We start from the raw sequence: 1153433 nt of genomic DNA, 5'->3' as shown, positions 1-1153433 counted from the left end.
AGTATCATCTTTATGCTGATGACACACAACTATACACTTCATCCCCTGACCTTACCCCCGCTGTACTACAGAACGCCACTGACTGTCTGTCTGCAGTCTCCAACATCATGTCCACTCTCTATCTGAAACTCAACCTCTCCAAAACTGAACTTCTTCTGCTCCCGCCATCTACTAATCTCTCTAAATCTGACATTTCCCTCTCCGTGGGTGGCACCATAATAACACCCCGGCAGCAGGCGCGCTGTCTGGGTGTTATGTTTGACTCCAATCTCTCCTTCACCTCCCATATACAATATCTTGCCCGCTCGTGCCGCTTACACCTAAAGAACATCTCTAGAATCCGCCCTTTTCTCACCATGGAAACAACAAAAACCCTCACTGTCGCCCTGATCCACTCCCGCCTGGACTACTGTAACACTCTATTAATTGGCCTCCCCCTCATGCGACTTTCCCCTCTCCAGTCCATCTGGCTAATCGTTACTCGGACGCGTCCGCTCTTCGCCAGTCGTTACACTGGCTGCCCATTCATTACAGGATACAATTCAAAGTACTTGTTCTCACCCACAAAGCTCTCCACAGTGCGGCACCCCCTTACATCTCCTCCCTCATTTCTGTCTATCAGCCTAACTGACCTCTGCACTCTGCAAACGACGTCCGACTAACCTCTGCACTAATCCGTACCTCCCACTCCCGACTCCAAGACTTCTCCCGTGTTGCGCCAATCCTCTGGAATGCTCTGCCCCAAGATATTAGGACCATCCACAATTTGCATAGTTTTAGGCGCTCCCTCAAAACACATTTGTTCAGAGCGGCCTACCACGTTCACTAATCAAACTCATTTTATATTTGTGTGTGTGTAGCCCATTCACTATCCCCATCTATCCCCCACCCCCTGAAGATGGCTGGACCATCATTGTAAATACACCATTGTAAATACACACCTGTGCTTTGTATCTCCCCCACCTCATTGTAGATTGTAAGCTCTCATGAGCAGGGTCCTCTTATTCCGCTTTAATTATTGTATTGTTAACGTTGTTACTTATGACTGTTGTGTTTGAAACTGTTAAACTGTAAAGAGCTGCAGAAGAGGTTGGCGCTATATAAATAAAGATTATTATTATTATTATAGCTTTCTTTAGTGATGCTCCACAGTCTCCCATATGCAGTATATCTCCTTCAGCTCCCCAAACGGTATGATGGTTTAGGCCCCATATCCTCTGTACACAGTGATAATAATCCACTATACACTTTATGGTGACCTATAGCCCCTTAAATATGGTATAGCTCCATATAAACAGCATTATGCCCCATATCCTATGTATACAGTATGATGTCCCACAATATCACAGTATTATGCCCCATATACACAGTATTAGAATTATAGAATCATAGAATGTTACAGTTGGAAAGGACCTCCGAGTCATCGTGTCCAACTCCCTGCTCAATTCGGGATTCTCAGACAGATGTCTGTCCAGCCTGTGTTTGAAGATTTCCATTGAAGGAGAACTCACCACTTCTCATGGCAGCCTGTTCTACTCATTGATCATCCTCACTGTTAAAACTTTTTTTCTAATATCCAATCTGTATCTTCTCCTCTTCAGTTTCATTCCATTGCTTCTCTTGTTTCCATGTGCAAATGAAAATATTAATGATCCCTCTACACTGTGACATCCCTTCAGATATTTGTAGACAGCTATTAAGTATCCTCTAAGCCTTCTTTTTTGCAAGCTAAACATTCCCAGATCTTTTAACCGTTCCTCTTAGGACATACTTTGCGGTCTGCTCACTATCCTGGTAGCTCTTCTCTGAAGTTGATCACGTTTTTTCATGTATTTTTTAAAATATGGTACCCAGAACTGGACACAGTATTCCAGATAAGGTCTGACCAATGAGAAGTAGAGGGAGATATAATTACTTCATGTGATCTAGACTCTATGCTTCTCTTAATATATCCCAGAACAGTCTTTGCATTTTTTACTGCTGCATCACGCTGTTGCATGTGCAGTCTTAGATCTATTAGTATACCCAAGTCTTTTTCACACGTCTTAGTGCTTGGTTCTATTCCTCCCATTCTGTAGATGTCATTTTCGTTGTTATTGCCTAGTTGTAGAATCTTGCAGTTATCCTGTTAAATACTGTTCTATTACCATCCCAGTACAAATATTATGCATCATATACACAGTATATTGTCCCATAGTCACATTATTATACCCCATATGCACAATATTATGCCTCATACACTGTGTTATGTCCGATATACATAGTGTGATGTACAATAGCCCCATTCTATACAGTATGATGTCCCTAAGTCCCCTATACATAGTATTATGATCCCATAGCTCTCTATATGCAAAATTATTGCCATTACAACTGATCTTTATGTAATATAGTAGCGTAAAGCCCCCTCCCTATATACAATGGTATATGGTTCTTCTGGGTATTGTTGGTATTGGTTGTTTTTTATATTGGCTACTTCACCACAATTGCCTTAGATTATTCCTTCTGTGCCCTTCCTTATTCCCAGGTGGGCCACTTTGTGATTATCTAGAGACCCGGTTGACTTTACTTCAGTAACCCTTGGCTTTCTCATAGGATCCTTGTCAGCAGGCCTGACACCAACTGTTCACCTGTGGGGAAGCCCACTTATTATCTGTCTGACTGGTCCTGTATACCACATATGAGCTGCCTTGATATTGACCAGCGAGACAACATTGAATATGTTTTATATACTGTATGTATTCAATGTCATTATTTTGTGTTATCACCTCATTACTATTAGTTGCTGGTTGTCTTGCATATATATATCGTACTCTATATGTGGGTTACTACTTGTACCAGTATTATGTCACATGGCTGCTCAAATGTTAGCCTATTCAGAGATGAGGGTGTTGTTAATGTTTTTTAAATGTTTTTAGCCATGTCTGTGCTTTGGTGACGATAAAGTAGTCTGTTTGTATTCTGCAATTCTGGTGTGCACAATATTTATGCATTGGTCTTTCCTTATTGTCCATATCTCCCTTGTTCCATGCACCCTGACTTATACTGCATTTTATATTTTATGGTATTCAGTGGTGCACCCTGCCTTGTTCCTTGAAAGTAAGAAAAGGTTGAAAAGGGTGAATTCTAGAAATGCTTTTGAGATGTAGATAAAAAAATGAGCCAGTGATCAGATGTGGGGGGTGAATGAAAGCTCTGAATCAAGTATGACCCCCAAGACAGAGGGCATGTTGCTGGGGAGTAATGGTAGAACAGCACATGGAAATAGCAATGTTGGACATGGGTTGGTTAGTGGAGGGAGGAAACACAATTTCAGTTTTTGACAGGTTCAGTTTCAGATAGAGGGAGGACATGATGTTGGAACCAACATAGTAACATAGTAACATAGTTATTAAGGTTGAAGGAAGACTTTAAGTCCATCTAGTTCAACCCATAGCCTAACCTATCATGCCCTAACATGTTGATCCAGAGGAAGGCAAAAAAAACCCATGTGGCAAAGAGTAAGCTCCACATTGGGGAAAAAAATTCCTTCACGACTCCACATACGGCAATCAGACTAGTTCCCTGGATCAACACCCTAACAAGGAATCTAGTATATATAACCTGTAACATTATACTTTTCAAGAAAGGCATCCAGTCCCCTCTTAAATTTAAGTAACCAATCACTCATTACAACATCATGCGGCAGAGAGTTCCATAGTCTCACTGCTCTTACAGTAAAGAATCCTCGTCTGTTGTTATGCTTAAACCTTCTTTCCTCCAGTCGTAGAGGATGCCCCCTTGTCCCTGTCTCAGGTCTATGATTAAAACGATCATCAGAAAGGTCTTTGTACTGTCCACTCATATATTTATACATTAAAATAAGATCACCCTTTAGCCTTCGTTTTTCCAAACTAAGTAGCCCCAAGTATAATAATCTATCTTGGTATTGCAGACCCCCCCAGTCCTCTAATAACCTTGGTCACTCTTCTCTGCACCCGCTCTAGTTCAGCTATGTCTTTCTTATACACCGGAGACCAGAACTGTACACAGTATTCTAAGTGTGGTCGCACTAGTGACTTGTATAGAGGTAAAATTATGTTCTCCTCATGAGCATCTATGCCTCTTTTAATGCATCCCATTATTTTATTTGCCTTTGTAGCAGCTGCCTAACACTAGCCACTAAATGTGAGTTTGTCATCCACCCATACACCCAGGTCTTTTTCATTGACAGTTTTGCCCAGAGTTTTAGAATTAAGCACATAGTTATACATCTTGTTACTTCTACCCAAGTGCATGACCTTACATTTATCCCCATTAAAGCTCATTTGCCATTTATCAGCCCAAGCTTCTAGTTTACATAAATCATCCTGTAATATAAAATTGTCCTCCCCTGTATTGATTACCCTGCAGAGTTTAGTGTCATCTGCAAATATTGAAATTCTACCCTGTATGCCCCCTACAAGATCATTAATAAATATGTTAAAAGAAGAGGGCCCAATACTGACCCCTGTGGTACCCCACTGCTAACCGCGACCCAGTCCGAGTGTGCTCCATTAATAGCCACCTTTTGTTTCCTATCCCTGAGCCAGCTCTTAACCCACTTACACATATTTTCCCCTATCCCCATTCTCATTTAATGTATCAACCTTTTGTGTGGCACCGTATCAAAAGCTTTTGAAAAGTCCATATACACTATGTCCACTGCATTCCCTTGGTCCAGTCCGGAACTTACCTCTTCATAGAAATTGATCAAATTATTCTGACATGAACAGTCCCTAGTAAACCCGTGCTGATACTGGGTCATGAGGTTATTCCTCTTCAGATACTCCAGTATAGCATCCCTTAGAATACCCTCCAGGATTTTACCCACAGTAAAGGTTAAGCCTACTGGCCTATAATTTCCGAGTTCAGTTTTTGTTCCCTTTTTGAATATTGGCACCACATTTGCTATACGCCAGTCCTGTGGTACAGACCCTGTTATTATGGAATCTTTAAAGATTAAAAATAATGGTCTATCAATGACTGTACTTAATTCCTGCAGTACTTGGGGGTGGATCCCATCCGGGCCCGGAGATTTGTCAATTTTAGTGATTTTTAGACGCTGCAATACTTCCTGCTGGGTTAAGCAGGTGACACTTAATGGGGAATTATTGTTATCACCGATCATATTGTCTGTCATGGAATTTTCTTGTGTAAATACTGATGAAATAAAGTCATTTAGCATATTGGCTTTTTCCTCATCCACCATTTCACCCAGACTATTTTTAAGGGGGCCAACACTAACGTTTTTTAGTTTCTTACTATTTACGTAGTTAAAGAATATTCTGGGATTATTTTTACTCTCTCTGGCAATGAGTCTCTCTGTCTCAATCTTTGCTGCCTTGATTTGCTTTTTACAGAATTTATTTTTTTGTATTTATTTAATGCCTCCTCACTACCTACTTCCTTTAATTCTCTAAATGCTTTCTTTTGGTCACTTATAGCGCCCCTTACAGCTCTATTTAGCCATAGTGGTTTCCTCGTATTTCTAGTATGTTTGTTCCCATGCGGTATATACTGTGCACAGGTCCTACCCAGGGTGCTAATAAACGTCTCCCATTTTCTTTGTGTATTTTTATGTCTCAAGATATCATCCCAGTTAATTGCACCAAGATCATCTCTCATCCGCTGGAAATTTGCCCTCCTGAACTTTAGTGTCCTTGTAACCCCTCTACTACACTTCTTATTAAAGGAGACATGAAAACTTATTATTTTGTGATCACTATTCCCCAAGTGACCCCCAACCCTTATATTTGCTATGCGGTCTGGCCTGTTGGTTAATGTTAGGTCTAGCAGTGCCCCCCTTCTTGTTGGGTCCTGAACCAGTTGTGAAAGGTAATTGTCTCTCATAGTTGTCAAAAACCGATTACCTTTGCTGGAACTGTAGGTTTCTGTTCCCCAATCTATTTCAGGGTAGTTGAAGTCCCCCATAATAATGACTTCTCCTTGAGTCGCTGCTTCATCTACTTGCTTTATGAGGATATTCTCCATTGCTTCCATTATTTTTGGAGACTTATAACAAATCCCTATCAGTAATTTATTATTTTTTCCCCCTCCCCTTATCTCCACCCACAGGGACTCTACATTTTCATTAGATTCACATATATGATTACGCAGAATGGGTTTTAAGGATGATTTTATGTATAGACACACCCCTCCCCCTCACCTATCCATTCAGTCATTTCTGAAAGACTATAACCCTGCAAGTTAACAGCCCAGTCATGGCTCTCATCCAGCCATGTTTCAGATATCCCCAACATGTCATAATTATGCTCCAACAACTTTAATTTGAATTCGTTCATTTTGTTGGTGAGGCTTCTGGCATTAGTATACATACATTTTATGTATCTCTCTGTACCTCTATTCTTTCTTAAATTATTAATTGTTCTAACCCCACCCCCCATGCCACCGCCACCCCCAACTTCCTTATTTGTGCAACGATAAGATAACTGGTGTTATGTATTAATGCAGGCATGATGTCAGGAATAGAGGTGCATAATTGGGTGTCATCAGCACAGAGATGGTACTGGAAACCAAATCTACTGATTGTTTGTCCAACAGAGGCAGTATACAAGGAGAAGAGGAGGGGGCCTAGGACTGATCCTTGAGGAACCCCAACAGTAAGCAAGCCGAAGATGAGAGAAGAAGCCAGCAAAACATACAGTGAAGGAGCTGTCAGAAAGATAGGAGGAGAACCAGGAGAGAACGGTGTCCTTGAGGCCGATGGAGCGGAGCATAGTGAGGAGGAAATGGTGATCCACAGTGTCGAATGCTGGAGATCCACAATAATTAGCATGGAGTAGTGACCATTAAATTTGCACATGACAGCATGGAAAACACTGCCTCTGAACGGAGGTAAAATCATTACCTGACATGCGGGGATCTTGGTGAGATCACCGTTAGCACAGTGGGAAAAAAATCTCACATGATGACATGGCAAACACTGGATGTTCAGGCCCCCCTTCAATTGAATATGGTATGGCTTTACGCCATTTGCACCAGCTCTCTTACCCGGTGGGCAGTTGTCATGCTGTGGTTTATGATCGATGGAACTTTTAGGATAGTACATGGCCCATATTTCTTTCCTCTTTTCCTTCAACAGAGTCTGCATGTCTGTGAATAGAAAAGCCATAATAGAGAGTTCACCAAATAACTATATCTGTTAACTTTTCAGCACTTTTGCCACCAAAACCTTGGTTATTTTTTTTTTTCATTTCAAAATCTCATGTCCATTCTTTTTTCTACGTGGCTGATGCATTTTCATGACAGTAGCTTCATCTTCATACAGATTCAACACCTAAAAATGTGTTCCAAATGTGTTAAAAGTCAAAAAACAAACAATGTGATGGCTGATTTCAAATGCCTTGTCAATAATTGGCGAGGAATCGATGTAAGTATCATTACAGCAGCACTTGATGTTAATTTTAAATCCTACAACTCGATGTGGCGCCTAAGAGAATTTTACATTCTTTTTGCAAGTTTTGCATATTTCGAGTAATGCCATTGTTGAAAATACTGTGAAAAAAATCAGAATGCAGCAACCATATTCCTTCGAAACTGGCAATTCAATTTTTTTTTAAGCTTTGAGTTTTTTGTCAATGTGCTCACAGGCTGTGAATCCTGTTTGTTCACTTGTGTGTTGGCTGCTTTCTAATATACATTTTTTAGAATGATACAGATGTGCTTTATAATCACTCGACTCTTTTCTATCCACAAATCCACAAATATTTTAGGCTATGTGCACAGGTTCAGGATTTCTTGCAGAAAATTCCTGAGAAAAAACTGAAATTTTCTGCAAGAAATCTGCATGCGTTTTTGCCATGTTTTTGCTGCGTTTTTGGTGCATTTTTTTCCGGATATTTCCCAATGCATTTTATAGTGGGAAATCCGCAAAAAAACCTGCAAAATTAATGAACATGCTGCGTTTTTTATCGCGGAAAAAAACGCATCATGTGCACAAAAATTGCGGAATTCATTCTAAATGATGAGATGCATATTGTATGCTTTTTTTGCGGTTTTATAGCGCTTTTATTGCGAAAAACGCAAAAAACTGCAAAAAAATCAGCAACGTGTGCACACAGCCTAAATGTTATAAAATTCACAAACAATTTTGTTAGTGTTCACTCACCCCAACATTCAGATCAACACTGATCATCTGTTTTCAGCATTGAAGCTGCTGTGGTAAAGAGAAAGCTGAGCTCTGATTGGTTGCTATGGACAACTACTGTAGAACAGTATGACTGTGAAGCAGTTTTCATAACTGAGATTTGAGATCCTTCAGGACACACATTTTCTACTTGATATATGTGTAGATTCACCTACTAGATCTCTGATTAGTGTGAGGAGATTACTAAGGGTCACAGCACTAAGGACTGTTTTTTAAGTGGGCAAGTTAATACAAAAGCTAAGAAATAATAGGCTGACGGAATGCTCCATTGTGTGCCGCGTGGTTTTGTTGAGGAGAGCCATAAGATCAAATACTTAATTAACCTCAACACATAAGGTAATTGAGGAAAGCAACCTATACCATGTATTGTTTAACCTTACATAAGTTTTCCTCAGACAAAGTAAGACACTTAAGATGGCTGCCATCTCCTATACCAGAGCCATGCGGTCTGATTAACAATGAAGACACTGAAGATGGCTGCCATTTCCTGTTTTAGCAGACCATGCGGTCTGGTATCCAAGACGACGCCCACACTGATGACCTCATGGATCCACCCACAGCGACGCCCACTCTGATGACCTCACGGACCAACCCACCTTGATGACTTCATGGATCCGCCCATGGACTTGCTCATGCCCAACCCACTAACCAATGGAATACATCCGATCACTCCCATTTTAGAGCTAACCGAGCCCCCTTACAGGAGATATATAACATTGTGTTTTCACTAATAAAAGCCCTTCTTGGAGCTGAGCCACACTTTGATCAAGGAGAGTTACAGCTGACTGTGTCTGGTGTATTTCTTTAGTGCACATGATCAATATCCATTAGGCCAGGAGTAGGCAACTAGAGAATTGAACATTTATATTAATTGTTCAACCCTAATATTTGGCCGCCCAACCTGGGGCCAGCAGAGGAGAGCCCTGAACCCTGGAAACCGGCGACTGGAACAGCTGGATGCACTGAGTACCCCGAACAATGGAGACTGATCACCTCCTTAACAGAGCACGGTAAGTCTGCTGATTTTTTTATAATCTGTAGTCTTTACCTGTGTCCTTCGGGGTATCCTGTGCAGATTGCCTGACCGTGTCCGGTTTTCTTGGTATCTGTAAGACGGCAGAAGGGTCTCTCCGCTGCTGGTCATTTAATTGCAAGAACCGTCACGTTTTAGTTGCCTACTGCCTGTTACATGTTGTGAAGAGGGGAGATGACTTAAAAGTTAAAAAGATGCAAGTTTTTTTTTTTTTTCTCTACAGAGGGCTAGAGGCAAGTGATAAAACAGGAAAAGCAGGTTTCTAGGAAAGAGTGAATAAGCAAGTGTTTACAGAAGGAGAAGCATTGTGTTTGGAACAGGATGAGCAAGAAAAGCATGTGGAGAACGGGATAAGCAGGTTTTTTTTTTTATAGAGAAGGAAAGCAAGCAAGTGTAGAAAAATAATTTTTGTCTGTGGTATACGGTTGTCGCCTGTGATAAGATTTTCAGTTCTGTACATGAGGACTAGGACCTGGAGTAATTGACTCGGCCTAGGGGGGCCCGGTAAATCTTGGAGCGAATTGGCTCAGTTCGGGCATAATAAATTGTGTAGCGGCTCATTGAAACTTGGTGCGAGTTGGCTCAGTTTGGGCCAATTAAATTTATAGTTTTTCTTTTTTTGCCCCGTGACATCGAGTGAGTTGACTCTGCACGGGGACCGGTAAGTTAGGGAGCAATTTGACAAAGTAGGGAATAATTGGTTTGTAAAGTACGGAGCACGGAAGTCAGACAGGGACCACGTGACAAGAAGCAATAGGAACTGGGTACTGCAGACTCAGTTCCCTTTAGAATCTCAGGTTTGAGTCATCTCCCCCGTCTTATTGTTTGTTTGGTGTTTGTTATCTTGATAGATAGATATATATATACTGTATATCTATAGAAAGATGGAGAAATTAATGCAGTTCTGCCGTATAGGCACTAAGCCAAATTCAGATGGCAGGATAGACTCATGCACATTAGTAGCGACTCGTGAAGGGAAGAGTCATATTAAGCAATGTAAAAAGCTTATGAAGTTGTGTGGAATGCCAGAAGGGGGATGGTTACAGCCCCTGGACTGGAAGCTTGTCTTAGAAAAAAAAAAAAAAAAAGAAAGAAAGAAAAGGTATCCTAGAAGATAATGGATTGTTGTCTATTGCTAGGGCAGGAGAAAGAGTCTCTGAAAGTCTGTATAAAAAAAAAAAAAAAAAAAAAAGGAAAAATTGGAAATTGGGTAGAAGAGAAAAGGAATAGAAAGAATAGAGTTTTGAGTTGTGTATTACAAAACCATTTTGTTAATGGCGAATGTGTTAAATGTAAAAGCAGCCAAAATGGTGGCCCAGAGCCATGTGGTAAATGTAATGGTGGCCATTTTGTTAATGGCGAATGTGTTAAATGTGATAGCAGCCAAAATGGTGGCCCAGAGCCATGTGGTAAATATAATTCTGACGGCAGCCATTTTGTTGGTGGTAAATACAATTCTGACGGCAGCCATCTTGTTGGTGGTAAATACAATTCTGACGGCAGCCATTTTGTTGGTGGTAAATATAATTCTGAAGGCAGCCATCTTGTTGGTGGTAAATACAATTCTCACGGCAGCCATCTTGTTGGTGGTAAATACAATTCTGACGGCAGCCATCTTGTTGGTGGTAAATACAATTCTGACGGCAGCCATCTTGTTGGTGGTAAATACAATTCTGACGGCAGCCATTTTGTTGGTGGTAAATACAATTCTCACGGCAGCCATCTTGTTGGTGGTAAATACAATTCTGACGGCAGCCATCTTGTTGGTGGTAAATACAATTCTGACGGCAGCCATTTTGTTGGTGGTAAATATAATTCTGACGGCAGCCATCTTGTTGGTGGTAAATATAATTCTGACGGCAGCCATCTTGTTGGTGGTAAATACAATTCTGACGGCAGCCATTTTGTTGGTGGTAAATATAATTCTGACGGCGGCCATGTTGTGGATGGCGAATGTGCTGGTTCTGGTGGTGAACATCTCAGACTAAGGCTACACACCACTTCGCTAAATCCTTGTTACCCAGTAATGACAACTAACGGCCAATACTATATTCCTTCGGGAAGTGAACAGGCTTTACCCATGTTTCCTGTCTCAGTTGTTTCCAATGGGGCACCGACCCTTTCCCCTATCACTGCTGTTGTGAATCCAGCAGTCCTCCCACCTGGATCGTCCCCAGCACCTACCCTTTCTACTGTCACTTCCACTGCCAATTTAGCCGCACACCCACATGAGATGCTCCAAGCAGCGGCCTCTCCTCCCAATGCTTCCACAACAGCACTCTCACGCAGCCTACATAACCCTATGCCCAGTACCTCACAGGCTGTCTCGCAGCCAAGCGCACACCTGTATGGGACGGTGGCGACTGTATCAAGGGGGGGCTCAATGTGGGAGGAGGATACCAATAGCACAGGAAGCACAAAGGGGAGGGAATGTTGGCAACCTATTTTTGAAAAAGAACTTCCTGACGGACCCTTGTTAGTGGTGGGAAAGGGTGATATAACAACAATGGAGACAGACGCTATTGTTAAATGCTGCCAATTCTCGGTTAGAGCACAATGGAGGTGTAGCTAGAGCTATAGTGGAAGCAGGAGGGGCGACTATTCAAGCTGACAGTCATATCATTGTTGAGTCACGTGGTCAGATAGCTGTTGGGGACATAGCGGTGACTAAAGCTGGTAATCTTCCATGTAGAATGATCATACATGCTGTGACCCCTACTTATGACCCTATTCATCCAGACGTTAGTGCTCAACAACTTCGTGCAGCAATAACTCGCATTTTAGAGTATGCAAATATTAGTGAGCACATTGAGACCTTGACAATTCCCGCCATTGGTGTTGGCATTTTCGGTTTCCCTGTTCATGCATGTACAAGGGAAATTGTTGAAATTATAATAAACAAGTGTAGCCCCCCAAGCATTTGCTGCCTCTCTGAAATCAGGTTAATTAGTAATGAGGACAGGACTGTTAAAGCTTTTAAGACTGCCTGCATCACCTGGACCCCACACCATGATACTGGAGCTGCCCAAATAGGGCCCCTCATTCCAGGACTGTTACCTCCTCCGGCTCCTCATACACAAGGGACTACATCTGCACTCCCGGTGCCATCTCTACTCCCGCCTCAGGTGCCACCGCCAACAGTGCCAATGCTCATGTCTGAGGAGCCCACCCTCTACGTCAAGTTTACACCCCAGCAGGCTGCTACTCTGTTGAACCAAGTTCTAGATCCAGAAAAACAGCCGATGCCTTTCTACAGGAGCATGGTGAGACATGGGACTCTGGTGTTGAGTTCTGCCAAGAACCTAAGACAAGGGCCTCGGATGAGTTGGCTGACCTATCAATTATTATTGTTGCCAAAGGTTTCCAGATGCCTCAAAGCTGATGCAGCCATTGTACGATGACCTCAAGACGTCAGCGTTTCCACTATGAACAAAATCCGTGGAACCTTTCTACGGTCTTAAACAGGCCATACAGTCTGCACCAGCTCTTGGAATCCCAAATCCTGATATCATTTGAGGACATCCAGTTCTCTTAATGGCTCCACACGACATAATTGCTATTGTTGGAACCTAAACATCTGTTGGTGCAGCATCATATGAGACTCCAATGTTTGCTCTTGGTTCCGGACAATGTCACTCTTGTCCGCTGCAGCATCTTCAAACCCGTCCACGCTGCTTCCTCTTTCCAGGGGGGATGTGGATGATACTGATGCTCTCGGAGAAGACACCTCTACACACTCAGAGGATCATGACTGTCTCGAACAAAAGCATGAAGAAGTAGCCTCCCAGAAAAACGTGTCTGAAGACCCACTCCCACATGCTGACGTGACGTTCTTCACTGATGGTTCCAGATTTGCAGATAAAACAGGAAGGTTCCATACGGGATATGCCGTGGTTACACATGACCAGGTCATCTCAGCTGGATCGCTACCACCGCACATGTCTGCACAAGAAGCGGAACTTAAAGCTTTGACGTTGGCTTGTCAGGAAGCGACGGAGAAGGTGGTCAACATCTATACGGATTCAAGATACGCTTTTGGAGTGACTCATGACTTCGGCAGTATCTGGGCAGCCAGAGGATACCTAACGTCCAGTGGAACTCCTGTAAAACATGCTGCTATCATACAAGAACTTGTGGCCGCTCTAGATCTACCTTTGGAGGTTGCAGTAATCAAGATCAAAGCTCACGGGAAATTGGATTCTCCAGAAGCAAGGGGGAATTTCTTTGCTGACAAAACAGCAAAAACCTATGCTGTGCATCCATTCGGGAAAGAGAAAGCAGCGGTGTACGTGTCACAAGACACTGAAGAAGGGACTAAAGGCTCTCTTATGAGGATCATCCATCTACATCAAGACAAGACATCAGATGATGAAAAGAAGTCATGGCAAGAAGGAGGAGCTAAAAAAAGGATGAAGATGGAGTCTGGAGGGTGAACACAAAGGTCTACCCCGTAATCTGTACCCTTCAGTGACAGAATGGGCACACGGTATCACCCACAGAGGCAAGAATCAGATGAACGACCTAATTTGGAAGACTTATATGGCACCTGGAATCTCTACTGTTACCCAAAAATATTGCAAGTCCTGCCTTGTGTGTGCAACATGCAATCCAGCACCGCCTCAGAAAGTTACTCAGAAACATTTGGCTAAACCACTTTATCCCTTTCAGAGGATTCAGATTGATCACATTCAAATGCCAAAAGTAGGGAAGTACGAGTATGTACTGGTAGTGACTGACATGTTCTCAGGATGGCCCGAAGCCTATCCAGTAACAAACATGACTGCCAGAGTGACTGTTAAGAGACTGATGACTGAAGTAGTCTGCAGATATGGGGTCCCAGAGGTAATTGAGAGTGACCAAGTACCCGCATTCATTGCAGCACTGTCTAAGGAACTATGGACATTGGTGGGAGCGGATTTGGGTTTACATACTCCATATCACCCTCAGAGCAGTGGGAAAGTAGAAACACTGAATGGCACCTTCAAAAATAAAATACTGAAAGCCAGTCAGGAGGTCAGACTTCCTTGGACAGACATTTTGCCCATTGCCTTATACTCAGTCAGAAACACTCCAAGGGGTCCCACCAAACTCACACCATACGAGATTCTTTTTGGGGGGCCTCCAAGATTGGGTCAATATTTTCCACAACAGCTAGCCTTGGGAAGTGATACTCTTGTAAATTATGTAATTGTTGTTACTAAAGAACTGTCAATAACACATGTACAAGTTTTATCATCCATTCCAGGTCCAGATTCCAGTGACGGTACCCGTACTTTCTAACCTGGTGACTACATGCTGGTAAAGAAGTCCATCAGAAAAGACATTCCTGGAGTCGAGATTTAAGGGTCCCTACTAAGTGCTCCTGACTACTCCTACTTCAGTCAGGATTGCTGAGCGCCTCCTGGATCCATCTCTCACATTATAAATTTGTTAGACAGTTAGGGACAGAGTAGGATCTGACCTGCTTGTCAAAGTCCAGCTACAAAGGGAGGTTTTCCACAAGGGAAAACTTGTCTCAAACTGGTGAAAACTCCAATTCCCCCTCCCGGGCAAGACGGTCAGATCTAGGATGTGTACATCAGGGTTAGTCACATGTGTATTTTATGTATCCATGGAGATGGGAGATTGGAGAGTAATAGATCCAGCAGGTTGGGAAGTCCCGAGGACATTGGTAACACGCTTCGATATACCTCCTCAGTATACCCATAATCGGTCACACATTCTCTGGTGTCTATAGCATCCATATTGTCATGAAGCCTCTGATGTCATAATAACACTTAACATCGATGGGTTAGGGAACCACGGTGGGATCAAGATAAAAGAAAAGGTTAATAAAGTATTTAGGGGGGACTGTTGAGGAGAGCCATAAGATCAAATACTTAATTAACCTCAACACATAAGGTAATTGAGGAAAGCAACCTATAACATGTATTGTTTAACCTTACATAAGTTTTCCTCAGACAAAGTAAGACACTTAAGATGGCTGCCATCTCCTATACCAGAGCCATGCGGTCTGATTAACAATGAAGACACTGAAGATGGCTGCCATTTCCTGTTTTAGCAGACCATGCGGTCTGGTATCCAAGACGACGCCCACACTGATGACCTCATGGATCCACCCACAGCGACGCCCACTCTGATGACCTCACGGACCAACCCACCTTGATGACCTCATGGATCCGCCCATGGACTTGCTCATGCCCAACCCACTAACCAATGGAATACATCCGATCACTCCCATTTTAGAGCTAACCGAGCCCCCTTACAGGAGATATATAACATTGTGTTTTCACTAATAAAAGCCCTTCTTGGAGCTGAGCCACACTTTGATCAAGGAGAGTTACAGCTGACTGTGTCTGGTGTATTTCTTTAGTGCACATGATCAATATCCATTAGGCCAGGAGTAGGCAACTAGAGAATTGAACATTTATATTAATTGTTCAACCCTAATAGTTTGAGCACCGAGTGTGTGCTGAAGATCGCTCCCCATAAGGTGCTAAAACTTTTTTTTAAATTGCGAATCAAGCTAAATCAATTGGCAGATATACACACTAAATACATGAAAAATATATATGTGACGCCCGGGAGACCGAGGTACCCAGCACCAGATCAATGAGGTCCGTCTCTTGAGGGGGATGTCACTAGTGGCTTGACCAGGTGCTGTGGCCTCAGGCGATGCACAGTATAAGGGATATCATGAAGGAACAGACACTTACTTGATCAGCAGCAGGTCCTCTCAGCTATGATGACCCCGATCCTGGATTGATGGCTATTGTCCAAATGAAAGACTGAGGCGCTGAAACATTTAACCAATTTACTTCAACAAAAAGGGATTTGTGACCAACACTGTCACCGGAGTCTGTATAAGAACTCTGAAATTACTTTGACCCTGTCAGGATTTCCACCTCTTATTATGCGCAGCTTCTGTATGGCCCTGCTGCTGTATGTGAACTGGCTGCCGGCCCAATCTGTCTCTTCTATGCTCTGGTTCGACGGACAACCCGAGTCCTTTTTTTGTCGGCTTACCCCCTCTGGGAGTACCGCTGAACTCTGTGTCTGTTGCTGCGTCTTACCCTGGTGAAGCTGATATCACCTCACGTCCTTCCAGTTGCTGTATTATATATAATTAATATAGCCACGGATCCGGTATCCGTCTCTGCGCCTATTATGGGTAGTGATTATTACTACCCGGTTCTCACAATGTCCTTTTTCTCTACTCCTCTTTTCCTACTATGGGTATTACGGGCCTATAATCCGTCATAGGGCTGTTAGGAGTTCAGTTATACGACCTCTCACTTTCAGCTCCTCAGCCCAACTGCCAGTCCTTTTCTCTCAAACCAGAATAGATCAAGGGGAGTCTCTGGAGCTCCCCCTTCTGGCCGGAGATGGTAGTGCAGTCTTGCTATTCTAGTATTTGTATTTGGTGTCAATAACTATTTTTGTGGCAAATACCCCTAGGGGCGCCACATCCCCCCTTAGTTAAGAACAGTACTCCGGGACTGTGGGATGATAACATTTTGAAATAACAATTGATATGTAGAGAGTCTTAAAAATGAAAAGTTACAAAAACCACTCAAAGAAACAAAAAAAATGGAATTCTGTAAAAAGTCACTTCAAATAGCGTCCATTAATACAGTTCTATCCTTGAAGGTACTAGGAAGCAAAGTTCACAAAGCAGTCTTTCCGGAGTTTTGATTTAGCGTTTCCGGGCTGATAAAAAGTTCAAGAATATGCAAGAAGTTCATACAGGTAAGTCTCTGTAGGTACTGGGCTTAAACGTTACAGAACGATAACAATGACTATAGTCTTATAGTTGGTAATCCGCATACCTGGCCGGTAATTGACCCTGGGTACTACGCTGGGATCTACGTAATAGCAGTGTCTCTTTATGTGGTGTACTACTGTCTACTGCGGATATAGTATCTGCCCTCTCTGCTAAAGATAATTCCACCACTATGGGGTTGGCAAGTCCACCGTGAATGGGATCACTCTGATCAGGAATCTGTTCTTCCTGACCTGGAACCTCTTGTAGTACGGGGTCAGCCTCTTCCTGTCTTGGGACTTCTAATATTGGATTCGGTGTTGGATAAAAGGCCACCATGGGAACCACTACTGCACCATGGTATGTTAGTAGGGTTTTGGGAAAGTCTCCTATACAGGTGTGATACATTTCCTCCCCTTTTTCCTTTACTGGTTGAATAACTTCTGATTCTGGCTGGACAACTTCTGGCTCTTTCAACGTTTCCGGACATAATTTAAGATTGTCTCTTGACACTAGTACAGATGTTAAACCTCCATTTTTGCTAATGAGACACATTTTAGGATTATCCATTCTTGTTGGTAAAACTGTGTAGGGTATGGCTTCCCACTGATTATCCAGTTTATTGGTCCGACGATTCCTCTTGAGTACTTGGTCACCCGGTCTTAATGGAGTTGCTAGAGCATTCTGGTTGAAAGTTCACTCTTGTCTTTCTCTGCTTTGCTGGAGGCTTCTTTCCACACTCTCTTGTACTTGGCGATACCGCTTTTGCCGTACGACATCACAATTGGAGTCTTGAACTTCTGCGTCTGGTTTCAGAATTCCCATTTCTAGATCGATTGGCAATTGGCCGGGTCTTGCACGCATAAGATAAGCTGGGGTGCAGTTGGTAGAGCTTACCGGGACATGATTATACAGATCCACCAAGTCAGGCAATTTCTCTGGCCATTGATTCCTTTCCGTTTCAGGTAAAGTCTTTAGTAGGTCTATCACAATATGGTTCATCTTCTCACATAAGCCGTTTGTTTGCGGATGATAGGCCGTCGTCCGGATCTTTTTGCAGCCATACATATTACAGAATTCTCTGAAGATCTCTGATTCAAAGGCTGTACCCTGGTCAGTGAGAACCTGTTCCGGATATCCATGGGGTCTACAAAAGTACGTTTGGAACGCTTTGGCTGCTGTTTTTGCAGTCAGATCTTTTACAGGTACTACTACCAAGAAGCGTGAATAATGATCCACGATGGTCAAGGTATAGACGTAACCGGACCGGCTCGGTGTCAACTTCACGTGGTCCATGGCTACCAGTTCAAGTGGTTGTTTGGTGATTATGGGCTGCAGTGGTGCTCTTTGGCTCTTTTGATCGTTCCTTCTGAGGTTGCACGGGCCACAGTTTCTACACCACTGTTCGATTGATTTTCTCATCCCGACCCAATAAAATCTCTCTCTCAGAAGTACTTCTAGCTTTTTCCAACCAAAGTGACCAGCACCATTGTGGTAAGCCTCGAGGACCATCCTCACATCTTGTTTAGGCACGATAATCTGCCAAACCAATTCATGTGTTTTCGGATTGGTGTATCTTCTACAGAGTTTCCCTTGATACAGGAACATTTTGCCTCTCTCTTTCCAGAGTTGATGCGTCTCTTCTGGGGCATCCTCATCGGGATATGCACTTTGCTCAGTCAATAGTTCCTTCACTAGCTTCACAGCCGGATTGCTATCTTGGGTGTCAGCCCATCTATGGTGTGCTAACGGATTAAAATTCACTTCTTGTTGTTTCTGATAGGTATTTGACTGACGATGTTTTACCTTGGGCTGATGAAAGGCTGGTAGTTCAATTTCTTCAAGCTCCCCCGTTTCTTCTTCTATATCTCCCAAGTGTGGCATCCGGGATAGGGCATCGGCATTTCCATTTTTGCGACCTGCTCGATACTTGATCACAAAGTTGTAATTAGATAACCGGGCTATCCATCGCTGTTCTAACGCATCTAATTTAGCCGTGTCTAAGTGGGTCAATGGATTGTTGTCAGTATAGACGATAAATTCTGCACCGGTCAAATAGTGTTTGAAACGTTCAGTCACAGCCCAAACTACTGCCAGTAACTCCAATTTGAAAGAGCTATAATTTTCAGAATTTCTTTCAGTAGGCCGGAGTTTTCTACTTGCAAAGGCGATGACTTTCTCCCGACCTTCTTGCTTTTGTGACAGCACCGCTCCCAATCCCACATTACTGGCATCGGTGTAGAGGATGAAAGGTTGATGGTAATCTGGGTACGCCAGAACTTCTTCTCCGGTTAGTGCCTTCTTTAGTTGTTCAAAGGAGTCTTCTCTTTCGTTGTTCCACTGAAAAGGAGGGTTTTGGTTTGAAGGTTTCTTCGTCTGCCCTATCAAAGCATCTTGCAAGGGCGCTGCCAATTTGGTAAATCCTTTTATAAATCTACGATAGTAACCCACTAATCCCAAGAATTGCCTCACTTCTTTTACGTTGGTAGGTCTTGGCCAATCCCTTATGGCAGTTATTTTCTCGGGATCCGGTGCTACTCCCTCCGAACTCACGATATGCCCTAAGTATTGTACCTTTGGCTTGAGAAGGTGACATTTGGATGGTTTGATTTTCATACAATACTTGGATAAGGCTTCGAACACCTCTGCCAGGTCTGTTAAGTGCTGTTCGTAAGTCTTTGAGTAGACGATCACATCATCTAGGTACAGGAGGACGGTCTCGAAGTTCTTGTGTCCGAGGCAACATTCCATCAGTCGCTGGAAAGTACCGGATGCGTTACAGAGTCCGAACGGCATGCGATTAAATTCGCTTAAACCCATTGGTGTAGTGAATGCCGTTTTTTCTTTATCTCTCTCAGCCACAGGGACTTGCTAATACCCGCTTGTTAAGTCTAAGGTGGAAAAATAATGAGCAGATTTCAAAGCAGTCAAGGACTCTTCTATCCTAGGCAAGGGATAGGCGTCTTTATGGGTGATGTTATTAATCCGCCGGTTGTCTACGCACATTCTCATGGTTCCGTCCTTTTTTTTGACAATCACCAGAGGGGCCGCCCAAGGGCTACAACTATCTCTTATTACCCCGGCCTGTTTCATCTCTCTCAGCATGTCCTTCGCGCATTGATAGTGAGCGGGCGGTATGGGTCTATATCTTTCTTTTATCGGGGGATGGTCACCGGTGGGGATTGTATGTTCCACCCCTTCTATCCATCCAAAGTCTAATGGGTGTTTACTGAAGACCTGTTCATATTCCGTCACTAATCTATACATCCCTTGTCTTTGATGGGTAGGTGTTGAATCTACACCCACATCTCGCTGTTGGCACCAATCCTCCGATTCTCCATCTGAGCCGTTATTTTCCACCTGACAGGTCGATTCTAAGGGCTCAACGGTTGTGATGGCATTGTTGTCAACAGTATATAACTTTGCCACTGTAGCATACCTTGGCAAAGTGACCTCTTCCTCTCCACAGTTCAAAAGTCGTACCGGCACCCGTCCCCGGTGTACCTCGACCACCCCTCGTGCCATGAGTATAGTGGGCCTGCTGTCGGTGTACGCTGGTTCTATTAAGGCTTTATAGTCTCGTCCTTTAGTACCAATGGCCGCTCTACACCATACCAGCATTTCTGTTTTTGGTGGGATTACAATAGACGTTGGATCACTCACCCTCACACTGCCGATTTCTCCACCTGCAACTTCTATCTGTTGCCTTAACATTAATACTTTTATTTCCCTCCGGAGAACTCTCTGTTGGCAGGATTGGGCAGTTTCAGCAATTTGTTGTAAGACAGAAATAACTTCGGAAAAGCAGTTCTCTAACACATTCATTCCTATCAATACAGTTGGTTCACAGTTCTGTCGGTCGACATCAACGACAATTATACCCTGTTTCTTCAATTCTGCTTTACCAATCTTTATGGTCATCTCCCTGAATCCTAGTTTTGGTACCAACTTACCATTACTGGCCCATATATCTAGTTCAACATCAGAGGGTCCTTTATCAATATCTACCTCAGCCCAGTACCTCTTATAAAGATATATGGTATAGATGAAATCTGGGAACCTGTATCCAGCAAAGCGTTGAGGGGAATTCCGTCCAGCATGATAGGGATGATGGGTCGTCCTCCGATGTACCTGTCGTGCCAGGGTGTTGGGCCTTGAAAATTAATTCCTGCGAAGTGGCCCGCATTCCCAGGGGATTCCCGTTTAAATCACAATTTCGTGCAAAGTGGCCTGGCTGCTGGCAACGGCGGCAAATGGGCTGTCCATCTGGTTGGTAGCGGTCACGGGGTCGTCCTCTCCATGTTGGGTATCTCCGGGACCTCATCCATGGAACATCCTCTCTACGGTTTGCCAACTCCATCTTGGGTTCACTCATCTCCTGCATGGTTTTAGCCATTGAAGCAACAACATCAGTTAAAGAGTCAAGCTTTTGCTGAAGAGCCTCATTAGTAATGGGCCCCAGGGACTAAGCACTGGCACCGGACGTAGCTGATGTCACTGGCATTCCCCGTTGCTGAAGTGCATCTGCCATGGGTTGTGTGAGATCCTGATCCCGAGGTGCCTCTGCCAGCTGGAGACGTATAGCGCTCTCTTTTAATTGGGCAAATGTCAATTCAGGGTTCTTAAAAACAAGCATGCTCACATGCCCCCGGTTAGAAGGGGTGTAGAGTCCCTCAATAAATTGATCTCTTAGCAGTTTATCGGCTCCTGTGTTAAAAATGGGTTCAGCCAGTGTAAGTGATTTAAGGGCTTCCTGCAGGTTTAAGGCAAAATCTATCACGCCCTCATTAGCTTTTTGTTTGCAATTAAAGAATCGTACTTTAGCTTTGCTGCTGGTAGTGGTTTCAAATGTAGCTTTTAATCCAGCAAATATGCGTTCAACAGTACCTTTTAGATCAGTTGCCCATGCCGTGACTTCTCGCTTAGCATGGCCACTTAACTGCATCATCAGGAGACTAACACGCTGAGCTTCACCCACGGGGAACATATCAAAATGAGCCAGCATCTTTTTCCTGAAACCGTCAAGGGTATTAGGTTCACCTTCATACATTGGAAGCCACGGGCCACCCGGGGTATATGGCATCAACACTGGCATGATGGGCGCCACTCCTTGCCCTGCTGCGCTGCCAGGCTCTCTATCGACACTCTGTCTTTCAGCTGCATTAGCGTCGCCGGGTGCTGCGGCGTCTCCGTGCTGCGACATACTGTACCCCCTTAGTTAATCCAGACCCCTCCGGTCCCAGCTTCCGTCTAGATAATGTAGATTCGTTCCTCTGTGCAGCAGGATGACAATGACACGCCCCCTGCTGCCTCTAACTGCCGCACGCTCTGTGATGATGGATTTTGAAGTTTTTCAGTTAGACTGGGGCTTGGGTAATGATGTAGCTCGAATAACAGTTTTCTGCTTAACGGTTATGAGATGATTACATCAGGGGATGGCGGCCATTTTTACCCCATTATAACCAATGGAGAAAAGTCACTTTCAATAGTTTTCAATGGGGAACGGGATTTTCTTTAACAAAGTCAATTTCCAAGATTTTTCATCCAAATTTTCACAGTTTCAGACTCCAATTACGGCACACAATACCCGGTGTACGGGCTGGCCCAATCCTGTTCGTGACGCCAGTTGTGACGCCCGGGAGACCGAGGTACCCAGCACCAGATCAATGAGGTCCGTCTCTTGAGGGGGATGTCACTAGTGGCTTGACCAGGTGCTGTTGCCTCAGGCGATGCACAGTATAAGGGATATCATGAAGGAACAGACACTTACTTGATCAGCAGCAGGTCCTCTCAGCTGTGATGACCCCGATCCTGGATTGATGGCTATTGTCCAAATGAAAGACTGAGGCGCTGAAACATTTAACCAATTTACTTCAACAAAAAGGGATTTGTGACCAACACTGTCACCGGAGTCTGTATAAGAACTCTGAAATTACTTTGACCCTGTCAGGATTTCCACCTCTTATTATGCGCAGCTTCTGTATGGCCCTGCTGCTGTATGTGAACTGGCTGCCGGCCCAATCTGTCTCTTCTATGCTCTGGTTCGACGGACAACCCGAGTCCTTTTTTTGTCGGCTTACCCCCTCTGGGAGTACCGCTGAACTCTGTGTCTGTTGCTGCATCTTACCCTGGTGAAGCTGATATCACCTCACATCCTTCCGGTTGCTGTATTATATATAATTAATATAGCCACGGATCCGGTATCCATCTCTGCGCCTATTATGGGTAGTGATTATTACTACCCGGTTCTCACAATGTCCTTTTTCTCTACTCCTCTTTTCCTACTATGGGTATTACGGGCCTATAATCCGTCATAGGGCTGTTAGGAGTTCAGTTATACGACCTCTCACTTTCAGCTCCTCAGCCCAACTGCCAGTCCTTTTCTCTCAAACCAGAATAGATCAAGGGGAGTCTCTGGAGCTCCCCCTTCTGGCCGGAGATGGTAGTGCAGTCTTGCTATTCTAGTATTTGTATTTGGTGTCAATAACTATTTTTGTGGCAAATACCCCTAGGGGCGCCACATATATATAAAAAAAATTCCTGTCCACTAGAAAAGAAGACCCCTGTAACCCTTTAGTAACCAAGCCAAATTTGACCTTAAAAGGAACCTGTCACATTGAGGATGCCATCAAATCTGTTTGCAGGGTATTATACAGCTGACAATATTGATATGTAGGTGTGTGGAGAAAGAATCAAATAAAATTATATTTTATTTGTTGATTTCCTTGCTTATTCGAAGAGGTAGTCTTAATGAGTTTTTAACAGCTATTACAGTATGAACACATAGAGTGGAAGGGTATGAATCATTTGTTAGGACCACCCTCTTTACTGTTAAGCCCAGAATAATAATAATAATAATAATAATAATAATAATAAGAGATTTTGCTGAATAAAGTTATATTAAATTTTTCCCTGAAACCTATATATATATATCAGTCTGTTCATCCCCTTTGCTCTGTAACCTATGCATAGCATTTTAAAACTGATAGGTTCCCTTTAATTATTTATCAATCTTTCATAAAATATTTATGGAATGTTTCAGTGTTTGGATAACATATTTTATTTTCACATAAACATACAAGCTACCCCTATCCATGAAATAGGAATAGTTAGCATATTACGAACTCCTCTACTTTGCATCCCAGGTTTAATTTACTGTATTAGGGCTGTCCCACACGTCCAGATAATTCCGGTACCGGAAAAAATCAGTACCGGAGTTATCCGTGTCCGTGTGCCTGTGAACTCACGTAGGCCATACGTGCGGCACACGTGTGCCGCCCGTATGGCGAGTGGGTACCACACGGAGCGTGTGGTACCCACGCGTGTGGTACCCTGCATCGTGCTGAAGCCGCGATTCATATGTTCCCTGCAGCAGCGTTTGCTGCAGAGAAAATATGAATAATAGTGTTTAAAATAAAGATCTATCTGTCCGCCGCCCTCCCACCCCCTGTGCGCCCCCCGCTGTTCAGAAAATACTCACCCGCTCCCACATTGGCTGTCGCGGCTTCCTGGTCTGGCCCCATCTTCTCCTGTATGCGGTCGCGTGGGGCCGATCACTTAGTCATGAATAGGTGGCTTCACCTCCCATAGGGGCGGAGCCGACTATTCATGATTGTAAATGAGTGGCCCCACGTGACCGCATACAGTAGAAGGCGCGGGGCAGAGAGGAAGGAGTGACAGCCAACGTGGGAGCGGGTGAGTATTTTCTGAACAGCGGGGGGGTACACAGGGGGCGGGGGGGTGCACAGGGGGTGGGAGGGCGGGGGACACATAGATCTTTATTTTAAACACTATTATTCATATTTTCTCTGCAGTAAACGCTGCTGCAGGGAACATATGAATCGCGGCTTCAGCACCAGAGGGGGGGGCAGCGCTTACTGTAGCGCTGTCCCCTGCACGGCACACGGAATGCAAACGGAGACCGTCCGTTTGTGGTCCGTGTTTTACACGGACCCATTGACTTTCATGGGTCCGTGTAATACGTGCGCTCCCACGAACACTGCCATGTCTCCGTGTTTGGCACACGGAGACACGGTTCGCAAAAAATCAATGACATCTGCATAGATGCATTGATTATTATGGGTCTACGTGTGTCAGTGGCTCCGGTACGTGAGGAAACTGTCACCTCACGTACCGGAGCCACTGACGTGTGAAACCGGCCTTAGTTTGTGTTATTTTTCGTAACAACAATGTGCTGTGGATAATGTCATGTAATAACTAAGTAGCCAGTTAAGTCTACACAAGAATCCACTCCAATTGCTTTGAAGTCAGGTTTACTTGTTTACCCATACGGTGAGGCGTACAGGCAGCATCATCTGGAGCTACTTACATTGTGAGCTTTTCAAGCAAGGGAAATAAGAGTGTCTTAGGCTGCTTTCACACATCAATTTTTTGCCGTCAGGCTCAATCTGGCGAATTCTGAAAAAAATGGATCCGGCAAAAGTTGCCGCCGGATCCGTTTTTTTTTCATAGACGTGTATTAGCGACGGATTGTCTCACGTTTCATCCATTTTTTGCCGGTCCGTCGAAAATTGGTTTTCTGGCAGCTGGAAAAAACGGACATAGTAACATTTTTTGTGTCCATCAAAAACACGGACAACGACGGATCCTTCGCCTCCCGTCATATGCTACAATGGAAGTCTATGGCGCCGGATCCGTCAAATGACGGAATTAGGCAACGGATTCCGTTATTTTTAACTGAGCATGCTCCTATTTTTTTTGGATCCAATTAGCTGGATCAGCTAATCGGATCCGTTGAAAAAACGGATCCATCGCATCAGTTTTTCACAATCTGTGACGGATCCGTTTTTATCAACATTCGAAGGATTGTGCCTGACGGCAAAAAACTGATGTGTGAAAGCAGCCTTAGCTTTTTACTTTAAGGCTATGTACACACAATGTTTTTTGAAGCATTCAGAACCTTTGTATACTGTGAGTGTGTACTGTTGAAATGTAACAGCGAGCTTGTCGTGGTAGGTTTTTCTTGGCTTATTTTGAAGGTACATACAGTATATTATATTATAGTATATTATACAGTATATTACAACTATTTCCAACCAATAACCCGTACGTTAAACACATCCGTGCATATATCCACTATGTAGATGATGGGTTTTTTTTTGTATGGGCAGGTACAAGTCTGCAATTTTTGCCTTTTGTTTGTTATTTAAATGAAGTAAATGTTGAAAATATGAGATTCTCTGCTAATTGTGGGGGGAATTCATTAGATTTTTTAGAAGTCAAAATTAACATACAGGAAGGAAAAATAGTCACAGAGACTTACAAAAAAACTACCACCATAAACTTGCTGTTACATTTCAACAGTGCTCACTCGCAGCAAAGAGAGCGCTCCCTTTTAGTCAATTCCTGAGATTAAGAAAGATCAATAACAATGAAAACATTTTCTAGACAAGCAAGTTAACTTAATCTCTACTCAGAATATTATTTCTATCCATTATCTCTACTAAATGAAGTGCTAGACAGAACCTGCAAAAAACCGCAAAGATCTATTCAAACACAGAGACCAAAAAAAACACCATGGGGAGATTTATTTTCACAGTAAAGGATAAGGTGATCCATACAGCTATAACACATAACTGGCATCTTATAGAAAGTGATAAAGACCTAAATGAAAAAGTCATAAATAAGCCCCTATTATCCTATAGGAGACATAGTAATTTGAGAGACTTAATAATCAGAAATAGAAAGGAACATAATACAGATAACTGGCTAGAAAAAATATTCCCAAGGGTAACTTTAGATGTGGTAGCTGTTCGTTCTGCCATTTGCATATCACAGATAAAGTGTTCTGCTCAGGATCAATGACATGACATGTTCATGATTTTGTCTCCTGCAGAACAAAGCATGTGATATATGCAATCTTCTGCCAATGTGAATTTTATTACATAGGGAAAACCATAAGACCCCTGTTTGTCCGATTTAGAGAGCATATTTGTACTATAAGCACTGGTAAAATTGTCCCCCGACTTATTAAACAGATGCATGAATATCCTAAAGCTTATCCTAATCTTTTATGTTTTGCAAGAATAGAAAAGGTAAAGTTCCCTTCACAAAGTGGAAATCGTAATCTATTATTGCTAAAAAAAAAGAAGAAAGGTGGATTCTTAATTCTGCCGCCCAGGGTCCTATGTTACTCAGTGATAGATTGGACATGTCCATGTTTCTTTAATTGTTTCTTACTGTAAATCAGGTTTATTAAGTTGAATTGCATATGAATATACAATGTAAATCAAGGAATTAATAAACAGATGTAAATCAGAGTATTAATAAACAATCATAAACACAGTCAAGTGTGTAAGGGTACTATGATATTCCATATAAATCTGTATAATACCATTTACTTTTGTCTCTCGATCAATATGAGGGTACAATTAACTTCTCAAAAGAGAGTCTGAAACCATCAACAGAGTACCATAGCCCAACCTTATGAGTGTTCCACCTTTAGGCCATGTGCACACGTTCAGGATTGTTAGCGTTTTTTTCGCGTTTTTTCGCTATAAAAACGTGATAAAAACGCGAAAAAAAACGCTTACATAAGCCTCCTATTATTTACAGGGTATTCCGCATTTTTTGTGCAAATGTTGCGATTTTTTCCGCGAAAAAAATCGCATAGCGGAAAAAAAAGCAACATGTTCATTAAAAATGCGGAATTGCAGGGATTCCGCACACCTAGGGGTCCATTGATCTGCTTACTTCCCGCACGGGGCTGTGCACACCATGCGGGAAGTAAGCAGATTATATGCGGTTGGTACCCAGGGTGGAGGAGAGGAGACTCTCCTCCACGCACTGGGCACCATATAAGTGGTCAAAAAATAAGAAATAAAATAATAAACAGTCCTATACTCACCCTCGATGTATTCCCGCCTCCTCGCACGCTGCCGTTCGGTTCCTGTAGCTGGTGTGCGGTGAAGGACCTCGCCGAATGACGTCACTGTCCTGTGATTGGTCGTGAGCGGTCATGTGACCGCTCACGTGACCGTGACGTCACGGGAGGTCCTGTGCGCACAGACCAGCTAGAAGAGGAGCCGGACGGCCGCTGAGGAGATGTCTGGGTGAGTATAAGCATTTTTTTTATTTTTTTTATTATTTTTAAACATTCTATCTTTTACTATAGATGCTGCATAAGCTGCATCTATAGTAAAAAGTTGGTCACACTTGTCAAACGCTATGTTTGACAAGTGTGACCAACATGTCAGTCAGTTTTCCAAGCGATGCTACAGATCGCTTGTAAAACTTTAGCATTCTGCAAGCTAATTACGCTTGCAGAATGCTAAAAAAACGCGAAAAAAACGGAAAAAAAACGCAAAAAAAAAATGCGGATTTCTTGCAGAAAATTTCCGGTTTTCTTCAGGAATTTTCTGCAAGAAATCCGCAACGTGTGCACATACCCTTAAATTAAGATAAGGGTAAATTAGTATTTGCAGTAAAGGTTTACAGTATTATAGATCCAGACTCCCATTGTCCAACTCTTACGTATGATTTAGAGTGGTATTTGAATGCAAATTGGGAGTAAGGATGTCCAAGCTATCTAAGTTACTCAACGACCATAAAAGAGTCTAGATATAGCTTAGATTATAGAGAAGAAAAAAAAATAAAATAAAAAATAAAAAAAGTAAGAAGAGAGATAAAGGGGAAAAAAATAAAAAGGGGAAGGGGGAAGGGAAAGGATCTGGTTTCTCGTCCGATTCATCTTGAATCTGGTTTACTTAAACTTATGGGCTAATTGTTACACGACAAAGAGTAACGACACATAGGGGTTTAATTTGTTCGTTAGACCATTTAACGTAGCCAAATATTTAGCTCCACGGTCTTTCTGAATACAATCCAAGGAGACCAGAAGTTAAGTACTTTGTCTGAGGTTATGGTTTCCTGACCAATCAATTGCTCCTTTCTAAAGATATGATTAAGTTCCGAAACAAAATCAGAGCGTGAGGGAGATTTTGATTGTTTCCAGTAACGGGGGATTAAGTTACGTGCAGCTATCAAGAAATGTCTAAGTAAGCTTTTCTTAAATTTGGCGATGGAGAAGCCACATATGGATAATAAGGCCAATTCCATTGTAGGCTGAATTTTGTAAAAATATAATCTAATATATAATTGCCTAGAATACTACTTCCTGCAATTTGTGCCAACTTCCGTGGCTTTGTCCGGAGCTATTGTCCGGAGCTATTGTCCGGAGCTATTGTCCGGAGCTAATGTCTGGAGCTAATGTCCGGAGCTAATGTCCAGAGATAAGTGACGTCACCAGTGTCCTACACCCACGCAGAGCACAGTGGCCCCAGGCAGAGCACAGGGGCCCCAGGCAGAACATGGGGCCCCAGGCAGAACATGGAGCCCCAGGCAGAACATGGGGCCCCAGGCAGAGCACAGGGGCCCCAAACAGAGCACAGGGGCCCCAGGCAGCATATGGGGCCCCAGGCAGAGCACAGTGGCCCCAGGCAGAGCACACACCAAATCGGAGGCCGAGGGGCCCCGCCAACCAAATCGGAGGCCGAGGAGCCCCGCCCACCAAATCGAAGGCCGAGTGGCCCCGCCCACCAAAGCGGAGGCCGAGGGGCCCGGCCCCGCCCACCAAAGCTGAGGCCGAGGGGCCCCGACCACCACATCGGAGGCCGAGGGGCCCCGCCCACCAAATCGGAGGCCGAGGGGCCCCGCCCACCAAATCGGAGGCCGAGGGTCCCGCCCACCAAATCGGAGGCCGAGGGTCCCCGCCCACCAAATCGGAGGCCGAGGGTCCCCGCTCACCAAATCGGAGGCCGAGGGGCCCGGCCCCGCCCACCAAAGCGGAGGCCGAGGGGCCCGACCCCGCCCACCAAAGCGGAGGCCGAGGGGCCCCGCCCACCAAATCGGAGGCCGAGGGTCCCCGCCCACCAAATCGGAGGCCGAGGGGCCCCGTCCACCAAATCGGAGGCCGAGGGTCCCCGCCCACCAAATCGGAGGCCGAGGGTCCCCGCCCACCAAATCGGAGGCCGAGGGGCCCCGCCCACCAAATCGGAGGCCGAGGGGCCCCGCCCACCAAATCGGAGGCCGAGAGTCCCCACCCACCAAATCGGAGGCCGAGGGTCCCCGCCCACCAAATCGGAGGCCGAGGGTCCCCGCCCACCAAATCGGAGGCCGAGGGGCCCTGCCCACCAAATCGGAGGCCGAGGGGCCCCGCCAACCAAATCGGAGGCCGAGGGGCCCCGCCCACCAAATCGGAGGCCGAGGGGCCCCGCCCACCAAATCGGAGGCCGAGGGTCCCCGCCCACCAAATCGGAGGCCGAGGGGCCCCGCCAACCAAATCGGAGGCTGAGGGGCCCCGCCCACCAAATCGGAGGCCGAGGGTCCCCGCCCACCAAATCGGAGGCCGAGAGTCCCCGCCCACCAAATCGGAGGATAAGGGGCCCCGCCAACCAAATCGGAGGCCGAGGGGCCCCGCCAACCAAATCGAAGGCCGAGGGTCCCCGCCCACCAAATCGGAGGTCGAGGGTCCCCGCCCACCAAATCGGAGGCCGGTCCCCGCCAACCAAATCGGAGGCCGAGGGTCCCCACCCACCAAATCGGAGGACGAGGGGCCCCACCAACCAAATCGGAGGCCGAGGAGCCCCGCCCACCAAAAGTAAGTGCGGCCCCAAAAGTAAGTGCGCCCCCGGGTGCAAAAGTAAGTGCGCCCCCGGGTGCAAAAGTAAGTGCGCCCCCGGGTGCAAAAGTAAGTGCGCCCCCGGGTGCAAAAGTAAGTGCGCCCCCGGGTGCAAAAGTAAGTGCGCCCCCGGGTGCAAAAGTAAGTGCGCCCCCGGGTGCAAAAGTAAGTGCGCCCCCGGGTGCAAAAGTAAGTGCGCCCCCGGGTGCAAAAGTAAGTGCACCCCCGGGTGCAAAAGTAAGTGCGCCTCCGGGTGCAAAAGTAAGTGCGTCCCCGGGTGCAAAAGTAAGCGCGCCCCCGGCCCCGGGTGCAAAAGTAAGCGCGCCCCCCAGTCCCGTGTGTGAAAAGTGCTGCTGTAAAGCTGGTAGCGCTGTTCAAGCACCATGTATTTCCTTCAGGAAATGCCCATCTAATATATAATTGCCTAGAATACTACTTCCTGCAATTTGTGCCAACTTCCGTGGCTTTGTCCGGAGCTAATGTCCGGAGCTAATGTCCGGAGCTAATGTCCGGAGCTATTGTCCGGAGCTAATGTCCGGAGCTAATGTCCGGAGATAAGTGACGTCACCAGTGTCCTACACCCAGGCAGAGCACAGTGGCCCCAGGCAGAGCACAGGGGCCCCAGGCAGAACATGGGGCCCCAGGCAGAGCACAGGGGCCCCAGGCAGAGCACAGGGGCCCCAGGCAGCATATGGGGATCATATGGGGCCCCAGGCAGAGCACAGTGGCCCCAGGCAGAGCACAGGGGCCCCAGGCAGAATATGGGGCCCCAGGCAGAGCACAGTGGTCCCAGGCAGAGCACAGGGGCCCCAGGCAGAGCACAGTGGTCCCAGGTAGAGCACAGGGGCCCCAGGCAGCCTATGGGGCCCCAGGCAGAGCACAGGGGCCCCAGGCAGAACATGGGGCCCCAGGCAGAGCACAGGGGCCCCAGGCAGCATATGGGGCCCCAGGCAGAGCACAGGGGCCCCAGGCAGAGCACAGGGGCCCCAGGCAGCATATGGGGCTCCAGGCAGAGCACAGTGGCCCCAGGCAGAGCACAGGGGCCCCAGGCAGCATATGGGGCCCCAGGCAAAGCACAGTGGTCCCAGGCAGAGCACAGGGGCCCCAGGCAGCCTATGGGGCCCCAGGCAGAGCACAGTGGCCCCAGGCAGAACATGGGGCCCCAGGCAGAGCACAGGGGCCCCAGGCAGAGCACAGGGGCCCCAGGCAGCATATGGGTCCCCAGGCAGAGCACAGTGGCCCCAGGCAGAGCACAGGGGCCCCAGGCAGAGCACAGGGGCCCCAGGCAGAACATGGGGCCCCAGGCAGAGCACAGGGGCCCCAGGCAGCATATGGGGCCCCAGGCAGAGCACAGGGGCCCCAGGCAGCATATGGGGCCCCAGGCAGAGCACAGCGATATTTTGGACCACTGTGCGGTGTTTCAGACCCCCTGTGTGATGTCTGGGGCCCTGTTCTTAAGTATATTAAAGATTAAAGTAACGTATATTAAAGTATATTATAGATCAAATTTGACACGTTTATGAGCACCATTGAGTGATATACTCAAGAATGACATAATTTTTCAACATTTTATGGTTTCAAACTGTAAACACTCAGAGTTTTTTTTACTTCAACCAGAAAACCTTAACGGTTCATAAAAAACTTGACTGTTCAGGATATGATAAAAGTCATAGTATTCTGAATCTTTAACTTATAAAGATACCTTTACATGGGGTGATTATTGGTTCCAGAGAGGCTTTCGGCCGATAATCGTACACATGGCTGGTGACAGGACAATACAATATAAACGTTCAAAGGTAAACACTGATAACATTAAAATCTAATATATAATTGCCTAGAATACTACTTCCGGCAATTTGTGCCAACTTCCGTGGCTTTGTCCGGAGATAATGTCCGGAGATAAGTGACGTCACCAGCGTCCTACACCCGCTCAGGGTGGACAAAGATATATGCCTTCGTGGTGCGCTGCACTTTTCTGATTGGTTGCCGCCTGCCGCGAGCGACCAATCAGAAATGTGCCGTACTGTCAAGAATTGTCAAGAGCTGGTGAGTGCAGCCATTTTTTGTTCTTTCTTACTATTATTTATTAATTGTATTATTCTTACATTTGAATAAATAAAGTATATATGGATTCTAGACTCCCGATTCTTTAGAATCGGGCTGCCATCTAGTTTATTATAAAGATCAAAAACAGCCGCCCAGAAATTGTGAATGGGTGGGCAGGACCACCAGATATGTGACTATGAACCCTTTTCCTTCCAACACCTCCAACAGTTATCCGGTGCAGTGGGAAACATAATATGGATACTGGATGGGCATCTATACCACTGAGTCAACAGTTTGGAACTTCCTTCCTGATAATCTGAGCATAATGAAGATCTGAAGGTGTGAAGGAGACTCTTGGAGCGATCTTCTGGTGTCAGTGTTTTGCTCAATTCATTCTCCTATTTCAAAAAGAAAAGGGGAGGGCCAAGTGAAGTCATTTGATGTTCTTAAAACATTTTATATAGCAATGATACTGTATGTGTCAGAGGACTCTCCCCCAAGCACACGGACTCGAAGGGAGTAAGAGGCCTAAAGATGTCAGTCTGCTTAGATATCTTAACAATGTAGCTTTTAATCTGTTAATCTGTTTAATCTGTGGAAAAACCTGACGGAGGTTCAGTTCCGATGAAGATGGACTGTAGGGATTTTATTGAAGATTGACCTATGTAGTCGTAGACTATTGGGTGGCTGTCTTTGTGTTTATGTAAGAAGGTAACTTTATCCAGACCTACAGGAAAGTCTGGATTATCGGAAATCGGAGTTAAAGGGCCTGGTATGGATGAGAGATTGAGCTTTTGGTTACTGTTTTTGACAAATAGGGTCAGGTTTCTTGTAAGAAAGGGAAAGTCATCTCTTTGTACTTTTGCACTTCCCCCCTGCCAAATGTTTGCTATAGGGCTAATCGAGGAAAGTTTTGTCTCTAAATCAACCCATTTTTCCTGTGTTTGTGGTGGAATAGGTCTAAAATGCAAGTTCCAAGAGATGCATAGTTATGGAATGAAAAGTTTTGGAGGCTCAGTCCCCCAGTTTGCTTAGATATGCTCAAAAGATGAAGACACAAAAGAGCACAATGAGGTAAAAAATACTCTGTTGTAAAAAAAATCACAGTAATAAGCAAGTGCTAATCAAAAGATGAAAAGAAAACAGGGTATTTAGTTGATACGTTTTTTTGCAAAAAGGAGTATACTAAGCTGCTCCACCAAATCATCAAGGTATACCCTTATAGAGCAGTCCTAACTAATGTATGCAATCCCTATCTGATGTATTTAAAACCTGATCATCTGTATAGTACCTGTATAAGCAGGGTTCAGAGAAGGACTTTCCATGTGGACATGCAGGATGGAACAGCTTAAATGCAAATGACCCACAGAGGAGTGGTGGACTCCCCAGTCTTGTAGAAACAAGAGAACAATAATAGAACCAGAAACACCTGGGCTACTTGCACATTGAACAAGTCTGTAGGAACCTGTTCACACCACCAGAAAACTTGAAGACACAAAAGAGCACAATGAGGTCACAAATACTCTGTTGTAAAAAAATCACAGTAATAAGCAAGTGCTAATCAAAAGATGTAAAGAAAACAGGGTATTTAGTTGATACGTTTTTTTGCAAAAAAATGTATACTAAGCTACTCCACCAAATCGTCAAGGTATACCCTTATAGAGCAGTCCTAACTAATGTATAGAATCCCTATCTGATGTATTTAAAACCTGATCATCTGTATAGTACCTGTATAAGCAGGGTTCAGAGAAGGACTTTCCATGTGGACATGCAGGATGGAACAGCTTAAATGCAAATGACCCACAGAGGAGTGGTGGACTCCCCAGTCTTGTAGAAACAAGAGAACAATAATAGAACCAGAAACACATGGGCTACTTGCACATTGAACAAGTCTGTAGGAACCTGTTCACACCACCAGAAAACTTGAAGACACAAGTCCTACAGACTTGTTCAATGTGCAAGTAGCCCATGTGTTTCTGGTTCTGCTCAAAAGATGGTATGACAAGCGTGGACATCTGCCAGACCATATAAATCTTGTTATTGCAGTCTTGAGTCTAGAGAAAAAGGAAGGAGGAAGGTACAAAGGAATAGTCTGGAAAAAGTAAAGGAGATGTGGTAATAGGTCCATTTTAATTGTATTGATCCTTCCAAGCCAGGATAAATGTAGTTTGTTCCTTTTCTCTGAGTGACTTTTCACCTTTTGTGGCTGCTGGGGAAAGCATATGTGCAGACCATTAACTGGAGCAGCTCTGCATGGTCAGACACAGCCATTACACAGTACATAGCAGGGGCACATTTATAAAATTATCTCAACACGGGAAACAATTTTAAAACATCCAATTGTGGAACATATTGTTTAAGATCTATTAATTAAAATGTACTTTGTGGGACAACCATTTTAAAATGTTTGACTGTTACAGTTTTTTTAGACTCTTTTTTTCCTTCTAAACTGTACAGACTACCTGCTTGCCTGTAACAGTTTGCACTTCTCTAACATACAGAGCTACATACATGTATTTATTTCCATGCAGTTCAATCTCCTGTTTTCTTCCATTAAGCCAACATCTTAGTGCAGCAGTTTGTAGGGGCAGAGACCCTGATTGCAATTATATATCACTTAGTTTGCTGGGTGCAGCAGTTGTGACTAGAGATGAGCGAACACGTGTCTGTTCATGTTCAATGAGCATACATTGAAAAGATTGGTAGGATCAGAACTTGACCTGGAACTTGACCCCGGACCCAAACACAACAGAAGTAAATGGAGACCTGAACTTAAGTGCTTTAAAATGGTAGCCAACACTGTTTTTTTTATTTTTTGTTTTTTTTGAGGGGTAATCTAAAACAGGGAGTGTAATGATCTGCTGGCAACTGTCTGTGTGTATACTGGCTGTGTAATAGTCTGCACTTTTTGGGGTTGAAAACAATGAGGAGAGCATCAAATAGGGGATCATCGCAACAAGGATTCAGCTAGGATATATACAATTTTTATTAGTACACTACAGTACACATGAAAACAGGTAATAAAGTGAACACACACTTAAAAACAATTAAAAAAGGCAACATTCTTGTCCCTTGTAACTTCAGCTCGAAATAGGGCTAACACCTGCGCCCAAGACCATAGGTCAATACCTAATAAGGCAATACCTATGTGGACATCACCACAAAAATACACACGGTACAATGAAACAAGCTTGTTATATATATGACAGAAGACTGAGTGAAGGGCAACTTTACCAAAGTATCACATAATACAATGAATACAATAACCAATGCAGCCGTAGAAGACTGCCCCTAAATAAAAACAAGTCCCTGTCCGGCATAGCACAAGAGCAATAATGCTAACTTGCATCACCACAAGGGGTTAAATGCAAGTAAAATACCACGGAGCCCTGAACCCAGCCCTGCAAATACAATACCATGGGCTAGAAGTGTGTAACTGGTCAAAAAATGTCGCAGGTTTTAAGTGTGTGTTCACTTTATTACCTGTTTTCATGTGTACTGTAGTGTACTAATAAAAATTGTATATATCCTAGCTGAATCCTTGTTGCGGTGATCCCCATTTGTATGACCTTTACTTTTTCTCTTGTGTCCTTTGGAAATGTCCTATAAATGTCTGTTCTATTCCTGATTTCTGATTTAAGGATCTCGGCTTTTAGTTGAGATAAATCTGTGCTGTACTTTATATGCATGCTAAGTAATGAGGCAGGGGCTGTGGGGTTGGAGTTGTGTAGTTAGAGACAGTGAAATTGAGGAGTCATAGGTTTGGCTTACTGACTCCACAGCCCTGCCTGCTACGCACATAAATGAAGCACCTTCCTCTGGGGCACAGAGGTGTCATTACGTTCTGCGTAATTTCATAGGCACAAGTACCGCTGGATGAAAAAGTGAGGCCAGAACAAGTAGAGATGGTTTTAGATTGGTTGACTGAGAGTCCCTACAGTTCCTCTGCTTAGTCTTCCACCCAGCCCCCTGCTGAAAGTGCAGATTTTGCACCTGCGGCCCATGGGAATCTGTTTTTCACCTCATTCCCTTGAATATAAGGCAAGCAGTCATGCAGCAGTTATTTCTGCTTTTTGATGACTCTGCTGGCAGTGGTTCCATGGGCCACCTACTTGGACCTGACAAGCGATTGGAAGAAATTAAATGAACTGGTGCCCAAACACTTGTTATGTTGGAGTATGAGTGCATGGAAAGGGCATGCAAACGGTTGGTGGACCATTGCAGCAAATGATGATGATAATGAAACCCAGGTGACAACTGCTTTTTGCTGTTTGTAGTCGGGTAGGGGTGAGGACTGGGTGGAACATCATATGGAGGATTATGATTAATTTTAGTAATTTTAATTTTTTTTTATTTTTAGAAAAAAATTTAGAGAAACATTTCCATGGTGTTATACATGAGAGGTTACATACAAAACAGAATTAGAAATTATAATGAACAAGCTAATAGTGACAGACAGGTACAAAGGAGAGAGAACACTAACCTTGCAACTTTACATTCTACAAGACAATGGGAAAGGGGACAGTAGATTCCGGGGGCTGCAGCAGCTTTGGTGTTGATGACACATCCAATATAGGAAAATAGAAGCATTTAGCCATAGAGTATATAAAAAGGATTTCTTTTATTTAAATATATCCATCAAACAACATATACATTTTTTATTATCAATAAACAAGTTAAAATTGGGGGTAAAGCTGCACAGAGAAAAAACACCGCCAAATACCACACAGGCAATAGGTGAATAACATGAAAATCAAGAGGTTATTTTCCTTAAGGATAAGTATGAATGCTATTTACCAAGTAAACAAAAAGAAAAGAGACATGCAATACTGCAGGGATCATCAAATAGTAGTAAATTTTATTAAGTCATAATCCTCAAACCACACCACTCACAATTAAAAACATTTAAAAATACATAAAACAACAAAAGTCTACCCAAGAAAATAGTGGGGAGACAAATCTATACACGCAGGTGCGGGCCCTCCTATAAAAATACCTCCATGTTTATAATACAACAAATTATTCTCCCTAAAACAGGTACAATAAAAATAGATTGGTATCCAATATATATGTATAAGAAATTCAATGGCAAAGATAGTACGAACAGACAATCACGTTTAAGCCACTCAAACTGCCAGTAAAGTACCACAGCTAAATAAATAGTCAGAAAAAATTATTATAATAAACTGGCTGTGAAGGCAAAATTGAGGATATATAAGCAAATGCTGCTTCTGGCAAAAATTATATTTCTAATGAACATGCTCATACCATAAAGATGGCCAGGGAGACTCAAATAAGGAGGAGAGGGACCGAATCCTGCGTGGTCAACCCGACGCGTGTCGTCACCACTGTGACTTCATCAGGGGTACCCCGGACGCGCGTTTCGCCTGTGGCTTCATCTTTCCCCGCAGACGAAGCCACAGGTGAAACGCGCGTCCGGGTTGGGTCACCGCCATTACTCACAGGTAACTGATTTCTTACATTTGTGACTCTATAGCTCCATAAGTCAGACCTTCTTAGGGTACTGGGACCCCTAACGTAATATTTATCATTTTGGTAACGTTGCGGTCAAGCAGACAATGCAAAAAGGTTCTGACTTTTAGTGCAATAGTGCAATTTATAGGACACACCATGGAATAGCTATAATACTTGGTAAATAGCATTCATACTTATCCTTAAGGAAAATAACCTCTTGATTTTCATGTTATTCACCTATTGCCTGTGTGGTATTTGGCGGTGTTTTTTCTCTGTGCAGCTTTACCCCCAATTTTAACTTGTTTATTGATAATAAAAAATGTATATGTTGTTTGATGGATATATTTAAATAAAAGAAATCCTTTTTATATACTCTATGGCTAAATGCTTCTATTTTCCTATATTGGATGTGTGCTGTTTTTGAAGCATGCCATATTACTAGGCGATATTTCTTGCTTTCTTTGAAGTATTTGGTGTTGATGAGTTGGCAGTGAGGTCATTGCAGGCAGTAAGCGGTTCTGAATACATGAGTTTTCAAGATCCGCTTGAAATTTCAGAATTTAGGGGATAATCAAATGTGTTGGGCCACAGACTTCTACAGGATGGAGGATACTCGGCAGAACTCTTGCAGGCAATTGGGTGAGGAATGTACTATTTTAGAGGAGAGAAGGAGGTCTTGGGAGGACCAGAGATGACCTGGTTGGAGATTTTGCGAGAGTAGTTCAGAGATACTTGGAAGACAGATTATGGACAGTTTTAGAGATCAGTGTTAAGGCCCCGTCTCACATAGCGAGATCGCTAGCGAGATCGCTGCTGAGTCACAAGTTTTGTGACGCAACAGCGACCTCCATAGCGATCTCGCTATGTGTGACACGTACCAGCGATCAGGCCCCTGCTGCGAGATCGCTGATCGTGTCGGAATGGCCTGGACCTTTTTTTGGTCGTTGAGGCCCCGCTGACATTGCTGAATCGGTGTGTGTGACACCGATCCAGCGATGTCTTCACTGGTAACCAGGGTAAACATCGGGTTACTAAGCGCAGGGCCGCGCTTAGTAACCCGATGTTTACCCTGGTTACCAGCGTAAATGTAAAAAAAAACAAACAGTACATACTCGCCTTCTGATGTCCGTCAGGTCCCTTGCCGTCTGCTTCCTGCTCTCACTGACTCCCGGCCGTACAGTGAGAAGTGAGAGCACAGCAGTGACGTCACCGCTGCACTCTGCTCTCACTGTACGGCGGCTCAGTCAGAGCAGGAAGCAGACGGCAAGGGACCTGACGGACACCGAAAGGCGAGTATGTAGTGTTTGGTTTTTTTGGTAACCAGGGTAAACATCGGGTTACTAAGCGCGGCCCTGCGCTTAGTAACCCGATGTTTACCCTGGTTACCCGGGTGCTGCAGGGGTACTTCGGCATCGTTGAAGACAGTTTCAACGATGCCGAAGTCGTTCCCCTGATCGTTGGTCGCTGGGGAGAGCGGTCTGTGTGACAGCTCCCCAGCGACCACACAGCGACTTACCAACGATCACGGCCAGGTCATATCGCTGGTCGTGATCGTTGGTAAATCGCTTAGTGAGACGGGGCCTTTAGTAGCTTGAAGTGTATAATGAAGACAATGAAGACAATTAAGGGATTAGCAGAAGGGAGAAGTGCAGGAGTAGAGAGGACAGATGTGGGTTAGTAGGGCAGCAGAGATAGACAGACTGGAGAGGTGTGATGATGCGATGACGGATGATGAGGTTCTAGACCCAACATGAAGTCAAGGCCAACCGAGTGATGTAGGCAGTTTGGAGGAAGAGGTGGTTGTCATGCTGCCCTAGCTGCACAGCAAAAGGGATAAGGGTGAAAAGGTGCCAATGCTGGCCCCTAGCCATTAAGTTGGCTGCTATTGTGCACAGTAGCCAGCCCCTAGCTATTATGTCAGCTGCTACAAAGTGCTAAGTCCAGCCCCTAGCCATTAATTTGGCTGCTACTGCACACCCCGTCCGGCCACTAGCTATTACATTAGCTGCAATAAAGCGCTGAGGCTGGCCCCTAGCCATTAAGTTGGCATCTACTGCATACCACAGCCTGCCCCTAGCTATTATATCAGCTTCTGCAAAGGGCTGAGGCCAGCCCCTAGCCATTAAGGTGGATGTTACTGCACACAATGGCAGGCCTCTAGCCATTAAGTCAACTGTCTCTGTCCATGTTGTCTCCCCCTCCTACTTAGTTTTGTCCTCCTCCTACTTCATTTTCTCCACCGTCTTCTTATCTAGTCAAAAAGTGCAGGCCATCTATGTGCGCTTTTGGCGTTCTCACCCTGCTGAAGCTCACCTGTCTGCTGTGCTGTAGCTTCACTTCTGCCTTCCCGCATCATATGTCACATACGCACAAGTTGTAACTCCCCCTTGCACATGCTGGAGTGACTGTGCATGCAGTAGCAGGCGTTTCTGGAGTTTGTGATACATCACGCATGGGTGAGTCCCTCTGCGGAACAACACCACTTCACAAGCAACGAGTGGTTTTTCATGTGGGATGTGTCTGCCATGTTGTGCTACTTTGAGTACTCCACTATCATGGCCAGCACGGATGAAACCATCATCCTTAGCGTTACTATCCCACTTCTATGCCTCTTAGAAAAACAAAGCTTCAGGCAATGATGGATGAGATGGTGGCACTGGTGGAAGAGGAGCAGAAACTAGGACCAGTCACAACATTATCAGGCCAGGTGTCCACACGTCTTTGAGGATGGGCTCCTGTACCAACAGTGGCAAAGTGCACAAATGTTCAGCCAGGGGATAATTTTGGAGGATGAAGAGGAAGAGAAGGAGATTGAGAAATAATCATGTTCAGAACAGGGTGGCATTCAAAGCCATACATGGGCATCACTTCAGCGTGGCTGGGGGATACAGACAATAGAGAAGAAACAGACCATACACCTCCCACCGAGGACAACTTGCACACCTGAGGCAATACATGCTGCTGTGCCTGCGCAATTTCTAGCTATCACTCTGCATGTTAAATAATCTGATTTACTATAAAGCCCATGAAGTATAAGTGCAGCATCACATGGGCAGTTAGATTCACTACCTTCTCTGTCTGCTGTGAGGACCCTGCCATTTTCCTTTTAATCTATTTTTATCTAAACAAACTGATAGATTATCATGATCATTATGATCTTCATGTGGTCACATGACCTTACTTAAGAAAAGTATACCATGAATTATATAGGTTATTACTTGCAGAATAATGGAATGTATGTTGACATTCTACTTAGACACTGGCTCTTAAGGTACCTTCACACTAAACGATATCGCTAGCGATCCGTGACCTTGCAGCGTCCTGGATAGCGATATCGTTTAGTTTGACACGCAGCAGCGATCAGGATCCCGCTGTGATATCGTTGGTCGGAGCTAGAAGGCCAGAACTTTATTTGGTCGTCAGACCGGCGTGTATCGTCATGTTTGACACCAAAAGCAACGATACCAGCGATGTTTTACACTGGTAACCAGGGTAAACATCGGGTTACTAAGCGCAGGGCCGCGCTTAGTAACCCGATGTTTACCCTGGTTACCAGTGTAAAATGTAAAAAAAACAAACAGTACATACTCACCTTCGCGTCCCCCGGCGTCCGCTTCCTACACTGACTGAGCGCCGTAAAGTGAAAGTGAAAGTACAGCACAGCGGTGACGTCACCGCTCTGCTGTTAGGGCCGGCGCTCAGTCAGTGCAGGAAGCGGACGCCGGGGGACGCGAATGTAAGTATGTACTGTTTGTTTTTTTTACATTTTACGCTGGTAACCAGGGTAAACATCGGGTTAATAAGCGCGGCCCTGCGCTTAGTAACCCGATGTTTACCCTGGTTACCCGGGGACCTCGGCATCGTTGGTCGCTGGAGAGCGGTCTGTGTGACAGCTCTCCAGCGATCAAACAGCGACGCGGCAGCGATCGGCATCGTTGTCGCTATCGCTGCAGCGTCGCTTAATGTGAAGGTACCTTTACTCAGGTCCGGCTCCAGGGTTTTGAGGGCCCCGGGCAAAAGAGTCTCAGTGCCCACCCCCCACTTTAACACATTCCACAATTCGTGATGCACAGATACAGCAGAGGAATATAGGTATAGTACAATGCCAGATTTCGCTTCTTACATGAGTGATGGCTATTGTAAATTCTACAATACCATACAGCAGAGGGGCTTTGTATAAGTTAACCCCTTATATGCCAATTTTTGTGACCTACTCCCTCTTCCTCAGTTACCAGTAGGCATTTTATTGTTAGCTGACCTTGCTGAAAAGAATGCATACATTGAATATGACACATGTTTAAAACTTTTTAAAGTAAACATTAGAAAGTATTAACATAGAACATTTGTAAAAGTCCAAAATGGGTTGCAAGCATCACAACACATCACTATTCGTTGTCCCATTGCTTTGAATTCACTGTCGATTTGTAGTGCTGATAACTGACCCCAATAAGTGACATGTGCAAAAATGCAGCTTAAGAGCTATAAAAACAAGAAAACAAAAAAAATAAACCAGTAGTGCAATTCGGCGGCAAACCAAAGATTTGATTTGAAAATCGCTAAAAAGCTTTTCTCCTGTTTTTTTCAGCAGCAAAACAAAGTATAACTTGCTTAAAATCTACACATTCTGCTTCTTGTGACTCGGTTGAAAGATTTGCCAATGCATTTAACCTTTCTTGAGACATCTGGGACACGAGGAAATTTTAAATACCGTATTTTCCGGCGTATAAGACGACTTTTTAACCCCTAAAAATTGTCCCAAAAGTCGGGGGTCGTCTTATACGCCAGGTACGGCATGTGCAGGGAGTGATCCTGGATGTTCCCAGGGTCTGAAGGAGAGGAGACTCTCCTTCAGGCCCTGGGATCCATATTCATGTAAAAAATAAAGAATAAAAATAAAAAATATGTATATACTCACCCCTCCGAGAAGCCTGGCTGTCACCGCTGCAAGCGTCTGCCTCCGTTCCTAAGAATTGCAGAGCGTGAAGGACCTTCGATGACGTCACGGTCAGGTGACCGGTCACATAAGCGGTCACGGACCAATCACAGGACTGCGACGTCATCGAGGGTCCTTCATGCTCTGCAATTCTTAGGAACGGAGGCAGACGCTTGCAGCAGTGACAGCCAGGCTTCTCGGAGGGGTGAGTATATACATATTTTTTATTTTTATTCTTTATTTTTAACATTAATATGGATCCCAGGGCCTGAAGGAGAGTCTCCTCTCCTTCAGTCATTGGGAACCACACGCCGTATAAGATGACTGGGCGTATAAGATGACCCCCGTCTTATACAGCGGGCATATCCCAAATTCCATATTTTATATGGAAAAGTTGGGGGTCGTCTTATACGCCCAGTCGTCTTATACACCAGAAAATATGGTAAGCATCAGTTTACTGAAGCTTTTACAGCTGACGCAACTGAAACGGGCACTGTTAGCAGGAGCTTCAATGCCAATGCCAGATTTGGGAATGCCAGGTTCAGTGAGTTAGAAAACAGATATTCCAGTGTTTCCTGTGGAGTTAGATGAACAGGCAGCATCCTAGCCAGTGTCTTCAATTCCTCCAGCAGAATCTCTCCATCAACTTCTGGATCAGCAAAGTTTAACCATTGCTGTTGTAATGTTGGCAAGTCAGTGGCTGCTTTTTTTTATGTCATTGAGAAATCCAAACTTGGCCATTAATTTTTTTAAGAAAACAAATCTCGTTTCGATTTCATCAAGCACAGTTTTAAGTAAAGGCTTGAATAATGTTTCTTCAAATTCTTCTCTTGGATTTAAATATAACGTTCCCCTTGCTTGCTTGAATACTGGCTCTTGGCAGTCTTTATCATTGCATTGCTGTGTTTTTTTCCTAATTCTGTTTGCTGGGTACTCAGTGGGTATATTAAACTTTTTACATATACAGTGCCTTGCCAAAGTATTCGGCCCCCAGGAACTTTTCAACCTTTTCCCACATATCATGCTTCAAACATAAAGATACCAAATGTAAATTTTTGATGAAGAATCAACAACAAGTGGAACACAATGGTGAAGTTGAACAAAATTTATTGGTTATTTTAAATTTTTGTGGAAATTCAAAAACTGAAAAGTGGGGCGTGCATTATTATTCGGCCCTTTTACTTTCAGTGCAGCAAACTCACTCCAGAATTTCATTGTGGATCTCTGAATGATCCAATGTTGTCCTAAATGCCTAATGATGATAAATGTAATCCACCTATGTATAATCAAGTCTCCAAATAAATGCACCTGCTCTGTGAGAGTCTAAGGGTTCTGTTTGAAGCACAGAGAGCATCATGAAGACCAAGGAACACAACAAGCAGGTCCGTGATACTGTAGTGGAGAAGTTTAAAGCCAGATTTGGATACAAAATTATTTCCAAAGCTTTAAACATCCCATGGAGCACTGTGCAAGCGATCATATTGAAATGGAAGGAGTGTCATACAACTGCAAATGTACCAAGACCCAGCCATCCCTCTAAACTTTCATCTCAATCAAGGAGAAGAATGATCAGAGATGCAGCCAAGAGGTCCATGATCACTCTGTATGAACTGCAGAGATCTACAGCTGAGGTGGGACAGTCTGTCCATAGGACAACAATCAGTTGTACACTGCACAAATCTGGCCTTTATGGAAGAATGACAAGAAAGCCATTTCTCAAAAATATCCATAAAAAGCGTTGTTTAAAGTTTGCAACAATCCACCTGGGAGACACACCAAACATGTGGAAGAAGGTGTTCTGGTCAGATGAAACCAAATCAAACTTTTTGGCAACAACACCAAACGATATGTTTGGCGTAAAGGCAACACAGCTCATCACCCTGAACACACCATCTCCACTGTCAAACATGGTGGTGGCAGCATCATAGTTTGGGCCTGCTTTTCTTCAGCATGACAGGGAAGATGGATAAAATTAATCAGAAGATGGATAGAGCCAAATACAGGACCATTCTTGAAGAAAACCTGTTGGAGTCTGCAAAAGACCTGAGACTGGGATGGAGATTTGTCTTCCAAGACAATGATCCCAAACCTAAAGCAAAATCTACAATGGAATGGTTCACAAATAAATGTATCCAGGTGTTAGAATAGCCAAGTCAAAGTCCAGACCTCAATCCAATCGAGAATCTATGGAAAGAGCTGAAAACTGCTGTTCACAAATGATCTCCATCAAACCTCACTGAGCTTGAGCTGTTTGCCAAGGAAGAATGGGCAAGAATTTCAGTCTCTCGAACAAAACTGATAGTGACATACCACAAGCGACTTGCAGCTGTAATCGCAGCAAAAGGTGGTGTATTAAGTTAAAGGGGCAGAATAATAGTGCACACCTCACTTTTCAGTTTTTGAATTTCCACAAAAATTTAAAATAACCAATAAATTTAGTTCAACTTCACAATTGTGTTCCACTTGTTGTTGATTCTTCACCAAAAATGTACATTTGGTATCTTTATGTTTGAAGCATGATATATGGGAAAAGGTTGAAAAGTTCCAGGGAGCTGAATACTATCGCAAGGCACTGTATCAGCAGCTTTACTTTCTGCTTGTTTGAACCCCAATTTAAAATATTCTGTGAAGGCAGTACTGATGGCCTCAACCAGTGGAATTGTGTTGGAGAGGTTCATAGTTTCCGTCTGTAGAGCCAGGCTGATTTGGTTTACCTGCAGCTAGATGTCATACAAAACACATAATGATACTACAAAAGGGTACGTACAAAGTGAATCCAATAGAATCTTTGCTTCGCTGTATGTGTCACTGGAATATTTAGTGCCATGTACAAAGACTTCTAAAGCTTCAATAAGCTGAGGAAACTGAAACAAAATGGCTTTCACTGATTCAAGCCGAGCACACCATCGTGTCTGAGATAGAGCCTTTAGTTTTAATTGTGATTAATGCTCAGAGGCCACTTGCCACCTCTTAGTTGCTCCTGAAAAGAATGCATAAATGCAAATCAGAAAGTCATAAAACTGTTTTGATAGGTTGGAAATCTCTGCAGCATGTACGACTACAAGATTCCAGTTATGTGGAGAATATGGCACAAAGAATGCATGAGGGTTTTTCCCAAAACAATGGTCTGCACTCCTTTATATTGTCCCCTCATATTACCTTCATTATTATAACACTGACCACGAATATTTGAGACACACAACTGATGCTGTTCTGTCAATCTTTCTAACACAACTGTTGCTAGGCCTCCTCCAGTTGTGTCTGTGACATGCAGAAATTCCAAGAAGCTTTCTTTGACCTCCACTGTTTTGCTCATTTCATCAGTGACCACATATCGCATCACTAGTTACAACAGCTTTTGCTTAGAGATGTCAGGTGTGCAGTCTACGATTATGCTGAAAAATTTAGCTACCTCTTTTTCCATTATTATTTGAATTACTGCATCTCTAATCAAATGTAAAAAGTTGCTTTGCATATCTTTGCCCAAATAATGCACATTTGTGCCTTTTTTTAGCACACTGCAAGTGTTCCTTAAGAACCAAATCAAATTCAGAGATCAGTTCCAGTAACTGGAGAAAAATCCCATTGTGTTCTGTGAATACAGTATCTGATAATCCTCTGAATGGGAGATTGTTTTTTTGCAAACCATTGAATCACCTTTAGTATCTGAAACAAAACTTCACGCCAATGTTGATCTTCCAAATGGATTTGCAAATTTTTGTCAATGGCTTTTCCAGACGTTAAGCTAGCTTCCAGCTCTTTCCATTTTGCATAATTGGAGAAGTGATAGCTGGATATTTCGTGGGAGTGTAAAGATCTCTTACCACTGACATGTTTCCAGTCCCAGAAACCACCAGGACTCGAAAACACAGATTTTGCTTCATTGTCAAACAAACGGCTACTGAAACTATATATGCAATCTCCAACCATGGAGTAATCAAGCCAGTCTCCTAAAACCTTTATTCCAGTACCCGTCAACCTGTAGTAATGGGTACAAACAAAGCATCTCTTTGAACCATCGGAAAAGTCTGTGAGCTGGAAATTTTCCAATCTCACTTGTTTGGGATCCCTTTTTATTGCCTAGCATCTCAGCACATCAGAAATTATATCAGGCCATTCAGCAGGATCATCGGTTAGTTCTGGCCGAGGTTCAGAAAGACTGAGAAGGAGTTGCTGATGTGAAGAATCTTCAATTTCTTCAGTAACTTCATCAGTGCTGGAAAATGCTTCCACAGAGACACTCGAACTTGGTTGAATTCCAGATATAGTGCAACTGGTTGACTCTCCACTGTGCTTTTGTGTAGACTTCCTAAAAAAGTGATCAATGGTAGTGAGCTTCTTTACCTTCTCTTCCAATAACAGCTTCTATTTTCTTTTCTGACTTCCAGACTTGTGCTTCTTGGATAGAGGTGCCAGTTCATCTGAAAGTTCTTTGGCTTGATCACTAGTTTCCATTTTGGCCTAAAAAAGCTGTGAAATCAAGAACATTTTCTGTTGGTGTCAACTTTATGATTTTTATAGCAACTATAGGCCAAGAGCATTAACCTGGCCTCTCATGTGGCTGATAACTGCAGCATGTTAAGGTCTCAGATGATTGTTGCTATTTATGCAACTATAAAAGGAAATAGGGATTGACTGCAATTTTCCCATGCAAACAGGAAGATAAGCAGTTGGGGTTGAGATCAATAATTGCAGTAAGGCCGGAGTCCCACTTGTGAGAGCCTTGCATTGCATCACCCGAAACGTCCGTATTTTTATGCAGCTGCACACTCCTGTCCAAAGAACGGGCGACTGTGCAGGGTGAAGTGATGCGAGGCTCTCGCAAGTGGAACTCCGAGTCCGACCTAAAATATAGTAATGATTGGTCGCTTAGTCACTTACTAGTCCACGTGTGTGGTCTGGAAAATAAGTCCTGATAATGGCGTTTCTGCACTGTGTCACTCTTGGAGTAGGTGACATGTAGATCCTGTGCTTTAGCAGATGGCTAACTCTGGAGATCTAAGGTCACCAGGTCTCAGGGTATCAGTACCTGTAACATTAGAGGCAAATCAACATAATGGAACACTTTTGTTTTTTCATTGGCTGTAAGCCATAATCATCTACATTAACAGAAATAAACACTTGAAATAGATCACTCTGTTTATAATGACTATATAATATTGAGTTTCATTTTTCGTACTGAGGAACTGAAATAAATTAACTTTGATATTCTAATTTTGTGAGCAGCACCTGTATGCATACAACTTTTCTAAACTAAATTAGTGAAGTTTCAGAAATTCATAAATTGTGGGTACCCCTTCAATATTTGAACACCCCATGCTGAATATGGATGAGATGTGCAAGCAGTGCATGGCAGCAGCATCACTATTGAGCATGCACACTAGTTTTTCATTATGGCAACATACAAGTGTATGTTACCTTCCTGTGCAGTGAGAAGCGCACAAAGTCATCACTGTGCGGAGTGTGCGCTGTATCCAAGACAGCATGAGTGGCCCTGTGGATGAGGGCAAGAAGAATGTGGCTGAGAGCAGGCAGGCAGGATGTAATTGAGGGCAGGCACAATGTGGTTGAGGGCAGGCAGCATGTGGATAAGGGCAAGCAGGATGTGGCTGAGGGCAGGCAGGATGTGGCTGAGGGCAGGCAGTATGTGGATGAGGGCAGGAAGGCAGGATGTGGCTGAGGGCAGACAGGATGTGGCTGAGGGCAGGCAGGATGTGACTGAGGGCAGACAAGATGAGGTTGAGGGCATGCACCATGTGGCTGAGGGCAGGCAGGCAGGATATGGATGAGGGCAGGCAGGATGTGGATGAGGGCAAGCAAGATGTGGCTGAGGGCAGGCAGGGTGTGGATGAGGGAAGGCAGGAAGGATGTGGCTGAGGGCAGGCAAGATGAGGTTGAGGGCAGGCACAATGTGGCTGAGGGCAGGCAGGATAAGGTTGAGGGCAGGCAGGATGTGACTGAGGGCAGGCAGGATATGGATGAAGGTAAGCAGGAAGGATGTGGCTGAGGGCAGGCAGGCAGGATGTGGATGAGGGCAGGCAGGAAGGATGTGGCTGAAGGCAGGCTGGATGTGGCTGACGGCAGGCAGGCAGGATGTGGCTGAGGGCAGGCAGGATGTGGCTGAGGGCAGGCAGGGTGTGGCTGAGGGCAGGTAGGCAGGATGTAGCTGTGGGCAGGCAGGATGTGGCTGAAGGCAGGCAGGATGAGGTTGAGAGCAGACAGGCTGTGGCTGAGGGAAGGCAGGCAGGATGTAGCTGAGAGCAGACAAGTTGTGGCTGAGGGCAGGCAGAATATGGCTGAAGGCAGGCAGGGAGGATGTGGCTGAGGGCAGGCAGGCAGGATGTGGCTGAGGGCAGGCAGGATGTAGCTGAGGGCTGGCAGAATGTGGCTGAGGGCAGGCAGGCAGGATGTGGCTGAGGGCGGGCAGGCAGGCAGGATGTAGCTGAGGGCAAGCAGGATGAGGTTGAGGGCAGGCAGGCTGAGGGCAGGCAGGCAGGATGTGGATGAGGGCAGGCAGGCAGGATGTGGCTGAGGGCAGGCAGGCAGGATGTAGCTGAGTGCAGGCAGGATGTGGCTGAGGGCAGGCAGGAAGGATGTGGCTGAAGGCAGGCAGGATGTGGCTGAGGGCAGGCAGGATGTAGCTGAGGGCAGGCAGAATGTGGCTGAGGGCAGGCAGGCAGGATGTGGCTGTAGGCAGGCAGGCAGGATGCAGCTGAAGGCAGGCAAGAAGAGGTTGAGGGCAGGTAGGCTGAGGGCAGGCAGGCAGGATGTGGATGAAGGCAGGCAGGCAGGATGTAGCTGAGGGCAGGCAGGAAGAGGTTGAGGGCAGGTAGGCTGTGGGCAGGCAGGCAGGATGTGGATGAAGGCATGCAGGTGGATTGTGGATGAGGGCAGCCAGGCAGGATGTGGCTGAGTGCATGCAGGCAGGCAGGATGAGGTTGAGGGCAGGCAGGCTGAGGGCAGGCGGGCAGGATGTGGATGAGGGCAGGCAGGCAGATTGTGGATGAGGGCAGGCAGGCAGAATGTGGCTGAGGGCAGGCAGGCAGGATGTAGCTGAGTGCAGGCAGGATGTGGCTGAAGTCAGGCAGAAAGGATTTGGCTGAAGGCAGGCAGGCAGGATGTGGCTGAGTGCATGCAGGCAGGCAGGATGAGGTTGAGGGCAGGCAGGCTGAGGGCAGGCAGGATGTGGATGAGGGCAGGCAGGCAGATTGTGGATGAGGGCAGGCAGGCAGAATGTGGCTGAGGGCAGGCAGGCAGGATGTAGCTGAGTGCAGGCAGGATGTGGCTGAAGGCAGGCAGGAAGGATTTGGCTGAAGGCAGCCAGGCAGGATGTGGATGAGGGCAGGCAGGATGTAACTGATGGCAGGCAGGCAGGATGTACCTGAAGGCAGGCAGTATGAGGTTGACGGCAGGCAGGCTGAGGGCAGGCAGGCAGGATGTGGATGAGGGCAGGCAGGCAGATTGTGGATGAGGGCAGGCAGGCAGAATGTGGCTGAGGGCAGGCAGGCAGGATGTAGCTGAGTGCAGGCAGGATGTGGCTGAAGGCAGGCAGGAAGGATTTGGCTGAAGGCAGCCAGGCAGGATGTGGATGAGGGCAGGCAGGATGTAACTGATGGCAGGCAGGCAGGATGTAGCTGAAGGCAGGCAGTATGAGGTTGACGGCAGGCAGGCTGAGGGCAGGCAGTCAGGATGTGGATGAAGGCAGGCAGGCACATTGTGGATGAGGACAGGCAGGAAGGATGTTGATGAGGGCATTTAGGCAGGAAGGATGTGGTTGAGGGCAGGCAGGATGTAGCTGAGGGCAGGCAGAATGTGGCTGAGGGCAGGCATGCAGAATGTGGCTGAGGGCAGGCATGCAGGATGTAGATGAGGGCAGGCAGAATGTGGCTGAGGGCAGGCAGGATATGGCTGAGTGTAATAATTATAGGGGATAACTCATGAGACTCTTTGCATGGAACAAGACAACTACAGGACACAGTTTTATAAGTGGTAAAGTCTATATTATCACATGGTGATTCAAACAGGTGCAGAGAGAAACTCAAAGTCCACAACACTTGGAGTAAATATTAAATGCAGCTTAGCAGTCTATAGGAAACTTCAGAGGAAAATGCAATCATGCAGAAAGTCTATGAAGCACAATTATTCTTGAGGATACTTGACATGAATAAGTCCTTGTTTTAGTCCAACACACATAGATATGCTTATAAGGCAGTTCAAATAATATCTTAGCTCAACCAGGGAGGCCTGGGTAATAGTCTCAGGTTTTTGCAGAGCAGCAACAGCTTACATGTCCAGCAAATGCAGATGGAAGTAAACACGAGCAGCAGATGAAGGAGGATTACTGGAAACTGGTATATGCAATACTTTATTAAATGTTACACTAAAAAATGTATAACCCTTATCCAATAAATCAGTTTAATAGGGCAATAGACCCCAATATGTAAAAACACGCCTTATACCAAAAATATATATCCTAATACAAGTGATACAACAAAGGTGGTACTCAATATATACCTAAAGGGTGTCAGGATATATGTGCACTACTCCTAACACTAAGGCAGAAAATAAATATGCCACCCTATGGTAACTCCCTACCTAGATGCGGGGGTTGGCACCCTAAGAAAATACGAGAATAGTGCCCCCGCTCGTACGGTGGCTGTCCCTAGTCTCCTAAAGATACCCTAAAAAGGGAAAGAGTGGGAAACAGATCAGTATACCTAAAGGGTGTCAGTATTCATACTGGATATATTGTATATGTCTTATATTTTTCTTTCCTTAAATCAGTGATAATCAACTTGTACCTCTATCCCTATCTTACAGCACACCGTAGTATTTGTACCTAATATACTGCATTATTGGTATTACACATTTGGACAAGTTAATACAGCCCACTGGCCTTCTGTTTCCCACTCTTTCCCTTTTTAGGGTATCTTTAGGAGACTAGGGACAGCCACCGTACGAGCGGGGGCACTATTCTCGTATTTTCTTAGGGTGCCAACCCCCGCATCTAGGTAGGGAGTTACCATAGGGTGGCATATTTATTTTCTGCCTTAGTGTTAGGAGTAGTGCACATATATCCTGACACCCTTTAGGTATATATTGAGTACCACCTTTGTTGTATCACTTGTATTAGGATATATATTTTTGGTATAAGGCGTGTTTTTACATATTGGGGTCTATTGCCCTATTAAACTGATTTATTGGATAAGGGTTATACATTTTTTAGTGTAACATTTAATAAAGTATTCCATTTTATGGGGGTTTTTCTTCTCTTTGTAAGCCACTTTTTGCCTTCCCTCATTAATTACCTTTTTGGTAGTAAGTCAAACTGGTATATGCAGCAGGAACTCAGAGCAGAGTAGCAGGATCACCACACAGGTTCACAGGAGCAGGTATATAGCCAGGGAGTCATCAGAGTCAGGAGCTGGATGCAAGGCAGAATACTCTAGCACAATCTGAATGCTGGGGTGGAGTTTTATAGCAGGAAGACACAGTGCACATGAGACCAAAAACGCCATCTTGGAAAAGAGCAGTAATGCACAAAAGGTAATAAAAAATGTTCAGAGTCCTGACATTACTCCCTCCTTAGAAGTGGCCTCAGGACGATCCTGGACCTGGTTTCTCAGGGAATCTCTGATGAAAACGAGAAATCTTCTGTTGGGCATTGATGTTTTCCACAGGTTCCCAAGAATCTTCCTCATGGGGATATCCCTGCCATCTTATCAGATATTGGAGCCGATTCCTGCGAATCCTGGAATCAACAATTTCCTCCACCACAAATTGTTCTTGCCCATCAATCACCACAGGCTGCGGAGGTGGCACAACATGTCCCTATAAGGTATTAGGAGATACAGGCTTTAGTAAAGATACATGAAAAACTGGATGTACCTTCATAGTCCTAGGCAGCTTCAGCCGGCAGGCCACAGAGCTCACAATACCGTTGATCTTGAAAGGGCCAATGAATTTCTGTCCAAGTTTTTGTGAAGGAACATTTAACTTCAGATTCTTAGTTGCTAACCACACGGAATCTCCTACCTTGAACATGGGTGCAGGTTTACGGAATCTATCAGCCGATCTCTTATAACGTTCTTGAGCTGTGGTCAGGGATTCCTTCAGAACCTCCAGATTTTGCCTCATCACAGTCAGCCTTTCCACCACTGCCGGAACCGGAGAATTAATTGGAGACCTAGGTAAGATACACGGATGATAACCCAGATTGGCAAAGAAAGGTGTAAATTTAGTGGAGGCGCTCTGAGAATTGATATATGAAAATTCGGCTAACGGCAGCAACTCCAACCAATCATCCTGGAGATGGCTGACATAGCATCTTAGATAATGTTCCAGCGTCTGACCATTTGTCTGGGGATGATAAGCGGAAGAGAGACAGACATTAATATTGAGTGCAGAGCAAAACCCCTTCCAGAATCTTGAAGTGAACTGTACTCCACGGTCATAGATGATCTCATCCGGAACCCCATGCAACCGAAAGACATTCTGTATAACCAAGTTCACTGTATCTTTAGCTGAGGGGAGGCTGGTGCATGGAACAAAATGAGCAGATTGTCACGGGGAGACTAGGTGAGCGAGAGCTAAAAACCCGAGCCCCTGCAGTTTCCCTCAGACTAGGGAAATCTTGACTGACCCTCTACCTGGAGTTTACACTGAAGGTGTGCATGTCCAGGCCTCGAACCTCACCCTGACTCCTGTTTTAACCCAAGGCTGATACCTTCGCCCTCCACCCAGTGAAGAGGTAATATTCCAATACCCACAGTTAGCACAGACAAGGATAAAGGAAAATATACACCACGCCGCAGTCACTCAGGAATACACTATAAATGTGCAGGGCAAAATAAATACAAATATAGGAAGGAGTAAATAAGACAGAGGAAAATACACCACCAGCAACGAATCTCCAACAACCAGCTCTCCACTCCAGACCGAGATAACAACACACAAGACAGAAGCTATAATCGGCGACGCCCAATGAACAGGAGAACTATTTAAAGGCCATGGGAATGGCCCAGCTTCCAATCTGAGGATTAGGTAAATTAACCCCGGAATAGCTAGACAAAATCTAGCAGACGCCAATGAGCAAATAGTGGTCAAAAGCGGAATTACCGCTGTCTGTCGGACGACCTGGTCTGAACAGCATCCGACATGACAGTACCCCGCTTTCTACGAAGGACCCCAGGGCCCTCACGGCTTATAGGACCCGGCTTGTCTGGATGGCGACGATGAAAAAACCTGACCAGCCGATCCGCATGAATGTCCGAGGCTGGTACCCAGGACCTCTCCTCAGGCCCATAACCACGCCAGTGTACCAAGTACTGTAAAGTGCGACGCACTACACGAGAGTCAACCACCTTGAAGACTTCAAACTCCAAATTACCATCCACCAAGACTGGAGGTGGCATAGGCGCCGCGTCCACAGAACACACCACCTTCTTTAGAAGAGACCTGTGGAACACGTTGTGTATCTTATACACCATAGAGAGCTCCAATCGGTACGCTACTGGGTTAATGATGGCGGTGACCCTAAATGGACCAATAAAGCGTGGACCCAATTTAAGGGACGGTATTTTGAGTCTTATGTTTTTTGTGGATAACCACACCCAGTCATCCACACTCAGGTCCGGACCTGGCACACGCCTACTGTCAGCCACACGCTTGTACCTAGCACCCACACTCAACAGGTGCTGCTTAACTCTCCTCCAGACTGATGACAATTGTGTCCCCAACTGGTCCACCTCCGGAACGCCTGAAGAGCCCCTCTGACTCAAGGTACAAAATTGAGGATGTAGCCCGTATACACAAAAAAACGGAGACTCCCCAGTCGACTCCTATTGATGGCAAACTCAGCCAAAGGAAGAAAGGTAGACCACTCCTCCTGGTTATCAGAGACAAAGCAGCGTAAGTACTGTTCCAAATTTTGGTTTGTACGCTCAGTCTGACCATTTGACTGAGGATGAAACGCCGAAGAATGAGATAACTTGATCCCCAGCAGTGAGCAAAATGCTCTCCAAAATTTTGCCACAAACTGAGACCCTCTATCAGACACGATGTCAGATGGAACCCCATGAAGTCTGACCACCTCCTGCACAAATACCTGAGCCAGAGTCTTAGCGTTAGGCAACGAAGGCAAAGACACAAAGTGCGACATTTTAGAAAACCGATCAACAATCACCAATATGACCGTGTTCCCAGCTGATGAGGGCAAATCAGTGATGAAATCCATGGAGATTTCCGTCCAAGGCTTACTAGGTACCTAAAGAGGAAGTAGTGTGCCAACAGGATGGGAGCGAGGTGTCTTAGCCCTAGCACACGTGGTACAAGCTGACACGTATGAGACCACGTCCTGTCGGATCTTGGGCCACCAAAACTGACGTGACACCAACTCCAAGGTACCTCTAACCCCTGGGTGGCCAGCCAGGACAGCATCATGATGCTCCGCCAAAACCTTTAGGCGGAGATGAAGCGGTACAAAAGATTTGTTGACGGGAAGCTCAGATGATACCTCCTCCTGAGCCTCGGCAATCTCAGCCTCAACCTCGGTAGTGAGAGCCGAAACCACAACACCCTTTTGGAGGATGGGTACTGGATCCTCCCAAGGTTCTTCCCCCAGAAAACACCTTGACAGAGCATCCGCCTTAGTGTTTTTAGACCCCGGTCTGTAAGTGACCACAAAATTGAACCGCGTGAAAAACAATGCCCAGCGAGCCTGCCTGGGGGACAGACGCTTGCCTGACTCCAAATACAGCAGATTCTTATGATCGGTAATAACAGTAACCTGATGTACCGACCCCTCCAAGAAGTGTCGCCATTCCTCAAAGGCCAACTTAATTGCCAACAACTCCCTGTTGCCGATATCATAGTTACGTTGGGCGGACGACAGTTTCTTGGAGAAATCGGAGCACGGACGTAAACCACTCAAAGATGAGCCTTGAGATAGTACCGCCCCCACACCAACCTCAGATGCATCGACTTCCACAACAAAGGGTTTAGATACGTCTGGCTGCACAAGAATGGGGGCTGAAACAAAACTGTTCTTAAGAAATTCAAATGCGCGCACAGCAGCCTCAGGCCAAACTGAGAAATTGGTACCCTTTTTAGTCATGTCAGTTAGCGGTTTAGCAATGATGGAAAAATCCTTGATAAATTTCCTATAGTAGTTAGAAAACCCAAGGAACTGCTGAAGTGCTTTCAGGTTATCAGGACGTTCCCAATGGAGCACCGCCTGCACCTTAGCGGCGTCCATTTTAAACCCAGAAGCAGACACAATATAACCCAAGAAAGGCAACTCTTGAACAGAAAATACACATTTCTCAAGTTTAGCATACAGCTTATTCTCTCTGAGAAGCTGTAACACCTGCCTGACATGATCTAAATGAGCATCACGGTCGCAAGAATATATGAGAATGTCATCTAGGTACACAATAATGAATTTCCCCAAAACATGCGAGAACACATCATTGATGAAATGTTGGAACACTGCAGGTGCGTTAGTCAACCCAAAACGGCATCACCAAATTTTCAAAATGACCCTCAGGGGTATTAAAAGCCGTCTTCCACTCATCACCTTGACGGACTCTTATGAGGTTGTACGCCCCCCTGAGATCAAGCTTGGTAAACCACTTAGCACCTGCCACCTGGTTGAACAAATCTGGTATCAGAGGCATAGGGTATGGATCACGTACCGTAATCTGGTTCAACTCCCTGAAATCCAAACACAGGCGTAATCCGCCATCTTTTTTCTTCACGAAGAAGAACCCTGCTGCCACCGGCGAGGATGACGGCCTGATGTGCCCTTTGCTCAAGCTTTCAGCAATGTAATCTTTTAACACTTGTCTCTCCGGACTGGAGATGTTAAACATCCTTGCTTTAGGCAATTTGGCCCCTGGTTTAAACCTGATAGAACAGTCATAAGGACGATGTGGCGGCAACTCTGAACAACCCTTCTCAGAGAACACATCCACAAAATCCAGAAGTGACTCTGGAACGCTTGAAGTCACCGCAGCCACACATGTGGCCAGGCAATTCTCCTGGCAGAACTCGCTCCACCGAATTATGTCCTGAGTTTTCCAGTCAATTACCGGGTTGTGCATAGACAACCAAGGAAAACCCAAAACCACCTGAGCAGGAAGATTCCTGAGCACCTTACATGTAACCCGCTCAGAATGTAGAACTCCTATGTGGAGTTTCACCTCAGCCACAAATTCAGTAATCTCCCCCTGAGAGAGAGGAGCAGCATTGATGGTGACCACGCGAATAGGATGAGACAGTTTTTCAATCCTAAAACCTGCTGTGCGCGCAAACTCCTCATCAATGAGATTTGTGGCTGAACCACTATCCACAAAAACAGTAATTGGCAGCTCACTGCCAGCAATAATAACCTTAGCAGGGAGCATGCATTGCGAAACCACCATGCAGGATATACATAAGCTCAGATTGGTCTCCTACACACTATCTGAGCTTAGAAGTTTTCCGCCGTTGCGTTTTTCTTAGACAGCAGAGGACAGATGTTAATAAAATGACCAGTTTTACCACAGTAAAAACAGGCTACCTGCTTCCTGAGCTCAGGGGCTTGACGCTTGACATGTGACATCCCTGTGATTTGCATAGGTTCCGTGTGCTCACCTGCAGCAAGCTCACGTGAACCTAAACCTTCTCCCACAGGCGGCGTCTCATGCTCCCCCTGACGCAAACGACGATCAATGTGGACAACCAGACTCATAGCGGAATCTAGAGAAGCAGGAGTCTTGTACATCAGAAGGGCTTTTTTAACCCTTCCAGAAATCCCATGTATAAACTGACTCCGCAATGCTGGATCATTCCATTGTGTATCAACCGCCCAGCGACGAAATTCAGAACAGTAATCCTCTGCAACTCGCTCCCCTTGGCGAATAGTGCATATCTTAGATTCTGCTAGAGCCATTCTGTCAAGTTCATCGTAGATTTTCCCAAGAGAAGAAAAAAAAACCTCCACAGAGTCAAATGCATTAGAATCAGATGGCAAAGAAAACGCCCATGCTTGGGGATCCCCGCTTAACAATGACAACACCAGGCCCACACGATGAGCCTCATTACCCGAGGAGATCGGGCGCATGCGGAAATATAGTTTGCAAGCTTCATGAAAAGCAGCAACTCTTCCTGTTGCTCCAGCCTGCACATTAGATACTGCTAGTCCCTGTTGCTGCACTGCCCGCCTCAACTCAGTGACCTATAGGGACAGCGCCTCCAACTGGCAGGTTATGTGTCATGATCTCTGCAGGCAGAGATCATAGCAAGCCTATAGAGGGACAAGCTCTCGGAAGATGGAACTATACTGACCATGAACTAAGCCTGCCGCGCAACTAGAAATAGCCAGGTAGCATTTCCTATTTATCGCTAGATGCCCAGCTCTGGCCTAAGACCTAAATAGCTAGCAGAGGGAAATATAAGACCTGGCTCACCTCTAGAGAAATATTCCAAAGAAGACAGTAGCCCCCCACATATAATGACGGTGAGTTCAGATGAAACAACAAACGCAGCAGGAAAATAGTCTTAGCAAATTTGAGGTCCGCTTACTAGATAGCAGAAGACAGATAGTATACTTTCATGGTCAGCAGAAAAACACTAACAAAACACCATCCAGAGATTACCTTAAACTCTGGCATTAACTCATAACGCCAGAGTAGCAATCCCTGATCAACGAGAGCTTTCCAGACACAGTAACAAAACTTCAGCTGTGAACTGGAACAAATAGGCAAAACAAAACATGGACAAAAGTCCAACTTATCTAGTAGTTGTCTAGAAGCAGGAACAAGCACTGAGAGGCATCAGATAACATTGTTGACCGGCAAGAAACCACCAGAGAAATGAGCTTAAATAGCGACACCCACTACTGATGGAATCAGGTGAAACAGGAAAGAGGATGACAAGTCCAATTCCACAAGCGGCCACCGGGGGAGCCCAGAATCCAAATTCACAACAGTACCCCCCCCTCAAGGAGGGGGCACCGAACCCTCACCAGATCCACCAGGGCGACCAGGATGAGCCCTATGGAAGGCACGAACAAGATCAGAAGCATGAACATCAGATGCATTGACCCAAGAATTATCCTCCTGGCCGTAACCCTTCCAGTTGACCAGATACTGGAGTTTCCGTCTGGAAACACGAGAGTCCAAAATTTTCTCCACAACGTACTCCAACTCACCCTCAACCAACACCGGAGCAGGAGGCTCAACTGAAGGTACAACAGGTACCTCATACCTGCGCAATAACGACCGATGAAAAACGTTATGAATGGAAAAGGACGCAGGGAGGTCCAAACGGAAAGAAACAGGATTAAGAATCTCCAATATTCTATAAGGGCCGATGAACCGAGGTTTAAACTTAGGAGAAGAGACCCTCATAGGGACAAAACGAGAAGACAACCACACTAAATCTCCAACACAAAGCCGAGAACCAACACGACGATGACGGTTGGCAAAACGCTGAGTCTTCTCCTGGGACAACTTCAAATTGTCCATAACCTGCCCCCAGATGTGATGCAATCTCTCCACCACCGCATCCACTCCAGGACAATCCGAGGACTCCACCTGACCGGAGGAAAATCGAGGGTGAAACCCCGAATTACAGAAAAACGGGGACACCAAGGTGGAAGAACTGGCCCGATTATTGAGGGCGAACTCTGCCAATGGCAAAAAAGCAACCCAATCATCCTGGTCAGCAGAGACAAAACACCTCAGATATGTCTCAAGGGTCTGATTAGTCCGCTCGGTCTGGCCATTAGTCTGAGGGTGAAAAGCAGATGAAAAAGACAAATCTATGCCCATCCTAGCACAGAATGCCCGCCAAAATCTAGACACAAATTGGGTACCTCTGTCAGAAACAATATTCTCAGGAATACCGTGCAATCGGACAACATTCTGAAAAAACAGAGGAACCAACTCAGAAGAAGAAGGCAACTTGGGCAGAGGAACCAAATGGACCATTTTAGAGAAACGGTCACAGACCACCCAGATGACAGACATCTTCTGGGAAACAGGCAGATCTGAAATAAAATCCATCGAGATGTGTGTCCAAGGCCTCTTAGGAATAGGCAAGGGCAACAGCAGTCCGCTAGCCCGAGAACTACAAGACTTGGCCCGAGCACAAACGTCACATGACTGCACAAAGACTCGCACATCTCGTGACAGAGAAGGCCACCAGAAGGATCTTGCCACCAAATCCCTGGTACCAAAAATTCCGGGATGACCTGCCAATGCAGAAGAATGTACCTCAGAGATGACTCTGCTGGTCCAATCATCCGGAACAAACAGTCTATCAGGCGGACAACGATCCGGTCTATCCGCCTGAAACTCTTGCAAGGACCGCCGCAGATCAGGAGAAACGGCCGACAAAATTACTCCCTCCCTAAGGATACCTGTGGGTTCAGAATTACCAGGAGAGTCCGGGTCAAAACTCCTAGAAAGGGCATCTGCCTTAACATTCTTAGAACCCGGTAGGTATGACACCACAAAATTAAAGCGAGAAAAAAATAAAGACCAGCGCGCCTGTCTAGGATTCAGGCGTCTGGCAGTCTCAAGATAAATCAAATTTTTGTGGTCAGTCAATACCACCACCTGATGCCTAGCCCCCTCGAGCCAATGGCGCCACTCCTCAAACGCCCACTTCATGGCCAAAAGCTCCCGATTCCCAACATCATAATTCCGCTCTGCGGGCGAAAATTTGCGAGAAAAGAAGGCACAAGGCCTAATGACGGAGCAGTCGGAACCTTTCTGCGACAACACTGCCCCAGCTCCGATCTCCGAAGCGTCAACCTCAACCTGAAAAGGCAGATTCACATCAGGCTGACGCAACACAGGGGCAGAGGCAAAACGGCGCTTAAGCTCCTGAAAGGCCTCTACAGCATGAGGGGACCAATTAGCAACATCAGCGCCTTGTCTGGTCAAATCAGTCAGTGGTTTAACGACATCCGAAAAACCAGCAATAAATCGGCGGTAAAAGTTGGCAAAGCCCAAAAATCTCTGAAGACCCTTAAGAGAGGAGGGCTGAGTCCAGTCACAAATAGCTTGCACCTTGACGGGATCCATCTCAATGGAAGAGGGAGAAAAAATATACCCCAAAAAGGAAATTTTCTGGACCCCAAAAACGCACTTAGACCCCTTCACACATAAAGAATTAGACCGCAGAACCTGAAAAACTCTCCTGACCTGCTGGACATGAGAGTCCCAGTCATCAGAAAAAATCAGAATATCATCCAGATATATTATCATAAATTTATCCAGAAAATCGCGGAAACTATCATGCATAAAAGACTGGAAAACCGAAGGGGCATTAGAAAGACCAAAAGGCATGACCAAATACTCAAAGTGGCCCTCGGGCGTATTAAATGCGGTCTTCCACTCATCCCCCTGCCTGATCCGCACCAAATTATACGCCCCACGAAGATCAATTTTAGAGAACCACTTAGCACCCTCTATACGAGCAAACAAATCAGTAAGCAATGGCAATGGGTATTGATACTTAACAGTGATCTTATTCAGAAGCCGATAATCAATACATGGTCTCAAAGAGCCGTCTTTTTTTGAGACAAAGAAAAACCCAGCTCCCAAGGGAGAAGAAGATGGACGAATATGTCCCTTTTCCAAAGACTCCTTTATATATTCCCGCATAGCAGCATGTTCCGGCACAGACAAATTAAACAAACGACCCTTTGGATATTTACAACCCGGTATCAAATCTATGGCACAATCGCACTCACGGTGCGGAGGTAACGACCCAAGCTTGGGTTCGTCAAAGACGTCTTGATAATCAGAGAGGAACTCAGGGACTTCAGAGGGAATGGACGACGAAATAGAAACCAAAGGTACGTCCCCATGAATACCCTTACATCCCCAGCTCAACACAGACATTGCTCTCCAGTCCAAGACTGGGTTGTGAGACTGCAACCATGGCAATCCCAGTACCAAATCGTCATGTAAATTATACAGCACCAGGAAACGAATAATCTCCTGGTGATCCGGATTGATACGCATGGTTACTTGTGTCCAGTATTGTGGTTTATTATTAGCCAATGGGGTGGAGTCAATCCCCTTCAGAGGAATAAGAGTCTCCAAAGGCTCTAAATCAAAACCACAACGATTGGCAAAGGACCAATCCATAAGACTCAGAGCGGCGCCAGAGTCAACATAGGCGTCCGTGGCAATGGATGACAAAGAGCAAATCAGGGTTACAGACAAAATAAACTTAGACTGAATGGTGCCAATGGAAACAGACTTATCAAGCTTCTTTGTACGCCTAGAGCATGCCGATATAACATGAGTAGAATCCCCACAATAGAAACACAATCCATTCTTCCGTCTAAAATTCTGTCGCTCGCTCCTGGACAGAATTCTATCACACTGCATACTTTCTGGCGTCTTTTCCATAGACACCGCCAGATGGTGCACCGGTTTGCGCTCCCGCAGACGCCTATCAATCTGAATAGCCATTGTCATGGACTCATTCAGACCTGCAGGCAAAGGGAACCCCACCATAACATCCTTAACGGCATCAGAGAGACCTTCTCTGAAAGTTGCCGCCAAGGCGCACTCATTCCACTGAGTAAGCACAGACCATTTACGGAATTTTTGGCAGAAAACTTCAGCTTCGTCTTGCCCCTGAGATAGTGCCATCAAAGTTTTTTCTGCCTGAAGTTCCAAATGAGGTTCCTCATAAAGCAAGCCCAAGGCCAGAAAAAACGCATCCACATCGCGTAACGCAGGATCCCCTGCTGGCAATGAGAAGGCCCAATCTTGAGGGTCACCCCTGAGCAAGGAAATCACAATCCTAACCTGCTGAGCAGGGTCTCCAGCTGAACGAGACTTCAGGGACAAATAAAGCTTACAATTATTTCGGAAATTCTGGAAGCTAGCTCTATTCCCTGTGAAGAACTCCGGCAAAGGAATTCTCGGCTCAGATACCGGAGCATGTACCACAAAATCTTGTAAATTTTGTACTTTCGTGATGAGATTATTCAAACCCGCAGTTACACTCTGGAGATCCATTATTGTCAGGTGCACCCAGAGCATACAGAGATTAGGAGGAGAGAGAGAAAAAAGACTGCAGCAAGGCAGACTGGAGGAAAAAAAAAAAAAAAAATTCCAGCAGACTTCTTATAACTCTCCTTTCTCAACCTGGGTCTTTAACACTTTACAGGCCGGTCAAACTGTCATGATCTCTGCAGGCAGAGATCATAGCAAGCCTATAGAGGGACAAGCTCTCGGAAGATGGAACTATACTGACCATGAACTAAGCCTGCCGCGCAACTAGAAATAGCCAGGTAGCATTTCCTATTTATCGCTAGATGCCCAGCTCTGGCCTAAGACCTAAATAGCTAGCAGAGGGAAATATAAGACCTGGCTCACCTCTAGAGAAATATTCCAAAGAAGACAGTAGCCCCCCACATATAATGACGGTGAGTTCAGATGAAACAACAAACGCAGCAGGAAAATAGTCTTAGCAAATTTGAGGTCCGCTTACTAGATAGCAGAAGACAGATAGTATACTTTCATGGTCAGCAGAAAAACACTAACAAAACACCATCCAGAGATTACCTTAAACTCTGGCATTAACTCATAACGCCAGAGTAGCAATCCCTGATCAACGAGAGCTTTCCAGACACAGTAACAAAACTTCAGCTGTGAACTGGAACAAATAGGCAAAACAAAACATGGACAAAAGTCCAACTTATCTAGTAGTTGTCTAGAAGCAGGAACAAGCACTGAGAGGCATCAGATAACATTGTTGACCGGCAAGAAACCACCAGAGAAATGAGCTTAAATAGCGACACCCACTACTGATGGAATCAGGTGAAACAGGAAAGAGGATGACAAGTCCAATTCCACAAGCGGCCACCGGGGGAGCCCAGAATCCAAATTCACAACAGTTATGGAAGTCAAGGAATCCATGACAAAACACCAAAAAAAGAACCCCTTTTTTTTGTTGTTGTTGTTGGGCCGATTATAATGTCACGGGGAGACTAGGTGAGGGAGAGCTAAAAACCCGGGCACCTGCAGTTTCCCTCAGACTAGGGAAATCCTGACTGACCCTCTACCTGGAGTTTACACTGATGGTGTGCATGTCCAATGTTATGATCCGGTGGTAGGATCACCAAACTGACCTGATAGGTAAACGAGAATATTAGGACGAGCTCTGGGGATGTGGAAACTATACTGACCGCAACACTGAACCTATCCAATACACACTAAAGGCAGCCGTGGAGCGTTACCTAAAAACCTAGACGCCTCGTCACAGCCTGAGGAACTAACTACCCCTAGAGAGAAAGCCAAGCCTCACTTGCCTCAGAGAAATGAACCCAAAGTTTAGACATCCCCCACAAATAATAACGGTGAGTTAAGGGGAAAATACAAACGTAGTAATGAAAAACAGGTTTAAGCAAATGAGGCCCGCTAAAGCTAAATAGACTGAAGATAGCAAGGGATCTGTGCGGTCAGTACAAAAACTATCAAAAACTATACACGCAGAAAATACAAGAACCCCCACACCGACTCACGATGTGAGGGGCGCACTCTGCACCCCAGAACTTCCAGCAAGCAAAAAATCACATATAAGCAAGCTGGACTGAACTCATCATATAATGAAACATATTTTCAAGAGAAAAATGAGCAAACATGAACTAGCAAGACTTAGCTTCTCCGGATGGAGACAGGTCACAAGGAAGTCCAGAGAGATCAGAACCAGTACTGAATACAACGACAGCAGGCAACAAACAAAGGTGCAGGTGGAGTTAAATAGGAACCAGCAAAGCAGGAAATGAGGCAGCTGAGCCCATCTCCAGACCTGCAGTATCGCTAAAGGCCACCAGAGGGAGCCCAGATGGAATTCTCAATTAGATTATCTACCTGGAGTTTACACTGAAGGTGTGCATGTCCAGGCCTCGAACCTCACCCTGATTCCTGTTTTAACCCTAGGCTGATACCTCCGCCCTCCACCCAGTGAAGAGGTAATATTCCAATACCCACAGTTAGCACAGACAAGGATAAAGGAAAATATACACCACGCCGCAGTCACTCAGGAATACACTATAAATGTGCAGGGCAAAATAAATACAAATATAGGAAGGAGTAAATAAGACAGAGGAAAATACACCACCAGCAACGAATCTCCAACAACCAGCTCTCCACTCCAGGCCGAGATAACAACACACAAGACAGAAGCTATAATTGGCGACGCCCAATGAACAGGAGAACTATTTAAAGGCCATGGGAATGGCCCAGCTTCCAATCCGAGGATTAGGTAAATTAACCCCGGAACAGCTAGACAAAATCTAGCAGATGCCAGTGAGCAAATAGTGGTCAAAAGCGGAATTACCGCTGTCTGTCGGATGACCTGGTCTGAACAGCGTCCGACATGACACAGATTTAGTCAGGTGATCAACTACCACCATGATTGTATTCATGCCCCCCGATGTAGGCAGCTCCACAGTAAAGTCCATTGATATAGACCCCCAAGGGCAGGACGGAACAGGTAATGGTTGTAGAAGACCCGTAGTTGCCACATGAGGAGTCTTGTAATGAGCACATACCTCGCAAGAGAGAACATAGTCCTTGGTATCCTTCAGGCAAGTTGGCCACCAGAAGAATCCGCTCAGGAACTCTTGTGTCTTCTGTACCCCCTGTGACCAGCCAACCTGCAGTCATGTACCAACTTGAGGATCTGCTGACGGACGACCTCAGGGACGTAGATATGTCAATCTCTGAACCACATGCCACCCTTAAAGACAAGATTAATATCCACAGGTGGGTTGGCCAGAAATACATCACTGTCATAGGCCTCCCTGCACTCCTTCTACAAGTCCTGATCGTGGATAACTCCGATGAAATTAGCATCAGATAGAATGGTCTTGGACGGGGCTCCAGGTACGGAATCCGCAGCATGGATTTGGGATAAAGCATCAGCCTTCCCATTACAAGAACCTGGACGGTACGAGATAACAAAGTTAAAATGATGTAAAAATAAGTTCCAACGAGCCTGACGAGGAGAAAGACATCTAGCAGATCTAAGGAGCTCTAAATTGCGATGGTCAGTTAGCACTATGATCTGTTGTGCAGCTCCTTGCAGATGATGCCTCCATTCTTTGAAAGCCGCAATAATAGCCAGCAATTCCTTGTCTCCCACATCATAATTCTTCTCTGCTGAGGTTAGTCTACGGGAAAAGAAAGCATAAGGATGTAGCAGACCCTTCTCTCCAGTTCTTTGGGAGAGAATAGTCAAGGAAGTAATGGGACGTACAATATCAGAAAAATTTCGAATGAAGCGTCTGTAGAAATTTGCAAAACCAATAAAACGTTGGACCTCGTTAACGTTCTTGGGTACAGGCCAGTCAAGGATAGCCTGAATCTTACCAGATTCTATGTTCAGCCCCCGGGGAGAGATGATATAACCTAAGAACTGTATCTCAGAACGATGGAACTCGCATTTATCTGGCTTAATATACAGATGGTTCTCTTTCGGACGTCTTAAAACAGTTTTGACATGTTCTTCATGTTCCTGTAAAGAGTCAGAAAAGATTAGTATATCGTCCAAATAGATCACCACAAACTGGTCCAACAAATCTCTGAAAATTTCATTAGCAAGGTGTTGAAACGTTGCTGGGGCGTTACAAAGCCCGAAGGGCATCACAAGATATTCAAAGTGTCCATACCTGCATCTGAATGCTGTCTTGCACTCATCCCGTGGATGAATATGCACCAAATTATAAGCCCCACGAAGATCCAGTTTAGAGAACACCTTAGCATGGCGGACTCTTTCCAGTAATTCGGGAATCAGAGGCAAAGGGTAACGGTTTCGTATGGTTACCTTATTGAGTTCCCGATAGTCAACACAGGGTCTCAGGGTCCCATCCTTCTTTTTTACAAAAAATATAGGTGCCCCTGCTGGAGAGGAAGAAGGCCGTATGAAGCCTTTGGCCAGATTTTCATCAATATACTCCTTTAAGGCTTGAAGCTCAGGTGCCGCAAAAGGGTATATGTTACCAAAAGGAATAGCTGCCACAGGAAGCAGCTCAATGGGACAGTCATAATGCCTGTGTGGAGGAAGCTGATCTGCATTCTTCTTGTCACAGATGTCAGAGAACTCTATATGCTGGAGGTAAAGAAAATACCCATACATGTGGTTCCGTAGCCATGGACTCAGGGACAGCTTCTGTTAACGTTGAGTTGCTCCTTGTTGGAAAGATAATCTCCTTGGTCTCCCAGTTCATAATTGGGTTCTGAGAACGCAACCAAAGAATGCTTAAAATCACAGGAAAATGAGGAGAAGAAATTAGCAAGAAAGAAATTTGCCCCTGATGATTAGGCTCCAACAAAATTTCAAGGGGTATGGTCTCCTGATCCACAGGCCCAGAGATTAAAGGTGACCCATCCACTGTTTCCATGGTAATTGGAGAAGCTCTTTGCTGAATTTCAATACCATGTTCCTTGGCAAATGCAATATTCATGAAATTGCCACATGCACCAGAGTCAATCATAGCTGCACTGGAAATCCACTGTCCTGAATACAGGATCTTAATAGGGAGAGAACAGTGAGAGTTCTTTTCCTTAAGCTGCTTGGGGGGTGAAGTCATAGAAAGTGAATGGAATACAGCGTTTAAAGGCAGGCTACATTCAGAGATGTCAGATTCATCATCACAGTTGTCATGCTCCCCTACTGCTACTAGCACCTTGTTAGGCCGTCTAGGACACTTAGGACAATTGATCAAGAAGTGGTCAGACTGGCCACAGTAGAAACATAGACTTTCACGAAGGCGATGCTCCCAGCGCTCATTGATCTCGTGCCTCTGAACGGATTCAATTTGCATGGGCACCGCCTCCTCCTCCCAAGATGTTTTACCTGCAGGCTCTTTGGAAGGAAGGGAAAAGTTAGAAATACGGTTATATGCAGCAAACTTCTCCTGCCTACACTCAGTAAGGCGAATGTCTATGCGCACACAATGCTGTATAAAAGGTCTCTAGCTCTTGTGGTGACTCAGAGCGAGCTAGTTCATCTTTTACAACACTAGGCAGACCCCTTTTAAAAATAGGCAATTGTGCATAACTGTCCCAATTGGTATCTACCGCTAATCTCCTGAATTCAGTAGCATACACAATAAAAGAATGTTTAGCCTGGCGTAAAGACAATAAAGCAGATTTAGCGGTTGCACGGCGATTAGTGTCATCAAACATTAATGTCATAGTGGCCAAGAAATCATCCAAGTTATTTAACCGTGGGTCACGAGACTCAATCATTGGATTCGCCCTGGCACACGCGCGCGCGGTCAGCAGCATTGTTACACACAATACTTTGGATCTATCATTAGGAAAATGGTCAGCATGCACATCAAAATATAGCATACATTGATTCACAAAGCCACCAAATTGGTCGCGATCACCATTAAATCTGAATTGGGGCAACTTAGGTGGACTAGCTGGTGGCGATTGCCCAGAGGGTAAAGTTGCTTGTGCAGCTAATTGCGTGCTTATGTCCTGAAAAGCCCGTCCATACTGGGACTCTATGCCAGCAAGTTTGTTTTCCTGGGCTGTCATACGGGTGCTTAAGTCCTGCAAAGTCTGTCCAAACACTTGTTGATTGTGTTCTAAGCATCCAAACTTCTTTTGCAGACCTTCCACATCTTTCTGCAGTGATCTAATTATGGGAAACACCTGCTCTAATGTGCATTCTGCAGTCATTGCTCCAGCAGTCTCCTATTTTGTGTCTAGAGTATCCTGTAATAATTATAGGGGATAACTCAGGAGACTCTTTGCATGGAACGAGACAACTACAGGACACAGTTTTATAAGTGGTAAAGTCTATATTATCACATGGTGATTCAAACAGGTCAGAGAGAAACTCAAGTCCACAACACTTGGAGTAAATATTAAACGCAGCTTAGCAGTCTATAGGAAACTTCAGAGGAAAATGCAATCACGCAGAAAGTCTATGAAGCACAATTACTCTTGAGGATACATGACACGAATAAGTCCTTGTTTTAGTCCAAACACAGATAGATATGCTTATAAGGCAGTTCAAATAATATCTTAACCAACCAGGGAGGCCTGGGTAATAGTCTCAGGTTTTTGCAGAGCAGCAACAGCTTACATGTCCTGCAAATGCAGAAGGAAGTAAACACAAGCAGCAGATGAAGGAGGATTACTGGAAACTGGTATATGCAGCAGGAACTCAGAGCAGAGTAGCAGGATTACCACAAAGGTTCCCAGGAGCAGGTATGTAGCCAGGGAGTCATCAGAGTCAGGAGCTGGATGCAAGGCAGAATACTCTAGCACAGACTGAAGGCTGGGGTGGAGTTTTATAGCAGGAAGACACAGTGCACATGAGACCAAAGACGCCATCTTGGAAAAGGGCAGTAATGCACGAAAGGTAATAAAAAATGTTCAGAGTCCTGACACTGAGGGCAGGTAGGATGTAGCTGAGGGCAGGCAGGATGAGGTTGAGGGCAGGCAGGCTGAGGGCAGGCAGTCAGGATGTGGATGAGGGCAGGCAGGCAGATTGTGGATGGGGGCAGGCAGGCAGGATGTGGCTGAGGGTAGGCAGGCAGGATGTAGCTGAGGGCAGGCAGGATGTAGCTGAGGGCAGGCAGGATGTGGCTGAGGGCAGGCAGGCAGGATGTGGCTGAAGGCAGGCAGGCAGGATGTAGCTGAGGGCAGGCCGGATGAGGTTGAGGGCAGACAGGCTTAGGGCAGGCAGTCAGGATGTGGATGAAGGCAGGCAGGCAGATTGTGGATGAGGGCAGGTAGGAAGGATGTGGCTGAGGGCATGCAGGCAGGCAGGATATGGCTGAGGGAAGGCAGAATGTGGCTGAGGGCAGGCAGGCAAGATGAAGTTGATTGCAGGCACGATGTCGCTGAGGGCAGGCAGGATGTTGCTGATTGCAGGGTGGCAGGATGTGGCTGAGGGCAGGCAGGATGTGGCTGAGGGCAGGCAAGATGAGGTTGAGGGCATGCACGATGTGGCTGAGGGCAGGTAGGCAGGATGTGGATGAGGGCAGGCAGGATGTGGCTGAGGGCAGGAAGGATGTGGATGTGGGCAGGCAGGAAGGATTTGGCTGAGGGTAGGCAGGATGTGGCTGATGGCAGGCAGGCAAGATGAGGTTGAGGGCAGGTACGATGTGGCTGAGGGCAAGCAAGCAGGATAAGGTTGAGGGCAGGCAGGATGTGACTGAGGGCAGGCAGGATGTGGATGAGGGCAGGCAGGAAGGATGTGGCTGAGGGAAGGCAGGATGTGGCTGAGGGCAGGCAGGCAGGATGTGGATGAGGGCAGGCAGGAAGGTTGTGGCTGAGGGCAGGCAGGATGTGTCTGAGGGCAGGCAGGCAAGATGAGGTTGAGGGTAGGCAGGATGTGGCTGAAGGCAGGCAGGATGTGGCTGAGGGCAGGCAGGCTGTGGCTGAGGGCAGGCAGGCAGGATGTAGCTGAGGGCAGGCAGGATGTGACTGAGGGCAGGAAGGATGTGGATGAGGGCAGGCAGGCAGGATGTGGATGAGGGCAGGCAGGCAGGATGTGGCTGAGGGCAGGCAGGGAGAATGTGGCTGAGGGCAGTTAGGCAAGATGTAGCTGAGGGCAGGCAGGATGTGGCTGAGGGCAGGCAGGCAGGATGTGGCTGAGGGCAGGCAGGCAGGATGTAGCTGAGGGCAGGCAGGATGTGGCTGAGAGCATGCAGGCAGGATGTGGCTGAGGGCAGGCAGGATGTAGCTGAGGGCAGGCAAGATGAGGTTAAGGGCAGGCAGGCTGAGGGCAGGCAGACAGGATGTGGATGAGGGCAGGCAGGCAGGATGTGGCTGAGAGCAGGCAGGCAGGATGTCACTGAAGGCAGGCAGGCAGGATGTGGATGAGGGCAGGTAGGAAGGATGTGGCTGAGGGCAGGCAGGATGTGTCTGAGGGCAGGCAGGCAAGATGAGGTTGAGGGCAGGCACAAAGTGGCAGAGAGCAGGCAGGATGTAGCTGAGGGCAGGCAGGCAGGATGTACCTGAGGGCAGACAGGATATGGATGAGGGCAGGCAGAATGAGGTTGAGAGCAGGCAGGCAGGCTGAGGGCAGGCAGGCTGTAGCTGAGGGCAGGCAGGCAGAATGTAGCTGAGGGCAGGCAGGATGTGGATGAGGGCAGGCAGGCAGGATGTGGATGAGAGCAGGCAGGCAGGATGTGGCTGAGGGCAGGCAGGATGTGGCTGAGGGCAAGTAGGCAAGATGTAGCTGAGGGCAGGCAGGATGTGGCTGAGGGCAGGCAGGCAGGATGTGGCTGAGGGCAGGCAAGCAGGATGTAGCTGAGGGCAGGCATGATGTGGCTGAGAGCAGGCAGGCAGGATGTGGCTGAGGGCAGGCAGGATGTAGCTTGAGCAGGCAAGATGAGGTTGAGGGCAGGCAGTCTGAGGGCAGGCAGGCAGGATGTGGATGAGGGCAGGCAGGCAGATTGTGGATGAGGGCAGGCAGGCAGGATGTGGCTGAGGGCAGGCAGGCAGGATGTGGCTGAAGGCAGGCAGGATGTGGCTGAAGCAGGCAGGCAGGATGTGACTGAGGGCATGTAGGCAGGATGTGGCTGAAGGCAGGCAGGATGTAGCTGAGGGCAGGCAGGATGAGGTTGAGGGCAGGCAGGCTGAGGGCAGGCAGTCAGGATGTGGATGAAGCAAATAATGCAGCACACTGTAGCGCTGAAACATGCAAACATGAAACACGAAAATTAAACTGCATTACTGCACTAGAAATATGAAAAATGAGAGCGTTTAGCGCATAAAAATGGCCATTTTTACGTGTACCTGGTAGCCACTTTACGGCATCTCTCTTATACCAGGTCCTACGCTTTCCTTTCCTCGCTGAGAATAAACATCTCCATCTGAATGGGTACCTATGAAAACCTCTTCTTAAACTAGCATTCTCACTCTCTGTGGAGGGGTAATGGACCTGCTGTAATTAAAACACCTGTGACTAGGAGGCGGAATGCTCGGACAGAAGGCTAAATAATACATGCAAACATGAAAGTGTAGGACCTGGTATAAGAGAGGTGCCGTAAAGTGGCTACCAGGTACACATAAAATTGGCCATTTTTATGTGCTAAACGCTCTCAATTTTCATATTTCTAGTGCAGTAATGCAGTTTAATTTTCGTGTTTCATGTTTGCATGTTTCAGCACTACAGTGTGCTGCCTTATTTGCTTGACTATATAAAAGTTGGTGACTCTAGATTCAGCACTAGTGTTGAGCATTCCGATACCGCAAGTATCAGGTATCGGCCAATACTTAGCGGTATCGGAATTCCGATACCGAGATCCGATACTTGCCGCGTATCGGATACTGGAATCGGAAGTTCCCAGGATTCAAACTGCACAAATTTGCATGAATTCAGCCAATGAGAATGATTCCAAGTGTGGGCACATCCTGTTCAGCATGGAGGGCATGAAACTACTGGCAAGGCTGTGATTGGCTGCTGAAATGATGTCATGCTGCAGTTTAAAAGTCGCTGGCGCCATTTTGCGCTCACTCTGCTGTGAATTCAGTTAGTGACAGGACGCTGTTTGCTGACTGAGGGCCAGTTTAGAGATAGTGATTTGCTTCATTGTTCTTTTCCAAGGCTAATTTAGCAACCGCTGTGTTCACCTACTAATCACCTTGCTTTTGCCTTGCAGCGCTGTTTTCACAGCGATCTGCAAGGTCTGTGTGTGTATGTGTGTGAGTGCAGCCCACTCTCTAGTCTGTGTGCAGCCATAGGCCATAGCTGGTTGTATTCAGTTCAGGGAGGGTGGTTCATTGCCTCATACTGTTCTATTTTATTTTTTTTTTCAAGTAGTGTAGTCTGCTGCTCATTTTTTCTAATAATTCCTATTAGTGACTTTCCACCCGTATCCAGCTAACTTGTGGAAAAACACTACATAAGATAAAGTAGAGGAGGTTTTTTTGGGCCTTGCAGCGCCGTTTACGGCTGTCTGCACGGTCTCCGTGTGACTGCAGCTCACCCTGTAGTCTGTGAGCAGCCATAGCCTGGTTGTATCCAGCTCAGGGTTCTTCACTGCGTCATACCGTCAAATCAATTTTCCTTTTGTTTTAAGTAGTGCAGGCTGCTGCACATTTTATCAAAAAATTCCTATTAGTGTCTTTCCACCCGTATCCAGCTAACTTGTGGAAAAACACTACATAGGATAACGTAGAGGAGGGTTTTTGGGCCTTGCAGCGCCGTTTACGGCTGTCTGCACGGTCTCCGTGTGACTGCAGCTCGCCCTGTAGTCTGTGAGCAGCCATAGCCTGGTTGTATCCAGCTCAGGGTTCTTCACTGCGTCATACCGTCAAATCAATTTTCCTTTTGTTTTAAGTAGTGTAGTCTGCTGCTCATTTTTTCTAATAATTCCTATTAGTGACATTCCACCCGTATCCAGCTAACTTGTGGAAAAACACTACATAGGATAAAGTAGAGGAGGTTTTTTGGGCCTTGCAGCGCCGTTTACGGCTGTCTGCACGGTCTCCGTGTGACTGCAGCTCGCCCTGTAGTCTGTGAGCAGCCATAGCCTGGTTGTATCCAGCTCAGGGTTCTTCACTGCGTCATACCGTCAAATCAATTTTCCTTTTGTTTTAAGTAGTGCAGGCTGCTGCACATTTTTTCAAAAAATTCCTATTAGTGTCTTTCCACCCGTATCCAGCTAACTTGTGGAAAAACACTACATAGGATAACGTAGAGGAGGGTTTTTGGACCTTGCAGCACCGTTTACGACTGTCTGCACGGTCTCCGTGTGACTGCAGCTCTCTCTGTTGTCAGTTCAGCCCCCAAAAAATAAATAAATAATAAAGTTCACCAAACATACCACTTTACATTTGTGTAGGCCACATTAGCTCATATTAAAGTCTAGTCCACACTTTAGAAAATTAGTGTTTCTTATACCTGTTAGGAGCTGTTCAGGTATAAGCACACAAAGCCGTTACCCGTTACTTTTCTGCTTATATTTATCAGTCAACCAAGATGAAGAAGGCAGGGAGTAAGGCACGTGGGCGTGGGCGCGGAGCAGGGAGAGGACGTGGGGATTCTGTGCCTGCTGCGGGCACCGGTGACTCCTCAGCACCCAGTTTCACCAGGGAACAGTCCTTCATGCGCAGCTTTGTCGCAGAGCGCCGTACACCGCTGCTGCGTGAAGAACAAATTGAAGCCGTTGTTGGATGGATGGCAGCTAACGCATCGACTTCAATTAGTGCCACATCCTCTCAGACACAGAGCACTGGAGAGCAGCCATCTGTCTCTTCACCACCTGCCAAATTGCCCAGGCAGACAGAGAGCCCAGGACAGGAGCCGTCTCTACTTCTGTTCTCTGAATCTCTTGGCTTGGAAACAGGGGGCCAGCCAAGCAGCATTGGAAAAATGGAAGAAGAGGCAGGGTGCAGTGATGCCCAACCGCTTTTTCTCTCTTCCTCTGAAGAGGCGGGTGGGCCAGTGCCTCCGGTCACCACATCGCAGGACGCATCTGCTGATGACACTCAGGTGCCACTTTCTGGTGCATGCTCTGCTGCTGAGGCTACCCAGGAGGAGCAGTTGGTGGCAGAGGGTAGTGTAGATGATGAGGTCCTTGACCCATCTTGGTGTGAGGGACAGGAAGGTGGTGGGAGCAGCTCTGAGGAAGAGATTCCCCGAACGGGCCAAAGAGGCAGAGGGAGGGGGAAGACTGCGGATCCTGCAGCCTCCGCTTTGGCACCCGTTCGGAGCATGTCTCTTCCAAAAGCCAAAAAGGGCGCTCCCAAGACTTGCAGTGCCTGGTCCTTTTTTGACACAGTAGCAGATGACATTTGCTATGTCAAATGCAAGGTGTGTCATCACAAAGTTAAAAGAGGTCGAAATGTCAGCAACCTCAATACCTCCAACATGTGGAAACATGTGCGCACCAGGCACGCGGCGGAGTTAGAAAAACACACTGAAGAGCTAGGCCAACCAACAGCGGCAGCTACCACCTCTTCAGCTCGTGTTGCCTCTTCCTCCAGCTCACACGCAGCTGGTTCGGCTTCCTCCCAGGATTGCCGTGGAAGAACCTCTGGCCCTGTTGTCCAGAGACCCACTGTAATTCCACCCGCAGCACCACGTTCCCAGTCATCCACACACTCCCAGCCCAGTCTACAGCCATCGGTAGTACAGGCATGGGAGAAAAGGCGGCCTTTCTCGTCAAACCACCCACGAGCACAGGCTCTGACTGCAGGCATTGCCAAACTTCTGTCACTGGAAATGCTGTCATTCAGGCTGGTGGAGACTGACAGCTTCCGTGACTTGATGTCATTGGCAGTCCCACAGTACAATGTGCCCAGCTGCTTTTACTTCAGCAGGCAAGCTGTCCCTGCCCTGCACAAGCATGTGGAGGGACACATAAAACACGGGCTACTGAACGCCGTCAGTAGCAAGGTCCACCTCACCACCGATGCGTGGACCAGTCAACATGGACAGGGGCGATACCTTTCCCTCACTGCCCATTGGGTTAATGTTGTTGAGCCGGGTACAGATCGTGCGAGTGGCGCAGGACGTGTCCTGCCCACTCCAAGGATTGCAGGAATCCATTCTGTACGCATTGACTCCTCCTCTTACACCAGTTCCTCAGAATCATCGCTGCAGGAGCCGTCACAGTCCACCTCCACATGGACCCGTGATGAACGTTTACCTGTTATGACCGACATGAGCACAGCCGTGGCCAAACGTCAACAGGCCGTCTTGAAATTAATTTCTTTGGGGAATCGAAGCCACACAGCGCAGGAGCTCTGGAATGCCATCAAGCAGGAGAGTGATGTGTGGTTTGTGGCAGTGAATCTCCATCCAGGCATGGTAGTGTGTGATAATGGCCGAAATCTGGTGGCAGCTCTGGGCCTCGGCAACCTCACTCACATCCCATGTCTGGCACATGTGCTCAATTTGGTTGTGCAGAGTTTTTTGAGGGACTATCCGGATCTTGATGCACTGCTGCACAAGGTCCGCCTAGAGTGTGCTCACTTGCGGCGTTCCAGCACGGCAAAATCGCGCATTGCGGCTCTGCAGTGCCGACACCGCCTGCCGGAACATCGCATCATATGTGACCTACCTACCAGGTGGAATTCCACGTTACATATGTTGGAGCGGTTGTGTGAGCAGCATCAAGCTGTAATGGAGTACCAGCTGCATCAGGCGCAAAGAAGTCGCACTCCGCGCCGTTCAGACTTCACAACCACAGAGTGGGCCACTATGAAGGACGTCTGCCAGGTTTTGCGTCCCTTCGATTATTCCACGCGGATGGCGAGTGCAGATGATGCACTAGTCAGCATGACTGTCCCCCTTATCTGCCTGCTTGAAAAATCACTGCAAGCGCTAAGGGATGATGTTGTGGAAGAGATGGAGGATGAGGATTCACCATTTCCATCATCTTCTGGACAGTCAGCGCCACGTGGTTCCTCACAAACGCGTAGGCAGGGGACACTTTGTGAGGAGGATGAGGAGGAGTCAATGGAGGAGGAAGACATCCGTCCAGAGGAGGGAGTTACACAATTGTCCAGTACTCAGTGTGTACAGCGAGGGTGGGGTGATGATAAGCGGGCAGAGATCACGCCTCCAGCAGGGGACAGCGTTTCTTGGCCAGTTGGCAGTCTGCAGCACATGGTATATAACATGCTGCAGTGCCTGAGAAACGACCGCCGCATCGCCCACATTCTCAACATGTCTGATTATTGGGTGTTCACCCTCCTCGATCCTCGCTACCGGGACAACGTAGAAAGCCTCATCACACCGTTGACCCGGGAGCGAAAAATGTGGGAGTACCAAGACACACTGGTGAATTCCATCATCTTCTCCAGTCCAACTGAGAGAAGTGCTGCTAGTGCATTACAAAGCAGCTCAGTGCGTCCAGGCAGTGGAGGAGGCTCTGCACAAAGAGGGAGCAGAAGCAGTGCCTCTGCCCAAGGCAAGACCAGTATGGCCCAACTGTGGAACAGTTTTGTGTGCTCGCCACAAAAGTCTACACCATCACAGACGTCTCCAGTCAGCAGGAGGCAACGGTTCCGTCAGATGGTGACAGACTACATGTCTTGCCCTCTTGCTGTACTCCCAGACGGCTCTTCCCCTTTCAAGTTTTGGGTCTCAAAGCTGGATACATGGCCAGAGCTAAGCCAGTATGCATTGGAGGTGCTGGCTTGCCCTGCGGCTAGTGTATTATCGGAACGCGTCTTTAGTGCTGCAGGTGGTGTACTAACTGACCGTCGCATGCGACTATCCTCCGATAACGTTGACCGGCTTACTTTCCTGAAAATGAACAAGGCCTGGATCTCGCAGGAATTTGCCACTCCTCTTCCTGATTAAATAATTAGGTGACTGTCTACAGTATCCAGGTCTCCTGTTGTGTTCATCTTTCTACCACCTGAACTTAAAATCCTGGGCTCCAACACCGCCAGTTGAGGCTCAGAAGTGCCGTCTGCACAGTCAAAACATACGACCCAGTGTTATTGGGTTTCAGTAACGTCAGCTGATCCCCAGCTGTGTAGCCGGCAATGTGTCCTGCGATCGCCACGCTGACACAACAACTTAAATGTAAGGGAACCTGTCCCCCCCCCAAGGCGTTTGTTACTGAAAGAGCCACCTTGTGCAGCAGTAATGCTGCACAAGGAAAAGGTAGCTATTTTTGTTTAGCTCCTTGCACACGCAGAACTTAACACTTACAAAATGTGTCCACTGATACCGTAAAACCGTCCCGGAGGTGGGACTTTCCTTCGTAATGTGACGCAGCACAGCCGTCATTCTTACCCCCCCGGCGACGTGCGCCGGCTCCTCAGCGTTGTTTGATTCTGTCTCGAAGCCTGCGCTGTTATGTTATCCCTTGGCCAGGCACACTTAGCGCTGCCCCTCTTCTGACATAATTTGGTGTCAGGCTGACTGCGCCTGTGCGGCCGCGCTGGACGAGATCCCGCCTCGCAGTGTCTTCTGATTTAATCACACTGCGGGCCTGGGATCCATGCCAAAAAGTCTAATTCACAACAGATCCGTGGCCATGCGCAGTGCATATCCTCGCCTCTCACTCATCTCCCTTCGCCTTCTTCAGACTGTGCACCGTCAGCTGATCCCTAATAGCATGCCACGGCCGTGACACCGCACAGTCTGAAGAAGCCGGAGGGAGGGGAGTGAGAGGCGAGGATATGCACTGCGCATGGCCACGGATCTGTTGTGAATTAGACTTTTTGGCTCCCTCTTGTGGTCACTAGTGGTATGACTCTGGGATTGTCTTTTTTCTGTTTGGCACTCACCTTGGTCGTTAGTCCAGGGGTGTCGCTATATTAACTTCCTGGATCCTTAGTCCAGTGCCTGGCATCGTTGTAATCAGATCCTTCTGTTGCTCCTGTCTGCTGGTCCTGGCTCTTGCAAAATTAAGCTAAGTCTTGCTTCTTTGTTTTTTGAGTTACTTGCTTTGCTACTATTTTTGTCCAGCTTGTACTAAATGTGATTTCTGACCTTGCTGGAAGCTCTAGGGGGCTGGTGTTCTCCCCCCGGCCGTTAGACGGTTCGGGGGTTCTTGAATATCCAGCGTGGATATTTTAATAGGGTTTTTGCTGACCATATAAGTCATCTTGCTGTATTCTGCTATTAGCTAGTGGGCCTCTCTTTGCTAAATACCTAGCTCATTCTTATGTTTGTCTTTTCCTCTTACCTCACCGTTATTATTTGTTGGGGGCTTGTATCCAACTTTTGGGGTCTTTTCTCTGGAGGCAAGAAAGGTCTTTCTTTTCCCTTCTAGGGTTAGTTAGTTCTCCGGCTGGCGCGAGACGTCTAGAACCAACGTAGGCACGTTCCCCGGCTACTTCTATTTGTGGTGCTAGGATTAGATATATGGTCAGCCCAGTTACCACTGCCCTATGAGCTGGTTTTTTGTGTTTGCAGACTTGGTATTGATTCCTGAGACCCTCTGCCATTGGGGTCATAACAGTATGCCAGGCAAAACATTGAATGTTTAATGCATTGCAGAAGTGGGATATAAGAAAGGAAATTCTGAATTATTTTTTTTTTCCTCTCTTCCTCCCCTTTACCTCTGAGTGGCTTGAGCTTGCTGCAGACATGAATGTCCAGACCTTGATTACAAGTGTGGACCAGCTTGCTGCTCGTGTGCAAAGCATACAAGATTTTGTTACCAGTAGTCCTATGTCTGAATTTAAAATACCTATTCCTGAATTGTTTTCTGGAGACCGATTTAAGTTTAGGAATTTCAGGGATAATTGTAAATTGTTTCTATCTCTGAGACCCCGTTCATCTGGAGACTCAGTTCAGCAGGTTAAAATTGTTATCTCTTTTTTACGGGGCGACCCTCAGGATTGGGCCTTCTCGCTAGCGCCAGGAGATCCGGCATTGGCAAATATTGATGCGTTTTTTCTGGCGCTCGGATTGCTTTACGAGGAACCCAATCTTGAGGTTCAGGCAGAAAAAGCCTTGCTGGCTATTTCTCAGGGCCAGGATGAAGCTGAAGTGTATTGCCAAAAATTTCGGAAATGGTCCGTGCTTAGTCAGTGGAATGAGTGTGCTCTGGCCGCAAACTTCAGAAATGGCCTTTCTGAAGCCATTAAGAATGTGATGGTGGGTTTCTCCATTCCTACAAGTCTGAATGATTCCATGGCGCTGGCTATTCAAATTGACCGGCGTTTGCGGGAGCGCAAAACCGCTAATCCTCTGGTGGTGTTGTCTAAACAAACACCTGATTTGATGCAATGTGATAGAATTCAGACCAGAAACGAGCAGAAAAATCATAGACGTCAGAATGGGTTGTGTTTTTACTGTGGTGATTCTACACATGTTATATCAGCATGCTCTAAACGCCTAACAAGGGTTGTTAGTCCTGTCGCCATTGGTAATTTGCAACCTAAATTTATTTTGTCTGTGACTTTAATTTGCTCATTGTCCTCTTACCCTGTTATGGCGTTTGTGGATTCAGGTGCTGCCCTGAGTCTTATGGATCTGTCATTTGCCAAGCGCTGTGGTTTTGTTCTTGAGCCGTTGGTTAATCCTATCCCTCTGAGGGGTATTGATGCTACGCCATTGGCGGAAAATAAACCGCAGTTTTGGACACAGGTAACCATGTGCATGACTCCTGAACATCGGGAGGTGATTCGTTTTCTTGTTCTGCATAAAATGCATGATTTGGTCGTTTTGGGTTTGCCATGGTTAAAGACTCATAATTCAGTCTTGGATTGGAAGGCAATGTCTGTGTCAAGTTGGGGCTGTCAGGTTATTCATGGTGATTCCCCGCTGGTGTCTATTGCTTCCTCTACTCCTTCGGAAGTTCCTGAGTATTTGTCTGATTATCAGGATGTGTTCAGCGAGTCCAGGTCCAGTGTTCTGCCTCCTCATAGGGACTGTGACTGTGCCATAGATTTGATTCCAGGTAGCAAATTTCCTAAGGGAAGACTATTTAATCTGTCTGTACCTGAGCATACCGCAATGCGTTCGTATATCAAGGAATCTCTGGAGAAGAGGCATATCCGTCCTTCCTCTTCCCCTCTTGGTGCGGGATTCTTTTTTGTGGCCAAGAAGGACGGATCTTTGAGACCTTGTATTGACTATCGGCTTTTGAATAAAATCACTGTTAAATTTCAGTATCCTTTGCCTCTGTTGTCAGACTTGTTTGCCCGAATTAAAGGTGCCAAGTGGTTCACCAAGATAGATCTTCGTGGTGCGTACAACCTTGTGCGCATTAAGCGAGGAGATGAATGGAAAACCGCGTTTAATACGCCCGAAGGTCATTTTGAGTACTTGGTGATGCCTTTTGGGCTCTCTAATTCTCCTTCAGTGTTTCAGTCCTTTATGCATGATATTTTCCAGAATTATCTGGATAAATTTATGATCGTTTATCTGGATGATATTCTGGTTTTTTCTGATGACTGGGACTCGCATGTGGAGCAGGTCAGGATGGTGTTTCAGGTTTTGCGTGAGAATGCTTTATTTGTTAAGGGCTCAAAGTGTCTCTTTGGAGTACAGAAGGTTCCCTTTTTGGGGTTTATTTTTTCCCCTTCTGCGGTGGAGATGGACCCAGTCAAGGTCCGTGCTATTTATGATTGGACTCAACCCACGTCAGTTAAGAGTCTTCAGAAGTTCTTGGGTTTTGCTAACTTCTACCGTAGTTTTATTGCTAATTTTTCTAGCATTGCTAAACCTTTGACGGATATGACCAAGAAAGGTTCTGATGTTGCTAACTGGGCTCCTGCAGCCGTGGAGGCTTTCCAGGAGTTGAAGCGCCGGTTTACTTCGGCGCCTCTTTTGTGCCAGCCTGATGTCTCACTTCCCTTTCAGGTTGAAGTGGATGCTTCTGAGATTGGGGCAGGGGCCGTTTTGTCGCAGAGAGGCCCTGGTTGCTCTGTGATGAGACCTTGTGCCTTTTTCTCGAGGAAGTTTTCGCCTGCTGAGCGGAATTATGATGTTGGCAATCGGGAGTTGTTGGCCATGAAGTGGGCATTTGAGGAGTGGCGTCATTGGCTCGAGGGTGCTAAGCATCGTGTGGTGGTCTTGACTGATCACAAAAATTTGATGTATCTCGAGTCTGCTAAACGCCTGAATCCTAGACAGGCCCGCTGGTCATTGTTTTTCTCCCGTTTTGACTTTGTGGTCTCGTATTTACCAGGTTCGAAGAATGTGAAGGCTGATGCTCTTTCAAGGAGCTTTGTGCCTGACTCTCCGGGAGTCGCAGAACCAGTTGGTATTCTTAAAGAGGGAGTTATCTTGTCAGCCATTTCTCCAGATTTGCGACGTGTGTTGCAGAGATTTCAGGCTGGTAGACCTGACTCTTGTCCACCTGACAGACTGTTTGTTCCTCATAAGTGGACCAGCAGAGTCATTTCCGAGGTTTATTCCTCGGTGTTGGCAGGGCATCCGGGAATTTTTGGCACCAGAGATCTGGTGGCTAGGTCCTTTTGGTGGCCTTCCTTGTCACGGGATGTGCGGTTGTTTGTGCAGTCCTGTGGGACTTGTGCTCGAGCTAAGCCTTGCTGTTCGCGTGCCAGCGGGTTGCTCTTGCCCTTGCCTGTCCCGAAGAGGCCTTGGACACACATTTCCATGGATTTCATTTCAGATCTCGCGGTGTCTCAGGGCATGTCTGTCATCTGGGTGGTATGTGATCGCTTTTCTAAGATGGTCCATTTGGTACCTTTGCCTAAGCTGCCTTCCTCTTCCGATCTGGTTCCTGTGTTCTTTCAGAATGTGGTTCGTTTACACGGCATTCCTGAGAATATTGTGTCTGACAGAGGATCCCAGTTTGTTTCCAGGTTCTGGCGATCCTTTTGTGCTAGGATGGGCATTGAGTTGTCGTTTTCGTCTGCCTTTCATCCTCAGACTAATGGACAAACGGAGCGAACTAATCAGACTCTGGAGGCTTATTTGAGGTGTTTTGTTTCTGCGGATCAGGATGATTGGGTGACCTTCTTGCCGTTGGCTGAGTTTGCCCTTAATAATCGGGCTAGTTCCGCTACATTGGTTTCGCCATTTTTCTGCAACTCTGGTTTCCATCCTCGTTTTTCCTCGGGACATGTGGAGCCTTCTGACTGTCCTGGGGTAGATTCTGTGGTGGATAGGTTGCAGCAGATCTGGAATCATGTGGTGGACAACTTAAAGTTGTCACAAGAGAAGGCTCAGCGTTTTGCCAACCGCCGCCGCGGTGTGGGTCCCCGACTTCGTGTTGGGGATTTGGTATGGTTGTCTTCTCGATTTGTTCCTATGAAGGTCTCCTCTCCTAAATTTAAGCCTCGCTTCATCGGTCCTTACAAGATATTGGAAATCCTTAATCCTGTGTCCTTTCGCTTGGATCTTCCTGTGTCGTTTGCCATTCACAACGTGTTCCATAGGTCTTTGTTGCGGCGGTACGTTGTACCTGTGGTTCCTTCTGTTGAGCCTCCTGCTCCGGTGTTGGTTGAGGGCGAGTTGGAGTACGTGGTGGAGAAGATCTTGGATTCTTGTCTCTCCAGGCGGAGGCTTCAGTATCTGGTCAAGTGGAAGGGCTATGGTCAGGAGGATAATTCCTGGGTGGTTGCCTCTGATGTGCATGCGGCCGATTTAGTTCGTGCCTTTCACGCTGCTCATCCTGATCGCCCTGGTGGTCTTGGTGAGGGTTCGGTGACCCCTCCTTAAGGGGGGGGTACTGTTGTGAATTAGACTTTTTGGCTCCCTCTTGTGGTCACTAGTGGTATGACTCTGGGATTGTCTTTTTTCTGTTTGGCACTCACCTGGGTCGTTAGTCCAGGGGTGTCGCTATATTAACTTCCTGGATCCTTAGTCCAGTGCCTGGCATCGTTGTAATCAGATCCTTCTGTTGCTCCTGTCTGCTGGTCCTGGCTCTTGCAAAATTAAGCTAAGTCTTGCTTCTTTGTTTTTTGAGTTACTTGCTTTGCTACTATTTTTGTCCAGCTTGTACTAAATGTGATTTCTGACCTTGCTGGAAGCTCTAGGGGGCTGGTGTTCTCCCCCCGGCCGTTAGACGGTTCGGGGGTTCTTGAATATCCAGCGTGGATATTTTAATAGGGTTTTTGCTGACCATATAAGTCATCTTGCTGTATTCTGCTATTAGCTAGTGGGCCTCTCTTTGCTAAATACCTAGCTCATTCTTATGTTTGTCTTTTCCTCTTACCTCACCGTTATTATTTGTTGGGGGCTTGTATCCAACTTTTGGGGTCTTTTCTCTGGAGGCAAGAAAGGTCTTTCTTTTCCCTTCTAGGGTTAGTTAGTTCTCCGGCTGGCGCGAGACGTCTAGAACCAACGTAGGCACGTTCCCCGGCTACTTCTATTTGTGGTGCTAGGATTAGATATATGGTCAGCCCAGTTACCACTGCCCTATGAGCTGGTTTTTTGTGTTTGCAGACTTGGTATTGATTCCTGAGACCCTCTGCCATTGGGGTCATAACACGGATCCCAGGCCCGCGGTGGGATTACATTAGATGACACTGCGAGGCGGGCTCTCGGCCAGCGCGTCCGCACAGGCGCAGCCAGACTGACACCAAATGATGTCAGAAGATGGGCAGCGCTAAGTGTGCCTGGCCAAGGGATAACATAACAGCGCAGGCTCCGGGACGGAATCAAACAACGCTGAGGAGCCGACGCACGGCGCCAAGGGGGTAGGAATGACGGCTGTGCTGTGTCACATTACGAAGGAAAGTCCCACCTCCGGGAAGGTCTCACGGTATCAGGGGACACATTTTTTAAGTGTTTAGTTCTGTGTTTGCAAGGAGCATAATGCAAAGAGCAACCTTTTCCTTTTGCATCCTTTTTGCTGCACAAGCTGGCTGTTTCAGCTACAAACGCCTTGGGGGGGGGTTAAAGGTTCCCTTTCGACTTTCTCCAATCAGGCTTCGGCCTACACTGTGTTCCTCTGCTCCTCCTGCTGTCCCTGGGCTCCAACAACGCTAGTTGCTGTCTAGAAGTGCTGTCCACACAGTCAACAGTCGCTCCTCTGTTATTGGGGTTCAGTAACGTCAGCTGTTCCCCAGCTGTGTGTGTGGCAATCCCTCCTCTCTCCTCCACCTCCTCCTCCTTCTGTCCCTGGGCTCCAACACCGCTAGTTGTTGTCTGGAAGTGCTGTCCGCACAGTCAACAGTCACTCCTCTGTTATTGGGGTTCAGTAACGTCAGCTGTTCCCCAGCTGTGTGTGTGGCAATCCCTCCTCTCTCCTCCACCCCCTCCTCCTTCTGTCCCTGGGCTCCAACACCGCTAGTTGTTGCCTGGTAGTGCTGTCCGCACAGTCAACAGTCGCTCCTCTGTTATTGGGGTTCAGTAACGTCAGCTGTTCCCCAGCTGTGTGTGTGGCAATCCCTCCTCTCTCCTCCACCTCCTCCTCCTGCTGTCCCTGGGCTCCAACACCGCTAGTTGTTGTCCGGAAGTGCTGTCCGCACAGAGCCAAACACCTTGCCAATGTGTTAGTGGGGTTCAGTAATGCCTGCTGCTCCCCTGCTGTGTATACGGCAACGTGTCATGCGACCGCCACGCAGGCACAACAACTTAAATTTAAGGGAACCTGTCCCCCCCTCAGGCATTTCTTACTGAAAGAGCCACCTTGTGCAGCAGTAATGATGCAAAAGGAAAAAGTGCCTCTTTTCGTGGTGCTCCTTGCACATGCTGAACCTAACACTTATGAAATGTGTCCCCTCCCACCGATAAACCGTCCGGTAGGTGGAACTTTCCTTCGTAATGTGACGCAGCACAGCCGTAATTCTTACCCCCTTGGCGCCATGCGCCGCCTCCTCAGCGTTGTTTGAATCTGTCACGGAGCCTGCGCTGTTATGTTAGCCCTTGGACATGCACACTTAGCGCTGCCCGTCTTCTGACATTATTTGGTGTCAGGCTGGCTGCGCCTGTGCGGCCGCGCTGGCCGAGATCCAGCCTCGTAGTGTCTTCTGATTTAATCCCACTGCGGGCCTGTGATCCATGGACATGCGCAGTGCATATCTTAACATCCACCTCTCACTCATCTCCCTATGCCTTCTTCAGACTGTGCAATGTCAGCTGATCCCCAACAGCATGCCACGGCCGTGACGCTGCACAGTCTGAAGAAGCCGTAGGGAGGGGAGTGAGAGGCGAGGATAGGCACTGCTCCTGCCCATGGATCACAGGTCCGCAGAGTGATTACATTAGATGACACAGCGAGGCGGGATCTTGGCCAGCGCGGCTGCACAGGCGCAGCCAGCCTGACACCAAATGATGTCAGAAGACGGGCAGCGCAAAATGTGTGCATGGCCAAGGGCTAACATACCAGCGCAGGCTCCGGGACAGATTCAAACAACGCTGAGGAGGCGGCGCACGGCGCCAAGGGGGTAAGAATGACGGCTGTGCTACGTCGCATAACGAAGGAAAGTTCCACCTACCGGACGGTTGAACGGTGGGAGGGGACACATTTCATAAGTGTCAAGTACAGCGTTTGCAAGGACCATAATTAAAAGAGCTAAGGTTACCTTTTCCAGCATTAGTGCTGTACAAGATGGCTCTTTCAGCTACAAACGCCTTGGGGGGGGTTAAAGGTTCCCTTTCAACTTGCTCCACTGCAGGCTTTGGCCTACACTCTGCTGCTCCTGCTGACCCTGGGCTCTAACACCGCCAGTTGGTGCCCGGGAGTGCTAGCTGCACAGAGAAAAACACCCGCCACTCTGTCAGTGGGGTTCAGCACCGCCAGCTGTTCCCCTGCTGTGTAGCCGGCAATGTGTCCTGCAAAAGCCACGCAGACACAAAGCTGCCACCAGTGCAGGCTTCGGCCTACACTCTGCTCCCTCTCCTCCTGCTGACCCTGGGCTCTAACACTGCCAGTTGGTGCCCGGTAGTGCTAGCTGCACAGAGAAAAACACCCGCCACTCTGTCAGTGGGGTTCAGCACCGCCAGCTGTTCCTCTGCTGTGTAGCCAGCAACGTTTCCTGCAAAAGCCACGCAGACACAAAGCTGCCACCAGTGCAGGCTTCGGCCTACACTCTGCTCCCTCTCCTCCTGCTGACCCTGGGCTCTAACACTGCCAGTTGGTGCCCGGTAGTGCTAGCTGCACAGAGAAAAACACCAGCCAATGTGTCAGTGGGGTTCAGCAACGCCAGCTGTTCTCCTGCTGTGTAGCCGGCATCGTGTCCTGCAAAAGCCACGCAGACGCAAGAACTGAAATTGAAGGGAACCTGTCCCCCCCCCCAGGTGTTTGTATGTATAACAGCCACCTTGTACAGCAGTAATGCTGCATTTGTACAAGGTGGCTCACTAAGTTATTCTCCTTGCACACGCCGAACGTAACACGTCTAAAATGTGTCCCCTGAGACCATAAAACCGTCCCTGAGGTGCGACTTTCCTTTGTAATGACACGCTGCAACCCCCTTGGTAGCGCTGCCCGTCTTCTCACATCATTGTTTGGCTGGCTGCGCCTCTGCGGCCGCCCTGCCCCACACAACGCCCCTCGGTGTCTTATTTATTTTGACTGCGAGGGTGTGATTGACGGGCATGAGCAGTGCATATCTTCGCCAGGCTGTCACTCAGCTCCTTCCGACCTTCTTCAGACTGTGCGGCTTCATGGCCGTGGCATGCGATAAGGGATCAGCTGACGCCACACAGTCTGTAGCAGGTGTAAGGACCCGAGCGAGAGGCGAACATATGTACTGCGCCAGGCCATGAATCCCAGCCCCGCAGTGTGAAACACTGTAAAGACACTGCGTGTCTCGGATTCATGGTCATCGCAAACCGCACCGGCCGACAATAAATGATGTCAGAAGATGGGCAGCGCTAACAGCGCAAGGCCAAGGGATAACACGACAGTGCAGACTCCTGTACAGCAAATAACAACGCTCAGGAGGCCGCGCCCAGCACCAAGGTGGGATTCTTGACATCTGTGCTGCGTCTCATTAAGAAGGAACTCCCGCCTCCAAGACAGTTTTGACTGTATAAGGGGCAAAATGTTGTACGTGTTTCATTCAGCTTGTGCAAGGAACAAAATTAAAAGAGCAACCTTTGACTTGTGCAGCACTACTGCTGCATAAGGTGTGGCTCTTCTAGTTTGTAACTCCTGAGGGGGGTTAAAGGTTACCTTTAAAATTGGTTCAATTAGGCTTCGGCATACACTCTGCTCCCCCTGCAGATCCTGGGCTCTAACACCACCAGTTGGTGCCCCGAAGTGCTGGCTGCACAGAGAAAAACACCCGCCAATGTGTCAGTGGGGTTCAGCACCGCCAGCTGTTCCCCTGCTGTGTCGCCGGCAACGTGTCCTGCAACAGCCACGCAGACACAAAGCTGCCGCCAGTGCAGGCTTCGGCCTGCACTCTGCTCCCTCTCCTCCTGCTGACCCTGGGCTCTAACACTGCCTGTTGGTGCCCGGTACTGCTAGCTGCACAGAGCCAAACACCTCGCCAATGTGTCAGTGGGGTTCAGCACCGCCAGCTGTTCCCCTGCTGTGTAGCCGGCAACGTGTCCTGCAACAGCCACGCAGACACAAAGCTGCCGCCAGTGCAGGCTTCGGCCTACACTCTGCTCCCTCTCCTCCTGCTGACCCTGGGCTCTAACACCGCCAGTTGCCGCCCTGTACTGCTAGCTGCACAGAGAAAAACACCAGCCAATGTGTCAGTGGGGTTCAGCACCGCCAGCTGTTCCCCTGCTGTGTAGCCTGCATCGTGTCCTGCAAAAGCCATGCAGACACAAGAACTGAAATTGAAGGGGACCTGTCGCCCCTCCCCCAGGTGTTTGTATGTTTTACAGCCACCTTGTACAGCAGTAATGCTGCATGTGTGCAAGGTGGCTCATAAACTTATTCTCCTTGCACACATGGAACGGAACACGTCTACAATGTGTCCCCTGAGACCATTAAAACGTCCCTGAGGTGTTACTTTCCTTTGTAATGACACGCAACGACCCCCTTGGTAGCACAGCCCTTCTTCTGACATCATTGTTTGGCTGGCTGCGCCTCTGCGGCCGCCCTGCCCCACACAACGCCCCTCGGTGTCTTATTTATTTTGACTGCGAGGGTGTGATTGACGGGCATGAGCAGTGCATATCTTCGCCAGGCTGTCACTCAGCTCCTTCCGCCTTCTTCAGACTGTACGGCTTCATGGCCGTGGCATGCGATAAGGGATCAGCTGACGCCGCACAGTCTGTAGCAGGTGTAAGGACCCGAGCGAGAGGCGAACATATGTACTGCGCCAGGCCATGAATCCCAGCCCCGCAGTGTGAAACACTGTAAAGACACTGCGGGGCTGGGATTCATGGGCATCGCGAACCGCACCAGCCGACATGAAATGATGTCAGAAGACGGGCAGCGCATGGCCAAGGGATAACGCAACAACGCAGACTCCTGTACATCAAAATGCGATGCTCAGGAGGCCGTGCCAAGCACCAAGGTGGTATTTTTGCAAGCTGTGCTGCGTCTCATTACGAAGGGAACTCCCGCCTCCAAGACAGATTGACTGTATAAGGGCCAAAATGTTGTACGTGTTTCATTCAGCTTGTGCAAGGAACAAAATGAAAAGAGCAACCTTTGACTTGTGCAGCACTACTGCTGCATAAGGCGTGGCTCTTCTTGTTTGTAACACCTGAGGGGGGGGTTAAAGGTTACCTTTAAAATTGGTTCAAATAGGCTTCGGCCTACACTCTGCTCCCCCTGCAGAGCCTGGGCTCTAACACCGCCAGTTGGTGCCCCGAAGTGCTGGCTGCACAGAGAAAAACACCCGCCAATGTGTCAGTGGGGTTCAGCACCGCCAGCTGTTCCCCTGCTGTGTAGCCGGCAACGTGTCCTGCAACAGCCACGCAGACACAAAGCTGCCGCCAGTGCAGGCTTCGGCCTGCACTCTGCTCCCTCTCCTCCTGCTGACCCTGGGCTCTAACACTGCCTGTTGGTGCCCGGTACTGCTAGCTGCACAGAGCCAAACACCTCGCCAATGTGTCAGTGGGGTTCAGCACCGCCAGCTGTTCCCCTGCTGTGTAGCCGGCAACATGTCCTGCAACAGCCAGGCAGACACAAAGCTGCCGCCAGTGCAGGCTTCGGCCTACACTCTGCTCCCTCTCCTCCTGCTGACCCTGGGCTCTAACACCGCCAGTTGGCACCCTGTACTGCTAGCTGCACAGAGGAAAACACCAGCCAATGTGTCAGTGGGGTTCAGCACCGCCAGCTGTTCCCCTGCTGTGTAGCCGGCATCGTGTCCTGCAAAAGCCACGCAGACACAAGAACTGAAATTGAAGGGGACCTGTCGCCCCTCCCCCAGGTGTTTGTATGTTTTACAGCCACCTTGTACAGCAGTAATGCTGCATGTCTGCAAGGTGGCTCATAAACTTATTCTCCTTGCACACGTGGAATGGAACACATCTACAATGTGTCCCCTGAGACCATTAAAACGTCCCTGAGGTGTGACTTTCCTTTGTAATGACACGCAACGACCCCCTTGGTAGCACAGCCCTTCTTCTGACATCATTGTTTGGCTGGCTGCGCCTCTGCGGCCGCCCTGCCCCACACAACGCCCCTCGGTGTCTTATTTATTTTGACTGCGAGGGTGTGATTGACGGGCATGAGCAGTGCATATCTTCGCCAGGCTGTCACTCAGCTCCTTCCACCTTCTTCAGACGGTGCGGCTTCATGGCCGTGGCATGCGATAAGGGATCAGCTGACGCCGCACAGTCTGTAGCACGTGTAAGGACCCAATCGAGAGGCGAACTGTTGTGGATTCTGTTTTTGGGCTCCCTCTGGTGGTTACAACTGGTACTAGGTGACTTTGGTGGGTTGCGGTCTCTGGTTTCCACCTGTCCATCAGAGGCTGGGTGTTTCCTATTTAACCTGGCTTTCCTGTCATTCCCTTGCCGGCTATCAATGTATCAGTGTGTCTCTGTTACCTTTGCTACCTGCTCCTAGGCCTTCAAGACAAGCTAAGTCTGGATTTCCCTGTTTCATGTTTGCTTTCATGTTTTTAGTCCAGCTTGCAGATATGTAATTCTCTGCTGCTGGTTGCTCTAGTGGGCTGAAATTACCACTCATGTACCATGAGTTGGCACATGAGTTCAAGTAATTTCAGGATGGTATTTTGAAGGGTTTTAAGCTGACCGCGCAGTTCACCTTTTGTATCCTCTGCTATCTAGCTTAAGCGGGCCTCATTTTGCTGAATCTGTTTTCATAACTACGTTTGTGCCTTCCTCTCATTTCACCGTCATTATATGTGGGGGGCTGCTATTTCTGTGGGAATATTTCTCTGGAGGCAAGATAGGTCTGTGATTCTTCTGATAGGGGTAGCTAGATCTCCGGCTGGCGCGAGACGTCTAGAGTCCCCCCAGGAACGTTCCCCGGCTGCTGTTAGTTGAGTGTTGAGGTTCAGGATCGCGGTCAGCTCAGGTTCCATCACCCTAGAGCTCGTCCTGTTTTTGCCCGTGTTATGTGTTTAATTCCCTGCCATTGGGAACATGACAGTATAGCCGGCCCACAAAGTGTTAATTGTTTGGGCTGAAGCAGGAGAAAAAGAAGTGTTGAAGGGAATTTTTTTTTTTTTTCCCTCAGAGTTTTGCTGCCTAGCCCTTAATTGCTGACTAGCTGCTTCTTACCTCCTCTTAACCCTTGAATGGCTCTGACCTTAGCTGTTTAACATGGATGTCCAGAGTTTGGCTTCCAGCCTGAATAATCTTGCTGCAAAAGTTCAAAACATACAGGATTTTGTTGTTCACACTCCTATGTCTGAACCTAGAATTCCTATTCCAGAGTTTTTTTCTGGAGATAGATCTACCTTCCTGAATTTCAGGAACAATTGCAAATTGTTTCTTTCTTTGAAATCTCGCTCCTCTGGAGACCCTGTTCAGCAGGTCAAGATTGTAATATCTTTCCTGCGGGGCGACCCTCAGAATTGGGCATTTGCATTGGCACCAGGGGATCCTGCATTGCTCAGTGTGGATGCGTTTTTTCTGGCACTGGGATTGCTCTATGAGGAACCTAACCTGGAGATTCAGGCTGAAAAGGCTTTATTAGCCCTCTCTCAGGGGCATGATGAAGCGGAAGTATATTGTCAAAAATTTCGGAAATGGTCGGTGCTTACTCAGTGGAATGAGTGCGCCCTGGCTGCAAACTTCAGAGATGGTCTTTCTGAGGCCATTAAGGATATTATGGTGGGGTTCCCTGCGCCTACAGGTCTGAATGAGTCTATGGCTATGGCCATTCAGATTGATCGGCGTTTACGGGAGCGCAAACCTGTGCACCAGTTGGCGGTGTCTTCTGAACAGGCACCTGAGACTATGCAATGTGATAGAATTCAGTCCAGAAGTGAACGGCAAAATTATAGGCGGAAAAATGGATTGTGTTTTTATTGTGGTGTGTGTTATATCAACATGCTCTAAACGCACAAAAAAGGTTGATAAATCTTTTGCCATTAGTACTCTGCAGTCTAAGTTCATTTTGTCTGTAACTCTGATTTGTTCACTGTCATCCATTTCCGTCAATGCCTATGTGGATTCGGGCGCTGCCCTGAGTCTTATGGATTGGTCATTTGCCAAACGCTGCGGTTTTAGTCTGGAGCCTCTGGAAGTTCCTATTCCTTTGAAGGGAATTGACTCTACACCATTGGCTATGAATAAACTGCAGTACTGGACACAAGTGACCATGCGCATGACTCCCGTTCATCAGGAGGTGATTCGCTTCCTTGTACTGTATAATTTACATGATGTACTAGTGCTTGGTCTGCCATGGTTACAAACTCATAATCCAGTCCTGGATTGGAAAGCAATGTCTGTGTTAAGCTGGGGATGTCGGGGTTCATGATGATGCACCTCTGATTTCAATCGCTTCATCTACTCCTTCTGAGGTCCCTGCGTTTTTGTCTGATTATCGGGATGTTTTTGAGGAGCCTAAGCTCAATTCGCTCCCTCCTCATAGGGATTGTGACTGTGCTATAGAATTAATTCCTGGCAGTAAGTTCCCTAAGGGTCGTTAATTTAATCTGTCAGTGCCAGAGCATACTGCTATGCGGAATTATATTAAGGAGTCCTTGGAAAAGGGACATATTCGTCCATCTTCGTCCCCTCTGGGAGCAGGTTTTTTTTTCGTGGCAAAAAAAGATGGTTCCCTGAGGCCTTGTATAGATTATCGCCTTCTGAATAAGATTACAGTCAAATATCAGTATCCATTGCCATTATTGACTGATTTGTTTGCTCGCATTAAGGGGGCTAGGTGGTTCACTAAGATAGATCTCCGCGGTGCGTATAATCTTGTGCGGATAAAGCAGGGTGATGAGTGGAAAACCGCATTTAATACGCCTGAGGGCCATTTTGAGTATTTGGTAATGCCTTTTGGACTTTCTAATGCTCCTTCAGTCTTTCAGTCCTTTATGCACAATATTTTCCGTGAATATCTGGATAAGTTTATGATTGTGTATTTGGATGATATTTTGGTGTTTTCTGATGACTGGGAGTCTCATGTTCTACAGGTCAGGAAGGTGTTTCAAGTCCTGCGGGCCAATTCTCTGTTTGTGAAGGGCTCAAAATGTCTCTTCGAAGTCCAGAAGATTTCTTTTTTGGGGTACATTTTTTCTCCTTCTACTATTGAGATGGATCCCGTCAAGGTTCAGGCGTTTTGTGACTGGACACAACCTACATCTGTTAAGAGTCTTCAGAAGTTCTTGGGTTTTGCTAATTTTTATCGTCGGTTCATTACTAATTTTTCCAGTGTTGTTAAACCTTTGACTGATTTGACTAAAAAGGGTGCTGATGTTGCTAATTGGTCTCCTACGGCTGTGGAGGCCTTTCAGGAACTTAAGCGCTGGTTTTCTTCTGCTCCTGTGTTATGTCAACCAGAAGTTTCACTTCCTTTTCAGGTTGAGGTTGATGCTTCCGAGATTGGAGCAGGGGCGGTTTTGTCACAGAGAAGTTCCGATGGCTCGGTGATGAAGCCATGTGCGTTCTTTTCTAGAAAATTCTCGCCCGCCGAGCGCAATTATGATGTGGGTAATCGGGAGCTTTTGGCCATGAAGTGGGCATTTGAGGAGTGGCGTCATTGGCTTGAGGGTGCTAGACATCGTGTGGTGGTCTTGACTGATCACAAAAATCTGATTTACCTTGAGTCTGCCAGGCGTCTGAATCCTAGACAGGCTCGTTGGTCGTTGTTTTTTTCTCGTTTCAATTTTGTGGTTTCAAACCTGCCAGGTTCAAAGAATGTGAAGGCAGATGCTCTTTCCAGGAGTTTTGTGCCTGACTCTCCTGGAGACTCTGGGCCTACTGGTATCCTTAGGGATGGGGTAATATTGTCCGCCGTCTCCCCAGACTTGCGACGTGCATTGCAGGAGTTTCAGGCGGATAAACCTGATTGTTGTCCACCAGAAAGACTGTTTGTTCCGGATGATTGGACCAGTAGAGTCATCTCCGAGGTCCATTCTTCTGTGTTGGCTGGTCATCCTGGAATATTTGGTACTAGAGACTTGGTGGCCAGGTCTTTTTGGTGGCCTTCCTTGTCAAGGGATGTGCACACCTTTGTGCAGACTTGTGAAGTGTGTGCTCGGGCTAAGCCTTGCTGTTCTCGGGCCAGTGGGTTGTTGTTATCCTTGCCTATCCCGAAGAGGCCTTGGACGCACATTTCCATGGATTTTATTTCAGATCTCCCTGTCTCACAGAAAATGTCCGTTATCTGGGTTGTGTGTGACCGCTTTTCTAAGATGGTTCATTCGGTACCCTTGCCTAAGTTGCCTTCCTCCTCTGAGTTGGTCCCTTTATTTTTTCAGAACGTGGTTCGTTTGCATGGGATTCCGGAGAATATCGTTTCTGACAGGGGATCCCAGTTTGTGTCTAGATTTTGGCGGACATTTTGTGCTAAGATGGGCATTGATTTGTCTTTCTCGTCTGCATTCCATCCTCAGACGAATGGCCAGACGGAGCGAACTAATCAGACCTTGGAAACTTATTTAAGGTGTTTTGTTTCTGCTGATCAAGATGACTGGGTTGCCTTTTTGCCACTGGCCGAATTTGCCCTTAATAATCGGGCTAGTTCTGCTACTTTGGTTTCTCCTTTCTTTTGTAATTCGGGGTTTCATCCTCGTTTTTCCTCTGGTCAGGTGGAGCCTTCGGATTGTCCTGGAGTGGACGTGGTGGTGGACAGGCTACATCAGATTTGGAATCAGGTGGTGGACAATTTGAAGTTGTCTCAGGAGAAGACTCAGCAGTTTGCTAATCGCCGTCGCCGCGTGGGTCCCCGACTTCTTGTTGGGGACTTGGTGTGGTTGTCTTCTCGTTTTGTCCCTATGAAGGTCTCTTCTCCTAAGTTCAAGCCTCGGTTCATCGGTCCTTATAAGATCTTGGAGATTCTTAACCCTGTATCTTTTCGTTTGGATCTCCCAGCATCGTTTGCTATTCATAATGTGTTCCATCGGTCGTTATTGCGGAGGTATGAGGTGCCCGTTGTTCCTTCGGTTGAGCATCCTGCTCCGGTGCTGGTGGAGGGAGAATTGGAGTATGTTGTTGAGAAGATCTTGGATTCTCGTGTTTCCAGACGTAAACTCCAGTATTTGGTTAAGTGGAAGGGTTATGGTCAGGAGGATAATTCCTGGGTGGTCGCCTCTGATGTTCATGCGACTGATTTGGACCGCGCCTTCCATAGAGCTCATCCTGATCGCCCTGGGGGTTCTCGTGAGGGTTCGGTGACCCCTCCTCAAGGGGGGGTACTGTTGTGGATTCTGTTTTTGGGCTCCCTCTGGTGGTTACAACTGGTACTGGGTGACTTTGGTGGGTTGCGGTCTCTGGTTTCCACCTGTCCATCAGAGGCTGGGTGTTTCCTATTTAACCTGGCTTTCCTGTCATTCCCTTGCCGGCTATCAATGTATCAGTGTGTCTCTGTTACCTTTGCTACCTGCTCCTAGGCCTTCAAGACAAGCTAAGTCTGGATTTCCCTGTTTCATGTTTGCTTTCATGTTTTTAGTCCAGCTTGCAGATATGTAGTTCCCTGCTGCTGGTTGCTCTAGTGGGCTGAAATTACCACTCATGTACCATGAGTTGGCACATGAGTTCAAGTAATTTCAGGATGGTATTTTGAAGGGTTTTAAGCTGACCGCGCAGTTCACCTTTTGTATCCTCTGCTATCTAGCTTAAGCGGGCCTCATTTTGATGAATCTGTTTTCATAACTACTTTTGTGCCTTCCTCTCATTTCACCATCATTATATGTGGGGGGCTGCTATTTCTGTGGGAATATTTCTCTGGAGGCAAGATAGGTCTGTGATTCTTCTGATAGGGGTAGCTAGATCTCCGGCTGGCGCGAGACGTCTAGAGTCCCCCCAGGAACGTTCCCCGGCTGCTGTTAGTTGAGTGTTGAGGTTCAGGATCGCGGTCAGCTCAGGTTCCATCACCCTAGAGCTCGTCCTGTTTTTGCCCGTGTTATGTGTTTAATTCCCTGCCATTGGGAACATGACAGCGAACATATGTACTGCGCCAGGCCATGAATCCCAGCTCCGCAGTGTTAAACACTGTAAAGACACTAAGGGGCTGGGATTCATGGGCATCGCGAACCGCACCAGCCGACATGAAATGATGTCAGAAGACGGGCAGCGCATGGCCAAGGGATAACGCAACAACGCAGACTCCTGTACATCAAAATGCGATGCTCAGGAGGCCGCGCCAAGCACCAAGGTGGTATTTTTGCCAGCTGTGCTGCGTCTCATTACGAAGAGAACTCCCGCCTCCAAGACAGATTGACTGTATAAGGGCCAAAATGTTGTACGTGTTTCATTCAGCTTGTGCAAGGAACAAAATGAAAAGAGCAACCTTTGACTTGTGCAGCACTACTGCTGCATAAGGCGTGGCTTTTCTAGTTTGTAACACCTGAGGGGGGGTTAAAGGTTACCTTTAAAATTGGTTCAATTAGGCTTCGGCCTACACTCTGCTCCCCCTGCAGAGCCTGGGCTCTAACACCGCCAGTTGGTGCCCCGAAGTGCTGGCTGCACAGAGAAAAACACCCGCCACTCTGTCAGTGGGGTTCAGCACCGCCAGCTGTTCCCCTGCTGTGTAGCCGGCAATGTGTCCTGCAAAAGCCACGCAGACACAAAGCTGCCACCAGTGCAGGCTTCGGCCTACACACTGCTCCCTCTCCTCCTGCTTACCCTGGGCTCTAACACCGCCAGTTAGTGCCTGTTAGTGCTAGCTGCACAGAGAAAAACACCAGCCAATGTGTCAGTGGGGTTCAGCAACGCCAGCTGTTCCCCTGCTGTGTAGCCGGCATCGTGTCCTGCAAAAGCCACGCAGACACAAGAACTGAAATTGAAGGGAACCTGTCCTTCCCCCCCAGGTGTTTGTATGTATAACAGCCACCTTGTACAGCAGTAATGCTGCATTTGTACAAGGTGGCTCACTAAGTTATTCTCCTTGCACACGCCGAACGTAACACGTCTAAAATGTGTCCCCTGAGACCATTAAACCGTCCGTGAGGTGTGACTTTCCTTTGTAATGACACGCTGGAACCCCCTTGGTAGCGCTGCCCGTCTTCTCACATCATTGTTTGGCTGGCTGCGCCGCTGCGGCCGCCCTGCCCCACACAACGCCCCTCGGTGTCTTATTTATTTTGACTGCGAGGGTGTGATTGACGGGCATGAGCAGTGCATATCTTCGCCAGGCTGTCACTCAGCTCCTTCCCCCTTCTTCAGACTGTGCGGCTTCATGGCCGTGGCATGCGATAAGGGATCAGCTGACGCCGCACAGTCTGTAGCAGGTGTAAGGACCCGAGCGAGAGGCGAACATATGTACTGCGCCAGGCCATGAATCCCAGCCCCGCAGTGTGAAACACTGTAAAGACACTGCGGGGCTCGGATTCATGGTCATCGCAAACCGCACCGGCTGACATTAAATGATGTTAGAAGACGGGCAGCGCTAACAGCGCAAGGCCAAGGGATAACACGACAGCGCAGACTCCTGTACAGCAAATAACAACGCTCAGGAGGCCGCGCCCAGCACCAAGGTGGGATTCTTGACATCTGTGCTGCGTTTCATTAAGAAGGAAACTCCCGCCTCCAAGACAGTTTTGACTGTATAAGGGGCAAAATGTTGTACGTGTTTCATTCAGCTTGTGCAAGGAACAAAATTAAAAGAGCAACCTTTGACTTGTGCAGCACTACTGCTGCATAAGGTGTGGCTCTTCTAGTTTGTAACCCCTGAGGGGGTTAAAGGTTACCTTTAAAATTGGTTCAATTAGGCTTCGGCCTACACTCTTCTCCCCCTGCAGAGCCTGGGCTCTAACACCACCAGTTGGTGCCCCGAAGTGCTGGCTGCACAGAGAAAAACACCCGCCAATGTGTCAGTGGGGTTCAGCACCGCCAGCTGTTCCCCTGCTGTGTAGCCGGCAACGTGTCCTGCAACAGCCACGCAGACACAAAGCTGCCGCCAGTGCAGGCTTCGGCCTACACTCTGCTCCCTCTCCTCCTGCTGACCCTGGTCTCTAACACCGCCAGTTGGCGCCCTGTACTGCTAGCTGCACAGAGAAAAACACCAGCCAATGTGTCAGTGGGGTTCAGCACCGCCAGCTGTTCCCCTGCTGTGTAGCCGGCATCGTGTCCTGCAAAAGCCACGCAGACACAAGAACTGAAATTGAAGGGGACCTGTCGCCCCTCCCCCAGGTGTTTGTATGTTTTACAGCCACCTTGTACAGCAGTAATGCTGCATGTGTGCAAGGTGGCTCATAAACTTATTCTCCTTGCACACATGGAATGGAACACATCTACAATGTGTCCCCTGAGACCATTAAAACGTCCCTGAGGTGTGACTTTCCTTTGTAATGACACGCAACGACCCCCTTGGTAGCACAGCCCTTCTTCTGACATCATTGTTTGGCTGGCTGCGCCTCTGCGGCCGCCCTGCCCCACACAACGCCCCTCGGTGTCTTATTTATTTTGACTGCGAGGGTGTCATTGACGGGCATGAGCAGTGCATATCTTCACCAGGCTGTCACTCAGCTCCTTCCGCCTTCTTCAGACTGTGTGGCTTCATGGCCGTGGCATGCGATAAGGGATCAGCTGACGCCGCACAGTCTGTAGCAGGTGTAAGGACCCGAGCGAGAGGCGAACATATGTACTGCGCCAGGCCATGAATCCCAGCCCCGCAGTGTGAAACACTGTAAAGACACTGCGGGGCTGGGATTCATGGGCATCGCGAACCGCACCAGCCGACATGAAATGATGTCAGAAGACGGGCAGCGCATGGCCAAGGGATAACGCAACAACGCAGACTCCTGTACATCAAAATGCGATGCTCAGGAGGACGCGCCAAGCACCAAGTTGGTATTTTTGCCAGCTGTGCTGCGTCTCATTACAAAGGGAACTCCCGCCTCCAAGACAGATTGACTGTATAAGGGCCAAAATGTTGTACGTGTTTCATTCAGCTTGTGCAAGGAACAAAATTAAAAGAGCAACCTTTGACTTGTGCAGCACTACTGCTGCATAAGGCGTGGCTCTTCTAGTTTGTAACACCTGAGGGGGGTTAAAGGTTACCTTTAAAATTGGTTCAATTAGGCTTCGGCCTACACTCTGCTCCCTCTCCTCCTGATGACCCTGGGCTCTAACACCGCCAGTTGGGGCCCGGTACTGCTAGCTGCACAGAGAAAAACACCCGCCAATGTGTCAGTGGGGTTCAGCACTGCCAGCTGTTCCCCTGCTGTGTAGCCGGCAACGTGTCCTGCAACAGCCACGCAGACACAAAGCTGCCGCCAGTGCAGGCTTCGGCCTACACTCTGCTCCCTCTCCTCCTGCTGACCCTGGGCTCTAACACCGCCAGTTGGCGCCCTGTACTGCTAGCTGCACAGAGAAAAACACCAGCCAATGTGTCAGTGGGGTTCAGCACCGCCAGCTGTTCCCCTGCTGTGTAGCCGGCATCGTGTCCTGCAAAAGCCACGCAGACACAAGAACTGAAATTGAAGGGGACCTGTCGCCCCTCCCCCAGGTGTTTGTATGTTTTACAGCCACCTTGTACAGCAGTAATGCTGCATGTGTGCAAGGTGGCTCATAAACTTATTCTCCTTGCACACGTGGAACGGAACACGTCTACAATGTGTCCCCTGAGACCATTAAAACGTCCCTGAGGTGTTACTTTCCTTTGTAATGACACGCAACGACCCCCTTGGTAGCACAGCCCTTCTTCTGACATCATTGTTTGGCTGGCTGCGCCTCTGTGGCCGCCCTGCCCCACACAACGCCCCTCGGTGTCTTATTTATTTTGACTGCGAGGGTGTGATTGACGGGCATGAGCAGTGCATATCTTTGCCAGGCTGTCACTCAGCTCCTTCCGCCTTCTTCAGACTGTGCGGCTTCATAGCCATGGCATGCGATAAGGGATCAGCTGACGCCGCACAGTCTGTAGCAGGTGTAAGGACCCGAGCGAGAGGCGAACAAATGTACTGCGCCAGGCCATGAATCCCAGCCCCGCAGTGTGAAACACTGTAAAGACACTGCGGGGCTGGGATTCATGGGCATCGCGAACCGCACCAGCCGACATGAAATGATGTCAGAAGACGGGCAGCGCATGGCCAAGGGATAACGCAACAACGCAGACTCCTGTACATCAAAATGCGATGCTCAGGAGGCCGCGCCAAGCACCAAGGTGGTATTTTTGCCAGCTGTGCTGCGTCTCATTACGAAGGGAACTCCCGCCTCCAAGACAGATTGACTGTATAAGGGCCAAAATGTTGTACGTGTTTCATTCAGCTTGTGCAAGGAACAAAATGAAAAGAGCAACCTTTGACTTGTGCAGCACTACTGCTGTATAAGGCGTGGCTCTTCTAGTTTGTAACACCTGAGGGGGGGTTAAAGTTTACCTTTAAAATTGGTTCAATTAGGCTTCGGCCTACACTCTGCTCCCCCTGCAGAGCCTGGGCTCTAACACCGCCAGTTGGTGCCCCGAAGTGCTGGCTGCACAGAGAAAAACACCCGCCAATGTGTCAGTGGGGTTCAGCACCGCCAGCTGTTCCCCTGCTGTGTAGCCCGCAACGTGTCCTGCAACAGCCACGCAGACACAAAGCTGCCGCCAGTGCAGGCTTCGGCCTGCACTCTGCTCCCTCTCCTCCTGCTGACCCTGGGCTCTAACACCGCCTGTTGTGCCCGGTACTGCTAGCTGCACAGAGCCAAACACCTCACCAATGTGTCAGTGGGGTTCAGCACCGCCAGCTGTTCCCCTGCTGTGTAGCCGGCAACGTGTCCTGCAACAGCCACGCAGACACAACAGACCTACAAATGCCTCCAGTGCAGGCTTCGGCCTACACTCTTCTCCCCCTGCTGACCCTTTGCTCCAACACCGCTAGTTGGGGCTCTAGGAAGACAAGCTTGAATAGGTCCCCATCCTGGTTCCAGCACCGTCAGCTGGTTCCGGGCAGAGCCTTTGGCTTAGGTGCCTCCTTCTGGGTATCCGAGTTCCACCAACGTCAGGTGGTCCTTGGTAGTGCTTTCAGGCACGGGTACCTCCTGCTTAGTACTCGGGTTCCAGTAACGTCAGCTGGTCCTCGGTAGTTCCATTGGCTCTTGGACCTTCGGCTACCCATCCGGGTTCCAGTACCGTCAGCTGGTTCTCGGCAGTGTCTTTTGCTCTTGTACCTTCTGCTCCCCATCCTGGTTCCAGTACCGTCAGCTGGTTCCGGGCAGAGCCTTTGGCTTAGGTGCCTCCTTCTGGGTATCCGAGTTCCACCAACGTCAGGTGGTCCTTGGTAGTGCTTTCAGGCACAGGTACCTCCTGCGTAGTAACCGGGTTCCAGTAACGTCAGCTGGTCCTCGGTAGTTCCATTGGCTCTTGGACCTTCGGCTACCCATCCGGGTTCCAGTACCGTCAGCTGGTTCTCGGCAGTGTCTTTTGCTCTTGTACCTTCTGCTCCCCATCCTGGTTCCAGTACCGTCAGCTAGTTCTGGGCAGAGCCTTTGGCTTAGGTGCCTCCCTCTGGGTATCCGAGTTCCACCAACGTCAGGTGGTCCTTGGTAGTGCTTTCAGGCACGGGTACCTCCTGCTTAGTAACCGGGTTCCAGTAACGTCAGCTAGTCCTCGATAGTTCCATTGGCTCTTGGACCTTCGGGTAGCCATCCGAGTTCCAGTTCCATCAGCTGTTTCTCGGCATTTTCTCAGCCTTCTTGTACCTTCTGCTACATTTCCAAGTTCAAGACCCTAAAGATGACGACCCGGAAGACCACCCCTAAGATGACGACGACACCAGAGACGACAACCACTGAGATGACGACGACCCTGGAGACGATGACCCTGAAGACCACCCCGATGACGACGACCCCGGAGACGATGACCCTGGAGACAACGACGACCTGGAAGACCGAGAAGCAGAAGAACAAGAGGCTGCAGAACAAAAAGCAGAAGAACATTAAGCATAAGACTAAATATCAGAGCAAAAGATATTATATAAATTATAAGCAGAAGAAGACTAAGCAGTGTATGGGGGTGAGTCCGTTCCTCCTCGTGGTGCCCCTGGATAAAGCCTGATGCTGCAGGCCAAACTGAACGCGGACAAATGTAACTTTTTTGTGACAGGCAGAACGGATGGTGTAATCTTCAAACTTTTATAGATAACAACTACGGGAATGCCTGTCACAAATAAGAATATGATGAAGAAGTTGAATATGAAGAAGATAATAGTTAAATAAAAAGAATATGAACAATGTAACAAAAAAAATAATAGGTAGAAGATGAAGAAGAAGATGAATAAGGTGAAGAAGTTGATGTCAAAGAAGCTGATGATGAGGATAATGAAGAAGAAAGTGTGGGAGAAGTAAAAAAGAAGGTGAAGGGCGTGGAAGTAGTGAAACATCAATATCTGACAAAATAAATAAAAAATTAACATAGTCAAAATCTTTCTAACGCCGAACGTCATAAAAAAACTAAACAAAATCCTGCTATTCTATTTGATTGGGCTAAACCTCTGTGCCTTTAATGTCTCCGCCACCTCCCCCAATACATCCTACATTATTCTTAGTTGTTTTCCTTCATGTAGAATGAACCTACAAGGAAAGAAAGGGTTTATTTTAATTCCGATATTTTCGTCCCATTGACTTGCATTGGAATCGGGTATCGGTATCGGATTAGATCCGATACTTTGACGGTATCTGCCGATACTTTCCGATACCGATACTTTCCGATATCGGAAGGTATCGCTCAACACTATTCAGCACCTGTTCACACTAACTCTATGTTTGGATGTGACGGTCAGTTTTTTCAAATGTATTATTTAGCCTTCTGACCGAGCACTCCGCCTCCTAGTCACAGATGTTCTAATTACAGCAGGTCCATTACCCCTCCACAGAGAGTGAGAATGCTAGTCTAAGAAGAGGTTTTCATAGGTACCCATTCAGATGGAGACGTTTATTCTCAGCGAGGAAAAGAAAGCGTAGGACCTGGTATAAGAGAGATGCAGTAAAATGGCTACCAGGTACACATAAAATTGGCCATTTTTATGCGCTAAACGCTCTCATTTTTCATATTTCTAGTGCAGTAATGCAGATTAATTTTCGTGTTTCATGTTTGCATGTTTCAGCGCTACAGTGTGCTGCCTTATTTGCTTGACTATATAAGAGTTGGTGACTCTAGGTTCAGCACCTGTTCACACTTAGTCTATGTTTGGATGTGACGGTCAGTTTTTTCAAAGGATGTGGATGAAGGCAGGCAGGTGGATTGTGGATGGCATGCAGGTAGGCAGGATGTGGCTGAGGGCAGGAAGAATGTGGCTGAGATCAGGCAGGCAACATGAAGTTGAGGGCAGACATGATGTGGCTGAGTGCAAGCAGGCAAGATGAGGTTGAGGGCAGGCATGATGTGGCTGAGGGCAGGCAGAATGTGGCAGAGGGCAGGGAGGCAGGATGTGGCTGAGGGCAGGCAGGATGAAGTTGAGTGCAGGCAGGCAGGCCGAGAGCAGGCAGGCTGTGGCTGAGGGCAGGCAGGATGAGGTTGAGGGTAGGCAGGTAGGATGTGGATGAGGGTACACGTGCGTGGTCTGGAAAATAAGTCCTGATAGTGGCGTTTCTGCACTGTGTCACTCTTGGAGTAGGTGACATGCAGATCCTGAGCTTTAGCAGATGGCTAACTCTGGTGATCTAAGGTCCACAGGTCTCAGGGTATCAGTACCTGTAATATTAGAGGCAAATCAACATTATGGAACACTTTTGGTTTTTCATTGGCTGTAGGCCATAATCATATACATTAACAGAAATAAACACTTGAAATCACTGTTTACAATGACTATATAATATTGAGTTTCATTTTTCGTATTGAAGAACTGAAATAAATTAACTTTGATGATATTCTAATTTTGTGAGCAGCACCTGTATGCATACAGCTTTTTTTAACTAAATTAGTGAAGTTTCAGAAATTCATAAACTGTAGGTACCCCTTCTATATTTGAACACCCCATGCTGAATATGGATGAGATGTGCAAGCAGTGCATGGCAGCGGCATCTCTATTGAGCATGCACACTAGTTTTTCATTACGGCAACATACAAGTGTCGTTACCTTCCTGTGCAGTGAGAAGGGCACAAAGTCATCACTGTGCGGAGTGTGCGCTGTATCCAAGACAGCGTGAATGGGCCTGTGGATGAGGGCAAGCAGGATGTGGCTGAGGGCAGGCAGTCAGGATGTGGTGGAGGGCAGGCAGCATGTGGATGAGGGCAAGCAGGATGTGGCTGAGGGCAGGCAGGATGTGGCTGAGGGCAGGCAGGATGTAGCTAAGGGCAGGCAGGATGTTGCTGAGGGCAGGCAGGCAGGATGTAACTGAGGGCAGGCAGGATGTGGCTGAGGGGAGGCAGGCCTCTCAGACCTTTCACAGCGCCTGCGCACTGCAGTACTTTGCTCTGCCCTCAAAAGGGCAGACAAAGTACGCCTGTGCCGGAGCCGCAGCATGAAGACAAGAAGAGGACGTCGTCGTAAGATGATGGGAGGCCCCGGACCGGACCGCGATGCCCATCGGACCAGGACCGGGAATGCCCCTGGGTGAGTATAATCTAACCTCTTTTTCTCATCTTTCAGGATACATCGGGGCTTATCTACAGCATTACAGAATGCTGTAGATAAGCCCCTGATGCTGGTGGGCTTAGCTCATTTTCTATTTTGGGGGTGATAGTTTCCCTTTAATACACAGATTGCACAGCTCACCTTTCTAGAAAATGGTTGCATTTGGGAAATCATGTAACCAAACCTTTCCAAAAGTCTCCACCAGTTTAGGCCTCATTCAGATGTCAGTTTTTCTCATTAGAGTGCTATCCATGCTTTTAATGCCCATAATAGTCTATGGGGTAGTTCACATGTCTGATCTTTTCCTCGGACCCAGTGTTGGTGAAAAAATGCAGAGACATGTATTATACTGATCCAAGTGTCAGATCAAGATCAACAATGCAAATCTATGACTCTGTGAAAACCTCAGACAGAATTCACATGCCAACCGTAGGCTATCCGTTTTTCACAAACTGATAGGCTAAAGTTTTTTTCATTAGATAAAAAATGATCAATCTCTGACCAAACTCTAATGAAACTCTGATGACAATGAACAAATTTTGATGATCCGCTGGTGAAAATCACAAATAACAATAGGTCCTTATTTCTTGTTTGGCCACATTCACATGTCAATATTCAGTCAGTTTTTTACCTCATTATTTGTAAGCTAAAACAAGGAGTGGAACAATGAGAGGATAAGTATAACAGAGTTGCGTGCACCAGTTTTGCATTCATCACCCACTCCTGGTTTTGGCTTATAGATACTGAGGTAAAATACTGACCAAATACTTACCAAATACTGAACGTGGACTATGTGTGAAAACTGACCTCTGAATGAGGCCTAACAAACAACCTCACCAAATGCAATGTTCTTCAATTGGAAGATCCTGATGGTCAGGTCTGGTGACTGGTCACATGCGCCCCACCAGTAACCATTATGAAAACTGGAACAATGTGCAGTGTAAGAGGAAAGCTACACTAACAATTACAGAAGAAGAACTTGTAATACTTACAGTGGCAGGTAAAAGTTTGGGCACCCCTGCTCAAAATTACTGTTATTGTAAACAGTTAAGCAGGCTGAAGATGAAAAGATCTCGAAAAGGATTAAAGATAAAGATGACACATCTCCTTTGTATATCATACAAAGAAAAATATTTTAGTTACATTTTAAAAATTACAAAAAGGAAAATGGGACGATGCAAAAGTTTGGATACCCTGCATAGTACCTAGTAGCACCCCCTTTTGCAGGTATCATAACTTATAAATGTTTTTTGTAGCCAGACAAGAGTCTTCCAATTCTTGTTGTTTAAGGGATTTTCATTAATTCTTAATTGGAAAATTTTCCTTTTAAGTAAATTTTTAAAATGTAAAAATGGCAATATATATCTATTTATATAATTGCCTTGTAATGTTATAATTTCCTGTTCTCTACAGATGTCACCGTATCCCAGAATTCCAAGCAGAGGAAGTTCAACGACCGCCATATTGGGACACCCAAGTGATGGGTGTCTCAATATGGAAACCGCCGCTGGTACCAACCTATTGCGCGGTACCACCAGCGGAACACCGTCACACCACACACACACACTCTATACGCCGTACTCATCGCACACACACCCACTCATGCACACACACACAAACTGTATATGCCATACGCATCACACACACAGTTACACACACACACTCACACATTTTCACAGACACACTCACACACACATTCACACTCACGCACTCACAGATACACTCACACACTGACACATTCACACTTCCACTCACACACTCACAGATACACTCTCACACTCACACATTCACACTCACATTCACACTCACACACTCACACTCATTTCCTGTTCTGAATAGATGTCACCGTATCCCAGAATTCCAAGCGGAGGAAGTTCACCAACTGCCATATTGGGACACACAAGTGATGGGTGTCTCAATATGGAAACTGCTGCTGGTACCAACCTATTGCATGGTACCACCAGCAGAACACCATCAAACCACACAAACTCTACACGCCGTACGCACCACACACACTGTATATGCCGTACACACCACACACACACTCTAGACGCCGTACGCACCACACACACACACACTCACACGCTCACACATTCTCATACACTCACACTCACACACACACACACACACTCACACATACACACACTCACACTTACACTCTCACACACACACTCACACACACATTCACACTCACATTCACACTCACACTCACACTCATTTCCTGCTCTGTACAGATGTCGCCATATCCCAGAATTCCAAGTGGAGGAAGTTCACCTACTGCCATATTGGGACACCCAAGTGATGGGTGTCTCAATATGGAAACTGCTGCTGGCACCAACCTATTGTGCGGTTCCACCAGCGGAACACTGTCACCCCACATACACACACACACACTCTATACGCTGTACGCACCACACACACACACACACACACTCACTGAGACACTCACACACTCACTCTCACACTCTCACACACTCAAACTCACACTTGCACACACACTCACACTTACACTCACACTCATGCACACACTCACACTCACGCATACACTCACACTCTCAAACTCACACACACTCACACTCACTCACACTCATGCAGCCTCTTGCATGGTACCACCAGCGGAACACTGTCGCGAACACGCCACCACCGGGATCAGGGGAATTATTCACTGACTGTCGCCATCTTTGTACAGGAGGAGTGCATGCGCAGTTTTAATGTGACCACCGCTATCTGTTGGCACAAAGATGGCAGCAGTCTGATTTACTGTGCCTGCACGAATTACGCACAGGTGCAGTGAATCATTCGGCTGATCCCGGCGGCAGATGTGTGACATGTCTACAGGCAAATTTTAAAAATTGACTGTGTCTGACCGTGTACGGAGTATTACACAACTCCTGGGCAGGGGAGGAAGCAAAAGGCAATACTGACATTACAGCAGGGGATCACAGTGGATTCATTTTGTGAGGTCAAATATTTCACTGTTTTTAAAAAAATATTGTACCTCACAAAATGTATCCTCTGCGATCTCCTGCTGTAATGTCAGTATTGTCTTTTGCTTCCTCCCCTGTACAGGAGCTGTGGTATGTTCTGTACAAGGTCAAACACAGGGGTGAGTGTATCTGACCATGTATGGAGCATACCACATCTCCTGGGCAGGGTATGAAACAAAAGACAATGCTGACATTACAGCAGGGGATGACAGTGGATTCGCTTTGTGAGGTAAAATATTCACTGACTGTTTTTAAAAAATATTTTACCTCACAAAAATATATCCTACATATTGCTACATCCTACATACTGCTGTAATGTCAGTATTGTTTATTGCTTCCTCCCATGCCCAGAAGCTGTGGTATGTTCGGTACACGGTCAGACACAGACAATTTTTAAAATTAACTTTTGTTAGTGGGAAAACCCCCTGCAAAAAAAGCAAATATCAACGCCAGCATGGCTCCTCATAAAAAGTATGCCAATGACAATGAAAGGAAAGCAGGAAAGGCACAATGTCGAAGACAACAAAGGGCAAATTAGACTCTTGAAGAGCCACAGCATCGCTGGGACAAAAACAATGCATATAAGCGTAGGCCTCAAGCACATGAGTCCCCTGATGCAAAAGTCATTAGATTATCACAGGATGCCATTAGGCAACAATAGCGCCGCATGCCTGCCCCCATCATGACATTACCGCCCTCCCGATGCAATAGCATTGGGCCGCCATCAAGTATATATAGTATATATTGCCTAAAATACAAAGGAAATGTGTCATCTTTAACTTTAGGCCTTTTACAGTAAGTATTGCATACTCACCCTCCTGGCTCATCCCTGCTTCTCTGTTGGAGATCGCAGTGTGCGTTCAGCGCTTACGCATACTGCGATCTCCTGGGAGCGTCACTCTGTGGGGTCCAGACTGCGCCGGCGCTTGCGCAGTCTATAAAGGCTTCGGACAGAGTGACGCTCCCAGCGTTATATTATAGATAAGCAGCAGCAGCAGACATTAGTGGAGCTTTTGGAGGTATGCAGTGAGATCTATGTACTCACATACAGTGCCTGCAGGCCTTGCACTGATGTGGATATGTGCACATAGACTCCCCTGCCTACCTAGCACTGCAATCTCAGGACCCCCGAATTAGCCCTAAAAAGGACTGTTGGTTTCTCAGGAGTTGTGGACTGAATAGTTACAGACCTACACTAACTATTAAAAGGATGATTCAAACCCTATCTCAGCAGCAGCTCTCTCTACACTCACTAAGTCCAGAGCAGAATGCGGCAAGCATGGCGGCGCAAGGTCTCTTAAAGACCTGATGATGCTGTGCGGCCAGCCAATCATTGTAATACCACAACAAAAATGGCTGTGGCATTACAGTGCATGGCAGACAATCCCTGCACTGTCATTGGCACTCTAATGAGCGCCAGAAATGCAGGGCGGAGACCCAAGCTCCCACCGAATAATCCCGGAAATACTCGGTGATAACCGAGTACACTGAGTACAGTGATACTTGGGCGAGTACCAAGTAGTGGCGAGCACATTCGCTCATCACTAATCAGAATGTTTCTTATTCTTTCAAATGTGCGCTCCAGGTTTTTATTTATTGATTTTTTTTATAAAAATGGTTTTAATTAACATTTGATATGTCCTAAAGAAAATATCTCAAAGTTCATTGCTGTTTTTAAATGTCAGATACACAGTTTATGACTATATGTCTATGGATATATGAACACTATGGTAACTGAAAAAATATAGTAAAAAAGCGGACATGTGGGCAATTTTCCATTAGTGCAATTTTGGAAGTGGAAAGTTTTCTTGGACAAATATGACATTTTTCATGTGTCTTTTTTTCCATGAAACCCGGGTGTAACATGAACTTTTTTTCCGTTGACTAATCACTCTTTATTGTTAGAGTTCATGCTGTTTTCTTACAACACTATAGGGAACCTTATTTCTATAGCTATTATTTGCTTCTTTTTATAGTTTTCTTTACAATACCCAAGAAAGAAATCCCCTCCAATTTCAGCAACAGCATTTCCTTTCTTATGGTCTATAGCAATTATATTGTCTTCGTTTCTGTATATGTAAGACTGTATTCTGTAAGAGTTGGAACTTGTGCAGCCTGAACAAGAAAAAGGGCTTAGGTACGAAACACGTTACCAGTTCTTGCAATAAATCTTTTGAACCATCTCTTAGATATCAACGACTTCCAGTTCTCATATAGCAGTCATTTTCTTCTCTATTTTTTTCATATGGGTTGATGACCCCTCTTTTCCTTTGTTGATACCACAAAAACTGAATGCACATGAAGAGTAGCAGTCATTGACAGATATACCATAATTTGGTGTCTGAGTTTGCATGCCAATATTTTCAACTCGGGTCCAGCAGTCTAGTACTGCGTACACCAGTTCCTTGATATAGAGTAAAGTTTATTTAGGTTTTCTAGGACAATGTATACTGTTTTATGAAGTCTTTTGAAGGACATAACACACAGCTTTTTAATTTGTTTAAGGGTGCAGCGCCCCAGAGTCCTGGTCGTTGCAGTATCATGGCTCGGCCACTAAGGGGGGCCATGGTGCGTTCGATGGCACTGAAGGAGTTCTCTGAGCAGGTATCACAGTCACCAATACATTTCACAGCTGGGCCTCCGGGGGGAGCTAAGGGTGCTATTCATTAGGCCACTCCCCACCATAGTGGGTAAACTGGGGGTCAGGCAGGAAGTTAGAGGAGAACGCTGACGGGATTGAACGGAGCAACACCCTGTGGCAGGGGGTGTTGTGAAGGGAGAGACTGTAGGGTCTCTGCCAGGGGTGGGATCCTGGCAGAGGCTTGGCATTGAAAGAACGTAACGGGTCCGCACAGGCTCCTGGAAGCGGCGGGACTCAAGAAAGGACTAGAAGCGAGATAGATTGTGCTGAGTGAGAAACGAAATCAAGCGAAAGGAGATACCAGTGAGGGTTGTGCTGAAAGAGGCAGCACCTTACTGAGGCGCACTACCGGTGGCCGGAACGCCGAGGAGGTAAAGAGTTTCAAGCCATACCTCAGACCTACGGCAGGGCAGTTAGCTTGAGGCGGACTGTCTCACGCATCACCCAGGAAGGCAAAGGGGGGTACCAACAGGAGAGGGGCGCAGATAGAGTCCCGGAAGATCTCCGAGCCTCCCCGTCATACGGGTGCGTTCCTACCATAGTATCTGGAGGGACGAGGAAGATCATTGCGAATTAAGTTGTTGTGAGGGAACACGAGAAACAGACACAACAGTTGTGGGGTACTTTCCGTAAGCACAGCAGGGAAGGACTGCAACACATAGCGCTAGAAGGAAGGCACCGATTTCCACCTGCAAGGAGAGCTCTGGAAGTGCCATTGGACCGGCCGGACTTGCGCAGCCTGGTGAGCCGTATTCCGGACTGAGGACCCAGAGAGCTTCAGTAAAGAGGTAAAGAGACTGCAACCTGGTGTCCTCGTTATTTACCGCGACCTGCACCCCACAACTGCACCGCTACAACATCGCTTATTGCACCGGACGTCCCCCACTGACAGACAGGGCCACGGACCGGGTCTAGCCACCGTGACAACCCCAGGACTGAGACCTAGAGGCCCGGCTCCGGGTACCCCTCGGCCCTGCGGCGGTGTGGGGGCGCTCCAACTTGGCATCACGAACAGGATCTACTTAAGCCTGAAGAATCAGGTCATGTGTGCCTAGAGACTGTGATTTACTGTGCTTGGACTGTACTTTATTGCAAGACTGTGTGCTGTGCCATTTGCCGCCAAAATCCGCCGCCATTGCAGCGCTGAGGAGAGCGCAGGAAGAGAAGAGGGGCGTGGAGTGGGCGTAGCCGAGCTGGAGAGCGCGAACAGTAATGGCCGCCCCGTCTAAATATTTCTGTGCAGTGAGGACGTGTCCGTCAGCAGCAGAGATCCGCCTCCTAATCCTTAATGGGGGGCGGAGGCAGAGAAAACAAAACTGCTCACGCAGGAGAGAGCGGGAAAAAGACCAGGAAGCGACCCACGTGGAGGACGCTATGGCTAGCAGCTCCGAACCCGACAGCGGGGTTGAAGTGGAAGTCTCCCCTGACTACCCGGCTGAGCCCAGCAGCTTGTCCTCCATGGATAACACCAAATTCCTGAGAGCCGAGATGGAGGATTTATATAACCAGCTCCTCCAACTGCATGTGAGAGTCCAGGCCCCGCATCAGGTAGGACCGGCAGTGGATTCCCGGACATCGGAAGAACCAACTGGACCTGTCGCAGAAGGTGGAATCGTACCAGTGGGTGAGTCCGCCGATCCTACCCCACTAGCAGAGGGTGTGTTAGTGGGTCCCGTAGCAGCACCACCTCTCCCGGGGACCCATAGACTTCAGCGCCTGTTACCATGGGAGGAAGCCACGGGCATGGAACACCGTATGCGAGCCCCAATCACCCCTACTCCCTTGCCGTGTGAGGTCAGCGCGGAGCGCACGGTGTGCCGCTGGGTGAACCCTGGATCCAATCTCATGGGGTTCCCCGGGGTGGAGACCCAGAAGGGAGAAATGGTACAGGCCCTAAGCTGGGAAGAATATCAGACCCAGCTAGAACAGCGGTGGCAAGAGGAAGAGAGAATACATCAGGCCAAACGGGAGGCCTACCATCAAAAAGATTTGGCGGTTAAGGATCGGGCCCGCAAGGACCCCACCACCCATCAGGCCCCGCGCAGGCAGGGCATTGTCACCATCTTCAAGCTCCGAGGAGGCTGGGGCTTTATCAAGGCATACAACAGACCCGAACACATGGGGTGTACCTGGCAGTAGGAGTGGATCTGAACCCTGAACTGCAGGGATCCACCTGCCGGGTGGTGCCTCGTGGAAAGTTTTGAAAGTACTATCATTGGATGGAAAATGTAAATAGTTAACTGTTCATTCCTTTAACTGTTCCTGTTTGCTACTAAACCCGTCTAGGGTTAAAGGTGACCCCTTGTTGATCCGGGGCCACTATTGTTGTTCTCAAAGTTTTGCACAAGTTTAAAAGAACTGTAGAAATCATGGACTGTGCATGATTCGAACTTCCCTTGTAAATAGTTTGCACCTTCTTAAAGGTGCTCCCTACTGGTTTTAGTTAAAGACACTTTGCGAAGAAACCTTTCCTACTAGTCCTAGTTAAAGACACTTTGTGAAGATCCCGGGCTGGAACTTTGCATAAGACTGGTAGGCTGAGAAGACAAACTACCTCAGAAAGACTTGGTCCCCTCTTAAAGGGGATGTGACGAAGTAAATTTGAAAGAGATACTGTTACCGAACAGTAATGTGATAATGATGCCTTGAAAAAGAAAATGTAACTGTTTTACATGCCGAGTTATATGTGTTGAAGTTGTTGAAATGTGAAATCTGAATAATGTTTTGTAGAAAGGAAAGATGCAGAGAGCCCGTAGGGGTAGATGTAGAAGCCTGCATAGTTGAAAGTAAAAGAAGTAATAATGAAAGTGAGGATAGAAGGTAAACCCCGCGTCCCCATTGAAAAGTTACTTTGTTACTAAGGACAGAGAGTGAACCCGTAGGGGTTAGAGAGTGAGTCCTTAAAGGGGCCGAGTAGAGCTGGCTCAGAGTTCTTCAACCGAAAGGAATGTTATGTCTATACTGTGTATAGTAGCGAAAGGCAGTAGGCCCTGGCTGAACAGGGCGGTCCTGTAGAAGAAAGGAGAGGCAGTAGGCCTGGTGCCGTAGGGACAGGCGGTCCTGCAGGTTCACAAGAAGGAGAATGTAAAGTTGAAATGCCTTATAATGTGATTATAGGAAGGCCTTTGATAGACTAAGAGTGTGAGTTTCTTAAAGGCAATGTTAAGTTATTGTTCCAAAAATTGCATTAAGTAGAATACCCGGTTGGGTAACAGAAGTTATTAATGCTCTGTAATTTATAATGTTGATTATGTTTGTAACGTTAAAAGTGTCCTCACCTCCCATAAAGGGAAGCTTACTTAAGTATACTTACTGTTATTTGCACTCAACAAAATTGTATGTCTTTTTGCTAACCTGTATTGTTGTTTTTCTTCCCAGTCCCGGAGTACTGTGTTTAACCAGGGGGGAGTGCAGCGCCCCAGAGTCCTGGTCGTTGCAGTATCATGGCTCGGCCACTAAGGGGGGCCATGGTGCGTTCGATGGCACTGAAGGAGTTCTCTGAGCAGGTATCACAGTCACCAATACATTTCACAGCTGGGCCTCCGGGGGGAGCTAAGGGTGCTATTCATTAGGCCACTCCCCACCATAGTGGGTAAACTGGGGGTCAGGCAGGAAGTTAGAGGAGAACGCTGACGGGATTGAACGGAGCAACACCCTGTGGCAGGGGGTGTTGTGAAGGGAGAGACTGTAGGGTCTCTGCCAGGGGTGGGATCCTGGCAGAGGCTTGGCATTGAAAGAACGTAACGGGTCCGCGCAGGCTCCTGGAAGCGGCGGGACTCAAGAAAGGACTAGAAGCGAGATAGATTGTGCTGAGTGAGAAACGAAATCAAGCGAAAGGAGATACCAGTGAGGGTTGTGCTGAAAGAGGCAGCACCTTACTGAGGCGCACTACCGGTGGCCGGAACGCCGAGGAGGTAAAGAGTTTCAAGCCATACCTCAGACCTACGGCAGGGCAGTTAGCTTGAGGCGGACTGTCTCACGCATCACCCAGGAAGGCAAAGGGGGGTACCAACAGGAGAGGGGCGCAGATAGAGTCCCGGAAGATCTCCGAGCCTCCCCGTCATACGGGTGCGTTCCTACCATAGTATCTGGAGGGACGAGGAAGATCATTGCGAATTAAGTTGTTGTGAGGGAACACGAGAAACAGACACAACAGTTGTGGGGTACTTTCCGTAAGCACAGCAGGGAAGGACTGCAACACATAGCGCTAGAAGGAAGGCACCGATTTCCACCTGCAAGGAGAGCTCTGGAAGTGCCATTGGACCGGCCGGACTTGCGCAGCCTGGTGAGCCGTATTCCGGACTGAGGACCCAGAGAGCTTCAGTAAAGAGGTAAAGAGACTGCAACCTGGTGTCCTCGTTATTTACCGCGACCTGCACCCCACAACTGCACCGCTACAACATCGCTTATTGCACCGGACGTCCCCCACTGACAGACAGGGCCACGGACCGGGTCTAGCCACCGTGACAACCCCAGGACTGAGACCTAGAGGCCCGGCTCCGGGTACCCCTCGGCCCTGCGGCGGTGTGGGGGCGCTCCAAGGGCATTATGATGAACGCCAATAAGTGCATCTGACATAAAATGACAGATGCTGAAAATTATTGCACTTGTCAAACTCTTGACAAGGCTTAATGTGATATCTTTGAAAATGATAAGAAGATTCAATTAACATATTTTAAAAGCTATATAATTTATCAAAATAAAACCGTCAAAATCATCTGACAACATACATTTTTTGGATATACTTGTACGTTAAAAAAATACTATATCCCAACCAAAACAAAAAAGATAATACATGACCAAAACCCTAAAGAGAGCATGGAAGAGGGCACCCAGATAAACAAACCCATTTTGACATCAGGCAATGCCAGGGGGTACTAAAAATATACAATAATCGAGCCCTGTATATTGATACTATCTAGCCACTGAGGTTGGCACTAAAAGGTTAACCCCTTAACGAGATGTATTTTTGGTTTTGCATTTTCACTTTTTGCTCCCATTCTTCCAAGAGCCATAACTTTTAAAATGTTTGGTAAAAATGACATGTGAGGGCTTGTTTTTCACAGGACAAGTTGTACTTTTGAATGACACCATTGGTTTTAACATATAGTTTACTGGAAAACAGGGAAAACAATCCAAGTGCTGTGGAATCGCAAAAAAAGTGAAATGCACAGTGTTGTTTTTTTTTTTTTTACCATGCTCACTAAATGCTTAAACTGACCTGGCATTACGATTATCCAGGTCATTAAGAATTCATAGACACCAAACATGACTAGGCTTTTTTTATTTAAGTGGTGAAAAAAAAATTCCAAAGAGTATTAAAAAAATGTGCCATTTTCAAAGACCCGTAGCATCTCCATTTTTTGTGATCTCGGGTTGGTTGAGGGCTTATTTTTTACGTCCCCAGCTGATTTTTGCATTGATACCATTTTGGTGCAGATACGATCTTTTGATCTCCCATTATTGTATTTTAATGCAATGTTATGGGACCAAGAAAAGTAATTCTGGCATTTTGACTTTTTTCTCTTTACACAATTTAGAGATCAGGTTAATTTTTTTTTATATGGGTAAATCTGGCAATTCTGAAATATGTGTATGTTTTGATTTTTTTATTGGTTTATTTTGAAAGGTGGCGAAAGGAATGTGATTTTATTAGAACTTTTATATTTTTTTAATTTTTGTATATTTTTAAAAACCTTTTTTTAAACTTTTTGCATGTTTCAATAGTTTCCATGGGAGACTAAAAGCTGCACTTGTCCAATCAGCTCTGCTACATACAGGCGATGATCAGACCGCCTGCATGTAGCAGAAATACTCACTTGCTGTGAGCGCCGACCACTTTGCGGTGCTCATAGCAATCTGTCAATGATAACCATTAAGGTCTGCTGGATTTCCGATGCACTTGCTAGAAGCGCGAGTTAAATGCCTCTGTCAGAGATTGACAGTGGAATTTAACTAATTAACAGCCATGTATGGATCGCGATTCCACCCACGGCTGTTGTGGGCACATGTCAGCTGTATAAATCAGCTGACATGTGCCAGGAAAGGTGCGGGCTCAGTGCCGGATCCTGCACCAAACAGGTGTAGTTCGACATCAGCGTACTATTACACCTGATGAGTTAATTAATAGTTTGCCCTCGCTCGTCGATGGCCCACCCTAAACTGACCTATCTGTCTTGTTTGTTTAGGTTGGAGCAAAGTAATATTTAACTTATATCCAATAAATTAATGTTTTAAGGGATTTTTGATGCTAGAAAATTAAGATGATCATCACGATATTGATATCTAAGTTACATTATCAAAATACAACTAACATATAGCATATTCAGAATGGATGTAAAAGATCTACATATCATTTATTCCATTTATTCCCCTCCTGACATGTTTGCCACATGCTGGGTGCATGCAGGGCAGTATTTTCCAGTAGGCACCTGAGGGCGGATGCTTAGGGCAGCAGGTTGCGGGGGGGGGGAGGGTGTGCCACCATGATGGAAGATTTAATTTTTTTTCTTTTTTAAATTCTCCCTTCTTACGTCTGCTGGTTTGGTGAGGAAAACTGCCATCTTTATTGGGGGTGGGAGTACATGGGCAGAAAAACACCGATCAGCTCCCTGCCCCAACGAAAGAAGATAAATGATAGAGGGGAAGGACCTGTGATGATGATGTCAAGCCCATATGACTCTTATGCGCAAACTCATGCAACAGCATGCAAGTGAAATGTTTTCCCAGGCAGGAAATAGCAGAAAGGCACTGGTGATAAGTAATTCAGGAACAAGGGTACATGGGGTGCAGGCTGTGTGTGAGAGTACATATGGGTGGTGCAAGCTACATATGGGGGTGCATATGGATGGTGCAGGCTACATGTGGCTATGTATGGGGTACACATGGGGTGTGCATGCTCCATATGGGAGCACAGTTTAATAATAATTAAAGAAAATATATGTGGGGTGCAGGCTATTTGTGGGGGTGCATATGGGAATGCAGGCTGAATGTGGGGGGTACATATAGGTGTGAAAGCTGTAGGTGGGGGTCACATGGGGATGCAGGAAGTATGTGGGGGTGCAAGCTGATATGAGGGTTATAGTGAGGTGCAGGCGGTATGTGCAGGGGAAAGGAAATGAAGACTGTATTTAGACAGTACATGGGGGTGCAAGCTGTATGTGGGAGGTACATATGGGTGCAGGCTGCATGTGTGTGGTACATGGGTTGAATACTGTGTGTGATAGATCGCCATAAAGGAGTGGAAGGTAAGCACTCCTTATCATAGCTGAAGATACAAGGATTTTTTACTGTAGATAGTGGTGGAGAGTGGTATTTATTGAGGGCATAAAATGGAGGAAAAACAGTCTGGGGAGGGGTACTAAAGATGGGGACAGTTAGGAGGCTATAGTTCATAACGTAGGTACAGTGTGTAGGAAGGATAGTTTACAGGTCATAGTTGCTAAGGGAGGATGATTTGAGAGATATTGTTCATAAGGAAGGACAGTGTGGTGCTCATAGTTCATGAGGAAAAGATGGGCTGTGATGCAGTGATGCATGTTACAGCCAGGGGGCGCTGTATGTGCTCCTCAGGATAGGCATGGAGGCATATCTGTAGTGGTGATAATGAAACAGTGTCTGGCATGATTGTAAATGGCCGGTATGTGTTGCAGATGGAGTCTGCTCTGTAAGCCTGTAGTATTGTTGTTCTAGGACTTGTAGTCCCACAAGTATTTGAATAGTTAAAAGGGAGGCTTTCAGGGTTAGTTGGAGAGCTGGGCAAGACTGGCTAACCACACACACACCTCCCACCTATGGGGGTGGTTACAGGTACATAATGTGACAAGGGTTTGGGTCACATATTCAGAGAGTGTTTGGATCCGTTTGGTCCATGTGCAAGGTCCTGGAAGCCTAGGTGTTGGGAGTGATATCTCCCTGAATATCACGTGTTGGAGCTTTGGCACTGAGTGGCCTGTCTGTTGGATGGTTCCAGCTGGGGATGGACATCCTGAAGAGCGCATGGAGAGGCCATGTGTACCTGCAGAGCCTGGGATGGCTTCTGTGTTGGCGAAGCCAGGTCTGACAAGGAGCCAGCTTGAGGAGCAGAGCTCCTGGAAGTTAACCCCAGACAAGGGGGGTTGTAATATATGGCAGAGAGGTTTATCTGCCATTGGAAAAGACTGTCAGTGCTTGTTTTGTTCTGTGGATGTATATAATGAACTGTTCAGCATGCTGTTTATGAGTCTGAATAAACCAGAACAGACTGTTTATGTGAGAAACCATGCCTGAGTGATTTAGTCCCGTTGCCAAGCGAGTGTCCCCCAACCCACTCAGGAAGCGCTATCTCATAGTCGGCATTATAGTATACAAGGGGGATGGTGTGGAGGCAATATTTTAAAGAAGAGAAAGCCATGTATCATAAGAAAAACAGTAGATGTCACTTTTTTGAGCAGAGAACCCAATGAGGAGCAATTATTTTTTTAGGACACACAGCATGGGCAGCTATTTTATTTCAGGCGGCATTATAATGACACTTTTTATTTTTAAGGTCACCGGTTCAGGATGTACTTTAGAACACTGGACAAAAGGGATGTCTGCTGAGATGAGCTACAGCATCAGAACCAAATTACAGGGAAAAGGATGCGAGGAACTTCAATCAGAGGCGATGTCACCTATAAACATACCTAAATCTAATGGTGCATTTACACTGGGTAATCGTGATGCTTAAATGACCACTGAATGATTGTCATGACTCTTTTGTTGGGTGTCCCAGGACCAGGGTCTTCTTTCCTGTCCCCAATTCTAGGGGCACAATAGTTTGTGCTGTTCCCTGGGTTACTTCTGATGGTGAACACGCTGGGGCCACGTACCTTGCCTTAGCCCTTGAATCAGCCCTCACCCAGGGAAGAGGGGAGTTGTAGTGTACCGTAATACACCAACCAGACTAACAAGGTTGTACGAACAGGGATAAAGGAAAATACCAATTATACAGATATACACAAATTACAATCAGAGATAAACACTGGAAAGTGAAAGATGGGGTTAAACCTAAGTAGGAGAAGTAGGGAAATTATCACACACTCAAACCCTAGCAACAGTCACAGATTAATCCTCCAAATGCCTTCTCCAGTGATAACTACCAACAATCTCCAGCCAAGCAGTAAAAGGTATCTCTGACAATGAGTGTCAGGACTGTATCCCTTCCAGTGTACCAGATACTGAAGCAACCGGCAATTTAGCGACGATCAACTATAATGGCTATTTTAATTTCCAACTTTTCATCTACAATGATTAGACACAGCAGTAGCACTAATGTTACAGAGGATGCAACGTAGTTTTTCAATAGAGATAATTGAAACCCATTATGGACAAGGTGGAAGGCTAGAGGATTGACAATGGTCACAATCTTATAAAGACAGATAAATCTGGGACCCAGAACCTTCAACTTCATGTTCCTTGAGGAAAACCACATGAAGTCACTAATACACATGTCCGGATCACCCAAACATCTTCAATCAGCCACCCTCTTATATTTGGACCCCATTTTCCCCAAATTATCATTAATCCATTGCCACACCGACTTAATTAATGATGAAAAACATTTTTCTTCAGGTATTCCAGAAGAGCCATTCCTATTAAATCAGCTGAACTAAGGATGAAACCCGTATGCCCAAAAAACTGGGACTTACCAGTAGACTCATGACAATGGTTATTCACCACAAATTCAGCTAGAGTAAGTAAGTAGAGTTCAGCGACTTTTACTTTTTAGGATCGAGTCGGGTTTTGCGAAACCCGACTTTCTCAAAAGTCGGGTGAAATCGGCCAATTATTGCAAAAAGTCGGTGGCCGACTGAAACACGAAACCCAATGCAAGTCAATGGGAAATCAAAGTCGGCAGAGAGTGGAGGACAGGAAAACACCTACAGTGCCCATTTTAATGCCAAAAACATCAATTCTTATTACTGAAGCTTGTCAATCTTAATTTACTTTATAATAATAGTTAGGCATTGAAAACTGGGGGTCATTTGGCAAAATTTGTGGGGGAGTAGGGCTGGCTCAAGTTTTTCGTTGGCCCAGGAAATGCGGAATACGTCATGGCGGTGGAGCAGGGAGAGGTAAGCATTTAAACTTTGCAAATGCTGTGATCCTGAGCAAGAAGGGGGTGCCCACTCATTCGCATTGGCACTGGCACAGGGCCCCTCAAAGTATGGCGGTGTGTATGACGGTAGGGGCGCCTCCTACCGGCAGAGACACTTTTGTGTACTATGAGGGGCCCTGTGCCAGTGAGGTTGCCAACGAGTATGCACCCCCACCTGATGAAGGAACCTGCACTTTCACCTGCACCTTCCTCTTTGTCCCCGTGTAAGGTGGTATAGTATGCGGGAAGGGGAACCTGACTTTCAGCAGGGTCAGATTCTGGCTGTGTAGTGCAAGGGGAATGTAGTGGTCTGGGTCAATGTACCAGCAGAGTCATCTAGCAGTGGCTGGGCAATGGGCAGGATGACGAGGAAACACATATATATGCCCAAATAATAAAGTAGGCTAAATGCAGTTCAAAACTGGTAACAGGACTAAACAGGCGGCATAGCTTTGTTCAGCAGAGGACAACTGTAATGAGAGGCTGACAATTAGTAGGCCCAATAAAGTAAGTAGGCTAAATGCAGTTCAAAATCGGTAATAGGACTAAACTGGCGGCATAGCTTTGTTCAGCGAAGGACAACTGTAATGAGAGGCTGGCAGTTAGTAGGCCCAATAAAGTAAGAAGGCTAAATGCAGTTCAAAATAGGTAACAGGAGTAAACTGGCTGCATAGCTTTGTTCAGCAGAGGACAACTGTAAGGAGTGGTGCAGACAGACTTAGTAGGCCTAAAATAAAAAAGTAGGCTAAATGCAGTTCAAAATTGGTAACAGGAGTACACAGGCGGCATAGCTTTGTTCAGCGGAGGACAACTGTAATGAGAGGCTGACAATTAGTAGGCCCAAAAAAGTAAGTAGGCTCAATGCAGTTCAAAATTGGTTACAGGAGTACACAGGCGGCATAGCTTTGTTTAGTTAAGGACAGCTGTATTGAGTGGCGCAGACAGATACATGTAGTAGGCCTAAAATAAAAAAGTAGGCTAAATGCAGTGCAAAACTGGTAACAGGAGTAAACAGGTGGCATAGATTTGTTCAATGGAGGACAGCTGTAATGAGTGGCGCAGACACAGTTTGTAGGCCCACATTAAAAAAGTAGGCTCCAAGCAGTTCAAAAATGGTAACAGCAGTAAAGAGGCAGCATAGCTTTGTTCAATGGAGGACAGCTGTAAAGAGTGGCGCAGACAGAATTAGTAGGCCTAAAATAATAAAGTAGGCTAAATGCAGTTCAAAATTGGTAACTGGAGTAAACAGGCGGCATAGCTTGGTGCAGTGGAAGACAGCTGTAATGAGGGGCAGACACAGTTAGTAGGCCCAACCAAACAAGTAGGCCAAATGGAGTTTAATATTTGAAACAGGAGTAAACTGGTGGCTCAGCTTTGTTCAGTGGAGGAGAAAAGCAAGGAGCGGCAGACACCGTTAGTAGGTCAAACCAAACAAGTAGGCCAAATGCAGTTTAATATTTGAAACAGGAGTAAAGTGGCGGCTCAGCTTTGTTCAGTGGAGGAGAACAACAAGCAGCGGCAGTGTCATGTCAGACACTGTTCACACTAGGGCATCCGACAGACAGCGGTAATTCCTCATTTGTCCACTATATGCTCAATGGCGCCGGCTAGATTGATCCAGATTGTCTGGGGTTAATCTGGCTGGTACTCGGGTTGGAGGCTTGTTGTGGATTCTGTTTTTGGGCTCCCTCTGGTGGTTACAACTGGTACTGGGTGACTTTGGTGGGTTGTGGTCTCTGGTTTCCACCTGTCCATCAGAGGCTGGGTGTTTCCTATTTAACCTGGATTTCCTGTCATTCCCTTGCCGGCTATCAATGTATCAGTGTGTCTCTGTTACCTTTGCTACCTGCTCCTAGGCCTTCAAGACAAGCTAAGTCTGGATTTCCCTGTTTCATGTTTGCTTTCATGTTTTTAGTCCAGCTTGCAGATATGTAATTCTCTGCTGCTGGTTGCTCTAGTGGGCTGAAATTACCACTCATGTACCATGAGTTGGCACATGAGTTCAAGTAATTTCAGGATGGTATTTTGAAGGGTTTTAAGCTGACCGTGCAGTTCACCTTTTGTATCCTCTGCTATCTAGCTTAAGCGGGCCTCATTTTGCTGAATCTGTTTTCATAACTATGTTTGTGCCTTCCTCTCATTTCACCGTCGTTATATGTGGGGGGCTGCTATTTCTGTGGGAATATTTCTCTGGAGGCAAGATAGGTCTTTGATTCTTCTGATAGGGGTAGCTAGATCTCCGGCTGGCGCGAGACGTCTAGAGTCCCCCCAGGAACGTTCCCCGGCTGCTGTTAGTTGAGTGTTGAGGTTCAGGATCGCGGTCAGCTCAGGTTCCATCACCCTAGAGCTCGTCCTGTTTTTGCCCGTGTTATGTGTTTAATTCCCTGCCATTGGGAACATGACAGAGGCTGTTGTGAATTCTGCTCTTGGGTTCCCTCCGGTGGTTGTTGATAGTAATGCAGTTGTCCCTGGGTTGCAATCCTGGGCAGGTGTCCCTGCTGATTGCAGCTCTGACTGGGATTAGCCCTTGCCAGTTGTCCATTGTTCTTGGAGGTTTTGCATCTCTGTCTGGTTCCTCCTGCCCTGCTGCCAATTCAGCTAAGATAAGTGTCTGGTTTTGTTTCTGCAGCACACATGCTGTGTGCTTAACAATTCAGTACTATTCAATGTTTTTTATTGTCCTGCTTAGACTGTGTTTGGATATTTCAGTCAAGTTGGATTCTCAGGAGATGCAGATATACATTCCATGTCTTTAGTTAGATGGTGGAATTTTTGCATTATCTGCTGTGGATATTCTTATGGTTTTAATACTGACCGCTTAGTATTCTGTCCTATCCTTTCCTATTTAGCTAGTGTGGCCTCTTTTGCTAAATGCTGATTTCTGCCTGCGTGTGTCTTTCCTGTAATACTCACAGTCAATATTTGTGGGGGGCTGCCTATCCTTTGGGGTTCTGCTCTGAGGCAAGATAGAATTCCCATTTCCATCTATAGGGGTATTTAGTCCTCCGGCTGTGTCGAGGTGTCTAGGATGTGTTAGGTACACCCCACGGCTACTTCTAGTTGCGGTGACAGTTTAGGGTTTGCGGTCAGTACAGGTTCCACCTACTCCTGAGAAAGTCTCATGCGGCTCCAAGGTCACCGGATCATAACAGTACAACTGGCCAACAATGAGTTAAATGCATCTCAGAAGAAGGGAAGAAAGAGCCATTTTTTTTCTGTAGCCTGCTTTGTCTTTTCTTTCCTCTTTTTCTCTGGGTGGCTGAGGAGCCTTGTGCTGGCATGGATGTTCAGGGATTAGCTTCTCGTGTAGACCAGCTTGCTGCTAGGGTACAGGGTATTTCTGATTATATTGTTCAGACTCCAGTTTTAGAGCCTAAGATTCCTACTCCTGATTTGTTTTTTGGGGACAGGTCCAAATTTTTGAGTTTTAGAAACAACTGTAAACTGTTTTTTGCTCTGAGACCTCGATCCTCTGGTGATTCCATTCAGCAGGTTAAAATTGTCATCTCCCTGCTGCGTGGCGATCCTCAGGATTGGGCATTTTCCCTGGAATCTGGGAATCCGGCCTTCCTTAATGTAGACGCCTTTTTTCAGGCCTTAGGATTATTATATGATGAACCAAATTCTGTGGATCAAGCGGAGAAGACCTTGTTGGTCCTGTCTCAGGGTCAAGAAGCGGCAGAATTGTATTGTCAGAAATTTAGAAAATGGTCTGTGTTGACTAAATGGAATGATGATGCTTTGGCGGCAATTTTCAGAAAGGGTCTTTCTGAATCCATTAAAGATGTTATGGTGGGGTTTCCCACGCCTTTCGGTCTGAGTGATTCTATGTCTCTGGCCATTCAAATTGATCGGCGTTTGCGGGAGCGCAGAACTGTGCACGCTGTGGCGTTGTCCTCAGAGCAGATGCCTGAGTCAATGCAGTGTGATAGGATTCTGTCTAGATTGGAACAACAGGGATTCAGATGTCAGAATAGGTTGTGTTTTTATTGTGGCGATGCTTCTCATATAATTTCAGTCTGCCCTAAGCGTACAAAGAGGATTGCTAGTTCATTTTCCATCAGTACTGTACAAACTAAATTTTTATTATCTGTGTCCTTGATCTGCTCATTGTCATCATTTTCTGTCATGGCGTTTGTGGATTCAGGCACCGCCTTGAACCTAATGGCCTTTGAGTTTGCCAGGCGTTGTGGTTTTCCCTTGCTTCTTTGCAGAACCCTATTCCTTTAAGGGGGATTGATGCTACACCTTTGGCTAAAAATAAGCCCCAGTTCTGGACACAGGTGACCATGTGCATGGCGCCAGCCCATCAGGAAGATTGTCGATTTCTGGTGTTGCATAATTTACATGATGCTATCGTGCTGGGTTTTCCGTGGTTGCAGGCACATAATCCTGTGTTGGATTGGAAGTCTATGTCTGTGACTAGTTGGGGATGTCAGGGGGTTCATAATGACGTTCCTTTGATGTCAATCTCCTCTTCTTCCACTTCTGAAATTCCAGAGTTTTTGTCTGATTTTCAGGATGTATTCGATGAGCCCAAGTCCAGTTCCCTTCCACCGCATAGGGACTGTGATTGTGCGATTGACTTGATTCCAGGCTGAAAGTTTCCTAAGGGCCGACTTTTCAACCTGTCTGTGCCTGAACATACCGCCATGCGGAGTTATGTTAAGGAGTCTTTGGAGAAAGGACCTATTCAGCCATCTTCTTCACCGTTGGGAGCGGGATTTTTTTTTGTTGCTAAGAAGGATGGCTCCTTGAGACCCTGTATTGATTATCGCCTCTTGAATAAGATCACGGTCAAGTTTCAATACCCTTTACCTCTGCTTTCCGATTTGTTTGCTAGGATTAAGGGGGCTAGTTGGTTTGCTAAGATTGACCTTCTGGGGGCATATAATCTTGTTCGTATTAAGCAGGGTGATGAATGGAAAATTGCGTTTAATACGCCCGAAGGCCATTTTGAATACCTTGTGATGCCATTCGGGCTCTCTAATGCTCCATCTGTTTTTCAGTCCTTCATGCACGATATCTTCCGGACTTATCTTGATAAATTCATGATTGTATATTTGGATGACATTTTAATTTTTTCCGATGATTGGGAGTCTCATGTGAAACAGGTCAGGACGGTATTTCAGATCCTTCGTGATAATGCTTTGTTTGTGAAGGGGTCTAAGTGTCTCTTTGGAGTGCAGAAGGTTTCTTTTTTGGGCTTCATTTTTTCTCCCTCATCTATAGAGATGGATCCGGTTAAGGTTCAGGCCATTCATGATTGGATTCAACCCACATCTGTGAAGAGCCTTCAGAAATTTTTAGGCTTTGCTAATTGTTATCACTAGGGTTGAGCGACTTTCATTTTTTTAAGATCGAGTCGGGTTTTGTGAAACCCGACTTTGTCCAGAGTCGAGTCGAGTGCAGTCGGCCGATTATCGCTAAAAGTCGGGGATCGACCGAAACGCGAAACCCAATGCAAGTCAATGGGGAAGCATAGTCGGCAGTGAGTGGAGGCCAGGAAAACACCTACAGTGCCCATTTTAATGCCAAAAACATCCATTCTTGTTTCTGAAGCATGTCAATCTTAATTTACTTTATAATAATAGTTGGGCATAGGAAATTGGGGGTCATTTGGCAAAAGTTGTGGGGGGAGTAGGGCTGGCTCAAGTTTTTCGTGGGCCCAGGAAATGCGGACTACGTCACGGCGGTGTTGCAGGGAGAGGTAAGTATTTCAACGTTGCAAGTGCTGTGATCCTGAGCAAGCAGGGGGGGGCCCACTCGTTCGCATTGACACTGGCACAGGGCCCCTCAAAGTACGGTGGTGTGTTTGCATGGCGGGGGCGCCTCCCACCAGCAGCGACACTTTTGCGTACTCTGAGGGGCCCTGTGCCAGTGACGTCGCCAACGAGTATGCCCCCCCACCTGATGAAGGAACCTGCACTTTCATCTGCACCTTACTCTTTGTCCCTGTGTAAGGTGGTATAACATGCGGGAAGGGGAACCTTACTTTCAGTAGGGTCAGATTCTGGCTGTGTAGAGTACAAGGGGAATGTAGTGGTCTAGGTCAATGTACCAGCAGACTCATCTAGCAGTGGCTGGGCAATGGGCAGGATGAGGAGGAAACAGATATAGGGCCAAAGAATAAAGTAGGCTAAATGCAGTTCAAAATTGGTAACAGGACTAAACAGGCGGCATTGCTTTGTTCAGTGGAGTAGCAAACCCAAGAGCAGAAGACACTGTTTCAAGGGCCTAACCACACTAGTAGGCCAAATGCAGTTTAATATCTGATAGTATAGGCCGAAAGCCAGAATGTGGAAGCTCAGCTTTGTTCAGTTGAGGACAACACCAGGCAGGGGCAGACACCTTTAGTAGGCCGGAACAGCCAATTTTTTTAAAAAACAGCAGTTAATAAGAGGCAGAAGGTAGAAGCTCAGCTTTATTCAGTTGAGGACAACACCAGGCAGGGGCAGACACCTTTAGTAGGCCGGAACAGCCAATTTCATTTTTAAAAATCGTAATGTGGAACAGAAGGTTGAAGCACAGCTTTATTCAGTTGAGGACAACACCAGGCAGGGGCAGACACCTTTAGTAGGCCGGAACAGCCAATTTCATTTTTAACAATCGTAATTTGGAACAGAAGGTTGAAGCACAGCTTTATTCAGTTGAGGACAACACCAGGCAGGGGCAGACACCTTTAGTAGGCCGGAACAGCCAATTTCATTTTTAACAATCGTAATTTGGAACAGAAGGTTGAAGCACAGCTTTATTCAGTTGAGGACAACACCAGGCAGGGGCAGACACCTTTAGTAGTCCGGAACAGCCAATTTCATTTTTAAAAATCGTAATTTGGAACAGAAGGTTGAAGCACAGCTTTATTCAGTTGAGGACAACACCAGGCAGGGGCAGACACCTTTAGTAGGCCGGAACAGCCAATTTCAATTTTAACAATCGTAATTTGGAACAGAAGGTTGAAGCACAGCTTTATTCAGTTGAGGACAACACCAGGCAGGGGCAGACACCTTTAGTAGGCCGGAACAGCCAATTTTAAAAAACAACAGCAGTTAATAAGAGGCAGAAGGTAGAAGCTCAGCTTTATTCAGTTGAGGACAACACCAGGCAGGGGCAGACACCTTTAGTAGGCCGGAACAGCCAATTTCATTTTTAAAAATCGTAATTTGGAACAGAAGGTTGAAGCACAGCTTAATTCAGTTGAGGACAACACCAGGCAGGGGCAGACACCTTTAGTAGGCCGGAACAGCCAATTTCATTTTTAACAATCGTAATTTGGAACAGAAGGTTGAAGCACAGCTTTATTCAGTTGAGGACAACACCAGGCAGGGGCAGACACCTTTAGTAGGCCGGAACAGCCAATTTCATTTTTAAAAATCGTAATTTGGAACAGAAGGTTGAAGCACAGCTTTATTCAGTTGAGGACAACACCAGGCAGGGGCAGACACCTTTAGTAGGCCGGAACAGCCAATTTCATTTTTAACAATCGTAATTTGGAACAGAAGGTTGAAGCACAGCTTTATTCAGTTGAGGACAACACCAGGCAGGGGCAGACACCTTTAGTAGGCCGGAACAGCCAATTTCATTTTTAACAATCGTAATTTGGAACAGAAGGTTGAAGCACAGCTTTATTCAGTTGAGGACAACACCAGGCAGGGGCAGACACCTTTAGTAGTCCGGAACAGCCAATTTCATTTTTAAAAATCGTAATTTGGAACAGAAGGTTGAAGCACAGCTTTATTCAGTTGAGGACAACACCAGGCAGGGGCAGACACCTTTAGTAGGCCGGAACAGCCAATTTCATCTTTAACAATCGTAATTTGGAACAGAAGGTTGAAGCACAGCTTTATTCAGTTGAGGGCAACACCAGGCAGGGGCAGACACCTTTAGTAGGCCGGAACAGACAATTTTTAAAAAAAACAGCAGTTAATAAGAGGCAGAAGGTAGAAGCTCAGCTTTATTCAGTTGAGGACAACACCAGGCAGGGGCAGACACCTTTAGTAGGCCGGAACAGCCAATTTTTTAAAAAAACAGCAGTTAATAAGAGGCAGAAGGTAGAAGCTCAGCTTTATTCAGTTGAGGACAACACCAGGCAGGGGCAGACACCTTTAGTAGGCCGGAACAGCCAATTTCATTTTTAACAATCGTAATTTGGAACAGAAGGTTGAAGCACAGCTTTATTCAGTTGAGGACAACACCAGGCAGGGGCAGACACCTTTAGTAGGCCGGAACAGCCAATTTCATTTTTAACAATCGTAATTTGGAACAGAAGGTTGAAGCACAGCTTTATTCAGTTGAGGACAACACCAGGCAGGGGCAGACACCTTTAGTAGTCCGGAACAGCCAATTTCATTTTTAAAAATCGTAATTTGGAACAGAAGGTTGAAGCACAGCTTTATTCAGTTGAGGACAACACCAGGCAGGGGCAGACACCTTTAGTAGGCCAGAACAGCCAATTTCATTTTTAACAATCGTAATTTGGAACAGAAGGTTGAAGCACAGCTTTATTCAGTTGAGGGCAACACCAGGCAGGGGCAGACACCTTTAGTAGGCCGGAACAGCCAATTTCATTTTTAAAAATCGTAATTTGGAACAGAAGGTTGAAGCACAGCTTTATTCAGTTGAGGACAACACCAGGCAGGGGCAGACACCTTTAGTAGGCCGGAACAGCCAATTTCATTTTTAACAATCGTAATTTGGAACAGAAGGTTGAAGCACAGCTTTATTCAGTTGAGGACAACACCAGGCAGGGGCAGACACCTTTAGTAGGCCGGAACAGCCAATTTCATTTTTAACAATCGTAATTTGGAACAGAAGGTTGAAGCACAGCTTTTTTCAGTTGAGGACAACACCAGGCAGGGGCAGACACCTTTAGTAGTCCGGAACAGCCAATTTCATTTTTAAAAATCGTAATTTGGAACAGAAGGTTGAAGCACAGCTTTATTCAGTTGAGGACAACACCAGGCAGGGGCAGACACTTTAGTAGGCCGGAACAGCCAATTTTTTAAAAAAACAGCAGTTAGCAAGAGGCAGAAGGTAGAAGCTCAGCTTTATTCAGTTGAGGACAACACCAGGCAGGGGCAGACACCTTTAGTAGGCCGGAACAGCCAATTTCATTTTTAAAAATCGTAATTTGGAACAGAAGGTTGAAGCACAGCTTTATTCAGTTGAGGACAACACCAGGCAGGGGCAGACACCTTTAGTAGGCCGGAACAGCCAATTTCATTTTTAACAATCGTAATTTGGAACAGAAGGTTGAAGCACAGCTTTATTCAGTTGAGGACAACACCAGGCAGGGGCAGACACCTGTAGTAGGCCGGAACAGCCAATTTCATTTTTAACAATCGTAATTTGGAACAGAAGGTTGAAGCACAGCTTTATTCAGTTGAGGACAACACCAGGCAGGGGCAGACACCTTTAGTAGTCCGGAACAGCCAATTTCATTTTTAAAAATCGTAATTTGGAACAGAAGGTTGAAGCACAGCTTTATTCAGTTGAGGACAACACCAGGCAGGGGCAGACACCTTTAGTAGTCCGGAACAGCCAATTTCATTTTTAAAAATCGTAATTTGGAACAGAAGGTTGAAGCACAGCTTTATTCAGTTGAGGACAACACCAGGCAGGGGCAGACACTTTAGTAGGCCGGAACAGCCAATTTTTAAAAAAAATAGCAGTTAATAAGAGGCCAAAGGTAGAAGCTCAGCTTTATTCAGTTGAGGACAACACCAGGCAGGGGCAGACACCTTTAGTAGGCCGGAAAAGCCAATTTTTTTTAAAAAAACAGCAGTTAATAAGAGGCAGAAGGTAGAAGCTCAGCTTTATTCAGTTGAGGACAACACCAGGCAGGGGCAGACACCTTTAGTAGGCCGGAACAGCCAATTTCATTTTTAAAAATCGTAATTTGGAACAGAAGGTTGAAGCACAGCTTTATTCAGTTGAGGACAACCCCAGGCAGAGGCAGACACCTTTAGTAGGCCAGAACAGCCAATTTCATTTTTAACAATCGTAATTTGGAACAGAAGGTTGAAGCACAGCTTTATTCAGTTGAGGACAACACCAGGCAGGGGCAGACACCTTTAGTAGTCCGGAACAGCCAATTTCATTTTTAAAAATCGTAATTTGGAACAGAAGGTTGAAGCACAGCTTTATTCAGTTGAGGACAACACCAGGCAGGGGCAGACACCTTTAGTAGGCCAGAACAGCCAATTTCATTTTTAACAATCGTAATTTGGAACAGAAGGTTGAAGCACAGCTTTATTCAGTTGAGGGCAACACCAGGCAGGGGCAGACACCTTTAGTAGGCCGGAACAGCCAATTTTGTAAAAAAACAGCAGTTAATAAGAGGCTGAAGGTAGAAGCTCAGCTTTATTCAGTTGAGGACAACACCAGGCAGGGGCAGACACCTTTAGTAGGCCGGAACAGCCAATTTTTAAAAAAAACAGCAGTTAATAAGAGGCAGAAGGTAGAAGCTCAGCTTTATTCAGTTGAGGACAACACCAGGCAGGGGCAGACACCTTTAGTAGGCCGGAAAAGCCAATTTTTTTAAAAAAACAGCAGTTAATAAGAGGCAGAAGGTAGAAGCTCAGCTTTATTCAGTTGAGGACAACACCAGGCAGGGGCAGACACCTTTAGTAGGCCGGAACAGCCAATTTCATTTTTAAAAATCGTAATTTGGAACAGAAGGTTGAAGCACAGCTTTATTCAGTTGAGGACAACCCCAGGCAGAGGCAGACACCTTTAGTAGGCCAGAACAGCCAATTTCATTTTTAACAATCGTAATTTGGAACAGAAGGTTGAAGCACAGCTTTATTCAGTTGAGGACAACACCAGGCAGGGGCAGACACCTTTAGTAGGCCGGAACAGCCAATTTCATTTTTAACAATCGTAATTTGGAACAGAAGGTTGAAGCACAGCTTTATTCAGTTGAGGACAACACCAGGCAGGGGCAGACACCTTTAGTAGTCCGGAACAGCCAATTTCATTTTTAAAAATCGTAATTTGGAACAGAAGGTTGAAGCACAGCTTTATTCAGTTGAGGACAACACCAGGCAGGGGCAGACACCTTTAGTAGGCCAGAACAGCCAATTTCATTTTTAACAATCGTAATTTGGAACAGAAGGTTGAAGCACAGCTTTATTCAGTTGAGGGCAACACCAGGCAGGGGCAGACACCTTTAGTAGGCCGGAACAGCCAATTTTGTAAAAAAACAGCAGTTAATAAGAGGCAGAAGGTAGAAGCTCAGCTTTATTCAGTTGAGGACAACACCAGGCAGGGGCAGACACCTTTAGTAGGCCGGAACAGCCAATTTTTTAAAAAAACAGCAGTTAATAAGAGGCAGAAGGTAGAAGCTCAGCTTTATTCAGTTGAGGACAACACCAGGCAGGGGCAGACACCTTTAGTAGGCCGGAACAGCCAATTTCATTTTTAAAAATCATAATTTGGAACAGAAGGTTGAAGCACAGCTTTATTCAGTTGAGGACAACACCAGGCAGGGGCAGACACCTTTAGTAGGCCGGAACAGCCAATTTAATTTTCAACAATCGTAATTTGGAACAGAAGGTTGAAGCACAGCTTTATTCAGTTGAGGACAACACCAGGCAGGGGCAGACACCTTTAGTAGGCGGGAACAGCCAATTTCATTTTTAACAATCGTAATTTGGAACAGAAGGTTGAAGCACAGCTTTATTCAGTTGAGGACAACACCAGGCAGGGGCAGACACCTTTAGTAGTCCGGAACAGCCAATTTCATTTTTAAAAATCGTAATTTGGAACAGAAGGTTGAAGCACAGCTTTATTCAGTTGAGGACAACACCAGGCAGGGGCAGACACCTTTAGTAGGCCGGAACAGCCAATTTTTTTAAAAAACAGCAGTTAATAAGAGGCCGAAGGTAGAAGCTCAGCTTTATTCAGTTGAGGACAACACCAGGCAGGGGCACACACCTTTAATAGGCCGGAACAGCCAATTTTTTAAAAAAATAGCAGTTAATAAGAGGCAGAAGGTAGAAGCTCAGCTTTATTCAGTTGCAGCTTCTTGGCAATAATATAAAGAAGACGCGACAGGACAACACTCGGTGGATGCCATATCTGTGTTTTCAATGGAAAAAAACCTTTCAGTTAACTACTTGCAGGAGAAAGTTTTTGTAGCTGGTGGCCAATTTTTTTTAAAAAAAGCAGTTAATAAGAGGCCGAAGGTAGAAGCTCAGCTTTATTCAGTTGCAGCTTCTTGGCAATAATATAAAGAAGACGCGACAGGACAACACTCGGTGGATGCCATATCTGTGTTTTCAATGGAAAAAAACCTTTCAGTTAACTACTTGCAGGAGAAAGTTTTTGTAGCTGGTGGCCAATTTTTGTACTGTACCATTTTTTTGTTGTATGTGTTTTTGTTTTTAATGTTAAAATGTCTGCATTTGATATCTCTCCAGTATTTTCTTTTTTATAAGCAAAATACTGCAGTTTTACATCGGTTACATGGATACACAGGCAGCTTGGTGGTCAGTGGAGGAGTATTTAAAGTAGGGACCACAGACAGGCTATCAAAGGCCTAAAATAACAAACAATAGGCTCATGGCAGTTTTACATCGGTTGCATGGATACACAGGCAGCTTGGTGGTCAGTGGAGGAGTATTTAAAGTAGGGACCGCAGACAGGCTATCAAAGGCCTAAAATAACAAACAATAGGCTCATGGCAGTTTTACATCGGTTACATGGATACACAGGCAGCTTGGTGGTCAGTGGAGGAGTATTTAAAGTAGGGACCGCAGACAGGCTATCAAAGGCCTAAAGAAACAAACAATAGGCTCATGGCAGTTTTACATCGGTTACATGGATACACAGGCAGCTTGGTGGTCAGTGGAGGAGTATTTAAAGTAGGGACCGCAGACAGGCTATCAAAGGCCTAAAATAACAAACAATAGGCTCATGGCAGTTTTACATCGGTTACATGGATACACGGGCAGCTTGGTGGTCAGTGGAGGAGTATTTAAAGTAGGGACCGCAGACAGGCTATCAAAGGCCTAAAATAACAAACAATAGGCTCATGGCAGTTTTACATCGGTTACATGGATACACAGGCAGCTTGGTGGTCAGTGGAGGAGTATTTAAAGTAGGGACCGCAGACAGGCTATCAAAGGCCTAAAATAACAAACAATAGGCTCATGGCAGTTTTACATCGGTTACATGGATACACGGGCAGCTTGGTGGTCAGTGGAGGAGTATTTAAAGTAGGGACCGCAGACAGGCTATCAAAGGCCTAAAATAACAAACAGTAGGCTCATGGCAGTTTTACATCGGTTACATGGATACACAGGCAGCTTGGTGGTCAGTGGAGGAGTATTTAAAGTAGGGACCGCAGACAGGCTATCAAAGGCCTAAAATAACAAACAATAGGCTCATGGCAGTTTTACATCGGTTACATGGATACACGGGCAGCTTGGTGGTCAGTGGAGGAGTATTTAAAGTAGGGACCGCAGACAGGCTATCAAAGGCCTAAAATAACAAACAATAGGCTCATGGCAGTTTTACATCTGTTACATGGATACACAGGCAGCTTGGTGGTCAGTGGAGGAGTATTTAAAGTAGGGACCGCAGACAGGCTATCAAAGGCCTAAAATAACAAACAATAGGCTCATGGCAGTTTTACATCGGTTACATGGATACACGGGCAGCTTGGTGGTCAGTGGAGGAGTATTTAAAGTAGGGACCGCAGACAGGCTATCAAAGGCCTAAAATAACAAACAATAGGCTCATGGCAGTTTTACATCGGTTACATGGATACACAGGCAGCATTGTGGTCAGTGGAGGAGTAGTGCAAGGAGTGTCTGTCCCAGTACTCCCAAAATATAAATAGATGTTAATGTCTCGCAAAACAACCAAAAAAAAAAAAAGGTGGCATACTTAGGTACAGGGGTGGGCTCATCTGCTGAGTTTCTGACATAGTAATTTGGCAGTAACTATTTAATGGTGCCAATATAGGACACAGACACAGACTACTTTAAGTTGCATCATAGATGTCTACAAATTTGTATTGTCAGTGCCAGACATTGAATGATGTCAGCGAATAGACTAAAGATTGGTGGAGCTGTGCGACATAATTTTGCACGTGGTAGAGCACAGTTTGAGCTGGGGGAGGGGGGAACTCTCTTGAGGCTGGCGGGACCGCCCCAGGGCCCCTCATGTTACAACGGTGTGTCTGACGTTGGGTGCGCACCACCACCGCCAGAGACACTACATTGTACTATGAGGGACCCAGTAGCAATGCCGTCAACCAAAAGCGAGCACACCCACCTCTTCAGACAAACAGCAGTCTCACGGGTGCTTGCGCCAAGTCGCGATACCACGGCCCCGTGTGGGGAGTTTGGCCATTTAGGGAGGTGTAAACATGTCGTATGCTGTACAATCAGCTGCAGCAAATTAGACATTAGAAAAGTAATTCACAGGCAAGAGCTTTTCATAGGAAAGCTAGGTGTCGGCCGGGCAAGGTGGGGCAAAAGATTTCGAAATCCAGTTGTGGTTCATTTTAATGAATGTTAGATCGTCAACATTTTGGGTAGCCAGACGAGTCCTTTTTTCGGTTAATATTGAACCTGCAGCACTGAATACTCTTTCTGATAGGACACTTGCTGCCGGGCAAGCAAGCTCCTGCAATGCATATTCTGCCAATTCTGGCCAGGTGTCTAATTTTGATGCCCAGTAATCAAATGGGAATGACGGTTGAGGGAGAACATCGATAAGGGATGAAAAATAGTTAGTAACCATACTGGACAAATGTTGTCTCCTGTCACTTTCAATTGATGCAGCAGTACCTGTCCTGTCTGCGGTCATAGCAAAATCACTCCACAACCTGGTCAGAAAACCCCTCTGTCCAACGCCACTTCTGATGTGTGCACCCCTAACACTCCTAGTCTGCTGCCCCCTGGAGCTCGTGTGAGAACGATCACGTGCGCTGTGTGCTGGGAATGCCTGAAGCAAACGGTCAACAAGAGTTGATTGTTTGGTTGCTAATATTAGTTCCAAGTTCTCATGTGGCATAATATTTTGCAATTTGCCTTTATAGCGTGGATCAAGGAGGGAGGCCAACCAGTAATCGTCATCGTTCATCATTTTCGTAATGCGTGTGTCCCTTTTTAGGATACGTAAGGCATAATCCGCCATGTGGGCCAAAGTTCCAGTTGTCAAATCTCCGGTTGTGATTGGTTGAGGGGCAGTTTCAGGCAAATCTACGTCACTTGTGTCCCTCAAAAAACCAGAACCCGGCCTTGCCACGCAACCAATTTCCAGTGCCCCCGGGAAAGCTTCCGCATTAAAAATATACTCATCCCCATCATCCTCCTCGTCCTCCACCTCCTCTTCGCCTGCTACCTCGTCCTGTACACTGCCCTGACCAGACAATGGCTGACTGTCATCAAGGCTTTCCTCTTCCTCTGGTGCAGACGCCTGCTCCTTTATGTGCGTCAAACTTTGCATCAGCAGACGCATTAGGGGGATGCTCATGCTTATTACGGCGTTGTCTGCACTAACCAGCCGTGTGCATTCCTCAAAACACTGAAGGACTTGACACACGTCTTGTATCTTGGACCACTGCACACCTGACAACTCCATGTCTGCCATCCTACTGCCTGCCCGTGTTTGTGTATCCTCCCACAAAAACATAACAGCCCGCCTCTGTTGGCACAGTCTCTGAAGCATGTGCAGTGTTGAGTTCCACCTTATTGCAACATCTATGATTAGGCGATGCTGGGGAAGGTTCAAAGACCGCTGATAGGTCTGCATACGGCTGGCGTGTACAGGCGAACGTCGGATATGTGAGCAAAGTCCACGCACTTTGAGGAGCAGGTCGGAGAACCCAGGATAAGTTTTCAATAAGCACTGCACCACCAGGTTTAAGGTGTGAGCCAGGCAAGGAATGTGTTTCAGTTGGGAAAGGGAGATGGCAGCCATGAAATTCCTTCCGTTATCACTCACTACCTTGCCTGCCTCAAGATCTACTGTGCCCAGCCACGACTGCGTTTCTTGTTGCAAGAACTCGGACAGAACTTCCGCGGTGTGTCCGTTGTCGCCCAAACACTTCATAGCCAATACAGCCTGCTGACGCTTGCCAGTAGCTGGCCCATAATGGGACAACTGGTGTGCAACAGTGTCATCTGCCGATGGAGTGGTTGGCTGACTGCGGTCTGTGGAAGAGCTGTAGCTTCTGCAGGAGGACGAGGAGGAGGAGGAGGAGGGGGTGCGAACGCCTACAGCCAACTGTTTCCTAGACCGTGGGCTAGGCACAACTGTCCCGAAATTGATGTCCCCTGTGGACCCTGCATCCACCACATTCACCCAGTGTGCCGTGATGGACACATAACGTCCCTGGCCATGCCTATTGGTCCATGCATCTGTAGTCAGGTGCACCTTTGTACTCACAGATTGCCTGAGTGCATGGACGATGCGCTGTTTAACGTGCTGGTGCAGGGCTGGGATGGCTTTTCTTGAAAAAAAGTGTCGACTGGGTAGCTCGTATCGTGGTTCAGCGTACTCCATCAGGGCTTTGAAAGCTTCGCTTTCAACTAACCGGTAGGGCTTCATCTCTAACGAGATTAGTCTAGCTATGTGGGCGTTAAAACCCTGTGTACGCGGATGCGAGGATAAGTACTTCCTTTTTCTAACCAGAGTCTCATGTAGTGTGAGCTGAACTGGAGAGATGGAGATCGTGGAACTTGCGGGTGTGCCGGTGGACCTGGCAGACTGAGAGACGGTTGGAGACGGTATTGTTTCCACCGGTGCCCTAGATGCAATATTTCCTCCTACAAAACTGGAGATTCCCTGACCCTGACTGCTTTTGGCTGTCAAAGAAACCTGCACAGATACTGCCGGTGGTGCGGAAAATGGTGGCCTTACAGTGCCGGAAGGGATGTTGCGTTGCTGACTAGCTTCATTGGCCGAGGGTGCTACAACCTTAAGGGACGTTTGGTAGTTAGTCCAGGCTTGAAAATGCATGGTGGTTAAGTGTCTATGCATGCAACTAGTATTGAGACTTTTCAGATTCTGACCTCTGCTTAAGCTAGTTGAACATTTTTGACAGATGACTTTGCGCTGATCAATTGGATGTCGTTTAAAAAAATGCCAGACTGCACTCTTCCTAGCATCGGATCCCTTTTCAGGGATTGCAGACTGAGCTTTAACCGGATGGCCACGCTGTCCTCCAACAGATTTTGGCTTTGACACGCGTTTTGGGCCAGATACGGGCCCGGCAGATGGAACCTGTTGCGATGTTGATGCCTGCTGCGGCCCCTCCTCCACCTCCGCTTCTGAACTACTGCCGCCTGCACCCTGTTCCCCCAATGGCTGCCAATCGGGGTCAACAACTGGGTCATCTATTACCTCCTCTTCGAGCTCGTGTGCAACTTCGTCTGTGTCACTGTGTCGGTCGGTGGTATAGCGTTCGTGGCGGGGCAACATAGTCTCATCAGGGTATGATTGCGGATCAGTACCCTGAGAGGGCAATGTTGTGGTCTCAGTCAAAGGAGCAGCATAGTACTCTGGCTGTGGCTGTGCATCAGTGCACTCCATGTCAGAATCTACTTGTAATGGGCATGGCCTGTTAAGTGTTTCACTTTCTAAGCCAGGGACGGTATGTGTAAAGAGCTCCATGGAGTAACCCGTTGTGTCGCCTGCTGCATCCTTCTCTCTTGTTGTTGTTTTTGCTGAGGAGGACAAGGAAGCGACTTGTCCCTGACCGTGAACATCCACAAGCGACGCGCTGCTTTTACATTTACCAGTTTCAGAAGAGGAGGCAAAAGATCTAGAGGCTGAGTCTGCAATGTAAGCCAAAACTTGCTGTTGCTGCTCCGGCTTTAAAAGCGGTTTTCCTACTCCCAGAAAAGAAAGCTTTCGAGGCCTTGTGTAGCCAGACGACGAAACAGCCTCCACAGCTCCAGACTTAGGTGGAATATTTTTATCCCCACGACCACCTGATGCTCCACTACCACTACCATCATTACCAGCTGACAATGAACACCCACGGCCACGACCTCTTGCACCAGACTTCCTCATTGTTTGAAAAACTTAACCAAATTAACTTTATTTGTTGCTGTCAAACAACTTACACGTTGAGCTATAACTTCAGTATGATTTCAATATCCCTTAACAGGTTGGTGAGACCACAAGGAAAATCAGGCACAATGTTACACACTCTGTTTTCTGTGGCACCAAATCACAGAGATGACACACACGCAGGACTGTCACTCAAGCACAAATGTCAATATTAATCTCCCACCTATTTTTTTTTTTTTCCTCAGGGAGACTTTAGAAACCAAATAAGATAAAATGTTTTTTTCAGGGAGACTTTAGAAACCAAATAATAAAATAAAAAAAAAAAAGGCTTTCTATGGCCCACTGAATGAGAGATGGCACACACAGGAGTGGCACACAAGCCCTGACTGAGGCCAATATTTTTCTCCCACTGATTGATGTAGTGTTTTTTTTAAAGGTAGATTTTAGAACCCAAATCAAGCAAAAAATAAATAGGCTTTCTATGGCCCAGTGAGTGAGAGATGGCACACACAGGAGTGGCACACAAGCCCTGACTGAGGCCAATATTTTTCTCCCACTGATTGATGTAGTGTTTTTTTGTTAAGGTAGATTTTCGAACACAAATCAAGGAAAAAAATAAATAGGCTTTCTATGGCCCACTGAGTGAGAGATGGCACACACAGGAGTGGCACACAAGCCCTGACTGAGGCCAATATTTTTCTCCCACTGATTGATGTAGTGTTTTTTTTTAAGGTAGATTTTCAAACCCAAATCAAGGAAAAAAATAAATAGGCTTTCTATGGCCCACAATTTGAGAGAGAGAGGTGGCACACCCAGGAGTCAAGACTGGCACACAAGCTGAAAGGGCAATATTAATCTCCCACTGTTTTTTTTTTTCAGGGAGACTTTAGAAACCAAATAATAATAATAAAAAAAAAGGCTTTCTATGGCCCACTGAGTGAGAGATGGCACACACAGGAGTCAGGAGTGGCACACAAGCCCTGACTGAGGCCAATATTTTTCTACCACTGATTGATGTAGTGATTTTTTTAAAGGTAGATTTTAGAACCCAAATCAAGCAAAAAATAAATAGGCTTTCTATGGCCCACTGAGTGAGAGATGGCACACACAGGAGTGGCACACAAGCCCTGACTGAGGCCAATATGTTTCTCCCACTGATTGATGTAGTGTTTTTTTTTAAGGTAGATTTTAGAACCCAAATCAAGCAAAAAAATAAATAGGCTTTCTATGGCCCACTGAGTGAGAGATGGCACACACAGGAGTGACACACAAGCCCTGACTGAGGCCAATATTTTTCTCCCACTGATTGATGGAGTGTTTTTTTTTAAGGTAGATTTTCGAACCCAAATCAAGGAAAAAAATAAATAGGCTTTCTATGGCCCACAATTTGAGAGAGAGAGGTGGCACACCCAGGAGTCAAGACTGGCACACAAGCTGAAAGGGCAATATTAATCTCCCACTGTTTTTTTTTAAATTTTTTTTTTTTCAGGGAGACTTTAGAAACCAAATAATAAAAAAAAAAAAAAAAAAAAGGCTTTCTATGGCCCACTGAATGAGAGATGGCACACACAGGAGTGGCACACAAGCCCTGACTGAGGCCAATATTTTTCTACCACTGATTGATGTAGCGTTTTTTTTTCAGGTAGATTTTCGAACCCAAATCAAGGAAAAAAATAAATAGGCTTTCTATGGCCCACTGAGTGAGAGATGGCACACACAGGAGTGGCACGCAAGCCCTGACTGAGGCCAATATTTTTCTCCCACTGATTGATGTAGTGTTTTTTTGTTAAGGTAGATTTTTGAACCCAAATCAAGGAAAAAAATAAATAGGCTTTCTATGGCCCACTGAGTGAGAGATGGCACACACAGGAGTGGCACACAAGCCCTGACTGAGGCCAATATGTTTCTCCCACTGATTGATGTAGTGTTTTTTTTAAGGTAGATTTTAGAACCCAAATCAAGCAAAAAAATAAATAGGCTTTCTATGGCCCACTGAGTGAGAGATGGCACACACAGGAGTGACACACAAGCCCTGACTGAGGCCAATATTTTTCTCCCACTGATTGATGGAGTGGTTTTTTTTTAAGGTAGATTTTCGAACCCAAATCAAGGAAAAAAATAAATAGGCTTTCTATGGCCCACAATTTGAGAGAGAGAGGTGGCACACCCAGGAGTCAAGACTGGCACACAAGCTGAAAGGGCAATATTAATCTCCCACTGTTTTTTTTTTTTTTTTCAGGGAGACTTTAGAAACCAAATAATAAAATAAAAAAAAGGCTTTCTATGGCCCACTGAATGAGAGATGGCACACACAGGAGTGGCACACAAGCCCTGACTGCGGCCAATATTTTTCTACCACTGATTGATGTAGTGTTTTTTTTTCAGGTAGATTTTCGAACCCAAATCAAGGAAAAAAATAAATAGGCTTTCTATGGCCCACTGAGTGAGAGATGGCACACACAGGGATGGCACTCTAGCAGAAATGCCAATCTTAATCTCCCACCAAAAAAAAAAAAAAAAAACAGGGACTGTCCTACAATTACTATCTCCCTGCAGTAATCACAGCCAGGTATGGCAGTTAGTTTCCACAGTGGCGTACACACAGCAATACAGCTATCATGGAGCCTTCTAGGGCAGCCCAATGAGCTACAGCGCTGAGAGAAAAAAAAAAAAATTTGCTTCCACTGTCCCTGCACACCGAAGGTGGTGTTGGACAGTGGAAATCGCCACAGCACAAGCGGTTTGGTGGTTTATGGACCCTGCCTAACGCTCTCCCTGCTTGTGACGAAGCGGCAGCAACCTCTCCCTAAGCTCAGATCAGCAGCAGTGAGATGGCGGTCGGCGGGAACGCCCCTTTATAGCCCCTGTGACGCCGCAGACAGCAAGCCAATCACTGCAATGCCCTTCTCTAAGATGGTGGGGACCAGGACCTATGTCATCACGCTGACCACACTCTGCGTTCACCTTCATTGGCTGAGAAATGGCGCTTTTCGCGTCATTGAAACGCCACTTTGGCACGAAAGTCACGTACCGCATGGCCGGCAAGCACAGGGGTCGGATCGGGTTTCATGAGACGCCGACTTAGCCAAAAGTCGGCGACTTTTGAAAATGAACGACCCGTTTCGCTCAACCCTAGTTATCACCGTTTCATTGCTAACTTCTCCAGTTTGGTTAAACCCTTGACTAGTGTTGAGTGATACCATCCGATTCTTGAAAGTATCGGTATCGGATAGTATCGGCCGATACCCGAAAAGTATCGGATATCGCCGATACCGATACCAGATACCAATACAAGTCAATGAGACACCAAGTATCGTAAGGTATCCTGTATGGTTCCCAGGGTCTGAAGGAGAGGAAACTCTCCTTCAGGCCCTGGGATCCATATTAATGTGTAAAATAAAGAATAAAAATAAAAAATATTGATATACTCACCTCTCCGACGCAGCCTGGACCTTACCGATGTAACCGGCATCTTCCGTTCCTAAGAATGAGCGCTTGAAAGACCTTAGATGACATCGCGGCTTGTGATTGGTCGTGTGAGTGGTCACGTGACCGCCATGCGACAAATCACAAGCTGCGACATCATCTAAGGTCTTTCAAGCGCTTGAAAGACCTTAGATGACGTCGCGGCTTGTGATTGGTTGCATGGCGGTCACGTGACCGCTCACGCGACCAATCACAAGCCGAGACATCATCTAAGGTCTTTCAAGCGCTCATTCTTAGGAACAGAAGATGCCGGTTACATCGGTAAGGTCCAGGCTGCGTCGGAGAGGTGAGTATATCAATATTTTTTATTTTTATTCTTTATTTTACATATTAATATCGATCCCGATACCGATTCCCGATATCACAAAAGTATCGGATCTCGGTATCGGAATTCCGATACAGCAAATATCGTCCGATACCCGATACTTGCGGTATCGGAATGCTCAACACTACCCTTGACCGATTTGACTAAGAAAGGCGCTGATGTGACGAATTGGTCCTCTGCGGCTGTCTCTGCCTTTCAGGAGCTTAAACGCCGATTTACTTCTGCCCCGGTGTTGCATCAACCGGATGTTTCACTTCCGTTTCAGGTTGAGGTTGACGTTTCTGAGATTGGGGCAGGGGCCGTTTTCTCTCAGAGGGATCCTGTTGGTTCCTTGATGAAACCGTGTGCCTTCTTTTCCCTTAAGTTTTCGCCCGCTGAACGCAATTATGATGTCGGCAATCGGGAGTTGTTGGCTATGAAGTGGGCGTTTGAGGAGTGGCGACATTTGCTCCATATTCATATTTCTATGGATTTTATTTCTGATCTTCCGGTTTCCCAGAAGATGTCTGTCATCTGGGTTGTTTGTGACCGGTTCTCTAACATGGTCCATTTGGTGCCTTTGCCTAAATTGCCTTCCTCTTCTGATTTGGTTTCGTTGTTTTTTCAGCATGTGGTTCGTTTGCATGGTATTCCGGAGAATATTGTGTCCGACAGAGGTTCCCAGTTTGTTTCTCGGTTTTGGCGGGCCTTTTGTGCTAAGCTGGGCATTGATTTGTCTTTTTCTTCCGCATTCCATCCTCAGACAAATGGCCAGACCGAGCGAACTAATCAGACTTTAGCAACTTATCTGAGATGCTTTGTGTCTGCTGATCAGGATTATTGGGTGGCTTTCTTGCCATTGGCCGAGTTTGCCCTTAATAATCGGGCTAGTTCGGCTACCTTGGTTTCGCCCTTCTTTTGTAATTTTGGTTTTCATCCTCGTTTTTCTTCGGGGCAGGTTGAGCCTTCTGACTGTCCTGGTGTGGATTCTGTGGTTGACAGGTTGCAGCAGATTTGGACTCATGTGGTGGACAATTTGGTATTTTCTCAGGAGGAGGCTCAACGTTTTGCTAACCATCGTCGGTGTGTTGGTTCCCAGCTTCGGGTTGGGGATCTGGTCTGGTTGTCTTCCCGTCATGTTCCTATGAAGGTTTCTTCCCCTAAGTTTAAGCCTCACTTTATTGGTCCTTATAGGATCTCTGACATTATTAATCTGGTGTCTTTTCGATTGGCCCTTCCGGCTTCTTTTGCTATCCCTAATGTCTTCCATAGATCTTTATTGCGGAAATATGTGGTGCCCGTTGTTCCCTCTGTTGATCCTCCGGCCCCTGTGTTGGTTGATGGGGAGTTGGAGTATGTGGTTGAGAAGATTTTGGATTCTCGCTTTTCGAGGCGGAGGCTTCAGTACCTTGTCAAATGGAAGGGTTATAGCCAGGAGGATAATTCTTGGGTTTTTGCCTCTGATGTCCATGCTGCTGATTTGGTCCGTGCCTTTCACCTGGCTCGTCCTGATCGGCCTGGGCACTCTGGTGAGGGTTTGGTGACCACTCTTCAAGGGGGGGTACTGTTGTGAATTCTGCTCTTGGGTTCCCTACGGTGGTTGTTGATAGTAATGCAGTTGTCCCTGGGTTGCAATCCTGGGCAGGTGTCCCTGCTGATTGCAGCTCTGACTGGGATATTTAGGTGTGCAGGATTCATTAGCCCTTGCCAGTTGAGCATTGTTCTTGGAGGTTTTGCATCTCTGTCTGGTTCCTCCTGCCCTGCTGCCAATTCAGCTAAGATAAGTGTCTGGTTTTGTTTCTGCAGCACACATGCTGTGTGCTTAACAATTCAGTACTATTCAATGTTTTTTATTGTCCTGCTTAGACTGTGTTTGGATATTTCAGTCAAGTTGGATTCTCAGGAGATGCAGATATACATTCCATGTCTTTAGTTAGATGGTGGAATTTTTGTATTATCTGCTGTGGATATTTTTAGGGTTTTAATACTGACCGCTTAGTATTCTGTCCTATCCTTTCCTATTTAGCTAGCGTGGCCTCTTTTGCTAAATCCTGATTTCTGCCTGCATGTGTCTTTCCTCTAATACTCACAGTCAATATTTGTGGGGGCTGCCTATCCTTTGGGGTTCTGCTCTGAGGCAAGATAGAATTCCCATTTCCATCTATAGGGGTATTTAGTCCTCCGGCTGTGTCGAGGTGTCTAGGATGTGTTAGGTACACCCCACGGCTACTTCTAGTTGCGGTGACAGTTTAGGGTTTGCGGTCAGTACAGGTTCCACCTACTCCTGAGAAAGTCTCATGCTGCTCCAAGGTCACCAGATCATAACAGGAGGCTAAGGCTACTTTCACACTAGCATTTTTTTCAATACGTCGCAATGCGTCGTTTTGGCAAAAAAACGCATCCTGCAAAAGTGCTTGCAGGATGCGTTTTTTTCCCATTGACTAACATTAGCGATGCATTTGCGACACATTGACACACATCGCAACTGTCGTGAGATGGTTGCGCCGTGTTGTGGCGGTCCGCCGGGAGCAAAAAACGTTACATGTAATGTTTTTTGCTGCCGACGGTCCGCTTTTTCCGACCGCACATGCGCGTCCGGAACTCCACCCCCACCTCCCCGCACTTCCCCGCACCTCACAATGGGGCAGCGGATGCGCTGGAAAAATGCATCCGCTGCCCCCGTTGTGCGGCGCAGAGAACGTTAGCGTCGGTAACCTCGGCCCGACGCACTGCGTCGGGCCGAGCCCGACGCTAGTGTGACAGTAGCCTTAGTCATGCCCATTGCCTTTAAATAGTTTTGCTGGGCTTTGGGCATTTATAGCTTGTGTCTTGTGCCTGGTGATCTCGTTCTGAAGTGGTGGTCTAGGAGAGGAAATATCGTATCTGGTGGTGTATTATCCTTCATTATATTTCTCCTTCCTATATTTGTATTGTTTTGCCCTGTGCTCATTATAGTGTTTTCCTGTGTGTCTGCGGCGTGGTGCATTTTTTAGTTTTCCCTGTATGTGCTTTCTGTAGGGGTTGGTGAGAGGTCTTATCACTGGGTGGCGGGTGGAGGTTTTTAGCTTAGTACTGAAACAGGACTCAGGGTCAGCCCTGGTGGCTCAGACATGAACACCTTCAGTGTAAACTCTGGGAGAGGGACAGACAGGGTTTCCCTAGTTTGAGGGATGTTGCAGGGGCCCGGGTAATCAGCTATAGTCTACCCAGTACCCCTGTGACAGGCAGACACTGTTAGTAGGCTGTTATGATCCTTAGTGGCTGAGGATCACAGATTGGACAAGCTAAGTTACTGAACATAGAACAAGCTCTAGGGAGGTGGTAACTGGACTGACCGCAAAACCTGATCCTAACCAAACACACTAAAGGTAGCCGGTGAACGTGCCTAAATTCCTGGACGTCTCGACGCAGCCTGAGAAACTTGCTACCCCTATAGAGAAAGTAAGACCTCACTTGCCTCAGAGAAATGACCCCAAAGATATAGAAAGCCCCCAACAAATAATAACGGTGAGGTAAGGGGAAAATACAAACGCAGAAATGAAAACAGATTCAGCAAATGAGGCCCACTAATACTAGATAGCAGAAGACAGACAGGGAACTGTGCGGTCAGTAAAAAACCCTATACAAAATATCCACGCTGAGAATACAAGAACCCCCACACCAACTAACGGTGTGAGGGGAGAAACTCAGCCCCCTAGAGCTACCAGCAAGCAAGGAAATCACATATTAGCAAGCTGGACAAGGACAATCTTTGTAGTTAGGGCGCCCCACAGTGGATAAATGACGGCCCTTCAATATTTCTTATGTATATATATATATGTTGATATTTGTACATTTACTGGCCAAGTGGGGATTTATATTATTTTAGATCCATCAACCCATCATCTGACTGATAGTAATATACTCTTTAAGTACCGGGTATTGCTGAATACTTTGTTTGTGAGGGAGCCTCCTATGCCTCCTCCTGGTGGTGCGCATGCGTGATCTGCGGCCCGGGGTGCGGGATTGGCGTCCCAGTGACCTTGGCAACGCCGGGACTTTGTCCTGTGCGTCCGGTCACGTGGGGTGTGATCGCGCACTTCCGGGTCCTCCTGACTGCGCATGCGCCGGCGTAGCCAGAGGTGAAGACATGGGATTGAATATTATATATAAAGGGAACATCTCGGACCACTTAACAGGACCCCCTGACGAAGGAAAGAGTCCGAAACGTGCGTAGGGGTACGCATATACAGGACACGGCCACCAATAGGTATTTACCTGCAAATCTCTGACAAATCCTCTCTTTATATTTCTTTACACTGCGTGTGATATTGAATCGGCTGATTTTAATGCCGTAGCACTTTGCATCTCTGCAAGTTATTTGCACATAAAATCCTTTTGCACATTTGCACTTTGAGCTCTACATTGCTGAAATACTAAGGCATAAAGTAGGGTCTCTTATCATTAATTCTTATTGCGTTTGCTGCTGTTTTTACTTTTACCACGTTTGCACTTTTGGTCATTGGAGTGTTTTTCATATATATATTTTGAGGTCTTGGGATTTCTTATGTAAATGTGGCCGATATATTATATGCTATATGGTATCATCCTGCTGTCCTGTATTTTATATATAATTTTTAATTGATTTTAACTTCTCTTAATATTATATAAAATGTATTGAGTTATTTTTGATGTATATTAAATAAAGTATCAACTTTTATACACTTTCTTGTCTTGGTGCTCTCTGGTGATCCATATTAAGGTGACTGGGGTGTTAGTCTCCACTAGGTGGCGGCAGTCACTCACTTACATAGTATACCAGGAATGGGTGGATTTTGAGTATTGGTAAGGATATATATTGTATTCCCCATATTGGTGGTATAACTGTGTGTCTAATATTAAGGACAAATAAATAACCAAGAAACATATTGAACTCTGATGAGCAAAAAATAACCAAACAGAAACTTAGCTTCCCTCTGAGACTGATAGCGAAGGAATTCAGGAGAGATCAAAATAGCACTGAATACATCGACAGCAGGCAACAACTAATAGTCCAGGTGAGCTAAATAGGAAACCAGCTAACAGATAACGAGACAGCTGATCCAGCCTCAGACCTGCAGAATGACACAAAGAGCCACCAGAGGGAGCCCAAAGCCAGCACTCACACAGTACCACTTGTGACCACAAGAGGGAGCCTAAAAACAGAGTTCACAACAGTAGGCCCAACCAAACAAGTAGGCCAAATGCAGTTTAATATTTGAAACAGGAGTAAACTGGCGGCTCAGCTTTGTTCAGTGGAGGAGAAAAGCAAGGAGCAGCAGACACCGTTAGTAGGCCCAACCAAACAAGTTTGGCCAAATGCAGTTTAATATTTGAAACAGGAGTAAACTGGCGGCTCAGCTTTGTTCAGTGGAGGAGAAAAGCAAGGAGCGGCAGACACCGTTAGTAGGCCCAACCAAACAAGTTGGCCAAATGCAGTTTAATATTCGAAACAGGAGTAAAGTGGCGGCTCAGCTTTGTTCAGTGGAGGAGAAAAGCAAGGAGCGGCAGACACAGTTAGTAGGCCCAACCAAACAAGTTGGCCAAATGCAGTTTAATATTCGAAACAGGAGTAAAGTGGCAGCTCAGCTTTGTTCAGTGGAGAACAACAAGCAGCGGCGACACCGTTAGTAGGCCCAACCAAACAAGTAGGCCAAATGCAGTTTAATATTTGAAACAGGAGTAAACTGGTGGCTCAGGTTTGTTCAGTGGAGGACAACTGTAAGGAGTGGCGCAGACAGACTTAGTAGGCCTAAAAAAAGTAGTCTACATGCAGTTCAAAATTGGTTACAGGAGTACACAGGCGGCATTGCTTTGTTCAGTGGAGGACAACTGTAAGGAGTGGCGCAGACAGACTTAGTAGGCCTAAAATAAAAAAGTAGGCTACATGCAGTTCAAAATTGGTTACAGGAGTACACAGGCGGCATAGCTTTGTTCAGTGAAGGACAACTGTAAGGAGTGGCTGACACAGTTAGTAGGCCAAAATAATAAAGTGAGGTAAATGTCTGCCCAAAAAATGTTCATAAATAAACAGGTGGCAAAGCTAGGTACAGGGGTGGGCTCCTCTGCTGAGTAGCAGACAGTGGTAGTTGGCGCAAAAAGTATTAACTGGTCTAAATGGAGGCCAGGGCCAATGTATATTTTTGCTATCATCTATCATTTAAAAAAAAAATTGTATTGACAGTGCCATTGAAGGATTTAACAGCACATACTACACAGTGGTGGAGCAGGAAGAGGTAAGTTTTGCTAGTAGTAGAGCACTGTTCGACCTGGGGGGGAACACTCTCTCGTGGGCGGCGGTACTGGCACAGGGCCCCTCATATTACGACGGTGTGTCTGACATTGGTTGTGCACCACCACCGTCACAGACACTTCATTGTATTATGAGGGACCCTGTGCCAGTGCCATCGTCCAAGAGTGGGCACACCCACTTGTCTAGGCAAACGGCACTTGCACGGGTGCTTCCGCTAGGTGGTGACCACGGCCCTGTGGGGGGAGTCAATCCATTTAGGGAGGTAAAAAAATGGCCTTCGATGACTTCGCGGCTTGTGATTGATCACGTGACCGCTCATGTGACCGCTCACATGACCAATCACAAGCCGTGACGTCATCGCAGGTCCTAAACTACTCATTCTTAGGAACGGAGGCTGCCGGTTACATCGGTAAGGTCCAGGGGCCGCTGGAGAGGTGAGTATATCCATATTTTTTATTTTAATTCTTTATTTTTTACATGAATATGGATCCCAGGGCCTGAAGGAGAGTCTCCTCTCCTCCAGACCCTGGGAACCATACACTGGGAACTTCCGATTCTGATTTCCGATATCACAAAAATATCGGAACTCGGTATCGGAATTCAGATACAGCAAATATCGGCCAATACCCGATACTTGCGGTATCGGAATGCTCAATACTACTGAAGACTCTTTCTGATAGCACACTTGCAGCAGGGCAAGCGAGCTCCTGTAATGCATATTCTGCCAATTTAGGCCAGGTGTCTATTTTAGATGCCCAGTAATCAAAGGGGAATGATCTGTGAGGGAGAACATTGATAAGGGAGGAAAAATAGTTCGTAACCATACTGGACAAATGCAGTCTCCTGTCACTTTGAATCGATGCAGCAGTACCTTTCATGTCTGCGGTCATTGTGAAATCACTCCACAACCTGGTCATAAAACCCCTCTGTCCTACGCCACTTCTGATTTGTGCGCCTCTAACACCTCTGCCATGTTGCCCCCTACAGCTCGTGTGAGAACCATCACCGCCGCTGTGTGCTGGGAATGCCTGAACCAAACGGTCTACAAGACTTGCTTGTTTGGTAGCCAATATTTGCTCAAAGTTCTCATGTGGCATGATATTTTGTAATTTTCCTTTATATCGTGGATCCAGGAGGCAGGCCTACCAGTAATCGTCATCGGTCATCATTTTCATAATGCTGGGGTCCCTTTTTAGGATACGCAAGGCATACTCAGCCATGTGAGCCAATGTTCCAGGTGTCAATTCACTGCTTGTGCTGGGTTGAGGAGCACATTCTTGCAAATCAACATCACTTGTCTCCCGCAAAAACACTGTACCTGACCTTGCAACGCCACCAGTTTCTATTGCCCCCTGAGAAGCATCCTCCTCCCATAAATATTCACCCCCATCATTCTCCTCCTCCTGCTCCTCTTCATCTGCCACCTCGTCCAGGATAGTTCACTGAGCAGGCAATGGCTGACTGTCATCAAGGCTTCCCTCCTCCTCAGCTACAAACGCCTGCTCCTTAATGTGCATCAAACTTTGCATCAGCAGATGCATTAGTGGGATGCTCATGCTTATGATGGCGTCATCTGCACTTACCAGCCGTGTGCATTCCTCAAAACACTGAAGGACTTGACACAGGTCTTGTAGCTTCGACCACTGCACACCTGACAACTCCATGTCTGCCATCCAACTGCCTGCCCGTGTATTTGTATCCTCCCACAAATACATTACAGCACGCCTCTGTTCGCACAGCCTCTAAAGCATGTGCAGTGTGGAGTTCCACCTTGTTGCAACGTTAATTATTAGGCGGTGCTGGGGAAGCCTCAGCGATCGCTGATGGTTCAGCATACGGCTGGAGTGTATGGGTGACCAGCGGATGTGCGAGGAAAGTCTTTGCACCTTCAGGAGCAGGGCTGTTAACCCCGGATAATTTTTCAGGAAGCACTGCACCACCAGGTTCAAGGTGTGAGCCAGGCAAGGTATGTGTTTCAGTTCTTAAAGGGCTATGGCAGCCATAAAATTCCTTCCATTATCACTGACTACCTTGCCAGCCTCAAGATGTACACTGCCCAGCCATGACTGAGTTTCTTGCTGCAAGTACTCAGCCAGAACTTCCGCGGTGTGTCTGTTGTCACCCAAACACTTAATTTCCAACACAGCCTGCTGATGCTTACCACTAGCTATTCCATAATGGGACACCTTGTGTGCAACACTGGCAGCTGCGGATGGAGTGGTCGTGCGACTGCGCTCTGTGGATGAGCTTTCACTTCCAGAGGAGGAGGAGGAGGGGTGGCGAACGTCTACAGCCAATTGTTTCCTAGACCGTGGGCTAGGCAGAAGTGTCCCACTATGGCTGTCCCAAGGGGACCCTGCAACCACCACATTAACCCAGTGCGCCGTGATGGACACGTAATGTCCCTGGCCATGCCTACTGGTCCATGCATCTGATGTGAGGTGCACCTTTCCACTGACTGATTGCCTTAGTGCATGGACAATGCAGTCTTTGACCTACTGGTAGAGGGCTGGGATGGCTTTTCTCACAAAGAAGTGCCGACTAGGTAGGTCATAGCGTGGTACTGTGTAGGCCATCAGGTCTTTGAAAGCTTCGCTTTCAACCAACCGGTAGGGCATCATCTCTAATGAGATTAGTCTAGCAATGTGGGCATTCAAACCCTGTGTACGTGGATGAGAGGATGAGTACTTTCTTTTCCTAATGATAGTCTCTTGTAGGGTGAGCTGGACTGGAGAGCTGCATATGGTGGAACTAGCGGTGATGGTGGTGGTGGACATGGCGGATTGAGAGAGGGTTGGTGGTGGTATTCTTGATGTTGGCCTACATAAAGTGTTTCCTACCAATAACCTTGTGATTCTCTGACTGTTTTGGCCTTGCGACAATACCTCCACATTTGCTGCAGGTGGTGTCCTAACCGGTGAGCTCACAGTGAGGGAAGCAATGTAGCATTGCCGACTACCTTCATTCTGAGCAGGTGCACCAACAGTACGTGACGTTTGGTAGTTAGTCCAGGCTTGCAAGTGCATGCTGGTTAAATGTCTACGCATGCACATTGTATTTAAATTTTGAAAATTCTTCCCTCTGCTGAAGGTCTTTGAGCATTTCTTACAGATAACTTTTGACTGATCATTCGGATCTTGGTTAAAAAAATTGCCACACTGCACTCTTCATACTATCGAATACCTTTTCAGTAGTGTTGAGCATTCCGATACTGCAAATATCGGGTATCGGCCGATATTCGCTGTATCGGAATTCCGATACCGAGTTCCAATATTTTTGTGATATCGGAAATCGGAATCGGAAGTTCCTATAAGTTCCCAGGTGTGTGCGGTGCGTATGGTTCCCAAGGTTTGGAGGAGAGGAGACTTTCCTTCAGGCCCTGGGATCCATATTCATGTAAAAAATAAAGAATAAAAATAGAAAATATGGATATACTCACCCCTCCGACGGACCCTGGACCTCAGCGGTGCAACCGGCAGCCTCCGTTCCTAAGAATGCAGTGAGTGTAGGACCTGCGATGAAGTCGCGGCTTGTGATTGGTCGCATGACCGCTCATGTGACCGCTCACATGACCGCGACGTCATCGAAGGTCCTTCACTCTGCATTCTTAGGAACGGAGGCAGACGCTTGCAGCGGTGAGGTCCAGGGCTCGTCCGAGGGTGAGTATATCCATATTTTTTATTTTTATTCTTTATTTTTTACATGAATATGGATCCCAGGGCCTGAAGGAGAGTTTCCTCTCCTTCAGACCCTGGGAACCATCCAGGATCACTTCTGATATTTGTGTCCTATTGACTTGTATTGGTATCGGGTATCGGTATCGGCGATATCCGATATTTTTTGGATATCGGCCGATCCAATCCGATACCGATACTTTCAAATATCAGAAGGTATCGCTCAACACTACTTTTCAGGCATTGCACGCTGTGCTACTTTCACCGGATGGCCACGCTGTCCTAAAACTGTTTTTGTTTTTGACACACGTTTTTGGCCTGATACGGGCCTGCCAGATGACAGCTGTTGCGATGTAGATAGCTGCTGCGGATCATCCTCTTCCGCTTCTGAGCTACTGCTAGCAGCACCCTCTTCCCCCAATGGCTGCCAATCTGGGTCAACAACTGGGTCATCTATCCCCTCCTCTTCAATGTCATGTGCACCTTCCTCTGTGTCACCGTGTAAGGTGCTATAGCCTTCGGGACGGGGCACCATAGTCTCATCAGGGTCAGATTCTGGCTCAGTATACTATGAGGGCAATGTAGTGATCTGAGTCAATGGAACAGCACAATAATCTAGCTGTGGCTGTGCATCAGTGCACTCCATGTCAGATTCATCTTGTAATGGGCAGTTAACAATTTCCCTTTCTAACCCAGGCATGGTATGTGTAAAGAGCTCAATGGAGTAACCTGTGGTGTCACCTGACGCATCCTTCACTTTTGGTTTGGGTGAAGGACACAAGGAAACGTCTTGTTCCTGACCGGGAGCATCCACTGATGACTCGCTGCTTTTATATTTTGAACTTTCTGAAGAGGAGGCGAAAGAGATATAGTCAGCAAGGAAAGCCAAAACTTTTTCCTGCTGCTCCGGCTTTAAAAGCAGTTTTCCTACTCCAAGATAAGGGAGCCTTCGAGGCCTTGTGTAGCCAGACGATGACGCTGGTTCAACACCTCCAGCCTTAGGTGCTATTTTGCTTTTCCAACTACCACCAGATGCTCCACCACCACCATCAGTACCAGCTGGCAAAGACCGCCCACGGCCTCTTCCACCAGACTTCTTCATTTTTGGGAAAATGTTAACAAAAGAACAATCGTTATATGGTACTGTAAAACATTGTAGAAGGTGTATATAAACTTGTTGAGAATTTAAATTTCCCTTTTTATTTTGGGGAGACTGAACCAAAACTCAGGCCCAGTGTATAACAACACAATGTAAGTGTCAGAACGTGGCTGGCTGATATACGACAAACTAACAGAACTGACGTATATCCACTTTGTGACAATTTGAAACACCCTTTTTTTTGGGGGGGACTGCACCTCAACTCAGGCCCAGTGTACAACACAACACAATGTAAGTGGCAGAGCGTGGCTGGCTGATATACGACAAACTAACAGAACTGACGTATATCCACTTTGTGACAATTTGAATCTCCTTTTTTGGGGGGAGACTGCACCACAACTCAGGCCCAGTGTATAACACAACACAATGTAATGACAGAATGTGGCAGGCTGATATACGACAAACCAACAGAACTGACGTATATCCACTTTGTGACAATTTGAAACACCCTTTTTTTGGGGGGGAGACTGCACCGCAACTCAGGCCTAGTGTATAACACAACACAATGTAAGTGGCAGAACGTGGCTGGCTGATATATACGACAAACTACCAGAACTGATGTATATCCACTTTGTGACAATTTGAATCTCCCTTTTTTTGGGGGGGAGACTGCACCACAACTCAGGCCCAGTGTATAACACAACATAATGTACGTGGCAGAACATGGCTGGCTGATATACCACAAACTAAGAGAACTGACGTATATCCACTTTGTGACAGTTTGAATCTCCCTTTTTTGGGGGGGAGACTGCACCACAACTCAGGCTCAGTGTATAGCACAACACAATGTAAGTGGCAGAACGTGGCTGGCTGATATACGACAAACTAACAGAACTGACGTATATCCACTTTGTGACAATTGGAAACACCCTTTTTTTGGGGGGGAGACTGCACCGCAACTCAGGCCTAGTGTATAACACAACACAATGTAAGTGGCAGAACGTGGCTGGCTGATGTACGACAAACTAACAGAACTGACGTATATCCACTTTGTGACAATTTGAATCTCCCTTTTTTGGGGGGGAGACTGCACCACAACTCAGGCCCAGTGTATAACACAACACAATGTAAGTGGCAGAACGTGGCTGGCTGATATACCACAAACTAAGAGAACTGATGTATATCCACTTTGTGACAGTTTGAATCTCCCTTTTTTGGGGGGGGAGACAGCACCACAACTCAGGCTCAGTGTATAGCACAACATAATGTAAGTGGCAGAACGTGGCTGGCTGATATACGACAAACTAACAGAACTGACGTATATCCACTTTGTGACAATTTGAATTTCCCTTTCTGGGGGAGGAGACTGCACCACAACTCAGGCCCAGTGTATAACACAACACAATGTAAGTGGCAGAATGTGGCTGGCTGATATACGACAAAACAACAGAACTGACGTATATCCACTTTGTGACAATTTGAAACACCCTTTTTTGGAGGGGAGACTGCACCACAACTCAGGCCCAGTGTATAACACAACACAATGTAAGTGTCAGAACGTGGCTGGCTGATATACGACAAACTAACAGAACTGACGTATATCCACTTTGTGACAATTTGAATCTCCCTTTTTTTGGGGGGAGACTGCACCACAACTCAGGCCCAGTGTATAACACAACAAAATGTAAGTTTCAGAACGTGGCTGGCTGATATACAACGAACTGATGTATATCCACTTTGTGACAATTTGAATCTCCCTTTTTTTGGGGGGAGACTGCACCACAACTCAGGCCCAGTGTATAACACAACACAATGTAAGTGGCAGAACGTGGCTGGCTGATATACGACAAACTAACAGAACTGATGTATATCCACTTTGTGACAATTTGAATCTCCCTTTTTTGGGGGGAGACAGCACCACAACTCAGGCCCAGTGTGTAACACAACACAATGTAAGTGGCAGAAAGTGGCTGGAAGATATCTGAAAAAATCCAAGGACTGTAGTACAATTTCCATCTCCCTACAATGATCAAAGTATGGCAGCAACAAAAAGGACTGCTGCACACAAAAGTGTGGACAAATAAACAAGATAACTGCAGAAAGGATCAAGAGGATTTTGGCTTTTAAAAAAGCAGTTGGTTTGCACAGCAGCGTGCAAACAGCAATGCAGCTATCAGGGAGCCTTATAAGGCAGCCTAATATGCTACAGAGCTGATGCACAAAAAAATAGCCTCCACTGTCCCTGCAAAAAAAGTTGGTGTTGGACAGTGGAAATCGCTACAGCACAAGTAATTTGGGGTTAATCTTCCCTTCCTAACTCCGCCGCAGAAAGCAAGCCAATCACTGTCATGCCCTTCTCTAAGATGGTGGGGACCGAGACCTATGTCATCACGCTGCCCACACTCTGCGTCCTCCTTCATTGGCTGAGAAATGGCGCTGAACGCGTCATACGAAACGCGACTTTGGCGCGAAGATCGACGACCTCATGGCCGAACCCACACTAGGATCGGGTCGGGTTTCATGAAACCCGACTTTGCCGAAAGTCAGCGATTTTTGAATTTGTCCGATCCATTTCGCTCAACCCTACTCAACACTAATAACCAGTGGTGGTGCTGCTTGTGGCATCAAAAACTGTAGCCATTGTTTAGGTTTTAAATACTTTGACGTTACCCTTTCCATTACCATTGCCAATTTTTCTTCTACGATACATTTTTACCAAACTATAATTAACTTTTGTTATTCTTTATAACACCAAGTATTCCTCCTTGCCAAAAAGGACAAAAATGAGATATCATAGGTAGATAGTATACATTAAAAAATCCAATAAATCCACCAGGCTGCTGAACTTGTGTAACATGTACAGGAATCAATTTGAACAAATTTGACAAATAAAACATCTGTGCCAAAACTGAAAATTCTGAGGTAGATGGTAGTTACATTTCTGGATTTTGTTAATTTTATTTTATAGTTTACTGGCACCGTAACAAAAAGTGTTGCACAAGAAATGCAAACATCAGCATTACTTGTGACAAACACTTTTTTCTGGTTGAAACTGAGTTAAAAGTTTTTATTAAACAATGTATTATCTTTCTGCTTTCAGGTACTTAAAAACCCAAATGCAGTAAGGCAAGTGGTCAGGCCTGCTTTATTATATCACCTAGCAAGCTTCAAGTTTGAGGACAAAAACCTTTGGAGGCATATATAAATACTAGCTGTTTCCAGCCAGCTAACGCTCGACATGCTCATTGCTATCTAATTAACGCTGCTAGTGATTAAACTTAAGTAAATAATGACAACATTCAATAGCACTTACGCAGGTGGTAAATTAACTTAAAAATGAAGTTAATAACAATAATAATAATTAAAAATCAGAATAATACTAAAACATTTTATTCACAGTGTAAAATCAAAAGCAAACTGGATTCGTGTGATAATGTGTGGGGACAGAGCCTCATGTGGTAATGTGTGGGGACGCAGCCTCATGTGGTAATATGTGAGGACAGAGCCTCGTGTGGTAATGTGGAGGGATGGAGCCTTGTGTGGTAATGTGTGGGGACAGAGCCTCATGTGGTAATGTGTGGGGATGGACCCTCGTGTGGTAATGTGTGAGGATGGAGGCTCATGTGGTAATGCGTGAGGACGGAGCCTTGTGTGGTAATGTGTGGGGACAGAGCCTCGTGTGGTAATGTGTGAGGACGGAGCCTCATGTGGTAATGTGAGGACGGAGCCTCGTGTGGTAATGTGTGGGGACAGAGCCTCATGTGGTAATGTGGAGGGATGGAGCCTCGTGTGGTAATGTGTGGGGAAAGAGCCTCGTGTGGTAATGTGTGAGGAAGGAGCCTCATGTGGTAATGTGTGAGGATGGAGCCTCATGTGGTAATGTGTGAGGATAGAGCCTCGTGTGGTAATGTGTGGGGATAGAGCCTCGTGTGGTAATGTGTGAGGATGGAGCCTCATGTGGTAATGTGTGAGGATGGAGCCTCATGTGGTACTGTGTGAGGACGGAGCCTCGTGTGGTAATGTGTTGGGACAGAGCCTTGTGTGGTAATGTGTGGGGACATAGCCTCGTGTGGTAATGTGGAGGGATGGAGCCTCGTGTGGTAATGTGTGGGGAAAGAGCCTCGTGTGGTAATGTGTGAGGAAGGAGCCTCATGTGGTAATGTGTGAGGATGGAGCCTCATGTGGTAATGTGTGAGGATAGAGCCTCGTGTGGTAATGTGTGGGGATAGAGCCTCGTGTGGTAATGTGTGAGGATGGAGCCTCATGTGGTAATGTGTGAGGATGGAGCCTCATGTGGTACTGTGTGAGGACGGAGCCTCGTGTGGTAATGTGTGGGGACAGAGCCTTGTGTGGTAATGTGTGGGGACAGAGCCTCATGTGGTAATGTGGAGGGACGGAGCCTCATGTGGTAATGTGTGAGGGCGGAGCCTCATGTGGTAATGTGTGGGGACAGATCCTCGTGTGGTAATTGTCACGGGAGACCTAAATAAGAAAGAGCTAATAACCCAGGCCCCTGCAATTTCCCTCAGACTAGGGAAACCCTGACTGACCCTCTCCCAGAGTTTACACTGATGGTGTGCATGTCAGGGCCTCCACCCTAGCCCTATCTTCTGTTTCAACCCTAGGCTGAAACCACCACCCCCCACCAGTGAAGAGACCACACTCCAATACCCACAGTTAGCACAGACAAGGATAACGGAAAAATAAGCACCACGCCGCAGTCCCTCAGGAATACACTATAAATGCAAAGGGCAAAACAAATACAAATATGGGAAGGAGAAAATAAGACGAAGGGAAATACACCACCAGCAACGATACTCCAACTACTTAGCTCACCACTCCAGACTGAGATAACCACGCACAAGACAGAAGCTATAATCGGCGACGCCCAATGTTCAGGAGAACTATTTAAAGGCAGTGGGCATGGCCCAGCTTCCAATCCGAGCACCAGGTAAATTAACCCTGGACCAGCTAGATAAAATCTAGCCGATGCCAATGAGCACATAGTGGACAAAAGCAGAATTACCGCTGTCTGTCGGACGACCTGGTCTGAACAGCGTCCGACATGACAGTACCCCGCGTTCTACGAGGGACCCCAGGGCCCTCACGGCTTATAGGACCCGGCTTGTCCGGATGGCGGTGGTGAAACAACCTGACCAGCCAATCCGCATGAACATCCGAGGCTGGTACCCAGGACCTCTCCTCAGGCCCATAACCACGCCAGTGTACCAAGTACTGTAAAGTGCGGCGCACTACACGAGAGTCAACCACCTTGGAGACTTCAAATTCCAAATTACAATCCACCAAGACTGGAGAAGGCATTGGTGTCACGTCCACAAGACCCACAACCTTCTTTAACAACGATCTGTGGAACACGTTGTGTATTTAATACACCGTAGGAAGCTCCAACCGGTACGCTACTGGGTTAATGACAGCGGCGACCCTAAATGGACCAATAAACCGTGGACCCAATTTAAGGGATGGTATTTTGAGTCTAATGTTTTTTGTAGATAACCACACCCAGTCACCACACTCAGGTCCGGACCTGGCACATGTCTACTGTCAGCCAAATGATTGTACCTAGCACCCACACTCAACAGGCGCTGTTTAACTCTCCTCCAGACTGATGATAATTGTGCTCCTAACTGGTCTTCCTCCGGGACGCCGGAAGAGCCCCCCTAACTAGTGTTGAGCATTCCGATACCGCAAGTATCGGGTATCGGCCGATACTTAGCGGTATCGGAATTCCGATACCGAGATCCGATACTTGCCGCGTATCGGATACCGGAATTGGAAGTTCCCAGGATTCAAACTGCACAAATTTGTACGAAATCAGCCAATGAGAATAATTCCAAGTGTGGGCACATCCTGTTCAGCATGGAGGGCATGAAACTACTGGCAAGGCTGTGATTGGCTGCTGAAATGATGTCATGCTGCAGTTTAAAAGTCGCTGGCGCCATTTTGCGCTCACTCTGCTGTGAATTCAGTTAGTGACAGGACGCTGTTTGCTGACTGAGGGCCAGTTTAGAGATAGCGATTTGCTTCTTTGTGCTTTTCAAAGGCTAATTTAGCAACCGCTGTGTTCACCTACTAATCACCTTGCTTTTGCCTTGTAGCGCTGTTTTCACAGCGATCTGCAAGGTCTGTGTGTGTGTGTGTGTGAGTGCAGCCCACTCTCTAGTCTGAGTGCAGCCATAGGCCATCCATAGCTGGTTGTATTCAGTTCAGGGAGGGTGGTTCATTGCCTCATACTGTTCTTTTTTTTTTTTTTTTCAAGTAGTGTAGTCTGCTGCTCATTTTTTCAAAAAAATCCTATTAGTGTCTTTCCACCCGTCTCCAGCTAACTTGTGGAAAAACACTACATAGGATAACGTAGAGGAGGGTTTTTGGGCCTTGCAGCGCCGTTTACGGCTGTCTGCACGGTCTCCTTGTGACTGCAGCTCGCCCTGTAGTCTGTGAGCAGCCATAGCCTGGTTGTCTCCAGCTCAGGGTTCTTCACTGCGTCATACCGCAAAATCAATTTTCATTTTGTTTTAAGTAGTGCAGGCTGCTGCACATTTTTTCAAAAAATTCCTATTAGTGTCTTTCCACCCGTCTCCAGCTAACTTGTGGAAAAACACTACATAGGATAACGTAGAGGAGGGTTTTTGGGCCTTGCAGCGCCGTTTACGGCTGTCTGCACGGTCTCCGTGTGACTGCAGCTCGCCTGTAGTCTGTGAGCAGCCATAGCCTGGTTGTCTCCAGCTCAGGGTTCTTCACTGCGTCATACCGTAAAAACAATTTTCCTTTTGTTTTAAGTAGTGCAGGCTGCTGCACATTTTTTCAAAAATTTCCTATTAGTGTCTTTCCACCCGTCTCCAGCTAACTTGTGGAAAAACACTACATAGGATAACGTAGAGGAGGTTTTTTGGGCCTTGTAGCGCCGTTTACGGCTGTCTGCACGGTCTCCGTGTGACTGCAGCTCGCCCTGTAGTCTGTGAGCAGCCATAGCCTGGTTGTCTCCAGCTCAGGGTTCTTCACTGCGTCATACCGTAAAATCAATTTTCCTTTTGTTTTAAGTAGTGCAGGCTGCTGCACATTTTTTCAAAAAATTCCTATTAGTGTCTTTCCACCTGTCTCCAGCTAACTTGTGGAAAAACACTACATAGGATAACGTAGAGGAGGGTTTTTGGGCCTTGCAGCGCCGTTTACGGCTGTCTGCACGGTCTCCGTGTGACTGCAGCTCTCTCTGTTGTCAGTTCAGCCCCCAAAAAATAAATAAATAATAAAGTTCACCAAACACACCAGTGACACCACTTTACATTTGTGTAGGCCACATTAGCTCATATTAAAGTCTAGTCCACACTTTAGAAAATTAGTGTTTCTTATACCTGTTAGGAGTTGTTCAGGAATAAGCACACAAAGCCGTTAGTACTTTTCTGCTTATCTTTATCAGTCAACCAAGATGAAGAAGGCAGTGAGTAAGGCACGTGGGCGTGGGCGCGGAGCAGGGAGAGGACGTGGGGATTCTGTGCCTGCTGAGGGCACCGGTGACTCATCAGCACCCACTTTCACCAGGGAACAGTCCTTCATGCGCAGCTTTGTCGCAGAGCGCCGTACACCGCTGCTGCGTGAAGAACAAATTGAAGCCGTTGTCGGATGGATGGCAGCTAATGCATCAACTTCAATTAGTGCCACATCCTCTCAGACACAGAGCACTGGAGAGCAGCCATCTGTCTCTTCACCACCTGCCAAATTGCCCAGGCAGACAGAGATCCCAGGACAGGAGCAGTCTCTACTTCTGTTCTCTGAATCTCTTGGCTTGGAAACAGAGGGCCAGCCAAGCAGCATTGGAGAAATGGAAGAAGAGGCAGGGTGCAGTGATGCCCAACCGCTTTTTCTCTCTTCCGCTGAAGAGGCGGGTGGGCCAGTGCCTCCGGTCACCACATCGCAGGACGCATCCGCTGATGACACTCAGGTGCCACTTTCTGGTGCGTGCTCTGCTGCTGAGACTACCCAGGAGGAGCAGTTGGGGGCAGAGGGTAGTGTAAATAATGAGGTCCTTGACCCATCTTGGCGTGAGGGACAGGAAGGTGGTGGGAGCAGCTCTGAGGAAGAGATTCCCCGTACGGCCCAAAGAGGGAGAGGGAGGGGGAAGACTGCGGATCCTGCAGCCTCCGCTTTGGCACCCGTTAGGAGCATGTCTCTTCCAAAAGCCAAAAAGGGCGCTCCCAAGACTTGCAGTGCCTGGTCCTTTTTTGACACAGTTGCAGATGACATTTGCTATGTCAAATGCAAGGTGTGTCATCACAAAGTCAAAAGAGGTCGAAATGTCAGCAACCTCAATACCTCCAACATGTGGAAACATGTGCGCACCAGGCACGCGGCGGAGTTAGAAAAACACACTGAAGAGCTAGGCCAACCAACAGCGGCAGCTACTACCTCTTCAGCTCGTGTTGCCTCTTCCTCCAGCTCACACGCAGCTGGTTCGGCTTCCTCCCAGGATCGCCGTGGAAGAACCTCTGGCCCTGTTGTCCAGAGACCCGCTGTAATTCCACCCGCAGCACCACTTTCCCAGTCATCCACACACTCCCAGCCCAGTGTACAGCCATCGGTAGTACAGGCATGGGAGAAAAGGCGGCCTTTCTCGTCAAACCACCCACGAGCACAGGCTCTGACTGCAGGCATTGCCAAACTGCTGTCACTGGAAATGCTGTCATTCAGGCTGGTGGAGACTGACAGCTTCCGTGACTTGATGTCATTGGCAGTCCCACAGTACAATGTGCCCAGCCGCTTTTACTTCAGCAGGCAAGCCGTCCCTGCCCTGCACAAGCATGTGGAGGGACACATAAAACACGCGCTACTGAACGCCGTCAGTAGCAAGGTCCACCTCACCACCGATGCGTGGACCAGTCAACATGGACAGGGGCGATACCTTTCCCTCACTGCCCATTGGGTTAATGTCGTTGAGCCGGGTACAGATCGTGCGAGTGGCGCAGGATGTGTCCTGCCCACTCCAAGGATTGCAGGAATCCATTCTGTATGCATTGACTCCTCCTCTTACACCAGTTCCTCAGAATCATCGCTGCAGGAGCCGTCACAGTCCACCTCCACATGGACCCGTGATGAACGTTTACCTGTTACGACTGACATGAGCACAGCCGTGGCCAAACGTCAACAGGCCGTCTTGAAATTAATTTCTTTGGGGAATCGAAGCCACACAGCGCAGGAGCTCTGGAATGCCATCAAGCAGGAGAGCGATCTGTGGTTTGTGCCAGCCAGGCATGGTAGTGTGTGATAATGGCCGAAATCTGGTGGCAGCTCTGGGCCTCGGCAACCTCACTCACATCCCATGTCTGGCACATGTGCTCAATTTGGTCGTGCAGAGTTTTTTGAGGGACTATCCGGATCTTGATGCACTGCTGCACAAGGTCCGCCTAGAGTGTGCTCACTTGCGGCGTTCCAGCACGGCAAAAGCGTGCATTGCGGCTCTGCAGCGCCGACACCACCTGCCGGAACATCGCATCATATGTCACCTACCTACCAGGTGGAATTCCACGATACATATGTTGGAGCGGTTGTGTGAGCAGCAGCAAGCTGTAATGGAGTACCAGCTGCATCAGTCGCAAAGAAGTCGCACTCCGCGCCGTTCAGACTTCACAACCACAGAGTGGGCCACTATGAATGACGTCTGCCAGGTTTTGCGTCCCTTCGATTATTCCACGCGGATGGCGAGTGCAGATGATGCACTAGTCAGCATGACTGTCCCCCTTATCTGCCTGCTTGAAAAATCACTGCAAGCGCTAAGAGATGATGTTGTCGAAGAGGTGGAGGATGAGGATTCACCATTTCCATCATCTTCTGGACAGTCAGCGCCACGTGGTTCCTCACAAACGCGTAGGCAGGGGACAGTTTGTGAGGAGGATGAGGAGGAGTCAATGGAGGAGGAAGACATCCGTCCAAAGGAGGGAGTTACACAATTGTCCAGTACTCAGTGTGTACAGCGAGGGTGGGGTGATGACGAGCTGGCAGAGATCACGCCTCCAGCAGGGGACAGCGTTTCTTGGGCAGTTGGCAGTCTGCAGCACATGGTGGATTACATGCTGCAGTGCCTGAGAAACGACCGCCGCATCGCCCACATTCTCAACATGTCTGATTATTGGGTGTTCACCCTCCTCGATCCTCGCTACCTGGACAACGTAGAAAGCCTCATCACACAGATGGTGACAGACTACATGTCTTGCCCTCTTGCTGTACTCCCAGACGGCTCTTCACCTTTCAAGTTTTGGGTCTCAAAGCTGGATACATGGCCAGAGCTAAGCCAGTATGCATTGGAGGTGCTGGCTTGCCCTGCGGCTAGTGTATTATCGGAACGCGTCTTTAGTGCTGCAGGTGGTGTACTAACTGACCGTCGCATGTGACTATCCTCCGATAACGTTGACCGGCTTACTTTCCTGAAAATGAACAAGGCCTGGATCTCGCAGGAATTTGCCACTCCTCTTCCTGATTAAATAATTAGGTGACTGTCTACGTTATCCAGGTCTCCTGTTGTGTTCATCTTTCTACCACCTGAACTTAAATTCCTGGGCTCCAACACCGCCAGTTGAGGCTCAGAAGTGCCGTCTGCACAGTCAAAACATACGACCCAGTGCTATTGGGTTTCAGTAACGTCAGCTGATCCCCAGTAATGCTGCACAAGGAAAAGGTAGCTATTTTTGTTTAGCTCCTTGCACACGCAGAACTTAACACTTATAAAATGTGTCCACTGATACCGTAAAACCGTCCCGGAGGTGGGACTTTCCTTCGTAATATGACGCAGCACAGCTGTCATTCCTACCCCCTTGGCACCGTGCCCCGGCTCCTCAGCGTTGTTTGATTCCGTCACGGAGCCTGCGCTGTTATGTTATCCCTTGGCCAGACACACTTAGCGCTGCCCATCTTCTGACATCATTTGGTGTCAGGCTGGCTGCGCCTGTGCGGCCGCGCTGGCCGAGAGCCCGCCTCGCATTGTCTTCTGATTTAATCCCACTGGGGGCCTGAGATCCATGGACATGCGCAGTGCATATCTGAACCTCCGCCTCTCACTCAGCTCCCTACGCCTTCTTCAGACTGTGCGCCGTCAGCTGATCCCTAATAGCATGCCATGGCCGTGACGCCACACAGTCTGAAGAAGCCGTAGGGAGGGGAGTGAGAGGCGAGGATATGCACTGCGCATGGCCACGGATTCCAGGCTTGCGGTGGGATTACATTAGACGACACTGCGAGGCGGGCTCTCGGCCAGCGCGGCCGCACAGGCGCAGCCAGCCTGACACCAAATGATGTCAGAAGATGGGCAGCGCTAAGTGTGCCTGGCCAAGGGATAACATAACAGCGCAGGCTACGGGACGGAATCAAACAACGCTGAGGAGCCGGGGCACGGCGCCAAGGGGGTAGGAATGACAGCTGTGCTGCGTCATATTACGAAGGAAAGTCCCACCTCCGGGACGGTCTCACGGTTTCAGGGGACACATTTTATAAGTGTTTAGTTCTGTGTTTGCAAGGAGCATAATGAAAAGAGCCACCTTTTCCTTTTGCATCTTTTGTGCTGCACAAGCTGGCTCTTTCAGCTACAAACGCCTGGGGGGGGGGTTAAAGGTTCCCTTTCGACTTTCTCCAATCAGGCTTCGGCCTACATTGTGTTCCTCTGCTTCTCCTGCTGTCCCTGGGCTCCAACACCGCTAGTTGTTGCCTGGTAGTGCTGTACGCACAGTCAACAGTCGCTCCTCTGTTATTGGGGTTCAGTAACGTCAGCTGTTCCCCAGCTGTGTGTGTGGCAATCCCTCCTATCTCCTCCACCTCCTCCTCCTCCTGTCCCTGGGCTCCAACACCGCTATTTGCTGTCCAGAAGTGCTGTCCGCACAGAGCCAAACACCTCGCCAATGTGTTAGTGGGGTTCAGTAATGCCTGCTGCTCCCCTGCTGTGTGTGTGGCAATCCCTCCTATCTCCTCCACCTCCTCATCCTCTGTCCCTGGGCTCCAACACCGCTAGTTGTTGCCTGGTAGTGCTGTACGCACAGTCAACAGTCGCTCCTCTGTTATTGGGGTTCAGTAACGTCAGCTGTTCCCCAGCTGTGTGTGTGGCAATCCCTCCTATCTCCTCCACCTCCTCCTCCTCCTGTCCCTGGGCTCCAACACCGCTATTTGCTGTCCAGAAGTGCTGTCCACACAGAGCCAAACACCTCGCCAATGTGTTAGTGGGGTTCAGTAATGCCTGCTGCTCCCCTGCTGTGTGTGTGGCAATCCCTCCTATCTCCTCCACCTCCTCATCCTCTGTCCCTGGGCTCCAACACCGCTAGTTGTTGCCTGGTAGTGCTGTACGCACAGTCAACAGTCGCTCCTCTGTTATTGGGGTTCAGTAACGTCAGCTGTTCCCCAGCTGTGTGTGTGGCAATCCCTCCTATCTCCTCCACCTCCTCCTCCTCCTGTCCCTGGGCTCCAACACCGCTATTTGCTGTCCAGAAGTGCTGTCCGCACAGAGCCAAACACCTCGCCAATGTGTTAGTGGGGTTCAGTAATGCCTGCTGCTCCCCTGCTGTGTGTGTGGCAATCCCTCCTATCTCCTCCACCTCCTCCTCCTCCTGTCCCTGTGCTCCAACACCGCTAGTTGTTGCCTGGTAGTGCTGTACGCACAGTCAACAGTCGCGCCTCTGTTATTGGGGTTCAGTAACGTCAGCTGTTCCCCAGCTGTGTGTGTGGCAATCCCTCCTATCTCCTCCACCTCCTCCTCCTCCTGTCCCTGGGCACCAACACCGCTAGTTGTTGTCCAGAAGTGCTGTCCGCACAGAGCCAAACACCTCGCCAATGTGTTAGTGGGGTTCAGCACCGCCAGCTGTTCCCCTGCTGTGTATACGGCAACGTGTCATGCGACCGCCACGCAGGCACAACAACTTAAATTTAAGGGAACCTGTCCCCCCCCCAAGGCGTTTGTTACTGAAAGAGCCACCTTGTGCAGCAGTAATGATGCAAATGGAAAAAGTGCCTCTTTTCGTGGTGCTCCTTGCACATGCTGAACCTAACACTTATGAAATGTGTCCCCTCACACCGTTAAACCGTCCGGTAGGTGGAACTTTCCTTTGTCATGAGACGCAGCACAGCCGTCATTCTTACCCCCTTGGCGCCGTGCGCCGCCTCCTCAGCGTTGTTTGAATCTGTCCCGGAGCTTGCGCTGTTAGGTTAGCCCTTGGCCATGCACACATTTTGCGCTGCCCGTCTTCTGACATCATTTGGTGTCAGGCTGGCTGCGCCTGTGCGGCTGCGCTGGCCAAGATCCCGCCTCGCAGTGTCTTCTGATTTAATCCCACTGGGGGTCTGAGATCCATGGACATGCGCAGTGCATATCTGAACCTCCACCTCTCACTCATCTCCCTACGGCTTCTTCAGACTGTGCGGTGTCAGCTGATCCCTAATAGCATGCCACGGCCGTGACGCCGCACAGTCTGAAGAAGCCGTAGGGAGGGGAATGAGAGGCAAGGATATGCACTGCGCATGGCCACGGATCCCAGGCCCGCGGTGGGATTACATTAGACGACACTGCGAGGCGGGATCTCGGCCAGCGCGGCCGCACAGGCGCAGCCAGCCTGACACCAAATGATGTCAGAAGACGGGCAGCGCAAAATGTGTGCATGGCCAAGGGCTAACCTAACAGCGCAGGCTCCGGGACAGATTCAAACAACGCTGAGGAGGCGGCGCACGGCGCCAAGGGGGTAAGAATGACGGCTGTGCTGCGTCACATGACAAAGGAAAGTTCCACCTACCGGACGGTTTAACGGTGTGAGGGGACACATTTCATAAGTGTTAGGTTCAGCATGTGCAAGGACCATAATTAAAAGAGCAAAGTTTACCTTTTCCAGCATTACTGCTGTACATGATGGCTCTTTCAGCTACAAACGCCTGGGGGGGGTTAAAGGTTCCCTTTCAACTTGCTCCAGTGCAGGCTTCGGCCTACACTCTGCTCCTCCTGCTGACCCTGGGCTCTAACACCGCCAGTTGGCGCCCGGAAGTGCTAGCTGCACAGAGAAAAAAACAGCCATTGTGTCAGTGGGGTTCAGCACCGCCAGCTGTTCCCCTGCTGTGTAGCCGGCAACGTGTCCTGCAACAGCCACGCAGACACAACAGACCCAAAGGTGCCGCCAGTGCAGGCTTCGGCCTACACTCTGCTCCCTCTGCTCCTCCTGCTGACCCTGGGCTCTAACACCGCCAGTTGGGGCCCAGATGTGCTAGCTGCACAGAGAAAAACACCAGCCAATGTGTCAGTGGGGTTCAGCATCGCCAGCTGTTCCCCTGCTGTGTAGCCGGCATCGTGTTCTGCAACAGCCATGCAGACACAAGAACTGAAATTGAAGGGAACTTGTCCCCCCTCCTCCAGGTGTTTGTATGTTTCACAGCCACCTTGTACAGCAGTAATGCTGCATGTGTGCAAGGTGGCTCAGAAACTTATTCTCCTTGCACACGTGGAACTGAACACGTCTAAAATGTGTCCTCTGTGACCATTAAACCGTCCCTGAGGTGTGACTTTCCTTTGTAATGACACGCTGCAACCCCCTTGGTAGCGCTGCCCGTCTTGTGGCATCATTGTTTGGCTGGCTGCGCCTCTGCGGCCGCCCTGCCCGACACAACGCCCCTCGGTGTCTTATTTATTTTGACTGCGAGGGTGTGATTGACGGGCATGAGCAGTGCATATCTTCGCCAGGCTGTCACTCAGCTCCTTCCGCCTTCTTCAGACTGTGCGGCTTCAAGGCCGTGGCATATGATAAGGGATCAGCTGACGCCACACAGTCTGTAGCAGGTGTAAGGACACGAGCGAGTGGCGAACATATGTACTGCGCCAGGCCATGAATCCCAGCCCCGCAGTGTGAAACACTGTAAAGACACTGCGGGGCTGGGATTCATGGGCATCGCGAACCGCACCAGCCGACATGAAATGATGTCAGAAGACGGGCAGCGCATGGCCAAGGGATAACGCAACAACGCAGACTCCTGTACAGCAAAATGCGATGCTCAGGAGGCCGCGCCAAGCACCAAGTTGGTATTTTTGCCAGCTGTGCTGCGTCTCATTACAAAGGGAACTCCCGCCTCCAAGACAGATTGACTGTATAAGGGCCAAAATGTTGTACGTGTTTCATTCAGCTTGTGCAAGGAACAAAATTAAAAGAGCAACCTTTGACTTGTGCAGCACTACTGCTGCATAAGGCGTGGCTCTTCTAGTTTGTAACACCTGAGGGGGGTTAAAGGTTACCTTTAAAATTGGTTCAATTAGGCTTCGGCCTACACTCTGCTCCCTCTCCTCCTGATGACCCTGGGCTCTAACACCGCCAGTTGGGGCCCGGTACTGCTAGCTGCACAGAGAAAAACACCCGCCAATGTGTCAGTGGGGTTCAGCACTGCCAGCTGTTCCCCTGCTGTGTAGCCGGCAACGTGTCCTGCAACAGCCACGCAGACACAAAGCTGCCGCCAGTGCAGGCTTCGGCCTACACTCTGCTCCCTCTCCTCCTGCTGACCCTGGGCTCTAACACCGCCAGTTGGGGCCCGGTACTGCTAGCTGCACAGAGAAAAACACCAACCAATGTGTCAGTGGGGTTCAGCACCGCCAGCTGTTCCCCTGCTGTGTAGCTGGCAACGTGTCCTGCAACAGCCACGCAGACACAAGAACTGAAATTGAAGGGAACCTGTCCCCCCTCCCCCAGGTGTTTGTATGTTTTACAGCCACCTTCTACAGCAGTAATGCTGCATGTGTGCAAGGTGGCTCATAAACTTATTCTCCTTGCACACGTGGAACAGAACACGTCTACAATGTGTCCCCTGAGACCATTAAAACGTCCCTGAGGTGTGACTTTACTTTGTAATGACACGCAACAACCCCCTTGGTAGCACAGCCCTTCTTCTGACATCAATGTTTGGCTGGCTGTGCCTCTGCGGCCGCCCTGCCCGACACAACGCCCCTCGGTGTCTTATTTATTTTGACTGCGAGGGTGTGATTGACGGGCATGAGCAGTGCATATCTTCGCCAGGCTGTCACTCAGCTCCTTCCGCCTTCTTCAGACTGTGCGGCTTCAAGGCCGTGGCATGCGATAAGGGATCAGCTGACGCTGCACAGTGTGTAGCAGGTGTAAGGACACAAGCGAGAGGCGAACATATGTACTGCGCCAGGCCATGAATCCCAGCCCCACAGTGTGAAACACTGTAAAGACACTGCGGGGCTGGGATTCATGGGCATCGCGAACCGCACCAGCCGACATGAAATGATGTCAGAAGACGGGCAGCGCATGGCCAAGGGATAACGCAACAACGCAGACTCCTGTACAGCAAAATGCGATGCTCAGGAGGACGCGCCAAGCACCAAGTTGGTATTTTTGCCAGCTGTGCTGCGTCTCATTACAAAGGGAACTCCCGCCTCCAAGACAGATTGACTGTATAAGGGCCAAAATGTTGTACGTGTTTCATTCAGCTTGTGCAAGGAACAAAATTAAAAGAGCAACCTTTGACTTGTGCAGCACTACTGCTGCATAAGGCGTGGCTCTTCTAGTTTGTAACACCTGAGGGGGGTTACAGGTTACCTTTAAAATTGGTTCAATTAGGCTTCGGCCTACACTCTGCTCCCTCTCCTCCTGCTGACCCTGGGCTCTAACACCGCCAGTTGGGGCCCGGTACTGCTAGCTGCACAGAGAAAAACACCCGCCAATGTGTCAGTGGGGTTCAGCACCGCCAGCTGTTCCCCTGCTGTGTAGCCGGCAACGTGTCCTGCAACAGCCATGCAGACACAAAGCTGCCGCCAGTGCAGGCTTCGGCCTACACTCTGCTCCCTCTCCTCCTGCTGACCCTGGGCTCTAACACCGCCAGTTGGGGCCCGGTACTGCTAGCTGCACAGAGAAAAACACCAGCCAATGTGTCAGTGGGGTTCAGCACCGCCAGCTGTTCCCCTGCTGTGTAGCCGGCAACGTGTCCTGCAACAGCCACGCAGACACAACAGACCTACAAATGCCTCCAGTGCAGGCTTCGGCCTACACTCTGCTCCCCCTGCTGACCCTTTGCTCCAACACCGCTAGTTGGTGCTCTAGGAAGACAAGCTTGAATAGGTCCCCATCCTGGTTCCAGCACCGTTAGCTGGATCCGGGCAGAGCCTTTGGCTTAGGTGCCTCCCTCTGGGTATCCGAGTTCCACCAACGTCAGGTGGTCCTTGGTAGTGCTTTCAGGCACGGGTACCTCCTGCTTAGTAACCGGGTTCCAGTAACGTCAGCTGGTCCTCGGTAGTTCCATTGGCTCTTGGACCTTTGGCTACCCATCCGGGTTCCAGTACCGTCAGCTGGTTCTCGGCAGTGTCTTTTGCTCTTGTACCTTCTGCTCCCCATCCTGGTTCCAGTACCGTCAGCTGGTTCCGGGCAGAGCCTTTGGCTTAGGTGCCTCCCTCTGGGTATCCGAGTTCCACCAACGTCAGGTGGTCCTTGGTAGTGCTTTCAGGCACGGGTACCTCCTGCTTAGTAACCGGGTTCCAGTAACGTCAGCTGGTCCTCGGTAGTTCCATTGGCTCTTGGACCTTCGGGTAGCCATCCGAGTTCCAGTTCCATCAGCTGTTTCTCGGCATTTTCTCAGCCTTCTTGTACCTTCTGCTACATTTCCAAGTTCAAGACCCTAAAGACGATGACCCGGAAGACCACCCCTAAGATGACGACGACACCAGAGACGACAACCACTGAGATGACGACGACCCTGGAGACGATGACCCTGAAGACCACCCCGATGACGACTGTTGTGAACTGTGTTTCTGGGCTCCCTCTGGTGGTCACTAACGGTATTGTGTTAGGTATGTCTTGTTGCAGGCCTGAGCTCCAGCTGTGTCGTTAAGCAGCGGGTGTTTCCTATTTGAGTCTCCTCTGGACTCAGTCTCTTGCCTGGCATCGTTGTATCCAGACCTATTTGGTCTCCTCCGGATTCCTTTCAGTCTGCCTTATGCAAGAAAAGCTAAGTCTGTTTTGTAAAATTTGGATCGTTTGCATTATTCAGTGTTTTTGTCCAGCTTGCTTTACATTTGATTTTTGACTCGCTGGAAGCTCTAGGGGGCTGATATTCTCCCTCCACACCGTCAGTTGGTGTGGGGGTTCTTGAATGTTCAGCGTGGATGTTTTGTAGGGTTTTCTGCTAACCGCATAGTCCACTATCTATTTTCTGCTATCTAGACTATTGGGCCTCACTTTGCTGAATCTAGTTCATCTCTACGTTTGTGTTTTCCTCTTGCCTCACCATTATTATTTGTTGGGGGCTTTCTATATCTTTGGGGTTCAATTTCTCTGGAGGCAAGCGAGGTCTTATTTTTTCCCTCTAGGGGTAGTCAGTTCTCCGGCTGGCTCGAGACGTCTAGAACCAACGTAGGCACGTTCACCGGCTACTTTTAGTTGTTTGTGTCAGGATCAGGGATGCGGTTAGTCCAGTTTCCACCTCCCTAGAGCAGTATTTATATTTTTGCTATCTTGCCGGAATATCAGAGATCCTCTGCCATTGGGATCATAACAGAATGCCAGTCCAAAAGAAAATGTTTTGTTTCTGCTGATCAGGATGACTGGGTTACCTTTTTGCCACTGGCCGAGTTTGCCCTTAATAATCGGGCTAGTTCTGCCACCTTGGTTTCACCCTTTTTCTGCAACTCTGGTTTTCATCCTCGTTTCTCCTCGGGTCAGGTTGAATCTTCTGACTGTCCTGGGGTTGATTCTGTGGTGGATAGGTTGCAGCGGATTTGGAACCATGTGGTGGACAATTTGAAATTGTCACAAGACAAGGCCCAGCTGTTTGCCAACCGCCGCCGCGGTGTGGGTCCCCGACTTCGTGTTGGGGATTTGGTTTGGTTGTCTTCTCGGCATGTTCCTTTGAAAGTCTCCTCTCCTAAGTTCAAGCCTCGCTTTATCGGTCCTTATAAGATTTTGGAAATCCTTAACCCGGTGTCTTTTCGCTTGGACCTTCCAGCATCTTTTGCTATTCATAATGTGTTCCATAGGTCCTTGTTGCGGCGGTACGTGGTGCCTATGGTTCCTGCTGTTGAGCCTCCTGCCCCGGTTTTGGTTGAGGGCGAGTTGGAGTACGTGGTGGAGAAGATTCTGGATTCTCGTATCTCTAGACGGAAACTCCAGTATTTAGTTAAGTGGAAAGGCTATGGTCAGGAGGATAATTCCTGGGTTGTCGCCTCTGAGGTTCATGCGGCTGATTTGGTTCGTGCCTTTCACGCTGCTCGTCCTGATCGCCCTGGGGGTCTTGGTGAGGGTTCGGTGACCCCTCCTCAAGGGGGGGGTACTGTTGTGAACTGTGTTTCTGGGCTCCCTCTGGTGGTCACTAACGGTATTGTGTTAGGTATGTCTTGTTGCAGGCCTGAGCTCCAGCTGTGTCGTTAAGCAGCGGGTGTTTCCTATTTGAGTCTCCTCTGGACTCAGTCTCTTGCCTGGCATCTTTGTATCCAGACCTATTTGGTCTCCTCCGGATTCCTTTCAGTCTGCCTCATGCAAGAAAAGCTAAGTCTGTTTTGTAAAATTTGGATCGTTTGCATTATTCAGTGTTTTTGTCCAGCTTGCTTTACATTTGATTTTTGACTCGCTGGAAGCTCTAGGGGGCTGATATTCTCCCTCCACACCGTCAGTCGGTGTGGGGGTTCTTGAATGTTCAGCGTGGATGTTTTGTAGGGTTTTCTGCTAACCGCATAGTCCACTATCTATTTTCTGCTATCTAGACTATTGGGCCTCACTTTGCTGAATCTAGTTCATCTCTACGTTTGTGTTTTCCTCTTGCCTCACCGTTATTATTTGTTGGGGGCTTTCTATATCTTTGGGGTTCAATTTCTCTGGAGGCAAGCGAGGTCTTATTTTTTCCCTCTAGGGGTAGTCAGTTCTCCGGCTGGCTCGAGACGTCTAGAACCAACGTAGGCACGTTCACCGGCTACTTTTAGTTGTTTGTGTCAGGATCAGGTATGCGGTTAGTCCAGTTTCCACCTCCCTAGAGCAGTATTTATATTTTTGCTATCTTGCCGGAATATCAGAGATCCTCTGCCATTGGGATCATAACAGACGACGGCCCCGGAGACGACGACCCTGGAGACGACGACGACCTGGAAGACCGAGAAGCAGAAGAACAAGAGGCTGCAGAACAAAGAGCAGAAGAACATTAAGCATAAGACTAAATATCAGAGCAAAAGATATTATCTAAATTATAAGCAGAAGAAGACTAAGCAGTGTATGGGGGTGAGTCCGTTCCTCCTCGTGGTGCCCCTGGATAAAGCCTGATGCTGCAGGCCAAACTGAACGCGGACAAATGTAACTGTTTTGTGACAGGCATAACGGAAGGTGTAATCTTCAAACTTTTATAGATAACAACTACGGGAATGCCTGTCACAAATAAGAATATGATGAAGAAGTTGAATATGAAGAAGATAATAGTAAAAGAAAAAGAATATGAACAATGTAACAAAAAAAATAATAGGTAGAAGATGAAGAAGATGAATAAGGTGAAGAAGTTGATGTCAAAGAAGCTGATGATGAGGATAATGAAGAAGAAAGTGTGGGAGAAGTAAAAAAGAAGGTGAAGGGCGTGGAAGTAGTGAAACATCAATATCTGACAAAATAAAAAAAAAATTAACATAGTCAAAATCTTTCTAACGCCGAACGTCATAAAAAACAAAACAAAATCCTGCTATTCTATTAGATTGGGCTAAACCTCTGTGCCTTTAATGTCTCCGCCACCTCCCCCAATACATCCTACATTATTCTTAGTTGTTTTACTTCATGTAGAATGAACCTACAAGTTAAGAAAGGGTTTATTTTAATTCCGATATTTTTGTCCCATTGACTTGCATTGGGATCGGGTATCGATATCGGATTAGATCCGATACTTTGACGGTATCGGCTGATACTTTCCGATACCGATACTTTCCGATATCGGAAGGTATCGCTCAACACTACCCCTGACTCAAAGTACAAAATTGAGGATGAAGCCCGTAAACACAAAAAAACGGAGACTCCCCAGACGACTCCTGGCGGTGATTATTGATGGCAAACTCAGCCAAAGGAAGGGACTTCGACCACTCCTCCTGGTTATCCGAAACAAAGCAGTGTAAGTACTGTTCCAAATTTTGGTTCATACGCTCGGTCTGACCATTTGACTGAGGATAAAACGCCAAAGAATGAGACAACTTGATCCCCAGCCTTGAACAAAATGCTTTCCAAAATTTTGCCACAAACTGAGACCCCCTATCAGAAACTATGTCAGACGGAACCCCATGAAGTCTGACCACCTCCTGCACAAATACCTGAGCCAGAGTCTTAGCGTTAGGCAACGAAGGCAAAGACACAAAGTGTGACATTTTTGAGAACCGATCAACAATCACCAAGATGACCGTATTCCCAGCTGAGGAGGGTAAGTCAGTGATAAAATCCATGGAGATTTCCGTCCATGGCTTACTAGGTACCTCGAGAGGAAGTAGAGTGCCAACAGGACGGGAGCGGGGCGTCTTAGTTCTAGCGCACGTGGTGCAAGCTGACACGTATGAGACCACGTCCAGTCGGATCTTGGGCCACCAAAACCGACGTGACACCAACTCCATGGTACCCCTAACTCCTAGATGGCCAGCCAAGACAGCATCATGATGCTCCGCCAAAACCTTTAAGCGGAGATGAAGCGGTACAAACGTTTTGTTGATAGGAAGCTCAGATGGTACCGTCTCCTGGGCCTCGGCAATCTCAGCCTTAACCTCGGTAATCTCCCCCTGTGGGAGAGAAGCAGAATTGATGGTGGCCACGCGGATAGGATGAGGCAGTTTTTCGATCCTAAAACCAGCAGTGCGCGCAAACTCCTCATCAATGAGATTTGTGGCAGAACCACTATCCACAAAAACAGTGATTGGCAGCTCTCTGCCAGCGACAACAACTTTGGCAGGGAGCATGCACTGAGAAACCATCATGGAGGATATACATAAGCTCAGATTGGACTCCTCCACACCCTCTGAGCTTAGAAGTTTTCCGCCGTTGCATTTTTCTTTGACAGCAGAGGACAGATATTAATAAAATGACCAGTTTTACCGCAGTAAAAACAGGCTCCCTGCTTCCTGAGTACAGGGGCTCGATGCTTAACATGTGATACCCCTGCGATTTGCATAGGTTCCATGGGCTCACCTGCAGCAAACTCACGTGAACCTAAACCTTCTCCCACAGGCTGCGTCTGATGATCCCCCTGATGCAAACGGCGATCAATGCGGACAACAAGACTCATAGCGGAATCTAGTGAAGCAGGAGTCTCGTACATCAGGAGGGCTTTTTTAACCCTATCAGAAACTCCATGAATAAAGTGACTCCGCAGCGCGGGATCATTCCACTGTGTGTCGACCGCCCAGTGGCAAAATTCAGAACAGTAATCCTCTGCAACACGCTCCCCCTGGCAAATAGTGCGTATCTTAGATTCTGCTAGAGCCATTCTGTCCGGATCGTCGTAAATGTGTCCTAGAGCAGAAAAAAACCTCTCCACTGAGTTAAATGTAGCAGAATCAGACGGCAAAGAAAACTCCCATGCTTGGGGATCCCCGCTTAATAATGACAACACCAGGCCCACACGCTGAGCTTCATTACCGGAGGAGATCGGGCGCATATGGAAATACAGTTTGCAAGCTTCACGAAAAGAAACAAATTTACTGCGTTCCCCAGCAAACTTTTCAGGCAAAGGAAACTTAGGCTCAGCAATTTTACCTGTAACTCCGGCTTGCACATTAGATACTGCTAGTCCCTGTTGCTGTACATGCCCCCCTCAACTCAGTGACCTGTAGGGACAGCGCCTCCAACTGGCGGGTTATGGAAATCATGGGATCTATGGAAATAATGTTGGCCGATTATAATGTCACGGGAGACCTAGTTAGGAAAGAGCTAATAACCCGGGCCCCTGCAATTTCCCTCAGACTAGGGAAACCCTTACTGACCCTCTCCCAGAGTTTACACTGATGGTGTGCATGTCTGGGCCTCCACCCTAGCCCTATCTCCTGTTTCAACCCTAGGCTGAAACCACCACCCCCCACCAGTGAAGAGACCACACTCCAATACCCACAGGTAGCACAGACAAGGATAACGGAAAAATAAGCACCACGCCGCAGTCACTCAGGAATACACTATAAATGCAAAGGGCAAGAGAAATACAAATATGGGAAGGAGAAAATAAGACAAAGGGAAATACACCACCAGCAACGATACTCCAACTACTTAGCTCACCACTCCAGACCGAGATAACCACGCACAAGACTGAAGCTTTATTCGGCGACGCCCAATGTTCAGGAGAACTATTTAAAGGCAGTGGGCATGGCCCAGCTTCCAATCCGAGCACCAGGTAAATTAACCCCGGACCAGCTAGATAAAATCTAGCCGACGCCAATGAGCGCATAGTGGACAAAAGCGGAATTACCGCTGTCTGTCGGACGACCTGGTCTGAACGGCGTCCGACATGACAGTAATTTGTGGGGACAGAGCCTCGTGTGGTAATGTGGAGGGATGGAGCCTCATGTGGTAATGTGTGAGGATGGAGCCTCATGTGGTAATGTGTGAGGACGGAGCCTCATGTGGTAATGTGTGAGGATGGAGCCTCGTGTGGTAATGTGTGGGGACAGAGCCTCGTGTGGTTATGTGGAGGGACGGAGCCTCGTGTGGTAATGTGTGGGGACAGAGCCTCGTGTGGTAATGTGGGGGGGTGGGATTATGTGTGGTAATGTGGTGGGGGGGTGGGATTGTGTGTGGTAATGTGATGGGGGGTGGGATTGTGTGTGGTAATGTGGTGGGGGGGCGGTATTGTGTGTGGTGATGTGGTGGGGCAGAGCTAATGTGCAGGGGGTGGGATTAGCAAATAATGATGCCTCTTATATACAGTGGGGCAAAAAAGTATTTAGTCAGTCAGCAATAGTGCAAGTTCCACCACTTAAAAAGATGAGAGGCGTCTGTAATTTACATCATAGGTAGACCTCAACTATGGGAGACAAACTGAGAAAAAAAAATCCAGAAAATCACATTGTCTGTTTTCTTATCATTTTATTTGCATATTATGGTGGAAAATAAGTATTTGGTCAGAAACAAAATTTCAAGATTTCTGGCTCTCACAGACCTGTAACTTCTTCTTTAAGAGTCTCCTCTTTCCTCCACTCATTACCTGTAGTAATGGCACCTGTTTAAACTTGTTATCAGTATAAAAAGACACCTGTGCACACCCTCAAACAGTCTGACTCCAAACTCCACTATGGTGAAGACCAAAGAGCTGTCAAAGGACACCAGAAACAAAATTGTAGCCCTGCACCAGGCTGGGAAGACTGAATCTGCAATAGCCAACCAGCTTGGAGTGAAGAAATCAACAGTGGGAGCAATAATTAGAAAATGGAAGACATACAAGACCACTGATAATCTCCCTCGATCTGGGGCTCCACGCAAAATCCCTCCCCGTGTGGTCAGAATGATCACAAGAACGGTGAGCAAAAATCCCAGAACCACGCGGGGGGACCTAGTGAATGAACTGCAGAGAGCTGGGACCAATGTAACAAGGCCTACCATAAGTAACACACTACGCCACCATGGACTCAGATCCTGCAGTGCCAGACGTGTCCCACTGCTTAAGCCAGTACATGTCCGGGCCCGTCTGAAGTTTGCTAGAGAGCATTTGGATGATCCAGAGGAGTTTTGGGAGAATGTCCTATGGTCTGATGAAACCAAACTGGAACTGTTTGGTAGAAACACAACTTGTCGTGTTTGGAGGAAAAAGAAGACTGAGTTGCATCCATCAAACACCATACCTACTGTAAAGCATGGTGGTGGAAACATCATGCTTTGGGGCTGTTTCTCTGCAAAGGGGCCAGGACGACTGATCCGGGTACATGAAAGAATGAATGGGGCCATGTATCGTGAGATTTTGAGTGCAAACCTCCTTCCATCAGCAAGGGCATTGAAGATGAAACGTGGCTGGGTCTTTCAACATGACAATGATCCAAAGCACACCGCCAGGGCAACAAAGGAGTGGCTTCGTAAGAAGCTTTTCAAGGTCCTGGAGTGGCCTAGCCAGTCTCCAGATCTCAACCCTATAGAAAACCTTTGGAGGGAGTTGAAAGTCCGTGTTGCCAAGCGAAAAGCCAAAAACATCACTGCTCTAGAGGAGATCTGCATGGAGGAATGGGCCAACATAACAAAATCAGTGTGTGGCAACCTTGTGAAGACTTACAGAAAACGTTTGACCTCTGTCATTGCCAACAAAGGATGTTTAACAAAGTATTGAGATGAAATTTTGTTTCTGACCAAATACTTATTTTCCACCATAATATGCAAATAAAATGATAAAAAAACAGACAATGTGATTTTCTGGATTTTTTTTCTCAGTTTGTCTCCCATAGTTGAGGTCTACCTATGATGTAAATTACAGACGCCTCTCATCTTTTTAAGCGGTGGAACTTGCACTGTTGCTGACTGACTAAATACTTTTTTGCCCCACTGTATATAGATTTAACAAATTGAGGATATCCCCAAGTAAATCCTCAAGAAGGCTTTCAAATTTAACTTTCAATTTTAAACTAAAATTGTGAACAATTTAGGGTATAAAATTCAGTCCCCAATCTGTCTAAATGATCTTAAATTTTATATTAATGTGCTATTGCTCTCTGTATTTATATAGTGTGTAGTACCCCGGGATGCTATCACTTAACTGGCAGAATAGAACAGTGTATTTAACGCGCTAGTCCCCACATGTTTCACTGTGCTAGCAGCATCATCCGGGGATGGGCCACTGTCTATTATATTACCTATCTTTCCTTCTCTCCCCCTATCAATTGAACCTCTGAAAAATTTGCAAACTGCTATACTCATCTTTTTCAGTGTTACCCTTGTACAACAAACAGGAGTATGGAGTAACTGTCTAATGTTTTAGTGCTTTCTCTCAATATCTCTATTGCTGACCTGTGAGCTTTGGTATCATCTCACTGTTCCTGAATCACCCTTAAATGGCTGCTACAGTCTCAACCTAGACTTTTATACAAGTAGTAATGTGATAGTTGGAAGGCATTCTGGGATATCTTGCCCATCTAAGCCTGACAGCGGGTGACAGCATGTGAGATTTGTCTGGCTAATGCAATGTTGTTCAATATGCTCTAACAAGAAAAAGTGAGCGGGCGCCACTAAAGGTAATATATAGGGGTGCTACCATAGCGTCTTACAAATGCATGCTGGAGAAGAAAAAGGAGACGCTAATAGAGGTGCACACACCTGATATATATGTGAAAAAAACAGCTTTATTGAAACAACAACAGGTGCACATACAAATATGAAACACATTTAAAAACATTAAAAACACATACAAATCATGGCTCAGTGGGGTCATAATGGCTAGGTATAAACAACAGTCGATGAATAATGCTGTAGGTGTTAATGGCTTGCTAATATCATAGCTATTAAAACTAGGAGTAGTATGCAAGCTATATCAAGAAAAGTTGCTGTATCATAGGCATAATAATAAATAATGTAAGACTAAAACGTAGCCCATATATTTGATATAAAATTAAATGTGTGCAAATTCACTGGTACAGTAAAGTTCCGCTTGATAAGCATACATGTGATCCAATTAAAAGCAATGTCTTAATACAATCATGAGGACCAAATACATAACAGATAGCCAATATATAGCCATATGAAACAACCCATATCACATGTGGGCTTGCATATAAGCAACAATGCATACTTGCCACAAAATCAATGTATTGGTAGAGCATTGAACAGCAAGGTGGATTGTTGCTCAGGGGAAAAAAAAAAAATCTTTAAATCTTCAGCTTAGCGAGTGTGAGCGAGCTGAGTGTGACCTGAGCGTAAGTGTGAATGGCGGTAAGTGTGACTTGTGATTCAGTGAAGAGGTATTTGGAAAGCCTTTAACAAATACCTGTGTGAATTGGTGTGAGTTGCTGAATTGGGAGTAGCTATATTCACAAGGGGTTAACTTAGGGTGGGGGCTCATAATTAAGGGGTTATAAGGGGCAGCTGTTTGGGACTCACGTCTTTTTTGGTAGAGCATTGAACAGCAAGGTGGATTGTTGCTGAGGGGGAAAAAAAAATCTTTAAATCTTCAGCTTAGCAAGTGTGAGCAAGCTGAGTGTGACCTGAGCGTAAGTGTGAACGGCGGTAAGTGTGACTTGTGATTCAGTGACTTTGGATTCAGGGAGTTTCCAAGGGAGGAATTGCTGAATTGCTGTCTGTATTTTATTAATACTTTGTATTTATTTTTATTTAATGTTTCTGTCTGGTGCCATCCCCATCAGGAAATGTGCTCCACTATTGTTAATGCCATCCAGTGCACATCTTGCCACATGTATGCTGTCCTTGATCAGCCGGTCGAGGGTGCATACTGCTGTGCGAGATGTGAGCACATTGAGCATTTGGAAGCCCAGATTCTGGATCTAAATGTGCAGCTGGCAACACTGAGATCCATAGACAATATGGAGAGGAGTCTTCTGCTCACTGAGCAGACGCTCAATGGGATAGATGAGGGGGGATGGTAGGATGGAGCTGCAGGACAGTGAAGTAGCTAGCTGGGTGACATTCAGAAAGCAGGGTAGAGGGAAGAGTGCCAGGGAGGCTAGTCCTGATCTGGCACACCCCAATAAGTTTGCTAAGTTGGCAGATGAGGGGGGTGCCAGTAGAGGGGTAGCACTGCTGCAGCAAGGCATGTCCTCTGAAAGCCGGAGGAGTGACTGCTACAGTAAGGAGGGAAATAGGAGAGCAGTACAGGCCAGACAGGTGCTGGTAGTGGGGGACTCAATTATTAGGGGAACAGATATGGCAATCTGTCACAAAGACAGGGATCGTAGGACAGTGTGCTGCCTACCTGGCGCTCGAGTCCGACACATCGCTGATCGGGAGGACAGATTACTGGGAGGGGCTGGTGAGTACTTAGTGGTCATGGTGCACATTGGCACAAATGGCAAAGTTAGAGGTAGGTGGAAGGGCCTTAAAGATTATTTCAGGGAATTAGGCTGCAAGCTGAAAGCAAGGACCTCAAACGTGGTATTTTCCGAAATACTGCCTGTACCATGTGCCACGCCAGAGAGGCAACGGGAGATTAGGGAGGTTAATAAGAGCCTCAAGAATTGGTGTAGGAAGGAGGGGTTTGGGTTCCTGCAGAACTGGGCCGACTTCTCAGTGGGCTACAGGCTCTACGCTAGGGACGGGCTGCACCTCAATGGGGAAGGTGCAGCTGTGCTGGGGGAGAAAATGGCTAGAAGGTTGGAGGAGTGTTTAAACTAGGGATTGGGGGAGGGTATTCAATTTATAGGAGGGGAAGATAGGGCAGATAGAGACCTGGGCACAAATAAGGAATTTGGGGGTGGCGGTGGCGTGGGGGGTGGGGTTAGAACAGTTAATAATTTAAGAAAGAATAGAGGTACAGAGAGGAACATCAAGTGCATGTATACTAATGCCAGAAGCCTCACCAACAAAATGGACGAATTAGAATTAATGTTGTTGGAGCATAATTATGACATGGTGGGGATATCTGAAACATGGCTGGATGAGAGCCATGACTGGGGTGTTAACTTGCAGGGCTATAGCCTTTTCAGAAATGACCGTACAGATAAGCGAGGGGGAGGGGTGTGTCTGTATGTAAAATCGTCCTTATAACCCATCCGGCGTGATAATATAGGTGAATTTAATGAAAATGTAGAGACCCTGTGGGTGGAGATAAGGGGAGGGTGGAAAAATAATAAATTACTGATAGGGGTTTGTTATAAATCTCCAAAAATAATGGAAGCAATAGAGAATATCCTCGTAAAGCAAATAGATGAAGCTGCGACTCAAGGAGAAGTCATTATTATGGAGGACTTCAACTACCCTGAAATAGATTGGGGAACAGAAACCTGCAGTTCCAGCAAAGGTAATCGGTTTTTGACAACTATGAGAGACAATTACCTTTCACAACTGGTTCAGGACCCAACAAGAAGAGGGGCACTGATAAACCTAATATTAACCAACAGACAAGACCGCTTATCAAATATAAGGGTTGCGGGTCACTTGGGGAATAGTGATCACAAAATAATAAGTTTTCATGTATCCTTTAATAAGATGTGTAGTAGAGGGGTGACAAGGACACTAAACTTCAGGAGGGCAAATTTCCAACGGATGAGAGAGGATCTTGGTGCAATTAACTGGGACAATATCCTGAGACATAAAAATACACAAAGAAAATGGGAGACGTTTATTAGCATCCTGGATAGGACCTGTGCACAGTATATACCATATGGGAATAAACATACTAGAAATAGGAGGAAACCAATATGGCTAAATAGAGCTCTAAGGGGCACAATAAGTGACAAAAAGAAAGCATTTAGAGAATTAAAGGAAGTAGGTAGTGATGAGGCATTAAATAAATACAGAAAATTAAATACATTCTGTAAAAAGCAAATCAAGGCAGCAAAAATTGAGACAGAGAGACTCATTGCCAGAGAGAGTAAAAATAATCCCAAAATATTCTTTAACTACATAAATAGTAAGAAACTAAAAAATGATCGTTCTATACGACACCAGAAACTACCACAGACCCATGTAGGTATAACAACTCATAAGCTTATCATTTATCAGGAGGACAATGAGTAAGTAACATACCAAAACCATTAATTCAAATTTAATAGCTCTTTTTATTTACTGCCATAAAAATTAAACATAAATACATAGGTCATTAATACAATATCATGTGAATCACTCTAAAGTGTTAAATGTGACACAGGGTGGAGTATATCGGACTGAAAGTACTGAACGAGCCGTGAGGGATCATCATACTGCTTATATATTAGGTGCCTATATGATCACCAAAATAGGTATATTACTGCCTATAAGCACATTCCCTCCCACTCGTATTGCCGCACTCACACCATATGCTGTGGACAACTGAAAAAAGTAAATTGCCAATTGCAGTTTGTAAAACACAGTATCCACACCACATGCTGCAGACAGCTTAATCCCTCATTCGTATACAAAAAGAACAGCTTAATTTACCCATATTAAGGTAAGGCGTCCTCCTACAGCCTGTGTGGGGATTCTGACACAGGCTGGAGGAGGACGCCTCACCTTACTTAGTGCGGCAATACGAGTGGGAGGGAATGTGCTTATAGGCAGTAATATACCTATTTTGGTGATCATATAGGCACCTAGTATATAAGCAGTATGATGATCCCTCACGGCTCGTTCAGTACTTTCAGTCCGATATACTCCACCCTGTGTCACATTTAACACTTTAGAGTGATTCACATGATATTGTATTAATGACCTATGTATTTATGTTTAATTTTTATGGCAGTAAATAAAAAGAGCTATTAAATTTGAATTAATGGTTTTGGTATGTTACTTACTCATTGTCCTCCTGATAAATAAAAAATGATAGGGCCCCCTTAAAAATAGTCTGGGGGAAATGGTGGATGAGGATGAGGAAAAAGCCAATATGCTAAATGACTTTTTTTCATCAGTATTTACACAAGAAAATCCCATGGCAGACAATATGATCAGTGATAACAAAAATTCCCCATTAAGTGTCACCTGCTTAACCCAGCAGGAAGTACGGTGGCGTCTAAAAATCACTAAAATTGACAATTCTCCGGGCCCGGATGGGATACACCCCCGAGTACTGCAGGAATTAAGTACAGTCATTGATAGACCATTATTTTAATCTTTAAAGACTCCATAATAACAGGGTCTGTACCACAGGACTGGCGTATAGCAAATGTGGTGCCAATATTCAAAAAGGGGACAAAAACTGAACTCGGTAATTATAGGCCAGTAAGCTTAACCTCTACTGTGGGTTAAATCCTGAAGGGCATTCTAAGGGATGCTATACTGGAGTATCTGAAGAGGAATAACCTCATGACCCAGTATCAGCACGGGTTTACTAGGGACCGTTCATGTCAGACTAATTTGATCAGCTTCTATGAAGAGGTAAGTTCCGGACTGGACCAAGGGAACCCAGTAGATGTAGTGTATATGGACTTTTCAAAAGCTTTTGATATGGTGCCACACAAAAGGTTGATACATAAAATGAGAATAATGGGAATAGGGGAAAATATGTGTAAGTGGGTTGAGAGGTGGCTCAGGGATAGGAAACAAAGGGTGGTTATTAATGGAGCACACTCGGACTGTGTCACGGTTAGCAGTGGGGGTACCACAGAGGTCAGTGTTAGGCCCTCTTTTTAACATATTTATTAATGACCTTGTAGGGGGCATTCAGAGTAGAATTTCAATATTTGCAGATGACACTAAACTCTGCAGGGTAATCAATACAGGGAAGGACAGTTTTATATTACAGGATGATTTATGTAAACTAGAAGCTTGGGCTGATAAATGGCAAATGAGCTTTAATGGGGATAAATATAAGGTCATGCACTTGGGTAGAAGTAATAAGATGTATAACTATGTGCTTAATTCTAAAACTCTGGGCAAAACTGACAATGAAAAAGACCTGGGTGTATGGGTGGATGACAAACTCATATTCAGTGGCCAGTTTCAGGCAGCTGCTACAAAGGCAAATAAAATAATGGGATGCATTAAAAGAGGCATAGATGCTCATGAGGAGAACATAATTTTACCTCTATAAAAGTCACTAGTTCGACCACACTTAGAATACTGTGCACAGTTCTGGTCTCCGGTGTATAAGAAAGACATAGCTGAACTAGAGCGGGTGCAAAGAAGAGCGACCAAGGTTATTAGAGGACTGGGGGGTCTGCAATACCAAGATGGGTTATTACACTTGGGGCTGTTTAGTTTGGAAAAACCAAGACTAAGGGGTGATCTTATTTTAATGTATAAATATATGAGGGGACAGTACAAAGACCTTTCTGATGATCTTTTTAATCATAGACCTGAGACAGGGACAAGGGGGCATCCTCTACGTCTGGAGGAAAGAAGGTTTAAGCATAATAACAGACGCGGATTCTTTACTGTAAGAGCAGTGAGACTATGGAACTCTCTGCCGTATGATTTTTTAATGAGTGATTCATTTTCTTAAATTTAAGAGGGGACTGGATGCCTTTTTTGAAAAGTATAATGTTACAGGGTATATACACTAGATTCCTTGATAGGGCGTTGATCCAGGTAACTAGTCTGATTGCCGTATGTGGAGTCGGGAAGGAATTTTTTTCCCCAATGTGGAGCTTACTCTTTGCCACATGGGTTTTTTTTGCCTTCCTCTGGATCAACATGTTAGGGCATGTTAGGTTAGGCTATGGGTTGAACTAGATGGACTTAAAGTCTTCCTTCAACCTTAATAACTATGTAACTATGTAACTATGTATATGTAATACAAGAGCAGCCATTGTTGGCAATACACATAAAGCAAAATACAAGTTGTTCAAATCCATCAGGTTCAGCACATGAGCTCCCGTGAGCCTTCTCTGGCTGATGCAATCTTATGCAATGTGTAAAATGTTTTGGCTGTTGGTGTGAATCAAATCATACATTATTAAATGGAAGAGGAATGTTTAGCACATCCATCCAGTAACAAAAATCCTTTATTAGAAATCCATTAAAATGAGTAGATCCTTTCATAAATATTAAAAACTGGCGTTACTATGAGTAAGAGCATTTATGGAACCAGAAACATTTAATTTTCTAAACATTTTTGTATGGATCCACGTGTTTTAATATATTTCTAAAAAAATATATTTTTTACTGGATGGAAATTCTGCACCCACTGATTATCCAACAAGCAAGCGTGATGAGCTTTATCCTTTGTTACTTCAAATCGCACGTTGTTCGAATTCAGTGGTGTAAGCAAATTTTCCAAACTTTTACACAAATTCACTTTTCATCAAATCAACTTGCTCTTCACCAAATTTCTTTCAGGACAAAATTACCAAATGAAGGAAGGGCAACAAAATGTTTTAATCCCTTAAAGGTGAGTGCCGTGCAAGTATGTCGTTCATAGGCTATGAATTAAACTCACAAAATGGGTTCGCCTTATTCTCAGAAGATTATTGCTGCATTTCCAGACATCATTTGTCTCTTCGCAGCAACAGGTGGAGTCAAACACTTTGAGAAGCTATTTGCAATTTGCAAAAGAAAACATTTCCTATACTTCTGAATAGTGTTGAGCATTCCGATACCGCAAGTATCGGGTATCGGCCGATATTTGCGGTATCGGAATTCCGATACCGAGTTCCGATATTTTCCGTATATCGGATACCGGAATCGGAAGTTCCCAGAATTCAAACTGCCCGAATTCAGCCAATGAGGACTGATTAGAAGTGTGGGCACATCCTGTTCTGCATGGTGGGCATGGAAGTATTGGCATGGCTGTGATTGGCTGCTGAAATGATGTCATGATGCACTATAAAAGTCGCTGCCGCCATTTAGGGCTCACTGCTGTGAATTCAGTTAGGGACAGGACGCTGTGTTCTGACTGAGGGCCAGTTTAGAGATCGCGATTTGCTTCATTGTGCTTTACCCAGGCTAATTTAGCAACCGCTGTGTGAGAACCTTGCTTTTGCCTTGCAGCGCTGTTCACAGCTGTCTGCAAGGTATCTGTGTGAGTGCACATCGCTCTGTAGTCTGTGTGCAACCATAGCTGGTTGTATTCAGCTCAGGGTGCGTCACTGCCTCATACCGTTCTATCCATTGTCCTTTTTTGCTATTAGTGCAGCCTGCTGCACTTTTTTTCAAATATTTCCTATTAGTGGCTTTCCACCCATATCCAGCTACATTGTGGAAAAACACTACATAGGATAACATAGAGGAGGTTTTTTTGGCCTTGCAGCGCCGTTTACGGCTGTCTGCACGGTCTCTGTGTGAGTGCACATCGCTCTGAAGTCTGTGTGCAGCCAAAGCCGGTTGTATTCACCTCAGGGTGCATCACTGCCTCATACCGTTCAATCCATTGTCCTTTTTTGCAATTAGTGCAGCCTGCTGCACATTTTTTCAAATATTTCCTATTAGTGGCTTTCCACCCGTATCCAGCTAAATTGTGGAAAAACACTACATAGGATTACATAGAGGAGCTTTTTTTGGCCTTGCAGTGCCGTTTACGGCTGTCTGCACGGTCTCCGTGTGAGTGCACATCGCTCTATAGTCTGTCCGCAGCCACAGCCAGTTGCAGTAAGCTCAGGGTGCGTCACTGCCACATACCGTTAAATCCATTGTCCTTTTTTGCAATTAGTGCAGCCTGCTGCACATTTTTTCAAATATTTCCTATTAGTGGCTTTCCACCCATATCCAACTAAATTGTGGAAAAACACTACATAGGATTACATAGAGGAGCTTTTTCTGGCCTTGCAGTGCCGTTTACGGCTGTCTGCACGATCTCCGTGTGAGTGCACATCGCTCTGTAGTCATTTCTGCAAAAAAAAATAAAATAAAATAATAAAGTTCACCAAACACACCACTTTACGGTTGTGTAGGCCACATTAGCTCATATTAAAGTTTAGTCCACACTTTAGAAAATTAGTGTTTCTTATACCTGTTAGGAGCTGTTTAGGAATAAGCACACTAAGCCCTTAGTACTTTTCTGCTTATCTTTATCAGTCAACCAAGATGAAGAGGGCAGGGAGTAAGGCACGTGGGCGTAGGCGCGGAGCAGGGATAGGATGTGGGGATTCTGTGCCTGCTGCGGGCACCGGTGACTCATCATCACCCAGTTTCAGCAGGGAACAGTCCTTCATGCACAGATTTGTAGGAGATGGCCGTACACCGCTGCTGCATGAAGAACAAACTGAAGCCGTTGTCGGATGGATGGCAGCTAACGCATCAACTTCAATTAGTGCCACATCCTCTCAGGCACAGAGCACTGGAGAGCACCCATCTGTCTCTTCACCACTTGCCAAATTGCCCAGGCAGTCAGAGAGCCCAGGACAGGAGCCATCTCTACTTCTGTTCTCTGAATCTCTTGGCTTGGAAACAGGGGGCCAGCCAAGCAGCATTGGAGAAATGGAAGAGGCAGCGTGCAGTGATGCCCAACAGCTTTGTCTCTCTGACTCTGAAGAGGCGGGTGGGCCAGTGCCTCCGGTCACCACACCGCAGTATGCATCTGATGATGAGACCCAGGTGCCACTTTCTGGTGCGTACTGTGCCGCCGAGACTACCCAGGAGGAGCAGATGGTGGCAGAGGGTAGTGTAGATGATGAGGTCCTTGACCCATCGTGGCGTGAGGTACAGGAAGGTGGTGGGAGCAGCTCTAAGGAAGAGATTCTCCGAACGCGCCAAAGAGGGAGGGGGAAGACTGCGGTTCCTGTAGCCTCCACTTCGGCACCCGTTAGGAGCATGCCTCTTCCAAAAGCCAAAACGGGCGCTCCCAAGACTTGCAGTGTCTGGTCCTTTTTTGACACAGTTGCAGATGACATTTGCTTTGTCAAATGCAAGGTGTGTCATCAGAAAGTCAAAAGAGGGGAAAATGTCAGCAACCTCAATACCACAAATATGTGGAAACATGTGCGGACCAAGCACGCGGTGGAGTTACAAAAACACACTGAAGACCTAGGTCAACCAAAAGCGGCACCTACCACCTCTTCAGCTAGTGTTGTTGCCTCTTCCTCCAGCTTATACACAGCTGGTTCGGCTTCCTCACAGGATCACCATGGCAGAACCTCTGGCACTGTTGTCCAGAGACCCACAGTAATTCCACCCGCAGCACCACGTTCCCAGTCATCCTCACACTCCCAGCCCAGTCTACAGCCATCGGTAGCACAGGCAAGGGAGAAAAGGCAGCCATTCTCGGCAAACCATCCCCGAGCACAGGCTCTGAATGCTGGCATTGCAAAACTACTGTCCCTTGAAATGCTGTCATTCAGACTGGGAGACTGACAGCTTCCATAACTTGATGGCATTGGCAGTCCCACAATACAATGTGCCCAGCCGCTTTTATTTCAGCAGGCAAGCTGTCCCTGCCCTGCACAAGCATGTGGAGGGACACATAAAACACACGCTACTGAACGCTGGTCCACCTCACCACCGATGCCTTTCCCTCACTGCTCATTGGATTAATGTTGCTGAGCCGGGTACAGATCATGCTAGTGGCACAGGACGTGTTCTGCCAACTCCAAGGATGGCAGGAATCCAGTCTGTCCGCATTGACTCCTCCTCAGACACAAGTTCCTCAGAATCATCGCTGCAGGAGCCATCACAGTCCACCTCCACATGGACCCGTGAATGTTTACCTGTTACGACCGACATGAGCACAGCTGTGGCCAAACGTCAACAGGCCGTCTTGAAATTAATTTCTTTGGGGAATCGAAGCCACACAGCGCAGGAGCTCTGGAATGCCATCAAGCAGGAGAGCGACGTGTGGTTTGTGCCAGCGAATCTCCAGCCAGGCATGGTAGTGTGTGACAATGGCCAAAATCTGGTGGCAGCTCTGGCCCTAGGCAACCTCACTCACATCCCATGTTTGAGGGACTATTTGGAACTTGATGCACTGCTGCACGAGGTCCGCCTAGAGTGTGCTCCCTTGCGGCGTTCCAGCATAGCAAGATCGCGCATTGCAGCTCTGCAGCGCCGATTCCGCCTTCCGGAACATCGCATCATATGTGACCTACCCACCAGGTGGAATTCCACGTTACATATGTTGGAGCGGTTGTGTGAGCAGCAGCCAGCAGTTATGGAGTACCAGCTGCATCAGGCGCAAAGATGTCGCACTCCGCGCCGTTCAGACTTCACAACCACTGAGTGGGCCACTATGAAGGACGTCTGCCAGGTTTTGCGTTCCTTCGATGATTCCACGTGGATGGCGAGTGCAGATGATGCACTACTCAGCATGACTGTCCCCCTTATCTGCCTGCTTCAACAAACACTGCAAGCGCTAAGGGATGATGTTGTGGAAGAGGTGGAAGATGAGGAGTCACCAATTCCATCAGCTTCTGGACAGTCAGCGCTACGTGGTTCCTCACAAAGGCCTAGGCAGGGGACACTTTGTGAGGAGGATGAGGAGGAGTCAATGGAGGAGGAAGACATCGGTCCAGAGGAGGGAGTTACACAATTCTCCAGCAGTTAGTGTGTAGAGTGAGGGTGGGGTGATGCAGAGCAGGCAGAGAACATGCCTCAAGCAGGGGACAGCATTTCTTGGCAAGTTGGCAGTCTGCAGCACATGGCTGATTACATGCTGCAGTGCCTGAGAAACGACCGCCGCATCGCCCACATTCTGAACACGGCTGATTATTGGGTGTACACCCTCCTAGATCCTCGCTATTGGGACAACTTACAAAGCCTCATAACTAGGGTTGAGCGAAACGGGTCGACCATTTTCAGAAGTCGCCGACTTTTGGCAAAGTCGGGTTTCATGAAACCCGACCCGACCCCTGTGTGGGGTCGACCATGAGGTCGGCGATCTTCTGAATCTGGTATCGGGATTCCGATACCGAGTTCTGATATGTTTGCGATATCGGAAATCGGTATCAGAATCCACATTTAAGTGTAAAATAAAGAATTAAAATAAAAAATATTGATATGCTCACCTCTCCGACGCAGCCTGGACATTGCCGCTGGTAACCGGCATCTTCCGTTCCTAAAAATGGCGCTTGAAAGACCTTTCGAATGCTTCACGGCTTGTGATTGGTCGCGGCGGCCCACGTGACCGCTGAGCGACCAATCACAAGCCGGTGACGTAATTCTCAGGTCCTGTTCTGGTTCTCAGGTACATGAGAATTACGTCACGGCTTGTGATTGGTCGCTGAGCGGTCACGTGGGCCGCCGCGACCAATCACAAAGCCGTGACGTCATCGGAAGGTCCTTCACGCGTTCATTCTTAAGAAGGAAGGCTGCTGGAAAGAAGCCGAGGGTGAGTATATTCCTATTAGGTATATACTCACCCTCGTACGCGCCCTGCTTCTTTCCGGCAGCCTTCCTTCTTAAGAATGAACGCGTGAAGGACCTTCCGATGATGTCACGGCTTTGTGATTGGTCGCGGCGGCCCACGTGACCGCTCAGCGACCAATCACAAGCCGTGAAGTAATTCTCATGTACCTGAGAACCAGAACAGGACCTGAGAATTACGTCACCAGCTTGTGATTGGTCTCTCAGCGGTCACGTGGGCCGCCGCGACCAATCACAAGCCGTGAAGCATTCGAAAGGTCTTTCAAGCGCCATTTTTAGGAATGGAAGATGCCGGTTACTACCAGGGTGCGTCAGAGGGTGAGTATATCAATTTTTTTTATTTTAATTCTTTATTTTACACGTAAATATGGATCCCAGGGCCTGAAGGAGAGTTTCCTCTCCTTCAGACCCTGGGAACCATAGTATCTCATTGCACTGCATTGGGTTTCGCGTTTCGGCCGACCCCGACCCCAACTTTTTTATAGGATCAGCCGATTTCACTCGACCCGACTTTTGAGAAAGTCGAGTTTCGTGAAACCCGACCCGATCCTATAAAAATAAAAGTCACTCAACCCTACTCATAACAACATTGAACCGGGAGCGTAAAATGAGGGAGTACCAAGACACACTGGTGAATTCCATCATCTTCTCCAGTCCAAGTGAGAGCAGTGCTGCTAGTGCTTTACAAAGCAGCTCAGTGTGTCGAGGCAGTGGAGGAAGCTCTGCACAAAGAGGGAGCAGAATCAGTGCCTCAGCACAAGGCAAGACCAGTATGGCCCAACTGTGGCACAGTTTTGTGTCCCCGCCACACATGCCTACACCATCACAGACGGCTCCAGTCAGCAGGAGGCAACGTTTCCGTCAGATGGTGACAGACTACATGTCTTGCCATCTTACTGTACTCCCAGACGGCTCTTCCCCCTTCAAATTTTGGGTCTCTAAGCTGGATACATGGCCAGAGCTAAGCCAGTATGCATTGGAGGTGCTGGCTTGCCCTGTCGCTAGTGTATTATCGGAACACGTCTTTAGTGCCGCAGGTGGTGTACTAACAGACCATCGCATGCGACTATCCTCCGATAACGTCGAACCGCTTAGTTTTCTGAAAATGAACAAGGCCTGGATCTCGCAGGAATTTGCCACTCCTCTTCCAGATTAAATAATTGGTTGGCTACAGTATCCAGGTCTCCTGTTGCGTTCATGTTTCTACCACCTGAACTGTAATCCTTGGGCTCCAACACCGCCAGTTGATGCTCAGAAGTGCAGGCTGCACAGTCAAAACACAAGACCCAGTGTTATTGGGTTTCAGTAACGTCAGCTGATCCCCAGCTGTGTAGCCGGCAATGTGTCCTGTGACCACCATGCTGACACAACTACTAAAATTTAAGGGAACCTGTCCCCCCCAGGCGTTTGTTACTGAAAGAGCCACCTTGTGCAGCAGTAATGCTGCACAAGGAAAAGGTAGCTCTTTTAGTTTAGCTCCTTGCACACGCAGAACTTAACACTTATAAAATGTGTCCCCTCACACCGTGAGACCGTCCCGGAGGTGGGACTTTCCTTCGTAATGGGACGCAGCACAGCCATCATTCCAACCCCCTTGGTGCCGTGCTCCGCCTCCTCAGCGTTGTTTGAATCTGTCTCGTAGCCAGCGCTGTTGTGTTATCCCTTGGCCATGTGCACTTACCGCTGCCCGTCTTCTGATATCATTTGTTGTCAGGCTGCCTGCGCCTCTGCAGACGCGCTGCCCAAGATTCCGCCTTGCAGTCTCTTCTGATTTAATCACACTGCGGGCCTGGGATCCATGGGCATGGACAGTGCATATCTTCACCTCAGGCTCTCACTCATCTCCCTCTGCCTTCTTCAGACTGTGCCGTCAGCTGATCCCTAATAGCATGCCACGGCCGTGACGCCGCACAGTCTGAAGAAACCGGAAGGAGGGGAGTGAGAAGCGAAGATATGCACTGCGCATGCCCATGGATACCAGGCCCACAGTGTGATTAAATCAGAAGAGACTGTGAGGTGGAATCTCGGGCAGCATGTCCACACAGGCTCAGCCAGCCTGACAACAAATGATGTCAGAAGACGAGCAGTGCTAAGTGCGAATGGTCAAGGGATAACATAACAGCGCAAGCTATGGGACAGATTCAAACAACGCTGAGGAGGCGGCGCACAGCACTGAGGGGGTAGGAATGACGGCTGTGCTGCGTCCCATTACGAAGGAAAGTCCCACCTCCGGGACGGTTTCACGGTATCAGGGGACACATTTTATAAGTGTTTAGTTCTGCGTTTGCAAGGAGCCACCTTTTCCTTCTGCATCCTTAGTGCTGCACAAGATGGCTCTTTCAGCTACAAATGCCTTGGGGGGTTAAAGGTTCCCTTTCAACTTCCTCCAATCAGGCTTCGGCCTACACTCTGTTCCTCTGCTCCTCCTTGATTCCCTGGGCTCCAACACCGCCAGTTGCTGCCCGGAAGTGCTGTCTGCACAGTCAACAGTTGCTCCTCTGTTATTGGGGTTCAGTAATGCCAGCTGCTCCCCTGCTGTGTTGCGGCAATACCTCCAGCCTGCTCCTCCTGCTGTCCCTGGGCTTCAACACCGCCAGTTGCTGCCCAGAAGTGCTGTCTGCTCAGTCAACAGTTGCTCCTCTGTTATTGGGGGTCAGTAACACCAGCTGCTCCCCTGCTGTGTTGCGGCAATACCTCCAGCCTGCTCCTCCTGCTGTCCCTGGGCTTCAACACCGCCAGTTGCTGCCCAGAAGTGCTGTCTGCACAGTCAACAGTTGCTCCTCTGTTATTGGGGTTCAGTAATGCCAGCTGCTCCCCTGCTGTGTTGCGGCAATACCTCCAGCCTGCTCCTCTTGCTGTCCCTGGGCTTCAACACCGCTAGTTGCTGCCCGTAAGTGGTCTGCACAGTCAACAGTTGCTCCTCTGTTATTGGGGTTCAGTAACGCCAGCTGCTCCCCTGCTGTGTTGCAGCAATACCTCCAGCCTGCTCCTCCTGCTGTCCCTGGGCTTTAACACCGCCAGTTGCTGCCCAAAAATGCTGTCTGCACAGTCAACAGTGTAACCGTCCCGGAGGTGGGACTTTCCTTCGTAATGGGATGCAGCACAGCCATCATTCCTACCCCCTTGGCGCCATGGGCCGCCTCCTCAGCATTGTTTGAATCTGTCCCGTAGCCTGCGCTGTTATGTTATCCCTTGGCCATGTGCATTTAGCGCCGCCCGTCTTCTGACATCATTTTTTGTCAGGCTGCCTGCGTCAGTGCAAACTCGCTGCCTGAGATCCCGCCTCGCAGTCTCTTCTGATTTAATCACACTGCGGGCCTGGGATCCATGGGCATGCGCAGTGCATATCTTCACCTCAGGCTCTCACTCATCTCCCTCTGCCTTCTTCAGACTGTGCGCCATCAGCTGATCCCTAATAGCATGCCATGGCCGTGATGCCACACAGTCTGAAGAAGCCGGAAGGAGGGGAGTGAGAGGCAAAGATATGCAGTGCGCATGCCCATGGATCCCAGACCCGCAGTGTGATTACATTAGATGACACTGCGAGGTGGGATCTCGGGCAGCGCGGCCGCACAGGCGCAGCCAGCCTAACACCAAATGATGTCAGAAGACGGGCGGCGCTAACTGCGCATGGCCAAGGGATAACATAACAGTGCAGTCTCCAGGACATAATCAAACAACGCTGAGGAGGTGGCGCACGTCGCCAAGGGGGTAGGAATGACGGCTGTGCTACGTCCCATTATGAAGGAAAGTCCCACCTCCGGGACGGTCTCACGGTGTGAGAGGACACATTTCATAAGTGTCTAGTTCTGCATCTGCAAGGAACATAATAAAAAGAGCCACCTTTTCCTTTTGCAGCAATAGTGCTGTACAAGATGGCTCTTTCAGCTACAAACGCCTGGGGGGGGTTAAAGGATCCCTTTCAACTTGCTCCAATTAGGCCTTGGCCTACACTCCGCTCCTCCTTGATTCCCTGGGCTCTAACACTGCCAGTTGGTGCTCGGAAGTGCTGGCTGGACAGAGAAAAACACCCGCTGCTGTGTCAGTGGGGTTCAGTAATGCCAGCTGTTCCCCTGCTGTGTAGCCGGCAACTTGTCCTGCAAATGCCACGCAGACACAACAGACAATAAGCTGCCTCCAGTGCAGGCTTCGGCCTACACTCTGCTCCCCCTGCTGACCCTTGGCTCCAACACCGCTAGTTGGGGCTCTAGGAAGACAATCTTGAATAGGTCCCCCTGGTTCCAGTACCGTCAGCTGGTTGCGGGCAGAGCCTTTGGCTTAGGTGCCTCCCTCTGAGTATCCGAGTTTCACCAACGTCAGGTGGACCTTGGTAGTGCTTTCTGGCATGGGTACCTCCTGCTTAGTAACCGGGTTCCAGTAACGTCAGCTGGTCCTCGGTAGTTCCATTGGCTCTTGTACCTTTGGCTACCCATCGAGGTTCCAGTACCATCAGCTGGTTCTTGGCAGTGTCTTTTGCTCTTGTACCTTCTGCTCCCCATCCTGGTTTCAGTACCATCGGCTGGTTCCAGGCAGAGCCTTTGGCTTAGGTGCCTCCTTCTGGGTATCCAAATTCCACAAACATCAGGTGGTCCTTGGTAGTTCCATTGTCTCTTGTACCTTCGGCTACCCATCTGGGTTCCAGTACCGTCAGCTGGTTCTCGGCAGTGTCTTTTGCTCTTGTACCTTCTGCTCCCCATCCTGGTTCCAGTACCATCACCTGGTTCCGGGCAGAGCCTTTGGCTTAGGTGCCTCCTTCTGGGTATCCGAGTTCCACCAACATCAGGTGGTCCTTGGTAGTGCTTTCTGGCACGGGTACCTCCTGCTTAGTGACCGGGTTCCAATAACGTCAGCTGGTCCTCAGTAGTTCAATTGGCTCTTGTACCTTCGGCTACCCATCCGGGTTCCAGTACCATCAGCTGGTTCTGGGCAGAGCCTTTGGCTTAGGTGCCTCCTTCTGGGTATCCGAGTTCCACCAATGTCAGGTGGTCCTTGGTAGTGCTTTCTGGCACGGATACCTCCTTAGTAACAAGGTTCCAGTAACGTCAGCTGGTCCTTGGTAGTTCCATTGGCTTTTGTACCTTTGGCTACCCATCTGGGTTCCAGTACCGTCAGCTGGTTCTCAGCAGTGTCTTTTGCTCTTGTACCTTCTGCTCCCCATCCTGGTTCCAGTACCGTCAGCTAGTTCCAGGCAGAGTTTTTGGCTTAGGTTCCTCCTTCTGGGTATCCGAGTTCCACCAATGTCAGGTGGTCCTTGGTAGTGCTTTCTGGCACGGGTACCTCCTGCTTAGTAACCGGGTTCCAGTAACGTCAGCTGGTCCTCGGTAGTTCCATTGGCTCTTGGACCTTCGGGTAGCCATCCGAGTTCCTGTTCCATCAGCTGGTTATCGGCATTTTCTCAGCCTTCTTGTACCTTCTGCTACATTTCCAAGTTCAAGACCCTAAAGACGACGACCCGGAAGACCGAGAAGCAGAAGAACAAGAGGCTGCAGAACAAAGAGCAGAAGAACATTAAGCACAAGACTAAACATCAGAGCAAAAGATATTATCTAAACTATAAGCAGAAGACTAAGCAGTGTATGGGGGTGAGTCCGTTCCTCCTCGTGGTGCCCCTGGAAAAAGCCTGCTGCTGCAGGCCTAACTGAACGCAGACAAATCCTGTTGTAACTCTTTTGTGACAGGCAGAACGGAAGGTGTAATCTTCAAACTGTTATAGATAACAACTACAGGAATGCCTGTCACAAATAAGAATATGATGAAGAAGTAGAATATGAAGAAGAATAATAGTTTAATAAAAAGAATATGAAGAATGTAATAAAAAAAATAATAGGTAGAAGATGAAGAAGAAGATGAATAAGGTGAAGAAGAAGTTGATGTCAAAGATCCTGCTGCTGAGGATGATGAAGAAGAAAGTGTCGGAGAAGTAAAAAAGAAGGTGAAGGGCATGGAAGTAGTGAAACATCAATATCTGACAAAACAAAAAAAATCTTAACATAGTCAATATCTTTGTAACTCCGAACGTCTTAAAAAAAAATTAAGATTCCTGCTATTCTATTTGATTGGGCTAAACCTCTATGCCTTTAATGTCTCCGCCACCTCCCCCAATACATCCTACATTATTCTTAGTTGTTTTCCTTCATGTAGAATGAACCTACAAGGAAAGAAAGGGTTTATTTTAATTCCGATATTTTGGTCCCATTGACTTGCATTGGCATCGAGTATCGGTATCGGCGATAGCCGAGATTTTTTTAATATCGGCTGATCCAATCCGATACCGATACTTTCCGATATCGGAAGGTATCGCTCAACACTAATTCTGAAGCATCAGAAAGTGGTCGTTTTCCATCTTCAGAATCACTGGGTAAGTCTCTCTACTCTATACAATGTAAAGTCTTATGGTTAGTAAGGTTCTCTCTCTCATCTCTCTACGTGTGTATTCTCTGAGCAATTACAAGCTTTCTAGTACTGAGACTCAAATTAGAAGATTTTAACTTGCTCAAATTATTTATATATGCATTTAGCATCTTCTAAGACAAGTCTAGTAATTATTTCGCTAGTCTGTTCCTCCATTTATATATAAGATGCCCAAGCAAGGTATTCATAGGCGATCTTCAGTCCCCACTCCTTTTGGCATCCTACAGACAACTTGTGTCCCAATCTCAGTGTGCTGCTGTGTGTGAGGTGCATCTGACTTACTTCATGGCCGCAGGCCTCTTCTGACTCCAGGAATCCCTCTTCTGGACCTGAGCAGCAATCAATCCAGGAGACAAGAGGTTCATAAAGACAATCAATCTTTTACTTGGTGAATAGCAGTATTTATAGGCAGGTGTAGAGGATAAGGCTCAAAGGGTTGTCATCTTTCTCACAGGTACCAGACACAACTTCAGTCCTGGTTCTCGGTATAGGTAGAACATCCCTTTTACTATATCTTCTAGTTCTAGTCCAGTTACTCCTGTATCATCGCAGAAGGAGTGTGCCTGTGGGCCCCAATGTCTATCTTCAGGTTTCCAGGCCGGCAAAGGGGACTCGTGTGGAGAGGTTTTCTCGCAATTCTTTGCCCCGAGGATCTGGGCACATGCTGTCCATAACAGCCCTGTCCTGAGCCTGTCACTAGTCAATGCTCAGCATTCACTGACTCTCTCACTTCCTGTTCCTGACTCTCAGTTCCCCCTCCCAAACTGGGTTGGCCATTACAGTTAACCCTGTATAAGCTATTTGCAGCCCCTGTGAGTGTTACACTTTTATAACATACACAAACATCAAATGATTTTAACCCTTTAGAGTGTCAAGTTGCAGACCATCAGCCCCACCACTTCTACAAATATTCAAATGAGGCTGAAGAGTAATTGTATATCTGAGGCCTCTGCACTCCAGCTCTAATCCACGCCCAATGTCATCTGCTCCTCCAGCTTCTCATATTTTCACTCAGCAGATTTCACTTTTGGTTTTCAATTGCAAATATTTATGCAAAATATTGGCCAAAATACTGCCTCAAGAAGATTTTATTTTGAAAAGATTACATTGGAAGTAGTGTTGAGCGATACCGTCCGATACTTGAAAGTATCGGTATCGGAAAGTATCGGCCGATACCGGCAAAGTATCGGATCTGATCCGATACCGATACCCGATACCAATACAAGTGAATAGGACTCAAGTATTGGAAGGTATCCCTGATGGTTCCCAGGGTCTGAAGGAGAGGAAACTCTCCTTCAGGCCCTGGGATCCATATTAATGTGTAAAATAAAGAATTAAAATAAAAAATATTGATATACTCACCTCTCCGATGCAGCCTGGACCTTACCACTGTGAACCGGCAGCCTTCTTTGCTTAAAATGAGCGCGTTTATGGCCTTCCATGACGTCACGGCTTCTGATTGGTCGCGTGCCGCTCATGTGACCGCCACGCGACCAATCACAAGCCGTGACGTCATTCTCAGGTCCTAAATTCCTAGAATTAGGAATTTAGGACCTGAGAATTACGTCACGGCTTGTGATTGGTTGCGTGGCGGTCACATGAGCGGCACGCGACCAATCAGAAACCGTGACGTCATGGAAGGCCATAAACGTGCTCATTTTAAGCAAAGAAGGCTGCCGGTTACCAGCGGTGATGTCCAGGGGCTTCCGGACAGGTGAGTATGTCAATATTTTTTATTTTAATTCTTTATTTTACACATTAATGTTGTTTTGATACCGATTCCCGATACCACAAAAGTATCGGATCTCGGTATCGGAATTCCGATACCGCAAGTATCGGCCGATACCCGATACTTGCGGTATCGGTATGCTCAACACTAATTGGAAGTAAAAAAAAAAGGTCCAAGAAGACTTTGTAAGACTGATTTTCTTTTTGTTATTTAAATAAAAATGCACAAGAAAATTCTTGAAAAAGGTATAAATTCAACTTGAACTTGATCCTCTGTGGATCAATTAGTTCATCTTTACAGCTTACATAGTTCTTTTCAACTTCTTTCCTGAGTCTGAATATTACCTCATTTAGAAGACACAGGTGCACTGAACAAGTGAATAGATTATTCAGAACATTCTATTGAACTGATGATTAAGGCACGACATGAGGACTCTTATTCAGAAGCAGCCCTCAGATTTTTAGCTTGTTAAAACATACTAAAAATCTTGGAAAAAAAGGAAAGGGATGATTTAGTGCTTATCAATTACAAAATACAAAGAATAAGTGCTCATGGATTACACACTTTGAAAAGAAAACAAAATATCCTTGCTGTATGTCTAGAATGGGAAAGGGGAAAACTTGCTGATTACTGTTGGTCAAACCATTGGTACCTCAAGGCATCCAAAGAATGGGAATCTTGAGAATAGGTCTCTGTGGTTTCTTCTTGAATCAAGTAGAGGTGCTTGACCTTCGATTCTTTCATTGTCCCATAGAAAATTGCTTACTACTGTGTTGTGAATTTGCTTTTTGCTCCCTCTAGTGGTTACTAGTTTTTTGACTCTGGTTTTTCTGTCATTCCTTTTATCCGCACCTGGGTCGTTAGTTAGGGGTGTTGCTATATAAGCTCCCTAGACCTTCAGTTCAATGCCTGGCAACGTAGTTATCAGAGCTAGTCTGCTGTGCTCTTGTCTACTGATCCTGGTTCCAGTTATATCAGCTAAGTCTGCCTTTTGCTTTTTGCTATTTGTTTTGGTTTTGTATTTTTGTCCAGCTTGTTCCAAATCTATATCCTGACCTTTGCTGGTAGCTCTAGGGGGCTGGTGTTCTCCCCCCGGACCGTTAGACGGTTCGGGGGTTCTTGAATTTCCAGTGTGGATTTTGATAGGGTTTTTGTTGACCATATAAGTTACCTTTCTTTATTCTGCTATCAGTAAGCGGGCCTCTCTGTGCTAAACCTGGTTCATTTCTGTGTTTGTCATTTCCTCTTACCTCACCGTTATTATTTGTGGGGGGCTTCTATCCAGCTTTGGGGTCCCCTTCTCTGGAGGCAAGAAAGGTCTTTTGTTTTCCTCTACTAGGGGTAGCTAGATTCTCCGGCTGGAGCGTGTCATCTAGAATCAACGTGGGAATGATCCCCGGCTACTTCTAGTGTTGGCGTTAGGAGTAGATATATGGTCAACCCAGTTACCACTGCCCTATGAGCTGGATTTTTGTATTCTGCAGACTTCCACGTACCTCTGAGACCCTCGCCATTGGGGTCATAACAGTTTGCCAGGCCAGTATTAAATGTTTAATGCGTTGCAGAAGAGGGATTATAAGAAAGAAGATTCTGAGTTTTTTTTTTTTTTCTTTCTTCTTCCCCTTTACCTCAGAGTGGCTATGCTTGCTGCAGACATGAATGTCCAGACCTTGATTACAAGTGTGGACCAGCTGGCTACTCGTGTGCAGGGCATACAAGACTATGTTATCAGAAATCCTAGGTCAGAACCTAAAATACCGATTCCTGAACTGTTTTCCGGAGACAGGTTTAAGTTTAGGAATTTTGTGAATAATTGTAAATTGTTTTTGTCCCTGAGACCCTGTTCATCTGGAGACTCTGCTCAGCAAGTAAAAATAGTTATTTCGTTCTTACGGGGCGACCCTCAGGATTGGGCTTTTTAGCTGGCGCCAGGAGATCCGGCATTGGCTGATATTGATGCGTTTTTTCTGGCGCTCGGTTTACTTTATGAGGAACCCAATCTTGAGATTCAGGCAGAAAAGGCCTTGCTGGCTATGTCTCAGGGGCAGGACGAGGCTGAAGTGTATTGCCAAAAATTTCGGAAATGGTCCGTGCTGACACATTGGAACGAGTGTGCACTGGCCGCTAATTTTAGAAATGGCCTATCTGAAGCCATTAAGAATGTTATGGTGGGTTTTCCCATTCCCACAGGTCTCAATGATACTATGGCACTGGCTATTCAAATTGACCGGCGGTTGCGGGAGCGCAAAACCGCAAATTCCCTCATGGTGTTGTCTGAACAGACACCTAATTCGGTGCAATGTGATAGAAAAACCGCAAATTCCCTCATGGTGTTGTCTGAACAGACACCTGATTTAATGCAATGTGATAGAATCCTGACTAGAAATGAGCGGAAAATTCATAGACGCCGGAATGGCTTGTGCTACTACTGTGGTGATTCTACACATGTTATCTCAGCATGCTCTAAACGTATAGCTAAGGTTGTTAGTCCTGTCACCGTTGGTAATTTGCAACCTAAATTTATTCTGTCTGTAACTTTGATTTGCTCACTGTCGTCTTATCCTGTCATGGCGTTTGTAGATTCAGGTGCTGCCCTGAGTCTTATGGATCTGTCATTTGCTAAGCACTGTGGTTTTACTCTTGAACCATTAGAAAATCCTATTCCTCTTAGGGGTATTGATGCTACGCCATTGGCAGCAAATAAACCGCAGTATTGGACACAGGTTATCATGTGCATGACTCCTGAACACCGCGAGGTGATACGTTTCCTGGTTTTACATAAAATGCATGATTTGGTTGTTTTAGGGCTGCCATGGTTGCAGACCCATAATCCAGTCCTGGACTGGAAGGCTATGTCAGTCTCAAGTTGGGGCTGTCGTGGTATTCATGGGGATTCCCTGCCTGTGTCTATTGCTTCTTCTACGCCTTCGGAAGTTCCGGAGTATTTGTCTGATTATCAGGATGTCTTCAGTGAGTCTGAGTCCAGTGCACTGCCTCCTCATAGGGACTGTGACTGTGCTATAGATTTGATCCCAGGCAGTAAGTTTCCTAAGGGAAGACTGTTTAATCTGTCGGTACCTGAACATACCGCTATGCGTTCATATATCAAGGAGTCTCTGGAGAAAGGACATATTCGTCCGTCTTCTTCCCCCCTTGGTGCGGGATTCTTTTTTGTGGCAAAAAAGGACGGATCTTTGAGACCTTGTATTGATTATCGGCTTTTAAATAAGATCACTGTCAAATTTCAGTATCCTTTACCGCTGTTGTCTGACTTGTTTGCCCGGATTAAAGGTGCCAAGTGGTTCACCAAGATAGACCTTCGTGGTGCGTACAACCTTGTGCGCATTAAGCAAGGTGATGAATGGAAAACCGCATTCAATACGCCCGAAGGTCATTTTGAGTACTTGGTGATGCCTTTTGGGCTCTCCAATGCGCCTTCAGTTTTTCAGTCCTTTATGCATGACATTTTCCGGAAGTATCTGGATAAATTTTTGATTGTTTATCTGGATGATATTTTGGTTTTTTCTGATGATTGGGATTCGCATGTGGAGCAGGTCAGGTTGGTCTTTAAAATTTTGCGTGAAAATTCTTTGTTTGTCAAGGGCTCAAAGTGTCTCTTTGGTGTACAGAAGGTTCCCTTTTTGGGGTTCATTTTTTCCCCTTCTGCTGTGGAGATGGACCCAGTCAAGGTCCGAGCTATTCTTGATTGGACTCAGCCCTCGTCGGTTAAGAGTCTTCAGAAGTTCTTGGGTTTCGCTAACTTCTACCGTCGTTTTATCGCTAATTTTTCTAGCATTGTGAAACCGTTGACGGATATGACCAAGAAGGGCTCCGATGTAGCTAACTGGGCTCCTGCTGCCGTGGAGGCTTTCCAGGAGTTGAAGCGCCGGTTTACTTCGGCGCCTGTTTTGTGCCAGCCCGATGTCTCACTTCCCTTTCAGGTTGAGGTGGATGCTTCAGAGATTGGAGCAGGGGCCGTTTTGTCGCAGAGAGGCCCTGGTTGCTCTGTTATGAAACCTTGTGCCTTTTTCTCCAGGAAGTTTTCGCCTGCCGAGCGAAATTATGATGTGGGCAATCGGGAGTTGTTGGCCATGAAATGGGCATTTGAGGAGTGGCGTCATTGGCTCGAGGGTGCTAAGCATCGTGTGGTGGTCTTGACTGATCACAAAAATCTGATGTATCTCGAGTCTGCTAAACGCCTTAATCCGAGACAGGCCCGCTGGTCATTGTTTTTCTCCCGCTTTGATTTTGTTGTCTCGTATTTACCAGGTTCAAAGAATGTGAAGGCCGATGCTCTTTCTAGGAGCTTTGTGCCTGATGCTCCTGGAGTCGCTGATCCTGTTGGTATTCTTAAAGATGGAGTTATCTTGTCAGCTATTTCTCCGGATCTGCGACGTGTGTTGCAGAGATTTCAGGCTGATAGGCCTGAGTCTTGTCCACCTGACAGACTGTTTGTCCCGGATAAATGGACCAGCAGAGTCATTTCCGAGGTTCATTCCTCGGTGTTGGCAGGTCACCCGGGAATTTTTGGCACCAGAGATCTGGTGGCCAGGTCCTTTTGGTGGCCTTCCTTGTCAAGGGATGTGCGGTCATTTGTGCAGTCCTGTGGGACTTGTGCTCGAGCTAAGCCTTGCTGTTCTCGTGCCAGCGGTTTGCTCTTGCCCTTGCCTGTCCCGAAGAGACCTTGGACACATATCTCCATGGATTTCATTTCTGATCTTCCGCTATCTCAGGGCATGTCCGTTATCTGGGTGATATGTGATCGCTTCTCCAAGATGGTCCATTTGGTTCCTTTGCCTAAGCTGCCTTCCTCTTCCGATCTGGTTCCTGTGTTTTTCCAGAACGTGGTTCGTTTGCACGGCATCCCTGAGAATATTGTGTCAGACAGAGGATCCCAGTTCGTTTCTAGGTTCTGGCGATCCTTTTGTAGTAGGATGGGCATTGATTTGTCGTTTTCGTCTGCTTTCCATCCTCAGACTAATGGACAGACGGAGCGAACCAATCAGACTTTGGAGGCTTATTTGAGGTGTTTTGTCTCTGCTGATCAGGACGATTGGGTGACATTCTTGCCGTTGGCTGAGTTTGCCCTTAATAATCGGGCTAGTTCCGCCACCTTGGTTTCGCCTTTTTTCTGCAACTCTGGTTTCCATCCTCGCTTTTCTTCGGGTCATGTGGAGCCTTCTGACTGTCCTGGGGTGGATTCTGTGGTAGATAGGTTGCAGCGGATCTGGAATCATGTGGTGGACAACTTGAAGTTGTCACAGGAGAGGGCTCAGCGATTTGCCAACCGCCGCCGCGGTGTGGGTCCCCGACTACGCGTTGGGGATTTGGTATGGCTTTCTTCCCGCTTTGTTCCTATGAAGGTCTCCTCTCCCAAATTTAAACCTCGTTTTATTGGGCCTTACAAGATATTGGAAATCCTTAATCCTGTATCTTTTCGTCTGGATCTTCCTGTGTCGTTTGCTATTCACAATGTATTTCATAGGTCCTTGTTGCGGCGGTACATTGTGCCTGTAGTTCCTTCTGCTGAGCCTCCTGCTCCGGTGTTGGTTGAGGGCGAGTTGGAGTACGTGGTGGAGAAGATCTTGGATTCTCGCCTCTCCAGGCGGAGGCTTCAGTACCTGGTCAAGTGGAAGGGCTATGGTCAGGAGGATAATTCCTGGGTGGTCGCCTCTGATGTTCATGCGGCCGATTTAGTTCGTGCCTTTCATGCCGCTCATCCTGATCGCCCTGGTGGTCGTGGTGAGGGTTCGGTGACCCCTCACTAAGGGGGGGGTACTGTTGTGAATTTGCTTTTTGCTCCCTCTAGTGGTTACTAGTTTTTTGACTCTGGTTTTTCTGTCATTCCTTTTATCCGCACCTGGGTCGTTAGTTAGGGGTGTTGCTATATAAGCTCCCTAGACCTTCAGTTCAATGCCTGGCAACGTAGTTATCAGAGCTAGTCTGCTGTGCTCTTGTCTACTGATCCTGGTTCCAGTTATATCAGCTAAGTCTGCCTTTTGCTTTTTGCTATTTGTTTTGGTTTTGTATTTTTGTCCAGCTTGTTCCAAATCTATATCCTGACCTTTGCTGGTAGCTCTAGGGGGCTGGTGTTCTCCCCCCGGACCGTTAGACGGTTCGGGGGTTCTTGAATTTCCAGTGTGGATTTTGATAGGGTTTTTGTTGACCATATAAGTTACCTTTCTTTATTCTGCTATCAGTAAGCGGGCCTCTCTGTGCTAAACCTGGTTCATTTCTGTGTTTGTCATTTCCTCTTACCTCACCGTTATTATTTGTGGGGGGCTTCTATCCAGCTTTGGGGTCCCCTTCTCTGGAGGCAAGAAAGGTCTTTTGTTTTCCTCTACTAGGGGTAGCTAGATTCTCCGGCTGGAGCGTGTCATCTAGAATCAACGTAGGAATGATCCCCGGCTACTTCTAGTGTTGGCGTTAGGAGTAGATATATGGTCAACCCAGTTACCACTGCCCTATGAGCTGGATTTTTGTATTCTGCAGACTTCCACGTACCTCTGAGACCCTCGCCATTGGGGTCATAACACTACTGCACTTCAGCAATCCTATTGACAATGAATAAAGTTGAGGCTGAGTAGGCACAGCTACACTACATTCAAGATGGATTACAAAGCCATAGCAATCAGACACCAAGAAATTATCAAGTATTCCCTTATCACATGGATAGGGGATCACTTGGTTTGTGAAATAACCCTTTTTATTCAAAACTGAGTGCATGATGAATAAAGTGGTTAAGTAGGGAGTCATACGGTCAAATCAGCCTGATTTTGTCCCTCGAATATAAACATCAGCTTGCAGCTAATATACACTTATTTTCACAGAATTTTGTAGGAAGTCTATTTCTTGAAGCAGAAGAATACTAGAAAGGAAACAATGTGAACTTTCTTTAATGTTGAATATTCTTTTCTTAAGTCTTACACTTTATTTTACAGCATTTACATTAACCATTTTTGTATGTTATCTTCCTTAGATGCCAGATCATAAACGTGATGTCTATATATGATCATATGCACCATTAAAACACTATACTCAAGTCAATTCATGTAAGTCTTTATGAGTCGAGACTCAAGAAAAGAAATATGCTTTAAACTAAAGTGAATTTTAGCCTTCCATTAGTATTATAATAGCTATTGCTGAATGTATTTAGGTGTCAGATCGTAATAGATGTCATACAGAGAATGTGATTCAAATTGCAGCCAGCAGTGGTTTTCTCTTAAAAGCAAACTCAGAGGTGAAAAAAGCTTCTTTAAAGCGCCATTCCGAGACATTGCATACTTTCAAGTATTATTTTTCAACACTAGAATCACACAATATGGTTTTGTAACTACTTATTGACATGTCACAAATTACATGGCAGTGGATGAGAAACTGACATGACTTACACTGTAAAGAGCATGTACCTGCCTAATGTCTGCTTTTAAGTCCTTTTTCATAGAAAGTATATTTGAACTAATGAATTCTAAAATGTAGTAAATGATAATAGAAAACCTTTTCCAGTCCTCTAAATAAATGAAGACAAACTCACAGAAGATGAAGACTAGGGCAAAAACATCTATTTTATGGCTTAGTCACATCTCCTATAATGGCAATCCTCAAAGTAGTCTATGGGCCATAGTGCACTACTTTCCGCTGCTGACTTTATTTTTAAGAAGCGCTCCTTTTTTTCTCTAATAGACTTACATATGAATCCAATATAAAAATGGTTTGGGATGTCGTGACTCTATAGTAAAATATTTGCTTCTGTTTCAGAAATATCTTAATAATACAGTTCAGTGGTAAGACATAGGGCAGCACAAAAAATGAATGCCTTTGTCTCCCCTAAATTCCATAAAAAACATTCTGTGGCGGGGTTTTGAGTGGGCATTGAAAAGGATGGTATTTTCGTAACCCTACAATTTAAAAACAAACAGAAACAAAATGAAATCACAAGCTGACATTAAATTTACAACATGTATCATATAATTCAAAAGACACATAAAAGCAGATGTTATGAGTTTTATTAAAGTTAGTGTAACAATAAAAACAGGTTTAGTATACAAAGCATACATTTAGCTTGAGAAATTTCTATATATGTGACACCGTTTGAATATTTATAAACAACGTTAAAAGAGACATCCTTGTTTCTTTAATATAAAGAATTACTGAATTCGACTATCCACTTTATTTGAGATTATTGAAGCATACAATATCTTTAGGTTAAAGACGCATTGTCATTGTTACATTCTTAATACAAGCTCTCCGAATATCATTGGACATGACAACTGATCGGAATCAAGTGAGAATGACAAATCTTCTCACTAGAGATAATTAGAAATGTTTGAAATGATCTTTATTAATTTTTGTAATGATCTGCAGGTTCTTGCAGTTTTGTTGTTTTGGCTCGCTGACCCTATTAATCAATGTCAATCGTACTTTCTTAAAATGCTGTTGAAACAGTAACATGGCAGTGATCATTGACTCATTTATATTAAACACAACTATGAATAACATATAAAGATGATGCCTAAAGATTATATATTCTAATATATTCCATATAGTTGTGAGAATGAATGTCTTTTTATAAAATACATCAATCAGCCATAACATTAAAATAACCCTCATAATATTCCCTATGTGCCACCAAAACAGCATTGTCTCATCTGGGCATGGATTCCACTAGAATTTGGAAGGTGTTCTGCAATATCTGTCACCAAGACCATAACAGAAAATCTTTTGAAGATGACATGTCTGCTTTAGTAAATATTTGCCTTCTCTATTAGTGATGAGTCAACGTGCTCGGATAACGTCTTATCTGAACATGCTCAGGTATTATCCGAGTATATTGGGCATGCTCGTACATTATGTTTGTGTCCCCGCGGCTGTGAGACATTTGTAGGGACTGTTTAACAAACAGGCAATCCAAGCATGTGTTGAGACTGTCTAACATCCGCAAATCATGCAGCCACATGGACTCGAATAAAGGTACAAGCACGCCCAAGATACTCGGATAACACCAGATCGTGCTCGGATAAGATGTTATCCGAGTATGTTCACTCATCACTATTCTCTATGAATAGTTTAAGACCTGGAAGTGTTAGTGCATGTGTCTCTACACACTCTGATTTTGTCCAATTGGTGATGACCCTTTGAATGGAAAGCATTAGACGGCTGTATAACTTGGATGAAGATCACAACACAATGCTAAGACAGGCGAGCGGCTCTTCCAACCCGAGTGTAACATCTATGCAGCTGTCACTGGAGAGCCATCAGCCGGTCCAAGCATTGCATTGCATTTCTCATCCAAGTTATACAGCCATCTGACTCTTCCCTAACAAGGAAATTGTCAACACCCAGCTGTCAATTTATTCCAAAACGTTTACTAGGAACAGCTCTATAAGCCCTTGGCTAGTGGTGCTTACTTATTTGGATGTATTTTGCCAGCACTTTCAACACATATTAGATTACATTGAGATTTGAATTATTTGAAAGCCATTCATTACCCAGAACTCTTTGTTATGCTCACAAAATCGTTACTTTCTTTCACTAATTCACTATGATAGGTACTAACCGCTGCATATCAGTTATCAGCTCCTATTACCTAGTTGTAAAATCTATACCAACATGACTTTTTATTATTTCTGGAGCGGTTATCAAAAAATAATGGACAGACAATATATTTTACGGACACATTGCAAAACTATAATAAATCATTATGATTATATGTGATACATCTCTACAGCCTATAATTCTGGTCAGAAGACACTATCTGTATACGCTGTAAAGTGTAAAATTATGATTATTACTGTCAAAATAATCTGTAAAAATCACAAACACCTTCAATTTTTTTTTTTACGGACAGGGCAAAAAAGTGCCCTATTTTTACTGACTGTCCTGAAATTTCTGGATGGTCGGCAACCCTGATCTATACTCTTGCAATGTTTTGCTTCCAATACGCCCACTTCACTAAATATATTCTGTCCCTTGATTGATGCCATTGTAATGGGATAATTACTGATATGCCCTTCATCCTTCAGTGCTTTAAATGTTATGACAGCTTGATATATATTGTATATTCATTTATATAAGCACAATTCACTATATGAGAATTAAAAACAAACCGTAATCAGAAGCAAATTTGTTATTTGATTAACAAAAGAAATATTATGAATGCCCCTATTGTTCATTTACAATCCCAGTATAAATTTTAAGCATCAGTCCAATGTATAACATTTTAATTAATTATATAAATTTGCATAAAACAAAGTTTAATATCCAGTTGTTATTTAATTTGAATGGTTGTCTTGTAATCCAAATCCCTCCATCACGCAGTTGTCTCTTTTATTGTTTGCGGATAGAAAATGTTAGAATGCTGTATATTTGATTGTTATTAGTAATCATCAAACTAATTAAAATTAAAATCACAGTTTAAGGTTATAGCTGATAATTATAGGTTACAAGTTTATGCACACAAACCTCATGCTCGAAGTGTAGTTTAGAAACAATCAGCCCTCAAGATTTGCTCTCAATACTCAGTTGGTTACTGGTGTAGGATAGCAATTATGGAAACATTCCTTAGTTGTTTTGATGAACTTTATGATAACTTGGCAAATGCCTCTATTGCATAATAATTATACTTGTATGTAGACAAATGAGCTACTTACCATATTTTCCGGCATATAAGATGACTTTTTAACCCCTGAAAATCATCTCAAAAGTCGGAGGTCGTCTTATACGCCGGGTAAGGTGTGTGTAAGGAGCGGTCCTGTATGGTTTCCAGGGTCTGAAGGAGAGGAGACTCTCCTTCAGGCCCTGGGATCCATATTCATGTAAAAAAAAGAATAAAAATAAAAAATATGGAATATACTTACCCTCCAATGGCCCCCGGCTCTTAGCGGTGCAAGCGGCGGCCTCCGTTCCTAAGGATGCATTGAGCAAAGGACCTTCGATGATGTCACGGTCACGCGACCGGTCACGTGACCGCGACGTCATCGAAGGTCCTTCACTCAATGCATCCTTAGGAATGGAGGGTTGCCGCTTGCACCGCTGAGAGCCGGGGGCCGTCGGAGGGTAAGTATATCCCTTATTTTTTATTTTTCTTTCTTTTTACATGAATATGGATCCCAGGGCCTGAAGGAGAGTCTCCTCTCCTCTCCCCTGTGAACCATCCGCACCGCACACGCCGTATAAGATGACTGGGCGTATAAGATGACCCCCGTCTTATACGACGAGTATATCCCTAATTCCATATTTTATATGGAAAAGTTGGGACTCGTCTTATATGCCCAGTCGTCTTAGACACCAGAAAATACGGTAGTTTATCATGTGTCATCATGAATACATAGGATACCTTGCACTGTTGTGAAATATTACCTGTGTGTGATATAATGCCGCTAAAAGCAATTACATAACATTTTTATGTAACTGATATAAGCAAAAGTATAAAAAAAAGCTAAGAAACAAGGTCTACAAGCAATCTCATCAATGTTTCTGTAAAAATTACATATCCAACAAAATTTGAAGAAACTGTAAATCTTTAAATTCAAGAAAAATAATAATATTGTAAATCTCATTAAAACAATAAATACTCACACATTACAATCTGCATATAACTGCTTAGTTATGTATTAATATTTGTACCTTATTCTAATATCTAACCTAACACATGGCCCCTAAGTTTTGCAGCCATACACACTAGTATACTAAGGCTGCAGCAAGATTTGGAGAGGAATTTACATGAGTATCTATGTAAAACATGGAGCAGCTAGCAAATGCTTTACTACATTTCATTTAGAAGAATTGTATGCTAAAGAAAAAGCAATCAAGTCTTTTTGCATTGAGGACTTTATATGGGTAATTGGGATTGGGTAAAGTTAAAGCAAAAGGTAGCAAAATAAGGCACCACAACACAAGTTTTGCATCGGTATAAAGATTTTATTTTGTTAGCATACTAGATAAATCTGCAGTGATATATTTATTTAGCACGGAGCACTATTCCTCTGCTTCACCACAAAAATACTTGAAAAATGTCAGCTGCTTTTTTTCGCTAGGGGGCAAAACTGTATGCAGCTAAATATGTAAATAGGTACAGAAAACTATTATCACTCTGCAGATAAACCCCCTACCTCTAGTGGGTACAACATACAGTATGTGTTAGCCTGACCCAAAGGAAAGATTCTGCACCAAAGAGCTAAACCACATTGGCAGTAAAAGATTACTTACTATATAAAATTCCTAGAAGGAATATAGAGAGCACATACAGTAGGGTCTAATCAGAGATAAAGGGAATATTCGTGATTGATAATATAAATTCACTCACCTATTATGGTTGTGTGAGGCACAACCACTGCACTTAGCATTGGCGGCAGCTGCAAGCCCCAATGTGATGATCCTTTGCTAGGTGAAGAGAATGGGGCATCAGACTGCTCTGCTCGCCTGTCAGGATAATGTACCAGAGAGGTCCACGTAGATGTAGTAGAGAATAGACTTTATTTTTACGCGTTTCACGGTGATCACACCACTTCCTCAGGACTTCTACATTATCCTGACAGGCGAGCAGCGCAGTCTGATGCCCCATTCTCTTCACCTAGCAAGGATATATAAAGTTCCTGAAATTCTGCTTATTCTGCTTCCTGAAATCTAGATACTCATGTCATACTCATGTCAATTTTGTTAACCTAAGCCACGTGTCAAGGCTCTTTACAGGGTAGAACAATAACACAGACTTTAAGGGTATCCACCATCTGTAGGCGCTAGTGTTCTTTCTTCTAAAAATAGAGCTATTTACTAAGTATTTAAAAGAACCCTGTCATTTACCCCCCTAAACCACCTCCGTATCTGTTGCTCCCTTTTTGTGCGCTATATGGCTATGTTGACACGTTGCCCATTTTTTAGCTGTGTTTTACAGTACCAGCAAAGTCTATGAGATTTCAGAAATTTCATGCACACACATTGGTTTATTTTCCTGACTGATTTGGAAAACTGCTGCATTCTGCTTCTTTCAGCTTTTTCACAGCATATTTTGCAGCATTTTTTGGACCGTAGGAAACAATGGGTAAGTGCAAAAACACAGCAGCTGTCAATTGTTGCTTCATTTTTTGTGAAAAAAAACTAAAGAAGTTAAATCATGCTTTTATTTTGGGCCACTAATCTTTATCAACATGCACAAGAGACAACAAAAACGCGGCAAAAAAGCAGCAAAAAACACAGCCAAAACTTATCAAAACCTGCTTTTTGTAAGCAGCCTCTTTACTGCCAAGAGGTTTGCCTGTTGAAAAAAAAGGAGCAAAACTGAACATGTGAACATAGCCTAACAAGCCCCTTTTTTGCTGCTTAGCATTTGATGATTAAATGTAAAATTAACTTTAGGTCCAAACTCACGCTATATAAATCAGTGAGTAATTAGTTGGGGGCATTGATTTCCCCAGAATAATACAGCATGTCCCTAGGGTCATGAGTGACATAACAAATAAGAGTGCTGTCATTACTGGCTTTTTGGAAAACTCATGTCTGGCTGAGGTCTGCAACACTGCTGCTTCACTGGACCACCATGCACTGATGAACCTGAAGAGTGTACAGTCGACTCCATTGGGCATTCCCAGAGAGGCAGAACATTGCGCACATGAGTGTGATTTTCAATGAACCAATGGTGACATTGGTCTCATAAATCATGCCACTTATGTCCACAGGGTTATGCTTGCATGGTGTAAATGAGGACTAGTCCAAGGAAATCAACGCCCTTCCCTACTAGTTACCCTATGAATTACATAGCTTGCGAGCAGGGTTTAAAAATAATTTGAAAAGTACTCGGCTATGCATCAAGGAGGGGCTGGATAGAATGCAGGAAAAGGATGCAATACAGAAATGGTGGAAGTTTAGGGGTGCTAGGATAGCTGACAGGTTCCGTATAAAGAAAGTGATGCACATTCTCAAGGGCTACTGATTCGCCTTTTGTTGATCTAACTTCTGCTGGAAAAAAGTATACAAACAAGCTCCAAATGCTGTGATGGAAAGCCATTAAAATGCTTATTGACATTTAAACATTTGTTAATAGAGGAGTGGTTCATTTGAAATTCAAATTTCTCGGTTTAAATTTTCCTCAAAAATTTGACTTGCACCAAATAAACTCATGAAAATATCAATCCTGAAAAGTTTGTAATTGTTCAGGAAATACCCATGGGGCAGAGGAAAGAGTGAAATAATCATGCCTACCATAGGAGCTTAAATTTTATAGGCCAAAGAAATAGAGAAGATCCCGCTGATCATAAAAGCTTACACTCTATAGGAGAGAGAGGACCCTGCTGACCATAAGAGCTTACACTCTACAAGAGAGAGAGGACTTCGCTGACCATGAGAGCTTACACTCTACAGGAGAGAGAGATCTCTGCTGACCATAAGAGCTTACACTCTATAGGAGAGAGAGGACCCTGCTAACCATAAGAGCTTACACTCTATAGGAGTGAGAGGACCCTGCTAACCATAAGAGCTTACACTCTACAAGAGAGAGAGAGATCTCTGCTTACCATAAGACCTTACACTATACAAAAGAGAGGACCCTGCTAACCATAAGAGCTTACACTCTATAGGAGAGAGAGGACCCTGCTGATCATAAGAGCTTACACTCTACAAGAGAGAGGACTTCGCTGACCATGAGAGCTTACGCTCTACAGGAGAGAGAGGACCCTGCTAACCATAAGAGCTTACACTCTATAGGAGTGAGAGGACCCTGCTAACCATAAGAGCTTACACTCTACAAGAGAGAGAGAGATCTCTGCTTACCATAAGACCTTACACTATACAAAAGAGAGGACCCTGCTAACCATAAGAGCTTACACTCTATAGGAGAGAGAGGACCCTGCTGATCATAAGAGCTTACACTCTACAAGAGAGAGGACTTCGCTGACCATGAGAGCTTACACTCTACAGGAGAGACAGCATTCTGCTGACGATAAGAGCATGCACTCTATAGGAGAGAGCGAACTTCACTGACTCTAAGAGTTGGTTTATAAAAAAAAATATCTGTATCTCTGAAGATCCTCTTGAGCACTGTCAAATCCATTATCGTCAAATGGAAAAGAACATAGTACCACAACAAAACTGCCAAGAGAGGTCAACCTTCCAAATCTCTCAGCCTGAGCAAAGAGGGCATTAATCAGGAAAGCAGTGCAGAGACCAAAGATAACCCTAAAGGAGCTGCAGATTTTCCAAGCAGAGACTGGAGTATCTGTCCATATGACCACAATAAGTCCTAGACTCCACAGAAATGGCCTTTATAAATGCGTGAGCAAAAAAAGCCTTTACTTACATACAAAAATTGTGAGGCTCATTTTGAGTTTGACACAAAGACATGTGGGAGACTCCCCAAATGTATGGAGGAAGGTGCTGTTGTCAGATGAGACCAAAATTGAACTTTCTGGCCATCAAGGTAATCACTATGACTGGCGTCAAACCAACACAGCTCATCATCCCAAGAACAACATTCCTACAGTGGAACATGATGATGGCAGAATCATGCTATGGGGATATTTTTGGCATCAAGGACAGGGAAAATTATCCAAGTCAAGGGGAAGATGGAGAGTGCGAAATACAGACATATTCAAGAGGAAAACATGTTTCAGTCTGTCAGTGATTTGAGACTAGGATGGAGGTTCACCATTCAACAAGACAACGACCCAAAGTGTACCGCTAAAGTAACACCTGAATTGTTTAAGGGGAAACATGTAATTGTTGTAGAGTGGCTAAATTAAAGCCCAAACTTTAATCCAATTGAAAATCTGTGGTCAGACTTGAAGATTGCTGTTCACCACAGTAAATCATATAACTTGCAGGAGCTGGAACAGTTTTACCTTGAGAAATGGGCAAAATTCCCAGTGACAAAATGTGGAAAGCTCATAAAAACTTATTCAAAGCAACTTGCAGTTTTAATAGCGGCAAAAGGAGGCTCTACAAAGTACTGGCATTGGGGGAATGAAGAATTAGCACACTTCCATTTTTAGTTATTTTGTCCTTTTTGGTGTTTGCAACACAAAAAAAGAAAACCAAATGTTCACATTTGTAGGCATGCCATTTACATGAAACCCTAAAAAACATCCGGTGAAATTCTAAGTTGTGAGGGAGCAAAATGCGAAAAGGGGGTGCATACTTTCTCAAACCATTGTGTATAAATATATACACATATATAAATAAAATATATAAATATACTGTAAGTATGTATAATTGTGTATATTGTGTATATACACATAATGTGTGTATACATATATATGAGACTGCAAAAACAGGAAGAGAAAATCCTGGAATTATGAAAGTAACAGGGTCAATAAACAAAATTATGATATGTAAGTGGTGAGGAAATGCTGACAATGCTTTCAAGACATCTTGATTTATTCAGTATCAAGTGTGAGTGCCACATGCAGAGATACACTCACCTATGTGCTTTGGCATGCAATCAAATAAGTTATTAATTTTTGTGTGAAGAATGTTCTGTCATGCTGAATGAACTTGGGCATGCAAATCATCAAGATTCGCTGCTGGCAGCTCCCTTTGCAAATGACGACCAATGACATCTCAGATGTGTTTGATTGGAGATAAGTCTGAAAACCCTGCAGGCCATGGTAAAATGTTTAGACCAGTCAGGCTTCTCACAGCAGCATGAGCAACCTCAACATATTATTGTGAGGAAAAACAGCTCCTTTGGCACTTTGGAGAAATTGCTGTAATAATGGTTCCGTAACCAAATCAATGTTACTGTGAGCTGTTAGGGCACTTGGAATGAAGACTAAAAAGGTCCAGATACCAAACATGATGCCACTTCATACCATAATTACAGGAGAAGCACAACTGTGATATTCCTTTCTGAAGTCCTCTTCATTGCATTACAAATGTAGTCTTATTAGATTTAAAGCATAGCATGCAAGTATCCATTCTGAACTGTAAGTGAAATTGGATGTCCCATATCATGCATAAGGTGTAAAACAATGCCTACACAAACAACCAGAAGAGGCTCCAGTTCAAAACCCTAACTATGACATACAAAGACATCCACAACCTGTCTCCTCCATACATCTGTGACATGGTCTCCCGATACTTAATCACACACAAACTTCGATCTTCTCAAGACCTCCTTCTCTATTCCCCTCTTATCTTTTCTTCCCACAACTGCATACAAGACTTCTCCCGTGCTTCCTCCATACTCTGGAACTCTCTACCCCAACACATCATACTCTCACCTGCCACATAAACCTTCAAAAAGAGCCTGAAGACCCACCTCTTCCGACAAGCCTACAACCTGCAGTGATCCTTAGTCTGCTGAACCACCGCACGACCAACTCTACCCTCTCCTAGTGCATCCTCACCTATCCCCTGTAGACTGTGAGCCCTCGCGGGCAGGGTCCTCTCTCCTTCTGTACTTGTGTGTGCCTTGTTTTGCTCATGTCTATTGTACTTGTCTATATTTGCCCCTTTCACGTGTAAAGTGCCATGGAATAAATGGTGCTATAAAAATGTATAATAATAATAATAAGATGATTGCATGACACTGGGCTAAAAGCCACATGTTCCACTTCTGGAGTTCCTCTAACTGCAATGTAGGTTGGAATGCAGTCAAAGGAAGCCTCTTTAGCAATGAATCCCATTTTTGTCTTGGATACAATGATAGATGTAGATTGGTCTGGAGACCACATGGGCGATACCATGATAATGGCTTCAATGGAAATATGAATATGTTCTAGGAGACATTTTTCAGCAGAACACCAGGACAATTGTTATTACTGAGAGCAACCTACATGGCCTAAACATAGTAACATTGGCTACAGCACTTACAAACTTGACTTCTATAAAACCCATCTGTCGATAGTGATGATTTGCGTACCCAAGTGCTTTCAGCATGGCAGAACATTCCTCAAACATTAGTAACCTCGTAACCTCATTGATAGCACGCCAAGGTATGTAAGTGCATGTATTTCTACACTTATACTCAATCCTGAATAAATAGAGATGTTTTGAAAATGTTTCAATTGTTTCATAATTAGTATATTAACATGTCTATAGATCCTGTGATTTCCATAATTCTACAACTTTTGCTTTTTGGTGTTGCAATTTGAATATTGAGGAGCAAATATACTGTGATGAAAACAAGTGTTTGACACACTGCCGATTTTGCAAGTTTTCCCACCTGCAAAGAATGGAGAGGTGTGTAATTTTTACCTTGTGTAAACTTCAACTGTGAGTGACAGAATCTAAAAATAAAAACAGAAAGTTATCTTGTATGATATTTAAATAATTTAATTGCGTTTTACTGCATTTGATCACCTACCAACCAAGCAAGAATTCTGGCTCTCACAGACCTGTTAGTTCTTCTTTAAGAAGCCCTCCTACTCTGCACTCATTACCATTATTAATTGCATGTGTTTGAATTCATTACCTGCATAAAAGACACCTGTCCACACATGCAATCAATCACACTCCAAACTCTCCCCCAAGGCCAAGATCAAAGAGCTGTCTAAGAACACCAGGGACAAAACTGTAGACCTGCACAAGGCGAGGATGGGCTACAAGACCTTAGGCAAGTAAATTGGAGAGAATGCAACAACTGTTGGCACAACAATTAGAAAATGGAAGAAGCACAAGATTACTGTCAACTTCCTTGGTCTGGTGCTGCATGCAATATCTTGAGTCATGGGGTAAGAAGGATTCTTAGAAAGGTCAGGAATCAGGCCAGAACTACAGGGGAGGACCTGGTCAATGACCTGTAAGAGAGCAGGGTCTAGAGTCTCAAACATTACCATTAGTAACACAATACGCCATCATGGATTGAAATCCTACAGGGCACACAAGGTCCCTCTGCTCACATTAGTACATGCTCAGGCCCATTTTGAGTTCAACAATGAGATGAGACCATAATTGAACTTTTTGGTATCAACTTCGCTCGCCGTATTTGGAGGAAGAAGGATGAGTACAATCCCAAGAACATCTTCCTAACCATGAAGAGTTGTGTGGGAAATATCATAATTTGGCGGTGCTTTTCTGCAAAGGGCACAGGATGACTGAACAGTATTGAAGGGAGTATGGATGGGGTCATGTATCACCAGATTTTGGCCAAACACCTCCTTCCCTCAGTAAGAGCATTGAATGCCAGGGCAACTAAGGAGTACCTCCGTAAGAAGCATTTCAAGGTCCTGGAGTGGCCTAGCCAGTCTGCAGACCTGAATCCAATACATAATCTTTGGAGGGAGCTGAAACTCAATGTTGCCCAATGACAGACCCAAAACCTGAAAGATCTGGAGAAGATCTGTATGGAGGAGTGGACCAAAATCCTTGCTGCAAAGTGCAAATTTGGTCAAGAACTACAGGAAATGTGTGACCTCTGTAATTTCAAACAATGGTTTCTGTACCAAATATTAAGTTCTGTTTTTGTATTGCATAAATTACTTATCTTGTGCAATAAAATGCAAATTGATTAGGCAAGAATCATACAATGTGATTTTCTGGATTTTTTTTTAAAGATTTTGTCTCTGACAGTTGAAGTGTACCCCCCCCCCCCCCCCACACACACACACACACACACACATCAATGGAGCTTTTCCCGGTCATGTTTACATGATGTACATTAGTTAGTCAAAATCTATTGTTTAGCTCTCCCATCACCAAAATCTGTAGAAAAATTTGGCACGTACCTTAAAAACATTGTCAAATGGAGTTAACATTTAGGAGTATAACATGTCTGAGAGAAAAAATAGACTATACAAATTTATGGAAATACTGGTCTTTAGGAGAAACATTTATTTAATTGTGGCAAGACAGACCCATGTTTGTCCTAATAAAACTAGATATATACTCTTTTTGAATAACTATTAAGAATACTAAATATGGCTTAAGACCTAAAAGTTCACAGAAATTCCTTACTATATTTCTCCCTTAAGTTTACTCAGTTTTAATCAGTGTCACATTAAAAAGGAGTTTATGGCATCTTAATGGGGTTTTCCAACAATGGTCACCAAGGGGAAGACCTGGGATATAATAATAAAAGTACTCAATTGTTAATTCCGCCTGCCTTTCCAGATCCACAACTGGTCTAAATCTTATATTATTTTATCCTATTTCCCATACTTAGCAAAATGTGCCCGATCTCAGATAATCCCTTTAAGATTGTTGTCTGGAAATTAGATACAACATTTACATAAAATATTATTACATGATTTCAGTTTAAGCAACATAAATAGGACAGGTTTTTGGTGTTATAGTTTTTTCTTTCTTTGAAAAAATAAAAAAATGAGGTAAGACATTCAGATGAACATGAGCCAGTAACTATTCATGCCAAACAAGCAAACGAAAAAGACGTTAAGTATTCCACAAAACAATGTCCTGGATATACTGTATTTCTTTCATTGGTATTGTCAGGTGCAAAGATATGGCTCAGATGTGTATTGGCAATACTTGGGATGATTTAGACGAAGCTGCCCCCTTAACGACAGGTTCCCTGTTCAAATATGTTGCCCAGTACACTAGATTGAAAGTTCCAAACATGACGGGAAAAACTATTCGAGACATTTTGTCAATCTTACTGACACTATTGTAAGTCTTTTTGTTTTCTGGGCACTTATCCTCAACTTTCATATGCAAAGAAGTTGGATTTGAGATGACAGATGAAGTAAGGTCTTTTGAAATATTAGGTGTATAGGTTATTCTTCCTCCTCCATAGGTGTTGATAGGTTTTCTTCCAAGAGATTCTTGCTCTTTTTTCTGTTTGACATAGAAAAATATAGAGAACGAATAAAGAATTAATACAACTTGAAGTTCAAAACATAATGGCTTTTGTAATTGCTTTTTTGAATGAATACCTAAGAGAATTTTAAAGATTTATGATCGCTTTATGCTTAGAATGTCAACCTTCATTGTAAATAAGTCTGCAAATGAACTTTTTTCCTCCAGGCAGCCTCTGGCTGTTAGTCATAGGGGTGCGGTCGGCATGGCTTCAGTCACCGCTCAGTACACAGTGAGAAGTGGCTGTAGCCACGGCCCCGGCACTGACTGACACTCAGCTTTGTACTGATGCACTAGTGATCCAGCTGTCAGTCAGTGACAGGGGCTTGGCTACATGATGTCACTCACTATGTATTGAGTTGTGACTGAAGGCACGCATGCTGATTGAAAGCCCAAGGATGCCTAGAGGATTACAGTTCATTTCCTTCTGGCACGTGGGCTTCCATTTTGGCAGCCGCCCGGCTTCAGTACGCTATTTACCTGCAGATTAACCACGCAGTTTAATAGCATTTTTTGACATGACACGATCCCTTTAAACATGTTTAATAGTGATGAGCAAATACATTTGGCACCATTCGTTACTCGCATGGATAGTACGGAATTCAGGCTATTTGTTACTTGGTGAGTAATTTGCTATTCGCCTCAGTATATTTGAGTGACCTGCCCAGCATGTTTGACACTTTATTTGCAGCCAATGAACATACTGGTCTTGCTTGTCAATCATAGTTATGCTGGTGCCATCTTCGGTGGGGCATTACTGTGATTGGCTGAACTTACAGCATCAGAGGGGATATTTAATGCCTGCTGGTGCTATCTAGCGCACATTGCAGCCGGAAACAGCATGGTGAGAACATGGTGCTGCATAGGGAGAGTGAAAGCAGCAGTTTGTAATCCCAAAAAGATCTTTTAAGAGCTATCGAAGGTGAAGATTAGTTGTTTGTTAGGTGGAGGTAGCGTAGTTGTTCCTCTGTATGGCTGTTTTTCTGAACTGTAATTTGCAGCAATTGCCAAACCAAGCTAAGAAGTGGCAAGAACACTGCCAACCTCAGAACCACAAGCATGCAAAAGCACATGGCAAACAAACACCCCAGTAGGTGGGTGGAATGCCAGATACAAAATCTGTGTCTGAGGGTATGTGCACACGTTCAGATTTTTTTGCGTTTTTTTCGCGTTTTTTCGCGATAAAAACGCTATAAAAACTCATTAAAAACGCATACATTATGCATCCTATCATTTAGAATGCATTCTGCATGTTTTGTGCACATGGTGCGTTTTTTTCCGCGAAAAAAACGCATCGCGGTAAAAAAAGCAGCATGTTCATTAATTTTGCGTTTTTTTCGCGTTTTTCCTGCTATTCTATGCATTGGGGGAAAACGCACAAAAAACGCATAAAAACGCGGTAAAATCGCGGTAAAAACGCATGCGGATTTCTGGCAGAAATGTCCGGTTTTTGTCAGGAAAATTTCTGCCAGAAATCCTGACGTGTGCACATAGCCTGAGGGTGAAACCACTGTCTCTTCCCCTGTGTTATGGCCTTCTCAATCTGCTGTCCAGGAAGCAGGTGCTGATGTCTCCTGCCCACAATCTGCAGATGCACAGACAAAACATGCCATGTGCAGTTCGTTGTCTCAGTGCAGCGTACAGCAGTCCCTGCCCCAGACATTATTATTATTATTATTTATTATTATAGCGCCATTTATTCCATGGCGCTTTACATGTGAGGAGGGGTATACATAATAAAAACAAGTACAATAATCTTGACCGATACAAGTCACAACTGGAACAGGAGGAGAGAGGACCCTGCCCGCGAGGGCTCACAATCTACAAGGGATGGGTGAGGATACAGTAGGTGAGGATAGAGCTGGTCGTGCAGCAGTTTGGTCGATTGGTGGTTACTGCAGGTTGTAGGCTTGTCGGAAGAGGTGGGTCTTCAGGTTCTTTTTGAAGGTTTTGATGGTAGGCGAGAGTCTGATATGTTGTGGTAGAGAGTTCCAGAGTAGGGGGGATGCACGAGAGAAATCTTGTATGCGATTGTGTGAAGAGGAGATAAGAGGGGAGTAGAGAAGGAGGTCTTGTTAGGATCGGAGGTTGCGTGCAGGAAAGTACCGGGAGACGAGGTCACAGATGTATGGAGGAGACAGGGTGTGGATGGCTTTGTATGTCATGGTTAGGCTTTTGTACTGGAGTCTCTGGGTAATGGGGAGCCAGTGAAGGTATTGACAGAGGGGAGAGGCCGGGGAATAGCGGGGGGACAGGTGGATTAGTCGGGCAGCAGAGTTTAGAATAGATTGGAGGGGTGCGAGAGTGTTAGAGGGGAGGCCACAGAGCAGGAGGTTACAGTAGTCGAGGCGGGAGATGATGAGGGCATGGACTAGGGTTTTTGCAGATTCTTGGTTTAGGAATGTACGGATCCGTGAAATATTTTTGAGTTGGAGGCGGCAGGAAGTGGAAAGGGTTTGGATATGTGGTTTGAAGGAGAGATCAGTGTCAAGGATTACCCCAAGACAGCGGGCTTGTGGGACTGGGGAGAGTGGGCAGCCGTTTACTGTAATGGATAGGTTCGTTGGGGAGGTCGCGTGAGATGGGGAAAGATGATGAATTCTGTTTTGTCCATGTTAAGTTTTAGAAATCTAGCGGAGAAGAATGATGAAATAGCGGATAGACATTGAGGGATTCTGGCTAGAAGGGTGGTGATATCTGGTCCAGAGATGTAGATCTGTGTGTCATCAGCATAGAGGTGATACTGAAAGCCGTGAGATTCTATGAGCTGTCCCAGGCCAAAGGTGTAAATGGAGAAGAGCAGGGGCCCTAGAACTGAACCTTGCGGGACTCCGACAGATAGGGGGCGAGGTGAGGAGGTGGTGTGTGAGTGGGAGACGCTGAATGTCCGGTCTGTTAGGTATGATGAGATCCAGGATAGGGCCAAGTCTGTGATGCCAAGGGATTAGAGGGTCTGGAGCAACAGGGAATGGTCCACTGTGTCAAAGGCAGAGGACAGGTCCAGGAGGAGGAGGATAGAGTAGTGCCGCTTGCTCTTGGCGGTTAATAGGTCATTGGTGACCTTAGTTAGGGCAGTTTCAGTGGAGTGGTGTGACCGGAAGCCAGATTGAAAGCGGTCGAAGAGGGAGCAGGAAGTGTCATGGTTCCCAATGGCAAGGGAACGTCAGAGAACTTAAACAACAGACTAGCTCTTGGGTGATGGAATCTCGAGCTGACCGTGAGCTAAACCTACCACACAACTAACAGTGGCCGGGTGGCGTACCTACGTTTTATCCCTAGACGCCTAGCGCCAGCCGGAGGACTAACTAACCCTAATAGAGGAAAAGACAGACCTGGCTTACCTCTAGGGAAATTCCCCCAAAAAGGAGACAGAAGCCCCCCACATATATTGACGGTGAGTTCAGAGGAAAAGACATACGCAGTATGAAGGTAGGTTCAGCAAAGCGAGGTCCGCTTACTAGATAGCAAGAAGATACAATAGGGAACTTCACGGTCAGCTGAAAACCCTATTAAAATACCATCCCGAAATTACTTTAAGACTCATGTGTCAACTCATGACACCGGAGTGGCAATTTCGGCCCACAAGAACTTCCAGCTACAGAAAAATAACATAACTGTGAACTGGAACAAAAATGCAAAACAAACTTAGGACTAAGAGTCCAACTTAGCTGATAGTAGTCTAGAAGCAGGAACATGCAACAGAAAGGCTCTGGTTACATTGATGGCCGGCACTAGAATAACTGAGCAGCAAGGCTAAATAGGATACACCCATATCCTGATGGAAACAGGTGAACAGAGAAAGTGAAGCACACAAGTCCAGTGCCACCAGTGACCACCGGGGGAGCCCAAAAACCAAATTCACAACAAGGAAGATAGATGGGAGGACAGTTCAAGATGGACGTGTTGTTCCAGTAGTTTTGAGGCATAGGGGAGAAGTGATATGGGGCGATAGCTAGATACAGAGGATGGGTCAAGAGAGGGCTTTTTGAGGATAGGTGTGATTGAGGCATGTTTAAAGCTTGAGGGGAAAACACCAGTTGTTAGTGATAGGTTGAAGAGATGGGTTAGGGTTGGGATGAAGATTGTGGTGAGGTTTGGGATGAAGTGGGATGGGATCGGATCAAGTGCGCAGGTGGTGAGATGCGATCTTGAGAGTAGAGTGGAGAGTCTGTCTTCTGTAATGGTGGAGAAGTTGGTTTTAGGGGTGGAGGGCAGGGAAGTCGGGAGGAAGGGTTCTGGGGGTTGTCGACTGAAACTGTCTCTGATGTTCTCAATCTTCTGCTTGAAAAATGAGGCAAAGTCTTCAGCAGAGATGAGTGGGGAGGGAGGAGGCGCTGGGGGGCGGAGGAGAGAATTGAAGGTGTTGAATAACTGTTTGGGGTTGTGGGACAGGGAGGAAATAAGAGATGAGAAGTAGGTTTGTTTTGCTGTGGCGAGTGTGGTCTTGAAGGTAGTGAGGGACTGTTTGAATGCGATGAAGTGCTCATTGGAGTGGGATCTTTTCCATCTCCGCTCTGCAGCCCTGGAAGCTCGCCTCAGTTCTTTGGTCAGGTGGGTGTGCCAAGGCTGTCTGTTGATTTTGTGAGCTTTGGTATGTGTGAGAGGGGCAACCGATTCCAAGGCTACAGCTATTGTGGTGTTGTATAGAGTGGCGGCGTCATCCGCATTGTGTAGGGAGCTTATGTCTGTGAGAGGGAGGAGGGATTCAGAAAGTGAGTGTAGATCAAGGTGTTTAAGATTTCTGCGAGGGTGTGCAAGTTTGTGGGGTGGGGATTGTAGACAGGGAGTGGAGAGGGAAGAGAATGTGAGCAGGCTGTGGTCAGAAAGAGGAAGAGGTGAGTTAGAGAGGTTAGATAGGGAGCAGAGGCGGGTGAAGATGAGATCCAGTGTGTGACCATCTTTGTGAGTGGCTGTAGAAGACCATTGAGCAAGGCCAAAGGAGGAAGTGAGAGATAGAAGTTTAGTGGCAGCAGAGAGGGAAGTGTCAATGGGGATGTTGAAGTTGCCCATGATGATAGTGGGGATGTCAGCGGCGAGGAAATGGAGTAGCCAGGTGGTGAAGTGGTCAAAGAAGGTGGTGGCTGGCCCTGGGGGACGGTAGATGACAGCCAGTTGGAGGTTGGAGGGGGAGTAAATGCGCACGGAGTGCACCTCAAAGGAAGGGAGGGTAACAGAGGGTGGCAGTGGGATTGGGGCGAAGGAGCAGTTATCTGACAGGAGAAAACCAACTCCTCCGCCGTGCTTGCTGTTGGGGCGAGGGGTGTGGGAGAGGTGGAATCCACCATAGGAGAGCGCGGCTGGAGAGGCTGAGTCAGAGGGGGTGAGCCAGGTTTCAGTGATGCCGAGGAAGGAGAGTTTGTTATTGATAAAGAGGTCATGGATAAATGACAGTTTATTGCAGACAGAGCGTGCGTTCCATAGTGCTCCAGGTAGGGAAATTGGGGGAGTGGGGGCTGGATGAATGGGTATGAGGTTACTGTTGTTGCGAAGACGTGTAGAGGATCGTGGCAGGGGATTAGAAATGAGTGTGGGTATGTGATGAGGAGGGCCAGGATTTGGGGATATGTCACCAGCAATGAGGAGCAGCAGACAGAGCGTTAGAAGGTGTGAGCTGGATAGGTCATGATGTGGCCGTGTGTGCCTGGAGAGAAAGGATTGTATGTGGAGGAACAGTTCTGTGGAGGAGGTGAGGTGGCTGGGGAGGATGGAGGAAGAAATAAATATTTCCTTACCGGGTGGAGGGATTGCAGGAGATAGGAAGAAAGAGAGTAGTATGGGGGTGAATGTTAAAACAAACCGGAACATTATAGTAGTTTTCTATTTCTTTACCTTCCAGTCAATTCCTGTCCAATTCTAGTCTAATTCATAGCAGTTAAAAATCTGCAGTTTAAAAGATGCAGTTTCTAAGATGGTCAGACACGTCTGGTCAGACTCATGGCTTTCAATTTATGTGCACCTAAGGGCTCACAGCTGAGAGAGGATGTGGGCGTGTGTGTCCAGAGCACATGTTCACAGTTAAGCCAGGTCATAAAGAGGGGGTGGGGTAGCTTGGCCACTCAGGTATGCAAGGAAGACACGAGAATAGTGAAGTACGTAGGAATAGAAAAAAATGGGTAAGCAAAGCATGCAAGGTGGGAATTATATGCACTTCATATGGAAAGACATAGCAGAGAAAGCTGAGTAGGATAGCAGCATACCAGGTGAGAATTATATGCACTTCATATGGAAAGACATAGCAGAGAAAGCTGAGTAGGATAGCAGCATACCAGGTGAGAATTATATGCACTTCATATGGAAAGACATAGCAGAGAAAGCTGAGTAGGATAGCAGCATACCAGGTGAGAATTATATGCACTTCATATGGAAAGACATAGCAGAGAAAGCTGAGTAGGATAGCAGCATACCAGGTGAGAATTATATGCACTTCATATGGAAAGACATACCAGAGAAAGCTGAGTAGGATAGCAGCATACCTGTGGGTAGACATTTTACAGGAAGCAGAAATATCCACCCATCCACATGCCCAAATGCTAAACACCCACACTGGCAGATTGCTGGCCCTGGAAATGTTGCATTTTCAGCTTGTGGGAACTGGGTCTTTCTGATATCTATTAGCGGTGGCAGCCCCATGGCACTCGATTCCAAGCTGCCACTATTTTTCCTGTTGTGCCGTCCCCGCATTACATAAGCACATGTTATACAAAATCAGCTGTGCTCTGACCAATGCAGTCACAGTGAGTGAAAGTCCACCTAACCACAGACACGTGGATAAGTTCTTGTGGACAGGGATGCTACATTTCCCAGACGGCACTCTGGGTGAACCTGGTGGAGTCTGTGACAGAGTCAGAGGGTGGGACATCACACATCTTACCCATACCAAAAATAGCGGGCCCAACTTCCATCAGGGTTTCAGTCTCCTCGTATTCCAGTTCCTGTCTCTCCTTCTCCTCTACTCATCCTCAGTGGAACTAGCCTCTCCACTACTGTTCAGCTGGCAAGTCTGCAGAACTGCCTTGGCGAAGCAGAATCATGCTCTACTAAAGCTCATTTGTTTAGGTGATAAAGCTCACAACACAGCCGAGCTGTTGAAAGGGATAAAAAACCAGACTGATCAGTGGCTCTTCCCACTGAACCTCCAATCAGGTCTGCTTGTGTGCAATAATGGGTGTAACTTCTTGGCGGCTTTAAAGCTAGGCAAGCTGGTACATGCATGGCCCGCGTGCTCAACTTTGTTGTACATCGGTTTTTAAAAACATACCCTGACTTACTGGACCTACTGGCCAAGGTATGCTGTGTCAGCGCACATTTCCGAAAGTCATCTCAGGCTTTAGCCGCTCTAGCTTTGCTGCAACAGCACTTTAATTTGCCTCATCACAGACTGATTTGTGACCAGCACACTTGTTGGAATTCGACTTTTCATATGTTGGCAAGGCTTAGTGAGCAGCAGAGGGCAGTGTCTGAATTCCAGCTTCTCAATGCCTGTCAGAGTAACACTCAGCCCCCACACATAACAACTACCGAGTGGGTTTGGATTGCTGACTTATGTGAGATTCTTAAAAACTTTGAGTACTGCACCAAGACGTTGAGAGCTGATGACACTATTATCAGTGTAACCATCCCGCTGCTCTGTCTATTAAAATGTTCACTGCAGAATTTCAAATAGGAAGCTTTGAATGCCGAGCAGGTGGCTATGGAGCAAGATTTTGCAGTGGCTGATACCACAAAGCCCAGCCTCACACAATATTCTCAGGCTACATTGAGTGATGATGAGAAACAGGAGGAGGAGGAGGAACAGGAGTTTTTGGTCTGCACTACGGAGGGGACTACCAGTCTCAGCTTCATACCTGTCCAGCATGGATGGCCTGAAGAGGAGGAGGAGGCGATGCATCATGAGGAGGAGAGGATGGTTAGTGCTCTTCCTGGTGGGGACACTGAATGTTTGACTCTTTATAGTCTGCCACACATGGCACAGTTCACGTTGAGATGCCTTTTCAAAGAACCTCGCGTGAAACACATTTTGTCCACCTTGAAATACTTGCCATTTTCAGAGCATGTATGCCAGAGGGCCATTGTGAAAGGCTTGCCTCAGATAATGCAGGCTGGCAGAGGTACCGGCTCTTTTCACCCACAAGGATTATAGGACAGGCCCACACACACCAGGTGCAACTCGGGTGGGGGGAATGTCCACAAACTGGGCCATTTTCATGAAACTGTCACATCAGCAAGGGCAATCTGTAGGTGTAAATATGATGAGATGGCAGAAGTTGACCAAGATGGTGAAGAACCAGAAAATGGCAGCGTCTGATTGCTTCTACCATGGTGCTGAGAAGAAGCATTTTTCCTTCATTATAATGGTGTTTATGCCTTCTGGCAGAATAGGGGTCCACTGGCCATGTTGGAAATATCTGAGCCCACAGCTGAGCTCAGTTAGCCACTCCATTCCCCTTTATAATCTGAGCTCTGTTGCTAATCCTTGCCAGAGCAAGCATTTGCTGCATGGCTTCAGGAGGAAGAGGTGTTCATATGAGAATTAAAGTTGGAGGAGTTATCTGTGACTGCTTTTTGGTTTGCAATTGTAGTAATTCCCTCTCCTTCTCTATTTTGGTTTATTCCCCTACCTCCACCCCCTGATACATTCCTCTGTTATACAGTGGGGAAAGAATGTATTTAGTCAGCCACCAATTGTGCAAGTTCTCCCAATTAGAAAGATGAGAGAGGCCTGTTGACATCATAGGTAGACAACAACTATGAGAGTCAAAATGAGAAAACAAATCCAGAAAAACAAGTTGTCTGATTTGGCAAGATTTATTTTGCAAATTATAGTGGAAAGTAAGTATTTGGTCATTAACAAAAGGTCATCTCACTATTTTGTTATATATTTGTTGGCAATGACAGAGGACAAAAGTTTTCTGTAAGTCTTCACAAGGATGGCACACACTGTTAGTGGTATGTTGGCCCATTCCTCCATGCAGATCTCCTCTAGAGCAGTGATGCTTTGGGCCTGTCACTGGGAAACATGGACTTTCCACTCCCTCCAAAGGATTTCTATGGGGTTGAGATCTGGAGACTGGCTAGGCCACTGCAGGACCTTCATATGCTTCTTATGAAGCCACTCCTTCATTGCCCTTGTGGTGTGCTTGGGATCATTATCATGCTGAAAGACTCATCCACGTTTCACCTTCAATGCCCTTGCATTGGAAGGAGGTTTGCACTTAAAATCTCATGACACATGGCCCCATTCCTTCTTTCATGTACACAGATCAGTAGTCCTGGTCCCTTTTCACAGAAACAGCCCCAAAGCATGATGTTGCCACCCCCATGCCTCAAAGTAGGTATGGTATTCTTTGGATTCAAATCAGCATTCTGTCTCCAAACACGAGTTTTGTTTCTACCAAACAGTTCTACTTTGGTTTCATCAGACCATATGACATTCTCCCAATACTCTTCTGGATAATCCAAATATTTTCTAGCAAACTTCAGACGGGCCCGTACATGTATTGGCTTAAGCAGGGGGACAAGTCTGGCACTGCAGGATCTGAGTCCCTGGTGGCGTAGTGTGTTACTGATGGTAGCTTTTCTTACTGTAGTCCCAGCTCTATGCAGGTCATTCATTTTTGCACACCATTCTTGTGATCATTTTGACCCCAGGGGGTGAGATCTTGCATAGAAACCCAGATCGAGGGAGATTATCAGTAGTCTTATATGTCTTCCATTTTCTTATTATTGCTCCCACAGTTGATTTAATCACACCAAGCTGCTTGCCTATTGCAGATTCAGTCTTTCCAGCTTGGTGCAGGGCCACGATTTTATTTCTGGTGTCCTTTGACAGCTCTTTGGTCTTCACCATAGTGGAGTTTGGAGTGTGCCTGTTTAACCCCTTCCTGACCTGTGACACAGCGTATGCGTCATGAAAGTCGGTGCCAATCCAACCTGTGACGCATATGCTGTGTCACAGAATGATCGCGTCCCTGCAGGTTGGGTGAAAGGGTTAACTCCAATTTCACCCGCCTACAGGGACAGGGGGAGTGGTACTTCAGCCCGGGGGGTGACTTCACCCCCCCGTGGCTACGATCACTTTGATTGGCTGTTGAAAGTGAAACAGCCAATCAGAGCAATTTGTAATATTTCCCCTATGAAAAGTGGTGAAATATTACAATCCAGCCATAACCGATGCTGCAATGTCATCGACCATGGCTGGAAACCCTGATCTGCCCCCCCAGCGCCACTGATTACCTCCCCAGTCCTCCAATATGTCCCGTATGCCCCTCCATCCTCCTGTCTGCTCCCCCCATGCTCTGATCCACTACCCCGTGCTCCGATCCACCCCCCGTGCTCCGATCCCACCCCCTCATACTTACCGAGCCTCCCAGTGTCCCACCATCTTCTCCATGGGCGCCGCCATCTTCCAAAATGGCGGGCGCATGCGCAGTGCGCCCACCGAATCTGCCTGTCAGCAGATTTGTTCCAGGTACATTTTGATCACTGTGATAAAACCTATCACAGTGATCAAAATAAAAAAAATAGTAAATTAACCCCCTTTATCACCCCTATAGGTAGGGACAATAATAAAGTAAAGAAAATGTTTTTTTATTTTTTTTTCCACTAGGGTTAGGGTTAGGGTTAGGGCTAGGGTTAGGGCAAAGGATAGAATTAGGGTTAGAACTAGGGTTAGGGTTAGAATTAGGCTGTGCACACGGTGCAGATTTGGCTGCGGATTTGGCTGCGGATTGGCCGCTGCAGATTCATAGCAGTTTTCCATCAGGTTTACAGTACCATGTAAACCTATGGAAACCAAATCCGCTGTGCCCATGGTGTGGAAAATACCACATGGAAACGCTGTGATGATTTTTCATTTTCACGGCTCTGCATTGTAAACTTCTGTGAAGCATTTTGGGGTTCAAAGTGCTCACCACATATCTAGAAAAGTTCCTTGGGGGGTCTAGTTTCCAAAATGGGGTCACTTGTGGGGGTTTCTACTGTTTAGGCACATCAGGGGCTCTGCAAACGTAACATGATGCCCGCAGACCATTCCATCAAAGTCTGCATTCCAAAACATCACTACTTCCCTTCCGAGCCCCAACGTGTGCCCAAACAGTGGTTCCCCCCACATATGGGGTATCAGCGTACTCAGGACAAACTGGACAACAACTTTTGGGGTCCAATTTCTCCTATTACTCTTGTGAAAATAAAAAATTGTGGGCTAAAAAATACTTTTTTAGGAAAGAAAAATTATTTTTTTTATTTTCACAGCTCTGCGTTATAAACTTCTGTGAAGCACTTGGGGGTTTAAAGTGGTCACTGCACATCGAGATAAGTTCCTTGGGAGGTATAGTTTCCAAAATGGGGTCACTTGTGGGGGAGCTCCAGTGTTTAGGCACACAGGGGCTCTCCAAATGCGACATGGTGTCCGCTAACAATTGGAGCAAATTTTTCATTAAAAAAGTCAAATGGCGCTCCTTCCCTTCCGAGCCCTGCCGTGTGCCCAAACAGTGGTTTACCCCCACATATAAGGTATCAGTGTACTCAGGAGAAATTGCCCAAAAAAATTTAGGATCCATTTTATCCTGTTGCCCATGTGGAAATGAACAAATTGAGGCTAAAAAAAATTTTGGGGTGAAAAAAAAGTACTTTTTCATTTTTACGGATCAATTTGTGAAGCACCTGTGGGTTCAAAGTGCTCACTATGCATCTAGGTAAGTTCCTTGGGGGGTCTAGTTTCCAAAATGGGGTCACATGTGGGGGAGCTCCAATGTTTAGGCACACAGGGGCTCTCCAAACACGACTTGGTGTCCGCTAAAGATTGAAGCCAATTTTTCATTGAAAAAGTCAAATGGCACTCCTTCCCTTCCGAGCCCTGTCGTGTGCCCAAACAGTGGTTCCCCCAACATATGGGGTATCGGCGTACTCAGGACAAATTGTACAATAACTTTTGGTGTCCAGTTTCTCTTTTTACCCTTGGGAAAATAAAAGAATTGTTGCTAAAAATCATTTTTGTGACTAAAAAGTTAAATGTTCATTTTTCCTTCCATGTTGCTTCTGCTGCTGTGAAGCACCTGAAGGGTTAATAAACTTCTTGAATGTGGTTTTGAGTACCTTGAGGGGTGCAGTTTTTAGAATGGTGTCACTTTTGGGTATTTTCAGCCATATAGACTCCTCAAACTGACTTCAAATGTGAGGTGGTCCCTAAAAAAATAGTTTTGTAAATTTCATTGTAAAAATGAGAAATCGCTGGTCAAATTTTAACCCTTATAACTTCCTAGCAAAAAAAAAATAGTTTCCAAAATTGTGCTGACGTAAAGAAGACATGTGGGTAATGTTATTTATTAACTATTTTGTGTCACATAACTCTCTCGTTTAACAGAATAAAAATTCAAAAGTTGAAAATTGCGAAATTTTCAAAATTTTAGCCAAATTTCCATTTTTTTCACAAATAAACACAAAAATTATTGACCTAAATATAGCAGTAACATGAAGCCCAATATGTCTTGAAAAAACAATCTCAGAACCGCTAGGATACGTTGAAGCGTTCCTGAGTTATTACCTCATAAAGCGACACTGGTCAGAATTGCAAAAAACGGCCAGGTCATTAAGGTCAATATAGGCTGGGTCATGAAGGGGTTAAGGTTGTGGACAGGTGTCTTTTATACTGATAACAAGTTCAAACAGGTGTCATTACTACAGGTAATGGGTGGAGGATAGAGGAGCCTCTTAAAAAAAAGTTACAGATCTGTGAGAGCCAGAAATCTTCCATGTTTTGAGGTGAGCAAATACTTATTTTCCACCGTAATTTGATTTGATTTTCTGGATTTGTTTTCTCATCTTGACTCTCATAGTTGTGGTGTGCCTATGATGTCAATTACAGACCTCTCATCTTTTTAAGTGGGAGAACTTGCACAATTGATGGCTGACTAAATACTTTCTTCCCCACTGTATGTAAGTATTTTGTATGTTTGGAGTTTTCTTTTAACTCTTGTTTGTGTTGCCTTGTTTGTTGGGTTGTGTACTACGGTGCACAATACTGCCCCTCTTCCCTGGGTAGGGGAAGAGAACAGGCAGAGGGCTGACTCAGGAGCTAAGGCAAGGTTGGAGGCCCCAACATCTTCACCTTCAGAAATATCCCAAGGGAATAGAGTGAGCTAGGGCACTCCCTAGTGTTAGGGACAGCTGCGTCATGACATTCATGGAAGGAGCCCATGGTCCCAGGTCACCCAACAGCTGTATTATGAAATTAGCTCTGACTGTAACCACTTTTCCTGATCCATTAGGGAACCAATCACTGCTGTGACAGGGCAACTGTGGCAGCTCAGTCTGTAGGTGGTATATTTACACATGGTGGTTTTGCAGCACCCTAACACATTTGGTATGGGACTCTCTTCTCTCAGGCAGACCATAATGGAGCCCAAGATCGCTTTGCCTGACATGTTCTCTAGGGGCATGACACGTTTGTTGTGTTTTGGGAGGCCTGTAAACTGTACTTCAGGTAGTGTCCGGTGTCCTCAAGTACAGAGGAACAATGTGTGGGGATAGTTATCTCATTCCTCCAAGGGGAGCCCTAAGTATGGGCATTTTCTGTCTCTCTCTTAGCTGAGTCCACACTGTGCCAACTTCAGCAAGGAGATGAGTATTGCTTTCAGTTATGGAGGTGGGCCACAGACACTAAGTGGAATGACCCCGCACTCGGTAGTCAGTTCTGTGAAGGGCTTACAGTAAGGGTGTAGGATGCTTTACCTCTGTATGAGACTCCCATCTCCCTTGCGGAAGCCATGTCTCTGGCGATCCGGGTTGATTACTGTCTTTGTCAGAGACATAGGGAGTCACCTCTGTGTGAGGGAGGTCCGGGGTCAAGTGAGGTTGGTACTGGGCCAACGGAGGAATCCATGCAGGTGAGTGCAGCAGTTCACTCTGGTAATCTGCCTGTTGTCCAGTGTAAAGGGTGTGTTCCTATTGTGGTAAAAAGGGCCATTGCTGGGCACATGTCGTTCCTGACCAATAAGTAAACAACTGCCATGAAAACTAGGTAGCCCGGGTTGCAGGGAGGTTAGCAACCCAGGTGTCCTCATCACCTCCATGGGTAAGACACAGTTTTTCCTACCAGCTGTAATCAAACTGGGTGGGTTTAAGGTGGATGTGTCTGCATTTCTGGACAATGGGATGGGGTTCAATTTGATCAATGCTGTCTAGACCCATACCCATAATCACCAACGACTCCACCCCTTGGGACAGGGGCATGTTACTCAAGTCATCTGAGACTTATGGCATCAGGTAGGGGTCATGCACTCTGAGGTGATAGACTGTTATGTGCTAGAGGGTCTGCCCTCATCTGTGGTACTGGTACTTCCTTGGCCCACTCTGCATTGTCCTGTGATAGATTGGCAGACTCGGGAGGTAGTAAAATGGAGTGTGTATTGTCAAGGACACTGCTTGGGTAACCGCATTGCTAGGGTGGATACCCAGTCTGTGTCAAGTTACTTATCGAATTTTTGAGACGTATTCTTTGAGCAGGGGTGCCAACAACTTCCTCCGCATCATCCTTATGATTGCGCCATAAATATCATCCCTGCTGCCAAGCTGCCTAAAAGCAAACTCTATAATATCTCTGGTCCAGAGAGACAGGCCATGAAGTACTACATTGCGGAAGGCCTGGCTAAAGGTCATATCAGACCATCCTCATCCCCCGTTGCCGCAGGGTTTTTTTGTAAAGAAAAAAGATAGGGGTTACGCCCATGCTTGGATTTCTTCAAACTTATCTGCTCCCTCTTATTCCTGATTTCTTTAATCAGAGCGTAGGGGCAAAGTGGTTCTCAAAGATGGACCTCAGTGGGGCATATAACCTCATTCGCATTAAAGAGGGGGTGGAAGTGGAAGACAGCCTTCAATATACCTGAAGGACATTATGAGAACCTGGGGATGCCTTTTAGGTTGACAAGTGCACCCGCCATCTTTCAACACTTAATAAATGACATTTTTAGTCACCTGGCAGGCAGGTTCTTGGTTATCTATCTTGATAATATTAATTTATTCACCTGAAAATGAGTCACATCAGGTACATGTCAGGCATGTCTTACATATACTCAGAGACAATAAGTTATATGTCAAACCCGAGAAGTGTATGTTCTCGGTTGAGAAGTTCCCTTTCATAGTATATGTGTTATCATCCACTGGCTTTCGAATGGTCTGGCAAAAGTCCAGGCGGTATTGGATTGGGATCGTCCAGAGGATTTGAAGGCATTGCAAAGGTTTTTAGGTTTCACCAACTACTACCATAAACTCATAAAAAACTTTTCGATTGCAGCCAGGGGCGCCGCTATCATGAGGCAAGTTGAGCCCTTTGCCTCAGGCGGCAGTCGTCCCTGAAAGATGGGGCGGCAGAGCGGCGGTCAGAACATGTGGTGCCAACTCTCCATAATCCCTGACATTTGCTGGTAGAGTGTGACTAGTGTGGTGTGCGCGCCCCTGCTCACAACCCACAACCTAATGTCATCCCCGAACAGAGTTTGTCCGGACTGGAAGGTGACTGTAACGGTGCTGGCCAGCGCTTGCAGAGAAGTAGAGTAAGTAAACATGATCTCCCACCCGCGTACTGCCTGCTGCACGACCCTGTCACTCACCGGGGGTCTGCAGGGCTCTGTTGTGTGTCTGTGTGTGTGCAGAGTCTGCCTTTGAAGTCTTGTTATCTAAGCACTATATGGCCACTTCCCTCCACCCACCCCCACTTCACCAAACTGCCTCCCTCATGGACTCATCTTAGGTGATATTCTTTCCATTCCGCAGCAGTCCTTACGTGGAGATACAGACCCCGCAGGTCCCACCACACGAGACATATACACAGCGCAGAGCTGAGATACATTACGGATAGAGCGCAGAACTGAGATGCATGATGGATACACAGCACAGAGCTGAGATACAGGATGTATACACTGTACACAGCGCAGAGCTGAGATACACGATGTATACACTCTACAAAGCGCTGAGATACACTATGTATATACCGAACACAGGGCAGTGCTGAGATACACGACGGATACAGCGCAGAGCTGATATACATGATGTATACACCATACACAGTGCAGAGCTGAGATACACAATGTATACTGTTGTGAAATTGGATTCTGGGCTCCCCCGGTGGCCACTTGTGGAATTGTACTTGTGTGCATCATCCCCTCTGTTCACCTGCTCCTATCAGGATGTGGGAGTCGCTATATAACCTTGCTCCTCTGTCAGTTTCATGCCGGTCAACAATGTAATCAGAAGCCTTCTGTGCATGTTCCTGCTACTAGACAACTCCTAGCTAAGTTGGACTTTTGTCCTTGTGTGTTTTTGCATTTTGTTCCTGTTCACAGCTGCTGTTTCGTTACTGTGTCTGGAAAGCTCTTGTGAGCGGAAATTGCCACTCTGGTGTTATGAGTTAATGCTAGAGTCTTAAAGTAATTTCTGGATGGTGTTTTGATAGGGTTTTCTGCTGACCATGAAAGTGCCCTTTCTGTCTTCATGCTATCTAGTAAGCGGACCTCGATTTTGCTAAACCTATTTTCATACTACGTTTGTCATTTCATCTAAAATCACCGCCAATATATGTGGGGGCCTCTGTCTGCCTTTTGGGAAAATTTCTCTAGAGGTGAGCCAGGACTGTCTTTTCCTCTGCTAGGATTAGGTAGTTCTCCGGCTGGCGCTGGGCATCTAGGGATAAAAAACGTAGGCATGCTACCCGGCCACTTCTAGTTGTGCGGCAGGTTTAGTTCATGGTCAGTATAGTTTCCATCTTCCAAGAGCTAGTTCTCATATATGCTGGGCTATGTTCTCTCGCCATTGAGAATCATGACAGTTTGACCGGCCCAAAAAAGGGTTAAATTACTGGCTGAGAAAGGAGAGAAAAAAGAAGTCTGCTACAATTTTTTTTTTTTTTTTTCCCTCTAGTTCTGAGTGTGCTCTTAATTGAATCACTTGCTAGTCTGCCTATACTGCAGCCTTCCTCTCTTTCTCTCCTTCTAATCCTTGAATGGCTCTGTGTTCACCTGTTTCAAATGGATCTTCAGAGTGTAGCTACAGGTTTGAATAATCTCGCCACAAAGGTACAAAATTTGCAAGATTTTGTTGTTCATGCACCTATGTCTGAGCCTAGAATTCCTTTGCCTGAATTCTTCTCGGGGAATAGATCTCACTTTCAAAATTTTAAAAATAATTGCAAATTGTTTTTGTCCCTGAAGTCTCGCTCTGCCGGAGACCCTGCACAGCAGGTCAGGATTGTAATTTCCTTGCTCCGGGGCGAACCTCAGGACTGGGCTTTTGCATTGGCACCAGGGGATCCTGCGTTGCTCAATGTGGATGCGTTTTTTCTGGCCTTGGGGTTGCTTTATGAGGAACCTCATTTAGAGCTTCAGGCGGAAAAGGCCTTGATGTCCTTGTCTCAGGGGCAAGATGAAGCTGAAATATACTGCCAAAAATTCCGCAAATGGTCTGTGCTTACTCAGTGGAATGAGTGCGCCCTGGCGGCGATTTTCAGAGAAGGTCTCTCTGATGCCATTAAGGATGTTATGGTGGGGTTCCCTGTGCCTGCGAGTCTGAATGAGTCCATGACGATGGCTATTCAGATCGATAGGCGTCTGCGGGAGCGCAAACCTGTGCACCATTTGGCGGTGTCTACTGAGAAAACGCCAGAAAATATGCAATGTGATAGAATTCTGTCCAGAAGCGAGCGGCAGAATTTTAGACGAAAAAATGGGTTGTGCTTCTATTGTGGTGATTCAACTCATGTTATATCAGCATGCTTTAAGCGTACTAAGAAGCCTGACAAGTCTGTTTCAATTAGCACTTTACAGTCTAAGTTTATTCTATCTGTGACCCTGATTTGTTCTTTGTCATCTATTACCGCGGACGCCTATGTCGACTCTGGCGCCGCTTTGAGTCTTATGGATTGGTCCTTTGCCAAACGCTGGGGGTATGATTTGGAGCCATTGGAGGCTCCGATACCTCTGAAAGGGATTGACTCCACCCCATTGGCTAGTAATAAACCACAATACTGGACACAAGTGACTATGCGTGTTAATCCGGATCACCAGGAGGTTATTCGCTTTCTGGTGCTGTATAATCTACATGATGTTTTGGTGCTGGGATTGCCATGGCTGCAATCTCATAACCCAGTCCTCGACTGGAGAGCTATGTCTGTGTTAAGCTGGGGATGTAAAGGAACTCATGGGGACGTACCTTTGGTTTCCATTTCATCATCTATTCCCTCTGAGATTCCTGAATTCTTGTCTGACTTTCGTGACGTTTTTGAAGAACCCAAGGTTGGTTCACTACCTCCGCACCGGGAGTGCGATTGTGCCATAGACTTGATCCCGGGTAGTAAATACCCTAAGGGTCGTTTATTTAATCTGTCTGTGCCTGAACACGCGGCTATGCGAGAATATATAAAGGAGTCCTTGGAAAAGGGACATATTCGTCCTTCGTCATCTCCCTTAGGAGCCGGTTTTTTCTTTGTGTCTAAGAAAGACGGCTCTTTGAGGCCGTGTATTGATTATCGACTTTTGAATAAAATCACGGTTAAATATCAATATCCGTTACCACTGCTTACTGATTTGTTTGCTCGTATAAAGGGGGCCAAGTGGTTCTCTAAGATTGATCTCCGTGGGGCGTATAATTTGGTGCGAATCAAGCAGGGGGATGAGTGGAAAACCGCATTTAATACGCCCGAGGGCCATTTTGAGTATTTGGTGATGCCTTTTGGTCTTTCAAATGCCCCTTCAGTCTTCCAGTCCTTTATGCATGACATTTTCCGCGATTATTTGGATAAATTTATGATTGTGTATCTGGATGATATTCTGATTTTTTCGGATGACTGGGACTCTCATGTCCAGCAGGTCAGGAGGGTTTTTCAGGTTTTGCGGTCTAATTCCTTGTGTGTGAAGGGTTCTAAGTGTGTTTTTGGGGTTCAAAAGATTTCCTTCTTGGGATACATTTTTTCCCCCTCTTCCATCGAGATGGATCCTGTCAAGGTTCAGGCTATTGGTGATTGGACGCAACCCTCTTCTCTTAAGAGTCTTCAGAAATTTTTGGGCTTTGCTAACTTTTATCGTCGATTTATTGCTGGTTTTTCTGATGTTGTAAAACCATTGACTGATTTGACTAGGAGGGGTGCTGATGTTGCTGATTGGTCCCCTGATGCTGTGGAGGCCTTTCGGGAGCTCAAGCGCCGCTTTTCTTCCGCCCCAGTGTTGCGTCAGCCTGATGTTGCTCTTCCTTTTCAGGTTGAGGTCGACGCTTCTGAAATCGGAGCTGGGGCGGTGTTGTCGCAGAGAAGTTCCGACTGCTCCGTGATGAGACCTTGTGCCTTTTTTTCCCGTAAATTTTCGCCCGCCGAGCGGAATTATGATATTGGGAATCGGGAGCTTTTGGCCATGAAGTGGGCTTTTGAGGAGTGGCGTCACTGGCTTGAGGGGGCCAGACATCAGGTGGTGGTATTGACTGACCACAAAAATTTAATTTACCTTGAGTCTGCCAGGCGCCTGAATCCTAGACAGGCGCGCTGGTCGTTGTTTTTCTCTCGGTTTAATTTTGTGGTGTCTTACCTACCGGGTTCTAAGAATGTTAAGGCGGATGCCCTTTCTAGGAGTTTTGAGCCTGACTCCCCTGGTAATTCTGAGCCCACAGGTATCCTTAAAGATGGAGTGATATTGTCTGCCGTTTCTCCAGACCTGCGTCGGGCCTTGCAGGAGTTTCAGGCGGATAGACCTGATCGTTGCCCACCTGGTAGACTGTTTGTTCCTGATGATTGGACCAGTAGAGTCATCTCTGAGGTTCATTCTTCTGCGTTGGCAGGTCATCCTGGAATCTTTGGTACCAGGGATTTGGTGGCAAGGTCCTTCTGGTGGCCTTCCCTGTCACGAGATGTGCGAGGCTTTGTGCAGTCTTGTGACGTTTGTGCTCGGGCCAAGCCTTGTTGTTCTCGGGCTAGTGGATTGTTGTTACCCTTGCCTATCCCGAAGAGGCCTTGGACGCACATCTCGATGGATTTTATTTCGGATCTGCCTGTTTCTCAGAAGATGTCTGTCATCTGGGTGGTGTGTGACCGTTTCTCTAAGATGGTCCATCTGGTTCCCTTGCCTAAGTTGCCTTCTTCTTCCGAGTTGGTTCCTCTGTTTTTTCAAAATGTTGTTCGTTTGCATGGTATTCCGGAGAATATCGTTTCTGACAGAGGGACCCAATTCGTGTCTAGATTTTGGCGGGCATTCTGTGCTAGGATGGGCATAGATTTGTCTTTTTCGTCTGCTTTCCATCCTCAGACTAATGGCCAGACCGAGCGGACTAATCAGACCTTGGAGACATATTTGAGGTGTTTTGTGTCTGCGGATCAGGATGATTGGGTTTCTTTTTTGCCTTTGGCGGAGTTCGCCCTCAATAATCGGGCCAGCTCTGCCACCTTGGTGTCCCCGTTTTTCTGTAATTCGGGGTTTCATCCTCGATTTTCCTCCGGTCAAGTGGAATCTTCGGATTGTCCTGGAGTGGATGCTGTGGTGGAGAGGTTGCATCAGATTTGGGGGCAGGTGGTGGACAATTTGAAGTTGTCCCAGGAGAAGACTCAGCTTTTTGCCAACCGCCGTCGTCGTGTTGGTCCTCGGCTTTGTGTTGGGGACTTGGTGTGGTTGTCTTCTCGTTTTGTCCCTATGAGGGTTTCTTCTCCTAAGTTTAAGCCTCGGTTCATCGGCCCGTACAAGATATTGGAGATTCTTAACCCTGTGTCCTTCCGTTTGGACCTCCCTGCATCCTTTTCGATTCATAATGTTTTTCATCGGTCATTGTTGCGCAGGTATGAGGTACCGGCTGTGCCTTCCGTTGAGCCTCCTGCTCCGGTGTTGGTTGAGGGTGAGTTGGAGTACGTTGTGGAAAAGATCTTAGACTCTCGTGTTTCCAGACGGAAACTCCAGTATCTGGTCAAATGGAAGGGATACGGTCAGGAGGATAATTCTTGGGTCACTGCCTCTGATGTTCATGCCTCCGATCTTGTCCGTGCCTTTCATAGGGCTCGTCCTGATCGCCCTGGTGGTTCTGGTGAGGGTTCGGTGCCCCCTCCTTGAGGGGGGGGTACTGTTGTGAAATTGGATTCTGGGCTCCCCCGGTGGCCACTTGTGGAATTGTACTTGTGTGCATCATCCCCTCTGTTCACCTGCTCCTATCAGGATGTGGGAGTCGCTATATAACCTTGCTCCTCTGTCAGTTTCATGCCGGTCAACAATGTAATCAGAAGCCTTCTGTGCATGTTCCTGCTACTAGACAACTCCTAGCTAAGTTGGACTTTTGTCCTTGTGTGTTTTTGCATTTTGTTCCTGTTCACAGCTGCTGTTTCGTTACTGTGTCTGGAAAGCTCTTGTGAGCGGAAATTGCCACTCTGGTGTTATGAGTTAATGCTGGAGTCTTAAAGTAATTTCTGGATGGTGTTTTGATAGGGTTTTCTGCTGACCATGAAAGTGCCCTTTCTGTCTTCATGCTATCTAGTAAGCGGACCTCGATTTTGCTAAACCTATTTTCATACTACGTTTGTCATTTCATCTAAAATCACCGCCAATATATGTGGGGGCCTCTGTCTGCCTTTTGGGAAAATTTCTCTAGAGGTGAGCCAGGACTGTCTTTTCCTCTGCTAGGATTAGGTAGTTCTCCGGCTGGCGCTGGGCATCTAGGGATAAAAAACGTAGGCATGCTACCCGGCCACTTCTAGTTGTGCGGCAGGTTTAGTTCATGGTCAGTATAGTTTCCATCTTCCAAGAGCTAGTTCTCATATATGCTGGGCTATGTTCTCTCGCCATTGAGAATCATGACAGTATACTGTACACAGCACAGTGCTGAGATACACGACGTATACACTACACAGTGCAGAGCTGAGATACAAGTTGCATACACCGTACACAGTGCAGAGCTGAGATACAGGACGTATACACTGTACGCAGAGCTGAGATACACAATGTATACACTCTACACAGCGCTGCGCTGAGATACACTATGTATATAGTGAACACAGCGCAGTGCTGAGATACACGACGGATACAGCGCAGAGCTGAGATTCCCGATGTATATACCATACACAGCGCAGAGCTGAGATTCACAATGTATACTGTACACAGCACAGTGCTGAGATACACGATGTATACACCGTACACAGTGTAGAGCTGAGATACACGATGTATACACTGTACACAGCACAGTGCTGAGATACACGATGTATACACCGTACACAGTGTAGAGCTGAGATACACGATGTATACACTGTACACAGCACAGTGCTGAGATACACGATGTATACACCGTACACAGTGTAGAGCTGAGATACACGATGTATACACTGTACACAGCACAGTGCTGAGATATACGATGTTTACACCGTACACAGCACAGCACTGACATACAAGATGTATTAGCGCAGCGCTCAGATACATGACAAATACAACATGCTCTCTTCAATCTGAGCTCTGTCCCTGCAGGTTAGTGTCCGCTATAACTTTTTGTATTTCTCTCGATCTGATGCCCATTGGAGGGTCCTTGGCCGGTAACTTGGCCTCCGGGGGGGCGCAGTCATCATAATCTTTCATTACATCTCAGGAGATTTGCCATCAAGCAAAGGTGTGGAGTCCGAGGCAGAAAGAAATACATAAAATCTTCTCCACGGAAAAAAACAAAAATAAGACACAATTCATCAGCTCCGCACTCAATAATTCCTCACAGATGTGATCAGCGCTGTCTGTAATCTAAAATGTGCACGGCACAAGAAGAGAGATAGCAGCATAAAGAAGAAGTGAAGGACACAGACAGAAGGAAGGAGAGAGCAAAGCGAAAGATAAGAAAAAGGAAAATAGAGACAGGAAATAAGATCAAGGAAGAAAACAAGGAAAGATAGAAGGAATAACAAAGGCAAGAAAAGAAATGGAAAAAACAAAGGAGAGAAAACATGGAAGGAGGAAAGTAAAGAAAGACAATTAAATGATAATATAGATAATAAGAAAAGAATCAGAAAAAAGGAAGGAACAAAAAGAAAGAAAGATGGAGATAAACATAAACCACATAAGATAAACAGGAAAGATGGAAGGAGAAAGAAGGTAAAATGAAAAGACAAAACAGAGCAAGGGGAAAAACCATGAGAAAAGGGAGCAATGTGAGACTGAGAAAAGAAAGAGAAAGAACATAAAAAGAAAAAGGGGGGAACATAGGAAAACAAGGAAGGAAAGAAATAAGGGGCAAAAAAAAAATCAAAACAAGAAGAGGAAGCAAGGAGGAAAAAGAAGAAACAAAGAAGGAAAGAAATGAAAGAAGGAATAAGATGTAAAAGAAACAAATACGATTAAGAAGCTGAAGATAAAGAAAAGACAAAGCAGATAAAATAGAGTCAGCAAAGAAAAATCAGGAGAATGATGGAGATGAGGAGAAACCGGGAATAAAGAAGGGGAAGTAGGATACAGGAACAAGCGGGAGACTGCTACAAAGAAACAAGAAACAGAGTGAGAAGAAGATGGGAGAAGTCAGACTGAGACACCTGAAGCTTTGACATCTTCCACCCCCCATCACTGTCTGACTTGTGATAGTGGTCACAGGATCCCAGGGAGCCCAATGCTGCTGTCTCTTCCGACAGTGACCAGAGGTCCCTGCATCTTCTCCTGATAGTGAAGGGTTAAGGGAGGGCACGCAGTGACATCACCTGCCAATACCGAGCAGCGCTGAATTATTTATCTCCCATTACAGTGAGCGCTGGGAACTTCTGATTGTTCTTCTTTAATTTTAGCAGAAGTGAAACTATTCTCCTAATCTCCATCTGAGAGTGTCGGAGAGCAAATTGCCCGCCCGCCAGGGAGAGAGCAGATGTCAACAGATAGCTGCAATCCAGAGCACAGACACGTCACTGCGAATTACAGCCTGTACGCTCACATCCAGGACCGAGGACAGTGGGGTCTTTGCGCTCTAGAGCTTACTGATATTCTTCACCAATCTCCACCCGACAGCTCAACCAACGGCTTGTGCCGACATAGGAGGCAGCATCCTACCATCAGGAGACCAGAGCAATGTGGGGCTGGCTGACCGTGCATTTCAGTACCCAAGCCAGGCCCCTTCTTTGTGCATGCCCAGACCGTGATGGTGATAGGAGTCAGATCCCCACTCACTTCAATGGCAGCCAGCCCCCTTCTCTGTAATAGGCGGTGGTGAAGAAAGGGCCACTGTCTGCAGTTGGCCAGCCCCCTTTTCTGTAATAGGCGATGGTGTAGAAAGGGCCACTGTCCGCAGTCAGCAAGCCCTCTTCACACACCGCATCTAGGTCACACCAGCAGAGAAAACGTCTTCTGTGAAAGGCACAAGGTATGTGGCGGAGCTGCTGGGACCAGTCATCAAGAAAGAACGGCGCAGTTTGGACGTTGGTGCAATATTACGCCACTTTGCACAGAGAGCAGCAGTCCGGGTGGAGGCAGAACTTGGGCATTTCAGGAGGCTTTCTTCTCCATTCACATCTAAAGCTGCTTGGAACATGGGCATACCCACTGTGGGGCAAGGGGGGGGGCAGCTGCCCCCCCTAGAAGCAGGGGCGTGCCGCGCACCTATCATGATGAGGTCTGGCCACCTGTTTTTCCTGCCGCCGGCCCTCTTCGGGCACGGCGGATTTACAGGTGCATGCATCAGTGAGTCAGTGGCCCATGTGCCCTGCACAGAGGGGTTAAGATTGCATGATGTTGAACATCAGGATGTTTTTTATGGGTGGAGAGAGAGCGCTCTGCTATCCCTGTCTCCCGCCCCTGGCTGCAGCGTTCCACTGAACATATCAGGATCAGGTCTCAGGCATCCAGAGGAGCTCCTAGTACTCGCGCGCTCCTGAGGCAATCACTACAGGAGCTGAGCTGGGGCTGGGCTGATGTATATACAGGGGCTGGCTGTGGCTGGACTGATGTATATAGAGGGGTTGGGGGCTGGCTGTGCTGATGTATATACAGGTCACGTGCTGGGGATGGCTGTGGCTGGGCTGATGTATGTATATACAGGGGCTGGAGGCTGGCTGGGCTGATGTATATACAGGGGCTGTCTGTGGCTGGGCTGATGTATATACAGGGGCTGGCTGGTCTGATGTATATACAGGTGCTGGGGGCTTGGGCTGATGTATATACAGGGGCTGAGGGCTGGCTGTGCCTGGGCTGATGTATATACAGGTATAGGGCTCATTATACTGTATGGCATATTATATTGGGCACATTATACTGCATGGAGCAATATATGGGAATCATTATTCTGTATGGAGCAATATATGGGGCATGTTATTCTGTATAGAGCACTATGTGGTGCCCATAATACTGTATGGAGCAATATATGTGACTTATTATTCTGTATGGAGCAATATATGGGGCTCTTTATTCTGCATGGAGTAATATATGAGGCTCATTATATTGCATGGAGCACTATATGGTACCCGTTATTCTGTATGGAGCGCTATGTGGTGCCCACAATACTGCATGGAGGACTATGTGGTGCCCATAATACTGTATGGAGCAATATATGGGGCTCATTATACTGTATGGAGCAATATATGGGGCTAATTATTCTGTATGGAGCACTATGTGGTGCCCAGAATACTGTATGGAGGACTATAGTGTCTAATTTATGACCTATTGTAGAATGTACAATAATTATCACTCATGTAATGTATAGGGGGACTGTATATGAGATGGGAGCCCTACAGGGGAGCTGTATATGTGTTTGGCGGGACGCCATTTTGAAGTTCGCCTCAGACAGCAGTGTGGCTAGGTTCACCCATGATTGTAGCCAAACCTCTTACGCATATGACCCGGAAGGGGATGGACTCCTCCAAGTGGTCTAGTCCTACCAGGGAGGCATTTGATACATTTAAGAGGTGTTTTTCATCAGCACCAATCCTTACTCAACCTGACATCTCAGCCTTTTAATTGTTGAGGTCGATGCGTCTGAGGTGGGAGTAGGGGCTGTGTTATCGCAGGGTACATGGTACATCTCATACGAATCATAAGAATCTGGTATATTTGTAATCAGAAAAACGTCTAACCCTGGGGAACATAAACATTAAGGCCAATGCCTTATTTTTTTTCCTGGGGGAGGACATAAGTGAGAATCAGTACCTATTCTTTAAAAAGGGGTTGTTATGGCATCTATATGCTCCGATCTGGAAAGAGAGGTTGTTGACGCTCAGGAGGATGCCACTGCTGCCTGTCCACTTAGTAAACTATTTGTTCCCGTTAATCTTTATCTTAAGAGTCCTTAGTGAACATCACAATTCGGTGTTGGCCGAACATCCTGGTAATAAAGCCACCGCTGATCTTCTTACTCTGTTTTTGGTGGCTCATCAGGATGTCTGGGAGTATGTAGCTGCATGCAGTGTGTGTGCAAGTTCTAAGACCTCTCATACTCGTTTATCAGGAAGATGGGATCCAAATATAAGAGTGTGGCTTATTTGAGATGTTGTCCTCTACGCATATTAAGTTGAAGGTTCCGTCTTGGAAACTGGATCCCCGGTTTATCTGTCGTTATAAGATTGTAACCATCGTAAATCACATTACATTTTGCCTTGCTTTATTGCCTACCTTTAGGGTCCATAATGTCTTTCATCAATCCCTCCTCAAAAAAATTCATTGTATCTTCAGTACCATCACCAATTCCACTTACCCCTGTCATTGTCAATGGAAATTTGGTGTTTCAGATAGCGTGAATCTTGGATTCTCTTTTTGTTCATCAATCACTTCAGTATCTGGTTAATTGAAGGGGGTACAGTCCTGAGGAGAGGATGTGGGTAACATCATCTGATTTTATTGTAGCCAGACTGGTCCGGTCTTTTCACGTGGCACACCCCCATAAGCAAGGTCCTTAGGTTCCATAGGTCCTACATAGCTCACAGAAGAGGGGGTACTGTCACAGGGCTACTGCAACAGCATGGAGCCAGAAGACCGCAGGGTCTGATTGCTCCTACTCCGGCGCTAAGATGAAGCACTTCTCCTTCATTTTAATGGTGGTTATTCCTTTGGCAAAACAGGGATTAACAGGGATTAAGTGACCAAATTGGAAATCTCTGAGCTCACAGCTGAACTCTATTAGCCACTCCTTTCCACTTTATAATCTCAGTTCTGTTGCTAATCCTTGTCAGAGCTAGCATTCGCTGCATGGCTTCGGGAGGAAGAGGTGTTCATATGAGGAGTGTGGGAGGAGTTATCTGTGACGGTTTGGTTTCTAAGTATGGTAATTCCCTATCCTTCTCTATTTTGGTTTATTCCCCTACCTCCATGCCCCGATTCATTCCTCTGTTATATGTGAGTAAGTATTTTGTATGCCTGGAGTTTTCTGTTAACTCTTGTTTGTGTTGCCTTGTTTGTCGGGTTGGTGTACTACGGTGCACAATAGTGACCCTCCTCCCTGGGTGGTGGAAGAGAACAGAGGGCTGACTGAGGAGATAAGGCAAGGGTGAAGGCCCCCGCATCTTCACCTTTAGAAGTATCCTGGGAAATACTGCAATCTATGGTGCCCCCTACTGTTAGGAACAGGGAAAGAGCCCCTGATCCTGGGTCACCCGACAGCTGTATCTTGACATCACCAGCATCCTTCCTGATTCTTCAGTGTCCTTTAACTATTGGTTGACCAAGCTGCAGGCTTGGCCCAACCTCTTTTTTGTATGCCTTGAAGGTGTGGCCATGCCCTGCCGCAAGTGTGTTGTCTGAGAGGGTTTTTAGTTTGACCAGTGCAATCATAACGGATAGGTGCACACGACTGTCAATGGAAAATGCAGACAGGCTGACTCTTCTAAAATTGAACAAGGGCTGGATTTCCTACGATTTTGTAAGCCCTACGGATGACAGAAATGTAACATAAATGTTGTTTTTTTTTAAAGTTGTCTCTACGTCCATGCCTTACCATCCAAACCCATTTTGTTAATTAAATTACGTCCTCCTCCAGTTTCTGCAACAAGTACTTAGTGGTCGTCTATGTATACCCCACATGGGTAGTGTTTTTTAATTTTTGGAAACCTTTGTACATGGTAAAGCTTGTACTCTCTATCTCTATCTATTGTAATAACTGCAAAATGTATTGTGAGATCACCATAATGGTCTATTTCAGCATGTATGATACAGACCCCTTAGATAATTTTTGGAAAACTTTGCACCTTGTGCAGTGGTGAAACTTGTACTCTCTATCTCTAACAATTATAATAATGACAACATTTATTGTGAGGTCAACATCACGATCTCTTTCAGCGTGTATGATAGAGACGCCTTGGGTAGAGAGCTATTTGGTTTTGATCTTTCCACTGACGTAGCTGTACAGACAGTTCTATTATCTGCCCCATGCTCTCATATCTCAATTAAACTTCTCTATTCAGTCCCATTAGGAGACTGTCATATTTAATTACCTTTTTCATCATAATGCACTTTCTATATATGCCCATTTAGAACATACCTTTAAGCTAGAACACGCATTGAATTTGATTCATCACAATGCTGAGAGTCATAAAGTCTAGCTTTAATCAAGCACTTCCCTACAATGGCTGTATACCTTATTCAGTGCAGGATTAGAACAGGATGCTCTGCAAGTGACAGGTAATGGGGAGGTTTATTATGAGCAGGTCAGATATTACGGAGGATGTTGTTCTGTCATGCACTGTAAAGAAAGTAAGGCCTCATTCAGACATCCAATTCTTTCTTGTACAAGAAAATTGGACCAATATTCTGATCAGACTCTGATCAGAGTTTGATCAGAGTGTGGTCTGAGTCTAGTCCGATTTTCTTGCATGTGAGGAAATTAAAAAAAATCTCTCAGGCTAGTTTCACATTTGCGTTAGAATCTGCAGCGTTTAATCCGCATCCGCAAGTGCTGGAAAAAACGCATATAAACGCGTACAAATGCAGCGTTTTTTAGATGCATGCGGGAACGCATGCGGTTTAAAAAACGCTGCGTTTGCATGCTTTTCCATGCGTTTTTTTCTGCATTTGCGTTTTTGGTACGCATGATGACAAATTTTACAGGAGAAAAATCTAGATAACCAGACACCGCCAAAGGGACTACAGAGGGCGTGTATTATGGGATATCTTTATATAGACCCTTGAACAGCTGAAATCTTCAGATTTTGCTCCTGTATCCTGTGTCATGATGGATCTTCACATGGAGAGCTTTTATTTCAACCTGGATTTAAGCATCAAGCTGTTTCTTGCCTGTGCATTTGCTTGGGAGCAAGACAGAAATCACGAAAGATGGAGAAGGAGGCAGCGTAGGCATTTTTGGAGACTCCCCATTAGCCATGGAGCCTATCACACGCCTCTTTGAGAAAGCAATGCGAAACGCGCGTCAGGGGGTCTCCAAAGTCCCAGGCACCTGTCACCTCACTATGGGTAAGAAACCTTATATCTGATTATATTATTTGGCTCCTTCACTTGTTTTTTGTATGGTGGATATTTATCCAGATGGGAGCCAGCACGTGATCACATTATCATGTGCTAAATAGGAATGCTCATTTATAGCTATTTACCATGGTGTTACACATAACTTATGTGCCTGTGATGTGGATGTTCTTGTACTAGGGTCTCCTTTTTTCATACGTGTTTTTGTATATTACCAATTTTTACATATTTCTACAATAAAAATATTGATTTTATAATTAAATTCGTATAGAACTCCTTTTTTCTCTTTTTTCATATATGGTGAGCTTAATGCCAACCCGGACAAATTCCCGGAATATACAAGGATGTCGCAAGACTCATTCCGGCATTTGCTTGCTCATGTCCAAGGAGCCATACGGAGACAGGACACCCAGCTCCGTAGAGCGATTCCACCAGAGGAACGTCTGCTGGTTACATTAAAGTACGTAAGAAATGTAAACCAATACCAGTGCTAATTTTGGGTGTACTAAACATGTTTTTTTTTGTTTGGTAATTTCCTTTCTTTAGCATAACCACACCTGAAATACAACTGATTGTAATTTTTCTTTAATCCTTTTCTTCCACATTTCTGGCAACCGGAGAGAGTTTATCATCCCTCCATTTCCAATACCGGCTTGGAATATCCACCCTGTCGGGAATAGTTGCGGACACCTGCCGGGCTTTGTGGAATGTACTCCGGGATGAGTTTATACCCCTACCCACCTTGGACATGTGAATTGGAATTGCGGAAAAATTCCGGAGTGTGTGTGATTTCCCCAACTGTTTAGGAGCGGTGGATGGAAAGCACATCCGCATTATCAAACCAGCCACACCAGGATCGGAGTACTTCAACTATAAAAAATATTTTTCTGCTGTGCTCATGGCAATAGCCGATGCGGACTGTCGCTTCATCGCCGTGGACATTGGAGCTTTTGGCCGTGGCAACGATTCCCAGACTTTCAAGAACTCGGATATGGGCCGCCGTGTGTATGCCAAAAATTTAAATTTTCCATGGCCACAACCTCTCCCCAACACTCAAGGTCCACCAATGCCATTTGTTATGGTTGGGGATGAGGCCTTTCAGATGTGCAAAAACCTAATGAAGCCATATTCCAGTCGTGACTTGAACCACACTAAAAGGATCTTTAACTACAGACTGACCAGGGCACGAAGAACTGTAGAGTATACCTTTGGGATTCTAGTATCAAAATGGCGCATTCTTGCATCAGCCATTATTCTAAAAATGGAGACAGTTGATGAGGTGGTCAAAGCATGTGTGGTTCTAGCACAATTACATTGTGGCTAAGGAGCGGCCCAACATTGAACTGGATGAACCAGTTGCACACCCACTGCCCGATTACCAGCATCACACGCTGCGGTCAACAGTTGAAGTTGGCCACATGCGGAACCAATTTGCTGCCTTTTTTTATTCAGATATTGGACGTGTGTCATGGCAGGACAATGTTGTGTAAATATCCTGTTTAGGGTTGAGCGAAACGGGTCGATCATTTTCAAAAGTCGCCGACTTTTGGCTAAGTCGGCGTCTCATGAAACCCGATCCGACCCCTGTGCTTGTCGGCCATGCGGTACGCGACTTTCGCGCCAAAGTCGCGTTTCAATGACGCGAAAAGCGCCATTTCTCAGCCAATGAAGGTGAACGCAGAGTGTGGGCAGCGTGATGACATAGATCCTGGTCCCCACCATCTTAGAGAAGGGCATTGCAGTGATTGGCTTGCTGTCTGCGGCGTCACAGGGGCTATAAAGGGGCGTTCCCGCCGACCGCCATCTTACTGCTGCTGATCTGAGCTTAGGGACAGGTTGCTGCCGCTTCGTCAGAAGCAGGGAGAGCGTTAGGCAGGGTCCACTAACCACCAAACCGCTTGTGCTGCAGCGATTTCCACTGTCCAACACCACCTTCGGTGTGCAGGGACTGTGGAAGCTATTTTTTTTTTTTTTTCCCCTCAGCGCTGTAGCTCATTGGGCTGCCCTAGAAGGCTCCGTGATAGCTGTATTGCTGTGTGTACGCCACTGTGGAAACCAACTGCTTTTTTCAAAGCACATATCCTCTTGTTCCTTCCTTTCTGCACAGCTATCTTTTTTGTTTGTCCACACTTTTTATTTAATTTGTGCATCAGTCCACTCCTATTGCTGCCTGCCATACCTGGCTTAGATTACTGCAGGGAGATAGTAATTGTAGGACAGTCCCTGTTTTTTTTTTTTGTTTTTTTGGTGGGAGATTAAGATTTGCATTTCTGCTACAGTGCCATCCCTGTGTGTGCCATCTCTCACTGAGTGGGCCATAGAAAGCCTATTTATTTTTTCCGTGATTTGTGTTCTAAATTCTACCTCAACACAAAAACACTACATCAATCAGTGGGAGAAAAATATTGGCCTCAGTCAGGGCTTGTGTGCCACTGCTGTGTGTGCTATCTCTCATTCAGTGGGCTATAGAAAGCCTATTTTTTTTTTTTTTTTTTTTTTTTTTTTAATATTATTTGGTTTCTAAAGTCTCCCTGAAAAAAAAAAAAAATACCTAAAAAAACAGTGGGAGAGTAATATTGCCCTTTCAGCTTGTGTGCCAGTCTTGACTCCTGGGTGTGCCACCTCTCTCCCTCTCATTCAGTGGGCCATAGAAAGCCTATTTATTTTTTTTTTTAAATATTATTGGGTTTCTAAAGTCTCCCTTAAAAAACAAAAAATACATAAAAAAACAGTGGGAGAGTAATATTGCCCTTTCAGCTTGTGTGCCAGGCTTGACTCCTGGGTGTGCCACCTCTCTCTCTCATTCAGTGGGCCATAGAAAGGCTATTTTTTTTTTTGGTTTTTTTAATATTATTTGGTTTCTAAAGTCTCCCTGAAAAAAAAAAAAACATAAAAAAACAGTGGGAGAGTAATATTGCCCTTTCAGCTTGTGTGCCAGTCTTGACTCCTGGGTGTGCCACCTCTCTCCCTCTCATTCAGTGGGCCATAGAAAGCCTATTTATTTATTTTTTTTAAATATTATTGGGTTTCTAAAGTCTCCCTTAAAAAACAAAAAATACATAAAAAAACAGTGGGAGAGTAATATTGCCCTTTCAGCTTGTGTGCCAGGCTTGACTCCTGGGTGTGCCACCTCTCTCCCTCTCATTCAGTGGGCCATAGAAAGCCTATTTATTTTTTTTTTTAAATATTATTGGGTTTCTAAAGTCTCCCTTAAAAAACAAAAAATACATAAAAAAACAGTGGGAGAGTAATATTGCCCTTTCAGCTTGTGTGCCAGGCTTGACTCCTGGGTGTGCCACCTCTCTCCCTCTCATTCAGTGGGCCATAGAAAGCCTATTTATTTTTTTTTTTAAATATTATTGGGTTTCTAAAGTCTCCCTTAAAAAACAAAAAATACATAAAAAAACAGTGGGAGAGTAATATTGCCCTTTCAGCTTGTGTGCCAGTCTTGACTCCTGGGTGTGCCACCTCTCTCCCTCTCATTCAGTGGGCCATAGAAAGCCTATTTTTTTTTTTTTTTAAATATTATTGGGTTTCTAAAGTCTCCCTTAAAAAACAAAAAATACATAAAAAAACAGTGGGAGAGTAATATTGCCCTTTCAGCTTGTGTGCCAGTCTTGACTCCTGGGTGTGCCACCTCTCTCCCTCTCATTCAGTGGGCCATAGAAAGCCTATTTATTTTTTTTTTTAAATATTATTGGGTTTCTAAAGTCTCCCTTAAAAAACAAAAAATACATAAAAAAACAGTGGGAGAGTAATATTGCCCTTTCAGCTTGTGTGCCAGGCTTGACTCCTGGGTGTGCCACCTCTCTCCCTCTCATTCAGTGGGCCATAGAAAGCCTATTTATTTTTTTTTTAAATATTATTGGGTTTCTAAAGTCTCCCTTAAAAAACAAAAAATACATAAAAAAACAGTGGGAGAGTAATATTGCCCTTTCAGCTTGTGTGCCAGTCTTGACTCCTGGGTGTGCCACCTCTCTCCCTCTCATTCAGTGGGCCATAGAAAGCCTATTTATTTTTTTTTTTAAATATTATTGGGTTTCTAAAGTCTCCCTTAAAAAACAAAAAATACATAAAAAAAACAGTGGGAGAGTAATATTGCCCTTTCAGCTTGTGTGCCAGGCTTGACTCCTGGGTGTGCCACCTCTCTCCCTCTCATTCAGTGGGCCATAGAAAGCCTATTTATTTTTTTTTTTAAATATTATTGGGTTTCTAAAGTCTCCCTTAAAAAACAAAAAATACATAAAAAAACAGTGGGAGAGTAATATTGCCCTTTCAGCTTGTGTGCCAGTCTTGATTCCTGGGTGTGCCACCTCTCTCCCTCTCATTCAGTGGGCCATAGAAAGCCTATTTTTTTTTTTTTTAAATATTATTGGGTTTCTAAAGTCTCCCTTAAAAAACAAAAAATACATAAAAAAACAGTGGGAGAGTAATATTGCCCTTTCAGCTTGTGTGCCAGTCTTGACTCCTGGGTGTGCCACCTCTCTCTCTCATTCAGTGGGCCATAGAAAGGCTATATTTTTTTTGTTTTTTTTAATATTATTTGGTTTCTAAAGTCTCCCTGAAAAAAAAAAAAACATAAAAAAACAGTGGGAGAGTAATATTGCCCTTTCAGCTTGTGTGCCAGTCTTGACTCCTGGGTGTGCCACCTCTCTCCCTCTCATTCAGTGGGCCATAGAAAGCCTATTTATTTATTTTTTTAAATATTATTGGGTTTCTAAAGTCTCCCTTAAAAAACAAAAAATACATAAAAAAACAGTGGGAGAGTAATATTGCCCTTTCAGCTTGTGTGCCAGGCTTGACTCCTGGGTGTGCCACCTCTCTCCCTCTCATTCAGTGGGCCATAGAAAGCCTATTTATTTTTTTTTTAAAATATTATTGGGTTTCTAAAGTCTCCCTTAAAAAACAAAAAATACATAAAAAAAACAGTGGGAGAGTAATATTGCCCTTTCAGCTTGTGTGCCAGTCTTGACTCCTGGGTGTGCCACCTCTCTCTCTCATTCAGTGGGCTATAGAAAGCCTATTTTTTTTTATTTTTTTTTTAATATTATTTGGTTTCTAAAGTCTCCCTGAAATAAAAAAAAAACTTAAAATAACAGTGGGAGAGTAATATTGCCCTTTCAGCTTGTGCGCCAGTCTTGACTCCTGGGTGTGCCACCTCTCTCTCTCTAATTGTGGGCCATAGAAAGCCTTTTTTTTTTTTTTTTTTTAATATTATTTGGTTTCTAAAGTCTCCCTGAGAAAAAAAAATAAATAAATTAGGTGGGAGATTAATATTGACATTAGTGCTTGAGTGACAGTCCTGCGTGTGTGTCATCTCTGTGATTTTGTGCCACAGAAAACAGAGTGTGTAACATTGTGCCTGATTTTCCTTGTGGTCTCACCAACCTGTTAAGGGATATTGAAATCATACTGAAGTTATAGCTCACCGTGTAAGTTGTTTGACAGCAACAAATAAAGTTACTTTGGTTAAGATTTTAAAACAATGAGGAAGTCTGGTGCAAGAGGTCGTCGTGGGCGTTCATTGTCAGCTGGTAATGATGGTAGTGGTAGTGGAGCATCAGGTGGTCGTGGGGATAAAAATATTCCACCTAAGTCTGGAGCTGTGGAGCCAGTTTCGTCGTCAGGCTACACAAGGCCTCGAACGCTCTCTTTTCTGGGAGTAGGAAAACCGCTTTTAAAGGCGGAGCAGCAACAGCAAGTTTTGGCTTACATTGCAGACTCAGCCTCTAGCTCTTTTGCCTCCTCTTCCAAAACTGGTAAATGTAAAAGCAGCGCGTCGCTTGTGGATGTTCACGGTCAGGGACAAGTCGCTTCCTTGTCCTCCTCAGCAAAAACTACAACAAGAGAGAAGGATGCAGCAGGCGACACAACGGGTCACTCCATGGAGCTCTTTACACATACCGTCCCTGGCTTAGAAAGTGAAACATTTAACAGGCCATGCCCATTACAAGTATATTCTGACATGGAGTGCACTGATGCACAGCCACAGCCAGAGTACTATGCTGCTCCTTTGACTCAGACCACCACATTGCCCTCTCAGGGTACAGATCCACAATCAGACCCTGATGAGACTATGTTGCCCCGCCACGAACGCTATACCACCGACCGACACAGTGACACAGACGAAGTTGCACACGAGCTCGAAGAGGAGGTAATAGATGACCCAGTTATTGACCCCGATTGGCAGCCATTGGGGGAACAGGGTGCAGGCGGCAGTAGTTCAGAAGCGGAGGTGGAGGAGGGGCCGCAGCAGGCATCAACATCGCAACAGGTTCCATCTGCCGGGCCCGTATCTGGCCCAAAACGCGTGTCAAAGCCAAAACCTGTTGGAGCACAGCGTTGCCATCCGGTTAAAGCTCAGTCTGCAATCCCTGAAAAGGGATCCGAGTCTAGGAAGAGTGCAGTCTGGCATTTTTTTAAACAACATCCAACTGATCAGCGCAAAGTCATCTGTCAAAAATGTTCAACTAGCTTAAGCAGAGGTCAGAATCTGAAAAGTCTAAATACTAGTTGCATGCATAGACACTTAACCACCATGCATTTTCAAGCCTGGACTAACTACCAAACGTCCCTCAAGGTTGTAGCACCCTCGGCCAATGAAGCTAGTCAGCAACGCAACATCCCTTCCGTCACTGTAAGGCCACAATTTTCCGCACCACCGGCAGTATCTGTGCAGGTTTCTTTGCCAGCCAAAAGCAGTCAGGGTCAGGGAATCACCAGTTTTGTAGGAGGAAATATTGCATCTAGGGCACCGGCGGAAACAATACCGTCTCCAACCGTCTCTCAGTCTGCCATGTACACCGGCACACCCGAAAGTTCCACGATCTCCAGCTCTCCAGTCCAGCTCACCCTACATGAGACTCTGGTTAGAAAAAGGAAGTACTTATCCTCGCATCCGCGTACACAGTGTTTTAACGCCCACATAGCTAGACTAATCTCGTTAGAGATGATGCCCTACCGGTTAGTTGAAAGCGAAGCTTTCAAAGCCCTGATGGAGTACGCTGAACCACGATACGAGCTACCCAGTCGACACTTTTTTTCCAGAAAAGCCATCCCAGCCCTGCACCAGCATGTTAAACAGCGCATCGTCCATGCACTCAGGCAATCTGTGAGTACAAAGGTGCACCTGACTACAGATGCATGGACCAGTAGGCATGGCCAGGGACGTTATGTGTCCATCACGGCACACTGGGTGAATGTGGTGGATGCAGGGTCCACAGGCGACATCAATTTAGGGACAGTTGTGCCTAGCCCACGGTCTAGGAAACAGTTGGCTGTAGGCGTTCGCACCCCCTCCTCCTCCTCCTCCTCGTCCTCCTGCAGAAGCTACAGCTCTTCCACAGAACGCAGTCTGCCAACCACTCCATCGGCAGATGACACTGTTGCACACCAGTTGTCCCATTATGGGCCAGCTACTGCCAAGCGTCAGCAGGCTGTATTGGCTATGAAGTGCTTGGGCGACAACAGACACACCGCGGAAGTTCTGTCCGAGTTCTTGCAACAAGAAACGCAGTCGTGGCTGGGCACAGTAGATCTTGAGGCAGGCAAGGTAGTGAGTGATAACGGAAGGAATTTCATGGCTGCCATCTCCCTTTCCCAACTGAAACACATTCCTTGCCTGGCTCACACCTTAAACCTGGTGGTGCAGTGCTTATTGAAAACTTATCCTGGGTTCTCCGACCTGCTCCTCAAAGTGCGTGCACTTTGCTCACATATCCGACGTTCGCCTGTACACGCCAGCCGTATGCAGACCTATCAGCGGTCTTTGAACCTTCCCCAGCATCGCCTAATCATAGACGTTGCAACAAGGTGGAACTCAACACTGCACATGCTTCAGAGACTGTGCGAACAGAGGCGTGCTGTTATTTATTTGTGGGAGGATACACGGGCAGGCAGTAGGATGGCAGACTGTCATGATCTCCATGGCCAGAGAACTAGCATAAGCCTCAATAGGAACAAGCTCTTGGAAGATGTCACTGTACTGACCATGAACTAAACCTACCGCATCATCTAGAAGTAGCCAGGTAGCATGTCCTACTTTTTATCCCTATATGCCCAGCGCCGGCCGGAGAACTAAATAATGCTAGCAGAGGGAAATATAAGACCTGACTCACCTCTAGAGAAATGCCCAAAAAGGAGACAGAAGCCCCCCACATATATTGGCGGTGATATGAGATGAAACAACAAACGCAGCAGGAAAATAGTTTTAGCAAATTTGAGGTCCGCTTTCTAGATAGCAGAAGACAGAAAGCATACTTTCATGGTCAGTAGAAAACCCTAACAAAACACATCCAGAAATTACTTTAGGACTCTGGCATTAACTCATAATACCAGAGTGGCAATTCCTGATCAACAAGAGCTTTCCAGACACAGTAACGAAACTGCAGCTGTGAACTGGAACCAAAATACAAAAACAAAACATGGACGAATGTCCAACTTATCTAGTAGATGTCTGGGAGCAGGAACAAGCACAGAGAGGCTTCTGATAACATTGTTGACCGGCAAGCATCTAACAGAGAAGCCAGGTTATATAGCGACACCCAGATCTAATCAGAACAGGTGAACAGGGAAGATGATGTCACAAGTTCAATTCCACCAGTAGCCACCGGGGGAGCCCAGAATCCAAATTCACAACAGTACCCCCCCCTCAAGGAGGGGGCACCGAACCCTCACCAGAACCACCAGGGCGATCAGGATGGGCCCTATGAAAGGCACGAACCAGATCAGAGGCATGAACATCAGATGCAGTGACCCAAGAATTATCCTCCTGGCCGTATCCCTTCCACTTGACCAGATACTGGAGTCTCCGTCTGGAAACACGGGAGTCTAGGATTTTTTCCACAACGTACTCCAACTCACCCTCAACCAACACCGGAGCAGGAGGCTCAACGGAAGGCACAACCGGTGCCTCATACCTGCGCAATAACGACCGATGAAAAACGTTATGAATAGAAAAGGATGCAGGGAGGTCCAAACGGAAGGAAACAGGGTTAAGAATCTCCAATATTTTATACGGACCGATGAACCGAGGCTTAAACTTAGGAGATGAGACCCTCATAGGGACAAAACGAGAAGACAACCACACCAAATCTCCAACACAAAGCCGAGGACCAACACGACGGTGACGGTTGGCAAAAAGCTGAGTCTTCTCCTGGGACAACTTTAAATTGTCCATCACCTGCCCCCAGATATGATGCAATCTCTCCACCACCGCATCCACTCCAGGACAATCCGAGGATTCCATCTGACCGGAGGAAAATCGAGGGTGGAACCCCGAATTACAGAAAAACGGGGACACCAAAGTGGCAGAGCTGGCCCGATTATTGAGGGCGAACTCCGCCAATGGCAAAAAAGCAACCCAATCATCCTGGTCAGCAGACACAAAACACCTCAGATATGTCTCCAGGGTCTGATTAGTCCGCTCGGTCTGGCCATTAGTCTGAGGGTGAAAAGCAGACGAAAAAGACAAATCTATGCCCATCCTAGCACAGAATGCCCGCCAAAATCTAGACACAAATTGGGTTCCTCTGTCAGAAACGATATTCTCAGGAATACCATGCAAACGAACAACATTTTGAAAAAACAGGGGCACCAACTCGGAAGAAGAAGGCAATTTGGGCAGGGGAACCAAATGGACCATCTTAGAAAAACGGTCACACACCACCCAGATGACAGACATCTTCTGAGAAACAGGCAGATCTGAAATAAAATCCATCGAGATGTGTGTCCAAGGCCTCTTAGGAATAGGCAAGGGCAACAATAATCCACTAGCCCGAGAACAACAAGGCTTGGCCCGAGCACAAACGTCACAAGACTGCACAAAGCCTCGCACATCTCGTGACAGGGAAGGCCACCAGAAGGATCTTGCCACCAAATCCCTGGTACCAAAAATTCCAGGATGACCTGCCAATGCAGAAGAATGTACCTCAGAGATGACTCTACTGGTCCAATCATCAGGAACAAACAACCTATCAGGCGGACAACGATCCGGTCTATCCGCCTGAAACTCCTGCAAGGCCCGCCGCAGGTCTGGAGAAACGGCTGACAAGATAACTCCCTCCTTAAGAATACCTGTGGGGTCAGAGTTGCCGGGTGAATCAGGCTCAAAACTCCTAGAAAGGGCATCCGCCTTAACATTCTTAGAACCCGGTAGGTACGATACCACAAAATTAAACCGAGAGAAAAATAATGACCAGCGCGCCTGTCTAGGATTCAGGCGCCTGGCGGTCTCAAGATAGATCAAATTCTTGTGGTCAGTCAATACCACCACCTGATGTCTGGCCCCCTCGAGCCAATGGCGCCACTCCTCAAACGCCCACTTCATGGCCAAAAGCTCCCGATTCCCAACATCATAATTCCGCTCAGCGGGCGAAAATTTACGGGAAAAGAAGGCACAGGGCCTCATCACGGCGCAGTCAGAACTTTTCTGCGACAACACTGCCCCAGCCCCGATCTCAGAAGCGTCGACCTCAACCTGAAAAGGAAGAGTCACATCAGGCTGACGCAACACAGGGGCAGAAGAAAAACGGCGCTTAAGCTCCTGAAAAGCCTCCACAGCATCAGGGGACCAACTAGCAACATCAGCACCCTGTCTAGTCAAATCGGTCAATGGCTTAACGACATCCGAAAAACCAGAAATAAATCGACGATAAAAGTTGGCAAAGCCCAAAAATTTCTGAAGACTCTTAAGAGAAGAGGGCTGCGTCCAATCACAAATAGCTTGAACCTTGACAGGATCCATCTCAATGGAAGAGGGAGAAAAAATATATCCCAAAAAGGAAATTCTCTGAACCCCAAAAACGCACTTAGAACCCTTGACACACAGAGAATTAGACCGCAAAACCTGAAAAACCCTCTTAACTTGCCGGACATGAGAGTCCCAATCATCCGAAAAAATCAGAATATCATCCAGATACACCATCATAAATTTATCCAAAAAATCGCGGAAAATATCATGCATAAAGGACTGGAAGACTGAAGGGGCATTAGAAAGACCAAAAGGCATCACCAAATACTCAAAGTGGCCCTCGGGCGTATTAAATGCGGTTTTCCACTCATCCCCCTGCCTGATCCGCACCAAATTATACGCCCCACGGAGATCAATCTTAGAGAACCACTTGGCCCCCTTTATGCGAGCAAACAAATCAGTCAGCAACGGCAATGGGTATTGATATTTAACCGTGATTTTATTCAAAAGCCGATAATCAATACATGGTCTCAAAGAGCCGTCTTTTTTTGACACAAAGAAAAAACCGGCTCCTAAGGGAGATGACGATGGACGAATATGTCCCTTTTCCAAGGACTCCTTTATATATTCTCGCATAGCAGTATGTTCAGGCACAGACAGATTAAATAAACGACCCTTTGGGTATTTACTACCCGGAATTAAATCTATAGCACAATCGCACTCACGGTGCGGAGGTAGCGAACCCAGCTTGGGTTCTTCAAAGACGTCACGATAATCAGACAGGAACTCAGGGATTTCAGAGGGAATAGATGATGAAATGGACACCAAAGGTACGTCCCCATGAGTCCCCTTACATCCCCAGCTCAACACAGACATAGCTCTCCAGTCAAGGACTGGGTTGTGAGACTGCAGCCATGGCAATCCCAGCACCAAATCATCATGTAGATTATACAGCACCAGAAAACGAATAGTCTCCTGGTGATCCGGATTAATACACATAGTCACTTGTGTCCAGTATTGTGGTTTATTATTAGCCAATGGGGTGGAGTCAATCCCCTTCAGAGGAATAAGAGTCTCCAAAGGCTCTAAATCATACCCACAACGATTGGCAAAGGACCAATCCATAAGACTCAAAGTGGCGCCAGAGTCGATATAGGCGTCCGTAGTAATAGATGACAAAGAGCAAATCAGGGTCACAGACAAAATAAATTTAGACTGTAAAGTGCCAATGGGAACGGATTTATCAAGCTTTTTAGTACGCTTAGAGCATGCTGATATAACATGAGTAGAATCCCCACAATAGAAACACAACCCATTTTTCCGTCTAAAATTCTGCCGCTCGCTTCTGGACAGAATTCTATCACACTGCATGTTTTCTGGCGTCTTCTCAGTGGACACCGCCAGATGGTGCACTGGTTTGCGCTCCCGCAGACGCCTATCGATCTGAATGGCCATTGTCATGGACTCATTCAGACTTGCAGGCACAGGGAACCCCACCATAACATCCTTAATGGCATCAGAAAGACCCTCTCTGAAAGTAGCCGCCAAGGCACACTCATTCCACTGAGTAAGCACAGACCATTTACGGAATCTTTGGCAGTAAATTTCAGCTTCATCTTGCCCCTGCGATAGGGACATCAAAGTTTTTTCTGCCTGAAGTTCCAAATGAGGTTCCTCATAAAGCAAGCCCAAGGCCAGAAAAAACGCATCCACATTGCGCAACGCAGGATCCCCTGGTGCCAATGCAAAAGCCCAATCTTGAGGGTCGCCGCGGAGCAAGGAAATCACAATCCCAACCTGCTGTGCAGGGTCTCCAGCAGAACGAGATTTCAGGGACAAAAATAACTTACAATTATTTCTAAAGTTCTGAAAGCTAGATCTATTCCCTGAGAAGAATTCCGGCAAAGGAATTCTCGGCTCTGATACCGGAGCATGAACAACAAAATCTTGCAAACTTTGTACTTTCGTGGCGAGATTATTCAAACCTGCAGTTACACTCTGTAGATCCATTATAGACAGGTGAACATAGAGCCATTCAAAGATTAGAAGGAGAGAGAAAAAAAAGAAAGACTGCAGCATAGACAGACTGGCAAGTGATCCAATTAAGAGCACACTAACTACTAGAGAAAAAAAAAAAAAAAAAAAAAAAATTTTCAGCAGACTTCTTATTTCTCTCCTTTCTCAGCCAAGGATTTTAACCCTTTAGTGGGCCGGTCAAACTGTCATGATCTCCATGGCCAGAGAACTAGCATAAGCCTCAATAGGAACAAGCTCTTGGAAGATGTCACTGTACTGACCATGAACTAAACCTACCGCATCATCTAGAAGTAGCCAGGTAGCATGTCCTACTTTTTATCCCTATATGCCCAGCGCCGGCCGGAGAACTAAATAATGCTAGCAGAGGGAAATATAAGACCTGACTCACCTCTAGAGAAATGCCCAAAAAGGAGACAGAAGCCCCCCACATATATTGGCGGTGATATGAGATGAAACAACAAACGCAGCAGGAAAATAGTTTTAGCAAATTTGAGGTCCGCTTTCTAGATAGCAGAAGACAGAAAGCATACTTTCATGGTCAGTAGAAAACCCTAACAAAACACATCCAGAAATTACTTTAGGACTCTGGCATTAACTCATAATACCAGAGTGGCAATTCCTGATCAACAAGAGCTTTCCAGACACAGTAATGAAACTGCAGCTGTGAACTGGAACCAAAATACAAAAACAAAACATGGACGAATGTCCAACTTATCTAGTAGATGTCTGGGAGCAGGAACAAGCACAGAGAGGCTTCTGATAACATTGTTGACCGGCAAGCATCTAACAGAGAAGCCAGGTTATATAGCGACACCCAGATCTAATCAGAACAGGTGAACAGGGAAGATGATGTCACAAGTTCAATTCCACCAGTAGCCACCGGGGGAGCCCAGAATCCAAATTCACAACAGCAGACATGGAGTTGTCAGGTGTGCAGTGGTCTAAGATACAAGACATGTGTCAAGTCCTTCAGTGTTTTGAGGAATGCACACGGCTGGTTAGTGCAGACAACGCCGTAATAAGCATGAGCATCCCCCTAATGCGTCTGCTGATGCAAAGTTTGACGCACATAAAGGAGCAGGCGTCTGCACCAGAGGAAGAGGAAAGCCTTGATGACAGTCAGCCATTGTCTGGTCAGGGCAGTGTACAGGACGAGGTAGCGGGCGAAGAGGAGGTGGAGGACGAGGAGGATGATGGGGATGAGTATATTTTTAATGCCGAACCTTTCCCGGGGGCACAGGAAATTGGTTGCGTGTCACGGCCGGGTTCTGGTTTTTTGAGGGACACAAGTGACGTAGATTTGCCTGCAACTGCCCCTCAACCAATCACAACCGGAGATTTGACAACTGGAACTTTGGCCCACATGGCGGATTATGCCTTACGTATCCTAAAAAGGGACACACGCATTACGAAAATGATGAACGATGACGATTACTGGTTGGCCTGCCTCCTTGATCCACGCTATAAAGGCAAATTGCAAAATATTATGCCACATGAGAACTTGGAACTAATATTAGCAACCAAACAATCAACTCTTGTTGACCGTTTGCTTCAGGCATTCCCAGCACACAGCGCACGTGATCGTTCTCACACGAGCTCCAGGGGGCAGCAGACTAGGAGTGTTAGGGGTGCACACATCAGAAGTGGCGTTGGACAGAGGGGTTTTCTGACCAGGTTGTGGAGTGATTTTGCTATGACCGCAGACAGGACAGGTACTGCTGCATCAATTGAAAGTGACAGGAGACAACATTTGTCCAGTATGGTTACTAACTATTTTTCATCCCTTATCGATGTTCTCCCTCAACCGTCATTCCCATTTGATTACTGGGCCTCCAAATTAGACACCTGGCCAGAATTGGCAGAATATGCATTGCAGGAGCTTGCTTGCCCGGCAGCAAGTGTCCTATCAGAAAGAGTATTCAGTGCTGCAGGTTCAATATTAACCGAAAAAAGGACTCGTCTGGCTACCCAAAATGTTGACGATCTAACATTCATTAAAATGAACCACAACTGGATTTCGAAATCTTTTGCCCCACCTTGCCCGGCCGACACCTAGCTTTCCTATGAAAGGCTCTTGCCTGTGAATTACTTTTCTAATGTCTAATTTGCTGCAGCTGATTGTACAGCATACGACATGTTTACACCTCCCTAAATGGCCAAACTCCCCACACGGGGCCGTGGTATCGCGACTTGGCGCAAGCACCCGTGAGACTGCTGTTTGTCTGAAGAGGTGGGTGTGCTCGCTTTTGGTTGACGGCATTGCTACTGGGTCCCTCATAGTACAATGTAGTGTCTCTGGCGGTGGTGGTGCGCACCCAACGTCAGACACACCGTTGTAACATGAGGGGCCCTGGGGCGGTCCCGCCGGCCTCTAGAGAGTTCCCCCCGTACCCCAGCTCAAAATGTGCTCTACCACATGCAAAATTATGTCGCACAGCTCCACCAATCTTTAGTCTATTCGCTGACATCATTCAATGTCTGGCACTGACAATACAAATTTGTAGACATCTATGATGCAACTTAAAGTAGTCTGTGTCTGTGTCCTATATTGGCACCATTAAATAGTTACTGCCAAATTACTATGTCAGAAACTCAGCAGATGAGCCCACCCCTGTACCTAAGTATGCCACCTTTTTTTTTGTTTTGGTTGTTTTGCGAGACATTAACATCTATTTATATTTTGGGAGTACTGGGACAGACACTCCTTGCACTACTCCTCCACTCACCACCAAGCTGCCCGTGTATCCATGTAACCGCTGTAAAACTGCCATGAGCCTATTGTTTGTTATTTTAGGCCTTTGAAGCCTGTCTGCGGTCCCTCCTTCCACTAGTCCTCCACTGACCAGACCACTGCTGCCCGTGTACCCCTGGAACCAATTATAAAGTGCCTACAGCCAGCCCATTTTTTTATGTTAGGCCTTTGAAGCCTGTCTGCGGTCCCTCCTTCCACTAGTCCTCCACTGGCCAGACCACTGCTGCCCGTGTACCCCTGGAACCAATTATAAAGTGCCTACAGCCAGCCCATTTTTTTATGTTAGGCCTTTGAAGCCTGTCTGCGGTCCCTCCTTCCACTAGTCCTCCACTGGCCAGACCACTGCTGCCCGTGTACCCCTGGAACCAATTATAAAGTGCCTACAGCCAGCCCATTTTTTTATGTTAGGCCTTTGAAGCCTGTCTGCGGTCCCTCCTTCCACTAGTCCTCCACTGGCCAGACCACTGCTGCCCGTGTACCCCTGGAACCAATTATAAAGTGCCTACAGCCAGCCCATTTTCTTATGTTAGGCCTTTGAAGCCTGTCTGCGGTCCCTACTTTAAATACCCCTCCACTGACCACCAAGCTGCCTGCCCGTGTATCCATGTAACCGCTGTAAAACTGCCATGAGCCTATTGTTTGTTATGTTAGGCCTTTGATAGCCTGTCTGCGGTCCCTACTTTAAATACTCCTCCACTCACCACCAAGCTGCCTGCCCGTCTATCCATGTAACCGCTGTAAAACTGCAATGAGCCTATTGTTTGTTATTTTAGGCCTTTGATAGCCTGTCTGCGGCCCCTACTTGCAATACTCCTCCACTGACCACAATGCTGCCTGGAGTGCCTGCCTGTGTATCCACGTAACCGATGTAAAACTGCCATGACTGCCTACTGTTTGTTATTTTAGGCCTTTGATAGCCTGTCTGCAGCCCCTACTTGCAATACTCCTCCACTGACCACACCAATGCTGCCCGTGTACCCCTGGAACCTATTTAAAAGTTCATAGAGCCTAGTTATATATTTTATTTACTATTAATAAGGCCATGATGGACTACGCTGTACCACGCTACAAGCTAACCAGTCGACACTTCTTTTGCGAGAAAAGCCATCCCAACCCTCCACCAGCATGTAGAAGACCGCATTGTCCATGCACTCTGGCAATCTGTGAGTACAAAGGTGCACCTGACAACAGACGCATGGACCTGTAGGCATGGCCACGGAAGATTACGTGTCCATTACGGCGCAATGGGTTAATGTGGTGGATGCATGGTCCACAGGGGACAGCCTACTAAGTCTGTCTGCAGTCCCTAATTCAAATTGTCCTCCACTGTCTAAATCGGAGCTTCCACCTTCTGGCTTTCGGCCTATAGTATCAGAAATTAAACTGCATTTGGCCTTCAACTTTGGTTAGGGCCTACTAACGGCTTCTGCCCCTCCCTGGTGTTGTCCTCAACTAAATAAAGCTGAGCTTCAACCTTCTGCTCCAAATTACCATTTTAAAAAATGCAATAGGCTTTTCCGGCCTACTAAAGGTGTCTGTCTGTGTGCCCCTGCCTGGTGTTGTCCTCAACTAAATAAAGCTGAGCTTCAACCTTCCGGCTCTCATTAAGTGGTTTAAAAAAAAAAAAATGGTGGTTAGGGCCTACTAACGGCTTCTGCCCCTCCCTGGTGTTGTCCTCAACTAAATAAAGCTGAGCTTCAACCTTCTGCTCCAAATTACCATTTTAAAAAATGCAATAGGCTTTTCCGGCCTACTAAAGGTGTCTGTCTGTGTGCCCCTGCCTGGTGTTGTCCTCAACTAAATAAAGCTGAGCTTCAACCTTCTGCTCCAAATTACCATTTAAAAAAATGCAATAGGCTTTTCCGGCCTACTAAAGGTGTCTGTCTGTGTGCCCCTGCCTGGTGTTGTCCTCAACTAAATAAAGCTGAGCTTCAACCTTCCGGCTCTCATTAAGTGGTTTTAAAAAAAAAAAATGGTGGTTAGGGCCTACTAACGGCTTCTGCCCCTGCCTGGTGTTGTCCTCAACTAAATAAAGCTGAGCTTCAACCTTCCGGCTCTCATTAAGTGGTTTTAAAAAAAAAAAAATGGTGGTTAGGGCCTACTAACGGCTTCTGCCCCTCCCTGGTGTTGTCCTCAACTAAATAAAGCTGAGCTTCAACCTTCTGCTCCAAATTACCATTTTAAAAAATGCAATAGGCTTTTCCGGCCTACTAAAGGTGTCTGTCTGTGTGCCCCTGCCTGGTGTTGTCCTCAACTAAATAAAGCTGAGCTTCAACCTTCCGGCTCTCATTAAGTGGTTTAAAAAAAAAAAAATGGTGGTTAGGGCCTACTAACGGCTTCTGCCCCTCCCTGGTGTTGTCCTCAACTAAATAAAGCTGAGCTTCAACCTTCTGCTCCAAATTACCATTTTAAAAAATGCAATAGGCTTTTCCGGCCTACTAAAGGTGTCTGTCTGTGTGCCCCTGCCTGGTGTTGTCCTCAACTAAATAAAGCTGAGCTTCAACCTTCCGGCTCTCATTAAGTGGTTTTAAAAAAAAAAAATGGTGGTTAGGGCCTACTAACGGCTTCTGCCCCTCCCTGGTGTTGTCCTCAACTAAATAAAGCTGAGCTTCAACCTTCTGCTCCAAATTACCATTTTAAAAAATGCAATAGGCTTTTCCGGCCTACTAAAGGTGTCTGTCTGTGTGCCCCTGCCTGGTGTTGTCCTCAACTAAATAAAGCTGAGCTTCAACCTTCCGGCTCTCATTAAGTGGTTTTAAAAAAAAAAAATGGTGGTTAGGGCCTACTAACGGCTTCTGCCCCTCCCTGGTGTTGTCCTCAACTAAATAAAGCTGAGCTTCAACCTTCTGCTCCAAATTACCATTTTAAAAAATGCAATAGGCTTTTCCGGCCTACTAAAGGTGTCTATCTGTGTGCCCCTGCCTGGTGTTGTCCTCAACTAAATAAAGCTGAGCTTCAACCTTCTGCTCCAAATTACCATTTTAAAAAATGCAATAGGCTTTTCCGGCCTACTAAAGGTGTCTGTCTGTGTGCCCCTGCCTGGTGTTGTCCTCAACTAAATAAAGCTGAGCTTCAACCTTCCGGCTCTCATTAAGTGGTTTTTAAAAAAAAAAATGGTGGTTAGGGCCTACTAACGGCTTCTGCCCCTCCCTGGTGTTGCCCTCAACTAAATAAAGCTGAGCTTCAACCTTCTGCTCCAAATTACCATTTTAAAAAATGCAATAGGCTTTTCCGGCCTAATAAAGGTGTCTGTCTGTGTGCCCCTGCCTGGTGTTGTCCTCAACTAAATAAAGCTGAGCTTCAACCTTCCGGCTCTCATTAAGTGGTTTTAAAAAAAAAAAATGGTGGATAGGGCCTACTAACGGCTTCTGCCCCTCCCTGGTGTTGCCCTCAACTAAATAAAGCTGAGCTTCAACCTTCTGCTCCAAATTACCATTTTTAAAAATGCAATAGGCTTTTCCGGCCTACTAAAGGTGTCTGTCTGTGTGCCCCTGCCTGGTGTTGTCCTCAACTAAATAAAGCTGAGCTTCAACCTTCTGCTCCAAATTACCATTTTAAAAAATGCAATAGGCTTTTCCGGCCTACTAAAGGTGTCTGCCCCTCCCTGGTGTTGTCCTCAACTGAACAAAGCTGAGCTTCCACATTCTGGCTTTCGCCCTATACTATCAGATATTAAACTGCATTTGGCCTACTAGTGTGGTTAGGCCCTTGAAACAGTGTCTGCTGCTCTTGGGTTTGCTACTCCACTGAACAAAGCAATGCCGCCTGTTTAGTCCTGTTACCAATTTTGAACTGCATGTAGCCTACTTTATTCTTTGGCCCTATATCTGTTTCCTCCTCATCCTGCCCATTGCCCAGCCACTGCTAAATGAGTCTGCTGGTACATTGACCTAGACCACTACATTCCCCTTGTACTCTACACAGCCAGAATCTGACCCTGCTGAAAGTAAGGTTCCCCTTCCCGCATGTTATACCACCTTACACAGGGACAAAGAGGAAGGTGCAGATGAAAGTGCAGGTTCCTTCATCAGGTGGGGGGGCATACTCGTTGGCGACGTCACTGGCACAGGGCCCCTCAGAGTACGCAAAAGTGTTGCTGCTGGTGGGAGGCGCCCCCGCCATGCAAACACACCGCCGTACTTTGAGGGGCCCTGTGCCAGTGGCAATGCGAACGAGTGGGCCCCCCCCTGCTTGCTCAGGATCACAGCACTTGCAACGTTTAAATACTTACCTTTCCCTGCAACACCGCCGTGACGTAGTCCGCATTTCCTGGGCCCACGAAAAACTTGAGCCAGCCCTACTCCCCCCACAACTTTCCCCCAATTCCCTATGCCCAACTATTATTATACAGTTAATTAAGATTGGCAAGCTTCAGAAACAAGAATGGATGTTTTTGGCATTAAAATGGGCACTGTAGGTGTTTTCCTGGCCTCCACTCACTGCCGACTATGCTTCCCCATTGACTTGCATTGGGTTTCGTGTTTCGGTCGATCCCCGACTTTTAGCGATAATCGGCCGACTGCACTCGACTCGACTCTGGACAAAATCGGGTTTCCCAAAACCCTACTCGATCTTAAAAAAATGAAAGTCGCTCAACCCTAATCCTGTTGTTACTTTATCTTTACCAGTTATTTTCTTACATGTTACTAATGTTTCTCGTTAATAAACTTTTTTTTGTTGTCTTGACCGTGTCTCATATGTATTTCCTCTATAAACCGAGGTTGTCCTCACACTAGCAGTATTTCGTCTATTTATTATCAGTATTTGTAATCCAAAACCAGGAGTGGGTGATGAAGGCTAAAGTGCTAGATATGCTAATATTATACTTTTCCTCTAATAGTTCCACTCCTTGTTTTGGCTTACAAATACCAATATAAAGTAGTGACCACATGCTGCTAGTGTGACGGCAGCCATGTGGCTTTAGTGATAAGGTTGTTGACGTCATTGAGTCCTGATTCTGTTCTGCTATGCAGTATCCATTGGACACAGACTGAAGAGACAATGGCTGTCATACAAAAGAGATCTATACTCATCAAGTCAGGTGTCAGAAATAATGAATTCATGATGCACATATAACAGCCTCATGAATTCACTATTTCTGACACATGTGCAGGTGAGCATAGATATGCCGTTTATGACCGCCATCGTCCCTTGAGTTTGTGTGAAATACATTATGTACACAGAAGAGAAAAAGGAGGCTATACAATGCACTTCTCTACTCACCAGGTCAGGCATCCCAACTAATGAGTTTTTGGACACCTGACCTGTAGAGTATAGTTTTGCATGGTATTGCCACAATTTTCTCTTCAGTCTGCAACACTAGTCACAGACTAAGCAGAATGAAGAGATTAAGGAGAAAATACAAGTATACATTTTTCGGTCCACCTCATAGCTCTATACTAAAGACACACAAAGTCTTGTACTTGCTAACTACTGGAGCTATGATGTGGCCAAAAAATAAAGTGTGTGGCGAAGTCTGTTATTTGGCGCATGGTGTGTGTTGCCGGCGGCAAAAGACACAATAAACCAAACATAATTGGGGCAAAAAAAATTGTATTTATTTTTTAACAACCAAAATATTTATTTAACTGCGCCTGCTTGAGGTAGCCTGATGTAAACGGGGGGTGTGAAGCACTGAGGCCTGGCTAACCATGGACAATGCAGAGGTGGCAGGAGAAGGGGTAATGAAACTAGTGGGGTCTGGTAGTTCGGGGATAGGGCTTGACACATGAGAGGCTTGAGACGCACTGGAAGGGTGAGACAAACCTGACATTACAGACACACTGGGAGGTGAAGGGGGAGGAATACTAAGAGTCCGCTGTTTTTTTGTTTGTTTTTTTCTGTAATTGCTGGGTTCTGGTAAGCCTCGGTGGGCTCACATGTCGTGGCATGGTCGTGGTGGGTGACCTGTCAGGGTCCGGCTGCACTGTGTCAGAGTCCATAGTGCTCGTAGAGCGTGCAGCCATACCAGAGCCCATAGTGCTCGTAGAATGTGCAGCCATGCCAGAGTCCATAGTGCTCGTAGAGCGTGCAGCCATGCCAGAGTCCATAGTGCTCATAGAGCGTGCAGCCATGCCAGAGTCCATAGTGCTCGTAGAGTGTGCAGCCATGCCAAAGTCCATAGTGCTCGTAGAACGTGCAGCCATGCCAGAGTCCATAGCACTTGTAGAGCAGAAGGCCATGCTAGGGTCTTGCTGCATCGTGGTGGTGGCGGTATGGAAGGCCATGCCAGGGTCCTGCTGCATCATGGTGGTGGCGATATGGAAGGCCATGCCTGGGTCCTGCTGCATCGTGGTGGTGGCGATATGGAAGGCCATGCCTGGGTCCTGCTGCATCGTCGTGTCAGTGGAGAAGGTCCAAGCAGGAGCAGCGGTTGTCATGGTGGTGGCGGTTGGCTGTCCAACAGCACTCGGCATCGTGGTGGTGCTGTACTGGTGTCCGGCAGTGCTAGGAATAGAGGTGGCCGTGCAGTGGTATGCAGCAGAGGTCAGCATTGAGGTTAATCATGACAGTGAAGGCACAGGTGGATATGCCGCCACTGTCTGCTGAAAATACCGACTCTGCTGCATAGCCTGCATGTAAGCAGCATTGCAGGCCTGCATGACACTCAGCTGGAGATCAGGAGTAAGGTGTTCCGACATGCCCTGCTCAATTTGGTTAAAAAAATGATGTGATGGCCTATGGAGGTCGGCTTTTACTCGGTCAAGGCTTTTGGTGACCTCCTGGATACGTGTATTCATGTGGCTAAGTGAAATATCCATTCGGTCACCCAAAGCCTTGAGTCCTTCGTGAAAAACCGAGCTCAAGTGCAAAAACTCGGACATGAGGGACCTGTCTGATGCCCTCTGCCGCTGCCGGGAGAAGCCCCCAAAAAAGGGGCAGTGGCAGAGGACTGGGAAAGGGGAACACCTGATGGACCAGCTTCCTGGTCTCCAGTTAGTGTGGCAGGCCCACTTGCTGCAGCGCTGCTGGATGGCTGGGAGGGGTCCGTGGCTGTCTGATGAAGGACCACTCCAGAACCTGGGCCAACAGTAGTGCTCCATGTGCTGTGAAAAAAGGAGAAAGAAAATTAATACCAAAAATTAACCAGATGCAAAATCCTGTGGAATAGAAATATACAGATTATGGCAATAAAATACAACCTAATGTACAGGAGTAATACTTAAGTTCTCTGGGCAAGGACCGGTCTTAAAAATGCCAGAACGCGATAGTATTTGTATTTTCTGATCCTTGCTCCTGAACCACTGGGAAGACGGCTCTCTTCACGCAGGTCCTTGTTGAAGCGGTCCTTCATCAAACGCCAACGTGTTTTGACTCTGGCCACTTTTGAAAAAACAGAACATAATGCTTAGACAATGGACTTTTGGCCGTGCTCCCACAACTGTGTGTGATGAGAGAAACTCCTGAGAGTTTATCTCATCACACACAGTTGCGTGAGCACGGCCAAGGTCTCTGCTGCTTCACACTGCATTGCAATACTTACCAAAAGCATTTTGGACCCGATTCGGGGCATTGTCCAAGCCATCCCACATCTCTTTGGCCACCTCATTCCATAGGCGCCGGATCGTAACGTTGTCCGAGTGCTGTGGAACCCAGGTGTCCCACAACGGGACTCGCTCCTGGACCAGGGAGATGAGGAGGTCATTTTCTATGAGGTCTTCATCCCGTTCTGGAACCTAAAAATTAAATAAAGACATTAAAGTTGGGTCCATTAACATAAGGAAAAGAAAGAAAACAAAGGCTGAGAAATGGCATGAATAGGAAAGTCAAGATACAAAAGGATTCCAGAAGAAAAATGTATAGAAATAGGAATGTAAAGAAAGAAAGATTCAAGAATACTAAAGTGAGGATACAGTAAACAGTCAGCCTTGTATACGTACACGCTGCCGCCTTGCCACCCGACCGTGACTCCACTGCTCCTGCCCAGTCTCTGCCGCAGTAGAAGTTCTCTAAAATAATGAAAAACAAAAATTGTCATATGTGTAGATGTGACAGTGAATACTTACCAATCTGAGGAGGCGAGTACTCATCTCACTGACATGTTCTACTTCAGAAGGCCCAGGACGTTGCTCCTCATCAGAAGAAGACATTCTGATGCATGCAGAAAGAAAGAAATGGCAGAAATTAGGACATGTAGAGACAGAAAATAGAAACTAAAGGCATTGGATAGGATATACTCACATTGTTCAGTGTCTTGTTTTCCTCCAAGGATGTAGCCTGCGTCTCGGCTGCTTCAGTGTCGGCTGAGTAGTGACCTGCAAATGTCCACTCCCTCCTTTTATCACTTTGTATGTGGAGGGTGGCTTATCAGTGTCTAGACATGTTTTTCTCTTGAAAACGTTCTCACGAACGCAAGCAAACGCATGTGCTTGTGAACGCATGCGTTCATATAGACAGCAATGCGTTTTTTTGGCGCATTCCTTATGCAACCGGCCGCATACGTTTCCAGGGGGCAAATGGACGCCTCTAAAAATTACTACATGTTGCATTTCCGTGACAAGCCGTAGATGACAAAAGAACGCATGCGTCGTCAAATGCGGCAAAACGCGAATGATCGCAGACGCATGCGTCCCTAATGTTTAATATAGGAATACACAATGCATGCGGATATTTGCGGAAGAAACGCTGCGGACACAACCGCAAATGTGAAACCGGCCTAACTTATTCATTCTGAGAGTCTGTAAAAATAGGACTGAACTTGGATGTCATCCGAGTGCAGTTCGATGTTTTTCATAGACCCATTGCCTTGCATTGCCGATTTTGATCCCATCGTCAGATGAAAATTGGACATGTCTCCGATATTTTTTGCAGACCACTAGGTCAAAGGAAAAATACAGACATCAGATTTTCAAGTACGGATGCCATCTGTTTTTTTCACCTTATACCTATGACAGCTTATGGGGCTGTTTACATGTCAGATTTTTTTCTCGGATTGGGTGGTCCATGCAGAATCATGAAGACTTATCCAATATTGATCGTAGTGTCAGATGCAAGTCTATGTGCCAGAAACAATCAGAAGCATTCAGATGCAATTCATGTACTACCCATTTTTCACTAAGGCCATGTTCACACTTTGCGGGTTTTACCACGGATCCGCGGCGATTTTGATGCTGCGGGTCTGCAGCAGTTTCCATAGCATTTACATTTACATGTAAACCCTATGGAAACCGCAAACCGCTGCGGGAAAAACTGCGGGAAAAACCACGCAGAAACGCAGCGGTTTACAACCCGCAGCATGTCACTTTGTGCAGAATCGCAGCGATTCTGCACACATAGAAATGCATTGATCCGCTTACTTCCCGCATGGGGCTGTGCCCACGATGCGGGAAGTAAGCAGATAATGTGCGGGTGGAACCCGGGGTGGAGGAGAGGAGACTCTCCTCCAGGCCCTGGGAACCATATTTGTGGTAAAAAAAAAGAATTAAAATAAAAAATAATGCTATACTCACCTCTCAGCGCTGCATGCGGCCGTCCGATCTCAGGTTTGCTGTGCGAGCAGGACCTGCAATGACGTCGCGGTCACATGACCGTGATGACGCCGCGGTCACATGACAGTGACGTCACGAAGGTCCTTCTCGCACAGCATCTTTGGAAACGGACCGCCGCGTGCAGTGCCGAGGAGATCGGGTCATCAGAGGGGGTGAGTATAACCATTTTTTTTTTATTTTTAACATTACTATTGATGCTGCATATGCAGCATCAATAGTAAAACCAAAGCCCGCAGCGGAAACCGCAAGACAATACGTGATAAATCTGCAGGGATAACCGCAGCGGTTTTGCCCTGCAGATTTATCAAATCCGCTGCGGGAGAACCCGCAGGGACCCGAACCTACATGTGCACATAGCCTTACTGATAAACTGAAGGTGGAGACACTTTTTTTTACTTATGAGTGAAAAAACTGATGAAACTGACCAAACTCTAAGTAATATCTGATGACACTCTGATGAAAATCCGCTGAAACTCTAATAAAATCACTCACGTAACATGGTCCATTTTTCTTGTATGCAAAAAAAAATGATGTCTGAATGACACCTAACTCTGCAGTGGGTTTCACTATGAACCTTAAAGGGGTTTTATGGAATACCCCTGTACTCCAGGTGAATTTAGTTTTAAAAATACAGACTGTTCTTTACTCACAATCCCGGTCAGTGGCGTATCTACAGGGGGCAACCGGGTCATGAGAAGCTGCAGCGCGCCGGCTCCCATGTGCGGACATACCACATGTGCAGCCCGTGAGGCTGCATCGGGGCCCGGAGGTGGAAGGGGGCCCTTGCAGGGTGGCTGCATCAAGCAGTGAGAAATCCCTGCAGCTCCACTGCCTACAAAATAAAATGGCAGCGGAGCTGAAGCGATCTGTCTTCCAGCTTCCCGCTCGCGCTTCCTCTCACACAGGCAGCACCGCTGGATGATGTCATCACTCAGCGGCCGGCTGTGTCAGAGGAAGGGAGATGGAGATGCTGTGGCAGAGCATGTGGAGAGGTGAGAGGGTGTGTGTGTGTGGGTGTGAGAGTGTGTAGAGGTGAGTGGTGCTGTGTGTGTGTTGTGTGTGTTGTGTGTGTGCGTGCATGCGTAGCGCTGCGGGGGAATGTGCAGAGAGGTAAATGGTGCTGTGTGTGTCTGTGTGTGTTTGCAGGGGGAGGAGAGGGCAATGATGGGGCTGATGGGGAGAGGGCATTGATGGGGATAGTGGGGGAGGAGGAAATGATGGATGAGGTGGAAAGGGCAATGATGGGGTGGGTGGAAGAAATGATGGAGGTGGTGGAATGGGCAATGATGGGGTGGGGGAGAAGGTAATGATGGAGGTGGTGGAATGGGCAATGATGGTGGTGATGGAGGAGGAAATGATGGAGGTGGTGGAAAGGGCAATAATGGGTGGTGGAGGGGGAAGAAATGATGGAGGTGGTAGAATGGACAAGGATGGTGATGGTGGAAAGGACAATGATGATGGTGGAGGGGGGAAATGATGGAGGTGGTGCAATGAGCAAGGATGGTGGTGGTGGAAAGGACAATGATGATGGTGGTGGAAAGGGCAATGATGGGGATGGTGGGGGAGGAGAAAATGATGGATGTTGTGGAAAGGGCAATGATGAGGATGGTGGGGAAGGAGGAAATGATGGAGGTAGTTTAAACGACAATGATGGGAGTGGTGGGGAAGGAGGCAATGATGGGGGTGGTGGAGGAGAAGGCTATGATGGAGGTGGTGGAAAGGGCAATAATGGGGGTGATTGAGAGAGAAATGATGGGGTGGTAGGGGAGAAAGCAATGATGGAGGTGGTGGAAAGAGCAATGATGGGGTGGTGTTGTGAATTCCGCTCTTGGGCTCCCTCCGGTGGTTGTAAGTGGCACTTTTGTGAGTTCTGCTCTTGGGCTCCCTCCGGTGGTTTTGAGTGGAACTGCTGCTCCTTGGATTTAGCAGTCAGCAGCTGCTTCCACTGATCATCTTTCTGGCTCGGCTATTTATCCTGGCTCTATCCTTCAGCCTGGGCCAGTTGTACTGTTATGAACTGGTGGTTTAGGAGCAACATGGGACGAGCTCTGGAGGAGATGGTACCTGTACTAACCGCAGTTCCTGAGCTTATCACAACACTAGAAGTAGCCGTGGGATGTCCCTGTCACTCCCTAGACACCTCGTCACAGCCGGAGGACTAACTACCCCTAAAGATGGAAACAGGAAAGCTATCATGCCTCAGAGAAAATCCCCAAAGGAAAGGCAGCCCCCCACAAATATTGACTGTGAGTGGAGAGGGAAATGACATACGCAGAATGAAATCAGAATGTAGCAAAGGAGGCCAGTCTAGCTAGATAGATAGAACAGGACAGAATACTGTGCGGTCAGTATAAAAAACTAGAAAAATCCACCACAGAGTTTACAAAAATCTCCACACCTGACTAAAGGTGTGGAGGGTAAGTCTGCTTCCCAGAGCCTCCAGCTAAACTGAATAAATCCATATTGACAAGCTGGACAAGAAAAAACATAGAAAGAGCTGAACGATTAAGTCCACAATATGTGGACAGCAAAAGAACAAGCAAGGACTTATCTTTGCTGAACTGGTCAGAATATCAGGGAAATCCAAGCAGAGATGTGAATCCAACCAGGAACCATTGACAACTGGCCCAGGCTGAAGGATAGAGCCAGGATAAATAGCCGAGCCAGAATAAACGATCAGTGGAAGCAGCTGCTGACTGCTAAATCCAAGGAGCAGCAGTTCCACTCAAAACTACCGGTGGGAGCCCAAGAGCAGAACTCACAAAAGTGCCACTTACAACCACCGGAGGGAGCCCAAGAGCGGAATTCACAACAGGGTGGTGGGGGTAAAATCTATGATGGAGTTGGTGGAAAGAATAATGATGGGGGTGGTGGGGGGAATGCAATGGTGGTGGTGGAAAGGACAATGATGATGGTGGAAAGGACAATAATGGGGGTGGTGGGGAGGAGGAAATGATGGAGGTGGTGGAATAGGCAATGATGTGAGTGGTGGGAAGGAAGAAATGATGGAGGTTGTGGAATGGGCAATTATATGGGGTGGGGGAGAAAGCAATGATAGTGGTGGTGGAGAAGGCAATGATGGAGGTGGTGAAGAGAGCAATGATGAAGTGGGGTAGAGGACAATAATGGGATGTGGGAGGAGGAGGACAATGAGGGGAGTTGGGGATTGGGATGGGAGGAAGGGGGACTTATAACGGATTTAGGAACAGGGGGAGGATGACATTATTATAGTTTATTATGTCTAACACAGTCCCTTAGTATAGAGTCTACGTACTTATTATGTATAACACAGTCCCTTAGTATATAGTATACTCACTTATATATAGCACAGTCCCTTAGTATACAGTGTGCTCACTAATTCTGTATAACAGTATGGGGCATGGGTACAGACAGTATGGGGAGCGAACAGGGGAACGTATGAGGACACAGTATGAGTAGCTATTTGAAAAACGTATGTGGACAGAGTACAGGGAGTGAGAGTGATGGGATGTGTGCAGACACAGTACGGGGAGTCAGGTAAGCAGGCAGTATAGAAAGTGAGGGGGTAAATATATGAGGAGACAGTATGATGAACAGGAGCATGTGAGAGAAGACATTATGAGGAGGGAGGGGAATAGTGTGAGGAGACAGTATGGGAGGAGGAAAGTGAGTGGGCGCAGAGTAGAAACTGAGTAGTGGGGGCATAGCATGGAGAGACAGTGTAAGGGCACAGCCAGGAGGGGACAGAATACCAAGGAGGTTGAGTGTGATGAGAGAGTACAGTATAAATACTGGACCCTATAAGGGGGACACAGTATGAGAGGACAGTGTGAAGAGGGGGCCGGTATGGAAAGGAGAGGTCAGTGTGAAGAGCATGTACCATAAGTGGAACAGTGTGGGGGGTCATATTTTGTGCAGACAATATACTGAGGGGCAATTTTTTATTCAGGAGCATTTTAATGACACTTCTATCTTTAAGGGCATCATGTGGATATTTTCTGCAAAAGAGCGGAGAAGATGGAAGTCTGTAGAGATGAGCTGTGGATGAGAAAACTCATCATGGGGTCTGGACAAGATGAAGAAAAGAAGAACGACTCCAGAGACGACGTCATCTATAATGTAACTAGATGTAAATGTTATGGGTGATACCAACTATTTCTTATATTTTTATTTATGTTAGGGCATTAAAGGGGATGTCCAGGATTGTAATGAGTCTGCAGTCATTCTTTGTGACGGCAGACTTCTGAATTTTCAGTGAGCCCTGCACGCTGTCAAAATTCTCTTGTGCTGGCGATTAGCATACATGCGGTCATGTGCTGACAAGATGTTAGGAGTCGAGTTCCCGCCACTGCACGGGGGGAATCTTGAGCCATGTCTTCTGCGGTCTCCCATTCTACATCAGCCGCAGTGGAGCCTCCTCAATGGAGACGTAGGGCCCAGCGTCTCACTCAGTCTGATACTGTGCAAAGGGTTACTACTGCCTTTCCAGGCTCTGCTTTTGTAGCCTGCACTGGTCAGCAGCGAGCAGGCTTTTCTGGGACCAAGTCCTGCTTTGCCCACACTGAGCATGCCCAAGGTAAGGCCTCTCATTGGAGGTCAGGGGTCACATGCTCAGGTACTGCAGCAGCTATCATTGGTCCTCTAGGAAGGTCCTAAAATTGCTCCGGTACTGTAGCAACTTCCATTGTTCCCTAGGAAGGTCCTGAAGCTGCTGCAGCTATAAAAGGTTTGCATGGCTGCACGGCCATGTGCTAGTATCACCTCATGTCATGAGCTTGTTATTTGTGTTTGGCCTGTATGTGTGTATTCAGGGACCCGGCTGAAATAAGCCCCTAGAATTCTGGCACCTCCGGTGAGGAGTTAGCATGTATGTATTCAGGGACCCGGATGAAATAAGCCCCTAGAATACCGGCACTTCCCGTGAGGAGTGTTTGTGTGCTTTTCTGGGTGCGTGACCACTGACTGCCATCAGCTCAGCAGTTAGCTGTGTTCCCCTGTGACGCTAACAGGGCACAGCATCTTATTCTAGCAACTCTGTGGAGTTAACAGAGTTCGCTTATACCACCATATAGCACCGCCATTTGCCAGCAGCTGGTTCCTCTCCTGCACGGTGGACCCTGGGTTGCGAACGCACCTATTTATACATATATATATATACTCGGTGCATTCCGCCAACCCTAACACTAGACATGTGTGGCCTTACTCAATAAAAATGAACTGAGCGAGGCCAGGCACGTCTAGTCGGAATGTAGTCAGAAGCATACAAATCACATGCTTGTGCTGACATGACCATCCACCGGCAATGGAGAATTCTAAAAGTGTGCAGTGCATTAGTTGTGAGATATCAGAAGCCTGCGATGTCAGGATTCAGTTCTGCAGGTTCCAGTAGTGGTCACATGGACACTTCACTCATATGCGACTTTCATACTTATGGTCCTGTGACGATGAGCTTCTCTACCTGCTTCTCTCAGTTTTTCACTGATCATTGAGAGCATTATGGAGAGCGGCTCATCGGTACATGACTAAGTGTGCAAATCGCATATGTCCTTGTAGGGGGGGGGGGCGCCAAAATAAATTCTAGCCCCGGGTGCCAGAAACCTTAGATACCCTTCTGATCCCTTTTTCTTGTTCTGAGTCACGGCTCCTGATGTTTGCTATTGTCATTGCTGCAAACATCACATGAGCTCAGCGGCTATGCCTGAGTAGATGGCATGAGTCGTTGAGCTAATTGGCATCAGTGCTGACAATATTATAACGCTGCAGACAATAACAGACACAAGGAGCATTGGCGAGACTCAGAGCTGGACGAAGAGGGCGAGTAAAGCTCAGTTTGTTTGTTTTTTCTAAAAAAAAAAATGTTTGCTTGGGGATAGGAGTTTTCTGAATGCTGAAAACCACCTTAAATGTGAAATAACTACATATCTCATATTTTTACATTCCAGTCGCATTCTTATTTTTGTCTTTTATGATAAAAGTTCCATTAGGAAATGTGAAATAAAATGAATAAAAACTTTGTAAACATGAAGCAAATGTACAGATTTCAGCAACAAAGTGTATTTTAAATATAAATATTATACCTTTAAGTAAAGCAATTTAAGAGTCAAATATAGAAAAAAATGGAAGCTACAGGTTGCTTTTTTAATAAAAATAATTCAAACAATTGTAGCCTAGCTGGGTACAGCAATGGGTATTAAAATCCTGATGGCAATCATAGAGTGCAGACAACAATTAAACATTTTTTAAAACCTCTGGTTGAATCGCTCCCCTCCTATGCCAGGGACACGTCGGACGTCCTCCGTCGGATCAATGGGATTCAATTAGAACCTGATATGTATCTTGTTACGGCAGACATACAATCTTTGTATACCTGTATCGGCCACAATGATGGCTTGGAGGCGGTCCGCTTCTTCCTGGATGCCAGCAACTGGGATGGTGCTATTTGTGACTTGATTATGGAATTGTTGTCATTCGTACTGACAAAAAATTTTTTTGTGTTCAAGGACAATTTTTATTTGCAGCAGCGCGGCACTGCCATGGGCGCGGCCTGTGCGCCCTCCTTCGCCAACCTCTTCCTAGGATTTTGGGAGAGGGGTGTCTTTGGTGGGGGTGGGCCGCAGGCCGCGGACCATGTGCAGTGCTGGCTGCGTTACATTGATGACCTGTTCATTATATGGCAGGGGTCCGAGGACACTCTTAATCAGTTCATGCAACAGTTGAATGACAACACACTCAACATTAAATTGACATATCAGGTGAGTAAGACCGAGGTGGACTTTCTTGACATCAAAATTCAGGTGGATAGTGAACTTTATTTACAGACCGATGTCTTTAGAAAGTCCACGTCGGTCAACTCCCTGCTACATGCCAGTTCGGGTCACCCTTATAGTACCATCGCAGCCATCCCAGTTGGTCAGCATCTTAGGATGAAGCGGATCTGCTCCTCAGCCACTAAATTTGAGGCACAGGCAGCTGACCTTAGGGCCAGGTTCCAAAATAGGGGATACAGCAATCGAAATATAAGAAAGGGATACCGTAGGGCAAAATTCGTGACGCGTGATGAGTTGCTGTGCCCTAGAGGTAATTTTAAAAAAGTATCTGATAAACAAGGTACAGTGCGTTTCATCTCCACCTTTAACGGCGAATGGGCCACGATGAGGAGTTGTCTCCAAAAACATTGGGGCATCCTCAGAAGTGACCCATTATTTTCTAAATGCCTTAAAGAATATCCCTCAATGACGGCTCGAAGGAGCAGAAATTTGAGGGATCTTCTGATGTCCAGCCACTATGTTCCCAAGGCCATGGGGTATAATTTTGGATCTGGTGGACCACCAAAAGGTTGCTTTCCGTGTGGCAGTTGCGTCTCATGTTCCAACATCAGTCGCATTGCCACCTTTGAATCTGTCGATAGTGTAAGGACTTTTCAAATCAACTATCATATAACCTGCAACACTACGCAGGTTATATACTATGCTGTGTGCAGTTGTCCCAAAATATATGTTGGGCTCACCTCTCGCCGACTGGGCACGCGAATACGCGAACACGTGCGTGACATAATGGCGGCTAGAGGTGAGAAGGAACCTTTGAAATTAAAGACCATACCACGGCACTATAGACAGTTTCACGATTGCAACCCCAAATCCTTCATGGCACGTGGGATTGATCATGTTTCCTGTGGCATCAGAGGTGGCGATGTCAAGCGCATTTTAGCACAACGTGAGTGCCGCTGGATTAACACTCTCGGAACCATGATACCTAGGGGCCTGAATGAGGCACATGGATTTTCTTCCTTTCTCTAAGCTCAGTGTCCGGGGTTATTATTTCATCTTTTTGTCTCTGTTACATACCCGTCAGTTTTTAATTCGGTATTTCTGATCTTGTTATTTTAGTGTGCTTATACCCTCGGTCATTTTTTCACATGACTATTCATGCTGGGAGGATACATGAGGAGAAAATATACAGATGAGAACATCACTCACCACTTGGAAGTGGAGAAGAATGATAAATGAAAATGGACTGTGTTGTCTATATATAACAAATAATAATATTAATATAATTTCCTCTCCATTACTTGTATATCTATTTAAAAGTGTTGTACTTATGTGATTTGATATGCATAATATCCTCATGTTTAGATATATATCCTCTATACTTGGTTTTTGAGTAGACTCATAGTGGTTATGACCGTAGTGTATTTTTATGGTTTTGGTTTTTCTTTTTCTTTATGTGTGAGTAATAATAATATAATTACATAGTGGAGTAAGCACGATTTTATTTATCACGGTCTAGTGCACTTATAGCACTTTATTAGTTTAATATACATGATTTGTTCCTAGGGATGTTCCGTGTCTCGATACTGCGGATGCGGGTCGAGCTAGGCAACATACTGGATTATTGTGCATTTTCTTATACAAATTGTTGCTCACGCATGCGCACTATTGCTTTAATGCCTAAACATTTTTTAGGCTTTTTAAATGTTATGATGACTGCACTGAACCAATTACCTCACAAGCACTTTGTCACTTTATACGCTGGAATGCATCTTTTGCTGTTCCGGGTTCCTTTTTCGGCGGCGATCCTGTGTTGTGTGATGTGGGCGTGGCGCCGACCCGCTCACATGACCAGGTTCTGCTACTGAATCTGAGGCTTGGAATACAGCGATGATGTATTTTCTGCGTTCCACGTTAACGCACCTGTTGGTCACATGACCGGATTTGGTCATGATATATTAGACTGGGATTCCGTATTAGCCACGCCCCCTGAGGAAGCGGTTATACACAGACGCGAAACGTGCGTTGGGGTACACACCCGGGATCCAGACGGGCTCACTTCAGCACAGATGGGTAATTAGTTTTTACTCTCTTACGTTCTATATGTTGTAAGGCATTTATATATGTATGGTAGTACGGTCAGCACTATTACTAGCTGGTAATATTTACTCTAGCTACCATGCATCAGATATGACTCTCCACACATATATGGAGCTCATTGTTACTTGTTGCTGCAACATATAGCTTATACTATTACTGCAATTGTGCCCTGATCTGTGAACCTGGTATATTGGTTGCACCAATGGATACAGTCACAATTCACCTTTTTATATGAAATCTTCTCCATATGTGATATGTATGTGCTTTTATGCAAGTTGAATTTTCAATAAACTTGTTTTAATGTTACTTTTTGGGCCATTTTTTGACTCTTTGTCCTCCAAAATTAGTAATGAAACATTATGTATCGATCTTACTCTTTTCTAGTGTTTCCCCCTCCCTTTTATATTTACAGAACACAGAATGTGAGAAATAAAATAGATCTCAAAAGTTTTAACTTTATTTTAGCATTTTATGCACCTGCTTTTATAATACTGCTTAAAAATGAGTGCATGAAACACTAGGGAACCATCCACCTGGTGCAGAATTATTAATGATATGTTCTATACAGCAGTTCAGCTGTATTCGTCCAATATTTTCTCTGCTTTCTGAAGCTGTTCTGTTTTAAAAAAGTAACTCTCTAATTTGTTATCAACATCTTTTTTATGAATAAAATATAAGAATTTGACCTTTTTAGAAATGTTCTAGTATCACATTATCTAGTTCATATTTTCCCCAAAGTTATTCTTAAATATCTGAAGATAAAGAGATATTCAGATTTTTAAAATGTAAGTAAAAGAAGCACCTTTATTTTTGCTGCCTCAAGAGCTTTCTTTCCATCCCAGGCCCAGCTTCTTTTGGTAAAGTAGTTGACAGTCGCAAATTCAATGAGTGCTGAAAACACAAAGGCATAGCACACAGCTATAAACCAGTCCATAGCAGTGGCATAGGCAACCTTTGGTAGTGAGTTCCGAGCACTTATACTTAGTGTTGTCATGGTTAGCACTGTTGTAACACCTGTGGATAAAAAGTAGAAAATTTCATTTTTGAACTGTCTAAATTCCAATTTATGTAATATCAATGTAAATTAACACTGAAAACCAGAAGTAAATACTAAGTGTAGTAAGTAATATAAACAATATGCAGCATATAAGAAACAAAAACATACAAATAATAATAAATATTTAAAACATTTTATACAGGTTTGAAGAGAACCCAACTTGAGTCTATCCTTCACAGAAGCTTTCCTTATAGCAACACTCCAACACAGATAAGTAACTGATGTAATATACAGTAAGTAAAATAAGGGATTTATTTAAATACAGCATTGTTCTCCAACTAGTAGTTTGAAAGCTGAATGTCGATCTTGCTTTTAAAAAAGGCATAGTATAGCTTGATTGATCAACATTCTCTATTTGCAATTGGCTCGCTGGCTATCAGTGGCCTGTCAATTAAGCTACAATTTGCTCATGATAAAATTAAATAGAAGAAGTGCTGGGCAGTAATATGACCCAGCTGGAGGAACATATGTAGCCGATGTGCCACCTAACAGAAAAGGAGACATTAGGAGAAATGTTAAGAGTAGCGTGGTGGTACATTTAGGTAATGTCATTATTTCCTTTGCTTCTGCTGTCTATGAGCCTCACCAAAGCAGAATCAAAGGAGTATGAAACATGTAACATATACTGTACTAACATTTGTCATTTTCTTAACAAAATGTAGATTATTTAATTAAAAACAGTTATATACAGTGATGTACAGTTGTAACTATAAGTGTGGTACTTGGTTTTATTATAGAAAGTCCAATGTTTGGTTCTTCCACATTTATTTAGTATTTCTCACATAAATTACACCATTCTACAGTGAAATTGGTTCAGATATGAAAACAGTTGAACGCAACTAATTTTCTGGTGCTGAAAACTAATATGATGCTTAACCCCTTTACACCCGGAAGGTGGTTTGCACATGAACAGGCCAATTTTTACAATTCTGAACACTGCCATTTTATGAGGTAATAACTCTGGAATGCTTCAACAGATACCACTGATTCTGAGAATGTTTTTTCCTGACATATTGTACTTCATGATAGTGATAACATTTATTTGGTATGACTTGCGTTTACTTGTGAAAAAAATGGAAATTTGGTGAAAATTTGGAACATTTCACAATTTCCCAACTTTGAATTTTTATGCCCTTAAATCACAGAGATATGTCAGACAAAACAGTTAATAAGTAACATTTCCCCCATGTCTACTTTACATCAGCACAATTTTGGAACCAACATTTATTTTTTGGGAGTTTAAAAATTGACCAGAAATGTTTCATTTTTCCGACAAATTTACAAAACCATTTTTTTTAGGACCACATCACATTTGATGTCACTTTGAGAGGTCTATATGGGGTTCTAAAAATTGTACCCCTTAAGGTGCTCAAAACCACATTCAAGAAGTTTATTAACCCTTCAGGTGCTTCACAGGAATTTTTGGAATGTGAAAAAAAAAGAACATTTAACTTTTTTTCACAAAATATTTACTTCAGATCCAATTTTTTTACTTTGACAAGGGTAACAGGAAAAAAATGGAACATAAAATTTGTTGTGTAATCTCTCCTGAGCATGCTTGTGCCACATATGAGGGAGAAAATAACAGTTGGGGCGCATGGCAGAGCTCAAAAGGGAACGAGCGCCATTTGACTATTTGAGTACAAAATTTGCTGGAACAATTGGCAGACGCCATGTCACATTTAGAGAGCCTCTGATGTTCCTAAACAGTGGAAATCCCCCACATGTGACCCAATTTTGGAAATTAGACCCCTCATGAAATGTATTTAGCTATGCAGTAAGCGCCTTGACCTCCCAGGTGCTTCGCAGAAGTTTATATTGTTGAGCTGTGAAAATAAAAAAAATCACATTTTTCTCACAAAAATGTTACTTTGGCCCCAAATATTGCAATTTCATAAGGGTAACAAGAGAAATTGTACTATACAATTTGTAGTGCAATTTCTCTTGAGTATGCCCAAATGAGGGAGAAAACTACTTTTGAGGCAAAAGTGCAAAGCTCAGAAGGGAAGAGGTGTTATATTGGAGTTCAGATTTTGCTGAAATTGTTTGAGGCTGCCATGTCACATTGGCAGAGCTCCTGAGGAGCCAAAACAACAGAAACTCCCTATATGTGAACTTACAAATTTCACTCCCTAATGAATTCATCTGGGGGTGCAGTGATCATATTGACATCACGTGTGCCTTACAGAATTTCATAACATTGCACAGTGAAGAAAGAGTAAATTACATTTTTACCACTAAAATGTTGTGTTAGCCCCAAGTTTTTAAACTTTCTAAGGGCTAATAGGAATTTTTTCTACAACAAAAAAATGAGGTCTATTTTTTCCTGAGTGTGCCAGCACCCTACATGACCCTACATGTAATCGGAAATATATTCCAGGCACAGTGCAAAGCTTAGAAGGCAAGGCAAGGAGGGCTAGATTTTCCTGTGTAATGACCATCTTGGAGAGTGCATGAGGTGCCAACACTGGAAAACTCCCCACAAGTGACCCCATTTTACAAACTATACCTCTCAGTGAATTCATCTAGGGGTGCAGTGATCATATTGACTGCACGAGTGTGTCACAGAATTTTATACTTTTATATTATGGGCCAGTGAAGAAAAAATAACTTAATTTTTACCACCAAAATTTTGTTTTAGCCACAGATTTTACATTTTCACACAAGAAGTGAGTAAAAATGGCCCCAAAATTTGTCACACAATTTCTACTGAACGTGGTAATACACCAATTGTGGCTATTCAGTACTACTTAGTCATATGGAGAGTCTCGGGAGGAAAGGAATGCTGTTTGCCTCCTGGAGCGCAGATGATTCTAGAACAGTTTGCAGACTCCATATTCAGAGCCCCTAGTTGATAGAAGAGCAGAATCCCCTTTAAGTGACCCTATTTTAGGATACTATACCCCTTGGGGAATTTATCTACAGGTGTAGTGATGATTATGAGTTACTCTGTACTCCATCTTCAGCAGTGTCCCTCTTTTCAGAAGTGCACAAAACTGTGGTCGACGGCACTTTTATGCAATCCTAAAAAGACAGACACAGCCAGATCATAGGTCAGACGGCATCCAAAGTGCCTCCATCTGCCTTATTATAGGGAATCTTCAGTCAGAGGTTCTGTCTAAATCACGTACTTCAGAGATTTACACGGAAACACCGATGCAAGCGCTCAGCACAGAGCACAGGATAAATGTGCGGTGAGGCTTAGGCTGCCGTCACACTAGCAGTATTTGGTCAGTATTTTACATCAGTATTTGTAAGCCAAAACAAGGAGTGTGTGATAAATGCAGAAGTGGTGCATATGTTTCTATTATACTTTTCCTCTATTTGTTCCACTCCTGGTTTTGGCTTACAAATACTGAGGTAAAATACTGACCACATACTGCTAGTGTGACGGCAGCCTTACTGTGATCTTTGGGAGGCAGAATGAAAAAATCAAAATCAGGTGAAGAATTGTTTTTATTTTGTTACGCCATTTCTTGTGCGATATAAGTGATTAGGCGGCTTTATTCTTCGAGTAGGTACGATTACAGCAATACCAGATATATATCGGGTTTTACGTTTGGCTGCTGTCACACACTAAAAGAAGCTTTTTATTGCAAAAAATAGTTTTTGCATCACATTTTGAGAGCTATAATGTTTACATTTTGGCCTACAGAGTCATATGATGGCTTGTTTTGTGTGGGACGAGTTGACTTTTTATTTGTACCATTTTCAGGCACATGACATTTTTGTCAAAAAACAGCAATTCAGGAATTTCATTTAGGGGGTGTTTATGCCATTCCTTGTGTGGTAAAATTGATCAGGCAGTTTTATTCTTCAGGTCAGTACAATTACAGCAATACCTCACTTTTTTATGTTTTGGTGCTTGTACACAATAAAAACTATTTTATAGAAAAAATAATTATTTTTGCATCGCTTTATTCTGAGAGGTATAACTTTTTTATTTTTCCACTGATGGAGCTGTGTTGCAGATTTTTTTTGGCGGAACAAGATGACGTTTTCACCAATACCATGTTGATTTATATCCATCTTTTTAATAACATTTTATTCTACTTTTTGTTTGGCGGTATAATGATAAAGCATTGTTTTTTGACATGTTTTTTATTTGTTTTTATTGCAATCACTAAAGGGGTTAACTAGTGGAACAGTTTTATAGGTCAGATCATTGCGGATGTGGCAATAACAAATATGTGTACTTTTATTGTTTATATTTTTCTTTCATACAAATATTTATTTATAGATACAATGTCTGATTTTTAAAAAAATATTTTTACAATTATTTAAAAACAATTTTTTTTAACTTTTTTTTACTTTGTCCCACTATGGGATTATCACTTTTTTTCAGGTTGATAGCTTGTAAAACATGGGGATGCTAGTATGGGATGCTATGAAAGCATTTGTTAGTAATATTAGTAATTAATAATAAAAATAGAAATTAGTAAATGGAAAACTTAAACAAGAGAATACACCCAAAAGTCACAAGAGCAGTTTGGCCTAGCAGAATCAGAATTTATATCAAACCCCTCAGCTAGCACTGCGGAAAATATGAAAGAATCTCAGAAACTATTGAAAAATCACGTACTGGGACTAGCTGCAAAAAAAGTGTTGTTTTGCCAAACAAACATGTTTTATGGAGGGTGAAACTGCGCGTCACTTTCTAGCAACTATTGTTAAAGTTCAAAATGGGTTCTTATACATTGCTAGACTAGTCTCTGACACTGGGGTCATGATTACAGAGGATGGAGATATTCTCCACACTGCATAATTACTTTTCTAGTTTTTATTCTTCTAGAAGAGTCACTAATTCAGAAGAAATAGAGAACTTTTTAGCAACCATATCATTACCACAATTATCAAATCTAGACAAACCAATTGAACTTGAGGAATTGGTGAAGGAAATTTAAGGCTCCCAAAATGAGAAGGCCCCAGGCTCAGATGGGTTACCAGGGGAATTCTTCAAAACATATCAAGAAATAATGCTTCCAAATTTACTGGCAGTTTTTCAAGAAGGTATTAGAATTGGTAACCTCACTGAATCTATAAAAGAGGCGGTGGTGGTTTTGATATTGAAACATGGAAAGGATCCATCCTTGCCTTATTCTTATAAACCCATCTTGCTCCTCCAAACTGACATCAAACTGCTGGCTAAGATTCTTCCAAATATTATTATTTATTATTATCCAAGCTGATTACAAGTGTAATACACAATGATCAAACTGGATTTATACCAACAAGTCCACTTCAAATAATATAAGGCAGTTATATATGGGGATGCAGCTTAGTTCAAAATCTACGGGAACAAGCGCAATCCTTTCCTTAGTATGCCACCAAGGCATTTGACAGCGTCGAATGGAACTTTTTGTGGACTGTGTTAAAAGGCATGAGATTCGGGGATACATTTATTTCAATGATCCAGTTATTATATAGTTAGCGGTCATATATCGGGATCGTTTGATCTGGGAAGGGAAACACTGAAGTGTTGTCCCCTGTCATCCCTTCTTTTTGCAATAGCCATAGAGCCACTTGCCTGTTTGATACAAAATAATCCAGCAATCTCTGGCTTTCGGTGTGGGTTAATAGAGATTAAAATCTCTCTATATACGGATAATATGCTTCTTTTAGGGGTACCTAGGCATTTCTATAGGACCAGTAATGGACATAATTAAAGCATATAGGAAATGGTCAGGCCTTCTAATTAACTGGAGCAAATCGGTACTTATGCCTGTGGATCCTCTTCCAGAGGAATACTCATTGGAGCAAACACAAATTCAAATATTCAATGCTGTTAAATATTTGGGGGTAATAGTCTCTTTTTGGGCATGGACTACCTTGGCAGGTATAGGTCAATACTGTATAAACTTTAAGGGTTAAATTGTTTATTAAGTTCTTTGTGTTTGTACTATAATGTATAATGTATGCAATTGTTTATAAAATCAAATAAATAAAAAAAAATCTGATTTAAAAAAAAAAATATTGGCAGACACCATCAAAGTGGCATCAATTTCACCACAGTAGAAATCGTATAATAGGGACCGAAAGGTCTTCCGCTACACCCAACTAGGAGTGTTCACATTTAAACAAATGAGGACCTTACACCACAGAAGTGGCATGAATTTCACGAGTAGAAATAGTATAATAGTGAATGACAGGTCTCCCACTACATTCAACCCAGCAGATGGACACCCAACCAGGAGTTTTCACATTTAAAAAAAATAAGGCCCTGACACCACAGAAGTTGGATCAATTTCAAAAGAGTAGAAATAGTATAATTGGGACCGACACGTCTTCCACTACAGCCAACTCTGCAGATGTAGACCAACCATGACTGTTCACATTTCCACAAATTTGTGTTGACATCTGCAGCAGCAGCAACAGCAAGTACAGAAGCCACACTATAGATATCACAGAGTGCAGTTACGCGACATTAATGCAGCATATTAAAAAATGCAATATTGCCTAGTCTGTACAGTCTGCGATTGGGGTGCAAAAGTCCTTGGCAATCCATGACTTGTTCATCTTGATGAAAGTTAGGCAGTCTACACTTTCAGGGGACAGCCGGCTGCGCTTATCCGTCAGTATACCACCAGCAGTGCTGAAGACACGCTCTGAGAGAATGCTGACCCGCGGGCATGATAAAACCTCCAAGGCGTTTGAGGCAAGCTCAGGCCACTCATTCATTTTTTAAGACCAAAATATGAAAGGGTCCAAACCATCCCTGATAGTATTGATATTTTGTTCTAGATACTCCTGCACCATCCTCTCCATTCGTTCACCACGTGTAAGACTTGGACTCTGTTGTGCTGGTGCACAAGTTAATTTAAAAAAGTGTCAAAGGACTCAAAGAAATTGCTTCTTCCACTTACACTACTTCTGCTTCTAGTGTTTTGGCATTGACGAATTGATGTGCCAGAGGTTGGAAGTCTAGAGCTGCAATGCGAACTGTGTGCTTCGCAGCTGTCTTGGGTAAAATAGCTTTCTTATGGTTGTGTAAAAGTGTGTTTCGATACTCCAGCATTCATGGGACCCTTTCCAGGGTGGGAAGTATCTGGCAAAATTCGTTTTTTTAACATGGATCCAAGAGAGTGGCTGTTAGATGCAGGGATTTTCCCACTGCACCGGGTAGATCCCAAGCCTTGTATTACTAACATGAAGTACAATATGTCACAAAAAAAATTCTCAGAATTACTGGGATCCATTGAAGCATTTCTGAGTTTTTACCACATAAATTGACACTGGTAAGATTTAAAAAATTTGGCCTAGTCATTAAGGTCAAAATTAGCTCCATCACTAAGGGGTTAATGTGAGCAAAACATGCTGTTTTTGTTCCTTAATGGAATGCAGAGATCTTGACAACTGGGATTAAATTGAGTAATGAAGTATGGTATATTCATAAGTTTATGAACTCCTCATTAAATAAGTAAAGGGAGCACTAAAAATTTGGTTAAATAGGACCTATCATCAGGTTCCCCATCATGACCACATTTTACTAGCATCCAAATAAGTATCGAAATGATCCATTCCATGAAACCCTACCATCCAAAATACATCTAAAAATAAACCTTGTGGTTTTCCTTGCATTATGATGGGAAATATATGGACCAGTCTTGGTGTCATTGAGCTGTGAGCTCACTATCCTCGCCCCTCAGTCTTTGATTGTTGGATTGTTATCTATGAATTACAAAATATTTCATGCACTACCATCGGTCCATCAAAGACAGAGGGGCCAAAATTAGTAAGTTTATACCCAGTCATCAGACGACTTTAAGTTGATTTTAACACATGGGGAACAATGTATAAAAATAATTTTTTTGGGTGTATGCAGGGGCACATGGAAGCATTGATAGGATCCTAAACTGTGGCAAATAATGCGTTGGCAGCAGTTGAATGACAGGAAAGGAGATGGCTGACCAAGTATAGTTTTTATCAGGTTACCTAACTGCATTCAAAATGTTGTTTGCAGTCCCATCATATGTCTAAAATTGTTTTTATTGTTGCAGAGCTCCACCATAGAAGGTTAGAAACATGTTGAATACAGATGAATGAAGAACGCTGAAAAACAATTGGCAAACTTCTTTATGGAGGCTCCCCGCCCGAGCAAGTTGTAATTTTGTCCCACTGCCACCTCCCATTGCCCACTTTTCCTTCATATGACTAAGGGATGCACTAAATGTATCCTCTTTTTTCCTAGAGAGATTCACTAGTGTGGCCCAACTACTGGCAAATATGAGCAATGCTTTGGTCATTAACTTTGTTTCACCTTCATTTCTCGAATTTGTTGGTCTAACCTGCTAGCAGAGAGTGCCAACTCCTGCAATTTATGTCAACTATTGGAGGCATCAAAACAGGTGAGGGTCAGGCGAGTATATATTTTTGTTTCTTTTACGTATGTTTATTATGCGCTTGGGTCTGGAGATATTCCGCTAGAGTAGATTCAATGAAAATCTAATTTCCTGTCCAAATTTGAGCAAACTGTCTAATTCAAATTATAGTAGATTTGCTCTTCCCCAAGGTGAATAGATCTTAGCTAATCCATAAAGAGTGTACTGACATAGGTAAAACAATTTTTTGCACGATTCCAAGAGATGATGGCTTACAAAATAAATACAAATTGCCAGTGGTCAATATTACATTTGAGTTCTCTTTTCTATTTGCTTTGGAATGATAAGATTTCCAGTTGTTGATATTTTCTTTCTTGGATATTACTTAGCTATCTAAGTTTAATAAAAAACCTTTCATATAGTGTTAGTTAATAAAGAAAAGTTTGTTGATATCTGTACAGAATGAGTAAGATGCCTGAATTGGAGCATATTTGGATTGTTATGCCTTTCCTTAGACTAATTTTTACAAATTTCTGAAAATGTGAATAAGTGAAAGTGTGTTTAAACAAGGCCATTGTAAACCATTGACAAAAAACAAATGTTTTTGAAATGTATGATTGTTTAAAGTATATCCTTAGTGTTCTTTAGCTTGTTCTTTAATTGATATCAAAGGTTTCTATGACTATGAACTTAAACTGGAGAGGACTTTATCACTAACCAGTTCCTCATTTACTTATACTTTTGCAAAAACTTTTCTATGAATGTATGAACTAGATAGTATGTATGCAACTGCATGACTACAGGGTGGGCATTTTATACGGATACACCCAAATACAATGGGAATGGTTGGTGATATCAACTTCCTGTTTGTGGAACATTAGTATATGGGAGGGGGAAACTTTTCAAGATGGGTGGTGTTTTCTGCACTGAAAGTAAAGGGGCCGAATAATATTGCACACACCACTTTTCAGTTTTTGAATTTCCACAAAATTTTCAAATAACCAATACATTTTATTCAACTTCACAACTGTGTTCCACTTGTTGTTGATTCTTCACCAAAAATTAACATTTGGTATCTTTATGTTTGAAGCATGGTATGTGGGAAAAGGTTGAAAAGTTCCAGGGGAGCCAATACTTGGGAGTGGAGATGCGTCCATATTCATCACCTTAATGAGCAGTACCACGTGACCGCTGAGCACAGGAAGAGCTGCAGGCAGGCGCCAGCGGCCGGAAAGAGATGCAGTGCCAGCACCGAGGGCGTGCAGGTAGGTATGATGTGTGCATCAGCTCCTGGCACCCTCTGCTGCGCCAATCCCCTACCCTGCTGGCTTTCTGTACTGTGACTTGTGTATAAGCCGAGGGGGAGTTTTTGGCTTACTCATGAATTTGATCCCTTGCTGATTTGTGTCCACTGACAAAGACATGCACAGTCTATAATTTTAAGGGTAGGTTAATTTTAACATTAAGTTATAGAATATCAAAAATAAAATAAAGAAAATCACATTGTATAAATTATACAAATTTGTTTGCATTTTGCAGTGAGAAACAAATATTTGATCCCCTACCAACCATTAAGAGTTCTAGCTCCTACAGACTAGTTAGATTCTCCTAATCAACTCGTTACATGCATTAACCCCTTTACCCCCAAGGGTGGTTTGCACGTTAATGACCGGGCCAATTTTTACAATTCTGACCACTGTTCCTTTATGAGGTTATAACTCTGGAACGCTTCAACAGATCCCGGTGATTTTGACATTGTTTTCTCATGACATATTGTACTTCATGATAGTGATAAAAATTATTTGATATTACCTGCGCTTATTTGTGAAAAAAATGGAAATTTGGCAAAAATTTGGAAAATTTCGCAATTTTCCAACTTTGAATTTTTATGCAATAAAATCACAGAGATATGTCACAAAAAATACTTAATAAGTAACACTTCCCACATGTCTACTTTACATCAGCAAAATTTTGAAAACAAATTTTTTTTTGTTAGGGAGTTATAAGGGTTAAAATTTGACCAGCAATTTCTCATTTTTACAACGCCATTTTTTTTTAGGGACCACATCTCATTTGAAGTCATTTTGAGGGGTCTATATGATAGAAAATAACCAAGTGTGACAACATTCTAAAAACTGCACCCCTCAAGGTGCTCAAAACCACATTCAAGAAGTGTAATATAACCCTTCAGGTGTTTCACAGGAATTTTTGGAATGTTTAAATAAAAATGAACATTTAACTTTTTTTCACAAAAAGTTTATTCAGCTCCAATTTGTTTTATTTTACCAAGAATAACAGGAGAAAATGGACCCCAAAAGTTGTTGTACAATTTGTCCTGAGTACGCTGATACCCCATATGTGGGGGTAAACCACTGTTTGGGTGCATGGTAGAGATTGGAAGGGAAAGAGAGCCGTTTGACTTTTCAATGCAAAATTGACAGTAATTGAGATGGGACGCCATGTTGCGTTTGGAGAGCCGCTGATATGCCTAAACATTGAAACCCCCCACAAGTGACACCATTTTGGAAAGTAGACCCCCTAAAGAACTTATCTAGATGTGTGGTGAGCACTTTGACCCATTAAGTGATTCACAGAAGTTTATAATGCAGAGCCGTAAAAATAAAAAATCATATTTTTTCACAAAAATGATCTTTTTGCCCCAAATTTTTTATTTTCCCAAGGGTAAGAAAAGAAATTGGACTCCAAAAGTTGTTGTACAATTTGTCCTGAGTACGCCGATACCCCATATGTGGGGGTAAACCACTGTTTGGGCGCATGGGAGAGCTCGGAAGGGAAGGAGCGCCGTTTTACTTTTTCAACACAGAATTGACTGGAATTGAGATCGGACGCCATGTCGCGTTTGGAGAGCCCCTGATGTGCCTAAACAGTGATAAAACCCCAATTAAAACTGAAACCCTAATCCAAACACATCCCTAACCATAATCCCAAAGGTAACCCTAAGCACACCCCTAACCCTGACACACCCCTAACTCTAATCCCAACCCTAATCCCAACCGTAAATGTAATCCAAACCCTAACCCTAACTTTAGCCCCAACCCTAAACCTAACTTTAGCCCCAACCCTAAATGTAGCCTTAACCTTAGCCCCAACCCTAACCCTAGCCCTAACCCTAACCCTAGCCCTAACCCTAACCCAGCCCTAACCCTAGCCCTAACCCTAGCCCTAACCTTAACCCTAGCCCTAACCCTAGCCCTAACCCTAGCCCTAACTCTAGCCCTAACCCTAGCCCTAACCCTAATGGGAAAATGGAAATAAATAAATTTTTTTAATTTTTTAATTTTTCGCTAACTAAGGGGGTGATGAAGGGGGGTTTGATTTACTTTTATAGTGGGTTTTTTAGCTGATGTTTATGATTGGCAGCCGTCACACACTGAAAGACGCTTTTTATTGCAAAAAATATTTTTTGCGTTACCACATTTTGAGAGCTATAATTTTTCCATATTTTGGTCCACAGAGTCATGTGAGGTCTTGTTTTTTGCGGGACGAGTTGACGTTTTCATTTGCAACATTTTCGGGCATGTGACTTTTTTGATCGCTTTTTATTCCGATTTTTGTGAGGCAGAATCACCAAATACCAGCTATTCATGAATTTCTTTTGGGGGAGGCGTTTATACCATTCCGCGTTTGGTAAAATGGATAAAGCAGTTTTATTCTTCGGGGCAGTATGATTACAGTGATACCTCAAGTATATCATTTTTTTATGTTTTGGTGCTTTTATACGATAAAAACTATTTTATAGAAAAAATAATTAATCGCTTTATTCTGAGGACTATAACTTTTTTCTTTTTTCTTTGATGATGCTGTATGGTGGCTCATTTTTTGCGGGACAAGATGACATTTTCAGCGGTACTATGGTTATTTATATCCGTCTTTTTGATCGCGTGTTATTCCACTTTTTATTTGGCAGTATGATAATAAAGCGTTTTTTTCCTCGTTTTTTTTACGGTGTTCACTGAAGGGGTAAACTAGTGGGATAGTTTTATAGGTCGGGTCGCTACGGACGTGGTGATACTAAATTTGTGTACTTTTATTGTTTTTATTATTTAGATAATGAAATGTATTTATAGGAAGAATATATATATATTTTTTTACACATGTGAAATTTTTTTTTTTACACTATAACATTGCCCCAGGGGGGGCATGATGTTATAGTGTAAGATCGCCGATCTAACACTTTGCTGTGCACTGTGTCAGATCGGCAATCTGACGTGCACAGCTCCTGGAGGCTTCCCGGCGCCTGCTCTGAGCAGGCGAAGTGAAGCCACCTCCCTGCAGGACTCGGATGCCGCGGCCATCTTGGATCCGGGCCTGCTGCAGGGAGGAGGTAAGAGACCCTCGGAGCAACGCGATCACATCGCATTGCTCCGGGGGTCTCAGGGAAGCCCGCAGGGAGCCCCCTCCCTGCGCGATGCTTTCCTATACCGCCGGAACACTTCGATCATGTTTGATCGCAGTGTGCCGGGGGTTAATGTGACGGGGGCGGTCCGTGACCACTCCTGGCACATAGTGCCGGATGTCAGCTGCGATAGTCAGCTGACACCCGGCCGCAATAGGCCGCACTCCCCCCGTGAACGTGGCCGATTGCGCTGGACGTACTATCCCGTCGGTGGTCATATGAGCCCACCCCACCTCGACTGGATAGTACGTCCAATGTCAGAAAGGGGTTAAAGACAGCTGTCTTTCATAGTCACCTTTATAAAAGACTCCTGTCCACAGACTCAATTAATCAGTCAGACTCTAACCTCTACACCATGGGAAAGACCAAATAGCTTTATAAGGATGTCAGACACAAGAGCATTGACCTGCACAAAGCTGGAATGGGCTACAAAACCATAAATAAGATGCTGGGTGAGAAGGAGACACTTGTGGTGCAATAGTAAGAAAATGGAAAAAATACAAAATAACTGTCAATCCACATCGATCTGGGGCACCACGCAAAATCCCACCTCGTGGGTTATCTCGTGGGGTATGTAAGTAAGAAAAAAAAAATCCAGCTCCGGAGTAAAAGTCATCACAGCTGTGTACAAAGCACCATGCGTGCTTGAAACGCGTTCAGCTAACTTATGGCTTCTTTTCTGAAATAGTTGTGCAGTTACTTGCAAGCAGCTTTTTCCGAATAAATATATGGAAATAAAATTGATGACTTTTACTCCGGAGCTGGATTTTTTTTTTCTTACTTACTCAGCAGAGGACGTTGAGCGGTGGCATTTTCCTTGCTCGGATGTTCCTGTGGACTCTCATGGATTTGCTGATGGGGGTGAGCTGAAACATAACTTTTTTACTGTTCATCTCATGGGGTATACCTGATCATGAGGAAAGTGAGAGATAAGCCTAAAACTACACAGGGGGTACTTGTTAATGATCTCAAGGCAACTGGGACCACAGTCACTAAGAAAACCATTGGCAAAACATTACACCATAAAGGTTTAAAATCTGGCATTGCCCGCAAGGTCCACCTGCTCAATTATCTTAATAATAATCTTTATTTTTATATAGCACTTTACAGAAAGAGCTTTACACAAACTAAATGCTCAAGAAAGCACATGTACAGGCCCTTCTGAAGTTTGCCAATGAACATCTGGATGATTCTGTGAGTGATTGGGAGAAGGTTGTGTGGTCAGATGAGACAACAATTGAGGTATTTGGCATTAACTTGACTCACCGTGTTTGGAGGAAGAGAAATGCTGCCTATGACCCAAAGAACACCATCACCACTGTCAAGCATTGAGGTAGAAACATATTTTGGGAGTGTTCCACTGCTAAGGGCACAGGACTACTTCACTAAATCAATGGGAGAATGGATGGATCCATGTACCGTAAAATCCTGAGTGACAACCTCCTTCCCTCCACCAGGACAATAAAAATGGGTCATGGCTGGGTCTTCCAGCAAGACAATGACCCAAAACAAATAGCCAAGGCAACAAAGGCAACAAAGGAGTGGCTCAAAAAAAAGCACATTAAGGTCATGGAGTGACATAGCTAGTCTCCGGACCTGACTCCCATAGAAAACTTATGTAGGCAGTTGATGCTCCGAGTTGCCAAGCGATAGCCTCAAAATCTTAATGATTTAGATGATCTGCAAAGAGAAGTGGACCAAAATTCCTCCTTACATGTGTGCAAACCTCATCATCAACTACAAAAAAATCTGACTCTTGTGCTTGCCAACAAGGGTTTTGCCACTAAGTACTGTCTTGTTTGTCAGAGGGATCAAATACTTATTTCTCACTTCAAAATGCAAATAAATTTATACCCTACTACCCTTATATTATAGACTGTTCATGTCTTTGTCAGTGGGAAAACTTTTAAAATGAGTAAGGGATCAAATACTTATTTCCCACACAGTATGTGCACACTTATGCTAAGTGATGACTCACCTCCCCAGACAATCATGCAGGGCTGGATTGACCATTGGGCACTTCTGGCAAATGCCAGAGGGGCTGGTGCCAGGAGTGGGCTGCTATCAGCGGCGCCAGGGCGGACTCCTTCTACCAGCGCCAACTCCACTTCCTCCCCCCGATCACCCGCCCCGCATTCAACCATACCGGCGTCATAGACGCCGGTACAGTTGAATGCAATGATGAAGGAGAAAGAGTCTGCTGTCGCTCCCTCTCCCATTATTCCCCGCTCTGCCTCGCACTGACACTGCAGGTGCGCGATGACGTCATATCATTGCGCACCTGCTGTGTGGCCGGGCAGACTGCAGCTGCTGAGACTGGAGCCAGGAGCAGCGTGGGGCACGAGGAGAGGTGAGGAGAGTGTTTTTGGTTCTTTAATATATCAGTGAGTGATAACTGGATTTTGGGGCAATTGGGGGGGGCTGTATTACATTCTATGGGGGGCTGGCTGCATTACATTCTATGGGGGGCTTTATTACATTCTATGGGGGCTGGCTGCATTACATTCTATGTGGGCTGGCTGCATTATATTCTATGGGGGCTGGCTGCATTACATTTTATCAGGGTTGGCTGCATTACATTCTATGGGGCTGGCTGCATTACATTCTATGGGGGCTGGCTGCATTACATTCTATGGGGGCTGGCTGCATTATATTTTATGGGGCTGGCTGCATTACATTCTATGGGGGCTGGCTGCATTACATTCTATGGGGGCTGGCTGCATTACATTTTATGGGGCTGGCTGCATTACATTCTATGGGGGCTGGCTGCATTACATTCTATGGGGGCTGGCTGCATTACATTTTATGGGATCTGGCTGCATTACATTCTATGGGGCTGGCTGCATTACATTCTATGGGGCTGACTGCATTACATTCTATGGGGGATGGCTGCATTACATTGCTGTAATACATTCTATGGGGGGCTTTATTACATTCTATGGGGGGCTGGCTGCATTACATTCTATGGGGGGCTTTATTACATTCTATGGGGGCTGGCTGCATTACATTCTATGTGGGCTGGCTGCATTATATTCTATGGGGGCTGGCTGCATTACATTTTATCAGGGTTGGCTGCATTACATTCTATGGGGCTGGCTGCATTACATTCTATGGGGGCTGGCTGCATTACATTCTATGGGGGCTGGCTGCATTATATTTTATGGGGCTGGCTGCATTACATTCTATGGGGGCTGGCTGCATTACATTCTATGGGGGCTGGCTGCATTACATTTTATGGGGCTGGCTGCATTACATTCTATGGGGGCTGGCTGCATTACATTCTATGGGGGCTGGCTGCATTACATTTTATGGGATCTGGCTGCATTACATTCTATGGGGCTGGCTGGCTGCATTACATTCTATGGGGCTGACTGCATTACATTCTATGGGGGATGGCTGCATTACATTGCTGTAATACATTCTATGGGGGGCTTTATTACATTCTATGGGGGCTGACTGCATTACATTCTATGGGGGCTGGCTGCGTTACATTCTATGGGGCTGGCTGCATTACATTCTATGGGGCTGGCTGCATTACATTCTATGGGGCTGGCTGCATTACATTCTATGGGGGGCTGTATTAAATTCTATGGGGGCTGTGCTGTATTACATTCTATGGGGAAGGGCTGTATTACATTCTATGGGGGCTGTGCTGTAGTACATTCTATGGGGGGCAGTATTACATTCTATGGGGGCTGTGCTGTATTACATTCTATGGGGGCTGGCTGTATTACATTCTATGGGGGATGTTCTGTATTACATTCTATGGGGACTGTGCTGTATTACATTCTATGGGGGCTGGATGCATTACGTTCTATGGGGGCTGGATGCATTACATTCTATGGGGGCTGGCTGCATTACATTCTGCATTACATTCTATGGGGGCCATGCTGTATTACATTCTATTGGGGGGCTTAGTACATTCTATGGGGGCTGGCTACATTACATTCTATTAGGGGCTTTATTACATTCTATGGGGGCTGGCTGCATTACATTCTAGGGGGGCTGTGCTGTATTACATTCTATGGGGCTGAGCTGCATTACATTCTGTGGGGCTGAGCTGCATTACATTCTGTGGGGGCTGTGCTGTATTACATTTTATGGTCGCGCTGTATTACATTCTATGGGTGGGCTGTATTACATTCTATGGGGTGCTGTATTATACTCTATGGGGGCTGTATTATATTCTATGGGGGGCTGTATTACATTCTATGGGGGGCTGTATTACATTCTCTGGGGGCTACATTATGTTCTATGGGGGGCTGTATTATATTCTATGGGGGTTATTGCATCATACTCTATGAGGGGACTACATTATATTCTATGGGGAGCAGCATTATACTATATGAGGAGGGCTGCATTGTATTCTATGGAGGGGCTACATTATATTCTATGGGGGGCAGCATTATGTTCTATGAGGGAGCTACCATATATATGCAGGGGCTGCATTATACTATATGAGGGGGCTGCATTATATTCTCTTGGGGTTACATTATACTCAGGGGGCTACAATATATTCTGTGGGGTGGCTGCATTATACTCTGGAGTGGCATCATTATACTATATGTGGGCTGCATTATACAGTATCAAGGACTATGGGGAATACATTATACTATATGAGGAACTATGGGGTGCATTATACTATGAGAAGTGATTTATACTACATGGATGACAATGGCGATGCATTATACTATATGGAGCACTATAATGAGTGTATACTACTATTTGGAGGACTGTGGAAGTACATTATACTATATGGAGGACTGAAGAGTGTATTATACTATATGGAGGACTGAGCAGTGTATTTTAATATATGGAGGACTATGAGGAGTGTATTATACTATATGGAGGACTGAGGAGTGTATTATACTATATGGAGGACTGAGGAGTGTATTATACTATATGGAGGACTGAGGAGTGTATTATACCATATGGAGGACTGAGGAGTGTATTATACTATATGGAGGACTGAGGTGCACATTATAATATATGGAGGACTATGGGGTGTATTTTACTAAACAAGCAAAATACTGCCTACTCATCAAGTGATTGAATTGTTTATGTGGGAACAGAAATCCTTGTTCTCAGCAGCACATCGCCGGTGTAAACTGTAGATGTGCTGCTGATAACATGATACGATACGATACGATACACTTTATTGATCCCGTGGGAAATTATGGTATCACAGCAGCACAACTTACATCATAAGAATCATAAAATGAATTACTTAATTGACATGACAGTTTGTTGACAGAAGGACATTATACATTAGAATAGGACATACACAGCGGGTGAACTGAAAAGTAGAAGAAATAAAGTGAACAATCACCTTCATGATTTAACCCTAATGTTATTGTTGTACATTCCCATGGCAGTTGGCACAAACGATTTCCTATATTTTTCCTTCTTACACCTCAGAAGTATTAGCCGGTTACTGAAGGTGCTCTTCTGTCTCATGAATAGCTCATATAATGGATGTGCATTATTGTTCATAATTGCCCTACACTTTCTCAGAGTTCTTCTCTCCACTACCTCCTCAAGAGAGTCCAGATTGCAGCCGACAGCAGAGCTTGCCTTTTTGATAAGCTTATTCAGCTTATTAGCATCAGAGGCCCGTACACTGTTACCCCAGCATATGATTGCAAAAAAGATGGCACTTTCCACCACAGACTGGTAGAACATTTCTAAAATTTTGCTGCACACATTAAAAGACCTCAGTTTCCTTAGGAAATACAATCTGCTCATCCCCTTCTTGTAGACAAACTCTGAGTGGCATCTCCAGTCCAGTTTGCTATCCAAATGGACCCCCAAAATATTTGTAACTCTCCACCTGCTCTACCTCCTGCCCAGCAATAGTGATCGGTAAGCATTCCATCTTTATCCTGCTATAGTTGGCCACCAACTCCTTGGTTTTCTCAACATTTAGTTGTAGATAGTTACGATTGCACCAATCCACAAAATTCGACACCACCCTTCTATATTCCTCATCCCCCCGATCTCCCCTAATATATCCCACAACCACGGAGTCATCCGAAAATTTTTGAAGGTGGCAAAGATCAGATTTATACTGAAAGTCTGATGTATACAGTGTGAATAGAAAGGGTGCAAGCACCGTTCCCTGGGGGGCACCTACACTGCTCAGTAATCTGCTTGACACAACTGCTCCCATCTGTACAAACTGTGGCCGATCTGATAGGTAGTCAGTTATCCAATTTCTCATCCCCACCTCCACCTTCATATCAGTCATCTTTTTGTGTAGTAAAGGTGGCTGCAGGGAATTAAATGCACTCGAGAAATCAAAGAACGTCGCTCGCACCATGGTTCCGTCAATCTCCAGAAATGAATGTACACTATGTAACAGAGAAAGAATAGCATCATCCACCCCCAATCTATGTCGGTATGCAAACTGAAGGGGATCAATAAAAGCGTTAACCCTCGGTCTTAAGTGAGCAAGCACTAATCTTTCCAAGGCCTTCATAGCATGAGATGTTAAGGCTACAGGACGATAGTCATTTAGGGTTGCAGGAGAAGAAGTCTTGGGTACCGGCACCAGACAGGAAGTTTTCCATAACACAGGTACCCTCTGTGTTTGTAGACTTCCATTAAATAGGAGTGTAAAGACAGTACACAGCTGGTCTGCACAAACTTTAAGGACACGTGAGCTGAGTCCATCTGGTCCTGCTGCTTTACCAATGTTAAGTGACTTAAACTGCCTCCTCACATCATTTTCGGATACTCTAAAATTAGTCTGCTCCTCCTCCAATATCGATGTTGCAGAATTTGCACCCAATTCCCCTCCACTTCCAGTTGGCAGTTCACATGTACTGCTAAATCTATTGAAATACTTGTTCATCTCATTAGCCTTGTCCAGTTTTCCTCCCCCGTGATCAGACCTTACCTTAAGCCCAGTCAGTAATTTCTTTCCTGACCAGACCTCCCTGGATGATACTGTATGGGGACAGATTGATCTAATTGTGATTGCTCTGTCCCCATCATTCTTTCTCAGTTGGTGTAAAGAGGCTAGGAAACAAGTGAACAACTTCAGTATTGTCGATCACACTCGTTTAGCGGCCTGAGATCAGTGCATGTAAATACAGCAGAAATGCTTTGCAGGGAGATGAGGCAAGGATGATGACAGTTGTAGTTAGCACCCGGCACCTGGTAATAGCGCTAACTCTACTGCTTTTCCCTGCCGCCAAAGCATTTAATTCTGGTATGTGTAATGATTTTTAGGGTTGATATCAGCTGCGTAATGTCAGCTGCTATCAATCCCTGGTGTAAGTAATGGAGAGGTGTCTATCAGACACCCCCACTACTAGCCCAGACCTGGCGAGACCCAGCGACTCTGAAGAGCGGTGACGGTAGTAACAGTACCGCTCTCCACAGTCGCCGAGCTCAGCGCAAGACCCGGAATATCTGAAGAGCGATGACGTTACTGATGTTACCGCTTTTCAGAGTCACTGGGTCTCATGCTGCGCAGCGGAACCAAAAGTGGCAGTAGGCAAACTTTATGGAGCATCAGAATTAGGTTCCATAGCCTTTGGTCGTCTCATCCCTTCATCATCTATGAGATCCAGTTATGTAGGTAAACTAGCGGCATTTATTGGTACCGCAATTAAAAGCAATAAATAGGACTGAGCTGTAATGCTGGATACAGCTGTAATTATATGTTATATAGTCGTGTTACACTCCCCTCACTTCTTGTAACCTACAAGTGTACAAAGATATTATACAGTCACCATGTGACAAGTGGGCCTGTGTAACCTCAAATGCCAGGGCTGAATTTTAGTCCCAGTCCGGCCCGGCAATCATGTGTCACATTTTAGACAAAAATGTCATACTACAGATTGATATGTGCATGTCCATGAAAAAAATAAAGATACAAAAAAAAATCAGCTTCCTAACACTGCGCATGCGTCCGGACATGTTGAAGTCTTGCGGCACCCTTTGTTGTACTCACTCACAGTGAACATGTTTGTGCATATGCAAAACAAAACCGAAGTCAGATGCACCATCTTGATGAAGTATGATACTGTAAGCTGCATTGCGCAGACACGGCATCCAGTGTCCCAATCTCCATTGTAGAGAAGGTAAAGTCACCAAGTTTTCCCTGTGGTATATCTATCGCAATAAACCTATGGAACCAGATCTGAGGGTTATAGAGAAGTTCCCTATCTGCTAGGGCTGATTCTCCAAAACCCCTTGGAATAGGGGATTAAAATGCCCAATTGAAGGCATCATCATCTACTCATAATCCAACCAGAGCTAACAGCTACCAAAATAAGTAATAGGATACAACCTCAGGACCTTGCCATCATCATATACATCGGCTAGTAAGAGACACTTAGTATAAAAAGAGAAATTTAGTATAGGAGAGGTGGCGATTAGTGTTGAGCGATACCGTCCGATACTTGAAAGTATCGGTATCGGATAGTATCGGCCGATACCCGAAAAGTGTCGGATATCGCCGATACCGATACCCGATACCAATACAAGTCAATGGGACACCAAGTATCGGAAGGTATCCTGATGGTTCCCAGGGTCTGAAGGAGAGGAAACTCTCCTTCAGGCCCTGGGATCCATATTAATGTGTAAAATAAAGAATTAAAATAAAAAATATTGATATACTCACCTCTCCGGAGGCCCCTGTGTTGTGAATTTGGATTCTGGGCTCCCCCGGTGGCTACTGGTGGAATTGAACTGGTGTTTTCATCTTCTCTGTTCACCTGTTCCCATCAAGATGTGGGAGTCGCTATATAACCTTGCTGCTCTGTTAGTTGCTTGCCGGTCAACAATGTTATCAGAAGCCTCTCTGTGCTTGTTCCTGCTCCTAGACAACTACTAGATAAGTTGGACTCTTGTCCATGTTTGTTTTTGCATTTTTGTTCCAGTTCACAGCTGTAGTTTCGTTACTGTGTCTGGAAAGCTCTTGTGAACAGGAATTGCCACTCTGGTGTTATGAGTTAATGCCAGAGTTTTAAAGTAATTCCTGGATGGTGTTTTGATAGGGTTTTCAGCTGACCATGAAAGTGTCCTTTCTGTCTTCTGCTATGTAGTAAGTGGACCTCAAATTTGCTAAACCTATTTTCATACTACGTTTGTTATTTCATCTTAATTCACCGCCAATACATGTGGGGGGCCTCTGTCTCCTTTCGGGGTATTTCTCTAGAGGTGAGCTAGGACTAATATTTTCCTCTGCTAGCATTATTTAGTCCTCCGGCTGGTGCTGGGCATCTAGAATCAACGTAGGCATGCTACCCGGCCACTGCTAGTTGTGCGTTAGGTTTAGTTCATGGTCAGCTCAGTTCCCATCTTCCAAGAGCTAGTTCCTATATATGCTGATGCTATGTTCTCTTGCCATTGAGAACATGACAGTTTGACCGGCCCACAAAGTGTTAATTGTTTGGGCTGAAGCAGGAGAAAAAGAAGTGTTTAAGGGAATTTTTTTTTTTTTTTTTTTCCCCTCAGAGTTTTGCTGCCTAGCCCTTAATTGCTGTCTAGCTGCTTCTTACCTCCTCTTAACCCTTGAATGGCTCTGTGTCCACCTGTTTGTAATGGATCTTCAGAGTGTAACTGCAGGTTTGAATAATCTCGCCACGAAGGTACAAAATTTGCAAGACTTTGTTTGTCATGCACCTGTATCTGAGCCGAGAATTCCTTGGCCGGAATTTTTCTCGGGGAATAGATCTGGGTTTCAGAATTTTCGAAATAATTGCAAATTATTTTTGTCCCTGAAATTTCGCTCTGCCGGAGACCCTGCACAGCAGGTCAGGATTGTGATTTCCTTGCTCCGGGGCGACCCTCAAGACTGGGCTTTTTCATTGACACCAGGGGATCCTGCGTTGCTCAATGTGGATGCGTTTTTTCTGGCCTTGGGGTTGCTTTATGACGAACCTCATTTGGAGCTTCAGGCAGAAAAAACTTTGATGTCCCTATCTCAGGGGCAAGATGAAGCGGAAATTTACTGTCAAAGATTCCGTAAATGGTCTGTGCTTACTCAGTGGAATGAGTGCGCCCTGGCGGCGACTTTCAGAGAGGGTCTCTCTGATGCCATTAAGGATGTTATGGTGGGGTTCCCTGTGCCTGCGGGTCTGAATGAGTCCATGACAATGGCTATTCAGATCGATAGGCGTTTGCGGGAGCGCAAACCAGTGCACCATCTGGCGGTGTCCACTGAGAAGTCGCCAGAGAGTATGCAGTGTGATAGAATTCTGTCCCGAAGCGAGCGGCAGAATTTTAGACGGAAAAATGGGTTGTGTTTCTATTGTGGTGATTCTACTCATGTTATATCAGCATGCTCTAAGCGCACTAAAAAGCTTGATAAATCTGTTTCCATTTGCACCTTACCGTCTAAGTTTATTCTATCTGTGACCTTGATTTGCTCTTTGTCAACTATTACCACGGACGCCTATGTCGACTCTGGCGCCGCTTTGAGTCTTATGGATTGGTCCTTTGCCAAACGCTGTGGGTATGATTTAGAGCCTTTGGAGACTCTTATTCCTCTGAAGGGGATTGACTCCACCCCATTGGCTAATAATAAACCACAATACTGGACACAAGTAACTATGCGTATTAATCCGGATCACCAGGAGATTATTCGCTTTCTGGTGCTGTATAATCTACATGATGATTTGGTGCTAGGATTGCCTTGGCTGCAATCTCACAACCCAGTCCTCGACTGGAGAGCTATGTCTGTGTTGAGCTGGGGATGTAAGGGGGCTCATGGGGATGTACCTGTGGTTTCCATTTCATCATCTATTCCCTCTGAAATTCCTGAGTTCCTGTCTGACTATCGTGACGTCTTTGAAGAATCCAAGCTTGGTTCATTACCTCCGCACCGAGAGTGCGATTGTGCCATAGATTTAATCCCGGGTAGTAAATACCCAAAGGGTCGTTTATTTAATCTGTCTGTGCCTGAACATGCTGCTATGCGAGAATATATAAAGGAGTCCTTGGAAAAGGGACATATTCGTCCATCGTCATCTCCCTTAGGAGCCGGTTTTTTCTTTGTGTCAAAAAAAGACGGCTCTTTGAGACCATGTATCGATTATCGGCTTTTGAATAAAATCACTGTAAAATATCAATACCCATTGCCGTTGCTGACTGATTTGTTTGCTCGCATAAAGGGGGCCAAGTGGTTCTCTAAGATTGACCTTCGTGGGGCGTATAATTTGGTGCGAATCAGGCAGGGGGATGAGTGGAAAACCGCATTTAATACGCCCGAGGGCCACTTTGAGTATTTAGTGATGCCTTTTGGTCTTTCAAATGCTCCGTCAGTTTTCCAGTCCTTTATGCATGATATTTTTCGCGATTATTTGGATAAATTTATGATTGTGTATCTGGATGATATTCTGATTTTTTCGGATGACTGGGACTCTCATGTCCAGCAAGTCAGGAGGGTTTTCCAGGTTTTGCGGTCTAATTCTTTGTGTGTGAAGGGTTCTAAGTGTGTTTTTGGGGTACAGAGGATTTCCTTTTTGGGATATATTTTTTCTCCCTCTTCCATTGAAATGGATCCTGTCAAGGTTCAAGCTATTTGTGATTGGACGCAGCCCTCTTCTCTTAAGAGTCTTCAGAAATTTTTGGGCTTTGCTAACTTTTATCGTCGATTTATTGCTGGTTTTTCGGATAATGCTAAGCCATTGACCGATTTGACTAAGAAGGGTGCTGATGTTGCTGATTGGTCCCCTGACGCTGTGGAGGCCTTTCGGGAGCTTAAGCGCCGTTTTTCCTCTGCCCCTGTGTTGCGTCAGCCTGATGTTGCTCTACCTTTTCAGGTTGAGGTCGACGCTTCTGAGATCGGAGCTGGGGCAGTGTTGTCGCAGAAAAGTTCTGACTGCTCCGTGATGAGGCCTTGTGCCTTCTTTTCCCGTAAATTTTCGCCCGCTGAGCGGAATTATGATGTTGGGAATCGGGAGCTTTTGGCCATGAAGTGGGCTTTTGAGGAGTGGCGCCATTGGCTTGAGGGGGCCAGACATCAGGTGGTGGTATTGACTGACCACAAAAACTTGACTTATCTTGAGACCGCCAGGCGCCTGAATCCTAGACAGGCGCGCTGGTCATTATTTTTCTCTCGGTTTAATTTTGTGGTGTCATACCTACCGGGTTCTAAGAATGTTAAGGCGGATGCCCTTTCTAGGAGTTTTGAGCCTGACTCGCCTGGTAACTCTGAGCCCACAGGTATCCTTAAGGATGGAGTGGTATTGTCAGCCGTTTCTCCAGACCTGCGGCGGGCCTTGCAGGAGTTTCAGGCGGATAGACCGGATCGTTGCCCACCTGATAAACTGTTTGTTCCTGATGATTGGACCAGTAGAGTCATCTCTGAGGTTCATTCTTCTGCGTTGGCAGGTCATCCTGGCATTTTTGGTACCAGGGATTTGGTGGCAAGGTCCTTCTGGTGGCCTTCCCTGTCACGAGATGTGCGAGGCTTTGTGCAGTCTTGTGACGTTTGTGCTCGGGCCAAGCCTTGTTGCTCTCGGGCTAGTGGATTATTGTTGCCCTTGCCCATTCCTAAGAGGCCTTGGACGCACATCTCGATGGATTTTATTTCAGATCTGCCTGTTTCTCAGAAGATGTCTGTCATCTGGGTGGTGTGTGACCGTTTCTCTAAGATGGTCCATTTGGTTCCTCTGCCCAAGTTGCCTTCTTCTTCCGAGTTGGTTCCTCTGTTTTTTCAAAATGTTGTTCGTTTGCATGGTATTCCTGAGAATATCATTTCTGACAGAGGGACCCAATTCGTGTCTAGATTTTGGCGGGCATTCTGTGCTAGGATGGGCATAGATTTATCTTTTTCGTCCGCTTTCCATCCTCAGACGAATGGCCAGACCGAGCGGACTAATCAGACCCTGGAGACATATCTGAGGTGTTTTGTGTCTGCTGACCAGGATGATTGGGTTGCTTTTTTGCCATTGGCAGAGTTCGCTCTCAATAATCGGGCCAGCTCTGCCACTTTGGTGTCCCCGTTTTTCTGTAATTCGGGGTTTCATCCTCGATTTTCCTCTGGTCAGGTGGAATCTTCGGATTGTCCTGGAGTGGATGCTGTGGTGGAGAGATTGCATCAGATCTGGGGGCAGGTGGTGGACAATTTGAGGTTGTCCCAGGAGAAGACTCAGCTTTTTGCCAACCGCCACCGTCGTGTTGGTCCTCGGCTTTGTGTTGGGGATTTGGTGTGGTTGTCTTCTCGTTTTGTCCCTATGAGGGTCTCTTCTCCTAAGTTTAAGCCTCGGTTCATCGGCCCGTATAAGATATTGGAGATTCTTAACCCTGTTTCCTTCCGTTTGGACCTCCCTGCATCCTTCTCTATTCATAACGTTTTTCATCGGTCATTATTGCGCAGGTATGAGGTACCGGTTGTGCCTTCCGTTGAGCCTCCTGCTCCGGTGTTGGTTGAGGGTGAGTTGGAGTACGTTGTGGAGAAAATCTTAGACTCTCGTGTTTCCAGACGGAGACTCCAGTATCTGGTCAAGTGGAAGGGATACGGCCAGGAGGATAATTCTTGGGTGAATGCATCTGATGTTCATGCCTCTGATCTGGTTCGTGCCTTTCATAGGGCCCATCCTGATCGCCCTGGTGGTTCTGGTGAGGGTTCGGTGCCCCCTCCTTGAGGGGGGGGTACTGTTGTGAATTTGGATTCTGGGCTCCCCCGGTGGCTACTGGTGGAATTGAACTGGTGTTTTCATCTTCTCTGTTCACCTGTTCCCATCAAGATGTGGGAGTCGCTATATAACCTTGCTGCTCTGTTAGTTGCTTGCCGGTCAACAATGTTATCAGAAGCCTCTCTGTGCTTGTTCCTGCTCCTAGACAACTACTAGATAAGTTGGACTCTTGTCCATGTTTGTTTTTGCATTTTTGTTCCAGTTCACAGCTGTAGTTTCGTTACTGTGTCTGGAAAGCTCTTGTGAACAGGAATTGCCAATCTGGTGTTATGAGTTAATGCCAGAGTTTTAAAGTAATTCCTGGATGGTGTTTTGATAGGGTTTTCAGCTGACCATGAAAGTGTCCTTTCTGTCTTCTGCTATGTAGTAAGTGGACCTCAAATTTGCTAAACCTATTTTCATACTACGTTTGTTATTTCATCTTAATTCACCGCCAATACATGTGGGGGGCCTCTGTCTCCTTTCGGGGTATTTCTCTAGAGGTGAGCTAGGACTAATATTTTCCTCTGCTAGCATTATTTAGTCCTCCGGCTGGTGCTGGGCATCTAGAATCAACGTAGGCATGCTACCCGGCCACTGCTAGTTGTGCGTTAGGTTTAGTTCATGGTCAGCTCAGTTCCCATCTTCCAAGAGCTAGTTCCTATATATGCTGATGCTATGTTCTCTTGCCATTGAGAACATGACACCCCTGCACCTCACCGCTGTTAACCGGCAGCCTTCTTTGCTTAAAATGAGCGCGTTTAGGGCCTTCCATGACGTCACGGCTTCTGATTGGTCGTGTGCCGCTCATGTGACCGCCAGGCGACCAATCACAAGCCGTGACGTCATTCTCAGGTCCTAAATTCCTAGAATTAGGAATTTAGGACCTGAGAATGACGTCACGGCTTGTGATTGGTCGCGTGGCGGTCACATGAGCGGCACGTGACCAATCAGAAGCCGTGACATCATGGAAGGCGCTGAACGCACTCATTTTAAGCAAAGCAGGCTGCCGGTTACTACCAGGGCGCGTCAGAGGGTGAGTATATCCCTATTTTTCATTTTAATTCTTTATTTTGTACATGGATATAGATCCCAGGGCCTGAAGGAGAGTTTCCTCTCCTTCAGACCCTGGGAACCATACACTGGGAACTTCCGATTCCGATTCCCGATACCACAAAAGTATCGGATCTCGGTATCGGAATTCCGATACCGTAAGTATCGGCCGATACCCGATACTTGCGGTATCGGAATGCTCAACACTAGTGGCGATAAAAACTGGTCAAGAGTAAAGAATTAGAATGGAAGAATGGATTGATAGGCTAAACACTCTAAGGCCTAATGGTTTAAATGTATAAATATATATATATATATATATATATATATATATATATATATATATATATATATACAGTACAGACCAAAAGTTTGGACACACCTTCTCATTTAAAGATTTTTCTGTATTTACATGACTATGAAAGTTGTACATTCACACTGAAGGCATCAAAACCATTAATTAACACATGTGGAATTGTATAGTTAACAAAAAAGTGTGAAACAACTGAAATTATGTATTATATTCTAGGTTCTTCAAAGTAGCCACCTTTTGCTTTGATGACTACTTTGCACACTCTTTGCATTCTCTTGATGAGCTTCAAGAGGTAGTCACTGGGAATGGTCTTCCAACAATCTTGAAGGAGTTCCCAGAGATGCTTAGCACTTGTTTGCCCTTTTGCCTTCACTCTGCGGTACAGCTCACCCCAAACCATCTCGACTGGGTTCAGGTCTGGTGACTGTGGAGGCCAGGTCATCTGGCGTAGCACCCCATCACTCTCCTTCTTGGTCAAATAGCCCTTACACAGCCTGGAGATGTGTTTGGGGTCATTGTCCTGTTGAAAAATAAATGATGGTCCAACTAAACGCAAACTGGATGGAATAGCATGCTGCTGCAAGATGCTGTGGTAGCCATGCTGGTTCAGTATGCCTTCAATTTTGACAAAATCCCCAACAGTGTCACCAGCAAAGCACCCCCACACCATCACACCTCCTCCTCCATGCTTCACGGTGGGAACCAGGCATGCAGAGTCCATCCGTTCACCTTTTCTGCGTCACACAAAGACACGATGGTTGGAACCAAAGATCTCAAATTTGGACTCATCAGACCAAAGCACAGATGTCCACTGGTCTAATGTCCATTCCTTTTGTTCTTTAGCCCAAACAAGTCTCTTCTGCTTGTTGCCTGTCCTCAGCAGTGGTTTCCAAGCAGCTATTTTACCATGATGGCCTGCTACACAAAGTCTCCTCTTAACAGTTGTTGTAGAGATGTGTCTGCTTCTAGAACTCTGTGTGGCATTGACCTGGTCTCTAATCTGAGCTGCTGTTAACCTGCGATTTCTGAGGCTGGTGACTTGGGTAAACTTATCCTCAGAAGCAGAGGTGACTCTTGTTCTTCCTTTCCTGGGGCGGTCTTCATGTGAGCAAGTTTCTTTGTAGCGCTTGATGGTTTTTGCCACTGCGCTTAGGGACACTTTCAGAGTTTTCCCAATTTTTCGGACTGACTGACCTTCATTTCTTAAAGTAATGATGGCCACTCGTTTTTCTTTACTTAGCTGCTTTTTCCTTGCCATATTACAAATTCTAACAGTCTATTCAGTAGGACTATCAGCTGTGTATCCACCAGACTTCTGCACAACACAACTGATGGTCCCAACACTATTTATAAGGCAAGAAATCCCACTTACTAAACCTGACAGGGCACACCTGTGAAGTGAAAACCATTCCCGGTGACTACCTCTTGAAACTCATCATGAGAAACCCAAGAGTGTGCAAAGCAGTCATCAAAGCAAAAGGTGGCTACTTTGAAGAACCAAGAATATAAGATATAATTTCAGTTGTTTCACACTTTTTTGTTAAGTATATAATTTCACATGTGCATGTGTTAATTCATAGTTTTGATGCCTTCAGTGTGAATGTACAATTTTCATAGTCATGAAAATACAGAAAAATCTTTAAATGAGAAGGTGTGTCTGAACTTTTGGTCTGTACTATATATATATATATATATATATATATATATATATATATATATATATATATATATACTGTATATATGTATATATATGCAGTATATACTTACATTTTAAATATTTATTTAAGTATATACACTGCTCAAAAAAATAAAGGGAAAACTTAAACAACAGAATATAAATCCAAGTAAATCAATCTTTTGTAAAATCAAACTGGAATAGACAACAGATGAAAATTATTGGCAAGACACACTCAATAAAGGATTGGTTCTGCAGATGGGGACCACAGACCACATCTCAGCACCAATGCTTTCAGGCTGATGTTTTGGTCACTTTTGAATGTTGGTTGTGCTTTCACACTCGTGGTAGCATGACACGGACTCTACAATCCACACAAGTGGCTCAGGTAGTGCAGCTCATCCAGGATGGCACATCAATGCGAGCTGTGGCAAGAAGGCTTGCTGTGTCTGCATAGTGTCCAGAGGCTGGAGGCACTACCAGGAGAGAGGCCAGTACACCATGAGACAAGGAGAAGGGCGGTAGGAGGGCAAAAACCCAGCAGCAGGACCGCTACCTCAGCCTTTGTACAAGGAGGAACAGGAGGAGCACTGCCAGAGCCCTGCAAAATAACCTCCAGCAGGCCACAAATGTGTATGTGTCTGCACAGTTAGAAACTGACTCCAAGAGGATGGTCTGAGTGCCCAACATCCAAAGATGGGGGTCGTGCTCACAGCCCAACACCATGTAGGACGCTGGGCATTTGCCACAGATCACCAAGATTGGCAAATTCACCACTGGCGCCCTGTGCTCTTCACAGATGAAAGCAGGTTCACACTGAGCACATGTGACAGACATGACAGAGTCTGATGATGCCTTGGAGAGTGATCTGCTGCCTGCAACATCCTTCAGCATGACCAATTTGGCAGTGTGTCAGTAATGGTGTGGGGTGGCATTTCTTTGGAGGGCCGCACAGCCCTCCATGTGCTCGCCAGAGGTAGCCTGACTGCCGTTAGGAACCGAGATGAGATCCTCAGACCGCTTATGAGACCATATGCTGGTGCAGTTGACCCTGGGTTTCTCCTAATGCAGGACAATGCCAGACCTCATGTGGCTGGAGTGTGTCAACAGTTCCTGAAAGATGAAGGCATAGAAGCTATGGACTGGCCCGCCCATTCCCCAGACCTGAATCCGATTGAACACATCTGGGTCATCATGTCTCACACCATCCACCAATGTCATGTTGCACCACAGACTGTCCAGGAGTTGGCGGATGCTTTATTCCAGGTCTGGGAGGAGATCTCTCAGGAGATGAACCACCGCCTCATCAGGAGCATGCCCAGGAGTTGTAAGGAGATCATACAGGCACGTGGAGGCCACACACACTACTGAGCATCAATTCCTTGTCTTTAGGCATTTCCACTGAAGTTGGATCAGCCTGTAACTTCATTTTCCACTTTGATTTTGAGCATCATTCCAACTCCAGACCTCCGTGGGATATTAGTTGAGATTTATGTTGTTCACTTTTAGGTTTTATTGTTCTCAACACATTGTAATGAATAAAGATTTACAACTGGAATATTTCATTTAGTGATATCTAGGATGGGGGATTTTAGTGTTCCCTTTATTTTTTTTTTGAGCAGTGTATTTTCATATATATGGTTAAATCTTTCATTTTATTAATTTTTTCACTGAAAAATAAAATCTTTTTTTTGTAGCAGTTGCCCACTCATTTCATGTTCATCTTCTTTAACAGTATCAGAAATTCATATTTTTCAAGAGAAGTTCAGAAAACCCAGAGAACAAAGAGTGTGTTCCTGCAATGCTTCATCATTCATTCTAAATGAATAGTAAATAGAGTGTGACATAATTATATCAACGTTTAAATATTTCATTTTAATATCTATCTGCTAATAATCTACTTTTCTTGTACAAGAAGTGAAACTACAGTACTTTCTTTAGTTGTAAAAATAAAATCTTTTTTTTCTTGCAGCAGTAAATATTCAATACTATATGTGCACTGCTATCTGCAAATTATCCCTCTTTAACTACCTGACAGTTAAAGAATTACGGTAATCCCTCTGATGCTGGAAGTCTTTCTGGCCATCTATCACATACTATAAGAAACAGCTTGAAAGGGCACTGAAGAGAATGCACACAATGCCACTGCTTTTTTCTGTTCCTGGATCCAAAGTTCATGTGGGAGATGTCCTGTGCAATTGTAACAAGAATGCTGACCTTACTTCAGGCTGCAGGCTAATAATCTGCCTTTTACAGCACTTGTAATGAATGTATTCCTGTGAACATTGGTGTTTCCCTAGTTCAATGGGCCCCCGGTACAAGATTTGGACTGCGCTTCTCTCTATCCTGATATATCCTGCATATACACTGGGTACGGAAAGTATTCAGACCCCTTTAAATTCTTCACTCTTTGTTTCATTGCCGCCATTTGGTAAATTCAAAAAAGTTTATTATTTTCACATTAATGTAGAAACTAAGCAATCGTGGGAGAAGAGCCTTGGTGAGAGAGGTAGAGAAGAGCCCCAAGATCACTGTGGCTGAGCTCCAGAGATGCAGTAGGGAGATGGGAGAAAGTTCCACATAGCTAACTATCACTGCAGCTCTCCATCAGTCGGGCCTTTATGGCAGAGTAGCCCAACAGAAGCCTCTCCTCAGTGCAAGACATATGAAAGCCCGCATAGAGTTTGATAAAAAACTCATGAAGGACTCCCAGACTATGAGAAATAAGATTCTCTGGTCTAATGAGGTGAAGAAAGACATTTTTGGTGATAATTCTAAGCGGTATGTGTGGAGAAAAAAAGGCACTGCTTATCACCTGCCCAATACAATCCCAACAGTGAAACATGGTGGTGGCAGCATCATGCTATGGGTGTGTTTTTCAGCTGCAGGGACAGGATGACTGGTTGCCATTGAAGGAAACATGAATGTGGCCAAGCACAGAGATATCCTGGATGAAAACCTCTTCCAGAGTGCTCTGGACCTCAGACTTGACCAAAGGTTCACCTTTCAACAAGACAATGACCCTAAGCAGACAGCAAAAATAACAAAGAAGTGGCTTCAGAACAACTCTGTGACCATTCTTTACTAGCCCAGCCAGAGCCCTGACCTAAACCTAATTGAGTATCTCTGGAGAGACCTTAAAATGGCTGTCCACTAACGGTAGCCATCCAACCTGATGGAACTGGAGAGGATCTGCAAGGAAGAATGGCAGATAATCTCCAAATCCAGGTGTGAAAAACTTGTTGCATCATTCCCAAGAAGATTCAAGGCTGTATTAGCTCAAAAGGGTGCTTCTACTCAATATTGAGCAAACGGTCTGAATACTTATGACTAGTGTTGAGCGATACCTTCCGATACTTGAAAGTATCAGTATCGGATAGTATCGGCCGATACCCGAAAAATATCGGATATCGCCGATACTGATACCCGATACCAATACAAGTCAATGGGACACAAGTATCGGAAGCTATCCTGGATGGTTCCCAGGGTCTGAAGGAGAGGAAACTCTCCTTCAGGCCCTGGGATCCATATTCATGTAAAAAATAAAGAATTAAAATAAAAAATATGGATATACTCACCCGTCCGGCGGCCCCTGGACCTTACCGATTGTAACCGGCAGCCTCCGTTCCTAAGAATGAGGAGTTTAGGACCCTCGATGACGTTGCGGCTTGTGATTGGTCGCGTGAGCGGTCACATGAGCGGCATGCGACCAATCACAAGCCGCGACGTCATCAAGGGTCCTAAACTCCTCATTCTTAGGAACGGAGGCTGCCGGTTACAATCGGTAAGGTCCAGGGGCCGCCGGACGGGTGACTATATCCATATTTTTTATTTTAATTCTTTATTTTTTACATGAATATGGATCCCAGGGCCTGAAGGAGAGTCTCCTCTCCTCCAGACCCTGGGAATCATACACTGGGAACTTCGATTCCGATTTCCGATACCACAAAAATATCGGAACTCGGTATCAGAATTCCGATACCGCAAGTATCGGCCGATACCCAATACTTGCGGTATCGGAATGCTCAACATTACTTATGACCATGTGATATTTTAGTTTTCATTTTTAATACATTTTCAAAAATTACTACATTTCTGTATTTTTCAGTCAAGATGGGGTGCAGAGTGTATATTAATAAGAAAAAAAATGAACTTTTTTGATTTGACCAAGTGACTGCAGTGAAACAAAGTGAAAAATTTTATGGGGTGTGAATACTTTCCATACCCACTGTATGCCATCCATCCTGGTATATATGTCCCTTATTCTACCTGGGTGCCATCCTGGTAAAAATATATCCCCCATCCTATGATATATGTTCATTATCCTAGGCCCTATCCTGGTATATATACAGTTTTGCTCAAAAGTTTACATACTTCGGCAGAATTTTTGCTTTCTTGATCTTTTTTCAGAGAATATGAATGATAACACCAAAACATTTTCTCCACTCATGGTCAGTGGTTGAGTGAAGCCATTTATTGTCAAATTACTGTGTTTTCTCTTTTTAAATCATAATGACAACCCAAAACATTCAAATGACCCTGATCAAAAGTTTAGATACCCCATTTCTTAGTACCATGCATTGCCCCCTCTAACATCAATGATAGCTTGAAGTCTTTTGTGGAAGTTGTGGATGAGGTTCTTTTTTTCTGAGATGGTAAAGATGCCCACTCTTCTTGGCAAAAAGCCTCCAGTTCCTGTAAATTCCTGGGCTGTCTAGCATGAACTGCGCACTTGAGATCTTCCCAGAGTGACTCAATGATATTGAGGACAGGAGACTGAGATGGCCACTCCCGAAACTTCACTTTGTTCTGCTGTAGCCAATGACAGGTCGACTTGGCCTTGTGTTTTGGATCATTGTCATGTTGGAACGTCCAAGTATGTCCCAAGAGCAGCTTCCGGGATGATGATTGCAAATTTGCCTCCGGTATTTGCTGGTAACATGCTGCGTTCATCTTTCCTTCACGTTTGACCAAGTTTCCTGTGTTTTTGTAGCTCACACATCCCCAAAACATCAGCGATCCACCTCTGTGCTTTACAGTAGGAATGGCGTTACTTTCACCTTAGGCCTTGTTAACCTCTCTCCAAATGTAATGTTTATGGTTGTGGCCAAAAAGGTCAATTTTGGTCTCATCACTCAAAATTGCCATGTTCCAGAAGTTTTGAGGCTTGTCTCTGTGCAGTTTTGTGTATTGTAGGTGAGATACTTTGTGGCATTTGCGCAGTAATAACTTTCTTCTGGTGACTTGACCATTTTTTTTTATTGTCTCCAGATTGTGCATCTTGAAACAGCCGCATTGCTAGTTTTCAGAGAGTTCAGTATTTCAGCTGATGCTATTTGTGGGTTTTTCTTTGGTTCCTGAACAATTTTCCTGGCAGCTGTGGACAAATTTTTGTTGGTCTACCTGACAATGGTTTTGTATTTACAGAGACCCTGATTTTCTATTTGTTAATCACAGTTTGAATGCTGCTTACTGCCATTATCAATTCCATGGATATCTTTTTGTATCCCTTTCCTGTTTTATACAGTTCAACTACATTTTCCCATAGATCCGTTGACAATTTTTTTGCTTTCCCCATGACTCACAATCCAGAAACATCAGTAGCTGGATGAAAGAAGCAAGAGTCTGTCTGGATCCCAGAAACCCACTCAGATTTATGCACACACACTGATTACAAGCAAACAGGCCACAGGTGAGGAAGTTACCTTTAGTAGTCAGTCAAACCCATTTGTGTCAACTTCTGTGCATGTTATCGGGCCAAAATCACCAGGGTATGTAAACTTTTTATCAGGGTCATTTGGATGTTTTGGGTTGTCATTATGATTGAAAAAGAGAATACGCAGTAGTTTGACAATAAATGGCTTCATCCAACCACTAACAACGAGTGTAGAAAAGGTTTTGGTGTTATCATTCATAGTCTCTGAAAAAGGCCAAGAAAGCAAAAATTCTGCAGGGGTATGTAAACTTTTGAGCACAACTGTATATCCCCATCCATCCTTGTAATATATCTTTTATTCTGGTATATATCCCTTATCATGGAGCCCATCGTAATATGGCCTTTATCCTGATATATATCATGTATCCTGGGCCCTATTCTGGTAATATGTCCCTTATCCTGGTATATGTGCCCAATCCTGCCGCTGTTCTTTAATGCATAGATAAAAATCTACTCAACTCTCATCTGCTCCCACACCACGCGGTGTCCACTTCTGAAGCCAGTCGCTGAATTCAGCGTGCAAGCAATAGGAACGCATGATGTAACTGTCATACACCCTGTCACGTGCACGCCGATGTCAGCTGCTGGCATCTGATTGGCCATCAGCTCGTATTGCCGCACAGGGACCCAGCGGGTCTGTGCATAGCAATACATATCAACTGGATGTTTGGAAAAGCCATGGACCGGGGTAGGCTCCCCAGGATACAGGGAAACCATGGACAAGGAAAGAAGTAATCACTAAACTTATCTAATGAAGTTTTACTGTTAAACACAGACTAAGTGAGCTTCTACCAACCAACTAAATGCAATAGGCTAATTCACCCACACCAGGTCAGAACTGACAGGGACCACAGTACTGTGTCACTCAGTAGGCACGGAAATGTTGACTACGTTACTATAATTTACCTAGTTGTGCACCCGTCTAGCACGGCTATCCAGCATTTAGCTGGAAAACTGGAACAATCAAATGAATGCCAGGGGTGGCCTATTGGTGATGCAGCACAGTAGCTTACAAACCTAACAAAATGACTCTAAACCAACTAGGTAGAACCTAGAAGTTATTGAATTATACACCATTGTGTTCAATATAAAGACTTTGTGAATGCAATGGACTGCTCATCCAAACACTTCTCTATAATCTGGTAGATTCCCCTTACTGTTATAATTTCTGTAAGTCACAAGTGGTTCAGCAAACTGAGTCTGATGGGCACTGATGCATTTAAGTGCCTGTATCTGCCTGTCTGACTTTGGCACCAAAATAACTGTGTTTGCGTTCATGCTCCAACTGTAATTTTCTTGGTGGGAATGAGCACAGGACTTACCGACCTGTGTCTAGTCATTGTGTCATTGCAGAGATGAGCCTGCCTGGACGACTGCTGTTTGACCAAAAGATGCTGAGCTTCTAACCAGTGCATTGTATCACAGCCTACTTGCAGGAGGGCCCACCAGCAAGTCACAGATGTTGAATCCTAGGGATCTTGGCTTTGCTGCTTCCTGTGGACATTGTCACTTCAAACTTCTCACCTGACAGTGAAACTGGAACAGGATGGTATCCTCTGTTACCTGGTGCGGTCTTTTTCTGCCTGGAAAACCCAACTCTGCTGATGGTGCTCGACAGAGAAGTCACCTGTCCTCCTACTTCCAGATCTCACCTCCCTCTCCCAAGATGGCCAGTGAACCAACCCCTTCCTGCCAGGCACTTCCTCCCAATTGCTGGCTCCATTCGATTCTGTCCAAATTGCAGTACAAACCAGCAGAACAGAGCCAATTTAACATACCATATGTCTCTGCCAACAGAATAGCTGTTTCTATGTCTCCTCTCAGAACTATGTAACTGTGAATACAAATCCTGCACAAACTACTTTAAGCCAGACTTATCTAGTAGTGATGAGCGTGTGTGCTCGTTACTTGAGATTTCCCGAGCATGCTCGGATGTTCTCCAAGTATTTGGGTGTGCTCGGCGATTTAGTTTGTGTCACCGCAGCTGCATGATTTGCAGCTGCTAGACAGCCTGTACATGCAGAGATTGCCTGTTTGTTAGGGAATCCCCACATGCATTCAGGCGGTCTAGCAGCCGCAAGTCATGCAGCTGCGTCGACACAAACTAAATCTCTGAGCACATCCAAATATTTGGAGAACACCCGTGCATGCTCGGGAAATCTCGAGTAATGAGTATACTCGGCCATCACTGTTATCTAGCCTTTACAAGGGAAATAGTGGCCTCCTGTGGCTGGTGATTAGCACTGCAGGCAATAATTTATTCAACGTCCATGAACATTCCTAATAAAATAGAACACCTGCTGCAAATTATATGCAAAAGGTTAATAGTAGGTGATGGTCAGAGGCATATTCCCTTTCACCTCACATGTGTCCGAGTACACACAGCCAGTTGAAGTATCTGCTGGTGTCGGCAGGCCACTAACTCGCCGGGCCCGATTGCGGTTGCGACCTCTGCTACCATGGTCATTATGCCCTTGCCTGTTAATCTCTGAATCTGCAAAGAATATTCTTAAATGTGTAATTATGTTTCAGCTTAGCTTACTAATAGAATTTAGTACACCCAGAGCATTTCGCAAGCATAAAGAAACACTGTAGTATTTCCACCTATCAAACATTTATGGTAGATACTTCTGATATTCTGTAAATTTCGCAGAAGGCAATACATCCTTTAATTTTCATTGCGGCCGATGGGAATGGTTCAGCATGTTAATGTGGCTCTTGGACCAAAAATGGTTTTGCATCCCTGCTGTATGCCACCAGTTTTATACTTTTGTCCAATTCCAACGGAAAGGAATTGTGGTATACTCCATCAGATATTGTACTATGAAACATTCTTTCCTAGAGACATTGTAGCCCCCAAATGTTGGTAATGACTGAATAGGTATATCTAAAGCCATCCACAACCTGTCTCCTCCATACATCTGTGACATGGTCTCCCGGTACTTTCCTGCACGCAACCTCCGATCCTCACAAGATCTCCTTCTCTACTCCCCTCTTATTTCCTCTTCCCACAATCGTATACAAGATTTCTCTCACGCATCACCCCTACTCTGGAACCCTCTACCACAACACATCAGACTCTCACCTACCATCGAAACCTTCAAAAAGAACCTGAAGACTCACCTCTTCCGGCAAGCCCACAACCTGCAGTAATCACTGATCGACCAAACCACTGCACGACCAGCTCTATCCTCTCCTACTGTATTCTCACCCATCCCTTGTAGATTGTGAGCCTTTGCGGGCAGGGTCCTTTCTCCTCCTGTACCAGTTGTGACTTGTATTGTTTAAGATTATTGTACCTGTTTTTATTATGTACACCCCTCCTCACATGTAAAGTGCATCGCCCCAGAGTACTGGTCGTTGCAGTACTGATGCTCCGCCGCTAAGGGGGGCTATGGTGCATCTGATGGCACTGAAGGAGTTCACCTGACCAGGTATCACAGACACAATACACTTCACAGTCTGGCCTCCAGGGGGAGCTAAGGGCACTATGAATTAGGCCACTCCTCACAATCTGGTAAAACTGGGGGTTAGGTAGGAAGTTAGTTAGAAGCTGACTGGGTTGGAACCAGGCAACATCCTGTGGCAGAGGGTGTTGCAGGGGAAGATTCAGGGGGGTCCCTGTCAGGGGTGGGATCCTGACAGAGGCCTAGCGAACAGAAAGAACGTTACGGGACCGCGCCTGCACTTCGTTGCGGCGGTACCCCAAGAAAGGACAAGAAGCGAGGTTTATTGTGCTGAGTGAGAAACGAGATCAACGCAACAAGGAGAAACACCAGTAGGAGTCATGCTGTAAGTCGAGGCAACATCCTACTGAGGCGCGCAGCCGGTGGCCGGAACGCCGAGGAAGTATAGAGCTCCAGGCCTTACTTCAAACCTACGGCAGGACAGTCAGTTATAGGCTGGCTGTCTCACTCAAATCACCTAAGAAGACATAGGGGGCAACATTTGGAGAGGGGCGACTCTAGGGTCCCGGAAGACCTCCGAGCCTACCCGTCATACGGGTGCGTCCTAGCCATATCATCTGGGGGACGAAGCAGAACATCATAATCGAGTTGTGAGGGAACTTCAGAAACAGACACAACAGTTGTGGGGACTATCCCGTAAGCACAGCAGGGGAGGACCACAACACACAAGCGCTAGAAGGTAGACACAGATTTCCACCTGCAAAGGGAACCCTGGAGGTGCCATCGGACCGGCCGGACTTGCGCAGCCCGGTTAACCGTATTCCGGACTGAGGATCCTGAAGCCTTCAGTAAAGAGGTAAAGAGACTGCAACCTGGTGTCCTCATTATTTACTGCGACCTGCACCGCACCACCACATCATCACCATCCACACCTTTCATTGGACGCCCCTCAGCAGGGTCATGGACCGGGTCTAGCCACCGTGACAACCCCAGAACAGAGACTCAGAGGCCCTGCGGCAGTGGGGGCGCTCCAACTTGGCGTCGCGAACAGGGTCTACTTGGGCCTGGGGAGTCGGGTCATGTGTGCCTTGGAACTGTGATTTATTGTGCTTAGACTGTGACTTATTGCGAAGACTGTGGATTGCCATCTGCCGCCAAAACCAGCCGCCATTACAGCGCTGAGGGGGGCGCGGGAGAAGAAGAGGGGCGTGGAGTGGGCGTGGACCAGCTGAAGAGCGCAAAAGACAATGGCCGCCCAGTCTAAATATTTCTGTACCTTGAGGATGTGTCCGTCAGCAGCCGAGATCCGCCTCCTGATTCTCAATGGTGGGCAGAGGCAGAGAAAACGAAACCGCCCACGAAGGAGAGAGCGGGAAAAAGACCAGGAAGTGACCCACGTGGAGGACGTCATGACCAGTCGCTCAGACCAGGAATGCGGGGTCGGAGCCGAGGACTCCCCCAGCCACCCGGACGAGCACAGTGGTCAGCTCTCCGCGATTGGGACCGGCCTCCTGCAGATTGAAATGGAAGGCCTGATCGAACAACTCCTCCAGCTGCGGATGGAGGCGCCGGTGGAGGACCTTCCAACGCCTGACCCTGCGTCGCTGCCGGAACTCCAGCCGACGTTCCCATCTAGCGGAGCCGACCAAGGAGGAGGGGCCTGCACAGACTGGTGAGTCCGCCGACCCTGTCCCGCTGGCTGAGGGTCTGTTGATAGGCCCCGTCACGGCACCCCCTCTCCCTGGGACCCATAGACTCCAGCGTCTGTTACCATGGGAGGAGACAACGTGTATGGAACACTTCCTGAAAGCCCTGATTCCACCAACCACCTTGCTGTGTGAGGTCCATGCGGAGCGCACAGTGTGCCGCTGGGTGAACCCAGGATCCAACCTCATGGGGTTCCCCGGGGTGAAGACACAGGAAGGGGAGATGGTGCAGGCCCTGAACTGGAAGAATACCAGGCCCAGCTGGAACAGCAGTGGGAGGAGAAGGAAAAGGCGTACCATGCCAGGCTAGAGGCCCACCACCAAAAAGACTTGGCGGTCAAGGACCGGGCCCGCAAGGACCCCGCCGCCCACCAGGCCCCGCGCAGGCAGGGCGCCGTCGTTGCCTTCAAGCTCCGCAGAGGCTGGGGCTTTATAAAAGAGCCGGGCCTGTACGCCGAAGTCTTCGTCAACCGGCGGGATGTGGAGTCTCATCTTAGAGAAGGCCATCCAGACCGGGATCTCTACCCGGGGGACGAAGTCACTTACACCCGGCATTTTGGGGAAAAGGAGTGGTTCGCCCTGAATGTCCATAAGAAGCGAAACCCCATGACACCCCCGACTAAGGTGCCGGTGAAGCTGGCCCCCGTAGCGAAGGCGCCCCCTTGTGGTCAGCCCACGATCATCACCAAGACCACCGTGGTCACTCCAACGTGCACCATTGTCAAAACCACGACCTGCAGCATCGTCACCTCGACCACCATTGTGGCCAAGGAGGCGCCTCTTCAGGCGGTCGGTGCCCCTGCTGCCCCAGAGCTGAAGACAGTGGGTACGCAGACCCCCAGATGGGACAACAAACCCCCTTACGCAGTACCAGGCGGCGGGCAATATCCAAAGGGGTTGCCTCCGCCGGTGCTGCCTCCTGAGTGGTTCAAGTAAATGTCCTAATATTTTGAACATGTAAATAGTTAACTGTTTGTCTTTTTGCTGTTTTGCTGCTACAACCCGTATGGGGTTAGTCGGTGAGTCCTCCTAGGAGCCATACAGAGATGGCTCAGTGATCTTGAACTGAGAGAAGGTTGATAAGTTCTATACTGTGTATAGTAGCAGAAAGGCAGTAGGCCCGGGCAGAAAGGGGCATTCCTGCAATAGAACGAGAGGCAGTAGGCCTGGGGCAGAAAGACAGGCGGTCCTGCAGATGTAAAGATGGAAAATGAAGAAAAGTTGATTAGCCTTATAGTGTTTTATAAGAAGGTCTTTAGTGGATTCAGTGTGTACGTCCTTAAAGACAACGTTAAATTATTGTTCAAAAATTTGCACTTAGTAGAATACCCGGTTGGGTAAGAAAAAGTTATTTATAGTATGTTATTTAAAGTATTTAACCATGTTTGTAACATTCAAGTGTCCTCACCTCCCATAAAGGGAAGCTCTATTCAAATTTACTTATTGTTATTGCATTTCAAAATTGTATGTCTTTTTGCTGACATGTATTGTTGTTTTCTTCCCAGTCCAGGAGTACTGGATTTAACCGGGGGGGAGTGCAGCGCCCCAGAGTCCTGGTCATTGCAGTACTGATGCTCCGCCGCTAAGGGGGCTATGGTGCGTCTGATGGCACTGAAGGAGTTCACCTGAGCAGGTATCACAGACACCAATACACTTCACAGTCTGGTCTCCAGGGGGAGCTAAGGGCACTATGTATTAGGCCACTCCTCACAACTTGGTAAAACTGGGGGTTAGGTAGGAAGTTAGTTAGAAGCTGACTGGGTTGGAACCAGGCAACATCCTGTGGCAGAGGGTGTTGCAGGGGAAGATTCAGGGGGGTCCTTGTCAGGGGTGGGATCCTGACAGCGGCCTAGCGAACAGAAAGAACGTTACGGGACCGCGCCTGCACTTCGTTGTGGTGGTACCCCAAGAAAGGACAAGAAGCAAGGTTTATTGTGCTGAGTGAGAAACGAGATCAACACAACAAGGAGAAACACCAGTAGGAGTCGTGCTGTAAGTCGAGGCAACATCCTACTGAGGCGCGCAGCCGGTGGCCGGAACGCCGAGGAAGTATAGAGCTCCAGGCCTTACTTCAAACCTACGGTAGGACAGTCAGTTATAGGCTGGCTGTCTCACTCAAATCACCTAAGAAGACATAGGGGGCAACATTTGGAGAGAGGCGACTCTAGGGTCCCGGAAGACCTCCGAGCCTACCCGTCATACGGGTGCGTCCTAGCCATATCATCTGGGGGACGAAGCAGAACATCATAATTGAGTTGTGAGGGAACTTCAGAAACAGACAAAACAGTTGTGGGGACTATCCCGTAAGCACAGCAGGGGAGGACCACAACACACAAGCGCTAGAAGGTAGGCACAGATTTCCACCTGCAAAGGGAACCCTGGAGGCGCCATCGGACCGGCCGGACTTGCGCAGCCCGGTTAACCATATTCCGGACTGAGGATCCTGAAGCCTTCAGTAAAGAGGTAAAGAGACTGCAACCTGGTGTCCTCGTTATTTACTGCGAGCTGCACCGCACCACCACAACATCATCACCATCCACACCTTTCATTGGACGCCCAGCAGGGTCACGGACCGGGTCTAGCCACCGTGACAACCCCAGAACAGAGACTCAGAGGCCCGGTACCAGGTACCCCTCGGCCCTGCGGCAGTGGGGGCGCTCCATAAAGCGCCATGGAATAAATGGTGCTATAATAATAAATAATAAATAATAATAATAATAATTTGTCATTCCCTGACAACATGCAGTTATAGGCAGTTTTGTTAGTTTTCTTTTAAAGCTAGTTTTTTTTAATCACATCATGCTCAAAAAGTCACCATTTTTCCAATTTTCATACAGCATGCCCTATCTTCATTGTGGAACAATAAAGACATGTTTTTTTTTCTTTTCTAAAAGAAAACATCCATCCTCTAACACCATAATCCTTGTAGTATTAGCGAATGCTCCCAGATGGTGAGCTGTTTTGAACTGATAGGTCTGCTTTAAGTACAAAGGAAAATTTAATGAGAAGTACAATTAAATACACTAAAATATATCAAATATATAATTCAGCAACAAGTGCCAGTTACTATATAATATTATGTCTTCCTAAGGATGACTTTACACTTACCAAATACTGTTCGAGCAGGAACCGATTCTCTGTTTAACCAAAATGACACCTGGGATAATATGACGGTCATTATACACGGCAGATAGGTCTGGATAACAAAATAGCCAATTTTTCTTTTTAAATGGAAGTGTGCAGTCATCACTGTGTATTCACCTAGGAAGGAATGAGAGATACATAGTAAGATGTCCAGTCCAAATTACTACAAATACTATAAATACATTGCAAACAATTCTGGGTACAAGGAACACAACAACAAATGAGAAGTCAGAACGTAGAAAAGTGATTACTGAGAGCATGATGAGGTCTAGAAAATCCATTGATGACTGATGCTTTCCCTGTGCAAAATCGGATTTTTGTATTTTACTAATCCCTGGTTACAATCTGTGTCCTGCTCTTTGTCATGCATCCTGCAATCAGAATCCTCCCAGCCCAGATGGACTGTATATGGGCTGCACTACCCACTGCGCTGGGCACACAGCACTCACTAGTTCTGGGTACAGGATTCAGCACCAGTGCAACCAGGGCACACTGCAGCCCTAACTTTTTTGGCACTTACTTCGTTTGGATACTCAAGACATGTCTTATTGCATCGTTGACCTTTTCTCTCTGCTGTTCCTTCTACAAGTCAGGGGAGAATTACCATTTATTTCCGAAAACAACGCGGCCATGATGGTGAACTGGTGAGCTGACATTTTGTTTCATCATTTTATAGAGAAATCATAGTGTCATTACTATTGTATGTTTGAAAAATTTCCAAAAGTAGACTCTTTTATTGAATCCATATTATATATGGGTCTAATCTGCTGGATTCATAGTATACACATGACCTTTTTTTGCAGGCTGATACAAACTGTTATAATTGTGGATATTGTAATGTTCTTGCTGCACTTATTTATAGACCAACTGCGCTATGGTCACTGGAAGTATAGAAAGAATAAGTATAATACTCCCTGAGTATCGGATATGGCGGGCAACAGCATCTTTTATTTTTAACACTATCATATCCAGAGTGTAAAGCTTAGAGGGGACAATGATACCATTACGTGTTGATCATGTATTATATATGAAACAAGCATTTATGTGACCTGAGGGCACGTGCTGTCAGGATTCCTACTCCTCCTTCTCCCCCAGCATACAATCAGATCAGCCGAGGGAAGCACGGAGCTACCAGAGCAGCAAGCTTTTAAGAGGCGATCAGCACGTGTCCCATCCGGATTAAACCTTTCTTTTCATCTAATGCTTACACATCTGGCGGTTGTGTCTGCATACACTGAGGTACCCCGGCTGCGTGGGCTCCTCAGCTGACACTTATCTCATCCTTATTGGGATGACGTATGCTGGAGATCTTGTGGCTTTAATTGAGAGAACTTCGAAAACCTCTGGATTTGATTGATTTTAAGATTTTTTTATTTTTAAGGTTGCTTAAAGCAAACCATATGAAGCGCACATCACACAGGGTAATTTCACAGTGTTCAACTGCTGCAGTTTCTATTTACTTCAGTCTTTGCACTTTTGGCATTATTTATTGATTTTACTCGCTAATATAACACCATTAATTCCACAGCACCTTACATAAATTATCATCACTGTCCCCATTGGGGCTTATAATCTAGATTCCCTATCAATATGTCTTTGGCGTGTGGGGGGAACCGCATGCAAACCCGAGAACATACAAACTCCTAGCAGATTTTGACCTTGGTGGGATGTGAACCCAGGATCCGTGTGCTGCCAGGCTGCAGTGCTAACCACTGAGCTGCATTATGACCAAAGACCTTACAATTTATGCCCAATTGCTGATCTTTTACTATTGGACTGATGGGAGGACGATGAATGGCTTTTTATATAACATCTGTATACATTATTTACTGTATACATTATATGGACGGTAAAACGCAGAATGTGTGTCTTACTATTGCATATCAGCTGGCATATGCTATCACTTTTTAAGTAATTTCTACATCCTTGGTTAAAGCATAAACTTTATTAAAATTGCAAAAAAATCTACATATAACAAAATAATATCAATCTGGTCACAACTCTTTTGCAGTATTTTTACCGTTGCCAAGAGTACCCCTCAACATCTGAGCCAGAATTCACATGTAGATTATCTCATTAACCAGATTCATAATAGTATACAGTCTGTTTGTTAGAAACAAATACAGTTCTTTTGATTAGATAAAATAGAGAAATGGTTATTCCTTCATAAATCACCAGCATTTGGATGTACTATAAGCAAGGACTTATGCAAAACGTTCCAATGCACAAAGATTTAAACAGATTATCATTCAGAGCGAGGATAAATCCGACACAACAAGGATCAACTGCCAAAGTGCATATAATAGTTCAATTACTGATTAAAATTGCTTATACAGACATACAGTGTATATACTGTATATGTATCTATAATTCAATTTACACATATATACAGAGGCAAAGATATTGATTGCAATTATTGCAGTTGACTTGTGGGCAATTACGGCATTTATTTTCTGTTGCAATTTTTTATGGCACAAATAGTGCCCCATTCCGTGATAATGCGCCCCTTGTACCCCCTCATCGTAATAAAGTCCCTTTGGTCACCCTTATAGTGTTACACAGTAAGGATGCCTCCTTAGTGCCTCTTTGCTTTCATAGTAATTTCCCCTTAGTGCTCCCCACACATTAGTGATGACCTCTTAGCACCCACGATAGAGTAGCTTATTCCTTACACACTATATATACTAAGATACCCGATAGTACTTCTCCACAATATTGTTTACCCTAAAAATATAACTAATGATAAGTCAGGAACTCAAACAACTGAACAGAGGCATCAGCCAAAGGAAATATATTGGTCCTTTGTGACTAAAGGCATCTGACAAATGAGATAGGGACTACAGTATACAGTGAGGGTCTTGGTTAGAAGCAACAAGTGGGAGCTCAGAAAACATTATAAATGCAGAGGATCAGAAAAGAAAGATTTAGCATAAAGCGTTTTGTAGTTATAGTATACATGCAAACTTCCATCAATCACAGCTCAACCTGTCCTCATTGTACTGTCTATGCACTGGTGGACCCAGACAAAGAGGGCCCCATGTGCAAGAACAATATATGGGCTCCTTATTATGCACAATTCCACCTGCTTTGGAGGTAAAAATTAGCCAATTAGCCCATTAACTCTTGGATCCCTGCACAGCCACACAGATTACACTAGTGATATCTTCACCCATGTGTCTAGGCCCTGAGGATAAAAGTACTGTTAAAAGTGATATCAGATGGCCGACAAATAGTGGTGCGCGCACCCCAACTTGATTGGGTTCAGTGGGTTCAGCCGATTAAGTAAAAAAAATTCAGTTCAGATATCGGACCGGTACCTGACCCGAACCTGAACATGGACCTGAAACCCAGTCAGATTGATGGTGGGCCCGACCATCCATTGACAGCACAGCAAAAAGGATTGTGGAGTCGGTAAGCCAAACTCCTGACTCCGATTGACCCTGACTCCTCAATATCCCTGACTTCTGACTCCAACCCCGGCTCCTTACTCCACAGCACTGCATCATTACTGAGCATGTACAGCACAGATTCATCTCAACTAAAATCCTAGATCCTTAGATCAGGAACAGAACAGACATTTTAGAACTTTCCCAAATTATTATGAAAACATTTAAAGCACATCCTGCATTGTACTACTGTACCCAATTTATTATATATTTTAGGAGTCGGACCATTTTATAACGACTCCAACTCCTACTTCACCAAAATGAACACCGACTCGGACTATACGACTCTGACTACACAGCCTTGGCGGCAAACACTGCCTCAGACTGGCGGTAAGATCATTATTGTCAGTCAGAGAGCTGCGGTTCATATGACAGCCAGCAGCTGTGACAGGTGGTAAAAAGTTTACCTCCGGTCTCAGAGGCGTTGGCTAATGAGAGAGAACTACTCCCATCAGCCTATGTCTGCTGACGCTAATAACAGCAAAACCAGGTGCCACTGATGGCAATATTCATCAGCTAGTGTCTGCACTATAAATAAATTAATTTAAAAAAATGACGTTGGGTCTGTTCTATTTTTGATAACCAGCATGGCAAACTGACAACTTATGTTAACATTGCTAGCACCTTACTTACACTACTGACACCTTATACAACACCTTTCCTCTGACAATTCAGAGTCCAGCCCAGTGGAAGAATATGGCTTCTATACCAAATGAGTGACATGTAACAGTGAGTGTAACAATTTTCATTCAAGGTTGATATCCCTGTGTATAGTATCTCATTTATGATGGTTGAAGAAGGTAAGTTGCGTAATGAAGAATCCTTCCCCTGGGTGGACCCAGGAAGAACAAAATTATGTTCCAACTCATCCCCAAAGCTGAAATGTATATCATCAGTAGAGTTGAGCGAATATCTTCGGATTCGGTCACCAAACCTAAATTTGCCATATTCGTGGTTTTGATTTGATGATCGATTCCAAACATATTTGTGCATTTTTACTACTATTGTCCACAGACCTTCAGCTGTGTTCGGCGAATTTTGCAAATACAATATTCACCACCGATCATAATCGGAACCGAATTTTGAAAAATTTGCTCAACTCTAATCATCAGAAGACTATTCCTCTTAGAGTGACACAAGTTAGGGACCCAAGCCAATTGGATTTGTATTTCCAATTTGACTCATGTTCCTTGGAGCCGAAAAAAAATTACTTTTTTTAAAGAACACTATTAAGTATAGGACTTTCCTGCTTTTTTCTCCTATTTGCTTTTATACATGTTTTTGCGCATTTTATGTATGTCTATTTTTTCCTTATGTTTTATATTTGTCAAGCACTGTATCTTTTTTTTAATAAAGAATAAAACTTTCCTAGTTCTGCAATGTTGCGTTAAAGAGCCTAAGCATCTCTGTACAGACTAAGTGCTAGTTTAAGGGTACAGACTGTGCTGCCCTAATCCTGAAGACAACAATCGCGTAATGTGAATAGTGTCATGTGCCTCTATGTGCAATATGATAAGATGTAGTACAAGTATTAATTAATACAATACAATGAATACAATACAATACATTGGGGCTAGGACAGAGCCTTGTGATACTTGAAACATTTTTCCAATTGGATGTGCAACCATTTACACCACTCTTTGAGAATGATCAGAGATCCAGTTATGAATCCATCTAACCGTAACCTTGTCAATCCCATATTCGGTAATTTTTTCAATAAGGATAATATCATATACTATATCAAATTCTTTGCTGAAGTCGAGATACAGTAACAACCAAAAGTTTTGCTTTTTATTTTAACCCCTTAATGACCGCCGATACGCCTTTTAACGGCGGTAGTTAAGGGTACTTAAACCACAGCACCGTTAATTAATGGCGCTGTATAAAAAGTGTATAGCACCCCCAGAGTCAGATTTTCTCCAGGGTCTCGGTTGCTGGAGGTAGCCCAGACCCCAGAGAACATGATTCGGGTCGGTTTTTACTGACCCACGGGTTGCGATCACCAGTATTAACCGTATACCAGCGACCACAAAAAAAAGTCAGATGTGCCATTTAATTTCTCTGTCCTCCGATGTGATCGCACATCAAAGGAGAGGTGCTCCACATGCTTCCCCCCATGGGCGCCACCATCTTCACCTGGGAAGAAAATGGCAGGATCATGTGCAGTGCACCCGCCGACATCTGCCGGCCAACACCCAGCAGATCTTGGGGTCTCAGCTGCCGGGGGTAGATGAGACCTTAAAGAACATGATTCGGGTCAGTTTTTACAGACCCCGGGTTGTGATCACCGGTAATAACCATATAGCGGCGACCACAAAAAAAAAAAGTCTGATCTGCTATTTAATTTCTCTGTCCTCCGATGTGATCGCACATCAAAGGACAGAAAAATAGGGTCCCCGATCCCCCAGGATCCTGGTACTCCTCGGCTCCTGCTTTGCCTCATGGGTGCTGCCATCTTTTTCTGGGAAGAAAATAATGGGTGCATGCGCAACGCGCCTGCCGAGATCTGCAGGCTGGCACCCGGCAATAGAAAGATTTTTCCTATTGGTTCATTTTTGTCACTGTGATAGACCCTATCACAGTGATAAAAAAAGTAAGTAAACCTGTTGTGAATTTGGATTCTGGGCTCCCCCGGTGGCCGCTTGTGGAATTGGACTTGTCATCCTCTTTCCTGTTTCACCTGGTTCCATCAGTAGTGGGTGTCGCTATTTAAGCTCATTTCTCTGGTGGTTTCTTGCCGGTCAACAATGTTATCTGATGCCTCTCAGTGCTTGTTCCTGCTTCTAGACTACTACTAGATAAGTTGGACTTTTGTCCATGTTTTGTTTTGCCTATTTGTTCCAGTTCACAGCTGAAGTTTTGTTACTGTGTCTGGAAAGCTCTCGTTGATCAGGGATTGCTACTCTGGCGTTATGAGTTAATGCCAGAGTTTAAGGTAATCTCTGGATGGTGTTTTGTTAGTGTTTTTCTGCTGACCATGAAAGTATACTATCTGTCTTCTGCTATCTAGTAAGCGGACCTCAAATTTGCTAAGACTATTTTCCTGCTGCGTTTGTTGTTTCATCTGAACTCACCGTCATTATATGTGGGGGGCTACTGTCTTCTTTGGAATATTTCTCTAGAGGTGAGCCAGGTCTTATATTTCCCTCTGCTAGCTATTTAGGTCTTAGGCCAGAGCTGGGCATCTAGCGATAAATAGGAAATGCTACCTGGCTATTTCTAGTTGCGCGGCAGGCTTAGTTCATGGTCAGTATAGTTCCATCTTCCGAGAGCTTGTCCCTCTATAGGCTTGCTATGATCTCTGCCTGCAGAGATCATGACAGTTTGACCGGCCCTTAAAGTGTTAAAGACCCAGGTTGAGAAAGGAGAGTTATAAGAAGTCTGCTGGAATTTTTTTTTTTTTTTTTTTTCCTCCAGTCTGCCTTGCTGCAGTCTTTTTTCTCTCTCTCCTCCTAATCTCTGTATGGCTCTGTGTGCACCTGACAATAATGGATCTCCAGAGTGTAACTGCGGGTTTGAATAATCTCATCACGAAAGTACAAAATTTACAAGATTTTGTGGTACATGCTCCGGTATCTGAGCCGAGAATTCCTTTGCCGGAGTTCTTCACAGGGAATAGAGCTAGCTTCCAGAATTTCCGAAATAATTGTAAGCTTTATTTGTCCCTGAAGTCTCGTTCAGCTGGAGACCCTGCTCAGCAGGTTAGGATTGTGATTTCCTTGCTCAGGGGTGACCCTCAAGATTGGGCCTTCTCATTGCTAGCAGGGGATCCTGCGTTACGCGATGTGGATGCGTTTTTTCTGGCCTTGGGCTTGCTTTATGAGGAACCTCATTTGGAACTTCAGGCAGAAAAAACTTTGATGGCACTATCTCAGGGGCAAGACGAAGCTGAAGTTTTCTGCCAAAAATTCCGTAAATGGTCTGTGCTTACTCAGTGGAATGAGTGCGCCTTGGCGGCAACTTTCAGAGAAGGTCTCTCTGATGCCGTTAAGGATGTTATGGTGGGGTTCCCTGTGCCTGCAGGTCTGAATGAGTCCATGACAATGGCTATTCAGATTGATAGGCGCCTGCGGGAGCGCAAACCGGTGCACCATCTGGCGGTGTCTATGGAAAAGACGCCAGAAAGTATGCAGTGTGATAGAATTCTGTCCAGGAGCGAGCGACAGAATTTTAGACGGAAGAATGGATTGTGTTTCTATTGTGGGGATTCTACTCATGTTATATCAGCATGCTCTAGGCGTACAAAGAAGCTTGATAAGTCTGTTTCCATTGGCACCATTCAGTCTAAGTTTATTTTGTCTGTAACCCTGATTTGCTCTTTGTCATCCATTGCCACGGACGCCTATGTTGACTCTGGCGCCGCTCTGAGTCTTATGGATTGGTCCTTTGCCAATCGTTGTGGTTTTGATTTAGAGCCTTTGGAGACTCTTATTCCTCTGAAGGGGATTGACTCCACCCCATTGGCTAATAATAAACCACAATACTGGACACAAGTAACCATGCGTATCAATCCGGATCACCAGGAGATTGTTCGTTTCCTGGTGCTGAATAATTTACATGACGATTTGGTACTGGGATTGCCATGGTTGCAGTCTCACAACCCAGTCTTGGACTGGAGAGCAATGTCTGTGTTGAGCTGGGGATGTAAGGGTATTCATGGGGACTTACCTTTGGTTTCTATTTCGTCGTCCATTCCCTCTGAAGTCCCTGAGTTCCTCTCTGATTATCAAGATGTCTTTGACGAACCCAAGCTTGGGTCGTTACCTCCGCACCGTGAGTGCGATTGTGCCATAGATTTGATACCGGGTTGTAAATATCCCAAGGGTCGTTTGTTTAATCTGTCTGTGCCGGAACATGCTGCTATGCGGGAATATATAAAGGAGTCTTTGGAAAAGGGACATATTCGTCCATCTTCTTCTCCCTTGGGAGCTGGGTTTTTCTTTGTCTCAAAAAAAGACGGCTCTTTGAGACCATGTATTGATTATCGGCTTCTGAATAAGATCACTGTTAAGTATCAATACCCATTGCCATTGCTTACTGATTTGTTTGCTCGTATAGAGGGTGCTAAGTGGTTCTCTAAAATTGATCTTCGTGGGGCGTATAATTTGGTGCGGATCAGGCAGGGGGATGAGTGGAAGACCGCATTTAATACGCCCGAGGGCCACTTTGAGTATTTGGTCATGCCTTTCGGTCTTTCTAATGCCCCTTCAGTTTTCCAGTCTTTTATGCATGATATTTTCCGCGATTTTCTGGATAAATTTATGATAATATATCTGGATGATATTCTGATTTTTTCTGATGACTGGGACTCTCATGTCCAGCAGGTTAGGAGAGTTTTTCAGGTTCTGCGGTCTAATTCTTTATGTGTGAAGGGGTCTAAGTGCGTTTTTGGGGTCCAGAAAATTTCCTTTTTGGGGTATATTTTTTCTCCCTCTTCCATTGAGATGGATCCCGTCAAGGTGCAAGCTATTTGTGACTGGACTCAGCCCTCCTCTCTTAAGGGTCTTCAGAGATTTTTGGGCTTTGCCAACTTTTACCGCCGATTTATTGCTGGTTTTTCGGATGTCGTTAAACCACTGACTGATTTGACCAGACAAGGCGCTGATGTTGCTAATTGGTCCCCTCATGCTGTAGAGGCCTTTCAGGAGCTTAAGCGCCGTTTTGCCTCTGCCCCTGTGTTGCGTCAGCCTGATGTGAATCTGCCTTTTCAGGTTGAGGTTGACGCTTCGGAGATCGGAGCTGGGGCAGTGTTGTCGCAGAAAGGTTCCGACTGCTCCGTCATTAGGCCTTGTGCCTTCTTTTCTCGCAAATTTTCGCCCGCAGAGCGGAATTATGATGTTGGGAATCGGGAGCTTTTGGCCATGAAGTGGGCGTTTGAGGAGTGGCGCCATTGGCTCGAGGGGGCTAGGCATCAGGTGGTGGTATTGACTGACCACAAAAATTTGATTTATCTTGAGACTGCCAGACGCCTGAATCCTAGACAGGCGCGCTGGTCTTTATTTTTTTCTCGCTTTAATTTTGTGGTGTCATACCTACCGGGTTCTAAGAATGTTAAGGCAGATGCCCTTTCTAGGAGTTTTGACCCGGACTCTCCTGGTAATTCTGAACCCACAGGTATCCTTAGGGAGGGAGTAATTTTGTCGGCCGTTTCTCCTGATCTGCGGCGGTCCTTGCAAGAGTTTCAGGCGGATAGACCGGATCGTTGTCCGCCTGATAGACTGTTTGTTCCGGATGATTGGACCAGCAGAGTCATCTCTGAGGTACATTCTTCTGCATTGGCAGGTCATCCCGGAATTTTTGGTACCAGGGATTTGGTGGCAAGATCCTTCTGGTGGCCTTCCCTGTCACGAGATGTGCGAGTCTTTGTGCAGTCATGTGACGTTTGTGCTCGGGCCAAGTCTTGTAGTTCTCGGGCTAGCGGACTGCTGTTGCCCTTGCCTATTCCTAAGAGGCCTTGGACACACATCTCGATGGATTTTATTTCAGATCTGCCTGTTTCCCAGAAGATGTCTGTCATCTGGGTGGTCTGTGACCGTTTCTCTAAAATGGTCCATTTGGTTCCTCTGCCCAAGTTGCCTTCTTCTTCTGAGTTGGTTCCTCTGTTTTTTCAGAATGTTGTCCGATTGCACGGTATCCCTGAGAATATTGTTTCTGACAGAGGTACCCAATTTGTGTCTAGATTTTGGCGGGCATTCTGTGCTAGGATGGGCATAGATTTGTCTTTTTCATCTGCTTTTCACCCTCAGACTAATGGCCAGACCGAGCGGACTAATCAGACCCTGGAGACATATCTGAGGTGTTTTGTCTCTGCTGACCAGGATGATTGGGTTGCTTTTTTGCCATTGGCAGAGTTCGCCCTCAATAATCGGGCCAGCTCTTCCACCTTGGTGTCCCCGTTTTTCTGTAATTCGGGGTTTCACCCTCGATTTTCCTCCGGTCAGGTGGAATCCTCGGATTGTCCTGGAGTGGATGCGGTGGTGGAGAGATTGCATCACATCTGGGGGCAGGTTATGGACAATTTGAAGTTGTCCCAGGAGAAGACTCAGCGTTTTGCCAACCGTCATCGTCGTGTTGGTTCTCGGCTTTGTGTTGGAGATTTGGTGTGGTTGTCTTCTCGTTTTGTCCCTATGAGGGTCTCTTCTCCTAAGTTTAAACCTCGGTTCATCGGCCCTTATAGAATATTGGAGATTCTTAATCCTGTTTCTTTCCGTTTGGACCTCCCTGCGTCCTTTTCCATTCATAACGTTTTTCATCGGTCGTTATTGCGCAGGTATGAGGTACCTGTGGTACCTTCAGTTGAGCCTCCTGCTCCGGTGTTGGTTGAGGGTGAGTTGGAGTACGTTGTGGAGAAAATTTTGGACTCTCGTGTTTCCAGACGGAGACTCCAGTATCTGGTCAACTGGAAGGGTTACGGCCAGGAGGATAATTCTTGGGTCAATGCATCTGATGTTCATGCTTCTGATCTTGTTCGTGCCTTCCATAGGGCTCATCCTGGTCGCCCTGGTGGGTCTGGTGAGGGTTCGGTGCCCCCTCCTTGAGGGGGGGGTACTGTTGTGAATTTGGATTCTGGGCTCCCCCGGTGGCCGCTTGTGGAATTGGACTTGTCATCCTCTTTCCTGTTTCACCTGGTTCCATCAGTAGTGGGTGTCGCTATTTAAGCTCATTTCTCTGGTGGTTTCTTGCCGGTCAACAATGTTATCTGATGCCTCTCAGTGCTTGTTCCTGCTTCTAGACTACTACTAGATAAGTTGGACTTTTGTCCATGTTTTGTTTTGCCTATTTGTTCCAGTTCACAGCTGAAGTTTTGTTACTGTGTCTGGAAAGCTCTCGTTGATCAGGGATTGCTACTCTGGCGTTATGAGTTAATGCCAGAGTTTAAGGTAATCTCTGGATGGTGTTTTGTTAGTGTTTTTCTGCTGACCATGAAAGTATACTATCTGTCTTCTGCTATCTAGTAAGCGGACCTCAAATTTGCTAAGACTATTTTCCTGCTGCGTTTGTTGTTTCATCTGAACTCACCGTCATTATATGTGGGGGGCTACTGTCTTCTTTGGAATATTTCTCTAGAGGTGAGCCAGGTCTTATATTTCCCTCTGCTAGCTATTTAGGTCTTAGGCCAGAGCTGGGCATCTAGCGATAAATAGGAAATGCTACCTGGCTATTTCTAGTTGCGCGGCAGGCTTAGTTCATGGTCAGTATAGTTCCATCTTCCGAGAGCTTGTCCCTCTATAGGCTTGCTATGATCTCTGCCTGCAGAGATCATGACATAAACCCCTCTTTATCACCCCCTTAGTTAAGAAAAAATAATAAAATAAAGAAAATGTATTGATTTCCATTTTCCAATTAGGGTTACAGTTGGGCTAAAGTGAGTTGGGTTAAAGTTAGGGTTAGGGTTGGGGCTAAAGCTAGGGTTAGAGTTGGGATTAAGGTTAGAGTTGAGATTAGGGTTAGGGTTGGGATTAGGGTTAGGTTTGCGATTAGGGTTAGGTTTGGATTAGGGTTAGGGTTGAGATTAGGGTTAGGGTTGGGATTAGGGTTAGGTTTGGGATTCGGGTTAGGTTTGGGATTAGGGTTAAGTTTGGGATTAAGGTTATGTTAGGGTTGGGATTAGGGTTAGGGGTGTATTGGGATTAGGGTTGGGATTAGGGATAGGCTTGTGGTTAGAGTTATGGTTATGGTTGGGATTAGGGTTAAGGGTGTGTTGGGATTAGGGCTGGAATTAGAATTGGGAGGTTTCCACTGTTTAGGTACATCAGGGGGTCTCCAAACGCGACATGGCGCCACCATTGATTCCAGCCAATTTTGTGTTCCAAAAGTCAAATGATGCTCCCTCCCTTCTGCAATTAAAGAGTCACAGTCTGGCTTCACTTTAACTTCAACTTCTTTACTCAACATAGCATCATCCAGGGCACAATCAATCTCAACAATTGGTAATGCTTTCCCTTGCCTCTTCTCTCTGCCGCTAAGCCTGTCCCTAGGACGGATCGTATCCTCCGGTCCCTCAGTGCCCTCAATGTCCAGAATTTTTGCTTCTCGTGGGGGTATTCTCTGCCATTTTGCCCCTGTCCTTAGAATAGTGGCCCACGCAAAAATCTGCCACATGTTGGATAACTTGCTCCCGTTCTGCTTAGCCTTCTTCCTCAACTGCAGTCCCACTGATACCGCATCGCTAGCACTGCTGCTGCTGTACTCTCTTCTGTGCTCTGGCTCACTGGATGCTAACTGCTGGGCCCACTCTTCTTACAATTTGTTGCCCTGGGCTTGCCAGCCCTGTGAGCTACACGGGTACTCAGCCCCAACTAACCAAAACCGGGAAGACCTCACTATCTTATCCCACCGTGCCCCTCCTACAATTAACTATTCACTATCTTAACTACTTTGAAGCTATAAGGCTAATCATGCAATGCCCCAATCTAGTGGCCATCCCGGGACACTGCACTTTCCCTATACCACTATAATAAATATACAAAATACAGTTTAGCAAATGAGCAGAAATAATGCTTATAAATATACATTGTACTCCAAAGGTAATACACTGCAAGTGTAGCAATGCCTGTATACCCCAACTGTAATACACTTAAAAGTGTATCAGTACCATCGCGTATATACGTATTTTCAAATGTATACAGTCCATATGAATGATGCAAACATTTAAATACACTGAAAGGAGTTGGAGACAAAGTGCAATATTCACATTTCTTACACCCCCTTACACCCTCTCCCATGATTATGGTGTCGGGTGGCATAGTGTATGATAACAAAAACCTATTGTCTTCTTTCATGGTATACTAACAGCTCAGTATATTGATTTGACGATTTAAACAGTCTCATATCTATTTCTCCAAAGTGTCCCCAAAGCTGTTTTTCAGCAATGCCAGTCTGCAAGTAGCTTGTGCAATTGTGTCATTGATCGGCAATTACAAAGGGAGCAACCAGCAGAGGATCTTGATGATTTACTGCCCAAGTAGATTCATGATGGCGGGACATTCCTCAGGCAACCATTAATACCACAATTGATAGCACGCATCGGCATGTAAGTGCATGAAAATATTGTTTCCATATTGTCATTTGCATATCAGAAACATATCTATCAATCCTATGATTTCCATAATACTATAACATTTCTTTCTTGGTAATACAATTAGAATATTGAGGAGTTTATGTTTTAGATATGATTTACCTGTATTTACTATACTGTATATTCCCAGACAGCTCAAGATAAACTATTATTCTGTCCTAGAATGTAACATCTGCTAGCAGGAAAATCCCAATGCTACTGTATATAGACACAACTTTCACATCAGAGCATACAATATCTTAACAAAGGATGAGTCCACATTTACAAGTGACAAGAGTTGAACAAAAAGATTCACAGGACCCTAGTACAGTAGCCACGTCAATAGTTCATGGCTGCTAGGCCTTGTGAACCTCTTTCCAGCCTGCATCCCTAGTACCTTTTTTGATTATACAGACCAGTGTGACATCATAGATTATGTTGCACTTAGCCCACTAATCAGAAGTGGATCTGAGGATGTCCATAAGTAGGATGAAGTTTATAGAGTTTCTGGACCAGTGTACTGCAAATCTTTTTACTGAACTCTGCAAGTGACATAATTTTGCAGATTTTTTGGGGGCAGATTGAGCAAAATTTAAACAAAGTACAGATCAATGTTTGGGACATTCACAAAAACCCATTGATATAAAATAAGAAAAGCTCCTTGCAGATTTATGGGCGGAAGGAAAATTTTCAATTAAGGTGTTAGGAGTAGAGCTGTATTGATGTCTTGGCAATTTGCTATCAGACGACACTCAATCATGGATTCCTGTCACCAACATAATCTTTAGTTAATTTTGTGAAAAGTAAACCTCAAATCCTAAAATGCCATATGGCATCTCAATCACATTGAATGCACAGTGCATCTTGTCCTCATTAATCCCCTTAATGACTTATACATTATAGTTGATTTTTGGGGAGCAGTTACTGATAGAAGAAGATATGGCAATGTTATTCTAATGCACACGGATGACAAATATACAAGGAACCTATAAGGGGGAGCTCAGTTACCCTGACAATGTATCATGCTATATTATGAAAGGTTTCCGTGATGTTGCTCCAAATATTGTGAGTCATATTTTAGATGCTTCCTATTCTGTAAGACCACATAGCACTGAGTCATGTGGTTATCACAGATCGGTGCGATTCATGCAACACTGTACATGGATCAAAATCTAGAGAAGAGAAATAGAATTCCAAAATGTTTAGATTTATTTTGCTCCGTGTATAGCTATACAATTTGTTTCATGAAGTCATAAAATAAAGTTGTTACTTCCTAAAACCTCACTGCACAAGAACTATATAGTATTTACTGTCTTTTCTAATGCATACTGGTAAAGAAAAAGGATTTCCTACGTAATTTCCTTTTATATACCATACTTACCATGGGATAGATAATAGTCCAGCCAGAAATAGTCTTTCATTATCTCATTTATCTTTATTTGATGCTTCCCTTCACTCTGTGTGGCCTGCTGACTATTACAAATGTGTCTGTCCTCAATAACACAGAGGACTGAAACTGTATTTTCGATACAGATCAACAAAGAAGGACCATTAACAAGCTTGAGATAGAGAGATGGAGTCTGTGTACAAGATTAAGACCGGCAATAGAAGCAAAACTTCATGCTGGGATTCTGTGTTCAGTATTTATCAGTTTAATAGCGGCAGTATCAGAACTATTAACACTGAGACATGAGATTTCACAAGGGATGGCGTGCATTGACAGTAGCTCTGGGGTGCCTGCTTATTCCTTAATTGTTACATCCAATCGTTTTTTGGGAATAACTTTGAGTGTCCACTAATATTTATATACTGTACAATAGGGAAAAAAGTATTTAGTCAGCCACAAATTGTGCAAGTTCTCCCAATTAAAAAAAAAAATGAGAGAGGCTTGTAAATGACATCATAGGTAGACCACAACTATGAGTCTAAAATTGAGAAAACAAATCCAGAAAACCACATTGTCTGATTTGGCAAGATTTATTTTTCAAATTATGGTGGAAAATAAGTACTAGGTCATCAACAAAAGTTAATCTCAGTATTTTGTTATATATCCCTTGTTGGCAATGACAGAGGTCTGTAAGTCTTCACAAGGTTGGCACACACTCTTGGTGGTAAATTGGCCCATTCCTCCATGCAGATCTCCTCTAGAGCAGTGATGTTTGGGGTCTGTTGCTGGGCAACATGGACTTTCAACTCCCTCCAAAGGTTTTCTATCGGGTTGAGATCTGGAGACTGGCTAGGCCACTTCAGGACCTTCAAATTGTTCTTACGAAGCCACTCCTTCATTGTCCTGGCAGTGTGATTGGGATCATTATCATGCTGAAAGACCCATCCACATTTCATTTTCAATGCCCTTTCTGATGGAAGGAGGTTTACACTCAAAATCTAACGATACATGGATCCATTCATTCTTTCATGTACACGGATCAGTCGTCCTGGTCCCTTTGCAGAGAAACAGCCCAAAAGCATGCTGTTGCCACCCCCCTGATTGTGCTTGTCAGTAGGTATGGTGTTCTTTGGATGCAACTCAGTATTCTGTCTCCTCCAAATACAAAGAGTTTTGTTTCTACCAAACAGTTCTACTTTGGTTTGATCAGGCCATATGACATTCTCCTAATACTCTTCTGGATAATCCAAATGCTCTCTAGCAATTTTCAGACGGACACGACATGTACTGGCTTAAGCAGGAGGACACGTCTGGCACTGCAGGATCTCAGTCCCTAGCGACATAGTGTGTTACTGATGGTAGCCTTTGTTACGTGGTCCCAGCTTTATGCAGGTCATTCACTAGGTCCCTCCATGTGGTTCTGGGATTTTTGCTCACCGTTCTTGTGATCATTTTGACCCCACGGGGTGGAGCCCCAGATCGAGGGAGATTATCAGTTGTCTTGTATGCCTTCTATTTTCTTATTATTGCTCCCACAGTTGATTTCATCACACCAAGCCGCTTGCCTATTGCAGATTCAGTCTTCCCAGCCTGGTGCAGGGCTACAATTTTGTTTCTGGTGTCCTTCGACAGTGGTGTTTGGAGTGTGACTGTTTGAGGTTGTGGTGTGTTTTATACTGATAACAAGTTCAAACAGGTGCCATTACTACAGGTAATGAGTGGCGGACAGAGGAGTCTCTTAAAGAAGAAGTTACAGGTCTATGAGAGACAGAAATCTTTCATGTTTTCAGGTGACCAAATTACTTATTTTCCACCATAATATGCAAAATAAATTTTGCCAAGTCAGACAAGGTGATTTTCTGGATTTGTTTTCTCAATTTTGACTCTCATAGTTTCACAGGCCTCTCTCATCTTTTATAAGTAGGAGAACTTGCACAATTGGTTGCTGACTAAATACTTTTTTCCACACTGTATATGCTATATGCTATACAACATTGCAACACCAAGAAGGAAATTGTGGAATTATGAAAATCATGAGATTGATGGACAGATTAATGTTTAGCAATTGATTAAATTAATAGTTTTTTTTCAAAATATCTACATTCATTTAGTGTTGAGCATCAACTCCATGTACCAAGATTGCATACTCTTACATGCCCCAGCATGCTGTTAATAGTTGTCTGAGGAATTTTCTGCCACACTGAATTTTTTTTGGCATGTAAATCTTCATGATCTGCTGCTAGCAGTTTCCTTTGCAATTGTCGACAAATTACATCCCAGTTGTGCTCAATGGGGCACAAGTCTTGTGCAGGCCATGGTAGTATTGTAAGCCATGCAAACGGCTCAGAGTAGGATGACAGCCTGGCATTGTTGTCTAGAGAATTGGTTCCTGAGGCACTATGGACAAATGGCGGTACCACTGGTTTCATGACCAAATTAATGTAACTCCGAGCTCGCAGTGTACCTGGAATGAATATTATAGAGGTCTGACTGTAATACATTATGCGACTCTACACCATGATACCAAAAGTAGGACCTGCATTATGTTCCAGCATGGTCTCTTCATCAAGTTGTCTAATTGGTCTTATCAGATCCCCAGAATGGTGCGCAGTGATCCATTCTGTACTGCAAGTGAAATTAGATGTCACATACAAAGCATAAGGTGTCCAACAGTATCTAGACAAACCATAAGATAGCATTTGCATGACATTGGGAGTATGAGCCAAGCATTCAGGGATAGGTGGTCCATTAACCTCACGCCACCACTTTCATTGTGCAGAGCAACATGGTAATGAGTGCTGGAACGGAGGTTTATCCTCCTCAGACATGAGTCTTGATTTTGTCTTGAATGCAATGATAGTCAGAGATTGGTCTGGAGACCACATTGACAATGTTGTAATTGGAATGCAAAAGGATACCAGGAGCTGTTTTTAACATGACAACTCCAGGCTGCATGCTGCTCATTCTACTGTAACAATCTATGTGGCCTTCATGTGCTACCATGGATGAACTTTAGTATATCCCAACTGGGACATTATTTGCGTACCCAAGTGCATTCATAATAACCTCACTGAACACATGTCAAGGCATGTAACTACCTATATTTTTGCACAGGGTGCTCATTCTTTGTATTGAATTAATCAAAAAGCCATGTTCTAATGTGATCATTCATCTCATATTATAACAGAGGCCTTATTCCCTCATTGACATTTTAAAATGGTGATCGCAAATAACCCTATAGTGCCCCCAGAGTCCACAAATCTCTAGGGTTTCAGCTACCAGGGTTAGCTGAGACACTGGAGAAAACAATCAGGGCCATTTTTTCTGATTCTTGGTCACGTGATCGCTGTTATTCAATGAATAGGGTTGAGTTTATGGTTAGGCTTATGGTTAGGGTTGGGCTTAGGGTTAGCGTTGGGCTCACAGTTGGGGTTAGTATTTTTTCAAAAGTTAAAAAAAGAAATGCTGACAATATGATGACTAGTGTTGAATGCAAGCACTCGCTACTCGAGTTTGCATATGGGTGCTCAGGTATGCACCGAGTGTCTAGCAGCTGCAAAACATGTGGAGCAGGACTCGAGCATGTCACTGGAGCATCGGCAACACTAGGTGCATGCCCGAGCGACCAATGCAAACTTAAGCACTGAGCACTTGTGCTCAACACTAATGATGACATATTTAATATAAAGATCTAATGGTATTAAATTCTGTGTAGTACCCTTGGGTTAAAAATCTTACTATACTCCTGGATAAATCCTTGAGGGGTCTATTTACCAAAATGAGGTCACTTGTGGGGGGTTTCCACTGTTTAGGCACATCAGAGATTCTCAAAAAGTGGCATGGCTTCCTCTCTTGAGTATAGACATTTTTATATTCAAAAAGTCAAACGTTGCTGCTTCCTTCAGAGCCCTGTTGTGCCCCCAAATAGTAGTTTTCCCCCACATATGGGGTATTAGCGTACTCCAGAGAAATTGCACAACAAATTTTGGGGTTCATTTTCTCCTATTCCCTTGTGAAAGTAGAAAAATTAGGGTTACAGTAAAATTTTTGTAAAATATCAATTTTTTCTTCCATATTTCATTAATTACTGTGAAGCACCTTAAGGGTTAATAAACTTCTTGAATGTGGTTTTCAGGACTTTGAGGGGTGTCATTTTCAGAATGGTGTCAATTTTGGGTATTTTCTGTCATATAGGTCCCCCAAAGTCATTTCAAATGTGATGTGGTCCCTAAAAATATTGTTTCGTAAATTTTGTTTGAAAAATTAGAAATTGCTGATCATCTTTGAACCCTTCTAATTTCCTACGAAAAAATATGTTTAAAAAATTATGTAGATGTAAAGTAGACATGTGTTAAATGTTATTTATTTACTATTTTGTGTGGTATAACTATCTGATTTAGGGGCATAAAAATTTAAACTTTGAAAATTGCAAAATTTTCTAATTTTTTATCAAATTTTTAATATTTTCATAAATATACACAACTCATATCGACCAAAATATACCACTAACATGAAGTGCTTTATGTCACAAAAAACATAATCAGAATCACTGGGATCCTTTGAAGCATTCCAGAGTTATTACCAGAAGGGACAATGGTCAAATTTCAAAAATTTTGGCTGATCATTAAGGTCAAAATTAGCTTGGTCACTAAGAATGTAAAAGATCCTATTGAGCTTTAATAAGCTTCCTCATGTCTCTTTTTTGCACACGGTAAGCCACAGTATTTGGTCTGTCAATTACAAAAGAAATCAGATAGAACCAGACATAACCAACAGTGAGGACAGAACACATCTTTATATACTGTATATTACGCAACATGCAAAATTATAACACTTGCTTAATGTATATAATGTGTACTTTGCATGGCAAATATGCAGCAGTACCATAAACAAAAGGCTTCTTTAAGATTAAAAAAACCTGACTGCTTTCTTCCAGAAACAGCACCACTCATGTCCATGGCTTTATTTGGTATTTCAACTCCGCTCCACTGGAGCGAATAAAGCTGAGCAGTTATACAACCTGTGGAAAAGGATGCCACTGTTTTTAAACAATATTGTTCTAACCTTATGCAATTCTTTTAAATGTACTGGAATCCTCATCCATTTGATGCCAATGCTATGCTATAACCGTGCTCCCATTCACTAAACCATACACTATTCTTTTAGTGACATGAATGCAATAAAGTCTTATCATTAAAAGGAAAATAACAAGTATGTGCCGTCATAGACCACTGAGACTTAAGTGAATGAGTGTGACTGTGATCATGGCGATGAAGTGGTCATTTGTCAATGCCACCTAATTCTGGTACTAAATGCCTCCTGACATGCTAAGAATTGCGCAGTAATAGTGCAAGATAACAAAATCATTTTTCATTTTCTCTGCTGTATATTAATCATTGTCAGCAGATTTGTAGACGTTTCCAAATTACATACTGTTTCTTCTTATTTTTTAAGCAGAATTATAAGAATTTATAAGAGAAACACTCCTGCGCACTAATGCAAAATTTACAGTAGCTCCACTAGAGATGATTGGATCTGACAACATTTGAATTCACCAAATTGCAAGGATTTTTCTAGGAAATTCGACTTCAAGCAAAGTTATTTTCTGCCAAATAAATGTATCTAATTATGCTTTTAGGTCTCTCCAGACCCCAGAGCATAAAATGCAGAAGATAGACAAAATAAAGAAAAAATTCTTATACTTAGCTCATGTCCACTTTTCACTGACCTACCTCCCATCCTTTGAGCGTCTTAAAACTTAGCTGGGACTTCCGGCTCTGTCAAGGCTTTGACCTTGCGCATGCATGCCTGGAAACATCTCTGGCCTCATCAGAGCCTAACTTTGAGATTCAGCACTGGAGATACAGTGACCAGACAGGGGATTTAGCAGAAAGATGGGGCCAGAGAGGAGATTGGTAAGGTGAGTGTAAGTATTTTTTTTTTACTTTTGATAGCCCTTTACAGATTAACAAAATGGCAGCTAGCTAGCTGCCATGTTGTTAAATCTGTGCAGAAGCGAATTACTCAAAAATGTACATTTTGGCAAATACAGATTGTTGTATTTTAGTTTAATTCATTTCCACTTAAATATATTTGCTCTCCTTTAAGCTCAAGATTGGTGTAATTTATAATACTTGCATCATTTATATTGGACTGAATGGCAACCATGTACTTTGCATATAGCATAAAACATACAGAATTGTGCTTACCTGTGCTTGTGCTGATATTTTCAGTGCCAACAGTCTGACCAATCAAATGGTATTGATTTAGACGAGAGCCATCTTCTGCCACTACCACAGATTTGTGTGTCACATTGGTCCATTCATACCTCAATTCAGAGTTAGGATATGCGTCTTTAAGAAAAGAATAGTTATGAAAAATATATATTATGCTTATAATTTTTATTTTTCATTTAAAGCAGATTTGTCACTAGATTTCATAATACAAACTGTATACATAATTAAAAAGATCTTAAAGACTTGATGTGGCTAGTGTAATTACTTTGAAAATTTATGTAAGAATGGCCATATAATGCTAACATTAAACTTAGCTGCAAAAAGATACAAAGTGCAATAGGATGTCAACTGGGTACTAGGGTTAAGAGTTTTTTAAAAACCGCTCACCTGTAGGGGTTGTGTGTGACACAATCATTATCATAGCATAGTTGTCTCTGTAGGCATCCACACATTTGCATACAATAGAGACAGCCAATGGCAGTGGACCTCAAGTGCACTGCTGATTCAAGAACCGATCATAAAACAAATTACTTGAGGGTGGTTTATTTGTCAACGCGTTTTAAATTCAAATCCGACTCCTTCCTTTGGAAAACCACATGTGAAATTGGATGTCGATTTTACTATTAAATGCGTTGACAAATAAACCTGTAGTATCAGCGTCCATGCCTGATTCTCATTCTCCTCTTCTCCGACAGGGATGCTGAATCACCACCCCTCACACTTCCTCCTGATGCTCCAACCTCCCAGGTTCTGGGAACGTCTGGCAGATTCTGGGCACTATACTAGTGTTAAGAGCACAAACTCCCAGTCTCTTAAAGAGACATCATCATAAAATATCCTCAGCCAAAGAGAGAACAGTCGCAGTGCTGACTTTCTCTTGATGTTCAATATATTAGAAGGCAGGGACAGTGATGCCAGCGCCGATTGGGCACCAGACTCAAGTTTCATAACAACCACATGAGAACCTAGGGTAGACTCCGCTGGAACGACGCAGGCATGGGAGATGATTGTACACTTTTTAATTTTATCGGCGCCAAACATTCAGATCAAGAAAGAGTTGTCCTAGCAACCACTTTAATTAACTGTCTATAGAAAAATATTGATAAAATCTTATTTTTAAAACTTTCCTTTTTAGCCATGACATCAACATTCAAGGCTTAGAGGAACTGTAGATTTTGCATCACACTTGAACTGTGACCTTATAACAAGAAAAATGTCCAAATGTCACTTAGTTTTGTTAGCACATCTTAACATATACATAATAAAGTTTCAATGTCATTTTAGAATAAATGCTATTTTTTTTAAATGGCTCCTAGTATTGATCAACCTAATTTTGACACCTTTTCATGTGCAGTTAGCGAACATGAGAAAGAGATCTTACATACTTGCTATGTAACAGCCACTAAATGTTGCAGTAAGCAATTAACATAATTGCCAAATCCAATCATTGAGATTAACTCTGTAATTAGTAGAATCTTAACCAGCAAACACGGAAAGAAATGGACAGACATTTACCAAATATCTAAATGTTAAAAAGCACATTCTTATCTAAAAAAAAATAAATAAAAGTAATTTTAAACTGAAATCTATATGCTGCAACATTACACATAATTTAATGATAATTATTAGTTTATCTTGCATTTAGGAACAGTTTACAGTTGATCTTGAATTTAGGAACAGAGTACACTCACAATAGTTCTACTGCCTAATGAAACTATACTGTACATTTCTCAAAAATTGCAACCGAAAAGACTTAATATAGGCCAGCCTTCAGCAACAATGATGACCCGTTATCATACTAGAAGTCCTCATGCTTGAAGTATTTCAAATGCTCTTTTTAAATGCTCTTAAACTACCTCTTAAATTACTTGAATGGGATTAGATAGAAAATGTTGAAATGCGTATAAGCACAATTCTTTAGAAAATACTCAGAGCAGATTTGGAAAGTGACCCGCTAATCAGATTTTACACAAAGAATCAGGGTCTAGTATTTGACTATTTTCTGTAACTAAGGGCAGTGCAGTGTGCATGGCAGCATGGCGCAATTTATATAGGACATAAAAATGACTTCCTTTATATATGGATTCAATTCAACTACTGCATTGAAATTCATGACCACCCTTTAACCCCTTCACCCCCAAGGGTGGTTTGCACGTTAATGACCGGGCCAATTTTTACAATTCTGACCACTGTCCCTTTATGAGGTTATAACTCTGGAACGCTTCAACGGATCTTGGCGATTCTGACATTGTTTTCTCGTGACATATTGTACTTCATGATAGTGGTAAAATTTCTTTGATATTACCTGCGTTTATTTGCAGAAAAAATGGAAATTTGGCGAAAATTTTGAAAATTTTGCAATTTTCCAACTTTGAATTTTTATGCCCTTAAATCACAGAGATATGTCATGCAAAATACTTAATAAGTAACATTTCCCACATGCCTACTTTACATCAGCACAATTTTGGAACCAAAATTTTTTTTTGTTAGGGAGTTATAAGGGTTAAAAGTTGACCAGCAATTTCTCATTTTTACAACACCATTTTTTTTTAGGGACCACATCTCATTTGAAGTCATTTTGAGGGGTCTATATGATAGAAAATACCCAAGTGTGACACCATTCTAAAAACTGCACCCCTCAAGGTGCTCAAAACCATATTCAAGAAGTTTATTAACCCTTCTGGTGCTTCACAGGAATTTTTGGAATGTTTAAATAAAAATGAACATTTAACTTTTTTTCACAAAAAATTTACTTCAGCTCCAATTTGTTTTATTTTACCAAGGGTAACAGGAGAAAATGGACCCCAAAATTTGTTGTACAATTTGTCCTGAGTACGCCGATACCCCATATGTGGGGGTAAACCACTGTTTGGGCGCATGACAGAGCTCGGAAGCGAAGGAGCGCCATTTGACTTTTCAATGCAAAATTGACTGGAATTGAGATGGGACGCCATGTTGCGTTTGGGGAGCCCCTGATGTGCCTAAACATTGAAACCCCCCACAAGTGACACCATTTTGGAAAGTAGACCCCCTAAGGAACTTATCTAGAGGTGTGGTGAGCACTTTGACCCACCAAGTACTTCACAGAAGTTTATAATGCAGAACCGTAAAAATAAAAAATCATATTTTTTCACAAAAATTATTTTTCGCCCCCAATTTTTTATTTTCCCAAGGGTAAGAGAAGAAATTGGACCCCAACAGTTGTTGCACAATTTGTCCTGAGTACGCTGATACCCCATATGTGGCGATAAACCACTGTTTGGGCGCATGGGAGAGCTCGGAAGGGAAGTAGCACCGTTTGACTTTTCAATGCAAAATTGACAGGAATTGAGATGGGACGCCATGTTGCGTTTGGAGAGCCACTGATGTGCCTAAACATTGAAACCCCCCACAAGTGACACCATTTTGGAAAGTAGACCCCCTAAGGAACTTATCTAGATGTGTTTTGAGCGCTTTGACCCACCAAGGGCTTCACAGAAGTTAATAATGCAGAGCCGTAAAAATAAAACAAAAATTTTTTCCCACAAAAATTATTTTTTTAGCCCCCAGTTTTGTATTTTCCCGAGGGTAGCAGGAGAAGTTGGACCCCAAAATCTGTTGTCCAAGTTGTCCTGAATGCGATGATATACCATATGTGGGGAGAACCACTGTTTGGGCGCATGGGAGGGCTCGGAAAGGAAGGAGCGCCATTTGGAATGCAGACTTAGATGGAATGGTCTGCAGGCGTCACATTGCGTTTGCAGAGCCCCTAATGTACCTAAACAGTAGAAACCCCCCACAAGTGACACCATGTTGGAAAGTAGACCCCCTAAGGAACTTATCTAGATGTGTGATGAGCGCTTTGACCCACCAAGGGCTTCACAGAAGTTTATAATGCAGAGCCGTAAAAATAAAACAAAAATTTTATCCCACAAAAATTATTTTTCAGCCCCCAGTTTTGTATTTTCCCGAGGGTAACAGGAGAAATTGGACCCCAAAAGTTGTTGTCCAATTTGTCCTGAGTGCGCTGATACCCCATATGTGGGGGGAAACCACCGTTTGGACGCATGGAAGGGCTCGGAAGTGAAGGAGCGCCATTTGGAATGCAGACTTAGATGGAATGGTCTGCAGGCGTCACATTGCGTTTGCAGAGCCCCTAATGTACCTAAACAGTAGAAACCCCCCACAAGTGACACCATGTTGGAAAGTAGACCCCCTAAGGAACTTATCTAGATGTGTGGTGAGCGCTTTGACCCACCAAGGGCTTCACAGAAGTTTATAATGCAGAGCCGTAAAAATAAAACAAAAATTTTTTCCCACAAAAATTATTTTTCAGCCCCCAGTTTTGTATTTTCCCGAGGGTAACAGGAGAAATTGGACCCTAAAAGTTGTTGTCCAATTTGTCCTGAGTGCGCTGATACCCCATATGTGGGGGGAACCACCGTTTGGATGCATGGGAGGGCTCGGAAGGGAAGGAGCGCCATTTGGAATGCAGACTTAGATGGAATGGTCTGCAGGCGTCACATTGCGTTTGCAGAGCCCCTAATGTACCTAAACAGTAGAAGCCCCGCACAAGTGACCCCATTTTGGAAACTAGACCCCCCAAGGAACTTATCTAGATGTGTTGTAAGAACTTTGAACCCCCAAGTGTTTCACTACAGTTTATAACGCAGAGCCGTGAAAATAAAAAATCCTTTTTTTTCCCACAAAAATTATTTTTTAGCCCCCAGTTTTGTATTTTCCTAGGGGTAACAGGAGAAATTGGACCCCAAAGGTTGTTGTTCTATTTGTCCTGAGTACGCTGATACCCCATATGTTGGGGTAAACCCCTGTTTGGGCACACGGGAGAGCTCGGAAGGGAAGGAGCACTGTTTTACTTTTTCAACGCAGAATTGGCTGGAATTGAGATCGGACGCCATGTCGCGTTTGGAGAGACCCTGATGTGCCGAAACAGTGGAAACCCCCCAATTATAACTGAAACCCTAATCCAAGCACACCCCTAACCCTAATCCCAACAGTAACCCTAACCACACCTCTAACCCTGACACACCCCTAACCCTAATCCCAACCCTATTCCCAACCGTAAATGTAATCTAAACCCTAACTGTAACTTTAGCCCCAACCCTAACCCTAACTTTAGCCCCAACCCTAACTGTAGCCTTAACCCTAGCCCCAACCCTAGCCCTAACCCTAGCCCTAATGGGAAAATGGAAATAAATACTTTTTTTTTATTTTTCCCTAACTAAGGGGGTGATGAAGGGGGGTTTGATTTACTTTTATAGCGGGTTTTTTAGCGGATTTTTATGATTGGCAGCCGTCACACACTGAAAGACGCTTTTTATTGCAAAAAATATTTTTTGCGTTACCACATTTTGAGAGCTATAAATTTTCCATATTTTGCTCCACAGAGTCATGTGAGGTCTTGTTTTTTGCGGGACGAGTTGACGTTTTTATTGGTAACATTTTTGGGCACGTCACATTTTTTGATCGCTTTTTATTCCGATTTTTGTGAGGCAGAATGACCAAAAACCAGCTATTCATGAATTTCTTTTGGGGGAGGCGTTTATACCGTTCCGCGTTTGGTAAAATTGATAAAGCAGTTTTATTCTTCGGGTCAGTACGATTACAGCGATATCTCATTTATATTATTTTTTTTATGTTTTGGCGCTTTTATACGATAAAAACTATTTTATGGAAAAAATAATTATTTTTGCATCGCTTTATTCTCAGGACTATAACTTTTTTATTTTTCTGCTGATGATGCTGTATGGTGGCTCGTTATTTGCGGGACAAGATGACGCTTTCAGCGGTACCATGGTTATTTATATCTGTCTTTTTGATCGCGTGTTATTCCACTTTTTGTTCGGCGGTATGATAATAAAGCGTTGTTTTTTGCCTCGTTTTTTTTTTTTTTTTCTTACGGTGTTTACTGAAGGGGTTAACGAGTGGGCCAGTTTTATAGGTCGGGTCGTTACGGACGCGGCGATACTAAATATGTGTACTTTTATTGTTTTGTTTTTTTTATATTTAGGTAAAGAAATGTATTTATGGGAATAATATTTTTTTTTTTTTCATTATTTTGGAATATTTTTTTTTTTTTTTTTTTACACATTTGGAAATTTTTTTTTTTACTTTTTTACTTTGCCCCAGGGGGGGACAATACAGATCGGTGATCTGCCAGTTTGCATAGCACTCTGACAGATCACCGATCTGAGAGAAGTGCAGGCTGCTTCACAGTGCCTGCTCTGAGCAGGCTTCTGTGAAGCCACCTCCCTCCCTGCAGGACCCGGATCCGCGGCCATCTTGGATCCGGGTCTGGAGCAGGCAGGGAGGGAGGTAAGACCCTCGCAGCAACGCGATCACATCGCATTGCTGCGGGGGGCTCAGGGAAGCCCGCAGGGAGCCCTCTCCCTGCGCGATGCTTCCCTGCATCGCCGGCACATCGCGATCATGTTTGATCGCGGTGTGCCGGGGGTTAATGTGCCGGGGGCGGTCCGTGACCGCTCCTGGCACATAGTGCCGGATGTCAGCTGCGATATGCAGCTGACACCCGGCCGCGATCGGCCGCGCTCCCCCCGTGAGCGCGGCCGATCGGCTATGACGTACTATCCCGTCAAGGGTCAGATAGGCCCAGGTCACCTCGACGGGATAGTACGTCAAAGGTCACAGAGGGGTTAAAGGTCACAATCAGACTGCAAGCACCTTTTGTGGTACACAATGGTCCAAAAGGCTCTCCAGCACCAAAGGAAAATACGGTAGTTAAAACGTAGCCATTAATTGTATAGGATATCAAAAATTGAGAGAATGTGCACCTGTTGAAAAAGAAAAAAGCATAATGTTTATAACTACCAGTTAGCGCGTGGTAGTCATAAGCATTAGGCCACGTTCACACACTCAGTATTTTATATCAGTACTTGTAAGCCAAAACCAGGAGTGGGTGATAAAAGCAGAAGTGTCGCACAGGTTTCCATTACACTTTCCTCTGATTGTTACTCTCCTGGTTTTGACTTACAATTACAAATAGTGATGTAAAATTCTGACCAAAAACTGATCATGTGAATGAGAGGCTTTATGGGTTATCATTTTTAATATGTGCACATTCTCCTAATTTTGTTTATCCTATATAATTAAAGGCTAAGTGTGGAGACAAGGGTCAGTGGGTGCTCTTGTCCGCTGGCCTGGCTATCTTTAGAAAGTCTGCATGGACCAGGGCTCATCCCACTGAATGCCCGCACTTCTACTTTGTGGGCAGAATACTACTCAGACAACACAGGATGAGGGTAAAACAGTGGGCTGATATTTTACTTGATCACCAATAATCAACAACATAGTACAGTCCTAGCAAGTTTATAAGATGGTGCGAATGACAGAGCCTCACACTTTCGCTAGCTTGCTGGGAATTTGAACATCTGCAAATTTGGGGCATCTAGGGCCAACTATCAGAAACCAGTGGCACCCTGCTTTTGGCTGGTACCCACAGAGAGGAGGTATCAGCAAGCTTAGGAAGCTGACAGAGTCCATTGAGGATGTTCCAAGGTGACCTGATTGTCATAACCTGGATTCTCCAAACGTTTCCCTGGTTTTAGTGATGGACAGTGGCTCAAAACTGTATTCCTCTGGTTGGAGCCATGGTGCTTGGCTGCTGTCCTCTAGAGTCGCTCTGTAGAAGGAGAAAGGTCCTTTTTATTCCCAGAAATGTCATTCAGGGCATTATCCACAGGTTTGAGGTGAAGGGGAGGAAATAATCCCTTATTGTTTGAGTGTTCAATTAACCTGTATATTTTGCATTTCAATGTTTGCAAACGACAAGCTGCAAGGACTGGTAGTGACAATGGGTAGTCAGCATGCATTCACCAAATTAACAAACATAGATTGTTCAATTCACCTGCGCCTTTATAGCAGAACAATAAGCTACAGGGACTAATACAATAAGTAGCAAGCATTCAATGAATCAACAAACATCAATTTAACCTACAACAAGAATCAACATTCAGGCTCATATGAAAAATAGCTCATGTCCCTGGGCCTACTGACATTATCTGTGGCATAATTAAGAATAAATGCGGTGTCATCACACTAAATTTTAAGTACATTCCTTTGGAGAACATCCCCATTTGGACCATTGAGAGTAATTTGAGCAGGAAGATAAACCAGGGCATACTCTGTGCACCACATTAAGGGTACTGTCACACAGTGCAATTTTGATCGCTACGACGGTACGATTCGTGACGTTCTAGCGATATCGTTACGATATCGCAGTGTCTGACACGCAGCAGCGATCAGGGACCCTGCTGAGAATCGTACGTCGTAGCAGATCGTTTGGAACTTTCTTTCGTCGCTTGATCACCCGCTGACATCGCTGGATCGTTGGGTGTGACACCGATCCAGCGATGTGTTCGCTTGTAACCAGGGTAAACATCGGGTAACTAAGCGCAGGGCGGCGCTTAGTAACCCGATGTTTACCCTGGTTACCAGCGTAAACGTAAAAAAAACAAACAGTACATACTTACATTCCGGTGTCTGTCCTCCGGCGTCTCAGCTTCTCTGCACTGTGAGCGCCTGCCGGCCGGAAAGCGAGCACAGCGGTGACACGGTGACTGGTGCTTACACAGTGGAGAGAAGCAGAACGCCGGGGGACAGACACCGGAATGTGAGTATGTACTGTTTGTTTTTTTTACATTTACGCTGGTAACCAGGGTAAACATCGGGTTACTAAGCACGGCCCTGCGCTTAGTAACCAGATGTTTACCCTGGTTACCCGGGGACTTCGGCATCTGGAGCGATAATCATACGACGCTGCGACGTCACGGATCGTGCCGTCGTAGCGATCAAAATTGCACTGTGTGACAGTACCCTAAGACCTCACACTGTTTACCCTGAAAGTCTCCTGGTATACTTATCTCTATAAATGGTGAGCTGAATTGACACTTTTTCTAACTTTTGTGGTAGTCTGTATCCTGTAAATTGAGCTATCCCATGCAGATAAATACTAACCCATGGCCGAGTCCCAAAGCTTTTAGGAATATAACACCTCCAGTACTTCAATATTTCACTTCACTACAGCTGTCAATAGTGCTGACCTCTTTTCTCACTTTGAAATTATTCTGAAATCCTGACATGTGCTCTTATATCTTGGCTGCATTTGATTTTCTTTATCATTTAAAATATCTGTCTTGGTTAGTTCCAATAGCCTATGGGAATGTTTGAGCAAACATAATCAAGGTTGAAATAAGACAGTATTACTCTTGAGGCGAGGAAAGGGCATGATGCGGTTGCTGGATTAATTATGTCATTTTTTAAGTAGGCTGAAATTATTTAAGAAAAGCAACATTAAAACAAATTGTGTAATAAATATAGATGTTTAACTTTGCATGTCTGTTTTTGCACAACTTTTTTATTAGTCCAATTTCACAACTGTAGATACCACACCCATTCTTAAACCTGCTGCTAGATTTTGCTTTTTGTATGTTGCCTATCTAGCATTTTTTATTACTTTTTTTGGCAAAGGATAAATCATTAGAGTTGTAAAGATTGTTAAAAATTATATGAACTACACAGCAAAAGAAAAAGTGGTAATTGCAAAGGACTGCATAGTGAAAAAATAAAGAAAATGCATACCACTAAGAATGTGAAACCTGCTAGCAGCAGAAGAAACACCACCATCACCACCAATGGTATCGGCTGTCCTGGCAGTATTACTACCACGAGGAGTGAAATTCCAGCATCCGCAAAAGGTAAAGATATTAAAACATGACTGTTGGTATTAAAAGGCATGTTTTAATATCTTTACCTTTTGCGGTTGCTGGAATTTCTTTCCTCATGCTGTTCCTGCCCGTAAAGTCGGTCTTCATTTATAGAGGTAATATTTTTTCCTGCACTTGGTTAACTGATCTCCCTTCCCCCTCATCCCTCTTACACAGTATTACTACCAAACATAAGCCACAATTCACCTCCTTTTCCTCCAGCGAGAATACTTGTGAGGAGGAAGCAGAAAGCATTATTGAATAAATTGCACGCCACTCATTTCAGTCACATCAGGATGATGTTACTTCTAACAGCGACACTGTCAGTTTGATTGTGTGTTCTGTAAAGAATCGTCTGTCAGATCACAAATGACAGTGGAGACTAGAGAAGGTTAATATTTGGACCATTTTTTAATTTGAAAAAAACATGAAATTCTTTTCAGTAACGGCTGTTAGTTACTACTAAGTTACCATTCATTTCTATAGTGAAGGCATTAATAAGGCTATGTTTGTCTCAAGAAGCTTGAAAGGAGTTAGATGCAGCTCTAGGAGACTTTATAGAGACCTCAGTGGTGAAATATACAGGTACAGTGGTGAATCCACCTAACCATAGTCTTCTCAATCCCATACTTGGTCATTTTTTCAATAAGGATAGTATGAGATACTACATCAAATGCTTTGCTGAAGTTGAGATACAGTAGCAACCAAAAGTTTTTTAAAAAGTGTTCTGACTTCTGTCTTGTTGTGGTGATGCCATTTTTCTGGTGATGAATTGAAAGAGCATGAAGTCGTCATCATGCAAGACCTTAATTTTAACCAAAATGCTTTAGAATATAGGTTTTGTCATTTAATTAAAGAAAACTGGTGGCCAAAAGTTTAGCATATACTATTTATTGATCAGAAAATAGAGTAATTCACTGTTTACCATACCATAAATTAGTATTTTGTAGCATTACCTTTTGCTTTGTTTACTGAACCACACCAAAACAGCATTGAAGCCACTAGGGTATTCAAGACAAATGAGGAATCTTGCTCCATTCCATTTGCAAATCTGCAAAAAATTCATCTCTATTGCTATAGGTCTGGGCCCAAACTCATCACTCTAAATCATCCCAAAGGTGCTCTTTAGGGTTTAAATCAAGTGACTGGCTTGGTCATTGCAACAGGCAAACATTTTTGACTAAATTGGATGTGTGCTAACATCACAATGATCATAAGATCATTGTCTTGCTGGTATTTCCAGCCCCTGCCTACTTTGGTTTTACCATTAGGCAGCATTACATTTTCAAGCATTCATATTTCCATCAATTCTATGCAGAGGGCCAGTAGCAGATGCAGAAAAGCAGCCTCAAATCATGACATTGCCACCACATTCAACTGTAGGAGTTTGGCACCTTTCATCATTACGTTTTTTAATTGGGCAGCATATATATTGCTTGCTTTACTACCAGATTGAACTTGGATTAATCTGACCACAACACAATAGACTAATCTGTCTCTTTCCATTGGCTATGTTCTGTGGCAAACTCAAGTCTGACCTTCCGGTTCTTTGCAGAGATGAAAGATTTCTTGACTGAAACTCATGCATTCAACCCTACTGCTCTTAGCTGTCGCACCATAGTTTGGCAACTCACTTTGACCCCATATTCTTTGTTCATTTCATTCAAAATCTCTACAGCACTTTTATGGACATTAGATATTGACTTTTTCTTAATAATGTGAGCAATTTTGGAGGACATTTTCCATGGTTGTTCACTTCTAGGCTTGTCAGCTGTTCTATAACCTTCTATTTCTTTCTTTATTATATGTGACACTTGACTCTGAGAGCAGTTGAATTTCATAGCTACGTCTTTTTGGCTTTTTTCTGACTTCACTCTCAGAATATTAAGCTTCTAGACATCCGGTGATACATTTGGTACATTTGGCTTTGTCTTTGCCATGCTTTAACCAAAAAATAACACAAACAAAAAAACTATTTAGGGACAAAATTTGACTACCCATGGCAAAATAAACAAAACATTTGTCTGAGCAAATGTTGAAAACAAACACATAAAGGGATAAAGCAATGTCAAACACAATTTTCATACTTATAGCTGACAACCATTTGTTTTTGTTTTACTGAAATCACCATGAAAGTGGCATCACAACAACCAGACAGAAGTAATCACACTTTAAAAAAAAATGCTAATCTTTTGGTCGCTACTGCAGATTATCCATCATGTAACAGAACCAGGGAGGTGTCTGATGGTTCCAAATTTATTCTGCAGCAGGATAGTGACCTCTTAACACACAATGTAATTAAGAGCTATCTTCTGCTCAGAGAAGAAAAATGAGACCTGGTAGTGATGACATGGTCCCCACAAAGCCTTGATTTCAATATCATTGACCCTGTCTGGGATTATATGAAAAGACAAAAGGATTTGCACAAGTCTACATCGACAGAAGACCAGTGGTTAGTTTTCCTTTCCAAAGATGTTTCAAACAATCTCACTGCTGAGTTCCTTTGAAAACAATGTTCAGGCATAGCAAGAAAGAATTGATACTTTGATGCTGTTTTGAAGGAAAAAGTAGGCCACACCAAACATTGAGTTGATTTAGATTTTTCTTTTGATCACTTATTTTGCATTTTGTTAATGTATAAAAATAAACAATTAGCTCTTCCATTTTTGAAAATTCTCACTTTGCAGCATTCATTCCACACTGGCCTAAAACTTTTGCACAGTGCTGTATATTATTTACATGATAATTTCTTATTATTACTAAGCCACTCAGATACACAATACCACATGCAAATGTTTCTCCTACATAGTTCTAATTGTATTTATGTCATCCTTGCAGCTTGCAAGCCTACCAATTGTTAGTTCTAGTCATGCAGCTTTGTGTGCCTGTGTGTAGCACAGGAGTAGCATTCTATTTACATTCTTTAGTCTGGCCCATAAATTGAATCATACTACACATGCTGAATTTTTTTTACATGAGCCCTAATTTTATGTGAATTTGCAAACAGGCTAACAATGGGTCCACATGTGCTATCCATTTTCCACGTGAACTAAGAAAAGCATCTTTCATCTGAACGAATGCTAATGCCATCACTTACACTTGATTTCAGCAAAAATCTCTTTTCTATCTTAACCAAGGTTCATTTCACAGTCTTTAGAAGGTCTTGCATAAACAATATCTGCCATTAGAGGGTCACACAAATTCAGAGTAGACTCCTCTTCACAGCCATGCAGTTACTTCCGTATTCAGTGTTTCAATGCCTTTCTCTACCCTTTATCACATCTCCTCCTTATGTGTGTCAGGGAGCAATGGCAAGCACATCAGTATCTGCCGAGATATACATCATACACTTAGTGGCTTGAGTAGGCTCTCAGCAGACCTCTTAATAACTAAGCACCAGTTAGCGAGCTCAGCAATGACAGAGTCACAGGTAGAAACATGAGGTCAGAAAGAAACAAGGTACAATGGCAGACATAAGGCACATCAGCAGATGAGTACCTGCATAAAAACCTGTTAAAGTCAACTATACCTGTAGGGGGAAAGGGGTTCCCATCTTTACTTGCACATAGGTTTACATATAGACCAAGATATGTGCAAGCTGAATCTTGTCTACTTCTATAAAAGGGGTTCACTCATTAAGAAAAGTGTTCCCCAAAAGATTGCATAAGCAACAAACTCAGATAGTACTTACTCTTCCCCAGTCCTACACTGACTTTCCATCTTTTCTGAGTTGTGTACTTTGGACATGATGTCACCGCTGGAGCCAAATTACAAAGATGGCATCAACAAGGGAGAGACAGTGTTGGACAAGGATAATGTGAGTACTAGTGAGTTTGTTGCTTTACAAGTGTATAATCCTTTGATGAATACATTTATTAAAGTGGAACATTTATTTAATATTTAGCTAGATGGACTCATTAAAGTTGCTCCTCCATGTGCAGCTGAACCATAATTTTACTGAATATAGTAAGTCTCATATTGTTTTATATTTGTACATTTTACATGCACAAATGCATAGCATATTGAACTTCGATGGCACATCTACACTTTTAATGGGTTATATAAGTGATTCCCATTTTCTCATGTTTCCTCTTCTTCAGCTAGATGTCATTAAAATGGTATTTCAGAATTACCATATTTTCCGTTTATTCAGCACTCTCCCCCATAAAATGTCCACATTCATTGCAACAATATCACATAACACTTCTTTTTATTTCAATACATATGGCATCATTGTCCAAGCTTCATTGCTTTGTGAAAATACGAAACCCTACATTATGAAGAATGTAGAAGATTATAATTTTTTAATGACTACTACGAACTACAGACTCCCAAGTTGCAAAGATAAAACAAATACATTAAAAATAATTTAAGAAAAAATGTACATAAAGTATTGTGCTTCTGAGTGGCTGAGCAAGAAATTTACTTGTAACTATGTAGTCTACCATATACAGTGGCATGTAAAAGTTTGTGCACTTTCAAAAGGGGGTGCTACTAGGTATTAACCAAACTTTTGCATTGGCCCATTTTCCTTTTTTGTAATTTTTAAAATGTAAAAAATGACTACTGTATTTTTCGGACTATAAGTCGCACCGGACCATAAGACGCACCACAAATTTTCAGAAAGAACATAGGGAAAAAAGTTAATGTGCCAAATGGGGGTCCATCTTACAGTCTGAATTCAGCTTACCTTGGGGGGGGGGATCGGCAGCACTGGTGGAGCCAACTATTTCAAGTGTTTATTTCTGTTTATGTTGATGATTGTGGCTTACAGCGAATGAAAACCCAAAAGTCATTGGCTGTAAGACATAATCATCAACATTAACAGAAATAAACACTTGAAATAAATCACTCTCTTTGTAATGACTCTATATATGAGTTTCACTTTTTATATTGAAGAATTGAAATAAATTAACTTTTTGACAATATTCTAATTTTGTGAGAACCTGTATATACATACACAGCTGTTACATGCACACTACATGTACATAAAGACATATACAGTTCTGCTAGATGCACACTACATTCACATATAGACATACACAGCTCTGCTACATGCACACTATATGCAAATTTAGACATACACACATTCACACATACTATACATTACTACATCCTGCAGTTCCTTATCGGGACCTACAGTACATGGAGGCTGCACAAGTGGAGCATGTGCAGGACCTTCTACTTGATTTATTCAAGCAATTTTCAAGTCATGTGATTAGTCACATAACCTGAAAGGTTCTGGAAATACTGGTGCAGAAGGTTCTGCAGCTGCGCAGCTTGTGCAGTCTCCATTCAGTCCTTGCAGCTTTCTCTCCTGTTCTTTACTAGATCAGTGTCAGATAGGAGGAGAAACAGTAGCTCTTTCTGTTCAGCATCCTCTTTCACAGGAAGCTGCTTCTGGATTATAAGACATAAGTTTTAACAAGAACTTTTCCTGTTAAAAACACGTGCCTTATAGTCTGAAAAATATGCTGTATATCTATATATATATATATATATACTAGCTGTTTCCAGCCAGCTAACGCTCGGCATGCTCATTGCTATCTAATTAATGCTGCTAGTGATTAAACTAAAGTAAATAATGACAACATTCAATAGCGCTTACACAGGTGGTAAATTAACTTAAAATGAAGTTAATAACAATAATAATAATTAAAAATCAGAATAATACTAATACATTATATTCAAAATCAAAAGCAAACTGGATTCGAGTGGTAATGCGTGGGGACGGAGCCTTGTGTGGTAATGTGTGGGGATGGAGCCTCGTGTGGTAATGTGTGGGGATGGAGCCTCGTATGGTAATGTGTGGGGACAGAGCCTCGTGTGGTAATGTGTGGGGACAGAGCCTCATGTGGTAATGTGTGAGGACAGAGCCTCATGTGGTAATGTGGAGGGATGGAGCCTCGTATGGTAATGTGTGGGGACAGAGCCTCATGTGGTAATGTGTGGGGACGGAGCCTCATGTGGTAATGTCTGAGGACGGAGCCTCATGTGGTAATGTGTGGGGACGGAGCCTCGTATGGTAATGTGTGGGGACAGAGCCTCATGTGGTAATGTGTGGGGACGGAGCCTCGTGTGGTAATGTGTGAGGACAGAGCCTCGTGTGGTAATGTGGAGGGATGGAGCCTCATATGGTAATGTGTGGGGACAGAGCCTCATGTGGTAATGTGTGGGGACTGAGCCTCATATGGTAACGTGTGGGGACAGAGCCTCGTGTGGTAATGTGCGGGGACAAAGCCTCGTGTAGTAATGTGTGGGGACAGAGCCTCGTGTGGTAATGTGGTGGGGGGCGGGATTATGTGTGGTAATGTGGTGGGGGCAGAATTATGTGAGGTAATGTGGTGGGGGCGGGATTATCTGTGGTAATGTGGTGGGGGGCAAGATTGTGTGTGGTAATGTGGTGGGGGGGCAGGATTATGTGTGGTAATGTGGTGGGGGCGGGATTGTGTGGTAATGTGGTGGGGGCAGGATTATGTGTGGTAATGTGGTGGGGGCAGGATTTTGTGTGGTAATGTGGTGGGGGGCGGGATTGTGTGTGGTAATGTGGTGGGGGGCGGGATTGTGTGTGGTAATGTGGGGGGTGGGATTATGTGTGGTAATGTGGTGGGGGGCGGAATTATGTGTGGTAATGTGGTGGGGGTGGGATTATCTGTGGTAATGTGGTGGGGGGGCGGGATTGTGTGTGGTAATGTGATGGGGGGGCGGGATTTTGTGTGGTAATGTGGTGGGGGGGCGGGATTGTGTGTGGTAATGTGGGGGCAGGATTGTGTGTGGTAATGTGGTGGGGGGGCAGGATTGTGTGTGGTAATGTGGTGGGGGGGCAGGATTGTGTGTGGTAATGTGGTTGGGGGCGGGATTGTGTGTGGTAATGTGGTGGGGGGGCGGGATTATGTGTGGTGATGTGGTGGGGGCCTGGATTATCTGTGGTGATGTGGTGGGGGGGTGGGATTATGTGTGGTGATGTGGTGGGGGGGCGGGATTATCTGTGGTAATGTGGTGGGGGGTGGGATTATGTGTGGTAATGTGGTGGGGGGCGGGATTGCGTGTGGTAATGTGGTGGGGCGGGATTATGTGTGGTAATGTGGTAGGGGGCTGGATTGTGTGTGGTAATGTGGTGGGGGCAGGATTGTGTGGTAATGTGGTGGGTGGAATTATGTGTGGTAATGTGGCGGGGGGGCGGGATTGTGTGTGTTAATGTGGTGGGGGCGGAATTGTGTGTGGTGATGTGTGGGGGCGGAGCTACTGTGCAGGGGGCGGGATTAGCGAGTAATCACGATGCCTCTTATATATATAGATATATATGTATATATATCATTTTGCATGTACTTCTTACCATTTGAGATAGACCAGTCATAAACAGGCAGCAACATGCTGGGGAAATAAGAACACGCCAAACAATAGCTGTGACACATGTAATGATGTAATGACAGAAAGTGTGGTTTCTTCATTGGTCTCACTGCAGAGCTGTGAGTGATTATAAAGTTCCAAGAGTACTGTGGAGCTGAGTTAGCTTTCATCTCATGGTTACCAACCTGTGGGGTAAGGCAGTACAACAGAACTGAGCCTTATCTCATTGCATATGCCGAACTTTCACAGTGCTGTCAGCTCAACTGTATCCCTCTCCTCTCCCACCAACTGTCTAATGAAAGCAGAAAGGTATATGTTATCAAACTCAGGTTTGCTCAGCCAATCATACATAGGCCTTATACTGAAAATGTATTCTAGTCTATTATGGTGGTGTGTTCATTTTTCCCAAATATGTTGCTGCATGCTTATGACTGGTGAACCGCATGTAATCTCTGGTAACACCCCCTTAGACTTAATATAAATTATAACCTAAGCCTTTACAAGCTAATATCTCCGCAACAGAGAGGAGAAATTAAAAAAACTCAACTCTGCAATCAATATTCAATGATGTGGCCAGTTCAATATGGTAGAACTTGTGAAATGTCTTCTTAAACTTAGAGTAAATATAATGAATATTAATTCAAATTAGCATAATCTCAATACAGCAGATATTTTAGAATGATTCTGGACAGTGAGAGTATGTAAAAGCTTACAGCTCAACAACAGAGACAGAAAAGAAAGTACAACAACATTGGACAAAGACTATAATAATAAAATGTTTTATAACTGCAGCACTGAAGAAGATGATAGTAGTAGCCTGGGTATAATGCAGATGTACAATTGATAGGGGTAGAGAAAAGGACAGTGCTAGAAGCTGCAATGCCAGACTCATTGTGATTGATCAATGATATGGTATAACTAGCATCTGTCCTGCTGCATTTGAATTATAACTAACATTGTATTTTTTCATCTTGAATGCACTAGAAAGCAAAAGCAGGAGAGCACAATATTTTTTACATTAAGTAAATTTGAAATCGGCGTAACACTGTGTGCTTGTTTGTCAACAGGGACTGAGTTTTTGCATTTCTTGTGCAATTTTGTATGAAGGTAAAATACTTGTTTTTTTAAAATATATCTGATTTACTAATCAAATTTTACACCAATACAGTCAAGATAAATACAGCACCCTCATGCAGTTGCTGGTTATTTGTCGTGTACCTGCCAAGGAATTGAATTTAGTTAGAAAAATCATTTAAAAACTGTAAATATTTAACTCTGCATGTCTACTTTCCACAACTGTTTATATTAGTCCAGTTTAACAACTGTACATGCTACACCGATACTGCAGCCTGCTGACACATTTTGCTTTCTGTATATGTACATACCTACCTAGCTTTTCTTATAACATCCTTTTTGGCAATGATTGAAAAATTAGAATTAGGATTCACAAGATTGTCAAAAATTGATTATTGTGTTGCACAAAATGTATAGTAAAAGAAAAAGTGGCAGCAGAAAAATAACCATACACAAGAAAAGATGGCAAAAGTCAGGAGCAGTTTTCATTCTACAACAGTCAGTATGCCAAAAGTCTAGAAAGTTAATTACTGCAAATACAGGATTTGATAAACTCCTAGATTGAAGCATGAAATTGTTCTTTTAAAGCAGAAGCCAAGTTATAGCATTTGGAATATTGTATATTATATTTAATTTTTCAACTTTATTTCTAAAAACAGTATTAGTTTACTTTAAAGAAAAAAAAATAGAAATCACAAAATTTTAAATGATAGGTAAAGATTATTCTTCACTAGTGCAAGATGCATACAGTTGTTCCTAAATTATTTACTATTATTTCACAGACATTGCTACACAATTATCTAGACATTGTCAAATAGACCTCTTTCCTCATGGGGACTGCAAAACATACTGTATTTGTACAAAGAGCACTTACATTGTCTGTAATAAATGGACAGTAAGAATGTAACATTTACATGGTTACTGTTAGGCACACTGATTATCTCGCTGCACGGGATAGATCCCAAGTCTTGTCTGGTGCAGTGGTGTCTCATTCAGGCTCAGCCGCTGGGATGACTGCTCAGCACAGACCGGTCCCAGCACCTTGCCCAGGCTCATGATGTACCTGTAGTTACTGCTATCTCTCCAGCTAAGCCTATGCGTTGTGCTCTGGAGCCGAAGTCCAGATTTCACCCTACTGAGTATGTCCATGATGTGGCACCTCCTCATTGGTGCTTGGACGTCAGCTGCCCTGGTGATGTGGCAGCTTCAGATTGGTCCACAGGCAAGGTCCTGTCTGTCTGGACTTGAGCTTAAGTTATAAAAGGCTCTCAATGGTGCACGCCTGTGCACTAGTGTTATTTGTGTTGATGTGTGTGAGTGGATACGCTACCACTCTGACTGCACTGTGTGTGTTGTGATCTTGCTCAGCTTGAGCCAGTTAGGGTTTTTGCTTGCCAATTGGCTTCCAGCATCTGTATCCTGTCGTGTGTGCGGTTAGCACAGCAGAGATACAGAGCAAGTCCAACCACAGAGCCTTTTTGCTTCCCTGTGAGTTCTGCACGGTTTTGTTTGGTAAACTAGCGTCACCGTAGTATTTTCCTTTGACTCTGCATATTTTTCGGCCACATGTGCCATTGGCACGGATCGATTATGGAGCAAGTTCAACCCTTAGTTTCTTCGCTCTGTGAAGCTAATAGAACTCGGGGCTGTACATTCTGTTCACACTGCGTGGAGTTCACGCACTTGTGTCAGGTGTATGCTTGCCATGTGTTCCACCATTACTATATAGCAGCAGTTTTACATCTCTGCACAGTGGACCCTGGGTTACGATTGCACTTTATTATTATATTTTATTTAGTGTGATCCGCTAACCCTAATAGTTACTATTTCAAACAATTGTTGCACTCTTCGCAAGGAGAAATTATACTTCTTGGACCCCGGTCAGACGCCACTCACACAGCCAGATCTGTGACTGTTAGGATTGCTACTTCCAATACGTGGCACTAGAGTTCTAGTCCTCTTCCTCTCTGAAGAGACAATTTGAACAATTGCAGAAATACAAGTCATTCTTAAATATGAGATTGTAACACTTAGACCAGTTTAGCAAACTTCAGAAGTGATGCATGAGCACTGCAATATGTGAACATATGCTGCTCAAGGTAAAAACTAAAGAAGACTTGTTTAAATTGCTGATAATAAGTTTAGCAAACTGACACATAAGTCTGCAAGGTGTTCTTCCTGAAAAATAGTCCTCATAAATAAATACAAAATAGATTGTACTCCTTAGAATATCTACAGATTCTGTTTCGGACAGGTGCATTTTTAAGAAATTAGAGGTGGGGGTCTATCCTCTAGTTTCACGGAACAAGAATTTGTGAATTTTCAATTTCGCTGTAAGTTATTTGCAAAATAACTAGACATAAACCTAAAATACAAGCATGCTAGAAGATTATTTGCAAAGTTTCCATGAATTTTTGATATTTGTATTCCAAACAAGTTTTTTCCCCTGGCATAAATATTTTAATAGAGAAGCCTCCATTGTTTTAAACACAGGACCGAAGTGTGGGCTGATGTATGCAGCTGAACGCTCCGGTCCCGAGTGCCGGCGGCAGAGCCAGGATTTGATACAAGAGACTCGTGCGAGTTTCTCGCATTGAACTCGCAAGTGTGACCCCGGCCTAAATCAACATAAGGAACCCCGAAAATCCAAACAGAATTCTGGCCATGTTCACACGTTCAGTATTTGGTCAGTACTTTACATCAGTATTTGTAAGCCAAAACCAGGAGTGGGTGATAAATACAGAAGTGGTGCATATGTTTCTATTATACTTTTCCTCTAATTGTTCCTCTCCTGGTTTTAGCTTACTCATACTGATGTAAAATACTGACCAAATACTGAATGTGTGAATATGGCCAAATACTATTAAATATAAATATAGCACTAATTTCTAGTTTTTTAGTAGAGCTTTTTTATTATGGCAATGGTTGTCTGTGCAATAAATGAACTCTTCATTTTCAATTTCCTTATTTTGTTTAATTGCTGCTAATTTATGCCACTTTGCTGCAAATGTCTGTATAACTGTAAGAACGGCTGATTTCATTAGTGATAATACTTTTAGCTTTCTTTCCAAGTTTTCCTGAAATCACATATGGCAGGATGAGATTATCACATATGTACAGTATTATGTAATGCACTATTCAGCCAAATTATTATTTAGTCACACCCCTGGTTTATCAGATTGGGAATGCTCTAAAGTGTACAGATTGCTAACAATCATGTAGTAACATGAAAGCTGGATTATTGAAGCAATGAAAAAGATCACGTTACAGAGTGGTGCAAGCTTAAAATCTAGTCTGCTCAGGGCTATTTCACCCTTGCAGACTGTGTATCAACACCCAGCGTAACTTCACCCCCGCAGAGTAGATTTTACATTAAAACCACTGGTGTGAAACAGTTTGTCTGGGTAGATATACTTTAGGCTATATGCAGCATGTCACTCAATTTGCTGTTATAGTTCCTGACAATGTGCTTAAAATAGCATTCTGCGGTGAGATGTCCTACAGCTTCTTTATGTATTAAGAGTGGATTTAACAGTGGAATTGCATTCAATTTAGTTCTGTCAAAAAATTAAGACCATCAAGACCCAATCCTTGTTTAAGAATATATATATTTTTATGCAAATCTTAAGTATTATTTTTGCAGTGTTCGTTCTGTGACTTAAGATATGGTAAGAAAAGAGTTAAAACAACATTCTAATAAGATTAATAAGCCCAATTATATTTGTACCTATTCTCAGATACAATGGACTGCATACTGACCCAATATTAAAGGGCTTTCACCCCCCTCCAGCCGTTATAAACTAAAAGAGCCACCTTGTGCAGCAGTAATGCTGCATTCTAACAAGGTGGCTCTTTTAGTTTTTGGTTCAAGTATTCCCAAAATAAAGCATTTTGAAACTTAGCCAAAATACCTGTCGTTAGCCAGGGAGGCGGGTCCTCACTCCCCAGCTTGAACCGCTACTCTGCCGTCACTCCAATCTTGTGGGGCTTTCGGCGCCGCCCCCTCAGCGCTGTTTACACTTCAAAACCGGCACCTGCGCTGTGTACTACTGTGCTGCGCAGGCGCAGTAAGCTCTGGCCGTCTGACGTCCCAGCCAGGCTTGCAGACTGCGCCTGTGCAGGCAGTGTGGCCACCCACCTTTGGAATCCCAGCCCTGCACTGTGCATAATGCATAACACACAGTGTGGGGCTGGGATTCCAAAGGTGGGTGGCCGCACAGCCCGCACAGGCGCAGTCTGCAAGCCTGGCTGGGACATCAGATGGCCAGAGCTTACTGCGCCTGCGCAGCACAGTAGTACACAGCGCAGGTGCCGGTTTTGAAGTGTAAACAGCACTGAGGGGGCGGCGCCGAAAGCCCCACAAGATTGGAGTGACGGCAGAGTAGCGGTTCAAGCTGGGGAGTGAGGACCCGCCTCCCTGGCTAACGACAGGTATTTTGGCTAAGTTTCAAAATGCTTTATTTTGGGAATACTTGAACCAAAAACTAAAAGAGCCACCTTGTTAGAATGCAGCATTACTGCTGCACAAGGTGGCTCTTTTAGTTAACGGCTGGAGGGGGGTGACAGTGGCCCTTTAACCTGTTTGCCAGTGCAGACAGCTACTATGTGGATGGATGGTGAAAAAAAATTGCAGCATGTCCTAGTCTTATTTGCTTTATGGACCAAGTGCAAGCTTGTTAATAGCAGGCTGCTCCTACACACATCAACAACGTGGAGATTTTGAACCTGGACCTTCTTCATGCACCCTGCCGCACATGTATATCATGGCCAGGTGCGTATGAATGGACTCAGGAGCTGTGCTTGTTCCATACAGGGCAGATGATGGCTATAATACATAGCTGACATCTGCCAATAACAGCAGCGACTGGCGCTAGACACGATTGCTGCTCTTCAATTATTTAAATGTTTTCATTTTCTGATAGGGCGGTGCGTGTGTTCAAGCTATAGGCTAAAATTCAAAGGGACCATCATTTATACTATTTACTGTAAAACCACGATATTGAAGCACATAAGCGATCAGAGCATCACAAGATAAAGTCTCGTAAGGATGCTAAAAGAATTAAAGAAAAAATGCAATATAAAAAAATATATAAAAGTTTTAATCACCCTCCTTTTCCTAGTTTTAAAATAAAGAAATAAAAAAATAATAATAAGAAACATTTGGGATCGCTGTGCTCATAAAAGCCTATCAAAATATAAAAATATTTAAAACATAATGTTGAATGCTGAAAAATCAAAACACTATATTCGCAGTTTTTCTGAGACTGTACTTCCCAGAAAATATTAAATTGACAGTGACCAATACATCATATGTAACTCAAAATGGTATCAATAAAAACTACAGCTCAGCATGCAAAATAATAAGCCCTCACAGAGCTCCATCGATAGGTGTTAAAAGTTCAACATCTTAGAGTACAGTGACACAAATAACTTTTTTCACTGCTAAAATAGAAAAAAATGTACAAGTTTGGTATCACCATAATTCTACTCACCTGAAGCATCAGGTTGCCAGGTCATATTAACTACAGAAAGACCTAAAAACAAAATCCTCCAAAAAATCATGGCAGAATTGCAGGGGGGGGGGGTCAGTTTCCCCCCACTTCACCTATTCCTCTGAGATTTTCCCCATTTTTCTGTACATGATAATGTAAATTAATTGTATTATTCAAAAGTACAACTCGTTTGACAAAAACATATTCTCAAATGGTTTCTAAGGAAAATTATTCATAGATTTTTCCATTGTATTGTCTACAATGATGAATCTGTATATCAGATGCAACAGCGAATGAAGTAATTGACATCTCTAGTCACATTCAAGGCTACATTTGGAATTCAGCTTGCTGACTCTTTTTAGAGAGAAATGCTTTGAATCAATTCAAAAATGTGTATCTAGTTAGAGCTAAGCAAGAAAGAGCTATTGCTGTGTTTTTCTGAGCAAACAAAATAATTCTAAAAATATCTCTGAACATAAATGGAGATGTACTGATGTCATGCAAATATAAAAAAGCTTGTTGTAGAGAAAAACTAAAATCCATGAAGATATCTCCGGAGAGGGGACATGCAACCCCGTTCCATAATGATATTTCTATAGCGCCAACTTATTCTGCAGCACTTTACATTTTAGAGGGGACTTGTACAGCAGGGGTGTCAAACTGCATTCCTCGAGGGCCTCAAACCATGCGTGTTTTCAAGATTTCCTTCTCATTGCACAAGGTGCTGGAATCATTCTGTGCAGGTGATTAAATGATCACCTGTGCAATACAAGGAAATCCTGAAAACATGACCTGTTGGCGGCCCTCGAGGAATGCAGTTTGACACCCCTGTTGTACAGACAATAAAAGACATTACAGAATAACAATAATCACATAAAGAACAGAAACCAAGAGGAATGAAGGCCCTGCTTGCAAGTTTTCAATCTATGAGGAAATAGGGGAAATGGGAAAGGTGGATGGTAACAATAGCTTTCATTGTGTTCATGTAATGCTGCATGAACCAGTAACCAACCAGTACTGTATTTGTAAAAATACAGACACAGAGGGAAATACAGGGATAGTTAGATTAATGTGTTGAGGTGGTAGGCCAGTCTGAAGAAATGTGTTTTTAGGGCATGATTAAAACTGTGGATGTTTGGGATAAATCAAATTGTCCTTGGGTAGTGCAGTCCACAAAATTGGTGCAGCACGCGAGAAGTCTTGGAGATGGGAGTGGGAGGTTTGAATCATTTAGGATGTTAATCTTAGGTTATTAGAAGAACTGAGGGCATGGGAAGGGTGGTAGACTAAGACAATGGAGGAGATAGATGTAGGGTGGTGCTGAACCATGGAGCGCTTTGTGGGTGATAGTGAGAAGTTTATATTGAACTCTGGAGTGGATGGGTCCATTTTTCATGATCCAGGTTAGTGCTCTCCCATAGACAGAAGTTGCACAAATTTTCTTACCCTCTAGGATCACATGCTCAACTTAGAAATTGGCTTGTTGTCACTGGTGTGACACATGTCACTCTGATTACATCATTCCAGGCCGGCAAATCAAATGATGCATCTAGGAAATTCACGCAGCACCTGTCCATGACCAGATTGTATTGAACTGGACTTTAAACTGGGTTTACACAATCTCTAGTAGTTAGCTCATCTACATCATACTATGGGCCACAAGTAGCATGCATTGATGCTAGTGGCTGCAAGGTTGGTTGAATGACTCAATCGTCTCAATTCAATATCAAAAGTTTTATCAGATATCTGCTTGTTGACTATAATAAGAGATCAGGGCATTATGGGTATCCAGATGATAATTGCCTAATTAGGGTTAGACTGTTAGAGCCAAGGTCTGGCCATAAAATTAATATTTATTTGGGCAACCAATTTGGAGAATGGGACATTATCCTTAATAATACAGAGGAGTCATAAGTTGGGTTCAATGCATTCTTTCTAAGTTGTTATTAGCCCGACACAACATTTTAATTGCCACTTGGACTACCAGTCCATACTAGAAAATATATTTTGTTCATTCTTAAATGGGTAGTCTCATCTCCAAGATCCTATCCCAATATGTAGTAAGTGTAATAATAAGAATATAGCAAATACCTCCAATTAGAAACGTAGTATACTTTTTTCGATTTGCTGTCTCTTACCTTATGTGCAGGCATTGCAGGACCTTAGATATCAATGGTTACGTCCACTGATAAAGTGACAATTAGTTAGCTACTTGCTAGCAGATGTAACCATGGATACCTAAGGTCCTTCAATGTCTGCTCAAGAGGAAAGAAACAGTGAATAAAAAATCTATACTACATTTCTAATTGGAGGTTTTTGCTAATATTAATATTATTTCACCTACTACATAATGGGACAGGATGTTGAAGATGGGAATACCCCTTATATCTGTTATAGACTTCTTCACCATACTGAGTACTAATAATATGTGGGTAGCATATGCTCTAATGGGAGTAAAGCTGAGAAAGTCTCTTGTTGAGAAGGATTTGGGTGTATTTGTAGATCAGTCTAAATAACGGCATGCAATATCAATCAGAGGCTTCAAAAGCTAACAGAATATTGTCATTCATAAAAAGAGGCATGAACTCATGACACATAAATATAATACTACAACTTTATAAGGAGTTAGTTTTGTCTCATCTGGAATATACAGTTAAATGCTATCATTCTATGATCTACAGGACGTCTCCCATGTTAGCACAGTTTTAAAGTGAATGGAAACTATTGGATGCATGTGGATTCTCTTATTAGTATATGTACAGTATATTTGGAATTTATAGCATGAAAAAATATGACTGCGGGATCAGACTACACTGGGTCTGTTGTGTTGTCTATTAGCATTTGGACACATAAGATACATAGACGTTGTATAAAACATTTTGATGAAAATCTAATGCAAATGCCAATTTAATAGTCTAATATGTTTGATGAATTATCATCACTGTAAAAAAAAGTCATGATGTACATAGCCTTTCTGAGATTCTTTTTAGCAGTCTTTGCACAGATTGAGTTGGTTCATACATCCCGTTTTGTACATAAGGGACCACTAACTTTAGTGATTTTTTTATAGCCTTCCCCCTCCAATAAGCAATCAGTAATGGGATTATAAAATGCAATATATATATATATATATATATATATATATATATATATATATATATATATACTTTCATTGTACATTCACTATGAGTTGTCACAATAGAAAATAAACAAGGTTTCGGAAATAGGCAAGAATTTGAGATAAAAAATAAAAGTATAACTTACAGCTTCCAAATTTTAGTGGGCATGCATGAGCATCCATCGGAAAGTCTTCTAGCTGCATAGGGCATTCTGCTGAAATTGTCAATCTGTCCAAATCATTTGGGATAAAAGAAAAACAAAATAAAATTACGCAAAATCTTGCCAGTGGGCATTTAATCATTACACATTTGCTTACGCTTGACAGCTGAGGAACTGGTATATGAATCCTGAGAACTAGCTAAAATGTGCAACAGTATATTATCATCCCTCAAAATATTTTCATTTTTTAATATAGACAGAAAAAAGCAGATGTGGCAGATTTTACCTGTTAAGTCCCACTGCTGTCAAATTGCATTAACAAGAGATATTCCAATCTGTCTATCTCTTCATGTAAAGTACAGCCTTTCTTCACATGGCACAATTCCTCAAAGGACAGCTCTCTTATCATTGAGCCAAATGTCTCACTGCTAGCATATTTATATGCTGAGCAACCAAACACATTTCTTCTGAATTTCCTTTAAAACAGAGGCGACCTGCAATTTCCAACAGGTGCACCAAAGGCAAAATAGTAAAGCGGTGGTATATTTCTAATGTATACTTTAATTTTCATGGTTCTAATGGAAAATTGTAAGACTTTCAAGGTTGCTATAGAAACTTTTCTTTCCCATGCGCTTGAAAGCGATTTATATTTTATTTGATTCTTTGTGAACTTCAAATATATTTTAGCCATTTATAACGTACCTAGAAGACCATCTTTGTTGAAGGTAAAAGGCTTTAAAACAGTTAATTTATTATTGAATATAGCAAATAAAATAACAACTTTTGAGAAGAAATGTAAAATTGCAACAATGGGAAAATAAACAGATTGGTAAATATTCGGAAACCCATGAAATATACAATTAAATGTATGCCAGCTCCAATTTGCCTTCATATACAGTAGAAATATTGGGACAAAAATGCTTTGAAAGTAGTTTTATTCTGCAAGCATTATCACAATTTTGGGTTGTTTTATCATTGTGATGCAATTGTGTCTTCCAACTGTTGATGTGAGAAGCATACTAAATATTGGCAGAAGTTACTATGCTGTCAGGTAGCTCATTTTTACCATGATGTCTTTACCTGCAGATCAATCACAAGCTCTTAACACACAAAAGACGTATAAATCTGACAGCTACAAAAAGTGAATAAATATCAAAATCTCCATACACTTCTTACTACAATGTAACTCTCCATGTCATGTCCTGGTTTAATGCTCAGAAGTCAGAGATAAAGTTCAGCTACATACTGGCCTTTTAAGTTAAATGTTACTAGATTCCTATCAAAAGATTTGGCTTTGAAGAAAAAGCCGTCATTGCAAAGGTGAACACTAAAGTTAAAGGTTGTACAAACCAAAAATAGACATTTCCAAGGAGCACACACTGTATATATGCATTTTTCTTAAAGGTTTTTTTCAGATTTATTTCACATTCTATTTTGCTGTGTAGGGTCTACTGGAGGATAAGCATCAATGGCATCCGTTGTATCTTTAACCCCTTCATGAACGGGCTATTTTCGGGGGGGGGGGGTTTCCTTATTTTCGTTGTTTTCCTTCACTTCTTCCAATAGCCATGAATTTTATATTATTCCATCCATGTAGATATATGGAGGCTTGTTTTTTTTTTGTGGAAAAAGTTGCAATTGTGAACGACATCATTGATTTTATCATGTGATGCATCGGAAAGTGGGGAAAAATTCCACGTAGGTTAAAATTGCAAAAAGGGTGCAATTCCACAATTGTTTTTTTTATTTTTTTATTTAACATGCTGACTATACGGTAAAATTGATTGGGCAATATGATTCTGCAGGTCAGTGAGAGTATGCAGATACCAAATATATATATATATTTTTTTATTGCTTTATTTTTCATTCGGGCAAAAGGTTTGTGATTTGAATTCTTGTTTTTTTTAAATTTTATTCCTATTTTAAAACTTTTTTTCATTTTATACTGTATTTCTTAGTCCGCTGCGATTATCTAATTGCTTTTACTTTACATAGCTAGTGATGAGCAGATGTACTCAGATAACGTCTTATCCGAGCACGCTTGGGTGTTATCCAATCATCTGGGAATGCTCATATTTTATGCTCGAGTCTCTGTGGCTGCATGATTTGTGGCTGTTAGACAGCCTCAACACATGTGGGGATGGCGTAGTAAAACAGGCAACCCCCACATATGTTGAGGTTGTCTAACAGACACAGAAACTCGAACATAATATACGAGCACTCCTAAATGCTCGGACAACAGCAAGCATGCTTGGATAAGACATTATCTGAGCACATATGCTCATCACTAATAGCAGTGCATCAGCACTGTTATGTATAGCAAAAAATCACAGTTTTCTGTCAGCACTAGCCAAATGTTGGCTTTCACAAGAGAGTCATCATGACAAGCATTTGGATCTCCAGAAGACCCTCAGCAGTCATAGCAAACCATCAGGCCTCGCAATCATGTCACGGGCATATGGAATAGGCACACCCACTGCTTGCGTGTATTAAATGCTGCTGTGATAGTTTGACAATGGCATGTTAACAGTTACGGGTGGAGCTCTGCTACACACGAAACTGTTAGAGGCAGATGATGATTAATTCAGGGATCATCTTCCAGGAAAGATGTGGGCTTGGGGTGTGATCCTGCATCAAAGTGAGGGACCCAACATATGATATAACTACAGTGGCTTGCAAAAGTATTCAACTCACCCTCCATTGGCTTTTCATCTATTTTGCTACATTACAGCCTGTATTTAAATATTTTTGCAATCCGATTTATGTGTGATACATAAGCTCTAATAGTCTAAGTTGGTGAAGTAAAGTGAGAAAAAAATAGGCATACATTTATGGGATCAAATAACTTAAAATTGGCATGTGTATGTGTATTCACCACTTTCACAGTGAAGCCCCTAAAAATTTCTAGTGCAAACAGTTACCTTCATGAGTGATGTTTTAGTGAAAGGAAGTCCACCTGTGTGCAGTCTAAGTGTCACTTGGTCTGTCAGGATATGCACACATTTTCTGAAAGGCCACAGAGGCTGCAACGCCATTAAGCAAAAAGCATTACTAACCAAACACCACCATGAAGACCAAGGAGATCTCTAAACAAGTCAGAGACAAAGTTATTGAGGCGTACAAGTCAGGATTGGGTTATAAAAAAAAATTCCAGTCTCTGATGATCCCCACCATCAAATCCATTATCATTAAATGGAAAGAACATTGTTATGACCCCAATGGCGAGGGTCTCAGAGAAATAGGTAAGTCTGCGAAGTACAAAAATCCAGCTCATAGGGCAGTGGTAACTGGGTTGACCAAATATCTACTCCTAACGCCAACACTAGAAGTAGCCGGGGAACATGCCTACGTTGGTCGCTAGATGTCTCGCGCCAGCCGGAGAACTAACTACCCCTAGAAGAGGAAAACAAAGACCTCTCTTGCCTCCAGAGAAAGGACCCCAAAAGTAGGATACAAGCCCCCCACAAATAATAACGGTGAGGTAAGAGGAAATGACAAACATAGAAATGAACTAGGTTTAGCAAAGAGAGGCCCGCTTACTAATAGCAGAATGTAGTAAGATAACTTATATGGTCAACAAAAACCCTATCAAACATCCACGCTGGAAATTCAAGAACCCCCGAACCGTCTAACGGCCTGGGGGGAGAACACCAGCTCCCTAGAGCTTCCAGCAAGGACAGGATACAGATTAAGTACAAGCTGGACAAAAATGCAAACAAAAACAAATAACAAAAAGCAAGAAAGCAGACTTAGCTTAATCTAGCAGGAACCAGGATCAGTAGACAAGAGCACAACAGATTAGCTCTGATTACAACGTTGCCAGGCATTGAACTGAAGGTCCAGGGAGCTTATATAGCAACACCCCTGAACTAACGGCCCAGGTGAGCATACAAGGGATGACTGACATATCCAGAGTCAAATCATTAGTAACCACTAGAGGGAGCCAAAAAGCAAATTCACAACAGTACCCCCTCCTTAGTGAGAGGTCACCGAACCCTCACCAAGACCACCAGGGCGATCAGGATGAGTGGCGTGAAAGGCCCGAACTAAATCGGCCGCATGCACATCAGAGGCGACCACCCAGGAATTATCCTCCTGACCATAGCCCTTCCACTTGACCAGGTACTGAAGCCTCCGCCTGGAGAGACGAGAATCTAAGATCTTCTCCACCACGTACTCCAACTCGCCCTCAACCAACACCGGAGCAGGAGGCTCAGCAGAAGGAACCACAGGCACAACGTACCGCCGCAACAAGGACCTATGAAATACGTTGTGAATGGCAAACGACACCGGAAGATCCAGGCGAAAGGACACAGGATTAAGGATTTCCAATATCTTGTACGGACCAATGAAGCGAGGCTTAAATTTGGGAGAGGAGACCTTCATAGGAACAAATCGAGAAGACAGCCATACCAAATCCCCAACACGAAGTCGGGGACCCACACCGCGGCGGCGGTTGGCAAAACGCTGAGCCTTCTCCTGTGACAACTTCAAGTTGTCCACCACATGATTCCAGATCTGCTGCAACCTATCTACCACAGAATCCACCCCAGGACAGTCAGAAGGCTCCACATGTCCCGAGGAAAAACGAGGGTGGAAACCAGAGTTGCAGAAAAATGGCGAAACCAAGGTGGCGGAACTAGCCCGATTATTAAGGGCAAATTCAGCCAACGGCAAGAAGGTCACCCAATCATCCTGATCAGAAGAGACAAAACACCTCAAATAAGCCTCCAGAGTCTGATTAGTTCGCTCCGTTTGTCCATTAGTCTGTGGATGAAAGGCGGACGAAAACAACAAATCAATGCCCATCCTACCACAAAAGGATCGCCAGAACCTGGAAACAAACTGGGATCCTCTGTCCGACACAATATTCTCAGGAATGCCGTGTAAACGGACCACGTTCTGGAAGAACACAGGAACCAGATCGGAAGAGGAAGGCAGCTTAGGCAAAGGAACCAAATGGACCATCTTGGAGAAAGGATCACATATCACCCAGATGACAGACATGCCCTGAGACACCGGAAGATCAGAAATGAAATCCATAGAGATGTGTGTCCAAGGTCTCTTCGGGACAGGCAAGGGCAAGAGCAACCCGCTGGCACGAGAACAGCAAGGCTTAGCTCGAGCACAAGTCCCACAGGACTGCACAAAAGACCGCACATCCCTAGACAAGGACGGCCACCAAAAGGACCTGGCCACCAGATCCCTGGTGCCAAAAATTCCCGGGTGCCCTGCCAACACCGAGGAATGAACCTCGGAAATGACTCTACTGGTCCACCTAGCAGGCACAAACAATCTGTCAGGTGGACAAGAGTCAGGCCTACCAGCCTGAAATCTCTGCAACACACGTCGCAGATCCGGAGAAATAGCTGACAAGATAACTCCTTCCTTAAGAATACCCACAGGTTCAGCGACTCCAGGAGCATCAGGCACAAAGCTCCTAGACAGAGCATCGGCCTTCACATTCTTCGAACCTGGTAAATACGAGACCACAAAGTCAAAACGGGAGAAAAACAATGACCAGCGGGCCTGTCTAGGATTCAGGCGTTTAGCAGACTCGAGATACATCAGATTTTTGTGATCAGTCAAAACCACCACACGATGCTTAGCACCCTCGAGCCAATGACGCCACTCCTCAAATGCCCACTTCATGGCCAACAACTCCCGATTGCCCACATCATAATTTCGCTCTGCAGGCGAAAACTTCCTAGAGAAAAAGGCACAAGGTCTCATAGTAGAGCAACCAGGACCTCTCTGAGACAAAACGGCCCCTGCCCCAATCTCCGAAGCATCCACCTCAACCTGAAAGGGCAGTGAGACATCAGGCTGGCACAAAGCAGGCGCTGAAGTAAACCGGCGTTTCAACTCCTGGAAAGCCTCCACGGCAGCAGGAGCCCAGTTAGCTACATCAGAGCCTTTCTTGGTCATATCCGTCAAAGGTTTAACAACGCTAGAAAAATTAGCGATAAAACGACGGTAAAAGTTAGCAAAACCCAAGAACTTCTGAAGACTCTTAACTGACGAGGGCTGAGTCCAATCATGAATAGCTCGGACCTTGACTGGGTCCATCTCCACAGCAGAAGGGGAAAAAATGAACCCTAAAAAGGGAACCTTCTGTACACCAAAGAGACACTTTGAGCCTTTAACAAACAAAGAATTTTCACGCAAAATCTTGAAAACCATCCTGACCTGTTCTACATGCGAGTCCCAATCATCAGAAAAAACCAGAATATCGTCCAGATAAACGATCAAAAATTTATCCAGATACTTCCGGAAAATGTCATGCATAAAGGACTGAAAAACTGAAGGCGCATTAGAGAGCCCAAAAGGCATCACCAAGTACTCAAAATGACCTTCGGGCGTATTGAATGCGGTTTTCCATTCATCTCCTTGCTTAATGCGCACAAGGTTGTACGCACCACGAAGATCTATCTTGGTGAACCACTTGGCACCTTTAATCCGGGCAAACAAGTCTGACAACAGCGGCAAAGGATACTGAAATTTGACAGTGATCTTATTTAAGAGCCGATAGTCAATACAAGGCCTCAAAGATCCGTCCTTTTTGGCCACAAAAAAGAATCCCGCACCAAGAGGGGAAGAAGAAGGACGGATATGCCCCTTCTCCAGAGACTCTCTAATATATGAACGCATAGCGGTATGTTCAGGTACTGACAGGTTAAATAATCTTCCCTTAGGAAACTTACTGCCTGGAACCAACTCTATTGCGCAGTCACACTCCCTATGAGGAGGCAGTGCACTGGACCTGGACTCGCTGAAAACATCCTGATAGTCAGACAAATACTCCGGAACTTCCGAAGGCGTAGAAGAAGCAATAGACACGGGAAGGGAATCCCCATGATTTCCACGGCATCCCCAACTTGACACTGACATGGCCTTCCAATCCAAGACTGGATTATGGGTCTGCAACCATGGCAACCCCAAAACAACCAAATCATGCATTTTATGCAAAACAAGAAAACGTATAACCTCCCGATGTTCAGGAGTCATACACATGGTAACCTGTGTCCAAAACTGCGGTTTATTTTCTGCCAACGGCGTAGCATCAATACCCCTAAGAGGGATTGGATTTTCTAATGGCTCAAGAACCAAACCACAGCGCTTGGCAAATGACAGATCCATAAGACTCAGGGCAGCACCTGAATCTACAAACGCCATGGCAGGATAAGATGACAGTGAACAAATCAAAGTTACAGATAGAATAAATTTAGGTTGCAAATTACCAACGGTGACAGGACTAACAACCTTAGTTAGACGTTTAGAGCATGCTGAGATAACATGTGTAGAATCACCACAGTAGTAACACAAGCCATTCTGGCGTCTATGAATTTTCCGCTCATTTCTAGTCAGGATTCTATCACATTGCATTAAATCAGGTGTTTGTTCAGACAGCACCATAGGTGAATTTGCGGTTTTTCTATCACATTGCCTTAAATCAGGTGCCTGTTCAGACAACACCATAAGGGAATTTGCGGTTTTGCGCTCCCGCAACCGCCGGTCAATTTGAATAGCCAGGGCCATGGAATCATTTAGACCTGTGGGAATAGGGAAACCCACCATCACATTCTTAATGGCTTCAGAAAGGCCATTTCTAAAATTTGCGGCCAGTGCACACTCGTTCCACTGAGTCAGCACGGACCATTTCCGAAATTTTTGGCAATACACTTCAGCCTCGTCCTGGCCCTGAGACATAGCCAGCAAGGCTTTTTCTGCCTGAATCTCAAGATTGGGTTCCTCATAAAGTAAACCGAGCGCCAGAAAAAACGCATCAATATCCGCCAATGCCGGATCTCCTGGCGCCAGCGAGAAGGCCCAATCCTGAGGGTCGCCCCGTAAAAAAGACATAACAATTTTCACTTGCTGAGCGGAGTCTCCAGATGAACAGGGTCTCAGGGACAAAAATAATTTACAATTATTCCTGAAATTTCTAAACTTAAATCGGTCTCCGAAAAACAATTCAGGAATCGGTATCTTAGGTTCTGACATAGGATTTCTGGTAACATAATCTTGTATGCCCTGCACACGAGCAGCAAGCTGGTCCACACTTGTAATCAAGGTCTGGACATTCATGTCTGCAGCAAGCTTGAGCCACTCAGAGGTAAAGGGGAAAAGAAAGAAAAAAAAAAATGAGAGAGAGAAAAAAAAAAAAACTCAGAATTTTCTTTCTTATAATCCCGCTTCTGCAATGCATTTAACATTTAATACTGGCCTGGCAAACTGTTATGACCCCAATGGCGAGGGTCTCAGAGAAATAGGTAAGTCTGCGAAGTACAAAAATCCAGCTCATAGGGCAGTGGTAACTGGGTTGACCAAATATCTACTCCTAACGCCAACACTAGAAGTAGCCGGGGAACATGCCTACGTTGGTCGCTAGATGTCTCGCGCCAGCCGGAGAACTAACTACCCCTAGAAGAGGAAAACAAAGACCTCTCTTGCCTCCAGAGAAAGGACCCCAAAAGTAGGATACAAGCCCCCCACAAATAATAACGGTGAGGTAAGAGGAAATGACAAACATAGAAATGAACTAGGTTTAGCAAAGAGAGGCCCGCTTACTAATAGCAGAATGTAGTAAGATAACTTATATGGTCAACAAAAACCCTATCAAACATCCACGCTGGAAATTCAAGAACCCCCGAACCGTCTAACGGCCTGGGGGGAGAACACCAGCTCCCTAGAGCTTCCAGCAAGGACAGGATACAGATTAAGTACAAGCTGGACAAAAATGCAAACAAAAACAAATAACAAAAAGCAAGAAAGCAGACTTAGCTTAATCTAGCAGGAACCAGGATCAGTAGACAAGAGCACAACAGATTAGCTCTGATTACAACGTTGCCAGGCATTGAACTGAAGGTCCAGGGAGCTTATATAGCAACACCCCTGAACTAACGGCCCAGGTGAGCATACAAGGGATGACTGACATATCCAGAGTCAAATCACTAGTAACCACTAGAGGGAGCCAAAAAGCAAATTCACAACAGAACATGGCACCACAAGAAATCTGCCAAGAGAGGATTGCCCAACAAATCTCTCAGCCCAGCAAAGAATGCATTAATCAGAAATGCAGCACAGAGACCAAAGGTAACCCTGAAGGAGCTGCAGAGTTCCTAAGCAGAGACTGAAGTATCTGTCCATTTGACCACAATAAGCCCTAAACTCCATAGAGGTAGCCTTTATGGAAGAGTGGCCATAAAAATAGTAGTTACTCACCGATAACGGTGTTTCTCTGAGCCCATGACGGCACCACGGAGAGAGGGGATCCGCCCACCAAGGACAGGAAACCTACAGATAAAAAGGCGGTACCTCTCTCCCGCATCAGTTGTTTACAGAGCATGAAGGGAATATCAGGTTAATAATTACAATGTTTCAACATTACTAAACCTTTAATAAAGATACCGCATGCTTATTGCTTATATACATAACTAAACATTATAAAAGTGTGCACACCCACGCGTAAGGGAGGGAATGTACGGGTGCCGTCATGGGCTCAGAGAAACACCGTTATCGGTGAGTAACTAATATTTTCTCTGTCCCCCATGACAGCACCACAGAGTGAATTGCAGAGACTGTACATTAGGGAGGGACTACCGCTTCCAGAACCCTTCTACCAAAGGTAAGGTCTGAAGAAGAAGTTAAGTCCAACCGATAGTGCTTAAAGAAGGTTGAGGGTGAAGACCAAGTAGCCGCTCTACATATCTGGTCTATTGAAGCGCCGGCTCTCTCTGCCCAGGAAGTCGCCATCGCTCTAGTTGAATGAGCTTTAACTTCCCCTGGAACTGGCATCCCGCTTGATGTATATGCGAGGTTGATGGCATCTCTGATCCATCTTGCCAATGTACCCTTGGAGGCCTTTTTGCCTTTCCAAGGGCCCTGAAAACACACAAAAAGAGATCTATCCTCTCTACACTCCCTAGTAGCTTCCAGGTAATGGATGAGACACCTTCTAACATCCAATGTGTGTAATGATTTTTCCCAATAATGTACTAAAAAACCATACCCCTATCTAATAGGTCAGTATTAAGGGGGCACTAACCCCGACATACATAGATAAATAAACACCCTATACTGGAACAGTATCAAACATGGATAATGCAGATGTCCTATGAAAGTGATATAGCGTTAGTGGTAAACAGTATATAACTGCAAGGGTGTGTGGATGTACGTGCACTACCCCTACCAATAGAGCAAATATTAATTTGCGGCACTAAGGTCCTATCTCTGTGTATATCTTTATACTGCCATGATGGTATCCTGACTCTCCTGATGAACCCATGGATATGGGGGAAACGCGTCTGATATGCTGTGTTAGTGGTATCACATATTTTTCAAGTTATTGACAGCCACCTGGCCTTCTGTTTCACACTCTATCGCTTATAGGGAGCTAATAGGAGACCAGGGATAGCCATCGCACGAGCGGGGGCGCCATTCTCGTATTTTCTTAGGGTGCCAACCCCCGCACCTAGGTAGGAAGAGACCTTAGTGCCGCAAATTAATATTTGCTCTATTGGTAGGGGTAGTGCACGTACATCCACACACCCTTGCAGTTATATACTGTATACCACTAACGCTATATCACTTTCATAGGACATCTGCATTATCCATGTTTGATACTGTTCCAGTATAGGGTGTTTATTTATCTATGTATGTCGGGGTTAGTGCCCCCTTAATACTGACCTATTAGATAGGGGTATGGTTTTTTAGTACATTATTGAATAAAATATTCTATTTTACGGGGGTTATTGTTCGTCTGTAAGCCATCTTTTTCTTCCCTCAACTATATATTATTTGTTGTATTGTAAGTCCTTTAATGATTTTTCCCCCTCGTTTTTAGGGTTTGGGCAGAAGGAGGGAAGGGAGATCTCTTGGGATCTATGGAATCGGGAAGCCACTTTTGGTAAATATGCCGGATCTGTTTTTAATACCACCCTGTCATCTAACATTTGCGTGAAGGGTGGTCCGGCTGACAAGGCTTCTATGTCACTAATTCTTCGGGCTGAAGTAAGGGCTACCAAAAGGGAGGTTTTGAAGGATAGAATCCTTAAGGGAAGCTCTTCTAAGGGCTCGAAGGGGGTTCTGGTTAGGGCTGTGAGGACCAGATTTAAGTCCCACTGTGGGGCCCTATGTAAGGGTAGAGGTCTAGATCTTTTTGCCGCCTTAACGAATCTGGAAACCCAATGATTTCTTGCTAGATTGTAGTTAAACAGTGCCCCTAGTGCGGCAATATGAACCTTCAGTGTACTTGTGGCTAGGCCTTTTTCCAGCCCATTCTGTAAAAATTCTAATACAGCTTTAAGCGGGATTCCCTCAGAGACTGTAGCGCCTGAGGAAGAGAGGAATTTCTTCCAGATTTTACCATATTGTTTGGTGGTTGTTAATTTCTACTTTTCAGGAGGGTTGATACTAAACCTTGAGAAAAGCCTTTCTCTATTAGTAACCCCCTTTCAAATTCCAAGCCGTCATGTGTAAACTCGCTACCTGCGTGTGTGATACTGGTCCCTGGAATAGGAGATTGGGCAGATCTGGGAGTATCCAAGGATCTGTTATAGACATTTTTCTGACCCAGGAAAACCAAATTCTTTTCGGCCAGAAGGGGGCAATTAATATTACCCGGGCACTGCCCTCCCTTATCTTCCTCAGAACCGCTGGTATCAATGAGATAGGGGGAAACGCATAAGCCAGTTTGTGCTTCCAAGGGATTAGGAAGGCGTCCAACGCCACCGGATTCCCTGCTGGATTTATGGAACAGAAGGTGGTCACCTTCTGATTTAGATTGTTTGCGAAGAGATCTATTACAGGAGTTTCCCACATCTCCGTGATCTGATTGAATATGGACTGGTTCAACTCCCATTCCCCTTGTTTTAGGCAGAACCGGCTTAGGTAGTCTGCCTTGAAATTGTCCACCCCTTTTATGTGAAGGGCCGTCAAGGATGCTAAATTGTTCTCGGCCATCTGTAAGATTGAATGTGTCACTTCCATCAGTGATTGAGAGTGGGTGCCTCCCTGATGGTTTATGTAGGCCACTACCACCCTGTTGTCCGAAAATAATCTTACATGATGAGAGCGAAGGGGGGTTAGGAATTCTGTAAGTGCGAATTTCACTGCTAGTAGTTCCTTCATATTTGAGGATACTGTTTTTAAGTCATCTGACCATGTTCCCTGAGCCACTAGATCGTGTAGGTGAGCCCCCCAACCCGTGGGACTTGCGTCTGTGGTTATCACTTTTGACACTGGGATTACCCATGGAACACCTTGGCCCAGATTGCTTTCCCTTGTCCACCAAACTAGTGAGAGGATTGTGTTTGACGAGAAGGTGAACTGACTTTCTAAATTTCCTTTCAGAGAAATTTCCTCTGCTAATATCTGCCACTGGAGTTCCCTCGTGTGTGACTGGGCCCATTGGACCGCGGAAATGCAGGCTGTCATAGACCCCAGAAGAGACATTGCTTCTTGAAGCGATATAGAGGGGAGTTACCTTGCCCGGGACACTAATCCCACTATCTTTTGTATTTTCTCTTAAGGTAGGCGACTCTCTTGGGAGATGGAATCTAGCGTGATGCCCAGATATTCCTGAATCTGACTCGGTATTAACCTGGACTCTAGATTTAGGAGCCAACCTAAGTTTTTTAAAGAGTCCATTACCATCTCCAGTTGGTTTTTGCAATGCTGGGGAGTTGCCTATCACCAGGAGATCGTCTAGGTATGGGACGATTAGGGTGTTTTGTTTTCTCAGTTCTGCCATGACTTCCACTATCAATTTGGTGAATATCCGTGGGGCTATCACGAGACCGAAAGGGAGAGCTGCAAACTGAAAATGCTTTACAATCCCTTCTATTTCGATTGCTACCCTGAGGAATTTTTGGAAGTCTCTGTGAATGGGGACGTGGTAGTATGCGTCCTTTAGATCGAGTACTACCATGAAACAACCCGGAAACAACATTTTGACTGCTGTTTTTATTGTTTCCATTTTGAAAGGTTCCACAATCAGGTGCTTGTTTAAGTTTTTTAAATTGATAATTGTCCTGAAGGACCCGTCTGGCTTCTTCCTGAGAAACACCGGAGAGTAGAACCCTCTCCCTCTTTCTCAGAGAGGGACCTCCAGAAGAACCCCTTTGTTTAGCAATGTTTTGACCTCCTGTTCCAGAGCTATTCACTCCTGCGGAGAGACTCTCTGAGATGTTACCAGGAAGGACGGCTGAGGAAAAGTGAGGAATTTGAACTTTAGTCCCGATCTTATCAAGTCTAGAATCCAGGCGCTGCTGGTTATCTTTTCCCAGGCTGAGAAAAAGAGTGACAATCTTTCTCCCACCTGGGGCGAAAGTTCATTGTGAGGGTTTTTTGGTATCGGTGGGGCTCTTGTTGAATATAAACCCCTTATTTTTGTTCTTTTTATCTTCCCACCTATCCTGAGTTCTAGCGGGTTTTCTACGGTTGAATCTCTTGCTCTGAAAGGGGCATTTGTAAGATGGATATGCCAGGATGGGGAAGGACTTCTTTTTGTCCCCTGCCTTTTCCAGAATATCATCCAGAGTTGTGCCAAATAGAAATTCTCCTTCACAGGGGATATTACAAAGTTTAGACTTTGTTTGGAGGTCTCCAGGCCAACATTTGAGCCAGAGGCTCGTCTAGCTGCATTGGAGAAAACAGCTGATCTGGCCATCAGCCTGATAGAATCTGCCGATGCATCGGCCAGAAAGGAGGCAGCCCCTTTCATTACTGGCAAGGTACTTAAAATGCTGTCTCTGGATGATTTTGCTTTGAGTTGAGATTCCAGCTGATCTAACCACACCATTAGTGAGCGGGAAGTACAAGCTGCGGCCACTGCTGGTTTTAGGCCCCCTCCTGCTGCTTCCCAGGAACTTTTCAGAAAAGCATCCGCTTTCTTGTCCATGGGGTCCTTTAGGACTCCCATATCCTCAAAAGGTAGGGCAAACTTTTTTGATGCCTTAGCAATGGCTACGTCTAATTTGGGAGCTTTTTCCCAGAAGGAGCATGTGGGTCCTCAAAAGGATATTTCCTTTTGGGAGTAAGCAAGGCCTTTCGTACGGGTTTTTTCCACTCTTTATTAATTAGAGCCTGTATTTTATCATTGAGTGGAAATACTCTTCTTTTTTTCTGCTCCAGTCCCCCAAACATAATGTCTTGGGCTGTTTTTTTAGGGTGAGAATCAGTTAGTCCCATGGTGCTTCTGACAGCTTTAACCAGGGAGTCTGTTTCTTCTAATGGGAAGCAACTACGGCCTCCCAGAGAAGAGGACGATGATGAAGATGATGAAGAATTTGAGGAACTTGAACTAATCTCCCCACTATCTGTGTCACTGGAGTCAGATATAGGGGATTTGTGCCTGATCTTTTTACGTTTTTTACCCTCTTGGAGAGATTTAAAGGTATCTTCTACCTGAGTTTTAATTAGAGATTTGAGCTCTGTGGCAAACCCTGGAAGCCCCTCGCAGAGTGTTTCCTCTGTACAGGATTTACACAATCTCTTTTCCCACGTGGCAGGTAAATCTACTTTACAAAGTGCGCAGATTCTGTGTTTGGACTTCCCTGAACTCTTCCTTCCCTAAAACAAGCAAGAGAAAAGGGTAGGCTGTATTAGCCGGAGCTTTCACGGAGATCACTCACCACCTGGTGTACCCTCAGTACCGGCTGTGGATGGTCCATATTAACTATGGGATGCTCCTTTGATCCTGATGCAGCACTAGAATTCTTGCTGTGCTGGGATCCTGACCGTGCTCCAGCTCCACGCCGCTGGTCATGAGGGGCTCCTTTCCCCTGCTGTCGGCGTTTCTGCTGCTGCTGCGATGGCCGCGGTAGCTGTGCTGGTGATCCCTGCAATTCCCGGTCACTCATGGCTGCTGGGGAGTGCTGACCGGACTCCATTAGAGCACCGGACAGTGAGGCGTCCTCCTCTAAGTGCCCCAGTGAAGCATGCTGCGCGCTACGGCTCCGCCCCCGTCGGGACCATCATGCCTCGCGCACCTACGCTGTGCGCACGCGCACTACCCAGCATGCAACGCCGCCCCAGCAGGCCCTGTGCCGCCCAGCATGCATTGCGCTATTACAGCATGCAGTGCGGCACCCGTGCGTACGCGTTACCTGTAAGGAAGCCCGGCCGCTTCCTGATGCCGCTGTTAAGGCACGTATTATCGTGCCGCTTCCCACCCCTGGAGGGACCCCTAACGGTGGTTTTGCGGGTTTATGCCGAATCTGGCCCACGTGCAGTGGCCTCCTAGGAGCAACAACGCTGCTGCTGCTGCTCCCCGCACACCCTAGAGACCTACTGATCCCAGCGGTGGCGCTTCGGGTGGCCCAGCCTAGCCGAGGCAGGGAACCCCCGCTGCCTGAACCGGTCTGACTGGCCCCGGAATCCAACGATGATCAAGGTAAGATCTGCTGCAGGTTCCCCATCAAGGACAGGAAACCAAACTGATGCGTGAGAGAGGTACCGCCTTTTTATCTGTAGGTTTCCTGTCCTTGGTGGGCGGATCCCCTCTCTCCATGGTGCCGTCATGGGGGACAGAGAAAAAGACCTCTAATTGTAAGGCTCATATTGAATTTGCCAAAAGACATATGGGAGATTCCCCAAATGTATAGAGGAAGGTGCTGTAGTCAAATGAGCACACAATTGAACTTTTTATCCACCACGGCACCAAACCAACACAGCTCATCACCTCAAGAACACCAACCTCACAGTGAAACATGGAGGTGGCAGCATCATGCTGTAGGGATGTGGTTAGTCAGAAAAGACAGGGAAAATGGTCCAATTCGAGGAGAAGATGGATTGTGCGAAAAACAGGGATTTTCAAGAGCAAAACCTGTTTCAGTCGCTCCGTGATTTTAGACTGTGACAGAGGGTCACCTTCCAACAAGACGATGCAATACTCGAGTGATTTAAGGGGAAATGTGAAAATGTTTTGGAATGGTGTAGTCAAATCCCATCTAAATTGAAGGAGCTGGAGCAGTTTTGCCTTGAGAAATAGGCAAAAATACCAGTGGCAAGATGTGGAAAGCTCACAGAGACTTATCCAAAGTGACTTACAGCTGTATTTTCTGCAGAAGGAGGCTCTACAAAGTACTAAATTTAGGGGGGTGAATAGTTATGCACAATGAAGTTTTCAGTTATTTTGTCCTATTTGTTGTTTGCTTCACAATAAAAAGAAAACCAAATGTTCACAATTGTAGGCATGTTCTTCACATGAACTAATGCAAACCCTCAGAAAAAACTCAGTGAAATTCTAGGTTGGAGGTAGCAAAACACAAAAAATGCCAAGGGGGTGAATAATTTCCCAAGCCACAGTAAATGGATTAAAAGTGTCTGTCAGGTTCCATCATGACAACTGTTATTTTATTGGTGAAGTAATCCTACATTTCCCAATTTCAATGTGAAATTAGCCATGGCTAAACAGGTTTGAAAATGGGAACATTAATATAACTACCCTACACAGCTTACTAGGGTTTTTACAGACTCATCCCTCTTTTGTTTATAAAATATAGACTGTATAATAGAGTCTTTTAGTAGAGATATCAGTTATGTAAGAGAACTTGGAAACAACTTCTATCAAATGATTTAAAGTTCTGTTCCTTCAATGAATTTTTGGTGAGTTTTTGAAGCTATTTATTTTCGGTACACAAAAAAATGCTGTACCTTACAGTTTCAGCAAAGAGAATGGAATTTATAGAAATTTCATACCCGCTTCATACTCTGCTTATTTTATGCTGTGTAAATTGACCTATACTGAGATTTTTAAATCTGCAATATGTCAATTTCACATGCAGCTCCATAGAGTTCAATGTTCAGATTATTCACATAAAATTAGATTAGATGGAGAAAATCTGCAGGTGAAAAGCGCATATGTGTTTACAGAGCATTTCCACTATTGAAACTCAGTAAAAATTCATGTAATCTGCACATGGTAATATCAATAAAATTTTGTCAAAGCCCAATACCAGGAAGTATAAAAAACAAAAATGACATAAATGCAGTAAAAAGGGTGTAAAAAATGTACTGGAAAAAAATGCAAAAAATACTAATTTACCTAGTAGATGCAAAAATGCTACAGAAAATCATCAAACACTCATTCTCAGAAAATAGCCTTTGAAAGTTGATCTACTTTAATCAGTGGAGGAGCCACTGAGTATCTTGGCAAATACAATGTTTCCCAGCATGCAGTGAATTCAGCCAATGATTCTCCAGACAATGGATGCTTCAAAATCCCAGTATTGACTGAGAATCACAGAGTTGACTTCAATATATACACTCACCGGCCACTTTATTAGGTACACCATGCTAGTAACGGGTTGGACCCCCTTTTGCCTTCAGAACTGCCTCAATTCTTTGTGGCATAGATTCAACAAGGTGCTGGAAGCATTCCTCAGAGATTTTGGTCCATATTGACATGATGGCATCACACAGTTGCCGCAGATTTGTCGGCTGCACATCCCAAAGATGCTCCATACAAGGCAGGATGGATCCATGCTTTCATGTTGTTTACGCCAAATTCTGACCCTACCATCCGAATGTCGCAGCAGAAATCGAGACTCATCAGACCAAGCAACGTTTTTCCAATCTTCTACTGTCCAATTTCGATGAGCTTGTACAAATTGTAGCCTCCGTTTCCTGTTCTTAGCTGAAAGGAGTGGTACCTGGTGTGGTCTTCTGCTGCTGTAGCCCATCTGCCTCAAAGTTCGACGCACTGTGCGTTCAGAGATGCTCTTAGGCCTACCTTGGTTTTAACGGGTGGCGATTTGAGTCACTGTTGCCTTTCTATCAGCTCGAACCAGTCTGCCCATTCTCCTCTGACCTCTGGCATCAACAAGGCATTTCCGCCCACAGAACTGCCGCTCACTGGATTTTTTTTCTTTTTCGGACCATTCTCTGTAAACCCTAGAGATGGTTGTGCGTGAAAATCCCAGTAGATCAGCAGTTTCTGAAATACTCAGACCAGCCCTTCTGGCACCAACAACCATACCACGTTCAAAGGCACTCAAATCACCTTTCTTCCCCATACTGATGCTCGGTTTGAACTGCAGGAGATTGTCTTGACCATGTCTACATGCCTAAATGCACTGAGTTGCCGCCATGTGATTGGCTGATTAGAAATTAAGTGTTAACAAGAAGTTGGACAGGTGTACCTAATAAAGTGGCCGGTGAGTGTATATTGACTGTAGTGTATGGTCCAAACATCAATATAATAAATAGAACCATACAAATAATGTTGGCTGAAACCATCACCAACCAGTGTCTATACAAGTACAGATAAAGAGTGCAATATATGTGTATGTGTATATATATATATATATATATATATATATATATATATATATATATATATATATATATATGTCACCTAGACCTCAGAACAGGGATCAATATTTAACAGGAGTACATTGCTAAGTTGCATTGATTTTAAAGTCAGATGAGTAAACAATATGTAATAAAAGTTGACAACCAGTTTAATGTGTATACTCAATAACTCAGTGATTGTGTTGTTGTTGTGTTTATTGGAAGTGAAGTCAGGTATTATATTGCATACATAATGCATGTAAATAATGTCCCAGGATATTTATCTACTTCAAGCATATTTACATTCCTGCTTGTGTAACTTGCCCATGATAGACTAATATTAATTATCTTACTTATAAACAAATGAGACTGGTTATAAATAAATTATTACTCTGTGATTGCAGGAGTCAAATTCAATGCAGAATGTTTTGTTCTTTAATCTTCTCTGTTGTCTTTCCTTTAAAGCATTAGGCTAGAATATTTCACTCTTCCATTTCCTCAATACAATATCCATCCTTACGCTGGTGAAGAATACCAAGTATTGTTTGCATGTTAATGTTACTGTTCATAGAGGCATGCATCAGGCAGCACGAGACCAAAGAGAATTAAAAATACTAAATTGAAGTCGAGGCGTGTTATCCTCTAGGCAGTCTATGGCTTCCCAGGGGATATCCATTTACCATTCTTAAAGTAATGTACTTTCCCTTCAGTGGCATGAAGCTAAATGGGTCTCCTGGTTGCATGCTTGCTACTGATTTGATTCTATGATGTTAGAGTCAAACACTTTGCCTGATAGGAAAAGTGATTGCTTGAGAGTTAGTTGATATACATTACTTTATAAACAGCATGAAATGTTCTTATGCTAATTTTTGGTGTTCTCTAAAAAGGTTATATTAAGAGATTTCAGCACTTTCCAATTTATGCCATGATAATGAAAGAAGAAGCAATCTATAAAATAATAAACCCATAATGTAGCATGCTATGGAATCAGATGCATTGGGTAAAAGCTAAAGCAAAATATTATTCACTGACACTCATCCATGGCAGGTTTATGAAAAATATGTCAGGTTTTGCCCTGTAATTTGGAAATCTAATATATAAAGCTAAATGTGTGTATGTATGTATGTGTGTATGTCCGGGATTGGCATCTGCACCATGGCAGCTACAGCCACAACATTTTGCACAGTCAGATATCTGGACCCTGAGAGCATCATAGGCTATGTTGTGAGGCGAAATTTTAACCCAGCGCGTTCCAATTCACCAAACAATTTTGCCCCTATCTACATAATGGGGAAAAAGTGAAAGGAAAAGTGTTGGAGGCAAATTGACAGCTGCCAGATGTGAACAAGGGGGACTTAAAGACTGAGAGCAATGGCGCCAAAGAGTATATACCATACAGTTACTAAGGAGGGGCCCCGACAAGGGATACTCACCACACACGGGGATATGAACACACACACAAAATGTGCCACACACTTCCACGTGCTTGAAAACACATATCGCCCTCAGCACACATTTCACCACACATACACCAACCTCGCCACATAAAAGTCGAAACACAAAAGTCGCCGCTCAAAAATCGCCACGCGTAAAACTCGCCACATGCAAAACTAGGCTCACGCAAAACTCGCCACACGTGCAAAACTCACCTCATGGAAAACTCACCACACGCAAAACTTGCACACGCAGAAAAATTGCCACATGCACAAAAGTTGCAACACATGCAAAAGTTGCCTCACACAAAACTTGCACATACTCAAAACGCACCACACATAAAACTCGCCACGCGCAAAACTCGCCATACGCAAAACTTGCTGCACACAACTTGATACACTAACCTGTCACATGCAACTCGACACACAAAAAGTTGCTACACGCATGTCGCCACACAAAACTCATCTCACAAAAGTCGCTACATGCATGTCGCCACACGCCACTCAACACACACAACTTGACACATGAAACTCGGCCTAAAACACACAAGTCTGGTATTATCCTTCAAAAATAAAAATCTGATTAATAAGCAGACAAATTACAAGAGCAGCAAATGTACCATATAGGAAATATGGCAGCTGTCAGTCACATGACCTGTCTATTATGTGTATGTGTGATACAAGAGGAGATGACACACTGGTACATACCATATAAAGGGGAGATGACACAGGTACATACTATATACAGGGGAGATGACACACAAGTATATACTATATACAGGAGGAGATGACATACAGGTATATACTATATACAAGAGGAGATGACACACACATATATACTATATACAGGGGAGATGACACAGTGGTATATACTATATACAGGAGGAGATGACACTGGTACATACCATATAAAGTGGAGATGACACAGGTACATACTATATACAGGGGAGATGACACAGGTATATACTATATACAGGGGAGATGACACACAGGTATATACTATATACAGGGGAGATGACACACAGGTATATACTATATACAGGGGAGATGACACACAGGTATATACTATATACATGAAGAGATGACACACAGTTATATACTATATACAGGAGATGACATACAGGTACATACTATATACAGGAGGAGATGACATACAAGTATATACTATATACAGGGGACATGAAAAACAGATATATACTATATACAGGAGGATATGACACACAGGTATACTATATACAGGAGGAGATGACACACAGGTATATACTATATACAGGGGAGATGATACACGTATATACTATATACAGGAGGAGATGACACACATATATATACTATATACAGGAGCAGATGACACACAGGTATATACTATATACAGGAACAGATGACACACAGGTATATACTATATACAGGAGGAGATGACATACAGGTATAAACTATATACAGGAGCAGATGACACACAGGTATATACTATATACAGGATGAGATGACATACAGTTATATACTATATACAGGGGAGATGACATACAGGTATATACTATGTACAAGAGATGACATACAGGTACATATTATATACAGGAGATGACACAGGTATATACTATATACAGGAGGTGATGACACACAGTTACATACTATATACAGGAGCAGATGACATACAGGTATATACTATTTACAGGAGCAGATGACATACAGGTACATACTATATACAGGAGCAGATGACATACAGGTACATACTATATACAGGGGAGATGACATACAGGTACATACTATATACAGGACAAGATGACATACAGTTATATACTATATACAGAGTAGATTACATACAGGTATATACTGTGTACAGGAGATGACATACAGTTACATACTATACACAGCAGAAGATGACACATAGGTATATACTATTTAAAGGAGGAGATGACACAGGTACATACTATATACAGGGGAGATGACACACAGGTATATAATATATACAGGGGAGATGACATACAGGTATATACTATAAACAGGAGGAGATAACATACAGTTATATACTAAATACAGGGGAGATGACATACAGGTATATACTATGTAATGGAGATGACATACAGGTACATACTATATACAGGAGGAGATGACACATAGGTATATACTATATACAGGAGATGACATACAGGTACATACTATATACAGGAGCAGATGACATACAGGTGCATACTATATACAGGACAAGATGACATACAGTTATATACTATATACAGGGTAGATGACATACAGTTATATACTGTGTACAGGAGGAGATGACATTCAGGTACATACTATATACAGCAGAAGATGACACATAGGTATATACTATATACAGGGGAGATGACACACAGGTACATAATATTTACAGGGGAGATGACACACAGGTACATACTATATACAGGAAGAGATGACACACAGGTATATTCTATATACAGGGGAGATGACATACAGGTATATACTATATAGAGGGGAGATGACATACAGATATATACTATATACAGGAGAAGATGACATATAGGTATATATATACAGGGGAGATGACATACAGGTACATACTATATACAGAAGATGACACATAGGTATATACTATACAGGAGGTGATGACAAAGAGGTACATACTATATATAGGAGGCGGGTATGATTCTGGTCACGATTGACATCGAGTCTCTCTACACGTCTATTAGACATGAGGACGGACTAAGGGCGGCCCGCTTCTTCCTTGAGACTGCCAACTGGGATGGCCATTTTGTGGATTTCATTTTGGATTTGTTGGGGTTTATTTTGACTCACAATTATTTTGTGTTTAAGGATAAATTTTATTTGCAGACACAAGGTACTGCAATGGGCGCGGCATGTGCCCCGTCTTATGCAAATTTATTTTTGGGCTTTTGGGAAAGGCACATTTTTCAAGGTGACGGGGCACATGCCGCGGGCCCAGTGGTGGGCTGGTTTCGCTACATCGATGATGTTCTCATGGTTTGGAATGGTGGCGAGACCAGCCTAACACAATTTATGCGGGAACTTAACAACAACACTTTTAATTTGAAGTTCACATACACTTGGCATAGACACAGGATTGAATTTTTGGACATCGAAATATGTGTAGCAGAGGATGGCTCTGTCGAGACCGATTTATTTAGGAAAGAGACAGCTGCTAATTCATTGTTGCATGCCTCTTCAGCACACAACTACTCGGTAATTAAAGCCATCCCAGTTGGGCAGTTTTTAAGGAACAGGCGGGTATGCTCTACGGAGGCCCGCTTCGAGAGACAGTCCACCATCCTTAAGGAGCGATTTGAGGCCCGGGGGTACAGCCGCTGGTGCATTAGGGCGGGATATAGGCGAGCCAGATCTGTGGGAAGGGGAGATTTACTCTCCCAGTCCAAGAGGGATGAATCGACCCCCAACGTGGGGGTTAGGTTTATCTCTACATCTAATTGCCAGTGGTGTCGCATTCGTGAGAGTCTGGAGAGGCATTGGCCTGTCTTGATGACTGATCAGGTCCTAGCATCTCAACTTACAAAATCCCCCGTGATGACACAACGGAGGGGGAGGAACTTGAAGGACGGCTTGGTAAGGAGCCACTATGTGGCAAAAATGAGGAACCCCTTCAATGTGGGGAGTCCAAGACGGGGTTGTTTCCCCTGCGGCTCGTGTGTCGCGTGTCCTAACATCCTTAGATGTGGGGCCTTCAAAACATCTGATGGGAGCAGGGAATTTAAGATTCGAGAATATATTTCATGTAACACCACCTTCGTGGTGTATTATGCTACATGTCCCTGCTCCCTGATATACGTTGGCCTCACGTCTAGGGAACTAAAAGTTAGGACGCGTGAACACGTACGTGACATTTTGGCTGCTAAGGAAACCCAGGACATATCTAGCCTCAAGACTTTGCCTAGACACTTCCGGATGTATCACGGATGCGACCCTAGTGGACTTAGAGTGAGGGGCATCGATAGGGTACATGGTGGTGTTAGGGGTGGCAATCTAACTAAGATCTTGGCACAACGTGAGTGCAGGTGGATTGTCACCCTTGACACCATCACCCCCAAGGGACTCAACGAAAAATTGAGTTTTGCCCCCTTCCTGTGATCTAGTGTCGCCAGTAATATCGATTACTATTTTCCGCCATTCTGTCCGTTCTGTGTGGTGGCATTGGCCTGATTCCCCTCTCTGTGATATATTATTCTCCACTGTTATTTATTTTATTCCAGTTTGTCTAATCTGTGTTTCTTGTTTTTTAGTTTTTAATTGCGATCTATTATAAGGAATACAAGCCCGGATGATATTTGAAGTCTGACGTTCTATTTTGGACTTGTTAAGAAATAGGAAGACGCCTTTTATGCACCTTATGATGTTTTGCACATGATACACATTATCACCTTATCTAGCTATTGTTGTCGTTTTAGCTTATTATTATTATTGTTATTTCATATTTTAATCTGTATTTGCTATATAGATATGTGCACACATGTGTATATATTTGTATACACATGTGATTGTTTAAATTTAGTGGGGTATGTAGTTGGTCGATATTGTTAATATATAACACTGATTGTCACCATTGCGCTATAATACTATGTAGTATCACACGTAATTATACACTCACTTACCTCACTGTATTAGATGGGGTGATATGGAGTGCTGTTGGCCCTCCAAATATGGCTACGTCCATGGTCTTCCAAAAAATGGCCGCTGCTGCAGAGCATGCGTGCCTGCTGTTTCCCTTGTGTGCCTCCTTCGGCGGCTATCTCTATGTGCAGAGCGCGCATACCATATGACGTCATTAGGCGGTATTCCGCCTCTATGTGCGCTCTGTAATGACGGCCTTTGACGGGGAGACACGGGAGCCGCTGGTACGCATGCGCCACGTTCTCCGGCCATACTTCCGGTACTAATCAGATTTAAACAGATGGAACATACACTTGGTTAACCCCTGTTGAAAAAGCTACAACGCGAAACGCGCGTCCGGGGCCGCCGGGTGAAGTGTGGGCCGTTCCCCTGACCGTTATTATGGGTAAGCGTCTCTTACTATTTGTCATATAGCAGAATTATGGGCCCACTTATATGGGGATATTGAGGCATGTATATACCCATTAGGACCAATTAACCCTCTGCGTTGGACATACATATATACTTGATGCTTATCCTGGGGATGAATTGAATTGGGATGCCCACAATTAACCCGGTCATACTTATATGTTTCTCCCTATGATACCTCTGTATTAGTATATACTGCCTATATGTTGTGTATCCGCTTTTTGGGCTCCCCTGGTGGTTGCTGGTGGTACTGGTGACTTGTTTGCACTTTGCTGCTTCTGTTCACCTGCTTCCATCAGTGTTTGGGAGTTTCCTATTTAGCCTTGCTCTCCAGTCATTTCCTTGCCGGTCATCATTGTAACCAGAGCCTTCGGTTGCATGTTCCTGCTACTAGTCTGCTGATCAGCTAAGTGGACTTTGTCCTTTTATTTTGTACCTTTTGTCCAGTTTGCAGTTTTTGTAATTCTCTGTAGCTGGAAGCTCTTGCGGGCTGAAATTGCCACTCCTGTGTCATGAGTTGACACAGGAGTCTTAAAGTAATTTCAGGATGGTTTTTGAAAGGGTTTTCAGTTGACCGTGAAGTCCTCTTTTGTATCCTTCTGCTATCTAGTAAGTGGACCTCTCTTTGCTAAATCTACTTTCATACTGTGTATGTCTTTTCCTCTTAATTCACCGTTATTACATGTGGGGGGCTGCTATCATCTTTTGGGGGATTTCCCTAGAGGTAAGCCAGGTCTGTTTCTTCCTCTACCAGGCGTAGTTAGTCCTCCGGCTGGCGCGTGGCATCTAGGAAGCCGTAGGTATGCTCCCTGGCTACTGTTAGTTGTGTGGTAGATTTAGCTCACGGTCAACTCGAGTTTCCATCACCCGAGAGCTCGTTCGTTATTTATATGTTTCTTACGTTCCCTTGCCATTGGGAACCATGACAGTATGACCGGCCCGTGTTAAACTTATTGGCAGAAGAAAGGAGAGAAAAAAGAAGTCTGTCATTTTTTTTTTTTTTTCGTTTCCCCTATGCTTGCACCATAGTTGGATCAGTTGTATTTCAGCTCTAATTACTGCCTTTGCCTTTCTCTCCTTATAATCCTTGAATGGCTCTGAGCTCACCTGTTTAAAGATGGATCCTCAGAGTTTGGCTGCAGGTTTAAATAATCTTGCTACGAAGGTTCAAAATTTACAAGATTTTGTTATGCATACTCCTATTTCTGAACCTAAAATCCCTACACCAGAGGTGTTTTCCGGAGATAGATCTTGGTTTCTGAATTTCAAATATAATTGTAAATTATTCCTTTCTCTCAGATCTCACTCCTCAGGAGATCCTGTCCAGCAGGTTAAGATTGTAATTTCTTTGCTGCGAGGTGACCCTCAAAATTGGGCATTTTCATTGGCACCAGGGGATCCTGTGTTGCTCAATGTGGATGTGTTTTTCCTGGCTTTAGGGTTGCTTTATGAGGAACCTAATTTGGAGATTCAAGCTGAAAAAGCTTTGATAGCCCTATCTCAAGGGCAAGATGAAGCTGAGATATACTGCCAAAAATTTCGTAAATGGTCTGTGCTTACTCAGTGGAATGAGTGCGCCTTAGCGGTAAATTTCAGAGAGGGCCTTTCTGATGCCGTTAAAGATGTTATGGTCGGGTTCCCTGCGCCTACAGGTCTGAATGAGTCCATGACAATGGCAATTCAGATTGATCGGCGTTTGCGGGAGTGCAAACCCGTGCACCATTTGGCGGTATCTTCTGAAGAGACGCCAGAGAAAATGCAATGTGACAGAATTATGTCCAGAAGCGAGCGGCAGAATTATAGGCGTAAAAATGGGTTATGCTTCTATTGTGGTGATTCTGCTCATGTTATATCGGCATGCTCTAAACGTACTAGGAAGGTTGACAAGTCTATTTCAATTGGCACTTTACAGTCCAAATTTATTTTGTCTGTAACCTTGATTTGTTCATTATCAGTTATTACAGTGGATGCCTATGTGGACTCTGGCGCCGCTCTGAGTCTTATGGACTGGTCCTTTGCCAGGCGCTGTGGGTTTGATTTAGAGCCTCTGGAAGTCCCTATACCTCTGAAGGGTATTGATTCTACACCTTTGGCTTGTAATAAACCACAGTTCTGGACGCAAGTGACTATGCGTATGACTCCAGACCATCAGGAGGTGATTCGCTTCCTTGTGTTGTACAATTTACATGATGTTTTGGTGCTTGGATTACCATGGTTACAGTCTCATAACCCAGTCCTTGACTGGAAAGCTAGGTCTGTAGTAAGCTGGGGATGTCGCGGGGCTCATGGGGACACTCCTTTGGTGTCCATTTCGTCATCTATTCCATCTGAGATTCCGGCATTTTTGTCTGATTATCGTGATATTTTTGAAGAGCCTAAAATTGGTTCACTCCCTCCTCACAGGGATTGTGATTGCGCCATAGATCTGATTCCTGGCAGTAAATTTCCAAAGGGTCGTTTGTTTAACCTATCTGTACCTGAACATGCTGCTATGCGCGAGTATATTAAGGAGTCCCTGGAAAAGGGACATATTCGTCCTCCTTCATCACTTTTAGGAGCCGTTTTTTTCTTTGTCTCTAAAAAGGATGGCTCTCTGAGGCCTTGTATTGATTATCGACTCCAGAATAAAATTACAGTCAAATATCAGTATCCGTTGCCTTTGCTGACTGATTTGTTTGCTCGCATAAGGGGGGCTAAGTGGTTCTCTAAGATTGATCTTCGTGGGGTGTATAGTTTGGTGCGAATTAAGCAGGGGGATGAGTGGAAAACCGCATTTAATACGCTTGAGGGCCATTTTGAGTATTTGGTAATGCCTTTCGGCCTTTCTAATGCACCTTCTGTCTTTCAGTCCTTAATGCATGATATTTTCCGTGAATATTTGGATAAATTTATGATTGTGTACTTGGATGATATTTTGATTTTTTCTGATGACTGGGTGTCTCATGTTCAGCAGGCCAGGAGGGTTTTTCAGGTTTTGCGGGAGAATTCTTTGTGTGTAAAGGGTTCAAAGTGTGTTTTTGGGGTTCAAAAAATTTCCTTTTTGGGGTACATTTTTTCCCCTTCTTCTATTGAGATGGATCCTGTCAAGGTTCGGGCTATTTACGACTGGACGCAGCCTACTTCTCTGAAGAGTCTTCAGAAATTCTTGGGCTTTGCTAATTTTTATCGTCGATTTATAGCTGGTTTTTCTGGCGTTGCTAAACCTCTGACGGATTTGACTAAAAAGGGTGCTGATGTTGCCAATTGGTCCCCTGCTGCTGTGGAGGCCTTTTGGGAGCTTAAGTGCCGCTTTTTGTCTGCCCCTGTGTTGCGCCAGCCTGATGTTTCTCTTCCCTTTCAGGTTGAGGTCGATGCTTCCGAGATCGGAGCGGGGGCGGTTTTGTCGCAGAAAAGTTCCGACTGCTCAGTGATGAGACCTTGTGCGTTCTTTTCGTGAAAATTTTCGGCCGCCGAGCGAAACTATGATGTTGGTAATCGGGAGCTTTTGGCCATGAAGTGGGCATTTGAGGAGTGGCGTCATTGGCTTGAGGGTGCCAGACATCAGGTGGTAGTTTTGACTGATCACAAGAATTTAATTTATTTGGAGTCTGCCAGGCGCCTGAATCCTAGACAGGCACGTTGGTCGTTGTTCTTTTCCCGGTTTAATTTTGTGGTCTCGTACTTACCGGGTTCTAGGAATGTGAAGGCAGATGCTCTTTCTAGGAGTTTTGAGCCTGACTCTCCTGGGAATTCTGAACCTGCTGGTGTCCTTAAGGATGGGGTGGTTTTGTCTGCTGTCTCTCCAGATCTGCGACGTGCTTTGCAAGAATTTCAGGCGGATAGACCTGATCGTTGTCCGTCTGGTAGACTGTTTGTTCCTGACGATTGGACCACTAGAGTCATCTCGGAAGTTCATTCTTCTACTCTGGCAGGTCATCCGGGAATTTTTGGCACCAGAGATTTGGTGGCTAGATCCTTCTGGTGGCCTTCCCTGTCTCGAGATGTGCGTGTTTTTGTGCAGTCTTGCGATGTGTGTGCTCGGGCCAAGCCTTGTTGTTCTAGGGCTAGTGGGTTGTTGTTGCCCTTGCCTATTCCTAAGAGGCCTTGGACGCACATCTCTATGGACTTTATCTCGGATCTCCCTGTTTCTCAGAAGATGTCTGTCATCTGGGTGGTGTGTGACCGTTTTTCTAAAATGGTTCATTTGGTGCCATTGCCTAAGTTGCCTTCCTCATCTGAGTTGGTCCCTCTGTTTTTTCAAAATGTGGTTCACTTGCATGGTATTCCGGAAAACATCGTTTCTGACAGGGGTACCCAGTTCGTGTCTAGATTTTGGCGGGCAGTCTGTGCCAGGTTGGGCATTGATTTGTCCTTTTCGTCTGCATTCCATCCTCAGACCAATGGCCAGACGGAGTGAACTAATCAAACTTTGGAGACTTATTTGAGGTGTTTTGTGTCTGCGGATCAGGATGATTGGGTTGCCTTTCTGCCGTTGGCGGAGTTTGCTCTTAATAATCGGGCTAGTTCTGCCACTTTGGTTTCTCCTTTCTTTTGCAATTCAGGGTTTCATCCGCGTTTTTCATCTGGTCAGGTTGAATCTTCGGATTGTCCTGGAGTGGATGCGGTGGTGGATCGGTTGCATCGGATTTGGGGACAAGTGGTGGATAATTTGGAATTGTCCCAGGAGAGGACTCAGCAGTTTGCTAACCGTCGTCGTCGTGTTGGTCCCCACCTTCGCGTTGGGGACTTGGTGTGTTTGTCTTCCCGTTTTGTCCCTATGAGGGTTTCTTCTCCCAAATTTAAGCCTCGGTGCATCGGTCCTTATAGGATTTTGGAGATTCTTAACCCTGTTTCCTTTCGTTTGGACCTCCCGGCATCTTTCGCTATCCATAATGTGTTCCATCGGTCCTTGTTGCTGAGATATGAGGTACCGGTGGTTCCTTCTCCTGCTCTTGTGCTGGTGGAGGGTGAATTGGAGTACGTCGTAGAGAAGATCTTGGACTCCCGTATTTCCAGACGGAGACTTCAATATCTGGTTAAATGGAAAGGCTATGGTCAGGAAGATAATTCTTGGGTAACTGCCTCTGATGTTCATGCCTCGGATTTGGTTCGGGCCTTTCATAGGGCTCATCCAGATCGCCCTGGCGGTTCTTGTGAGGGTTCGGTGCCCCCTCCTTAAGGGGAGGGTACTGTTGTGTATCCGCTTTTTGGGCTCCCCTGGTGGTTGCTGGTGGTACTGGTGACTTGTTTGCACTTTGCTGCTTCTGTTCACCTGCTTCCATCAGTGTTTGGGAGTTTCCTATTTAGCCTTGCTCTCCAGTCATTTCCTTGCCGGTCATCATTGTAACCAGAGCCTTCGGTTGCATGTTCCTGCTACTAGTCTGCTGATCAGCTAAGTGGACTTTGTCCTTTTGTTTTGTACCTTTTGTCCAGTTTGCAGTTTTTGTAATTCTCTGTAGCTGGAAGCTCTTGCGGGCTGAAATTGCCACTCCTGTGTCATGAGTTGACACAGGAGTCTTAAAGTAATTTCAGGATGGTTTTTGAAAGGGTTTTCAGTTGACCGTGAAGTCCTCTTTTGTATCCTTCTGCTATCTAGTAAGTGGACCTCTCTTTGCTAAATCTACTTTCATACTGTGTATGTCTTTTCCTCTTAATTCACCGTTATTACATGTGGGGGGCTGCTATCATCTTTTGGGGGATTTCCCTAGAGGTAAGCCAGGTCTGTTTCTTCCTCTACCAGGTGTAGTTAGTCCTCCGGCTGGCGCGTGGCATCTAGGAAGCCGTAGGTATGCTCCCTGGCTACTGTTAGTTGTGTGGTAGATTTAGCTCACGGTCAACTCGAGTTTCCATCACCCGAGAGCTCGTTCGTTATTTATATGTTTCTTACGTTCCCTTGCCATTGGGAACCATGACACCTATAGCAGAGATATACATTTAATGTGTTTTTTTAGCTGTGTTGCTGTTTTTGTATTATTTCAATAAATAAATTTTGTACTTTTTATTAATTATGAGAACTAGAATTTTTTTGCTCTTTCTTCTGGTGTTTCTATATATAGGAGCAGTTGACATACAGGTACATACTGTATAGAGGAGCAGATGACATACAGGTGCATACTATATACAGGAGCATATGACATACAGGTACATACTATAAACAGGACAAGATGACATACAGTTATATACTATATACAGGGTAGATGACATACAGGTATATACTAAATAGAGGGGAGATGACATACAGATACATCCCATATACAGGAGGAGATGACACATAGTTATATATTATATACAGGAGGAGATTACACACAGGTACATACTATATACAGGGGAGATGACACACAGGTATATACTATATACACGGAGATGACATACAGGTATATACTAAATACAGGAAGATGACATATAGGTATATACTATATACAGGAGGAGATGACATACAGGTACATACTTTATACACAAAGAGATTACACACAGGTATATACTATATACAGGGGAGATGACATACAGGTATAAACTATATACAGGAGCAGATGACACACAGGTATATACTATATACAGGAGGAGATGACACATAGGTATATACTATATACAGGAGGTGATGACATACAGATACATACTATATACAGGAGCAGATGACATACAGGTAAATACTATATACAGGAGCAGATGACATCCAGGTATATACTATATACAGGGGAGATGACATACAGGTACATACTATATACAGGACAAGATGACATACAGTTATATACTATATACAGGGTAGATGACATACAGGTATATACTGTATACAGGAGGAGATGGCATACAGTTATATACTGTGTACAGGAGGAGATGACATACAGGTACATACTATATACAGCAGAAGATGACACATAGGCATATACTATATACAGGAGATGACACACAGGTACATACTATATACAGGAGAGATGACACACAGGTACATACTATATACAGGAGGAGATGACAAATAGGTATATACTATATTCAGGAGATGATATTCAGGTACATACTATATACAGGAGGTGATGACATAGAGGTACATACTATATACAGGAGCAGATGACATACAGGTACATACTATATACAGGATTAGATGAGATACAGGTGAATACTATATACAGGAGCAGATGACATACAGGTATATACTATATAGAGGGGAGATGACATACAGGTACATAATATATGCAGGACAAGATGACATACAGTTTTATACTATATACAGGGTAGATGACATACAGGTATATACTGTGCACAGGAGGAGATGACATACAGGTATATAATGTGTACAGGAGGAGATGACATACAGGTAAATACTGTATACAGCAGAAGATGACACATAGGTATATACTATATGCAGGAGGAGATGACACACAGGTACATACTATATACTGGAGGAGATGACACATAGGTATACACTATATACAGGAGATGACATACAGGTATATACTATATACAGGAGCAGATGGCATACAGGTACATACTATTTACAGGAGCAGATGACATACAGGTACATGCTATATACAGGAGCAGATGACATACAGGTACATACTATGTACAGGAGATGACATACAGTTATATACTATATACAGGGGAGATGACATACATATATATACTATGTACAGGAGGAGATGACATACAGGTACATACTATATACAGGGGAGATGACACACATGTATATACTATATACAGGGGAGATGACATACAGGTATATACTATATACATGAAGAGATGACACACAGGTATATACTATATACAGGGGAGATGACATAAAGGTATCTATATATATAATTGTCTAAGGGTTTTTCCGTCTGTCTGTCTGTCCCGTTTATTCATTCGCTGAGCCTCGACCAATCAGCGACGGGCACAGTATCGACGTAGAAATCCCGCGTCTCTGATTGGTCGAGGCCGCCAGGCCTCAACCAATCAGCGACGGGCACAGTATCGATGTAGATGTCATAATGGTTGCCATGGCGACGGTGATGTCATAAAGGTTGCCTCGACCAATCAGCGACGGGCAGTCTGCCGCGAATTCTGGAATCATCATTGTCCATATACTATGGGGACATGCATATTCTAGAATACCCGATGCGTTAGAATCGGGCCACAGTCTAGTATACTATATACAGGGGAGATGACATACAGGTACATACTATTTACAGGAGCAGATAACACAAAGGTATATACTATATACAGGAGGAGATGGCATACAGTTATATACTATATACAGGGGAGATGACATACAGGTACATACTATATACAGGAGGAGATGACACATAGGTATATACTATATACAGGAGATGACATACAGGTACATACTATATACAGAAGCAGATGACATACAGGTACATAATATATACAGGAGCAGATGACATACAGGTTCATGCTATATACAGGAGCAGATAACATACAGGTACATACTGTATACAGGACAAGATGACATACAGTTATATACTTTATACAGTGTAGATGACATACAGGTTTATACTATGTACAGGAGGAGATGACATACAGGTACATACTATATACAGGGGTGATGGCACACAGGTATATACATACATATACAGGCATTTTTTCCAGTCCAATGGGCAGCGTTTCATCTTCATTTCTCCACCCCATCCGTCCCTGTTGTCCGCAATATGTTCAAGAATTAGAGTACTTGTCCTCCATAGTTCGCACGTGCGCAATGCAATCTTGGCTCGCGCGCACGCAGTTTGCTTTGCCAAACTGCGGGCAAAGCCGAAAAGCATTACTGGGGTGGAGAAATGAAGACGAAACGCCGCCCATTGGAGCGGAAAAAAGGCATTTACATATCCTGCCAATTTGAGGTGACAGGTTCCCTTTTAAGGAATTTCCTCCTTCGAAATATTTTTACTAATTCATCTTGGACATTTAAAAGTAATTAAATCATCCAGTACCTACCATTTCAAGGTCCAATGATGCATCTTTCGATTGCTCCAGTGTTTACCAGCTGGAACGGTAATGTGACATCAACAGCTCTACAGCCAATTACTGAGCTTAGCAGATGACATGAGCCATTAAACCCAGTGATTGGCTGCAGAGCTGTTAATATGATGTCACTGCTGCGGCCTGTTCACAACAGTGGCGATACAGAGGTGGACATGAACAGATGATTTAACATTTTTATTAAAAAAGTTAAAAGGGGGAAACCTCTTGAAAAGTGTGGTCCAAAGTCTAAGTAAATTTCATTCTAAATCAATATCTATTTGGTGCCATAATCTAAAATATTTTGCAATATGCTTGCATTAAATATTCCCTACTAGGGTTGAGCGACTTTTATTTTTATAGGATCGGGTCGGGTTTCACGAAACCCGACTTTCTCAAAAGTTGGGTCGAGTGAAATCGGCCGATCCTATAAAAAAGTCGGGGTCGGCCGAAACACGAAACCCAATGCAGTGCAATAGGATACTATGGTTCCCGGGGTCTGAAGGAGAGGAAACTCTCCTTCAGGCCCTGGGATACATATTAATGTGTAAAATAAAGAATAAAAATAAAAAATATTGATATACTCACCTCTCCGGAGGCCCCTGGACATCGCCACTGGTAACCGGCAGCCTTCTTTGCTTAAAATGAGCGCGTTTAGGGCCTTCCATGACGTCACGGCTTCTGATTAATCGTGGCCGCCCATGTGACCACCACGCGACCAATCACAAGCCGTGACGTAATTCTCAGGTCCTAAATTACTAATTCTAGGAATTTAGGACTTGAGAATTACGTCACGGCTTGTGATTGGTCGCGTGAGCGGTCACATGGGCGGCCGCGACCAATCACAAGCCATGACGTCATCTAAGGCCGTTCACACGCTCATTCTTAGAAAGGAAGGCTGCCGGAAAGAAGCCGAGAGTGAGTATATTCCTATTAGGTATATACTCACCCTCGTACGCGCCCTGCTTCTTTCCGGCAGCCTTCCTTCTTAAGAATGAGCGCGTGAAGGGCCTTAGATGACGTCACGGCTTGTGATTGGTCGCGGCCGCCCATGTGACTGCCACGCGACCAATCACAAGTCATGACGTAATTCTCAGGTCCTAAATTCCTAGAATTAGGAATTTAGGACCTGAGAATTACGTCACGGCTTGTGATTGGTCGCGTGGCGGTCACATGGGCGGCCGCGATTAATCAGAAGCCGTGACGTCATGGAAGGCCCTAAACGCGCTCATTTTATGCAAAGAAGGCTGCCGGTTACCAGCGGCGATGTCCAGGGGCCTCCGGAGAGGTGAGTATATCAATATTTTTTATTTTAATTCTTTATTTTACACTTAAATGTGGATTCCGATACCGATTTCCGATATCGCAAACATATCGGAACTCGGTATCGGAATTCCGATACCAGATTCAGAAGATCGCCGACCTCACGGCCGACCCCACACAGGGATCGGGTCGAGTTTCATGAAACCCGACTTTGCCAAAAGTCGGCGACTTCTGAAAATGGCCGACCCGTTTCGCTCAACCCTATTCCCTACCATTCCCTGGCTACACACACCTAACTGCTTCTCTGCTTTTTTCCCTACTTCCTTTCAGATGACGCTTTGAGTATCCCCTTACATGCTGGGATAATTAATCAAAGCACCATCAGAAGGCAGAGGCTGTGATCTCTACCACAATCACTTCCTCATCCCTTAACCCCGTCATGACCGGCGGTATTTTCATTTTTGCGTTTTCTTTTTTCGCTCACCTTCTTCCCAAAACCATAACTTTTAAACTTTTTGGTCAATATGGACATGTTGCTTTTGTAGGACAAGTTGTACTTTTGAACTACACCATTGGTTTTAACATATTGTGTACTGGAAAACAGGAAAAAGATTTCAAGTGCGGTGAAATTGCGAAATAAAAATGTAATTCCACAATTTTTTTTTTTTTACTACGTTCACTAAATGCTGAAATTGACCTGTCATTATGATTCTCCAGGTCATTACATCATAAACACCAAACAAGTCTAGGTTCTTTTTTATTTACGTGGTAAAAAAAATCCAAAGTTTGGTAAAAAAAAAATTTCCGAGACCCATAGTATCTCCATTTTCGTGATCTTGGACTGTGTGAGGGCTTGTTTTACAAATGGATAATGATCATAAACACATCTCAAAATTCACAATAGACTACATCAAAAAGCGCAAGCTGAAGGTTTTACAATGGCTCTCACAGTCCTCTGATGTGTAAATCATTGAAAACCTGTGGCTGGACCGCAAAATAGTGCATGCAAGACAAACCAGGGATCTCACAAAACTGGAAGAATTTTCCAAGGAAGAATGGATGAAAAACCCTCAAAAAAGAATATACAAAAAGCAATTACAAACTATGATGCTTGAAAAAGAGGGTGTTACTTGCTATTAACCATGCAGGGTGCCCAAACTGTTGCATGGGTCCATTTTCCTTTTTGTTATTTTTAAAATGTAATAAATTATATATATATATATATATATATATATAGAGAGAGAGAGAGAGAGAGAGAGAGAGAGAGAGAGAGAGAGAGTTGTGGTCAAAAGTTTACATACCCCAGCAGAATTTTTTCTTTCTTGGCCTTTTTTCAGAGAATATGAATGATAACATCAAAACTTTTTCTCCACTCATGGTTAGTGGTCGAGTGAAGTCATTTATTATAAGCTACTGTGTTTTCTCTTTTTAAATCTTAATGACAACCCAAAACATCCAAATGACCCTGATCGAAAGTTTACATACCTCGTTTCTTAATACCATGTATGGCCCCTCTAATGTCAATGACAGTTTGAAGTCTTTTGTGGTAGTTGTGGATGATGTTCTTTATTTTCTCAGATGGTAAAACCTCCAGTTCCTCTAAATTCCTGGGCTCCCCAGAGTGGCTCAATGATATTGAGGTCAGGAGACTGAGATGGCCACTCCAGAACCTTCACTTTGTTCTACTGTAGCCAATGACAGATAGACTTGGCCTTGTGTTTTGGATGGCTGTCATGTTGGAACGTCAAAGTACGTCTCATGTGCAGCTTCTGGGCTGATGATTGCAAATTTGCCTCCAGTATTTGCTGATAATGTGCTGCATTCATCTTTCCTTCGAATTTTGTATAAATCAAGTTTATTGAAGCAAATGAACAATACAGAAATGGAACAACGCTGAAACACAGTTGGTTAAAACATTAGGATACAACCCAAAATTCAAACATGAATATGAAATCCCAGCGCTTTCCGAGTGCTATTGGCCAATGCCAATGTTATCACATTCGATATAATAATAATAACTTTTATTATTGTAACACGTAAACAATAATGAAGAAATCTAATCATTACTCACTATATTGAGTCATTTATTTTAGAAGAGAACGACACTAAGTAGAAAAGGCAGTTAGAAAAGGAGAAAGTTAAAGGAAAGAAGAAAGGAGGGGGAAAGAGGGGAATGCGGGTAAAAATAGAAGGGTGCGATAAGTACGGGGAGTGCAGTCCCTCCCCCAGGTGGGTCCCAGTCCCCATGAAGCAATGGAGAAGCCAATATAATGCTGACATTGATTTCAAGCCATGGTGGCAAGTTGGGGTTAAGGGGCAGCATCCACATTGTGGACGCGTCCGGGATGGCTTTCTTTCAATTTTGACCAAGTTTCCTGTGCCTTTATAGCTCACAAATCCCTAAGACATCAACGATCCACCTCCGTGCTTTACAGTAGGAATGATGTTCCTTTCATCATAGGCCTTGTTGACCTCTCTCGAAATGTAACGTTTATCGTTGTGTCTAAAATGTTCCATTTTGATCTCATCACTCCAAATTACCTTGTTCCAGAAGTTTTGAGGCTTGTCTCTGTGCTGTTTTGCATATTGTAGCTGAGATACTTTGTGGCACTTGTGCACAGTAATGGCTTTCTTCTGGCGACTCAACCATGCAGCCCATTTTTCTTCAAGTGCCTCCTTATTGTGCCGCTAGTATTCAGAGAGTCCAGTATTTCAGCTGATGTTATTTGTAGGTTTTTCTATGCATCTCAAACAATTTTCCTGGCAGTTGTGGACAAAACTTTTGTTGGTCTACCTGACCATGGTTTTGTTTTCACAGAGCCCCTGATTTTCCATTTGTTAATCACAGTTTGAATGCTGTTGATTGGCATTATCAACTCCTTGGATATCTTTTTGTATCCCTTTACCCGTTTTATACAGTTCAACTACCTTGTCCCGTAGATACGTTGACAATTATTTTGCTTTCCCCATGACTCACAATCCAGAAACATCAGTGGCTGGATGAAAGATGCTAGACTCAATCTGGATCGCAGAAACTAACTCAGCTTTTATACACACACTGATTACAAGCAAACAGGTCACAGATGATGTTACTTTTAAGAGCCATTCAAACCCTTTTGTGTCAACTTCTGTGCATGTTATCAGGCCAAAATCACCAGGGTATGTAAACTTTTGATCAGGGTCATTTGGATGTTTTGGGTTGTCATTATGATTTAACCCCTTTACCCCCAAGGTGGGTTTGCACATTAATAACCAGGCCAATTTTTAAAATTCTGACCACTGTCCCTTTATGAGGTTATAACTCTGGAAGGCTTCAACGGATCCCAGTGATTTTGACAATCTTTTCTCGTGATATATTGTGCTTCATGGTAGTTGTAAAATTTATTTGATATTACTTGCGTTTATTTGTGAAAAAAATTGAAATTTGGCGAAAATTTAGAAAATTTTGCAATTTTCCAAATTTGAATTTTCATGCCCTTAAATCACAGAGACATGTTACACAAAATACTTAAAAAGTAACATTTCCCACATGTATACTTTACAACAGCACAATTTTGGAACCAAAATTTTTTTTGTTAGGTAGTTATGAGGGTTAAAAGTTGACCAGCGATTTCTCATTTTTACAACTTCCTTTAGGGACCACATCACATTTGAAGTCACTTTGAGGGGTCTATATGATAGAAAATACCAAAAAGGTGACACCATTAACCCTTCAGGTGCTTCACAGGAATTTTTGGATGTTAAAAAAAAGAACATTTAACTTATTTTTCACAAAAAGATTATTTCAGATCCAATTTGTTTTATTTTACCAAGGGTAACAGGAGAAATTGGAAAACAAAAGTTGTTTATCAAGTTGTCCTGAGTACGCTGATACCCCATATGTGGGGGTAAACCACTGCTTGGGCACATGGCAGGGCTCGGAAGGGAAGTAGCGCCATTTGACTTTTCAATGCAAAATTGGCTGGAATTGAGATAGGACGCCATGTCATGTTTTGGAGAGCCCCTGATGTGTCTAAACAGTGGAAACCCCCCACAAGTGACCCCATTTTGGAAATTAGACCACCCACGGAACTTATCTAGATGTGTGGTGAGAACTTTGAAACCCCAAGTGCTTTACAGAAATTTATAATGATCTTTTCGCTCCCATTTTTTTATTTTCCCAAGGGTAACAGGAGAAGTTGGACCCCAAATGTTGTTGTGCAATTTGTCCTGAGTAGGCTGATACCCTATATTTTTGGGTAAACCCCTGTTTGGGTGCATGGGAGAGCTTGGAAGGGAAGTAGCACCGTTTGACTTTTTCAATGCAGAATTGGCTGGAATTGAAATCAGACACCATGTCGCATTTGGAGGGCCCCTGATGTGCATAAACAGTGGAAAAACCTCCACAAGTAACCCCATTTTGGAAACTAGACCACCTAAGGTACTTATCTAGATGTGTGTTGTGCGCTTTACACCCCCAATTGTTTCACTATAGATTTTAATGTAGAGTAGTGAAAATTAAAAAAAATCATTTTTTTCCCACAAAAATGATATTTTAGCCCCCCAATTTTTGTTTTTCCAAGAGTAACAGGAGAAATTGGACTGCAAATGTTGTTCTACAATTTGTCCTGAGTACGCTGATACCCCATATGTGGGTTTGGGCGCACGGCAGAGCTCAGAAAGGAAGGAGCACCATTTTACTTTTTTAACACAGAATTGGATGGAATTGAGATCGGACGTCATGTTGCATTTGCAGTGTCCCTGATGTGCCAAAGAGTGGAAACCCCCCAATTCTTACTCCAACCCTAACCCCAACACAGCCCAAACTCTAATCCCAACTCTATCCACACCCCTAGCCTGAACACACTCCTAACCCTAATCCAAACCCTAACCATAACCCTAACCACACCCCTAACCTTGACACACCCCTAACCCAACCGTAAATGAAATCCAAACACTAACCCCAACTCCAGCCCCAACCCTAACACTAACTTTAGCCCCGATCCCAACCCTAACTTTAGGTCCAACCCTAACCCTAATTTTATCCCCAATCCTAACTTTAGTCCCAACTCTAACCCTAACTTTAGCCCCAACCCTAACCCTAAACCTAATGGGAAAATGTAAATACATTTTGTTTATTTTATTATTTTTCCCTAACTAAGGCGGTGATAAAAGGGGATTTGATTTACTATTTATAGCGGGTTTTTATGTTTGGCAGCTGTCACACACTAAAATACGCTTTTTATTGCAAAAAATAGTTTTTGCATCACCACATTCTGAGAGCTATAATTTTTCTATATTTTGGTCCAGAGTTATGTGAGGTCTTGTTTTTTGCAGGACGGGTTGACGTTTTTATTGGTATCATTTTCGGGCACATGACTTTTTTATCGCTTTTTATTCCGATTTTTGTTAGGCAGAATGAACAAAAACCAGCAATTCATGATTTTATTTATTTTTGTTGGGGGGGGGGGTGGCGTTTTATACCATTCCGCATTTGGTAAAATTGATAAAGCAGTTTCATTCTTAGGGTTAGTATGGTTACAGTGATACCTCATTTATATCTTTTTTTATGTTTTGGTGCTTTTATACAATCAAGATTATTTTATATAAAAAATAATTATTTTTGCATCGCGATATTCTGAAGGCTATAACTTTTATTTTTTGCTGATGACACTGTGTGGCTGCTTGTTTTTGGCAAGACAAGATGATGTATTCAGCGGTGCCATGTTTAATTATATCTGTCTTTTTGATTGCGTGTTATTCCACATTTTGTTTAGCAGTATGATGATAAAGCATTGTTTTTTGCTTCATTTTTTTACAGTGTTCACGGAAGAGGATAACTAGTGGGACAGTTTTATAGGTCAGGTTCTTACGGACGCAGCAATACTAAATATGTGTACTTTTATTGCTTTTTTATTTACATAAAGAAATGTATTCATTGGGTCAATATTTATTTATTTTTCTTCATTTAGGATTTTTTTTTAAATATTTTTACACAGTGTAATATTTTTTAAACTTTTTTACATTGTCCCAGGGTGAGACATCACTATATAGTGTCAGATCACTGATATGACACTTTGCTAAGCACTGTGTCAGATCAGCAATCTGACAGGCAGTGCAGGAGGCTTGCCAGCGCTTGCTCTGAGCAGGCACTGACAAGCCACCTCCCTGCAGGACCCGGAAGGACCCCACGACCATCTTGGATCCAGAAGAAAGGAGACCCTTGGAACAACGCGATCACATCACTTTGTTCTGAGGGTCTCAGGGAAGTACGCAGGGAGCTCCCTCCCTGCACGATGCTTCTCTATGCCACCAGAACACTGCAAACTTGTTTGATCGCAGTGTTCTGGGGTTAAAGTGCCGGGAGTGGTCCTGACCGCTCCTAGCACATAGTGCCAGATGTCAGCTGTGATAATCAGCTGACACCCAGCGGGCCCCCCCCCCGTGAGCGCAGCTGATTTCATATGACGTACTATCCTGTCGATGGTCATACGGGTCCAGGTCACCTCGACGTGATAGTACATCTGATGTCAGAAAGGGGTTAAAAAGAGAAAACAGTATTTTGACAATAAATGCCATCACCAAACCACTAACCATAAGTGGAGAAAATGTTTTGGTATTATCATTCCCATTCTCTGAAAAAAGGCCAAGAAAGCAAAAGTTCTGCCTGGGTATGTAATCTTTTGACCACAACTATATATATATATATATATATATATATATATATATATATATATATATATATATATATAATATATAAAGCTGAATGTGTGTATGTATGTGTGTGTGTATGTATGTCCGGGATTGGCATCTGAACCGTCGCAGCTACAGCCACAAAATTTTGCAGTCACACGTCTGGACCCCGAGAGCGTCAAAGCTATGTTGTGAGGTGAAATTTTAACCCCGCGCTTTCCAATTCACCAGACAATTTTGCCCCTATCTACATAATGGGGAAAAAGTGAAAGGAAAAGTGTTGGAGGCAAATTAACAGCTGCCAGATGTGAACAAGGGGGACTTAAAGAATGAGAGCGATGGCGCCAAAGAGTATATACTGTACAGTTGCTAAGGTAGGGCCCCGACATGGGATAATCACCACACCACCACGGGGATATGAACACACACACAAAATGCGCCACAAACTACCACGTGCTCGAACACATATACCACCCTCAGCGCACATTTCACCACACATACACCATCCTCGCCACATAAAAGTTGAATCACAAAAGTCGCCGCTCAAAACTCGCCATGCGCAAAACTCTCCACATGCAAAACTCGCCACATGTGCAAAACTCACCTCATGGAAAACTCGCCACACGCAAAACTTGCACACGCGGAAAAATTGCCACATGCACAAAAGTTGCAACACATGCAAAAGTTGCCTCACACAAAACTTGCACATACTCAAAAGGCACCACACATAAACCTTGCCACGCGCAAAACTCGCCAGGCGCAAAACTTGCTGCACACAACTTGCTACACTAACCTGTCACATGCAACTCGACACACAAAAAATTGCTACACGCATGTCGCCACACAAAACTCATCTCACAAAAGTCGCTAAATGCATGTCGCCACAAGCAGCTCAACACACACAACTTGACACACGAAACTCGCCCTAAAACACACACAAGTCTGGTATTATCCTTCAAAAATAAAAATCTGATTAATAAGCTGACAAACTACAAGAGCAACAAATGTACCATATAGGAATCCGGCAGATGTCAGTCACATGACCAGTCTATTATGTGTATGTGTGAGCTAATATATACTGCCAGGGGGTGGGCTTACTGTTGGCTGGGGATTTATCAGGCTGTCAATTTAGCTTACAAATACTGAGGTAAAAATACTGACCAAATAACGTGTGAACGAGGTCTAATACAGGAGGAGATGACATACAGATATATACTATATACAGGAGGAGATGTGTTGTGAACTCTGTTTTCAGGCTCCCTCTTGTGGTCACAGGTGGTATTGTGTGACTTTTGTTTTGGGCTCCCCCTGGTGGCTTTGTTTGTTATCCTGCGGGTCTGTGGCTGATCAGCTGCCTCGTTATTCACTTGGGAGTTTCCTATTTAGCTCTGTTTCACTTCCACTTGTTGCCGGCTGTCAATGTACTCAGTGCTATTCTGATTACTCCTGATTATCTTCGGTTTCAGTCTCTTCAGGAGAAGCTAAGTTCTGTTTAATTATTTTTTGCTCATCAGTCTGCAATATGATTTCTGTGTATGATGAGTTTAGTCCAGCTTGCTAATATGTGATTTCTTCTGCTGGTTTGCTCTGGGGTACAGAGTTGCTTCCCCCGCACCGTTAGTTGGTGCGGGGGCTCGAGCGATCTCTGCGTGGATATTTTGAATAGGGTTTTTAATTGACCGCACAGTTCCCATTCTATTTTCTGCTTTCTAGTGTTAGCGGGCCTCATTTGCTAAATCTAATTTCATCTCTGCGTTTGTGCTTTCCCCTTAACTCACCGTTAATATTTGTGGGGGGCTATTCTATATCTTTGGGGTCATTTCACTGAGGCAAGTGAGGACTTTCGTTCCCTCTAGGAATAGTCAGTTTCTCAGGCCGTGAAGAGACGTCTAGGATTTTCAGGTAACGTTCCACGGCTGCCTATAGTTGTTTGCGGATAGGATCAGGTTGCGGTCAGTTCAGTTACCACTTCCCCAGAGTTTGTAGTCGGTTTAGTTACTTAGCTAGTCCTACTTGCGATCCTTGCCACTAGGATCATAACAGTACAGCCGGCCCGGTAAAGTGTTAATTGCATGGCAGAAGCAGGAGAAAAGAAGCCTTTAGAATTTTTTTTTTTTTTTTTGCCGTGTGTCTAGCTGCTGTGTGTCTAGCTTCTCTCCTCCTCTTAATCTTGGTGTGGCTCTGAACTCAGCTGCTGATATGGATATTCAGAGTTTGGCCTCCAGTGTAGATCATCTTGCTGCAAGGGTACAAAGTATTCAGGATTTTGTTGTTCACAGTCCTATGTCAGAGCCTAGAATACCTATTCCGGAGTTGTTTTCTGGAGATAGATCTAGGTTCCTGAATTTTAAAAACAATTGTAAATTGTTTCTTTCTTTGAAACCTCGTTCCTCTGGTGATTCCGTTCAGCAAGTTAAAATTATAATTTCTTTCTTGCGTGGTGACCCTCAAGATTGGGCCTTCGCATTGGCGCCAGGAAATCCGGCATTGCTCAGTGTTGATGCGTTTTTTCTGGCCCTTGGATTGCTCTATGAGGAACCTAATCTTGAGAACCAGGCTGAAAAAGCGTTGTTGGCCCTCTCTCAGGGGCAAGATGAAGCAGAGGTGTACTGCCAGAAATTTCAGAAATGGTCGGTGCTTACTCAGTGGAATGAGTGTGCCCTGGCTGCAAATTTCAGAAAAGGTCTTTCTGAGGCCATTAAGAATGTCATGGTGGGGTTCCCTACGCCTGCAGGTCTGAATGAGTCAATGACTCTGGCCATTCAGATTGATCGGCGTTTGCGGAAGCGCAAACCTGCGCACTATTTGGCGGTGTCTTCTGAACAGACACCTGAGTCTATGCAATGTGATAGAATTCGGACCAGAAGTGAACGGCAAAATTATAGACGGCAAAATGGGTTGTGCTTTTACTGTGGTGACTCAGCTCATGTTATCTCAGCATGCTCTAAGCGCAAAAAAAAGGTTGATAAATCTGTCACCATTGGAACTTTACAGCCTAAGTTCATTTTATCTGTTACCCTGATTTGTTCCTTGTCATCTTACCCGGTTATGGCTTTTGTAGATTCAGGTGCTGCCCTGAGTCTGATGGGCTTGTCATTTGCCAGGCGCTGTGGTTTTGTTTTGGAGCCTTTAAAATTCCCTATTCCACTAAGGGGAATTGATGCTACGCCATTGGCTACGAATAAACCTCAGTACTGGACACAAGTGACCATGTGCATGACTCCTGTTCATCAGGAGGTGATTCGCTTTCTTGTGCTGCATAATTTGCATGATGTTGTCGTGTTGGGTCTGCCATGGTTGCAGACTCATAATCCAGTCCTGGATTGGAAAGCAATGTCTGTGTCAAGTTGGGGTTGTCAGGGAATTCATGGCGACGCTCCTGTGGTGTCAATTGCTTCATCCACTCCTTCTGAAGTCCCTGCGTTTTTGTCAGACTACCAGGATGTATTTGATGAGCCCAAACTCAGTTCTCTACCTCCTCATAGGGATTGTGATTGTGCTATAAATTTGATTCCTGGTAGTAAGTTTCCTAAGGGACGACTTTTCAATTTGTCAGTGCCGGAGCATGCTGCCATGCTGAGTTATATAAAGAAGTCTTTGGAGAAAGGACTTAATCGCCCCTCCTCCTCCCCTCTTGGTGCGGGGTTCTTTTTTGTGGCTAAGAAGGATGGTTCTCTGAGACCTTGTATTGATTATCGCCTTCTAAATAAAATCACGGTCAAATTTCAGTATTAGTGTTGAGCATTCCGATACCGCAAGTATACTTGCGGGTATCGGAATTCCGATACCGAGATCCGATACTTTTGTGGTATCGGGTATCGGTATCGAAACAACATTAATGTGTAAAAGAAAGAATTAAAATAAAAAATATTGCTATACTCACCTCTCCGACGCAGCCTGGACCTTACCGAGGGAACCGGCAGCGTTCTTTGTTTAAAATGCGCGCGTTTACTGCCTTCCGTGATGTCACGGCTTGTGATTGGTCGCGTGCCGCCCATGTGGCCGCGACGCGACCAATCACAGCAAGCCGTGACGTAATTTTCAGGTCCTGAATGCCTAATTCTAGGCATTCAGGATTTGAAAATTACGTTACGGCTTGTGATTGGTCGCGTCGCGGTCACATGGGCAACGCGACCAATCACAAGCCGTGATGTCACGGGAGGCAGGAAACGCGCGCATTTTAAAATTACGTCACGGCTTGTGATTGGTTGCGTGCCGCCCATGTGACCGCGACACGACCAATCACAGCAAGCCGTGACGTAATTTTAAAATGCGCGCGTTTCCTGCCTCCCGTGACATCACGGCTTGTGATTGGTCGCGTCGCCCATGTGACCGCGACACGACCAATCACAAGCCATAACGTAATTTTCAAATCCTGAATGCCTAGAATTAGGCATTCAGGACCTGAAAATTACGCCACGGCTTGCTGTGATTGGTCGCGTCACGGCCACATGGGCGGCACGCAACCAATCACAAGCCGTGACGTCACGGAAGGCAGTAAACGCGCGCATTTTAAGCAAAGAACGCTGCCGGTTCCCTCGGTAAAGTCCAGGCTGCGTCGGAGAGGTGAGTATAGCAATATTTTTTATTTTAATTCTTTCTTTTACACATTAATATGGATCCCAGGGCCTGAAGGAGAGTTTCCTCTCCTTAAGACCCTGGGAACCATCAGGGATACCGTCCTATACTTGAGTCCCATTGACTTGTATTGGTATCGAGTATCGGTATCGGATTAGATCCGATACTTTGCCGGTATCGGCCGATACTTTCTGATACCGATACTTTCAAGTATCGGACGGTATCGCTCAACACTATTCAGTATCCTTTGCCATTGTTATCTGATCTGTTTGCTCACATTAAGGGGTCTAGTTGGTTCACCAAGATAGATATTCGTGGTGCGTATAACCTTGTGCGTTTTAAGCAGGGTGATGAATGGAAAACTGCATTTAATACGCCCGAAGGCCATTTTGAGTACTTGGTGATGCCTTTTGGACTTTCTAACGCTCCTTCTGTCTTTCAGTCTTATATGCACGACATCTTCCGCAAATATCTGGATAAATTTATGATTGTGTATCTGGATGATATTCTGTTTATTTCTGATGATTGGGAGTCCCATGTTAAGCAGGTCAGGATGGTGTTTCAGGTCCTGCGTGCCAATGCTTTATTTGTGAAGGGCTCAAAATGTCTTTTTGGAGTCCAGAAGGTTTCTTTTTTGGGTTTCATTTTTTCTCCTTCTACTATTGAGATGGACCCAGTCAAGGTTCAGGCTATTCATGACTGGACGCAGCCTACATCTGTTAAGAGTCTTCAGAAGTTCTTGGGTTTTGCTAATTTTTACCGTCGCTTCATCGCTAATTTTTCTAGTGTTGTTAAACCTTTGACGGATTTGACCAAGAAAGGTTCTGATGTTACTAACTGGTCTCCTGCAGCTGTGGTGGCCTTTCGGGAGCTGAAGCGCCGGTTTTCTTCGGCTCCGGTCTTATGTCAGCCAGATGTCTCTCTTCCTTTCCAGGTCGAGGTTGATGCTTCAGAGATTGGAGCGGGGGCTGTTTTGTCGCAGAGAAGCGCCGATGGCTCTGTGTTGAAGCCATGTGCTTTCTTTTCAAGAAAGTTTTCGCCTGCCGAGCGGAATTATGATGTCGGTAATCGGGAGTTGTTGGCTATGAAGTGGGCATTTGAGGAGTGGTGACATTGGCTCGAGGGAGCTAAGCATCCTGTGGTGGTCTTGACTGATCACAAGAATCTGATTTATCTCGAGTCGGCCAAGCGGCTGAATCCTAGACAGGCTCGTTGGTCGTTGTTTTTCTCTCGTTTTGATTTCGTGGTCTCGTACCTGCCTGGTTCGAAGAATGTAAAGGCTGATGCTCTTTCTAGCAGTTTTGTGCCTGACTCTCCTGGAGATTCAGAGCCGGCTGGTATTCTCAGAGAAGGGGTGATTTTGTCTGCCATCTCCCCAGATTTGCGACGAGTGCTGCAGGAGTTTCAGGCGGATAGACCTGACCGTTGTCCACCGGAGAGACTGTTTGTCCCGGATAGATGGACCAGCAGAGTTATTTCCGAGGTTCATTCTTCGGTGTTGGCGGCCATCCTGGAATATTTGGTACCAGAGATTTGGTGGCCAGGTCCTTTTGGTGGCCTTCCTTGTCGCGGGATGTGCGTTCCTTTGTGCAGTCTTGTGGAATTTGTGCTCGGGCTAAGCCTTGCTGTTCTCTTGCCAGTGGTTTGCTGTTACCTTTGCCTGTCCCGAAGAGGCCTTGGATGCACATTTCCATGGATTTTATTTTGGATCTCCCTGTCTCTCAGAGAATGTCTGTCATCTGGGTGGTGTGTGATCGTTTTTCTAAGATGGTCCATTTGGTGCCCTTGCCTAAGTTGCCTTCCTCCTCCGAGTTGGTTCCGCTGTTTTTTCAAAATGTGGTTCGTTTGCATGGGATCCCTGAAAATATTGTTTCCGACAGAGGATCCCAGTTTGTGTCTAGATTTTGGCGGACCTTTTGTGCTAAGATGGGCATTGATTTGTCTTTTTCGTCGGCCTTCCATCCTCAGACGAATGGCCAAACCGAACGAACTAATCAGACCTTGGAAATCTATTTGAGATGTTTTGTTTCTGCTGATCAGGACGACTGGGTGACTTTTTTGCCATTGGCCGAGTTTGCCCTTAACCCTAGAACGTGTACCTGGGGCCTCGCAGGCCTGCTAGGTTACTTGTTTTCTATTATCTGTAAAACTACATTAGTTAGAATTTTGAAACTCAAGGTAATCCTCAGGTATATAGTTGTTAGTAATATCCAGTTGTTCATATATTTTTATGTTATAGGCATCTCGCATAGCAACGCTTTTTTTGTGACTACCCCAGATTCACGTACCTGGGGCCTCTGAGGCCTGCTTTGGTTTACATGTACTCCTCAGTCTTTTTGTCTGCACTGTTGTTGGGGAAGAACTTATGACTCAGTCTTTATGACTATTGGTCGATGGCTGTTGCTGGGAAGAGTGTGGATTCTGCCTGACATGGTAATGTGATCCTGGAAGGGAGTTTCCCCTCACAAAGTAACGTGATTATGATGTCAGTACAGGTCCTTTAGTCCTAAATCCTAGTTGCTGGAGAGACTTTGGAGGAAGAAGTCAGCTTTCTTTGGTCTGTAACAAAGAACCTTTCTGAGCTCCAAAACCAGAGGCTTCTACTGCACTTACAAGAAAGTGATCTGTTGAAGGTAAGAGTAGGGGGGCTGTACTTTACCCTAAGCACACAAACACTAACAAAGTCTTAGCACACACAGTGTATAGTGCACAAGCCTGATTGTAATCTTTATTTTTTACTTTTCATTTTAGTTTACTCACATCTAAGATTACAATGGCACAGTCTACATCAAGGGGATTGACTGTCCAAGAAATTGAGGCGATTATTTTCAATAGTGATGAAGACAGTGACATTTCTTTGTCGGATGAAGAGTATATTCCACCAGCTAATGTATCCATCATAAAAAATTGTACTGAGTGAATATATTGGGCGTGCCCGTTTAGTTACATTTTTGTTGTTTTATGTACATAATTTTTTTGGGGAATTATACACATCTTAGGCTATGTTCCAAGTAGCGCTGGGGTTCACCAGAATGGGATCCATAATGGATCTGACCTCCTGGTAACTCCAGCTAAGGCTGATGGAATGCCGGGATTCCACCAGCCTTAGCTGAGGTCACCAGGAGGTCAGATCCATTACGGATCCCCTCCTGGTGGACCCCAGCGCTAGTGGGAATGCATCCTTACTTTGCAAATTTAAAATAAACTTTGAAAAGTATTTTTATTTGAGTTATTCCATGTTATTTGCACACAGGCCTAAAAGGCCCCAGGTATGTGAATATGGGGTAGTCACAAAAAAAGCGTTGCTATACGAAATGCCTATAACATAAAAATATACGAACATCTGGAAATTACTAACAACTATATAGCTGAGGAATACCTAGAGTTTCAAAATTGTAACTAAAGTAGTTTTACAGAAAATAATAAAAAAGTAACCTGACAGGCCTGCGAGGCCCCAGGTATGCGTTCTACCAGCCTTAGCCGGGGTCACCAGGAGGTCAGATCCATTACGAAATCCCGTCCAGGCGGACCCCAGAGCTAGTGGGAATGCATGCTTACTTTCAAATAACTTTGAAAAAAAAAATTTTTTAGTTATTCCATGTTATTTGAAAACAGGCCTCAAAGGCCCCAGGTACGTAATAGTGTAGATTTCTATGGTCACGCATTCTAGGGTTAATAATCGGGCTAGTTCTGCTACTTTGGTTTCTCCTTTTTTTTGTAATTCGGGGTTTCATCCTCGTTTTTCCTCGGGTCAGGTGGAGCCTTCTGACTGTCCTGGAGTGGATGTTGTGGTGGATAGGTTGCATCAGATTTGGAATCATGTTGTGGACAATTTGAAGCTGTCACAAGAGAAGGCTCAGCGCTTTGCCAACCGCCATCGCTGTGTGGGTCCCCGACTTCGCGTTGGGGACTTGGTGTGGTTGTCTTCTCGCTTTGTTCCTATGAAGGTCTCCTCTCCTAAGTTCAAGCCTCGGTTTATCGGTCCTTATAAGATTTTGGAAGTCCTTAACCCTGTGTCATTTCGTTTGGACCTCCCAGCATCGTTTGCTATTCATAATGTGTTTCATCGGTCGTTGTTGCGGAGGTATGTGGTGCCTGTAGGTCCTCCGGTTGAGCCTCCTGCCCCTGTGCTGGTTGAGGGAGAATTGGAATACGTGGTGGAAAAGATCTTGGATTCTCATATTTCTAGACGGAGGCTTCAGTATTTGGTTAAATGGAAGGGCTATGGTCAGGAGGATAATTCCTGGGTTGTCGCCTCTGATGTTCATGCGGCCGATTTGGTTCGTGCCTTCCATGTGGCTCACCCTGATCACCCCGGGGGTTTAGATGAGGGTTCGGTGACCCCTCCTCAAGGGGGGGGTACTGTTGTGAACTCTGTTTTCAGGCTCCCTCTTGTGGTCACAGGTGGTATTGTGTGACTTTTGTTTTGGGCTCCCCCTGGTGGCTTTGTTTGTTATCCTGCGGGTCTGTGGCTGATCAGCTGCCTCGTTATTCACTTGGGAGTTTCCTATTTAGCTCTGTTTCACTTCCACTTGTTGCCGGCTGTCAATGTACTCAGTGCTATTCTGATTACTCCTGATTATCTTCGGTTTCAGTCTCTTCAGGAGAAGCTAAGTTCTGTTTAATTATTTTTTGCTCATCAGTCTGCAATATGATTTCTGTGTATGATGAGTTTAGTCCAGCTTGCTAATATGTGATTTCTTCTGCTGGTTTGCTCTGGGGTACAGAGTTGCTTCCCCCGCACCGTTAGTTGGTGCGGGGGCTCGAGCGATCTCTGCGTGGATATTTTGAATAGGGTTTTTAATTGACCGCACAGTTCCCTTTCTATTTTCTGCTTTCTAGTGTTAGCGGGCCTCATTTGCTAAATCTAATTTCATCTCTGCGTTTGTGCTTTCCCCTTAACTCACCATTAATATTTGTGGGGGGCTATTCTATATCTTTGGAGTCATTTCACTGAGGCAAGTGAGGACTTTCGTTCCCTCTAGGAATAGTCAGTTACTCAGGCCATGAAGAGACGTCTAGGATTTTCAGGTAACGTTCCACGGCTGCCTATAGTTGTTTGCGGATAGGATCAGGTTGCGGTCAATTCAGTTACCACTTCCCCAGAGTTTGTAGTCGGTTTAGTTACTTAGCTAGTCCTACTTGCGATCCTTGCCACTAGGATCATAACAGAGATGACACACAGGTATATACTATTTACAGGGGAGATGACACACAGGTATATACTATATGCAGGAGGAGATGACACACAGATATATACTATATACAGGAGAGATGACACACAGGTATATACTATATAGAGGAGGAGATGACATACAGTTACATACTACATACAGCAGGAGATGACATACAGGTATATACTATATACAGAAGGAGATGACACACAGGTATATACTATATACAGGAGCAGATTACCTACAGGTATATAGTATATACAGGAGGAGATGACATACAGGTATATGCTATGTATAGGAGGAGATGACATACAGGTATATACTATATACAGGAGGAGATGACACACAGATATATACTATATATAGGTGAGATGACACACAGGTATATACTATATACAGGAGGAGATTACATACAGGTATATACTATATATAGGAGGAGATGACATACAGGTATATACTATATACAGGGGAGATGACACACAGCAGGTATATACTATATACAGGGGAGATGACAAACAGGTATATACTATATACAGGAGATGACATACAGGTGTATACTACATATAAGGGAGATGACAAACATGTACACTCACCGGCCACTTTATTAGGTACACCATGCTAGTAACGGGTTGGACCCCCTTTTGCCTTCAGAACTGCCTCAATTCTTCGTGGCATAGATTCAACAAGGTGCTGGAAGCATTCCTCAGAGATTTTGGTCCATATTGACATGATGGCATCACACAGTTGCCGCAGATTTGTCGGCTGCACATCCCAAAGATGCTCCATACAAGGCAGGATGGATCCATGCTTTCATGTTGTTTATGCCAAATTCTGACCCTACCATCCGAATGTCGCAGCAGAAATCGAGACTCATCAGACCAAGCAACGTTTTTCCAATCTTCTACTGTCCAATTTCGATGAGCTTGTACAAATTGTAGCCTCAGTTTCCTGTTCTTAGCTGAAAGGAGTGGTACCCGGTGTGGTCTTCTGCTGCTGTAGCCCATCTGCCTCAAAGTTCGACGCACTGGGCGTTCAGAGATGCTCTTAGGCCTACCTTGGTTGTAACGGGTGGCGATTTGAGTCACTGTTGCCTTTCTATCAGCTCGAACCAGTCTGCCCATTCTCCTCTGACCTCTGGCATCAACAAGGCATTTCCGCCCACAGAACTGCCGCTCACTGGATTTTTTTTCTTTTTCGGACCATTCTCTGTAAACCCTAGAGATGGTTGTGCGTGAAAATCCCAGTAGATCAGCAGTTTCTGAAATACTCAGACCAGCCCTTCTGGCACCAACAACCATGCCACGTTCAAAGGCACTCAAATCACCTTTCTTCTCCATACTGATGCTCGGTTTGAACTGCAGGAGATTGTCTTGACCATGTCTACATGCCTAAATGCACTGAGTTGCCGCCATGTGATTGGCTGATTAGAAATTAAGTGTTAACAAGAAGTTGGACAGGTGTACCTAATAAAGTGGCCAGTGAGTGTATATACTGAGGTGAAAATGAGAGGTGTGAGGTGAAAATGAAAAGGTGTGAGTTTAAAATGAGAGGAGTGAGGGAAAATAGTGGAGTGATTGGAAAATGACAGATGTGAGGTCAAAATGACAAGTGTTAGGGGGGAATGAGAGGAGTGAGGGGGAAAATAAGAGGAGTGAGGGGGAAAATGAGAGGTGTGAGGGAGAAAATGAGAGATGTGAGGGGGAAAATGAAAGATGTGATGGGGAAAATGAGAGGCGTGATGGGAAAATAAGAAAAGTGAGGTGCTATAACTAACCACAGATATTTACTATGCCCAGGCAATGCCGGGCTCTTCAGATAGCTTAGATTTACAATCTCCATGCTTTTCTCGTGGTCAACTTTATGTGGCCTGTTCAAGAGTTGGAACAGCCAAAAATCTGTTTGTCTTTGCACCTGAAGGAAAAACTAAGAATGTCGTTTATCAAAAGGCTCTCGAATAAGTAGTAGAAGATTACTTCACATTACTTGGCCAATTTAGTTAAATCTGTGTGGAATATCTCTGGTGTTGAAATATATGTTGTAAAATGCTTCTATTAGCTTAGTTTTTGCCTTTTAATAATAACATTTCTATCTATTTGTTTTGTGGGTTTTTTGTGCAGAATACATTTTTGTTAACACATTCTATTTTGCTAACAGCAGTTATTACCCCGGGCGAAGCCGGGTAGTACAGCTAGTATATATATATATACAGTACAGACCAAAAGTTTGGACGCACCTTCTCATTTAACCCCTTCCCGACCCATGACGCCACGTAGGCGTCATGAATACCCGTGCCAATCCGACCCATGACGCCTATGTGGCGTCATGGAATGATCGCGTCCCTGCAGATCGGGTGAAGGGGTTAACTCCTATTTTACCTGATCTGCAGGGAGAGGGGGAGTGGTACTTCAACCCAGGGGGGGTGGCTTCACCCCCCCGTGGCTACGATCGCTCTGATTGGCTGTTGAAAGTGAAACTGCCAATCAGAGCGATTTGTAATATTTCACCTAAAAAACTGGTGAAATATTACAATCCAGCCATGGCCGATGCTGCAATATCATCGGCCATGGCTGGAAAACCTGAAGTCACCCCCCCCACACCCACCGATCGCCCCCCCAGTCCTCCGTTAGTCCTCCGGTCCCCTCCGTCCGCCTGCCGGCTCCCCCGTCCTGCTGTCCGCTCCCCCCTGTTGTCCGATCACCCCCCCTGTGCTCCAATCACCCCCCCTGTGCTCCAATCCACCCCCCCACCACCCCTTCATACTTACCGATCCTCCCGGTGTCCATACGCCTCCTCGCTGGGCGCCGCCATCTTCCAAAATGGCGGGCGCATGCTCAGTACGCCCGCCGAATCTGCCAGCCAGCAGATTCCTTACAAGTACATTTTGATCGCTGTGGTAGGTTCTATCACAGCGATCAAAATAAAAAAATAAATAAATAAACCCCCCCTTTATCACCCCCATAGATAGGGACAATAATAAAATAAAGAAAATATTTTTTTTTTCTTTTTCCACTAGGGTTAGGGTTAGAACTAGGGTTAGGGTTAGAACTAGGGTTAGGGTTACGGGTAGGGTTAGGGGTAGGGTTAGGGTTACAGGTAGGGTTAGGGGTAGGGTTAGGGTTATGGCATGTGCGGATTTGGCTGCGGATCCGCAGCGGATTGGCCGCAGATCCGCAGCGGATTGGCCGCGTATCCGCAGCGGATTGGCCACTGGAAATCTGCTGTAAATCCGCAGGTAAAACGCAGTGCCTTTTACTTGCAGATTTTTCAAAAGTCGTGCGGAAAAATCTCACACGAATCCGCTACGTGGGCACACACCCTTAGGGTTAGGGTTGGAATTAGGGCTAGGGTTGGAAATAGGGTTAAGATTAGGCTTGTGGCTAGGGTTACGGATGGGTTAGGGGTGTGTTGGGGTTACAGTTGTGGTTAGGGTTGGGATTAGGGTTAGGGTTGGGATTAGGGTTAGGATTAGGGTTAGGGTTGGAATTAGGGTTACGGGTGTGTTGGGGTTAGGGTTGTGGTTAGGGGTGTGTTGGGGTTAGGGTTGGGATTAGGGTTATGGCTACAGTTGGGATTAGGATTAGGGGTGTGTTGGGGTTAGTGTTGAAGTTAGAAATGAGGGGTTTCCACTGTTTAGGCACATCAGGGGTCTCCAAACGCAACATGGCGCCACCATTGATTCCAGCCAATCTTGCATTCAAAAAGTCAAATGGTGCTCCCTCCCTTCCAAGCCCCGACGTGTGCCCAAACAGTGGTTTACCCCCACATTTGGGGTACCAGCGTACTCAGGACAAACTGGGCAACAACTGTTGGGGTCCAATTTCTCCTGTTACCCTTGCAAAAATAAAAAATTACTTGCTAAGACATAATTTTTGAGGAAAGAACAATTATTTTTTATTTTCACGGCTCTGCGTTGTAAACTTCTGTGAAGCACTTGGGGGTTGAACGTGCTCATCACACATCTAGATAAGTTCCTTGGGGGGTCTAGTTTCCAAAATGGGGTCACATGTGGGGTGTTTCTACTGTTTAGGCACATCAGGGGCTCTGCAAATGCAACGTGACGCCCACAGACCATTCCATCAAAGTCTGCATTTCAAATGTCACTACTTCCCTTCCGAGCCCTGACGTGCGCCCAAACAGTGGTTTACCCCCACATATGGGGTATCACTGTACTCACAGCAAACTGGGCAACAAACATTGGGGCCCAATTTCTCCTGTTACCCTTGTGAAAATAAAAAATTGCTTGCTAAAACATCTTTTTTGAGGAAAGAAAAATGATTTTTTATTTTCATGGCTCTGCGTTGTAAACTTCTGTGAAGCACTTGGGGGTTGAACGTGCTCATCACACATCTAGATAAGTTCCTTGGGGGGTCTAGTTTCCAAAATGGGGTCACTTGTGGGGTGTTTCTACTGTTTAGGCACATCAGGGGCTCTGCAAATGCAACGTGACGCCCGCAGACCATTCCATCAAAGTCTCCATTCCAAAACGTCACTACTTCCCTTCCGAGCCCCGGCATGTGCCCAAACAGTGGTTTACCCCCACATATGGGGTATCAGCGTACTCAGGAGAAACTGGACAACAACATTTGGGGTCCAATTTCTACTGTTACCCTTGCAAAAATAAAAAATTCTGGGCTAAAAAAATATTTTTGAGGAAAGGAAACACATTTATTATTTTCACGGCTCTGCGTTATAAACTTCTGTGAAGCACTTGGGGGTTCAAAGTGCTCACCACACATCTAGATAAGTTCCCTTGGGGGTCTAGTTTCCAAAATGGAGTCAATTGTGGGGAGTTCCTACTGTTTAGGCACATCAGGGGCTCTGCAAACGCAACCTGACGCCCGCAGAGCATTCCATCAAAGCCTGCATTTCAAAACGTCACTACTTCCCTTCCGAACCCCGACGTGTGCCAAAACAGTGGTTTACCCCCACATATGGGGTATCAGCGTACTCAGGAGAAACTGGACAACAACTTTTGGGGTCCAATTTCTCCTGTTACCCTTGGGAAAATAAAAAATTGTGGGCTAAAAAATCATTTTTGAGAAAAGAAAAATTATTTTTTATTTTCATGGCTCTGCGTTATAAACTTCTGCGAAGCACTTGGGGGTTCAAAGTGCTCATTACACATCTAGATTAGTTCCTTGGGAGGTCTAGTTTCCAAAATGGGGTCACTTGTGCGGGAGCTCCAATGTTTAGGCACACAGGGGCTCTCCAAACGTGACATGGTGTCCGCTAATGATTGGCCTTCCCTTCTGAGCCCTGCCGTGCGCCCAAACAGTGGTTTACCCCCACATATGAGGTATCAACGTACTCAGCAGAAATTGCCCAACAAATTTTAGGATCCATTTTATCCTGTTGCCCATGTGAAAATGAAAAAATTGAGGCTAAAAGAAATTTTGTGTGAAAAAAAAGTACTTTTTCATTTTTACGGATCAATTTGTGAAGCACCTGAGAGTTTAAAGTGCTCACTATGCTTCTAGATAAGTTCCTTGGGGGGTCTAGTTTCCAAAATGGGGTCACTTGTAGGGGAGCTCCAATGTTTAGGCACACAGGGGCTCTCCAAACGCGACATGGTGTCCGCTAACGATTGGAGCTAATTTTCCATTCAAAAAGTCAAATGGCACGCCTCCCCTTCCGAGCCTTGCCGTGCACCCAAACAGTGGTTTACCCACACATATGAGGTATCAACGTACTCAGCAGAAATTGCCCAACAAATTTTAGGATCCATTTTATCCTGTTGCCCATGTGAAAATGAAAAAATTGAGGCTAAAAGAAATTTTGTGTGAAAAAAAAGTACTTTTTCATTTTTACGGATCAATTTGTGAAGCACCTGAGAGTTTAAAGTGCTCACTATGCTTCTAGATAAGTTCCTTGGGGGGTCTAGTTTCCAAAATGGGGTCACTTGTAGGGGAGCTCCAATGTTTAGGCACACAGGGGCTCTCCAAACGCGACATGGTGTCCGCTAACGATTGGAGCTAATTTTCCATTCAAAAAGTCAAATGGCACGCCTCCCCTTCCGAGCCTTGCCGTGCACCCAAACAGTGGTTTACCCCCACATATGAGGTATCAACGTACTCAGCAGAAATTGCCCAACAAATTTTAGGATCCATTTTATCCTGTTGCTCATGTGAAAATGAAAAAATTGAGGCTAAAATAAATTTTGTGTGAAAAAAAGTACTTTTTCATTTTTACGGATCAATTTGTGAAGCACCTGAGAGTTTAAAGTGCTCACTATGCTTCTAGATAAGTTCCTTGGGGGGTCTAGTTTCCAAAATGGGGTCACTTGTAGGGGAGCTCCAATGTTTAGGCACACAGGGGCTCTCCAAACGCGACATGGTGTCCGCTAACGATTGGAGCTAATTTTCCATTCAAAAAGTCAAATGGCACGCCTCCCCTTCCGAGCCTTGCCGTGCACCCAAACAGTGGTTTACCCACACATATGAGGTATCAACGTACTCAGCAGAAATTGCCCAACAAATTTTAGGATCCATTTTATCCTGTTGCCCATGTGAAAATGAAAAAATTGAGGCTAAAATAATTTTTTTGTGAAAAAAAAGTACTGTTTCATTTTTACAGATCAATTTGTGAAGCACCTGGGGGTTTAAAGTGCTCACTATGCTTCTAGATAAGTTCCTTGGGGGGTCTAGTTTCCAAAATGGGGTCACTTGTGGGGTAGCTCCAATGTTTAGGCACACGGGGGCTCTCCAAACGCGACATGGTGTCCGCCAAAGATTGGAGCCAATTTTTCATTCAAAAAGTCAAATGGCGCTCCTTTCCTTCCAAGCCCTGCCGTGTGCCCAAACAGTGGTTTACCCCCACATATGAGGTATCAGCGTACTCAGGACAAATTGGACAACATCGTTCGTAGTCCAGTTTCTCCTTTTACCCTTGGGAAAATAAAAAAATTGTTGCTAAAAGATCATTTTTGTGACTAAAAAGTTAAATGTTCATTTTTTCCTTCCATGTTGCTTCTGCTGCTGTGAAACACCTGAAGGGTTAATAAACTTCTTGAATGTGGTTTTGAGCACCTTGAGGGGTGCAGTTTTTAGAATGGTGTCATTTTTGGGTATTTTCAGCCATATAGAACCCTCAAACTGACTTCAAATGTGAGGTGGTCCCTAAAAAAAATGGTTTTGTAAATTTTGTTGTAAAAATGAGAAATCACTGGTCAAATTTTAACCCTTATAACTTCCTAGCAAAAAAAAAAATTGTTTCCAAAATTGTGCTGATGTAAAGAAGACATGTGGGAAATGTTATTTATTAACTATTTTGTGTCACATAACTCTCTGGTTTAACAGAATAAAAATTCAAAATGTGAAAATTGCGAAATTTTCAAAATTTTCGCCAAATTTCCGTTTTTTTCACAAATAAACTCAGAAATTATCGACCTAAATTTACCACTATCATGAAGCGCAATATGTCACGAAAAAACAATCTCAGAATCGCTAGGATCCGTTGAAGCGTTCCTGAGTTATTACCTCATAAAGGGACACTGGTCAGAATTGCAAAAAACGGCAAGGTCATTAAGGCCAAAATAGGCTGGGTCATGAAGGGGTTAAAGATTTTTCTGTATTTTCATGACTATGAAAATTGTACATTCACACTGAAGGCATCAAAACTATGAATTAACACATGTGGAATTATATACTTAACAAAAAAGTGTGAAACAACTGAAATTATGTCTTATATTCTAGGTTCTTCAAAGTAGCCACCTTTTGCTTTGATGACTGCTTTGTACACTCTTGGCATTCTCTTGATGTGCTTCAAGAGGTAGTCACCGGGAATGGTTTTCACTTCACAGGTGTGCCCTGTCAGGTTTAATAAGTGGGATTTCTTGCCTTATAAATGGGGTTGGGACCATCAGTTGTGTTGTGCAGAAGTCTGGTGGATACACAGCTGATAGTCCTACTGAATAGACGAATAGACTGTTAGAATTTGTATTATGGCAAGAAAAAAGCAGCTAAGTAAAGAAAAACGAGTGGCCATCGTTACTTTAAGAAATGAAGGTCAGTCAGTCCGAATATAAGACACAGCTTCAGTTGTTTCACACTTTTTTGTTAAGTATATAAAAACTTCTATGGTAGTAATTTACCAGGTTGAACTTTGTGATAAAGGAAAACTATAGTAATTGGCAAATCATTAAGTATAGGTAGGATGGTAAATATTTGATTAAATAATTCATAGAGCACATGCAATCAAAAACATGTCTCACTAAGATATCTGTTGCTTTCAACATTTATTGTCACTTTGTTTAGTGAAAGATAAGTCAATGAGTTAATTAATTCCAATCGGGGAACTATCGATACTGAAATATACAGCAAGCAGTAGAGTGAAGGACAAATGCAAGTCGGATGTAGTCTTAGAACTGGTGGCTTGCAAGCTAAGGATTGTGAATTCCGAAAACACAGAAAAAGATTTAGGCAAGTAAGTTGAAAAACAGAAAACATGAGATTGGAGGCAGCTGGAAGACATTCACATCTGTTTTTAAGACAACATAACAAATAGAATGGAAGAAAGGAAACAGTTGGGGACTATAAGAAGGGAAATGCAAACATAATAAAGATCCCAATTCTTAAAGTCGTTGGCTTCTTAAAACCAGATTAAGTAAATATATAGCAAATTAATTAACTTTACATTCAAGACAAGGTTTTAGGTACAAGTAATAGTTTTCACTATAAAAAGATCTGATTTCTTGAAAAAAAAGACTATATTTTTCAGTAGCATAGTAAAGTATGAAATGAACAGAAATGGAAGTTTAGTAGTAGAGATGTGCCATATGGCCCTCCTAGACTATGCTCACATTGCCACAAATTGAGTAAGACTAAGTAATGGAGACCAAAAGGTGAGTATAGTGCCGTATACATCAGTTTCAATATACAACTTCCAGTCTTTGCTGCTCCTTCGTTCACTTGTGACCGACACATACAGTTCTGCTCAAAAGTTTATATACCACAGCAGAAATTTTGCTTTCAAGATGCACAATAAGGAGGCACTTGAAGAAAAATGGGCTACATGGTCGAGTCACCAGAAGAAAGCCATTACTGCACAAATGCCACAAAGTATCTCACCTACAATACGCAAAACAGCACAGAGACAAGTCTCTATTAAGAAGTGGAGTATTTAAACTTTTGATCAGGGACATATGGATGTTTGGGGTTGTCATTATGATTTAAAAAGAGAAAACGCAGTAGTTTGACAATAAATGGCTTCACCCAACCACTAACCATGAGTGGATAAAACGTTTTGGTGTTCTCATTCATATTCTCTGAAAAAAGGCTAAGAAAGCAAAAATTCTGTCGTGGTATGTAAACTTTAGAGCACAACTGTAGCTACTTTTGTCATTACTGCCTGCAAGTCACATGACCGAAGTCAATAGAACGAGACAATTTTTTTAGATCTAAAGATCATGTATGGAAGCTTCTTTATGGCCCTTTGAGTGAAAATGTTGGAGGAGGTGAGTGGAAGAAAGATGCATCATCTTGATTTTCAGCATGTCATAGCTTTGTCCTGCTGGGAGATAACCTAGAAGTGTCTAGTAGAGGTTTATTTTATTAAGCTCATAGAGATAAACAGGTGCGCCTTACTGAGCTGGGTGCGATAGCCGAAAGACTTACATCTATACTTATCTTTTATAGTCTTTAGTGTATTTCTAACTAAATTGTATTCCATATAATGAGCAATATATTAGCAAAAAAGCTTTGACTCCTAAAGACATGTAAGAAAATAAATCAGGAGAGAATTGTGGACTAACTTAGATTAAGACAAATAATGAAACAATAGGTAGACATTTACTAAATATGTTTTTGTGTACTGTGGCACTATAAATGGGAATGTTTTAGGTCTATTGCTTCATAAAGTACAAAATGTAGTACATGCATAAAATCTATTCAATTGGTAAAGAATAAGATCATATTTGTCCAGACCTGTGGTTAGCAACCTGGGTATAATAAGAGCTTCAGATGTGACCATTGTCTTTATTAAAAGGCCATACTTGATGTCTATAATAAATTTCATATTTATTTTTGATTAAGAAATGTAAATAAACAGACCATGTGATGAACACCTTACCAATTTTACATGGTAGGTTTAGAGGAAATGGATGTTATGAAGATGTAGCTATATATCACCGTAGTATTCATTATTGTTGTGTCATCTTCCCCAGTTGTGTTCACATCGTTTTATGTGAAATCTGTCCTGGAAAAGCTCCCCTGTCATTTGTTGAATGCTGCTCGGTATTGTTGTATGGTATTTTTTTATTTTCTTTTTACATTTTGGCCTATGATTGACATATGCATTGGCAAAATATATATTAGTGCTATAAGTCAGATGTGTACTTTGGGAAAAACTCCTGTTCTCTTGATCAGTATGTTACCTTCTGCCTTGACTTAATGTCAACAAAGTGTTATAACTTCAATATTAAAAGTTTGTCTTTTAAGGCAATAAGAAAAAAGATTCTGGATTTAGTAATACCCTGAAATAGTGATTAAAGCATGATCAGATGATAAGCACATTTTCTGATCACTCTCCTAGGCACATCCAACTATTAGATGAATCCCACGCTCTTCAGATCTCACTCCATTTCTGCTAGTCCTCTCACTACTTTTTTTTCTCATGTGCACTTGGGGTGCAATGTAGATTTTACAAATCGCCTCCTTCCCACAATGACAACTTGCAGGAATAACTATGCCTGTGATAAGCTTTGCTGCTTGGAAAAGAAAAAAATGACTTTAGCTTCAGCTTTTTCTATCTCTCGGTTATATTACTTTCAGAATTGGGTAGGACTGGTAAATATACTTTCTGTAAAGATTGATTGTTCTGCTGATGTTTGCCATTGTATGTGCTAATCCTAGCCGATACATCTGGAGAAACTGGCGGCTACGCCCTGTAAGCTGTGCTCCTGGTCACCCAGTGAGACAAATGACGACTGTGTGATATGCACCACTAGTCCATAAGTGTATGAATAACTGAAGCATTGCATTTAAAGACAAGGACTATTGCTAGGCTATGTATTTAGATTATGACTCTCGGGACACCAGCAGAACATTACAATAAGATTAAGGCTACCGTCACACATCCATGTGATTTTTCTTTCTCAGCTGTCATCCTAGTTGCATCCTGGTTGCCTAACTTTTTTTCCATTCATTTTTCCAGTGAAGCAGGTAGACTGTCTGAACAACTTTTTTTATCCATTGACACTCAACAATGGATCAGTAAAAAATGGATGAAAGTAGAATGTAACCCGGATCGCACAATGAAGACAGACTTTGTGCTTCAATGTTATACAGATTCTCATAGACTTTAAAGGTCTGATCTGCAAATTGGATGAGAATAAGGCCAGGGCCACACTTGCGAGGGTGATGCGAGAATCTCGCACAAGGCTCTAGCATCAATACCTGGCACTGCCGCCGGCACTCGGGACCACAGCATGTGGCTGCATAGAAATATATACAGCTGCACGCTCCGGTCCGAGAGCCAGCGACAGTGCCGGGTATTGATGCGAGAGACTCGTGCAAGTTTCTCACATCACTCTCGCAAGTGTGGCCCAGTCCTAAGACATGCTTGGAGTCTCAAGGACTGGAGACATGGATCAGGTTTTAAAACTGATGTATCTGTGGATCAATGAAACTTATGGGTCCATGTGCTGTCCAAGAAAACAGGATGTGTCATATGCAAGTGTGAATGCAGCCCTAAGTCCCTTTGATTTCCAGCACATTGTACTATCAATAGTAGATTATAGTTATCAGTGCATCACCTGTGAAATCTGTGGCCACAGTGCTTATCCAGCAATGCTGCACCTCCAGTATGTGGATGAGTGCAAGCTGCAGCAGTCAGCCCCCCATTGATCAATAAGTGATGGAAAACATCACTTATTGATTATCACTTTAGTGAAAAAATTATTGTATCACTACAGGAACTGCCACAACACTGGGCATATGGTCCTGACATGTATGTCTCTTCCTATGTTTACTTAGCCCTTGTATTTAATAGATAAAGTATAGATAAAGCTTATACAAACTGATTAAAGTCAGAATGGAAGCACATTAGTTCGAGATTAACAAATGTCAGAAATGTCGGCGCCTGAGTCTGAATGTTATTTAGGTAAAACATTTGCAGCTAAATAATCAACATTTTGCTTTCCTTTTTTTATTTATTTGTTCATTTATTTATCGTGTTTAGCTAGAAAAATAGACATTATAAATGCTAGACATCGAGCGCTGCAAGCAAAACCTGTAATATTTATGTGGATATTTATTAAATCAGTCAACATCTATTCTGCAGAAGGTAGATTAGATTAGAAACAGATTACTCACATTAAAAATAAAGGCAAAGTCAGAGCATAGTTGTCACTGGAAATGCTTTACTGCCATCTAGTGTCAAAAGGAAAAACTATATATTGTTAGAAAAATATTTAGAATTGAGAGTCCTCAGTGGTTGATACCTTTTAATGGCTAACTGAAAAGGTATCAACTACTTAGGACTCTCAATTCTAAATATTTTTCTATCTACTGGCTAACACGGTACAAAGATATATATCTTTCCTGTATACTGTATATTGTTAAAAACTATTTTAATACAATCTTTTCAGGGACATAGCGATAGGATGTTCAGCGGTAACAGTTATACCTGGGCTCTAGCAAAGGCTCTGCCACAAGATCTCATAAGAAACACAATCATTAAAAAAGGCACTTGGTGCATGTGTAGCTCTGTCTATTATCTATCTATCTATCTATCTATCTCTATATTATATATCTATCTATCTATTATATATAGATCTACCTATTATGTATGTATGTATGTATCTCTTATGGCTATCTTTCAATCTAACAATAGCAAAAAAGTGAGAGCAGCACAGAAAAGAAAAACAAAAATCAGGGTGCAGGGCCCCTTAGGCATGTACCAAACCTTGTCATAGAAGTCCAAAAATCAGAGGCAGCACACCATTCTGGATAAAGTTATGAAGGTATTTAAATTTAATAGCCCATAATGGCAACTTTTCGGCCCGTGGAGAGCCTTTCTCAAGCCAGCTTTCTCAGCTTGAGAAAGGCTCTCCACGGGCCGAAACGTTGCCATTATGGGCTATTAAATTTAAATACCTTCATAACTTTATCCAGAATGGTGTGCTGCCTCTGATTTTTGGACTTCTATCTTTCAATCTATCTATCTCATCTATCAAATGGCATAACTAGAATCCAATATTTTCAGCAGCAAAATTTGGACCCAGGCCCCCACCTACCTGTTGGCCAGATGTATGGGCCCTTGTAGCATTCTAGATTTTATAAAGGCATACGTGTTTGTCCCACATGAGTTCATTTCTCCATCCTAGTCCATTCCTGTAGTAGTGTCCCCTGCCTGTAATAATATCCTCTATCCAAGCTCCTTTCTGTAATAATTTCACCCCCCCATGGGATCCTACCTATGTCCCTTTTTAGTATAATTTCCCCCATTCTTGTCCCTTCTTGTAATAATGTCCTCCATCCTTGGCCCATTCCTGTAATATTGTCCCTCATTCTGGCCCCTTCCTGTAATAATGTCCCCTGTTCTGCTGCCCTTCTCCAGCACATTTAAAAAGTAAAAATAAAAAATTCTTCTTAATTTTCCCTGCTCCCACGACATGCAGCATCCTCTTCCAAAGCTGGCACAAAGACTGGTAGCTGACTTCAGCGTGCCCACCATGGGAGGAGGATTAAGTCACTGCCATGTGCCACTGGCTGTCAGTGTTTATTATGGTGAGAGGCGCTGGCACACATACACTCTTTGACCACGATCGTTGTGCTCTTTCATCTATCCATCTTTCTCTTGTCTGTCTATTTCAATAATAATCTATTCCATGTATTTCTTTCATTTCATCTTTTTTTTCTTATTTTCCTTCCTTACATTATTTTGATGTAAAAAGTATACTTGGTTATGATTTAGAAATCTATACAGAGTTTCAATCAAAATTTTTCAACTCCCACTGCAAATTAAGTTTTGTTGGAAAAATTTGCAAATGTTCTGCTGTTTGCAATAAACCAATTAAACAAGAAAAATTGAAAAAGCTCAAAATAATTAATATATAGCAAGTCATTTCTCCAAACTCAATTGCATCTACAATGTAACTTTTCATAGCTGCTTCAGTCTCAGAGCTATTCAGCCTGTTCATATCAAGTGTCTAAAAGGCTTAATTTGATCACACCATGTTGATGACATTTCCCTACTGATTAGTTGTTATTTGCAATGATGGTGATCATATGTTAATTTGAACAGAATGCTTATTCTCTTGAATCAGAACTGCTCTGAAGCAATCAGGCAACAGAAACTACACACTAAAAGGAGCTATGCATTGGAGCTTCATTCAAAAGTGGAAGCAAAGTGATCCTATCTTCAACGTGTTGCTATTCCTTGGACTATTTTTGGTAATACTAACCACAGCAAAATACAATCACAACACAAGACCTGCTGTTTTGTAGATATTCTGACCTGCACATGTTTAGCCATGACAATTTGGTCCTTGTCACTCCGATTATTACACTTAGGCCATTTTCACATATTCAGTATTTGGTCAGTATTTTATATCTGCTTATTTGTCGTCTGCTGCTTATCATCCTGTAACAATTCATTTAATGGTACAATCTCTGCTTGCTGTCATCTGCTGCTTATCATCCTGCAACATTTCCTTTAACCCCTTTACCCCCAAGGGTTGTTTGCACGTTAATGACCGCGCCAATTTTTACAATTCTGACCACTGTCCCTTTATGAAGTTATAACTCTGGAACGCTTCAACGGATCCCGGTAATTCTGACAGGGTTTTCTCGTGACATATTGTATTTCATTATAGTGGTAACATTTCTTTGATATTACCTGTGTTTATTTGTGAAAAAAATGGAAATTTGGTGAAAATTTTGAAAATTTAGCAATTTTCCAACTTTTAATTTTTATACAATTAAATCACAGAGATATGTCACACAAAATACTTAATAAGTAACATTTCCCACATATCTACTTTAAATCAGCACAATTTTGGAACCAACATTGTTTTTGTTAGGGAGTTATAAGGGTTAAAAGTTGACCAGCAATTTCTCATTTTTACAACACCATTTTTTTTTAGGGACCACATCTCATTTGAAGTCATTTTGAGGGGTCTATATGATGGAAAATACCCAAGTGTGACACCATTCTAAAAACTGCACCCCTCAAGGTGCTGAAAACCACATTAAAGAAGTTTATTAACCCTTCAGATGTTTCACAAGAATTTTTGGAATGTTTAAATAAAAATGAACATTTAACTTTTTTACACAAAAAATTTAATTCAGCTCAAATTTGTTCTATTTTACAAAGGGTAACAGGAGAAAATGGACCCTCAAAGTTGTTGAACAATTTGTCCTGAGTGCGCTGATACCCCATATGTGGGGGTAAACCACTGTTTGGGCGCATGGCAGAGCTTGGAAGCGAAGGAGCGCCATTTGACTTTTCAATGCAAAATTGACTGAAATTCAGATGGGACGCCATGTTGCGTTTGGAGAGCCCCTGATGTGACTAAACATTGAAACCCCCCACAAGTGACACCATTTTGGAAAGTAGACCCCCTAAGGAACTTATCTAGATGTGTGGTGAGCACTTTGACCCACCAAGTGCTTCACAGAAGTTTATAATGCAGTGCCGTAAAAGTAACAAATCGTATTTTTTCACAAAAATGATATTTTCGCCCCCATTTTTTTATTTTCCCAAAGGTAAGAGAAGAAATTGGACTCATAAAGCTGTTGTCCAATTTGTCCTGAGTACGATGATACCTCATATGTGGGGGTAAACCACTGTTTGGGCCCATGGCAGAGCTCAGAAGGGAAGGAGCGCCATTTGACTTTTCAATGCAAAATTGACTGGAATTGAGATGGGACGCCATGTTGCATTTGGAGAGCCACTGATGTGCCTAAACATTGAAACCCCCCACAAGTGACACCATTTTGGAAAGTAGAACCCCTAAGGAACTCATCTAGATGTGTTGTGAGAGCTTTGAACCCCCAAGTATTTCACTACAGTTTATAACCCAGAGCCATGAAAATAAAAATTCTTTTTTTTTCCCATAAAAATTATTTTTTAGCCCCCAGTTTTGTATTTTTCCAAGGGTAAAAGGAGAAATTGGACCCCAAAAGTTGTTGTCCAATTTGTCCTGAGTACGCTGATACCCCATATGTGGGGGGAACCACAATTTGGGCGCATAGGAGAGCTCGGAAGGGAAGGAGCGCCATTTGGAATGCAGACTTAGATGGAATGGTCTGCAGGCGTCACGTTGCATTTGCAGAGCCCCTAATGTACCTAAACCGTAGAAACCCCCTACAAGTGACCCCATATTGGAAACTAGACCCCCCAAGGAACTTACCTAGATGTGTTGTGAGAACTTTGAACCCCCAAGTGTTTCACTACAGTTTATAACGCAGAGCCGTGAAAATAAAAAATCATTTTTTTACACAAAAATGATTTTTTAGCCCCAAGTTTTGTATTTTCCCAAGAGTAACAGGAGAAATTGGACCCCAAAAGTTGTTGTCCAATGTGTCCTGAGTACGCTGATACCCCATATGTTGGGGTAAACCCCTGTTTGTGCGCACGGGAGAGCGCGGAAGGGAAGGAGCACTGTTTTACTTTTTCAACGCAGAATTGGCTGGAATTGAGATCGGACGCAATGTCGCATTTGGAGAGCCCCTGATGTGCCTAAACACTGGAAACCCCCCCAATTCTAACTGAAACCTTAATCCAAACACACCCCTAACCCTAATCTCAACTGTAACCCTAACCACACCCCTAACCCTGACACACCCCTAACCCTAATCCCAACTTTATTCCCAACTGTAAATGTAATCTAAACCCTAACCCTAACTTTAGCCCCAACCCTAACTGTAGCCCTAACCCTAGCCCCAACCCTAACCCTAACCCTAGCCCTAACCCTAGCCCTAACCCTAACCCTAGCCCTAACCCTAGCCCTAACCCTGGCCCTAACCCTAACCCTAGCCCTAACCCTAGCCCTAACCCTAACCCTAGCCCTAACCCTAATGGGAAAATGGAAATAAATACATTTTTTTTAATTTTTAATTTTTCGTAACTAAAGGGGTGATGAAGGGGAGGTTTGATTTACTATTTATAGTGGGTTTTCTAGCGGATTTTTATGATTGGCAGCCGTCACACACTAAAAGACGCTTTTTATTGCAAAAAATGTTTTTTGCGTTACCACATTTTGAGTGCTATAATTTTTCCATATTTTGGTCCACAGAGTCATGTGAGGTCTTGTTTTTTGTGGGACGAGTTGACGTTTTTATTGGTAACATTTTCGGACACGTTTTTGATCGCTTTTTATTCCGATTTTTGTGAGGCAGAATGACCAAAAGCCAGCTATTCATGAATTTCTTTTGGGGGGGCGCTTATACCGTTCCGCCTTTTTTAAAATGGATAAAGCAGATTTATTCTTCGGGTCAGTACGATTACAGCGATACCTCATTTATATAATTTTTTTATGTTTTGGCGCTTTTATACGATAAAAACTATTTTATAGAAAAAATAATTATTTTTGCATCGCTTTATTCTGAGGACTATAAGTTTTTTATTTTTTTGCTGATGATGCTGTATGGTGGCTCTTTTTTTGCGGGACAAGATGAATTTTTTGAGCGGTACCATGGTTATTTATTTCCGTCTTTTTGATTGCATGTTATTCCACTTTTTGTTCGGCGGTATGATAATAAAGCGTTTTTTGCCTCGTTTTTTTTTTTTACGGTATTCACTGAAGGGGTTAACTAGTAGGACAGTTTTATAGGTTGTGTCATTACGGACGCGTCGATACTAAATATGTGTACTTTTATTGTTTTTTTATTTTTATTTAGCTGAAGGAATGTATTTATTGGAACAATATTTTTTTATTATTATTATTTATTTAGGAATTTTTTTTTACACATGTAATTTTTTTTTTTACATTTTTACTTTGCCCCGGGGGGGCATCACAGTAAAGTGACAGATCGGCGATCTGACACTTTGCTGTGCACTGTGTCAGATTGGCAATCACACAGCACAGCAGGGAGGCTTCCCGGCGCCTGCTCTGAGCAGGCGCTGTGAAGTCACCTCCCTGCAGGACCCGGATGCAGCCCCACGGCCATTTTGGATCCGGGGACTGCAGGGAGGAGACGCTCGGTACAAGGTGAGCACATCGCCTTGTACCGATCGTCTCAGGGAAGCCCGCAGGGAGCCCCCTCCCTGCGCGATGCTTCCCTATACCGCCGGCACACTGCGATCATGTTTGATCGCAGTGTGCCGGGGGTTAATGTGCTGGGGGCGGTCCGTGACCGCTCCTGGCACATAGTGCTGGATGTCAGCTGCGATAGTCAGCTGACACCCGGCCACGATCGGCCGCGCTCCCCCATGAGCGTGGCCGATCGCGCTGGATGTACTATTCCGTCCTTGGGAAGTAGGCCCCACCCCACATGGACGGAATAGTACATCTGATCACAGAAAGGGGTTAATGGAACAATCTCTGCTTGCTGTCATCTGTTGCTTATCATCCTGTAACAATTCCTTTAATGGTATATAACAGTGCCTGCTGAATGTTTGCTAAATTCATTTGTTGCACTGTGTTCAATACTTACTGCTGTACATCCATGCTGGGGTCACAGGAGATATTTTCTGGTGCAAGGTGTTACAGCATATGGTTGTATCCAGGCCCAGTGCCTTGATCATGTAACCTCCCCTGGTGTGTTGGCCAATTGCTAATTTATCGCAAATTAGTCACCACAATCCCTCTCACCTGATCCTCTACTTAGTCCTATAAATTTAGTAGCATTTTAGGGGGGCCATAGTCACGACAGGAGTCAGGACTCCACACTATGTATATGTCTCTTTTCGGTATTTCTGCTGAATAAGCACTTCTTATTACTTGGATATAGCTTTAGTATTAACCCATCTTACTCCTTCACCATGTTTACATATGCCCTTACAGCTTTTGCTCCATTAATCCTCTTTCTCCTTCGCTATCCACAAACCCCAGCACCTTCTAATCAAATAATCATCTCTTCTTCCCTCTTACCTACCCACCTGTCCTTCTCTGCTGACCTGCTCCTCAACCTCAAATCTGTCCTAATAAAACATAAAACAAGCCGGCCATTCTCCTTCTCCCACCTGCTATCCCTTTCTCTGCCTCTCCTCACTGCTGGTGACATATCTCCCAACCCTGGACCCCCATAGCTCATACCTCCCATTACTACCCCCTCCTACCACTTCCTATTTAATATGAACTACCACAATCTTTCCAACATAAAACCCATGCCCCTGATGCCCACCCCCCTGCTCCCTCTGTCTGGAGCACTCTGGAATGCCCACTCAATCTGCAATAAGCTTCATGTGATTCAAGACCTTTTTCTCTCACAAGATTGACTTCATTGGCCTCACAGAAACATGGCTAACACCCTCTGATACCGCCTCCCCTACTGCGCTGTGTTACGGCGGCCTCCGCTTCACCCACACCCCTCACCCCTGCAACAAACATGTTGGAGGAGTGGGTCTTCTCCTTTCTTCAAACTGCAACTTTAACCCAATCCAACCTCTACCCTCTCTTATCCTCCCCTCTTTTGAAGTCCACTCTGTCAGCATCTACTCTCCCTCCAACCTCCAAGTGGCCATCATATACCGACCTCCGAGCCCGGCCACTGCCTTTATTGACCAATTCTCCACCTGGCTTCTTCACTTTCTCTCTACTGACATTCCCACCATCATCATGGGTGACTTTACCATCCCCACTGATACCTTTCAGTCAACAGCCTCCAAACTTTTGTCCCTTACTTCATCTTTTGGACTTACTCAGCGGTCCTCCGCAGCCACCCACACAGATGGATATACACTAGACCTGGTTTTCACCCATCTCTGCTCTCTATCTAACTTCACCACCTCCCCTCTCCCTCTATCCAACCACTATCTGCTCACTTTCTCATCCCTGTCCTCCTCACCGGTCACCCATGTCCAGCAACATGCGCACCCCCGCAAAAACTTTGCACACCTAGACACCCATATGCTCTCTTACTCTATCCTACCACTGGCATCTATATCCTCACTCCACAACACAGACAGTGCCACTGCTTTCTACAATGCCACACTTGCATCAGCTATTGACATGGCTGCCCCTCTTGTTCACGGCAGAGTGCGACATATCAATAGACAAGCCTGGCACAAAAACACCACTAAAAAGCTCCGGTAAGTGTCCAGGGTTGCAGAGTGTAAGAAAACACATTCGCAAGACAACTTCACTGCATTCAAACAGGCAACACTCACTTTTAAATCTACTCTCACCTCTGCTAAACAGGCCTACTTCACAACCCTCGTATCTTCCCTATCCTACAACCCCAGTTATTCAAAACCTTCAACTCCCTCCTTCGCCCGCAACTGCCCCCTCCAACCTCCCTCATCTCTGCTGAAGACTTTGCCACACACTTTAAAAATAAGATCGACCAAACAAGGCAAGTCTTCATTGTTCAACCACCGCAACCCCTTTGTATACCAGACCAATGCTTAAACCCCATAACCTCCCTATCCAACTTCACTGGAGGGGGGCTTAACTGTCTCCTCTCCAAAATCTCCAAATCGCACCTCATCTCCTGTGCGCTCGACCCCATCCCCAACCTCACCATCACTCTTATCCCATTCCTAACCCACCTCTTCAACCTATCACTAACTTCTGGCACCTTCCCTTCTGCTTTCAAACATGCCACAATCACGCCTTTCCTTAAAAAGCCAACCCTTGATCCAACTGCCAAGTCCAGCTATCACCCAATATCACTGCTTCCATTTGCTTCCAAACTCCAATAGCAGCTCGTCCACGCTGAACTTTCCTCCCACCTCTCATCTAACTTGCTCTTTGACAATCTACAATCTGGTTTCGCCCCTCATCACTCAACTGAGACAGCCCTGACCAAAATTACTAAAGACCTACTTACAGCCAAAGCTAATGGACAATACTCTGTACCCCTTCTAGACCTATCCTCTGCTTTCGACACAGTTGACCACTGCCTCCTACTATAGATCCTCTCCTCCTTTGGTATCAAAGACCTCACCCTATCCTGCATCTCCTCATACCTTTCTAACCGCACATTCAGCATCTTCCACTCCCACACTACCTCCTCATCCCACCCTCTATTGGAGTCCCCCTAGGCTCTGTTCTAGGACCCCTGCTATTATCAATCTATACACTTGGCCTGGGACACCTCATAAAGTCCCATGGATTCCAGTACCACCTTTATGCTGATGACACTCAGATCTACCTTTTTGGCCCAGACGTCACCTCTCTGCTGTCCAGAATTCCTGACTGTCTATCAGCCATATCCTCCTTCTCCTCTCGCTTCCTCAAACTCAATGCGGACAAATTTGAACTCATCATCTTTCCTCCATCTCATAGATCTTCCTTATCTGACCTATCTATCGCAATTAACAACATCACGCTTTCCCCCGTACTGGAAGTCCGCTGTCTCGGAGTAACCCTTGACACTGCCCTGTCCTTCAAACTGCACATCCAAGCTCTTTCCACCTCCTGTCGCCTCCAGCTCAAAAATATCTCCAGAATCCGTCCTTTCCTCAACCGACAGTCTACTAAAATTCTTGTGCATGCCCTCATCATCTCCCTCCTTGTCTACATCCTTTTCTGTGGCCTACCTGCTAACACCCTTGTACCTCTCAAGCCCAGCCTTATCTCTGCTGCATGACTAATTCATCTTTCTCCTCGCAACTCCTCTGCTTCCCACTCTGCAAATCTCTTCACTGGCTCCCATTCCCTCAGCGTATCCAGTTCAAATTACTAATACTAACCTACAAAGTCATCCATAACCTGTCTCCCCCATATATCTCTGAACTTATCTCCCAATATCTTCCCTCACGTAATCTCAGGTCCTCCCAAGACCTCCTTCTCCTCACACTTATTCGCTTCTCACCCAACCGCCTCCAGACTACTCCCGAATATCCCCCATCCTCTGGAATTCTTTGCCCCAACATGTCCGACTATCAACCACATTCGGATCGTTCAGACAGCACCTGAAAACCCACCTCTTCAGGAAAGCTTACAGCCTGCACTGACCCCGCTGCCTCCTCACCACTACCGAAGCTACCGCCTCACAAACACCAGAGTTCCTGCAACCCTCAATCTATTGTCTCCTTTCCCACCATCCTGTAAAATGTAAGCCTGCAAGGGCAAGGTCCTCGCCCCTATGTATCAGTCCGTAAATGTTAGTTTGCTTACCGTAAGTGATATCTTTAATTTGTATGTAACCCCTTCTCATGTACAGCACCATGGAATCAATGGTGCTATATAAATAAATAATAATAATAAGTATTAGTGATGAGCGAGTGTGCTCCTTACTCGGGTTTTCCGAGCATGCTCAGGTGTTCTCCGAATACAGCCTTATTTGTTAGGGAATACCCACATGTATCCAGGCTGTCTAGCAGCCGCAAATCAAGCAGCTGCAGCAACTCAATCATAATCTCCGATCATGCCTAAAATACTCGGAGAACACCCGAGCATGCTCGGAAATCTCGAGTAATGAGCACACTCGATCATCACTAATCAGTATCTGTAAGCCAAAACCAGGAGTGGGTGAGAAATACAGAAGTGGTGACATGTTTCTATTATACATTGTTCCACTCCTGATTTTGGCTTACAAATACTGATGTAAAATACTGATCAAATACCGAACGTGTGAACATGCCCTTGCTCAAATTTTCTGCTTTCCAGGGATGCCACTAGGAATTTCGGGGCCCCATGCTGGGCAAGTTTTCGGGCCCCCTTGAGACTCCGCCCAAGCTCCACCCCAGCTCTGCCTCCACCCTTCGAACCTTCTACAGTCTTACCACGCACTCTTGGAAAAACTCAACTTCTTCACCACGTCCACATCAATCAGATATTAACAGTTCCCATCAAACAACAGATCACACATATAGTCAGCAGCTTTTGTTCTAGCCAGCATAATTTTTAAGCGGCCACCACGTCACGGTAGACTCTTTTGGCTGGACCCTACTCTACTCTACCCTATTCAATATAAATATATTTTTATGTATTTTTCTTTAAGGGAATGAGTCACATACATTTTTTTAAAATGACCATTAATACAACATACAAGGGACAAATGCCATCACACCATGACCAGACCACATATTGCCACCACATAGTGACTGAATGCTACAATACTTATCATTAACCCCTTCAAGACGCAGTCCTTTTTCATTTTTGCGTTTTCGTTTTTCGCTCCCCTCCTTCCCAAAGCCATAACGTTTTTATTTTTCAGTCAATATGGCCATGTGAGGCTTATTTTTTGCGGGACGAGTTGTACTTTTGAACGACACCATTGGTTTTACCATGTCTTGTACTGGAAAACGGGAAAAAATTCTAAGTGTGGTGAAATTGCAAAAAAAGTGCAATCCCACACTTGTTTTTTGTTTGGCTTTTTTGCTAGGTTCACTAAATGCTAACACTGACCATTGTGATTCTCCACATCATTACGAGTTCATAGACACCAAACATGTCTAGGTTATTTTTATCTAAGTGGTGAAAAAAAATTCCAAACTTTGCTATAAAAAAAAAAAGCCATTTTCCGATACCCGTAGCATTTCCATTTTTCGGGATCTTGGTTCGGGTGAGGGCTTATTTTTTAAATACTGAGCTGACGTTTTTAATGATACCACTTTTGTGCAGATACGTTCTTTTGATCGCCCATTATTGCATTTTAATGCAATATCGCGGCAACCAAATAAACATAATTCTGGCGTTTTGAATTTTTTTCTCGCTACACCATTTAGCGATCAGGTTAATCCTTTTTTTAATTGATAGATCGGGAGATTCTGAATGCGGTGATACCAAATATGTGTATGTTTGATTTTTTTTATTGTTTTATTTCGAATGGGGCCAAAGGGGGAGAAACGACATGCGCAGTACTAGTACGGCGCATGTCATGATGGGGTTAACAATACACAAAACTAAGTGTAATTATACACAGGAACTCTGTATTTACTGTTAGTGTGCAGGTAATACAGTGATCACCAGTGATATTATACACAGAAGCTTTTTACACAGTATACAGTGTCAGTGTACAGGTAATACTGTGATCACTGGTGATGTTAAACACAGAAGCTCTGTATATAGTGTACAGGTAATACAGTGATCACCAGTAACATTATACACAGGAGCTCTTCACTCTTCATATAGTGTATAGTGTACAGGTAATACAGTGATCACCAGTGACATTATACACAGGAGCTCTGTAGTATAGAGAACAGGTAATACAGTAATCAGCAGTGACATTATACACAGGAGCTCTGTATAGAGTATACAGTGTATAGTGTCAGTGTACGGGTAACACACTGACTCACCAGTGATGTCTCTAGCTGAAGTTCATCATCTTTGCTTTTCTTTTTCATACAGCGCAGACCACCATCACTTCTTCCAGCCAGGCCTCATCTCTGCATAAAATAACACAGTTACCTAGAGCACGGCTTCCAGAGCACATTCCCCTCTTTTTTCCTTTCTATTACACTACACATATGAATATAGATATGCACCCACCATTAATACATAATTGGTTATTATGCAACCCAACATTCCAAATATAAATTATAGCACGCCACTGAACCCCTTCTAGCTATACATAGTCACTTCCCCACCTAATAAATATATAAATTAATTAGCACCTCTACTCTTTCCCCAATTCATTACCAGTCACTGCATACTCAATGCTCCTCACTATGTACCTCCCGCTTCCCTGACTAATTATATTTAAATGCCCCTTCTGCCCCATTTCATTGTCATGTCTTCTCTCTCACACCCTCAAAATTCATTATTATTTGCTCTCGCCCGTTCATCATTTGCTCTCCCCACCCCCCACCTTCAATTCAATTGCTGTCCCTCTTCCCTCACTCTCAATTCATCATTTGCAGTCTCCCATCCCCCTCCCCCACTTCATAATAATAATAATCTTTATTTTTATATAGCGCTAACATATTCCGCAGCGCTTTTACAGTTTGCACACATTATCACATTCATCATGTGCAGTCCCCCTCCCCCCACTTCATCATGTGCAGTCTCCTTCCCCCCACTTAATCATGTGCAGTCCCCTTTACCCCCATGTCATCCATGCAGTTCCTTTTAACCCTCACTTTATGTGCAGTCCCCTTTAACCTCCCTTTCCACATCATCATGTGCAGTCCCCCTTTACCCCCCTCTCCACATCATGTGGAGTCCACATTTAACCCCCCACATCATGTGCAGTCCCCCTTTAACCCCCACCCCACATCATGTGCAGTCCCCCTTTAACCCCCCACCCCACATCATGTGCAGTCCCCCTTTTAACCTTCCTCTCCACATCATCATGTGCAGACCCCCTTTAACCGCCCTCACCACATCATGTGCAGTCTCCCTTTAAATCCCCATCATGTGCAGTTCCCCCTTTAACTTCCCTCCCCACATCATATGCAGTCCCCCTTTAACCCCCCACATCATGTGCAGCCCTCTTTAACTCCCCTCTCCACATCATCATGTGCAGTCCCCATTTAACCCCCCTCTCCACATCATGAGCAGTCCCCTTTTACCCCCTCCCCACATCATGTGCAGTCCCCCTTTAACCACCCTCCCCACATCATCATGTGCAGTCCCCCTTTAACCCGCTCCCCACATCATGTGCAGTCCCCCTGTAACCCCCCTCTCCACATCATGTGCAGTCCCCTTTTAACCCTCCTCCCCACATCATGTGCAGTCCCCCTTTAACCACCCACATCATGTGCAGTCCCCCTTTACCTCCCCTCCACACATCATTATGTGCAGTCCCCCTTTAAACCCCCTCTCCACATCATGTGCAGTCCCCCTTTTAACCCCCCTACCCACATCATCATATGCAGTCACCCTTGCTCCTTCCTCCATCATGTGCAATTCCTCCTCCTCCCCCACCCATTTATTTCATTTTGTACAGAAAACAAAACAGTTTGGCATACTTATTTCACAGACGCTCCCCAGCAGCACAGCTCTGCCTCCAGCGTCCAGTACATGTCGGGCGGCACGTACGCGATGACGTCATCGCATACATACCGTCACCTGACAGTAAGTATGGAGGGAGCAGGAGCTGTGCAGCCGTCAAGGTAAGATAGCCATGCACAGCTCCAGGAAAGCTCCTGGGCCCCAGCGCCAACGTTTGCGCCGCAGCATGCACCACTTTGCTGCATGATGGGGCCCGATGAACAGTAGAACATAAGCGGGGCACCGGACCTGCGGGTCCATCTGTGCACGGCTGTTCACTGGGCTCCATACAGCAATAAGGGCAGTAATGCCCTGATGGTGGCCTTCTGCTTCCTATACATCAACTTCAAAACCTGTTTACTTGCTGACAGTTACAGTGGCATATGAAAGTTTGGGCATCCCTGGTCAAAACTGTGTTTATTGTGAACAGTTAAACAAGTAAAAGATGAAAGTAAAAGGCCTAACGTTAAAGATAACACATTTCCTTTATAGTTAAAAAAAAGTCATATTTTACATTTTAAAAATGGAAAATGGGTCTTTTAGGCATCAGGATTCTTCCTCTGCACAGGATAGATCCCAAGCCTTATCTTCCCCTGTGGTCTTCCATTCAGTCTCGACCGCAGTAGAAGCTGCTCAACAAAGACTTTGATCCCAGCGTCTTGCTCAGACTTGGGCTGTGCATGTTGTTAGCGATGCCTCTCCAGGTTCAGCAATGGTAATTAACAATAGACAGCGATGAGCAGCCTTTCCTGAGGCTAAGTCCAGGATTCACTCTACTGAGCATGCTCGTGAGGTGGTAACCTCTCATTGGTGGTCGGTCATCAGCTGCTCAGGAACTGTGCCGACTTCGGATTGGTCAGCGACCAAAGTCCTTTCTGACTAGACGTGAGCGTGGGCTATAAAAGGATCTTTGGGGTGCCCAGCGATGCGCTAAGATCACGTTTGATGTTGTGTGTGTGTTGGTGGGAGTTACTACCCCGTATGCATGTGTGCTGCAATTGGCACGGTTAGTATGGTTATCTTCAGGCAATGTAGGGTGGGAACTCCCACTTGAGCTTAGCACCTGCACCGGGTGGCTGATGTTGCAAGTGCCGCTTGCACAGGTCAAGTGTCCGGGCAAGCTCAATCACCAGCATAGTGGGGGGTGAGTTATAGGGACCCCAACTAGAGTCTATTCTGTTATATGCCTGTGACCGTTAACAGGATACAGTTTATAGAGCGAGGCAGCAGCTCTGTGGAGTAACAGAGCTGGCTTATATGTTTGCTGTGCACACAGTGTGACTGCTAACACTGTGTGCGGCTGTCGCCATTCAGCTACTTTCTGTTCGCCATTGTTTACACTAGCTGCAGTTTCCCATCCTCTGCACGGTGGACCCCGGGTTGCAAACATTCTTTATTTAATATTTTATTTAGTACGTTCCGCAACCCTAACAGGGTCAATGCAAAAGCTTGGGCACACTTGGAGATTTGTGTGCTCTGTTAACTTGGACCAAGGTTTCAGACCTTAATCACCTTTATAAAAACCCAGCCTCTGCTAATCTTGTGCCATAAACCAGCAGCCATGAGTTCTTCTGAGAAGCTGCCTAGCACTCTGAAAATGAAAATGGTGGAGGCCCAGAAAGGAAAAGGCTATAAGAATTTAGCGAACCGTTTTCAAGTTGCCCTTTCCTCAATTTGAATTGTAATTAAGAAATGGCAGTTAACAGAAACAGTGGAGGTTAAGATATGGTCTGGAAGACCAAACAAAATTTCAGTGAGACCTGATCGTAGGCTTGCTAGAGAGGCAAATCAAAACCCCTGCTTGACTACAAAAGACCTTTAGGAAGATTTAGCAGACTCTGCAGTTGGGGTACAGTGTTCTACTGTTCAAAGACACCTGCACAAATACTCTATGGCCTTCATGGAAGAGTCATCAGAAGAAAACCTCTCCGACATCATCACCATAAAATTGATCATCAAACACATATGAAGGAACTTCTAAACAAGCCTGATGCATTTTTGAAACAAGTCCTGTGGACAATGAGGTTAAACTAGAACTCTTTGCCACAAGCATCAAAAGTGTGGGTGGAGGAAAAAAAGGCACAGAATTTCAGGAAAATAACATCTTGCCAACAATTAAGCATTGGGTGGATCAATCATGCTTTGGGGTTCTTGAATCTGCAAACTCAACATCATCTGTTAAAAAAAGCTGACGTTGAAAAGAAGATGGTTTCTACAAATGGATAATGATCCTAAACACACATCAAACTCTACAATAGTCTACCTCAAAAGGTGAAAGCTGAAGGTTTTACAATGGCCCTCACAGTTCCCTGATATGTTCAATAAGAATATGTGGCTAGACCTCAAAATAGCAGTGCATGCAAGATAACCCAGGAATCTCACAGAACTGGAAAACTTTTCCAAGGAAGAATGGATGAAAATCCCTCAAACAAGAATTGAAAGACATTTGTCTGGCAACAAAAGCACTTACAAGCTGTGATACTTTCAAAAGAGGGTGCTACTAGATATTAACAATGCAGGGTGCCCAAACTTTTACATTGGCCCATTTTCCATTTTAGAATTTTTAAAATGTAAAAGATTATTTATTTTTTTGCAATGGAAATCTTTAACTTTATTCCTTATAGATGTCATTTCATCTTCAGCTTGCTTAACTGTTCACAATAACTAATTTTGACCAGGGGTGCTCAAACTTTTACATGCCACTGTGTATACACACTACGACAATTAGATATTGAATATTAGGACTTTGTGCCAAAATTTATAAAACTATATATAAGCAATTTTCAAACAATAACCAATCAATCAACATATCTTTAACTCCGTAATAAAAAAAAACTAGAACATTCTTTAAACAGGTTTCACGAACGATGCAATTCTAAAATCTGGACTTATCCTGACCTCTAGTGGTCAGAAATGATAACTATCATTTAAATCTCTATACTACTTTTAATAGCCTCGAAAATATCTTCCATAAGGTTTATAAAGTAATTACACTTATATGCAATTTTAAGATTTTTAAGAATGAATATACGGTAATTAGGAAAAATTTTTTAGAAGTGCAATGATCTGTACACCATATTTTATGTACATACCAGTCTCCCAACTCTGTGCAGGGGATGTGGAGTCTCCACAGTGTGTATGCTCTTTCCTAGTATATAACAGTCACAGTGAGAGAACGGGAGTAGTCTGGTCTGAACAGCACTCTTATAGTAACTGCAGCACTTCTCCTCTATACATGTATGGAAGTGAGCACTCTAGAGCAGCACCATGGCCATAGACTGACTGCCTATCTGCCTTTATTTACAAGCTCTCAGGGACGCCCGCTCCTGAACTGCATTCTCAGTGTAATGAACTGCATTCTCAGTGTAGTTGCACCATGACAGTCACAGTGAGAGTGCGGTGTGGGAGTGAAATTCCCCAAGGACTTGTGTGGAAAGTAGACATGGAGTCTGTGGTCCTAGTGACAAGCGCACTATAACATTTTCTGTTCTATACAACAATGAGCACACTGTTCAGACCCAGCTACTGCATTTTTTTATTCATACTGCATCTATTTTTTATAACAAAAATGATCAAAACTATGATGATGCACGATTGGGGTATCAAAACGTTCTGAGACGTGAGATCTTAACATGTGGGTCATATACACGTACTTGAATGAGCCAATACTCTCTATCTTTCCATATATCTATAAATGTAGCGCTGAAGCAATACCTTAGAATTAAATGGATGAGTTTATTTTGATTTATTTAACAATTTACCACAGCATGCATCTGACTGCGTATTATAGTGGGGGAGAGGGGTATCTTGCCTTTAAGAGTCTACACTCTGAAGATAGGGGGAACCATCCTGCTAATTATAATGAATAATGAAAGATGCATTCATGCAGCCATTGTGCATGCACAGATATACGTATAATGCATTGTGCTGTGAAAGAAGCAAATTAAAAAGGACAGCAAATGAGTAAAGAATTGTGAGGAAAATGTGATACTGTAGAAGGTTGATTTTGATTATTATTCAAGCTAAAACATTTCACAAACATATATGCAATGCAAAAGAAGTTATAGAGATGGAAAGACCGTGATTTAAGGCCGGCCTCACACTAGCGAGTTTTACGGACGTTTGAGCGCATAAACTACGTCCGTAAAATACGCATTACACATGGCCCAATGATTCTCTATGGCCCAGCTCCTATCTGCCGTATATTACGCATCCGTAATATACGGTCTTGTACGGCCGTAGAAAATCGCAGCATGCTGCGTTTGTCACCGTATTGCGCAAAAAAATCGCCAATGAAAGTCTATGGGGGCGAGAAAAATATGGATTCCACATGGACCAGCAGTGTGACTTGTGAGAAATACGCAGCGGTGTTAGTGAAAAGCCGGTAATTCAATTGCCGGCTTTTCATTTCTCCTTCACAAACCCGACATGATATGAGACATGGTTTACATACAGTAAACCATCTCATATCCCTTTTTTTTTTGCATATTACACACTACTAATGTTAGTAGTGTGTATGTGCAAAATTTGGGCGCTGTAGCTGCTAAAATAAAGGGTTAAATTGTGGAAAAAATTGGCGTGGGCTCCCGCGCAATTTTCTCTGCCAGAGTGGTAAAGCCAGTGACTGAGGGCAGATATTAATAGCCAGGAGAGGGTCCATGGTTATTGGCCCCCCTGGCTACAAACATCTGCCCCCAGCCACCCCAGAAAAGGCACATCTGGAAGATGCGCCTATTCTGGCACTTGGCCACTCTCTTCCCACTCCCGTGTAGCGGTGGGATATGGGGTAATGAAGGGTTAATGTCACCTTGCTATTGTAAGGTGACATTAAGCCAGATTAATAATGGAGAGGCGTCAATTATGACACCTATCCATTATTAATCCAATTGTATGAAAGGGTTAATAAAACACACACACATTATTAAAAAGTATTTTAATGAAATAAACACACAGGTTGTTTTAATATTTTATTTCTCTCTCAATCCACCTGAAGACCCTCGCTCTGAAAAAAAGTAAACCAACAATATACATACCTTCAGATGATCTGTCACGTCCCACGAAGTAAATCCATCTGAAGGGGTTAAATCATTTTACAGCCAGGAGCTGTGCTAAAGCACTCGCTCGTGCCTGTAAACCCCAGGTGCTGAATGGAAAGCAGGATGATCTGTACTTACCATGAGTTGCGGTGAGGCGCCCTCTGCTGAATTCTGACCAGAAGTGAACGGCAAAATTATAGACGGCAAAATGGGTTGTGCTTTTACTGTGGTGACTCAGCTCATGTTATCTCAGCATGCTCTAAGCGCAAAAAAAAGGTTGATAAATCTGTCACCATTGGTACTTTACAGCCTAAGTTCATTTTGTCTGTTACCCTGATTTGTTCCCTGTCATCTTACCCGGTTAATGCTTTTGTAGATTCAGGTGCCGCCCTGAGTCTGATGGATTGGTCATTTGCCAGGTGCTGTGGTTTTGATTTGGAGCCTTTAAAATTCCCTATTCCACTAAGGGGAATTGATTCTACACCATTGGCTACGAATAGACCTCAGTACTGGACACAAGTGACCATGTGCATGACTCCTGTTCATCAGGAGGTGATTCGCTTTCTTGTACTGCATAATTTGCATGATGTCGTCGTGTTGGGTCTACCATGGTTGCAGACTCATAATCCAGTCCTGGATTGGAAAGCTATGTCGGTGTCAAGTTGGGGTTGTCAGGGAATTCATGGTGACGCTCCTGTGGTGTCAATTGCTTCGTCCACTCCTTCTGTCCCAACGTTTTTGTCAGACTACCAGGATGTATTTGAGGAGCCCAAACTCAATTCTCTACCTCCTCATAGGGACTGTGATTGTGCTATAAATTTGATTCCTGGTAGTAAGTTTCCTAAGGGACGACTTTTCAATTTATCTGTGCCGGAGCATGCTGCCATGCGGAGTTATATAAAGGAGTCTTTAGAGAAGGGACATATTCGCCCGTCCTCATCCCCTCATCCCCTCTTGGTGCAGGATTCTTTTTTGTAGCTAAAAAGGATGGTTCCCTGAGACCCTGTATTGATTATCGCCTTTTGAATAAAATCACGGTCAAATTTCAGTATCCTTTGCCATTGTTAACTGATTTGTTTGCTCGCATTAGGGGGTCTAGTTGGTTCACCAAGATAGATCTTCGTGGTGCGTATAACCTTGTGCGTATAAAACAGGGTGATGAATGGAAAACTGCATTTAATACGCCTGAAGGCCATTTTGAGTACTTGGTGATGCCTTTTGGACTTTCTAATGCTCCTTCAGTCTTTCAGTCCTTTATGCATGACATCTTCCGTGAATATCTGGATAAGTTTATGATTGTGTATCTGGATGATATTCTGGTTTTTTCGGATGATTGGGAGTCTCATGTTAAGCAGGTCAGGATGGTCTTTCAGGTCCTGCGTGACAATGCTTTATTTGTGAAGGGCTCAAAATGTCTTTTTGGAGTCCAGAAGATTTCTTTTTTGGGTTTCATTTTTTCTCCTTCTACTATTGAGATGGACCCAGTCAAGGTTCAGGCTATTCATGACTGGACGCAGCCTACATCTGTTAAGAGTCTTCAGAAGTTCTTGGGTTTTGCTAATTTTTACCGTCGCTTCATAGCTAATTTTTCTGGCGTTGTTAAGCCTTTGACGGATTTGACCAAGAAGGGTTCTGATGTGACTAATTGGTCTTCTGCGGCTGTGGAGGCCTTTCGGGAGCTGAAGTGTCGGTTTTCTTCAGCTCCGGTCTTATGTCAGCCAGATGTCTCACTTCCCTTCCAGGTGGAGGTTGATGCTTCCGAGATTGGAGCGGGGGCTGTTTTGTCGCAGAGAAGCCCCGATGGCTCTGTGATGAAGCCATGTGCTTTCTTTTCAAGAAAGTTTTCGCCTGCCGAGCGGAATTATGATGTCGGTAATCGGGAGCTGTTGGCTATGAAGTGGGCATTTGAGGAGTGGCGACATTGGCTCGAGGGAGCTAAACATCGTGTGGTGGTCTTGACTGACCACAAGAATTTGATTTATCTCGAGTCGGCCAAGCGGCTGAATCCCAGACAGGCTCGTTGGTCGTTGTTTCTCTCTCGTTTTGATTTCATGGTCTCGTACCTGCCGGGTTCGAAGAATGTGAAGGCTGATGCTCTTTCTAGGAGTTTTGTGCCTGACTCTCCTGGAGATTCAGAGCCGGCTGGTATCCTTAGAGAAGGGGTGATTTTGTCTGCCATCTCCCCAGATTTGCGACGTGTGCTGCAAGAGTTTCAGGCGGATAGACCTGACCGCTGTCCACCAGAGAGACTGTTTGTCCCGGATAGATGGACCAACAGAGTCATCTCCGAGGTTCATTCTTCGGTGTTGATGAGCCATCCTGGAATAATTGGTACCAGAGACTTGGTGGCCAGGTCTTTTTGGTGGCCTTCCTTGTCGCGGGATGTGCGTTCCTTTGTGCAGTCTTGTGGAATTTGTGCTCGGGCGAAGCCTTGCTGTTCTCGTGCCAGTGGTTTGCTGTTACCTTTGCCTGTCCCGAAGAGGCCTTGGATGCACATTTCCATGGATTTTATTTCAGATCTCCCTGTCTCTCAGAGAATGTCTGTCATCTGGGTCGTGTGTGATCGTTTTTCTAAGATGGTCCATTTGGTGCCCTTGCCTAAGTTGCCTTCCTCCTCCGAGTTGGTTCCACTGTTTTTTCAAAATGTGGTTCGTTTGCACGGGATTCCTGAGAACATTGTTTCTGACAGAGGATCCCAGTTTGTGTCTACATTTTTGCGGACCTTTTGTGCTAAGTTGGGCATTGAATTGTCTTTTTCGTCGGCCTTCCATCCTCAGACGAATGGCCAAACCGAGCGAACTAATCAGACCTTGGAGACTTATTTAAGATGTTTTGTTTCTGCTGACCAGGACGACTGGGTTACTTTTTTGCCGTTGGCCGAGTTTGCCCTTAATAATCGGGCTAGTTCTGCTACTTTGGTTTCTCCTTTTTTTTGTAATTCGGGGTTTCATCCTCGTTTTTCCTCGGGTCAGGTGGAGCCTTCTGACTGTCCTGGAGTGGATGTTGTGGTGGATAGGTTGCATCAGATTTAGAATCATGTGGTGGACAATTTGAAGTTGTCACAAGAGAAGGCTCAGCTCTTTGCCAACCGCCGTCGCTGTGTGGGTCCCCGACTTCGCGTTGGGGACTTGGTGTGGTTGTCTTCTCGCTTCGTTCCTATGAAGGTCTCCTCTCCTAAGTTCAAGCCTCGGTTTATCGGTCCTTATAAGATTCTGGAAGTCCTTGGCCCTGTGTCATTCCGTCTGGACCTCCCGGCATCATTTGCTATTCATAATGTGTTCCATCGCTCGTTGTTGCGGAGGTATGTGGTACCTGTGGTTCCTCCGGTTGAGCCTCCTGCCCCGGTGCTGGTTGAGGGAGAATTGGATTACGTGGTGGAGAAGATCTTGGATTCTCGTGTTTTTAGATGGAGGCTCCAGTATTTGGTCAAATGGAAGGGCTATGGTCAGGAGGATAATTCTTGGGTTGTCGCCTCTGATGTTCATGCGGCCGATTTGGTTCGTGCCTTCCATGTGGCTCATCCTGATCGACCTGGGGGTTTTCATGAGGGTTCGGTGTCATGATCTCAATGGCAAGAGAACATAGCATAAGCATATATAGGAACTAGCTCTTGGAAGATGGGAACTGAGCTGACCATGAACTAAACCTAACGCACAACTAGCAGTGGCCGGGTAGCATGCCTACGTTGATTCTAGATGCCCAGCCCAGCCGGAGGACTAAATAAAGCTAGCAGAGGAAAATATTAGTCCTAGCTCACCTCTAGAGAAATACCCCGAAAGGAGACAGAGGCCCCCCACATGTATTGGCGGTGAGTTGAGATGAAATCACAAACGTAGTATGAAAATAGGTTTAGCAAATTTGAGGTCCACTTACTACATAGCAGAAGACAGAAAGGACACTTTCATGGTCAGCTGAAAACCCTATCAAAAAACACCATCCAGAAATTACTTTAAAACTCTGGCATTAACTCATAACACCAGAGTGGCAATTCCCGTTCACAAGAGCTTTCCAGACACAGTAACGAAACTACAGCTGTGAACTGGAACAAAATGCAAAAACAAACATGGACAAGAGTCCAACTTATCTAGTAGTTGTCTAGGAGCAGGAACAAGCACAGAGAGGCTTCTGATAACATTGTTGACCGGCAAGCAACTAACAGAGCAGCAAGGTTATATAGCGACTCCCACATCTTGATGGGAACAGGTGAACAGAGAAGATGAAGACACCAGTTCAATTCCACCAGTAGCCACCGGGGGAGCCCAAAATCCAAATTCACAACAGTACCCCCCCCTCAAGGAGGGGGCACCGAACCCTCACCAGAACCACCAGGGCGATCAGGATGGGCCCTATGAAAGGCACGAACCAGATCGGAGGCATGAACATCAGATGCATTCACCCAAGAATTATCCTCCTGGCCGTATCCCTTCCACTTGACCAGATACTGGAGTCTCCGTCTGGAAACACGAGAGTCCAAGATTTTCTCCACAACGTACTCCAACTCACCCTCAACCAACACCGGAGCAGGAGGCTCAACGGAAGGCACAACCGGTACCTCATACCTGCGCAATAATGACCGATGAAAAACGTTATGAATAGAAAAGGATGCAGGGAGGTCCAAACGGAAGGAAACAGGGTTAAGAATCTCCAATATCTTATACGGGCCGATAAACCGAGGCTTAAACTTAGGAGAAGAGACCCTCATAGGGACAAAACGAGAAGACAACCACACCAAATCCCCAACAGAAAGCCGAGGACCAACACGACGGTGGCGGTTGGCAAAAAGCTGAGTCTTCTCCTGGGACAACCTCAAATTGTCCACCACCTGCCCCCAGATCTGATGCAATCTCTCCACCACAGCATCCACTCCAGGACAATCCGAAGATTCCACCTGACCAGAGGAAAATCGAGGATGAAACCCCGAATTACAGAAAAACGGGGACACCAAAGTGGCAGAGCTGGCCCGATTATTGAGAGCGAACTCCGCCAATGGCAAAAAAGCAACCCAATCATCCTGGTCAGCAGACACAAAACACCTCAGATATGTCTCCAGGGTCTGATTAATCCGCTCGGTCTGGCCATTCGTCTGAGGATGGAAAGCGGACGAAAAAGATAAATCTATGCCCATCCTAGCACAGAATGCCCGCCAAAATCTAGACACGAATTGGGTCCCTCTGTCAGAAACGATATTCTCAGGAATACCATGCAAACGAACAACATTTTGAAAAAACAGAGGAACCAACTCGGAAGAAGAAGGTAACTTGGGCAGAGGAACCAAATGGACCATCTTAGAAAAACGGTCACACACCACCCAGATGACAGACATCTTCTGAGAAACAGGCAGATCTGAAATAAAATCCATCGAGATGTGCGTCCAAGGCCTCTTAGGAATAGGCAAGGGCAACAATAATCCACTAGCCCAAGAACAACAAGGCTTGGCCCGAGCACAAACGTCACAAGACTGCACAAAGCCTCGCACATCTCGTGACAGGGAAGGCCACCAGAAGGACCTTGCCACCAAATCCCTGGTACCAAAAATGCCAGGATGACCTGCCAACGCAGAAGAATGAACCTCAGAGATGACTCTACTGGTCCAATCATCAGGAACAAACAGTTTATCAGGTGGGCAACGATCAGGTCTCTCCGCCTGAAACTCCTGCAAGGCCCGCCGCAGGTCTGGAGAAACGGCTGACAATACCACTCCATCCTTAAGGATACCTGTGGGCTCAGAGTTACCAGGCGAGTCAGGCTCAAAACTCCTAGAAAGGGCATCCGCCTTAACATTCTTAGAACCCGGTAGGTATGACACCACAAAATTAAACCGAGAGAAAAATAATGACCAGCGCGCCTGTCTAGGATTCAGGCGCCTGGCGGTCTCAAGATAAATCAAATTTTTGTGGTCAGTCAATACCACCACCTGATGTCTGGCCCCCTCAAGCCAATGGCGCCACTCCTCAAAAGCCCACTTCATGGCCAAAAGCTCCCGATTCCCAACATCATAATTCCGCTCAGCGGGCGAAAATTTACGGGAAAAGAAGGCACAAGGCCTCATCACGGAGCAGTCAGAACTTTTCTGCGACAACACTGCCCCAGCTCCGATCTCAGAAGCGTCGACCTCAACCTGAAAAGGTAGAGCAACATCAGGCTGACGCAACACAGGGGCAGAGGAAAAACGGCGCTTAAGCTCCCGAAAGGCCTCCACAGCATCAGGGGACCAATCAGCAACATCAGCACCCTTCTTAGTCAAATCGGTCAATGGCTTAGCAATATCCGAAAAACCAGCAATAAATCGACGATAAAAGTTAGCAAAGCCCAAAAATTTCTGAAGACTCTTAAGAGAAGAAGGCTGCGTCCAATCACCAATAGCTTGAACCTTGACAGGATCCATTTCAATGGAAGAGGGGGAAAAAATATATCCCAAAAAGGAAATCCTCTGTACCCCAAAAACACACTTAGAACCCTTCACACACAAAGAATTAGACCGCAAAACCTGAAAAACCCTCCTGACTTGCTGGACATGAGAGTCCCAGTCATCCGAAAAAATCAGAATATCATCCAGATACACAATCATAAATTTATCCAAATAATCGCGAAAAATATCATGCATAAAGGACTGGAAAACTGACGGAGCATTAGAAAGACCAAAAGGCATCACTAAATACTCAAAGTGGCCCTCGGGCGTATTAAATGCGGTTTTCCACTCATCCCCCTGCCTGATTCGCACCAAATTATACGCCCCACGAAGGTCAATCTTAGAGAACCACTTGGCCCCCTTTATGCGAGCAAACAAATCAGTCAGCAACGGCAATGGGTATTGATATTTAACAGTGATTTTATTCAAAAGCCGATAATCAATACATGGTCTCAAAGAGCCGTCTTTTTTTGACACAAAGAAAAAACCGGCTCCTAAGGGAGATGACGATGGACGAATATGTCCCTTTTCCAAGGACTCCTTTATATATTCTCGCATAGCAGCATGTTCAGGCACAGACAGATTAAATAAACGACCCTTTGGGTATTTACTACCCGGGATTAAATCTATGGCACAATCGCACTCTCGGTGCGGAGGTAACGAACCAAGCTTGGATTCTTCAAAGACGTCACGATAGTCAGACAGGAACTCAGGAATTTCAGAGGGAATGGATGATGAAATGGAAACCACAGGTACATCCCCATGAGCCCCCTTACATCCCCAGCTCAACACAGACATAGCTCTCCAGTCGAGGACTGGGTTGTGAGATTGCAGCCAAGGCAATCCTAGCACCAAATCATCATGTAGATTATACAGCACCAGAAAGCGAATAATCTCCTGGTGATCCGGATTAATACGCATAGTTACTTGTGTCCAGTATTGTGGTTTATTATTAGCCAATGGGGTGGAGTCAATCCCCTTCAGAGGAATAGGAGTCTCCAAAGGCTCTAAATCATACCCACAGCGTTTGGCAAAGGACCAATCCATAAGACTCAAAGCGGCGCCAGAGTCGACATAGGCGTCCGTGGTAATAGATGACAAAGAGCAAATCAGGGTCACAGATAGAATAAATTTAGACGGTAAGGTGCAAATGGAAACAGATTTACCAAGCTTTTTAGTGCGCTTAGAGCATGCTGATATAACATGAGTAGAATCACCACAATAGAAACACAACCCATTTTTCCGTCTAAAATTCTGCCGCTCGCTTCGGGACAGAATTCTATCACACTGCATACTCTCTGGCGACTTCTCAGTGGACACCGCCAGATGGTGCACTGGTTTGCGCTCCCGCAAACGCCTATCGATCTGAATAGCCATTGTCATGGACTCATTCAGACCCGCAGGCACAGGGAACCCCACCATAACATCCTTAATGGCATCAGAGAGACCCTCTCTGAAAGTCGCCGCCAGGGCGCACTCATTCCACTGAGTAAGCACAGACCATTTACGGAATCTTTGGCAGTAAATTTCCGCTTCATCTTGCCCCTGAGATAGGGACATCAAAGTTTTTTCTGCCTGAAGCTCCAAATGAGGTTCGTCATAAAGCAACCCCAAGGCCAGAAAAAACGCATCCACATTGAGCAACGCAGGATCCCCTGGTGTCAATGAAAAAGCCCAGTCTTGAGGGTCGCCCCGGAGCAAGGAAATCACAATCCTGACCTGCTGTGCAGGGTCTCCGGCAGAGCGAGATTTCAGAGACAAAAATAATTTGCAATTATTTCGAAAATTCTGAAACCCGGATCTATTCCCCGAGAAAAATTCCGGCAAAGGAATTCTCGGCTCAGATACAGGTGCATGACAAACAAAATCTTGCAAATTTTGTACCTTCGTGGCGAGATTATTCAAACCTGCAGTTACACTCTGAAGATCCATTACAAACAGGTGGACACAGAGCCGTTCAAGGGTTAAGAGGAGGTAAGAAGCAGCTAGACAGCAATTAAGGGCTAGGCAGCAAAACTCTGAGGGGAAAAAAAAAAAAAAATTTCCCTTCAACACTTCTTTTTCTCCTGCTTCAGCCCAAACAATTAACACTTTGTCGGCCGGTCAAACTGTCATGATCTCAATGGCAAGAGAACATAGCATAAGCATATATAGGAACTAGCTCTTGGAAGATGGGAACTGAGCTGACCATGAACTAAACCTAACGCACAACTAGCAGTGGCCGGGTAGCATGCCTACGTTGATTCTAGATGCCCAGCCCAGCCGGAGGACTAAATAAAGCTAGCAGAGGAAAATATTAGTCCTAGCTCACCTCTAGAGAAATACCCCGAAAGGAGACAGAGGCCCCCCACATGTATTGGCGGTGAGTTGAGATGAAATCACAAACGTAGTATGAAAATAGGTTTAGCAAATTTGAGGTCCACTTACTACATAGCAGAAGACAGAAAGGACACTTTCATGGTCAGCTGAAAACCCTATCAAAAAACACCATCCAGAAATTACTTTAAAACTCTGGCATTAACTCATAACACCAGAGTGGCAATTCCCGTTCACAAGAGCTTTCCAGACACAGTAACGAAACTACAGCTGTGAACTGGAACAAAATGCAAAAACAAACATGGACAAGAGTCCAACTTATCTAGTAGTTGTCTAGGAGCAGGAACAAGCACAGAGAGGCTTCTGATAACATTGTTGACCGGCAAGCAACTAACAGAGCAGCAAGGTTATATAGCGACTCCCACATCTTGATGGGAACAGGTGAACAGAGAAGATGAAGACACCAGTTCAATTCCACCAGTAGCCACCGGGGGAGCCCAAAATCCAAATTCACAACAGTTCGGTGACCCCTCCTTAAGGGGGGGTACTGTTGTGAACTCTGTTTTCGGGCTCCCTCTTGTGGTCACTGGTGGTATGGTGTGACTTTTGCTTTGGGCTCTCCCTGGTGGCTTTGTTTGTTATCCTGCTGGTCTCTGGCTATCAGCTGGTTCGTTATCCTCTGGGAGGTTCCTATATAGCTCTGTTTTACTTCCACTTGTTGCCGGCTGTCGATGTAATCAGTGCTACTCAGATTCCTTCTGACTACCTTGCTCCTAGTCCATCCAGGACAAGCTAAGTTTTGTTTGCTCATTTTTTGATCAGCAGTGTTTATCATGTTTTCTTGTCCAGCTTGCTAAAATGTGATTCCCTCGCTTGCTGGATGCTCTAGTGGACTGAGTTTCTCCCCACACACCATTAGTTGGTGTGTGGGTTCTTGAAATTTTAGGATGGATATTATGTAAGGGTTTTTTATTGATCGCATAGACCCCTGCTCTATTTTCTGCTTTCTAGTACTAGTGGGCCTCTTTTGCTGAATCTGATTTCATCCCTACGTATGTGCCTTCTTCTTACTTCACCGTTAATATTTGTTGGGGGCTTCTATATCTTTGAGGATTATTTCTCTGGAGGCAAATGAGGTCTTTCTTTCTCTTTAGGGGTAGCTAGTTCCTCAGGCTGGCTCGAGATGTCTAGGAATTTTTTAGGCACGTTCACCGGCTACCTCTAGTTGTTTTGGATAGGTTCAGATTTGCGATCAGTCCAGTTACCATCTCCCTAGAGCTTGTCCTTAGTTTATTCACTTGCTGGTCTATTCGTGATCCTCAGCCACTAAGGATCATAACACTTTACCACTCTGGCGGAGAAAATTGCGCGGGAGCCCACGCCAATTTTTTCCGCCATTTAACCCTTTATTTTAGCAGCTACAGCGCCCAAATTTTGCACATACACACTACTAACATTACTAGTGTGGAATATGCAAAAAAAAGGGGATATGAGATGGTTTACTGTATGTAAACCATGTCTCATATCCTGTCGGGTTTGGGAAGGAGAAATGAAAAGCCGGCAATTGAATTACCGGCTTTTCACATATATCGCGTTGAATTAAATATAAATACTGAATATATATATATATATGTGTCTCAATGACATATATATATATATATATACATATATATACTGTATATATGTTTTAACGAACATTTGAGCACATAAATCCATTAGATGTCGGTTTTGCAAGCCTGCGAGAAAATATTGCAGTACGGATGCCATACGGATTACATACGGAGGATGCCATGCGCTATATACACTGACACACCCTACGGATCGCTATTTTTGGGACTTTTCTGCGTATTATGGCCGTAAAAAATGGACCGTATTTACATATGCTGTGTGTTAGGCCGGCCTAAGGTTGATATCCATATGTAGATAGGAGAACTCAGGTAGCTAGAAGTGAGAGGGAAAATGAAGAAAAATGCATCATCGTGAAGACCTACATAGAGAATACTAACTCCTTTCTGTTGTGAATTCCGTTCTCGGGCTCTCTCCTGTGGTCATGAGTGGTACTGTGTGAGTTTGTTCTTGGGCTCCCTCTGGTGGCCTTTAGCGATATGGCTGGTCTTGGCTGGGCTCAGCTGTTTCATCTCCTGCTAGGCTAGGCCTATTTAACTCACCTGGACCTTTACTGGTTGCCTGCTGTCGGTGTGTTCAGTCCTGATCCTGTGCTCCCCTGAATATTCCTTGTGACCAGTCTCCTGCTATGAGAAGCTAAGTTTGCTTGTTTAGTTTCTCATTATTTCCTTGAAAACGTTTCTCATTATATTATGAGTTCAGCCCAGCTTGCTTTTATGTGATTTTTTGCTTGCTGGTTAGTTCTGGGGTGCAGAGTTGTGTGGGGGTTCTTGTATTCTCTGCGTGGTTTACTTTTGATAGCTTTTGTACTGACCGCACAGACACCTATCTATTATCTGCCTATCTAGTATTAGCGGGCCTCATTTGCTAAACCTGTTTCATCTCTACGTTTGTGTTTTCCCCTTAACTCACCGTTATTATTTGTGGGGGGCTATCTAAAACTTTGGGGATATTTCTCTGAGGCAAGTGAGGTCTTTGCTTTCTCTCTAGGGGTAGTCAGTTTCTCAGGCTGTGACGAGGCGTCTAGGTTTTCAGGTAACGCTCCACAGCTGCCTTTAGTGTGTTTGGATAGGATCAGGATTGCGGTCAGTATAGCTTCCACATCCCCAGAACTTGTCCTATATATTCAGGGTATATGTGTCAGGTCAGTTTGAGATCCTACCACCAGGATCGTAACAGTACAGCAGGCCAGAAAGTGTTAATGCAGCAGAAGAGGGAGAAGAGAAATCTTAAGGTCATTTTTTTTTCCCTCTGCACTGTGTTTGGCCTCTCTCCTCCCCTTAATCTCTGGGTGGTTCTGTATGCAGCTACTAATATGGACATTCAGAGTCTGTCTTCTAGTGTGGATCATCTCACTGCAAGGGTACAGGGCATTCAGGATTATGTAGTCCGCAGTCCTATTTCAGAGCCTAAAATACCTATTCCTGAGCTGTTCTCCGGAGATAGATCTAGGTTTTTGAACTTTAAGAATAATTGTAAGTTATTCCTTTCTCTGAGACCTCGCTCATCTGGCGACTCTGTTCAGCAAGTTAAAATTGTTATTTCTTTGGTGCGGGGTTCTTTTTTGTGGCCAAGAAGGATGGTTCTCTGAGACCCTGTATAGATTATCGCCTTCTAAGTAACATCACGGTCAAATTTCAGTATCCCTTGCCACTGTTGTCCGATCTGTTTGCCCGGATTAGGGGGGCCAGTTGGTTCACCAAGATAGATCTTCGTGGAGCGTATAATCTTGTGTGCATAAAGCAGGGCGATGAATGGAAAACAGCATTTAATACGCCCGGAGGCCATTTTGAGTACTTGGTGATGCCTATTGGGCTTTCTAATGCCCCCTCTGTGTTTCAGTCCTTCATGCATGACATCTTCCGAGAGTACCTGGATAGATTTATGATTGTGTACCTGGATGATATTTTGGTCTTTTCTGATGATTGGGAGTCTCATGTGAAGCAGGTCAGGATGGTATTTCAGGTCCTGCGTGCCAATGCCTTGTTTGTGAAGGGCTCTAAATGTCTCTTCGGAGTCCAGAAGGTTTCCTTTTTGGGCTTTATTTTTTCTCCTTCTACTATCGAGATGGATCCAGTCAAGGTCCAGGCTATTCATGACTGGACTCAACCTACATCTGTGAAGAGTCTTCAGAAGTTCTTGGGTTTTGCTAATTTTTACCGTCGCTTCATCACTAATTTTTCTAGTGTGGTGAAGCCTTTGACGGATTTGACCAAGAAGGGTTCTGATGTGACGAATTGGTCTCCTGCGGCCGTGGAGGCCTTTCAGGAGTTGAAATGTCGGTTTTCTTCGGCTCCTGTCTTGCGCCAGCCCGATGTCTCTCTTCCCTTTCAGGTCGAGGTTGATGCTTCTGAGATTGGAGCAGGGGCTGTTTTGTCGCAGAGAAGCTCTGATGGCTCTGTGACGAGACCATGTGCTTTCTTTTCAAGAAAGTTTTCGCCTGCCGAGCGGAATTATGATGTTGGTAATCGAGAGTTGTTGGCAATGAAGTGGGCATTTGAGGAGTGGCGACATTGGCTTGAGGGAGCCAAGCATCGTGTGGTGGTCTTGACGGATCACAAGAATTTGACTTATCTCGAGTCTGCCAAATGGTTGAATCCGAGACAGGCTCGACGGTCGCTGTTTTTCTCTTGTTTCAATTTTGTGGTTTCATATCTTCCGGGTTCGAAAAACGTGAGGGCTGATGCCCTTTCTAGGAGTTTTGTACCTTACTCCCTGGAAGTTTCTGAACCGACTGGTGTTCTCAAAGAGGGGGTGATTTTGTCTGCCATCTCTCCTGATCTGCGACGGGTGTTGCAGGAGTTTCAGGCCAATAGACCTGACCGTTGTCCACCGGAGAGACTGTTTGTCCCAGACAGATGGACCAGTAGAGTAATTTCCGAGGTTCATTCTTCAGTGTTGGCGGGTCATCCTGGGATTTTTGGTACCAGGGATTTGGTGGCGAGATCCTTTTGGTGGCCTTCCTTGTCGCGGGATGTGCGTTCCTTTGTGCAGTCCTGTGGGATTTGTGCTCGGGCCAAGCCTTCGTGTTCTCGTGCCAGTGGATTGCTTTTGCCTTTGCCTGTCCCAAAGAGGCCTTGGATGCATATTTCCATGGATTTTATTTCGGATCTTCCTGTCTCTCAGAAGATGTCTGTCATCTGGGTGGTTTGTGATCGTTTTTCCAAAATGGTCCATTTGGTACCCTTGCCTAAGTTGCCTTCCTCCTCCGATTTGGTGCCACTGTTTTTTCAGAATGTGGTTCGTTTACATGGTATTCCAGAGAACATTGTGTCCGACAGAGGATGCCAGTTTGTGTCCAGATTTTGGCGATCCTTTTGTGCTAAGATGGGCATTGAATTGTCTTTTTCGTCAGCCTTCCATCCTCAGACGAATGGTCAAACCGAACGAACTAATCAGACCTTGGAAACTTATTTGAGATGTTTTGTTTCTGCTGACCAGGATGATTGGGTGACCTTTTTGCCATTGGCTGAGTTCGCCCTCAATAATCGGGCTAGTTCTGCTACTTTGGTTTCACCTTTCTTTTGCAATTCTGGTTTTCATCCTCGTTTCTCCTCGGGTCAGGTTGAGTCTTCTGACTGTCCTGGGGTGGATTCTGTGGTGGATAGGTTGCAGCAGATTTGGAACCATGTGGTGGACAATTTGACTTTGTCCCAAGAGAAGGCTCAGCGCTTTGCTAACCGCTGTCGCTGTGTGGGTCCCCGACTTCGTGTGGGGGATTTGGTATGGTTGTCTTCTCGTTATGTCCCGATGAAGGTTTCCTCTCCTAAGTTCAAGCCTCGTTTCATCGGTCCTTATAAGATTTTGGAAATCCTCAACCCTGTGTCTTTTCGTTTGGACCTCCCAACATCGTTTGCCATTCATAATGTGTTCCATAGGTCATTGTTGCGGAGATATGTGGTGCCTGTGGTCCCTTCTGTTGATCCTCCTGCTCCGGTCTTGGTCGAGGGGGAGTTGGAATATGTGGTGGAGAAGATCTTGGATTCTCGTATTTCGAGACGGAGGCTTCAGTACTTGGTGAAATGGAAGTGTTATGGTCAGGAGGATAATTCCTGGGTTGTCGCCTCCGATGTCCATGTGGCCGATTTGGTTTGTGCCTTTCATTTGGCTCGTCCTGATCAGCCTGGGAGCTCTGGTGAGGGTTCGGTGACCCCTCCTCAAGGGGCGGGGTACTGTTGTGAATTCCGTTCTCGGGCTCCCTCCTGTGGTCATGAGTGGTACTGTGTGAGTTTGTTCTTGGGCTCCCTCTGGTGGCCTTTAGCGATATGGCTGGTCTTGGCTGGGCTCAGCTGTTTCATCTCCTGCTAGGCTGGGCCTATTTAACTCACCTGGACCTTTACTGGTCGCCTGCTGTCGGTGTGTTCAGTCCTGATCATGTGCTCTCCTGAATATTCCTTGTGACCAGTCTCCTGCTATGAGAAGCTAAGTTTGCTTGTTTAGTTTCTCATTATTTCCTTGAAAACGTTTCTCATTATATTATGAGTTCAGCCCAGCTTGCTTTTATGTGATTTTTTGCTTGCTGGTTAGTTCTGGGGTGCAGAGTGCGCCCCTCACATCATGAGTCGGTGTGGGGGTTCTTGTATTCTCTGCGTGGTTTACTTTTGATAGCTTTTGTACTGACCGCACAGACACCTATCTATTATCTGCCTATCTAGTATTAGCGGGCCTCATTTGCTAAACCTGTTTCATCTCTACGTTTGTGTTTTCCCCTTAACTCACCATTATTATTTGTGGGGGGCTATCTAAAACTTTGGGGATATTTCTCTGAGGCAAGTGAGGTCTTTGCTTTCTCTCTAGGGGTAGTCAGTTTCTCAGGCTGTGACGAGGCGTCTAGGTTTTCAGGTAACGCTCCACAGCTGCCTTTAGTGTGTTTGGATAGGATCAGGATTGCGGTCAGTATAGCTTCCACATCCCCAGAACTTGTCCTATATATTCAGGGTATATGTGTCAGGTCAGTTTGAGATCCTACCACCAGGATCATAACACTTTCTGAGGGACGAGAGCAGGTACAGTATATGGACTATGCTCAAGGGGTAAGCCAATATCTGGAAGATAATGGCTGTGACAAAAAGTCAACATCTGCCTCTATCAGCTGTGGACCATTAAATGCCACTGTTAATCTCTGACTGTGGCATTAACAGCACACCGACTTTAGGGTGTGTCATTCTAGGAGCTGCCCCCCCGACATGATAATGGGGCACCTATAGATTGCTATAATAGCCGATGATCTGTGGAAGACCTCTCTACCTGTCTTCATGGAGTTCCATTTAAACTCAGCTTGTGGGTTTCAAAGGAGAATGTGATATTTGCTATTTACAGTAATACCGTGGTATTGCTATTGATAGAACAAGTGATCAGATGATCGCATGTTCAAGTCATCTAACACAACGAATAAATACAGTAAAAAGTTTTAAAAAAGTTTTAAAAATATGAAAAAACATAAAAGTTAAAATCATCCATTTTCCCTCATTAGAAATAAAGACATAACAAATTAAAAAAACTCACATGTGGTATCGCCGCATCCATAAAGTTTTAATTGAAATATTTAATTATAAAATTAATGAACCCGATTGCTAAACAGAAAAAATGTAAAATGCAAAATTTGCAAAAAAAATGCTGTAAGAAGCAATCAAAATGTTATATCTATACCAAAATGGTATCAATGAAAACATGTTGCCCTCACACAGCTCCATCAACTAAAAGATTAAAATGTTAAGGGTCTCAAACAATGGTGACGTAATCAAAAATTTGTTTTTACAAATTTTAGATTTTTTTTTCTTTTGCTATATTTCCAGGTCGTTTTTACCACCATAAAAGAATTCCCAAGAAACAAAGTCAGAATTGCATTTTTGTTGCAATTTCACAACACTGAAAATTTGTTCCCCATTCTCCAGTACACTATTTAGTAAAATGAATTGAGTCATTCAAAGTAATAGAACAAACCCTCACACGTCCATGTGTGCAGAAAAAAACAATTATTGCTCTTGGTAGAAGGGGAGAGAAAAACAAAAATGCAAAAACAGAAATTGGCTATGCTTGGTTAAAAATGGAAAATTGTATTCTGTAGGTGTCAAAAAGTTTAAAGACTGAACAGTAAAACCATGTAACAGAGATAATAATTTGACTTCTGCATTTATGATAGAGACAATTTAAAGGAATACCTGGTTAAGGAATTTAGATTTACTTACTGTTTTATGCCAAGTACAAGCCCTGGGGCACAGTATATAACACAGCAATTTTCTCTTTTGTGTTTTTTGGATCATTGTGACATATATTGACCCCTCAGGCTGTGAATATTATAGTTATTCTTTTGATGAAGTTGACGTGATTTGACAGTAGACTGAATTAGATGTCAAAAATGAATCCAGTATAACCTCAAGACAATTGTCTTGGATTTTGAATGGACAGTGACACTGTAAATATCATTTTGTTTCTAAAGTGATCCTTGCTATTGAATAAAGCATCTTAAGCCTAATTCAAAATACAGTAAAACTTTTGTTACACATGACCATGCATGGTTGTAAGCTCAGGGGCGATAGCTGCAGATCAGCCTGGTCTGTTAGACCTTTCAACAACTCCTCGGTGGTGTGCGGTTTGTCACCTAACCAGATTAGCTTCAGCACAGCTTGTTGCCGCTTGGCCGAGGCATTACTGCAGTGCTTCCAGCTTGCAACTGATGTTGACTTTTCTAAGATGGAGGATGAGGAGGAGGTGCAGGAACTGCTGTAGAAAGTAGGGGCAACCCTGCTTGAACCAGGGCCCACGATCCATGGTGATGGTAGCACATGTTCCGTCCCAGGGTCGACTGGATTCTAGCTTCCACAATGTTAACCCAGTGGGCTGAATGGGAAATGTAGTGTCTCTGGCCACAAACACTTGTCCAGATGTACGTGGTTAAGTGGGCCTTTCAGTCACAGTACTGGTTAAGGCACAGCTGATGTTATGGGACACATACTTGTGTAAGGTGAGAACAGTACACTGGCAGAAATAGTGGTGACTGGGGACTAAGTAACAAGGGACTGCCACCGCCATGAGGATGCAGAAATGTTACTTCTCCACAAGCCTAAAAGTCTGGAAATGTGGTCATTTAGCATTGTAGCATGGTGGTCAGGCCGGCAGTTGTTCTGCCCATACTAATGCTGGCATGGCAGAGGTTTCAAATGGCCTTTTTTTATAACTGGACTGTCTTTAATAAGGCGCCAGACTCTGTAACACTTAACAGTTGGCTTGGAAACTTCACTTTGGTGTTGATGCTCTGAGAATCAGTTCCCTGCCTTTAGTCTCTGACCACCCACTGCCTCTTCCTGCCTCGTGTGGTGCTGTGGATCCTTCCCAATCTGCACTGCTGTCTTCGCTCTGCATGTCACCTTCCAAGGTTGAGTCAGTGACTCCATCGTCCACCACCTCGTCTTCCACTTCTGCACCCTGGTCCTTCTCCTGACTTGCTGACATAAAAACACCAGTTGCTAGCAATTGTGTCTCATCATCATATAGCTATTTTTACAATAATTGCATTTTCCCACCATCGCCTTCTTGTGAGCCTGGCTGCTCAAATATTTGATCATTGCTACATGCAATCTCCTGATGTTGGAATGGGCAGCGTGAGAGGCCAGAATCTATAAATGGAAATGTGAACAGCTCTTCGGAGTGTCAAAGTGTGGGATCACTTGTCTCCGGGCTCTCAATATCGTGGGAGAAAGAAGTATTAGGGTGAGGATTATGTGGTCCAGAATCATGGCAACTAGACTGGACCGTGTGGTAGACAGGGTGATGCTGGCAAAGTGACTGGAGGCTTTATCTGCTATCCATCCAGCAACCTATTCACTCTGGTCTAGTTTCAAGAGTGGTGTTCCACGCTCCCCTACAAAGTGGGACAGGATGCTAGATCGACATGATGTGTGTGTTTGTTGTGCTCCTGCAGCAGTAACAGTTTCACCTTGCCCACGTCCTTGGCCTGTGCTCTCACCATCAGCATCACGTCCACTTCTCCATCCCTTACTACGCAACTTGCCCATTTAAAATTACATATTATATATTCATGTTGAGAAAGTGTTTCAGACAGTTTTACAATGCGAACAAAATTTTCCCACTACAGATGGATATCTAAGACTGAAGTATTAATATTGCAATGCTATTTGTCGTCAAAGGTTTTTCTTATGTGTTTTGAGATGCAACTCTAGCATCATAAATGCTGTATCAATGTCACTGCTGAAAAAAATTGCAGTACTACAATGCCAGAAACATTTGCCCACTTCAGATGCGTATAAGATGGCAATATCAATATAGCAATGTAATTTTTTTAGCAAACAATTTCTTTTTGGGGGGTTTTTGAGGCCCAACTGTAGCACATTAAATGCTGTATAAAACTTCACAGCTCAAAAAATAACCTATATTACAGTCCCAGACAAATTTGCACACCTCAGATGAACATATGAGACAGCAGTATAAATATTGCAATTAATTTTTTTAACAATTTATTTTTGGGGTGGTTTTGAGGCCCAACAGTAGCATGCTAAATGCTGTATAAAATTTCACAGCTCAAAAAAAAGGCTGTATTACAATGCTAGCCAAATTTGCACACCTCAGACGGACATATGAGACTGCAGTATTAACTTAGCAATGCCATTTTTTTTACAGTTTCTTTTTTGGGGGGATTTGAGACCCAAATGTAGTACGCTAAATGGCACATAAAATTTCACAGCTCAAAAGAAGGCAGTTTTACAATTCCATATAAACTTGCACACCTCAGACCGATGTATGAGACTACAGTATAAAATATAGCAATGCAATTTTTTTAACACATTTTTTTGAGGGATTTCAGGCTGAACTGTAGCACAATAAAATTAAATTTCACTGCTCAAAAAAATTGCAGTATTACAATGCCAGCAAATTTTGCCCAATTAAAATTGACATAAGAGCCTGCAGTATTAATATAGGAATGTTATTTATTTAACAAACAATTTATATTTGGGGGGGTTGAGGCACAACCGTAGCACACTAAATGCCATATAAAATTTCCCTGCTCAAAAAAATTTCAGTCTTACAAATTTGCCCAATAGAGATGGACATATGAGACTGCAGTTTCAATACAGCAATGCTATTGAGATCCAACCAAGTCTGGCTGTATGCTTTTGATGCACAACTGCCACAGTAAAAACAGTGATTTCCCTGCTCAGATCAATTTGCAGGATTAAAAGCAAAAATAATATTATTAGCCCTGAAAAGAGCTTTTGGTATCAGTTGCAGGCTACAGCATAAAGGACTTACAATTCATCCTATCCTGCATTATATGATCCCTTCAACACAATCTCTCCCTAAGTGCTGCAAACAGCAATATTAATATGTATTAGAATTAGCTCTAGGAAGGACTGTTGTTGTATTTCACAGAAATATAAATGTTTCTGAATCCCTAGCTAATATGCAGCTACAATTCTGTCCCTCTCTCATCAGCTCCTCTCCCTATGCTGCCTGTGTCCGGGTACAGTGTGACGAGCATAGCGTCACTGGTCTTGATAAGACCTGATGATGCTATGCGGCCAGCCAATCACAGTAATGCCACAACCAAGATGGCTATCGCGTTACCGTGACTGTCAGGCAATCCTCACATGTTCATTGCCTGTCTACAAAGAGTCAAACATGCGGGGTAAGGACTTGAACTTCCGCTTGAACATTCAAAAACTACTCGCTGAGTAATGAGCATCCTGAGCACACTGATGCTCGAGCGAGTCCTAAGTAGAGGACGAGCATGCTCGCTCATCACTAATAGATATGATAAAGGTCGTGAAGGGGTTGAAGCAGAAGAAGGGAATGCAGCAGTCATTATCTGGTAAATCAGACATTGTATCTCGCAGCTTAGCTATAGAGATCAAGCGAGATAAAGACACACATGTTCATTGCCCATCTATAACGAGCCAAACATGCGGGGTAAGGACTAGAACTTCCGCTTGAACATTCAAAAACTACTCGCTGAGTAACGAGCATCCTGAGCACACTAATGCTCAAGCGAGTCCTAAGTAGGGATGAGCATGCTCGCTCATCACTAATAGATATGATAAAGGTCGTGAAGGGGTTGAAGCAGAAGAAGGGAATGCGGCAGCCATTATCTGGTAAATCAGACATTGTATCTCGCAGCTTAGCTATAGAGATCAAGCGAGATAAAGAAAGACATAAAAAAAGGAATAAATTATTTAGATTGTGCGTGTGTTATCTCAGGTGGCACTACATTAAAACCAGTGAAACTGATTGGTTGTTGCAGGGTGCCTTATCCCAAGAGTAATTTTATTATCTCTTCACAGGTGTTCATTGGGATTTAGATCCAGACTAATTGCTGGCTACTTCAGAACTCTCCAGCACATATGTTTGAGGTCATTGTCCTTTTGGACAACCCAAGACCTAGTACACAAGCCTAGCTTTTTGACACTGGCACTACATTGTGACCCAAAATTCTTTGGTCATTTTCAGATTTTATGATGATTTGCACACAGTCAAGGCATCCAATGCCATAGGAACAAAAAACAACCCCAAACATCTTTGAACCTCCACCATATTTGAATGTAGGTATTGTTTTATTTTCTTTAACTCATTCCATTTTCGGTAAAAAGTAGTATATGTGTTTTTCCAAAAAGCTCTATATTGGTCTCATCTGTCTTTCTTATAAGAATTTTGGCTTACTCATGCACATTTTGGCAAACTCCACTCTACCTTTTCTGTCTCTGTGTCAGCAGTGGGATCCTGCTAGGTCTCCTGCCATTGCATTTAATTTCATTCAAATGCTGAGAGATAGCTCTCACTGACACTGATGCACCCTGAGCCTGTAGGACAGCTTGAAATTCTAAGAAACTTGATAGGGGTTGCTAATACACCATCTGGACTATCTTGCGTTACAACCTCTCATCAATTTTTCTCTGCCATTCACGTCCAGGGAGATTCACTACAGTACCATGGGTTATAAACTTCTTTATTATGTTGCACATAGTGAACAAAGGAAAAAGATCTCTGGAAATGGACTTGTAGCTCTGAAATTGTTAATATTGTTCAACAATTTAGGTTCTCAAGTCTTCAGACAGTTCTCTCCTCTTTCTCCTCTCCATGCTTAGTGTGGCACACACAGAAACACATTGCAAAGATTGACTCAACGTCTCCCCTTTTATCTGTAATTTCATATTGCCCACACCTGCTGCATGTCACATGTGAGTTTAAATGAGCATCAGATGCTTGAAACAAAGTGGTTTATCCACAATTTTGGAAAAATGACAATAATTCTGTTCTCCCATAGTTGGTGTTTAGTATGAAATGATGTCCAATTTGCCTTTTTTCTTTTTTTTTTAATAGTCACAATATACACAAACAAAATAAACATGTGTATAACAAAACATGTGCAATTGCAATACTTTTCTAGGAGAAATGCTTCATTTTGTGGAATAATTTCAAAGGTGCCAACACTTTCAGCCATGACTGTATATGTCTTTTGTTGTTGAACTTTTTTTTTGCAAATTGCATGTTATATTAAAGCAAATACAATTGTTTACCTAATTCTGATCTGATGCATGGCCTGCCATTTCCAGTGTCTAAGGCTTTATTACTGCAAGTATCCTGAATAAAGTTCATTGTTATGGAGCAGTCTCACACATTTTTCAGTACATTTAATTTCCCTTATGTCACTCATTTAGCAGTTGATCATCCTTGGAAGCTATTGTGGATATAGCTTGTTAATTTTACTGCCTGGTAATTGCCATTTCTGCTTTGTAAATGTCTTTACTATTGACTTAGATTAACAATAATGTTCTAATTGTAAAGTGTCCACTGGACATTTCTCTGTTCTCTAAGCCATCTATTAAGAGGAGATCAGAAGATTGATAAATAACCAGAAGAAGGCTGTTAAGTTACAGCTCTTTCCTCTGTATTTGACATTGCATTTCACAAAGTGAGATATTCCGAAAACATAAATTATAAATAAAAATAAAACAAAGTAAAAAGATTCTACAGAATTTACACTATAATAATCAAATTTGTTAAATATTGTTTAGAAATAGTGAATGTATATTTTATCATGGTGGAAGATAGAGGTATCACTGTGGTAGATAGTAGTTATGTGTATGTTTTGTTTACTTTTAAAAATGTTAAAACAATAATAATAAAAAGAAATATTAAAGCTCTAATAAGATAAATATGTTACTTAACTCCTATGGTTTTAAAACACTGAGCTGATTTGCATAAAACTCTGCAAGTAGTGGGTAGCTGATGTCTGAGACAGGCAAATTCTTCATAGAAAACGTTGAGATGATTTATTACAATCTCTGTATTTCTGTTTGTTGCATATATACAGTGCTGATAGTAAGACACTCTAACCAAACACTGAGAGTTTGAGCTGAGTCTGATTACCATAATCAGCCCAATACTCTCAAATGAAAGAATGCACGGCAGTCTGAGCGGACCCTGAAACTGATTCCTAACACATACATTATTTATGCAAAGTTCCCTGCTCTCGCATTGTGACTGGTCAGTCTCATGTAGGAGAAGAAGTACTCACACCCAGAGAAAAATCTCTGGTAAAACCCAGTTGAACTATAACATAATTTTGTCATGCGGGTACTGGGTAGACTACAGCTGATTACCCGGGCCCCTGCGATATCCCTCAGACTAGGGAAAACCCTGTCTGTCCCTCTCCCAGAATTTACACTGATGGTGTGCTTGTCTGGGCTGCTAGGGCTGACCCTGACTCCTGTTTCAGTCATATGCCACCCAGTGATTAGACCACACACCAACCCCTACAGAAAGCACAGACAGGGAAAACTAAATACGCACCACGCCGCAGACACACAGGAAAACACTATAATGTGCACAGGGCAAAACAAATACAAATATAGGAAGGAGAAATATGACAAAGGATAATACACCACCAGATACGATATTATTTCTCCTAGACCACCACTCCAGACCGAGATCACCAGGCACAAGGCACAAGCTATAATCGGCGACGCCCAAAGTCCAGAATGACTATTTAACCCCTTCACCCCCAAGGGTGGTTTGCACGTTAATGACCGGGCCAATTTTTACAATTCTGACCACTGTCCCTTTATGAGGCTATAACTCTGGAACGCTTTGACGGATCTTGGCGATTCTGACATTGTTTTCTCGTGACATATTGTACTTCATGTTAGTGGTAAAATTTATTCGATATAACTTGCGTTTATTTGTGAAAAAAATGGAAATTTGGCGAAAATTTTGAAAATTTTGCAATTTTCCAACTTTGAATTTTTATGCCCTTAAATCACAGACATATGTCACGCAAAATACTTAATAAGTAACATTTCCCACATGTCTACTTTACATCAGTACAATTTTGGAACCAAAATTTTTTTTTGTGACGGAGTTATAAGGGTTAAAAGTTGACCAGCAATTTCTCATTTTTACAACACCATTTTTTTTTAGGGACCACATCTCATTTGAAGTCATTTTGAGGGGTCTATATGATAGAAAATACTCAAGTGTGACACCATTCTAAAAACTGCACCCCTCAAGGTGCTCAAAACCACATTCAAGAAGTTTATTAACCCTTCAGGTGTTTCACAGGAATTTTTGGAATGTTTAAATAAAAATGAACATTTAACTTTTTTTCACACAAACTTTATTTCAGCTCCAATTTGTTTTATTTTACCAAGGGTAACAGGAGAAAATGGACCCCCAAAGTTGTTGTACAATTTGTCCTGAGTACGCTGATACCCCATATGTGGGGGTAAACCACTGTTTGGGCGTATGGCAGAGCTCGGAAGGAAAGGAGCGCCATTTGACTTTTCAATGCAAAATTGACTGGAATTGAGATGGGACGCCATGTTGCGTTTGGAGAGCCCCTGATGTGCCTAAACACTGAAACCCCCTAAAAGTGACACCATTTTGGAAAGTAGACCCCCTAAGGAACTTATCTTGATGTGTGGTGAGCACTTTGACCCACCAAGTGCTTCACAGAAGTTTATAATGCAGAGCCGTAAAAATAAAAAATCATATTTTTTCACAAAAATGATCTTTTCGCCCCCAATTTTTTATTTTCCCAAGGGTAAGAGAAGAAATTGGACCCCAAAAAATGTTGTGCAATTTGTCCTGAGTACGCTGATACCCCATATGTGGGTGTAAACCATTGTTTGGGCGCATGGCAGAGCTTGGAAGGGAAGGAGCGCCATTTGACTTTTCAATGCAAAATTGACTGGAATTGAGATGGGACGCCATGTTGCGTTTGGAGAGCCCCTGATGTGCCTAAACATTGAAACTCCCTACAAGTGACACCATTTTGGAAAGTAGACCCCCTAAGGAACTTATCTAGATGTGTGGTGAGCACTTTGACCCACCAAGTGCTTCACAGAAGTTTATAATGCAGAGCCGTAAAAATAAAAAATCATATTTTTTCACAAAAATGATCTTTTCGCCCCCAATTTTTTATTTTCCCAAGGGTAAGAGAAGAAATTGGACCCCAAAAAATGTTGTGCAATTTGTCCTGAGTACGCTGATACCCCATATGTGGGTGTAAACCATTGTTTGGGCGCATGGCAGAGCTTGGAAGGGAAGGAGCGCCATTTGACTTTTCAATGCAAAATTGACTGGAATTGAGATGGGACGCCATGTTGCGTTTGGAGAGCCCCTGATGTGCCTAAACATTGAAACTCCCTACAAGTGACACCATTTTGGAAAGTAGACCCCCTAAGGAACTTATCTAGATGTGTGGTGAGCACTTTGACCCACCAAGTGCTTCACAGAAGTTTATAATGCAGAGCCGTAAAAATAAAAAATCATATTTTTTCACAAAAATGATCTTTTCGCCCCCAATTTTTTATTTTCCCAAGGGTAAGAGAAGAAATTGGACCCCAAAAAATGTTGTGCAATTTGTCCTGAGTACGCTGATACCCCATATGTGGGTGTAAACCATTGTTTGGGCGCATGGCAGAGCTTGGAAGGGAAGGAGCGCCATTTGACTTTTCAATGCAAAATTGACTGGAATTGAGATGGGACGCCATGTTGCGTTTGGAGAGCCCCTGATGTGCCTAAACATTGAAACTCCCTACAAGTGACACCATTTTGGAAAGTAGACCCCCTAAGGAACTTATCTAGATGTGTTTTGAGAACTTTGAACCCCCAAGTGTTTCACTAAAGTTTATAGCGCAAATCCGTGAAAATAAAAATTCTTTTTTTTTTCACAAAAATGATTTTTTAGCCCCCAGTTTTGTATTTTCACAAGGGTAACAGGATAAATTGGACCCCAAAAGTTGTTGTCCAATTTGTCCTGAGTACGCTGATACCCCATATGTGGGGGGGAACCACTGTTTGGGTGCATGACAGAGCTCGGAAGGGAAGGAGCACTGTTTTACTTTTTCAACGCAGAATTGGCTGGAATTGAGATTGGACGCCATGTCGCGCTTGGAGAGCCCCTGATGTGCCTGGACAGTGGAAACTCCCCAATTCTACCTGAAACCCTAACCCAAACACACCCCTAACCCTAATCCCAACGGTAACCCTAACCACACCCCTAGCCCTGACACACCCATAATTCTAATCCCAACCCTAATCCAAACGTAAATGTAATCCAAACCCTAACTTTAGCCCCAACCCTAACTTTAGCCCCAACCCTAACTTTACCTCCAACCCTAGCCCTAACCCTAACCCTACCCCTAACCCTAACCCTAAACGTGACTGAAATACGTGGCACTGAAATACGTGGCACTGAAATACGTGGCACTGAAATACGTGGCACTGAAATACGTGGCACTTAAATACGTGGCACTTAAATACGTGGCACTTAAATACGTGGCACTTAAATACGTGATACGTGGCACTTAAATACGTGGCACTGAAACACGTGGCACTGAAATACGTGATATGTGGCACTGAAATACGTGGCACTGAAATACATGGCACTGAAATACGTGGCACTGAAATACGTGGCACTGAAATATGTGATACGTGGCACTTAAATACGTGGCACTGAAATACGTGATACGTGGCACTGAAATACGTGGCACTGAAATACGTGGCACTGAAATACGTGGCACTGAAATACGTGGCACTGAAATACGTGGCACTGAAATACGTGGCACTGAAACACGTGCAACTGAAATACGTGGTACTAAAATATGTGGCACTGAAATACATGATACGTGGCACTGAAATACGTGATACGTGGCACTGAAATACGTGGCACTGAAACACGTGGCACTGAAATACGTGATACGTTGCCCTGAAATACATGGCACTGAAATACGTGGCACTGAAATACGTGGCACTGAAATACGTGGCACTATGACTGTCAGAAAATGTTCATTAAACGGTTAGGGGTGAGGTTAGGGGTAGAGTTAGGGTTAGGGTTTGGATCCCTTTATCACCTTGATGGTGGTGGGTGGCTTTTCAGTGTGTTTTCTGTTTTTTTTCGATTAAAAATGCATGCGTTTTTAACGCAAACAAACGCATGTGCTTAAAAACACCAAGAAAATACTGCAGGTTGTATTTCTGAAAATTAACGCATGCAGAAAAAAACCGCATGCGTTTGAAAACGCGACCAAACGTGTACAAAAAAAACGCATGCGTTTTCAATGTTAAATATAGGGAAAAAACGCATGTGTTTTTTTGTGCAAAAAACGCTGCAGACAAAAACGCAAGTGTGAAACCAGCGACGCTTTTTATAGCAAAAAAGTTTTTGCGTCTCCACATTTTGAGAGCTATAATTTTTCCACATTTTGCTCCACAGAGTCATGTGAGGTCTTGTTTTTTGCGGGACGAGTTGACGTTTTTATTGGTAACATTTTCGGACACGTGACCGTTTTTGATCGCTTTTTATTCCGATTTTTGTGAGGCAGAATGACCAAAAACCAGCAATTCCTGAATTTCTTTTGGGAGAGGCGTTTATACCGTTCCGCGTTTGGTAAAATTGATAAAGCAGTTTTATTCTTCGGGTCAGTACGATTACAGCGATATCTCATTTATATCATTTTTTTATGTTTTGGCGCTTTTATACGATAAAAACTATTTTATAGAAAAAATAATTATTTTGGTATCGCTTTTTTCTCAGGACTATAACTTTTTTATTTTTTTGCTGATGATGCTGTATGGCGGCTTGTTTTTTGCGGGACAAGATGACGTTTTCAGCGGTACCATGGATATTTATATCAGTCTTTTTGATCGCGTGTTATTCCACTTTTTGTTCGGCGGTATGGTAATAACGCGTTGTTTTTTGCCTCGTTTTTTTTTTTTTTTTTCTTACGGTGTTTACTGAAGGGGTTAACTAGTGGGGCAGTTTTATAGGTGGGGTCGTTACGGACGCGGCGATACTAAATATGTGTACTTTTATTGTTTTTTTTTTAATTTAGATAAAGAAATGTATTTATGGGAATAATATATTTTTTTTTTTTTCATTATTTTGGAATATTTTTTTTTATTTTTTTTTACACATTTGGAAAAATTTTTTTTAACTTTTTTACTTTGCCCCAGGGGGGGACAATACAGATCGGTGATCTGCCAGTTTGCATAGCACTCTGACAGATCACCGATCTGGGAGAAGTGCAGGCTGCTTCACAGTGCCTGCTCTGAGCAGGCGTCTGTGAAGCCACCTCCCTCCCTGCAGGACCCGGATCCGCGGCCATCTTGGATCCGGGTCTGGAGCAGGCAGGGAGGGAGGTAAGACCCTCGCAGCAACGCGATCACATCGCGTTGCTGCGGGGGGCTCAGGGAAGCCCGCAGGGAGCCCCCTCCCTGCGCGATGCTTCCCTGCACCGCCGGCACATCGCGATCATGCAGCCGACACCCGGCCGCGATCGGCCGCGCTCCCCCCGTGAGCGCGGCCGATCGGCTATGACGTACTATCCCGTCGGCGGTCATACGGGCCCACCCCACCTCGACGGGATAGTACGTCGGATGTCAGGAAGGGGTTAAAGGCCACGGGCGTGACCCAGCCTCCAACCCGATTACCAGCTAGATTAACCCCGGACAACCTGGATAAAGTCTAGCCGGCGCCACTCAGCGTATAGTGGACGAATGTGGAATTACCGCTGTCTGTCGGACGCCCTAGTGTGAATAGCGTCCAAAATAACAAATTACCTAAACTTTACAAGATAATATCTCTGCAATGGAGAGGAGAAAGTAAAAAATAATAAATACATTTTACTCAGCTCTGCATGATGTGGCCAGTTTAACATGCTCAAACTCATGAAAGGTCTTCTTTATTGCATACATGTCCAGTTCTTCATTGAGGTGGTGTGTGATTTCTAAATTAATATGGGTCTCAGAGGCAGGACAAACATCAGATATTTATGATATATCTTTTGTGTATGCCGGAAATGACCCAGATACAGCAACTCCCTTAGAAGAACAAATATATTTGATCTATTCTCTTTATTTAGGGTTACCAAACTTACCAGTTATCCATAAATAATCTGTGTCCATCACATACATTTTTCTGTGTCCACCATGGGCGCTAACTTTTTGAAACTCTGCTTTTAAAAATCTTGTATTTATTCCTGGTCTCGTCAGTTAGTTATATTACATTCAGTTCTTACTAATCCCAATGCTGACCATATTTTTACCTGTTCCTGAGGTTATTATTGCTTAAAGTTTTTTTACTAGTTGGCTATGCTTTTGTGCATTGGGTAATTAGCAATTTTCTTAATTCACAGGCCATTAAAGGGTATCTGTCAGTGGGATCAACCATACTAAGCCATATATATGGGCATGCAGGTCAAAGAAAAGTAAATAAAATGATACCTTAATGTCTGTGATTCAAATTTCTATTCCAGAGAAATCCAGATTTCTCTTATTTGTAAATTAACTGTTGAGATGTATGGGCCGGGAACAGATCTGCATGAGAATCTGCCTCCATAGATTATTTTGTATAAAAGGAGGTGTTAACAGAGTGATGTACTGTATATTGGCCATCTCCTGATCTCACTGCAGAGCTGTATGTTATTTTATCTGACACATCTTTAGGTTTCTCTCAGTGTTTCAGCTTCATTCTCACATGTGGCCAGTGTTGCAATAAATGCAATACAGCAGAGCTATGAGAACAGCAGTAAATGTGTTTGTTATGAGTCAAAGCTCAGTTCTACTGTTTTGTATTAGTTACATGTCTCACACTGGTAATGGCCCATTCTAAAATAAGCTCTGGAGGCAGATTCTCATACATGTCAGTGTTCAGCCCATAGCCCTTAGCAGCTCATTTACACATAAGACAAATGTTGATTTTTCAGGAATAAGACTTCATATATCAGATATCAAGGTATCATTTGATTCAGTTTCCTATGACCTACAGGCTCTTATAGATGGCTTAAGTGGGTTGATCCTACTGACTGATTCCCTTTAACTACACAGATAGTTCATCTTACCTCATTGTATAAAGCAGTGTGCCATCATCTTCGAGACGTAGTAGTTTGTTGGGTGTTGTTATGTTGTGAGCAATTGACTTTTTACCATTGTGGAAAAACGTGTCAGGTGTCCAAATTTTACTGGCCAGTAAGTTGTTTAGAGGAAGACGCTGCATAGGTCCTTGAAAGCTAAGTCTTTCATCCTTCCAGCTCTGGCGAAAAAATACATCAATGGTATACTCCTAAAATATAAAGTCAAAGGTGGTCACTTTTAAAAAAAATAAAATTAATGTTAGCTCATTTACATTTAACTAAATGATGTATCTTATATAAGACTGAAGGTTGGAGGAGCATATCCACTCCAATTCAGCTCTGATACCAGGGTTGACATATTTGTTGATGTGATGACTGGACTGCATTCTGGCCATTTATTCAGTTGCAGATTCAGTTAGGTCACATAACTGGCTGGTAGGCATCATTAGGGAGTCTGCAGACCCCTCTAAGTTTATTATTTCTCTGTTGCTTTATGATAGAAACATATTCTATTACAGTGAACAGAGATGGTCATAATGCAAAGTCTCCAATGCTTTTCTAATTTCACCAGCAGCCAAATGGCCTACAGTATAACACGTATGAAGAAACCAGATTACCCTGACGAAACCCATACAACCATGGAGAGTACATAGAAACATGTTATATACACTTGACCTCTAGGGTTAGTAAGTCCTTCTTTAGACATTATGTTAATATACAAATATCGTCTTCAGATAACCTTCAACTAATGTTCCCCCTTTGGCCACATTGTGTGAACAGTGTTTTTACTTATAGGGATCATATAGTGAAAGCAAGTTATCACCTATCCACAAACTGAATGATAGTTTATCTATCGTTAGGGTCTGGTCTGATTACTTGGACCTGCACCAATCAGTAGAATGGGAAATATTTATCACCCAGTATAGTGCAACTTCAGTACAATGCTGGAGATAAAAATTCCTTGTCGATCAGTGTAGGTCCCAGCACTCATACCGTCACTGATCAATGTTATAGAATATATGGATGTGGATAGAAAATAACTTGCTTTCACTCGACAACTCCTTTCATCTTGTTAATCCACAGGTAGTGGTAACATGAAAGGAAAAGTAATTTTAGTAGCTAAATAGAACCTCTATGAATCTTATTATATTTTCCAAGCGTTTAAGAAATTAAGAGCCTGGGAAAAACAATTAGGCCACTGGCCAGGTTACATATGCCACAATTTATCGTTTGCCTTTTATTAACTTACTTTTCTGTCTTGTGGTATTTATTGCCATTTTTGTGCCAAATTATCTAAAATTGTGCACGTTGTTCATGAATTTTGTGCAAAAGTAAAAAACGGTCTTTTTTCTGTATCTAGCTGTCTTTGCTACTTTTTAGAGCAAAAAAAAAATCACTACTTGCAAAATATTTGAAAAATAGAGCCAAGATAAGCGTCATACTTAGAAACACTTGATGGGTGGACCATAAGACATTGGCATCATAATGTGTTTTTAAAAAGTCACAATAGATGAATCAAGTGAAAACACCTGAAAATCAAAAATTCCACCCACGATAGTGAACATAAGTGAAAATAAGTGAAAACATGTTATTAATTAGACTTTAAAAAATGGCAAAAACTACAAGAAGAATTAGGTGCAAATGAAAATCATTTGAGAATTACCAAAAAATATTGTAAAAATAACAGTGAAAAAATGCAATAATGAATTAGAGCCATAGTGCCTTAAAATTCATTAATAACTTGGTACTATAGAATTAAGCTAAGTTAGTATTACAGTTATCATAGTATGAATTACTTCTATGTTTTCAGTAACTTACCATTTCTGTATCTGATACTGGTCCAAAGCTTGTAACATAAATGTCGGTTTTGACTTGAGTAATTCTTTCTGAAAACAAACAGACAAATACACTTATTAATTACCAGCTATTGAACCCATTCTACCCCCCCCCCCTTTGGGTGACAAGCATTTTTATTGGTACATTACTACAGTGTCTTCAATAAAATGACACCAGAGATAGCGGTATGCTCACACGCTGACTCTGGTGCCTTTTTATTGAAGTATTTTACTAAAACATCAACATTGCAGTGTGCACGCACCAGCTATAGGGTTAATAGCGATGGCCGGTGTGTGTGCACTGCTATGCTGATGTTGTAGTAGAATACTTCAATAAAATGATGCCAAAGTCAGCACGTGCGCATACCACTGCAATAAATTCTGTGTAAAACACTTTTTTTTAGTCTCTGGTAGTTATTTACGTTGGGTTGTGGGTATTGTCTTATACATGTCTTCCTCCTCTGGCTGCTTTTCTCTCTTTTTTTTTCACCATGCCCGGACTTTCCAGATTGGGTATTATAGTACAATAAAATGCTGCCAGATTCAGCACATGTGCTAGGTGTCGAGTTCCCGCTGCTGCACTGGGGGAATCTGAAACCATGTCCTCTGCAGTCTGCCATTCTTCCTCAGCCACAGAGGATTCTGCTCAGCAGAGACATCGATCCCAGCGTCTTGCTCAATATGATGCTGGTAGTCTGGTTACTGCTGCCGTCCCAGGTCCAGCTATTGTAACCAGCATTAGGCAGCAGCGAGCAGACATTCCTGGGTCCCAGCGTCTTGCTCAAGCTGATACTGGTAGTCTGGTTACTGCTGCCGTCCCAGGTCCAGCTATTGTAACCAGCATTAGGCAGCGGCGAGCAGAAACTCCTGGGTCCCAGCGTCTTGCTCAATATGATGCTGGTAGTCTGGTTACTGCTGCCGTCCCAGGTCCAGCTATTGTAACCAGCATTAGGCAGCGGCGAGCAGACACTCCTGGGACTAAGTCTTACTTTTTGGGTACTGAGCATGCCCGTGGGACGACCTCTCATTGGAGGTCGGAGGTCACATGCCCAGATTCTAAAGCGGCTCCGATTGGAGCACTAGCAAGGTCCCAGAAGGCTGCAACAACAAATGGTTTGCATAGCCGCTCAACCATGCGCCAATATAACCTGTAATCATGCTATGTGGATGCGTGTATGTACTGGTGAAAGCTCCTAAATGATCCCCATCCCTTGTGTTGTTGTCTGATTGTGGGTGATTGGAGCTTACATAGTGCCAGTCAGTGCAATCCAGCACTGTGCTCGAATTTACCAGCGTCAAATTGTGGCGTTCGCCAGAGCGACGCCATGCACAATTAGTGCGCTTACCTACCTTAGTTAGGGCGGTTAGTGGCACTCACCAGCGCGATACAGCGCGCACGCAGTGCTCTAAATTTACTAGACAGTTCTTCAGGCATTGCAGTTGTGGCACCGTGCGCTTGTGGGTCTAGTAAGACTCTGGCCCCACGTCCTAGGGGCTGAGTCCTGTGACCATACACTAGCGTCCATTTAGCCGAGCTTTGTGAGTTCAAACAGGCTATGGCATTTACATCCCGCGGTATTGCGGCTCTGTGAAGCAACAGAGTCCACCTTTGTACACACCGGGTGACATTAACCCACATGTGTTCGTCTATTATACCACTATCTCTGAACGGTTGACCCCGGGCTGCGAACGCACCTTATCACTCCCATTATATTATTGGGTGCATTCCGCCAGCCCTAACAACGTGTGCACGCCGCGCCTATGGTCAGCGCGTGCACACTGCTATTTTGATGTTATTGCACATTACTTCAATAAAATGGCGCTGGAGTCAGCACATGTGCATACCACGATTTCAGGCATAATTTTAGTGAAGTGATGTACTACAGCCATAACATAGCAGTGCGCATGTGTCGGCCATATGCATAATGGAAATTACTGGCGTGTGTTCACTGCTATGTTAATATGTTACATGCTGATGACAGCTCTGCCGAAACCCGCATTAGGGTGAGCACGTGTCAGTCCAGGGATCTCTTTGCCCCTTTGGCTGCTATCCTTTTGAGGTAAACATCTCCTGGATTCCATTCTTGACGTACGATTAGAATATTCTTATGTGTGACTGTGTATAATTCATGATCGGTACTATTGATTTTGTTTCACTGAGGCAAGATGGGATGTTGCAAAAAGTATTTATATTCATAGGTGCACTATGGGGCCTATAGTGCCTTTTGAGTGGTTCCTGCATTAGGATGTGCGCCCCTTTTTTAAGTATGCATTAGTCAGTCCCCCTACTCCCTGTATCTGTTCCTTTTTTGAAAATGTTGTATACTTCATTATTACATAGGACGTTTGATCATTTTTTTGCTTTGTTTTTTTGTCATGATCCTTCAGCGATCTATCCCCAATAATTGGTTCTATTTTTTGCACGATAAATGTGGTAATTGTTGCCAATAGGTTATATCAGAGACATGGGTAGTTGTCCTATGAATTGTTTGTGGTATGTTGACGTTGTAGTAAAATTCTTCAATAAAATGGCGCTGGGGTCAGCATTTGCCCATACCGTACTATCCAGTGCCATTTTCGTGAAGACACTGTATCTGCACATTCACATATAAACAGTCTATAATAAAATGGCACCGGTGATTGTGATATGCACACGTGCTGACTCTGGCCCCATTTTATTAAAGTAAGGGTGAAACATGCGCGTCAGGACTGATGGTAGGAGCTCTTTATAATTTTCAATAGTGTTTGACAACAAAGGTAAACTATGTCTCTATATTTCAGCTTCTTAGCTGCTTTGCAAGTCATTCTCCTAGCAGCAACAGTTTCAGGGACCACAGTTACCTCATTTGATAAATCACCCGATCTAATATGTTCATATGCATTACTGCACTCTGCACTTTATTGCTCTATTCAGTCCACTAAAATACTTGATTTGTGAATACAATCATTCAGATACGTTTCATTGTATTTGTATATTGGACTTATTGTGAATATAGTTAGTGTTGCAGTAAAAGACTCAGCGTGCAGCTGGTGACAGCTCTCAGCCATACCAATTGGCGGTGGAATATCCAATTAGACACCTATCATAAGATCGCGGCATAGCTGGTCACAAAAAGATATACATATACTTTGAGTATAGCTAAAATGATGATTATTTTGCATTTAATTGAACAGTTGCACATTGCCCTTTAATTATTATGCAAACAGACCACCTTAACCCCTTAGTGACAGAGCCAATTTGGTACTTAATGACAGAGCCAATTTTTACAATTCTGACCAGTGTCACTTTAAGAGGTTATAACTCTGGAACGCTTTATCGGATCCCGCTGATTCTGAGACTGTTTTTTCGTGACATATTGTACTTCAAGATAGTGGTAACACTCCTTCGATATTAATTGCGATTATTTATGAAAAAAATGGAAATATGGCGAAAATTTTTAAAATTTTGCAATTTTCAAACTTTGTATTTTTATGCCCTTAAATCAGAGAGATATGTCACAAAAAATAGTTCATAAATAACATTTCCCACATGTCTACTTTACATCAGCACAATTTTGGAAACAATTTTTTTTTTTTTGGGGAGTTATAAGGGTTAAAAGTTGACCAGCAATTTCTCATTTTTACAACACCATGTTTTTTTTAGGGACCACATCACCTTTGAAGTCATTTTGAGGGGTCTATATGATAGAAAATAACCAAGTGTGACACCATTCTAAAAACTACACCCCTCAAGCTGCTCAAAACCACATTCAAGAAGTTTATTAACCCTTTACGTACTTCACAGGAACTGAAACAATGTGGAAGAAAAAAATGAACATTTAACTTTTTTTTGCAAACATTTTACTTCAGAACCATTTTTTTTAATTTTCACAAGTGTAAAAACAGAAATTTAACCACAAATTTTGTTGTGCAATTTTTCCTGAGTACGACGATACCCCATTGTCATGATTCTCAATGGCGAGAGAACATAGCCCAGCATATATGAGAACTAGCTCTTGGAAGATGGAAACTATACTGACCATGAACTAAACCTGCCGCACAACTAGAAGTGGCCGGGTAGCATGCCTACGTTTTTTAACCCTAGATGCCCAGCGCCAGCCGGAGAACTACCTAATCCTAGCAGAGGAAAAGACAGTCCTGGCTCACCTCTAGAGAAATTTTCCCAAAAGGCAGACAGAGGCCCCCACATATATTGGCGGTGATTTTAGATGAAATGACAAACGTAGTATGAAAATAGGTTTAGCAAAATCGAGGTCCGCTTTCTAGATAGCAGGAAGACAGAAAGGACACTTTCATGGTCAGCAGAAAACCCTAACAAAACACCATCCAGAAATTCCTTTAAGACTCTAGCATTAACTCATAACACCAGAGTGGCAATTTCCGATCACAAGAGCTTTCCAGACACAGTAACGAAACAGCAGCTGTGAACAGGAACAAAATGCAAAAACACACAAGGACAAAAGTCCAACTTAGCTGGGAGTTGTCTAGTAGCAGGAACAAGCACAGAAGGCTTCTGATTACATTGTTGACCGGCAAGAAACTGACAGAGGAGCAAGGTTATATAGCGACTCCCACATCCTGATAGGAGCAGGTGAACAGAGGGGATGATGCACACAAGTTCAATTCCACAAGTGGCCACCGGGGGAGCCCAGAATCCAATTTCACAACAGTACCCCCCCCTCAAGGAGGGGGCACCGAACCCTCACCAGAACCACCAGGGCGATCAGGATGAGCCCTATGAAAGGCACGGACAAGATCGGAGGCATGAACATCAGAGGCAGTGACCCAAGAATTATCCTCCTGACCGTATCCCTTCCATTTGACCAGATACTGGAGTCTCCGTCTGGAAACACGAGAGTCTAAGATCTTTTCCACAACGTACTCCAACTCACCCTCAACCAACACCGGAGCAGGAGGCTCAACGGAAGGCACAACCGGTACCTCATACCTGCGCAACAATGACCGATGAAAAACATTATGAATCGAAAAGGATGCAGGGAGGTCCAAACGGAAGGACACAGGGTTAAGAATCTCCAATATCTTGTACGGGCCGATGAACCGAGGCTTAAACTTAGGAGAAGAAACCCTCATAGGGACAAAACGAGAAGACAACCACACCAAGTCCCCAACACAAAGCCGAGGACCAACACGACGACGGCGGTTGGCAAAAAGCTGAGTCTTCTCCTGGGACAACTTCAAATTGTCCACCACCTGCCCCCAAATCCGATGCAACCTCTCCACCACAGCATCCACTCCAGGACAATCCGAAGATTCCACTTGACCGGAGGAAAATCGAGGATGAAACCCCAAATTACAGAAAAACGGGGACACCAAGGTGGCAGAGCTGGCCCGATTATTGAGGGCGAACTCCGCCAAAGGCAAAAAAGCAACCCAATCATCCTGATCCGCAGACACAAAACACCTCAAATATGTCTCCAAGGTCTGATTAGTCCGCTCGGTCTGGCCATTAGTCTGAGGATGGAAAGCAGACGAAAAAGACAAATCTATGCCCATCCTAGCACAGAATGCCCGCCAAAATCTAGACACGAATTGGGTCCCTCTGTCAGAAACGATATTCTCAGGAATACCATGCAAACGAACAACATTTTGAAAAAACAGAGGAACCAACTCGGAAGAAGAAGGCAACTTAGGCAAGGGAACCAGATGGACCATCTTAGAGAAACGGTCACACACCACCCAGATGACAGACATCTTCTGAGAAACAGGCAGATCCGAAATAAAATCCATCGAGATGTGCGTCCAAGGCCTCTTCGGGATAGGCAAGGGCAACAACAATCCACTAGCCCGAGAACAACAAGGCTTGGCCCGAGCACAAACGTCACAAGACTGCACAAAGCCTCGCACATCTCGTGACAGGGAAGGCCACCAGAAGGACCTTGCCACCAAATCCCTGGTACCAAAGATTCCAGGATGACCTGCCAACGCAGAAGAATGAACCTCAGAGATGACTCTACTGGTCCAATCATCAGGAACAAACAGTCTACCAGGTGGGCAACGATCAGGTCTATCCGCCTGAAACTCCTGCAAGGCCCGCCGCAGGTCTGGAGAAACGGCAGACAATATCACTCCATCTTTAAGGATACCTGTGGGCTCAGAATTACCAGGGGAGTCAGGCTCAAAACTCCTAGAAAGGGCATCCGCCTTAACATTCTTAGAACCCGGTAGGTACGACACCACAAAATTAAACCGAGAGAAAAACAACGACCAGCGCGCCTGTCTAGGATTCAGGCGCCTGGCAGACTCAAGGTAAATTAAATTTTTGTGGTCAGTCAATACCACCACCTGATGTCTGGCCCCCTCAAGCCAGTGACGCCACTCCTCAAAAGCCCACTTCATGGCCAAAAGCTCCCGATTCCCAATATCATAATTCCGCTCGGCGGGCGAAAATTTACGGGAAAAAAAAGCACAAGGTCTCATCACGGAGCAGTCGGAACTTCTCTGCGACAACACCGCCCCAGCTCCGATTTCAGAAGCGTCGACCTCAACCTGAAAAGGAAGAGCAACATCAGGCTGACGCAACACTGGGGCGGAAGAAAAGCGGCGCTTGAGCTCCCGAAAGGCCTCCACAGCATCAGGGGACCAATCAGCAACATCAGCACCCTTCTTAGTCAAATCAGTCAATGGTTTTACAACATCAGAAAAACCAGCAATAAATCGACGATAAAAGTTAGCAAAGCCCAAAAATTTCTGAAGACTCTTAAGAGAAGAGGGTTGCGTCCAATCACCAATAGCCTGAACCTTGACAGGATCCATCTCGATGGAAGAGGGGGAAAAATGTATCCCAAGAAAGAAATCTTTTGAACCCCAAAAACACACTTAGAACCCTTCACACACAAGGAATTAGACCGCAAAACCTGAAAAACCCTCCTGACCTGCTGGACATGAGAGTCCCAGTCATCCGAAAAAATCAGAATATCATCCAGATACACAATCATAAATTTATCCAAATAATCGCGGAAAATGTCATGCATAAAGGACTGGAAGACTGAAGGGGCATTTGAAAGACCAAAAGGCATCACCAAATACTCAAAATGGCCCTCGGGCGTATTAAATGCGGTTTTCCACTCATCCCCCTGCTTGATTCGCACCAAATTATACGCACCACGGAGATCAATCTTAGAGAACCACTTGGCCCCCTTTATACGAGCAAACAAATCAGTAAGCAGTGGTAACGGATATTGATATTTAACCGTGATTTTATTCAAAAGTCGATAATCAATACACGGCCTCAAAGAGCCGTCTTTCTTAGACACAAAGAAAAAACCGGCTCCTAAGGGAGATGACGAAGGACGAATATGTCCCTTTTCCAAGGACTCCTTTATATATTCTCGCATAGCAGCGTGTTCAGGCACAGACAGATTAAATAAACGACCCTTAGGGTATTTACTACCCGGAATCAAGTCTATGGCACAATCGCACTCCCGGTGCGGAGGTAGTGAACCAACCTTGGGTTCTTCAAAAACGTCACGAAAGTCAGACAAGAATTCAGGAATCTCAGAGGGAATAGATGATGAAATGGAAACCAAAGGTACGTCCCCATGAGTTCCTTTACATCCCCAGCTTAACACAGACATAGCTCTCCAGTCGAGGACTGGGTTATGAGATTGCAGCCATGGCAATCCCAGCACCAAAACATCATGTAGATTATACAGCACCAGAAAGCGAATAACCTCCTGGTGATCCGGATTAACACGCATAGTCATTTGTGTCCAGTATTGTGGTTTATTACTAGCCAATGGGGTGGAGTCAATCCCTTTCAGAGGTATCGGAGCCTCCAGTGGCTCCAAATCATACCCACAGCGTTTGGCAAAGGACCAATCCATAAGACTCAAAGCAGCGCCAGAGTCGACATAGGCGTCCGCGGTAATAGATGACAAAGAACAAATCAGGGTCACAGATAGAATAAACTTAGACTGTAAAGTGCTAATTGAAACAGACTTGTCAGGCTTCTTAGTACGCTTAAAGCATGCTGATATAACATGAGTTGAATCACCACAATAGAAGCACAACCCATTTTTTCGTCTAAAATTCTGCCGCTCGCTTCTGGACAGAATTCTATCACATTGCATATTTTCTGGCGTTTTCTCAGTAGACACCGCCAAATGGTGCACAGGTTTGCGCTCCCGCAGACGCCTATCGATCTGAATAGCCATCGTCATGGACTCATTCAGACTCGCAGGCACAGGGAACCCCACCATAACATCCTTAATGGCATCAGAGAGACCTTCTCTGAAAATCGCCGCCAGGGCGCACTCATTCCACTGAGTAAGCACAGACCATTTGCGGAATTTTTGGCAGTATATTTCAGCTTCATCTTGCCCCTGAGACAAGGACATCAAGGCCTTTTCCGCCTGAAGCTCTAAATGAGGTTCCTCATAAAGCAACCCCAAGGCCAGAAAAAACGCATCCACATTGAGCAACGCAGGATCCCCTGGTGCCAATGCAAAAGCCCAGTCTTGAGGGTCGCCCCGGAGCAAGGAAATTACAATCCTGACCTGCTGTGCAGGGTCTCCGGCAGAGCGAGACTTCAGGGACAAAAAAAATTTGCAATTATTTTTAAAATTTTGAAAGTGAGATCTATTCCCCGAGAAGAATTCAGGCAAAGGAATTCTAGGCTCAGACATAGGTGCATGAACAACAAAATCTTGCAAATTTTGTACCTTTGTGGCGAGATTATTCAAACCTGTAGCTACACTCTGAAGATCCATTTGAAACAGGTGAACACAGAGCCATTCAAGGATTAGAAGGAGAGAAAGAGAGGAAGGCTGCAGTATAGGCAGACTAGCAAGTGATTCAATTAAGAGCACACTCAGAACTAGAGGAAAAAAAAAAAAAAAATTGTAGCAGACTTCTTTTTTCTCTCCTTTCTCAGCCAGTAATTTAACCCTTTTTTTTGGGCCGGTCAAACTGTCATGATTCTCAATGGCGAGAGAACATAGCCCAGCATATATGAGAACTAGCTCTTGGAAGATGGAAACTATACTGACCATGAACTAAACCTGCCGCACAACTAGAAGTGGCCGGGTAGCATGCCTACGTTTTTTAACCCTAGATGCCCAGCGCCAGCCGGAGAACTACCTAATCCTAGCAGAGGAAAAGACAGTCCTGGCTCACCTCTAGAGAAATTTTCCCAAAAGGCAGACAGAGGCCCCCACATATATTGGCGGTGATTTTAGATGAAATGACAAACGTAGTATGAAAATAGGTTTAGCAAAATCGAGGTCCGCTTTCTAGATAGCAGGAAGACAGAAAGGACACTTTCATGGTCAGCAGAAAACCCTAACAAAACACCATCCAGAAATTCCTTTAAGACTCTAGCATTAACTCATAACACCAGAGTGGCAATTTCCGATCACAAGAGCTTTCCAGACACAGTAACGAAACAGCAGCTGTGAACAGGAACAAAATGCAAAAACACACAAGGACAAAAGTCCAACTTAGCTGGGAGTTGTCTAGTAGCAGGAACAAGCACAGAAGGCTTCTGATTACATTGTTGACCGGCAAGAAACTGACAGAGGAGCAAGGTTATATAGCGACTCCCACATCCTGATAGGAGCAGGTGAACAGAGGGGATGATGCACACAAGTTCAATTCCACAAGTGGCCACCGGGGGAGCCCAGAATCCAATTTCACAACACCCCATATGTGGAGGTAAACCACTGTTTGGGCGCACCGCAGAGCTTGGAAGTGAAGGAGCACCGTTTGACTGTTTCAATGCAGAATTGGCTGGAATTGAGATCGGACGCCATGTCGCGTTTGGAGAGCCCCTAATGTGCCTAAACAGTGGAAACCCCCCACAAGTGACACCATTTTGGAAACTAGACCCCTTAAGGAACTTATCTAGATGTGTGGTGAGCACTTTGAACCCCCAAGTGCTTCACAGAAGTTTATAACGTAGAGCCGTGAAAATAAAAAATCGCATTTGTTTTCACAAAAATGATTTTTTCGCCCACAAATTCTTATTTTCACAAGGGCAACAGGAGAAATTAGACCACAAAAGTTGTTGTGCAATTTCTCCTGAATACGTCGATACCCCATATGTGGAGGTAAACCACTGTTTGGGCGCACCGCAGAGCTTGGAAGTGAAGGAGCACCGTTTGACTTTTTCAATGCAGAATTGGCTGGAATTGAGATCGGATGCCATGTCGCGTTTGGAGAGCCACTGATGTGCCTAAACAGTGGAAACCCCCCACAAGTGATACCATTTTGGAAACTAGACCCCTTAAGGAACTTATCTAGATGTGTGGTGAGCACTTTGAACCCCCAAGTGCTTCACAGAAGTTTATAACGTAGAGCCGTGAAAATAAAAAAATCAAATTTTTTCTACAAAAATGATCTTTTTGCCCCCAAATTTTTATTTTCACAAAGGTAACAGGAGAAATTAGACCACAAAAGTTGTTGTGCAATTTCTCCTGAGTACGTCGATACCCCATATGTGGGGCTAAACCACTGTTTGGGCGCACCGCAGAGCTTGGAAGAGAAGGAGTGTCGTCTTACTTTTTCAATGTAGAATTGGCTGGAATTGAGATCGGACGCCATGTCACGTTTGGAGAGCCGCTGATGTGCCTAAACAGTGGAGACCCACCACAAATGACACCATTTTGGAAACTAGACCCCTTAAGGAACTTATCTAGATGTGTGGTGAGCACTTTAAACCCCCAGGTGCTTCACAGAAGTTTATAACGTAGAGCCGTGAAAATAAAAAAATCGAATTTTTTCTACAAAAATGATCTTTTTGCCTCCAAATTTTTATTTTACCAAGGGTAACAGGAGAAAATGGACCCCAGAAGTTGTTGTACAATTTGTCTTGAGTACGCCGACACCCCATATGTGGGGGTAAACCACTGTTTGGGCACATGGCTGAGCTCGGAAGCAAAGGAGCGCCATTTGACTTTTCAATGCAAAATTGACTGGAATTAAGATCGGACGCCATGTCGCGTTTGGAGAGCCCCTGATGTGCCTAAACAGTAGAAACCCCCCAAAAGTGACCCCATTTTGGAAACTAGACCCCCCATGGAATTTATCTAGATGTGTAGTGAGAACTTTGAATGCCCAAGTGCATCACAGAAGTTTATAATGCAGAGTCGTGAAAATAAAAAATATATTTTTTTTAACAATAAAGATTTTTTAGCCCCCAAGTTTTTATTTTCACAAGAGAAATTGGACCCCAAAAGTTGTTGTCCAATTTGTCCTGAGTATGCTGGTACCCCTTATGTGGGGGTAAACCACTGTTTGGGCGCACGGCAGAGCTCGGAAGGGAAGGAGCGCCATTTTGAAATGCAGGCTTTGATAGAATGGTCTGCGGGCGTTATGTTGCGTTTGCAGAGCCACTGATGTACCTAAAAAGTAGAAACCCCCCACAAGTGACCACATTTTGAAAACTAGACCCTCCAAGGAACTTATCTAGATATGTGGTGAGAACTTTGAATGCCCAAGTGCTTCACAGAAGTTTATAATGCAGAGTAGTGAAAATAAAAAATATTTTTTTTCCCACAAAAAAGATTTTTTTAGCCCCCAAATTTTTATTTTCACAAGGGTAACAAGAGAAATTGGACCCCAAAAGTTGTTGTCCAATTTTTCCTGAGTATGCTGGTACCCCATATGTGGGGGTAAACCACTGTTTTGGCACACGGCAGAGCTCGGAAGAGAAGGAGCGCCATTTTGGAATTCAGACTTTGATAGAATTGTCTGTGGGTGTTATGTTGTGTTTGCAGAGCCCCTGATGTACCTAAACAGTAGAAACCCCCAAAAAGTGACCAAATTTTGGAAACTAGACCCCCTAAGGAACTTATCTAGATATGTGGTGAGAACTTTGAATGCTCAAGTGCTTCACAGAAGTTTATAATGCAGAGTAGCGAAAATAAAAAAAATATTTTTTTTTCCCACAAAAAAGATTTTTAGCCCCCAAGTTTTTATTTTCACAAGGGTAACAGGAGAAATTGGACCACAAAAGTTGTTGTCCAATTTATCCCGAGTACGCTGATGCCCCATATGTGGGGGTAAACCACTGTTTGGGCGCACGGCAGAGCTCAGAAGGAAGGGAGCACCATTTGACTTTTTTAGCGCAAATTTAGCAAAATTGGCAGTCGTGTTTGGAGACCCCCTGATGTACCTAAACAGTGGAAACCCCCAAATTATAACTCCAACCCTAACTCCAACACACCCCTAACCCTAATCTCAACCCGATCCATAATCCTAATCACAACCCTAATGATAATCACAACCCTAACCCCAAAACAGCCCTAATCTCAACCCTAACCATAACCCTAATCAAAACCCTAAATCCAACACACCCCTAACCCTAATCCCAACTCCAACCCTAACTTTAGCCCCAACCCTAACCCTAACTTTAGCCCCAACCCTAACCATAACTTTAGCCCCGTCGTCACAAAAAGAGGTCAATGTAACCTTTTTTTTGTACGTCACGTCCACCATTTCCGCGCATGCGTGGCCGTAACTCTGCCCCCTCCTCCCCAGGACATAGACTGGGCAGCGGATGCGTTGAAAAACTGCATCCGCTGCCCACGTTGTGCACAATTTTCACAACGTGCGTCGGTACGTCGGGCCGACGCATTGCGACCGCCCCGTACCGACGCAAGTGTGAAAGAAGCCTAAGGCTACTTTCACACTAGCATCGTACTCGGCCCATCGCAGTGTGTCGGGCCGACGTACCGACGCTAGCATTGTAAGCGCCGCACAACGGGTGCAGCGGATGCTGTTTTTTCAACGCATCCGCTGCCCCATTGTTAGGTGTGGGGAGGCGGGGGCGGAGTTCCGGCCGCGCATGCGCGGTCAGAAATGGCGGACACGTCGCACAAAAAAGTTACATGTAGCTTTTTTTGTGCCGACGGTCCACCAAAGCACGACGCATCCGTCGCACGACGGATGCGACGTGTGGCAATCCGTCGCAATGCGTCGCTAATGCAAGCCAATGGAGAAAAAACGCATCCTGCAAGCACTTTTGCAGGATGCGTTTTTTCTCCAATGACGCATTGCAACGGAAGCCAAAAAACGCTAGTGTGAAAGTAGCCTAACCCTAGCCCTAACCCTAACCCTAAATTTAGCCCTAACCCTAACCTTAGCTCTAACCCTAAGCCTAACCCTAACTCTAACCCTAACCCTAACCCTAACTCTAACCCTAGCCCTAACCCTAGCCCTAACCCTAACCCTACATTTAGCCCCAACCCTAACCCTAGCTCTAACCCTAACCTTAACCCTAACCCTAACTCTAACCCTAACCCTAACCCTAACCCTAATTTTAGCCCCAACTCGTCTCTCGTGCTGGCCGGCAGATGGCAGCAGATGGCGGGCGCACTGCGCATGCGCCCGTCATAAGGAAAAAGCCGGCCGGCAGGAGACAGAAGAGGACCCAGGGACACCGGGTGAGTATCATAGGGTCCCCGAATCCCCCTATTTCTCTGTCCTCTGCTCACATCAGAGGACAGAGAATTACAGATCGCTTTTTTTTTTTTTTGCGGTCGCCGGTAAACTCTTAATTACCGGCTATCGCAATACAGGGGTCGGTGCAAACCGACCCCGATCATGTTCTTTGGGGTCTCGGCTACCCCCGGCAGCCGAGACCCCAAAGATCTTCCGGGTGCCGGGCGGCGGGCGCACTGCGCGTGCGCCCGCCATTTTTTCCCGGAAAAAAAGATGGCGGCGCCCATCGGGAGCCACGAGGAGCACCGGGGGAGGTAGGTAAGTATCGGGGGGCTATTGTGGGCCATCGGGGACCACATTTCTCTGTCCTCCGATGTGCGATCACATCGGAGGACAGAGAAATTAAACGGCAAATCGCGTTTTTTTTTTTTGTTGCGACCGCCGGTAAACGGTTAATTACCGGCGATCGCAACTCGGGGGTCGGTAAAACCCCCCCGAATCATGTTCTCTGGGGTCTCGGCTACCCTCGGCAACCGAGACCCCAGAGAAAATCCGACTCTGGGGGGCGCTATTCACTTTTTCCACAGCGCCGTTAATTAACGGCGCTGTGGTTTAAGTACCCTTAGCGGCCGCCGTTAAAAGACGTATCGGCGGTCGTTAAGGGGTTAAAATTAGTGTTTCTAAGCACTGGCCACATCAGCCAAATGTAATCCTTCAGCAACACAAAATTACATTATTTGGAATTTCTTTTGTTTACCTACTCACTTATATTATATTTTGAGCTCTAGTCCTCTTTTCTATCTTACACCTCATACTGATTTTAAATAGTTTTTTTAAGATTATTTACCAGTAAAAATAGGTTTTAAATTTAGATATGTATTGGTTTTATTTTTGTTACCATAGTGAAATCATGCACTTAGTTGCTATTATCTAGGTACTAACCATGGAAAGTGCCCTTTTTGTAATTTTTAAAATGTAAAAGATGAAAATATATTTTTATTCCTTAAATCCAAAGGTAATCATTTAATCTTCAACTTGTTTAAGGCTGGTTTCACACTTGTGTAGGGCAGAACTGCGGAGGGCTGCGCAGTTCCTCCATTAAGCTCCACCCACTGCCGCACCTCTTCCATTCAGTGTACTCGGTACTCGAATTTTCTGAGCACACTTGGGTGGTCTCCGAGTATTTTGGGCGTGCTCGGAGATTATGTTTGAGTTGCCGCAGCTGCATGATTTGCGGCTGCTAGACAGACTGAATATATGTGGGGATTCCCTAACAAACATGCAACCCCCATATGTACTCAGGCTGTCTAGCAGCCGCAAATCATACAACAGCGGCGACTCAAACGTAATCTCCGAGCACGCCCAAAATACTTGGAGACCACCCGAGCATACGCAGAACACCAGAGTAACGAGCAAACTCACTCATCACAAGTCTATACATTAAAGGTGTATTTTACAACAGCCAATTTTGTGACATTAAATACTATTGAATATTTACTGATTGGCTGCTGTTTAATAACAGGCTGACTGATCTTCAGATGTGATTGAGCATGATCTAAATTAAACCATTCAGTGTGCACAAACTGCCATTGTCCTCAGCAGCGTAAGTTTACAAAGGACGATGCGCTGCCAAGAATGAGAATCTTTTTTGCAGCACAAAACATCATTTCATCAAATGAACGATTATTTGCCTGTTTGTCAAGTGATAAAGTGATAAAGTCTTAAAACTTTTATTATTATTACTTATTGCACAATGCACTTTTCTGATGTCATTATTACAATCATGAAATGTTTGCATGTCTTTGTGGTCTCATCCTGATGAAGGGGTCAGGCAGACCTTGAAACGAGTTGAATAAATCACCAGAGTTTGTCATTACATTGGAATATGTATTATTGTGGCAGCACGGACTTAATCCGCAAACTATCCTGTACAATGTCTCTGAGAAGGTCGCGTGGGCGGCCCGTGGCTCTACAGCAGCCGATACGCACATGCTTTTGCTTTATACCTTCAGGTGAGCAGCTCCCTGTTTAAAAAAACGCACTTAATCTGAGGATAAGACCCTATATGCGCTTTTTGTCTCCCTAATTTCCTAATCATGAAATGTGACATTCCTGGATTTTTTTTACTGTGTCACTTTGGGTACCATGTTATTATTTTATTTAGGTATTGTTACACAGCGCACTTTCATCATTTGGATTTATATTATTAGTAATTATTTTTGGTTTATGATGCTATCAAATAATGGCCTTTGATTTGTTATGTCTAAGAGATTTTTGCCCAGTGCAGTGCAAATCCATCCCCCTCCTCATTTTATCTTTTCCAACACCTCCCCCCAATATTATTATTATTATTATTATTATTATTATTTATTTATATAGCACCATTAATTCCATGGTGCTGTACATGAGAAGGGGTTACATCAAAATACAAATATCACTTACAGTAAACAAAACTAACAATGACAGACTGGTACAGAGGGAAGAGGACCCTGCCCTTGCGGGCTTACATTCTACAGGATATTTTTTACTTTATAATTTGTATGTTCTATGTTTTTAAAATGAATAATATAGAGATATAATTTTACAGTGTTATTCTCCGCCTAATATTTGGGATACAGTTTGTAGGTTTATATTCTGTTATATCTATAGGCTTTCATTATTTTGTAACTGTTGGCATTTCATTCTTATGTAGGTTTGCCACTTTACATTGTATCTGCCCATTCAAATTAAGGAGCCCCTTCAAGCGGTGGTGGATTGAATGCAAGTCCTGTCCCAGTATGTCCAGAATCTTGCACAGCAGTTGCAATATAGTGGAACTGCACAGGCCCAGGCCCCCGCAACACCTTCCTTGAACTATTTTGAACTTAAACAACCTGCCTGACCGATTTTTAGCTGACCAAAAAGTTTTCTTTTCCTTTAAGGAAAGCTTCCATCAGTACTCAAGGCTCTGCCCACATACGTCTGGTTCTAAGACTCAACTTGTGGAACTCAAAATGTTCCTGTGGTAGGGAGACCCCTAGGCTTGTGCCTTCTCCTGTCCCCCTGACGCTCCAGAACTCTCCATTGAAGACTTTTTTGAGGCCTCAGGGCTTTTGTATGACTAATCTGATGGAGTAGCTTTCGCTGAAAATAAATTAACTGTGCTCTGTCAGTGGCGACGTCTTGCCGAGAGTTATTGCATGGAGTATTGGCATCGGGTCACAGACTTGATAACATAGCCTAAGAATAAACTAATATAATGCAGAGAAAATTGCAATATTTTGAATTTTTAGAGAGAGATTCTGATAGATTTATTAGAGCCAGTTGCATAGCAATGGCACAAATATTGGTTCCTGCGGAGACCACAAAACCAGCGTTTGTGCATTTAAATGAGAGCAACATTGAAAATTCTTACCAATTAACAAAAATAACTAATGTAACATTTAAATGTGCAATAAATACCCTGGTAGAGTTCCTGCTACTTCTACTGGTTTTTCTATGAATAACCAGAAAAATGTGCACACCAATATTTTTCTCATTCAATAACTTTACTATAAGGAGGCCTTTCATATTGGGACTTAAATGAATATGCATGAGTTACACAGTGGTGTAAGTAGGAGGTCTATATTCTCAGTAGGCAGCTTCAGCTTTGCTATTACTTAATTGATACAAAATAATCAAGCTCTAAGGGACTCTTGAAGGCTAGTGGAAAATGACAGAAAAGGATGCAAGATCATATAAAAGGAGGAAATGAGCCTAGAAAATGTACGACTGTAAAAAAAAGGGCTGAAAGTAATATTTATCACTAAGTTGCCTCAATAATGCATTTGTCTCCTTATTAAAGTCTGCTTTGACTGTAGTTTGCATGCTTATTTCTGCCATAAAATACACAGAAAAGAGATAAAGTGTACTGTTGAAATGTAAGCATAGGAATATATTATGATTTGTGAGTAATCTTTAGAGTATTAAGAATACATCTAAAAACACTCCTATGACGCTTAAAGGGCTTTCTGGGAATAGAAAAAAATAACTAAAGAAAATGTCATTATACATAAATTCCTAAACACATTTAATTAATAAATTACAATTGTTTTGTCTAGCGCGGCAATAATTTCATTAGCAAATTACAATTGTTTTGTCTAGTGCAGTAATCAATATAGAATTAAAATCACCGTTACCTTGTTACACAGTGTCCTGTCCTGCACAGATATCTGCGAGCATGAGCAGTAGGAAGCTCTTTTGTGACCAGGAGATAATTATATTGTTGTTAAGAAGTTTGGGCAGCTTCTTTGTAATTCAGTACCTCTGGTATCTCCAGTAGAATTAGTGGAGCACATCTTCCAACATATGAAGGAGGGCAGAGCTTCCTACTGAGCGCATCTTCCAACATATGAAGGAGGGTGGAGCTTCCTACTGAGCGCATCTTCCAATATATGAAGGAGGGCAGAGCTTCCTACTGAGCGCAACTTCCAACATATGAAGGAGGGCAGAGCTTCCTACTGAGCACATCTTCCAACATATGAAGGAGGGCAGAGCTTCCTACTGAGCGCATCTTCCAACATATGAAGGAGGGTGGAGATTCCTACTGAGCGCATCTTCCAACATATGAAGGAGGGCAGAGCTTTCTACTGAGCGCATCTTCCAACATATGAAGGAGGGCAGAGCTTCCTACTGAGCGCATCTTCCAACATATGAAGGAGGGCAGAGCTTCCTACTGAGCGCATCTTCCGACATATGAAGGAGGGCAGAGCTTCCTACTGAGCGCAACTTCCAACATATGAAGGAGGGCAGAGCTTCCTACTGAGCACATCTTCCAACATATGAAGGAGGGCAGAGCTTCCTACTGAGCGCATCTTCCAACATATGAAGGAGGGCAGAGCTTCCTACTGAGCGCATCTTCCAACATATGAAGGAGGGCAGAGCTTCCTACTGAGCACAACTTCCAACATATGAAGGAGGGCAGAGCTTCCTACTGAGCACATCTTCCAACATATGAAGGAGGGCAGAGCTTCCTACTGAGCGCATCTTCCAACATATGAAGGAGGGTGGAGATTCCTACTGAGCGCATCTTCCAACATATGAAGGAGGGCAGAGCTTTCTACTGAGCACATCTTCCAACATATGAAGAAGGGCAGAGCTTCCTACTGAGCGCATCTTCCAACATATGGAGGGCAGAGCTTCCTACTGAGCGCTTCTTCCAACATATGAAAGAAGGCAGAGCTTCCTACTGAGCACATCTTCCAACATATGAAGGAGGGTGGAGGTTCCTACTGAGCACATCTTCCAACATATGAAGGAGGGCAGAGCTTCCTACTGAGCGCATCTTCCAATATATGAAAGATGGGGAGCTTCCTACTGAGCACATCTTCCAACATATGAAGGAGGGCACAGCTTCCTACTAAGCGCATCTTCCAACATATGAAGGAGGGTAGAGCTTCCTACTGAGCGCATCTTCCAACATATGAAGGAGGGTGGAACTTCCTACTGAGCACATCTTCCAATATATGAAGGAGGGCAGAGCTTCCTACTGAGCGCATCGTCCAACATATGAAGGAGGACGGAGTTTCCTACTGCACATTCTCACAGGCATCTTTTCCAACTTAGGAAAGTTTTCTCTCAGTGAAACAAGGCAGAGGCTGTTTTAATTTTATGATTACTCTCCAGACAAAGCGATTGTGATTTGCCAAGGAAATGCATTTAGAAACTTATATGTAGTTACATTTCCTTTAATTATTTGTTTTTCTATTCCCGGAGACCCCTTTAAGGGCAGACAGTAGGTAATAAACATTCTTAAAACATAAAAAACTAAATACCTTAAAAAATATATATATGCTTTGGTCTATATTGTAAACTGACTAATCTTCACCAATAGTACATAGAGTTAGTAATAAGGGTATTGATTCACTAACCCTGGATAGTACACTAATGAAAAATAAGCTAGCTCACCACTTAACGATACCCCAAAAAATCAATATTTAATTAAAATATGTGTTTATTAGAAAAAAAAGCATACATTTGACAAATACAATTAAAATATTAAAATGCAAAGAGTTCAATACTCCAATTTTATCTTTGGGGCTAAAGTGTCCAGATTAAAAATTCATCTGGATTCTGCTATGGACATTTTTTTATACAGTCCCCGATTGGAACTTCTCAATTCTGCAAACCTCTGTTCCTTTCAACTTTACCCATAAAAGCAGGTTTATTATTCCTAAAATGCTCACACTCTCACATGGACAAAGATCTCGTAGCTTTTGGTTCATTCCATGTACAGTGAATTACTGGAGAAGTAGATAGCATATATTGTGCCCTTTGTTATATTATAGAGTGAGAGTGTCCTTAATTTTAATGAGTTTTTACTATCTGTATCTTTAACGGAATTCATAGTTTTGAAAGATCTAATGCAGAGTTCTACAAATATAAAATGTTTTACAGGAAAAAAACAAAACTTATTCCGCCAAAATGATTATGTGTTTTATCACTTGTTCTTGAACCATGGGTGATATCACATTTCCATTTGTTTTAGCTTTTTCAAACACAAATCCAGTAATCTGATCCCCATGTGATAATTATAAACAATTATTTTTAAAATTTTGTGTGATAATAGGGATTCTTATTGTCATTTGGCTCTTATATTTTGTCATTGCCACTTTTCTTTTTTACAGACATTTTGAAGCATTGAATCTTATTGTAGAATTTTCACCTTCTATTTAGTATATTACAATATTTCCAAACTGTATCCGTTTATGAATTGCTATTTTAATCCTTTTACTTCCCTTCCATACTCCTACACTTCAGTTTAATTTTAACAGATTTCAATAAACTGGCACCTGACAGTATTTAAAGCGATGCTGTCAGCAGGTTTTTTTCTATTTAATTTGAGAGTAGCATAATATAGGACAAGTTAGCCTGATTCCAGGGATGTGTCTCTAAGGCTACTTTCACACTAGCATTAACTGCAATAAGTCGCAATGCGTCGTTTTGCCGAAAAAACGCATCCTGCAAAAGTGCTTGCAGGATGCGTTTTTTCTGCATTGACTAACATTAGCGACGCATTTGCGACGCATTGACACACGTCGCAACCGTCGTGCGACGGTTGCGCCGTGTTGTGGTGGACTGTCGGGAGCAAAAAACGTTACATGTAACATTTTTTGCTCCCGACGGTCCGCTTTTTCCGACTGCGCATGCGCGGCCGGAACTCCGCCCCCACCTCCCCGCACTTCCCCGCACCTCACAATGGGGCAGCGGATGCGCTGGAAAAATGCATACGCTGCCCCCGTTGTGCGGCGGAGACAACGCTAGCGTTGGTGACCTCGGCCCGACGCACTGCGACGGACCGAGCCCGACGCTAGTGTGAAAGTAGCCTTAGCTTACTAGGGGCAGCAGTTGTGACATGATCAGAGTTTTAGATGCAGCATGAAGCAGTGCTAAAAAACTAACCCGCCCACACAATACTCTATATGTACATAATCCATTAACAGTAAGCTTCTTATCAGAGGAGAGGGTGTGTGTTAGGATTCTTTCTCTGCACAGGATAGATCCCAAGTTCTCTCTTCCTCTGCAGTCTCCCATTCAGTCCCAACCACAATGGATGCTGCTCAGCAGAGACATCAGTCTTATCGTCTTGCTCAGACTCAGTCTGTGCACATGGTTACTGCTGCCTCTCCAGGTTCAGAAATGGTAACTAATAAAAGACAGCAGCGAGTGATCTCTCCTGAGCCTAAGTCCAGGATTCGCTCTACTGACCATGCTCGTGAGGGGACTTCTCATTGGTGGTCGGCCGTCACATGCTCAGGTCCTGGTCCGGCTTTGGAATGGCTCATGAGCAAGGTCCTGTCTGGCAAAATCTATAAAAAGATCTTTGGCATACCCGTCGGTGCGCTAAGATCATTGATGTTCTATGAGAGTGTGGAACCTAAAGGTAGTGTGGACTTCTTTGCTTGTGCACAGGGCAAGCCTAGAGCCTTTAGAATTCCAGCACCTCCAGAGAGGAGATTGTTTATGTGGGTTCAGGGCTGGAGTTTAGCCTTTAGAATTCCGGCTTCTCCGGAGAGGAGTTCTGTGTGTGTACATGCTGTGTTTGAGTCCACTACCGGTTCCCTTGCCTCAGTGAGGTAGCGAACACCTGTGAAGTTAACAGGGTTAACGTTTAGCATCTAAACAAATCTGTGGCTGTGTGCTTACAACACAGCTCTGCTGCAGAGCATCTTTCCTTCGCTGTGAGCGATAGGCACAGCACGTGTTTCAGCACTGAATGACATTTAATTCAGTGCTGGCAAACTATACATTCGCTGCTTTGTTTTGCCATTGTCCTTACTAGCTGCAGTTTACCATCCCTCCATGGTGGACACCGGGTGGCGAACGCACTTTATTATTATATTTTATTTAGTGCGTTCCGCCAACCCTAACAGCGTGGTTGGATGAGGGCTCACGCGCTGCCACAGTCCAGCATCTTCTAGTGATAAAATATTCATTGTAAGAAAACAGTAGCACACAGCCAAAAGAGTGACACACTGTTGAATTCCATATGTCAGCTGCTATCTCAGCTGTCCTGAGCTGTCCTCAGGTTACTCAGCAAAAATCTGCTGACAAATTCCCTTTAAGAGCCTTGTTTACTGGTGAACATACCATTGGTGCAACATGTGTAGCTACACAGGAGCCCAAAAGGTAATGGGGGCCAGTTCAACCTCCAATGCAGGTAGAATTGTACAATATAATGAGCTGCTTGACAGTAAAGGGCCCATATACTATTTTGCACAGGGGCAGTTTTCTGTCTGTTCACCAGTGGCCATATTGATAGATAGCAATAGAATATAGAAGGTATTTTAATTAACCCTGAAAAGATATTTTGTTGTATGTGGCAGTAACAAACTCTGGAACACAAGAAACACTGGATGCTTTGATAAATTTCTGAGTACAGATAATCATAAAAAACATTAATAGGTCAATGATTCCATGGAAAAAAGCAGCAGCAAGGCTTAGAATTTATAAGGCAATAATCCCTGACTAGATGGCTTTCATGTGCTATCCCTACTGCCACACTTCACCATAGACGAAGTGCAGATAAGAGTAGTATAATTATAACAGAATAGAATCTATTTGATTTAACCCTGAAAAAAATTAGTTTAATTAGCAGCATCAAGGACTGTTAATTCATTAACCTCGCTGGGTAATAAAGTGGAGCATTTTGCATTTACTCAACCTGATATGGAGGAGATCAGGATCTTCTGTACTTAAAGTTTCCTGTCCCAGCTATGAAATCCTGTATATAGTGTGAGAACTCCTTATGTGACAACCACTTGATAGCCCACAACAAGGCACTGGATCATATACTGATAGAACCCACCGGCTCACTTGGTTTCAAACATTTCCCCTAAACTAGAAGGTGGATCCTAAGAAAAGCATTTTTCCCATTACAAAGGAGTGGGTCTCCTAGACTGGTAAAGCATATGCATTAAGGCCTTAGGATGCCAAAAATTAGAAGGAGGCATTCCAATACCTCTTTGAAGAGATGTAGCGGAGGGCTTCAGAAATCTTTTTTTCCCATCTTAAGGAGTGGGTAATGCCCATTATGTGCATGGGCTGAAAAACATTTACCCCTGGGGGGTTATACATTAACATATAAGAATGTTCAAGGTAGGCCCCTAAAAATTGTTAATGCGGGAATCATAATTACCCTTAAAAAATGTATAGTGAGGGTAGTATGATCACCCTGTTGATACAGTGTTTGAGGACACAAAAAATATGAAATACTGAAGCGTATACCCATGTTTGGGTGGGAAGGGGTGCATAGAAATACACCAGAAAAAAACACTGGATTCGAGTTTATGTTCCGCTGCTGTCATCCACTGCTGTACAGAAGTCTGGCTCAATCCAGCCCTTGCTCATTTTGATAATAGTCAACTTGTCTGTATTTTCGGTTGAGAGGTCTACTGTGGCACCTAAAAGAAATGTTAATGTGGCCGAATTCCTTGCTACAAAGCAGCTACAATTCTGTCACTCTTTCATCAGCACTTCTCCTGCGCTACTCGTTTCTGAAGTGCAATGTGACGAGCATAGCGTCACCGGTGACCTGATGATGCTCTATATCCGGCCAGTCACAGTAATGCCACAACCAAGATGGCTACTGCATTAGTTTGACTGGCAGGCAATCCCAATGTTTATTGGCTGTCAAAAAGTGTCAACATGTCAAACATGTGGGGTGGGGACTCGAGCTTTCACTGGAGCACAAAAAAATACTCATTGAGTACTGAGCATCTCGCTCGAGTGAGAAACGAGTAGTGACGAGCAAGCTCACTCATCACTAGCTGTTACTATTATCCAGAATAAAAAGTTGCCTGACTACCCTACCATTTGTGTTCCTGTCTGCACACACAGTGGGGGAAATAAGTATTTGATCCTTTGCTGATTTTGTTAGTTTGCCCACTGACAAAGACATGAACAGTCTACAATCTTAATGACAGGTTAATTTTAACATTGAGAGATAAAGTATCAAAAATAAAATCCAGAAAATTACATTGTATAAATAATATAAATTTGTTTGCATTTTGCAGTGAGAAATAAGTATTTTATTCTATCATCAGCATTAATAGAAATAAACACTTGAAATATGGGGTGAGCCTTTTATATGGATGCATCTAATTAAAATGGGAATGGTTGGTGATATTAACTTCCTGTTTGTGGCATATTAGTATATGGATGGGGGAAAACTTTTCAAGATGGGTGGTGACCATGGCTGCCATTTTGAAGTCAGCCATTTTGGATCCAACTTTGTTTTTTTCAATGGGAAGAGGCTCATGTGACACATCAAACTTATTGAGAATTTCACAAGAAAAACAATGGTGCTTGGTTTTAGCATAACTTTATTCTTTCATAAGTTATTTACAAGTTTATGACACTTATAAAATGTGTTCAAAGTGCTGCTCATTGTGTTGGATTGTCAATGCAACCCTCTTCTCCCACTCTTGACACACTGATAGCAACAATGAAGAAATGCTAGCACAGGCTTCCAGTATCTGTTGTTTCAGATGCTGCACATCTCGTATAGTAAAGCAATTGTCTATGCTGTGAAGATACGAGATGTGCAGCATCTGTACAGCTCATATACTGTATAAGCTACTGATCAAAAGTAAAGTAATAATTGTTTACCGCATGTTGACTTCTTGTTATGCTCATGCTCAAACAAACACATGGATAACGGAGGAAGGAAATAACTACCAAAGTGAGAAGCCTCACCTGTATCCCACTGGTCCCTGTACAGGCTAGAAACAGCCCTTGCTGCACAACTATTTACACGTCCTTTCTCGTACATTGGGAGGAACCAGATGGGAGCCATCAACTCAAATTCATCAAACAAATCCAACAAAATCATACATGTGCAGCGCCCCAGAGTCCTGGTCATTGCAGTAATGTCATTCTTCCACCAGGGGGAGTGATATTACATCTGAAGGTAACAAAGGAGATCTTCCTACCAGGTATCACAAACCATACACTACACTTCACTCTCCAGACCACCAGGGGGAGCCTTGCTCCTATCTACTAGAGCACTCCTCACAAAAGGGTAAAACTGGTGGGCTGGATAGAAAGTTAGAGAGACGCTGGCTGGGCTTTGCCCAGGCAACACCTGTCAGGCAGACAGGGGGAAAGGAGGAACATCGGAGCTGCAGACAGAGGGTCCCTGTCAGGGGTGGGATCCTGACAGAGGCCTAGCGAGACAGAAAGCTACAGAGCTGCGCCTGCCCCACGTGCGGCAGCATCCTAAGAAAGGACACAAAGAGAATTGTATTGTAGAGGGTGAGAAATGAAGTCACAGCACAAGGAGAAATCACCGGGAGGAGTTCTGCCCTGAAATAGGCTGCCTCCTTCTGAGGCGCGTAGCCGGTGGCCAGAACACCGAGGGAGTAATTGACTCTATGCATTACTTCAGAGACCGGCAGGACAGTCAATTCCAAGTTGGCTGCCCGACCTTAATACCTAAGAAGACACAGTGGCAAATTGTGGGGGTTGGGGCGTCTCTAGGGTCCCTATAAACAAGAATCAGGCCATCAGTCATATGGGTTTGTCCTATCCATACCATCTGGGGGACAGAGAGGAAGAAATAACATCTAGAACATCTACAAGAGTTGTGAGGACCTTACCGAGTTGCTCAGCAGGGAGGGACTACAACACACAGGTGCTAGTAGGAAGGCTACTGATTTCCCCCTGGATAAGGGGACTCTGGATTTGCCTTCGGACCGGCCGGACTCTGCCTACCCTGTGGTCTGTACCCTGGACTGTGGATGCTGAAGTCTTCAGTAAAATGTAAAGAGACTGCAACCTTGTGTCCTCGGTATTCTCTGTGCCTTACATCGTCCACCATCACCATCTACACTTCTGGGAAGCCCTGGGGATACACTTCACCTGTGGGAAGGTATACCATCTAGCTGCCATAACATCACCCCAGCGGACCCCTCATCGCAGCGTCGGTCACCCTGACTGAATACCACAGGTGGTGTCACAAACTTCCCCTTTAAAGACCTTTCCCAAAACCATAAAAACTCTATTCCTTTATTGGACGCCCCTCAAAGGGCCACGGACCGGGTCGGGCCACCGTAACATCCCTACCGAACCAAAGGACCCGGTGCTGAGTACCCCATTGCCCTTAACGTGGGGGCGATCCGATCCACATGTGTATGTCTCCATACACATTGGTGCACTTAACTAAATACACTGGTCTAAGTGAAAATACGGTAATCTGCGCCTGTTCTTAATGGGTTTTCCACTTTTAGAAAATTGACCACCAAATGAACTGACTCTAGTAAACAAACAAATGCAGATAGTACTCATCCTCCCCAGGTTCAGCGTCAGTGCCCACCACTGGTCCCATCTCAGTCTTTTGACTGCAGTTTTGGCTTGAGCCGTTGAGCTCAGAGATTGGCTGCAGCAGTGATAAGGTCGAAACAAAGGAATGGGACCAGTGATATGGAGCCAAAGCTAGACTTGGTGATGGTCTGTATTTGGTTTTCATTTACTAAAATAAGATCATTTAGGAGGCACATTTCTAAAAATGGAAAATTTCTTAAAGGGAACCAGTCATCTTGCTGACGTTCAAACCGTGGACAGCATGAATCAGATCCAAGCTGCAATATTGCAACCAGATATGCAGTACAGACCAAAAGTTTGGACACACCTTATCATTTAAAGATTTTTCTGTATTTTTATGACTATGAAAATTGTACATTCACACTGAAGGCATCAAAACTATGAATTAACACATGTGGAATTATATACTTAACAAAAAAGTGTGAAACAACTGAAATTATGTCTTATATTATAGGTTCTTCACAATAGCCACCTTTTGCTTTGATGACTTGTTTGCACACTCTTGGCATTCTCTTGATGAGCTTCAAGAGGTAGTCACCGGGAATGGTCTTCCAACAATCTTGAAGGAGTTCCCAGAGATGCTTAGCACTTGTTGGCCCTTTTGCCTTCACTCTGCGGTCCAGCTCACCCCAAACCATCTCGATTGGGTTCAGATCTGGTGACTGTGGAGGCCAGGTCATCTGGGGTAGCACGCCATCACTCTCCTTAGACAGCCTGGAAGTGTGTTTGGGGTCATTGTCCTGTTGAAAAAAAAATGATGGTCCAACTAAACACAAACCGGATGGAATAGCATGCCGCTGCAAGATGCTGTGGTAGCCATGCTGGTTTAGTAAATCCCCAACAGTGTCACCAGCAAAGCACCCCCACACCATCACACCTCCTCCTCCATGCTTCACGGTGGGAGCCAGGCATATAGAGTCCATCCGTTCACCTTTTCTGCATCGCAAAAATACACGGTGGTTGGAACCAAAGATCTCAAATTTAGACTCATCAAATGAAAGCACAGATTTCCACTGGTCTAATGTCCATTCTTTGTGTTCGTTAGCCCAAACAAATCTCTTCTGCTTGCTGCCTGTCCTTAGCAGTGGTTTCCTAGCAGCTATTTTACCATGAAGGCCTACTGCACAAAGTCTCCTCTTAACAGTTGTTGTAGAGATGTGTCTGCTACTAGAACTCTGTGTGGCATTGACCTAGTCTCTAATCTGAGCTGCTGTTAACCTGTGATTTCTAAGGCTGGTGACTCAGATAAACTTATCCTCAGAAGCAGAGGTGATTCTTGGTCTTCCTTTCCTGGGGCAGTCCTCTTGTGAGCCAGGTTCTTTGTAGGGCTTGTGTTGTGAACTCTGTTTTCGGGCTCCCTCTTGTGGTCACTGGTGGTAAGGTGTGACTTTTGCTTTGGGCTCCCCCTGGTGGCTTTGTTTGTTATCCTGCTGGTCTCTGGCTATCAGCTGGTTCGTTATCCTCTGGGAAGTTCCTATATAGCTCTGTTTTACTTCCACTTGTTGCCGGCTGTCGATGTAATCAGTGCTACTCAGATTCCTTCTGACTACCTTGCTCCCAGTCCATCCAGGACAAGCTAAGTTTTGTTTGCTCATTTTTTGATCAGCAGTGTTTATCATGTTTTCTTGTCCAGCTTGCTAAAATGTGATTCCCTCGCTTGCTGGATGCTCTAGTGGACTGAGTTTCTCCCCACACACCATTAGTTGGTGTGTGGGTTCTTGAAATCTCAGGATGGATATTTTGTAAGGGTTTTTTATTGATCGCATAGACCCCTGCTCTATTTTCTGCTTTCTAGTACTAGTGGGCCTCTTTTGCTGAATCTGATTTCATCCCTACGTATGTGCCTTCTTCTTACTTCACCGTTAATATTTGTTGGGGGCTTCTATATCTTTGGGGATTATTTCTCTGGAGGCAAGCGAGGTCTTTCTTTCTCTTTAGTGGTAGCTAGTTCCTCAGGCTGGCTCGAGACGTCTAGGAATTTTTTAGGCACGTTCACCGGCTACCTCTAGTTGTTTTGGATAGGTTCAGATTTGCGATCAGTCCAGTTACCATCTCCCTAGAGCTTGTCCTTAGTTTATTCACTTGCTGGTCTATTCGTGATCCTCAGCCACTAAGGATCATAACAGTACAGCCGGCCACAAAGTGTTAATTGCATGGCAGAAGCAGGAGAAAAGAAGCCTTGTGAATTTTTTTTTTTTTTTTTTTGCCGTGTGTCTAGCTGCTGTGGCTAGCTTCTCTCCTCCTCTTAATCTTGGTGTGGCTCTGAGTTCAGCTGCTGACATGGATGTCCAGAGCTTGGCTTCCAGTCTGGATCATCTTGCTGCTAGGGTTCAAAGTATTCAGGATTTTGTTGTTCACAGTCCTATGTCAGAGCCTAGAATACCTATTCCGGAGTTGTTTTCTGGAGATAGATCTAGGTTCCTGAATTTTAGGAACAATTGTAAGTTGTTTCTTTTTTTGAAACCTCGTTCCTCTGGTAATGCCGTTCAGCAAGTTAAGATTATCATTTCCTTTTTGCGTGGTGACCCCCAAGATTGGGCCTTCGCATTGGCGCCAGGGGATCCTGCATTGCTTAGTGTAGATGCGGTTTTTCTAGCCCTTGGATTGCTCTATGAGGAACCTAATCTTGAGAACCAGGCTGAAAAAACGTTATTGGCCCTCTTGCAGGGGCAAGATGAAGCAGAGGTGTACTGCCAGAAATTTTGGAAATGGTCGGTGCTTACTCAGTGGAATGAGTGTGCCCTGGCTGCAAATTTCAGAGAAGGTCTTTCTGAAGCCATTAAGAATGTCATGATGGGGTTCCCTACGCCTGCAGGTCTGAATGAGTCAATGACTCTGGCCATTCAGATTGATCGGCGTTTGCGGGAGCGCAAACCTGTGCACCATTTGGCGGTGTCTTCTGAACAGACACCTGAATCTATGCAATGTGACAGAATTCTGACCAGAAGTGAACGGCAAAATTATAGACGGCAAAATGGGTTGTGCTTTTACTGTGGTGACTCAGCTCATGTTATCTCAGCATGCTCTAAGCACAAAAAAAAAGGTTGATAAATCTGTCACCATTGGTACTTTACAGCCTAAGTTCATTTTGTCTGTTACCCTGATTTGTTCCCTGTCATCTTACCCGGTTAATGCTTTTGTAGATTCAGGTGCCGCCCTGAGTCTGATGGATTGGTCATTTGCCAGGCGCTGTGGTTTTGATTTGGAGCCTTTAAAATTCCCTATTCCACTAAGGGGAATTGATTCTACACCATTGGCTACGAATAGACCTCAGTACTGGACACAAGTGACCATGTGCATGACTCCTGTTCATCAGGAGGTGATTCGCTTTCTTGTACTGCATAATTTGCATGATGTTGTCGTGTTGGGTCTACCATGGTTGCAGACTCATAATCCAGTCCTGGATTGGAAAGCTATGTCGGTGTCAAGTTGGGGTTGTCAGGGAATTCATGGTGACGCTCCTGTGGTGTCAATTGCTTCGTCCACTCCTTCTGAAGTCCCTACGTTTTTGTCAGACTACCAGGATGTATTTGAGGAGCCCAAACTCAATTCTCTACCTCCTCATAAGGACTGTGATTGTGCTATAAATTTGATTCCTGGTAGTAAGTTTCCTAAGGGACGACTTTTCAATTTATCTGTGCCGGAGCATGCTGCCATGTGGAGTTATATAAAGGAGTCTTTAGAGAAGGCACATATTCGCCCGTCCTCATCCCCTCTTGGTGCAGGATTCTTTTTTGTGGCTAAAAAGGATGGTTCCCTGAGACCCTGTATTGATTATCGCTTTTTGAATAAAATCACGGTCAAATTTCAGTATCCTTGGCCATTGTTAACTGATTTGTTTGCTCGCATTAGGGGGTCTAGTTGGTTCACCAAGATAGATCTTCGTGGTGCGTATAACCTTGTGCGTATAAAACAGGGTAATGAATGGAAAACTGCATTTAATACGCCTGAAGGCCATTTTGAGTACTTGGTGATGCCTTTTGGACTTTCTAATGCTCCTTCAGTCTTTCAGTCCTTTATGCATGACATCTTCCGTGAATATCTGGATAAGTTTATGATTGTGTATCTGGATGATATTCTGTTTTTTTCGGATGATTGGGAGTCTCATGTTAAGCAGGTCAGGATGGTCTTTCAGGTCCTGCGTGACAATGCTTTATTTGTGAAGGGCTCAAAATGTCTTTTTGGAGTCCAGAAGATTTCTTTTTTGGGTTTCATTTTTTCTCCTTCTACTATTGAGATGGACCCAGTCAAGGTTCAGGCTATTCATGACTGGACGCAGCCTACATCTGTTAAGAGTCTTCAGAAGTTCTTGGGTTTTGCTAATTTTTACCGTCGCTTCATAGCTAATTTTTCTGGCGTTGTTAAGCCTTTGACGGATTTGACCAAGAAGGGTTCTGATGTGACTAATTGGTCTTCTGCGGCTGTGGAGGCCTTTCGGGAGCTGAAGCGTTGGTTTTCTTCGGCTCCGGTCTTATGTCAGCCAGATGTCTCACTTCCCTTCCAGGTGGAGGTTGATGCTTCCGAGATTGGAGCAGGGGCTGTTTTGTCCCAGAGAAGCCCCGATGGCTCTGTGATGAAGCCATGTGCTTTCTTTTCAAGAAAGTTTTCGCCTGCCGAGCGGAATTATGATGTCGGTAATCGGGAGCTGTTGGCTATGAAGTGGGCATTTGAGGAGTGGCGACATTGGCTCGAGGGAGCTAAACATCGTGTGGTGGTCTTGACTGACCACAAGAATTTGATTTATCTCGAGTCGGCCAAGCGGCTGAATCCCAGACAGGCTCGTTGGTCGTTGTTTTTCTCTCGTTTTAATTTCATGGTCTCGTACCTGCCGGGTTCGAAGAATGTGAAGGCTGATGCTCTTTCTAGGAGTTTTGTGCCTGACTCTCCTGGAGATTCAGAGCCGGCTGGTATCCTTAGAGAAGGGGTGATTTTGTCTGCCATCTCCCCAGATTTGCGACGTGTGCTGCAAGAGTTTCAGGCAGATAGACCTGACCGCTGTCCACCGGAGAGACTGTTTGTCCCGGATAGATGGACCAACAGAGTCATCTCCGAGGTTCATTCTTCGGTGTTGGTGGGCCATCTTGGAATATTTGGTACCAGAGACTTGGTGGCCAGGTCTTTTTAATGGCCTTCCTTGTCGCGGGATGTGCGTTCCTTTGTGCAGTCTTGTGGAATTTGTGCTCGGGCGAAGCCTTGCTGTTCTCGTGCCAGTGGTTTGCTGTTACCTTTGCCTGTCCCGAAGAGGTCTTGGACGCACATTTCCATGGATTTTATTTCAGATCTCCCTGTCTCTCAGAGAATGTCTGTCATCTGGGTGGTGTGTGATCGTTTTTTTAAGATGGTCCATTTGGTGCCCTTGCCTAAGTTGCCTTCCTCCTCCGAGTTGGTTCCACTGTTTTTTCAAAATGTGGTTCGTTTGCACGGGATTCCTGAGAACATTGTTTCTGACAGAGGATCCCAGTTTGTGTCTAGATTTTGGCGGACCTTTTGTGCTAAGTTGGGCATTGAATTGTCTTTTTCGTCGGCCTTCCATCCTCAGACGAATGGCCAAACCGAGCGAACTAATCAGACCTTGGAGACTTATTTAAGATGCTTTGTTTCTGCTGACCAGGACGACTGGGTTACTTTTTTGCCATTGGCCGAGTTTGCCCTTAATAATCGGGCTAGTTCTGCTACTTTGGTTTCTCCTTTTTTTTGCAATTCGGGGTTTCATCCTCGTTTTTCCTCAGGTCAGGTGGAGCCTTCTGACTGTCCTGGAGTGGATGTTGTGGTGGATAGGTTGCATCAGATTTGGAATCATGTGGTGGACAATTTGAAGTTGTCACAAGAGAAGGCTCAGCTCTTTGCCAACCGCCATCGCTGTGTGGGTCCCCGACTTCGCGTTGGGGACTTGGTGTGGTTGTCTTCCCGCTTCGTTCCTATGAAGGTCTCCTCTCCTAAGTTCAAGCCTCGGTTTATCAGTCCTCATAAGATTCTGGAAGTCCTTGGCCCTGTGTCATTCCGTCTGGACCTCCCGGCATCATTTGCTATTCATAATGTGTTCCATCGCTCGTTGTTGCGGAGGTATGTGGTACCTGTGGTTCCTCCGGTTGAGCCTCCTGCCCCGGTGCTGGTTGAGGGAGTATTGGAATACGTGGTGGAGAAGATCTTGGATTCTCGTGTTTCTAGATGGAGGCTCCAGTATTTGGTCAAGTGGAAGGGCTATGGTCAGGAGGATAATTCTTGGGTTGTCGCCTCTGATGTTCATGCGGCCGATTTGGTTCGTGCCTTCCATGTGGCTCATCCTGATCGCCCTGGGGGTTTTCATGAGGGTTCGGTGACCCCTCCTTAAGGGGGGGGTACTGTTGTGAACTCTGTTTTCGGGCTCCCTCTTGTGGTCACTGGCGGTATGGTGTGACTTTTGCTTTGGGCTCCCCCTGGTGGCTTTTTTTGTTATCCTGCTGGTCTCTGGCTATCAGCTGGTTCGTTATCCTCTGGGAGGTTCCTATATAGCTCTGTTTTACTTCCACTTGTTGCCGGCTGTCGATGTAATCAGTGCTACTCAGATTCCTTCTGACTACCTTGCTCCCAGTCCATCCAGGACAAGCTAAGTTTTGTTTGCTCATTTTTTGATCAGCAGTGTTTATCATGTTTTCTTGTCCAGCTTGCTAAAATGTGATTCCCTCGCTTGCTGGATGCTCTAGTGGACTGAGTTTATCCCCACACACCAGTAGTTGGTGTGTGGGTTCTTGAAATCTCAGGATGGATATTTTGTAAGGGTTTTTTATTGATCGCATAGACCCCTGCTCTATTTTCTGCTTTCTAGTACTAGTGGGCCTCTTTTGCTGAATCTGATTTCATCCCTATGTATGTGCCTTCTTCTTACTTCACCGTTAATATTTGTTGGGGGCTTCTATATCTTTGGGGATTATTTCTCTGGAGGCAAGTGAGGTCTTTCTTTCTCTTTAGGGGTAGCTAGTTCCTCAGGCTGGCTCGAGACGTCTAGGAATTTTTTAGGCACGTTCACCGGCTACCTCTAGTTGTTTTGGATAGGTTCAGATTTGCGATCAGTCCAGTTACCATCTCCCTAGAGCTTGTCCTTAGTTTATTCACTTGCTGGTCTATTCGTGATCCTCAGCCACTAAGGATCATAACAGGCTTGATGTTTTTTGCCACTGCACTTGGGGACACTTTCAAAGTTTGCCCAATTTTTCAGACTGACTGACCTTCATTTCTTAAAGTAATGATGGCCACTCATTTTTCTTTACTTAGCTGCTTTTTTCTTGCCATAAAACAAATTCTAACAGTCTATTCAGTAGGACTATCAGCTGTGTATCCACCAGACTTCTGCACAACACAACTGATGGTCCCAACCCCATTTATAAGGCAAGAAATCCCACTTATTAAACCTGACAGGGCACACCTGTGAATTGAAAACCATTCCCTGTGAATACCTCTTGAAGCTCATCAAGAGAATACCAAGAGTGTGCAAAGCAGTCATCAAAGCAAAAGGTGGCTACTTTGAAGAACCTAGAAGATAACACATAATTTCAGTTGTTTCACACTTTTTTGTTAAGTATATAATTCCACATGTGTTAATTCATAGTTTTGATACCTTCAGTGTGAATGTACAATTTTCATAGTCATGAAAATGCAGAAAAATCTTTAAATGAGAAGGTGTGTCCAAACGTTTGGTCTGTACTGTATACGCTCCAGCATATATAAGCTCCAGCATATTAGACAAAATATAATTTAAATATTTTTATATTAATATTTAATATTACATTTAAATATAATTTAAATATTTAAATCATATAAGCTCCAGCATATCAGAGAAAATATAATTTAAATATCCAGCCAAGGACCATAACTGGAAATGAGATAAGTCCAGTTTTTCCCTGCACTTCTGCAGGTAGAATTGTAGAATCATAGTATGTTAGAGTTGGAAGGGACCTCAAGGGTCATGTCCAACCCTCTGCTCAATGCAGGATTCACTAAATCATCTCAGTCAGATGTCTGTCCAGCCTGTTTCATGACTTCCACTGAAGAAGAACTCCCCACCTCTCAGGGTACACTATTCCACTCATTGAACAAACTGTTCCACTTATTTGATCACTGTCAAAGTTTTTTTAATATCTAATCTGTATCGTCTCCCTTTAGTTTTATTCTGTGAACATGAGAATAATGCCGATACCTCTATATTGTGACATTTCTTCAGATATTTGTGACAGCTATTAAGTCTCTGCTTAGCCTTCTTTTTTGCAAGCTAAATATTCACAGTTTCTTTAACAGTTCCTCGTAAAACATACTTTACAGTCCACTTACCATACTGGTAGCTCTTCTCTGAACTTGCTCCAGTTTTTCAAAGTCTTTTTTTAAAATGTGGTGCCCAGAACTGGACACAGTATTCCAGATGAGGCCTAACAAAGGATGAGTAGAGGGGGGTAAATACTTCATGTAATTTAGACTCCTAGGACTAATACATCCTAGGACTAATACATCCTAGGACTCTTTGCCTTTTTTTGCTGCTGCATCACACTGTTGACTCATGTGCAGTCTGTGATCTATTAGCATGCTGTTGCTTAGTTCTATTCCTCCCATTCTGTAGACGTAATTTTCCTTTTTCTTGCCCAGATGTAGAATCGTGCATTTATCTTTGTTAAATACTATTTTATTTGTTGCTGCCCATTGTTCAAGTTTATCTAGATCTTCTGAATCCTTCTGAATCCTTTCTCTGCCTTCTCTAATGTTTGCTATCCCTCCTAGCTTTGCATCGTCTACAAATTTGATTAGTTTACCTTCAGTTCCCTTATTATATTCCTGGCGCAGGACAAAGCCTTGTGGTAACCCACTTGAAATACTTTTCCAATTGGATGTGCAACCATTTATTCCCACTCTTCGAGTACAATCACTGAGTTAGTTATGGATCCACCTAAACGCAGCTTTGCCAATCCTATACTTGGCTATTTTTTCAATAAGGATAGTATGAGATACTTTATCAAATGCTTTGCTGAAGTTGAGATATACTATATTTACTGCACTTCCTTGATCCACCCAGTTAGTGATTCCATCATAGAAGGAAATTAGATTAGTCTGACATGACTTGTTTTCTACAAACCCATGCTGGTCCAGGTTAATTACTGTATTCTTATACAAGTACTTACATACATGATGTTTAATAATTTGTTCAGATATATGTCCTGGTATAGAAGTAAGGCTCACTGTCCTGTAATTTCCTGGCTCTTTCCTTTTTTGAAGACAGGGACATCTGCCTTTCTCCAATCTTGAGACTTTTCCTGTGTTCCCTCACCATTTCTCTGTTTATGGACAGTGTTGATTATTTTATTCCTTCGTTGGCACCGTGAAGATCAGTTGATGTTTCAATTGCTTTCCCAGAGAACACAAATGCAAAATAGGAATTAAAAAGTTCAGTCTTCTCAACATCATTTTTGAACAATAGGAATAAAAATACATCCGTACTTATCTATATCATTTTTGAGCACTTCACTCTTTTCAGTGTGTAAAATCTTATAGAATCTTTGACTTTTCTTTGGCTTTTGACATACCCCCCAAATCCTTTTTTATTGCTTTTGGTCTTCCTTGTAAGTATTACTTCATTACTGGCTTTAGCTCTTCTAACGCTTGCTCTGCATTCCCTGCAAACAGCATTATATTGTTCAATAAATATTTCCCCCGCCTTCCATTTGATATACATTTCCTTTTTAACAAGTGATGAAGTTCTGTGTATATCCAACCTGGTCTCTTTAAATGCTTCAAATTCTTCCTTCTTTTCGGGATTGTTACCGATTGAGTGGTGAAAAATTCATTTTGGAAAATCTCCCATCCTTCTTGGACATTTGTGTCCTTTAGAACATCCAGCTATTGGACCTTTCCTACCCTCTTTCTGAGTCTATGAAAATCTGCCTTTCTGAAGTTCAACCTTAAAGTCTGAGTCCTCGCTGGTCTTCCCCCTCTTGTAATCAAAAATTTGATTATAGCATGATCGCTACCTCCTAAATTCACAGCCACCTTTACTTTCTCAACCATTTCCTCCCTGTTAGTAAGAATTAGGTCCAAGATTGCAGATCCTCTTGTTCTCTCTTCTACCTTTTGAAAGATAAAGTTGTCAGCAAGAGAAGATAAGAATTTTATGGATCCATTACTTTTAAATGAGAGAGATTCCCAACAAATATCTGGATAGGTAAGTGACAAGTTTCTCACACTACAGAGAGTAGCACTGAGAAGAGTCAGAATTGGGCGCTGCTGAACATATCTAGTCTCCGGTTACGGTCCTTAGCCAGATCTTTAAAGTATATTTTCCCTGAAACATCAAAGAGTTGTAGAGAAATAATTACCTGGCTGTGATGTAGGACAGGTGTTTTAGCCCCATTTGTGTTATTAGTGCTTGACCCTGGTTTTGGCTCTTAGAACCTTTCAGCCTTCACTCTATTGATAATATGATTTTACAATTAGTTACCTTAAAGTTTTTGATTGGATATATTCTTATTTAATGTAATGGTAAAACGTCTTGCTGCCATAAATTTATTGAGCAGTCTGATATGTTGGTACAGGTTTGTGGTGTTTTTCCTGGTGTAAAGGTCTTCTGTTAAAATTTACTATATGCCACCCCGCAGAGACTTGTTACAGGATGCAGCCCCATATTTTTTTGTGAATTCAAGGATTTAGTTGACATGTTCTTAATATTATGCTCAGCATGTGATTTATTTATTTCCAGAGCTATCAGCACATGAGGTAAGTGCAGCAATATGATGCTCAGAGACCAAGTAAATATTGGGCCCAGATCCGGAATTGGTGAAGCTTCTACCATCATCTTGGTATTTTTCACTCACAGATGTTGCCCATTTTAACAGTTCACCTGCAGAACCTCTAAAAATGGTGTGAAGCGTATTAAGTTTCTATTGGTATCCACAAACTGTGAACAGATTTCTGATGCTGTGGTATCAGCAATAGCCATACAAAAGCTACAAGAAAGTGTGACAGATTTTGCAGTTTGGGAGCACAGCAGTGTCTTTATGTTATTATACTGTTTTTTACTAATCGTTAACACAGCTTACTATTTTTGAGCTTCTTGAATGGGAGAAACCTGGGACAAGACCTTCACTAAAATAGTTTATTGATATAGAGCATTATTGCTGCATGTCATGTAAATTTGGTTAATAGATTCTGGCTACAAATATTTATGATACATTGTAGGTTGCCACTTTTAGAGGTTGCAATAGCCAGATATCCAGGTTTGCCAATAGCAAGGTTGGTTTGCTACCTGTTGTTGGTTGAAGCTACAGGCTATTTTGAAAAAATAGGCTTATTTTGTTTTTCTTTTTAGTTTCCACAATTAAGCATGCATGCAGTGGTGGGTTCTTGGTGACAAGAAGGGGTTTATTTACATTACTTACCAGACTGGATGGTTGATCAACCAGTAGTTATCTCCTCTCGTTAATCAATTTAGAGGCTAGTGGTGAAGGCTAACATTGCATGTATCTCTGCAAATTGGACATATCTCGTCTAAGGGGTGGACCCTGGGAGTGATGGCTGATGTTTTCATATGAGCCGTTGTACATGATAGCAGCTGGTTGGAATTTTTAGAGGCTAGTGGTAGAGGCTAACACTGCACATATTTATGCACAAGGGTATATGCATGTAGACATTTAGCTAATTTTGCAATGTTGGCAGTTTAACGATGGAGCTATTTTTGCCAAGGATCTGATCTACACAGTATTTTGTATCTATAAAAATTGATTTAAAAACAATTCGTTACTAGTTTTTCTAATTGTGATACCCAATTGGTGCCGCTATTAGCTGTATTGGTTTTGCAGCTAGTGGTTTCGAATATTTCAGTTGATTTAGGTTTTGTAAATACATTTTTATTACACTGTTTTCTTTTTTACACTAAACAGGTCATGCAACTACAGCGGGTTTGGTTTTCCGGCTGGTGGTCTATGGTATTTGTGGACTGGCAAAAAGAAAGTTGTCTGTCTTCAACTTGTGTACAGTTTTGTTAAACTGAATTCTATATTAATGCACTGTTTTCCTACTGATGAAAACCCAGATGGCACTACTGTAACTAGGCTTGTCCTGTGATTACTGGATTGTGTTACATAAATCCATGTGACACATTCATTCCTGCACTGTGTGTCAAAGGTAATCATCAGCTTATATTCCCAGAGAGACAGAAGTGTCTGGGAATATAAGCTGATGATTACCTTTGACACACTCAGTGCAGGAATGAATGTGTTGCATGGATTTATGTCTTTTTACATTAACTAAGGAATTTGCTCCTCAGACCATGTAGGGTCTTCATAACATAAACAGACCCCAATCAGAGGACAATAAAACATTCACACTCCTTATCTATGAACTGTTCCAATATTTATGGACATAACTGTTTATAATGGTAGTTCTGCTTCACATCACCTGTCTTATCTATGGCAATTTTTCTGGGCTGTATTGTGCATAAATATGTGATTCTTCAGAATTTGTATTAGTCTATGCCTGATGAAGAGACCTGACTAGTCTTGAAAACTTGCAATTTTCTTTTAAGTTAGCCATTAAAAGGTATCAACAACTGAAGACTCTCAATTCTAAATATTTTTCTACCCTGTTTAGATTAATTTATGTATCACTGCATCCTTTATCTGTAACCTTCCTTTGTACATGTTATATAATTTAAATAAAAAAGGTTGTTTGCCATTTTTGGCATTAACCTTCTAAGCTCAAGAGAGGGCAATCCTTCAGTCATGGCTTCTTAGAGATTTCCTCCTTACTGGGTTTGTCCTCTCCTGAGTGCTAAAAGATATCTCTTTGTGAGTTAGTGATTTAGTGTCTTTTTATACATTTTATCCTGGTTTTACTAATAAATAACAAATAAAAAAATAAATTAAAGTCAGAGTGAAAAACAATTTAAATCAAATATCAAATTGGAGTATTATTGTCACATATGTGATGTTGTTGTTGGGGAGTGAGGTGGAAGTGGGCGGCAAGCTATGGTGGACTAATTTTAATTTAACAGATGATATTAGACAATGGTGATGAATATTCTGAGCATTGGTGACCAGACTGAAGGATGTGATAGTAGTAACTAGTAGACTACTCAGAATCACAGATGGCTAAACAGTTCACCGGGAGAATTTCACTTCAATAGATTGGAACTGTGGTGAACTTGCCTCACCTCTGCACAGTGAAACTTTTTCTCACTGTGCTAGCAGTGACCTCACAGGAGGGAGGTCACTGCAGCTCATTGGCTCAGCTGGGAACTTCACAGCAGCTCATTCATCAGTGGTTCTCAGCCTGGATGGTCGCATCTTGTCACCGTCCAGGTTGAAAACTATTTATCTCCAGACATGGATTACGGCATGGGACAGAACGAATGATAGATGAGGAATACTTTTTTTTTATTTTTGTTTTATTACAGGAGTTGAGGGATTCAATGGAATGGGCGTTAGTGAGTATAACTGTGTTTGTTATTTTTAAATAAAAAACGGAAACAGTGGTTTGTTTTTAATTTAAAATAAAAGACTTTATACTTGCTGTGTGTTTATTTACCATACAACTATAGAATTAGTAATGGATAAGTGTCTTATGGACTCCTCTCCATTACTAAGCCGAGAGCTTGATGTCACCGGGCAATACAAAGGTGAAAGGCTGCTATTTTTAGGCTGGGGGCCAATATACATGGCCCCTTACCAGTCTGACAATACCAACCCCCAGCTGTCTGCTTTAGCAAGGCTGGTTGTTTAAAATGGGGAGGACCCCATGTCATATTTTTAAATTATTTACTTAAATAATTAAAAAAACAGCTTGAGGACTCCTCTTTTCTTGGTAATCAACCTTGATAAAGCTTATAGCTGAGGGTTGCAGCCCCCAGCAAAAAACAATTACTGGCATCTGGCCAATCGCACTAGTTACAACTACAAATCAAATCAAGTCAATCAAACGTGGTGCACTCAATATGCAATAATGGTGCTCTGAAGGAAAATAAAGTGTTAGGGCTGGTGGAATGAACCAAATAATATAATGAGTGATGAGAGGTGCGTTCACAGCCCGGGGTCCACCGTGCAGAGATGGAACCTGCTGCTAAGTAATGGCGGACACAATGTGGCGGTATAACGTGTTCACACATGGGTTAGCTTCACCCGGTATGAAAAGGGAGACGAACCCTGTTGCTTCACAGGGTTGCACTAGAGTGAGGTCACAGAACTATGCCCCAACGACAAAGGGAAGAGTCCCTCTAGACCACTAGTGCTCGGCGCCGCAACTGAGGTGCCAGGGGAAAACTAACGAACATTTACCGCACGAGAGTGCGTACAGCGCCGCAGTGGCAGACGCCACTAACCACCCTGTCTAGGGCCAGGAAAGCGCACTGATTGCGCAAGGCACCGCACTGACAGTCGCTGCTGGATAGACGCTGTAAGGATCATGCTCTTGTGCTTGGATAGCACTGTCTGGCGCTATATTACTCCATCATTCACGAACAGTCAACAACTCAAGAAATTGGAATGATTCGGAGCTTTCATCCATCGACAGGCATACATCCACACACATTAGTAAGCTTATACTAGCGCATGGCCATGCGGCCATGCAAACCTTTTATAGCGGAAGCTCTCCGGGACCTTCCTAGTGGTCCAATAGAAGTTGCTACAGGACCTGAGCATGTGACCCCCGACTTAGTCCCAGGGACGCCTGCTTGCTGCTGATCAGTACTGGTTACAATGGCTGAGCCTGAAAGGACAGCAGTAACCAGCAGCACAGTATCAGCTTGAGCAAGACGCTGGGACCGATGTCTCTGCTGAGCAGGCTCCACTATGGCTGGAGGAGAATGAGAGACTGCAGCAGAGATGGTTTGAGATTCCCCCTGTGCAGCGGCGGGAACTCGACACCTAACAAAGTATATTGTAGAACGAAGACCTTCGGCACTCAATGAGACAGATAACAGTTCTATTTCAATCAAAGTAATTCTCAATTTAATTCACAGCCGACATGATGGGACATTACAGATATAAATCAATCCAACGTTTCGAAAATATTGCCTTTATCAAGTATATCTGTCAAAGGAATCCGTCGGCATAAGTTCGGTACTTCGGTGCAGTGCGGTGTACTGAAGTACCGAATTTATGCCAATGGACTCCTTTCACAGATATCCTTGATAAAGGCAATGTTGCCGAAACATTGGATTGATTTACTGTATATCTGTAATGTCTCATCATGTCGACAGTGATTTAAATTGAGAATTACTTTGATTGAAATAGAACTGGTAACTGTCTTATTGAGTGCCAAAGGTCTTTGTTGTATTAGTTACAACTACAGTTACAATCCCAGGTCTATATTTTGTAAAAAAAAATCACTATTTTTCAGATAATATACTAAATACCATTATTATGATTATTTATTTTTAAAGTTCACACAATTCCAGAGCTCGGCTGTATGTGAGAAAACAGGGTTTAAAAAACATTAAATTCATTTATAGAGCAACTAAACTTTTATATGGTTTTTCCTAATTGGATGCCCCTACAATTACAAGCAAATTGTTGGAAGTCCGTGTCCAGAGACTCCCACCAATTAGTCAAAGCAATCAGTGAGGATCTCGGGACCTGGACCCCCAATGATTTGCCTATAATTATGAGGGCAGTCAAATAAAAAAGATATATATATACATACAGTATTATAAAGGTTTAGTTACCATTTTACATTGCATAACATAAAGCATAAAATAATTACAACTAAATGGAGCTAAGTCAGTGAAAAACTGGTACAATGAGAAAGAGGATACTGAGCATGAGGGATTACCATGTACAAGTAAAATATAAACTAGGTAAATAATAAACTATTGTTAAATACACATTATATTTTACACATACATATATCCCTAGGTCTCCTTTAGTTTAGGACTGAACAATCAGCACATTTAGTGAGAGGTCCATAACCTTAAAACTCACAAAGTAAACAAAATAAATAAAAAATAAAACATGATCTATGCTGATGCTACAATATATATGGTTGACCCAACATTGCTCAGAAAGACTAACACACAGAGCATAAAATCAGCCAGAGTACTTGCATGAAAGAGCCATTAAAGTCATAACTGTTTATATCACAATGTTATATTAATGATTTATTTATGATTTCTTGGTCCAATAAAGATACAGTACATAAAAGACACTGTATACATGCACAAAATGAAAAACCCCAAAACAAAACTCAGAAGCTGTAGAACAGCTTGTTCAACATGGTAAGATTGAAAAAAAGGATACAAGACCATGAATTTCAGCCCATTAACCTGCATTGTTGATCCAGATGCAAAAATAAAATATGTTTACTGCTATCTAATATAAGAGGGAAGTATTTCACTAAATCCACAACATATATACAACAATTTAGTATATGTACAATTACTATATGTGCATATACATAACTTGTATGTATATCCTCTGTATATATATATATATATATATATATATATATATATATAGTGTATATATATTTATATATACAAAGCATATATATATATATAGAGAGAGAGAGTGATGAGCAAAAGGGTCACGATGGTTTAAACATTTGACTTTGAAGCAACTATTTAGCATACAAATAGTTATGCAGATTGTTTTCATGTCACAGCATTGATAATGTTTTGCTCCTAAAAATCTAAATTTTAATTATTATTATTATTTTGATAGTATTTTGTAAAACCACCTTTGGCATTCAACACTGCCTGAATCCTTCTGGACATGCTTTTGATCATATTCAATCATGTGTTGACCGAAATCTGATCCCAGGTCTTGTCTACATGTTCCCAAAGTTGGTACATACTGGTTGACTCTTTTAGGTATATACATATAACTTTTCCTTCAACTCTACCCACAAGTGTTCAATTGTGTTGAGTTTTGGGGACTGTGGGGCCAATCCAGCACCTCTACTTCATTGCCATTGAGCCATTTTTTCTCAACATATGCTTTGCCTCATTGTCCTGCTGGAACACTATGTTGTCCTTTTCATACCCATAGTACTCGAAGTAACTCATCTTATAGGATACTCACATATAGCTCAGCACTGAGACGCCCATCGATCCTGGTCAAGCATCCACCTTTGGCTGTCAATTAACCCCATATCATCAGGCTTCCTTCACTAAACTTGACAATTTCATCAATTTCTCGATCTGTTATTTTTTTTTCTTCAAGACTAGTGTTGAGCATTCCGATACCGCAAGTATCGGGTATCGGCCGATACTTGCGGTATCGGAATTCCGATACCGAGTTCTGATACTTTTGTGGTATCGGGAATCGGTATCAGATCCATATTACTGTGTAAAATAAAGAATTAAAATAAAAAATATTGATATACTCACCTCTCCGGAGGCCCCTGGACATCACCGCTGGTAACCAGCAGCCTTCTTTGCTTAAAATGAGCGCGTTTAGGGCCTTCCATGACGTCACGGCTTCTGATTGGTCGCGTGCCACTCATGTGACCGCCACGCGACCAATCACAAGCCGCGACGTCATTCTCAGGCCCTAAACTCCTCATTCTAGGAATTTAGGACCTGAGAATGACGTCGCGGCTTGTGATTGGTCGCGTGGCGGTCACATGAGCGGCACGCGACCAATCAGAAGCCGTGATGTCATGGAAGGCCCTAAACGCGCTCATTTTAAGCAAAGAAGGCTGCCGGTTACCAGCGGTGATGTCCAGGGGCCTCCGGAGAGGTGAGTATATCAATATTTTTTATTTTAATTCTTTATTTTACACATTAATATGGATCCCAGGGCCTGACGGAGAGTTTTCTCTCCTTCAGACCCTGGGAACCATCAGGATACCTTCCGATACTTGGTGTCCCATTGACTTGTATTGGTATCGGGTATTGGTATCGGCGATATCCGATACTTTTCGGGTATCGGCCGATACTATCCGATACCGATACTTTCAAGTATCGGACGGTATCGCTCAACACTATTCAAGACCCATTTTGCACCCATCAGAGCCTAGTCTATTGACTTTCGTATCATCGCTCCAAATCACCCGTTTCAATCTTGTGCTGTCCACTTTTTGTACTTTTTTGCAAACTTGATCCAATGCTTCTTATGATGATATTATAGTCGATCCTTCTTCACCTTTTTTCAGTCCACCATTCCAGACTTGTGTAACATGTGGCGCACGGTGCTTACATGGACATCTGTGATCTCACTATTACGAAGCAATATCAGTCACCTCCACTGACGTGTTTGTTGAGCTAGAACTGATAGACCTTGTGATGAGCCGACTTGTAGACTCCGATATTTTGCCTGGATTCCTTTTTTTGGCATTTCAATGGGTGGATGGGCTTCATTTTGAGACGAATCTGCATAACTAATCATATGCTAAATAATTGCAAGTCAAATTTATGTATAAGATAGCCAAGTTCTATAGGTGCTGGTTAGACCTCCTGACTGGCCCTGCATATAACCAGGATAGCTGTTCTCCTTGATCAGTCAGCTCAGGAAAGCTGACCAGACTAGGTGTCTTGGCGTGAAAGAGAGACAGGATAGAATCCCTCTCAGAGAGGAGTCTGCACAAGCCGTGTGCAGGGAACTGCAAGTACAAGTGGTTGCTAAGAACAATAGCTGCTTAGCTGTGTATGAGCAACTAGGGACTATTCTGTTTAGTTAGTGCCTGAACCACTGAGGACTTTCAAACCACTGAAGACTTTCAAATTTTAATCTTGGACAAAGCTAGGGATTTATGTTTATGAATTTATTTTGATGCTGTGGAAAGCAATAAAAACTGCATGTGTTTGGACCAAAACAGGATTGCCTGTGTGAATGCTACCTAAGGCCTAATGTCTACCAGAGAAAGTGAATCCCTATTAAATATAAAAAGAAAAAAATATGTAAATACAGTAAATAAATATATATATATATATATATATATATATATATATATATATATATATATGTATATATATATATATGTATATATATTATAAATTTTTCACTCCTTGTTTCATTGCAGCCATTTGGTAAATTCAAAAAAGTTATTTTTTTTTTTCAAATTAATGTACACTGTCCACCCCATCTTGACTGCAAAAACAGAAGTGTAGAAATTTTTACAAATTTAATAAAAAAGATATAGAGTCTTTTAACTTGAATATGTTTTGATAAACAGCTAAAATTACAAAACTTGTGCCACTGTCCAAATATTTCTGGTCCTAACTGTATATAGCACACACAGTGGGGAAAAAGGATTTAGTCAGCCACCAATTGTTCAAGTTCTCCCACTTAAAAAGATGAGAGACACCTGTAATTGACATCATAGGTAGACCACAACTATGAGAGTCAAAATGAGAAAACAAATCCAGCAAAACCCCTCGTCTGATTTGGCAAGATTTATTTAGCAAATTATAGAGGAAAATAAGTATTTGGTCATTTACAAAAGTTCATCTCAATATTTTGTTGTATATCCTTTGTTGACAATGACAGCGGTCAAACGTTTTCCGTAAGTCTTCACAAGGTTGGCACACACTGTTGATGGTATGTTAGCACATTCCTCCATGCAGATCTCCTCTAGAGCAGTGATGTTTTGGGCCTGTCACTGGCCAACACAGACTTTCAACTCCCTGCAAAGTTTTTCTATGAGGTTGAGATCTGGAGACTGGCTAGGACACTCCAGGACCTTCATATGCTTCTTACGAAGCCACTCCTTCACTGCCCTGGAGGTGTGCTTGGGATCATTTTCATGCTGAAAGACCCATCCACATTTCATCTTTAATGCCCTTGCTGATGGAAGGAGGTTTGCACTCAAAATCTCACGATACATGGCCCCATTCATTCTTTCATGTACACAGATCAGTTGTCCTGGTCCCTTTGCAGAGAAACAACCCCCAAGCATGATGTTGCCACCCCCATGCTTCACAGTAGGTATGGTGTTCTTTGGATGCAACTCAGCATTCTGTCTCCTCCAAACACAACGAGTTTTGTTTCTACCAAACAGTTCTACTTTGGCTTCATCAGACCATATGACATTCTCCCAATACTCTTCTGGATAATCCAAATGCTCTCTAGCAAACTTCAGACGTGCCCAGATTTGTACTGGCTTAAGCAGGGAGACACTTCTGGCACTGCAAGATCTGAGTCCCTGGCAGCGTAGTGTATTACTTATGGTAGCCTTTGTTATGGTGGTCTCAGCACTATGCAGGTCATTCACTAGGTCCACCGTGTGGTTCTGCTCACCATTCTTGTGATGATTTTGACCCCACAGGGTAAGATCTTGCGTGGAGCCCCAGATAGATGGAGATTATTAGTGGTCTTGTATGTCTGCCATTTTCTTATTGCTCCCACAGTTGATTTCATCACACCAAACTGCTTGCCTATTGCAGATTCCCTCTTCCCAGCCTGGTGCAGGGCTGTAATTTTGTTTCTGGTGTCCTACACAAGCTCTTTTGTCTTCATCATAGTGGAGTTTGAAGTGTGAAAGTTTGAGGTTGTGAACAGGTGTATTTTATACTGATAACAAGTTCAAACGTGCCATTACTACAGGCAATGACTGGAGGACAGAGGAGCCTCTTAAAGAAGAATTTACAGACATGTGAGACCCAGAAATATTGCATGTTTTTAGGTGACCAAATACTTAATTTCCTCCATAATTTGCTAAATAAATCTTGCCACATCAGACAAGGTCATTTTCTGGATTTGTTTCACATTTTGACTCTCATAGTTGTGGTCTTTTTAAGTTGGAGAACTTGCACAATTGGTGGGAGACTAAACACCTTTTTTCCCCCACTGTATATAAGTATTATAAGTAGTGTTGAGCATTCCGATACCGCAAGTATCGGGTATCGGCCGATACTTAGCGGTATCGGAATTCCGATACCGAGATCCGATACTTGCCACGTATCGGATACCGGAATCGGAAGTTCCCAGGATTCAAACTGCACAAATTTGTATGAAATCAGCCAATGAGAATGATTCCAAGTGTGGGCACATCCTGTTCAGCATGGAGGGCCTGAAACTACTGGCAAGGCTGTGATTGGCTGCTGAAATGAGGTCATGATGCAGTTTAAAAGTCGCTGCGCCATTTTGCGCTCACTCTGCTGTGAATTAAGTTAGTGACAGGACGCTGTTTGCTGACTGAGGGCCAGTTTAGAGATAGCGATTTGCTTCTTTGTGCTTTTCAAAGGCTAATTTAGCAACCGCTGTGTTCACCTACTAATCACTTTGCTTTTGCCTTGTAGCGCTGTTTTCACAGTGATCTGCAAGGTCTGTGTGTGTGTGTGTGTGTGAGTGCAGCCCACTCTCTAGTCTGAGTGCAGCCATAGGCCATCCATAGCTGGTTGTATTCAGTTCAGGGAGGGTGGTTCATTGCCTCATACTGTTCTTTTTTTTTTTTTTTTTTTTTTTTTCAAGTAGTGTAGTCTGCTGCTCATTTTTTCAAAAAATTCCTATTAGTGTCTTTCCACCCGTCTCCAGCTAACTTGTGGAAAAAAACTACATAGGATAACGTAGAGGAGGGTTTTTGGGCCTTGCAGCGCCATTTACGGCTGTCTGCACGGTCTCCGTGTGACTGCAGCTCGCCCTGTAGTCTGTGAGCAGCCATAGCCTGGTTGTCTCCAGCTCAGGGTTCTTCACTGTGTCATACCGTAAAATCAATTTTCCTTTTGTTTTAAGTAGTGCAGGCTGCTGCACATTTTTTCAAAAAATTCCTATTAGTGTCTTTCCACCCGTCTCCAGCTAACTTGTGGAAAACACTACATAGGATAACGTAGAGGAGGGTTTTTGGGCCTTGCAGCACCGTTTACGGCTGTCTGCACGGTCTCCGTGTGACTGCAGCTTGCCCTGTAGTCTGTGAGCAGCCATAGCCTGGTTGTCTCCAGCTCAGGGTTCTTCACTGCGTCATACCGTAAAATCAATTTTCCTTTTGTTTTAAGTAGTGCAGGCTGCTGCACATTTTTTCAAAAAATTCCTATTAGTGTCTTTCCACCCGTCTCCAGCTAACCTGTGGAAAAACACTACATAGGATAACGTAGAGGAGGGTTTTTGGGCCTTGCAGCGCCGTTTACGGCTGTCTGCACGGTCTCCGTGTGACTGCAGCTTGCCCTGTAGTCTGTGAGCAGCCATAGCCTGGTTGTCTCCAGCTCAGGGTTCTTCACTGCGTCATACCGTAAAATCAATTTTCCTTTTGTTTTAAGTAGTGCAGGCTGCTGCACATTTTTTCAAAAAATTCCTATTAGTGTCTTTCCACCCGTCTCCAGCTAACTTGTGGAAAAACACTACATAGGATAACATAGAGGAGGGTTTATGGGCCTTGCAGCGCCGTTTACGGCTGTCTGCACGGTCTCCGTGTGACTGCAGCTCTCTCTGTTGTCAGTTCAGCCCCCAAAAAATAAATAAATAATAAAGTTCACCAAACACACCAGTGACACCACTTTACATTTGTGTAGGCCACATTAGCTCATATTAAAGTCTAGTCCACACCTTAGAAAATTAGTGTTTCTTATACCTGTTACGAGTTGTTCAGGAATAACCACACAAAGCCGTTAGTACTTTTCTGCTTATCTTTATCAGTCAACCAAAATGAAGAAGGCAGTGAGTAAGGCACGTGGGCGTGGGCGCGGAGCAGGGAGAGGATGTGGGGATTCTGTGCCTGCTGCGGGCACTGGTGACTCATCAGCACCCACTTTCACCAGGGAACAGTCCTTCATGCGCAGCTTTGTCGCAGAGCGCCGTACACCGCTGCTGCGTGAAGAACAAATTGAAGCCGTTGTCGGATGGATGGCAGCTAATGCATCAACTTCAATTAGTGCCACATCCTCTCAGACACAGAGCACTGGAGAGCAGCCATCTGTCTCTTCACCACCTGCCAAATTGCCCAGGCAGACAGAGATCCCAGGACAGGAGTCGTCTCTACTTCTGTTCTCTGAATCTCTTGGCTTGGAAACAGGGGGCCAGCCAAGCAGCATTGGAGAAATGGAAGAAGAGGCAGGGTGCAGTGATGCCCAACCGCTTTTTCTCTCTTCCTCTGAAGAGGCGGGTGGGCCAGTGCCTCCGGTCACCACATCGCAGGACACATCCGCTGATGACACTCAGGTGCCACTTTCTGGTGCGTGCTCTGCTGCTGAGACTACCCAGGAGGAGCAGTTGGGGGCAGAGGGTAGTGTAGATGATGAGGTCCTTGACTCATCTTGGCGTGAGGGACAGGAAGGTGGTGGGAGCAGCTCTGAGGAAGAGATTCCCCGTACGGCCCAAAGAGGGAGAGGAAGGGGGAAGACTGCAGATCCTGCAGCCTCCGCTTTGGCACCAGTTAGGAGCATGTCTCTTCCAAAAGCCAAAAAGGGTGCTCCCAAGACTTGCAGTGCCTGGTCCTTTTTTGACACAGTTGCAGATGACATTTGCTATGTCAAATGCAAGGTGTGTCATCACAAAGTCAAAAGAGGTCAAAATGTCAGCAACCTCAATACCTCCAACATGTGGAAACATGTGCGCACCAGGCACGCGGCGGAGTTAGAAAGACACACTGAAGAGCTAGGCCAACCAACAGCGGCAGCTACCACCGCTTCAGCTCGTGTTGCCTCTTCCTCCAGCTCACACGCAGCTGGTTCGGCTTCCTCCCAGGATCGCCGTGGAAGAACCTCTGGCCCTGTTGTCCAGAGACCCGCTGTAATTCCACCCGCAGCCCCACTTTCCCAGTCATCCACATACTCCCAGCCCAGTCTACAGCCATCGGTAGTACAGGCATGGGAGAAAAGGCGGCCTTTCTCATCAAACCACCCACGAGCACAGGCTCTGACTGCAGGCATTGCCAAACTTCTGTCACTGGAAATGCTGTCATTCAGGCTGGTGGAGACTGACAGCTTCCGTGACTTGATGTCATTGGCAGTCCCACAGTACAATGTGTCCAGCCGCTTTTACTTCAGCAAGCAAGCCGTCCCTGCCCTGCACAAGCATGTGGAGGGACACATAAAACACGCGCTACTGAACCCCGTCAGTAGCAAGGTCCACCTCACCACCGATGCGTGGACCAGTCAACATGGACAGGGATGATACCTTTCCCTCACTGCCCATTGGGTTAATGTCGTTGAGCCGGGTACAGATCGTGCGAGTGGCGCAGGACGTGTCCTGCCCACTCCAAGGATTGCAGGAATCCATTCTGTACGCATTGACTCCTCCTCTTACACCAGTTCCTCAGAATCATCGCTGCAGGAGCCGTCACAGTCCACCTCCACATGGACCCGTGATGAACGTTTACCTGTTACGACCGACATGAGCACAGCCGTGGCCAAACGTCAACAGGCCGTCTTGAAATTAATTTCTTTGGGGAATCGAAGCCACACAGCGCAGGAGCTCTGGAATGCCATCAAGCAGGAGAGCGATGTGTGGTTTGTGGCAGCGAATCTCCAGCCAGGCATGGTAGTGTGTGATAATGGCCGAAATCTGGTGACAGCTCTGGGCCTCGGCAACTTCACTCACATCCCATGTCTGGCACATGTGCTCAATTTGGTCATGCAGAGTTTTTTGAGGGACTATCCGGATCTTGATGCACTGCTGCACAAGGTCCGCCTAGAGTGTGCTCACTTGCGACGTTCCAGCACGGCAAAAGCACGCATTGCGGCTCTGCAGCGCCGACACCGCCTGCCGGAACATCGCATCATATGTGACCTACCTACCAGGTGGAATTCCACGTTACATATGTTGGAGCGGTTGTGTGAGCAGCAGCAAGCTGTAATGGAGTACCAGCTGCTTCAGGCGCAAAGAAGTCGCACTCAGCGCCATTCAGACTTCACAACCACAGAGTGGGCCACTATGAATGACATCTGCCAGGTTTTGCGTCCCTTCGATTATTCCACGCGGATGGCGAGTGCAGATGATGCACTAGTCAGCATGACTGTCCCCCTTATCTGCCTGCTTGAAAAATCACTGCAAGCGCTAAGGGATGATGTTGTGGAAGAGATGGAGGATGAGGATTCACCATTTCCATCAACTTCTGGACAGTCAGCGCCACGTGGTTCCTCACAAACGCGTAGGCAGGGGACAGTTTGTGAGGAGGATGAGGAGGAGTCAATGGAGGAGGAAGACATCCATCCAGAGGAGGGAGTTACACAATTGTCCAGTAGTCAGTGTGTACAGCGAGGGTGGGGTGATGACGAGTGGGCAGAGATCACGCCTCCAGCAGGGGACAGCGTTTCTTGGGCAGTTGGCAGTCTGCAGCACATGGTGGATTACATGCTGCAGTGCCTGAGAAACGACCGTCGCATCGCCCACATTCTCAACATGTCTGATTATTGGGTGTTCACCCTCCTCGATCCTCGCTACCGGGACAACGTAGAAAGCCTCATCACACCGTTGAACCGGGAGCGAAAAATGCGGGAGTACCAAGACACACTGGTGAATTCCATCATCTTCTCCATTCCAACTGAGAGAAGTGCTGCTAGTGCATTACAAAGCAACTCAGTGCGTCCAGGCAGTGGAGGAGGCTCTGCACAAAGAGGGAGCAGAAGCAGTGCCTCTGCCCAAGGCAAGACCAGTATGGCCCAACTGTGGCACAGTTTTCTGTGCCCGCCACAAAAGTCTACACCATCACAGACGGCTCCAGTCAGCAGGAGGCAACAGTTCCTTCAGATGGTGACAGACTACATGTCTTGCCCTCTTGTTGTACTCCCAGACGGCTCTTCACCTTTCAAGTTTTGGGTCTCAAAGCTGGATACATGGCCAGAGCTAAGCCAGTATGCATTGGAGGTGCTGGCTTGCCCTGCGGCTAGTGTATTATCGGAACGCGTCTTTAGTGCTGCAGGTGGTGTACTAACTGACCGTCGCATGCGACTATCCTCCGATAACGTTGACCGGCTTACTTTCCTGAAAATGAACAAGGCCTGGATCTCGCAGGAATTTTCCACTCCTCTTCCTGATTAAATAATTAGGTGACTGTCTACGTTATCCAGGTCTCCTGTTGTGTTCATCTTTCTACCACCTGAACTTAAATTCCTGGGCTCCAACACCGCCAGTTGAGGCTCTGAAGTGCCGTCTGCACAGTCAAAACATACGACCCAGTGTTATTGGGTTTCAGTAACGTCAGCTGATCCCCAGCTGTGTAGCCGGCAATGTGTCCTGCGACCGCCACGCTGACACAACAACTGAAATGTAAGGGAACCTGTCCCCCCCCCAAGGCGTTTGTTACTGAAAGAGCCACCTTGTGCAGCAGTAATGCTGCACAAGGAAAAGGTAGCTATTTTTGTTTAGCTCCTTGCACACGCAGAACTTAACACTTATAAAATGTGTCCACTGATACCGTAAAACCGTCCCGGAGGTGGGACTTTCCTTCGTAATATGACGCAGCACAGCTGTCATTCCTACCCCCTTGGCACCGTGCCCCGGCTCCTCAGCGTTGTTTGATTCTGTCCCGGAGCCTGCGCTGTTATGTTATCCCTTGGCCAGGCACACTTAGCGCTGCCCATCTTCTGACATCATTTGGTGTCAGGCTGGCTGCGCCTGTGCGGCCGCGCTGGCCGAGAGCGCGCCTCGCATTGTCTTCTGATTTAATCCCACTGGGGCCCTGAGATCCATGGACATGCGCAGTGCATATCTGAACCTCCGCCTCTCACTCATCTCCCTACGCCTTCTTCAGACTATGCGCTGTCAGCTGATCCCTAATAGCATGCCATGGCCGTGACGCCGCACAGTCTGAAGAAGCCGTAGGGAGGGGAGTGAGAGGCGAGGATATGCACTGCGCATGGCCACGGATCCCAGGCCCGCGGTGGGATTACATTAGACGACCCTGCTAGGCGGGCTCTCGGCCAGCGCGGCCGCACAGGCGCAGCCAGCCTGACACCAAATGATGTCAGAAGATGGGCAGCGCTAAGTGTGCCTGGCCAAGGGATAACATAACAGCGCAGGCTCCGGGACGGAATCAAACAACGCTGAGGAGCTGGGGCACGGCGCCGGGGTGGTAAGAATGACGGCTGTGCTGCGTCATATTACGAAGGAAAGTCCGACCTCCGGGACGGTCTCACGGTTTCAGGGGACACATTTTATAAGTGTTTAGTTCTGTGTTTGCAAGGAGCATAATGAAAAGAGCCACCTTTTCCTTTTGCATCTTTTGTGCTGCACAAGCTGGCTCTTTCAGCTACAAACGCCTTGGGGGGGGGTTAAAGGTTCCCTTTCGACTTTCTCCAATCAGGCTTCGGCCTACATTGTGTTCCTCTGCTTCTCCTGCTGTCCCTGGGCTCCAACACCGCTAGTTGTTGCCTGGTAGTGCTGTACGCACAGTCAACAGTCACTCCTCTGTTATTGGGGTTCAGTAACATCAGCTGTTCCCCAGCTGTGTGTGTGGCAATCCCTCCAATCTCCTCCACCTCCTCCTCCTCCTGACCCTGGGCTCCAACACCGCTAGTTGTTGCCTGGTAGTGCTGTACGCACAGTCAACAGTCGCTCCTCTGTTATTGGGGTTCAGTAACGTCAGCTGTTCCCCAGCTGTGTGTGTGGCAATCCCTCCTATCTCCTCCACCTCCTCCTCCTCCTGTCCCTGGGCTCCAACACCGCTAGTTGCCGTCCAGAAGTGCTGCCCGCACAGTCCCAACAGTCCCTCCTCTGTTATTGGGGTTCAGTAACGTCAGCTGTTCCCCAGCTGTGTGTGGCAATCCCTCCTATCTCCTCCACCTCCTCCTCCTCCTGTCCCTGGGCTCCAACACCGCTAGTTGCCGTCCAGAAGTGCTGCCCGCACAGTCCCAACAGTCCCTCCTCTGTTATTGGGGTTCAGTAACGTCAGCTGTTCCCCAGCTGTGTGTGTGGCAATCCCTCCCATCTCCTCCACCTCCTCCTCCTCCTGTCCCTGGGCTCCAACACCGCTAGTTGTTGCCTGGTAGTGCTGTACGCACAGTCAACAGTCGCTCCTCTGTTATTGGGGTTCAGTAAGGTCAGCTGTTCCCCAGCTGTGTGTGTGGCAATCCCTCCTATCTCCTCCACCTCCTCCTCCTCCTGTCCCTGGGCTCCAACACCGCTAGTTGCCATCCAGAAGTGCTGCCCGCACAGTCCCAACAGTCCCTCCTCTGTTATTGGGGTTCAGTAACGTCAGCTGTTCCCCAGCTGTGTGTGTGGCAATCCCTCCCATCTCCTCCACCTCCTCCTCCTCCTGACCCTGGGCTCCAACACCGCTAGTTGCCGTCCAGAAGTGCTGCCCGCACAGTCCCAACAGTCCCTCCTCTGTTATTGGGGTTCAGTAACGTCAGCTGTTCCCCAGCTGTGTGTGTGGCAATCCCTCCTATCTCCTCCACCTCCTCCTCCTCCTGTCCCTGGGCTCCAACACCGCTAGTTGCCGTCCAGAAGTGCTGCCCGCACAGTCCCAACAGTCCCTCCTCTGTTACTGGGGTTCAGTAACGTCAGCTGTTCCCCAGCTGTGTGTGTGGCAATCCCTCCTATCTCCTCCACCTCCCCCTCCTCCTGTCCCTGGGCTCCAACACCGCTAGTTGCCATCCAGAAGTGCTGCCCGCACAGTCCCAACAGTCCCTCCTCTGTTATTGGGGTTCAGTAACGTCAGCTGTTCCCCAGCTGTGTGTGTGGCAATCCCTCCCATCTCCTCCACCTCCTCCTCCTCCTGTCCCTGGGCTCCAACACCGCTAGTTGCCGTCCAGAAGTGCTGCCCGCACAGTCCCAACAGTCCCTCCTCTGTTATTGGGGTTCAGTAACGTCAGCTGTTCCCCAGCTGTGTGTGTGGCAATCCCTCCTATCTCCTCCACCTCCTCCTCCTCCTGTCCCTGGGCTCCAACACCGCTAGTTGCCGTCCAGAAGTGCTGTCCGCACAGAGCCAAACACCTCGCCAATGTGTCAGTGGGGTTCAGTAATGCCTGCTGCTCCCCTGCTGTGTATACGGCAACGTGTCCTGTGACCGCCACGCAGGCACAACAAGTTAAATTTAAGGGATCCTTTCCCCCCCCAGGCGTTTGTTACTGAAGGAGACACCTTGTGCAGCAGTAATGATGCAAAGGGAAAAAGTGCCTCTTTTCGTGGTGCTCCTTGCACATGCTGAACCTAACACTTTTGAAATGTGTCCCCTCACACGGTTAAACCGTCCGGTCGGTGGAACTTTCCTTTGTCATGTGACGCAGCACAGCCGTCATTCTTACCCCCTTGGCGCCGTGCGCCTCCTCCTCAGCATTGTTTGAATCTGTCCCGGAGTCTGCGCTGTTATGTTATCCCTTGGCCAGGCACACTTAGCGCTGCCCGTCTTCTGACATCATTTGGTGTCAGGATGGCTGCGCCTGTGCGGCCGCGCTGGACGAGATCCCGCCTCGTAGTGTCTTCTGATTTAATCCCACTGCGGACCTGTGATCCATGGACATTAGCAGTGCATATCTGAACCTCCGCCTCTCACTCATCTCCCTACGCCTTCTTCAGACTGTGCGCTGTCAGCTGATCCCTAATAGCATGCCACGGCCGTGACGCCGCAGAGTCTGAAGAAGCCGTAGAGAGGGGAGTGAGAGGCGAGGATATGCACTGCTCATGCCCATGGATCACAGGTCCGCAGAGTGATTACATTAGATGACACAGCGAGGCGGGATCTCCTCCAGCGCGGCCGCACAGGCGCAGCCATCCTGACACCAAATGATGTCAGAAGACGGGCAGCGCTAAGTGTGCCTGGCCAAGGGATAACATAACAGCGCAGACTCCGGGACAGATTCAAACAACGCTGAGGAGGAGGCGCACGGCGCCAAGGGGGTAAGAATGACGGCTGTGCTGCGTCACATGACAAAGGAAAGTTCCACCGACCGGACGGTTTAACCGTGTGAGGGGACACATTTCAAAAGTGTTAGGTTCAGCATGTGCAAGGACCATAATTAAAAGAGCTAAGTTTACCTTTTCCAGCATTAGTGCTGTACAAGATGGCTCTTTCAGCTACAAACGCCTGGGGGGGGTTAAAGGTTCCCTTTCAACTTGCTCCAGTGCAGGCTGCGGCCTACACTCTGCTCCACCTGCAGAGCCCGGGCTCCAACACCGCTAGTTGCTGTCCGGAAGTGCTGGCTGCACAGAGAAAAACACCTTGCCAATGTGTCAGTGGGGTTCAGCACCGCTAGCTGTTCCCCTGCTGTGTAGCCGACAACGTGTCCTGCAACAGCCACGCAGACACAAAGCTGCCGCCAGTGCAGGCTTCGGCCTACACTCTGCTCCCTCTCCTCCTCCTGCTGACCCTGGGCTCTAACACCGCCAGTTGGTGCCCGGTACTGCTAGCTGCACAGAGAAAAACACCAGCCAATGTGTCAGTGGGGTTCAGCACCGCCAGCTGTTCCCCTGCTGTGTAGCCGGCATCGTGTCCTGCAAAAGCCACGCAGACACAAGAACTGAAATTGAAGGGATCCTGTCGCCCCACCCCCAGGTGTTTGTATGTTTTACAGCCACCTTGTACAGCAGTAATGCTGCATGTGTGCAAGGTGGCTCATAAACTTATTCTCCTTGCACCCGTGGAACAGAACACGTCTACAATGTGTCCCCTGAGACCATTAAAACGTCCCTGATGTGTGACTTTCCTTTGTAATGACACGCAACGACCCCCTTGGTAGCACAGCCCTTCTTCTGACATCATTGTTTGGCTGGCTGCGCCTCTGCGGCTGCCCTGCCCGACACAACGCCCCTCGGTGTCTTATTTATTTTGACTGCGAGGGTGTGATTGACGGGCATGAGCAGTTCATATCTTCGCCAGGCTGTCACTCAGCTCCTTCTGCCTTCTTCAGACTGTGCGGCTTCATGGCCGCGGCAGGCGATAAGGGATCAGCTGACGCCGCACAGTCTGTAGCAGGTGTAAGGACACGAGCGAGAGGCGAACCTATGTACTGCGCCAGGCCATGAATCCCAGCCCCGCAGTGTGAAACACTGTAAAGACACTGCGGGGCTGGGATTCATGGGCATCGCGAACCGCACCAGCCGACATGAAATGATGTCAGAAGACGGGCAGCGCATGGCCAAGGGATAACGCAACAACGCAGACTCCTGTACAGCAAAATGCGATGCTCAGGAGGCCGCACCAAGCACCAAGGTGGTATTTTTGCCAGCTGTGCTGCGTCTCATTACGAAGGGAACTCCCGCCTCCAAGACAGATTGACTGTATAAGGGCCAAAATGTTGTACGTGTTTCATTCAGCTTGTGCAAGGAACAAAATTAAAAGAGCAACCTTTGACTTGTGCAGCACTACTGCTGTATAAGGCGTGGCTCTTCTAGTTTGTAACACCTGAGGGGGGTTAAAGGTTACCTTTAAAATTGGTTCAATTAGGCTTCGGCCTACACTCTGCTCCCTCTCCTCCTGCTGACCCTGGGCTCTAACACCGCCAGTTGGGGCCCGGTACTGCTAGCTGCACAGAGAAAAACACCAGCCAATGTGTCAGTGGGGTTCAGCACCACCAACTGTTCCCCTGCTGTGTAGCCGGCAACGTGTCCTGCAAATGCCATGCAGACACAACAGACCTACAAATGCCTCCAGTGCAGGCTTCGGCCTACACTCTGCTCCCCCTGCTGACCCTTTGCTCCAACACCGCTAGTTGGGGCTCTAGGAAGACAAGCTTGAATAGGTCCCCATCCTGGTTCCAGCACCGTCAGCTGTTTCCGGGCAGAGCCTTTGGCTTAGGTGCCTCCCTCTGGGTATCCGAGTTCCACCAACGTCAGGTGGTCCTTGGTAGTGCTTTCAGGCACGGGTACCTCCTGCTTAGTAACCGGGTTCCAGTAACGTCAGCTGGTCCTCGGTAGTTCCATTGGCTCTTGGACCTTCGGCTACCCATCCGGGTTCCAGTACCGTCAGCTGGTTCTCGGCAGTGTCTTTTGCTCTTGTACCTTCTGCACCCCATCCTGGTTCCAGTACCATCAGCTGGTTCTGGGCAGAGCCTTTGGCTTAGGTGCCTCCCTCTGGGTATCTGAGTTCCACCAACGTCAGGTGGTCCTTGGTAGTGCTTTCAGCACGGGTACCTCCTGCTTAGTAACCGGGTTCCAGTAATGTCAGCTGGTCCTCGGTAGTTCCATTGGCTCTTGGACCTTCGGCTACCCATCCTGGTTCCAGTACCGTCAGCTGGTTCTCGGCAGTGTCTTTTGCTCTTGTACCTTCTGCTCCCCATCCTGGTTCCAGTACCGTCAGCTGGTTCCGGGCAGAGCCTTTGGCTTAGGTGCCTCCCTCTGGGTATCTGAGTTCCACCAACGTCAGGTGGTCCTTGGTAGTGCTTTCAGCACGGGTACCTCCTGCTTAGTAACCGGGTTCCAGTAACGTCAGCTGGTCCTCGGTAGTTCCATTGGCTCTTGGACCTTCGGGTAGCCATCCGAGTTCCAGTTCCATCAGCTGTTTCTCAGCATTTTCTCAGCCTACTTGTACCTTCTGCTACATTTCCAAGTTCAAGACCCTAAAGACGACGACCCGGAAGACCACCCCTAAGATGACGACGACACCAGAGACGACAACCACTGAGATGACGACGACCCTGGAGACGATGACCCTGAAGACCACCCCGATGACGACGACCCCGGAGACGACGACCCTGGAGACGATGACGACCTGGAAGACCGAGAAGCAGAAGAACAAGAGGCTGCAGAACAAAGAGCAGAAGAACATTAAGCATGACTAAATATCAGAGCAAAAGATATTATCTAAATTATAAGCAGAAGAAGACTAAGCAGTGTATGGGGATGAGTCCGTTCCTGCTCGTGGTGCCCCTGGATAAAGCCTGATGCTGCAGGCCAAACTGAACGCGGACAAATGTAACTGTTTTGTGACAGGCAGAACGGAAGGTGTAATCTTCAAACTTTTATAGATAACAACTACGGGAATGCCTGTCACAAATAAGAATATGATGAAGAAGTTGAATATGAAGAAGATAATAGTAAAATAAAAAGAATATGAACAATGTAACAAAAAAAATAATAGGTAGAAGATGAAGAAGAAGATGAATAAGGTGAAGAAGTTGATGTCAAAGAAGCTGATGATGAGGATAATGAAGAAGAAAGTGTGGGAGAAGTAAAAAAGAAGGTGAAGGGCGTGGAAGTAGTGAAACATCAATATCTGACAAAATAAAAAAATAAAAAATAACATCAAGTCAAAATCTTTCTAACGCCGAACGTCATAAAAAAAAAAAAAAATCCTGCTATTCTATTTGATTGGGCTAAACCTCTGTGCCTTTAATGTCTCCGCCACCTCCCCCAATACATCCTACATTATTCTTAGTTGTTTTCCTTCATGTAGAATTAACCTACAAGGAAAGAAAGGGTTTATTTTAATTCCGATATTTTCGTCCCATTGACTTGCATTGGGATCGGGTATCGGTATCGGATTAGATCCGATACTTTGACGGTAACGGCCGATACTTTCCGATACCGATACTTTCCGATATCGGAAGGTATCGCTCAACACTAATTATAAGTTGTGTAGCCAGAAATGTGTCGCAGCTCTATAAGTTGCATTTATTCTTTCATTTGTTAATTACTTATAAATAAATTTTTTCTCTTTACATGAATATTGCCTCCCAATGAGCTGTTACTCCAGTGTGGTGTGTTTTTTTTTACCGCAGAACATCATAGAAGCTATTTCCACAGTGTGTCACAAATTTTCTTTTTAAGGCATTTACAATAACTGTATTATTTTTAGCATTGTTTGTAATAATACTAAATTATTATGCTTCTATACAAGCTTGAAAGAGAAGTGTACTACACCTCACCTAAATATGTTTGTATACAATGTGGTTAATATGAATAAAAGCAGGACACAAAACGCTTATAGACTTATATAATAAAGTTTGCAAATTGTCACCAATCTTTTTTTTCACTTCAGTGGTTTAGTTACTTTAGTCACACATAAGACAAATTTAGTATTAAAGTGTTATTCCCATCATCTAATTATCACCTATTCAAAGGATAGATAACTTGCGGATTGATGGAGGTCTAACCCTGCTGGGATGCCCACTAATTCTAGAAATGGGGCCTTGAAATGCCATTTTGTAATGTTGCATATTCAGCACTGCGTCATTCATTCTGTATTTGGGACTGCCTGAAATACTGAAATAGGTGTATGGTGTGTATAATGTGTATAGTGGTTGTTGGCGAAAGCTGAGCAATGTAGTCGGCTATTTCCAACAGTCCAACAGAAAGTGAATGGGGAGGTGGAGCACATAAATGACCATTGCTCTGTGCTAACATTTTTTTAGAGCCCATTTGCAGCAAACATAGAGAGGGTGAAATAAGTATTGAACAGATCACCTTACCAATTTTCTAAGTAAATATATTTCTAAAGGTGCTATCAAGATTAAATTCTCACCAGATGGTGACAACCCATCAAATTCACACAGGCACAAAAATCAAACCATAGATGTCCATAAGTTAAGTTTTTTTGCAATAATGAGAAAGTGCACTAGGAAAAAGTTTTGAACACGCTTGCTGAAATTTATTTAATACTTTGTACAAAAGCCTTTATTGGTGATAGCTTCAAGATGCCTCCTGTATGGAGAAACTAGTTGCATACATTACATGTCATTTTGGTCCATTCTTCCACACAAACACTCTTCAAATCCTGAAGGTTCTGTGGGCTCCTTCAATGAACTCTGAGCTTTAGTTTCTTCCATAAATTTTCTATTGTATTTAGGTCGGGTGATTAACTGAACCATTATAGCAGCTTTTTCTTTCTCGGAAACAAATTGAGAGTTTTCTTGGCTGGCTGTTTGGGATCATTGCCTTGTTGAAATATCCACCCTTGTTTCATCTTCATCATCTGGGTAGATGACAGCAGATTTTTATCAACAATGTCTCGGTACATTTGTTCATTCATACTTTCTTCAATTAAATTAAGTTTGCCAATGCCGTATACTGAAAAACAGCCCCACACCTTGATGTTCCCAATCCAAAACTTACTGTTGGAATGGTGTTTTTGGGGTGATATAAAGTGCCTTTTGGCCTCCAAACATATTCAATTTTGGTATCTGTCCATACTATATTCTCCCAGTATTTTACAGGCTGTTCTAAATGTTGTTAAGCAAACTTGAACCATGATTGAACATACTTTTTGTTTAACAATGGAGTCTTCTGAGGTGAGCGAGCATACAGGCAAAAGAAATTGAATGCATGACTTATTGTTTTTTTTTAAACAATTGTACTTGCTGATTTCAGATCTTTCTGTAGCTGTCCACAGGTAGTACTTGTTTCTTGGACAACTCTTTGATAATTCTTTTCACTGCTCTGTCTGAAATATTGTGGAGAACACCAGGTCTTGATCAGTTTATGGTTAAATGAATTTCTATCCACTTCTATATTATGGCCCCAACAGTGCTCACTGGTACATTCAATAGTTTAGAAATTCTTCTGTTACCAATGCCATCAGTATTTTTTGCAACATTAAGGTTGCAAAGGCTTGAGAAAGCACACTGGTTTTAACCATCATGAGCTGTTTCTGGTGTGGCAACTTGGTAATGAGACATCTTTTCATAGGCCATCAGCTGAACAAGCTGATATAATTTTTCACTTAGTGGCAGGATTTACTAATTATTGATAGATTTCAGCTAGTGTCATAACTTTTCATGGCTTTTTTGTACCTCTGTATGTTCAATACTTTTTTCCCTGTGCCATTTCTCATTAACACATATGATTTAATTTATGGGCATCTATTGTTTAATTTCTTTGCCTGTGTGGATTGCATGGGTTGTTACCTACATCTGGTGAGAATTTCATGTCAATAGCACCTTTAGACATATATTTAATTATAACATTGGTGACGTGTTCAATATTTATTTAATCCGCTGTAAGTGGCACCAGCGGTCGTACCCTTTTGAATTCACAACTTATCACCTATTCCTTGGATGAGTAATAACTTCTGATCGGAATAACTCTTTAAAGAAAAACTGCAAGCATACATTTCCCACAATCACAGAAACGCTATTTTACAATGAACTATGTTTTACTATGACATTCTAACATGCAGCAGCATTTTAAAGAGAACATTGTTACAAAAGCTTGAAGCACAGCTTCTCTGTGGCATCTCCCTTATTGACTTGTCATGCAGGAGAGAGACTTGTCAATCAAGTCAAGCAAAGTTTGGAAGAAGCTGAAGGGAGGCTCCCAAGCAAAGTTTGGAAGAAGTTGTAGGGAGGCTCCTTCTTTCCATGTCCATCTTTTCTTAAAAGTGTTGTTCACTACTCAGAAAGCCCCTTCTAAATTACATTACTCTTCCACAGGTATGGACTGGGACTGAATTTCAGTCCTGGCATTTGAAATCACACAGGCCCATGTTGTCCCCGTCCCCATGAACCAGATGGGATATATTACTAATATTGCCCTGGATGGAGGAAAGGGAGATTTTCTACAAGACCAATATTTCTAATGATACCTGTGGCCTGCTGGGGTAAGTGACGGAGTCAGCGACTTTCGGCTCTGTCACAACTCTTAACAGTATGGGTATCTTGAGAACACCGATTCTGTTAACAACGTAGCAGACAAGGCAGCCCATGACCAGACAGGCCCTTCTGGCATTTGCCAGAATTGCCAGATGGCCAGTCCAGCCCTGCTCTTCCACGTAGAATAAATACACCTTTATTTCAACGATGCTGCCAATATTGGTGCCGGATCTCCAGGGGCTTGCGTGACACTGTCATGTGAGTCCTGCAGCCAATTAGAGGCTGCTTCACTGGAAAAGTCACTGGAAAGGTTCTAGAATCCGAGGTGGGTATAAGGTGTTTTTATGTTATGTGGAGGAAAAAGGTAATTGAGAAGAAGTTGTAAAAATTGTTGCCAACCACTATAAACCATAGTTTTCTCTAAAACAATGCAAACCTATAGAGAAATGGAGCATGACGCCCCTAAATAATAACTAATCAAATACACAGGCTAACAAACAATAATAATCTTTATTATATAAAAAAGAGACAAATGCACAAAAATATCCAATGAAAATGGCAGGTAAATGGTGATGACACAGAAAAAACGGAAGCAGCAGTATCATGTAAACATATCAGCACCCTGTAGTGTGCAAGAGGTGCTGTGCATAGAAATGCACCTCACATACTACACCGGCCCGTCGGGCACATAGTGCTTACCCATATGGGTCAAGTATACCGCTGGATCCGTTAGCCCCTACGCACGATTCACTTTTTTTAGCTTCCTCGGGAGGCTTATACAAGCCTCCCGAGGAAGCTAAAAAAAGCGAATTGTGCGTCGGGGCTAACGGATCCAGCGGCATACTTGACCCATATGGGTAAGCACTATGTGTAATGTTATCATGTGGCACTATTGCTATGCACTTTTTGCTATGCACTTTTGCACTTTATGATGTGAGTTATTTTTCTCACCGTTCCTAAGCTTTGAGACTGTATCTACATATGGGCAGTGCCGTAGTTCTCAATAGGGCAGGAGTCGGGATATATACATGTGCCCGACGGGCCGGTGTAGTATGTGAGGTGCATTTCTATGCACAGCACCTCTTGCACACTACAGGGTGCTGACATGTTTACATGATACTGCTGCTTCCGTTTTTTCTGTGTCATCACCATTTACCTGCCATTTTCATTAGATATTTTTGTGCATTTGTCTCTTTTTTATATAATAAAGATTACTATTGTTTGTTAGCCTGTGTATTTGATTAGTTATTATTTAGGGGCGTCATACTCCATTTCTCTATAGGTTTGCATGACTATGGGAGTTGTCCTATTGGCCAGTTCTGAATTTGGCATCCGCACCCTGAGGAGGTGCTAGTGGGTGTTACAAATAATGTCGGTCTTTGTTCAATTAATTTTTTCTCTAAAACAATGCAGCATTTGACAATTAAACACAGTTTATATTCTTGAGCTTGGACTGCATGAATCTGCTGCCAGGTTGCCTATAATTAAACAGTTACAGCTATTTTTTTTAGCAACTGTGACAGATACACATGCTTATTTATTCTCAATGTAGGCAATGTGACAAAAAGATTGATACTGTACTAATAATAGTATCTGGACATTCATAGAGCAAATGCTATAAATAGAAATGTCAGCCCTAATAAAATGTATAATACATGCAATCAGAAATCCTAGGGTGATAATTATGAGGGCAGGAGAATCCTTCTCACTGAGAATACAGAAGAGCCTGTTCAGGAGTCCCTTATTTCTTAGACCAGGCATATTGGAGTGGTGTGAACAGATGCGACAGTGGTTAATTCAGCCTCTCATCTTTAACCCCTTCCCGACCTTTGACGCCACGTAGGCGTCATGAAAACCCGTGCCAATCCGACCCATGACGTCTATGTGGCGTCATGGAATGATCGCGTCCCTGCAGATCGGGTGAAAGGGTTAACTCCAATTTCACCCGATCTGCAGGGACAGGGGGAGTGGTGCTTCAGCCCAGTGGGGGTGGCATCACCCCCCCGTGGCTACGATCGCTCTGATTGGCTGTTAAAAGTGAAACTGCCAATCAGAGCAATTTGTAATATTTCACCTAAAAAACTGGTGAAATTAGGGTTAGGGGTAGGGTTAGGGCATGTGCACACAGTGCAGATTTGGCTGCGGATCCGCAGCGGATTGGCCGCGGATCCGCAGCGGATTGGCCGTGGATCCGCAGCGGATTGGCTGCTGCGAATTCGTAGCAGTTTTCTATCAGGTTTACAGTACCATGTACACCTATGGAAAACCAAATCCGCTGTGCCCATGGTGCGGAAAATTCCGTGCAGAAACGCTGCGTTGTATTTTCCGCAGCATGTCAATTCTTTGTGCGGATTCCACAGCGTTTTACACCTGTTCCTCAATAGGAATCCGCAGGTGAAATCCGCACAAAAAACACTGGAAATCTGCTGTAAATCCGCAGGTAAAACGCAGTGCCTTTTACCTGCAGATTTTTCAAAAATCGTGTGGAAAAATCTCACACGAATCTGCAACGTGGGCACATAGCCTTAGAGATAGGGTTGCAATTAGGGCTCGGGTTGGAAATAGGGTTAAGATTAGGCTTGTGGTTAGGGTTACGGATAGGGTTAGGGGTGTGTTGGGGTTACAGTTGTGGTTAGGGTTGGGATTAGGGTTAGGGTTGGGATTAGGGTTAGGATTAGGGTTAGGGTTGGTATTAGGGTTTCGGGTGTGTTGGGGTTAGGTGTTATGATCCTTAGTGGTTGAGGATCACAAATTACTCCGGCTAAGTAACAAACATAGGACAAGCTCTAGGGAGGTGGCAAACTGGACTGACCGCAAATCTGAACCTATCCAAACACACTAGAAGTAGCCGGTGAACGTGCCTAAAAATCCTAGACGTCTCGAGCCAGCCTGAGGAACTAACTACCCCTAGAGAGAAAGAAAGACCTCTCTTGCCTCCAGAGAAATAATCCCCAAAGATATAGAAGCCCCCAACAAATAATAACGGTGAGGTAAGAGGAAGGCACATACACAGGGGTGAAAGCAGATTCAGCAAATGAGGCCCACTAATACTAGATAGCAGAAAATAGAAAAGGGAATCTATGCGGTCAGTAAAAAACCCTTACAAAATATCCACTCTGAGATTTCAAGAACCCCCACACCAACTAACGGTGTGGGGGGAGAAACTCAGTCCCCTAGAGCAACCAGCAAGCGAGGAAATCACATTTTAGCGAGCTGGACTAAAAACATAATGAACGCTGATAATCAAAAAATGATCAAACAAAAACTTAGCTTGTCTTGGAGAGACTGGGAGCAAGGTAGACACAAGGAATCTGAAGAGCACTGAATACATTGATAGCAGGCAAGGAACTGAGTATCCAGGTGAGCTAAATAGGAAACCAACCAAGGATAACGAACCAGCTGATGCTGCAACCTGCAGAAAGACAACACTACACAGTACCGCTTGTGACCACTAGAGGGAGCCCAAAAATAGAGTTCACAACAGTTAGGGTTGTGGTTAGGGGTGTGTTGGGGTTAGGGTTGTGATTAGGGTTATGGCTACAGTTGGGATTAGGATTAGGGGTGTGTTGGGGTTAGTGTTGAAGTTAGAATTGAGGGGTTTCCACTGTTTAGGCACATCAGGGGTCTCCAAACGCGACATGGCGCCACCATTGATTCCAGCCAATCTTGCGTTCAAAAAGTCAAATGGTGCTCCCTCCCTTCCAAGCCCTGACGTGCGCCCAAACAGTGGTTTACCCCCACATTTGGGGTACCAGCATACTCAGGACAAACTGGGCAACAACTGTTGGGGTCCAATTTCTCCTGTTACCCTTGCAAAAATAAATAATTACTTGCTAAAAAATAATTTTTGAAGAAAGAACAATTATTTTTTATTTTCACGGCTCTGCGTTATAAACTTCTGTGAAGCACTTGGGGGTTGAAACTGCTCACCACACATCTAGATAAGTTCCTTCGGGGGTCTAGTTTCCAAAATGCGGTCACTTGTGGGGTGTTTCTACTGTTTAGGCACATCAGGGGCTCTGCAAATGCAACGTGATGCCCGCAGACCATTCCATCAAAGTCTGCATTTCAAATGTCACTACTTCCCTTCCGAGCCCTGACGTGCGCCCAAACAATGGTTTACCCCCACATATGGGGTACCAGCACACTCACAACAAACTGGGCAACAACTATTGGGGCCCAGTTTCTCCTGTTACCCTTGTGAAAATAAAAAATTGCTTGCTAAAACATCTTTTTTGAGGAAAGAAAAATTATTTTTTATTTTCACGGCTCTGCGTTGTAAACTTCTGTGAAGCACTTGGGGGTTGAACGTGCTCATCACACATCTAGATAAGTTCCTTGGGGGGTCTAGTTTCCAAAATGGGGTCACTTGTGGGGTGTTTCTACTGTTTAGGCACATCAGGGGCTCTGCAAATGCAATGTGACGCCCGCAGACCATTCCATCAAAGTCTGCATTTCAAATGTCACTACTTCCCTTCCGAGCCCTGACGTGTGCCCAAACAGTGGTTTACCCCCACATATGGGGTATCAGCATACTCAGGAGAAACTGGACAACTTTTGGGGTCCAATTTCTCCTGTTACCCTTGGGAAAATAAAAAATTGTGGGCTAAAAAATCATTTTTGAGAAAAGAAAAATTATTTTTTATTTTCATGGCTCTGCGTTATAAACTTCTGTGAAGCACTTGGGGGTACTAAGTGCTCACCACACATCTAGATTAGTTCCTTGGGAGGTCTAGTTTCCAAAATGGAGTCACTTGTGGGGAGTTCCTACTGTTTAGGCACATCAGGGGCTCTGCAAACGCAACCTGACGCCCGCAGAGCATTCCATCAAAGTCTGCATTTCAAAATGTCACTACTTCCCTTCCGAACCCCGACGTGTGCCAAAACAGTGGTTTACCCCCATATGGGGTATCGGCGTACTCAGGAGAAACTGGACAACAACTTTTGTGGTCCAATTTCTCCTGTTACCCTTGGGAAAATAAAAAATTGTGGGCTAAAAAATCATTTTTGAGAAAAGAAAAATTATTTTTTATTTTCATGGCTCTGCGTTATAAACTTCTGTGAAGCACCTGGGGGTTATAAGTGCTCACTATTCATCTAGATAAGTTCCTTGGGGGGTCTAGTTTCCAAAATGGGGTCACTTTTAGGGGAGCTCCAATGTTTAGGCACACAGGGGCTCTCCAAACACGACATGGTGTCCGCTAACGATTGGAGCTAATTTTCCATTCAAAAAGTCAAATGGCACGCCTCCCCTTCCGAGCCTTGCCGTGCACCCAAACAGTGGTTTACCCCCACATGTGAGGTATCGGTGTACTCAGGAGAAATTGTCCAACAAATTTTAGGATCCATTTTATCCTGTTGCCCATGAGAAAATGAAAAAATTGAGGCTAAAATAATTTTTTGGTGAAAAAAAAGTACTGTTTCATTTTTACGGATCAATTTGTGAAGCACCTGGGGGTTTAAAGTGCTCACTATGCTTCTAGATAAGTTCCTTGGGGGGTCTAGTTTCCAAAATGGGGTCACTTGTGGGGGAGCTCCAATGTTTAGGCACACGGGGGCTCTCCAAACGCGACATGGTGTCCGCTAAAGATTGGGGCCAATTTTTCATTGAAAAAGTCAAATGGCGCTCCTTCCCTTCCGAGCCCTGCCGTGCGCCCAAACAGTGGTTTACCCCCACATATGAGGTATCAGCATACTCAGGACAAATTGGAAAACAACGTTCGTGGTCCAGTTTCTCCTTTTACCCTTGGGAAAATAAAAAATTTTTTGCTAAAAGATCATTTTTGTGACTAAAAAGTTAAATGTTCATTTTTTACTTCCATGTTGCTTCTGCTGCTGTGAAACACCTGAAGGGTTAATAAACTTCTTGAATCTGGTTTTGAGCACCTTGAGGGGTGCAGTTTTTAGAATGGTGTAACTTTTGGGTATTTTCAGCCATATAGAACCCTGAAACTGACTTCAAATGTGAGGTGGTCCCTAAAAAAATGGTTTTGTAAATTTTGTTGTAAAAATGAGAAATCACTGGTCAAATTTTAACCCTTATAACTTCCTTGCAAAAAAAAAAATTGTTTCCAAAATTGTGCTGATGTAAAGTAGACATGTGGGAAATGTTATTTATTAACTATTTTGTGTCACATAACTCTCTGGTTTAACAGAATAAAAATTCAAAATGTGAAAATTGCGAAATTTTCAAAATTTTTGCCAAATTTCCGTTTTTTTCACAAATAAACTCAGAAATTATCGACCTAAATATACCACTAACATGAAGCCCAATATGTCACGAAAAAAACAGTCTCAGAATCGCTAGGATCCGTTGAAGCATTCCTGAGTTATTACCTCATAAAGGGACACTGGTCAGAATTTCAAAAAACGGCAAGGTCATTAAGGCCAAAATAGGCTGGGTCATGAAGGGGTTAAAAAACCAATGTATACTAAACATTTCTGTTGAAATGTGGGTGTACAATAAATTTAAATACAAATTTAAACAGGATATTGTTGCTATCTATCAAAATTTTGGCTAGAACAATCTGATCATATTTTAGATATTGAACTGAGAATTTAAATTAAAAAAATAACAAAATCTGACAATATTTTGCAACTCACTATGAACCATTCTACATTTGATTGGACTACATTTTATTTGAGAAGAAACATTAATTTAATGTATAAAACTGTATGCTAATCTTGATTCCTATGAAAAAACATCATGTCTGTCTCATTTCCTGAATGTTTAGTATGCCTTTTTGTGCATTATACAATAGAACTGTCCAGAGCTATTACAGTGAATGATGATAATATATCACAGATGACAACTACTCATTCCATTTCTGATTACTTTGGATGCTTGCACTTGGTAATGTTATAATGAGAAAGCCATTTTTTTGGAGGAAATCTAATTACTATGTACAAATATACTGTAAGTATATTTTATATACAGTGGGGAAAAAAGTATTTTGTCTGCCACCAATTGTGCAAGTTCTCCCACTTAAAAAGATGAGAGAGGCCAGTAATTGACATCATAGGTAGACCACAACTATGAGAGTCAAAATGAGTAAACAAATCGAGAAAATCACCATGTCTGATGTGGCAAGATTTATTTTGCAAATTATGGAGGAAAATAAGCATTTGGTCACCTAAAAACATGCAAGATTTCTGGCTCTCACAGACCTATAACTTCTTTTTTAAGAGGCTCCTCTGTCCTCCACTCATTACCTGTAGTAATGACACCTGTTTGAACTTGTTATCAGAATAAAAGACACCTGTCCACATCCTCAAACAGTCATACTCCAAGCTCTACTATGGTGAAGACCAAAGAGCTGTCGAAGGACACCAAAAACAAAATTGCAACCCTGCATTAAGCTGGGAAGACTGAGTCTGCAATAGGCAAGCAGCTTGGTGTGATGAAATCAACTGTGGGAGCAATAATAAGAAAGTGGCAGACATACAAGACCATTATTAATCTCCCTCAATCTGGGACTCCACGCAAGATCTCACCACGTAGGGTCAAAATTATCATAAAAATGGTGAAAAATCCAAGAACCACACGAGGGGGAGTAGTGAATGACCTGCATAGAGCTGGGACTACTGTAACAAAGGCTACCATCAGTAACACACTATGCTGCCAGGGACTCAGATCCTGCAGTGCCAGACGTGTCCCCTTGCTTAAGCCAGTACATGTCCGAGCCCATATGAAGTTTTCTAAAGAGCATTTGGATTATCCAGAAGAGTATTGGGAGAATATCATATGGTCTGATGAAGCCAAAGTAGAACTGTTTGGTAGAAACAAAACACGTTGTATTTGGAGTAGACAGAATGCTGAGTTGCATCCAAAGAACACCATACCTACTGTGAAGTATGGGGTGGCAACATCATGCTTTGGGGCTGTTTCTCTGCAAAGGGTCCAGGACGACTGATCCGTGTACAATGTACATGAAAGAATGAATGAGGCCATGTATCGTGAGATTTTGAGTGCAAACCTCCTTCCATCACCAAGGCCATTGAAGATGAAAAGTGGATGGGTCTTTCAGCATGATAATGATCCCAAGCACACCACCAGGGTAATGAAGGAGTGGCTTCGTAAGAAGAATATGAAGGTCCTGGAGTGGCCTAGCAAGTCTCAACCCTGTAGAAAACCTTTGGAAGGAGTTGAAAGTCCGTGTTGGTCAGCGACATGCCAAAAACATCACTGATCTAGAGGAGATCTGCATGGAGGAATGGGCCAATATACCACCAACAGTGTGTGCCAACCTTGTGAAGACTTACAGAAAATGTTTGACCTCTGTCATTGCCAACAAAGGATGTATAACAAAATATTGAGATTAACTTTTTTAATGTCCAAATACTTATTTTCCTCTATAGTTTGCAAAATAAATCTTGCCAAATCAGACAAAGGTGATTTTCTGGATTTATTTTCTCCTTTTGACTCTCATAGCTGTGGTCTGCCTATGATGTCAAATACAGGTCTCTCTCAACTTTTTAAGTGGGAGAACTTGCACAATTGGCGGCTGACTAAATACTTTTTTTCCCCACTGTATAATTGTCTATTGAGTTATTGTAATTTTTAAAACAAAGGATATTGTGTACTTCCTTCATACATATACATGTATATTGCAAGCCCCTGGGTGTGATTCAGGATCAGGCTCATGCTCGGCAGATGTTGACTGTGTTAATTAAGTTTATAAATAAGAACACCCAGAATAGATTAATAAAAACCAGCACTGTTACAAACAGGCATAAAACATACTCCAAAGTATGATTATAAACAAAGAAAAAGGAGTACCAAACTACCCATATAAAATATACCAAATGTTTATTAGTTATCATAAAAATAGTAAATACCATATACACAAATACTGTATGTTAAAAATGATTATACGGACAAATGAATTATACAGTGAAGGACACAAACAAGGAAAGTCCGACACAATTGCATATACTGTATGTAAAAAGGACTGGGAATTCAGTGACCATAATGTATATATTGCAACACTGTCACAGCACAATGGGTACATTTAGGGTTAATTAAAAACACATTATCACCATAGCTATGGCCCTATATAAATCCCCAGATCTTAAACAATATGCATCTAATACAGAAAATAATTTCTCACCCAAATATGTCCATGCAATTGGTCAGACTACGCAGCTCCAATGCACATTTCGAGTGGGCTTCCTCAGGGGGAAGACTATGCAGCCCCCTGAGGAAGCCCACGTGAAACGCGTGTTGGGGCTGCGTAGTCTGACCAATTGCACGGACATATTTGGGTGAGACATTATTTTTATTATGTGATAATGTGTTCTTAATTAACCATAAATATACCTATTGTGCTGTGACAGTGTTGCAATATATACATTATGGTCACTGAGTTCCCGGTCCTGTTTACAAATATGCAATTGTATCGGACTTTCTTTGTTTGTATCCTTCACTATATAATTCATTTGTAAGTATAATCCTTTTTAACATATTTGTGTATATGGTATTTACTATTTGTATGATAACTAGTGTTGAGCGATACCGTCCGATACTTGAAAGTATCGGTATCGGAAAGTATCGGCCGATACCGGCAAAGTATCGGATCCAATCCGATACCGATACCCGATACCAATACAAGTCAATGGGACTCAGGTATCGGACGGTATTCCTGATGGTTCCCAGGGTCTGAAGGAGAGGAAACTCTCCTTCAGGCCCTGGGAACCATATTAATGTGTAAAAGAAAGAATTAAAATAAAAAATATTGCTATACTCACCTGTCCGACGCAGCCGGGACCTCAGCGAGGGAACCGGCAGCGTTGTTTGTTTAAAATTCGCGCTTTTACTTGGTTACGTGAGGTCCCGGCTTGTGATTGGTCAGGGCGGCCATGTTGCCGGGACGCGGACCAATCACAGCAAGCCGTGACGAAATTACGTCACGGCTTGCTGTGATTGGTCCGCGTCCCGGCAACATGGCCGCCATTAACCAATCACAAGCCGTGACGTCACGGGAGGCTGGACATGCGCGTATTTTGAAAAGCGCGCGTGTCCAGCCTCCAGTGACGTCCCGGCTTATGATTGGTCACGGCGCCATGTTGCCGGGACGCGGACCAATCACAGCAAGCCGTGACGAAATTACGTCACGGCTTGCTGTGATTGGTCCGCGTCCCGGCAACATGGCCGCCATTAACCAATCACAAGCCGTGACGTCACGGGAGGCTGGACACGCGCGCTTTTCAAAATACGCGCATGTCCAGCCTCCCGTGACGTCCCGGCTTGTGATTGGTTAATGGCGGCCATGTTGCCGGGACGTCACTGGAGGCTGGACACGCGCGCTTTTCAAAATACGCGCATGTCCAGCCTCCCGTGACGTCCCGGCTTGTGATTGGTTAATGGCGGCCATGTTGCCGGGACGTCACTGGAGGCTGGACACGCGCGCTTTTCAAAATACGCGCATGTCCAGCCTCCCGTGACGTCCCGGCTTGTGATTGGTTAATGGCGGCCATGTTGCCGGGACGTCACTGGAGGCTGGACACGCGCGCTTTTCAAAATACGCGCATGTCCAGCCTCCCGTGACGTCCCGGCTTGTGATTGGTTAATGGCGGCCATGTTGCCGGGACGTCACTGGAGGCTGGACACGCGCGCTTTTCAAAATACGCGCATGTCCAGCCTCCCGTGACGTCACGGCTTGTGATTGGTTAATGGCGGCCATGTTGCCGGGACGCGGACCAATCACAGCAAGCCATGACGTAATTTCGTCACGGCTTGCTGTGATTGGTCCGCGTCCCGGCAACATGGCCGCCCTGACCAATCACAAGCCAGGACTTCACGTAACCAAGTAAAAGCGCGAAATTTAAACAAACAACGCTGCCGGTTCCCTCGCTGAGGTCCCGGCTGCGTCGGACAGGTGAGTATAGCGATATTTTTTATTTTAATTCTCTTTTTTACACATTATTACATTAATGTTGTTGCGATACCCGATACCCGATATCACAAAAATATCGGATCTCGGTATCGGAAATTCCGATACAGCAAGTATCGGCCGATACCCGATACTTGCAGTATCGGAATGCTCAACACTAATGATAACTAATAAACATTTGATATATTTTATATGGGTAGTTTGGTACTCCTTTTTCTTTGTGTTAATTAAGTTTGACGGTCCTTGGGGAGCACCACTCAGTGAGCCTATTGGCTCCCTCTCAATGCAATCAAGGGCTGTCAATGGGTTGCAATGGTATCCAGGTGCCTATTGAAAGTCCCCGTGTCTGCCATATTGAAACTCCTATGAAGCCCAGAAATAGCCTGGACCTCATAAGTGACCATGATTTTTCCTTTACTCAGTTGTATTGCAGTATATAGAAGATGTGGTAAGAGGGATGCAGGTTCAAGTGCCATCATGGGAGAATACTGCAGCCCACTCCTTATCTTACCCCCGCTGCTTCTACTGCACACTGTTCAGTTATCTTTGCTTCTTTTTTCACATTTTTGCACAAGTGTCTTGACTCTAGAATAGGACTTCCGGCCATGACCATATCATAGATCTCCATGTCTTAGATGTCACAGTGCATTGTGTAGTGAGGATACTATGCCTCGGATGTCATGGTGCCTTATGTTGTGACTAGTGATGAGCGAATATACTCATTACTCGAGATTTCCCGAGCAAGCTCGGGTGTCCTCCGAGTATTTTTTAATGCTCGGAAATTTAGTTTTTATCACCGCAGCTAAATGATTTACATCTGTTAGCCAGCATAAGCACATGTGGGGATTCCCTAGCAACCAGGCAACCCCCACATGTACTGAGGCTGGCTAACAGATGTAAATCATTCAGCTGCGGCAATAAAAACTAAATCTCTGAGCACTAAAAAACACTCAAAGGTCACCCGAGCGTGCTCCAGAAATCTCGAGTAACGAGTATATTCGCTCATCACTAGTTGTGACGATATGATACACCTTGACCACTATGTAGTGATGAGCGAATATACTCGTTACTCGGGATTTCCCAAGCAGGCTCGGGTGACCTCCAAGTATTTCTAAGTGCTCAGAAATTTAGTTTTTATTGCCGCAATTGAATGATCTACATCTGTTAGCCAGCATAAGTACATGTGGGGGTTGCCTGGTTGCTAGGGAAATCTCGAGTAATGAGTATATTCACTCAACACCGCTACGGCCTGGTCATGTCTAGAAGCAGTAAGAGTGTCAAGATGTCAAAAATGTCAGCTTACCCTGCAAAAACAAGCTGTCATGCAGCTCAACTGACAAAACAATAAAAGTTATGGGTGTCAGTAAATGGTGACACAAACTTTTTTTTTTACATATTTTTTAATTGTTTTCACTAATAAAATATTTTAAAAAATATACATGTTTGATATCACAATAATTATGGCATTTTACCATGCAACAAACACCATAAAAACAAATACCACAAAGCAGTGGATGGAATTGTATTTTTTTTTTACCATTTCACTACACTTGGAATATTTTTTCCCATTTTTTAGTAAGTTTTATGCTGACAAATTTTGTCACTACAACTTATCCAACAAAAAAATTAAGCCCTTATACAGCTATTAAGTAAACAACTCAAGGCAAGGGATACAAAAGTACTAAGATCAATTATATATATATGTATATAGCATATGTACCCCAAAATTGGACATAGTAACGGACAACTCGGGGGAAATAGACAGAAACAGAGAACAAACAAACCGAACTAATGCCCAAATAATCAATTAAATTAATTTATTTAAAGAAATAGTACATCAAATGGTAGGGGGAAAAAGAACCATAAAAGAGGGCACAACACCAAGGAGACAGGGCAATATTGTAAACACAGTCCTGGAATATTAAAATAATGGCATAGTATAAATAAATAAATAAATATATATATGTCATTAAATATAGGACTGATTTATATTTTTATTTTTATTTTTACCAGCATAAAGTGCAAAAAATGTGCAGCAAAGGTGCAAATGTAAAGTGCACAGGTGCAAACAAGTGAATGCTGGAGCAAATACTACATACAGGTAGTATGTATACAGGTACCTGCTAAACGGTATTTAGGCACTGAAACAATATAACTCATAATACTTCCTATAGCTAAGTATAATATGTTAAATATATTAAAGGAAGGTGCCTGGAGCAGGGATTACCTGGGATGCTACCGTCTGCTGGATGATGCCACCCCCTGATGAAGGCTGACGCCGAAACGCGCGTCGGGGACTGGCACATCCAGGAGACGGTAGCATCCCAGGTAATCCCTGCTCCAGGCACCTTCCTTTAATATATTTAACATATTATACTTAGCTATAGGAAGTATTATGAGTTATATTGTTTCAGTGCCTAAATACCGTTTTGCAGGTACCTGTATGTAGTATTTGCTCCAGCATTCACTTGTTTGCACCTGTGCACTTTACATTTGCACCTTTGCTGCACATTTTTTGCACTTTATGCTGGTAAAAATAAAAATAAAAATATAAATCAGTCCTATATTTAATGACATATATATATTTATTTATTTATTTATTTATTTATTTATACTATGCCATTATTTTAATATTCCAGGACTGTGTTTACAATATTGCCCTGTCTCCTTGGTGTTGTGCCCTCTTTTTTGGTTTCTTTTTCCCCCTACCATTTGATGTACTATTTCTTTAAATAAATCAATTTAATTGATTATTTGGGCATTAGTTCGGTTTGTTTGTTCTCTGTTTCTGCCTTATACAGCTATGTACAAGGAAAATATTGTCATGGCACTTGAAAGAAGAAGAGGGAGAAATAAAATTGCAAAAATGAAAATTGTCAGTGACGGAAAGAGTTTAAAGCAAGGGTGGACATACCATTAGTGCAACCTATGTATGCGCACATGGGGCCCAAGAGGTAAGGGATCCCTCCTCCACTTCCAATGCAGCAAGCAGTTTCTGTAACAGACATTATTGCACTGCAAAGTGCCAATATACCGTTTTTCTATCTGTGGTTTAAAGCATATGACGGCTATGACTTAATGTTTATATAGTATTCTAATTAGTGTTGAGCATTCCGATACCGCAAGTATCGGGTATCGGCCGACACTTGCGGTATCGGAATTCCGATACCGAGATCCGATACTTTTGTGGTATCGGGAATCGGTATCGGAACCATATTAATGTGTAAAATAAAGAATTAAAATGAAAAATATTGATATACTCACCTCTCCGACGCAGCCTGGACCTTACCGCTGTGAACCGGCAGCATTCTTTGCTTAAAATGAGCGCGTTTAGGGCCTTCCATGACGTCACGGCTTCTGATTGGTCGCGTGCTGCTCATGTGACCACCACGCGACCAATCACAAGCCGCGACGTCATCCCTCAGGTCCTAAATTCCCTTCTAGGAATTTAGGACCTGAGGGATGACGTCACGGCTTCTGATTGGTCGCGTGGCGGTCACATGAGCGGCACGCGACCAATCAGAAGCCGTGACGTCATGGAAGGTACTGAACGTGCTCATTTTAAGCAAAGAAGGCTGCCAGTTCACAGCGGTAAGGTCCAGGCTGCGTCGGAGAGGTGAGTATATCAATATTTTTCATTTTAATTCTTTATTTTACACATTCATATGGATCCCAGGGCCTGAAGGAGAGTTTCCTCTCTTTCAGACCCTGGGAACCATCAGGGATACCTTCCAATACTTGAGTCCCATTGACTTGTATTGGTATCGGGTATCGGTATCGGCGAGATCCGATACTTTGCCGGTATCGGCCGATACTTTCCGATACTGATACTTTCAAGTATCGGACGGTATCGCTCAACACTAATTCTAATGTTTAACAGTTTTCCTAAGCTATTCATAACTATGCTACAGAAATAGTAGTTCTTTACCTCCAAGCCCAGGTCGTAGTCTGTTGTCATAACCATCAAGCAAACCATCGAGTATCCGTGTAAATATGGTGATGTTATCATTTGTGTCTTCTTTGATTGAAGCAGTAGTCATCTGTGAAATACTGGTTTAACATAGATAAAAATGTGTCATTTTGTGGATAACTAATACACTAGAACTTTGCATTTTTATCATAAATAGCATAATCCTTAATAGTTAATATTTAAATCCTAAAATCTATTACAATTTGTACAGATGTGCAGACACATCTCTTAAGCTGTATATGTCAGCTTAGAACTGTTTCCATGTGCTTGATCTGTAGACCAATGGTTTGATCTTTGGATCACAACTTTTCTAAATATTTGATTTACCACTTTTCTAATCTACTTATCCCATACTTCAAATATTTAATCCATCAAGGAAAAAATACCTCAAACATACGTGTTCCCTAATTATGATTGTGAAATATAATAGTAGCCCTATAAACTTAATGGTGATCTAGAGCTTCTCATGTTAGATTAGAAAACAGTGTAATATAATTAATGTATAATTAGTATAATTAATGTACATTTAATATGAAAAAAATTGATATAAATTTGCATAATCCCTTATTTTGATTTACTCTGAAAAAAGAGGTCAGTAGTTAAGCCAGATAAATGGATAATTACATTTATTTAAAACCCCCTTAGTGCAAAATTATGTACATATACATCAGCGTTGGAGTCACCACCACGTTTTGAGAGAGCTCGGGAACTGGGCATCCTCGACCTGCAGAGGATGATAGCTAAGTTACGTTAAGTGGAGCCGGTACCTGTCTCCCTGATAACAGCATTTAAGTGGAGCTGTTGCTACGGTGCTCGTGCACACAAGCCTACATCAACATCCCATGATGCAATCAGGGGGCAGCTACGTGTTACAATGACAGCCAGAGGCTGGATGAAGATACAGCCATCTTGGTGCTCCGTGCTGCCATTTTGGTTTTAATGTCAAGCTTAGTCTCAGACTGTGCTTCATAGGAGGATGACGCATTTTACTAGATATTGGAATACTGTTTCATTACTAAAGCCAATGATACAGAATAGACTAATGTCGGCTGAAGCGGCTGATGGTTTTGGCCAATGGTCTAACATATATGGAGGAACTGGCTGACTGATGGCTGCAGGAGATGTTGATTGGCATGCCGATTACATTGTTCTCTATAATACAGAGGTAGATACTAAGAGTCAGTGATGAGCGGTCATATAGGAGCACTTAGGAAGCAGCCCAGGGGTGGACAGGATGTTGAGTCTCCACCGCAGCTCCAGCCAGGAACCTGAAATGGAGGATGGGAGCAATGAGACAATGAAAAACTGGTCTTAAGAGCGCAGCAAAGAAATACAGATGAGAGATGGGATTAAACCACAACGCGTTTCGACGGCGTATCCGTCTTCATCAGGTGATCAGTCTTCACCTGATGAAGCACTCCTAAGACCAGTTTTTCATTGTCTCACAGAGGTAGATACTGACAGATATGTAAGAAAAGTACAGACAGGAAAGGGAAAGCTAAGGATAAACAATAGCTGTAACAAGAGAAAAGCTGAGCATACCATCTTTGTCTATGATCATAACATTCTGGAACAGTAATGTATTGGGTACCAAATCCTATTGGTCATGAGCGGCAAAATGCACAAAACAATCAAGGATATCTCACCAACTTGTTCATTCCGTATCTAGAAGACTTGGTACTGTCCTTAAAAATCATGGCGGTCATACAAAATACCAGATGTAAACACAAAACATAAAGAGTAACTGTGGACCACCGAATAGAATAAAAGCCATAATTTAGTGAAAAAAAATTACATAACAATTGTAAAAAAGGTCTTTTAGGAGGAATAAGAATGAGGTGCCCATCCATATAAAGTGTCATCCATGGGAGCATATATCAATAGATCATCATAAATCAAGCAACATACGATAAACAAGTGCATGACAATGAGTAACAGCGTTTGTTAGGTCAATACATATCACCTCAATATCAACAGTTGTGCAAAATAGCAAAAAAATCAAAAGGCAGAAAATATGGAGTGTGGAGAAACGGGGTCAGTGGGTGCTCTCATCCGCTGGCCCGGCTGTCTTTAGCAAGACTGAATGGACCACGGCTCATACCACTGAACGCCCGCTCTATCTCCCCGTGGGCAATACAGTACACAGACAACACAGGGTTAAGGTAAAACAGTGTGGCAATACTTTATTGAACCACAACACACAACAGCAAACAGAACAATCCCACCATGACTGGAATTGTTTGGTTACATGGGCGCATATAAAATATCACTGCGTCTCCACGTATTTCCAGTATGACATGATGTCAGAGCTCCCAGGGTCACATGGGCACATATAAAAGATCACTGCGTCTCCATGTATTTCCAGTATGACACAATGTCAGAGCTCCCAGGGTCGCTACTCCATCTGTGGATGAACGCACAGAGAAGAGGTAACGACAAGCATAGGGAGATGACCAAGAACTGTCCATAGAGTCCATACAAGGTCCAAAGCCAGTTGACATGATGTCAGAGCTCCCAGGGTCGCTACTCCATCTGTGGATGAACGCACAGAGAAGGAGTAATGACAAGCATAGGGAGATGACCAAGAACTGTCCATAGAGTCCATACAAAGTCCAAAACCAGTTGACATGATGTCAGAGCTCCCAGGGTCGCTACTCCATCTGTGGATGAACGCACAGAGAAGGAGTAACGACAAGCATAGGGAGATGACCAAGAAGTGTCCATAGAGTCCATACAAAGTCCAAAGCCAGTTGACACGAGAGTCACCACCTGGCTTATCTGACCATCTCCATGGAACCAGGCGACCAGCGGGTCCCAACCCTGGCTTTCTCCAAACATATCCATGGTTCAGAGATGGTCACTGGATCAGATCTGTGTCCTTCCAACCATAGCCGAAAACCCCTAGGTTGTATCCTATAGAATCCTAGATCAGTGTCCCTCGTGATGGTGCCATGATGAATTGGCTGCAGTCCTTTCTCTTGTCTGTTGGGTGGTTTGCAGATTGTCTGGCTGGTAGCTCTGTCTTAGGGTACCGTCACACAGTGCAATTTTGATCGCTACGACGGCACGATCCGTGACGTCGCAGCGATCGTATGATTATCGCTCCAGCGTCGTAGACTGCGGTCACACGTTGCAATCATGGCGCTGGAGCGATGCCGAAGTCCCCGGGTAACCAGGGTAAACATTGGGTTACTAAGCGCAGGGCCGCGCTTAGTAACCCGATGTTTACCGTGGTTACCAGCGTAAAAGTAAAAAAAAACAAACCGTACATGCTCACCATCTGATGTCCGTCCGGTCCCTTGCCGTCCGCTTCCTGCTCTGACAGATCCGGCCGTACAGTGAGAGCAGAGTGCAGCGGTGACGTCACCGCTGTGATCTGCTCTCACTTTCCGGCCGGCAGACAGTCAGAGCGGGAAGCAGACGGCAAGGGACCGGACGGACATCAGATGGTGAGCATGTACGGTTTGTTTTTTTTTACTTTTACGCTGGTAACCACGGTAAACATCGGGTTACTAAGCGCGGCCCTGCGCTTAGTTACCCGATGTTTACCCTGGTTACCAGCGAACGCATCGCTGGATCGCTGTCACACACAACGATCCAGCGATGTCAGCGGGTGATCAAGCGACGAAAGAAAGTTCCAAACGATGTGCTACGACGTACGATTCTCAGCAGGATCCCTGATCGCTGCTGCGTGTCAGACACTGCGATATCGTAACGATATCGCTAGAACGTCACGAATCGTACCGTCGTAGCGATCAAAATTGCACTGTGTGACGGTACCCTTACTTCAGTCTCTCAGGATGTGATCTCTGAGTCTTTTTATAACCAAGGCATGTAAGCTATTTTTAGAATTACCCAGGGTCTTTCAGTCCAACACCAAGATAAGGTAAACAATGGTGATAGGATTAAGTAGCACTATTAGCATATAAGCACACATCAATAAACAAAGCTTAAGGGTACTGTCACACAGTGCCATTTTCATCGCTACGACGGCATGATCCGTGATGTCGCAGCGTCGTATGATTATCGCTCCAGCGTCGTAGACTGCTGTCACACTTTGCAATCACGGCGCTGGAGCGATGCCGAAGTCCCCGGGTAACCAGGGTAAACATCGGGTTACTAAGCGCAAGGCCGCGCTTAGTAACCCGATGTTTACCCTGGTTACCAGCGTAAACGTAAAAAAAACAAACAGTACATACTTACATTCCGGTGTCTGCCCCCCGGCGTTCTGCTTCTCTCCACTGTGTAAGCACCATAGCCGGAAAGCAGAGCGGTGACGTCACCGCGTCACCGCTGTGCTCGCTTTCCGGCCGGCAGGCGCTCACAGTGCAGAGAAGCTGAGACGCCGGAGGACGGACACCGGAATGTGAGTATGTACTGTTTGTTTTTTTTACGTTTACGCTGGTAACCAGGGTAAACATCGGGTTACTAAGCGCGGCCCTGCGCTTAGTTACCCGATGTTTACCCTGGTTAAAAGCGAACACATCGCTGAATCGGTGTCACACACAACGATCCAGCGATGTCAGCGGGTGATCAAGCGACGAAAGAAAGTTCCAAACGATCTGCTACGACGTACGATTCTCAGCAGGGTCCCTGATCGCTGCTGCGTGTCAGACACTGCGATATCGTAACGATATCGCTAGAACGTCACAAATTGTACCGTCGTAGCGATGAAAATGGCACTGTGTGACGGTACCCTAACACACTCAATGTACAGTCACTATTACAGACTTACACAGTATGTTAGATAGTATATCAGTGGGCAAGTCTGTCTTCTTGACCCACCAGACATAAACACTTAAATTCACAAGCCAATATACAGATAAAAAGCCAGTTCTTTTGGATTTGCAAAAACATGGTTGTCTGGGAAATTAAGATACAATCTGGTTTCTTCACATGGAGGTATGAGAGACAACAACTGTGAAAAACGTGTGCCAAAGAAAGATGGATACAAGTTTTACAGCATAATGCTAAGCTTACCCATGGTATGTGGAGATGGGGAGACCCTACAAAGCCCCAAATCGTATATTGCTTTCAATTTCTCAAGGTAAGGTGCTGAAAGAATAATCTCCTGCCACGACATATACACAGCTCTGGCAAAAATTAAAAGACCACTGCAAAATGTTTAGTTTGTCTGATTTTTCTCTTTGCAGGTATATTTTTGAGTAAAATGTAAATTGTTCTTATATTCTATAAACTTCTGACAGCATGTCTCCGAATTTCCAAGCAATACATTTTGTTTGTTTTTTCTGACAAAGAAAAATGGTCAAGAGAAAAAAAAAAAGTGCTTTCAGACCTCAAATAATGCAATGAAAACAAGTTCATAATCATTTAGAAACAACAATACTAATGTTTTAACTCAGCAAGAGTTCAGAAATCAATATTTTGTGGAATAACCATGATTTTAATCACACATCATTTTTAATGCGTCTTGACATGCTTTCCACCAGTCTTTCACACTGCTTCTGGTACAAAATTTGTAGCAGTTCTTTGTTTGATGGCTTGTGACTATCCATCATCCTCTTGATTACATTCCAGAGGTTTTCAATTGGGTTCACATCTATAGACTGGGCTGCCCATGACAGGGTTTTGATGTGGTGGTCTCTTAATTTTTGCCAGAATTGTATATATGTCCTCATCGATGAAGCCAATTAAGCAGCACATGGTCAGAGCATTTCGCGCCATGTCGGTAAGACCGCCCATTGCCATCATTGCATCATGCACATGTCTGGTACAAAGTAACCCTGTGACATCAGTGACATGTGCGAGATGCATCATAGATGGCCAGTGTGGAATACCACTGAGCTTGGACTTGGATACACTGAGCATGCGCACATCGGCGGCTATTTTACTCAGGGGAGGGAATGAAAAAGAAGTTATGTGTCATAAATTTAGACAAAGCTGAGTTTCTCTTTCAAGCGAATGGGTGACATCTTATTTAGTGTCACTATCCATTTACATTCTCATTGTACAAGGCTTTGTCTCTCATTTCCGCCCCTGATACCACAATGAACTTTATCAATGCCCCTAACTTTGAGGTCACATGGGTTGCAACCATGAAAGGCCTTGAAATATTTAGGAAGTGTTTTTAGTATAGACAAGTCAGATATACCCTTGACTGCAATGATGTCTCTGATGTGTTCCCAAGTGTGGATTTTTAGCTTCTGTGGTTCAGTCCAATATATTTTTGGCACGGACAAGTGGCGTAGTAAACCACATTTGTGGTATTGCATGAAATATACTCCCTAATTTCAAAGGACTCGGACCAGTCAGATGATGTAAAGGAGATTGACCTTAGAATATTGGGACACACCACACAGTTTCCGCATGGGAAATAACCAACTGTGCGACCAAGATTTATGAAAGATCCACTTGGTTTCACAAGCATGACTCTTTAGCAGAAAATCTTTAAAATTTCTATTGCATCTAGATATGACTCTAGCGGCCTGAGGTAGGCAACCGGCCAAGATGTTTTCAGTTTGTAGCACTGGCCAATGCTTCAAAAGAATTTTGTGTATCTTGCCCCACTGGTAATTAGATGTAGATACAAAACATGTTTCATGGCCCTCTCTCATGTTCTTCCTAGATTTAATCTATAAATCATCCCAGACTCTTCAATAGCCATTCTTAACCCCTTCACCCCCGGAGCTTTTTCCGTTTTTCCGTTTTCGTTTTTCGCTCCCCTCCTTCCCAGAGCCATAACTTTTTTATTTTTCTGTCAATTTGGCCATGTGAGGGCTTATTTTTTGCGGGACGAGTTGTACTTTTGAACAACATCATTGGTTTTACCATGTCGTCTACTAGAAAACGGGAAAAAAATTCCAAGTGCAGTGAAATTGCAAAAAAAGTGCAATCCCACACTTGTTTTTTGCTTGCCTATTTTGCTAGGTTCACTAAATGCTAAAACTGACCTGCCATTATGATTCTCCAGGTCAGTACGAGTTCATAGACACCTAACATGACTAGGTACTTTTTTACCTAAGTGGTGAAAAAAAATTCCAAACTTTGCAAAAAAATAAATAAATAAAATTGCGCCATTTTCCGATACCCGTAGCGTCTCCATTTTTCGTGATCTGGGGTCGGGTGAGGGCTTATTTTTTGCGTGCCGAGCTGGCATTTTTAATGATAGCATTTTGGTGCAGATACGTTCTTTTGATCGCCCGTTATTGCATTTTAATGCAATGTCGTGGCGACCAAAAAAACGTAAATCTGGCGTTTCGATTTTTTTTTTCATTACGCCGTTTAGCGATCAGGTTAATGCTTTTTTTTTATTGATAGATTGGGCGATTCTGAACGCGGCGATACCAAATATGTGTAGGTTGGGTTTTTTTTTTATTGATTTATTTTGATTGGGGCGAAAGGGGGGTGATTTAAACTTTTATATTTTTTTTATTTTTTTCACATTTTTTTTAACTTTTTTTTTTAACTTTTACCATGCTTCTATAGCCTCCATGGGAGGCTAGAAGCAGGCACAGCCCGATCGGCTCTGCTACATAACAGCGATCATCAGATCGCTGTTATGTAGCTAAAATGCAGGTGTGCTGTGAGCGCCGACCACAGGGGGGCGCTCACAGCCACCGGCGATCAGTAACCATAGAGGTCTCCAGGACCTCTATGGTTACAATGTACAAGCATCGCCGACCTCCGATCATGTGACGGGGGTCGGCGATGCGCTCATATCCGGCCGCACGGCCGGATGCGGTAGTTAAATGCCGCTGTCTGAGTTTGACAGCGGCATTTAACTAGTTAATAGCGGCGGGTGATCGCGATTTCACCCGCCGCTATTGCGCGCACATGTCAGCTGTAAAAAACAGCTGACATGTCGCGACTTTGATGTGCGCTCACCGCCGGAGCGCACATCAAAGCGGGGGTCCCGACATGTGACGTACTATTCCGTCACATGTCGGGAAGGGGTTAATGCTCCTATTACTGCATCCCCTGCACTTGAATCTCTCTCTGAGATTATCACATTGAAACTCAAATAAATCGTTTGTAGAACAGATGCATCGAGTTCTAAGGTATTCGGCACTGGGCATCTATGATGTGTCGCGCACATGTCACCGATGTCACAGGGTCACACTGTACCAGACATGCGCGCTGCACAATGATGGCAGTGGGTGGTCTTACCAACATGTCGCAGTCTGATCTGACCATGCGCTGCTTAATTAGCTCCACCAGTGGAAACATATACAGTTAAGTCCATATATATTTGGACAGAGACAACATTTTTCTAATTTTGGTTATAGACATTACCACAATATATTTTAAACAAAACAATTCAGATGCAGTTGAAGTTCAGACTTTCAGCTTTCATTTGAGGATATCCACATTAAAATTGGATGAAGGGTTTAGGAGTTTCAGCTCCTTAACATGTGCCACCCTGTTTTTAAAGGGACCAAAAGTAATTGGACAGATTCATTAATTTTAAATAAAATGTTCATTTTTAGTACTTGGTTGAAAACCCTTTGTTGGCAATGACTGCCTGAAGTCTTGAACTCAATGACTTCACCAGACGCTGTGTTTCCTCCTTTTCGATGCTCTGCCAAGCCTTCACTACGGTGGTTTTCAGTTGCTGTTTGTTTGTGGGCCTTTCTGTCTGAAGTGTAGTCTTTAACAAGTGAAATGCATGCTCATTTGGGTTGAGATCAAGTGACTAACTTGGCCATTCAAGAATATTCCACTTCTTTGCTTAAATAAACTCCTGGGTTGCTTTGGCCTTATGTTTTGAGTCATTATCCATCTGTAGTATGAAACGACGACCAGTTTGGCTGCATTTGGCTGAATCTGAGCACACAGTATGGTTCTGAATACCTCAGAATTTATTCAGCTGCTTCTGTCTTGTGTCACATCATCAATAAATACTAGTGACCCAGTGCCACTGGCAGCCATACATGCCCAAGCCATCACACTGCCTCTGCCGTATTTTACAGATGATGTGGTATACTTTGGATCATGAGCTGTACCACGCCTTCGCCATACTTTTCTCTTTCCATCATTCTGGTAGAGGTTGATCTTGGTTTCATCTGTCCTAAGAATGTTCTTCCAGAACTGTGCTGGCTTTTCTAGATGTTTTTTAGCAAAGTCCAGTCTAGCCTTTTTATTCTTGATGCTTATGAGTGGCTTGCACCATGCAGTGAACCCTCTGTATTTACTTCCATGCAGTCTTCTCTTTATGGTAGATTTGGATATTGATACGCCTACCTCCTGAAGAGTGTTGTTCACTTGGTTGGCTGTTGTGGAGGGGTTTCTCTTCATCATGGAGATTATTCTGCGATCATCCACCACTGTTGTCTTCCGTGGGCGCCCAGGTCTTTTTGCATTGATGAGTTCACCAGTGCTTTCTTTCATTCTCAGGATGTACCAAACTGTAGATTTTGCCACTCCTAATATTGTAGCAATTTCTCGGATGTTTTTTTTTTTTTTTTTCGCAGATTAAGGATGGCTTGTTTCACCTGCATGGAGAGCTCCTTTGACCGCATGTTTATTTCACAGCAAAACCTTCCAAATGCAAGCACCACACCTCAAATCAACTCCAGGCCTTTTATCTGCTTAATTGGGAAAGACATAACAAAGGGATTGCCCACACCTGTCCATGAAATAGCCTTGGAGTCAATTGTCCAATTACTTTTGGTCCCTTTAAAAACAGGGTAGCACATGTTAAGGAGCTGAAACTCCTAAACCCTTCATCCAATTTTAATGTGGATACCCTCTAATGAAAGCTGAAAGTCTGAACTTCAACTGCATCTGAATTGTTTTGTTTAAAATTAATTGCGGTAATGTCTATAACCAAAATTAGAAAAATGTCTCTGTCCAAATATATATGGACTTAACTGTATATATTTATATATATATACTGTATATATATATATATATATATATATATATATATATATATATATATATATATATATATATATATATATACTGTATATATATATATATATATTCTGGCAGATTATTCATGAAGATGTGCTGGATAATTATGGATTAATTTTGCATGCGGGCTTGAGCCCCATTCCTTGCACCTTCGTGGATAACTGCACCTGCTGTGGACAGTTCAACAGTGAGTTGATGAACTTTTCCTTATATTTCATGGGTAAGGTTAGTATTACTCTGTAAAACTTTTATGTATATTTCATTGTCACATGTTTTTCATGGTTGTTGTCTCTGATACTTCCATGTTTTCATCCTTTAGATTTTTTTGATATTGAGGTGATATACAGTATATAACTAACAAACTCTGTTACTCATTATCATGCACTTGTTTATCATATGTTGCTTGATTTATGACAATCTATTGATGTATGCTTCCATGAACTGTTGAATTGTAAAGCCCTGCAGAATATGTTGGCGCTACACAAGATTATTATTATTATTATTATGGCAATAAATAGCAATGGCAAGCATAGTATACCGGAAAGGGTAAAAAGATGATGTGTAAAAATTAATTTCCAAATATAGAATATATCACATCATGAATTACCCACAGTATAAATATGGACATAATATGGACCAATTGCAAACAACTGAGCATGGGGAGGCAAGCCAAAAACGGGAAAGCAATCATATAGTCCAAAATAGTAAAACATAAAATCTTTATTAGTCACATAATCATAGTAACATAGTTTTTAAGGTTGAAGGAAGACTTTAAGTCCATCTAGTTCAACCCATAGCCTAACCTAACATGCCCTAACATGTTGATCCAGAGGAAGGCAAAAAAAACCTATGTGGCAAAGAGTAAGCTCCACATTGGAGAAAAAAAATCCTTCCCGACTCCACATAAGGCAATCAGACTAGTTCCCTGGATCAACACCCTAACAAGGAATCTAGTCTATATACCCTGTAACATTATACTTTTCAAGAAAGGCATCCAGTCCCCTCTTCAATTTTAGTAATGAATCACTCATTACAACATCATACGGCAGAGAGTTCCATAGTCTCGCTGCTCTTACAGTAAAGAATCTGCGTCTGTTATTATGCCTAAACCTTCTTTCCTCCAGACGTAGAGGATGCCCCCGTGTCCCTGTCTCAGGTCTATGATTAAAAAGATCATCAGAAAGGTCTTTGTACTGTCCCCTCATATATTTATACATTAAAATAAGATCACCCCTTAGTCTTCGTTTTTCCAAACTAAATAGCCCCAAGTGTAATAACCTATCTTGGTATTGCAGACCCCCCAGTCCTCTAATAACCTTGGTCGCTCTTCTCTGCACCGGCTCCAGTTCAGCTATGTCTTTCTTATACACCGGAGACCAGAAAGAACAAAACAGGGCTAAACAGTAGTGACCAAAACAGCATCCATGTGATACAAGGGGCAGTTATGACCACATAAGTAAAAAGGTATCAATACAATAATAGCATGATTGATATAATGAGATCCGCAGCAAAAATATCAAGATCAGAGTCCTATGTGCCATAAATTGTTATCGTATGTCCAAGACAGGATTCAAAAATATACAAAGTATATAGACAATAGAAAGAGGCACATTGCTGACCAAGCTAAATACCTTGCAGAGTACAGCAACAAGATCTCCCATGGTCAGCCCGCCCACCCCGACGCGCATTTCGGAGGTAACTCCTTCCTCAGGTGTAATCTCCTGAGGAAGGAGTTACCACCGAAATGCGCATCCTGGTGGGTAGGCTGACCATGGGATATCATACGATAACAATTTATGGCACATAGGACTCTGATCTTGATCTTTTTGCTACAGATCTCATTATATCAATCATGCTACTATTGTATTGATACCTTTTTACTTGTGTGGTAAATGGCCCTTTGTATCACATGGATGCTGGATTGCTCACTACTTTTTAGCCCTGTTTGTCCCTTTTGTCTGGTTATGTGACTAATAAAGATTATATGTTTTACTATTTTAGACTATATGATTGCTTCCGATTTTTTGGCTTGCCTCCCCATGATTATTGTTATTATGGATGATGTTTTATAAGGATGCCCCGCTTTCTTGTTCCTCTTTTTCTAAATTATGTCATTTTTAAAAATTTGTCAATAGAATTATGGCTTTTATTCTATTTGATGATTCATGGCTACTCCACATTCCGTTTTGTGTTTGCATGTTTCTGGAGTAACCCCTTAACCTTCTTTGTATTTTTCGTGGGGGGAACTGCACTACCCCTAGGCTATGTGCCCACGTTGCAGAATGTTTGCAGACTTTTCCTAAGCAAAACCGGCCTCCTTTTGCAGGAAATCCGCTCGCGCTTTTTTCGCATTTTTTTCCGAGGCGTCCCAATACAATTATATAGCGGCAAAATTGCCGAAATTCCGCAAAATTAATGAACATGCTGCATTTTTTTCCGCGATTCGTTTTTTTTTTTGCGGAAAAAACGCAGCATGGGCACAACAATGCAGAATTGCATTAAAAATAATGGGATGCATTTTGTAAGCATTTTTTATGTGTTTTCACCACGAAAAAAACGTGGAAAAAAGGCAAAAAAACGCAACGTGTGCACATAGCCTAATTGTTTCCAACCACATTTATTAATGATGTGTTATTTGAGTATTTGGTTAATAAAATACTAGATTGCTTTTGATGTGGGGTTTATTCATTTTTCCATAAATTAATTTGAGTAAACCTTAAGCTTTTGTAATGAAAGTTATATTACTATCCTTATTTTCAAGTTATGGATTGAAAAATGTTTTATGAAACTCAGTCTTATAAAAATTTTGGAAATTGTTTTTGTGTTCGGTGGGATATCGCAACACAGAGAGGCCAGAGAATCGTGGCATCTGGTTTCACAAACTCCTCTACTGCGTGGAAATTCTTCACCATCTTATTAAACAGTGCAGGTTTTTTCCCTGCTGGCGGTGCAATGGTTTTTCTGTTCAGTTGAAACTCCTGGAACTTTCCTACCTGGATTGTCTCAGCTGTTCAGTGTTGGACTCTCCCCTCTGCTATATATGCTCACCTCTGACACTTAGGAATTGTCAGTGTTAGTTGGTACTGCCTGGTTTGGAGTTGGAGGTGTAGTTCAGCGTTTGAGTTGGCATTTGGAGATTTGCTCAGGAGACTGTTGCTTGAAGTTTTGTTTGTGTGCACATCCTCATAATCTCCTATTTCATTTTTCCTTCCTTTAACTCCCATGTATTCCACTCTGTTTGGTGAGTGTATTTTGGATGATTATTATAATCATTTATCCCTGTCCGTCTTCCCTTGTTTGTCTGGTTAGTGTTGCAAAAGTATTTATACCCTGTGAACTTTTCAACATTTTCTCACATTACACCCACAAACTTTAATATATTTTATTGGGATTTTAAGATATACCAACACAAAGTAGCAGGTATTTGTGAAGGGATGAAACATGATTTTCTATTTTAATATTTTAAAAATATAAATCTGAAAATTGTAATTTGCATTTGTATTCAGTCCCCGGTAGTTTCATACCACTAAATATAATTTTGAGTGACTAATTCCCTCCAGAAGTACTTTAACCCCTTCCCGACATCTGACGTTATAGTACGTCAGATGTCGGGTCCCCTGCTTTGATGTGCGCTCCGGCGGTGAGCGCACATCAAAGTCGCGACATGTCAGCTGTTTTTTACAGCTGACATGTGCGCGCAATAGCGGCGGGTGAAATCGCGATCACCCGCCGCTATTAACTAGTTAAATGCCGCTGTCAAACGCAGACAGCGGCATTTAACTACCGCATCCGGCCGTGCGGCCGGATATGAGCGCATCGCCGACCCCCGTCACATGATCTGGGGTCGGCGATGCTTGTACATTGTAACCATAGAGGTCCTGGAGACCTCTATGGTTACTGATCGCCGGTGGCTGTGAGCGCCACCCTGTGGTCGGCGCTCACAGCACACCGGCATTTCTGCTGTGTAGCAGCGATCTTATGATCGCTGCTGCATAGCAGAGCCGATCGCGTTGTGCCTGCTTCTAGCCTCCCATGGAGGCTATAGAAGCATGGCAAAAGTAAAAAAAAAAAGTAAAAAAAAATGTGAAAAAAATAAAAAAAATATAAAAGTTTAAATCACCCCCCTTTCGCCCCAATCAAAATAAATCAATAAAAAAAACCCCAACCTACACATATTTGGTATCGCCGCGTTCAGAATCGCCCGATCTATCAATAAAAAAAAGCATTAACCTGATCGCTAAACGGCGTAATGAGAAAAAAAATCGAAACGCCAGATTTACGTTTTTTTGGTCGCCACGACATTGCATTAAAATGCAATAACGGGCGATCAAAAGAACGTATCTGCACCAAAATGCTATCATTAAAAATGCCAGCTCGGCACGCAAAAAAATAAGCCCTCACCTGACCCCAGATCACGAAAAATGGAGACGCTACGAGTATCGGAAAATGGCGCAATTTTGTTTTGTTTTGTTTTTTGCAAAGTTTGGAATTTTTTTTCACCACTTAGGTGAAAAATAACCTAGTCATGTTAGGTGTCTATGAACTCGTACTGACCTGGAGAATCATAATGGCAGGTCAGTTTTAGCATTTAGTGAACCTAGCAAAATAGGCAAGCAAAAAACAAGTGTGGGATTGCACTTTTTTTGCAATTTCACTGCACTTGGAATTTTTTTCCCGTTTTCTAGTACACGACATGGTAAAACCAATGATGTAGTTCAAAAGTACAACTCGTCCCGCAAAAAATAAGCCCTCACATGGCCATATTGACGAAAAAATTAAAAAGTTATGGCTCTGGGAAGGAGGGGAGCGAAAAACGAAAACGGAAAAACGGAAAAAGCTCCGGGGGTGAAGGTGAAGGGGTTAATTGGTAAATTAACTCCACCTGTATGTAATTTATTATCCACCTGTATGTAATTTATTATCAGTCTAACTACAACTGTTTTGTGAAGGCTCCATGGGTTTGTTTGAGAACATTAGAGATCAGCAGCATTATGAAAACCAAGGAAAATACCAGATCGGTTAGGTATAAAATTCTGGAGACAAGTAAAGCATGTATAGTTTATAAAAAAAAAATAGCCCAAGCTCTGATCATCTCAAGGGGCACTGTTCAATTCATCATTCAAACAGGAAAGGTGTATGACACAACTGCAAACCTATCAAGACCTGACTGTCTTCCTAAACTGACATTTCAAACTGACAATAACGTTAATTAGAGAAGCAGCCAAGAGGTCTATGGTCACTTTGGAGGAGTTGCAGAGATCCACAGCTCAGGAGGGAAAATCTGTTGACAGGACCACTATTAATCATATATTTCATTAACCTGACATTTATGGAATGGTAGTAAGAAGAAAGACATTTTTGAAAGCAAGCCACAAGAAATCCAGTTTGGCGTTTGCAAAGAACTATGTAGGGGACACAGCTAGCATGTGGAAGAAGGTGCTCTGTTCAGATGAACCCGAAGCAAAACTTTTTGGGCTGAATACAAAACACTATATGTGGAAAACTCATACTACATGTCACCCTGAAAACACCATCCCAATTGCCAAACATGATGGTGGCAGCATCATGCTTTGGGGATGCTTGTCTTTAGGCTGGGAAGCTGGGCAGAGTAGATGGGAAAGTGGATGGAACTAAAAGCAATGTAATTCTGGAGGATTGGAGGCTGCAAAAGACGTGAGACTGAGGTGTAGTTCATCTTCCAGCAGGACAACGACCATAAACATACTGCTAGAGCTATAATTAAATGGTTTAAATCAATGCATATTCATGTGTTTGAGTCGCCCAGTCAAAGTCCATACCTAAATCCCATTTTTAATTTGTGGCAAGACTTGCTGTTCACAGATGCTCAACATCCAATCTAACTGAGTTGGAGCTAGTTTGCAAAGAAGAATGAGCATAAATTTCAGCCTCTAGATGTGCAAAGCTGATAGAGACATACCCCAAAGACATGCAGCTGTAATTTCAGCAAATGGTAGTCCTACAAAGTATTGATTCAGGGGGCTGCACACAAATGCAAGTCACAATTTTCAGATTTATATGTTTAAAATATTTAGAAAACCATGTATCATTTAGTTTGCACTTCATAAATACTTGCTAATTAGTGCGGGTATATTACATAAGATCGAAATAAAGTTTGTGGTTATAATGTGAAAAATTGAGAAAAAGTTCACTTTGTATGACTACTTTCTCAAGGCATTGTATACAGTATGTATAAACAGATCCACCATAGAAACTGCTTTAGTATACTAGTGCTATGAGTACCTAGAGGTCAAAAAAATCCATACAAGCCTGAAAAATCATGCAATACTAATATATTCGAGTAAATTTACCAACTACATATTGTTATCTAAGTGCATAGATTAAGTATTCCCATTTTTAAATGTCTAATTTTATAAATAAAAAAATAAATCCTAAAGCATTGACTTGCTGAATCTGTGAGCTGGTAAAATCTAATGGATTCATATGCTGATGATAGTTCAGCATTTGTAACTGGAGTATGAACCAGATAAATAGCACCAAAATACTGTAGCAAATCATCAAACTATGTTACAAGAGAACACAGCTGTTCCAGGCAATAACTTCTTGACAGAAATGTAATGTTAGCGTGTGTAATTGAGTTTGATATATCACCCCCTCTGGGGATCTATTGCTACGTTTCATATTTTTTAACAAGAGCAAATACATAAGACATCATCCATATTTAACAGATGCATGAATATTGTTTTGCATATGTCCTTGCGGTTTATTTCTGAGGATATTATAACACATTCCGGTCTATTATGTCAATAATAATATGAAAATAAATCATCCTGGTTAAGTCACATGATACGACACTTTGTGAAATAATATGTCATCAATATTTTATATCGCAGCCGGGTGTCAGCTGACTATCGCAGCTAACATCCGGCACTATGTGCCAGGAGCGTTCACGGACCGCTCCTCGCACATTAACCCCTGGAACACTGCGATCAAACATGAGGCATAGGGAAGCATCGTGCAGGGAGGGGGCTCCCTGTGGGCTTCCTTGAAACCCTCGGTACAAGGCGATGTGCTCACTTTGTACCAAGCGTCTACTCCCTGCAGGCCCCGGATCCAAAATGGCCACAGTGCTACTTCCGGGTCCTGCAGGGAGGTAGCTTACAAGCGCCTGCTCAGAGCAAGCACCTGTAAGCCTGCAGCAGTGCACGTCAGATCGCTGATTTGACACAGTGCTTTGCAAAATGTCAGATCAGCGATCTGTCACTATATAGTGATGCCCTCCCCTGGGACAATGTGATAATGTAAAAAAAAAAATATTTAGATGTGTAAAAAAAAAAAATAATAATAATTCCTAAATAAAGAAAAAAATATATATATTGTTCCCATAAATACATTTCTTTAGCTAAATAAAAAAAACAATAAAAGTACACATATTTAGTATCGCCGCGTCTGTAACGACCCGTCCTATAAAACTGTCCCACTAGTTAACCCCTTCAGTGAACACTGTAAAAAAAAAAAAAAATGAGGCAAAAAACAACGCTTTATTATCATACCGCCGAACAAAAAGTGAAATAACACGCGATCAAAAAGACGGATATAAAAAAAATGGTACTATTGAAAACGTCATCTTGTTCCGCAAAAAACGAGCTGCCGTACAGTATCATCAGCAAAAAAATAAAATTTATAGTCCTCAGAATAAAGCGATGCAAAAATAATTATTTTTTCTATAAAATAGTTTTTATTGTATAAAAGCGCTAAAACATAAAAAAAGATAAAAATGAGGTATCGTTATAATCGTACTGACCCGAAGAATAAAACTGCTTTATCAATTTTACCAAACATGGAACGGTATAAACGCCCCCCACAAAAAAATTCATGAATAGTTGTTTTTTGGTCATTCTGCCTCACAAAAATCGAATAAAAAGCGATCAAAAAATGTCACATGCTCGAAAATGGTACCAATAAAAACATCAACTCATCCCGCAAAAAAAAAGACCTCACATGACTCTGTGGACCAAAATATGGAATAATTATAGCTTAGGATTGGGGCTAGGGTTAGGGTTGGGGCTAGGGTTAGGGTTGGGGCTAGGGTTAGGGCTACAGTTAGGGTTGAGGCTAAAGTTAGGGTTAGGGCTGGGGCTAAAGTTAGGGTTAGGCTTGGGGCTAATGTTAGGGTTCGGGTTGGGGCTAAAGTTAGGGTTGGGGCTAAAGTTAGGGTTGGGGCCAAATTTAAGGTTAGGGTTGAGGCTAAAGTTAGGGTTGGGGCTAAAGTTAGGGTTAGGGCTACAGTTACGGTTGGGGCTAAAGTTAGGGTTAAGGCTTGGATTACATTTACGGTTGGGATTAGGGTTAGGGGTGTGTCAGGGTTAGGGGTGTGGTTAGGGTTATGGTTGGGATTAGGGTTAGGGGTGTGTTGGAGTTAGGGGTGTGGTTAGGGTTGGGATTAGGGTTAGGGGTGTGTTGGGGTTAGGGGTGTGGTTGAGGTTAGGGGTGTGGTTGGGATTAGGGTTAGGGGTGTGTTTGGGTTAGGGTTTCAGTTACAATTGGGGGTTTCCACTGTTTAGGTACATCAGGGCTCTCCAAACGCGACATGGCGTCTGATCTCAATTCCAGCCAATTCTGTGCTGAAGAAGTAAAACAGTACTCCTTTCCTTTCGAGCTCTCCAGTGCGCCCAAACAGGGGTTTACGCCAACATATGGGGTATCAGCGTACTCAGGACAAATGGAACAAAAACTTTTGGGGTCCAATTTCTCTTGTTACCCTTGGTAAAATAAAAATTTGGGGGGCTAAAAAAACATTTTTGTGGGAAAAAAAAGATTTTCTATTTTCACGGCTCTGCGTTATAAACTGTAGGGAACACTTGGGGGTTCAAAGTTCTCACAACACATCTAGATAAGTTTCTTGGGGTCTAGTTTCCAATATGGGGTCACTTGTTGGGGGTTTCTACTGTTTAGGTACATCAGGGGCTCTGAAAATGCAATGTGACGCCTGCAGAGCAATCCATCTAAGTCTGCATTCCAAATGGTGCTCTTTCCTATATGAGCTCTGCCATGTGCCCAAACGGTGGTTCCCCCCACATATAGGGTATCAGCGTACTCAGGACAAATTGGTCAACAACTTTTGGGGTCCAATTTCTCCTGTTACCCTTGGGAAAATACAAAACTGGTGGCTAAAAAAGAATTTTTGTGGAAAAAAAAAGAATTTTTATTTTCACGGCTCTGCGTTATAAACTGTAGTGAAACACTTGGGGGTTCAAAGCTCTCACAACACATCTAGATAAGTTCCTTAGGGGGTCTACTTTCCAAAATGGTGTCACTTGTGGGGGTTTCAATGTTTAGGCACATCAGGGGCTCTTCAAACGCAACATGGTGTCCAATCTCAATTCCAGTCAATTTTGCATTGAAAAGTCAAACGGCGCTCCTTCCCTTCCGAGCTCTGCCATGTGCCCAAACAGTGGTTTACCCCCATATATGGGGTATCAGCGTACTGAGGACAAATTGCACAACAACTTTTGGGGTACAATTTCTTCTGGTACCCTTGGGAAAATAAAAAATTGTGGGTGAAAATTTCATTTTTGTGAAAAAATATTATTTTTTATTTTAACGGCTCTACATTATAAACTTCTGTGCAGCACTTGGTGGGTCAAATTGCTCACCACACATCTAGATAAGTTCCTTAGGGGGTCTAATTTTCAAAATGGTGTCAATTGTGGGGGGTTTCAATGTTTAGGCACATCAGTGGCTCTCCAAACGCAACATGGCGTCCCATCTCAATTCCAGTCAATTTTGCAATGGCGCTACTTCCCTTCCGAGCTCTGCCATGCGCCCAAACAGTGGTTTACCCCACACATAGGGTAATAGCATACTCAGGACAAATTGCACAACAATTTTTTGGGTCCAATATCTTCTCTTACCCTTTGGAAAATAAAAAATTGGGGATGAAAAAATCATTTTTGTTAAAAAATATGATTTTTTATTTTTACGGCTCTGCATTATAATCGTCTGTGAAGCACTTGGTGGGTCAAAGTGCTCACCACACATCTAGATAAGTTCCTTAGGGGGTCTACTTTCCAAAATGGTGTCACTTGTGGGGGGTTTCAATGTTTAGGCACATCAGGCGCTCTCCAAACGCAACATGGCATCCCATCTCAATTCCAGTGACATTAGCACTGAAAAGTCAAATAGCGCTCCTTCCCTTTCGAGCTCTGCCATGCGCCCAAACAGTGGTTTACCCCCACATATGGGGTATCGGCGTACTCAGGACAAATTGTGCAACAACTTTGGCATCCATTTTCTCCTGGTACCCTTGGGAAAATAAAACAAATTGGAGCTGAATTAAATTTTTTGTGAGAAAAAGTTAAATGTTCATTTTTTTAAAACATTCAAAAAATTCCTATGAAACACCCAAAGGGTTAATTAACCTCTTGAATGTGGTTTTGAGCACCTTGAGGGGTGCAGTTTTTAGAATGGTGTCACACTTGGTTATTTTCTATCATATAGACCCTCAAAATGACTTCAAATGTGATGTGGTCCCTAAAAAAAGGTGTTGTAAAAATTAGAAATTGCTGGTCAACTTTTAATCCTTATAACTGCCTAACAAAAAAAAATTGTTGGTTCCAAAATTGTGCTGATGTAAAGTAGACATGTGGGAAATGTTACTTATTAAGTATTTTGTGTGACATATCTCTGTGATTTAAGGGCATAAAAATTCAAAGTTGGAAAATTGCAAAATTTTCAAGATTTTCGCCAAATTTCCATTTTTTTCACAAATAAATGCAGGTAATATTAAAGAAGTTTTTCCACTATCATGAAGCCCAATATGTCACAAGAAAACAATGTCAGAATCACCGGGATCCGTTGAAGCGTTTAAAAAGTGATAACTTCATAAAGGGACAGTGGTCAGAATTGTAAAAATTGGCCAGGTCATTAACGTGCCAACCACCCTTGGGGCTTAAGGGTTTAACAGACAGACAATAAATATTTGCTGATCAATTGGTCATTTCACCCCTTAAAAACTGACAATACACTTGGAAATGGCAGCTGTTAAGTGGCCATTGTCACAATGTGACATGACCTAAAGGGGGGTTGGGCAGCCGATGGCGCAACACACACAAAACGAGATGGAAATGGGGAGAGGAAGGCCCTACTGATAGGGAAATGGAGGATGGTCACCACCTGTGCTCAAACCTGAGCCTATCCCTGCACTCCCCCAATGCCCTAAGTGGGTCCTTCCCCCCACTGTCAGGAACCTCATCCCTCGCTGTCACCTAGCACTGCCCTGGCTAGTGCATTGGCCGGCAAGGGGTGTCAGCCTCACCGCTGCAGATAGTACCACACATGGGAGAGTGACAAACACGAAAGGGGCAAGGAATAAACACAACACTTAGCTTCCAGACACTGCTGCCAAGCACCACAGATGACACAGAAACAGGACTCCAAACACCAAAGTAGCTGACACCAGAGAGCTGTAACTGCATGGCTGGTCTCCATAGAGAAATTCTATCACCAACAGTCAGCTGATGCATCAGGTGACCATTTAAAAGATGGTGGGAGTGGTCACCACCCACATTAGCTGACCCAGCAACTCTGCAGTTACAGCAGATTGCCAGCGGGGGGAAAAACTGACATTAACTCTCACTGCTCCTGAAAGGAAAAAAGCTACATTTAAAACAGAGTGGAACCAGAGCTGCCACAAATCCAAAAATGGATCATGACAACCTTATTCCTTTATCACAGCTTTAAAACAGTGATTGGGAATAAGAGAATAACACCACCCTGCAGTGAAAGCTATACGTGACAGTTGAAAGTTAAAAGGAGGTTAAAAGCCCCACTATGGCAGAATTGACACTCCGCGATCATAATAATCGGTGCTAATCATTGCCATGGTAACCTGAGGTCACCTGATGACCCCAGTGTTTGGTGGCCTGTGAGATCCAGCCATAAGCTGGGTCTCACAGGCATAGTCAGTGACTCACTGACAGGCCTTGAGTACTGCAGTGCATGAGACCACAGCTCAAAGGGAAAAATATACATGTCCCACAGTAGGAGTTGGTGAAAAAAGTGAAAAAGTAAAATAAAATGTTTAAAAAAAACAAAAAAGTGCACAAAAATCACAAAATCCTGTTTCGCTACTAAAAGCGCTTAGTTTATGGTAAAACAAAGATAAACAAAAAAGTACATATAACTGGTATTGCTGTGTCGCAAACGACCTGTTCTATAAAATTGACATTTTATTTAATGCATTCGACAAATACTGTAAAAAATAAACAAAAAACACACCAAAAATGTCACTTTTTCATATAAAAATAAAATGTGATAAAAAAGATGTAAAAAAAAAAATTAGTATAAATAAAAGTACCAAATTAGGCAGTAAAATCAAGACCCATTTTGACTCATCTGGCCTAAAAATAACAAAGTTACAGCTCTCAGAATATGATGATTCAAAAACAAATTCAGTTTTGTAAAATATTGTTTTTAGAGTGTTAAAGTAGCAAAACATGAAAAAAATATATAAATCAGGAATCGCTGTAAGGGCTCCTTTCCACTTGCGAGATAAACGTCCATGTCTCGCATGTGAAAACCAAGCTCTGGCGCCGGCACTCCAGAGCAGAGAGTGTGGCTGCATAGCAACACGTGGAGCTGCACGCTCCGCTCCCAAGTGCCGGCGCCAGAGCTTGGTTTTAACATGCGAGACTCGCACGTATTTCTCGCAAGTGAAAAGGAGCCCTAATAGTGAGGACCTGACAAACAAATCAGTCTTATCACTTTTACTGCACGGTGAATGGCGGAAAAAAAAATGATAAAAACAATTACTGGATTGATGGTTTTTGTGAATTCTGTGTCTGAAAAATCTGAATAAAAAGCAATCAAAATACATTTTGTGCCCCAAAATGATACTTAAAAACTGTAATCTAACCTAAAAAGTTACAGCTAACAATTTTTTTTTACATAGAAATGCATTTGTACTGTGTGATAGCAGCACAACATAAAAAAATGTAAAGCTAGTGTAATAATAATAAAGCCATCTAATCACTTACCCAACACAACGAACCACACAAAAATAAAAATAAAAAAACATTCTTGTTCTGCTGTCTATATGTTCATTGCACCTGCCAAAAAAAATCAGGAATAAGGCATGGCTCACATTTATCCTGTGCTCTCTGATGAGTACTTATGTCAGGGTTTCTGTGTAAATCCCCCAAACCGCGATTCAGACAAGACCCGATGGAACTATTCAGTTATGAGGCAGATGGAGTCACTTTGGACTCCATCAGTTCTCTGTTCCTGCAATGTCCAATCATTTTAGGCATCTTTTTAATACACAAGTGTTGGCGATCACAGATTTGTGCAAGCCTAAAAAGATGGATACCAATGGAGCAGATGTCTCATTAGAGTAAGTGGATCTGCCATTGGTTTTGCCTGAATCATATTTTTGTAGGAGTTACACGGAAACCCAGATATAAGTGCTCAGAGTAGAATACAAGAATATGATTCTAACCTTATACTGAAAGCAATCACAAAATGTTATGCACCCCAACATCTTGCCAATAAACCCTAACTTATCCTGCAAAAAAACAGCCCCCACTCAGGTCCATCATCTGTCACTGTAAATATAGGGGGCACCCATGTTACTGGTAGAGCAAAGACTCTGGAGAGGTGACATGTCTTCAACTCCCCCTCAAATAAAATCCAGTTACATCTGCACTCCCATATCTAAATGCCAATCTCCTTCTGAACCCCACTGTGCCTAAACCACAGTAAGCAGCCACATGTTGGCATTATTGTAGCGGGAAGAGCCTAATTAACAATTTATGGGGTGCATGTCACCAGATTCACAAGCTGGACACAATGTTTAGAGGTGCTAAAATATATGGGGGCTCAACACTGTATGGGAGCACAATGTATAGGCACCAAACTGGCAATTCTCCAGAATAAAGCACGGCGTTGGAAGTTACAAAACAGTCACTGCAGCCATTGAATAATTAACTGAGAGCTACAATCTCTACAATTGGATCACTTTTTGGGTTTTTCTGCTGTTCTGGCACCTTAAGGGCTCCTCAAATGTTGCCTGCAAACTATTCTAGCAAAATCTGTGCTCCCAAAGTCAAAAAGCGCTCCTGCGTTCTGAGCCCTGACATGTGGCCAAACAGTAGTCTCTGACAACATATGGGGCATCACCTTGTTCTGGAGAAATTGCATAATAAATTGTGTGGTCCAATTTCACCTATTAAACCTTGTGTAATTGACAAATTTGCAGCAAATTCAAAAGTTACATTTTTACCACTAAAAGGTTAGATTTCCAAGTCCTAATATTACGAAATTCTGTGATACACATGTTAAAAACTACACCTTGAGATAAAATTCTTAAAGGGAACCTGTCAGTAGGATTGTGCACAGTAACCTACAGTGTCAAGTCAGCTCCGTTTTACTGATTAAAATGATACCTTGGTTGATGAAATCCGTCTTAGGGTACGTGTCCACTTTCAGGATGGCCGGCGGTTTGGACGGAGCGGCAAACCAGCTCCGCCCTAAGCCCCGCCCCCTTCTGTGACGCGATGATGTTGGATGTGTTAATTGCACACATCTGACATCATCGCACCCCACACATAGGGCCCTGTGATTTACCTTGCGGCGGCGCAGCATCGCCGCAAGGTAAACGGACATGCTGCAATCTTAAAAGATGCGCAGCATGTCCGGAATCGCAGGGCCGCCGGGTGCGTGTTACCACGCATAGTGGAGATGGGATTTCATAAAATCCCATCCACTATGCTGTAACATCTGGACGCTGCGTGTTTCACGCTGCGGCTCTGCGCAGCGTCAAACACACAGCGCTTCCTGAACGTGGAAACATACCCTAATCGTGGTTTTTTAATCGTTATTTTCAGTTTTGTGTTAATGATATGCCCGTGCTGCGGGGCAGGCATAGAGGGGGGTCTTCATGTGCTGCTCTAATAAGGTATACATAATGCAGACTGCTGACAGGTCACTGATCCCTCAGTGAGCTGCCCCCTAGTTTGCATAATGAATACCTAACATACTGAAGAAAAAAAAACGCTTCTGCAGGCAAGAGATCGCCGAGAGCTAACCGGCGCCATTTTCAAATTGATTTTTTTTTGTACTTGCTCAATAACATTAAGAGCAGTTATTACTAGGACACTAAACATGTGATTATCTTGCAGCACAGGTGCCACGGCCGGCACTTGCCTGCATTTTTATTTCTTCAGTATGTACAGGTATTCATTATGCAAACTAGGGCACAGGTCAGTGAGGGATCAGTGACCTGTCAGTAGGCTGCATTATGACTACCTAATCAGAGCACCACATTAAGACCCCCCCACTTTCTTTGGGGGGGAGGTTTCTACTGTTTTGGTATGTCAGGATCTCTGCAAATGCGACATGGCATTCACAAGTTTATGCTCCAAAATCAAATAGCTCTCTTTTCTTTCTGAGCCCTGCCATGTGTCAAAACAGCAAAATGCAGCAGACCCCCTTACTAAAGGAGGCTACACAGGTGCAAAATACTGATGAAACAACCTATCTCAGCCTACCAAATTCCTCTACACACAGATGAAGCTTGCATTAGGATGCAAGTCACACACATGTATAGCACAGTATATTACACACCTTACTGTTAATTGTGCTGCCCAACACTGTACTGTGCGATATATATATCATTAATTTCTTTCACATTTGGACAAGATTAACTCCTTAATGGCCGGTGGTATTTTTGTTTTTGCGTTTTCGTTTTTTGCTCCCCTTCTTCCCAGAGCCATAACTTTTTATTTTTCAATATGGCCATGTGAGGGCCTGTTTTTTGCTGGACAAGTTGTACTTTCGAACAACACCATTGGTTTTATTTTTCCCGTTTTCCAGTGCATATCATGCACTGGAAAACGGGAAAAATAATTCCAAGTGCGGTGAAATTGGAAAAAAAGTGCAATTCCATTGTTTTTTCTTTTTTTTACCATGTGCACTAAATGCTAAAACTGACCTCCAGGTCATTGTGAGTTCATAGATACCAAACATGTCTAGGTTCTTTTTTATTTAAGTGGTGAAAAAAAATCCAAACTCTGGTAAAAAAACAAAATGGCGTCATATTCCAAGACTTGTAGTATCTACATTTTTTGTGATTTGGGGATAGGTAAGGGCTTATTTTTTTGCAAAAGAGCTGATGTGTTTATACCACTAGATGGTGGCCCGATTCTAACGCATCGGGTATTCTACAATATGTATGCAGTTTATTTATGAAGTTTTCAGAATGCAATTTACACAAAGGATTCGGCCGGACGGCCATGACAAATTAGCAAAGCGTGGTTCAAATTCCACGCCAATTCACAGGCGGACTGAGACTGTCGCTGATTGTTCGTGGCCGGGCATGACCAATCAGTGAAGCCAGGGCCAGCTCCAGGTTTTTGAGGGCCCGGGTGAAAAAGTCTCAGTGGGCCCCCCTCTTTAACACATGCCACGATTCATGATGCACAGATACAGCAGAGAAATAGAGCACAGCCAAGTAGCGTATAACACAGCCCACATAGTATATAACACAGCCCACGTAGTATATAGCACAGCCACATAGTATATAACACAGCCCACGTAGTATATAACACAGCCATGTAGTATATAGCACAGCCCACGTAGTAAATAGCACAGACACGTAGTATATTGCCCAGCCACGTAGTATATTGCCCAGCCACGTAGTGTATTGCCCAGCCACATAGTATATAGCAGACACATAGTATATAGCACCGCCACGTAGTATATTGCCCAGCCACGCAGTATATTGCCCAGCCACGTAGTATATTGCCCAGCTACGTAATATATTGCACAGCCATGTAGTATATTGCACAGCCACATAATATATTGCACAGCCACGTAGTATATAGCACAGAGACATAGTATATAACACTGCCCATGCAGTATATAACCCAGGCCACGTAGTGTAGAGCACAGCAATGTAGTATATTGCTAAGCCATGTAATATATACCACAGCCCACATGGTATATAGCACAGCCCACATAGTATATAGCACAGAGACGTAGTATATAACACAGCCCACGCAGTATCTAACACAGCCCACGTAGTATATAGCAATGTGGGCACCATATCCCTGTTAAAAAAATAATTAAATTAAAAAAGTTATATACTCACCATCCATCGGCCCCTGGATCCAACCCAAGCATTTACCGATGCTTCTCGCGACGCTACGGTCCCAAGAGTGCATTGCGGTCTCGCAAGATGATGATGTAGCGGTCTCGCAAGACCGCTACGTCATCATCTCGCGAGACCACAATGCATGGATCGTCACGAGGAGCGGGAAAGGCCTGGACTGGATCCGGGGGCCGACAGAAGGTGAGTATATAATGATTTTTAATGTTTTACTATTTTTAACATTAGATCTTTTTACTATTGATGCTGCATAGGCAGCATCAATAGTAAAAAGTTGGTCACACAGGGTTAATATCAGCGTTAAAGGAGTGCGTTACACCGCGGCATAATGCGGTCCGTTAATGCTGCCATTAATCCTGTGAGAGCACTGACTGGAGGGGAGTATGGAGAGGGCACAGATGACAGGGGAGTAGGGAGCGGCCATTTCGCGGCCGCACTGTGCCCGTCGCTGATTGGTCGTGGCCGTTTGACCGCGACCCATCAGCGACTTGGGATTTTCGTGACAGACAGATGGAAGTGACCCTTAGACAATTATATAGTAGATTTTGGTGTAGATACGATCTTTTTCCTTTTTTGCAATGCAGTGGTGGCCAAAAAAATGTAATTCTGGCAATTTGAATTTTTTCTTATTTCGCCATTTACCAATTGGGCTAATTCTTTTTTCATATTTATAGATCGGTCAATTCTGAACACGGAGATGTGTATGTTTGATTTTTTTTTTATTGTTTTGAATGGGGCGAATGTTGGGTGATTTGAACTTTTATATTTGTTTTATTTTTTCATTTAAAAACTTTTCTTTTACTCATATATTATATAGAGTCATTACAAACAGAGTAATCCATTACAAGTCTTTATTTCTGTTAATGTTGATGATTATGGCTTACAGCAAATGAAAACCCAAAAGTCATTATCTCAGTAAATTAGAATACTTTATAACACCAGCTTGAAAAATTATTTTAAAATCTGAAATATTGGCCTACTGAAGTGTATGTTCAGTAAATGCACTCAATACTTGGTCAGGGCTCTTTTTGCATCAATTACTGCATGGAGGCGATCAGACTATGGCACAGATGAGGTGTTCAGGTTGCTTTGATAGCAGCCTTCAGCTCGGACAATTGGAATCTATTTTCCATTTTCCAATACACTATATGGTTTAATTAATGTTGTCACTAAAAAGTACAACTTATCCCACAAAAAACAAGCCCTCATACGACTTTGTGGACAGAAAAAAAAGCTATGGCTCTTGCAAGAAATGGAGGAAAAATAAAAATAAAAATTGCCCAGGGGTTAAGAGGTTAAAATCCTTATAGTAGGCATATAATAGCAGCACGACCACACCCCATAGGCTTTACTCTTCGGATGTTCATGATGGGTTCACTAACAAACTAAAAAAATAATCATATCTATAAAATGTAATTAGGGTTAGCATAATTCCTTAATTCCTAAATGTGTAGAGACAGTTATCAGGCAGGACTTGCACACAGTAAGTTCAACATTTCCACTAGTGACCCCATAACAACACAAGAACAGAAATGTTGTCATAGGGATTTGGGAACACTAGAATCATGCTTAACAGGGGAGGACATACTGTATGTGCAGCCATTGTGGCTGCACTGGGGTCCTGAAGTTGAGGGGGCCCGAGCATGGCAGCTAACACTAAGGGCAATCTGGCCTGTTTATCTGGCCCTGAGGCTCCGGGCAGCCCCCAGCCAGATTACCCTCATGTGCAGTGGGCAGGGAGCGATCCCTTCAGCTCTGTTGCCAACAGGAGAAAGTGGCAGGAGAGCGGAGCTTCAAGGATCCGTAATGCTCCCTGCCCACATTTCCTGTCTGACACAGCAGCGTGGCTGGATGACATCAGCATTCAGGCAGAAATCTTCTGGCGATGACGATGCTGTGGTTGTCGGGAAACGTGCGGAGAGGTGAGCGGTGTGTGTATGTCTGTGTCTGTGTGTATATGTGTGTAGGTGGTGGAGATGTTTGTGTGTAAAGTGCAGAGAGGTGAGTGGTGTGTGTGTACGTGGTGAAGAGGGCAATGATGGGGGTGATGAAGAGGGCAATAATGGGGGTGGTGGGGGAGAAGGCAATGATGGTGGTGGTGGAAAAGACAATAATGGTGGTGGTGGAAAGGGCAATGATGGGGGTGGTGGGGGAGGAGGCAAGGAGGCATGGAGGTGGTGTAATGGGCAATGATGGGGTTGGAGGGGGAGAAAGCAATGATAGAGGTGGTGGAAAGGGCAATGATGGGGTGGTGGGGGAGAAGGTAATGATGGGGTTATGGAATGGGCAATAATGGGGGTGGTGAGGGAGAAAGCAATGATAGAAGTGGTGGAAAGAGCAATGATGGGGTGGTGGGGGAGTAGGCAATGATGGGGTAGTGGAAAGGGCAATGATGGTGGTGGTGGGGGAGAAGGCAATGATGGAGGTGGTGGAGGAGAAGGCAATGTTGGAGGTTGTGTAGAGGACAATGATGGAGGTGGTGGAAAGGGTAATGATGGAGATGGAGAGGGCAATGATGGAGGTGATGGTGGAGGGCAATGATTGAGGTGGTGGAGAGGGCAATGATGCAGATGGTGGAGAGGGCAATGATTGGGGTGGTGAAGGCAATGATGGAGGTGGTGGGGGAGGAGGCAAGGAGGCATGGAGGTGGTGGAATGGGCAATGATGGGGTTGGAGGGGGAGAAAGCAATGATAGAGGTGGTGGAAAGGGCAATGATGGGGTGGTGGGGGAGAAGGCAATGATGGAGGTTATGGAATGGGCAATAATGGGGGTGGTGGAGAGGGAAACAATGGGGTGGTGGAAAAGGTAATGATTTAGGTGATGGAGAGGGCAATGATGGAGGTGGTGGAGAGGGCAATGATGGAGGTGGTGGAGAGGGCAATGATGGAGGTGGTGGAGAGGGCAATGATGGAGGTGAGGGAGAGGGAAAAAATGGGGTGGTGGAGAAGGTAATGATTTAGGAGAAGGCAATAATGAAGGTGGTGGAGAGGGCAATGATGGAGGTGGTGGGGAGGGAAACAATGGGGTGGTGAAGAAGGTAGTGATTTAGGAGAAGGCAATAATGAAGGTGGTGGAGAGGGCAATGATGGAGGTGGTGGGGAGGGAAACAATGGGGTGGTGGAGAAGGTAATGATTTAGGTGATGGAGAGGGCAATGATGGAGGTGGTGGAGAGGGCAATGATGGAGGTGGTGGAGAGGGCAATGATTGGGGTGGTGGAGAAGGCAATGATGAAGGTGGTGGAGAGGGCAATGATGGAGGTGGTGAAGAGGGCAATAATGGGGTGGTGGAGAAGGTAATGATGGAGGTGATGGAGAGGGCGATGATGGAGGTGGGGAGAGAACAATGATGGGATGCGGGGGGCAAGACAATGAGGGAGGTGGGGGATTGGGACGGGAGGAAGTGGGACTTATAATCGACTTATGAACAGAAGGATTACGAGGAGGACATTAGATATGGATGTAAAATGAATTGGGAGGTGGAGAAGGGTGCTAAGTCCCTGATAGCATCCTCCCCATCTCACAGTTCATTGTGATGCTATTGGGGACTTAAAATTTATTGGGGAGTGGGAGACTAGGCGGTAAGGTGAATAGGACCATTTGTAATTGAAAGGTCGGAGAAGATGCTGTCAGGGACTTGTAATTAATTGGGAGGAGGCAGAGGATGCTCAGTACCTGATGGTGAATACTGCCACCCCCAAATTCATTATGCTGCTATCAAGGACTTATAATGAATGATGGGGACACAGGACAGGGACTAAGGCTATTTGCACACGTTCAGGATTTGCAGGAGAAAATTCTGCTGCATGTCCTAATGTGTTTGTAGGAAGAAAGTTGCGTGAAATACATTTATATTTTTCCACATTTTTGCCATCTATTGCTGCATATTTTTTCCATTAGTACGGGTGAAATACGCAGCAAGAATTGACATTATGCAGATTTTAATCTGCTACAAATTTGCAAGGAAAAATAAGCGGCGTGTGGATGAGACTGCAGGGATCTCATTCACAGCGCTTGTACTATAAAACCTTGCATACATTCCGTGTGCACATAGCCTTACAGTTAATTGGGGAGAGTCACTGACTGAATAATTTATATTATTAGGAGTCAAAGATTATAGTTAATGAGAGAAACCATACTGCTTATCGCATTATATTTTTAATGGTGTGTGGCTAATAGTATATTAAAGTGAATCAGTCACCCCATTTTTCGCTTATAAGCTGCGGCCACACGATCAGGGGATTATCTACAGTGCACAGGTGCCGGGCCTCTCTGACCTTTATCGGCACCTGCGCACTGCAGTACTTTGCTCTGCCCTCAACAGGGCAGATAAAGTACGCCTGCGCAGGAGCCGCTACAGGAAGCAAAGAAGAGGATGTCATCGTATGAAGATGGGAGGTGCTGGACTCAGACCGTGACGCCCATCGGACTGGACCGCACTGGGACAGCCCCTGGGAGAGTATAATCTAACTTATTTTTCTTATCTTTCAGATTACATCGGGGGCTTATCTACAGCATTATAGAATGCTGTAGATAAGCCCCTGATGACGGTGGCCACAGCTTATGGGCGAAAAATGGGGTGACAGATTCCCTTTAATAGTGGGGTACATATCTGTATTTGGGAAGGAGACACATATGTATACAATATATGTGACTTTATTTTCAGAGCTGTGAAGATCATTGTGACAAGGCGAGTCGTGGCTGGGAGAGGTTTGACCAGATGGAGAAGCAGGAGAAAGCAGCTCTAATGAGACAAGATGTCAGCCGTAAATGCCTGGATGTAGATGTTATTCTGAATCTGCACTGTGTGACGTGGAGTGATATTTTGTTTGTAAAATCCCTTACTCAACATTCTCATGTTTGTGTGAAATGTCTGTGTGCTTCCAGGTTTTTTTATTGGATGGCACATGGACTGAGTTTTACAGGTCCATTCACACATACATGAAAATCATGGATCTGAGTAAGAGATCTGTGAGGGTCAGAGAATGTTCTGTTCTGATCCGATTTTGAGGATCGCAATAGGACAAGCTCAATGCTTCTGTAAAAGCGGGCAGAACACCGACACAGCACATGGATACAAAAAGGTAGCCTTACTATGCATAGCACAGTCCCTTAGCATATAGTGTACTCACTTATTATATACAGCACAGTCCCTTAGTATATAGTGTAGTCACTTATTATGTATAACACTGTCTTTAGTTACATAGTTTCCTCTTTTATTATGTATAGCACGTCCCTTATTACGTACCATCCTCTCTAGTTATATATGGTGCCGTCCCTTATTCTATAGCTTTCTTTGCTGTTATGTACAGTGCTAGCTCTTACATAGTGCATTCTTGGTATTTTGTTATTCACAGTGCCCACTTTTATTACATAGTCCCCTCTCTTGTTAGATATAAAATTACTGCTGATGATGGAGCAGGTGACCAGATGACCAGTCCATTAGCTCATCCATTAGAAAAGAAGCTTTCCCATGCTTCATCAAATGTCATTGCATTATATATCTAACAAGATAGGACAGTATATAATAAAGACAGGGCTCTATATAATCCGATATGCAAGGGACGGTGCTGTACATAACAAGAGAGGGCACTGTGTAATAATGGACGGTAATATACATAATAAAAGAGACTATGTAATATATATACATGTATGTGTGTGTGTGATTGTGTGTGTATATATATATATTTATATATATATATATATATATATATATACTGTATATATATATATATATATATATATATATATATATATATATATATATATATATATATATATATATATATGTGTAGCCTTGTCGCCATAAAAGGAGGGGGGCCCAGACACATTTCTTGCACAGGGCCCCCAAACTGTCAGTGTCCATCCCTGGTGCTTAATAATTCAAATGTAACTAATAGACTTTAGTACGAAGCGTGTACGAGCTCTTTGTTAAAAATTACATTTAAGTAGGTGATCCTATGAAAACATTCTTCTCTAACTCTCCAGCTTCTTAAACCTATTTTATTAAACATTTTTAGTTAATACTCAATTAATATAAGGAGTCCTATGTTCAAAAGAGCATCCCTCTCTGGAGGACCCGTCCTGTAGGACACAGACAGCCTAATGATACGAGTGGACGTGTGTCTGAGTGTGTGTGTCTCAATCTGTCTGTGTGTCTCAATCTGTCTGTGTGTCTCTGTGGCGTGGTTGAGCCTTGAGGGTATTGGTTTCTTGGTGGTGACGATATGTGCTCTGTATACATGTGTGTATGTGCTCTGTATATACATAGATATGTGGGTGTATGTGTTATGTGTATATTTGCGCGTGTGCTCTGTGTGTGTATACATGTGTTTGTGTGAATGTGCTTGATGTGTACATGCTTGTGTGCATACATACTGTATATATTTGAGTGTGTGTGCTAGGTGCATATGTGTGTGTGTAACATACAATGTGTGTGTGCTAGGTGTATATATGTGTGTGAAAGTGTAACATATAATGTGTGTGCATGTGTGTGTATGTCACATAAAGTGTGTATCTAGCATTCACATGCATAAATCTCTGCAACGCAGACAAGTGTAAACATGTCAGCAATTGCCTAACGAATGAGCAAAATGTTGCTTGGTCATCAGGTGATTTGATTTTTTATCATGCAAAAAAAATTACTGTTCTTGACAGCACATCATCGAATACAACTGTAAACTGTACAAGTGCTGCTGATAACATGATACTGTATGGGGACAGATTGATCTACTAGTGATCGTTCTGTGACCATCATTCTTTGTCAGCGGGCGTAACGAGGCCAAGAAAATAAACGCCGAAAGATTTCAATATTGTGGATCGCGGTCATTTAACGGTCTGAACTCAGCATATGTACATGCAACCAAAATGTTTGAGTGTGACATGGGGTAATATGTGAGTCCTATTTTAAACTTTTTGTTCAGGGTCCCACTTTGTCTAAACCCGGCCTTGTACATGTGATACCTTGTTTTTCCTTTATATAAGAAGCTAAGATATGCATAGAAAGTTTAGCATTCTAAGCTGTTACATTACATGCTGAGCAGATGGATAATCTATGCTAGATGAGCCATCATATCGCTTATGATAAGTTGTAATGTTAGGACAGTGGAAGAAAAAATTAAGGCAATTAAGATTTTAGATTTGTAGAATTTTCTGAATCTAAGCTTTCATGCTTAGCAATAGTGGGATTTTTTTTTAATTTTGCGAAGTGGTAAAACAAAGGAACTGAAGACAGTGAGAGATAAAATGACTGTGCAGTCAGACTTAAAAGGTAATAGGCATAAGTGAATAAAGGAACAGTGATGATTACATTAGGATAAGACATGACCTTCATGTTTGGGTGGTTTTTCACTTTTGGAAAGGTATAAACAAAAGATTAGGACGAATCAGAAAAATGGGTCAGAGTAATGTTCACTGAACAGGTTGGAATACTACCCAGAACAAAATATATGAGGGATAAAGAAAAAATGAAACACGCACAGATGTTCAGTAGATTTAAAAAAATGATGACCGTAATGCATGGAACTGTTCCATTTGCAATCATCCATTGGAACACTAAGACAAAAAGTTGGTAATAAGAAGAAGAATTTTATTTTGAAAAGTGAAAATTCAAGTTTGGTTCATGATAAATCACCTAAATATGCATTGGCCCTGATTCATCTTTGCATTTGTACCTGTTTGTCTAGTTTTGTGCCTTATTTTGTTTGTACCCAATTCAATACTCGTTTTGCTTCTTTTTAAAGTTTATTTTATATCTGCTTACCCGTTTTGTTCTTTTTGCTTTCCACTTTATGCATATATCAATTCCAGATGTTTTCATCTGATTCATAATTTTTTTTAAAAAGTTGGGAAATATGGCGCCACTTTATTCCACCCCCTCCCCTATTTTTCAACTTTGGTGTGACTTTTGACTCTAAAATTCACAAAAACAGTTCAAGATAGGAAGGAAGACCACTTTTGACTTTGTGCCAAAGTTAAGAATCGCGAGCATCATTTTGATTAATTTAGCACCCAACATGAAAAAAGAAATGCACTGAAACTCCCCACAAATAATGAATTACTGATATTGTTTGGGTTTGTTTAGCCATACACAATGTATCTTTGCATGACACATATGTTTGTGCTATTAGTTACAAGTTAGTTTTTTCCATCTATAGCTACTGCTGGCCATAAATTTCCCCTCAATCAGTTGTGGCATAGAAAATATGTAATATTAAATGCTGGCTATTAAAAGGGTTGTTCAATACTTGGAAAACCTCTTCTCAATTGTTATAGTTTGCCCATGTAAAAGAGTTAACAGCTATATTCACCTTTGGTGCCGAGGCCATTTCAGCGATGTTGGTGCCTGGTCTCTGGAGGAAGTAGGAGAGCAGCAGCAGCTTTCACTTTTTTCACGAATTTCGTCCGAAGGAAGTAAGATTGAAGTGACCGCTGATTGGCTGACATAATGTCACATGGGACCAGGAAGAGCAGCTGCAATAGCACCAGCACCAGAGATGAGTATAGTTGTTATTATATTACTGTACATTGAGAAAATATAATGATTGAGTGTCACGGTTCCACCCCTCAGTGTGTCTGGGATGCAATTACTGACAGCTCGGCCTTCCAGACTGGTATAGGGGTGTGCTGAAGCTGTCGGTACTTGATTGACAGCTTGGCCATCCAATCTAGTACAGGGGCATGCTGAGCTGTCAATGTGTTGACTGACAGCTCAACTATACAATCTGAGACTGTGAAGCTTCAGCTGTCTCCATGTGTTCATTATTCCAGTTAATTGCCATGCTTCTTAACTGAGCTGTCTCCCAGAACTCTGCCAGACGTACTTTCAGTCTGTGAAGTTTGTGGTTTCCTGTGCCTAGAGTTCTGTATGCCCTTGGACTTAATTCTGACCATCCACCTGTTTAACCCCTTCAGCTCCAGTCCTTTATCCTCCCGGTACTCTGACCACGTTACCTGACTACGCTTTTGTCTCTTCCTTCTGTTTATGACGTACCCTCCTGGCTTATGACCTTGGACTCCTTCATCTCTCTGACTCACGGCTTGGCCATGAAAAGTGACCCATAGCGTCACATTGAGAAGGGTTTTACCAAGTAGTGGACAACCCCTTTAAATTGAATAACTGACCATATTAATTACCAGATGGGTTAGAACATCCTTGTGTAAGGTACTTTGCATTCACTCACAAATTGAAGGGGTCCTGACCTAGTAGACCCATCTGAGATACATATGTCGTAATAGAGCTTATAAAACTGGGCTGTCGTTATGAGAAAATTCCTTTATTTATATATATTTGACTGCAGGGCCAATTATATCAAACCACGTTTTCAGTTTTAAAATATATTGTACTTTTATTGATATGTGATTAAACAGAATTCTCCAAATCAATGCAACTATGTTAGAATGCTTGAAACAAAAACATTTTAAACTTGCTTCATTAATTCTAACTAAATTTCTACAGTGCCTTCATTAAAATACCGCTGATGATTGCAAAATTTATACTCTATTTCGCTTTGATACACATTTTACAGCAAAGCAAAACAACATGTAGCTTTGAAGTGCTAAAGTTCGAACAGTTGGGAAACCAGCTGCAAATGACCTTGAACAAATCATTTCATCTTTACTTTCTTTCAAGTCAATGAATTCTATAGGCTATGTAGGCAAATATTTCATGATGATTTTAAATGATCTGCTATGCTGTTCAGCCCTCGCCTGCATATTAACACAACGTTGCTATATTTTAGCACAGTATGTTCCAGTCAAGTAACAATACTAGCTCGACAAACAACTGACATGTTTTTAATGTATTTCTTAATTTATATAATTATCTTATAATTATTTGTTCAGGAGCCCATTTACATGGGGGTAATATTGATATGTACTGGACAGATCATTACTATAGTACTGGTGGCCTGCTATGGGCTACTACAGTGTGTCCATGATTTTCATTAAAATAAAATAATATAGAGTCATTAAGAAATAAATTGTGACAGGATCTAATTCATGGTATATTAGTCCGGTAGTCTCACCTAAAGGCATAGTGTAATGAAAAATTTGTCAACTCTTAATAGACTCAATTCAAGTCAATTTGCTCAGCAGGTCCCAGGGAATTCTCAGATTTTCTAATTTTCACTCTTATCAGGACTTTGTGGCAGAGGCTTCTATGTTGTGTCCACAGACTAACTACGGGCCAGTGGAGCAAGGTGACAGTAGATTGATCAGCAAACAGGGTCAACATCAAAGACAGCGACAATGGCAGAATCAACTAGCAGGAATATAGTCATGAAATAAGTAGGAGGCAAGTCCAGGATAGTCACATTTTACACCAAAGAGATGTATGGCATTGCAGGGTCTAGTCCAATAAGGAATCTGAGGGGTAAAACAGGAGAGTGGTGAATTCAGTAGCCAGGGTAATATTGCAGAATATCAATCAGGGATCAGTGCAATAATATAGAAGCAATAACAGGCAAGGAGAGGATATCACTAAGGTGTTTAGATAGGGCACCACGCGCTCCTATTGGCCACCAAACCATTGGTTTGAAACTAACCAGTTAGAGGCTAGAGAGAACAATTTTAAATTCATGTATGAATAAATATATATATATATATATATATATATATATATATATATATATATATATATTGTGATGCAGTGATGCAGTGACCCCTATTACAGGTAGGGGGCGCTGCATGGTCTCTTCAGAATATGCACGGAGGCGTATTGAGGCCATAAGAATGCATGGCAGTCACGGGTGTAACTGTGGTGATGAGACAAAGTCCAGCAGGATTGTAAATGGCAGATATGTGTCGCAGAGGAAGTCTGCGCTGTAAGCCAGTAATGCTGTTCTGGGACCTGTAGTCCTACAAGTATTTGCTTCATTTTAGAGGGAAAAGTATAGAGATGGCTAGCACACGACCGAGGGAAGTAAGGTGCTAGTGAACGGGAAGTGATCCCATCAATACGTACAAGTCTATAATCACTGCACACTTTGCGACAAGATTTATGCTTCAAGATAACATGTGTTTTATTATAAGAGAAGAGGCGACAAGTACAGACGTTTCAGCCACTCTGTGGCCTTGATCACTGTGTCGCTAGAAAAGATGAAAACAAATATACATAAGATATACAATATAAGTACAATATTTACAAAAAAGAAGCCATATGATATATGGCATATTAGGCATCGTAAGGGATGGAAGTCATGTCAGAAAGGCTAGTAACTAAGGGATATAGCCTCTGAAGGGATCTTTGAACAAGTATAGGACACCCGTAGGAGACATAGGAGAGAGACAGATGTTGTTACAAGAAGACCAATTGAAGTGTTGAGGTCTATCAAGATCTGGGTGAAAAGACAGGAGCTACAGAACATTGAAGAGTAATATGGGGACATACCGTAGTAGAGGTGTGTCACTGAGTTATGCTCGAACGTCCTGGATAGGCCTGGGACAAAATCTGTTACGTATAACCTGGTAGGGGTGATGGATACTAGTTACAGTAAGCTAACCGTAATGCAACGTTTTTTAGCATTATGTGGGAAATAACCAGGACCCGTGGGATACCATGTAATGTCATGAGGATGAGGTGTACTCGAGTACTGTGATCAAAGTACTATAGTAACCATGGTTAAAGTGCAGCTAGTACCGAGGCCACAGTGGGGGTGTTGGCTATAATAAGGGGTATACAACTGTATACATATATATATACAGTGGTGGTGCATTATGCACCACCACTGTATATATATATATATATACGTATACAGTTGTATACCCCTTATTATAGTGGAGACTTATATTAGAGTGGAGACTTCCTGAAGAGCATGTGGAGAGACCGTGGACCTGAATGGTCAGTGTTGGAAACTCCTGTGAGTGGAGACTTCCTGGAAGCACCTGGGGAGACCATGTACTTGCAGAGCCTGGGACACCTTCTGTGTTGGCGAAGTCAGGACTGACAAGGAGTCAGCTTGAGGAGCAGAGCTCCTGGAACGTGACCCGGGACAAGGGGGGCTGTAATATAGGGCAGAGAGGTTTATCTGCTGCATGAACAGACTGGTGGTTGTAATATGTTCATGGATGTAATGAAATTGACTTTATGTTATGTGATTTATGATGCCTAAATAAACCAAATAGACTGATTTCTGTGACAAAAATCGTGCGTCAATGCTTGAATCCCGTGCCAAGCGAGTATCCCCCAACACACTCAGGTAGTGCTATCTCACTATATATACAACCCCTGGCAAAATTATGGAATCACCAGCCTTGGAGGATGTTCATTCAGTTGTTTAATTTTGTAGAAAAAAACAGATCACAGACATGGCACAAACATAAAGTCATTTCAAATGGCAACTTTCTGGCTTTAAGAAACACTAAAAGAAATCAAGAACAAAAAATGTGATATTCATTAATGGTTTCTTTTTTAACCAAGCTTAGGGAAAAAATTATCAGTGTCAAACAGTACTCTTCATCAATCTGGCTCCAACATTCTCTGATTGCTGTTGCCAGATCAGCTTTGCAGGTTGGAGCCTTGTCATGCACCATTTTCTTCAACATACACCAAAGATTTTCAATTGGATAGATATCTGGACTATTTGCAGGCCATGACATTGACCTTATGTGTCTTTTTTCAAGGAGTCGCGTTCCCGCAACTGCACAGGGGGAATCTCTAACCACCTCTGCTGCAGTCTCCCATTCTTCTCCAGCTGCAGTGGAGCCTGCTCAGCAGAGATGTCAGTCCCAGCATCTGGCTCAGGCAGATACTGTGCACTTGGTTACTGCTGATATTTCAGGCTCAGCCATTGTAACCAGCACTGATCAGTGATGAGCAGACACTCCTGGGACTAAGTCCTGCTTTTCCTCTACTGAGCATGCCCAAGGGGCGACCTCTCATTGGAGGTCAGGGGTCACATGCTCAGGTCCTGTAGCAGCTCCTATTGGATCATTAGGAAAGGTCCCAGAGAGCTTCCTCTATAAAAGGTTCACATGGCCGCACAGCCATGCACTAGTATAAATCAGTAATTGTGTGTGTGGATATATGCCTGTTCTGGTGAAAGCTCCGGATCATTCCCATCCCTAGAGTTGATGAATGTTTGCGAATGTTGGAGCTGTCTAGCACCAGATAGTGCCATCCAGCACAAGGCACAATCTATACTGCATCTAACCAGCAGTGACCACCAGTGTGGTGCTGTACGCACTCTGTGCGGCTATCTCCAGTTTCTCCTGACATTCCGATAGTGTAGGGTGGGAACTCCTGCTTGATCCCAGCATCTGACTCAGGGCGTCCTCAGGCATGGGCACAATAGCCACCGAGGGTCAGAGTGGGATCAATCACCAGCATAGTGGGGGCAAATTGCAGGGATCCCACTAGTATCCATTTGCTGTACCCTGTGGCTGCTAACAGGGCACAACGTTACTTTTATTCCCTGTGACTCTGTGAAGTAACAGAGTTTGCTCCTATACAGGCCGGGTGATGGAACTCGTGTCTACTCTGGCATAGTACCGCCATATAGTTCCTCCATTAACTAGCAACAGGTTCCACTCCTGCACGGTGGACCCCGGGCTGCGAACGCACCTTTACTATCATTATATTTACTTGGTGCGTTCCACCAGCCCTAACAGGCAGGATGCATATCATCTTGAAAAATGATTTCATCATCCCCAAACATCCGTTCAATTGATGGGATAAGAAAAGTGTCCAAAATATCAACATAAACTTTTGCATTTATTGAAGATGTAATGACAGCCATCTCCCCAGTGCCTTTACCTGACATGCAGCCCCATATCATCAATGACTGTGGAAAATTGCATGTTCTCTTCAGGCATCTTTATAAATCTCATTGGAACGGCACCAAACAAAAGTTCCAGCATCATCACCTTGCCCAATGCAGATTCCCGATTCATCACTGAATATGACTTTCATCCAGTCATCCACAGTCTACGATTGCTTTTCCTTAGCCCATTGTAACCTTGTTTTTTTTTGTTTAGGTGTTAATGATGGCTTTTGCTTAGCTTTTCTGTATGTAAGTCCCATTTCCTTTAGGCAGTTTCTAACAGTTCGGTCACAGACGTTGACTCCAGTTTCCACCCATTCGTTCCTCATTTGTTTTGTTGTGCATTTCCTGTTTTGGAGACATATTGCATTGTTTCTAGCCTTGACGCTTTGATGTCTTCCTTGATCTACCAGTAGGTTTGCCTTTAACAACCTTCCCATGTTGTTTGCATTTCAACCAGATTTTAGACACAGCTGACTGTGAACAACCAACATCTTTTGCAATATTGCGTGATGATTTACCCTCTTTTAAGAGTTTGATAATCCTTTCCTTTGTTTCAATTGACATCACTCGTGTTGGAGCCATGATTCATGTCAGTCCACTTGGTGTAACAGCTCTCCAAGGTGTGATCACTCCTTTTAGATGTAGACTAACGAGCAGATCTAATTTCATGCAAGTGTTATTTTTGGGTATGAAAATTTACAGGATGATTCCATAATTTTTTCCTTAGAATTCAGTGATTCCATAATTTTTCCCCTATGCTTGGTTAAAAAAGGTAACCATTACTGACTACCACATTTTTTGTTCTTGATTTCTTTTAGTGTTTCTTAAAGCCAGAAAGTTGCCATTTGAAATGACTTTAGTTTTGTTCCTGGTCTGTGATCTGCTTTTTTTCTACAAAATTAAACAACTGAATGAACATCCTCCAAGGCCGGTGATTCCATAATTTTTGCCAGGGGTTGTGTATATATCTTCTATATAATTGTCTAAGGGTCACTTCCGTCTGTCTGTCCTTCTGTCTGTCTGTCTGTCACAGATATTCATTGGTCGCGGCCTCTGTCTGTCATGGAATCCAAGTCGCTGATTGGTCTCGCCAGCTGCCTGTCATGGCTGCCGCGACCAATCAGCGACGGCCACAGTCCGATTAGTCCCTCCCTACTCCCCTGCAGTCAGTGCCCGGCGCCTGCTCCATACTCCCCGCAGTCACCGCTCACACAGGTTTAATGCCAGCGGTAACGGACAGCCGCAATTAACCCTTTGTGACCAAGTTTTTACTATTGATGCTGCCTATGCAGTGTCAATAGTAAAAACATCTAATGTTAAAAATAATAAAAAAAATAAAAAATCATTATATACTCACCTTCCGACGCCTTTCCCGCTCCTCGCGACGCTCCGGTGACCGCTCCATGCAAGCGGCAGGTTCCGATGGCAAGGATGGTATGCGAGAAGGACCTGCCATGACGTCACGGTCATGTGACCGCGATGTCATCACAGGTCCTGCGCGAGAAGGACCTGCCATGACGTCACGGTCATGTGACCGTGACGTCATCACACCCTGGGACCGGAAGCTGCCGCCTGCACCGCACACAGGCGACAGAACTACAAGGGGCCCTCGGAAGGTGAGTATATGTTTATTTTTTATTTTTTAACCTGTGACATATACGTGACTGGGCAATATATTATGTGGCTGGGCAATATACTACGTAGCTGGGCAATATACTACTTGACTGGCCAATATACTACGTGGCTGGGCAATATACTACGTCGCTGTGCAATATACTACATGGCTCTGTGCTGTATATTACGTGGCTGGGCAATATACTATGTCTCTGGGCAATATACTACGTGGCTGGGCAATATACTACGTGGCTGGGCAATATACTACGTAACTGGGCAATATAGTACGTGGCTGGGCAATATACATGGGCTGTGCAATATACTACGTGGACATGCATATTCTAGAATACCCGATGCGTTAGAATCGGGCCACCATCTAGTGTATATATATATATATATATATATATATATATATATATATATATATGGACAGTAGACACATATTTCTTCTAGAGGAGCATACAGTGCCTTTCAATGGCACCATATGTCACCACAGAGTGTACCTTTGGCTTCATCATAGAACCTTATGAGATTCATGCTAGATAAAATTCATGCCACTGCTTTGGGTAGTGAAAAAAAATGCAGTTACTACTTTGAAACTAATGTTAGGCATGTTAGTGGTTGTAGACAGGATGTATTGGTTTATGGATTTATGTTTAGTTTAATTATGGCTGGTAGTGGTAAACCTTAACAGACCTTGCAGCTCAGCAAATTAACATTGGTGCAACACTAGGTCTATACTTTAAGCACATGGAGACACAATTAAGAACATACAGATCTTTCAACATCAACTTGTTTATGGTTTTAACAATGAAAGAAGATGATGAATGTAAGGTAATGAAGACATAGAAGAAAGATGTTGGCAGTCAAGCCAATGTTAAATAAAGGTAGAGTTTAAATTTTAATTTACTGGAGTTTGTCAGATAAAGGATTGCTAAATGGATTTGTCACTTCTCATTATATCACAATTAATTGTCATACTACTGCATGTAACTCTTTACTCAGAAATTTGAACAACTAAGCTCACCTTTACAGCAATTTATCTTCATAAATTATCATTTCACATGAAAAATAAATTATTGTAGACATTCTTTTTAAAACTGATGCCTATCCTTAGGATAGAACACTAGATTGGTGGGAGTCTGAATCCAATTAGCCCTCCATCAGGACCACCGCCCTTCTACTAGTGGAATTTCTCTTTTATTGCTTACACTGGTACTTTTGGTTGCATCTGTCTTTAGTATTGTAGTTTTGTCTCATAAAAGTAAATAGGACAAAGCTGCAACACCAAACACAAATTCTCCTGTATATGAGAGAGCGAGAAGAGAAAAGAAAAAAGAAATGAAGAGAAGATCCATTCTGATATGAATAGGTATTGCATTGTCTGAAGTTATCAACGTGAGTGTATATTATATTACATTTTCCTTATAGTGATAGGGAATGGAAAAACTGTGTTGTATTAGAGAAGGGTTTTCTAAAAAAAAAAGCACATTTCATTTATTTATTCATTTTTACAGATGTATGTTTACCATGCTTCATGAAAATATTAAAAAAACAGAAACAGGGGTTGTGCTACAGCTATAGCTATAAATACAGTACATACTTTATATGCATAATCTCTTTTACCCTTTCTCGTGTTTTAATAAATCACCATTGATGAAGTAAGCACCAAACACTTCCATCCAATCATTCTTGAAGCATGCCAATATTGTATAAAGAAAAAAGCAATGAGATAAATAATAAATATTCAGGTTATACAATAAAAACATTATACTAAACTACCAAAAAAAAAGAGAAAAAAATAGTTGTAGCCATATCTTCTATATTTGTTATGTACAACTTTTTTGAGTGCTCCAATTTAGTATAACCTTTGGCTGTATAATGTATTATTTATCACATGTGTTCTGTGTTTTTACATTAGCATAATTGAAGATTGACAAGAATGGTTAGAAATATTCAATGATTATTGAGAATCTATAACCTAGATATTTTAGAAGGGTTTGATTGTTAGATCTTAATTGTAACCTGACAGCTGATACATAGTTTAACCCCATCACCAGCTTGCAATTTTACGTTTTTGCGTTCTCATTTTTTGCTCCCCTTCCTCCCAAGAGCCATAACTTTTTTATTTTTTGTCACTACTGCTGTGTGAGGGCTTGTTTTTTGCGAGCCGAGTTGAACTTTTGAATAACCTCAATGATATTACCATGTGGTGGACTGGAGAACAGGAAAAAAATTCCAAGTGCGGTGAAATTGCCAAAAAAGTGCAATTCCGCAATTTTTTTTTTATTTTCCATATTTACTAAATCCTAAAACAAACCTGCCATTATGATTCTCCAGGTCATTAAGAGCTCACAGATACCAAATATGTATAAGTTCTTTTTTATTTAAGTGGTGAAAATAAATTCCAACATTTGTTAGACATTTTTCTTCCATTTTTCTGGATGTGGGGCTGCCTCAGGGTTATTTGCGTGCTGAGCTGACGTTTTTATTGATATCATTTTTAAGTAGATACAATGTTTTGATCACCCGTTATTGCATTTTATTGCAATGTTGCAGTGACAAAAAAATGTAATTCTGAAGTTTTGATCTTTTTTCTCGCTATGCCGTTTACCTATCGGATTATTTTACTCTATATTTTGATGGGACACTTCTGATTGCAACAATACTACTGTAACTATATGTATTTTTTTATTATTGTTTTATTTTGAATTGGGCAAAAGGGAAATGATTTGAACTTTCATAATTAAAAAAAAAATAAATATTTTTTAAAGCTTTTTTTCTACTTTTTACTTTCTTCAGTAGTCCTCTTAGGAGACTTGAAGCTGCGATCTTCCGATTGCTTGTGCTATACATAGCAGGGCTGCAGCACTATCAGCATTGTGACTGTACTGATAATATAAATTACCGTATTTTTCAGACTGTAATACGTACCGGACCATAAGGCGCAGCTAGGTTTTAGAGGAAGAAATTACGAAAAAAAAGCCTGAAGCAAAAAATGTGGTCAATTCTGTACTTAATATCCCCTATCCTGATATATATGGTCCCCTCATCCCCATCTTGATACAAATGGCCCCTTCATCCCTACCCTGGTATGCATGGCCCCCTCATCCCCATCCTGATATGCATGGCCCCCTCATCCCCATCCTGATATGCACGGCCCCCTCATCCCTATCCTAGTGTGCATGGCCCCATCCCTATCCTGGTATGCAGGGACCCCATTATGTCCTAGTATATATGGCCCCATCCCCACCCTGGTATGCATGGCCCTCTCATTCCTATCCTGGTATGTATGGCCCCCTCATCCCTATTCTGGTATGCAGGGCCCCCATCTCATCCTAGTATGCATGGCCCCATCCCAATCCTGTTATGCAGGGTCCCCATCTGGTCCTGTTATGCATGACCCCATCCCTATCCTGGTATGCAGTGCCCCCATCTCATCCTAGTATGCATGGCCCCATACCTATTCTGGTATGATTGCCCCCACCCCCATCCTGGTATGCATGGCCCTATCAGAAAACATTGAAAAAACAAACCATTACACTTACCTTCCCAGCGCTCCCTCGCAGCATCTTATTCTGATGTCAGCAGCTGATTTATGCTTGTAACCAGCGCATGGCAGCGATGTCATGCACTGCTTGTAAGACGAAGGGCAGCTGCCGGAATACTCCACGCCCAGAGAGGTGAATATTCATTTCTCTTATGTAGTGGCACACGTGACCGACGGCAGCTGCAGGAAGGCTCCAGCTGACACTGTAGGCGCTACTGAAGAGCAATGAATACTCACTGATCTCTGTGCACACAGTCCCGGCGTGCAGAGCAGTGAGTATTCCGCAGCTGCTCTATGGCTTGCAAACGGGGGAGGCAATGAAGCCAAAAGAGATGACCACAAATAGTCCATATACAAATATATACAAAAAAATACTTTATTTAGGTAAATATAAAGGACAGTACAGAATACAAATCTAAAAAGTGATGCAAACGGAAGAGATCCATTGCAAAAATGTACAAAAAACAAGCAAGTGTGAACAAACACCGGGAACCCTCGCATCAAATATACAAATGCTCTACACCATGGGACAAAACCAGCAATGGTCTAAATATAGGGTAAAATGTCACCATAGGTATAAGTCTGAATTTGCAGACTACAAAAAACCCTCATAGTATTAGGCCAGGTATAGTTTGGTTAGCAGCAGCATGTTAGGATAGGTAGAATATATAGGAAAATTCCCAATCAAATCCACTCCAGTAAGGTAGAAACATTACATACCAAAGCTGCAAGATGTGAGGGTTCACCGGAGCCGCGCACACACCCCAACGATCGTTTCGGACACTCTCCTTCCTCAGGGGGCATGAGGAAGGAGAGTGTCTGAAACGATCGTTGGGGTGTGTGCGCGGCTCCGGTGAACCTCACATCTTGCAGCTGTGGTATGTAATGTTTCTACCTTACTGGAGTGGATTTGATTGGGAATATTCCTATATATTCTACCTATCCTAACATGCTGCTGCTAACCAAATTATACCTGGCCTAATACTATGAGTGTTTTTTGTAGTCTGCAAATTCAGACTTATACCTATGGTGACATTTTACCCTATATTTAGACCATTGCTGGTTTTGTCCCATGGTGTAGAGCATTTGTATATTTGATGCGAGGGTTCCCGGTGTTTGTTCACACTTGCTTGTTTTTTGTACTTTTTTGCAATGGATGTCTTCCGTTTGCATCACTTTTTAGATTTGTATTCTGTACTGTCCTTTATATTTACCTAAATAAAGTATTTTTTTGTATATGTTTGTATATGGACTATTTGTGGTCGTCCCTTTTGGCTTCATTGCCGCCCCCGTTTGTACATGTATGGTTAGCGACCGGTCCAATTTTCTTATGTCTATTTGGAGTCAGCTGGCTAGGATTTTGCCTTTAATTGTTCTCTTATATTAAGTCAACCTATAAAATTGGCCATGCTGATTATGTTTGTGAGTTGTATTCTCTACTTCTATGGCTTGCAAGCAGAGCATGATGTCCCTGCTATGCACTTCTTACAAGCATAAAGCAGCTGCTGGCATCGGAAAGATTCTGCAAGGGAGCACCGGGAAGGTAAGTGTAATTGATTTTTTATGTTTTCTGATGGGGTCATGCATACCAGGATCAGGGTTGGGGGCAAATCATACCAAGATGCAATTAAAGAGAAATGAATATTTATTGCCCTCCATGCCCTGCCTCTGTGATCGCTACTCCGCTGATGCCGCTCCCCCTCCCCACCACTGCCAGACCTAATACATCCAGACTATAAGATGCACCCCCCATTTTCCTCCACATTTTTGGAGGAAAAAAGTGCATCTTATAGCCCGAAAACTACGGTACTCTGAGGTCACAAGTATGTAGCTTATTACTTATACATGAGTCAGTATGTCTTGGCATTTATATCAAATTTAACTACTGTAGACGTCAGTCACAATATATTCTTTTATGATTGGATGCATAACAGGCGTTATCAAAGAACATTCTACTAACATATTTCATGACTATATTCTCTTCCTTTCCTACGAAATGTTAGGCCAGGTTCACATTAGCGTTCGGGGGCTTTGCGGAGGGCTGCATATGTCCTCTACTAAGCCCCGCCTACATCCACATACTTCTGCATGCGTCCTGCATACCTATCTTTAACATTGGGTATGCATGACATGTCGATGTATGAGGATGTATGTGGATGCGATGTTTAGACGTGCCCGCCATCCGCACAAAATGCAACTTGTGTTCCCGTGCGTTTGGTGGGCGCATCAAAACGATGCTTTTGCATACATCTGCATACATCCGCATGTCCTGCCTACCCAATGTTAAAGATAGGTATGCAGGACGCATGCAGAAGTATGCGGGAGTAGGCAGGGCTTAGCGGAGGAGGTGCGCAGCCCTAAGCAAAGCCCCCAAACGCTAATGTGAACTTAGTCTAACCTTGTAAACCTGCACACAATTTCAAATATATATTAAAGAGGGATAATAAAATCATTAGCATGCCTTACCAACATGAATCATATGTTGGGCTTGAATACCTTCTACATGTTAAATATTGTAAATCTTTTGAGAAAGTTTCCATAAAGTATCAAGAGCATGAAGGTGACCAAAGTCAAGGTTTTATATCAACGATTGAAATTAGTATTCTTCCTCACCACATTCAGTAGTCCCATCGGAGCTTACATTCAAACCCCCCACAAAACGGGTTGCAGGCATATGCACCTCTAGGGCTATGGAACATAATGGTGCAGGCGGAATCACCTTGGGCTGTACTGGAGGCGGACACTCAAACACAGGCTACTACGTCTAGAGGTTCACCTCCATTATTCATATATGCCCAAGAATTATGCACACGTTAACTCAGTCTGCACCATTATAGTCAACATCCCTGACGGTGCATACATCCAAATCCAGTTTTAAGGTAGGTTCGAACGTAAGCTTCGACAGGACTATTGACCATGGCGAAAAATTAAGCGTGAAACAGGTCTAAGGAATTCAAAGCGTAACTATGGTTTTAATTTTTACTGCATAAAACAATAGTACACATGAAAACTTTGCAATTTCTCTTTTTTGGAGAAGTTTGTTTATTTCACTTCCTGGATTGATCTCTCATTCACAAATCATTGGTGAAATCTGTATTCCGTGATGATCAATTTCCCCATTGTTGAGATAGGAAAAAAAACGTGCTTTTGAAATTCTATGGAGAAAGGAGTAGGGGGGAAACAAGGCCATTATGCTGCAAGTTCTCCTGAAATGACCGTTATAAGCACCAACTGCCATCTCTTAGTTCAGTAATCGGAAAATCTGTAATGAGCCATGACCGAAGACAAATTTTCCCTGTGAAATGAGGATTTTGAGAATGAATGACCTGTCTAAAATTAGAAAAAGGCAAATTCCTCTATTAAGATATATTACAGAGTTTCCTATCTTCACGTGTACTACTGATTTAAAAAAGAATGAAACAACACTTAATCTTTAAGCATTTACAACTGAATAATAATGTATCAAATTATGTATAGAATTGATTAGACATGACTGAATTGATTCAAGAAGAAATTAGTGAATTTGAACTCTTTCTTTCTCCTGTATAGTGTAAGATGTTATGGTCAGTGTGGTCCTCTTTCTCTTTCTCTCTTCTGTAGATTGTAAGCTCTTATGATCATTGGGGTCCTCTCTTTGTCTTTCCTGTATAGTGTAAGCTGTCATGGTCAGTTTGGTTGTCTCTCCCTTTCTCTCTCCTGTAGAGTGTAAGCTCTCATGATCATCAGGGTCGTCACTCCTCTTTCTCGGGTAGAGTGTATGCTCTTATGGTCAGTGTGGTCCTCTTTCTCTTTCTCTTGCCTGTAGAGTGCAAGCTCTTATGATCAGCGAGATCCTCTCTTTCTTCCTCCTGAATAGTGTAAGGTGTTATGGTCAGTGTGGTCATCTCTCTCTCCTGTAGAGTTTAAGCTGTCATGATCAGTGTGGTCATCTCTCCCTGTCTCTCTCCTGTAGAGTATAAGCTGTTATGGTCAGCGGGGTCCACTCTATCTTTCTCTATCCGGTATAGTGTAAGCTGTTATAGTTAGTGCCGTCATCTCTCTCTCCTGTAGAGTGCAAGCTCATTTTGTCAGCGTGGTCCTCTCTCTTTCTTTCTCCTGTATAGTGTAAGCTGTTATAGTCAGTGTGGACATCTGTCTCTCTCTCTCTCCTATAGAGTGCAAGCTCTTTTCGTCAGCCGGGTCTTCTCTCTTTCTTTCTCCTGTAGAGTGTAAGCTGTTATAGTCAGTGCAGACATCTGTCTCTCTCTCTCTCCTGTAGAGTGCAAGCTCTTTTTGTCAGCGTGGTCCTCTCTCTTTCTTTCTCCTGTATAGTGTAAGTTGTTATGGTCAGTGTGGTCATCTCTCTCTCCTGTAGAGTGTAACCTCTTTTTGTCAGCGTGGTCCTCTCCCTTTCTTTCTCCTGTATAGTGTAAGTTGTTATGGTCAGTGTGGTCATCTCTCTCTCCTGTAGAGTGCAAGCTCTTTTTGTCAGCGTGGTCCTCTCTCTTTCTTTCTCCTGTATAGTGTAAGTTGTTATGGTCAGTGTGGTCATCTCTCTCTCCTGTAGAGTGCAAGCTCTTTTTGTCAGTGTGGTCATCTCTCTTTCTTTCTCCTGTATAGTGTAAGCTGTTATAGTCAGTGCCGTCATCTCTCTCTCCTGTAGAGTGCAAGCTCTTTTTGTCAGTGTGGTCCTCTCTCTTTCTTTCTCCTGTATAGTGTAAGTTGTTATGGTCAGTGTGGTCATCTCTCTCTCCTGTAGAGTGTAACCTCTTTTTGTCAGCGTGGTCCTCTCCCTTTCTTTCTCCTGTATAGTGTAAGCTGTTATAGTCAGTGCCGTCATCTCTCTCTCCTGTAGAGTGCAAGCTCTTTTTGTCAGTGTGGTCCTCTCCCTTTCTTTTTCCTGTATAGTGTAAGCTGTTATAGGCAGTGCGGACATCTGTCTCTCTCTCTCTGCTATAGAGTGCAAGCTCTTTTCGTCAGCCGGGTCTTCTCTCTTTCTTTCTCCTGTATAGTGTAAGTTGTTATGGTCAGTAGGGTTGTCTCTCCCTCTCTCCTGTGGTGTGTAAGCTCTTATGGTCAACTAGTTCTCTCTCCTCTCCTTCACATATATTTTCCTGACAATTACAAGCTTTCCAGTATTGAAATTCTTGTGAATTTATTCACCGCAAATCAATTTTTTGTGGATATTTCAGTCAAGTCGGCGAATTCGAATTTCAAATGATTCGCTCATCTCTAGAATTGATTATACATGACAAAAATTATGAACACATATTCACATTATGTTGATATATTGCAAAGATGGGGATGTCTGTGATACTGCCTGAATAATAATAATATGTCATGACATGGCATTTCAATAAATGGCATTTCAACAAACAAATTATGTATAACATCTTGGCTAATCATGTGAACAGTGTAACTGAAATGAGCCCTCTTGAATCACATGGTTGGGTGGTTCATTGAAATGACATTTAACTTCTACAGTAATAAATGGCAAACACATTACTTGGTCTGCTGTGGTTCTGTATTACAAGGTGATGTAAAATCACTAAGTCTAAAATTACGATTTCATTGTAATTATCACATATAAATCTAAGCTTTATATTGAGGCTATGTCAGTAGTTCAGTAGATCATTGATGTAATCATCTAATGGCCTACAATGGGTTGTACTTAAACATATTCATATTGCTTCCTTTTAATTAACATTTACAGTGAATCTCTAATTATAAATGGTAGAACACACTCTCAACGTTCTGACCATGCATTATTATTTTATATTATTTTTTAGAAATAATGGATCAGTTTGCTGTTTATTGCATTAAATGGCAGGAGCCGAGGACAAAACTAGTTAGAAATTCTACTTACCTGGGCATAATGTGCAAATTGAAAATGAGACAGGACACAAATATTTTTTTGATGAAAGTAAAAGATGACTTGACTGCACAGTCCATCTCCAGTATTAAACTGAGATAAAGATGAGTGGATTGCCGTGTATGTAGATGCGAATGATGTTCTCTACGGCCACTCTAAAGCTGAAAGACAAAATATTTTAGAAAATAAATGATGCATTTTTTTTACATTCAGACTTTATGCAGTTTATTAAGCAATGCATCTGAATTCCATATTTATATGTTTTGATATTATATCACATGATCAAATGTTTTCTTATATGAGGAATGGTTTGGAAAAGTTATAGCGAGTAATGGCACTATATAAACGAGTAAAATTTTTAGTTTTATGGAAAGCTGAAACACAATTAATACCGTCACTAAATTAAATAACATTGTTCTTTATTCCAATATGACCTGTCCCGCCAGTATTTGGTGTCCACTGAGGTAGCATTGAACTTTGATCCATTACTCTGACAAATATGCATATTGTCTCTTCAGGGAGAAAGAGGACTAGAACTTCAGTGCCACCTATTGGAAGTAACAATCCTAAAAGTCAATATCGACCCCTTAAAGAGTCTTACCATATAAGGCTGGTTTCACACTTGCGTTTTGATCTGCAGCATTTAAAAAAAAAACGCATGTGGTGAAAAAACGCATGTAAACGCGTGCAAACGCTGCGTTTTTTAGACGCATGCAGAAAAAAAACACGGCGTTTTGCCGCGTTTACATGCGTTTTTTCCTGCATTTGCATTTTTTAAACGCATGCTGAGAAGTGTGTGACAGCTGCCAATCATCAAAATCAACTAGAAACCCCACTATAAACAGAAATAGCTAGGGTTAGGGTTAGGGTTAGGATCCCTAGTAACTCTAGGGTTCCTAACCCTAACCCTAACCCTAGGGATCCTAACCCTAACCCTAACCCTAAGGGTTAGGATCCTAACCCTAACCCTAAGGGTTAGGGTTAGGATCCCTAGGGTTAGGGTTAGGATCCCTAGTAACCCTAGGGATCCTAACCCTAACCCTAACCCTAGGGATCCTAACCCTAACCCTAAGGGTTAGGATCCTAACCCTAACCCTAAGGGTTAGGATCCCTAGGGTTAGGGTTAGGATCCCTAGTAACCCTAGAGATCCTAACACTAACCCTAACCCTAGGGATCCTAACCCTAACCCTAACCCTAACCCTAGGGATCCTAACCCTAACCCTAAGGGTTAGGATCCTAACCCTAACGGTTAGGGTTAGGATCCCTAGTGTTAGGGTTAGGGTTAGGGTTAGGATCCCTAGGGTTACTAGGGATCCTAACCTTAGGGTTAGGGTTAGGGTTAGGATCCCTAGTAACCCTAGGGTTAGGGTTAGGGTTTTCTTGTTTTTTCTTGTGTTTAGGGTTAGGGTTAGGGTTAAGGTTTTCTTGTTTTTTCTTGTGTTTTCTTGTGTTTTTCTATAAAAACGCATGCGTTTTTAATGCAAACAAACGCATGTGCTTAAAAACGCATGCGTTTACATAGACAGCAATACATTTTTTTGCCGCGAATAAACGCATGCGTTTTTTTGCGGCAAAAAACCGCCGCTAGAAATTACTACAGGTTGCATTTCTGCAACTAAACGCACTCGTCAAAAAACACATGCGTTGCCGAAAAGGCGTCAAAACGCATGCTAAAAAATGCATGCGTTTTTAATGTTAAGTATAGAAAAAAAATGCATGCGTTTTTTTAGCGCTAAAACGCTGCAGATCAAAACGCAAGTGTGAAACCAGCCTAACTTGGGATAAAAGCTAAATCTGAGTCTGTATTTGCAGACATGTGTTTTTGACTGTTACCCCTTGTCATTGCAAAGCACAAGATCTGATTTGGCTGTATTAAAGGCCTCTGGCTGGGTCTTAAGGGTTAACATCTCTCCTGGTAGAGAGTGACATGCCCCGCATGTCAGTGTAAGGAGACTTATAGACCATACAATGAAATTAAATATGCAAATTGCTTCATTAATTTGCATATTTAATTTCTGACAGGTACAAACACTCTACAAGATCTATTCACTAAGATAGTGCTGAGCCCTGGGCCATTGCTATAAGCTATAAAATAAGCTGCTATACAAATGTCAAGGATTTGGAGATATTCACTAGTATAATCGTGAACACTGACCATTTTTCTGACAGGTGCGCTTACCTGCAGTACTGAGCAATGACCATCACTCTGACATGTTTGCACACTTACTTGCAGGCTATACACTAATAACAAGTAATCACTAATATAGTCCTAAACACTGACCACTACCCTGACAGATGCACTTACCTTCAGATGGTACAGTAATAACAGGTAACAACAGGTACACTTACCTGCAGGTTATACAACTAATAGGAGGTAATCACTAGTGTAGCACTCAACACCGACCATTATACTGACAGGTACACTCACCGGCAGTACTGAGCAATGAGCATTACTCTGACATGCTTGTACACTTACCTTATACAGGTAATAACAAGTAATCAGTAGTAGTGTAATCCTTAACACTACTCTGACAGGTTTACGCACCTGCAGGTTATACTGTAATAACAAGTACACTCATCCACAGGTGGTACAGTAATAACAGGTGCACTTGCTTGCAGGTGATACAGTAATAACATGTACACTTACCTGCAGGCAGTACAGTAATAACAGGTACACTCACCTACAGGCAGTACAGTAATAACAGGTACACTTACCTGCAGGCGGTAAAGTAATAACATGTACACTTACCTGCAGGCGGTAAAGTAATAACAGGTACACTCACCTACAGGCAGTACAGTAATAACAGGTACACTTACCTGCAGGCGGTAAAGTAATAACAGGTACACTCACACACAGGCAGTACAGTAATAGGTACCCCTACCTGCAGGTGGTACAGTAATAACAGGTGCACTTAACTTCAGGTGGTACAGTAAAAACAGATACACTCACCTACAGGCAGTACAGTAATAACAGGTACATTTACCTGCAGGTGGTACAGAAATAAGAAGTACACTTAGCTGCAGGCAGGGGCGTAACTACCGCGGTCGCAGGGGTCGCAATTGCGACGGGGCCCGCAGTGCTTAGGGGCCCACCCAGTCCAGCAGACTGGGCGGGCTCCTAAGAACTCTAAGCTACAAAATGGGCCGCCGGCCCTTTAAATAATTCTTCCTTACAGGCCCTGCTGCGCGTGCACTCGCGATCACGGGTGGGACTGCACTTGACCCGCAGCAGAGCCCCTCCACCGCAGAGAGCCGCACACCACTACTATAGCTGCCACTGCTCTGTGCGCACAGGACCTGTGATGAGGTCACAGGAGGGGAGGAGTTGGAGTCACATGATCAAGGGCTTCCGTGTAGTGCAGGACAGTAGTGCAGTGCTGTTTGTCATCATGCTGGAGGAGGGTAAGCTTTTGTGTGAGGTCAGGAGGGGTTTGGGTGGATGTAGCAGAGCAGTGTGTGTATGAGGTGTACGGAGCGGAGCCGGGTGTGTATGAGGTGTACGGAGCGGAGCCGTGTGTGTATGAGGTGTATGGAGCGGAGCCGGGTGTGCATGAGGTGTACGGAGCAGAGCCGGGTGTGCATGAGGTGTACGGAGCAGAGCCGGGTGTGCATGAGGTGTACGGAGCGGAGCCGGGTGTGTATGAGGTGTACGGAGCAGAGCCGGGTGTGTATGAGGTGTACGGAGCGGAGCCGGGTGTGTATGAGGTGTACGGAGCAGAGCTGGGTGTGCATGAGGTGTACGGAGCAGAGCCGGGTGTGCATGAGGTGTACGGAGCGGAGCCGGGTGTGTATGAGGTGTACGGAGCAGAGCCGGGTGTGTATGAGGTGTACGGAGCAGAGCCGGGTGTGCATGAGGTGTACGGAGCAGAGCCGGGTGTGCATGAGGTGTACGGAGCAGAGCCGGGTGTGTATGAGGTGTACGGAGCAGAGCCGTGTGTGTACGAGGTGTACGGAGCAGAGCCGTGTGTGTACGAGGTGTACGGAGCGGAGCCGTGTGTGTACGAGGTGTACGGAGCGGAGCCGGGGGTGTACGAGGTGTACGGAGCGGAGCCGGGGGTGTACGGAGCGGAGCCGGGTGTGTACGAGGTGTACGGAGCGGAGCCGTGTGTGTACGAGGTGTACGGAGCGGAGCCGTGTGTGTACGAGGTGTACGGAGCGGAGCCGTGTGTGTACGAGGTGTACGGAGCGGAGCCGTGTGTGTACGAGGTGTACGGAGCGGAGCCGTGTGTGTACGAGGTGTACGGAGCGGAGTCGGGGGTGTACGGAGCGGAGTCGGGTGTGTACGAGGTGTCGCATCTCTGCTTCAGGAAAATGGCCGCCGCGATCTCCATCTAGGCACGCGCGGCATCCTGCGGCCATTTTCCTGAAGCCGCGGCCAGCAGAGCGCCGCTTCTGCGCACGCGCGGCCAAAGGAAGATGGCCGCCCCCACCGATCACCAATGAAATGTCGCACATCACGCTATTTTCATTCCCCTGTGCAGTGGATTCGGGACCTTGGGCATGCGCACACCACTACGCCACCAACGGAAAACTAAGCAAGATCTGGGGGAAGACACCACGCCCATCTGACCAGACCAGCCTGATTGACAGGCGAAAACGACTACTTTGGTAACGTATTTCGGCAGCATAGGTGGGGAATCGGGGTCCACAAAATACACTATTGCAATGCACAGCTCAGGCCCTATTTAACAGTATTTTTATCTCATACGGAAAAAACGGGGTGACAGGTTCCCTTTAAGAGAAAGCCAAAATAACCCCGGGACAGAAGGCGAGAGCAGGGGGGAGGTGCGGGACAGAGCCGCTTTAGGCTAGTTTCACACTAGCGTTAACTGCAATACGCCGCAAATGCGTCATTTTGCCGAAAATACGCATCCAGCAAAAGTTCTTGCTGGATACGTTTTTTCGTCATAGACTAACATTAGCGACGCATTTGCGACGCATTGCCAAACGTCGCGTCCGTTTTGCGACGCTTGGGCGTGTGGTAGTGGACCGTCGGGAGAAAAAAACCTTACATGTAACGTTTTTTGCTCCCGACGGTCCACTTTTTCCGACCGCGCATGCGCGGCCGGAACTCCGCCCCCACCTCCCCGCACTTCCCCGCACCTCACAATGGGGCAGCGGATGCGTGGGAAAAATGCATCCGCTGCCCCCGTTGTGCGGCGGAGACCACACTAGCGTCGGGAACGTCGGCCCGACGCACAGCGACGGGTTGTTCCCGACGCTAGTGTGAAACTAGCCTTAGTCAGGAGAAGCTGAGGAGCTGCAGCCGGTTTACATCAGCCACCCCTGTACCAGAGAGGAGATTGTGAGTTGTGTATATGAGCTGGTATCTCTGGTGTGTGTGTGTGTGTGTGTGGTATCTGTAGTGTGTGTGTGATAACTGTAGTATGTGTGTGATATCTGTAGTATGATGTGTGTGTGTGTGATATCTGTAGTGTGTGTATGTGTGTGTGTGTGTGATATCTGTAGTGTGTGTATGTGTGTGTGTGTGATATCTGTAGTGTGTGTATGTGTGTGTGTGTGTGTGATATCTGTAGTGTGTGTGTGTGTGTTATCTGTAGTGTGTGTGTGTGTGTGTGTGATATCTGTAGTATGATGTGTGTGTGTGTGTGATATCTGTAGTATGTCTGTGTGTGTGTGTGATATCTGTAGTGTGTGTGTGTGTGATAACTGTAGTATGTGTGTGATATCTGTAATATGATGTGTGTGTGATATCTGTAGTATGATGTGTGTGTGTGATATCTGTAGTGTGTGTGTGATATCTGTAGTATGTGTGTGTGTGAGGCAGCGGCGTAACTACTACGGTCGCAGCTGCAAGCGGCTCTGGCAGGTCAGGGGGCCGTGAGTCCCCTTGAGCCTGTCTCCCTTATGCTTGTGTCCCCATGTGCCAGTCTCCCTTGCCCATTAGTCCCTGTGTGTCCCCATGTGCCTGTCTCCCTTGTCCCCTTATGCTTGTGTCCCTTGTCCCCGTGTGCCAGTCTCCCTTGCCCATTAGTCCCTGTGTGTCCCCTTGAGCCTGTCTCCCTTATGCTTGTGTCCCCGTGTGCCAGTCTCCCTTGCCCATTAGTCCCTGTGTGTCCCCATGTGCCTGTCTCCTATGTCCCCTTGTGCTTCTGTCAGTCTCCTTTGTCCCCTTGTGCTTGTGTCAGTCTCCTTTGCCCACTAGTCCCTGTGTGTCAGTCTCCCTTTCCCACTTGTCCCTGTGTGTCCCCTTGTGCTTGTATCCCTTGTCCCCTTGTGTCAGTCTCTTGCTCACTAGTCCCTATGTGTCCCCTTGTGCCTGTCTCCCTTGTCCCCTTGTGCTTGTCCCTTGTCCCCGTGTGTCAGTCTCCATTGCCCACTAGTCCCCTTGTATCAGTCTCCCTTGCCCACTATTCCCCGTGTGTCAGTCTCCCTTGCCCACTAGTCCGTGTCCCCGTGTGCCAGTCTCTCTTGTCCACTAGTCCCCGTGTGCCCTTTGTGTCAGTCTCCCTTGCCCACTTGTGTCAGTCTCCCTTGCCCACTAGACCCCTTGTATCCTTCTCCCCTGCCTCCTAGCCCCCATGTGTCCCCTAGTGCCTGTCTTCCTTGCCCCCTTGTTCCCTCTCCTCTGCCCCCTCGTCACCATTTGCTCGTGTCTTTGTCACTGCCCCTGTATGGAGGGGCTGCATTATACTATGAGGGGGGCTGCATTGTATTCTATGGGGCTTACATTGAATTTTATGGCGGGGGGGGCCCCATTTGGAAGTTCGCACCGGGGCCCATAACTTTGTAGTTACGCCACTGGCTGCAGGTGGTACAGTAATAGAAGGTACACTCACCTACAGTAAGTACAGTAATAGGTACACTTACCTGGAGGTGGTACAGTAAAAACAGATGCACACACCTGCAGGCGGTACAGTAATAACAGGTACCCTCACCTACAGGTGGTACAGTAAAAACAGGTGCACTTACTTGCAGGTGATACAGTAATAACAGGTGCACTCACGTGCAGGCGGTACTGTAATAGCAGATACACTCACATACAGGCAGTGCAATAATAAAAGGTACACTTACCTGCAGGTGGTACAGTAATAAGAGGAACACTTAGCTGCAAGTGGTACAGTAATAGGAGGTACACTTACCTACAGGCAGTACAGTAATAACAGGTACACACACCTGTAAGCGGTACAGTAATAAAAGGAGCACTTATGAGAAGGCAGTACAGTAATAACATGTACACTTACTGCAAGTGGTACAGCAATAAAAGGTACATTTACCTGCAGGCGGTACAGTAATAACAAATGCACATACCTGCAGGCGGTACAGTAATAAAAGGTGCACTTACGTGCAGGCAGTACAGTAATAACATGTACACTTACCCGCAGGTGGTACAGTAATAACAGGTGCACTTACCTGCAGGCAGTACAGTAATAACAGGTGCACTTACCTGTAGGCGGTACAGTAATAACAGGTACACTTACCTGCAGGCAGTACAGTAATAACAGGTGCACTTACCTGCAGGTGGTAAAGTAATAAGAGGTGCACTTACCTGCAGGTGGTAAAGTAATAAGAGGTACACTTACCTGCAGGCAGTACAGTAATAACAGGTGCACTTACCTGCAGGTGGTACAGTAATAACAGGTGCACTTACCTGTAGGCGGTACAGTAATAACAGGTGCACTTACCTGCAGGTGGTAAAGTAATAAGAGGTGCACTTACCTGCAGGTGGTAAAGTAATAAGAGGTACACTTACCTGCAGGCAGTACAGTAATAACAGGTGCACTTACCTGCAGGCAGTACAGTAATAACAGGTGCACTTACCTGCAGGTGGTAAAGTAATAAGAGGTGCACTTACCTGCAGGTGGTAAAGTAATAAGAGGTACACTTACCTGCAGGCAGTACAGTAATAACAGGTGCACTTACCTGCAGGTGGTACAGTAATAACAGGTGCACTTACCTGCAGGCAGTACAGTAATAACAGGTGCACTTACCTGCAGGCAGTACAGTAATAACAGGTGCACTTACCTGCAGGTGGTAAAGTAATAAGAGGTACACTTACCTGCAGGCAGTACAGTAATAACAGGTGCACTTACCTGCAGGTGGTACAGTAATAACAGGTGCACTTACCTGTAGGCGGTACAGTAATAACAGGTACACTTACCTGCAGGTGGTAAAGTAATAAGAGGTACACTTACCTGCAGGCAGTACAGTAATAACAGGTGCACTTACCTGCAGGCAGTACAGTAATAACAGGTGCACTTACCTGCAGGTGGTAAAGTAATAAGAGGTACACTTACCTGCAGGCAGTACAGTAATAACAGGTGCACTTACCTGCAGGTGGTACAGTAATAACAGGTGCACTTACCTGTAGGCGGTACAGTAATAACAGGTACACTTACCTGCAGGCAGTACAGTAATAACAGGTGCACTTACCTGCAGGTGGTAAAGTAATAAGAGGTACACTTACCTGCAGGCAGTACAGTAATAACAGGTGCACTTACCTGCAGGCAGTACAGTAATAACAGGTGCACTTACCTGCAGGCAGTACAGTAATAACAGGTGCACTTACCTGCAGGTGGTAAAGTAATAAGAGGTACACTTACCTGCAGGCAGTACAGTAATAACAGGTGCACTTACCTGCAGGCAGTACAGTAATAACAGGTACACTCGCCTACAGGCGGTACAGTTATAACAGGTGCACTTACCTGCAGGCGGTACAGTAATAACAGTTGAACTTACCTGAGGGAATACAGTAATAACAGGTGCACTTACCTTCATGCCGCACTGTAAAAATGGTACAGTAACCTGCAGGTGGTACAGTAATAACAGGTACACTTACCTGCAGTTTATACTGTAATAATAGGTGCACTTACCTGCAGGCGGTACAGTAATAACAGGTACTCTCACCTACAGGCGGTACAGCAATAGCACGTACACTTACTTGCAGGCAGTACAGTAATAACAGGTACACTCACCTGCAGTGCTGAACACTGACACAAGTACCCTCATATGTTTGGACACTTTACCTGCAGGGTATACAATTGTCAGTGGCTGTCTACTATTGGTGTCCTGAACCCTAACCAATTGCTATAACACACTGTACACACTAGCACTGTACACACTAGCACTGTACACACTAGCACTGTACACACAGTACTGTACACAGTAGCACTGTACACACTAGCACTGAACACACTAGCACTGTACAAACTAGCACTGTACACACTAGCACTGCACACAGTACTGTACACACTAGCACTGTACACACTGGCACTGTACACACTAGCACTGTACACACCAGCACTGTACACACAGTACTGTACACACTAGCACTGTACACACTAGCACTGTACACACCAGCACTGTACACACAGTACTGTACACACTAGCACTGTACACACTAGCACTGTACACACTAGCACTGTACACACTGTACTGTACACACTAGCACTGTACACACAGTACTGTACACACTAGCACTGCACACACTAGCACTGTACACACCAGCAGTGTACACACAGTACTGTACACACTAGCACTGTACACACTAGCACTGTACACACTAGCACTGTACAAAGTACTGTACACACTAGCACTGTACACACTAGCACTGTATACACAGTACTGTACACACTAGCACTGTACACACTAGCACTGTACACACAGTACTGTACACACTAGCACTGTACACACTAGCACTGTACACACATGCTCTGTACACAGTACTGTACACACTAGCACTGTACAAACCAGCACTGCACACACTAGCACTGTACACACTAGCACTGTACACACTAGAACTATACACTATACTGTACACACTAGCACTGTACACACAGTACTGTACACACTAGCACTGTACACACTAGCACTGCACACACTAGCACTGTACACACAAGCACTGTACACACCAGCACTGTACACACTAGCACTGTACACACAGTACTGTACACACAAGCACTGTACACACCAGCACTGTACACACAGTACTGTACACACTAGCACTGTACACGCTAGCACTGTACACACTAGCACTGTACACACAAAGTACTGTACACACTAGCACTGTACACACAGTACTGTACACACTAGCACTGTACACACTAGCACTGTACACACTAGCACTGCACACAGTACTGTACACACTAGCACTGTACACACCAGCACTGTACACACCAGCACTGTACACATAGTACTGTACACACTAGCACTGTACACACTAGCACTGTACACACAGTACTGTACACACTAGCACTGTACACACAGTACTGTACACACTAGCACTGTACACACTAGCACTGTACACAGTACTGTACACACTAGCACTGTACACACCAGCACTGTACACACTAGCACTGAACACACTAGCACTGTACACACTAGCACTGTACACACTAGCACTGCACACAGTACTATACACATTAGCACTGTACACACTAGCACTGTACACACTAGCACTGCACACACTAGCACTGTACACACAGTACTGTACACACTAGCACTGTACACACTAGCACTGTACACGCCATCACTGTACACAGTACTGTACACACTAGCACTGTACACACTAGCACTGCACACAGTACTGTATACACTAGCACTGTACACACTAGCACTGTACACACTAGCACTGTACACACTAGCACCTTACACACTAGCACTGTACACACCAGCACTGTACACACTAGCACTGTACACACTAGCACTGTACACACTAGCACTGTACACACTAGCACTGCACACAGTACTGTACACACTAGCACTGTACACACTAGCACTGTACACACAGTACTGTACACACAGCACTCTACACACTAGCACTGTACACACTAGCACTGAACACACTAGCACTGTACACACTAGCACTGCACACAGTACTGTACACATTAGCACTGTACACACTAGCACTGTACACACAGTACTGTACACACTAGCACTGCACACACTAGCACTGCACACACTAGCACTGTACACACTAGCACCTTACACACTAGCACTGTACACACCAGCACTGTACACACTAGCACTGTACACACTAGCACTGTACACACTAGCACTGCACACAGTACTGCACACACTAGCACTGTACACACAGTACTGTACACACAGCACTCTACACACTAGCACTCTACACACTAGCACTGTACACACAGCACTGTACACACTAGCACTGTACACACTAGCACTGCACACAGTACTGTACACACTAGCACTGTACACACAGTACTGTACACACAGCACTCTACACACTAGCACTCTACACACTAGCACTGTACACACAGCACTGTACACACTAGCACTGTACACACTAGCACTGTACACACTAGCACTGTACACACAGTACTGTACACACTAGCACTGCACACACTAGCACTGCACACACTAGCACTGTACACACTAGCACCTTACACACTAGCACTGTACACACCAGCACTGTACACACTAGCACTGTACACACTAGCACTGTACACACTAGCACTGCACACAGTACTGCACACACTAGCACTGTACACACAGTACTGTACACACAGCACTCTACACACTAGCACTCTACACACTAGCACTGTACACACAGCACTGTACACACTAGCACTGTACACACTAGCACTGCACACAGTACTGTACACACTAGCACTGTACACACAGTACTGTACACACAGCACTCTACACACTAGCACTCTACACACTAGCACTGTACACACAGCACTCTACACACTAGCACTCTACACACTAGCACTGTACACACAGCACTGTACACACTAGCACTGTACACACTAGCACTGCACACAGTACTGTACACACTAGCACTGTACACACAGTACTGTACACACAGCACTCTACACACTAGCACTCTACACACTAGCACTGTACACACAGCACTGTACACACTAGCACTGTACACACCAGCACTGCACACACTAGCACTGTACACAGTACTGCACACACTAGCACTGTACACACAGTACTGTACACACTAGCACTGTACACAGCACTGTACACACCAGCACTGTACACACCAGCACTGTACACACTAGCACTGTACACACCAGCACTGCACACACTAGCACTGTACACAGTACTGTAAGCTTTCCATTAAGGGTAGTACTGAACCTGAACCTTGGCAGGTGAAACCCCTTCATCTAGAATGTGCCTCAGTGCATGGAGCTGCTCCTTGTTAGTGCTGGACCTTCCACCCTCCCTGTGACCTGTACAATTAGCCGCATGTAGCTCCTGCTGGCTGTTCACATTTTTCCGTTTTTGGGACAGAGCAGCGGCTTATTCAATCTACTATATCACAAAAAACCTGCACCAAATCCCGAAATCGTCCGTCAGTCAGTGAGCACAGAAGTGGTACATCGTCCTGTGCCAGCAGTGCTATTCCAGCGTCCTCCATTCATCGCAGTGTTCTCCTCGGAATGAGGGGGGCTGCAGCTTCTGCCACACAAAGGTCAGCAGCAGACTGACGGCTCCCACATGTAACCATGCAGACCCCCAGACTCTGAGGACCACGCTTGTCCTTTTGCACGGCTCCCAGCTGGTGTGCTGCTGACACTTGTTCTGAGCACTGTTGCTCTTACACCATGTCTGCCAATCAGTCGGGCACTTACTATCGTCTCCCAGCCATTAGCTAGCATGTCTTTGTGCAGTGCTGCAGGGAGAGCTCCTGCTGCTTCTTCCTTCTTGTCCTCAGCCTGGTCCCTCAGCAGGTACTTAGCGCAGACATGACAATCTAGGTGATCCTTCTACTCCTGCAGACAGCAGTCATTGGTACTGCATGCACTGCAAGTGCCCAGATGGCAATAACGGCTAGGACTTACCTTGTCAGCTCGGATGGCGGTGGTACTGGGGCCTGAGGTGATGTCAGATGGTCTTCAGCTGCCAGCCTTCACATCACCTCATGCTCTGGCTCACCCTTGGCTGTGGTCCCTCAGTGGAAGAGGTGCTAGGCGAGCTGGCGGCTGCTGGTGGCCCCTCACAGTCCTGTTATTGCTCAGCTCCTCCCTCAGGGATGAACAGCTTCCCAGTATTAATGAACAAGTGTTCTGGCTAGGATCTAGAGCTCCTCTGCTTTCCCTCTGCCCTTGTCCTCTCGGAGTCTCTGGACTCTACACTCACAGGAACTGGTCAGGAACTGGTGGGATCTCTGGAGAGAAGCCATCCTGCCTCATAATGAGGTCTCCTGAGAAAGCCACAAGTTCAGAGCCTGAAGGGTCCACCACCACATTGCAGGCAGCAGCACTTCACCAGCTCAGGCATGGAGCACAAGTGCCAGGGTCTCCTGCGAAGGGAATGTCATGTGTCCCCCATCCCTGGCTGCAGGATGCTGGTCAGTGCTCAGTGCATGGTCACACTGGACAATGAGAGACCTTCCATGGTGTGCATAGGATATTAGCTGTCTGCTCCTCTGTCATCACACCCTGTGTCCTATGTGTCATACAGCTGCCACATTGGGAGAGTGCTGCTCATTTCCTTAAGAGAATCATTGTCCCTGTACCGGATTTATAGCTGGTCCTGGGCTGCATTTGTGAAACAAGCTGCTCTACTGGATACGTATAGATGGCTCCCAGCATGTGCTCAGCATGAAGCCCAGCACTGGACACTTAGTCTTTGTAGATTCTGCAGTAACATTACTATCAGTGCTGAAGAAATGGCGAACTGGACAAATGAGAAGTGTCTCTGGATGAGCACTGCCCTGGACAAATAGCAGCAAGTGTTTGTATTACTATTGGCATAATAAACAATTGATATCAAAGGCTAGTCTGTTTATTAATTGTTCCTACAGATAATACATAGATAGATAGATAGATAGATAGATAGATAGATAGAATAGAATAGATAGATAAATGGTAGCTAAATGATAGAAAATATATAGAATAGATAGATATATAAATAGGTATATAAATACATAACTGATAGATCAATATAATAGATAGCTAATAGATAGATAAATGATTTCTAGGATAGAGAGGTAGATAGGTATATAAATACATAACAGATAAATAGAATAGATAAATAACAGATAGTTAGATAAAAGATAGATAGATCTATAAGTAAAAAAATCAAAGAAGCAGCACACCATCATTTTAGTGCAAAAAAAAAAAGATATTTTAACCCATTTGTGCATGACATTTTGGCTCTATGAGTGAGCCTTTTTCAAGCCTTTTTCACACATAGAGCCGAAACATGCTGCACAAATGAGCTATTAAAATAGCTTTTTTTTTGCACTAAAATGGTGGTGTCTGTGCTGTTTCTTTGATTGTTCTAATAGAAGGACTGGTATGTACCTGTGAAGCCTTGCACCCAACTATTGCTATTGTTCAGGTGCTGCTCTCTGCTCAATTTTTTCTTGATAGATACATAGATAGATAGATAGATATGGGATAGATAGATAGATAGATAGATAGATAGATAGATAGATAGATAGATAGATAGATAGATAGATAGATATGGGATAGATAGATATGGGATAGATAGAGATAGATAGATAGATAGATAGATAGATAGATAGATAGATAGATAGATAGATAGATATGAGAATGATAGATAGATAGATAGATAGATAGGTATGAGAATGAAAGATAGATAGATAGATAGATAGATTGATTGATTGATATGGGATAGATAGATATGGGATAGATAGAGATAGATAGATAGATAGATAGATAGATAGATAGATAGATAGATAGATATGAGAATGATAGATAGATAGATAGATAGATAGATAGGTATGAGAATGAAAGATAGATATATAGATAGATAGATAGATAGATAGATAGATAGATAGATAGATAGATGATAGATAGATAGATGATAGATACATATGGGATAGATAGATAGATCGATCGATCGATAGATAGATATGTGATAGATAGATAGATAGATAGATAGATAGATATGGGATAGATAGATAGATAGATAGATAGATAGATAGATAGATAGATAGATTCTCATGACGCTGAGCCTCAGTGGACATTTTTTTCTACTTTGGCAAAATGGAATGCTGCCTTCATTTTTTACTATATTGTGAAGGATTGGTCTATTCCTGGAAGGCTTGGCACCCTTCTACCTAAATTGTTTGCTAGTGTTGCTTGCAAATCTAATTTACATAGATAGGTAGACAGGCAGACAGATAAATTATAGATAGATAAATGAATACTCAAGAGTATTTTGCTGTGATTACATTGCTTTTGTTGCTTTTTGATGCTTTTTTCCTTGCTATGTACTTTTGGTGCAGATTTGATGTAGTATTCTTAATGCATTTTTTTGTGCTTAATTGTTGGTATTCTGAACTTAATAATGCAATTGTGTTTTCTACAAGCTTTTTTTTTCATGCTTTCCTTACACGCCCATAAACGTACACAAGCACCACAATCGTACATTTTCAGGAGCGTTTTTAAAAGCATAGGGGGCATGAGTTTTATTTAGTGGATAAATTACGCTAGATGTGAACATGGCCTAGGTCATACGGTTTGAAAACGTTTCTATTTAGGAATTTGTGTCAGCATTTTGGAAACAGGAAATTTGACTTTGCAATCTGATTTTGCACCAATAGAGGTCAGTATGTTTCCACAATGAACACTGGCTAGCTGTAGAATAATTGTGATATGTCTTTGTCTCATCTGTGGGTGGAGCAATTACACTATAAATGCACCATTTATTATCCCACTGCTTAACAAAGGTGATCTGGAATGCCAGGCATTGTCTTTCATTTAGCTGACCAGTGTATGTTGGAAAATACATTGTTGGCACAAGTTCTTCATTTCTTGGAAACATATTTAACTCAGCGTACCATTAACATAGTCCTGTATGTAACAATGGGCCTGTAAAACCAGTTCTAGTGTGAAGTGTACTGCATGCTGTGGGAAATAGGGAATATAGCAAAAGGGACAGTTTAAAAAAAAAATCCCACTGAACAATGCAGATGTGTGAAAATGGAAAATATTAACAATAGAAATACTGGATGCAAAGAAGGTCTTAGGAAGCAAAAATCATTGTCAGAGAATACTTGTACTAGATGTTAGGGTCTTGTATGGGGTCTGAATTAATTTAAGTATTCTCGTTTAGGTCAGAATTATTAATGTGGTCCAATCTGTGGCCGGAATATAGCGTGGGTGTGTTATGGGGTCTGAATTCACTTATAGTTTTAGGAATGTGGTTAATTTCGGTGTCTACATTTCTTTAGGGGTCTTGCCTGGATTTAGCAGCAAGAGTGAATATTTGCACTCATCAGTGTTACCCAACTGGGAATAGAATAGCCGCAATGGGTCTAGAAAATATTAAAAACATATCTTTTAATACATGTAACAGTTAAAATAACACTCAATACACATTAAGCACAAAAATGAGGGAAAGCATAGGTGTCTCCACTAAGTGGCGGTAACCAAAAAGGAGGGAATACACTTTTCCTCAATAGAGGGTGAGTGACTGGCTAAGCGGGATCCAATCAGAGATTTCTGGTAATCGAACGGTCAGCTACAGTCACCCATCCAGTTGTCCAGAAATTGACCCTTGGTAACTGGACTTCTTTGGGAATCTGTCATAGGATTGGTGTGCTTCAAGTGGGAAAAACACAGCTGGGAGTGAGTCCCAAAACCTAGCTGTAGTGACTTAAATCTATGACAAGGAAAACAGGTCTTCTCTGGGATTTCAATTTAAGTTGCTACAGAGTGTGGTTATGGGCTTCAGAAGCAGATAGACAAATAAACCCCTCCTGACCCCACACATAAACTTCCCCTCATTCAGCACCATGACAATCAGCACAGCGGAGTCCTGCATACAATTAATTGAGACATCAGTAGGTTAAGTGTTTTTGAATATCCATATTGAATCAGGAGCCCCATATAATCCTGCATAAAGGTTAATAATGGCCCTATAAGATGCTCCGTAGACACATTTGCCCAATATAGTGCTGCAGAAATGTTGATTATGGCCCCATAAGATGCTCCATAAAGATATTTGCCCCAGATAGTGCTGCACAAACGTTATGGCCCCATAAGATGTTCCATACAGATACTTGCCCCATATAATGCTGCACAAATGTTATGGCCCCATAGATGCCCCATACAGACACTTGCCCCGTTATAATGCTTCACAAACATTATGGCCCCATAAGATGCTCTATACAGACGCTTGCCCCATATAATGCTGCACAAATGTTATGGCCCCTTAGATGCTCCATACAGACACTTGCCCCATATAATGCTGCACAAATGTGATGGCCCCATAGATGCTCCATACAGACACTTGCCCCATATAATGCTGCACAGACGTTATGGCCCCATAGATGCTCCATACAGGCACTTGCCCCATATAATGCTGCACAGATGTTATAGCCCCATAAGATGCTCCATACAGACACTTGCCCCATATAATGCTGCACAAATGTTATGGCCCCATAGATGCTCCATACAGGCACTTGCCCCATATAATGCTGCACAAACGTTATGGCCCCATAGATGCTCCATACAGACACTTGCCCCATTATAGTGCTGCACAAACTTTAGGGCCCCATAGATGCTCTATACAGACACTTGCCCCATTGTAGTGCTGCACAAATGTTATGGCCCCATAAGATGCTCCATACAGACACTTGCCCCATTATAGTGCTGCACAAACGTTAGGGCCCCATAGATGCTCCATACAGGCACTTGCCCCATATAATGCTGCACAAACGTTAGGGCCCCATAGATGCTCCATACCGGCACTTGCCCCATATAATGCTGCACAAACTTTAGGGCCCCATAGATGCTCCATACAGACACTTGCCCCATATAATGCTGCACAAATGTTATGGCCCCATATATGCTCCATACAGACACTTGCCCCATTATAGTGCTGCACAAATGTTATGGCCCCATAAGATGCTCCATACAGACACTTGCCCCATTATAGTGCTGCACAAACGTTAGGGCCCCATAGATGCTCCATATAGGCACTTGCCCCATATAAAGCTGCACAAACGTTAGGGCCCCATAGATGCTCCATACAGGCACTTGCCCCATATAATGCTGCATAAATGTTAGGGCCCCATAGATGCTCCATACAGGCACTTGCCCCATATAATGCTGCACAAATGTTATGGCCCCATAGATGCTCTATACAGACACTTGCCCCATTATAGTGCTGCACAAACGTTAGGGCCCCATAGATGCTCCATACAGACACTTGCCCCATTATAGTGCTGCACAAATGTTATGGCCCCATAAGATGCTCCATACAGGCACTTGCCCCATTATAGTGCTGCACAAACGTTAGGGCCCCATAGATGCTCCATACAGGCACTTGCCCCATATAATGCTGCACAAATGTTAGGGCCCCATAGATGCTCCATACAGGCACTTGCCCCATATAATGCTGCACAAATGTTATGGCCCCATAAGATGCTCCACACAGATATTTGCCCCATTTCCTGTTGCTGCGATAAAAAAAAAACACATACTCACCTCTCCATCGCTCAGGCTCCCGGCACTTTCAATATTCACCTGCAGGCTGCTCCTCGTTCCAGCCGCCACTCCATCTTCCGCCTCCTCTGCACTGACGCTCAGGCAGAGGTGCGCACTAACCACGTCACCACGCCCTCTGACCTCAGCGTCACTGGCACTGCAGAAGAGCGGCGGCTAAAACGAGGAGAGGTGAATATCGCGCAGCGCTCCCCCTCCCCGTTATACTCACCTGCTCCTGGCGCGGTGCAGTCCCTGGTTTCCCAGAGCTGCTGCTTCCGTTACCGCTCATTACAGTAATGAATATGCGGCTCCACCCCTATGGGAGGTGGAGCCGCATATTCATTACTGTAATGAGCGGTACCATGTGACCGCTCAGTACAGGAAGAAGCTGGGGCATCGGACAGCCAGGGACCTGCAGGGACCGCGTCAGGAGTAGGTGAGTATAATTAGACAGCCCCCGCTCCCTGGCCCTGAAAACCCCTGGATACGCCACTGGGCGGGCCCCTAACCACTCCGGGCCCGGTCGCAGCTGCGACCCCCGCGACCACGGTTGTTACGCCCCTGCGAGGAGCCCATACATTCTAATATCTTCAATAATCTATTTCACCAAGACCCCATACATTCAGATGTCTTCCCTAATATACACACATGGTCAAAATTGTTGGTACCCCTCGATTAATGACAGAAAACCCCACAATGGTCACAGAAATAACTTGAATCTGACAAAAGTAATAATAAATAAAAAATCTATGAAAATGAACAAATGGAAGTCAGACATTGCTTTTCAGCCATGCTTCCACAAAAAAAAAAAAATAAATAAAACTCATGAAATAGGCCTGGACAGAAATGATGGTACCCTTAACTTAACATTTTGTTGCACAAAAATTGAGGCAATCACTGCAATCAAATGATTCCTGTAACTGTCAATGAGACTTCTGTACCTCTCAACCTATCTGTACCTCAGGAAATTTTAGAGCACTTCATGCTTCCCTCTGCCAAAAAGCTTTTTGGAGATGGAAATTTCACTCTCCAGCAGGACCTGGCACCTGTCCACACTGCCAAAAGTACCAATACCTGGTTTAAAAACAACAGCATCACTGTGCTTGATTGGCCAGCAAACTCACCTGACATTAACCCCATAGAGAATCTATAGGGTATCGTCAAGAGGAAGATGAGAGACACCAGACCCCACAATGCAGATGAGCTGAAGGCTGCTATCAAAGTAACCTGAGCTTCCATAACACCTCAGCAGTGCCATAGGCTGATCGCCTCTATGCCTCTCTGCATTCATGCGGTAATTGATGCCAAAGGAGCCCCGAACAAGTATTGAGTGCATTTAATGAATATACATTTCAGTAGCCCAACATTTCAGATTTTAAAATACTTTTTTTTCAAGTTGGTGTTATAAAGTATTATAACTTACTGAGAAAATGACTTTTGGGTTTTCATTGGCTGTAAACCATAATCATCAACATTAACATAAATAAACACTTGAAATACACTCTGTGTGTATTGACTCTATCTAATATATGAGTTCCGCTTTTTGTATTGAAGAACTAAAATTAATGAACTTTTTGATGATATTCTAATTTTGTGAGATACACTTGTTGCTAGGTGTCGAGTTCCTGCTGCTGCCCAGGGGGAATCTCAAACCATGTCCTCTGCAGTCTCCCATTTTCCTCAGCTGCAGAGGAGCCTGCTCAGCAGAGACGTCGGTCCCAGCATCTGACTAAAGCAGATACTGTGCATCTGGTTACTGCTGCTACTGAGCATGCCCGTGGGATGACCTCTCATTGGAGGTCGGAGGTCACATGCTCAGGTCCTGTAGTGCCTCTGATTGGACAATTAGGAAAGTCCCGGAAGGCTGCATCTATAAAAGGTTTGCATGGCTGCTCGGCCATGCGCTAATATAAACCTGACTAGGTGTGTGAGTGCTGTGTGTTTGAGACTGGTGAAAGCTCCTCAATGATCCCCATCCCCTTGGTTTTTGTTTTGGCATTAGGGTGAGTGGAGCATACTGTGCAATATCTAGGCGGCACAGCCGTGTTAATACCACCAGTCAGTGTAGGGTGGGAATTCCCACTTGGACTCAGCATCTGACTCAAGGCGTCCTCAGGCGCTGGCTCAAAAGCCACCGAGGGTTAGAGAGAGTCCAATCACCAGTATAGTAGGGGTGAATCACAGGGATCCCACTAGCCTCTACCGGCTGCACCCTGTGACTGCTAACAGGGCACAGCGTACCTTTAGTGACTCTGTGAAGCAAGAGTTTGCTTCCATTCATATGAGTGAAGTTTAACCCATGTGTGCACAAGCGTTCATCCGCCACCTTGTTCCGCCATTAATTATCAGCAGGTTCCATCTCTGCACAGCGGACCCCAGGCTACGAATGCACCTTATATGTCCCTTAATATTATTTGGTGCGTTTCACCAGCCATAACACTTGTGTGAGAGAAAACTACTATTTGGGCAAACGGCAGGGCTCGGAAGGGAAGAAGCACCATTTGACTTTTTGAACGCAAAAATAGCAGATGCCATTGCGTGTTTGGAGAGCCCCTGATGTGCCTAAACAGTGGAAACCCTCACAAGTGGCCCAATTTGGGGAACTACACCACTCAAGTATTTTAGTATAGTGAGGATTTTTAACCCACATGTACTACACAGAATTTGATAACATTAGGTTGTCACATTGAAACTTGAATAGCAAGCACTTGCACAGCGAGCATTTGCACTCAACACTAGTTGACATGTCGTCATCATTTTTTTTTACTTTTGAAAAGACCCTAACCTCAAGACTTGTCCTAGCCCAACCCTAACACTAGCCCTAGCCCTAGCCCAACCCTAGCCCAGTGCTAACCCTAAGCCCAAAGTAAACCTTAACCATAATGGCAAAGAATAAAAGAAATAAAAATTATAAAATAAAAAAAATTTAATCTAACTAAGGGGATGACACCATAGCCAGTAGCCAATAATGGCTAATTAATGGTTATTGATCACTGTGAGAGGGTCTTTGACAGTGATCAAAATAAACCAAAGGGAAAAATGCCTGCTTTTGTAAGCTGGTTGCTGGATGCAGTGACAGACAGAAGACAGAGCAAGGGTTAACAAATATAACAGTTTTAATTTAACAGGGGGATAACTCCTCGCAGCGAGGTGCAGGGTTAAATGGGGAGAATAACAGTCCAATTGTAAAGGAAATGCAGAGTTAAGGAACAATGAATCAAATAATGGCAGTTTTTGTGAATGCTGCGGGGTAGTCAATAGCGCCAACAAAGGCTGGCACGGTGCTTGTACAAGAAGGTTCAGCTGGTAACGGTGGTCCATCTTCTGGCAGCAGCGGTCGATCTCCAGTACCTTCCGCTGAGCGCCTAGTCCATGAACATAGGCGGCCGGAGCAAACAAGGCTGCAGCATGATCAGGGTCTCCCGTGGGCGGGAAGGTATATGCTGATAAGGTGGGATGAAAATGTCTGTCCAGTACCCGCTTTTTTCTTTGTGGCATGTGCGCTGTCTCTGTCAGCCACAGAGCGCACCGCATCTCTCTCTCTGTGCTGCGTGCTGCCTGTTCCCGCCAAGATTGAAGCTCCGACAACAGTTGGCATGATATTTCTCCAATGAGAAAACAATCCGACGACGAGGGCAGCAGTGAACAGTCCTGAATTCTACCCTGGCTCTTAGGCTGGCGTGTGGCGCCTAGCTGAACAGGGTTCCCAGCTCGTTTCTTACTACTGCCGTGGGCTCCAGCAGCATCCCAGCATCGGATCAGCTGTGTGTCATTGTGGCCCGGCTGTGCGCCCCTCGGAGCCCGCTGCGCACGCACCTTGCCTCTGTCACTGCCAGCGGGAAACTGCCTAACGCTGCGCACTCTTTTACTTCTATCTGTGCCCCCAGCTTCCAGGTCAGGGAACCTGTTCGGGCCTTTTTGCCTTCCCCTGGACAATATGGGATGCAGCCCCAGCAGTTCCGGACCTGGTCTGGCACAGGTACCTGCAGTCCGGTCTTCCTCCTTACACTCCCCTTCTCCTCTAGCTCGCCATTCCACAAGCGAGGACTCTTTGTGCCCCTTTATGTTCTTCGGAGTTACGACAGATGCCCATAGTTTTCACAACCATTTCTGCCTCTTTTGAACTTAGTTTTGCCAAAGAATATTATTCTGCTTGTATTGCATGGGCTGAACACCAGCGTGGTTACACTGAGTACTTTGATGCACCTCTTCAATCTTCTCATCAGGAGTACTCAGAAGTTCAGGTATCTCATACAGAATTTTGACATTGGGTTCTTCTCCATGGCATTCAATGTCCTCCTCCACTAGGTCATCTGACTTCACTTCATCATCAGGCCACAGCTCTCGGTTTTCTCTAGCCTCACAGCCATCCCGAACATGGAGTGACACCCACATACTCGGTACCTCCTTCAGCTGCGTTAGTGTGCAGTCCCCAACACTTGACTGTGCACTAGGTGTGAGTTCTACTTCTGCCTCTTCGCTGGAGCCGCCGTCATCTTCAACTTCCAGGGTCTTGGGTAATGCAGAAATCTTGCTGCAGGCAATTGACACCATCTCCCTCACTTCTCGGTGTCCGACGCCATGGCTCTGCCTTGCTCTGGGTGAGGCTCCCCTCGGCTCACTGTACCATTTCTTCCAGGTGCAGCGTTCTCTCCAGTGAGCATGGATGTCATCACTGCGCATATGCCCACCATTTTTTTTCAGGAAGAGAAAGTGGAGGGCTGGGGGATAGAACTGGAGGGACTGGGGGATGATGGAGATGCCAGTTGGGGCTTTGGGACATAATTTCTCTCTCCTCTGAGATGTATATCATATTAGAAGAGAGAAATTGTTTTAATAGCTTGCACACTTTTTTTCTCTATGTGATAGCCGTTATTCATTGAATAACGGCAATCACATTATCTGGGACCTGAAAATCTGGCCCGGATTGTGTTCTCCAGGATCTCAGATGTTAGCTTAAACCCTGGAGATTATTTGATTCAGGTGGGGAAGGGGGGATGGACTACACCCTTATTCCCAATCGCCGTTTTAAAAATGAGGAAATAAGGCCCCTTAACCCCTTTCCGACATCTGGCGTAATAGAATGCCGATGTGGGACTCCCTCACTTTGATGTGGGCTCCGGCAGTGAGCCCACATCTTTCCTGGCACATAGCTGTTTTGAACAGCTGACATGTGCCCGGAATAGGCGAGGGTGGATTTGCGATCCAACCGTGGCTATTAACCCCTTAAATGCTGCTGGCTATCATGCAGGACATACACTCACCTGTGACCCCTGTCATGTGATTGTAGGTCACCAGTGTGTCGGCATGACAACCGGAGTTCTCCTGGAGACCTCTATGGTTGTCAGTGCTGGCTTGCTGTGAGCGCCCCCCCCATTGGTTGGCGCTCATAGCAAGTGTGTAAATCTGCTATATAGAGGCGATATGATCATTGCCTCTATGTAGCAGAGCCGATCGGGTTGTGGCAGCTTCTAATCTCCCATGGAGACTATTGAAGCATGCCAAAAGTAAAAACAAAGTTTTTTAAAAAAATAAAAAATTTCAAATCACCCCCCTTTCACCCTATTCAAAATAAAACAATAAAAATAAAATCAAACATACACATATTTCATATCGCCACATTCAGAATCGCCCGATCCATTAAACCTGATCACTAAAAGGAGTAGCGAGAAAAAAGTAAAAATGCCAGAATTACATTTTTTTGGTTGCTGCGAAATTGCATTAAAATGCAATAACGGGCGATCAATAGATCGTATCTGCACCAAAATGGTATAATTAAAAATGGCAGCTCGGCATGCAAAAAAGAAGTCCTCATCCAAGCTGAGATCATGAAAAATGGAGACGCGACGGGTATCAGAAAATGGCGCATTTTTTTTCTTTTAACAAAGTTTTGAATTTTTTTTCACCACTTTAAAAAGAACCTAGACATGTTTGGTGTCTATGAACTTGTAATGACCTGGAGAATCATAATGTCAGGTCAGTTTTAGCATTTAGTGAACCTAGTAAAAAAGCCATACAAAAAAGTGTGGGATTGCACTTTTTTGCAATTTTACCGCATTTTGAATTTTTTTCCCGATTTCTAGTACATGACATGGTAAAACCAATGGTGTTTTCAAAAGTACAACTTGTCCTGCAAAACACAAGCCCTCAAACGGCCATATTGACAGAAAAATAAGTAAGTTATGGCTCAGGGAAGAAGGGGAGCGAAAAACGGAAGCGCAAAACCGAAAAAAGCTTCGGGGTTAAGGGGTTAATTGTCTCCATGTTAATGTGTACCAGCGATCTTTAAGGGGTTAACAGACTAAATTTAGCTCATACAAACCAAAATGTTTCTGTGTGATGATAAAATATGTTTATGTTAGCAATTGGGATCCCACTTTTAACTTTTGCCCAGAGCCCAACTTTGTGTCAAATCTGCCCTGTGAATGAGGCTTTGCACGTCTAGTCAGCACGACATCGTAGGTATGCAAATCACATATTTGTGGTCACATGGTCGCCCATTCCCATTGTTTGTACCACTTAATCCTGAGGAATTTCACTTTTCCTGCTATGAGAATTTACAAGTCTGCAGTCACATACAGTGACTGCAGACTTGAATCCCAAGCCTGGACAACCCCTTTAAGAACTCTGTTACAGCTGCCTGCAGAACTGTTTCTCATTTAGTTAATATATTTAGTTATGCTGGAAGTAATATAAAGGGTTGAACATTGACTTTCAGTTATTATAACAATTGCCAATCATACTGGCATTAGTGATCCACTCATTTACTTTGTAAAGAACCGGATGTGCTATGCCGTTTGTATATGAATGCTCAGTGTGGTGAACACATGCTTGTGGTGGTTTGAGTTAATTTGAAAAACCTTTATATAGAGTTGTTACCTTAAATAGGTGGAACTACATAGACAGTTTTCCTCCCTCGGGAAGAGAGTTAATCCTGGAGCCTTGCCAATTGCACGTCTCAGCAGTTCAAAAGCTGCTACTACACTTTATTGCACTTTTTCCCAATCCATAATACCTTACCTGCCATAATTCTGATTAGGTATTTTTCTTTACTGCAAAGTCTTTACACAACTACTAGAAAACAACATTGATGCACATTTGTAACATCTCTGCAAGCAGAAATACTGCACAGGCTGCTTTTCTCTCATTATTAATACAAAATTGAGTGCATTTTTTTTTCTATTTGTTGTTCTTTCAGTCCAAACACTTACATTAAATTATTATGAAACAGTTTAAACTGCTAGAAAACTGCCAGGTCTGTACTTCAGTTCATTCTGAGGCTGGTAACTATTGTTCTAGTGCTTCGACAAGTCTATCATATTGAATCATAAAGTTTCTCCATAAAACACTAAAATAACAATTCTAGAAATCTGAGATACATTTTGAAGGAGTCAGTCAGCTCAAACTGATAGTAAACATAGCACATTGGCCTCAATTCATCATTTTACATTTTTTAAGTCCCTTTTTTTTCTATCTTGTGGTCTTCATTGCAGTTTTTTTAAACAATTTTTTCAAAATGCCACACATGATTCATGAATTTTATGCAAACTCAAGAATAGTCTTTATTTTTTTGGTAACTTTTTGTGTGTGAATTTTGAGTACATGTTTCACGAACTGGTGTGAAAAATATGCCAAAATATCTGGCATACATAAAATCACACCAGGGGGACTAGAGCAAACTTGTGACAAATTTTATGACTTTTTGAATTATCGGTCACAAACATCTGGAAATCCTAAACTGTGCCCACATTGGCGAACTAAAAATAAAAAAGTGAATACATATAAAATAGACCTTGAAAAAGGTGCAAATGGACAGATGAATTTGGCAGCTTTTTCTCTTAACTCAGGTACTGAATTGATTAAGCTGGGGCCATCCAGTATTGTCAAGAGGAAGATGAGAGACACCAGACTCAACAATGCAGACGAGCTGAAGGCTGCTATCAAAGCAACCTAAGATTCCATAACACATCAGCAGAGCCAAAGGCTGATCATCTCCATGCCACGCCGCATTAATGCAGTAATTGATGCGAAAGGAGCCTTGACCAAGTATTGAGTACATTTACTGAATATACACTGCTCAAAAAAATAAAGGAAACACTTAAACAGCAGAATATAACTCTAAGTAAATCAAACTTCTGTGAAATCAAACTGTCCACTTAGGAAGCAACACTGTTTAACAGTCAATTTCACATGTTGTTGTGCAAATGGAATAGACAACATATGGAAATTATTGGCAATTATCAAGACACACTCAATAAAGGAATAGTTCTGCAGGTGGGGACCACAGACCACATCTCAGTACCAATGCTTTCTGGCTGATGTTTTGGTCACTTTTGAATGTTGGTTGTGCTTTCAAACGCGTGGTAGCATGAGACGGACACTACAACCCTCACAAGTGGCTCAGGTAGTGCAGCTCATCCAGGATGGCACATCAATGCGAGCTGTGGCAAGAAGGTTTGCTGTGTCTGTCAGCGTAGTGTCCAGAGGCTGGAGATGCTACCAGGAGATGGGCCAGTACACCAGGAGACATGGAGGGGGCAGTAGGAGGGCAACAACCCAGCAGCAGGACAGCTACCTTAGCCTTTGTGCAAGGAGGAACAGCAGGAGCACTGCCAGAGCCTTGCAAAATGACCTCCAGCAGGCCACAAATGTGCATGTGTCTGCACAAACCGTTAGAAATCGACTCCATGAGGATGGTCTGAGTGCCTGACGCCCCCAATGGGGGTTGTGCTCACAGTCCAACACCATGCAGGATGCTTGGCACTTGCCACAGAACAACAGGATTGGCAAATTCGCCATTGGCACACTGTGCTCTTCACAGATGAAAGCAGATTCACACTGAGCACATGTGAGAGAGTCTAGAGGCATCGTGGAAAGCGATCTGCTGCCTGCAACAAACATCCTTCAGCATGACTGGCTTGGCAGTGGGTCAGTAATGGTGTGGGGTGGCATTTCTTTGGAGGGCCGCACAGCCCTCCATGTGCTCACCAGGGGTAGCCTGACTGTCATTAGAAACCGAGATGAGATCCTCAGACCCCTTGTGAGACCATATACTGGTGCGGTTGGCCCTGGGTTCCTCCTAATGCAGGACAATGCCAGACCTCATGTGGCTGGAGTGTGTCCTCAGCAGTTCCTGCAAAATGAAGGCATTGAAGCTATGGACTGGCCTGCCTGTTCTCCAGACCTGAATCCGATTGAACACATCTGGGGCATCATGTCTCGCACCATCCACTAACTTCACGTAGCACCACAGACTGTCCAAGAGTTGGCAGAAGCTTTAGTCCAGGTATGGGAAGAGATCCCTCAGGACACCTTCCGCCGCCTCATCAGGAGCATGCCCAGGCATTTTGGGGAGGTCATACAGGCACGTGGAGGCCACAAACACTACTGAGCATCATTTCCTTGTCTTGAGGCAGTTCCACTGAAGTAGGATCAGCATGTTGTTAGGGCTAGCGGAACGCACCCAGTAAATAGATGAAGTTATTGGTGCGATTGCAGCCCGGGGTCCACCATGGAGGTGGAACCTGCTACTAGCAAATGGCACTATATGGCGGTATAAGCAAACTCTGTTACTTCACAGAGTCACCGACAAAAGAAAGCACTGTGCCCTGTTAAGACTCACAGGAGTACACAGCTAACTGCTGAGCTGATAGCAGTCACTGGTCTTGCACACACACAAACTCCTCACCGGAGGTGCAATATACTAGGGGCATATTTCAGCCGGGGCCCTAAATACATACACACAAGACCACACTGGCACAAAGCACATAACATAGATTGATACTAGCACATGGCCGTGCGGTCATGAGAACCTTTTTTATAGCTGCAGCAACTTCAGGACCTTCCCAGAGTGACCAATGGGAGGCTGCTACAGAACTTGAGCAACTTCAGGACCTTCCTAGAGGACCAGTGGGAGTTGTTGCAGTACCTGAACATGTGACCCTTGATCTCCAATGAGAGATCTTACCCTGGGTATGCTCAGAAGTAGTGTTGAGCGATACCGTCTGATACTTGAAAGTATCGGTATCGGAAAGTATCGGCCGATACCGGCAAAGTATCGGATCTAATCCGATACCAATACCCAATACCAATACAAGTCAATGGGACTCATGTATCGGACGGTATTCCTGATGGTTCCCAGGGTCTGAAGGAGAGGAAACTCTCCTTCAGGCCCTGGGAACCATATTAATGTGTAAAATAAAGAATTAAAATAAAAAATATTGCTATACTCACCTCTCCGACGCAGCCTGGACCTCACCGAGGGAACCGGCAGCGTTCTTTGCTTAAAATGCGCGCTTTTCCTTCCTTCCGTGACGTCACGGCTTCTGATTGGTCGCGTGCCGCCCATGTGGCCGCGACGCGACCAATCACAGCAAGCCGTGACGTAATTTTCAGGTCCTTCTAGGCATTCAGTATTTTAAAATTACGTTCCGGCTTTGTGATTGGTCGCGTCGCGGTCACATGGGCGACGCGACCAATCACAAGCCATGACGTCACGGGAGGCAGGAGACGCGCGCATTTTTAAAATTACGTCACGGCTTGTGATTGGTTGCGTGCCGCCCATGTGACCACGACGGTAAGGTCCAGGCTGCGTCGGAGAGGTGAGTATAGCAATATTTTTTATTTTAATTCTTTATTTTACACATTAATGTTGTATTTTACACATTAATGTTGTTTCGATACCGATACCCGATACCACAAAAGTATCGGATCTCGGTATCGGAATTCCGATACAGCAAATATCGGCCGATACCCGATACTTGCGGTATCGGAATGCTCAACACTACTCAGAAGGGGAAAAGTAGGACTTAGTCCTAAAGACATCTGATCACCGATGGCCAGTACTGGCTACAAAGGCAGAAGCTGGAAAGGCAGCAGTAAACCTTTGCACAGTAACAGACTGAGCGAGATACTGGGACTGACACCTCCACTGAGCAGGCTCCACTGTGGCAGGAGAAGAATGGGAGACTGCAGCGGAGATGGCTCAAGATTCCCCCTGTGCAGAGGTGGGAACTCGACCCCTAACACCTGTAACTTCATTTTCTACTTTTATTTTGAACATCATTCCAACTCCAGACCTCTGTGGGATATTAGTTGTGATTTACATTGATCATTTTTAGGTTTTATTGTTCTCAACACATTCCACTATGTAATGAATAAAGATTTACAATCTCCCTACGAGATCTTATGCGCTACATTGAAACCCCCTACCAAAATTCTCTCAATGATTTACCAACTCTTGCTCAAAATAGATATACCTTTAAAGAGGGCATATTTAGCCCGTTGGGAAAAAGACATAGGCACTCCTCTTACAGAACAGCAGATTAAACAAATCTATAAAAATTCTCATGGCCCTTCACAATGTATATGTATCCAGGAAAATTCTTACAAGGCCATTATCAGATGGTACACCACTCCAAAACAGATTCAAAGTTGGCGTCATAACTCAATTTCTGATTGCTGGAGATGTGGAACTAATGTAGGTGACTATAAACACATCTGGTGGTCATGTCCAAGAATAAGCCCATTCTGGAAAGAGGTGGCCTCAGTTATAAGGAAGTTGCTAGGAAGGGAGGTTACTCTAAAACCAGAAAATGTCTTTCTAAATTTGCCACTTTGGTCTTATGATGACGATTCCACTAAACTAGCTCAATTTATTATTGCGGCTGGGAAATCTTTGATACCGAAACATTGGAGCTCGACAACAATACACACGAGTTTGCAACTGCACTCCAAAGTTGATCAGTTGTTTCAGGTAGAGGAGCTGGCAGCAAGGGTCAACCACACAGTCACGGCATTCCTTAAGGTTTGGGCACCATGGACCCAATTTAGGTCTCAATCAACCTACTTTGTGACAACCACAACATAATCCCAAGGTGTCATCCTAACCTCCCCCCTGTCTTTCCCTCCCTTCTCCTCCCTTTTCTTCTCCCCGTATTCTCTAACTAGAGATCTCTTTTTATTCTTCTTCTTTTCTTCTCCTTATTTGTTGTTTATTAAAATATGTTTGTAAACAAGAAGATAACTGTAAATTTTAATAATACAGGATTAGGTTGAATGGTACCTGATATATGTGGAGCATTGAGCCTGTATTTCATTTAGTTGACTTTAACCTGTTACAGTTGTTTCATGAAAAAGTTTGTAATATTCTGATTTTCCTAATAAAAAGAATATTGAAAGAATAAAGATTTACAACTGGAATATTTCATTCAATGATATCTAGGATGTGGGATTTTAGTGGTCCCTTTATTTTTTTGAGCAGTGTACATTTCAGTAGGCCAACATTTCAGATTTTAAAAGATTTTTTTCAAACTGGCGTTATAAAGTATTCTAATTTAATGAGATAATGACTTTTGGGTTTCATTGGCTGTCAGCCATAATCATCAACATTACCAGAAATAAACACTCGAAATAGGTCAGTAGCTATGGGATCTGTGTATCCTCTCCATTGTCATCATTGACATATCATATATATATATATATATATATATATATATATATATATATATATATATATATATATATATATATACATACATATATATACATATATATACAGTTAGGTCCATATATATTTGGACAAATACAACATTTTTATAATTTTGGTTATAGACATTATCACAATGAATTTTAAACGAAACAATTCAGATGCACTTGATGTTCAGACTTTCAGTTTTCATTTGAGGGTATCCACATTAAAATTGGATGAAGGGTTTAGGAGTTTCAGCTCCTTAACATGTGCCACCCTGTTTTTAAAGGGACCAAAAGTAATTGGACAGATTCAATAATTTTAAATAAAATGTTCATTTTTAGTACTTGTTTGAAAACCCTGTCGGCAATGACTTCCTGAAGTCTTGAACTCATGGACATCACCAGATGCTGTGTTTCCTCCTTTTTGATGCTCTGCCAGGCCTTCACTGCGGTGGTTTTCAGTTGCTGTTTGTTTGTGGGCCTTTCTGTCTGAAGTTTAGTCTTTAACAAGTGAAATGCATGCTCAATTGGGTTGAGATCAGGTGACTGACTTGGCCATTCAAGAATATTCCACTTCTTTGCTTTAATAAACTCCTGGGTTGCTTTGGCTTTGTTTTGGGTCATTGTCCATCTGTAGTATGAAACGACGACCAAGCAGTTTGGCTGCATTTGGCTGGATCTGAGCACACAGTATGTCTCTGAATACCTCAGAATTCATTTGGCTGCTTCTGTCCTGTGTCACATCATCAATAAACACTAGTAACCCAGTGACACTGGCAGCCATGCATGCCCAAACCATCACACTGCCTCCGCCGTGTTTTACAGATGATGTGGTATGCATTAGATCATGAGCTGTACCACGCCTTCGCCATACTTTTCTCTTTCCATCATTCTGGTAGAGGTTGATCTTGGTTTCATCTGTCCAAAGAATGTTCTTCCAGAACTGTGCTGGCTTTTTTAGATGTTTTTTTTAGCAAAGTCCAGCTTTTTTATTCTTGATGCTTATGAATGGCTTGCACCGTGCAGTGGACCCTCTATATTTACTTTCATTCAGTCTTCTCTTTATAGTAGATTTGAATATTGATACACCTACCTCCTGGAGAGTGTTGTTCACTTGGTTGGCTGTTGTGAAGGGGTTTCTCTTCACCATGGAGATTATTCTGCGATCATCCACCACTGTTGTCTTCCATGGACGCCCAGGTCTTTTTGCATTGATGAGTTCACCAGTGCTTTCTTTCTTTCTCAGGATGTATCAAACTGTAGATTTTGCCACTCCTAATATTGTATAAATTTCTTGGATGTTTTTTTTATGTTTTTGCAGCTTAAGGATGGCTTGTTTCACCTGCATGAAGAGCTCCTTTGGCCGCATGTTTACTTCACAGCAAAACTTTCCAAATGCAAGAACCACACCTCAAATCAACTCTAGGCCTTTTATCTGCTTAATTGAGAATGACATAATGAAGGGATTGCCCACACCTGTACATGAAATAGCCTTGGAGTCAATTGTCCAATTACTTTTGGTCCCTTTAAAAACAGAATGGCACATGTTAAGGAGCTGAAACTCCTAAACCCTTCATCCAATTTTAATGTGGATACCCTCAAATACAAGCTGAAAGTCTGAACTTCAAGTGCATCTGAATTGTTTTGTTTAAAATTCATTGTGGTAATGTCTATAACCAAAATTAGAAAAATGTTGTCTCTGTCCAAATATATATGGATCTAACTGTATATATACAGACACACACACAGGGTGGACCATGTATATGGATACACCTAAATAAAATGGGAATGGTTGCTGATATCAACTCCCTGTTTGTGGCACATTAGGGAGGAGGAAAGCTTTTCAAGATGGGTGGTGACCATGGCAGCCATTTTGAAGTCGGACATTTTGGATCCAACTTTATTTTTATTTTTTCCAATGGGAAGAGGGTCATGTGACACATCAAACTTATTGAGAATTTCACAAGAAAAACAATGGTGTGCTTAGTTTTAATGTAACTTTATTCTTTCATGAGTTATTTACAAGTTTCTCTTTGTTTACAGCCATTGACATGTCGCAGAGGTTAACAAGTGATGAGTGGATAGAAATTGTGTTGATGTCTGGTGAATGCAGTACCGGGTCATTGCAGCAGATTTCAATGCAAGACACCCTATGCAAGAAAACTGTCACCATTCCCATGTTATTTAGGTGTATCCATATAAATGGCCCACCAAAAAAGTTTGCCTCATCACTGAACACAATGTCCTGTGCAAATTCAGGGTCCTGTTCCAATTTTTGTTTTGCCTATTCTGCAAATTCAGCGCACCGATCTGGGTCATCTTTGTTGAGATGCTGCAGCAGCTGAATTTTGTAAGGGGGCAATTTGTGAGTAACTAATATCTGCCAAAGGGATGTTGATCTGATGCCGGATCGGCGTGCTGAATATTTCTTGCAAAATTTGGAGGTGTGCTTCGGGTCATTGTACTGTTGCAGGATGAAATTGGCTCCAATCAAGCGCTGTCCACAGGGTATGGCATGGCGTTGCAAAATGGAGTGATAGTCTTCCTTATTCAAAATCCCTTTTAGCTTGTACAAATCTTCCACTTTACCAGCACCAAAGCAACCCCAGACATCACAATATCTCCACCATGCTTGACAGATGGCGTCAGGCACTCTTCCAGCATCTTTTCAGTTGTTCTGCTTATCACAAATGTTTTTCTGTGTGATCCAAACACCTCAAACTTGGATTCGTCTGTCCATAACACTTTTTTCCAATCTTCCTCTGTCCAATGTCTGTGTTCTTTTGCCCATAATAATATTTTCCTTTCATTAGCCAGTCTCAGATATGGCTTTTTCTTTGCCACTCTGCCCTGAAGCCCAGTATCCTGGCCAGTATCACTGAAGACACTGACACTGGTGTTTAGAGTGTACTATTTAATGAAGCTGCCAGTTGAGGACCTATGAAGCATCATTTTCTCAAACTACAGACTCTAATGTACTTATCTTGTTGCTCAGTTGTGTAGCGGGGCCTCCCACTTCTCTTTCTACTCTGGTTAGAGCCTGTTTGTTCTCTCCTCTGAAGGGAGTAGCACACACCCTTGTAGGAAATCTTCAGTTTTTTTGGCATTTTCTCGCATGGAATAGCCTTCATTTCTAAGAACAAGAATAGACTGTCAAATTTCACATGAAAGTTCTTTTTTTCTGGCCATTTTGAGAGTTTAATGGAACCAACAAATGTAATGCTCCAGATTCTCAACTAGCTCAAAGGAAGGTCAGGTTTATAGGTTCCCTAATCAGCCAAACTGTTTTCATCTGAGCTAACTCCCTGACATAACATACTTGCACAAGGGTTTTCAAGGGTATTCTAACCATCCATTAACCTTCTTACACAGTTAGCAAACACAAAGTACCATAAAACACTGGAGTGATGGTTGTTGGAAATGGGCCTCTATACACCTATGAACATATTGCATTACAAGCCAGACGTTTGCAGAATAGTCATTTACCACATTAGCAATGTATAGAGTATATTTCTGAATCATTTAATTTTTTCATTGGAAAAAACTAAGTGCTAAAGTTGAAGATAATTTACTTCCTTTGTATTTTCGGCAATATATATGTATATATATATATATATATATATATATATATTTATATATACATATGTATATATATATATATATATATATACACACATATATATATATATATATATATATATATATATATATATATATATATATATATATATATAGTAATTTTTCACATTTTAAAAATTGCAAAAAGGAAAATGGGCAGAATGCAAAAGTTTGGGCACACTTCGAGATTTGTGTTCTCAGGTGAGTTTGTTCAAGGCTTCAGACATTAATTAGTCTGTTACAGATATGGTTTGCTCACTATCATCATTAGAAAAGGTCAGGTGATGCAAATTTCACAGCTTGTGCCAAAAAACATCAGCTATGAGTTCTTCTAATCAGTTGCTTAACACTCTGAAAATTGAAATGGTTGAAGTTAACAAAGCAGGATAAGGCTATAAGATGATAGGAAAGCGTTTTCAAGTTGCTCTTTCTTCAATTAGAAAATTTATTAAGAAATGGCAGTTAACAAGAACAGTGGAGGTAAAGATAAAGTATTGAAGACCAAGCAAAAGAGCAGTGAACAGCCATGGGTTCTTCTAAGAAGCTGCATAGCATACTGAAAATTAAAATGGTGGAGGCCCAATATCAATATCATTTTGTCTGTGTGGGGTTACACAAAATACAGAATGGTTTGCACATGCCTACATGCACAGAGGAATTGATGGCAGATTTCCAAAATTGCGGATTATAAGACGCACTGGACTATAAGATGCATCTCAATTTTTGAGGTGGAAAAAAGGAAAAAAATGTTTGAAATAAAAATTTGGTACGTCTTATAGTTTGTTTTAACAGTAGCTCACCAGGGGCGTGTCTTTGGTGGAGCTGGGTCACAGGAGACAGGGTCGTTGCCCAGGTGGCAGAAAGAGCAGGGTAATGCCGTGGTGCCTTGGCTCTCATAAGAAAGATTTCGGCATCGGCGAGCGGAGTCCAATTTCCTAAAGATTTTCCTGTGGTGGGCTTTGGGAAAATGGCCGCTGGAGGAGGCACATGTGCAGATTGAGATCTCCCAAGATTTTGTCACCTGAGATTTCAATCTGCGCATGTGCCACCTCTTTACTGAAGTCCACCTCAGGGAAATCTACAGTACAGGGTACTCAGCTCACCCAGGCACCTTAGCATTACCTCGCTTCTGCCACCATCGCCGCCGATCCCTGAAGCAGGGATCCATCTTGTGACTCCTGGTAAACTCACTTCGGATTATAATACACACCCACATTTTCCTCCCAAATCTGGAGAAAAAAGTGCATCTTATAATTAGAAAAATGCGGTATTGATTTGATTTAGATTTCTCTTTGGTTTATTAACTTTGATTTTGGTAATTAATAAAATTTATTTATTAACAGTTCTATTTAAACTATTCTTGCTTTACATAACTTTTTCCATACATGCCTAAAACTTTGTCCCAGTACTGAATATTCAAGGATACAGATACTAGTTTATACTGTATATATATATATATATATATATATATATATATATATATATATATATATATATATAAGTATATAAAATGTTTACATTTGTCAAGTTAGAATGTATCTGCTAGCAAGCCACGTGAATTAATTTTTATTTCTGAAACCCCCACTATTGTCTTGAAGGCAGCAATTGACCTTTGAGTTCATAAATTAAAGGTAGCAAATCCATCATACATGGCTACATATTTCCATGACACTGAATGTACTCTATTCCCATTTTCTCTAATTATAAATCTTAGGCCAAGTTTGATTTTTGTTTTAGATCAAACTTGCTCATTCAGTAGTATTTTTGTGAACCTTTTAATTCACAAATTATAATAATGAATAAACATCAATTTATTTTGCTGAATCTCCTCTTGGTAGAGACCAAGTAAATGTGTGTTTTCTTTTACAGGAAAGCAGTTGAAGAAAACAAAAGACTCTATGCAATTTACGATACAAGGTAGGGCATTTTCTACTTGTTATTTGCAGAGTGAAAATTATAATTACACAAGAATGACTACATACTTGCATCTTATGTTTAATTCTTTTTTGCAATAGGAAATATAGTTGTCAGTTGGTGCATGGCAACTGTAATGCATACACGTCAATGTAAAAATCTCAGTTTTTCATCATTATGTATGTTACACCAACTAAAAAGCAGAAGGTAAAAATTATATGCATGGATATGAATAGTTTAATGGGGTTGTCCAATAAATGATAAAACTCATTATCTATTTGCACAGTTCATTGTAAAAAAAAAAAAATGGATAGTCGTTTCCTTACTTTAGCCAGACCCAGCACCTCCTTTCCACTGCTGCCCAGTGGGCTTTTTTTTGGCTGCAGTGGTGCCATCATGTGGACATGGCTGCAGCTAATCACTGAGCTCAGCGGTTCTACCAATGCAGATGGTGCAAGTTGCTTAGTTCAGTGATTGACTGCAGCAATGTCAACAGAATATCAACACTTGAAGCAAAAAAAAAGAGACTGGGGCACTGACGGAGACAAAGTGTTGGACCTGATGAGGATAAATAAATACAAGTTTAATATTTTACATTGAACCGTGCATCAATGGAAAAAAGGGAGCACATTTCTCTAGGATATATTACAAAATTACAAAGTTACTTATTCTGTTGTGTGCTATTGATTTAAAATAAAAATGAAAATTATTTTAAGCATGTACATATATGGCCAGAATGAATGGCTGTAATGGCCAATATAGATGAGCATGAGTTTGGTTACGTTGGTTCAGCCAATAACCTACATATTACAAAGACTGATGATTGTGCTGATACTCACCACTTCATGCTCCAGCACCACATCCACACTTCCGCATAGCGGCTGCACCATGCTGATAGGAGACAAGTGCGCACTGATAAATCATCATCCTGGAGCCTTCTTTGCTGAGTGCCATGCTATTTTGACATGCCTTGGCATGTCATCACACCCTCCTGCAGCTTGTGCTAATTAACTCCTTTTGTGCTGTGCTCTGTTGTTTTATTGCAGCAACACCTTCAATTGACTTCTACTAATTATAAGGTCATAAAAGATTTAATATATATTGCCCAGCTAGTTCAGCCAAATTCTCCCTAAGCATCAAGGCAGTTCAGTTTTTTGTTGTCTTCCTCCAGGGTGTTCTATTCCTGTTTTTAGCCAGTGTAGGATGTAACTTCTTCACTGGACTTTACTTACTGCCTTTCCCCTTTAGATTTTTCTTATGTGACTTGTTATTCTACACATGTATACTGAGTTCAACACACTCTTGACTTTGCTCCCACAGTGCCCATCAGATCCTATGCCTGGAATGTTTTATTCTTTTATATTCCTTCTTCCCCCTGGCTCTATCTGTTTACGTATTTACTGTGTCCTGTTGTCACTGCAATGTCCGGCTACCCACTGGTGGCTACTCTTGGTACTACTTTTCATTTTAGCCATTCTCAAGCTGGTTGACACCACAAGAGTCAATATCCAAGCCTTGTGTACATGACACTTCTATTTATGCATAAGGGGGCTACCTTATTGAAAAGTCTGCAGACAGAAGTTATGTTTTAAGAGGTTAACAACACACAATCTGAAAATCTTTACCTCTCGATATACTCGTTATTGTCACCTATCAGCAGAAATATGAAGTTAAAACATTGCAAGATTTGTTGCAAGTGGTAATTGTAACATATTTTGAGACTTTATGAACTTTTGTGCTGGCCACGGTATCTTTTAAAAAAGTGGATGTGGTCAGCCTATCACCACATGATAGATTTAATATAATATACACTGCCATAAATTGTAGCTAAAACTACGCCAGCTCATATATTGACGTAGAGTTAATTTTCTGGTGCTTGGACAGCCCAAGGAGGTGCCAAATTTATTGAGGAGTGGGCCTATTAATAAATATTGGTGCACCATTTTCCAGTGGGCAATAGATTCAAGACTGGCATATGGTGATGTCAATATTGATAAATTTCCTCCAATGTCTTTGTGCTAATTAAATGACTAATGCTATAGATTTAGAGATAATAAATTGACTCTTTGCTAGTATCCCCAAAGAAATAGACACAGATTACAGAACACTGGGATCACCAACCATCAATTTTAATCTGTGGCAGAATCTGACAGTAAAACCACAGGGAAAAATAAGTTTTACATGGTGACAATAAAAAAATGAATAAACTGTTCATGTAATACATGGGCATGAAGGGTTGCTTTGAGCAGGAGATACTCTTTGTAGTTGATCTCTGCTCTGGTTTAGGAAATGTTCACATACTGTTTTAGCATATGTTCAGTGGCTCAATCGGGGGTTAAACCTGAAGCCCTACAAAACAAGATTTGAGCATATGCGTTGACGGGGCCATAAACTATAATGATGCAGACGGTGTCACAGTGTGCTTTGACATGCATTACTTTTGGTTTTATACATCTATTGAAGGGGGGAACCAAGATGTAGTTGACTCTGTTTTGCTGACCCCCTCAACTCCTCAACTAGGTGTTTACAGATGAAAATAATGTCTGACAGAGCACACAGTGACTCCTTCTGCATCATTAGAGTCAATGACCCCCTGAGTGCATACGGATGAATTGTATTTTGCAGGGCTTTGGACATAAGCCCCAACGGAGCTACTGAACATATGCTAAAATGTTATGTGAACATTGATGGTGATCTTGAAGGAAGGTTACAGGAAAAATATATATATATCTTTGTACCGTGTTAGCCAGTAGAATAATATTTGGAATTGAGAGTCCTCAGTAGTTGATACCTTTTAATGGCTAACAAAAAAGATGGTAACAAATTGCAAGCTTTCGAAACTACTCAGGCCTCTATCAGGCATAGACTAATACAACATCTGGAGAAGTCACTAAGAAGGTTAAAAAAACTCAAAGGCATCTTTTTGAACATTACCAAGTTCTTTATTGATGAAGGCATTAAAAAATCAACTGCAAAAAAGGCAATAAAAAGACAATGGAAAAATGCTCAAATTATTGGTGACCAAAATTGTTTAAAAAAGAGCTATGAAAACTACTAAAAAAAGGTCAAAAAGTAGCGATGAGTGAGCATGCTCACCACTGCTTGATACTCAATTGGGATGCCCAGGCTTACTTGTTACATGATCAAGTATCGCGGGTGATCGAGCGTCATGCTCGAGTCCCTGTCCTGTATGATAGACAGCCAATAAACATGCTGTGGATTGCCATACATGGTAATGCCGTAGCCATGTTTGATACTGACATTATTGTGATTAGCCTACCACATTGCGTCATTGGGTCTTATATAAGACCCAGTGACATGTTATATATAGAATTTAATAATCATCTGGAAAGTTACAGAAGTGGAGGCAGAGAATTTTGTTTCTGACAAGAAAAATAATATAATCACACACTTATGTCCAATAGTGTTTTATACCCGTATCATTTTGGGTGGAGTACCCCCTTAAATACTAAATCTCTATCACAAAAATGTGTTACTGAAAATGAATGAATTACTAGTAACACAAGGTACTGCATAAAAGCAATGATTTGTATTTTTAACAATATAAAAACATATATAAGAAAGGTGCAGAATCATAAAAAGGAAGACACAATGCCATGGGGTTCAACGATGCACAAGCTTATTCTAAGAATATAGCAGCCCTATACAAACTGAAGACTGAAAATTGTAGCTACAAAAAAGGGTAGTTTTAGAAGATGCCAGATATAAATGCAAATTGCTTGTGGTAAAGCAAAACAAACTATGGCAGTGACAATGGTTTGAACCTATATAATAAATGGCTGTAATAACAACATACCATATGTGAGCAACCTAAAAACACACTGTTACATTTGTTGTGAATTCTGTTTGTGGGCTCCCCCGGTGGTGTTTTATGGTAGTGCCACTTATTTGCCTTCTTCTATCCTTGATCACCTGTTGACACCCATTAGGGGAGTTTCCTATTTAAGGCTGCTTGGCTGCTGGTCTGATGCCGGCCAACAATGTATCAGTAGCATTCTGTTGCATTCTCCTGCCTCAAGATCCTGTTCAGCTAAGTTGAATTTTGTTTCTAGTTTATTCTATTTTTGTCCAGCTATTTGCAATGTGACTCTCTGTAGCTGGAAGCTCTCGTGGACTGGAATTGCCACTCCAGTGGCATGAGTTGTCACTGGAGTTTTAAAGTAATTTCAGGATGGTGTTTTTGAGTAGTGTTTTGAAGTTGACCGTGAAGTGACTCTTTCCTGTACTTCTGCTATCTAGTAAGCGGACCTCACTGTGCTAAATCTGCTGTTCATCCTACGTATGTCTTTTCCTCTTGACTCACCGTCAATATCTGTGGGGGGCTGCTATCTCCTTTTGGGGTTCATCTCTGGAGGTAAGGCAGGCCTGTATATTCCTCTGATAGGGGTAGTTAGATCTCCGGCTGGCGCGTGGTGTCTAGGGCATCGTAGGAAACACTCCCCGGCTACTTCCAGTGTCGTGTCAGGTTCAGGTCACGGTCACTTTAGTTCCCATCACCCGAGAGCTAGTCCGTTGTTATTTTGATTTCCCTGCCATTGGGAAAATCATAACAGTTTGGCCGGCCAATATGTGTTAAAACTATGCACTAAAGCAGGAAAGGATATGAAAAGGTTTTTTTTTCCTTCTGTGTTTGGAAAGTGCACCTTAGTGCTTATTTGTACTCCTTGCTTAAACTGCAGTCTTCAGCCTTTTTTTTTTTCCTCTCCTCTTAATCTCTGAATGGCTTTGGTTACACCTGTTTGAATCATGGATCCACAGAGTTTGGTTGCAGGTCTGAATAACCTGGCTACAAAGGTCCAGAACTTACAAGATTTTGTTATACGTGCTCCAATGTCTGAACCTAAGATCCCTATGCCTGAATTTTTTACCGGAGACAGATCCCGTTTTTTGAATTTCAGAGAGAATTGTAAATTGTTTTTGTCTCTGAGATCTCACTCTGCTGGTGATCCTGCGCAACAGGTTAAAATTGTTATTTCTCTATTGCGGGGTGACCCACAAAGTTGGGCATTTGCATTGTCGCCAGGGGATCCTGCGTTATTAAATGTAGATGCGTTTTTTCTGGCTTTGGGGTTGCTTTATGAAGAACCTAATTTAGAGATTTTGGCTGAGAAAGCCTTGATAGCTCTTTCTCAAGGGCAAGATGAAGCTGAGATATACTGCCAAAAATTTCGTAAATGGTCGGTGCTTACTAAATGGAATGAGTGCGCTCTAGCAGCTAATTTCAGAGAAGGTCTCTCTGATGCCGTGAAGGATGTCATGGCAGGGTTTTTCTTTGTGGGTAAAAAGGATGGTTCATTGAGACCTTGTATCGACTATCGACTTCTGAATAAGATTACAGTTAAATACCAGTATCCGTTACCTTTACTGACTGATCTTTTTGCTCGCATAAAGGGGGTGAAGTGGTTCACTAAGATCGATCTACGTGGTGCGTATAATTTGGTGCGGATTAAGCAGGGGGATGAGTGGAAGACCGCATTTAATACGCCTGAAGGCCATTTTGAGTATTTGGTAATGCCTTTCGGTCTCGCGAATGCCCCTTCCGTTTTTCAGTCCTTTATGCACGATATTTTCCGTGAATATCTGGATAAATTTATGATTGTGTATTTGGATGATATTTTGATTTTTTCGGAGGACTGGGAATCGCATGTTCAACAGGTCAGGAGAGTTTTTCAGGTTTTACGAGCTAATTCTCTATTTGTGAAGGGCTCAAAGTGTATTTTTGGGGTTCAGAGAATTTCCTTTTTGGGATATATTTTTTCCCCTTCATCTATGGAGATGGACCCTGTTAAGGTTCAGGCTATTTGTGATTGGGTACAACCTACTTCTCTAAAGAGTCTTCAGAAATTCTTGGGATTTGCTAATTTCTATCGCCGATTCATAGCGGGTTTTTCTGCCATTGCTAAACCTTTGACTGATTTGACCAAGAAGGGTGCTGATGTTGCTAATTGGTCCTCTGCGGCTGTGGAGGCCTTTCGGGAGCTTAAGCGCCGCTTTTCTTCTGCTCCTGTGTTGCGCCAGCCTGATGTTTCGCTCCCGTTCCAGGTTGAAGTAGATGCTTCCGAGATCGGAGCAGGTGCAGTTTTGTCGCAGAAAGGTCCTGACTGCTCAGTGATGAGACCATGTGCGTTTTTCTCTCGAAAGTTTTCGCCCGCTGAGCGAAATTATGATGTTGGAAATCGGGAGCTCTTGGCCATGAAGTGGGCATTTGAGGAGTGGCGTCATTGGCTTGAGGGTGCTAGACACCAGGTGGTGGTCTTGACTGACCACAAAAATCTAATTTATCTTGAGTCAGCCAGGCGTCTGAATCCTAGACAGGCGCGCTGGTCGTTGTTTTTCTCTCGATTTAACTTTGTGGTTTCATATCTGCCTGGGTCTAAGAATGTGAGGGCGGATGCCCTCTCTAGGAGTTTTGAGCCTGACTCGCCTGGTGATTCCGAACCTACTGGCATCCTGAAGGATGGGGTGATATTGTCAGCTGTCTCCCCAGACCTGCGGCGCTCTTTGCAGGAGTTTCAGGTGGATAGGCCTGATCGCTGTCCGCCTGGTAGATTGTTTGTCCCTGATGACTGGACCAGTAGAGTTATTTCGGAGGTTCACTCTTCCGCGTTGGCAGGTCATCCTGGAATTTTTGGCACCAGGGATCTGGTGTCTAGGTCCTTCTGGTGGCCTTCCTTGTCTCGAGATGTACGTATTTTTGTGCAGTCTTGTGATGTTTGTGCTCGGGCTAAGCCCTGCTGTTCCCGGGCCAGCGGGTTGTTGTTGCCCTTGCCTATTCCTAAGAGGCCTTGGACGCACATCTCTATGGACTTTATTTCTGACCTTCCTGTTTCTCGTAGGATGTCCGTCATCTGGGTGGTGTGTGACCGTTTTTCCAAGATGGTTCACTTGGTACCTTTGCCCAAATTGCCCTCCTCCTCTGAGCTGGTCCCTCTATTTTTTCAGAATGTTGTGCGTTTGCATGGTATTCCTGAGAATATAGTGTCTGACAGGGGTACTCAGTTTGTGTCTAGATTTTGGCGGGCGTTCTGTGCCAGGATGGGCATCGACTTGTCTTTTTCGTCTGCATTCCATCCTCAGACTAATGGCCAGACTGAGCGTACTAATCAGACCTTGGAGACTTACTTGAGGTGTTTTGTGTCCGCTGATCAGGACGATTGGCTTGATTTTTTGCCATTGGCAGAGTTTGCCCTTAACAATCGGGCCAGTTCTGCCACTTTGGTTTCTCCATTTTTTTGTAATTCAGGGTTTCACCCTCGCTTTTCGTCCGGTCAATTGGAGTCTTCGGATTGTCCTGGAGTAGATGCTGTGGTTGATAGAATGCATCAGATTTGGGGACAGGTTGTGGACAATCTGAAGTTGTCCCAGGAGAAGACTCAACAGTTCACTAATCGTCATCGGCGTGTCGGTCCTCGTCTTTGTGTTGGGGACCTGGTTTGGTTGTCTTCTCGATTTGTTCCTATGAAGGTCTCGTCTCCTAAGTTTAAGCCTCGGTTTATCGGCCCTTATAGGATTCTGGAGGTTCTCAATCCTGTGTCCTTTCGTTTGGACCTCCCAGCATCTTTTACTATTCATAATGTTTTTCATCGGTCATTGTTGCGGAGGTATGAGGTGCCGGTTGTTCCGTCTGCTGATCCTCCTGCTCCTGTGCTGGTTGAGGGTGAGTTGGAGTATGTGGTGGAAAAGATCTTGGACTCCCGTGTTTCCAGACGGAAACTTCAGTATCTGGTTAAGTGGAAAGGCTATGGTCAGGAGGATAATTCTTGGGTGACAGCATCTGATGTTCATGCTCCTGATTTGGTTCGTGCATTTCATAGTGCTCATCCAGATCGCCCTGGTGGTTCTGGTGAGGGTTCGGTGCCCCCTCCTTAAGGGGGGGGTACTGTTGTGAATTCTGTTTGTGGGCTCCCCCGGTGGTGTTTTATGGTAGTGCCACTTATTTGCCTTCTTCTATCCTTGATCACCTGTTGACACCCATTAGGGGAGTTTCCTATTTAAGGCTGCTTGGCTGCTGGTCTGATGCCGGCCAACAATGTATCAGTAGCATTCTGTTGCATTCTCCTGCCTCAAGATCCTGTTCAGCTAAGTTGAATTTTGTTTCTAGTTTATTCTATTTTTGTCCAGCTATTTGCAATGTGACTCTCTGTAGCTGGAAGCTCTCGTGGACTGGAATTGCCACTCCAGTGGCATGAGTTGTCACTGGAGTTTTAAAGTAATTTCAGGATGGTGTTTTTGAGTAGTGTTTTGAAGTTGACCGTGAAGTGACTCTTTCCTGTACTTCTGCTATCTAGTAAGCGGACCTCACTGTGCTAAATCTGCTGTTCATCCTACGTATGTCTTTTCCTCTTGACTCACCGTCAATATCTGTGGGGGGCTGCTATCTCCTTTTGGGGTTCATCTCTGGAGGTAAGGCAGGCCTGTATATTCCTCTGATAGGGGTAGTTAGATCTCCGGCTGGCGCGTGGTGTCTAGGGCATCGTAGGAAACACTCCCCGGCTACTTCCAGTGTCGTGTCAGGTTCAGGTCACGGTCACTTTAGTTCCCATCACCCGAGAGCTAGTCCGTTGTTATTTTGATTTCCCTGCCATTGGGAAAATCATAACATACATTGCTGTCATATGTTAAAGTGCTAGTTAAACTGGCAAGTTAAATGAGCGTTTCGCACTGCTTCTTCGGGAGGCATGTCAGAGAAGGGGGCGTACCAGTTTAAATATACTGAGACGCATGTTAATTGGATGGAGGGAATCTATAGTAATGTGCTTGGAGCACTATGGCGCATGCACTAGTCTAGCCGGCTCGTTTGGAGAGCAGGCACTGCGATCATGTGGGTGGAACCGCCGTGTCATCACAGTGATGACATGGGCGTATCGCCTCATCAAAGACCGCAGATTGTGCTCAAGACGAGCCAGTGATCAGGGCACGCGCACAACTCTAGGGGATTGAATAGTGAAACCAAAAGAGAATCCTATAGTGTAGGTAAAATACCCTGTGCGGGATGTGGTGGGAAGAATAAGATCAGAATCGTGGTAAGTGCTATGATACTAATAAACTAATACTGTAATGAAACATAAATGTGACAATATTACGTATCTATGGTTTGAATGGTAAATTGCCTTTACCAATAATGGAATAAAATACAAGCCAAAAAATAACAAAACATAAAAATAAAAAGACAATTGTTTGTGCACATAAATGTACATGTAAAAAATGGAATGGCATGACAACATGCACAAGTGTAAACAATTATGAACTCTCCCATAAAAGACCACTAATAAGTGGAAGTACAATAAATTAGACTAAGGTCTGTGTATATAAATAACAAGAATAGTGTTATCATAAAATTACAAAAAACTATGATATAATAACTAGTTATTATTAAAAATATCAATAATATTAAAGGAAAAATGAAATAATAAAAAAAATGAAAAATGAATGAAAAATATATATTACCCTATGTGAACTATAGAAAATCAATGCAAAAAAGAGATCACTAAATAATCTTGGCAGTTAAGTCCAGAAATGATGTCCAAACATGAGTGAAGTAAATCACCAATTAGGATAAGGATACATGCAGCCTCAAATATCACAGATTCATCCATCCCCAAAATGGACCCCACAATGGAGACGACAAGTGAAAATAAACATTCTAAAGAGACAGAAAAAGAATAACGTTGACAGACAAACCGACAAAACATATAAAAGAATTTATATACTGAAAAATTCTAAAAAAAATATAGTAAAACCCCCTAACATATGTACTTCCATAAAATATATAAAAATAAATATTGTGGCTTATAGAAATGCCCCATAGCCAAAGCTCTAATTTAACCCTTGCGGTGCAAGAGTACCCAGCCTAAAAATCCATTGACATTCTCTTTTAGCCAGTCTTCTATTAATGTCACCACCTCTCACACCCAAATCAACCAAATCAATGCCCTTGACCTGTAACATTTTAGAGTTGCATTGGTGAATTTTTTTTAAATGTTTAGGAAGCGTTTTTAGGGTCGTGATGTCCTTCACAGTCTTGGCTTTTTCTATGTCAAGACAGTGCTCCCGAACCCTGATTTTAAGTTCATGACTAGTCAATCCAATGTATATTTTTTTGCAAGGACACTCAGCATAGTATATTACTCCCTTGTTTGAGCATGTAATATGAACCCTAATGTCAAAGGTTCGGGTTTCATTAGGATTGCCAAAGGTGTGACTTTTTCTCATGTTAGCACAGCCCTTACATGACCCACAAGAGTAAAAGCCATTAGGCCCAACTTGTTTTTTCTATTCATTGTTTCTCTTGGGATCATAGATACTGTGTATGAGAATATCTCGCAAATTCGAATGTTTTGCCACCATAGAGGATTGAGATGGCAGGATATTCCTCAGTGAGGAATCTGTAAGTAAAATCGTCCAGTGTTTCTGGACAATAGTCCTAATGTCGCGCGTGTCCAGCCTCCCGTGACGTCACGGCTTGTGATTGGTCGCGTCGCCCATGTGACCGCGACGCGACCAATCACAAGCCAGAACGTAATTTTAAAATCCTGAAGGACCTAAAATTACGTCACGGCTTGCTGTGATTGGTCGCGTCGCGGCCACATGGGCGGCACGCGACCAATCACAAGCCGGGACTTCACGTAAGGGAGGAAAAGCGCAAATTTTAAGCAAACAACGCTGCCGGTTCCCTCGGTAAGCTCCAGGCTGCGTCGGAGAGGTGAGTATAGCAATATTTTTTATTTTAATTCTTTCTTTTACACATTAATATGGTTCCCAGGGCCTGAAGGAGAGTTTCCTCTCCTTCAGACCCTGGGAACCATCAGGAATACCGTCCGATACATGAGTCCCATTGACTTGTATTGGTATCGGGTATCGGTATCGGATTAGATCCGATACTTTGCCGGTATCGGCCGATACTTTCCGATACCGATACTTTCAAGTATTGGACGGTATCGCTCAACACTAGTGATAAATCTTATCTGATTCTCACCTGAGGTCAGATGGTTAGAAAGTTGTTTCCTATACATAAGATGGTCTCTAGGGGTATTTTTAGCTCTCAAGTATCCTCTCTGGATGACTCTATGATTATATTCACACTCTTGGAAGCGTCTTCTCAGAATTTTTGATTGTTCTTTTAATTGACTTTCTTCAGAGCATATCCTTTTTATCCGTAAGAATTGAACAATGGGTGAGAAGTGAATTGGTGGAAGTAGGTCTGCGGAATACAGTGGTAGATAGATGTCCGTTTGGTAACACTGAAATTGACATACCCAAAAACTCAATACTTCTACCAAATTGGTATTACAATCTAATGTTCTGGTTGTTGTTATTTAGACTGGCCGTCAAAAGCTGAAGATCCTCAACCAGTCCCTCCCAGGTGAACAGTATGTCATCTATATAGCGTATCCAGTTTTGAACATGTTCAATACCTGGAATTTATTCTTCTTGGAAGATGAACCATTCCCATGCCCCCATAAACAGATTGGCATATGAGGGGGCGCAAGCCGCCCCCATGGCCGTGCCTTGCAGTTGGAGGTAGATTTTTCCTTTAAATATTAAGGCATTAAGTGTGAGTACAAATTCTAGCAATATCATAACCAATTCTGACATCCCTTGGTCAATATTGCTGTGTGACAAGTATCTTGACACTGCTTTCAATCCATCACAATGTCTGATGGATGAATAAAGATCTTCAACATCAGCGGTGACAAGAACCATTTTATCAGTTAATTGAATACCCTCAAGAAGGCCCAGTGCTGCTGTTGTGTCTTTAATAAACGAAGGCACCTCTGTTATCATTGGATTAAGAAAATATTTAATAACACTGCAAATGACTTCACAAAGAACTTCATTGGCAGCGACAATAGGTCTTCCAGATGGTACAAGGGGATCTGTTGTGATTCGGTTCGTGGGCTCCCCCGGTGGTCTCTTGTGGTACTGGTGTCCTGCAAGCTTTGCCTTCTCAGTTCACCTGTTCCTATCAGGATGTGGGAGTATCCTATTTAACCTTGCTCCTCAGTCATTCTAATGCTGGCCATCAATGTATCCAGAGTGATTCTGTTGCATGTTCCTGCTCCCAGTTTTCTGCTCAGCTAAGTTGGACACTTTAGTCCTTAAGTCTATTTTTGTATGTTTTGTCCAGTTTGCACTTATGTGAATCTCTGCAGCTGGAAGCTCTTGTTGGGCTGAAATTACCACTCCAGTGGCATGAGTTGTCACATGAGTTAAGGTAATTTCAGGATGGTGTTTTGAAGGGTTTTGCAGCTGACCGCAAAGTCCTCTGTTGTATCTTTCTGCTATTTAGTTAGCGGGCCTCTCTGTGCTAAATCTGCTTTCATACTACGTGTGTCTTTTCATCTGCTCTCACCGTTATTATATGTGGGGGGCTGCTATCTCCTGTGGGGACATTCTCTGGAGGCAAGCCAGGACTGTGTTTTCTTCTACCAGGGGTAGTTAGTTCTCCGGCTGGCGCGCGGCATCTAGAGACAACGCAGGAATGCCCCCTGGCTACTTCTAGTGTGGTGTGTAGGTTTAGCATCGCGGTCAGCTCTAGTTTCCATCACCCGAGAGCTTGTCCGTTTATTCTATGCTTCTGATGTTTCCTTGCCATTGGAAACCATAACAGTATGGCCAGCCAAAATGTTTAATCTATAGGCTGAAGCAGGAGAGAAAAGGAACTGTGTGAAACCTTTTTTTTTTTTTTTTTTTTCCCTTCCTCTGAAGTTGCACTTCAGCTCTAATTGCAGTCTCCTGTTTTCCTCTCCTCTTAACCCCTGAATGGCTCAGACTTTATTTGTTGAAATATGGATCCCCAGAGTCTGGCTACCAATTTGAATAATCTTGCCTCTAAAGTTCAGAATATACAAGATTTTTTGTTACATGCTCCTCGGTCTGAACCTAAAATTCCTATACCGGAGTTTTTTTCTGGAGATCGATCTTGTTTTCTAAATTTTAAATACAATTGTAAATTGTTTCTTTCGCTGAGATCTCATTCTGCTGGAGATCCTGCCCAGCAAGTAAAAATTGTTATTTCTTTACTGCGGGGTGACCCCCAAAATTGGGCATTTTCATTGGCACCAGGGGATCCTGCGTTGCTCAATGTGGATGCGTTTTTTCTGGCTTTGGGGTTGCTTTATGAGGAACCAAATTTGGAGATTCAGGCTGAGAAAGCCCTAATAGCCCTCTCTCAGGGGCAAGATGAAGCCGAAATATATTGCCAGAGATTTCGAAAATGGTCTGTGCTTACTCAGTGGAATGAGTGCGCTCTGGCGGCAATTTTCAGAGAAGGTCTCTCTGATGCTGTAAAAGACGTCATGGTGGGGTTTCCTGCGCCTACTGGTCTGAATGAGTCCATGACAATGGCAATTCAGATTGATCGGCGTTTACGGGAACGCAAACCTGTGCACCAGTTGGCGGTGTCTTCTGAAGAGGCACCACAGAGTATGCAATGTGATAGCTTTCTGTCCAGAAGCGAACGACAGATTTATAGGCGCAAAAATCATTTGTGCTTCTATTGTGGAAATTCTACTCATGTTATATCAGCATGCTCTAAACGAACAAAGAAAGTTGATAAATCCTCTGCTATTGGCACTTTGCAGTCCAAGTTTATTTTGTCTGTAACTCTAATTTGTTCGTTATCTTCTATTGTTGCGGATGCGTATGTGGATTCTGGCGCCGCTTTGAGTCTTATGGATTGGTCCTTTGCCAGGCGCTGTGGGTTTGATCTAGAGCCTCTGGAAGTTCCTATACCTTTAAAGGGTATTGATTCTACACCATTGGCTAGTAATAAACCACAATACTGGACACAAGTGACTATGCGTATGACTCCAGACCATCAAGAGGTGATTCGCTTCCTTGTACTGTATAATCTACATGATGTGTTGGTGCTGGGATTGCCATGGTTGCAAACTCATAACCCAGTCCTTGACTGGAAAACAATGTCTGTACTAAGCTGGGGATGTCAGGGAAATCATGGGGACACATCTTTGGTCTCCATTGCTTCATCTATTCCCTCTGAAATTCCTGAGTTTTTGTCTGATTATCGTGAGGTTTTTGAGGAATCTACTCTTAATTCTCTTCCTCCTCACAGAGATTGCGATTGCGCCATAGATTTGATCCCTGGCAGTAAATTTCCTAAGGGTCGTCTATTCAATCTGTCTGTACCTGAACATGCTGCCATGCGAGAGTATATTAGGGAGTCCTTGGAAAAGGGACATATTCGTCCTTCTTCGTCTCCTCTTGGAGCGGGGTTCTTTTTCGTAGCTAAAAGCGATGGTTCTTTGAGACCTTGTATTGATTATAGACTCTTGAATAAGATCACAGTCAAGTATCAGTATCCTTTGCCATTGCTGACAGATTTATTTGCTCGCATTGAGGGGGCGAAGTGGTTCTCTAAGATTGATCTTCGCGGTGCGTATAATTTGGTGCGAATTAAGCAGGGGGATGAGTGGAAAACCGCATTTAATACGCCCGAGGGCCATTTTGAGTAGGGTTGAGCGAAACGGGTCGATCATTTTCAAAAGTCGCCGACTTTTGGCTAAGTCGGCGTCTCATGAAACCCGATCCGACCCCTGTGCTTGTCGGCCATGCGGTACGCGACTTTCGCGCCAAAGTCGCGTTTCAATGACGCGAAAAGCGCCATTTCTCAGCCAATGAAGGTGAACGCAGAGTGTGGGCAGCGTGATGACATAGATCCTGGTCCCCACCATCTTAGAGAAGGGCATTGCAGTGATTGGCTTGCTGTCTGCGGCGTCACAGGGGCTATAAAGGGGCGTTCCCGCCGACCGCCATCTTACTGCTGCTGATCTGAGCTTAGGGACAGGTTGCTGCCGCTTCGTCAGAAGCAGGGAGAGCGTTAGGCAGGGTCCACTAACCACCAAACCGCTTGTGCTGCAACGATTTGCACTGTCCAACACCACCTTCGGTGTGCAGGGACTGTGGAAGCTATTTTTTTTTTTTTTTCCCCTCAGCGCTGTAGCTCATTGGGCTGCCCTAGAAGGCTCCATGATAGCTGTATTGCTGTGTGTACGGCACTGTGCAAACCAACTGCTTTTTTCAAAGCACATATCCTCTTGTTCCTTCCTTTCTGCACAGCTATCTTTTTTGTTTGTCCACACTTTTTATTTAATTTGTGCATCAGTCCACTCCTATTGCTGCCTGCCATACCTGGCTTAGATTACTGCAGGGAGATAGTAATTGTAGGACAGTCCCTGTTTTTTTTTTGTTTTTTTTGTGGGAGATTAAGATTGGCATTTCTGCTACAGTGCCATCCCTGTGTGTGCCATCTCTCACTGAGTGGGCCATAGAAAGCCTATTTATTTTTTCCGTGATTTGTGTTCTAAATTCTACCTCAACACAAAAACACTACATCAATCAGTGGGAGAAAAATATTGGCCTCAGTCAGGGCTTGTGTGTCACTGCTGTGTGTGCTATCTCTCATTCAGTGGGCTATAGCAAGCCTATTTATTTTATTTTTTTTTTTTAGTATTATTTGGTTTCTAAAGTCTCCCTGAAAAAAAAAAAAAAACCTAAAAAAACAGTGGGAGAGTAATATTGCCCTTTCAGCTTGTGTGCCAGTCTTGACTCCTGGGTGTGCCACCTCTCTCTCTCATTCAGTGGGCCATAGAAAGGCTATTTTTTTTTTTGGTTTTTTTAATATTATTTGGTTTCTAAAGTCTCCCTGAAAAAAAAAAAAAAAACATAAAAAAACAGTGGGAGAGTAATATTGCCCTTTCAGCTTGTGTGCCAGTCTTGACTCCTGGGTGTGCCACCTCTCTCCCTCTCATTCAGTGGGCCATAGAAAGCCTATTTATTTTTTTTTTAAAATATTATTGGGTTTCTAAAGTCTCCCTTAAAAAACAAAAAATACATAAAAAAACAGTGGGAGAGTAATATTGCCCTTTCAGCTTGTGTGCCAGTCTTGACTCCTGGGTGTGCCACCTCTCTCCCTCTCATTCAGTGGGCCATAGAAAGCCTATTTATTTTTTTTTTTAAATATTATTGGGTTTCTAAAGTCTCCCTTAAAAAACAAAAAATACATAAAAAAACAGTGGGAGAGTAATATTGCCCTTTCAGCTTGTGTGCCAGTCTTGACTCCTGGGTGTGCCACCTCTCTCCCTCTCATTCAGTGGGCCATAGAAAGCCTATTTATTTTTTTTTTAAAATATTATTGGGTTTCTAAAGTCTCCCTTAAAAAACAAAAAATACATAAAAAAACAGTGGGAGAGTAATATTGCCCTTTCAGCTTGTGTGCCAGTCTTGACTCCTGGGTGTGCCACCTCTCTCCCTCTCATTTAGTGGGCCATAGAAAGCCTATTTATTTTTTTTTTTAAATATTATTGGGTTTCTAAAGTCTCCCTTAAAAAACAAAAAATACATAAAAAAACAGTGGGAGAGTAATATTGCCCTTTCAGCTTGTGTGCCAGTCTTGACTCCTGGGTGTGCCACCTCTCTCCCTCTCATTCAGTGGGCCATAGAAAGCCTATTTATTTTTTTTTAAAAATATTATTGGGTTTCTAAAGTCTCCCTTAAAAAACAAAAAATACATAAAAAAACAGTGGGAGAGTAATATTGCCCTTTCAGCTTGTGTGCCAGTCTTGACTCCTGGGTGTGCCACCTCTCTCCCTCTCATTCAGTGGGCCATAGAAAGCCTATTTATTTTTTTTTTTAAATATTATTGGGTTTCTAAAGTCTCCCTTAAAAAACAAAAAATACATAAAAAAACAGTGGGAGAGTAATATTGCCCTTTCAGCTTGTGTGCCAGTCTTGACTCCTGGGTGTGCCACCTCTCTCCCTCTCATTCAGTGGGCCATAGAAAGCCTATTTATTTTTTTTTTTAAATATTATTGGGTTTCTAAAGTCTCCCTTAAAAAACAAAAAATACATAAAAAAACAGTGGGAGAGTAATATTGCCCTTTCAGCTTGTGTGCCAGTCTTGACTCCTGGGTGTGCCACCTCTCTCCCTCTCATTTAGTGGGCCATAGAAAGCCTATTTATTTTTTTTTTTAAATATTATTGGGTTTCTAAAGTCTCCCTTAAAAAACAAAAAATACATAAAAAAACAGTGGGAGAGTAATATTGCCCTTTCAGCTTGTGTGCCAGTCTTGACTCCTGGGTGTGCCACCTCTCTCCCTCTCATTCAGTGGGCCATAGAAAGCCTATTTATTTATTTTTTTAAATATTATTGGGTTTCTAAAGTCTCCCTTAAAAAACAAAAAATACATAAAAAAACAGTGGGAGAGTAATATTGCCCTTTCAGCTTGTGTGCCAGTCTTGACTCCTGGGTGTGCCACCTCTCTCCCTCTCATTCAGTGGGCCATAGAAAGCCTATTTATTTTTTTTTTAAAATATTATTGGGTTTCTAAAGTCTCCCTTAAAAAACAAAAAATACATAAAAAAACAGTGGGAGAGTAATATTGCCCTTTCAGCTTGTGTGCCAGTCTTGACTCCTGGGTGTGCCACCTCTCTCTCTCATTCAGTGGGCCATAGAAAGGCTATTTTTTTTTTTGTTTTTTTAATATTATTTGGTTTCTAAAGTCTCCCTGAAAAAAAAAAAAAAAACATAAAAAAACAGTGGGAGAGTAATATTGCCCTTTCAGCTTGTGTGCCAGTCTTGACTCCTGGGTGTGCCACCTCTCTCCCTCTCATTCAGTGGGCCATAGAAAGCCTATTTATTTTTTTTTTTAAATATTATTGGGTTTCTAAAGTCTCCCTTAAAAAACAAAAAATACATAAAAAAACAGTGGGAGAGTAATATTGCCCTTTCAGCTTGTGTGCCAGTCTTGACTCCTGGGTGTGCCACCTCTCTCCCTCTCATTCAGTGGGCCATAGAAAGCCTATTTATTTTTTTAAAAAAATATTATTGGGTTTCTAAAGTCTCCCTTAAAAAACAAAAAATACATAAAAAAACAGTGGGAGAGTAATATTGCCCTTTCAGCTTGTGTGCCAGTCTTGACTCCTGGGTGTGCCACCTCTCTCCCTCTCATTCAGTGGGCCATAGAAAGCCTATTTTTTTTTTTTTTTAAATATTATTGGGTTTCTAAAGTCTCCCTTAAAAAACAAAAAATACATAAAAAAACAGTGGGAGAGTAATATTGCCCTTTCAGCTTGTGTGCCAGTCTTGACTCCTGGGTGTGCCACCTCTCTCCCTCTCATTTAGTGGGCCATAGAAAGCCTATTTATTTTTTTTAAAAAATATTATTGGGTTTCTAAAGTCTCCCTTAAAAAACAAAAAATACATAAAAAAACAGTGGGAGAGTAATATTGCCCTTTCAGCTTGTGTGCCAGTCTTGACTCCTGGGTGTGCCACCTCTCTCCCTCTCATTCAGTGGGCCATAGAAAGCCTATTTATTTTTTTTAAAAAATATTATTGGGTTTCTAAAGTCTCCCTTAAAAAACAAAAAATACATAAAAAAACAGTGGGAGAGTAATATTGCCCCTTCAGCTTGTGTGCCAGTCTTGACTCCTGGGTGTGCCACCTCTCTCTCTCTAATTGTGGGCCATAGAAAGCCTTTTTTTTTTTTTTTTTTTAATATTATTTGGTTTCTAAAGTCTCCCTGAGAAAAAAAAAAAAATAAATTAGGTGGGAGATTAATATTGACATTAGTGCTTGAGTGACAGTCCTGCGTGTGTGTCATCTCTGTGATTTTGTGCCACAGAAAACAGCGTGTGTAACATTGTGCCTGATTTTCCTTGTGGTCTCACCAACCTGTTAAGGGATATTGAAATCATACTGAAGTTATAGCTCACCGTGTAAGTTGTTTGACAGCAACAAATAAAGTTACTTTGGTTAAGATTTTAAAACAATGAGGAAGTCTGGTGCAAGAGGTCGTCGTGGGCGTTCATTGTCAGCTGGTAATGATGGTAGTGGTAGTGGAGCATCAGGTGGTCATGGGGATAAAAATATTCCACCTAAGTCTGGAGCTGTGGAGCCAGTTTCGTCGTCAGGCTACACAAGGCCTCGAACGCTCTCTTTTCTGGGAGTAGGAAAACCGCTTTTAAAGGCGGAGCAGCAACAGCAAGTTTTGGCTTACATTGCAGACTCAGCCTCTAGCTCTTTTGCCTCCTCTTACGAAACTGGTAAATGTAAAAGCAGCGTGTCGCTTGTGGATGTTCACGGTCAGGGACAAGTCGCTTCCTTGTCCTCCTCAGCAAAAACTACAACAAGAGAGAAGGATGCAGCAGGCGACACAACGGGTCACTCCATGGAGCTCTTTACACATACCGTCCCTGGCTTAGAAAGTGAAACATTTAACAGGCCATGCCCATTACAAGTATATTCTGACATGGAGTGCACTGATGCACAGCCACAGCCAGAGTACTATGCTGCTCCTTTGACTCAGACCACCACATTGCCCTCTCAGGGTACAGATCCACAATCAGACCCTGATGAGACTATGTTGCCCCGCCACGAACGCTATACCACCGACCGACACAGTGACACAGACGAAGTTGCACACGAGCTCGAAGAGGAGGTAATAGATGACCCAGTTATTGACCCCGATTGGCAGCCATTGGGGGAACAGGGTGCAGGCGGCAGTAGTTCAGAAGCGGAGGTGGAGGAGGGGCCGCAGCAGGCATCAACATCGCAACAGGTTCCATCTGCCGGGCCCGTATCTGGCCCAAAACGCGTGTCAAAGCCAAAACCTGTTGGAGCACAGCGTTGCCATCCGGTTAAAGCTCAGTCTGCAATCCCTGAAAAGGGATCCGAGTCTAGGAAGAGTGCAGTCTGGCATTTTTTTAAACAACATCCAACAGATCAGCGCAAAGTCATTTGTCAAAAATGTTCAACTAGCTTAAGCAGAGGTCAGAATCTGAAAAGTCTAAATACTAGTTGCATGCATAGACACTTAACCACCATGCATTTTCAAGCCTGGACTAACTACCAAACGTCCCTCAAGGTTGTAGCACCCTCGGCCAATGAAGCTAGTCAGCAACGCAACATCCCTTCCGTCACTGTAAGGCCACCATTTTCTGCACCACCGGCAGTATCTGTGCAGGTTTCTTTGCCAGCCAAAAGCAGTCAGGGTCAGGGAACCACCAGTTTTGTAGGAGGAAATATTGCATCTAGGGCACCGGCGGAAACAATACCGTCTCCAACCGTCTCTCAGTCTGCCATGTACACCGGCACACCCGAAAGTTCCACGATCTCCAGCTCTCCAGTCCAGCTCACCCTACATGAGACTCTGGTTAGAAAAAGGAAGTACTTATCCTCGCATCCGCGTACACAGGGTTTTAACGCCCACATAGCTAGACTAATCTCGTTAGAGATGATGCCCTACCGGTTAGTTGAAAGCGAAGCTTTCAAAGCCCTGATGGAGTACGCTGAACCACGATACGAGCTACCCAGTCAACACTTTTTTTCCAGAAAAGCCATCCCAGCCCTGCACCAGCATGTTAAACAGCGCATCGTCCATGCACTCAGGCAATCTGTGAGTACAAAGGTGCACCTGACTACAGATGCATGGACCAGTAGGCATGGCCAGGGACGTTATGTGTCCATCACGGCACACTGGGTGAATGTGGTGGATGCAGGGTCCACAGGCGACATCAATTTAGGGACAGTTGTGCCTAGCCCACGGTCTAGGAAACAGTTGGCTGTAGGCGTTCGCACCCCCTCCTCCTCCTCCTCCTCGTCCTCCTGCAGAAGCTACAGCTCTTCCACAGAACGCAGTCTGCCAACCACTCCATCGGCAGATGACACTGTTGCACACCAGTTGTCCCATTATGGGCCAGCTACTGCCAAGCGTCAGCAGGCTGTATTGGCTATGAAGTGCTTGGGCGACAACAGACACACCGCGGAAGTTCTGTCCGAGTTCTTGCAACAAGAAACGCAGTCGTGGCTGGGCACAGTAGATCTTGAGGCAGGCAAAGTAGTGAGTGATAACGGAAGGAATTTCATGGCTGCCATCTCCCTTTCCCAACTGAAACACATTCCTTGCCTGGCTCACACCTTAAACCTGGTGGTGCAGTGCTTATTGAAAACTTATCCTGGGTTCTCCGACCTGCTCCTCAAAGTGCGTGCACTTTGCTCACATATCCGACGTTCGCCTGTACACGCCAGCCGTATGCAGACCTATCAGCGGTCTTTGAACCTTCCCCAGCATCGCCTAATCATAGACGTTGCAACAAGGTGGAACTCAACACTGCACATGCTTCAGAGACTGTGCGAACAGAGGCGTGCTGTTATTTATTTGTGGGAGGATACACGGGCAGGCAGTAGGATGGCAGACATGGAGTTGTCAGGTGTGCAGTGGTCGAAGATACAAGACATGTGTCAAGTCCTTCAGTGTTTTGAGGAATGCACACGGCTGGTTAGTGCAGACAACGCCGTAATAAGCATGAGCATCCCCCTAATGCGTCTGCTGATGCAAAGTTTGACGCACATAAAGGAGCAGGCGTCTGCACCAGAGGAAGAGGAAAGCCTTGATGACAGTCAGCCATTGTCTGGTCAGGGCAGTGTACAGGACGAGGTAGCGGGCGAAGAGGAGGTGGAGGACGAGGAGGATGATGGGGATGAGTATATTTTTAATGCCGAACCTTTCCCGGGGGCACAGGAAATTGGTTGCGTGTCACGGCCGGGTTCTGGTTTTTTGAGGGACACAAGTGACGTAGATTTGCCTGCAACTGCCCCTCAACCAATCACAACCGGAGATTTGACAACTGGAACTTTGGCCCACATGGCGGATTATGCCTTACGTATCCTAAAAAGGGACACACGCATTACGAAAATGATGAACGATGACGATTACTGGTTGGCCTGCCTCCTTGATCCACGCTATAAAGGCAAATTGCAAAATATTATGCCACATGAGAACTTGGAACTAATATTAGCAACCAAACAATCAACTCTTGTTGACCGTTTGCTTCAGGCATTCCCAGCACACAGCGCACGTGATCGTTCTCACACGAGCTCCAGGGGGCAGCAGACTAGGAGTGTTAGGGGTGCACACATCAGAAGTGGCGTTGGACAGAGGGGTTTTCTGACCAGGTTGTGGAGTGATTTTGCTATGACCGCAGACAGGACAGGTACTGCTGCATCAATTGAAAGTGACAGGAGACAACATTTGTCCAGTATGGTTACTAACTATTTTTCATCCCTTATCGATGTTCTCCCTCAACCGTCATTCCCATTTGATTACTGGGCCTCCAAATTAGACACCTGGCCAGAATTGGCAGAATATGCATTGCAGGAGCTTGCTTGCCCGGCAGCAAGTGTCCTATCAGAAAGAGTATTCAGTGCTGCAGGTTCAATATTAACCGAAAAAAGGACTCGTCTGGCTACCCAAAATGTTGACGATCTAACATTCATTAAAATGAACCACAACTGGATTTCGAAATCTTTTGCCCCACCTTGCCCGGCCGACACCTAGCTTTCCTATGAAAGGCTCTTGCCTGTGAATTACTTTTCTAATGTCTAATTTGCTGCAGCTGATTGTACAGCATACGACATGTTTACACCTCCCTAAATGGCCAAACTCCCCACACGGGGCCGTGGTATCGCGACTTGGCGCAAGCACCCGTGAGACTGCTGTTTGTCTGAAGAGGTGGGTGTGCTCGCTTTTGGTTGACGGCATTGCTACTGGGTCCCTCATAGTACAATGTAGTGTCTCTGGCGGTGGTGGTGCGCACCCAATGTCAGACACACCGTTGTAACATGAGGGGCCCTGGGGCGGTCCCGCCGGCCTCTAGAGAGTTCCCCCCTACCCCAGCTCAAAATGTGCTCTACCACATGCAAAATTATGTCGCACAGCTCCACCAATTTTTAGTCTATTCGCTGACATCATTCAATGTCTGGCACTGACAATACACATTTGTAGACATCTATGATGCAACTTAAAGTAGTCTGTGTCTGTGTCCTATATTGGCACCATTAAATAGTTACTGCCAAATTACTATGTCAGAAACTCAGCAGATGAGCCCACCCCTGTACCTAAGTATGCCACCTTTTTTTTTGTTTTGGTTGTTTTGCGAGACATTAACATCTATTTATATTTTGGGAGTACTGGGACAGACACTCCTTGCACTACTCCTCCACTCACCACCAAGCTGCCCGTGTATCCATGTAACCGCTGTAAAACTGCCATGAGCCTATTGTTTGTTATTTTAGGCCTTTGAAGCCTGTCTGCGGTCCCTCCTTCCACTAGTCCTCCACTGACCAGACCACTGCTGCCCGTGTACCCCTGGAACCAATTATAAAGTGCCTACAGCCAGCCCATTTTTTTATGTTAGGCCTTTGAAGCCTGTCTGCGGTCCCTCCTTCCACTAGTCCTCCACTGGCCAGACCACTGCTGCCCGTGTACCCCTGGAACCAATTATAAAGTGCCTACAGCCAGCCCATTTTTTTATGTTAGGCCTTTGAAGCCTGTCTGCGGTCCCTCCTTCCACTAGTCCTCCACTGACCAGACCACTGCTGCCCGTGTACCCCTGGAACCAATTATAAAGTGCCTACAGCCAGCCCATTTTTTTATGTTAGGCCTTTGAAGCCTGTCTGCGGTCCCTCCTTCCACTAGTCCTCCACTGACCAGACCACTGCTGCCCGTGTACCCCTGGAACCAATTATAAAGTGCCTACAGCCAGCCCATTTTTTTATGTTAGGCCTTTGAAGCCTGTCTGCGGTCCCTCCTTCCACTAGTCCTCCACTGGCCAGACCACTGCTGCCCGTGTACCCCTGGAACCAATTATAAAGTGCCTACAGCCAGCCCATTTTTTTATGTTAGGCCTTTGAAGCCTGTCTGCGGTCCCTCCTTCCACTAGTCCTCCACTGGCCAGACCACTGCTGCCCGTGTACCCCTGGAACCAATTATAAAGTGCCTACAGCCAGCCCATTTTCTTATGTTAGGCCTTTGAAGCCTGTCTGCGGTCCCTCCTTCCACTAGTCCTCCACTGGCCAGACCACTGCTGCCCGTGTACCCCTGGAACCAATTATAAAGTGCCTACAGCCAGCCCATTTTTTTATGTTAGGCCTTTGAAGCCTGTCTGCGGTCCCTCCTTCCACTAGTCCTCCACTGGCCAGACCACTGCTGCCCGTGTACCCCTGGAACCAATTATAAAGTGCCTACAGCCAGCCCATTTTTTTATGTTAGGCCTTTGAAGCCTGTCTGCGGTCCCTCCTTCCACTAGTCCTCCACTGGCCAGACCACTGCTGCCCGTGTACCCCTGGAACCAATTATAAAGTGCCTACAGCCAGCCCATTTTTTTTATGTTAGGCCTTTGAAGCCTGTCTGCGGTCCCTCCTTCCACTAGTCCTCCACTGGCCAGACCACTGCTGCCCGTGTACCCCTGGAACCAATTATAAAGTGCCTACAGCCAGCCCATTTTCTTATGTTAGGCCTTTGAAGCCTGTCTGCGGTCCCTCCTTCCACTAGTCCTCCACTGGCCAGACCACTGCTGCCCGTGTACCCCTGGAACCAATTATAAAGTGCCTACAGCCAGCCCATTTTTTTATGTTAGGCCTTTGAAGCCTGTCTGCGGTCCCTCCTTCCACTAGTCCTCCACTGGCCAGACCACTGCTGCCCGTGTACCCCTGGAACCAATTATAAAGTGCCTACAGCCAGCCCATTTTTTTATGTTAGGCCTTTGAAGCCTGTCTGCGGTCCCTCCTTCCACTAGTCCTCCACTGACCAGACCACTGCTGCCCGTGTACCCCTGGAACCAATTATAAAGTGCCTACAGCCAGCCCATTTTTTTATGTTAGGCCTTTGATAGCCTGTCTGCGGCCCCTACTTGCAATACTCCTCCACTGACCACAATGCTGCCTGGATTGCCTGCCTGTGTATCCATGTAACCGATGTAAAACTGCCATGACTGCCTACTGTTTGTTATTTTAGGCCTTTGATAGCCTGTCTGCGGCCCCTACTTGCAATACTCCTCCACTGACCACAATGCTGCCTGGAGTGCCTGCCTGTGTATCCATGTAACCGATGTAAAACTGCCATGAGTGCCTACTGTTTGGTATTTTAGGCCTTTGATAGCCTGTCTGCAGCCCCTACTTGCAATACTCCTCCACTGACCACACCAATGCTGCCCGTGTACCCCTGGAACCTATTTAAAAGTTCATAGAGCCTAGTTATATATTTTATTTACTATTAATAAGGCCATGATGGACTACGCTGTACCACGCTACAAGCTAACCAGTCGACACTTCTTTTGCGAGAAAAGCCATCCCAACCCTCCACCAGCATGTAGAAGACCGCATTGTCCATGCACTCTGGCAATCTGTGAGTACAAAGGTGCACCTGACAACAGACGCATGGACCTGTAGGCATGGCCACGGAAGATTACGTGTCCATTACGGCGCAATGGGTTAATGTGTTGGATGCATGGTCCACAGGGGACAGCCTACTAAGTCTGTCTGCAGTCCCTAATTCAAATTGTCCTCCACTGTCTAAATCGGAGCTTCCACCTTCTGGCTTTCGGCCTATAGTATCAGAAATTAAACTGCATTTGGCCTTCAACTTTGGTTAGGGCCTACTAACGGCTTCTGCCCCTCCCTGGTGTTGCCCTCAACTAAATAAAGCTGAGCTTCAACCTTCTGCTCCAAATTACCATTTTAAAAAATGCAATAGGCTTTTCCGGCCTACTAAAGGTGTCTGTCTGTGTGCCCCTGCCTGGTGTTGTCCTCAACTAAATAAAGCTGAGCTTCAACCTTCTGCTCCAAATTACCATTTTAAAAAATGCAATAGGCTTTTCCGGCCTACTAAAGGTGTCTGTCTGTGTGCCCCTGCCTGGTGTTGCCCTCAACTAAATAAAGCTGAGCTTCAACCTTCTGCTCCAAATTACCATTTTAAAAAATGCAATAGGCTTTTCCGGCCTACTAAAGGTGTCTGTCTGTGTGCCCCTGCCTGGTGTTGCCCTCAACTAAATAAAGCTGAGCTTCAACCTTCTGCTCCAAATTACCATTTTAAAAAATGCAATAGGCTTTTCCGGCCTACTAAAGGTGTCTGTCTGTGTGCCCCTGCCTGGTGTTGTCCTCAACTGAATAAAGCTGAGCTTCAACCTTCCGGCTCTCATTAAGTGGTTTTTAAAAAACAAAATGGTGGTTAGGGCCTACTAACGGCTTCTGCCCCTCCCTGGTGTTGCCCTCAACTAAATAAAGCTGAGCTTCAACCTTCTGCTCCAAATTACCATTTTAAAAAATGCAATAGGCTTTTCCGGCCTACTAAAGGTGTCTGTCTGTGTGCCCCTGCCTGGTGTTGCCCTCAACTAAATAAAGCTGAGCTTCAACCTTCTGCTCCAAATTACCATTTTAAAAAATGCAATAGGCTTTTCCGGCCTACTAAAGGTGTCTGTCTGTGTGCCCCTGCCTGGTGTTGTCCTCAACTGAATAAAGCTGAGCTTCAACCTTCCGGCTCTCATTAAGTGGTTTTTAAAAAACAAAATGGTGGTTAGGGCCTACTAACGGCTTCTGCCCCTCCCTGGTGTTGCCCTCAACTAAATAAAGCTGAGCTTCAACCTTCTGCTCCAAATTACCATTTTAAAAAATGCAATAGGCTTTTCCGGCCTACTAAAGGTGTCTGTCTGTGTGCCCCTGCCTGGTGTTGTCCTCAACTAAATAAAGCTGAGCTTCAACCTTCTGCTCCAAATTACCATTTTAAAAAATGCAATAGGCTTTTCCGGCCTACTAAAGGTGTCTGTCTGTGTGCCCCTGCCTGGTGTTGTCCTCAACTAAATAAAGCTGAGCTTCAACCTTCTGCTCCAAATTACCATTTTAAAAAATGCAATAGGCTTTTCCGGCCTACTAAAGGTGTCTGCCCCTCCCTGGTGTTGTCCTCAACTGAACAAAGCTGAGCTTCCACATTCTGGCTTTCGCCCTATACTATCAGATATTAAACTGCATTTGGCCTACTAGTGTGGTTAGGCCCTTGAAACAGTGTCTGCTGCTCTTGGGTTTGCTACTCCACTGAACAAAGCAATGCCGCCTGTTTAGTCCTGTTACCAATTTTGAACTGCATTTAGCCTACTTTATTCTTTGGCCCTATATCTGTTTCCTCCTCATCCTGCCCATTGCCCAGCCACTGCTAAATGAGTCTGCTGGTACATTGACCTAGACCACTACATTCCCCTTGTACTCTACACAGCCAGAATCTGACCCTGCTGAAAGTAAGGTTCCCCTTCCCGCATGTTATACCACCTTACACAGGGACAAAGAGGAAGGTGCAGATGAAAGTGCAGGTTCCTTCATCAGGTGGGGGGGCATACTCGTTGGCGACGTCACTGGCACAGGGCCCCTCAGAGTACGCAAAAGTGTCGCTGCTGGTGGGAGGCGCCCCCGCCATGCAAACACACCGCCGTACTTTGAGGGGCCCTGTGCCAGTGCCAATGCGAACGAGTGGGCCCCCCCCCTGCTTGCTCAGGATCACAGCACTTGCAACGTTTAAATACTTACCTTTCCCTGCAACACCGCCGTGACGTAGTCCGCATTTCCTGGGCCCACGAAAAACTTGAGCCAGCCCTACTCCCCCCACAACTTTCCCCCAATTCCCTATGCCCAACTATTATTATACAGTTAATTAAGATTGGCAAGCTTCAGAAACAAGAATGGATGTTTTTGGCATTAAAATGGGCACTGTAGGTGTTTTCCTGGCCTCCACTCACTGCCGACTATGCTTCCCCATTGACTTGCATTGGGTTTCGTGTTTCGGTCGATCCCCGACTTTTAGCGATAATCGGCCGACTGCACTCGACTCGACTCTGGACAAAATCGGGTTTCCCAAAACCCTACTCGATCTTAAAAAAATGAAAGTCGCTCAACCCTAATTTTGAGTATTTGGTGATGCCTTTTGGTCTGTCAAATGCCCCTTCGGTCTTTCAGTCTTTTATGCACAATATTTTCCGTGAATATCTGGATAAATTTATGATTGTGTATTTGGACGATATCTTGATTTTTTCGGATGACTGGGAATCTCATGTTCAACAAGTTAGGAGGGTTTTTCAGGTTTTGCGGACCAATTCTCTGTTTGTTAAAGGTTCAAAGTGTGTTTTTGGGGTTCAGAAGATTTCTTTTTTGGGGTACATTTTTTCCCCCTCTTCTATTGAGATGGATCCTGTGAAGGTTCGGGCTATTTGTGACTGGACGCAACCGACTTCTCTTAAGGGCCTTCAGAAATTTTTGGGCTTTGCTAACTTTTATCGTCGATTCATAACTGGTTTTTCTAGCGTTGTCAGGCCTTTGACTGATTTGACTAAAAAGGGTGCTGATGTTGCAGATTGGTCTCCTGCTGCTGTGGAGGCCTTTCGGGAGCTTAAGCGCCGTTTTTCTTCTGCTCCGGTGTTGTGCCAGCCTGATGTTTCTCTTCCTTTTCAGGTGGAAGTTGATGCTTCCGAGATCGGAGCGGGGGCGGTTTTGTCGCAGAAAAGTTCAGATTGTTCAGTGATGAGACCTTGTGCGTTCTTTTCTCGAAAATTTTCGCCCGCCGAGCGAAATTATGACGTCGGTAATCGGGAGCTTTTGGCGATGAAGTGGGCATTCGAGGAGTGGCGTCATTGGCTTGAGGGTGCTAAACATCAGGTGGTGGTCTTGACTGATCACAAAAATTTGATTTATCTTGAGTCGGCCAGACGTCTGAATCCTAGACAGGCGCGCTGGTCGTTGTTTTTCTCCCGGTTTAATTTTGTGGTTTCGTATCTGCCAGGTACTAAGAATGTGAAGGTGGATGCCCTTTCTAGGAGTTTTGAACCTGATTCCCCTAGTGATTCTAAACCTACGGGTATACTTAAGGATGGGGTGATATTGTCTGCTGTCTTCCCAGACCTGCGACGTGCTTTACAAGAGTTTCAGGCGGATCGGCCTGATCGTTGTCCGCCTGGTAGATTGTTTGTGCCGGATGAGTGGACCAATAGAGTCATCTCGGAGGTTCATTCTTCTGCGTTGGCAGGTCATCCGGGAATTTTTGGTACCAGAGATTTGGTGGCTAGGTCCTTCTGGTGGCCTTCCCTGTCTCGGGACGTGCGTACTTTTGTGCAGTCTTGCGATGTTTGTGCTCGGGCCAAGCCTTGTTGTTCTCGGGCTAGTGGGTTGTTGTTGCCCTTGCCTGTTCCTAAGAGGCCTTGGACACACATCTCTATGGATTTTATTTCTGATCTCCCTGTTTCTCAGAAGATGTCCGTCATTTGGGTGGTGTGTGACCGCTTTTCTAAGATGGTTCATTTGGTGCCCTTGCCCAAGCTGCCTTCCTCATCTGAGTTGGTGCCCCTGTTTTTTCAGAAAGTGGTTCGGCTGCATGGTATTCCGGAGAATATCGTTTCCGACAGGGGATCCCAGTTTGTGTCCAGATTTTGGCGGGCGTTTTGTGCCAGGATGGGCATTGATTTGTCTTTTTCGTCTGCATTTCATCCCCAGACAAATGGCCAGACGGAACGTACTAATCAGACCTTGGAGACTTATTTGAGGTGTTTCGTGTCTGCTGATCAGGATGACTGGGTCTCCTTTTTGCCGTTGGCTGAGTTTGCCCTTAATAATCGGGCCAGTTCTGCCACTTTGGTCTCCCCTTTCTTTTGCAATTCAGGGTTCCATCCTCGTTTTTCATCTGGTCAGGTGGAGTCTTCGGATTGTCCTGGAGTGGATACCATGGTGGATAGGTTGCATCGTATTTGGGGGCAGGTGGTGGACAATTTGGAGTTGTCCCAGGAGAGGACTCAACGTTTTGCTAATCGCCATCGTCGTGTTGGTCCTCGTCTTCGTGTTGGGGACTTGGTGTGGTTGTCCTCCCGTTTTGTCCCTATGAGGGTCTCTTCTCCTAAGTTTAAGCCTCGGTTCATCGGTCCTTATAAGATTTTGGAAATTCTTAACCCTGTGTCTTTTCGTTTGGACCTCCCAGCATCCTTTGCTATCCATAATGTCTTCCATCGGTCATTATTGCGGAGGTATGAGGTACCACTTGTGCCTTCTGTTGAGCCTCCTGCTCCTGTGCTGGTTGAGGGTGAATTGGAGTACGTGGTGGAGAAAATCTTGGACTCCCGTGTTTCCAGACGGAGACTTCAATATCTGGTGAAATGGAAGGGCTACGGTCAAGAGGATAATTCTTGGGTTACAGCTTCTGATGTTCATGCTTCTGATTTGGTCCGTGCCTTTCATAGGGCTCATCCAGATCGCCCTGGTGGTTCTTGTGAGGGTTCGGTGCCCCCTCCTTAAGGGGGGGGTACTGTTGTGATTCGGTTCGTGGGCTCCCCCGGTGGTCTCTTGTGGTACTGGTGTCCTGCAAGCTTTGCCTTCTCAGTTCACCTGTTCCTATCAGGATGTGGGAGTATCATATTTAACCTTGCTCCTCAGTCATTCTAATGCTGGCCATCAATGTATCCAGAGTGATTCTGTTGCATGTTCCTGCTCCCAGTTTTCTGCTCAGCTAAGTTGGACACTTTAGTCCTTAAGTCTATTTTTGTATGTTTTGTCCAGTTTGCACTTATGTGAATCTCTGCAGCTGGAAGCTCTTGTTGGGCTGAAATTACCACTCCAGTGGCATGAGTTGTCACATGAGTTAAGGTAATTTCAGGATGGTGTTTTGAAGGGTTTTGCAGCTGACCGCAAAGTCCTCTGTTGTATCTTTCTGCTATTTAGTTAGCGGGCCTCTCTGTGCTAAATCTGCTTTCATACTACGTGTGTCTTTTCATCTGCTCTCACCGTTATTATATGTGGGGGGCTGCTATCTCCTGTGGGGACATTCTCTGGAGGCAAGCCAGGACTGTGTTTTCTTCTACCAGGGGTAGTTAGTTCTCCGGCTGGCGCGCGGCATCTAGAGACAACGCAGGAATGCCCCCTGGCTACTTCTAGTGTGGTGTGTAGGTTTAGCATCGCGGTCAGCTCTAGTTTCCATCACCCGAGAGCTTGTCCGTTTATTCTATGCTTCTGATGTTTCCTTGCCATTGGAAACCATAACAGGGATTCTTGTGAATTTTGGGAATTAGATAAAAAGTCGCTAATCTTTTGCAGGCTCTTTAATGAATATCTAGAACTTTTTTGGGGATGTTGTTTTCATTAGCTGCAGTTAGAATATTTATTAAATCAGTTTGGAATTTAGTCATAGGATTGAAAGTAAGCATTTTATATTCTTGTGTATTATTCAACAATTTGTATGCTTGCGTCTCATACATCTTGTTAGGCCAAATGTCTATATTGCCACCCTTGTCTGCCATTTTGAAAACAACATCATCCCAATGCCCAAGTTCTTTCAATGCTTCTCTTTCTTGAAGTGTAAGATTATTTCCCAGATTTTTTCTTCCCCCAATTCTTCAATGTCAGATGAAACCATTTTGGTAAAAGTATTGACCGCTGGAACAAGAGATAATGGTGGAAACTTTTTTGATTTATTTATCAATTTCAAAGGAAAGTTACTCACAGTTGGAGAGTTTTCCTCTAACAGGGATTCAAGAATTTCCAAAACTTCCTGATCTTCTTTATTTATGAAGGTGTCTTCTGCATCTCCTTTATGATGTAATTTCTTCAAGACAAGTTTTCTTGAAAAAAGATGGAGATCTTTTATAGTGGTAAACGTGTCTAAATCAGATGAAGGGGAGAAGGTTAACCCTTTTTGCAGGACACTCTTCTGAGGATCAGTTAACGTATGAGTAGATAAGTTAACGTATGAGTAGATAAGTTAATTACCTTCACAGAATCTATTCGTCGATTGTTCTGATATGAAGATCCCCCTGGTGTTTTTTTCTTGTAAAATTGATGAGTCCTAGGGCCATGTCTTTCACCATTATTCAACTCTTCTCCTTCACTCATGGATGAAAGGGAAATAGTGGTTGCACTTCTTGAGACATTTCTCTCCATAGGTGGTTTCTTAGTTTGCCAGCGAAATATTTTGTTGGATTCAAAATCTGCCAAATCTATATTTTGGCCCCTGATGTGCCCAAACATTAGAATCCCCACATAAGTGACCCCATTTTGGAAATTAGACCCCTCAAGGAATGTAACCCCCAGGTGCGTCAAAGAAGTTTATAACGTAGAGCCGGGAAAATACAAAATCTAATTTTTCCCCCCCAAAATGTCTTTTACCACAATTTTTTTATTTTCTCAAGGGTAACAGGAGAAAAGGACCTCAAAATGTATTGTGCAATTTCTCTTGAATATGCAGTTACCCCATATGTGGCTGAAAACTCCTTTTGAAGTACAGTGTAAGGCTCAAAAATGTAATAATAATTATCATTTTTATTCTTATAATGCCAACATATTCCGCAGAATTTCACAATTTTAGAGGGGACTTGTACTGACAATAAAGACATTGCTGAATAAACATAACTCAGATATCTAAAGGAGTTCAGACCCTGCTCACAAGCTTCCAATCTATGAGGAAATAGGGGAGACAAAGAAGGTACGGTAAATGATAAAATGTACTTATACAATACATCCATAATATACTGAATATTATAGGAAGAAGTGCCATATTGGGGTTCAGATTTTGCTGGAATGGTGTGAGAGTGCCATGTCACATTGGTAGAGCCCCTGAGGTGCCAGAACAGCAGAAACTCCCCATAAGTGATATCAAACTACTCCTCTAAATTAATTAATCTAGAGGTGAGTGAGCATGTTGACACCAAATGTGCCTCACAGAAATTTAAACTATTTAACGGTATAAAAACAATGATTACATTTTTACCTCTAAAATATTGTTTTAGCCCCAAATTTTAAATTTTTATAATGACTAATAGGAAAAAAATTGACAACATATTTTATTGTGCAATTTTTCCAGATTGCGCCAAAAACCCTACATGTAATCAGGAACTGCTTTTGAGGCACAGTACAAAGCTTAGAAGGGAAGGACTTATTAATTTTTATTATTTATTTATTATGATTTGCTTATATAGTGCTATCAAATTCCGCAGCACTTTGCATACATTACCCCGAGTCACCATGGCAATGTTTGGGGGCACTGATCTGAAGGTAGTGGCAGCTTCCGTCTCTCTGCCTCCCTCCTAATCCTTGATTCGCTCTCAATCACAGCATTTAGGTTGTTAAATAGCCAGGGACAATGCTTGCACCGTCTCTGGCTGTTAGTGCAGGAGCTTGGCCACTTGCAGCGCATAGTTCCTGTTCTGAAAGGGCAGTAGGTAGTGATTTTTCAGGATTTCAGGACCTCATGCACGGTTATGCTCTGATCGGTCATTCAGATTGACTGACGGATTACTGCGCCTTGAGTGTAGGGACTGATGACATGGGTCCCCGCAACTCTTCCCGTGCTGCTCAGCTGACACTGACCGTGTTTACACGCAGTGACAGTTCAAAGTCATGACGGGCATAGCATGTCATGTTGCAAGAACTGACACCAGCTCATGACGTGCTATGTTCGTCATTGGTCGTAAAGTGGTTAAAAAGTCTTTTTAAATGTGTGCATACACAATGGAAATCCTGCACTCATGCCCAGAAATGTGCAATTTTTGATCAAATAAAACGGGACAACATTTTATTAATTGCCATACAACTGGAGTCATGTACTTAATTGATTACACAGAGTGTAAGATCCAATATGTCAAACATTTTTCACAGGTTCATAAAGGGGATGTATGACCCTTGAGATCAGTTGGCATTGAAAGGGTGTAAAAATCTATAAGAGGAGGAGACCCAAAAAGAAACATTTTAAATAGAAAATTATATTGGATATTCCACTTGCAAACTAGAGTCCTGTCAAGGATGAATATAAGACAAAATATGATTTTGCAATATAACTAGCAGTGTTCATTATCAATGTTTTTGTATATATATTTTATTTTCCTGGTATCACATAGGATAGGATTAATTATTAGCTTCCAGTGGTTAATGAATATGCACACATGTTATTAGTGGTAGTTAGTATAAAAGTAGTGTTGAGCATTCCGATACCGCAAGTATCGGGTATCGGCCGATACTTGCGGTATCGGAATTCCGATACCGGGATTCCGATACTTGCCGCGTATCGGATACCGGAATCGGAAGTTCCAAGATTCAAAATGCAGAAATTCAGCCAATGAGAATGATTCCAAGTGTGGGCACATCCTGTTTAGCATGGAGGGCATGAAACTACTGGCAAGGCTGTGATTGGCTGCTGAAATGATGTCATGATGCAGTTTAAAAGTCGCTGGCGCCATTTTGCGATCACTCTGCTGTGAATTCAGTTAGTGACAGGACGCTGTTTGCTGACTGAGGGACAGTTTAGAGATAGCGATTTGCTTCTTTGTGCTTTCCAAAGGCTAATTTAGCAACCGCTGTGTTCACCTACTATTCACCTTGCTTTTGCCTTGTAGCGCTGTTTTCACAGCGATCTGCAAGGTCTGTGTGTGTGTGTGTGTGAGTGCAGCCCACTCTCTAGTCTGAGTGCAGCCACATAGGCCATCCATAGCTGGTTGTATTCAGTTCAGGGAGGGTGGTTCATTGCCTCATACTGTTCTTTTTTTTTTTTTTTTCAAGTAGTGTAGTTTGCTGCTAATTTATTCAAAAAAATCCTATTAGTGTCTTTCCACCCGTCTCCAGCTAATTTGTGGAAAAACACTACATAGGATAACGTAGAGGAGGGTTTTTGGGCCTTGCAGCGCCGTTTACGGCTGTCTGCACGGTCTCCGTGTGATTGCAGCTCGCCCTGTAGTCTGTGAGCAGCCATAGCCTGGTTGTCTCCAGCTCAGGGTTGTTCACTGCGTCATACCGCCAAATCAATTTTCATTTTGTTTTAAGTAGTGCAGGCTGCTGCACATTTTTTCAAAAAATTCCTATTAGTGTCTTTCCACCCGTCTCCAGCTAATTTGTGGAAAAACACTACATAGGATAACGTAGAGGAGGGTTTTTGGGCCTTGCAGCGCCGTTTACGGCTGTCTGCACGGTCTCCGTGTGACTGCAGCTCGCCCTGTAGTCTGTGAGCAGCCATAGCCTGGTTGTCTCCAGCTCAGGGTTGTTCACTGCGTCATACCGCCAAATCAATTTTCATTTTGTTTTAAGTAGTGCAGGCTGCTGCACATTTTTTCAAAAAATTCCTATTAGTGTCTTTCCACCCGTCTCCAGCTAATTTGTGGAAAAACACTACATAGGATAACGTAGAGGAGGGTTTTTGGGCCTTGCAGCGCCGTTTACGGCTGTCTGCACGGTCTCCGTGTGACTGCAGCTCGCCCTGTAGTCTGTGAGCAGCCATAGCCTGGTTGTCTCCAGCTCAGGGTTCTTCACTGCGTCATACCGCCAAATCAATTTTCATTTTGTTTTAAGTAGTGCAGGCTGCTGCACATTTTTTCCAAAAAATCCTATTAGTGTCTTTCCACCCGTCTCCAGCTAACTTGTGGAAAAACACTACATAGGATAACGTAGAGGAGGGTTTTTGGGCCTTGCAGCGCCGTTTACGTCTGTCTGCACGGTCTCCGTGTGACTGCAGCTCTATCCGTTGTCAGTTCAGCCCCAAAAAAATAAATAAATAATAAAGTTCACCAAACACACCAGTTACACCACTTTACATTTGTGTAGGCCACATTAGCTCATATTAAAGTCTAGTCCACACTTTAGAAAATTAGTGTTTCTTATACCTGTTAGGAGGAGTTGCTCAGGAATAAGCACACAAAGCCGTTAGTACTTTTCTTTTCTGCTTATCTTTATCAGTCAACCAAGATGAAGAAGGCAGTGAGTAAGGCACGTGGGCGTGGGCGCGGAGCAGGGAGGGGACGTGGGGATTCTGTGCCTGCTGCGGGCACCGGTGACTCATCAGCACCCACTTTCACCAGGCAACAGTCATTCATGCGCAGCTTTGTGTCAGAGCGCCGTACACCGCTGCTGCGTGAAGACCAAATTGAAGCCGTTGTCGGATGGATGGCAGCTAATGCATCAACTTCAATTAGTGCCACATCCTCTCAGACACAGAGCACTGGAGAGCAGCCATCTGTCTCTTCACCACCTGCCAAATTGCCCAGGCAGACAGAGAGCCCAGGACAGGAGCCGTTTCTACTTCTGTTCTCTGAATCTCTTGGCTTGGAAACAGGGGGCCAGCCAAGCAGCATTGGAGAAATGGAAGAAGAGGCAGGGTGCAGTGATGCCCAACAGCTTTTTCTCTCTTCCTCTGAAGAGGCGGGTGGGCCAGTGGCTCCGGTCACCACATCGCAGGCCGCATCAGCTGATGATGACACTCAGGTGCCACTTACTGGTGCGTGCTCTGCTGCTGAGACTACCCAGGAGGAGCAGTTGGGGGCAGAGGGTAGTGTAGATGATGAGGTCCTTGACCCATCTTGGCGTGAGGGACAGGAAGGTGGTGGGAGCAGCTCTGAGGAAGAGATTCCCCGTACGGCCCAAAGAGGGAGAGGGAGGGGGAAGACTGCAGATCCTGCAGCCTCCGCTTTGGCACCCGTTAGGAGCATGTCTCTTCCAAAAGCCAAAAAGGGCGCTCCCAAGACTTGCAGTGCCTGGTCCTTTTTTGACACAGTTGCAGATGACATTTGCTATGTCAGATGCAAGGTGTGTCATCAAAAAGTCAAAAGAGGTCGAAATGTCAGCAACCTCAATACCTCCAACATGTGGAAACATGTGCGCAACAGGCACCCGGCGGAGTTAGAAAAACACACTGAAGAGCTAGGCCAACCAACAGCGGCAGCTACCACCTCTTCAGCTCGTGTTGCCTCTTCCTCTAGCTCACACGCAGCTGGTTCGGCTTCCTCCCAGGATCGCCGTGGAAGAACCTCTGGCCCTGTTGTCCAGAGACCCGCTGTAATTCCACCCGCAGCACCACTTTCCCAGTCATCCACACACTCCCAGCCCAGTCTACAGCCATCGGTAGTACAGGCATGGGAGAAAAGGCGGCCTTTCTCGTCAAACCACCCACGAGCACAGGCTCTGACTGCAGGCATTGCCAAACTTCTGTCACTGGAAATGCTGTCATTCAGGCTGGTGGAGACTGACAGCTTCCGTGACTTGATGTCATTGGCAGTCCCACAGTACAATGTGCCCAGCCGCTTTTACTTCAGCAGGCAAGCCGTCCCTGCCCTGCACAAGCATGTGGAGGGACACATAAAACACGCGCTACTGAACGCCGTCAGTAGCAAGGTCCACCTCACCACCGATGCGTGGACCAGTCAACATGGACAGGGGCGATACCTTTCCCTCACTGCCCATTGGGTTAATGTCGTTGAGCCGGGTACAGACCGTGTGAGTGGCGCAGGACGTGTCCTGCCCACTCCAAGGATTGCAGGAATCCATTCTGTACGCATTGACTCCTCCTCTTACACCAGTTCCTCAGAATCATCGCTGCAGGAGCCGTCACAGTCCACCTCCACATGGACCCGTGATGAACGTGTACCTGTTACGACCGACATGAGCACAGCCGTGGCCAAACGTCAACAGGCCGTCTTGAAATTAATTTTTTGGGGGAATCGTAGCCACACAGCGCAGGAGCTCTGGAATGCCATCAAGCAGGAGAGCGATGTGTGGTTTGTGCCAGCGAATCTCCAGCCAGGCATGGTAGTGTGTGATAATGGCCGAAATCTGGTGGCAGCTCTGGGCCTCGGCAACCTCACTCACATCCCATGTCTGGCACATGTGCTCAATTTGGTCGTGCAGAGCTTTTTGAGGGACTATCCGGATCTTGATGCACTGCTGCACAAGGTCCGCCTAGAGTGTGCTCACTTGCGGCGTTCCAGCACAGCAAAAGCGCGCATTGCGGCTCTGCAGCGCCGACACTGCCTGCCGGAACATCGCATCATATGTGACCTACCTACCAGGTGGAATTCCACGTTACATATGTTGGAGCGGTTGTGTGAGCAGCAGCAAGCTGTAATGGAGTACCAGCTGCTTCAGGCGCAAAGAAGTCGCACTCAGCGCCGTACAGACTTCACAACCACAGAGTGGGCCACTATGAATGACGTCTGCCAGGTTTTGCGTCCCTTTGATTATTCCACGCGGATGGCGAGTGCAGATGATGCACTAGTCAGCATGACTGTCCCCCTTATCTACCTGCTTGAAAAATCACTGCAAGCGCTAAGGGATGATGTTGTGGAAGAGGTGGAGGATGAGGATTCACCATTTCCATCATCTTCTGGACAGTCAGCGCCACGTGGTTCCTCACAAACGCGTAGGCAGGGGACAGTTTGTGAGGAGGATGAGGAGGAGTCAATGGAGGAGGAAGACATCCGTCCAGAGGAGGGAGTTACCGAATTGTCCAGTACTCAGTGTGTACAGCGAGGGTGGGGTGATGACGAGCGGGCAGATATCACGCCTCCAGCAGGGGACAGCGTTTCTTGGGCAGTTGGCAGTCTGCAGCACATGGTGGATTACATGCTGCAGTGCCTGAGAAACGACCGCCGCATCGCCCACATTCTCAACATGTCTGATTATTGGGTGTTCACCCTCCTCGATCCTCGCTACCGGGACAACGTAGAAAGCCTCATCACACCGTTGAACCGGGAGCGAAAAATGCGGGAGTACCAAGACACACTGGTCAATTCCATCATCTTCTCCATTCCAACTGAGAGAAGTGCTGCTAGTGCATTCCAAAGCAGCTCAGTGCGTCCAGGCAGTGGTGGAGGCTCTGCACAAAGAGGGAGCAGAAGCAGTGCCTCTGCCCAAGGCAAGACCAGTATGGCCCAACTGTGGCACAGTTTTCTGTGCCCCCCACAAAAGTCTACACCATCACAGACGGCTCCAGTCAGCAGGAGGCAACGGTTCCGTCAGATGGTGACAGACTACATGTCTTGCCCTCTTGCTGTACTCCCAGACGGCTCTTCCCCTTTCAAGTTTTGGGTCTCAAAGCTGGATACATGGCCAGAGCTAAGCCAGTATGAATTGGAGGTGCTGTCTTGCCTTGCGGCCAGTGTATTATCGGAACGTGTCTTTAGTGCTGCAGGTGGTGTACTAACTGACCGTCGCATGCGACTATCCTCCGATAACGTTGACCGGCTTACTTTCCTGAAAATGAACAAGGCCTGGATCTCGCAGGAATTTGCCACTCCTCCTCCTGATTAAATAATTAGGTCACTGTATACGTTATCCGGGTCTCCTGTTGTGTTCATCTTTCTACCACCTGAACTTAAATTCCTGGGCTCCAACACCGCCAGTTGAGGCTCAGAAGTGCCATCTGCACAGTCAAAACATACGACCCAGTGTTCTTGGGTTTCAGTAACGTCAGCTGATCCCCAGCTGTGTAGCTGGCAATGTGTCATGCGACCGCCACGCTGACACAACAACTGAAATGTAAGGGAATCTGTCCCCCCCCCCCAAGGCGTTTGTTACTGAAAGAGCCTCCTTGTGCAGCAGTAATGCTGCACAAGGAAAAGGTAGCTATTTTGGTTTAGCTCCTTGCACACGCAGAACTTAACACTTATAAAATGTGTCCACTGATACCGTAAAACCGTCCCGGAGGTGGGACTTTCCTTCGTAATATGACGCAGCACAGCCGTCATTCCTCCCCCCCCGGGGCCGCGCCCCGGCTCCTCAGCGTTGTTTGATTCCGTCCCGGAGCCTGCGCTGTTATGTTATCCCGTGGCCAGGCACACTTAGCGCTGCCCGTCTTCTGGCATCATTTGGTGTCAGGATGGCTGCGCCTGTGCGGCCGCGCTGGCCGAGCGCCCGCCTCGCAGTGTCTTCTGATTTAATCCCACTGGGGGCCTGGGATCCATGGACATGCGCAGTGCATATCTGAACCTCCACCTCTCACTCATCTCCCTACGGCTTCTTCAGACTGTTCGGTGTCAGCTGGTCCCTAATAGCATGCCACGGCCGTGACACCGCACAGTCTTAAGAAGCCGTAGGGAGGGGAGTGAGAGGCGAGGATATGCACTGCGCATGGCCATGGATCCCAGGCCCCCAGTGGGATAAAATCAGAAGACACTGCGAGGCGGGCTCTCGGCCAGCGCGGCCGCACAGGCGCAGCCAGCCTGACACCAAATGATGTCAGAAGATGGGCAGCGCTAAGTGTGCCTGGCCAAGGGATAACATAACAGCGCAGGCTCCGGGACGGAATCAAACAACGCTGAGGAGCCGGGGCGCGGCGCCCGGGGGGGAGGAATGACGGCTGTGCTGCGTCATATTACGAAGGTAAGTCCCACCTCCGGGACGGTTTCACGGTTTCAGGGGACACATTTTATAAGTGTTTAGTTCTGTGTTTGCAAGGAGCATGATGAAAAGAGCCACCTTTTCCTTTTGCATCTTTTGTGCTGCACAAGCTGGCTCTTTCAGCTACAAACGCCTTGGGGGGGGTTAAAGGTTCCCTTTCGACTTTCTCAGGCTTCGGCCTACATTGTGTTCCTCTGCTTTTCCACCTGTCCCTGGGCTCCAACACCGCTAGTTGTTGCCTGGTAGTGCTGTACGCACAGTCAACAGTCCCTCCTCTGTTATTGGGGTTCAGTAACGTCAGCTGTTCCCCTGCTGTGTGTGTGGCAATCCCTCCTACCTCCTCCACCTCCTCCTCCTCCACCTGTCCCTGGGCTCCAACACCGCTAGTTGTTGCCTGGTAGTGCTGTACGCACAGTCCCAACAGTCCCTCCTCTGTTATTGGGGTTCATTAACGTCAGCTGTTCCCCTGCTGTGTGTGTGGCAATCCCTCCTATCTCCTCCACCTCCTCCTCCTCCACCTGTCCCTGGGCTCCAACACCGCTAGTTGTTGCCTGGTAGTGCTATACGCACAGTCCCAACAGTCCCTCCTCTGTTATTGGGGTTCAGTAACGTCAGCTGTTCCCCTGCTGTGTGTGTGGCAATCCCTCCTACCTCCTCCACCTCCTCCTCCTCCACCTGTCCCTGGGCTCCAACACCGCTAGTTGTTGCCTGGTAGTGCTGTACGCACAGTCCCAACAGTCCCTCCTCTGTTATTGGGGTTCAGTAACGTCAGCTGTTCCCCTGCTGTGTGTGTGGCAATCCCTCCTACCTCCTCCACCTCCTCCTCCTCCACCTGTCCCTGGGCTCCAACACCGCTAGTTGTTGCCTGGTAGTGCTGTACGCACAGTCAACAGTCCCTCCTCTGTTATTGGGGTCCAGTAACGTCAGCTGTTCCCCTGCTGTGTGTGTGGCAATCCCTCCTACCTCCTCCACCTCCTCCTCCTCCACCTGTCCCTGGGCTCCAACACCGCTAGTTGTTGCCTGGTAGTGCTATACGCACAGTCCCAACAGTCCCTCCTCTGTTATTGGGGTTCAGTAACGTCAGCTGTTCCCCTGCTGTGTGTGTGGCAATCCCTCCTACCTCCTCCACCTCCTCCTCCTCCACCTGTCCCTGGGCTCCAACACCGCTAGTTGTTGCCTGGTAGTGCTGTACGCACAGTCCCAACAGTCCCTCCTCTGTTATTGGGGTTCAGTAACGTCAGCTGTTCCCCTGCTGTGTGTGTGGCAATCCCTCCTACCTCCTCCACCTCCTCCTCCTCCACCTGTCCCTGGGCTCCAACACCGCTAGTTGTTGCCTGGTAGTGCTGTACGCACAGTCCCAACAGTCCCTCCTCTGTTATTGGGGTTCAGTAACGTCAGCTGTTCCCCTGCTGTGTGTGTGGCAATCCCTCCTACCTCCTCCACCTCCTCCTCCTCCACCTGTCCCTGGGCTCCAACACCGCTAGTTGTTGCCTGGTAGTGCTATACGCACAGTCCCAACAGTCCCTCCTCTGTTATTGGGGTTCAGTAACGTCAGCTGTTCCCCTGCTGTGTGTGTGGCAATCCCTCCTACCTCCTCCACCTCCTCCTCCTCCACCTGTCCCTGGGCTCCAACACCGCTAGTTGTTGCCTGGTAGTGCTGTACGCACAGTCAACAGTCCCTCCTCTGTTATTGGGGTTCAGTAACGTCAGCTGTTCCCCTGCTGTGTGTGTGGCAATCCCTCCTACCTCCTCCACCTCCTCCTCCTCCACCTGTCCCTGGGCTCCAACACCGCTAGTTGTTGCCTGGTAGTGCTGTACGCACAGTCAACAGTCCCTCCTCTGTTATTGGGGTTCAGTAACGTCAGCTGTTCCCCTGCTGTGTATACGGCAATGTGTACTGTGACCGCCACGCAGGCACAACAAGTTAAATTTAAGGGAACCTGTCCCCCCCCCCAGGCGTTTGTTACTGAAGGAGCCACCTTGTGCAGCAGTAATGATGCAAAGGGAAAAAGTGCCTCTTTTCGTGGTGCTCCTTGCACATGCTGAACCTAACACTTATGAAAAGTGTCCCCTCCTATCGTGATACCGTCCGGTAGGTGGAACTTTCCTTTGTGATGTGACGCAGCACAGCCGTCATTCTTACCCCCTTGGCGCCGTGCGCCGCCTCCTCAGCATTGTTTGAATCAGTCCCGGAGCCTGCGCTGTTAGGTTAGCCCTTGGCCATGCACACATTTTGCGCTGCCCGTCTTCTGACATCATTTGGTGTCAGGCTGGCTGCGCCTGTGCGGCCGCGCTGGCCGAGATCCCGCCTCGTACTGTCTTCTGATTTCATCCCACTGGGGGCCTGAGATCCATGGACATGCGCAGTGCATATCTGAACCTCCACCTCTCACTCATCTCCCTACAGCTTCTTCAAACTGTGCGGTGTCAGCTGGTCCCTAATAGCATGCCACGGCCGTGACACCGCACAGTCTGAAGAAGCCGTAGGGAGGGGAGTGAGAGGCGAGGATATGCACTGCGCATGGCCACGGATCTCAGGCCCCCAGTGGGATGAAATCAGAAGACAGTACGAGGCGGGATCTCGGCCAGCGCGGCCGCACAGGCGCAGCCAGCCTGACACCAAATGATGTCAGAAGACGGGCAGCGCAAAATGTGTGCATGGCCAAGGGCTAACCTAACAGCGCAGGCTCCGGGACTGATTCAAACAACGCTGAGGAGGCGGCGCACGGCGCCAAGGGGGTAAGAATGACGGCTGTGCTGCGTCACATCACAAAGGAAAGTTCCACCTACCGGACGGTATCACGGTAGGAGGGGACACTTTTCATAAGTGTTAGGTTCAGCATGTGCAAGGACCATAATTAAAAGAGCTAAGTTTACCTTTTCCAGCATTAGTGCTGTACACGATGGCTCTTTCAGCTACAAACGCCTGGGGGGGGTTAAAGTTTCCCTTTCAACTTGCTCCAGTGCAGGCTTCGGCCTACACTCTGCTCCCTCTCCTCCTCCTGCTGACCCTGGGCTCCAACACCGCCAGTTAGGGCCCGGTACTGCTAGCTGCACAGAGAAAAACACCAGCCAATGTGTCAGTGGGGTTCAGCACCGCCAGCTGTTCCCCTGCTGTGTAGCCGGCATCGTGTCCTGCAAAAGCCACGCAGACACAAGAACTGAAATTGAAGGAAACCTGTCCCCCCTCCCCCAGGTGTTTCTACGTTTTACAGCCACCTTGTACGACAGTAATGCTGCATGTGTGCAAGGTGGCTCAGAAACGTAGTCTCCTTGCCCATGGGGAACTGAACACGTCTAAAATGAGTCCTCTGCGACCATTAAAACGTCCCTCAGGTGTGATTTTCCTTTGTATTGACACGCAACAAGCTCCTTGGTAGCGCTGCCCGTCTTCTGGCATCATTGTTTGGCTGCCTGCGCCTCTGCGGCCGCCTTGCCCCACACAACGCCCCTCGGTGTCTTATTTATTTGGACTGCGAGGGTGTGATTGATGGGCATGAGCAGTGCATATCTTCGCCTGTTGTCACTCATCTCCTTCCGCCTTCTTCAGACTGTGCGGCTTCATGGCCGTGGCATGCGATAAGGGATCAGCTGACGCCGCACAGTCTGAAGCGGGTGTAAGGACCCGAGTGCGAGAGGCGAACATATGTGCTGCGCCAGGCCATGAATCCCAGCCCCGCAGTGTTTTAACAATGTTAAGACACTGCGGGGCTGGGATTCATGGTCATCGCGAACCGCACCGGCCGACATTAAATGAGGTCAGAAGATGGGCAGCGCTAACAGCGCTAGGCCGGGGGATAACACGACAGCGCAGACTCCTGTACAGCAAATAACAACGCTCAGGAGGCTGCACCCAGCACCAAGGTGGGATTCTTGACATCTGTGCTGCGTCTCATTACAAAGGGAACTTGCGCCTCCAACACAGTTTGACTGTATAAAGGGCTAAATGTTATACGTGTTTCATTCGGCGTGTGCAAGGAGCAAAATTAAAAGAGCAACCTTTGACTTGTGCGGCACTACTGCTGCATAAGCTGTGGCTCTTCTAGTTTGTAACCCCTGAGGGGGGGTTAAAGGTTACCTTTGAAATCGGTTCAATTAGGCTTCGGCCTACACTCTGCTCCACCGGCAGAGCCCGGGCTCCAACAACGCTAGTTGCTGTCCGGAAGTGCTGGCTGCACAGAGCCAAACACCTCGCCAATGTGTCAGTGGGGTTCAGCACCGCCAGCTGTTCCCCTGCTGTGTAGCCGGCAACGTGTCCTGCGACCGCCACGCAGGCACAACAGACCCAAAGCTGCCGCCACTGCAGGCTTCGGCCTACACTCCCCTCCCCCTTGCTCCTTCTCCTGCTCCTCCTCCTGCTGACCCCGGGCTCTAACACCGCCAGTTGGGGCCCGGTACTGCTAGCTGCACAGAGAAAAACACCAGCCAATGTGTCAGTGGGGTCCAGCACCGCCAGCTGTTCCCCTGCTGTGTAGCCGGCAACGTGTCCTGCAAAAGCCACGCAGACACAAGAACTGAAATTGAAGGGAACCTGTCCCCCCTCCCCCAGGCGTTTGTACGTTTTACAGCCACCTCGTACAGCGGTAATGCTGCATGTGTGCAAGGTGGCTCATAAACGTATTCTCCTTGCACATGTGGAACTGAAAACACGTCTAAAATGTGTCCTCTGTGTGACCATTTAACCGTCCCGGTGGTGTGACTTTCCTTTGTAATGACACGCTGCAACCCCCTTGGTAGCGCTGCCCATCTTCTGGCATCATTCTTTGGCTGCCTGCGCCTCTGCGGCCGCCCTGACCCACACAACGCCCCTCGGTGTCTTATTTATTGAGTCTGCGAGGGTGTGATTGATGGGCATGAGCAGTGCATATCTTCGCCTGTTGTCACTCATCTCCTTCCGCCTTCTTCAGACTGTGCGGCTTCATGGCCGTGGCATGCGATAAGGGATCAGCTGACGCCGCACAGTCTGAAGCGGGTGTAAGGACCCGAGTGCGAGAGGCGAACATATGTGCTGCGCCAGGCCATGAATCCCAGCCCCGCAGTGTTTTAACAATGTTAAGACACTGCGGGGCTGGGATTCATGGTCATCGCGAACCGCACCGGCCGACATTAAATGAGGTCAGAAGATGGGCAGCGCTAACAGCGCTAGGCCGGGGGATAACACGACAGCGCAGACTCCTGTACAGCAAATAACAACGCTCAGGAGGCTGCACCCAGCACCAAGGTGGGATTCTTGACATCTGTGCTGCGTCTCATTACAAAGGGAACTCGCGCCTCCAACACAGTTTGACTGTATAAAGGGCTAAATGTTATACGTGTTTCATTCGGCGTGTGCAAGGAGCAAAATTAAAAGAGCAACCTTTGACTTGTGCGGCACTACTGCTGCATAAGCTGTGGCTCTTCTAGTTTGTAACCCCTGAGGGGGGGTTAAAGGTTACCTTTGAAATCGGTTCAATTAGGCTTCGGCCTACACTCTGCTCCACCGGCAGAGCCCGGGCTCCAACAACGCTAGTTGCTGTCCGGAAGTGCTGGCTGCACAGAGCCAAACACCTCGCCAATGTGTCAGTGGGGTTCAGCACCGCCAGCTGTTCCCCTGCTGTGTAGCCGGCAACGTGTCCTGCGACCGCCACGCAGGCACAACAGACCCAAAGCTGCCGCCACTGCAGGCTTCGGCCTACACTCCCCTCCCCCTTGCTCCTCCTCCTGCTCCTCCTCCTGCTGACCCCGGGCTCTAACACCGCCAGTTGGGGCCCGGTACTGCTAGCTGCACAGAGAAAAACACCAGCCAATGTGTCAGTGGGGTTCAGCACCGCCAGCTGTTCCCCTGCTGTGCAGCCGGCATCGTGTCCTGCAAAAGCCACGCAGACACTTGCTCTTGTACCTTCTGCTCCCCATCCTGGTTCCAGTACTGTCAGCTGGTTCTGGGCAGAGCCTTTGGCTTAGGTGCCTCCCTCTGGGTATCCGAGTTCCACCAACGTCAGGTGGTCCTTGGTAGTGCTTTCAGGCACGGGTACCTCCTGCTTAGTAACCGGGTTCCAGTAACGTCAGCTGGTCCTCGGTAGTTCCATTGGCTCTTGGACCTTCGGCTACCCATCCGGGTTCCAGCACCGTCAGCTGGTTCTCGGCAGTGTCTTTTGCTCTTGTACCTTCTGCTCCCCATCCTGGTTCCAGTACCGTCAGCTGGTTACGGGCAGAGCCTTTGGCTTAGGTGCCTCCCTCTGGGTATCCGAGTTCCACCAACGTCAGGTGGTCCTTGGTAGTGCTTTCAGGCACGGGTACCTCCTGCTTAGTAACCGGGTTCCAGTAACGTCAGCTGGTCCTCGGTAGTTCCATTGGCTCTTGGACCTTCGGGTAGCCATCCGAGTTCCAGTTCCATCAGCTGGTTCTCGGCATTTTCTCAGCCTTCTTGTACCTTCTGCTACATTTCCAAGTTCAAGAGACTAAACACGATGACCCGGAAGACCACCCCTAAGATGACGACGACACCAGAGACGACAACCACCGTGATGACGACGACCCTGGAGACGATGACCCTGAAGACCACCCCGATGACGACGACCCCGGAGACGACGACCCTGGAGACGACGACGACCTGGAAGACCGAGAAGCAGAAGAACAAGAGGCTGCAGAACAAAGAGCAGAAGAACATTAAGCATAACACTAAATATCAGAGCAAAAAATATTATCTAAATTATAAGCAGAAGAAGACTAAGCAGTGTATGGGGGTGAGTCCGTTCCTCCTCGTGGTGCCCCTGGATAAAGCCTGATGCTGCAGGCCAAACTGAACGCGAACAAATGTAACTCTTTTGTGACAGGCAGAACGGAAGGTGTAATCTTCAAACTTTTATAGATAACAACTACGGGAATGCCTGTCACAAATAAGAATATGATGAAGAAGTAGAATATGATGAAGATAATAGTAAAATAAAAAGAATATGAACAATGTAACCAAAAAAATAATAGGTAGAAGATGAAGAAGAAGATGAATAAGGTGAAGAAGTTGATGTCAAAGAAGCTGATGATGAGGATAATGAAGAAGAAAGTGTGGGAGAAGTAAAAAAGAAGGTAAAGGGCGTGGAAGTAGTGAAACATCAATATCTGACAAAATAAAAAGAAAATTAACATAGTCAAAATCTTTCTACCGCCAAACGTCATAAAAAAAAAAAAATCCTGCTATTCTATTACATTGGGCTAAACCTCTGTGCCTTTAATGTCTCCGCCATGTCCCCCAATACATCCTACATTATTCTTAGTTGTTTTCCTTCATGTAGAATGAACCTACAAGTTTATAAAGGGTTTATTTTAATTCCGATATTTTCGGCCCATTGACTTGCATTGGGATCGGGTATCAGTATCGGATTAGATCCGATATTTTGACGGTATCGGCCGATACTTTCCGATACCGATACTTTCCGATATCGGAAAGTATCGCTCAACACTATATAAAAGCATTAACATATTAAAGGGAACCTGTCACCTGAATTTGGCAGGACCGGTTTTGGGTCATATGGGCAGGGTTTTCGGGTGTTTGATTCACCCTTTCCTTACCCGCTGGCTGCATGCTGGCCGCAATATTGGATTGAAGTTCATTCTCTGTCCTCCAGAGTACACGCCAGCCTACGCAAGGCATTGCCTTGCGCTGGCGTGTACTCCGGAGGACAGAGAATGAACTTCAATCCAATATTGCGGCCAGCATGCAGCTAGCGGGTAAGGAAAGGGTGAATCATACACACCCGAAAACCCCGCCCATATGACCCAAAACCGGTCTCACCAAATTCAGGTGACAGGTTCCCTTTAACATTTATAGCAGACCATCACTAAGGCTTGAAGCCGAAACAGGTTGCATTTTGTGGATCCCCTGTGGTTGTCGGTAATCACTGTTTTCAGTATATACTAATAAATGTGAAGTTTACTAGCTGAGGAGCAGGGTACTCTGACAAAGAGGGAAAATTGCTTGAAGATGGTAAACGAGTACCTAGCCGAATGTAGAAGCATCCTCTGTGTTTTCTCTGTGCCGTACAACTATTTGCTATCCAAGCTGGACATGTGGCATGAAATGTCCCTCTAAGCCTTGGAGGTGCTGGCCTGACCTGCCACTAGTGTTTTGTCAAAGCATGTTTTTAGTGCTGAGAGAGGTATAATAACTGATAGATGCATCTGCCTGTCAACTAAAAATGCTGACAGGCTGACTCTTATCAAAATGAACAAGGCCTGGATTGGCTCTGACTTCTCAACCCAACTGGATGACAGCAGCGGAACATAAAAAAAATTCAAATGTTCTTTTTTTCTAGTGTATTCCAATCGTATGCACCCCTTCCCACTCAAAAAGGTATACACTTTATTGTTTCTTCATTTTCTTGTTCTCCTCCTCCTCCACCATATTAAAAGGCCATCAGGTGGTATTCAGTTGAATCTTTGTAAGGTCATCATGCGGCCCTCAATCAAAATCTTTATAGGGTCATCAGGCAACCCTCACGCAAAACTTTTATAGGGTCATGAGGTGGCCCTCACTCATAGTCTTTATAGGTTCATCAGGTGGCCCTCACTCAAAATCTTTATAGGGTCATGTGGAGGAACTCACTCGAAATCTTTTAGGGTCATCAGGTGGCCCTCACTCAAAATGAACTAAGCCTAGATTGGCCTAGATGGCAGCAGTGGAACATAAAGCCAATTCAAGTGTAGGGTCATCAGGTGGCACTCATTCAAAATTTTTATAGGGTCATCAGGCAGCCCTCACTTGAAATCTTTAGAGGGTCATCAGGTGGTTTTCGCTACAAATTTTTAGGTCATCATGCGACCCTCGCTCATAATTTTTCCAGAGTGTATATGTTGTCCGCCTTCATTTTTTTACATGATGAGTATGAGGCTTACATCTAAAATTTGCTTACATATATATAAATGTTTTTCATCCCTTGCACCTAGAGCATACCATTTACTAGTCTAAGAGTCCCACTCCTTAAAAAGGAGAAAAATAATTTCTGAGTCCTCCTCTACATGTCTTCGAGAGTGTACTGCAGTGTATGAGGCCCTTCTTTATGTCTAATATAGGGTGTATTGGAGTCCCTCTTCCTTCTAATTTTTTTGGCAGCTCTTGCATCATCCACATAAGCTTTGTGAGTTTCAGAGTCCCTCCTTCATAAATTAAACAGGGTGTGTCTGACAATAAAATTACATTTGGCACTGGCTACCAGTGAGTGTAGTTTAATTTCCCTCTCTACTATGTCATCTACTGTAGTCATAGGTGATGGGGAAATATGATGAGAGAATGCCCCGCTATTAACCCCTTTCTGCCAGCTGACTGGATAGCCCACCTCAAAGCCGCGACATGTCAGCTGTTAACAACAGCTGACATGTGGCCGCAATGAGCGCGAGTGGAATCACAATCCACCCGCACCCATTAACTAGTCAAATGCCGCTGTCAAACTCTGACAGCGGCATTTAACAAGCACCGCCGGCCATGTGGCCGGAAGCGCTTGCAACGCTGACCCCCGTCACATGATCGGGGGTCACCGGTGCATTGCCATAACAACCTGAGGTCTCCTTGACACCTCTATGGTTGTTGATGGCAGATTTCTGTGAGCGCCACCCTGTGGTTGTCGCTCACAGCAATGCTGCATTTCTGCTACATAGAGGTGATCTGTGCTTCACCTCTATGTAGTAGAGGCGATCGTGTAGCGCATGCTTCTAGCCTCCTATGGAGACTATTGAAGCATGCCAAAAAAAAATCAAACCTACACATATTTGGTATCGCCGTGTTCAGAATCACCCAATCTATAAAAAAAAAAAGGATTAACCTGATCGCTAAACGGCGTTGTGAGAAAAAAAATCAAAACGCCAAAATTATGTTTTTTTAGTCACCACAACATTGCATTAAAATGCAATAACAGGCGATCAAAAAAACTTATCTGCACAAAAGTGCCCTCACCCAACTCCAGATCATGAAAAATGGAGATGCTACGGGTACCGGAAAATGGCACAATTTAAAAAAAAAAATTAGCAAATTTTGGAACTTTTTTTCACCACTTAGATAGAAAAGAACCTAGACACGTTTGGTGTCTAAAACTTGTAATGACCTGGAGAATCATAATGGCAGGTCAGTTTTAGCATTTAGTGAACCTAACAAAAAAGCCAAACAATAAACAAGTGTGGGACTGCACTTTTTTGCAATTTCATCGCACTTGGAATTTGTTAAAACCAATGGTATCCTTCAAAATTACAACTCATCCCACAAAAAATAAGCCCCATATGGCCATATTGACGGAAAAATAAAAAAGTTATGGCTCTGGAAAGAAGAGGAGCGAAAAACTAAAATGAAAAAAGCTCTGGGGGTTAAGGTGTGGAAAAGGTTTTTTTTTCTCATTTTATTTTTTTACTTATATATAAATCATTATAAATCATTATACAGGAAAAAATGTTCCCTAACATTTCTTCCTGTAAAATCCATTTTCTCTTTTTATATGTTTTATTGTCAGTCCGTAAAAGTGGTATAATACTCTGACAACAATATTCCTATCAGCGACCTCGGAGTCAGAGATGCATTCAGGCATCTTCATGCTGTTCCCATTACACTTGAGTAGTGTTTTCATGCATTTCAGTGATTTTTCTGCCCCTCTCCACGGCCCTCATGTTAGCGTTTACCAGAAAAATGCTTGAGTTCCCATTAACTTCACTTTTACCCGCAACTCGAGTCGAGCCCGTCCGAGCATCGGACCGGCTCGATTCGAGTACCGAGCACTCAAGCATTTCCTAAAAAACTCAGCGGATTGACCACCTGACAAAGGTATGATGTGAGCAAACCAATAATAATTAATAATAAATTTTAACAGCAGAAAACTCATGGGAAAGATTTAATTTCCAGTCATCAGTAAATAGTTATTGCAAAGAAAACACTATTAAAGGGAAGTGCAGAGTTTTATTTTGCTATGAGGGTACAATTCATTTAGTGTAATTTGTTCCCATATAGTAAAATATCTCCATGCGTGAGTGGGCAGATGAGATGAAACTCTTAATATCTCATGTGGAAATGCAGTTTCAGTTTATCAGCAAATACCAACTCAACCACATTTTGAAATGCCAAGAGGATTCACTGGGGACAAAAGCACAATGTAAAGAAAACTGGACAGACAGTGCTCTATGCTATAATTCTATTGATTAGTCTTTCATTTATTCATTAAATATAATAAGAATCATTTTTAGCAATGAAAAACTACAATATACGTGCAAGTAATCCAATTTATTTTACAAAACATTGCTGTATGTGCATTCAACTAAATTGAGCATGGTTCACAAATTATTATATTTTTTCTGAGCAGTTCAGCAAATTTTGTGTTTGCTTTTTTTGCTGTGTGATTCAATTGTACCCCAATTGTAATCATATACACTTTACTTGCATCAGAGAAAGTCAGGAAAGTGCAGACTGTTTTCCCCAGGTATTTACTATCCATGTGGAGACTGCTATAAATTTTCTTATTTTTCATGCTCAGCTTTCATCAGAAAACGACCTATTACTTAAATCAGGGTGTTGTGTTTAATGGGTTTTTTTTTGCAATTTTATATCAGAATCCGTATTAAAAAGAAAAATTCTTACAACTTTCGCATTAACCATTTGATTATTTTAAGACTCATCCTTGTTGTTTAAAGAAATTCACATGCATATTAGGCACAATCAGTTTGTTAGGCGCTGGGATTCTCCAACTGCGCAGGATAGATCCCAAGCATTATCTGCTTCTGCGGTCTCCCATTCAGGTCCAGCTGCTCTTATTGCTGCTCAGCACAGTTGTTGGTACCAGCATCTTGCTCAGGCTCGTGATATACATTTGGTTACTGCTGGATCTCCAGTCAAGTCTATGGTAACTAGTGACATACGGGTGCATCCTTGAGCTCTGGAGTCTAAGTCCAGACATCACCTTACTGAGCATGTCTGTGCTTCTCATTGGTGGTCGGACGTTAGCTGCTCTGATGATGTGGCAGCACCTGATTGGCCCATGGGGATATAAAAGGCTCTCAGTGATGCATTCAGGCGCGCTAGTGTCATTTATATTTGGTGGGTGGGGGTGGCTACTCTACCACTCGGTCTGCACATTTGTGTGTGTTTTTGCTCAGAGACTGTACACATTGGCTGACAGGTTGTAAACTTATGCGGTTTCATTCCCTTGGCTCAACGCCTGAGTCTCTACTCTGCTACTTGCTTATGGTGCCGGTCAGGCACAGGTTTAGTAGTGACAGGACTGGGGTAACTAGCCGCTTGGCTTAGCATCTGTTTCCTTCATGTGCGTGATTGGCACTGTTCAGTTACAAAGCAAGCTCAACCCTCATGCTATGCTTCTCAGTGAAAGCAACAGGGTAAGGTACCATACCTAGCGTCAAAGAGCTCTTTTTTTGGCTCAGCATCTGCTTCATTCGTGTGTACGGTTAGCACCATTTAGTTGCACAGCTAGCTCTATCCAAAAACCATTATCCCTGAGACGTTAACAGGGTATAGCACTTCGCATACTCGCGCCGTACCTCTCGGTGAAGTAACTGAGCTTCGTACTCAGTGTTCCATTCACATTGAGTGGCGTAAACTCAGTGTATTCAAAATAACGCCTGCTGTTTAGTTCCGTCAATGTTCACACTAGCAGCAGGGTTCATCTCTGCATGGTGGACCCCGGGTTGCAATTGCACTTTGTATTTTATTTTAGTGCAATCCGCCAACCCTAAGGCTGTCGTCACACTAGCAGTATTTGGTCAGTATTTTACATCAGTATCTGTAAGCCAAAACCAGGAGTGGGTGATAATTGCAGAAGTGGTGCATATGTTTCTATTATACTTTTCCTCTATTTGTTCCACTCCTGGTTTTGGCTTACAAATACTGACGTAAAATACTGACCAAATACTGCTAGTGTGACGGCAGCCTAACACTGTAGTCCTATCTTTTGTATTCAAGCATTTAATAGGGGTGTATATAGGTCATTGTGAAGAAGGGCAGAGATGACTGTGACAGCACCTTACCTTATGTATTGGTGGATCTCATGATATCTCATGTATATAGGTGTTACCTGTCATTGTCATAAGTCTAAAAAAGCTACAGTTGTGAGTGGGAAAATTACAAGGTTATCAATTTATTTTTTTAATAAACATCATGATATTAAAAAACTTGCCAGTCTTTTTTTCTTCTAGACTAAGAAATATTTACACATGTTTTATTTTTCTTCCTGAAAAAGCATACTGTGTCACTTAATAGCAGCACAAAGATACAACTGGGATGACATCTGTGTGCTGTCTGACTTTGTGCTTTTTTTTGGGGGGTGAACCCATTCATTTGAATCTGTGAGTTTGATAAAAAAAATTATGTACACCATATATTAGCTAAAAAAAATCCTAAGTTTATGCAGAAATACCTATGTGTAGAAAAACATCCCTGTGTAGGGATGAGCGGACCCATGGATGTTCGAGTTCGGAAGGTTCAGCGAGGCTACATTGAATTGTTTGGTTCAGGACCTAACTTGACCCTGAACTTGACCCTGAAATTGAGCCCAATAAAAGTCAATAGGGACTTGAAATTCGGTGTGTAAAAATGGCTGTAAAATGACCATAGCATGGGTTAGGGGGCTGCAAAAGGAAATCAAATGGGTGTAAGAGCAGGACAATTGAGCTGAAAATAAATGTGGATCTGAAAATTGCTTAGAATAAAAAAACCTAAAAATTATAATCTTGAACTAGGAGGTCCAAGTAGAGCAGGAGGTTGAGGAGGAGGTGTAGGAGTTTGTAGACGAGGCGGAGGAGGTGAAGGTAGCCAACACTGTTTTTGTTTTGTTTTTTTGGGGGGGTACTGTGAAAACAGGCAGCATAATAATATTCTGGCCACTATCTCTGTATACAGTCCGTATGATACTCTGCAATTTTTGGGATTGAAAACAATGAGGTGAGCTTCAAATAGGACATGTGGAGATGTTTCTGGTGATGGCAATGTTGCTGCTGCAGGGAGAGAGAAGGCATGTTCATTCTGTGTCTGCTACATGACAAAATGAAACACATTCTTCTACTGCAAGCAGGAGACAGGACGTTCTGTGTATTTTTGTAGGTCCAGGTATTGTTGGATGAAAGGTGAGGCCAAAACAAGTAGAGATGGTTTTAGATTGGTTGGCTGAGAGTGCCTTCAGTCCCTTTGCTTTGTCTAAAAGAGCAAATTTAGTACCTGCAGCTCATGGGCATCTGTCTTCCACCTCACCTCCTTGCAAAAGTTTGATCTTGCAAATCTCAGACTTGCAAGCAGTCTGAGCTCCAAATCATGCAGCAGTCACTTCTGTTTATTGATTACTCTGCTGTATGTGGTTTCGTGAGCCATCCACCTGGCCAAGCGCCTCAATTCAAAGAGATAGAGTGCAGTGATGCCCAATCCAGTTCTGTTTGAGGATGAGTACATGGAATGGTTCGTGCAAATGGTCAGCAAACCTCCGCAGCACATCTCTGCTGATCTTGATGACGAAACACAGGTATGAACTGCTGCAGCTTCATAACATTCTGATGTGTGTACACCGGCTATACATGAGGAGGCGTTAAATACAAAACACAAATAAAAATTACAATGAAGAAAATAATAAAGACAGACAGGCACAGAGGGGAGACGACTCTACTGCTTGTGGCCTTGCATTCTACAGGATAATGAGGAAGGAGACTGTAGCTTCTGGGGTTGCAGCAGATTTGGTGTTCGGGAGGTGACAGCATGGTCATAGTCAGAATCGTCTGATCTATCAATATAAAAAATAATTAACCAGATCGCAAAATGGCATAACGAGAAAAAAAGTCAAGACGCCAGCATTACGCTTTTTTGTTCACCGCTACATTGCAATAAAATGCAATAATGGACGATCAAAAGATTGTATGTACACCAAAATGGTATCAATAAAAAAATCAGCTTGGCACTCAAAAACTAAGCCCTCACCCTGCCCCAGATCACAAAAAATGGAGACCCTACAGGTCTCGTAAAAAAAGGGAATCATTTTTTTTTTTTAGCAAATTTTTGGATTTTTTTTCCACCACTTAAATAAAAAAGAACCTATACATGTTTGCTGTCTGTGAACTCATAATGACCTGGAAAATCATAATGGCAGATCAGTTTTAGCATTTAATGAACATGGTAAAAAAAAAATGTGTGGACTTTTTATTGCAATTTCACCACACTTGGAATCTTTTTCCCATTTTTCAGCACATGATCTGTTAAAATCAATGGTGTTCTTCAAAAGTAGAACTTGTCCCGCAAAAAACAAGCCCTCACTTGGCCAAATTAACAGAAAAATAAATAAGTTATGGCTCTGAGAAGAAGGGAAGCAAAAAACAGAAATTCAAAACTGATATACCCCTGGTCATTAAAGGAGTTACTGGCTAACAAGAATAAAGTACTGTATTTTTTGGACTATAAGACGCACCTAGATTTTAGAGGTGGAAAATATGGAAAAATATATTTGAAGCAGAAAATGTGGTAAAATATTTAATAACATAAATAACATACTATTATATGTGGTGTTATAATATATAATAGTATGTTATTATGTTGGAAGCTACAGGTAAAAGATGGTGCTGCAAGACCAGTGTGATGTCTGTAAAGTACTATATGAAGGGAGGCTGAGTATAAGAATGGGGGCACAGGGCTTATATTTAAAGCACCACCCCAGCACTGAAAAATAACACTGGAGTGCTGCAGCGCTGTCAGGTATGCGGCATCCCTCCCTCCTGTGGCACCGTGCTCTTGCCCCCTCCTCCACCGGATACAGATCTCCCCAGCTGCTGCAGCAATTCAGCGAGGGGAAATCATGTGGGTCTGCTGTTTAAGTGAAGGAATATTCATTTGCTGCTCCCCGCTCACTGCTCAGTGATGACAGGTGGGCAGGAAAGCGGCTAATGAATATTCACTTCACTTTAAGTATCGGGAACCACGTGACTTCCCCAGCACCAGAATCCTGCAGCGGAGACATTTTCCTGCCTCTTGCAATCCCACTCTGCTGCTGCCCCCTCCCCACATGCTACATTCTGACCATAAGATGTAGTCACACTTTCCTCCCAAATTTGGAGGAAAAAAAGTGCACCTTATGGTCTGAAAAATACGGTAAATGATGCTACAAAGCAAGCTTTCCAGACTTCTTAGGTCCCTTCCTCAGGCATGGTATAACAAAGTTTCTGAAGAAACACAAATATATGCACAAACAAAAAAAAAAGCCTGGTATAATAAATCAACACTTAAATGAACACACAAATTGAGCTCAGAGAATGAATCCTTAATTGGTTTAGATTAGTGGTGTGAAAGTTTTATAGTCCCAATATCCAAGTAAAATTAGAGGCCTGGTGCTCTCACTGTCTCTGGAGCAGATTTGTCAGATTCTGCAATGAGTCATAAATCCTTCTGACAGATTTAGTCCTGTGTGGATGGAATCAAAGACTAGACTCCCAAACCCTGCAATGTTTTTGTGATTTAAAATTGCCATTTAATATGACAACTTTCATATTGTTTATGATGTGTCCTGGACCACAGAAATGATTGGCCACTGGTATATTGTTTTTTCTTTAATCTGTAATCGTGTGGCGATGAGACCTCATCCTTGCTCTCAGTTTGGACACACTACTCACAAAAAGAAGGAAAGTAAAAAAACAGCTGCAGAGTACAGTTTTTTTTACACACACTACTCGCAAAAAAATGCTGCAGAGTGCAATTTTTTTTTAGACACACCATTTGCACAAAAATCCTGTAGAGTACAATAATTATGTACATACTCCACTCACAAAAAAAGATGCAGAGTACAATAATTTTTACACACACTACTCGCAAAAAAATGCTTAAGTTAAATGGGGCAGATCCATCATTAGTAGTGATGAGCGAGTATACTCGTTGCTCGGGTTTTTCCGAGCACGCTCGGGTGGTCTCCGAGTATTTGTTAGTGCTCGGAGACTTAGTTTTCCTTGCCAAAGCTGCTAGACAGGCTGAATACATGTGAGGAATGCTTGTTTGTTAGGGAATTCTGTCTTCAGGATGTCCAGCAGCCGTAAATCATGTAGTTGCAGCCACGAAAACTCAATCTCCGAGCACTAACAAATACTCTCAGACCACCCGAGAGTGCTCGGGAAAACACGAGCAACGAGTATACTCGCTCATCACTAATCATTAGTCCTTGTTGATGTGAGGACACATACTCTTCCACCATGTTGTTGCAACGATGCCTCCTGCTAATGTACCGTTAAAGATGGTTTTACCAGATGTTGTGGCATGCTAAGAAGGTTTTGCCACATTTTGGCCTTGCTAACCCTGTCTTTTGAGATGTTGTCAGTGCCTCAGCTGTGTTGGTGACTTATTTCTCCTCCTCTGCCTTGTTCTCCATTGTGTTTTTGTAATCACAAACTTTGCAATCACGATCCAGTGGCAGAAGTAACGATGGTACGTTGTCTCTGTAACAGAGATCCAGTAGGGTGGCCACCCAATAATCAGCACTGCTAATACGGTCAATTCTTCAATCTTTAAGCAGGCACAGCAACATGTATTGGCTCATGTGTGCCAGGCTGCCCAGAGGCAACGACAACTAGTGATGAGCGAGTATACTCGTTGCTCGGGTTTTCCCGAGCACGCTCGGGTTATCGCCGAGTGTTTGTGACTGCTTGGAGATTTAGTTTTTGTTGACTCTGCTGCATGATTTATGGCTGCTACCCAGCCTGAGTACATGTGAGAGTTGCCTGGTTGCTAGGGAATCCCCACATGTAATCAAGCTGTCTAGTAGCCGCAAATAATGCTGCTGCGGCAAGGAAAATTAAATCTCCGAGCTGTCACAAATACTCGGAGACCACCCAAGCATGCTCGGGAAAACCCGACCAACGAGTATACTCACTCATCACTAATGACATCGTGTCATCTGTGGGAGGTGTATGGTCTGGGTACCCTGTATCCCCCAGCTATGCTCCAATGATGCCCCTGAGTTGATTTCAGTACTACCCTGCTGTTACCACGGTTGCTCATACACCTCCTCATCCTCCCAAACTGTCCGTGGCTGTACAGTTGGGTACCTAGCAGCTGTTAAAACAGCAGCCCGCTCTCTGAACCATGTGTGGATGACAGGCCTGTTAATGGTGTGAATTGGCCTTGTTCCTCCTGCTGTTTTTCCTCCTGTGCCACCACCTCATCCTTCATTGCTAGAATTTTTTCCAGCAGGCATACAATTGGTATCGTAATGCTGATGATGATGTTATCAGTGCTGACCTTATTGGTGGAATATTCAAAGCTGCACAACACAGCATACAAGTCACGCATGGAGAACCAATCATTGGAGGTGAAGTGGTGTTGTTCCGCAGAGCGATTCAGCTGTGCATGCTGCAGCTAAAACTCCTCTATTGCCTGCTGCTGCTCATATAGTCTCTCCAGCATATGCAAGGTGGGTTTCACCTTGTTGGTACATCACATATGAGGTGTTGAACATGAATACATAAGTGATGCTGCAGCCTAGACTGGCAAGCAGCAGCAGGGTGAGAAAAAAATGTGTGCACACACTGCTCGCAATTTCAGCAGCACCTCCAACATGTATGGGTAGTTTTTCAGGAAGCTCTGTACCACCAAGTTTAGCACATGCACCAGGCAAGGGATGTGCATCAAACTTGCTAGGCCCAGAGCTACTGTGAGATTTCTCCTGTTATCACACACCACCAGGCTGGGCTTGAGGTTCACCAGCACCAACTACTCATCTGACTTCTGTTTTATCCCAGTCCACAGTTCCAGCATGTTTTGGGATTTGTCACCCAAACAGAGGAGTTTAAAAACAACCTATTGTTGTTTCCCCTGGCTGTGCTGAAGTTGGTCATGCAGGTCTTACTGTGACTGGATGAGAACGCAGTGGAGGAAATGGAGTAGGAGGAGGTAACCTGGACAGATAAAGGCCCCACATTCCTAGGTGGTGGTAGGACATGACCTAGAAAGCCTTCCACCCCTGTCCCAGCTGCCATAATATTTAGCCAGTGGGCAGTTAGGGAGAAGTAACATCCCTGCCCTTGCTTACTGGTTCACACATCACTGGTTATGTGGACCTTGTCACTGATTGCATTGCACAGTGCACACCTGACTTATCCGCAACAAGTGTGCACAGCAGGGATGGAAAAGTGGTGGCATCTTGGAACAATGTACTGCAGAACTGCCACTGCCATCAGTTTTTTAAAACATTTCCACCAGCTGGAATGGTATCATTTCAAAGGCAAGTAATTTGTAAATGTTTTCATTTAGGACCATAGCTCGTAAGTGTCTAAAGGGGTATCTCCTCTTTCTCTTTAGGGTTTGGACTATGGAAAGCCGAACACAGTTTGTAGATGCTTGGTTACACTGGTGGTGGTGGTGGTTTTGTCACATCCTTTTTTGCGGGCAGTTTGGTGGCCCTGTTGATTGTGAGGAATAGGGACGTATTTGCCACTAGGCACTTGAAGGCATGTGCCTAGGGTGGCAGGATGCGGGGGGCGCACTTGAGCAAAGTTTTTTTTTATTTTTTTATAAAGTTCGAGATCAAGCGCCCGCTCCCCCTCCCTCCCTCCCGCCCCCTCCCTGAAGACTTCATACTCACCCTCCTCCAGCGGTGCCTGCTGCAACTCCATCTCAGCACCGGCAGCTCGTCCTGTCCTCAGCGGTCACTTGTTACCGCTCATTAAGGTGATGAATATGGACGCATATTCATCACCTTAATGAGCGGTACCACGTGACCGCTCATACAGGAAGGAAGATGCTGCAGAGATGCTGGGAAGTTCTGCGCCGCGCGGTGAGAGAAAGGTGAGTATGACAGGGGCGGAGGATGGGAGGAGGATGGGGGAGCCTTGCACACAGGGTGGCAGAATGGGGGAGCCGTGCACACATGGTGGGAGGATGGGGGAGCCATGCACACAGGTTGGGAGGATGGGTGAGCCAAGCCATGCATACAGGATGGGAGGATGGGGGAGCCATGCATTCAGGATGGGAGGATGGAGGAGCCATGCATACAGGGTGGAAGGATGGGGGAGCCATGCATACAGGATGGGAGAATGGGGGAGCCGAGCCATGCATACAGGGAGGGAGGATGGGGGAGCCATGCACAAAGGGTGGGAGGATGGGGGAGCTGAGCCATGCATACAGGGTGGGGGAGCCATGCATACAGGATGGGAGGATGGGGAGCCATGCATACAGAGTGGTAGGATGGGAGAGCCATGCATACAGGATGGGAGAATGGGGGAGCCATGCATACAGGGTGGGAGGATGGGGGAGCTGAGCCATGCATACAGGGAGGGAGGATGGGGAGCTGAGCCATGCATACAGGATGGGAGAATGGGGGAGCCATGCATACAGGATAGGAGGATGGAGGAGCCGAGCCATGCATACAAGGTGGTAGGATGGAGGAGCCATGCATACAGGGTGGGAGGATGGGGAGCCATGCATACAGGATGGGGGAACCATGCATACAGGGTGGGAGGATGGGGGAGCCGAGCCATGCATACAGGATGGGAGGATGGGGAAGCCGAGCCATGCATACAAGATGGGAGGATGGGGGAGCCGAGCCATGCATTCAAGATGGGAGTTTGGGGGAGCCGAGCCATGCATACAAGATGGGAGGATGGGAGAGCCGAGCCATGCATACAAGATGGGAGGATGGGGGAGCCTAGCCATGCATACAAGATGGGGGAGCTGTTGTGAATTTGGATTTTGGGCTCCCCCGGTGGCCACTGGTGGAATTGAACTTGTGTCATCATCTTTCCTGTTCACCTGTTCTCATCAGATCTGGGTGTCGCTATATAATCTGGCTTCTCTGTTAGTTGCTTGCCGGTCAACAATGTTATCAGAAGCCTCTCTGTGCTTGTTCCTGCTCCCAGACATCTACTAGATAAGTTGGACTTTCGTCCATGTTTGTTTTTGCTTTTTGGTTCCAGTTCACAGCTGCAGTTTCGTTACTGTGTCTGGAAAGCTCTTGTTGATCAGGAATTGCCACTCTGGTATTATGAGTTAATGCCAGAGTCCTAAAGTAATTTCTGGATGGTGTTTTGTTAGGGTTTTCTGCTGACCATGAAAGTGTTCTTTCTGTCTTCTGCTATCTAGAAAGCGGACCTCAAATTTGCTAAAACTATTTTCCTGCTGTGTTTGTTATTTCATCTAAAATCACCGCCAATATATGTGGGGGGCCTCTGTCTCCTTTTTGGGCATTTCTCTAGAGGTGAGCCAGGTCTTATATTTCCCTCTGCTAGCATTATTTAGTTCTCCGGCCGGCGCTGGGCATATAGGGATAAAAAGTAGGACATGCTACCTGGCTACTTCTAGTTGTGCGGTAGGTTTAGTTCATGGTCAGTACAGTTCCCATCTTCCAAGAGCTTGTTCCTATATAGGCTTATGCTATGTTCTCTAGCCATGGAGATCATGACAGTTTGACCGGCCCACTAAAGGGTTAATTCCTTGGCTGAGAAAGGAGTGAAATAAGAAGTCTGCTGAGAGTTTTTTTTTTTTTTTTGTGCTCTTAATTGGATCATTTGCCAGTCTGTCTATGCTGCAGTCTTTCTTTTTTTTCTCTCTCCTTCTAATCTTTGAATGGCTCTGTGTTCACCTGTTTATTATGGATCTTCAGAGTGTAACTGCAGGTTTGAATAATCTCACCACGAAAGTACAAAATTTGCAAGATTTTGTTGTTCATGCTCCGGTATCTGAACCGAGAATTCCTTTGCCGGAATTTTTCTCGGGGAATAGATCTGGTTTTCAGAATTTTAGAAATAATTGCAAGTTATTTTTGTCCCTGAAATCTCGTTCTGCCGGGGACCCTGCACAGCAGGTTCGGATTGTGATTTCTCTGCTCCGTGGCGACCCTCAAGACTGGGCTTTTTCATTGGCACCAGGGGATCCTGCGTTGCGCAGTGTAGATGCGTTTTTTCTGGCCTTGGGGTTGCTTTATGACGAACCTCATTTGGAACTTCAGGCAGAAAAAACTTTGATGTCCCTATCTCAGGGGCAAGATGAAGCTGAAATTTACTGCCAGAGATTCCGTAAATGGTCTGTGCTTACTCAGTGGAATGAGTGTGCCTTGGCGGCTACTTTCAGAGAGGGTCTCTCTGATGCCATTAAGGATATTATGGTGGGGTTTCCTGTGCCTGCGGGTCTGAATGAGTCCATGACAATAGCTATTCAGATCGATAGGCGTCTGCGGGAGCGCAAACTAGTGCACCATCTGGCGGTGTCCACTGAGAAGACGCCAGAAAGTATGCAGTGTGATAGAATTCTGTCCAGAAGCGAGCGGCAGAATTTTAGACGGAAAAATGGGTTGTGTTTCTATTGTGGGGATTCTACTCATGTTATATCAGCATGCTCTAAGCGTACTAAAAAGCTTGATAAGTCTGTTTCCATTGGCACTTTACAGTCTAAGTTTATTTTGTCTGTGACCCTGATTTGCTCTTTGTCATCTATTACGACGGACGCCTATATCGACTCTGGCGCCGCTTTGAGTCTTATGGATTGGTCCTTTGCCAATCGTTGTGGGTATGATTTAGAGCCTTTGGAGACTCTTATTCCTCTGAAGGGGATTGACTCCACCCCATTGGCTAATAATAAACCACAATACTGGACACAAGTAACTATGCGTATTAATCCGGATCACCAGGAGATTATTCGTTTTCTGGTGCTGTATAATCTACATGATGATTTGGTGCTAGGATTGCCATGGCTGCAGTCTCACAACCCAGTCCTTGACTGGAGAGCTATGTCTGTGTTGAGCTGGGGATGTAAGGGGACTCATGGGGACGTACCTTTGGTTTCCATTTCATCATCTATCCCCTCTGAAATCCCTGAGTTCCTGTCTGATTATCGTGACGTCTTTGAAGAACCCAAGCTGGGTTCACTACCTCCGCACCGTGAGTGCGATTGTGCTATAGATTTAATTCCGGGTAGTAAATACCCAAAGGGTCGTTTATTTAATCTGTCTGTGCCTGAACATGCTGCTATGCGAGAATATATAAAGGAGTCCTTGGAAAAGGGACATATTCGTCCATCGTCATCTCCCTTAGGAGCCGGCTTTTTCTTTGTGTCAAAAAAAGACGGCTCTTTGAGACCATGTATTGATTATCGGCTTTTGAATAAAATCACGGTTAAATATCAATACCCATTGCCGTTGCTGACTGATTTGTTTGCTCGCATAAAGGGGGCCAAGTGGTTCTCTAAGATTGATCTCCGTGGGGCGTATAATTTGGTGCGGATCAGACAGGGGGATGAGTGGAAAACCGCATTTAATACGCCCGAGGGCCACTTTGAGTATTTGGTGATGCCTTTTGGTCTTTCTAATGCCCCTTCAGTCTTCCAGTCCTTTATGCATGATATTTTCCGCGATTTTTTGGATAAATTTATGATAGTGTATCTGGATGATATTCTGATTTTTTCGGATGACTGGGACTCTCATGTCCAGCAAGTCAAGAGGGTTTTTCAGGTTTTGCGGTCTAATTCTCTGTGTGTCAAGGGTTCTAAGTGTGTTTTTGGGGTTCAGAGAATTTCCTTTTTGGGATATATTTTTTCTCCCTCTTCCATTGAGATGGATCCTGTCAAGGTTCAAGCTATTTACGGGAAACCACTGGGTAAATCTCACATGGAGAAGGACTTGGGGATCCTAGTTAATGATAAACTTACCTGGAACAGCCAGTGCCAGGCAGCAGCTGCCAAGGCAAACAGGATCATGGGGTGCATTAAAAGAGGTCTGGATACACATGATGAGAGCATTATACTGCCTCTGTACCAATCCCTAGTTAGACCGCACATGGAGTACTGTGTCCAGTTTTGGGCACCGGTGCTCAGGAAGGATATAATGGAACTAGAGAGAGTACAAAGGAGGGCAACAAAATTAATAAAGGGGATGGGAGAACTACAATACCCAGATAGATTAGCGAAATTAGGATTATTTAGTCTAGAAAAAAGACGACTGAGGGGCGATCTAATAACCATGTATAAGTATATAAGGGGACAATACAAATATCTCGCTGAGGATCTGTTTATACCAAGGAAGGTGACGGGCACAAGGGGGCATTCTTTGCGTCTGGAGGAGAGAAGGTTTTTCCACCAACATAGAAGAGGATTCTTTACTGTTAGGGCAGTGAGAATCTGGAATTGCTTGCCTGAGGAGGTGGTGATGGCGAACTCAGTCGAGGGGTTCAAGAGAGGCCTGGATGACTTCCTGGAGCAGAACAATATTGTATCATACAATTATTAGGTTCTATAGAAGGACGTAGATCTGGGGATTTATTATGATGGAATATAGGCTGAACTGGATGGACAAATGTCTTTTTTCGGCCTTACTAACTATGTTACTATGTTACTATGTTATTTGTGATTGGACGCAGCCCTCTTCTCTTAAAAGTCTTCAGAAATTTTTGGGCTTTGCCAACTTTTATCGTCGATTTATTGCTGGTTTTTCGGATGTCGTTAAGCCATTGACCGATTTGACTAGACAGGGTGCTGATGTTGCTAATTGGTCCCCTGATGCTGTGGAGGCTTTTCAGGAGCTTAAGCGCCGTTTTTCTTCTGCCCCTGTGTTGCGTCAGCCTGATGTGGCTCTTCCTTTTCAGGTTGAGGTCGACGCTTCTGAGATCGGAGCTGGGGCAGTGTTGTCGCAGAAAAGTTCTGACTGCTCCGTGATGAGGCCTTGTGCCTTCTTTTCCCGTAAATTTTCGCCCGCTGAGCGGAATTATGATGTTGGGAATCGGGAGCTTTTGGCCATGAAGTGGGCGTTTGAGGAGTGGCGCCATTGGCTTGAGGGGTCCAGACATCAGGTGGTGGTATTGACTGACCACAAAAATTTGATTTATCTTGAGACCGCCAGGCGCCTGAATCCTAGACAGGCGCGCTGGTCATTATTTTTTTCTCGGTTTAATTTTGTGGTGTCATACCTACCGGGTTCTAAGAATGTTAAGGCGGATGCCCTTTCTAGGAGTTTTGAGCCTGATTCACCCGGCAACTCTGAGCCCACAGGTATCCTTAAGGATGGAGTTATTTTGTCAGCCGTTTCTCCAGACCTGCGGCGGGCCTTGCAGGAGTTTCAGGCGGATAGACCGGATCGTTGTCCGCCTGATAGGCTGTTTGTTCCTGATGATTGGACCAGTAGAGTCATCTCTGAGATGCATTCTTCTGCATTGGCAGGTCATCCTGGAATTTTTGGTACCAGGGATTTGGTGGCAAGATCCTTCTGGTGGCCTTCCCTGTCACGAGATGTGCGAGGCTTTGTGCAGTCTTGTGACGTTTGTGCTCGGGCCAAGCCTTGTTGTTCTCGGGCTAGTGGATTATTGTTGCCCTTGCCTATTCCTAAGAGGCCTTGGACGCACATCTCGATGGATTTTATTTCAGATCTGCCTGTTTCCCAGAAAATGTCTGTCATCTGGGTGGTGTGTGACCGTTTTTCTAAGATGGTCCATTTGGTTCCCCTGCCCAAATTGCCTTCTTCTTCCGAGTTGGTTCCCCTGTTTTTTCAAAATGTTGTTCGTTTGCATGGTATTCCTGAGAATATCGTTTCTGACAGAGGAACCCAATTTGTGTCTAGATTTTGGCGGGCATTCTGTGCTAGGATGGGCATAGATTTGTCTTTTTCGTCTGCTTTTCACCCTCAGACTAATGGCCAGACCGAGCGGACTAATCAGACCCTGGAGACATATCTGAGGTGTTTTGTGTCTGCTGACCAGGATGATTGGGTTGCTTTTTTGCCATTGGCGGAGTTCGCCCTCAATAATCGGGCCAGCTCTGCCACCTTGGTGTCCCCGTTTTTCTGTAATTCGGGGTTCCATCCTCGATTTTCCTCCGGTCAGGTGGAGTCCTCGGATTGTCCTGGAGTGGATGCGGTGGTGGAGAGATTGCATCATATTTGGGGGCAGGTGATGGACAATTTGAAGTTGTCCCAGGAGAAGACTCAGCTTTTTGCCAACCGTTACCGTCGTGTTGGTCCTCGGCTTTGTGTTGGAGATTTGGTGTGGTTGTCTTCTCGTTTTGTCCCTATGAGGGTCTCTTCTCCTAAGTTTAAGCCTCGGTTCATCGGTCCGTATAAAATATTGGAGATTCTTAACCCTGTTTCCTTCCGTTTAGACCTCCCTGCATCCTTTTCCATTCATAACGTTTTTCATCGGTCGTTATTGCGCAGGTATGAGGTACCTGTTGTGCCTTCCGTTGAGCCTCCTGCTCCGGTGTTGGTTTAGGGTGAGTTGGAGTACGTTGTGGAGAAAATCCTAGACTCCCGTGTTTCCAGACGGAGACTCCAGTATTTGGTCAAGTGGAAGGGATACGGCCAGGAGGATAATTCTTGGGTCACTGCATCTGATGTTCATGCCTCCGATCTGGTTCGTGCCTTTCATAGGGCCCATCCTGATCGCCCTGGTGGTTCTGGTGAGGGTTCGGTGCCCCCTCCTTGAGGGGGGGGTACTGTTGTGAATTTGGATTTTGGGCTCCCCCGGTGGCCACTGGTGGAATTGAACTTGTGTCATCATCTTTCCTGTTCACCTGTTCTCATCAGATCTGGGTGTCGCTATATAATCTGGCTTCTCTGTTAGTTGCTTGCCGGTCAACAATGTTATCAGAAGCCTCTCTGTGCTTGTTCCTGCTCCCAGACATCTACTAGATAAGTTGGACTTTCGTCCATGTTTGTTTTTGCTTTTTGGTTCCAGTTCACAGCTGCAGTTTCGTTACTGTGTCTGGAAAGCTCTTGTTGATCAGGAATTGCCACTCTGGTATTATGAGTTAATGCCAGAGTCCTAAAGTAATTTCTGGATGGTGTTTTGTTAGGGTTTTCTGCTGACCATGAAAGTGTTCTTTCTGTCTTCTGCTATCTAGAAAGCGGACCTCAAATTTGCTAAAACTATTTTCCTGCTGTGTTTGTTATTTCATCTAAAATCACCGCCAATATATGTGGGGGGCCTCTGTCTCCTTTTTGGGCATTTCTCTAGAGGTGAGCCAGGTCTTATATTTCCCTCTGCTAGCATTATTTAGTTCTCCGGCCGGCGCTGGGCATATAGGGATAAAAAGTAGGACATGCTACCTGGCTACTTCTAGTTGTGCGGTAGGTTTAGTTCATGGTCAGTACAGTTCCCATCTTCCAAGAGCTTGTTCCTATATAGGCTTATGCTATGTTCTCTAGCCATGGAGATCATGACAGTGAGCCAAGCCATGCATACAGGATGGGAGGATGGGGGACATGTATGAGTAAACAGTACTGGGGAATGGGGGGCATGTATGACGAAACAGTATGGGGAAATGGGGGGCATATATGAGGAAACAATATGGGGATGGGTGCAGACAGTATGGGCAGCGAACGAGGGAATGTGTATGGACAGTTTGAGTAGCGATGTGAAAAATGGATGTGGACAGAGTTCTGGGAGTGAGGGTGATGGGATGTGTGCAGACAAAGCATGGGGATTCAGGTGCGCAAGCAGTATAGAAAGTGAGGGGGTAAATATATGAGGAGACAGGATGGTGAACAGGGGGGATGTGAGAGGAGACAGTATGAGGAGGGAGGGGAATAGTGTGAGGAGACAGTATGGGGGCAGAAAAGTGAGTGGGTGCAGAATAGAAACTGAGTAATGGGGGCGTAGCATGGAGGGACAGTGTAAGGGCACAGCCAGGAGTGGACAGTATACCAAGGAGGGGGAGTGTGATGAGAGAGTACAGTATAAATACTGAGCCCTATAGGGGGACACAGTGTGAGAGGAAAATGTGAAGAGTAGGTGGTATGGAAAGGTCAGTGTGAAGAGCATGTACCATAAGAGGGACAGTGTGGGGGTCATATTTTGTGCAGACAATATAGTGAGGGGCAATTTTTTATTCAGGAGCATTATAATGACACTTGTATCTTTAAGGGCGTCATGTGGAGATTTTCTGCAAAAGAGCGGAGAAGATGTAAGTCTGCAGAGACGGCTGTGTATGAGAAAACTCATCATGGGATCTTTGGACAAGATGAAGAAAAGAAGAACGGCTCCAGAGGCGACGTCATCTATAAAGTACCTGGATGTAAATGTTATTTGTGATACTAACTAACTCTCATGTTTTTATTTATGTTAGGAGCATTAAAGGGGATGTCCAGGTTTGTGATGAGTCTGCAGTCATTCTTTGTGACTGCAGACTTCTGAATTCTCACAGTGCGCACTGCATGCTGTCAGGATTCTCTCGTGCTGGGGATTTACATTAATGCGGTCACATGCTGACTAGACATATGTGGCCTCCGTCAATGAAAATGAACTGAGCGAGGCCGGGCACATCTCGTCAGAATGTGGTCAGAAGTATACAAATCACATACTTGTGCTGACATGACTGTCCACCGGCAAGGGAAATGTTATGGACCTGGTGGTTAGGAGCACCCGGAATGACCTGATGAGTAAACTAGTAATAGGAACAAGCTCTGGGAAAGGGGGAACTCTGCTAACCGCAAACCCTACTCCTATCACACACACTAGAAATAGCTGTGGAGCGTACCTAACTCTCCCTAGACGCCTCTTCACAGCCTAAGAGCTAACTACCCCTAAAGATAGAAATAGAAGCCTAACCTTGCCTCAGAGAAATTCCCCAAAGGTAAAGGCAGCCCCCCACATATATTGACTGTGAGTTAAGAGGAAAGTCACAAACACAGGAATGAAACAGGTTTTAGCAAAGGAGGCCAGACTTCACTAAATAGTCAGAGGATAGAAAAGGAAACTATGCGGTCAGCACAAAAAAATACAAAAACCACGCAGAGTATGCAAAAAGACCCCCACACCGACTCACGGTGTGGAGGTGCAACACTGCACCCCAGAGCTTCCAGCTAGCAAGGAAATATCATGATAGCAAGCTGGACTAGAATTTAGCAGTACTAAGAAATATATTCAGGCAGCAGTAACAACAAATGAACTAGCAGGGACTTAGCTTCTGCTGGAGTAGACAGGTCCTCAGAGAAGTCCAAGAGAGATCTGAACCAATACTGATACATTGACAGCTGGCATGAAGTAACGATCTGAGTAGAGTTAAATAGAGAAGCCAGCACAACAATAAACGAGGGCAGCTGGGAAAGCAAACCTCAAAGACCAGCAGTTCCGCTCAAAGCCACCAGAGGGAGTCCAAGAGCAGAACTAACCAAAGTACCATTCATGACCACAGGAGGAGTCCGAAAAATGAAATTCACAACAGGGAAAATCCTAAAAGTGTGCAGTGCATGCATTGTGAGAATTCAGAAGCCTGCAATGTCAGGATTCAGCTCTGCAGGTTCCAGTAGTTATCACATGGACCCTTCACTCATATGTGATTTTCATACTTGTGGTCTTGTGACAACGAGCTTCTCTTCTGCTTCTCTGTTTTTCATTGAACATTGGGAGCATTAGGGAGAGGAGCTTGTCGGTACATGACTAAGTGTGCAAATCACATATGTCCTGTGGGGGGAAGGGCACCAAAATGAATTCTTGCCCCTGGTGCCAGAAACCCTAGATACACCTCTGCCGGTATGCCACTGCGAGCGGTGATTACCGGGTCCGGTGGAGGATGTCTGTGCACAGGCAGTGAGGCAGGGACTGAGTTTCATTATCATAGGAATATGTCAGTTAATAATTTTTTTTTCCTAAAGCTTTATAGTGTAGTTTTAGGTCAGAGAGGGATGGGTAGGGATGAGCTAGGAAGGTGCAGGGACTGGTAGTGATGACTACTTGCGGACATGTGCGGCACTTGCGGTTTTGCACTTGCGGTGATACAAAAAACACTGCTAGCAGTGTTTTTTCCATTGCTGCAAGTACCGCATTTGCCAGATCGTGGCAAAACCGCAAGTGCCGCACATGTCCGCAAGTCCCATAGGGAATGAATGAGGCCGAACGCAGTGTTGCCGTAAGTGATCCGTTAAATGGCAGATGTGGAAAAACTGCCAGATCTGCTGCAAAAGGCGACTTTCACATTAGCGATTTATGGCAAAGTCACAGCCGATAGTGTCATACTCACCAAAGGAAGAGGCCGCACTAAAAGTGCCTAGGGCGGCAGAAACTCTAAATACGGTCCTGGTGAGGAAGATGCCGAGACCACATCAGAAGAGCAAGAAGGAGGAGGCTCAGATCTGTGAAGCTTTTAAAGATGTGTACTCCACTGCAAATTGTGCTTGGAATTCAGATTTATGCCTCTCTTCAGGGTCTCCAGACACAGCGCGCCAAACACCCGTCGCTTGTTGTCAGCACATTTTCTGAAGAGGTGCCACACCAGGGAGCTTTTCATAGCTGTCTTTGGTGTGCTGATTTCAGTGGTGCGGTGGGCAGTTTAAGGCAATGTATTGGCTAGGGGCCACCTGCTGTGCCTTTGCACCCTGCTCCCTCTACTGCTATGGTGCTGGGGCAGCGTGGCCACATCCTCCTTCTCCAAACTGCACATGTCACTAGGCTGGCCTTTGCTCCATGTGGGTTCTAGGACCTTATCATCCCCCACATCATCTTCCACCAACTCCTCAACCCTGCCTTCCTTGCTGATCTGCACACTGCAGAAAGATGTTGCAGTTGGCAACTGAGATTCGTCATCATCTGACATGTGCTGTGCCGGTACACTGAACGTCTGCACTAGCCATCCCATGTACCCATCCTTCAACATAACAAGTGGTTAGGCATCAGTGCACTCAATCTCTTCCACTTCCTTGGGCATGGCCATGTGCTGGGCCACGGAACCCCACCCAGTGGAGTTATCAAAAAGCAGAAGAGACTGCTGCATGACTTTTGGCTTGGACTCCTTGGCTGATTTGCAAGGGGGAGAGATGGAAGTGGGATGTCCATGGTACTTAAGTGCCAACTGTGCATTGTCTGCAGTGGACCTGATGGAAGATAATGCAAAGGAATTGAAGCCACGCTCAGCCATAAAATTTAACACCTTTTCAACATCTTATGGCCTCACCATTCGTGCAGCAGTATTCATGCCTATGAAAGGACGCATAACGTCCACTCGCCTGCATGCACCAGAGGAAGGTGTTGCATTTGGGCAAGAAGCGGGTACAGAGCGACCATGTCCTCTCCCTGCTGCAGCTGCACCAGCACCACCATGTTCCCTATATGATGCTCTCCTAATTTTTGGAAGTGCTTTTTCTGCACACTACTTGCAAAGAGATTGAGGAAGGGTAGATTTATTTATTTTCCACACTACTAGAAAATACACAGCGTTCCTGAAAAATTAATTCTTTGGCCTGCAAATGGCAACAACATGGCTAATGCCAATTATTTATTTGCAACACTAATAGAAAACACTCAGTGGTCCTGAAAAATTATTCATTTTACGTACAAATGGCAATGAGATGGCTGATGCCAATTATTTATTTGCAACACTAATAGAAAACACACATACCTCCTTCCCTTTGACTAGAACACTGCTCCTTTCCAATATTTTTTGTGTTTATTCATAATACTTCTACCTCCTATGGATATTACGCTGACCTCGCACCATATCTCTCTACAATCAAAAATGTTATACTTGTTAAGGCCTTACCTGTTAGATATTACTGTGGTTATATAACATAAAAAAATAATAAATCTTTGTCTCAATGTGAACTTTTAAAACCATAAGAGTTTTTGTGATCACTCTGAATCTCGAGTAAATCTCCCACCAGTGTTTGTAATCCATTTTCTCCCCTAGTGAGACATAGCATATTTGTTATGTCCATTGTAAATAAGAATGCTAAATCAAAAGAATTATAAATAATTCTTATACAAAATATAAAAAAAATCTGACTTGCATTGCAGTGGTAGGCAAAATTACATCTTTGTGACTTTCAGTCTTTTGTGACTCATAAAATCCAGTATAATTACCTTTCATAATACAGAATCGCAGTTTCCTCAAGGGTTTGCATTAAACTGTAGCTATACTTCTCACCAGTTATTAGGAAACCGCTTATACTGTAATTCTTTGGTACAATTTTAAAATCAAAATTGCTCAGTTTCGAATATTACCTATTTGAAACCACAGTCCTTGAAGTTGTAGGATTTCATGTATTGTGTAACAGCCATTCACTTCTTTATTTCAGAATTAAATAATTTTACAGCTATCTGCAGTGATTAACAAATTAACTATCCACAAACTGCAGGTGAAGATATATTAAGTATGTAGTCAGGAAGCAAAAAATTATGGGATAAATTGCATTTCTATGACAATTATTATTTATCTGATCATATGTTTTGCAGCTGAACTCTTGGCACATTTGGAAAAATTTACACATGGCAAATTTCATGCAAATATTTTAATGGAGCATTTCCCTGGATATTCTGGGACTGCTCAAGAACTGTTTGAAACAAATTTGACCAATGTGAATTTACCCTTAAAGAGGTTGTCTCATATACTGTAGGAACAGACTATTTTGTCATGTAAATCAGTCAGTCAAGTCATACAGTACTTCTAAAGAAAAGTTAGAGTGGTCACGTTAGTAGCACAGAAATCCAAAGTTCAGTATGCAGCATCAACAGGCAATAGAGGCAATGTCATTAAACCAGCATTCAGGCATTTTTTTGTATTTTACTGCTGGAGTGGTGACTCTAATCTAAGGTCCTTGACAATATTGTCATGCTCACCTACCGCCTTCTACCCCTTCTATCGCCATCACTCCAGTCGGTCTCCGCCAGCTTGTGACCTGCAATATCGCTCCAGTGTTAGCAGCTGGAGGTCAAAACTCAATAGAAGTTTATGAGAGTCTAGCTCTGACTCTCACAGAGTGGCTTGTTGTGACATAAGTTCAGAATTCCAGCCAGTCAGAAGTTGCGGTCAAAAGATTGTGCTGCGTGCAAGAGCGGCTTAAAAAAAAAGGGGAAGACATTGGTGGGTGAATATAAGGCTACTTATACACTAGCATCGGTACGGGGCCATCGCCATGCGTCGGCCTGACATACTGACGCACGTTGTGAAATAAATACACAATGGGGGGCAGTGGATGCAGGTTCTCAACGCATCCGCTGCCCCATTGTAATGTCCGGGGAGGAGGGGGCGGAGTTCTGGCCATGCATGCATGGTCGGAAATGGCGGACACGATGCACAAAAAAAATTACATGTAACTTTTTTGTGCCGACGGCCTGCCAAAACACGACGCATGCATCGCGCGACGGATGCGACGTGTGGCCATACGTCGCAATGCATCGCTAATACAAGTCTATGGAGAAAAAACGCATCCAAAATGACGCATTGCGACGTCCGTCACACGACGCTAGTGTGAAAGTAGCCTAAGACTGGGGGCAGGGACCTTACATTAGAATCACCACTCAAGCGCTGAAAAAAACAAAATGCTGAAGTGGTGCTTTAATAATAATTAGAAACTTGATTCCAGCTCACTCAGGTGCTCTATGCTCATCCACCAGGGGCTCAGACACCGACCTCGCCCTTTCCTCATGAGTAAGACTGCTTAGTGCAGTCAAAATGCGTTGTCTGAGTCGTGTCGACTATGTAAATTTTTATTTTGAATGCACCATATTTTCTTTTGAAAAATAAAAAGAAAAGGAAAATCCAGTCCTGTTGAGCCGGACTCCAATTTTTTCTATTATCTTTAATAATAAGCCAATACCGGAATACATAAAAAGGAGTTAGACGAGAAATGCGATCTTAGAATAGTAACCAGAATGCCAGATAATACTAACAAGTTTGAAGACTCGAGATGAGAAAACCCCAACAGTAAAGTTCTGGGTCCGTACCGGACACCTAGTGTCTGTTACCGAATTCCGAACACGGACTTTTTAATGTACGTTCGGTTTCCTGTTAGGGTTTGCCAGTCAAATAAAGCGTATTGAAAGGCTTCAGCACAGCCAATCAACGAGATTTTAGACTGTGGCACTTCCAGAGCCATTACAGTCATGCCAAGAATTGTGATTGGCCAGCGCACCACGTGACCTGGCCTTTATAAAGGCCAGATCACAAGTGCCTCCACCATTCTGCTCTCATTTGTTTAGGGACAGGACTTATGGAGTGAGGGACAGATTCTGTTTGTGCACTGTGCAAAAAATCTGCAACCCATATTTGTGCGAGTACTGTGCCAAAAAGTCACTGCGTGTACTCTGCAACCCATATCTGTTGGAGTACTGAGCAAAAAAGCCACTGTGTGTACTCTGCAACCCCTACCTGTGTAAGTACTGTACCTTTAAGCCACTGTATGTACTCTGCACCCGCCGCCAGTGTGAGTACTATACCTTTAAGCTACTGTATGTACTTTGCACCCTCCGCTTGTGGAAGAACTGTACCTTTAAGGCACTTTGTTTACTTTGCCTACTCAACCTACTCTGCCTGTGGGAGTACTGTGCCTTTAATCTGCTGTGTACTCTGCACCCTCCTCCGGTGTGAGTGCACTGTGCCTTTAAGATGCTGTGTGTACTCTGCCCTCTGCCTTTGGGAGTACTATGACTTTTAGCTGCTGTGTGTACTCTACACCCTCCACCTGTGGGAGTAATGTGCCTTTATGCTGCTGTGTGTACTCTGACCCCCCACCTGTGGGAAAACTGTGCCTTTAAGCCTCTACATGTACTTTCACCCTTCCACCTATGGGAGTACTGTGACTTTAAGACGCTGTGTGTTTTCTGGTAGTTTTGGAAATAATTGGCATCAGCCATCTTGTTGCCATTTCTAGGCCAAATAAATATTTTTTCTAAACTGGTATGTGTTTTTTAGTAGTCGGGGAAATAAATATATGGCATCAGCCATCTCTTTGTCATTTCTAGGCCAAATAAGTACTTTTCCTAAACTGGTGTGTGTTTTATATGCTTTGTTCTTCCACGGAGCCCCTGCTGTCAGGTGAGGATGCCATCAGTAGTGCTTTCACCAGCGTGCTCTTGTATTCCCACATTTTGCAATCTCGCTCTAGTGACGGAAGTACGGATGGCACATTGTGCTTTGTAGCGTGGATCCAGCAGGGTGGCCATCCGGTAATCAGCACTTGTAACACTCCGGGCAACTTGGCGTTCGTTGTGCATGCACAGCAGCATGTATTGCCTCATGTGTGCTAGGCTGCAATGACCTTGGCTGGAAGTGTATCACCTTGGTCCTTTGTATCACCCCAGCCACACGCCAGTGATGCCCATAAACAGGCGAGCAGCATCAATGTGAGAACACCGAAAGCACACACAAACACCCTGCACTTTCAGCAGGCACTCTGACATATGTGTAAAATTTCCAAGGTAGCCTTGCACCACCAAATGCAGCACATGCACCAGGCAAAAGATGTGCGTCACACCGGCTAGGTCCGAGCTGCTGTGAGATTTCATTAGTCCCATTATTGCACACCATCAGACCAGGCTAACAACACATCTGTCTGTTCTTTGATCCCCATCCATCCATTTGATCCTCCTGCTCGGTGTGGGATTTTTCCCACAAACAGATGATTTTCAGAACAGCCTGCTATAGTTTCCCCCTGACTGTGCTGAAGTTGGTCTTGCAGGTGTTACACTGACCAGATGATGAGGCGGTGGAGGAAGAGGAGGCAATATCCACAGAGAAACATCCTGCAATCCTCGTGTTGGATAGGACAAAACGCTTTCCGCCTGAGGCCCAGCTGCCACTACATTTACCCAGTGGGCAATTAGGGGAATATTACCTCCCTCATCAAACAGTTTTATGACTTATCTGAAGTATCCTCTGCAAGGCTAACTTACAGCACAGTATCCATTTCTATGATATGTACAAATTTTATCTGAACCAGGTGATAATACTCAACAAATATGCAGGTGCAATATTGCTCCCCATAGTAATACCAGATAACTGTTTAAAAAAAGCTCCACTGTCGCCTGCTGCAGCTCAAACAGTCTCAGTCTTTCCAGCAATGCAAGGTGGAATTCCTCTTTGTGGATAAGTTGTATATGAGTCAGAGAGCAAGAAGACAGAAGTGAGGTTGCACCACCGACAGGCGAGCAGCAGCAGGGTGATAATGCCAAAAGCGCACACACAATTTCTGACTAGATGAGGAGATAGTGGAGGAAGCGCAATATGAGGAGGAAACAACATGGACAGAGAAAAAGCTAGGGGCCGGCCGTGATGCTCCCTTGTTTTCTGTGTAGCTGGGGCATCGTAACCACCACTTCTTCCTCCGAACTGCCAAAGTTACTCAGATGGCCTCTCCATGTGGGGTCTAGGATAGAGCACTACACTAGGTAGTATCTGAGGTAAAGTCAATCTTATGCAGCGGTGATCCTGACAATAACCTGAGGAAGAAGTCCGCTGTCTTCGAAACGTGTAGGATTGTTTCTGGTCTATTAGCTGCTCTGCACAGAATATCAGTCACGTGACCTCACGTGGTCTGCAACGTCAAACAGGCCCTTGCCATTCTTTCGATTACACACCACACGGAATACGTGCCCACCTTACAGGTCAGGGATTGAGCGTCTGTTACCGGCCGGGACAGCGCTCCACTGACTTTGTCTACACATTCCTGACCCTTGGAGGTGAGACAGCAATTACTCTACAACGTCAGGACTTCAACTGTATCTTCAGTTTACTCCCGCAGAAGTTCAAGCACAACGCAAGGCTCCACAAGTTCCAAGGTACATGAATTTTCTAACACTTTGATTTTAATATAGTTACATGTCAGGATCACTGCTGCATAAGATTGACTTTACCCCAGATACTACCTAGTGTAGTGCTTTATGTATATATATTTTTTCCCTGTGTCCACACTGAGAGTAGTGATGCTACCGGTGGAATATTTATAAACTTATTTCCTCTTAATATCAACAGGTGTCCCCTTTATTATACTCCTCTAGCGCAAATCCGTATTTATTGTGTTACATAGCAGAAACAGATCAACCATGTCCTCTATCTCTCCGCAGCAGCAACATTACCAACACTAGCAACATGGCCACAACCCCTATATGATGCTCTCATAATTGTTTTCAACCCCCCAAAATGCTGAATATTACACAGCATGTATACAGAGAGAGAGAGTGACCAGCAGATTATTACACTACCTGTTTTCAGATTACACCCAAAAAATTGAATTAAAAAATCCTGTGTTGGCTACCTCCTCCTACGCCCCCTCTTCCACCTACACCACCACCTCCTCCTCAACCTCCTGCTCCACTTGGACCTCTGCCTCTTGGTTCAAGATTATAATTTGTTCTTGTTTTTATTCAATGTTTTTTAAAGTAATTTTCCTATCCACATTTGTTTGTAGGGCAATTGCCCTAATTGTCCTGCTCTTACTCCCATTTGGCTTCCTTTTGCAGCCCCTAGCCCTTCCTATCACCATTTTACAGAACTGAAGTTTGGGTCTTCATTAGTGATGAGTGAGTATACTTGTTGCTCGGGTTTTCCCGAGCATGCTCGAGTGGTCTCCGAGTATTTCGGCATACGAGGAGATTTAGTTTGTCAATGCAGCTGCATGATTTGCGGCTGCTAGACAGCTTGAACACATGTGGGGATTTCCTAACAAACAGACAATCCCCACATGCATTCAAGGTGTCTAGCAGCCACAAATCATGCAGCTGCGTCGACATAAACTAAATTCTCGAGCACGCTGAAATACTCAGTGACCACCCTAGTAGCATGCTCTGGAAAACCTGAGCAACGAGTATACTCGCTCACCACAAGTCTTCATTCACTTCTATCAGGTTCGGGGTCAAGTTTGGTGAAAACCAAACTTTTCACAGTAGCTTTGTTGAACGCGCCAAATCCGAACATCCACTGTAAGTCCATTGTAAGAGGACTGAAAATTTGTTGCAACCCTTTTACAAATACAATAGACTGTTGCTTTTAAACCACACTGCTACCTGTTGGAGTTTCTAGGACTGTGATAATGCCATGTTAATATTTGTTGTTGTCTGTAAAGCAATGTACCGTATTATACTAATCAATGTGTTTATATGTATGCTGTAATGACTCTGTGACAGATCCAGTGAAGTGCAACATTTGTAATTCAAGGGATTGGTGTTATGGCCATCAAAATATTTCATAGGACATATGCCCAAGGTCAAACATGTCCAGTCGGTGTGCTACTGAGCAGCAGGAGTGATGTTTGAATTGATGGATGCAGACCATAAAGAGTTAACTCAATGATCTTCTGTGTGAAATGCTGAGTAATAGGAAGAGAGGAAATAGCATTAGTATGTCTACCCATACCCTTGAATGCAAAACCAAATCCCACCTAGACAATCCGAGGGACAAAGAAGAGATCCTACATACTAATTAAAATCAATCTTTTTATTAAGTCATATATGACAACACACAATAAGAACTTCAATAAAAAAGCAAAATACCCTCTAGGGGACGCCAGATTAACACTAGGAAAATTCCCCACATTTAGTAACCAATCCAAATTATCAGCCAATTTGCATACCTTAAAAAGCCGTTCAGTATTAGCAGCAAAGACCTGTGTTAAATTAACATACAGGCTCGTACAAAGTCGTATCAGTGATTACTGCCTCTCTACAGTCAGATGATACTTGGCACAATATGGCATTTACCAATGTAGTGTAGTGTAGCCATTAAGGATGTTATGGTGGGGTTTCCTGTGCCTGCGGGTCTGAATGAGTCCATGACAATAGCTATTCAGATCGATAGGCGTCTGCGGGAGCGCAAACTAGTGCACCATCTGGCGGTGTCCACTGAGAAGACGCCAGAAAGTATGCAGTGTGATAGAATTCTGTCCAGAAGCGAGCGGCAGAATTTTAGACGGAAAAATGGGTTGTGTTTCTATTGTGGGGATTCTACTCATGTTATATCAGCATGCTCTAAGCGTACTAAAAAGCTTGATAAGTCTGTTTCCATTGGCACTTTACAGTCTAAGTTTATTTTGTCTGTGACCCTGATTTGCTCTTTGTCATCTATTACGACGGACGCCTATATCGACTCTGGCGCCGCTTTGAGTCTTATGGATTGGTCCTTTGCCAATCGTTGTGGGTATGATTTAGAGCCTTTGGAGACTCTTATTCCTCTGAAGGGGATTGACTCCACCCCATTGGCTAATAATAAACCACAATACTGGACACAAGTAACTATGCGTATTAATCCGGATCACCAGGAGATTATTCGTTTTCTGGTGCTGTATAATCTACATGATGATTTGGTGCTAGGATTGCCATGGCTGCAGTCTCACAACCCAGTCCTTGACTGGAGAGCTATGTCTGTGTTGAGCTGGGGATGTAAGGGGACTCATGGGGACGTACCTTTGGTTTCCATTTCATCATCTATCCCCTCTGAAATCCCTGAGTTCCTGTCTGATTATCGTGACGTCTTTGAAGAACCCAAGCTGGGTTCACTACCTCCGCACCGTGAGTGCGATTGTGCTATAGATTTAATTCCGGGTAGTAAATACCCAAAGGGTCGTTTATTTAATCTGTCTGTGCCTGAACATGCTGCTATGCGAGAATATATAAAGGAGTCCTTGGAAAAGGGACATATTCGTCCATCGTCATCTCCCTTAGGAGCCGGCTTTTTCTTTGTGTCAAAAAAAGACGGCTCTTTGAGACCATGTATTGATTATCGGCTTTTGAATAAAATCACGGTTAAATATCAATACCCATTGCCGTTGCTGACTGATTTGTTTGCTCGCATAAAGGGGGCCAAGTGGTTCTCTAAGATTGATCTCCGTGGGGCGTATAATTTGGTGCGGATCAGACAGGGGGATGAGTGGAAAACCGCATTTAATACGCCCGAGGGCCACTTTGAGTATTTGGTGATGCCTTTTGGTCTTTCTAATGCCCCTTCAGTCTTCCAGTCCTTTATGCATGATATTTTCCGCGATTTTTTGGATAAATTTATGATAGTGTATCTGGATGATATTCTGATTTTTTCGGATGACTGGGACTCTCATGTCCAGCAAGTCAAGAGGGTTTTTCAGGTTTTGCGGTCTAATTCTCTGTGTGTCAAGGGTTCTAAGTGTGTTTTTGGGGTTCAGAGAATTTCCTTTTTGGGATATATTTTTTCTCCCTCTTCCATTGAGATGGATCCTGTCAAGGTTCAAGCTATTTACGGGAAACCACTGGGTAAATCTCACATGGAGAAGGACTTGGGGATCCTAGTTAATGATAAACTTACCTGGAGCAGCCAGTGCCAGGCAGCAGCTGCCAAGGCAAACAGGATCATGGGGTGCATTAAAAGAGGTCTGGATACACATGATGAGAGCATTATACTGCCTCTGTACCAATCCCTAGTTAGACCGCACATGGAGTACTGTGTCCAGTTTTGGGCACCGGTGCTCAGGAAGGATATAATGGAACTAGAGAGAGTACAAAGGAGGGCAACAAAATTAATAAAGGGGATGGGAGAACTACAATACCCAGATAGATTAGCGAAATTAGGATTATTTAGTCTAGAAAAAAGACGACTGAGGGGCGATCTAATAACCATGTATAAGTATATAAGGGGACAATACAAATATCTCGCTGAGGATCTGTTTATACCAAGGAAGGTGACGGGCACAAGGGGGCATTCTTTGCGTCTGGAGGAGAGAAGGTTTTTCCACCAACATAGAAGAGGATTCTTTACTGTTAGGGCAGTGAGAATCTGGAATTGCTTGCCTGAGGAGGTGGTGATGGCGAACTCAGTCGAGGGGTTCAAGAGAGGCCTGGATGACTTCCTGGAGCAGAACAATATTGTATCATACAATTATTAGGTTCTATAGAAGGACGTAGATCTGGGGATTTATTATGATGGAATATAGGCTGAACTGGATGGACAAATGTCTTTTTTCGGCCTTACTAACTATGTTACTATGTTACTATGTTATTTGTGATTGGACGCAGCCCTCTTCTCTTAAAAGTCTTCAGAAATTTTTGGGCTTTGCCAACTTTTATCGTCGATTTATTGCTGGTTTTTCGGATGTCGTTAAGCCATTGACCGATTTGACTAGACAGGGTGCTGATGTTGCTAATTGGTCCCCTGATGCTGTGGAGGCTTTTCAGGAGCTTAAGCGCCGTTTTTCTTCTGCCCCTGTGTTGCGTCAGCCTGATGTGGCTCTTCCTTTTCAGGTTGAGGTCGACGCTTCTGAGATCGGAGCTGGGGCAGTGTTGTCGCAGAAAAGTTCTGACTGCTCCGTGATGAGGCCTTGTGCCTTCTTTTCCCGTAAATTTTCGCCCGCTGAGCGGAATTATGATGTTGGGAATCGGGAGCTTTTGGCCATGAAGTGGGCGTTTGAGGAGTGGCGCCATTGGCTTGAGGGGTCCAGACATCAGGTGGTGGTATTGACTGACCACAAAAATTTGATTTATCTTGAGACCGCCAGGCGCCTGAATCCTAGACAGGCGCGCTGGTCATTATTTTTTTCTCGGTTTAATTTTGTGGTGTCATACCTACCGGGTTCTAAGAATGTTAAGGCGGATGCCCTTTCTAGGAGTTTTGAGCCTGATTCACCCGGCAACTCTGAGCCCACAGGTATCCTTAAGGATGGAGTTATTTTGTCAGCCGTTTCTCCAGACCTGCGGCGGGCCTTGCAGGAGTTTCAGGCGGATAGACCGGATCGTTGTCCGCCTGATAGGCTGTTTGTTCCTGATGATTGGACCAGTAGAGTCATCTCTGAGGTGCATTCTTCTGCATTGGCAGGTCATCCTGGAATTTTTGGTACCAGGGATTTGGTGGCAAGATCCTTCTGGTGGCCTTCCCTGTCACGAGATGTGCGAGGCTTTGTGCAGTCTTGTGACGTTTGTGCTCGGGCCAAGCCTTGTTGTTCTCGGGCTAGTGGATTATTGTTGCCCTTGCCTATTCCTAAGAGGCCTTGGACGCACATCTCGATGGATTTTATTTCAGATCTGCCTGTTTCCCAGAAAATGTCTGTCATCTGGGTGGTGTGTGACCGTTTTTCTAAGATGGTCCATTTGGTTCCCCTGCCCAAATTGCCTTCTTCTTCCGAGTTGGTTCCCCTGTTTTTTCAAAATGTTGTTCGTTTGCATGGTATTCCTGAGAATATCGTTTCTGACAGAGGAACCCAATTTGTGTCTAGATTTTGGCGGGCATTCTGTGCTAGGATGGGCATAGATTTGTCTTTTTCGTCTGCTTTTCACCCTCAGACTAATGGCCAGACCGAGCGGACTAATCAGACCCTGGAGACATATCTGAGGTGTTTTGTGTCTGCTGACCAGGATGATTGGGTTGCTTTTTTGCCATTGGCGGAGTTCGCCCTCAATAATCGGGCCAGCTCTGCCACCTTGGTGTCCCCGTTTTTCTGTAATTCGGGGTTCCATCCTCGATTTTCCTCCGGTCAGGTGGAGTCCTCGGATTGTCCTGGAGTGGATGCGGTGGTGGAGAGATTGCATCATATTTGGGGGCAGGTGATGGACAATTTGAAGTTGTCCCAGGAGAAGACTCAGCTTTTTGCCAACCGTTACCGTCGTGTTGGTCCTCGGCTTTGTGTTGGAGATTTGGTGTGGTTGTCTTCTCGTTTTGTCCCTATGAGGGTCTCTTCTCCTAAGTTTAAGCCTCGGTTCATCGGTCCGTATAAAATATTGGAGATTCTTAACCCTGTTTCCTTCCGTTTAGACCTCCCTGCATCCTTTTCCATTCATAACGTTTTTCATCGGTCGTTATTGCGCAGGTATGAGGTACCTGTTGTGCCTTCCGTTGAGCCTCCTGCTCCGGTGTTGGTTGAGGGTGAGTTGGAGTACGTTGTGGAGAAAATCCTAGACTCCCGTGTTTCCAGACGGAGACTCCAGTATTTGGTCAAGTGGAAGGGATACGGCCAGGAGGATAATTCTTGGGTCACTGCATCTGATGTTCATGCCTCCGATCTGGTTCGTGCCTTTCATAGGGCCCATCCTGATCGCCCTGGTGGTTCTGGTGAGGGTTCGGTGCCCCCTCCTTGAGGGGGGGGTACTGTTGTGAATTTGGATTTTGGGCTCCCCCGGTGGCCACTGGTGGAATTGAACTTGTGTCATCATCTTTCCTGTTCACCTGTTCTCATCAGATCTGGGTGTCGCTATATAATCTGGCTTCTCTGTTAGTTGCTTGCCGGTCAACAATGTTATCAGAAGCCTCTCTGTGCTTGTTCCTGCTCCCAGACATCTACTAGATAAGTTGGACTTTCGTCCATGTTTGTTTTTGCTTTTTGGTTCCAGTTCACAGCTGCAGTTTCGTTACTGTGTCTGGAAAGCTCTTGTTGATCAGGAATTGCCACTCTGGTATTATGAGTTAATGCCAGAGTCCTAAAGTAATTTCTGGATGGTGTTTTGTTAGGGTTTTCTGCTGACCATGAAAGTGTTCTTTCTGTCTTCTGCTATCTAGAAAGCGGACCTCAAATTTGCTAAAACTATTTTCCTGCTGTGTTTGTTATTTCATCTAAAATCACCGCCAATATATGTGGGGGGCCTCTGTCTCCTTTTTGGGCATTTCTCTAGAGGTGAGCCAGGTCTTATATTTCCCTCTGCTAGCATTATTTAGTTCTCCGGCCGGCGCTGGGCATATAGGGATAAAAAGTAGGACATGCTACCTGGCTACTTCTAGTTGTGCGGTAGGTTTAGTTCATGGTCAGTACAGTTCCCATCTTCCAAGAGCTTGTTCCTATATAGGCTTATGCTATGTTCTCTAGCCATGGAGATCATGACAGTGAGCCAAGCCATGCATACAGGATGGGAGGATGGGGGACATGTATGAGTAAACAGTACTGGGGAATGGGGGGCATGTATGACGAAACAGTATGGGGAAATGGGGGGCATATATGAGGAAACAATATGGGGATGGGTGCAGACAGTATGGGCAGCGAACGAGGGAATGTGTATGGACAGTTTGAGTAGCGATGTGAAAAATGGATGTGGACAGAGTTCTGGGAGTGAGGGTGATGGGATGTGTGCAGACAAAGCATGGGGATTCAGGTGCGCAAGCAGTATAGAAAGTGAGGGGGTAAATATATGAGGAGACAGGATGGTGAACAGGGGGGATGTGAGAGGAGACAGTATGAGGAGGGAGGGGAATAGTGTGAGGAGACAGTATGGGGGCAGAAAAGTGAGTGGGTGCAGAATAGAAACTGAGTAATGGGGGCGTAGCATGGAGGGACAGTGTAAGGGCACAGCCAGGAGTGGACAGTATACCAAGGAGGGGGAGTGTGATGAGAGAGTACAGTATAAATACTGAGCCCTATAGGGGGACACAGTGTGAGAGGAAAATGTGAAGAGTAGGTGGTATGGAAAGGTCAGTGTGAAGAGCATGTACCATAAGAGGGACAGTGTGGGGGTCATATTTTGTGCAGACAATATAGTGAGGGGCAATTTTTTATTCAGGAGCATTATAATGACACTTGTATCTTTAAGGGCGTCATGTGGAGATTTTCTGCAAAAGAGCGGAGAAGATGTAAGTCTGCAGAGACGGCTGTGTATGAGAAAACTCATCATGGGATCTTTGGACAAGATGAAGAAAAGAAGAACGGCTCCAGAGGCGACGTCATCTATAAAGTACCTGGATGTAAATGTTATTTGTGATACTAACTAACTCTCATGTTTTTATTTATGTTAGGAGCATTAAAGGGGATGTCCAGGTTTGTGATGAGTCTGCAGTCATTCTTTGTGACTGCAGACTTCTGAATTCTCACAGTGCGCACTGCATGCTGTCAGGATTCTCTCGTGCTGGGGATTTACATTAATGCGGTCACATGCTGACTAGACATATGTGGCCTCCGTCAATGAAAATGAACTGAGCGAGGCCGGGCACATCTAGTCAGAATGTGGTCAGAAGTATACAAATCACATACTTGTGCTGACATGACTGTCCACCGGCAAGGGAAATGTTATGGACCTGGTGGTTAGGAGCACCCGGAATGACCTGATGAGTAAACTAGTAATAGGAACAAGCTCTGGGAAAGGGGGAACTCTGCTAACCGCAAACCCTACTCCTATCACACACACTAGAAATAGCTGTGGAGCGTACCTAACTCTCCCTAGACGCCTCTTCACAGCCTAAGAGCTAACTACCCCTAAAGATAGAAATAGAAGCCTAACCTTGCCTCAGAGAAATTCCCCAAAGGTAAAGGCAGCCCCCCACATATATTGACTGTGAGTTAAGAGGAAAGTCACAAACACAGGAATGAAACAGGTTTTAGCAAAGGAGGCCAGACTTCACTAAATAGTCAGAGGATAGAAAAGGAAACTATGCGGTCAGCACAAAAAAATACAAAAACCACGCAGAGTATGCAAAAAGACCCCCACACCGACTCACGGTGTGGAGGTGCAACACTGCACCCCAGAGCTTCCAGCTAGCAAGGAAATATCATGATAGCAAGCTGGACTAGAATTTAGCAGTACTAAGAAATATATTCAGGCAGCAGTAACAACAAATGAACTAGCAGGGACTTAGCTTCTGCTGGAGTAGACAGGTCCTCAGAGAAGTCCAAGAGAGATCTGAACCAATACTGATACATTGACAGCTGGCATGAAGTAACGATCTGAGTAGAGTTAAATAGAGAAGCCAGCACAACAATAAACGAGGGCAGCTGGGAAAGCAAACCTCAAAGACCAGCAGTTCCGCTCAAAGCCACCAGAGGGAGTCCAAGAGCAGAACTAACCAAAGTACCATTCATGACCACAGGAGGAGTCCGAAAAATGAAATTCACAACAGGGAAAATCCTAAAAGTGTGCAGTGCATGCATTGTGAGAATTCAGAAGCCTGCAATGTCAGGATTCAGCTCTGCAGGTTCCAGTAGTTATCACATGGACCCTTCACTCATATGTGATTTTCATACTTGTGGTCTTGTGACAACGAGCTTCTCTTCTGCTTCTCTGTTTTTCATTGAACATTGGGAGCATTAGGGAGAGGAGCTTGTCGGTACATGACTAAGTGTGCAAATCACATATGTCCTGTGGGGGGAAGGGCACCAAAATGAATTCTTGCCCCTGGTGCCAGAAACCCTAGATACACCTCTGCCGGTATGCCACTGCGAGCGGTGATTACCGGGTCCGGTGGAGGATGTCTGTGCACAGGCAGTGAGGCAGGGACTGAGTTTCATTATCATAGGAATATGTCAGTTAATAATTTTTTTTTCCTAAAGCTTTATAGTGTAGTTTTAGGTCAGAGAGGGATGGGTAGGGATGAGCTAGGAAGGTGCAGGGACTGGTAGTGATGACTACTTGCGGACATGTGCGGCACTTGCGGTTTTGCACTTGCGGTGATACAAAAAACACTGCTAGCAGTGTTTTTTCCATTGCTGCAAGTACCGCATTTGCCAGATCGTGGCAAAACCGCAAGTGCCGCACATGTCCGCAAGTCCCATAGGGAATGAATGAGGCCGAACGCAGTGTTGCCGTAAGTGATCCGTTAAATGGCAGATGTGGAAAAACTGCCAGATCTGCTGCAAAAGGCGACTTTCACATTAGCGATTTATGGCAAAGTCACAGCCGATAGTGTCATACTCACCAAAGGAAGAGGCCGCACTAAAAGTGCCTAGGGCGGCAGAAACTCTAAATACGGTCCTGGTGAGGAAGATGCCGAGACCACATCAGAAGAGCAAGAAGGAGGAGGCTCAGATCTGTGAAGCTTTTAAAGATGTGTACTCCACTGCAAATTGTGCTTGGAATTCAGATTTATGCCTCTCTTCAGGGTCTCCAGACACAGCGCGCCAAACACCCGTCGCTTGTTGTCAGCACATTTTCTGAAGAGGTGCCACACCAGGGAGCTTTTCATAGCTGTCTTTGGTGTGCTGATTTCAGTGGTGCGGTGGGCAGTTTAAGGCAATGTATTGGCTAGGGGCCACCTGCTGTGCCTTTGCACCCTGCTCCCTCTACTGCTATGGTGCTGGGGCAGCGTGGCCACATCCTCCTTCTCCAAACTGCACATGTCACTAGGCTGGCCTTTGCTCCATGTGGGTTCTAGGACCTTATCATCCCCCACATCATCTTCCACCAACTCCTCAACCCTGCCTTCCTTGCTGATCTGCACACTGCAGAAAGATGTTGCAGTTGGCAACTGAGATTCGTCATCATCTGACATGTGCTGTGCCGGTACACTGAACGTCTGCACTAGCCATCCCATGTACCCATCCTTCAACATAACAAGTGGTTAGGCATCAGTGCACTCAATCTCTTCCACTTCCTTGGGCATGGCCATGTGCTGGGCCACGGAACCCCACCCAGTGGAGTTATCAAAAAGCAGAAGAGACTGCTGCATGACTTTTGGCTTGGACTCCTTGGCTGATTTGCAAGGGGGAGAGATGGAAGTGGGATGTCCATGGTACTTAAGTGCCAACTGTGCATTGTCTGCAGTGGACCTGATGGAAGATAATGCAAAGGAATTGAAGCCACGCTCAGCCATAAAATTTAACACCTTTTCAACATCTTATGGCCTCACCATTCGTGCAGCAGTATTCATGCCTATGAAAGGACGCATAACGTCCACTCGCCTGCATGCACCAGAGGAAGGTGTTGCATTTGGGCAAGAAGCGGGTACAGAGCGACCATGTCCTCTCCCTGCTGCAGCTGCACCAGCACCACCATGTTCCCTATATGATGCTCTCCTAATTTTTGGAAGTGCTTTTTCTGCACACTACTTGCAAAGAGATTGAGGAAGGGTAGATTTATTTATTTTCCACACTACTAGAAAATACACAGCGTTCCTGAAAAATTAATTCTTTGGCCTGCAAATGGCAACAACATGGCTAATGCCAATTATTTATTTGCAACACTAATAGAAAACACTCAGTGGTCCTGAAAAATTATTCATTTTACGTACAAATGGCAATGAGATGGCTGATGCCAATTATTTATTTGCAACACTAATAGAAAACACACATACCTCCTTCCCTTTGACTAGAACACTGCTCCTTTCCAATATTTTTTGTGTTTATTCATAATACTTCTACCTCCTATGGATATTACGCTGACCTCGCACCATATCTCTCTACAATCAAAAATGTTATACTTGTTAAGGCCTTACCTGTTAGATATTACTGTGGTTATATAACATAAAAAAATAATAAATCTTTGTCTCAATGTGAACTTTTAAAACCATAAGAGTTTTTGTGATCACTCTGAATCTCGAGTAAATCTCCCACCAGTGTTTGTAATCCATTTTCTCCCCTAGTGAGACATAGCATATTTGTTATGTCCATTGTAAATAAGAATGCTAAATCAAAAGAATTATAAATAATTCTTATACAAAATATAAAAAAAATCTGACTTGCATTGCAGTGGTAGGCAAAATTACATCTTTGTGACTTTCAGTCTTTTGTGACTCATAAAATCCAGTATAATTACCTTTCATAATACAGAATCGCAGTTTCCTCAAGGGTTTGCATTAAACTGTAGCTATACTTCTCACCAGTTATTAGGAAACCGCTTATACTGTAATTCTTTGGTACAATTTTAAAATCAAAATTGCTCAGTTTCGAATATTACCTATTTGAAACCACAGTCCTTGAAGTTGTAGGATTTCATGTATTGTGTAACAGCCATTCACTTCTTTATTTCAGAATTAAATAATTTTACAGCTATCTGCAGTGATTAACAAATTAACTATCCACAAACTGCAGGTGAAGATATATTAAGTATGTAGTCAGGAAGCAAAAAATTATGGGATAAATTGCATTTCTATGACAATTATTATTTATCTGATCATATGTTTTGCAGCTGAACTCTTGGCACATTTGGAAAAATTTACACATGGCAAATTTCATGCAAATATTTTAATGGAGCATTTCCCTGGATATTCTGGGACTGCTCAAGAACTGTTTGAAACAAATTTGACCAATGTGAATTTACCCTTAAAGAGGTTGTCTCATATACTGTAGGAACAGACTATTTTGTCATGTAAATCAGTCAGTCAAGTCATACAGTACTTCTAAAGAAAAGTTAGAGTGGTCACGTTAGTAGCACAGAAATCCAAAGTTCAGTATGCAGCATCAACAGGCAATAGAGGCAATGTCATTAAACCAGCATTCAGGCATTTTTTTGTATTTTACTGCTGGAGTGGTGACTCTAATCTAAGGTCCTTGACAATATTGTCATGCTCACCTACCGCCTTCTACCCCTTCTATCGCCATCACTCCAGTCGGTCTCCGCCAGCTTGTGACCTGCAATATCGCTCCAGTGTTAGCAGCTGGAGGTCAAAACTCAATAGAAGTTTATGAGAGTCTAGCTCTGACTCTCACAGAGTGGCTTGTTGTGACATAAGTTCAGAATTCCAGCCAGTCAGAAGTTGCGGTCAAAAGATTGTGCTGCGTGCAAGAGCGGCTTAAAAAAAAAGGGGAAGACATTGGTGGGTGAATATAAGGCTACTTATACACTAGCATCGGTACGGGGCCATCGCCATGCGTCGGCCTGACATACTGACGCACGTTGTGAAATAAATACACAATGGGGGGCAGTGGATGCAGGTTTTCAACGCATCCGCTGCCCCATTGTAATGTCCGGGGAGGAGGGGGCGGAGTTCTGGCCATGCATGCATGGTCGGAAATGGCGGACACGATGCACAAAAAAAATTACATGTAACTTTTTTGTGCCGACGGCCTGCCAAAACACGACGCATGCATCGCGCGACGGATGCGACGTGTGGCCATACGTCGCAATGCATCGCTAATACAAGTCTATGGAGAAAAAACGCATCCAAAATGACGCATTGCGACGTCCGTCACACGACGCTAGTGTGAAAGTAGCCTAAGACTGGGGGCAGGGACCTTACATTAGAATCACCACTCAAGCGCTGAAAAAAACAAAATGCTGAAGTGGTGCTTTAATAATAATTAGAAACTTGATTCCAGCTCACTCAGGTGCTCTATGCTCATCCACCAGGGGCTCAGACACCGACCTCGCCCTTTCCTCATGAGTAAGACTGCTTAGTGCAGTCAAAATGCGTTGTCTGAGTCGTGTCGACTATGTAAATTTTTATTTTGAATGCACCATATTTTCTTTTGAAAAATAAAAAGAAAAGGAAAATCCAGTCCTGTTGAGCCGGACTCCAATTTTTTCTATTATCTTTAATAATAAGCCAATACCGGAATACATAAAAAGGAGTTAGACGAGAAATGCGATCTTAGAATAGTAACCAGAATGCCAGATAATACTAACAAGTTTGAAGACTCGAGATGAGAAAACCCCAACAGTAAAGTTCTGGGTCCGTACCGGACACCTAGTGTCTGTTACCGAATTCCGAACACGGACTTTTTAATGTACGTTCGGTTTCCTGTTAGGGTTTGCCAGTCAAATAAAGCGTATTGAAAGGCTTCAGCACAGCCAATCAACGAGATTTTAGACTGTGGCACTTCCAGAGCCATTACAGTCATGCCAAGAATTGTGATTGGCCAGCGCACCACGTGACCTGGCCTTTATAAAGGCCAGATCACAAGTGCCTCCACCATTCTGCTCTCATTTGTTTAGGGACAGGACTTATGGAGTGAGGGACAGATTCTGTTTGTGCACTGTGCAAAAAATCTGCAACCCATATTTGTGCGAGTACTGTGCCAAAAAGTCACTGCGTGTACTCTGCAACCCATATCTGTTGGAGTACTGAGCAAAAAAGCCACTGTGTGTACTCTGCAACCCCTACCTGTGTAAGTACTGTACCTTTAAGCCACTGTATGTACTCTGCACCCGCCGCCAGTGTGAGTACTATACCTTTAAGCTACTGTATGTACTTTGCACCCTCCGCTTGTGGAAGAACTGTACCTTTAAGGCACTTTGTTTACTTTGCCTACTCAACCTACTCTGCCTGTGGGAGTACTGTGCCTTTAATCTGCTGTGTACTCTGCACCCTCCTCCGGTGTGAGTGCACTGTGTCTTTAAGATGCTGTGTGTACTCTGCCCTCTGCCTTTGGGAGTACTATGACTTTTAGCTGCTGTGTGTACTCTACACCCTCCACCTGTGGGAGTAATGTGCCTTTATGCTGCTGTGTGTACTCTGACCCCCCACCTGTGGGAAAACTGTGCCTTTAAGCCTCTACATGTACTTTCACCCTTCCACCTATGGGAGTACTGTGACTTTAAGACGCTGTGTGTTTTCTGGTAGTTTTGGAAATAATTGGCATCAGCCATCTTGTTGCCATTTCTAGGCCAAATAAATATTTTTTCTAAACTGGTATGTGTTTTTTAGTAGTCGGGGAAATAAATATATGGCATCAGCCATCTCTTTGTCATTTCTAGGCCAAATAAGTACTTTTCCTAAACTGGTGTGTGTTTTATATGCTTTGTTCTTCCACGGAGCCCCTGCTGTCAGGTGAGGATGCCATCAGTAGTGCTTTCACCAGCGTGCTCTTGTATTCCCACATTTTGCAATCTCGCTCTAGTGACGGAAGTACGGATGGCACATTGTGCTTTGTAGCGTGGATCCAGCAGGGTGGCCATCCGGTAATCAGCACTTGTAACACTCCGGGCAACTTGGCGTTCGTTGTGCATGCACAGCAGCATGTATTGCCTCATGTGTGCTAGGCTGCAATGACCTTGGCTGGAAGTGTATCACCTTGGTCCTTTGTATCACCCCAGCCACACGCCAGTGATGCCCATAAACAGGCGAGCAGCATCAATGTGAGAACACCGAAAGCACACACAAACACCCTGCACTTTCAGCAGGCACTCTGACATATGTGTAAAATTTCCAAGGTAGCCTTGCACCACCAAATGCAGCACATGCACCAGGCAAAAGATGTGCGTCACACCGGCTAGGTCCGAGCTGCTGTGAGATTTCATTAGTCCCATTATTGCACACCATCAGACCAGGCTAACAACACATCTGTCTGTTCTTTGATCCCCATCCATCCATTTGATCCTCCTGCTCGGTGTGGGATTTTTCCCACAAACAGATGATTTTCAGAACAGCCTGCTATAGTTTCCCCCTGACTGTGCTGAAGTTGGTCTTGCAGGTGTTACACTGACCAGATGATGAGGCGGTGGAGGAAGAGGAGGCAATATCCACAGAGAAACATCCTGCAATCCTCGTGTTGGATAGGACAAAACGCTTTCCGCCTGAGGCCCAGCTGCCACTACATTTACCCAGTGGGCAATTAGGGGAATATTACCTCCCTCATCAAACAGTTTTATGACTTATCTGAAGTATCCTCTGCAAGGCTAACTTACAGCACAGTATCCATTTCTATGATATGTACAAATTTTATCTGAACCAGGTGATAATACTCAACAAATATGCAGGTGCAATATTGCTCCCCATAGTAATACCAGATAACTGTTTAAAAAAAGCTCCACTGTCGCCTGCTGCAGCTCAAACAGTCTCAGTCTTTCCAGCAATGCAAGGTGGAATTCCTCTTTGTGGATAAGTTGTATATGAGTCAGAGAGCAAGAAGACAGAAGTGAGGTTGCACCACCGACAGGCGAGCAGCAGCAGGGTGATAATGCCAAAAGCGCACACACAATTTCTGACTAGATGAGGAGATAGTGGAGGAAGCGCAATATGAGGAGGAAACAACATGGACAGAGAAAAAGCTAGGGGCCGGCCGTGATGCTCCCTTGTTTTCTGTGTAGCTGGGGCATCGTAACCACCACTTCTTCCTCCGAACTGCCAAAGTTACTCAGATGGCCTCTCCATGTGGGGTCTAGGATAGAGCACTACACTAGGTAGTATCTGAGGTAAAGTCAATCTTATGCAGCGGTGATCCTGACAATAACCTGAGGAAGAAGTCCGCTGTCTTCGAAACGTGTAGGATTGTTTCTGGTCTATTAGCTGCTCTGCACAGAATATCAGTCACGTGACCTCACGTGGTCTGCAACGTCAAACAGGCCCTTGCCATTCTTTCGATTACACACCACACGGAATACGTGCCCACCTTACAGGTCAGGGATTGAGCGTCTGTTACCGGCCGGGACAGCGCTCCACTGACTTTGTCTACACATTCCTGACCCTTGGAGGTGAGACAGCAATTACTCTACAACGTCAGGACTTCAACTGTATCTTCAGTTTACTCCCGCAGAAGTTCAAGCACAACGCAAGGCTCCACAAGTTCCAAGGTACATGAATTTTCTAACACTTTGATTTTAATATAGTTACATGTCAGGATCACTGCTGCATAAGATTGACTTTACCCCAGATACTACCTAGTGTAGTGCTTTATGTATATATATTTTTTCCCTGTGTCCACACTGAGAGTAGTGATGCTACCGGTGGAATATTTATAAACTTATTTCCTCTTAATATCAACAGGTGTCCCCTTTATTATACTCCTCTAGCGCAAATCCGTATTTATTGTGTTACATAGCAGAAACAGATCAACCATGTCCTCTATCTCTCCGCAGCAGCAACATTACCAACACTAGCAACATGGCCACAACCCCTATATGATGCTCTCATAATTGTTTTCAACCCCCCAAAATGCTGAATATTACACAGCATGTATACAGAGAGAGAGAGTGACCAGCAGATTATTACACTACCTGTTTTCAGATTACACCCAAAAAATTGAATTAAAAAATCCTGTGTTGGCTACCTCCTCCTACGCCCCCTCTTCCACCTACACCACCACCTCCTCCTCAACCTCCTGCTCCACTTGGACCTCTGCCTCTTGGTTCAAGATTATAATTTGTTCTTGTTTTTATTCAATGTTTTTTAAAGTAATTTTCCTATCCACATTTGTTTGTAGGGCAATTGCCCTAATTGTCCTGCTCTTACTCCCATTTGGCTTCCTTTTGCAGCCCCTAGCCCTTCCTATCACCATTTTACAGAACTGAAGTTTGGGTCTTCATTAGTGATGAGTGAGTATACTTGTTGCTCGGGTTTTCCCGAGCATGCTCGAGTGGTCTCCGAGTATTTCGGCATACGAGGAGATTTAGTTTGTCAATGCAGCTGCATGATTTGCGGCTGCTAGACAGCTTGAACACATGTGGGGATTTCCTAACAAACAGACAATCCCCACATGCATTCAAGGTGTCTAGTAGCCACAAATCATGCAGCTGCGTCGACATAAACTAAATTCTCGAGCACGCTGAAATACTCAGTGACCACCCTAGTAGCATGCTCTGGAAAACCTGAGCAACGAGTATACTCGCTCACCACAAGTCTTCATTCACTTCTATCAGGTTCGGGGTCAAGTTTGGTGAAAACCAAACTTTTCACAGTAGCTTTGTTGAACGCGCCAAATCCGAACATCCACTGTAAGTCCATTGTAAGAGGACTGAAAATTTGTTGCAACCCTTTTACAAATACAATAGACTGTTGCTTTTAAACCACACTGCTACCTGTTGGAGTTTCTAGGACTGTGATAATGCCATGTTAATATTTGTTGTTGTCTGTAAAGCAATGTACCGTATTATACTAATCAATGTGTTTATATGTATGCTGTAATGACTCTGTGACAGATCCAGTGAAGTGCAACATTTGTAATTCAAGGGATTGGTGTTATGGCCATCAAAATATTTCATAGGACATATGCCCAAGGTCAAACATGTCCAGTCGGTGTGCTACTGAGCAGCAGGAGTGATGTTTGAATTGATGGATGCAGACCATAAAGAGTTAACTCAATGATCTTCTGTGTGAAATGCTGAGTAATAGGAAGAGAGGAAATAGCATTAGTATGTCTACCCATACCCTTGAATGCAAAACCAAATCCCACCTAGACAATCCGAGGGACAAAGAAGAGATCCTACATACTAATTAAAATCAATCTTTTTATTAAGTCATATATGACAACACACAATAAGAACTTCAATAAAAAAGCAAAATACCCTCTAGGGGACGCCAGATTAACACTAGGAAAATTCCCCACATTTAGTAACCAATCCAAATTATCAGCCAATTTGCATACCTTAAAAAGCCGTTCAGTATTAGCAGCAAAGACCTGTGTTAAATTAACATACAGGCTCGTACAAAGTCGTATCAGTGATTACTGCCTCTCTACAGTCAGATGATACTTGGCACAATATGGCATTTACCAATGTAGTGTAGTATATTTGGAAGTTAATAGTTACCTATAGCGTGGATGGTCCTGGCGTCCCCTCACCCCGACATGCGTTTCGCGGCCAGCTTCTTCTTCCATACCCTTGAATGTCTACAGAGTGGTGCTGTTTTGTTTTTCTTAAAATGAAAAGGCTTTACAGAAAATTGCAGGGAGAATCAAGTAAGATGCCCAGATAGAAAATTTGGACCAAAGAGGAGAATGTAAGAGGCTTCATCCTACTCTATAATTTTTGTAGTATACTGCAGGTGGAAAAGATTGGCCCTACTAGACAGGTGAGCCATCATTACAGGTGGAAGGTGAATAATCCTAATACAGGATAGAAAATGGAGGTTTTCCGTGTCAGTAAAAAGTCTATCTGATGGAATAACAAAGTTTAACTGGCAGACAATTGAAGATAAGACACAGCTGAAGGAAACATAGAGGCTTATTCCTCACTGTAAAGATTTGCTGCATAAAAAGTTTCAATGTGCTGAGGCTTAAGTATGAAGAGAGTTACCAAATAAGAGCTGGACCCCTCCTGTCTTCATTCCAGGTACAAAAAGCACTAAAATCACTAAAAGCTTGTTTTTTTAATGATTTGGTGATAGATCCAATGGTACGGCAATTTCATCAAAATGTCCCAGGAGCCATTTTTCTACACCAAGCCAGGATGCATGTTGCTGGTGCTATTGTGATCAGTCTGCTAATCGTAAACGTGCTTCCATAGCCTGCAGTATCTCCAGACTTGTCTCCCATTGAGCACATCTGTGACGTCATTGGTTTGCAATTGCAAAGGGAGCTGCCAGCAGTAGATCTTTATGATTGCATGGCCAAGTGCATTCAGTGTGGTAGAACATTCCTCAACCATTAAACAGGTTGTCCACTACCTGGACAACATCTTTTTAAATTAAGTAGTACCCCTTATAAAATAAAAACACCAGGTACTCACCTCCTGCACTAGTGCCGTTCCAGCGATGTTCACACCAGGTTTCCCTGGGCTTACATGACATTCTTATGTCATTTGAGTCCTGCAGCTACAAGGTTACTGCGCTCTCACTTCATCTGTTTGACAGAAGACATGAACCTCGGACAAATGGACTTAGTGAGAGTGCAGCAGCCACTAGCGGTCGTTGATTGGTTGCAGGGCTAACATGGCATCATAATGTCACACGAACCAGGGAGAACTGGCGCCACCTTCACTGGAATGGCACCTGTATGGGAAGTAAGTAGATGGTGATTTTATTACATGAGGGCGGCTACTTTATTGAAAAGGGAGTTGTCCAGGTAGTGGACAGCCCCTTTAATAACCTCATTGATAGCATGCCAAGGCGTGTAAGTGCTGATATTTTTGTTTGTGTCGGTCATACTCGAAACTGAATAAATCAAGATGTTTTGAAAATTTTGCTTACATTTTATAATCATTTGCATATAATTACCATGTTTATTCACCCTCTGATTTCCATAATTTGAGGACATTTCTTTACTGGTGATGCAACGTAAAGGTTGAGGAATATTAAGGAATATTATATCTAGCATACCATAGAATTCCATGTCTCTCACGGCAGTCTACCATGAACTATGCTTGTGCGATAATCACCCACGATACATCGCCACAGAGCGCTGGTCTTAATTGCATTGTAGACTGCTGAAGAAACAGTCAGCAGATCATGACAGCTTACACTTGCAGTTTATTGTCTCAATACACCGAAGCTTTGCAGGTTTTCATTGGATGGCTCCTGTGGTTATAGAGACATTTTCTGACAGTACATTGGGGAATTGTTACCTATGCTGTGTCCTGCTGTATTCTTTAGAGCACGTCCAAAGGATGATCTAGACAAAAATGAAAGAAATTAGAGAATTTTCCTTCACATTGTACTCAGCCCTTATTAATAAAATGAAGGTATTTGGCCATACACTAATGGCCACTAATTTATTTGTTTTTCAACATTAACCACTATTTATCTAATCCAGTCAACAGTATTTGTATTCCTAATAAAAAAGTAAAGAAACATTATGCAGTCAGTTGTCTTACTAATGCCATGCAGTACAATAAAGTGCTTCTGAAAGCAGACTCTGCTGAGGTCAGTGGTACTATAGACTATAGGAAGATTAGCCAGCTTCAATTAGTAAAATCCTATTTGATCCAAGCGGCAGGGTTTTAAGTGCAGCACTTACAAAGTGCCGTGATGCTTGGAATATGTCAATTACGGCTGCAATCCGGTTGTAGAACTTAATGGGAAAGTCTTACCACAGAGGATAGCATTTTATTTATTATTTTTCCGCTCCCCATAAAATTTGTCCATACCTTACTTACCACCATCTGGTTCATGGGACTCACACTTGGTGTGAAATAATTACATTTCTGTGCAATAATTAATATACAGCCTACATTTACAGAAGACATGACTATGCCAGGACTGCAGGTAATCCAACTTTAGGAATCCCAATGAACAGATCAATGAACCACTAAGAGTTAAAATGCAAAAAAAAAAATCATTTTGGCTACATCTGTAAATGCCATACTACCTCTAAAAGTCCAGAGCTCTCACAGGATGCCAGATGGCCTCTTAGCATTATTACAGCAGGAGCAAATGGCATAAATCTGCTGAGGATTCTTTACCACAAAAGGGAATTATTGCGGCTGCTGCCAGTTGTGCCCAGTCCTCTGGAAAGAAAACAGTTAAAAATGCCTTGGTCAATGAGGAATCCTAGCAATCATCACTACTGTCACCCTCTGCAGGGTTCCCAGATTTAACCCCATAATTGCTCAAGGAGCCATGCATTGTGTGCTGCTCTTGCAGCTGGACGCCTGGATCTAGTAGCTCCTGCTCTGTATATTGCATACAGATTCCCAGGTTCTGCTGCTGGGGGAGGGAATCCCAGGATCTCCTCCCGTCACTCACACACGTGTTGTCTCCAGCCTCTGCTGAGAAAGGGAAATACCAGAGCTGGATCTGGCTTCAGCTGCAGACTCTTCTTGCTGCAGTGCCGAGTCCTTTCTGGCTTCAGATGACTTGGACTTGTATCTATGGGAGTTTGAAGGGCTCCCCAGCAGCAATGTGGCTCCACATGGTCAGGGGCAGTCTGCAGCTTTGTGCCAGTTGTGCAGCCTGGTGACACTTCTTTAGATGATCGACTTCACATGGTGCCCATTCCTGCGCACAGAAGCCTTGTCCCATATACCTGGCAGCTTTATCCTTCTTCAATCATGTCAGCAGAGCTTGAGAAAATGCAAGAGACACCTGAAATCTTCCTGTACATCATCCTGAGGATTTTTACTGCTGCGATTCCCTTAGATGCCATCATCCAGTGATATTAAAGCAGATGAAAGAAGATACCAAACTAGAGCCCTTTAACTAGGAAAGCTAGGCTCCATTCTTTCATTTTTTTTAGTTTGTAGGGCTTTCCCCTAGTAGTCTCCCTTTATTGTCCACATTTAAACCCTAGCTGCCCTTCTCTTGGCAGAACTATCTCAACCCCCATACATTCAAGCTAGTCTGTTTATGGCACTAAAAGTCCATGTCCAGCAGATAAAGCTACTAGCAGAGGAGTGCCTGTACCTCTAAGAGCCTCTTTGGATGTAAGTACTGAGGTTTGAGCCTGTAGACCCAGAAGCTGGTGGTGGATCTGCCCCCAGTGGCTGCTTCTCATGGTGCACAGGAAGAGTGGAGGCATGTGGAGCTCTCTTGGAGGACGCCTGTTTGGGTTAATCTCTGCTCCAGTCCTGGTGGCAGTTGTGTGTTGTGCCCAAAGGTAAGTTTGCCCATTGTATGTAATCAGGGATGACTTTTGATGGTTTCATTAGGTGTAATGCTTCATTTATGCTTTGTCAATTGGGGGTCAACCTAACTGTAACATTTTATAAAAGTGAGTTTTTTCTCAAAGTTTGCTGACCTCCAATGCATCTTTCCACAGTGTCAATGATCCTGGTAACATGTCTTTTGTGAAGGAAACAGTGGACAAACTGTTGAAAGGCTATGACATCCGTTTAAGACCAGACTTTGGAGGTAAATGATAAATACAGTGTACAAAATGTAAATTTTTCACTTTCTAATACTAAACTCCATTTAGTATATATTAATACCAGCCTAGTTTAATGCTTCATTTAATTAATATATACAAGCTTTTTTATCTTAATATATATACTCTTTATTGTGAAGCTAGCCAGTGTTCATGATGGCCAAGACCTGCTTTAAAAAATTGATAAATGACTATCCTTCAAAGCAATTACTCTTGTTCTCCAGGTTCCCCAGTAGCTGTTGGAATGAATATAGACATTGCCAGCATTGACATGGTGTCCGAAGTCAACATGGTAAGATCATACTATTCATAATATCTTCCTTTTTGCTGAATCATGGTCTGTGAATGTGCTGCCAGAACTTAGTTCCTTAGGTATATAGAAATGGCTGCGATCATGTGGGGTCCTTATTCTCCTACTATATACTTTGGGAATTCAATGTGTTATAATAATGAAAAGAATATCCATGTACAGTGTTAGCTTCATTGTGTGTGTGTAGACCATCTGGTTTTCAGACCTTCTAGGGGTAGCTGTCTATGGTGCTGAAACTTTCCCAAGTTGAGCTACTTTATTAGTTATGAATGGATTCTAGTTTAATGGAATAATTTAATAATGAATTGGTGTAGAAAGCCAAACAGAAATACATACATACATGCAACAATACACACATGGATTTTAATAATCTCCAAGACACTGCAATCTCTATATAATTCCATAATTACTTTGGAACGAATATTAAAATACCTTCAATCTAATATTTATAATTCATTATTTTAGTATTAAAATGGAGTGTCAAATATCAACCAGATCGATATCCGATAGTGTATGTAATTATTTCATATTAATGTATCCCATAATTTAATATGCCTACCATTACTGAAATGTCTCTGGACTAGCAGCTCATTTATAAGACAGTAAATAGCTCTGGGACAGTGTTTAAAAAAAAAAAGAATATTAAGTTTTATTTATTTTATATTGTAAACTAATAGGAATTTAATGAGCTCAGTAGAAATGTTGGACAATCAAATTTCTGCATGTGTCTGGACTATAGTTTATGCATTACTACTATTGCTGTACATGAAAAAAACTATACATAATTCCTTTTGTTAGTAAAATTAGATTGAAAAATATGGAGATAAATTGCTATATAATGTGAGTATAGTGAGAATAATGTTATTGCTTAATATTTTTCATGAGCAAAGCAGATATTGTATTTATTCTGCTAATAGCACTATGATCAATAACACCCTAGCATTAATATTCTTCTTTTTAATATTGTGCTGGCAATGCAGTTTTATATTGTTCAAAGTGCCCTAGGCCTCCTTGTAATAGTGTTAGGAAACATTTCTGCATACAGAAAGTGCATTATTAATTGTCCAGAGCAACTGCTGTATCCATTAGCATGTTTTATTGTAGATTGTACTTCTCAAGCAGTCATATTATAGAAGTTTTTCACTTGTTTTTTTTTAAAGAAAATATGAATAGTTTCATGTTTTATGAACTATGTAACCACTGTGTCAAAAATACTGTATTTATACAAATAAGCATTAGCAAATTAGCATCCACCACCTCCAAAATGAAATCCATAGTGCTTTTTCCAGCGTTATACTTAAAATAATAAAATAATACTTAAAAGTAAAAAAAACAAACATGTACACAATATGAACAAAAGTAATGGGGCACATCTCTTAATTATAGAATATAGGTTTTTCTTTCAATCCCATGACCATAGGTAAATATTCCAGCTCCTAGCCATGCTATCTGTCTTTATAACATTTGGGAAAGAATGAGTCATTATCAAGAGCTCACTGTCTACCAATGTGGGACTATGATGGGATGCCACCGTTGTAACAAATTAGTTTCTAAATATTCCATGATCAACTGTGAGTGGTATTATTGAAAAGTTGAAGCGGTTACTAAAGCAAATCTACCACAAAGGGGCAGGACAGATAAAGTTATAGAGCGGGGTCACCAAATACTGAAATGCAAAGTGCATTAAAGTCACCAACGTTCTGCTAACACAATAACTTCAGAGCTCCTAACCTCCTCTGGTATTAATATCAGCACAAAAATAGTGTGCCGGGAGCTTTAGGACATGGGTCTCCATACCCAAGTACCTGCAATCAATTATTACGTCGCCAAGCACAATGCCGGGTGTCGGATGAAGTGGAGAAAAGCACAGGATCACTTGACTCGAGAGCAGTGGAATTGTGTTCTGTGGAGTGACAAATCACTGTACTTTATTTGGTGGTCTAGTTTTGGAAAAAGTCAGGAGAACGTTACCTGCCTGACTGCAATGTGACAACTGTAAATTTTGGTGGTGGACGAATGTTGGTGTTGAGGGATTAGTCTAACATCCTTACTTCCAGTGATTGAAAATCTTAATGTGTCAGCAATCTAAGGCATTTTATGACTCCAGCTTTATGGTAACAGATCCTTTTCTGTTGCAACATGACTGTGCCCCAATGCAGGCGTCATTCTGTGAGTTTGGTGTGAAAGGATATGACTGGACAACCAAAGCCCTGACCTTAACCCCATCAAACGCCTTTGGAATTAATTCGAACGGAAAGTGTGTGCCAAGCCCCTCATGTCACATTCATGTCTGACATCCCAAAAGCTCTCCTAGATGAATGAGCAAAACTTACCACAGACCTCCAAAATGTTGTAGGAAGACTTCCCAATGGGAGCTGTTACAGCTGCAAAGTGGGAACTAACTTTGTATTACAGCAAATGAATATATAATGGGAAGTCATAAACGTTTCTGTAGGTGCAATGTGTAGGTATCTCACATCTTTGGCTATATATTATACAATACATGTAGTCATTTTTTCTTCCTTCATAGTGATTATGTTCTGTTATGGTCAGAGCCTTGTGCTTAATGGAACAAAACCATGCAATTACTAGATTGTATTAATCTGATTCATTTATTTATTCATTAGGAATAGTTAAAGAGGTTTTCTGGACATGAATAGCTTTTGTTGTAGCTCTGAAAATGTATAAAATGAGGATTGGCTGTGGAGGAGTGGCTGTGTTTAATTCCAGTTATCATCTACCATATTGCCCAGGAAGCATCATATTATAACTCAGTAATGTTTTCTGTTAGTCCGTCAAAGTGAATGTGTCCATTTATATGTTAAAGGGAACTTGTCACCAGCAAAAATGCCATTAACCTGAAGATATAGACTTAATCTGCAGGTTAATAGCATTACTAACTTTCCCAGCACCTGCACATAGCCAAACACTACTGGGAGAAAATTCTCCCCAGCAACATTTGGTTTCAGTCATAGGGTTGGCGCCGGTGCGCTTTTAGTCACCACTCTGAGACTACAGGACAGCTGCTAAAACCACGTCGCTGGCTATGACTGACAGCCACCCCCAATGCAGAGCCAGTGTCAGTCAGGGACGGGGGTGCAGATATAGTGGCCACCCTGTAGTCTCAGAGTAGTGACTGAGAGCTCGCCATAACCGCCCCGTGACTGAAACCGAATGCTGCAAAGGGAGAATAAAGTTAATTTTCTCCCTGCAGCATTCGGCTTTCTGTATAAACCCCATATCTGCAGGTTTATATAGTTTTTGTTGGTGACAGGTTCCACCTCATAACAACCTCTAAGATACAGGTTATTATAAGTTTTTGAAAGTTTCCACTTCCTCGATTGGCTTACTGTATGTCATATAGTCCTGTTTGTTATTTTTTTTAAGCAAACTGTGATCTCTGTTTTGTTTGATTAGGAGTTAATGATGACATTTTATCACTTTTTGTCTGGGTTTGCACAGTTTCGCAATTCCCTGCATAGATGTTCCAGAGTCTATACCATTATAAGGGTATCATGTTGCAACCACAATTGACAGCTTTTTGTAGTGTGCAGCTGTAATATCTCCTTACCATGCAAACAATAAGTTAGTTAAGGTCTACCTATTTTTGTTGCTTCCGTCTGTCACCCTTTAAAAAGAGATGTAGGCTGTCTTCTTCTCTTGTCATTACAATACATGGCTACAAATTATTTTTAGCTAAGTCTCATTGCAGTTTAGAGCACATTACATGTTAAACTGGCCACATCATGGGATAGTGGCTGCAGAGCTGAGTACAACTCAGTTTTTAGCTTTTAATTTCTCATCTTTGTACAGAAATATTAGATTGGAAAGTTTAGATTCTAATTTATGATAAGCCCAATAGGACATTATTTTCTCGAGTTGTGTACTTTTTCCTCTGCATGACGTTGAACAATCATAAGCCTTGGGTTTCCTGCAGGGAAAAAAACTAATATGGTGCAAGCTAATATAATATCTCTGCAGTGGTGAGGAGAAATTAAAAACTACATTTTACACAGCTTTGAAGTCACTATTCCAAGATGTGGCCAGTTTAACATGCTCAATCTGGTGAAAGGTCCTCTTTAAGTGCTTACTATGGCTCAAAATGTAGGTGAACTGAAAAGGTTTACAGTTGTGGTGCAGGTAGGTTCATTGGTAAATAACGCACAAAGACTATATCACAACTCAAGACCCAAGAGTTTCTCAGTATTTGATATCTCTTTTCTATTATTGATCTTTTAAAAATGGCTATATTTAAATCTAAGCTATAGAAATGCCCGTGTATTCTCTCTTCCCCTAACTCCTTCATTTAATAAAAAAAAGGACAAGCCCACTATGGGCCAATTTTTTGATGACTGGTTCCAAAAGCCCCTTTTTCTGTGGATCAGTATGATAGGCTTCCACCAAATATGATTTTATGACATGTCTATAGATCAGTTATAAAATTATACATATGACAAGCTACTTTTCATGTGTCCCTTTTTTAAGATTTTTTTTATTTCTAATTATTTTTCAGTTAATATGAAATTCATATGTTTAGTTTGAAATTATTTAGTTTAAACACACAATTCAATACTCAACTCTTGTGTTGGCGAATATATATAACTAACAGATTATAACACTACCAAGGACATGCATTTAGATTACTTAAGTTTAAAGAATTCTTGATATGGCATTTTTGGGAAAAATTATAGAGGTAAAGTAACTAAATTCTGGAAATCCACTCCTAGTTAACTTTTTTGTACATTTTCAAATTGTTGTAGCATATGTTATAATGTTATATGCATCCTCTATGATGCATATTTCTGTTGAACTTTGTGTTGTGTCCTCATTTTTGCTGATACAAAGCTTTACAACTGTATCAGCTTTTTCTGCTGAATTTACCAAACTGAATAGCTGTGTACATAAACCTGCATAACGGTATCACAACTAACAATTTAACACCTAAATAATTTTTATTCAACTATTGACCCAAGTACTTAATCTTTATGGTGTCCCCTTCAGTCTACTATATATATATATATATATATATATATATATATATATATATAATATTCATTAGCATGCTGCACAGTTGTATATATCTTATAATTTTAGATATTTTTCATAGATCTATTTTTTTCACTCTAGATGTTTGATATGCTAAAATTAAGTGTAAATAGAATTCACATGCACAGGCAATAGTTTCAAATGTAATTAGCCAACATTCCCAAGGAAAGGCAACCAGTTTACATTAGAGTAAAGCCCCCATCCACTGTAGATAGCTGTTCCTTTGGCCGATTGTTTGGTCATGAGCTATTTAACCTGACTCTTATACTTATTAGTGCTTCCTCTTCTAAGCACTCCTGTTTTCTCTAAAATAGAATCATTGGCAGACATCTCAGGCGGTGACATATCTCTTTGGATATCTGCACACATCTTATTCCGGAGGATTCCGCTTTGAAAACAGCAGAGAAAACCCTAACTATGCTCAAATGAATGAACACATACATTTTAATGCAAAAATTATTTGGTATTCATGATTTGCTGTTCTTTTGACTGCTGTTTGCAGACAAAAGAGGTTAACTGACCAATCCTCAGGCTTGCTCTACTTTGAAGACAGTCTGTATCACATATTAGTAAAAGAGGAACAGCATCCAGTCCAGGTGATGAAAAGAAGGAAAAACTTTATTCCGCCATGATACAATGTTTTGAATTTTCATCACCTGGACTGGATACTGTTCCTCTTTTACTTTTTGGATCATTTAGTTCCAATTAGGTCATTGGATCTGGAGTGTGCATCCTGGGATTGACGTGCTGTCGGCTGTCTCTTTTTCTTAGTCTGTACCACATATGTCAAACTCTGGCCCTTGGGCCAAACTTTGCTCTCAGGGTGAGTTGAGTATTTATGTATTTTTTTATGTGGTCCCATTATACTATATGGAGCACTATGTTGGACCGTTATACTGTATGGAGCACTTTGAGAAGCCATTATACTGTACAGAGAAATATGTAGGACCATTATACTGTATGGAAGGCAATGTAGGGCCCATTATACTGTATGGAGGACTATGTGGACTCATTATACTGTATAAAGCACTACGTGGGGCCCTTTTACTGTATGGAAGGTATTGCAGGGCCCATTATACTATATGGAGGGCTGTGTGGGTGTTACAAATGGGGAATCATACTTGATTGGGTCACCATACTTTTCCAAGTGGTTGAGGGGGGTGCAGTAGGATCATCATATCATGCGTGTGGAGGGTACTGTTGAGGAATTCACAGTGAAGGTATCATACTGTCATACTTGGGAACACTTTTGTTGGTATCATACTTTATTATCAGTATTATCAGTATCAAGGTTTTTAATACTTTGTTATTACATATTGGCCATATGCTTTTTACTGCTCTTACATAACATATTATATTATTCCAACATTTTGTTCTAAGATCTGTTAATTAAAATGTGCTTTGTCCATCAGACAATCTCTTTAATTTTTTTCCCATATGAAAAGGTTCATCGTTATATTTGGCAAGCTAATACTTCCTCACTTGTAGACATTTGTTTTAATAAATATTAAATTTGGCATGCGACTTTGTCCAAGCTAATTTTGGCCCTCTGTGTATTTGAGTTTGATATCCCTGTTCTATACTTTCCAGTAAAAGTCAGAGGGAAGGCCTAAAAGGTGCCCAAACCTCTTCGTGAGCATTTTGCCATGGTATTTGCTTCAAAACCTGCTAGTGGTTTCTTTATTGTTAAATGAAATAAAAAAACAAGCCAAGGCAATCACAGTAAAAAAATTAACCCCATAACCTCCAAGGGTGGTTTGCACGTTAATGACTGGGCCAATTTTTACAATTCTGACCACTGTCCATTTATGAGGTTATAACTCTGGAACGCATCAACGGATCCTGATGATTCTGACATTGTTTTCTCGTGACATATTGTACTTCATGATAAAGGTAAAATTTCTTTGATATTACTTGCATTTATTTGTGAAAAAAAACTTTGAATTTTTATGCCCTTAAATCACAGAGATATGTCACACAAAATACTTAATACGTACCATTTCCCACATGTCTACTTTACATCAGCACAATTTTGGAACCAAATTTTATTTGTTAGGGAGTCATAAGGGTTAAAAGTTGACCAGCTATTTCTCATTTTTACAACACCATTTTTTTAGGGACCACATCACATTTGAAGCCACTTTGAGGGGTCTATATCATAGAAAATACCCAAGTGTGACACCATTCTAAAAACTGCACCCCTAAAGGTGCTCAAAACCATGTTCAAGAAGTTTATTAACCCTTCAGGTGTTTCACAGGAATTTTTGGAATGTTTAAAAAAAATTTACATTTAACTTTTTTCACAAAAAATTTAATTCAGCTCCAATTTGTTTTATTTTACCAAGGGTAACAGGAGAAATTTGACCACAAATGTTGTTGTACAATTTGTCCTGAGTACGCTGATACCCCATATGTGGGGATATACCACTGTTTGTTCGCATGACATAGCTCAGAAGGGAAGGCGCATCGTTTGACTTTTCAATGCAAAATTGATTGGAAATGAGATAGGATGCCATGTCACGTCTGGAGAGCCCCTGATGTGCCTAAACATTAAAAACCCCAACAATTGACACCACTTTGGAAAGTAGACCCCCTAAGGAACTTATCTAGATGTGTGGTGAGCACTTTGACCCACCGAGTGCTTCACAGAAGTTTATAATGCAGAGCAGTAAAAATAAAAAATCATATTTTTTCACAAAATATTTCGCCCCCAATTTTTTATTTTCCTAAGGGTAACAGAAGAAATTGGACCGCAAACGTTGTTGTGCAATTTGTTCTGAGTACGCCTATAGCCCATATGTGGGGATACACCACTGTTTGGGCGCATGGCAGAGCTCGGATGGAAGGAGCACCATTTGACTTTTCAATGCAAAATTTACTGGAATTGAGATGGGACGCCATGTCACGTTTGGAGAGCTCCTGATGTGCCTAAACATTGAACTCTGTTGTGAATTCTGTTCTGGAGCTCCCTCCTGTGGTTGCTAATGGTATTTTTGTGAGTTCTGCCCTTGGGCTCCCTCTGGTGGTTTCGAGTGGAACTGCTGCTCCTTTAGGTGGCTGTAGCAGCTGCCTTCACTAATCGCCTTGCCTGGGTTTGTTATTTAAACCTGCTCTGGGCTTTAGTTCATGCCAGCTGTCAATGTTCTTGGTTGGATTTGGTTCTCTCCTTGGATTTCTCATATGGCCTGTCCTTGTCAGCAAAAGATAAGTTTTTGCTAGTCCTTGTTTGTTCATTTGTTTTTTACTTTATTGCTCTGCAAATATGTCTCTTTTTGTCCAGCTTGTCACTATGTCATATTCAGGCTAGCTGGAAGCTCTGGGAAAGCAGATTTGCCCCTCCACACCGTGAGTCGGTGTGGAGTTCATTTTTGTAAACTCTGCGTGGATTTTGTAGTTTTTAATACTGACCGCACAGTATCCTTTTCTCTCTGTCTATCAAGTTTAGTATTGGCCTCCTTTGCTGAAACCTGATTTCATTTCTGTGTACGTCATTTCCCTCTCCACTCACAGTCAATATTTGTGGGGGGCTATCTTTCCTTTTGGGGTTTTCTCTGAGGCAAGATAGCTTTCTATTTCCTTCTTTAGGGGTAGTTAGTTCTTAGGCTGTGAAGAGGTGTCTAGGGAGAGTCAGGAACATCCCACGGCTATTACTAGTGTTGTTGTTAGGATTAGGGACTGCGGTCAGTAGAGATACCACCTTCTCAGAGCTCGTCCCATGTTGCGTTTAGCCACCAGGTCATATCAGTGCGGCCTCTTAACCACCAGGTCACAACAGTACAGCTGGCCCACAATGTGTTAAATGCATCTCAAAAGAGGGAAAAGAAAGTTCTGAGTCATTTTTTTTTCCTTTGTAGCTTGTTTTGTCTTTTCCCCTTTATCTCTGGGTGGTTCAGGATTTTGGTGCTGATATGGAGGTTCAGGGTCTGTCCTTGCGTGTGGATCAACTCGCTGCAAGGGTACAGAGTATCCAAGATTATGTTGTCCAGACTCCGGTATTAGAGCCTAGAATTCCTATTCCTGATTTATTTTCTGGGGATAGATCGAAATTTTTGAACTTTAAAAATAATTGCAGATTGTTTTTTGCTCTGAGACCCCGTGCCTCTGGTGACCCTATTCAGCAGGTGAAGATTGTTATTTCCTTGCTGCGTGGCGACCCGCAGGACTGGGCATTCTCTCTTGAGCCAGGAAATCCTGCATTGCTCAATATTGACGCATTTTTTCAAGCGCTCGGATTGCTGTGTGACGAGCCTAATTCTGTGGATCTGGCAGAAAAAACTTTGCTGGCTCTGTGTCAGGGTCAGGAAGTAGCAGAAGTATACTGCCAGAAATTTAGAAAGTGGTCTGTGCTCACAAAATGGAATGAGTATGCCCTGGCAGCGATTTTCAGAAAGGGTCTTTCTGAAGCCCTTAAAGATGTTATGGTGGGGTTTCCCACGCCTGCTGGTCTGAATGAGTCAATGTCTTTGGCCATTCAGATTGATCGGCGCCTGCGTGAGCGCAAGGTGGTGCACCATATGGCAGTGTCCTCTGAGCAGAGTCCTGAGCCTATGCAATGTGATAGGATTTTGACTAGAGCAGAAAGGCAGAAATTCAGACGTCGGAATGGCCTGTGTTTTTACTGTGGTGATTCTGCTCATGCTATTTCTGATTGCCCTAAGCGTACTAAGAGGGTCCCTAGGTCTGTTACCATTAGTACTGTACAGCCTAAATTTCTCTTGTCTGTTACCCTGATTTGCTCATTGTCGTCCTTTTCTGTTATGGCATTTGTGTATTCTGGCGCTGCCCTGAACTTAATGGACTTAGAATTTGCCAAGCGCTGTGGTTTTTCCTTGGAGCCTTTGCAGAGTCCTATTCCCTTAAGGGGGATTGATGCTACGCCATTGGCCAAGAATAAACCTCAGTACTGGACACAGTTAACCATGTACATGGCTCCAGCACATCAGGAAAATATTCGCTTTTTGGTGTTGCATAATTTGCATGATGTTGTTGTGCTGGGTTTTCCATGGTTACAGGTACATAATCCAGTGCTGGATTGGCGATCTATGTCTGTAACTGGTTGGGGTTGTCAGGGGATACATAGTGATATTCCTTTGATGTCAATTTCCTCGTCCCCTTCTTCTGAAGTTCCTGAGTTTTTGTCGGATTTCCAGGATATATTTGATGAGCCCAAGTCCAGTTCCCTGCCTCCTCATAGGGACTGCGATTGTGCCATTAATTTGATTCCTGGCAGTAAGTTCCCTAAGGGCCGAATTTTCAATGTGTCTGTGCCAGAGCATGCCGCTATGCGCAGTTATGTAAAGGAATCCTTGGAGAAGGGGCATATTCGCCCGTCTTCGTCACTGCTGGGAGCGGGATTTTTTTTTGTTGCCAAGAAGGATGGCTCCTTGAGACCCTGTATAGATTATCGCCTTCTCAATAAGATCACGGTCAAATTCCAGTACCCTTTACCTTTACTTTCTGATTTGTTTGCTCGGATTAAGGGTGCCAGTTGGTTTACTAAAATCGACCTTCGAGGGGCGTATAATCTCGTGCGTATTAAACAAGGTGATGAATGGAAGACAGCATTTAATACGCCCGAAGGCCACTTTGAATATCTTGTGATGCCATTCGGGCTCTCTAATCCTCCATCGGTATTTCAGTCCTTTATGCATGATATCTTCCGGAATTATCTGGATAAATTCATGATTGTGTATTTGGATGATATTTTGGTGTTTTCCGATGATTGGGAGTCTCATGTGAAGCAGGTTAGGATGGTATTTCAGGTCCTTTGTGCTAATGCGTTGTTTGTGAAGGGGTCTAAGTGCCTCTTTGGAGTTCAGAAGGTTTCTTTTTTGGTTTTCATTTTTTCTCCCTCGGCTATTGAAATGGACCCTGTTAAAGTCCAGGCCATTCATGATTGGACTCAACCCACATCTGTAAAGAGCCTTCAGAAATTTTTGGGCTTTGCCTTAATTTTTATCGCCGCTTTATTGCTAATTTTTCTAGTGTGGTGAAGCCTCTGACCGATTTGACGAGGAAGGGCGCTGATGTGATGAATTGGTCCTCTGCGGCTGTTGAGGCCTTTCAGGAGCTTAAACGTCGTTTTACTTCTGCCCCTGTGTTGCGTCAGCCAGATGTTTCTCTCCCTTTTCAGGTTGAGGTTGATGCTTCTGAGATTGGGGCAGGGGCCGTTTTGTCTCAGAGAGATTCTGATGGCTCTTTGATGAAACCATGTGCTTTCTTCTCCAGAAAGTTTTCGCCTGCTGAGCGTAATTATGATGTTAGCAATCGGGAGTTGTTGGCTATGAAGTGGGCATTTGAGGAGTGGTGACATTGGCTTGAGGGAGCCAAGCATCGCGTGGTGGTCTTGACTGATCATAAGAATCTGATTTACCTCGAGTCTGCTAAGCGGTTGAATCCTAGACAAGCTCGGTGGTCTCTGTTTTTCTCCTGTTTTGATTTTGTGGTCTCGTATATTCCGGGATCTAAGAATGTAAAGGCTGATGCCATTTCTAGGAGTTTTTTGCCTGATTCTCCGGGAGTTCTTGAGCCGGCTGGGATCCTCAAGGAGGGGGTGATTCTTTCTGCCATCTCTCCTGATTTGCGGCGGGTACTTCAGGAGTTTCAGGCTGATAAACCTGACCGCTGTCCAGTGGGGAAACTGTTTGTTCCTGATAGATGGACTAGCAGGGTAATTTCTGAGGTTCATTGTTCGGTGTTGGCTGGTCACCCTGGGATTTTCGGTACCAGAGATTTGGTGGCTAGGTCCTTTTGGTGGCCTTCCTTGTCACGGGATGTGCGTTCGTTTGTGCAGTCCTGTGGGACCTGTGCTCGGGCAAAGCCTTGCTGTTCCCGTGCCAGTGGGTTGCTTTTGCCTTTGCCTATTCCTGAGAGGCCCTGGACGCATATTTCCATGGATTTTATTTCTGATCTTCCTGTTTCTCAGAAGATATCTGTCATCTGGGTGGTTTGTGACCGGTTTTCTAAGATGGTCCATTTGGTACCATTGCCTAAGTTGCCTTCCTCCTCTGATTTGGTTCCATTATTTTTTCAGCATGTGGTTCGTTTGCATGGTATTCTGGAGAAAATTGTGTCTGACAGAGGTTCCCAGTTCGTTTCTAGGTTTTGGCGGTCCTTTTGTGCTAGAATGGGCATTGATTTGTCTTTTTCTTCAGCATTCCATCCTCAGACAAATGGCCAAACGGAGCGAACCAATCAGACCTTGGAAACCTATTTGAGATGCTTCGTGTCTGCTGATCAGGATGATTGTGTGACCTTTTTCCCGTTGGCCGAGTTTGCCCTTAATAATCGGGCTAGTTCGGCTACCTTGGTTTCGCCTTTCTTTTGTAACTTTGGTTTTCATCCTCGTTTTTCTTCGGGGCAGCTTGAGCCTTCTGACTGTCCTGGTGTGGATTCTGTGGTGGACAGGTTGCAGCAAATTTGGACTCATGTGGTGGACAATTTGACGTTGTCTCAGGAAAAGGCTCAACGTTTTGCTAACCGTCGTCGGTGTGTTGGTCCCCGGCTTCGTGTTGGGGATTTGGTCTGGTTGTCCTCTCGTCATGTTCCTATGAAGGTTTCTTCCCCTAAGTTCAAGCCTCGCTTTATTGGGCCTTATAAGATTTCTGAAATTATCAATCCGGTGTCTTTTCGTTTGGCCCTTCCAGCTTCTTTTTCCATTCATAATGTGTTCCATAGATCCTTGTTGCGGAGATATGTGGTACCTATGGTTCCCTCCGTTGATCCTCCTGCTCCGGTGTTGGTTGAGGGGGAATTGGAATATGTGTTGGAGAAGATTTTGGATTCTCGTTTTTCGAGGCGGAAGCTTCAGTATCTGGTCAAGTGGAAGGGTTATGGCCAGGAGGATAATTCTTGGGTTGTAGCCTCCGATGTTCATGCTGCCGATTTGGTTCGTGCTTTCCATTTGGCTCGTCCTGATCGGCCTAGGAGCTCTGGTGAGGGTTCGGTGACCCCTCCTCAAGGGGGGGTTACTGTTGTGAATTCCGTTCTGGAGCTCCCTCCTGTGGTTGCTAATGGTATTTTTGTGAGTTCTGCCCTTGGGCTCCCTCTGGTGGTTTCGAGTGGAACTGCTGCTCCTTTAGGTGGCTGTAGCAGCTGCCTTCACTAATCGCCTTGCCTGGGTTTGTTATTTAAACCTGCTCTGGGCTTTAGTTCATGCCAGCTGTCAATGTTCTTGGTTGGATTTGGTTCTCTCCTTGGATTTCTCATATGGCCTGTCCTTGTCAGCAAAAGATAAGTTTTTGCTAGTCCTTGTTTGTCCATTTGTTTTTGACTTTATTGCTCTGCAAATATGTCTCTTTTTGTCCAGCTTGTCACTATGTCATATTCAGGCTAGCTGGAAGCTCCGGGAAAGCAGATTTGCCCCTCCACACCGTGAGTCGGTGTGGAGTTCATTTTCGTAAACTCTGCGTGGATTTTGTAGTTTTTAATACTGACCGCACAGTATCCTTTTCTCTCTGTCTATCAAGTTTAGTATTGGCCTCCTTTGCTGAAACCTGATTTCATTTCTGTGTACGTCATTTCCCTCTCCTCTCACAGTCAATATTTGTGGGGGGCTATCATTCCTTTTGGGGTTTTCGCTGAGGCAAGATAGCTTTCTATTTCCTTCTTTAGGGGTAGTTAGTTCTTAGGCTGTGAAGAGGTGTCTAGGGAGAGTCAGGAACATCCCACGGCTATTATTAGTGTTGTTGTTAGGATTAGGGACTGCGGTCAGTAGAGATACCACCTTCTCAGAGCTCGTCCCATGTTGCGTTTTAGCCACCAGGTCATATCAGTGTGGCCTCTTAACCACCAGGTCACAACAAAACTCCCCACAAGCAACACCATTTTGGAAAGTAGACCCCCTATGGAACTTATCTAGATGTGTGGTGAGCACTTTGACTCACCAGGTGCTCCACAGAAGTTTGCAACGCAGAGCCGTAAAACTAAAAAATCATATTTTTTCACAAAAATGATCTTTTTGCCACCAATTTTTTATTTTCCCAAGGGTAACAGAAGAAATTGAACCCAAACACGTTGCTGTGTAATTTGTCTTGAGTATGCTGATACCCCATATGTGGGGGTAAACCACTGTTTGGGTGCATGGCAGAGCTCAGAATGGAAGGAGCGCCATTTGACTTTTCAATGCAAAATTGACTGGAATTGAGGTAGGACACATGTCGCATTTGGAGAGCCCCTGATGTGCCTAAACATTGAAACCCCCACAAGTGACACTATTTTGGAAAGAAGACCCCCTAAGGAGCTTATCTAGATTTGTTGTGAGAACTTTGAACCTCCAAGTGTTTCACTACAGTTTATAACGCGTAGCGTTTTTTTTCCACAAAAATTATTTTTTTTAACCCCCGGTTTTGTATTTTCCCAAGGGTAACAGGAGAAATCGGACCTCAAATTTTGTTGTCCAATTTGTCCTGAGTATGCTGATACCCCATATGTGGGAGGGAACCAACGTTTGGGCGCATGGCAGAGCTTGGAAGGGAAGGAGCGCCGTTTGGAGTGCAGACTTAGATGGATTGGTCTGCAGGTGTCACGTTGCATTTGCAGAGCCCCTGATGTACCTAAAAAGTAGAAACCCCCTACAAGTGACCTCATATTGGAAACTAGACCCCCCAAGGAACTTATCTTGATGTGTTGTGAGAACTTTGAACCCCCAAGGGTTTCACTACAGTTTATAACGCAGAGCCATAAAAATAAAAAAGTCCTTTTTTTTCCACAAAAATTTTTTAGCTCCCAGTTTTGTATTTTCCCAAGAGTAACAGGAGCAGTTGGACATGAAAAGTTGTACAATTTGTCCTGAGTATGCTGATACCCCATATGTGGGGGGATCCACCGTTTGGGCGCATGGCAGAGCTCGGAAGGGAAGGAGCCCCGTTTGGAATGCAGACTTAGATGGATTGGTCTGCAGGCGTCATGTTACATTTGCAGAGCCCCTGATGTACCTAAACAGTAGAAACCCCCTACAATTTACCCCATATTGGAAACTAGACCCCCCAAGGAACTTATCTAGATGTGTAGTGAGAACTTTGAATCCAATCCCCAAGTGTTTCACTACAGTTTATAACGCAGAGCCATAAAAATAAAAAATCCTTTTTTTTCCACAAAAATTATTTTTTAGCCCCCAGTTTTGTATTTTCCCAAGGGTAACAGGAGCAATTGGACCCCAAAAGTTGTTGTACAATTTGTCCTGAGTACGCTGATACCCCATATGTGGGGGGATCCACCGTTTGGGCGCATGGCAGAGCTCGGAAGGGAAGGAGCGCCGTTTGGAATGCAGACTTAGATGGAATGCTCTGCAGGCATCATATTGCGTTTGCAGAGCCCCTGATGTACCTAAACAGTAGAACCCCCCCACAAGCGACCCCATATTGGAGACTAGACCCCAAAGGAACTTATCTAGATGTGTTGTGAGAACTTTGAACCCCCAAGTGTTTCACTACAGTTTATAACGCAGAGAAGTGAAAATAAAAAAATCCTTTTTTTTCCACAAAAACTATTTTTTATCCCCTGGTTTTGTATTTTCCCAAGGGTAACAGGAGCAATTGGACCCCAAAAGTTGTTGTACAATTTGTCCTGAGTACGCTGATACCCCATATGTGGGGGTAACCACCGTTTGGGTGCATGGCAGAGCTCGGAAGAGAAGGAGCGCCGTTTGGAATGCAGACTTAGATGGAGTGGTCTGCAGGCGTCATATTGCATTTGCTGAGCCCCTGATGTACCTAAACAATAGAAGCCCCCCACAAGTGACCCCATATTGGAAACTAGACCCCCAAGGAACTTATCTAGATTTGTTGTGAGAACTTTGAACCCCCAAGTGTTTCACTACAGTTTATAACGCAGAGCTGTGAAAATAAAAAAATCCTTTTTTTCCACAAAAATTATTTTTTAGCCCCCGGTTTTGTATTTTGCCAAGGGTAACAGGAGAAATTGGACCCAAAACGTTTTTGTACAATTTGTCCTGAGTACGCTGATACCCCATATGTTGGGGTAACCAGCTGTTTGGGCGCACGGGAGAGATCGGAAGGGAAAGAGCACTGTTTTACTTTTTCAACGTAGAATTGACTGGAATTGAGATCGGACACCATGTCGTGTTTGGAGAGCCCCTGATTTGCCTAAACAGTGGAAACCCCCAATTCTAACTGAAACCCTAACCCAAACACACCTTTAACCCTAATCCCAACCCTAACCACACCCCTAACCAGAACATGCCCCTAACCCTAACCCCAACCACACCCCTAACCCCAACACACCCCTAACCCTAATCCCAACCATAACCACACCCCTAACTCCAACACACCCCTAACCCTAATCCCAACCGTAAATGTAATCCAAACCCTAACTTTAGCCCCAACCCTAACCCTAGCTTTAGCCCCAACCCTAACCCGAACTTTAGCGCCAACCCTAACTGTAGCCCTAACCCTAACTTTAGCCCCAATCCTAACCCTAACTTTAGCCCCAACCCTAACCCTAACTTTAGCCCCAACCCTAGCCCTAGCTGTAGCCCCAACCATAACTTTATCCCTAACTTTAGCCCCAACCCTTACCCTAACTTTAGCCCTAACTTTAGCCACAACCCTAACTGTAGCCCTAACCCTAATATTAGCCCCAACCCTAACCCTAATGGAAAAATGGAAATAAATACATTTTTTTTTTCATTTTATTATTTTTCCCTAGCTAAGGGGGTGATGAAGGGGGGTTTGATTTACTTTTACAGTGGGTATTTTAGCGAATTTTTATGATTGGCAGCTGTCACACACTAAAAGACGCTTTTTATTGAAAAAATAATTTTTGCGTCTCCACATTTTGAGAGCTATAATGTTTCCATATTTTGGTCCACAGAGTCATGTCAGGTCTTATTTTTTGCGGGACGAGTTGACGCTTTTATTGGTACCATTTTCGGGCACGTGACTTTTTTTATTGTTTTTTATTCCAATTTTTGTGAGGCGGAATGACCAAAAACCAGCTATTCATGAATTTTTTTTTGGGGGGGACGTTTATACCGTTCAACGTTTGGTAAAATTGATAAAGCAGTTTTATTCTTCTGGTCAGTACGATTACAGCAATACCTCATTAATATATTTTTTTATGTTTTGGCGCTTTTATACGATAAAAACTATTTTATATGAAAAATAATTATTTTTGCATCGCTTTATTCTGAGGACTATAACTTTTTTTATTTTTTCACTGATGGTGCTGTATTGCGGCTCATTTTTTGCGGGACAAGATGATGTTTTCAGCAGTACCATGGTTATTTATATCCGTCTGTTTGATCGCGTGTTATTCCACTTTTTGGCGGTATGTAATAAAGCGTTGTTTTTTGCCTGTGTTTTTTTTTACGGTGTTCACTGAAGGGGTTAACTAGTGGAACAGTTTTATAGGTCAGGTCGTTATGGGCACGGCGATACTAAATACATGTACTTTTATTATTGTTTAGATAAAGAAATGTATTTATTGGAACAATATTTTTTTTTCTTTGTTTAGGAATAGTTTTTTTACACATGTAAATATATATATTTTTTTACTTTGTAACATTGCCCCAGGGGGGGACATCACTATATATAATCAGAGTGCTGATCTGACACTTTGCAGTGCACTCTGTCAGATCAGCGATCTGACAGGCACTTCAGGGAGGCTTGCTGGTGCCTTCTGGTGCAAGCCACCTCCCTGCGGGACCCGGAAGGAACCCCACGGCCATTTTGGATGCGGGGCCTGCAGGGCGGAGGATGTAGGAGACCCTCTGAACAACGCAATCACATCGCGTTGTTCCGAGGGTCTCAGGGAAGCACGCAGTGAGCCCACTCCCTGCACGATGCTTTCCTATGCCGCCGGAATGCTGCAATCATGTTTGATCACAGTGTTCCAGGGGTTATTGTGCCTGGAGCGGTCCGTGACCACTCCTGGCACATAGTGCCGGATGTCAGCTGTAATAATCAGCTGACACCCGGCAGCGATCGGCCATTCTCCCCCCGTGAGTGCAGCTGATCGACTATGACATACTATCCCGTCACTGGGAATTAAGTCCCAGGTCACCTCGACGGGATAGTATGTCATATGAGATTAAGGGGTTAAAAAATCCCCAAAACTGTGGCAACAACATTCAGAAAACAAGCAAAAAATGCTAAAAAAGTTGATTCACAAAAATAAATGCTGGTGTTTCCTTAAGTATCTTCCTTTTCAAAAACTCACCTCAAAAAGACATTGTGTGCACATACTCTTAGAGAACAAAAGAATCTGCAGTCGAAAATCAGCTTGATCTTTATCTCTCTCAACATCTTCTTTCAGGGGAGAGTCATGGTAGCCCATTCACATTAGACTGTTAGCCAAAACCATGAGTATGGGCAGGTTCTTGCTGCGTTAGTTTTATGTGCATAGAGACCTTTAGACTGAAGAGTTTTATATCTCTAACATATGCCTCTAATGTATGCAATTACACTGTTCTACATATTTTCAAAAGCTATTAGGGTCAGTTATGAAATTAGCCTTATCTTAATTATTTTGACCTATTGAATTCAAATCTGCCAATTAAAATTTTTAGTTGGCTCTTGTTTCTATGATATCAAAGAGTTTTCCTTTTACTGCTACGTATAATTAATGCATAAAAGTTTCAGTACTTTGTAACATTATTTTCGCAAATATAAAGATGAAAATGTTATGCCAATTTTCCGATATTTATTTAGGAGAAACTTAGCAACAATTCAAATAACTAAAGCATATAAAAACACTATCGAGTATTGTGAACAGAGAAATTGCAGCACAAAATTTGGTCCTCATTCAGTGATAACTCTTTTTTGCTTGTCTCTTGTGCAACTGCATCAGATCATCTCTTAAAATTGCCGAACACTAATCTGCAAGCATTTATGGATTCCATTTTTCTTGATATCTTTTCTCTATTTCTGCAATATCTTATTGAAATCTCTCACCGTGCTGGATGCCCACTGCTCCGCAGTTTAGTGGAGAAATCTTGACCTCCACTGTTCTTGTGAACTGCTATTTCTTAATTACATTTCACACTGAAGAAAGGGCAACATGAAAATGCTTTGCTATATTCTTATAACCTTCTTTTGCTTTGTGGACCTCCACCTTTTTTATTTTCAGAGTGCTAGGTAGAAATGCTTAGAATCACCCATGGCTGCTGTTTTTTTGCACCAGGTTAGAAGAGGCTGAGTTTTTGTCAAGTTTGAAATTTGCATTTCCTAACAATGATAGTGAACAAGCCATAACCATGACAGGAGGCTAATTATGGTCTAAAACCTTGGTCAAAGTTATCTGAGCACACAAATCTCACACAAATTTCCTTTTTGGAATTTTTTAAATATAAAAAATGACAATTGTTTTTTGCTTAAAATACAAAGGAAATGTGTCATCTTTAACCCCTTAAGCCCGTATGACGTACTATACCGTCGAGGTGGGGTGGGCCTTAATTCCCGGTGACGGGATAGTACGTCATACGCGATCGGCCGCGCTCACGGGGGGAGCGCGGCCGATCGCGGCCGGGTGTCGGCTGCATATCGCAGCTGACATCCGGCACTATGTGCCAGGAGCGGTCACGGACCGCCCCCGGCACATTAACCCCCGGCACACCGCGATCAAACATGATCGCGGTGTACCGGCGGTACAGGGAAGCATCGCGCAGGGAGGGGGCTCCCTGCGGGCTTCCCTGAGACGATCGGTACAAGGTGATGTACTCACCTCGTACCGAACGTCTTCTCCCTGCAGGCCCCGGATCCAAAATGGCCGAGGGGCTGTATCCGGGTCCTGCAGGGAGCACTTCCGGGTCGGAGCAGGCTGCAGATGAAAGCTGCAGCCTGCTCCGATGAAAGTATGATCGCGGATCTGATAGAGTGCTGTGCACACTATCAGATCTGCGATCTGTGATGTCCCCCCCTGGGACAAAGTAAAAAAGTAAAAAAAAAAATTTCCACATGTGTAAAAAAAAAATAAAAAAAAATTCCTAAATAAATAATAATAAAAAAAAAAATATTATTCCCATAAATACATTTCTTTATCTAAAAAAAACAAACAAAAACAATAAAAGTACACATATTTAGTATCGCCGCGTCCGTAACGACCCAACCTATAAAACTAGCCCACTAGTTAACCCCTTCAGTAAACACCGTAAGAAAAAAAAAAAAAAAACGAGGCAAAAAACAACGCTTTATTATCATACCGCCGAACAAAAAGTGGAATAACACGCGATCAAAAAGACGGATATAAATAACCATGTTACCGCTGAAAACATCATCTTGTCCCGCAAAAAACGAGCCGCCATACAGCATCATCAGCAAAAAAATAAAAAAGTTATAGTCCTCAGAATAAAGCGATGCCAAAATAATTATTTTTTCTATAAAATAGTTTTTATCGTATAAAAGCGTCAAAACATAAAAAAATGATATAAATGAGGTATCGCTGTAATCGTACTGACCCGACGAATAATACTGCTTTATCAATTTTACCAAACGCAGAACGGTATAAACGCCTCTCCCAAAAGAAATTCATGAATAGCTGGTTTTTGGTTATTCTGCCTCACAAAAATCGGAATAAAAAGTGATAAAAAATGGTCACGTGTCCGAAAATGTTACCAATAAAAACGTCAACTCGTCCCGCAAAAAACAAGACCTCACATGACTCTGTGGACCAAAATGTGGAAAAATTATAGGTCTCAAAATGTGGAGACGCAAAAACTTTTTTGCTATAAAAAGCGTCTTTTAGTCTGGTTTCACACTTGCGTTTTTATCTGCATGCGTTTTATAAAAAAACCGCATGTGTGAAAAAATGCATGTAAACGCGGTAAAACGCATGCGTTTTTATAGAAAAACACAAGAAAAAAACAAAAAACCCTAACCCTACCCCTAACCCTACCCCTAACCTGAAATACGTGGCACTGAAATACGTGGCACTGAAATATACGTTTATATACGTATATACGTATATAAGTGCCACGATATTTCAGTGGCCACGTATTTAAGTGCCACGTATTTAAGTGCCACGTATTTAAGTGCCACGTATTTAAGTGCCACGTATTTCAGTGCCACGTATTTCAGTGCCACGTATTTCAGTGCCACGTATTTACGTGCCACGTATTTTTCAGTGCCTGAAATACGTGGCACTGAAATACGTGGCACTGAAATATCGTGGCACTGAAATATCGTGGCACTGAAATATCGTGGCACTGAAGTATTTACGTGCCACGTATTTTTCAGTGCCTGAAATACGTGGCACTGAAATACGTGGCACTGAAATATCGTGGCACTGAAATACGTGGCACTTAAATACGTGGCACTTAAATACGTGGCACTTAAATACGTGGCACTTATGACTGTCAGAAAATGTTCAGTAAACGGTTAGGGGTGAGGTTAGGGGTAGGGTGTCAGGTAGAATTGGGGAGTTTCCACTGTTCAGGCACATCAGGGGCTCTCCAAACGTGACATGGCGTCCAATCTCAATTCCAGCCAATTCTGCGTTGAAAAAGTAAAACAGTGCTCCTTCCCTTCCGAGCTCTCCCGTGTGCCCAAAAAGGGGTTTACCCCAACATATGGGGTATCAGCGTACTAGGGACAAATTGAACAACAACTTCTGGGGTCCAAGTTCTCTTGTTATCCTTGGGAAAATAAAAATTTGGGGGGCTAAAAATCATTTTTGTGGGAAAAAAAATATGTTTTATTTTCACGGCTCTGCGTTGTAAACTGTAGTGAAACACTTGGGGGTTCAAAGTTCTCACAACACATCTAGATAAGTTCCTCGGGGGGACTAGTTTCCAATATGGGGTCACTTGTGGGGGGTTTGTACTGTTTGGGTACATCAGGGGCTCTGCAAATGCAACGTGACGCCTGCAGACCAATCCATTTAAGTCTGCATTCCAAATGGCGCTCCTTCCCTTCCGAGCTCTGTCATGCGCCCAAACAGTGGTTCCCCCCACATAGGGGGTATCAGCGTACTCAGGACAAATTGGACAACAACTTTTAGGGTCCAATTTATCCTGATACCCTTGTGAAAATACAAAACTGGGGGCTAAATTTCATTTTTGTGAAAAAAAAAAAATTATTTTCACGGCTCTGCGTTATAAACTGTAGTGAAACACTTGGGGGTTCAAAGTTCTCACAACACATCTAGATAAGTTCCTTGGGGGGTCTAGTTTCCAATATGGGGTCACTTGTGGGGGGTTTGTACTGTTTGGGTACATCAGGGGCTCTGCAAATGCAACGTGACGCCTGCAGACCAATCCATTTAAGTCTGCATTCCAAATGGCGCTCCTTCCCTTCCGAGCTCTGTTATGCGCCCAAACAGTGGTCCCCCCCCACAAATGGGGAATCAGCGTACTCCAGACAAATTGGACAACAACTTTTGGGGTCCAATTTATCCTGATACCCTTGTGAAAATACAAAACTGGGGGCTAAAAAATCATTTTTGTGAAAAAAAAAAATAATTTTTATTTTCACGGCTCTGCGTTATAAACTGTAGTGAAACACTTGGGGGTTCAAAGCTCTCAAAACACATCTAGATAAGTTCCTTAGGGGGTCTATTTCCAAAATGGTTTCACTTGTGGGGGGGTTTAATGTTTAGGCACATCAGGGGCTCTCCAAACGCAACATGGCATCCCATCTTAATTCCAGTCAATTTTGCATTGAAAAGTAAAATAGCGCTTCTTCCCTTCTGAGCTCTGCTATGCGCCCAAACAATGGTTTACACCCACATATGGGGTATCGTCGTACTCAGGACAAATTGCACAACAACTTTTGTGGTCTAATTTCTTCTCTTACCCTTGGGGAAATAAAAAAATGGGGGTGAAAAGATCATTTTTGTGACAAAATATGATTTTTTATTTTTACGGCTCTGCATTATAAACTTCTGTGAAGCACTTGTTGGGTCAAAGTGCTCAACACACATCTAGATAAGTTCCTTAAGGGGTCTACTTTCCAAAATGGTGTCACTCGTGGGGGGTTTCAATGTTTAGGCACATTAGGGGCTCTCCAAACGCAACATGGCGTCCCATCTCAATTCCAGTCAATTTTGCATTGAAAAGTCAAATGGCGCTCCTTCCCTTCTGAGCTCTGCCCTGCGCCCAAACAATGGTTTACACCCACATATGGGGTATCAGCGTACTCAGGACAAATTGCACAACAATTTTTGGGGTCCAATTTCTTCTCTCACCCTTGGGAAAATAAAAAATTGGGGGTGAAAAGATCATTTTTGTGAAAAAATATGATTTTTTATTTTTACGGCTCTGCATTATAAACTTCTGTAAAGCACTTGTTGGGTCAAAGTGCTCACCACACATCTAGATAAGTTCCCTGGGGGTCTACTTTCCAAAATGGTGTCACTTGTTAGGGGTTTCAATGTTTAGGCACATCAGGGGCTCTCCAAATGCAACATGGCGTCCCATCTCAATTCCAGTCAATTTTGCATTGAAAAGTCAAATGGCGCTCCTTTGCTTCCAAGCTCTGCCATGCGCCCAAACTGTGGTTTACCCCCACATATGGGGTATCAGCGTACTCAGGAGAAAATAGACCCCAAAAGTTGTTGTACAATTTGTCCTGTTACCCTTGGTAAAATAAAACAAATTGGAGCTGAAATAAATTTTGTGTGAAAAAAAGTTAAATGTTCATTTTTATTTAAACATTCCAAAAATTCCTGTGAAACACCTGAAGGGTTAATAAACTTCTTGAAAGTGGTTTTGAGTACCTTGAGGGGTGCAGTTTTTAGAATGGTGTCACACTTGGGTATTTTCTATCATATAGACCCGTCAAAATGACTTCAAATGAGATGTGGTCCCTAAAAAAAAATGGTGTTGTAAAAATGAGAAATTGCTGGTCAACTTTTAACCCTTATAACTCCGTCACAAAAAAAAATTTTGGTTCCAAAATTGTGCTGATGTAAAGTAGACATGTGGAAAATGTTATTTATTAAGTATTTTGTGTGACATATGTCTGTGATTTAAGGGCATAAAAATTCAAAGTTGGAAAATTGCGAAATTTTCCAAATTTTCACCAAATATTCATTTTTTTCACAAATAAACGCAAGTTATATCGAAGAAATTTTACCACTAACATGAAGTACAATATGTCACGAGAAAACATTGTCAGAATCGCCAAGATCCGTTGAAGCGTTCCAGAGTTATAACCTCATAAAGGGACAGTGGTCAGAATTGTAAAAATTGGCCTGGTCATTAACGTGCAAACCACCCTCGGGGCTTAAGGGGTTAACTTTCAGCCTATTAGAGATCATTTCATCTTCAACTTGCTTAACTGTTCACAACAGCAGTAATTTTGACTATGGGCGCCCAATCTTTTACATGCCACTGTGTACTAATTTAAACTTGTTTGTCAGATGCTAAAAAGACGCTCTTTCAGTGTCTACTACACAACTCATTACTCGTACATTCACAGGCAAAGGTTCATGAACATGTTTGACATGTGTCAGTGGCATTTTTCGTGTACTTGCCAATCACACATGGAGTGTGAACATTTTCTTAGAAATAATGAGGATTTTAGGCCTTGTGCAGACAAAACTTATTGCTAGTTTTTAGTTTCATGATATAATTGAGAAATTACATCTTTATTCACAAATTACATTATTTTCATGATACAAAGAGGTAAAGAATTATAATTCTTCCTGATTTACATAAGGCCTCTTGCCATTAAAGAAGGTCACAATGAAAACTTTTGCAATTAAGTACTTCATTTTAAAGCATAGCCGCAAGTCAACCATATTTCAGTTCTTTTAGCATTACCCAGTTTGCTTTAGGTATTAATAAAGATTGAGACTGATCTCTGCCTTGTTTTTCTAAACTTCTGTTACCAGCATGGAGATAAATTGAAGGAGAGAGTTTCATGTTTGCATGCAAAATTTCAGCAATACTGATTGTTGATATGCTTTTACTTAGGTGGCAGAAAATGACTTATATAGAGCAATGATATTCTAGATCATGCATTCATTGAAAGCTCAGCCCAAGGCATTGCTTTATGGAGGTGCCAATGCAATTTTTCAGAGACCTTTTATATGCGACAGTGGACAGTAAACAGAGGGGACAGGGCTTGGACAATGAGGGAAAGACATACTTTTGTTATCCCTACATAACGCCCAGAAATAAACTCACTTGATATAAGTAGACGGCAGAGAGAATTAAGAAAAAAAAAATTGAATTTGCCTGTTTACACTGATTTTCCCAGCAAATTATATTAACAGATTTATGTCTCATATTATGCTCTGGGGTCTCTACAGATTGCAGAGCATAATAAACGTAGCATAAAAAAATAAATAAATCTTCAAACTTTCCTCACTGCTCACTTCTTAGACCCCTCCGCTCCTCACCTTCAACCGTCCAGTCTTCGCTACATCTTCAGATCACCTCAGTGAACACTGAAATCTACGGTTTTGTGCAACTCTATAAAGCATCATGATGTCATGACATTTACATGACCTTGCACACGGAGGCACAGAACTGTATCAGGCTTCAATAGCACTCGTTTCAGGGATCAGAAGAAGCAATGAAGGCCGGGCAGGTGACGGTAAGGTGAGTGGCAAGGTAAGTATAACATTTATGTTAACCTTTAGATTACATTTTTTAACAGTTCAGAAAAATAGCAGCGAATCTGTACAAATGTGAATTTAACAAAAAACAAATTTTGTTGAATGCAGATTTTTGCAGAAGGGGGATTTGAGTACACAGTATGGGGAAAAAGGGTGGGGGCAATGTATGTGGACACAATATGAGGAGCGATGGGGGATAGGTGCAGACAGTATGGGGAGCAAAGGCAGGAGTGTATATGGACATGGTATGCGGAGCAAATGGGAGGGAGAAATTTGAGGACACATTATGGAAGTGAGAAGGAGGGATGGGTACGGACACAGTTTAGGAAGCAAGGTGGTAAGATGGGTGCGGACACAGTATGTGGAGTGAGAGAGAGAAAAATTTGAGTACAGTATGGGCAGTAAGGTGGTGGGATTGGTGTGGACACAATAAGGGGGAGTGAGGGGATAATGTATGCAGACACATTATGGGGAGCAAGGGGAGATGGGTGCGGACACAGCATAGGGAGCGAGGGAAGGAATGTATTCCAACACAGTATGAGGAGTGAGGTGGGATGGATGTGTACACAATATGGGGATCGGGGGAAGTGTCAGGAGACTATTGAGGGATATAGTGTGAAGAGACAGTATAGGATGAGACAAAAATGTGAGGGGACACAGAATAGAGACTGGAGAGTGTGGGTAGTACAGATTGTGATAAGATAAAAAAAAGCCAAAATAAAAAAAATACATTTATGACAAAAACCTGTTTTAACAATAGGATATTTTATGAATACACATTTCTTTTAAAGAAGATGCACTTTTAGACAAGACAAGGGCTTCAGGCTAGAACAGCTCCCGCTCTACTAGACTCATGTATTACATACATAGTTATTTATCTAGAGCAACACTGTGAAATATATCAGATTAAAAGAATTGAAAGTGATGAGACAAATTACTTTAAAGGGGTTATCCAGGATTAACCATTTTTTTTTACTACGGCTTAAGAACTAACAGACAGGAAGTTACTAACTATCTGCCTTATGGGCCTGGCACTGATCTCTGCCACCACAGAGTGGTGATAAACTGCTTCTCCCAATGATTCAGCAGCTTCCACTTACATCACCTTAACAGAGCAGTGGTTCACTTATGCTCTTCTCTGTTGACTAGGCTTGACTACCGATTTCATGCTGATTGACAGCTAACTTCTCTCTGCCTAACTGCATAAAGCAGGCTGGCAATCAGCATGATGTCAGCAGTCACACCACATAAAAAGCAGCATGGAAGGAGAAGAGCTACTTGATGTGGAGCAGCTGGTAGAAGGTGTTGGTGACCATTCTGAACCGGCGCTGGGTAGAAAAGGCAGATACCTGTATGTTAGTTTTTAGGCCCGTAAACTTTTAGGTATTCATTGGCTGTAAACCATAATCATCAACATTAACAGAAATAAACACTTGAAATAGATCACTTTGTTTGTAATGACTCTAATATATGAGTTTTACTTTTTGTATTGAATAACTGATATCTAAGAAGTATTGTTTCTCCTTGCGGAGATTGATATGCTAAGCATGCCGAGATGAGGAAACTTAAAGCCGCAATGCTCCTCTGGGAAATATGCAAATTGTCTCTTCAGAGAGGAAGAGCACTAGAACTCTAGTGCCACCTATTGGAAGTACAATCCTAAAAGTTAATGTCAACTCTTTGGTGAGCCTTGTCACATGACTTAGAATAAAAGCCAAACCAGAATCTCAATTTGCAGACGCTGTGTTTCGGGGTACTGCCCCTCATCAATGCAAAGTGGAGTTCTGGTTTGGCTGAGTGAGAGGCCTCTGACCGATATCCAAGAAGTATTGTTTCTCCTTGCAGAGACTCACGTGCTAAGCATGCCGAGATGAGGAGACTTAAAGCCGCAATGCTCCTCTGGGAAATACATGTATGCAAATTGTCTCTTCAGAGAGGAAGAGGACTAGAACTTTAGTGCCACCTATTGGAAGTAGCAATCCTAAAAGTCAATGCCAACCCTTTAATGAGCCTTGTCACATGACTTAGGATAAAAGCCAAACCAGAATCTCAATTTTCAGACACTGTGTTTCAGGGTACTGCCCCTCGTCAGTGCAAAGTGGATATCTGGTATGGCTGAGTGAGAGGCGTCTAACCGATATCCAAGAAGTACCGTTTCTCCTTGCGGAGATTGACATGCTAAGTATACCAAGATGAGGAGACTTAAAGCCGCAATGCTCCTCTGGGAAATATGCAAATTGTCTCTTCAGTCTCTGTATTGAATAACTATAATGAATTAACTTTTTGATGATATTATTTAGTGAGAAGCATTTGTATATACTAGAATGGGTAACATATATATATATACCAGTATGTGGCCCATGATAAGGATAGAACCCAGGATAAGGGATGTATATACCAGGAAGGGGAACATACACCATGTTCCAAATGATTATGCAAATGACATTTTTCTCTGATTTTCCTAAATGGTTGGTGCAAATGTCAGTTAGTCTAATAAAAGTCATCACCCGTTAGAGTATACATCATATTTTATTGAAGAAATTTCCCAATGATAACAGTATAATCTCCAAAATGACTAAAAACTCAAAATTCACTATTATTAGGCACAGTAGAATTTTGAAACATTTGATATGTTTTAAAGAACTGAAATTGCTCATTTGTGGAATTTGCAGCATTAAGAGGTCACATTCACTGAACAAAAAAGCTATTTAACTCCAAAACATCCTATCAGGCCAAGTTACATGTTAACATAGGACCCCTTCTTTGATATCACCTTCACAATTCTTGCATCCATTGAACTTGTGAGTTTTTGGAGAGTTTCTGCCTGTATTTCTTTGCATGAAGTCAGAATAGCCTTCCAGAGCTGCTGTTTTGATGTGAACTGCCTCCCACCCTCATAGATCTTTTGCTTGATGATACTCCAAAGATTTTCTATAGGGTTGAGGTCAGGGGAAGATGGTGACCACACCATGAGATTATCTCGATTCATGCCCATAGCAGCCAATGACTCAGAGGTATTCTTTGCAGCATGAGATGGTGCATTGTCATGCATGAAGATGATTTTCTGCTTTTTATACCATGGAATATAGTTGTCAGTCAGAAACTCTATATACTTTGCAGAGGTCATTTTCACACCTTCAGGTACCTTAAAGGGCCCTACCAGCTGTTTCCCCATGATTCCGGCCCAAAACATGACTCCTCCACCTCTTTGCTGATGTCGTAGCCTTGTTGGGACATGGTAGCCATCCATCAAACATCCACTACTCCATCCATCTGGACCATCCAGGGTTTCTCGACACTCATCAGTAAACAAGACTTTGAAAATTAGTCTTCATGTATGTTTGGGCCCACTGCAACCGTTTCTGATTGTGATCACTGTTTAGGGGTGGCTGAATAGTAGGTTTATGCACCACAGCAAGCCTTTGAAGGATCCTACACCTTGAGGTTTGAGGGACTCCAGAGGCACCAGCAGCTTCAAATAACTGTTTGCTGCTTTGTAATGGTATTTTGGGAGCTGCTCTCTTAATCCAATGAATTTGTCTAGCAGAAACCTTCCTCATTATGCCTTTATCTGCATGAAGTCTGTCTGTGCTCTGTTTCAGTCACAAATCTCTTCACAGTATGATGATCACTCTTAAGTTTTCGTGAAATCTTTAATGTTTTCATACCTTGTCCAAGGCATTGCACTATTTAACGCTTTTCAGCAGCAGAGAGATCGTTTTTATTTCCCATATTGCTTGAAACCTGTGGCCTGCTTAATAATCTGGAACATAATTTTTAAGTAGTTTTCCTTTAATTAGAATCATCTGGAAAACTAATTATCACATGCGTTTAAGATTGATTTCAGTGATCCATTGAGCCCTGAGACACAATACCATCCACGAGTTTATTTGGAAAACAAAACAATTAAATCTTTATTAACCCCTTAATCCCATATGACGTACTATACCGTCGAGGTGGGGTGGGCCTTAATTCCCGGTGACGGTATAGTACGTCATACGCGATCGGCCGCACTCACGGGGGGAGCGCGGCCGATCGCGGCCGGGTGTCGGCTGCATATCGCAGCTGACATCCGGCACTATGTGCCAGGAGCGGTCACGGACCGCCCCCGGCACATTAACCCCCGGCACACCGCGATCAAACATGATCGCGGTGTACCGGCGGTACAGGGAAGCATCGCGCAGGGAGGGGGCTCCCTGCGGGCTTCCCTGAGACGATCGGTACAAGGTGATGTACTCACCTCGTACCGAATGTCTTCTCCCTGCAGGCCCCGGATCCAAAATGGCCGAGGGGCTGTATCCGGGTCCTGCAGGGAGCACTTCCGGGTCGGAGCAGGCTGCAGATGAAAGCTGCAGCCTGCTCCGATGAAAGTATGATCACGGATCTGATAGAGTGCTGTGCACACTATCAGATCTGCGATCTGTGATGTCCCCCCTGGGACAAAGTAAAAAAGTAAAAAAAAAAATAATTCCTAAATAAATAATAATAATAAAAAAAATATTATTCCCATAAGTACATTTCTTTATCTAAAAAAAACAAACAAAAACAATAAAAGTACACATATTTAGTATCGCCGCGTCCGTAACGACCCAACCTATAAAACTGGCCCACTAGTTAACCCCTTCAGTAAACACCGTAAGAAAAAAAAAAAAAAACGAGGCAAAAAACAACGCTTTACTACCATACCGCCGAACAAAAAGTGGAATAACACGCGATCAAAAAGACGGATATAAATAACCATGTTACCGCTGAAAACGTCATCTTGTCCCGCAAAAAACGAGCCGCCATGCAGCATCATCAGCAAAAAAATAAAAAAGTTATAGTCCTCAGAATAAAGCGATGCCAAAATAATTATTTTTTCTATAAAATAGTTTTTATCGTATAAAAGCGTCAAAACATAAAAAAATGATATAAATGAGGTATCGCTGTAATCGTACTGACCCGACGAATAAAACTGCTTTATCAATTTTACCAAGCGCAGAACGGTATAAACGCCTCTCCCAAAAGAAATTCATGAATAGCTGGTTTTTGGTTATTCTGCCTCACAAAAATCGGAATAAAAAGTGATAAAAAATGGTCACGTGTCCGAAAATGTTACCAATAAAAACATCAACTCGTCCCGCAAAAAACAAGACCTCACATGACTCTGTGGACCAAAATGTGGAAAAATTATAGGTCTCAAAATGTGGAGACGCAAAAACTTTTTTGCTATAAAAAGTGTCTTTTAGTCTGGTTTCACACTTGCGTTTTTATCTGCATGCGTTTTTTAAAAAAACCGCATGTGTGAAAAAATGCATGTAAACGCGGTAAAACGCATGCGTTTTTATAGAAAAACACAAGAAAACAAGAAAAAAACAAAAAACCCTAACCCTACCCCTAACCCTACCCCTAACCTGAAATACGTGGCACTGAAATACGTGGCACTGAAATATACGTTTATATACGTATATACGTATATAAGTGCCACGATATTTCAGTGGCCACGTATATAAGTGCCACGTATTTAAGTGCCACGTATTTAAGTGCCGTGTATTTAAGTGCCACGTATTTAAGTGCCACGTATTTAAGTGCCACGTATTTCAGTGCCACGTATTTCAGTGCCACGTATTTCAGTGCCACGTATTTACGTGCCACGTATTTTTCAGTGCCTGAAATACGTGGCACTGAAATACGTGGCACTGAAATATCGTGGCACTGAAATATCGTGGCACTGAAATATCGTGGCACTGAAGTATTTACGTGCCACGTATTTTTCAGTGCCTGAAATACGTGGCACTGAAATACGTGGCACTGAAATACGTGGCACTGAAATACGTGGCACTGAAATATACGTTTATATACGTATATACGTATATAAGTGCCACGATATTTCAGTGGCCACGTATATAAGTGCCACGTATTTAAGTGCCACGTATTTAAGTGCCACGTATTTAAGTGCCACGTATTTAAGTGCCACGTATTTAAGTGCCACGTATTTACGTGCCACGTATTTACGTGCCACGTATTTTTCAGTGCCTGAAATACGTGGCACTGAAATACGTGGCACTGAAATATCGTGGCACTGAAATATCGTGGCACTGAAATATTTACGTGCCACGTATTTTTCAGTGCTTGAAATACGTGGCACTGAAATACGTGGCACTGAAATACGTGGCACTGAAATACGTGGCACTGAAATATTGTGGCACTGAAATATCGTGGCACTTAAATACGTGGCACTTAAATACGTGGCACTTAAATACGTGGCACTTAAATACGTGGCACTTAAATACGTGGCACTTAAATACGTGGCACTTATATACGTGGCACTTATATACGTGGCACTTATGACTGTCAGAAAATGTTCAGTAAACGGTTAGGGGTAGGGTTTCAGGTAGAATTGGGGAGTTTCCACTGTTCAGGCACATCAGGGGCTCTCCAAACGCGACATGGCGTCCAATCTCAATTCCAGCCAATTCTGCGTTGAAAAAGTAAAACAGTGCTCCTTCCCTTCCGAGCTCTCCCGTGCGTCCAAAAAGGGGTTTACCCCAACATATGGGGTATCAGCGTACTAGGGACAAATTGAACAACAACTTCTGGGGTCCAAGTTCTCTTGTTATCCTTGGGAAAATAAAAATTTGGGGGGCTAAAAATCATTTTTGTGGGAAAAAAAATATGTTTTATTTTCACGGCTCTGCGTTGTAAACTGTAGTGAAACACTTGGGGGTTCAAAGTTCTCACAACACATCTAGATAAGTTCCTTGGGAGGTCTAGTTTCCAATATGGGGTCACTTGTGGGGGGTTTGTACTGTTTGGGTACATCAGGGGCTCTGCAAATGCAACGTGACGCCTGCAGACCAATCCATTTAAGTCTGCATTCCAAATGGCGCTCCTTCCCTTCCGAGCTCTGTCATGCGCCCAAACAGTGGTTCCCCCCCACATAGGGGGTATCAGCGTACTCAGGACAAATTGGACAACAACTTTTAGGGTCCAATTTATCCTGATACCCTTGTGAAAATACAAAACTGGGGGCTAAAAAATCATTTTTGTGAAAAAGAAAAATAATTTTTATTTTCACGGCTCTGCGTTATAAACTGTAGTGAAACACTTGGGGGTTCAAAGTTCTCACAACACATCTAGATAAGTTCCTTGGGGGGTCTAGTTTCCAATATGGGGTCACTTGTGGGGGGTTTGTACTGTTTGGGTACATCAGGGGCTCTGCAAATGCAACGTGACGCCTGCAGACCAATCCATTTAAGTCTGAATTCCAAATGGCGCTCCTTCCCTTCCGAGCTCTGTCATGCGCCCAAACAGTGGTTCCCCCCCACATAGGGGGTATCAGCGTACTCAGGACAAATTGGACAACAACTTTTAGGGTCCAATTTATCCTGATACCCTTGTGAAAATACAAAACTGGGGGCTAAATTTCATTTTTGTGAAAAAAAAAAAAAAAATTATTTTCACGGCTCTGCGTTATAAACTGTAGTGAAACACTTGGGGGTTCAAAGTTCTCACAACACATCTAGATAAGTTCCTTGGGGGGTCTAGTTTCCAATATGGGGTCACTTGTGGGGGGTTTGTACTGTTTGGGTACATCAGGGGCTCTGCAAATGCAACGTGACGCCTGCAGACCAATCCATTTAAGTCTGCATTCCAAATGGCGCTCCTTCCCTTCCGAGCTCTGTCATGCGCCCAAACAGTGGTCCCTCCCCACAAATGTGGTATCAGCGTACTCCAGACAAATTGGACAACAACTTTTGGGGTCCAATTTATCCTGATACCCTTGTGAAAATACAAAACTGGGGGCTAAAAAATCATTTTTGTGAAAAAAAAAAATAATTTTTATTTTCACGGCTCTGCGTTATAAACTGTAGTGAAACACTTGGGGGTTCAAAGCTCTCAAAACACATCTAGATAAGTTCCTTAGGGGGTCTACTTTCCAAAATGGTGTCACTTGTGGGGGGGTTTAATGTTTAGGCACATCAGGGGCTCTCCAAACGCAACATGGCATCCCATCTTAATTCCAGTCAATTTTGCATTGAAAAGTAAAATAGCGCTTCTTCCCTTCTGAGCTCTGCTATGCGCCCAAACAATGGTTTACACCCACATATGGGGTATCGTCGTACTCAGGACAAATTGCACAACAACTTTTGTGGTCTAATTTCTTCTCTTACCCTTGGGGAAATAAAAAAATGGGGGTGAAAAGATCATTTTTGTGAAAAAATATGATTTTTTATTTTTACGGCTCTGCATTATAAACTTCTGTGAAGCACTTGTTGGGTCAAAGTGCTCAACACACATCTAGATAAGTTCCTTAAGGGGTCTACTTTCCAAAATGGTGTCACTCGTGGGGGGTTTCAATGTTTAGGCACATTAGGGGCTCTCCAAACGCAACATGGCGTCCCATCTCAATTCCAGTCAATTTTGCATTGAAAAGTCAAATGGCGCTCCTTCCCTTCCGAGCTCTGCCCTGCGCCCAAACAATGGTTTACACCCACATATGGGGTATCAGCGTACTCAGGACAAATTGCACAACAATTTTTGGGGTCCAATTTCTTCTCTCACCCTTGGGAAAATAAAAAATTGGGGGTGAAAAGATAATTTTTGTGAAAAAATATGATTTTTTATTTTTACGGCTCTGCATTATAAACTTCTGTAAAGCACTTGTTGGGTCAAAGTGCTCACCACACATCTAGATAAGTTCCTTAGGGGGTCTACTTTCCAAAATGGTGTCACTTGTGGGGGGTTTCAATGTTTAGGCACATCAGGGGCTCTCCAAATGCAACATGGCGTCCCATCTCAATTCCAGTCAATTTTGCATTGAAAAGTCAAATGGCGCTCCTTTGCTTCCAAGCTCTGCCATGCGCCCAAACTGTGGTTTACCCCCACATATGGGGTATCAGCGTACTCAGGACAAATTGTACAACAACTTTTGGGGTCTATTTTCTCCTGTTACCCTTGGTAAAATAAAACAAATTGGAGCTGAAATAAATTTTGTGTGAAAAAAAGTTAAATGTTCATTTTTATTTAAACATTCCAAAAATTCCTGTGAAACACCTGAAGGGTTAATAAACTTCTTGAAAGTGGTTTTGAGTACCTTGAGGGGTGCAGTTTTTAGAATGGTGTCACACTTGGGTATTTTCTATCATATAGACCCGTCAAAATGACTTCAGATGAGATGTGGTCCCTAAAAAAAAATGGTGTTGTAAAAATGAGAAATTGCTGGTCAACTTTTAACCCTTATAACTCCGTCACAAAAAAAAATTTTGGTTCCAAAATTGTGCTGATGTAAAGTAGACATGTGGGAAATGTTATTTATTAAGTATTTTGTGTGACATATGTCTGTGATTTAAGGGCATAAAAATTCAAAGTTGGAAAATTGCGAAATTTTCAAAATTTTCGCCAAATATTCGTTTTTTTCACAAATAAACGCAAGTTATATCGAAGAAATTTTACCACTATCATGAAGTACAATATGTCACGAGAAAACAATGTCAGAATCGCCAAGATCCGTTGAAGCGTTCCAGAGTTATAACCTCATAAAAGGACAGTGGTCAGAATTGTAAAAATTGGCCCGGTCATTAACGTGCAAACCACCCTCGGGGCTTAAGGGGTTAAACATAAATCCAATTTGCATAATAATTTGGAACATGATGTACAGTAAATACCAGGATGGAAGACATATAGATATACCAGTATGAGGGACATATATACTAGAATGGGCCCTAGATGAGGGATATATGTTATAGGATGGGCCAAGGATGGGACGCATACAGTATATGCCAGGAAGGGGGACATTACTACATAGTGGGGGAGGAGAAGCAACTCGTATGTCCTTATAGGATTTGGAATGCTACAAGGGCTCATACATCTTACCTACCTGGGGTGGACCTAGGTCAAAATCTTGCACAGGGGTCCATGGGACTCTACTTACGCCACTGTCGAAGGAGTTCAATAAAAAAATTATATGTTTGTTATCTCCAGTCTTGTACTGACCTGGAGAATCATATTGCCAGGTCACTTTTACTACACTGTGAGTGCCACAAAAATGAAACCCTAAAAACATTTGCGGAATTTCAGGGGTGTTTTTTTCACAATTACACCACACTTGCAATTTTTTCCCCACTTTCCAGTACATTGAATGGTAAAATGAATGGTGTATGTCAAAACTATAACTTGTCCCACAAAAAAATCAGTAATTACACGGCTATCTCGATAGATGAATAAAAAAGAAAAGGCTCTTGGAAAAAAGGATGGAAAAAACGAAAGCACAAAAACGGAAAATCAGGGGTTCACTTTAGCAATTTCAATTTTATTTATTTTACTGTACATGCTTATAAAGCGCCATTACTTTCTGCAATACTTCAAATCTTTTTCTGATGGTTCTAAATAATCATAGCATAACGTAATCATCCTTGGTTTAATGAAGAAGACATGGTGGAATTATAGTAAATTGTTGGAGTGACTTTATTGAATTATTTAGGCTAAAAACTTCACAAACAACTTTGTGACTAGGAAAAATTTTGACAGTGGCAGATATTTTTGGATGATCGCAAAGGTTTCTTTGTTCCTATCTGGAACAATTTAAATCAAGTCACATCCATGATTCATATATCACTTCATATCACTGCATAAAAGTAGCCCTACAATAATCTGAAATATTATTAAACAGCAAGGTAATGAGTAGAACATGAATTTGTGTGTTTTCTTTCATCTGAATGTAGGTATACTTGTAGTGCTTTAGTGGCTGAGAGGTTAAAACAGCTGTGACTAAATTCTGCCAGTGCCATGCCATTTGCGATTTACATTTTTTGGCATAATGACAGTAATTTTTTGTAATGACTGAATTGACAAAAGCTAATTTAGTTCAAATCCTTTTGTTTGAATAACATGTTATCTGCCATGTCCAATTACCATTTGTTTAGCTATAATCTCAACTGAAAGCTGTACTTAAGCTTTTGTTAAAAATACTCAGAAAATCTATAGTAAGTCTAAGCTATTCTGGGGAATTATGCAAAATGTTTCTTACAGCAGTGGGAGTAGCTGTCTAAACCATTATTTTTGGTATATTGCTGCCCTAAAATCTGTAAAAATGCTTAAAGGGAAGCTATCATCACAAATTAACCTTCTTTCAATTAGGTTTTTGTGCTACAATAATTTTTAGCAAATCTTGGGGCTTTTTTCATATCACAATGTTTATTAGGGCTTCCTGCTTTTACAAAAAAAGTTTTCAGTGACTTCATTATCCTTTTACAACAGGATTACATGACAGGTAACGCCCTTATACACAGATGCTAATTTTGGATCCACCATTCAAAAAAAAGGTGATGTCACATCTGACCTTCTCCCCTTTCCTTCACAATGACCTTTGCACGGGCTCACTAAAAGTTTCAATAGAAAAGATAGGGTCAGAACCTTTTTATTAATGCTAATGAACATATGTTATTTCCTGCAACAGGAAGTTAGAGTCTAAAAATGCCCCACTGGCCAGTTTGAAGATTGCAAGGTTTCTATATTTTTATTTTTAATGAGGATTGTGATATAAAAAATAAAAAAAATAATAAAAAAACACATTTAACATAAAAACTTGATTTAAACAATAGATCATTTTCTAATAATAGTGTCCGTTTAAATGTATTAACTGAGAAAATAGCTTAAATACCCCTTTACAAGGGATAAGTAATAAATGTATGATAGCTGAGGGTGTCACCCCTGGGTCCTAAAGTACATTATGTGAATTAAGCCGTAGTGTGTATATTCGAACACTTCTCCAGTTTACAAGTATGGGACTGGCGGAGATACCACTCAACTATCTCTTTCAGTTTGAAAGACAGTGAATGGAGTGGTGACGACACATGCTAACTATGGCTTTCTGCATAAATAAATATTGTAAACGCTTAGTTAAATTATAATGCATCATGATGTAGATATTCCTTTTTGCATAATGTTGTAAATTATTTTTTTTTTAAATATAAAAACTTCTTAAACTACCTATTTCCTTTGGCAGGATAAGTGTTAAATGTTTGATTGCAAGGAGTATGCCCACAGGGAACCCAGCAATCATGAGATCTGGGGTCCCAAAGTCCAGTGCTTATATGAAATTAAAGTGCTCTTTCATGACCATGGCAACATTTATTGGCCCTGGTTTATTAGGACTAGTGTTCTCCATGGGACCAGTGTAAAACTGCAAAAAATAACAACATTTCTGCACAACATTTTTTGCAACGTTTCAAGGTGTTTTATGTCAGAATTCTGGCAAAAAAGCATTGAGAAAATGGGGCATTTGTCTTTAGTACTGATGGAAGTAACTGAGGGCTGTCCCTATTAGTGCCGTAAGCATACTGTAGCAGTGCTGAATCCCTGCTATGTATAGTACAAGCATTCAGATGATAGCAGCTTCAAGTCCTCTAAGGGGACTATTAAATACAAAAAAAAAATCTTAAGCATATTAAAAAATAAGAAAGTAATCCTATTACAAGGAGATTGAAGGCACTTGGGTGTAATAGTAGATTAATAAAAAAAAGTAAAGAAAATAAATCAATCTGAACTTTTAAATACAAAAATAAAGAAAAATAATGACAAAACAGCAAATAACAACTTGGTGACTTCAAGTGCAACATACAGTCTGAAATTTAATCAAATTAAATCCATTATAAAAAAAATATCTACTTATTTTACATCAGGAGGAAATTTTTAAAAAAAATTCTTGATGAAGAATATAGGATTGTAGCTAAATGAGGTTTTTCAGTAGCAAACCATTATCTCCTAGTTAATACAAAGATAACAGCAGTAAGAGAACTACACGGCTATTCCAAAAAGGATAAACATGTGGAAAAAAAATGTGGCATTTGTCAATACACACTAAATTAACCTAGGATTGTCGGTGGGTCTATTCGCAAGGAATGGGTCGGCCACTCCATCGTAGGGTTTCAGCCTAGTCATAGTGCAGGGTCAGTTTTCCCCCTTCTACCTTAGTTCTGTGTTACAGATCTGTAACATGTTCGTGCTGATAAAGGCATGATGAAGAAGGTTTCTGTCAGGCAAGTTCATCGGATTAAGAGAGCAGCTCCTAAAAAGCCATTACAAACCAGCAAACAGATATTTGAAGCTGCTGGTGCCTCTGGAGTCCCTCGAACCTCAAGGTGTAGGATCCTTCAAAGGCTTGTTGTGGTTAATAAACCTACTATTTGGCCACCCCTAACCAGTGTTCACAAGCAGAAATGGTTGCAGTGGGCCCAGACATACATAAAGACTAATTTTCAAACAGTCTTGTTTACTGATGAGTGTCGAGAAACCCTGGATGGTCCAGCTGGATGGAGTAGTGTATGGTTGGTGGATGGCCACCATGTCCCAACAAGGCTGCGACATCAGCAAGGAGGTGGAGGAGTCATGTTTTGGGCCGGAATCATGGGGAAACAGCTGGTAGGGCCCTCTAAGGTTCCTGAAGGTGTGAAAATGACCTCTGCAAAGTATATAGAGTTTCTGACTGACAACTTTCTTCCAAGGTATAAAAAGCAGAAACGTGCCTTCAGGAGCAAAATCATCTTCATGCATGACAATGCACCATCTCATGCAGCAAAGAATACATCTGAGTCATTGGCTGCTATAGGCATAAAAGGAGATAAACTCATGGTGTGGCCACCATCTTCCCCTGACCTCAACCCTATAGAGAACCTTTGGAGTATCATCAAGCAAAAGATCTATGAGGGTGGGAAGCAGTTTACATCAAAACATCAGCTCTGGGAGGCCATTCTGATTTCATGCAAAGAAATAAAAGCAGAAACTCTCCAAAAACTCACACGTTCAATGGATTCAAGAATTGTGAAGGTGATATCAAAGAAGGGTTCCTATGGTAACATATAACTTGGCCTGTTAGGATGTTTTGGAGTTAAATAGCTTTTTTGTTCAGTGAATGTGACCTCCTAATGCTGCAAATTCCACAAATGAGCATTTTCAGTTCTTTAAAACATATCAAATGTTTAGAAATTCTACTGTGCCTAATAATTTGGAACAGTGCATTTTGAGTTTTTATTCATTTTGGAGATTATACTGTTATCATTGGGAGGTTTCTTCAATAAAATTTGATGTATACTCTAACGGGTGATGACTTTTATTGGACTGACTGTCATTTGCACCGACCATTTAGGAAAATCCGAGAAAAATATCATTTGCATAATAATTTGGAACATGGTGCATATGGATCTGTTTTCTCCCTGCTAGGATCTCTATTGCTAGATCCCCTCAGAAACACTTAGTCAGAATGGGGGGGTGTGGCCAGCAGCAGAAGGAGCAAGACGTGCTTTCCTGAGCACCATTGTCAGGTTTAACAATTGGGCTTATTTATTTATTTATTTTCACCACTTAGATAAAAAATAACCTAGACATGTTTGGTGCCTATGAACTTGTAATGATGTGGAAAATCACAGTGGCAGGTCAGTTTTAGCATTTAGTGAACCTAGCAAAAAAGCCAAACAAAAAACAAGTGTGGGATTGCACTTTTTTTGCAATTTCACCACACTTGGAATTTTTTTCCCATTTTCTAGTGCAAGTCATGGTAAAACTAATGGTGTCGTTCAAAAGTACAACTCGTCCCGCAAAAAATAAGCCCTCAAATGGCCATATTGATGGAAAAATAAAAAAGTTATAGCTCTGGGAAGGAGGGGAGCGAAAAACGAAAACGCAAAAATGAAAAAGGGCTGCTTCTTGAAGGGGTTAAAACAAATAGAAAAATTCAGCTCAAAAGGTCCCATAAAAAATTATTCTCTTTTATTGAAAATTCTTTAAAATTATTCCATTCAGCATATACAGTATGTCACAACTTCCAGTGTATGGAGAATTAATTGGGCAAATGCGTTTTGAACCTTTTTCGGTTTCAGTATTGTACCTGTATCTGTCTTCACGCTTTTGGAGTGTGCCGGGGTTAGATCTATTGTAAGGCACAATCCTTGACAAGACTTTAAAGGGAACCTGTCACCTGAATTTGGCGGGACCAGTTTTGGGTCATATGGGCGGGGTTTTTGGGTGTTTGATTCACCCTTTCCTTACCCGCTGGCTGCAATATTGGATTGAAGTTTATTCTCTGTCCTCCGGAGTACATGCCAGCGCAAGGCAATATTGCCTTGCGCTGGTGTGTACTCCGGAGGACAGAGAATGAACTTCCATCCAATATTGCGGCCAGCATGCAGCCAGCGGGTAAGGAAAGGGTGAATCAAACACCAAAAACCCCGCCCATATGATCCAAAACTGGTCCCGCCAAATTCAGGTGACAGGTTCCCTTTAAGGGTGCAAGCTCTGGGTGCCAGACCATAACGGCCAGTGGTTCCCTCTTTAGTATTGACAATGTTGTTTGGGGTTTAAATCTGTAAAACTGGACAATCATTTAAATTTTAGTATGTGCTGTGTAATGTTCCTTTTACATTTCTGACTTCACTTTTTTGCTGATAGTCAGTGGCTACAATTTAGCCTTGTTTTCAGGAGTAATTTGCTTTTTATTAGTGGTTTTAGTATTTGCTCTTTTTTCTCTATAAGTTTGGTATAATTTTCATGCTGTATCTTTTGGCGCTTCTCACTTCAGTCCTTGCCTGGAGTAAAATTTCTCAATTTGACTTTTATTCAGTTTCACACTCTGAGTCTCTATCTTTCCCAGAAGAAAACAGCTGATTTAATTAGCCATCATGTGCCTTTCAGGTGCCTTTTTACAGCTTCTGGTAACGAGTTAAATGCTGCTATCAATTTCTTACAGCGGCATTTAAATACATGAAAAAAAAAAAATTAAAAAAATACAAAACTTTAAATCACTCCCCTTTTGCCACATTAAAAATAAAACTATTAAAATATACATATTTTGGTATAGCTGCAAGTGTAAAAGTCAGATCTATCAAAATATAAAGTAAATTAATTTGATTGGTAAACAGCGTAACGAGAAAAGAATCAAAACGCCAGAACTACATTTTTTTTTACTGCCGCAACATTGTAATAAAATGCAGCAAGAGGCAATCAAATCGTATCTCTCCCAAAATGATGTCAATAAAAACATCAGCTCGCACGCAAAGAAAAAGCCCTGAGACATCCCCATAATCTGAGCGTTAGGCTGACGTCACACTCACCGTAGGGAAATACGGTCTGTATTTTACATGCGTAATACGCAAAAATGATCCCAAAACAGTGATCCATATGTCATCCGTAGGCAGGGTGTGGCAGCGTATTGTACGCATGTCATCCTCCATATGTAATCCGTATGGCATCCTCATAACCTCATATGAACTCTAGCGTGAGAAAATATTCAGAAAAATTCTCATGCTAGAGTTCATATGAGTTTCTGCCAGCAGGGGGCGCAGCACCACAAGTCTAGGTAGCTACATTCCCCTGCTTTCAATTCATTCCCCAGATTTTACAGTCAGGAGCACAGATGCATTAGCAGGATCCTGCTTGTAAAATTATTTAACCCCTTCTGATGGATTTACAGCGTGGGACATGACTGGAACAGCGGAAAGGTATGGGATATTGTTGTGTTTTTATTTTTCCTCTTTTACAGAATGAGGGTCTTCAATTGGATTAAGAGTATAATAAACTATTACAACACCCTGTGTCTTTATTTCAATAAAATACTTTTTTCCTAATGTGTGTGTGTGTTTTATTAACCATTTACTACTATTGGATTAATAATGGATAGGTGTCTTATTGACGCCTCTCCATTATTAATCTGGCTTAATGTCACCTTACAATAGCAAGGTGGCATTAACCCTTTATTACACCATATCCCACTGCTACACGGGAGTGGGAAGAGAGAGGCTAAGTGCCAGAATAGGCGCATCTTACAGAGGTGCCTTTTCTGGGTTGGCTAGGAGCAGATGTTTGTAGCCAGGGGGGGCCAATAACCATGGTCCTTCTCTAGGCTATTAATATCTGCCCTCAGTCACTGGCTTTCCCACTCAGGTGGAGAAAATTGTGCGGGAGCCCACGCCAGTTTTTTCCGCGATTTACCCCTTTATTTTAACAGCTAGAGCTCCCAAATTTTGCACACACACACACTACTAACATTAGTAGTGAGGAATATGCAAAAAAAAGGGATATGAAAAGGTTTACTGTATGTAAACTGTGTCTCATATCATGTCGGGTTTGGGAAGGAGATAGCAAAAGCCGGCAATTGAATTACCTGCTTTTCTGCTATCTAGCGCTGTATGAAATATAAATATATATATATGTCTCACTGATATATATATATATATATATATATATATATATATATATATATATATATACACTCACCGGCCACTTTATTAGGTACACCATGCTAGAAACGGGTTGGACCCCCTTTTGCCTTCAGAACTGCCTCAATTCTTCGTGGCATAGATTCAACAAGGTGCTGGAAGAATTCCTCAGAGATTTTGGTCCATATTGACATGATGGCATCACACAGTTGCCGCAGATTTGTCGGCTGCACATCCCAAAGATGCTCCATACAAGGCAGGATGGATCCATGCTTTCATGTTGTTTACGCCAAATTCTGACCCTACCATCCGAATGTCGCAGCAGAAATCGAGACTCATCAGACCAAGCAACGTTTTTCCAATCTTCTACTGTCCAATTTCGATGAGCTTGTACAAATTGTAGCCTCAGTTTCCTGTTCTTAGCTGAAAGGAGTGGTACCCGGTGTGGTCTTCTGCTGCTGTAGCCCATCTGCCTCAAAGTTCGACGCACTGTGCGTTCAGAGATGCTCTTAGGCCTACCTTGGTTGTAACGGGTGGCGATTTGAGTCACTGTTGCCTTTTTATCAGCTCGAACCAGTCTGCCCATTCTCCTCTGACCTCTGGCATCAACAAGGCATTTCCGCCCACAGAACTGCCGCTCACTGGATTTTTTTTCTTTTTCGGACCATTCTCTGTAAACCCTAGAGATGGTTGTGCGTGAAAATCCCAGTAGATCAGCAGTTTCTGAAATACTCAGACCAGCCCTTCTGGCACCAACAACCATGCCACGTTCAAAGGCACTCAAATCACCTTTCTTCCCCATACTGATGCTCGGTTTGAACTGCAGGAGATAGTGCATTTAGGCATGTAGACATGGTCAAGACAGAGTTGCCGCCATGTGATTGGCTGATTAGAAATTAAGTGTTAACAAGAAGTTGGACAGGTGTACCTAATAAAGTGGCCGGTGAGTGTATATATCCCTATACTATGTGTAGACATTAATTTTATCTGTTCTTTTCTAACCTGTCAGTGTGATTTTACTGTACACCGCACTGAATTGCCGGCTTTTCTCTAGAACACCGGTCTGTATTTCTCGCAAGTCACACTGATGGTCCATGTGTCATCCGTATTTTTCTCGCCCCCATAGACTTTCATTGGCGGTTTTTTTGCGCAACATGCTGACAAACGCAGCATGCTGCGATTTTGTACAGCAGTAAAATACAGATGCGTAATATACGCCAGATAGAAGCTGCCCCATAGAGAATCATTGGTCTGTGTGCAAAGCGTAGTTTTTGCGCCTCTCATACATCCGTAAAACTCTCTAGTGTGACACCAGCCTAAGAGTTATGAATTTCAGAAACTGATTTTTTTTACATAATTTTCAATTTTTTTTTCACCACTTAAATTAAAAAAAACTACATTTTTGGTATCTGTGTAATCATACTGACCTGGTGACTCATATTAGTAGGACAGTTTTATCAGATAGTGAACATAGTAAATAAAAAAATAAAACCATTGTGAAATTGCACTTTTTTTTATCAATTTCAAAGTCCCTGGAATTTTTTCCCCGCTTTCCAGTACATCACATCTTAGAATAACTTTCAAAAGTACAATTCGTCCCACATAAAAAAATTGTTTGTTTTGTGCCAAATTCATGAACCTCATACATCATTTTAGAGTTTAATGCAAATTACTGGGAAAAAAAATGAGTTACACTCAAATGATGAAGCAGGGCCAAAGTGTTTGCAAAAGGACTTCTCTTTTCTGTTCACAAAATTCTATTTGTGCCAAATTTTGTGATTACTAAAGTGAAGTTCTCCAGTTTGTACGTTGGTCTTAAAATCCTAAGGCCAGTCTCACACATCCAGATAATTCCTGTACTGGAAAAATCGGTACCGGAGTTATCCGTGTCCGTGTGCTCACGTGGCACATCAGTGTGGCACACGTGTGGCAGCCGTGTGCTGCCCGTGTGCCGACTGAGGACCACACGGACCGTGCAGGAGATAGCGCTAGAGTTAAGCGCTGTCCCCTGCTTTTGGTGCTGAAGCCGACATTCATTCCTTCTCCCCAGCAGCGTTCGCTGGAGACAAGGAATGAAAAATCAAGGTTTGGGTTTTTTTTGTGTTTAAAATAAAGTTTGTGGTCACCTCCTGCCTCCCACCCCTATGGGAGGTGGAGCTGCATATTCATCACTGTAATGAGTGGTACCACGTGACCGCTCACAAAGGACAAGCTGCGGCGCTGAGAGGAAGCATCGAGGGAGCTGGGTGAGTATTTTAATGCAAGCAGGCAGGCGCACAGGGGGTGGGAGGTGGGAGGTGACCATTAACTTTATTTTAAACACAAAAAAAATAAAAAAAACCTTGATTTTTCATTCCTTCTCTCCAGCGAACGCTGCTGGGGAGAAGGAATGAATGCTTGCTTCAGCACCACACGCAGGGGATGGCGCTTAACTCTAGCGCTGTTTCTCCTGCGGCGGTACATGCACACGGAGGAGAGTGCACACTGTTCTCCGTGTGCACGTGTGCGGGATGCTTTGTGGACCGTGCTGCCGGAGACACGTAGACATCTCTCCGTGTTTTGCACACGGACACGCGGTCCACGAAAAATCACTGACATGTGCAGAGACACATTGATTTTAATGTGTCTATGTGTGTCAGTGTCTCCGGTACATGAGGAAACTGTCACCACACGTACCTGAGCCACTGACGTGTGAAACAGGCCTAAAACATGGTTTGATTTAATTTAATTTCTACATTGCACTGTTTTTTGTTTTTTAAAAGAGAACTTGGTTTTGAATAAAGTAAAATCAAATACCTACAGGAAACTGAATGTATCATTCAGTGACCACATCAGGCAATAGAAAATATATTGACTTAATTTAAAATGATGACTACATATATTAGTTTGTGACTCTCTAGCAATGGGAATATTTTGTGCTCAACTTATTGTCTTCTAACTGACCTCAGACAAATTGAGGAAACCACAAAAGAACGCTGACTAGCAAGCCCTTAAACTTAACTTTTATTTTTATTTAAAATAGCAGGGTAAATAGATATTTGTACATTTTGTCCCTACACAGACTAGATTATTCTAATTGTATATGGAGGCATTAGCCATAATTATAATAAGGTGACACCTCGAGGTGTCAACTCTATCGGAAAGCTAGGACAATTACTTTTAAAGCACATGTCCCCCAACATGTTTCACTGCAAAAGTGTCATCATCAGGGGTTGCCACAATAGCCAGAACAACAAACAAGCCACATATATATATATATCCTGAGTGCTGCAATAGCAAGTATGTATATATTTGGTTTTATTTATTGTTCTATTTTGAATGGGGTGAAAGGAGGGTGATTTGAACTTTTCTATATATTTTGTTATATTATATATATATATATATATATATATATATATATATATATATATATATATATATATATCATATATATATAACATATATATATAACATATATATACATATAATATATATATATATATATATATATATATATGTATATATATATATATATATATATATATATATATATATAACATATATATATATATAATATATTTAGGTAATTTTGGTTTTCCCCTTCTTCACAGAGCCATACCTTTTTTGCTTTTTTGGACAAAATGGCCATGTGAGGACTAGTTTTTTGAGGGACAAGTTGTACTTTTGAACAATACCATTGGTTTTAACATATCATGCACTGGAAAGCAGAAAAAAATTCCAAATGGTGTGAAATTGCAAATAAGTGCAATCCCACAGTTGTTTTCCTTTTTTTTCCATGTTCACTGAATGCTAAAACTGACCATCATGCCATTATAATTATCCATGTCATTACGAGTTCACAGACACCAAGCATGTATATGTAAAGCTTATTAAAAAACAAATAGCTCCATTTTCTTATACTCCATTTTTCGTGATCTTGGGTTGGGTTTGGGCTTATTTTTTGCATGCCGAGCTGACATTTTTAATTATACCATTATGATGCAGATACGATCTTTTGATCGCCCATTATTGCAGTTTAATTCAATGTTGCGGCGACCAAAAAAGCTAATTCTGGTGTTTTTACTTTTTTTCTCATTATGTCGTTTAGCGATCAGGTTAATTTATTTTTATATTGATAGATCGGGTGATTCTAAACAGGGTGATACCAAATATGTGTATGTTTGATTTTTTTAATTTTTATTTTGAATGTGGCGAAAGGAGGGTAAGGGTACGTTCACACAGGACTTTTTTGCTGCTTTTTTTTGCTGCTTTTTTTATGCTAATTTAGGTGCGTTTTTTTGGTGCGTTTTTGGTCGTTTTTTGGGTACGTTCACACAGGACTTTTTTGCTGCAGATTTTTGCTGCAGATTTTTGCTGCTTTTTTATGCCAATTTTCAGCTGCTAGGACACCTCACAATGGCTCTTCACACCTTACTACCAGGAACTCCCTCACAATAGATAACAATCAGGACACCTCACAATGGCTCTTCACACCTCACAATGGCTCTTCACACCTCACTACCAGGAACTCCCTCACAATAGATCACAAACAGGACACCTCACAATGGCTCTTCACACCTCACAATGGCTCACAATGGCTCTTCACACCTCACCCCTAAGCTCTTGGCTGTGAGATCCCTTCCTGCTGGCCATGATTTTCTGCACAAAAAACGCAGCAAATAATGCTACATGCGTTTTTTCAGCGTTTTTGCAGCGTTTTTTCATCACCCATTCAAGTCAATGGGTGAAAAAACGCAAAAACGCAGCAAAAACGCTGAAAGGAGTGACATGCCCTATGTCCAAAAAAAGCAGCAAAGCAGAAAAAACTGATCAAACAAAAAACCAACGTGTGTGCATGAGATTTCTGAAATCTCATAGGCTTTACTGGTACTGTAAAAAGCAGCTGAAAATTAGCATAAAAAAAAGCAGCAAAAAAAAGCAGCAAAAAAGTCCTGTGTGAACGTACCCTAATTTGAACTTTTTTTAAATAATTTTTTTATATTTTTAAAAAGATTTATTTTTTACTTTTGGCATGCTTCAATAGTCTCAATAGGAGACAAGAAACTGCCATAATCTGATCGGCTCAGCTACATACAAGCGATGATTAGATCACCTGTATGTAACAGAATTGTTCACTTGCTATGTGCGCCGACCACCAGGCGGCGCTCATAGCAATCCAGCAGTAACAACTATAGAGGTCTGCTTGCCAACCCATCGGTGACCCATGATCACGTGATGGAGTCACGGAATGGCGGGATTTCTGGCACGGCTGTTAGAATCATATGTCAGCTGTTCAAAACAGCTGACATGTGCTGGAAAAGATATGGGCTCAGCGCCGGAGCCCACAATAAAAGGGATGGAGTCCGACATCGGTGTACTATTATGCCCGATGTGGGAAAGGGGTTAAAACCTTTTTTTACTTTTTGCATGCTTCAATAATCTCCATGGGAGACTAGAAGCTGCAGTACTTCAATCGCCTCGCGGTGATCAGATTGCCTGCGTGTAGCAGAAATGTTCATTTGCTATGAGCACTGACCACGAGGTGGGGCACATAGCAATCCGGCAATGACAACCATAGAGGCCTGCTTCAGACCTCTGGTTGCCATGCCGACCCATTGGTGACCCGCGATCATGTGATGGGGTCACCAGTGGGCAGGATTAGTGATGTACTTCCAGTAAACGCGAGTTTACTAATTAAAAGCCATGGGTAGATCGCGATTACACCCGCAGCTGTTGCGGGCCCGTTAGTTGTATATATTACCTGTCATGTGCCCGGTAAGTTGCAGGCTCAGAGCCAGAGGCCGCACCAAACAGGGGTAGTCCGATATCTGTGAACTTTTACTCCCAATGTCAGAAAAGGGTTAATTACTAGTGAAGAGCGAGTGTACTCATTGCTCGGGGTTTCCCGAGCACGCTCGGGTGACCTCCGAGTATTTATTACTGCTCGGAGATTTAGTTTTCATCGCCGCAGCTGAATGATTTACAGCTATTAGCCTGCTTGATTACATGTGGGGATTCCCTAGCAAACAGGCAACCCCCACATGTACTCAGCCTGGCTAATAGCTGTAAATCATTCAGCTGAAAACCCGAGCAATGAGTACACTCGCTCATCACTATTAATTACCATTCTATTAGTCGCTGCCCATTCTTCAATCTTATCTAGATCCATCTGAATCCTTTCTCTGTCTTCTCTAGTGTTAACTATGTGGAAAAGGATTACAAGACCATGTGAGAAAAAAGGGGAAAAGACATACTTGTGAAAGTGACAATAAATGTAGAATAATTGAAAGATTTAATAAAATAATGAAAACAAACTAGACATAATTATGAACAATTATATTTACAATTGTAATTGTGATGATAATTATCATTATAATGTGTGAATTTACTAAAAAAAATTACACAATATATATTTGCTGATGAAAACGGCAAACATCCACAATCGAGTAATATCTTGAACAATTTGGAAACATCAGCATGTGATTGCTGATAAAGGCAGCAAATAGTAATGAGTGAATAGTAAAATTTTCGGATTCAGGAAAATCATCACAAATAATTTCTAATATCCGTGTATTCATACTGAATAACGAATCCAATGCAAGGCAATGGGAAAGCCGAATATTTTTCTGCTGGACCCAACAAACAGGTCAGGGGGCATAGGAAAATGCTGAAATGGATGGGAAAGAGGTAAAACTAATTGAGGACAGCATGAAGAAGATGCCTGCATGCCTCTCTGACTCACATATGCCATTTGGGAATGATGTCAGACTATTGCGCTGGTTTTATGGATTTATAACAAGACCTAGAAAACTAAACCTACATTTTTTTTAAAGGGAAAAATTCTTAGAAACAATTTTTCCTTCATAACATGTATATAACATAAAAAATGATAAAAAAAAATTATACTTCCCCTTTAACGTATGTTCACACGGAGCATTTTGGCTTAAGTTTTTCCTTTAACCCCTTTCTGACATTGGGTGTACATTTACGCCGATGTCAGACTCCCTCCCTTTGATATGGGCTCCGGCAGTGAACCCACATCTTTCCGGGGACATGTCAGAATCGCGATCCATCCGCGGCTATTAACCAGTTAAATGCAGCTGTCAAACTCTTGACATCGACATTTGAACCGCGCTTCCAGCAATCGTGATGGAAATACGGTGTGTTGTCATGACAACCAGAGGTCTCCTGGAGACCTCTGTGGTTTTCAGTGCTGGCTTGCTGTGAGTGCCACTCAGTGGTCGGCGCTCATAGCAAGTGAGCAATTCTGCTATATAGAGGTGATCTGAACATCGTCTCTCTGTAGCTGAGCCGATCAAGTTGTGGCAGCTTCTAGTCTCCTATGGAGACTATTGAAGCATGTGAAAAGTAAAAAAAAATGTTTTTAAAAATATTTAAAAAATAACAAAAATAAAAAAGCTCAAATCACCCCCCTTTTCCCCATTCAAAATAAATCAATAAAAATAAAATCAAACATACACATATTTGGTGAATCGCCCGATCTAGCAATAAAAATAGATTAATCTGATTGCTAAACGGTGTAGCGAGAAAAAAGTAAAAATGACAGAATTACGTTTTTTTGGTCGCTGCAACATTGAATTAAAATGCAATAATGGGCGATGAAAAGATCATATCTGCACCAAAATGGTAACATTAAAAATGTCTGCTCAGTGCCCAAGAAATAAGCAGTCTCCCGACCCAAGATCACTAAAAATGGACATGTTACGGGTATCGGAAAATGGCGCAATTTTTTATACTTTTTTTGTAACAAAGTTTGCAATTTTTTTCAACTTTTAGATAAAAAAATAACCTAGACATGTTTGGTGTCTATGAACTCATAATGACCTTGAAAATCATAATGGCAGTTCAGTTTTAGCATTTAGTGTACCCAGTATAAAAGCCAAACAAAAAACAAGTGCAATTTCATCGCACTTGGAATTTTTTTCCTGTTTTCTAGTACAAGACACCAATGGTGTTTTTTAAAATTTCAACTCGTCTTGCAAAAAACAAGCCCTCACATGGCCATATTGATGGAAAAATAAAAAAGTTTGGGCTCTGAGAATAACGAGAGCAAAAAATGAAAATGCAAAACCTAAAAAAGCTCTGGAGGTTATGGGGTTAATATTTGTGAGGGCTCTCACTCCTACATTTGGGAGGTCCCTCCCACATTCAAAATTGTTAGCTAGATAGTGGAATACGTATTCCTCATCACTTTACAATGACAGCTAAAACATGCCCAATTGAATTTTGGAATTTGTCCGCCACCACCATGTCCACCCCCATGTCATTATCCAGCCCTCGCTTCACATTTTCAGAAGGCCAGCAGGTGACGTGAATCCTGTGTCTTGTGCGCTCCACTGTTCATTTTGACCACCGGATCCCAATGGAGCCACTGTCATAGCGGGTGAAGCCGCTATATGGTGAATATAATACAGGAGTTGGGGGAGCTGTATGATCATTGTCAGTAATTTGGATTCTACCAGACACCAGAAGCATTAGAATTAAATTCTGAATACAGTGTATGCAAGCGAGGGCCTGTAATGTGGTCAGTCTGTCAGGCCTGAAACCCATGCCAGGAACATGTACAAGCCTCATTTTACTTGGAAGCAGCCTCCTCAAGGGAGAGAGAAAGGAGTGACCTTGACCAGTCTGCACAAGCCTACGCATTTCTTCTGGAAACTACGCAGCCAGGCAGAATGTTTCTTGTGCATGGTTTTGAGTAATAATGGAGTAATTACACGATAGGTCCCAGAGAGTGATGAGGTCAGTGGAATGTGTTACTCAGGTGACAGACAGTGCTACAGAGCTCAGGTAAAGGCGTTAGGGTGGCAATGACCTTGTTCCAATTTGTGAAAGGCTGATGCTTGAATAGGTCTGATGAGCGTATTAACCAAGTCTCTTAGACGTACTTCAAATGTGCAGAGCCTGGTTTAATACCCCACCACCATTTTATTTTAAGATTTTGAAATTGTTTGGAAATTCAAATGAAATTGCATGCCTTTCAATATCTACATCAAAATGAACCTGCAATTTGGTTTTGTATCCAAGTTTTATTTAATTTTCTTTCTTGCGAGAAGGGGCTCGGAACTAACATGTTTCTCAAATTTGGCCCTCTCTTGTATGTGAGAATAAAATATTTTGAAAATTCACTAACTTAATTAATTCTTGCAATTTGCATTTCATATAATGTCTTAGATTTGTAGTCCAGTTGTGACAGTGAAAGATAATTTTATGTTATTTTAATGTAATTCTGTTGTGCATCATCTGTTAATTGTCTAATCACAGCTATTGCAATGCTATTCTATGGTGGTACGTAGTTTTACTGTCCAAGGTAATTAGTTATATTATAGTGTCCAATGATGGCACGGCAAGTCATCACAAAAATTGGCCAATCGCAGTGCTTAACCCCTTTCCAACATCGGACGTCATAATACACTGATGTCATAGTAACATAGTAACATAGTAACATAGTAACACAGTAACATAGCAAGTCCAAAACAGACATTTATCCATCCAGTTCAGCCTATATTCCATCAGAATAAATCCCCAGATCTACATCCTTCTAAAGAACCTAATAACTGTAAGATACAATATTGTTCTGCTCCAGGAAGACATCCAGGCCTCTCTTGAACCACTTGACTGAGTTCACCATCACCACCTCCTCAGGCAAGGAATTCCAGATTCTCACTGCCCTAACAGTAAACAATCCTCTTCTATGTTGGTGGAAAAACCTTCTCCCCTCCAGATGCAGAGAATGCCCCCTTGTGACCGCCACCTTCCTTGGTATAAACACATCCTTGGAGAGATATTTGTATTGTCTCCTTATATACTTATACATGGTTATTAGATCACCTCTCAGTCGTCATTTTTCTAGATTAAATAATCCTAATTTTGCTAATCTTTCTGGGTATTATAGTTCCCCCATCCCCTTTATTAATTTTGTTGCCCTCCTTTGTACTCGCTCTATTTCCATTTTATCCTTCCTGAGCACCGGTGCCCAAAACTGTTCGCAGTGCTCCATGTGCGGTATAACCAGGAATTTGTACAGAGGCAGTATAATGCTCTCATCATGTGTATACATACCTCTTTTAATGCACCCCATGATCCTGTTTGCCTTGGCAGCCAAGTTTCAAACTTATCCAGATCCAAGTCGGACTCCCTCCCTTTAATGTGTGCTCCGACACTGAGCCTCATAGTTTCTGGCACATATCAGCTGTTTTGAACATCTGACATGTGCCTCTATTAGTCACGGGTGGAATTGTGATCCACCCGCAGCTGTTAACTAGTTAAACGCTGCTGTCAATCTCTGACAGCTGCATTTAACACGCACCTCTGGCAAGGGTCACCGATGGGTTGGCATGGCATCCAGAGATCTCCAGCAGAAATTCAAATCACCCCCCTTTCACACCATTCAAAATAAAACAATTAAAAAATTCAAACATGCACATATTTTGTTTTGCCACATTCAGAATCGCATGATCTATCAATAATAAAAAAAAAGAATTAAATTGATCTCTAAACAGCGTAACGACAAAAAAAGTCAAAATGCCTGAATTACGTATTTTTGGTCGCTTCAATATTGCATTAAAATGCAATAATGGGTGATCAAAAGATCATATCTGCACCAAAATGGTATCATTAAAAACATCAGCTCGGCACGCAAAAAATAAGCACTCAGCCAACCCGAGATCACGAAAAATGGAGACACTACGGTTATTGGAAAATGGCACAATATTTTTTTTTTTTTTAAACAAACTTTTGAATTTTTTTTCACCACTTAAATAAAAAATAATCCTATACATGTTTGGTATCTTTGAACTCGTAATTACCTGGAGAATCATAATGGCTGGTCAGTTTTAGCACTTAGTGAACATGGTAAAAAAACGACAACTGTGAGATTGCACTTTTTTTTGCAATTCCACAGCACTTGGAATTTTTTTACACAATATGTTAAAACCAATGGTGTCCATTATAAGTACAACTCGTCCCACAAAAAACAAGCCCAAAAGGGTTCTTTTGGGGTTTCCCAAATTTGTCTGATTAATATATATCCCTCCCAAGTCCACAATGTGGCCCCCTATTATATATTCCTTACTGAGCTCCCCACATTCAGCCTTGGATCTTCTTTTTCTGTTCTACATTATTTTCTCTGCCACCTTTTATCTTTTTGTGCTCTCAGATGCAGAACTTCTCTTTCCTCCAATCCCCTTCCTCACACCATCTGCCACTTTTCAAACTGTTTCTAAAAATATTCATTTTCTGTTAAGCTTATAAACCTTGCCTAATGTCACCCTTAGCTGCTGTTCCAATACTGCCTCCACCAGACACAAGCTACAATTGCTTACTCACCACTTTCCATACATTATAAGCTTGTATGAGTCTAGTTATCTCTCCTTATACTGTATTTTTGGGTAAAACTCTGTTTTATTGTATTTGTCCTACTTCATAATAAATATTGCAGAAACCTTGAAAAAGAAGATGAATAATAAATATAGATGTTAAGAGGAAAGGTTTGAAAAAACACCTGTTTTTATTCGATGGATTGGAGGCAGTCACCTCAGCTTAGTGGTCGTCACTAGTGATGAGCAAGCGTGTTCAGATAAAGTGTTATCCAAGCATGCTCGTGCATTAATAGAGTATATTTGGCGTTCTCGAATACTATGTTCAAGTCCCCGTGGCTTCATTTCTCTTTGATAAGCAATCCATGCATGTGTTACGGATGTTGAAAAGCAGTGAGGCACGCAGCCACGGGGACTCGAACATAGTTTTAGAGCACGCCACAGATACTCTATTAATGCACGAGCTTGGATAACACTTAATCCGAAAATATTCACTCATCACTAGACTCCTCACCTATGAGGGATTTACAGATATTTTTTGAAAAAACACACATGCAGTCAGTCAGTGCTCAAATCATGGGTACTGGACAACATGAATTGGCCAGAAACATGTATAAGGTCTATAAAGACTTACTGTGCATTTACAGAAAACATATTTATACGTTGATTGACTTTCTTATGAAATTGGCTGTAATTTGATTATGTGTTTATAAGACAGAGAAATTCGATATTGGGCCCCATAGTGACAGGGAACGATGTTAAGGCTTATTTGGACAGGGGTGTTCACGGCTTTTCAACAACTGCCCTATGTCTACATGAAGGCATTTTGGCAGTTGTTTCATGGCCTGTTTAGACAGATCGACCACATTGTTCGGCACATAGAACATTATGTTACTGGCAGCACATTTCCTCTTGCACAGGATGCAGGGCTGCCACTGGGAATTTTGGGGCCCCATACTGGCAACATTTTCAGGGCCCCCTTGTGACTCCATCCAGGCTCCACCCCAGCCCTGCCTCCACCCCTCGAACTGTCCACAGTAAAAATATTTTTTTAAGCCGCCACCACGACAAGGTAGAATCTTTTGGCCTGGCCATACTCTACTCTATCCTATTAATCATTTGTTAAAATATTTACAAATTAATGTATATTTGTAATTTTCCATTTTTTAAATGACCAATAATATCACAAACAGGGGATAAATACCACTGCACCATGACCAGACCACGTGTTACCACCACAGTGACCAAATAATATCACACACAAGGAACAAATACCGCCACACCATGTCCAGACCACATATAACCTCCACCCGATGACCAATAATACCAAATGCAGGGAACAAATGCCACTGCATCATGAGCAGACCACACATTACCACCACAGTGACCGAATAATAACACAAGCAAGGGACAAATACCACCGCACCATGACCAAATGACATATTACCACCACATGATGACCAATAATACCACATACAAGGAACAAATACCACCACACCATGACCAGACCACATATTACCACCACATAGTGACCAAATAATAGCACGAACAAGGAAGAAATACTGCCACACCAAGGCCAGACATCATATTACCACCACATAGTGACTGAATGCTAAAATACTGATCAGTAATAAAAAAACACAATTCTTATATCACCATAAGTGCCATTATACACAGGAGATCTGTACTTAGTATGCAGTGTCTGTGTACAGGTAATACAGTGATCACCGGTGACATTATACACAGGAGCTCTGTATATAGTGTATAGTGTAAAGGTAATACAGTGATCACTGGTGACATTATACACAGGAGCTCTGTATATAGTGTACAGGTAATACACTGATCACTGGGGACATTATACACAGGAGCTCTGTATATAGTGTATCGTGTACAGGTAATACAGTGATCACTAGGGTTGAGCGAAACGGATCGGACAAATTCAAAAATCGCTGACTTTAGGCAAAGTCGGGTTTCATGAAACCCGACCCGATCCTAGTGTGGGATCGGCCATGCGGTCGGCAATCTTCGTGCCAAAGTCACGTTTCATATGACGCTTTCAGCGCCATTTCTCAGCCAATGAAGGAGGATGCAGAGTGTGGGCAGCGTGATGACATAGGTCTCAGTCCCCACCATCTTAGAGAAGGGCATGACAGTGATTGGCTTGCTTTCTGCGGCGTCACAGGGGGTATAAAGGGGCATGCACGCCGACCGCCATCTTACTTCTGCCGATCTTAGCATAGGGAGAGATTGCTGCAGCTTCGTCAGAAGAAGGGATATAGTTAGGGAGGGAATATTAACCCCCAAACTGCTTGTGCTGTAGCGATTTCCACTGTCCAACTCCAGCTTTTTTTTGCAGGGACAGTGGAGGCTATTTTTTGTGCATCAGCTCTGTAGATTATTACTCTGCCTTATAAGGCTCCCTGATAGCTGCATTGCTGTTTGCACGCTGCTGTGCAAACCAACTGCTTTTTTAAAAGCAAAAATCCTGTTGCTCCTTTCTGCAGTTATCTTGTTTATTTATCCACATTTTGTGTGCAGGAGTCCTTTTTGTTGCTGCCATACTTGTCCTGAGATCATTGTAGGGAGATTGAAATTGTACTACAGTCCTTGGATTTTTTCAGATATCTTCCAGCCACTTTCTGCCACTTACATTGTGTTGTGTTACACACTGGGCCTGAGTTGCGGTGCAGTCTCTCCCCCAAAAAAGGGAGATTCAAATTGTCACAAAGTGGATATACGTCAGTTCTTTTAGTTTGTCGTATATCAGCCAGCCACGTTCTGCCACTTACATTGTGTTGTGTTATCCACTGGGCCTGAGTTGCGGTGCAGTCTCCCCCCAAAAAAGGGAGATTCAAATTGTCACAAAGTGGATATATGTCAGTTCTGTTAGTTTGTTGTATATCAGCCAGCCACGATCTGCCACTTATATTGTGTTGCGTTATACACTGGGCCTGAGTTGCGGTGCAGTCTCCCCCCAAAAAAAGGAGATTCAAATTGTCACAAAGTGGATATACATCAGTTCTGTTAGTTTGCCGTATATCAGCCAGCCACATTCTGCCACTTACATTCTGTTGTGTTATACACTGGGCCTGAGTTGCGGTGCAGTCTCCCCAAAATAAAAAGAGAGATTCAAATTGTCACAAAGTGGATATACGTCAGTTCTGTTAGTTTGTCGTATATCAGCCAGCCACGTTCTGCCACTTACATTGTGTTGTTATCCACTGGGCCTGAGTTGCGGTGCAGTCTCCCCCCAAAAAAGGGAGATTCAAATTGTCACAAAGTGGATATATGTCAGTTCTGTTAGTTTGTTGTATATCAGCCAGCCACTTTCTGCCACTTACATTGTGTTGTGTTATACACTGGGCCTGAGTTGCGGTGCAGTCTCCCTCACAAAAAAGGGAGATTCAAATTGTCACAAAGTGGATATACGTCAGTTCTGTTAGTTTGTCGTATATCAGCCAGCCACGTTCTGCCACTTACATTGTGTTGTGTTATACACTGGGCCTGAGTTGTGGTGCAGTCTCTTCCCCAAAAAAGGGAGATTCAAATTGTCACAAAGTGGATATACGTCATTTCTGTTAGTTTATTGTATATCAGCCAGCCACGTTCTGCCACTTACATTGTGTTGCGTTATACACTGGGCCTGAGTTGCGGTGCTGTCTCCCCCACAAAAAAGGGAGATTCAAATTGTCACAAAGTGGATATACGTCAGTTCTGTTAGTTTATCGTATATCAGCCAGCCACATTCTGCCACTTGCATTATGTTGTGTTATACACTGGGCCTGAGTTGCGGTGCAGTCTCTCCCCCAAAAAGATTCAAATTGTCACAAAGTGGATATACGTCAGTTCTGTTAGTTTGTCGTATATCAGCCAGCCACGTTCTGCCACTTACATTGTGTTGTGTTATACACTGGGCCTGAGTTGTGGTGCAGTCTCTTCCCCAAAAAAGGGAGATTCAAATTGTCACAAAGTGGATATACGTCATTTCTGTTAGTTTGTTGTATATCAGCCAGCCACGTTCTGCCACTTACATTGTGTTGCGTTATACACTGGGCCTGAGTTGCGGTGCTGTCTCCCCCACAAAAAAGGGAGATTCAAATTGTCACAAAGTGGATATACGTCAGTTCTGTTAGTTTATCGTATATCAGCCAGCCACATTCTGCCACTTGCATTATGTTGTGTTATACACTGGGCCTGAGTTGCGGTGCAGTCTCTCCCCCAAAAAGATTCAAATTGTCACAAAGTGGATATACGTCAGTTCTGTTAGTTTGTCGTATATCAGCCAGCCACGTTCTGCCACTTACATTGTGTTGTTATCCACTGGGCCTGAGTTGCGGTGCAGTCTCCCCCCAAAAAAGGGAGATTCAAATTGTCACAAAGTGGATATATGTCAGTTCTGTTAGTTTGTTGTATATCAGCCAGCCACTTTCTGCCACTTACATTGTGTTGCGTTATACACTGGGCCTGAGTTGCGGTGCAGTCTCCCCCACAAAAAAGGGAGATTCAACTTGTCACAAAGTGGATATACGTCAGTTCTGTTAGTTTGTCGTATATCAGCCAGCCACGTTCTGCCACTTACATTGTGTTGTGTTATACACTGGGCCTGAGTTGTGGTGCAGTCTCTTCCCCAAAAAAGGGAGATTCAAATTGTCACAAAGTGGATATACGTCATTTCTGTTAGTTTGTTGTATATCAGCCAGCCACGTTCTGCCACTTACATTGTGTTGCGTTATACACTGGGCCTGAGTTGCGGTGCTGTCTCCCCCACAAAAAAGGGAGATTCAAATTGTCACAAAGTGGATATACGTCAGTTCTGTTAGTTTATCGTATATCAGCCAGCCACATTCTGCCACTTGCATTGTGTTGTGTTATACACTGGGCCTGAGTTGCGGTGCAGTCTCTCCCCCAAAAAGATTCAAATTGTCACAAAGTGGATATACGTCAGTTCTGTTAGTTTGTTGCGTATCAGCCAGCCACGTTGTTCCACTTACATTGTGTTGTGTTATACACTGGGCCTGAGTTGCGGTGCAGTCTCCCCAAAATAAAAAGGAGATTCAAATTGTCACAAAGTGGATATATATTAGTTCTGTTAGTTTGTCGTATATCAGCCAGCCATGTTCTGCCACTTACATTGTGTTGTGTTATACACTGGGCCTGAGTTGCGGTGCAGTCTCCCCCCAAAAAAAGGGAGATTCAAATTGTCACAAAGTGGATATACGTCAGTTCTGTTAGTTTATCGTATATCAGCCAGCCACGTTCTGCCACTTACATTGTGTTGTGTTATCCACTTAGCCTGAGTTGCGGTGCTGTCTCCCCCCCAAAAAAGGGAGATTCAAATTGTCACAGAGTGGTTATACGTCAGTTCTGTTAGTTTGTCGTATATCAGCCAGCCACATTCTGCCACTTGCATTGTGTTGTGTTATACACTGGGCCTGAGTTGCGGTGCAGTCTCTCCCCCAAAAAGGGAGATTCAAATTGTGACAAAGTGGATATACGTCAGTTCTGTTAGTTTGTCATATATCAGCCAGCCACATTCTTCCACTTACATTGTGTTGTGTTATACACTGGTCCTGAGTTGCGGTGCAGTCTCCCCAAAATAAAAAGGGAGATTCAAATTGTAACAGAGTGGTTATACGTCAGTTCTGTTAGTTTGTCGTATATCAGCCAGCCACATTCTGCCACTTGCATTGTGTTGTGTTATACACTGGGCCTGAGTTGCGGTGCAGTCTCTCCCCCAAAAAGGGAGATTCAAATTGTGACAAAGTGGATATACGTCAGTTCTGTTAGTTTGTCATATATCAGCCAGCCACATTCTTCCACTTACATTGTGTTGTGTTATACACTGGGCCTGAGTTGCGGTGCAGTCTCCCCAAAATAAAAAGGGAGATTCAAATTGTCACAAAGTGGATATACATTACTTCTGTTAGTTTGTCATATATCAGCCAGCCACGTTCTGCCACTTACATTGTGTTGTGTTACACACTGGGCCTGAGTTGCGGTGCAGTCTCCCCCCAAAAAAGGGAGATTCAAATTGTCACAAAGTGGATATATGTCAGTTCTGTTAGTTTGTTGTATATCAGCCAGCCACGATCTGCCACTTACATTGTGTTGCGTTATACACTGGGCCTGAGTTGCGGTGCAGTCTCCCCCCCCAAAAAAGGAGCTTCAAATTGTCACAAAGTGGATATACTTCAGTTCTGTTAGTTTGTTGTATATCAGCCAGCCACGTTCAGCCACTTACATTATGTTGTGTTATACACTGGTCCTGAGTTGCGGTGCAGTCTCCCCCCAAAAAAGGGAGATTCAAATTGTCACAAAGTGGATATATGTCAGTTCTGTTAGTTTGTCATATATCAGCCAGCCACGTTCTGCCACTTACATTGTGTTGTGTTACACACTGGGCCTGAGTTGCGGTGCAGTCTCCCCCCAAAAAAGGGAGATTCAAATTGTCACAAAGTGGATATACATTACTTCTGTTAGTTTGTCATATATCAGCCAGCCACGTTCTGCCACTTACATTGTGTTGTGTTACACACTGGGCCTGAGTTGCGGTGCAGTCTCCCCCCCCAAAAAAGGAGCTTCAAATTGTCACAAAGTGGATATACTTCAGTTCTGTTAGTTTGTTGTATATCAGCCAGCCACGTTCAGCCACTTACATTATGTTGTGTTATACACTGGTCCTGAGTTGCGGTGCAGTCTCCCCCCAAAAAAGGGAGATTCAAATTGTCACAAAGTTGATATATGTCAGTTCTGTTAGTTTGTTGTATATCAGCCAGCCACTTTCTGCCACTTACATTGTGTTGCGTTATACACTGGGCCTGAGTTGCGGTGCAGTCTCCCCAAAATAAAAAGAGAGATTCAAATTGTCACAAAGTGGATATACGTCAGTTCTGTTAGTTTGTCGTATATCAGCCAGCCACGTTCTGCCACTTACATTGTGTTGTTATCCACTGGGCCTGAGTTGCGGTGCAGTCTCCCCCCAAAAAAGGGAGATTCAAATTGTCACAAAGTGGATATATGTCAGTTCTGTTAGTTTGTTGTATATCAGCCAGCCACGTTCTGCCACTTACATTGTGTTGTGTTATACACTGGGCCTGAGTTGCGGTGCAGTCTCCCCCACAAAAAAGGGAGATTCAAATTGTCACAAAGTGGATATACGTCATTTCTGTTAGTTTGTCGTATATCAGCCAGCCACGTTCTGCCACTTACATTGTGTTGTGTTATACACTGGGCCTGAGTTGCGGTGCAGTCTCTTCTCCAAAAAAGGGAGATTCAAATTGTCACAAAGCGGATATACGTCATTTCTGTTAGTTTGTCATATATCAGCCAGCCACGTTCTTCCACTTACATTGTGTTGTGTTATACACTGGGCCTGATGTCATGGTTCTCAATGGCAAGAGAACGTAATTAAGCATACAAAAGGACTAGCTCTTGGAAGATGGGAACTCGAGCTGACCATGAGCTAAACCTACCGCACAACTAACAGTGGCCGGGTAGCGTGCCTACGTTTTATCCCTAGACGCCCAGCGCCAGCCGGAGAACTGACTGACCCTAGCAGAGGAAAATACAGACCTGGCTTACCTCTAGAGAAATTTTCCCCAAAAGGCAGACAGTAGCCCCCACATATATTGGCGGTGATTTTAGAGGAAAATGACATACGAAGTATGAAGATAGGTTTAGCAAATTGAGGTCCGCTTACTAGATAGTAGGAAGACAGAAAAGGGAACTTCACGGTCAGCTGAAAACCCTTTTAAAATACCATCCTGAAATTACTTTAAGACTCTAACATCAACTCATGACACCAGAGTGGCAATTTCAGCTCACAAGAGCTTCCAGCCTCAGAAATATTCAATCACAGAGAACTGGAACAAAAAAGCAAAACAAACTTAGGACAACAAGTCCAACTTAGCTGATAGTAGTCTAGGAGCAGGAACATGCAACAGAAAGGCTTCTGGTAACATTGTTGGCCGGCATAGAAATGACTGAGGAGCAAGGCTAAATAGAAAACTCCCACATACCGATGGAAAACAGGTGAACAGAGGAGATGAAGCACACAAGTGCAGTACCACCAGAAACCACCGGGGGAGCCCAGAAACCAAATTCACAACAGCCTGAGTTGCGATGCTGTCTCCCCCCAAAAAAGGGAGATTCAAATTGTGACAAAGTGGATATACGTCAGTTCTGTTAGTTTGTCATATATCAGCCAGCCACGTTCTTCCACTTACATTGTGTTGTGTTATACACTGGGCCTGAGTTGCGGTGCAGTCTCCCCCCAAAAAAGGGAGATTCAAATTGTCACAAAGTGGATATATGTAAGTTCTGTTAGTTTGTTGTATATCAGCCAGCCACGTTCTGCCACTTACATTGTGTTGCGTTATACACTGGGCATGAGTTGTGGTGCAGTCTCCCCCACAAAAAAGGGAGATTCAAATTGTCACAAAGTGGATATACGTCATTTCTGTTAGTTTGTCGTATATCAGCCAGCCACGTTCTGCCACTTACATTGTGTTGTGTTATACACTGGGCCTGAGTTGCGGTGCAGTCTCTCCCCCAAAAAGGGAGATTCAAATTGTCACAAAGTGGATATACGTCAGATCTGTTAGTTTGTTGCGTATCAGCCAGCCACATTGTTCCACATACATTGTGTTGTGTTATACACTGGTCCTGAGTTGCTGTGCAGTCTCCCCAAAATAAAAAGGAGATTCAAATTGTCACAAAGTGGATATACGTCAGTTCTGTTAGTTTGTCGTATATCAGCCAGCCATGTACTGCCACTTACATTGTGTTGTGTTATACACTGGGCCTGAGTTGCGGTGCAGTCTCCCCAAAATAAAAAGGGAGATTCAAATTGTCACAAAGTGGATATATGTCAGTTCTGTTAGTTTGTTGCGTATCAGCCAGCCACATTGTTCCACTTACATTGTGTTGTGTTATACACTGGTCCTGAGTTGCGGTGCAGTCTCCCCAAAATAAAAAGGAGATTCAAATTGTCACAAAGTGGATATATATTAGTTCTGTTAGTTTGTCGTATATGAGCCAGCCATGTTCTGCCACTTACATTGTGTTGTGTTATACACTGGGCCTGAGTTGCGGTGCAGTCTCCCCCCGAAAAAAGGGAGATTCAAATTGTCACAAAGTGGATATACGTCAGTTCTGTTAGTTTGTCGTATATCAGCCAGCCATGTACTGCCACTTACATTGTGTTGTGTTATACACTGGGCCTGAGTTGCGGTGCAGTCTCTCCCCCAAAAAGGAGATTCAAATTGTGACAAAGTGGATATACGTCAGTTCTGTTTATCGTATATCAGCCAGCCACGTTCTGCCACTTACATTGTGTTGTGTTATCCACTGGGCCTGAGTTGCGGTGCAGTCTCCCCAAAATAAAAAGGGAGATTCAAATTGTCACAAAGTGGATATACGTCAGTTCTGTTTATCGTATATCAGCCAGCCACGTTCTGCCACTTACATTGTGTTGTGTTATCCACTGGGCCTGAGTTGCGGTGCAGTCTCCCCAAAATAAAAAGGGAGATTCAAATTGTCACAAAGTGGATATATGTCAGTTCTGTTAGTTTGTTGCGTATCAGCCAGCCACATTGTTCCACTTACATTGTGTTGTGTTATACACTGGTCCTGAGTTGCGGTGCAGTCTCCCCAAAATAAAAAGGAGATTCAAATTGTCACAAAGTGGATATATATTAGTTCTGTTAGTTTGTCGTATATGAGCCAGCCATGTTCTGCCACTTACATTGTGTTGTGTTATACACTGGGCCTGAGTTGCGGTGCAGTCTCCCCCCGAAAAAAGGGAGATTCAAATTGTCACAAAGTGGATATACGTCAGTTCTGTTAGTTTGTCGTATATCAGCCAGCCATGTACTGCCACTTACATTGTGTTGTGTTATACACTGGGCCTGAGTTGCGGTGCAGTCTCTCCCCCAAAAAGGAGATTCAAATTGTGACAAAGTGGATATACGTCAGTTCTGTTAGTTTGCCATATATCAGCCAGCCACGTTCTTCCACTTACATTGTGTAGTGTTATACACTGTGCCTGAGTTGCGGTGCAGACTCCCCAAAATAAAAAGGGAGATTCAAATTGTCACAAAGTGGATATATGTCAGTTCTGTTAGTTTGTCGTATATCAGCCAGCCACGTTCTGCCACTTACATTGTGTTGTTATCCACTGGGCCTGAGTTGCGGTGCAGTCTCCCCCAAAAAAGGGAGATTCAAATTGTCACAAAGTGGATATATGTCAGTTCTGTTAGTTTGTTGTATATCAGCCAGCCACGTTCTGCCACTTACATTGTGTTGCATTATACACTGGGCCTGAGTTGCGGTGCAGTCTCCCCCACAAAAAAGGGAGATTCAAATTGTCACAAAGTGGATATACGTCATTTCTGTTAGTTTGTCGTATATCAGCCAGCCACGTTCTGCCACTTACATTGTGTTGTGTTATACACTGGGCCTGAGTTGCGATGCTGTCTCCCTCAAAAAAAGGGAGATTCAAATTGTCACAAAGTGGATATACGTCAGTTCTGTTAGTTTGTTGCGTATCAGCCAGCCACGTTGTTCCACTTACATTGTGTTGTGTTATACACTGGTCCTGAGTTGCGGTGCAGTCTCCCCAAAATAAAAAGGAGATTCAAATTGTCACAAAGTGGATATATATTAGTTCTGTTAGTTTGTCGTATATCAGCCAGCCACGTTCTGCCACTTACATTGTGTTGTGTTATACACTGGGCCTGAGTTGCAGTGCAGTCTCCCCCCGAAAAAAGGGAGATTCAAATTGTCACAAAGTGGATATACATCAGTTCTGTTAGTTTGTCGTATATCAGCCAGCCATGTTCTGCCACTTACATTGTGTTGTGTTATACACTGGGCCTGAGTTGCGGTGCAGTCTCCCCAAAATAAAAAAATTAGATTCAAATTGTCACAAAGTGGATATACGTCAGTTCTGTTAGTTTATCGTATATCAGCCAGCCACGTTCTGCCACTTACATTGTGATGTGTTATCCACTGGGCCTGAGTTGCGGTGCAGTCTCCCCAAAATAAAAAGGGAGATTCAAATTGTCATAAAGTGGATATACGTCAGTTCTGTTAGTTTTTCGTATATCAGCCAGCCATGTTCTGCCACTTACATTGTGTTGTGTTATACACTGGGCCTGAGTTGCGGTGCAGTCTCTCCAAAATAAAAAGGGAGATTCAAATTGTCACAAAGTGGATATACGTCATTTCTGTTAGTTTGTCGTATATCAGCCAGCCATGTTCTGCCACTTACATTGTGTTGTGTTATACACTGGGCCTGAGTTGCGATGCTGTCTCCCCCCCAAAAAAGGGAGATTCAAATTGTCACAAAGTGGATATACGTCAGTTCTGTTAGTTTGTCGTATATCAGCCAGCCACATTCTGCCACTTGCATTGTGTTGCGTTATACACTGGGCCTGAGTTGCGGTGCAGTCTCTCCCCCAAAAATGGAGATTCAAATTGCGACAAAGTGGATATACGTCAGTTCTGTTAGTTTGTCATATATCAGCCAGCCACGTTCTTCCACTTACATTGTGTTGTGTTATACACTGGTCCTGAGTTGCGGTGCAGTCTCCCCAAAATAAAAAGGGAGATTCAAATTGTCACAAAGTGGATGTACATTAGTTCTGTTAGTTTGTCATATATCAGCCAGCCACGTTCTGCCACTTACATTGTGTTGTGTTATACACTGGGCCTGAGTTGCGGTGCAGTCTCCCCCCCAAAAAAGGGAGATTCAAATTGTCACAAAGTGGATATACGTCAGTTGTGTTAGTTTGTCGTATATCAGCCAGCCATGTTCTTCCACTTACATTGTGTTGTGTTATACACTGGGCCTGAGTTACGGTGCAGACTCCCCAAAATAAAAAGGGATATTCGAATTGTCACAAAGTGGATATACGTCAGTTCTTTTAGTTTGTCGTATATCAGCCAGCCACGTTCTGCCACTTACATTGTGTTGTGTTATCCACTGGGCTTGATTTGCGTTGTAGTCTCCCCAAAATAAAAAGGGAGATTCAAATTGTCACAAAGTGGATATACGTCAGTTCTGTTAGTTTGCCATATATCAGCCAGCCACGTTCTGCCACTTACATTGTGTTGTGTTATACCCTGGGCCTGAGTTGCGGTGCAGTCTCCCCAAAATAGAAAGGGAGATTTAAATTCTCAACAAGTTTAGATACACCTTCTACCTTGTTTTACAGTACCATATAACGGTTTTTATTTTGGTAACATTTTCCCAAAAATGAGGAAGTCTGGTGGAAGAGGCCATGGGCGGTCGTTGCCAGCTGATACTGATAGTGGTGGTGGTGGTGGAGCATCTGGTGGTAGTGGGAAAAGCAAATTAGTACCTAAGGCTGGAGGTGTTGAGCCAGCGTCATCGTCTGGCTACACAAGGCCTCGAAGTCTCCCTTATCTTGGAGTAGGAAAACCGCTTTTAAAGCCTGAGCAGCAGGAAAAAGTTTTGGCTTTCCTTGCTAACTTAGCCTCTAGCTCTTTCGCCTCCTCTTCAGAAAGTTCCAAATATAAAAGCAGCGAGTCGTCAGTGGATGCTCCCGGTCAGAAACAAGACATTTCCTTGTGTCCTTCACGCAAACCAAAAGTGAAGGATCCGTCAGGCGACACTACAGGTTACTCCATGGAGCTCTTTACACATACCATGCCTGGGTTAGAAAGGGAAATTGTTAACTGCCCATTACAAGATGAATCGGACATGCAGTGCACTGATGCACAGCCACAGCTAGATTATTATGCTGTTTCATTGACTCAGATCACTAAATTGCCCTCGCAGTGTACTCAGCCAGAATCTGACCCTGATGGGACTATGGTGCCCCGTCCCGAATGCTATAGCACCTTACACGGTGACACAGAGGAAGGTGCACATGACATTGAAGAGGAGGTGATAGATGACCCAGTTGTTGACCCAGATTGGCAGCCATTGGGGGAAGAGAGTGCTGCTGCCAGAAGCTCAGAAGCAGAGGAGGATGATCCACAGCAGCCATCTACATCGCAACAGGCCCATATCTGGCCAAAAATATGTGGCAAAAACAAAAACAGTTTTAGGACAGCGTGGCCATCCGGTGAAAGTAGCACAGCGTGCAATGCCTGAAAAGGTATTTGATAGTAGGAAGAGTGCAGAGGGAAGACTCTTCAAAATTTAAATACAATGTGTATGCGTAGACATTTAACCAGCATGCATTTGCAAGCCTGGACTAACTACCAAACGTCACTTACCGTTGGTGCACCTGTTCAGAATGAAGGTAGTCAGCAACGCTACATTGCTTCCCTCACTGTAAGCCCACCGGTTAGGACACCACCAGCAGTAAATGTGGAGGTATCGTCGCGAGGCCAAAGCAGTCAGGGAATCACAAAATTTTTGGTAGGAAACACTGTATGTAGGCCAACATCAAAAATACCATCACCAACCCTCTCTCAATCCACCATGTCCACCACCACCACCGCTAGTTCCACCATATGAAGCTCTCCAGTCCAGCTCACCCTACAAGAGTCTCTTGATAGGAAAAGAAAGTACTCATCCTCTCATCCGTGTTCACAGGCTTTGAATGCCCACATTGCTATACTAATCTCATTAGAGATGATGCCCTACCGGTTGGTTGAAAGCGAAGCTTTAAAAGACCTGATGGCCTACGCAGTACCATGCTATGACCTACCCAGTTGGCACTTCTTTGCGAGAAAAGCCATCCCAGCGCTCCACCAGCATGTCAAAGACTGCATTGTCCATACACTGAGGCAATCAGTCAGTGGAAAGGTGCACCTCACAACAGAGGCATGGACCAGTAGGCTTGGCCAGGGACATTAGGTGTCCATCATGGCGCACTGGGTTAAGGTGGTGGATGCAAGGTCCACAGGGGACAGCAATAGTGGGACAGTTCTGCCTAGCCCACGGTATAGGAAACAGTTGGCTGTAGGCGTTCACCACCCCTCCTCCTCCTCCAGAAGCAAAATCTCATCCACAGAGCACAGTCGCACGACTACTCCATCCGCAGCTGCCAGTGTTGCACACGAGGTGTCCCATTATCGAACAGCTAGTGGTAAGCGTCAGCAGGCTGTGTTACAAATGAAGTGTTTGGGCAACAACAGACACACCGCGAAAGTACTGGCCGAGTACTTGCTGCAAGAAACTCAGTCATGGCTGGGCAGTGTACATCTTGAGGCACGCAAGTTAGTCAGTGATAACGGAAGGAATTTTATGGCTGCCATAGCCCTTTCAGAACTGAAACACCTTCCTTGCCTGGCTCACACCTTGAACCTGGTGGTGCAGTGCTTCCTGAAAAATTATCCAGGGTTACCAGCCCTGCTCCTGAAGGCGCAAAGACTTTGCTCGCACATCCGCCGGTTGCCCGTACACTCCAGCTGTATGATGAACCATCAGCTATCGCTGAATCTTCCCCAGCACCGCCTAATGATCGACGTTGCAACAAGGTGGAACTCCACACTGCACATGCTTCAGAGGCTGTGCAAACAGAGGCGTGCTGTAATTTATTTGTGGGAGTACACATACACGGGCAGGCACTTGGATGGGAGACATGGAGTTGTCTGGTGTGCAGTGGTCGAAGCTACAAGACCTCTGTCAAGTCCTTCAGTGTTTTGAGGAATGCACACGGCTGGTAAGTGCAGACGACGCTATCATAAGCATGAGCATCCCACTAATACGTCTGCTGATGCAAAGTTTGATGCACATTAAGGAGCAGGCGTCTGCAGCCGAGGATGAGGGAAGCCTTGATGACAGTCAGCGATTGTCTGCTCAGTGAACTCTCCTGGACGAGGTGGCGGATGAAGAGGAGGAGGAGGAGGATGATGGGGATGAATATTTATGGGAGGAGGATGCTTCTCAGGGGGCAATAGAAACTGGTGGCGTTGCAAGGTCAGGTACAGGGTTTTTGCGGGACACAAGTGATGTTGATTTGCAAGAAAGTGCTCCTCAATCCAGCACAAGCAGTGAATTGACACCTGGAACATTGGCCCACATGACTGAGTATGCCTTGCGTATCCTAAAAAGGGACCCCCGCATTATGAAAATGATGACCGATGACGATTACTGGTTGGCCTGCCTCCTGGATCCACGATATAAAGGAAAATTACAAAATATCATGCCACATGAGAACCTTGAGCAAATATTGGCTACCAAACAAGCAACTTTTGTAGACCATTTGGTTCAGGCATTCCCAGCACACAGCGGCGGTGATGGTTTTCACTTGAGCCGTAGGGGGCAACATGGCAGAGGTGTTAGAGGTGCACAAATCCAAAGTGGCGTTGGACAGAAGGATTTTATGACCAGGTTGTGGAGTGATTTCGAAATGACTGCTGACATGACAGGCACTGCTGCATCAATTCAAAGTGACAGGAGACAGCATTTTTCCAGTATGGTTACGAACTACTTTTCCTCTCTCATCGATGTTTTCCCTCACAGGTCATTCCCCTTTGATTACTGGGCATCTAAAATAGACACCTTGCCTGAATTGGCAGAATATGCATTACAGGAGCTCGCTTGCCCTGCTGCTAGTGTTCTATCTGAAAGAGTCTTCAGTGCTGCTGGGTCAATACTGACTGAAAAAAGGACACGTCTGGCTACCCGAAATGTCGATGATCTAACCTTCATTAAAATTTACCAATCATGGATTTCAAATTATTTGGCCCCACCTTCCCCTGCTGACACGTAGCTTGCCTTAAAAATGTCTTGCTTTTGGCCTCTGTTGTGAACTCTGTTTCCGGGCTCCCTCCTGTGGTCGTGAGTGGTACTGTGTGAGTTCTCTCTTTAGGCTCCCCCTGGTGGCTCTTTTTGTTATTTTGCAGGTTTCTGGCTGGGATCAGCTGTCTCGTCATCTGCTAGTTAGGTTTCCTATTTAATCCAGCTGGTCCTTCATTCCTTGCCTGTTGTTGTTGTATTCAGTGCTATTCTGATTGCTCCTGTCTACATCCGTTATCAGTCTCTCAAAGAGAAGCTAAGTTTTGTTTGCTTTTTTTTGCTCATCTGTGTTCAATATGTTTCTTAGTATATGATGAGTTTTGTCCAGCTTGCTAATATGCGATTTCCCAGCTTGCTGGTGCTCTGGGGTGCTGAGTTGCTCCCCCCACATCGTTAGTTGGTGTGGGGGTTCTCGCATTCTCTGCGTGGATATTTTTGCATAGGGTTTTTTGCTGACCGCACAGATCCCTTGCTATTTTCTGCTATCTAGCGTTAGCGGGCCTCATTTGCTTAACCTGTTTCATCTCTGCGTTTGTCTTTTCCTCTTAACTCACCGTTATTATTTGTGGGGGGCTTCTATATCTCTGGGGTTATTTCTCTGAGGCAAGTGAGGTCTTTACTTTCTCTTTAGGGGTAGTCAGTTTCTCAGGCCGTGAAGAGACGTCTAGGATTTCAGGAAACGTTCCACGGCTGCCTATAGTGTGTGCGGTTAGGATCAGGTTTGCGGTCAGTCCAGTTACCACATCCCCAGAGCTCATCCTATTTTCTTCTACTTAGCTGGTTAGTTTTGTGATCCTCAGCCACTAGGATCATAACAGTACAACAGGCCTTCCCGGCATCGTTTACCATCCATAATGTGTTCCATAGGTCTTTGTTGCGGAGGTATGTGGTGCCTGTGGTTCCTTCTGTTGAGCCTCCTGCTCCGGTGATGGTTGAGGGAGAATTGGAATACGTGGTGGAGAAGATCTTGGATTCTCGTATTTCAAGACGGAGGCTTCAGTATTTGGTTAAGTGGAAGGGCTATGGTCAGGAGGATAATTCCTGGATTGTCGCCTCTGATGTTCATGCGGCCGATTTGGTTCGTGCCTTCCATGTGGCTCACCCTGATCGCCCTGGGGGTTCTGGTGAGGGTTCGGTGACCCCTCCTCAAGGGGGGGTACTGTTGTGAACTCTGTTTCCGGGCTCCCTCCTGTGGTCGTGAGTGGTACTGTGTGAGTTCTCTCTTTGGGCTCCCCCTGGTGGCTCTTTTTGTTATTTTGCAGGTTTCTGGCTGGGATCAGCTGTCTCGTCATCTGCTAGTTAGGTTTCCTATTTAATCCAGCTGGTCCTTCATTCCTTGCCTGTTGTCGTTGTATTCAGTGCTATTCTGATTGCTCCTGTCTACATCCGTTATCAGTCTCTCCAAGAGAAGCTAAGTTTTGTTTGCTTTTTTTTGCTCATCTGTGTTCAATATGTTTCTTAGTATATGATGAGTTTTGTCCAGCTTGCTAATATGTGATTTCCCAGCTTGCTGGTGCTCTGGGGTGCTGAGTTGCTCCCCCCACATCGTTAGTTGGTGTGGGGGTTCTCGCATTCTCTGCGTGGATATTTTTGCATAGGGTTTTTTGCTGACCGCACAGATCCCTTGCTATTTTCTGCTATCTAGCGTTAGCGGGCCTCATTTGCTTAACCTGTTTCATCTCTGCGTTTGTCTTTTCCTCTTAACTCACCGTTATTATTTGTGGGGGGCTTCTATATCTCTGGGGTTATTTCTCTGAGGCAAGTGAGGTCTTTACTTTCTCTTTAGGGGTAGTCAGTTTCTCAGGCCGTGAAGAGACGTCTAGGATTTCAGGAAACGTTCCACGGCTGCCTATAGTGTGTGCGGTTAGGATCAGGTTTGCGGTCAGTCCAGTTACCACATCCCCAGAGCTTGTCCTATTTTCTTCTACTTAGCTGGTTAGTTTTGTGATCCTCAGCCACTAGGATCATAACAGGCCTCCTCTTACTGACTTCTCCAATTCCTCCATTTGCAGCTGCTGAATGTCCACCATAGGTCATTTTCATACCTCCCTAAATGGGCTGACTCCCCCCACAGGGCTGTGGTCACCACCTGGCGCAAGCACCCGTGCGAGTGCCATTTGCCTGGACAGGTGGGTGTGCCCACTCTTGGGTGATGGCACTGGCACAGGGTCCCTCATAGTACAATGAAGTGTCTCTGACGGTGGTGGTACACAACCAACGTCAGACACACCGTCGTAATATGAAGGGCCCTGTGCCAGTACCGCCGTCCACGAGAGTGTTCCCCTGCAGCTCGAACAGTGCTCTACCACTTGCAATACTTACCTCTCCCTGCTTCACCACTGTGTAGTCTGTGCTGTTAAATCATTCAATGGCACTGCCAATACAAATTTGTTGAAATGATAGATGATAGCTAAAATATACAGGGGCCCTGTCCTCCATTTAGACCAGTTAATACTTTGAACCTACTACCTCTATCTGCTACTGAGCAAAGGAGCCACCCTTGTACCTAGCTATGCCACCTGTTTATTTATGAACAATTTTTTGGCAGAAATTTAGCCTACTTAATTATTTGGGCCTACTCACTGTGTCAGCCACTCCTTACAGTTGTCCTCCGCTGAACAAAGCAATGCCGCCTGGTTAGTCTTGTTACCAATTTTGAACTGCATTTAACCTACTTATTTATTTGGGCTTACTCACTGTGTCAGCCTCTCCTTACAGTTGTCCTCCGCTGAACAAAGCAATGCCGCCAGTTTAGTCCTGTTACCAATTTTGAACTGCATTTAGCCTACTTACTTATTTGGGTCTACTCACTGTCAGCCACTCCTTACAGTTGTCCTCCGCTGAACAAAGCAATGCCGCCTGGTTAGTCTTGTTACCAATTTTAAACTGCATTTAGCCTACATACTTATTTGGGCCTACTCACTGTGTCAGCCACTCCTTACAGTTGTCCTCCGCTGAACAAAGCAATGCCGCCTGGTTACTCCTGTTACCAATTTTGAATTGCATTTAACCTACTTATTTATTTGGGCCTAATCACTGTGTCAGCCTCTCCTTACAGTTGTCCTCCACTGAACAAAGCAATGCCACCTGCTTAGTCCTGTTACCAATTTTGAACTGCATTTAGCCCACTATATTATTTGGGCCTACTATCTGTGTCTGCCACTCCTTACAGTTGTCCTCCACTGAACAAAGCAATGCCGCCTGTTTAGTCCTGTTACCAATTTTGAACTGCATTTAGCCCACTTTATTATTTGGGCCTACTAACTGTGTCTGCCACTCCTTACAGTTGTCCTCTGCTGAACAAAGCAATGCTGCCAGTTTAGTCCTGTTACCAATTTTGAAATGCATTTAGCCTACTTACTTATTTGGGCCTACTCACTGTGTCAGCCTCTCCTTACAGTTGTCCTCTGCTTAACAAAGCAGTGCTGCCAGTTTACTCCTGTTACGAATTTTGAACTGCATTTAGCCTACTTACTTATTTGGGCCTACTCACTGTGTCAGCCACTCCTTACAGTTGTCCTCCGCTGAACAAAGCAGTGCCGCCTGGTTAGTCCTGTTACCAATTTTGAACTGAATTTAGCCCACTTTATTATTTGGGCCTACTAACTGTGTCTGCCACTCCTTACAGTTGTCCTTCGCTGAACAAAGCAATGCCGCCAGTTTAGTCCTGTTACCAATTTGAACTGCATTTAGCCTACTTACTCATTTGGGCCTACTCATTGTGTCAGCCACTCCTTACAGATGTCCTCCGCTGAACAAAACAATGCCGCTTGGTTAGTCATGTTACCAATTTTGAACTGCATTTAGCCTACTTACTTATTTGGGCCTACTCACTGTGTCAGCCACTACTTACAGTTTTCCTCCACTGAACAAAGCAATGCCGCCTGTTTAGTCCTGTTACCAATTTTGAACTGCATTTAGCCTACTTTATTATTTGGGCCTACTAACTGTGTCTGCCCCTCATTACAGTTGTCCTCCACTGAACAAAGCAATGCCGCCAGTTTAGTCCTGTTACCAATTTTGAACTGCATTTAGTCTACTTACTTATTTGGGCTTACTCACTGTGTCAGCCACTCCTTACAGTTGTCCTCCGCTGAACAAAGCAATGCCGCCTTGTTAGTCCTGTTACGAATTTTGAACTGCATTTAGCCTACTTACTTATTTGGGCCTACTCACTGTGTCAGCAACTCCTTACAATTGTCCTCCGCTGAACAAAGCAATGCTGCCAGTTTAGTCCTGTTACCAATTTTGAGCTTCATTTGGCCTACTTACTTATTTTGGCCTACTCACTGTGTCATCCACTCCTTACAGTTGTCCTCCGCTGAACAAAGCAATGCCGCCTGGTTAGTTCTGTTACCAATTTTGAACTGCATTTAGCCTACTTACTTATTTGGGCCTACTCACTGTGTCAGCCACTACTTACAGATTTCCTCCACTGAACAAAGCAATGTCGCCTGTTTAGTCATGTTACCAATTTTGAACTGCATTTAGCCTACTTTATTATTTGGGCCTACTAACTGTGTCTGCCCCTCATTACAGTTGTCCTCCACTGAACAAAGCAATGCCGCCAGTTTAGTCCTGTTACCAATTTTGAACTTCATTTAGCCAACTTACTTATTTGGGCCTACTCACTGTGTCATCCACTCCTTACAGTTGTCCTCCGCTGAACAAAGCAATGCCGCCTGGTTAGTCCTGTTACCAATTTTGAACTGCATTTAGCCCACTTTATTATTTGGCCTACTAACTGTGTCTGCCACTCCTTACAGTTGCCCTCCGCTGAAAAAGCAATGCCGCCTGTTTAGTCATGTTACCAATTTTGAACTGCATTTAGCCCACTTGATTATTTGGCCTACTAACTGTGTCTGCCACTCCTTACAGTTGTCCTCCACTGAACAGAGCAATGCCACCTGTTTAGCCCTGTTACCAATTTTGAACTGCATTTAGCCCACTTTATTATTTGGGCCTACTAACTGTGTCAGCCACTCCTTACAGCTGTTCTCCGCTGAACAAAGCAATGCCGTCAGTTTAGTCCTGTTACCATTTTTGAAATGCATTTAGCCTACTTACTTATTTGTGCCTACTAACTGTGTCAGCCACTACTTACAGTTTTCCTCCATTGAACAAAGCAATGCCGCCTGTTTAGTCATGTTACATATTTGGAACTGGATTTAGCCTACTTTATTATTTTGGCCTACTAACTGTGTCTGCCCCTCATTACAGTTGTCCTCCACTGAACAAAGCAATGCTGCCTGTTTAGTCCTGTTACCATTTTTGAACTGCATTTAGCCTACTTTATTATTTGGGCCTATATCTGTGTTTCCTCCTCATCCTGCCCATTGCCCAGCCACTGCTAGATGAGTCTGCTGGTACATTGACTCAGACCACTACATTACCCTTGCACTCTACACAGCCAGAATCTGACCCTGCTGAAAGTCAGGTTCCCCTTCCCGCATACTATACCACCTTACAAGGGGACAAAGAGGAAGGTGCAGATGAAAGTGCAGGTTCCTTCATCAGGTGGGGGGGCATACTCATTGGCGATGTCACTGGCACAGGGCCCCTCATAGTACGCAAAAGTGTCTCTGCCGGTGGGAGGCGCCACCACTTGCAATACTTACCTCTCCCTGCTTCACCACTGTGTAGTCTGTGCTGTTAAATCCTTCAATGGCACTGCCAATACAAATTTGTTGAAATGATAGATGATAGTTAAAATATACAGGGGCCCTGGCCTCCATTTAGACCAGTCAATACTTTGAACCTACTACCACTGTCTGCTACTCAGCAGAGTTGCCCACTCCTGTACCTAGCTATGCCACCTGTTTATTTATGAACAATTTTTTGGCAGAAATTTAGCCTACCTAATTATTTGGGCCTACTAACTGTGTCTGCCACTCCTTACAGCTGTTCTCCGCTGAACAAAGCAATGCCGCCAGTTTAGTCCTGTTACCATTTTTTAACTGCATTTAGCCTACTTTATTATTTGGGCCTATATCTGTGTTTCCTCCTCATCCTGCCCATTGCCCAGCCACTGCTAGATGAGTCTGCTGGTACATTGACTCAGACCACTACATTCCCCTTGCACTCTACACAGCCAGAATCTGACCCTGCTGAAAGTCAGGTTCCCCTTCCCGCATACTATACCACCTTACACGGGGACAAAGAGGAAGGTGCAGATGAAAGTGCAGGTTCCTTCATCAGGTGGGGGGGCATACTCATTGGCGACGTCACTGGCACAGGGCCCCTCATAGTACGCAAAAGTGTCTCTGCCGGTGGGAGGCGCCACCCACCGTCAAACACACCACCGTACTATGAGGGGCCCTGTGCCAGTGCCAATGCTAACGAGTGGGCCCCCCTGCTTGCTCAGGATCACAGCACTTGCAAAGTTGAAATACTTACCTCTCCTTGCTCCACCGCCGTGACGTATTCCGCGTTTCCTGGGCCCACAAAAATCTTGAGCCAGCCCTACCCCCCACAACTTTAGCCAAATGACCCCCAGTTTTCAATGGCTAACTATTATTATAAAGTAAATTAAGATTGACAAGCTTCAGTAATAAGAATTGATGTTTTTGGCATTAAAATGGGCACTGTAGGTGTTTTCCTGTCTTCCACTCACTGCCGACTTTGATTCCCCATTGACTTGCATTGGGTTTTCTGTTTCAGTCGGCCCCCGACTTTTCGCTATAATCAGTCGATTTCACCCGACCCGACTTTTGACAAAGTCGGGTTTCGCGAAACCCGACTCGATCCAAAAAAAGTAAAAGTCGCTCAACTCTAGTGATCACTGGTGACATAATACACAGGAGCTCTGTATATAGTGTATAGTGTAATGGTAATACAGATATCACTGGTGACATTGTACACAGGACCGCTGTATATAGTATGCAGCGTGTAGTTTCAGTGTACAGGTAACACACTGACTCACCGGTGACGTCTCTAGGTGAAGCCCTTCATCAGCACAGACCGCCGTCACTTCTTCCAGCCAGGGCTCGTCTCTGCAGGAAATAACACAATTATCTAGAGCTCTGCTTGCAGAACACATTACTTATTTTTTCCCAAATTCTAAACACCAGATAAAGAAAAAAAGGTGACAGTGTTGCTCTGCACAGTAACAGGACCACCTCCCACATTTAAAACACTATCCTCAAAAAATAACATAAATACCTCACTGCAGTAATAATATCCCCCATCCTGATCCCCGTGTGTCTCATTCCTGGCTCCAGCCATATGTTCTCCCATCCTGCCTCCATGTGATGTCCCATCCTGCCCCATCTGATCTCCCCATCCTGCCCTATCTGTCCTATGATCCTGCCCTATCTGCCCCATGATGCTGCCCCATCTGCCCCATGATCCTGCCGCATCTGCCCTATGATCCTGCCCCATCTGCACCATGATCCTACCCCATCTGTCCCATGATCCTGCCCCATCTGTCTCCATCATATCCATCCTGCCCCATGATTCTGCACCATCTGTCTCCATCCTGCCCCATGATCCTGCACCATGTATCTCCATCTTGCCCCATGATTCTGACCCATCTGTCTCCATCCTGCCCCATGATCCTGCACCATCTGTCTCCATCCCGCCCATCATTCCTGCATCATGTATCAACATCCTGCCCCATCTGTCTCCATCCTGCCCCTTGATCCTGCACCATCTGCCTCCATCATATCCATCCTCCCCCATGTGTTATGATCCTTAGTGGCTGAGGATCACGAATAGACCAGCAAGTGAATAAACTAGGACAAGCTCTAGGGAGATGGTAACTGGACTGATCGCAAATCTGAACCTATCCAAAACAACTAGAGGTAGCCGGTGAACGTGCCTAAAAAATTCCTAGACGTCTCGAGCCAGCCTGAGGAACTAGCTACCCCTAAAGAGAAAGAAAGACCTCGCTTGCCTCCAGAGAAATAATCCCCAAAGATATAGAAGCCCCCAACAAATATTAACGGTGAAGTAAGAAGAAGGCACATACGTAGGGATGAAATCAGATTCAGCAAAAGAGGCCCACTAGTACTAGAAAGCAGAAAATAGAGCAGGGGTCTATGCGATCAATAAAAAACCCTTAAAAAATATCCATCCTGAGATTTCAAGAACCCACGCACCAACTAATGGTGTGTGGGGAGAAACTCAGTCCACTAGAGCATCCAGCAAGTGAGGGAATCACATTTTAGCAAGCTGGACAAGAAAACATGATAAACACTGCTGATCAAAAAATGAGCAAACAAAACTTAGCTTGTCCTGTATGGACTGGGAGCAAGGTAGTCAGAAGGAATCTGAGTAGCACTGATTACATCGACAGCCGGCAACAAGTGGAAGTAAAACAGAGCTATATAGGAACCTCCCAGAGGATAACGAACCAGCTGATAGCCAGAGACCAGCAGGATAACAAACAAAGCCACCAGGGGGAGCCCAAAGCAAAAGTCACACCATACCACCAGTGACCACAAGAGGGAGCCCGAAAACAGAGTTCACAACAGTACCCCCCCCTTAAGGAGGGGTCACCAAACCCTCATGAAAACTCCCAGGGCGATCAGGATGAGCCACATGGAAGGCACGAACCAAATCGGCCGCATGAACATCAGAGGCGACAACCCAAGAATTATCCTCCTGACCATAGCCCTTCCACTTGACCAAATACTGGAGCCTCCGTCTAGAAACACGAGAATCCAAGATCTTCTCCACCACGTATTCCAATTCTCCCTCAACCAGCACCGGGGCAGGAGGCTCAACCGGAGGAACCACAGGTACCACATACCTCCGCAACAACGAGCGATGGAACACATTATGAATAGCAAATGATGCCGGGAGGTCCAGATGGAATGACACAGGGCCAAGGACTTCCAGAATCTTATAAGGACCGATAAACCGAGGCTTGAACTTAGGAGAGGAGACTTTCATAGGAACGAAGCGAGAAGACAACCACACCAAGTCCCCAACGCGAAGTCAGGGACCCACACAGCGACGGCGGTTGGCAAAGAGCTGAGCCTTCTCTTGTGACAACTTCAAATTGTCCACCACATGATTCCAAATCTGATGCAACCTATCCACCACAACATCCACTCCAGGACAGTCAGAAGGCTCCACCTGACCCGAGGAAAAACGAGGATGAAACCCCGAATTACAAAAAAAAGGAGAAACCAAAGTAGCAGAACTAGCCCGATTATTAAGGGCAAACTCGGCCAACGGTAAAAAAGTAACCCAGTCGTCCTGGTCAGCAGAAACAAAACATCTTAAATAAGTCTCCAAGGTCTGATTAGTTCGCTCGGTTTGGCCATTCGTCTGAGGATGGAAGGCCGACAAAAAAGACAATTCAATGCCCAACTTAGCACAAAAGGTCCGCCAAAATCTAGACACAAACTGGGATCCTCTGTCAGAAACAATGTTCTCAGGAATCCCGTGCAAACGAACCACATTTTGAAAAAACAGTGGAACCAACTCGGAGGAGGAAGGCAACTTAGGCAAGGGCACCAAATGGACCATCTTAGAAAAACGATAACAGACATTCTCTGAGAGACAGGGAGATCTGAAATAAAATCCATGGAAATGTGCGTCCAAGGCCTCTTCGGGACAGGCAAAGGTAACAGCAAACCACTGGCACGAGAACAGCAAGGCTTCGCCCGAGCACAAATTCCACAAGACTGCACAAAGGAACGCACATCCCGCGACAAGGAAGGCCACCAAAAAGACCTGGCCACCAAGTCTCTGGTACCAAATATTCCAGGATGGCCCGCCAACACCGAAGAATGAACCTCGGAGATGACTCTGTTGGTCCATCTATCCGGGACAAACAGTCTCTCCGGTGGACAGCGGTCAGGTCTATCCGCCTGAAACTCTTGCAGCACACGTCGCAAATCTGGGGAGATGGCAGACAAAATCACCCCTTCTCTAAGGATACCAGCCGGCTCAGAATCTCCAGGAGAGTCAGGCACAAAACTCCTAGAAAGAGCATCAGCCTTCACATTCTTCGAACCCGGCAGGTACGAGACCATGAAATCAAAACGAGAGAAAAACAACGACCAACGAGCCTGTCTGGGATTCAGCCGCTTGGCCGACTCGAGATAAATCAAATTCTTGTGGTCAGTCAAGACCACCACACGATGTTTAGCTCCCTCGAGCCAATGTCTCCACTCCTCAAATGCCCACTTCATAGCCAACAGCTCCCGATTACCGACATCATAATTCCGCTCGGCAGGCGAAAACTTTCTTGAAAAGAAAGCACATGGCTTCATCACAGAGCCATCGGGGCTTCTCTGCGACAAAACAGCCCCCGCTCCAATCTCGGAAGCATCAACCTCCACCTGGAAGGGAAGTGAGACATCTGGCTGACATAAGACCGGAGCCGAAGAAAACCGACGCTTCAGCTCCCGAAAGGCCTCCACAGCCGCAGAAGACCAATTAGTCACATCAGAACCCTTCTTGGTCAAATCCGTCAAAGGCTTAACAACGCCAGAAAAATTAGCTATGAAGCGACGGTAAAAATTAGCAAAACCCAAGAACTTCTGAAGACTCTTAACTGATGTAGGCTGCGTCCAGTCATGAATAGCCTGAACCTTGACTGGGTCCATCTCAATAGTAGAAGTAGAAAAAATGAAACCCAAAAAAGAAATCTTCTGGACTCCAAAAAGACATTTTGAGCCCTTCACAAATAAAGCATTGTCACGTAGGACCTGAAAGACCATCCTGACCTGCTTAACATGAGACTCCCAATCATCCCAAAAAACCAGAATATCATCCAGATACACAATCATAAACTTATCCAGATATTCACGGAAGATGTCATGCATAAAGGACTGAAAGACTGAAGGAGCATTAGAAAGTCCAAAAGGCATCACCAAGTACTCAAAATGGCCTTCAGGCGTATTAAATGCAGTTTTCCATTCATCACCCTGTTTTATACGCACAAGGTTATACGCACCACGAACATCTATCTTGGTGAACCAACTAGACCCCCTAATGCGAGCAAACAAATCAGTTAACAATGGCAAAGGATACTGAAATTTGACCGTGATTTTATTCAAAAGGCGATAATCAATACAGGGTCTCAGGGAACCATCCTTTTTAGCCACAAAAAAGAATCCTGCACCAAGAGGGGATGAGGACGGGCGAATATGTCCCTTCTCTAAAGACTCCTTTATATAACTCCGCATGGCAGCATGCTCCGGCACAGATAAATTGAAAAGTCGTCCCTTAGGAAACTTACTACCAGGAATCAAATTTATAGCACAATCACAGTCCCTATGAGGAGGTAGAGAATTGAGTTTGGGCTCCTCAAATACATCCTGGTAGTCTGACAAAAACGTAGGGACTTCAGAAGGAGTGAACGAAGCAATTGACACCACAGGAGCGTCACCATGAATTCCCTGACAACCCCAACTTGACAGCGACATAGCTTTCCAATCCAGGACTGGATTATGAGTCTGCAACCATGGTAGACCCAACACGACGACATCATGCAAATTATGCAGTACAAGAAAGCGAATCACCTCCTGATGAACAGGAGTCATGCACATGGTCACTTGTGTCCAGTACTGAGGTCTATTCGTAGCCAATGGTGTAGAATCAATTCCCCTTAGTGGAATAGGGAATTTTAAAGGCTCCAAATCAAAACCACAGTGCCTGGCAAATGACCAATGTATCAGACTCAGGGCGGCACCTGAATCTACAAAAGCATTAACCGGGTAAGATGACAGGGAACAAATCAGGGTAACAGACAAAATGAACTTAGGCTGTAAAGTACCAATGGTGACAGATTTATCAACCTTTTTTTTGCGCTTAGAGCATGCTGAGATAACATGAGCTGAGTCACCACAGTAAAAGCACAACCCATTTTGCCGTCTATAATTTTGCCGTTCACTTCTGGTTAGAATTCTGTCACATTGCATAGATTCAGGTGTCTGTTCAGAAGACACCGCCAAATGGTGCACAGGTTTGCGCTCCCGCAAACGCCGATCAATCTGAATGGCCAGAGTCATTGACTCATTCAGACCTGCAGGCGTAGGGAACCCCACCATGACATTCTTAATGGCTTCAGAAAGACCTTCTCTGAAATTTGCAGCCAGGGCACACTCATTCCACTGAGTAAGCACCGACCATTTCCGAAATTTCTGGCAGTACACCTCTGCTTCATCTTGCCCCTGCGAGAGGGCCAATAACGTTTTTTCAGCCTGGTTCTCAAGATTAGGTTCCTCATAGAGCAATCCAACGGCTAGAAAAAACGCATCTACACTAAGCAATGCAGGATCCCCTGGCGCCAATGCGAAGGCCCAATCTTGGGGGTCACCACGCAAAAAGGAAATGATAATCTTAACTTGCTGAACGGCATCACCAGAGGAACGAGGTTTCAAAGAAAGAAACAACTTACAATTGTTCCTAAAATTCAGGAACCTAGATCTATCTCCAGAAAACAACTCCAGAATAGGTATTCTAGGCTCTGACATAGAACTGTGAACAACAAAATCCTGAATACTTTGAACCCTAGCAGCAAGATGATCCAGACTGGAAGCCAAGCTCTGGACATCCATGTCAGCAGCTGAACTCAGCGCCACACCAAGATTAAGAGGAGGAGAGAAGCTAGCCACAGCAGCTAGACACACGGCAAAAAAAAAAAAAAAAATTTCTCAAGGCTTCTTTTCTCCTGCTTCTGCCATGCAATTAACACTTTACGGGCCGGCTGTACTGTTATGATCCTTAGTGGCTGAGGATCACGAATAGACCAGCAAGTGAATAAACTAGGACAAGCTCTAGGGAGATGGTAACTGGACTGATCGCAAATCTGAACCTATCCAAAACAACTAGAGGTAGCCGGTGAACGTGCCTAAAAAATTCCTAGACGTCTCGAGCCAGCCTGAGGAACTAGCTACCCCTAAAGAGAAAGAAAGACCTCGCTTGCCTCCAGAGAAATAATCCCCAAAGATATAGAAGCCCCCAACAAATATTAACGGTGAAGTAAGAAGAAGGCACATACGTAGGGATGAAATCAGATTCAGCAAAAGAGGCCCACTAGTACTAGAAAGCAGAAAATAGAGCAGGGGTCTATGCGATCAATAAAAAACCCTTACAAAATATCCATCCTGAGATTTCAAGAACCCACGCACCAACTAATGGTGTGTGGGGAGAAACTCAGTCCACTAGAGCATCCAGCAAGCGAGGGAATCACATTTTAGCAAGCTGGACAAGAAAACATGATAAACACTGCTGATCAAAAAATGAGCAAACAAAACTTAGCTTGTCCTGGATGGACTGGGAGCAAGGTAGTCAGAAGGAATCTGAGTAGCACTAATTACATCGACAGCCGGCAACAAGTGGAAGTAAAACAGAGCTATATAGGAACCTCCCAGAGGATAACGAACCAGCTGATAGCCAGAGACCAGCAGGATAACAAACAAAGCCACCAGGGGGAGCCCAAAGCAAAAGTCACACCATACCACCAGTGACCACAAGAGGGAGCCCGAAAACAGAGTTCACAACACCCATGATTCTGCACCTTTTGTTGCCATCCTGCCCCATGATCCTGCCCCATCTGTCTTCTGTTAGAATCTGTTTTGTTTTGACCATCTGCCATCTTGTTGTGGTTTTATGGCTGCTGGTCTATTTCCCCTGGTGCTGGGTTGTCTTAGGTCAGGTGATTGTATCACCCTTTATTACCGAGCACCTGCCTCCCATTTCTTGCTGGACAACAGTGTTAATCCGCTAGAGTTCTGACTAGGTGCTTTTACAGTTTTCTGTGCTTGATATTGTGCAGTTCTGGGATCTCTGGTTCTGCTATCTTCTGTTTCTGTTTTCAGTTGGTTTCTGCAGCCTTCTCTGTCTTTCTTATTAGGAGGTGACCTGTTTTTTATACCCAGTCCTTAGATCTTTTAGGGACCTCCTTCCCCTTATCTATAGGTCTTCGCTGAGTGTAAACTAGGATCGTCGGTGGGTCTATTCGCAAGAAATGGGTCGCCCACTCCATCGTAGGGTATTAGCCTAGTCTTAGTGCAGGGTCATCTTTCCTCCTTCTATCCTAGTTCTGTGCTGCAGTTCCATAACATCTTCATCCTGCCCCATATTCCTGCCCCATCTGTCTCCATTCTGCCTCCTGTCTCTATTCTGCCCCGTGTCTTCCATCCTGCCCCGTGTCTCCAATCCTGCTACTGTTTCTCCATTCTGCCCCTTGTCTCCATTCTGCCCATGTCTCCCATCCTGCCACTGTGTCTCAAATCCTGCCCGTGGCTCCATTCTGCACCTTGTCTCCATTCTGCACCAGTGTCTCCCATCCTGCCCAAGTGTCTCCCATCCTGGCCCTTTGTCTCCATTCTGCTCCTTGTCTCCATTCTGCCCCTTGTCTCCATTCTGCCCCCTTGTCTCCATTCTGCCCCTCGTCTCCATTCTGCCCCGTGTCTCAAATCCTGCCCTTGTCTCCAATCCTGCTCCTGTGTGTCCATTCTGCCCCTGTGTCTCCATTCTGCTCCTTGTCTCCATTCTGCCCCTTGTCTCCATTCTGCCCCCTTGTCTCCATTCTGTCCCTTGTCTCCATTCTGCCCCCAGTGTCTCCCATCCTGCCCCCTTGTCTCCAATCCTGCTCCTGTGTGTCCATTCTGCCCCTTGTCTCCATTCTTCCCCATTGTCTCCCTTCCTGCCCCAGTGTCTCCCTTCCTGTCCCAGTGTCTCCCATCCTGTCCCCGTGTCTCACATGATCCATGTGTCTCCATCCTGCCGGTGAAACATATTGCTTTCAATAATAAATTTAAAAAAAACAACTTTCTTATTACCATGCCATGCTCCTGCAACGATGATCATCCCTTCAGAGGTCGCAGTGAGCACTCGCCGGCGAATGACAATAATGTCATATACAGGCGTTGTGCGCGTTAATGTCAGCTGTCAGCCTTCGATTGGCTGGCAGCTTCAACTATTGCCATGCGGGACCAGGCCCGCAAGGCAATAGAGTTTAACTGAACCTGCATCTCGAACATAGGTTCAGTTACTGAAGCGTCAGGGTCCTGCCGCTGGGGCCCTATGACCAGAAGAGATGGGACCCGATGTGGGTCCCCTCTGGTCATCGGTCTTCATACGCCAGTCAGGGCAGTAATGTACTGATGGCGGCCCTGACAGGATGATGTGCCATCAAGAGCAAAGTTTAAAATCATTTCACCCAACGAACAAGTATTCTATTTACTTTTTGGTTGATTGTCAGCCCATTTGGATAGTCCAACAATTGGGAAACAAACATTCCAAGAAACACTGTTTATTTTAATGTTCTTTCCAATTTCCTGGCTCTACATCAGACAGTATTAGATGTAATATGATTGATTATATAAACTCAACTCAATCCCAATTATCAACCTCTCTAAATGTGACCTTATTGATAATCTCTGAATAGCAAGGTTGTCAGTACATAGGCTTCAAGATACAAAATAAATATATTGATACAGATTCCCAGACTATCCTGACAACTGCAGCCTGAAACTTGGGCAAACAGGCAGACTTCACTCCCAATTGGTGATGACCAGATTAGTGAGACTTTTGTCTGATGTGTGACTTTAGATGTCTTTCAGTGATGACTAAATATACTTGTTTCTTTGTGCAAAGGTGAATCTAGGTTTTACAGCACCTGAGGCAAGAATTCAGTTTGGCGCTGCCCTCCACCAAGCACATATGCAATTTGCAGTCACATGCCAACTAACTGCTCTTCCTAATTCTCTCAATGTTCTGTGAATATCTCAGAGAAGCAGGAAGATAAGCTAGTTGTCACATGACCGTAAGTATGAAAATCAGATATGAGTGATATGGCAATGTGATTACTGGTAGAACCCGCAAGCAGAACCAAATCCTGGCAGTGAATATATTACACTCTGTTAGGATTGGCATGCTACAGTGCTTCATTTTATAATTAAAGGGCTTGCACAGGTTTGAGATAAAAGTCTACAGTCACTCTTGATGATTGCAATCTTCTGAATTCTCGCAGAACATGCACTGCACACTTTTAAGATTCTCCCTTTCTGGTGGCAAGAGTGAATGATCATGTGAGGCCAAATATGTGATTTGCATACTTTTGGAATAGAGTGAATTGTCAAGTGAGCACAAATATGTGATTTGCATACTTCTGGCCACATTCCAACTAGATGTGTCCGGCCCTGCTCAATTCATTTTCATTGAGTGAGGCTATGTCTAGTCAGCATGTTACCACATGTATGGAAATTGCATACTTGTGGTTTCGTGACCTCCCACCCTCACTGCACTTAATTAACATACACATTTACATCAAGGCACCTTATAGATGACACTATTTCTGTTTGGAGTCATTCTCTTTCTTTTCTTCATCTTGTCCAGACGGTAAGATGACTTTTCACTGCCACAGCTCGTCTCAGCATACTTCTATCTTCTCCGTTCTTGGGCAGCACATTCCTGCATGATACCCTTAAAAATAGCAGTGTCATTATACTGCTCCTGAAGAAAAATATCTGCCCTACGTTGATCCCCTGAATAAACAATTGCCCCTCACTATATTCCCTTCCCAAAATATGACCCACACACTTTCCCTCTTTAGGTATATGCCCTCCACACTGCCCCCTCTTTTCCATTCTGAGCCCCCTTTTCACACTGTATCCCCGCTATAGGGCCCAGTCTCTATACTGTGCCCCCTCATCACACTCCTTATTCTTGTCTTACTGTTCCCCCATGCTATCCCCCACACTACTCAGTCTCTATTCTGTGTCCACTCACACTTTTCTACCCCCATACTGTTTCCTCACACTATTCCCCTTCCCTCCTCATGCAGTCTCATCTCTCATCCCCCTGCTAACCATACTATCTCCTAACATATTTATCTCCCTTGTTCTCCATACTGCATCCTCACACATCCTTCCGACACTGTGTGTGTGCCCATACCATCACCTTTGCTCCCTATTCTGTGTCCACATACTTTCACACCCTCGCTACTCATATTGTGTTCACACCCAACCCCCACTCACTATACTGTGTCTGCATCCACCCCTCCCTTGCTCTTCACATATATTCCCCCTCGCTCCTCATACTGTGTGTGCACCATTCCCCCATTCACCATACTGTGTCTGTTTCCATGCCACCCTCATACTGTTTCCTCATACATGCCCCCATCTCTCCTCTTGCACCTCATATTGTGTACTCTTCTCAGCCGATTGCTCCTGAGTTCTGTATGAGACAGAAGAGGCTTATCTCCTCACTGAATAAAAAGGATTGGACATTGAAATTCCAACAGCCAGATCCTCCTCTTCATCTACATCATTTATCAGGGGAGGACTGTAGACTAATTGCATGGAGTTCTTTAAGGAATTTTCTGGTTTAGGAAAATCCCTGTACCTCAACTGCAGCTTGGAAAAAAGATAGTTTTGCCCACCCCCCCCCCCCCATTGCTGATGCTCCCGCCTGTCTGTCATTGTCTGCAGCACTGACATTATGCTGACAGTGATACAGCCATATCAGTTAGCACAACAGCCATAAGGGGCTCGTGCTATCAACTTGGGGAGAGCTGCTGAGCTCAGTTACTGATTGTAGCACTGTTGATGTGACATCAGCACTGCAGACCATAACACCATGAGAAGTGGACCTGGGGGATTTGGAGTGAAACAAAGTTTTGTCTTTTTAAATCTACCTGAAGTCGTGGGACAGTAGTTTCCCAAAACTGGAAAACCCCTTTAAGGCCTAGTAGAAGCTGATGTGGAAAAATGAATCTTCATTTAAAAACTTGTTCCAGAGTGATTAAAATATTTCCACAATGTACTATCAGGTGATAAAGGTATACATTGTCATTCTAGTTAAAGCATGGAGCATATTTAGGACTTTTCACAATATTAGATGTTCTGGTAAAATATAATGGATTCCATTTGAAAATAGGTACATAGATGCAACAGCGCAGAGGGTGAGCACACAGCGGTAAGTTAACCAATTTAAATATTTATTTATCACATTTACATGGTGCTTATGACACGATATAAATTGTAAAGCAGACTATGTAAGAATCTTAAGTACAGTGGGTATGGAATGTATTCAGACCGCTTTAAATTTTTCACTCTTTGTTTCATTGCAGCCATTTGGTAAATTCAAAAAAGTTCATTTTTTTCTCATTAATGTACATTCTGCTCCTCATCTTGACTGAAAAAAAACTGAAATGTAGAATTTTTGGCAAATTTGATAAAAAAGAAAAACTGAAATATCACATGGTCATAAGTATTCAGACCCTTTGCTCAGTATTGAGTAGAAGCTCCCTTTTGAGTTAGTCTTCTTGGGAATGATGCAACAAGTTTTTCACCCCTGGATTTGAAGATCCCCTGCCATTCTTCCTTGCAGATCCTCTCCAGTTCTGTCAGGTTGGATGGTGAACGTTGGTGGACAGCCATTTTCAGGTCTCTCCAGAGATGCTCAATTGGGTTTAGGTCGGGGCTCTGGCTGGGCCAGTCAAGAATGGTCACATAGTTGTTCTGAAGCCACTCCTTTGTTATTTTAGCTGTGTGGTTAGGGTTATTGTCTTGTTGGAAGGTGAAGCTTCGGTAAAGTCTGAGGTCCAGAGCACTCTGGAATAGGTTTTCATCCAGGATATCTCTGTACTTGGCAGCATTCATGTTTCCTTCCATGGCTACCAGTCGTCCTGTCCCTGCAGCTGAAAAACACCCCCATAGCTTGATGCTGCCACCACCATGTTTCACTGTTGGGATTGTATTGAGCAGGTGATGAGCAGTGCCTGGTTTTCTCCACACATACCGCTTAGAATCATAACCAAAAAGGTCTATCTCCATCTCATCAGACCAGAGAATCTTATTTCCCATAACCTAGGAGTCCTTCATGTGTTTTTTTTGCAAACTCTATGCGGGTTTTCATATGTCTTGCACTGAGGAGAGGCTTCCGTCAGGTCACTCTACCATAAATGCCCAAATAGTGGAGGGCTGCAGTGATAGTTGACTTTGTGGACCTTTCTCCCATCTCCCTACTGCATCTCTGGAGCTCAGCCACAGGGTTATTGGGGTTTTTCTTTACCTCTCTCACCAAGGCTCTTCTCCCACAGTTGCTCAGTTTGGCTGGACAGCCAGGTCTAAGAAGACTTCTGGTGGTCCCAAACGTCTTCCATTTAAGAATTATGGAGGCTACTGTGCTCTTAGGAACCTTGAGAATTGCATAAATTCTTTTGTAACCTTCGCCAGATCTGTTCCTTGCCACAATTCCGTCTCTGAGCTCCTTGGCCAGTTCCTTTGACCTCATGATTCTTAATTGGTCTGACATGCACTGTGAGCTGTGAGGTCTTATGGCCCCGTCACACATAGCGATTTACCAACGATCACGATCAGCGATACGACCTGGCCGTGATCGTTGGTAAGTCGCTGTGTGGTCGCTGGGGAGCTGTCACACAGACAACTCTCTCCAGCGACCAACGATCAGGGGAACGACTTCGGCATCGTTGAAACTGTCTTCAACGATGCCGAAGTCCCCCTGCAGCACCCGGGTAACCAGGGTAAACATCGGGTTACTAAGCGCAGGGCCACGCTTAGTAACCCGATGTTTACCCTGGTTACCAGCGTAAAAGTAAAAAAAACAAACAGTACATGCTCACCTGCGCGTCCCCCGGCGTCCGCTTCCTGATACTGACTGAGCTCCGGCCCTAACAGCACAGCGGTGACGTCACCGCTGTGCTTTCACTTTCACTTTCACTTTGCGGCGCTCAGTCAGTGTGGGAAGCAGACGGCAAGGGACCTGACGGACATCAGATGGTGAGTGTTGTGAACTATACCTTTTGGCTCCCTCTTGTGGTCACTAGTGATTTGGCACTTGGATTGTCTTTTACCAGGTTGGTACTCACCTGCTTCGTTAGACCATGGGTGTTGCTATTTAAACTTCCTGGATTCTCAGTCCAGTGCCTGGCATCGTTGTAATCAGTTCACTTCTGTTTGCTCCTGTCTTCAGGTCCTGGTTCTTTGCAAGATAAGCTAAGTCCTGCTTTCGTACTTTTGATCATTTGCATTGTTCTTATTTTTTGTCCAGCTTGTACAAAATGTGATTCCTGATATCGCTGGAAGCTCTAGGGGGCTGATATTCTCCCCCCACACCGTCAGTCGGTTTGGGGGTTCTTGGATATTCAGCGTGGATATTTTGCAGGGTTTTTTGCTGACCATATAAGTCTTCTTACTATATTCTGCTATTAGTCAGTGGGCCTCTCTTTGCTAAATCTAGTTCATTCTTACGTTTGTCTTTTCTTCTTACCTCACCGTTATTATTTGTTGGGGGCTTGTATTACTTTGGGGTCTTTTCTCTGGAGGCAAGAGAGGTCTTATTTTCCCTGTTAGGGTTAGTTAGTTCTCCGGCTGGCGCGAGACGTCTAGGATCAACGTAGGCACGTTCCCCGGCTGCTGTTAGTGTTTGCGCTAGGATCAGGTTTATGGTCAGCCTAGTTACCACTTCCCTAAGAGCGAGTATTTATGTTTTGCAGACTTTGCGGTAATCTCTGAGGTCCCCTGCCATTGGGACCATAACAGTATGCCAGGCCAATAAATAGTTAATGCATTGCTGAAGTGGGATTAAAAGAAAAGAAGTTCTGAGGTTTTTTTTTTTTTTTTTTTTTCCCTTTATCTCTGAGTGGCTTGAAACTTTGCTGCAGACATGAATGTTCAGACATTTATTACTAGTGTGGATCAGCTTGCTGCACGTGTGCAGGGCATTCAGGATTTTGTTGTTAGCAGTCCTATGTCAAAGCCTAAGATACCTATTCCTGAGCTGTTCTCTGGAGATCGATTTAAATTTAGGAATTTTAGGAATAATTGTAAATTGTTTCTATCTTTGAAACCTCGTTCGTCTGGAGATTCAGCTCAGCAGGTAAAAATTGTTATCTCCTTCTTGCGTGGCGATCCTCAGGATTGGGCTTTCTCGTTAGCGCCAGGAGATCCGGCATTGGCGGATGTTGATGCGTTTTTTCTGGCGCTCGGATTGCTTTATGAGGAGCCTAATCTTGAAATTCAGGCAGAAAAAGCTCTACTGGCCATCTCTCAGGGCCAGGATGAAGCTGAGGTGTACTGCCAAAAATTTCGGAAGTGGTCCGTGCTTACTCGATGGAATGAATGTGCTCTGGCCGCAAATTTCAGAAATGGCCTTTCTGAAGCCATTAAGAATGTGATGGTGGGTTTTACAATTCCTACAAGTCTGAATGATTCTATGGCACTGGCTATTCAGATTGATCGGCGTTTGCGGGAGCGCAAATCCGCTAAACCTCTGGCGGTGTTGTCTGAACAGACACCTGTCTCAATGCAATGTGATAGAATCCTGACTAGAACCGAACGACAAAATCATAGACGTCAGAATGGGCTGTGTTTTTACTGTGGTGATTCTACACATGTTATATCAGCATGCTCTAAACGCCTAACCAAGGTTGTCAGTCCTGTCACCATTGGTAATTTGCAGCCTAAATTTATTTTGTCTGTGACTTTAATTTGTTCATTGTCTTCCTACCCTGTTATGGCATTTGTGGATTCAGGTGCTGCCCTGAGTCTTATGGACTTGTCGTTTGCCAAACGCTGCGGTTTTGTCCTGGAGCCTTTAAAAGTTCCGATTCCTCTCAGAGGAATTGATGCTACGCCACTGGCGGAAAATAAACCGCAGTATTGGACACAAGTGACCATGTGCATGACTCCTGAACATCGGGAGGTGATTCTTTTTCTTGTTCTGCATAAAATGAATGATTTGGTCGTTTTAATTCTGCCATGGTTACAGACCCATAATCCTGTTTTGGATTGGAAGGCTATGTCTGTGTCAAGTTGGGGTTGTCAGGGAATTCATTGCGATTCTCCGCCGGTGTCTATTGCTACTTCTATTCCTTCAGAAGTTCCTGAGTATTTGTGTGACTATCAGGATGTATTCAGTGAGTCCAGGTCCAGTGCTCTTCCTCCTCATAGGGACTGTGACTGCGCTATAGATTTGATTCCTGGCAGTAAATTTCCTAAGGGACGATTATTTAATTTTTCTGTACCCGAGCATGCCGCGATGCGTTCTTATGTCAAGGAATCTTTGGAGAAGGGGCATATTCGTCCATCCTCTTCCCCTCTCGGTGCGGGATTCTTTTTTGTGGCCAAGAAAGACGGGTCTTTGAGACCTTGTATAGACTATCGGCTTCTGAATAAAATCACTGTTAAGTTTCAGTATCCTTTGCCACTATTGTCAGACTTGTTTGCTCGGATTAAGGGTGCCAAGTGGTTCACCAAGATAGATCTTCGTGGGGCGTACAACCTTGTGCGCATTAGGCAGGGAGATGAATGGAAAACTGCATTAAATACGCCCGAAGGTCATTTTGAATACTTGGTGATGCCCTTTGGGCTCTCTAATGCCCCTTCAGTGTTTCAGTCCTTTATGCATGATATCTTCCGGAAGTATCTGGATAAATTTTTGATTGTGTATCTGGATGATATTCTAGTTTTCTCAGATGATTGGGATTCTCATGTGAAGCAGGTCAGGATGGTGTTTCAGGTTTTGCGTGATAACGCTTTGTTTGTGAAGGGCTCAAAGTGTCTCTTTGGAGTGCAGAAGGTTTCCTTTTTGGGTTTTATTTTCTCCCCTTCTGCTGTGGAGATGGACCCAGTCAAGGTCCGAGCTATTCATGATTGGACTCAGCCCACTTCTGTTAAGAGTCTTCAGAAGTTCTTGGGGTTTGCTAATTTCTACCGTCGCTTTATCGCTAATTTTTCTAGCGTTGTTAAACCTTTGACGGATATGACCAAGAAAGGTTCTGATGTGGCTAATTGGGCTCCTGCAGCCGTGGAGGCCTTCCAGGAGCTGAAGCACCGGTTTACTTCGGCGCCTGTTTTGTGCCAGCCTGATGTCTCACTTCCCTTTCAGGTTGAAGTGGATGCTTCTGAGATTGGTGCTGGGGCTGTTTTGTCGCAGAGAGGCTCTGGTTCCTCTGTGATGAGACCATGTGCTTTTTTCTCTAGGAAGTTTTCGCCTGCTGAGCGGAACTATGATGTTGGTAATCGGGAGTTGTTGGCCATGAAGTGGGCATTTGAGGAGTGGCGTCATTGGCTCGAGGGTGCTAAGCATCGTGTGGTGGTCTTGACTGATCACAAAAATCTGATGTATCTCGAGTCTGCTAAGCGCCTGAATCCTAGACAGGCTCGTTGGTCATTGTTTTTCTCTCGTTTTGACTTTGTGGTCTCGTACCTGCCTGGTTTGAAGAATGTTAAGGCTGATGCTCTTTCTAGGAGCTTTGTGCCTGACTCTCCTGGAGTCTCGGAGCCGGCTGGTATTCTTAAAGAGGGAGTAATCGTGTCGGCCATATCTCATGATTTGCGACGTGTGTTGCAGAGATTTCAGGCTGGTAGACCTGACTCTTGTCCATCCGACAGACTGTTTGTTCCTGATAAATGGACCAGCAAAGTCATTTCCGAGGTTCATTCCTCGGTGTTGGCAGGGCATCCGGGAATTTTTGGTACCCGAGATTTGGTGGCTAGGTCCTTTTGGTGGCCTTCCTTGTCATGGGATGTGCGGTCATTTGTGCAGTGCTGTGGGACTTGTGCTCGGGCTAAGCCTTGTTGTTCTCGTGCTAGCGGGTGGCTTCTGCCCTTGCCCGTCCCGAAGAGGCCTTGGACACACTTTTCCATGGATTTCATTTCTGATCTTCCGGTGTCTCAAGGAATGTCTGTCATTTGGGTGGTGTGTGATCGTTTTTCCAAAATGGTCCATTTAGTACCCTTGCCTAAGTTGCATTCCTCTTCCGATCTGGTTCCTTTGTTTTTTCAGAATGTGGTTCGGTTACACGGCATTCCGGAGAATATCGTGTCCGACAGAGGATCCCAGTTTGTGTCCAGATTCTGGCGATCTTTTTGTGCTAAAATGGGCATTGATTTGTCGTTTTCATCTGCCTTCCATCCTCAGACTAATGGTCAAACGGAGCGAACTAATCAGACACTGGAGGCTTATTTGAGATGTTTTGTTTCTGCGGACCAGGATGATTGGGTGACCTTCTTGCCATTGGCGGAGTTTGCCCTTAATAATCGGGCTAGTTCCGCTACTTTGGTTTCGCCATTCTTCTGCAACTCTGGTTTTCATCCTCGTTTCTCCTCGGGTCATGTTGAGTCTTCTGACTGTCCTGGGGTGGATTCCGTGGTGGATAGGTTGTAGCGGATTTGGAATCATGTGGTGGACAACTTGAAGTTGTCACAGGAGAAGGCTCAGCGTTTTGCCAACCGCCGCCGCGGTGTGGGCCCCCGACTTCGTGTTGGGGATTTGGTTTGGTTGTCTTCTCGGTATGTCCCTCTGAAGGTTTCCTCTCCTAAGTTTAAGCCTCGCTTTATTGGTCCTTATAAAATTTTGGAAGTTCTTAACCCGTTCTTTTCGTTTGGATCTTCCGGTGTCGTTTGCCATTCACAACGTGTTCCATAGGTCTTTGTTGCGGCGGTACGTTGTGCCTGTGGTTCCTGCTGTTGAGCCTCCTGCTCCGGTGTTGGTTGAGGGCGAGTTGGAGTACGTAGTGGAGAAGATCTTGGATTCTCGTCTCTCTAGATGGAGGCTTCAGTATTTGGTCAAATGGAAGGGCTATGGTCAGGAGGATAATTCCTGGGTGGCCGCCTCTGATGTTCATGCGGCCGATTTGGTTTGTGCCTTCTACGCTGCTCATCCTGGTCGCCCTGGTGGTCTTGGTGAGGGTTCGGTGACCCCTCCTTAAAGGGGGGGTACTGTTGTGAACTATACCTTTTGGCTCCCTCTTGTGGTCACTAGTGATTTGGCACTTGGATTGTCTTTTACCAGGTTTGTACTCACCTGCTTCGTTAGACCATGGGTGTTGCTATTTAAACTTCCTGGATTCTCAGTCCAGTGCCTGGTATCGTTGTAATCAGTTCACTTCTGTTTGCTCCTGTCTTCAGGTCCTGGTTCTTTGCAAGATAAGCTAAGTCCTGCTTTCGTACTTTTGATCATTTGCATTGTTCTTATTTTTTGTCCAGCTTGTACAAAATGTGATTCCTGATATCGCTGGAAGCTCTAGGGGGCTGATATTCTCCCCCCACACCGTCAGTCGGTTTGGGGGTTCTTGGATATTCAGCGTGGATATTTTGCAGGGTTTTTTGCTGACCATATAAGTCTTCTTACTATATTCTGCTATTAGTCAGTGGGCCTCTCTTTGCTAAATCTAGTTCATTCTTACGTTTGTCTTTTCTTCTTACCTCACCGTTATTATTTGTTGGGGGCTTGTATTACTTTGGGGTCTTTTCTCTGGAGGCAAGAGAGGTCTTATTTTCCCTGTTAGGGTTAGTTAGTTCTCCGGCTGGCGTGAGACGTCTAGGATCAACGTAGGCACGTTCCCCGGCTGCTGTTAGTGTTTGCGCTAGGATCAGGTTTATGGTCAGCCTAGTTACCACTTCCCTAAGAGCGAGTATTTATGTTTTGCAGACTTTGCGGTAATCTCTGAGGTCCCCTGCCATTGGGACCATAACAGGTGAGTATGTCCTGTTTGTTTTTTTTTACATTTACGCTGGTAACCAGGGTAAACATCGGGTTACTAAGCGCGGCCCTGCGCTTAGTAACCCGATGTTTACCCTGGTTACCAGTGAAGACATCGCTGGATCGGTGTCACACACACCGATTCAGCGATGTCAGCGGGACCTCAACGACCAAAAAGCCCAGGCCATTCCGACACGACCAGCGATCTCACAGCAGGGGCCGGGTCGCTGGTACGTGTCACACATAGCGAGATCGCTACTGAGGTCGCTGTTGCATCACAAAACTTGTGACTCAGCAGCGATCTCGCTAGCGATCTCGCTATGTGTGACGGGGCCTTTAGGCTAAGTACACATTAGCGTATCTGTGCGCAGCATATCATCTGCATGGCAAACGCATGCCAAAATGCAATTAAACGCATGCTTACACTGCGTTTGTTTATCCGCATCAGCTTACGCATGACGCCCAAAAAACGCTGCATGTTTTTGTATGCGTTTTTGCCTGCGCTTGCGTTCTTAATGCGCATGCGTTTGATATTTCCAGGAGGGAGTGTCTCAATGGGCGTGTCTCAGTCAGTTCCTGGACATGCGCAGTCCGAAGTACGCAAGCGCATCGAACGCATGCGTATGCATGTCCTTGCGTACCAATGCATTCCCATAGACAGTAATGCATTGTTTATATGCACTCATCTGCATGCATATGCCTGCAGAATTTTGACACCTCAAAAAATGCAACATGTTGCGTTCACCGGACACCACGAAACAACGCATGCAGACACATCCGCATACAAACTCATGCCAATGCATGTCCCTGCATACACAATGTTAAAGAAAATTATGCAAAACGCATGCGGACAGTACACAGGCCTACACAAAAAAACGCTAATGTGAAACCAGCCTTATATGGACAGGTGTGTGCCTTTCCAAATCAAGTCCTATCAGTTTAATTAAACACAGCTGGACTCCAATGAAGGCGTAGAACATCTCAAGGAGGATCACAAGGGAATGGACAGCTAGTGACTTAAATATGAGTGTCTAGAGCAATTGGTCTGAATACATATGACCATGTGATATTTCAGTTTTCTTTTTTAATAAATATGCAAAAATGTCTACATTTCTGTTTTTTTTCAGTCAATATGGGTGCAGAGTGTACATGAATAAGAAAAAAAATGAACTTTTTTGAACTTACCAAATGGCTGCAATGAAACAAAGAGTGAAAAATTTATAGGGGTCTGAATACTTTCCGTACCCACTGTAATTATACAATAAAATAGTGCACTTTAGCTATACAGGATATAAACACAATTCTAATCACACACTATTGTTCTATTATTACAAATAAACAAATATTATCGTCAGTGGTGTCTTGGTCCCAATACCTTAAATTAATTTGCGTCACCGTTAGAGTTGAGCGATACCTTCCGATACTTGAAAGTATCGGTATCGGATAGTATCGGCTGATACCCGAAAAATATCGGATATCGCCGATACTGATACCCGATACCAATACAAGTCAATGGGACTCAAGTATCGGAAGGTATCCTGGATGGTTCCCAGGGTCTGAAGGAGAGGAAACTCTCCTTCAGGCCCTGGGATCCATATTCATGTAAAAAATAAAGAATTAAAATAAAAAATATGAATATACTCACCCGTCCGGTGGCCCCTGGACCTTACCGATTGTAACCAACAGCCTCCGTTCCTAAGAATGAGCAGTTTAGGACCTTCGATGACGTCGCGGCTTGTGATTGGTCGCGTGCCGCTCATGTGACCGCTCACGCGACCAATCACGGGCCGCGATGTCATCGCAGCTCCTAAACTCCTCATTCTTAGGAACGGAGGCTGCCGCTTACAATCAGTAAGGTCCAGGGGCCACCGGACGGGTGAGTATATCCATATTTTTTATTTTAATTATTTATTTTTTACATGAATATGGATCCCAGGGCCTGAAGGAGAGTCTCCTCTCCTCCAGACCCTGGGAACCATACACTGGGAACTTCCGATTCCGATTTCCGATACCACAAAAGTATCGGAACTCGGTATCGGAATTCCGATACCGCAAGTATCGGCCGATACCCAATACTTGTGGTATCGGAATGCTCAACACTAGTCACCGTCACTGTCACTCTCTAGGCAATACAAGCAGTCATACAAGTCCTGGCATAGATTTATGATACTGCTCCATTAGGCCGCAAGTCTCTTATTGATGAGTCACTTTGTACACCCGTTATACTGGCCACCTTCGTCCCCAGAAGCATATGTCTACACCGGAAGTCACAGCTAACACGAACGTCCCTCTTCAACAGCCTAGTTATCGCTCTCGACACTGGCTATGCTCCTTTGAATCTCTTAGCTCTTGTTCTAGCTAACCAGCTCGGGTTACTCATCCTCAATTCTGGTTATTCGATTCTTTTTGGGTCTGGTCACTCGATTTTTCACTTGGGTCTGGTCACTCTAAAACGGGCCATAAGCCTACCTTGCGGCACCACATGTCCTTCCTACTATACGTTCAGTCACCAACTCCTCCTTTTCACTGCCTTCCTGGACCTTTTATAATTGTTATCTGCTTCACAGCTGTCACCTGACCTGGTGTCTACTTTAATCCGTTCCCCAAAAGAATCAGGGAATTTGTTATGCAGTTCCTGCTAATGCAATGCTTTCCACTTTCTCTTGTCCTATAATCTTTCGCCAGTAGACAGCGGCGCTGACTTGCCAAGATCCTGTTATACATCAACTGTGGAAATATTCAATTTTTCCATCTCCTTAACCCCTTCCCGACCCATGACGCCACGTAGGCGTCATGAAAACCCGTGCCAATCCGACCCATGACGCCTATGTGGCGTCATGGAATGATCGCGTCCCTGCAGATCGGGTGAAGGGGTTAACTCCGATTTCACCCGATCTGCAGAGACAGGGGGAGTAGTGCTTCAGCCCAGGGGGGGTGGCTTCACCCCCCCGTGGCTACGATCGCTCTGATTGGCTGTTGAAAGTGAAACTGCCAATCAGAGCGATTTGTAATATTTCACCTGAAAAACTGGTGAAATATTACAATCCAGCCATGGCCGATGCTGCAATATCATCGGCCATGGCTGGAAACACTAATGTGACCCCCCCCCACCCCACTGATCACCCCCCCAAGTGACCGATCTGTGCTCCGCTCCCCTCGGTCCTGTGCTCCGCTGCCCCGTGCTCCTGCCCGCTCCCCCCGTGCTGCTATGCCACCCCCCTGTGCTCCGACGCCCCCCCCGTGCCCCGATCTCCCCCCCTTATACTCACCGAGGCTCCCGGTGTCCGTCCGCCTCCTCGCTGGGCGCCGCCATCTTCCAAAATGGCGGGCGCATGCTCAGTGCGCCCGCCGAATCTGCCAGTCGGCAGATTCGTTAAAAGTACATTTTGATCGCTGTGATAGGTTCTATCACAGCGATCAAAATAAAAAAAATAATAAATTAACCCCCCCCTTTATCACCCCCATAGGTAGGGACAATAATAAAATAAAGAAAATATATATTTTTTTTTTTTTCGTTTTCCACTAGGGTTAGGGTTAGGGGTAAGGTTAGGGTTACGGGTAGGGTTAGGGTTAGGGGTAGGGTTAGGATTATGGCATGTGCACACAGTGCGGATTTGGCTGCGGATCCGCAGCGGATCCGCAGCGGATTGGCCGCGGATCTGCAGCGGATCCGCAGCGGATTGGCCGCGGATCTGCAGCGGATTGGCCGCGGATCCGCAGTGGATTGGCCGCTGCGAATTCGTAGCAGTTTTCCATCAGGTTTACAGTACCATGTACACCTATGGAAAACCAAATCCGCTGTGCCCATGGTGCGGAAAATTCCATGCAGAAACGCTGCGTTGTATTTTCCGCAGCATGTCAATTCTTTGTGCGGATTCCGCAGCGTTTTACACCTGTTCCTCAATAGGAATCCGCAGGTGAAATCCGCACAAAAAAACACTGGAAATCCGCTGTAAATCCGCAGGTAAAATGCAGTGCCTTTTACCTGCAGATTTTTCAAAAATCGTGTGGAAAAATCTCACACGAATCCGCAACGTGGGCACATAGCCTTAGGGTTAGGGTTGGAATAAGAGTTAGGGTTGGAATTAGGGCTAGGGTTGGAAATAGGGTTAAGATTAGGCTTGTGGTTAGGGTTACGGATAGGGTTAGGGGTGTGTTGGCGTTACAGTTGTGGTTAGGGTTGGGATTAGGGTTAGGGTTGGGATTAGGGTTAGGATTAGGGTTAGGGTTGGAATTAGGGTTACGGGTGTGTTGGGGTTAGGGTTGTGGTTAGGGGTGTGTTGGGGTTAGGGTTATGGCTACAGTTGGGATTAGGATTAGGGGTGTGTTGGGGTTAGTGTTGAAGTTAGAATTGAGGGGTTTCCACTGTTTAGGCACATCAGGGGTCTCCAAACGCAACATGGCGCCACCATTGATTCCAGCCAATCTTGCGTTCAAAAAGTCAAATGGTGCTCCCTCTCCTTCCAAGCCCCAACGTGCGCCCAAACAGTGGTTTACCCCCACATATGGGGTACCAGCGTACTCAGGACAAACTGGGCAACAACTGTTGGGGTCCAATTTCTCCTGTTACCCTTGCAAAAATAAAAAATTACTTGCTAAAACATAATTTTTGAGGAAAGAACAATTATTTTTTATTTTAACGGCTCTGCGTTATAAACTTCTGTGAAGCACTTGGGGGTTGAACGTTCTCACCACACATCTAGATAAGTTCCTTGGGGGGTCTAGTTTCCAAAATGGGGTCACTTATGGGGGGTTTCTACTGTTTAGGCATATCAGGGGCTCTGCAAACGTAACATGATGCCCGCAGACCATTCCATCAAAGTCTGCATTCCAAAACGTCACTACTTCCCTTCCGAGCCCCGGCATGTGCCCAAACAGTGGTTTACCCCCACATATGGGGTATCAGCGTACTCAGGAGAAACTGGACAACAACTTTTGGGGTCAAATTTCTCCTGTTACCCTTGCAAAAATAAAAAATTCTGGGCTAAAAAAATATTTTTGAGGAAAGGAAACACATTTATTATTTTCATGGCTCTGCGTTATAAACTTCTGTGAAGCACTTGGGGGTTCAAAGTGCTCACCACACATCTAGATAAGTTCCCTTGGGGGTCTAGTTTCCAAAATGGAGTCACTTGTGGGGAGTTCCTACTGTTTAGGCACATCAGGGGCTCTGCAAATGCAACCTGACACCCGCAGAGCATTCCATCAAAGTCTGCATTTCAAAACATCACTACTTCCCTTCCTAACCCCGACGTGTGCCAAAACAGTGGTTTACCCCCACATATGGGGTATCAGCGTACTCAGGAGAAACTGGACAACAACTTTTGGGGTCCAATTTCTCCTGTTACCCTTGGGAAAATAGAAAATTGTGGGCTAAAAAATCATTTTTGAGAAAAGAAAAATTATTTTTTATTTTCATGGCTCTGCGTTATAAACTTCTGTGAAGCACTTGGGGGTTCAAAGTGCTCACCACACATCTAGATAAGTTCCTTGGGAGGTCTAGTTTCCAAAATGGGGTCACTTGTGCGGGAGCTCCAATGTTTAGGCACACAGGGGCTCTCCAAACGCGACATGCTGTCCGCTAATGATTGGAGCTAATTTTCCATTCAAAAAGCCAAATGGCGTGCCTTCCCTTCCGAGCCCTGCCGTGCGCCCAAACAGTGGTTTACCCCCACATATGGGGTATCATCGTACTCAGGACAAACTGGGCAACAACATTTGGGGTCCAATTTCTCCCATTACCCTTGGGAAAATAAAAAATTCTGGGCTAAAAATCATTTTTGAGGAAAGAAAAATTATTTTTTATTTTCACGGCTCTGCGTTATAAACTTCTGTGAAGCACCTGGGGGTTATTAGTGCTCACTATGCTTCTAGATAAGTTCCTTGGGGGGTCTAGTTTCCAAAATGGGCTCACTTGTAGGGGAGCTCCAATGTTTAGGCACACAGGGGCTCTCCAAACGCGACATGGTGTCCGCTAACGATTGGAGCTAACTTTCCATTCAAAAAGTCAAATGGCACGCCTCCCCTTCCGAGCCTTGCCGTGCACCCAAACAGTTGTTTACCCCCACATATGAGGTATCGGCGTACTCAGGAGAAATTGCCCAACAAATTTTAGGATCCATTTTATCCTGTTGCCCATGTGAAAATGAAAAAATTGAGGCTAAAATAAATTTTGTGTGAAAAAAAAGTACTTTTTCATTTTTACGGATCAATTTGTGAAGCACCTGAGGGTTTAAAGTGCTCACTATGCTTCTAGATAAGTTCCTTGGGGGGTCTAGTTTCCAAAATGGGGTTACTTGTGGGGGAGCTCCAATGTTTAGGCACACAGGGGCTCTCCAAACGTGACATGGTGTCCGCTAGCGATGGAGATAATTTTTCATTCAAAAAGTCAAATGGCGCTCTGTCCCTTCCGAGCCTTACCATGTGCCCAAACAGTGGTTTACCCCCACATGTAAGGTATCGGTGTACTCAGGAGAAATTGTGCAACAAATTTTAAGATCCATTTTATCCTGTTGCCCATGTGAAAATGAAAAAATTGAGGCTAAAATAAATTTTGTGTGAAAAAAAAGTACTTTTTCATTTTTACGGATCAATTTGTGAAGCACCTGAGGGTTTAAAGTGCTCACTATGCTTCTAGATAAGTTCCTTGGGGGGTCTAGTTTCCAAAATGGGGTCACTTGTGGGGGAGCTCCAATGTTTAGGCACACGGGGGCTCTCCAAACGCGACATGGTGTCCGCTAAAGATTGGAGCCAATTTTTCATTGAAAAAGTCAAATGGCGCTCCTTCCCTTCCGAGCCCTGCCGTGCGCCCAAACAGTGGTTTACCCCCACATATGAGGTATCAGCGTACTCAGGACAAATTGTACAACAACGTTCGTGGTCCAGTTTCTCCTTTTACCCTTGGGAAAATAAAAAAAAATTCGCTAAAAATCATTTTTGTGACTAAAAAGTTAAATGTTCATTTTTTCCTTCCATGTTGCTTCTGCTGCTGTGAAACACCTGAAGGGTTAATAAACTTCTTGAATGTGGTTTTGAGCACCTTGAGGGGTGCAGTTTTTAGAATGGTGTCACTTTTGGGTATTTTCAGCCATATAGAACCCTCAAACTGACTTCAAATGTGAGGTGGTCCCTAAAAAAAATGGTTTTGTAAATTTTGTTGTAAAAATGGGAAATCACTGGTCAAATTTTAACCCTTATAACTTCATAGCAAAAAAAAAATTTGTTTCCAAAATTGTGCTGATGTAAAGTAGACATGTGGGAAATGTTATTTATTAACTATTTTGTGCCACATAACTCTCTGGTTTAACAGAATAAAAATTCAAAATGTGAAAATTGCGAAATTTTCAAAATTTTCGCCAAATTTCCGTTTTTTTCACAAATAAACTAAAAAATTATCGACCTAAATTTACCACTAACATGAAGCCCAATATGTCACGAAAAAACGATCTCAGAATCGCTAGGATCCGTTGAAGCGTTCCTGAGTTATTACCTCATAAAGGGACACTGGTCAGAATTTCAAAAAACGGCAAGGTCATTAAGGCCAAAATAGGCTGGGTCATGAAGGGGTTAAACATTCTTCAATACTTCATGCTTTTTTGACATTATTAAGACACTTTTACATAAATAGCTGAGATCTGCTGCCCTTGTCTTTTCATGATAGATTCTGGATGTTTCTTCCACTTTCTTTGGCTCAGTTTTGCCTTCAGTCAAATGACGCTGAAGTGCTTTCTGGATATAATAGCTATTCTCAAAATTCTGTCACTCCAGCCTGTTTCCCACCAAGTGCTGTGTCCTTTTGTTTGACTAGCAGATCCTTTAGGGTATGTTTCCACGTACAGTATTACGCAGCGCTTTGGATGCAGCACATGTCCGCTGCATCCAAAGTGCTGCCGGCTTTTGAACGCCGGTGATTCCGCATGTGTTCATTGAACCGTGCGGAATTACCACGTCCTATACATTGGGCATTGATATTTATCTGATGGAGACGGAGCGCCTCAGCAAGATAAATTGACATGCTACAGTCTGGAAAGATGCGCCGCATGTCTGTTTATGCAGGGAAGCCGGAGGTGTCCCAGCATACGTTCAAATGCTGATTTCTCAGTACCAAATGAACAGACTGACCACACAAAGGTATTGCTGGTCTTTGAAAAAGCCACATGTGCATATACTTTGGTGAGTGAAATCTTGCTGACAGATTCTCTATAAACAGTTGAGTTATTTAATCAGTTGTGTCAATGTGCACATTCCTGGCAACCAATCAGCTCAAAGTGACAATATCACAGCAGCTGCATGGACCATAGAAACCTGCAGTTTGGAGATGACTCATTGACAGCAACTTACTATTGTCCATATACCAGTCTTTTGCCAAAAAAATTGAAAACCATAGTGCAAACCATATTTACACCATAATCTGCTGTAATTTACATCAGAAAGCAGCACTCATTATAGTAGAAATTTATGCCAACCTCCAGATGGTGTAGATCTTATTTTCTAGTGCAAACACAGCAAGAGATGCATCCATTTCATTAAGTGACATGTGCCTCTTAATAAATTAGGCTCATCTTAATCCAGCGTACTTTTTTATTAATAACAGCCATTGTGTTCTAAAGAGGAGTGTTCTAGGCATCCTCTTTTGCCTGTAGAGGTTATTCTTGCTGAATAGTGTTATTGTTATCTCGTATTATACTGTTTTATATATATATATATATATATATATATATATATATACTGTATATATATATATATATAGTACAGACCAAAGGTTTGGACACACCTTCTCATTTAAAGATTGTTTGGTGGTAAAAAGGCACTGCATACCACCCCCAAAACACCCCATCGACAGTGAAGTTTGGAGGTGGAAACATTGTGGTGTGGGGGGCTGTTTTTCAGCATATGACACAGGCAAACTGTATGAGTAAGGTGGAAGCCGAAAAGCATAGGTCTTGCTAATAGTACATTATTGCTTATTTCAAGAGGTAGTCACCGGAAATGGTTTTCACTTCTCAGGTGTGCCCTGTCAGGTTTAATAAGTGGGATTTCTTGCCTTATAAATTGGGTTGGGACCATCAGTTGTGTTGAGCAGAAGTCTGGTGGATACACAGCTAATAGTCCTACTGAATAGAGTGTTAGAATTTGTATTATGGCAAGAAAAAAGCAGCTAAGTAAGGAAAAAGAGTGGCCATCATTACTTTAAGAAATTAAGGTCAGTCAGTCCGCAAAATTGGGAAAACTTTGAAAGTGTCCCCAAGTGCAGTTGCAAAAACCATCAAGCGCTACAAAGAAACTGGCTCACATGAGGACCGCCCCAGGAAAGGAAGACCAAGAGTCACCTCTGCTTCTGAGGATAAGTTTATCCGAGTCACCAGCCTCATCAATTGCAGGTTAACAGCAGCTCAGATTAGAGACCTAGTTAATGCCACACAGAGTTCTAGCAGCAGACACACCTCTACAACAACTATCAAGAGGAGACTTTGTGCAGCAGGCCTTCATGGTAAAATAGCTGCTAGTAAACCACTGCTAAGGACAGGCAACAAGCAGAAGAGACTTGTTTGGGCTAAAGAACACAAGGAATGGACATTAGACCAATGGAAATCTGTGCTTTGGTCTGATGAGTCCAAATTTGAGATCTTTGGTTCCAACCACCGTGTCTTGTGCGATGCAGAAAAGGTGAACGGATGGACTCTACATGCCTGTTTCCCTCCGTGAAGCATGGAGGAGGAGGTGTGATGGTGTGAGGGTGCTTTGCTGGTGACACTGTTGGGGATTTATTCAAAATTGAAGGCATACTGAACCAACAAGGCTACCACAGCATCTTGCAGCTGGACCATCATTTATTTTTCAACAGGACAATGACCCCAAACACACCTCCAGGCTGTGTAAGGACTATTTTACCAAGAAGGAGAGTGATGGGGTGCTGCGCCAGATGACCTAGCCTCCACAGTCACCAGACCTGAACCCAATCGAGATGGTTTGGGCTGAGCTAGACTGCAAAGTGAAGGCAAAAGGGCCAACAAGTGCTAAGCATCTCTGGGAACTCCTTCAAGATTGTTGGAAGACCATTTCCGGTGACTACCTCTTTTCTCAGATTGCAAAAACCTGCTGATAGATTTCCTTTATTAAGACATTTAAATTGCGTGACTAAACTTCTTAGCTGAGAGCTGGATTGGCACTGTGCTTGCAGTGGGATAGGCAGAAAGCAGTTTCTCAGCTATACAGGTCCTTCTCAAAAAATTAGCATATAGTGTTAAATTTCATTATTTACCATAATGTAATGATTACAATTAAACTTTCAGATATTATAGATTCATTATCCACCAACTGAAATTTGTCAGGTCTTTTATTGTTTTAATACTGATGATTTTGGCATACAACTCCTGATAACCCAAAAAACCTGTCTCAATAAATTAGCATATCAAGAAAAGGTTCTCTAAATGACCTATTACCCTAATCTTCTGAATCAACTAATTAACTCTAAACACATGCAAAAGATACCTGAGGCTTTTAAAAACTCCCTGCCTGGTTCATTACTCAAAACCCCCATCATGGGTAAGACTAGCGACCTGACAGATGTCAAGAAGGCCATCATTGACACCCTCAAGCAAGAGGGTAAGACCCAGAAAGAAATTTCTCAACAAATAGGCTGTTCCCAGAGTGCTGTATCAAGGCACCTCAATAGTAAGTCTGTTGGAAGGAAACAATGTGGCAGAAAACGCTGTACAACGAGAAGAGGTGACCGGACCCTGAGGAAGATTGTGGAGAAGGACCGATTCCAGACCTTGGGGAACCTGAGGAAGCAGTGGACTGAGTCTGGTGTGGAAAGGCGTGTGCAGGAAATGGGCTACAGGTGCCGCATTCCCCAGGTAAAGCCACTTTTGAACCATAAACAGCGGCAGAAGCGCCTGACCTGGGCTACAGAGAAGCAGCACTGGACTGTTGCTAAGTGGTCCCAAGTACTTTTTTCTGATGAAAGCAAATTTTGCATGTCATTCGGAAATCAAGGTGCCAGAGTCTGGAGGAAGACTGGGGAGAAGGAAATTCCAAAATGCCTGAAGTCCAGTGTCAAGTACCCACAGTCAGTGATGGTGTGGGGTGCCATGTCAGCTGCTGGTGTTGGTCCACTGTGTTTCATCAAGGGCAGGGTCAATGCAGCTAGCTATCAGGAGATTTTGGAGCACTTCATGCTTCCATCGGCTGAAATGCTTTATGGAGATGAAGATTTCATTTTTCAGCACGACCTGGCACCTGCTCACAGTGCCAAAACCACTGGTAAATGGTTTACTGACCATGTTATTACTGTGCTCAATTGGCCAGCCAACTCTCCTGACCTGAACCCCATAGAGAATCTGTGGGATATTGTGAAGAGAAAGTTGAGAGACGCAAGACCCAACACTCTGGATGAGCTTAAGGCCACTATTGAAGCATCCTGGGCCTCCATAACATCTCAGCAGTGTCACAGGCTGATTGCCTCCATGCCACGCCGCATTGAAGCAGTCATTTCTGCCAAAGGATTCCCGACAAAGTATTGAGTGCATAACTGAACATTATTATTTGATGGTTTTTTTGTTTGTTATTAAAAAACACTTTTATTTGATTGGACGGGTGAAATATGCTAATTTATTGAGACAGGTTTTTTGGGTTATCAGGAGTTGTAGGCCAAAATCATCAGTATTAAAACAATAAAAGACCTGACAAATTTCAGTTGGTGGATAATGAATCTATAATATATGAAAGTTTAATTGTAATCATTACATTATGGTAAATAATGAAATTTAACACTATATGCTAATTTTTTGAGAAGGACCTGTATAAAGGATTAGCCTCAAAATGAATGGTAATGCTTTTATACACAGAGAGGCCTCATTAAGACACCTTTGTTTCACCTGTAAAACACTCATCCATTGTAGTCTGTGGAATTATTCATGTTTCTAGGTTTTTTGTGTACCATGTGCAGCAAAAAGGAAAGGAGGAATGTTCATTTTTGATCCAAGTTACAGATCAAACTCATCAATAAAAGTGTTTGGATCTGTAGCAACTCAGACAGCTCATTGGTGGCATCCTAGTTGCATCTATGTACTATCCGTTTGTCACTGACTCCTAGGAGAAGCTTGAGAAAATGCTGTAATTTTGTTTCTTTGCATACGAGAAAGATTGATGAAACATTGAAGGTTAAACTGACATATTGACAAAACACTAACAAAGATTTATCCAGCACACTGATAAAAAAAAAAACCCTTATGTGAAAAAATGGATGTCTATACGCCTTCAGTTTAGTAAATCAAGTACTTTGGTTGCCATTGCTTTTGATGATTTGGCTGTTCTTAAATGTATTCCTGTTTTATTTCTGCTTTAAGAAAGGCAAGTTACATACTTCCCTGAATTTTGGAATCTATTGCTTTGGCAAGAAATCATGGTGCATTGTCTTATAGAGTTTTTATGAGTAATTGAGATAATGCTAGCCATTAATCTTTTCCTGTTATGGGCTAAAAGAATTTCTAGCAGAGTTTATGTATCAGTATTTTAATGCATTAATAACTCAGTGATGGAATTCTCTGCTAGATTATTAACCAGCAATCCTTACAGGAACCGAGGGCCTTTTTAATGATTTATTGCACCTGTATAATACATACTCAGTGCATGAAACAATGTCAGCAGCAGTATTACTTTATGTTTGTTGTGTCATAAAGGTAGCACAATTATAATAAATGTTTGTAAGAGCAAAATAATAATGAATATTGGAAAAGTAAAACGAAGTAGCTTTTCAAAATATACAGAATTCACACCTAAATAGTGTGCCATTGCAGTACGTGTAAAATGTACAGTAATTGTCATGAAGGGACCAGAAATTACCATTATCCCCTATAAACAGTCGATTTCTGGATAAAGAATGTGGGAATCATTTCTAGTTCAGTCCGTCTCCTGCTTGAAAAGCATCACTAGCAGTTTTGAGACATTTTAATCCAAAATGGTTATTTGTGATTATGGAAGCATTCAGTAATAAAGATCTCTAGAAATAATATGTAGCCGTTTGACGAAATATATTGTTATGCATATTTTCCACTAAAAAGCATCATCTATTTATACAAATCCTTTATAAAAAATCAAACCTACACATATTTGGTATCACCACGTTCAAAATCGCCCGATCTATCAATAAGTGTTAACCTGATCGCTAAACGGCGTAGTGAGAAAAAAATTAATAACACCAGAATTACGTTTTTTTGGTCGCCACGACCTTGCATTAAAATGCAATAACGGGCCATCAAAAGAACGTATCTGCACAAAAGTGGTATAATTAAAAGCGTCAGCTCGGCATGCAAAAAATAAGCCCCCAACTGACCCGAGATCCCGAAAAAGTGGAAACGCTACGGCATCGGAAAATGGCGCAATTTTGTTTTAATTATTTTTAGCAAAGTTTGGAAATTTTTTTCTCCACTTAGATAAAAAAATAACCTAGACATGTTTGGTGTCTATGAACTCGTAGCGACCTGGAGAATCACAATGGCAGGTCAGTTTTAGCATTTAGTGAGCAAAAAAGCCAAACAAAAAAGCAAGTGTGGAATTACACTTTTTTTGCAATTTCACCACACTTGGAATTTTTTTCCCGTTTTCAAGTACAAGACATGGTAAAACCAATGGTGTCGTTCAAAAGTACAACTCATCCCGCAAAAAATAAGTCCTCACATGGCCATATTGACAGAAAAATAAAAAAAGTTATGGCTCTGGGGAGGAGGGGAGCGAAAAACGAAAACGCAAAAACGAAAAAGGGCTGCGGCGTGAAAGGGTTAAAGGAACTCTTATCCATTTTCTAGATAGTTGTAATGTCTTCTAGAGATGAGCTAATTGCTTGAAATTTGATTTTTCTATCATTGCCAAATTATCATCAAAAATTCAATTTGCGGTGTATAAATCTGTACGAATCTCAATACAGGGGAAAGGGAGAGACAGACTTCCAATAGCTTTCATTATAACATGAATAATCCATCTACCTAGTGGAATCTGGAGATGGTAAATGATTCTGCCATGCAAAAGTGCCAGTTTGATGCCTGACTGTTACTTTGGGAATGCTGATCTCTGACTGACCACCAGTGTACAAGGTATGATAATTCGATAGAAGTCACTCTTGCAGGGAATTATATGGCAGCTATGTAAAGTGACATTAGCATGCTCAGTGATGCTTTAGGCTAGTTTCACATTTGCGGTAGTGTCCGCAGCGTTTCGTCCGCAACCGCAAACGCATACAAAATGCATGCAAACGCATGATAACTCAGCGTTTTTTATCTGCATCAGCTTACGCATGACGGCAAAAAAAATGCAGCGTTTGCATGTGTTCTTACATGCGTTTTCATTTTTTATGCGCATGCCTTTGATATTTCCAGGAGGGCGAGTCTCAATGGGGGTATCTAAATCAGTTCATGGACATGCGCAGTACAAAGTACGCAAGTGCATCGAACGCATGCGTATTCAAAGACATGCGTACGCATGCGTTCCCATAGACAGTAATGCATATTTTAGCTCACTCATCCGCATGCGCATGCCTGCGCGTATTTGACGAAAATTTGCCACCTCCAAAATTGCAACATGTTGCGTTGCCGTGCCCCGCCGCACACCGCGAAAAAACGCATGTGTAAGCAAATGCAAGCGAACACATGCAAACGCGTGTACGTGCGTCTACAATGTTAATGATAGTAAATGAAGACGCATGCGGATGTATGCATCAGAAACGCTGCGGACACAACCGCAAATGTGAACGTAGCCTTAGTTAGTTGAGTAAAGGTGTCAGGCAAGTTTAAGTTTTTTTTTGCAAATCGCAAATTGATTTTCAAACTGTCAGATTTTGCTTGGAGCTGCTAATTTCAAGAAATTTGACTTGAACTTGATCCTCCGCAAATTGATCTGCTCATCTCTAATTGGTTCCTATTTGATATCATCTATAGGTGAATTAGCATCAGGTAAAATGGGACAGTAAGTTATTAAGAATATATGGGATCAGTAACATGAGCGTATAACACGAACAAGTCATATGCAATGTTTTATCGGGTAGCACTCAGCCCAATGTTATACTACTGGGCAATGCCAACTAGTGCTTTTTCTCTCATGCCGATTCAGCATGAGAAAACAGTCGTAGTATGCTGCAAATGCATCCGATAATCGGATTATACCATACAAGTCTGTGGATGCATGTAAAACATTGGACTGCACTTGGATCTCATCCGAGTGCAGCTCAATGTATGCACACACTGTTAAAATGGAGAAGAGGAAGACATTATTTTCTCCATCTCCTCCATACTTGTTTGAGCTGAGTGTTATTAGCATAATCAGCCCGATTCTTGTGCATGAGAGAACATACAGCCATCTGACTGCAGCTTAAGAAATCATGGACTACAAAGGAATTTAATATAAATAATAAAAACTGTCAAGTTTAAAATAATTTAGAAAATACTCATCCTGTACGGCATAAATCATCATAATGTCCATGTACACACTAGGTAATGTCACGCCCGCAGGTAGCGCTCTTGGTTCATGACCCACTGTGCCATAGGGCCGGGCCTGCCTGGGAAGTAGCATAACTATGCAGCTACCTAGTGTTCACTGAAACCCCTATTGGTACTGACAGACTGGGTTGCAGATTGCCACCAGGTGCCACTCCTAGACAGTGTCCAGTACTGCAGCTTCTGACCCCAGGGTCAGATTCGCTGACACAAACTTGTTCAGGCTGGACTGATTCAGAAATTGGTTTTAGCGGTCCAGATACACAGAATACTTGGCTAAATACACATGCAGACACACAGGTCTTCGATATTGGAACTGGCACCTGCCCACAGGAACAAGGTTCAGGATTGGCCACGCAAGGGCCAGAGGTCCAAACTCAGGGCTGTCAACACAAGCACCAGGGTTACAGGTTCAGGACACTGGCCATGCAAGGATCAGAGGACATAACAACTCTCTAGTAGGATACACTGCACACTAATGAATACTATTGCTTTGGCGACTCTCTAAAGGGGAGGGACTCTTTTATACAAGAAGCCTCCCAGCAATTGACTGGGAGCCATCTTGTAGGTGTACCCTGATACTAAATGCCTCCAAGCTATGTGCCCCCTGCCCTTTTAAGAGCAAGGGATCACGGGCATGCTCATACTAGGAGTGCCACAGGTAGGTGAGGCGTGCACACACAGACCAGGAAGCAGGGAACACACTGGTAACTTCACCATGGACATCCCTGCATGGAGGGTGAAGAGGAACCATGCAGGGGTGCCAGCAATACCATTACGAGACCATATCGAAGAAAACTTGCTCCTTCCTATCCAAAATTAACACGTCAATTACCAAATTGTGATGCTACAGACTTTATTTACAATATTTAAAACAGTGTTATGCTTTTACAAAGTCATAAAAATGAGCATGTGTTCTATTGACTAATTAATACTGTCATTTGGTTTGTTAATTGAGAAAGGCGCTGGTGTGGCACCGAAATGCGTTGTAACCATATAGAACCATTTTGGAACGCAAAAGGCTTCTCATTTATCACAGCACAGTCCATTCAAGGTGATTTCTTCTTCCTCTATTATACTTCTATTGACTCAATGTGTTTCATTACTGCTGTTTTTATAGAAGTACTGTATATCTTCCTGTATTAAGTATGAGTACCAGGTGCCCAATGTTATTTTTTGTGTTTTATCATCTTTATTACCTGTTTCATAGTTATCGCCAGCCTGTCCTTTTTGTCCCTTGCTCTTTATTAATTAAGGGGTTCTTCTAGACATACAATTTTTATGTTGTTTTTGTGAGTTTTTTTGTGTGGAAATAGTACAAGGATTTTTGGGATAGGGTTTTTTACAATATGCACATGTTTGAAGTATGCTTACAAAATTTTATATCATAAAAAGAATATAAATAAGTACTGTAAAAATGCAGTGGTACAAACAAAATAGTGGTGAACGGTGGCCACAATCCTGGCTGTTGTACTTGTCTGAAATGAAAAAAACCAAAACAAAGAGATTCTTAAATACTATGGATTGTCGCTATCTCCGGTAGCAGAATAAAAAAAAACTTAAAAATTTTAAAAAATGGTACCATGTTGAAAATTGAGTATCAATTCTTGCCATAAATGGAGGCCTGTAAAAATTAACAAAAAAGATTTTTACGTGATTCTGGTACAGGAGATAGGCACTTATATACTGAAAATGTATGCAAGAGGCCAACTCAGTTGATCAATTGGTTTTGGATATATCATTGCCACCGATTTGAAAAAAGTGGTTTCACGAAAAAAACCTTAAAGTTTTTCATAATGATTACACAGAGATACGTTTACTTACAATTAATCATTATTTCCAGGACCATAGAGTTATCCTTCCACGTGCTCATAAAATTCCTGCACGGATGCGCTCTCTTTTCTGTGATGAGATCTGTCGTATCGAACAGAGTTAGACGATGCACGCATACAAGGCCGATGGAAATCTCCATCGTATGCTGTGCTGTCTGAACACTTAGCGTGCCAGAGATTGTTCCCTATAATGTGCTATAACTTTTTTTGTAATACTGCAAATCAAGCTAAATCATTTTGCAGATACAGTTAGGTCCATATATATTTGGACAGAGACAACATTTTTCTCATTTTGGTTATAGACATTACTACAATTTAATTTTAAACAAAACAATTCAGATGCAGTTGAAGTTCAGACTTTTAGCTTTCATTTGAGGGTATCCATATTAAAATTGGATGAAGAGTTTAGGAGTTTCAGCTCCTTAACCTGTGCCACCCTGTTTTTTAAAGGGACCAAAAGTAATTGGACAATTGACTCCAAGGCTATTTCATGGACAGGTGTGGGCAATCCCTTCATTATGTCATTCTCAACTAAGCAGATAAAAGGCCTGGAGTTGATTTGAGGTGTGGTGCTTGCATTTAGAAGGTTTTCCTATGAAGTAAACATGCGGTCAAAAGTGCTCTCCATGAAGGTGAAACAAGCCATTCTTAAGCTGTGAAAACAGAGAAAAAACCCATCCGAGAAATTGCTACAATATTAGGAGTGGCAAAATGTGCAGTTTGGTACATCCTGAGAAAGAAAGAAAGCACTGGTGAACTCATCAATGCAAAAAGACCTGGGTGCCCACGGAAGACAACAGTGGTGGGTGATCGCAGAATAATCTCCATGGTGAAGAGAAACCCCTTCACAACAGCCAACCAAGTGACCAACACTCTCCCGGAGGTCGGCGTATCAATATCCAAATCTATCATAAAGAGAAGACTGCATGAAAGTAAATACAGAGGGTTCACTGCACGGTGCAAGCCACTCATAAGTGTCAAGAATAAAAAGGCTAGACTGGACTTTGCTAAAAAACATCTAAAAAAGCCAGCACAGTTCAGGAAGAACATTCTTTGGACAGATGAAACCAAGATCAACCTCTACCAGAATGATGGAAAGAGAAAAGTATGGCGAAGGCTTGGTACAGCTCATGATCCAAAGCATACCACATCATCTGTAAAACACGGCGGAGGCAGTGTGATGGCTTGGGCATGCATGGCTGCCAGTGGCACTGGGTCACTAGTGTTTATTGATGATGTGACACAGGACAGAAGCAGCCGAATGAATTCTGAGGTATTCAGAGCCATACTGTGTGCTCAGATCCAGCCAAATGCAGCAAAACTGATTGGTCGTCGTTTCATACTACAGATGGACAATGACCCAAAACATGAAGCCAAAGCAACCCAGGAGTCTATTAAAGCAAAGAAGTGGAATATTCTTGAATGGCCAAGTCAGTCACCTGATCTCAACCCAATTGAGCATGCATTTCACTTGTTAAAGACTAAACTTCAGACAGAAAGGCCCACAAACAAACAGCAACTGAAAACCACCGCGTGAAGGCCTGGCAGAGCATCAAAAAGGAGGAAACACAGCGTCTGGTGATGTCCATGAGTTCAAGACTTCAGGCAGTCATTGCCAACAAAGGGTTTTCAACCAAGTACTAGAAATGAACATTTTATTTAAAATTATTGAATCTGTCCAATTACTTTTGGTCCCTTTAAAAACAGGGTGCTGAAACTCCTAAACCCTTCATCCAATTTTAATGTGGATACCTTCAAAAGAAAGCTGAAAGTCTGAACTTCAACTGCATCTGAATTGTTTTGTTTAAAATTCATTGTGGTAATGTCTATAACCAAAATGAGAAAAATGTTGTCTCTGTCCAAATATATATGGACCTAACTGTATATTCTCCACACTAAATACATGAAAAATATGAAAACAAAAATCGATTTTTCCAATCCGCTAAACAAAAAGACCATCTTAATGGGGGAAACTTATTAATGGATTTATGGCTTTTTTTCTGGCATAAAAGTGATACATTTTAGTATGTGCTCAATTGCAATTTTTTTCTGTTGTGGACACTTTTTAACCCCTTCATGACCCAGCCTATTTTGACCTTAATGACCTGGCTGTTTTTTGCAATTCTGACCAGTGTCCCTTTATGAGGTTATAACTCAGGAACGCTTCAACGGATCCTAGCGGTCCTGAGATTGTTTTTTCGTGACATATTGGGCTTCATGGTAGTGGTAAATTTAGGTCAATAATTTTTGCATTTATTTATAAAAAAAATGGAAATTTGGCGAAAAATTTTAAAATTTCGCAATTTTCAAATTTTGAATTTTTATTCTGTTAAACAACAGAGTTATGTGACACAAAATAGTTAATAAATAACATTACCCACATGTCTACTTTACATTAGCACAATTTTGGAAACAAAATTTTTTTTGCTAGGAAGTTAAGGGTTAAAATTTGACCAGGGATTTCTCATTTTTACAACGAAATTTACAAAACCATTTTTTTTAGGGACCGCTGTTGTGAATTTGGATTCTGGGCTCCCCCGGTGGCCGCTTGTGGAATTGGACTTGTCATCCTCTTTCCTGTTTCACCTGATTCCATCAGTAGTGGGTGTCGCTATTTAAGCTCATTTCTCTGGTGGTTTCTTGCCGGTCAACAATGTTATCTGATGCCTCTCAGTGCTTGTTCCTGCTTCTAGACTACTACTAGATAAGTTGGACTTTTGTCCATGTTTTGTTTTGCCTATTTGTTCCAGTTCACAGCTGAAGTTTTGTTACTGTGTCTGGAAAGCTCTCGTTGATCAGGGATTGCTACTCTGGCGTTATGAGTTAATGCCAGAGTTTAAGGTAATCTCTGGATGGTGTTTTGTTAGTGTTTTTCTGCTGACCATGAAAGTATACTATCTGTCTTCTGCTATCTAGTAAGCGGACCTCAAATTTGCTAAGACTATTTTCCTGCTGCGTTTGTTGTTTCATCTGAACTCACCGTCATTATATGTGGGGGGCTACTGTCTTCTTGGGAATATTTCTCTAGAGGTGAGCCAGGTCTTATATTTCCCTCTGCTAGCTATTTAGGTCTTAGGCCAGAGCTGGGCATCTAGCGATAAATAGGAAATGCTACCTGGCTATTTCTAGTTGCGCGGCAGGCTTAGTTCATGGTCAGTATAGTTCCATCTTCCGAGAGCTTGTCCCTCTATAGGCTTGCTATGATCTCTGCCTGCAGAGATCATGACAGTTTGACCGGCCCATAAAGTGTTAAAGACCCAGGTTGAGAAAGGAGAGTTATAAGAAGTCTGCTGAAATTTTTTTTTTTTTTTTTTTTTTTTTCCTCCAGTCTGCCTTGCTGCAGTCTTTTCTCTCTCTCTCCTCCTAATCTCTGTATGCTCTGTGTGCACCTGACAATAATGGATCTCCAGAGTGTAACTGCGGGTTTGAATAATCTCATCACGAAAGTACAAAATTTACAAGATTTTGTGGTACATGCTCCGGTATCTGAGCCGAGAATTCCTTTGCCGGAGTTCTTCACAGGGAATAGAGCTAGCTTCCAGAATTTCCGAAATAATTGTAAGCTTTATTTGTCCCTGAAGTCTCGTTCAGCTGGAGACCCTGCTCAGCAGGTTAGGATTGTGATTTCCTTGCTCAGGGGTGACCCTCAAGATTGGGCCTTCTCATTGCCAGCAGGGGATCCTGCGTTACGCGATGTGGATGCGTTTTTTCTGGCCTTGGGCTTGCTTTATGAGGAACCTCATTTGGAACTTCAGGCAGAAAAAACTTTGATGGCACTATCTCAGGGGCAAGACGAAGCTGAAGTTTTCTGCCAAAAATTCCGTAAATGGTCTGTGCTTACTCAGTGGAATGAGTGCGCCTTGGCGGCAACTTTCAGAGAAGGTCTCTCTGATGCCGTTAAGGATGTTATGGTGGGGTTCCCTTTGCCTGCAGGTCTGAATGAGTCCATGACAATGGCTATTCAGATTGATAGGCGTCTGCGGGAGCGCAAACCGGTGCACCATCTGGCGGTGTCTATGGAAAAGATGCCAGAAAGTATGCAGTGTGATAGAATTCTGTCCAGGAGCGAGCGACAGAATTTTAGACGGAAGAATGGATTGTGTTTCTATTGTGGGGATTCTACTCATGTTATATCAGCATGCTCTAGGCGTACAAAGAAGCTTGATAAGTCTGTTTCCATTAGCACCATTCAGTCTAAGTTTATTTTGTCTGTAACCCTGATTTGCTCTTTGTCATCCATTGCCACGGACGCCTATGTTGACTCTGGCGCCGCTCTGAGTCTTATGGATTGGTCCTTTGCCAATCGTTGTGGTTTTGATTTAGAGCCTTTGGAGACTCTTATTCCTCTGAAGGGGATTGACTCCACCCCATTGGCTAATAATAAACCACAATACTGGACACAAGTAACCATGCGTATCAATCCGGATCACCAGGAGATTATTCGTTTCCTGGTGCTGTATAATTTACATGACGATTTGGTACTGGGATTGCCATGGTTGCAGTCTCACAACCCAGTCTTGGACTGGAGAGCAATGTCTGTGTTGAGCTGGGGATGTAAGGGTATTCATGGGGACGTACCTTTGGTTTCTATTTCGTCGTCCATTCCCTCTGAAGTCCCTGAGTTCCTCTCTGATTATCAAGACGTCTTTGACGAACCCAAGCTTGGGTCGTTACCTCCGCACCGTGAGTGCGATTGTGCCATAGATTTGATACCGGGTTGTAAATATCCAAAGGGTCGTTTGTTTAATTTGTCTGTGCCGGAACATGCTGCTATGCGGGAATATATAAAGGAGTCTTTGGAAAAGGGACATATTCGTCCATCTTCTTCTCCCTTGGGAGCTGGGTTTTTCTTTGTCTCAAAAAAAGACGGCTCTTTGAGACCATGTATTGATTATCGGCTTCTGAATAAGATCACTGTTAAGTATCAATACCCATTGCCATTGCTTACTGATTTGTTTGCTCGTATAGAGGGTGCTAAGTGGTTCTCTAAAATTGATCTTCATGGGGCGTATAATTTGGTGCGGATCAGGCAGGGGGATGAGTGGAAGACCGCATTTAATACGCCCGAGGGCCACTTTGAGTATTTGGTCATGCCTTTTGGTCTTTCTAATGCCCCTTCAGTTTTCCAGTCTTTTATGCATGATATTTTCCGCGATTTTCTGGATAAATTTATGATAATATATCTGGATGATATTCTGATTTTTTCTGATGACTGGGACTCTCATGTCCAGCAGGTCAGGAGAGTTTTTCAGGTTCTGCGGTCTAATTCTTTATGTGTGAAGGGGTCTAAGTGCGTTTTTGGGGTCCAGAAAATTTCCTTTTTGGGGTATATTTTTTCTCCCTCTTCCATTGAGATGGATCCCGTCAAGGTGCAAGCTATTTGTGACTGGACTCAGCCCTCCTCTCTTAAGGGTCTTCAGAGATTTTTGGGCTTTGCCAACTTTTACCGCCGATTTATTGCTGGTTTTTCGGATGTCGTTAAACCACTGACTGATTTGACCAGACAAGGCGCTGATGTTGCTAATTGGTCCCCTCATGCTGTAGAGGCCTTTCAGGAGCTTAAGCGCCGTTTTGCCTCTGCCCCTGTGTTGCGTCAGCCTGATGTGAATCTGCCTTTTCAGGTTGAGGTTGACGCTTCGGAGATCGGAGCTGGGGCAGTGTTGTCGCAGAAAGGTTCCGACTGCTCCGTCATTAGGCCTTGTGCCTTCTTTTCTCGCAAATTTTCGCCCGCAGAGCGGAATTATGATGTTGGGAATCGGGAGCTTTTGGCCATGAAGTGGGCGTTTGAGGAGTGGCGCCATTGGCTCGAGGGGGCTAGACATCAGGTGGTGGTATTGACTGACCACAAAAATTTGATTTATCTTGAGACTGCCAGACGCCTGAATCCTAGACAGGCGCGCTGGTCTTTATTTTTTTCTCGCTTTAATTTTGTGGTGTCATACCTACCGGGTTCTAAGAATGTTAAGGCAGATGCCCTTTCTAGGAGTTTTGACCCGGACTCTCCTGGTAATTCTGAACCCACAGGTATCCTTAGGGAGGGAGTAATTTTGTCGGCCGTTTCTCCTGATCTGCGGCGGTCCTTGCAAGAGTTTCAGGCGGATAGACCGGATCGTTGTCCGCCTGATAGACTGTTTGTTCCGGATGATTGGACCAGCAGAGTCATCTCTGAGGTACATTCTTCTGCATTGGCAGGTCATCCCGGAATTTTTGGTACCAGGGATTTGGTGGCAAGATCCTTCTGGTGGCCTTCTCTGTCACGAGATGTGCGAGTCTTTGTGCAGTCATGTGACGTTTGTGCTCGGGCCAAGTCTTGTAGTTCTCGGGCTAGCGGACTGCTGTTGCCCTTGCCTATTCCTAAGAGGCCTTGGACACACATCTCGATGGATTTTATTTCAGATCTGCCTGTTTCCCAGAAGATGTCTGTCATCTGGGTGGTTTGTGACCGTTTCTCTAAAATGGTCCATTTGGTTCCTCTGCCCAAGTTGCCTTCTTCTTCTGAGTTGGTTCCTCTGTTTTTTCAGAATGTTGTCCGATTGCACGGTATTCCTGAGAATATTGTTTCTGACAGAGGTACCCAATTTGTGTCTAGATTTTGGCGGGCATTCTGTGCTAGGATGGGCATAGATTTGTCTTTTTCGTCTGCTTTTCACCCTCAGACTAATGGCCAGACCGAGCGGACTAATCAGACCCTTGAGACATATCTGAGGTGTTTTGTCTCTGCTGACCAGGATGATTGGGTTGCTTTTTTGCCATTGGCAGAGTTCGCCCTCAATAATCGGGCCAGTTCTTCCACCTTGGTGTCCCCGTTTTTCTGTAATTCGGGGTTTCACCCTCGATTTTCCTCCGGTCAGGTGGAATCCTCGGATTGTCCTGGAGTGGATGCGGTGGTAGAGAGATTGCATCACATTTGGGGGCAGGTTATGGACAATTTGAAGTTGTCCCAGGAGAAGACTCAGCGTTTTGCCAACCGTCATCGTCGTGTTGGTTCTCGGCTTTGTGTTGGAGATTTAGTGTGGTTGTCTTCTCGTTTTGTCCCTATGAGGGTCTCTTCTCCTAAGTTTAAACCTCGGTTCATCGGCCCTTATAGAATATTGGAGATTCTTAATCCTGTTTCTTTCCGTTTGGACCTCCCTGCGTCCTTTTCCATTCATAACGTTTTTCATCGGTCGTTATTGCGCAGGTATGAGGTACCTGTTGTACCTTCAGTTGAGCCTCCTGCTCCGGTGTTGGTTGAGGGTGAGTTGGAGTACGTTGTGGAGAAAATTTTGGACTCTCGTGTTTCCAGACGGAAACTCCAGTATCTGGTCAACTGGAAGGGTTACGGCCAGGAGGATAATTCTTGGGTCAATGCATCTGATGTTCATGCTTCTGATCTTGTTCGTGCCTTCCATAGGGCTCATCCTGGTCGCCCTGGTGGATCTGGTGAGGGTTCGGTGCCCCCTCCTTGAGGGGGGGGTACTGTTGTGAATTTGGATTCTGGGCTCCCCCGGTGGCCGCTTGTGGAATTGGACTTGTCATCCTCTTTCCTGTTTCACCTGATTCCATCAGTAGTGGGTGTCGCTATTTAAGCTCATTTCTCTGGTGGTTTCTTGCCGGTCAACAATGTTATCTGATGCCTCTCAGTGCTTGTTCCTGCTTCTAGACTACTACTAGATAAGTTGGACTTTTGTCCATGTTTTGTTTTGCCTATTTGTTCCAGTTCACAGCTGAAGTTTTGTTACTGTGTCTGGAAAGCTCTCGTTGATCAGGGATTGCTACTCTGGCGTTATGAGTTAATGCCAGAGTTTAAGGTAATCTCTGGATGGTGTTTTGTTAGTGTTTTTCTGCTGACCATGAAAGTATACTATCTGTCTTCTGCTATCTAGTAAGCGGACCTCAAATTTGCTAAGACTATTTTCCTGCTGCGTTTGTTGTTTCATCTGAACTCACCGTCATTATATGTGGGGGGCTACTGTCTTCTTGGGAATATTTCTCTAGAGGTGAGCCAGGTCTTATATTTCCCTCTGCTAGCTATTTAGGTCTTAGGCCAGAGCTGGGCATCTAGCGATAAATAGGAAATGCTACCTGGCTATTTCTAGTTGCGCGGCAGGCTTAGTTCATGGTCAGTATAGTTCCATCTTCCGAGAGCTTGTCCCTCTATAGGCTTGCTATGATCTCTGCCTGCAGAGATCATGACAGACCGCCTCACATTTGAAGTCAGTTTGAAGGGTCTATATGGCTGAAAATACCCAAAAGTGACACCATTCTAAAAACTGCACCCCTCAAGGTGCTCAAAACCACATTCAAAAAGTTAAAATTTTAGTCACAAAAAAGATCTTTTAGCAACAATTTTTTTTATTTTCCCAAGGGTAAAATGAGAAACCGGAACCCAAAAGTTATTGTACAATATGTCCTGAGTACGCCGATACCCAATATGGGGGGGAAACCACTGTTTGGGCGCACGACAGTGCTCGGAAGGGAAGGAGCGCCATTTGACTTTTTCAATGAAAAATTGGCTCCAATCTTTAGCGGACACCATGTCATGTTTGGAGAGCCCCTGTGTGCCTAAACATTGGAGCTCCCCCACAAGTGACCCCATTTTGGAAACTAGACCCCCCAAGGAGCTTATCTAGATGCATAGTGAGCACTTTGAACCCCCAGGTGATTCACAAGTTGATCAGTAAATATGAAAAAGTACTTTTTTTTCACAAAAAAATTCTTTTAGCCTCAATTTTTTCATTTTCCCATGGGCAACAGGATAAAATGGATCCTAAAATGTGTTGGGCAATTTCTCCTGAGTACACTGATACCCCATATGTGGTCATAAACCACTGTTTGTGCACACGGCAAGGCTCGGAAGGGAAGGAGCGCCATTTGACTTTTGAATGAAAAATTAGCTCCAATCGTTAGCGGACACTATGTCGGGTTTGGAGAGCCCCTGTGTACCTAAAGATTGGAGCTTCCCCACAAGTGACCCCATTTTGGAAACGAGACCCCTCAAGGAACTTATCTAGATGCATAGTGAGCACTTTGAACCCCCAGGTGCTTCACAAATTGATCCGTAAAAATGAAAAAAGTACTTTTTTTCACAAAAAAATTCTTTTAGCCTCAATTTGTTCATTTCCACATGGGCAACATGATAAAATGGATCCTAAAATTTATTGAGCAATTTCTCCTGAGTACACTGATACCTCATATGTGGGGGTAAACCACTGTTTGGGCACACGGCAGGGCTTGGAAGGGAAGGAGCGCCATTTGACTTTTAATTGAAAAATTAGCTCCAATCGTTAGCGGACACCATGTCGTGTTTGGAGAGCCCCTGTGTGCCTAAACATTGGAGCTCCCCCACATATTTTGGAAACAAGACCTCCCATGGAACTAATCTGGATGTGCGGTGAGCACTTTGAACCCTCAAGTGCTTCACAGTTTTTAACGTGGAGCCGTGAAAATAAAAAATCTTTTTCAAAAATTATTTTTTAGCCCAGAATTTTTTAATTTTCCCAAGGGTAACAGGAGAAATTGGACCCCAAACGTTGTTGTCCAGTTTGTCCTGAGTACGCTGATTCCCCATATGTGGGGAGAACCACTGTTTGGGCACACGTCTGGGCTCAGAAGGGAAGTAGTGACGTTTTGGAATGCAGACTTTGATGGAATGGTCTGCGGGCATCATGTTACTTTTGCAGAGCTTCAGATGTGCCTAAACAGTAGATACCCCCCACAAGTGACCCCATTTTGGAAACTAGACCGCCCAAGGAACTTATCTAGATGTGTGGTGAGCACTTTGAACCCCCAAGTGCTTCACAGAAGTTTATAACGCAGAGCCGTGAAAATAAAAAATCATTTTTCTTTCCTCAAAAATTAAATTATGTTTTAGCAAGCAATTTTTTATTTTCACAAGGATAACAGGAGAAGTGGACCCCAATATTTGTTGCCCTTTTTCTCCTGAGTATGCTGATACCCCATATGTGGGGGTAAACCAACCCCATATGTGGGGGTAAACCACTGCTTGGGCACACGTCTGGGCTCGGAAGGGAAGTAGTGACGTTTAGAAATGCAGACTTTGATGGAATGGTCTGCGGGCATCACGTTGCGTTTGCAGAGCCCCTGATCTGTCTAAACAGTAGAAACCCCCCACAAGTGACCCCATTTTGGAAACTAGACCCCCAAGAAACTTATCCAGATGTGTGGTGAGCAGTTTGAACCCCCAAGTGCTTCACAGAAGTTTATAACGCAGAGCCGTGAAAATAAAAAATCATTTTTCTTTCCTCAAAAATTATGTTTTAGCAAGCAATTTTTAATTTTCGCAAGGGTTATAAAATAAATTGGACCCCAATAGTTGTTGCCCAGTTTGTCTAGAGTATGCTAATACCCCATATGCGGGGGTAAACCACTGTTTTGGTGCACGTCAGGGCTCGGAAGGGAGGGAGCACCATTTGACTTTTTGAACGCAAGATTACCTGGAATCAATGGTGGCTCCATGTTGCGTTTGGAGACCCCTGATGTGCCTAAACAGTGGAAACCCCTCAATTCTAACTCCAACACTAACCCCAACACACCTCTAACCCTAATCCCAACTCTAGCCATAACCCTAATCACAACCCTAACCCCAACACACCCCTAACCACATCCCTAACCCCGACACACCCCTAACCCTAATCCCAACCCTAATCCTAACCCTAATCCCAACCCTAACCCTAATCCCAACCCTAACCACAACCCTAACCCCAACACACCCCTAACCTTAACCATAACCCTAACCACAAGCCTAATCTTAAACCTATTTCCAACCCTAGCCCTAATTCCAACCCTAACCCTAAGGCTATGTGCCCACGTTGCGGATTCAAGTGAGATTTTTCAGCACCATTTGTGAAAAATCCGCAGGTAAAATGCACTGCATTATACCTGCGGATTTACCGTGGATTTCACCTGCGGATTCCTGTTGAGGAACAGGTGTAAAGCGCTTCGGAATCCGCACAAAGAATTGACATGCTGCGGAAAATACAATGCAGCATTTCCGTGCGGTATTTTCCGCACCATGGGCACAGCGGATTTGGTTTTCCATAGGTTTACATGATACTGTAAAAACCTGATGGAAAACTGCTACGAATCCGCAGCGGCCAATCCACCGCGGATCCGCAGCCAAATCCGCACCATGTGCACATAGCCTAATTCTAACCCTAACCCTAATTCTAATTCTAACCCTAATTCTAACCCTAACCCTAGCCCTAACCCTAGCCTTAACCCTAGCCCTAACTCTAGCCCTAACCCGAACCCTAGTTCTAACCCTAACCCTAGTGTAAAAATAAAAGTAAATATATTTTATTTTTATTATTGTCCCTACCTATGGGGGTGATAAAGGGGGGGTTCATTTACAATTTTTTTTATTTTGATCACTGTGATAGGTTTTATCACAGTGATCAAAATGTACCTAGAATGAATCTGCCGGCCGGCAGATTTGGCGGGCGCACTGCGCATGCGCCTGCCATTTTGGAAGATGGCGGCGCCCATGGAGCAGACGGATGGACACTGGAAGGCTCGGTAAGTATGAGGGGGGATCAGAGCACGGGGGGTGGGATCGGAGCACGGGGGGAGTGGACAGGAGGATGGGGAGCGGACAGGCGGATGGAGGGGAGCGGAGCACAGGATGGAGGACCGGGGAGGAGATCGGTGGTGGTGGGGGGGCAGATCAGGGTCTCCAGCAATGGCCGATGTAATTGCAGCATCGGCCATAGCTGGATTGTAATATTTCACCATTTTCATTGGTGAAATATTACAAATCGCTGATTGGCTGTTTCACTTTCAACAGCCAATCAGAGCGATCGTAGCCACAGGGCGGTGAAGCCACCCCCCTGGGTTGAAGTACCACTCTCCTGTCCCTGCAGATCAGGTGAAATTGGAGTTAACCCTTTCACCCGATCTGCAGGAACGCAATCCCTCCATGACGCCACATAGGCATCACAGGTCGGATTGGCACAGACGTTCATGACGCCTATGTGGCGTCACAGGTCGGGAAGGGGTTAAAAGTGTCAAAAAATGGGCAGGGTATAGTGTTCTAACAAATTTATCAATTCTAAAGACTGAAAATGATGCAAAGGGAAGGAATGTGTTAATCACAAAGTCTGCAAAATTCACTAATTTTTTTTAAGTCCTAAGTATAAAATTCCAATCTTAATAAATCCACCCCAGTCTTAGTAGCCACAACTGTTCAATCTGTTACGACATTAGACTCCATGGTCACTGAGAAGGCAAATAATTTAATTTGATTGATAGTTGTAGAGAGCAGGACATCATTTGGTGTAGTGGGAGACATCATACAAGACTATAAGAGTACAATCACATAATGTGGCATGCTGCATAAGTCATATAATAGCATTTACACTGAAATCATGAATAAATTTTAAAAGGCAAAGGTGACAACTGATAAAATGCAATGGCACACGGGGGCCTTAATCCTTTAAAATCATTATCAGGTTTTTATGTAACATATATCTGTTTCTTGCTGTGATGATATTTTGCTGTCATGGTTACTGCAATTGAACAAAAAGGGCTGGAGGCAGTGCATGCATGTATAGATGACATCTCATTAGAAAAGCAGATTATGATAACAGCATGTAGGTTTAAATAATACATTGCAAACGCAAGATCTAGATTAACTGGTTATACTGAGACCATAACTCTGAAACTACAGTAAGTTCATAAAAATATTATTTGCATAGTGTGCTTGACTTGATGCCGCCATTTATCATGTCATTGTGGTTTAACTTTTATGCACTATGAAAATAAATTAGGAGATTTAAAAAAAAAAGAATGCAAAAAGAGAGTTACAAGAAATACAATGAAATACCAGATTGTAAAATCACTCTCATGCAATGTTGTACTGTCCAAGTCTTGGTATCTCGAAAGGAAAAGTGGAACAGCACCTAAAATCAAGTACAAATAAAAAGTCTTGTTGCCATAATAACTAATAAGAATAATGGTGGAAATATAGAACACGACATAGACTGTCCACGTTTGATTGCAGATTTTCTTGCACTAGGTGTTACTAACTGATGACAAAAAATTGGACATGAAAGATATACAGTATATTTAATTAATGAATTGGGGCTGTCCTCACATCTGCATCAAAGCATCTGTCTGGAGCTTTGTCAAAGAGTCATGGTGAAGAGTATTGTTCATATCCAAATGGAGGCCACCACTTGGGAACCTGATGAACTTCCAATTTGATGTTGGTCTATCTGGTCCTCATGTATCTATGATTAAGCCAGCTCTTCGACATGGCTTCTGTTGCAGCCAGAAACCATAAAGCAGGTGTGAACTTAGCCATTTGGTAGAATACACATTTGCTTCCTATTTAAATTTTCAACTATTTATTTATGGATGAGTACACCATTACACATTTTTGTTTATGATTATGTATCTTCCTTCATGCACATGAGGGAGAGACCAGTTCGTCACCTGCAGCGACTCTGGGAATAGTCAGCCAGGAAACACCATTGAACTTGTTTGTTTTCTGGTTCTATTCTCCAGTTAGCGCTTTAAAGTATATTTTCTCTGCTGGAATGTTTAAGAATAATTTACCTGGCTGAAATAGCTGGTTTGGGCAACAGGAATCACCCAACAGACTCCCTTTACGTAGTGATACTGTGACCAAATATCAGACGAGAACCAAAACATACCACTTTAACCAAATAATTAATTTATGCCATGATCAAATCATATCATCATATAGAAAGATAAGAAGATAATCTTAGATAGATAGATATGGGATTGATAGACCCTTTTACATTTTTCACTCTTTGTTTCATTGCAGACACTTGGCAAATTCAAAAAAGTTGCACCCCATCTTGACTGAAAAGAAACAGAAATGTAGAAATGTTTGCAAATTTAGTAAAAAAGAACAACTGAAATACAGTGGTGAAAAACGTATTTAGTCAGCCACCAATTGTGCAAGTTCTCCCACTTAAAAAGAAGAGAGAGGCCTGTAGAGGAGATCTGCATGGAGGAATGGGCCTACATACCACCAACAGTATGTGCCAACCTTGTGAAGACTTACAGAAAATGTTTGATCTCTGTCATTGCCAGCAAAGGATATATAACATAATATTGAGATGAACTTTTGTTAATGACCAAATACTTATTTTCTACCGTAATTTGCAAAATAAATCTTGCCAAAACAGACAAGGTGATTTTCTGGATTTGTTTTCTCATTTTGACTCTCATAGTTGTGGTCTACCTATGATGTCAATTACATCCCTCTGTCATCTTTTTAAGTGGGAGAGCTTGCACAATTGGTGGCTGACTAAATACTTTTTTCCCCACTGTATCGCATAATCAAAAGTATTCAGACCCTTTGCTCAGACACTCATATTTAAGTCACATGCTGTCCATTTCCTTGTGATCCTCCTTGAGATGGTTCCACTCCTTCATTTGAGTCCAGCTGTGTTTAATTAAACAGATAGGACTTGGTTTGGAAAGGCACACACCTGTCTATATAAGATCTCATAGCTCACAGTGCATATCAGACCAAATGAGAATCATTAGGTTAAAGGAACAGGCCAAGGAGATCTGAGACAAAATTGTGGCAAGGCACAGATCTGGCCAAGGTTACAACAGAATTTCTACAATACTCAAGTTTCTTAAGAGCAGAGTGGCCACAATAATTCTTAAATGGAAAAAGTTTGGGACCACCAGAAGTCTTCCTAGACCTGGCCATCCAGCCAAACTGAGCAATTGTGGGAGAAGAGCCTTGGTGAGAGTGGTAAAAAAGAACCCCAAGATCACTGTGGCTGAGCTCCAGTGCTGCAGTAGGGAGATGGGAGAAAAATCCACAAAGTCAACTACCACTGCAACCCTCCACCAGTTGGGCCTTTGTGGCAGAGTGGCCCGTCGGATGCCTCTCCTCAGTGCAAGACATAAGAAAGCCTGCATAAAGTTTGCTAAAAAACACATTAAGGACTCCAAGACTATGAGAAATTAGATTCTCTGGTCTGACGAAGATAGACCTTTTTGGTTATAATTCTAAATGGTATGTGTGGAAAAAACCAGGCACTGCTCATAACCTTCCTAATGCAATCCCAACAGTGAAACATGGTGGTGGCAGCATCATGCTATGGGGGTGTTTTTGAGCTGCAAGGAAAGGACGACTGGTTGTCATTGAAGAAAACCTGAATGCGGCCAAGTACAGAGATATCCTGGAAGAAAACCTCTTCCAGAGTGCTTTTGACCTCAGACTTGGCCAAAGGTTCACCTTCTAACAATACAATAACCCTAAGCACACAGCTAAAATAACAAAGTAGTGGCTTCAGAAAAACTCTGACCATTCTTGACTGGCTCAGCCAGTGTCACGGGAAGACTAGGTGAGCAAGAGCTAATAACCCGGGCCCCTGCAGTTTCCCTCAGACTAGGGAAATCCTGACTGACCCTCTACCTGGAGTTTACACTGATGGTGTGCATGTCCAGGCCTCGAACCTCACCCTGACTCCTGTTTTAACCCTAGGCTGATACCTGCGCCCTCCACCCAGTGAAGAGGTAATATTCCAATACCCACAGTTAGCACAGACAAGGATAAAGGAAAATATACACCACGCCGCAGTCACTCAGGAATACACTATAAATGTGCAGGGCAAAATAAATACAAATATAGGAAGGAGTAAATAAGACAGAGGAAAATACACCACCAGCAACGAATCTCCAACAACCAGCTCTCCACTCCAGACCGAGATAACAACGCACAAGACAGAAGCTATAATCGGTGACGCCCAGTGAACAGGAGAACTATTTAAAGGCCATGGAAATGGCCCAGCTTCCAATCCGAGGATTAGGCAAATTAACCCCGGAACAGCTAGATAAAATCTAGCAGACGCCAATGAGCAAATAGTGGTCAAAAGCGGAATTACCGCTATCTGTCGGACGACCTGGTCTGAACAGCGTCCGACATGACAGTTCCCCGCCTTCTACGAGGGACCCCAGGGCCCTCACGGCTTATAGGACCCGGCTTGTCTGGATGGCAACGATGAAAAAACCTGACAAGCCGATCCACATGAATGTCCGAGGCTGGTACCCAGGACCTCTCCTCAGGCCCATAACCACGCCAGTGTACCAAGTACTGTAAAGTGCGACGCACTACATGAGAGTCAACCACCTTGGAGACTTCAAACTCCAAATTACCATCCACCAAGACTGAAGGTGGCATAGGCGCTGCGTCCACAGAACCCACCACCTTCTTTAGAAGAGACCTGTGGAACACGTTGTGTATCTTATACACCGTAGGGAGCTCCAATCGGTACGCTACTGGGTTATTGACGGCGGTGACCCTAAATGGACCAATAAACCGTGGACCCAATTTAAGGGATGATATTTTGAGTCTTATGTTTTTTGTGGATAACCACACCCAGTCATCCACACTCAGATCCGGACCTGGCACACGCCTACTGTCAGCCACACGCTTGTACCTAGCACCCACACTCAACAGGCGCTGTTTAACTCTCCTCCAGACTGATGACAATTATGTCCCCAACTGGTCCTCCTCCGGAAGAGCCCCTCTGACTCAAGGTACAAAATTGAGGATGTAGCCCGTAAACACAAAAAAACGGAGACTCCCCAGACGACTACTGGCGGTGATTATTGATGGCAAACTCAGCCAAAGGAAGAAAGGTAGACCACTCCTCCTGGTTATCAGAGACAAAGCAGCGCAAGTACTGTTCCAAATTTTGGTTCATACGCTCAGTCTGACCATTTGACTGAGGATGAAATGCCGAAGAATGAGATAACTTGATCCCCAGCTGTGAGCAAAATGCTCTCCAAAATTTTGTCACAAACTGAGACCCCCTATCAGACACGATGTCAGATGGAACCCCATGAAGTCTGACCACCTCCTGCACAAATACCTGAGCCAGAGTCTTAGCGTTAGGCAACGAAGGCAAAGACACAAAGTGCGACATTTTAGAAAACCGATCAACAATCACCAAGATGACCATGTTCCCAGCTGATGAGGGCAAATCAGTGATGAAATCCATGGAGATTTCCGTCCAAGGCTTACTAGGTACCTCAAGAGGAAGTAGTGTGCCAACAGGACGGGAGCGGGGCATCTTAGCCCTAGCGCACGTGGTACAAGCTGACACGTATGAGACCACGTCCTGTCGGATCTTGGGCCACCAAAACCGACGTGACACCAACTCCAAGGTACCTCTAACCCCTGGGTGGCCAGCCAGGACAGCATCATGATGCTCCGCCAAAACCTTTAGGCGGAGATGAAGCGGTACAAAATATTTGTTGACGGGAAGCTCAGATGGTACCTCCTCCTGAGCCTCGGCAATCTCAGCCTCAACCTCGGTAGTGAGAGCCGAAACCACAATATCCTTTTGGAGGATGGGTACTGGATCCTCCCGAGGTTCTCCCCCCAGAAAACACCTGGACAGAGCATCCGCCTTAGTGTTTTTAGACCCCGGTCTGTAAGTGACCACAAATTTGAACCGCATGAAAAACAATGCCCAGCGAGCCTGCCTGGGGGACAGACGCTTGGCTGACTCCAAATACAGCAGATTCTTATGATCGGTAATAACAATAACCTGATGTACCGACCCCTCCAAGAAGTGTCACCATTCCTCAAAGGCCAACTTAATTGCCAACAACTACCTGTTGCCGATATCGTAGTTACGTTCGGCGGACGACAGTTTCTTGGAGAAATAGGTGCACGGACGTAAACCACTCAAAGATGAGCCTTGAGATAGTACCGCCCCCACACCAACCTCAGACGCATCGACTTCCACAACAAAGGGTTTTGATACATCTGGCTGCACAAGAATTGGGGCTGAAACAAAACTGTTCTTACGAAATTCAAATGCGCGCACAGCAGCCTCTGGCCAAACGGAGAAATTGGTACCCTTTTTAGTCATGTCAGTTAGCGGTTTAGCAATGATAGAAAAATCCTTGATAAATTTCCTATAGTAGTTAGAAAACCCAAGGAACCGCTGAAGTGCTTTCAGGTTATCAGGCCGTTCCCAATGCAACACCGCTTGCACCTTAGCGGCGTCCATTTTAAACCCAGAAGCAGACACAATATAACCCAAGAAAGGCAACTCTTGAACAGAAAATACTCATTTATCAAGTTTAGCATACAGCTTATTCTCTCTGAGAAGTTGTAACACCTGCCTGACATGATCTAAATGAGCATCACGGTCGCAAGAATATATCAGAATGTCATCTAGATACACGATAACGAATTTCCCCAAAACATGCGAGAACACATCATTGATGAAATGTTGGAACACTGCAGGTGCGTTAGTCAACCCAAACGGCATCACCAAATTTTCAAAATGACCCTCAGGGGTATTAAAAGCAGTCTTCCACTCATCACCTTGACGGACTCTTATGAGGTTGTATGCCCCCCTGAGGTCAAGCTTTGTAAACCACTTAGCACCTGCCACCTGGCTGAACAAATCTGGTATCAGAGGCATAGGGTATGGATCATGAACCGTAATCTGGTTCAACTCCCTGAAATCCAAACACGGGCATAATCCGCCATCTTTCTTCTTCACAAAGAAGAACCCTGCTGCCACCGGCGAGGATGGCGGCCTGATGTGCCCTTTGCTCAAGCTTTCAGCAATGTAATCTTTTAACGCTTGTCTCTCCGGACCGGAGATGTTAAACATCCTAGCTTTAGGCAATTTGGCCCCTGGTTTAAACCTGATAGAACAGTCATAAGGATGATGTGGCGGCAACTCTGAACAACCCTTCTCAGAGAACACATCCACAAAATCCAGAAGTGACTCCGGAACGCTTGAAGTCACCGCAGCCACACATGTGGCCAGGCAATTCTCCTGGCAGAACTCGCTCCACCGAATTATGTCCTGAGTTTTCCAGTCAATTACCGGGTTGTGCATAGACAACCAAGGAAAACCCAAAACCACCTGAGCAGGAAGATTCCTGAGCATCTTACATGTAACCCGCTCAGAATGTATAACTCCTATGTGGAGTTTCACCTCAGCCACAAATTCAGTTATCTGCCCCTGAGAGAGAGGAGCAGCATTGATGGTGACCACGCAGATAGGATGAGACAGTTTTTCAATCCTAAAACCTGCTGTGCGCGCAAACTCCTCATCAATGAGATTTGTAGCTGAACCACTATCCACAAAAACAGTAATTGGCAGCTCACTGCCAGCAATAAAAACCTTAGCAGGGAGCATGCATTGAGAAACCACCATGGAGGATATAAATAAGCTCAGATTGGTCTCCTCCACACATTCTGAGCTTCTGAGTTTTCCGCCGTTGCGTTTTTCTTAGATAGCAGAGGACAGATGTTAATAAAATGACCAGTTTTACCACAGTAAAAACAGGCTCCCTGTTTCCTGAGCTCAGGGGCTTGACGCTTGACATGTGACACCCCTGCGATTTGCATAGGCTCCGTGGGCTCACCTGCAGCAACCTCACGTGAACCTATGCCCTCTCCCATAGGCCGTGTTTCATGCTCCCCCTGATGCAAACGGCGATCTATGCGGACAACCTGACTCATGGCAGAATCTATAGAAGCAGGAGTCTCGTACATCAGAATGGCTTTTTTAACCCTTCCAGAAATCCCATGTATAAACTGACTCCGCCATGCTGGATCATTCCATTGTGTATCGATCGCCCAGCGACGAAATTCAGAACAGTAATCCTCTGCAACTCGCTCCCCCTGGCGAATAGTGCGTATCTTAGATTCTGCTAGAGCCATTCTGTCAGGTTCATCGTAGATTTTCCCAAGAGAAGAAAAAAAACTCACCACAGAGTCAAATGCAACAGAATCAGATGGCAAAGAAAACGCCCATGCTTGGGGATCCCCGCTTAACAATGACAACACCAGGCCCACACGCTGAGCCTCATTACCTGAAGATATCGGGCGCATACGGAAATATAGTTTGCAAGCTTCACGAAAAGAAACAAATGTACTGCGTTCCCCAGTAAATCTTTCAGGCAAAGGAAATTTAGGCTCAGCAACTCCTCCTGTCGCTCCAGCCTGAACATTAGATACTGCTAGTCCCTGTTGCTGCACTGCCCCCCTCAACTCAGTGACCTGTAGGGACAGCGCCTCCAACTGGCGGGTTATGGAAGTCATGGGATCCATGACAAAACACAAAAAAAAAGAAACCCCTTTTTTTTTTGTTGTTGTTGGGCCGATTATAATGTCACGGGAACCAACAACCAGCTCTCCACTCCAGACCGAGATAACAACGCACAAGACAGAAGCTATAATCGGCGACGCCCAATGAACAGGAGAACTATTTAAAGGCCATGGGAATGGCCCAGCTTCCAATCTGAGGATTAGGCAAATTAACCCCGGAACAGCTATATAAAATCTAGCAGACGCCAATGAGCAAATAGTGGTCAAAAGCGGAATTACCGCTGTCTGTCGGACGACCTGGTCTGAACAGCGTCCGACATGACAGCCAGAGCCCTGACCTAAACCCAATTGAGCATCTCTGGAGAGACCTGAAATTGGCTGTCCTCCAACGTTCACCATCAAACTAGACAGAACTGGAGACGATCTGCAAGGAAGAATGGCAGAGGATCCCCAAATCCAGGTGTGAAAAACTTGTTGCATCATTCCCAAGAAGACTCATGGCTGTACTAGCTCAAAAGGGTGTTTCTACTCAATACTGAGCAAACGGTCTGACCATGTGATATTTCAGTTTTTCTTTTTTAATAAATTTGCAACAATTTCTACATTTCTGTTGTTTTTCAGTCAAGATGGAGTGCAGAGTGTACATTAATGAGAAAAAAATGAACTTTTTTGAATTTACCAAATGGCTAAAATGAAAGAAAAGTGATAAATTTAAAGGGGTATGAATACTTTCCATACCCACTGTAGATAGATAGATAGATAGATAGATAGATAGATAGATAGATAGATAGATAGATAGATAGATAGATAGATATTGGATCAAGAGATATTGGAGATAATATACATAATACTATACATATAATATTTGGGTTTCGGTATATACAGTATATCTATAATCAAAGCCCTGTAGAAAAGATGACACATCACTATCTAAAAGATTGGAAAGAAAAATTGCACACTTCTATTGTGTTCTAGATTGCATGTAAGGGATTGTATTAAGGATTCCCTAGGCTTACAATTACTACTGTAGTACATTGGGATAGATCAAAGGCACAAAGTGAAGGATTTGTTTGAGACATAAAGAAGATCTCTACGATGGTCATCTCATTTTTGGATAGTAAGATATTGATATACTTTCCTTGCACTTCCCTCATACACCATTAATAAGCTATGCAATTCCATACCTGCTCTGAATTGTTGTATAACATTTTTTGTTGTCCTTTGTTGAATCTAAAGAACCTTTCATTATGATGTCATAATCCTAAATCTTTTGGCTTACCATCAGCTGTCAGAGGCTGCTCACTGATTCCATCATCTCCCTGCTCCCTGCTGGTCATAATAGAAAGATCCTCTGGGTTCCTAGCCTTTTTGTTAAGTGCTTATAAGGCAATAAACCGTATAGATATTATTTTATTATCATTAATATTATTATTATTGGTATTATTATTATTATTATTATTATTATTATCTAATGCATGGTTTATATTCTTTGGATAAAATATATTTTCATAAAAATTGTCGGCTTGTGTAGTGATTCTCATGAAACACCCTGGGCACTTGAACTTATAAATAGGATAGCAGAAGCTTCAAATGTGAGAGCTTATACTCTCTAAAGGCCAGGTTAAGACACTAGACATGTATCTTATCCTGCACAGCAATAATTGGTCTTTTATCACAGTAAAAAAAAAACCTTCTCCGTTTTGTGCAACTTAAGCATTTTTTCCAAGCAAAGCTGTTTTGATATAAGGACTACAATATTGTTGGAAAGGTATAACTGATTATTGCAGTTTTATTAAATAATGCTATTTCTGGCAAACTGTCCCAACTGATGCTGCTTCTTTGTAAAAACTCTTCCCTTGTGCAAAACCATACATTTTTCTAGCTTGTATTTTAGTAACAAGTAAAAAGCTGTTTCAACCGGCTTTATCAGTCATAAAATAATGCCCATAACTTGGAAGCATGAAAGCTGACACCATTTTTGTTGTATTGGTTCTAAGCTGATTTCTGCTTCTAAATTTCTTAAGCTCTAAAATGGATTTTGGCAAGCTTCAGGAAATAATATAAATGCCCGATAAATTAAAGAAACTTGTGACTATCATCCATGAAAACACTTCCAGACTCCTTTGTAAAAGTGACGCTATTGTTACGCCTATTCTCACGTGCAGTGTAGTAAACTTTTGAATGAAAATATAGTAATAACACTTCCTGAAGAGTATAAGTAAGAAGTGCTCAGCATATTGTCTTTTTTTTTATTCCAATACTTGTTTTGTCTGAAAACCACATTTCAAAAACTGGAACTGAGGAACTTGCGTGGAGTTCTGCACGTTTCTAGAATAGTTTACAATGTTCAATTTCCTCCTGATTTTGACAGATTTGTAGGTTAAAAGCTGCATAAAATTGTAAGAAAATTACACCCAATTTTTGACATTTGTCCTCATCTCACCAAGTTGACAAAAAAAGTAGACATAGTGAAAAACAATTGTACTTTTAGGCTGCAAATATACAGCTGCATAAAAAATGTAAGAAATTTACCGAAAATAGGCAAATATAAATACGGTACATGTTTTATAAAAATTAGTCTGTTTTTAACTCCTTCCCAACTGGGCAAATTTCTGTTTTTGAGATTCCATTTTTATCTCCTCTTCTTCCAAGAGCCATCACTTTTTTATTTTTCCATCCAAATAAACATATGAGAACTTGTTGTTTTTTTTGCTGGAAGAGCTGCTGGTTTTAATGACACTATTCATTTTATTATCCAAAGTAGTGGAAAATTGTAAAAAAAAAATTGCAAACGTGGTAAAATTGCACAAAAGTATTCAATTCTGCAATTTTGTTTTTTGACCGGCATGGGTGTCTTCAGCAGACTATCGACTGTCATGGCAACTCCATGACCGCGTCACAGTGATGCTGTCGAGTTCTTAGAACGGCGCAGAATTTCAGAGGTTAACAGCTGTGGGCGGGTAATCCCTAGACATGTTAAATACTTCACTTGACAGCAGAACTTTTAATGTGCAGCTGCCACATAAATCTCAGGTTCTAATCTGAAGCAACATAACATAGCCTTCACTGACTTGTCAATCCCACTGCTGATGTGATGCCCTATTTCACTTGTTTAGCATCTTTACATCCATAACACCTGAACTCTTATATTATACCATTATGTATACCAGAAGATGAATGTTGTAAAAAGAAAGCCAGGATAAATGTTGTGTTTGAAAATTTACCACAACAAACAGTAGAATACAAAGGAATAAAAAAGTTAAATATATTATGCACAAAATGAAAAAAAACTGAACTCTGTCACAGTTCCACCTCTCAGTGTGTCTGGGATGCAGTTATTGACAGCTCAGCCATCCAATCTGGTACAGGGGCATGCTGAAGCTGTTGGTGCCTTGGCTGACAGCTGTCATCCAGTTTGGTACATGGGTGTGCTGAGCTATCAGTGTGTTGATTGACAGCTCGACTATCCAATCTGAGACTGGGAGGGGCTTGCTTTCTCCAAGTGTTCAATATCCCAGGTGATTGCCATGCTAATTAACTGAGCTGTTTCTCCCAGACCTCTGTCAGGCTTACATCAGCTAGTGAGGTTTGTGTTCTCTGTGCCTTGAGTTCTGTATGCTTGATCTTTTGTTGCCTGACCATGGACCTCATTCTGACCAAACATCCATTTGACCCTTCTGCTCTGATCCATTATCCTCCTTGTATTCTTAGCTTGGAATGTTACCGGACTACGTTTCTATCCCTTCCTTCTGTTTATGACATTGCCGCCTGGCTTCAGCGTTGGACTCCTTGACTATTCTGACTCATGACTTGGCAGTGAGAAATGACTAGCGTCACATGTCTGGCCGATACATTTTTCTTTTTCGCCAGTGTGAATCCTATTCACACACTTTGTGACCAGGTGGTGAATTTGATGCAGATGACTTGGGATCTGGCTAAGGATTGCCAGAGTCTAATGTCATCGCAATATCAGTTGCAGGGTCAGATAAGTAATTTGATGAAGACCCCACCTTCTATAGCCCTCCACTGCCAGCAGTGGCTGTGACGTCAGTACCTTCTGATGTACAGTTGGTCTCTTTTGAACTTGTGATATTCCTCCCTGATAAATTTTCAGGAGAGAAAGACCAGTTTAGGGTATTCAGTAGGAGCTGTAGGTTATTTTTTATCCTGTTTCACTGGTCATCAAGGGAGGAGTCCCAGCGGATGGGAATAATCATGTCCCTGATATGAGGGGGTCATCAGACCTGGGCCTTTTCTTTGTCCCCACAATCCCCAGAACGGTTTTCTATTGACACCTTTTTTGACAGCTTAGGTCTGATACATGATGAACCTGTAAGAATCCAGTTCACTGAGGCTAAAATTATGAATCTGGCACAGGGGGGGTCACACAGCTGAGGACTACTGTACTGAGTTCCGGCAGTGGTCCACCGAAGTTCTATGGAACGATGCTACTCTCAGGTGCCAGTTCCAAATAGGCCTTTCCAAAACCCTCAAGGATGCTCTGGTCCTCCATGACATGACACTCCTTGTTCTCTGATGGAGGCCATGACTCGAGTCATGCAAATGGACAGCAGAATACGTGAGAGATGTGGTGAACAGCAGGCTGCTCATTATACTTCCCCACACAGGCCCATTTACCTGAGGATAGAGTTGCCAGTCTTCATGTTGCGGAGAGAAGCTGTAGACAAGATCTTGGACTGTCTTTATTGTGGTCTCTCTGGTCATTTTCTTAAGAATTGCCCAACTCGTCCTCAAGCTATCATACCATCAAGAGAACATCTGAGTTTGGGTGATGGCCCAAGAGGTCACAACCAAAACCATAGAAAAAAGACCCTAAAAAATCTATATTAGTAATGACATAATTAAAACAATGTACATATGCAAAAAAACACCAAGGTGAGGAAATTGCTCAGGGAATCAGGGCAGCGGTCTGTGGGGGATGATATAATTATACCTACAACTCTCCCTGGTAGGCCCTAAGATCTGATGGCCTACCTGACAGCAGAGGTTGGCACCCTAATTTTGCAATGTGGCGCCCCTGCTCAGCGACGACTGTCCTTTCAATCCCTGTAATCCCTATACGAATACGCATATAATACACAGAGACAAAAAACAGATACACATAGACCTATAAATTGGATCTAGTGTCTCTTTATTATCATCAAAGAGCACACCTGGTGACTAGGGTTGAGCGAAACGGGTCGGCAATTTTCAGAAGTCGCCGACTTTTGGCAAAGTCGGGTTTCATGAAACCCGACCCGACCCCTGTGTGGGGTCGGCCATGAGGTCGGCGATCTTCTGAATCTGGAATCGGAATTCCGATACCGATTCCCGATATGTTTAAGATATCGGGAATTGGTATCGGAATTCAGATTTAAGTGTAAAATAAAGAATTAAAATAAAAAATATCGCTATACTTACACTCTGACGGGCCCTGGTACTAACCGGGAACCTTCCTTCCTTAGAATCAGCCTTCCAAGACCTGCGGTGATGTCACGGTGACGTCGCGGCTTGTGATTGGTCGTGCGGCCCCCATGTGACCGCTCGCGCGACCAATCACAAGCCGCGACGTCACCGTGACGTCACCGAAGGCCCTGGAAGGGCTGATTCTTAGGAAGAAAGGCTGTTGGAAAGAAGCAGGGCGTGTCCGAGGGTGAGTATATACCTAATAGGAATATACTCACCCTCGGCTTCGTTCCGGCAGCCTTCCTTCCTAAGAATCAGCCCTTCCAGGGCCTTCGGTGACGTCACGGTGACGTCGCGGCTTGTGATTGGTCGCGCGAGCGGTCACATGGGGGCCGCGCGACCAATCACAAGCCGCGACGTCACCGTGACGTCACCGCAGGTCTTGGAAGGCTGATTCTAAGGAAGGAAGGTTCCCGCTTAGTACCAGGGCCCGTCAGAGTGTAAGTATAGCGATATTTTTTATTTTAATTCTTTATTTTACACTTAAATATGGATCCCAGGGCCTGAAAGAGAGTTTCCGCTCCTTCAGACCCTGGGAACCATTGGAAACCCAATGCACTGCATTGGGTTTCGAGTTTCGGCCGACCCCGACCCCGACTTTTTTATAGGATCAGCCGATTTCACTCGACCCGACTTTTGAAAAAGTCGGGTTTCGTGAAACCCAACCCGATCCTATAAAAGTAAATGTCGCTCAACCCTACTGGTGATAAATGTGTAATAACTAAGATAAATGTCACTTGTCGTATGTGAGACAAGGTGTCACACTCACCTTTTGATCACCTTGCTGAGGACTCTGCCTAAAGAACTCTGCCGATTTGCCGTATATATTTCAAGGACTTGTTTCATTCCAGGACACTGTGGGTTATCAGTATATTGTTTTCGGTGTTATTGCTGTTGTACAAATACACTATTTGCACTAAAGAAACCTGTCTCTGTCTGTTCATTGCCCCATGCTATCAGAATCCTTGAGTTCCTACAATAATATTACACAAGGACAACAAAAACTTATTGATAAGTCTTTATCTCATCAATAATAGATATAACCTACAGTGAATAAGATAAGGTTGTAGTGTTTTATGAATTTATACAATGCTATAGTGTTCTTGTCTATCAACCAAATGTAGGTACAAAATATCTTAATATGTCTGCAACAGCAATATCGAAAATTCTGTATGAGGTTGACATTTAAGGATGATAAATCCATACAAACTTCTATCTACATAACAGAATTAGAGGTTAATAAATGTCAAATTGCATGGTGGGTCAAAAGTGCACCAGTGCCAAGTGACAATGCTATTGTATCACAAAAAGCTGAAATTTCAGCCTCATCAGATGGCTTTTGCTAGAAATACCAGCCACAAACGTCTAATTTCAAGTAAAACCAAGTATAGTCCCAGTATTAAAGTGCAGGTGTGCTAGAATAATGATGAAGGGATCATAAGATAGAGAACTTAGCTTCATTTCAAAGGTGAATCCCTTGTCCCATCTGTATAGGTAGACTCATCCCTAGTCCCGAAGAGTTTCTCCCCACTTTCCTTTGCCTGTGGGCTTATCTGGGGAGTTGCATATTCAGGAGGGGCTCAATGGGTCCATGAGCTAAAGGAAGGGTTTCAATCTGCCCTACCCAGGAGGTCAGCCAGACTTCCATGAACCTTTTTCTTCCTCTGATAAAGTACTGATAAATATAATGTTATCCTTCACGAACCTTTTGTCATCAACCTTGGCATTCATTGACTGTGGGTCTGCTGCTAACTTTATTGATTCGGCACTGGTTTTGAAGTTAGGGTTGGGTACAGTGAGTTTAGAAAGACTCATTCAAATCGTTGCCCTTGAAAAGGCACCGTTGGCTCATGGGAGCACTCCACTCTGAATCCATCTCCTGTTTTGTGTTGGATAATATACCTGCTGGATTGGCACTGGAGTTTCCATGTTTGCAGATTCACAATCCTGTTATTGATTGGTGTCAGAAGGAGATTGTGAAATGGAACCCCACTTGTTACAAAAAATGTCCAAAAAACATACGATGATACACACGTCTAAGGTTTTTTTTTTAAACCTTGTCATGCCTTTTGGATTATCCAATGCATCTGCTGTGTTTCAAAAATTTTATGAATTATGTTTTCTTTGATTGCATTGGAAGATATGTTGTGATTTACATGGATGGTATTCTAATTTTCTCACCAGATTTGGACACTCACGAGAAACGTGTCCATGATTTACAGAGATTGAGGGGGAACTCTTTGTTTGCTAAATTAGAAAAATGTGGGTTTTCTGTTAAGGAAATCTCTTTCTTGGGGTTTATCTTATCAGAAGAAGGGCTTTAGGTGGACCCTTGGAATTGACTGGGTTCAAGCTCGTGATCTTAAGGCATTGCAGCATTTTCTTGAATTCACCAACTATTATAGGAAATTTATCAAGGGGTTTTGACTATTCTGACTCATGGTTTAGCCGTAAGAAGTGACTAGCGTCACAAACTCATCCATTAAAAACTACAAAATGCCAGAAACTACTATGGAATTTATTAGAGGTTTTATCATCCCATTTTATGAACTTACAAATAGGCTTGAGCGAAACGGGTCGGCCATTTTCAGAAGTCGCCGACTTTTGGCAAAGTCGGGTTTCATGAAACCCGACCCCTGTGTGGGGTCGGCCATGAGGTCGGCGATCTTCTGAATCTGGTATCGGAATTCCGATACCGAGTTCCGATATGTTTGCGATATCGGAACTCGGTATCGGAATCCACATTTAAGTGTAAAATAAAGAATTAAAATAAAAAATATTGATATACTCACCTTTCCGACGCAGCCTGGACATCGCCGCTGGTAACCGGCATCTTCCGTTCCTAAGAATGGCGCTTGAAAGACCTTTCGAATGCTTCACAGCTTGTGATTGGTCGCGGCGGCCCACGTGACCGCTGAGCGACCAATCACAACAAGCCGTGACGTAATTTTCAGGTCCTAAATTCCTCATTCTAGGAATTTAGGCCATGAGAATTACGTCACGGCTTGTGATTGGTCGCTGAGCGGTCACGTGGGCCGCCGCGACCAATCACAAAGCCGTGACGTCATCTAAGGCCCTTCACGCGCTAATTCTTAAGAAGGAAGGCTGCCGGAAAGAAGCAGGGTGCTTCCGAGGGTGAGTATATACCTAATAGGAATATACTCACCCTCGGCTTCTATGTAAAAATTATTTTAGCCTCAATTTTTTCATTTTGACATGGGCAACAGGATAAAATGGATCCTAAAGTTTGTTGGGCAATTTCTCCTGAGTACGCCGATACCTCATATGTGGGGGTAAACCACTGTTTGGGTGCAAGGCAAGGCTCGGAAGGGGAGGCGTGCCATTTGACTTTTTGAATTGAAAATTAGCTCCAATCGTTAGCGGACACCATGTCGTGTTTGGAGAGCCCCTGTGTGCCTAAACATTGGAGATCCCCCACAAGTGACCCCATTTTGGAAACTAGACCCCCCAAGGAACTTATCTATATGCATAGTGAGCACTTTAAACCAACAAGTGCTTCACAGAAGTTTATAACGCAGAGCCGTGAAAATAAAAAATAATTTTTCTTTTCTCAAAAATGATTTTTAGCCCAGAATTTTTTATTTTCCCAAGGGTAACAGGAGAAATTGGACCCCAAATGTTGTTGTCCAGTTTGTCCTGAGTACGATGATACCCCATATGTGGGGGTAAACCACTGTTTGGGTGCACGGCAGGGCTTGGAAGGGAAGGCACGCCATTTGGCTTTTTGAATGGAAAATTAGCTCCAATCATTAGTGGACACCATGTCGCGTTTGGAGAGCCCCTGTGTGCCTAAACATTGGAGCTTCCCCATTAGTGACCCCATTTTGGAAACTAGACCTCCCAAGGAACTAATCTAGATGTGTGGTGAGCACTTTGAACCCCCAAGTGCTTCACAGAATTTTATAACGCAGAGCCATGAAAATAAAAAATAATTTTTCTTTTCCTAAAAATTTTTTTTTAGCCCTCAATTTTTTATTTTCCCAAGGGTAACAGGGGAAATTTGACCCCAATAGTTGTTGTCCAGTTTCTCCTGAGTACGATGATACCCCATATGTGGGGGTAAACCACTGTTTGGGCACACGTCGGGGTTCGGAAGGGAAGTAGTGACGTTTTGAAATGCAGACTGATAGAATGCTCTGCGGGCGTCACTTTGCATTTGCAGAGCCCCTGATGTGCCTAAACAGTAGAAACCCCCCACAAGTGACCCCATTTTGGAAACTAGACCCCCAAAGGAACTTATCTAGATGTGTGGTGAGCACTTTGAACCCCTAAGTGCTTCACAGAAGTTTATAACGCAGAGCCGTGAAAATAATAAATACGTTTTCTTTCCTCAAAAAAATTTTTTTTAGCCCTGATTCCCAAGGGTAACAGGAGAAATTTGACCCCAAGAGTTGTTGTCCAGTTTCTCCTGAGTACGGTGATACCCTATATGTGGGGGTAAACCACTGTTTGGGCACATGCCGAAGCTCGGAAGTGAAGTAGTGACGTTTTGAAATGCAGACTTTGATGGAATGCTCTGCAGGCATCACGTTGCGTTTGCAGAGCCCCTGATGTGCCTAAACAGTAGAAACTCCCCACAAGTGACCCCATTTTGGAAACTAAATCCCCAAGGGAACTTATCTAGATGTGTGGTGAGCACTTTGAACCCCCAAGTGCTTCACATAAGTTTATAACGCAGAGCCGTGAAAATAAAAAATCATTTTTCTTTCCTCAAAAATAATTTTTTAGCCCGCAATTTTTATTTTCCCCAGGGTTACAGGAGAAATTGGACCCCAAAAGTTGTTGACAAGTTTCTCCTGAGTACGCTGGTACCCCACATGTGGGGGTAAACCACTGTTTGGGCACACGTCGGGGCTCGGAAGGGAGAGAACACCATTTTACTTTTTCAATGCAAGATTGGCTGGAATCAATGGTGGCGCCGTGTCGCGTTTGGAGACCCCCTGATGTGCCTAAAAAGTGGAAACCCCTCAATTCTAACTCCAACACTAACCCCAACACACCCCTAACTCTAATCCCAACCCTAACCACAACCCTAACCCCAACACACCCCTAACCCTAGTCTTACCCCTAATTCCAACCCTAACCCTAAGGCTATGTGCTCACGTTGCGGATTTGTGTGGATTTTTCAGCAGTTTTTGAAAAATCTGCAGGTAAAACGCACTGCGCTTTACCTGCGGATTTACAGCGGATTTCCAGTGTTTTTTGTGTGGATTTCACTTGCGGATTCCTATTATGGAGCAGGTGTAAAACGCTGCGGAATTGCACAAAGAATTGACATGATGCGGAAAATACAACGAAGCGTTTCCGCGCTGTATTTTCCGCACCATGGGCACAGCGGATTTGGTTTTCCATAGGTTTACGTGGTACTGTAAACGTGATGGAAAACTGATACGAATCCGCAGCGACCAATCCGCTGCGGATCCGCAGCCAAATCCGCACCTTGTGCACATAGCCTAATTCTAACCCTAATTCCAACCCTAACCCTAATTCTAACCCTAATTCTAACCCTAATTCTAACCCTAATTCTAACCCTAGCCCTAAGTGCAACCCTAGCCCTAAGTGCAACCCTAGCCCTAAGTGCAACCCTAGCCCTAAGTGCATCCCTAGCCCTAAGTGCAACCCTAGCCCTAAGTGCAACCCTAGCCCTAAGTGCAACCCTAAGTGCAACCCTAACCCTAAGTGCAACCCTAAGTGCAACCCTAGCCCTAAGTGCAACCCTAAGTGCAACCCTAAGTGCAACCCTAAGTGCAACCCTAGTCCTAAGTGCAACCCTAAGTGCAACCCTAAGTGCAACCCTAGCCCTAAGTGCAACCCTAAGTGCAACCCTAAGTGCAACCCTAAGTGCAACCCTACCCCTAACCCTACCCCTAACCGTACCCCTAACTGTACCCCTAACCCTAACCCTAACCCTAATGGAAAAACAAAAATAATTATATTTTCTGTATTTTATTATTGTCCCTACCTATGGGGGTGATAAAGGGGGGGATTTATTTACTATTTTTTTTATTTTGATCGCTGTGATAGAACTTATCACAGCGACCAAAATGTGCAGGAACGAATCTGCCGGCTGGCAGGTTCGGCGGGCGCACTGCGCATGCGCCCGCCATTTTCCAAGATGGCGGCGCCCATGAAGAAGATGGCCGGACACCGGGAGGGACATCGGAGCTAGGGAAGTATGGGGGGGTGGGACCGGAACACGGGGGGGGGGGATCGGAGGACCTGGGGAGCGGACAGGAGGACCGGGGGAGCCGACAGGAGGGAGGAGGGGAGTGGAATGGAGATCGGGGCAAAAAGGACGACTGGGGAGGCGATCGGTGGGGTGGGGTGGGGGCAGATCGGGGTCTCCAGCCATGGCAGATGCTATTGCAGCATCGGCCATGGCTGGATTGTAATATTTCACCATTTTCATAGGTGAAATATTACAAATCGCTCTGATTGGCAGTTTCACTTTCAACAGCCAATCAGAGCGATCGTAGCCACGGGGGGGTGAAGCCACCCCCCCTGGGCTGAAGTACCACTCCCCCTGTCTCTGCAGATCGGGTAAAATGGGAGTTAACCCTTTCACCCGATCTGCAGGGACGCGATCATTCTGTGACACAGCATATGCGTCACAGGTCGGATTGGCACCGACTTTCATGACGCATACGCTGTGTCACAGGTCGGGAAGGGGTTAATACATCTCTGTGGACTTGACAGCTATAGTACAATTGCCTTTGTCATCTGATTCCCACAGAAAACCCATCAGAATGATATATTATTGTATTATCGCTCATATAAAAAGGACTGTTAAAAAGATCAAAAACAATGCCTCATTCATCTGACTACTGTATTTTTAAGTAATCAAGCTGGATATAATGGAAGTTACTGTCTAAGCTAACCAAGTAAATGTCCTAAAGAGGTCTTTGTCAAATTTTACTTATGATATGTACTGAAATCCTGCTTATACCTAATTAGATGTACATTACCATAAAATTAAGGGTGGAGGTAAGGGAGTGGCTAAACTAAATATTTATAATAATTTTAATAACATAGTGTTCATTAAACTGCAGTTGAAATTCAGTTGAAAGTTGACATGATCAAATCTTTTGAAATGTTTTCAGAAAAATTTGATTTGCTGCTAATTGTTTTACCAAGAATTTTAGTACTGTAAAGCCTCTGATTGCAAAAAAAGACATGGAAAGTATTGAACAACATTCTAACTCTTTAACCCCTTCATGACCCAGCCTATTTTGGCCTTAATGACCTTGCCGTTTTTTGCAATTCTGACCAGTGTCCCTTTATGAGGTAATAACTCAGGAACGCTTCAACGGATCCTAGCGATTCTGAGATTGTTTTTTTCGTGACATATTGGGCTTCATGTTAGTGGTAAATTTAGGTCGATAATTTCTGAGTTTATTTGTGAAAAAAATGGAAATTTGGCGAAAATTTTGAAAATTTCACAATTTTCACATTTTGAATTTTTATTCTGTTAAACCAGAGAGTTATGTGACACAAGATAGTTAATAAATAACGTTTCCCACATGTGTACTTTACATCAGCACAATTTTGGAAACAAATTTTTTTTTGCTAGGAAGTTATAAGGGTTAAAATTTGACCAGTGATTTCTAATTTTTACAACAAAATTTATAAAAACATTTTTTTTAGGGACCACCTCACAGTTGAAGTCATTTTGAGGGTTCTATATGGCTGAAAATACCCAAAAGTGACACCATTCTAAAAACTGCACCCCTCAAGGTGCTCAAAACCACATTCAAGAAGTTTATTAACCCTTCAGGTGTTTCACAGCAGCAGAAGCAACATGGAAGTAAAAAATGAACATTTAACTTTTTAGTCACAAAAATGATCTTTTAGCAACAATTTTTTTATTTTCCCAAGGGTAAAAGGAGAAACTGGACCACGGACGTTGTTGTCCAATTTGTCCTGAGTACGCTGGTACCTCATATGTGGGGGTAAACCACTGTTTAGGTGCACGGCAGGGCTCGGAAGGGAAGGAGCGCCATTTGACTTTTTCAATGAAAAATTGGCTCCAATCTTTAACGGACACCATGTCGCGTTTGGAGAGCCCCCGTGTGCCTAAACATTGGAGCTCCCCCACAAGTGACCCCATTTTGGAAACTAGACCCCCCAAGGAACTTATCTAGGAGCATAGTGAGCACTTTAAACCCCCAGGTGCTTCACAAATTGATCTGTAAAAATGAAAAAGTACTTTTTTTCACAAAAAAATTATTTTAGCCTCAATTTTTTCATTTTCACATGGGCAACAGGATAAAATGGATCCTAAAATTTGTTGGGCAATTTCTCCTGAGTACAATGATACCTCACATGTGGGGGTAAACCACTGTTTGGGCACATGGTAAGGCTCGGAAGGGAAGGAGCGCCATTTGACTTTTTGAATGAAAAATTATCTCCATCGTTAGCGGACACCATGTCGCGTTTGGAATGCCCCTGTGTGCCTAAACATTGGAGCTCCTCCACAAGTGACCCCATTTTGGAAACTAGACCCCCCAAGGAACTTATCTAGAGGCATAGTGAGCACTTTAAACCCCCAGGTGCTTCACAAATTGATCCGCAAAAATGAAAAAGTACTTTTTTTTCACACAAAATTTCTTTTAGCCTCAATTCTTTCATTTTCACATGGGCAACAGGATAAAATGGATCCTAAAATTTGTTGGGCAATTTCTCCTGAGTACGTCGATACCGCATATGTGGGGGTAAATCACTGTTTGGGTGCACGGCAAGGCTCGGAAGGGGAGGCGTGCCATTTGACTTTTTGAATGGAAAATTAGCTCCAATCGTTAGCGGACACCATGTCGCGTTTGGAGAGCCCCTGTGTGCCTAAACATTGGAGATCCCCTACAAGTGACCCCATTTTGGAAACTAGACCCCCCGAGGAACTTATCTAGATGCATAGTGAGCACTTATAACCCCCAGGTGCTTCACAGAAGTTTATAACGCAGAGCCGTGAAAATAAAAAATAATTTTTTTTCCTCAAAAATGATTTTTAGCCCAGAATTTTTTATTTTCCCAAGGGTAATAGGAGAAATTGGACCCCAAAAGTTGTTGTCCAGTTTGTCCTGAGTACGATGATACTCCATATGTGGGGGTAAACCACTGTTTGGGCACACGGCAGGGCTCGGAAGGGAAGGCACGCCATTTGGCTTTTTGAATGGAAAATTAGCTCCAATCATTAGCGGACACCATGTCGTGTTTGGAGAGCCCCTGTGTGCCTAAACATTGGAGCTCCCACACAAGTGACCTTATTTTGGAAACTAGACCTCCCAAGGAACTAATCTAGATGTGTGGTGAGCACTTTGAACCCCCAGGTGCTTCACAGAAGTTTATAACGCAGAGCCATGAAAATAAAAAATAATTTTTCTTTTCTCAAAAAAAAATTATATTTTAGCCCACAATTTTTCATTTTCCCAAGGGTAACAGGAGAAATTGGACCCCAAAAGTTGTTGTCCAGTTTCTCCTGAGTACGCTGATACCCCATATGTGGGGGTAAACCACTGTTTGGGCACACGTCAGGGCTCGGAAGGGAAGTAGTGACATTTGAAATGCAGACTTTGATGGAATGGTCTGCGGGCGTCACATTGCATTTGCAGAGCCCCTGATGTGCCTAAACAATAGAAACACCCCACAAGTGACCCCATTTTGGAAACTAGACCCCCCAAGGAACTTATCTAGATGTGTGATGAGCACGCTCAACCCCCAAGTGCTTCACAGAAGTTTACAATGCAGAGCCGTGAAAATAAAAAATCATTTTTCTTTCCTCAAAAAAGATGTTTTAGCAAGCAATTTTTTATTTTCACAAGGGTAACAGGAGAAATTGGAGCCCAATATTTGTTGCTCAGTTTGTTGTGAGTACGCTGATACCCCATATGTGGGGGTAAACCACTGTTTGGGCACACGTCAGGGCTCGGAAGGGAAGTAGTGACATTTGAAATGCAGACTTTGATGGAATGGTCTGCGGGCGTCACATTGCATTTGCAGAGCCCCTGATGTGCCTAAACAGTAGAAACACCCCACAAGTGACCCCATTTTGGAAACTAGACCCCCCAAGGAACTTATCTAGATGTGTGATGAGCACGTTCAACCCCCAAGTGCTTCACAGAAGTTTACAACGCAGAGCCGTGAAAATAGAAAATAATTTTTCTTTCCTCAAAAAAGATGTTTTAGCAAGCAATTTTTTATTTTCACAAGGGTAACAGGAGAAATTGGGCCCCAATATTTGTTGTCCAGTTTGTTGTGAGTGTGCTGGTACCCCATATGTGGGGGTAAACCACTGTTTGGGCACACGTCAGGGCTCGGAAGGGAAGTAGTGACATTTGAAATGCAGACTTTGATGGAATGGTCTGCGGGCATCACGTTGCATTTGCAGAGCCTCTGATGTGCCTAAACAGTAGAAACACCCCACAAGTGACCCCATTTTGGAAACTAGACCCCCAAGGAACTTATCTAGATGTGTGGTGAGCACTTTCAACCCCCAAGTGCTTCACAGAAGTTTATAACGCAGAGCTGTGAAAATAAAAAATAATTGTTCTTTCCTCAAAAATTATGTTTTAGCAAGTAATTTTTTATTTTTGCAAGGGTAACAGGAGAAATTGGACCCCAACAGTTGTTGCCCAGTTTGTCCTGAGTACGCTGGTACCCCAAATGTGGGGGTAAACCACTGTTTGGGCGCACGTCGGGGCTTGGAAGGGAGGGAGCACCATTTGACTTTTTGAACGCAAGATTGGCTGGAATCAATGGTGGCGCCATGTTGCGTTTGGAGACCCCTGATGTGCCTAAACAGTGGAAACCCCTCAATTCTAACTTCAACACTAACCCCAACACACCCCTAATCCTAATCCCAACTGTAGCCATAACCCTAATCACAACCCTAACCCCAACACACCCCTAACCACAACCCTAACCGCAACACACCCGTAACCCTAATTCCAACCCTAATCCCAACCCTAACCCTAATCCCAATCCTAACCACAACTGTAACCCCAACGCACCCCTAACCCTATCCGTAACCCTAACCACAAGCCTAATCTTAACCCTAATTCCAACCCTAGCCCTAATTCCAACCCTAACCCTAAGGCTATGTGCCCACGTTGCGGATTCGTGTGAGATTTTTCCGCACGATTTTTGAAAAATCTGCAGGTAAAAGGCACTGCGTTTTACCTGCGGATTTACAGCAGATTTCCAGTGTTTTTTTGTGCGGATTTCACCTGCGGATTCCTATTGAGGAACAGGTGTAAAACGCTGCGGAATCCGCACAAAGAATTGACATGCTGCGGAAAATACAACGCAGCGTTTCTGCACGGAATTTTCCGCACCATGGGCACAGCGGATTTGGTTTTCCATAGGTGTACATGGTACTGTAAACCTGATGGAAAACTGCTACGAATTCGCAGCGGCCAATCCGCTGCGGATCCGCGGCCAATCCGCTGCGGATCCGCGGCCAATCCGCTGCGGATCCGCGGCCAATCCGCTGCAGATCCGCAGCCAAATCCGCACCGAGTGCACATGCCATAACCCTAACCCTACCCCTAACCCTACCCGTAACCCTAACCCTACCCCTAACCCTAACCCTACCCCTAGTTCTAACCCTAGTTCTAACCCTAACCCTAGTGGAAAAAGAAAAAAAAAATATTTTCTTTATTTTATTATTGTCCCTACCTATGGGGGTGATAAAGGGGGGGGGTTTATTTATTATTTTTTTTATTTTGATCGCTGTGATAGAACCTACCACAGCGATCAAAATGTACTTTGTAATGAATCTGCCAGCCGGCAGATTCGGCGGGCGCACTGAGCATGCGCCCGCCATTTTGGAAGATGGCGGCGCCCATGGAGGAGGCGGACGGGCACCGGGAGCCTCGGTAAGTATAAGGGGGGGAGATCGGGGCACGGGGGGGGGCGTCGGAGCACGGGGGGGTGACATAGGAGCATGGGGGGAGCGGACAGGAGGACGGGGGAGCGGAGCACAGGACGGAGGGGACTACGGGACAGATCGGTGGCTTGGGGGGGCGATCGGTGGGGTGGGGGGGTCACTTCAGTATTTCCAGCCATGGCCGATGATATTGCAGCATCGGCCATGGCTGGATTGTAATATTTCACCAGTTTTTTAAGTGAAATATTACAAATCGCTCTGATTGGCAGTTTCACTTTCAACAGCCAATCAGAGCGATCGTAGCCACGGGGGGGTGAAGCCACCCCCCCTGGGCTGAAGTACCACTCCCCCTCTCCCTGCAGATCGGGTGAAATCGGAGTTAACCCTTTCACCCGCTCTGCAGCGACGCGATCATTCCATGACGCCACATAGGCGTCATGGGTCGGATTGGCACGGGTTTTCATGACGCCTACGTGGCATCATGGGTCGGGAAGGGGTTAATGTAAATACAGCCTTATTAATGTACAAGTGACTTTAACACATTTCGCTATAAGTAAACGGTTGGTGGCAAATAGTCTATTTAACCCCTTAATGAAAGCTGATACGCCTTTTAACGGCGGTAGTTAAGGGTAATTAACGGCGCTGTGGAAAAAGTGTATAGCGCCCCCCAGAGTCAGATTTTCTCTGGGGTCTTGGCTGTCAGGGGTAGCCGAGACCCTAGAGAACATGACTCAGGTCGATATTTACCTACCCCCGAGTTCCAATCGCCGGTATTAACCATATCCCGACGACCGCAAAAAAAGCGTGATTTGCCATTTCATTTCTCTGTTCACCCATGTGATCGAACATCAGAGGACAGAGAAATAGGGTCTCCGATCACCCCCCAATACTTGCCAGTGTCTCCCGGCGACCCTGGATCCTCCTGCTTCTCCCCTCGGCCGCTGGCATCTTCTTTTGGTCAGAAAATGGCCACCTGGCAACAATAGGAAGATTTTTCCTATTGGTTCATTTTGGTCACTGTGATAGACCCTATCACAGTGATCAAAAGAAAAAAACAGTAAATAACTCCCCTCTTTATCACCTCCTTATTTAGGGATAATAAAATAAACAAATTCTACTCCATCAGAAAATAGAAGTGGGATTTGTGGCGAGGCACACACAAAAGTTTACGCCACTGTTCCAATTTTCCTGATGCTCTCCTTATTCAGATGCCTCCTCATGAATCAGGAGTGTCCGATTCCAGCACTTCTCCTCATCAAAGTCAGTGTGAACAATGCCAACTTTGATTAATCGAGCCCTTAGCCTTTTCTGATCAGGCACACTATTCTGTAATTGCGTTTATGTCCATTAGAACATGTAAAATGTAATTAATGGAGGCCAACTTAAAATTTGCCTTCATAGGCCTGTGGTCTATGCCAAACCTGATACACCATTCTTTTTATAACAATGTACGCAGGGTCCTGGACTTAATGATGGCTATCCATTCTTATGATGTCAACACTGTTTCTTTGTGTCTTATCACCTTTGGATGATACGTTGCATATGTAACATGGTGTCCGGGCTAAGGCTAGGTTCACATTGCATTAGGGCAATCCGTTTAGCGCTAGCGCTAGCGGATTGCGCTAATGCAATGTATTTTTAGGGGTCGCATTTGGGGTTCGCGTTAACGTCCCCGCTCTCGCAGTTCCCCGATCTGCGAGAGCGGGGAACGGACCTCGGGCGCGCCGCGGACGCTGCAAGCAGCGTCCGAGGCGCGCTACAAAAGAACGGCACATCGCTAGCACGAGCCGAAAAAGGCACGCGCTAGCGATGCGCTTCAGGCAAAAAGAACATTGCTGTCAATGGGTGCGCTAACGGACCCAGTGCACGGCGTTAATTGCGACATTTTCGCCGTGCAACGCTGTCCGTTAGCGATCACCCAATAACGCGATGTGAACCTAGCCTTAGGGAAACAGAGACTCAAGGTTATTGTTTGCATTTTGTTCTTACACCTGGCCAGGCCTCAATTCTGCTTGGGTGCTTACCTATTGAATTCATCCAAGATACTGCCACCAAAAATGTATTTCAGTAAAAATGGGAAAACCTAAGACGTTCCAAAAGTTTTGGTCATGGAATATGAAGAATTTTGTTTTGAAAAAAGTTTTGCATTTTGTACCCAAACCTGGCAGAAGCTCAATCCTGGACAAGGTCCCAGCTGTGGAATTTAACCCAATTGCTGCTTCCTAAAAATAAAAGATGCTGTGAAGTAACAAAATTTGAGTCATGTTTGCATTTTGGGTCCAGGCAAGGGATCAAACCTAGTTAAGATCCTGCCTGAGGAGTCCACCCTAGAAGCTATGACCCATAAATTGATTTATCTAAAAATAAGGATACTGAGACGTATTGCAAATTTGAATCCCAGAAGAAAATTTAGCATTTCCTTTCACAATCTTCAGAAAATGGCACACAGCATTTATCACCTACCAACAGAGGATTTAAAAGTAACCCAACTCATTTTTCTATGCTGCATGATATTATTTTTCACTTCACCATTTGATGTTGCTCATACAAATCCTTCATCATATTCAGTCATGCAGGAGCATATTCCATCATGTTGCATTTTCACAAATCAGCTGGTGGATCAGTTAAAATTGCCCAGTTGCTGAAAATCCTTACAAAGTTGAAGTGTCCACATACTTTTCTGATATTGAGTACCACCTTGTTCCAGTGTGACTCTTTTTTAAAAAAAAAAATATTAAGGGCATATGCTGTGCAGCAAGCATGTGTTAATTTGCCAAATTGCATGGCAGCCACAATGTTTCTGGCATTGTCCCTAATATGTCGCCCAATGGAAAAGTCACCATAAACAATACTCTATTAAAAATATACTTTTGCTAAATCCATGTACACATTGTTTTTTTGTATGATTGGTGCATTGATTTTATACATTCCTAATAAAAATAACTTTTTAACGGAACATTGTTTTTCTGGTGAATTTAAGATATACGAGCTCCTATGATACAATATATTTTCTTTGGTGATTTTTTATTGAGCTGCAAGGTTGTACTTGACTAGGATTCATTTTGTGTGATATAGTAAGACAATTATGCAAAACATAAATTTTTATATGGGCATTGCTAAAAAAAAAAATAAAGAGAACACTTAGACAACAAAATGTAACTACAAATCAATCAAACTTCTGTTAAATCAACCTGACAAGTTATGAAGCAACACAGATTGTGAATCAGTTTCCCCTGCTGTTGTGCAAATAGAACAGACAACAGATAAAAATTATAAGTAGTGTTGAGCATTCCGATACCGCAAGTATCGGGTATCGGCCGATATTTGCGGTATCGGAATTCCGATACCGAGTTCCCATATTTTTGCGATATCGGGAATCGGGATCGCGATGCATATTCATGTGTAAAATAAAGAATAAAAATAAAAAATAGGGATATACTCACCCTCTGACGCGGCCTGGTTGTAACCGCTGCAACCAGCAGCGTCCGTTCCTAAGAATGAGCGAATGAAGGACCTGCGATGACGTCGCGGTCTTGTGATTGGTCGCTCACGCAACCAATCACAAGCCGCGATGTCATCGAAGGTCCTTCACTCGCTCATTCTTAGGAACGGAGGCTGCCGGTTGCAGCGGTTACAACCAGGGCGCGTCAGAGGGTGAGTATATCCCTATTTTTTATTTTTATTCTTTATTTTACACATGAATATGGATCCCAGGGCCTGAAGGAGAGTTTCCTCTCCTTCAGACCCTGGGAACCATCCAGGATCACTTCCGATATTTGTGTCCCATTGACTTGTATTGGTATCGGGTATCGGTATCGGCGATATCTGATATTTTTCGGATATCGGCCGATACAATCCGATACCGATACTTTCAAATATCGGAAGGTATCGCTCAACACTAATTATAAGCAGTTAGCAAGACAAATGCTGTAAAGGAGTGGTTCTGTAGGGTGTGACCACAGACCATTTCTCTGTTCTCATGTTTTTTGTTGTTATAATGTCAATTACAGGCCTACCTCATCTTTTTAAGCGGGAGAACTTGCACAATTGGTGGCTGACTAAATACTTTCCCCCCACTGTGTACATGTATATATATATATATATATATATATATATATATATATATATATATACAGTATATATACAGTTGTGCTCAATAGTTTACATACCCCGGCAGAGTTTTTGCTTTACTTTTTCACCACTCATGGTTTGTGGTTGGGTGAAGCCATGCATAGTCAAACTACGGTGTTTTCTCTTTTAAATTCCAAAACATCCAAATGACCCTAATCAAAAGTTCACATATCTTGGTGATTTTGGCCTGACACCATGCACAGAAGTTAACACAAATGGGTTTGAATGGCTACTAAAGGTAACCTCCTCAAGTGTGAATTGTTTGCTTATAATCAGTGTGTGTACATAAAAGCTGAGTGAGTTTCTGGGATCCAGACGGACTCTTGCATCTTTCATCCAGCCACTCACATTTTTGGATTGTGTCTCATGGGTAAAGCAAAATAATTGTCAACGAGTCTTAAGATGGGCCTGCACATGTGACTTCTTGAGCAGGGGGACCTTGCAGGCACTGCAGGATTTTAAACCTTTACGGCGTAATGTGTTAGCAATGGTTTTCTTGGTGACTGTGGTCCCAGCTGCACTGATATCATTAACAAGTTCCCCCATGTAGTTTTAGACTGATCTCTCACCTTCCTCATAATCAAGGATACCCCATGAGGTGAGATTTTGCTTGGTGCCCCAGATCGATGTCGATTGGCAGTCATTTTGTTTTTCTTCCATTGTCTTACTATTGCACCAACAGTTGTCTCCTTCTCAACCAGCGTCTTACGTATGGTTTTATAGCCCATTCCAGCTTTGTGAAGGTCTGTGATCTTGTGATCTTACTATATATTATGATCTTGTCCCTGACATCCTTATAAAGCTCTTTGGTCTTGACCATGTTGTAGAGGTTAGAGTCTGACTGATTAATTGAGTCTGTGGACAGGAGTCTTTTTATAAGGCCGGGGTCACACTTCCCAGTTCAATGCGAGTCTCTCGCATAAATACACAGCACTACCGCCAGCAATGGGAACCGGAGCGTGCGGCTGCATGTATTTCTATGCAGCCGCACGCTCCGGTCCCGAGTGCCAGCAGGCTGTGCTGGGACTTGATGCGAGAGACTTGCGCGGGTTTCTTGCATCACACTCGCAAGTGTGACCCCGGCCTAAAGGTGACTATGTAAGACAGCTGCCTGTAATGCAGGTAATGAGTTGATTAGAAGCATTTAACTGGTCTGTAGGAGACAGGACTCTTAAAGGTTGGTAGGGGATCAAATACTTATATAATTTATACAATGTGATTTTCTGGATTTTATTTTTGATTTTCTAATTCTCAATGTTAAAATTAACATACTCTTAAAATTATAGACTGTTCACGTTTTTGTCAGTGGGCAAATTTACAAAATCAGCAAGGGATCAAATACGTATTTCCCCCACTGTATATACAGTACAGACAAAAAGTTTGGACACACCTTTTCATTTAAAGATTTTTCTGTATTTTCATGACTATGAAAATTGTAAATTCACACTGAAGGCATCAAAACTATGAATTAACACATGTGGAATTATATACTTAACAAAAAAGAGTAAAACAGCTGAAAATATGTCTTGTATTCTAGGTTCTTGAAAGTAGCCACCTTTTGCTTTGATGACTGCTTTGCACACTCTTGGCATTCTCTTGATGAGCTTCAAGAGGTAGTCACCGGAAATGGTCTTCCAACAATCTTGAAGGAGTTCCCAGAGATGCTTAGCACTTGTCGGCCCTTTTGCCTTCACTCTGCGGTCCAGCTCACCCCAAAACATCTCGATTGGGTTCAGGTCTTGTGACTGTAGAGGCCAGGTTATCTAGCGTAGCACCCCATCACTCTCCTTGTTGGTCAAATAGCCCTTACACAGCCTGGAGGTGTGTTTGAGGTCATTATACTGTTGGAAAATAAATGATGATCCAACTAAACGCAAACCGGATGGAAAAGCATGCCGCTGCAAGATGCTGTGGTAGCCATGCTGGTTTAATATGCCTTCAATTTTGAATAAATCCCCAGCACTGTCACCAGCAAAGCACCCCCACACCATCACACAGGTGACTCTTGGTCTTCCTTTCCTGTTGCAGTCCTCATCTGAGCCAGTTTCTTTGTAGCACTTGATGGTATTTGCAACTGCACTTCAGGACACTATCAAGGTTTTTCCAATTTTTGGACTGACTGACCTTCATTTCTTAAAGTAATCATGTCCACTCGTTTTTCTTTACTTGCCATAATACAAATTCTAACAGTCTATTCAGTAGGATTATCGGCTGTGTATCCACCAGACTTCTGCTCAACACAACTGATGGTCCCAACCCCATTTATAAGGCAAGAAATCCCACTTATTAAACCTGACAGGGCACACCTGTGAAGGGAAAACCATTTCCGGTGACTACCTCTTGAAGCTCATCAAGAGAATGCCAAGAGTGTGCAAAGCAGTCAACAAAGCAAAAGGTGACTACATTGAAGAACCTAGAATATAAGAATATAAGACATATTTTCAGTTGCTTCACACTTTTTTGTTAAGTATATACTGTAATTCCACATGTGTTAATTCATAGTTTTGATGCCTTCAGTGTGAATTTACAATTTTCATAGTCATGAAAATACAGAAAAATCTTTAAATGAGAAGGTGTGTCCAAACTTTTGGTCTGTACTGTCTTGTGATTACTTGACTCACTCAGCTGCTCTCAGAGGTAGACACAGGAAGCTACTTGGGTTAATCTTCTGTTGGTTTATTAAACACATTTATAAACCATTGCAGAATTTAACACAATAAACATGGCCTTTCTGGCATAATGGCAAAACAAAAGATAACTTTTGCCTATGCAAAAACATATGCCTATTTGATGACCTGACCAGGATTCAGTAAACTTCAACTCCCACAGGAGCTACCAACTGGTGTCTCCAAACTCACAGCAGAAAAAAAAACACAGTAGCTGGTATTTAACTTTACCATCCCCTTTTGAAAGTATCACAGCTTAAAAACACTTTTTGTAGTCATACAAGAATCTTTCAACTCTTGTTTGAGGAATTTTCATCCATTCTTGGAAAATTCTTTCAGTTCTGTGAGATTCCTGGGCCATCTTGCATGGACTGCCATTTTGAGTTCTAGCCATAGATTTTCAATGCTGTTCAGATCAGGGGAATGTGAGGGCCATGGTAAAACCTTCAGCTTCTTCAGCTAGGTAGTCTATTGTGGATTTTGACCTGTGTTTAGGATCATTACCCATTTGAAGAAACCATCCTTTTTTTCAACTTCAGCTTTTTTTACAGATAAGTGTTATGTTTGTATCAATAAGTTGTTGAAATTTCATTGAATCCTTCATTGAATTCTTACCTCTACCAGTGAAATGTTCCCTGTGCCACTGGCTGCAGCACAACCCCAAAGCATGATTGATCCACCTCCATTGATTAATAATTGGTGAGATATTATTTTCCTGAAAATATGTGCCCTTTTTTCCTTACTCATACCTTTGTGGGCAAAATATTCTATTTTAACATCATCAGTCTTCAATATGGCTTACGGTTTACCCACATGTACGGTTCCGTCAGCACTTTATGCTCCACGGTCTGAATACAACCCGAGTTTTTGACACTGTTGTCTCTGGGCCGGCAATAGTGTCTCTGCCACCTCGTCATCCTCAATATTGGCTCTGGGGTTGGTCCCCAGACACAAAGCCTCCCCCCCGACTCCATATCTCACCACAGCTTAAGCAGGTTGACATGCTCTTCAGGTTTTTTTCAGGTTTTTTTCTCCCTGGCTGGTGAACCTTATAGTAAACTTCGCTCAGTTTCTCAACCAATTTGTATTGCCCTTGCCAGTGCCACTTAGCCAGAAATGTACGTTTCACTGTGGGAATCAGCACTATGACTCAATGTCTAGGGCTAAACCATGTCAGCGCTTCTGATCTGTTGTAGACACTTGATTGAGCGTCTTTGGCCTGAAGGAGGCTGTCTTTCACAATTGACATTACCTCTACAATTCTACCCTGCATGTGTGCTACATGCCTGATGATGCTCTGGTGGGGTGTAACTTCCCAGTGTCGGCCATTCTTCTCCACGATTTTCTTCAGGGTTTTATTAAACCTTTTTACCAGGCTGTCCATTTGCGGATGGAACACTGTCATTCTGAGTTGCATAATCTGCAGAGCCCTACACAACTCACTCATCACTTTGGACATGAATGAGGTTAATTGATCAGGATCTCCTTTGGCAGGCCAGTCTGGGAAAAGATATGGACCAGTTCTTGGGCTATATATATGGCAGAGTAGTTTCTTAGGGGTACTGCCTCGGGGTACCATGTTGTATAGTCAAGGACCACCAGGATACTTTGGTGCCCTCTGGCGGACTTTACCAAGGGTCCAACTAAATCCATGGCATTGCAGTCAAATGGGATCTCTGTAATGGGCAACGAGACTAGATGACTCTGGAAGTGAGAGACTGGGGCATCCACCAGTAAGCACACACGAGGGGAACCTATCCGCCTCCAACTGCAATGGTTTTCCAATGGGTTTTCAAGGGAGAACCCACTCTTACCTGAGTCACTTGACACCCCACAATTTTCATTATAAGTCTCAAAATAAGGAAAAATAAGGAAAACTCCCACCCTATTATAACTCAGTGAATTAGGTTATTGACCACTCGGCCTTCATGGGACTCAGTGCCATAGTTGGTTTCTATGGTATCTCTGGCATCAGTCCTTAGCGTACCCATGAATAGAACAGATGCCTACAATCCTTCCTGAGGACAACTGTTGGGGGAGTCTGGCCCTTACCAGGGTCACCAAACTCCCTTTCTCCAAGAGTCCTGACACCAATACCCTGTTTACTGTCATGGGATATGTCTGCAACCTTTCCATGGGTGGACAGTCTACACTACAATGTGAATAGATGTAATACAAACTGTGCCACCCTAGGCTGCAGTCCATCTGCTCGGAGGACAATGAACAACAGGCGGCTATATGTCCTGCGATCCTGACACCTTCCATAAATTAAGTCCGGAGCCCTAACCCTCAGCAAGCCCTCAAAGGGCCCTTGGGACCTTGGAATCCCCACATTTGTGATTCTAGTACTCTTTTTTAAAAAGTCAGTCTCCTTTTGGGTACCTCAGTATGGGGGTGCGATCACAGCTGGTTTATCTAATGACTTCTTGAAAACCTAGTTCCTTTCCACTAGGCCAACCAGGTTATCCTCATTCTAAGGATCTCTGTAAGCAACCTGGTTCTGCCCTGGTCTAGGAAGGGCGTGAATAAATCTTTTCATAACCAGGCACTCGACCATCTGGGCTTGTGGTGAAGGACTCTGGCTGCAACCACTTCTGGACAATGTGTCGCAAGTCAAACATTTAAGAGCGAGGGTGTTTGTCACCGAAATATGCCAATGGTGGACCCGTTGCGCCCTGACAGACAAAGTTACTCCTAAGCATGCCAATATCTCTGTCTTTAATTTGGCATACTCCTTTGCATCCTGTAAGGCAAGCGCATAATAAAACCTTGGGGGCTCGCCAGATAAATAGTGTGCCAGCAACTCTGCCCACTGCTCTGGCGGCAGCTTTTCCCGCTCAGCGAACCTTTTCAAATACAGTAAAAAATGCCTAAACATCATCACCTGGGGTCATCTCTTGCAAGGCACATCTTACCACCTTCCAGATCTGTGAGTGATCATCTGAACTTGTGGGTGGGTTGGTCAACCTGTCACAAGGTGCATGTGCGAGGAGTTCTATCTGCCATGCAAGCTCCTCCTGTTGCTTCCACTGCTGCTGCTGTTGCTTCCACTGCTGCACCAACAGTTTATTTGTTTCCTGTTGTGATAGCTGTTGCCTCTGGGCTTGCTGCTGGAGCTGCTGCTAGTGCTGCTGTTGCTGGCTTTGGACCAGGTGCTTAAAAAGCTCCTCTATTTTGCCCGACCACTGTTCCATTCTTATAGCCGCCTTCACCCAGGACATGCAGTTTCCACAGCCATCACATTTGCTTCCTGGGGATCTTGCCCACACATTTAGCCCCCACCTGAGGTAGACTGGCTCACTTGGCTGCTTAACGAGATAGCAAAAGGAATGCTTTTTGTTTAAATTTTCAACTCTTTTTAACCCTTTCTGACATTAAACATGCTATCCCGTTGAGGTGACCTGGATCCGTATGACCATCGATGGGATAGTATGTCATATGCGATCAGCCTCGCTCTCGGAGGGGGCGCGGCTGATCGCGACCGGATGTCAGCTGATTATCACAGCTGTCATCCGGCACTATGTGCCAGGAGCAGTCACAGACTGCTCCCGGCACTTTAACCCCCCGGAACACTGTGATCAAACAAGATTGCAATGTTCTGGTGGCATAGGGAAGCATCGTGCAGGGAGGAGGTTCCCTGTGTGCTATCCTGAGACCCTCAGAACAACACAATGTGATCGCATTGTTCCGAGGGTCTCCTCTTGTCTTCTCCCTGCAGGCCACCGGATCCAAGATGGCTGCGGGGGCCTTCTGGGTCCTGCAGAGAGGTGGCTTGTCAGTGCCTGCTGAAAGCAGGCGCCGGCAAGCCTCCTGCACTGCCTGTCAGATAACTGATCTGACACAGTGCTCTGCAAAGTGTCAGATCAGCGATCTGACACTATATAGTGTAAGATTGCGCTCACTAACGCATTGGGGAATACTCACTTGGGACAGGATTCAAGCACACGGGCACGTTTTTCACTTAAACACAGTCTATACGGTTTATTATGGCATCATAAACCGGGTTATGCACAGTTCATTACACTTCATGGAACACAATAGGCACCAACCGGCGACATTAAGTTGCAGCTTTATCTTAGACACGCCATATTTTGGCTTTATCTCACGGATACTAAACATACTGGACCTCTCACTTCATCCAGTTACCATGGTTGTCCATACACCGAACAGTTCTCCAATGTCCCTAGTCATATAGCGCACATGACATTGGATCACGGACTCTAAACATGCTGAACCTCACTTCGTTCAGTTACTGTGGCAGACCACACAGTTCATAGAATATCACAAGCACCAACAGTCAATGGTACCTTATGGGAGCTCCTGCTCCACCTGCTGACTCCTCGTCAGTCCTCTCTCCTGGGGAAACTGCCTTACGGGCTTCACCAACTAGCCTGGCTGGCACACATCAGTCAGTCCAGAGCCACCGAAGGACGGTAGCTTCCCCAACATAGACCATCCAAGTCCGCAGTCTCTCAGGTGCTCCAGGAAGACTCCACTCACAGGAGCTTCCAACACAGACCATCCAGGACCCCAGTTTCACTGTGCGCTATTCAGGGCGTCCATCCCACATGGGACCATCCAACACACTGGCATGTGCTCTTCAGGATTCCTACTCCTAGGACATCCAACACAGGTTGTGCTCTTCAGGAAGCCTACTCCCAGGACTTCCAACACAGGTTGCTCAGTGCGCTATTCAAGACGTCCATCCCACATGAGACCGTCCAACACACTGACATATGACCTGTCCGGGTGCTATTCAGGACATCTGTCCAACACCCCAGGCCACACCAGGTCCAAAGCCCCACCATGTGATGTTCAGGGAGATGACACTCCCAACAAATAGGCTCTCCAGGACCTTCCAGCATAGACCATTCAGGTCCACACTCAGCGACCATGTGACCCACACCCTGGTCACATTATGAAGCTGTAACCACTCTCACAGGTGGGAGTGTGTGTGTGTGGCTAGTTTGACCCACCCATCTCTCATAACTAGCCTAGTAAGTCTCCCTTCACAACTATACCAAACACTTGTAGGACTACAGGTCCCAGAACAACATTACATCAGACATACCACGCAGATTCCCTCTGCGACACATATCGGCCTCTTACAATTCTGCCAGTCACTGTTTCACCACCATTAAAACAACAGATGCACTTCTATGCATATCCATAGGAGCATACACAGCGCCCCCTAACTGCCACAGGGGTCATTGCATCACAATAGTGATGTCCCACCCTGGGACAATGTAAAAAAATATTACACTGTAAAAATATTTTAAAAAAATTCCTAAATAAAGAAAAAAAATATTGTTCCAATAAATGCATTTCTTTAACCCCTTCCCGACCTGTGACACAGCGTATGCGTCTTGAAAGTCGGTGCCAATCCGACCTGTGACGCATATGCTGTGTCACAGAATGATCGCGTCCCTGCAGATCGGGTGAAAGGGTTAACTCCAATTTCACCCAATCTGCAGGGACAGGGGGAGTGGTACTTTAGCCCAGGGGGGGTGGCTTCACCCCCCCCCCGTGGCTACAATCGCTCTGATTGGCTGTTGAAAGTGCAACAGCTAATCAGAGCAATTTGTAATATTTCACCTATGAAAATGGTGAAATATTACAATCCAGCCATGGCCGATGCTGCAATATCATCGGCCATGGCTGGAAATACTGGTCTGCCCCCCCCACCGCCCCCGATCTACTCCCCAGTCCTCCGTTCGGTGGTGAGCTCCCCTCCGTCCTCCTGTCCGCTCCCCCGTCCTCCTGTCCGCTCCCCCCGTGCTGCCATCCACCCCTCCCATGCTCCGATCCCCTCCCCCGTGCTCCGATCTCCCCCCCCTTCATACTTACCGAGACTCCCGGTGTCCATCGGTCTTCTCCCTGGGCACCGCCATCTTCCAAAATGGCGGGCGCATGCGCAGTGCGCCCGCCGAATCTGCCGGCCGGCAGATTCATTCAATGTACATTTTGATCACTGTGATAAAACCTATCACAGTGATCAAAATAAAATAAATAGTAAATGAACCCCTTCTTTATCACCCCCATAGGTAGGGACAACAATAAAATAAAGAAAATATATTTTTTTTTATTTTTCCCCCCACTAAAGTTAGAACTAGGTTTAGGGTTAGGGTTAGGGTTAGAACTAGGGTTAGGGTTAGGGTTAGAACTAGGGTTAGGGTTAGGTTTAGAACTAGGGTTAGGGTTATGGTTAGGTTTAGAACTAGGGTTAGGGTTAGGGTTAGAACTAGGGTTAGGGTTCGGGTATGTGCACACGTATTCTGTCCTCTGTGGATTTTTCCGCAGCGGATCTGATAAATCCACAGTGCAAAACCGCTGCGGATTTACCCCGGATTCACCGTGATTTTCTGCGGATTTCATTGCATTTTTACAACTGCGGTTTTCTATTGGAGCAGGTGTAAAACCGCTGCGGAATCCGCAGAAAGAAGTGACATGCTGCAGAATGTAAACCGCTGCGTTCCCGCGCTGTATTTTCCGCACCATGGGCACAGCGTTTTTTGTTTCCCATAGGTTTACAGTGAACAATAAACTCATGGGAAACTGCTGCGCACCCGCAGCTGCGGAAACACTGCAGATCCGCAGCGTTTTCCACAGCGTGTGGACATAGCCTTAGAATTAGGCTATGTGCACACGGTGTGGATTTGGCTGCGTATCCGCAGTGGATTGGCCACTGCGGATTCGTAGCAGTGTTCCATCAGGTTTACAGTTCCATGTAAACCTATGGAAAACCAAATCCGCTGTGCCCATGGTGCGGAAAATACAGCGCGGGAACGCTGCGTTGTATTTTCCGCAGCATGTCAATTCTTTGTGCGGATTACGCAGCGTTTTACACCTGTTCCTCAATAGGAATCCGCAGGTGAAATCCGCACAAAAAACACTGGAAATCCGCAGTAAATCCGCAGGTAAAACGCATAATTTTTGAAGAAAGAAAAAAGATTTTTTATTTTCACGGCTCTGCGTTATAAACTTATGTGAAGCACATGGGGGTTTAAAGTGGTCACCGCACATCTAGATTAGTTCCATGGGAGGTCTAGTTTCCAAAATGGGGTCACATGTGGGGGAGCTCCAATGTTTAGGCACACGGGGTCTCTCCAAACGCGACATGGTGTCCACTAACGATTGGAGCTAATTTTTCATTCAAAAAGTCAAATGGCGCTCCTTCCCTTCCGAGCCCTGCTGTGTGCCCAAACAGTGGTTTACCCCCACATGTGAGGTATTAGTGTACTCAGGAGAAATTGCCCAATAAATTTTAGGATCCATTTTATCCTGTTGCCCATGTGGAAATAAACAAATTGAGACTAAAAGAAATTTTTTGTGATAAAAAAGTACTTTTTCATTTTTATGGATCAATTTGTGAAGCACCTGGGGGTTCAAAGTGCTCACTATGCATCTAGGTAAGTTCCTTGGGGGGTCTAGTTTCCAAAATGGGGTCACTTGTGGGGAGCTCCAATGTTTAGGCACACAGGGGCTCTCCAAACACGACATGGTGTCCGCTAACGATTGGAGCTAATTTTTCATTCAAAAGTCAAATGGAGCTCCTTCCCTTCCGAGCCCTGCCGTGTGCCCAAACAGTGGTTTGTAACCACATATGAGGTATCGGTGTACTCAGGAGAAATTGCCCAACACATTTTAGGATCCATTTCATCCTGTTGCCCATGTGGAAATGAACAAATTGAGGCTGAAAGAAATTTTTTGTGAAAAAAAGTACTTTTTCATTTTTACGGATCAATTTGTGAAGCACTTGGGGGTTCAAAGTGCTCACTATGCATCTAGGTAAGTTCCTTGGGGGGTCTAGTTTCCAAAATGGGGTGACTTGTGGGGGAGCTCCAATATTTAGGCACACAGGAGCTCTCCAAACACGACATGGTGTCCGCTAAAGATTGGAGCCAATTTTTCATTGAAAGTCAAATGGCGCTCTTTCCCTTCCGAGCCCTGTCGTGTGCCCAAACAGTGGTTCCCCCCACATATGAAGTATCAGCGTACTCAGGACAAATTGTACAATAACTTTTGGGGTCCAGTTTCTCTTTTTACCCTTGGGAAAATAAAAAAATTGTTGCTAAAAGATTATTTTTGTAACTAAAAAGTTAAATGTTCATTTTTTCCTTCCATGTTGCTTCTGCTGCTGTGAAGCACCTGAAGGGTTAATAAACTTCTTGAATGTGGTTTTGAGTACCTTCAGGGGTGCAGTTTTTAGAATGGTGTCACTTTTGGGTATTTTCAGCCATATAGACCCTTGAAACTGACTTCAAATGTGAGGTGGTCCCTAAAAAAAATGGTTTTGTAAATTTTGTTGTAAAAATGAGAAATCGCTGGTCAAATTTTAACCCTTATAACTTCCTAGCAAAAAAAAATTTTGTTTCCAAAAGTGTGCTGATGTAAAGTAGACATGTGGATAATGTTATTTATTAACTGTTTTGTGTCACATAACTCTCTTGTTTAACAGAATAAAAATTGAAAATTTGAAAATTGCGAAATTTTCAAAATTTTCGCCAAATTTCCATTTTTTTCACAAATAAACGCAAAAATTATCGACCTAAATTTACCACTAAAATGAAGCCCAATATGTCATGAAAAAACAATCTCAAAACCGCTAGGATCTGTTGAAGTGTTCCTGAGTGATTACCTCATAAAGGGACACTGGTCAGAATTGCAAAAAACGGCCAGGTCATTAAGGTCAAAATAGGCTGGGTCATGAAGGGGTTAAGTAAATTAAAAAAACAATAAAAGTACACATATTTAGTATCGCCACGTCCGTAACGACTCGACTTATAAATCTGTCCCACTAGTTAACCCCTTCAGTGAACACCGTTAAAAGAAAATAAAAAAGAGGCAAAAAAACAATGCTTGATCATCATACCGCCAAACAAAAAGTGGAATAAAACGCGATCAAAAAGACGGATATAAATAAACATGGTACCTCTGAAAATGTCATCTTGTCCCACAAAAAACGAGCAGTCACACAGCGTTATCAGCAAAAAACAAAAAGTTATAGCACTCAGAATAAAGCGATGCAAATATAATTTTTTATATAAAATAGTTTCCATTGTATAAAAGCACCAAAACATAAAAAATGATATAAAAGAGGTATGGCTGTAATCATACTGACCCGAAGAATAAAACTGCTTTATCAATTTTACCAAACGCAGAAAGGTATAAACGCCCCCCAAAAGAAATTTATGAATTGCTGGTTTTTGTTCATTCTGCCAAAATCGGAATAAAAAGTGATCAAAAATGTCATGTGCCCGAAAATGGTACCAATAAAAACGCCAACTCATCCCACAAAAAACAAAACCTCACATGACTCTGTGGACCACAATATGGAAAAATTATCGCTCTCAAAATGTGGTGATGCAAAAACTATTTTTTGCAATATAAAGCGTCTTTTAGTGTGTGACTACGAAACATAAAAACACGCTATAAAAACCCGCTGTAAATAGTAAATCAAAACCCCCTTTATCACTGCCTTATTTAGGGAAAAATAATAAAATAAAAAAATTTATTTATTTACATTTTCCCATTAAGGTTAGGGTTAGGGTTGGGGCTAAAATTAGGGTTAGGGTTGGGGCTAAAAGTTAGGGTTATGGTTGGGGCTAGAGTAGGGGTTAGAGTTTGGATTACATTTCCGGTTGGGTTAGCGGTGTGTCAGGGTTAGGGATGTGGTTAGGGTTATCAGGACTGCCACCAGGAATTTCAGGGCCCCATACTGGCAAAATTTTCGGGACCCCCATTGAGACTCCGCTCAGGCTCCACCCCATCTCCACCCCTTGAACCTTCCACAGTCCCACCACCCACTCTTGGAAAAGCTCCACATCTGCACCACATCCTCACCAATCACACATTAACAGTTCCCATCATCAGATCACATACATAGGCAGCAAAAGATTTTTTCAGCTGCCACCGCGACAAGGTAGACTCTTTTGCGACTGTAATACTCAGTTCTAACCTATTAAAAATGTCTTTAAATATCCAATACTCTTTTATGTATATTTTTATTTATTTTCCTTCAAGGGAATGTGTCACATACATTTTTTTAAATGACCAATAATACCACATACAAGGGACAAATACCACCACAGCATTGCCAGACCTCATATTACCAGCACATAGTGACTGAATAATACCACATAAAAGATAGAAATACCACAACACCATGACCAGACCACATAATACCATCACATAGTGACTGAATAATACCACATTCAAGGGTGAAATACCACCACGCCATGACCAGACCACATATTACCACCATAAAGTGAACGGATAATAATGACGAACTGAAAGGATTTGCCATATAGTATACAGTATGTCCGTATGTCCGATTCATGTTCCACTGTTGAACGGAAAAAATTGAGACTCACTGGTGGCTTCCAGAAAAGGAATGGTGACAGAACATGTGTGGCTCTTTCCATTAATTTATACAGGAACTTCAAAAATTTCTGAATGACCCTGGTGGGACTTTTATGTATGTAACATAGATGATATTTCCGATCAATATGCCATAAATATCCATAATGGGACAAACTTTTTAATTACATTGGCAAGATATACAGATATACACCTGTACTTTAGTCAGAGATAAGTATACGCTAATATAACCTTATACCCCCATAAATTGGCCATATTGTACTCAGATAACAGGTCTGTACAGGCAGTCAGCAGAGGATTATTAACCACCGGACTTTAAAGGAATCTACAGCTCTCATCAGACTGTTCTTGGGAGAGGTAACGAGGACCTTTCTTCTGTCTTCACTTGTCTTTGCTAGTGGATACCTGGAAACAAATAGGCTATGTGCACACACTGCGGATTTTACTGCGGATCCGCAGCGGTTTTGACGCTGCAGATTCGCAGCTGTTTTCCATGTGTTCACAGTACCATGTAAACCTATGGAAAACAAAATCCGCAGTGCACATGCTGTGGAGAAAAATGCGCGGAAACACTGCATTGTTTATTCTGCAGCATGTCACTTCTTTGTGCGGATTCTGCTGCGGTTTACACCTGCTCCATAATAGGAATCCGCAGGTGTAAAACCACAGGTGGAATCCGCACAAAAAACGCGGTAAATCCGCTGTAATTCCACAGTAAATCTGCAGGTAATCCGCAACGTGTGCACATACCCTTATGGAGCTTTTTTGAATTATGTTTTTCCTCTGTTAATTCTCCTGAAAATCTATGAATAAACTGACAAATGGCTGACACCATTCATCTGTGTCCCTACCAGTCTAACCTTGGCTGATCACTGCCGACAGTATCAGACTGTATGGACGCATCTTATTTAGGAGTGGAATGGTGATCTCTAGTTGTCAGTTAGGCCTGGGGTACAGATTTTGCAATGTGACTGATTGATCGAGTGACAGCTGCAGTTCTGAGAACTGCACGGCATGCAGTAAATTGCTTTGTACAGCAGCTGTGACCCTATAGGAAACATCAGGTTGTGTCTGCTTAGGCCAGGCGCTATATGCACATTCCAGGAGTAGCAACAGAGGAAGTGCACAGCAAAGGGTCCACAGGCATTATATATTAAAGGGGTTGTCCACTACTAGGACAACCCCTTCTTGATGTAAATGTTCAGCCCCGATAAAATAATAAAGTCTATACTCGCATCCCGTGCTGGCGCCATTCCCGCGGTTTCGGCAGTCGCTCTCCCCGATGCTCCCGTGAAGTGTTGTGTCACACATGTAATAATTTGTGAAAATATATATGGTAGACATGAGTGACCACATAAAACCGACATGATAATCAGCGCGGACCTTGAATGCACCTATCTCTAAATCTACATATAGTGAAATAGCCGCGGTTATACTGCGTGGACTATTCCGTCCATTATATAATGACCTAATAATAAATATGAGAATGCAGAACTACTGGATCCTGCCCGTGCTCTGAAGTTGTTCACACACTGCTTTTTATGTCAGTTTTCTGCTAAAATAAAATGCAGTGTTGGCAGGAAAAATGCTGTGCACATTATGTGCATTTTTGTTGCATTCATTTAAAAAGGTAAAAGAAATGCAGCAAAACACTGGAAGATTTGACACACAACAATTTTTTAAAACAACACACAATAGCTCAAAACGCAAGAAAAAAATATTTTGCGGCTACTGTAAAATGCTCACTTATATACGTACAGTATACAGGTATATGACGTCTACTCACGCATTATAGATGAGGTGTGTTATTAAAGATGATTCTTTGAGGGCGATAATTGATGAACATACACACAGTCCATGGTCAACTTTCCTCCCACCTCTCATCTCTCTCCTTGACAACCTCCAATCTGGCTTCCGTCCCCACCACTCCACCGAAACTGCCCTGACAAAAATTACCAATGACCTAGTCACAGCCAAAGCTAACAGACAGTTCTCCATCCTCCTCCTTCTTGACCTGTCCTCTGCTTTCGACACAGTCGATCACTGCCTACTGCTACAGATTCTTTCTTCCCTTGGCATCAAAGACCTCGCCCTGTCCTGGATTGCCTCATACCTATCAAACCGCACATTTAGCGTTTCCCACTCCCACACTACCTCCTCATCCCGCCCTCTCTCTGTTGGAGTCCCTCAAGGCTCTGTCCTAGGACCCCTACTTTTTTCCATCTATACCCTTGGCCTAGGACAACTCATAAAGTCCCATGGCTTCCAGTACCACCTGTATGCAGACGACACTCAGATCTATCTCTCTGGCCCAGATGTCACCTCCCTGCTGTCCAGAATCCCGAAGTGTCTGTCAACCATATCCTCCTTCTTCACCTCTCTCTTCCTAAAACTCAATGTAGACAAAACCGAACTCATCATCTTTCCCCCACCTCACGTATCCCACCTACCCAATCTATCTATTATGGTAAACTGCATCACGCTCTCTCCCGCTCTTGAAATCCGCTGCCTCGGGGTAACTCTTGACTCTGCCCTGTCCTTCAAACCTCACGTCCAAGCTCTTGCCACCTCCTGTCGCCTCCAACTCAAAAATATTGCCAGAATCCGTCCCTTCCTCAGCCCACAATCTACCAAAACTCTTGTACATGCTCTCATCATCTCCCGCCTCAATTACTGCAATACCCTCCTCTGTGGCCTCCCCGCTAACTCTCTTGCACCACTCCAGTCTGTCCTCAACTCTGCTGCCCGCCTAATCCACCTCTCTCCTCGCTACTCCCCTGCTTCTCCCCTCTGCAAATCCCTCCACTGGCTCCCAATCCCCCAACGAATCCAGTTCAAACTACTAACACTGATCTACAAAGCCATCCACAACCTATCCCCTCCCTATATCTCTGAACTAATCTCCCAATATCTTCCTTCACGTAATCTTCGTTCATCTCAAGACCTCCTACTCTCCTCCGCACTTATTCGTTCCTCATACAATCGCCTCCAAGATTTCTCCCGAATATCCCCCATCCTCTGGAATTCCATGCCTCAACACGTCTGATTATCCACCACCCTCGGATCCTTCAGACGGAACCTGAAAACCCATCTCTTCAGGAAAGCCTACAGCCTACAATAACCGAGCCGCCGTCTCACCACCGCCAGAGCCGCTGCCGCCCACCCCTACCTTCTGTATCTTCCCCACTATCCCATAGAATGTAAGTCCACAAGGACAGGGTTCTCTCCCCTCTGTACCAGTGTGTCACTGTAAACCTGTTTACTGTAAATGATAGCTATAACCCTGTATGTAACCCCTTTCTCATGTACAGCACCATGGAATTAATGGTGCTATATAAATAAATAATAATAATAATACACACGTGGTGTGCTGGCTTTAGGGTACAGAGCACAGCGCTCATCTGCAGACATGGCTGCTCTACAGTCACTCTACACTGATAGCACCACATATACCAGCACCCTGGGGATCACTTATCACGGGGGTCTATTACACCAGGGGTCCAATGGGAAGCTGCCTGGAGGGTTAATTATGACTTTTGGCCTGATCACACATACACAAGAACCATAGGCAGTATAGGCCCACACACTTATTTATCAACAGGAAAATACATATAATGTACACTATACATTACATACAACATACACACAACAGAAACACTATTACATGTACAAGGATCATATATTATATATATATATATATATATATATATATATATATATATATATATACACACTATACATTACATACAACATACACTACAGATACACTATTACATATAGAAGGTTCATCTGCAGTAAACCCATACACACTCATTTAGAAACAAGAAAATTCATATACTGTACAATACTTATACTTACGAATGCTGCCACAGGGCCTTCACCACCTGCCCCATCATCCCAGGACAGCAGACAGCTGGGGCAGACATCAGTAGGAAGAATCCACAGCACAGCAGAAGACTATGAGCGTCTGCTTCCTCTTCCTGGGCAGACACTTTGTCACCCCCTCCCCCTCCTCTGGTCCTGACTGCATCAGGTGATATGCATACAGGGAGACTTGTACACTGCACTTTCCTCACCAGTATTTGTGTTAATGAGGGACAGTGTAATGTAGTGCAGTGCTGGCAGGTTGTTCCCACAGGAATAGTGTGGGCTGGGGGTCCCTCCTGCAGCCCAGTGAGAAGCCATAGTTCTGGTGCCACTAGAAGGCAGCATCACAGAATTGCTGACCTTTCCTGGCTTCAATCTCTAGCTGCTGCTGTCATGTTCAGGAGTAGGTGAGGGTGAGAGACGACAGAGGTGGAGCCAGTGCTGGAGGCAGCCCCGAGCTCTGCACAGAGCAAGTGCCGAGGTCCTTGTGCATCGCGTCTGCTGCAGGAGCGATGCAGTCAGCTCATAATGCCTCCAGACCAGCAGGAAAGTGCCATCCCTGTCCCTGGGGCCTGGTTATCTGGAGGAAAAGAGGTGAAGCCCGAAGTGTGTGAGACATGCTGCCAGTGTGTCTCAGTCAGTCCGGGCCCTCCCTCCTTGCCTCTGATCACTGGGCCCCTTACGCAAGTAAGGGTAGTAGTAACGCCCTGATGGCGGCCCTGAGGGTTATCGTTAGTGTTGAGAATAGGGTTAGGGGTGTGTTGCGGTTGGGATTAGGGATAGGGGTGTGTTCGGGTTAAGGGTGTTGTTAGGATTGGGATTAGGGTTAGGGGTGTGTTGGGGTTAGGGTTGGAGTTAGAATTGGGGGTTTCCACTGTTCAGGTACATCAGGGGCTCTTCAAACACAATATGACATCCGATTTCAATTCCATCCAATTCTGCGCTGAAAAAGTAAAACGATGCTCCTTCCCTTCCGAGCTCTGCTGTGCACCCAGTAGTTTACTTACATAAACCAGCATACTTAGGACAAATTGGACACTAAATTTTGTAGTCCAATTTCTCCTGTTACCCTTGGGAAAATAAAAATTTGGGGGCTAAAAAATATTTTTTGTGGGGAAAAATGATTTTTTATTTTCACGGCTCTGCGTTATAAACTTTAGTGAAACACTTGGGGGTTCAAAGTTCTCACAACACATCTAGATTGGGTTCCTTTGGGGGTCTAGTTTCCAACATGGGGTCGCTTGTGGGGTGTTTCTACTGTTTAGGTACATCAGGGGCTCTGCAAATGCAACGTGATGCCCGCAGACCATTTCATCAAAGTCTGCATTCCAAAACGCCACTTCTTCCTTTCCGAGCCCCAACGTGTGCCCAAACATTAGTTTTCTCCCACATATGGGTATCAGGGAACTCAGGACAAATTGCACAACAACTTTTGGGGTCCAGTTTCTCCTGTTACCCTTGAGAAAATAAAAAACTGGGGCTAAAAAATCATTTTTGTGGAAAAAAAATATTTTTTATTTTCACGACTGCGTTATAAACTTTAGTGAAACACTTGGGGTTCAAAGTTCTCACACCACATCTAGATAAGTTCCTTTGGGGGTCTAGTTTCCAATATGGGTTCATTTTCGGGAGTTTCTACTGTTTAGGTACATCAAGGGCTCTGCAAACGCAACATGATGCCCGCAGACCACTCCATCAAAGTCTGCCTTCCAAAATGGCACTCTTTCCCTTCTGAGCTCTGCCATGCACCCAAGCAGTGGTTCCCCCTAGATATGGGGTATCCGCGTACTCAGGACAAATTGCACAACAACTTTTGGGGTCCAATTTCTCTGGATACTTTTGGGAGAATACAAAATTGGGAGCTAAAAGATCACTTTTGTGAAAAAAAAAATGATTTTTTAATTTTCATGGCTCTACATTATAAACTTTAGTGAAACAATTGGGGGTTCAAAGTGCACACCACACATCTAGATAACTTCCTTAGGAGGTCTACTTTCCAAAATGGGGTCAATTGTGGGGGACATCCACTGTTTAGGTACATCAGTGGCTCTTCAAACGCAACATGGTGTCTGATCTCAATTTTAGCCAATTGTTTGTTGGAAAAAGTAAAACGGTGCTCCTTCCCTTCCAAACGCTGCCATGCACCAAAACAGTGGTTTACCCTCACATATGTGGTATCAACATACTCAGGACAAATGGCACAACAACTTTTGGGGTCCAATTTCTAATTTTACCCTTGGAAAAATAATTTTGGGTGAAAAGATCATTTTTGTGAAAAAAATGATTTTTTTTATTTTTATGGCTCTACATTCTAAACTTCTGTAAAGCAGTTGGGTTTCAAAGTGCTCACCATACATCTAGATAAGTTCCATAGCTGGGCTACTTTCCAAAATGGTGTCACTTGGGGTTTCCACTGTTTAGGCACATCAGGGGCTCTCCAAATGGGACAACGTCGTCCTATCTCAATTCCAGCCAATTTTGCATTGAAAAGTCAAATGGCGCTCCTTCCCTTCCGAGCTCTGCCTTGCGCCCAAACAGTTGTTTGCACCCACATTTGGGGTACCGGCATATTCAGGACAAATTGTACAAAAACTTTTGTGTTCTAATTTCTCTTGTTACCCTTGGTAAAATTAAACAAATTGGATCTGAACTAATTTTTTTTTCTAAAAAAAGTTAAATGTAACATTCCAAAAATTCCTGTGAAGCACCTGAAGGTTTAATTAACTTCTTAAATGTGGTTTTGAGCACCTTGAGGGGTGCAGTTTTCAGAAAGGTGTCACTTTTTGGTGTTTTCTATCATATATACCCCTCAAAGTGACTTCAAATGTGATGTGGTCCCTAAACAAAATGGTGTTGTAAAAATGAGAAATAGCTGGTCAAATTTTAACCTTTATAACTCCCTAAAAAAAAAAAAAGTTGGTTTCAAAATTGTGCTAATGCAAAGTAGACGTGTGGGAAATGTTACGTATTAAGAATTTTGTGTAACATATCTCTGTAATTTAAGGGCATGAAAATTCAGCTGGAAAATTGCGAAATTTTCAAAATTTTTGCCAAATTTCTGCTTTTTGACAAAAAAGACAAGTAATTTCAAAGAAATGTTACCATTGTCGTGAAGTACAATATGTCACAAGAAAACATTGTTAGAGTCACTGGGATACATTGTAGTGTTCCAGAGTTATAACCTCATAAAGGGACAGTGGTCAGAATTGTTAAAATTGGCCTGGTGATTAACTTGCAAACCACCCTTGTGGGTAGAGAGGTTAACAGAGGCCTGAAGATTTTGATGCAACATGAACTGATATCTGTAAATGTAAATAATTCCCTCAAACTTGTAAATAGCCAAGTTTCCAGCTGCCAAAAAACATCCCCATAGCATAATTCTGCCTCTCCCATGCTTTACTGTGGGCATAGTGTTCTTTTGGTGATGTGTAGTGTTGGCTTTGTGCCTAGCTTTAATTTTGGAGTTTTGGTCAAAAAATTCAATTTTAGTCTCATTATACCATGACACATTTTACAAAATAATTTTTGTAGACTTGATGTAGGTTTATTTTTAATTACCTTAAACATTATTTTTTGATAGTATTAATTATTCATATTTGCTATTTTTTTTTGTCAATCTTTCACATATAATTATGTCTCAATAAAAATCAGAGCCAAAACTTATTGGTGACCAATACCAGACTAATACCAATATGAATTTTGACATATGATTCACAAGACCTAAACACAAATTGTCTAAAAATCCCAATGTATTACTGTAAACTAGATTTCCCTACTGTACATGCTTTTCATTAACCGCACTGTCTGAAAGCTACTGCAAAATTATCTGTATATGTCATTAAATATAAAGTATTTTGCAGTACATTATGTGTAATGGCAGCAAAACAATACTTGGTATTGAAAATTGGCTGCAATGTGTTCATTAAATTAAGATAAACCTGTATTGTCATAGTGTAAAGATAGAATTTAACCTTTATCAAGCTAGTGAAATAAACAACAATCCCATTGAATCATTGAAGCTTGCTCGGTGAACCTATAAATGAGGACATTTTATCTGCATATTCATTGATTTTAATATATTACGCAAATATGAGCATCAATTCTGGGTCAGTGAACCAAACTGCTGCATTCTTCAGTATCATAATAAATTATCTTTACCAAGAAAAACATAAACCCTAAAAGCTTTATCTGTTATTAATTTATTTAACTACTGGACAAGACCAATCCATGGCAGTTTAATAATCTGCAGTAAAAAATAAGTAAATGAGGGTCAATCATTAACAGAATATAGCACTTTCACTCATTTTCTTTGTGAGACCAACAAACATCATTTTATCCATGGGAAATGTTTCACATGTACGCTATTTTTATGTCCATTATGAGGACTATTTAGAGACAGTCTATATGCCCATGCAATCATTGTGTGCTATATATAGTGTATGGACAAAGGTATTTTGGCACATCTCTTAACCAATTAATTCAGTTTTTTTCAGCTTCTTTTAACTGCTTCAGGCCTCAATAGATAGGAAGCGGCTACCAGAAATAACCTATTCTTCAGGCGACTTTGGTTTGGATGCCGTACACTAGTTAAAAAATAATTTTATTAAAAAAATACCATCAGCTGCCACAAAAATGTACACAAAGGTGCCAAATAAGATGCTTCAGGAAAAACACGGCTATTAATTTCCTGAAGTGTCTTCTGCTTTAAACATTTACACAGCGTCTAAAAAACATGTGCAAATACCCTATTATAAATCTGACAATGCAACACATCAGCAGCGAATTTGTTCGGAAAACAATTGCCAATGGCACATTCGGATTCGTGATTGAAAACGTGCAAAATTTTAGAAAATCGGTAACATTCGGTAATAAGTGCAGGAAAATATTTGCTTTACCACTAAAGTATTTTCAGCACCTTTGCAACGATAAAGATGGTGTATCATGAGCATTTTGCATGTATTTGATGAGGGGAGGGGGTTTGCAGAGCTCAGAGGTGCAGCGTTCTTGTAAACTTTTTTGTTACCTAACTTTGTGTGTGCATTGTGGCAAGCCAATCAGGGCACAGGAAACATCTACAATTTCCTGACACCACGGCTTGTGTCATTGGCTGCTGAGATTACATGTCCATCTCCATCTCCATATAAAAAGCGGACATCTTGTTCTAGCACCATTTTGACACTGTAACATTGCAGAGAGGCTGCTTCTAACGCTGGCACTGTTAGAAACAAGATTTTAGCTAGTTAGCAAGGCAGTTGTATATCAGTTAGATAGTGTAGCTAGCTAGTGTCCAGTGTGGCTGTTAAATTTGCCTACAAGCATTTTTTTTAGCCCTTACTGAGGTCCACAGACAAAGCCAGCAGGGCACATGACCTACATGTGTGTTCTGCATTGCTTCTATTGAGCTCCATGCAGGAGTGCAGCATTCTAAAAAATATTTTTTCACTATATGAAACAGCCTGCTTTACCCCACCTTGTCATTTAGTGCTGTGGTGATATGAAACTGTCTGCAGACCTAATCCACACTAAAAAAATGATAATTTTTCTGTTGCAAAATGTTAGACAGCCCGCCGTATCACACTTTGCCATTTTGTTGGGTTGAAATTAAGCTGTCTGCAGATCTCACACACATAACCAAAACATGTTTTTTCTGTTACTAAACATCATACAGTTGGAGACCTGACTTTAAAATAGTTTGTAGCATCTAGCATGTTATAGAGGCCTGATCCAGAGGCCACCAGAAAATTCTTCTGTTCCTTGTGTCATGCAGTAGGGTACTTGACTTTAAAATAGTTTCTATCATCTAGTGTGTTTTAGAGCCATGGTGCAGAGGCCAGAAAAAAATCTTGTGTTCCTAACGGCATACAGTAGGGGATATCTGACTTTCAAAATGTTTGTAGCATATCTTCTTTGTCATACAGGCCTCATCCACACTCAAAAATTATTTCTTCTGTGACTAATGCGATACCGCATGCCATATTTCACCACGAAATTCACTGACACTGAAATTCAGTTGTTTGCAGATGTGTTGCTGAGTTTAAAATCTAAATTTTTGTTGCAAATACTGTGAACCACGCTATATGAGCAACATGCCTGGGAAAAACAAGGCTGTGGTGGAAGGGGAATTAGGATTGGTGTTCAAGGTGTACATTGGGTAGGTGGAAAGTTTAGTGATAGCACTAGTGAACCAACAATGTCACGTCCTATGGAAAGACATCTGACAACTTCTGTTTTTGGATTAGCTACTCCACTACCTTTCTTTGGCAGATGTACATACAGTGGTATGCCTTGTTGATGAGGCCCAGAAAGAGTGCAGCGTCAAGTGATCTCTCCTCTTCCTTCACCTCAACATCACACCCAGTATGGTCCACAGAGGTGGCACCCCTTGATTCCCCTCATGTTCCAACTCTCCAACCATACAACTGACTGTACAGAACCACAGATGGGTGAGTCTGAAGAGCTGTTCACACATTCTATGCCATGGCCATCAGAAGTGCACTCAAAAGCTTCATAAAGTCAGGAGGACTAAATCTGCACCGATGTCCAAAATGTTTTTAGCTTGCACCCGGGGCAGGACGAAATACGGTCTGAACAGCATCCTGACCCTTGCCATCAGACATTAACCACTGGGGTGGAGGTGATCCTGATGAGACTCAGATATCTGAGGCTCACGTGGACTGTACTGTGCTCTCAGGGCAGGAAGAGGAGGAGGGCATCTCCAAGGGTGAGGAATGTGATAGCACAGTGGATGATGATGAGGTGTTAGATTCCAGTTGGTGTGAACATAGAGGCACAGAGCTGAATAGGTCATCAGAGGAGGAAGACGTGGAGGTTACGTTACGCTGAACATCACAGACACGTAGTGATGCAGCCACGACGAGCAGTGCATCCTCAGCCACAGCTGTGGCTGTGACCAGCAGCGTCTGCGTCTGCACCTGGCAGGGGTGGCACGAGTTGTCCAGACTGGGCCTTTTTTGACACTACAGAGGATGAGCCAACTCACGCAATCTGCAAACTTTGAAAAAAAAAATGAGTAGATGTAAAATTGCAATAATAATAACTACTACATAGTTACATAGTTACATAGTTATTAAGGTTGAAGGAAGACTGTAAGTCCATCTAGTTCAACCCATAGCCTAACCTAACATGCCCTAACATGTTGATCCAGGGGAAGGCAAAAAAACTCCATGTGGCAAAGAGTAACTCCACCATGGGGAAAAAAATTCCTTCCCGACTCCACATACGGCAATCAGACTAGTTCCCTGGATCAACGCCTTATCAAGGAATCTAGTGTATATACCCTGTAACATTATACTTTTCCAGAAAGGTATCCAGTCCCCTCTTAAATTTAATTAATGAATCACTCATTACAACATCATACGGCAGAGAGTTCCATAGTCTCACTGCTCTTACAGTAAAGAATCCGCGTCTGTTATTATGCTTAAACCTTCTTTCCTCCAGACGTAGAGGATGCCCCCTTGTCCCTGTCTCAGGTCTATGATTAAAAAGATCATCAGAAAGGTCTTTGTACTGTCCCCTCATATATTTATACATTAAAATAAGATCACCCCTTAGTCTTAGTTTTTCCAAACTAAATAGCCCCAAGTGTAATAACCTATCTTGGTATTGCAGACCCACCAGTCCTCTAATAACCTTGGTCGCTCTTCTCTGCACCCGCTCCAGTTCAGCTAGGTCTTTCTTATACACCGGAGACCAGAACTGTGCACAGTATTCTAAGTGTGGTCGCACTAGTGACTTGTATAGAGGTAAAATTATGTTCTCCTCATGAGCATCTATGCCTCTTTTAATACATCCCATTATTTTATTTGCCTTTGTAGCAGCTGCCTGACACTGGCCACTGAATATGAGTTTGTCATCCACCCATACACCCAGGTCTTTTTCATTGACGGTTTTGCCCAAAGTTTTAGAATTAAGCACATAGTTATACATCTTATTACTTCTACCCAAGTGCATGACCTTACATTTATCCCCATTAAAGCTCATTTGCCATTTATCAGCCCAAGCTTCTAGTTTACATAAATCATCCTGTAATATAAAATTGTCCTCCCCTGTATTGATTACCCTGCAGAGTTTAGTGTCATCTGCAAATATTGAAATTCTACTCTGAATGCCCCCTACAAGGTCATTAATAAATATGTTAAAAAGAAGAGGGCCCAATACTGACCCCTGTGGTACCCCACTGCTAACCGTGACCCAGTCCGAGTGTGCTCCATTAATAACCACCCTTTGTTTCCTATCCCTGAGCCAGCTCTCAACCCACTTACACATATTTTCCCCTATCCCCATTTCTCTCATTTTATGTAACAACCTTTTGTGTGGCACCGTATCAAAAGCTTTGGAAAAGTCCATATATACTACGTCCACTGGGTTCCCTTGGTCCAGTCCAGAACTTACCTCTTCATAGAAGCTGATCAAATTAGTCTGACATGAACGGTCCCTAGTAAACCCGTGCTGATACTGGGTCATGAGGTTATTCCTCTTCAGATACTCCAGCATAGCATCCCTTAGAATGCCCTCCAGGATTTTACCCACAGTAGAGGTTAAGCTTACTGGCCTATAATTACCGAGTTCAGTTTTTGCCCCTTTTTTGAATATTGGCACCACATTTGCTATACGCCAGTCCTGTGGTACAGACCCTGTTATTATGGAGTCTTTAAAGATTAAAAATAATGGTCTATCAATGACTGTACTTAGTTCCTGCAGTACTCGGGGGTGTATCCCATCCGGGCCCGGAGATTTGTCAATTTTAGTTATTTTTAGACGCCGCTGTACTTCCTGCTGGGTTAAGCAGGTGACATTTAATGGGGAATTATGTATGAACCTTCACATGCACAATCAACCTGCGTTACTGTGGCAATCCTACTGTGCAAAAATGCGGACCAGCAGGCCTCAGCAACCATCAGCCACCCCATCAATCGCATCTGCTGCTTCTTCCTTTTCCTATGTTACCATGCCAACTATTGAGACATGGTCTTCGACCGCAGAACCTCACTGACTGAGTTGCCATCAGTTGTAATAGAAGCGGACATGCTTGCTGTTTTTGACCAATCTCATAGAACGAGCACATCATAACTTTCTCAATCCACCATAACATCTCCACCTGCACCTCTTTCATGGTCCAGCAGTTTGTCCGGTTCACTGTACTCCACCCTCTCTCAGCACTGCAGCCATCCCATGGTTCTGCAGTAGTGGTCACGTAAAAGATTGTTTCCGCCTACACATGACAAAGCTAAGAGGTTGAACTCCACCATCTCCAATGTGTTGACCATGGAAATGCTGCCTTTTCACCTTGCAGATATAGACAGTTTCCGAAAGCTAATGGCTATCGCCAGTCCCCCAGTACCAATTGCTCAGTTGGTATTACTTTTCTAAGAAAGCTGTGCCTGCGCTACACCAGCAAGTTACAGACAATATCACCTATTCCTTGACTAAATCTGTCTGCCAGGGTGCATGTCACCACAGACACTTGGACGATGAAGCATGGCCAAGGGCTTTACATCTTGCTGACTGAGCACTCGTTTACTCTGGTGGCTGTGGGGGCAGGTGCTGCTCCACAAGTCTTGGAATCACCAAGGCTTGCAGGACAAACCTCTACATTTAACACTTCCTCCACTGCTTCTGCCTCATCCTCTATCTCCTCTAGGGTCTCCACCTGTGCCCTCTGCCTTAATGAGACATCGTTCCAACAGTGCAAAGTGAATCCCCACCACCTCCATAGTGCACAACCAGGACTCACCGCAATCAGGCAGTGTTAAAATTTATATGCCTTGGAGATCACTGTCATACAGCTGAAGAGTTGTGGACAGCTCCACAGCTTGAGTTTATTCAATGGCTGTTTCCACTGAACCTGCATTCAGGAAGGCCGTGTCCAACAACGGTGAGAACCTGGTAGCGACCCTATTTCGAAGCAAGCTCACCTATGTACCTTGCATGCCTCAAGTCCTCAACCTAGTGATACAGCATTTTCTCAGCCACTATCCTGGCCTGGATGAGTTGCTCCAGAAAGCACATAAGCTGTGAAATCATTTACACTGTTCGGACCCCTCAGGTCAACGACTTGTATCCATATAGAGGTCTTTGTCCATACCAGTTAACAGGTTGATATGCAATGTGCCGACATAGTAGAATTCCACTCTGCACATGTTGCAGTGACTGGCAGCAGCAACGAGCCCTGATGCAGTATGTCATGTTGTATAGCCTGGGCCAACACAGTTTGAAGGTGGCACATATCATGCTTATGGAGTGGGCACAGATTAAGACCTCTGCACCCTTCTGCACCCTTCTGCACTGTTACAAAATGGTTACTAAGATGGTTAGTGCTGACGCCGCCATCATCAGCATCACTGTTCCGATTATCTGTATGCTGGATCAGACTTTGAATAGCCTGCGGGAGGAGTTGGTGGTCCCAGAAGAAGAGGAGGAAGCAGAGGAGGATGTGGAAGGAATAACATTGTCTCTAAGTTCCAGACTGTTGTCACACAGGCGGATGCCAAGGGAGGGTGGATTACTTTGTTCAAATTGGGCTGGTGAAAGCATACAAACTGTTATCGAAGGTGCAAGATCTGAGAAACAATTGGAGGAGGAAGAGGTGATGGACGAGCAACTGTCAGATAAAGAGGATAATCCTCCCCTCTCTGTTGTTCGTGAATGGTGGGAGGGGACAGAGAAAACAAGCATCATCGTTACCCAGCCACCAACACAACATGGGCTTGGACCTCATGTTAGAGCTTGACATATGAGTACCTTCTGGCTGCACTATCTGCAGCATGATCCCCGTATAGTTATGATTAGGGATAGTGGGTTGCTAATCTCTTATAAAACCAAATTTTGCCAGATGATTCCCACCCTAGAAAGGAACCCACAAATGCTGTAGTATCAAAATATACTTTTACACAACCTTAAGAGAGCTTTTCCCCCAAAACAGCAGTGAAGCACATAGTTCGCATTGCAGCTCTAGACTTCTAACCTCTGGCACGTCAACTCATAAACGCCATAACATTAGCAGCATCAGCAGTCGTGTAAGTGGAGGAAGCAATTTCTGTGAGTCCTTTGACTTTTTTTTTAGACCAGCTCGTGCACCAGTACGACAGAGTCCATGTCTTACATGTGGTGAACGAATGGAGAGAATGGTGCAGAAGTATCTAGAACTGAATATCTATACCATCAGAGAAGGTCTTGGACCCTTTCACATTATGGTCTTCCAAAATGGATGAGTGGCCTGATTTTGCCTCACACGCCTTGACGGTTTTATCGTGCCTGGCAGCCAGCGTTCTTTCAGCACTGCAGGTGTTGTCTGATGTGTAAGCACAGCCAGCTGTCCCCTGAAAGTGTAGACCACCTAACTTTTATCAAGATGAACAAGTCATGGATCTCCAAGGACTTTTGCACCCCAATCGCAGACTGTACAGACTAGGTAATATTGCATTTTTTTAGTGTGATGCATTAATGTCATGTAACTGCACTGATATCTTTAATGTGGCTTCTGTGCTTGCTGTGGTTGCTGCTGATGCTGATGTTAACACAAATTTGTGGAAATGTGAACAGTGATGGTTGTTCTACATCTGCTAGGTTAGCTGTACTGGAAGACATGTCGGTCCCAATTATACTATTTCTATTCTTGTGACATTTATTCCACTTCAGTGGTGTCAGGCCCTCATTTTTTAAAATGTGAACACTTCTGGTTGGGTGACCATCTGCTGGAATGGATGCAGTTGAAGTCCTGTCAGTCCCTATTATACTATTTCTACTCTGGTGGAATTGATGCCATTTTGGTATTGTTTCCAAATACGTTTTGGAAATGTGGACACTCCCGGTTGGGTGTTCCTTTGCTGGATTGGGCGTAGTGAAAGACCTGTTGGTCCCTATTATACTATTTCTACTCTTGTGAACTTTATGCCACTTCTGTATTGTAAGGCCCTCATTTGTTTAACCCCTTTCTGCCATCGGATGGAATAGTACGTCCGATGGCAGAACCCCCGCTTTGGTGAGCCCGCATCAAAGTTGGGACATGTCAGCTCTTTTGAACAGCTGACATGTGCCCACAATAGGCGCAGGCAGAATGGCGATCCGCCCGCGCCTATTAACTAGTTAAATGCCGCTCTCAAACTCTTAACAGCATCATTTAACAAGAGCTTCCAGCCATCCGGCCAGAAATGCGAGCAGCGGTCACCCCGTCACATGATCGGGGGTCATCGGTGCAGTGGCATGACAACCAGAGGTCTCCTAAAGACCTCTATGGTTGTTGATGCCAGATTGCTATGAGTGCCACCCTGTGGTTGGCACTCATAGCAATGCTGAGAGTGACATACCAGCTCTGGAAAGGCAAGGAGTCTTATTTGCCATGCAATGCTCCTCTGGGAAATTTAATATGCAAATTGCCTCTTCAGAGAAAAAGAGGACTTGAACTCTATAGCGCCACCTGTTGGAAGTAGCGACCTACAAGTCACAATCAACCCTTTAACGATTCTTGCAATATGACTTAGGATAAAAGCCAAATCACTAGCTCAATTCGCAGACATTGTTGGCTCTGATCAGTGCGAAGCATGAGAACTGATTTGGCTAGGGGAAAGGCTCTGGACTGAGGTCTAAGGGGTAAGGTTTCTCCTTGTGGAGAGTGACAAACCAGCTCTGGCTTGTCGATCTGAGCATTGCCTCTGTGTTACAGAGGCAATCGAGTTGTGGCAGTTTCTAGCCTCCCATGGAGGCTATTGAAGAATGCGAAAATTTTAAAAAAATGTTTTAAAAAATATGAAACAATAAAAAAAGTTTAAATCACCCCCCCTTTCGCCCCAATCAAAATAAAACAAAATAAAATCAAACCTACACATATTTGGTATTGGCGTGTTCAGAATCGCCCAATCTATCAATAAAGAAAAGGATTAACCTGATCGCTAAATGGCGTAGCGAGAGAAAAAAATCAAAACTCCAGAATTACATTTTTTGGTTGCCACGACATTGCATTAAATGCAATAATGGGCTATCAAAAGTTCGCATCTGCACTAAAATGGTATCCTTAAAAACGTCAGCTTGGCACGCAAAAAATAAGCCCTCACCTAACCCCGGATCACGAAAAATGGAGACCCTAGCGGAAAATTGCACAATTTGTTTTTTAGCAAAGTTTGGAATTTTTTTTCACCAATTAGATAAAAATGAATTAAGACATGTTTGGTGTCGATGAACTCGTAATGACCTGGAGAATCATAATGGCAGGTCAGTTTCAGCATTTAGTGAATCTAGCAAAAACGCCAAGCAAAAACCAAGTGTGGGATTGCACTTTTTTTGCAGTTTCACCGCACTTGGAATTTTTTTCCCATTTTCTAGTACACGACATGGTAAAACCAATGGTGTCGTTCAAAAGTACAACTCGTCCTGCAAAAAATAAGCCTCACATCGCCATATTGACAGAAAAATAAAAAGTTATGGCTCTGGGAAGGAGGGGAGCAAAAAACGAAAACGCAAAAGTGAAAAAAGCTTCGGTCATTAAGGGGTTAAATGTGAACACTCCTGTTTGGGTTTCCATCTGCTATACTAGTTCTACTCTATTGCAATTGATGGCACTTTGTTTGTGTCTGCCACTCATTTTTGTAAATGTGTAAACTCCTGGTTGGGTCTCCTTCGTGTGTTGGCTTAACGGCCAGGTCTAGTAAGACTTCTGTGGTCCCAAACTTCTTCCATTTAAGAATTATGGAGGCCACTGTGCTCTTAGGAACGTTGAGTACTGCAGAAATTCTTTTGTAACCTTAGCCAGATGTGTGCCTTGCCACAATTCTGTTTCTGAGCTCCTTGGTCAGTTCCTTTGACCTCATGATTCTCATTTGGTCTAACATACACTGTGAGCTTTGAGGTCTTACATAGACAGGTGTGTACCTTTACAAACAAGTCCTATCAGTTTAATTTAACACAGCTGGCCTCCAATGATGGAGTAGAACATCTCAAGGAGGATCACAAGGAAATGGACAGCATGTGACTTAAATATGAGTGTCTGAGCAAAGAGTAGGAATACTTATGACCATGGGATCTGAAAATACTTATGACTAGTGTTGAGCATTACGATGCTGCAAGTATCGGGTATCGGCCGATACTTGCTGTATCGGAATTCCGATACCGGGATTCCGATACTCTTGTGGTATCGGGTATCGGGTATCGCAACAACATTAATGTTAAAATGTGTAAAAGAGAGAATTAAAATAAAAAATATCGCTATACTCACCTGTCCGACGCAGCCGGGACTTCAGCGAGGGAACCGGCAGCGTTGTTTGTTTAAAATTCGCGCTATTACTTGGTTACGTGAATTCCCGGCTTGTGATTGGTCAGGTCGGCCACGTTGCCGGGACGCGGACCAATCACAGCAAGCCGTGACGAAATTACGTCACGGCTTGCTGTGATTGGTCCGCGTCCCGGCAATATGGCCGCCCTGACCAATCACAAGCCGTGACGTCACGGGAGGCTGGACACGCGCCCATTTTAAAATGAGCGCGTCCAGCCTCCCGGCTTGTGATTGGTTGACCGCGGCGCAACCAATCACAAGCCGTGACGTCACGGGAGGCTGGACACGCGCCCATTTTAAAATGAGCGCGTCCAGCCTCCCGGCTTGTGATTGGTTGACCGCGGCGCAACCAATCACAAGCCGTGACGTCACGGGAGGCTGGACACGCGCCCATTTTAAAATGAGCGCGTGTCCAGCCTCCCGTGACGTCACGGCTTGTGATTGGTCAGGGCGGCCATATTGCCGGGACGCGGACCAATCACAGCAAGCCGTGACGTAATTTCGTCACGGCTTGCTGTGATTGGTCCGCGTCCCGGCAACATGGCCGACCTGACCAATCACAAGCCGGGAATTCACGTAACCAAGTAATAGCGCGAATTTTAAACAAACAACGCTGCCGGTTCCCTCGCTGAAGTCCCGGCTGCGTCGGAGAGGTGAGTATAGCGATATTTTTTATTTTAATTCTTTCTTTTACACATTTATATGGTTCCCAGGGCCTGAAGGAGAGTTTCCTCTCCTTCAGACCCTGGGAACCATCAGGAATACCGTCCGATACATGAGTCCCATTGACGTGTATTGGTATCGGGTATCGGTATCGGATTGGATCCGATACTTTGCCGGTATCGGCCGATACTTTCCGATACCGATACTTTCAAGTATCGGACGGTATCGCTCAACACTACTTATGACCATGGGGTCTGAATACTTTCCGCACCCACTGTGTATATTTGTGCCACCTGATTTTGGCTGAGCATGAAAGCAGGTTGAGCTTTTGCATGTGCTGTCAGGGCTCCCAGCACAGGAGGCCTACATTGATCCATCGCCCACTGTGACATTCAATTGAAAGCTGTAATTGCTATCCCAGACCCTGATACCTCATGCCTGGCTGATTGCTGCAGTGCCATGCTACAATTTGTACTGTGGGTGAATTGAGGCCACTTTCCTGGTTTCTGTCCCTCATTTGATATGTTTTGGCAGCATTTGGGGCCACTATAAAGTGTTGTGCATGCGTTTGTTTTTGCCTCCCATTGACATGAATGGCATTTGGCTATATCTGGCGAATATTTGATGAATTAATTTACGAATATTGCAAATTCAGTGATCGTAATCCGAACCGAGCATTGAAATATTCGCTCATCTCTACACATCAGTTCATATTATTTTTCTTTCCAATATTCAACAATTGTGAGTGTTAATATTGAAAAGTAATTCACTTTGGAACAATTGCATCTGAGGCACAAAGTGACAGACCACACAAAGTTGCAGATCGAAGTTGCCAAGTGCTAAGGCACATAGTGCATAAAAGTCACCAAAGCTCTGCTGACTTCACAACTGCACAGTTTTAGGGAAAGTCCAAAGACATCAGTGTCTGTGTGTTTAATACTTGTTGCATATGTGTGGCAACTGTGTACCTTATCAAGACTGACATATGGGAATCAGTGGTTTTGTTCATGCTCTTCCCCAGCGCCGGGTGCTGAAGACAGCTCACATCACTGTCCACTGCTCGTGCTGTGATCATCTTTAGCAGGGGACTATGTTGAGAGTTGAATTCAACTGTTAACAGTGAGAGCAGTAGGCGGCTGATGGGAGTATTCATCAGCCGCCACCTGGGCTATAAATAATTTAAAAAAAATGACATGGGTTCCTCTGTTTTTTTGATAACCAGCCAAGCAACACTGACAGCTGTGGGCTGCAACCCTCAGCTGGCAGCTTTAGCAAGGCTGGTTTACAAGAATAGGGGGGTCCACATGCCATATTTTTTTATTTAAATAAATAATTTTTAAAAACAGCATGGGTCCCCCCCATTTTTTGACAACCAGCCAAGCTAAAGCAGACAGCTGGGGGCTAGTATTCTCAGGCCACTAATGGGCCATGGATATTGGAAGTCTATCCTAAAAATAGCAGCCCACAGCCACCCCAGAAAAGGTGCATCTATTAGATGTGCCAAGTCTGGCACTTTATCTAGTTCTTCCCTCTTGTCCTGTGGTTGTGGCAAGTGGGGTTCATATTTGTGGGGTTGATGTCACCTTTGTATTGTCCAGTGACATCAAGATCATGGCTTAGTAATGGAGAGGCATCTATAATCCTATAGTTATATTGTAAATAAACACAAAGCCAGTATAAAGTCCCTTATTTGAAATAAAAACAAAACACACTTTTCCTTTTTTATTTAAAAATAAGAAACACTTATACTCACCTATAACACCCATTCAATTGAAGCCTTTGTCTCCTGTAATAAAGCAAAAATAATGAACAACCACATCCCTCACCTGTCCGACATGCTGTCCCACATTGTAATCCATGTCTTGATTTGAGATCATTAAGATCAAAATTTGATCTGTCACTAAGGGGTTAAATAACCTGCACCCCTAGCTTCATGACATGGGTTTCCATGGCTGAGTAGCTGAATGAAAGCCTTTTATCACCAAGCACAATTTTTAGCACCAGATTGTGTGCTGTAAAGCACACCACAACTTCACTTTGGGACAGCGGAAATTTGGGCTGTTGGGTGATGAATCTCTTTCTTGCACTCTGATGGATGAGTCTGGGTTTGGTGAATGTTAGTATTTTGACTCCATTGTCCCACCTGTAAAGTGTGTTGAAGGACGGTAATGTTAGCGTTCATTGGCATAGCCCCTTTAAATATTGAGTGAAAACTTAATGCTTCAGCATACCAAGACATTTTTTGACAATTGTATGCTTTCAAAACCTTTCTGGGAATAGTTTTGGGAAGACTCTTTTCTATCCCAGCACTATTGTACACCAATGCTTCCAGCAGCTCTTTCTGATTTTTTTCTGATTTTTTGTGACTTGTCATAGTAAAGGTCTCAAATTACATTATTTTGAAGTGACAATGTTCATCCGAAACAAGTAATATTGTATCTCAGAAAATCATTGTATACTCATTTCACAAAATTAAAACCTCAATACCTACTTATGAAATAAGCTTCATTTTACCTATATGTATAACAGCTCTGGATTTTTAGAAGATCTTAGCTATTTTGTCACTATACACTTTCTAAATCTTTCTAGGATACAGTTTAGAATAGTGTGTGCAAAAAAATGGATACCAATAGCTAAAGGCCCCGTCTCACATAGCGAGATCGCTAGCGAGATCGCTGCTGAGTCACAAGTTTTGTGACGCAACAGCGACCTCCATAGCGATCTCGCTATGTGTGACACGTACCAGCGATCAGGCCCCTGCTGCGAGATCGCTGGTCGTGTCGGAATGGCCTGGACCTTTTTTTGGTCGTTGAGGCCCCGCTGACATCACTGAATCGGTGTGTGTGACACCGATCCAGCGATGTCTTCGCTGGTAACCAGGGTAAACATCGGGTTACTAAGCGCAGGGCCGCGCTTAGTAACCCGATGTTTACAATGGTTACCAAAAAAACCAAACAGTACATACTCGCCTTTCGGTGTCCAGGTCCCTTGCCGTCTGCTTCCTGCTCTCACTGACTCCCGGCCGTACAGTGAGAAGTGAGAGCACCGCAGTGACGTCACCGCTGCGCTCTGCTCTCACTGTACGGCCGGATCTCAGTCAGAGCAGGAAGCAGACGGCAAGGGACCTGGACACCGAAAGGCGAGTATGTAGTGTTTGTTTTTTTTGGTAACCAGGGTAAACATCGGGTTACTAAGCGCGGCCCTGCGCTTAGTAACCCGATGTTTACCCTGGTTACCCGGGTGCTGCAGGGGGACTTCGGCATCGTTGAAGACAGTTTCAACGATGCCGAAGTCGTTCCCCTGATCGTTGGTCGCTGGAGAGCTGTCTGTGTGACAGCTCCCCAGCGACCACACAGCGACTTACCAACGATCACGGCCAGGTCGTATCGCTGGTCGTGATCGTTGGTAAATCGCTATGTGAGACGGGGCCTTAAGAGAAGCTTTTTAATACATGCACACAAAGTAAACACCTACCTCAGCACAAACTAGCTCTTCGTCTTCCCAAAGCCCCTGAATAGATGTTTGCCTTTGTTTACTAATTACCAAATCTATTCCCTATTAACTTATGAAAAGACTGCAATTGGTACAGTAATATCTTGAGTACCATTGGGGCTGAATTGTATTTGATTAACTTATATATGAGTGGAGTAAGATTGTACTGTGGGGGATAATCTGTAAACACACAATTCTAAACAATTAGAAGCATTTTGTGTTTTTCTTTTGACACATTGACATATTAAAAAAATCATGTTGCAATTTTCAAAGCTATCAGAAATCAATCAACAGAGTCATTCCTGAGTGCACTTGTCGGGGCTCAATTCTCGAGATAGATCCAGATCCCAGGACATCCTACAGATGTGCAATAAATGTCCTAAGTGTTACAACTCCTAAGAATGCTGCATTTTGTTAATTTTACATCATTATGTTCCTGAGAGCCAAAATGTTTTAATTTCATCAGCATTGTCATATGAAAGCTTGTTTTATTCAGCCAAAATTTATTTTTTATTGGCATCAATTGAGGTACATAAAAGCTATTGAAAAACATTTTCTGGGGAATGTGGGCACAAATTCTACTAATTCTGCTTTTCAGTTTTCTTATTCTTGGCATTCACCCTGTGATTTAAGTAACATGTCCAATTTTTTCTGCATGTTACTTTAATTATGGCAATAGTGAATTTCTATATGTTAAATTGCTTTACTTCTTTTGCACGCTCTAAAGTCAAAACATTTTTTTTTACTGTCGAGAGATCTGAAAAAGGCTTGTTTTTAGAGCTTTATTTCTTGAGCTTTATTTCCATTGGTACCAATAAAGAGGTTACACAGGGCTAGAAAAACTTGAGCTCCACATCATGTCCACTGAAGTGACTGTGACTGACCCGCAATCCACATGCAACTCGTGGACCGGTGTGGTGCTGTTTTTGTTACGTAGTAGCCTTCTTATTCTCACTCTGTACAGCACAATTAACTTTTATCACTTTTATTGTGAAGAATAACTAAAAAAATTAATTCCAAAATTGTTTTTATTTTGTCCAGTTTCAGTACAAACTATAATCCACATCTTATATATCTGTTCCTACATGCATGCATTTTTACATTTTATATTTTTACAGTTCATATAACATGTAATTTTATTATGAATTATGTTAATTTTACATACATATTCACATCTACATTTGTGCGTATTGTACATTTCATATTTTATACTTACATTTTTAGACATTTGTTAATCTTTTATATAATATTTGTTCACCTCTTCCTTTCCACAAGGATGTATATAGAAATCATAGCACCCATAGCAGAAATGCTAATTGCCTCCTCCTAAAAAAAAGATAAGATTATTATTTGGTGTGGTAACAGAAAAGCATATCCCACAACTTTGCAGCCTTTACAAAGTAATTTTACTCCTACTGGAGCCATAGATCCCAGTTTCATTGTGCTCATAAAGTATGATGTCAACAAAAGTACCTCACAAACACTGTAAGATCCCCTCAAAATGAATTCCTCCACAGTACCTTCCACACACAAATTATGATGATGTTACTCAACTTCCCTAGAAAAGTATAGTGACCCCAGAACAGTATGATCCCTTTTTAGGTATATTTTTGAGTAAAATGTAAACTGTTCATTTATTCTATAAACTTCTGACAACATGTCTCTGAATTTCCAAGCCATAAATTTTATATTTTCTTTCTGAAAAGGAGAAATGATCAAAATTAAAAAAAACAGACCTCAAATAATGCAAAGAAAACAAGTTCATAATCATTTAGAAACAACAATACTAATGTTTTAACTCAGGAAGTGTCATGATCCAGACTGGGTATTGAGTCCTGTTTTCCCTTTTCCCAGTCTGATCATGTCAGGGGTTAACTTTTCTCAGCCTCAGTTTGGTTTCAGGTTTTGCTTTTTATCTCTGTTGCATCCTGCAGGTGGTGTCAGTTATAGTTCTGCCTACGGTGTGTATAGCTGCTTTAGCTGCCTGAACCCATGTCTCTGTTGTCCCCTGTTCCTGTCTTGTCTCAGTATTTCCCTTCAGTGTGCAGACCCCCCTGGTTTTGACTTGGCTTGCATCCAGACCTGTTTTTATCTTCTGTCTTTGGCTTATCTGCTCTTGACTGTTACTGACCTCTTGGCTTGTCTCTGACTCTGTGTTTTGTCTTTTCCTTTAGTGCTGTGCCCCTGACTATATGGAACCAGCTTGTTTGACTATTCTGCCACCTGTGGTAGCCTCACTGCTGCACTGCAGGTCAACTCTGTTTAGGTGCAGACCTGCTTCCTCTCTACTGCCATCTAGTTAAGCCTGCACCTACCTGCATTGCAGCAGCATGATAGGAAGAGTTCAGAAATCAATATTTTGTGGAATAACCATTTTTTATCACAGCTTTCATGTGTATGGCATGCTTTCCACCAGTCTTTCACACTGCTTCTGCACTGCAGTTCTTCTTTGATGGCTTGTGACTATCCAGCATCCTCTTGATTACATTTCAGAGGTTTTCAATGGGGTTCAGGTCTGGAGATTTGGCTGCCCATGACAGGATTTTGATGTGGTGGTTTCTTAATTTTTGCCAGATCTGTAGTATAAGACATCCCATAGTCCTCCATATAGTATAATAAGCTCCCCATAGTTTCCCGTATAGTATAATGCACTCTCCATAGTCCTCCATACAGTATAATACACTCACCATAGTCCTCCATACACGTTAATGCAGCTCTGCATCTCTTAGCAGGAAAAACGTTGCATAAAATACCCACATTTTTGACATGGTTCTGATGCTTTTTAATCCATTTTCACATGCATTTCTAGTGCCATTTTTTCCTACTTATTAGTATGGATGAAATTTGCAGCAAAAATATTGGTGGAATTGACATGCTGCAGATTTAAATCTACATCAAATCTGCAAGTCACAAACAAGCAATGTGTGCATGAGACTTCAGGATTCTTATTCACTTTGCTGGCATCAGGAAAGCGTTCAGGTTTTGTGACAAATCTGCACAGAAAAAAACTAAATAAGGCTACGTTCACATTTGCGGTCAGCGCCGCAGCGTCGGGCGCCGCAGCGGCGCCGCATGCGTCATGCGCCCCTATATTTAACATGGGGGCGCATGGACATGCGTTGTGCTGCGTTTTGCGCCGCATGGCCGCAAGCGTTGGACGCAAGAAACGCTTCAAGTTGCATTTTTTTTGCGTCCAACTTTCGGCCAAAAAGGACGCATGCGGCGCAAAACGCAGCATTTTAGCGTGCGTTTTGCCGCGTTTTTGTTTGCGTTGTGCGCTGCGGCGCCGACGCTGCGGCGCACAACGCAAATGTGAACGTAGCCTAAAACTGCAACATGTGCACAAAGCCAAAAAGGTTTTAAGACTGTAGGATCAGATTAAACAGGTTTGCAGAGTATTGCCATGGAGTTATATGAGTTTACATAAAAGCTGTGAGCACAAAATGGTAGGGTTTTTATAATGGTGTCTCTTTTGGGTATTTTCTGTTATATTGACCCCCCACTCATTTCAGATGTGAGTTGGTCCCTAAAAAAATGGTTGGGTAAATTTAGTTGGAAAAATGAGAAATCGCTGGTCAACTTTTAACCCTTATAACGTCCTAACAAAAAAAAAATTATATTTCCAAAATTGTTCTGATGTAAAGTAGACATGTGGGAAATGTTATTTATTAATTATTTTGTGTGAAACCACTCTCTGATTTAAGTGTACAAAAATTAAAAGTTTGAAAATTGCAAACTTTTCAAAATATTTGCCAAATTTCCATTTTTTATAAGTAAATTCAAGTTATATTGAATAAATTTTACCACTAACATGAAGTACTATATGTCACGAAAAAACGTTCTCAGAATCAGTGGGATACGTTGAAGCATTCCAGAGCTATAGCCTCATAAAGTGACACTGGTCAGAATTGTAAAAATTGGCTTGGTCACTAAGTACCAAATTGGCTCTGTCACTTAGGGTATGTTTCCACGGTCAGTAAAAGCTGTGGATTAGACGCTGCATGCAGCCGCAGCATCCAATCCGCAGCGGCCTGATGTTACAGCATAGTGGATGGGATTTTATGAAATTCCATCTCCACTATGCGTGCTGGGACGCCTGTGGCTTCCCTGCGTATACACACATGCGGCGCGTCTTTCTAGACCGCAGCATGTCAATTTTTTTTTGCTGAGACGCTCAGTCTCCTCATGATAAATATCCCAGTCCAATGTATAGGATGCTGTGATTCTGCAATGAACACATGCAAAATCACCACGTGTACAAAAGCTGGCAGCGTTTTTGACAGAGCGGACTTGGTGCGTCCAAAGCGCTGCCATATCCTGAACGTGGAAACAAACCCTAAGGGGTTAAAATAAGACATTTCACTGTATGATTCACTTTGTGGAGCTACATTTTGGTTCTACATACACCTGCCAAGGAAGGCACTGAAAGGTAATAATTAGAAACAGCTGCTTAGATTTCCGCCGCGCAGATATTGTAAGAAATAAATGAGTAGGGATATCACTCAACATCATTAAATATGGAAATGTGTCTATGTGTTATCTCAGCAAAGAGATCTCCCATTGTAACTGATTGCAACATCCCATTGATAAATATGCTTTTCTTATTAAATAGGAGCGGATTGCAAATTGGATTATTTTCTTTACTGATTTAGAGGAACACATTTTCTGCATCAAATATAATACCAAACAACATAAATGCAAACTATGTGTGTGAGGTTGTTATTGGGCTGATGTTTATTCTGCATGTTTTCCCATATTGTATGTTGAGAATACCTGTTGCATTACACTTGTTTATTTCAGTAGTTTTTAAAATGTGAAATCAAGCTATATATGGCCAACTACTTCCCTCAGTGATATCAGCTGATCATCATTGGTTTCATGTATCAGACCAACAGAAATCAACTGATTTTCAGGGCCACCTTTTTAAAAATATGTTATTAACCCTTTCATAAATGGGCAGTTTTTTATTTTTTCTTCAGTTTCTCCCTCCCTTTCTTTCAAGAGCCGTTACCTTTTTTTATGCAGTATATATTGTAACTTGGAATTACATCATTCACTTTTCCATGTAATGTAGTCAAATTTGGGACTTAAACTTAGTTAGTTATAATATTCTGCAAAAAATAGTTTTTGAGGCCAGTTTTTTATTTTTCCCTTGATGGAGCTGTGAATGCCTATATTTTTTGCTATAATATTTAATGCGTTTTGGAGTATATGCAAGGTTTAATTACTTTACTGTACACATCAGTATTTTTACATCAGTATTTCATTGGTATTTCCATACCTAAACCTGGGATGTCTCCTAAACACAGAACAAGTGTCAATCTTTCAGATATAGTTTTTCTCTGTGATTTGGAATACAAGTACTGATGCAAAAATGCTGAAATGTGAATGAGGCCTTATTTGGATTTTGGGGGGAAGTTCTATGACTGAAAAATGGCAAATATGTTTATTATTTAAATATTTTATTTTCTTTAAATTTGAATGAGGAAAATGGAGTGGTTTATACTTTTATTTATATTTATACATACTAGCCTGTTACCCTTATTAGGTTAAGATTGCATTTGGCAGTCACTTTAAAGAGGAACTGTCGCTTGCTCTGGAAAATTGAGTCAAATACATGACTTACATTTTGTGATACGTCACTCCATTGCAGAGATATTCATATTTGTAGCTTTGGAGCACAATATGTGAAATCTCTACTTGTAGTTGAACTGTGTGTTTCTTTTGAGTGTTTTCTGTGGGGTTGTGCTTTTATCTCTCCCAGACGCTGCCAATCACAGCTCAGCAGCTGATATAGCAGTCCAGTCATTCCTGTGTATGGCAGTGTCCGGAAGAGATTTATGAAAGTCCACATCGCCAGAGAACACTATGAAGAAATGCCCAGTGGAACTGCAAACAGAAATTTCACATATTGCACTTGTAAAGCAGCAAATGCGAATATATCTGCAACGGAGTGATGCAGCGCAAAACAGAAAAGGGTAGCAGAATCAGGAGAGCTCAGGGATTTTTTCACAAGTTGTTTCACTAAAAGTTTGTCTTACAGTTTATTTTTTATATAATAAGTCATGAGTTGCATTTTTATTGGTGTAAATAGTCAAACCCACCACTCACTAGCCATTAAAAATCTACAACTAACAGCATACCCTGGCATCCTTGCAAGATTAGAGATCACTGTTTTAAGACAAGAATAACTAGTATCACCAAACACAGCAGTACTCATTTGTGTACATTGATATTAGAGTAATAGGGTGATTGTGACAAAGTCTTATATTGTGCCTTGGGCATCATATTACAGTGACTTTTTTATACATATGACATTTGGTATGTCATATATTTGGTATGTCATTGATTATAACTTGACAAAGCCAAGCAGTGGTGAATGGTCATCATTTGTACATTAAGTAGGTAGGAAAAGATATGTTTTTGTGTAATTTGCAGACAGATATTTTTAATTTATCCTAAACTAGCTGAAGAGCCCGGCATTGCCCAGGCGTAGTAACTAACTGCTTCATGCTCTCTCCATCTACACTACCGCTCTCCACTTGCTGTCCCTCACTCTCCCTCCAAAGTACAGCTCTCCACCCACCGTCCTGCATTCTCCCTCAGCAGCCCCACTCCACCCACCATCCCACTCTCTCCCGCAGCCCCTTCTCCACTGGCCATCCCGTTCTCTCTCTCAGCACCCCTGCTTTCACTCCGCAGCCCTGGCATCTCCCTCCACAGCCAGCTCTCCATCCACTGTCATGCTCTCTCCTTTTGCAGCCCCACTCTCCAATCGCCATCCTGCATTCTCCCTCCACAGCATCACTCTCTCCTTCCACAGCCCCGCTCTCCATGTGCCATCCCACTCTATCCCTCCACAGCACCGCTCTCCATCCGTGTCCAGCTCTCTACCTCGCAGCTCCGCTCTCCACCTGCATCCCACACTTTCCCTCAGCAAACCCGCTCTCCATCCACCAGTGGGCAGGGCTACGTGGAGTGGGCATGGCTTGATTCATACACACACATACATACACTCAGCTATATATATATATTTTATCATATACAGTGGTGTGAAAAATAATTTGCCCCCTTCCTGATTTTCTATTTTTTTACATGTTTGTCACAGTTAAATATTTCAGATCACTAAACTATTTTACAAATTAGACAAAGTTAACACAAGTAAACACAAAATGCTGTTTTTAAAAGAAGGTATTTATTATTAAGGGAAAGCAAAATCCAAACCTACAGAACCCTGTGTAAGTAAAGTGACCCCAACACCCCTTAAAACATAAATTAACTGTGATTGAGGCTGAGTTCAAATTCCCTAGCCACACACAGGCCTGATTACTGCAACACCTGTTCTCAATCAAGAAATCGCTTAAATAGGACCTGCCTGACAAAGGGAAATAGACCAAAAGATCCTCAAAAGCTAATAATGTCGGGATCCAAAGAAATTCTGGAACAAATGAGAAGCAAAGTAATTGAGATCTATTAGTCTGGAAAAGGTTATAAGGCCAGTTCTAAAGCTTTGGGACTCAAGTAAACCACAATGAGAGCCATTATCTGCAAATGGCCAAAGCAAGGAACAGTGATAAACTTTCCCTGGTGTGGCCAGCTGACCAAAATTAACCCAAGAGCGCAGTGCCAACTAATCCAAGAGGTCACAAAAGACCCCACAACAATATCCAAAGAACTGCAGGCCTCACTTGCCTCACTTAAGATCAGTGTTCATGACTCTACCTTAAGAGACTGGGCAAAAATGGTCTGTATGGCAGAGTTCCAGGACGAAAACCCCTGGTGAGCAATAACAGCATAAAGAGTTGTCTCAGTTTTGCCAGAAAACATATTGATGATCCCCAAGAATTTTGGGAGGATACTCTGTGGCAGTCCACAAAAGTTGAACGTTTTAGATGGTGTATGTCCCATTACATCTGACATTGACGTAACACAGCATTTCAGAAAGGAACATCATACCAACAGTAAAATATGGTGGTGGTAGTGTGATAATCTGGGGCTGTTTTGCTGCTTCAGTACCTAGAAAACTCGTTGTGGTAAATAGAACCATGAAGTCTGCTGTCTACCAAAAATCCTGAAGGAGAATATCCAACCATCTGTTCATGACCACATGTTGAAGCGTACTCAGGTTATGCATTAAGACAATGATCTAAAATATCCCAACAAGTCCACCTCTGAATGGCTTAAGAAAAGCAAAATTAAGACTTTGGAGTGGTCTAGTCAAAGTCCTGATCTTAATCTGATTGAGATGCTGTGGTATGACTTTAAGAAGATGGTGAGCGCTTGGAATACTCCAATGTGACTGAATTACAACAATTCTGCAAAGATGAGTGAGCCAAAGTTACTCCAGAAAAATGTAAAAAACTCATTGCCAGTTATCGCAAACACTTGAGTGCAGTTGTTGCTGCTAAGGATGGCCCAAGCAGTAAATAGGTTTAGGGGGCAATCACTTTTTCAAACAGGGCCCTGTATGTTTGGATTTCATCTTCATTTAAAATTAAAGATCATTTAAAAACTGCATTTTGTGTTTACTTGTGTTATCTTTGTCTAATGTTTACATTTTTTTGGTGATCTGGAACATTTAAATGTGACAAACATGCAAAAGAATAGGAAATCATAAAGGGGGCAAACACTTTTTCATACCACTGTATATACTTTTTTCTGTCTTCTTTCCCTCTTGTAAGGGACTTAAGTTAATTTGTTTGCTTAAACTATATACTGCAATACTACAATATTTCAGTATATAGAATCCTACAGAGAACAAGAAGTTAATCCTCTCAGAAATATATATAATAGTACAATGTAGAAATGAGGCTCTCCAATGAGACTAAAGTGCAATACAAAACATATCTTTATTATACAAACTCATTTTCAACAGTGCATACGGGAGTATACACCATAGAAAGAAAATACACAGAGAAAGGGAATGTGGCTCGTGGAGACGGTGCCTTCAATAAAAATCCCACTCTACTACTGTGTGCCTTTTTCTTGCATTCAAAAGGTGCTATTTGATAATATATCTTTATAGTGTTAATAGATATACGTGCCTCCAATATTAAAGTGCGTGGTGCTTAATTGATGAATAAACACTAAGTACGTGATTCACTATCGTGTGTCTTTATTACATATACACAAAGTGCTAGTGCTTGTATCATATTGATTTTTACATAACTCATAAGGAATTAGCTAAAAAGTGAAAGTGCATAGTGCCATATTGACCATATATTCACCTACCTACCCTTGATTTACCATTTGCCCAATAAGGGACTATAGATAAAAAAACAAGTAATAAATAATTAAATACAGTGTAAAAAGAAATTGTATAACTAATATAATACTAAAATAATTAATATAAATAATGAAACCCCCAGTGAACATAAGTAACCACTGGGTTACATATTCCTCCTTATCATAGTAAAAATTCAGTGCTAATATAATAATATATATATAATGAAATAAGAACTAACAGTAACAGAGAACCCAAAAAAAATTACCACCCCCGAGAAGACACACTATATAAAAGGCATACTCCCCAATCCGATCCAGAATGAAATACATAAGACATTAATTACTTAAAGACAAGCTAGATAAACTATTCTTCAAATATCTTCATGACCCTTTCTTCTTTTATGAGTTGCCAGAGCCAATGTGCACCTCGTGTGATGAATCAGACACAAAATCCATTTCTACAGGAGTAACCGGTAATCTGGTAAAAAAGAACCTAGACATATTTGGTGTCTATGAACTTGTAATGACTTGAAGAATCAAAATAGTGCAGTTTTAGCATTTAGTGAACATGGTAAAAAAAAAAAACAGCTGTGGAGTTGCACTTTGTTTGCAATTTCACTGCACTTGAATTTTTTCCCCAGTTTCCAGTACACAATATGTTAAAACCAGGGGTGTCATTCAAAAGTTTAATGGGAACCTGTCACCCCCCAAAATCGAAGATGAGCTGAGCCCACCGGCATCAGGGGCTTATTTACAGCATTCTGTAATGCTGTATATAAGCCCCCGATGTATTCTGAAAGATGAGAAAAAGAGGTTAGATTATACTCACCCAGGGGCGGTCCCGATCCGATGGGCTTCACGGTCCAGTCCGATGGGCGTCGCGGTCCGGTCCAGTGCCTCCTATCTTCATAGGATGACGTCCTCTTGTCTTCACGCTGCGGCTCCGGTGCATGCTTACTTTGTCTGCCCTGTTGAGGGCAGAGCAAAGTACTGCAGTGTGCAGGCGCCAGACCTCTCTGACCTTTCCCGGCGCCTGCACACTGCAGTACTTTGCTCTGCCCTCAACAGGGCAGACAAAGTACGCCTGCACCGGAGCCGCAGTGTGAATGCAAGAAGAGGATGTCATCGTAAGAAGATGGGAGGCCCCGGACTGGACTCCGACACCTATTGGACCAGACCGCAGCGGGACCACCCCTGGGTGAGTATAATCTAACCTCTTTTTCTCATCTTTTAGGATACATTGGGGGCTTATCTACAGCATTACAGAATGCTGTAGATAAACTCCTGATACCGGTGGGCTTAGCTCATCTTCGATTTTGGGGGTAACAGGGTCCCTTTAACTTGTCCCGCAAAAAACAAGCCTTCACATGGCCATTTTGACCGAAAAATAAAAAAGTTATCACTCTGGGAAGAAGGGGAGCAAAAAACGAAAATACCTCTGGTCGTTAAGGGGTTGTCCAATTTGGTATACAGTATTATGGAATTCTGATCAGAGTTGAGCGTCACACACCCTGGATGACCTGTCCTGTCCTGAAGTACACAAGGACCCTTTGATTTGAGTAGACAAGGGGTGATACTTAATCTGCCCTGTGGTGGCACTGCAAGTAATTGAAAACTTTCTACAAGATGTTTTCACAGGCTACAGCTAATTGCTGTGAATCCATCCGAGTCGGGAACATGTTGTGATTTACTTGATTTTTAGGGACCCTTCCAAGTAGGAATTGTGCAAAGCAGATAATCCCTCTAATTTGAATTTTTCAATGTATTTGTTTTAAAATATCATAACCATTAAAATTTTCTTGCAAGCTAAGTATACATCCTTCCTCCATATAGTGGTTCCTTTGCTCCAGTGATAGTCCCCATAGCATAGCTTTGATTGTTTTACAGGAAGTGTAGTAATCCAAATTGCTCTATTATTTATCTGTTCATAATTGCCTACATTCCGACTAGAACATATCAGCTGTCCAACCTTTTCCATCTAAATACTGTAAATGACAGGGTCATTTATGTATCTGTAAGCTTACTGTGTAGACATTTCTGTATGCTTGGCAGTGCATGCCTATGAGCAAATGAGCAAGAATAATGGATAATCCATACCACATTAAATATTAATATATATTTTGGAACTTATAGAATGTTGGTATTTTAAGTGCTTTTCTTTCTTCAATCCATTTGTACTACTTGATAATTCTATGTGTCTGGCAGTAAAAACAATTTCTACTGTTCTCTTTTAATGTCAGATATTTATGTGTTAATACATGATATTAGTACATATCCCAGCTACCTGTTTTCCATCTATCTCTGCCCCCCTCATCGTTGATTGATGGCTCTGGCTTTATAAAGCCAGAGAAGAGTGAATAACTAGAATCAAGTAAGTGAGAAAATTAACTTAAAGGGGTTGTCCAGACTTGGGGCGCAGGTCTGCAGTCACTTTATGTCAGAATGGTGACCCCCATAGTATGATCACCTACTGCCTCTCAACACAGTATGATGGCATAGTGTATTCCTCCCACCCAGTGCATGACCATACAAAAAAAACAAACACTACTAATTGTAAGAGTTAATAGCAGATTTATGCGTCTCTCTCTCTGGTCATTAAAACTGCTTGTGAGGTTTCATTTTGCACATGTTCCTATTCTTGTATCTAGTGTGCCTACTCGATATCACTGTAGGGCTTAACAGGAACATCTTCTGTAATTGAGGAGTGCCTACATCACATCTTAAGTGTTTTTATGCAACCAGAGACCACGCGTAGTCATTTTAATAATTCTTAAGAAAACATCTCAGCCACTTATAGTGGATATATTGTTATTAGTGTTGAGCGATACCGTCCGATACTTGAAAGTATCGGTATCCGAAAGTATCGGCCAATACCGGCAAAGTATCGGATCTAATCCGATACCGATACCCGATACCAATACAAGTCAATGGGACTCAAGTATCGGACGGTATCCCTGATGGTTCCCAGGGTCTGAAGGAGAGGAAACTCTCCTTCAGGCCCTGGGATCCATATTACTGTGTAAAATAAAGAATTAAAATAAAAAATATTGCTATACTCACCTCTCCGACGCAGCCTGCACCTTACCGAGGGAACCGGCAGCCTTCTTTACTTAAAATGCGCGCGTTTACTGCCTTCTGTGACGTCACGGCTTCTGATTGGTCGCGTGCCGCCCATGTGACGGCGACGCGACCAATCACAACAAGCCGTGATGTAATTTCAGGTCCTGAATGCCTAATTCTAGGCATTCAGGATTTGAAAATTACGTCACGGCTTGTGATTGGTCGCGTACCGCCCATGTGACCGCGACGCGACCAATCACAACAAGCCGTGACGTAATTTTCAGGTCCTGAATGCCTAGAATTAGGCATTCAGGACCTGAAATTACGTCACGGCTTGTTGTGATTGGTCGTGTCGCCGTCACATGGGCGGCACGCGACCAATCACAAGCCGTGACGTAATTTTCAAATCCTGAATGCCTAGAATTAGGCATTCAGGACCTGAAATTACGTCACGGCTTGTTGTGATTGGTCGCGTCGCGGTCACATGGGCGGCACGCGACCAATCAGAAGCCGTGACGTCACGGAAGGCAGTAAACGCGCGCATTTTAAGCAAAGAAGGCTGCCGGTTGCCTCGGTGAGGTGCAGGCTGCGTCGGAGAGGTGAGTATAGCAATATTTTTTATTTTAATTCTTTATTTTACACATTGCTATTAATCCCGATACCGATTCCCGATATCACAAAAGTATCGGATCTCGGTATCGGAATTCCGATACCCGCAAGTATCGGCTGATACCCGATACTTGCGGTATCGGAATGCTCAACACTAATTGTTATTGTGACAATTAACATTTAAAGAAAATAGTATTTTCCCAAAATTGAATAGTGACTGTGATTTATAAGGTTGAAGTCCTAGAAAATGTGATTAAGTATCTAAACATGTATAAATGTGTATCTATAGTAAGTAAAAAATATATTCCAACAATTGGGGTCAAAGTCAGCTTTTGTCATATATAAATAGACATCTTCCCTGAATCTACTGATGACTTATTTCCATTTACTTAAAAGGAATCATTGGCTAGAAGAGAGCCATAAAATTGGTCATCTGAGGCTTTCATTTTCATCCTTTCCGGCGTGTCTTCCTTTCCACTTTCCATATCCATTCCGGAGCTCTCCCTCCAGCTGTAACTGCTGAATGCTGATTTTGGGAATCCCTGCCTCCCAGCAGCTGAAGTCAGCATTCACATATTAGCAGAAAGTATACCAAGGTTCTTAAAAGTGTCAGTTCAGCGAGGCACAACCACCCACGGATCGTTCTCTTCTATATGTATTTTCTGTTTAACTATAATACAGAAAGACAGAAAACGTATCCACTTTATTTGATAAAAGCTTTTATACAATGCTATGCTTTATAAAGCTGTGTAACCACGCCAAGCTGAAATCATCATCCCAAATTATATGATATTCCTAAACAAAATAAATAGATAAAATAAAAACAGAAATCGGATAAAAAAAATTATGGCAGTAAATATCATTGAAACAATATGCCACCAACATTTATGCTGACTAGAGATGAGCTAAAAAAAAATAGCGCTACCCTGGTTTAGCGTCCACTTTGGTACTTTGTGTCAGCCAGACCAGTGCAGTGCAAACTTCCATGGTGGACACTCGAATAACAGTATCCTGGGCGCCTCTTGTGATTACTAGACCCCCACGTCATCATATATGGTCTAGTCACTAGGCTTCACACAACATTATGACATCCATCAAGCCATGACATCGCAGTGGGCTAGTAATCTCAAGAGGTTCCCAGGATGGCAGTTTTCAAGTGACAGCCAGAAAGTTTGCAATACCCAGGTCAAGCTGCCAAAGGGCAGGGTAGAGCTTTTAATTCATCTCTAAAGTTAAAGGGGTATTCCCATCTCCAAGATCCTATCCCAATATGTAGTAGTTGTAATAATAATAATATTAGCAAATACCTCCAATTACATATTTAGTATAGTTCTTCAGATTCGCTATGCTACTTACCTCTTGTAGGGTAAAAAACCTACAAAAAGCAAAATGAACACAAACTCTGCTGTAACTAAATAAGTAAAAAGTTCTTTTAAGTAACGTAAGGTTCTTGGTAAGACTGTTTTAGATCAAAAACAGCATACAAGCCATCCCACCATCGGCAAATTGACCCTGTTCTGGATGGTCCTACACTGCCTAATATTAAAAACCTTACCATGTGTCAGAGTTGACCTCAGTGTGTGAATAAGGGCAGACAAAGGACCGGGTCCCGACCTGTGGTCACCGGTCTGGGGAAGCTTTTAAATGTAATTTCCAGCTTAAGGAAGGGGAGGCCACACCCCGCCTTGCACGAAATGCAAAAATACAAAGAAAAAACACAAAAATTGAGCTTGGTATAGCATGGTATACATACAGCACATAAACGCATGTTCACATCTGCCAAAAAGCATACGATACCTACAAGAAGCAAAATGAACACAAACCCTACTGTAACTAAATAAGTAAAAAGAAAAAGTGCATTTAAATAACATAGGGTTTTTAGTAACACGGTTTTTATTAAAAAAAATAGCATAAAGGCCATCCCAGGAAGAAAAAACACAACAATTGAGCTTGGTATACATGCAGCACATAAACACATGTTCACATTGGCCATAAAGTATACAAACCATACAAGAAGCAAAATGAACACAAATCCTTAGCCCTTATACTAATTTACACCAAGCACAATTTTTGTGATTTTTCTTTGTACGTAACCCTTAACCCTTAAACCAACTTAAACCAAGGGGACGTATGGGAAAAAAAAATAAACATATTACATCAGACATCCCTATGTTAAGTGCATGGTGAAAGTCGTGGAAGAAAACATCAATAAATGCTCTTTTGTTACGTATAATAGTAACTAGTGTTGAGCATTCCGATACCGCAAGTATCGGGTATCGGCCGATACTTGCGGGTATCGGAATTCCGATACCGAGATCCGATACTTTTGTGGTATCGGGAATTGGTATCGGGATTAATATCAATGTGTAAAAGAAAGAATTAAAATAAAAAATAGGGATATACTCACCTCTCCGACGCAGCCTGGACTTTACCGCCGTAACCGGGAGCCGTTGTACCTAAAAATGCGCGCTTGAAGGGCCTTAGATGATGTCACGGCACTCTGATTGGTCCGTAGCGGTCGCGTGACCGCTACGCGACCAATCACAAAGCAGTGACGTCACCTAAGGTCTTTCAAGCGCTTGAAAGACCTTAGGTGACGTCACTGCTTTGTGATTGGTCGCGTAGCGGTCACGCGACCGCTACGTGACCAATCACAAGCTGCGGACGTCTTCTAAGGTATTTCAAGCACTTGAAAGACCTTAGGTGACGTCACTGCTTTGTGATTGGTCGCGTAGCGGTCACGCGACCGCTACGGACCAATCAGAGCGCCGTGACGTCATCTAAGGCCCTTCAAGCGCGCATTCTTAGGTACAACGGCTCCCGGTTACGGCGGTAAAGTCCAGGCTGCGTCGGAGAGGTGAGTATATCCCTATTTTTTATTTTAATTCTTTCTTTTACACATTGATATGGATCCCAGGGCCTGAAGGAGAGTTTTCTCTCCTTCAGACCCTGGGAACCATACAGGATACCGTCCGATACTTGGTGTCCCATTGACTTGTATTGGTATCGGGTATCGGTATCGGATTAGATCCGATACTTTGCCGGTATCGGCCGATACTTTCCGATAACGATACTTTCAAGTATCGGACGGTATCGCTCAACACTAATAGTAACGTTTATGTATGACTTTTTTGTGGCGTAAGAGAAAAGCACTGTTCTGGAGGGAGACTATTAATATGTCTAAGGTCCATCAAGAGCAGGGAGGGGAAGAAACATGCGTTGACCCACAGAAGCGCTGGGATAGGCATGAAATGGCTGTTGTCCTTCACTTCCCCGCTCCCCCTGCTATCCAAGGACTGTCCAATCACATGAAATAAAGGACATCATTTTTAAATAATGGTGAGTGCTGTTTTTCTGTAGTTTTTCATTATACTTCTTCCCATTTTACATGCACCACCATTCTTATATTTAAGTGGTATGCCTTATATTAACCAATGATTGGTTGGTGCCTTTTTCTTGTATCTTTTTTCTACATCAACATTTTTAACCCTTTTACCCCCAGCATATTTTTATGTTCCTTACCAGGCCAGACTTTACAATTTTGACAAAAATCCGCTAAAAAACCCACTATAAAAGTAAATCAAACCCCCCTTCATCACCCCCTTAGTTAGCAAAAAATTAAAAAAATGTATTTATTTCCATTTTCCCATTAGGGTTAGGGCTAGGGTTAGGGCTAGAGTTAGGGCTAGGGTTAGGGCTAGGGTTAGGGTTAGAGCTAGGTTAGGGTTAGGGCTAGGGTTAGGGTTATGTTGTGAATTCCGTTCTCGAACTCCCTCCTGTGGTCATGAATGGTACTTCGGCGAGTTCTGTCCGTGGACTCCCTCTGGTGGCTGTGAGTGGAACTTGTTGTGAATTTGCTTTTTGCTCCCTCTAGTGGTTACTAGTTTTTTGACTCTGGTTTTTCTGTCATTCCTTTTATCCGCACCTGGGTCGTTAGTTAGGGGTGTTGCTATATAAGCTCCCTGGACCTTCAGTTCAATGCCTGGCAACGTAGTTATCAGAGCTAGTCTGCTGCGCTCTTGTCTACTGATCCTGGTTCCAGTTATATCAGCTAAGTCTGCCTTTTGCTTTTTGCTATTTGTTTTGGTTTTGTATTTTTGTCCAGCTTGTTCCAAATCTATATCCTGACCTTTGCTGGAAGCTCTAGGGAGCTGGTGTTCTCCCCCCGGACCGTTAGACGGTTCGGGGGTTCTTGAATTTCCAGTGTGGATTTTGATAGGGTTTTTGTTGACCATATAAGTTACCTTTCTTAATTCTGCTATCAGTAAGCGGGCCTCTCTGTGCTAAACCTGATTCATTTCTGTGTTTGTCATTTCCTCTTACCTCACCGTCATTATTTGTGGGGGGCTTCTATCCAGCTTTGGGGTCCCCTTCTCTGGAGGCAAGAAAGGTCTTTGTTTTCCTCTACTAGGGGTAGCTAGATTCTCCGGCTGGCGCGTGTCATCTAGAATCAACGTAGGAATGATCCCCGGCTACTTCTAGTGTTGGCGTTAGGAGTAGATATATGGTCAACCCAGTTACCACTGCCCTATGAGCTGGATTTTTGTATTCTGCAGACTTCCACGTTCCTCTGAGACCCTCGCCATTGGGGTCATAACAGGAACTGCTGGTTCTGAGGTTCCTTCCTCAGCTGCCTTCGTTTGCGGCTAGGCTGGTTTCTCTATTTAACTCCACTCAGATCGTTACTCCATGCCAGCTGTCAATGTATCTGCACTGGTTCAGATCTCTCTCGGATCTTTCTGATGACCTGTCTACTCCAGCAGAAGCTAAGTCCCTGCTAGTTCATTTGTTGTTCATTGTGTACTGAATATATATTTCTTAGTACTTGCTAAGTTCTAGTCCAGCTTGCTAACATGATATTGCCTTGCTAGCTGGAAGCTCTGGGTTGCAGAGTGGCACCTCCGCACAGTGAGTCAGTGCGGGGGTCTTTTTGCACACTCTGCGTGGCTTTTTGTAGATTTTTGTGCTGACCGCATAGATCCCTTTCCTATCCTCAGTCTATTTAGTAAGTCTGGCCTCCTTTGCTGAAACCTGTTTCATCCCTGTGTTTGTGACTTTCCTCTTAACTCACAGTTAATATATGTGGGGGGCTTCCTTTACCTTTGGGGAATTTTCTCTGAGGCAAGGAAAGGCTTATTTTCCTATCTTTAGGGGTAGTTAGCTCTTAGGCTGTGAAGATGCTTCTAGGGAGAGTTAGGTACGCTCCACAGCTATTTCTAGTGTGTGTGTTATAGGATTAGGATTGCGGTCAGCAGAGTTCCCACTTCCCAGAGCTTGTCCTGTTATTTAGTTTAACCATCAGGTCATTCCAGGTGCACCTAACCACCAGGTCCATAACAGGGTTAGGGCTAGGGTTAGGGTTGGGGCTAGGGTTGGAGCTAAAGTTAGGGTTAGGGTTGGGGCTAAAGTTAGGGTTAGGGTTGGGGCTAAAGTTAGGGTTAGGGCTAAGGTTAGGGTTGGGGCTAAAGTTAGGGTTAGGGTTTGGATTACATTTACGGTTGGGATTAGGGTTGGGATTAGAGTTAGGGGTGTGTCAGGGTTAGGAGTGTGTTTAGGGTTACCATTGGGATTAGGGTTATGGGTGTGTTTGGATTAGGGTTTCAGGTAGAATTGGGGAGTTTCCACTGTTCAGGCACATCAGGGGCTCTCCAAACGCGACATGGCGTCCGATCTCTATTCCAGCCAATTCTGCATTGAAAAAGTAAAACAGTGCTCCTTCCCTTCCGAGCTCTCCCGTGCGCCCAAACAGGGGTTTACCCCAACATATGGGGAATCAGCGTACTCGGAACAAATTGGACAGCTTTTGGGGTCCAAGTTCTCTTGTTATCCTTGGGAAAATAAAAATTTGGGAGGCTAAAAATCATTTTTGTGAAAAAAAAAAAATATTTTTTATTTTCACGGCTCTGCGTTATAAACTGTAGGGAAACACTTAGGGGTTCAAAGTTCCCATAACACATCTAGATAAGTTCCGTGGGAGGTCTAGTTTCCAATATGGGGTCACTTGTGGGGGGTTTGTACTGTTTGGGTACATCAGGGGCTCTGCAAATGCAACATGATGCCTGCAGACCAATCCATCTAAGTCTGCATTCCAAATGACGCTCCTTCCCTTCCAAGCTCTGCCATGCGCCCAAACAGTGGTTCCCCCCCACATATGGGGTATCAGCATACTCAGGACAAATTGGACAACAATTATTGCAGTCCAATTTATCCTGTTACCCTTGTGAAAATACAAAACTGGGGGCTAAAAAAATTATTTTTGTGGGAAAAAAAATTATTTTCACGGCTCTGCGTTATAGACTGTAGTGAAACACTTTGGGGTTCAAAGCTCTCAAAACACATCTAGATAAGTTCCATAGGGGGTATATTTTCCAAAATGGTGTCACTTGTGGGGGTTTTAATGTTTAGGCACATCAGAGGCTCTCCAAATGCGACATGGTGTTCCATCTCAATTCCAGTCAATTTTACATTGAAAAGTCAATTAGTGCTCCTTCCCTTCCTAGCTCTGCCATGCGCCCAGTCGTTTACCCCCACATATGGGGTATCAGCGTACTCAGGATAAATTGCACAACAACTTTTGCGGTCCAATTTCTTCTCTTACCCTTGGGAAAATAAAAAATTGGGGCGAAAAGATCATTTTTGTGAAAAAATATGATTTTTTATTTTTACGGCTCTGCATCATAAACTTCGGTGAAGCACTTGTTGGGTCAAAGTGCTCACCACACATCTATATAAGTTACTTAAGGGGTCTACTTTCCAAAATGGTGTCACTTGTGGGGGTTTCCATGTTTAGGCACATCAGGGGCTCTCCAAATGCAACATGGCGTCCCATCTTAATTCCAGTCAGTTTTGCATTGAAAAGTAAAATAGCGCTCCTTCCATTCCGAGCTCTGCTATGTGCCCACACAGTAGTTTACCCCACATATGGGGTATCGTCGTACTCAGGACAAATTGCACAACAACGTTTGTGGTCTAATTTCTTCTCTTACCCTTGGGAAAATAAAAAATTGGGGGCAAAAAGATCATTTTTGTGAAAAAATATGATTTTTTATTTTTACGGCTCTGCATTATAAACTTCTGTGAAGCACTTGTTGGGTCAAAGTGCTCACCACACATCTAGATAAGTTCCTTAAGGGGTCTACTTTCCAAAATGGTGTCACTTGTGGGGGGTTTCAATGTTTACGCACATCAGGGGCTCTCCAAACACAACATGGCGTCCCATCTCAATTCCAGTCAATTTTGCATTGAAAAGTCAAATGGCGCTCCTTCCCTTCCGAGCTCTGCCATTCGCCCAAACAGTACTTTACACCCACATATAGGGTATCAGCGTACTCAGGACAAATTGCACAACTATTTTTGGTGTCCAATTTCTTCTCTTACCCTTGGTAAAATAAAAAATCGGGGGTGAAAAGATCATTTTTGTGAAAAAATATGAGTTTTTATTTTTACGGCTCTGCATTATAAACTTCTGTGAAGCACTTGTTGGGTCAAAGTGCTCACCACACATCTAGATAAGTTCATTAAGGGGTCTACTTTCCAAAATGGTGTCACTTGTGGGGGGTTTCAATGCTTACGCACATCAGGGGCTCTCCAAACGCAACATGGCGTCCCATCTCAATTCCAGTCAATTTTGCACTGAAAAGTAAAATGGCGCTCCTTTCCTTCCGAGCTCTGCCCTGTGCCCAAACAGTGGTTTACCCCAACATATGGGGAATCAGCATACTCTGAACAAATTGGACAGCTTTTGGGGTCCAAGTTCTCTTGTTATCCTTGGGAAAATAAAAATTTGGGGGGCTAAAAATCATTTTTGTGAAAAAAAAAAAATATTTTTTATTTTCACGGCTCTGCGTTATAAACTGTAGTGAAACACTTAGGGGTTCAAAGTTCCCATAACACATCTAGATAAGTTCCGTGGGAGGTCTAGTTTCCAATATGGGGTCACTTGTGGGGGGTTTGTACTGTTTGGGTACATCAGGGGCTCTGCAAATGCAACATGATGCCTGCAGACCAATCCATCTAAGTCTGCATTCCAAATGACGCTCCTTCCCTTCCAAGCTCTGCCATGTGCCCAAACAGTGGTTCCCCCCCACATATGGGGTATCAGCATACTCAGGACAAATTGGACAACAATTATTGCAGTCCAATTTATCCTGTTACCCTTGTGAAAATACAAAACTGGGGGCTAAAAAAATCATTTTTGTGGGAAAAAAAATTATTTTCACGGCTCTGCGTTATAAACTGTAGTGAAACACTTTGGGGTTCAAAGCTCTCAAAACACATCTAGATAAGTTCCATAGGGGGTATATTTTCCAAAATGGTGTCACTTGTGGGGGTTTTAATGTTTAGGCACATCAGAGGCTCTCCAAATGCGACATGGTGTCCCATCTCAATTCCAGTCAATTTTACATTGAAAAGTCAATTAGTGCTCCTTCCCTTCCTAGCTCTGCCATGCGCCCAGTCGTTTACCCCCACATATGGGGTATCAGCGTACTCAGGATAAATTGCACAACAACTTTTGCGGTCCAATTTCTTCTCTTACCCTTGGGAAAATAAAAAATTGGGGCGAAAAGATCATTTTTGTGAAAAAATATGATTTTTTATTTTTACGGCTCTGCATCATAAACTTCGGTGAAGCACTTATTGGGTCAAAGTGCTCACCACACATCTATATAAGTTACTTAAGGGGTCTACTTTCCAAAATGGTGTCACTTGTGGGGGTTTCCATGTTTAGGCACATCAGGGGCTCTCCAAATGCAACATGGCGTCCCATCTTAATTCCAGTCAGTTTTGCATTGAAAAGTAAAATAGCGCTCCTTCCATTCCGAGCTCTGCTATGTGCCCACACAGTAGTTTACCCCACATATGGGGTATCGTCGTACTCAGGACAAATTGCACAACAACGTTTGTGGTCTAATTTCTTCTCTTACCCTTGGGAAAATAAAAAATTGGGGGCAAAAAGATCATTTTTGTGAAAAAATATGATTTTTTATTTTTACGGCTCTGCATTATAAACTTCTGTGAAGCACTTGTTGGGTCAAAGTGCTCACCACACATCTAGATAAGTTCCTTAAGGGGTCTACTTTCCAAAATGGTGTCACTTGTGGAGGGGTTTCAATGTTTACGCACATCAGGAGCTCTCCAAACACAACATGGCGTCCCATCTCAATTCCAGTCAATTTTGCATTGAAAAGTCAAATGGCTCTCCTTCCCTTCCGAGCTCTGCCATGCGCCCAAACAGTACTTTACACCCACATATAGGGTATCAGCGTACTCAGGACAAATTGCACAACAATTTTTGGTGTCCGATTTCTTCTCTTACCCTTGGGAAAATAAAAAGTCGGGGGTGAAAAGATCATTTTTGTGAAAAAATATGAGTTTTTATTTTTACGGCTCTGCATTATAAACTTCTGTGAAGCACTTGTTGGGTCAAAGTGCTCATCACACATCTAGATAAGTTCATTAAGGGGTCTACTTTCCAAAATGGTGTCACTTGTGGGGGGTTTCAATGTTTACGCACATCAGGGGCTCTCCAAACGCAACATGGCGTCCCATCTCAATTCCAGTCAATTTTGCACTGAAAAGTAAAATGGCGCTCCTTTCCTTCCGAGCTCTGCCCTGTGCCCAAACAGTGGTTTACCCCAACATTTGGGGTATCAGCATACTCAGGACAAATTGTACAACAACTTTTGGCATCCATTTTCTCCTGTTACCCTTGGTAAAATAAAACAAATTGGAGCTGAAATAAATTTTGTGTGAAAAAAAGTTAAATGTTCATTTTTATTTAAACATCCCAAAAATTCCTTTGAAACACCTGAAGGGTTAATAATCTTCTTGAATGTGGTTTTGAGCACCTTGAGGGGTGCAGTTTTTAGGATGGTGTCACACTTGGGTATTTTCTATCGTATAGACCCCTCAAAATGACTTCAAATGAGATGTGGTCCCTAAAAAAAAATGGTGTTGTAAAAATGAGAAATTTCTGGTCAAAGTTTAACCCTTATTACTCCCTAACAAAAAAAAATGTTGGTTCCAAAATTGTGCTGATGTAAAGTAGACATGTGGGAAATGTTACTTATTAAGTATTTTGTGTGACATACAGTTATATGAAAAAGTTTGGGCACCCCTATTAATCTTAAGCTTAATGTTGTCTAAAAATTGTTTTTTTTGCAACAGCTCTTTCAGTTTCATATATCTAATAACTGTTGGACACAGTAATGTTTCTGCCTTGAAATGAGGTTTATTGTACTAACAGAAAATGTGCAATCTGCATTCAAACAAAATTTGGCAGGTGCATAAGTATGGGCACCCTTATCATTTTCTTGTTTTAAATACTCCTACCTACTTTTTACAGACTTACTAAAGCACTTTTTTTGGTTTTGTAACCTCATTGAGCTTTGAACTTCATAGCCAGGTGTATGAAATCATGAGAAAAGCTACTTAAAGTGGCCACTTGCAAGTTGTTCTCCTGTTTGAATCTCTTCTGAAGAGTGGCATCATGGGCTCCTCAAAACAACTGTCAAATGACCTGAAAACAAAGATTATTCAACATAGTTGTTCAGGAGAAGGATACAAAAAGCTGTCTAAGAGATTTAACCTGTCAATTTCTACTGTGAAGAACATAGTAAGGAAATGGAAGAACACAGGTACAGTTCTTGTTAAGGCCAGAAGTGGCAGGCCAAGAAATACATCAGAAAGGCAGAGAAGAAGAATGGTGAGATCAGTCAAGGACAATCCTCAGACCACCTCCAGAGAGCTGCAGCATCAACTTGCTGCAAATGGTGTAACTGTGCATCGGTCAACTATACATTGCACTTTGCACAAGGAGAAGCTGTATGGGAAAGTGATGCAAAGCACGCCACAAACAGAGTCGGCTGAGGTATGCAAAAGCACATTTGGAGAAGCCAATTTCTTTTTGGAAGAAGGTCCTGTGGACTGATGAAACCAAGATTGAGTTGTTTGGTCATACAAAAAGGTGTTATGCATGGCAGCAAAAAAACACAGCATTCCAAGAAAAACACTTGCTACCCACAGTAAAATTTGGTGGAAGTTCCATCATGCTTGGGGGCTGTGTGGCCAATGCCGGCAACGGGAATCTTGTTAAAGTTGAGGGACGCATGGATTCCTCTCAGTATCAGCAGATTCTTGACAATAATGTTCATGAATCAGTGACAAAGTTGAAGTTACGCAGGGGATGGATCTTTCAGCAAGACAATGATCCAAAACACCGCTCCAAATCTACTCAGGCATTCATGCAGAGGAACAATTACACTGTTCTGGAATGGCCATCCCAGTCCCCACACCTGAATATCATTGAACATCTGTGGGATCATTTGAAGAGGGCTGTCCATGCTCGGCGACCATCAAACTTAACTGAACTGGAATTGTTTTGTAAAGAGGAATGGTCAAAAATACCTTCATCCAGGATCCAGGAACTCATTAAAAGCTACAGGAAGTGACTAGAGGCTGTTATTTTTGAAAAAGGAGGATCTACTAAATATTAATGTCACTTTTCTGGTGAGGTGCCCATACTTATGCACCTGTCAAATTTTGTTTGAATGCAGATTGCACATTTTCTGTTAGTACAATAGACCTCATTTCAAGGCAGAAACATTACTGTGTCCAACAGTTATTAGATATATGAAACTGAAATAGCTGTTGCAAAAAAAACAATTTTTATAAAACATTAAGCTTAAGATTAATAAGGGTGCCCAAACTTTTTCATATGACTATCTCTGTGATTTAAGGGCATAAAAATTCAAAGTTGGAAAATTGTGACATTTTCAAAATTTTTGCCAAATTTTAATTTTTTTCACAAATAAACGCAAGTTATATCGAAGAAATTTTACCACTATCATGAAGTACAATATGTCACGAGAAAACAATGTCAGAATCACTAAGATCTGTTGAATTGTTCCAGAGTTATAACCTCATAAAGGGACAGTGGTCAGAATTGTAAAAATTGGCCCGGTCATTAACGTACAAACCACCCTCGGGGCTTAAGGGGTTAAGCGCTAGTAACATTGGAACTCTTCAATATATCCCAGAGATTCTAAGATTGTTTTTTTCATGACTCATTGCACTTTATGTCAGTGGTAAATTTATGTCAATATTTTTTGCATTTATTTGTGAAAATATTGGAATCTTTGTGAAAAGTTTGTAACGTTCATACTTTTAATTTTTATGTTCTTAAACCAGATAGTTATATCACACAAAATAGTTGATAAATAATATTTACCATGTTTACCACATATTTATTTTACATCAAAATCATTTTTGAAACATAATTTTTTTTAGAGAGTTAGAAGGGTTAAAATTTTATGAGCAATTTCTAATTTTCCCCACAAACTTAGCAAAACCAATTATTTACCAATCACATTGCTTTTGATGTGACTTTGAAGGGCTGATATGACAGAAAATACCCAAAAATGATCCTATTTTAAAAACTGCACCCTTGAAAGAGCACCACATTCAAGAAGTTTATTAACCCTTAGGCTGGGGTCACACTTGGCGTAAGACAATACGCCACGTATTATACGTCCGTACTACGGCCGTAATACGGAGAAATGTTCCCAAAATATTGATCCGTAGTCAGGGTGTGTCAGCGTATTTTGCGCACGGCATCCTCCGTATGTAATCCGTATGGCATCCGTACTGCGAGATTTTCGCGCAGGCTTGCAAAACCGACATCTAATGGATTTATGTGCTCAAATGTTAGGGAAAACATATATACAGTATATATATATATATATATATATATATATATATATATATATATATATATATATGTCATTGAGACACATATATATATAGTCTGTATTTATATTTCATTCAGCGCGATATCTGTGAAAAGTCGGTAATTCAATTGCCGGCTTTTCATTTCTCCTGCACAAACCCGACAGGATATGAGACATGGTTTACATACAGTAAACCATCTCATATCCCCTTTTTTTTGCATATTCCACACTACTAATGTTAATAGTGTGTATGTGCAAAATTTCAGCGCTGTAGCTGCTAAAATAAAGGGTTAAATGGCGGAAAAAATTGGCGTGGGCTCCCTCGCAATTTTCTCCGCCAGAATGGTAAAGCCAGTGACTGAGGGCAGATATTAATAGCCAGGAGAGGGTCCATGGTTATTGGCCCCCCCGTGGCTACAAACATCTGCCCCCAGCCACCCCAGAAAAGGCACATCTGGAAGATGCGCCTATTCTGGCACTTGGCCACTCTCTTCCCACTCCCTGTAGCGGTGGGATATGGGGTAATGAAGGGTTAATGCCACCTTGCTATTGGAAGGTGACATTAAGCCAGATTAATATTGGAGAGGCGTCAATTATGACACCTATCCATTATTAATCCAATTGTTTGAAAGGGTTAAAAAACACACACATACACACAATATTTAAAAGTATTTTAATGCAATAAACACAGCGGTTGTTGTAATAATTTATTGTTCTCTCAATCCATTTCCAGGCCCTCGCTTGGCAAAATAATAAACGCACAAGATACATACCCTCAGCTGAAACGTCACGTCCCACGAAGTAATCCATCTGAAGGGGTTAACTAATATTACAGGCACGAGCTGCGATAAACCACTCGCTCGTGCCTGTAATCCCCGGGTGCTGAAAGGAAAGCTAGATCTGTACTTACATTGAGTCGCGGTGATGCGCCCCCTGGTGGATGTTCTCATGAACTGCAGCCTGGGAACTTTTTCCCACGCTCCAGGTCATATGAGGACATCCACCAGGGGGCGCATCACCGTGACTGAAGGAAATGTAGGTCAATGACCTACATTTCATTCATTCGCCGGGGGATTACAAGCAGGAGCACACCGCTGCATTTGCAGGGCTCCTGCCTGTAATATTAGTTAACCCCTTCAGATGGATTACCTCGTGGGACGAGACGGTTCACCAGAAGGTATGTATCTTGTGCGTTTATTATTTTGCCAAGCGAGGGCCTGGAAATGGATTGAGAGAGCAATAAATTATTACAACAACCGCTGTCTTTATTTCATTAAAATACTTTTAAATCTTGTGTGTGTGTTTTTTTAACCCTTTCAAACAATTGGATTAATAATGGATAGGTGTCATAATTGGCGCCTCTCCATTATTAATCTGGCTTAATGTCACCTTCCAATAGCAAGGTGGCATTAACCCTTCATTACCCCATATCCCACCGCTACAGGGAGTGGGAAGAGAGTGGCCAAGTGCCAGAATAGGCGCATCTTCCAGATGTGCCTTTTTTGGGGTGGCTGGGGGCAGATGTTTTTAGCCACGGGGGGGCCAATAACCATGGACCCTCTCCTGGCTATTAATATCTGCCCTCAGTCACTGGCTTTACCATTCTGGCGGAGAAAATTGCGCGGGAGCCCACGCCAATTTTTTCCGCCATTTAATCCTTTATTTTAGCAGCTACAGTGCTGAAATTTTGCACATACACACTACAAACATTAGTAGTGTGGAATATGCAAAAAAAAAGGGGATATGAGATGGTTTACTGTATGTAAACCATGTCTCATATCCTGTCGGGTTTGTGCAGGAGAAATGAAAAGCCGGCAATTGAATTACCGACTTTTCACTAACACCGCTGCGTATTTCTCGCAAGTCACACTGCTGGTCCGTGTGGAATCCGTATTTTTCTCGCCCCCATAGACTTTCATTGGCGATCTTTTTGCGCAATACGCTGACAAACGCAGCATGCTGCGATTTTGTACGGCCGTAGAAAGCCGTATAATACTGAACCGTAATATACGGCTAATAGGAGCAGCCCCATTGAGAATAATTGTGCCGTATTTAATGCGAGTTTTACGGACGTAGTTTCTGCGCTCTAACGTCCGTAAAACACGCATGTGTGACCCCGGCCTTAAGGTGCTTAACAGGAATTAAAGCAATGTGGAAGAAAAACTTAAAAGTGTTACTTTCCCACAAAAATATTGCTTTAGCCCCATTTTTTATTTTCACAAGGGTAACAGGAGACAATGGACCCCAAAATGTGTTGCATAATTTATCCTCAGTATGCCAATACTCCATATGTGGTGGAAAACTACTGTCTAAGCGTATGGCAGGACTTGGAAAGGAAGGAGCACCATTTGACTTTTGGAGTGCAAAAATTGCCTGGAATAGGTAGCGGACACCAGATCGCATTTGCCTGAGCTCGTGATGTGCCTAAACACTAGAATACCCCTCAAATGACCCCATTTAAAAGCATTTCACCTCAAGAATTTTATAATTCAGGCGATTCACAGAATTGTAAAACATTGGGTTGAGTAAATGAATATTACCAGTGTTTCCACTAAAATGTTGCTTTAGCTCCAAGTTTTTAATTTTCAAAAGTGGTAATTGGAGAAAATGAACTGTACAATTTGTTACACAATTTTTCCTGGGCATGGCAATACTTCACATGTGGTCAAAAAGTAATTTTGAGGCACAGTGCAAAGATCAGAAGTAAAGAAGCGCCATATTGGAGTTCAGATTTTGCTGTAATAGTTTGACAGTGCCCTGTCACATTGGCAGAGCTCCTGAGTTTCTGGAACAGCAAAAACCTGTATCAGTGACCCAATTTTACAAACTACACCACCCTGTCACTATACAGTGTGCCCACCAGGAAGTGACGGGCTGAAACATGCCAGGGACTGCGCCAAGGCCTGGAGCAATGCTGAAGCCGGTGTTCCTGCACGGGAGAGAAGGGGACACCGGGCAGAGGTGCCAGCAATAATGCTACAGCTAATAGCAAAAAATAATGGACCTTAAAGTTTGTTGCAAAATTTCTACTGAGTGCACCAATACCCTACATGTAAATAGGAAATACTATTCAGGCATAGCGGAAAGCTGAGATTGGAAGGAGCGCCATATTATAGGGCAGATTTACTGTTATGGTTTGTGCACCATGATCAACTGGAAGAGCTCCTGAGGTGCCAGAACAGCAGAACCCCCCCATAAGTGACCCCATTTTACAAACTACACCTCTAAATGAATTAAAACCTACAACAGAAAACGTAAGCAAAAACCCTGATGTAACTAAGTAAAAAAGAAAAAGCGCATTTAAGTAACAGAGTTTTTAGTAATACTGTTTTTTGATTAAAAAAATAGCACAAAAGCCATCCCACTGCGTCAAGGTAACTCTGATCGGGACAGTCCTACACTGTCTAATATTAAAACCTTACCATGTGTCAATGTTGACCTCAGTGTGAATAAGGGCAGACAAAAGGACTGTGCCCAACCAGGGAACACAAGGCTGAGGAAGACTTATATACAATCTCCAGCTCAGAAAGAGGGAGACCACACCCTGTTAGGGGTTGAGTTCCCGCCTCTGCACAGGGGGGAATCTCAGGCCATCTCCACTGCGGTCTCCCATTCTTCTCCTGCCGCAGTGGAGCCTGCTCAACGGAGACGTCTGTCCCAGCGTCTCGCTCAGTCGGACTCTGTACAAAGAGATACTGCTGCCTTTCCTGCTTCTGCCATTGAAGTCAGTGCTGGGCAGTGGCGAGCAGACGCTTCTGGGACTAAGTCCTGCTTTTCTCGTTGTGAGCATGCCCAGAGTAAGATCTCTCAGTGGAGATCGAGGGTCTCATGATCAGATACTGCAGCTAAGGCCATTGGTCCTTCAGGAAGGTCCTGTAGGTGCTCACGCTCTGTGGCAGCCTCTCATTGGTCCTTCTAGGAAGGTCCTGTACGTGCTGCAACTATTTAAGGCTTGCATGGCCGCACGGCCATGCGCTAGTATTGTTCTTTGTTATGTGCTTTGCGCCATTGTGGTCACGTGAGAGTGTGTTCAGGGACCCGGCTGAAATAAGCCCCTAGAATACTGGCACCTCCGGCGAGGAGTTTGTGTTTGTATGTATTGAGGGACCTGGCTGAAATAAGCCCCTAGAATGCTGGCACCTACGGCAAGGAGTTTTGTGTGCATGCGTGACCACTGACTGCTCTCTGTTTGGGCAGTTAGCCTGTGCCTCTGTGAAGTCTAACAGGGCACAGTGCTTTGCTTTCACAGCTACTCTGTGAATTAACTGAGTTAGTCCATACCGCCATATAGTGCCGCCGTTTGCAGGTACTCCTGCACAGTGGACCCCGGGCTGCAAAAATTTAGTTTTAGCCCCAGATTTTACATTTTAAACCAGGAAATGTGAATAAACGGCACCAAAATGTGTCACACAATTTCTACTCAACATGGTAATACCCCATATGTTGCTGTACAGTACTGCTTGGCCACATGGCGAGACTCGGGAGGGAAAGAGCACTATTTAACTCTTCAAGATTAGTTTGCCGACTCAAAGTGCCAGAAGATCAAAACTCCCCCTCAAGTGACCCCATTTTGGAAATGAAATCTCTCTGGCAAATTATCTACAGGTGATTTTATCTCCATGGGTGTTTTCCAGAACCAAGCAGCAATGGATATTGCCATACATTAGGCCAAGCTCGTGCTTCAGGAGAAATGGACCCTTCCAATTAAGTGGGCTCTCATCGCTATAGAAATGTCAAACATGTGGATGCTAAATGTGGTTTCAGCACAGTGTAAGGCTCAGAAGAGAGGGGGTCATTTTGGATTTGGGAGCGCTGAATTCTCTGGAATTCTTTTGGTGGGCATGGAGTTATTTTGCTTTTCCAGAGCCGTTGTGCTTCCAGTAACTTGGAATCCCCCTATATTTCCATTGACAGATGATGGTAACTTTCTTTTTTTGTGGATTTACTCCAAGCTTTTATTTGGAACATTATTCATAACTTTTTGCATTACATTTATCTGTCTCTCTACACTGAGCACTTAGATTACAGTTTCCATTTAAATCCCTGAATTACACGATTCAGATGAAACCCCTGAAGGATCCATTCACTATAATGAGCAGAAAGTTACTCTGGACTCCATTTGGCCTCTGTTCAGTGGTGTCCTTCTTTTCAGAGGTGCACAAAACTGTGGCCAACCTTGTTTTTGATCCAGACACTGCTGGATCACAGGCCAGATCCATTGTACTTCATCTGCCTCATTATAGGGAATCTTCCACCAGAGGTTCCGCCTGTATCACTTATTTCATGGATTTATATAGATGGATTTGAAAAACCTCCTGAAGAAACTGGCACGAATGAACAGCAACATTTTCTTTCTATCCAGGAATTAGGAAAACCTAATCCCTCAAGACCTCATGATAAGGAATCCAACAAAGTATATCTACAATACCCATTTTTCACAGAAACTTAGCTACAGATCATCTGAGAGACTGCGGAATCATCTAATTGGATTTTTTTACCAAAAGAAGAGGACCATCCATAAAGAGATAAATTACCTACAATACCGACTACAAGGACTGGGTTCTTGTCTAATTAAAGAGACATTGCAGGATTTCTACAACAGTTTACAACATCACCTCATTATCAATAAGAAAAAGAAACTGGACAGACTCAGGAAGAAATCAGGTCTCAATGTAGCTGAAGGTAACCCCAATTTACAGAATCATATTAATACATTGTCCTCTGTTGTAAACCTCTCACAATATGAGCCAAGCACAGGAGAAATGCATGTTCTATCAAAGGGACTAACATTTTGTCCTACAATACAGCTTGATAGGGCTCTGTTCTGTAGTGATATCGAGGAATTCTTCCGCAGATTGCGACTCAAAGAATGCTTTCATAACCATGCAGATATCGTATCACAAGACAATGTGAACGACACAGCAAAAAAGAAAAAGAGGACAAACTGGACCCCTCAACCTGGGCACAACCAAACGCTGGATCACTACATTGACTGTTTCCGTAAAAAAGTTAAATCTAACATTTTGGACACCATAGAGTGACACAAAATATCACTATGGAGGAAAGAAAAGCCATAGAATCCTTAAGAGACAATAATAATATCATCATCATCAAACCAGCTGACAAAGGAGGAGCTGTAGTCATAATGAACACGACAGATTACATCCAGGAAGCAAACAGACAACTTGGATATAAAATACTACACTTCACTTCAAGGAGATCCGACCAAAAATTACACAGAGGAACTAACACATATCATCAATGGATTTGATTCCACTTCATCCTTACTGCTGGAACTAATACCAGACAATCCCCAAACAGGTACCTTCTACATGTTGTCTAAAATACATAAGGTAATCCTGGGAGGCCTATCATCTCTGGTATTGGGACTTTAACTGAGAATATCTCAGGCTGGGTGGAGAACATTCTGAAACCCTTGGTGAGGCAGACACCCAGCTATATCCAGGACACCACGGATATTCTTTGCGAATTGTCAGGGCTGGGCCCACTTCCAAAAGACACGCTACTAGCCACCATGGATGTAGAGTCTCTCTATTCCAACATTCCTCATGAGGATGGAATTGCGGCATGCAAATATTTCCTTCAAAAGAACAATCTAGCCACAGAACCAACACTGAAATTTATCAGGTTTGTGCTCCATCACAACTATTTTTCTTTTGGGAACAATTTATACCAACAGTGTATGGGCAGCGCCATGGGAAGTAAAATGTCCCCACAATATGCTATCTTATTTATGGCGAAACTGGAGGAAGAATTTTTGTCATCTTGCTCTGTTAAACCTTTTGCATACTTCCGCTACATTGATGATCTGCTAATAATATGGACAGGCTCGAAAGATGATCCACTCACCTTCCACAATAACTTCAACAAGTACCACCCAACCATCAAGCTCACCCTCAACTTTTTAAAGACCCAAATACATTTTCTGGACATGACCATATGCTGTACATCAAGGACAATGCCATACAAACATCAATTTACCATAAGCCCACCGGACGTCTGGCTTATCTTAGATGGAACAGCTTTCATCCAAGACACACAAAAAATCCATCATCCACAGTCAAGCTCTGAGGTATATTCGGGTCTGTTCAGACTGCAAAGACAGGGAACTACAGCTGCGATCACTGAGGAATACATTCCTACAACAAGGATACCATCCACTGGTAATAGATGAGCAGATCCACAGGGCTACAAGGATCCCGAGAAACAGCCTCCTGGATTACAAACAGAGAGGATGACAACAGGGTACCTCTTGTGGTCACATACAACCCCCACATGAGCATCCTAAGGAAAATTGGTGCTGATCTCCAACCCATATTCCATAGAGATCACAAATTGAAAGACATATTCCCAGAACTACCACTTCTCTCCCACAAACAGCCCCCTAACTTAAGGAATCTCCTTGTCAGAAGTGTCCTCTCATCACCATCACTGACTGGCACATTCCCCTGTAACAATAAAAAATGCAAAACATGTACCCACATATTACCAACAAATATAGTCCATGTACCAAACACAAATCAGGACTATAAGGTCATGGGTTCCTTTTCTTGTACATCCTCCAATGTGGTGTATATGATACAATGTACGAGGTGCCCTGGAAGTATTTATGTTGGGGAAACCATGCAAAAACTACAAACTAGGATAAATCTAGACAGACACACAATCAGGAATGAAATGGACACATCTGTGGGAAAACATTTCTCTGGACCTGGACACAGTATGACAGATTTAAGAGTCTTAGTACTAAAAGGTCATTTTAAGGACCACAGGGAAAGAAAAATTGGGGAATTCAAACTAATGAAGATGTGTAATTTGGTGACACTAGGACTCAATTTAACACCTGGATTTATGAGTCACTACATGGATACAATTCACACCTCCACCGGATGGACTCAGGATAACTAAGATCATTATTCCCACTGCCTCTCCATTTGTAAGAAAATGCCTAATTTGATTACCTTGGCTTATCTTTAGGAGGCATCACACTTTCCCACCCCCCTGAACAAATGTCCTGCTTTAGTATTCTCTAAGACTAGTTTCACACTTGTGTTTAAAAACGCAGCATTTAAAACGCAAACGCAGGTGGTGAAAAAAACGCATGTAAACGCGTGCAAACTCTGCGTTTTTTAGACGCATGCATTTTCTCATGCGGTAAAAAAAACGTGGCGTTTTGGCACGTTTACATGCGTTTTTTCCTGCGTTTGCGTTTTTGAAACGCATGCTGAGAAGTGTGTGACAGCTGACAATCATCAAAATCATCTAGAAAACCCACTATAAATAGAAATAGCTAGGGTTGGGGTTAGGGTTAGGGTTAGGGTTAGGATTCCTAGGGTTAGGGTTAGGGGTAGGGTTAGGGTTAGGGTTAGGATTAGGGTTGAGCGAAACAGATCGGCCAATTTCAAAAGTCTCCGACTTTTGGCAAAGTCGGGTTTCGTGAAACCCGACCCGATCTCACTGTGGGATCGGGTCGGCGGTCGGCGATCTTCGCTCCAAAGTCGGGTTTCGTCTTTTATATATATATATATATATATATATATATATATATATATATATATATATTTATATTTACTTATGTGCGATATAGCAGAAAAGCCGGTAATTCAATTGCCGGCTTTTCATTTCTCCTGCCTAAACCCGACATGATATGAGACATGGTTTACATACAGTAAACCATGTCATATCCCCCTTTTTTTTGCATATTCCACACTACTAATGTTAGTAGTGTGTATGTGCAAAATTTCGGCGCTGTAGCTATTAAATTTAAGTGTTAAATCGCAAAAAAAATTGGCGTGGGCTCCCGCGCAATTTTCTCCGCCAGAGTGGTAAAGCCAGTGACTGAGGGCAGATATTAATAGCCTGGAGAGGGTCCATGATTATTGGCCCCCCCCTGGCTAAAAACATCTGCCTCCAGCCACCCCAGAAAAGGCACATCTGGAAGATGCGCCTATTCTGGCACTTGGCCACTCTCTTCCCACTCCCGTGTAGCGGTGGGATATGGGGTAATGAAGGGTTAATGTCACCTTGCTATTGTAAGGTGACATTAAGCCAGATTAATAATGGAGAGGCGTCAATTATGACACCTATCCATTATTAATCCAATTGAATGAAAGGGTTAAAAAACACACACACTATTAAAAAGTATTTTAATGAAATAAACACACAGGTTGTTGTAATATTTTATTACTCTCTCAATCCACCTGAAGACCCTCGCTCTGTAACAAAGGAAAAATAATAAACCAACAATATACATACCTTCCGATGATCTGTCACGTCCCACGATGTAAATCCACCTGAAGGGGTTAAAATATTTTACAGGCAGGAGCTCTGCTAATGCAGCTGTGCTCGTGCCTGTAAAACCCCGGGGAATGAAGGTAATGTAGGTCAATGACCTGTATTTACCTTCATTCGCGGTGATGCGCCCCCTGCTGGATGTCCCTCGAATGTGGGGAAAATCTTCAGAAAAGTTACCAGGCTCGAGGTCATATGAGGACATCCAGCAGGGGGCGCATCACCGCGAATGAAGGTAACTACAGGTCATTGGCTTACATTACCTTCATTTGCGGTGATGTGCCCCCTGCTGGATGTCCCTCGAACGTGGGAAAATATTCAGAAAAGTTACCAGGCTCGAGGTCATATGAGGACATCCAGCAGGGGGCGCATCACCGCGAATGAAGGTAACTACAGGTCATTGACCTACATTACCTTCATTCGCGGTGATGCGCCCTCTGCTGGATGTCCTCATAAGACCTCGAGCCTGGTAACTATTCTGAATATTTTCCCACGTTCGAGGGACATCCAGCAAGGGGCGCATCACCGCAAATGAAGGTAACTACAGGTCATTGACCTACATTACCTTCATTCACCGGGGTTTGACAGGCACGAGCATAGCTGCATTAGCAGAGCTCCTGTCTGTAAAATATTTTAACCCCTTCAGATGGATTTACATCGTGGGACGTAACTGATCATTGGAAGGTATGTATATTGTTGGTTTATTATTTTTCCTTTGTTACAGAGCAAGGGTCTTCAGGTGGATTGAGAGAGCAATAAAATATTAAAACAACCTGTGTGTTTATTTCATTAAAATACTTTTTAATAATGTGTGTGTGGTTTTTTAACCCCTTCATTCAATTGGATTAATAATGGATAGGTGTCATAATTGATGCCTCTCCATTATTAATCTGGCTTAATGTCACCTTACAATAGCAAGGTGACATTAACCCTTCATTACCCCATATCCCACCGCTACACGGGAGTGGGAAGAGAGTGGCCAAGTGCCAGAATAGGCGCATCTTACAGATGTGCCTTCTCTGGGGTGGCTGGGGGCAGATGTTTTTAGCCGTGGGGGGGCAATAACCATGGACCCTCTCCTGGCTATTAATATCTGCCCTCAGTCACTGGCTTTACCACTCTGGTGGAGAAAATTGCGCGGGAGCCCACGCCAATTTTTTCCACGATTTAACCCTTAAATTTAATAGCTACAGCGCTGAAATTTTGCACATACACACTACTAACTGTAGTGTGGAATATGCAAAAAAAAGGGGGATATGACATGGTTTACTGTATGTAAACCATATCTCATATCATATCGGGTTTAGGCAGGAGAAATGAAAAGCCGGCAATTGAATTACTGGCTTTTCTGCTATATCGCGCTGAAGTAAATATAAAAATATATAGATTTCCCAATGACTTGCATTGGGTTTCGTGTTTCGGCCGATCCCCCGACCCCGACTTTTCAAGAAGATTGGCCGATTTCACTTGACTCGACTTTTGAGAAACCCGACTCGACCTCAAAAAAGGAAAAGTCGCTCAACCCTAGTTAGGATCCCTAGGGTTAGGGTTAGGGTTAGGATCCCTAGGGTTAGGGTTAGGGGTAGGGTTAGGGTTTATTGTTTGGATCCTTTTATCACCTTGATGGTGGGGGGTGGCTTATCAGTGTGTATTCTTGTTTTTTTCTATTGAAACACATGCGTTTAAAACGCAACCAAACGCATTTGCTTAAAATCGCATGCGTTTACATAGACAGCAATAAGTTTTTTTTGCGGCAAAAAAAGCATGCTTTTTTTTGCGGCAAAAAAACGCCTCTAGAAATTACTACATGTTGCATTTCTGCAACCAAACGCAAGCATAGAAACGACGCATGCGTTGTCAAATGCGGCAAAACGCATACAAAAAAAACGCATGCGTTTTTAATGTTAAATATAGGGAAAAAACGCATGCTTTTTTTGCGCTAAAACGCAGCGGCAAAAAACGCAAATGTGAAACCAGCCTAAAAGTTGTGCTTGTTTCTTATTAATCTATTTGTAATCTTGCTTGAAGAAGGAGCCACTGTGCTCTGAAAGCTTGCAAACATATTATTTTCTGGTTAGCCAATAAAGGTACCACTCCTAGATTACCTCTGTCATCATTGGGCAGAAAAGTATTCACATGTATTTACACAAAAACTCTGGTGTAAGCGCTCAGCACAGCGTGTAGGATTCCCTGCGATCTTTGGGAGGCAGAATGAACAAATCAATTGAACTGGAGTTCAAGAATTTCTTTTATTTATGTTTTTATGCTGTTCCCTGTGTGGTATAAGTGATTTGATGACTTTATTCTTTCTTTCTTTACAGCGATAACACATTTATATTTTTTTAAGTTGAGCTGCTATCACACACTAAAAAACACTTTTTACTTTTTTTGCAAAAAAAAAAAGTTTTTTGTATCGCCATATTTTGAAAGCTATAATTTTTTACTGTAATTTCTGCCGACAGAGTCATGCTATGACTTGTTTTATGCAGGATGAGTTAACATTTTTATTGGTACCTTTTATTGTTTTTTTCAGACACATAACTTTTTTGATCGCTTTCTATTCTGATTATTGTGCAGGAAACCTTAAGAGATCTTATTGTTATGATTTGTACATTACATTTCTTAAGCCTCCTTTAATCAGGGGTGTAACTGGGAGGTTTGACAAGGCGTAGCCCTCAGGTGAAGAAGCAAAGTCCGGCTCGCCAGTAATTAACAGTGTATTTTATTGTTCTTAGACGATATCGATTTTATTAGGAATTTTAACATGAACCAATAAATAAGATTTTTTAAGTCCATGGAGCTCTCCTCATAGCCACAAGTTGCTGCCTCTCTTCTTTGGTTAGGATACTTGGAGTGGATTGGTTTTCACTGAATCTAAATCTGTCGTCCACAAAATGATGGTGATTCTAATTCATGTCTTCACGAGACACCATGTTTGAATGCAGTAGTAATTGACCATATTCTCTGCTGCTTTATTCAATGTCTTTGGAACTCATAAAGTCAGCCAAGTAAATTGCTTGATTACATGTTTTGTGGTTTAAATATAGCGCTTGGATGGAGAGAACTGAAAAATACCCATTACCCTCAAGACTGCCATTTTTATAACAAGATCATTTTCAAAATGTGACTGGCACCCTTTCCGTGGGGCCAATGTTGCAAGTTCAACACCGATAATCAATAGAGTATAGCAGAAAAAAGTATTAATGTCTCAAACAAAAGACAATTTGTAAGTAGCATCATCACCTCCTGCACTTAAACCAAACCCAACTCAGAGTCCCTGGTGATATGCCATGAAAGCAGCTTTAATCAGTTAAATAATGCAGTCGGCTCACCCAGGATGTCCAGTTCCAGATGTATGAACATTAAGTGCGGTCTTTAGGATTGGGTTATGATAAAGGTGTCTGTGAGTGATTCTCGTTTTCTAGGTAAATTGGGTACAGGCCAGGTAATTAGCTCTATAAAACCCTACATGAAAAATGTTAGCCCTTTAGTAGACTCATGATATTGTCTCCCATTCTCTACAAGAGACAGTAATGCCGGCATACTGGGTGGCATAACTAGTGTTGTAAACAAATTTCCATCAACCCTGCCGGCAACGAGTAGCAAAATATAGAGGACTGGAGTTAAGCTAAGCACACAAATTCTTACATATTAGGACATGCAATTGTCCAGTGCAAACAAGTTATCATCTGTCCACATGTTTAATCTACCAGTACCTGACTGATTGTCAGACCAGTGAATTTGTATCCCCATCAGGGAACTTTTATCCCCATTATAAAATGTAGCTGTAGATCAGACACTCCATTTCTACTTCATTCTTTCTGTATGGGCCTGCCATAAAAATTCCAGCACAGCGCTCAGCATTCCTATGGGGAATGAATAGAACAGCAGACTAGCAAGCACACTGCCACTCCATTTCAATGGGCATATAAAAGTTCTCCATTCGATGCAGTCCCTAGTGGTCAAAACCCTACTTCTGTGGATAGGTGTGTTACTGATCACCTTTTTATCACTGGATAACCCCTTTAAAGAGGTTTACCCAGTCTAAAATGATAAGTCTGCAGTTGCTCTATCTATGAGCCGGAAATGCACTACCTAGGTTAATACGATTAATCCCCAATCCCCACAGTTTTAAGCGTGCCCTAAAAACGCATTTGTTCAGACTGGCCTACCGCCTCAACGCATTAAACTAACTATCCCTGTGTGGCCTATTAAAAATAGAAAAAACAAACAAACACATAATCAGGTTCCTTGCATCGTGTTCTCATACACTTTATGCAGTTAATAGCACTCTGTGTCTGTACTGCTACATACTTAGGCTGTTAACTGGTTCATGCAGCTTTACATGAACACCCGAGCCTTACACTATGGCTGGTCCAAATAACTAAAGCAATTGTCACCATCCACCTCTCGTGTCTCCCCTTTTCCTCATAGTTTGTAAGCTTGCGAGCAGGGCCCTCATTCCTCCTGGTATCTGTTTTGAACTGTGATTTCTGTTATGCTGTAATATCTATTGTCTGTACAAGTCCCCTCTATAAGTTGTAAAGCGCTGCGGAATATGTTGGCGCTATATAAATAAAAATTATTATTATATATTATAACTGACAGATGCATATTTGATATGCAAACTTCTGGTCAGAACTCGACTAGTTCCTTACATTGTTTTCAGCTAGGTCGACCCCTGTCTAGTTAAGCGGCCATCCACACAGTTGTCTTGTTGGCACAGCCACACTCCAGACATGTTTATGAAGTGAGGTCGCGTAGACTTTTTGAGATATGGCCAGGAGTATTTATATCTCATATATCATTGCCGTTCCCATCTCAGAAAACGGTGACTCCTCGCAGCATACAGAGCGGACGCTGGGGGATTCATAAGTCTGCAGTCGTACAGAGTGATTGCAGACTTATAATGTTAGATTGGACAACTGTTGTGAATTCTGCTTTTGGGTTCCCTCCGGTGGTAGTAGGTGTCTAGGGTTTGTTAGGTACACACCACGACTACTTCTAGTTGCGGTGTTAGTTCAGGATTTGCGGTCAGTATAGGTTCCACCGACTCCAGAGAAAGTTTTCATGCGGCTCCAAGGTCACCAGATCATAACAGTACAACTGGCCCATAATGAGTTAAATGCATCTCAGAAGAAGGGAAGAAAGGTGTTGAGCCATTTTTTTTCTGCACTCTGTTCTGTCTTTTCTTCCCTCTTTATTTATGGGTGGCTGAGGAGTCTTGTGCCAGCATGGATGTTCAGGAATTAGCTTCTCGTGTAGACCAGCTTGCTGCTAGGGTACAGGGTATTTCTGATTATATTGTTCAGACTCCTGCTTTAGAGCTGAAGATTCCTACTCCTGATTTGTTTTTTGGTGATAGGTCCAAATTTTTGGGTTTTAAAAACAATTGTAAACTGTTTTTTTGCTCTGAGACCACGATCCTCCGGTGATTCCATTCAGCAGGTTAAAATTGTCATCTCCCTGCTGCGTGGCGATCCACAGGATTGGGCATTTTCCCTGGAATCTGGGAATCCGGCCTTGCTTAATGTAGATTCCTTTTTTCAGGCTTTAGGATTATTATATGATGAACCTAATTCTGTGGATCAAGTGGAGAAAACCTTGTTGGCCCTGTCTCAGGGTCAAGAGGCGGCAGAATTGTATTGTCAGAAATTTAGAAAATGGTCTGTGTTGACTAAATGGAATGATGATGCTTTGGCGGCAATTTTCAGAAAGGGTCTATCTGAATCCGTTAAAGATGTTATGGTGGGGTTTCCCACGCCTTCCGGTCTGAGTGATTCTATGTCTCTGGCCATTCAGATTGATCGACGCTTGCGGGAGCGTCAAACTGTGCGCGTGTGGCGTCGCCCTTAGAGCAAAGTCCTGAGCCAATGCAGTGTGATAGGATTTTGTCTAGAACGGAACGACAAGGATTCAGACATCAGAATAGGTTGTGTTATTATTGTGGCGACGCTTCTCATGTCATTTCAGTCTGCCCTAAGCAGACAAAAAGGATCGCTAGTTCATTTACTATCAGTACTGTACAACCTAAATTTCTGTTATCGGTGTCCTTGATCTGCTCATTGTCAACATTTTCTGTCATGGCGTTTGTGGATTCAGGCGCCGCCTTGAACTTAATGGATTTTGAGTTTGCCAGGCGTTGTGGTTTTCCCTTGCAGCCTTTGCAGAACCCTATTCCTTTAAGGGGGATTGATGCTACACCTTTGGCTAAAAATAAGCCCCAGTTTTGGACACAGGTGACCATGCACATGGCGCCAGCCCATCAGGAAGATCGTCGATTTCTGGTGTTGCATAATTTGCATGATGTTATCGTGCTGGGTTTCCCATGGTTGCAGGTACATAATCCTGTGTTGGATTGGAAATCTATGTCTGTGACTAGTTGGGGTTGTCAGGGGGTTCATAATGATGTTCCTTTGATGTCAATCTCCTCTTCTTCCTCTTCTGAAATTCCAGAATTTTTGTCTGATTTTCAGGATGTATTCGATGAGCCCAAGTCCAGTTCCCTTCCACCGCACAGGGACTGTGATTGTGCGATTGACTTGATTCCAGGCAGTAAGTTTCCTAAAGGCCGACTTTTCAACCTGTCTGTGCCTGAACATACCACCATGCGGAGTTATGTTAAGGAGTCTTTGGAGAAAGGGCATATTCGGCCATCTTCTTCACTGTTGGGAGCAGGTTTTTTTTTGTTGCTAAGAAGGATGGCTCCTTGAGACCTTGTATTGATTATCGCCTCTTGAATAAGATCACGGTCAAGTTTCAATACCCTTTACCTTTGCTTTCCGATTTGTTTGCTAGGATTAAGGGGAATAATAAACAGATAAACGCACACAATGGGAGGAATGCCACATGGTACCATAAAATAACTACCAGTGTAGTAAATAGAAGGCATTCACACCCAAATCATGGGACAAATCCGGACCCACCGAAAAACACTAATAGAACCACAAACAAATTGGTGGAAAAAGTCCATGAATAGCACAAACTAATGAAAAATCAGAATATCTTTATTGATTAAAACCACATATACCAAAGTACAAAACGGGCATGACAGAAGTAGGTGGTGAAAAAACACATCACAGATGAGGGACCACATATGCTGCGAACACATCACAAGCGCAAATGCGCAATATAGCTAAAGTATGGTAACCGCATATGCTAAAAACATATCACAAGCGCAAATGCGCAGTATAGCTAGAGTATAGTGACCGCATGTCAGCGTTACCTACCCAGAGGTATGTGAACCAAGCACGTGTGGACCTCAGCCCTCCCCGACGCGCGTTTCGGAAGCACTAGGCTTCCTTCCTCAGGGGGCGGCCTGGACGCATATTTCTATGGATTTTATTTCTGATCTTCCGGTTTCCCAGAGGAAGTCGGTTATCTGGGTTGTTTGTGACCGGTTTTCTAAGATGGTTCATTTGGTGCCTTTGCCTAAATTGCCTTCCTCTTCAGAGTTGGTTCCGTTGTTTTTTCAGCATGTGGTTCGTTTGCATGGTATTCCGGAGAATATTGTGTCCGACAGAGGTTCCCAGTTTGTTTCTAGGTTTTGGCGGGCCTTTTGTGCTAGGCTGGGCATTGATTTGTCTTTTTCTTCTGCATTTCATCCTCAGACAAATGGCCAGACAGAGCGAACTAATCAGACTTTGGAGACTTATTTGAGATGCTTTGTGTCTGCCGATCAGGATGATTGGGTGGCCTTTTTGCCATTGGCCGAGTTTGCCCTTAATAATCGGGCTAGTTCGGCTACTTTAGTTTTGCCTTTTTTTTTGTAATTTTGGTTTTCATCCTCGTTTTTCTTCTGGGCAGGTTGAGCCTTCTGACTGTCCTGGTGTGGATTCTGTGGTTGACAGGTTGCAGCAGATTTGGGCTCATGTGGTGGACAATTTGGTGTTTTCTCAGGAGGAGGCTCAACGTTTTGCTAACCGTCGTCGGTGTGTTGGTTCCCGGCTTCGGGTTGGGGATTTGGTTTGGTTGTCTTCCCGTCATGTTCCTATGAAGGTTTCTTCCCCTAAGTTTAAGCCTCGGTTTATTGGTCCTTATAGGATTTCTGAGATTATTAATCCGGTGTCTTTTCGATTGGCGCTTCCGGCCTCTTTTGCTATCCATAATGTCTTCCATAGATCTTTATTGCGGAAATATGTGGTGCCCGTTGTTCCCTCTGTTGATCCTCCAGCCCCTGTTTTGGTTGATGGGGAGTTGGAGTATGTGGTTGAGAAGATTTTGGATTCTCATTTTTCGAGGCGGAGGCTTCAGTACCTTGTCAAATGGAAGGGTTATGGCCAGGAGGATAATTCTTGGGTTTTTGCTTCTGATGTCCATGCTGCTGATCTGGTCCGTGCCTTTCATCTGGCTTGTCCTGATCGGCCTGGGGGCGCTGGTGAGGGTTCCGTGACCCCTCCTCAATGGGAGGGTACTGTTGAGAATTCTGCTTTTGGGTTCCCTCCGGTGGTAGTAGGTGTCTAGGGTTTGTTAGGCACACCCCACGGCTACTTCTAGTTGCGGTGTTAGTTCAGGATTTGCGGTCAGTATAGGTTCCACCGACTCCAGAGAAAGTTTTCATGCGGCTCCAAGGTCACCAGATCATAACAGACAACCCCATTTGGTCCTAGTTTGGTGAGGAGATATGTCATTCCAGATTTCCCTGGGTGGGCAGGCACCATCGTTATTCCCTAGGTATGCATTCTTATAGGCCTGATGGAGGTATATTACCAAAGACAGTAAGAGGGGTCTTGTATGACTGTTGATTTAAGTGCAAGTAGTTATGATGGTGCTTGCACTTTGTTGTTTATTTGAGACCTTTTTTGTGTACATGTTTTAAAGCATATGAATTTATTTACAGACATTATGGTCACTGTCCCCATTGGGGCTCACAATCTGCAGTGTAGGAGGAAATCCAGGCAAACCCAGGGAGAACATTAAAACTCCTTACAGATGTTGTCCTTGGTGGGATTTGAACTCAGGATCCCAGCACTTTCAGGCTGCAGTGCTAACCACTGAGCTACCTTGCTGCCAATGATTAAAAGCTGTATAAAAGTTTCTCAAGGTTAAATGCAGAAGAGCCCAAGGAATGGTATACTCAGGGTGCGTTCCCACGTTCAGGATCTGCTGCGGTTTTGATGCTGCTGAATGTCTGTGTCATTTTTGCACTTATTATGCAAATTAGTGGACACTCATTTACGTTTTTTACACATGCGGATTTTCTTCATTAATGCCAGTCTATATTGAAAATGCGCATGCATATCCGCAAGAGAAATTGACATGCTGAAAGACGCGTCGGATGTCAGTTTCCACGGGTGATCCGCAGGTGCACATAAATGCATAGTGGATATGGGATTTCTAGAAATCCCATCCCCTATGCTGTAACATCTTACTGGTGCTTTTTTGACACTGCATAATTACACAGCATCGTAACAACAGCAAACCTTGAATTTGGGAATAAGCCCTCAGGTGGGAGAGCCTTCATGAGGTTTATTCTCTTTTTCACACATTCTTTTTCCAGAGTATTTGGAGAAAATGGAGAAAATATACATTTCCCAGCTGAATGTACAATCATTGTTACACTTTCACTATTTATTTTGATTATTTCTCTTTTTGTCACTTTTCACATTGTGTCCTTGTTTCAAGGATTTTTCAGGGTTCAATTCCCTTATGGGTTCTCTCCTTATCAGTCTACGGGGAATTTGTGGCGCCAACTTCCACTTCTCCATAGAAAACCCTGGCTCTTCTCCTCCGGGAATAGAGTCAATCTACGCTGAGTGTCACAGTTTCATAACTGACTGTAGAGGTCTGTCTGAATCCCTGAAGGCAGTCCATCAAATTACTGTAGTCACTGATCATAAGAATTTAGCTTATATTGAATCGTCTAAACGGTTAACCCCTAGACAGGCCAGATGGGCTTTATTTTTCTCTATATTCAAGTTCTATATCATATTTAGGCCAAGGTCTAAGAATGTGAAGTCTGACACACTGTCATATATTTTTGATTCAGTTTCACCCTCAGAACTTCCATCCTCCATTTATCCTAAGGGCATTGTGGTTTCTGTGGTATCCTTGGAGTTGGAAGGCAGAGATTAATTAAACTCATTTGTTGGCCCCGTCCGCCACTCCTGGTTCTGGAGAGCTTTTTGTGCAACAGTCAGGCAGGTAATATCTTGATAAGAATTTATAAAAAGAATAATGGCATTTCAACATCAAGCAGATGTCTTCCCAAGGCCAGGCAAGACCCTCAAAGTGGTATTTTAGTGAAGAGGGATGGGGAATGGTGTTTTTGGTTGCCATTTTCTTCTTAAAGTAGGCAATAATCGACTGCATTCTTATGTAGTATTATTGTAGCACTTAAAAGGATTTTCTCAGGTTGGTATCTTCAGGAGCTCATCACTCCTGGATCCCTACTTTGCCAAGGATGCTGTACTCCTGGAGCTCAACAGTTCAGACCAACTGTGTGCTCTCCCAGCGATCCTGCCAGTTTCACAGTGGTGTCTGGAGGGTGTAAAGCACAGAGCCTAGCTTACACTAAGTGCCCATGGAAACTGGTCATTGTGGGACTGTATGGTTCTCAGCAACCTATGCAATAAGCTGTACACTATACATTTACAAATGACTCCATTGTTGAGAATGGGAAGTTATTTCAATATGGAGTGAATTGGAAAGTTGCTCATTTTTACAAGCACTTTACAATTTTGCCTATTTATAAGCAGGACACAAAACTTTTTAAGCATACTTAGGTAAAACGTAAGGAGCAGAATCTTGGGCTCTTTAAACAAAAATAAATCTCTCCAGATGTGGGATGCCAGCAGACATGGCAGCTTGGCAAAACTTTCCATGATAGCCTTTAGTCTCAGAAAGTGAGATCTTTTACGTTATTCCACATTTAAGTACTAATAATGTTGCTTTCATCATGAAAACAGCAGCTACTTATCGGTACCATTATTACAGCACTTACAGCAAGCACCTGCCATTTTAATAATGCAGATAGTGCTCCTATAATCAAAAGTGCACTCTTGCATTTTATTACTAAAAGCTGCATTTGAGTGTTTTGCGGTCCCAAAACGTGTCATGCCCTCCCACAACCCTTAACGGCAGAAGTTCATACCCCAGTCCTTTACAGACTGCAGACAGACAGTTGTGTTAGTTTAGTACTTTTTTATATAATTATCTATTTTTAAAGGACTAGCCTTGGGCTACTTCGTGTTTCTTTTTAATAAAAATGTCAGTCACAAGGAGGTGAGAAGTACTCTTTAAATTCTTTGAATAATGGAAATTACTAATAAGCATTTGAAAAATAAACTGTAATTTTCATTTGTTCTAAGTCTCGCTCATAGAGAACAATAAAACAATTTACCTCCCAGGCTTTGTGATGTTTCTTTTTTCATAAGCACATTACAGTGCTCCTTATTCTGAATCTTTGTGTGGTTAATTACCATTACAGCAAATGTTGTGCCGTACATTTAAGAACAGGCAGACATGCTACAGATCATCATGAACTTTCTCTCTTGCAGTTACTATTGCTTTAGATGATTTAACAATTTATATTAAAACTGGTGACATTGTAACATTCCCAATAAAAGTGTACTAGCCATTGCCACTAACAAGATTATACAGGCGATATTTATTTCCCATGGGATTACACTTGTATTCTTAGTAAGTGAATTCCAATATGTTTCTTTGTTTGCTTGCTTGTTTCTTATAAACCTCTGATTGATTTATCTTCCTATTGAGCAGATGACTTTAGAGTCTAAATAGCCTGACAATTTTTATGTTTGGAGGTTACAATGGAGTAAATTATATTTATTGTTTTTTTGGTCTGTTTCGGTGAATTTTATATTTTTTCCTGAAATAGAAACTGTTTTCAGGTATTACTGGGAAATAAGTTATGGGAGTAATTTTATCTCAGAGCTTCAGCTATAGTTTTAGTTGTCCCATGAACTCCAGGACTCTTTAGCAGATAGAAGGAAAGGTGGATATTGACCGCGCTGCTGTAGAAATCACAATCCCAGTATATGGATAAAGAAATTGGTATTTTATTCACTATTCTCTCAACGTGTTTCGAAGTTCACATAACTTCTTCCTCAGGAGATGCATAAGTGTTCAATATCCTTACATACCGTTTATATAGATGTAGACATTCAAATCAGGCGCCAAGAGATAATCACGTCAGAACAGTGTCAAAGTTCATAGGGTTGGTGCATAATACAATGGATAACAATGTATGTTAACCCATTACTTGCCAAATTAAAATTTTTACAAGTACGGTTTTTGCAGAAAAGGGCATCCCAATATTCATTTAAAAATGACAATGACATGATTTCCTATTTTGAAAACATTCATTTTACAAACACAACACAAAAAATTGGACCTAATTATAAAAATTATAAAATCTTAGTTGCTAGAAGCTAAAGATTAGGCGTCCCAAAAAAAGGACATTTGTAGATAATGGGTTAAAAAGATAGAATGAAAAAAAAATCAACATTTTAATATTTCAACACCCTTATAGGTATATCAAGATCAAAGAAAATGTCCAAAAAATGAAAAAAGAAAAGAAACTGTAGAAAACAGTTTTTGTTTTATTTTCTGTTTTCTACAGTTTCTTTCTTTTTTCATTTTTTTACATTTATTTGTACTTTTTTTTTTACATTTTCCGTCATGTTTTATTAAACTGCCTCTGTTTTTGATAGTTACTGGTATTTGACATAGATAAAGGTTTATTGATATAGTCATGTTTATACATGCTTATTTTGAGAGTTTCATCAGCGGAAAAGCACTAAAAACTTTTTTTACTTTCAGATTTTCTGCATTTATTGATATTCTATGGAGAAAATCCAGACATAAAATTCAGAGATGTCAGTAAATCACATTCACTTTACTGGTAATGCAAGATGCTGCCTTTTTTGTGCAGCAAAAATACGCGGCGTCAAAAACTCATCGTGGGAACTTATCAACAATAGTCAATAAGAAAACTGCATAGTATACAGTAATTTACAATATCACATTGTACATTGTATGCTAAATTAAAAGTCTGCATTAAAATACTGACATAAAGTATGGGATGCAGACTGGGATTACTATTACGAAATATAAAAATTCATTTTAAGGATGTATTAAATGTTCCGTCTTTTCTCTTTACAGGATTATACTTTGACAATGTATTTTCAGCAATACTGGAGGGACAAGAGACTAGCTTATACAGGAATCCCCCTCAACCTCACACTTGACAACCGAGTGGCAGATCAGCTGTGGGTTCCTGACACTTATTTTCTGAATGACAAAAAGTCTTTTGTACACGGTGTTACTGTAAAAAATCGGATGATCAGACTTCACCCAGATGGGACAGTTCTCTATGGCTTAAGGTAAGCAAGACATCTCCAGACTTAATTACTGTATCTTTAGAAAAACACTATGTGTTATAAAACAATTTTTTTTGTTAGCTAATTTACACCAACTGTATTTCTGTTGCTTATTTGATTAATAGTGTGCCGGTGGCGTCTACAACATCATTATCTTTATATATCAGCAAATATTTCTGATTCCTTGTTTGATACTTTTTTTGACTGATCCTGTGACCACTTACTGGCTACCATACCTATTCATAGCTCGTGTGCTTGATTTCACATACACGTTTCTCATTTACTTCTGTGTCATAAGTAATTCACGTTAAATGAACAAAGAGTACACATGTTTTTTAAGAGAGCATACTGTAACCAAAGTTGTAAACCTTTAAAGCGTTTTTGCCACCCAATGTGAGAGCAGAATTATGTAGGGGTGGAGACTAGTGATGAGCAAATTTGTTCGGACAAAACGATTGCCGAACGTAAATTCGGCACAAATAAAGCACATTCGGATTTGTTATCGAAAACACGAGCAAAATTTTATAAAATCAGAAAAAATCATTAACATTTGGTAAAAAAGTGCGGGAAAATATTTGCGTTGCCACAAAAGTATTTTCAGCACTTTTGCCATGATAATGGTGGTGTATCATGTGCGTTTTGCATGTGCTTGATGAGTGGAGGGGGTTTGCAGAGCTCAGAGGTGCAGCATTCTTGCAAACTTTTTTTTTCTTAACTTTCTGTGTGCAGATTGCGGCTAGCCAATCAGGGCGCAGGAAACATCCACAATGTCTTGACACCACAAAACTATCTGCAGACTTAATGCACATTAAAAATAATTATAATTTTTCAGTTGCAAAAAGTTAGACAGCTCGCCGTATCACATTTTGTAATTTTGTTGGGTTGAAATTAAGCTGTCTTCAAATCTAACGCACATAAACAAAATAATAGTTTGCAGCATCTAGTGTATTATAGAGGCCTGATCCAGAGGCCACCAAAAAATTCTACTGTTTCTAGTGTCATACAGTAGGGGACTTGACTTTAGTATGTTATAGAGGCCTGATCCAGAGGCCACAAAAAAGTCTTTGTTCCTAGTGCCATACTGTAGGGGACCGGACTTTAAGTTTTAATAGTTTGTAGCATCTAGTGTGTTGTAGATGCCTGATCCAGACGCCACAAACAAATTCTTCTGTTCCCAGTGTCATACGGTATAGTACCTGATTTTAAAATAGTTTAAAGCATCTAATGTGTTATAGAGGCCTGATCCAGAGGCCACAAAAAAACCCTTCTGTTCCTAGTGTCATGCAGTAGGGGACCTGACTTTAAAATAGTTTGTTGCATCTAGTGTGTTATAGAGGTGTGGTATCCCGTTACCCGTTCTACTGCTTCTGAATGAAACAGTTGTCGTGTGGCAGTAGATTTGTTCCAGTGTGTCAGAATTAGCTCGGGCACTGTGAGTTAGAAAATGTAATACATTGCATTGTATACCGACAACTCATAAGTGTGCTTTGCTGCCATCTACTGGCCAATATGTATATTAAAGCTTTGTGATTATTCTCACAACAAGCTGCCATAGAAATGGCTGGGAGGTGCCTCCCAGCTCAGGGCTCACACAGACTTTCTGAGGTAACCCCTGGCTCATGACTCTCACACTTCCTGAGGTAACTTCCAGTTCTGGGCGGATCAAGCTGGTTATACTGTTTGCTTCTAGCCAGGACCAGACCCACGTGGCTGCCACGCCACCAACTTTGTTTAACCTACCCCCTGCGATTGGGAATGGTGAGTATTTCCATACTATAGTGTGTTTCCACAGAGAGACAATCTGTGAAGGTCCCTCCATCAGTGTAATATTTCTTGGACTGCGCATAACACTTCCTCTAATGGCAAGTGAAGAGAACTCTGCTCCAGCCACCCTGCGAGACCATAACCTCTCATCTTTGAGGATAGAATCATTACTTTCATATGCACAATATACTGTAAACTTTGCCTTTAAGAGAGAAACTGTATCCCGTTACCTCTTTCAGTAAAATTGTTGTTAACAAGTTCACCTAAGTGTATGGCTGCTTGAGATTGCAGAAACACTATGGGTGCTCCAAAACATGCACCCAGAGACCACCGTTACAGGATTGCCTCTGGGGGTCCTGTACCATCCACAAGTGCCACCTCCCACTATTGACAATTGTTGTGGACACGAGGGATGTATTGAGGGATCCAGCGACCCACTTCAGCTACCGTGACATCATTACTTGCTTCCAGTTGGACTACATGCCCAAGCTGGCTCTTCTGCAACATCTGGCGCCTTCCCAGTGGCCCACCACAGAGGCCTGATCCAGAGGCCACAAAAAATTTCTTTTCCTAGTGTCATACAGTAGGGGACCTGACTTTTAAGTAGTTTGTAGCATCTAGTGTGTTATGGAGACCAGATCCAGAGGCCACCAAAAAAATCTGTTCCTAGTGTTATGCAGTAGGGGATCTTACTTTTAAATAGTTTGTAGCATCTAGAGTGTTAAGAAGACCAGATCCAGAGGCCACCAAAAAATCATACAGTAGGGGAGATCTGATTTTCAAATTATTTGTAGCATATCTTCTTTGTCATACAGGCCTCATCCACACTCAAACAGTTCTTTCTTTTGTGACTAATGCAACACAGTACGCCATATTTCACCTTGTAATTTACTTTACTTTATTTAATTTACTGTATTTAATTTAGCTGAGGTGGTGCAGAATTTATAATCTAATTTTTTGTTGCAAGTACTGTGCTCCTACCACACTATCTGAACAACATGCCTAGGAAAAAGCAAGGCCATGGTGGAAGGTGAATTAGGCTTGGTGTTCAAGGTTTATGTGGGGTAGGTGGTAAGGTTAGTGAACGCACTAGTGAACCAGCAACGTCACAACCTATGCAAAGACATCTGACTACTTCTGTTACTGAACTGGCTACTCCACTACCTTTCTTTGACAGATGCACAGCGGTACGCCTTGTTGATGAGGCTGAGAAAGAGACTGTGCTAGAGTGGATGGCAAGTGCCGCTGCAAGTGGCCTCTCCTCCTTTTCCTCCACCTAAACATCACACCCAGTACAGTTCACAGAGGTGATACCTAAATTCCCCTTGCTTCCTCCCACGTCCCAACTCTCCAACCATACAACTGACTGTACGGAACCACAGATGGGTGAGTCTGGAGAGCTGTTCGAACATTCTATGTCATAGTCATCAGGATTGTACTCAAATGCTTCACAGAGTCAAGAGCAGGATATCTGCACCGATGTCCAAAATTGTTTTTAAGTTGGACCCGGGGCAGGACAAAAGAGGGTCCAAACACTATCCTGACCCTCGTCATCAGACGTTAACCTCTGGGGGAAGTTGATCCTGATGAGACTCAGATATCTGAGGCTCATGTGGACTGTACTGTTCTGTAAGGGCAGGAAGAGGAGGAGGGCGACTCCAAGGGCGATTCCCATTTGTCAAAAATTCAGACCAGCGGACCTCAACAAGCATCAGCCACCCTATCAATCGCATCTCCTGCTTCTTCCTCCTCCTCTGTTACAGTGCTAACTATTGAGATGCAGGTATTCGACTGTAGATCCTCGGGTTCTTTACCCACTCCAGTCACACTGACTGAGAGCCTGCTTTCAGCTCTAACGAAAGCGGACATGCCTGCTGCTTTGGACCGATCTCAGAGAACAGGCACACCTCAACTTTCTCAATCCACTCTAACATCTCCGCCTGCACCTCTCTTACGGTCCAGCAGTTTGTCCAGTTCATCATACTCCGCCCTCTCTTAGTACTGCAGCCAGCCTATGGTTCCACTCTTGTAGTCACGTAAAAGATTGTTTCCTCCTACGCATGACAAAGCTAAGAAGTTGAACGCCACCATCTCCAATCTGTTGGCCACAGAAATGCTGCCTTTCTGCCTGGTAGATACAGTCAGTTTCCAAAAACTGATGGCCATCGCAGTCCCCCAGTACCACTTGCCCAGTCGCCATTACTTTTCTAAGAAAGCTGTGCCTGCGCTACACCAGCATGTCGAAGGTAACATCACCTTGACTAAATCTCTGTCTGTCAGGATGCATTTCACCACAGACCCTGGGACGAATAAGCATGACCAAGGACATTACATCTCGCTGACTGGGCACTGGGTGACTGGTGGCTGTTTGAGCAGGCGCTGCTCCATAAGTCTTTGAATCCCTAAGGCTTGCAGGACAAACTTCTACATTTAACATTTCCTCCACTGCTTCTGCCTCCTCCTCTATCTCCTCTGGGACCTTCACCTGTGCCCTCAACCTCTGCCTTAATGAGACACGGGTTCCAACAGTGGAGAGCGAATCCCCACCACCTCCGTACTGCCCAGCCAGTGCTCACTGCACTGCAATCATGCAGTACAAAATTGATATGCCTTGAAGATCGCAGTCATACAGCTGAAGAGTTGTGGACAGCTCTCCTGGCTGAGTTTGATCAATTAAAGACAAAACACACGGCACTCAAGGATCCTGTGTGGTGCCCAAGTCAGGTTTCCAGCCCGTCAATCCAATAGTAATAAGTCACTTGGCACTCAAATGGTTTCTTTCAGATGAAAAAAGTGAACATCCCATTTATTTGTGCATCCAGTTCAAAGATTATTTAAACGTTTTCAGTCAAATCACAAGACCTTCATCAGAAATATCTTTAACAAAACTGGAAGCATAGGACAATGAGGTATATGAGCCTAGGCAACCCGGGATGGAAAGCGCACCTGGAGCGTCTCAGATCCTTGAAGGGAGAAGGAGGGCGTGTATCCGCCGCTGCATATGGCACTCATAGACGTCCGGTCTGTCACGCTGTGTGGAGTAATCCCGGGGGCTGCTCCACACAGCGTGACAGACCGGACGTCTATGAGTGCCATATGCAGCGGCGGATACACGCCCTCCTTCTCCCTTCAAGGATCTGAGACGCTCCAGGTGCGCTTTCCATCCCGGGTTGCCTAGGCTCATATACCTCATTGTCCTATGCTTCCAGTTTTGTTAAAGATATTTCTGATGAAGGTCTTGTGATTTGACCGAAAACGTTTAAATAATCTTTGAACTGGATGCACAAATAAATGGGATGTTCACTTTTTTCATCTGAAAGAAACCATTTGAGTGCCAAGTGACTTATTACTATGAGTTTGATCAATGGCTGTCTCCTTTGAAACTGCATCCAGGGAAGACCATGTCCGATAACAGTGCAAACCCAGTGGTGGCCTACGGTGACGCAAGCTCACACATGTGCCTTGCATGGCTCAAGTCCTCAACCTGGTGGTACAGTGTTTTCTTCACAACTATCCTGGCCTGGGTGAGCTGCTCCAGAAAGCACATTAGCTGTGTGCTCATTTTTGCTGTTCTCACCACTCAGGTCATCGACTTGCATTGATATGGAGGTCTTTGTATATGTCAGTTGACAGGTTGATATGCGATGTGCCAACACGGTGGAATTCCACTCTGCACCTGTTGCAGCAACTATGGCGCAGCAACAAGCCCTGGTACAGTGTGTAATGTCGTATAGCCTGGACCAATGCAGTACAGTTGTGGCGCACATCACGTTTATGGAGTGAGCACAGATTATGGACCTCTGCACCCTTGTGCACAGTTTCAAAATGGCTACTAAGATGGTTAGCCCTGAAGATGCTGTCATCAGCATCACTATTCCGGTCATCTATATGCTGGAGCAGACTTTGAATAGCCTGCAGGAGGAGATGGTGGTCCCAGAAGAAGAGGAGAAAGCAGAGGAGGATGTGGATAACATTGTTTCTAAGTTCCATGCGTGTTGCCTGAAGCAGTAGGCCTCTGAGACCGTAAGGCCTCCACTCCCTTGGACTTAACTACCCGTGTTACTATCTTTAAAATGTTCTGACTATGGTAGTCTACGAAACTGATATTTGTCTCACCTAAGTGTGGCTCAGCATGAAAGCAGGTTAAGGTGTTGCATGTGGTATCAGGGCTCCCAGGATAGGAGGCCTACACCGATCCCTCACCCACCTCGTCTTACTGTGACGTTCAATTGAAAACTGCAAATGCTGTCCCGGACCCCAATACTTCATGCCTGGCTGATTGCTGCAGTGCCATGATACAATTTATACTGTGGGTGAATTGAGGCCACTTTCCTGCTGACTGTCCCTCATTTGATGTGTTTTGGCAGCATTTGGGGCCCTTATAAGGTGTTGTGCATGCGTTTGTTTTTACCTCCCATTGACATGAATGGCGTTCGGCGAATATTCATTGAATAAATCGGCGAATATTGCAAATTCGGCAATTGTAATCCAAACCCAACATTGAAATATTTGCTCATATCTAGTGGAGAAACTAATTCCAGGGATGTCTCACTTATTGCGCTGTTTGCTGTAGTTTTGATAGAATCAGAGTTTTATGAGCAGTAAATTATTTCCAGAGGACTAATAAAACTGCTGTCACGTAGTCCTTCTTATTCATGACATTTGTAAACCCCCTCTCTCAGCACTGATTGGCAGCTTTCCGCCTATGCACAGTATACACAAAATAACTGCCAAATCTGCAGCAGGTTAAATAGTGATTTTTTAAAAAATATAACAAGCAGCCCTATGAGTTATACATCTCTGCAATCAGGGTTTCTGCCCCCAAAATGATGCTGCTCTCAGATAGGGAAACAAAAATCTAATGACAGATTCCCTTTAAATTCAACATGTATTTTTTCTTGTTGCAAATTTTGCACTAAATTATGTTTTCAGTGTTTGCAAACGATTGTCCTGATGAACTGGTTTTCATATTCATATACTGGCCAACCAATTTTGAAAGATGATGCCAAATAGATGAACTGACTTAGCCTAGTCAGGTCCATTATACAAATCACACTCTGATAAGTGTCAGATCTGATGCCTCCATCTGTCAACCGAGTTCCGTTGCGATATTGCCCATGGACTCATTGACTTGCATGGCTGAGTAAAAAACGATGAACAGCGCTCCGACCAGGTGAATAGATATCAAAAGTTGGTGTTTATTGAAGCCATAAAAAGCAACGTTTCGACCAACAAGTGGTCTTTTTCAAGCATAACAGACATTGCCAGTGGCTGGCTTATATAGGGTGGACACCACGCAGGGCACCAATCCCCACACAAGACCAGCCCATTAAAATAATAAACATAAATAATACACAAAATAAACATCAGAAATACAGATATTAACTAACCACCCATACTAATACACCTGCTATATAAAGAGATCCAATTTTCCAGATGTAACCATAGGATCCGCTCTTTGTTTATCCTGTATTCAGAAGCTCCACTTCCAGTGTCGGCGTTGTCATGACAAAATCCAGCCAATGGGGGAATACCTTTCATAAACGAGTGAAGGCTCCATAGAAGATAATCATGACGCTGAAGATCAGGGCAACCTATCCACACATTGCATGCACATTTACCTGACACCTCCAACCAATCCAATGCACCCTTATAGCACCTGTACCTGCATCATCGCTGTGCGTCTTCTCCAAAACTCCCCATAGTCGCATAATAAGAGGCGCATGCGCACTACAAGCCTGACGCGACCCCGTCACATGATCGCAACGAGGCCACGCCCACCACGGCACGATCCTGCGGCTCATCACAATGGACAGGAGCAGATGATGCAGGCGCACCTCACAGCAGGAGATCCCATCGCATGACCGCCATGAGGCCCCGCCCCACCTCGGAGCGATCAATCCCCGTACCGCAATGGTCACTCCCAATGCGTGCAAAAATCAATAAAAAAGGCTACCCCAAGGTGCTGACCCATAGTTAAAGCGTAGTGTACAAATACAGGAGCGACGCAGTCCGGCGAGGCCACGTCACGTGACCGCAACGAGGCCACGCCCAGCACCCGCGTGTACTGCATGACACCACGACCAACCCACATGATCGCAACCCAAACTGGTAACCTAAGTGACAAAGGTAAACAATCCAGGACCTCCAACATAATCAAAAACGGAACCTTCCAACATGTAGAAATCCACCCAATTCACATATACAAAAGGAAACAAAAAGCTTATATAATGGGGCAGTCGGCAGACAGTCGATAAACCATGAAATCATGACCATCAATTAAATCTTACAATGTTATGAAACACTCATGGCTAAACATAGCACAATAATCATAATCCAAGTCACGATATCAATCAATCCGTCGACCGACTGTCACATCAATACCTGTATAGAAAGACAAAGACACAAATAAAAAGTGTATTAAAAACAGCAAAACCGATAACAACACTACCCCAGAGGAGATTCAATACATTATGGGGCGAGTGAGTGTAGATTAAAATCTAAGTTTAAGCCCCTAGGATGTAGGGAACCCAGATTATAAATCCACCTCATCTCTTTTTTCTTAAGTAATTGTAATCTATCCCCACCTCTCCTTAGGGAGGGAACACTATCTATAACTCTAAACCTTAGTTGGTTTACCGAATGTTTTTTCTCCAAAAAGTGTTTAGGGACAGGTAACTCGGTGGTAACTGTCATTCAGGAGGGGACGAAGTTTGGGTGATAGATTAGTCAAATCGGACATTGGTACATCTAAAATCTCCATTCAACAAACTTTGAGCACACCCAGAAACGGAAATTTTCCGTGTCTGGGATGTGCGTGTTGCAATAACATGCTTAAAGGAGAATTTTTTTGCCACCCATTAACGGGCAAAAAAATCTTTTTGAAAGAAAGATATACATGCACATCAAGTTTTGTTGTGTATATGATTACATGTCCGTGTGGTCTTGCCTATGTTGGCGAGACCACGATGGAAGTGAAGGCCCATATCAGCAAACACAAGATTACCATCAGGACGGGCCTCACCGAGTTACCTGTCCCTAAACACTTTTTGGAGAAAAAACATTCGGTAAACCAACTAAGGTTTAGAGTTATAGATAGTGTTCCCTCCCTAAGGAGAGGTGGGGATAGATTACAATTACTTAAGAAAAAAGAGATGAGGTGGATTTATAATCTGGGTTCCCTGCATCCTAGGGGCTTAAACTTAGATTTTAATCTACACTCACTCGCCCCATAATGTATTGAATCTCCTCTGGGGTAGTGTTGTTATCGGTTTTGCTGTTTTTAATACACTTTTTATTTGTGTCTTTGTCTTTCTATACAGGTATTGATGTGACAGTCGGTCGACGGATTGATTGATATCGTGACTTGGATTATGATTATTGTGCTATGTTTAGCCATGAGTGTTTCATAACATTGTAAGATTTAATTGATGGTCATGATTTCATGGTTTATCGACTGTCTGCCGACTGCCCCATTATATAAGCTTTTTGTTTCCTTTTGTATATGTGAATTGGGTGGATTTCTACATGTTGGAAGGTTCCGTTTTTGATTATGTTGGAGGTCCTGGATTGTTTACCTTTGTCACTTAGGTTACCAGTTTGGGTTGCGATCATGTGGGTTGGTCGTGGTGTCATGCAGTACACGCGGGTGCTGGGCGTGGCCTCGTTGCGGTCACGTGACGTGGCCTCGCCGGACTGCGTCGCTCCTGCATTTGTACACTACGCTTTAACTATGGGTCAGCACCTTGGGGTAGCCTTTTTTATTGATTTTTGCACGCATTGGGAGTGACCATTGCGGTACGGGGATTGATCGCTCCGAGGTGGGGCAGGGCCTCATGGCGGTCATGTGATGGGATCTCTTGCTGTGAGGTGCGCCTGCGTCTTCTGCTCCTGTCCATTGTGATGAGCCACAGGATCGTGCCGTGGTGGGCGTGGCCTCGTTGCGATCATGTGACGGGGTCGCGTCAGGCTTGTAGTGCGCATGCGCCTCTTATTATGCGACTATGGGGAGTTTTGGAGAAGACGCACAGCGATGATGCAGGTACAGGTGCTATAAGGGTGCATTGGATTGGTTGGAGGTGTCAGGTAAATGTGCATGCAATGTGTGGATAGGTTGCCCTGATCTTCAGCGTCATGATTATCTTCTATGGAGCCTTCACTCGATTATGAAAGGTATTCCCCCATTGGCTGGATTTTGTCATGACAACGCCGACACAGGAAGTGGAGCTTCTGAATACAGGATAAACAAAGAGCGGATCCTATGGTTACATCTGGAAAATTGGATCTCTTTATATAGCAGGTGTATTAGTATGGGTGGTTAGTTAATATCTGTATTTCTGATGTTTATTTTGTGTATTATTTATGTTTATTATTTTAATGGGCTGGTCTTGTGTGGGGATTGGTGCCCTGCGTGGTGTCCACCCTATATAAGCCAGCCACTGGCAATGTCTGTTATGCTTGAAAAAGACCACTTGTTGGTCGAAACGTTGCTTTTAATAGCTTCAATAAACACCAACTTTTGATATCTATTCACCTGGTCGGAGCGCTGTTCATCGTTTTTTGATTGCCGGAGTTTATCCAGGAAGGTTCCCTGGACTTGGAAGGGGCGCCCCTTGAGTGAGTGCTGTCAGCCCCTCTTTTATATTGGATGTTGCATGGCTGAGTGTGATCCGAATATCGGATCAAATTCGGGTATTCAGTGATTTTTTTTTTCCTCAGATCGGCTTGGTCCATGGAAAAAATGTTTACATTCTCATAGAATAACATTGGTCCCTGTGTGATCCGAAGTTTTGCTGGATCACACTTGGACAGAAAATACGGCTATGTGCATGAGCCCCGTCATATACAGCATGTGAGCTTAGTGCAGATACCTAATGTATGATTTATTCTTTTCAAAGTATTTACAAAAAACAGGTAATATTCATCACTAGATGGTGGCCCGATTCTAACTCATCGGGTATTCTAGAATATGCATGTCCATGTAGTATATTGCACAGCCCACATAGTATACTGCCCAGCGACGTAGTATATTGCCCAGCCACGTAGTATATAGCCCAGCCACGTAGTATATAGCCCAGCCACGTAGTATATTGCCCAGTGACGTAGTATATTGCCCAGTGACGTAGTATACAGCACAGAGCCACGTAGTATATAGCCCAGCCACGTAGTATATTGCCCAGTGACGTAGTATATTGCCCAGTGACGTAGTATACAGCACAGAGCCACGTAGTATATTGCACAGCCACGTACTATATTGCCCAGCCACGTAGTATATTGCCCAGCGATGTAGTATACAGCACAGAGCCATGTACTATATTGCACAGCGACGTAGTATATTGCCCAGTGACGTAGTATATTGCACAGCGACGTAGTATATTGCCCAGCCATGTAGTATATTGCCCAGTGACGTAGTATATTGCCCAGTGACGTAGTATACAGCACAGAGCCACCTAGTATATTGCCCAGCCACGTATTATATTGCCCAGCCACATAGTATATTGCCCAGCTACGTATGTCACAGGTTAAAAAATAAAAAATAAACATACTCACCTTCCGATCCGAGGGCCCATTGTAGTTCTAACATACTCACCATACTTGTAGTTCTGTCGCCTGTGCGCGGTACAGGCGGCAGCTTCCGGTCCCAGGTTGTGATGACGTCGCGGTCACATGACCGTGACGTCATGGCAGGTCCTTCTGCCATACGATCCTTGCGACCGGAACTTGCCGCTTGCACAGAGCGGTTACCGGAGGGTGGCGAGCAACGGGAAAGGCGGCGGAAGGTGAGTATATAATGATTTTTTATTTTTGTTTATTATTTTTAACATTAGATCCTTTTACTATTGACCCTGCATAGGCAGCCTTAATAGTAAAAGCTTGGTCACACAGGGTTAATAGCGGCGGTAACAGAGTGAGTTACCCGCGGCATAACGCGGTCCGTTACCTCTGGCATTAACCCTGTGTGAGCCGTGACTGCGGGGAGTATGAAGCGCCCGCTCGGCACTGACTGCAGGGTAGTAGGGAGGGACTAATCGGACTGTGCCCGTCGCTGATTGGTCGCGGCAGCCATGACAGGCAGCTGGCGAGACCAATCAGCAAATGAATAACCGTTACGGAAGTTGAGGACAGACAGACGGAAGTACCCCTTAGACAATTATATATATAGACAAGTGGATGAAGGGTAATTTAGACATCAACTTAGAAAAGATTTTATAGTCAAAATATGGAATTCCCTACCCAAAGAGATAGTGATATTATACCAGCATATAAAATGGCAATCTAATAGCAAATGGCATGTAGGGTTATGTTTATCTGGCAATTAATGACCAAGAAAGGTTAATCCTAATTAACCTGTGTCTTTTTAAACCTATGTAACGCTATATCTATGTAATATGTGCAGTCGTGCATGTTGCGTATGTGTGGTTTGGGGCTTTCTCCAGTACATTGTGTTTAAGCATTGGCCTAATTAGCTCTTCAGTGAAAAAATATGTGGTTAAGTGTATATAAGAATATAAGTTCCCACATAGAAAAGAAGCTCATGACACCCATATATAAAATGTTCTCCATTTTAAAGAGCTATTATTATGTTGAAATTACATAATTGTTCATTATAATGTAAAAAAAATCCCTCTAATATTGTGAAATAAGGATCTTAGAATCATAGAAAGTTAGAGTTGGAAGGGACCTCCACGGTCATCGTGTCCAAACCCCTGCTCAATGCAGGATTCACTAAACCATCTCAGACAGATGTCTGTCCGGCCTCTGTTTGTACACTTCACTTGAAAGAGAACTCACCACTTCTCGTAGCAGCTTTTTCTAATATCTAATCTGTATCTTCCCTCTTTCAGTTTCATTCCATTGCTTCTCGTGTTTCCATGTGCAAATGAGAATAATGATGATCCCTCTACACTGTGACATCCCTTCAGCTATTAAGTCTCCACTTAGCCTTCTTTTTTGCAAGCTAAATATTCCTGTCATGATCCAGGCCGGGTTTTGGTTTTGTGTTTCCTTTCCCGGTCTGGTCACGTCAGGGGTTAACTTTCCCTGCCTCTTTCCTGTGTCCAGTCTGCTATATTTTAGTGCTGCTACCTATGTGCAGTGCCAGTTATATTGCTTGCCTTCGACATGCTAGCTGGCTCTGGTGAGTTCCTGATCTGTCTTGCTGTGCTTTTCTGACCCGACCCATGTCTGTTTACCTTCCACCTACCCATTCCTGCCTCTTTTCTCTTGTGTGTTTGGATTCCCCGGTATTGACTTTAGCTTGGCACTGACGTGATTCTGTCTCTCTCCTCTGGTATATCTGTTACTGACCGGTACTGATCTTTTGCTCTTGTCTGACTTTGCTCTGTGGTTGTCCCTTTAAACTGCATTATCTCCTGGTAATGACTCGGCTCTCTAACTACTCCGCTGCCACCTAGTGATAGCTTCGCTGTGTTACTATGGGTCTGCTTCATAGCAGGAATTTCACTCTGTTGCTATCTAGTGGAGTCTGTGTTACTTTGCATTAACCCTCAGTACTACAACGTGACAATATAACTGGCCACACATTTTTTTCTCTCTCTCTATGGATCCACTTCGTACCCTTGCAGATCAGATGTCAAATTTGACCCAAATGATGCAGGAGTTGTCAGTGGAACATAGAACCCTTGCCTCTTTCCATAACAAACACCAAGGTTAACTTACTGAAGCTGTTAAATCACTTCAGGGTTCTATAACACAATCAGTCATTAGGCAATCCGACCTCATTGATATTTCTTTACACTCTCCTGAACCTATGGTCAGGCTCCCATATACTTTCTCCAGAGAAAAGGAGAAATTTCATACATTCAGAGAGAGTTGTAAGCTACTTTTCTCCCTTAGACCCAGGTCCTCTGGAAATGAGAGTCAACGGTCGGGAATAATCATTTCTTTACTCCGGAAGGGTCCTCAAACTTGGACTTTTTCTTTACCTGTTACTGCCCCTGAATGTATGTCTGTGGATAGGTTCTTTGAGGCTTTATGGCTGATTTATGATGAACCAGACCGGGTCAGGGTGGCAGAGGACATGATCATGGGTCTCTCTCAGGGTAAACTTAATGCTGGAATCGGGATCTGTGGAAGCGCATGTAGCGCGAAACAGCTGTCATCCCTGGACACCATGCTCTCCCTGTCCGTGTCCATGTTCTAATAAAGACTTTTTTAGCATCGGGAATGGTGAGTGCTGACCATTTTTTCTTTTTTGTTTTGGTTAATGCTGGAATGGTATTGTTCTGAGGTGTCTTGGAATGACTCTGCTTTAAGCTGGCAGTTCAGGAGAGGATTTTAGGATCATCTCAAGGACGTTCTGGCTCTCCATCCGCCACCTAGTTCTTTGGAGGAGGCCGTGACTCAGACCATTCACATGGATCACAGATTACGGGAGAGAGGAGTAATCCAGCAAGAGGTTCCAGTACATCCTGCTAAGTCGGAGGTGATGCCATATACGGAACCTATGGAGGTCAGGGCCGCTAACCTCAATGAGAAGGAGAGGAAATGGCAACGCGAAGGGAGATTATGTTTCTTTTGTGGAAGTCCAAGGCATTGGAAGAAAGACTGCCCCTCTTGCCCACCATCTAACAACTTGCCAGGAAACACTTAAGTCTGGGTGATTGTTGAGCAGGTCACCCAGACTCCCAGGTACAATTTTCCTTATTTCAAAAGATTGTTAGAGGTGGAATTTTGTTGTGGACATGGATACCCACCCACTTCAGCTTTTGTCAACTGTAGGTCATCCATGAACTCTATTGACTCTAGTCTGGTGTCCAAGAGTAAGTTAGGGGCTAGTGTTGAGCATTCCGATACCGCAAGTATTGGGTATCGGCCGATATTTGCTGTATCGGAATTCCGATACCGAGATCCGATACTTTTGTGATATCGGGAATCGGTATCGGGATCGATATTAATGTGTAAAATAAAGAATAAAAATAAAAAATATTGATATACTCACCTCTCCGACGCAGCCTGGACCTTACCGATGTAACCGCCAGCTTCCGTTCCTAAGAATGAGCGCTTGAAAGTCCTTAGATGACGTCGCGGCCTGTGATTGGTCGCGTGAGCGGTCACGTGTTCAAGAGCTTTCCTTTTAGGGTTCATCCTCTGTGCCAGTGGTTTTCGTATGGGCCCCAGAAAAGTACAGTTCAGTATCGGTTGAAGGTTCTCCGAGGGTTTCACGACTCTGCTCTCAGTGGGCATCCTGAAGTCTCGGCTACCTGGAGAGCTATTGCTAGACTGCTTTGGTGGCCCTCCATGTCTGCTGAAGTCACAGTGTTTGTGTCTGCTTGTGATATGTGTGCTCATGCTGAAGTCTCCCATAACTGACCGGGCGGGGAATTGGTGCCATTGACAGTTCTGGATAGACCCTATACTCATTTGTCCATGGATTTTATCACTGATCTCCCCCTTTTCTAATGGCAAGACAGTGGTGTGGGTTGTGGTTGACAGGTTTAGCAAACAGGCACATTTTGTTCCCTTGGCAGGACTACCTAATGCTGAAACACTATCTGAATTGTTTATTGAGCACATTGTATGGTTGCATGGCATGCCTCTGAACTTGGTGTCTGACAGAGGGGTGCAATTCATGTTTAAGTTTTTCAGGGCGTTTTGCAAGAGATTGGGTATTAACTTGACTTTTTCCTCTGCCTACCATCCTGAGACTAACGGTTCTGACGGAGAGGACCACTCAGTATCTGGAACAGATTTTACGGTGTCTTGCCACGTCTCAGCAGGATGATTGGTCTTCCTCATTGCCCGTGGCTGAGTTCGCATTCAATAACCGGGTTAATCAGTCCACTGGTACCTTTCCATTTTTCTGTAATTACGGTTTTCACCCCATTTTGGTGAATTTTCCAGGCTGGATTCGGGGTGTCCAGAGGCTGATTCAATGGTTCAACGGTTGGGGAAGGTTTGGAGGGAGGTTCAGAGGATCATTGCGGTGGCTCAAGGCAGACAGAAACATTTTGCTGATAAGCGACAATCTGTAGGACCTAGGTTTCTGGTAGGAGATAAAGTGTAGTTGTCTACTAAGAACACAAGTCTGAAAATTCCCTCCATCAACCTGAGTCCCAATTTTATTGGTCCTAACGAGATCATTAAGGTTATCAACCCTGTTGCCTTTCACTTACGCCTGCCTCCATCACTTTGTATCTCCAGTGTATTTCAAAAGTCCAATCTTAAATCGTTTGTACCTTCCTCTACTGAGTTTTCACCTCTTCCACCTCCTGTTTCTGTGGATGGACAAACAGAATGTGAAGTGAAGTTGAACATATTGTCTACTCTCCAATGTTTTGCAGCTCGCTTCAGTACTTGGTACATTGGAGGGGTTATGGTCCAGAGGATCGATCTTGGGTCCCATCACGATCAGTTCATGCTGATTGGTTGATGCGTGCATTTCATACATGTTTTCCTGGGAAACCTGGGGGTCTGGTGGCCCCCCTTGAGAGGAGGGTACTGTCATGATCCAGGCCGGGATTTGGTTTTGTCTTTCCTTTCCCGGTCTGATCATATCAGGGGTTAACTTTCCCTGCCTTGTTCCCGTGTCCGGTCTTCTATATCTTAGTGCTGCTACCTGTGTGCAGTGCCAGTTATATTGCTTACCTTTGGCATCCTAGCTGGCTCTGGTGAGTTCTTGATCTGTCCTGGTGTGCATTTCTGACCCGACCCATGTCTGTTTACCTTCCACCTTCCAATTCCTGCCCCTTTTCCCTTGTGTGTTTGGATTCCACGGTATTGACTTTAGCTTGGCTCTGGCCTGAATCTGTCTCTCTCCTCTGGTATATCTGTTACTGACTGTTACTGATCTTTTGCTCTTATCTGACTTTGCTCTGTGGTTTTCCCTTTATACTGCTTTATCTCCTGATATTGACTCGGCTCTCTGACTACTCCGCTGCCTCCTAGTGGTAGCTTCGCTGTATTACTGTGAGTGTGCTTCATAGTAGGAATTTCAGCTCACTCTCCACTCTGTTGCCATCTAGTGGAGTCTGTGTTACTCTGCATTAACCCTCAGTACTACAGCGTGACAATTCCCATGTCATTTAACCGTTCCTGATAGGACATACTTTCAGTCACTCATTTATTTAATCATTTAATGAACAAGGACCTTTTTTTTGCGTTTTCAAGAGTCAGGAAAAAAAGTTTTCACATACTGTACGTACAGTGTCATGTGAAAATTTGGGCACCCCTGGTCAAAATTACTGTGAACAGTTAGGCAAGTTGAAGATGAAATGTTTTCTAAAAGAGCTAAGGTTAAAAATGACACATTTATTTTGTATTTTAGTTAAAAAAAATGTATATTTTCATCTGTGGTATACAGCCAAGAGTCTTTCAATTCTTGGTTGAAGGAAAATTCTTCCAGTTGTATCAGATTCCTTGGTTGTCTTACATGCACTTCTATTTTGAGGTCTAGCCACAGATGTTTAATGATGTTCAGATCAGGGGACTGTGAAAGCCATTGTAAAGCCTTCAGCCTGCGACTTTAAAGTAGGCTATTGTAAACTTTGACGTGTGTTTAGGATCATTATCCATTTGTATAAGTCATCCTTTTTTCAACTTCAGCTTTTTTACAGATGGTGTTATGTTTGCATCAAGAATTTGTTGAAATTTCATTGAATCCATTCTTCCCTCTACCCGTGAAATGTTCCTCATGCCATTGCCTGCAACACAACCCCAAAGCATGATTGATCCATTTCCATGCTTAATGGTTGTTGAGTTGTTCTTTTCCTGAAATTCTGTGCTCTTTTTTTGCCACACATAACTTTGGCATTGGCATTTAGTCATTGTGACTAAAGAATTCTATTTTTACCTCATTGGTCCACAGGACTTGTTTCCAAAATGAATCAGGCTTGTTTAGTAGTGTTGAGCATTCCGATACTGCAAGTATCGGGTATCGGCCGATATTTGCTGTATCGGAATTCCGATACCGAGATCCGATACTTTTGTGGTATCGGGTATCGGGTATCGCAACAACATTAATGTAATAATGTGTAAAAGAGAGAATTAAAATAAAAAATATTGCTATACTCACCTCTCCGACGCAGCCTGGACCTCAGCGAGGGAACCGGCAGCGTTGTTTGTTTAAAATTTGCGCGTTTACTTGGTTACGTGAAGTCCCGGCTTGTGATTGGTCACGGCGGCCATGTTGCCGGGACGCGGACCAATCACAGCAAGCCGTGACGAAATTACGTCACGGCTTGCTGTGATTGGTCCGCGTCCCGGCAACATGGCCGCCATGACCAATCACAAGCCGGGACGTCACTGGAGGCTGGACACGCGCGCATTTTAAAATGTGCGCGTGTCCAGCCTCCCGTGACATCATGGCTTGTGATTGGTTGACCGCGGCGCAACCAATCACAAGCCGGGAGGAAGGAAAAGCGCGCATTTTAAAATGCGCGCGTGTCCAGCCTCCCGTGACGTCACGGCTTGTGATTGGTCACGGCGGCCATGTTGCCGGGACGCGGACCAATCACAGCAAGCCGTGACGAAATTACGTCATGGCTTGCTGTGATTGGTCCGCGTCCCGGCAACATGGCCGCCGTGACCAATCACAAGCTGGGACGTCACTGGAGGCTGGACACGCGCGCATTTTAAAATGTGCGCGTGTCCAGCCTCCCGTGACATCACGGCTTGTGATTGGTTGACCGCGGCGCAACCAATCACAAGCCGGGAGGAAGGAAAAGCGCGCATTTTAAAATGCGCGCGTGTCCAGCCTCCCGTGACGTCACAGCTTGTGATTGGTCACGGCGGCCATGTTGCCGGGACGCGGACCAATCACAGCAAGCCGTGACGAAATTTCGTCACGGCTTGCTGTGATTGGTCCGCGTCCCGGCAACATGGCCGCCGTGACCAATCACAAGCCGGGACTTCACGTAACCAAGTAAACGCGCGAATTTTAAACAAACAACGCTGCCGGTTCCCTCGCTGAGGTCCAGGCTGCGTCGGAGAGGTGAGTATAGCAATATTTTTTATTTTAATTCTTTATTTTACACATTTATATGGATCCCAGGGCCTGAAGGAGAGTTTCCTCTCCTTCAGACCCTGGGAACCATCAGGAATACCGTCCGATACTTGAGTCCCATTGACTTGTATTGGTATCGGGTATCGGTATCGGATTGGATCCGATACTTTGCCGGTATCGGCCGATACTTTCCGATACCGATACTTTCAAGTATCGGACGGTATCGCTCAACACTATTGTTTAGATGTTCTTTTGCATACTGCTGACTCTGAATTTTATGGTGAGGACGCAGGAGAGGTTTTCTGCTGATGACTCAATCCATGAAGGCCATATTTGTGCAAGTGTCTCTGAACAGTAGAACAATATACCACAGCTCAAGAGTCTGCTAAATCTGTCTGAAGGTCTTTTGCAGTCAAAAAGGGGTTCTAATTTGCCTCTTTAGCAGTCATACAAGCAGTTGTCAAAAACGTTTTGCTTGGTCATCCAGATCTTATCTTGACCTTCACTGTTCCTGTTAACTGCCATTTCTTAATTACATTTCAAACTCAGGAAAGAATAACTTGAAAAATTGTATAATAACCCCCTGCCAAGTTCCTTCAAAAACTGTGAGCAAGTGTACCTAGAAAATTTGATGCTGATTTAAAGGCAAAGGTTGGTCACATCAAATATTGCTTCTATTTAGATTTCTCTTTTAGTCACTTTGCATTTTGTAAATTGAGCAAAATAAACTAACAATTCTCTTTTTGAAAGTATTTTGACACAGCATTTTTTCCCACACATGTCTTAAAGGGAACCTGTTAGCAGGATTGTGCACAGTAACCTACAGACAGTGTCAGGTCGACACTGTTATACTGATTAAAATGATACCTTGGTTGATTAAATCCGTCTTCTGGTTGAAGTTTAATCTTTATTTTCAGTTTTGAGTTAATGATATGCTCGTGATTCGGGCCATGTGGTGCTCTGATTAGATATTCATAATGAAGATCCCTCAGTGACCTACTCCCTAGTTTACATAATGAATATTATATATCCATATTGAAAAAAATACTTCTGCCGGCAGGCGCCAGCTGTGGCACCTGTGCTGAAGCATAATCGCATATGTACTGGGTATATAATCAATCTGGTTAAGGTTCTCCTGATATTCCCTCCAAAAAATCCATTTAAAAATGGCACATGCGATCTCCAATAGCTGCTATTGCGCAGGTAGCACCATTTTTCTAGAGAAAAAAAAAATCTTCCTCCAGGATGGCACTGCCTGCGCAGTTGCAGGTATTGGCGATCAGTGACCTGTCAGCAGTCTTCATTATGAATAGCTCCAAAACATGAGCATATCATTTGCTCAAAACTGAAAAAAAAGATTAAACAATAACAAGATGGATTTCATTAACCAAGTTATCACTGTAATCAGTATAATGGCGCCGACCTGAGACTGACTGTAGGTTACTGTGCACAATCCTGCTGACAGGTTCCCTTTAACCCCTTTCCGACCTGTGATGCCACGTGGGCATCATGAAAGTCGGTGCCAATCCGACCTGTGACGCCTATGTGGCGTCATGGCAGGATCGCGTCCCTGCAGATCGGGTGAAAGGTTTAACTGAAATTTCACCCGACCTGCAGGGACAGGCTTCGACCTCTGTGGCTACGATCACTCTGATTGGCTTTTGAAAGTGATGTTTCACTTTCACTTTCAATCAGAGCAATCGTAATATTTCACCAATGAAAATTGGTGAAATATTACAATCCAGCCATTACAACCAGCCATGGCCGATACTACAATATCATTGACCATGACTGGAGACCGCGATCTGCCCCCGCCACCACCACCTATCTCCTCCCCTCCATCCTCCATCCTGTCCTCTGCTCCCTTCCTTCATCCTGCCCACTCCCCTGTGCTCCAATCCCACCCCCCGTGGTCTGATCCCACCCCCTCATACTTACCGACCTCCGGTGTCCCTCCCGATGTCCATCTGTCTTCTGCATGGGCGCTGTCATCTTCCAAAATGGCAGGCGCATGCGCAGTGCGCCCGCTGAGTCTGCCAGATACACTAGGGTTAGGGTTAGAACTAGGGTTAGGGTTAGAACTAGGGTTAGGGTTAGGGTTAGAACTAGGGTTAGGGTTAGGGTTGCGGTTAGGGTTGCAGTTAGGGTTAGGGTCACGGTTAGAATTGGGGTTAGGGTTAGAATTAGGCTATGTGCAGTGCGTTTTACCTGCGGATTTTTCAAAAACGGTGTGAAAAACTCAAATCCGCAACGTGGGCCCATAGACTTAGGGTTGGATTAGAGTTAGGGTTGGAATTAGGGTTAATATTAGGGTTAGGGGTGTGTTGGGGTTAGGGTTAGGCTTGTGGTTAGGGTTATGGTTGGGATTAGGGTTAGGGGTGTGTTGGGGTTAGGGTTGTGGTTAGGGGTGTGTTGGGGTTAAGGTTGTGATTAGGGTCATGGTTAGAGTTGGGATTAGGGTTAGGGATGTGTTGGGGTTAGAGTTGGAGTTAGAATTGAGGGGTTTCCACTGTTTAGGCACATCAGGGGGTCTCCCAACGTGACATGGCGCCACTGTTGATTCCAGACAATCTTGCATTCAAAAAGTCAACTGCTGCTCCCTCCCTTCCAAACCCCGACATGCGCCCAAACAGTGGTTTACCCCCACATATTGGGTACCAGCATACTCGGGCTAAAAAATCATTTTTGAGGAAAGAAAAATGATTTTTTATTTTCACGGCTCTGCTTTATAATCTTCTGTGAAGCACTTGGTGGTTGAAAGTGTTCACCAGACATCTAGATAAATTCCTTGGGGGGTCTAGTTTCCAAAATAGGGTCACTTGAGGGGGGTTTCTACTGTTTAGGTACATCAGGGGCTCTGCAAATGCAATGTAACGCCCGCAGACCATTCCATCAAAGTCTGCATTTCAAAACGTCACTACTTCCCTTCCGAGCCCCGACGTGTGCCCAAAGAGTGGTTCCCCCCACATATGGGGTATTAGCGTACTCAGTACAAACTGGACAACTTTTGGGGTCCAATTTCTCCTGTTATCCTTGTGAAAATAAAAAATTGAGGGCTAAAAAATCATTTTTGAGGAAAGAAAAATGATTTTTTATTTTCACGGCTCTACATTATAAACTTCTGTGAAGCACTTTGGGGTTCAAAGTGCTCACCACACATCTAGATAAGTTCCTTTGGGAGTCTAGTTTCCAAAATGGGGTCACTTGTGTTGGAGCTCCAATGTTTAGGCACACAGGGTCTCTCGAAACGCGACATGGTGTCCGCTAACGATTGGAGCTAATTTTTCATTCAAAAGTCAAATGTTTCTCCTTCCCTTCCGAGCCCTGTCATGCGCCCAAACAGTGGTTCTCCCCCACATATGGGGTATCAGCGTACTCAGGACAAATTGTCAAAATTCAGGACACAACTTTCAGGGTCCAGTTTCTCCTTTTACCCTTGGTAAAATAAAAAAATTGTTGCTAAAAATCATTTTTGTGACTAAAAAGTAAAATTTTCATTTTTTCCTTCCATGTTGCTTCCACTGCTGTGAAACACCTGAAGGGTTAATCAACTTCTTGATAGTGGTTTTGAGCACCTTGAGGGATACAGTTTTTAGAATAGTGTCACTTTGGGGTATTTACAGCCATATAGACCCCTCAAACTGACTTCAAATGTGAGGTGTTCCCTAAAAAAATGGTTTTGTAAATTTTGCTGTAAAAATGAGAAATCGCTGGTCAAATTTTAACCCTTATAACTTCCTAGCAAAAAAAAATTTAGTTTCCAAAATTGTGCTGATGTAAAGTAGACGTGGATAATGTTGTTTATTAACTATTTTGTGTCACATAACTCTCTGGTTTAACAGAATAAAAATTCAAAATTTGAAAATTGTGAAATTTTCAAAATTTTCTCCAAATTTCAATTTTTTTTCACAAATAAACGCAAAAATTATTGACCTAAATTTACCAGTACCATGAAGCCCAATATGTCACGAAAAAACAATCTCAGAATCGCTACGATCTGTTGAAGAGTTATTACCTCATAAAGGGACACTGGTCAGAATTGCAAAAAATGGCCAGGTCATTAAGGTCAAAATAGGCTGGATCATGAAGGGGTTAAGCTTTTGCTTAGTACAGTATATGCTTTTATATGTACTAATTTAAAAAACCTATACAGCAAGAGAATGCCGATGAAATATAAGAGGTGTACAATATACAGAGGACAATTATTTCCTTGGAGAAATGAAATTGTAGCGTATTAATAATAAGAAAAATTCTGTAGCAATGTAAAGTTACTAGTGTTGAGCGATACCTTCCGATATTCAAAAGTATCGGTATCGGATTGGATCGGACGATATCCCAAAAATATCGGATATCGCCGATACCGATACCCGATACCAATACAAGTCAATGGGACACAAATATCGGAAGCTATCCTGGATGGTTCCCAGGGTCTGAAGGAGAGGAAACTCTCCTTCAGGCCCTGGGATCCATATTCATGTAAAAAATAAAGAATAAAAATAAAAAATATGGATATACTCACCCCTCCGACGGACCCTGACTCTCACTGGTGCAAGCGTCTGCCTCCGTTCCTAAGAATGCAGTGAATGAAGGACCTTCGATGACGTTGCAGTCACATGAGCGGTTACGCGACCAATTACAAGACCGCGACGTCATCACAGGTCCTACACTCACTGCATTCTTAGGAACGGAGGCTGCCGGTTGCACCGCTGAGGTCCAGGGTCCGTCGGAGGTGAGTATATCCAAATTTTTTAATTTTATTCTTTATTTTTTACATGAATATGGATCCCAGGGCCTGAAGGAGAGTCTCTTCTCCTCCAGACCCTGGGAACCATACGCACCGCACATGCCTGGGAACTTATAGGAACTTCCGATTCCGATTTCCGATGTCACAAAAATATCGGAACTCGGTATCGGAATTCCGATACAGCGAATATCGTCCGATACCCGATATTTGCAGTATCGGAATGCTCAACACTAAAAGTTACTAATGTACTCTGTGCCTCTCTTTACATTTATAGTTGCTCTGTGCTCGTCAGCAGTTTTTCAGTTTGGGTTTCATGTTTCAGAAAGCAATAATTTACAGATCAATTGTTATAACATTTCAAAGAGATGATGGGGATTACATTTATGGTTATGCCTCAGTGTTTTCTACAGCAGAGATTTCCCCGGATAAACAGTGCATGGTGGGATTTACAAGCTGCACGCAGTTATGAGAGGCGACAATAATTTGCTTTGTCATGGATTTGTTGAGCTAGATGTTATTTGAGTTTATTAAATGAAAATCAGTTACAGTGTTAGGGACCTATTATGGCTTATTTATTTGAAAAGGAATTGTCAAATGTATTAACCTTTAACCCCCTCTAGAGCCAAGGAAGCAAAAAGTTTGGGTAAACCAATTGTAAAAAAAAAATTGTTCTGCTTAAATTCTAGAATCTGGTTTGCTCGTCTGTGAAATATTTCCGCTATTTCATTTAATCTCTATACAATTGATAAAGTGATATGCTGCAAAACTAGACCAGAGTCCATGGAGTGATAATTTTTAGGAAAGAAAGCAGATCCCTTTTTTACTAATTCTGCTCAACCAATTACTTCTAGGTGTTTAATACAAATTTATTGTAATATTAAATTATTAAAATATAAGTTTTTTATTATTATTATTATTATTATTATTAAATATATAAATAAAAAATAAAAAATAATGTATTATTATTATTATTATTATTATTATTATTATATAAGTTTAGTTTACCAAACCACTTCCTTGGAACTTTTGCCTTGTGACATGGTGCTCTATTATGCTGGGAAAAGCTTTGTTGGGAGTTGTTACTCATGGAAGATGATTAGATACCATTATTTAGTCATGGCAATACTTTTAGGCAAAATTGAGTGAGCCCATTCCCTTGGATGAAAAGCAGCCATACACATGAATGATCTCATGATGCTTTACTGTTTATGAGACACAGGACTCATGGTAGTGCTCACCTTTTCTTTTCCGAACAATCATTGTTTCAAATGTCCCAAACATTTCATTAACTCTTCATCAGAGGCGTGTGTTGGGGGAGGGATAGGTGCAGTTTATAAAGCAGGAAACGGCCAATAAACTGGACGAGGAAGGTGTGTGCATCACATGTAGCAGCGGCGTGCAAGCAATGTGTGCTTGGATGTAGTACAGCACATGTGCCACTCATTTCACCCATATATAGAGGACAGTTTGTTTTGCGGCCCTGTAACACACAAGCGTTTCACCGCCATCATGGAGATGACACGTGCGCAAGTGTGTAAAAGCTGACCACTTGTCCGAGTGTCAATGGGGAAAGGAGCACACATGCGCTCTGCAGCAAGCAGCAAATTTATATTTTTTGGAGAAACAGAATATTGAGTGGTGATGTTCTACATACATTACCTACATTAACATCACATGTTTAACAATATAATAGGTGTAAATTTGCAGTGAAGTAATGTATGTGCAACGCTAGTAAACCATATGAGATGGTGACATGTAATGTAATACACAAGGGATTGATAGTGTGAGATGTATGTATTGCAATTTCTAGCTCCTTTTTAGTAGATAAACCTCTACTAATATAGTATATTACTATTTTGTGCCTATCGTACCATGGTCGATATGGTGGTCACCCAAGCACTTTGCACTTTATGTACCTCACTTCACTTTCTTCCCTTTGCACCCGTGACTATATTGCAATACAAACATCACACTGTCTTTCAATCCCTTGTGTATTACATTACATGTCGCCTTCTAATATGATGCACACACCTCCCTTGTCCTGTCTCTCTTTTGGCCATTTCATGCTTTATAACTGCACCCATCCCTCCCCCAACACACGTCTCCTGATGAAGAGTAGACGAAACATGTGTGGGGCGGTGGGAATGCTGCAGGCAGCTGGTGACATTTACATGCAAGTCTAAATATTGCCCATTGAGTTTCTCCTTTGCTGTTCACATACCTTGTGGCTCAGTGGATAGCACTGCAGCCTTGCAGCGCTGGGGTCCTGGGTTCAAATCTCACCAAGGACAACATCTGCAAGGAGTTTGTATGTTCTCCCCCGTGTTTGCGTGGGTTTCCTCCAGGTACCCCGGGGTCCTCCCACATTCCAAAGACATAATGATTTAGATTGTGAGCCCCATCGGGGACAGCAATGATAATGTGTGCAAACTGTAAAGCACTGCGGAATATGTTAGCGCTATATAAAGATTATTATTATTATACCTTGGAAAGCCTTAACCAGTTAATTGCAGCACCTCTAGGGGACTATGATATATTTATACTACACTTTGCATGTTTTTTCTCACCTCCTGCATATCCCTATGTTCCCTTGCATGTGTATCTAGCAGCATCCATTTTTTTTTGTCTTTTTTCTATGTATGTACCATGTTTACATTAATAAAAATATTTTAATGGGCAAATATACTCTGTAGGTTTTCTCCTACTCTCTTGTGTACCTCAATGTCTAAATAAGGTCAGCCCTTTAGTACTGTTGATATATGGATCATGTGTAGATAATTCATATGATAACTTATTTAATACCTTACCATCACAGCACTGCCTATTCACATCCTCTGGAATATGTCAGTTTCCAGTATGACAGGAAAAGGCACTGCATCTGTCTAGCAGCCTATACTATGGACTGACTGATGTTAGTGCTTTTTACTGCCTCAATTTACCCTCTATATTCTGCAGTCTTTTGCAACCACTTCAGGTAAGAAGCTTGACAGAGGTAGATTGCTCTACCTTCTACCTTCTGTCACGCCAATGGTTCCCTGCAACATGATCATAGGGAACCAATGGTGGCAATGGCTAACAATGGCCTCTAGGTCTACAATTCGTCAAAGCCTAATAGATTGTGGCAGAGGTACAAATTATTAGGCGGCCTGTCGGTATAAGACCAGAGACACATTAGCAATTTTAAAATTGGTCTGATTTTATTCCTGCAAAGTCGGACGAGTGTCATGCAAGAGTCATGCGTTTTTCATGGGAGTATAATCCGATTTTTCAGACCTAGCATCCGATTTACATCCGAGTGCAGTGCGATTGCTATTTGATTGCAATGGAATTTTAACATGAGCTTTTACATAGGTCATTTACAAATAGTTTTCAAAGGAAATATTCTTCAAAACACACACACACATATATATATACATGTATGTATATATACATATATATATATATATATATATATATATATACACACTGCTCAAAAAAATAAAGGAAACACTTAACAACAGAATATACAGTAACTCCAAGTAAATCACTTCTGTGAAATCAAACTGTCCACTTAGGAAGCAACACTGACAACCAATTTCACATGCTGTTGTGCAAATGGAATAGACAGCAGTTGGAAATTATTGGCAATTATCAAGACACACTCAGTAAAGGAGTGGTTCTGCAGGTGGGGACCACAGACCACATATCAGTTCCAATGCTTTCTGGCTGATGTTTTGTTCAGTTTTGAATGTTGGTTGTGCTTTCACACTCGTGGTAGCATGAGACGGACTCTGCAACCCACACAAGTGGCTCAGGTAGTGCAGCTCATCCAGGATGGCACATCAATGTGAGCTGTGGCAAGAAGGTTTGCTGTGTCTGTCAGCATAGTGTCCAGAGGCTGGAGGCACTAACAGGAGACAGGCCAGTACACCAGGAGACATGGAGGGGTCAGTAGGAGGGCAACAACCCAGCAGCAGGACCGCTAACTTAGCCTTTGTGCAAGAAGGAACAGGAGGAGCACTGCCAGAGCCCTACAAAATGACCTTCAGCAGGCCACAAATGTGCATGTGTCTGCACAAACAGTTAGAAACCGACTCCATGAGGACGGTCTGAGTGCCCGACGTCCACAAATGGGGGTTGTGCTCATAGCCCAACACCATGCAGGATGCTTGGCATTTGCCATAGAACACAAGGATTGACAAATTCGCTACTGGTGCCCTGTGCGCTTCACAGATGAAAGCAGGTTCACACTGAGCACATGTGACAGATGTGACAGGGTCTAAAGATACCGTGGACACGAATCTGCTGCCTGCAACATCCTTCAGCATGACCGGTTTGGCAGTGGATCAGTAATGGTGTGGGGTGGCATTTCTGTGGAGGGCCGCACAGCTCTCTGTAGCCTGACTGCCAATAGGTACCGAGATGAGATCTTCAGACCCCTCGTGAGACAATATGCTGGTGTGGTTGGCCCTGGGTTCCTCCTAATGCAGGACAATGACAGACCTCATGTGGCTGGAGTGAGTCAGCAGTTCCTGCAAGATGAAGGCATTGAAACTATGGACTGGCCTACCCATTCCCCAGACCTGAATCCGATTGAATACATCATTTATCTGGGACATCATGTCTCACACCATTGCACCACAAACTGTCCAGGAGTTGACGGATGCTTTAGTACAGGTCTGGGAGGAAATCCCTCAGAAGGCCATCCGACACCTCATCAGGAGCATACCCAGGCATTGTAGGAAGATCATGCAGGCACGTGGAGGCAACACACACTACTGAGCATCATTTCCTTGTCTTGAGGCATTTCCACTGAATTTGGATCAGCCTGTAACTTCATTTTCCACTTTGATTTTGAGCATCATTCCAACTCCAGACCTCCGTGGGATATTAGTTGTGATTTAGGTTGATCATTTTTAGGTTTTATTGTTAAACCAGAGAGTTATGCCACACAAAATAGTTAAAAAATAACATTACCCACATGTCTACTTTTCATCAGCGAAACTTAACTTTTATTATATTAAAAAATCAAAATCAAAATGACGTCACCAAAAAGACTTTTTAAAAAAAGAGGAAGTACTATGTGGTGTAACCTGTTTAAGGAATATACCGTATCTGAATTAGTACTCCTAAGGGTTTAATGAAGACAACACTTGCAATGACCTAATGTGCTATCACTCAATCCCAAGGTGCCTTATTTATTAATAGCGATGCACACATGCAACGACACTTCTGAAATACAAAAAACAAACAAATAGGCAACCCTGATTGCATAAATATCAGCAGGTATCATAAGGAATGAAAAAGAGGGGTAAGGTCAAATGGTAAGATAACAAGTGTATCACATATATATCAATATTGGAATGATCTCACCAATTGCCAAGGACCGGTAAGGCGGAGCCAAAGCTTGCTGGAGTGGAAGAGTCCATTATACAACAGCATCGGGAGACAATACCCTGTCAATCCCTGAGGGGCTATCAATTAAACTGAATCCCCAAGCTCCCACCCTTACAAGGGCAGTCCACATCTACCCCTAAATTATAACATGCCCTGCACTCTCCCTATTTGGATGTCCCAACGCATTTCTTTCAAGCCGGATCATCAGGGGACTAGCTTGCATGGGAGAAAGTGATTCTTCTATATATCGTGTCTCAGAAATTTGGACATGATATAAAGATGACATTCTCATTGTCTGGCGGGGCACCAAAGAGGAGTTTACCACATTTGTAGACTCACTGAATCATAATTCCTGCTTATGCTATGTTCCCAGATCTTTGGTAGGATCATTTGATATTACTCAAATTATTTAGTGCTTTTTTCATACTTTTCATCAGCACAATTTTGGAAGTAAAATTTTTTTTACTAGGAATTTATAAGGGTTAAAATTTGACCAGCGATTTCTCATTTTTACAACAAAATTTACAAAACCATTTTTTTTAGGGACCACCTCACATTTGAATTTAGTTTGAGGGGTCTATATGGCTGAAAATACCCCAAAGTGACACCATTCTAAAAATTTGCATCCCTCAAGGTGCTCAAAACCACATACAAGAAGTTTATTAACCCTTCAGGTGCTTCACAGCAGCAGAAGCAACATTTTAGTCAACACTTTTTAGTCACAAAAATGATCTTTTAGCAACAATTTTTTATTTTTCCTAAGGGTTAAAGGAGAAACTGGACACTGTAAGTTATTGTACAATTTTGTCCAGAGTACGCTGATACCCCATATATGGGGGGGGACCACTGTTTGGGTGCATGACAGGGCTCGTAAGGGAAGGAGCGCCATTTGACTTTTGAATTAAAAATTGGCTCCAATCTTTAGCGGACACCATGTCGCATTTGGAGAGCCCCTGTGTGCCTAAATATGGGAGCACCCCCACAAGTGACCCCATTTTGGAAACTAGACCCCCAATGAACTTATCTAGATGCATAGTGAGCACTTTAAACCCCCAGGTGCTTCACAAATTGATCCGTAATAATAAAAAAGTACTTTTTTTTCACAAAAAATGTCTTTTAGCCTCAATTTTTTCATTTTACACATAGGCAACAGGATAAAATGGATCCTAACGTTTGTTGGGCAATTTCTCCTGAGTACAGCGATACCTCACATGTGGGGGTAAACCACTGTTTCGGTGCACAGCAGGGCTCGGAAGGAAAGGAGTGCCATTTGACTTTTTGAATGAAAAATTAGCTCCAATCGTTAGCAGACACCATGTCGCTTTTGGAGAGCCCCTGTGTGCCTAAACATTGGAGCTTCCCCACAAGTCACCCCATTTTGGAAACTAGACCTCCCACGGAACTAATCGAGATTTGCGATGAGCACTTTTAACCCCCAAGTGCTTCACAGAAGTTTATAACACAGAGCTGTGAAAATAAAAAATAATTTTTCTTTCCTCAAAAATAATTTTTTAGCCTGCAATTTTTTATTTTCACAAGGGTAACAGGAGAAATTGGAATCCAAACGTTGTTGTCCAGTTTGTCCTGAGTACGCTGATACCCCATATGTGGGGGTAAACCACTGGTTGAGCACATGTCAGGGCTCGGAAGGGAAGTAGTGACGTTTTGGAATGCAGACTTTGATGGAATGGTCTGCGGGCATCATGATACGTTTGAAGAGCCCCTGATGTGCCTAAACAGGAGAACCGCCCACAAGTGACCCCATTTTGGAAACTAGACCCCCAAGGAACTTATCTAGATGTGTGGTGAGTACTTTAAACCCGCAAGTGTTTCACAGAAGTTTATAACGCAGAGCTGTGCAAATAAAAAATCATTTTTCTTTCCTCAAAAATTATTTTTTAGCCCGCAATTTTTTATTTTCACAAGGGTAACAGGAGAAATTGGAACCCAAAAGTTGTCCAGTTTGTCCTGAGTATGCCGATACCCCATATGTGGGGGTAAACCACTGTTTGGGCACACGTCAGGGCTCGGAAGGGAAATAGTGACGTTTTGGAATGCAGACTGATGGAATGGTCTGCGGGCATCATGTTATGTTTGCAGAGCCCCTGATGTGCCTAAACAGTAGAAACCCCCCACAAGTGGCCCCATTTTGGAAACTAGACCCCCCAAGGAACTTATCTAGATGTGTGGTGAGCACTTTGAACCCCCAAGTGCTTCACAGAAATTTATAACGCAGAGCCGTGAAAATAAAAAATCATTTTTTCACACAAAAATAAGTTTTTAGCCCCCATTTTGTTATTTTCCCATGGGTAACAGGAGAAATTAGACCCCCAAAGTTGTTGTGCAATTTTTCCTGAGTACGCTTATGCCCCATATATTTGGGCAAACCACTGTTTGGGTGCACGTCGGGGCTCGAAAGGGAGGGAGCACCATTTGACTTTTTGTACGCAAGATTGGCTAGAATCAATGGTGGCACCATGTCGCGTTTGGAGACCCCTGATGTGCCTAAACAGTGGAAACCCCTCAATTCTAACTCCAACACTAACCCCAACACACCCCAAACCCTAATCCCAACTCTAGCCATAACCCTAATAACATCCCTAACCCCAACAAACCCCTAACCACAACTCTAACGCCAACACACCCCTAGCCCTAATCCCAACCCTAACACTAACCCCAACACACCCCTAAACCTAATACCAACCTTAACCATAATCCTAACCACAAGCCTAACCCTATCCCCAACACACCCCTAACCCTAATGTTAACCCTATTTCTAACCCTAACCCTAATTCCAACCCTAACCCTAAGGCTATGTGCCCACATTGCGGATTCGTTTGAGGATTTTTCCGCACAGTTTTTGAAAAATCCGCAGGTAAAGCGCACTGCATTTTACCTGCGGATTTACCATGGTTTTCCAGTGTTTTTTGTGCAGATTTCACCTGCAGATTCCTATTGAGGAACAGGTGTAAAATGCTGCAGAATCCGCACAAAGAATTGACATGCTGCGGAAAATACAATGCAACGTTTCCGCGCGGTATTTTCCGCACTATGGGCACAGCGGATTTGGTGTTCCATACATTTACATGGTACTGTAAACGTGATGGAAAACTGCTGTGAATCTGCAGCGACCAATCTGCACCGTGTGCACATAGCCTAGTTCTAACCCTAATTCTAACCCTAATTCTAGCCCTAACCCTAGTTCTAACCCTAACCCTAGTTCTGACCCTAGTTCTAACCCTAGTTTTAACCTTAACCCTAGTTCTAACCCTAACCCTATTTCTAACCCTAACCCTAACGGAAAAATAAAAGTAAATATATTTTCTTTATTTTATTATTGTCCCTACCTATGGGCGTGATTAAGGGGGATGTTGATTTTTTAATTTTTATTTTGATTGCTGTGATAGAACATATGACAGCGATGAAAATGTACCTGGAATGAATCTGCCGGCCGGCAGATTTGGTTGGCGCACTATGCATGAGCCCGCCATTTTGGAAGATGGCAGCGCCCATGCAGAAGACAGATGGACACTGGGAGGGACATCGAAGGTTGGTAAGTATGCGGGGGTGGGATCGGACAGTGGGGGGGGGTGAGATCGGACTGCGGGGGGAGCGGACAGGAGGACGGAGGGGAGCGGAGCACAGGACGGAGGATGGGGCGGTGGATCGGTTGCGGTGGCGGGGGCATATCGCGGTCTCCAGCCACGGCCGATGATATTGCAGCATCAGCCATGGCTGGATTGTAATATTTCACCAATTTTCATTGGTGAAATATTACGATTGCTGTGATTGAAAGTGAAAGTGAAACGTCACTTTCAACAGCCAATCAGAGCGATCGTAGCCACAGAGGGTGAAGCCACCCCCCTGGGCTGAAGAACCACTCCCCCTGTCCCTGCAGGTCAGTTGAAATTACAGTTAACCCTTTCACCCAGCCTGCAGGGACGCGATCATTCTGTGACACAGCATATGCGTCACAGGTCGGATTGGCACCGGCTTTCAAGACGCGTACGCTGTGTCACAGGTCGGGAAAGGGTTAATATCAGCTCACAGCTGTATACTTTGCTTTATTTGCTAATAAAATGGAGGACCTCCAAAAAAATATGACGCAGGGTCCCCCTATAGTTAATAACCAGCAAAGGCTAGGTAGACAGCTGCTGGATGATATTAGTATCCTAGGAAGAACTCCCAGGACCTTTCTGACGACACCACGACCGTGAGAACTTTCTCATGCTCACGGTGACGTTAGGTTATAGGAGTCCACTGATGTGGCTCAGTGTCTCTTCTGGATGGCACGCTGTATAGCCTCATCATGCAACCATGCAGCCTGCCATCTAGATGTAGCAGAGCTAGACCCGTCGTCAGACAAAATGGATTACTATCTTCTCAGTGGACAGGTAAGGAATATTGTTGTTTATTATTTTAATTCTCTTATCACAGCACTTACCATCACGGCAATGACTTCACTGTAATGGGCAATGACGTATGGTTTAATTAATATTGATTAAAGGAGTCTGTGTCATTCTTTCAATTAAATGACTTTATTCTGTGTGTGTGTTTCTATACAATATGAATATGGGGTTAGTAATGGGGGCATGTTATAGATGCCTCACCGTTGCTAACCTGACAATACAAAGGTGGTGTAACCCCCCAAACTATAGCTCCACTTGCCAGCGCACCAAGGCAAGTGGGAAGAGCGAGACTAAGTACCAGAATGGGCATGTTCCTAGGCTATTAATATCATCCTGCAGCTGTCTACCTAGCCTTTGCTGGTTATTAATTATAGGGGGACACCACACAATTTTTTTATAGGTTCCTCCATTTTAAAAGGCAGTAAAGGCAAAGTATACAGCTCTGAGCTGATATTAATAGCCTGGAAACCTCCAGTGCATTGCATTGCAATGGATTATAACAGTGATCAGGCTGATGAAAGTGAAAGTCCCACAGGGACAAAATTAAAAAGTTTAAAAAAAGTAAAGCAAAAATTGTAAAAATATTTTTTAAAAATCCGAAAATAATTCAAAAAATGTATTTTGCTGATAAATTTCCATTTTTATGTAAAAAAATGAAACAAAAAAGTACATATGTTTGGTATCACCACATCCCATTAGTTAACCCCTTCAATGAACATCATAAAAAACAAATAAAAACGACGAAAAACCATGTTTTTCATCATATTGGCGAACATAAAGTAGAATAAAACGCGATAAAAAACAGATAAAAATCCATATGATATATCTGAGAACGTCTTCCTGTCCCACAAAAGACAAGCCACCGTACAGCTTCATCATTGGAAAAATAAAAAAGTTATAGCTCTCAGAATAAAGCGATGCAAAAATAATTATTGTTTTTATGAAATAGTTTTTACTATTGGATTGGATTGAGGTCTGGACTTTGACTTGGCCATTCTAACACCTGGATACGTTTATTTGTGAACCATTCCATTGTAGATTTTGCCTTTGCTTTTTTTTGTTTGGGATCATTGTCCTGTTGGAAGACAAATCTCCGTCCCAGTCTAAGGTCTTTTGCAGACTCCAACAGGTTTTCTTCAAGAATGGTCCTGTATTTGGCTCCATCCATCTTCCCATCAATTTTAACCATCTTCCCTGTCCCTGCTGAAGAAAAGCAGGCCCAAATGATGATGCTGCCACCACCATGTTTGACAGTGGGGATGGTGTGTTCAGGGTGATGAGCTGTATTGCCTTTATGCCAAACATATCGTTTGTTGCCAAAAAGTTCGATTTTGGTTTCATCTGACCAGAGCACTTTCTTCCACATGTTTGGTGTGTCTCCTAGATGGCTTGTTGCAAACTGTAAATGACACTTTTTATGAATATCTTTGAGAAATGGCTTTCTTCTTGCTTCTCTTCCATAAAGGCTAGATTTGTGCAGTGTACGACTGATTGTTGTCCTATGGACAGACTGTCCCACTTCAGCTGTAGATCTCTACAATTCATCCAGAGTGATCATGGGCCTCTTGGCTGCATCTCTAACCAGTCTTCTCCTTGTTTGAGATAAAAGTTTAGAGGGACGGCCGGGTCTTGGTAGATTTGCAGTGGTATGATACTCCTTCCATTTCAATATGATCGCTTGCACAGTGCTCTTTGGGATGTTTGAAGTTTTGGAAATCATTTTGTATCCAAAGCCATCTTTAAACTTCTCCACAACAGTATCACGGACCTGCCTGTTGTGTTCCTTGGTCTTCATGATGCTCTCTGTGCTTCAAACAGAAACCTGAGACTATCACAGAGCAGGTGCATTTATATGGAGACTTGATTACGCACAGGTGGATTAAATTTATCATCATTAGGCATTTAGGGCAACATTGGATCATTCAGAGATCCACAATGAACTTCTGGAGTGAGTTTGCTGCACTGAAAGTAAAGGGGCCCGAATAATAATGCACACCCCACTTTTCAGTTTTTGAATTTCCTCAAAAATTAAAAATAACCAATAAATTTTGTTCAACTTCACAATTGTTCTCCACTTGTTGTTGATTCTTCACCAAAAATTTACATTTGGTATCTTTATGTTTGAAGCATATTATGTGGGAAGAGGTTGAAACATTCCAGGGAACCGAATACTTTCGCAAGGCACTGTAGCGGTCACCATGACTGCTGTGTACACATCACATAGGAGACCTCGTGACTGTTGAATACACAGTGTTGGAAATAAGTATTGGATCCCTTGCTGATTTTGTAAGTTTGTCCACTGACAAAGACATGTACAGTCTATAATTTAGTTTTAGGCTGATCTCGCACCTGCTTCATGATCAAGGATACCTCACAAGGTGAGATTTTGCATGGTGCCCCAGATCGATGTCAATTGACAGTCATTTTGTATTTTTCCCATTTTCTTACTATTGCACAGTTGTCTCCTTCTCACCCAGCATCTTACTTATGGTTGTGTAGTCCATTTCAAATTTGTGCAGGTCTATGATCTTGTCCCTGACATCCTTAGAAAGCGCTTTGGTCTTGCCCATGTTGTAGAGGTTAAAGTCTGATTAATTGAGTCTGTGGACAGGAGTATTTTAACAAGGTGACTATGTAAGACAGCTGTCTTTAACCCCTTTACCCCCAAGGGTTGTTTGCACGTTAATGACCGGGCCAATTTTTACAATTCTGACCACTGTCCCTTTATGAGGTTATAACTCTGGAATGATTCAATGGATCCTGGTGATTCTGACATTTTTTTCTCGAGACATATTGTACTTCATGATAGTGGTAAAATTTCTTTGATATTACCTGTGTTTATTTGTGAAAAAAGTGGAAATTTGGCGAAAATTTTGAAAATTTTGCAATTTTCCAAATTTGAATTTTTATGCAATTAAATCACAGAGATATGTCACACAAAATACTTAATAAGTAACATTTCCCACGTGTCTACTTTCCATCAGCACAATTTTGGAACCAACATTTTTTTTTGTTAGGGAGTTATAAGGGTTAAAAGTTGACCAGCAATTTCTCATTTTTACAACACTATTTTTTTTTAGGGACCACATCTCATTTGAAGTCATTTTGAGGGGTCTATATGATAGAAAATAACCAAGTGTGACACCATTCTAAAAACTGCACCCCTCAAGGTGCTCCAAACTACATTCAAGAAGTTTATTAACCCTTCAGGTGTTTCACAGGAATTTTTGGAATGTTTAAATAAAAATGAACATTTAACTTTTTTTCTCAAAAAATTTAATTCAGCTCCAATTTGTTTTATTTTACCAAGGGTAACATGAGAAAATGGACCCCAAACATTGTTGTACAATTTATTCTGAGTATGTTGATACCCCATATGTGGGGGTAAACCACTGTTTGGGCGCATGGCAGAGCTCGGAAGTGAAGGAATGCCATTTGACTTTTCAGTGCAGAATTGACTGGAATTGAGATGGGACGCTGTCATGATTCTCAATGGCGAGAGAACATAGCCCAGCATATATGAGAACTAGCTCTTGGAAGATGGAAACTATACTGACCATGAACTAAACCTGTCGCACAACTAGAAGTGGCCGGGTAGCATGCCTACGTTATTTTATCCCTAGATGCCCAGCGCCAGCCGGAGAACTACCTAATCCTAGCAGAGGAAAAGACAGTCCTGGCTCACCTCTAGAGAAATTTTCCCAAAAGGCAGACAGAGGCCCCCACATATATTGGCGGTGATTTTAGATGAAATGACAAACGTAGTATGAAAATAGGTTTAGCAAAATCGAGGTCCGCTTACTAGATAGCAGGAAGACAGAAAGGGCACTTTCATGGTCAGCAGAAAACCCTATCAAAACACCATCCAGAAATTACTTTAAGACTCTAGCATTAACTCATAACACCAGAGTGGCAATTTCCGATCACTAGAGCTTTCCCGACACAGTAACGAAACAGCAGCTGTGAACAGGAACAAAATGCAAAAACACACAAGGACAAAAGTCCAACTTAGCTGGGAGTTGTCTAGTAGCAGGAACATGCACAGAGGCTTCTGATTACATTGTTGACCGGCAAGAAACTGACAGAGGAGCAAGGTTATATAGCGACTCCCACATCCTGATAGGAGCAGGTGAACAGAGGGGATGATGAACACAAGTTCAATTCCACAAGTGGCCACCGGGGGAGCCCAGAATCCAATTTCACAACAGTACCCCCCCCTCAAGGAGGGGGCACCGAACCCTCACCAGAACCACCAGGGCGATCAGGATGAGCCCTATGAAAGGCACGGACAAGATCGGAGGCATGAACATCAGAGGCAGTGACCCAAGAATTATCCTCCTGACCGTATCCCTTCCATTTGACCAGATACTGGAGTTTCCGTCTGGAAACACGAGAGTCTAAGATCTTTTCCACAACGTACTCCAACTCACCCTCAACCAACACCGGAGCAGGAGGCTCAACGGAAGGCACACCCGGTACCTCATACCTGCGCAACAATGACCGATGAAAAACATTATGAATCGAAAAGGATGCAGGGAGGTCCAAACGGAAGGACACAGGGTTAAGAATCTCCAATATCTTGTACGGGCCGATGAACCGAGGCTTAAACTTAGGAGAAGAAACCCTCATAGGGACAAAACGAGAAGACAACCACACCAAGTCCCCAACACAAAGCCGAGGACCAACACGACGACGGCGGTTGGCAAAAAGCTGAGTCTTCTCCTGGGACAACTTCAAATTGTCCACCACCTGCCCCCAAATCTGATGCAACCTCTCCACCACAGCATCCACTCCAGGACAATCCGAAGATTCCACTTGACCGGAGGAAAATCGAGGATGAAACCCCGAATTACAGAAAAACGGGGACACCAAGGTGGCAGAGCTGGCCCGATTATTGAGGGCGAACTCCGCCAAAGGCAAAAAAGCAACCCAATCATCCTGATCCGCAGACACAAAACACCTCAAATATGTCTCCAAGGTCTGATTAGTCCGCTCGGTCTGGCCATTAGTCTGAGGATGGAAAGCAGACGAAAAAGACAAATCTATGCCCATCCTAGCACAGAATGCCCGCCAAAATCTAGACACGAATTGGGTCCCTCTGTCAGAAACGATATTCTCAGGAATACCATGCAAACGAACAACATTTTGAAAAAACAGAGGAACCAACTCGGAAGAAGAAGGCAACTTAGGCAAGGGAACCAGATGGACCATCTTAGAGAAACGGTCACACACCACCCAGATGACAGACATCTTCTGAGAAACAGGCAGATCCGAAATAAAATCCATCGAGATGTGCATCCAAGGCCTCTTCGGGATAGGCAAGGGTAACAACAATCCACTAGCCCGAGAACAACAAGGCTTGGCCCGAGCACAAACGTCACAAGACTGCACAAAGCCTCGCACATCTCGTGACAGGGAAGGCCACCAGAAGGACCTTGCCACCAAATCCCTGGTACCAAAGATTCCAGGATGACCTGCCAACGCAGAAGAATGAACCTCCGAGATGACTCTACTGGTCCAATCATCAGGAACAAACAGTCTACCAGGTGGGCAACGATCAGGTCTATCCGCCTGAAACTCCTGCAAGGCCCGCCGCAGGTCTGGAGAAACGGCAGACAATATCACTCCATCTTTAAGGATACCTGTGGGCTCAGAATTACCAGGGGAGTCAGGCTCAAAACTCCTAGAAAGGGCATCCGCCTTAACATTCTTAGAACCCGGTAGGTACGACACCACAAAATTAAACCGAGAGAAAAACAACGACCAGCGCGCCTGTCTAGGATTCAGGCGCCTGGCAGACTCAAGGTAAATTAAATTTTTGTGGTCAGTCAATACCACCACCTGATGTCTGGCCCCCTCAAGCCAGTGACGCCACTCCTCAAAAGCCCACTTCATGGCCAAAAGCTCCCGATTCCCAATATCATAATTCCGCTTGGCGGGCGAAAATTTACGGGAAAAAAAAGCACAAGGTCTCATCACGGAGCAGTCGGAACTTCTCTGCGACAACACCGCCCCAGCTCCGATTTCAGAAGCGTCGACCTCAACCTGAAAAGGAAGAGCAACATCAGGCTGACGCAACACTGGGGCGGAAGAAAAGCGGCGCTTGAGCTCCCGAAAGGCCTCCACAGCATCAGGGGACCAATCAGCAACATCAGCACCCTTCTTAGTCAAATCAGTCAATGGTTTCACAACATCAGAAAAACCAGCAATAAATCGACGATAAAAGTTAGCAAAGCCCAAAAATTTCTGAAGACTCTTAAGAGAAGAGGGTTGCGTCCAATCACCAATAGCCTGAACCTTGACAGGATCCATCTCGATGGAAGAGGGGGAAAAAATGTATCCCAAGAAGGAAATCTTTTGAACCCCAAAAACACACTTAGAACCCTTCACACACAAGGAATTAGACCGCAAAACCTGAAAAACCCTCCTGACCTGCTGGACATGAGAGTCCCAGTCATCCGAAAAAATCAGAATATCATCCAGATACACAATCATAAATTTATCCAAATAATCGCGGAAAATGTCATGCATAAAGGACTGGAAGACTGAAGGGGCATTTGAAAGACCAAAAGGCATCACCAAATACTCAAAATGGCCCTCGGGCGTATTAAATGCGGTTTTCCACTCATCCCCCTGCTTGATTCGCACCAAATTATACGCCCCACGGAGATCAATCTTAGAGAACCACTCGGCCCCCTTTATACGAGCAAACAAATCAGTAAGCAGTGGTAACGGATATTGATATTTAACCGTGATTTTATTCAAAAGTCGATAATCAATACACGGCCTCAAAGAGCCGTCTTTCTTAGACACAAAGAAAAAACCGGCTCCTAAGGGAGATGACGAAGGACGAATATGTCCCTTTTCCAAGGACTCCTTTATATATTCTCGCATAGCAGCGTGTTCAGGCACAGACAGATTAAATAAACGACCCTTAGGGTATTTACTACCCGGGATCAAGTCTATGGCACAATCGCACTCCCGGTGCGGAGGTAGTGAACCAACCTTGGGTTCTTCAAAAACATCACGAAAGTCGGACAAGAATTCAGGAATCTCAGAGGGAATAGATGATGAAATGGAAACCAAAGGTACGTCCCCATGAGTTCCTTTACATCCCCAGCTTAACACAGACATAGCTCTCCAGTCGAGGACTGGGTTATGAGATTGCAGCCATGGCAATCCCAGCACCAAAACATCATGTAGATTATACAGCACCAGAAAGCGAATAACCTCCTGGTGATCCGGATTAACATGCATAGTCACTTGTGTCCAGTATTGTGGTTTATTACTAGCCAATGGGGTGGAGTCAATCCCTTTCAGAGGTATCGGAGCCTCCAATGGCTCCAAATCATACCCACAGCGTTTGGCAAAGGACCAATCCATAAGACTCAAAGCAGCGCCAGAGTCGACATAGGCGTCCGCGGTAATAGATGACAAAGAACAAATCAGGGTCACAGATAGAATAAACTTAGACTGTAAAGTGCTAATTGAAACAGACTTGTCAGGCTTCTTAGTACGCTTAAAGCATGCTGATATAACATGAGTTGAATCACCACAATAGAAGCACAACCCATTTTTTCGTCTAAAATTCTGCCGCTCGCTTCTGGACAGAATTCTATCACATTGCATATTTTCTGGCGTTTTCTCAGTAGACACCGCCAAATGGTGCACAGGTTTGCGCTCCCGCAGATGCCTATCGATCTGAATAGCCATCGTCATGGACTCATTCAGACTCGCAGGCACAGGGAACCCCACCATAACATCCTTAATGGCATCAGAGAGACCTTCTCTGAAAATCGCCGCCAGGGCGCACTCATTCCACTGAGTAAGCACAGACCATTTGCGGAATTTTTGGCAGTATATTTCAGCTTCATCTTGCCCCTGAGACAAGGACATCAAGGCCTTTTCCGCCTGAAGCTCTAAATGAGGTTCCTCATAAAGCAACCCCAAGGCCAGAAAAAACGCATCCACATTGAGCAACGCAGGATCCCCTGGTGCCAATGCAAAAGCCCAGTCTTGAGGGTCGCCCCGGAGCAAGGAAATTACAATCCTGACCTGCTGTGCAGGGTCTCCGGCAGAGCGAGACTTCAGGGACAAAAACAATTTGCAATTATTTTTAAAATTTTGAAAGTGAGATCTATTCCCCGAGAAGAATTCAGGCAAAGGAATTCTAGGCTCAGACATAGGTGCATGAACAACAAAATCTTGCAAATTTTGTACCTTTGTGGCGAGATTATTCAAACCTGCAGCCACACTCTGAAGATCCATTTCAAACAGGTGAACACAGAGCCATTCAAGGATTAGAAGGAGAGAAAGAGAGGAAGGCTGCAGTATAGGCAGACTAGCAAGTGATTCAATTAAGAGCACACTCAGAACTAGAGGGGAGAAGAAAAAAAAAAAAAAAATTGTAGCAGACTTCTTTTTTCTCTCCTTTCTCAGCAGTAATTTAACCCTTTTTGGGCCGGTCAAACTGTCATGATTCTCAATGGCGAGAGAACATAGCCCAGCATATATGAGAACTAGCTCTTGGAAGATGGAAACTATACTGACCATGAACTAAACCTGTCGCACAACTAGAAGTGGCCGGGTAGCATGCCTACGTTATTTTATCCCTAGATGCCCAGCGCCAGCCGGAGAACTACCTAATCCTAGCAGAGGAAAAGACAGTCCTGGCTCACCTCTAGAGAAATTTTCCCAAAAGGCAGACAGAGGCCCCCACATATATTGGCGGTGATTTTAGATGAAATGACAAACGTAGTATGAAAATAGGTTTAGCAAAATCGAGGTCCGCTTACTAGATAGCAGGAAGACAGAAAGGGCACTTTCATGGTCAGCAGAAAACCCTATCAAAACACCATCCAGAAATTACTTTAAGACTCTAGCATTAACTCATAACACCAGAGTGGCAATTTCCGATCACTAGAGCTTTCCCGACACAGTAACGAAACAGCAGCTGTGAACAGGAACAAAATGCAAAAACACACAAGGACAAAAGTCCAACTTAGCTGGGAGTTGTCTAGTAGCAGGAACATGCACAGAGGCTTCTGATTACATTGTTGACCGGCAAGAAACTGACAGAGGAGCAAGGTTATATAGCGACTCCCACATCCTGATAGGAGCAGGTGAACAGAGGGGATGATGAACACAAGTTCAATTCCACAAGTGGCCACCGGGGGAGCCCAGAATCCAATTTCACAACAGTACCCCCCCCTCAAGGAGGGGGCACCGAACCCTCACCAGAACCACCAGGGCGATCAGGATGAGCCCTATGAAAGGCATGGACAAGATCGGAGGCATGAACATCAGAGGCAGTGACCCAAGAATTATCCTCCTGACCGTATCCCTTCCATTTGACCAGATACTGGAGTTTCCGTCTGGAAACACGAGAGTCTAAGATCTTTTCCACAACGTACTCCAACTCACCCTCAACCAACACCGGAGCAGGAGGCTCAACGGAAGGCACACCCGGTACCTCATACCTGCGCAACAATGACCGATGAAAAACATTATGAATCGAAAAGGATGCAGGGAGGTCCAAACGGAAGGACACAGGGTTAAGAATCTCCAATATCTTGTACGGGCCGATGAACCGAGGCTTAAACTTAGGAGAAGAAACCCTCATAGGGACAAAACGAGAAGACAACCACACCAAGTCCCCAACACAAAGCCGAGGACCAACACGACGACGGCGGTTGGCAAAAAGCTGAGTCTTCTCCTGGGACAACTTCAAATTGTCCACCACCTGCCCCCAAATCTGATGCAACCTCTCCACCACAGCATCCACTCCAGGACAATCCGAAGATTCCACTTGACCGGAGGAAAATCGAGGATGAAACCCCGAATTACAGAAAAACGGGGACACCAAGGTGGCAGAGCTGGCCCGATTATTGAGGGCGAACTCCGCCAAAGGCAAAAAAGCAACCCAATCATCCTGATCCGCAGACACAAAACACCTCAAATATGTCTCCAAGGTCTGATTAGTCCGCTCGGTCTGGCCATTAGTCTGAGGATGGAAAGCAGACGAAAAAGACAAATCTATGCCCATCCTAGCACAGAATGCCCGCCAAAATCTAGACACGAATTGGGTCCCTCTGTCAGAAACGATATTCTCAGGAATACCATGCAAACGAACAACATTTTGAAAAAACAGAGGAACCAACTCGGAAGAAGAAGGCAACTTAGGCAAGGGAACCAGATGGACCATCTTAGAGAAACGGTCACACACCACCCAGATGACAGACATCTTCTGAGAAACAGGCAGATCCGAAATAAAATCCATCGAGATGTGCGTCCAAGGCCTCTTCGGGATAGGCAAGGGTAACAACAATCCACTAGCCCGAGAACAACAAGGCTTGGCCCGAGCACAAACGTCACAAGACTGCACAAAGCCTCGCACATCTCGTGACAGGGAAGGCCACCAGAAGGACCTTGCCACCAAATCCCTGGTACCAAAGATTCCAGGATGACCTGCCAACGCAGAAGAATGAACCTCCGAGATGACTCTACTGGTCCAATCATCAGGAACAAACAGTCTACCAGGTGGGCAACGATCAGGTCTATCCGCCTGAAACTCCTGCAAGGCCCGCCGCAGGTCTGGAGAAACGGCAGACAATATCACTCCATCTTTAAGGATACCTGTGGGCTCAGAATTACCAGGGGAGTCAGGCTCAAAACTCCTAGAAAGGGCATCCGCCTTAACATTCTTAGAACCCGGTAGGTACGACACCACAAAATTAAACCGAGAGAAAAACAACGACCAGCGCGCCTGTCTAGGATTCAGGCGCCTGGCAGACTCAAGGTAAATTAAATTTTTGTGGTCAGTCAATACCACCACCTGATGTCTGGCCCCCTCAAGCCAGTGACGCCACTCCTCAAAAGCCCACTTCATGGCCAAAAGCTCCCGATTCCCAATATCATAATTCCGCTTGGCGGGCGAAAATTTACGGGAAAAAAAAGCACAAGGTCTCATCACGGAGCAGTCGGAACTTCTCTGCGACAACACCGCCCCAGCTCCGATTTCAGAAGCGTCGACCTCAACCTGAAAAGGAAGAGCAACATCAGGCTGACGCAACACTGGGGCGGAAGAAAAGCGGCGCTTGAGCTCCCGAAAGGCCTCCACAGCATCAGGGGACCAATCAGCAACATCAGCACCCTTCTTAGTCAAATCAGTCAATGGTTTCACAACATCAGAAAAACCAGCAATAAATCGACGATAAAAGTTAGCAAAGCCCAAAAATTTCTGAAGACTCTTAAGAGAAGAGGGTTGCGTCCAATCACCAATAGCCTGAACCTTGACAGGATCCATCTCGATGGAAGAGGGGGAAAAAATGTATCCCAAGAAGGAAATCTTTTGAACCCCAAAAACACACTTAGAACCCTTCACACACAAGGAATTAGACCGCAAAACCTGAAAAACCCTCCTGACCTGCTGGACATGAGAGTCCCAGTCATCCGAAAAAATCAGAATATCATCCAGATACACAATCATAAATTTATCCAAATAATCGCGGAAAATGTCATGCATAAAGGACTGGAAGACTGAAGGGGCATTTGAAAGACCAAAAGGCATCACCAAATACTCAAAATGGCCCTCGGGCGTATTAAATGCGGTTTTCCACTCATCCCCCTGCTTGATTCGCACCAAATTATACGCCCCACGGAGATCAATCTTAGAGAACCACTCGGCCCCCTTTATACGAGCAAACAAATCAGTAAGCAGTGGTAACGGATATTGATATTTAACCGTGATTTTATTCAAAAGTCGATAATCAATACACGGCCTCAAAGAGCCGTCTTTCTTAGACACAAAGAAAAAACCGGCTCCTAAGGGAGATGACGAAGGACGAATATGTCCCTTTTCCAAGGACTCCTTTATATATTCTCGCATAGCAGCGTGTTCAGGCACAGACAGATTAAATAAACGACCCTTAGGGTATTTACTACCCGGGATCAAGTCTATGGCACAATCGCACTCCCGGTGCGGAGGTAGTGAACCAACCTTGGGTTCTTCAAAAACATCACGAAAGTCGGACAAGAATTCAGGAATCTCAGAGGGAATAGATGATGAAATGGAAACCAAAGGTACGTCCCCATGAGTTCCTTTACATCCCCAGCTTAACACAGACATAGCTCTCCAGTCGAGGACTGGGTTATGAGATTGCAGCCATGGCAATCCCAGCACCAAAACATCATGTAGATTATACAGCACCAGAAAGCGAATAACCTCCTGGTGATCCGGATTAACATGCATAGTCACTTGTGTCCAGTATTGTGGTTTATTACTAGCCAATGGGGTGGAGTCAATCCCTTTCAGAGGTATCGGAGCCTCCAATGGCTCCAAATCATACCCACAGCGTTTGGCAAAGGACCAATCCATAAGACTCAAAGCAGCGCCAGAGTCGACATAGGCGTCCGCGGTAATAGATGACAAAGAACAAATCAGGGTCACAGATAGAATAAACTTAGACTGTAAAGTGCTAATTGAAACAGACTTGTCAGGCTTCTTAGTACGCTTAAAGCATGCTGATATAACATGAGTTGAATCACCACAATAGAAGCACAACCCATTTTTTCGTCTAAAATTCTGCCGCTCGCTTCTGGACAGAATTCTATCACATTGCATATTTTCTGGCGTTTTCTCAGTAGACACCGCCAAATGGTGCACAGGTTTGCGCTCCCGCAGATGCCTATCGATCTGAATAGCCATCGTCATGGACTCATTCAGACTCGCAGGCACAGGGAACCCCACCATAACATCCTTAATGGCATCAGAGAGACCTTCTCTGAAAATCGCCGCCAGGGCGCACTCATTCCACTGAGTAAGCACAGACCATTTGCGGAATTTTTGGCAGTATATTTCAGCTTCATCTTGCCCCTGAGACAAGGACATCAAGGCCTTTTCCGCCTGAAGCTCTAAATGAGGTTCCTCATAAAGCAACCCCAAGGCCAGAAAAAACGCATCCACATTGAGCAACGCAGGATCCCCTGGTGCCAATGCAAAAGCCCAGTCTTGAGGGTCGCCCCGGAGCAAGGAAATTACAATCCTGACCTGCTGTGCAGGGTCTCCGGCAGAGCGAGACTTCAGGGACAAAAACAATTTGCAATTATTTTTAAAATTTTGAAAGTGAGATCTATTCCCCGAGAAGAATTCAGGCAAAGGAATTCTAGGCTCAGACATAGGTGCATGAACAACAAAATCTTGCAAATTTTGTACCTTTGTGGCGAGATTATTCAAACCTGCAGCCACACTCTGAAGATCCATTTCAAACAGGTGAACACAGAGCCATTCAAGGATTAGAAGGAGAGAAAGAGAGGAAGGCTGCAGTATAGGCAGACTAGCAAGTGATTCAATTAAGAGCACACTCAGAACTAGAGGGGAGAAGAAAAAAAAAAAAAAAAATTGTAGCAGACTTCTTTTTTCTCTCCTTTCTCAGCAGTAATTTAACCCTTTTTGGGCCGGTCAAACTGTCATGATTCTCAATGGCGAGAGAACATAGCCCAGCATATATGAGAACTAGCTCTTGGAAGATGGAAACTATACTGACCATGAACTAAACCTGTCGCACAACTAGAAGTGGCCGGGTAGCATGCCTACGTTATTTTATCCCTAGATGCCCAGCGCCAGCCGGAGAACTACCTAATCCTAGCAGAGGAAAAGACAGTCCTGGCTCACCTCTAGAGAAATTTTCCCAAAAGGCAGACAGAGGCCCCCACATATATTGGCGGTGATTTTAGATGAAATGACAAACGTAGTATGAAAATAGGTTTAGCAAAATCGAGGTCCGCTTACTAGATAGCAGGAAGACAGAAAGGGCACTTTCATGGTCAGCAGAAAACCCTATCAAAACACCATCCAGAAATTACTTTAAGACTCTAGCATTAACTCATAACACCAGAGTGGCAATTTCCGATCACTAGAGCTTTCCCGACACAGTAACGAAACAGCAGCTGTGAACAGGAACAAAATGCAAAAACACACAAGGACAAAAGTCCAACTTAGCTGGGAGTTGTCTAGTAGCAGGAACATGCACAGAGGCTTCTGATTACATTGTTGACCGGCAAGAAACTGACAGAGGAGCAAGGTTATATAGCGACTCCCACATCCTGATAGGAGCAGGTGAACAGAGGGGATGATGAACACAAGTTCATTTCCACAAGTGGCCACCGGGGGAGCCCAGAATCCAATTTCACAACAGGACGCCATGTTGCGTTTAGAGAGCCCCTGATGTGCCTAAACATAGAAACCCCCCACAAGTGACACCATTTTGGAAAGTAGACTTCCTAAGGAACTTATCTAGATGTGTGGTGAGCACTTTGACCCATTAAGTGATTCACAGAAGTTTATAATGCAGAGCCGTAAAAACAAAAAATATTTTTTTCACAAAAATCATTTTTCGCCCCCATTTTTTATTTTCCAAAGGCTAAGAGAAGAAATTGGACCCCAAAAGTTGTTGTGCCATTTGTCCTGAGTACGCTGATACCCCATATGTGGGGGTAAACCACTGTTTGGGTGCATGGGAGAGCTCGGAAGGGAAAGAGCGCCATTTGACTTTTCAATGCAAAATTAACAGAAATTGAGATGGGATGCCATTTTGCGTTTGGAGAGCCCCTGATGTGCCTAAACAGTGGAAACTCCCAATTATAACTGAAACCCTAATCCAAACACACCCCTAACCCTAATCCCAATGGTAACCCTAACCACACCCCTAACGCTGACACACCCCTAACTGTTGGGAATTCTGTTGTGGGTTCTGCTCTTGGGCTCCCTCCGGTGGTTATAAGTGGTAGTGCTGCTGTTTGTCCTTCACAGCAGTCATCAGGTGCTTCCACTTTGGATGGGGCTATTTAGTCTGGCTTCACCATTTAGTGAGTGCCAGTTGTCCATTGTTTTTCTGGAGTATTCACATCTCTGCTTGGTTTCTCCTGCTGGATTGTCCAAATCATCAAAGATAAGTCCTGGCTTTGTTTTTGCAGTCCACATGCGGTGGACTTTATAGTTCAGTGAATTGCTATGTTTTTTCTTGTCCAGCTTTGTCTGTGTAAGGATTTATTCAGCCAAGTTGGAAGCTCTGGAGTCGCAGAGTTACCCTCCATGCCTTTAGTTAGGTGTGGAGATTTTTGTATTCTCTGTGGTGGATTTTTGTACTATTTTAATACTGACTGCACAGTACTCTGTCCTGTCTTTTCTTTCTAGGTAGCGTGGCCTCCTTTGCTAAATTCTGTTTTCAGTCTGCGTTTGTAATTTCCCTCTCCTCTCACAGTCAATATTTGTGGGGGGCTGTCTTTCCTTTGGGGATTTTCTCTGAGGCAAGATAGTTTTCCTGTTTCTTTCTTTAGGGGTAATTAGTCCTCCGGCTGTGACGAGGTGTCGAGGGAGTGACAGGTACATCCCACGGCTACTTATAGTTGCGGTGTTAAGTTGAGGGTCTGCGGTCAGTATAGAGGCCACCTACTCCAGAGCTCGTCCATGCTGCTCCTAGGCCACCAGATCATAACACCTGACCCTAATCCCAGCCGTATTCCCAACTGTAAATGTAATCCAAACCCTAACCCTAACTTTAGCCCCCACCCTAACCCTAACTTTAGCCCCAACCCTAACTGTAGGCTTAACCCTAACCCTAACACTAGCCCTAACCCTAGCCCTAACCCTAGCCCTAACCCTAACCCTAGCCCTAACCCTAATGGGAAAATGGAAATAAATACATTTTTTACATTTTTAAATTTTTCCCTAACTAAGGAGGTGATGAAGGGGGGTTTGATTTACTATTTATAGCGGGTTTTCTAGCGGATTTTTATGTTTGGCAGCCATCACACGCTGAAAGACGCTTTTTATTGCAAAAAATATTTTTGTGTTACCACATTTTGAGAGCTATAATTTTTCCATATTTTGGTCCACAGAGTCATGTGAGGTCTTGTTTTTTGTGGAATGAGTTGTCGTTTTTATTGGTATCATTTTCGGGCATGTGACATTTTTTGATCGCTTTTTATTCCGATTTTTGTGAGGCAGAATGACAAAAAACAGCTATTCATTAATTTCTTTTGGGGGGGCGTTTATACCGTTCCGCGTTTGGTAAAATAGATAAAGCAGTTTTATTCTTTGGGTCAGTATGATTACAGCGATACCTCATTTATATCATTTTTTATGTTTTGGCGCTTTTATACGATAAAAACTATTTTATAGAAAAAATAATTATTTTTGCATCACTTTATAACTTTTTTATAATTTCGCTGATGATGCTGCATGGCGGCATGATAATAAAGTGTTGTTTTTTGCCTCTTTTTCTTTTCTTACGGTGTTCACTGAAGGGGTTAACTAGTGGGATGGTTTTATAGGTCGGGTCGTTACGGACGCGGCGATACTAAATATGTGTACTTTTATTTTATTTTTTTTAATTTAGATAAAGAAATATATTTATGGGAACAATATATTTATTTTTTTTAGGAATTTTTTTTATTTTTTTACACATCTGAATATTTTTTTTTTACACTATAACATTGGGGGGGGCATCATGTTATAGTGTAAGATCGCTTACAGTACAGATCTGACTTACAGTGCTGCAGGCTTACCAGCGCCTGCACTGAGCAGGCGATTGGTAAGCCACCTCTCTGCAGGGCCCGGATGCAGCCCTGTGGCCATTTTGGATCCGGGGCCTGCAGGGAGAAGAAGGTAGGAGACCCTCAGAGCAACACTATCACATCGCATTGCTTCAGGAGTCTCAGGGAAGCACGCAGGGAGCCCCCTCCCTGCGCGATGCTTCCCTATACCGCCAGAACACTGCGATCATGTTTGATCGCAGTGTGCCGGGGGTTAATGTGCTGGGGCGGTCCGTGACCGCTCCTGGCACATAGTGCCGGATGTCAGCTGCGATAGGCCCCGTGAGCGCGGCCGATCACTATGATGTACTATCCCGTCAGTGGTCTTATGGGCCCACCTGTTGTGAATTCCGTTCTTGGGCTCCCTCCTGTGGTTGTGAATGATACTTTTGGGAGTTCTGCCCTTGGGCTCCCTCTGGTGGGTTTGAGTGGAACTGCTGCTCCTGGAGTTTGTCCTGGCAGCTGACTCCACTAATCGGCTCCCTTGGCCTTGGTATTTAACAGGGCTCTGGACTGTAATTCATGCCAGCTGTCAATGTTCTTCTAGGTTAGACTCAGTCTTCTCCTTGGATTTCTCTGATGGCCTGTCCATGTCAGCATAAGATAAGTTCTTGCTAGTTCTTGTACTTACTGTTCAGTTTAAAGTTATGTCTCTTTTTGTCCAGCTTGTCATTATGAAACATTCAGGCTAGCTGGAAGCTCTGGGGAAGCAGAGTTGCCCCTCCACACCGTGAGTCAGTGTGGAGGTTATTTTTGTAATCTCTGCGTGGAGTTTTAGGTTCTATATACTGACCGCACAGTTCCCTTTCCTATTTCTGTCTATCTAGTCAGAGTTGGCCTCCTTTGCTAAAATCTGTTTTCATCCCTGCGTTTGTCATTTCCCTCTCCACTCACAGCCAATATATGTGGGGGGCTATATTTCCTTTGGGGAATTTCTCTGAGGCAAGATAGCTTTCTATTTCCATCTTTAGGGGTAGTTAGTTCTTAGGCTGTGAAGAGGTGTCTAGGGAGTGACAGGAACGTCCCACGGCTATTTCTAGTGTTTGTGTTAGGATTAGGGATTGCGCTCAGTAAAGCTACCACCTCCTCAGAGCTTGTTCATGATCTATTTTATCCACCAGGTCATATCAGTGCTGCTCCGTACTTACCAGGTCATATCAGTGTTGCTCTGTACCCACCAGGTCATATCAGTGCTGCTTCGTTCCCACCAGGTCATATCAGTGCTGCTCCGTTACCACCAGGTCATAACAGTACAGCTGGCCCACAATGTGTTAAATACATCTCTAAAGAGGGAAAAGAAAGTTCTGAGTAATTTTTTTTTTTTTTGTAGCTTGTTTTGTATTTTTTTCCCCTTAATCTTTGGGTGGTTTAATATTTGGGTACTGATATGGAGGTTCAGGGTTTGTCCTCGCGTGTTGATCATCTCGCTGCAAGGGTACAGAGTATCCAAGATTATGTTGTCCAGACTCCGGTTTCTGAGCCTAGAATTCCTATTCCTGATTTGTTTGCTGGGGATAGATCAAAATTTTTGAACTTCAAAAATAATTGCAGATTGTTTTTTGCTCTGAGACCCCGTTCCTCTGGTGACTCCATTCAGCAGGTGAAGATTGTTATTTCTCTGCTCCGTGGAGACCCGCAAGACTGGGCATTCTCCCTTGAGCCAGGGAATCCTGCATTGCTCAATGTAGATGCATTTTTTCAAGCACTCGGACTGCTTTATGATGAACCTAATTCTGTGGATCAGGCAGAAAAAATCTTGCTGGCTCTGTGTCAGGGTCAGGAAGCAGCAGAAATTTACTGCCAGAAATTTAGAGGTCTGTGCTTACAAAATGGAATGAGGATGCCCTGGTGGCTATTTTCAGAAAGGGTCTTTCTGAAGCCCTTAAGGATATTATGGTGGGGTTCCCCACACCTGCTGGTTTGAACGAATCTATGTCTCTGGCCATTCAGATTGATCGGCGCCTGCATGAGCGTAAGGTGGTGCACCATATGGCGGTGTCCTCTGGGCAGAGTCCTGAGCCTATGCAATGTGATAGGACTTTGACTAGAGCAGAACGGCAGGAATTCAGACGTCAGAATGGGCTGTGTTTTTACTGTGGTGATTCTACTCATGCTATTTCTGATTGTCCTAAGCGTACTAAGAAGGTCGCTAGGTCTGTTGCCATTAGTACTATACAGCCTAAATTTGTCTTGTCTGTTACTCTGATTTGCTCATTGTCGTCCTTTTCTGTAATGGCATTTGTGGATTCTGGCGCTGCCCTGAACTTAATGGACTTAGACTTTGCCAGGCGCTGTGGTTTTTCCTTGGAGCCTTTGCAGAGCCCTATTCCCTTGAGGGGGATTGATGCTACGCCATTGGCCAAGAATAAACCTCAGTACTGGACACATTTGACCATGTACATGGCTCCAGCACATAAGGAAAATATTCACTTTTTGGTGTTGCATAATTTGCATGATGTTGTTGTGCTGGGTTTTCCATGGTTACAGGTACATAATCTGGTGGTGGATTGGAAATCTATGTCTGTGACTAGTTGTGGTTGCCAAGGGATACATAGTGATATTCCTGTGATGTCAATTTCCTCTTCCCCTTCTTCTGAAGTTCCTGAGTTTTTGTCAGATTTCCAGGATATATTTGATGAGCCTAAGTCTAGTTCCCTGCCTCCTCATAGGGACTGTGATTGTGCTATTAATTTGATTCCTGGCTGTAAGTTCCCTAAGGGTCGACTTTTCAATCTGTCTGTGCCAGAGCATGCCGCTATGCGGAGTTATGTGAAGGAGTCTTTGGAGAAGGGGCATATTCGCCCGTCTTCGTCACTGTTGGGAGTGGGGTTCTTTTTTGTTGCCAAGAAGGATGGCTCCTTGAGGCCCTGTATAGATTATCGCCTTCTCAATAAGATCACGGTTAAATTCCAGTACCCTTTACCTTTACTTTCAGATTTGTTTGCTCGGATTAAAGGGGCTAGCTGGTTTACCAAGATCGACCTTCGAGGGGCGTATAATCTTGTTCGTATTAAACAGGGTGATGAATGGAAAACAGCATTTAATACGCCCGAAGGCCATTTTGAATATCTGGTGATGCCTTTCGGGCTCTCTAATGCTCCATCTGTGTTTCAGTCCTTTATGCATGATATTTTCCGGAAGTATCTGGATAAATTTATGATTGTATATTTGGATGATATCTTGGTTTTCTCCGATGATTGGGAGTCTCATGTGAAGCAGGTCAGGATGGTATTTCAGATCCTTCGTGCTAATACACTGTTTGTGAAGGGGTCTAAGTGCCTTTTTGGAGTTCAGAAGGTTTCTTTTTTGGGTTTCATTTTTTCACCCTCGGCTATTGAAATGGACCCTGTTAAGGTCCAGGCCATTCATGATTGGACTCAACCTACATCTGTGAAGAGCCTTCAGAAATTTTTGGGCTTTGCTAATTTTTATCGCCGCTTCATTGCTAATTTTTCTACTGTGGTTAAACCTCTGACTGATTTGACAAAGAAAGGTGCTGATGTGGTGAATTGGTCCTTTGCGGCTGTGGAGGCCTTTCAGGAGCTTAAGCATCATTTTACTTTTGCCCCTGTGTTGCGTCAGCCAGATGTTTCTCTCCCTTTTCAGGTTGAGGTTGATGCTTCTGAGATTGGGGCAGGAGCTGTTTTGTCTCAGAGAAGTTCTGATGGCTCTTTGATGAAACCGTGTGCTTTCTTCTCCAGAAAGTTTTCGCCTGCTGAGCGTAATTATGATGTCGGCAATCGAGAGTTGTTGGCTATGAAGTGGGCATTTGAGGAGTGGCGTCTGGCTTGAGGGAGCTAAGCATCGCGTTGCGGTCTTGACCGATCATAAGAATTTGATTTACCTCGAGTCTGCCAAGCGATTGAATCCTAGACAGGCTCGATGGTCTTTGTTTTTCTCCCGTTTTGATTTTGTGGTCTTGTATCTTCCGGGATCTAAGAATGTGAAGGCGGATGCCCTTTCTAGGAGTTTTCTGCCTGATTCTCCGGGAGTCCTTGAGCCGGCTGGTATTCTCAAGGAGGGGGTGATTCTTTCTGCCATCTCCCCTGATTTGCGGCGGGTGCTTCAGGAGTTTCAGGCTGATAGACCTGACCGCTGTCCTGTGGGGAAACTGTTTGTTCCTGATAGATGGACTAGTAAGGTAATTTCTGAGATTCATTGTTCTGTATTGGCTGGTCATCCGGGGATTTTTGGTACCAGAGATTTTGTTGCCAGGTCCTTTTGGTGGCCTTCCTTGTTGCGGGATGTGCGTTCTTTTGTGCAGTGCTGTGGGACCTGTGCCCGGGCCAAGCCCTGCTGTTCCCGTGCTAGTGGGTTGCTTTTGCCTTTGCCGGTTCCTGAGAGGCCCTGGACGCATATTTCCATGGATTTTATTTCTGATCTTCCCATCTCTCAGAAGATGTCTGTCATCTGGGTGGTTTGTGACCGGTTTTCTAAGATGGTCCATTTGGTACCTTTGCCTAAATTGCCTTCCTCCTCTGATTTGGTTCCATTATTTTTTCAGCATGTGGTTCGTTTGCATGGCATTCCGGAGAATATTGTGTCTGATAGAGGTTCCCAGTTTGTGTCTAGGTTTTGGCGGTCCTTTTGTGCTAGAATGGGCATTGAGTTGTCTTTTTCTTCGGCATTTCATCCTCAGACAAATGGCCAAACTGAGCGAACCAATCAGACCTTGGAAATTTTTGAGATTTGAGATGCTTTATGTCTGCGGATCAGGATGATTGGGTGGCCTTCATGCCGTTGGCCGAGTTTGCCCTTAATAATCGGGCCAGTTCGGCTACCTTGGTTTCGCCTTTTTTTTGTAACTTCAGTTTTCATCCTCGTTTTTCTTCGGGGCTGGTTGAGCCTTCGGACTGTCCTGGTGTGGATTCTGTGGTGGACAGGTTGCAGCGGATTTGGACTCAAGTGGTGGACGATTTAACATTGTCTCAGGAAAGGGCTCAACGTTTTGCTAACCGCCGTCGGTGCGTTGGTCCCCGGCTTCTTGTTGGGGATTTGGTCTGGTTGTCTTCTCGTCATGTTCCTATGAAGGTTTCTTCCCCTAAGTTCAAGCCTCGTTTTATTGGTCCTTATAAGATTTCTGAAACTATTAATGCGGTGTCTTTTCGTTTGGCCCTTCCTGCTTCTTTTTCCATTCATAATGTGTTCCATAGATCCTTGTTGCGGAGATATGTGGTACCCATGGTTCCCTCCGTTGACCCTCCTGCTCCTGTGTTGGTTGACGGGGAGTTGGAATATGTGGTGGAGAAGATTTTGGATTCTCGTCTTTCGAGGCGGAAACTTCAGTATCTGGTCAAGTGGAAGGGTTATGGCCAGGAGGATAATTCTTGGGTTTTTGCCTCCGATGTCCATGCGGCCGATTTGGTTTGTGCTTTTCATCTGGCTCGTCCTGATCGGCCTGGGGGCTCTGGTGAGGGTTCGGTGACCCCTCCTCAAGGGGGGGGTACTGTTGTGAATTCCGTTCTTGGGCTCCCTCCTGTGGTTGTCAATGATACTTTTGGGAGTTCTGCCCTTGGGCTCCCTCGGCTGGGTTTGAGTGGAACTGCTGCTCCTGGAGTTTGGCCTGGCAGCTGACTCCACTAATCGGCTCCCTTAGCCTTGGTATTTAACAGGGCTCTGGCCTGTAATTCATGCCAGCTGTCAATGTTCTTCTGGGTTAGACACAGTCTTCTCCTTGGATTTCTCTGATGGCCTGTCCATGTCATCATAAGATAAGTTCTTGCTAGTTCTTGTACTTACTGTTCAGTTTAAAGTTATGTCTCTTTTTGTCCAGCTTGTCATTATGAAACATTCAGGCTAGCTGGAAGCTCTGGGGAAGCAGAGTTGCCCCTCCACACCGTGAGTCGGTGTGGAGGTTATTTTTGTAATCTCTGCGTGGATTTTTAGGTTCTATATACTGACCGCACAGTTCCCTTTCCTATTTCTGTCTATCTAGTCAGAGTTGGCCTCCTTTGCTAAAATCTGTTTTCATCCCTGCGATTGTCATTTCCCTCTCCACTCACAGCCAATATATGTGGGGGGCTATCTTTCCTTTGGGGAATTTCTCTGAGACAAGATAGCTTTCTATTTCTATCTTTAGGGGTAGTTAGTTCTTAGGCTGTGAAGAGGCGTCTAGGGAGTGACAAGAACGTCCCACGGCTATTTCTAGTGTTTGTGTTAGGATTAGGGATTGCGCTCAGTAAAGCTACCACCTCCTCAGAGCTTGTTCATTATCTATTTTACCCACCAGGTCATATCAGTGCTGCTCCATACCCACCAGGTCATATCAGTGTTGCTCCGTACCCACCAGGTCATATCAGTGCTGCTTCGTTCCCACCAGGTCATATCAGTGCTGCTCCGTTACCACCAGGTCATAACACCCACCCCACCTTGACGGGTTAGTACATCAGATGTCAGAAAGGGGTTAATGCAGGTAACGAGTTGATTAAGAGCATCTAACTGGTCTGTAGGAGTCAGAACTCTTAATGGTTGGTAGGGGATCAAATACTTATTTCTCATTGCAAAATGCAATTAAATTTATATAATTTATATAATGTGATTTTCTGGATTTTATTTTTGATATTCTATCTCTCAAAGTTAAAATTAACCTACCCTTAAAATTATAGACTGTTCATGTCTTTGTCAGTGGGCAAACTTACAAAATCAAAAAGGGATCAAATACTTATTTCCCCCACTGTACATCACATATGACACACCTGATAGGGAGTATATATGGCCTAGTATTAACAATACTAGGTTAATTTTGCAGGCATTGCACAGAACCTGCGCTCTCACTTGCGGCTACTCACCTGTACTTCTCAGTCTAGGAGCGCCAGTGTGTCTTTTCTGTATATTTTGTAGTACATATGGCGCCAATGCAGAAAAACAAGAAACTAATGCCTATAGAAGGGCAAAGCTTCTTTCCAGGCATAGCACGCCCCAGAGCCTCAAATACCGTATTAACATAAAAGATTAAAAGAGGATTTCTGAAGAACAAGACTGCAGATAGGAGGCATACATGTATGACTATATGAAGTATTCTAGTACCTGTATGCCCATATTAATAGCTTAGTTACGTCCAAGGGGGTGACAGATTCCCTTTAGTGGTTGGCGAGATGTTCTTTTCCTGAAATTATGTGACCTTTTATCTCCACACATACCTTTGATCATTGTGGCCGAAGAGTTCTATTTTATCCTCATTGACCCACAGGACTTGTTTCCAAAATGTATCAGGCTTGTTTAGATGCTCTTTTGCATACTTCTGACTCTGAATTTTATGATGAGGACACAGGAGAGTTTTTCAGCTGATGACTATTCCATGAAGGCCATGTTTGTGCAGGTGTCTCTAAAGAGTAGAACAATGTACCACAACTCCAAAGTCTGCAAAATCTTGAATGTATTTTGCAGTCAAGTAGTGGGTAATGATTTTCCTCTCTAGAAATCCTACAAGCAGCTGTTGCTGAAATTTTGTTTGGTTTTCCAGACCTTATCTTGACCTCCACTGTTCCTGTTAACTGTCATTACTTATTTACATTTTGAACAGGGGAAAGGGCAACTTGAAAAAGCTTTGCTATCTTCTTATAGCATTCTCCTGCTTTGTGGGCCTCAACCATTTTCATTTTCAGAGCGCTAAACAGCTGTTTAGAAGAACCCATGGCTGTTGCTTCTTGGCAAAAGGCTAGAGAAGGCTGGGTTTTTATAAATCTGGGAAATTTGCATCACCTGGCCTTTCACATTATAACTGTAACAGACTAATTAAGGTCTGTAACCTTTGTCAAAGTAATCTGAACGCACAAATCTCCAAGGGTACCCAAACTTTTGCATTGGCCCATTTTCCTTTTTGTAATTTGTAGAATGGAAAAGATTAAAGTATAAATATTTTTGGCTTGAAATACAAAGGAAATGTATCATCTTTAACTTTAGGCTTTTCAGTGATCAGTTCATCTTCAACTTGCTTAACTGTTCACAATAATAGTAATTTACACCAAGGGTGCCCAAACTTTTACATGCCTTTGTAGATATACAGTGGGTATGGAAAGTATTCAGAGCCCTTTAAATTGTTCACTCTTTGTTTCATTGGAGCCATTTGGTAAATTCAAAAAAGTTATTTTTTTCTCATTAATGTACACTCTGCACCCCATCTTGACTGAAAAAAAAAACAGAAATATAGTATTTTTTTGGATATTTATTTAAAAAAAACCTGAAATATCACATGGTCATAAGTATTCAGACATTTTGCTCAGACACTCATATTTAAATCACATGCTGTCCATTTCCTTGTGATCCTCCTTGAAATAGTCCTACTCCTTCATTTGAGTCCAGCTGTGTTTAATTAAACTGATAGGACTTGATTTGGAAAGGCACACACCTGTATATATAAGATCTCACAGTGCATGTCAGACCAAATGAAAATCTTGAGGTCAAAGGAACTGGCCAAGGAGCTCAGAGACAGAATTGTGTCAAGGCACAGATCTGGCCAAGGTTACAACACAGAGGCCTCCATAATCCTTAAATGGAATAAGTTTGTATCTGTCTGTATTTTTTTTTAGCATTGGAGACACCATTAATCCTGACCATATCCATAATTCCATTTACTAGAGAAATTGGATTTACAGTGAAGTTATTCAATGCAAATTGAATGTTCCTTATCATGCTTTAGGGTCTCTCTAGATCACAGAGCATAATAAATGAAGAATGTAAAAAGAAAACATTAAAAATACATTAAATACACACCTCACCATTCTTCTGTCCCACCTTTATTACTGCCTGACATCCAGTCCTCCACGCCTCTTAGTTTCAAATTCGGCCATTGTGTACATCCCCTTGGGCCTGCCTCACTCTTAGCTTCAGCTTCCAGTCGACTAGACCTCCGACGCTCCTGTGCACCATGCAAAACTGTGGCCATCTGGCTACTATTTTTTCCAATTCTTACAGAGTGATTTGCAAAAATCCATAGTCTGGAGGCTAAAAATATTTATAAAATTTGAGGAGAATTCAACTCCAAACTAATTTAGTAATTACTACTAAAGATATAACCTGCTTCTGCTATATTGCAGGACTAAGTGCTTCAATCCTATGCTGTACAGTTGCAATGTGAAGGATTAAAGTGCACCACCAAGCATGTATTAATCTTTATAATCAGAGCCTTTGCTAAATGGTGTCTAGCCTGTTCACAAGACTGTGCTTGGTGGTGCACAGTCTTGTGAACAGGCTAGACACCATTTAGCAAAGGCTCTGATTATAAAGATACCAATATTTGTCACAGGCACTTACTTTGACAAGTTTCCATCTCCTGCCATTCCCCCATCTTCCAGGTCCAACATTTTTTAATACATGCTTTTCTATTATTTAAATCAAATCTGCATTCTTGTCAGGGACCATGGTTACATTTCACTTATACTCTGCCGCCATGGAACGCATCATTACAACGTTGCATGTCATGACATCACAACATGCGCTATGTACACTACCGTTCAAAAGTTTAGGGCCACCCTGACAATTTTGTGTTTTCCATGAAAACTCATACTTTTATTAATCAAATGAGTTGCCAAATGAATTTAAAATCTAGTCCAGACATTGACAAGGTTCGAAAAAAAGATTTTTATTTGAAATAATTTTCTCCTTCAAACTTTGCTTTTGTCAAAGAATGCTCACTTTGCAGCAGTTACAGCATTGCAGACCTGTGGCATTCTAGCAGTTAATTTGCTGAGGTAATCTGGTTAAAATTCACTCCATGCTTCCGCAAGCCCCCCACAAGTTGGTTTGGCTTGATGGGCACTTTTTGCTTACCATACGGTCAAGCTGCTCCCCCAGCAGCTCAATGGGATGAGTTCTGACTGCGCTGGCCACTCCATTACAGATAGAATACCAGCTGCCTGCTTCTTCCCTAAATAGTTCTTGCATAATTTGGAGGTGTGCTTTGGGTCCTTGTCCTGTGGTAGGATGAAATTGGCTTCAATCAAGCGCTGTCCACGGGGTATTGCATGGTGTTGCAAAATGGAGTGATAGCCTTCCTTATTCAATATCCCTTTTACCTTGTACAAATCTCCCACTTTACCAGCACCAAAGCAACCTCAGACCATCACATTACCTCCACCATGCTTGACAGATGGCGTCAGGCACTCTTCCAGCATCTTTTCAGTTGTTCTGCGTCTCACAAATGTTCTTCCGTGTGATCCAAACACCTCAAACTTGGATTCATCTGTCCATAACACTTTTTTCCAATCTTCCTCTGTCCAATGTCTGTGTTCTTTTGCCCATATTAATGTTTTCCTTTTATGAGCCAGTTTTTCTTTGCCACTCTGCCCTGAGGGCCAGCATCCTGGAGTTGCTTCTTCACTATAGACGTTGACAATGATGTTTTGCCTGTACAATTTAATGAAGCTGCCAGTTGAGGACCTGTGAGGCGTCGATTTCTCAAACTACAGACTCTAATGTACTTGTCTTGTTGCTCAGTTGTGCAGCAGGGCCTCCCACTTCTCTTTCTACTCTGGTTAGAGCCTGTTTGTGCTCTCCTCTGAAGGGAGTAGTACACACTATTGTAGGAAATCAGTTTCTTGGCAACTTCTCGCATGGAATAGCCTTCATTTCTAAGAGCAAGAATAGACTGTCGAGTTTCACATAAAAGTTCTTTTTTCTGGCCATTTTGAGAGTTTAATGGAACCAACAAATGTAATGCTCCAGATTCTCAACTAGCTCAAAGGAAGGTCAGGTTTATAGGTTCTCTAATCAGCCAAACTCTTTTCAGCTGTGCTAACATGCTTAAGGTACCATCACCAGCGGCCCTGCGCTTAGTAACCCGATGTTTACCCTGGTTACCAGTGAAGACATCGCTGAATCCGCGTCACACACACCGATTCAGCGATGTCTGTGGGAGATCCAGCGACGAAATAAAGTTCTGGACTTTCTGCTCCGACCAACGATGTCACAGCAGGATCCAGATCGCTGCTGCATGTCAAACACAACGATATCGCTATCCAGGACGCTGCAAGGTCACGGATCAATAGCGATATCATTGTTAAGTTGGTCAGTGTGAAGGTACCTTTACACAAGGGTTTTCAAGGGTATTCTAACCATCCATTAGCCTTCTGACACAGTTAGCAAACACAAAGTACCGTAAGAACACTGGAGTGATGGCTGCTGGATATGGGCCTCTATACACCTATGAAGATATTGCATTACAAACCAGATGTTTGCAGCTAGAATAGTCATTTAACACATTTACAATGTATAGAGTGTATTTCTGAATCATTTAATGTTATCTTCATTGGAAAAAACTGTGCTTTTCTTTAAAAATAAGGACATTTCTAAGTGACCCTAAACTTTTGAACAGTAGTGTAGTTGTAGGGAACTGATGGGTTACTATGACAGCTGGGGGTCTGCCAGACATCCCCTACATTGTCATCTCAGTCCTCCTATGAAGCTCAACTATAGGCTGAACCCAGTAGAAGACTGAACTTTTCACAATATGCAGCGATACTTTGATATAGCATAATAGAGTGCAAGCAATCAAACAATTGTAGATTCAAGTCCCCCAATAGGAGTAATAAATATATTAAAACATTAAAAGGTTTTAAAAATATTGAAAAAAAAAGTAGAACGAAAAAGTTCAAAGCAACCATCTTTTCCCTAACACCCTTTCCCAAATATATATTTGGTATTGCTGTGTTCAGAAAAGTCTCATCTATTAAAATATAAATTTGCCAGAATTGCATTTTTTTGCTCACCTCATTAAAAATGTAGTAATAAGAAACCAAAGCATTAAATGTACTTGAAATTGATATAAATGAAAATGTCAGCTCACCGAGCAAAAACAAGCCACCAGCCCCCATCAACACAAAAATAAAAATGTTATGGGTCCTGGAAAATGGTGACAAAAAGCAAAAGGAAAATGGTGACACAAAGCAAACAGAAAAGTTTTTATAATATTCCAACTTTTTTTAATCACCTAAATAGAAAAAAAAATCAATGCATGTTTGGTATTGCTGTACTGGGACAACCCTGGATAATCATGTAATCAGGTCATTTTTGCTGCAAAACAAATGCAGTTAAAACAAATCTCAATAGCAGAATTGCATTTTTTTCATCCGATTTGGAATTTTTATCCTCTGTTTCCCGGTGGCATTCAAATCTATAACTTTTCCCACAAAAAAACAGGTTTTCATACGTAAAAGTTATGGCTCCTGGATAAAGGCAAGGAAAAAATTAACATTCATAAATGAAAATTCCTCTGTCCATGAATTGGTAAATTCCACCACCAAGCACAGCATTAGCGTATTAGCAGATTAGACATCATTTAGCCAGGCCGCTAGTTTTAAAAATACCAATATTTGTCACAGGCACCTTTTTACTGTATCTTTGGCATATTTCCACTTCCTGCCATCCCCCCTTCTCCCCTGTCCAGAGTATTGTATTATAAGCTTACTTTTAAATTTATTTTCCTTGCTTTTATATTTTTGTGTTATGGCTTGAGTTATTTATTTGACTGAATGGATATTTTCACTTATTAATTTGGTTATTGTGCCCCTAAGTTAAGCATAAGATTTCTCAGCAGTCCATATGCACAAGCTGAGAATTGTATTATTGAACTATTTTTGGTATGAAAGCCTGCCAGTTCCTTTTTATAGATATCGTAGCACTTATTCTACTATATTTGTCCAGTAGCTCTTGTACGTTCTCTTGATATTAAACTCTGACTCTCTTTCTGATGTTGCCATGACTATGTGCTTTTCTTTTCTGCATGCTTCACTCCTGATGCTTTATAATCTCATAGATAAAGAACTTGCAAAACAATTAGAGATTTCCAACAAAGACTTTAATGTACTTAGTTCTTATAAATAAAACTTGGCGGTACCGTTCATATTCATCTGTGGAAATGTACCTACGCCTACTAATCTGTAGGCCCCTACCAAGCAAGTTTATTGTTGGTGTTTCCTTTTGTTTGTTTCAGTGCTTTGAGTTTCAAGCCATAATTGAATCTAGCAAAGACCTTTAGCTCTGATTAGTAACTAACTAGACGATAATATACTGTAGTTATTACCATCATAATGGAAACAGAGTCTTCTGGTTGGCATCGCTCCAAGATTGCACCTAGACTTGAAAAACTCCTAAGTATGGTAGAGTATATCATGGTATGGTGGAATTCATTTTTCAAGCCAAAAACATCCTCCCCATCATCAGGATAGCCAACATTCCAGAAATTACAGGACATTCCATATAAGAAGTATACTCTTTTGTCCCATCTGTATAAAAAAATTAAGGTGTTTGTCATATTTATTGAAGCTGTATAAACCTATACAAACTATTCTGACTAATTATCATCATTTTACAGTGAATGGACCTGATGTCTTCATATCAGAATTATGAGCTGTAGACATGTATCACTTATAAACATGATGATTTATTATGGTTTTACAACAAAAAAATATTGCCTGTCTGATTTTTTGATAGGCTGTCCAGAAAAAAAATAAGTCAAGTTGGCAGCCCTGCCCATCATCGCCTTCACCTCTTTCCAGTACCATAGACGCTGACCTGGAATTTCTGAAAACAATGATGTACACCTTTCAGAACCTCCCATATAATAATATATCCAAATCTACTACATTATACAAGAACTATCATCACAGTCTAGTGAGATGACAGTTCAGACTTTATTAAACATATTAGCTACAGTGAGTATACCTTTATCTTCCAATATAGATAGATTCAAACAACTTATTTCATACCTGGGCCATGTCTAGAGGGATGCAGGTGGTGAATGTGCCCAGGATGCAGTTAGCATGGATGGAAGTGGGGCAGCTAGGAGATCCGCACTATTCGCGATGAAGAGGTCTGAAGCTTTCTCCTGATGCCAGAAAATACATTGACATACACGTTGGTACATTTGCCATGAGCAGAAAGATAGTAGACGTCCTGTAGTCTGTGCTCGGCATAGGCAGTGCTATGTAGTGAAGATACTATGCTACCTGTTTTGGGCCCTACTGCAGGAAGCAGAGAGAAAGGAGATCTCCCCGCTCTTTGTGGGCGTGAGGTGAGATGAGTCTTTTATTTCCACAAATATAATAGGACTGTTGTATGTGAGATATTGCTAAGTGGGGCACATAGGGGAAATATTACTGATTAGAGGCACTTTGTGGGAATATTATTAAATGGAGGCGCAAAAAGGTGAATTTTGCTAAGTGGCTATGCAAATGGGGGACTGTTGTTAAGTGGGAGCTAGTGGGAGCTTATTGCTAAATGAGGCCACAAGTGAGAGAATATTGCAAGGTGGTGGCACAAATGGGAGCCATGATTATGTGACTGCACAAATAGTATTATTAATATTGTGTACTCAGAGTTAGTACTGTTTAATTTGTGGTGTTACATAGGAATGCAAGTAACATCTACTACATTTTCTATGCTCAGTGAGAGCTTTGACTGTGCGTTGTCTGTGGTGTTACATAGGACTGCGATAACATCTGCTATATTGTATGCAATCAGAGTTATCACGGTGTTATCTGTGGCATTACATGATAGGACTGAAGATAACACCTATTACATTATCTGTACTCAGAGAGTTATCACTGTGTTATATGTGGCATTACATAGGACTACAAACATAAGGATGAATGACCTCGGGGAGATCAAAACATCCAACACCGCGGAGACACCATCACGTGTTTCTTAACGCAGTGTGTTGTGAATTAGACTTTTTGGCTCCCTCTTGTGGTTACTAGTGATATGACTCTGGGATTGTCTTTCCTCAGTTTGGCACCCACCTGGGTCGTTAGTCCAGGGGTGTTGCTATATAAACTTCCTGGATCCTTAGTCCAGTGCCTGGCATCGTTGTAATCAGATCATTTCTGTTTGCTCCTGTCTGCTGGTCCTGGTTCGTGCAAAATTAAGCTAAGTCCTGCTTCTTTGTTTTTTGGTTATTTGCTTGCTCTCATTTTTGTCCAGCTTGTACTAAATGTGATTCCTGACCTTGCTGGAAGCTCTAGGGGGCTGGTGTTCTCCCCCCGGGCCGTTAGACGGTTCGGGGGTTCTTGAATATCCAGCGTGGATATTTTGATAGGGTTTTTGCTGACCATATAAGTCATCTTACTATATTCTGCTATTAGCTAGTGGGCCTCTCTTTGCTAAATACCTAGCTCATTCTTACGTTTGTCTTTTCCTCTTACCTCACCGTTATTATTTGTTGGGGGCTTGTATCCAACTTTTGGGGTCTTTTCTCTGGAGGCAAGAAAGGTCTTTCTTTTCCCTTCTAGGGTTAGTTAGTTCTCCGGCTGGCGCGAGACGTCTAGAACCAACGTAGGCACGTTCCCCGGCTGCTGCTATTTGTGGTGCTAGGATTAGATATATGGTCAGCTCAGTTACCACTGCCCTATGAGCTGGTTTTTTGTGTTTGCAGACTTAGTAATTATTTCTGAGACCCTCTGCCATTGGGGTCATAACAGCAGTGATCCAGAACACTGCCCCATCCCTAAAGGGAAATATGCAAATGCATGTAGAAAAGCCGCAGAGACACCATCACGTGTTTCTCAACGCAAGCAGTGAATAGCCAGGTCTTTCACCGGGAAGGATCAACCACGGGAAGGGCAGCATCCAATAAAGGAAAACCACCTATACCAAAACATGGTATCCATCCACAGACAGCTGTTTCGGGGTATTTGCCCCTCATCAGTGTGGAGTAGGAAACTGGCTATTAGGAGCAGTGCCTAGTGAAAAGACTATAAACATAAGGATGAATGACCTCGGGGAGTCTTTTCACTAGGCACTGCTCCTAATAGCCAGTTTCCTACTCCACACTGATGAGGGGCAAATACATATACATGTGTACTACCATCTGTAAATTGACATGCTGCGCCGATCTTGAAATCCGCAGCATGTCAATGTGTTAAGAAACTTTTTCTGCATTAAAAAATGCATGTATACAGTGGCATTGCTTGCAGTGGACATGACAAGTATTTTGTGCCCCCTTAGAGCTCATTTAAACAAGCTGATAATCTGGAAAATATATTTCTAGGAATACTTGATTCCTGATTATCAACCTCTAAACTGGCCACCAATTATCTGACAAACAAGTAAAAACATTCATTAGGTAAAATGATTTCAACGTGGCTGAAAAATCAGAATTCTCATGCTCCATACGCATTAGATTGCCAGCCAATCCACCAATATCAGCGTTCTTGACAGATGTTAGTGTAATGTATACTTGGGCTTCAACCCTTTATCTGTCTGTCTTTGAAACCCTAAGCCTAGTCCTAAACCTCATCCTAATCTTAACCCTAATCCTTGTATTATCCCAAGTCCTAATCTAAGTCTTTACCTTCACCGTTTTAAACCTTCCTCTAGTGTTAGGGTCGTGACTGACCCGTTTTAGGTTTTAAATGCATACAAATTCTACATACATTTGTTTATTGCATCAAGACTTTTTGACTTTTTCAGGAACTTATTTTTAAACAAAATACAATAAAATAAAACTATTTTACTAAATTGTAAAATGCTCTTATTAAAATTATAACATTTGTGTTGTTGGGGTCAATTTCGACCCAGGTCTAATATAAGAGTAAAAAAACAATAATAAGTCCCAAAACTGAACTCATAAGCACAATATAAACCAACAGCCCACAGCCAGCTCTACCTCCTACAACTTGAGTTAGGGACATGTCCAGGCATGTATGGCCAAATCAGCTTAGGCTACTTTCACACTAGCGTCGTGCACTGCACGTCGCTATGCGTCGTTTTGTAGAAAAAACGCATCCTGCAAAAGTGCTTGCAGGATGCGTTTTTTCTCCATAGACTTGCATTAGCGATGCAGTGCAATGCATTGCCACACGTCACAACCGTCATGCGACGGTTGCGTCGTGTTGCGTCGGTCTGTCGCCACCAAAAAACGTTGCATGTAACGTTTTTTGGTGCGTCGTGTCCAGCATTTCCCACCGCACATGCGAGGCCGGAACTCCGCCCCCTCCTCCCCGCACCTCACAATGGGGCAGCGGATGCGTTGAAAAACAGCATCCGCTGCCCCCGTTTTGCGGCGCTTTCACTGCTTGCGTCGGTACGTTGCAACAACGCAATTCGTCGTGCGTCATACGACACTAGTGTGAAAGTAGCCTTAGAGTTGGTACTTTGCAGAATATACATCTCCAGTTTACACATGCAACAATGAGGAGAAGATTTGATGCAAGCTAAATTCTGGATTATATCTTAGATGATAATGAATCAGAGGACACACAGCAGCAAACTGATACAGATGAACAGGTTTCTGAGGAGGAAGATGATGTGGAGTATCAACCGGAAGACACAGACAGTTCTAATCAGTCTGATGAGTAGGTCACTGGTGCTGAAACTGCTCCCGCTGAAAGATTCAAATCCAAAAGTGGCAAGATCAGTTGGAGCTCAGTACCTCCAGATGTGCATGGCAGGGCAGATGCTGCAAATGTCATAAAAATTACCCCTGGGCTCACAAGGTTTGCTGTGACAAGAGTAAGTGACATAAAGACATGTTTTGATCTGTTTATGTCATTGTCAATAAAAAAAAGTCATTATTGCTATGACAAACCTTGAAGGAAAAAAAGTCCACGGCGACATGTGGAATGACCTTTATGATGATGTCCTGGATGCCTACATTGGTGTTCTTCTCCTTGCTGGAGTGTACAAATCCTGCAATGAGGCCACTGATAGTCTCTGGGACGCATCGACAGGCAGGAATATTTTCTGGGCAACAATGTCACTTCAAAAGTTTCAAATGATATCAAGAGTCCTCAGATTTGACAACAGAGACACCAGAACAAAATCTGACAAACTTGCTCCCATCAGGGATGTTTGGGAGAAATGGGTGCAGCTCCTTCCACTGATGTTCAACCCAGGGCCAGAGGTGACAGTAGACAAACGTTTTCTCCCGTTCCGCAGAAAATGCCCCTTCCGGCAATACATGCCAAGTAAGCCAGGCAAATACGGCATAAAAATCTGGGCAGCCTGTGATGCAAAACTAGCTATGCATGGAATTTACAGATTTACACAGGCAAGTCTGCAAGCGGCATCCCTGAAAAAAACCAAGGAAAACGTGTAGTCCTCGATATGACTACTGGACTGCAGGGTCACAACATTACTTGTGACAATTTTTTTACCATCTATGACCTTGGACAAGAACTTCTCAGGAGGAAAATCACCATGGTGGGCACAGTGAAAAAAAACAAACCTGAGCTGCCTGCTGAATTGTTGCAGATGAAGGACAGGGCTCCACTTTCCTCAAAGTTTGTTTTTACCTACACCACCACTGCTGTTTCATACTGCCCCAAAAAGCGACGGAATGTGGTACTGATGTCCACACTTCACAAAGATGCAGCTGTGTCATCAGGAAGTGACAAAAAGCCCAGAATCATCCTGGACTATAACAAAAACAAAGGAGGAGTGGACAACCTGGACAAGCTGACTGCCACCTACACTTGCCAGCGAATGACTAGGAGATGGCCAATGGTTGTATTTTACAACATCCTTGATGTGTCAGCATGCAATTCATTTGCGTTGTGGACCTACATTCACCAAGGATGGAATTCAAAGAAAAAAAATAAGCAGAGGATGTTTCTTGAGAAACTAGGAAGATCCCTTGTCAAAGCGCACATTGACCAAAGAGAACAAGTGCCCCGAGACCCAGCCGCTGCAGCCTTGGTCCGACAACTCCAGAGCTCAACAAGTGCTTCGTCCACACCCACAGCAACACAAAGAGCATCATCACCAGCATCCTCCTCAACCAGGCCTGCCTCAACATCAACCACAACAGCCCCAACCCCAGTGAGACCACCTGATTCTAAAAGAAAGAGGTGTCAAGTCTGCCCTAGCAATAAGGACAGAAAGACAAACACATCGTGCTTCGCCTGCAAAAAATACCTCTGCAAAGAACACACAAAAAGTGTCACTTTTTGCGACACATGCATCTAAATACTAATGCATCTAAAAACTAGTACTTGATTTCTGTTGATTTGATTTGCTTGATTGATTGTTGTTTGTTTGTTTGACCTAGAAAAGCTACTTTTTATTATTATTGCTATTAATGTTAATATAATTTTCATCTTTTATTTGTATTAAAGTTCTATAAAAAAAAATATGTTTTTTGCCTTTTTCATAAAGTAGTTAGATATGGGTCAAAATTGACCCGTAACACCATAGATGTTACTAGAGTTAATAATATAAAATATATATGTATATTTTTTTACATTTAAGAAATGTGTTCTAAAACCCTTCAGTAATAGTCAGGTAATATAACAAACTTTTTTAAGTTTATATTATTCTCTTGAGGTTCATTTGACAATGTTTTTATATTGAAAATGAAGGGTATGCTCTCAAATGAAAGGCCCAGGGGGCCACAACAAAAATATTAAAATCAATCCTTCCATGGATGAGAAACCCTAACAAGGTAACTAAGAGGTAAGAAACAAATTGGATCATAAATAACTGTTTTTAGGGTATCCTAGGGGTGATTTAAGACACGGGTCAAAACCAACCCGTTAACATTAGAAAGAGTAACAGAAAGCTAACACTAGAGGAAGGTTAAACCTAGTTCTGTGGCAACCATGTGCCGCATCAGTACCACACGGACAGGCGCCAGGGAAGAAGTGCTACAGTAAGTGCTGTTCCCCAGAGCCGGGTGCTGAAGACAGCTCTCATCATTCTCCCTTACACTGCTGGCAATCATCACAAGCAGGGGAGAATGATGAAAGTTATGTTCAAGTGAGAACAATGACAACAGGCGGCGGCTGATGGGACTATTACTATTATCAGCGTACCCCTGCTGCTGCTAATATCTGACTGCAAGAGCGGCAGATGGGAGAGTTCATCACCAGCTGCAATATAAATAAATATATATTTTTTTTAATAGAATGGGTTTCCCTCTGTTTTCTATAACCACCCATGTAAAACCTTACAGCTGGGGGCAACCCTCAGCTGTCAGCTTCAGCAAGGCTGGTTATAAGGAATAGAAGGGTCCCCACGCTGTTTTTTTAATTATTCAAATAAATAATTTAAAAAAACTGCGTGGGGGTCTCCACTATTTTGGCAACCAGCTTTGCTAAAACTGACAGTTGGGGGTTGGTATTCTCAGACTGGTAAGGGGCCATTGATATAGGCCCCAAGCCTAAAATTAGCAGCCCACAGCTGTCCAGATCACCGTGATAAATTCTCAAGGTGATCTGCTATGAACTCACTGATTTTGAACTGTGGTGACCTCATCACATCACTGACTTTTTCCAATGGGGCTGAGGTGACCACAGTACAGCCCTGCTGGGGACCCAGCCTCATTAGCGAGCGGTAACCATGATAACATCACCGCTGGTCACTGTTGCTGTACTCACATCAGCTCATTCAAAAGTGGTTTTCAACCCGGATGGTCCCATCTTGTCACTATCCAGGCTGAAAACTATTTATCCCCCAGACATGGATTATGGCATGTACAGAATGATGGAGAGGTGAGGGATATTGTTGGTTTTCTATTTTTGGTTTATTATTAATGGAGAGAAGGGGTTTGGTGATATTAGGCTTTAGATGAGTATAACTGTGTTTATTATTTTTAAATAAAAATGGAAAACTGTGTTTTGCTTTATATCTAAATAAGACTTTATTCTGGCTGTGTCTTTATTTACCATACAACTATAGGATTGGTATTGGTTAGGTGTCTTAAAGATGCCTCTCCATTTCTGTGGGCTTGATGTCACTTGACAATTCAAAGGTGACATCAACCCTACAAATATGAACCCCACTTGCCACCACTACAGGGCAAGTGGGAAGAACCAAGCAAAGCGCCAGAATTGGCGCATCTTATAGATATGCCTTTTCTAGACAGCTGCGGGCTGATATTTTTAAGCTGGGGGCCTATATCAATGGCCCCTTACCAGCCTGAGAATACCAGCCCCAGCTGTCAGCATTAGCAAGGCTGGTTGTCAAAAATGGAGGGGACCCCATGCCATTTGTTTTAATTATTTATTTAAATAATTTAAAAAACAGCATGGAGATCTCTCTATTCTTGATAACCAGCCTTTCTGAAGCTGATAGTTGAGGGTTGTAACCCCCAGCTGTGAGTTTTGCCTGGCTGTTTATATAAAATACAGGAGAACCCACTCAGTTTTTTGCTTTTTTCAATTATTTATTTACAGCGCAAGCGGTGTTTGATGGATAATCCCATCAGCCACTCCTGCTGTCACTGTTATTAGCGACAGCAGTTGTAGGCTGATGGGAGTATTAGTCCCATCAGATGTTGCCTGCTGTCATTGTTATCTCTTGAATATAACTCTAATCATCCTCTCCTGCTCGTACTGATCACCGACCGAACAGTGATGAGAGCCATCTTCAGCACCTGGCACTGAGAACAGCATTTTCTGTAGCGATTCTTCCCTGGTGCCGGTGCATGTCACATGGATAACATCCATGTGTGTTCTTCATGCGTGGGTATGCAGGACATTTTGTGGCCCATACTGACAGTAAAAAATGGACATGTCGGCGTGTTTTGCCCATGGACACACGGTCCGTGGAAGCACACTGACATGTGCACAGACCCATTCACTTGAATGGTTGAATGGGTCTACGTGTGTCAGTGTATCCGGTACGTGTGAAAACTGTCACCACACATACTGGAGACATGGATGTGTTAAAGAGCACTTAGAAACAAGAAGTAGGAATAGCCTGAACACTATCTGGGGCCATCTATCAAGCCCCAGTTCATCAAGACTGACCATTTTTCCAAGGGTGCGTGTTTGAGTCATATGCTCTTGATTAATTAAGAGGCACACAACTCTTAATGATTCCTGTTCATCTGACTAGTGGTGTGTGCCTCCATGTGGTACACCAAACACCTTACTCCAGTCTCTCACTGGAATAAGGATTCTTCCTTTTGCACCATCGTCCCACCCAAATCCACCCATTTTGGTGAAATTTGAAAAAACTAGAGTGAATACATTTTTCCACAACTCCGTGTTGCTCAAAAACGTTGCAGCTCTTAAAACCAGTTTATGACAGAATTTAGGCGAAATTGCCTTGCTGAATCGAGGTTTATAAGGAGGTTGCTGGATATTGATATATTGATGTTTCCACAAAATCCTTCTCAAATTCGGACCCAGTTAAGGAAGTTATACCCAGTTAAAGTTGGTTTTCTGTACATCCCTTATGAATGTGACCATGCCAAGCATTTAATTTCTAACTGACAATTTGAAATCTCAAAAAGAATTAGGGAGCAGATACTGTAGATTGCCCACTCATTTTTATCATATGGCAATTTAGGTTGTGGCCAGATGTTGGCTCAAAGTCAATAGGAAAATATTACTTGCATTGAAACAGTATTTTATGTAGCATAGTTTCACTATTTGTGTTTAGTTTTTGATGACTTTTTTTCAAGTGCAGTATGGTCTATGTATGATATTTTCCTACAGGCTTCATTTAAAAAAAAAAAAACAGGGTGGCGATCAACACATTGTATCTACCGCAAAAATATTATCAGTAAAAGTGTCCACTTAGGGCATAAAAAATAAGACCTCTCACAGCACCATATCCTGAAAATTGAAAACATTCCAGGTGTAGAAAAATGGCGGCTCAAGCCAATTTTTCTTAAGTCTCTGTTCCCTGATGAAGCTAATTTCCTGGTAAAACATGTTGGGGAGGCTTTAGGTTTTACGAGTTTCAGTCAGTCTGTGTTATTGGCAACAATATTAGAGAGCAGTTGCTAACTGCTGCACCAAGCTAATACTTATCAACACTCGCTAGTGTGGGATATAGGGAGTTACTATATTGTGAACATAGCAAAAAAGGGTTATGTCCCCTCATATGCACTGACTGTCGTATCTTTTAATCTTATTATTTAAATAGTTGATTAAAAGTTAATTTTTACCCGTCTTTAATTAGGGATCAGTTGCCTTCATTGGCAAATTTTAATTAATAGCCATAAAGGTTCCCGAGCTGTTAATATCAGCTCACAGCTGTTTGCTTAGCCTAACTAGCAAAGATGAGGAAGTCAGCTGTGGGCTGATATTAATAGCCTAGGAAAGGGGCTATTGATATTGGCCCCTCTCAGACTAAAGGCATCAGCTCTCAGCCACCCCAGAAAAAGCACATCTCTCATATGCACCAAATTTGGTGCTTAGCCTTGCTCTTCCCACTTGCCCTCTAGCAGTGGCAAGTTGGGTAATGGTTGGGGGTTGATGTCACCTTTGTGTTGTCAGGTGGCACAAAGCCCACAGGTTAGTAATGGAGACGTCTATAAGATGCCCCCATTACTAACCCCATAGTGATATTATTAAAAAACACACACAGAATAAAGTCCTTTATTTGAAATAATGACACAGACTCCCTTATTGAATCTAAATTAAACCATACTCCCCAAACGCCTATTCCGCTGAAGCCAACGTCTCCTGCAACAAAAATAAAATAATAAACCACAATATTCCTCACCTGTCTGCAGAGAGGATAATAATCCACAATGTCCCACGACAATCCTGATGATTTTGAGAGCAGTCACTGATATGACTGCTCCCAAAGACAGCCAGCGATACACTGACAGGAGGTAATCACTCCCGCAGTCTATAGCAGTGAGCTACTTAGGCTTCAAATCAAAAGGTAATCACAAGCATGTGTTCACAGGCAAATCACAATTTCACAATTAATTGTACCATTAGTGTAGAAAAATCTTATGTCTAATAATACTGATCCATATTATTATTTTGAAGTGACACACTCACTAGGTAACAAGAAATTAGACTAAGAAACCATCAGTATTAGGTGCTATAGACTTTAATAATGGAATGCAAAATGCTCCTAAGCATTAAACCTATCTGCATATGATGTAAAATATGAAAATATCCTTTAATAATCCTTTAAGGATATAATGACAAATAAAGATACTATTCCCTTAGCCTCTTTTTACCATAGTGTTTTTTTGCCTGTCCCCCAGGGTACCTGTTATTTTTAAAGCAAGGATTTTGTAGTATTCGGCACTATCCTACCTTCTAAAAACCCAGACAATAACACTGTCAATAGGTCCATCAAGATTTGTCAGTACAAGACTATAAACTGTTCTGGCATTGCTTTCAAGGATTCCTTATAAAATCTTCAAAGAGTTTATGCAACAGAAATTATACCAAATAGTATCAGTTTTTTAACTCCTCCGCACTCCCTGCTGATCATGTACATCATGTCCTAGGTGCACATAAAGGAGGCGGCTCAGGAGTTGTCCTCACTCCATACTGGGAATATTCAAGCTGATATCAGCTCATAACAGCAGCAATTGCAGCAGTTTAACTATTAAAATGCCACTTTCAATCACTGACATTTTAAATGGCGTGATCACCGGTGGGCACACTCATATAATATGGTTGGCATAATTTTTTTTTATGCAGTAGATCCTGATGTTCTGTGACATGAGTTGTATGTATTGTTGTAGATCCTCAATTTTTAGCATTTCAATTCAACTATCACTATTCATGATACAGCATGCTGTAATTTATGTGTATACATTTTGTAGCCTACATTATTAGCATCTTAAAAAATGTGTTAATTTACACTTTCAACATAGCAGTAAAATCACTGACTGAGGCTAGGTTCACATTTGCATTCAGGAGGGCTGCGGATGGCTGCCTACTTCCTCCGTGAAGCTCTGCTTACTTCTGCATGCGTCCTGCGTTTCCCTACGTACCTATCTTTAACATTGGGTATGCAGGGACATGCATTATATGCAGATGTGTCCGCATGTGGCGATTTTACGTTTGTGGCAAAAGCACAGAAACGCAAAATTTTGCCCTCCTGAACGCAAATGTGAACCCAGCCTTACTAATGTTTCTATATGTCATGCCATTTCTGAAGAAATTTGTACTATTTGTATATGAAGAGACGTATGTAGTCTCGAAAGCTTGCAATTTGTTACCATCTTTTCAGTTAGCCATTAAAAGGTATCAACCACTGAGGACTCTCAATTCTAAATATTTTACTATTTGTATATACATTTTAATTAACATTGCACATATACAGTACATGAGTAGTGACAGCGTGACACAAGTGTCATGACCTAGTGTGATGTACAGACAGAACTGTAGAAAAATATAATGCACCGCACATCCAAAAATCATGTATAAGACAGACGGCTATGACACCTGACTCGTGAAGCTCTGCTGTCATTTCGGTCTTTAGAAGTCATTGGTAAAGTTAATAAAGATATTCAGTGGTATTAGAAAGTTTGACAACTTGAGAGAAAGGGCTATATCTTAAAGGCGCTGTCCGTTCTCGAATGACAAGTCTGCAGTTACCCTATGTGTCTGCAGACTTGTGAATTCTCCCAGTGCGCGCTGTGTAATGAGTGTGCTGTGCGAGGCAGCGGCTACAAGACATGCATACTTGACCGTGTGTGCGCCGGGAGGATTCACAAGTCTACAGTCACACAGAGTGACTGCAGACTTGTCATTCTGGACCGGACAGTCCCTTAATGGCTTCATTCAGATAAGTCAATCAAAATAAAGGGCCTTTCAAGCTTTAATGTAATTAATCCATAAATTAACAAAAAGTATTTGCACATGCTAACACCAATTCTGTTCCCCTCACTCAAGCATTTCAAATCACTGCTCACGACTTTTTGCAGCACTTTGGATCCCATCTGATTTGGTCTTCCTCTATTATGAATGTCCTTCTCGGGTTCTAATGTTAATAAGAAAGTCCCCTAATCCTGTCACTGCCCATACTGCAGCACTTTTTTTTTCAAAGACCGACTCAGCCGGTCATCGTTGAAATGCTGCAGTATCTTTATGACTACAGTGCACATGACTGCTGGAGACATTCACTGGGCTCAGTGTCTCTGGTCATTTCCATCGGCATTATCAGCGAGCGTAGTAATTGGCTGCAGCAGTTATTTGCACTGTAGTCATTTTGTCACTACAAAAATGATGTTGCTGGCCATGATTCACGGTTCACGGACCGGTCAAGGGTCCCCTGCCCCGAACTTGGCAGCCATGAGGCATATATGAGGCTTTCAAACTTGAGTCAGGAGACCAGCAGCCAGTCTGTGAATTATAGTCCATATTTATACTCTGACGTCCAGATGTGTGAATGTGGTTTAATGCTGACTTTTTTTTTTCATTAAGCATAAGCTGGTAAAATTATTATTATTGATATTATTAAAGCACCATTAATGTATGCTGTACATTTGAAATAAAAAAAAAATAGTTTGCAGTAAATTCCTTTAAAAAAAAACTTATACTTTGTTGTGATCTATTTAAGTCATTCAGAAGTGGCGCGCTCCACAACCCTAATCCTTTTTCTAGCATTAGGACACAATTGAATTTAAAGGGAGTCAATCAGCAGGTTTTTGCTATGTAGAGAAAGAAAAGCAGAGAGAGACAGATACCCTGATTCCTGCGATGTGTCACTTACTGGACTGCTTATTGTAGTTTAAATAAACTGAAAGACTAGTTGCCTCATGTGCTGTACTCCTCCTGATCTGTGTAACCCTGTCCCCACCACAGATTAGCAGCTTTCTGCCTATGCACAGTGAAAACAGATAGCTGCCACTCAGCGATGTGGGGGGGTAAGACAGAGCTCGGCATTCAGAGAACTGGGAGATCTGCAGCAGAGAAAACAGTGATTTTATCAAAATTGCAGCTTGCAGACCAGTAAGTGACACATCACTCGAATCATGGTCTCTACCCCTACATCATTTTACTATAAAACTTGGTGACTGATTACCTTTAATAATAGTGTGATTTTCTGTATTCTTTCTATGTTACTAAAATATTATTCAACAACAGAAGCATATATTTGTGAACTTTTAATATATTTTTTTTATTCCAGAGCAAAGACCTTTAAAACTAATAGAAAAGCTCATAGCAACCAATCAAAACTAATAATAAAGCCCGTAGTAACCAATTAAGCTTATGTCTGCATTGTGATTAGTTGCTATAGGCATGTCAGGCAGTTTGGACTATTGGATCCATAACTTTTGCCTGACAAGGAAGCCCCCGTGCCTGTAGTATCCAGTTATACATTTCTAATTATGGTCATAAACTTGTTAGATATTGTCAAGTTCTTCATGTTTCTCAGTGTCCTATCTATATTTATTGCAGAATAACAACTACAGCTGCGTGTATGATGGACTTGCGGAGATATCCACTGGATGAGCAGAACTGTACTCTTGAAATAGAGAGCTGTACGTATTATCTCAGGAGACATAACAGAATACATCATTATTGCCAGAATGGTGATTTCAGAATCAGATGATATTTTTTCCTATTTTACACAGTAAAGTGTTAATAAGATTTCTTTTGTTGCCCTGATTAGCCATTGCACGGGTGCATATCCACAACACAAGAGAACTAATGGTCACATTTTAATCAGGTTCCATTTGAATAGAGAAAATAGTGAGATGCAATTTGCTTTCAATTTGTTTTAATATGCATGAGTGGCCATTCAGTAGTCTCCTCCGGGGACCCTGGAAAACCCTCTTATTATCAATGCAAATTTGTCTTTGCAAGGAATCTCTGTGCTTAATATGAAGCAATACAGATTACTCATTGTACAATAATGAATAATAAAACACATATTTAAGTAATCTTTAGGAACACATTTATTCATTAAGTCATTACCTAGTTTGGCAGGATATTACACAACATTTATCAAAGAGTAAGTACAGAATGTCTCACGCGTTGAGAAATGAGGCTGTCCATCATCTGTTCACACTTGAAATGCTGCGTCATTATATTCTTCTGTTTTCTATAAGGTGTTTGTTAGACATGAGCAAACCGATTCAATGTAAATATAATTCATGTCGAATTTTAGGACTTTGCTGTACGAATTTGAACAATTTACTCTTCGCTTTGCATGAATTACCTAGAATGAACACAGCCATTATACACATTGCAATAAATTGCAGAAACCACAGAAGTCTTACATGACCTTAGTCGCATCCATGCAGAAGCAGGACACCAATATGGCTGAAAGAAAAAATAAGTTTGTGACTGACCGGAGGTAATTGCTCCAGCAATGTATAGCACTCAGTTGAGCTGAGAGAGTTCACCGGAGTTCATCAGCTGATTAGATCCGGTGATATCCTTAACGGCATCACCACTACATGAGAAAGTTCTCACGCAGCAGTGGTAGCATAAGTGAGATCACCAGAGCTCATCAGCTTGTGAACTCATGTAATCTCTCTCACGGCAGCTCAGCACTTTACACTGCGAGAGTGATGATGCTCCTGTCAGTGCGTAGCCGGCGGCCGGTTAGAGCAGTCACATCTCCCGATATAACTGTTCTACACGTGAGATTGCCATGGGACACTCTCAATTACATGGACTACGGCAGACAGGAGAGTATTTGGTTGTTTATTATTTTTGATTATTTACAGGAGACATGGGCATCAGGGATTGGGTGGTAAGATTATATGTTTTTTTTTATTTTAGATTTTTTATAGGAGACAAGGAGATTTGGGGTTAGGTGAGTATTTTGTGTTTATCATTTTTAATTGAATATGTATTTAATTATGTTATGTGTTTTTTTAAGTTTGAGCGCAGGCGGCTGAGAGACTACTTCTCCCATCTGCGGCTCCTGCTATCACTGTTATTAGTGACAGCAGACGTAGTCTGATTGCAGGAGTAGTCTCTGATCAGACCACACCTACTGACCTGCAGTAAGCTTTTTTACCGCGGGTCACAGTATCTTTGCAGGGTCACAGCATAGCGCTCTAACCGACGGTTTTACCGGCAGTAACATTACCACTGATCAATACCGCCATGCCGGTGTTTCCCACTCTGTAACATAGATGACAGTGTGGGAGACATCATAGGAAGCCCATAAAAATGCAATCAAAAACTATGCAAATCTGCAAACATTTTTATATCTGCATTTTTGATGCAGATTTGACTGATGCAATTGAAGTCAGTGGGTGAAAAACGCTAAAAATCCAAACAAAGAATTGACATGCTGCAGAAAAAACGCCCTGCAAATACTCAAGGAAAATTACTGATCATGTGCACCACACTTCAGTATTCTCAATGAATTAGCTGGAAAAAGGATTCCATTTTTGGCCTATTTCTGCATAGGAAAAAATGCCACGAAGATGCACCAAAAGCGCACCGTGTGCACATAGCCTTTATCGTTTTGGTTGTGAGCTTTCAATTTCATTATTGTTGAAATCTGTCTTTTCTTACCTTTAGTATCGTGACTAACAGCACTCCAGGTGCTATTAAAGATATTTCACAAAAATTTCTTTCAATTGATGTATTAGACGTGATGAGATGAGTGCTGAGAACTTATAGGATAGTACGCCAACACTTAGCTACGATGGTGATACTAGTAGTTGCACTTTCACCTTTGGCAGTAGAAGCACCGGCAGCCAAGGTGGTATAATTAGGACAAATGTGAAGGTTGGAATGAAAAGGTGGACATTTCCCACATGGAGTCAACTTTCAGGAAAGTTAATTACAAACATCAGAGCCGTCATCTGGTCAAAAAATCTTTCGGAAGCTGATCTCCTTCTATGGTCACCTCTGGATGAGGCTTAACAGCGCTTGAATTGTCATTTTGCTGGCGAGTCTGGTGTGGGAATTTTTTTTCTGCATCATAAATGGACCAATCTATTGCTGTGTACAGGTACTGCAACCACAAATTAACTAGAAACCGTGGCTCTCCATCAGCGAATCATCAGTGAGTCATCATCTAATCACAAGGGATAAGCAAACTGGCCAACAATTTGAGCTTGGCTCAAACTGTCCTCCTTGTCCTGATGATTATCTTTCTAAACATTTCCTCCACAACATCATCATTTAGCCATAAATGTTTCCAAGAATCATTTACAGCCTTCCATTTGAGTGAAACCTCAACTCCCACATGTCCAAGTGCATCACAGTTGCTGTTGTACCACAGCAAAGTTATGGATTGCAGTCAGCATCAATGAATGATACCTAGCCATTTTTTTTCTTGAAAGCAGCAATCCTTGCTTTGTACACTTGTGGCCAAGACTGTAAGCTGCACCTTGGAATTTTTGTTGTGCACTCCAACATCTACAGTAGTAAACACAGGCAAGGACTTTACATATCTTTCATGACCCATTGCATGACTCTTTTAAATGGTGGCAATGCACTACCAGAAGCAGACCAGGTGGTGACTGGTAACACCTTACACCAGCAACCATTCCACACCTCCTCCATGTTTCCTCCAAGGGCATCTCCATATCCACAATAGCAACAAGGCAGAATGTTGTAGCAAATGTCACACTGGGTGGCTCCCCATAAATCACAACTGGGCAACTTAGTAAGTGACATTCTGCCTGCATGGTGCATGTCCTCAATTTAACATAGTAACATAGTAACATAGTTAACAAGGCCGAAAAATTACATTTGTCCATCCAGATCAGCCTACATTCCGTCAGAATAAATCCCCACATCTACATCCTTCTAAACAACCTATTAACTGTAAGATACAATATTGTTATGCTCCAAGAAGACATTCAAGCCTGTCTTGAACCCCTTGACTGAGTTCGCCATCACCACCTCCAACATGGGATTTAAATCCAGAAAAAGCTCCACTCTAGAGACAGCAGCCGACAGCCTTACCAATCTGATGCAACATTTTTTAAACAAATATACCCTCTTGAACAAGGTGGTGCTAATGGCAAGGAAAGTGTATGGACACTTCAACTCTTTTTACTTGGCAAAGAACGGCCTCAAGATTTGCAGCAACAGAGCAGCAAGACTGAGCCACACTGTGTAGTTTGCAGCATCTGTTCAAGCATCATAATGTGGTGAGGTGAAGGATTATATAATAAAGAAGAGAAACTGGAGCTTGAACTAGCTTGAGATTCGGCATTGGCAGATGATGAGCTCTGCAAAATGTTAGTAGGGACAACTGTAGCAAAAAAGCAAAAACTATAAGAATACAACAAGGAACGGAGGAACTTCCAAACGTATCAATTTACTGTACAAACATAATATATTTTCTTTAACAACTAGCATCTTTTGTGCCTGGACTGGCCCCATGCTCAGGGCTAGGCACAAAAGAGGAAAATAAAAACAAAGTAATTGGCTTCCTTGAGTACTAATTTCTTTACCATCACCCTTACTTGTCTAAAAATGAGTATCTTTTGAGCATTAACTTGTGGGAATTATCCCAGTGTAGGATTAGGCCCCTTGCAAAACTGGGCACAAAATATGGCCATCTTCTTTTATTCAAATATAATCTATCTTTTGCTTGATTTTTCTGATCCTCATACCTTTTGGTAAAAATTAGAATTTTCCGGGCATTAAACGGTGTTAATGTAGCCAGCAAGGCCCTGCACAGGATGGGATCTCTTCACGGCTTGGACACAAACTGCTGATGTTTAGTATTTCATACTTGGACTACATGATGCACATCAAATGTTTGAAATTACAGGAAGGAAAGGTGCAATTAACATCGAGAGAATGGTCTTCCTAATCACAATTTCACAGACCTTTTTTAGTTTAAAAAAATCTGTTAGTACAGTGATGTATTACACAGACTGTTTGCTACCATGGACAGTCTGGTTAACCATAGCCATGTATGAAGACACTCATCTTACTGAAATTAATAATTCTGTATTTGAATTAAAGAGCTGGAAAGAGGTTGGACACAGTCTATCAGACCTCAAAGTTTCACACACATCTTTTCAGGTCAGTGGGAGCCTTTGAAGTACTTTCAACTCAAATCAACTCATTTTAATTTCAAAAGATTCGCTCTGCTCATCTCTAGTGTTTGTTATTAAATATTTTCTTCAGCGCCTTATCAGCTATGGAATATCTTTGATCAATGTTTTATCACTGTCGGTTAACTATTGGCTAAAATTGCACAATGCAGAGACCAGAGGACACTTCTCAACATAGCAGTGTATTATTGGGGTGTGATCACAGATATATCAAAAGTTTTGTTGTAAATAGTCAAAAGGGTTGCAAAAAATGTGGTAAGACAAAAAGACGCTCAATAACTGCCAAAGATGTGAGAAGAATCAAACGTTAAGCAACATGGAACCCATTATGTTTCCCTTTAGTGCTCAAAAGTACAAGTGGAGCGCCCCCACTGCCGCAGGGCCGAGGGGTACCCGGTACCGGGCCTCTGAGTCTCTGCTCTGGGGTTGTCACGGTGGTTAGGCCCGGTCCGTGACCCTGCCGAGGGGCGCACAGTGAATGATGTGACGGGTGTAGATGGTGGTGGTGAGGCTGTAGTCGTGCGGTGCAGTAAATAACGAGGACACCAGGTTGCAGTCTCTTTACCTCTTTACTGAAGATCTCTGGGTCCTCAGTCCAGAACACGGTTCACCAGGCTACGCAAGTCCGGCCGGTCCAATGGCACCTCCAGAGTTCTCTTCACAGGTGGAAATCTGTGCCTTCCTTCTAGCGCTATGTGTTGCGGTCCTTCCCTGCTGTGCTTACGGAAAGTCCCCACAACTGTTGTGTCTGTTTCTTAAGTTCCCTCACAACTCGATTAGATGATGTTCTGCTAATCCTCCGTCCCTCCCTGTTGTTCTGGTTGGGACGGCACCCGTTTGACGGGTAGGCTCGGAGCTCTTCCGGGACCCTAGAGTCGCCCCTCTCCACAAGTTGCCCCCCAAGACTGCATAGGTGATTTAAGTTAGACAGCCCGCCTTAAACTGACTGTCCTGCCGCTGTTTGGAGTATTGCTTGAAGCTGAATGTTATGATACTCCCTCGGCGTTCCGGCCACCGGTAGTGCGCCTCAGTAGGATGTTGCTTCGGTCTTACAGCACGACTCCTACTGGTATTTCTCCTTTTGCGTGATCTCGTTTCTCACTCAGCACAATCTATCCCGCTTCTAGTCCTTCCTTGGGCACCGCCGCTACCTGGAGCAGGCACGGTCCCGTTACGTTCGTTCAAGTTGCCAAGCCTCTGTCAGGATCCCACCCCTGACAGAGACCCTACTGTATCTTCCCCTACAACACCCTCTGCCACAAGGTGTTGCCTGGTTCCAACCCAGTCAGCTTTCTGATCTAACTTCCTGCCTGACCCCCAGTTTACCCACTATGGTGGGGAGTGGCCTAGTGAATAGAACCCTTAGCTCCCCCCGGAGGCCCGACTGTGAAATGTATTGGTGTCTGTGATACCTGATCAGATGAACTCCTTCAGTGCCATCAGACGTACCATAGCTTCCCTTAGTGGCGGAGCCACAGTACTGCAATGACCAGGACTCTGGGGCGCTGCACAAGGTAATCAGTGCTCAGAGACATGGTCATTTAAGGAAGGCTGAAACCCGACCTCCACTGAACAAGACACATAAGGTGAGGCATCAAGACTGGGCCAGGAAATATCTGAAGGCAGATTTTTCAAAAGTTTTATGGACTTATGAGATGAGAGTTATTCTTGATGGACCAGATTGATGGACCCGTGAATGGATCAGTAACAGGCACACACCTCCACTTCAGCTCAGATGCCAGAAAGGTGGAGGTTGGGTACTGCTAATGGCTGGTATTAAGAGATTAATTAGTTGGAACTTTTCAGGTTGAAAATGGACTCAAAGTTAACTCCCAAGCCTAGTGCCAACCTGTGGAAGACACTTTCTTCAAGCAGTCGTACAGGAAATAGTCTGCAACTTTCAAGAAAATCGTGTTTTTTATGCAGGACTATATTAATTAGCATGCATTGAAGTAAGCCACCCAAAATGTTGATTAAGACAGTGACAAAAGGCTTATGACCGATATAGAAAAGAAGGGTTGCTATATTGACTACTGATATTTTTTGTCCGAAATGTACTTTTGTACATTTTCAGTTGTACCAGATGAAAATAAACAATTAAGATGGGAATATGATATACAAAGCCATCCACACCCTGTCTCCTCCATATATCTGTGACATGGTCTCCCTGTACTTACCTACATACAACCGTCGATCCTCAAAAGATCTCCTTCTCTACTACCCTCTTATCTCTTCTTCCCACAACCGCATCCAAGACTTCTCCCGTGCTTCCCCCATATTCTGGAACTCTGTACCCCAACACATCAGACTCTCACCTACCACTGAAACCTTCAAAAAGAACCTGAAGACTCACCTCTTCCTACAAGCCTACAGCCTGCAGTGATCCTCAACCTACTGAACTGCCGCACAACCAGCTCTTCCCTCTCCTAGTGTATCCTCACCCATCCCCTGCAGACTGTGAGCCCTCGCGGGCAGGGTCCTCTCTCCTTCTGTACCTGTTAGTGCCTTGTTTTTGCTCATGTTTAATATACTTGTCTATATTTTCCCCCTTTTCACATGTAAAGCGCCATGGAATAAATGGCGCTATAAAAATATATAATAATAATAATAATAATAATCTACATTTTTTAATTAGTTGCATAATAATTTTAAACACTCATAGTTGCCTGATAATTCTGCACACATAAATATTCTCCTAAGAAAGACAAAACCTCACTTTTAATTTGTAAATATTCAGGTTTCAGTTTTATTAATCTTTTGGATTGACCAACAGCACTGTATGTTAAATAATAAAATTAATCATAAAAAATGCAAATTAACTAATAATAGTGCACATGAGCCCCGATTTATCTTTTGTGTATTTTTTTAAAATTTTTTTTGTCTTAGTATTAGATGGTGTTTTTCATCACACGAATCAAGTAAAAAATGGTCTTTCTTCTGGTCTAGAACTGTTTTTGTCACTCTGAGCACCAAAAGTCGCAAAAATTGCACCAACAAACTGGCACAATACACCAGGGAGAGACTAGAGTGAAGTTGCACTAAATTTTGCAACTTTTTAAAAAGTTGCAACTGATGTAATCAGGCAAGAACATCAGGCATTGCTAGACTTTGCCCACAAAGTGGAAAAGAAACAAAACAGGGAAACACATAAAATAGACTTAAAAAAAGCCACAAATAGAATAATGAAGCAGTTGCAAACAAAAATAAGGCACAAAACACACAAAATTAGACAAAAAAAACAGGGGCAAAGGCAATGATGAATCAGGGCCACAGTGTACATAAAGTCTCTTTATATGACCATTTTCTTTTAGGATGATTGTGATAAGAAAGTTCAGAAATATATTGTGTGAAAACAGTGGTAAAGAATTTATGGCTGGGATGTTCTGCATGACCAGATGTAAAATTGTTGTTTTTATTTTACGCTAATTGTTGTGTTTACTTTACGCTGATGCAGATACCTACACTATTTGGACAAAAGTATTAGCTCATCTACACTTTACGCATACAGGACATCCCATTCTAAAAATGACGTTGGTTCCCACTTTGCAGATAAAATAGCTTCCACTCTACTAGAAAGGATATCTGGAAGATTTTTGAGTGAGGTCTTCGATAATATTTACCCAGTCAATCAGAGGAGCATTTCTAAGGCCAGACACTGATGTTGGATGAAAGGGGTTGGCTCGCAATCTAAAATCTACTTAATACAAAGGTGTTTATTGAGGCTCTGTGTGACCCAGTCAAGTTCTCTGGCACCAAACTAACTCAACCATGTCATCATGGATCTTGCTTTATGTTCTATGGAAGAGTCATGCTGGAATAGAAAAAGGCCTTCCCCGAGCCTTCACAAAGTGGGTAGCACACAATTGTCCAAAATGACTTGGTGCGCTGAGCATTAAAATTTCTCTTCTCTAGAACTAAGGGGTATAAGAAAACACTTTAAAATCAACCCCACAGCATTCTCCCTCCTCTGTTAGTAAAGGCAGACAACGTGGATAGATGATTGATTTTATACACCTGTAGCAGTGGTTCTGAATGAAAAAACAAACTAAATGATTAGGTGGTGTGTCCCAATACTTTTGTCCATATAGTACATCTTGATGCAAAAAATGTAACCTGACTTAATGAGTAACTGTCACTTACATTTTTTTAAATAAATAAATGTACAAGTGAAGATCAGAAAATGTGTTATCTATCTTTATCAGTTACACTAGATGGAGGCCCAACGCTATTGCATTGGGAGGGCAATAATGGCATGATGGGCGCAGGCTTTGTAGTGTTGAGAATTTCTCCCCCTCATGTGCTCACCCATCTATCCACTCTCTCTTTCCTCATGTGCTGACTTCTCCCGTTTGTGATCTCTTCTTTGACCTGTCTACCCCATGTGCTACCCCCCTTGTCTGCTGTCTTTCTCCTTCCTGTGCTGTGTTTTCCCCTCAGGTGCTGTCCTGTTTGAGTTGTCTCCCCCCCTTTGTGTCCTCTTTCCTATGTGCACTCACCCCTCCCCCACAGCTCCTTGGCAGGGAGGGAAGCAAAAGACAATACTGACATTACAGTAGGAGATCACAGAGGATTCATTTTTGAGGTAAAATATTGTTTAAAAACAGTCAGTTAAATATTTTACCTGACAAATGAAATCCTCTGTGATCCCGTGCTGTAATGTCAGTATTGTCTTTTGCTTCCTCCCATGCCCAGGATATGTGGTATGCTCCGTACACGGTAAGACAGACAATTTTTAAAATGAACTGTCCTTCATGGAAAGACCCCTTTAATGCGACCGGCTTCCTCTGCCTGTAGACACGTCGTTCAGCTACTGCCAGGATCAGCCGAATGATTCACTGCGCCTGCGCGGAATTCGCACAGGCTCAGTAAAACAGACTGCCGCCATCTTTGTGCAGACAGATAGCGGCGGTCACATTAAAACTGCATATGCGCTCCTCCTGTACAAAGATGGCGGTGGTCAGTAAATCATTCAGCTGATCCCGGCGGCGGCGGTGTGTTTGCGGCAGTGATCCGTTAGTGGTACCGCGCAAGAGGCTGCGTACGGCGTATACAGTGTGTGTGTGAAAAAAGTTAGTAGTTCCAGCTCCTTTTAAAATTTCCAATTCTTTAGTTTTCCATTAAAAATGCAAAGTCTTTTGTGCAAAGTGGATGTAGTTACAGTGGATACAGAAATACAAGCAACGCATTTCAATCTAATATGATCTTTTTCACAGCTTGAACTCACCCTCATCTGTGAGTCTTTATATATGGCATTACTTCTGTTCTTACATAGTTAATTAGTCCACCTGGTGATGAACACACACACAAAAAAAAAAAACGCCCCCATTTGATTTCATTGGGCATTTGTCAAACATTTATACTGCACAATATTAAAAAATACATATATATATAAACAACACAGTACAAAAACATAGCAATAAAAATGTCAGGCCTTTTGGATGTCTCGTATGCAAATTGTAAATCCAATAGGCTTCTTTAGTCAGAAGACTTCTTTTTGTGTCTCCTCCGCGCAATGGTTTTTTTTACCTGTTCTATTCCTTGAACCTTCATTGCGGACAAATTTCCTGCATGAAATGTAATAAAATGTTTGGCTACCATTGAAATATTTCTATTACTATTACTACCTTTCAAGGTATCTCTTATATGTTCAGATATGCGCGTTTTCAATTTTCTAGTGGTGCAGCCTATGTAAGTCAAATTGCACAAATCACAATCTATTTTATATACAACATTAGTAGTGTGGCAATTTATAAATTGTCTTATATCATAAACTGTGTCATTTGAGTTATCAGAAAAGGTTTTACCTATATGTGCATGTTCACACGTGCTGCACGATGTTGTGCCACACCTATAGAAACCCTTTGTTTCCAGCCATGTAGTAGATTTAGTGTCAGAACAAAACAAACCTGGGGAGACTAAATTCCCCACAGTAGGAGCCCTCCTTGAAGCAACATTTATACCTTCCTCTAATATATTCAACAACGTGGTGTCTTCATATAAGATCAGTAAACGTTTATTAATTATTTCTTTTATTTAATTAAACTGCGGGCTATACTGTAGGCAAATAAATGGTTTCTTATTATGTCTGTCTCTTAAATTATTTTTTTTGGTGCTAACATTGCTTCTCTTTCTTTTTCACTGACTATTTTTTCTGCCCTTTTCAGAGTCCATTTAGGGTATTTTCTTGCTATTAATTTATTTTCTAATTCTCTGAATTCTCTGTTTCTGTCCTCTATTCTACTGCAGTTTCTTTTTAATCTTGTGTATTCCCCTACAGGTATTGATTTGATAGTATGTTTAGGGTGGCTGCTGGTAGCATGTAGGACCGTGTTCCCACTGATAGGTTTCTTGTGCGTTTTACTAACAATGTCTTGTCCCTGCTTCCCCACCAATTCCAAATCCAAAAAGGAAATCAGTTCACTATCGCACCTATGTGTGAATTGCAGGTTAAATCCATTATCATTCATGTACCCAACAAAGTTCGGTATGGCAGATACATCTCCCCCCATATAATGAGCAGGTCATCGATGTATCTGCCATACCAAACAATATCACCCGAATGAGGATTATTTTCAGAGTATATAAATTTGCTTTCCCAAAAAGCCATGGTGAGATTGGCTATAGATGGGGAGTATTTCGCTCCCATAGGGAGATGCCTTACAAACTCTAAAAAGGAATGATGAAATAATAATTAAAAAAAGCGAAAAAGGAGGATCCATTGTTGTGCTTAATGCTGAGGATTATAGACAGAAGATGTGTGAGTTATTGTCAGACACACAGACATGTGAAATAATAATGAGGAGTTCTGTTAAATCTTTTGATAATGACATTGATGTAATCATTCAAGAAGGTCTAAACTTGGGGGTTTTAAGTAGAAAACAAGCTGATTACCAAAAAACACCATACCCCAAATTGCCCACTATGTATGGGCTTCTGAAAGTGCATAAAGGTAGCGGCATCCCCCCCATGAGACCGATAGTTTCCGGCATGGAATCCATGAATGAGCACTTATGTGAATGGGTGGATACATTGTTACAGCCATTGGTACGGAGGCTCCCAGGATATATCAAAGACTCAAGGGAAATTTTAAAAACTTTTTCCAAAAAAATATGGCAAGGTCATCATACATGGCTTTGCTGTGATGTCATCTCCTTATATACTTGTATTCCACACGAACTGGCCATGAAGGCGTTGGAATTTCACGTGGAAAAATATAGTAATTATTCGGAAGATTAAAAAAATGTTTTGTATCAAGTGGTTTTCTTTTTGTTGACCCATAATGACTTCTCTTTTGATGGTGACAATGGGCGTTCCCATGGGAGTGAAATACTCCCCATCTTTAGCCAATCCTACCATGGCTTTTTGGGAAAGCAAATTTATATACTCTGAAAATAATCCTCATTCGGGTGATATTGTTTGGTCTGGCAGATACATCGATGACCTGCTCATTATATGGGGGGGAGATGTATCTGCCATACCGAACTTTGTTGGGTACATGAATGATAATGGATTTAACCTGCAATTCACACATAGGTGCGATAGTGAACAGATTTCCTTTTTGGATTTGGAATTGGTGGGGAAGCAGGGACAAGCCATTGTTAGTAAAACGCACAAGAAACCTATCAGTGGGAACACGGTCCTACAAGCTACCAGCAGCCACCCTAAACATACAATCAAATCAATACCTGTAGGGGAATACACGAGACTAAAAAGAAACTGCAGTAGAATAGAGGACAGAAACAGAGAATTCAGAGAATTAGAAAATAAATTAATAGCAAGAAAATACCCTAAATGGACTCTGAAAAGGGCAGAAAAAATAGTCAGTGAAAAAGAAAGAGAAGCAATGTTAGCACCAAAAAAACATAATTTAAGAGATAGACATAATAAGAAACCATTTATTTGCCTACAGTATAGCTCGCAGTTTAATTAAATAAAAGAAATAATTAATAAACGTTTACCGATCTTATATGAAAACACCACGTTGTTGAATATATTAGAGGAAGGTATAAATATTGATTCAAGGAGGGCTCCTACTGTGGGGAATTTAGTCTCCCCAGGTTTGTTTTGTTCTGACACTAAATCTACTACATGGCTGGAAACAAAGGGTTTCTATAGGTGTGGCACAACATCGTGCAGCACGTGTGAACATGCACATATAGGTAAAACCTTTTCTGATAACTCAAATGACACAGTTTATGATATAAGACAATTTATAAATTGCCACACTACTAATGTTGCATATAAAATAGATTGTGATTTGTGCAATTTGACTTACATAGGCTGCACCACTAGAAAATTGAAAACGCGCATATCTGAACATATAAGAGATACCTTGAAAGGTAGTAATAGTAATAGAAATATTTCAATGGTAGCCAAACATTTTATTACATTTCATGCAGGAAATTTGTCCGCAATGAAGGTTCAAGGAATAGAACAGGTAAAAAAACCATTGCGCGGAGGAGACACAAAAAGACGTCTTTTGACTAAAGAAGCCTATTGGATTTACAATTTGCATACGAGACATCCAAAAGGCCTGAATAGGAAAAATGAGCTGTTTTATCACTATTTTTAAATTTTTATTGCTATGTTTTTGTACTGTGTTGTTTATATATATATATATTTTTTTTAATATTGTGCAGTATAAATGTTTGACAAATGCCCAATGAAATCAAATGGGGGCGTTTTTTTTTTGTGATCATCACCAGGTGGACTAATTAACTATGTAAGAACAGAAGTAATGCCATATATAAAGACTCACAGATGAGGGTGAGTTCAAGCTGTGAAAAAGATCATATTAGATCGAAACGCGTTGCTTGTTTTTCTGTATCCACTGTAACTACATCAACTTTGCACAAGGACTTTGCATTTTTAATGGAAAACTAAAGAATTGTAAATTTTAAATGGAGCTGGAACTACTAACTTTTTCACATATTGGATTGAAGACATGTTGGGTCAGGACGGGTTCCGTGCACCTGTGAAGCGAATCGGTGAGCTGGCTGAGGCTTCGCCTCATATCTATTTATTTACTTTTTATAGTGTGTGTGTGGTGCATACGGCATATACAGTGTGTGTTTGTGTGTGTGGTACATACGGAGTATACAGCGTATGTGTGTGGTGCGACGGTGTTCCGCTGGTGGTACCGCACATGAGGCTGGTACCATCAGCAGTTTCCATATTGAGACACCCATCACTTGGGTGTCCCAATATGGAGGTCGGTGAACTTCCGCCGCTTGGAATTCTGGGATCCGGACACATCTGGACGGAACAGGATGTGGAGACATTACAAGGTAAGTATATATTAATATTATGCTTCTTTCTCCTCCTGGACGAATCATTCATTCTCAATTCACAACAATCTACGTCTACACTACCTCTCCATAAATTGGCAACAGCCTCTTTACAGTGAACACCATCTAGAGTTAATGTGAATGAAGAGTGCGCTAAGCTTTGATGTCATTTAAAGTATTCCATATATAAAAATAGTAAATAACAAATACCCCTTATTAATGCACAAGCCACTGAACATGGTACGGGTCAAGTTACAGTTTTCTGCATCAAGATTTCTTGCCACTTTGTATTAGCCCATCTTGTTGAAAAATGGAACATTCGAACAAATTCATATTCAAAACCTGGCATACCGTAATGTTACCTGAGGGAGACGCTTAGGGCTCATACTCACTTGCGAGAAACTCGGATGAGTCTCGCATGTTAATACGTGGCACTGCACCCGGCACTCAGATTGGAGTGCGTGGCCGCATAGGAATACATGCAGCTGCACGCTCCACTCCTGAGTGCCGGGTGAAGTGCTGGGTATTGCCGTGCGAGACTCATCTGAGTTTCTCGCAAGTGAGTATGAGCCCTTAGGCCCTGATTCATTAAGACCGCCATTGTGCTCATTATTGTTAATAAACAGTCTGATGGAGTAAAATGCATCAAATAAATTAATGAACTAGGCCCATGTTGTGCACTTCTGGCAGAAATGTACTGCTGTCAGGGACTGGATTACAAGTCTGGAGTAAGTTACGCCACTAAAGTGGTGTAACTGTTCATGAATTTGATTTGTGGTCTTAACCATGCACCCCTTATGTTCAGCCCATTCTGGCATAGCTGATCAGGACTTGCAGGAAAAAATCAAAAGTCACAATATTTGAGTTAGAACTTTTGAAATTCGCAAAAATATTGTGACTTATTAAGGTATTTTGCGTATACACCTTAATGAAAAGGCACCATATTGTACACACTACCTTATCTTTGTGCATAGTGCCACCTGTAGGCAACAAAAACATGTATTGAATTCTTATCATTAATAGAAAACACTTTATTATTCAACTATATCAATTAATGTTGTAATTTTCATATTTCATTTTGACAGATGGCTACACCACAGATGACATTGAATTTTACTGGCTAGGTGGAGACAAGGCTGTAACGGGGGTTGAGAGGATTGAGCTCCCTCAATTCTCCATTATGGATCACAAATTAGTGTCCAAAAATGTTGTATTTGCCACAGGTAAGTGTTATGCGATTATTTCTACATGTACCTCTTTTGTGTCTGTCATATTTTGTAAAATATGAAGGTTGTATGAATGTCTGACTCATTTGTTTCTTGAACAGTGTGAACTGCTTTTGAAACCTTTTTATTGTTGGTAAAATCACATGGAAAGTTCAATATTCCCAAAACAACAGGGTCTGCTACTAAATATTTTTTAAACAGTCAGTGACTCATTCCAGCAAACCATCCCACACAGAGCACAGGTTTTCTGTTGTTTGATATAATACCTGCTGAAGTCAAGTGTTTTTTTTGTCAAACTGAAAGCGCTATAATTATAGAAAATCAACCCTTTATGTAACAGTAAAGATTTGGCCACACAGAGAGGACCAATCTGTTAAAGAAGTTTATAGCTGCAGCACTGATTGCCCTTGGCCCTGAACTACAGACTGTAGAACTAATTGGCATTTTTTTTTCTTACTACAGACTTCTATACCATTTTGAATAGCGATCAATTATCCACCATTCATGATTGGGTGATATATTGTCCCATTCTCTATGCAATGTGATGCAACAATAGTTATTTGCAGTGAGTTCCATGATATAGTGACTAGGCTCTCATGACAGATTTCTGTAGATAGAGGGGCAATATTGATTTTCATCCTAAAAGTCTCTCAATTTATTTAAATTAAATAATAGTTTTTTCCTATATAGTTTAATAAAAAAAATTCCCTGCCCTTCCCTTAGTATTCTAACTGCTTTATTTAAATATTTATTTTCACCTATTTCCGTTTTGATGATGCTTCCTTTGAGAGCCCCCAGTGCATACTGGGATACTCAAATGGGACATCCTTAGGGGTCACTGCAGCAACATCTGTCTCCCACCCTGAAATAAAGCATCATCAGTGATGTCTATTTCAGTGGCTGGGCTAGTCAGTACTGAAAATGTGTTGGTTGTCAATTCTGAAGTATGCTCAGTACGAAATCCCTTCTTACTGTGCAATTTTCTTCTCAATGCACTGTGACAGTACACTCCCTCACCAGCTCCAATTAGAAATGGTGTGTCGGCAACAGAGTGCACTGGCAGCATGCATTGTAAGAAGAGCAAAAAAGAAGAGAATGTCCAGCTTCACTGAATCCATAAAAAAGAGTTTTCTTTATTCGAAAACTTTAAACATAGAGGATACAGACTTCAGCACAAACCATATGGGTAAGAATCTCAACGCATTTCTGGAGACTAAGCTCCCTTAATCATGACATGATTGTTGTCATGATTAAGGGTTGTCATGACCAAGGGAGCTTACTGCTTACCGAGCCAGTGCGTGTGTCCTGAGTTGAGCGGATGGTGCCCAGAGATTCCAGAGGAATGGGACAGCCGCGATGGAGAAGCATGCTTCAGGTAAAAAGGACCTGAAGCACGTGACTGCAAGGGGAGTGTCAGGGGGAGGAAACAAGTCCCAGTTTCCAGGGACCGGAGCTTGGGCTAGAGAAACCCAGGGGGGTGCCAGACAGATGTGGGTCAACTAGGAGACGACATAGTACAGATGAAAACAGACAGAGACTTGGTCAATAATAATCCAGGGTCAGAAAGCCGGCGATAGCAGCATAGTATCAGACAGGAAATACAAAGTGGAAGGTCAGGGACAAGCAGAGGTCAAAACCGAGAGACTAAAAAAGTACAGAATCGGGTAACAAACTCAGAAGCAGGAATGGACCGGGTCATACACAAGCAATCACACACAGGCAGACCGTATCCTCAGATTCACAATGATCAGGAACTCAGCCGAGGTCAAAAGTATCCCTCCCACAGCCAGAGAGAGGCAAAAAGCATTAACCCCCTGAAGCACTAGACAAGATCTTCCACACAGACCATGACAAATTGTGTATGTCACTGACATCTCCGGTACCATTTTTTTCTGGTACCAGAAATATCAGGACGTGTGAAACCGGCCTTAGGATGTAAATCAGATGCTAGATGTTAAAAATTGGATTGTACTCGCATGAAAAATGCATAACACCTGCATTACACTCGTCCGACTTTGCAAGAATGAAATCGGATGTTAAAATCCTTAGTGTGACTCCAGCCTCAGGGTATGTGCACAGGTTGAGTACTTGCTTGCAGAAATTTCTGCAAGGTTTCTGCACTCTTGGCAGCAAAAATGCTGTGGCAAAAATGTGCCGCTTTTTGGCACATTTTTTGGTGCGGTTTTGTATGCGTTTCCATACAGCAATAAAGGTTTTGTTCAGCTAAATAAAGATATTTTAAACAAAAAGTTTTGTGATGTATTTTCATGGTTCAACACATTCTTTTTCATTTTTATGCAGTTGCATCAGGGTAATGGGGATCAGGATTAGGGCTTGGTGTCAGCAACTGCCATTGACACCAAGCCCCAGGTTTAGTAATGAAAAGGTGTCAGCCAGACACCCTCATTACTAAACCGGTAAGTAAACGGACACACACGCACTCGCACGTGCACGCACGGATGCACACACTGTAACCAGCCTATGTAAGAGCGTTAACAAAATGAACCTACATAGGCTGTAACCAAACAGCAATTGTTAATTTTTACAAAATTTAAAAAAAAATTGCTTGGGCTCCTACGTAATTTTCATAATCAGCAGAGGAAAAGTCGACGGTTGAGAGCTGATGTTAATATTCTGGGAAGGAGCCAATAGCCATAAATGTCCCCAGGCTATTATTATCAGCTCACAGCTGTTTGCTTAGCTTTTTTCTAAGCTGGAATCTGGATTAGAAAAAAATCACAGCATGCTCCAAATGGCCAGGTATATTGGACAAGACTCACCAATGCAAGTCAATGAGTGTGAGAAAAAAAAATGACAGCACACGGACCATCCATACGCCGTTTGATTTTTATGGATACATTACCCTTATGTAAAATGGAACACTGTAAATGGTCCTGTAAATGATTGTAGAATAATAGTTGCAGAGAAAAAAATGCATTGCATACGCAAGTCATACAGATGTCGTATGGATACTATGTGAGAAAAATTGCAATCTACTCGCATGACACTCACCCTGTCAGCTGGCAATACAAAGATCACATCAACCCCAATACCCTACTTGCCACTGCACCTGTTCAAGTAGGAAGAGTGGAGGCTACGCACCAAAATTGGCACATCTTATGGATGCGCCATTTCTGGGGAGGCTGAGAGCTGATGTTTTTAGTCTGAGGGGGCAATATCCATGACCCTTTATATGCTATTAATACCAGTCTGCAGATGTCTGCCTAGCCTTTGCTTGTTAATCATTATAGGGGGCCACACATCATTTTTTGGAGGGTCCCCCATTTTAATAACCAGAAAAGCTAAGTTTACAGCTGTGAGCTTAAATTAATAATCTGCGAAGCTCCATGTTTATTACCCCCTTCCCAAGCTAGAAATATTTGCTCTCAGCTGTCCACTTTCCCTCTGCTGGTTTTTAAAATTTATGTTGATCCCATGCAATTTTTTTCTTTAAGTTGTTTAACTATTTGTCAAATCCATGAACATTAAATGACACATGCTCTGCACTAATTTCGAATATATGTCACTGACATTTTTCTATCCATACTATCTATATATCTATTTTATCTATTCTATTATGATGAGTCATGCAGTCTAATTTTCTCTACTCAGCTGATGAAATGTTGGGTTTTCTAGGAGATGGATGTGTAATTATTGGATGGCACATGCATAGTCCTTGTGCTGTATGATTTTTTCAGGCACCCATTGACTTGCATTGGCAAATCTCGTCTGATATACAGGGCAAATCGCAGCATGCTGCAATTTATTTCTCAGTCCACTTTGAGCTGAGAAAAAACAGCAGATGAATAGGGAAATTCTCGCAAATGATTATGAGCTTTTTCACTGTAAATTTTATCAATTGCTAATTAAGGTTACACTCAGTAGTGTTTAAAAAAAAATAAAAAAACAGTATTACTATATGTGGGTCTCAAAGTTGAAGCAATGCTGGAATTTTTTATCAGAAAAAAAATGAATTTTATTTGACTCAAGTCACTTCTTACAATACTTTTTAATCTTGTTAAATACAAATCAGTATAATGCATATAATGCAAAAAAATAGTGCAAAAAATATAAATCTTAGATTATGTTTTCAGTTGTATTAGATCACCATCGCCATCATATGTGGAAGCATAAACAGATAGCATCACCCCTCTAAAAGAAAAAGGAGAAGAGTTATCATTTGGACATTGCGTCCCTTTTAGGATAAATGGTTGATTGCAGTGGAACCTGGCAAATAGATGATGTGCGTTTCTAGGTTACATAACAGAGAAAGAGAGAAAGAGGATTACTATTGTATCATAATGACCTGAGGGAAAATAGAACCTTACCGTTTTCAGAGATAGCAATTAATCATGTGCTTCAATGGCTAGCTAAGGCTGGCAGTGCTAACCTTTTACAGCCATACATAGAGAAAAGCTATAGCTACACTGAAATTGCTACATAAAATGTGGCTCTCTACTATTCTTAGTTTTGCTGAAAATTCATTGAGTACGGACTAAATCAAGTCATGTTGTACTTGACAGAGGTATTTTTTCAATCATATATAAAAATGTTCTACGGATTATCACAGATTTGACTTTAAATATAGTAATAAAAAATTTTTCCTTTGAAGTAAAAATATGTATTGGGTCAGGTTTACTAATCCTGTCTAATAATTAGATAGTAAAATCTTAAATTACACAGTCTTAAGATGCTCATATAATCACAGTGCCTAATTCTGGAAGATAAATCTAGTGCGAATTGAAAAAAAAGGGAGGAAGAATCCAGCAAAACGCGGAGGTGGCTAAAAAATAACTTATTGCAAAGCTATTACAATACTTAACACATATTGTCGGGCACTAACACACTGTTAGGAAAGATCAACGCGTTTCAACTTGCGTCTTAGTCATGAACTGACCTAATGGGAAGGAAGGCACAGCTATATAGTGTGTCCAGAATGACTGACTGGTTGCATGATTAAAACAATTAACGTATGCTAATTAAAGACAAAAAGGTATTCAACATTAATTAAAAATCAGATGTGACAGAGTGAAACAAGCACATGTAAATAAATTGATGTTGTTTATTAGAATCAAAAGATACTTTTAGAACTAACATGAGACCACAAAATAAAGAATATGACAACAAGAGGTAAATATGAACTTTCATTATTATTTGATTAAATCCTGTCTAGTGTTAAGACCCTGTGAGATACGTGTATCTAACATAAAGATCCAATAGGACCTCTGTTTAACAATTTACGTTTGTAATTCCCACCACTGTGCGGTTTATGGTCATTTTCAATTCCACAAAATTTGAAGTACGTCAAAACTGCCCTTATGGAAATTGGCAAAGTGTTTAGATGCAGCAGATGCCAATAATACCATGGGATTTACCGCATCCGAGAGGTGGCGTCTAATGCGGACTTTAAATGGACAGGTAGTACACCCCATATACTGAATTTTTCATTCTGTGCATTCTATTAGATACACTACATAAGAAGTCTTACAATTAATGCAATCACATATAGGATTTTTTTTGCAATGGGGTTGCTCTGCATTTATACAGGGTGGGCCATTTATATGGATACACCTGGGTGGGACATTTATCAAGTTGGATTCAAAATGGCTGACTTCAAAATGGCCACCATGGTCACCACCCATCTTGAAAAGTTTTCCCCCTCCCATATGCATATATGTGCCACAAACAGGAAGTTGATATCACCAACCATTCCCATATTATTTAGGTGTATCCATATACATGGCCCACCCAGGGGTTTGCATATAAATGGCCCACCCTGAAGAAACCTTTGGCATTAAGCCATGTTCCCCGGTTTAGCATTTTTTTCGAGTGTCTGTCAAGACTGGGAGGAAAAAGTGAACCCATTTGATCTTTCCTAACAGTGTGTTAGTGTCCGACAATATGTCTTACTTATTGTAATAGCTTTGGAATAAGTTATTTACTCGGACTCCCATGACAGCACGACGAGAGAGGGGATCCGCCCATCAGGAACAGGAAACCTACAGATACAAAAGGGCGGCACCTCTCCCCTGCATTAGTTGGTTTCCTGTTCCTGAAGGGACCGGTGCCAACAGATGAATCTTAAAGGAGCCCAGGCCGGCCGGCTGAATCCGGTAGCGAGGGGGTCTCCTACCTCGGCCGGTGCGGAGATCCCTGGAGACGCCACGGTGGTCCTTGCTGGACTGCACGTCGGTGGCGTTCGCAGCAGGGAGCGGAGTCCGGAGGATTTCCTGCCTCCATCAGCGTCAGCGCCGGTAAGTATCTCCCATTGGCGGTGCAGCGGTGCGTGCATGCGGGGTGCCGGTGTCAGGACTGTGTGGGTGAACACCTGGAGCGCTGCAATCCGTCCCCGGCGTCCTGCACCGTTCTCAGCGTGTGCTGGAGCGTTTCCGGGTGCGGTGACATGGGGGGGCGGAGTTAGTAGCCGCTTCCGGGTCGCCGGATGTCTGCGCATGCGCGGTCAATCCAAAATGGCGGCGCCCATCGCATCCTGAACGCCGGTTTTCCCAAAGGCTTCCTACCCTCCCTGCTGTGTCCTGGGCCAATAGGGATAGCGCTGGCCTATCTGCTGACCGGATCCAAGGGGGATTTAAGCAGGTGACGACTTTAGAACCCTGCTTTTGGCCGCAATTCGTCATGGAGAGCGGTGGTGAGCAGCAGCAGCTGCTGGATGATGTGCGTCAGAAGCCCAAAGAGAAGGACAGAAGCGACCAGTCCAGTCGTAAAAGCTCATCCGGGCAGGGATCCAAAGCTTCGACTAGGAAAGAACCCCCTCGTTTTCCGGTACTTTACTTTGGCGCACGGGTAAGTGATCTACGTGAAAGTTCACTCTGTGACGCGGGCCCCTTATACTTTATTGTTCTAGGGGAAGAAGAGTGCGGACAAGTCAAAACATAAGGAATGTGCCCTCTGTGGAGTCGCATTACCAGACTCTTGTCCCAAAAAATTATGTGCCCCCTGTATTCAACAGACGGTGAGGTCTACAGGAGTGGTTGGGTGGAAGTGACATTAGGTCAGATAGTAGTTATCACCTATATTGTCCTCCCCTAGGTAGTGGAAGAGTCTGTGAGTGCGGAAAACCTGAAGGAGATGATCCGTTTGGAAGTAAGGGAATCCCTACGGTCCCTATCCCAAGCGGGAGGTTCAAAACGTAGGACCCCCTGGACTCTAATTCTTCGGAGGAAGAAAGAGAAGAGGGTGCCTATCACTTTAGTCCTTCCTCCTCTTCATCAGATGAGGAGTCTGGACGATTCTGTCTACCCCTGGATAGGATTGACAAAGTGGTCAAGTCAGTTAGAGGCACAATGGGTATAGAAGAACCCAAGCCGCAGCCCTCAAAACAGGAGATGATGTTCAGCGGATTGGATCGTAAAAAACATAGATCTTTTCCAGTGAACGAGAAGATCCAAGACTTGATCCTCCGGGAATGGAAGAAACCGGAAAAGAAGGGTTCCTTACCGCCAGCATTAAAACGCAGGTACCCTTTTGATGATCCGGTTGTGGAGACGTGGGATAAAGCCCCTAAGTTGGATGCGGCGGTGGCAAAAGCATCAAAGAAAGCCTCGTTGCCATTTGAGGATATGGGGACCCTCAAGGACCCCCTTGACAGGAAGGCAGATACTTTCCTTAAGGGTACCTGGGAGACAGCGGCTGGATCTCTCAGACCAGCAGTTGCCGCGACATGTACAGCCAGGTCTTTAATGGTCTGGCTGGATCAGTTAGAGTCCCAGCTCAAGGAGGGTGCTTCCAGAGATACTATTCTGAAGGCTCTACCAACAATTCAGAATGCTGCGGCCTTTCTGTCGGACACATCTGTGGACTCAGTCAGACTGGCGGCTAGAGCGGCAGGACTCTCCAACGCGGCTCATAGAGCCTTATGGTTGAAGTGCTGGTCAGGCAACATTCAATCCAGAACTAAACTCTGCGCCATCCCGTGTAAAGGAGAGTATCTCTTTGGTCCAACTCTGGATGAGTTGCTGGAGAAAGCGGGGGATGACAAGAAGAAATTTCCTAATCTGTCTTCAGCATCCTACCGTCGGCCCTTCAATAGAAGGAGATTTGGTCGCGGAAAGAAATGCGGGACCTCACCCTCTAGAGAGAGTTTTAGATGGGAAGATAGACGCGGAAGAGGTACGGGCTACATGTTTCGCCGTTCCTCAAAAGAACAGAAAAAACTGGACCAATGACTAGCAATCCCTGTGGGGGGTAGACTGTCAGCATTCTCCTCAGCATGGTTTGACATTACGAACAGTAAATGGGTCCGAGGCATTACAGCAAAAGGTCTAAGGCTTGACTTCGATCACTGGCCTCGAGATAAATTTAAATTAACCCCTTTACGTTCCTCCCCCCTTGAACAAGCAGCCCTGGAAGCAGAGGTCATGAACTTATGCTCCAAAAATGTTTTGATCGAAATCCCAGAATCAGAAAGAGGAAGGGGATTTTACTCTCCTCTTTTTCTGATCAAGAAGCCAGACAGATCGTTTAGAACGATCATAAATCTCAAGGGCCTTAATGAGTTTCTGGTCAATGAATCGTTCAAAATGGAAACAATCAGTTCAGCAATAAAAATGTTGTTTAAACACTGCTTCATGGTAGTTGTGGATTTAAAGGATGCATACTATCATGTTCCGATACATGAAGACTTCCAGAGATTCCTGAGAGTAGCTGTGTCAATGGGGGGACAAATTAGTCATTTCCAGTTCAGAGCTCTTCCCTTTGGCTTATCAGCGGCTCCTAGGGTATTTACAAAGTTAGTGGCCGAAGTCATGGCGCACTTACGAGAGTCTGACATCCTGATTGTCCCCTATTTGGATGATTTCCTTATAGAAGGGAGTTCAGCAGACCATTGCCTTTCACAACTAGAAACAACCACAACCAAACTTGAGCATCTGGGGTGGATCGTAAATTATGAAAAATCCCGATTACAGCCCCAAAAAATACAGAGATTCTTAGGGCTGTTGTTAAATTCAGAAACTCAACAGTGTTGTCTTCCGCCCAACAAGTTGTTACACATCCAACAACAGGTGTCTAGGGCAATTGATAAACCATCCATGACCCTTAGACAGGCTATGTCACTGTTAGGATCTCTAACCTCATGCATTCCCGCTGTCTGTTGGGCCCAATTTCACACCAGACCTTTACAATCCGAGGTACTGGTTAATGATAGAGTTTTACAAGGGTCTTTGCAGAGTCAGATTACTTTGGGTCCAGAAGCTCTTACATCTCTTAGATGGTGGCTAAACAATGACAATTTATCGGCGGGAGTTCCCTGGGTGACACAGGTGACACGTATTGTAACAACAGACGCTAGCCCTTCGGGTTGGGGAGCACACATGAATGACATGATAGTTCACGGTCTATGGGACCCCCTAACATCAGCCTCCTCCAACCAAAGAGAGTTAATGGCAATTGAACTATCAGTTAAAAAATTCCTCATATATCTGCAGGGTCACCATGTCAAGATCCTCTAGGACAACCAGGTGGCGGTCGCATACATAAATCACCAGGGTGGAACTTATTCCGAATCACTGATGAGAGTGGCGGAACGTCTATTCCAGACAGCGGAGAACCATTTTCTATCTTTAACCGCACTGCATATAAGAGGAAAAGAAAATGTGAAAGCGGACTTTCTAAGCCGCAACACCTTAAGACAAGAGGAGTGGTCTCTAAACAGTCTCGTGTTCAACCAGATTGTCCACAAATGGGGACATCCAGAGGTGGATTTATTTGCCACCAGGGACAACCGAAAGACAATAAAATTCTGTTCCCTAAATCCCAGGGAGAATCCTCTGGCGGTAGATGCCTTTCTGATCAATTGGGATTTTCAGCTGGCGTATGCGTTCCCCCCGCTAGACCTGATACCTCTGGTAATCAGGAAAATAAGAGAAGATCGGGCAAGAGTTATATTGATTGCCCCATTCTGGCCCAGAAGGGCCTGCTTCACCTGGCTCAGGATCATGTCAGTGGAGGACCCCTCGGTGCTTCCGGACATTCCAGATTTACTCTACCAGGGTCCGATCAGCCATCCACAAGTAAAGAGTCTCCATTTGACGGCATGGAGTTTGAGAGGGCATTACTGAAAGACAAAGGGTTCTCCCCAAATTTAATTGAGACCCTTATGAAAAGTAGGAAACAGATTACGACAACAATCTACGCTAGAGCCTGGCGGAAATTCCTGGCCTCTTCTGATTTTAATTTAGAAGAGGGAATACCTATAAAACAGATCTTAGAATTCCTGCAAAAAGGCTTAGAGCTAAATCTATCCACTAGTACTCTAAAGGTACAGGTCTCGGCCCTAGGGGCCCTATTTTCCTGTAACATCGCCAATAATTATTGGATTTCAAGGTTCATTAAAGCATCTAGTAGAGCTAGACCCATACATAAGGATAGATCTATGCCTTGGGATCTCAACCTAGTCCTGTCAGCATTGACTAGAGAGCCGTTTGAACCATTACAATCAGCTTCAATTAAGGCCTTATCCCTTGAGACAGCATTTCTGGTAGCAATTACATCTGCCCGTAGGGTGGGAGACATACAAGCTCTCTCCAGGCTTCCCCCTTATACAGAGTTTCTGCCGGATAGGGTAGTCCTCAGACCAGACCCGGCCTATTTACCAAAAGTATCATCACGGTTTCACAGGTCACAGGAGATAGTTTTACCGTCTTTCCTTCCCAATCCCTCCAACCCTAAAGAAGAGCTACTCCATACGTTAGACGTTAGCAGATGCCTGCTAGAATACATCTCTGTTACCGATACATGGAAGAAAGATAATGCGTTATTTTTATCTTTCCAAAGTCCTAGAAAGGGACTCAGGGTATCAAAGTACACACTAGCAAAGTGGATTAGGGAGGCTATCTCTTTGGATTATACTGCAGGTGGGGGTCCGACTCCGCAGAATCTGAGGGCGCATTCCACCAGGGCCATGGCTACATCCTGGGCGGAAAAATCTGGAGTATCAATCAACCAGATATGTAAGGTGGCCACATGGCCATCCCCGTCCACCTTCTTTAAACACTATAGGTTGGATTTGGGGGCTTCCTCTGATCTCACCTTCGGGTTAAGGGTGCTACAGGCCATAGTCCCTCCCTAAGGTAACTTACATCTCTGTAATTCTCTCGTCGTGCTGTCATGGGAGTCCGAGTAAAGCATTAAGCTACTTACGGGTAGCGGCATTTCTCGGAGGCCCATGACAGCACCCTTAGTTCCCTCCCTATTCACGTGGGGGTTGCACCTCCTATAATGTATATATCTCACGTATGATACCCAGTTCCAATATATTGGTTAAAATTTTGTATATAAACTGTATATAATGTATATTTTTGCGTGCCACTAACCGCGGTAGTCCTCTCAAGGCTCTGAAATACAACTGATGCAGGGGAGAGGTGCCGCCCTTTTGTATCTGTAGGTTTCCTGTTCCTGATGGGCGGATCCCCTCTCTCGTCGTGCTGTCATGGGCCTCCGAGAAATGCCGCTACCCGTAAGTAGCTTAATGCTTTTTTAACCACCTCTGCTTTTCGCTGGATCCTTCCTCCCTTTTTTTCAATTAATTGTAGCTACTCACCATGATCCGTGCGAGGCATTGGTCGGCATCGGGGAGCACGCACACACATGCGGGTAAGCTGACTCTTCAACATTTTCGATAAATCCGATGCATCTTTTGTCAACCGTTTCTAACTTTACACTATCTTTTGGTTGCATCACTTTGCACCAAAAGCTTGGTACAATTTTGTGCATCTAAACTATTCCCTTGATTAGGGTTGTCCATTTATAATTACATGCACTTTTACAAACCGGCATGTACAATTCAAGGGCTGATAAGATGTGTATTGTATGAAAGTCGTTTGTATAGCATGCTTTGATGTATTGGGCCAAGGAGCTAAAAGAAATGTCCGTTTAATACTTTTAATTGTTAATAAGATATCTGGTTTTTGGAAGTATTTTGAAAAACTGAAGCAACTGTATTTTGTTAAGACAACCAATATGCCATCAGTAGTTGTCAACTTTGCTGTATATACTGTACAGGCGAAGGTTAAGTAGAATAATTTTCTGGGATCATTGTTGGTACTTCAGGAATCATTTAACGTTATATTGATGTGATACATAGTACAGAATGCAGGGACTCAATATAATCAGTTAAAATACGCTTTGATAAAAAAAGTTGAGTAAGAGTAATACTCTGACAAACTAAAGCTTAATGTGACCCTTGAAGCTCCCCTTACTAAAGCTTGTTTTTCTCATTATATTTATGGACCTGACCCGAAAATCATATTTATTGGTATTTATGAAATGTGTAATTTATAATTATTCTGTCCTTGCTATAACAGAAATCAGCTCTCTTTGCACTCTACCTGATAATCCTGTGCTGTACTTGTGTTTGTAAACAGCAGCTAATCAGAAGAGGTAGAGCTATAAAAGGAAGGGAGAGGAGCATCTGGAACCAATAATAAGATAGGGGCATGTCTGGGATATAAAAGGAAGGGAGAGGAGCATCTGGAACCAATAATAAGGGGCATGTCTCGGACTACCACAGACTCCCTGTAGGAACTTTAGCGAGGTTCTATTCTCAGAGTACTTATGGATCTAAGATAAATAGCAGCAAAGCATCATTATCTGTGGGTTAATAGGTAAGCATCTTCTATAGGTACTGATTTGCACTTAATTTTTTAACTTATGACTGTACAGTTACATTGACAATATTTTAGGAATACAAAGCTGAGACCATTTTATCCATGTTCAGACTTTTATTGAAATTGGTGTATTTTGTGGAACACATTTTAAGAACATGTACAGGATGCAATCCTTTTAGATGTAATTTTGCATATAAATCCTGTGGTTTATAGCCAAAACATTTTTTTTTTTCATTTTCAAATAATTTCAAACTTTTGAAATTAATTTTAATATAAATTTCCATATGTCTGTAAAATTGTTATCACAGTGTTTAAGTAACTGTTGTATAGTGTTAAAATACTCTTAAGTTGCTTCGAGACTGACTAGTGGGTTTTAGTCATGCTCCATGCACATTTTTCTGTTGGCGAATGTTTTGAATAAGTATCATCCCTTTGGAGAAATGCAATATTTCCTTTTGAGAAGGCAATGGCAGAACTGTAATGAAATAGCATATGCACACATTTATCATATTCATAATTGCTGTTAACTTGAAAAACGCTGGAAGATTAGTTGGTATGACAGGCTTTCTATGTGGAGAACTAATTCATAGTCTTGTCCCAGATATTTGTTCACAGATATAATTGAAATGCACATTTGTATAGAACAGTTTCTGATTTCTCATATCTCAGCATGAGCACTACTCGTACTAAAGCCTCATTCTTCTCATTCTTTTCAGGGTCCTATCCTAGACTTTCCCTCAGCTTCAAGTTGAAAAGAAATATTGGATATTTTATACTTCAGACCTATATGCCATCCATTTTGATTACTATATTATCCTGGGTATCTTTTTGGATCAACTATGATGCATCAGCAGCACGAGTTGCCCTTGGTATGATAACATTGTGAATAAAAGCATTTTGTGTTCACGAAATTAAACGTAGTCCATGAACTTCAAGGAGATTTTAAATTAAAGCAATAAACCTTTTATACTGTTCAAATCTTACAAGAAGTTTCAGAAAAAAGAACATACAAGGGTATAGGTAAATGATTGTACGGCATATATATTAGTTATGCTTTATTCTATAGTCCACATTCTGATAAAGCAATCTCATTTATAAAAATGTATAATAATAATAATAATAATAATTTGGCTGACAGCTCTTATGACTTTCCCATATATACATTTGGAGCAGCACATTCTTGTGTTGTAAATAGGAAGAGGGGAGTATGATATTGCTAGACTCTGTTGGCTTCTCTCCCCAAAAATGAAAAGATCGGCAGTGCAAATCCAACTATTTTTCCAGACATCTGCTTTCAAAGAAGAATGTGGAGGCTGTCATTCACAGTCAATAAAATCTTCTATCAGGCTATAAGATCATGTTTTGAATAAATAGGAAATCATATTTATAAGATACATCATATTTATCATGTTTACCTCTAAAGACAAAATATGGTAAAGAAGAAAATTTAGAAAAATTAATGAACACCAAAAATATAATAAGAACTTTTATACTTTAGTGTAACCGTAAAAAAAAAAAAAAAAATAGGGGTTTTCAGAATGGAATGACACAATTGGAGATGTTTCCCAAAGCAATTAAATATACCATTACTTTTATTTTTCAAAGTTCTTTTGAAAATGAGAACTGAATGCTAGTTGCTATAGGTATCTGCTGGAGATCATCAAGCTTTTTGAAATTCTATTTCACCAGTGTTGGCATATTTTTTCCCCAAAAATCGACATGCTGTGGATTCTCTAATAATTACTTGTAATCGTGTAATAGCATGGCACCTTTAATTGCACAGAAAACATGTAATAGTCAGCAGTCCCTTAAGACTGAATTGATCCCCGCATCTTTTTATTTATCTGACTATGTATAAAATGTTGATAATCGGTAGTAATCAACAGTATGTTTAACAACACAGTACACTAACCAACTTTTTAGGTCTTTTAATTTGTAAAAGTAGTCCAAAAATTATTCCTTTTTCTCGGGCAGGTGTCAGTCAGTCAGGTGCTGGTGTTTATACATAGATCGTGTAAACAGAAGAAGCCATGGCTTTTTGACAAGCAATGATCCAAAAATGCTACCTGTTTGGGAAAGGCTTGTTAAAAGAAAAAGTTAGTTTTTAACAAGCAAAAATTATCCCTGTGTTGGGATCACCAACAGGTTTACACATTGACAAGAAAGAAGCAGTGCCTTATTAACAAGCCATGCAAAAATTATCCCTACTACTCCAGGATCATTAACAGGTTTACTGTTTTCAAAATTTAGTCATCCAAAAATCTTTTTTGTTGGTTAGGGGACTACTAAGCGTCTGAACAGTTAGAATTGTAATTGATGGAATTGAAAGCTCTCTGAGGAAAAGATTAAGTGTTGCAGAGTTGGTGTACGAGAAGAACACGGATTCAAACTGACAGTGGAATTGTCAGACAAAATAAGGCTAATGTGAATGAGATATACAGCACAGACCAAAAGTTTGGACACATCTTCTCATTTAAGGATTTTTCTGTATTTTCATGACTATGAAAATTGTACATTCAGACGAAAGGCATCAAAACTATGAATTAGCACATGTGGAATTATATACTTAACAAAAAAGTGTGAAACAACTGAAAATATGTCTTATATTCTAGGTTCTTCAAAGTAGCCACCTTTTGCTTTGATGACTGCTTTGCACACTCTTGGCATTCTCTTGATGAGCTTCAAGAGGTAGTCACCGGGAATGGTCTTCCAACAATCTTAAAGGAGTTCCCAGAGATGCTTAGCTCTTGTTGGCCCTTTTGCCTTCACTCTGCGGTCCAGCTCACCCCAAACCATCTTGATTGGGTTCAGGTCAGGTGACTGTGGAGGCCAGGTCATCTGGCGTAGCACCCCATCACTCTCCTTCTTGGTCAAATAGCCCTTACACAGCCTGGAGGTGTGTTTGGGGTCATTGTCCTGTTGAAAAATAAATGATGGTCTAACTAATTGCAAACCAAATGGAAAAGCATGCCGCTGCAAGATGCTGTGGTAGCCTTGCGGGTTCAGTATGCCTTTAATTTTGAATAAATCCCCAACAGTGTCACCAGCAAAGCACCCCCACACCATCACACCTCCTTATGCTTCACAGTGGGAACCAGGCATGTAGAGTCCATCCGTTCACCTTTTCTGCGTCGCACAAAGACACGGTGGTTGGAACCAAAGATCTCAAATTTGGACTCATCAGACCAAAGCACAGATTTCCACTGGTCTAATGTCCATTCCTTGTGTTCTTTAGCCCAAACAAGTCTCTTCTGCTTGTTGCCTGTCCTTAGGAGTGGTTTCCTAGCAGTTATTTTACCATGAAGGCCTGCTGCACAAAGTCTCCTCTTATCAGTTGTTGTAGAGATGTGTCTGCTGCTAGAACTTTGTGTTGCATTGACCTGGTCTCTAATCTGAGCTGCTGTTAACCTGCAATTTCTGAGGCTGGTGACTTGGATAAACTTATCCTCAGAAGCAGAGGTGACTCTTGGTCTTCCTTTCCTGGGGCGGTCCTCATGAGAGCCAGTTTCTTTTTAGCACTTGATGATTTTTGCCACTGCACTTGGGGACACATTCAAAGTTTTCCCAATTTTTCGGACTGACTGACCTTCATTTCTTAAAGTAATGATGGCCATTTGTTTTTCTTAGCTGCTTTTTTCTTGCCATAATACAAATTCTAACAGTCTATTCAGTAGGACTATCAGCTGTGTATCCACCAGACTTCTGCACAACACAACTGATAGTCCCAACACTATTTATAAGGCAAGAAATCCCACTTATTAAACCTGACAGGGCACACCTGTGAAGTGAAAACCATTCCCGGTGACTACCTCTTGAAGTTCATCAAGAGAATGCCAAGAGTGGGCAAAGCAGTCATCAAAGCAAAAGGTGTCTACTTTGAAGAACCTAGAATATAAGACATAATTTCAGTTGTTTCACACTTTTTTATTAAGTATATAATTCCACATGTGTTAATTCATAGTTTTGATGCCTTCAGAGTGAATGTACAATTTTCATAGTCATGAAAATACAGAAAAATCTTTAAATGAGAAGGTGCGTCCAAACTTTTGGTCTGTACTGTATAATGTGCCATATATTCCTTTAAAGGGAGCCTGTCAGATCCCCCATGTCCTCCAACCCAGCAGCATTCACCTATGTATGAGCAAATTCCCTGTCTAATCAGCCCTGTGTAGCGTTATTGAGTGAAAATAAGGAATAAAAAAAGCATTTATAATGTCCCAGTTTGCTATGCTAATGAGGGCTTTGACTATTCGATGGGACGTTAGTTGTCTCAGGCTAGTAATCTCTTTTTCCATGTTATTATACCCCTGTGGGCATAATAATATAATTATCATCGTCGCTCATGCAAATCTCACTCATGCGCTTTTGCTCATTCCGGCAGTGTCACTGTGTCTCTGAAGCCTGGATTCAGAGGTGTGCACTGCGCATGACCGGAAGCTATCTTCTAAAAGATTTTCATGAGCAGTAATGGCGCCGCTTGTGCAAATTATGTTATCACACTCACGGGGGCATGATGACATGGAAAGAGGGCTGACTATTTTGGGGCAACTAACACCCCATCAACTAGTCAAAGACCTCATTATCATAGGAAACAGGGACATTACAAATGCTTTTTTATACCTTGTTTTCAATCAATAATGTTTTACAGGACTGGTTAGGCAGGGAATTTGCTCATACATAGTTGGATGCCTCTGGGTTGGAGGGCATGAGGGATACTTGGGGACATCATTCTGCATGGTGGTTGTGTGGGGACATAATGCTGGGTAAGTGGACTGTGTAGGCACATAATACTGTATAAGGGGGCTATGTGGCTGCATATTTCTCTGTGGGGGTTGTGTGGGGACAAAATACTGTGCAAGGGGCCTGTGTGGGGATGTTTTTCTGCATGGGGCTGCATGGGGATATAATACTGTATAGTGAGGCTTTGTGAGGATGTTATACTGTGTAGGTGGGTTGTGTGGGGACACCATACAGTTGAGGGCTGTTTGGTGACGTAACACTATATGGGGACACCATACTGTGTGTGAGGACTATGGAGCATCATATTGCGTTCAAATACAAGGACTAGCTGACAGTAGTAGTCTGAGTTATGGTTTTATAAAAACTATATAAAAAGCAGTAAATTATATGTTTTTAATTAGCTGCTACAAGTAAGAATACATATTACAATGAGCCCTATTGTAACATGTATTTGCAGAACTATCTAGTCAGCAGACTTAATTGTGCTCAAAATTAAATGATAAAAATTGATATAAAATAGTAATAGGAAGAATTGTGTTTGGTTAGTTAGTTTGGCCTTCAACAACAGTCACACTATCTCATGTGACCATTTGGGAAATTTGATTGCCTACCCCTGGCCTACAGTATTGTTATGGATTGTATGGTTGTCAAATTGGACTAGTAGAACAAGAGAGCAAAAAGTTAAATGGGCATTTTTATTACTGTTAAATTTTCTATGTTTGAAGAATTAAATTTTTTTGTCTATTAAATGGCAACCTAATTGAGTATTTAATTGTATCATGGGTCAATCAATTCACACAGAGTCTGTAGCAGCTGGAATCTTTTTTTCTCTCTCTCCCAATTAATTGTATCTCTGTATTATTCACAGACTACCACTCCCATTTTCTATCTTCAGCACTGCAGATACCAAACTCTGCAGTAGTTGTAGAAAATTTGAGCTATTTCTCTCCTCTAATGCCGAGCGGTGCGCTCTGAGGTCTTCTTTCTAAGCTGTACAAGTCTTAAAAAATTCTGCTGCTTTCCCTACCTCAGTTTTTATAGTGGCTTTAACAGTCCTTCCTGATTAGTTGTGCTACACTAAGTGTAGTGATAGCGGCAAGGTATTATAAGGAAGCCCACACGGGCTTGCCAGGGGCTAAGACCACTCTGGCTGATACAATTTTGTCGAAAGTGTAAAAGCTCAGGGTATTTTTAGGGCAATTTGCAAAAGTCAAATCATAATTAGTGCGAATTTGCCAGAACTTGCAAATTTTGTGCAATTTCACTCGAAGTTGGTTTGTATAGATTCACTCATCCCTAATATCTGCTCCACTTTTCACTGAAGCCAGCTTTAATAAATCTTGCCCTTAATCTTATCAATATCAATTATGAGTTTCATGTTATTATCTCAAATCTTATTACAGCTATTTAATGTTGCCTTGAAAGTGATAACACACAATGACATAATAGCAGAAGTCAATTTCATCTGTAACGCATACTTGCCAACTCTCCCAGACGTCTAGGAGGCTCCTGGAAGAAGTGTATATCTTTCTGAATTGTTGGCAAATTTTCCAGATGCCACAGAATCATCCAGGAACCTCTAGAAAAGCAGCACTTCCCAATGTTTTCATTGCAGTGCTGGCATACAGAGGCATATTAAGGGATAGGAATGGGGCAGGTGAAAGACATAGTTGAGGCCTACCAAATGGGGTTGAAGGTGGGCAAATAAAAATGTGCGCTCCATCGTCCCCCGTCTACTGGAAAGCAAATGTTGAAAGGATTACAAATAGGCCATAACTATTTATTGTTGAGGCTATAGCACAGAGGTGTTATCTGCTACTGCTATGAGCTAGCATGCGGCACTAGTGCTGATCTGCATCTACTCTGTATTCCGGTTTTCATGAACAGATGAAGGTTGATAGCTCAGGAGATTCAGGATTGGTTAAAAGAAAGCAATTTGAGGCTATTTTAAATTTGTAATTCTGTCATAAAGGCATAATGAAAACAAAAAATGTGAATTGTAAACTGCAAATTTATACTGCATGTAGAATAGGGGGCATAGCAATTTTATAAGCTAACTCAAGTCTGATACAAACAACTGCTGTACTATTTATATATGTTGTTCTGCATTTTGTTCAAAGACTTATGTTTAAGCAATGACTTTATTTTTAATTAGACTATTGAACCAATTCAATAATTTATATATTATATACAAGTTCGCTCTCAACCTTAAGTTAGAATCGTTGATATATTTAATACTTATCGTTCAGCCTGATAACATTTCCTGCACAACCAAGTTTCTGCAGCTGTAATATTAGAAATTCAGTTTTCTTACTGTGCTGAATAATCTGAATTAGTACTTCCCATCATGTGACAGATTGATTAGAAAACACAGCGCAATAAAAACTAACGAAATGCCAGTGTCGGGCAAAATAGTTTATGTTTTCAGTGACAGTTTTACAATGGAAGTAACTATACAATAAATAATATCCACATTAGCTAAATGTAATGCTATTTTGTCCGAATGTCAACAATCCCTGCCGGCAGTGTTTGTAATTTTACTGCCTCACGTGAATAAGTGAATGTTTGCGTTTCAGATCCGTGCTTCACGCTAATATTATTATGAAAGTTCATCAATTTTAGGCTTATAATTTGCCATTTTCGTTATGTAGGAAAGGTTTGTGTCAGTATTTCCATGATCAGGATGGAATAGATACAACATTGCCTAGAGTAGCTTTAAAAAAGAACTGCATATATACTGTGTAATCGCCATGCTTTATTTTATTGCTTGCTGTGACAAGTAACAGGAGTACAGAATGTATTTTGAAGCCAAGATATTGTAGCTCCGAACACATTGTGCACATAAAGAAAGATCAATGTCTAGGAAGTTACTGAATGTACTAGTGACCAAAAATGTGTAATTTTTAGGCCTTGTTTGGAGCAGTTTTTGTTTGTCTTTCTTTGACTGTATGAATCTAGTGAACATGGTAGAAGAGGGTGAATTAATATAGTGTTACCATACTAGTTAATAGTTATTTTGTCAGAAGCAAGATGATCATTGCAAAGCTTCTCAGAAAATCCTTCACCAGTGTCAAGGACATACAAAGCATAGAAATGTGACTGCTATGCAGCCTTTGGAGAGAGTGGTGGCAAATTTGAATGGGTCCTATATGGCTTAATGTTATGCATCAAGAACCTAAACAGGAAGTCCATAGGGACTTTCCTGGTTTCTTGCATATCTCAAAATGTTTGCTCCTGCACCAACTATTTCTGCCATCAAAAATGTACCTTATCCGCTTAATAACCACCTATTGTCTTTTTACTGACCTGAGATAAAAGAGAATAGCATCAACCGACGGGTGACAATCCAGCAGATATCGGCTGTACTCTATAGCTGACAACTTGCTAGATCAGCGTTGGCCCATCCATATCTGTTTAACCTCTTAGATGCTGATGTCAATAGTGACTATATAATATAAATAATAACAATACCAGATAGCATATTGGTTAATGAAAAAATAGCACTAAATAGTGCAAGAAAAACAAAAAAACAGGGAAAACACCAACTTCATATCAAGTATGAAACAAGGAGGATGAAGGAGTATATAGGTGTAAAACATTATATTTTATTAACTACACATAATAAATTGTTACAAAAAGGTACAAAATTACAGTAATAGAGTGCACCAGGATGGAAGATAAAGAGGAACCCCTGGTGTCGATTTCCGGCTCAGCAGGTGAACATATGGGCAGAGGGCTGCTCAATATGATAGATACTGTAGGTACCAATCAAGTAAGTGGAAGTAGCAAAAAACTTAGTAAACTTAAAGAGCAGTGCTTACCAGTAAATAAAGCAGGCAAGAGGCACCGGGTCATATCCTAAATAGCCCCCAACGCGCGTTTCGCTTATTTTCATACTTGCTTTCTCAAGGGGATGAGAAAGTGTTTATCCACATAGTACAATGAAAAGTGCGAACAAATTTGAATGCTCTATCTAACTAACAATTTGTGAACAGACATAAATGCTGAGAAGGGACAAGTGAAAGCTGCACTGGAACAACAAACTGGACATGTTTTCTGACTGTTGTGTATGTGCAACTGCAGGTTGTGGACAGGAGGCCTCATTGCCTACTTCCTGGACCGCAGAGGGGGAATGACGTAACACAGGGGAAGGGCGTGTGGTTTCAATATCAGACACAGATTTTGTACCCAGGTGTTCCGCTGCATATATGAACAATATATGACATGCTAACAGGGGTATTATGTCAAATTTCCCTTTATAAAAGGGATGTGTGGGTAAGATTTTATAATTAGCAGCATATATATATATAGCATGTTTCATTACTCATATTATTATTCTGTGTAAGGCTGAAACCTGAAGAATTGTGTGGTGCATTTAAATGTGCAGTATTCTTGTACCAAAATGTCCAAGTGCACAACCAAAAATCAACATCAGGTTACCAGATACACACTTAAAGAGACCATGAGAAGGGCAACACAATAAACAAATTATAATAATAGAATATATAGAGATTGAGAGTAGAAATTTGACCTTTGCACAATGTACAAAGGTTTCCAAAAATGTAAGCAAGTGTCTTTATCATACACGCTGAAAGATGCCATGATGGGGACACCACAATACACTTTACAGTTATTACAAGAGGTATATAAAAAAACATAAATTTATATTGGTTTAATAAATAGCGTATCTTTATCTAACAGTTGTGCGACTGGAGCAAAGCCTGCCGAGATGCGCAAACGTGACTATCTCTAATTTTCACGAGTCTGCTGTTGCCGTGAGTAATAAAGGTGAAATGTTTAAAAAAAATTGCCACACATTGCTAGATATATTGAATATGTACATAACACCTCTGTGAGGGTACTTGTCAGGATTTTTTTTTTCATAAGCATTCAATATGAGAAAGGGTGACATTAAGTGACATGGATGTGGTGTGCCCGCCAAAGCCATGTTACAGATCAGAAGGTGACTGGATCTCATTCTAGCTTCTTGTCAAAATGTGGTCAGCACACTACACCACTGACTAACCCAGACAATTGTGAGGATATTGTGGGTTAGATGGCAGACAAAGGCTCCAGTGTGTTGACAAGCAGCAACACAAAGTCTTCCACACAGTCCAGTCTTAATAGCCAAGGGGCTGGGCCTCTGAATCCTCAACCTGGTCTTCCTTCCTCCCACCATCCCACCAGGAGATATTTGACCCCAACTCTGGCCACTCTGAGGAACTGTTTACGTTCCCTTGTAATTATTCAGGCCTCTCAACGTGCACCATTAAAGAGGGTCATGAGGAGGTGGAGTGCAGTGATGCCCAAATATTTGAGCACCCATGGCCAGGAGAAAGACACGTAAGGGAAGGTCAATTCATGTCTGAAGAGGTGGAGGATAATCATGATGCACAGTTGCCGTCAGGTCAGACTAAAATTGCAACTCAGAAGGAGGATCAGACTGAGGAATTTGAAGATGACCTGGTCGATGATAAGGTTATTGAACCAACCTGGCATGGTGGCATGCCTAGAGAGCACAGCAGTGCAGACAGGGATGGATCCGTAGCACAAAAACAGGCAATAATAGGTAGTGGTTTGACCAGAGGAAAAACTCAGTCAACTGTTCCACAGAGCCCCCGGCACTCAGCTAGATAACAGGTCAAGGGTATATTGTTCCCCTGTATGGCAGTTTTTTTCTGAAATTTCTTCAGACAAAACAACTGTAATTTGCATCGTCTGGCAAACCAAGCTAATATGAGGTAAGAACCCTGCCAACCTGAGCACCACCAGCATGTAAAAGCACATGGCAGCTAAGCACCCCTGTAGGTGGGCAGAATGCCTGGGTACAGCATTTGGCAAATAAAGGAATCATTTTTGTATACTTCACCTGGATTGAATGCTGTCCTTCATTGCTTTTTTGCCTGGGTAAAGAATCTTTGTGTGATGGTGAAACCACTGCACTTTCCCCTGTGTTACGGCCTTCCCAATCTGCTTACCATGAAGCAGGGGCTGATTCCTCCTTCCCACAACCTACAGTTGCACAGACACAACAGTCAGCAACCACGTCCAGTTCGCTGTCCAAGCTCAACGTTCACTTGTAACTGCCGAAGACTTTTAACAGAAAGCAGAAATATCAACCCATCCACAGGACAAATTGCTAGGCACCCACATAGCCAGATTGGTAGCCCTGGAAATGTTGCCGTTTTGACTTGTGGGAACTTAGTCTTTCCGCAACCTCTTCGCAGTGGCAGCCCCACGGTACTCGATTCCCATATGACACTATTTTTCTATGTGCCATCAACGCGTTACATAAGCACGTGTTACACAATATCAGTTGGGCTCTGGCCAACATGATCACAGGGAAGGTCTACTTTACCACTGACACGTGGAAAATTCTTGTGGACAGATATGCTACATTTCCATTATGGTACACTGGCTGAACCTGGGGGAGTCTGGGACAGAGTCAGAGGCTGGTACATCACACATCTTACCCACACCAAGAATAGCTGTTCCAACTTCCATCAGGGTTTCAGTGTCCTCGTATTACTGTTCCTGTCTCTCTTCCTCTCCAAAAGTAGCCTCCCCATCACTCCCCAGCTGGGAGGTCTGCAGCAAAGCCTTGGCAAACTGGCAGCATGCTCTGCTGAAGCTCATCTGTTTAGGTGATAAAGCTCACAACACAGCTGAGCTGTTGAAGGTGATAAAGGAACAGACCGATCAGTTGCTCTCCCCTCTGAACCTCCAACTAGGGTCTGCTCGTATACAAAAATGGGTGTTACTTGGTGGCAGCTTTAAAGCTCGGCAAACTGGTTAACATGTTCCTTGCATGGCCTACACGCTGAACTTGGTTGTACAGTGTTTTTAAAAACATACCCTGACTTGCCGGACCTACTTGCCAAGGTACGGTGTGTCAGCGCACATTTCTGAAAGTCATCTCAGGACTAGCTTTGCTGCAGCAGCGCTTTAATTTGCCTCATCACCTACTGATTTGCGACCTGCCCACATGCTATAATTTGACCTTTAATAATAAACTAGTTGGCCTGTGCAAAATTTTCGCACATTGGTTGTCGGGGTGCAGTCAATTTCAGGAAAATTAAGCTGGTCAAATGTAAATGTATTTAATGAGATGATGAACACAGAGAGGTATGGGTGTCACTGACATGTGTGTGTATATATATATATATATATATGTTTTCATGAATATTTGAGCCCATGGATCCATTATATGTCTATTTTGCAAGCCAGTGAGAAAATCTCGCCATATGGAAGCCATACCGATGTCACACGGATGCTTACATGCGAGAAAATCGCATCCTCGCATTGCACATGGATGACATATGGATCACTGTTCAGAGAACATTTCTGCAATTCTCGTCCATGTAAAATGGACCGATTTTTTATACATTGTGTATGACTCTAGCCTAAAGGAGATTCGCAAACCTTAAACATAATGGTATTTTACATACTGATCAGAAGGGGGCTGATTGTCAGGACCTTGCAAAAGAACAGGGGCAGCAGCATTTCTTCCCCTCCACAGCAGCACTGCCATCTATCTGCAGTGAAGGGAAGTGCAACACGGCCATATGTATGTGAACAGAGCAGCTCCCCGTATAGTAGTGCCACTTTGACAGTAAAAATGATGTAGAATTGACCCCATAACTGAGCGAATTTACACCATTGTATAATAATTGGGAATATCCCTTTAAAAAAAAGTAATATCTGCAGATTATTTTATCTTTTTTTCCCATACGGTTGGATTTTCTTTTTACATTTTTGCAAGGTTGTTTCCACCAATCTCTCCCATCGGGAAACAATGTACAGTCTGAGTTATGTCAACGCTGCAGTTTTTTTACTTGTATCCAAAGGTGACTCCAGGTCACCAATAAGCTGCAACTAGTGTTGAGCGATACCATCCGATCTTTGAAAGTATCGGTATCGGAAAGTATCGGCCGATACCGGCGAAGTATCGGATCTAATCCGATACCGATACCCGATACCAATACAAGTCAATGGGACTCAAGTATCGGACGGTATCCCTGATGGTTCCCAGGGTCTGAAGGAGAGGAAACTCTCCTTCAGGCCTTGGGATCCATATTAATGTGTAAAATAAAGAATTAAAATAAAAAATATTGCTATACTCACCTCTCCGACGCAGCCTGGACCTCACCGAGGGAACCGGCAGCGTTCTTTGCTTAAAATGCGCACGTTTACTTCCTTCCATGACGTCACGGCTTGTGATTGGTCGCGTGCCGCCCATGTGGCCGCGACGCGACCAATCACAGCAAGCCGTGACGTAATTTTCAGGTCCTCAATGCCTAATTCTAGGCATTCAGGATTTTAAAATTACGTTCCAGCTTGTGATTGGTCGCGTCGCGGTCACATGGGCGACGTGACCAATCACAAGCCGTGACTAGGGTTGAGCGAAACGGGTCGATCATTTTCAAAAGTCGCCGACTTTTCGCTAAGTCGGCGTCTCATGAAACCCGATCCGACCCCTGTGCTTGTCGGCCATGCGGTACGCGACTTTCGCGCCAAAGTCGCGTTTCAATGACGCGAAAAGCGCCATTTCTCAGCCAATGAAGGTGAACGCAGAGTGTGGGCAGCGTGATGACATAGATCCTGGTCCCCACCATCTTAGAGAAGGGCATTGCAGTGATTGGCTTGCTGTCTGCGGCGTCACAGGGGCTATAAAGGGGCGTTCCCGCCGACCGCCATCTTACTGCTGCTGATCTGAGCTTAGGGACAGGTTGCTGCCGCTTCATCAGAAGCAGGGAGAGCGTTAGGCAGGGTCCACTAACCACCAAACCGCTTGTGCTGCAGCGATTTCCACTGTCCAACACCACCTTCGGTGTGCAGGGACTGTGGAAGCTATTTTTTTTTTTTTTCCCCTCAGCGCTGTAGCTCATTGGGCTGCCCTAGAAGGCTCCGTGATAGCTGTATTGCTGTGTGTACGCCACTGTGGAAACCAACTGCTTTTTTCAAAGCACATATCCTCTTGTTCCTTCCTTTCTGCACAGCTATCTTTTCTGTTTGTCCACACTTTTTATTTAATTTGTGCATCAGTCCACTCCTATTGCTGCCTGCCATACCTGGCTTACATTACTGCAGGGAGATAGTAATTGTAGGACAGTTTTTTTTTTTTTTTTGTTTTTTTTTTGTGGGAGATTAAGATTGGCATTTCTGCTACAGTGCCATCCCTGTGTGTGCCATCTCTCACTGAGTGGGCCATAGAAAGCCTATTTATTTTTTCCGTGATTTGTGTTCTAAAATCTACCTCAACACAAAAACACTACATCAATCAGTGGGAGAAAAATATTGGCCTCAGTCAGGGCTTGTGTGCCACTGCTGTGTGTGCTATCTCTCATTCAGTGGGCTATAGCAAGCCTATTTTTTTTTTTTTTTTTTTTTTTTTAATATTATTTGGTTTCTAATTCTCCCTGAAAAAAAAAAAAAAAACCTAAAAAAACAGTGGGAGAATAATATTGCCCTTTCAGCTTGTGTGCCAGTCTTGACTCCTGGGTGTGCCACCTCTCTCCCTCTCATTCAGTGGGCCATAGAAAGCCTATTTATTTATTTTTTTTAATATTATTGGGTTTCTAAAGTCTCCCTGAAAAAACAAAAAATACATAAAAAAACAGTGGGAGAGTAATATTGCCCTTTCAGCTTGTGTGCCAGTCTTGACTCCTGGGTGTGCCACCTCTCTCCCTCTCATTCAGTGGGCCATAGAAAGCCTATTTATTTTTTTTTTTAAATATTATTGGGTTTCTAAAGTCTCCCTGAAAAAACAAAAAATACATAAAAAAACAGTGGGAGAGTAATATTGCCCTTTCAGCTTGTGTGCCAGTCTTGACTCCTGGGTGTGCCACCTCTCTCCCTTTCATTCAGTGGGCCATAGAAAGCCTATTTATTTTTTTTTTTTAATATTATTTGGTTTCTAATTCTCCCTGAAAAAAAAAAAAAAAACCTAAAAAAACAGTGGGAGAATAATATTGCCCTTTCAGCTTGTGTGCCAGTCTTGACTCCTGGGTGTGCCACCTCTCTCCCTCTCATTCAGTGGGCCATAGAAAGCCTATTTATTTTTTTTTTTAAATATTATTGGGTTTCTAAAGTCTCCCTGAAAAAACAAAAAATACATAAAAAAACAGTGGGAGAGTAATATTGCCCTTTCAGCTTGTGTGCCAGTCTTGACTCCTGGGTGTGCCACCTCTCTCCCTTTCATTCAGTGGGCCATAGAAAGCCTATTTATTTTTTCCGTGATTTGTGTTCTAAAATCTACCTCAACACAAAAACACTACATCAATCAGTGGGAGAAAAATATTGGCCTCAGTCAGGGCTTGTGTGCCACTGCTGTGTGTGCTATCTCTCATTCAGTGGGCTATAGCAAGCCTATTTTTTTTTTTTTTTTTTTTAATATTATTTGGTTTCTAAAGTCTCCCTGAAAAAAAAAAAAAACCTAAAAAAACAGTGGGAGAGTAATATTGCCCTTTCAGCTTGTGTGCCAGTCTTGACTCCTGGGTGTGCCACCTCTCTCCCTCTCATTCAGTGGGCCATAGAAAGCCTATTTATTTTTTTTTTAAATATTATTGGGTTTCTAAAGTCTCCCTGAAAAAACAAAAAATACATAAAAAAACAGTGGGAGAGTAATATTGCCCTTTCAGCTTGTGTGCCAGTCTTGACTCCTGGGTGTGCCACCTCTCTCCCTTTCATTCAGTGGGCCATAGAAAGCCTATTTATTTTTTTTTTTTAATATTATTTGGTTTCTAATTCTCCCTGAAAAAAAAAAAAAAAACCTAAAAAAACAGTGGGAGAATAATATTGCCCTTTCAGCTTGTGTGCCAGTCTTGACTCCTGGGTGTGCCACCTCTCTCCCTCTCATTCAGTGGGCCATAGAAAGCCTATTTATTTTTTTTTTTAAATATTATTGGGTTTCTAAAGTCTCCCTGAAAAAACAAAAAATACATAAAAAAACAGTGGGAGAGTAATATTGCCCTTTCAGCTTGTGTGCCAGTCTTGACTCCTGGGTGTGCCACCTCTCTCCCTTTCATTCAGTGGGCCATAGAAAGCCTATTTATTTTTTCCGTGATTTGTGTTCTAAAATCTACCTCAACACAAAAACACTACATCAATCAGTGGGAGAAAAATATTGGCCTCAGTCAGGGCTTGTGTGCCACTGCTGTGTGTGCTATCTCTCATTCAGTGGGCTATAGCAAGCCTATTTTTTTTTTTTTTTTTTTTTTTTTAATATTATTTGGTTTCTAAAGTCTCCCTGAAAAAAAAAAAAAACCTAAAAAAACAGTGGGAGAGTAATATTGCCCTTTCAGCTTGTGTGCCAGTCTTGACTCCTGGGTGTGCCACCTCTCTCCCTCTCATTCAGTGGGCCATAGAAAGCCTATTTATTTTTTTTTTTAAATATTATTGGGTTTCTAAAGTCTCCCTGAAAAAACAAAAAATACATAAAAAAACAGTGGGAGAGTAATATTGCCCTTTCAGCTTGTGTGCCAGTCTTGACTCCTGGGTGTGCCACCTCTCTCCCTTTCATTCAGTGGGCCATAGAAAGCCTATTTATTTTTTTTTTTTTAATATTATTGGGTTTCTAATTCTCCCTGAAAAAAAAAAAAAAAACCTAAAAAAACAGTGGGAGAGTAATATTGCCCTTTCAGCTTGTGTGCCAGTCTTGACTCCTGGGTGTGCCACCTCTGTCCCTCTCATTCAGTGGGCCATAGAAAGCCTTGTTTTTGTTTTTTTTTTTAATATTATTTGGTTTCTAAAGTCTCCCTGAAAATAAAAAAAAAATACATAAAAAAACAGTGGGAGAGTAATATTGCCATTTCAGCTTGTGTGCCAGTCTTGACTCCTGGGTGTGCCACCTCTGTCCCTCTCATTCAGTGGGCCATAGAAAGCCTTGTTTTTTTGTGTTTTTTTTAATATTATTTGGTTTCTAAAGTCTCCCTGAAAATAAAAAAAAAAAAAACATAAAAAAACAGTGGGAGAGTAATATTGCCCTTTCAGCTTGTGTGCCAGTCTTGACTCCTGGGTGTGCCACCTCTGTCCCTCTCATTCAGTGGGCCATAGAAAGCCTTGTTTTTTTTTTTTTTTTAATATTATTTGGTTTCTAAAGTCTCCCTGAAAATAAAAAAAAAATACATAAAAAAACAGTGGGAGAGTAATATTGCCATTTCAGCTTGTGTGCCAGTCTTGACTCCTGGGTGTGCCACCTCTGTCCCTCTCATTCAGTGGGCCATAGAAAGCCTTGTTTTTTTGTTTTTTTTTTAATATTATTTGGTTTCTAAAGTCTCCCTGAAAATAAAAAAAAAATACATAAAAAAACAGTGGGAGAGTAATATTGCCATTTCAGCTTGTGTGCCAGTCTTGACTCCTGGGTGTGCCACCTCTCTCTCTAATTGTGGGCCATAGAAAGCCTTTTTATTTTTTTCCTTCATTTGTGTTTTAAAATCAACCTCAACACAAAAACACTACATCAATCAGTGGGAGAAAAATATTGGCCTCAGTCAGGGCTTGTGTGCCACTCCTGTGCGTGCCATCTCTCATTCAGTGGGCCATAGAAAGCCTTGTTTTTTTGTTTTTTTTTAAATATTATTTGGTTTCTAAAGTCTCACAGAGAAAAAAAAAAAAAAAATTAGGTGGGAGATTAATATTGACATTAGTGCTTGAGTGACAGTCCTGCGTGTGTGTCATCTCTGTGATTTGGTGTCACAGAAAACAGAGTGTGTAACATTGTGCCTGATTTTCCTTGTGGTCTCACCAACCTGTTAAGGGATATTGAAATCATACTGAAGTTATAGCTCACCGTGTAAGTTGTTTGACAGCAACAAATAAAGTTAGTTTGGTTACGATTTTTAAACAATGAGGAAGTCTGGTGCAAGAGGTCGTCGTGGGCGTTCATTGTCAGCTGGTAATGATGGTAGTGGTAGTGGAGCATCAGGTGGTCGTGGGGATAAAAATATTCCACCTAAGTCTGGAGCTGTGGAGCCAGTTTCGTCGTCAGGCTACACAAGGCCTCGAACGCTCTCTTTTCTGGGAGTAGGAAAACCGCTTTTAAAGGCTGAGCAGCAACAGCAAGTTTTGGCTTACATTGCAGACTCAGCCTCTAGCTCTTTTGCCTCCTCTTCCGAAACTGGTAAATGTAAAAGCAGCGCGTCGCTTGTGGATGTTCACGGTCAGGGACAAGTCGCTTCCTTGTCCTCCTCAGCAAAAACTACAACAAGAGAGAAGGATGCAGCAGGCGACACAACGGGTCACTCCATGGAGCTCTTTACACATACCGTCCCTGGCTTAGAAAGTGAAACATTTAACAGGCCATGCCCATTACAAGTAGATTCTGACATGGAGTGCACTGATGCACAGCCACAGCCAGAGTACTATGCTGCTCCTTTGACTCAGACCACCACATTGCCCTCTCAGGGTACAGATCCACAATCAGACCCTGATGAGACTATGTTGCCCCGCCACGAACGCTATACCACCGACCGACACAGTGACACAGACGAAGTTGCACACGAGCTCGAAGAGGAGGTAATAGATGACCCAGTTATTGACCCCGATTGGCAGCCATTGGGGGAACAGGGTGCAGGCGGCAGTAGTTCAGAAGCGGAGGTGGAGGAGGGGCCGCAGCAGGCATCAACATCGCAACAGGTTCCATCTGCCGGGCCCGTATCTGGCCCAAAACGCGTGTCAAAGCCAAAACCTGTTGGAGGACAGCGTGGCCATCCGGTTAAAGCTCAGTCTGCAATCCCTGAAAAGGGATCCGAGTCTAGGAAGAGTGCAGTCTGGCATTTTTTTAAACAACATCCAACTGATCAGCGCAAAGTCATCTGTCAAAAATGTTCAACTAGCTTAAGCAGAGGTCAGAATCTGAAAAGTCTAAATACTAGTTGCATGCATAGACACTTAACCACCATGCATTTTCAAGCCTGGACTAACTACCAAACGTCCCTCAAGGTTGTAGCACCCTCGGCCAATGAAGCTAGTCAGCAACGCAACATCCCTTCCGTCACTGTAAGGCCACCATTTTCCGCACCACCGGCAGTATCTGTGCAGGTTTCTTTGCCAGCCAAAAGCAGTCAGGGTCAGGGAATCACCAGTTTAGTAGGAGGAAATATTGCATCTAGGGCACCGGCGGAAACAATACCGTCTCCAACCGTCTCTCAGTCTGCCATGTACACCGGCACACCCGAAAGTTCCACGATCTCCTGCTCTCCAGTCCAGCTCACCCTACATGAGACTCTGGTTAGAAAAAGGAAGTACTTATCCTCGCATCCGCGTACACAGGGTTTTAACGCCCACATAGCTCGTTAGAGATGATGCCCTACCGTTTAGTTGAAAGCGAAGCTTTTAAAGCCCTGATGGAGTACGCTGAACCACGATACGAGCTACCTAGTCGACACTTTTTTTCCAGAAAAGCCATCCCAGCCCTGCACCAGCATGTTAAACAGCGCATCGTCCATGCACTTAGGCAATCTGTGAGTACAAAGGTGCACCTGACTACAGATGCATGGACCAGTAGGCATGGCCAGGGACGTTATGTGTCCATCACGGCACACTGGGTGAATGTGGTGGATGCAGGGTCCACAGGCGACATCAATTTAGGGACAGTTGTGCCTAGCCCACGGTCTAGGAAACAGTTGGCTGTAGGCGTTCGCACCCCCTCCTCCTCCTCCTCGTCCTCCTGCAGAAGCTACAGCTCTTCCACAGAACGCAGTCGGCCAACCACTCCATCGGCAGATGACACTGTTGCACACCAGTTGTCCCATTATGGGCCAGCTACTGCCAAGCGTCAGCAGGCTGTATTGGCTATGAAGTGTTTGGGCGACAACAGACACACCGCGGAAGTTCTGTCCGAGTTCTTGCAACAAGAAACGCAGTCGTGGCTGGGCACAGTAGATCTTGAGGCAGGCAAGGTAGTGAGTGATAACGGAAGGAATTTCATGGCTGCCATCTCCCTTTCCCAACTGAAACACATTCCTTGCCTGGCTCACACCTTAAACCTGGTGGTGCAGTGCTTATTGAAAACTTATCCTGGGTTCTCCGACCTGCTCCTCAAAGTGCGTGCACTTTGCTCACATATCCGACGTTCGCCTGTACACGCCAGCCGTATGCAGACCTATCAGCGGTCTTTGAACCTTCCCCAGCATCGCCTAATCATAGACGTTGCAACAAGGTGGAACTCAACACTGCACATGCTTCAGAGACTGTGCGAACAGAGGCGTGCTGTTATTTATTTGTGGGAGGATACACGGGCAGGCAGTAGGATGGCAGACATGGAGTTGTCAGGTGTGCAGTGGTCGAAGATACAAGACATGTGTCAAGTCCTTCAGTGTTTTGAGGAATGCACACGGCTGGTTAGTGCAGACAACGCCGTAATAAGCATGAGCATCCCCCTAATGCGTCTGCTGATGCAAAGTTTGACGCACATAAAGGAGCAGGCGTCTGCACCAGAGGAAGAGGGAAGCCTTGATGACAGTCAGCCATTGTCTGGTCAGGGCAGTGTACAGGACGAGGTAGCGGGCGAAGAGGAGGTGGAGGACGAGGAGGATGATGGGGATGAGTATATTTTTAATGCGGAAACTTTCACGGGGGCACAGGAAATTGGTTGCGTGTCACGGCCGGGTTCTGGTTTTTTGAGGGACACAAGTGACGTAGATTTGCCTGCAACTGCCCCTCAACCAATCACAACCGGAGATTTGACAACTGGAACTTTGGCCCACATGGCGGATTATGCCTTACGTATCCTAAAAAGGGACACACGCATTACGAAAATGATGAACGATGACGATTACTGGTTGGCCTGCCTCCTTGATCCACGCTATAAAGGCAAATTGCAAAATATTATGCCACATGAGAACTTGGAACTAATATTAGCAACCAAACAATCAACTCTTGTTGACCGTTTGCTTCAGGCATTCCCAGCACACAGCGCACGTGATCGTTCTCACACAAGCTCCAGGGGGCAGCAGACTAGGAGTGTTAGGGGTGCACACATCAGAAGTGGCGTTGGACAGAGGGGTTTTCTGACCAGGTTGTGGAGTGATTTTGCTATGACCGCAGACAGGACAGGTACTGCTGCATCAATTGAAAGTGACAGGAGACAACATTTGTCCAGTATGGTTACTAACTATTTTTCATCCCTTATCGATGTTCTCCCTCAACCGTCATTCCCATTTGATTACTGGGCCTCCAAATTAGACACCTGGCCAGAATTGGCAGAATATGCATTGCAGGAGCTTGCTTGCCCGGCAGCAAGTGTCCTATCAGAAAGAGTATTCAGTGCTGCAGGTTCAATATTAACCGAAAAAAGGACTCGTCTGGCTACCCAAAATGTTGACGATCTAACATTCATTAAAATGAACCACAACTGGATTTCGAAATCTTTTGCCCCACCTTGCCCGGCCGACACCTAGCTTTCCTATGAAAAGCTCTTGCCTGTGAATTACTTTTCTAATGTCTAATTTGCTGCAGCTGATTGTACAGCATACGACATGTTTACACCTCCCTAAATGGCAAAACTCCCCACACGGGGCCGTGGTATCGCGACTTGGCGCAAGCACCCGTGAGACTGCTGTTTGTCTGAAGAGGTGGGTGTGCTCGCTTTTGGTTGACGGCATTGCTACTGGGTACCTCATAGTACAATGTAGTGTCTCTGGCGGTGGTGGTGCGCACCCAACGTCAGACACACCGTTGTAACATGAGGGGCCCTGGGGTGGTCCCGCCGGCCTCAAGAGAGTTCCCCCCTACCCCAGCTCAAAATGTGCTCTACCACGTGCAAAATTATGTCGCACAGCTCCACCAATCTTTAGTCTATTCGCTGACATCATTCAATGTCTGGCACTGACAATACAAATTTGTAGACATCTATGATGCAACTTAAAGTAGTCTGTGTCTGTGTCCTATATTGGCACCATTAAATAGTTACTGCCAAATTACTATGTCAGAAACTCAGTAGATGAGCCCACCCCTGTACCTAAGTATGCCACCTTTTTTTTTTGTTTTGGTTGTTTTGCGAGACATTAACATCTATTTATATTTTGGGAGTACTGGGACAGACACTCCTTGCACTACTCCTCCACTCACCACCAAGCTGCCTGTGTATCCATGTAACCGCTGTAAAACTGCCATGAGCCTATTGTTTGTTATTTTAGGCCTTTGATAGCCTGTCTGCGGTCCCTACTTTAAATACTCCTCCACTCACCACCAAGCTGCCTGCCCGTGTATCCATGTAACCGCTGTGAAACTGCCATGAGCCTATTGTTTGTTATGTTAGGCCTTTGATAGCCTGTCTGCGGTCCCTACTTTAAATACTCCTCCACTGACCAGACCACTGCTGCCCGTGTACCCCTGGAACCAATTATAAAGTGCCTACAGCCAGCCCATTTTCTTATGTTAGGCCTTTGAAGCCTGTCTGCGGTCCCTACTTTAAATACTCCTCCACTCACCACCACCAAGCTGCCTGCCCGTGTATCCATGTAACCGCTGTGAAACTGCCATGAGCCTATTGTTTGTTATTTTAGGCCTTTGATAGCCTGTCTGCGGTCCCTACTTTAAATACTCCTCCACTCACCACCAAGCTGCCTGTGTATCCATGTAACCGCTGTAAAACTGCCATGAGCCTATTGTTTGTTATTTTAGGCCTTTGATAGCCTGTCTGCGGTCCCTACTTTAAATACTCCTCCACTGACCAGACCACTGCTGCCCGTGTACCCCTGGAACCAATTATAAAGTGCCTACAGCCAGCCCATTTTCTTATGTTAGGCCTTTGAAGCCTGTCTGCGGTCCCTACTTTAAATACTCCTCCACTGACCAGACCACTGCTGCCCGTGTACCCCTGGAACCAATTATAAAGTGCCTACAGCCAGCCCATTTTCTTATGTTAGGCCTTTGAAGCCTGTCTGCGGTCCCTACTTTAAATACTCCTCCACTGACCAGACCACTGCTGCCCGTGTACCCCTGGAACCAATTATAAAGTGCCTACAGCCAGCCCATTTTCTTATGTTAGGCCTTTGAAGCCTGTCTGCGGTCCCTACTTTAAATACTCCTCCACTCACCACCACCAAGCTGCCTGCCCGTGTATCCATGTAACCGCTGTGAAACTGCCATGAGCCTATTGTTTGTTATTTTAGGCCTTTGATAGCCTGTCTGCGGTCCCTACTTTAAATACTCCTCCACTCACCACCAAGCTGCCTGTGTATCCATGTAACCGCTGTAAAACTGCCATGAGCCTATTGTTTGTTATTTTAGGCCTTTGATAGCCTGTCTGCGGTCCCTACTTTAAATACTCCTCCACTGACCACCAAGCTGCCTGCCCGTGTATCCATGTAACCGCTGTGAAACTGCCATGAGCCTATTGTTTGTTATTTTAGGCCTTTGATAGCCTGTCTGCGGTCCCTACTTTAAATACTCCTCCACTCACCACCAAGCTGCCTGTGTATCCATGTAACCGCTGTAAAACTGCCATGAGCCTATTGTTTGTTATTTTAGGCCTTTGATAGCCTGTCTGCGGTCCCTACTTTAAATACTCCTCCACTGACCACCAAGCTGCCTGCCCGTGTATCCATGTAACCGCTGTGAAACTGCCATGAGCCTATTGTTTGTTATGTTAGGCCTTTGATAGCCTGTCTGCGGTCCCTACTTTAAATACTCCTCCACTGACCAGACCACTGCTGCCCGTGTACCCCTGGAACCAATTATAAAGTGCCTACAGCCAGCCCATTTTCTTATGTTAGGCCTTTGAAGCCTGTCTGCGGTCCCTACTTTAAATACTCCTCCACTGACCAGACCACTGCTGCCCGTGTACCCCTGGAACCAATTATAAAGTGCCTACAGCCAGCCCATTTTCTTATGTTAGGCCTTTGAAGCCTGTCTGCGGTCCCTACTTTAAATACTCCTCCACTGACCAGACCACTGCTGCCCGTGTACCCCTGGAACCAATTATAAAGTGCCTACAGCCAGCCCATTTTCTTATGTTAGGCCTTTGAAGCCTGTCTGCGGTCCCTACTTTAAATACTCCTCCACTGACCAGACCACTGCTGCCCGTGTACCCCTGGAACCAATTATAAAGTGCCTACAGCCAGCCCATTTTCTTATGTTAGGCCTTTGAAGCCTGTCTGCGGTCCCTACTTTAAATACTCCTCCACTCACCACCACCAAGCTGCCTGCCCGTGTATCCATGTAACCGCTGTGAAACTGCCATGAGCCTATTGTTTGTTATTTTAGGCCTTTGATAGCCTGTCTGCGGTCCCTACTTTAAATACTCCTCCACTCACCACCAAGCTGCCTGTGTATCCATGTAACCGCTGTAAAACTGCCATGAGCCTATTGTTTGTTATTTTAGGCCTTTGATAGCCTGTCTGCGGTCCCTACTTTAAATACTCCTCCACTGACCACCAAGCTGCCTGCCCGTGTATCCATGTAACCGCTGTGAAACTGCCATGAGCCTATTGTTTGTTATGTTAGGCCTTTGATAGCCTGTCTGCGGTCCCTACTTTAAATACTCCTCCACTGACCAGACCACTGCTGCCCGTGTACCCCTGGAACCAATTATAAAGTGCCTACAGCCAGCCCATTTTCTTATGTTAGGCCTTTGAAGCCTGTCTGCGGTCCCTACTTTAAATACTCCTCCACTGACCAGACCACTGCTGCCCGTGTACCCCTGGAACCAATTATAAAGTGCCTACAGCCAGCCCATTTTCTTATGTTAGGCCTTTGAAGCCTGTCTGCGGTCCCTACTTTAAATACTCCTCCACTGACCACCAAGCTGCCTGCCCGTGTATCCATGTAACCGCTGTAAAACTGCCATGAGCCTATTGTTTGTTATTTTAGGCCTTTGATAGCCTGTCTGCGGTCCCTACTTTAAATACTCCTCCACTCACCACCAAGCTGCCTGCCCGTGTATCCATGTAACCGCTGTAAAACTGCCATGAGCCTATTGTTTGTTATTTTAGGCCTTTGATAGCCTGTCTGCGGTCCCTACTTTAAATACTCCTCCACTGACCACCAAGCTGCCTGCCCGTGTATCCATGTAACCGCTGTGAAACTGCCATGAGCCTATTGTTTGTTATGTTAGGCCTTTGATAGCCTGTCTGCGGTCCCTACTTTAAATACTCCTCCACTGACCAGACCACTGCTGCCCGTGTACCCCTGGAACCAATTATAAAGTGCCTACAGCCAGCCCATTTTCTTATGTTAGGCCTTTGATAGCCTGTCTGCGGTCCCTACTTTAAATACTCCTCCACTGACCACCAAGCTGCCTGCCCGTGTATCCATGTAACCGCTGTGAAACTGCCATGAGCCTATTGTTTGTTATGTTAGGCCTTTGATAGCCTGTCTGCGGTCCCTACTTTAAATACTCCTCCACTGACCAGACCACTGCTGCCCGTGTACCCCTGGAACCAATTATAAAGTGCCTACAGCCAGCCCATTTTCTTATGTTAGGCCTTTGAAGCCTGTCTGCGGTCCCTACTTTAAATACTCCTCCACTGACCAGACCACTGCTGCCCGTGTACCCCTGGAACCAATTATAAAGTGCCTACAGCCAGCCCATTTTCTTATGTTAGGCCTTTGAAGCCTGTCTGCGGTCCCTACTTTAAATACTCCTCCACTGACCAGACCACTGCTGCCCGTGTACCCCTGGAACCAATTATAAAGTGCCTACAGCCAGCCCATTTTCTTATGTTAGGCCTTTGAAGCCTGTCTGCGGTCCCTACTTTAAATACTCCTCCACTCACCACCACCAAGCTGCCTGCCCGTGTATCCATGTAACCGCTGTGAAACTGCCATGAGCCTATTGTTTGTTATTTTAGGCCTTTGATAGCCTGTCTGCGGCCCCTACTTGCAATACTCCTCCACTGACCACAATGCTGCCTGGAGTGCCTGCCTGTGTATCCATGTAACCGATGTAAAACTGCCATGACTGCCTACTGTTTGTTATTTTAGGCCTTTGATAGCCTGTCTGCAGCCCCTACTTGCAATACTCCTCCACTGACCACACCAATGCTGCCCGTGTACCCCTGGAACCTATTTAAAAGTTCATAGAGCCTAGTTATATATTTTATTTACTATTAATAAGGCCATGATGGACTACGCTGTACCACGCTACAAGCTAACCAGTCGACACTTCTTTTGCGAGAAAAGCCATCCCAACCCTCCACCAGCATGTAGAAGACCGCATTGTCCATGCACTCTGGCAATCTGTGAGTACAAAGGTGCACCTGACAACAGACGCATGGACCTGTAGGCATGGCCACGGAAGATTACGTGTCCATTACGGCGCAATGGGTTAATGTGGTGGATGCATGGTCCACAGGGGACAGCCTACTAAGTCTGTCTGCAGTCCCTAATTCAAATTGTCCTCCACTGTCTAAATCGGAACTTCCACCTTCTGGCTTTCGGCCTATAGTATCAGAAATTAAACTGCATTTGGCCTTCAACTTTGGTTAGGGCCTACTAACGGCTTCTGCCCCTCCCTGGTGTTGTCCTCAACTAAATAAAGCTGAGCTTCAACCTTCCGGCTCTCATTATGTGGTTTTAAAAAAAAAAATGGTGGTTAGGGCCTACTAACGGCTTCTGCCCCTCCCTGGTGTTGTCCTCAACTAAATAAAGCTGAGCTTCAACCTTCCGGCTCTCATTAAGTGGTTTTAAAAAAAAAATGGTGGTTAGGGCCTACTAACGGCTTCTGACCCTCCCTGGTGTTGTCCTCAACTAAATAAAGCTGAGCTTCAACCTTCCGGCTCTCATTAAGTGGTTTTAAAACAAAAATGGTGGTTAGGGCCTACTAACGGCTTCTGCCCCTCCCTGGTGTTGTCCTCAACTAAATAAAGCTGAGCTTCAACCTTCCGGCTCTCATTAAGTGGTTTTAAAACAAAAATGGTGGTTAGGGCCTACTAACGGCTTCTGCCCCTCCCTGGTGTTGTCCTCAACTAAATAAAGCTGAGCTTCAACCTTCCGGCTCTCATTATGTGGTTTTAAAAAAAAAAATGGTGGTTAGGGCCTACTAACGGCTTCTGCCCCTCCCTGGTGTTGTCCTCAACTAAATAAAGCTGAGCTTCAACCTTCCGGCTCTCATTAAGTGGTTTTAAAACAAAAATGGTGGTTAGGGCCTACTAACGGCTTCTGCCCCTCCCTGGTGTTGTCCTCAACTAAATAAAGCTGAGCTTCAACCTTCCGGCTCTCATTATGTGGTTTTAAAAAAAAAAATGGTGGTTAGGGCCTACTAACGGCTTCTGCCCCTCCCTGGTGTTGTCCTCAACTAAATAAAGCTGAGCTTCAACCTTCCGGCTCTCATTAAGTGGTTTTAAAACAAAAATGGTGGTTAGGGCCTACTAACGGCTTCTGCCCCTCCCTGGTGTTGTCCTCAACTAAATAAAGCTGAGCTTCAACCTTCCGGCTCTCATTATGTGGTTTTAAAAAAAAAAATGGTGGTTAGGGCCTACTAACGGCTTCTGCCCCTCCCTGGTGTTGTCCTCAACTAAATAAAGCTGAGCTTCAACCTTCCGGCTCTCATTAAGTGGTTTTAAAACAAAAATGGTGGTTAGGGCCTACTAACGGCTTCTGCCCCTCCCTGGTGTTGTCCTCAACTAAATAAAGCTGAGCTTCAACCTTCCGGCTCTCATTAAGTGGTTTTAAAACAAAAATGGTGGTTAGGGCCTACTAACGGCTTCTGCCCCTCCCTGGTGTTGTCCTCAACTAAATAAAGCTGAGCTTCAACCTTCCGGCTCTCATTAAGTGGTTTTAAAACAAAAATGGTGGTTAGGGCCTACTAACGGCTTCTGCCCCTCCCTGGTGTTGTCCTCAACTAAATAAAGCTGAGCTTCAACCTTCCGGCTCTCATTATGTGGTTTTAAAAAAAAAAATGGTGGTTAGGGCCTACTAACGGCTTCTGCCCCTCCCTGGTGTTGTCCTCAACTAAATAAAGCTGAGCTTCAACCTTCCGGCTCTCATTAAGTGGTTTTAAAACAAAAATGGTGGTTAGGGCCTACTAACGGCTTCTGCCCCTCCCTGGTGTTGTCCTCAACTAAATAAAGCTGAGCTTCAACCTTCCGGCTCTCATTATGTGGTTTTAAAAAAAAAAATGGTGGTTAGGGCCTACTAACGGCTTCTGCCCCTCCCTGGTGTTGTCCTCAACTAAATAAAGCTGAGCTTCAACCTTCCGGCTCTCATTAAGTGGTTTTAAAACAAAAATGGTGGTTAGGGCCTACTAACGGCTTCTGCCCCTCCCTGGTGTTGTCCTCAACTAAATAAAGCTGAGCTTCAACCTTCCGGCTCTCATTATGTGGTTTTAAAAAAAAAAATGGTGGTTAGGGCCTACTAACGGCTTCTGCCCCTCCCTGGTGTTGTCCTCAACTAAATAAAGCTGAGCTTCAACCTTCCGGCTCTCATTAAGTGGTTTTAAAACAAAAATGGTGGTTAGGGCCTACTAACGGCTTCTGCCCCTCCCTGGTGTTGCCCTCAACTAAATAAAGCTGAGCTTCAACCTTCTGCTCCAAATTACCATTTTAAAAAATGCAATAGGCTTTTCCGGCCTACTAAAGGTGTCTGCCACTCCCTGGTGTTGTCCTCAACTGAACAAAGCTGAGCTTCCACATTCTGGCTTTCGCCCTATACTATCAGATATTAAACTGCATTTGGCCTACTAGTGTGGTTAGGCCCTTGAAACAGTGTCTGCTGCTCTTGGGTTTGCTACTCCACTGAACAAAGCAATGCCGCCTGTTTAGTCCTGTTACCAATTTTGAACTGCATGTAGCCTACTTTATTCTTTGGCCCTATATCTGTTTCCTCCTCATCCTGCCCATTGCCCAGCCACTGCTAAATGAGTCTGCTGGTACATTGACCTAGACCACTACATTCCCCTTGTACTCTACACAGCCAGAATCTGTCCCTGCTGAAAGTAAGGTTCCCCTTCCCGCATGTTATACCACCTTACACAGGGACAAAGAGGAAGGTGCAGATGAAAGTGCAGGTTCCTTCATCAGGTGGGGGGGCATACTCGTTGGCGACGTCACTGGCACAGGGCCCCTCAGAGTACGCAAAAGTGTCGCTGCTGGTGGGAGGCGCCCCCGCCATGCAAACACACCGCCGTACTTTGAGGGGCCCTGTGCCAGTGGCAATGCGAACGAGTGGGCCCCCCCCCTGCTTGCTCAGGATCACAGCACTTGCAACTTTTAAATACTTACCTTTCCCTGCAACACCGCCGTGACGTAGTCCGCATTTCCTGGGCCCACGAAAAACTTGAGCCGGCCCTACTCCCCCCACAACTTTTGCCAAATGACCCCCAATTCCCTATGCCCAACTATTATTATAAAGTTAATTAAGATTGACAAGCTTCAGAAACAAGAATGGATGTTTTTGGCATTAAAATGGGCACTGTAGGTGTTTTCCTGGCCTCCACTCACTGCCGACTATGCTTCCCCATTGACTTGCATTGGGTTTCGTGTTTCGGTCGATCCCCGACTTTTAGCGATAATCGGCCGACTGCACTCGACTCGACTCTGGACAAAATCGGGTTTCCCAAAACCCTACTCGATCTTAAAAAAATGAAAGTCGCTCAACCCTAGCCGTGACGTCACGGGAGGCAGGAAACGTGCGCATTTTAAAAATATGTCATGGCTTGTGATTGGTTGCGTGCCGCCCATGTGACCGCGACGCGACCAATCACAGCAAGCCGTGACGTAATTTCAGGTCCTGAATGCAGAATTAGGCATACAGGACCTGAAATTACGTCACGGCTTGCTGTGATTTGTCGCGTCGCGGTCACATGGGCGGCACGCAACCAATCACAAGCCATGACGTAATTTTAAAATGCGCGCGTTTCCTGCCTCCCGTGACGTCACGGCTTGTGATTGGTCGCATCGCCCATGTGACCGCGACGCGACCAATCACAAGCCGGAACGTAATTTTAAAATCCTGAATGCCTAGAATTAGGCATTGAGGACCTGAAAATTACGTCACGGCTTGCTGTGATTGGTCGCGTTGCGGCCACATGGGCGGCACGCGACCAATCACAAGCCGTGACGTCACGGAAGGAAGTAAACGCGCGCATTTTAAGCAAAGAACGCTGCCGGTTCCCTCGGTGAGGTCCAGGCTGTGTCGGAGAGGTGAGTATAGCAATATTTTTTATTTTAATTCTTTATTTTACACATTAATGTTGTTTCGATACCGATACCCGATACCACAAAAGTATCGGATCTCGGTATCGGAATTCCGATACCCGCAAGTATCGGCCGATACCCGATACTTGCGGTATCGGAATGCTCAACACTAGCTGCAACCTAAGAAGGAAGATAGACTTTTCAATGACTGTTCAATGATATGGAAAATCTGATCGTTCGTCTGGTCCCTTTTAGGCTGCATTCATTTATATCTTCAGTTTTAAAGCTGATGTCTTAAACAGGTAAAGTTTTACTTTTATTCTACTTCCACATATGTAGCAAATATTTTATATTGAAATCGGCTAGGTAAGGAGTTCGGCAAGCTGGAAAGCACCCAAGGCAAATGTTAGGATTTGTTTCAGCTTTGTATTTGTTGTATTTTTATGCTTTGGGGTAGTGTGGTGCCACCTGCAGGTCATTATTCCTCACTGCAGGTTTATGAAAATTAATGTTTAAAGTGTGTTTTGTGATCACATCGTGGATGTGTGGTTTGTATGGCTATTTTCTTGCTGAAGGGGGCAAGTTTACCTTTCAAATGGTGTGTCATTTGTGTGTGTGGGGGTGCAGTATGAATGGAGATACAAAGTAATCACCAAAAAAGAGTGTTTTGAAGTAATATAGAAGGATAATAATAATTTTATTTCTATAGTGCCAACATATTCTGCAGCACCTTACATTTTAGAGGAGACTTGTACAAGCAATAATAGACATTACAGAATAACAACAATCACAATGATCACAAAAAACAGATACAAAGAGGAATGAGGGCCCTGCTCACAAGCTTTCATACAGTCTGTGAGGAAATAGGGGAGACTTGAAAGCTGGATTGTAATAATTGCTTTCATTGTTCTGACCAGCCATAATGTAAGAAATCAGGTGTTCATGTAATGCTGCATGAACCGGTTATCAACCTGTATGTGTAAAAATACAGACACAAAGGGCTATTAAATGCATAAAGCATGTAAGAACAAAATACAATGATCCTGTTTATGAAGAAAATGTTGAATGGGCAACACATGGATTGTTAGATTAATGTGTTGAGGTGGTAGGCGGTTCATACGTTGGCAAGGCATAGTGAGCAGCAGAGAGCAGTGTCTGAATTCCAGCTTCTCAATGCCTGTCAGAGTAACACTCAGCCCCCACACATATCAACTCTGGAGTTGGTGTGGATCAATGACCTTTGTGAGGTTGTTCAAAACTTTGAGTACTGCAACAAGATGGTGAGTGCTGATTACTCTATTGTCAGTGTAACCATCCCGCTGCTTTGTCTATTAAAATGTTCACTGCAGAATCTCAAAGTGGAAGCTTTGAATGGCGAGCAGGTGGCTATGGAGCTAGGTTTACTGGTAACATATAGCCCCACACAATATTCTCAAGCCACATTTGGTGATGATGAGGAAGAGGAGGAGGAACAGGAGTTTTTGGTCTGCGCTACAGAGGGGACTCCCAATCTCAGCTTCAAGCCTGTCCAGCATGGAAGGCCTGAAGAGGAGAAAGATGAGGAGGAGGAGGCTATGCATCATGAGGAGGAGAGTATGGTTAGTGTTCTTCCTGATGAGGATACTAAACATTTGACTCTTTGTAAACTGCCACACATGGCAGAGTTCATGTTGAGATGTCTTTCCCAAGACCCTTGCATGAAACACATTTTTTCCAACATTAAATACTGGCTGTGCACCTTTCCTGACCCACTGTACAAGGAGAAATTTGCTTCTCTCATGTCAGAGGCAGATGTGCCTTTTTCAGTGCATGTATGCCAGAGGGCTGCTGTAGAATACTTGCTAAAAAGATTACCCTCAGACAAAGCTGCTCACAGAGCTACCGGCTCTTCTCACCCACAAGGATTACGGAAGAGGGCCACACACACCAGGTGCAACTCGGAATGTCCACCAACTGGCCCATTTTCATGAGACTGTCACATCAGCAAGGGCTATCTGTGTGTGTAACTATGATGAGGAGGGAGAAATTGACCAAGATGGTGAAGGACTACTTAAGTGACCATACCAACATCCTTCCTTATTCTTCAGTGCCCCCTAACTATTGGTTGTCCAAGCTCCACATTTGGCCTGACCTCTCCTTCCACACCTTGGAGGTGCTGCCATGCCCTGCTGCAAGTGTGTTGCCTGAGCGGGTTTTTAGTTTGGTTGGTGCAATCATAACGGATAGGCGCATACACCTGTCAATGGAAAATTCAGATAGGCTGGCTCTTCTAAAATTGAACAAGGGCTGGATATCCGGTGACTTTGTAAGCCCTATGCATGACAGCAACGTAATGTAAAAGGAGGCCAAATGTTTTTTGTTGGGGGAAGTTGTCTTAACATCAATCTCTTATCATCAAAGCTCATTTAATTCATGAAATAACCTCCTTCTCCTGCTTCCGCAACAAGTGCTTAGTGGTCATGTATGTGTACATCACATGGCTAATGTTTTGTGCTTTGTGAAAACAGCACATTGTGCAATGGTGAAACTTGTACTTGCTGACACACTCCAACAGCGGAGAAATGGAGATTATTGCCACTGATAAATTGTCACATAAAATTATCTCTACCAGGATTGCGCCAGTAGCTCAACTGCTAGATAAAGATACGCTATTTTTAACCCCTTAATGACCAACACATCTTTTTACTGACCTGCGATATAAGAGATACAATGCAGCAGCTGTTGACTGTACACTATATCTAACAACTTGCTGCATAAGCCATGATCAGTGTTGGCACCATTCATACCTGGTTAACCTCTCAGATGCAGCTGTCAATAGTGACTACATCATATAAATTGTTAACCTCTTTAACTCCATCGGCACCCTGAGAATATGATTGTGTGGTTCTGATGTTTTCTATTGCAATTCACAGCCAAATAGTCTGAATGGAAATTCAAGGCCTTAGAGTCTGCCGGCTATAGTGGCCTGTTCAAAAGTTAGCAACATTTAGGTGGTAAAAATACACTTTTTCATTTCTGTCATGCCACTTGGCATTAATTCCTGAAAAGCACCAGAAGAGTTAATAAACTACATGAGAGCAATTTTGAATATGTTGAGGGGTGTGGAGTTTAAAATGGTATCATTCTGGGTTTTTTTCCAGTATATAGGACCCCCAAAGTCACTTCAAACCTGGATATGTCCCTAAGAAAATAAATTTTGTAAATTTCCTTGAAAAAATGAAAAATTTCTGCTACATTTTAACCTTCTAAAATGCTAACAAAATAAAATAACACTACAAATGGTGCTGATGTAAAGCCAACATGTGAGAAATTTTATTTATTAATGTTTTTATGTGGTATGACTATCTGGATTAAAGGGATAATCATTCAAAGTTTGAAAATTGCATTTTTTAAACATTTTTGTCAAATTTCTGATATTTTCTATTAATAAACATAAAACATATTAAGTTAACCTAAATTTACCATTGTCATAAATTATAATATACGACGAAAAAACAATCTCAGAATCATTGAGTTATTGCCACTGACACTGGTCAGACTTGAAAAATTTGCCCCTCTCACTAAGGGGTTAAACTAATAGAAAATTATGATTTTTTTTTCTATCACCTTGCAGACACATTCCAAATGCGGAGTTTTGAAGATTATTGCCCCTGCTGAATTGTCATGTAAGATTATCTCTACCCGGATTGTGCCAGTCGCACAACTGCTAGAGATTGTGAGCCCTCGCGGGCAGGGTCCTCTCTCCTCCTGTACCAGTCATGACTTGTATTGATTAAGATTATTTTACCTGTTTTTTATTATGTATACCCCTCTTCACATGTACAGCGCCATGAAATAAATGGCGCTACAATAATAAATTATTTATTTATTTTATTTATTTAATCGTATGAACATATATTTAAACATCATATAAGAATAAATCAACGATAAACAGTGATTGAAAAGAACAAAGGAACAGAAATACGAGTCAGATATCGAGATTTTCTATGTATGCAATAACATTGTCATTTCCAGTATAGAAATCATTCTGGTCACCAGTATGAGATCTGAGGGGACATTCCTCGACAATGTGCTGAATTATTTGACGGTCAGCTCCACAGTCACAGGCAAGAGAGTCAGATTTTCCCCACTTATGCATAAGATCTGCACAAACACCAAAGTTTGTTCTGATACGATTCAAAGTGACCCAGGTTTTCCTTGGCAGATTGAAGCCTGGTGGTGGATTTTGAAAGTGAGGAAACGTTTGAGGCTCACCATCTACTGCACTGACCCAAAGTTCACGCCATTTCTCTCCTAAATTGAAATCATGTTCATACAGGGTAATTGCTGTTCGGATGGGTGGATGTCTTGATTTCAGTCGCTGTATTTGAACATCTTGGATATTTTGATGTATTGGGAGATTTTCATTATTCACTACTTTGGTGTATTCTTTAAGTAGGAGCTTTTGTCTTCTCAGATTTGCAGGTGCGATATGACTGAAGACAGGTAACCAGTGGATGGGTGTAGGTCTGATAGCACCAGAAATTGTGCGCATAGAGTTGTTCAACTGATTGTTGATTGCATTCACATGACAACTATTCAGCCATACTGGAGCACAATATTCTGCGGCAGAGTACACCAAGGAAAGGGTAGACGTTCGCAAGACGTTCCCAAGACAGGTGTTGAGGAACCCCAGGAGGAACCGCAGAGTTTCTGAATAATATTATTGCGTGATTTCAGTTTCTGCGCTGTCTTTTCTAAGTGAGATTTGAAGGTTAGGCTTCCATCCAGGATTATGCCTAAATACTTGGGATTGAAGTTATGTTTGACAAGTTGACCTTTGAGTTCAGTCTTAGCACTTGCGTTGTGTAAATGAAAGCAACATACTTCCATTTTTGATGGATTGGGCTTTAGCCTCCATTGTCGAAAATACTTTCCCATTACACTAAGATCTTCTGTTAGAACCTCCTCTGCTACCTCCATTGTTTTGTTCACTGTAGCAAGTGCCCAGTCATCGGCGTATCCAAATTTCCATGATATTGTGTCAGAAATGTCAGCTAGGTACAAAGCAAACAGGAGCGGTGCCAGCACTGATCCCTGGGCCAAGCCATTGTTTAAGGTTTTCCTACAACTGGTTGAATCACCCATGATAAGTTGAAAGGTTCAATTTGCAATCATAATATTCAAGAGGTACATAATTTTCTTACATGGAATCACCTTCAGAAACTTATATAGAAGTCCTTCCCTCCACACAGTGTCATATGCGGCAGAAAGATGGATGAATGCCACTGAAACCTTCTTGTTCTTTTGAAATTCAGCTTCAATTAAAGTTGTCAAGGCTAAAACTTGGTCACTGCAGTTTCGAGCAGGTCTAAAGCCGGCTTGCTCTATAGGTATTGAGTCAAAAATCTTTAACTTGATCTTGTTATAGATTAAGTGTTCTAACAGCTTGTAAAGGCAGCTCAATAAAGCAATGGGTCTATAGCGTGATGGATTATCTTCAGGCTTCCCAGGTTTTATCAATGCAATGATCTTGGCATGTTTTTACTTACTGGGGACTTGAGCATTCTCCATGATATCTGAGAAGAACTTTGCCAGCCATTTTTCGCAAAAGGTCCACAATTTTTTGAGAAATTTGGGATGAATCCCAACAAATCCAGGAGCTTTGCTACTTTTAGTATCAACAAGGGCAATTTCAATGTCACAAGTTGTAAAAGGATGGGAATATTCTTCAGTTGATGCCACAGATAATTTTAGTAGGTTAAACTTATTTTTAACTTCTATGGTATGATCTCGGTCTTTAGGGGTTCTTGAGGTGTTCACAATGTGTGCTGCGATTTGATTTGGAGTTACAGCATTCGTTTTCTGTTTTGCTTTATGGTTTCCTTCTAGTTTTCTTAAAAGAGACCACGCTTTTCTACTGGACCTTTTAAAGGGAACCTGTCACCCCGTTTTTTCCGTATGAGATAAAAATACTGTTAAATAGGGCCTGAGCTGTGCATTACAACAGTGTATTTTGTGGACCCCGATTCCCCACCTATGCTGCCGAAATACGTTACCAAAGTAGTCGTTTTCACCTGTCAATCAGGCTGGTCTGGTCAAAAGGGCGTGGTGTCTTCCCCCAGATCTTGCTTAGTTTTCCGTTGGTGGCGTAGTGGTGTGCGCATGCCCAAGGACCCAAATCCACATCACAAAGGAGTGAAAAGAGCGCGATGTGCTGTATTTAATTGGTGATCGGTGGGCGCGGCCATCTTCCTTTGGCCGCGCGTGCGCAGAAGCGGTGCTCTGCTGGCCGAGGCTTCAGGAAAATGGCCGCGGGATGCCGCGCGTGCGCAGATGGAGATCGCGGCGGCCATTTTCCTGAAGCCGAGATGCGAACTCTGCTTCAGGAAAATGGCCGCCGCGATCTCCATCTGCGCATGCGCTGCATCCCGCGGCCATTTTCCTGAAGCCGCGGCCAGCAGAGCGCCGCTTCTGTGCATGCGCGGCCAAAAGAAGATGGCCGCGCCCACCGATCACCAATGAAATACAGCACATCTCGCTCTTTTCACTCCCCTGTGACGTGGATTTGGGACCTTGGGCATGCGCACACCAGTACGCCACCAACGGAAAACTAAGCAAGATCTGGGGGAAGACACCACGCCCTTTTGACCAGACCAGCCTGATTGACACGCGAAAACGACTACTTTGGTAACGTATTTCGGCAGCATAGGTGGGGAATCGGGGTCCACAAAATACACTATTGCAATGCACAGCTCAGGCCCTATTTAATAGCATTTTTATCTCATACGGAAAAAACGGGGTGAGAGGTTCCCTTTAAAGTCCAAGTTCTCAACTGTTTCCATCCATTTGACACAACATGCTGCATTCAGTTTGTTCAGCAACTCATCACCGATTTCACCATCTTCACTCTCAAGGAATTGTCTGCATAGTTGTTCACGTTCATCAGTCCAGCCCGGAATGTATTCTTTGCGGAAGCCGCGTTGTATTGATTTCTTTGCAGCTTTAATAACAGCTTTACAGAACCGCTTATAGTTTTTACTGATTGGAGGTATCCAACCAATACACTTGTCAAGATGATCTGCAAACTTTTTCCATTTGGCTTTAACAAAATTCCATCGAGGACGTGGGTATGAAGTTACAAGAGGAATGGGTACTCCAACAGTGATGATGACAGGGTGATGCTGACTACGAGGGAAATGATTGACAACACTCCGAGATTTAGATAAAGGTTGATTGTTTCTATTGCATGATACGAAACATAAATCAGAGTTGTATCCTCTCTGCCATGCTGCTGACTGGAAGGTTGGAAAATCCTTTGCATCAAAAACCAAGAATGTTTTGTGAATGTCAGACCAGTTTACCAGGTGCTCAACATTGTCATCATTACTAGCATATTTCCAGAGCTCATGGTGACTGTTGAAATCTCCTATGTACACGGTAGGATGTGGATGGACATGGATAACTTCAGTAGGCCATTGTACTGCAGGAGGCTTGTAAATATTATCAATTGTGATATCACCAACTTTAATCACAGCTTCATGAATGCCATTTTCAACAGATGTAGATACAAGCTTTACATTTTCAATGTATCATTTCACATAGGTAGCTACACCATAGTGTGGGTCATATGTAGCACCAATTAAATCAAAACCAGCAATGGAGCCACGAGCTAGAAGTTGGTCTTCATTTTCAACATGAGTTTCCTGAAGAACAAGAACATCTATTTTGTTAGCAGGGAGAAACTTGTGAACGAAATCACATTTTGAGCGGCTGATACCTTCAATATTAATTTGGCAGATTTTCACAGTGGGCCCAAGGTGTTTCATTTGAGGAGTATCATTTGTGACGGTACCATTATTTGTAGACATTATCAAATTTGATCCTTTGTTGTCCTTTGTTGATTATCAAATATGATGTAAAATATATTGACCAGGAGGTCTAGATGTAGTTTGATGGTTTGGTCGTCAAGATTGTTAGTCCTTTAGCGTTACCCAGGGTGCACCACGTGGAGACGGACTAACGTTACACCCCACATACATACATAATAAATAAAAATAATAATAATAATAATAATAAAGATACGCTATTTTTTAAACCGATAGAAAATTATGATTTTTTTAAAGATCTCCCTGCTAACACACTCCAAATGTGGAGTAATGAAGATTATTGCCTCTGCTAAATTATCACGTAAGATTATCTCTACACGGATTGCGCCTTTTGTACAACTGTTAGACAAATATTAGGTATTTTAAGCAAGAGATAAGGAATATTATTTAGCAATTAGATTTTAAAATGGATGTAACCATATGCAGCCACTGAGGAATATTATTTAATGGTAAAAAAAAAATATTATAGGCTGCTGCACAGGAATATTATGTAGCTCGAAATAAATGGTTTTGTATATGTTGGTACTACTTAACACTATTTCCCTCTACAAATAGCTGATTTTTATATTTTTGTATTGGATGATACCCTCCCTATTTCACCCTAATCTCACAGTCTGTTCCTAATACTGACTACTATACAACACATTAGAAAAGAGCAGAGATCTGCAGCATGTACTTGCAATAATAAGAACACCCAGGTGCCTCCTTTTTACCCTTCCTCCTATTAAATCTCTCGCTACTCAAATCCCCACCTAACAAACAAGTAATCCCTTCACAATCTTCAGCTCTTAAAAGAGCTTTTTGGAATAAAAAATGCTCACTATGACCTCATATCACTCTCCCTACTCTGAAACTACGCTCTCTCTATGCTGTTTCCAGATGCAATGTGTGCAAGATGGTACCGCAGCCTTTAAATAGTCCCTATGAGGCTGGAAGGCCAGACAATCACAGTAATGCCACACCAAAGATGGTGCCGCCATTGCTGTGATTGGCAAGCCATCCCAGCATGTTCATTAGCTGCAAATAAAGCGCCAAATATGCTGGGCAAGTCAGTCAAATATACCGTAGTGAATACCTAATTACTTACTGAGTAACGAATAGCCTGAGACCATACTATTCATGCGAGTAACGAATAATGCTGAATGTATTTGGTCATCATCACTAATAGTGACTGGTGATCAACTGCAGCAAAAATGTCTATTTTTCTTATTTTTCTTTATATTCATTCTTTTGATATATGTATCTGTTATTGAATCCTTATTTCTTTTTCAGGTATCACTACTGTACTGACTATGACAACCATCAACACTCATCTCCGAGAGACATTACCTAAAATCCCATATGTTAAAGCCATTGACATGTATTTGATGGGATGCTTTGTATTTGTATTTTTGGCCTTGCTTGAGTATGCCTTTGTCAATTACATCTTTTTTGGAAGAGGTCCACAAATGCAAAAGAAGCTTGCAGAGAAGACGGCTAAGGCAAATAACGATCGCTCCAAATTTGAAAGTAACCGGGTAAAACTTTTTGTTATTTATATGGTATTTATATCAAATCGCTCACAGTTATTATGATGTCCTTTTTAATTGAGGTAGACTCCTCAAAGCAGTGCTTAATGTTTAAAGGGTAAAGAATTGCACTTTTAGATACCTTTTGACCTCAATTTAATCCCTTAGGCTCTTTTTCTAATACCCCCAGGGTACCACTGTGTCAGATACCTTTTTGCTTTTCCTAACAAGAATGGTGTACAACGTAAAGGTACCTTCACACTAAGCGACGCTGCAGCGATATCGACAACGATGCCGATCGCTGCAGCGTCGCTGTGTGGTCGCTGGAGAGCTGTCACACAGACAGCTCTCCAGCGACCAACTATGCCGAAGTCCCCAGGTAACCAGGGAAAACATCGGGTTACTAAGCGCAGGGCCGTGCTTAGTAACCCGATGTTTACCCTGGTTACCAGTGTAAATGTAAAAAAAAACAAACAGTACATACTTACATTCCGGTGTCCGTAACATCCCCCGGCATCTGCTTCCTGCACTGACTGTGAGTGCCGGCCGTAAGGCACAGCACAGCGGTGACGTCACCGCTGTGCTCTGCTTTTACTTTATGGCCGGCACTCACAGTCAGTGCGGGAAGCGGACGGCGGGGGACATGTGACAGACAGCAGAAGGTGAGTATGTACTGTTTGTTTTTTTTACTTTTACAATGGTAACCAGGGTAAATATAGGGTTACTAAGCGCGGCCCTGCGCTTAGTAACCCGATATTTACCCTGGTTACCATTGTAAAACATTGCTGGCATCGTTGCTTTTGCTGTCAAACACGACGATACACGCCGATCTGACGACCAAATAAAGTTCTGAACTTTCAGCAACGACCAGCGATATCACAGCAGTATCCAGATCGCTGCTGCGTGTCAAACACAATGATATCGCTATCCAGGACGCTGCAACATCACGGATCGCTATCGTTATCGTTGCAAAGTCGCTTAGTGTGAAGGTACCTTTAGCTTTTCACTGTACACACAGACCCAGATAAAACTGAAGGACAAATTAGGAGACAATAGGATCTGTCAAGATCCATCATAGTGGTCATTGCTCCATCAATTACCAAAGCCATGACACTCTAGGGAGTCTTTAGAGTAGGCAGTCTGTAACTGTAGCATATCTTTCTGTCACAGAGCACTAATCTAATGTACACATTAACCCACCATTTATAATGCTGCACTTTTTATGAACAAGAGCGAAATACAATCTAATACAGTCTCAGATCTAAATCCGTAAACATGTACAATCTCTTTCGAAGCACTTTTAAAATAAACATGTTCTGTAATAAATCCGAACACATAAATTTTGCAGCAGTAAACAAAATCACCACTTCACTGAAATTTCAATTTAGGCAATACCGTCAATGCTCTCATGCAGTCCGCCATGTGTGCCTGTTTCCATCATTTAATGATAATATAGTTGAAACATTTATTTAATCAGTTCCGGTCTGATAAGAAGGAGAAATACTGTATACTTTACGCCTGGCATATTCAGGTCTGACAATTTTGTCAGCATTGTAAACTCAGCAGCTAAACACAGGATCTGAATGGCATGCTCAGTGAACAGAAATAAACGGTGAATAATAATTATGTGTGCCTGTCTGATCATCATGGTTTCCACCAAATAGCTCAAAAGAGTATGGTACTTCAATATATAAATCTCTATATTAAGTTACAGAAATTGACATATCCATTTGTTTAGCAAATCCTATACTACAACACCACATTAAGAGACACTTCTGTTGCTTAAATATATACATTTAAACCCTTCAACCCCAAGCCTGTTTTTACCTTCATGACCAGGCCAAATTTTACAATTCTAACCAGTGTCAATTTATAAGTAATAACTCTAGAATGCTTCGAATGATCCCACTGATTCTGAGACTGTTTTTCATGACATATTTTACTTCACGATAGTGGTAAAATTTATTCAATATGATTTTTGTTTATTTGTGAAAAAATTTGAAATTTGGTGAAAATATGGGAATTTTTGGAATTTTCAAGCTTGGAATTTGTATGCCCTTAAGTCAAAGAGATATGTCACATAAAATAGTTAATAAATAACATTTCCCATATGTCTACTTTACATCAGCACAATTTTTGAAACAACATTTTTTTGGTAGAAAGTTATAAGGTTTAAAATGTAAAGACTCCAATATTTCCAAAATTCTGTCTTCTTCACTAACCCCATGTGAAGGACCAGGCCCAAAAATGTCATAATTTCTACTTCGTCTACAAGGAAAAGGATGACAGGTGGTTTTGTGCCAAAAATTGCTTGGCAAACAAATTTGTCTCAGCCACCATGAGTTCTAAAAAAATGATGTTTGAAAAAGTTTATTTCTGTCTGGTCAGTGGTGTCAAATTTGATTCCTGATTGCATCACAAAATAAGGAACCAGTGGCTCCTAATCTTCAGGGGGTGAGGTCCATAACGGGTCAGTAATGGTGGGCACTGGTTCATTTTCTGGCCTGGGTTCATTTTTTGTACTCAGTTATTTTTCTTTCCTAGTTCATTTTCTGTTATGTGTTCAGTATCACTTGAGGAAGAGGAAGAGGAAAAATAAAAGTAGGTGGGATCTTCTTCCTCACTATCAGTGTCAGAGGCAAGGAAGGCGTATGCCTCCTCCTCTGAATACAGTGATCGGGACGAGTGGTACATTTTTCACGTATGCGGTATTTGTGTGTGTACCAAATTTTATTCTCGTTTGTGTGTGAGTGCTTAGTGTAAACTTTGAAGAGAAAAAAAAGAAAATAATCTAGAAAGAAAAAGATAAGAATATAAAAATTAGTAAAATAAAAAACAAACTTACTAAACAGATATCAGTAAAAAAAAAATTGCTGAGCGTCCGCAACTTTCTTATATTGACCTTGACTATATTCAGTAAAAAATACTGTGCTAGACTACGATTACTGCAGTATATTTTTATTGTCCCTAATCTAAATAAAAAATTTTTTTACACCCCCCAAAAATGCAACAATTGGAGGCTGTAGGACACACGTATGGGGGTGATTCTTTTTTTCTGCTCTGACACTAACCCTTAGTTCAGTCAGTAAAAAATACTGTAGTAGACACCGATTACTGCTGTATATTTATACTGTCCCTAACCTAATTTTTTATTTTTTTATACCCTCCAAAAAATGCATTAATCAGAGGCTGTAAGACACATGCTCGGATGTGATTCTTATTTTTCTGCGCTGACACTAACCCTAAATAAATTCAGTAAAAAATACTGTAGTAGACACAGATTACTACATTATACTTTTACTGTCCCTAATCTAATCCTTTCAACTAATCTTATTCATTAGTTTTAATATTTGGTTTACTCTTTACTATGTGACACTATCTCTGACTCAATTCAATAAAAATACTGTAGTAGATGATGATTACAGTATATTTTTACTGTCCCTTACTAAACTGCTAAACTAGTCCAATAGGCTAATCTAAATTATTGTTATTTTGATTCTTTTTTTTTTTACACAAAAAAAGCAAATGAAGGCCCGTCGCTGATGTCCGCCAATGATCATCACTCGACGGCTGTAAGACGCGCACATGTATGTGGTGCAAAAAGGGGATAAAAAAATAGACAGGAAAAAAAGTCCTTGCCAAAAGACAAGTATGGATGAGGATCAATGGTGTGCATCTAATCAGTGGATCGGCAGCTTTTGGATGCACACATTTAGGTGGTGCAAGGGGAGGAGGGTAGAGAAAAAGCTATAAGCATAAGTGTGGATCATTGTTTTGCATCTTTTATCAATACTTGGTGGCTGCAGGACACACGCATGGAGGTGGTGCAAAGGGGGTGGTGAAAATATAGACAGAGACAAAAAAAAAGGCCTGGAAAACAGCAAGCATGAGTGTGAATCATTGATTTGCATCACTAATCAGTCCTCAGCATCTGCAGGATGCATAAAAAAGGACTGAAAAGAAAAGAGTGCTCAAGTACTGATCAGTGCTTGGTAGCAGAAGGAGGAGTGGGGAGGTTGGGAGAGGAATAAAAAGTGGGAAAAGGAGTGGGAAGGTATTTGGGGTGGAATAGGAAAGATCAGTAACGGATCAGGCAAGAATCAGGAGCGTCTTCTTTCTTCCTCAGCAGCAGCAGGAACACCAGCAGTGATGGCACAGGCTTTAAAAAGTTTGTGGCACCTCAAGGCCCAGCACAGCACGACAGATGACTTAGTAACTGCTCTCCTCACATCTAGAAGCCAGAATGAGGAGCTACATAGCTGTCACAGAGGGGGCAGATTGCATCTCTGCACTCTGATTGGTGCGTTAAGCGTCATCAATCAGACCTGACCCTGGTGATGCTGGCATTGCTAGGCTCCAGCCTATGATCTCTTACAGCACCAATCATAGGCTGGACATCAGTGTTTCAGACAATTTAATTGCCTGAAACACTGAGAAATACTGATTGGCTGTTCAAAATTGAACTGCCAATCAGAGCGATTGTAGTTGCTGGGGGGGCATCTTCACCCATCTCCCCCTTTCCTACCCCGGTGCCACATTAAAGATATCCAATGTTGTTACACTCTTAATATATTGCAGTTGTCATAGCACTGTGTACTTACAATTGCTCATTTTACCTTTCTACCCAGTTAATTTTCTGTTTTCCATTAGGTTCATGACATCACGTGATTAAAAACTGACTGTCTGAATCCTTCCAAGCTCTATATAGAAACATGAAACCAATTTTCTCGGCACAGGTTATGAGTCACTGTAAAAGTCCTTTGCAGGGGGAGCAACTGGGTCAAGAGTTGAAGAGGGGAATATGTCATGCAGGGTCAAGAGACTTCCTGTTTCTACATAGAGCAGAGAAAAGAAAACAATTAACTGGGTAGAATGGCAAAATTAGCAATTGTAAGTACACAGTGCTATATAATATGATGATTGCAATATATTAAGAGGATAAAAACTTTGATGGGAGAGCGACAACAAAGCTACAGACCGGCAGAGGGCAAAAACGATTCTCCACTGCCCAGGTTGATCGTCATCTTACTTGAATGTTTCTCAGCAACCGCAGGATGACATCAAGTGAGCTACAAAAGGAATGGCAAATGGCAGCTGGGGTGAAGTGCACGGCAATAACAGTTCATAACAGGCTCCTAGAGGCAGGGCTCAAGTCATGTAAAGCTAGAAAAGAAGCCTTTCATCAATGAGAAGCAAAGTAGAGCCAGGCTGAAGTTTGCCAAAGACCATAAGGATTGGACCATAGGGGACTGGAGTAAGGTAATCTTCTCTGATGAGTCTAATTTTCAGCTTTGCCCAACACCTGGTCGTCTAATGGTTAGACGGAGACCTGGAGAGGCGTACAAGCCACAGTGTCTTGCACCCAATGTGAAATTTGGTGGAGGATCGGTGATGATCTAGGGATGTTTCAGCAAGACTGGAAATGGGCAGGTTAATCATTGCAAAGGATGTATGAATCAAGCCGCATACAAGGTTATCCTATAAAAACAGTTGATCCCTTCTGCTCAAGCTATGTTCCCCAACTCCAAGGACTGTTTTTTCCAGCAGCACAATAAGCCATGCCACACAGGTAGGTCAATCAATGTGTGGATGAAGGACCACCACATAAAATCCCTGTCATGGTCAGCCCAATCTCCAGACCTGAACCCCATTGAAAACCTCTGGAATGTAATCAAGAAGAAGATGGATAGTCACAAGCCATCAAACCAAGAACTGCTTAAATTTTGTACCAGGAGTGGCATAAGGTCACCGTAAAGCAGTGGAAAGACAGGTGGAAAGCATGCCAAGACGCATGAAAGCTGTTAATAAAAATCATGGTTATTCCACAAAATATTGATTTCTGAACTCTTCCTGAGTTAAAACATTAGTATTGTTGTTTCTAAATGATTCTGAGTTTGTTTTCTTAGCATTATTTGAGGTCTGCAAGCACTGCATTTTTTTGTTCTTTTGACCATTTCTCCTTTTCTGAAAATAAATACAAAATTTAGTGCTTGGAAATTTGTTGTCAGTAGTTTATAGAATAAAAGAGCAATTTACATTTTACTCAAAAATATACATGTAAAGAGAAAAATCAGACAAACTGAAAATTTTGCAGTGGTCTCCTAATTTTTGCCAGAACTGTATATTATCAACATATTCTGAGGTTCTATGCAGAAAGTGTCATTACTCAAATTCCTAATGTCAAACACAAATTCCACTTTTCACAAGTCAGGCAAATAAATGAATTTAATAAAATCTAATTAAAAAGCACCACTCCAGCATTTTTTTTAATTTCAGCTCAATTTCTGACTTACCGGAAGTCAGAAGTAATGATCACAAGCTCTCAATATCAGTCCGTGAGAGCCTCAATCTGGCGAGATGCACTATCTGCACAGTGAAGTATAAGGTTATAGAGCTCATTAAAGTATACAGTGTCTTGTGAAACTATTCGGCCCCCTGGAACTTTTCAACCTTTTCCCACATATTACGCTTCAAATATAGAGATACCAAATGTAAATTTTTGGTGAAGAATCAACAACAAGTGGAACACAATTGTGAAGTTGAACGAAATATATTAGTTATTTTAAATTTTGGGGGAAATTCAATAACTGAAAAGTGGGGCGTGCAATGTTATTCGGCCCCTTTAACTTAATACTTTGTTGCGCCACCTTTTGCTGCGATTACAGCTGCAAGGCGCTTGGGGTATTTCTCTATCAGTTTTGTACATCGAGAGACTGAAATTCTTGCCCATTCTTCCTTGGCAAACAGCTCGAGCTCAGTGAGGTTTGATGGAGATCGTTTGTGAATAGCAGTTTTCAGCTCTTTCCACAGATTCTCGATTGGATTGAGGTCTGGATTTTGACTTGCCCATTCTAACACCTGGATATGTTTATTTGTGAACCATTCCATTGCAGATTTTGCTTTATGTTTGGGATCATTGTTGGAAGACAAATCTCCGTCCCAGTCTCAGGTCTTCTGCAGACTCCAACATGTTTTCTTGAAGAATGGTCCTGTATTTGGCTCCTTCCATCTTCCCATCAATTTTAACCATCTTCCCTGTCCCTGCTAAAGAAAAGCAGGCCTGAACCATGATGCTGCCACCACCATGTTTGACAGTGGGGATGGTGTGTTCAGGGTGATGAGCTGTGTTGCCTTTACGCCAAACATATCGTTTGGCATTGTTGCCAAAAAGTTCCATTTTGGTTTCATCTGACCAGAGCACCTTCTTCCACAAGTTTGTTGTGTCTCCCAGGTAGCTTGTTGCAAACTTTAAACAACAATTTTATGGATATCTTTGAGAAATGGCTTTCTTCTTGCCACTCTTCCATAAAGGCCAGATTTGTGCAGTGTACGACTGATTGTTGTCCTATGGACAGACAGTCCCACCTCAGCTGTAGATCTCTGCAGTTCATCCAGAGTCATCAAGGGCCTCTTGGCTGCATCTCTGATCAGTCTTCTCCTTGTTTGAGATGAAAGTTTAGAGGGACAGCCAGGTCTTGGTAGATTTGCAGTGGTATGATACTCCTTCCATTTCAATATGATCGCTTCCACAGTGCTCCTTGGGATGTTTAAAGTTTGGGAAATCATTTTGTATCCAAATCTGTCTTTAAACTTCTCCAAAACAGTATCACAGACCTGCCTGTTGTATTGCTTGGTCTTCATGATGTTCTCTGCTTCAAACAGAACCCTGAGACTGTCACAGAGCTGGTGCATTTATACAGAGACTTGATTACACACAGGTGTATTATATTTATCATCATTAGGCATTTAGGACAACATTGGATCATTCAGAGATCCACAATGAACTTCTGGAGTGAGTTTGCTGCACTGAAAGTAAAAGAGCTGAATAATATTACACGCCCCACTTTTCAGTTTTTGAATTTCCACAAAAATTTTAAATAACCAATAAATTTCGTTCAATTGTGTTCCACTTGTTGTTGATTCTTCACCAAAAATTTACATTTGGTATCTCTATGTTTGAAGCATGATATGTGGGAAATGGATGAAAAGTTCCAGGGGGCCGAATACTTTCGCAAGGCCCTGTATGTAGAGGGGAGGGTGGAGTGAGAAGAGCTCAGCACAGTAAGTGCCCAGGCAGTTAGAGACCAGGCAAATCATTCTTCTTTCAGTGAAAACATTAAACATCATTGCTGAATTCACAGCCACACTGCTCAGTACTGCTATTTAATGTATTCCATACTGCTACTTATGTCTGCGTGTTGCGTGAGAAAGAAGAGCAAGAATATCTCTTTCAGTGTACTGTTGCTCTCCTCCTATTAGCTTAGAGAGCTTAAAATTATAGTAGGATCCTAAAGAGTTAAAAAGTGCTGAAGGATGCAGAATAGAAATGACATACAGGTGCTTCTAGCAAAAGTAGAATATCATCAAAAAGTTAATTTATTTCATTTCTTCAATACAAAAAATGAAACTCATATTATATAGAATCATTACAAACAGAGTGATCTATTTCAAGTGTTTATTTCTGTTAAAGTTGATGATTATGGCTTACAGCCAATGAAAACCCAAAAGTCATTATCTCAGTAAGTTGGAATACTTTATAACACCAGCTTGAAAAATTATTTTAAAATCTGAAATGTTGGCCTTTTGAAATGTATGTTCAGTAAATGCACTTAATACTTGGTCAGAGCTCCTTTTGCATCAATTACTGCATCAATATGGCGTGGCATGGAGGCGATCAGCCTGTGGCACTGCTGAGGTGTTATGGAAGCCCAGGTTGCTGTGATAGCAGCCTTCAGCTCACAGCAAAGTGAAGGACAGCATCCAATCCAGGTGAAGTATAAAAAGCCCTTTATTGTGCCAAATGCAACGATTCAACCATATAAGTCTTTTTCAATGCTTGAAAATGACCTATATGGTTTGGCACAATGAAGGACTTTTTATACTTCACCTGGATTGGATGCTGTCCTTCACTTTGCTGCGGTATGTACTTTTCTTTTTGGGTCCAGTGGAACTAGGACGGGCATCCCTATATCAGTTGTGCTGTCGGCTATTTTCTAATATTTGAGCAGCCTTCAGCTCATCTGAATTGTTGGGTCTGGTGTCTCTCATCATCCTCTTGACAATACCCAATAGATTCTCTCTGGGGTTAAGGTCAGGCGAGTTTGCTGGCCAATCAAGCATAGTGATGCTGTTATTTTTAAACCAGGTATTGGTACTTTTGGCACTGTGGACAGGTACCAACTCCTGCTGGAGAAAGAAATTTCCACCTCCAAAAAGCTTGTCAATAGAGGGAAGCATGAAGTGCTCTAAAATGTCTTGGTTGACTGCTGTGCTAACTTTGATCTTGATAAAACACAGTAGACCTACACCAGCAAATAACATGGCTCCCCAAAACCATCAGTGATTGTGGAAACTTCACACTAGACTTCAAGCAGCTTGGATTGTGTGTGGCTCTTCAAGCAGTGACTCCGGCAGCACTCAACTCCTTGTGAATCTCCCCCAATTTTTTGAATGGTTTTTTCTTAACAATCCTTTCAAGGCTGCAGCTATCCCGGTTGCTTGTGCTCCTTTTTCAACCACACTTTTTTCTTCCATTCAACATTCCATTAATTTGCTTGGATACAGCACTCTGAACAGCCATCATCTTTAGCAATGACCTTTTGTGGCTTACCCTCATTGTGGAGTGCGTCAATTACTGCCTTCTGGATACCTGTCAAGTCAGTAGTCTTCCCCATGATTGTGGAGTCTACTGAAACAGACTGAGGGACCTTTTTAAACACTTAGTAAGCCTTTGCAGGTGTTTTTTGTTAATTATTTTAATTTACTGAGATAATGACTTTTGGGTTTTCATGCAAGTCCAAATCATCCACATTAACAGAAATAAACACTTCAAATAGATCACTCTGTTTGTAATGACTCTATATAATATGAGTTTCATTTTTTTATATTGAAGAACTAAAATAAATTAACTTTTTAATGATATTCTAATTTTGTGATATGCATCTGTAATAGCCAAAAATATAATTATACATCATGTTCACACACTCAACAGCTTGGCCAGAAAAGTTGCTGGCACTGGAACAAGATACATCGAGGGCATGCAGGGAAGGTAAGTAGGATGTGTTTTTTCATAGGGATTAGGAACCATGCATACAAGGACAGGGATTTGGAGCCATGCATACAAGGATAAGAGTTAAGAAACTATGCATACAAGGACAGGGATAAGGAACTATGCAGACAAGGCAGGGCCGGACTGGCCATCTGGCAATTCTGGCAAATGCCAGAAGGGCCTGTCTGGTCATGGGCTGCCTTGTCTGCTACGTTGTTAAAAGAATCGGTGTTCTCAAGATACCCATACTGTTGTGATGGAGCACAAAGTTGCTGACTCCATCACTTACCCCAGCATGCCACGGGTATCATTAGAAATATTAGTGTTGTAGAAAATCTTCCTTTCCTCCATCCAGGGTAATATTAGTAATATATCCCATCTGGTTCATGGGGAAGGGGACAACATGGGCCTGCGTGATTTCAAATGCCAGGGCTGAATTTCAGCTCCAGTACATTCCTGAGACAAAGATAGGGGATAAGGAGCCATGCATACAGGGACAGGGGGGGGGAGCAAACATACAAGGACAGGGATGGGGAGCTATGCATACAAGGACAGGGATGGGGAGCCATGCATACAAGGATAGGGATGGGGAGCCATGCATACAAGGACAGGGATGGGGAGCCATGCATAAACGGACAGAGATGGGAAGCCATGCATACAAGGACAAATGGGGAACTATGCAGACAAGACCAGGGAGCCATGCAGACAAGGACATGGTATGGGAGCCAAGCAGACAAGGATGGGGATGGGGAGCCATGCAGACAAGGATGGGGATGAGGAGTCATGCATATAAGGATGGGGTCATATGAGAAACCATGCATACCAGGATAGGGATGAGGGGGACAATGCATACCCAGCTTATACTCGAGCCAATAAGTTTTCCCAGTTTTTTGTGGCAAAATTAGGAGCGTCGGCTTATATTCGGGTCAACTTACACATGAGTATATAAGGTAACTTTGATTCTGTGCAAAACAGTCATCTTTTGAGCTGCAAAGAAAACTTTATATTGGAAAAAAGACTTGGTAGCAAGTTATAAAAAATCTATATATAGCAAACCAATGAAAAATTTTAATAGTGAAAACAAAGAGCTCTCTATATGCAGCTGATAACACTGTTGGACCGTAAAAATTTAGTGCGTGTAGTATAATTTGTTTATGCGCCCATGAAATGAGCCTGCGAATAAAAAGCATTTTACCAAGAAAGGGAATTTTTTTCTCAGAGGCTAATATTTATTAGCTTACAGCACTTTAATCAGGAAGATCATTGACAAAGTATGAATTCAGCTTTTAGGAAAATATGTTTACATCAATTATGTTTAGAGTAAATTGTGATTCATTAAAGGTATGGAAGCCATTACAATATAATAAATAGGGGTGAACATTTTGAACCTATGCTGATTCAGGTAACAAAGGAACGGAGATTGCTTTAACAATTTAAAGTCAACCTGTCACCTCGAAAAATGCTATTTATCAGCAGACATAGGGCAAATCTGCAGGTAAGTAGCATTACAATGCTACTACGCCACATTACTTAAAGTGTCGCTACCAGGAAAAAGTGAACTTATTTCCTTTCAGATGCCACCAGCTTTCAGTCAAAAGGGCATGTACAAGATATAGTGGATAAAGTCACTGCTCACAGCACTGTTCGCTATACTGTGAGCTGCGGTTCTAAGCAGGCTCTGGCATTTTGATTGACAACTCGCTTTGCACAGCTGCACTGCAGAGCTAACAGTGAGCGGCGCTGTGATAGGTGACTGTAGCAGCTGTGTGATCGCCCCCTTGACTGAAAGTCATTGGCTCTTTCAGATTAATCTCATATCTGCAGGTAAATAGCATATTTTGAGATGGCATCTTCCCTTTAAGTAAATGCATTGGTTTTATACTTCTGTGTACTATTGTTGGATGGGATCATCAGTAGGCTGGGCACATTAGTGAATAGCAGGAGCAGTTAACAAGTGCTGCAACCTCTTTATTCTAATGAATGGTGGGGGTCCAGGCAGTTGAACCTCCATCAATCACTGGGGTTGGCATGTCTTGGAGATAAGTCATCAATACTTTAAAGGTAAAATCTCTTTAAGATGATCCAATGACGCATAACATATTTAGTTCATAAAATCATTTGTATAATATAATTAAGCAAAAAAATGTATATTTTTTCTTTAGGTGGATGCGCATGGAAATATATTGCTTACAACACTTGAAATCCATAATGAAGTCACTGGTAATGAAATTACAACAAGTGTCACTGATGTTAGAAATTCAACAACATCTTTTGATAACTCAGGAATTCAGTACCGAAAACAGAGTGTTACTCGTGATGGATTTGGGCGTCGCGCAATGGACAGAACTGCTCCTCATGGCAAAAAGAACCATCTAAGGAGACGATCCTCACAATTAAAAATTAAAATCCCAGATCTAACTGATGTAAACGCCATAGACAGGTGGTCAAGGATGATATTTCCTATCACATTTTCTCTCTTCAACCTAATCTACTGGTTATACTATGTCAACTGATGGACTAGGATTCTGATGATGTCACATAGTAGTTACATGTATGCAGTGAAACAGGAAAAAATTCACTAGCATTTGCTATGTTGAATGTATGAATGTATGTGCACGCGCATCTCAATGCTCACACACGTTCATATGAGATGAGTAAATATATTCTGCAGCAAAAGACATGAAAAGGGACAGATCATTTTTCAGCTTTGAACAGCGCAGATCTTCCTTAAAAGAAGGACCTTTTGAACTACTGCTTGAGACACACTTTTCATGATTTCTGATATGATGCTTCAAGAATGGGATTACAACCACCACCTTTATTTCTACTTTCCTTATGTTTTCAATCGACCATCAAGGTTTTTTCTCACTGGTGTACTTTTTTTTTATAGTTTTTATTAGCTTTATAGACTAATGTTTTTCATATCCCAGACTTTCATCAGTTCATTATCTTCATTGTTTTCTTATGCTTTGAGAATTTCCATTATTACAGTTTGTCAATCACTTGTTGGTCGCCCACCATGACTACATCTGGATACTCTATTATGGCACATAATGTGAAACATGTCAACATTATCTGGGAATCCATTTTAATGCACTGATCTCAAACCCATTGCTGGATTCCTATTTCTATAAACCACATATTGTACAGAGCAGTATATTTTTTCTACTTAGATAGGCTATAATGAAACTTTGGCATAACATAACACCCATTTTAGCCCTACTTTATAAAACAAATTGGAGGTCATTTATAAATCAACATTGAAGCACATTTTAAGCACTGTGGTGCCTACTTTAACTAGTTACGTATATGTTTGTTCTCACCTTCAATTTTTAATATCTCTTGCAAGTTACTGAGGTTTGAGATGTGTGGAAAAATGCCTCAAATAATTTATTTCTGGTCTCAGATCTCTGCAATAATGATACACAATATTTAAGAGATCAGAAAGAATGTTGGGAAAAAATGTATGGTTCATTTTTGGGGTGTGAGTGTGCTGCTCTTATTAAAGCTGGGTTCACACCAGTGTATTTCACGGTTTTTATACCTTCTGACCAGGGTCAACCAAACTAAACTTGTAGCTTCATAGACACATTTGAGGCTGTAAATTCAGGTTAGGGGACCCCCAACTAGACCTAGCATTGTGGTCCATACATGGTCCAGGAAATATGTTCGTGTATTCCCAGCCTAAGACTTCAAGACATCAAATTTTTTTGGATGTTTCTTTGATTGAAAAAATGGTCCCATTCTTAAAACACTTTAATTTATGTGTTCTTATTTTAATATTTTATTTTCTGTCATTACTATGTATTTACAATTCAGCATTTAATGGCTGAAATCATTTGTTCCTAGAAGTGAACCCTGGTGTGCTCAATCTTTGGTAAGATCAGTTTTAAACACAACATTTTTCTAAGTTTATCACATGGTAAAAGACTTTTTTACATCTTAATTCCATACAGTACACAATAACCTGCACTGACTACATAAAGATATCATATTTGGAGCCTGAAGGCTAAGAGAAATTGACCGAATATCAACAGAGGGGATGACAGAGGCTTCATGCTACCCAGAATTGAGATGTTTTCCAAATTAACCGTATTTAACTAGCTAGTATAAATATCTAGGAAGGGCAACCTGGAAACAAGTGATTGGCTGCAGCGGTCATATATAGTAGTTATGATGTCACATCTGGTGCCATATTAGGAAAAACTAGGATGGCAGCTGTGAAGCATCCCTGGAGGCAGTAAGAAGGGACAAGCCTGTGGACTAAAAAAAAATAAACTTGAGAAACACCAAATTGTGGGAGGTAGGAAATGTATTTGACTCTCTGTATAAGGATAATGCAATGTTTGCGATAGGTAATATTTTGGGCACATATTTTATTTCTTTTTTTATGAGGCATGACCTCCTATTTGTGGTGGCATTCAACAATCATTGTATCCATTACATAAACTTATCCTATATGAATGTTCAGATTATTTTAGTGACTTTTTTGTCATAATAACGTTGACATGCAGAGTGAGCACCAACAGTGGCATACAATATATTTGCCCAATATATTTTAGAGTACGGTAAATTGTATCCAGTTTGTTAAACCTCTGAAAATGGACAAATCTCAGGATATTTGCTGTGAAACATTTTAACGTATTTTATTTCAAAGTACATTCACCCCTTCAAGCATTGTTATTACACTGCATGGAACTTAAAAATATATTTACATAGAATGCATATATACATATAATTTATCAATGTATTTTACGTTGTGCTTGCTATGGTGACAGCATGCCTTGTCATATTTGTCTAACATTTTAGACGTACCCTACAAATGCATTGCTAGCACAATTAGTTATATACACTTTACGTTATACATATTTGAATATTAAGAAAACCATCCAGTATGTAGCATGGTACAATCACATATGCTTTATAGCACAATATATCAACTGTCAGATTACCAGTTTGTTTTTTATGCAAAGGAAAACAAGAGAAAAACATTCTTCACACTTATTTCAAACCTTTCACATGCACTCACAAAAATAAACATTTTTTTAGACTGGTGATTAAGCTGCATCAATTTCTGAAACGTTACTATTATTTACTTTTTATCTAATCTTGCTATTTCTAAAATGAAGATAATATATTTTTTCTAAGCCACATTTATATCACTTACATCCAATACAATTAGTGTTCTCTGTTGTAAAAGTGACAAGAGATTTTATGTTTAATTTAGATTTGGCGGCTCAATGTTCTAGAATTGTGTTTTTTATAATACATTTTTAAAGGTGTGTTCCAATATGTCATAAGATATAGTTTATATTAGTAGTTTTATGTGCTTTATTGTACATTTCATTGCTTTTTCCATGTTCATAGAGAAAAGTTATCTATTTTTTGTGCCATCTATGTTTCATACCTCAATTTATACATTTCAAATAAGCAGTAGTACTGAAATGCACATGGCTTTGTTTGGGGTCATTTTTGACCTTATGTTAACAATTTTATCGGATCCCGAGGTTTTTTTCTTACTGATGGCCTATGAATCCTTGAGTAATTAACTCATGATGTATAATGTGGGCCCGAAGAGACTCAATGTAAAGAATTCTTGATATAAAACATTGCCTTGGGCATTAGGTCTAGTCTTTTTAGCATATTTCATACAATTTTTAAAAAATAATATGAGTGATTTTGGTACATAAGTAAAAATGCTATTTACATTGGTAAACAAAAGCACAAGTACTATAGGATTACTGTAGATGTCATCTTATAGCATAACAAAGGTGAGGCAATACATTTCTGCACATTAACAACTATGTGCCTTAAGCACAATACAACTGTACAGTTTAAGTCAAGATGCCATACTTTCTTCTAAGAACGGGAAAAAAAATAGTTCCGGGACCCTTTTTTATTGCCTGAAGTCTGTCTAGAATTTTTTCCCATTCTCCACTTGCTTTCAGTTACTAGAACAGAACGTAGCCGTAAGCTGTTTTTGGCCATATTAACTGCTTTGAGACTTTAGTCAAATAGTCAGCCAGAGGATAATTTCTGTCTTCTATATAAAAAAACTTTCCTTTTCCTCATCTTTTCAATGTATAGAGACAATTTTGATAAAATATGTGCCTGTATGGTCATCAGCATGATTGGGTACCAATGACTAGATGCTTGCAATAATGATACCTCCTAATGTTTAGCCTATTAAATTACAATTCTTTTTTATTTTTTGATGAAGTGAAAAAGCAGTTCTAGAAACCTTACTTGTATGTTGACATCGGTGAGCAAGAAAGTAAAGAGCCTTTCTTACTGTTTCAGTTTCAGTAGAAATCAATTGGACTTAACACATGGACTGTTTTCAACAATTGTTGTACTGTGTACATTGAAAGATTTTTTTCAATCTTTGGAAATACCCTTCAAGCTTTGTCCACAATATAATTATGACTTTCATTTATAACAGATCCAGACATACAGTTTCAAATCCAGTTTTTAATGGAACCCAATAATAATATTAATATATTTCCCGTCTGCTGCTATTCACCAGCTTCCAGTTTTTTATTATTTTTCATTTTTTTGCCATCAAAATAATGGAAGGCCTGGACCCCAGACAGAATGGGCACATTAAGTGTCATCTTTTTTTTTTTTTTTTTTTTTAAGTGGGGCTGATCTAAAGGTATAAATATGCTCATTATTGCTAGGTGACACATATTACTATTACATCTTATTATTCATGCTGCCTGAACCAGGATCTGCCTCAATCAGACAGAAGCTATGCTATTGCAAGCATCAATGATATACTCCTAAAGTCTGCAACTTTTCGTAGAAATCAAACTTTTAAAAGCTGCCTGGAGACAATGGGTTTCAGGAACAATGCTGTGGACAATACGAATCAGATGACTAGTCCAAGAGGTCAGTCTTGTTTGACTTCATCCCACCCCACATCACTTGACTAATGTTTCTCCTCATCTATGTAGAGAGAGAGACCTTCCCATCAAGGGGTGCAGGGAGGAGAGAAGCCACAGAGGACCTGCCTCTTGGACATGTTATCTGAGTATCATTGTCCCCGACTGACTTCTAAAAGTATGTTTTATCTGAAACACTGATGAGTTTTCATAGTTTTATGTGGGTCGGGCAGCATGAATCGGTTGTTAGGTTCCCTTGGATCAGCAATAGAGATCTAAATCTCTTCTGATAATTGGGTGTAATTTTACAAGTTACAGAGATAGTTGTCACATCCTGGTCCCTAAATCCATCCAGAAGCCATCTGCAACAGGGAACAGGTACTTTCAATTACACATGGTAGGTGGGGCAACGCAGTACAGATTTTACATTGTGGACCAAAATCTTCTAACTTATGAAACTGCATCTGAATTTTAACTCAAAGTATAAAAAGACTATATCATATTTTTGGGGGATATTCATTCATAAGCCTGTGTTAATCACATTCTAGAATGTTCATTGACTACTGCACACATATAAACACATAGCTCCCATATTTTTTTTTTTCACTGAAGATGTCACAAAGAGCCATGAAACAACAAAAACATTTTTTAGAATTTTACAGGTTGCATTTAGATTACATCTATAGTGCTCCCAATAAACTGAAAAACAAGACCGGCATTCAAATTATTCTAGATAATGATTTCATGATAAACAATATTCCAGGAACCACTGCATTTCCATTTACGGTTACTCCTATTATTGTACTTACTGTACCTGGTGCATAACGATTGCTACAAATGATACAGGTATTTTTGTGCAAATGCAGTCACTCTTGGTTATACTTACCACTGTCATGTTGGATCACACCTTTAACAAATATCTTGTGTTGTTTCTTCTGATTAGTTTTCATTACTGTGATAGATAAGAGATATATTTGATGTGTTGC

The 1153433-nt window shown here is 43.7% G+C and overlaps 2 protein-coding genes across 3 annotated transcripts; one reads left to right on the top strand and one right to left on the bottom strand.

Annotated features, from left to right (window-relative positions):
• Window positions 1-218498: 218498 nt before the first annotated feature.
• On the bottom strand, window positions 218499-631735 carry GABRA5 (gamma-aminobutyric acid type A receptor subunit alpha5). The gene is made up of 10 exons (XM_077296876.1): window positions 631348-631735; window positions 618562-618728; window positions 566728-566849; window positions 489367-489434; window positions 487537-487757; window positions 375411-375493; window positions 348482-348625; window positions 327347-327499; window positions 283745-283956; window positions 218499-219739 (listed from the first exon to the last, which is right to left on the bottom strand). Exons 2-10 carry the CDS (start codon window positions 618645-618647, stop codon window positions 219413-219415), a joined length of 1416 nt encoding a protein of 471 aa, XP_077152991.1. The 5' UTR covers window positions 618648-618728; window positions 631348-631735; the 3' UTR covers window positions 218499-219412.
• GABRB3 (gamma-aminobutyric acid type A receptor subunit beta3) lies at window positions 327945-1148201 on the top strand. 2 transcript variants are annotated; one of them, XM_077296875.1, is made up of 10 exons: window positions 327945-328026; window positions 654931-654978; window positions 753547-753638; window positions 753876-753943; window positions 991482-991702; window positions 1068593-1068675; window positions 1083554-1083691; window positions 1097037-1097189; window positions 1135280-1135524; window positions 1147726-1148201. In XM_077296875.1, the coding sequence occupies exons 1-10, from the start codon at window positions 328013-328015 to the stop codon at window positions 1148074-1148076; spliced, it is 1413 nt and encodes a 470-aa protein (XP_077152990.1). In that variant the 5' UTR covers window positions 327945-328012; the 3' UTR covers window positions 1148077-1148201. The 2 variants fall into 2 exon arrangements, with proteins under 2 accessions (XP_077152990.1, XP_077152989.1); XM_077296874.1 differs by lacking the exons at window positions 327945-328026; window positions 654931-654978 and adding an exon at window positions 752576-753384.
• Window positions 1148202-1153433: the final 5232 nt, after the last annotated feature.

This window comes from Ranitomeya variabilis, chromosome 3 (assembly GCF_051348905.1).
Source record: "Ranitomeya variabilis isolate aRanVar5 chromosome 3, aRanVar5.hap1, whole genome shotgun sequence".
In the NCBI taxonomy this organism is placed as follows: Eukaryota; Metazoa; Chordata; class Amphibia; order Anura; family Dendrobatidae; genus Ranitomeya; species Ranitomeya variabilis.
This window is presented reverse-complemented; position numbering and strand designations above follow the sequence as displayed.

Excerpts from the sequence above, each read along its gene's own strand:
- GABRA5 (XM_077296876.1), bottom strand. The coding sequence starts at position 618,647 with ATGGACTGTGCAGTCAAGTCATCTTTTACTTTCATCAAAAAAATATTT. Across the intron at positions 489,435-566,727 it reads ACTACGACCTGGGCTTGGAG|AAAGAATTACTCAAGTCAAA; the intron begins GTAAAGAACTAC and ends GTTTGTTTTCAG. Across the intron at positions 348,626-375,410 it reads CCCACTAAAATTTGGAAGCT|ACGCATATCCTAACTCTGAA; the intron begins GTAAGTTATACT and ends CTTTTCTTAAAG.
- GABRB3 (XM_077296874.1), top strand. The coding sequence starts at position 753,281 with ATGGTGCACAGGAAGAGTGGAGGCATGTGGAGCTCTCTTGGAGGACGC. Across the intron at positions 991,703-1,068,592 it reads ACAGTTCTCTATGGCTTAAG|AATAACAACTACAGCTGCGT; the intron begins GTAAGCAAGACA and ends TATTTATTGCAG. Across the intron at positions 1,097,190-1,135,279 it reads AGCAGCACGAGTTGCCCTTG|GTATCACTACTGTACTGACT; the intron begins GTATGATAACAT and ends TTTCTTTTTCAG.